Raw genomic sequence first — 896,654 nt, forward strand, 5'->3', positions numbered from 1 at the left:
TGTGGTAGACTCTTCACGAACGAGCAATTTATAAATTCCTCTGGGTAGAACGCCAGACTCGGCTCGTGCAGGTACCTTATCCGGTGTCGAACATTCGAGCATGAGCTTGGGAGTCCCGGAGCATTTCGCTCTCGGCTTGGGGGAGCATGAAAGTTAGGCTACTAGCCGATATCAGAGATGAGCGCAGCTGGCGAGGTTGGAATATTGTCGCTCGCAGCAGGCATACTGAAGCGTGCAATCGAGTTCGGCTCATTCTGGTCAGTTTTTAATTTGTGGATGACGATTAAGTGTCGATGCTGAACGCTTCCGTGTGATACAGCGCTCAGGTCTATGACCGCAAGCACCAAATCATCGGCGCTCCAGCGCTAAAGCTAGTCTTGTTTCGAAACCTGCTCTCAGTGATGGAGATCGCATGCCTACGGGGACTTTTCGGTATCGGCAAGTCAAGGGCGCCACCTCTAATCGTGCCGTGTAAAATATGGAATACCAGACTGCTCGCTTCCCTCCTGCCTTTCGAGTTTTCCGAAATTTTTTTCGATATGCAGCCCCTATATTCAAAGTGCAACAGCAAGGGCTTCGGAATGCATACATAGGATTTGGATTCTCGGAGGTTCTTTTTCAGAGCGGCCGCTTTCACGGTTCACCTCTGGAATTGGTTACGTCATTTGAATCAGGATGATGCGCATTGCTCTGGAACAAGGGATCGTACAGCATCCGATGCCAGCAACCAATTCAAAAGTACATGCCTCAAAGCTTCTCCTTTGCTTATTCGTAAGATGATAAAATTGCGCATTATTCAAGTATTCGATGTTTCTTTTCCAAGGCAAATCGTGGGCGTCGCCATTCGCACGGCAGTACTGATAAGGAAAACAACGCGACATCGTCCATAGACGACTTTTTTAACCAGCTCATGCCAAACGTTCACTGAACTTGCCACGTCATACAATCGATTCTTTTCAAATGCCGAATCCTGCTCTCTTTGAGACCATCCACGAAATTGCATTCGACATCTGCATGACTGCACGTATGGGGTAATCTCTGAAAGACTCCCGTCTCGTCCGGTTGCATTGAAACGAGTCGCGGACTTGGGATTCACCCATTACTGTAATCGCTTCGGATAGGGTATGCGTCACCGCTTTCCGCGAATAGAGCTTGAATGGATTCGAAGTTCTCAACTTGCTCTCTAACATGGATTCCCCTACCAGTACTTTTTTCAACATGAACAAAACAGCGTTCTATAAATTCGTTCTGAAATGGAACAGCTCGCACCTGCATGTACTGTAGAGAGCATGCCCACCGACGGCATCGGCCAGAAAACGCTCTTGAGTCCAGAGTATGGTACCGGGCACGGGAAAGTACCAGTACATAGGGGGAAGCCCTCTGTACCCGTCATGTGCGTGTTCCGAAGCATGAGGCAAGCGTCTGCGCATCATGCAGTGGTCCTCGGAAGAAAAAGAGGTATGGTAGACATATGCGCACGCCTAGTCATGGTCAGGCATCACTGGTGCGAAGCGCGCGCCGACATTGTACACAAAGAAGATGAATATAGGAAAAGAAGCAGAGATCGTATCTTGCGCCTGCGCATGGACTGCTTACCTACAGGTGAAAAGAGCGTCATCAATACTAAGACGCCGTGATCAATATCGTTTGACCGTTGACTACATAGCTCGAGGGGAGTAAGCGACCGCCGTATGTAAAGCCTGAGATATGCACCTGGCGAAGGACGCAGTGCCAATGAACACCAGCAAAGCTGATGTTCATGACACTGGGAAGAGACTTGTACTTTACTACGCGCGCCCTAGTTGAATGATCCGTTCGTTTTAATCCACACAAGGATGTCTACTGAAATGTCGTTTACAACTCATGCAGGCTGCTCTATACAGAGAGCCCCAAACGACATGAAGCCAAGACCCCATTCTCGAACGCTTATCGCTGCAATGCTCATCGGAACTACCACCTGCGGGAAGCAATTCGATTCTTGCAATTGTGACGAATGGCCTCGCAATGAAATGCAGAAACATTCGCGTCTGTACTTGCGCTTGCAAGGACGAAGTGTCTCGTGTCCTATGCAGCAGCTGTTGCATATGCACGTGAACAGCAAAAGGAACAACGTTCTTCAACCATGTTCGGTACACGTATCTACTCACGCGCAGACACCTTGCAGTCGTGTTCGGGCCGGCCTACCGCAAACGGATTCAACTTCTCCTTGTACTCTTTGAGCAGGAGAGGCTGCCCCATAAAGTTCATTCGCGTCAGCTGCGGGGGTGTCCTCTTCAACACCACACATCTGCTGATTTTGGTGTCGGCGCTCAAGTCACGGTTCACGAACTCCATGCGTTTCTTGCCTCTGGTGGAATTCAGCAATGCGAGGATTCCTCGAACTCGCGGCCTCAATGCCACTATATTTTCGTTGCCGCACCGTCTGGTGAACATCATTTCTCGCCCACTTCCTCATTTCGTCTTCTTCTTCGTCACTTGCTCGTCTTCGCGCAATGGTCGGCAATATAAGGATTTCTCGTCTTTCTTGTTCCGGCAGTATGCAATGACGGGCCTCCGGGATCCCCAGCTTTCATGTTCATACCTTTTCTCTTAGATTATTTATTTTTTCAAATGATAGCGCTTGGGATACATTTTCAATACCTGCGAAAACGCAAATGATTTTACGCTCCTGGGCCTGGAGTATCATTGAGATAGGAGCCTATAAGAAGCAGTCGGGGTTGAAGCACTGATGCGAGACACACGCCTGTGGCTTTTTTAATGAACAGGCACGCAGAGGCTATGCAGAAATATCATTGCTCACATGAGATCCCCTGCGAATCCTATGCTTCCTAACCAAGTTCCGAAATAGGAAGATCACAAGAAACAGAAAAACGATCAGGAGCTGTGCAGGACGCAGAGATTTGCTGGGTACTCGCGTTCTCGAGACGCTCTACATAGATATGGATTTCCAGCAATGCCAAGTCACAATCGGAAGCTAAATCAAGAGCCATGAACTCTCAATCGATATCATGGGTAGGATCTCGCCATCCAAAGCGACCGCTCTAGCGAGCAATCACCATCTGAGGTCGTACCAAGCGCCAAAAACATCTCGCTAGCTACCGTAAGGAAGCGCTCGCCATCACCAAGAGGTCGCCCCGGCGAGCCGCAACCCTCCAGTGCAGCACCGGGGGTATCCACGACGGCTTTTGTCATCGACGCTGCGTTCGGTGTCGAATCCTGCCTCAAACAATGCTCCACCACACTACGTGGGATTTCCGACGACTCGTGTGGCACTTGTGGCTCGTGCCACATCCAGTGTCGACTCCGGCCCCAAGTGACGCACCAGAACACCAGTTGGAATCTCTGACGACTCGTGGATCCGTTGCCAACGCCACGAGAGGCGACTCGAGCGCAACTCGCGTTGGCATAGAGGAGCGCGCGCCCCTGGGCGAGCTTCCCCTGTCGGTTGCTGCGCACTACCAGGTGCTTCAGCAACGTGCTGTGCCATGACATTGTTGTCCTTACCATATGCAGCAGTATCGCTGGCGACATAGTCATTATCACCAGCGCCTGGTGCATCATGTGCGGCAAGATTCGCTCGCGCTTCTGCTCCCGCATCAGCGTCATGGCCATCATTGGCTTCAGCCCAGGAACTAGTGCGGGCAATTGTGGGCTCCCGGCTGAACGCTGGCGTGAAGCTCAGATGCTTGCGCTCAGATTGCCGCTCTAGTTCATCCACATCTCGCAAGACTGACAGATTTTCCACGCTCGTTTCGAGCAAAGCATCAGCATGTTCATCCTCAGATACGACGATTCCTTGTTCGTCTGCACTTGCATTCAAAGTTGTGCTCGAACTCGTCGATGCACGCAGGTTGGCTTCGGGAGTACTCCAAGTGAACGAACCGCTGGCACCAAGTTGACGGCCCCATCGGAGACGCTCCAGTGCCCAGTGACGGGCCCTCTGTTGATCACTGTGTTCCGCTAGGAACTCTAGCCACTCCTCGTAGAGGCGTAAGGACTGACGTTCTGCCCTTCGTCGCCTCAGTGCCTCTTTGGCCGCAACTTGGCGCCACTCTAGTTCCCGGGTGATACCGCTGGGGCTCACAGGTGCACTTACCGGTCGTATGTGGGTATCCGAAGAAGGATTCCGCCAACTGATATGGAGATCAGGTGTCTCTGCGCTCCGTTCTCGAGGCAGCGATTCCGTTTCAGACGGCGCTGTGGTGTCGCGAGTGTCGTGCTCGGTGCTTTCTGTGTCATCCAAGAGTGCGAAACCTGTTTGGCTGTGTACTCGGCCGCCCTGTGGCGAGCTCTCCTCAGGAGACTGGGTCGGTATCGGCTGCTTGGCAAGCACCGGGGCCTGATCGCCCGCAATCCTTGAGGCTCTCAGCTGCAACGCAGGCTTCTTCTGTCTCTCAGTGAGCGTCCCAAACTGAATGTAGTTCCAGAGTCTTTGTTCTAGCACCGCCCGTTGTATTCGTTCGCGTATGAACAGCAACAGCAGGCACGCAATAAACCCTAGTTGTATGACTGTCCAGTGGGAAAGCATGAGCGGCCAGCCTCGGAACTCCAGTGTGCGTCTTCGTACGAAAGACCCGCTTCAGGGCGCATCGACCAGAGCTTTGACAGGACGCTCGATGTTGTTCACGAGCGAGCAGCTCTGCGGAGCCCGAAACTACTGCAGCGTACCCGAGAACCAGCTGTAAACCTCTGCGAGTCCACAACACCGAAGACAAGTCAACGTTTCGCCAGACAGGACACTCTAATAGGGCCGGATACACCCGTTAAACAGGACGAGAGAAATACGCCTGGGAACAACGCGCTTTGTATCGTGAACGCGAGAAACGAAGGCAAGACAAGCGCAAACGTCAACACTGACCAAGGCGTTCGTACCACCTGGGGAGGTTCGATGCCAGGGGCTTGAATGGCGGCAATTATTTTGAAGTCTTTCAGGAGAAATTAGATGCAACATGACACCGTAAGATACTGATAGAAGCATTGCCCTTGGTTTGATCAACGAGCAAACTTCACCGTGGATGCAGGCGAACCGCACCGCCAGGCAGAAGTTCCTCGCAGACTGATGTACTCAGTTCTAAACAGAGCGCAGAGTTCTGGGACACCTGTACGAGAACGGTCTTTTTGTTTCCTTTTGTTTCTCTCGGGGGTATTGAACAGAAGCAAAGTATCCAGTAGAGCGGAGGAAGATCACAAAAAGTCTTTGTAATGCAAGTGCGAGCTCGCGAGCAAAGGACCTTACTTGTAGAAGTAAGCTATTCTCAGGTAAGCAGCTGGATGAACCACCCTTCTGGAAGTCCTTATTTTGAACGTCGTGCATCGGAGAGCAGAACCTAGAAAACGCAGTCTAAACGATCGTCTTCTTGTTAAACTGATACAGTCCATGAATGCTCAAATAAATACAATCAAATAAGTCGCAGAATGGTAAGGTTCCGAACCGTCGAGACAAGCACCGCTGAAGAGATACGCATGGACAAGGGAAAAAGCAACCCTCTATGAGCGAGCATCGCCCGTTGAACAACGAACTCTGGATTTCGCGCGGAAGCACGAAAGCTCCGGACTAGTGAAACTATTGCTCGTTTTACTCGATGAGACTTCATTCGGGAAATATGGAGGATGCGAATACGCATTTTCGAGGAAGAAAAACTGCTATTCATCAAATAAGAGGCAAGCGAGCTTTCCAACGAGATCAGTCCGAGCTGTGATTCAGTCGTTTGGTCGAAGGCGTTTTGAAAAATGCACGGGATCGATAAGCGTCACATGCTTCGTCGGAACACTCGTCGTGGCTTCTCCTCTCCACATTCTTCTGTCCTGCGCTCATACAGCGTCGATTTCAATCACTAAAAAACGCTTCAGGAGTATGGTACTGAATTTTGCATTGCACTGCTCTTTGTCTCAGTGTACGGTCACCATCCCAGTCTATTAGCAGGAGTGTGCTCTGTTGTCAAACGTTTTTATGTCGGACACACAGATCAGCAGAAGAGGCATTCGCATCCTTGATACCCAAAGTTGCAGAAAGTAAATAGGAAACGTCTCGTCTGGCTTTCTTCGCCTTAACGCTCCTCGTCAAGCAGATGTTCATAACAGTTGCGTACGCAGCGCTACCAGTTGTCCACATTTCACAGGAATCTTTCCGTCAGACCCTGTTGTGATCACACAGATGGTGCTCTGGACAGAAGATGCACTACGAACTGATCGCAGGATCCGAGATTTGCACCCAAGCTCCCCAGAATACCGTGAGATATCACTTCACTACGTCGGCGATCGCAGCATCTGAAGCGCAAGTGTCATCCATGATCAAACAAACCTCAACAGCGAAATGCAGATCGACCTCGAGCGCTTGGCGGGGCGCTCCACCTGGTTGTTGCAGCCTCGTGTTGCCACCCAAGGATAACTGGGACGAATCTAAGGGATTCTTGGTGCGTCGATGGAAGCGAATAAAGCGCTAGTGGTGGCAGAAAGAGCTCAGTGTGGTGGCGATATCGGATGACAAGTCACGGCGAGCGAGAGAGAGCGTCTGTGTCGCTTCCGCTTGTCCAAGCTCGTCGTCGTCTTGTTGGCCTCGGACGGACCCAAGTCACGTCTCCAGTGGACGGTTGCAAGGAGACGTCTTCCTGAACTGCCAATTGCGCGACTAGGCTCCGCTGAACAGAGCCTTCCAGAGAAAGACAGACTCCTGCCACGTAAGCGAGCATGCTAGCCTCCTCAGGCGTCTATTCGATGATATCGATCTGTAAGCACTTTGTGCCATCCCAGGCCAGAGTCGAGCACCGAGACTCTGCCTCGCTGCTCAGCGTAGACGAAGCGGAGCACCACGTGGTGAGCGAAGATTCCACGTCTATGAGCATCGTAACCGCCGTCGTGCCCCTGACTCAAGAGAATGGAGCCAAAAAAACTAAGCAGAAACCAGATGAAGCTGCTGAAGATTGCGCGGGCCTTTTCGTATCTCGGGTCGGGAGCAGGAACGCAAGCAGGCGCATCCGCAAGTGGAACGACGGCACCTGGACCCTTTTCAACGCGCTGATCATCGTATCGAGCTGACAGAGTGCGTCCAAAGCTTCATTCAGAGCAAATAGGAGCGCCTAATCCCTCATGTGGACGACTTTTCGCAGGAATGCATGCGCTCGCGCTGAGGTCACCAACGGTTTCGGGTGTACAATGATCAAAAGTGGGCATTCGCTGACTTGCTGGATTCGTCGGAACATAAAATGACCGGGCATCCGAGCGGTTTCGTAGTACCCCAAGGAGCCGGACGTGCTGTAACGCGCGCAGACCGCGCTCTCGCTCCTTTGGCTAGAGCGTAGAACGAGTTCAGGAATCGATTCTGCACGATTCCAGCGGATGCATTCAAGTCGGTGTGCACGAAGAATGAGCTCGGGTGAACGCTTTAACATCCAGAGACGAAGGGCATGAGGCGAAGACGGACGCATGCGGTGCTGTATTGTAAGAGACTGAACGTCAGATGGCGATGAATTCGAAGGTAAGCGAATGCCCATGGGGTACTTCCACTAGCAACGATACGAGCTGGCGCTTTCCCCACTGCGACTTCAACGTTTCAATCAAGAAGCGGAGATGCTTCGTGCTTCCGGAGCGCCCCAGTGGCTCTGTGTCGGCGAAGTTTCGACGAACTTGTTTCGTACTCAGAATAGGCATTGTGCTGGAATGCTGACGACTTGCGGTGCAGAGTATCTGTGACCAGGAGCTCGAGCATTGGATTTTCGCCTGGATTACGCTATTTGTTCGGTGCGGACGGCAAACTATAAAGGCTGGAGCGCCCTCTGGACACATATTGGGAACGATTTCGGTGCACAGTCTGCGAGCAATAAGGGTGTTCAGTCAACGAATGGCAAGTCACGTATTTCGTGGGCCTTCATTTCGGGAGATTGTATGCACCTCGAAAGCGGCCAGATACTGTATCGCGCCACTTCCATTGCGTTCAGGAATCTGAACAAGCTTTCCATGCGACCTGGTATTCGCCGTCGGTTGCGACGATTCGCTTACAGCGTGCCCTGTGAAGAGAACCAGGCAGGAAACACTGATCCATAATATTCACATTTTCATATGGTTTATGATCGGAACGAGAGCCGACCAGCACTACACAGGCTCTTCAATGAATCCGAGGAGATGCGATCATCTACGTCACGTCAACGAATGGCCTTAGTCCTGCCCATCAGCCGCATCGAGGTTCCCGTTTTGAATGCGTACCATAATCGAAACGACTCAATACGCATCGCACCGATCATCCATATACATACACAAAGAATGCTTCCTCCAGCGGCGGACACGGCGAACGCCAAGACTCGTGACGCAATGCAAAAATGATTCATATGCGGATTACATGCGTATCCTTCCACCAATTCACATCCTGACTCCAACTACGAGAGTAGATGCCGATCCGCCATAAGCCGGACGTCAGCGGAGAGGTCCGGTGTCGACTCACTCGATGACGAAGCAAAAGTGTTTGCATCTCCAGTGTCCAGTGCAACATGCCCCTCGCTGGGAAACGTTGCCAATCTCACTGGACCAGAGGATACGAAAGAAGCGCTCTGCTCCCGTTCAGCAGTACGTGGCGCCTCCGACGCTACCCGAGCCGTCTCTGCGTTTGTCTCCACAGACGTGATGGAGTCTTCGGCTGGAAACCGTGATAGCGGTCGTGAGCGCAATGAATCCTCGAAAAGTGGATCCGAAACACCTCCGGGACCCACACCAAACGCTGCTACCAAGTCATGAATCCGAGGATCCGCCGGATCAAACCATACCAAGGTAAACTGCTCCGCGGACGCACTCGCCTGCTTTGCACGTGAGCTGAGCTTGCGCTCACCACTGTATAGATCCAATGGTGATGCCAGACGTTTGGGCACTCGAATAGAGGCCTGTCCGAGCCGTCCCATGGATAAACTTCTCGAATTCGCATCGGACAACAACGATGCTTCCCCAGTGGTACCCGTTCTCGCTGCATTCGTCTCTGGTGCTACCGACCGCGGCAGCGCAGGTGCTACATCCAGTCGGATTAATGCCGGTGCATCCACTCGCCGTCGCAGCAACGTCCCAGAAGACGCACCCTCGGACTCGGCAACAGTGATCAGGTTTGGGTCTGGCGGGTGCCAACGAAGACCTCCCGAGGACACCGTCTGGGCTGCTGCCGGATTCGCAGCAGCCGTGGAGTGCAACAAGGACCAGAGGGCTTCATTTTCGGCACGTTGTTCATCGTAGAGGCCAGCTTCCCCACGCTCCTGAGCTTTGGTGTCAAAGAACAACGGCGTATCGGAAGGCGTGACTACGAGCACTCGACAGCGCACCGGCAGCGTCTCACAGGGCGCATGAAGCTCACTCTGGTACTGTCCCAGACAACCATAGCGTTTGCAGAGCGGACGAGCGTGTTGCAGTTGTCGGGCTCCCTCGCCGTCGCAAGTCTGGAGGTAGACGGTTCCCTGGAGAAGGATGACGACAGCGGAGCGAAGGCGTCGTGCAATACACTGACCATGCAACGGCCCGGAGAGCGTCCCTGGGAGTAAGCGCGGCATTGCCCACACAACGAGCGTAGCTGTTCGCAACGGCAACAACATGGCGTCTCGACGCTTTTCGTAGTCGAGCGCCTCGGGTGGAAACAGCATTGTCTCGGTTGCTACTGTGCCTGGGTTCTCGTACATTGCAAAAGACGCATCTGGGAGGCGACTGCTTGTATCGCGCGTCTCGACGTGCGCTCGTGTGCCAGGACGCGTCACTTGAGCGCTCTCTGGTGCAGCGTTATCCGCTCCGAGGGTATCGGTACGAGCAGCGGCGAGTCCGTTGCTCTCTGGGGGCGTCTCTGCGTCATCGGCAGGCGACTGCACCGACGTCGACGACCGCTCTGGTTGGCGCTCCGTACTGGGTCGATCCCGTCGCTCCAGTTCCATGAAGCGCATACGCGTTTCCGTGAGGTACTCTTCCACGTTGGGCACGAGGTTGCGAGCACACTCGCTAGCAGCCATGCGTACGGCGAGTCGCATCCAGTCGTCCCGACTGCTCATGAGATTCCTGAAATTCGATGCTGGAATGAAGAAGACATGGGCCAGCTGGGAGACAACCACCAGCTCCAACGCCGACGTATACCTATACAACGAACCCGCCATGCCATAGCTCTGTCCGGTTACACTGTTGCTCAGGGTACGCACTTCGTGGGCGTCCTCTCGGGGGAATCCAGAGGCCGGCGCAGAAGCTTCCAAGTCTGGTGGTATGTGTTTGTGCTCGTGGTTGAGCGCTCCCGATGACGGTGCTGCGTCTCTCAAGCCGTGTGGAAAGGCACCAGCTTCCGCGGAGGCAGCGTGCCAGACGACTTCCTCTGCGTCCGCTGCTATCGTTCCATCGTCAGCAAAGTCGTCATCGTCATCGTCGACGACGTTGCTATTGCTGGTGTAGCGATCGTCCCGCTCTCGACGACCAGCTATTCCGAATACGTCGCTGATGAAGGCTCGCAGACGTGCCTCGGCAGCGCGTCGACGCGACGGCAGCGTGGCGGAAGGGACTGCTTCTTCGCCGGGGTATGGAGGCTCGACCATATCCCGAGGCGTTGCAGCGGTTTCTTCTGGCTGACGCCGTTGCCACCATCGCCATCGTCGCCAAAGTGTCGACTTGCGCTCACGCTCTTGTCCAAGATGACTCGGCAGTGTCAAGGGCGCCTCGGTGGACCGCTCAGAACTAGCAGGGGCAACGACACCCGCCAGTGGCGCTGCGGACCCAGTCTCTGCTGTTTCCACTGCTTGTGGCCAGACTGAGGTGGTTGTTGGCTTGCGACGAAGCGGTGGAAACTCCTCCTCACTCAGAAGGTTCGCAATCATCGCTGACTGCCGTTGGATGCGATCCACGGGTGTCCGTTGCACCGCAGGGTAACTGCTTCGCAGTCCATTGTGGCGCCCTAAAGTGCCGTGTCGCGCCTGGTGGTCCACTGCCTGCATGTCTTGTCGCTGCAGCAGTAACTGCTCGTCCAGGTCGTCGAGATCATCACCAGCGAACTCGACATGCTGGGTCCGTACCTCGATCGCTCCTCGAATGACGTAAAAGACACCCACCACGAGGGTATCCATCCGTTGCACGACTTCGCCATGTGCGAACGCTCGTATTTGGCCTGCAGCTCGCCAGGCAGCGAGCAACTGTTCCAGTGCGTGTTCGAGAGCGACCCTCGAGCGATACTCCACTTCCAACCAAGATGCAAGACTGTTGCGCAAGCAGTCACCGATGGTTGGCAAAGGAAAACGTATGCTCACGCGCTGCAGTGCCTCGCGACGCATATCCAGCTGGTCCAACAGTGCCTTGGACTCGGCTTCGGTAAGCGTTCCAGTCGCATACAGCTCCTCGATGAGGCGAGCTTGTCGACTCAGCAACACGTTCGCGGCATGCAGCGAGTCGCTCGCGCGTACCGTCTCCGGTGACAGCACCCGCGACGAATGCAAGTAGCTCTCGCAACGGGCAACTTCCGCTTCCAGTTCAATAGCGACTTGCAGGTCTGCAATGAGCGTCAGGGAACCGTGTGGATCCGCGGATACCCAATCAGTGCTGTGGACCATAACCACTGCCGCGGTATCCGCAGCGATGGTGGCTGCTCCCGGCGGGCTGCGCTCAGCCTTCTCGAGTGCCCAGCGTTCAGCTTGCTGGGCATGCCGAGAATGCAGTGCATGAACCAGCGCTACGGTCAAGCCTGATACAATGTCATAACCGATAAAAAGCCGGCGATAGATAAGCCATCGGGCAAAGCGATGAAGAAAGCGGAAACGCCCACAGATCCCTACGATAAACTGTTCGAGACGGGAGAGGCCCCAACCGCCGGCCTGCGTGTGACTGAAGACCCGAATCTCGTCGGTGTTCGTGGGATTGCTCACCTCGTCCATGGAACGATCAATAGCGGCATTCAAGAGCCGATAAGGTGTCATGGACATGGAACCAATTAGAAACTGTTTCTGGACAGCAGCGCGCATCGCTAGGAGTGCTCTGCGACGTGACTCGTTCAGCTGGTGCAGAAACACAGCAGTTGCAGGAGGCCTGCGGTAACGGCGCGAGTGCTGTTGTTGTTGTCGTCGTCGTCGTTGGAGGATGCTGGAGCGCTCAACAGCGCTGCGTTCAGGTCCGATGTTCGTCGTCGCTGTTGTCCAGCGTACGCTTCTGGGACGGGCGCCCGCAGCAGCTGCAGTCATCCGCCGAGATCGCCCAGTTCGAGGCTGCTTTCGATCAAGTCGCAACCACCAAGGTCGTTGAGGAAGCCAACGGTTTCGCGCTTTGGCTACCTGGTGCTGCCGTTCGAGCTGAAGGCTCCGGCTGAGGCGTTGCATCTCGCGAGAATGGCGCTCCCGCAACGCCTGTGAGCCCGACATTCGATACTCCACAGAGGCACGCGGTACCGCTAGGGAAACTCGCGGTGGTCGAGCCACAACCAGTTGTGGCAGTGATGACGAGCGCGGCAAACTCCCTTGGAGGCGCGCACTGACCCCGGGCATGGTGCCGTCACTAGTCCTCCAGGCTGCTGATGTTGCAGTAGCAGCAGCAGCAGCAGTAGTGGCGGTGGCGGTGGCGAGGATGGTGTTTCCTGCACTATTGCCCGAGTTGTTTCCAAAAGCGCTGTTCATCGTGTTCCCTGCAGCGTTACCAAAGCTGCTTCCAAAAGTGCTACCCATGGTACTCCTTGCAGTGCTCCCGGGTGCTGGCATCGTGACGAGATTGCCAGTACTTTTCGGATTTGTCGAGGTGTCACTTGTACCCGGTGTGATACTGTTGCTCGGGTTGCTGTTGGTATCCATTAGTTCGGGCCCTGCTGCTGATGCTGTCCAGTGTGCTTCATCTGGTTTTTGGGGAGGCAAACGCTCCTCCATGTCGGAACTGGACGAGACGCCCATCACTTTGTTCGTGTCGCTGGCGATCGATATGGAGTCGGGGTGCTCACTCATGAGCACCGGTGTGCGAGTCGCCTTGCTCACGAGCGCCCGCACCTGACCCACCCGCAGCAGCAACCTGGATAGCTCTGCGGGCAGAATCGCCACTTGCCCCACAAAGACCCAATCCGCAAACGTAAAGCGACTCGTGCGCTGCATGTCGAGCAGGATATCCAGCGCCTTTGCATGTAACCGCCGTACTTGGGCGCGAAACGTTCGCACCTGTGCAGCGGAACGATTCAAAAGACCCAACCAACCGGCAACCGTTTTAATGGTTGGTGCCTGAACCATCAGCGTCATCAGTACAATGGTAGCCGTCCAGAGTTGAACTCGTGCATTCACGTAGGTTCCGCCCTGGATATTAGGTTCATGGAAGACAATCTGGGCTGCAATGAGCGAAATAGCACCGCGGAGACCGACGTGAACAATCAAGAGCGCTTCCCGCCACGTGAGTCCGTAGCGACTGCGTCGTAACACCGGATAGAGCACCACCACTGCGATCAGGCGACTGAGGTAGAGCACTGGGTAGAGCACGAGGCCGTACGCAATGGTCTTGCCGTCGATACCGTGACGACCCCAGAATACGATCAAATTCACAACTGCAATGAATCCTGCGTATGTAAAAGCGATCGCATTGATGATCATCGAAATGACGGACCAGAAAGCGAGCAACGAATCCTGGAACTCAGGTGTCAACGAAGCAAAGCGATCCGCTCGAAGCACCAGTCCGAAAGAGGCCACAGCGACAATGCCAGAGACGCCACAAGGACTCTCGCCGACATAGAAGACCAGGTACGAGAGCACAAATGTTGAGCCAATTTCGATTGCCGCATCCTTCCAGACTCGACGGAGGAAGACAAGTGTAGGGAGCGCGAAGGCAATTCCCAGTGCGAGACCTCCACCAGCGAGTCGCAGCAACTGCACAAAGATGGCTCCAATCGACTGAGACGCATTCGGCTGCAGCCGCGTCAAAAACAGCACAAAGAGCGTGAACCCAGAGCCGTCATTAAACAAGGATTCGCCCTGGATCATCACCTGCAATGGTGTTCGAATGCCGCTTCCTTCGAGCGCCATGTTTACAGCCAGCACGTCAGTTGGCGAGATGAGCGCTCCGAACATCCAGCCAGCGTTGAGGCTCCACGGCGAGTCAGTCAATACATACGTGGTAAAGAAGGCGAGCAGGGCGGCGTCAATCACGACGAGAATCATGCTGAGGGCGAAGATTTGCAATAAGAGGTTGCTGACGGTCCACCAGTCGATGAAGAGGGCGCTCTCGAGAATCAGCGGTGGTAACAGCACATAGAACAACACCTCGGGGTTGCGCACGTCGACCCAGTAGTTGAGCGAGGCAGACAACTGGGCCAAGTTCAAATAGCAGCCAGCAACGCCAAAGATGCCACCTGCGATGACCAGAGGAAAAGTATACGGCACGGGTAAACGGTAGTGATCCAGCACGCTCTTGAAAGCGTATGCCAAGAGCACGGCTAGGATCGGAAACAATAGGATCATAAACGTTGACGGGGTCCATTCGGTGAACCCGTGACATATTGCAAAGATTTCCTCACCTACAGGGTCTGTTTCTGCTGCGGAGGCCGCCAGGTTTGTTCGAACGAGGGTAGCGGGCCCACGCAGCAGGTCGCTTTCGCTCGGGCACCAAGCACTCGTGTTCATGGAGAGCGACCTGAGCGACGCCCCGGGCGTGTGTTACAGCTTACCTGATTTTCGTTCAAAATTCAAACAACAAAGGTGAGCATCCGTTGTTCATGGCTGTGCGCTTGAAGCCAATGTGCCAACCAGGAGGATGAGGAGCAGCAGCAGCAGCAGCGCAGCAGCAGCGCGATACGGACGAACGAACGGCACCGGTGGCGTTCAACGGCATTCATGCTGGGCTACCTTTCGAAGCTCTGCTGAGGAACGACGAGTTACTTGGCGAGAGAGTTGCAATTCGTGGACGGAATTAGTTAGGAAAAAGTGAAAAGGAAGATTTGGATAGCCCAATAGAGCGAGTGCGGGAAGAGTGTACGGAATAAGCTGAAAGTAGCAAGCTCTGGAGAACCGGGAGAGTGCCTTGAAAGCTCTGGATAGTCGCATAGACGAAGCGCACGTTGGAGTGTTAAGGTCTTTTACAAGTAAAAAGCTCAGAAAACTAGAGACACTACGTTGAAGGCTCTGGATCGTCCAACTGAATTGATGCAAGCCTGGGGGTATTAGCGTAATCTGAAAGCTCAGAAGATTCGAGACACGACGTTGAAGGCTCTGGATCGTCCAACTGAATTGATGCAAGCCTAGGGGTATAAGCGTAATCTGAAAGGGGAAAGCTCAGAAAATTCAAAATACTGCGCTGGCGGGTTTGGATAGCCCAGATGAAGCGATGAAGGTCGAATCCGTTGTCCGATCTGAAACGAGCACTTCGCTGCTCGCCTGCACCTTGACTATCGCTTTTTTCCGACATTTTCTGATGTACAGCCTCGACAATTGAAGTATAGCAATAAGGGCTTCGGGATGATGCATATGAAGTTCCAGGATTCTCGTTTGCCTTTGCGGAGTCGCAGCTGTGACGCTGCCTCTGGAATTCACGAAACCATGGACGTCAAGATCATTCGCGACACCCTAGAAAACGGGTTCGTTCTGTACCCGATATCAGGATCCAGTTCAAAAGCGCAAGCCTCATCGCTGCTCTCTTACTTTGATGTAGCATGCTCAAATCATGGATTCTTCAATGTTTGGGATCCTTCTGTTGCAAGGCAACTTGGGGGCGCACCAATTCGCGCCCCAGCGTGGACAAGGCGAAAAACTCGACATCTTCTCTCTTGAGGACGTCTTCACCAGCTCATACCGATTGTGCACTGTACTTGCCTCGTCAAATACTCGACACCGTTCGAAAGCCAAACCGCCATTTCTATGTGGACATTGATGAAACCGGACTCGACAGCTGCGTGATGCCTCGCTCGGAATGTGGTACCCGAGTCTCCCGTCTTCTCTCTAGGGATGGAGAACCGTCCAGGACTCGGAGTTGGGTTGTCGGAGCGATCGCTTCGACCGAGGCGGGCTCCACCGCGTGGTACAACGGCAGCGCTCAGGGGCAGGAACTTCTCGGTATCTACTCCAGCAGGATGTTTCCTTCCTGTATGTGTTCCATCATGGACAATACCGCATACCAAATTCCTTGTATCCAATGGAAAATCGTGCCCTTGTGCGTAGAGCGGACAAAGCATTCGCCAGAGGGATCACCCATAAGCAGCACGTGATCCTAGGATACGGTGCCAGGCGTGGAGAAGCGGGTACGGTATCGAGGCGCGTCCGCGCTACGCTTCATGGACGTGTACAGAGCGGCGAGGCAAGGCGTTCACGCGCCACATGGCGGCTCCTGGAGATAGGATGTATGGCGGACATACGAGAGCACCTGACCGCAGTCCAGTGTCACCGCTGAGAAGCGCACACTGAGGCTGTTACCATGGACGCTGAAAATAGCGTGCGAGGCATAGCTCGCAACTACCGCATGTGCATCAATTGCGTCGATCATAGCAAGAAGCTGCGAAATGTGCATTTGAACGCTGCCACCAACATCCCCGCACTGCTCACGAATATGCTGGAGCGCAAGGCGCGATCGGAGGACTTCAAGCCGTACATGAATGACAGGGAAAGCAAGCAGAGGCAGGAAAACCCGCAACAGCTGGTTTTGATCACATCTTCAGCATGGGAAACATCGAGATTGAACGCCCGAGTTTGCCAACGGGACGATTTCAGATGGAGTCTAACAGAGGCGTCAAACAATGTCGCGGCCATGCCCTTGTTCAAAAAAATGTCGTTCCACAAGCGTCTGATGGACAAGCACGGCGAAGCGACGCTTTCATAGAAAGCAAATGTAATGCTTCTTCCTGGACAGAGACGCGTCATCAAGGAGGCTCTCGTTCCATATCTGGATGCGAAAACGTCTTCAAGGATCTCGTTGTCTACTCCTAGAACATGTGTTCCCGTGCCATGAGCTCTGCATCCCGCTCTAGCTGACGCCGATCCGGTGTATTCGATTCAAGTACTTCAGAAGCTGGATCCGTGACCGCAGGGATGCTCCCTGCATCTTGTTCTGCAGAGAGGAAGGACGACGAGCCTTCCAGGACGGTGTCCGATACGCTGCGATGTGTCTCCCGCAGGTCTCTGGTCTGCCAAGGCGGTGCTTGGCCCGTGCTCCCCCCGCGGTACACCACCGGAGTGCCAGTTGCAGATTCCTCGAATAGCAGTTGCAGGCCTGTATCCTCAACAGGATTGGCGACCTCTTCACTGTAGTTCGCTAGGATATCGACCAGTTCGGATCGAGAACGTCGCGGTGGGCGAGTATGTCGGTGTCGCCAGAGCTGCTGCTCAAGTTCCGTTTCCGTTTCCGTTCGGTGTTTCTGCTCGAATTGACGCATCCAAGGGCCAGCAATGGATCCAGCATGCCCTCTGGTCTGTTCCGAACGTTCCCGGTCAGCAGACTCGGACGGAAACGTTTCGGTTAGAGAGACCATTCCGGACGGCAGCGTCCAGCTGCGTAAAAGCCCAGGACGCGTGCCACTTTCGCCAGCCGCTTGTCCGATAAAGCGCTCACCACTGCTGCCATCTGAACAGGTAGGATGCAGCGCATCCGTCCCAGCGCACATGATATCAGCGGGAACAGTGTTTCCGGGCTGGTCTACTTCACTCGGTTTCGAGATACGCGAGGTGTCGCTCATGGGTGCCGTCGTCGTCGAAAGTCGCTGTGCTCCTCTCCCGCGCCGACTGCTGACCCGCTCACGAGCCGCAGCCAAACGTTGTAACCGTAATGCACTCTGTACAAGGCGCTTTCGCTCCTTTTGGAGAAGAGGCTGGTTCAAATCCATCCACAGGAAACAGGGAGAAGTGGCGGTTTTCGATACAGCCGAAGCAACTGCATCGTTTCTGTCTGAAGCGGCAGCAGCAAAGAGCGCAACATCCTCACAGGGGCGAGCGCAACTCGCAGCGAAATGGTCCAGGCGAAGTACTGCTGGTGCGGAGACTCGACCCGCCCAGGTTTGCCACTCAGAAAGCGGTGACGGAGCATCGCCGCTGAGACTGCTCCTGTTGCCACCGCTATCGGTGATTTTGCCAGTCCCTGTACTGCCGTTTCCGTCGCTGCTGGTGCTACCAGGTCGTAACCGCTGCTGCGGCAGGGTTGCGTCATTTGCCTGGTGTAACGCCACTGAAGCAACGGACGCTTTCTCGTGATTGCTCAGAAACTGCAAAAGTGAAGGAATCGCGGCACCACGCAAAACAAGAAGCTTCGCAGGGGGCATTCCATCCGGCAACAAGAGCCAACGTCTCGGTTTTGTGTCTACTCGACGCGACGCATCCGCGCTCCGTATACCGCCAGCAGGCTGGACATCTGCTTCCCCTGTTACGGCGCTTTCGTGTTCGCGCTCAGCAGCGGGAGACGCTGACCCGCGCTCAACACCAGTACCTGTTTGGGAACTCGCTGTCGGCATCAGTGGCGCTCGATATCGCTGGAGCCACGGCCCCGCAGGTGTATCTGAGCCAGTCTCAGGAACGAACGCATCCTGCAGGATCTGGGCACCGTAAGCACTGGTGGGACGAATCTCCAGCGTTCCCGTAAGGAGTATCAGAATAAGGGACGGGGTTGCAGGTTCCAGCAACGGCACGTTCACAGCGCAGATGCCCTCGTGCACATGATAGACGCGTTCGTAGAGGCCGTACCAAGCCAGTGCACCCGTTACGTATACCTGATAGCGCAGGTTTGCTCGATCATCAGTGGAGCGTGAAGCGTCCAGCCACCACGGTGCTGCCTGATCCGAACGCTGCAGATAATCATACATCGTGAACGAGTCCTGACGTGGTGGAAGCAGAGGTCTTCGTGTTGGGCGCGCTGCGGCACTGTGCGAACCTGCTTCAGTGGATGCTCCGGTTTCTGGGCGCTCTCCAAGCACCAGCGGTTGACGATCTACCAACGTTGTCGGAGCGGGTGTTGTTGGTTCGGGTCTCGTGGGCGCCCTGGTATCCAGCGGTACGCCAGATGCAGCCAATGGCGTCGTGGCTATTGCGGCATTACCGCCGGCGCTTTTCGAAGGTATCCCCGCAGCTGCCGTCGTCGTCATCGTGACAAGTGCGGCTGCTCGTTGTTCAGACTCGGTTAAGGCTGCATTCCGGAGTGACAGCTCTGGACAAGTAACCGACTCTGCCATGTGTTCAGAATGTGGCCGTTGCAGCGCATGAAGGCTGTTTCCGTTACCGTCTTCCGTAACTGCAATCTGGTAGAGTTCAGAGAAGAACGTCTCCAGGCCCGGGATAAGGGCATCCACGAGCTCCGCGGCGCCTAGTCGGAGCGCCTCTTGCCACCAACCTCGCTCACTGCTCACCAGTTGCTGAAACGCTTGACGAGGAATAAGAAGCACGTTGGCCACCGGACTGGCAACCACGAGCTCGTAGGGGTACCGGTGCGCAAATAGGACGCCACCGACACCATGCACATTGCGCAGAGGATCATCGTGACGAAGGAGCGACACCACCTCGTATTCTGGGAGAGGGAGCAGGCCCTCCGCAGCTGTGCACTGCGAAGGCGAGGTGGCAAGCGTCAGACGCTCTTGTTCGGGCGCTGCAGCCGACCAGGAAGACGCAACGAGCAGGGCACCAGGTGTCGCATCGAGCACAGCGGACTCGGTTTCGAGCGCTTCACCTTCCAGTGCATCTTCACCTTCATCATCATCCCATTCTACGAGGTCCGTTCCAGGGCGCATCGCCGACGGCGGTGTGCCAGTCGCGCAACGTGCTGTGCTCGAACGCGACTGGTGTGCCCCAGTGTTGCGATGATCCCCACAATGATTACGATTATTGCTGCTGATGTTGTTGTTGTTAGTCCAGGTTCGATTCGATCGCATGGCATCCGCCCGACGGCAGGCAGCGCCCTCGCGCTTGCCATCAGTGACACCCGAAGCATCTTTCCCATCTCCGCTGATCCAGTCATGCGGAGCAACGGTGAGCGCTTCACTGGACGTTCCTGGAACAGCATGTTCAGCATCCCGGGAAGCAGGCTCAAACAAACGCGCGGGAAGCTGTTTTTGTTGGGCATCACGTTGCTCGCCATCTCCTTGAGATGACTGACGACGACGACCACGGAGACGCTCCCACCAGGGCCACCTCCTCCTCCACCAACGCTGCTTCTGATGATGTTGTTGTTGTTCCTGCTGCTGCTGCTGCTGCTGCTGCCACCACCGGCGAAGGCCACTAGTGGCCGGGGCACCGTCCGGCACTTGTCTCGCAGCGTCCGCTGCAGGTGCTTTTGCAACGAGCACACCAGTCGCCGAGTCCGTAGCGAGTTCACCAGTAAAGGTGGCTGCGGCAACCGCCAAGCGCTCCGACGTTGCCCGGAGCGCCTCTTCCGCCTGGTGTTGGTCTCTGCTGATGAGGCGAGCAATCGCCTGTGTCATTGGCATGTCGATCGCTGTACCGCTCGGGGAGAGCAAGCATGTCGTCGCTTCAGTGCATGTCGACTGCTGCTCTTCGTGGACATGACACGGCGCAGTGTCTCTGCATCGGGTGCATACCGGAGATACGGCAGGTAGCGCGCTTGTCGGCTGCGCTGCCTCCAGGTCCGGCTCGGAGAGCACCAGGTGAGGCGCTGGGCCCGGGTGCGCGCTGCGTCGCTGCTGTGAATGCCTCCTAGAGTGCGTCTCCGGTGCCTGGCGCTGCTGCGGAGGATACGATACCGCTGTGCGTGGTCGTCCAAAGCCAAGGGGAAGGCGTGCTCGCCCTGACGCTATATGCTGCGTACGGCTCCAGTACCAGCGGAGCTCTAGAACACCGTGTGCTACGAGAATCACCGCATCTGGTAGCTGAAAACTCGCCTGGAGACGCTCGCCTAGCAGTAACGAGCGCACATGGCCAGCCTGGCGAAAAGCGACATAGAGGCGATACGCCTGCGCAGAGGCGGAGTTCAGACCACCATCCAGAAGCCTTTCGGTTATCGATGTTGACGTTGTTGCTGCTGTTGCTGCTGCTGCTGGAGCACTCGTTTGGACGCTCGTCGCTCCCGCTGGTGCGAAGGATGCGCCTGTAGTGGTGGTGGTGGTGGTGGTGGTTTTCGGGGTGCCCCCTGCTGACGACGACGCTGTCGCTAGCACAGGTTTGGATCCTGGCGACTGCGTCTCGTGGAACATTGGTGCCGCGGGCTGGAACCAGCGCCGAATACCAGCCTCAATGCGCTTCTCAAACGACGGAGCCGGAAATCGCACAGAAACTCGCTGCAGAGCCTCTCGCCGCATATCAATCTGGTCCAAAAGACCTCGAAACTCGCGTTTGGTCAGGAGACCCTCCGCGTACATGATTTCCAGGAGACGCTCCTGTCGACTGAGCATTACTGCGGCTGCTCGCAACGACTCCACAGAGCGTACCGTTTCGAGGCTGAGGATTCGCATCGAACGAAGATGCTGCTCGCAGCGCTGTAGATCGTGCTCCAGCTCTTGCAAGACTTGCGCATTCGCATGCAGAATCATGGTGAGCAAAAGCACCGCTCGCGGATGAGGTTCACTTTTCTCATGTCGAAGCAGGGAATGGAGTGCTCGCATGCATTCGGAATAACGGCTCCGCCAGGCTTGGGCGAGCGCTACCGCCAGTCCCGACAGCACGTCATAGCCAACAAACAGACGACGGTGAAGCAGTGCCAGAGCCAGTCGATCGAGAAAGCGCACCCTACCCAAGACGTGTATGGCGAGGCGCTCGTAGCGACGCAAGCCCCAGCCGGCTTTCTGACTGCCCTCACAGAGGCGCAGCGTACCGGTGTGCGGCGCCAGGCATACCTTATCGTTGACGTAGTCGGTTACTGAGTCGAGGAGGCGGTACGTGACACGACTAATCGACCCAATGAGGTGCTGTTTCTGCACGTTCGCACGCACAGCAAGCAGCGTGCGCCGGCGACTCTCCATGAGGAGGCGACTGAACGCCGGGGAGTCCCCGAGCTTGCGCTCGAGAGGGAAACGCGTTAGCCAGTGCGCTAGACTTGGAAGCGACTCTTCGGGAAGGGGCTCTGGCTCTGGAGTTCGGACTGCCCTTGCAGGATTTCCTGTATCCGGCACTGGTCCCGGAGGCAATGATGAGACGCGAGATGCCCCAGTTGCCGTCTTGTCGGGTGCAGGAGTGCCAGCAGCATCGGGCTGACGTAGACGCGCCTTCCAGATGGCTTCGGCATTCGACCACGGTACCGGAGCGCTGCTGCTTGTCGTACCGGAGTTCGCGTCATCTCCAGGATCCAGAGACGACGACTCGGGAGAACGGGACGCACAGTCTGGCTCACGCGGCCCAGTTGGTGGCGTGGCTTGTCCTGGGGGCGCCACTCCGTAGCCGGGCGCCTGCTCCCCGTTCAAGCTCGCTGGAGGATCGTTCCCGGCAGCGGCCTTCGTGTAGCGCGCTGCCAAGTGCCGAATACGGGCGCGCACCCGCCCTGCACTTAACAGCAGCTCATCGAGTTTGTAAGGTAGAATGGCAGCCTCTTCCACGAATCCCCAATTTGCGTGAACGAAGCGACTGTGCTTCTGCATCTCCCGCAGCGCCTCTTTGGCTTGCCGGTGAAGACGGCGTACCTGGAGTCGAAACAGTCGCACTTCAGCGGCACTCTGGCTGAGGAGGCCCAGCCAGGCAGCGACCTGCCTCACTGTCGTTCCCTGGAACAACAGAGTCAGGAGTACGATCATCGAGGTCCACAGCTGAACCCGAGCAGATACCACTGTACTACCGCGAATGGAAGGCGTATGGAAGACAATCTGGGCGGCAATGAGAGAGATGGCTCCGCGTAGGCCACAGTGAACGATGAGGATGGCCTCTCGCCACGAGGCCCCGTAACGACCAGTGCGCAGAATAGGAAACAGCGCCACCACCGCCACAACACGACAGAGGTAAGTGACAGGATAGAGCGCTACTCCGTAGCCAATTGCCGCGGCGTTCACGCCACTCTTTCCCCAGAAAACAATGAGGTTGACCACGGAGATAAAGCCAGCGTACACAAATGCAATCGAATTGATGATATGCGATATCGCTTCCCAGAATGCATCCAGAGACTCTTGAAATGCCGGTGTGATCGAAGCGATTCGGTCAGCGGAGAACATCACGCCGAACACGGACACAGCCACAATGCCGCTGCAGCCGCAGGGCCCGTCTGCAACGTAGAACACCAGATACGCCATAACGAGTGTACTGCCGATCTCGATGGCAGCATCTCGCCAGACGAGGCGAAGCAGCAGCAACGTCGGGATGCCCATCGCGATACCGATGAGGAAACCGCCACCTGCAAGACGGAAGAACTGCTCTACAAGGTAGCCAAAGGAGAGATTCGGATTCGGCATCAGACGAGAGAGGAAGACAATGAAGAGAGTGAATCCGGAACCGTCATTGAAAAGCGCCTCGCCCTGGATCATGACCTGGATATGCTTCCGCACCGGCGTTTGGGAAAGCGTAAGCGCAACCGCAAGTGCATCCGTTGGCGAAATGAGCGCCCCAAAGAGCCAGCCAGCATCGAAGCTCCAACCGGCTGTACCGAACACGTACGTGGTGAATGCCGCCACAATCGCCGCCGAAATGAAAACCAAGATAATGCTTAGCGCGAATTGATGGGGAATGGTATGTTTCACGACCCACCAGTCAAGATACATGGCGCTCTCGAAGAGAATCGGCGGGAACAGGATGTAGTACAGGATCGTCGGTTTGTCGACGCTTACCCATAGCCGCAGTGACTCTGACAATTCACCCAGAGGTAGGTAACAACCAGCGACCCCGAAAACACCGCCAAGAATGACAAGCGGAACGGTATACGGTAAGGTCAGTCGGTATCGAATGAAAAGGCCGCGAATGATGTACGAGAAGAGCACTGCCAGGAGTGGAAACAGCAGTACCGTGAAAAGCGACGGTGTTCCGGTACGAAAGCCGCGGCAGGTATTGAATATGGCTGCATCCTCGCTGGTGCTATTCGCGGCGTGAATCACTTGTGTTTGAAGTGCGGTGAGCTTCGAAGCCAACCCCTCAAACGACGTATGCATTCGCGCTCGGTACGCGGGTGCGGTTCTTTGACCGGAGCGCCGTCCTCGCTGCGACCGCTTCCACCCGAACGCGTCGCAACTCGCGAGAAGCAGTGCTCTTACCCCTCGTACGTGCCGTTTGCGGTGCAGAACGCGCCTCGATGAGGCGGTGTCTCCAGCGAGACTTTTGAAAAGGACAGCGGTCGACTGCTCGTTTCGAGTGCTCGCTTAGTGAAGACGGTGACTCCGGTCGTGATGAACGCCCTGATTTACAAACGGAAGTCGTCAAGCTGTATGCACAGACACACTTGGATAAAAGTGTGGGCGCTTTATCCGCGGGTCCTCTTTTGACGCTGAACGTCGAGGCTCCAGTCGGTGCCGATTTTGCGGCGTTCCTCGGCAGAGCAGTGTGCGCGGGTACGAGGTGGTACGACGGGAACGGGCCTCAACGATGGCCTCGTGCTGCTTGTCCAATTATAGACATTTGTGTCCCAAATAGAACAGATTTATCCGGGATCCAGGTGAGCCAGCAGCGTTTCGTTCATACAATCATGCGGGCACCGTACGCCATCTATCCTCGTTCAGGTCTATTTCGATTCGTCACAGAGGCCGATGATCCTCAATGCTTTCGTTCGCTGGCTTGTTCAGGCGTACGCGGTTCGTACTGGCCATCTCGTGTGCGAGCTCATGCCCGAGCTCTGGCGCGGGATGCGCGCACTGCGGATACATGGTGCGTCGACGAATGCTGCAAATGCAATACGCTCTTTTTGCTCAAGGATATTGTATGGAAGCAACGGGAATTGATGAAATTGTATACGATTCATTGCATCGGTGTTCGTTGACCGCGAAAGAAATCTCTAACTAGGGAATCTTTTGTAGCTGCCTCGGTGGGGCAGCTACAACGACCTGGGAGGTACGACAGAGTGGCTCCAACTGGAATCTAGAATGTGCAGCGTGCACCGGGCGCTCGTCCAGCGTTTTGGAACGCTTCCTATGGCGTGGCGTACCGGAGACCAGCACCACTGAAGACTCTGATACGCATACGAGGCAGCATCGCGACACCAAGCGATGAGATTCGGACGGTAGATATGCGCAGAGCAGTACAGCGAGCGAGCCTTCGAGACTCGTACGCTGCCGCTGGTCGTTGGCTAGGATAGATAGCATGTGCAGCTGCGCCGTCCCGACACCGCCAGCCACGAGACGCATCGGTGCGCGCCCAGGTTGGAGGCGAGGCTCGTGCGCAGCTCGAACACCCCCACGGCTTTTCGCAGGGCCTCGTACCCATTCAAAGTCGCATACGGAGCAGCACAGCTTCGAGCTCTCCAGATGAAAGCCAGCAAAGAAGGGAGCTCTTCCCAATTGCGTTGATATCGCTCTATGAGAAGCCTCATGGGACGATGCCCGCTGGTCGCAGCCCGGGGCAAACGAGTCTGGTTCACACGTGACCTGATCCCCAGCAGATAACCTAGACGAATCCCATGGGCGGCGAGAATCTCCCTGAACGTACGCATCAAAGGCGCCAGTGTCTCGCCGCATCTCCGCGCTCATGCGATGCACCGTGCCGATCACGCGTTCGTCAACACGCATCGTTGCGTTTGAGTACATAATTTCGTTCTTTTCCGCCAGACAGGGATAACGATCATCCGGGATTCTACACCTCCACTTTCATAACTTTCTGTTATTTTTTTATTCATGAAAACGAACCCACTTCGAACGCGTCTACTATAAACCCCGAAAAATCACTTGAATACACGCACTTAAGGGTTGACACACAATTGAGATCGAAAAATATCCTTTGCTATGGCGTTAACACAAATACATCGTGAACGTTAGAGCAGCACGATAGTGATCAGGCTCGTGTTCTCTTCAATGGCGAGACGCGCGTCGTATCTCATGCCTGCAAGACATAGAGGTGCGCGTATCGAGCGCACCATAGAAAAAAAAGAACTGAAACGAGTTACTAACTAACAACTCGATGAGACTTTCTTTCCCAATCTATAGTAAACGTTGAACGGAGAAAAACCTTTCCGTATTGTTGATAGTTTACCTTATAGGTGGCAAGTCCCGCGACCCGAACGAGTCTGCCGGGGAAGTGGCTTACGCGAATCTGCAGCGGCGGGTGCAGTGGAGCGACTTGGCCAGCTCATCTGAAAAGCAGTTTATCCTGAGACTAGGAGCTGGTAGCCTGCGTCTGGGCACTGCCCAAGTCGCCATGCACTCCCAGCAGCAGATTGCTTCGCGCTGCCACAGGCAACACGCCTGTCTGCGCAGCCTGCTGGCTTCCAGAATGCTTACGCGCTCCAACCCCGTGTTAGATGAATGACGCCTCGAGCCGACGCCCTCAGCATTATGGCAAAGCCGTTCTGTCTCCGTGATGCACCGGTTCAAGCGGTTTAGGTGCTGACGCGGGAGCAGCAAGACAGATTATGCACACGATACAACGCACAAATCGACTAGTACATCCGACAGGAAGAATGGGCAATGGAACTTGGGGGTAGGTTGCATCATGATGGACGCTTTCCCGAAGGCCAATACCCAATTCGCAGCCTCGGCTCCATGGTCTATGTAGACGATTTTATCGAATCGAGAAAAAATCGCATCGCCGCCGCCGCCGCCGCCGCGATGCGTGCCCTGCCAAGGCACGCTGTCAGAACAAATACAGCTTTGACTCAAATTTGTTGGACGTAGCGCCATTCGTGGACACGTGTCCCGAAGGCACGCCGGAGCGCGCAGCCCGATCACAAGTGGACACGAGCAGTTGCGTCGCACCACCGCCGTCGCCATGCTGAACCGCTAGGCCGCGCGAGCTGTTCCAGGTGGCGCTGCATTCGCTTCTTGGAGAAGGCATTGTGCTCGTGGTCAGAGTGAAGCACAGGTACTCCATAGACACAGATGGCTAGCTCCGGACCTGTATGCAACACCTTGGGGGTGAACAACTACAGTAACCCCTTGCATATCGCTGGTCTGTTCGTGATTCTCTGCGGAGGTTTCCTCGGCGCCTTCCTGCCAGTTGCTGCCAAGCGTTACCCGTGGCTGCGAATCCCTGGTATGGTTCTCCAGCTTGGTCGTGCTTTCGGTACTGGCGTCGTGATCGCCACAGGGTTTGTGCATATGATGCCGCCTGCCTTGGCAAACCTGAGCGACGCTTGTCTGCCGGGGTTCTTCACCGACACGTACAACTCGCTTGGAGCGGCGATCGCGCTGGGCGCAGCGCTCTTCATGCAGTTACTCGAGTTCAGCGGGCGAGTTTATATTGGACGCTACATGGATCGAATTATTGCTGAGCACGCAGCGGCTCGAAAAGCGCTGGCGTTTTCGGCGAAACAAGCGCACGCTCAAGTGCCTTCGGAGGAAGGCACGCTCGCAGCGCTTGCGCCCGACCCCGAAGCCGGCACACTTCAGGGAGCCAGCGCTCTGCAACCAGACAACGCTGAAAGCATTCAGCCGTCACCAGGCTCTGAGTTGTGCGCCTGCGCGGTAGAAGAGCCGGTTGTGAAAACGCAATTAATGCACAGCGAAGGTTCGGCGCTTTGCTCCCTAGCACTGAGCGACGAGGATCGCTCGGATGAAAAGAAGCTTCTCGATAAGGCAGAGCTGCGCAACCTGAAGCTCATTGTGATTATTTTCGAGTTCGGCGTCGCTGTGCACTCGGTCATCGTGGGGCTGGACTTTGGCGTCAGTACTGGACAAACGGCGGTGACGCTCTTTGCTGCGCTCATTTTCCATCAGTTTTTCGAGGGTGTGGCGCTCGGAACGACGATTTCCGAGGCCGGTTTCGCCTGGTGGCTCGTCATGCTCATGGTGATATCGTTTGCGCTCGAGACTCCAGTTGGAACCGCGATCGGCATGGGCATTTCGCGGGCCTACAACCCGAACTCGGTGGCCTCGCTGGTGATCCGCGGCGTTCTCGATGGACTCTCCGCAGGTATCCTAATCTATACAGGTCTGGTGGACCTGTTGACTTACCGGTTTACGCTGAACACGGAGCTCCATAAGCAGCAGCTAGTCTGGGTTGTTCTGACGATCGCGTTCGTCTGGGCCGGGGCCATCGGCATGAGCATCATTGGGGCTTGGATCTAAGAGTAGCCGCTTTGGACGCTTTACGCAGACTCACACGCTGTGTGTGTGTGTGTGTGCATCGTAGTCCAGGAACGACGGAGCAAACATGCTAAGCGCAGCAATACGGAGCGTTTGTCGGGAGTCTTCAATGAATCAAGGAGGAAAAATGCACCGCGTGGCTTCCGGTCAGCTGTTTTCGATCATGGACCTCGGTGCGCAGTGGACGCCTGCAAGCTGCCGTCGCTTCTCGGGGGTGTTCCTTCCTGTGCGTCCGATTGAATCCATCCTTCCCCATGAATCCATTTGAAGAAGCCGGAAATCGCCCAGGTCGGCACGTGCCTTTTCTCATTTCTCATCGTCGTGAACAAAGTGCAGGCTTGTTTCTTCGGAAACGAAAGGAGGCTGTGCGAGGCCGCACAAGTCGCTATGTCGCGAGGCGTGCGCGCCCAAGCCCACGATACTACTTCGTTTGCAAAATACTGAGTAGCGTTGTTTTCTATGAGAAAGATCGTTGTATGGACAGATGTATGGAAGAAGAAGACTTGATAAGTTCGAGAACATTAAACTGGCGCCCAACGGCCCGTTTCGGAATGAACACGATATCACTTGGTAAAGACGCAACGATTGGCTATGGACAATAGACTCCTAACTGGAGCAATCATCGCTGCATGCCGTACATCTCGGGTCGTGCAGGCTTCGGCGTTGGTCCTCGCCACCAGGAAAGCACGCTGTCGAGCGTTGTTCTCCCCGTCGTCGGAACCATGCACTTGAAGAAGCCTTCCAAGGACAGGGTGCTACTGCCGGAGCATGGTCGACCCGATGAACCTCAGCTCAGTCCACAAAGGCAAGACTCGCAGCACGAGACACCGGACCAGGCCCTCCTGGTACCACACCGGAGCTGCTCGCCACCGTTGCTGTGCTAGACCTCTACGACTTGTTCACTGCGTCACATACGCAAAGTATGCGTGCGTTCCTGAATTGAGGCGGGAAACTCTTTTCCTTCTCGTAGATCTTTCCTACTCAAAGACGAGCTGCCAGGGAAACGCAGGTAGACGTCGATCCGCAGGCAGCGCGCAAGCTGTGAACCACCACCATCACCACAAAGAAGCACAGAACGAGCTCGAGCGGCGTGGAGTCGAATAGCGGAACGCTGCACGTTGCAGTGCAACTCGAGTGCGGTCCGGTGTACAAGCACAGCGCTGGCAAGCGTCTTGCAGAGTGAGGCGTCGCAAAGCAGGTCAACGAAGTGGTTCAGCGACGTGCGACCACAGCGACGAACCGCTTGGCTCGCCAGACGAACGCTGCAACGCACCTGGCGCTTTGGAGCAGGTATCAAACGAGCTCGTCACCATTTACTCGATAGTGTCAAGTTTTGGCAGAGGACGCGTCTCAAGTCACGAGCGTCAGAGATGAGACGCTCGTTCCGGGCGAGCCCGTCTCTACAAGTTGGTGTTGTTCCCGGTCAGTAAGCAACAACCGCTCTTTTCGGCGTTACGTATAGGGTATGCAACACCCCGAAACGACCCGCTACGGATACCACGCGCGCCGAAACCCCACGTCCACCATTCCTGCACAAGTAGGGCCCTGTCATACCATTCGCTTGTGGAATACAGCGACCATGTGGATACTTGCGCTTCGCTCCTGCTAGCTCTGGGGAGCCGTGCGCACGCCCAGCATGCCTAGGATACGGGCGGGAATACCTCAGTTTCAATTTTGCGCAGCATGGGTTCTAGCTGATCATCGCGAATACGGTAGAAGTCGACACTCTTCTCCGCGAGAAATCGCACGCGATCGCTCTCTACGGCCGCGAAGCAGACCAGAGATGCGTCAATAATGGTCGGCGCGTGGGTAATGATATACTTTTGACGCTGAAGCACGTCCGCTTCTGCTTCCCGAAACCGACTCTCCGCCTCGTACATGAGATCGCGCAATGGTGCCAATGTCTTCTCATCTGTTTTCGCTCGTTCTTTATCCTCGACGACCGCGCGGCGTGCATCGTAATCCTTAGCAAGCTTCTCCAGCCGGACGGAGCGCTCGCGGCATTCCCGTAAGCGACTCTGGAATTCTTTGATGTACTGCAGCAAGCGGGTCGATCCTTTCTCGCCCGCCCCAAGATGATGGTTACGCATCTCTTCCGAGATCGTTTTCGCTAGTGAGGCGATACGATCAGCGTGCTCTCTTCGCTCTGAATCACCCTGTTGGCTTTCCGTCTGCTGCAGTTCGTTCGCGTAAAGCACCGTGAGCTCACCGATACGCACCCAACTCGTCTGAAACTGGTCCAGGAAACGCACCAGTTTGCCAAGTTGGGTCTCGATTTTGTTCACTGTCTTTTTATTTTCCTCATATTCTTTCAAAGGAGTACGGTCGATTCGCGCAAAGTTGCGCTTCCAACAGAAACACGAGCACGCCATATGCGTAGCTGGTTGTTCGCCAGCGCAGCCCCAGCGATGCACGTATCAGTGGGGGCAATGCGTGCGCACAACCCCAATGCGTGTCTGCGTGCGCGCGCGGTGCTGTCCCAATGGGCGATGCGAGGCGTCGGCGCGCCGGCCGCCACGAGGCCACGAGGCATCCAGAATGGTATTTGCGAGAACATGGACAAATGGGATTGCAGCGTCCCGTTCGCCCTGCGTCGTCACGCCCGGTCGCCGTGCATGTGCTCGTCTCCGGACGGGTTGATGTGCGGCCTGCGCGCTCCGAGCGCGAGTTCGATGGGCGATTCAGGATGCCTTGGGTATTTTTGTTCTATCCAGTGCAGCATGCAATGGAAAAGGTCGCGTCATTCGGGTGTCCAAGGTAAAGTTTTCGTCTTTTTCGATCTTCATGAACACCAGGCTGTGCGGGATTTTTCTCCAACTGACTCTTTTTCCTCTTTCTCGTATCCGGCATGAAACACGCTGGTCACGGTTTCGCTCCAGCGCCGTTGTAGGCATGCAAACGATGTTGATGGCAGCGTGCAAGTCCCGATTTCGCCGATGCCGGCTCTCGTTCAAGCATTTCATTCGCACTCAACAATACCGCAAGCAACAGATCCTCTTTGTGTACCGTGTAGACGCGCAGCTCGCACCGGTGTCACTCGACTGTGGTCAGGTGTTCCTGGAGGTCCGTCGCAGCGCCTCATGCTTCGAGCGCTGCACACGCGCCGGACCGGTGCAGAGGCCTCGCTTCGATGCCGTCCTCCGGTTCCGCGCCCGGTGCCGTACCCTGCGATCATGGGCTTCTTCTGGGTAAGACCTTCGGCGAGGACTCTGTCTGATGCATGCGCACGAGCACGCTGATCCCGTCGATAACGTTTGCGTCGGACGCGATGTTGCTCATGATGAAACAAGCACTGAAATGGAAATCGACGCTCGAGGATACGTCGACGACTTTTGCGCTGTCTACGCCGCCTCCATGTTGGGCGCTGACGCATGCTCCTTTGTGAGCGATCGCTGCGATGACTCGATTCCGATCCCAAGGCTCTCGCCGATGCAACCAGAAGCGTCGAGCGTTTCTGTGGGCGCATCCCGTGACAACTGTGATGCTGCTGTCGGAGGCCTTTTCGATGAAGGCCACAAAGAAAGAGGCACTTGCGTATCGAACGGAATCGATGTGTTGAGGAGGCGAGCTCCGCGAACGCTCGGCAACAGCTCGTCATACAGTCGCTTACGGACGACGGCAGTTCTTTTGTGTCGTCGTCACCATCATCGTCGTCGTCGTCGTCGTCGTCGTCATACCAGCAGCGCAAATCGCAGTGTCCATGAGTTGCTTTGAGGGACGCGCACCGAATCGCTGCAGAAAGCGTGATTTGACCAGAGCAACCGTTAGGAAACGAAAAGAGTGAACGAGCGTGCGGATACATTGGATCCTGGTATCGATTGCTTTACGGTGCCCTGCTCGAAGGTGCCGTATGTTGTTTTCATGACGATGACGGAAGGAATTTCAGCACCAAGGATTCGGAAAAGCACACCCCGAGAAGACGCCCCAGAGTCTTAAACCTGCGTCTGTATCCGTGAGCCCGTATGGCTGCGCTGCGAATATCGAGGATTGTGATGTAGAAAAGTTCAATGAAAACATCAAGGCAGGAGCAGAGCGCGCACTTCAGTGTTCCCTACAACCCTTATACGAGTGCAGGGGTATCGGCTCGAGGCGGCAAGCGCATAGATCGCGCAAAGGTGCCGTCTGCACAATTGGAGGTTGCACAGCGGTGCTGGCGGCTAGAACAAATCGCAAGCAGGCACCAACTTCTAGGCAACCGGCGCTGAGCGCTAGCGCACGCCAAAAACCCTGCGGTACTGGCGGCACATGACGGGCTGCAGCGCCTGCATCAGCTGCGGACCCGCACCTATGATGCTGTGGTTGTACAGTGCGCCCGGAGTGCACCTCTCCCATACCGTTTACTGAACAGCACCTCCCATATGAAAATCATACACGCGAAGAACTATGGTACATGGATAGCGGAGAATAGGCGATGCAGGAGACCACGGCACGCTGGCGTCATCGAAAAGTAGAGAATGCTGCGTCGCGATGGGTAACGCTGAAACCCTTCTTCGCTGATGCACGACGCGAAGCACCCGCCCTGATTCACACGTCCAAAACATGAAGGTTACCGGTAACCACGCAGTTCTCGAGCCGAGACCCCGCCGGAATATCAATAGACGCTCCCGGCTGGGCGACAATGATGACCGTACCGCTCAGTTTGCAGCGTTTGCCGAAGCGCACACTGCCACTGACAGTTAATGACTCTAATTCTAAAATATCCGGCATACTCTCGAAACGGCTACTAAAGTCGCTCACTTTTTTGAATTCTGGACCCAACCGAATGACTGGCGTGCCGAGTTCAGCCGGACGCTCCGGATTCATACTAACATACCCCGAGACGATATTATAGAGATTACTTTGAATCAAGAGCAGATCGGATGTTGTCTTGACGGGCAGGAAACGGCTCCGTGGAACGTTAATACCCATGACGCGCTGGAAATGGGTAATGGCAGCACCCATAGCCGTCTCGAGCTGCAGCACGGTTTCGCCTTTCACAGTCTTCGTGTTGGGGATAATATCCAGCTCCATGGAGCCAGGTCCTCTGTCCATGATTCGCTTGAGCGCCTTGAGTTGGATCCACAAACTATTGGTATTGAATACTCGGAATTTGGATATGTTCTGGAAATCTCCCAAGTGCTCCTTATCGACCTGCGCGACTTCTAGCAACCTCGGCTTGCCTTGGTACGTGATCAGCGTGCCTCCTTTCCGATCGGAGCGAGTTCTCGTTGCCATTTCGATTGTAAATTCAACCTGATGATCCGCGATTGCTTTGAGAATCCGCGTATCCAAGGACGCTCCAAGGTTGTCACTGTTACTCACGAATATCCATTCCTTGCCCTCGGCGAGCAGCCGATCCAGCATGCCCGATTGCAGAAGCGCATCATACATGTCGCCGTGACCCGGCGGGTACCAGTCCTCCTTGTCGTACACTTCAGAGTCGAGGCACAGGGGTCGCAGTGTGTCGCGCACCAGACGCGGATACCTAGACTGCTGAAACGTACGAATCGGAATGAGATCCTCGTACTTTCGAATGACTTTCAGTGTATCCGCATCCGTGTTAAAACTATTCATTAGGAGAAGAGGCACCTTGATTTGATACCGCTTGTTGATGGACTCGATCTGCTTCACGATAATGTCCAAAAACGTCTGTCCCGAGCGGATTTCGATCACGGACTTGGGGCCCGAGCACCCCATCGAGGTGCCGAGGCCTCCGTTCAGCTTCAGTACAGCGACGCGGCTTAGAAGCGCTCGCGCCTCAGTTTCGTTCGGTTCGGGTAGTTCTGCGTAGGGTCGCAATAGCTCCGCCGATGGCGGCTGGATCTGGTCCCAATCCAGTGCCGCGGACGCACTGGAGCGCGTCTCCAGGTACCGACCCAACAGGTGCACAAAACCCTGTTGTTCTGCTTCGCTCATGCGTGCACGTACGTCAGTCGCCCTTTCATTGATTTGACGTATTTCCTCCAACAGTGCCTTCTCCAGAGACTTGTCTGTGAGGTGAGCGAAGTTCGCAAAAGAGGCATCGTGGCTGGTTCGCACCAAAGGCATCGTGTTCGGGTAAGAGTGTGGACACCGCTCCAGAGCTCTTCACTCGTTTCAAGCACGCACGACGCTCAAGTAAGTAGACTTGTCTTGACCTTGCTTCAAATTAGAGCAGTAAGTCACCAGTAACGAGCTTGCTGGTGCCGTTCACAGTGATACCACCTACTTGAACAACGAAGAACACGTGTGAAGTCTCCGTCGTCGCCTGCTATTTACCCGGCGCGTGGCGCATTGCGCGCATTATTGCCACACGAGCGCCTTTGGATCGCCGCGCATTCGCTGGCTGCCTGCCTGCCTGCGTCGCAGCGAATGCCGACACGTATACGCGCCGTACGCAGGCACGCACGTAGACCACACATCGCGCGGCGCCCGAGCGGATCGCCCGCCAGCTGGAGCGCGCGTTGATCCGCTGAATGCTGGAGCGCGCGCTAAGCGTACCCCGAGCACACCAGTGAACGAGACGTCCATTTCATGTCCGGAACGAGAACGTCACGTCGTTCTGTCTGCGCTGTGCAGGGCACTGATCGTCGCGGCGAACGGCTGGGATACAAACGAGACATCCACAGTCGTTGAGCGGATGGAATCTCGGACGCCCGGCTTGCAGACTGATCAGGCGCACGCGGAACGGCAGATTCACTGTGAATGTGCTGTAGGCTTTTGTTTGATTCGCGGGAACATGCATGCATGCATCCAGGGCATCTCCCTTGGAACACGGACGCTAGACCAAGAACAATCGTAGGCGGGTGCATGCGTGCGCAGTGGCAGCACGCATGGTGCATTGCATGCGTGCATGCATTTCCCGCGCAAACGCCTGGAGCCGGGGCATGCCAGCGCTGCGCTCATAGACGCGTTCCGTACAAAGCAGCGCGCTTCAGGGCACTGCACGCTCTCCGGGGTGCTCGTTGGGGTCATTCCGTCGCGGTATCCTGCTCTTCCCAGCGAGTAGCTGCCCAAAGTCGAATGCCTGCGTGACGTCTACGTGAGTTTTCAGCGGCAGCGCGTCAGGTGACCTCGGAGCGCGCTGCCTCGAGGGTGCAACGGACAACTTGGCAAGAGGCGCCACTCGCGTCCGGTGCTCGCATCAACAGCTGGGTTGAAGCTTGAGCGGAGGCGTTTTTATAGCCGCGTAGACAAGAATCAGTGACAACAACACGTCGTTTAGGATGATGCGCGGCTGGCGTGTGTGCAGCCTAAAGGCGGGGCGTGCACGTTGCACGGGTGCCGGCACCCTCGTGGACGCTTCGATTGCACTCGGACGCGCTTGCTGGTAGCGGTAAGCGCGGACCGCTCCACGCCGACTTGCACGTTAGCTGGGTACGTGCGCAGCGCTACGGGTCAAAGCCCAGGGCCTTGCGATATGCAGCCTCCTCGCGCCAGGTGAGGCGATCACGGACCCAGTCGCCGCTGGAAGTGCGACGTCGATATCTCGGACGATTTGTCCCGCCGCCGAAGATATCGACCAGGTCGCAGGTATGGACGCGGGGAAATATGGTGTCTGGATCGACACGCGTTTGCTCGATTAATGCTCCATAGAGACGATGGCTCCGCGCCCATTCCGGTATGAGGTGCCGCTTAGCAGCGGGCACCGCAGCGCTCTCATCATCCGAGGCATCCGCCGAGTGGTGTCGCTCCGGAGTCAGCGGGTACTCCGCGGGAGCCTCGTCCGCGGCGGCAGCAGCAGCAGCAGCAGCAGCGGCAGCAGCTATCTGGGACGCTGGCTTTGTCCCATGCGACTTGAGCAGACCACTCGCTACGACCTGTTGTTGACGGAGCGGCGCAAGACGTGCCTGCTGGCGCTCGGTCTCCAGTGCGAGCCTTCTTTGATGCTCCAAAATGCGGCGTCGTTTCTCCTCGCGCCGTTGGCGGTATGCGTCCTGGACATCGAGGGGCGCCTCTGCATCCACGGGAGCTTGCCTTGGAGATGGATTCCCGTTGAGATCGACCAGGGGCTTCACTGCTGTGCGCGAAGGCGTCGCTGAGACAGGCGTAAGCGACGTCGTGTCCACTGCTGTGGGTTGTTTCAGCGAAGCTGGGACGCAGTTCGGCGAGGCGCGCTGATCCATCCGACTCTTGAGCGTCTCGGGGCTGGGCGAAGCCCCGCGCACGCGCTTGCTCGATTGAGGCATTGTGGCTATGACGATCCGGTAACGAGACGGGCTGCTCCTTGCGTGCCCCAGCGTTGCCCATGCTTTGTTTGGTGACGGTTTCAGCACCGAATTTGTGCCGGTGGCTTGCAGCTCAGTGGCGTTCTGCAGCGGTTCTACTTGCATGCGCGCTGGTGAATGCGTCTGACGAGTGGAAACCGCTCCAGCGGAAATTGTAGCGGATGCGGTGGCGACGGCAGCGTTCCCCGGCAGACCATAGCCGCTGACATCCTGCTCCAGCGGAGGCGATGGCGCAGCTCTCGACGTGGAGCGCCCGGTGCGATGGCGATCCTCGCACATTTCGTGCTGGACCGTCGAGCTTCGGTCGCCGGCAGCTCCCACAGCTTCGATCCGACTGGGACTGGGGCACACCGGGAGCGCTCCAGCACGCATCGCGCGCAACCGCTCGATGCGCGTGCGCAGGGCCTCGGTTCTCGAGAGCCTGCTAGAAACACCGCCAGGAGCACCGCCAGGTCCCGGCTGGCGCTCACCACCAGGCGCAGCTGCAGCGTAGAGGGTATGGTGCGGCATGGGCGTTCCACTGGCGTGCGCTGGTGGCATGATCGTTTCGTCTACCGCTGCGGGAGCGCGCTTCGGGTCTGCAAGTCGCAGTGCGTGAGCGTCGTAGCCGTCGTATGCGACGCTGGTTGACGCTGCCGGCGCCCTACGAACGGAAAGCAGCATCTCCGTCGCAGTTTGCGAGCGCTCGAGCGCATGGAACGACCCGTCTATCGCGTTCGTGGCGTCAGATGGACTGCGCGATCGTGAGCGTCTCGCTTGCTGGTCACTTGCACCAGCTGCACTCAATGGCGAGCGAGGACGGCTGGGCCTCGCTAGTTTGGCGTTGGCAGTCGTCGCCTGGCCGGAATCCGGTACCAGCGACGCTGCCGCTGCCGCTGCCGCTGCTGATGGCGCTAGTTCGACCGGCGCCGCGCAGCTCGGCATCGCTACCGAACTGGAGTCGCTCGCCACAGCGGGTTGCTGTGCCGCGTCCGCCGCGCAGTCCGGGTTCCCGACTCGCCCATTCGCTGCATCCTGGCCACATGACCCAGCTCGGATCGCATCCGCGTTTTCCGCAAGTGCGCCGTTGTCGTCGCTCGGTACTGTGGCCAATTTTGGGTCGCATTCGAGCGTCTGTTCCAGTTGGAAAATCTGGCCTTCAATGTCGGTCGCATTCACGAACGAGCCGGGGCCGGATGCGGTTGGCGAAGCGCAGCGCGCGCGATAAACCTGTTCTGGGCTCGCAACCGAGTCGATTGGCGCCATCGCGAACGCGGCAACTGGCCGATGCGCTGGCGCAGGTGACGCGGACCCACGGCCCGGGTGCATTGTATGCCGCCCGGGGCTCAGTGAAGCCGAACGCTCGCGTGTACCCTTCATCTGCGCTTGAGATGCCGTCACGCCCTCCATTGTGTAGGCGCTGTTCTCGGGCAGAGCGCTGGACGTGCCCAGCTGGCGCATCGCCGCCGACGCTTGCGCATCAACAGCCGAAGCTTCCGTGGTAGCATTGCCACTGGCACTCAGGGCATGCTGCGCTCGCGCGAAGGTTGGCAGCGGCAATGGCGTTATCGGCGCGACAGCTCCTCGATGCACAGACGATCGGCGTCGTGCCCGAACCGTCTCTGTGGCATTCTCCGTGGAAAACGATTCAGCATGGTCGCTCGGGTGGCATTCGGCGGCGAAGTCGCTGCAGGTGACGCTGCCGGCACGCTGGGCGCCATTCGTCAAGGCCATCATTGTGCGGATCGCCTCTGGCGCCGCAACCTTTTGGGGTTCGTTGTATTCGAGCTGTGCGCTGTTCCGCTCTGGATCCACTAACGACCGCCGCATTGGCGGTGATTGCGAAAGCATTGCGGAGCTACGTCGATTCGGTGCTGTTCGATGCACCGGAGACGATAGATGCGATGCCGGGGTACGCAGTGAGCGCTCCTTGGTCTGGGAGCACGCTGCCGGTGTTCGGGGCAGGGCCTCATCGCCCGCTTCGGCAGCGTTCATCCGCGGCGAATGCCCTGAAGCGTTATCAAAAGCTGGGCGCGTTGCGAGAGACCCTGGAGTATGCCACTCGTTGCCAGCAGGGGCCTGTAGCGAAGCCTGAACACCCCTGATGGTCTCTGTGGCAACGTCTTGGCCGGGATTTGTCACAGTGCAATGTGTGCGACTGTTCGCATCGATAGTGACTGATGCGCGCGACATCATCTGGCTCGGCGACATGGTGCCTGACCCTGAGCGATGCTTACGAATCGAGTCAGATGGCACATTAGCCGCAAAGCGCGTCTCCTGCAAAGACGCTGCACGGCGTCTGCTGGACATCGATGGCGATACACCGGTTTTTGGTGTCGGCGCTGGCGACGCCCTTATCGACATTCGTTGCCATCGCGCTCTATCTGCGATATTCTCGGTGACGTTTTGGAGGCTGGACCGCGGAGCTGCACCACCCCCAGACGCTGCTCTGGATTCGGCTGGGATTTCGCAACTGCTCGCCACGGTCCCGGTGACTTGCTCGAGCGATGACCTCACTCCTGGACACCGTTCACCCACATCTGGTGCCATTCCATCGACGTCGTTCTCGGATGGGGCGTGTTGCGGACTAAAGCGCAGCGCGGCAGGCAACTGACCCTGAATGCACCAAGAGAGAGGGTTCAGTGGTGAATCAGCAGCGCTGGGCGATGGCGACTGCGCTGCTGCAGGCTGTTCAGCGGCAGGTGCGGGCATCGATTCGCAGCGAAACGCAGATGACGGATCAGTAGCCAGAGGTATGCTCGCGGCCTCCGTGCGCATAGCTGTGTCCTCGTCCGCGATGCCATTATCATGCGGTTGTCGCGGTGATGGCGGCGAGACGTCCCCGAGCACCAACGAGCGCGTCGGAAGATGCTTGGGGCAGGGACTGCATGCCTCGACTGCTGCCCCGCTGGATGGAATATCGCCGCGCGGCGGCGTCCATTGCCTGTGATGCATATCGCTTGGCGGCGTTTCCGACACTGCTGCAGCTTTTTGCGATACGAACGATGATCCGTGAACAGCTAGCCTGGCGCTTTCGACCCGAGGCGTCGTTGGCGTCGTACTGGGCCCAGGCAGGCGCAGCGCATCGGCCGCTGCGGCTCCAGAGGGATCCACAGATGTCGATTCCGCGGGCGCGAAATTTTCGCCTTGCGGGTCGCTCAGGGCCGCGGGCGAAGCTGCCAATGCTGCAGCTGGACAAGCACTGGATGTCCCTGAGCCATGTACGGGGTCTGAAGCGGCCTCCGCAGGGTCCTGCTTCACCAAAGCCGCCGCCGCCGCCGCCGCCGCCAAATCGATACGGGCTTGGCTCGTCGACGGTCGACGTTCTGGATGCGACTCTGAATGTGCAGCAGATGTCGAGGCCGGGTGATGCACATCGTACCGCGGCGAAGGCAGCGCTTTGCTGGCACTCCCTGCAGCCGATGCCGAATCGTCGGCTTGCGCGGACGTCCAGTTTGAATGAATCTCTCCAGCAGTGGACGGCTCTATGGGCACCGGCTCCTGCTCGGTTGCTGCTTGCTTCTGATGTATTCCAGCTGACGCATGGGGCGCATCCGCCGCTCCGTTTCGTGTTCGAATGATGCACGGGCTCGTGAACGAAACGTTGTGCGCATCGCGAATTTGCACTCGAGTCTGAAGCCCTGGCAGGGCTCCATTGAGACTTTCCGATATTGCCACCGGAAGCGAGGGACGCGATCGATTGCATAGGCGGGCGCTTTTTTCAGGCAGCGAAGCGCTTCGCCTGTTATTCGCGCCTCGGCCCTGATCCGGTGATATGGTGTCTGGAGCCCTCGATGTTGCGCGCCGAGCACCATGCATCGACTGCTGCCGCTCCGCTCGTTTCGACGACGCTGTTCTTGGCGATGCCATGCCTCTGGATACCGGCGGTAGGGACGTGTTCTGCAGAGCGTCTTGGGGACGGCGCCGACGCCGTCGTGTTCGGGTCGGCATTCGCTCGGGACTAGCGGGCGCTAGGCGCTTGATTACCGACGACTCCCGCGCTGCTTTGTCCGCACCAGAGCGTGACCTGGACGGCGGCGCCTGCCGTTGACGGCGTCTCGGCATTGGCGCTCGCGGTGCTCGTCGCGTTTGCTCTGGAGTGCTCTGGCCCAGCGATATGTTCGTCATGGGCGTCATTCTGCTCGTGTTGGGTTGGTCGACAGCTGCGCTCAGGTTAGGAGCGCTTGGCGCGCACTTTTCGCAGAACCAATCCTTCTGGGGCACCTGGTCCAGCGGCGGCCTACAGCAGTACGTGTGGAAACAGTCATCGCATCGATCACATAGAAGCATCAGATGGGGGTCCTCCATGCCCTTGCATCGTCGGCAGTACGTCTCGTCCTTGTGCGGGGTTCGATTCTCCGCCTTGGCCCGTGAGAACGGCGACAGTAGCTCTAGGGCCAATGCCCGCGCACGATCTGCAGTGCTTTGCTGATGCCGTCGAGCAGTCGCACGGGGTGCTCGTGTGGCGAGGTCGTTCGCGTGCGTCTCAGACGATGGCGCTACTCGAGCCAGACCAGAATCTCGCCGTTTTTTCGGTCGCAACGGTACAGCGGATGCACCTGAGTCTGCCTCTGCTCCATCAGCGGCACATGTGGAAGAGGGTCGTGAGAAGCGCGCGCTTCCAACGCGCTGCACGGGCGACGCGCGGGCACCATGTAAGGCCGGTGCTGCTGCATTTAGCACCGCATCGCGCTTAGGTGAAACGGGTTGCGCTTCCTGCTCAGATGCGTGCTGTGGCGGAGCACGCTTTCGTTGCACGCGTGACCTTTTGGTGGCTTGCGAGGTGCGACCGGCTGTCTCTCTCGTTGATCGCCCGCAGGCGATACTGAGCGCATCCGTTTCCGCTGGTGCTGCCCTTTCGGCTGCCTGTATCGAGGGTGACCGGTGAGAGCGGCGGTCTTGGCGCTGTGCGCGCTCTCTTATGCCTCGTCGCTGGTTCGTTTGACGCTGCCCTGCGTTGGAGGCAGGCGATCCAAGCGGCGACTCTGGCGGTGCAGGTGTGCGCTGCTGTTCTCGGGTGCCAGCGTAACGCTCCGATGGAATGTTGGGGCGCTCGTCTTGCATGAGCTGTTGATCATTGTTCTCGTCGTGGAACGCGAACTGATCGGATTCTGCTGCAGCGGCACGTTCCAACGATGACGACGACGGCAGTGGCGACTGGGCGCCAGACCTGATCGGGTCTGGCTCTTTTCGTGGCGCGTTCAGTACGACCGGTATCTGGGAATTTTGTCTAGAGTCATTGGTTTTGCGCTCGTGTAGTGCAGTGAGACGACGGCGTCGGCGCGCGCGAGCGTCCAGCATCATGCTCTTTCGCGATGCCGCGGGCGGCCGCACAAGGCCTACGAGCGAATGCCGCGGGTCCCAGGTCTTCCATCCCTGGCCGGGTGGCCTCGTGCCCGGTGCGACTGACTCGCACATGCTTGAGATGCTGTGGCTTTCAGCACGACGGAAGAGCGAGCCGTGTGAGCTGGTGTCTCGACAATCGTCGGACGGAGCAGCAATTGAGGGTGTTTCGCGACTTGGACCTCGACAGCCATCGGATGATTCACTTGCTGGCAAATGATATGACGCCGCTACCTTGAAGCGTTGCGGTTCTGCTGGCGATGCAGCGGCACTGGCGACGTTGTTCGTGTCGGGCATTGTGGTGTTCCCCAGCGAGTCAATGGCGTGATCAAGCGCGCTTCTTGCCGCCGCCGCCGCCGCCTCGTGACTGCTAGTCGGAATCTCTGGCAACCTTGTCGCACACGCGCGAATCGTCCGTTGGAACCGAACGATTTGTGCTTCATATTCGCCCAGTAGAACAGCCTGCTGTTGCTCTGCAATGTAGTGGAGCGCATGAATGGCGTCCAAAACTGTCCGCTTTCGAAAAGCGTCGCGCGTAGACATTGGCGCTCACAACTCGAAAGCCCACTAGCGTCCTCTTGTACCGCGTAAAAGGTATGTTTCTCCTGGTCGAAAGCCGGTTGCTTGGACAAGTTCGAAGCACGTCACTCCGAGGCGGCGCCACGGTACTGCTGCCAAGTCCCGATAGCACAGCGAGGTCGAGCGGTGCTGAAACGACACGCAGCGGCGACGTGCAAACGCGCGGCCTTACACAACTGTCTTGTTCGCTCCCGTGCCCTGATGACTCGGCACACAAAGCTGCCTCTGATGTCTGCTGCCCGTTCACGTTACGCTCGTGCTCGGCGAGCAGCGCGATCCCAGGTCGCAGCGTCGAACAGTCCCGGAGCGCAGCGATACGCCCACACGTGGCGTTGGAAGCGCCGGCTCTCCTGGAGTTTAGCAGGCGGTAAAACAGGGCGATAACGCCCCGGATCAAAGAAGGGCTCTGTCTGGTGCAGATAAACTCGACAGGCCCGTTCAGTGGGGGGAGAAGAGCTCGACGCACGCGCTCGATGCCGTCCGAGCGCGGAACGTGGCTCGCCTTCTCGGTGCAGGGACACACTGGGTGCCGCAGCCGGCAGCGCGAGGCGGCCGTCTCCCACGATGATGCGATCGCGTCGGGAATTCAAATCGACGGATGCGAGGTTCAGGAGAGGGTCTGGTTTATTCATTTATGTTCGCTTATGTCTAGTATGCTCCCAGTGATGCGAGGCAGCCGTGGTGGTACGCGTTCAGCGTGGCTGCGTGATCCACGGAGCGCGGGCCGATATTTCTGATGACGAAACGATAACCATTGACCATGGATCCCAGAATTCGGGATGGATGGATGTATAATGGCTCTTGAAAAAGTGTCCATGATGAACCACCTACCTTCAAGTTCCAATAGCTATACTTCCTCTCGGATTTACTGGTCGTTTCGTATGTTCTATCGAGCGCCGAGTGCCTGCTGTGGGCACCCGCCGAAGCGCTTCCACCGCTGCAGCAGATGCTGCACGGCGACAGAACAGCTTTGCCATACCACTGAGAGCGTCGGCTCGAGACGTGGTTCATTCGATACGGGGCCGGAGTACATAGTAATTCTGGGAGCCTGCGACAGCGCGAACCGATCTACCAGGAGTCCACTGCGACCAGTGCGATGCCCAGATGCAGCTTTCCTGCGTCTAGTCCCAGAATGAACTGCTTTGCGAACGAGCTGCGCGGGTCTCTCCACAGCACCTGCCACTGGAGGGAGCATGAAGCACTCGTCTTGCAGACTCGTCCGGCTCGCGGACCTTCCGCTTAGGAGATTCACGTTCGGCAATGTAGAAAGCTTTCCATTCTTATAACGTTTATCGTAGCGCGACCCGATGTCGTTGGTGGTACTGGCGCTGCCAAGCCCCGGAGTCCCGACTGCTGCCCCGGTATTTTCGGGACGACGGGGATCGATATTCAAGGAGCATCTGCAGTGTGATCATGATTTTGAACAGCGAGCCTGGCAAGGCCGCTTTCGAAGTGCCCCCAGCCGCTGCACCGTGGCACGGCTCGCGAATCGGCCGCTCCAGACGTTGCCTCTGGAGGTTGCGTTGAATAAAAAACCGCAGTTCCTGTCCAATATCCTGAGAAAATCAGGATTATCACGAATCGCATGTATGGTTGCGTACAGAGGCGCTTGACGCAGTGTTCGGCGACTGCTCCTGCGTCGTCGTGGACCTAAGAAGCGACGTTCGCAGCGCCTACCGCCGCGACTAGTATGGATACGCATCCGGCAGAGCGATGAATCCCTCGTATACGGGTAATCGCCAGCCAGCGGCCGGGATCCAATCATTACGATGCTTTTGCAGTCGACTCCTGTGGGCGCTCCCAGGGTTCGCATGCACTGTGTATCGTGCACATGCCCCGGTGCTGATGAGCGCTGGAGATGCCAGCAACTGGCAGCGTCCATGCATGCAAGGCATTCTGATCAGATTCAAGTATTTTTGGAAGATGTGCGGTTGCGGAATCGAACGGGGGATCTGCAGGTGCGCGATCTTTATCGGCATCGAGGGAGGCATCTATCATGCAGCAGTAGCGCAGAGTTTCATGGATCACCACCTAGGCTTCCACTCGAAAAACATAGTCCATTCATACAAGCTTGTAGGTGCCGAGCCGACGATGAGTGCGTATAAAGACGCCAGTAGCACCGTTCAGGACACTGCACGGAAGCGGAAGGGTTTTGGCGTTCCCGCGCTGGTGCGTCATCTCAAAGAGATGCGCGGATCCTATGTTGTAAACGTGACTGTGCAAGTATCGCAGCAGTTTAGGCCAGCAAACGGAACGACACGCGCGACTTTCGAGCATTTACACCCATACCAGATAAGAATGGTATGGGTAGATTCAATTCACAAGGGCATCTACGCTAGAGTCCGGTCTCCAAGCATTGTCATGAACACCAGGCTGTGCGGGATTTTTCTCCAACTGACTCTTTTTCCTCTTTCTCGTATCCGGCATGAAACACGCTGGTCACGGTTTCGCTCCAGCGCCGTTGTAGGCATGCAAACGATGTTGATGGCAGCGTGCAAGTCCCGATTTCGCCGATGCCGGCTCTCGTTCAAGCATTTCATTCGCACTCAACAATACCGCAAGCAACAGATCCTCTTTGTGTACCGTGTAGACGCGCAGCTCGCACCGGTGTCACTCGACTGTGGTCAGGTGTTCCTGGAGGTCCGTCGCAGCGCCTCATGCTTCGAGCGCTGCACACGCGCCGGACCAGTGCAGAGGCCTCGCTTCGATGCCGTCCTCCGGTTCCGCGCCCGGTGCCGTACCCTGCGATCATGGGCTTCTTCTGGGTAAGACCTTCGGCGAGGACTCTGTCTGATGCATGCGCACGGGCACGCTGATCCCGTCGATAACGTTTGCGTCGGACGCGATGTTGCTCATGATGAAACAAGCACTGAAATGGAAATCGACGCTCGAGGATACGTCGACGACTTTTGCGCTGTCTACGCCGCCTCCATGTTGGGCGCTGACGCATGCTCCTTTGTGAGCGATCGCTGCGATGACTCGATTCCGATCCCAAGGCTCTCGCCGATGCAACCAGAAGCGTCGAGCGTTTCTGTGGGCGCATCCCGTGACAACTGTGATGCTGCTGTCGGAGGCCTTTTCGATGAAGGCCACAAAGAAAGAGGCACTTGCGTATCGAACGGAATCGATGTGTTGAGGAGGCGAGCTCCGCGAACGCTCGGCAACAGCTCGTCATACAGTCGCTTACGGACGACGGCAGTTCTTTTGTGTCGTCGTCACCATCATCGTCGTCGTCGTCGTCGTCGTCATACCAGCAGCGCAAATCGCAGTGTCCATGAGTTGCTTTGAGGTACGCGCACCGCATTGCTGCAGAAAGCGTGATTTGACCAGAGCAACCGTTAGGAAACGAAAAGAGTGAACGCGTGTGCGAATACATTGGATCCTGGTATCGATTGCTTTACGGTGCCCTGCTCGAAGGTGCCGTATGTTGTTTTCATGACGATGACGGAAGGAATTTCAGCACCAAGGATTCGGAAAAGCACACCCCGAGAAGACGCCCCAGAGTCTTAAACCTGCGTCTGTATCCGTGAGCCCGTATGGCTGCGCTGCGAATATCGAGGATTGTGATGTAAAAAAGTTCGATGAAAACATCAAGGCAGGAGCAGAGCGCGCACTTCAGTGTTCCCTACAACCCTTATACGAGTGCAGGCCTGCGTTACAAAGCACCCTTGCATCACGCAACGGAAAGGATATGGAGTATCCACTAGTTAAAGGCTCTTTTAGCGATCTTGAGAAGAATGTTTTCACTGATGTAAAAGCTCGGTTACGGTAAGGCATTTTCTATCAATTTGACGAGCTATTGGAATATCTGCAGCTGAAAAGGGAAACACGCTGAAATCCGGCATGCAAGACCGCGTTTCCAAAATCGTTAGCTATGATACAGGATGAGAAATCCTCACAATCAATGATGACAACTACCCTCTGCACTCATCGACATACCAAGGGACTGTCACGAATTGAGTGAGCCTATGGGAGTCGCGGACAGGCCTGCTCGGCCTGGTCCGGGTCATATTCACGTGCTTTCAGAAATATGTTACGAGCTGGTGCCAACACGTATCCAGGCAAAGCTCCAAGCGCATGAGCAATATCTCACGAAAGCGCGGGGCACCTGGATGTCGGTAAGGTCGCGCCCTGCACGCCCCGGTCATGCACTGACGATTTTGCCGTTCACGGGCGTTCTCGCATGCAGACCAAGTCAACAAAACAGGAGCACTTAGCTATGATCAGTCGGTACGATGCCCTCTACCGATACAGGTTTTCCGTCGCAGGTGGCGGCTTCGGCGGTCCGCTCTCGCTCACAGGACGCAAGCTCGCTCTTGCGTACGAAACGGCCCTTGTAACGCGGTCGAGCCTCTGCTAGCTCTTTGCGGCAAACGTAGCGAACAGTTTTCCAACATTTCCGTTGCCGTTTCTTCTCACGATACCGGATGTACGCTCGGTAACGATGTTCTCGAGCAGTCCATGGGCCGCCCACACGACTACTGCTGTCCACTCTGGGTACCAAGGACCGAGCCTGCTCGCTGCCGTCCGCAACGTCTCCGCTGCCGTGACATGGTCGACCGTTCTCAGCCGAAAAACATGAGATCGATGCAGCCGTGTAACTTCGACGTGACTCGCCGTCCGAGGCACCTGAATCTAAAGGCGCCGAACTGAACGAACGGTCCCCTTCAACGACGCCGGCTACAGCGGAGCTCACGAGCTCGTCAAGCAACGGCGAAGTTGGCGCTAGCCAAGGCACTTGCTCGAGACTGAGCGGCGAGAAGCCCCTGCGGTCCATTCCACTTCCTTCAGGTTGCGCGTCGTCGGCACGTACCTGCGAGCGCGGAGATCCCTCGACGCTGACGAGGCTCGCGTAGCTACCGGCTGTCGGACGCGCAGCTGCGCGTTCCAGTGCATGACTCTGAGAAGTTAGTCCTTGTGAGGGTTTCTGGTTGGCTCCGGGTCCACTGGACTCATGCAACACAGGCCCAGCGGTGCCCTGGTTGTCTCCGGGCAAAAAAAGCGACTCCAGGTCCGCCCAGTCAAAGTTTCCGGTGTCAACACGTGGTGTGAGGAAGTCGTCGAACCCCGTAGGCGTTATCCACATGTTACCCCAGTGATCGTGCTTGCGTTCGGTACCAGGAAGCAGCACTTGCGTTCTCCCGTAGTGAGCAGGGCGTTGCACAGTGTACCAGCGCCTGCCGCTACGTCAGAGGCCTCCAGACGCGTTGACCCCTGGGCCGCGTGCTGCTGCGCAGCAGGTTGCGCAGGGGCGTGTGTCGCGATGTCACGGAAGCGATCCGAGGAGTCACATTCGCGTTGAATCTGGCTGTTGAGCGACGTTGTACATAAGGGACACAGCGTCGTCCGCACGCAAGCAGGCGTATCGAGCGCAGCGGAATTAATTTTACGCCCCGATGGGCGTTCAGTGCCAGCTCTTTGAAGAACACGGTATGAAACTGAACTTTTTTGTCCTGATCCTGGTGACAGTCCTCTGGTACACGATTCATCTGAAAAACGGTATCATCATGCACATTCTTGGTCGTGATCCTGGGCGCAGTCGCCCGGTCTACGATCCTATTTGATACAGTGCTGCCAGCAGCGGTCTTTGGTCTGCCATCCGACTCGTCGAAACGCACGCCGGGCCGACGTATCAAGATCGTCCGGTGATATCGCTGCTGGTGCAGTCATGGTGCATGCATCCGCGCGTACTGGTCGGCATAGGAGGTTCGGTCGCTGCGTCTCTGACGTTTACGGACGAATATAGGTCAAGTGGTGATTCGAAGAATCTTCTGGCGGAAAACACGTGCCTTCAACGGGACGTCTCTCGATGTGGGTTACCTTTGTGCGAAGCTATTCGTATGGATGCTGTTCTTCGCCAATCCTTGTGCAAGGAATCTGCGCTTATCGTGCAACGATGCAAGGACGGTTCGCGACCTGTATGTGCGGATTTCGTCCACAGACGCTTGCACGCTGAACCACATCAATGGAAACTGCGGTTGCGACAAATGTGCACCAACTGAGCCGCGTGGTGCTCATGGTCAGGCCCCTGGAACCCTGGACGATCAAGATGATCCTATTTGGTGACAGGTTGATATCCAGCGCATCTCTTTGCGCGAGAATGACTTGGTGGCACTTGCATGAGGCACGCTAAACGTAATCGTTCGCGGGAATCCAGTCAGTTGGACGTGCTGAATTTCGAAGCAGGACACTATGCAAAACGAAGCAAGTTCAGGTGTTCGGTTGTAGATCAGGACGACACACGAAACATGGGTGCTGCATCGCACACGTATCTACTCTGTGGCAGCCTTGGACAAGAGTCGCCATTGGTTTAGCGTGATTGCTAGAGAGCGCTTGGATTACCAGGATGCCGTAGCCGGCATTCGTTGCTCCATCGAAGGTACACGGCTGGATTTCGCCAAGGCATTTTGCGGAGGCTGCGCTCCCGGCTCTTGACCCGCGAGCAGCGAAATGAAACAGCGAAACCGGTGATAATGGCCTGTTTGAGACCTGTGTAACAGACGCTGCTGGGAGCAACGCGGCAAGGCGGCCTCCTGCAAAATTCAAGCACCGATTCTGGTTGTGCGTCGAAGAGCTGACGAAGAAGTTTCTATGTATTCTTTGCGCACATGAAGCATACGGCATCCACAGGGAAGGAGACCAAGGCTCAGATACACGAAAAGCATCGCATAGTGTACCCATAATGCATACCGTTTAGAAAATAGAGGAGATCAAGGCTCAGGTGCACGAAAAGCATCGCATAGTGTACCCATAAAGCATACCGTATAGAAAATAGAGGAGATCAAGGCTCAGGTGCACGAAAAGCATTGCATAGTGTACCCATAAAGCATACCGTATAGAAAATAGAGGAGACCAAGGCTCAGGTGCACGAAAAGCATTGCATAGTGTACCCATAAAGCATACCGTATAGAAAATAGAGGAGATCAAGGCTCAGGTGCACGAAAAGCATTGCATAGTGTACTCATAAAGCATACCGTTTAGAAAATAGAGGAGATCAAGGCTCAGGTGCACGAAAAGCATCGCATAGTGTACCCATAAAGCATACCGTATAGAAAATAGAGGAGACCAAGGCTCAGGTGCACGAAAAGCATCGCATAGTGTACCCATAAAGCATACCGTATAGAAAATAGAGGAGATCAAGGCTCAGGTGCACGAAAAGCATCGCATAGTGTACCCATAAAGCATACCGTATAGAAAATAGAGGAGATCAAGGCTCAGGTGCACGAAAAGCATCGCATAGTGTACCCATAAAGCATACCGTTTAGAAAATAGAGCATAGAGGCGATCGCGCTGCCTCCCGAATGGCAGCGTTACGCCCGGCGATGAGCCTCATGTTCTTATGAGTGCTGATCCAGGATTGCCGAGGAACCTCCTCCTGAGCCAACACCGGCGTTTGCACTACTTGCCCTTGTACGTCTGAAAACGGATGGGCTGCTGAATTGCACATGAAGGTAGCATTTCTCAAAATCTGTAGGATAGCTAGGACGTTTGTGGCTGTTTTGTGGGCAACACTGCCTCGAACGCCTGCATGACTGCAAGCTTACTCTCTCCGGGTATACGCAGGCTTGCGTACTTCGTTTCCGTCGGAGCGCCCTTGATTACTGGTTACTTGTGGGCAGACTCTCGGAAAAAGGCCTACGGCGAGGCGAGCGTGACAAGTCATCGGTTGGAACCGTCGTACGATACCTCTGTGTTCGGAGCGTATCGCAGGTTCGCGCGCTCTGCGATAACGGCGGCAGCGATCGTTGCCGACTATAAGCTCACGCTGGCGCGACTGCCCCCGGAAAATGAACATGACGAATTTGCTGTAACGTTGCGCGGGGAGAAACTGGAGGCGACGCATCGGCGTGCCGCTGCAAAGATTCTCGAGCTCTGCGAGCGCAACGGTGGCATCTACATCAAGCTGGGCCAACATCTCGCGCAGATGGATTACCTGCTTCCTGACGCTTATTGTGAGGCGCTCAGGCCACTGCTGAACGCCTGTCCGATACAGGAGTTTGCCGTGGTTGAACGGACACTATGCGAGGACCTGCAGGTGGAGCGCCTGTCGGAGGTGTTCTCGTTCATTGAACCTACACCCGTTGCTTCAGCGAGTCTTGCGCAGGTGCATCGCGCTCGCTTGCGCACCGATTACAGGGAGCAGACGCAGCGGATGCTCTCTCCAAGAGAGCGAGCCTGGCTCGAGGAGCAGGAGCGCCTCGCACCCGAGGGGCCACTCGTCGCCGTCAAGGTGCAACATCGCGGTCTAGCGGAAGCGCTCCAGGGCGATATCGCTACGGTGCAGTTTCTCGTAAGCGCAGCCGAGCGCCTTTTCCCGGGCAACTTTGACATGCAGTGGCTGGTAAATGAGATTCGAGAGAATCTTCCAAAGGAGCTAGACTTTGAACACGAGCTTCAAAATGGGGAGCGCTGCCGCACATATCTCGCGAGCGGCTGTGGAGCCAAGGGCCAGCGTTGCGCTCGACCACGCCTGAACGTCCTTGTGCCAACGTTTTTGACGAGTTTGTCGACGCATCGAGTACTGACCATGTCGTACGAGACGGGAGTCGTAGCCAACGATGTTGCGGGGATTCGGCATCTCGGCCTGCGACCGCGCGACGTCGCATCCATAATCGATGACGTGTTCACAGACCAGATTTTTTGCTTCGGTTTCGTTCATAGCGATCCGCACCCGGGAAACATTCTAGTGCGACCGAGCCAGGAAGACGCTTCAAAACCGCTGGTGGTTCTGCTGGATCACGGCTTGTATCGCGAGCTGGACGATGCTTTCCGCTTAGCATACGCTGCGCTGTGGCAAGGCATCGTTGAGGGCGATGGCGCCAGCATTCGTCGGGAAGCCCTAAGGATGGGGGTGCCCCCAGAGGACGTCGAGCTGTTTACAGCCATGTTAACTATGCGTTCATGGCAAGATGTGGTGGACCAGACCGAACAACGAGGCGATCGCGGGCTACGTCTCTCCAATGAGCGGACGTCTGCGAACAAGCGGCGCGTGCAGGACTATGTGCGAGCCCATATCATGGCGATGAATCGTCTGCTTGGTCGCATTCCAAGGCCCTTGCTGCTGTTACTAAAAACGAATGACTGTTTACGAGCGCTCGATCGTCGCCTCGGTGCGACGTCCCTCATGGTGGAGATGATTGCGCGAAAGACGACCGCAATACTCGCGGAGCACCAGCACACACAGTGGATGGAGCCGTTGCACGCGCAGCGGCACCAAGGGCTTGTCCGCGGCCCCATGTATTCGTTCTGGGAGCGAATACGACTATCGTGGCGCAGGGTACGTCTGGAGCTGCGTCTACTCATGTTTCGCTTGCTGGTGTGGTGGCACCAATTGCGCAGGTCAGGAGATGCGCTTCTGCAGCGCTTCCAGGCCACGTTCCGCTCAAAAAGCCCGGATATACGCTGAGATGCGACATCGCCGATGCAATTCACTCCAGTTCGAGCTGAGCTTCCATGTAGGTGCTCTGTTCTCGGGTATGCGTCTAGTTCAAGGTGTCATCGTACGCTCAATGGTTACGGGTGATCGTATCAATCGAACACCGAGCGTTGCGAACACAATTGCGAAACCGAAACGGAGCACCGACTCATCGACGAGCATGGCAGCTCGACTGCCGATTGCCGCACCGGTCAGCGTGCCGAGGATGACACCCGGCAGGTGGAGGAAACTCACCTGACCTCGTCGGGCGTAACCAATCCCAGCAGCAGCAGCCGGGAACACCATCGCAAACATGGACGTTCCGATGATCGTGCGCACGCCGTGCTTCTCTGGGTGCGCAGCTGCAGGAGCGGAGGGTACGGCGGCATCGTTACGGTCGCTTCTAGCAACCCGTTCTCTGTCCCTGTCTCGTGATGCGTACAAAAGCGCTAGTGACGGGGTGTATAGCGTGCCACCGGACACTCCGAGAAGGCCAGAGAGAAACCCGACACAGGTTCCAGTCCAGAGCAGCGCCTGGTCAACGTTTGTCGTGATAATTGCCAGCAGGCTCTGTGTCTCTTGATCAGCACGCGACCACGCACGCTGACTCGCGGGCGATCGAGAGCCTGACACTGCTGTGTGCCCTGCAGGGGCCGCATCAGACGCAGCGCAGTTCGTGGATGTATTCGAGGTACCAGTGAAGTTCGCGCCAGCAATGGGGTCTGTGGGTGCCACTGCGGAAAGCAGACGATCTCGCAACGGCACCAACGGTGCAAGCAGGATCAGTAAAATACCGAGTCCTCGCCGCAAAAGACTCGCGTTTACTCGCTGACCAACGGCGACACCGATCGGCGCCATGATTATACTGCACACCATGAGCTGCAGCGCAGCAGGCAGGTCGACACAGCCCGCTGCCGCATAGTTGTACGCACTAGACGTTGCTGTTCCGCAGGATGCAAGCAGTGCCGTGCCCTGTGCAACTCGCTGTGGAAGATTGACGTACCGCACCAAAGCCGGAATCATGAAGATCGCGCCACCGGCACCGGCACAGGCGCCCCCGAAGCCTGCAGCGAAACCGATGGGAAACGCCGGCACCAGGTTGCGCCACCACTGCGGACGTCGCGGTGGCACTGCAGTGGTGCCAACAGCCGATGGACTCTTCGTTGCACGTGGACTGCTACCACTACTGCTGCTGATACTGCTATTAGGGCGCTTCAAACACGAACCAGAAGCCCTTGCACGGTACTCACAAAGCGTGCCTGCACCGAGTCTGGCAGCTAGAGCGTTCGACGCCGTAGCCGCGCTTCCGGAACCTCGAAACAAACTGTGGAGAAAGCACTGCCCTGTGCGGACAGCGCAATTCCCAAGAGGATGCCTTATTACGTGCGCAAGGCAACCCGACGGCATCGAGGAACCTAGGAACGTGGCGAGTATGCAGAGGATGCCTTCCCAGAGGCCGTGCGCATCCAGAATTTGCGGCTGCGCAATGCGCATTGCGGCATCGCGATACGCGCATGCGGATCGACTGATCTGGAATGCTAGTGACCTGGTATTTTATCGATTAATTGATTGATTGATCAGGTACTAGATAAACTGATGAATGGATACATGGATCAGGTATTCGATCGATTGCTAATGTATTCGATGATTCGATTGATTGATCATGTACTAGATAAACTGATGAGTGGATACATGGATCAGGGATTCGATCGATTGATCCAGAATGCTAGTGACCTGGTATTTTATCGATTGATTGATTGATTGATCAGGTACTAGATAAACTGATGAATGGATACATGGATCAGGTATTCGATCGATTGCTAATGTATTCGATGATTCGATTGATTGATCATGTACTAGATAAACTGATGAGTGGATACATGGATCAGGGATTCGATCGATTGATCCAGAATGCTAGTGACCTGGTATTTTATCGATTGATTGATTGATTGATCATGTACTAGATAAACTGATGAATGGATACATGGATCAGGAATTCGATCGATTGCTAATGTATTCGATGATTCGATTGATTGATCATGCACTAGATAAACTGATGAATGGATACATGGATCAGGGATTCGATCGACTGATCCAGAATGCTAGTGACCTGGTATTTTATCGATTGATTGATTGATTGATCATGTACTAGATAAACTGATGAATGGATACATGGATCGGGGATTCGATCGACTGATCCAGAATGCTAGTGACCTGGTATTTTATCGATTGATTGATTGATTCATCATGTACTAGATAAACTGATGAATGGATACATGGATCGGGGATTCGATCGGTTGATCTGGAATGCTAGTGACCTGGTATTTTATCGATTGATTGATTGATTCATCATGTACTAGATAAACTGATGAATGGATACATGGATCGGGGATTCGATCGGTTGCTAATGTATTCGATGATTCGATTGATTGATCATGTACTAGATAAACTGATGAATGGATACATGGATCGGGGATTCGATCGACTGATAAACGATTCGGCTGATCGATTCTAGGATCGCTATACGCGAATGCCGGGTACCGGTGACCCGGAAAAGTGTTACAGTTCCTCTTCGGGTGCTTCTGCTTTCCAATAACCCCGCAGCAGCATGTCCTTCATGAAAACGTACTTGAGCGCTCTGGAAAGTCTTCGGCCGCTGTACAGAGCTGACACGGTTCAGTGGTGTCTTTGTAAGCGTCGACACGACCACAATAGCAGTGGACAGACTCGCGTCTCGCGGACGGGCTCCAGGGCGCACACGCCAACATCCGAGACAACCCTTGAGCGGATGCGGTGCATCCACATGTCGATGCTATACAGGCGTCACCATAGGCACACGAGTTCGCGAACCACAGCGCTGCGACAGCGCTGCGGTGCACAGGGTGTCGCATCAGCGAGTGCCCTGAACAAGGACAAGTGCTCAATCTGCCTTCTATGTCTCAGAGAAAGACGACGCTGTGGACTAACCTTTTTGTAACATCGCCTTTCCCGAGGACGATAGAGGTCGTTTCCACAGTTTCCCCTAATATAGGCGCATCGCGGGTGAATCTTGCTCGATTCGTCGTTCTCCGTAGCACCACCACCACCACCACCACCACCACCACCACCACTGAGCTATCCTGCGCATCGCTGCCACAGAATCGGGCGCATCGCGACGGACGCGACGCCACGAATGCGTTGCTAGAGTTATTCTTCTTGCACTGGATGACTGTGTTGGACCTGCGGAGCCATACTGGCGAAAGTGCTGAGCGAACTGGAACCAATGAAGCTGTTGCATACTCTAGGTTGAGTGCAGAGGAAGATAAGTACGGGGTATTTGTGGATGTATCTAAGCGCGTTTCGGAGGCAAACGGGGTTCACGCGCTGAGCGCACCGCGACTGGACGAGCCGCTGAGCGCTGCTGCCGCTGCACCCGCCCCGTCCAGCAACCGTGAAGAAACGCTTCCATGCGGCGAGCCGCAGGAGAGCCACTGGCACCAGTACGTTCCGCGACGCACCGTACTCTTGTTGTACGCACTGGTGGCCTCAGATGCATGCACGCTCATGGTAATTGGGCCCTTCTTACCTGCTTTCGTGGAGCAACGACTTGGTGTGCCGCTGCGGAACGGTGCTTCCACGGTGGGTATCATCAGTGGTGCGTACAACTTTGGGAATAGTTTGCTGGCACCACAGCTGGGAAATCTGAGCGATCACCACGGACGCAGGCCCTATTTATTGTTCAGCGTGGTCGTTTCGGCGACGCTGACTTGTTGTTTTCCGTTCACACGGCGAGCCTGGGCAGCAGCGGCGCTGCGCTTTACCACCGGCGTGCTCAATGCGTCGAGCACTGTGAGCAAGGCCTATCTCGCGGACCTAACGAATGCTGAGCGCGGTGTGCCAGCCAGCGAGCGAGCGTTACTCTTCGGCTACTTCGGTGCGGTGTGGGCGATTGCACGAAGCACCGGCTCAGCGGTAAGTGGCGCGCTCACTGGAGTCTCACTACCTCTCCTCGGGATCGATGCGAGCGCGAATCCTTTCATTACTCCGTGCCTGGTGATGTCCACCTTCCTGGGAATGGTCTTCCTGGTGGCAGTGGTTGCCCTGCCAGAGTCACGGACGCCGACTGAGCGCCGTCCTCGACGAGCGACGGACGTTGTCGGTCTCCTACCGCGGGCTCGTGTGATTTTCGAGGTCGGCGGCCCGTCCTTGCGAAGACTGCTCCTATGTAATGCTATTCATCAATTCTGCAACGGCGGGCTGCTCATTATCCTGGTGTTGTTTGGTTCCGAGAGCCGCCTGCGAGGCGGTATGGGGTTTGGCCCCAATGCCGTCGGCATAAGCTTCTCTTACTTTGGGCTCACTGGTGTTCTATTCCAGCTAACGTTCTTCCGTCGCGTGTTGCGACGCCTTGGTTCGCGCCGCATGTACCTGCTCGGTACAAGCCTTCTTGCGATAGGTACCTCTCTGGTGCCAGCTGCGCTGCCTCTGAGCGAAGGCGTTCGGCACCTGTTGGGCGCAGCGGCCGTTGCAGACACGCGAGCGTCCTCCATTGGTACCCAAATGAGTGACTGGCTCCCTCTGCTGGTATTGCTAACGCCTATAGGAGGCGGTTTCATGGCCGGCTTGCCGATTCTGAATACACTGGTTGCGAACGCTGCCCCGCTCGAAGTGCAAGGGCTTGCCCAAGGGCTATCGCAGTTCTCGGGTGGTATCCTGCGGACGCTGGGCCCCGTGCTCACGGGCACTGCGTTCGGTTACCTGGCCGCACGCGCACACCTCTGGTTCAGTTTCTTTGGCCTGTCGCTTCTCTATGTGCTTTGTGGGACAATTGTTGCATCACTGCCGCCAACCATTGAGCGCAGCTACGAGGAAGCTGCTCAGATACATGCCGAAGAACAAGCACTGCGCCTAGCTGTTCGTGAGCACGACGCCGCTCCGAACGCAGCTGCGGGTGACTCGGTGCAAAAAGGCACTGTGGTTGAGGCATCTGCGACGTCAGTGCGAGTTGCCATGTAAAGCTCTGTGTGTATCCAGATAGATGCAATGATCCAACGTCAATACTGATGCTTCCGTGACCCTATATTCATATAATTCTATAAACTAGGCGTACAACTTGCCAACAAACAAAGACAATGATCCAGCGTCTTGTGCAAAAGCACGGCCTGTGCAGGCCTCCGCGCGACTAGCCATTTGGTGCACATCCAGGGATTGACGTTCTTTTGAGGTGACGCACGGTTGTGCGGATCCTCTCTCGAAAGCGAATACTTCTAGCTCGTGTACAAACTGGTAACTGGTATGTTTGTAGGGCCTAGCGGTGCGTTCGCTCCAGGAGTTCCCGGAGAGCGCTTGAGGCGGCAACGCCTGCGACCTGAAAAGCTACTTGGCTGTGAGCGACGGTATCGAGAGGGCTTTGCCACGTTCGAGCTTCCAACAGCAAATGCGTTCTACAGAGCCGCGTCGAAGCCAGTTCGCGACCTTGGCGTACTTGCCGCACTGGTCTGGAGCGAGGCAATAGGTGAACGTCTTCGAATAGCCGACCTCCTCGCTGGACCAAGTGCGGTGCGCGCCCTGCGCTATGCCACAGAGACTAACGCGAGAGCGGTGCTGGTGAACGATGCAATATCGGGGCCCGGTCGAACAGTGCTTGAGAGGAACACCACGGGAGTCAGCGAAGATACGGTGTGGATTCGTCGTCACGATAACCTTTTCGAACTCGCGCAAAGCGAGGAATGGATTCACTCCTTCGACCTCATTGATCTTGATGCTTTCGGCACCGGTGCTGATGAAGTCGCCAGTGGTGTCCTGAATATGCTTCGCTGTCGGCGAATGAAGACCGCATGGAGCGGAAACGACGACTCCGCGGCTGAGAAGGATGCAACTGCTGGAGCGCTCTTATACTGCTGCTCGACTGCATCGGTGACTGCAGCGGGTCTGAACCCCGGTAAGGCACAAAAGACGTATGGAGCGGCACTGGTGCGTCATGCGGCAGTCCATGAACAGGGTTTACGACTCCTGATCACTGTCGTTCGGAAACACGCCCAACAAAGCGGATTCATAGCGCAACCGTTGTTCTCATACTTCCATCGTGCTGGTGGGACGTTTCGCGTCATGTTCCGCATCCTGCAACCAAGGCACGATGAGCTGGCGTTAGCGTCGACCGCAGCTGCGGATACAGGGCTCCTGCATCTTTGTCAGCAATGTGGGCAGCTCTGGTGTGTAACATCAACGATCAAGGATGCAGTAGCGAGCTCCGTCTGCCCGGGCTGTGGCAACGACGCCGCTGCACCACAGGTACGCACGAGTGGACCCTTCTACATGGGACCTCTTCACGACGGTGATTTCGTGGAGCGTATGCTTACCGTCAGTCGTGAAGCACCGGCCGGTCACTTCGATCGGGCAGCGATTGCAGCTCTCAAGCTCATGATTCATGAGACGAGACTCAATGCGCATCCGTTTTATTACCGCGTGGGTGATCTAGCTCGACGAGCTCGCCGTTCTCCGCCGCCGATTTCGAAACTCATAGAGCGTCTTCAATGGTACGAGCGTACCTATCGTGAAACCAGGCGCATGCCCGAAGCAGTTGTTCGGGCCCAGTGGCAGGCTGCTCGCGCCTCCGTGGACCCCCAAGGCGTTCGTACCGGTTTGCCGATACCGGCGATTCTCTCGGCCGTAGCGGAGGCGAGTGCCTTCCGACAGCAGCAGCAGCAGCAGCAGCAGCGTTCTCGGGCTTTGCTTTGAAACGGACAGCTCAGGCAAAAGTGCTCGCTACCCGCGGCAGCACCCATGCGCCTCTGGCTGCTGGGTGTGCACGGCAGCAGGAAGCTGGGTAAACGGAGCCGTCGCCAAGAAAACGGCAATGGCTTCACTGACGACTTGGATGGCGGTGGTGACTCCTGGCGTTGGTCACGTCGCAACTGCTGGAGCATGTTCGCCACATCGCGCTCGTCGATGCCAAGCATGCTGCGTAGGCTCCAGATGCATGCCCCCCAGCCGTAGAGGAAGAAGCCCCAGCCAAACCCGACCTGAAGCCCACAACCAACGCCCACGGAGAGCTGAACCGAGGGCACGTAGAAGGCTCCGAACGTCTTGCCGACGCCGACCCCACAACCCACATAAAACCCAGAACCGACACCCAGTCCCGAGAACACAGTTGTGGCCGGCTCGTCACGGTACCGTACTTGGCTAGTCATGCAACCTGCCGGTATGCAGCCCGCTCAAACACCTGCCCGGTACCCGCCACTACCAGTAGTTTGCGCTGATTCGTCTTGTGGTTCAAAGCCTCGGCCGAGCAGAATTTCCAAGTACCACGTGTATCCTAGGGTACTTTCCGCCACTACCGGTAGTTTGCGCTGATTCGTCTTGTGGTTCAAAGCCTCGGCCGAACAGAGTTTCCAAGTACCACGTGTATCCTAGGGTACTTTCCGCCACTACCAGTAGTTTGCGCTGATGCGTCTTGTGGTCCAAAGCCTCGGCCGAGCAGAGCTCTCACGTACCACGTGTATCCTAGGGTACTTTCCGCCACTACCGGTAGTTTGCGCTGATTCGTCTTGTGGTTCAAAGCCTCGGCCGAGCAGAGTTTCCAAGTACAACGCTTGTTTCAAAGTACTCTCTGTCGCTCGCTGCGCGTGCTGGCCAGGTACTAGGACATCTAGTGCATGTTGCGGTACGCGAGTTCCGTTGACAAGTGCAAGATGAATGTATTCGATCAGAGTTCATCAGGAGGTTACGCATGCGGTTTCAAAGGTGTCGCACTCATGTACTGGACCAGAGTGTACCATGAAATGGAAACCTTGCCCAAAGCAGGGCAGGGACCTCAGTTCATTCAGACGCATGCAGGATTGATGAAATCCGACAGCGTCTTTCCCTCGGGAACAGGGGCCGGCCGCAGTGTGCAGCTACGACTACGACTACTACTACAGCAGCAGCAGCTGCTGCTGCTGCTACTGCTGCATGTGCCAGTACCGCAGTAATGGAGCAGCATCGCAACTGGTGTTGACATCAACACCTCCCGGTGCCATTTCATGACAAAATGGAATGAGTCTGATCAGGTAAGTCGCTCGAGAGCAGACGGTAAAGTCTGGGTACCTTTTCAGTATGATCGATACCTGCTTCCGCCGGCTATCTCTGCAGCTTGTGCGTTTTGCGCGCTCTGTGCTCCATCTTTCCTCATGCCGAGTGCTGCCGCTACCTCAACTCTATTGTCAACAGGCGAAGCATGGTGATGCCCACATGAAATTCCCATTTTCGCAGCTATGGACTGCTATTCACGCATTTCATGCACAGGTGAAAGTTGCCATGCACACGTCGCCTGCCAAATTCATCTTCTCTGTCGATCGAGTCGATGCACCCTTTGCGGCCATGATCCTTGCCTGCGATCAAGTGCGCTCCTGTGTCCGACGCACATGCTTCACCAAGGGCCGCTCTGTTGCACAAGAGCGCTCGCTTCACTGCTCGTTACGTGCACATGGTGGGTACGTAGCGCGCGACTCCATGTCGTGCTCGGGTTCCATATCCGGTGACGCACGCTACGATGACGGGCATCTTCAGCGGAATCCCACGGCGAGCGGTTCTTCTCTGTTGCACACGCAAGCGAACGCTATTCCATTCGAAAGGGCGTTTGTAGAACGCGATCATGGCCATGATAAAATAGGTTCCGGAAGGAAGACTCGGGCTCGAGAACAAGTCGCGCGTGCGCAATCCATCGACGCTCCGCCGGTGCGAAGCGGTAAATGAACGGATGTATTCCGGAGGTGATCTCTGTGTGGTGACTCGAGTCCGACTCCAAGCCTCATTCCCATACATACAGAAGAGACGGCATCCTCTGGGCGCAAATCCTGTGACAGGTACGATGCGACTGCGGAACGCGCCTTCGACGTCAACCAGAAAGAGCGGAACATGCTTCTATCGAAGCAAATCGATTACTTGAGGAGACGCGTTGCGTGCACTTTCGGCATGAGCTTCTCTACGCACTGTCATAGGGTGGTATCGGGTTTTCTGTTGTTTCATCGTCGTTCCAGCGTCGCGAATCGCTTCGCTGTCGAGTAGCCTTGAACCGGAAAGATCGAACACGTGCAGCAGGCGTGATTTGAGGACGCTCGGCCTAGGGACAAGAGACGAGTGAAGGCCTCTACGTATGCACCGCATCATGATATCGGTTATTTTAGGATCCGTTGTTGCGTAGTGTCGCGAAGCATCTTGGTTCGCGGGACGTCATCAGGATCATCGGCAAAGCGTCGAAGGTACCGCTCCGAAATGACGACCGAGCTAGAAGCCCTAAAAGCTACGTATGCACCCGTGAGCCTTCGCTGCTATATTTTGAATGTCAGGGCGGAATACCTATGAAAAGTTCCGGATATATTGACGGGGAGAAATACAGCGAGCTGTTCTATTGCTCATTTCCATGTAACTCGTGTGGATGCAATACGAGTCACCAACAACCGTTGCGCCTAGAACGGTCTTGGAACTGTTGCGCGCGGCTACAGTCCAGCGCAGCTACTCAGCTACCGCGAACGTTACGCTTGGCACGTATCGAGGCGAGTGATGCAGTCAACTTCGCCCTGTAGATAAAAGGAAAGGATATGGAGAGAGCGCGTAACACGTCAAAGGGCAAAAGAACGGCGTCGGGGTCGATGCCAGCGGCAAGCTCACTGGATCCCGCTTACGCCGTCATTCTCCCGACGTACAACGAACGGGAAAACTTGCCGTTTGTAGTTGAGTTGATACACCAAGCGTTCTCAAGCGTTAGTCTTGCGGATCGCTATCACCTTGTCATCGTGGACGACAACTCACCGGACGGCACGCTACAAGTTGCCCGGGCGCTGCAAAAGCTCTACGGGGAAGAGCGTCTGACGCTTGCCCCACGCAGCGGCAAACTCGGCCTAGGGACAGCGTATCGTCACGGACTACAAAGAGCACCGACGGCTTGCAGCAGGATATTTTTGTTCGACGCGGACCTTTCCCATAATCCACTCGCAATACCCGCCTTCATAGCGTGCATGGATAAGACCCAGGCGGATATCGTGACCGGTACGCGCTACCTGGGCACCGGTGGCGTCTGCGGCTGGGGCTGGAAGCGGAAAATCACCTCGAGCGCAGCGAACCTGCTCACGCAGTGGCTCTTGGACCCCGGTGTTAGCGATGTGACTGGAAGCTTTCGCCTTTATCGTCGCGAGGCATTGGAGCAACTCCTGGAGGCGGTGCACTCGCGAGGCTATGTGTTTCAAATGGAGGCCATGGTTCGGGCGACTCGCCAGTTTCAATACCATGTCGCTGAGGTGCCCATTGTTTTCGTCGATCGAATGTGGTACGGCCAGAGCAAACTCGGCTACCGGGAAATCGTCGAGTACCTTCTGACGTTGTGGCAACTCGTGTGGCTCGCGTGAACGTCGCCTCTCTGCACTCGAACGTGATGCAGTTGCCGCATGCTGCCCTGGAATCGAAGCACTGCGAGGCATGCTGGGATACCACATACAGCAGCGCGACGCCTATTCGTGGATTCGTGGACCGTACGGTCATCACTGACGCACCCATGAAGACTGTACGATTCGGAGTCGGAGCGAGGCCTGGACGTCGCGTTCGTGGACTGCGCTTCGAACGTGACCGATGTAAGCGCGCGCCACCCGGACCGCCACTGCTTGCTGATGAGTTCCCAAGCGGCTCGTGTTCGGCCTTGGTTACGCAAGAGGCAGCCGGCAAGCGATCCTACAGACACGTCGCAGAGGTGAGAGGCTCGCCACAGCGCTCTCGAGCGTGCACGCCGCCGCCTCCGCCGCCGCCGCGGCCTCCGGAGTTTCAAAGATGCAGCGTATCGTCTTGATCGATACGCTCACGTCCGTATCTTGTGCGCTGCAGCGCCTGGATGAGTGCTGAAAACGTGCTTCCTTGAGAGAGCACCAGTTTCTGCGCTCTTGAACAGGTCGCGAGATCGAAGAGCGTCGATCCCAAGTCGAAAGGCAAATTTCGTAACGTAGCCGGAATCGCCTGCTTCTCGAACAGCTCCGAAGATAGGATCACTTTTGAGGCCAGCTTGGCTGTTACGAGCGCTCGTTGAATAGACCTCGCCTCTGAGCGCGGCATATCTGTGACGAGCATCACCGGTAGACGATTTGTACGCAACGATTCACGCAGTCCAAGCGCGTCCAGAGCCGCTTCCACATCGTGCTGCTTCTTTGCGTTCTGGAATGCCTCGCGGAGGCGCGTGCGAAAAGCACCATCGCCACCGCGGAGGTGCACACATACAAACGCCGGGGATAGATGCCTCCACGAGTGCAACGTACGCCGCAGCAGTGCTTCTGCGATTTGCTCCGCCAGGTAGCCGTAGCGACCCCCGAGTCGCGGTGACATAAAGTCCAGGCGTCCACCGAAAGCACGCGAAGCAAGCGGCAGCTGCCATCCGCCGGTCCACGGTGCAAGCGTTCCAGCGTAATTCACGAAATGAAACACCGAACCGAGGGCAATGACGGGTTCGTCACGGAGTCGTCGTTCGCCGTCGACACCGTTATGTAGCATCTCACAGACGCCATGAATCTGGGGTACAGGGGCCTCTACGTGCTGGCGGCTCCGCAGCATCATTCGCCATGTCGCTGCAAAGGCACTGGGTGGTATCCAGTCGGGGGCTCCGGCCTGCTCGGCATCTGCACAGGTTAGCAGGCCGTGCGGCACATCGATGACAATGCGTACCTCGTGGCAACTGAAAGGCCACGCCCAGGTGCTGCGCTCCGCTTGTTTCATCCAGTCTCTGGCTTCTACTGCGCCCGCAAGGCTGCACCGCCTACGTTCCCATGCCACTGCCCGAGCGAGTGTTTGCGCTCCATCGACGCGACACGATGGAGACGCCGGGCCCGCGAACAGGTCCGACAAGTCGAAAATATCCCCGAATGCAATGTAGGTTCCCTTGCGATCCAGGTCCTCCCAGATCCTTCTATTCTGCTTGCGAAGAAAGGCGGCGCTGGCAACCGGCGCTACTTGCTCGCAAGACCCTAATTTGAGGGCAAAATGAGGCAGCACAGGTGGCACCACCAGTGTCCTATTCAGCACCCGAGCAACATCAAACGCCGACACCAACTCCATAAACTGGTTTGCTAGTCCCGAGTGCGGAGCGTACGTCAGGAAACGCGTCGGAACGAAGGGCAGCGTAGGTTGACTTTGCGGCGCTGGAGTTGGCCCCTTGAGGTGCAGCAGGCCAGCGAGCACGTTTCCCTTCCTCGGTGCCTCCAGTCGAGGTTGCTGCTTCAATACCAGAACTAGGCATAGAAAGCAGCCGACGATCGCCCCGAGGCTGTGGAGCAGCCGAGATCGTCGACCGAGACGCTCCCACAGGAGTCGTCGGAAACGCAGCTGCGTCCGCACTCGAGCCATGTGCAGGAGAAAACAAATGCTAGGCTCAACGACTTGCACGGCGGCGACTCGTCCAGTTTCGTGAGCGGTTAACCAGTTGCTGTTGCTGTTGTTGCTGTTGGCTCGGGGACTGCAAGTCGACGCTTTTATGGATATTTCAGAGTTGACCTGGGTATGATGGGCACAAAAGCGCTTGCCCGTGCAAGACCTGGCATCGGTGGAAGGCTCGATACCTGTCGCCTCGCACAGCGGAGCCGCTGCTCCTCGGGCGACGATCGCTTGGTGGCCTTTCCCGCTTTGGTGACAGCTGCAGAACGTTATGGAGAGAGGTTACATGGGAATCGCGGGCGACGGCGGTGGCGGCTTGTTGTTGTTGCTGCTGCTGCTGCTGCTGTTCACGAGCAGTGCATACACGCCTGGCACCAGCGCGTTGGCGTTACAGTTGTCATCGCCCGCGGAGCTGCGTTCACTTTGAAGTAACCGCTGGTCCTGTTGTTGCTGTTCTCGAGGCACATCATCGGCTGGTGACCTGCCCAATCCGACCGGTGCCGTCGCTGGAAGGGTAAGAGTCAGCGACGTGGAGCGCTGATGGTGCCTCGCGAAACGCTAGCCAGCAGCGCACGTGCTGCGTTTGTGCCTGGCAGGATCGTTTTCATGACGTATGATGAAGCAGTTGTCGCTGCTTCTAGGAAGGTGGATGCCTGCGTGCAGCTTCGCAGCTCGAGCACACTTGTTCGCCACAGACGACAAGCCGTTCGCACCAGGGATGACGCGTTGTCGCTGGTGCCTGTTGCAAAGCGTCGGTACACGTGCAACTGCTGATCGTGCTTTCGAAACTCGTTTGATGAAGGTTCTGGGTATTGCGGTGAAAAAAACACCCGAGTTCGATGCTACATCTTGAAACGACTGCATACTTGTTGTCGTCGACATGAAGCTGATGCGTGAATACAAGTACGCGACCCAAGCAGTTGCCAAAGCCGGAGCACCTGATCGAAAGCATTCGCTTCCGCGTTGCAAGTCTGCAAGATGGACACGCGAATGGGTCTTGTTGGACTCGAAGCTCGCGTCGTCCATGACGGTGCGTAAACAGCGGGAGCTCAGGGCGCTTGTCAAGCTCGTCGATGGACGCACTTAGAGACTGCTGCACTCCGAGCAGCGTGCAAGCAGGATGTATGGAGCCTTGCGTCTTGGTTATATAGAGACGGGTGTGTGTGTGTGTGTGACGCCTTGCATGCAACAGGCAGGTAGCGAGCTGGTGTATAGCAGGTTCTCGCGGTCCAGTTACGCGTTCGAGTCGCTTTACAGATACAGACGAATTCGCGATGTGATGGTCACTCGACACATGGGACACTCCGAGAGTTGCTCTGCGCATGGTTGACAAGTACAGTGTCCACAATTGTAAACAGTCCATTGAACGCATGGACCAGAATCAGCACACACGGCACATTCAGGTTCCATGTGTGCTCGAGTGTTATCGGCTTCGATGCTATGCGTCGAACGCATGATGTCGGACTCGTCTAGCACCAGAACGCTGTCTGCCGCGGAGCGTGAACTATCAAACGGTGCCGAAGGGGCAGCAGATATCTCGGAATAAATGTCGCTACTGCTGCTTGCCCTCGAGTGGTGGAGGAGGCGGGAATCCTCGTCCTGGTCGGCACCTTCGGTATCCAGCGGTGGTGCACTTGCAGTTGCAGTAGAGCGCACCGGCCACCAGTCTCTGCTCAAGAGCCGGGGTAAAAACGCTGAACGTCGGTAGCTGGACGGCTGCGCACCGCTCTGGCGAAGCGACGTCGGCAAAAGCGTATCACCGTCGTCACCAGATAGCGCCGTCAGCTGGTTATCGAGCGATACCTCATTCGCGGCGGCAGGAGCGCAAATCGATGATGACGATGACGACGTCGACGGCGACAAGTGCTGGTGCGCAGCGCTTGCGGTTCTCGTGCTCGCCGAGGTGAGCACAGTCGCGGTGATACCATAACCATCAACACCACCACCAGTTACTTCCACATGAGATGATGTTTCCATCGAGTCGCCACCGCTCTGTGACGTGCTCGCGTTGGTGATTTGGGAGAACAGCGCACTGTTGTTGCTCGGCGGCGCAGGTGCGTCATCAGCAAGTTGTTGTTGCATCACAAGCGGATCGCTCTCAGCAGACCTGTTGTACCTGAATTCCACCATTGAGTCCCGATAAATCGGTGCTGTACTGAGCGAGGTCATGCTGGACCCTGTCGAGCTGGTGCCCCGCGCAGCCGACGGGGTGCGTTTGCGCAACAGCGGCGGCTGTGTGCTCGACGAGGTGCCTGCGTTAGCCTCGAACACGCCTTCGAACGTCCGATCCCCAAGATGAATGCTCCGCTCGTAGGCAAACGAGTTGCCGGTTTTCGTATCGGGCGTCGTCGCGTCCATGTTCTTGTACACATGAGAAGCCGATGCCGTCGGCTTCGACGTTTCTCCCGCTGAAACACCGTCGACGACGCCCATGCGAGCGCTGTATGCCGCGGCAAGTCGATGATTAGGTTCCCCAGCCAGCGCTGGAAATGCATTCTCGCAACCCGCTTGCCGGGCCTGACGCGTCCCCAACAACGAGGTCAGCACAAGGTGCGCCTGCGTCTGGCCGGTTTCGCGGGCGATATCCAGCGGGGTCGCCCCGCGGCTGTCGCGAGCGTATACCAGATCGCCTCGGGGAGCACCGAGCTCCACAAGCGCCCGTAGCACGCTTTCCTGGGCGCCAGCTGCCGCTGCGACATGAAGTGGCGTCCGTCGGCGTCGATCACGAGCCCAGGGGTTGCTGCCTGCTCGTAGCAGCGCGAGGACAGTTGCGGCACCTGCATCCTGCTGCGCCAGCGCACAAGCGTAGTGCAGCGGCGTCTCGCCTCGGGTACCAAGGCCAATGGTGGCCGTTTCGAGCGCGAGCGCCCCTTGTTGACCGCCCCCAACAGCTTGTACAAACGCCTCGACGCCCTCGGCGTTTGCAAGCGCTGCAGCGGTATGCAGCGGCGTTCCGCCGTCAAGCTTGCGCCGGATATTCACATCAATACCCAGTGACACCAGACGACGAATGCAGACAACTGTGGCAAGGAAGTGACGATCCGGGCTCTCGTCGAGAACGCCGCTCAGCACTGCAAGTGAGCGGAGCTGCGCCTCGACAAGCGCCGCTCCAGGCGGCCGCACAAGGGCCGTGTTATTGGTGCTGGTATTGGTATTGGGATTGTTCGCGATGCTAGACTCCCACCAGCGCGTCGCCAGATGATGCATCAGTTTCCGCCCGATCACGAGGCGGCGCTGATCTTGAGGCAAGCGGGCTCCAAGCTGGAGAAGCCACAAGGCGAGGTCATAACGCTTTGCTGAAAACGCGATGGTTAGCGCAGTTTCACCGCTGTGGCTCGCCTGATCGATGAGCTTCGTTGGTGACAATGAAACCAGCAGGTTGCAGATGTCGGCGCGATTGCAGGTCGCTGCTGTATGCAGAGCGGTACGACCGGCACAGTCTTGCTGGAACGGTGAGACGCCCGCCTCGGTCACGAGCCATAAAACGATGTCCGAATGCCCATACCGAGCAGCAACGTGCAGCACAGACGTGCCGTCGTGACGCGCGATGCTAGGCTTCGTCTTGCCCTCTTCGACCAGGAGACGCAACGCGACGAGGTGGCCAAACTTTGCCGCTGCATGCAGGGGCGTCCATCCTTCACCATTTGCGGCGCTTGGATCAGCACCATGCTGTAAAAGAAGTCGAATCATCTCGATGGAACCCTGCTCAGCAGCAATGTGCAACGGCGTCCATCCGCGGCGGGCACGAACGTGTTGTGGACGGATTTTGCCCACTTCCAGAAGCAACCCGACAATCCCCAGCTGGTTTCCAGACACCGCAACCATGAGCGGCGTCCAGTCGTTGTGGTCACGAGCGCGCGGGTCCGCGCCCGCTGCAAGCAGCATCCGACAGACCGCTTCGTGCCCGTTCCACGCCGCGATAAACAGCGGCGTCCAGCCGATGCTCGTGCGGCAGTTCACATCGGGCGGCGGTGCCGACTGATTGCGCTGCTCTGGGGAACGATATCGCAGCATCGCACGCAAGGTCGCAATGTGATCATTTTGCGCTGCTAAATAGAGTGCCGACGGGATGGCTCTTTCGCTTTCATCGAGCGTTGTGCTGGGTACGTCTCCTCTGCGCACTAGGCTAGGAATCATGCCAGACCTTCGCGAATTGTCGGTCGGCCCCGTCGTCACAGCGAGCTCTTTCCAAGCACCGAACTCGAGCAGCAGCTCCACAGCAAGCGTGTTACCGAAATATGCTGCCTGCTTGAGCGCGGTCCAGCCCGTCCTGGCTTTGTCTGCGCCCGGTTCGTTTCGATCCCATTCTCTGGTGAACGCTTCTAGGTTATCTCGAATCCAGCTGCGCAGCTCGGCGGCATCGGCAGGGCTGCTCGCTCGCTGCAATAAACCAGTCCAGCGGGGCGGTGCTTTGAGGGCGCTGCCCTCACCAGATGAAGGTTTGCGCAAGTCGTCACATGTCGAGGAGTGTTCCGCATCAGCAGCGTCATTCCTGCCATTTGAAGAGGCTCTATGCACGCCCTCGACCCGCAGACGTTGATCTTCACGTGTCTGGCGCCAGTTCGAAGGCTGCTGCGTCCGATCTGGTTGGGTTCGGTGCCACCAACGGAGACCCTGCGTGCGAAGAGGCTCCGCCCGCGAGTCCCGTCTCAGCGTTCCAGCACGCGGTCTTCGCGAGAGACCCTGCTCGGTGCGAGGCACCTCGGAGTCCGCTTCGTCTGTTGGCGCAAGAAGCTCGCGCCAGCGCAAACAACGAAACATGGCCGGCGACGTGTCAAAGGTCAAGCCTCTGGGGTCAGATGCAGTTCCCCTGTGCAGCTGGACGGAACGTACGCCCTAAAGCACGATTTTGACGCGTTCAAGCGGTTGCTTTCGACGCTGTGGATACTGGCAACAGCCACGGCAACGCTCGCGCACCGCAAGAGGCAGCCTCCAGCGCCGTCACGCTCCAGCTCTGAGTCGTGATAGCTCGGTGATGATTACTCGACCGTACTCAACGTGCACAGCGGCCTCCAACTTTGATCGAATCAAACGCCAGGTAGCAATCAGCGACAACGTCTGGAGGCAACGCACAAACCTGTCGATAACTGCGCTCACCTTTGTGGACTCGACTGAACACCTGAATAACAAACACCAGCTATCAGTCAACGGCACTTCCCGGACACAAGGTACAAAGTACTCGATAAGCGGCGCCACCGGGTGCCAAGTCCGATTCGAACCTGGATCAATAAATACCAGATAAGAGAGGCAAAGTTTTTGCAAGCACAACGATCAAAGTGCTCGATAATAATAATGATAACGATGAGAATGATGGGAATGATGGGAATGGACCTCACTGATTGCCTCGGATTCGAAACTGGACGCCCGCGGCCGCGCCGCGGGCGGATGACACGCAGCGCGCGCCGCGAGCGTTCCCCCGCGGGGGGAACCCCGGGTGCCGTGCGACGCCCACGAAGTGATCTTTTTCGATAACAAGACGTTTATATGGACCATGGATCCTTTGTTGCTGGATCGGTAATGATATTCGAAAGAGCATCGATCGTAGTGATGCAGATCATTTCCAAGTTCCATTACTTTTACTTCCTTTCCGATATAATGGTCGTTTGTGCGTTTTCGCGTACCGCGAGTACCTGCAGTATGCATCCGCTTTAGCGCTTATAGCGCAGGTCAGGATACAGCACGGAGACAGAAGGGCTTTTCCGTACCACGAAGGGCGTCGGCTGGAGGTCTAGTTTGCCCGACACGGTGTTGGAGTCCATGATCATGCTGGGAGCCTGCAAGCTGCGCAGACGGACGCACTGCATGCGGCAGCGTGAATGGATATCGTAGGGGTCCACTACGACCAGGGCGAAACCTAAACGCAGATTACCTGCTCCTAGTCGCTGAAAGAACAGCGTTGCGAATGAGTTGCGCACATCTCTCCACAGCACCTGCCACTGGTCGGGAGCACGAAGCACAAGCTCGGCTGACTCGTCCGGCTCGCGAGACCTTCGGCCTAGAGGGTAAACATTCGACAATATGGTAATCGTTTCCCCCGTTTAACGTATATCGTAACTGGGGAAATAAATTGGTATTGGATTGCCAGATAGTAGTGAGTTTCGGTTCTTTGTTCGATACAGTGCGGTCGACAGGCGCACCTGGGAGATCTGGCAGTCACGAGGGAACGAAAGCCACGCAGATTACCGCCTCAACGGTACTCGATACAGAGATAACGGGGATATTTATGCCTGCGGGGCGATTGAGTGCGTCACGTACCTGAAGAAACATTTGACCATGAACCCCGAACGTTTCATGATACGCTCCATCTTTGCACTCTACCCAGGTCTCGTTCGCAAAGGGATATGGATTATCGTCGATGGCATCTTTAACGATAGTAAGAATGAAGAGAAGATCGAATTCGTCGACGAGAAGGCATCAAGCAGGCGAAGGAATGAGGCTTCTGTAATCTGTGCGGCTGTTCAAGAGCATCGTGAAGTCTTGGGGCTGGCCAATCCAACAGAAGAGATATCAGAGTTGAAAAACGATGAAGAAAGATACCATCCCCTCATCCTGTGCTATTTCGTGTTTTTGGACGGAGAACTCGAACGCGAGTCCGAAACGGAGCTGGGCGTGCGGAAAAATGAACTGTCGGAGAGACGAAAGGCTCCGCTTCTGGGGAACCACGTCAGTGTCGTTCCGTTATACAGCATCAACTCGCACGTTGTGTCTATCAGTTCCAGAGTCCTTCATGGCATTATCAGGGAGATCTGTTCGGAATTCAGCGTAAGCAGGGAGGAGTTCACCGGCGAAAATCGGGAGACGTACTGGAAGAACATCTTCGATTCCAGACGTCAGAAAGTTAGCAAGCAAAAGGTATTTACTGGGATGATCGAAACCGATGGGGTAGCCATTTGTGTACACCATCGACACTTGAAGGTGGATCGTTCTATTATGTCTTCGGCTTCGCCCGTGACGACGAATGAAGATGAGAAGGGGGCGGGTCCTGCGACGCAGAAAGTGCATAAAAACGACTTTGTCGTTGGTGCGGCGAAGCATGAAGATGAGAAGGAGGCGGCTCCTGCGACGCAGAAAGTGCATAAAAACGAGTTTGTCGTTGGCGTGGACCCTGGGACTACGAATATCATAACCATCGCAGAATCCAAGCGTGCAGAAGATGGTATTTACGGCAACCTACGTCAGAAAGACATGCGTCTGTTGAGGTTCTCGAGAGCGAGATAGTATCGAGAATCGGGAAACATGAATGCGAGGAAGAAAATTGCTGCATGGAATGCAGGAATGAAGGAGCACCTGGAAGCTATGAGCAAGGTGACGAGCCGCGGAGCGGACTTTGACGCTTTTCGGGAGTTCATGGAAGTTCGCATTGCGCATTGGGATGCGCTGTGGGAGGAGTATACAAAGCCCCGGTGGGCTCGTTTGCGTATGAACCTGTACTGCGGGAGGCAGCGTGCATTTGCGAATTTTTTCAATGCGTTGAGCGCCTTGAAGGAGGACGAAAGTCAGAGGCTCGTAGTAGCGTACGGAGCAGGGCGCTGGAAGACCCAAAAAGGGACTAGGCCAGCTCCAACGACAAGAACGTACAAGGAATGTGCACGGCGTTTTGCTACGATACCGATCGATGAGTTCCGAACATGGTATACACACCATGAACTGGGGCGTACAATTCAGAGGGTCAAGATGGAAACGTGTCAGCGGAGCCCTGAGGATATAGCAAAGTACGGACCGCTGACGGAGGAGCAAATGGAAAGGCGAGCGAAAGTGCGAGGGCTACTTACATCAGTAAGTACAACCAACGACGGCAAGAAACGTATGGAGTTTGGGAATCGTGAATTTTAACTCCGCTATCAATATAAAGAGATGTGCGGTGATGGAAACAAGACCTCCGGCGTTGACACGAAGGAGTTTTGTGGGACAACCTCTCAAAGTGGAACTATATGAGAAAAAATTGAAGCCAATTGTAGGTAGCCAATCCAAAAAAGCGGGGAGGCGTCTGCACCTCAGTTGGAGACGTTTTATCTGAAGCGCGTTTGCCGCCACTACCGCATACCGCTGCGGCCAGTGTTTTTCTTTTGAGAGACGTTTGTTTTCAGGGGTGCTGTCCCTAGCATTCCGTTTCGGGAGCCGTTCGTAAGATAGGTACGTTCTATGGACGAGGAGGTTGGTTCTGCTCGCGATGGCGACGTTACGGCACTGCTCCGTGAGAGCTATGCGCTCCTACATCAGGCGACGCTCGTGACCGCGGACGAGCGGCGGAAGTGCGCAGAGGCATTCACAGAGTGGGCATTGTCAACACATCGGTCAACGCCCGCAGGCACTGGGACACCAGCCTCAGGGGGTCACAGCCGTCTGGAACCAACCCGCTCAGTCGAGGGGTTAGTTCCCGTGCTCAGGCGTCAAAATTCTTTACCGAGAAACGTAGGACTTGGGCGCGGCGTACGCCCACAGCAGAGCAGCAGACGTGTCCGGCTCCGAGGTCGTGGCAACGGTGACGGCTCGCCGCTTCAGGAACGCTCGGCACACGGGGCGCAACCGCCGCGAGCCTTGGAGCAAGCTTCAGAGTCTGATAGCTTCATCAGCGACACTGGGGCCCAGAGCGACCATGACACTTCCAGCTACGAGAGCGACTCGAGCGCGGTTTCCGCGGGCGTGCGCATACCTAGAAGGAACGACCCCGGTTTCACTGCAACGCGCCCCTGCAGGGCGGAGACAGTGCACCAGCGACGTCTCCCGCACGCACCAGCATTGCGTACTACGAGCGCTGTCGCAGCACAGCGTGGGTACAGCACACCTGACCAGCGGCAAGTGCCGTCGGATCGAGGACGAGCCTACAACGCCGCCCGCGAACTGCGTCCAGCAACGTTGCTTGAGGATTTCGCAGCCGCAGGTGACTCTCTGGGGACGACGCAAGCGGAGAATGCTCGCGCAGCAGCCGCAGCAGTGCAAGCGCCGGCAGCACTGGCGGCAAATCCCTCCATAGAATGTCTCGCACGAAGGCGCCAGTTGCCTGGACTTGACGTCGGATCAAGCGCGCTGGATGAGTCTGCGCCGCCAGCAACCAGAACAGTTTCTCTCGGTGCTGACTGGCTCCTGGCGAGTTTTACGGGCGCTAGCTCCAGCTCGTATGTGGACAAGAGCCCAAGTCGTCACTTGCCGCGATAGAGGTGCGCACGCCTGAGCATCGCACCGGTGCAACCTAGGCCTGGTCCGAGAACACGAGCTTACCTCTGCGTCGGAGTTGAGCGCTTGCCCACATACGACTGCGGTGCTCTACATGGGCATAATATGCCGCAGACAGGGACCAAAATCGTTCCAAACATCAATGTAGCTTGTTCGGTTGCTGTGGTGCCGCGCGACAAGGCGACGTCGCTATCCGGCTCCTTCGAGGCCCTGGCAGTCTGGGCGTTTACGCAGACGCAGCATTTTCTTCGATGGATGGGAACAGATGTGAAACGCCTTTGCGATCGCGGTGTGGACTCTCGTCGAGCGCCTGTGTGATGTCGAAATCGTGCATGCTGGAGCGCATGCATTGGCTCGTGCTGCTGAACGCATAGGAGCGCCTTTGGCGTAAAACACTTTGGAAAAGGAGTCGATGACGCTTTCTTTTCTTCGAATCAGTCGTCTAGATGAGCGTGGCGGCATCGGCTGCGACCTGCAACCGGTTCAGGCTCGTGGTCGCTGCAGTGCGACCGGCTGGAATGCCAGACACCCTTCGAGCGTGCTCAGCGCTGAACTTTTCAGCGCCGGTGCTGCCAACATCGCGTGTACCTCTGTCAGAAACGACAAATACCAACGCGCCCAAACATCTGCAAAGCTCCTATCCTGAGGCGGGACTATTACAGAGGAGTTGCTCAATGAGGTCCGGAGAGGGCGGCTCCAGCGGTGGTAGCTGCAAGTGCGCTGCGCGCAGGCTGATCCAATGGCAACAGGTTTCGTGTCCGACAGCGTCGCTACAGTCGCGCAGGCAAACCAGGTGCTGGTCCCGACACACGTCGTACTCGCGAACGTAGACCGCCTGCCAAACCCGCAGCCGTGCCAGCCAGAGATGCAGATGCTGTCCAGTGAGCGACTGGCGCTCCAGCGGACGTACCACCTCCGGGCCCGATGCGGCCTGCCTCGAACCTGGAGGAGTAGCGACGACCGCTGATCCGTTCGAGGGCGCCAGGGGCACCGGCGCGCACCCTGCGGCGCGTCCACCAGGCGCGCAGTGCGCTGCTGCTGATGAAGCGTCCGCGTTCGACATGCGTACGCGGTTCTTGCGGCAGAAAACGCGTTTGGGTCGGCAGTGCCCCAGGGCATGCTCGGCGTGGAGCAACTCGTCACGGGATACGTGCCCCCATTTTACGAGCGCGCTAGCCCGATGGCTGCATGAGCGCGAGCAGTACCGGCCCGCGCCGAACGTGCCTGCATGCATCGTTCCGCAGACAACACATGCACGGCTACCTGGCCCAAGACGCGGAAGCCTGCGTCCACGCGCTGCTGCTGGGGCGCGTGCTGTACGCTTCCGCTGCTTTTCGCGATGTTTCCGCGGCTGCTTGCGCCGGTTCTCCATGGGTGCTGGTGCAGAGCTCTGCTGAGAGTGCGTCGGAGAGGCCCCGGCGACGAACCAGATGTCGCGTTCAACAGCATCGCACAAGCTTTCATCCTGATAAGCATCCAACCATTGTTCCACTGGAGTCTGATCTGTAATGGGCGTTGCACGTGACATATGTGAATCCTATAGAAGACAAAACACAGGAAGAGATACGCGCGCGCGCTCGGAACCTGCATGTCGTCCGCAGGGGTGCACGCATGTTGTGCGCGTCACGGATCGTGCTGTGATGGCGCCATCTGCGTGTAGATTGCGAACGTGACATACGGATGATACGCTTTCAGCTCAATTGTATTCCGCATACGTGTGTGTGTGTGTCATGAAATGCTTTTTCATTGTGTACGGCAGATGCCATGAAACTGGGATCATTTGGTGAAATAAAGTCTTAGGGAGGGGTACGGACATCAAAGTCGGGGATCCTGGAGAACCCGGCGTTGCCGGCTGCCAGAAAAACAAGGGAAGAATCGTCATTTTGTCGAGTATCGAGCGAAGAAGAGCAAGTGAAGGAAAAGACGCAGAGGGGAAATATGCGAGAAAAAGTGTTTGCCCGACATGACGGTGACGAGACTCCAAAGGTACAGAGAGCGCGAATTCTAGCAATCCTTGCACTGGTTTGTTGAAATAGAAGCATGAAACGCAAGAAGTTGGTGAAGCTAGACGTCAACGCCACAATCAATACAAGACAGTGTGCTTTGCTGAAGACGAGATCCGCGGAGCTGAGGCGGTCCAGCTTCGTGGGACATCCTCTGATACTCGAAGCGGGCCTGGAGAGAAAGTGAAGCGGATACCACGCGGCAATTCAAAAGAGGCTGAGAGGCGTCTGCGCCTCGGTATTCATTTATCCTCCATGTTCGTGATCTATTCTTTGTTTCATTGACATGTCTATAGGATAGAACACGCAGACGTTCGCTGTATTTCTCCCCGTCAATATATCCGGAACTTTTCTTAGGTATTCCGCCCTGACATTCAAAATATAGCAGCGAAGGCTCACGGGTGCATACGTAGCTTTTAGGGCTTCTAGCTCGGTCGTCATTTCGGAGCGGTACCTTCGACGCTTTGCCGATGATCCTGATGACGTCCCGCGAACCAAGATGCTTCGCGACACTACGCAACAACGGATCCTAAAATAACCGATATCATGATGCGGTGCATACGTAGAGGCCTTCACTCGTCTCTTGTCCCTAGGCCGAGCGTCCTCAAATCACGCCTGCTGCACGTGTTCGATCTTTCCGGTTCAAGGCTACTCGACAGCGAAGCGATTCGCGACGCTGGAACGACGATGAAACAACAGAAAACCCGATACCACCCTATGACAGTGCGTAGAGAAGCTCATGCCGAAAGTGCACGCAACGCGTCTCCTCAAGTAATCGATTTGCTTCGATAGAGGCATGTTCCGCTCTTTCTGGTTGACGTCGAAGGCGCGTTCCGCAGTCGCATCGTACCTGTCACAGGATTTGCGCCCAGAGGATGCCGTCTCTTCTGTATGTATGGGAATGAGGCTTGGAGTCGGACTCGAGTCACCACACAGAGATCACCTCCGGAATACATCCGTTCATTTACCGCTTCGCACCGGCGGAGCGTCGATGGATTGCGCACGCGCGACTTGTTCTCGAGCCCGAGTCTTCCTTCCGGAACCTATTTTATCATGGCCATGATCGCGTTCTACAAACGCGCTTTCGAATGGAATAGCGTTCGCTTGCGTGTGCAACAGAGAAGAACCGCTCGCCGTGGGATTCCGCTGAAGATGCCCGTCATCGTTGCGTGCGTCACCGGATATGGAACCCGAGCACGACATGGAGTCGCGCGCTACGTACCCACCATGTGCACGTAACGAGCAGTGAAGCGAGCGCTCTTGTGCAACAGAGCGGCCCTTGGTGAAGCATGTGCGTCGGACACAGGAGCGCACTTGATCGCAGGCAAGGATCATGGCCGCAAAGGGTGCATCGACTCGATCGACAGAGAAGATGAATTTGGCAGGCGACGTGTGCATGGCAACTTTCACCTGTGCATGAAATGCGTGAATAGCAGCCCATAGCTGCGAAAATGGGAATTTCATGTGGGCATCACCATGCTTCGCCTGTTGACAATAGAGTTGAGGTAGCGGCAGCACTCGGCATGAGGAAAGATGGAGCACAGAGCGCGCAAAACGCACAAGCTGCAGAGATAGCCGGCGGAAGCAGGTATCGATCATACTGAAAAGGTACCCAGACTTGACCGTCTGCTCTCGAGCGACTTCCCTGGATCCTTGCTTTCGTGGACTGGCATAGGTGTGTGAAAATCGTGTCATTGCTTTGCGAGCCCGCTGGGTGCGCGCAATAGAAGTCGCACCCGCACTTGCTGCAGCGCTGAAGTTTGCAGCACAGTCGAGCTTGCAGGACGGAAACTAGACCAGAGTTGCCTCCAAGTGAGTCGCGCCCTACTGGCCGGGCTGCAACTGCTTGTCCGCCGTTCACAGCTCGCAGGTTCGCTGCGGCTATGAACGCAGAGGACGGACCCAGAAGAGCGCCGTTGCCCGGGACTCCAGGTGGCGTCGCTCGAGAGCCCAGCGGGTCAGCTGCACTGTCGTTCCAACTGGCGTCGCTGCCGATGGGGTCACGAGGCGCCGGAGTAGCTCCTCCGCAGCCGCCACCACAGCAGCCCTGGGCCGTGCCCAAGCATCAGGAGAGCTTTGTGCCGTCTGGGGAGTACGTGTCGGCGGGGGTACCGTTTTGGGCGGCGATACCGCCGGAGCCCCCAATGGCGGGCTCCCTCACCTGGTGGGCTCCGGACGCATCAACCGCCACAGCGCCTCCCTTCGCGTTAAGAACTGGAGCCTACGCGAACTTGCAGGGCTATCCGGTGCCGTCAGTTGCCGTCGAACCGGCGGGGTGGTACTGGCCACCGCCACCGCCCCCGCCACCGCCACCGCCACCGCCTCTGTCTGAGGCTGGCTTTCCGGGCGGAGCGCCAGACTGGGAAGAAGAAGAACGCCGAGTCGTCGCGTTTGCTTTGCTCGGTCTGCGTGACGGCGCAGCAGTGAGCACGGAGCTAGCATGGACGGCTGCTGCACTTTTGCCTCGCAGCGCCTACTCGTCGACCAGGATGCAGCACCGCCAGAGTCGCCGGCGCCTTCGCGAAGCGCAGCGCCTTTATCGCGGCGATGCCCCGCTTTTTGGTGTACCTTATGGCCTACCTGGTGTCTTCTGGCATGCATCAGCTCCAGACGCGTCCGACACGGCTGCGGATGACCACGGCATCGACGACGCGGATGGCAACGCAGCAGCTACGGAAACACGCAAATGCCCCGCACCCGCCGAAACTGCACAGCTCAAAATACTCTGGCGGGAGGAGGCCAATCGACGAACGATGCCAGGCCGTGGCTTTCTCACGGTATTTCGGATCCTCGGCGGACAGGGAGAGTTTCTGCGGCTCTTTGAAGATATCCCCGATTGGGCCGTAACCGACGAGGCGCCTGGATCACGAGATGTGAGCGAACCTCCCGAACCCGACGAACGCGATACGTACCCGGTACCCGAGGCGGGTGTGCCGCCACCGCCAGTGCCCAAGTCTGGCGCTGGCGGGCGGCGTCGGGTGCCAAACCCGGCACCCTCGGGAACAGCGCCAGCGGCCGTCCGCGGCCGTGGCGGCAACCTAGAGCGACTCCTGGGGCCTGGCACCGATGTTGCTTTCCGAGTCAAAGACGAAGAAGGCGAGTGGAACTGGATCCTAGGCACTGTTTGCAGTTATCTGCCAGAGGAACGGAAGTACCGCATTGCGGACCGAGGCGAAGAGATGGTCGAGGCATTCGAGCAGCGCGGTGAGGAGCTGAGCCAGCCAAAGCACCGCCTGGACAGCGGCAAGTATCGGCTTTATCAGGTTGCCCGTTCTCGCGTTCGTCCGCTACCATCTGCGGCAGCCGCCAATCTCCGCCTTCGCCCATCGATGAAAGTGCTGGCCCTGTATCCAGGGACAAGTGCGCTCTATCCAGCAACGGTCGTGGAGTCAGCAGAAACGGTTATGCAGGAAACAGATGCTCCCCACGGCATGGCATACAAGCTTATTTTCGAAAATGAGGACGAAGAAGAGGGATCTGAGAGCGAGCATTCTGGCGAAGAGCTGGGATCTAGGGATCTCATGGAGGCTGTTCCCTACAAGTACGTGCATGCGCGTTTTGTTCTACCACTGCTTTGATCTGCCTTGCTTTTCCCGCTCATGGACTGGGCATCTAAACGCCGTACGAGCCTGCCAGATTTTGTTGTTGTTGTTTTTGGTTCTGGGTACGGGCTCCACCGCTGTATACAAGACAAACTCGATCACGTGCATCAGGGGCATGCATGCAGTGCCCCGAACTGCGTCCATTCCCTAATCGGGTAAAATTACTATTTTTGGCGAGAGAACGTTTTCAGTAGAAGCGAAGATGATTTCCGACCGAGGAAGCACGCGGAACTGCGACGCTTTCCGCCGGACTACTGAGCGGCGCGCAAAGCAGCTGGCGACGCCCGCTTGGCGCCTTTGGGACGCACGAAGCAATGCGTGTAGACGCGAGTGCATGCACGGATGTATGTACGAACGAATCTATGCATATCTGCTCTTTTCGGACAGACAAATGCATGGATGCATGATCAATGCTTCTCTGCACGGATCTATGTACGAACGAATTTATATGTTTTTCGTCTTTCGGGACATCGGAATACAATTACGTTCGAATATACGCACGAACGCATGCATTTCTGTATGTATCTATGCACGAATGTATCTATGCCGCGGACGCCATCAACGGTCACGCTCCGGTGTCGATATCCAGCCAGTCGCCGTACTTGTCACGCATAGCCGTCCAGGCGGCAATAGCCGATGCTCGAAGGCGCTGTCTATCCACGTCGACTGCAACCGAGGATGCATCGGGACCGTCCACAATCATATTGAGGATGATGTTATCATCGGCATCTAGCCACCGGATGCTGAAAACTGTGGCGTCTTCGGCACCTCCATTGGGGTCAGCGGTCTCGCCAGCGCCGCGGGCGTGATGTGCGCGCTCCGTCGTTCCTCTGGGTCGTGTTTCTCGAACAAACTGCACCGACTTAACCCGAGAACTGTCTAGGTGTAGCTCGAAGTTTCGGTCTGGAGTGAGCACGCTCACCACTTGACTTGTCGTGGGATCGCCGCCAGCGTCTCGGTTGATAACCGTTTCGAACGTACGCACGTGGGCGCCCTCCGCCAAGAGTGGAAATGTGGTCTCCAGGACAGCTGCCCCGGTTTTGCCTGTTGCTGATACGATACGCACCTGGTCGAAAGAGAGCACTATCTCGGTGACGAGGTCTGTGATGGCCACTCGTTGACGGCGCGTCCCGACCTGAGCGACAACGTTGCAATATCGTGTGTTGGGTGTACGCGCACGCCGCCTACAACGAGCAGCTCTGAACCCTGTATTCGTGCTGTATAGTGTTTGAGGAGCAAACGAAACGAACAGCATCAGGTTCGACGAACCCGGTCTGAGCACGGAGCCCCAAGCCTCGCAGCAAGCGTGTCGACACCTGCGAGATACGCGGAAGCATTCTGACGAACGCAATCGAAGCGTCGCCCTGTCGGTCCATCGAGGCGCCGTGGAGCGCGACGTTCGTGTACGGGGCGCGCCTGCGATCCCGCCGTCTGGGCGTTCTCGTGTCGAGACGGGATGCACGCGATGCATCGATGCATATTACTACGGGTGCTCGATACGTGATGGTTTTACGGGGACTATTGACGGCTCTTCTCTTGACATGCCTCAATTCCGTAAAGCACAGACGAAACGTATTGGCGGGAATGGGGATCTGCATACTGAGCAATGCCGTGTGTGTGTATGCGTGTTTGTGTATGCAGAGCCTCCCGTGAGCGCCGTCCATGGCGGCTGGATGCGCCGCGTTCATCGACGCGGTTCCTGCGTCATCGCCAGTGGATGTGCAGTAGAGCGGAAAAACACCCCCAATGGAGCTGTGTTGCTTCGTGTGGTTAGCGGTAGCAATCGTGTGGGTGGCGAGTGGCGAGTGGCGGATCGTCATCCAAAGGAACTCGTTGCTTGTATGAAATGGAATGGATAGCATCAGTGACTCAGCCCGAGCCAAACCGGCCGAGTCGCGCTCTGGATAACAGAGACGTCATGTTGACGGAGGCGGCGGTGGCGGCGTATCTGACGTGCTTTCGTCATCGCCATAATGGAAGGCAACGGATAAAGACGCGCACCATGGGGCGCTGGCACCGCTGAGGTGCAGCTTTACAGGCCGCGGCGCCACGCATACGCATGCACGGCTGTAGATGCGCAGTAGATGCTGCATATTGTGGTGCGTTGCTCCATTCATGGGATCGTTTCTGGCGGAACGGTCGCTTGGTAGTGGACCCCATCGCATGCACTGGATGCGACGGATGCCGGTCCATGGGCGTGCCATTGCCCCAGCGGGAGCTTGGCGGATGTAGCGGGTGCTGAAGTGAAACAGCGCCGTTTTCTGGCTTGTAGCGTGTTCCCGCTTCACACACACACACACACACACACGAACAGAACACTGTACGCAATTGGGTGGATACAGCTCCTGGACACCGGCGAAGAACCTGACGAGAAACGTGCACAACGATTTGGATGCGGGGCAGCGCATTTGCAGCTCGCTGCATCTGTGCGAGCGCTGCAGTGCGCTTGGATTCGAGAAGCGGTGCGGCGCTCTGCGATATCAGGTACGGTACACCGGGGTCTTGGTGTCTCCCAGCGTCAAGTGAATGGTGAAAGATTCATATCCCGAGTGTCGCACGTACCTGCGTTGAGACAGGATCGCTCAGCAGCAGTGGGAGCACCGAGCATCGACATCGTGCAAGTTGTCTTCGGCGCCCGTGTTGCCAGATACAAGTGTACTCTGACGTGTGCTCCGCATGGACCATGCACAAATGTTTGGAGTGGTATAGCGTACATGGAGTCAAGGGAACGACGCTGCCCGCATTCATATGGAAAGCGTGTTTTAGAGGAGTGCAGCTGAAAAGGCACCGAGGCATACGCAGTTCTGTGTGTTGCTTACTGGGATGCGTCGCAGGGCTCCGTACCGCATGGCGTATTCTTGGAGATATTCGGACAAGTATATTTTTTCTCAGCATGTCATGCAGAGATCGTGACGTCACAACATACGCTGAGATATTCTCTATATCAGCATTTGCACAGTAGATAGGTTAAGAGAGATCTGCGTGATGAAAAGCAGCTCTACGTATTCTTGTCGTCAGCATTTGCGCAGTAGGGTATTCTAGGTGTATAAAAAAAGAACAGAAAATAACCTCTAACTGGCAATGCGACAACAGTGTCGCTCGACCTCTGTGGTAAGCGTTGAAAGAGGGAAAGGTTTCTATATCTTCGAAAGTTTACCCTCCAGGCAGAATGTCCCGCGAGTCGGACGAGTCTGCCAGACCAGTGCTTCATGCTCTCCCTCAGTTGCGGGCGCTGTTGTGAGATCTACGCAGCTTGTCCGCAGCGCAGTTTATTCTGGGACTTGGAGCGGGTAGCGTGCTTTTAGGCTTCGCCCTGGTCGCAGTGGACTCCTAGTGGATCGCTTCGCGCTGCCGCAGGCAGGGCGTCTATCTGCGAAGCTTGCAGGCTCCCAAAATGATTCTGTACTCAGACACCGTGTCGCGCAAACTACGCCTCGGGCCGATGTCGTCAGTGGTACGGGAAAGCCGTTCTCTCTCGGTGAAGCATCCGCAACAGCGGTTTGTGCAGCGATCGCGGACGATCACAGCAGGCACTCGGCACACAAGAGAACATACGAAACGACCAGTATATCCGAGAATAACTATAAGTAATGGAAGTCCGAGGTAGGTGCAGCTTCATAGAAACTTTCCCGAAAGCCAGTATCCATCGATCCTGCAATCTGGGGTCTACGGTCAATGGATACCATGTTGTTGATTGAGAAAAACGGCGACCTCCTGGTCGCCACCAATACATTCAGAGCGTTCTCGTGGACTACACTTTACAGTGGACTCAGCGTTTCTATAAACACCAGGCTTGATCCGATTTGGTTCCACATTTGCATGGGTCTCTCATGACAGGACCACTCGAGACGACAGACCTCAGTTCAGAGTCTTGGTTAGCGACTCGCGAGCAAGAGCTCTTAGCGGTACTGGAACAGCTCCAAAAGAAACTTGATGCTTTGCGGCGATCGCAGCACTTTGGGCGTCACCCTCGGTTATGGAAAGAACGCGTCGCGTCGATGCTGGCATCGCCAGAGCGGAATACTTTGTTCCGCTCCAGCTCCGAGGGAATAGAGAACACCACCGAGGGCGGCCTCGAAACAAAGCTGTACCCGATCCAACGAATCATTTTCGTGTCGCTGCACCTGCCTTCAAAAGCTGAAGTCGACCTCAATCGAGCACTATCCGTCACAGCGCGGGTTACAAGCGCCATTTTGACGGTGCTGGCGAGCGATCCAGAGGTGCCAGTCGTCTGGGTGGGTCTCGAGCCGCCCACCGGGGACGCACCACCCGAGACGCCGGGCGCCGGCACACTCACGAGCTATGCTTTGACAGATGCTTTGCAATTGACCGGAAGAGTGACGCATTCGCCACAACTCGCTCGAACGTTTGTATGCGTGCCCATGGAGCCCGCACTAGCCAGTGCCTTTGTAGCTTTTGCCGAAGAGCAGCTATGGTCACTTCTACACTATGATTTTGCGGGCCTCTTCTGCGGAGATCTCTCTATTCAAGATGGGTGGCGAGCGTACTGTACGGCAAACGCGCTCTTTGCCGATACCATCAGGGGCCTCGATATCGGTCCGGGTGATCTTCTCTGGATACACGACTATCCACTGATGATGCTGCCGGGGCTGGTGCGCCGTCACCTCCCCCATGCACGTATCGGTTTCTATCTGCATACCTGTTTCCCGTCGACGGAGATCTTTCGTATTTTCCCGTATCGGCGTGAGATGCTTGAGTCGCTGCTCCAGAGCAACCTGATTGGCTTCCAGGCGTTTGGGTATGCGCGGCACCTGGTGACCGCCTCGACGCGATTGCTTGGAGTCGAAGGCACCTACGAAAAAATCGTCATCGAACAGCGACCTGCGCATGCCTGTTTTCTGAGCATCTATCCTTTGGGAGCTGGAGTCCGTATGGTGAACACCATCCTCGAGAGTCGTGCAGCTCGCCGTCGCATTGCCGAGTTAAAGGAACGTTTCCAGGGTCGGCGAATTATTGTGGGTCTGGAGCGGCTTGATGATCGTTTCGGGGGCATCGACTTGAAGCTTGCCGCATTTGAAGAATTCCTAGCACGGAATCCTCTCATGCGTAACCAGTGCGTTCTCGTGCAGGTTGCCGTGCTCGAGGCGCACGGTCATCGTGGTAAGGGGCGCTCGGCCTTGCCCGCTGAACGCAACAGCATCGACCCCAGTGTGTTTGCCACGAGTGTTTCGACGTCGAAGCGTCTTCGACATGGAGCGCAGGCCCCGAGCACCCGCTCTGGGTTCGGTGCTGGTGGCGATCATCATCGACCAATTCTGTCGCAGGGGAACGGACAATTCAAAGCGAACCGCTCCCGCACAAGCACGGGCCTTGTTGCCGACGAGGACGGCCGCCGGCAACTCATCCGCACGGTTTGCTCCCTGGTTGGGCGCATCAACGCAGTGTACGGCTCTCTGGACGCATCGCCAGTGCATTTCGTGAACTACGAGCCGAGTTATGAGGAGCTTCTCGCACTGTTCGCAGTCGCCGATGTATGTCTGGTATCCTCAGTGCGTTCGGTGATGACCCCAGTCGCCTACGAGTGGACACTGTGCCAACACGGGCGCGGCGAGGGTCCGCTCGTTCTTAGCGAGTTCAGCGGTGCGAATCGAACCTTTCCCTCGGCGATGCTGGTCAATCCGTATGACATTGAGGGCGTGGCGTTCGCACTCCAAGAGGCACTTAGCCTGGACGCCCGCGAACGCAAAGTCCGGCATGAGATCGCGTACCAGTATGTGATGCAGAATACCGTCAAGACGTGGTTCGATAACTTTGTGGAGGATCTGCAAGTTGCCGCCGCCACGGATCACCAGCATGCGAACGACCCAGTGCCGCTATCTGTGTCCGAGTCGCAGGTTGCCGGGTCGCTGGCGGCAGCCCGCCTGCCGTCTCCGGAAGCTTCCTCAGCGGACATGCACCCGGAGGCTGTGCTGTGCTCGGGTGCGGCAGGAGAGCGTGCAGAGATTGCGGTGGTCGCACGGCTCCTTGAGCTGAGCCAAAAGAAAAGGCTTTTTATCCTCCAGCACGACGGAGCGTTGATGCCGTTCCAGGCTATCGCGGAGCTGGCGGGGCCGCATCCGAACGTGCTTCGCATCGTCAGTGTCTTGGCAACGGACCCGCGCAATGTCGTGTATCTGTGTAGTGGCCGTACGCGAAGGATTGTAACCGAATGGTATCAGCCGTATGCCCACAAATTTGGTTTCATTTGTGAGTTTGGATTGTTTCTGCGTGCGCCTGGAGCAAACAACATCTGGACGGTGAATGCCGAAGGCGAACTGTCCGATCCCGACGAATGGAAACCGCTGATGCTGCCGCTGATGCGGACGTTTGCGGATCGAACACCTGGAGCGATTGTCGAGGAAGCTGAACACACACTCGTTTGGCACTATCGGGACGCGGATCCGGATTTCGGCAAGTGGCAAGCGCTCGAGCTCATGGAGGAATTGGGACGTATTCTGCGCTCGCCCCAGAACAATGGACTCTCTCTGGAGGTCGTCCACTATGAAGCTGTCCATGCAACGGGCGGCAAATGGGTCCGGGTTGGACCACGGGGGGTGCGCAAGGCCCGCACAGTCGAGCGGCTTCTCTCGGAGCTATCCCTGCGTGAGTTCGATTTTGTGCTGGCGTGCGGCGAGGATCGCCACGACGACGAGATGTTCGAGACGCTCCAGCACCGCACGAGCATGTCGAGCGTTCTGGTACGTATCGGCCGCTCATCCAGTGGACGTTCGCGAGCTGCGAACCTGCAGCTAGACTCGTGCCGCGAGTGGCTCGATGCACTCCAGCAGATCGTTCTCGGAACGCCAGGTAACGCGCCGCTGGTGTCGACTGCAGCGCTTTCGCCACGTCGCCAGGAGTCACTACCGCAGTTTGCGAGCGCTGAGCCAGTCCAGTCAGGCGAAGCGACGGATCCGAACGTCGCATCATCCGCGGATACCCTGGTGTACCGGAGGAGTGTTTCGGAACCGCGAATCGGGTCTGCGGAATCAGAGCCGTCTACGAGCACCGCAGTCACAGCATTGCTGGCCGTAGCGTCGAGCGCGAGCGGAGCTGCCGGGCCGAAGCGACCGCCGTCGCTGCCCCGGATTCAGGAATACGAGACCCAGAGCGAAACCGAGTCATCCTGAGGGCTCGTCGGCGTCTCTGTTGGGTCTGTGTATGCGCTGCGTACCTGGCCCTGCATCGAATACGGTACTTGGACTGTGTGGACGCACCAGCGCTTTCTCGTGTTATTCGCCGACGAGCGCATCCATGGATCGCTGTTTCGCGTTGCGGTATCGGGAAAGGCGGCCACGATCCGCATCACGACCTGTTCGAATGGACGCCTGAGACGAGTCTCGGCTATAGCCAGCATAGAGGCATCTCGAACGAAGCATCTCTGGAGCAGCAGCGGAGTGGCATCGCAGCACACCAGCATCTGTCTCATCCTTAAGCAGACGTGCCGCGAGACGACACGAAACGACACGATGCTTGCAAGTGCATGGGAGCATAATTAGTCGAGTTTTACCACAAGGCAGGATACGTTATCGGTGGAGCCGTCTTCGAGGGCCCGCCGAACGAGGCGCTCTGCAGCATACTGAGCGTTTTCGCGCATCCGCGTGTCGCTCAGAATCATTTGCGCAACCTGTTCGTCACTTAGGACGTCGAAGAGCCCGTCGCACGCCAAAACGACATGCGTATCGACGCCCTCTTCGATGACATGCGTACTGGTAAAGGGTTCGGAGATCACCACGTGTTTCATCGCAAAATCACCAAACGCCCGACTCACAGCCAGAACACCTAGCACCCGATGGCAGACCACGAAACCACCCGAGTCACTCACCCGGCGCGCCTCGTTCTCGTCGCTCGCCTTGTGGTCGTAGGAGAGCCGCAGCGCGTTTCCGTCACGGCGAACGAGGATGGCTCGCGAGTCGCCGGCGTTCGCCGTGTGCAGGTACCGTCGTCCATCCTCGTCGCGCCGCAGCAAACAAGTGATGGACGTTGAACCAACGTAGAGACAGCGTTGCGTTTCTAGCTCACTATCCATTCGCGCGTATGCTCTCTGAAAGCAACGCTCGGGATAGCGCGTACGTTCCAGAGACAACGGCGGCGACGCTGCGCTCGAGCCGCTCGCTCCCTCCACCGCTTGCCGTTCCCTGGAGAGCTCCTCGGCGAAAACCTCGTGAAACCTGCGCTCTACTTCGGAGACGGCTTCCCGTCCGCCGTGGCCGTCGTAGATAGCGAAGAACATATCGTCGGCTCGACCAGCGAACCCGAAAATGAACTTGTGTCCGTCTTCGTTGGTTCGCCTGTATCGCTCGTTGGTGTCCTCGGCGAACCCGTAACTCAGGGTGCCCAGCGTCATGGCTGGCGTCAGGCCGTCGCCACTGCTCGTGGCGGGTGTCACCGGCACCGGTGCCGCAGCTGCAGTGCGCTCGACCTGGACGGTGTCGCCCGCACGCCTTGGCAGGCTGCTGGGCGGGCGACTTCGACCACCCACACCGACCTGCGTTTCCTTGTACTCGACGCCGTCAAACTCGACGGCCTGCTTCCGATCCTCCACCGCATCCATACCAGCTTCAGCTTGGGTTCCAAAACCCTTCACCAACAAGCCAATAGCTTGGTGCAGCGGCCTATTCGCCCAGAAAGGAAACGTGGCTTTTCACGCTACGTTATGATTCAAGCGCTGCTGCTGCTGCTGCTGCTGCCCCTACTGCCCCTGCTGTGAATGGATCGCCTGGTACAGCCTTCGCGACAGCGGCCGTCTGAGATGCGTGCGCGCGCGCGCGCACGCACACGCGTACCACACCGCCCGGATGGCCGCGGCAGCGCACAGCGTGATGCGCCCGCGCTCGAGACAGCGCATTGCGTGCATGGATACGTGCAATGCGTGCGTGCGTGCGTGCGTGCGTGCGCATCTCAGGCGCTTCAGCCGCGATGATGATTGTCTTCTTTTCCGATGACACAACACATTCACAGTGACCACGGATTCCAGACTTCGAACTGGATATTGACATTCGGGAAAGCGTCCATCATGTTGCCACACCTTACCTCCAAGTTCTATGATGCATACTTTCTTTCGGACGTGCTGGTCGTTTTTGTGCGTCCTATCGCGCGCCTAACCCTCTTTGAGCACCCGCCCCAGCACCTAATCCGCCAGAGCAGATACATCATGGAGACAGAACCGCTTTGCCATACCACGGACGATATCGTCTCGATGGTGCGGAAACCGAGGCGGTTTCCATTGGCCCGCACCCAGGTTGCAGCGGGTGCTGTTCTTCAATAAAATTGGACCCAAGGCAACGCGTTCACTTGCAGATGAAAATTAAGTTTAGATCGCGCATAGGGATCCGAGACCTCGACCCATGCCTCGGAATCGTCCAGATCAAACAGAGTGAGCGGTGCATGGGCCCGCGGTGGTGCCAGCGCGTTCTTACCGCCGCGCTACATGAGTTCGGCGATACTGCAACGCACACCGCCGCCGCCAACTACTTCAATCGTGCGAATATCGGCGTGAACCAAATCATCTAGATGTTCACGAAGAACCTGGCGCTGCTCTGGTGTGAATGCGTGGTAAGCACCTGTGCTCATCGCCATCACCGGTCGTCCGTAGCGCGACTCGATCTCCAGCACATTGCCGCAAAAGTGACACATCTGTTCACGGGTTATGGTGACGACCTCATGACCGGTGGAACGGAGCCGGTCCAGAATGAGTGCCCGCTCCCGTGAATCCTCCACCGATTCCGCACAGAAGACGGCGACGTGCGTTCCGATACACATCATCACGTTGGTGTGGTAAATTGGGCGCCCGTGGCCGTCCGTTGCGTGGAATGGAATCACTTCGTAGCCCATGACCCTGGCCCAGGTACGGGCAAGTTTCTGGTCGGATCGCTCACTGATCGCCATGTATGCAGTTCGATGGGGTCGGTCGAGGACCAGCGAGCCGGTGCCCTCGAGGTAGCGCGGCGTCTTGCTGACTTCCTCTCTCGTCAGGTCGTAGACATGCGTATACCGCCGGAAAGAGTGTAAGCGCGAAAGAAACTCTGGTCGACGCTCACGGCGACGATTCGGGGATTTCATGGGATAGAGCACGAGGGTGCACTCGCCGACCTCTAGATCCGTGTGCGTGCTGAACCAGTTATTCGGAAACACCGAGTCCGGTGCATCGTGGTATTTGTCGTGGGTGAAAAGGTGAACTCGGGCCCCGATTTTCTGCACGATTTGGTAATAGAGCTGCGCGAATTCATTCAATACCTGACGACGGATCGAGACGAGTTTGTCCTGTGCACCAGTGGTGCTGGTGGTCTGCTCTGCATCATCAGGCTGGTGTTTCAATCCAGCGACCACGGCGCTCGGATCATGCATGAAGTAATTATCATGTGCTGCGTATAGATTCGGCTCAAAGGCAGTTGGCGCAACCATAAGCAGATGATTGGTCGACTGCTGAATGGGAATCGTTGCTGGCTCCATCTGGTCCAGCTCCGTCTTGTTCTCCACGGGCACAATCCTGATGCCCAACTCGTGAAGATATTCCACGAAATCTACATCATGTCGGCCGAGAATAAACTCTCCCATGTGCGGAGTATTTAGCGGCCCGCTCTGATCCGAGAGAAAGCGCGCGGCATCCGTCATTAAGTCTGCATCGTTCGGCGTTTGTTCTGCAACAGTCGGCGCCGCGTTTTCTTGCCCCGCTGCGTCTAGCGAAGAAGATGCCGAATGCTGTCGCGATGGCAGCGGCGTCAGGTTCGCTGGAAGCATGTAATCGTTCACTAGCCGCGCTTGCGGAGGTTCCTGTATGGAGGTCAGCATCGCAGCAACGTCATCGGTGACGATTTTGAACACGTCCTGCAGCGTGGCGCGGTCTTTCGTGTTGCGGTCGAAGATGTCCCGCACTGCAGCAACTCGTCGAGCTCGGTAGAGGCGGCGCGACATGGCATACCGGAAACCGGCAAAGTTTGTCAAGAGTCCGACACCAACGAAGCAGAGGTCGTCCGAGACCCACACGACATCGCGTGCCTCGAGCCGACAATGAGGTGGCAGTTCTTCGTGCATGATACGGCGGATTTGATTTTCTATTCGAGCCTGCTCCTGACGCCGCCGGGCCTCACCCGTGGTGCCCCCCGCGAGCGACAGCGCCTCGGTTTCAAACTGCGCCCGCTGCAGAATCGCATCAACGACTGCAGCGGACGTTGGAGAGCCGCCCCCTGGTTCCCGATCCCAGAGCGTCCCGATGCGCGACGTCTCCGAAGCGTTCTGAGGCACCGGGCCCGAGCTCTCGACGGAGGATGCGCTTTGATCAGAGCCCTCTGGGGTTGACGTCGAAAACGCCGCCCTGCAGAGCCCACGTGGCGGCGAAAACACGCGCCTCCACACTGCACCGCGTAGCCCAAAGACCGACCCCTCGAGCACACCACCAAAGCGGCAACCGAGCATAGTGCTCATGACACGCCACGCTGCCGCGGACTCGCTGCGATGAGGGTGCGGGTCAGAACCCGACGCCAGCAGCTTGCGGGCGCTCCTCCTAGGCAGTGGTGGCGGGGTAGCTCGAGAATGAGACGTCTGCGCCCGGCTCGCGAAATGGACCGCTCCTAGAAAGCGGTCCATTTCGTCTGTCCGTTATGTCAAGAAACGACTGGTTGATACTCGCGCACTCATGGAGCCGCCCGCCAGCGTCCGATCCGCATGCTGCCGCTGGCGCTGCGCACACGTATGCAACGCCAGGATGCGATCCTCGCAATCAATTTACGCAAAAGCGCATTGCCTTGCGCTTGCCAGCGCGCTCGCTCTCCAGTAGCGTCTTGTAAGGGACCAGGGTGATCGCTCGAGAGCCTGCTCTGATGTCGACAGACGGAGAAACGCGCAAGCTAGCGTTTATCCTAGCGCCTCTGTTGCGAACAGGCCAGTGGCAACTTGCGCTGAGAACTGCTCCGCGTTGCCGGCTGCGCGCTGGCGGCTGGAAGCGTTCGGCGGGACGGGGTGCACTCCGTGCGAGTCTCAGTCCTGAGTCTAGCGCATCCGAAAGCGGAGGCTCAACGCGTAATGGTTCGCAGGGAACCGAGGGTCTGCTGCAAGACAAATCAACGGACGGGACGGGGGCGCAGCCGGCCACCGACCTGAGCCCCGCAGAGGCTGAACAGCTGCGCAAGAAGCAGGAAGCGGACGCGCTGCGTGCAGCAGAACGCTTCATGGAACGAGACGAGGGCAACTTTGCGTGCACCTCTTGCGGCTATGTCTATACGCCCCAGACTGGGGAGACGTTTCTAGGTATACCGCCGGGCACGCAGTTTGAGGATATCGATGCGGGAACGTTCCGTTGTCCCGTGTGCCGCTCGCCAAAGAGCGCGTTCCAGCCGGCACGAACAGTGGTCGCAGGTTTTGCGGTCAATCAGAAATATGGAATCGGTGCGAATGCGCTGACGCCGGCGCAGAAAAATGCGCTCATATTCGGGGGACTTTTCGCCGCCTTTCTCTTGTTGCTTTCGGGCTATCTGATGAGCTGAATCGGCATGAGCGCGAGTGCAGGCCTCATCATCGAATTCTTGTCGTTTTCAGACGTGCGATGCGTATCTCAGCGATCGACGGGATGAAGCGAACGCATCGCAGCCGGGTAGCAAGGCAGTGCTCGAAGCGTCGCAGATACTATGTGATCCAGAACTGATTGTGGACGTTGGATTGGCGTCGAGCACACGCGAAGGTGGCGGTCGCAAAACGCACCTTCATCGGAGATGGCGGTTTGTTGGGTTTTCATCAGAATATGTAAAGCGAAATACGACTGGTCGTGCGGGATGAGATGCTTCACCATTGCTGCGGAGCGTTGGATGACACGCCGACTTTGGACGTGCGCAAACTCTAAAAGGAGTACTTGCGCTGGTGCGCGGCAGCAGCGCGAGTTTTGTTTGCATATGATTAGGGTAGCGCTGGCAATAGTATAGGGTAGCACCCAGATGCTGGAACGTGTTAGAATGGAGCGCCTCTGCCATAAATTGACCAACTTGTATGCGCAGACAGTCTCCATTGTGAATCACGCCACCTGCTGCAGGCGCTGCAATTCAGCAGCTCGTTGGTGCCGAGGCACTGTCGCCTGATCGACCCCGCCGGGCGGTTCCCGACTGCGTGCCCCGCTGTGCACCACTCGGATTTGTCCAGCGGCACGTACCGTGCGGTCAACGTCCAAGACGACCACCAGGGTCCAGACGGATCGCAACCTCACATATAGGGTGTTTCCGTGCCGTGGACATGATGCAGAACGGCTGCCACTGGCGATGCCACATAAGCGAGACCTCATGAGAACGCAGTGTGCGATGCGATTACAGAAGGCGGCGAGTGCCTTGTCTGATTTTGATTGATGCACGCACGAAAACTGCTTTGCCGAAGAGACGCTGGTCACCAGATATATCTCCGGGAGCGATAACACGGAGAAAGAGTTCCGCCAGGATATCGATATGCCGTGGACACGACGGAAAGCATGCCGATCACCTGAACGTGCATCGGCCGATTCCTCGTCTTTTGTGTTTCCCAGGATTTCCAGCTGCTTCACAGTGCTTGCGTCTGAGACGATACCATGATCGCATGATTGAGCAGGTCTTGTCGACGGGACGAGCATCGTCCCATGCGTTTACGTTGAATCACGCCAGCTCGACCATCGCCGCTGGCAGACGTCCGTAAACAGGAAACCGCAGCATCAACAATACGCGTGAACCCATAGGACAGATACGAAATCGACCAAGGCGCTGCGTTCTGACGATGGAGAGCGCCCGACCGGCGCCCGTTCCAGAGGCGTCCAGCGGTTGGACCGATTATTGGAGCCGCGCGCTGCGGATCCGCAGCGCATCCAGCGCCGAGCAGCGCGTTCCCCCAAGCCAGTGCAGCATCAGCTGCAACAGGTCACAAGGCAAGCGATCTTCCAACAAGAACGCGCGTAAAACAACCTCAACGCGCGTGCTCTCTGTTTGAAGGCTTTGATGGCGTCCGTCGCGAAGAAGCGTCGACGCGCGGTGCTTCGTTTCCAACAACGCAGAGTTTTCCTTAGGGAGAGGTTGTGTAAGAAACCTTCGCCGCAGGCGGCACAGCGTGCTGGACGCCGCGCAGCTGATGAAAAAGCGCATGAGAATTCGACCAAGCCCCGCAGTTCTGCACTTACAACAACGTTCGATGCAATCAACGATGCATTGAACTTGATCCAGGAAGCGCAGCGTGCGACACAGGTCACGTTGGACGGTGCCGCTTCGGCTGCGCGGGCAGCGAGTCGCGGGTCCGAGCTAGGGTGGCGCGTAGGCACGCGCGGGACAGTGCCTGTGCGTTCGTCTGAGCACGATGCGCGGGCCAGTTTGGACCCTATCCAAGCTCTTATGAATTCGGAACGCTTTCGTGTGGACCCATTCAGAGCGTTGACTGAAACGCTACAAACGCGGGACTGAGCAAGGACGACGTGCTCTCTTTTCCTCCGAGTTCCGCCACTGCGCACGACTGGAAGAGCGCCGCTCGGCACGCTTCGCGGATATCAGCGTTTCCGCGCACCGACTTTGAAGCGCAACGGTATGATATCGACTGAGCGTGCCCAGCGCGCGACGATTCTTGCGTCGCCAGGTGTCGACCATGGACGAAAGTGAAACACCTTGTTCGAATCAACCATGGGACAAACGAGAACGATTCTGTGGCCTGTTTCGCAGAGCATCCTTGGATTATGGGTCTTAGGTGGCATGAGAGCGATAACAACGCCGCAACCGGCATGTCGTATCGAACGGACGCTGCACTGGGCGCTTTGGACGATAGCAGCGGTGTCGAATGCAGGCGTGTCGTTCAGATGCTGGCTGGCTGGCTGGCTGGCGCGACACGCATGCTCCGGATGCTTCGCGCGTGCGTGCAAATGCCGCTGGCCGGCCGATGCGTGCACGCGTTCGTGGCGAACACACGAGATTTATGATCCTCTCGTGGAGTGCGCGAAAGACTCGAGGCAAAGGATGCGAGCGAGTGTTCGCGCCTGGGTATTGCTTGCTGCTTTCCGCGAAGCGCTGTTTCGGGCGAGACATGACAAACTCGCTCTAAGCCTGGGGCGAGATACCTTCCATCTATGAACATGGTTTTCTGCACGGGTGAAGAGAATGCGTAGGTGCGTGGGATGTGCTGCACGCAACTTGCGCTCATGGAGTACGCATGGATCAGTGGAGATGCACGTCTGTCGGCGCTCTTGTCTCAGGGTTCCGCCTCCAGAGCGCGATGATCGAACGGGATCCCGACGTTTCGACGAATGCGAGCGCCCAGGAGCTGCTATCCAACACGGCCTCGGTAACCGAAATCGCTGCGGTTGTTGTGGAGCAGTCGCTCGGTTCCAAATTGGGAGCAGATGCCGCACGCACTGCAGATCGAAAAGGCTGGTGCCTGCATGATGCATGAACGCCTTCAGCTGTGGCTGGAGAGCGTGGTTGCGTCCCAGTGCACACGAGCGACTCGAGGGGTCGCGTGTATCGACCATCATGAAAACGGGACACATTCGCGAGCGCGCTCTGATGCGCATGGATGGACGTCCGAATTGGTGACTTGCATCGCCTGGTGTCATGCAGTGCACCTCATATGCTGACCCTGTGCTCATGCCGGGATCACGCACATCAATTTCTGGCTTGATAGGAGACCCCGTCGTCGTACGATCTGGCGGCCAAACGGTAAGCGCCGGGCAGCATCATCGGTGGTGCTCGGGTGCACGAGCGGAGATGCTCGGAATCTCTGCACCCGCCAGAACAAACGCCGTGTTGAGGTTCTCGCGGGCGCCATTCCGCCTGTCGCGTGCGTTCGCCAAGAAATCCCACCTCTAAAGTGCTCCCACATTCGACGTTTGTATCCGCGTTGGAGATGCGCTGGCTGCCGAGCGTTCGCGAGTCATCTCGACTGCAAAGGCTCGCATGCACGCTGCCTGATTCCTTAGTTTTTTTGCCCGGTGCCTCCGAGGTGTGGCCGTTCTGCACGGCCTTCGTTCTGGTCTGGCCGCATTCTTTGCATATTCGCATAGCTGGGCCACCTGGGGGCGCGTCGCGAACTGACCTGCAGGATTTTTCGCAAACGGCAGCAGGCGTAGGCAAAGTCAAACACATGTTTTGTGAGCTGCAAACGCGCTGTTTCTGTCCTTGAATGCTGGACAACTCAAGAGCGCACTTGAAACTTGTCCCTGAAAACCCGTTCCAGACTGTGATGTGTCAACCTCGTATCGATATTTCTTGGAGCTAGAGCGTGTCATACACGATAGAAAGGCGTCCTGTAGAGCCAGAAACGGCTCCAAGGGTTCCGCACCAGCAACCGCCCAATCCAACGCACCGCGAGCAACCCATTATATGCCGCGCGAGGAGGTGCACGCCTTGTCCGCGTCCGTTTTGAGCTTGCAACGTCTGCGAGGCGGCAGCGTTCAGATTCGAGACAGGGCACAAGTGCGAGAAGCACGCAGCGCATTCCAATGCAAAAAATTTCCGTTCCGTCGGCACGCCCGCCGGTGTACACGACGGCTCAACGCGCTCGCCAGGACGGATCTGTTGCCACCAGCGTTCCCGTCACGGGGTCCATGAACTCGAACGGGACCCTGTTGGCACACGCTGGTGTGGATCGAGTACAAGCGTACCGCTTCGTCAACGAACGAGCGCACGCACTGCACTGCATCGGTCGGAATTTCGCCCCTGGTGCAACGCGCTGTGCAGTGGAGATAATGAGTGCTCACTGGATGCTTGGAGGCTTGGATGCTTGGCAGGCAGCCAGCGCGCGTCCAGCGCTGGCATCACGCCGGGTTCCGCCGCTCTGGACATGCAGCGGCTCGAGGCGCACCACCGAAAATTGGCGCGTACCTCGCACGCGCTATCGTGCATCTGGCAGCGAGCGTCAACATCCTGGTAGTCTGCGCCACACACCAGTGAAGATAATGGTATTCGTTTCGATACCCTCACAACCTGTTACATCAAAAAAGTCGAGGATGTCTCGGCTGGCTTCCGAAAGACCGGTGCTGCGGTGTTCCAAGGGAACGCGACTGGAGAACAGCGGTGAACCGGCACTGCTTACGCGTCGAGCGTTTCTGGGAGCTGCAGCTGCAGCTGTGTTCGGGCTGGGCAGCGTAGTTGCACCTTCAGCGTCTGTGGCAGCACCTCTAACGCTGAACCCTTTTGCGCGGAAGAAGGAGGCAAAGTCTTCAAAGGGTAGCAAAACACAAAGTTCGACGGAAAAGGGTTCGGACACGCAGGCCACTCCGCGGCGGAAGAAAGACGCCCTGGAGACGCTCTCGCCTGAGGACCAGGAGGACATTGATGAGCTCACGAAGCGCTTAATGTCACGTAAGTCGAGCTCAGAGGAGGCATCGCAGTAACGCATTTGGTGCGTATTTGTAACAGCTGAGTTCGGATATAGCGTGCTTTGCTGGATCCTTCGAGAGCGCAGCGTATCGCGCCCAGCACGGAATCCAGCGGGTGCGCACTGCGCGACCACTGCAGTCCTGCGCGTCGACACACGTGCAAGCGTTGTCGACGAGATGCCTTGGCTGCGGCTGCGGCTGCGGCTGCGGCTGCGGCCCGGGTACCGCATTCGTCAAGGGAAACGCGAGCGTTACCGATGAGCGGCGCGCACCATTGGGCAAGGTGCGGTTCGAGGTGCCGCACCGCAACGCGCCGCAGAAACGCTGCACTTGGAGCGCTAGGGGACCTAAGATACTCGTTTAAACAGGGCATAGGGGGATTGATGGATCGACACCGGCCAGGAACGAGTCGCGACAGGCTAGAAATCGGGCGGCATGCCATGCCTCGGCCCGGGATTGAAGCGTAAACGTATACAACCGGTTTTCGTGAACGATGACCGAACATGCATTTTGCCGGTGCCAGCCCATGCGTCCGAAAACTTCAATTTCAAAGTCAGCGTAGACGCGTTGATCGACGTGCCGGGTATTGCGAGCAGACCGTACGCGAGCCGAGGCGACAGCGGGTCGGCTGCGCAGCGTGTTCACGAACTTGTTCGCGAGGATATCGGCGCTTTCCAGGCCGGCCCCCGAATCCAACCCGGCGGATATAACTGAGAGATGATCAGACTCTGGAAACAACGGGGACTGGAACGCTGCCAAGACCAACATACCCTGGTTTGGGTGTCCTTTCGCGGTTGTCGTGATGGCCTCCCTCCGTAGCAACGTGTTCCGCACGGCTTGCTGTCGGCGCAGACGGTCCTCTGTCCAGTCTTTCGGGCGCCAGAACTGTATGCTGTCGTCACGATAGCAGACCAGGCTATCGTTTGCGGTGCGGGGCAGCGTTTCCGCGCGTGCGTTTGTGCCGCGTCCGCCGTCGATTGAGAGCAGCAGCAGTAGCGCGGTGCAGAGCTCGCGGCGGGTGTAGAAAACAGCGTTGGTGCTCGTGTTTGGCGTATGTGTACACCGGATGTGGCTCGTGCCAGTTTGCTTCGTGTGCCGCCCGCGTACTTGTTGATGGTGCAGGGCTGGTGGTGTCAAAAAGGTATACCTCGAGACGATTGTCCGCATACTTGCGCAGTGCGGAAGCTGATCATCTCAGTTTGTTATCCATGGAATGGACGGCGCGTACCCCTACCGACGATTCGGGCAAATCGCCGATAAAGGCGCACCGCGTTTACGGCCACAAAAATCCATATATAAAGACTTTGGGATCTCGTATCGGAACTTGTTCCGCTGCGCGCGCACGCCACGCCGGTGGTTATATCTTCTGGGGCAGCTACGCGAGACGGGGTACAGGGTGTCGCGTCCGCTCCGTTTGACGATTTTTGGGTATGCTCTCGAGCCTGGAAGGTGGCCATTCCCGGGAAGGTGTTGATGGAGATTACGACGCGATCTTTTTGCGGCTTTTGGAGGACGAGGAGTCCTACACTGGGCGTCAACAGCACCGAGGCACAGTGCTACAGGCACCGCCGGCGCTCAGAGCGCGCCTTTCACAGGAGGCGCGCACTGGTGCTGCGCCTCAAACCGAGACCGCTAGGGAACGTTCGGCCTTCGACGTCGACCGCTGGGAAAGTGCATACGCGGACACGAACAGGGGTCTTTCCTGTACGGAGCAGCGCAAGCCTCCCGAGAACGCGTTGGCGCCACGTGAAGTCGCAGCGAGTGCCGGTATCTCGACCAAGAGTTCAGAAGCAGACCTTCCCGAGTGGATCCGACGTGAAATTTACGTCAGAGATGGGGAGCTTGTTATTCTCCGTGACCGACTGGAACGTCAGCAGCGGGAACTGATTGCCTTAAGAAACGCGCAGGCCGCAACTACAACAGGTTCGCAGCAGCTTGGGCGAGCGCGCGCCCCCAGCTGGACCGCTGACGCCCAAAGGCACACCAGACCGAGCCAGGGTCTGCCCAGTGGAAGCGAGCAGGAATTTACGAGTGCTGTCGTCCAAAGACTCGCCACGGAAACTGATCGTTTGAGAGCGCGATTGGCGTTCCGAGAGCGCGAAATCTCCCAGTTGCGAGAGTTGCTCGCAAAGGTGGTATCCTCGCCAGCACAGGGCGTGGCGGATGGACCAGTGCATTCGTCGTCGTCGTCGTCGCCGTCGCAAGGGCCACCGCCACCGCCACCGCCACCGTATACATGCAAGAGCGCTGTAAAGCGAACCGCGAACGTATCCGTGGCCCCAACAACGCATCCGAGTCGGAGTAAGCGGGCTGGTGTCTTTTTCGACGAGAGCCTGCTGTTACTGAACCAACAGTGTGGCGATTCGCTCGCTTCGCAGCCGCCGAGCCCCAATGCAGCAGCGTCACAGGCCAGGGTCACCGTCGACTGGCGCCAACACGAACCTGGAGAACCCTCTTCCGCTCCTGCATTGCAGCATTCGCGGCCATGTTCTAGGACAACAAACCTCCAGTACAGTGATCGTACCCAGATCTTCACGATCTTGACGGCTTGCGAGGATTCATGGCGCGAACTGCTACGCCATGCAGCGCCAACAAATCGCGAGAATCCCCAGGTGAAGCTCGATAACTTTTTCGCTCAGCAGATGCTCGCATTGCTTCGTACCGAAGCAGACCTCCGGGAATGTGTGCGGCCGATTCAACAAGCCATGCTCATGAGCTACGCGGCCTGGAAACGCACAGCAGAGCCGTCTCAGGCACTGGACAAGGAAGCACGCTTCGCTGCTGCGCTCACTGTTCTGGATGCACTCCTGGAGCACAGCACCGCATTCCGGGATTACTTTATGGATGCGACCAGTCAGGAGCGTGCGGACGGAGCCTACTCTGCCTCGAATACGAACGGTCTTATGCTCGAGCATCTCATAGAGCTCGTTGTCGATGATTCCTCCTGGGTATTTTGGCAAAATCACCCAGGTCTGCTGATCGCATGCTTCCGCATCGTGCATAACCTCCTGCGCGGCTGGTGCGTGCGTGTGCGTGAGCGTACCTCACCGCGGGCGCCATCTGCAACATTTCAGGTTCAAATACGGGTACTCATCGAATCCCCCGTTCTTCGACATATTTTCGCGGAGCTAACCCCTGATCATGCATCGTTACGCGAAACAGCGTGTGCAGCCTTGGGCTCCGCATTTGCCGTAGAGAATGCGCTGCGCATCTACACCGGAACTGGTTCCGCGGAAGCTCAATGTTGCGGTTGGCAAGCGGCAGCCGTCCAAAGCGGTAGCATCTGTCGGGTGCTGCGACTCGTCCAGGACGCGCCGCTGCCGCTCACCCTTGACATGCTTGGCCTGGTGGAAGCCGTCTTCCTTGGTCCGTGTGCCGATACCGCACTCGACGAGTGGATCACACATGTTCGCCCCGAGGATCGATTCGAAGCCCTAGAGGATTTGGTGATCGCCTTGGAGCGGCTCTGGATGCCGCTTCAGGAACTGCAGATGTTGTTCCATGAACCATCGGTTGCCGTCCTTGACGAGCGGTATCAAGCGTCGCCTAAACGCAGTGGATCCGCTTTACGAGGAACGCTTAGAAGCGCGCTGGAACGCTGGCAATGCGTTGCTGCTATGTCCATGCCTCGGAGCGACTCTGGAACAGCAACAACAGCAGTGACAAAGAATATGCCGCTGCCAGAGCCATTTCAGTCTGCAACAGTGCAGCAGCTTCAACATGGCATCGTTGGCGTTCTGGCGCTGCTTTATCGCTGGACGCAACCTCTAACCGAACGACCATCTGAACCGGATATCCAGCGCCAGTGGACCATTTCGGCAGACAAGGAGAACCGAGAGCGCTCCGAGGGCACCTCAGTGAACGCTTCCCAAGTCGGAGATCGTCCAGCACACGACTGGCCACATCGACCGGAGCATCTGCGAGCGTCGGTCAGGGCTCGTCTACGCGATCTGCTCCGTAGTTTGCGCCTTGCCGCTGCTGATCAGCAACGCCAGCGTACACCCGCGGCCGACAACAACTCGTCCGCTGACGCAGCAGACGAGATGGTCGTCCCTTGGATCCACTGGAGCGAGGCGGCGGACGCCCTCGAGCCCCTGCTCCGGGCGATATGGTGTTGGCTGCACCCCGCAGACGCCAGTTCGGCGACGGTTCACGCAAACGCCAAACCTGCAGCCGCGATGCCTGCATTGGAATCGACGTCTCTTGCGCCGTTCCGCTGAGTCATCTGTCGGCACCTCGGGTATCACCGGAATGCATCTAGTGACGATGCTCCATCATTGAGAAATACCCTCTCATTCCTACTTTGAGCGCATCATCCATCAGCGCCTCAGCTAGCACCGAAATGCATGCCGAGTTGGAGCTCCATCATGGCCGAAAGACCGTTTCGTTCAAAAGAGTCGCGTGTAAGCCAAAATCGGTGCGCTGCATGATCAGGAATGTTTCGTACGAGGGTCTGTAGACCAAACCAGCCAGTGTGCAGGGGATCTGGTGTGTCAGCGTCAGCCTCTGACGTCATCGCATCGATTCGGCGTTCGCCGATCCAAACCTGAACTGGAGTCCAGGCTGGTAAAAGGCTCCGCAACTCTTGCTGAAAACGCGCCGCAAAGCCCCTGAGACGCACGTTACCTCCGATGAGAACCACATGTTGGAGCAAGGCAGGCCAGAGCGCTTTGGGTATGCGCTCTAGGCTCTGGAGAACAACCTCTGGAATGCCAGCCTGTGGGATCTGAATGGTGTCTTGTGGTGCGAAGAGCGACTCGGGTGCGAGGAAATGCTCGTTGGTCAACGTTAACACCGAACCCAAAGTCGCTGTCTCGTCAGCTCCGTCAGCATCTGCGTCTTCTTTGTCGATTGCGGCTGTCGTGGTGATGCTGGTATGCTCCGGAGCCAGCACTCGGCCGTAGCGAAACTCGCCGCGGTCCGTCTCGTTTGGTAGCAGGTACCGTATCCGAGTCTCTTCTGAATGCAGGCGACTCCGCTGCAGTTCCCGCTCAAGGTCCGCACACACGTAGCACACGCGCTCCTTGAGCCGCTGTACCAGGAAGCTCTCCTTCATCAGGTTCCAGGAACGGTAACTGATCAGTTCCTTAAGATAGTTATTCAGGAGCCGTCCGCCTACATCGAGGCGACGCACCGCGTAGTTCAGGAGCTGTCCACCAAAGACCGGTACAACATGCGTAAAACTATGACCGGAGTCTATGACAAGACCAGTGGCGCGACTCCATGGGCTCGGTGAGGCTGCTGTGCCCGTCACGAGCGTCTCGTGGTGCATGAGCGCTGCGTAGGCGGTGCAGGTGACGTAGACCGCGGATACGTCGAAGTAAAAGAATGCGGTTTTCAGCATCCGTTCTAGCGCTGGTAGCGGACAAAGCGGGGGCACCGTCAATACGAGGCGTTTCCTGGTCAATGATAGTTTCTCCTGGGCGAGCACATCGCTCCAGATCTTGGCTTGCAGCGCCAAGTCGGTAACAAGTCCGCGATCGATAGGTCGTCGAACCCGCAGACCCAGTGGAGAACACTGCTCCAGTGCTGCCCCGCAAAGCGTCTTGCGCTCTGCAGGCGAGTGCGTTACCCCAGAGCGCTTTGCACCAGCGTCAGTGTCAGCACCAGTTGAATGTTTCACACGAGCGAGGCCGTTCACGTGGACTCGCGGTGCGGCGTCGCCAAGCAGACCGATTTTCACAGTGTCTGCACCGTTATCCAACAAGATTATGGACGCGTCAATAAAATCGCTCATAAGAAGTGCCTTTCTGCGGAACACTGCGAACTGTTATGGGTCCATGCGTCCACGCTGCACACGACCGTCGGTAGGACACGTGGCTGCACCGCGTTCCCCGTTCCAGTCCGGTCGATGCGGTACCGTCAACAACCGCACTGGAGACGTGCTCTTCCAGAGTTCTACCTACGCGTAAACTAAGACCGCGGCGGGTACGTGCGCTTCTTATGGACCCTCTGTGGGTACCCGGCAGAACTCGCTAGCGGTCGGGTAACGAGCGCACCACTGCTACGGCTCCTGTACAGGGGCTTCGGCGACGGTGCCTGCGCACTCTCTTTTCTTTTCGCTCACCAAACGTTTATGTTGTACCTGGATCCCTTATCGCGGGACGAGAACTGGCTATCGGGAAAACGCCCATCGTGATACGCCTCACCCTCAAGTTCCATTCCTTACAATTCCTTTCGGATGTACTGGTCGTTTCATAGGTTGTAGCGAGCATCGAGTGCCCGTCGTGCTGCATCCACCTTGGCGCCTAGACAGCTGGTGCAGATGCACCTTAGAGACAGAACGGCTTTGCCGTACCACTGGGGGCTTCGGCTCGAGATGTGGTGCACCTGACACGGATTCGGAGTCCATCATCATGCTGGGGGCCTGGAAACTGCGCTGAAAGAGCTACCGTCTGCGGCAGCTCGAAGCGACATGCCGGGAGTCCACTGCGACCAGGGCGACGCCCAGACGCAGCCTAACTGCTGCTCCTAGTCCCAGAGTCGACTGCGTTGCGGACGAGGTGTTCAGGTCGCACCACTGCACTAGGCACAGGTAAGGGCGTGAAGCACTAGTCTTGCAGACTCGTTCGGATTGCGGGACGTTTCGCCCTGAAGGCAAACTTTCGAAAGTATGGAAACCTTTTCGCCCTTTTAACGGCTACCGTGGAATGGGACAGGAATCGTTACATCGTTTCTCGTGAATCGTTCGTCTCTTTCCTTTTTTTCTCCGAATAGCGCGGTCGATAAGCACACCTGCGAGATCACGCAGTCACGAGAGACGACGCGCATGTCGCCGATGAAGGGAAACGCGTTTCTAACTATGCTCTGACCTATTGCCCTACCGTACATGTTGTATTCGAATTACAGGCGTAGCGGAGTACAGTTTTTTGAGTTCAATCGCGTTTGAAACGTCAAGTAAGCATATTCAAGTGATGCTGTGCGGTGTATAGGAGAAGCGTTCAATGTGCGTTCTTTCGCAGAAAAAATTCTAAAAAAGGAAAGTTATGAGAAAGCAAGTCGACGATCGCGGAGGCGCAGTGTCGCCGGCTGCCAGAAAAAGAACGAAAAACGGTGCCGAGCCCAGGAGCACAGGCAAAGACGATGAAGCAGAAGCGGGAGGCCCTACGTCAAAGGCCGCGGGAAAGACAACAGTACGACGAGACGGTGGTGAAAGCGTACCTTCGTAAACATATCAAGGATGCCTACAAGGAAAAGTTGCGAGAGGCCATCAGAAACCGTGTCGAGTCGTACTCCACGAGTACGAAGAAGGCTTCGTCAGGACTGATGCATATGATGAACGAGATGCACGACAACGCGACGGACACCAGAACAGTCGAGGTTCCGGGGGAATTTTTCAACAAGACCTTTGCTCGTCACCTGATGGTCGGCACAGGGGAGCCGTCGACAAACAATGAGCGAGTGCACGCCTTCCACGAAAACTTCGCGGGATTCGGCTTCGAAGGTGCATCGATACAAGGGTTACGGGGATATTCACATCTACGGGCCGATCGAGTACCTCGCGAACCTGAGGAACCATTTGACCATGAACCTCGAAGGTTTCATGATAAGCGCCGTGTTTGCGCTCTACCGGGGCCTCTCTCGCGGGGAAGAGATGGGCCATCTTCGCTGCCATCACCAACGATCGTCAGCATGAACAGGCAATAGAATTTGTCGACAAGATGACATCACGCAGGAGCATGAATGAAGCATATGTGATCGGTGCAGCTATTCAAGAGCGTCGTGGTGACACGGAGGTAGGGGGTTGGATAGATACTTCACCTCGCACTGAAAAAATATCACAAAAAGTAAGGAAAGTAAAATGCGCATAATCGGAGAACGCTGGCCCAAGTAAACGTTTTGTCCATGGAAAAAAAGAGCATCGTGAAGTCTTGGGGCTGGCCAACCCGACAGAAGACGTGTCAGATATGAAAAAAGTGAGAAAAGATGGTACCCCCGCATCCTGCGCTACTTCGTGTGTCTGGACCGAGAACTCGAACGCAAGGCGGAGATGGTGCTGGGTGTGTGGAAAAATGAAGAGTCGCGGAGACGGAACGCTTTCCCAATGGGGAAGTGCTTCAACGTGGTTCCAATGAGCAACATCAAGTCACATTTTGTGACTATCGACCAAGGCGTCCACTACGGCAACATGAGTGAGATCAGTCCGGTGTTCGGTGTCAGCAGGGAGGAGTTCACCGGTGAAAATCGGGAGACGTACCGGAAGAGTCTCTTCGGTTTCAAACGTCTCAAAGTGAGCAAGCAGAAGGTATTCACGGGGATGATCGGAACCGATGGCGTAGCCACGTGTGTACGCTATCGGAGGTTTGAAGGCGGATTGTCCAGTTCGGCCTTCGATATCGCCCGTGACGAAGCATGAAGAAAACAGGGAGGAGGATCCTGCCACACAGAAAGTGCAGGATAACGACTTTGTCGTTGACGCGACGAAGCGTGAAGATGAGATGGAGGCGGGTCCTGCTACGCAGAAAGTGCAGGATAACGACTTTGTCGTTAGTGCGGATCCCGGGAACACAAATATCATAACCATCGCAGTACCCAAGCGTGCGGAAGATGGTATCAACGGCAACCTACGTCAGACGGCCCTGCGAGTTTTAAGGTTCTCGTGAGCGGGATGCTATCGAGAATCCGGTATGATCAATGCGAGGAAGAAAATTGAGACACGGAATGCAGGAATGAAGGATCACCTGGAAGCTTTGCGCGGAGTAACGAGCAGAGGAGCAGGCTTTGAAGCTTTTCCGATATTCATGGAAGGTCGCGTTGCTCATTGGGATGCGCTGCTGGAGGAGTATACAAAGCCCCGGTGGGCTCGTCTGCGTATGAATCTGTACGGTGGTAAGCAGCGGGCATTCGCCAAATTTTTCAGTCAGTTGAGTGCCTTGAAGGAGGACGAGAGCCAGAGGCTGGTAGTGGCATACGGAGCAGGGCGTCCACAAAAGGGTGCACACCAGCTCCGTCGACGAGAACGTACAAAGCGTGTGCACGGCGCTTTGTAATGATACCGATTGATGAGCTCCGAACGTCCTATACACACCACGAACTGGGGTGCACACTTGAGACGGTCGACATGGAAAAGTGCCAGCGGAGTCCTGAAGATATGAAAAAGTATGGAGCGCTAACGGAGGAGCAAATGGACAGGAGGGCGAAAGTTCGTGGACTACTCGCATTAGTAAGTACAATCAATGGCAAGAAACGCATGGAAATTGTTAACCGCGACTTTAACGCGGCTACCAATATAAGGAGGTGCGCGGTGATGGAGAGAAGACCTCCGTACTTGACAAGAGGGAATTTTGTAGGGAAACCTCTCGAGGTGGAATTATACGAGAAAAAGTTGAAACCGGTAGTAGGTGGCCGGTCCAAAAACACTGGGATGCGTCGACAAGTCTGTAGAAGACTTTTCGTCTAGGGCGCCGGTCACCACTACTTTGCACTACCGACCACAGCGTTTTTCTTTAGAAAGGCGTTTTTTGTCGGCGATGTGAGGATTCTTTTACATGCTTAAAGTACTGCGTCAACCAGATCGAGTCCGTGTCTCGAGCTGAGCACTTCCGGTAGCGTCTGGTCGTCGGCCATTTGGGAGCACGCGCCCTAGACGAGCATCGTGTGTGTGGCATTACCTGTGTGGACCAGGTTTGTCAAGGGAAACAATTTCACGCTGAGTTCCAAAAGTTCGGTCCTTGTGTATTTTTGCTTGCCAGGAGCACAGGTCACCAGCAAGGAAGTTCGTGATCAGATACTGCCAAGATCCGACGAGTCGTGTAGCATCGTCCCGGAGATGTTAGGGCAGGCCCCCGAGCTACCACTCGCAAGCCACGCATTCGCCTCGCAGGTACGTGAATCATCGACAAGAAGCCGGATTCAATGGCACATCCTGAACATCTCAGCAAATCGTGATCTCATTCCTGATCGTCGACGGGCTCGGTCTCAGAGGAATCGTGCAGGCGCTCATCCTGATCTGGTGAATGTGCCCTTTCGTGGCGATCCGTCCATCGACTCCGAGGCGAGGCAGCTCGTCGTGATGCCAAATCAACGCGCTGTCGAGTTGTAGCGTTGCTGTTCTCTGGGCGAGGTCTCAGTGCTGCCTGGGTGCCTTCCCCGGGGCGTCCTTCGGGCGAGCGGAAGCGCCGCCAATCCTCTTGCTGGAAACGGCCTTCTCGTCCAGCGGACTTGTCCAGGAACGGTCGACGGGGGTCTGCTGCATCGCGTTGGACAGTTCCACGAGCGTAACCGATACTGATTTCCTGCCCCATGATGCAGGTGCCTTGGAGTTGATTAAGCGCTACCCGAGCATCTGCCTTGGAGGTAAAGCGAACGAAACCGTAGCCCAAGGAGTGGCCCCGTTGCCGATCACGTATAATGCGACAGCTCAACAGATCTCCATAGGGTGAAAACGCCGCAATGAGGTCGCTTTCCGTTACCATCGGAGCGAGATTCCCCACGTACAACATGACATCGATGTACGCATTGCCTGCGGAAAAGGTATCCGCGTCAGCTTTCGTCGCCCTCGCTGCCTCCGCGGCAAGTGCATCCGCGATCACTTTGCGAACAGGCTTTAGTCGTGCTTCAGCGCGTGCAGTCGCTTCAATGCGGGGAAGCGGTCTCACTCCCATGGTCGGCCGATCCGATACCAAAGTGTCTGCGGAAATGAGATCCATTGCGGATGCTACGAACTCGTGCAGGCACTGGGTGCACCGGCAGATGCGTGCGGTCTCAAAGAGAGACGCCTCAACCTGATAGCACATCGCGCACTCTGGGCACTGGAGATACACTGCATCCGGATCGAGAAGCGGGCCTACATACTCATCCGCATCTTCGGTCTTAGACTCGGGCGAATCCAGTGACGGATCCGTATTCGATGTAGCAGCAGAAGCAGAAGCAGAAACCGGCGGCTGTATCGGATCTGTTTCTTGAGCGGGGACCTCTTCGTAAACCGGCTGAGATGCAGATTCGGGCGTACTGCTTTGCTCGGCGTAATGGGGCGCATCCGGTGGACTGTCCGTAAGCGCTTGGCTCGAATTTGCAGCGGTGGTGGGGAAAGACGCATGCGGCCCAGCAGATCCATGTATAGTTGCGGATTCGTCTTGCGGAGGGGCATTCGGGTACCGCGCTGGTGCTGCCGAAGGCCTCCATAACTGGTCGAGTTCGCTTCCAATCCATTCGCCGTCATCCTCATCATAAAAGGCGCGATTTTTGGTGCCTTTCATTCGCATCATCGGCTCAAGAGGAGTGATCCGCGGGAGCGATTTTCGCGCAGCACTCGTCGATCGGTGGCAGTGTACAGTTCTGTGGAGCGCTCGCCAGTTAGCGGCTTGTGCGCTCGGTTTCAGAGCGTGCTGCTGCTGCTGCTGCCGCACGAGCAGCGGAAACCCAAAGCCAAGCATGCGCGAGCTGGCGGCTCCGTGCGAGAACCATACGGGCGTTGGGGCCATGCATTTCACGCGACCCATGGTATATGCTGAAGAGGCAGTACGAAAAGATGCTCCTTGCTCTCGCAAAGAATGCTGCTGACGTCGCTGAATACGCTTCCCCACGCTACGGTAACGGCCGTGAAGAGCTCCGGCCGGTGATCGGTCCCGCCGTCCAAGGAAATGGAGAGACGACGACCTGCAACAACAGGCTCTGTTGAACAGCGTCAGTGTTTGTGTTTGCGGAGGCTCCACTGCGGCCCAAGAGGGGGTCGTCGTCTCTCTCGCTCGTCGCTCGGAACTACGCCGTCGACTCGCTTGGGTCAGGCAACGGCACCAAACTGTGATTTCGGCACCAGATCCTTACGGGTGCAAAGTCTCCGTCGACGCCCACGACACCGTTCCACAGCCTGAAGCGTTTGAAACGCTTTGGAGTCCGCCCAACACCAGCTGCGCTAGGAACTGGTGAGACTCGGCTTCGCGCCCAGTGCAGCGACGCCCTTCGCCCCTCGGTGACACCGTTTGCGCTCAGTAGCGACGGCACAGAGCACCGACTGTTGTTCCAAGCAAGAGCAGAGCGATACTCGTTGACAGCGGAGACTCCTAGTAGCGCCGGTCGCCTATCGCTCCAAAGTTTCCTCAGGGGCTACCCGAGCAAGGCAACGGGACGGCGTGCTGACAAAACGCAGATGTTGTCCGCGTAGAATGAAACTGGAACAATGTTCCGCTCGCTCTGCACTCGTCTTGCGATTTGATTCGCAAAAGTTCTTGGATGCACAGCATCGATACGCCAAGTGCAGCAACAACGGCTTACGGACTCAAACGTAGTTTTCGGGATTCTCGGTCGGGCGTTTTTCTCTCGGAGTGACCTGTTCGTCGTCCATTCACCGCTGGAATGCGTTCCGTCGCCAGATTCATGTTGAGTCGCGCCACCCTCGAACCAGCGTCCCTGGCATAACCTATTTTATGATCGAATGCATTGGGGCAAGCATCCATTCTTCTGATTTTTTCAAGTATGGGATGCTCAAATCGCGCATTCCTCAATATGTCGTATCTCTATGTTTCGGGGCCATTGGTGGATGCAGCGATTCGCGGCCCCGGATTCACGACGGCTCAAGAGACGCGATGTCGTCTCCTGGACGCTTGTGCACCAGCTGATGCCCAGAGTTCGCCGCAATGGTCTCAGGTCAAACGATCGCTTCCGTTCGAAGCACGAGTCCGCCGCTCTGCACGGCTATCGACGAAACATCGTCCGGCAGCAACACGAGCCTCTCACGGGATATGCATTCGAAGGCTCCCATCGCTTTCATTTGCATGAACAGCGGTCTTGGACTCGGAGTCGAGACGTCGCAGGAATCGCGGCCAGTGGAGCGCTCGGTACCGTACGGCACGAGCGGGACGTTGACGGATCCAAGGCGTTTTGGCCTGCTTGCCGGCCTGGACTTGACGCTTACGGTACTTGTTGCACGGTGGACGGCATCGCGTTCCCTAAACCCTCCTTCGGATGGAACGCGCTGCACTTGCGCGTGCAGCGCACACCGTACTCGCCGATGCGATCTGCCCTGACTAGCGCCCGTGATCGTAGCGTACGGCACCGGGCGCGGAAACGGCGGAGCGCATACAGGGGATCCCGCGGTACCCGTCAAGACCGTGTATCGAGCGATGAAGCGCGCCTTCAGATGACGCAGTGCAGGGTGTGGCGGAGAACGTGCCGCGCGCACACAGGAACTCGTGATACGAGTCAGGAGTCACGGCTGCACCCCAGGAAGGCTCGTGAATCGCAACTTGCGCCTGTACATGAAGTGCGTCGACGATACCGGGGAGCTGCGAAATCGGGACGTGCACGTTGGCCTCAACATCGTTCAACAGCTGACGTCGGAGCTGGATGTGCGGGAGGTACCGGCGTTTATCACTCTGCAGGGAATTCGGAGAAAAGAAAGAGGCAGGCACAGAAAGCGCACGACGACGACGCATGGATACGTAGCAATCGGAAGAATCGGGAAAGATAGGTTGTGGGCGCGAGATTCACCTCGTGGACCTGTCAAGATACATACTAGATTGGGTACTCTTGCATGATCCTGAACGCGACAGCGCGGGTGGCGTCGCCGGTGATTGCCCACATCTGGAGGTCGCCGCGGCCGCTGCGGCGGCGTGCAGCCTTCCGCCCGCTTCCGGGCGAAGCGCGACGACGCCCCGACGTCCAAGAATGATGACGGAACGAGGCATCGCCGCAGTTTCGTGCATAGCGGACAAAAGTTTTCGCCATTGTGCACTATTTCGGAACGGGCTGGAGCGCTTACGATAAAAGTATCGATCAGGTGATATCCATGTTCGTTCAGGGTAGCATTCTGCGACACAGTTGCACGCTCGGAAAACGGAACTCGAGCTTCGCTGGTGGTGTTGCGGTAAGCACGGCGGCGCCAACCGCAGGGCTCGCCGCTGCCCGGACGCTGCGGTTGCGGACGCGTGGCTTCCGGTCGCTTGTTGCCGTGCATCAAGCAACGAGTGGCACGCACTCTATCAATTCATATACGACGGGCGGCCCAGTCCAGGCGCTCGGGCGATATGTACTTGTTCGACTGGACCGCAAGGAGACACAAACCGTTGGTGGTATCGTGCTGGCGGAGAGCGCACAGGAGAAGCCTTCTCGGGGCACAGTGGTGTCTGTTGGCGGTGGTGCTTGGCACCCGAACGCACCAGTCAAAATGCCTATGGCTGTCAAGCCGGGTGATGTTGTGCTCTTTGGAAAATATGGAGGAACCGAGGTAAAAATGGACGACGAGGATCACGTCTTTGTCTCGATGGATGACATCCTCGGTGTATATGATGGAGGCAAAGTCGACGACCCGCAGGCTTTGAAACCTGTGTTCGATCGCGTGCTCGTTCAAATGGAGAAGAAAACCGAGAGGCGGAGTGCAAGTGGTATTATCGTTGCACCCACAGCGAGCGTTGATGAGGACGCCAAGGCCGGCCGAGTCGTCGCTGTTGGCCCGGGTCGTTTTATGGTGAACGGCGAGTATGAGCCAGTGCCCGTCCAAGTCGGTGAGTGGGTCATGTTTCGCAAGTACAGCGGCTCGGAGGTGAAGTTTGGCGACCAGGAATACAACGTTGTGCGGATTGCAGATCTGCTGGCCAAATGGAAAGCGTAGAGCAGGTATTGACTTGCCGATGAAGAATGCGCCCTTAGGAAATTGAGTGCACGCCCACCTATCCAAGAACTTAGCCGTGACCGATGCGGCCTTTGGAAAATCTCACGTAAAGCTGGATGTCCGGTTCAGGCTCTACGCAGGAGCGAGCTGCGCATTCCTGTGAGGTGCTGCACGCCCGTACGGAGACTCCGGTCGGCGGACTTGCCGTCGCTGGTGCATACAGGGAGCCGCTTTATCTGTTTTAAAAATGCGGTGCAGCATGGTCTGGTCCGGTCTAGAGCAGGGCGCTCCTCGGTTAGAAGCGTCTCCTCGTCCGCGCACAGGACGGCGCTGGCGAACCGTTACCGTAGCAGCAAGTCGGCCGCAGTGCCTCACCAGACCAGTGTCCCCCACGACTGACCGAGACGCAGTCGGTGCTTTCGTCAAAAAAGCTGCGGACAGGCATTGCCTATCAAGCAGATAATCCAAAGGTTTCCGCAGCTGCATCGGATGCGCAACTGAATCAGCATACTTTCTCTATCTTATGATTCAGATTCCAACAACCGGTGCATCTGCCTGCGCAGTCTCCGCCTGGAGTGAGGCGGCCCCGCTGATCGCCGCGCCCTGCTCGAGACGAACGCCAGTATCTTCGGGAGCATCGCCATGCACTTCCATGAGCTTGGTCAGGTCAAACTTCGGAGCTCGAATCAGTTTGCATTTGCGAATGTATACGTTTTGTAAGGGATAAATGTTTTTGCATGCCTTTTCGATCTCCTTCCCAATAGCCTCTGGAATGATATTGGCAACGAAATCTCGTAGAGTGCCCTTCGATGTCTCTTGGACCATGATATCCACCATCTTCTTCCGGATGGCGCGCTCCTGTGACTTTTTGCAGTAGCTTGTTTTTCGAATCTGCCCCTGCCGCCGCTTTGTGAAACCAATACAGAACAGACGCAAAACGTAGTCATCCAAGGTCTTCACATCGACATGAGCTTCGATGGTGGTCTGCCACTTTCGCATCATCGAAGACAGCTTATCGCGCGTAAAGTCGAAACCATAGAACTGTGTCAAGCAGTTCCGTCCCTGAACATCCTCGCAACGAAGCTTGATCTTGCGATATGCGAGGTCTTCATCTTTCTGCAGGTCCGCCAGTGAGATCTCGAAGACACGTCCTTTGAGTGACTCCGATGCTATTCGAGTGCCAGAGGTTTTCGACACGATTGTCTTTCCCGCCTGTCGGACAGAAAAGTAGGAGGGCGCCTTCACGTCATACCACTCCTTGCGGGAGTAGGGATCCAATATCTTTTTCTTGCTTCCCTTCTTTCCCTTGGAGAGACGCTTGTTCTTGCCCTGGGCCATGGTGTTCGCTTATTGCCTCTGAGCGAGTAGTGATTCGTTCCGTTAACAACACAGCGTTGCCGCGGACACAACGCTCGATCGTTGGTCTATCCAGAAAGAGGAGATCCGCCAGCCTGCAGCGAAGCGATGTTTCCTCCTGTCGTGTGCAAACACTCTGAAGCGCAACTCGTGGACGATTGGAGACCGGCGCGAATGCGACGCTGCGGACGGCACGACGAGGCGGTGTGTCCATTTATTACCATCTCGTACCATCTTTTCCTTTTATGGACTTATTTGGATCAGATGGAATCGTCCTGCACGACGAGGTGTCGTGTCCTTTGATTGCAAGTTTATCTGATTTGTTTCGTTCATTACAAAGATGTAAAAGATATCTTTCGTAGTCCCTGCATGTGCGTTCCGCTTATGCGTGTGTGACACCAAATTCATGCCGACCTGTGAGCTCAGATCGCGCACTCGATACCCGTGGTTGGGAAGGTGTCCATGATTCTAAGCCCCGCCTCCATGTTCGATGACCTACACTTCTCCTCGGCGACACTAACTGTTTCGTATGCTCCATTGTACGCCGGGCCTTCACGAAGCGGTCTCATGAGCGCCTAACAGCGCCTGTGCGGAGGTTGCTCGGAGACAGAACGGCTCTGCCGCACGACCGGGGAGGCCGGCTCGAGCATACATGTTTCATGAATGGCTCATTCGGATCCGCATTCGTCGCTGCGATTGCCCATGAAGAGCTGCGCTGCGCTTGGTGACTGATTTCTATGCACTCTCTCCGCAAACTGAAGAAAACACGCCTGCAAGGTTGCAGTGACGGTGTCGCATTGATAAATAGCATACATTCTACTTTGCACCCGTCAAGCCGTCACAACGCAGATGATGCCGTACCGGACACCTGAGGTCACTGGCATCAGGACGCATAAGGAGCGTGTAGCTAATCTCAGCGCGCTATGCGCAACCGCGCGGCTCGCCAAGAGAGCACCAACGCTGCACGAATCGGGAAGATGCGGCACGCGGGTACACATGCACGTGGCATCGCGATGACTCTGTCCGCGAGTGGACAGATCGAGTATGGGGAGACATGCCCCGCCATCGCACCTAATGCAAGGCCTGTATTAGGGATCAATACCCATTTCTGCGCCCGTGGAAGCATGTGCATATTGTCCAGGGCGTTTCTGTAAAAGCTCTGAGAGCGCACAATTGTGCAACCATCCTGTACATGAAGTCACCAGTCAATAAGTCCCAGTACGAAGTATCGACCGAGACTCGAACTGTGCAGGATCGTACATGCTATTGGCGTGTTCGTCCTCGTTTTTCGTGCGGCAGAGCCGTGGAACTTGCCTCACGAGTATTCACGCTGCCAGGTACATCATATCTGCGAGGGTTCCAGTCAAGCCCAGCCTACATCTATGCCGGGATCAATCTTGACAGGTCCACGAGGTGAATCTCGCGCCCACAACCTATCTTTCCCGATTCTTCCGATTGCTACGTATCCATGCGTCGTCGTCGTGCGCTTTCTGTGCCTGCCTCTTTCTTTTCTCCGAATTCCCTGCAGAGTGATAAACGCCGGTACCTCCCGCACATCCAGCTCCGACGTCAGCTGTTGAACGATGTTGAGGCCAACGTGCACGTCCCGATTTCGCAGCTCCCCGGTATCGTCGACGCACTTCATGTGCAGGCGCAAGTTGCGATTCACGAGCCTTCCTGGGGTGCAGCCGTGACTCCTGACTCGTATCACGAGTTCCTGTGTGCGCGCGGCACGTTCTCCGCCACACCCTGCACTGCGTCATCTGAAGGCGCGCTTCATCGCTCGATACACGGTCTTGACGGGTACCGCGGGATCCCCTGTATGCGCTCCGCCGTTTCCGCGCCCGGTGCCGTACGCTACGATCACGGGCGCTAGTCAGGGCAGATCGCATCGGCGAGTACGGTGTGCGCTGCACGCGCAAGTGCAGCGCGTTCCATCCGAAGGAGGGTTTAGGGAACGCGATGCCGTCCACCGTGCAACAAGTACCGTAAGCGTCAAGTCCAGGCCGGCAAGCAGGCCAAAACGCCTTGGATCCGTCAACGTCCCGCTCGTGCCGTACGGTACCGAGCGCTCCACTGGCCGCGATTCCTGCGACGTCTCGACTCCGAGTCCAAGACCGCTGTTCATGCAAATGAAAGCGATGGGAGCCTTCGAATGCATATCCCGTGAGAGGCTCGTGTTGCTGCCGGACGATGTTTCGTCGATAGCCGTGCAGAGCGGCGGACTCGTGCTTCGAACGGAAGCGATCGTTTGACCTGAGACCATTGCGGCGAACTCTGGGCATCAGCTGGTGCACAAGCGTCCAGGAGACGACATCGCGTCTCTTGAGCCGTCGTGAATCCGGGGGCGCGAATCGCTGCATCCACCAATGGCCCCGAAACATAGAGATCCGACATATTGAGGAATGCGCGATTTGAGCATCCCATACTTGAAAAAATCAGAAGAATGGATGCTTGCCCCAATGCATTCGATCATAAAATAGGTTATGCCAGGGACGCTGGTTCGAGGGTGGCGCGACTCAACATGAATCTGGCGACGGAACGCATTCCAGCGGTGAATGGACGACGAACAGGTCACTCCGAGAGAAAAACGCCCGACCGAGAATCCCGAAAACTACGTTTGAGTCCGTAAGTTGTTGTTGCTGCACTTGGCGTATCGATGCTGTGCATCCAAGAACTTTTGCGAATCAAATCGCAAGACGAGTGCAGAGCGAGCGGAACATTGTTCCAGTTTCATTCTACGCGGGTGTAGACTCTTGATAATGCAAGGATCGGATTGCGCGCAGATGTGCAACGCGATACAGCTCGAAAGGCGCCGCATGGATACGATGAAGACGAATCATAGCGCAATCCGCTGTTTCATGTAAGCAGCACTCTGCTTCGACTCCCTCATGACGTCGGGAGGCAGCATTCTGTGCAGAGATGACAGCGGCCTCTGAATCGCATCAATTCCATACGAACGCAGAGCACGATTCGCTGTGCAGACAAATGTTATGAAGGGTGTTGAGATGCTTGGAGGCGTGCTGGGCTGCCTTTGCTAGAGTGCTTACTTCCGTGCTGGTATCGAAAACATCATACACATTGTGTGGTGAAACGCAGTCTTGCAGCACCACTCCCTAGGCGAATACACATTCTGTAAGCGCGAGGCATCGAGTCCGTCTGGTGCACCCGTGGATGCACCCGCTCATCACCATAGCGCATCTTGTGTAGGGACACGGTATAGGGGCGGGGGTTCCGAACGCGGTGCTTTTGCTCGATTGCCACCGTTTCGCGGATACGTGAACGTAAACTGGTCAGATCGACGAATTCGATGTGCCTTGGCGGTCCGGTTCAAAACCAATATTTGCTGATGCACAGCGGAAAGACCTGTCCACAAGAACCAATCCTAGAAGGTGTTTGAATGAACCCCGAGGCAGACATCCAAGACAGCTCGCAAAAGCCACCACCAAACATCACTAGGCATCTTATTTGCAATCTTCATCGCATCTTGCATTCTACATTTGACGCAATTCAGTACCGACGCGCATGTCATCCCGAGAGACATGCAATCGAAGGAGCTGGACCCAGGTCGTATAGAGACGAGCCACTTCGCCTTTGCCCCATGGGAAGGACTAACGGATGCTTCCGTTTGTTTTCCCGAACTCATGGTTGGACTTCCGATACGCTCGATGCCTCCGCATGACACTATAAAAACCAGATCATGACGTCTCCGAGCGCGCACCTCGTACGCAGGGCTCCATACCGACCTCCGGCGCCAAGAGAGAAGCTCACATCTTCCAGGTCGCTCGACTTGGATCCGATCGTCCTGCTCCAGCCTCCATAGTTTGCATGGCGACACATGGGTGTATCACGATTTTCGTGAGCATTTGTGGTAAGCTGCGGATCCGCATCCAGATGTCTCTGCTTGTCAGACGTTTCGCAGATACTCCATGGCCGCTTCCTGTGAGAGAAACACCGGAATCGATCGACTTGCCGAGACGCAGCCAGGCGGTGGTTCTGCTGGGCCTTGAGCCGGCATCCATGACCATTCGACCGTCCATCGGAACGGGACAGCTTCCTCGCGGGTAACGCTCGGCTTTACCCAGAGACAGAGAAAACGCACACCACAGCAGGCAGCGTGTCGCATCGCTACCGCAAATGCCGGATCGATCGACTCTGCCGGGCAGAGCGCTCGCGGCGGATCACTGCGCTGAACCACAAAGATGACCAGAGCCTGCACCGGCATCTCAGGTCGTGCTCTGGGATATTTCGCTGACCCACGGGCAATGCTCGCAAGTTCCTGCAAATGGCGACTCGCTCTGTCCGATACAGCATCTGGAAAAAGCACTAAACCCTCTGCGGAACCACGCATGGTAACCGATTTGACCTCGATGAAAATGCGATGATCGAGGCAAAAGTCGCAACGACTTGTTTTCCTTGTTTTCGTTGTGGAAGCTTGCCATGCTCCAGTGTCTGGAGGAGCGTTTTCGCGTCGTCTGCGTTCAGTATCCGGATCCTGGCGTGGGAGGCTCGTCTCGCGTTCGACCTCATGGAAATGGAAACGTGGAACGGCACGCGGCTCCATGGCGTTATCTCCCGCCTCAACATCGGACAGCGCTTCACCGATGGCCTCCATGAGGCATGGAGCACGACTTTCGAGCGCCTCCCCAATGAGTCGGTTCGCCGCCAATGTGTGGACACAGACCAAGGCCCCTGTGCTCGGCTCGGTGGCGATAATCCAGCGAAATGGATGCTTGGCTTTCGCTCCGCGATCAACTGCCGCCAGATAGACAGCAGACTCGTTCGGAACAGCGTACCCCTTGGCTGGAGCGCCTTCGTCGCCACCGGTCATGCGACCTGGGTTCAGCACGCTGGCAGTGACCTCCGTCCCGTCATCGAGGCGCACTCGTGCGAGGAAACGTTTGTAACGTTCGAGAAGAACGCCCCGAAGAAGCGCTGACATTCGCGTGGTCTGCATATTGGAATCACTGGAGACTACCGGCGAGAGAGCAGCTGGGCACGAAGCCCCGGCACGCTTGAAACTCGTTTTGGTCAAACGAGGTGGCCCAGTCGAGTTTCGTTCAGGAATAGGGTGTTTTCGTATTCCACGACATCTCTGCATATAGTTGGTGGTGTTTTCAAGCGACCCTTCTCCTTCACAGGCACGATTTGTGCACTTGTTTGGCTCAGGTGTTTCAGCGTGCCGCGGCGCCAGCGCCCCGTGGGCACCCAAACAGTGACGCTTGGGTTCTCTGTTTAAACGTTGCCCCGGGTACCAGTCCTGTTTGGGATATTGTTCCACTCTGCGGAGGCGTTTCCTTCCCAGCCGTTCGGTGTTGCTCCCGAAAAGATTCCCTTGTCAGCGACGTACACCGACTGCATACTCTAAACTGCGGCAGCAACAGTCGACTGTACAGAAGTCGCATCAGAGCCGCTGTTCGGTCGTCCCGCGCCAGCCATGAAGTCCGTAATGGTGACAAGAACCCCATGGCGCGGCGATATGCCTTTTCATCGTGGAGCATTGATCGTTCGATGGATCTTATCGTCTTTTGCCGAACACGCGACTGCTACCCCAGACCAGTAGGTAACCTCGGTTCTTCAACTGACGATTGGGCGTCTTTTCCAGCAGCTATTTCGACTTGAGAGCTGCAGTTTCAACCAACGCTGCTCTAGGCAGCGCAGCATGGGTCGCGTTTCGCCACTGTAGTCAAGGGCGCCATCGCTAACGTGCTCATATTCGGATGCCACACTTGCTGCGGGGATGCGCCTTGATTCACAGGGTGCGCAAAACGACACAGAAACGTTTCGCATCACTGGATGGGCTTCACTTCAGAGATACCGTACGATACTTTCTGGTAGATTCACACAATTCATTCATAGAAACGCACTGTGCCTAGCAAGTGAGTCATCGTGGGCTTTCAAAGTTTTCATCACGCTGAGGCATGAGGAATCTGAGCATGCCCCTATCCCATTGGCGCTGATACAATCGAGCACGGCGATGAAGAATCAGCCCTCTGTATTCATGGCGACGGGCATTTAGCGTAGGATTGCCGCCTAGTTCGTGACTTGTTGTTTCACGACTACCTGCGAATGCAAGCGCAGGACACGGTACCCAAGGATGCGAGCTGCCAGGGCACCAACTCGCACGAGCATCCTCGAGCAGCTACCATTCCTGGTATTGCAAGTGGCCCTGCGCCTGAAATGCATTCGCTGTAGGCTCAGCAACCGTGCTTCTGCTGGATCGATCAACTCTCTGTTTCTGAGACGAAGACGGTCTCACACTAAACAACAAAAATGTACAAGAATCGGGCGACGCAGTTGAGTGCACCTCCCCGTTGACTTGTGGCATGTGCTCATCCGCAGGGGTGCTCAGTTTCCGGATCAATCGTACTCCAGAGGAAATGTCGCGTCCACGCGCGCGCCGCATCGACGGTCGACGCCTTCCAGAAGGCGACTCTGGATGAACGTTGCATCACGACCCGCGATATTGACGGCTTTCGTCCGTTCTATTCTAGGAGTCATTGTTTACTTTCTAAGGTTTGTTCGCTTATTGAGGAACTTAAAAAAGTATTCACTCGTGTGTACCTCGACTTGAAAATGACCTGCCGTGACAATAGCGACCTGTCACCTGATCAACCGGTATACTGGCGTGACCGCTGGGAGAAGGGCGTAACACCGTGGGACTGCGGCTGTGCGCACCCGTTACTCGTTCACTTGGCACCACGCTTGCCGTCCGGACGCGCTCTTGTTCCGGGGTGTGGCTCTGGATACGATGTGATTGCGCTGGCTAAGCAGGACCCGGCGCGTCAGGTAACCGGCTTGGATCTTTCGGAACTCGCGTGCAAACGTGGTGAGTCGATGCGCGACGAGGCAGGCCTCTCTAGCAAGCAGGTACAGTTCATCGAAGGTGATTTTTTCAAATTCGATTATGAAGAGCCCTTTGATCTCGTGTACGACTATACCTTCTTCTGCGCGCTGCCTCCGCATCTGCGCAAGCAATGGGCAGCTCGCATGGCGGAGCTCGTGAAGCCAAGCGGCATCCTGTTCACGCTCATGTTTCCTGTACGGGATTCGGGGACGGGCGCGGAAGGAGGACCCCCTTTCTCGGTTTCTCATGAGGCGTATGCCTCTGTGCTGGAACCAGCCGGTTTCAAGTTGCTCGAATGTGGCGACGTTCCATCTGCGTATAGACGTCCGAAGACACCCTCACCGGGTGCTGAGCTCTACGGTCTCTGGCAGCGCGTTGGTGCGTAGGCGACGTCTACGTACCTCGCCGGGGAACCAGCAGCAAGCATCGTTGTGGTGTGCGTCGGACCGAACGCTTCTCGATAGACGGGCTAGATTGGGTCCGCAGCGACGCCTTGCGAGCACCTTCACCAGCGGTATCTGGACATTAAAGGTTTGTATTCGGGAACGGAATGTTTGGATTGTACAGCATGCGGAGAAACTGCTGCGGCACGTATAGGGCTTTGGGGATAAGCGCAAAGGCGGGACCTTTGGTGCCGTTGCATTAAGAATGATAGTTTATTTTCTTATTTGCCGCGAAGGATTTGTTCTCCGTGGCCTAGGATGAGATCATACGATCTGTAAAGCTTCACACATGTTGTGCATGTTTCCAGGGCGACCGTGCTCGAGCGCCGAAGAAGGGTTTCGCAGGGTACTTGCACCGCAGCATGCATGGTCCGCGCTTGCTGCTCACCAATATTAAAAACCTCATCCATTGCCCATAGTGGCGTTGAAGGATCCAGAAAAAGCAAGTCCTGCTGTGTGCGTCTTGTGCCGATATGCTGCGGACGCGAACCTCCATGAGGAACGCGCTCAGGGAACGGAGAAAATTGCCCTTGCTCCGCAGTCATTCTAGGAAGGATTTATGGTTTTGGTCTTTCTGGCCTCTAGGTTGACACCTTTTGAGGATGAAAGACCTCGTACGCACGGGTCGTTCTCGCGGTGGTCCATGTGATTACCATGTCCATAGGTGGGATCGTTCCAAATCCAGCATCCCTTTCGGATGCGAAACGCTGCGGTTCGGAGCACTGATCTGGTGGTATGCATGTGGATACCGCGTTACCCGGTGACAACCAGGCTGTGAATTTTCACTTTATGAAATCTGGCTCAGCATAGCACGCGAGTCGCTCATTGGTGCAGACGCTCACCCACATAGGTTCAAGCCACGTCAGGCAGCAGTGACGAGAGCGTTGCAGGCTATCGCGGCGGGACGCAGAAGCTGATGTGGCATAAACGTCCGGGAACGGCCTTGATGCACCGATCAAGGCTCCGTAGGTCACGCGTGGTAGATATGTATATGAAGTTGTAAAAGTTGCGAGTCTGGCGTCCGTGATCCATCTACAGCAGCGCCAGATTTGCATAGAAGACTGCACCGCTAGCGCTTCTTCTGCTTTTCGATTTTTCCGAACTGATGTTAGATGCAAAGCCTCGATATTTGAAGTGTAGCAATGAGGGCGTACGTTTTCGTGCGTAGTGCTAGAGATCTCTGACCCATTCACGGAGAAGCGCGTTCGACGCTTTGCTGGCGGGATTCGTCACGTCACCGCTATCACGAAGATTCGCGATGTTCTCGAGCAAAACATTCATATCTATGTGGTGCAATTATTCAATGCATACGCACAAGTGTCCACTTGTCTCCCTTGAGTACGTCTAACATGCTCAAAACATGCATTGTTCAAGATTTGACCTTCTGTTTCAGGGAAACTTGAGGGCGCAACAGTTCGCACCGTTGGATTATCATGGAAAAAATACTCGACGTCGTTTTTTGAGGAATTCCTAAAAAGCTCATCCCGAAAGCTCACTGAACCCGTCACGTAAACTGCTCGATTCCGTTCGAAAAATGATTCTCTTCCCTTGGTAGTCATCAATGAAACGGCACTCGACAGCCGTATGATACCCCTCGCAGGGCATGTTCTCAGAGACTATCTTCTCGACTGTTTCCATGGAAACCAGTCTTGGCACCAGACTTTGATCGCAACGATCGCTACCAGTGGAGCTATCGTTACTGCATGGCACGAGGAAAGGGTATACGGATCGACACTTTTCGACCTGTTCTCTAGACTGGATTTTGCCTCCGGTACTTGTTCCATCATGGACAACACCGCGTTCCGAAAAATCCGTCATCGAATGGAACGGCATGCGCTTCCATGTGCAGCGAAGCGTATACTTGTTAGGTGAATCGTCCAGAAGAAGGCCACGATCGCAGGGCACGGCACCGGATAAGAAAACAGATCAGAGCAATGAGAGCAGCTTTCTGTAACCGTGAACTGTGCGTATCGAGCAATGGAGCAAGCGTTCACGCGCTACATTTGGGCCGGTTTGGAGGAAGTTTGACGGATATACTGTAGAGCTTGTCCACATTCAACTGTCACCGCTGTGAACGGCGCACCGAGGCTATGCATAAAGGAGATCGACCTGACGAACGAAGCATAGACCACAACTACCGCCTATCCGTGGTATGCATCAACAACCTCCGGAATCAGCGTCATTGAAACCTGAGCGCTACCGTCAACTTCCCTCGACTGCGGGCAACAGATCTGTAGTGGAAGAGGCGACCGGCTGATTGAATGCCGAAGATAGTAGGGTTGAAGCGCAGGCATTCTTAGAATAAAGCTCTTAAATTCTTATGTTGATGATAGTGGGAAGATAACCACACATTCGTGTGTTCGTCTGGGGAAGAGCCTATGTCCTAGTTTAGAGTAACATGGCAGTGAAGCGAAAAATGTACCATGACGATATGGGGTAAATTAATATCCACTCACAGGCACCCCGCAGCCTTTTTCGACCAGCCCCCTGTTATCGGCTTCAGCTTCTCTCCGTACACTTCGAGCCCGAGAGGCTACCCCACGGAGTTGGATGGCGCCAGCTCCTCGGATCTCGTCTTCAGCACTAGACATCATCTCATCTTGATGGCGGCGTTGAAGTCTCGGTTCACAAACTCCTTGCATCCATTGCCGCTGGTGGAACACATTCATGCAAGGATTCCTTGAACTCGCGCCCTCTATGCCATTACAGTCTCGTAATCCTTCTATTGGGCAAACATATTTTTGTTTGCCTATCTCCCCTCCCCCTCTTCCTTTTCGATATATGCTCTTCTTCACTCGTTAGTCGGCAAGAACAGAAACGTTTATGTGTTTTTCCTGCAGCCCGTAATGAAGGCCCTCCACCATCCCCGACTTCCATGTCCATACCTCTCCCTTGTATTTTTCATTTCTTCAAATGAACGTACTTCGAACACATCTGCTATAAACAGCGAATAAGCGTTTGATGATACGCTTCTTGAGATGGAACCTAAATGAATCGAAAGAGTAGAGGAGCCAGACGGGTATGAGGTCGAAACTAATCTGAAACAATTTAGTATAAAATTTGCAACTGCGGTACGCTGGACCCCCGCGATCGCTATGAAGCGTTCCCCGAAATCATTTTCATACCAGTAATTCTCTTACTTTAACCAGAGGCCAGACTTGGCGCGGTACGAGATTCTCAGGCTCTTCCTCTAAGTTTCTCAGTGGAACAGGGACCGACGGCGTCACTGTTGCTGTTGCGGAAGAGTCCGAGCTCGTGCTTCGTCTGTGGCTTTCGGACGCGAAACACTTGTTGCTAACAGGCAGCTCACACACACGCACAGGAGCGTACCAGTGCTCCGCGACGTACGGTGATACTCGACTGCATGGAGCAGCGTGCAAGGGGACTGGCGGCGCAGCAGCCGTGCATATCGGGCTTTGTTTTGGTAGCACAAAGTCGAATGCCCTTTTTGCGAAGTCTGACGGGTCCGCTGCAGCCCCGAGGGGCGTTGTTCGCCCGCACTGGGTCGCCAATCGCACGGAGCGTAGCACCACAGGCGGCGCTTCGCTTCGAATCCCTCCGTGGTACTGGTACTCGAGCAGTAATGGGGTTTGCCCCTGTCTCAAGTGTTGAAGCGGCTCTCCCTAGACCACCTTCAAGGTACGCAGGCAGTATCGCTGGGAGCCGATCATCGTTTACAAGTTGCGAAGAGCTTTGCAGGAAACCCGTCTGGACTAGGCTTCCGTCGCCCGCTACTTTAGGCAGGATGCCGCGATATGCATCGATAATAGTGCGTTCCCGCTCCAGCAATACCAACCGAGCCCTCCGATTCTTGGACATGCATCGCGGCGGTACCGCTAAGGCCAGCCAGGAAGTGACCCCGTGGTATCAGTATGATGCTCGCTGGTCCCAGGTTTTATCGAACCCTACGAATGTTCTTGAACTTCCGCCGCTGCCGCCGCATCTGGTGCGGGTGCGCTTTGCGCCATCCCCAACAGGGAACCTGCACGTCGGCGGAGCCCGCACCGCGCTCTTCAATTGGCTCTATGCACGCAATCAAGGAGGTTATTTCATCATACGGATCGAGGACACTGATCAAGCTCGTTCGAGTCGTGCCTCTGAACTCGCCGTTCTGCGGGACTTGCGATGGCTTGGCCTCGACTGGGACGAGGGTCCAGCTTATCCCGATGAGCCGACCACCGAGCCGTACCGCGGGGAACGCGGCCCCTACCGCCAGTCCGAGCGATCTGCCATCTATGAGGCTGCAGCAGCGAAACTCATCGAATCGGGAGCAGTCTATCCCTGCTTCTGTACCGAGGAACAACTGGAACGGAAACGTCGTTTGGCTGAGGCAGAACATCGTGCGCCCCAGTACGATGGTACCTGTCGCGATGCAGATCCAGCCCTTATCCGCAAACGGCTGCAACGCGGGGACCCGTACACCTTACGGTTCCGAGTACCTGCTGGGACTCGTGTGGAAATCAGGGACGTTATTCGTGGCGATATTGCCTGGGACGCGAACGCAACGATTGGTGATTTTATTATCGTGCGTTCTTCAGGTCTACCGGTCTATAATTTTTGCGTCGCAGTAGATGATGCGCTTATGGGTATCACCACGGTCATCCGTGCAGAAGAGCATCTGACGAATACGCTGCGACAGGCTCTTATTCTGGATGCGCTTGGCTATGACCGACCCCAGTATGCGCATGTTTCGCTGATTCTCGGAGCGGACCGCCAAAAGCTCAGCAAACGGCACGGGGCCACGTCAATCGATCAGTACGCACGTGAAGGATTTCTTCCAGAAGCCATGATGAATTACTTGGCGCTCCTTGGATGGAATGACGGTACGGAAAGGGAAATCTATTCGGTGGAGGAGCTCATCAAGGCGTTCTCCCTTGACCGCATCACCAAGTCGGCGGCTGTTTTTGACGCAAACAAACTTCGATGGATGAATGGACTTCATTTGAGATCCATGCCTCCGGAGAAATTATGCGGTGTCCTCATTAGATTCTGGTTGGATGCGAACGTCATTCAGCGACCTGCAGAGGAGATTGACGTTGATGTGCCAACACGAGCTGCCGCAGGTGTTGCCCAGTCTGCGTCTGCGTTGCGGTTCTGGGTTTTCACGAGCAGGGCAACGGAGCTGTTACGTGGTTCCATAGAATTAGCTAAGGATTGTGTGCCCTTGCTACAAGATATCCTGGAATATCCACTGGAAGAAACAATTGAAAGTGGCGATTCGGATGAATTGCTCACTCCACAGGGCGGATTCCTTGACATTGCCACCGCGGTGCTGGAGCGTTACAGAAAGGGCGAAATTCCTTTTGGAGATGAAATTGAGCCTGACCCTGAAATGATGGTTCCAAACGCGCCGTCCCTGACCTCGGAGGATCCCTTTATCGAAGACTGGAAAGCGTGGGTCAAAGGTATTGGTACGCAGCTTGGGCGCAAGAGTAAGCGCCTGTTTCATCCTATTCGCTTGGTCATGACGGGCCGCATGACTGGCCCGGACGTTGGTGAGATCATGCGCATATTAGGACTTGCGAAAGGGGTTGTCCAAGTGCCATATGTACCACTGTCAGAGCGAATGCGTATTCTGGAGCGCGTCGTGAAGAAGCTACGGACTGAACGTGAAGCGACTACGTCAAGCCCAAGTTCACCGAACGCCGCGAGGTAGGCAGGCAACTTGGCCGTATGCTTGATCATATAAACGAGTCTCATGGTACCGAATAGCTCATTGTTTGACTCGGAATAATGAATTCTGAAACACCTGCATCAGCACGCCCTGTTTGTTTTTTCTACGGGTATTCAAGAGGAGTGTATCTTGCACACCGGAGAAAGGTCGCCGAACGACCTTATGTCGTCACTGCTTCCTCATGAGAAAGCCCGCTTTACTAGTGCACGGCAGACATTCTCCGGACAGCCTCGCTTCACACACGAACAAGGCTCTCTGCAAAAAGAAGCCCTTTACAGCAATACAGACCCGTCCCGGACTCCGAGCGCCCTCGCGCCCCCATCACTGGCATCGGGGTACGACGGGCACCAGGCGGCACACCGGCATGTAGAGTGACGGTGCAAGGACCGTTCTCACCGGCCTGCGTAGCGTATCCAGCAGAGGCGCACGCCTTCTCGGCTTTATTCAGAGGTCGTCCGTGAGCGTCCAGACGTCTCATGCGGACGCTCTTCGGCATGTATGCATGAGACTGCGCTGGGCGGTCGCCAATGGTTTCGGTTGTACGCAGACAAGACGGGTGCGTTCCCCAAACGGCTCAGTGACGTGGGAAAGGAAACGACTGAGCAGTCGCGTCGTCCGGTGGGGAGCCCCATCGAGCGGCACCCGACGCGGCGCACGAGGCCTGTGATCCCGCTTCATCGACCGGAGCTTCCCGCGGGAGCAAGCATCGACGCTGCACTGTGCCCATCGATGCGTTCAGGGCGTTATGCAAGCGGCACCAGCACGGGCACACGCTGAGGCGGGCACAGAAGAAGAGCGCGAAACATGCGCGCTCGGATGCACCGGATGGTAAGCGATAAGCAGCGTGCACGTCAGACGCAGAGCCAATCGCAAGTGAGCGGCTCGATATCGCGTGATCCAGCAAGCAACCATGCGCGCAAGCACTCTCTGCATCACGACTTTAATGCCTCGGGCGACATCCGGGACTGTCTGATGCATCGAGAGCATCCAGTGAGTATTACGTCGAGCGAACCTTGCGGCAATCGTTTGGTACCCAGTGGGCGCATTCTGCTGCAATGCTGCGGATATCCGTCAAACAGAATACGAATCCATGGGAGAGCGGCATGTTTTGCCTTGGTGGATCACGGCACTGGTGTGGTGCTGCTCAGCAATGCGGAAAGCATTGAGCGCGGTACGGATACTCTGGGGACGATTTGCGTCCGCAATATCTGAAAGACAATAATGTTTCAATACTCTAGAGTGTTGGGTGTATACGATGAAAAGGTGCTCAAACCGGTGCAGGCTTTCTTCATTTCTAGCGGATTCGATCACAAGACGTTGCCACTCGTTGACATCTTTCAACATTCCGAGAACGTAATCCCACTATGCTGCATGCACGATAGTGCGACATGGTGGCAAGTAGCCTCTAATACGCAGTCGTTTCTTGCGCTCGCGAGGTCGTGCTAAATCAAGCATTCCTGGAGGCAGGTCAAGCACGGCAAGCTTCGTAAGCGATGGTGGCTGCGTCTCTGCATCCGCGGCTCCTTCATGAGCAGCGATATCCATTTCCTGTACAAACGCTTCTAGAAAGGGAACCTCGAGACTCCGGTTGCCCTCGAAAAGAAGCAGCTCCAGTGCGTCATGTGCACCGCCATGCTCATTTCGCAGGATCACACCCGCAACTCGTCCCAGGCAATGCTTAAACACCCACTCTCTGGTCCATAAGAAATCCGCTTGCGCCTGAAGCTTTTCAAGAGTCTCTCGTAAGATAGCTGGTCGTCCAATCCACTCAGTTATAATATACTCATCGGCGCCCAGTGACTGCGGTCGTTGCTCGCTTTCATGGACATAGAGACATGCACCGCGAAGTTGGCTTGCCGCATCACGATCTTCGACGCCGCGAACCCGAATAATCCATACGTTTGCTTGCGATGCCGGGCGACCATCCTGAACCCATACAGGTCGAGGATAGACCCGGTGTGCAAGTTTTATATAACGCTGTGCAGGTTCTTTGGGAAGCCGTTCCCTCGCAAAGTCAGTATTCAAACGAACCTTGCACTCACCGCGAACCCCGTGAGGCCCAGCAATGGTTCCAATCTCTATAAAACCGAAACGGGAAGGATCATAGGCTGCTGCTGCTGCTGTCGCTTCCGATCCGATATCTGCAGCAGCAGCTGCAGTCCCGTCATCGAAGTCCAACTCGTTCGGGGTTCGCGAATGACGCCCATCGAGCGCGTCTGGATCGCTGTAAATCACCAGTGACACTAGTCTTCGACGTTGCATGGAGCTCAGGCACCTCTTCTGGTTCTCCGATTCCAACACCACGGAACCAAATGTCAGTTTTCGGCGCTGTACAAGCTGAGTCAAGTCGCTCCGGCTCTGACACCCGATACGTCCCCCGCTTGAACAGAAGCCGTTGACGTGACTCCAGCACACCAGCGTCCGCGCAAGTTTCCTGCTTACCAGCAAGCTATTCACGTCCCGCATGCAGTGTAGGTGCTAAGTCTAATGAGACCCGCCTGGTATACGTTTGGGGCTCGCTTGTTCAGTGTTGCACCCAAACCGTTCAGAGAAACTGGGGCTACAGCGACTGGCGCTTCGCAGCAGCAATCTCGGCAAAGCGCCGCGATGGCGATACCCATCCGGGATGACTGTATACCGGTGGGTAGTGTACACGATCCTGGAACCCAAAACTTTCCTGCAGAGACGTTGCGGGTGTGCTCGACTTCTCGCTTGACTGGCTCAGTGCCGAGGCCAGGGTCCACGCACTGCAGAAACGTCGCGGTTTCGAAGTATCATGGTACCGGCGGGCACCCAGCAGGACTTTGCCGAGCAGGAAAACGTTTTGGTATACCACGGGCCCCTACTCTACGAGGCAAAAGTGCTTGAGGCCCTGGAGAGCCGTACAGAACCTGGAGCTCGTTGCTACTTGGTTCACTTCATCGGGTGGAATCGCTGCTACGACACCGTCGTCTCTCGAGAGGCAGTGCTTCCACGGACGTCAGCCAATCTGGAACTTGCTGAACAACTTTATGTGGACTTTGTGGAAAAGCGCGGACCTGCTGCCACTGCTGCTGTTGAAGCAGCATCGCATACAACGCAGCGAATAGAGCGTGTCGCTCAGGGTAATACCGAAGCACCCCTGAGCGCGTCTACGACAGGATGTGAGTCGGCTATCTCCGCTGCTCATGTGCGTAACGATGAAGTTGTTATCGATGGTGAAGATGATGTTGACGAGCACGTCGCCATCTATAACTGCCGGGGGCTGCGATCGATCCTAGAACACGTGGACCCAGACGATCCCCTGAGATGGTTCGAGTTGCCAACGGTGCTGAAACGTACCGTTCTTGACGATTTCGAATACGTTTCCGAAAGTGGACGACTCTATCCTTTGCCAGCCCAAGTGACTGTGGCAGCCATCCTGCACGCTTGGGTACGACATCGAAAGAGGACCCAGGATACGGATGCTGGTCAGATCCGAGCTCTTGCAGAGAGTCTCCAGCGCTATTTCAATGAGGCGCTGAGCAGCATGTTACTCTATGAGGATGAGCGACCGCAGTACGCAATGGTGACGACGTCGCATCCGGGAAAGCGTGCGAGTGAGATCTACGGTGGAGAGCATCTTCTTCGACTTATGGTGAAGCTGCCGTGGTTCCTCGAACAGTTGCCGATCACCAGAGACGAGGTTCGTCAGTTTGCACGCCTTTTCCAGGACCTCTGTCGCTTTTTGTTGCGCAATCATTACAGATTCTTTTCCGTTGTCGATGGAAGCGCCCTGGAGGAAAGCAGGTGAAGTTGATTTCGTTCCGATGATGCCCGACGAGGCAGCATCGGAATCGAAGAGATCAATATGGCTGCAGCACGTGCGCTCTTCCATGCTTGGTGGCCGCATCCAGGGCAAATGCACTTCATGGAATGCAGTAGCAGCGAATAATACATCATAAAATAGGGGATACAGTATCTTTCATGCTTGACGGGGCACGGTATGCTAAAGTCTCGATTGCAGAATGTTTTCTATTCGACAGACGTGCACCGTCAGAGAGATACCCTGAGCAAGCTCACAGTCCGCACCACCTGATCCCTTGGCCTGACTATAGTAGCCATCAGAGATGGTCGGGCAACTTTGTGATTGTTTGACTCGGAATAATGAATTCTGAAACACCTGCATCAGCACGCCCTGTTTGTTTTTTCTACGGGTATTCAAGAGGAGTGTATCTTGCACACCGGAGAAAGGTCGCCGAACGACCTTATGTCGTCACTGCTTCCTCATGAGAAAGCCCGCTTTACTAGTGCACGGCAGACATTCTCCGGACAGCCTCGCTTCACACACGAACAAGGCTCTCTGCAAAAAGAAGCCCTTTACAGCAATGCAGACCCGTCCCGGACTCCGAGCGCCCTCGCGCCCCCATCACTGGCATCGGGGTACGACGGGCACCAGGCGGCACACCGGCATGTAGAGTGACGGTGCAAGGACCGTTCTCACCGGCCTGCGTAGCGTATCCAGCAGAGGCGCACGCCTTCTCGGCTTTATTCAGAGGTCGTCCGTGAGCGTCCAGACGTCTCATGCGGACGCTCTTCGGCATGTATGCATGAGACTGCGCTGGGCGGTCGCCAATGGTTTCGGTTGTACGCAGACAAGACGGGTGCGTTCCCCAAACGGCTCAGTGACGTGGGAAAGGAAACGACTGAGCAGTCGCGTCGTCCGGTGGGGAGCCCCATCGAGCGGCACCCGACGCGGCGCACGAGGCCTGTGATCCCGCTTCATCGACCGGAGCTTCCCGCGGGAGCAAGCATCGACGCTGCACTGTGCCCATCGATGCGTTCAGGGCGTTATGCAAGCGGCACCAGCACGGGCACACGCTGAGGCGGGCACAGAAGAAGAGCGCGAAACATGCGCGCTCGGATGCACCGGATGGTAAGCGATAAGCAGCGTGCACGTCAGACGCAGAGCCAATCGCAAGTAAGCGGCTCGATATCGCGTGATCCAGCAAGCAACCATGCGCGCAAGCACTCTCTGCATCACGACTTTAATGCCTCGAGCGACATCCGCGAATGTCCGGTACTTCCAGAGCATCCAGTGAGTATTACGTCGAGCGAACCTTGCGGCAATCGTTTGGTACCCAGTGGGCGCATTCTGCTGCAATGCTGCGGACATCCGCCAAACAGAATACGAATCCATGGGAGAGCGGCATGTTTTGCCTTGGCGGATCACGGCACTGGTGTGGTGCTGCTCAGCAATGCGGAAAGCATTGAGCGCGGTACGGATACTCTGGGGACGATTTGCGTTGGCAATATCTGAAAGACAATAATGTTTCCATGTTCGGTGTTTCTGCTTGTATACAGGTCACGTCTTTTTCTTTGTTCGCGATTCGCCCAGTATTCATGCGGTATGCCAATGAAAGCAACTGGATCATCGAGTCAGGTACTCGCGGAAGCCGGTCCAAGAAAACAGAGACGAGCTGTTCTTCGACATGAACAAGGCTAGGATCTATCACGTCGCTCTGTATGCTCCTACCTGTGCTCTGCTTGATGACGACACGAATACTGCCAAACATGGTATTCGAATGTTGCTCAACCTGCTAATTGCACTGGAAGTACGCGAACGTTCCCAACAAACCACATGATGCCCTGAGGTTTAGCTTGTATATGTTGAACATGATATTTAAGTCGCATTGCTCAGCGTGTTTCGCAAAGATTTGGTGCGCTTTTGTCCGAATCGGCTGAAGGATCACGTCCCCGAAAACGTCACGAGTGAAAACTCGGTACGGAGGCACGCCCATGCTCGCGCACGGTACGGAGAAGGCGGGGCTCCCGACGCGTGGCGCCCTCAGGAGCTGCACAGTAGGCTGGCGTCAGTGGAACCTCCTGTTTCGGGCGCAGTCGTCATCGACGTCACCCTCGGTGATATAGCGTATCACTGATGACGGCACTAGCTATCTTTGGGGTCGATACGGGCACGAGTGCAGAGCTGGAATCATCAAGACGCCCTTCAACCAGCGCGAAACGATCCCAGCATTCTATCTGTTGGAGCGCTCCACGCCCAGGGCCAACTGCATCCGGCACGCGCGCCGCTACGCCTACATTGCTAGTGTCCACGAATGCATAGTGCCGCGCTTACCAAGCGATGCCTTCATCCAAGCAGAGTATTTATTGGAGTCAATGGTGCCATGAGTCCCTGTCGCGTTTGTACTGTAGTGCTGACACCCCAGATTATCAGTACTCTCGTAGGTGCTGCTCGACCAGCATCCATGGATGAACAGTGACGCACGAACCAAGTACCGTCTTGATTTAAGCAGAGTATGCATTGGACGTGGTGGTGCCCCCAGTTCCCGTCCAGTTGGTATGGAAGTACTGATTCTCCGGCTTATCAATTCTCTCGTAAGTGTGCGCACCGAAATAGTCCCGCTGTGCTTGCAACAAGCTCGCCGGCAGGGTTTCCGCTCGGTATCCATCGTAAAATGCGAGCGCAGTGCTTATTGCCGGACACGTGATGCCGCGACTCACAGCAAACACCACAGCGTCGCGCCAGCTCTGCTGCGCAGCAAGTAGGGCATCGCGAAAGAAGCGATACAATAGCAAATTTTCCAAATTCGGCTCATCTTGGTAAGCTTCACGAATTTTGCCCAAAAAGCGACTGCGAATGATGCAACCCCCTCGCCACATGAGGGCAATGCCTCCATAGTTGAGATTCCAGTCTTCGGCTGCGGCGGCCTCTTTCATCAGCATATAACCTTGGGCGTAGGAAACGATTTTGCTCGCGTAGAGCGCGAGCCGCAGCTTCTCGATCATGTTCTGGCGATCCTGCTCATTCAGGGGCGGCTGCGCCGGCGGCCCCTGCAGCACCTTGCTTGCCCGCACGCGTTCTGCCTTACGAGAGGAGAGCATCCGCGAGAATACAGCTTCCGCAATTAGTGTCACAGGAACGCTGTGCTCCAGGGACGACTCGACTGTCCATCGACCGGTGCCTTTCTGCTCTGCCTTGTCGAGTATAAGCGATACCAGCGGCTTACCGGTTTCATCGTCCTTGTACTTGAGGATGTTGGCCGTTATCTCGATCAGATACGAACATAGCTCCGTTTCATTCCATGCGGCGAAAATGTCTCCGCACTCCTCGACACTGAGGCCGAGACCCCGCCGCATGACATCATATACTTCGCTGATCAACTGCATATCGCCGTATTCGATGCCGTTATGGACCATCTTAACAAAGTGACCAGCGCCGCCAGAGCCGACCCAGTCACAGCATGGCTCGCCATCCGCTCTGGCCGCTATCGCCTGGAGCACCGGGCGCAAGAGCGGCCAGGCCGCTTCCGTTCCGCCAGGCATGAGTGACGGACCATAGCGAGCGCCCTCTTCGCCGCCCGATACACCACACCCCACAAATAGCAGCCCGTGTTCGGCGCAGTGCTTCATCCGCCGGGTGCTATCCTGGTAGTATGAGTTGCCACCGTCAACGATGACGTCGCCGGGATCCAAGTGTGGCTGGAGCTTCTCGATAAAGTCGTCGACAGCGGGACCTGCTCTGACAAGCAAGATCACCTTGCGGGGCTTCTTAATGAGTGCACAAAACTCTTGTATCGTTCGGGCACCAAAAATCGTTTCTCGGTCCTTCGCAACGGTTTCCAGAAACTCTTGAACCTTGGACACCGTGCGATTGAAAACGGCCACTTTGAACCCGTGATCTGCCATGTTCAGAACAAGGTTCTGACCCATCACAGCAAGACCGATAAGACCTACATCAGCAACGGCCTGATTAGGGTGATCACTGTCCAACGCTTTGTTCATGGCTTGATCGTCACCAGTTGCTACCAGTACGCACTGTTGTTCGCCAAACGATCGAGAGGCGACGTCGATGAGCGCGTCAGCATCTGGCAATCGCGCCGACGCGCTCGAGTCGGTGACTTTTTTCGCTCACCAAACGTTTATGTTGTACCTGGATCCCTTATCGCGGGACGAGAACTGGCTATCGGGAAAGCGCCCATCGTGATACGCCTCACCCTCAAGTTCCATTCCTTACAATTCCTTTCGGATGTACTGGTCGTTTCATGGGTTGTATCGAGCATCGAGTGCCCGTCGTGCTGCATCCACCTTGGCGCCTAGACAGCTGGTGCAGATGCACCTTAGAGACAGAACGGCTTTGCTGTACCACTGGGGGCTTCGGCTCGAGATGTGGTGCACCTGACACGGATTCGGAGTCCATCATCATGCTGGGGGCCTGGAAACTGCGCTGAAAGAGCTACCGTCTGCGGCAGCTCGAAGCGACATGCCGGGAGTCCACTGCGACCAGGGCGACGCCCAGACGCAGCCTAACTGCTGCTCCTAGTCCCAGAGTCGACTGCGTTGCGGACGAGGTGTTCAGGTCGCACCACTGCACTAGGCACAGGTAAGGGCGTGAAGCACTAGTCTTGCAGACTCGTTCGGATTGCGGGCCGTTTCGCCCTGAAGGCAAACTTTCGGAAGTATGGAAACCTTTTCGCCCTTTTAACGGCTACCGTGGAATGGGACAGGAATCGTTACATCGTTTCTCGTGAATCGTTCGTCTCTTTCCTTTTTTTCTCCGAATAGCGCGGTCGATAAGCACACCTGCGAGATCACGCAGTCACGAGAGACGACGCGCATGTCGCCGATGAAGGGAAACGCGTTTCTAACTATGCTCTGACCTATTGCCCTACCGTACATGTTGTATTCGAATTACAGGCGTAGCGGAGTACAGTTTTTTGAGTTCAATCGCGTTTGAAACGTCAAGTAAGCATATTCAAGTGATGCTGTGCGGTGTATAGGAGAAGCGTTCAATGTGCGTTCTTTCGCAGAAAAAATTCTAAAAAAAGGAAAGTTATGAGAAAGCAAGTCGACGATCGCGGAGGCGCAGTGTCGCCGGCTGCCAGAAAAAGAACGAAAAACGGTGCCGAGCCCAGGAGCACAGGCAAAGACGATGAAGCAGAAGCGGGAGGCCCTACGTCAAAGGCCGCGGGAAAGACAACAGTACGACGAGACGGTGGTGAAAGCGTACCTTCGTAAACATATCAAGGATGCCTACAAGGAAAAGTTGCGAGAGGCCATCAGAAACCGTGTCGAGTCGTACTCCACGAGTACGAAGAAGGCTTCGTCAGGACTGATGCATATGGTGAACGAGATGCACGACAACGCGACGGACACCAGAACAGTCGAGGTTCCGGGGGAATTTTTCAACAAGACCTTTGCTCGTCACCTGATGGTCGGCACAGGGGAGCCGTCGACAAACAATGAGCGAGTGCACGCCTTCCACGAAAACTTCGCGGGATTCGGCTTCGAAGGTGCATCGATACAAGGGTTACGGGGATATTCACATCTACGGGCCGATCGAGTACCTCGCGAACCTGAGGAACCATTTGACCATGAACCTCGAACGTTTCATGATACGCGCCGTGTTTGCGCTCTACCGGGGCATCTCTCGCGGGGAAGAGATGGGCCATCTTCGCTGCCATCACCAACGATCGTCAGCATGAACAGGCAATAGAATTTGTCGACAAGATGACATCACGCAGGAGCATGAATGAAGCATATGTGATCGGTGCAGCTATTCAAGAGCGTCGTGGTAACACGGAGGTAGGGGGTTGGATAGATACTTCACCTCGCACTGAAAAAATATCACAAAAAGTAAGAAAAGTAAAATGCGCATAATCGGAGAACGCTGGCCCAAGTAAACGTTTTGTCCATGGAAAAAAGAGCATCGTGAAGTCTTGGGGCTGGCCAACCCGACAGAAGACGTGTCAGATATGAAAAAAGTGAGAAAAGATGGTACCCCCGCATCCTGCGCTACTTCGTGTTTCTGGACCGAGAACTCGAACGCAAGGCGGAGATGGTGCTGGGTGTGTGGAAAAATGAAGAGTCGCGGAGACGGAACGCTTTCCCAATGGGGAAGTGCTTCAACGTGGTTCCAATGAGCAACATCAAGTCACATTTTGTGACTATCGACCAAGGCGTCCACTACGGCAACATGAGTGAGATCAGTCCGGTGTTCGGTGTCAGCAGGGAGGAGTTCACCGGTGAAAATCGGGAGACGTACCGGAAGAGTCTCTTCGGTTTCAAACGTCTCAAAGTGAGCAAGCAGAAGGTATTCACGGGGATGATCGGAACCGATGGCGTAGCCACGTGTGTACGCTATCGGAGGTTTGAAGGCGGATTGTCCAGTTCGGCCTTCGATATCGCCCGTAACGAAGCATGAAGAAAACAGGGAGGAGGATCCTGCCACACAGAAAGTGCAGGATAACGACTTTGTCGTTGACGCGACGAAGCGTGAAGATGAGATGGAGGCGGGTCCTGCTACGCAGAAAGTGCAGGATAACGACTTTGTCGTTAGTGCGGATCCCGGGAACACAAATATCATAACCATCGCAGTACCCAAGCGTGCGGAAGATGGTATCAACGGCAACCTACGTCAGACGGCCCTGCGAGTTTTGAGGTTCTCGAGAGCGGGATGCTATCGAGAATCCGGTATGATCAATGTGAGGAAGAAAATTGAGACACGGAATGCAGGAATGAAGGATCTCCTGGAAGCTTTGCGCGGAGTAACGAGCAGAGGAGCAGGCTTTGAAGCTTTTCCGATATTCATGGAAGGTCGCGTTGCTCATTGGGATGCGCTGCTGGAGGAGTATACAAAGCCCCGGTGGGCTCGTCTGCGTATGAATCTGTACGGTGGTAAGCAGCGGGCATTCGCCAAATTTTTCAGTCAGTTGAGTGCCTTGAAGGAGGACGAGAGCCAGAGGCTGGTAGTGGCATACGGAGCAGGGCGTCCACAAAAGGGTGCACACCAGCTCCGTCGACGAGAACGTACAAAGCGTGTGCACGGCGCTTTGTAATGATACCGATTGATGAGCTCCGAACGTCCTATACACACCACGAACTGGGGTACACACTTGAGACGGTCGACATGGAAAAGTGCCAGCGGAGTCCTGAAGATATGAAAAAGTATGGAGCGCTAACGGAGGAGCAAATGGACAGGAGGGCGAAAGTTCGTGGACTACTCGCATTAGTAAGTACAATCAATGGCAAGAAACGCATGGAAATTGTTAACCGCGACTTTAACGCGGCTACCAATATAAGGAGGTGCGCGGTGATGGAGAGAAGACCTCCGTACTTGACAAGAGGGAATTTCGTAGGGAAACCTCTCGAGGTGGAATTATACGAGAAAAAGTTGAAACCGGTAGTAGGTGGCCGGTCCAAAAAGAATGTGAGGCATCTGCACGTCGACTGGAGGCGCATTGTCGAAAGCGCGCCGCGCTCCCGTTAAGCGCCAGTGCGCAGAAGAATTTCCTTCGGTTTCGAGGTATATTGAGAAGGGTCGCGTTCGTTCTGTGTAGAAAGCTGGACTGTGGCGACTCTCTCGGTCAGTTTTAAAGTTATGCATCGAGTACGCTCCCGTGCGTCGTTCTCTAACCGCTCTAGTGAAGACCTCGTTCAGGTGCCGCCGGGTCTTGAGTTGGACGAAGAGGAGCTCGCGCTCCTGGAGCAACAGCGCCAGCTCGAGAACGCCTTAGCACGACACGAGCACGGCAATGTTCCCCGATCTCTTTCTCGACGCATCCTGGACTATATGGTCCAGAGCAGCGACGGCGCTGATCTGAGAACGAATCAGTCAATTCTGGGCACGGAGTCGAGGGCGTTTCCGGAATGGAGCACGTTTCAGCGCCCGGTAGCACGGAAGGGTCCACGATACGACGAGCTTCGACTGGGCGAGCTACTTGTACGACGTGGTCACCCGTTGCCGTACGGCGTGAGCCTGAGCCCGGAGGGCACGAATTTCGCTATTTTCACAGATGAGGAGGAGCATGTGGCCCTGATCCTTTATCCGGCCAAGTCGCGGCGTCAGCTAAGGCACGAGCGTTTGCAGTCTGCAGCTGCTGCATCTATCGAAAGCGCCACGCCTGTGACCTCGAATACTGAGAAGTCCGCACCCAAGACAGACTCTCACAGTGGCGAGCATGTCATGGACAAACAAACCGAAACTGCACCACCCAGCGACGCATCGCAAGAGACGGGTGCGAGAGAAAGTTCCGAGAGCACGCCCGCTAGGACAGAGTCTGCTGCTTCTGCGCTGTTGCGCAGGAATCGGGCGCCGTTTATCGTTCGCGAGAGCAGCACGGACGACGAGGACCGCTTTGAAGACGTCCGTTCGAACGCTGGTAGCACCGGCGGAAGCACACCGCGAGCGATGAGCGAAGGCCTCGAAGATCCCAGTAACAACGATGCGGTGATGACCACGAGCGCGCTCCAGAGCAGCACAAGGCAAGCAAAGTCGGTACTGGCTACCGCACAAATTTTACCGCATCAGAGCGGACTGCTCTTCCCGATGGATTGGTTTTTACCGGTCCCAAGTATTGACGACGCAAAACCTCTAATTATCGAACTTGATCCTGTCATCCATCGAACAGGCCATGTTTGGCACGTACAGATCGCCCCAAATGTGGAACATTATGCCTATGCATGGCGCATCGGCGATCGACCAACGCGCTGGGGCTCAAACATCGTCCTCGATCCATACGCTAAATGCGTTTTCTCTCCACCGAGTGCGGATTTCAACCGCCCACCGGGACCTTATCGGCCGATTTGTGGTGTTCCCGCTATTGGAGAACTCGATTTCGACTGGGATGGCGTCCTTCCTCCACGGTATCCGTTTAAGGACTTGATCATCTATGAGCTGCATGTGAGAGGTCTCACAAAGCAGACTACTTCGCCCTATGCGGGTACCTACCTGGGCGTCATTGAAAAGATACCGTACTTGAAGCAACTCGGTATCAATGCAGTTGAATTGATGCCTTGCGCCGAATTCAACGAGACCGAATGGGACATGCGAAATCCGAGCACCGGCGAACGATTGTGTCAGTTCTGGGGCTACTCACCGATCTCTTTTTTTGCGCCCATGAATCGTTATGCGATGCAGGGCTTTACCTCGGCTGTGCGGGAATTCAAAACCATGGTTCGCGAGCTGCATCGCCACGGCATCGAGGTCATCCTTGATGTGGTTTTCAACCACACCGGGGAGTTTGGAGACGACGGACCGCCGCCCCTCTTTTACCACTTCAAAGGCCTCGCGCTGAGTACTTATTATATTCTGGATAGGAAGAATCAGTTTGCAAACTATAGCGGGTGTGGCAATTCGCTCAGTGCGAATCACGTTGTCACTGCGGAGTTCATCCATGAGTGTGTTCGGTACTGGGCTCTGGAGATGGGTGTCGACGGCTTTCGCTTTGACTTGGCTGCAGTGATGTGTCGAGACCCGCAAGGTCAGCCCATGGCGAGTCCGCCGGTAATCGAGCGGCTCAGCAAAGATCCCTGCTTACGGCACTTGAAACTGATCGCAGAACCATGGGATCTGGGTCAGTACCTGGTCGGACATTTTCCACATTACGGGTGCTGGGCGGAGTGGAATGGTCGCTTTCGAGACACGGTACGGCGTTTCATTAAGGGAGATCCGCATCTGATCGGTGACTTTGCAACCCGTCTATGCGGCTCAGAGGATCTCTACGCGAACGGACGACGTCCGTGGCACTCCATCAACTTTGTCACCGCTCATGATGGATTCACCCTCTACGACCTGGTTTCCTACGCCGAAAAACATAACTGGGATAATGGTGAGGAAAACCAGGACGGTGAAAGCCACAACAATAGCTGGAACTGCGGCTTCGAAGGCGACGGGACCCCGAATCCGAACATTTTCTTCCTGCGGCAGAAGCAGATGCGCAACTTTCTGGTAGCGTTGCTGATATCGACGGGTACCCCAATGGTGCTTATGGGTGATGAGTATGGCCATACACGTCGCGGAAATAATAACGCCTGGTGCCAGGACAACGAGCTGAACTACATGGATTGGGATAAGGTTGCTCGCGATGAACGGGGTCTGGTTCGGTTCACGCGCCTCATGATCCTGTTCCGGCGGGTGAACACCTTCCTCTGTCGTCAGAACTTCGTCACCAGACACGACGTGAGCTGGATCCATGCCGACTGGAGTAGTGCCTACAACTTCCTGGTGATGAGAATCATCGATCCCGGAAACGATGACTTGCTGGTGGGGTTTAATGCCGGTCCCGAGCGGCGCACGGTCACTGTACCACCGCTGTCGAGCGATCGCCAGTGGCTCCGCATCGTGGACACCAATCTGGCTCCGCCGTTGGATTTCTGTAACGGAGATAATCCAACCAAGATCTACGGCACCTACGTCATGCAACCCTGGAGTTCGATTATTCTCCAGAGCCACCGCCGCAGCGTGCTCATCCAGAGCTTGGAAGAACACCTTCGCGGACGCGAAGCAGCCTCCTAGACACTGTAAAATGTTGATGAAACCTCGCTGTGAAGTCGGATGGCTTGATTCAGGGAACAAATCCCTTGTACAGCGTCGCTGTCGATATCGAAGTGGTGCCTCATGATCCAGAAGCAGGAATGCAGCATCAGCGGACCGTTTCACGTGCCACCAACTACACTACGTGCACATGAGGCAGCTTTGTGGCGGGGGTTTTCCAGCGCCGTCCGCGATCGCTACCAACGGTATGCCTGCTGCGCACCGGTAAATACCAACGCAGTAGGCTCAGCTGTGTTCGCTATAGCAGTGGTACCTTTTTGGGCAGTATCATTGAGAAATTCCTGACCACGGTGAACGCGACGGCTGCGTGTCGCCGTGAAAGCGTCGTATATTTGGACAGTGCGAGTAGGAAACTCACGTGTGCAAAACGAGGTATATACGTATGGGAATGCATGCATGCATGCATGCATGCAAAAACACGTGTCTATGCGAATGAAAGCACGCATGGTATCGAAGCTTTTCACGTATGTGAGTGCATGCATGCATGCATGCATGCACTCACAAACGCGTAGCCATAAACATAAAAACCAATAACACTGAGGTCTACATGATTTTACCGCAGCGGCTTCGAGGCTATCGGCAAGCGCAGCAAGTCGTAGCGGTATGCACATGGTACATAGCCACAAAGCGCGGTATCAGCACCGGCTGAGACGAGAGCTGCTTTCGCATGCCCTTCTCTCCTACGTCGATGTTACCTGCTCCACTGGGGCACTATCGACACACAATTGGAGAAGGGCGCGATTCTCGTCACAAAGTCGCTCCAGGGTATCCCGATAGTGCAGAAGCGCTCGATGCAGTGCTAAAAGCGCAGCGTCCAGGCGATAGTTGCGCCCGACACGCAGCTGCCGCCGAGGCACGGGCTCGCCCTTCGTCCCAGTGGCCCGGGTGGCAGCCTCTCCGTGCCAGACGAGCAATGCACTGCACCAGCGCAGGAGATACTCCCAATGGCGAGAGCGCTTCAGTCGCAACGAACCAACAAGCGCCTCGGCCAAGAGTGAGATGAGGGTCGGTACGTGGACAGCGGAAAGCGCGCGGACAACGATGTCGACTTGGTCCGCTGGAACATGCCCCAGCATGTCGTAGACGTAGCCTGGTTCGTTGAGCCGAAGCGCGAGCGAGAGCGCCAGGGCCCAGCGACCCTCGCGAATCGCTTGGAGCATATTCGACGGCGTGACGTCCACGGCCAGATCCACGGGATCAAAGGCAGCTCCGAGCGAGCCTCGCCAGAGTGGAGCCGCCGTCGCAAAACTTCCCAAGGCGTGTGCAAAGAGAAACAGCCCGTCGGTGGTCGCAGCCGCCCAGGTTTCCGTTCCGGGTGCAACCTGGATGCTCTGGACACGAAGCATACGCGCAGAACGCTTTCGATCACGATGCTCGTGCAGGATTCGGAGTGCTAGGCGATGCGTTCGTGTCTCAGATGATGGGGTTTTGGCGGCGAGCGCACGCAGAAGCTTGTTTTCGGAGGCTGGTGCTGCCGAGGTCGCTGGTGCTGCCTTCGCCGCTGATCGTCGTTCGCATATAAAAGTCGGAAAGAGTTCGATCCGGCGGATGCATTGCAACGTCGCACGGCTGTACACGAGTACACCAGTAGCATCGCCGCCACTAGCAAGCAAGAACTGCCCATCCGTTGTGTAGCAAAGAGTGGACACGTAGGGCGCGTCTCGGGCTCCGGCTGCCTCACAGTCTCGGCGCGTTTCAAGAGTTGCTCGCACGGTAGCGAGGCGCGTATCCCACAGGGTGAGCGTCCCATCCGCTGTCGCACTAACCAGCTCACGCCCGTCGGGATGGAAGGCCATAGTCAGAACCTCCTTCGCGTGACGCAGCACCTGCGCATCAAGACGGCTCCCGGTCGCGAGCAGCGCCCAGAGTCGCACGGTGCCGTCCCAGGACGCCGAGGCCAAACGCAAGCCCTCTGCTTCCGCTGTGACGCCGTTGAAAGCGACCGCAGAAATTGGAGCTTCATGCCCAGCAAGCGTCTCCAGGAGCTGCCCCGTGCGCACATGCCATACGCAGACAACGAACGGCTCTTTGCAACCGGCAGCGACCAGATCTCCGCTCTCATCTGCCGCAAGGCAGGTAAAAGGATAGCTTACACCGCTGGAGGCGCCAGCTGGTCCACGCAGCGTCCTAAATGCTCGATAGCGCTTCAAGTCGATCGCTCGCACAGTGCCGTCTGTGGAACAGGAAAAAAGGACGCCGCTCCGTTGGGAAAAAGCAAGCCCCGTTAAGCGTTGCGTGTGCAAATCATCCAGGGTCAATGCACAGAACCCGGTGAACGTTGACCAGAGTTTCACAAGACCGTCCGCGGCACCAGTAGCGATCACATCTCCTCTCGGTGCGTAGGCGAGGCAGGTTAGGTCCAGCCAGTGCCCCTGCTGTTTCAGCACGTACTTTTCACTGGTCCATTCCCAGACAATGAGCGCCGACGTCAAAGCAGAAGCGAGCGCAATCCATTCTCCATCAGGATGAATGGTGATCGCCGATAATGGTGCTGCCGAAACCGAAAACTGCTGCACAAGCCGCGTCATCACCCCCGGCTCGGGCTGGGGCTCAAGCTCCACCAGCATAAGAACGCCATTCGAAAGACCCAGGGCAAGGAGCCGACGCTTCATGAGCGCATGCGCACATGTGACGCGCACATGCCGCGGCTGACGACTACCCTCGCTGCCAATGAAGAGGTTCGTCTTGTTCAAACAACGAACCAGCTCTCGGTGTGCATTCCGGCGGCGACCGGAGCGCGTCCGCGTTCCTGTACCGTTGCTGGCGGTTGCATCGTTTCCACGCTTCTTCGCCAGTGTTTCGCTGAGACCGTTTAACGCAGGCAATGGAGGTGCATCCTCAAGGATGCCGTCCGGCTCGTGAACGGACTCCATTGCTCGTTCCCGCTCATCGATGGATGCTGTGGCCTCGCGAGCGATTCGCCAGGTGATCAGTGTGCCGTCCACGCTCAGAGAGTAGGCTTGGGTATCATCCTGCCCAAAAGCAGTCCACAGGATCACGTCTCGATGGCCTCGCAAGGATATCGGTGCGTCAAAGCCACCGTTGGCGTGCACAAGCCGCAGACTGTGGTCTCGCGCACCCGACAACAGCAGTTGCCCCGAAGGCGACCACGCCAGTGCAGTCACCTGATCAGGGTGTGCAGCTATCGTTTTTACGCGAACGAACGGCGCAAACTCCGGAAGAAACGCTCGGTCCGTGGGAACCTGCCAGATCTGCAGGCTAGAACCGACGCCTACGGCTAAGCGCTCACCGTCCGGGGCAAAGAGAGCTTGCTGGACGGCCCCACCGCAGAAGCGAAAGCGGTGCAGGACAGCCCCTGACACAAGACTTATGAAGAGCGCTCGGCCATCTACGTCTACTGCAAGCAGATAATCACCAGATGCTGCTGAACTGAGAGCAAGGACTTCGATGTCAGCGCGAGAGATCGCATCAAGTGTCCGACTCCCGGCAGAAACGAGACTGAACGCCACCACACGGTTGCCGACCGGTGACAAGATTGTCTCCCCATCAGGTGTAAACACTAGATTCCCACCAGTGAATGACTTGCCTAAAACATTCACCAGTCGATACCCGAACGCAACCATGGAACGCTCGCGACAAGGCGTTTTCCCGGTGTCTCTGAACGTTCCGTCTAGGCAGCGTCGCCGAACAGCGCTTCGTGCGGATGCCAAGCAGCAAAAAACAGAGCTGTTCGGTCACTATCCAGTTGCTGAGAGGAAGGTTCTTTCCTTTCGGTATCACTTTGGATATTAGAGCTGTATATGAACGTTTACGTTGATCTAGAGAAGGAGTACAAGTACAGCACTTTATTGATAGGGTTGTCGGGAGGGTTTGAATCGTCTGAACTTCACAAGTTTACAACGACAAGTACAGCGAGCTTTGTGCAACCTGTTCACGACCGAGAACAGGACAGAGAAAGAGGGCGTGTGCATGTTGCAGACCTCGGGACACGCCACTGAGGCGTAGAACAATAGCACGTCACTTGGCGGAGACGTTAGTCCCAAACGAACAAGGCGGGAAAGCGTACAAATGCCAAAGTATGCCGACAGCTCTTGCCGTTCGGTGTGGAGCGCATCGTTGGGGAACGGACGAACACGACGGTCAGCGTTTCATGGAGAACGCAACAAAAGAAGCCGCGACTGACGAGTAGTCGCTGCTGTGGCCGCGAGTGCAACTAGAGACGCAGGCTCTTCAGTAGACGCTCTCGTCTTGGCTCTCAGGTTTCGTTTATTACCGCTGGCTCATTCGGACTTGGCCTCTTACAGGTTGTCTCAGTGTACACACTAATTAGCCGCACACATGGAAGCCTACACGGATGTACCCAACTACGACTACAATCTAGCTCAGACGACTCGCGGTGCTGCAAGGATCCGCATGAAAACCTGGTACACGAGTCATCGCATAAGGTGTTCTATGTACCAAGCTTTACTGCGCTGGTGCGGATGCCTCCTGAAAAGGCCAGCCGAATTGCTGGAACACCTGGGAGAAGCGAGCTCGAGCATCTCCAGATACCGCTATTGAGATATGCCCGTCCAAATTCAGACGCAAATCAACTAGATCAGTGAAGAGGATAGTCGACTGCAGCGGCTCCGAAATGAGCCCTTCATGTAATCTTGCCGTCTGCACGTTGCAGCGCCTCAACGACGCACACTGCAGCGTGAAACGCGCCGGCGGGGTCAGCTCCCGCGCCGGTGACGCTGTGCTCAGGTCTATTGCCCGATGCAACGCCTCTGCGGCGTGACGTGGGTTTCCCCAAGTGGAGCCCAGGGGGCACACCAGGAGTCGCAGCCGACTCGTCTGGTTATCATCATCAGGTGATGCTTGATTCGGTGCACTGCGGATCGCGTCTTCGGCAGGTAATCGTTCACAGGCGAGCGCCTCCACGAGTGCCCGTAGAAGCTGAACATCGGAACCGGAACCGTCATATGCTACCAAGATCACAGGCAACGTCGGACACTGCGATTCTGCAGATTCACCATGCAGGGAAGTAGCGAGGGCGAGACGCAATCCCTCGAGCCAGTCTGTCACGACCTGCACAAGTTGCGGTTTCCATGGATACGATTCTAATTCACGCAGAAATCTGCTGACAAGATTTGCACGAATCATGCCATCGAACCATCGGGAAGCATCCGTACCGAGAAGGAGCAAACGCACTGAAAGCAGTCGCTGCAGAGCAGCCTGTGCGGGATCTTGGCTCGCATGCCGGTGCTCCACATGCGCTATAGCAAGCTGCTGAACTTGATTCTTCGTCTTCTGCTTTCTACCGCATCGCTCATCCTCATCCCGATCTAAGTGCGTAAAGTCATCGAAAAGAGCGCTTTCCCGGCGCAGCAGCGGGTTGCGCTCGGTATCGCTCACTCGTCCGATCGAAGTGTAGCCCGCATCGTACAGACTACAGTACTCCAGGTGGAACGTCCGCAAAAAGCGCCAAACCGCCCGATATGACCAGTGCAGGATCGGATTCACGCGCAGAAACGAGGGCCATTCGGGGCTCGACGGGCTCAGATGCTCCTGGCTGGGTCCGTCCGGGTCTATCCAGCGCGTTCCCAGAAGAAAACAACGCACACGCGGACGTATCTCTGTTAAATAAGTCTTAAGACCATGAAAAATTCCCCCGGGTACTCGATCAAAAACCAGCTGGTCGGCGTAGCGGCGGGACCAGTCTGCCACAAACTCGAGCACTTCGGGAAACTGCTCCTGAGGATCCGGTTCCTCAAAAAATACTGCTTGAATGTGTGGTGCCGGCTTGCGTTCTTTATATAGAGACTGAAAGGCTGCTCGTGTTAAATGGAAAACAACAGTGGCGTCCTTGCCTCCATTAAAACTCAAGGCAACCTCCTCCGGTTCAAAAATGCGCAGAACGCCACGCAGCAGTTGGAGCGAGCTGGTAACCCCAGGAGCCAGATCGGGTGCGACCTGTTCGATGCACTCTAATTGTTTCCATAGAGGCTCTTCATTTTCTGTTTGACTATCATCTTTACCGACACCAAGCATACGGCTGTTGCCCTGCGCGTCCTATTGTACGTTCCCAGGGCGACACGTCCCGCGAACCCCGCTGGCTCACAGAAGCAGAAACCGGAGGGGTGCGCTCCACGCTGCCGGATCCGCCTCCGCGTCGAGCACATCGCTGCGTTTTTGCTCAGTTTTACAGAATGTTTCCATGGACTAGGGATACCAGATTGCGGGATGGATATTGGCATTCGGGAGTGTGCCCATCATGATGCAACCTATGCTCAAGTTCCATGATGCATACTTTTTCTCGGGGGTGTACTGGTCGATTTGAATGTTGTATCATGCGGCGAGTACCTGCCTTGCTGCAGCCGCTATACCGCCTATACCGCTGGTGTGGATGCAACCTAGAGACAGAACAGTTTTGCTGTATCGCAGAGGGCTTCGACTCGAGAATGTAAACTTAACCTTCTCAAAGGCGCCTCTCGGCCTTTTTCGACCGGCCACCTGCTATCGGATTGAGTTTCTTTCTGTGCATATCGAGCCTGAGAGGCTGGCCCACAAAGCTGAATCGCATCAGCTCCTGGGGTCTCGTATCCAATACCGCACATGGTCTGATTTTGATGACGACGTTGAAGCCTCGATGCACAAACTCCATGCGTTTCTTTCCTCTGATGGAACGCAAAAGTGCTAGGATTCCGAGAACTCGCGACCTCTCTCCGATTCCAATCGCGCCATCGTCCCACAGGGCAAACTCCTTTTCTCGCCCATCTCCCTGTTCTTCTTCTTCTTCGTCACTTGCCCTTCTTCGCTCGATCGTCAGCGATGAGAGGTGTTTTCCCCTTTTTTCGTCTGCCAGCAATAACCACCAACCAGGATTCCCGACTTTTATGTCCATATCCTTCCCTTAGATTGTCACCTTCGTCAAAATGAACGCACTTTGCGTATATCTGCTATGAGCGGAGAATAGACCTTTGATGACACGCACTTGCAGGTTTTTTCATGGACAAAACGTTTACCTAGGCCAGCGTTCTCCGATTATGCGCATTTTTCTTTTCTTACTTTTTTTGTGTTATTTTTCCAGTGCGCGGGAAAGTATCTGTCGAACCGCACGCACTTGCAGGTGGAACGCAATTGAGTTGAACGGTCATGAGCGCAGCACCTGGACGCCGCTTCCGCTGCGCTCCGCAGCCGCTGGCGATCGACGGCGGCTGCGGCGGCGGCCAAATGGCGAGCACAGCAGTCTCGTTGGCGTGAAGCGCGAGCATTTCTTCTCTCGAAGAGCTTTTGTTGGGAACGTTGTGCCCTTCCTGGACGGACATGAAAATGTTGTGTTTCCTATATACAACACCGGGAGGCTTTTGCGCAAACACCGCGACTGATCTTTTCGTCTCAAACTGCACCGGACGGAGGCGTCACGCACCGCTTGCGCGTAGGTGCTGGAACGCGCATCACAGGCAGCCGCAAGCAACGCTGCTGGCGCGGCTGCGTCTTTCAGCAAATGAGGGCGACTTTCGACACGCCGACCAGGCACCGCTGGAACAGTCTGTGACTCGCCCAGCGAGGCTGTCCAAGGCCGTTCTGGCCCTTGCGCTTGGTCTGTTCGGCGCTACACTCGGTGCGCTGAGTGCATACTCCGCGCCTAAGCGCTTGTCCATGGAGGGGTCGAACGCCGCGCTAGCCGTAAATCTTTCGTCGTTCCGGCGACGTCGTTCTGGTGTGGAAACCGTCCGGCTGGTTGCCGCGAAAAAGTCCGCCCCTGTGGAAAACCTCACACTGTACGACCCGGTCGGCGAGCAGATGGCCAGGAACCGTTTCATAGCCAGTATCGTTGTTGGGGTGACCGTCGCTGCCCTCTACCTCTACTCTACTGAACGTTGCAAAAGAGATAACGAGGAGGAAGAGAAACGCATTCGGGCTGAGGTGGCTCGTCTGGAGAAATGGAAGTCGGAGTTCGTGGACGCACAACAAAGCAACGATGTGAATGACGAGGATCTCTTGGCCGCACTGCGTGAGCGTCTTCAGCAACAGCAGAAGGGAGGCAGCACCGATATTGCAGATCCTGATCAGCAGAAGCAAAATACGTCCGAGTCCGACGCTGACAACGACGACGACAACGACATCAAACTACGAAGAGGTGACGATTCCCCCAGCGAGCATCCTGATTCCGACAAGCGCGGCGGGAAGCATGGACCATCCATGCCGCCTTCGACCGAGCAACCACGTGCTGGCTCCGGCGGAGCCGCAACACTCGATCGACCTGGAGCTGATCGGGGAAGACGGTCCAGTCGCGGACGCTCCATGGACAGTCGCAGTGGACGGCACAGCTCGAGCGACGATAAGAACCCCAACGCCAATGACGGTCGTGCGGGTAACGACTCCCAGCGGGACAGCACTGCGAATTGGGACCTCGAACGCGAGCGCCTTCGCAAACTCTTTAACCTTGATAGTGGCAGTAGCGGCACCGGAAGCGACGATACTCGCAAAGGCGATCGCTAAACAACAGCATTTGGGACGAATTCGCGCTGCTGATCTGGACCGTTCCTGGGAAGCATACCATGCTCTGGACACGTTCGTGTCTAACACGGCATGAGCGCCTATGAGGCAGCGCATCGGTGTCCGCAGGAGACGTTGCACACAGTCTGTGTGTGTGTGTGTGTGTGCTTGCATATATTCGCCGGGTACCCGTTGACCAGTGCTCCGTTGGCTGCTTCGCTGGCGGGTCACGAAAGCGGGACAAGTGCTTGCTGCACGGATGCAGCGCCTGATCACCTCAAGAGTTTGACAAGAGATTCGTCGTAAATGTTGCTGCCACTGTATGGAAACAGACAGAGAGAGAGTTTACCCGCGTGTGCGAACGCGCCTCACGAATTCATGACGCATGATATCCGCTGGATTTTGTCTGGGGCCACAGCCCGTGCATCCTAAACAGGCTCTGATCGCAAGTGCACCGCAATACCGATTCCGCCAGTGAAACCGAAATGTCTTTTTGCTGGAAGCGGGCCAACGTATCAGCAATAGCAACAGCAGTACCAGTATGAGCTATTCCTTGACACATTTGACCCGCATGCCCGCGTTATAACAGGTAGCGAACACGGTAGTAAATGCTGCAGCGAGACGCAACTGGTGAACCGTCAGCGGGTATTGTCTTTCCATCACGGCTGACGAGCTTCCAGTGTCTCGCAATGAAAGCGGTGGTCGGACGCGACCGCGCGGCATCCGCATCGAAGCCTTTGTGGAGGGCGGCATGTCCGCCGTCACCGATAACCAGAATGATGCATCTACTGCGCCATTTATCGTTCATGTTTTGGAGACGGCAAACCGCCGATCCGCTCATTGGGTAAATGGACAGAGGAACGTTTTTCAGGGCGCTCGAATCTGCTCGGTCCGAGGCGTTGCTCGTGTAATGTCTCGTACGGCTCTGCGGGCATGTGAAGCGTCACCCTGCGCATCCTTCAAGAGCGCTTAGAATGCGCATTCGTTACGACTTGAGCCGCCTCCGTAAAACCCTCTTGCGCCAACATGTCGAAGAGTTTGCGCATACGGGCGCGGTTCGTGCCCATGTCAGACCGCCCAATGCGCGATGCACTACGAAAGTGGATCACGTGTGTTGCGTCATCCACGAGACATTCCACATCATCAACGAATCCCCAAAAACGAGTCTGAAACTCGGCATACAGATATTTGCCCGGTTTGTATGTTATGATCTTGCTGGTTTCCGGTCCAGGATATCGTTGAACCGCTTCGTACACCCGCTGCAGCGCCTGCAAGGCACCCATCGTCGATGGATAGCGCCACGGAGGCTCAAAACAACTCGTGTTCGGCATATCGCGACTAGAGACGCAGTTCTGAGCGTTCGGCCGACAACGACTTACCGTGCCATGGCCAACCGTGGACGGGCGTGGCGCTCGCACAGCGAGTCCGTAACGCCGCGGTCCCCATGAGTTTTCGCTTTGCTCGGCACCCCGGCTCTCAGGCGGCCAGAAAAGCAGGCCCAAAAGTGTCACGGCGCTAAGGCCAAGAATGTAGAGAAGGAACCGTCGCTCGCGCGACTTTCGTTGTACACTTCGTAGAACACGGTCTGAGGTGCGCGGCAGCGAGTCCACGCCCGGATGAGGCGCCATGAGCGGCTGGTTCTTGCTATTGGCGCTCGCCGAGAGCTCGGAGACAGCGTTTACCTTCGATTTTAGCGGCCGTACGTGCAACCGCCTTCCATGCTCCCCTGTACGAAAGCGCTGCCTCCGTAAACGCACACCGCTGCAACGTCTGCGCAGCGTTTGGCGCGAGCCGCTAGGCGAACCGTGCCGGCCCTTCCAGAAAAAACGTCCCGGAATCCCAAAGAGTATACCAGTCGTTCCAATGACGCTATTTAGAATTCGCTGAGTTGAAACGTTACCCGTGGACACGTCCAGTGTCTCCGTTCCGGAGCGAGTGATAGAAGCGCGCTTCGAGCAACGCAGTCGCCAGCGGAGGCACTGCATACAAAAGCTGCAATACAAAGGATTGTCTGCGATGCGCAATCGCCATGCGCTGTGGAGTCGTCACAGAGAAGGACAGGCACTGCCCATTTACTAATTGCGACTGTTCCAAATGAAGACAAGTCGCCAGGAACTAGCAACTAGATAACATTTCGTTCCACCTTCATGGTAAGCGTTGCAAAAGGGGAACTTTTTCCGTATTTTCGAAAGATTACCTTCGAGGCGGAAAGTCCCTCGCGCCAGACGAGTCTGCAGGGTTGGTGCTTGAAGCTATTCCCAGCGGCGGGTACAGTGCCGAGACCTCATTAGCTCGTCCACAACGCAGTTATTTTGGGACTTGGGGCGCCAAGGCTGCATCCAGGTATTGGCTTGGTCGCAGTGGTCCCCTAACATATCGGTCCGTGCTGTCGCAAGCAGTATTTCTGGCTGCGCAGCTTGCAGGCTCCCAAATTGATGTTGAGTCCTGATTCTGTGACTTGTGAACCATGACGCGAGTCGAAGCCCTCTGCGATACAGCAAAACTGTTCTGTCTCCATGTTGCATCCACACCAGCGGTATAGGCGGTATAGCGGCTGCAGCAAGGCAGGTACTCGGCGCATGATACAACATTCAAATCGACCAGTACACCCCCGAGAAAAAGTATGCATCATGGAACTTGAAAGTAGGTTGCATCATGATGGGCACACTCCCGAATGCCAATATCCATCCCGCAATCTGGTATCCCTACTCCATGGAAACATTCTGTCAACCAAAAGAATCGTCGTGCGGTCGATTGGCGCGCTGGGGCGCTACGAAGCACGCATCGCATGTCTTGCGGGATCGAAGCGTCCAGCCAGGAATCCCCTCAGTGCGCACTTGACATCGGCAGCGGAGGCAAAAACCACCGCTCCATTCAAATCCAAAGCTCCCTGGTTCCATCACTCACCACCAAATAACCCGCCATGAAGCATCCCGATACCTATTGCGTGCCTCGTGGTCCCGTTGCATCGTTTGCAGATGCAGGATCGAGACATCGACCGAGATTCCCCGGCGGATGCGCGATTGCTCTCAGAAACCACATGATAGAGCACCGCTCCATCCGAAACACCTCAAGTTCCGCAAACCCTGGGCCAGTACGCAACAACGGACACTGGGATTCGTTCCGTTCAACAACATGGGTCCTTCCAGGTATCGCGCACGCCTCAGGCGCTCGCTGTGACACAGTGCATGGGCCTGCACCACGCGGTTGCGCGGCGGTTGCACGCGCACCGAGGCGCCCCGACGAGCGCCGACTCGGCGATTCTGGATGCGTGCGCTGGTGTCGCATTCTGCAGCGATGCATCCGTGCCCTGGGCCTCGAGACACGTGTCCGGCATACAACATGCATGCACGCATGCATGTTGCACAGCGCCAAGTTTGGCATAGCGCGGGAGCTGCTCTGAATGGACAGGCACTCGACAACACAACTGCCATACCTCTGCAACTGGTGCTTGGGCCAGGTCTCTAATCAGGACCAAGCGGTATTTACTGACTGCGCATGCTTGTTTTGCTCTGGAACGTGTGCTTCCCAGTTGCGTCGGGGTCCGCTGTGTAGCGTCTGTGCGCAACCCGGTTGCCGCCTCTATCGCGTTGGAAAAGATGGGAGCGGCCTGCCGCTAACCCACCGACGGTGTCTATTCGCCAGCGCTGCGAGCCTTATCGATGAGATGCAGCGTGCACTCGCTTTTCGTGAAGCACAGCTCCAACGATTGCGGGAGCGCATCCTGGATCGAGGCGTCACCGAAGGGATGCGCTCGACAGCGCAAGCAGAGAAGCGTGCGCAGCGCTCGAGTCGTGCTCCAGAGGCCAGTGTATTTGCACTGGGGATGCCCGGGCATATCCATCAAATCCACGCTGCCGTGTCGCAAAACGGATCGAAAGACATCGCCCACTGGGAAGCGCAAGCCTCTACTGCCACGCCTATTTCCAGAGCGCAGCAGCAGCAGCAGCAGCAGCAGCGTGCAGCCCTGTCATGTGTGAGACGTAATGCAGCTGCGGAAAAAGCGGAAACGCTGCGTTCTGCGGATGTACGTTCCGCCGTGGCAGCACTCGAGCGAAGCACACAAGCATCCGGCGTATCGTCGTCGGTGCGGACGGTACGTTCGCAGCAAACGGTCCGCTCGTATGGCGACCGTTTGGAGCGTATTCGAGAACAGATGCTGTATGGACCCTATCGGCGGCAGCTTCAGTCAGAAAGAACACCTCTGGTGCCGCCCGTGCCTCGTTCAGGAATTTCGTACATCGGCCGTGCGCGCCTTGGCCTGCCACCGGCTGGCGATCGACGCCAATCCGCTCTTCATCGAGCAAATATCCCTGGACTGGCCACCAAGCGCATATGGAAACAACGTTCGGCTTCGGCTTCGAACTGGATGCATGCTCCCGGTTCGGCTGCTGTCCAAGCGTCTTCGTCAGGCGCGGGTTCTATTGTGTCAACGCACTGTCAGGGGTCCAGAGTTGTATCCTCCGAGGTACAGCGTGTACCGTCGGAGATCTCGACGATTCGCCCGACCGCATTGTCCATGAATCCATTGCACTGGTTGAACTGGAAGAGCGCTGATCGTCGACCGGCGAATGTGCAGCATCAGGCATACGAAGAAGAACAGCAACAGCAATCGCAACAGCAGGATGCATGTGCACAGTCCGTGCAGACCCCACGATCCGCCTCGAGCACAATTCGTAGCACCAAGCCATCACCGACATGCGAGCACCCATCTGCAGCGTATACCGCTCATCGTAGTCCGTAAACTGTAAACCAAAATCGCGCATTACTCGCAAGGAAACAGTAGCGCTGAAAGAGAAACGTTTCAAGGGCCTGCCGCACATCATGACTGCGGTTTGCATCCAGCCAGATGCAGGAGCCGGCAATAGCCACAGGAATTGTGCGCGTGACGCCTACATCCCGGGTCTCGCGACATCGACTTGTTCATAAAATGAACGAGTTCGCCAGCTAACCAACCAGCCAGCCAGCCAGCCAGGTTATTGTACCAGGCTTAAGTGCTCTATAGGATCCCGCATTTCTCAGCATGACGATTGTTGGGTGTGGTACCAGTCTAGTCACGGTAACAATTCGACCGGAAACAAACAGACACGGAAACCCAAGAACCCAGCATGCTAGCAGCAAGTTGCGTTTCCGGTGCGGACGACAAACGAAAAGCCCAAGCACACCCATGCATGCCCGTACAGGAACGTTGTGCAAGTGCGATTCGTGTCTGCACGCGTTGCATTGCCACCAGGAATTCCAGCTCTCACAAGAAACACGATGGCCAATCGAACGTTCTTTCTCAGCGAACCGCGTACATGCCAATACCGCCGATGCCTCTGATTAGCATCAGTCGTCACGGTACCGCAGCGAGGCGATGCCGAAGGAGCGGTTTGAATCATCAGGTTGCTCTTCTGACAAGCGTGGCGGTACCAGACCACTGCCCAGGGCAGTCTCTCTGATCGTCACCGCTCGCGTTAAGAGCTTCTCCGGGTCCAAATTATCCGGTAGCTTGCCGAGGTAGGTAACGACCTCGGGCCCGTCCAATTCCGTTATTTCTTCCTGCAGCAGGTCGAGTACCGCCAGGCAGACATATGGATGCATTTCAAGACCCGATGATAAATAGAAATCCCATATGCGGAGCGTACTCTCTACCGGCATCTCCCCGCGTGAAAACAGACCTTGCAGCCAGCCGTGTAGCCATCGCTGGTGCTCGATCTCCTCAGACTCAAAAAAGTCCGCCAAGTCCGGCAGCAAGGTCCGAAACAGCATCAAGAAATGCGCCGTAGCTCGAGTCAGACCATCACCATGTGTAGTGAACAGCAGCACATGTCCGAATCGATGCATCAATGCGCAAAACCCATAATACACATCCATTTCTCGAGCAGATGTGAATACCTGCACGAATACATGCACCAGGGATACCATGGTGGGTGCGTACTCCACCGGCGTGCCGAGGCTCATCAGCACATCATTCACTTTTTCCAGTTCCGTAGTTGAGCCGTGTTTCGTATCAAGCGGCATGATTAGCGGCAGGGCCACCATATGTCGCACGCTGAGCTCCACGACATAGAGATAGGTACAGAGCACGCTAACGTAACATCGAACAAGTGCAGCATGCGGTGTGCGCATGGCGGACGCCAGCCCTCTAGTCGTGCTGATTCCGGTTGTGATGCTATCACCGCTGGCGCGTTCCAAGCGACTTCCCGAACAAGTTACATCATTCTCAACAAGTACCTCGGTGCCAGCAGGTACCTCCATTCCGTCCCTCGCTTCCAGAACACTGCCCTCGCCGATCGTTTGGAGTGTTGCAGCTTCAGCAGATCGCATGGAATTGGTGGCAGATGAGGTCGACTCTGGACTGGAGCATAGGACCGCCTCATCATGATCCAGCTGTTGCGGTAGCGTGTACTCCATAACGCCACTCTGCGTCGGAGCGGAGGGCGGGCGCGAAGGTGCTTTCACTGATTCGTCACCGTCCGATAGGCCGTGATACGGCCCAGCCGCTCGCACCAGTCGCGGATTCACCAGGTTGGTCTCGCTACCCACATTTCGCAACGAGCGATCTTGTTGCTCTCTGGGCTTGTCCACAACCTGCACATCTGGAGCTCGTTTCTGACTCGGAAACATGCGACCGTGTTGGGAGCTCATGGTTAGCCGGCTTCGACGCCACCGACTGTGTTCGATTCGAAGGCGCTCTCGTTCGATACGTCGTTTCGCGTCGTTTCGGATTCGACGGGCGAGGCTTCCGTCCCAGTTGGTACTCTGCTCCAGTGTCAGGGCAACATGCATCTCGCCTGCGTCATTGAGGAGCGCGGGCTCCGGTCCTTGCATTCCCGTATATTCGAGGCTGCCTCTTCCAAATGCATTGCAATCAGTCTCCAGATCGGAGTGACCAACCGCCCGTCCCGCTCGTGGGGACGAAGCCTGAACACTCAGGTAGTCACGACCTGTATCCTCGGATACAGTCTGGGAGCGTGGCAGAGCCGGCAGCGGTGCGCTGGCGGCAGCTCCACCGGCCGAGAGGAACCCGCCTCTTTCCGAGACCTCAGCGCCGTGCAACGTCTCCGTCAAACCTTGACCGATCTGCCCGAGCGCTGCGAGCGCCGAACGCCGTAACCGCTGGTATGCTGCTGCGAGCTCCTTTTCGTGGGTGAGCTCCTCGGACTTGTCCGCCTTGGCGACTCCGAGGAGGTAACGCCAGACATCGCCGCGAAGCGCGGCAGGTAAGCCTCCGCGAGCGATTTCTGCCAACTTAACCAAGTCTACGTGCGACTCATCCTCTATAAGTTCTCTTATTTCAGAGATCACACTGTCCGCCAGAGGTAGAGGTCGCTCGTCGGGCGCCCTGCCGTAGGCGACTGGCTCAGGCGAAATCGTAACGTGAACGTCGTTCCGTTCTACTCGAAATCGTTCTTGTTTGCCGTGTTCCGGGAAGTTGTCTCTGGTTTTAAGTCCCCTGTCGACATCGCTCTCGGTGAACATGGAAGACGGCGACGTCGTGACGTCCGCTCGCAAGACCCCGCAGGACGGCTTCCGCAGGTGAGCGTCTGCAAGACTGCGCGTTTGTACCATTCAGATAAAATGTCTATTTTGTCCAGAGAACGCAGTGAATGCCGGAACATCTGAACATGCACACCCTTTTTGATCGTATTTGCTGTTCTCGTAGGTATTCAACAGAAGGAATCTATTCTGTGAATTGGAGAAAAGTTGCGAATAGAGTTTATGCAACCGTCGCCAGCCGGCGTGAAAGAAGACTTTTCGAGTCAGTCATTCGACGGTTAGAAGCTGGTTAGGGCACGATCCTCATCGACCTTTTCCTAAGCGTCATGCACCCTGGGCAGAAGTTATCAAAGTATACGCATAGAAAAGAATCCTCTTGAATCCGCACGCTCTCTATGAAAAATCAGTAAAGATGCCAGAGGATGTAGAGCTTCTCTGGCTTTCATACAAACCGGAATAGATACGGATAGCCGTTGAAAAATGCACGTTTCTGTGGAAGAACGTCGTGCGATATACCACACGCGATCGACGTGGCATCGACACGCGAACGCTTCGTATACCAAGGACAGGTGTTCGTTTCCATCGATGATATATTGTGTATTATAATTGGTAGATCCGTATATACGTACTCCAAGATAGGCAAGCGATCGTCCGTAAACAAATGATCAGCGAGCATTCCAGCAACTTCTGCACCAGCGGCGATCCAGCGGGTACTCGCCTGGAAATCGCAAAAAGGGCAGGGTCGTTCCACACCTCATTCCTCGTAGAGGCACCCTGCGAGGTTTCTCTTTGTTGCATTCCTCCGTCCTGCTGTTGGACAACAAAGATTTCCACCACTCGTCAGCAGTCAAAGAGTACGCACCTGGCATTGTAGCTGAGCTGCACTTTATGCAAGCCTATTCTCCATAGTTCTTACCAGTTGAAGGCATCTTCTGTGGTTTCAAACGTCCTTTGTATGTTCACAGATCAATAGACGAGCGTTTCGTATCCGCGGCACTGAAGCTCTCCAGTAAGCTAGTATCTGCATTTTGCAGCCCTGAACTTCTGTGTGGCTTGATCGCTCGTGCGCGCGACGGTACGGAAGCACCATCTCGATACCCTCCTCCGTTTCTGCGCTCAGTGTCGTACCCGACGATCAAGGGCGTTTTCCGGGCGATGACCCTGGCAAGCGCTCAGTCCAATATAGGTGCAAGCGTACGCTATTTCATTCGATAGAGGATTTGGGGAACGTGATGTTTTCCATGATGAGACAGGCGCCGAAAACAAATTCCAGGCTAGAGATCAAGTCAAAAAGCTCGATCCCTCTACGCTTCCTCTACTGGGCGCAACCGCTGCGGTCACTAATGTCCGCGTCCCAGGCTCTTGTCCATGCAATCCGAAGAGATGAGAGCCCGTCACGGCCTATACTGTGCGAGGTACAATGGTGCTGTCGAAAGCCATGTGTCCTATGCCCCAAAATTAAGAAGGATTGGTCTATCGAACATAGGGACTAAGTTGACAAGAAAAATTCAGCAATCTTTTGGCATGAGCTTGTGAACCAGCTTTCAAAAGTCCGTATCGCGTTTTTCGTTCCTTCGTCACTCCAGTGGCAAGAATCGCTGCGCTCACGAGTTGCCTAGAAACAGCAAGATTGGAAACGTGAAGCATGCATCAATTGAGCACACCATATGTATGGAATGGGCAAGCATAGAGGCTCTTACATGAGCGTTGGATCATGATATCGGTCATGTTCTGATCCTCTCTTGAGGGCGTCGGGAATCATCCTGATGCCGCTGACCTACGTCTTCGTGAAACGAGAACGGTTTCACGACCGTGGAGAGCAAATTCGGACTGAATCGTAGGGATGCCTCCCAGCCGTTTTTGACCGGCTGCCATATTCTCGATCCAGTTTTTGTCCAGGTAAACTTCGAGCCAGGCAGACTGCCCCACAAAGTTACATCGCGTCAGCTACGCGGGTTTCGTCATTAGTACCATAAATCGTCTCATGTGGATGATGTTCTTCAAGTCTAGGATCACAAACTCCATGCGTTCGTTGCATCTAGTTGAACTCACTAGTCCAAAGATTCCTCGAACTCGAGCGCGCAGTGCCATTTGGTGCTCTGTCAGCTCTGCGCGCTTTTCTGTCGCAGAATCGCTCCGCCGGCTCTTCTCCATTTCGTTCCTCTGAAGTATACGCCCCAGTTCATCCATTAGATTTTCTCTTTCGTCAAGCGAACATACTTCCTCACGCTCTTAGGTCAGGAGTTTCCCAGAGGATCGAAAGTCTTGCAAAAGAAAGACGAAATGTGCCCTGGTGTGTCACCGTGTGCTGAAAGCTTCAGCGATTCGCCCAGTGTAGCGATCATTACGTTTTATGAGAGAAAACACTCTTTCGATGGGCTTGAACCACGGGGCGCACGAAAGAATATGAAAAGCAGCTCTATTCCGATAGAATCGGCAAAAACTCGAACGCATGTTTAATGGCGAAATGCCACGTCGTCCAATAGACGGACGTCGGCAGACATCAGGGGAAAAGTCTTCAATGATCCAATAAAGTGGGTGCTGTTGTGTGAGCTTTCTCTGAGAGCGAAACTGAGGCCGCGAAATGAATCCCCTGCAGCAAAAAGAGATGATATCCTGGTTGTCTTCGGGTTCCATGGGAGATACAACAGGTACCCTGCTCCGCGAATACCCATACGCGTTCCCGCGTTTCGTCCAAAGCAAGCCCCATCGACTGAAAAAATAAATCGACGTTCATCTGCTTCATACCGAACGCGATATTCTATGAACGCTGTCGTTGCGAATTCCGTGGAATACGGCCGTCCGTGAACCACGACTTGTTTGCGACTGCATCCTAGTGTTTCCAGGGCCACACGAACAAGCTGTTGAGAAGCAGAGACGTCCATGGCGGCTACCATCGTCACTTCTGCTTTCCGTAAAAGGTAAGCAACGGGCCATTTTCTACCATTGACCGCAAGCAGTGTTTCAGATTGTCGTTTTTCGACGCTGAGCGCATTTCCTTGTTTCTTTCATTCATCTGATATCTGCGATATGACTGACCTGAGAACGCAACGCAGTCCTTCTTGCACTGGTCAGTAAACAGTCTATCATACAGACAATTTGTCAACGATCTATTCGATACAATGCATCGTGATTTCGATCCCCTGCTCTACAATGCACCGGGTTTGAAACAAAACCGAGCTGAATGACTTGAGCGATTCATATCGGCAAGCGATCCACGTCGTGCGTCTGCGATCAACTCTAGCGCCTACTCGCTTTAGCGCAAGGCTCGGTGTCGAGAGGCTTTAGTCGCGTACCTAAAGCGTCCGTGGATCGGACTCCTGTGAGAGGTTTTCTTGGACAAACAGTTCACTTGCAGCAGAGCGTCGACGCTCTAGACGTTGTGGCTAGCGGAGCTAGGAGCGCTCGAGCGGGCCGTGATCGCTGCTCTGGCTAGCAGTAACTGTGACGCACTCGGCAGAGCCCTGGGCAAACTCTTCGATCTCATACCATAGAGGAACTAGGGATTCAGAGGGCTCGCAAGAAACACTGAATACCAGCGATCTTTCAACAAGCGCCGATTGGTGGCGGCTTGCGTACACACGCATAACCGAGCGCATAGCTTCCACAGCTTAACCCATGGAACACGAAGCGAACTTGAACGATCTATCACTCGACGACAGGGGCAAACGAGAGCGTCCAGCACCTGAATCCGAAGCTCCACCCTACGTGAACCATCGGATCAGCTGCTGGGAACGTTTCCGCCAACACAAACAAGGCACACTGCTGGGATCAAACGGCAGCAGCGACGAGATTTTGATCAAGCTACCCGATGGCACGAGTACTCGAGGCAAACGGTACGAGACCAGTCCCTGGGATGTGGCGCAGAGCCTGGGACGTGACCTTGCAGAGCGCTCGGTTGTGGCTCTGGTCGACGGGGAGCCCTGGGACATGAACCGACCGCTAGAGGCTGACTGCAGCGTCGACTTTCGCTCGTTCGATACTCCCGAGGGTCGAGCTGTGTTCTGGCATTCGACAGCGCACATGCTCGGAGAAGCGATGGAGTACAAATACCACGGTGAACTATGCATAGGGCCTCCTGTTGAAGACGGTTTCTACTACGACATCTTTCTCGGTGAGCGAGCGATCACTCCGGAGGACCTCGCCGACCTGGAGCGAAGGATTCAGCGCATCATGAAAGACAAGGGGCGTACCTTTGAACGCATGGAGCTCACCAAGAGTGAGGCGTTGGAAATGTTCGGCTACAATCGGTTCAAGTGCGAGCTCATCGAAAAACTGGGCGAAGGGGAAACAATCACTGCGTATCGCGATGGGCCTTTTATCGATCTATGCCGAGGGCCGCACGTCCCATCCTGCGGCCGTGTCAAGGCAGTGAAGCTCACCCGCCTCGGACAAGCGTACTGGCTGGGAAAGGCCCAAAACCCGTCGCTTCAACGAGTATACGGTATTTCTTTCCCCGACAAGCAGCAGCTGAAGGAATGGGAGCGACGGATAGAGGAGGCAGCCAAAAGAGACCACCGCAAAATCGGACGCGATCAGGAGCTGTTCTTTTTTCACCCGTACAGCCCCGGAAGCTGTTTCTTTCTGCCACATGGGACACGCATCTACAATCGCTTGTTGGAATTTATGCGCCGCGAGTACTGGAATCGCGGCTATGAAGAGGTGCTTACCCCGACCGTCTTCGATTTTGCGCTGTGGGAGGCCAGCGGCCACGCGGCGAACTATCGCGAGAACATGTTCAGCTTCGAAGTCGAACAGAGAGCGTTCGGCCTCAAGCCCATGAATTGTCCTTCTCACTGTCTGATCTATGCGTCTCGTGTGCGATCGCATCGGGAGCTGCCGCTTCGCCTGGCCGACTTTGGTATCCTGCATCGCAACGAACTGAGCGGAACCCTGACTGGTCTCACTCGTGTTCGCAAGTTCGAGCAGGACGATGCGCACATATTCTGTACGCCTGCACAGGTTGAATCAGAAGTTCTCGGTTTCCTGAAATTCCTCGAGCACGTCTACCAGATATTCGGCTTCAAATTTGAGCTCGAGCTCTCTACGCGACCAGAAAAATTCATGGGCGACCCAGCGCTCTGGGACCGAGCGGAGTCCATGCTTGCGCAGGCACTATGTCAGTTCACAGGCAAACAACGCGACGAACCTGGCGGCTGGCGCCTGAATCCCGGTGACGGTGCCTTCTATGGCCCCAAAATCGACATCAAACTCTTCGATGCGCTGCAGCGGCGACACCAGTGTGCTACCGTTCAACTGGATTTTCAGTTGCCAATTCGCTTTGATCTTCGTTACACGGCTGCGGGTGCCAGCACTGAGGACGGCAACGCGGCTGCAAGCGGACCGGTACTGGCACCAGTCGCGGAGCGCAGCCTCGACACCACCGATGCCACGCCCGAGGACGCCAAAGTCGTTCCCGCCTCGCACGACGTTCATCGGCCCGTGATGATTCACCGCGCGATTTTCGGCTCATTCGAGCGCTTCATCGCGATCATCACGGAGCACTATGGAGGAAAATGGCCGTTCTGGCTTTCACCGAGGCAGGTTGCTGTCCTGCCAGTGAGCGATCGATTTCTTCACTATGCGCAGCAGGTGCACCAGCGTATTCACGACGCAGGCTTCTTCGTGGACGTCGATAGCTCCGATCGCAAACTGGCGAAAAAGATTCGGGAAGCACAACTTGCCCAGTATAACTATATTCTTGTGGTCGGTGAAAAGGAGCAGGCCGACGGAACTGTGAATGTGAGAACACGGGACAATGAGGTTCACGGTGAGCGTACGATTGATCAAATCATTTCCGAGTTTCGCCAGTTGACAGAGCGATTCCAATAAAGCATTTCGAGTGTATCGCAACAGTACCCATCCGCTGGACAGCGACGAACCGGCGTGCATCGGATCTAGCGACTCGAGCCGGTCTCGTGCATTGACGCGTTTCGAGTACCTAGAGACGATAGCGTGTGTGTCTGTACACCGATTTGCAGACGCCCCCCCCCCCCCCCGGGTTTTGCTCTAAGGGCCCCATGCCATCGGCTTTAGTTTCTTCTCGTGCACCTCGAGCCGGAGAGGATGTCCAACAAAGCTTGATCGCCTCAGCTCCTCGGGTCTTGTGTTCAGCACCGCACTTCTCCGGATATGGATCGCAGCGTTGAAGTCTCGGTTCACGAACTCCATGCATGTATTGCCGCTGTGGTTGAATTCACCAATGCAAGGGTTGATAGGACTCGTTCCCTCTGTACCAGTACAGTCTCGTCATCTACCCGTCAGGCAAACATCTTTTCTGACATATCTCCCCTCTTCGTATGCTCATTCTTCCTGCTCTTCTTCGCTTCATAGTCGACGAGAAGAGGATATTTTTGAAGCATCCAGCGATGATGACGGCCCTGCGGGATCCCCGACTTGCAAGTCCATACCTTTTCCTTGGATTTTATTTGCACTTTAAATCAACGCACTTGGAATGCACCTGCTGTAACTCATGAAACCGCTTTTGATACCAGGCACCTGGATATGGAACACCATCGAGTTGATAGCCTAGAATCGGGGAATGGATCTCAGGGCAGCCGCCGTCGCCGCCGCTGCCGCCGCTGCATCGATCCACTCTCAGCGCAGCGCAGCAGCAGGGCGATGCAGTGCTCATCTGCAACCTCCGAAAACGTCCTACAAGGTGTTGCGTGAAGTACACGAGCACCTGTTTATCCTGGGGAATTTTCGAGGCAATCGATAGGTGTTTCTTTTTGGGGGCGGCTGCTGCGGCGATCGCTTGCTTTTTCATAGCGAGCACGGAGAGGCAGGGCTTGTCATCGGAGGGTACCGCTTGCTCCGCCCCCGTCACAATGAGTGCGGGAACAAGTCCCGTCTCACGCAAGTCTGAGGAAGCAGACGTGGTGAAACCGAGACTTCCCCCGAATCTTCAGTTTCCAGAACGAAATCCTTCAGAAAAATTTGCTGAGATGGTGTTGGAGTCTTGCGCATTCAAGGCCGTAGCTGCGGCAATCGCTGGTGGCGGTCTTGGCGTTGCCCTGGGACTCTTCATCGGCGGCTTTTCAGCCGAGTTAGATCGGGCTGTCGAAGCGCAGTCGCCGTGGCGAGAGCAGCTTCGAGCATACGGGAAAGCGCTTGCGGCCCAGATCCGAACGTATTCGAAGAACTTTGCCCTCTGGGGAGCAACATACACTATCGCGGAGTGCTCCGTGGAGAAGTACAGGGCGCGTCACGATCTCTGGAATAGCCTCATTGCCGGCTGTGCGACTGGTGCTGTGCTAGCTTCCCAGCCGCGAGCGTCCATGAGTGCTCGAACGCGCGGCCAGCAGATGTCGGTCGGCTGCCTGGGCGTCGCAGCGTTTAGCTGTGCCATCGACTACTGGCTAGAGCATCGGCACGCGTGAATGAATATGGTGAACTAGGTGTTTGCTGTCCGTAACGGTCACTCGTTGCTGGACCCCGCCAAGTAGGATGCGTTGGTGTTGTCGCTGGTGCGGCCAGCGCGCGACGCTCGAGAAAGCTGCACCAGGAAAAGCCCCTGAGCGATCGGAGCACATGGAGTATACCGCGGGTACCTGGTACGGAGCGAGAGCGCGGACCCCGCTGTGGCTGTGATTCGGGAATCAAAAAACGAATGCGGCCTTTGGTAGGCAGAGGTGACTTGTACCCAGTGAACGACTGTGAGGAATTTTGGAATCTGCTGAAGCATCGGAGGCACGCGGCGGACGCCCAGCCAGGACGCTGTGATGTCTTCCTCGTGCGCCATGGAGCGGGCGTGTGCGAATGAAAGCGTCTAATCCGCTCCTATATTCGATACTTGGACGACTATTTCAGGTCTTTGTTGTTGTACGCAAACGTCACAGTGGTTTGAAATGTGCGCGCTTGCTCGTTTCGAGCAATGTCGCAGTGGCGAGCATGTCCGATCTGGAGCATTGCCCGATGCCCGGGAGCGTTCTGATCGCTCGATCTCTGCTACACGTTTTTGTTCTGAAGCACCGCTTGCGCTCGCAAATGACCATGAGGAAAAAGGGTCCTCTACGGCCGGTCTTGAACGACGCTGGTGCTTTCGATTCCCGCAGAGACGTCGTACTTTCGAATCTTTCCTTGTGACAGGTCGCGTGCGTGACGAACCGTGTAGGAATGGGATTTCGATCCAGATGATCAGCTGCGAGAGAACACAGTCTGAACCCGACGTCCGATTCATGACATTTCCCTGGGTGCTTTGCAGAGGGCTCGGCCCAGCGTCCAGTTCAAGTTCGATGCGACGGCATCGCGCATTCCTCGCAGTTCTTGGCGAGATGGGTCATGCCAATGACAGCAGCAGCAGTAGCTGCTGCTGCTGCTGCTGCTTCGGCACACACGGTAGATGCGATGGTGAAGAGGAATCCTTGCCTGAGCGCCTCTGCAATGAGCAGCGTCTGAAGCGGCGTTGGCTTCGTTCCAGAATGAATGCGGGCGAAGCGGCGGCATCCGTGGTTCCCGTCGCAGCATTTGCACTGCTCTTCGGAGACGATATCCATTGAAGCTTCATCACGATCATGATGATCCAAGAGTTTTGTTTTGTATCTCTGACGCATACGCATTGTCGAGCGCTGGCTCTCGTGCGAGTTCGAATTTGCAGCACTAGATCGGCAGAGCATGTCTCGTCTTCCACAAGCGCCCTGCTATTGCCAAGGCTCCATGCGGCTTCTTTGCGTTCTCTGTCAAAGAGGCGCTCGCTAGATCACCGCCAGCAATGTAAACTTGGTGTTTGGTGTTGCGACTCTAATGAAAACTAGAGGCGGCCACAAATCGCTGCACAGAAAAGAGGGAAAGCGTGTCACACTGGTGCGACCCGTGTGCTGCCGGATAGCGCCCGAAGACACAGTATCCTGGGAGGCTGCACGAGCCACCTCACGGTTGCCAAGTGTTGCGGAAACGTTCGCGATGTGTACTGGAGAGAATTCGACGACTCTGCCAAACACGACTTTTCGTGGATGCTTATGCGTCAAAATGCAACCGCCACTTCCCTTGAGCCGCCTCCGAACGACGCAACAGCATGTCAGAGCGCCCAACGATCCGCATGCCCTTCTTTACCTACAGCAAGTGCGCTGTTCCTAGGAGGTCTGTTCGCGGATAGAACCAACGTCTTGCAACCAGATTCATACGCTGCGGTCAACAGCGCCTAGCAAAGGATACTCATGAACTTGTGTGAATGCCAGCACCAACTCGTTACCAATGTCTTTGCGCGAACCAAGAAGTCCTCCTAAAACCAAACCCAAATGCGACTGTAACCCACACCCAGTGTAGAATCCTTAAATCCCCTCTTTACCCGCAGCAGCCCGGCAGTGATCAGGGTCCTTCTCGCGAACAAGCGCAACTCTGCCCAAAAAGAGCCCTTCTTCGACGCTAGACTTGCCTCGCAGACATAAAGCACGCACCGGCCACAGTTTCCCCAGCAGCTTTACTAGATCAAGGCGGAGCGCCACAGACACCAGTTCAATCGACGTCCTAGACGTACATATTCCATGCGAACACCTCTTCCGTATTTTACAGTGCTCCAGCTTTCGACTATGCTACCGCGAACCTTACGGATTTGCACACGCTCCCCGTATCCACACAAAATCCTGCCAATAATATCACACATTCATCTACGCCCTGCTTCGATTCATCGATCCTGCACCATCACCAATAAACACGAAACAAACGAGAGAAACCTGCATGCCGCTGATGAAAGCGCCCCACAGGCACGGAAGCGAATCCACGCGCAGGTTTTTTCATGGACAAGACGTTCACATAGGCCAGCGTTCTCCGATTATGCGCATTTTTCTTTTCTTACTTTTCTTGTGTGTTTTCTTTCAGTGCGCGGTGAGGTATCCATCAAACACCCGATCTCCAACGTACATTACCGATACCTCTTCTCGGATATTCTGGTCGTTTCGTATCCGCATGCAGATCAACGCCACGCGCGGCTGCGCTCTCGGATCGATCCGCTGTGGACGGCGCGAAACGGCGGCACCCGGCGCAGCGCCACCATAGCGGAAGGGGCGAACGCACCGTACCCCAAGTAGGATACCGGGGGCCTCCTTGTTGCGAACAGCGGCATGACAGCGTGGTTACTGGCTCCCTCACCTGTCCATGCACGAAAGATGTTCAGTGCGAGCAGCCGGGTATGTGCGCTTGGAACGGGAAGGCAGCTGCCGGTGCAGGTGCCGTCGGCTCCGCAGCGAGCGGCACGGCGTACGCGCTCCCGGAAACGCCTCTCGTGCTCAACGGAGACGCACGTGCATCTCGTAGGTTTTGGTCTCGCTGGGGCAGCGTTAGCGTTTTATCTTTGTGAGCGCGCATCCCAGAGCCAACGGCTGACGATTAGTGTTGTCGACTCGGCCGGTGCGGGCTGTGCTGGTGGTGCAACGCACGCATCCGCTGGCATCCTGCACCCGTTTACGCCCCGCGGACGAAAGATTTGGCTTGGCGACGAGGGCCTCATTTGCATGCGAGAAATCCTAGGGGTTATATCTGAGAAAGACTCGTCGCCGGTTGCGCGGCGGAGTGGCCTGCTTCGTCTAGCGACCACCGACCGAGAAGCTGCGGACTATGCCGCAGCAGCAACGCAAATGTATCCGCAGCAGCTGTACTGGGATGCGGCTCGGAGTCAGCTTTACATTCCCGACGCGTGGGTTGTTGATGCGCCCGCGTACGTACGTGCCATTCGGCGGTACCTCGAGCGTAACCACTCCGACAAGCTCACGCTCTGGGAGACGCGTGAAGTGCGCTCGGTAGCCGACGAGTGCCGGCGGCTGCAGAGCCTTGCTGAGGCCAGCTGTGCAGCGGTTACTTTCCTGGTGATTGCAGCTGGCGCCAGCAGCAGGCTTCTGATTCCTTCATTGCCGCTGACATGGTGCGGTGGCCACAACCTTGTTTTCCGGAGCCAGGACTTGACGTGGCCGTCGCCCGAGTTCGCAGCGGCGAGCACGCTCACTGCCGGGTTTTCGTCAACAAGTGCACCAGGCTCCGTGCCCCTGATCGGTCATGGGTCGTATCTGGTACCGACACCTGACGGCACTCGTGTCATTGGCGGTGCAACGAAGGAGTACGGTATGACGGCAACAGAGGTGCTCAAGGCGCAGTCTCGTTCACCGTCGGAACAGATGGCGCGAGCCACTTCGGCGCTGAGACAGCCTCTCAGTGCACTGCTTGGCAGGTATGCAAACCTCGCAGAGCGCTACGCTGCCGGAGAGTCGCCGCTCTCGAATACAGGCATCCTGCGCGATCCGCTTGAGGCGCTCTACGGCGTTCGAGCGCTTCCGCCACGCAGTGCTCTCGGAGCGGTGCCTCTGCTTGGAGAGATCCAACATGAAGCGCTTTCCATGTTGGCAAGCACAAGCATACCAGAGAATACTCGCGTCCTGTATTTCACTGGTCTCGGCAGCCGCGGCTTAATCCATCACGGCATTATTGGCCGACTTGCAGCTGATGCTGTACTTCGCGGAGAGTCTGTCGTCTCGCTTGGCAGCGTGGCAAGTCCCACGGTACTTTCCTCGGTGCGTCGCGCGGCAGCGGCAGCTGTGGCCGCCTCCTGACGGCGCCGTTCCGAGCTGCCAAAGTTCTCGACCACCACAAACCGTTTCCGTCGACTCAGCGGGCGGCAGAGTCGAATGGTGACCTTGTCTCCAAGAAGACAGCGATCCTCCTCGTCATGAGCCATAAACCTACGCGTAACGAAACGGTACGTCTTGATTTTGGGCTCATATCGAAGTCGACGCGCGGCAACGACAACCGTCTTCTGCGGTGCGTTCGAAACCACGACGCCGTGAATGCACTGCGCCCGACGTCGCCTCGTGAGGCTCAAGAGGCGCTTACAGAGCACCTCCTGGTTATCGGTGGGTCGCACCAAACCCCCGTAGGCCCGTAGCGCCTGCTTTAGTTCGTCGAGGCTCAGCGACTGAACTTGTTCGATTGGGGCGCCAAAGTAAGGCGCCGTATACACGGGACCCTGAACAACGCCTCTTGACTTGGTCGACTCTGAACAGTACCGAGGGAGCACAGCGTGATTCGTAACCAGCAGAAGGCCTGCTCGCCGCGTTCCACTGTCGCACAGCGGTCCAGTGCGTGGCCCCTGCAGACCTACGCCACTCGCGGAAGCGAGACTGAGAACGTTGCGCCTGACTATACGAGTCAGAGCAGTAAGCGCGCTGTACATTCCGTGTCCGTACGTGGAAACCAAATGAAAACGAAAGGATCCCTACGTGTTTGTATGCACGCGTCGAGCCACCACAGTCTATCCACGTACCTATGGAAATGCGTACTTGCGGATACAGGCTTTTGCGTATCCGCCAGCGTCCTTGCCGGCCGCCGCGAGTGTGTCCGATCACCGATGCTGGAGCGCGCTCGCTGCCTCGACGCGCTCTGCTCAAGCGAAGCGCCTTGTTGCGAGTTGCTTGCACCTGGAGTTGACGAGTTTGGGGTACCAGCTCCCGTGGAGGGGCACGACGGACGTGTCCACTGCGAGCCAGCCAGCCAGCCAGGTAGCCAGCCAGCCAGCGTCTCAGCGGAAGGTGCTTCGCGGTGGAAACCCAGTTATTCATGTCCTGCCAAACAGCGGCAGACTCGATAGCAACAGGAGTTGTGGGCGTAAGTCTATTGCTTCTGGTGTACTTTTTAAACCTGTTTGGGTACCTGCATGTGCAGCGCTGGCCTGATAGCGCAGTCTACGCGTCCCTCAACGCAATCGGGAGCGGGCTCTCCGCTGTGGCTAGCGGTCTGATCAGGTACTGGCCTTTTGTAGTATTGGAAGGCGTCTGGTGTTTGACGTCTCTTGCAGGACTTGGACGCATCTTGTACAGACACTGGAAAGGAAACCATAGCACAGCGAGCGCCGACGGAAGCAACACGAAAGACACAGGTTGAGTGAGCGCAGCTGGTACCCGAGACACCCGCGCTGCGACCGTGTTGGCAGTAACGCGAGTGCATACATATACACCAGCGGGCCTTTCGAGACGAACACTCGGATAGGCCCCCGGTGCAATGATATATACGCACCGACCGTGCGCTGTTTGATTCAGGGGCGACCCTTTGCTTGGTCTCGTGGTGACTAAGTTTTGTTCCTTGTCGCCGGCACCATGGCTGTCAGCGTGTGCCGTGGAGGCCGAGCTATCGATTGAAGTTTTTCTGAACGAGCGCCTCGTAGGCGCCTGTCTACTGAACGGAACACCAGCCCCGCGAAAAATACGGTTTAACAACCTCCGCGGTCGTCGCCGGTTGCGCCACCGTGCCAGTGCTGGAGCCACTGGTTCGTGCTGCTGCTGCTGCTGCTGCTGCTGCTTCCTTGCTGTGGGGCAGCTTTGACCCCTTGTCCTTCTTCTTCGGTTTGGAGGCCCCGGCTCCGGTGCTCTTTGGTGCTTTCTGTGACTTGGGCTTTTTCTTCTCTATTTTGTCCGGACGACGCTGCGCCGTAGCTTTGCTTTTCCGCGACAACTTGGACTCCCGTTCTAGTTTCAACGGTATGGGCTCCCGTTTCGCTGCGCGGGCGGCTGCGGCAGCCGCGGCGGCGGCACGAGCCGGTGTTCGTCGCGGTGTGGGTAGTGGCGCCTCAGCCGTCGTGGGGCCGGCGGGTGCCGCCCTCGAAGGCAGCGCCGCCGTTGCCGCTTTTTTGTGCGGAATTTTTTGAGATTTTTTCTCTTCAGACTTGGTGCTTGATTTCATTTTCACGGTCATAGAGGGTTGAGAGGGCCTTTCGTTATAGAAGAACGCGAAAACGTGGACCAAGCGCGCGACGTAACGCATTCGTGCGTGCGCGCGCGAATTCGTGCTTGTGCGCGCGCATTCGTGCGTGTGTGCGCGCTCTCGTGCGTGTGTGTGCGCGACGTAACGCATTCGTGCGTGTGTGCGCGCCTAGCGGCGACATCTTTTTCATTGACAAAACGTCTCCAACTGACGTGCAGGCGCCTCCCAGTCTTTTCGGACCGGCCACCCACTACTGCTTCCAAATTCTTCTCATATAGTTCCACTTTGAGAGGTTGTCCAACAAAGTTCTCCCGTGTCAGCTCTGGAGGTCTATTCTCCAGCACAGGACATCTCCGTATATTGATAGCGGCGTTAAAGTCTCGATTCACAAACTCCATACGCTTCTTGCCGTCATTGGTTGTACTCACTAATGCAAGGAGTCCACGAACGTTCGCCCTCCTTTTCATTTGCTCCTCCGTCAGCGGTCCGTACTTTGCTATTTCCTCAGCGCTCCGCTGACACGTTTCCATCCCCACTCGCTGAAGTGTACATCCCAGTTCATGGTGTGTATACGATGTTCGAAACTCATCTATCGGTATCGTAACGAAACGCCGTGCACACTCCTTGTACGTTCTTGTCGTCGGAGCTGGCGTAGTTTTTTTTGGGTCTTCCAACACCCTGCCCTATACGCTACTGAGAGCCTCTGACTTTCATCCTCTATGAGGGCACTCAACTGATTGAAAAAGTTGGCAAACGCCCGCTGGTTACCACAATACAGATTCATTCGCAAACGAGCCCATCTGGGCTTTGTATACTCCTCCGGCAGCGCATCCCAATGGGCAAAACGAACTTCCATGAATTTCCGGAAAGCTTCAAAGTCCGCTCCTCGGCTGGTCACCTCGCTCAAAGCTTCCAGGTGATCCTTCATTCCTGAATTCTACGTACAAATTTTCTTCCTCGCATTCATTATACCGGATTCTCGATTGTATCTCGCTCTCGAGAACCTCAAAAGGCGCATGTCTTTCTGACGTAAGTTGCCGTCAGTACCATCTTCCGCACGCTGCGGTGCTGCGATGGTGATGATATTTGTGTTTCCGGGGTCAGCGCCAACGACAAAGTCGTTCTCATGCACTTTCTGCACCGCAGGACCCGCCTCCTTCTTTTCTTCATGCTTCGCCGCGTCAACCATAAAGTCGTTATTCTCCATCTCCTGCGCCGAAGGATCCGCCTTCTTCTCATCTTCATCCTTCGCCACGTCAACGACAAGGTCGTTATCCTCCACCTCCTGCGTAGCAGGATGCTCCTCTTTGTTTTCTTCATCCTTCGTCACGTCAACGACAAACTCGGTATCCTCCACCTCCTGCATCACAGGATCCTCCTCTTTGTTTTCTTCATCCTTCGTGACGGGCGCGGCCGAGGGCGGGACTGGCCCATCTGTCTTCAACCGCCGGTGGTGTACACACATGGCTACCCCATCGATTTCGATCAACCTAGTGAATACCTTTTGTTTTGCTCGAATTGAGAAGTTTGAAATCGAAGATATTCCCCCAGTACGTCTCACGGTTTTCACCGGGGAACTCTGTCTTCCTTACACCGAACTCCGGACTGATCTGCCTCATGATGCCGTGAAGGACTGCGGAGTCGATAGTCACAAAATGTGACTTGATGTTGCACAACGGAACCACGTTGAAGCGCTTCCCCATTAGGGCAGCCCTCCGTCTCTACCACTCTTCATTTGTCTCTTCACTCAGCTTCATCTCTGCCTTGTGTTCGAGCTCTCGGTCGAGAAACACAAAATATCGCAGGAGGAGGCGATAGTATCTTTCCTTGTCTTTTTTTCAACTCTGATATCTTGTCTGTTGGATTCGCCAGCCCCAGTACCGCACGATGCTCTTGTTTAGCCACACGGATTACAGAAGCTTCATTCGTGCTCTCGTTTGGCGCCTTCTTATCGACGAATTCGACCTCATCTTCATGCTTGCGATCGTCCGTGATGCCGTTGGTAATCGCCCGTACGCCTTTGCGATAGATGGCCCGGTACGGCGCACACACGGCGCGTATCATGAAACGTTCGAGGCTCATCGTCAATTGGTTCTCCAGGTTCGTGAGGTACTTCATCGCCCCGTATGTGTAAATATTTCCGTCACCGCTGTATCGATTATCCTCGAAGCTGTAAAAGGGATGTTTTTCATGGAGGGCATCCACTAGCACATTTTCCTTCCGCGCTTCTGCTGTACCAAGCATCAGCTGTCGAATAAAGGTCTTGTCCAAGAAATCGTCCGGAATCTCGACCGTTTCAATATGCGCCACGTCTTCGTACATCTGCCTCGCCAAATGCATCACTCCTGACGACGCCTTGACAATGCTCTTGGAGTACTAGTCGACAAGTTTTTCGATAGCGTCTCGCAACTTTTCCGTGTACGGATTCTTGATATGTTTAAGAAGACCAGCTTTCACCACCATCTCGTCGTACAGTCGTCTTTCTTGCCGCCTTCGACGTAGGGCCTCCCGTTTTCGGTTCCTCTTCTCTTCTTTTTCTTCTGGACTCGGCACTGTTTTTTGTTTTTTTTCTAGCAGCCGGCGACCCTGGGCCTCCAGGATCGTGGACTTGCTTTTTCAAGACTTTCCTTTTCTAGTTTTTTTGGAAAAGAACGCTCCTTGAACCCTTCTGTTATACGCTACGAAAAACACTTGACTAGACTTGTTTGAGGGTTGAAACACAAATGAACTGAAAACTTTATTTTTGTTCGAATCCTACGCGAATACAACTTTTACAGCTGAACATCACGCTAGAGATCAGGATCGCGTTTTCCTTCAACGGCGGCATGCGCATCCTGTCTCATGCTTGCCTGATCTCCCAGGAACGCTCATTTAGCGCACTGCGTGCACCGCGCGAGACGCCTCACCGATCGATGAAGGACACGTGTCCGACACCCCGCCTTGGCACATGCGTGTTCGCATCGCGCTGGAGCGAAAATCAAGTGTCCTAGATCGTGAACTCACGTAGAACGATCTCTTGCTGTAGGCTCTGTCGCTGGTGCCGACGCTACTGCCCATCGCAGTACCGTCCTGACATACAAGGGGATGCAGGGGCCTGGTACGATACCCGTCGACGCGTCTATCAAACGCGTAGCGTTCTCTGCGGCTTACGCTTGTGCGGATGAGATATGCATCACTCTACTCATTAGAAATTTCGTTACATTTATTGATCGTAAACAAACAAGGTACGGTAGTGTTCCCCAACACGGATACAAGTTTATTTCATTTGCTTGTTATACATGCCGCACGGACGCTGGAATAAGGAACTAACCTGAATTTTGCTTCCACCCGGCGTCACGGGCTGGAACTGATGGCGCTTCAAGTCATTTCCATGCTGCTGTCGTTGTTCAACTTATGGTGCCTGCATCGTCCTCCGGATCCGGTGATCTTGGCCGAGGCATACCACACATATAGCGTCCAGATCTGCCACGACGTTTGAACATTGCATCTCGCCTGGCATGATCGACACGCTTGAGAAAAGCGCATACTGTATTCTGGTCTACTCTATCAGATTATATACAATTGCCTAACCCGTACATCGACGACCGCAGACCAACAACAAACGCCTTCCAAAAGAAAAACGTTTTCGCCAGCCGTGTACAGTAGTGGCGCTCTGCGCGCCCCAGACGAAACGTCTCAATCTACCAGTCCGCAGACGCCTCTCAGGCTTTGTTGAACGGCCGACTGGTATCGATCTCAGCTTCTCCTTGTACAATTCGAGACTGGGAGGCTGTCCCACACCAAAGTTGACATGCCACAGCGCCACGGATCTCGTCTTCAGAACCGCACATCCCCTGATATTGCTAGCAGTGTTAAAGTCTCGGTTAACAAACACCATGCGTTTATTGCCTCTTCTTGAACTTGTCCATGCAAGGAGTCGTCGAAGTCATGCCCTCACTGCCATTTAGTGCTCTATCAGCTCTCCGTGCTTTTCTGTCGCCGAAGCGCCCCGCTGGCTCTTCTCTATCTCATTCTTCTGAAGTGTACACCCGGGCTCATCCCTTGATTTTTCAAAATGAAGAAACTTGTTTATATCTTTAAGTTGGAACCCTCCCGGAGGGATAAGCACTTGCGGGGAAAACATGACATGAGCCCCGTAATGTCACCGTGTGCTGAACGTTTCAGCGATTCGCCCCGCAGACAAAGGACTGCTTTGCGGTACCTCTACAGACGTTGAATGCACGAGTGCGTGCATGCTTTGCATCGCCCCACGTCGCCCTAGAACCAGACCCCAGTTCAAGGCTCCCGACAGCGGCAGCGAACGGAACACTAGCCTGCTCAATCCTTGAACAGTTCGCATGCTTTGTTCTGCAAATGTTCAGGTTGAATCGCACGCGAGAAAAGCAGACCTCATTGGGTCCCAGGGTAGCCTGTGGTTGTCACCGATTTTGCAGATGATCGGACTGATCACGCACGAAGCGCAGCGGCACGGTGCGCATCATGATCCATGGTGCGATACACCTCGCCATCATGTCGTCGGTCCGCATCGAACGACTCTGAACGAGTCTAGATGCTTGCTAGCGTTTCTTGCGTACAGCTGCCGACAGGACGAGTCATCGTGTTTCCCGCGCGTGCATGGCTAGACCTGCGTAGCGGTGCCTCTATCAAAGATGGTATCAGAACGGCGTAAGAGCGCACGATTGTTCTCAGGCGCTAGACCGGAGTCCAAGTACGATGCGTTGCTGCGGCCTTCAGACATGTGCAGTCCTGAACCGTCATCGTAACGTCTACGAAAGCATCTCAAACGACCGAATCATGTTTGGTAGTCCATGCTTTGGCATCGCCTTCGACAATATGCTTCGTTTCTAGGTTCTAGGTACGCGCTGCATTACGCACAGCTGCATCCGCTTCTGCTGCGAAAACATGCAGTGCCGTGAACGCGTCGCGGTGCACCGCAACCTGCGTCCCGTGCCTCATCCAACAGATCCTGTGTTTCCTCGTGCTCATCACTCAGACACAGAGTTGCGCTCGAGCGCGCCTGATCCATGCGTTTGGATCGAAGCCAGCCGCTTTTCGAGCAGTCTCGTTTCGTACGAGCGGATCTGGATATCGTTCTTCGGGACTCTGAGCGATGTCAAGCGCTCGTGCACTGGGCATGTCGACCACGATTCTTTTCCCGTCGGTTGGAGAACGCTGGTCAAGCGCAGACCCGCCTCTGCTCCCTTGTGCCGGATGCACGTTGACGCGGACCTTGTCGTCAGCGCCCAGCTGTGGAGGACGCTGTGCCCCGGGCGCCTTAGAAAGCGCCGACTGCTGCGCTCGCGTTCCGCCCCTGCCGGTGTCGTTTCGGAGCGCTGCCTGCAGCCGACGTGTTCGTTCGTGCTCTTCGGCTAGGCGCCTTTGTCGCTCTTCCTCCTCGTCTTCCCGAGCTAGTGCTGCTAGACGAGTCTGCCGTGCTCGCTCATCGGCTGCTAGCTGGGCTGCTTCGGCCTGCTCTCGCTCCTGCCATTTCAGTTGGTTCCGGCGGATCAGTGCTGCGTTCTCCTTGCGGTAAGCGGCGATTCTTTCATTCGTCCGCTCGACATCGATACCGTGCACAAGATTGAAGATGAGCTCTTCGACCATTTCCAGATAGTCCTCGTATTCTTGATCGCTAGTAAAGTCGTCCCGCAACTTGTTGAAATCGCGCAGAATGCGCCGGCGGATCGACTTTTCGCGTTCCAGTTCCTCTTCCAGACGAGACACCCAGTCTGAGGTCTGCTCCGAGCCGCCGACCGAACGCTCCATTTCGCCGCTGTTCACGCAACCCGAACGGACTTTTCTCGTTCCACTGCTTGTTTCAGACGGGAATCCCAGCCCGAAGCCTGAACTGAGCCTGCGGCGCGGCACTTCATACAACCGTCGTTCAGGTAACTGTGTTCGATGGATACCAGCGGTGGGTACGTGCGTACATCGAGGCGTTCGCGTTCCTCACGACGGTGTCCTTGGTGCCTGCATTGTTCGCCACGCTCGTGTCGGCATAGAATGCAACGGATCCGGGAACTCGGGCGCACAGTCTCAAGGATTCAGTGCATTCCATGATGATCAACACCAGCATTTGCCGGTTTGTTCTGTGACTGTTTCCGTTTCCCCCGCGCTTTTCTCAGGCTTGGAAAATACGCAGGACCTGCCTGTCCCGCCAGCTCCATTTTCCGTATACGAAGGATGTTCATTGCTGCATGAAACCCGCGACTTCTCGGCATCTGGATGTTGTCGACGCATTTCATGCACAGGCGTAAGTTGCGGTCTTCATACCGTTTGTCATTTCCATTTTCTTTGTATGCAGCCTCGGTACGCGCTTCGCAGCTGCGACTCTTGGCTGTGTAATGGTGTTCCCGTGTGCGCACCATGACTTGCGGTCCAGGCGCCGTTCCATGAAACGTGAGCGCCTGCTTCATCGCTCGTTACATAAAGTAGACGGGCACAGGAGGCTTTATTCCATGCCTTGCTATGGTTTCGCTTCCGGTGCCATGCCCTATGATCACGGGCTTTCTTCAGGTGAAGTCTTCGACGAGTTCTCTGTCCGCTGCGTGCGCGAGCACACGCTGTTCCCTTCAAGAGAAGATTCGGAGCACGCGATATTGTCCATGATGGAACAAGTATTGAAAGAAAAGCCCAGTCTCGAGATGCGCTCGAGATATTTCCATCCCTCCACGTTCGCTTCGTGCAAAGCGGTAGCGCACGCTCTATTGGAGGCGATCGCTCCAATGAGTGCAGAGCGGGTCCAGGTACATTGCCCATCCAGGCAGAAAAGAGGGGAGCCTCTCGGGAGCATAACGCCCGAGCGGTACCGTGATGCTGATGAATTCAATTTTTTATATATTTATATAGAGAGGATGGCATGTGTTTCGAACGAAATCGAATATTTGACGTGAGACGTTCAGTAAACTCGCGGTACGAGCTTGTGGAAACGCCTCCAAAGAACAACGTTGACTCTATTTTCCTTCTTCCATCCAGCGATGCGGATTGCAGCGCACGCGAGTTGCCATGAAAAGCAGAGAACAAAAACCAGAAGTGCGCGTAACTCGATCTTGTTACGATTAAGGAAAAGAGAACGGAGGAAGCGTGCGCGTATGCATCGGATAATGATATCCTTCATTTTACAAACTATTGCGTCGAGAAACATCTTGATTCCGGTGACGTAACGAATACCAGCAGCATCAAGTCATATGAATCACCCCGAAAACAAAACCGAGAGTTCGGAAGCGACAGATGAGTCACCAAACCCATATTGCCATTCTTCGAATATCGAAGTTGCACATCAAAAGAGAAACGTTCGGAAAAATCGCAAGCCAGGAACGGAGCGCGCAACCCCGAGTTCCATAGTAAAGTGGTAGGTGTGGAGGTCGCTGGCAACCGTTGTCCGCTGCTTGCCACGCTAAGCACTCGCTGATCCATGCGGAGTGAGTGGCCCTTCGACTATGCGTCGGAGGCTGACGCCATGCTCCACCGGATAACGCCGGAGAACTTTGAGAAACTGGTGCGGTTTGCTGCCCGTTTGTTGCGTGTGGGCGAGATCATCGCCTTGCCGACCGACACGGTTTACGGGTTGGCTGCAGCGGCTCGCAACTCGCACGGCATTGAGCTGTTGTACCAGACGAAGCAGCGAGACTTGCGAAAGCCGCTAGCAATTGCAGTTCCTTCGGTAGAGGACGTTTCGGTATACCTGCACACGGAACACTTGCCTCCGGGACTGCTCGAGGCGATCTTGCCGGGGCCACTGACGCTGCTTCTGCGCCAGCGAGAGGACTACGTGGGCATAGACCTTCAAGACGTGCGTATCGACCAATACAGGGGCTGGGAACGAGCCAAGCGGCTGGCGCCGAACCTAAACCTCAGGCGGGACGGTCTACTGGGGGTGCGCGTCCCGGACGCTTCCTTCGCCTGCGCGGTTTCCCGCGAACTCGGTGACCCGCTGGCGTTGACGTCTGCGAATGTCAGCGGTCGTGGAGACTGCGGCAGTGTTGATGAGTTTCGTGCGCTCTGGAGTGCATGCGCTGCAGTATTCGACGGAGGCGCTATGCCGAAACCCGTTATGCCGAGCACCGTCGTGGACCTGAGCGTACCCGGCACATTTCGCATCACACGTGCAGGCTGGATGGCGACAGACCTCGTTCGTATTCTGGAAAATAAATTCGGGCTCACGAACAAGAGCGCGAATACGAGCAACTAGGAGACAAGCTGCACAACTATCGATATCTGTGCTAGAGACAAGACCTCGGGCCTGGCCCAGCGCTGGTATCTGGCACCGAGGGTGGTGCCAGTGGCGCCCGCCCTATCCATGTGCTTCATGCATCGTGCATGGATCTAACACAGCAAGACATTGTGAGAGCGTAAGGCTTTGTCTTCTGGTCGATTCATCGTGGACGACGAGCGCCAATCGTCGAAATACCTACTTGGCCGTAGCGCCTCAACGACACACATGGCTGCGGAGCAAAGCACGCACCCCCAGTGCACTGTTCTCTGCAGGTGCTCTTGTCCACGGCATCGACGCCAAGAACAGCGCTCGCCAAGGCGCCTTGTGTACCTTTAGGGCCGACATCCCGACCAGATATAGAAACTTCCTATCTGGACGGGTGGGCACGTTCGAATCTCCTGTGCTGCAGTGGTCGCCTCCAGCCTCGGCGCTCCAGCGTACGAGCGGTCGCTGCCCAGCAACGCACCGAGGCTCATCGTTGACCACATCGTGCTCCTAGCGATGTTCGCCGAGCGCGTGCCTCAGGAGGGGCGCACTCCAACCTAACAGCGCTGCATTCTGTAGATGCGTATCGGCAATCATTTGAAAGAGTTCCCGGGTGCCGTGGCGTGACCTTTGGAGCCACAGCTCCAGATCCCCACGCATTTCATCGCCCGAGCGATCATACGCGGGCAACGCTCGCATAAGACAGGCATCCTCGAGCTGTGATTGCGTAAGAGTCTGCAGCCCGTCCCGCTGGAGCGCATCATCAAGGCACGCGAGTTCCGTAAAATGTCGTGCAAGCCGCTTCCGCAGCGAACGTGAGAACGATATCGGGAACGCGGGTTGTGCGAACAGCCTGCAGAGGGCGATCAACTCTGGTCGGCTGCACGAGCGCAGAGCACCGTCCAGCGTCTCCGCAGCGATGCTTTCAACACACGGAAAGGTTCCTAGGGCGTTCGCACTCACTTCTGGGTCGGTACGGGTAGCGAGCGCACGCCACAGCACCAGATGGGCCTCAATGTAGCGGATCCCTTGCATCCGCAATTGCATCTGGCGGTCCTCTTCGGTGGTGAATGTTGTCGGTTTAAAGCCCGGTATCGCTTCGGCTAGGACGGGGATCAATGCCGTCGAGATGAGGCTCACGGAGAGCAGCAGGAACGCTCGCAAGCGATCGTGACGGGTCTGAATGAGGAGCAAATGCTCCGGATAGGAGAGCGCCTCGTGGCCTCCTTTCGATAAACGCTTCTCCAGTTGTCCCGCCTGCTTCATATTCCGATACAGTTGTAGAGATCCGCGAGTGTAGGTGCGTGCACCTTCTCGAAATGTCTCCCATGCTCGTTGGAGGCGACGCCACCACGGTGCTGCGCTATCGCGTCCCGCGGGAGTTTGCTGACTCGGCTCTGTAGCCACTGCCTGACTCTTTTTGGCATCTCCCTCTCTGCCGCTTGCTTCACTGAGAAGTACCCGACCAGAAAACTGCCTTTCGGTCCGAACAGGACAGAACAGGCGAGGGTTCCGCAAGGACCAGCGTCCGCTGTATACCAGAGCGAGCGGCCTCCGCTGAACAAGTTCGGCACCGCGTCGAGAGCCACAACCCTCGAAACTGCCCACAACGAGCCCCAGCGCCCACTGATGGACGAACTGCCGTCGCAGCCTTGCCGTCATAGACGAAAAGCGCAAACCCTGGACAACGAGTCGGGGAACGTCAGGGAGACAATCGCTGGGAGCTCGTTTACCGCTGTGGCGGCGAGTCGCTGAGCGCTTCTGCAACGCGGCAGCACTGCTTCGCGTTCAGGCGTCACTGCCAGAAATCGCGGACGCGCTTTCAGGTCGACACCTGTTTGTTTGCCAGAGACTGTCAGGAAGTGAAACCATTTCGGGACGCAAACCTGCTATCCGTCGATGCCGAGACGCAGTCGAACCGCAGCGTTCACTGTCGCTGGCTCCGTGGGGCGTCGCGTGAACGCCCTGCCAACGCGAAAACGTCGTCGACGAACTGCACCAGCGACTGCACCCGAAGCGAGTTCCCGAGCGTTGTTGGTACCCGTGCGACACCTGTCACTATGTGGCTGCGTAAAGCACCCGGACTTCAACCTCGCTAACCTGGAGCAGCGCCTTCGATATCGGTTTTCCCGGTATCCGGAGCTTGCGAAACTAGCTTTCTCGCACCCGGCGAGTTCTAACGGTGACGGACACCAACGCCTGCTGAATAACGAGCGCTTAGAGTTTCTGGGCGACGCAATCTTGAGCGCTGTTGTCGCCGATAGTCTTTACCGACAGTTGCCAGAGGCCCGAGAAGGCGAGCTCTCCGTCATCCGAGCCGCCGTGGTCTCCCGCGACGCCTGTGCCAAGTACTTTGCCAGACTGGGCCTCGAGGAGTTTCTCGAATTCGGCCCGGTTCCACCTCCAGTGTACGAACGCCTTTCACGAACCCAGAATATTCGAGCAAATGCTTTCGAGGCGATCCTAGGGGCGATTTATATCGACGGCGGTTACGAGGCTGCACTGGAGTTCTTTTTGATGCACTTTGCAGAGGATCTCATTCATAAACAGATCCACCCTGTGCCAAACTATAAAAGCGTGTTGCAGGAATGGGCGAGTCAGCAAAAGGAAGTTGTCACGGAACTACCTTCGTACGAGATTTTGAAGAAGAGCGGTGCAGCGCACAGTCCGCATTTCGATGTTCGCGTTTGCATGCGCGTACGCGGCGCTCCGGAGCCCATTGAGTGCCACGGGAGCGGACGCAGCAGGAAACAAGCGGAACAAGTCGCTGCTAAAGCGCTGCTTCAATTGATGGGTGTCCCGATAGACAGAAACGAACCCAGGGACAGTCAACATGAAGCTCCGTCAGCGCTCGTCGAAGCAACAGCGCCTCTGCTCGGGTCTGCGGCTGGCACCATGCATCCATCGCGCTTGTCGCACAGCAATGGTCAGCAGACGTCCAGCGCTCGAGAACAACGCGTGCTCTGGGACGGTCGTCAGCGTCGCCAGTCGATCGACGACGTTCGTCGGTCCACGGATTTAGAGATGGTCATTCCAGCGGCGTACGGAGGAGCGGCAGCCTCCTTGGCCACGGTATGTCAATGGATTGCTGATGCGTATACGGTGCCGGTGGCAATGGCGTGTTTGTCTCACTTTGCGCTCACGGGAAGCATTGCCGCCAACCAGACCTGGATGCAACACCCACTCATTCCGCAGCTCTTCTGGGCTGTCGTGCTGGATCGGAGTCTGCTGACGCTGGCAGACGATGCACCGGTGGAGACGGTACAAGAGATGCTGCCTTCGGGGCAACGCATGATACGAGTCTACAGTTCGTCGGACGCTGGGGATGGTGCACTTCAGCTGGACCCGCTTGCACCGGGAGCAGAATCGGCGAACTTTTTCGTTGCTCGTCGCCTGGTGGTGCCGCGCTCGGAGAAGACCTTGTCCATGGGAATGTTTGTTCGATTTCAGGGGTGTCTCGTTCCGCAGCGGAACGATTTCGAAACGGATTTTATTAGCGATGACATCACGCAGGCTTGGCTAACGGCGCTCGTAGCGACTGTGGCGCTCATGTTCGTCAACGAGTCGTCGTCGGCATCGGAGACGGCGGAGCGCACGGAGCCGACGGTACCGCATTCGCACTGGACGGGCACGTTCGTACGAGAAGCAGTGCAGGAATGGAGCGATGCGCCTGGGCAGCGCGCTTTGGCGCGATTACGGCTGGCGTGCTCGCGCATCCTTCAAGAGCTGAGCGGATACGGGTTGTTGCGCTGGAATCGTCGGAACACGGTTCTCTCGTTGCATGCATCATTGTTGTTGCAATTTGCGAGGACCTGGTTATTGATTTGAATGAAGCGATGCGTTGCACGGCGCGTAGGGTTCGGTGGGGTTTCGGCTTCTCCCTGTGGATGCAGGCACATTCTTGCTGTTCTCGATTTCCGTTGCGATGCGGTAGAGATGTGGACGCATTACGTGTGGCTTGTGGGCCTGCGCTACACACCGGGTAGAGAAGCGCACCGGGCTACATCGGGCGAGCGCGGCTTGATCAACGAAGATGCAGGTGTTTTGCTGGCAAGTGCACGGTATGTTCAGCTGGTGTCCCGTACGCTTTGCGTCTGCAGGTGGGCGCGTTGCCAAGGCAGCAGCCAGCATTGGTGATCAGTAGCTTTGCCGGCCTCTGGGCACCGTCTCGCCGTGTCGCTGGGTGCATCTGGTGTATAGGTCCAGCAGCTTGTTCAATGGATTTGTCTAGCACGCCCAGCATTCGTAACGACTGCTGCGGCGCTATACGCTCTGACGAGAAACTGCAGGGCACTGCAGAAGCCGAAACAGATCGTTAGCATACGGGGCACCCCTGCGACCTCGCGTAAGGGTGTATCCTGCTCGCGCGTACGGACCAAGAGGTTTTCCGGGGACGCGCATCTGATGTTGAATTGGCTGCGAATCGTCCCGAATGCAAGTGCGACTCCGAATGTAAAGTTCGATATACCAGGCGTGCGTGGTATCGGCCGCTCGAAGTAGCTGCTAACGCCCGCTCGCTAAACCCCATTCGTGCAGCATGCAGCGAATCCTTTGCGCTTTTCTTGTCCAGGTGTAGTTTCTCCATCATCAGAATCAACCGCACAACCTGTAGAATCTCGCATCACAGTCCAACATGATCATCAGTCAAAATTCGAGGGACCTGCCACGATTCATGCGGCGTCCAGATGAGCGGGAACGTGTGATTCGCACGTGCTGGTGCCGTCTAGCCTGCAGGTTATATTCCGCGCCGCTCGATGCAGTGAAAGAAATGTGCATTGGGTTCTCGTCCAAAAGGGAAAGGTCGGCTTCGAACACGCCACAACAACAATACGAACAACAGAGCCGCATGAGATCCCTCTGCAGCGCAAGTTCTCGCGTCCTTTCGTGATCAGCGCCAGCGTACCGACACCTGCCCACATGGAATCAGACATGCGCGGTGACGCTGAGGCCATGAAAACTACCACGGAACGCGTCCGGCAAAAGTGGTGTGCGCTTGAACCCTATGCAGAGGCGCTACGACCGCTCCTCTGCAGAGCGAGAGTAGAAAAGGATTGATGTAAAAAGTTCGCATTGGCTGCGGCTTTGGCACTCTCTCGACCAAAATCACACGAACCCACGCAGCGACAAGAAACACAGGGCGGTGAGCGCGGCGGATACCGGAACGGTAACAAACCAACTAAGGAGAATGTTCAGCAGGACACGGCGATTCACGGAGCCACGACCCGTCGCCAGTCCCATCGCCACAATGGATCCAATGAGCGTGTGTGTTGTCGACACGGGCATGCCGATCTGCGTGGCCATGAGCACCGTCAACGCTGTGGATAGCTCGACACAAAAGCCTCTCGTCGGTACAAGGTGCGTGATCTTCTTGCCTACAGTGTCCATCACGGGACGTCCCCAGACGCCGAGTCCGAACGAGATTCCGAGTCCTCCAAGAACCAGCGCCCACGGCGGTACCAGTACTTCACCGGAGACCGCAGCGCTGCCGCCACTGCGATACACCGCTAAGATGCTCGCAAAGGGACCGATGGCATTCGAGACATCATTGGACCCGTGGCTGAAACTCACAAAACACGCCGTAAGCAGCTGAAGAATCGAGAACACCTGTTCAATAATGTCATGCTGACGCTTCCGAGCATACGTTGTCAGACTCAAAGACGTTGACGACATCACGATATCCATGGTCGTTGGCACGTATTCACAGGTTGGCAAGAGCTGGATATCCTCACTCCAGTGCGCTCCTGACGAATACTCATCTTCATTTGTGCTCTCCTCGTTCGCTTGAAGCGCACCGAATGCGGCTAGCGCGACTGCGGCGGCCTCACTGGCGTCAATTTTACGCCCATTGCCGCGAATATTCTCCCGTGGGATGCTTCTCCGCACAAACTGTTTGCTGTGGATGAAGCTCGTCAGAGCGCCGGAAACTCCAGCCCCCAGCGCAGCCACACCGAAGGAGCTCGCAACAGCCTGAAACAATGTCCATCCTGTCGAATGCTCACTCTCCAGTTGCAAGAATAGAGTCAGGATGAAGAGCATCGAGCCGCACAACGTCGGCAGCCAGCGACGCATCGCTCGAGTCGGACGCGGCGCATCGATGATCGTTTGCCGGATGAACCGGAATAGCAGCCATGCCACAACGCCGCCCATCAACGGCGAAATGATCCAGCTCAGAACGATACGTAGAACTGCTTCCCACTGGATTTTCCAGCCAGAAATCATGCCGAGGCCAATAAGTGAGCCCACAACCGAGTGTGTCGATGACACTGGCAAGCCGTAGCGAGTAGCTAGACCCAGCCACATGGTGCATCCCACTAACACACAGAGCATTCCCAACATGTAGAGAGATGGCGAAGTTGCAACAGCACCAGATATGGACACTACTCCTGTAGATATGGTCTTGGTGACTGTCGAACCAAATAGGACAGCACCAGCGAACTCGCAAACAGCGCCTATGGCAAGCGCCTTGCCAATAGATACCGCCCCGGTTCCTACTGATGTGCCAAGGGCATTGGCCACGTCATTTGCTCCAAGCGCTGCAGAGAGTAAGAACGCTATGCAAAGCGATAAGCAAACAAGCACAAAAGGCGACAAAATGTGACCGGATAGAGTACCGGCAGCTGCACTGGCAGCATCCGCCACAAGCGAGGCGTTTAAACGGAAACCACGCTGCGTCGTCTGCCGCGGTGCGGTCCAGCGAGCACGTTCCCGCAACGACTCTCGCACTCGCAGCCATGTCGGTGACAATTGAGCTGCTCTGATACCATAATTTCTACAAGAAAAGCACGAAATGGAAGAACGATGAGCGCGAGTCGACCCCGAAAGCTCGCTCCTAACTGCAAGGCGACCAGGATGCACAGGCAAACAAAGCGCCCTCTGAGCTGGTCCACTGACCACGTATGCCAGGTGAGGCGGTCGCCCGCCGCATTTACCCGGTCTCATGGACACCTGTAAGCGCCTATAGTTACCGCAAACGTCACGAATCGCGCCTAGGCCCCTTTGGTGACACACAGCCAAACGCTTGTCCTTTTGCACGGAGCACGCACGAGACACGCATGTATGCACGCAAGCACTGCACGCACGCACGCACGCACGCACTGCGCGCAGGACGCTCGTACCACTGCCTGACGCTTTGGGTGGCGCTCGATTCGCGCGCGATGAGGCACCCATCGTTCCATCTACTTCCAAGTTCCATAACCCATACTTCTTCTCGGATATTCTTGTTGCTTCACGTCTTGTTTTGTGCAGCGAGTGCTTGCAGTGAGCTCCCACGATAGCACCTATATCATCGGTGCGGTCGTTGCACAGAAGCAGGACGGGTTTGTCGTACCACAGATGGCGTCGGCACGAGCGGGTAGACTGATACCCACGCACAGGCGCCTCGCAGTGTTTTTTGACCGGCCCTCTGCTATCGGTAGTAATGCTTGTCCGTGCACGTTTCGAGTCTGAGAGTCTGTCCCATTAAGTAAGATGGCCTAATTTCGTCAGCACTCGTCTTCATCCCCACACATCGTCTGATATTCATGGCGGTGGTGACGTCTCGGTTCACGAACGCTATTCGTGCATTGACACTGATTGAACGCACCAATGCAATGATTGCTAGAACTCGCGTACCCAGCGCCACTGACGCCTTGTTGTCGCCCCATTCTACAAATACCTTTTCTCGTGTCTTGCCCTTCTTCTACTTTTCATCGTCATTTGCGCTTCTTCGGTCTATTGTCGGTGGGAAGAGGCTTTTTTCGTTTTCTTCCTGCAACCGGCGATGGTGGCCCTCCTGGATCCCCGACTACCATGTGCGTACGTTTTCCTTGGATTTTTTTTGTTTCATCAAATGAAGACACTTCGAATGCATCCGCTATACACCGCGAAAAAGCATTTGATGACATACACATTGACCTGGAACTCCATTTATGTGAAGGACTGTAATGATGGCGCTGTCGTGGCGAACGCTTTGCTTGACTATGCGATGCGCAGCGTCAGCATGCTCACCGGTACGTCATCGACCGCCGTAGCAGTGGCTGCTGTATCAGAGCGTCCTGGAAACAACAAGGCGCTTCTGCTGGCCTCGTTCTCGAGCCGCATTTTGTGTCCCGGACGTATGGTGCCTGCAAGCAACAGTCGTTTACGTTGAGACTATCTGCCCATAGATGCCGACTGTCTAGACTCAAAGCTCGGCTAGGGCGCAAGTCCCATGAAACTCGCTGCTCTCTTGCGCCTTGTCCTCTTTGCGAGGCGCTGGATTGCCAGTCGCCGTCGTTCCACACTCAATTACAAGCGTCTCGAATGATGCGGGCAAGCGCTACGACTCAAATGGACTACAGTTCCGTAACTGGGTGACTCGCATGCCGGTATTCGACACGCGTTAGATACAGGTGCTCAGGGATGCCCCGAGCATGACCCCTTCAATACATCACGTGACGAATGCATTGAAGAAGAATTCTTTCGATTATTCCCCAGTAGACATGAGCATGTCGTCTCCAGCCGAACCTTTCGCTCACTCACCATTTGCTCCGATGCAATTCACGTCATGCTCGGATGTGTATATGCATTCCAGCACATGTCCAATTCGTGGCGTTATTAGATTTTATTCCAGTTTAAACAGAATCTTTCCCTTACGATCCGGGGCAAACTGTGCCCGAAAAGCGTCCTCATACTTTTCGAGTGTATATTCTTGCTCCACTTGCGGCCGCATTTCACCTTTGCGAATCATATCAAGTACTTCCTCGAAAATCGTCTGCTTCTGCTTCTTCAGCCAAGTTGCGAGCCAGAAACCGCGGACAACGATGCCCTTAAAGATCAGATCACTGTTCATGACACACGTCGGTTTGCCGCTCTGCAAGCCGTACCCGACGAAAAGGCCGCCCGGGGAGAGCGCTGCCAGCGCAGCCGAGCCCATCTCGCCGCCAACAGCGTCAACGACGGCAGCGAGCCCGCGTCCATTCGTTATCGCGTTGAGACGCTCGGCGAGGTTCGGCTCCTCGCCAAAAACGATCACCTCGTCTGCCCCGAGCTGTTTCAGTTCCGCAACAGATGCTTTCGATCGCACAAAGTTCACCGTGCACAAGCCCCGCTTTTTCGCCAGCTGGATGAACATACGACCGAGAGTCGAGTTCGCCGCTGTCTGTCCGATCCACGGGTTGCCGTGAACCGGCGCCTCCGCTTCGATCTGCTCCAACATGCCAACCACGGTCAGCGGGTTCACTATCAATTGAGCGGCCTCTTTATCACCGATATCCTGTGGTACTTTGATACAGAGGTTTTCGTCCACCACGAGGTACTGTTGCCAGCAGCCCGAGCGATCCAAAAGTGTTGGAATCACACGCGTCCCGACAGGAAGCGAGGTCGCTGGACCTTGCGCCACAACTTCTCCGACACCCTCGAGGCCGCCAACAAACCCAGGACGACGTTCGCGCACTGCGGCTACCCCAGGGTACACGCCTTGGACGACAAACACGTCGGCAGGGTTGAGGCACGCATACCGCATCTTCACGAGCACCTGACCCGGACCAGGCTTCGGGACAGAAGCAGTGGTGTTCAACCTAAGTGCTCCCTTCAGCGGATCGCCAAAACTTACAATTTCCAGAGCTTTCTGCGTTGACGGTATATGTGTTGCCATAGAGTTTGCAAATCGGTTGCGTCTTCCAGCAACGACACCGCCAGGCCTGTGTCTGGAATCAATTTTGGGGCAGGGAGTGCGCACATCAGGCTGGCCGCGTCCACCCGCCACACCTGGACCCGTGCCGCGGTATGCGAAAGAATCTGGACTGTGGGAGGCAGCGTGCATTCGTCAACTTTTTCAATCAGTTGAGCGCCTTGAAGGAGGATCAAAGTCAGAGGCTCGTAGTAGCGTACGGAGCAGGGCGCTGGAAGACCCATAAAGGGACGAGGCCAGCTCCAACGACAAGAATGTATGAGGCGTGCACACGGCGTTTCGTTACGATACCGATAGATGAGTTCCGAATATCCTATACACACCATGAACTGGGATGCACACTTCAGAGGGTCGAGATGGAAACGTGCCAACGGAGCCCTGAGGATATAAAAAAGCACGGACCGCTGACGGAAGAGCAAATGGAAAGGAGGGCGAAAGTTCGTGGACAACTTGCACTAGTGAGTACAACCTATGATAGTAAGAAACGTATGGAGTTCGTGAATCGTGACTTTAATCCTGCTATCAATATAAGGAAATGTGCGGTGCTGGAGACGAGACCTCCAGAGTAGACAAGACAGAATTTTACTGGACAACCTCTCAAGATTGAACCATATGAGAAAAAGTTTGAAGCAGTAGTGAGTGGCCGGTCGAAAAAGGCCGGGAAGCGTCTGTACGTCAGTTGGAGCCTTCTCGTCCAGGGCGGGTTTTTCGCCACTACTGTATACCGCTGGCGACGTTCGACTTTAGAACGGCGTTTACTTTTGGTGAAATGAACCGCTTTACACGCTCTCTTCTTCAGAGTGTCTACGCTATACCGCAAACCGGCTTGTCGAGGTGCTGTTTTGGGAGCTGGTCGTCGCGAGCTGTGCTGGACGCTGGCCAACGCGTCAGTGCGAGTCTGCTGGGCACCAGGCAGGAGCTCCGTCTAACGCAACAGCGGGAGCAGCGCGTTCTCCGGCACTCGTTCTCGACGCAATTGAACCCTGGTGGAACAGAGCGCGCGCAGCGGTCGCTCGAGTCCCTTCTGGATCGCCCAGCGCAAGTGCTGTTCCTGACGGAGCTCTGGAGAGGCCTTGGGAACCTGCTCGACATATTCTTCGACCCAAAAGCGATGTACACCATCAACTATCCCCAGGAAAAAACTCCTGTCTCACCGAGGTTTCGGGGTGAGCACGCCTTGCGACGTTACCCAACTGGCGAGGAGCGCTGCATCGCCTGCAGTCTGTGCTCCGCGGCGTGTCCGGCACTGGCGATCACCATCGAGGCAGAGCCCCGACCAGACGGCTCCCGGCGAACAACGCGCTACGATATTGACGGCTCCAAGTGCATTTACTGTGGGTTATGTCAGGAAGCGTGCCCCGTCGACGCAATTGTGGAGTCCCCTACGCTCGAGAGCGCCGTAGAAACCCACGAGGAGCTGCTCTGGAACAAGGAGAAGCTTCTCTCAAACGGCGATCGATGGGAGCCCGAGCTCGCCCGAGCTATCGAGGCAGATGCCCCGTATCGCTGAACGCGGTGGAGCGGCCACCTGGCGACTCCTGAACACGCACCCGAGTGTTTGCTGCTCGCCATGCATTGCGATGGCTGCATCCGATTCGACGGGAGTCTGCATCCGCAGTGCACTGCAACGACCGCTTGTAGCGACCAGTACCGATATCATTCGCAGACAGGAACAGGGACACGTCGCGGCATCTACAGCTTAGTCGCGGTCACTGTGTCGCTTCGGGACGATGCGGGCGTATCGCGATCCTGCTTGCCAAGTTGTAAAGATGCACGCGAATTATGTCGCGTGAAGCGCGGCAGCAGCCTCGGATTCCTCCTTCAACAAGAGCGAGCGTTATCAACTGCTGTGCGCGGGGTTCATCGGAAGCCGCACGTGTCCCGTGACAGTTCCAAGTCGTTTGGTACCCGAAACCAACGACCTCGGAGCGCGTCTGTTGACGGGCGATTTCGCTCCGCCACGCAGCAGCACTGATGGTATCTTGTCCGTTGTGCGCGGTGGACGGACACCCAGGCACAGCGCTCAAGCAGTGCTGGTAAGCACGATACCTTGCAGGCGTCTGTATGGTACTCCTGCGCACTGGGGCTCGTGCTCAGCTGCAGGCGTTCCGCACCAGTCGTTGGCCCGCAAGAATGCCACTCAGTACGTTTCATCCTCGGATGTGTCGATCGACCTGCTCTCGCCAACGACCAAGGATCGCGTTCTGGGAGGCGACTTGCGTCTCCAGGCTCGCTGCGGATGCATTGCGAGGAGCTGGTAAACGTCATGCGTCAAGCGCTGCCGCGCGATACCCAGCGTCGTTCCGCCCATCATCACAGCTAGCACAGCAAGAAGCATCAGGCACGCGACGCTCTTATAGGAAATCGAATCCATGAAACCATTCACGGCCTCGGCGAGTGTCTCCATGATCAAGCTCGCCCTATTCATGACGAGCTGCGTCGGTGTCTGACCTGCGCACCGTTCCCAGCTTTGGCACTGTTCCCGCATGTGCGGAACAACCTGTGCATCATCGAAACAACGATTCATTTGAAAACTTCGTTGGCACTGCTCGATGTGCCGAGCTGCCTGTGTGTACTGATGCGCCACTTTTCGCGAAACGTCCGTGTAAAAGCTGCGTCCGAAAAACACGAACACGAAGAGCAACACAGTGAGCAGGACTATGTTTAGCGCCAGCTGCACGTATCCAACGACAACATACGGCCAGTAGACTTGCTCGACGAGGGCCAGCACGGAAGGCTCGCGAGTCGGCCTTGCTTGCGACGTGCAGGGGTCGCGTCGACGGCCTGCAAGACTTCGCTCACCCGGATACGAGGCAGGAGGAGTCAGCGTGCTTCGTGCACCGGAGCTGTTGAGGCGTTCCACTGGTACTTGATCTGGTTCACGGCTCGAAAAGGGACGTAACGCAACGTCTTTTAAAACTGGGTTAGCGTTGGGGAAAACGCCCTGCTCAACCAGCCCAACCGTTCTTCGCGGAGTGCTGATTACTCCAGCCGCAAGGCCGTACTCATCGACCAGAGTTTCGTCTCGGTAGGTTGCATCTTCATCAACATCCATCCGCTCCGTCATTGTTCCCGCTGCGTTTCGACCTGTCCAAGCCCAAGTCGCGTAACAACCCGGTAGACGTCGCAGGGCGAGCAACTCGCAGTCCAGCGTTTCCTGTGGCTGCATCTCGCAGGGTGCAGGCGATGCGCTGCTCTGCAAAGCGTTCTTCTCATCGGGTTGAATCGACGAATCTATTCTCAGCGGTATGGAGTGATGGATACCATTATTTTTCACGACTTGTGTATAGGGAAACAGTCCTTGGTGTATACATCATGTGCTACGGCCCTGCCGCATCGCTGAATCTTTCGATATGAATGCTTTATCCAGATGAGAATCCAATGATCTTTCTCATGGCCAGTGAGTTTTCATCAAGAATCTGTAGCATTTCAGCACCAAGCAGCAGTGAGTGCGAAACGATATCCTCGAAAACATCGCCGGTGACGTCCTTTCCATGGTCTGAAAGCATGAGATGGTTCCCAGTATTGATCGAGGAGTTCGTGCCTCGGTAAAGGAAAGTGATGGCGCGCAATGTTGCTGGTGGAATCATCCTATAGCAAGCACATCATCTTCGATTTCGACGCCATCTAAAGTTTGCTCTGGTTACCCTACACCAGCCTGTACATGCCTCTCTGTTTCTCCACCGGTTTGACGACGAACGTTTGCTCTTTATGGGTGTGGCTCTTCCTAAACGCATCGATAGGAAACCTGCAGAATCCATTCCAGCGTTCGTCGTACGCTGTCGTCGAAGGAGCGCATGTTCAGAGGTTGCGCACGACAGCACGCCCAGCGCCCGAGGCTAACAATACAATGCGATGCTTGTCGTCTGTCGTTCCCGTTCCCAGCTTATTGAACGGGTTGGTTAACGCACGAGCCCTGCGCCGTGCAACGGAAACCATTGGCGACACCAATACGTTCTTACGATCGTTCGTCAGATATCACCCGTATGCGCCATTTGGACGCTCCTATACCCTCTCCGAATGAAGAGTACCAGGCATTCCCCTGCTTGATGCAATCCTCAGATGGCTGGTACATATGCGGCCGCGGTCATACAATCTGTACCCGCACCTCCTGGCGTCCGTGATACCCGGCTCTTGATACCAACCAGCCTTTAAATATGCAGAACCGCTTCATCTGTCTTCCGTCCAGTTTTTTGATTCCGCTCTCTTGATTTGGAGGTACCGCATCAGCTAATACGCAATGAAACAAGGGATGCGAGCACACAAACCAGTCTCGCTCTTCATCTACTTTGACAGTCGAAAATGCTTCTCGTTGCTCGACAAAGGCTGAGGTTTCATAACGGGCATGCGGATGCGTATTCCGCTGGTCACAGTCATTCCTGAAAACTTGTTTCTAATTCCTCCAGGCAACTGAAAAACCTTGAACGAGCTCCGCTTCTGCCCAACTCGACGTTCAACGATTCCTATGTACTTGCTCGCAGAGACGGGCAATAGCTCACTGAGGAGACCATGCATAACAAAAGCGTCCGCGGTGGTAGGTCTTGATCTTGAATACGAGTGTTCTATAGAGTAGACGCTTCAGAAGGCGAGCGCGCTCGGATTCCAGAAGCGGACCCCGTTTGCTCTAGAGTTCTCTGTTCTGAAACATGTATTAGCGAGAGACGAATGCAAGGTCGGCAGTTGTCAAGTTTCAACGAATGTTTTAGATACGACATCCATCGGTGCACGGCCGAGAGCAACACAGCGGGCTTGGATGATCAGAGGCGACTATCTCACTCTCGTTACGACGTCCTTTCCGACCCTGTTACAGAGTCGATTTCTTCCGTCATCAACGGCTGGCTATTTGGTGGCATCAGCACCTCAGGACTGTAGTTTCCAAGTCCGCACTTTTCTAGGCCAGTGCGGAGAGCGTGCAGAACCCGCAGTACGCGCTTCAAGGAACGTTCGAGATCGATCCTCATATGGTGATGGAGGTTGATTTGATACTTTTGGCACCTGCGTTGGGCATATGACGATCGCAGATGTGGCACGGGAACGCGTCAAACCATACTGAAAAGCGCCTCTGCAAATCTCTGATACTGCGATCAGGCCGTATTCCAGCCTCTGTGCGGAACATCAGCAGCGTCTTCACACCAAGGTCTGACTGAGAAGTTCTGGGGGAATGCGGACAGCTGCCCGCCCCACGTCCGAAACTCATACAAAAATCAGCTTCTCGAGATGCTTCAAGGCGTGAGAAGCTGGGCGAGGCCTCTGTGGGTAATAAGACGCGTGATCAACAATGCCATGCCGCATATAGCGTTGTCCCGAATGCGAACGACTCGTCAATGGATCCGTGAACGTCGAAATGACGTCTGGCAACGAATGACAGTTTTGAATGCATTGAACCAAGCAGAATAGGCTCGCAGCCGCGTCCACCTTGACAGTTTGGGAGGCATGGAAAGCGACGTCTTCTAGCGGCAGGACAGAAGAATGTGGGCGGTAGACGCCAAGAAGAGTGCTTCGAGGAAGCATGAGGTGTTGCGCGATCCTGTACATCTGGTGAGTTTTAGGCTAACGCATGATATAAATCACGCCCCGGCTGATGTTATCGTCTTTATCACTTGTCGCTGCTTTACAAATAGCAGTTTGGAACCCGTTGAGCACCCAAATACACGTCTCCCATCTGTCTCGAACAAAGTCTCATCGAACGAGACGAATACCCGTCAATCATGGGTGAAGCTTTCGGATCTCAATACGATATCGAGTTTAGATTATCCAACGCACGACAGCCTCCCGTAGACGCGTACCCGTTTCTTTCATCATCCTCGTCTCTTCGCCAACGCTCGTATCAAAGGTGCGAAAACCTCAAATCCTGTCGCGTCTTGCATAGTATTTCATAAAGAGCACATGGTTTCGGATGGAAACGTGTCGAGATAGTCCTGGAGATGGCGTTGGATAAGCTCCGTGTATGGTAAAGGTCGTTCAGGATTGGGACAACGAGACCGGCGGTTCATCCGCCTGGTCACTCCTGAATAACAGATTTGTACCATTGACGTCTTTTCTTTCGCAATACAGAACTGAGGGCATGAAATGTTCCCGCGACATTTCTCCAACCTATGGGGTACAATCCGTTTATTGAATGCCTATGAAGAGAGCGAAAAAGAACAAAGAAGCGCGCTGCTACAAGTGCTCCAGAATTGACTCCTCTGTGTATAACAGAATCGCACCGCTTTGGAGGACAAACTGCACAGCCGACGTTATCCTCGCGCCCACACGGTTCCTCAAGAAGCCGCACCTGATTGAGGGACGACGAGTCTACCACACATTCGGGTTCTGGCTCGCTGAAACCCATCACATACTAGAATGGAAACCGTCCATCAAGCTAGCTCGGGAGTGCAATCTAAAGTTTGAATCTCGTCCCGTCGTCATCAGCACCGTCATTTACGGGCTTTTTGTGTGGCTGCTTCTGTTTTCTCTGTTCTATCTCGCGCTTGGGATACACCGGTCACTCCATTCCCGCTGGCTCGATTTTCAGCAGGCGGGCAATGTAGAATACAGCGTCCAAGTCCCTATTGCACAGCTTACGACTGTTGCCGACGCATTTGATGCACAGACAGGAGTTGCGATCTGCGCTTCGCTTCCTACGTTCATCACCTTTGGGTACAGCGTCGGTGCGAGCCTCCGCAGCGATATCACTCGCTTGTGGTCATGTGTTACCGCACAGGTCCACTACAGCTCCTCTTCATCCGAGAGCCTCCTGGCGGCGAATGAACACTTGCCTCATCGCTTGGTACATGCTCTTGACAAAAAAGGAAGGCTAAACTCGATGCCGTTCTCCGTTTCCGCACCCGGCGCCCTACGCTTTGATCACGGGCTCCGTCTGGGCGACCTCCCTGGTGAGTAGTCTGTCCGCAGCATGTACGAGCACGCGCTGCTCTACTCATTAGGGCATTAGCGGAAGGCGATGTTCTTCGTGATCAGACGAGGGCTAGATGGCAGATCCAAGCTGGAGGACAAATCGCGAAATTTCTACCCGAATATGCCGCCGTCCGGCAAATCGGTTACACAGGCCCAATAGAGGCGATCGCTGCGATGACAGAAATCCACGATCAAGATCATTTTCCACGCAAGCACAAGAGCCAGGAGTCTGTGCGAGCGGATCTCGTTCGAGACATCATGCTGCTGTTGAATGTCGTATCAGAGATGTACACAAAAGAACCACACATACATGTAGAGCGGATCCATCTACGACGTGAAAAGTTCAGTGAACTTTCGGCATGAGCTTCTGCGAAAACTCTATAACGGCCGACGTCGAGATGATGTCGTCGTCAATACAGCAGCACGACTTGCTGCGCCCGCGATTTGCTTTCAACAAGAACTTCAGCAAACTTGCAGAATGTGCGGTCCCAGTATGCTATATGTAAGGCATGGAGCAGAGTGGCGGCTTGCGCCCACGACTTGATGATCAAATCGTTCATTGTACGTACCGTTGATCGAGTGTATCGCGAATCATCTCAAATCCGGTGACTCAACAGGTTCTAATCGAAAAGTATCGAAGCAGTCACTCCGAAAACACAACTTGGATCCGAACTTCAGGTATAAAATCGGATACCTCTGTTGCTGCACTTCGAATGTCAACGCTGTATATCTACGACAGGGGTCGGGGGAAACGATAAACAGGAACCGATCGCGTATTTCTGTGCTCCATTTTCATTTTTCTCCGTAGAGGTGTAGGATCAGGAATCGTGGTCAAAACACCTCTAGTGCGTGAACATTACGAGTCCGTAGCAAAGTGACCGTAGCGCTTCAAGAGTCTCGATCCCAGTCCACCAGCCTCAGCGCAGTGTCCCCCGAAAGCACGGGCTTGGCCCAGCGATCCTCGTGATGTACGGCCTGCTTCAGCGCCTACTGTGCCGCCGGACACCCCGACCCCGACACACGCACCATCTTGAAACCAAAAGCGTAGCGGTGCGTTGCAGCTGTTGGATCCCAAGCGGCAACCGGACACGGAACGCGAGGCGTTTCAGATGACATGACGCAAATCGCAATTTGAATCGCATCGGAGTTAAAACAAAGCTTCAGCAGTTGCCTGGTAGTGCGCTGTCGTACAACTGGGCTGCAACGGATCCGCAGCTGACTTTTGAACGTTCTGGATGGGTCAGTGTGTAAGTGGCGCTTACAATCATGAAGACGACAGCTTCGTATCCATGAGGCAGCTCCTGGAGCGATACGGGAAGTATCTCTACGAGGCACGGCCGGATCCCACTATTCAGGATATTGTGTTGTTCTGCAAAGTTTGTAAAGTTCTACCCAGTTTGAGAATAATCTTTGAAATCCCCGTAAGCACTGGGAGAGACGTTTGGACACAAGAGACATCAAAGTCGTTTTCTGGAAGGCCACGACGAAGACGTGCACTGGCAGATGAGGAAACCGAGGTATGGATAGATGAAAACGAGCACGTCGAGACTTGTACCCGGCCCGGAGGAAAAAGCGCACGACTCTCCTTCGATTCGAACCACGCAAACAACACACCGTTGTTCCGTCGCGTGCGGGCAGAGCTTCGTGGTCTCTGCTTCGAGGCGCGTACAAGCTGGGTGGCCACGCAGATGCATCACGTCCTGACGCAATTGCTTCCTTCTCAGATGATGGCACAGCTATGGATCTCAGCATACAAATTAGATGGATCTGTGGTTGCGGACGTTCTCAGGCTCGAAGACCGATTGCATATAAACAGAACGCTGCTCGTTACTGGTTGGGGATGCCTGCACCCCAGTATGCGAAAAGAACGAATTCTGGAGGAGCTCGAAGGATATGCGAGGCGGCATCGATGCGGAATCTGGGCGTTCCCGAAAGAGACGAAATCGTTCAACAGCACGCCCCGCAAGCACGTCCCCAGATCACGTTGTCGATCCCTAGCAGAAAGTCAGCATCGAGCACATTTATACGCATGTGAGCAATAAAACGAGAATCGTTCTACAACTATGCAGGGTAAACATATATGTATCCATTCACAGACATCTCCCAGCCTATTTTGAACAAGCGCATGCTACCGGTTTCAGTGTTTATCCATGCAGATTTCGAGCCTGAGAGGCTGCTCCACAAAGTGAGATCGCGTCAGCACCTCGGATCTCGTCGTCAGCATCGCATATCGTTTGATATTGATTGCGGAATTGAAGTCTCGGGCCACGACCTTCATGCGTTTATCACCTTTGCTGGAACCCATCCATCCTACGATTCCTGTAACTCACACCCTCTGTGCCACTACAGTCTCGTCATCGCCCCATCGATCAGATATCTTTTCTCATCTATCTCCGTTTGGTTCTTCTTCCTCTTGTTCTTCGTTATTTGCACCTCTATGTTCGACGTTTGGCGCCAAGATGTATTTTCAGGTTTTTTCCCGGGAAACCGGCGATGATGACCCTCCTGGATCCCTGACTACCATGTCCATGTCTTTTGCTTGGATTTTTTACTTGCTCAAATGAACGCACTTCGAATGCATCAGCTACAAACCGCGAAAAAGCATTTGATGACATGCACCTGGATGTGGAATGCATTTGGCGTCTCTGAGCATGTAATACGATCTTTGTCTGGGATTTGTTGGCGGCCTTTACCCCTGCTTGGGGCTGCCAAGCCGAGTATGTCTATATATGTAGGTCTTTTTGCGGTCACGGTAGTGCTAGGCATCGTGTTGATCTTTTCCAAGGGCGTGCTGCTCAGTTCCGCGAACTTGTCGCGGCGCTCGTGCTTCGCACGGGAAGCTGAGCGTCGCCGAACGCAGTGCAGCAGCCCAAACAAGCGTGTTTTTGAGGAGCTCTGGGCAAGGAGACCTTTCGAAGAGCTGCGCATCGGAGCTGATCAGCCGTTGCACTTGCTGGTCGTGCTAGGATCCGGCGGGCACACAACAGAGATGCATAGGCTTCTCAGTCGTGACGGCGGCTTGCTCAGCGAGCGCTGGGTCGACGCCCCCGTCTGGGTGACGTTTGTATATGCAAAGACTGACAAACGCACCCCTCGTTGGATAGAGCGTTTTCAGAGTGACCTTCCTCCAGGCTTTCGCGTTCTGAACTGGGTGGCAGTGCCTCGCGCTCGTGAAGTTGGTCAGTCATGGATAACAAGTGTATTCACCAGCATCCACGCTTGTGCCAGTGCGGCGGGGTTGTTTCTTTCCAGCCACTCACTGGCAACGAACGATCGCATGCGAGCACCAGCACCTAATGTCGTACTATGCAACGGACCAGGAACCTGTGTGCCTTTTTGTCTGATAGCATTTATCGTTCGAATCTGGAACTCGTTGACGAGAACCAGACCTGCTAGCGCGTATCCAAGAATTATTTTCATCGAGACAGTCGCGCGTGTTTACAGCTTGTCTCTCACCGGGAAGATCTTGTACAGATTTGCAGATCGTTTTCTTGTGCAGTGGCCAGAGCTCGCCAGGCGTTACGTTTACGCTGAATATTACGGACGTCTGGTGTAACACGAGCATGAGGCAGCGCACGTCGCATGTGGATGCATGCTGCTCCTCCAGTTCGCATGGCTGGATGCCACAGCACAAGCGCTGCGTGCGTTCGCTCGGCAGGCGACGCGAGGCTTGGAGTCTACTGGAGTGTTCCCAGGCAGAGGGGTGCGAGCTGCGTTTGTTTCGGCAGGTACTCTGAGGTGACGGCCAGCGGAAGACCACCATTGCATACATGGCCGCCATGGGTGTATCAGCACCCTGGATTAGGAGAATAGAGCGGTCTCGACTTTCCGCTCGCGCGAACGCGCCAAGGCATTGAGAGCAACGGGTCAAATGAAGTCACTGGGCGAAGGCGGGTACATTTTACGAACCTGAATGCGAAAATGCTCTAGTAGAACGCATTCGACAGGCTCACCACGACTTGTGCACGGCACCTTGGCTCGCTAGAGCCTGGCAGATGCAAGTCAGTTCCCATAGCGGCTCGGTTGGTTGGAATGCCTCCCGTGAAACCGCATTTGCAAATTGCCGAGAGAAGACTGCGCAAGCGAGAGGCTGATCATTATTGCCGACTTCGAAGGCGCTGACTCGGGGCATTCGACGAAAGCAAGACGTACCGGCACTGGCGCGCGTGTTCAGAAGAACCTGGCTTTTGCTCAGAGAGGCTAAGCTGCATCGCGTCAGAACCTTATCGGATCATTTTACATGCCATTCTGCGGATATCCGCCGGGAAACGTTCGGCGAACCGGAAGTTGTTTTGTGAACTTAATCGACCAAACAATCATTCAGCATTGGCTAGAGAGAGCATGAAATATGTGCTGGAGTTGCATACTTAGGCGGATTGCCAGAAAGCATTTGCTCTCAGAACGAAATGCTTGCTAGCACAGCTCAAATTGCGCGATGAGGAGAATGTTCACGCCTAGGCGGGGCCTTCTTCATTCCGGGTGGCTCTTTCAACGAGCAGTGCAATGTTATAGAGACGTGAACGTCAATAATGACCCATAGGATGTGTTATGCCTACGAGATATCTACAGGCTGCAGCCATCCGTCCCAACGCAAAGCTCAATCCTATATCTAAGCCCAACCAGAGTTCGATGCGATCACTGCGCATTGTTTTGCGCGTTCGCAGAGTCTCTCGTGTCCGGTTTGTAGACGTAGACATGCGGCATAGACGCATCCGGCTGCTCTGGGATATCGCGCACAATAGGCATGCAGAAATGCTCTCCAGGTGACGGGGCGAGTTGCAAACCTCGAATACGGCGAGCTTGTGCGAGCGGATCGCCTCCGTCGAGCATGAACAGCTCATATTCATACTCTTCCCTCATGAGCGTCTTTTCAAACAGAGATTCCTTCGTGTCTTCGGCGTACCGCTGGAAAAGGTCAGGCCAATCTTTTTGCGATACCTCTGTGGGATATAGCATCTTTGTATCCATTTTGAAATACTTTTTGCCCATCTGCAAGAGTCGCTGTTCAAAGCCGCGACACAGGGCGGCGTGTTCCGCCTGCATGAAACTCGTCGAATACCCGCACACGCTCAGCGCCTTTTCGACGCAGATCATTTCTAGAAATCTCAAACGTTCACAGATGTCTGCGGGTTGATAGGCGCAACGCCGCTCCTCTTGGTCGCGATACTGCAAGACGCGGACGGTCGTACGCTCAAGATCGAGCCGTTTCCGTTCAAGCGCATAGCGCCGTCGGCGATGCAGCGTCCCTGTCTCTCCAAGATACGAAGCATGCACGGTGCTTATCTGAGAACTAGCCGCTCTATCTAGAAAAATAGGCTTGAACATTGCACATTCGGTGTAGTGTTCACAGGTAAAAAGATGAAACCTGCGCGGAGCGTCCGGTGTGAGAACAGATATGAATGCCCCGGCTCGAATGGTGTGCTGGGTATCGCTCGCCTCGGGAAGCACCGACGAGGGCAAATCATGCTCTCGTACCATCTGGATCAAGCTGGCCAAGTCAAGCGGACTCAATGCCGCTCTAGATTTCAATTCCTTCATCCTATTCACGGAAGCGTTGAGATCACGTGATGATTCAGCCCCCGTCGGATGGAACAACATCCGAAAGTTGATTCTGCCCCGGCCCGATGCAGACGATGAAGATCCCACCGCAACGAGGGATTCTAAAGAAGTCGAATAGGTTAGAGGTTCCTCAATGTATAGCTGATCCCTGTACAAGCATATCTCCTTCGAGGTCTTACTGAGTGCCCAGAAGCCGCTGGCTGTTTCTAGGAGCCAGGCACCGTGCGCGTCCACCAGGACGAAGCCTGGGGACCACTCCGTGCCTGCAGCACGCGCTGCGGCCTTTACACCTAGCAAGTCGACAATCTTCGAAAGAAGCTGGGCGGCGTGTAGAGCGGTCTTACCGAACCTAAGTGCTAGAAAGGTCAAGCACTCACCGGTAACTTGGCCCTCCGGGGGTGTACCCATTGGCCTTGTTGCCGCAAACTTGAGTGCGACTGCAACGCCGTTCTCGTTGACACCGCTTACGACACCATGGTCCTTTGATCCCTTATACGTCACGCACCGAAATGCTTCACGACCTTCGAGCAGCTTGGATAGGTGGGTGTTTTCGAGCTCTGGCAACAGGTTCCCTGTAACACTGTCAGAGTCTCCCGAAATCGATTTAGCGCAATCCTCAAAGAAAAGAACATCCTCGGGGCAACATAAAGAGTCCACTGCGAAAACTGTAGAGCACGGGTCTCTCAAACTAGTTCTTTCACCCGGAATAACCCATAGAGTTTGCGCTCTTCGCAACATCGTATACCGCTTGTGTGTTTCCGCAGGCTCACATGGAGTGCGCGAAAATCGAACATGCGCATCTGGCTGGCGCCGACCGATCGCCGTCGCCAAATCAACCACCCGCGTTGCTGCCAGTGCGCCTGGTGCTTCATCGAGTTTCAGGAAGTTAGCCTCGATCCTGGTAATGTCAACGAGAATCATTGAAACAAGCGAAGCCGTGTGGACAAAAACCCTCCTGGATAACGCTAGGGTAAACTTTCAGCGGAACGATGCAGGCGCGAACGACTGCAAAGCAGTTGTCCGATATCACGTGGAAGCGTTGCCTATGATAGCCTCATCTATCCGGATCTGACTCGAACGATGTGCAAGCCTTGTTTCACCATCACACTTGAATAAACGTTGCAGCAAGTGTTTCATATGTGTCATCCAACTGAAGCACAATACCGTGCATTGCGCACGCGCTTGCATACTAAGCGACTACACTCGAGGGTGGCGCAACCCCAGATGCGTCTCGTTCATCGTTCCGGGGCGCGCTTTCCACGTGCCAAGGCGCGTCAGTCGAGCTTCGCGATGGCGTAGCGCTCGAATTCACGAACGCATCCTCCGGAGCAAGCGCCGCTGCCTCTACAGAGGCCTGTTTCGGCGCTGGTTTCGCTATGATGAGCGCGGGACCAAGTCCAAAAGGCGCTAGCCGTTGAGCTCGTATGGTTTCAAGACAGCATTCATCACGCATCGCCTCCAGAAACTCATCTAACGGTGGGAAGAGACGTGCGCTCCTTTGCAGATAGCAATATTCCCGAAGCCGCAGGGAAAAGAGCGCACCGAGCAAGGGTACACATGTTCGCAGAAAGAAGCGGGCGATAGGTGCTGCGATGCTGCGGCCGCGCGGTTCCGTAATTTCCAGCACCACCAGACGGCTAACAGGGTCAGTGGGGGTCGCTGTTGACGCCTCAGCTTTTTTTAGCACTCTCCAAACTTCACAGAGACCTTTCTTTCGATCTGCAAAGTTCCGAACTCCGAATCCAATAATGCAGACGTCAAATCTGTTCGTCCATTCCTGCGGAAGTTCCTCGGCAACACCTTTCACGAGCAACACCTTATCGGATACCTGAGCTCTGGCGAGCTTCCTGCTCGCAATGTCGAGCATTCGGGAGCACGGGTCAACCGCAACAACCTGCTTCACATAACTGCCGTATCTCTGAGCGATATCTATGGCGAGATCAGCGGTTCCCGTCGCCAGGTCAAGGACCTGGAGCTCTGCTCGCTCGGAGCTGGCTACAAGAAAAGGTTTCAGGGCAGCGTCTACTGCAGTTCGCTTCCAGCCCCTGTGGAGTCCAAGACTGATCACGTTGTTCACAAAGTCATAACGCGGAGCAACAAGCTCAAACATCGCACCGGAGCCATCGCGAACGGTTTCCCTAGAGAGTCTTTGCCGCGCGGCCCGGCACTTGTCGTCCTGCAAACGGTAGAAGAGCACGGCGAGGAACGCTGCTAGGGCTACCTTGCGGCCCTCTGCCTCGTTCGGCATACGCAGCGTGTGTTCAAATAGCTCTTCTGCGGGACAACGCTATTCCCTAGTCGAGCGGTAAACACCGTTCACTGAGCCGAGTGCGTTAGCGATGCAACGCCTGCGCGGAGCGCTAGCACCGACGTAACTGTTGTTGGCTACTGCGCTCAAGCGAGCTACCCCATGCGCAGTGACAATGCTTTGGATAACATCGACAACGCTTTTGTCGCTCGGATCCGGTTCCATTGTATGGAGCTTTCAGTTTTCCTCATTCGGCAGTCTCCACATCATGTCCCAGCAAACTGAATAGGCCTGGGCCGAGCTGCAGAGACCCATGCAGGGTCATGAAGCAGATACGGGGCGGGTGTTCTCAGGCGTCACACAGCAGCATCGAACAGCACCACATGGCCAGCTAAATTGGGTGCGAGCATACAGTTCCATGTGTCGAACGAGGTCATAAAAAGCGGAGTTTAACGTAACTGGAGCCTCTTGCCCTGGTGCTCCGCTCCGATATCGCGTTGCCCGTGCAGGACTCTCGGAAGTGGACCCAAAGACCTCTGTCCATATGCGTGATTGCTTTTCCTGCGAAACTCCTTCGTGCGTCCCGGAGACGACGTGATGGCTGTAGCTGGCGAATGTTTTTCGTTCCAAGCACAGCGCTGTGCTGCTGTATGTTCTTCATGCAAACCTTGACCGTGAATCTCAACGAGACCGTTCATAAAAATGCAGGATGATGATCACGCTGATCACTGTCCTGGAAAAAGATGCTTGCCACGAAACCAGAACAAGAGTGATTCCTGGTAAATGGACAAGAGCTCTCTGGACAATCTGTGGTGGAGGAAAAGAACGCACTTTGTTTGATACATGCACAACTCGACACTGCATGGTGTTCAGTTATGCATGATTCGCTTCTTCTAGTAGTCCAACGCAATCTTTTTCCGCCGGCGATGCGGTGTCTACCACGAGATGGACATCACGTTGCAATGTACCGTATAGATCGTAGACGAGTTTCCTACAGTATATACTATGTACTGAGCATTGCAAGGAGGACGACACTCCTATTGAAGGTCGGTAGTACCACACAAGTCAGATGGTTGAGGAACACCGAAAGAAACGAGTACATGGGTTGCGCGTCAAAAACCGATATTCTCAAAGACTGCTTGGAGTCAATGGTAAAAAAGGACCCATTGATCATCATACGGAAAGAAAACGCAACGAGGCACACCACGGGCGTCTCTGTTTCTTTACTGCTAGTTCGTGTGGTCGTGAAAACACGGAGGTACAGTCGCAAAAAATATTCTGTTTCACGCACGGCTATCTTGCACCGAAATCGCAACAACAGCGTTCCTGGAAAGTCACGATTGGTATGAAGCACAGGAACGTCGATTTGTTTCCCCAGTCGATGAGAGTTGCTCCGGATGAAACGATCGGAGCGCGAACGGGTATACGCGGACATGGAGGCCCGCAGAATGTGCGGTCCAAGTCGAAGAGAGCGACGACATCATCTGTGCTGGCGGGAGTGGAGTCGTTTGGCGGCCTCAGTTTCGCTCGTACAGAAGGCTCATACATCGGCTCCAGCCACTTTGTCGAATCATTCAAGGCTTTTCCCTGACATCAGGCGACGTCCCTCTATTGGCCAACCTGGTATTTCAGCATTCCCCTTGCAGTCCAGCTTTTGCCGATTCTATCAGGTTAGAGCTGCTTTTCATTTCTGCACACTCTCTGAGGTCCAAACGCATCCACGGAATGTTTTCTGTCGTGTAACGTAACGATCGCTCCACCGTGCGGATCGCTGAAATGTTCAGCCCACGGTGACACCAGGGCGAATGTCGTCTCTATTTCGCAAGTCCAGTTTGCGCCGGAAGGGTTCTCTCCTAACGGCATGAACCAATGCGTTCATTTCCAAGAAATAAGGAATGAGCTGGGCTGTATACTCCAAAATGTCGAGATGGAGGGAAGGTAGCCGACCGCTGCGGCGATAGAAAACCATGGAGAGCTGATAGAGCACCAAATGGCCCAGAGGGCGCGAATTCGCGGACTGCTTACATTGACGAATTCAAGAACAGACAATAAACGCATGGAACTCTTGAACCGAGACTTTCAAGGCGCTATCAATATCAGACGATGTGCGGTGTTGAAGACAAGACCCGAGGATCTGACGCAATCCATTTTCTTGCGGGGCCAGCCTTTCAGGGTCGAAGTGTACAAGGAGAAGCTGAGACCGATCGCAGAGGGTCGGTCAAGAAAGGCTCGAAGGCGTGTCCAGGTGGGTAGCTATGTTTACCCTCCATGGCTGGGAAGCTTTTTTTTGTTGCAGTGAACGTCTTCTGTAGAACGCCAAGAAACGTCGCTCCGACACAAAGCGATCTAATACTACGCACGTACTCGAAGGGTGCTGATCGCAAGCAAAGCGTGGATCGCTACTCCCGTCTGTGCATGAAATGTGTACGCGGTATCCGGAAGGCGCAAGACAGGAACTTTAACGCTGCCGTGAACGTCCTTCGATTGCTTGCAATCGATCTAAAGCGAACGTAAGAAGACAGTCGGCGTGAAATTCGGAGATAAACGAGAAGAGATGGAAGCATTCACAGATAACGGCCACAAAAGCTCGCGCGTTTATGACAACGGAAAGCGCCCCAAACTTTAGGATTCGTGTCCGAGTTAATGGACATGTTCCATGTGATTCTGATACCGGTGAATAGACAGCGTAGGCAATCGTGAAATCGTTAGTAGGTATTTTGTGTGCCTCTCTCCATGCCATTTGCTGGAAAGTCGTTTTTTCCGTAACATCCGATGGAGTAATGTTTGGGCGGTTCTGTGGGCTCCGTCGTCGTCGCTGACGAAAATTTCAGTAACCACAGCAGATACCAAATCGTTCGGAAATAACTGGGTACTTAACAGTTCAGGCGGATGCGGTCCGTATCGCTGCGTGGTGCGCGCCCAGCTTTTGCCCGGTGTGGAACAGTGCTTTCTCTCCAGTGCCGCAGCGGCCGGGCGACTTGCGAGTCACGGCTGGTACGAACGAGAGTGGGTCACTCGACCAGCTACTTCGGCAGACCAAAGCTTGGGTTGCCAAGCGTCGTTTCTGAACGTGTGTTTGTGCCACGAGACCCTGCTGCAAGAAACGCCCAAAGGCTCAGGTTGAAGAATGGGAAAGACAGACTTGGAGCAAGTTGTACACGCAACTTACTACTTTCCTAGCCCAACGCCTAGTGGCCACAAGCTCTTTGGTCAGGCTTGGGTGCCAGAGAGCTGTCTTCTCGACCAAGAGAGGACTCGAGCGGAAATCGAGCGCTCGTTGGCGAAAGCGCCACCGGCTCAGAAGACTGCAAGCAGCAACAACGCAAAAGCTTCAGACTATGGGGACTTTGGGCGGACACTGTCCGTGGATGAGTTGAAGGTTTTGCGGCACGACCCGCGAAATGTTCGCGCTTATGTCCTTTTCCTCCACGGTTTGCACTCAAACTCGAGTTTTGGGACCATGGATCCAATTGCACGAGGCGAGCTCCACCGTAAGTACCAGGGCAGTGTCCCTCATCGACTGAACGAACACGGCATGGTGGTCTTCGCACACGACCACATGGGACACGGGCGCACGCTGACGGCTTCTGGCAAACACGACCATCGTGTCATTGATCGTTTCCAAACCCTGGAACTGGACGCCCTTCAGCATATTGAACTGATTCGATCACTGGCGTCCTCTGATAGCGCTACTGAAGACAACGCAGCGATGCAAAACAAACCGCTCTTCATCATCGGAGAATCCATGGGCGGTCTCCTGGCTGTGTGTCTGGCGTTGCACCATCATGAGAAAGTGTTCCCCACGCGCGAGTCTACCGGCGGCCTGGTTTTGATCGCTCCAGCGGTGCTGCCTCCTAGTAACATGTTCGGCATTAAGGGGCGCATTTTATACCCACTTTCTGGACTTGTGTCGGCGCTTTTTCCTCGTCTCGACGCCGTCAAGATTCCAGGATGTGGTTTGTTTCCGGAGATTCAAAAAGAATTCGATTCAGATCCGTGGACAGGTCGAGGTATGCTGAAAGCGCGACTGGGACGTGAGATCATCCAGGCACAGAAACAAGTTGAGAAACACATGAAGGAGCTGAAATGTCCTTTTCTGGTTCTTTATGGTACAGAAGATACCTTAACCGATCCGCAAAAAGGAGCGGAACTGTTCCAGCAAGCCTCGAGCTCGGATAAGCAAACCATCATTCTCAGTGGTATGTGGCACATCCTGCTTTATGAGCCCCGCGCAGACGAGGCTCGGTCGGCAGTGTATTCCTGGATCTTTGCACGATGCTAATAACGCAAACACATTGCGGGCTCCGTGATCGAGAAAGTGTCGCGAATATCTCCACGCTGCGACGTCTCGAGAAGCGCATCCAAATGCGTGACATCCATATGCTCCACGTATTTTTTTCCGGACCATAGATGTCACACTGGGCCTCGTTGTGAGCCCGATCATGTGCCGACATATGCAAACGAGCACGGGAGACAAGCCGCTTCGCACTCTGTAGCAGACGCTGGCCTGTGAACTGATGTATGCAAATTCGCTCTTAAACACATTCCCGTAGGTCTCTCAAACGTCGACTCTTAAAATAACTTTCCCAATATTGCTGGATTTTTCCACGTAAGTGTGCGCGGCCTCCGACTCGCTCAATGGGAAGATCCCATTTGCATCGACGACCGGCAGCAGCACACCGCTGGCGAAGCGCGGGCTCGCAAATGTGGACCATTCTCGCACGAGGGCCTCGCGGTAGGCTAACGGTCGTGCACGTAACGTCGTTCCGACGAGACGAATATTTTTCCGGAGGATCTGGGAGAGATCCAGATTACCACGGGTACCGCCGAGGGTTCCGAAGAGGACCCATCTCCCGTGCCTTCTCAGTACCTGTGGATGAATCTCCACATACGATGATCCTACACAGTCGAGCACAATGTCGACCGACTCAGGCCCACCGCAAAAGTCAACCAGCATTTCTACCGGCTGGGTGCGATACACCCATCCACGCGACGCTCCGAGCTGCATGCATGCCTGGACTTTTGCCTGAGAGCCCGCTGTCACGAGAACCTTCAATCCTAATTCGCGAGCTGTTTGTATGGCAGCGAGTCCAACACCACTCGCTCCCGCGTGAATGAGGACGGTCTCACCTGGAGATGCGTTTCCCAGACTCGGGTCAAATTTCAAAAGCTGGTACGCCGTCAGGAAGGCTTCGGCGATACCAGCACACGCTGCAACCCTATCAGGACCTCGGCGCTCAAACTTTCCCAAGCTAGCATCGAAAGAAAGGTAATACTCTGGATATGGGTCCAGTTTGATAAGCGTAGCGCTGTCTGTCACCGCGTAGCTCGCATAGCCGCCGCCTTGGAGAAGAGCGATAACCTCGTCACCAGGGCGAAACGAGTCGACGTTGGAGGCCTCCACTTTTCCGAAAGCTTCAAGACCGAGGATTTCCGAAGCGCCCGGCGGTGGTGGATAGCGCCCGCGCTTCTGCAAAAGGTCTGCACGGTTGACCGCAGTTCCGAGGACCTTTAATAGAACTTGGTTCGGTCCTTTGAGCTCAGGCACAGGCACGCGCTGTAAACGAAGGACGGGGGCATCGGAACCTGCGCTCCCGTTCTCAGTTGTCGGCACAGCAGCTTGCATGACGCGAGCACCCGCCGCAGTGGTCGACATTGCTCTCCCAACAGTCTTGTCAAATGACTTGTGAGCGGAACACGTACACCAGCTGGACGCGTACGCAGAGCTTCCGGTTGCAAGTCGTCCTGCGTAGAGTCTCAGAGGTGTCGCACTGCAGGACATACAAGACTGCGATCTGGACGCGTTGCGATGTTGTGCCTAACCAGCACCAGCTGCACCGCCCTCTGAACTGTACCGTCGGTAAGGCACGTTGCACTGCTCGCGAACGTGTTACCCAGCTGGCTATGCTTTGGACTCTTTTGGACCGTGATTTTCGTCTGGGCACCGGTTTCGAGCGCAACCGCGTGATCACCTTTTTGAAGTACGCTGCAGGTAGATGATCTTTACCCAGCTCCTACGAGCGAACGACAGGAAAAACCTCTGGGGTAGTCGCGCAGCTTGACGCCGTGTTGCAGAGACCAGACAGGGTGAACAAGTCGCAGCGACGAAAGCCCGAGTACCGTAGTTGTCAGTCGCCGTTTCTGTCCGAGAGAGGCATGGACATTCGTTTGGAAAGCAGGGAACGACTCTGTGGCCTTCGAGAACACGCCGGCGGCTTTCCGCTGGAGGAACCAAAACGAGGCCGCTTCGACGGGCCAGGGAAATCCGGGCTCAAACGCGTCTCGGAAAGATCCAGCTCTTACGCCGTCGATGTGGCTAGAGAAATGAATAGCGAACAGCAGGAAATTGATGAATAGGTTTAGGTCCTGGGTGATGGCCTCATGCTAACCATCCGCATCCATATCGGGGTTCAAGGCCCAGCTCTGATAGTTCAGCGCCGCCGCAATAGTGGCCCATACCTGCGTCGGTGCTAAGAGTGCGGCTGCGGTTGGATTAACAGTCCAGTACATGCCTATGCTTCCAGCCAGTGTCGCATAGAAACCTCCCATAGCGTACAACGACTTGCGAATCTTGTGTTTCCCAAAAAACAAGTGATTCCATAGCGTCCCCAAACTGATATGGATGACATATAGACCAGTTGCAGTCAATCTTTTGAGTAACGATACATCCTCGCTTGTCCAGACGAGGTAAAGTGCTCCCGTCTGCAGCGCCTTGAGTGGAATCCACACTGCCGGAAATACCCAGTTCGGCGGGTGAAACCACGGCTTGCGCAGCGATCGGTACCAGGGATCCGTTGCCGGTGACGCAACCTCGTTCATTGTACCGTTCCCTTGGGTAGATTTGCCTTCAGCTTTCTGTCCACCTCGGCGGTACATGACCAGGTTATCGAGGACAGAGGTACTGGACACAACAGCGGCTGCTGCTACGGCGTACAGAAACTTCTCCTTCGACGACAGGATGCCCGCAAGTCCATTGGATCCTTGCTCACTGGCAAACCAGCTCGACCACTTTTCACGCAAAGCTTCCATGTCGAAGCTGTGACGGCTCTGGTAAAAACTGCGTAACCTGAGGTCGTGAAACCTTCCGTTGTGAGCGCCAGCGAATGAATCGAAGCCAAGCGTGCAGACGATGAGGCCTGCGCCGCCTCATCGGCAGCGGATCCCGTGTACCGCGCTTCGCGACAATGTACAATATATGAAAGAATGGTCTACTTTTGTCGTAAATTTTTGCTGCCGACGGCCGCCGATACCCTGCCCGGTGACGCGCCGCAGTGGGCTGAATTCTGTGCGAGCTGGCGCCGCCGCCGCCGCCGCCGCCGCCGCCGCCGGACACAGGCGTCGACTCAGAGCACCCGGATGCGCGATCGTCGCAGGCAGGCGCGTCCAGCGCACAGTCATACCTGTTCGAATATGAATGCGTACGACAAGCTCCAGACCTGTCATTCTTTGAAGCGTAAAGAGGTTATTCGTCGATGACGTTGGTGCCGATGTTGTTGCGGATACCTCTGTTGGAGCTGGATGCACCGCTTCGGACGAGGTACGGAATCAGAATCGCCGTGCAGTGTCGATGTGGGGTGTCGGCTCAATGTATCTCGATGTGGCATGCATCTCCGGCAGGCGTCCGTTGACGAGCCACCTTCATTCAGGCTGCGGCGAACTGCGGCTCTCGCGAATCCAATTTGATATCGACGGGCGTCGAGGCAACATGCCATGCTGTTCGTGTGGACGGCTGCCTGCGTCTGTTACCGGAGTGCACGGGTACCATTGTCCATACGCATTTTGCGAATGCGAGGTTAGATCAAGTGCATTCGACGTGAGTGATGTATGTCAGCCACGAGAAACATGCGAAATGAAATAGCGGTCCGTTCATGGAATGCAAACATCATCGTCGATTCTCGTCTGCGCATATGGAGAAGAGTCGTCCCAACAACACTGCACTAGCGCAATCAAGTGCCGCTCTGGGGAGTTTTCGTATTTAGTGAGTAAGCCGCATTCGATTACCTGGTTGCTAGCCAGGAAGTACTGCCTGAACCAGTGGTGTTGTCGTGACGGACGCGCAGCACGAGACCAGGGTCCTCGATACTGGCAACGCTACGTACTCGAAACGGCATGGCTGACCCCCAAAGCTCGAATGGAATCGAGACGTTGCCAGAATGGTCCATAAGGTAGATTTACCAATGCGTACGAGCGGGAAAAGAGGCTTTTCTAGCTGTAAACTTCGGCTATTTATCCCGCATGCCCGCTGTGTTCACGTCAGGAATGTACACAAACATGTTCGCAAACTACAGCTTACATCGTAGTGAAACTTCTTGCTGGCGGACCCTGCGTGAAGTGACGCTGCGAAACGCTGATAGCGAGAAACCGGCGACCGCGACATGGCATGTTCAGGTTTTACCCCAGTGAACCAGGCTACCATCACACCAGGGCGGCCACGGAGTGCACTCGTCTCCAAATGCTTCAGCATGGTCGTCTGCAACGCTATTGTTCGTGTACATATTGCATAGGGCAACCTGTCCAAGTAGCTGGAAAGCGGTGATTCTGAGCACAGGACCAAACCTCGCACCTTCTCGGACTTTATTATCGGAAGACACACAAACACCAGTTGTGGACGAAGGTTGCTCAGCGCCGGCTTGCAACGCATGCGCTGCTTGTTCCTGACGCCGCCTGTGGTACTATGCTGCCGCTTCTGGGCCACAGATTCCCGCCACGATCTGGACGCGTGCATGCTCCATTCTCTCGAGCGCAATCCAACAGGTTCGCAACCGGTTCCACTAATCAAGCCACTTACTTTCCCATATTCGTACATGTACGTTGCTCATTTCAACTTAATGCGGTACGCTCTCTTCCAGCTTCTTCGTGCACGCTGCAGTCTCCTCCTCCGAAGATACGGGAGATCACCCGCCTGCGTATTTTTTTTTCGAATCCAGCACGCCCTTGGATTTTGTAGTCTTTCGATTCCACAGTGCGCCCCTCTGTATTGTAGAGTTTTCTCTAACACAGCGCACGCTCTTGGATTTCGCGGTCTTCATATAAGGCAATGGATTACCCGGCATGATGCTTTTTTCATCTAAAGCAGTGCATGCTGTTCCGCTGGTCCGATCATCACGTACAACGCACGCTGGTGCCTCGCCATCCGTGCAGCAGGAGGCAGCGCAGTGCGCGCGCACGCGCCCTACCTCGGGACTGGACTCGATGCACACGCGCACGCATGTCGCCGCTGGATGCATGCGTGCCGTGTCGATGCACCGCCGGATCCCGCAGTTGCCGTCGCTGCTGCTGCTGCTGCTGCTGCTGCTTCTGACGCTGCAACCAGGACACTGTGCATGCCAGTTTGGTCACCTTCCGCGTTCATCCCTCAGGTGAGCCCTCACGGGTCCTGGCTAGCCACTCAAATAAAGTACGGCCTAGGTAAGGATCTTGTCTGCGTGAGGAACGGCGTTGCCAAAAGACCAAAACTGCGCAGAGCTAGCCGTGTGCGCGACGGCGGGGCGCTTCCGGTCCGGTTGACAGCAGAGGTCGGTGCTGGTCAGCGTGAACAGGAATTGGACGCTTTGATCGTGAGAAATGGGAGCTCGGGTTTGAGGCACGCCCTGACTGCTGGGCCAAGAGTTGGATATGCAAACTTCAAAGAGCTTCTGCTTACCCTCGTTTGTGGCATGGTTGTCGCACTGGTGCTTTGGCCGACGCGCAGGCCCCGGTTTGTGCACAGTGCGCGAGAATCAATATGGACCAAGGTTCTCTTTTCGTGCAGATCTTCGGCACTCGGTTCTCGGAGAGAGCCAGTGGCTACTTCACGTCGCGTTGAAGTTCCGAAAAGCCTACTGGCGTGTGCCTCGCCAGCGCCGACCGCGATACAAACCACGGATATCGCGAGCGAGCGAACGCTTCGCGGGAAGCTGATCAAAGTGGGGCGAGAAGCCACTCATTTTGAAATGCATGAACCTGTCGCAGACGCATTGGCGGTGCTCATTGCGACGGTTATTGTGGTACCGATCATGAAGCGATTGAGAATGTCGCCGATCTTGGGGTTCCTTCTCGCTGGGGTGGTCATGGGCCCGAATGGTTTGAAAATTGTGAAGGAAATCGGTGCGAGCAAAGCCTTGGCAGAGCTTGGAGTTGTCTTCTTCCTTTTCGAAATGGGACTTGAACTCAGCGTAGCGCGCCTCAAGTCACTGTTTATGGATGTGTTTGGTCTAGGTCTTGCACAGTTCGTCGTGACTGGTGTTGCACTCGGATTCGCTTGTACAAGCGCAGGCCTCGATATTCGCGCTGCTTTTGTAGTAGGAGGTGCGCTTGCCCTATCTTCATCAGCATTCGTGCTTCAGATGCTGAACGAGAGAGGCGAGATCGGAACGCGCTTCGGCCGCGGTGCTTTTGGCATCCTGCTGTTTCAAGATCTCGCTGTGGTGCCGCTTCTTGTTGTAGTGCCGCTCTTGGGCGCCAGTGGAGGCGGCATGTCGTTGGCGACAGCCTTGAGCGTCGCAGCAGCAAAGGGTCTTATCGCTCTCGTGAGCATCTACTTTGCCGGGCATTTTCTATTCGATCCCGTCTTCAATGCGACTGCCGGGGCGAAATCGCCTGAGGCGTTCGTCGCCACCATCCTTGCCACTGTTCTCGGTATGAGCGCGCTGACCGAAGGCTTTGGCTTGAGCGACACACTGGGGGCATTTCTCGCAGGCACGCTTCTGGCGGAAACCAGATATCGACACCAGATCGAAGCAGACATTATGCCCTTTCGCGGGTTGCTCTTGGGCTTGTTTTTCATGACTGTTGGCTTCGGAATCGACATGCGCTTGCTGGTGGGAAATCTGCGAGTGGTTCTGCTCCTCATTCTCGGTGTGTTAGCGCTCAAAGCAGGGATCATCACGGCACTCGCTCGACTATTCGGTTTCAGTTTTGCCAATTCACAGCGAACCGGTCTCATTCTTGCCCAAGGCGGTGAGTTCGCGTTTGTCGTCCTCGGACTTGCGCAGCGCAGCAGCGTTCTGGATCCTGCACTGACCCAGCTTCTCAACCTGGTGATCGCTTTAAGCATGGCGTGCACGCCGATACTTTTCGCTCTGGGACTTCGAATCGCGTCTGCAATTGAACAGCGACGAGGGTTAATCGGCACCCGCTCCGAAGATGTTAGCGCTGCCAGTGATTTCGTGCTCGTGGCCGGGTACGGCCGAGTGGGACAAGCGATTTGTGACATGCTCAGCGCGCGCTTCATTCCATGGGTGGCATTCGATACGAGTCCCACACGTGTTATTGAAGCGAGAAAGAAAGGTCTTCCCGTCTTCTTTGGTGACGCTTGCCGTCCTGATGTTTTACGGACTGCGGGTGCGGGAAAAGCGCGAGCGATCGTGGTCACTGTGCGAGATCCGGATGCGGCTTTCCGTGCAGTGACCGCCATTCGCCAGGAATTTCCCGAAAAACCGGTCTTTGCGAGAGCGCGCGATGAGCGCCATCGAAAAATGCTGTCTATGGCCGGAGCGACAGCCATTGTACCCGAGATTCTCGAATCCAGTCTCCTTCTCGGAGGAGCCGTCCTTCACGCCTTCAATGTTCCAGCGGAAGAAATTTCTCGTCTGATTGAGGATGCACGCAAACGTGCCGTCAGCGAATTCGGACTCGAAATGTTTGGTGAACTGTCTTCAGAGAAGATGGGCATGTGGCGGTACAAGGCGGAAGAGACATCACGCCAGAGCCCGAATGGCAGCATCTCGACAGCAGCTAGTGCAGTGGGCTCTTTACTGGCTGCCGCACCTACTGCACAGGCACATGGCGACCGAGACGGTGACTTTTCTGAAAGCACAGATTCTCAGCTGGAAAATGAAGGTAGAGACAAGTCCCGCTCGACTGATGATGAGCAGAACGGAGCCGACTCCGATGCTGGCCGTGAGCGAATCCGAGCAGATACGCATTTGGACGTAGAAACGAGCGACGAGGAACTCGAGGTCGATGAGGGTGAGCTCATCCCGGAAAGCGCCCTTCGCATGCCTGGACCCATCACACCGTCAAGCTCCAAACAAGTTCGTCACGAGGATGAATATCCCGAATACCCTCCGTATCCACTGGACGAGGACATTTCGACAACCGGCAGCCCGGCCGACGCACGTCGAGAAGGAGGCAATTTGTGAGCACAGAGTCTGCGTTCTTAGAGTGCTCGCACTGGGACTTGTACGCGTGCCATCGGTTTTGGAAAGCGGTCCAAGGTACGGTCCTGTGATGTATATGCGCGCGCACCATGTGATAGCTTTGGCGCAGGCTCTACGAAGCGCAGTCAAGTCTGGATCACGATGATCTCCATATCGCGTGCGCTCTCGTGTCTGTCGTGGTGATTTTCGCCTTTGTAAAAAGTGTTCATGCAATGCCTTTCGGAGATTCGTCGCTTCTCAGCCGACGCGCGCTCATATGACCTCACAAGAACTGCTGCGGCCAGAGAATCCGCACTGAACGCTCCAAAGGCTCCGTGTCCGCTTGCAGAATCTGTACGTGACCTGCAGGCCGCAATCCCGCCGAATGATGTTGCAGCACGGGTAAAGTAGCCGCTGCGCTGCATCGGATTTTTTTCATTGACAAAACGTGTGCATAGGCCAGTGCTCTCCGATTATGCGCATTTTTCTTTTCTTTCTCTTTTATTTTGTGTTTAACTTCAGTGCGCGGTAATGTATCTATAAAGCCCCCTACCTCCAAGTTACATTACCTATGCTGATTCTCGGATATTCTGGTCGTTTCATACTTCCTATCGTGTGTGCCTAGAGCCTGCCTTTCCGCATCCGCCGTTGCGCTTGAACCGCTGGAGCAGATAGTTCATAGAGCTAGAACAGCTTTTCTATACCCCAGAGGGCGTCGGCTCGAGGGGTGCTTCACCCGACGTAGAATCGGGTCTCGTCGTCAGTTTGTGCTCGGACAGTCTGCGGATGCAAGCTCGCCTTCGCGGCACGACACGCTGGAGAAACTTGGCTGTTAGGATAAATCCTGGGAGTCGCCTCTCTCCTTCGTGATCATGCATGGAATGCGTTGTTGTCGGTTGGCAATGCGGGTTTGTGCTTGACGCTCACCACAGTGGATAGGCGCAGAAAGCATACTAAACCCGTGTGCGCATCCGATTCGCTGGACCTTGCGCCTAGAAGGTAGCATGTGAGTTTATTCGCCACGAATGAGCGCTGAGGCTCGGTTAGCGGACCACCAGTTGCCAGTGCTGCACTCAGAGTGAGTGTCCGGCCTTCGACTATCACGGTGATATCCAGCTGATGCCGTCCTTCAAGGAGCTCGCTGCGCTCCTGCTTCCAGCGCGGGCACTGTAACAGTAAATATGTCAGCGTCTCGGGGTTATCGTCTCCACAGCAGGGACATTGTGATTCTCAGTGCAATCCCAGTGTTCCTATACGGCTTAGAGTCGGTGCTGCTAGCCAGAAGCCACCAACGCGGATTTTGGCGCGCCACTGGCTACCGCGCGCAAGTCCCGGGAGCTCCAGCGCCTCCCACCAGTACTTGCATGTGTATGCCGGGTTCTAGTTCCGGTATGGAGTCAAGACGGGCGTTACTGGCGCGACTGGTTCCGTGTCTACGTTCCCATATTGCTTTCTGGACGGTTCGCTTGAGGCGGCGGGAGCCTTCTACATTTCCGGGAAACGATTGGAGAGCGTGTCTTCGCCTACGGAGAGATCAGATTGCGCGCACGCTCATCGCCGCTGATTGAAATTGGCCCGTTCGCGCGTCATGACCCGTATCGTTGACACGCGGGTCATTCTGAAGCGCGCATCGCGCCTGCGCCCGCGCCGCAGCGGCCGCAGTGCTACGTGTCCACGTATCGAGCGATCCGCATGCGTGCGGTAAACGGATCAGCACGTGCGTTCGTTCGTGCGTGACAGGGCATCGAGCGAAAACGGATCCCCGCTGAGGCCAGTAACGTCGATGCCTGAAGCAACATGTCAATGAGCCTGGTCCGTCGATGACGTTTCGTCGGAGGTGTTGGCCTCCCCAGAACGTCGTTGTATGCTCATGTACGGGTTGATATTGGGTTAGGTTTAGGTTCGAGGTCAAGTCAACTGTGCCTGTTATCTGGTTCGCCATTGACGTGTGGCTCGGTATCGCTGAGCGGTACCCAGCGCTGTGGGCCACTGTGTGCATATAGTTGAGGTGCACTTTGGGGTCCTCGAGGTTCGGTGGAAGTTGCCTGTTTGCAACTTGTTACTTGCACACAACGATTACGCACCGTTTCGAAGGCGAAACGCCCTCGTAGCGCCACAGCGAGTACGCGCTTGTAGAACAAGTTCACGGAAAGCGTCTGCAGCCGAGTCGTCTGGTGCCTGTGCGCAGTCGGCTCCGAGTCAGAGCCACCGGTGTGCTGCGTTGACGCGTGCGACAACGCCGATCGCCGTCCTTCTCCGCGGAAACGACTCGCCACGCTATCGCAAGTTGTGTCGGATTTTCGTTGGAGCTTGCCCACTGGTACCGCCACCATGCAGCTACGCGAAAACGCTGCAGGCAGCGGACTACTCACGGATAATGCATGTATGGAGATCCATCGACCGGTCCCGGGTACCGCAGGGCGAGCATCGCCAACGTTTCACATCCTCGTGCCGCTAACCGATCCACGGTACGCTGACGCAGATCCGGGCGGCTCGAAGCAAATGCGGCTGCCTCTGGTGGTCGACGAGGCGACCGCGTTGCCGACACCACCGCCAAAGTCCGCGATAACCTCGCCAGCGACCCCACATTCGCTGCAACAAGAGACCTCTGATGTCGTCGACGCCCGTTACCAAAGCGGCCCGCTGCGTCGTTCCCTGAGATTGTCACCGTCGGGCAGCCTCCACGGCGATGAGCTCCTCGACAAGATCCTGCGGCACGCGGAATGGCTGCAGGCCTTGGGCGCCGGCGCAGTTGGCCTGGTGCTCCTGTCTCGGTGGTTTCCACAAGTTGCGATCAAAGTATCTCTCTACGAAACCGGATTTCGAACCGCACTCTTCATGCACCCCACGCGAAGCGAGCCGGCTATGATGCGTCTACTAATGAGGACGCTCCTGGTAGGACGGGCAACCTCGCATCTTCCGGTTCTTTTCGGGGAGCGCCACGATGTGCCGTTGTCCGCGCTGCGCATCCCCGAGGCCTTCTGGCGAAGCGGTACCGCCGCAACCGAGCTTCGTCAGTGGATAGAGCGGCGTTAAAACCGCGATCCTGAGCGCTGCAGTATTCTCGCATGGAGCGTTGCACCGGTGGAACGCTCTTTCACGCCCTCTGTCGGGGCACTGCACCGGGAATCGACATTTCGGCCGTGCGTGAGCTCACTTTTCAGATTGTGTTCACGCTTGCCGTGCTTCTGCGCTTCCATCCGAACTGGAAGCATAACGACCTCTCGCTTGCCAACGTTATGCTTCGACGGCGTGGTTCGCTCACGACTGCGTGCCTTGGCACGTGTCAGGTCTTGGTTGGTCTCGCTGGCGCTGGTGCACGGACACCAGCATCGACGCTGCAGCTGGTGCGTCCATCGAGCGCCCCAGAGGCTGGCCCTGTGCGTTACCGCCGATACGCGTTTGAAGGTCACATTTGGTATCTTGGGTTGCGCCCCGAACAACCGTACGAGGCCGTGATCGCCGATTTTGATTTTGCCTGCATCGAGCCGCTCATCAGCAACGCCACAGTAGACTTTTTCGAGCGTCAATCCCGTTACCACTGTTATCGGATCAACAGTGAACGAGACTGGTATGGCGACATCCAAATGCGGTTAAGCAATCTCCGTGAGGTCGTCCAGCACTTGATTCGGCGCCGCTGGGAGACGCAGCGGCCATCAGGGACCTCGGCGCTGTCGACCTCGGTGGAGCGAGGCGCTCAGGACATGCTCTTGCCCGAGGAGCGTGATGCCATGGAGTTTTTCGAGCGTTGCGTTCATCCCAACTGCCGCGATACAGCAGATCGCTCACTCCGCGGTCGCCTACCGCCGAATACTGTAGATCTCGACGAGCGCTACAACCCGATCCATATGCTGCTTTTCGATCCGTATTTTGATCCATTCTTACGAACGCCAGAATGGGGTTCGGGAGCGATGCTCGAAGCATCTTACGCTTGGCCAATCGAGTGTGCAGCGAGTATCGATGCCAACGGGGCAAGCCGCGTCGAGGGTGCCGGTCTGAGGACTCATGCCTCACTTTGGAGCGCATCCTCACCGATTCGTTGTGACTGGGAACACATCCGTGGCTCCTGGGCAGCCGACGGTGCCTAGCGCGCTAGCCCCCGTCTCGCACGTCAATGCAGCAAATCAGCTGTAAGGCGAGTTTGCTTGGCGCCGGACTGGGCGATATGCGCTGACGCAAGAGTTCTGTGCTACGGGCAGGGGTTTTGTGTCATCGATTGCATGTCGCAAGTGTATGCTCCTGGGGGAACGCACAGAGCATCCTCGTCGCCGTCTTCGCGGGTGCTTCTCCAGGAGACATCGCGTCCATTAACCGCCTTGATGTTCAGCGACAGGAGTCGTCGTCGTGGCGTTCATAACAGTGCAGCCTGATTGTATCGCGTTTGAGCGAGCGCTCTCTGGAATACGCGCGTTCTTGACGCGTCCGTGACCAGGGACAGCCCCAGACACGTGTAGCCTCAAAATACGGTATGGGCGAGCATAAGCCTCTGGCGGCTTTTCCGTGCTATTTGATCAACAAGTCCAGTATTTGAGCTCTATTTGCGCAAACGGTGTCAGTTACCAGACGATAAACGCTACCTCTGCAGTGCAGGCTTCCATCTCTCACGACTAGTGCAACCACCAGCGGCACCGGCGCGCACGCACGACAATCCTGCGATTCGACAGCAGCCGCAGCAGCCGCAGCAGCCGCAGCATCATCCGCTATTGGTGAGTTTCGCTGGCGGGCTTGCACACGTGAGCGTGGCTGCTACCCATGGTGGTATCAGAGATCATCATTGCTCTGACCGTTGCATATTTGGGTCCAAAAAGATCATATCGACTGGTTCTCAAAGGAGAGCGATACCTTTTCCACAAGAGCTTGCTACGGAACTGGTTATGCCGGCGGCGGCGCGAGGGCGGACTCGCCGCGCATGCAGCCTGCGACTTTCCGCAGTGTCAGTGTTTCCCTCACTTGTTCATTCGTCGAATATTTCATGGTGCATATAGGTTGATGAATCGATCGCATTTGCGGCGTACCGCGTCCGAGCTCAACGCTGATCGCGGGCCTGACGGAAGCGACTCCAGAAAGGAGTAGCGCGCTGTGTGTTCCAGGGGCGCACGTCCGAGTGCAGCTGCAAGTTTTGTCTTTCATCTAGTCATATTAGAGCCCTTTGATATTCTGCCGAGCACAGTGTACGTAGCGCTCTTGGGGCCGCAGTTGCACGCCTACCCAACGAACGCGTCTATGCCACTGGCGAAGAGGCAAAGTCGCTCCTGCATAGCACGAGCCGCAGCGCATCGCTCGATATGCGTAGACATTCTTCGTGGTCTGTTGCGATGTCATGGCGCTGAAAGCGAATATCGACAATCGAAACGGACCCATGAAAAGGTGTTGCATGTTCAGAGATAATCGCTCGCATGTTTAAGAAACACTGAGTTTTTTGGAATGTAGACTTGTTGAGATACGAGACGGTGATCCCCGATTCCGCAATGGGTATCGGCGTCCGTGAGAACACGTATCGCCGAGAGGTTTTGTAAGCGTTGCGAGAGCGCACCATATCGGCATTGGGACGTGCAACGATGAAGCAGTTTCCAGCTTGCGCTGCTGCTGCGCATGCGGTTGATGTTTGCAAATGGAGACGGCGTATTACGTCGCCTCACTGGATACAATGCTGTTGCAGCGCCCCAGAGGTAATGCGCGAGATGCGTGTGTGATACCTGCCTTCCGAGCACTGCGCCGAAGTGCATTCCACTCGAGACCATATCTCGTACGGTAGGAATCCGTTCTCAGGGTTTTAGGTATCACTGGATTCACTCGCCCAGAGAATGGGACATGGGAATTCAAGAGCGCGCCGACATCCGTCGCCGTTTCGTTTTGGAACCGGATCCGAACGACGTCCCTGTGCCGTCCATGCATTCCGACGTCGTTCGCAGCATGAGTTCCTCGGTTTCGGCTAACAAACTCAATGCCAAAGAATCATCGTCTCGATCGCCGTTAGCATCCGGTGGTTGCTTTTCTGCACCACTGACCTGTGATGCTCCTGCGCTTAATCCATCGCAAGCCAACTTTCGGACGGCATTCTGAAGACGCGTTGAACGAATACGTGCAAAGCGATGCGGCTGGAAAAAGGAGTCGATGCGTGTCTGGCGCTCACGATGTCGCTGAAACGCCTGGACAACAGGACCAAGCGCTTGCTCTAACTTGGCCGAGTCCCAGCCGAACAGATCATGACAAAATGCCCGCAAAGCGACTGGATCCGGTCCGCAATTCGGAAAAAGTTCGCGACGCCGATGAAGCCAGGAGGTGTCCACTTGCGGCCGCAAGAATGCTTCAATGACGTGGCGGTTCGGAAACGTCTTGTCAAGTAGGTTCCAATTGCGCTTCATGTTGATGTGGAGCTTTTTGAATGCGGCGCGTCGCGGCTCTGGATCGCTCACACTCGCTGGATCATCGCCAAGATGAACAGCGTCTAGCCATTCGCGAAAATCTTGCAGTCCGCGAAATGGCTCGCGTTCGGGACTTGTGTCTGGACAAGCAGGGTCAGGGTCTCTGCAAAACGCCTCCACGATTTCGGTTGCGTTCACAATCCCAACCCCGTAGACGCCGTCACTGTAATCGCTGCCGAGCAACAATCCCAAGCAAATAAGCTTGTCACGTGATAGGCCCATGTTCCGTTCAATGCGATTCATCTCGTACTCCTCTACATATTTTGAGTCCTCAAAGATGTGCCTGTAAACACGACTAGCGCCAAAGAGGAAAGCGTCAGAGTCCTCCGTCACGACGGCGTCGACGATGCCAGCGCGATCGAGGAAAGCGCACTGTGCTTCCGCTTCCATCGCTGCCTCAATATACGGGATTCCAAGCAACTGAAGCAGTCTCTTGGTGTCCGCGAACATTTGCTCCGTTACCGAGTCAGCGTGTCTGGCGGCAGCGGCATATTCCGAACGAAGTTTGGCGAGATCCATCTCCTCGTGCTCAGCAAACATGGGCTCCATGCGCTGGCGCTCAGTGGCGTCATCCGCCCGAGCGTTCATCGCTAGTGCACCACGATGCTCACCGGTTCCGGCGGCGTTGTTTGCCGCTTCCGTTGTGTCCATCAGAAACGACCTATGCGCTGGTATGAGGCCTCTCGCGGCTCCAAATTTGGCGCGTTGCTGCGAGCGCCACTCGGAATGATCGCACTCGTGATGCGTGCGCGCTGCGATGCCGCCGTCGAGCGTGCCACACGCATCGACCGAGGCCTCTTGTCTTGAATCCTCTGAGCGGTCATCAGGTGATATTCCAGCATCCGATCCAGGTGGCAGTTCTTGCGATATTGAATTGCGCCCTGGTTCGTGATATGCGGCGGCATCCGCGGGCGCTGCCGAGTTCCAAGTGTTAGCGGCGACTGGGCGGCGACAATCTATCTGTTCATCGGCAAGCAACGGCACTGCACGGACGTTCGAAGACTCGCGTGCAGGCTGCGTCGCTTCGAAAGCGGCTGGTCCGACAGCATCGTTTGCTGCGCTACCGATATCGATGCTGGGTGTGTCCGCAGTTTCACGTGGCTCGATTGCGGGTCTGGTGAGCGAATCTGCGTGTTCTGTGGATACCATCTCAGTATATTTTGCGACAGAGGACAGCTTTTTCATTGGCGCTTCTGTGTTTGACTCTGCACCGGATCTATCCAGCGTAGCGTTGCTCAAGTGCTTCGCTTGGGCTGTTCGTTTCTGAAGGTTGTGCTCGCTCGACAGGCGTCTGTCAGTCAGTTCCTCCGCGGACGCAAATTGCGCTTCCTGATCAGAGCCCTCGGTAGATACTTCATTCCATTCAATATTTTCCAAGAATTCAGCATCGCTCTGTTCATCGGCTCGGGCCGGTTCCAAGCGGCCGTCGGAAGAGGGCGCCTCGTTGCTCGTCGTGAACATCGTTCGACGGGTATCCTGGGGCATGCCTACGACGTCCGAGGCGCTCAACTCGGCGTGACGCACTCGATGCCTGCAATCGGCTGCTGCATCTCCATCACGCGCATCGTGTGGCGTTTTCAGTGCAAAGCGAAAGCCGCTCGAGATCTCGCTTGCCCATTCGGTACCCGAAATTGCGTTCACCGTCATCGACTGCACCGCAGCGCTCCGCGAAGGCGCATCAGGAACGCTCGCACGAACGCATGCACCGGGGCGCTCCGTGCCGCGCGCATCTGCGGCTAGATCCCTGTTTCGGGCGGTATCCAGATTGCGCTCATTCTCTACAAGTACGTATTCACGAGTTGCGTCCGATGCAAGGCGCCTTCCGAGATGCGTCCCATGAGAGGCCCTCTGCCGAGCGTCCCGTAGTTTCGACCTGAGTTGGCTCGTACGTAGAAAGCGATCAACTTGCAGCTGTGAAAAGTCACTGGGCGAGCGCAACTCATCCAGATTTTCGACAGTTTCAACAAGCTCTGTATGCATGCGTCTCCGAATCGAGGCTATAATCTCTTTCTGCACCGACGCGGGGAGTGCCACGACGGCGTCAGCATCGATGTTTTCGAGGTCTGGTAACTCGAACGCTTCACAATTGGAACCATCATCTGATATGATTTCTTCTGAGGTAGCGCACGGGAGTCCAAATTCTGTACTGTCCCCTGCCATGAAGTCAAGCTCGTCACGTTGCCTGCCATTGGTGTTCGCGTAATGAGAGCGCTGCACTTCGGGCTGGTTGCCATCGCTGGGCACGCGCGTTTCGTCGCCGGTAAGGCGTTTCGCACTTGTTCTACGGGGCATCGTTGGATGTTTTTCACGTGCAGTATCCGATTGCAGGGCAGTTTCCAGGGCATCTGCTGGCGCTAATGATGCTGACGCCTGCTCCTTCTGCCTCGCAGTACGAGTGAGATGCAACTGAGCGAGGAGTAATCGCTCCGCAGCCCGTCGAAGCCGCGCTCGGTGTCGGTTTTGAATGTGCCTCCTTCGCTCCCGTGTTCGGCGCTTCAACGAAGGCACTCCGCCATCAAATACGAAGACCGCCTCTATGCCGTAATAAAGAAGTTTGCAGCAGCGTCTAAATATGCCCAGAAGGTGAGCGTTGCGTACCGTGGTCATCGCCTCGGTATCTCGGACGGCTCGAACAAACTGGTTCAGCCAGATGCTCGCATCAACAGCGACTCGCCGCCCCGAGAGCGTTTCGATACCGACACGCTGGCCTGCTGGTGCCAGCAGTTCCCAGAGGCCACGAACGCCCATCCTAGCAGAGCAAACCGCGTCTCTGAAACGCTAAACAGTCAACAAGCAGGCACCCCTACCCAGGCGACGCTGAGTGTGCGATTCTGGCCCGCTCAAGGCAACGGATTGGTAATTAGCTTAGAGAAAGGTTGTTGGCACTGCGTCGTGGCCAGAGCTACCGACACGCAGCCTCACGTGTTGATGGTCCAGAGCCAGCGCAAACGAAATCCACAGCAAAATTTAGCGACACTGCCCCGAAAAACTTTACAATACACAGGAACTGGGGAAAGTTGATCAGTACCCCACACGAGTGAACGTGCACAGCAGCATATATTCGTGCTTGCCCCGAGAAGCTCCGCGCCAAACAGGCTGCTCGCTGACGGGCAACGAGACGCTGTTTCTTTGTAACGGTACGTTTTCAGGGGCAAAGCCTAGGCGGGCGGCAGCGCGCGAGCCTGCCTCACGGGGCACGTATTCTCGCAGGAATGGACAACCTATGCAATGCTGTTGTTCTATCGATCTGGATGAAGAACGCGTTCCGTAGGTGTCGCGGGATCGCTAATCATGCCTTTTAGTGGATGTTATCCGAGGTTTGCCCGGGAACGGCACCGTTCGATCCAAGTCAGAGAAGCCTGGCGAGGCACGAATGCACGCACAGACATTCGGTTGGCAGAGAACTTCTCAGCGTGCCTTGAGGGCGTCTCTGAACACGAGCCATCCCTGCTGGTGGAGCATACCAAAAGAAACGCGGGTCAGAATGAGTGTAGAAATATGTGTTCCACGGATTCTTCTGGCAATTTTGGTATGCAAAAGCAAACGAAACATGGTGCCCAGAGACGCGCCAATGCACCATATGTGTAGCGCTGAACAGACACTGTGGCACAAGAGTTAGATGGGGGAAACCTCTGCGTAGAAATACAAAAACCCGAAGTTCAGGGGCACATCAGAACACAGCGCCACTACGGCATTCTGGGCTATCCCAGCTTCTGGCGAGCGCCGGGTCGAACTGGTACCCACAAGGATACAACAAAGCCGTTCCGTCGCTGTGCGGCATCCGCACCAGTGATCACCGCGCCATCGTCGGCACAACCGGCAGACTCAGCACCCGCAGGATCGTTTGAACGAAAGAGCACCTACGACGTGATGGCCGTCTCTGGTTAGAGATGGTACCCGTAAAATGATGAAGGTTCTACGAGTACAGAGGGTAAGTATATACACACCTGCAGACGCGTCCCAGTCTTTTTTGATTGGCTGCCTGCTTTCGGCTGCAGTTTCTCCCTGCGCACTTCGAGTCTGAGATGCTGCCCATAAAGTTCAATCGCGCTAGCTCCTCGGGTCTCGACTTCAACGCCGCATATCTACTGACATTGATGGCGGCTTTGAAGTCTCGGTTCACAAATTCCATGCGTTTCTTGCTGGCGCCGCTGCTTGTACTCACCAGTGTAAGTCGTCCTCGAAGTCGTGGCCTCGGTGCTACAGCAGTATCGTCGTCGCCGTCCCGTCGGGCAAACACCTTTACTGGACTATCCCCCTACTTCGTCTTCGCCACTTGCTCTTTTCCGCTCGATGGTCGGCGAAAAGGGGAATTTTTTCGTTTCCTTTCCGGGAGCCGGCGATGATGGCCCTTCAGGATCCCCGGCTTTCATATCCATACCTTTTCCTTGGGGTTTTATCTCTTCAAATGAACGCACTTCGAACGCGTCTGCTATAAACCGCGAATAAGCATTTGGTGACACACATCTGGATGTGAATCACAATCGAGATGAAATCCATAGCATTGAACTCCTGTGCCATCGGAGCACCGCGAATGTCTGGCACGCGAGGCGCCCAGGGGACTGAGGTCCGTCCGCCCTACACCAGGGTTGCTGACCCGAGGTCTGCGTACCGGAACCGCGAAGGAGCTTGCCAACTCCTTAGTCAATAGTTTGGTTGGGTTGTATTGGCGTACGCCATATTCGCCTGACTGCGTTGCAAGGTAGCGTAGCTGCTTTTGAAACGGAGCTAGCCCTGGTCCACGGTTCGAAAGTTGCGGGCGTGATGCGCGGCCCCATGCCCCGGAGGTTTGCCATTGAGGGCTTCAAGTTCTCGCTGTATTTGATCGTACCGTTTTGCGCTGTTGTGTTCTTTGGTTCCAGCGATCACTCCTGGCTCGAGCAAGCTGTCGAGCGGTGGCGCTACGTCCAGTATCCCGTCAACGAAGAGTCAACGCTGACCTCCGCTGAAATCACAAGAAGGGTGTTTAAACAGCCGAAAACCGGGGCAGCTGAGGACCATCGAAAGTGAGCGAGTCTCGCGAAAGGGCGCCGCCCTTGCGCCTTCCGGAAGACACCCGTCTGGTCACTCTCGATGAGGTTCTGCAATGTTGCTGACGATCTCAACAGCAGGATGCGTGGATGGAAGCGTGGGCTTGCATGCTCGTCGAGACCTGAAATCGAAGAATACCCAGGCCTGCGCAGATAACAGCATCGGTTCAGAAGCCAAAGTCGCAGTCTCCATAAGCAGATAAGAAATGACATCGGAACGGCCGGCTGTCAGACACAGGCACAAGCCATCGCATATCGAAGAAGCTCGCTGGCCTCTATTAGACATCGTCATCTTACCCAAACGCTCACATCATTCCTTGTGAAAAAGCCATGGACAACGTAACGCCGAGATCGAGGCCTCTGTGCTGCATAATGCCTGCAACGAGCACGTTGGTAATGTCTAGTGTCAGCGATTTCTCCCATGCGCCACAAGAGATAAACGATTGCATCTCAAGAGCTCACAAATAGGGAACGGCTTGCCTCGTTCAGCGCTCGCTTCGAAAAATTTTAGCCCTGTCTGCGAGGCGACAACGCGTATCGTAATGCAGATTTTTCTCTTCGACAGAACCTTGGCACAACCTAGCTATCCCCGATCGCAGCGCCTGTTCGCAGCGCACAGGGAAGCATCAATCGTTCCACCTGCTTCCAAGTTCCACACGCCGTGCTTTCCCCCGAAGGAACCAGTAATTTTTACGCCATAACGTGTGCCGAGTGCATGCTATGAACACCAGCCGTAGCGCCTAAACCGCTGGCGCAGATGCATCACAGAGACAGAACAGCTTTTCCATTCCACAGAGGGCGTCGCCCGAGCAATGCTACACCTGACACGGAAACAGGGCTAATTATGATTCTGGGATCCTGCAAGCTGTGCAGACGGACGCACTGCCTGCGACAGCGCGAATCGACATTATAGGAGACCACTGCGACCAGGGCGACGCCCAGGCGCAGGCTACCGGCTCCTAGTCCCAGAATGATATGCGTTGCGGATGAGTTGGTCAGGTCTCAATAAAGCACCTGCCACTGGGAGGAGCATCAAGCACTAGCCTGGGAGACATGTCCAGCTCGCGGGAGTTTCCGCCTGTAAAGTAAACTTTCGAAGGTATGGATGTCTCTTCCCCAGTTTGCAGTTTCTCGAAGAGGGAAAAGAAATCATTATATCGTTGCTAGTGAATCGTGAGTCTCTGTTCTTTGTTCTAAATAGCGCGGTCGATATGCGCACCTCGAGATTTGGGAGTTACGAGACACGACGCGCATCTCGCCATGAAGGGAAATACGATCGTGATCATTCGTTGTCTTCTTGCTCTAACGACAAGTTGCATTCGCGTAAAGTCCTAGCAAAGTATTGTTTTCATTTCAATCGTGTTTCAACTCTCAGGTTAGTGTACTCAAGTGATTTTTCACGGTTTATACCGAATGCGCTCAAAGTGCGTTATAAGAAAAATTAGGAAAAGGAAAGTTACGGAAAGGGAAGCGGAGGGTCCTGGAGACGCGGTTTCGTCGGCTAGCGGAGAAAAACGAAAAACAGTGCGGAGCAAAGCGGAGCACGAGAAGACCAAGGAGCAAATGCAGGAGGCCGCACGTCAATGGCTGCAAGAAAGGCGACACTACGACGATATGGTAGTGAAAGACTGACTTCTCGGACATACCAGGGATCCATCCAAGCAAAAGTTGTGAGAGGCCATCAGAAACCGTGTCGATTCGTACTCCATGAGTGTTACAAAGGCTTCGTCAGGGATCATGTATTTGGTGAGGGAGATGTATCGCGACGTGACGCACATGGAAACAGTCGAGAATCCGGAAGGGTTTTTCAACATGGCGTCTATCCGCCACCTGATGCTCGGCTCAGGGGAGACGTCGATGAAACATGAGCGAGTGCACGCCCTCCACGAAAATCACACCAAATATCGCTTCAACGGTATTCGATACAGGGGTGACTGGGGTATTTACACCTACGGGGCGATGAAGTACATCACGAACAAGAATAACCACATGATCGTGAACCTCAAACGTCTCGTGATATGCGCCGTCTTTGTGCTGTACCCGGGCCTCTCTCCAGAGGAATGAGATGGGCCATCGTCAGTGCCATCACCAACGATCGTCATCATGAAGATGAGGTCGAATTTGTGGACAAGAAGACCTCACGCAGGAGCACGAATAAAGCTTCTGCCCTGCGTGCGGCTACTCAAGAGCATCGTGCAGTCGTGGGGCTGGTCAATCCAGCAGAAGAGGTATCAGATATGGAATAAAGCATGGGAAAAGAAGTAACAACCAAATCCTGCGCTATTTCGTATTCCTGAACCGAGAACTCGAACACAAGGCGGAAATGGAGCAGGGTGTGGGGAACAATGCAGAGTCAGAGCAACGGAAGGCTGCGCTTCTGGAGAAGCGCTTCGACGTCGTTCGTATCTGCAACATCAAGTCACAATTTGGTACAATCGGCTTCAGAGTTCTTTACGGCATCATGAACGAGATCTGTCCGGAGTTCGATGTAAGGAAGATAGAGTTCACCGGCGAAAACCGGGAATTCCATTGGAAAAATATCTTCGATTTCAAACGTCTCAAAACGAGTAAGCAAAAAATATTCACGAGGATGATAGAAACCGATGGGGTATCCATGTGTGTACACTATCCGCGCTTGAAGGCAGATGGTCCTGTTGCGTCGTCGGCGTCGCCCGTGACGAAGCATGAAGGTGAGAAGAAGGCGGATCCTACGACGCAGAAAGTGCGGGGAAACGACTTTGTCGTTGGCGCGGCGAAGCATGAAGATGAGAAGGAGGCGGATCCTGCGACGCAGAAAGTGCAGGATAACGACTTTGTCAGTGGCGCGAACCCCGGAAACACGAATATCATAACCATTGCAGCATGCAAGCGTGCGGGAGATGGTAAGGACGGCAACTTACGTCTGAAAGACACGCGTCTTTTGAGGTTCTCGAGAGCAAGATACTATCGAGAATCCGGTATAATGAATGCGAGGAAGAAAATCGACACATGGAATGCAGGAATGAAGGATCACCTGGAAGCTATGAGCGGGGTAACGAGCCGCGGAGCGGACTTTGAAGCTTTTCTGAAATTCATGGGAGTTCGTGCTGCTCACTGGTAGGCGCTGTGGAGAGAATATACCAAGCCCCGGTGTTCTCGTCTGTGTATGAACTTGTACTGTGGGAAGAAGCGTGCATTTGCCAACTTTTTCTATCAGTTGAACGCCTTGGCTGGAGGACGAGAGTCAGAGAGTCGTAACAGCGACTGGAGCAGGGCTCTGCGCGTCCAAGAAAGGGAGCATACTCCCTGTATCGACAAGAGCGTACAATGAGTGCGCTCACCGTTTTGTTGTAATACCGATAGATGAGTTCCGAACGTCATACATACACCGTGAACTGGGACGTACACTTCACAGGGTCGAGATGGAGCAGTACCAGCAAAGCCCTGGAGATATACAAAAACACAGAGCGCTGACGGAAGAGCAAATGGAACGGAGGGCGAAATTTCGTGGACTAGTCGCACTGGTGAGTGTACCCAACGGCAAGAAACGTATAGAGTTTCTGAACCATGACTTTGACACAGCAATCAATGTAAGGCGATGTGCGGTGCTGGAGAACAGACCCCCCGCCCCACCCCCCGAGTTGACTAGAGCCAACTTCGTCGGGCGACCTCTCAAGGTCCCGTTGAACGGAAAGAAGCTGAAACCAATAGTAGCTGGCCGGTCGAGAAAAGCCTGGGAAGCGACTGCGCGTCTGCGTAGAGACATCCACGCTGTCGGCGTGATGTATGCGCGTTGGTAAACCTGATTTGCCGGCGGTAGTTTCTTCAAAAAAAGCGCTCCGCAGCCAGCCATTTTGTGTGCGCAGCGAGCGTCACTGCCCCTTTCAAAGCATATATTTCATATCCTAGTATCATAAAAGTGAGGGAGGTGTATTCTGAATACGAATATTCTGACGTGAAGAGCTCTTGATTTTTTTAAACACGACAGCAGCCCATACACGGAAGGGTGACGGCGACGGTGCGAGCGTGACAGGTTCGTGTACTTATCGAAGCAACATATCGCCCTCTAGGCCACTGTTTTGCGCGGCGATATTTCCGCACTGAGGTGGGGTGTTCGTATTTTCTGTTTACAGGTGCCATATATTCCTTCATACGGTGCTAAGCTGTGATATATTTCGGAAAATATGGATCAGGAAGCGGAGGCGCCGAGGATCCAGACTCCCAACGACCGTCCAGAGTCGGAGGGCGCGCCAGGCTCCGAACAGGATGGGAACTCCCCATACTATCCCAGGATACATATCAAGTCGTTTGCTTTTGAACAAGAGCCTCATAGCGACATGGGATCTGCATGTTCGCTGTCGCCAACTGCCAAGACGGAGGTGAATAAGCATGCCGTGCCTGCTGAGCAGCCCGCTGGTGCCGTTCACATGCAACCAGATGACCAGGGCAAGACACAAAGAAGTGTACAGAAAAATGATGATCGTCCATCTGAAAACAGCGGTGGCTCGGAGATGAAACGAGCAGGCGTGGAAACGACGCGCCCCAGCCGAGCAGCGAAATATCGCACGGCTTCACCAACACCCTCCACGAAAGGGCACAATCGTGGCACTGGAGCAACAAGAGGTAGGCCGAGAAAATACCCGGTAGCTTCAAGCCCATCAGCGGCGGAAGCCAGAATCACAAAGCGTCCGTATGGGGCATCGAACTCCATGCAACAGCACCATACCGACCGACACGTTGTGCCGGCGAGCGATGCACCGCAACCAGAGACCCCCACGGATATCGTCCTCTGCGCCTGCGGCAACGTGATCGACTTTGGGCCGATGATTCAGTGCTCTCGTTGCAAGGGCTGGTCACATAAGGTCTGTACGGGCCTATCGGACGCGGAATGGGAGCAGCTGCAAATGCAGCACGCCCGCTATCAGTGCTGGCTTTGTGCACCACGTAACGCTCGACCGAACTCCATCGCTGCAGATGCAGTGCAGGCGTTGGCATCTGTTCGAACCGGTTCCAAGTGGAATACGATTATGGGCCGCATCATCGAGTCGGCGGCCATGGAAAACGCGGAGATTGTCGGTATGCCGCTCAGCAAACCGCGAAAGCATCGCATGGTTGAAAATATCATGACGGGCACGGGTCCGGGTCGAACGCATCGCTCGTCGGGCCCTCGAGTCGCGTCAACCGAGGGTTCAGTGCCGCTTGTGCGAGATAGCGCGAAAGAGAACGAATTTTTCGAAGCGCTCGCTGCACATTGGCAGCGCAAAACTGGGCAACCGTGGCAAACCCCTATGTTTCGGGGGAAATTATTGGACCTCTATGCTTTATACTGGGGCGTCAAGGCACGCGGGGGCATTGACGCTGTGATCGCGTCGAAGCGCTGGCCCGAGATATGGCGCACCATGCGCAACTACTACCGCGAGTCTACGGATCACTCGTTCCGACTTCGCGTAGCGAGCCAGCAGTACTTGGCTGACTTTCTGAGGCAGTACGCCGGGCCTCAGCCTTGGGATGTTGAGGTGCTGCACTCTGAGGAAAACGCGGACGAGGCCGTTACCCAGCAAAAAAAGCGAGCACCTAGCGACCTGGTTCCAGCAGGCTATAAGGCGAGCCGGCGTGAGCGGGTCGTTACCACGGAGGAGTTTGTCAAACCTGAGCTGGCGCTCCCGAGCTCTGAACCAGGTCAAACGAGTGCGAAGAAGTCTGAAACGAACGGCCCGCGGTCAGCACGGAGCCCAGCGGGTTCTGCTGTTCGCAAGGCAAGTGATGCAGTGAAACCTGCGCCTCCGCAAAGCGACGACGACGAACTGAGCCTCGGGTGAGGCCTCGACCCCCGCAAAGACAGGCGTGCCGGGGCTGTTTCCACCTTATCTGGCTTCAGGTGCCGTAGCGCGTTGTCCGGTCGCTTCCTACGTCTGCCAGTCTCGATAGACAGACTCGGTCGTTCGCTTCAGCCGTACACAACGGGCTGTGCCCACACCGGAGCACGTTCAAGTGTGATCCGGTGGCTTAAAAGCTTCCTCAGTGGGGCGCTGAACGCCGGCAGGCTCCAGAGCACGCTTTCCATACAAACACAAACACACACACACACCGCCAGCACGGGGTCACTCGTCACAAGCGAGCACTCGAACGTGTGTAAGGCGGCCGCACTGACCACATGTGCACGAGTTCCGGAAAAACCGCAACTATCAGATACACGGTACTTGAGGTTTGCAATTTCGCCTGTCTTCGCGGTGGACTCTGCGACACTGGAAACGATTTCCAAGCAAAACCGCAAATATTAGGTCTGCTGTTGTGCTTGTGCATGGCAGCTTTAACACCTGTTTTCGTGGTGAATCTTGAGATATTGGATAACCGCAATCGCAGCGCTGGAGTGCACGCTGGCGCTCCTGATTTCGGTGAGCTTCGCGCGAGGCCCCGAATGACTCTCTGGTAACCGTGATGCTAGCCCCGAGAGCTCCGAGCTGCGAGGCGCCCGGGGTCCTCGGCTTTTCTGGACGGTATGATGCTAGAGTCTCTCGACACTAGATGCGTCGCGGAGCCGGAATGCGCTCCAGCGTCTGGGGTGCTGCGTGCACGCCCCGAGACGCGACACCTGCAATGCATACGCTACATGCAGCGATTGGCGGTGCTCCAAAGTCGAACGGTACCGTCATCACTCGCAGACGCAAAGAGCGCGAGATCCGTTGGACTCCACGCAACCGCATTCACTGTCCCAGTATGGCCTGCAAGTCGAGCACAGAGCTGACCCGAACGTCGTTTCCAGATGTATACGTGGGCATCTTCGCTGCCGCTCAGCACGAAGCATTCGCGAAAACCACCGAAACAGCTTCGGATCACAAAGCGACCCTGTTGATGCCCAATATAACGCTGAACTAGAGCGTTATGTTCAAAATCCCATTCGTGGATCTCAGGTCGCGGGCAACCGTCGCCGGAGGTGCTCACAAGCACGACCGGAATCGACTTTAATCGGGAAACGCAGAGTGCTGTCATATTCTCGGACTCTTCGATGCAGGGACCTAGAGCGGTTGCCCCATCAGCATCATAGCGACAGATGCACCGGGCGGTGCAGATTCCCACGATCTCGTTGTAAAAGTAGTTCACCGCGATGTCGTTAAAGATGCGTCCATGAAAGGCGAGTACAACATGCGCTCGAACGCGGTCCATGCCGAGCGTCGTGCGCTCTCGCAACCCGTCGACGCGCCAGACGTAGAGATTGGAGTCTGTCAGGCTGGTAACGAAGCGCTCGCCGTCATGAAGCCAGGCACATGCAGTAATCGCCTGGGTTTGTCTTTCACTTGCGAAACGACATCGACCGGTCCGCGTTTCCCACAGGCGCAAAACATGATCACCCGCTGCCGATAGGATCATCTCGTCGTCCGGCGACCAGGATACGGCACATATCGCGTCGCTGTGGCCGTCGAGCACCAGACAACCGGCGTGTTCGAACGCATCCGACCCGTTTGCCGATGATGCATCATCGGTGGCGGGCTCGACACCATTGGAGAGAGCACGAACATCGGCAGCGGCCAGGTCAGCACGATGCTCGACGATCTGCTCATTGGATTGGCTGAGTCGCGCAACATCCCAAACGACAATAAGGCCGTCTTTGCCGGCGGAGAGGAGCCAACGACCACTGTGGGAAAACTGGACAAGCCAGACTTCATCCCGGTGCGCCTTGAGAATGCGCCATGTCTCGCTCGGTATGGCCATCGGTTGAAATACAAGATCCTCCAGTAACGAGGGACGCTCCTGATAGGTATATGGAAAACAAGCCTGCTGCAAATTCTCTCGCAGTGCTCGTCGCAAAAGCGTCTCCAATCGCCACTTTTCAATCGTTTTTTCCTTGCGGATGTACGGCTGCAGCTTGTGGAAGAGTTGCTCGCGCATGCAACGCCGCAACTCCACTCCATCCGTCGCTCCAAGTGGTACAGTCTTGGTCGTCTCTGGAACATCCTCGCCCTGTAGCACGGAGCGTAGAGACTCGCGGATCGCCTTGGAAAGTGAGCCCCTCGCATGTGAGACACGCAGCACAGCGATGGTGAGACGGTGCAGGCGCCAGGCCTCCTGCTGCGCTACGGCGTTCGGCGATAGCTCCCGACACAGGCAGTCAACAGCGGCTTGCTGGAGCGCTTCCAGGCGCTGGCAACGCAGCACCCGCGCTGGTGCCGCTTCATCGCCCTCTTCGACTTGCCCTAGAAGTTCCAGTAAAATTTCATACAGTTTTTGGGTATAAATGAGGAAGCGAGCCTCATCCACGAGCCTTGAAGCCTCAGGGGAAAGCGCTTCTTCTGGTGTTTCCGCAGCGGCCTGCTCTTTTTGGTAAGTTGTCCGACCAACCAGTCCAGGGAGGAGTTCTGCTGCTTGTTCCCACTCACCGGAGAGCAGCAGTGTTTTCAAGCGACGCACGTCTGGTGAGCGTGCGAGAATACCTGCCTCGCGTTCGAGTGCCTGCGCTGTGCGGTGGTAGCCAAGGTCCTCCAGTTCCTGGAGCATAAGTCGCGTTATCTCTCTGCGATCGAGTTCCATGTCAGCGGGGTCACTCCAGCGCTGGCTGAGGCTCGCTGCCCTGCGTGTTACTGTACCCGCACTGTCGTGAAGCTCTTCTCTCGGTTCGTTCCGTCCGTTGCTACCTACTTCCGTGCCTGACCGCACATCTATCTCCATCAACTGGTCAGGAATTGGCGCTGCAGTGTGCGTGTCCGTCATTTCACGTTCAAGGTGCTAGGCAGCAATATAACGCCCGACTCGAACGTCGTGTCGCCGTCCAAAAGAAAGAAAGCGCCGCACTTGGGAACGTCCACGACCTGCACCGAACAGCGCTTGTGAGCGGAACGGTCTACTGGACATCTCGCGGCCGTTGCTGCGAGGTTGTATGGTACGAGTGCTGCCGCGGTTTGCGAAGAAACTCGGAGATGGAGACGGGTGCCATGGGTTTTGTCGGTTCCTGCTTATGAACGCGTCGAGCTGAGCTTGGACGCTGTAGTAAAGTTATGGAGGAGCGTTCAAGCGGTCTGCGGGGAAAACTGGTGATCGGCAGGTGCATCGCCTACGGCTCGTCTGGGCTTGTCTATGAAAGCGTCGACTTGAGTTTCGACGCTTCGATCACGCGCCGTGAACCGTTGTCAAGTGCACTCGTCTTGCAAGCTGCATACGACTAGGCATGTTTACACATTTTATACCGCAATCGCTGTACTGGCGTCCCGAAACACTCACTTGCAGATGTTTCTCTTGGAAAACGAGCTCGAAAACTCCTCGTGAGCTCGATGAGCGATAAAGCTCGGCTGCGGGCTCCGTTCAAAGGCTGCCACGGTCCAGCTCGGTGCAGTGGTCGCGGTGCTGCCTGTCCTTAGGGCGCTCAAACCGTTCCGAGCGGCTAAAGAGCCGGCTCGCTGAAAAAGCATCAGGTAGTGTCACTGTATTCGCGACTCGGTGGCTGAGTTCTTGTGCGATGTGTCGAGCGAGAGAATCGGAGAACGTCTGCCGGTTTCGTCCGTCAGGGAGGTTTTGGTTACCGGGGCAGGTCGCTGCAGTGCCGACTGCTGAAACGCGGCCTTTGCATGCCCATAACAAAGTCCAAACTTTCTGTGAGCCAGTACGCATCTTTGTCCTTCTACGCATCGGCGATTGATTCGGATATTGTCGTTTACTGAAACGGTTCAATGCCAGCAGCTATTCGGATTTCATCCTGGACAGCACCGAAACTCGACCTGCATCACATGCTCTGAGACTTTCAGAGCGTGCGCTCGATGCGGAGCATGAACCTGTGGAGCCGCTCCACCGCTGTCGAGTGCGGCAGCATGCGCGCGTTCATGATGCACCCGGCTTTTTTGCCCCGTGACGAGCTCTTTTTTTAGATGGGCTATGAGGCGCCACCGTGGACAAGTCGCAGCATACCACGCCTCGGGAGACGCATCGTCAACTGCTTGCTCCGGAGAGCGGCTCATCGTGACCGTCCTGCAATCGCACGGTTCCGGTATTCATGAGCCAACGTACGCGACTTGACGTGATGTAGGGCGCTTGACCCTAACCAGGCAATTCTGGAGACGCGAACGCTACGAGCAATCAGGGAAGAGACCATCACGACTCAACGAAAGATTTCACGTTCCGCGAAGCGTAGGATCATATCCTAACGCCGCGATGGCTGGCGCTCTCAAGGACATCGTTTGCTCGCATGCCTCCTTGCCATTACGGACAGGCGGACTGGAAGCCTATCGGTTTTGTCTGCAAAATCGTTTAGAATTCGGGTTTCGTGCTGAGCTGAACAAGGCTACACGCTTGGATGGTCTATGCGATATCCTGAAACGACTTGTGCAGTCATCATCCCGTAGAGTTCAAGTAAACATCGGCACCGCCACGTGATAAACCGCCGCACTTGTCCTGTATGTGCCTCCGCGCCAATCTTGCGCTAAAAAGCTTCATGTACAGCACTGCAACTTCATATTTGCTCCGAGAGCTTTCATAATCCACCGTGCTCTCTACGCGAACACCCCCTCATCTCGGTACATGCGCCTTGGCTCTACAGCACACTCTTTCTCACAAAGGTTTGCCGATCTTCGCAACAAATACAATGCAAGTTGTTCCCGCTGTTCGGGATCCTTGTTACCCAGCGCAGCTGCGAGCCTCAAACGCCGACGCTTATGAGCGCTGGACAAGTTGCCGTCGCGGCACAGTCGTATATGCTGTGCTCCGCGCGCGCGCACTAACGCAACCTCCCTCGTCGAGCCGGAGCCCACAAAAGTCAACCACGCGAGTCCAAATCCCAGGCAGGTGAAGGCATCGGTTCCGCTTCGCTGCCGTTCGTGAAACTTACCTGCGCAATACGATCTCCAGTATCGAGTCGCTGTACGTAAACACCGGTAGCCCAGCGACCCTGAATGGGGATGCTATCGCACGGTACGCGCACCACAGTACCCCGCTCAGTGATAAGAATAATCTCTGAGTCCGGTTCTACGCAACGCAGGCAGAGCAAACGATCCTCCGTATCCATCTTGAAGCTGGTCGCACGCTTACCCCCGCCGCCTCGCCTCTGAATACGAAACGCATCCACATGGAGGCGTTTTCCGTAACCCTGTTCGGTAATCGCCACCAGGTAGCGCTCCGAGGTGGTGACGTCTGCACAGCCGTCGACCACATCCATATCGGCTATCGCGTCGTTCTTCCGCAGCCGCATGGAACGCACACCCTGGGTTCGGCGTCCCGTCGACCTAAGCTGCGCTTCCGAGAGCGAGAAACGAACCGCAAGACCAGTTGTCGATGATATGATCACCGAGTCGTCGTTACCGCAGAGACGTACCCAGCGCACCGTGTCGGTATCACGCACATTCATGACAATCAGACCCCTGGCGTTCATGTTCGCAAATGCGGAGAGCGGCGTCTTTTTCAGCCAGCCCTGCTGTGTGAGTAGAAGCAGATAGCGATCCGGGGTAAAGGCGGATATGGGTACCAGCGCCGCGAGACTTGTCTCTGCATTGCCGATGCTCGCATCGAAAACCGGTAACAGAGCGCTCAGCGGTGCACCGCGAGCTACGCGCGACGCCTGTGGTATCTGGAACGCTCGAATCGCATAGGCAGTGCCTCGTTGGGAGATCGCCAAGATGGTATCGTGATCGCGGCAGGAGAAGAAGTGAGCGACTTGGTCGTCTTCGCGAATACGCGCCGCAGCCTTGCCCCGAGTACCGCGCCGCTGCGCTTCGAATTCGCGCATCGCCATTCGCTTCACGTAGCCTTGTTTGGTGGCGATGATCACCGATTCCTCATTGGGAACCAGGTCGATATCGGAGAGTTCTGGCTCTTCGGGTGAAATCGCGGATCGACGTGGTCGTCCAAATTGTGACTGGATTTCCTGCAGCTCCCGAGTGATCATGGCCATAACGAGTTCACGTCTCGCGAGTGTATTCTCGAGCTCCGCGATTTGCGCCAGGAGCTCCTGATGCTCCTGATCGAGACGACCCATCTCTAGTTGGGTCAGGCGACGTAGCTGCATTCCCAAAATTGCATCTGCTTGGCGCTCGGAGAGTCCAAAGGCACCATCAGGGTCAACGAGTGCCCTGCGGGCGAAACTCACGTCGCGGGCGTTCCGCACGATGCGAATGACGGCGTCGATATCGCGGAGCGCAAGACGCAGGCCCTGCACGATGTGCTCTCGGTCTCGTGCCTTGTTCAGCTCAAAAGTGCAGCGTCTTTGAATCACCTGCACTCGATATTCGAGGAAGACTTCGAGCGCACGTCGTAGACTCAGTTTTTCAGGGCGTCGCCCTACCAACGCAAGCATGTTACCATTGAAAGCCGCCTGCAGAGCAGTCTTCTTGAACAGCTGATTGAGCACAACGTTCTTATCTGCATCACGCTTCAGTTCAATGACGATGCGCATGCCGTCGCGGTCACTCTCATCCCGCAGATCCGCAATACCGTCCAGTTTCTTCTCGTTCACGAGTGTCGCCATTCGTTCCAAAAGTTGCGCTTTGTTCACCTGATACGGAAGCTCGTGGACAATAATTGCTTCACGCACGGGGCGGTTTTTCGCTCGAACCGTTTCGAACGAGGTACGCGCGCGCAAAATAATAGCTCCCTGGCCGGTTCGATGCAGGTCGCGGGAGCCGCGGAGACCCATGATAATACCACCGGTGGGAAAGTCCGGTGCGGGAATCAGCGCTTCTAGTTCCGCTTCCAGTAGTTTGGGATTCTTGATAAGGGCAATGAGCGCGCTCACGAGCTCGCGCAGGTTATGTGGCGGAATGTTCGTAGCCATCCCGACGGCGATCCCTGAGGCGCCGTTCAAAAGTAGCTGTGGCAGGCGTGCGGGTAGCACCACGGGTTCCTGGTCCGAGGCATCAAAGTTTGGCACCATATCGACCGTGTCTTGGTCAATGTCCGCGAGAAGGACGCGTTTGCTGAGCGAGGTCAGGCGACACTCGGTATAGCGCATGGCAGCTGCCTTGTCGCCATCGACAGAGCCCAGATTCCCTTGGCCATCCACCAGGGGCTCCAGCATCGAGAAGGGCTGAGCCATGCGTACCAGTGCATCGTAGACCGCGCTGTCGCCATGCGGATGATATTTTCCCAACACTTCACCGACCACGCGAGCACACTTGCGATACGGGCCGTCCGGATCCAAGCGCAGTTGATTCATTGCGTAGAGAATGCGGCGATGAACGGGTTTCAGCCCATCACGCGCGTCGGGAAGCGCCCTCGCGTGGATCACGCTCAGAGCATATTCCAAGTACGATCTCGCAAGAACGCTACTCACCTCCGTGTTAATAATGCTTTCATGCGGGGAGGCTTCCAGAGTACCAGCTGAGCCTGCTTCCGAAGGCTCTTCGCCCGCCGCTGGTGCAAGTTGCGCCCGAAGCTGATACGCACTGGCGCCTAGCGAGCGGCTCGCTCGGCGCCGACAGCCACCGCTCCCGACGAATGAGGAAGCGCCTGATCGCGCCGGGATAGAGAACCAGCCTAGGGCTCTCGGCTGTCGCCCAAAAGGAGCGGAGACACGGCCTTGTCTGAGCGTCACACGACAAGTGATGCCGCGTTTGACGCTCAGGTCAGTTGTGGGCAAGGCGCCCAAGTTTCGTTGCTCCGGGCCAGCGAGCACCCCCACAAAGACCAAAGCGCAATACGAGCAACCATGTTTGTAAGAATCAAGTTCCTGCATTGCCAGTAAAACCTGCAAGGAAATATATAGGGCAGCTCCGAGTTATAAACCCCGCAACGAGCGCGCTATGGCTTGAAAGTCCTCGCGCCGCGGTGTCCAGTGAACGGCGCTGGTGCGACACCAACGCTCTCGCAGAGCAGTTATCTCCCAAACATAGTCTTTGAACAAGTAAATCACCTACTGGTGGTCAATGCAGGCGCTGGGTCACAGAATGCACGGACTGGAGCTTTGAACAAATTAGTTGCAGGAGTTGAAGCACTGGTGTTTGCAGCGTTTGGTGCAGACGCAGGCTCAGGGCCGAGTTTTCCGCGCTTCGTTGCGTACTAAGAACAGTAAACGCGTTGTACGCATGTATTCCGAAACTAGAGCACTCCGGACTATTTGGTTTGCACCCTGTGAAGATAACTTGTTGTGAGTGAGCAATATGCCCACGAGTTAGCATATACAATATTTTCGATTCTTCAAGTTTTCACCGGCGAATACCAAGCGCGGTAGCTGCACCGGTTCGCTCCCAGGCCGAATAGACTAGTCCGCGTCTGTTAGTTGTATGGAGCAGAACCTGAAACGAACCGGATTTCTCCCGAATCCACAGAAAATCCTACGTATCAATTCATGAACCCCATGTCGAGTGCTGTCTACTATTGAACTGCGCAACTGAGCTGGCACTGCCGGTATCGTTGGGCGGCTCACGCCACAGCGCCAGCAGACACCAGTCTCGCACAGGACGCTTGTTGCAGGGCAAATATGCAGAAGGCTAGCACCCGTGCTCCGGTGCTGTGTGGGAAGCTCAGTCGCGTCGGCTTATGCGTTGAACTTGCGGAAGATGAAAATGGCACTTTTGACTCAGACATCCGAGCGAAACCTGCAAGGAATGGGATCTCGGAAACCCACGTACCTGTTTCGCTGCACCAACATGTCTATGCAGCAAGCAGCGCTTCAGCGATGCGCTCTGGTGGCGGCAGTCTGTATTTACGTCGACGCAGGATCGAACAACAGAAACCAGAGACTGGATATGACCCCAGGAGAGCCGCGTTCTACGCTCGTTCGGGCATTTCCGTGCAAACGATCAAAGCAGCGTCGTAGACTGCGTTGCATCAGTGTGAACGACCCGCGGCAGTGACGTGAAATGCTCAAGCCGTTTGCATCCTGGTCCCATACAAATGCATGGTGTGCGCGAAACCCCACGTAACATGAACGTGGAACGCTGAACCGCTTGCAACGTTGCTGGCATTCGATATTTTCCGAACTTTTCCGAAGATATGCAACCTGAAGATTCGAATTGCATGAATGAAGGCTGGCGGATCCGTATGTAGTTTCAGGATTGTGGGTCATGTCCAGGGAGTGGCTCCCGCGATTTCTCGGCACTGGAATTCGATACGTCACCGTCATCAAGATGATTTTTCGTGGCGCGCTCGAACAAGGGCTCCTAAAAGAATCGCTATCAGCATCGAGGGCACGCGCAAAAGCCTCTGCTCGTCCATTTCCGTACTCGTAATAGGTTCAAATCACGCATTCTTCAAGGTTTCGATCTTTGTGTTGCAGGGCGCCTGTTGAGTGCAGCGATTCGCACCACTCAATTGACGACGATGAAGAACATTCCACGTGATCCATTGACGATGTTTTCATGCGCTCACGCCGAAACCTCGCTGACCGCCTCTCGGCATATCATCGATTCTGTTCGCTAGATCAACCATCATCTGTTCCGTGTCATCGATGAAATGGCACTGGGCTGCAGCATGATGCTTTTTGCGGGAGTTGCTCCCAGACGTTCAAATCTCTTCTATTCCTTTTACACGGAAATGGGTCTTGGACTAGGAGTTCAGTTACGGTAGCGATCGTTGCCACTGCAGTGTGCGTCATCATGTCGCATAAAGGGAACGGAGACAATTGAAGACTTCTCGGTGCGTTCTCTAATCAGGCGTTCCCCTCCGGTACCCGTATCACCATGGAAAACATCGCGTTCAAGATCTCCTCTGTCGAATGGAATAGCATGTGCTTGCATATGCAGTCGATAGCGTACTCACCGAGGGTATCGCGCAGACGCAGCCCGTGATCGATGTTACGTCAACGGGCGCGAACATGGAGCAGAGCACCCTGATGAGCTGCATGGAACCCCAGGGGGCACGTATCAAACGATGAAGCAAGCCTTCTCGTTCCAAGGGGCGGCTATCGGGGAAGCATTTATAATGGATATACGGAAACACCTGATCATTGCCAAGTGTCGTCCCGGTGAAGCGCGCAGAAAGGCGGTATGTAAAAAATGAGAATAGAAAGCGATGCGCAGATCGCAGCGTTCGCTTTTAGCATAAAATACGTCGACAACTGCCGAGAGAAACAATGTAGAGACTTTCAGGCTGCCATCAGCACACTTCGACTGCTGACAATCAAGCTGAAGGGAAAGGAAAACCAAGCAGTCGCAGAAACGGCCCCTGGAGGCTGGTCAATACTCGTGTTGATGACAGTGAGAGTCATCCAAAACTTGAGCGTTTATGCCAGGGCCCGACGCCCTTTTTCCATTTCATTCTGACATGGGTGCTGATGGAAGCAACCGAACGCATCAGCGTTCACCTCATGCCGGGGATGCCAGTCAAGCCCTATAGACACTGATCAACGGTACCGTTTTGCGGGGCAGCAGCAGCGGCAGCAAGTCCCTGTTTAACATTCGTGTCCAAATGCTTTGCGGACACGTGCCGTGCTGCTGCGAGTCGCGGCACTCGGTAACGGGTCGAAGACCTCGTACCCAGCGAATTGCCCGAAGCCTCCCGAATTCAAGAAGCGAAAAAGATTGCCACCGACTCTCCGAAACAGCAGCGCATCTGGTGCACGGAAGCAGCTCATGTAACAAGCGACAGCGTTCCAGCGCTAGACCCGGGGCCAATGGCAGTCTGGTTGCCTTTTGCAACATGCCTAGGATTTGTATTTGCCATTTCGAGGTACTTTCATCGAGCAAGCATTTTCTCCAGTCTTCGTTGCCACTCCACAACCATATCAAAGGAAAGCGCGCCTCCGAAGATATCCAAAGCGGAACCGATTGTGACATCTACTCGGCCGCAACCAACAAGTCGAACGCGTTCCAGGTCGGCTAGGTCTCGAACGCCACCCGCATACGTTGCCGGTACTGGGGACCCGACAGCCAGCTCATGCACCAATGCTTCGTCGATACCGATTTGCTTGCCTTCAACGTCCACGGCATGTACTAAAAACTCTGCACAGTATTCGCTGAGCCATTCCAGGAGCTGGCCACTTATTCGCAAGTCAGTTCGTCTTGTCCATCGATCCGTGTAAACGTAGTATGCGCTTTCGCTCCCCGAAATATGACTTCGGCAGCTGAGATCAAGAACCAGACGCTCTCTGCCAATACGGTGGGCTAGGCGAAGCAGTCGGGACTCATCCAGCCGACCATCCCGAAACACGTACGAAGTGACGATCACATGGCTGGCACCGGCCTCCAAAAACCGTTCTGCATTCTCCTCCGTAATGCCACCTCCGAGCTGCATTCCCTGCGGATATGCGGCAAGAGCAGCAAGCGCAGCACGTTCCGATGCTTCGCGATCCCCTCCGAGGAGGATGATATGGCCTCCAGGCAGCGCATGCTCGCGGTACAGCGAGGCGTAGTAGGCCGCGGGTTGCGTCGCTTCGAAGTTCACCACTGACGCCCGGCTCCCGTCTGCTGATAGTGATGACCCGACTATCTGTTTAACCTTTCCGTTATGAATGTCAATGCAGGGTCGAAACCGTGTCACGCGTTCAGCAGTCGCACGAGCGGTCGGCGTCCCGGCTGTGAGCCTGGGTCGCGCTCGAACACGGGCAACTGGCGGGTGCCTGGCGCCCTCCGGGGATATTCCGGTGATTCGTCTCGTCAACGGCGGAGCGTGAATCCCCGAACTGGTGCTTGGAAAACAGAAGAGGAGCATGAGAACGGCTCAGCAGGTGTAGGCTCATGCGCAGTGCTCGACGGCTGTCACAGGTACCTCGACGACTGGAGACTCAAGGGTTGTGTATGAAAGTCGTCCGGAGACACGAAAACACGCGTTTCAAAAACTTTTCCCTGAGGTCCACCACGCTCCGCTCTTCACCACTGGGTTTCGGGAATGCGCCTCGCAGCTACGCCAGAGCAGTTCAAGCCTTGTGCACGCCAGACAGGCACAGGCGCGCTGCGTCTTCCACGGCAACACCCGTGTCGGATGAAAGTGGAACACTGGGCTGCTCGCATTGGTGCAGCTTTACGATTTTTTCCGAACTTTTTTAGATGTAAAACCGCGGCTTTCGGAAAGAAGGAATATCGGCTTACGGGTTTATACGTAGTTTTAGGATTTTTGGGTGTCCTTATGGAATGGCTTCTTCGAACTTTGTCCGCTACAGCTCGTTTCGTCACCGGAATCCAGATGGGATTCTAGATCAGAATCTGGATGATTCGCAAAGTCGCCGAACATGAGTTCGAGAATCAGTCGACATCAGTTCCCGATTCATTCGAGCATGCCTCCAGTCTTCTACATTCCTTTCATGTTTCATGTTTAAACCAGATTTTCTTCAACTCTCCGATCTATGCCTTGCAAGGTGTTTCGTGGGCGCAGCAATTCGCACTTCTGGATTGACGACAAGAAAAACTCGCGGCCGTCGCTTGACGACAAGTTCCAGAGCTCATGTCGAAAGCTCACCCAAGTCGTCACGTTTCGTAAACGATTCTGCTCGAAAGACGAGTCCTCCTCTATTTGTGGCCCTCTACAAAACGACATTCGACTCCAGCACGACATCGCTTTTAGGGCTTGCTCCTAGAGGCTCCTATTTCCTCTGTTTGCGTCGAAACCGGATTCGGAGTCAGACTTGAGCCATCGCACCGATTGCTTCTAGTGGAGCGTTTGTCACCGCTGTGCACGAAGAGCGTGAAGACGAATCTTAATTTCTCGACACGTTCTCTGGTCTGGCTTTTCCTTCCGGTGCTCGTTTCATCATGGAAAACATCGCGTTCCACAAATCCTCTACCGAATGGAACAGCGTGTGCGTGTGTGTGCACCCGGCATCCTTCTCACAGAGGGATCCTCCAGAAAACACCTGTTACCATAGATTACGTCACCTGGCACGTAACTGGAGCAGGGCATCGAGGGGAGCCCCCTGTACCTGTCAAGGGATGTATCGAGCCATGAAGCAAGCCTTCTCGCATCAAATGGCGCTGGCCGAACGAACGAATGAGCGTGGTGAGCTTGTAGGAACACTTGACTTGGTCCAAGTGTCACCGATGCGACGGGCACATTGAGACTGTACGCATCGAAGAGGAAAATTGCAACTGACGCGTAGATCGCGACGACTTCCTGTGCACGAAATGCGTTGACAATAGCTGGAAACTGCGAATTCCGGACTTGAACGCTGACATCAACATCCTTCGACTTGTGAGAATGGAGCTGGAGAGACTAGCACATTTAAAGCCGGGTATGAGAGAAAGCTAAAGTACGAGATTACAGAAAAAGCCTACCAATTCTGGTATCGTCGGCAATTGAGCAAGAAAGCGCTCCCAGGAGCCGAAACATCCCTGTTCGGCGCTGTGGACCTTCACACACACACACACAGATATACAGCGGCTTTCTGCATTTTTCTCAGCCCAAAATGAGGTTTTAGACGAGATAACCTACCTCGGGATACGTTTTGGCAAAGTACTGCGTCCACTGCTCCAGGCTGTGACGCTGCTCAGATGTGAGCATCTTGATATCGAGCGGTGGCTTCGTCGGATCCACCATCTCTGCGGAGAGGTCCGCAAACACCAGTGCTCGGCTGGCGTCGCGCCCTGCTAGGATGTGGTACGGCTCGCCTGCTCGATAGTGGTGCGCGGCCTGGGTCACATCGAACACCCGTCGATTCACAGCGACATAAATAGGACGCTCCGACTGAGATCCGTCAAACATTGCCAGTTCCTCTGTGGTGAACGGCCGAACGGATGGCACCCTCTCCAGTGGTGAAGCTGTGCGCTCCCAAGCGCCGGCATCGCGCTTCGCAATCGTACCGTCGGCGCGGGGTGAACCCTTCTGGGCCAGCAATTTGCGAAAATATGTCCAACTGGTCTCGTTCGGTGTCATGTAATTCGACGGTGCGTGCATGTACTCTGGATGGTGTTCCTCGACGTATGCACGGACGTCCTCGGGTAGATCCTGGTACCCGTTCTCGAGCTTCTTCGTGAAGCAATGATACACGAGACGGCCAGGGCGTTCACCCATCTCCATCCAGGGTAGCCACTGACCCATGCGAACCCAACTGCCCTGGCATGGAACGGATACGAGATTCGAATCATGAAGATCATCCACGCGTGCGTAAAGTTGGAAGAGCTCCGCGCTCTCATAAAAGGGGCTCGCTGACTCAGCGGGGAACTCGGATGGCGGCAACGGATTCGGGTAACGGAGGAAAATTTCAATATGCCAGCAGAGGTCTGCCCCGACGCGTGTGAACGGAACCAAGAATGGTTTGCCATCACGCGGATTCTTCTCCAGAAACTGCAGGTTGACCGGGTCGTTCCAAACGTGAACGACTTGATTCTCCATTCCCGTGAACGGGTTGTTCCAAGTTCCGTGTAGAATTCGACGATTGTCCGGATCCCTATACAGTCCTACTTCGCGGGTGAGAATGCGCCAGCCGCCTTCTACTTTCACGCAGCGCGCGATATTGTAACCCTCGAAGCCGAGGATGTGTCGCGCACCCGCGTCAGCGATGTAGGCGTGAATCTCGCCGCCAAACCAAAACACGACTTCTTGATCCGGAACTAGGGACGCTCGAGTTTTGATAAAGGCTCGTAAGTTTTCCTCTGAGCTGTTGCCGATCTTCTCAACATCTATTTGCGGGCGTAGTGCGAGCAAGTCGCGAGCGCTCGTCACCAGAGCTCGTTGCTGCCCCTCGGGACCGTTCACCTGTTGTGCAAGCACCACTCGATGGCGTCTTGACCCCGCTTTTCTGTACACGGCGTCGTCTGCGTGCCGCAACGAACGACTTGGTCCATAATTCGTCCGCCTGAACGAACACGGTATTGTTATGTACATAGTCTGAACCATAATTTCCTAAAACATGCCACAACGCGAGTCACCTTCCCTGAGGGTTCTCTCGACCATCCGTTGTACCGTTTTGCCTGGCGATGATGATGCTGATGGCGCTGGCTGCGGCGCCTATCGAGCGGTTGATGAAAACGATGCGCAGCGCGAGGCAGGCCGCGTACCGCCGCCTCCATCACCGTTCACGGGGGGAATGGATGTGAAAAACGCCGCCCTCGGGCGCGCGAGGCGTGCGCCATGGAACGCACCGGCATCGCGACTGGCGGGTTTACACGTTCACCTGAATTGTGTTCCACATCCAGATGCGTGCCATCCACTGCGTGTTCGCAGTGTACAGCAGATGCGTTCGAAGTGCGTTCATTTGAACAGATAAAAATCCAAGGGAAAGATATGGACGTGCAAGTCGAGGATCCTGAAGGGATTTCAAAGCTACCTGCTTGATAAAACCCTCATCTTGCTGATTATCAAAAGGCGAAGAAGTAGAAAAAGGAGGTAGGTGAGATAACGTGCGTGCTCGACGGGATGATGTCGAGACTGTAGTGGAACATGGGGCACCAGTCTGAAGACTCCTAGCGTTGACGAGTTCATCTAGCATCAATATATGCAAGGAGTTCGTGAACTGCGACCCCATCACCACCATCAATATCAGATGACGTGTGGCGCTGAAGACGTGAGACCCCAGGAGCTGACGCGATCCAGTTTTATGGGGCAGCCTCTGATGCTCGGAATGTGCCTGGATAATAACTGAAGCCAATAGCAGCGGGTGCGCCGGTCAGAAAGGTTCGGGGGCGGGCAGGCGGCGCCTGCACGTCGGTATTCGTTTACCCCATATGATCGCGAAAAGGTTTCGCTCCACTGAGCGTATCTTGAATCTGTGATTCCACAAAATGCAACCACGATTCCATTTCAAGTATTCGCAAAAGCTCATCGCCAATATGCAGCGACACCACCACTGGAGGACGGTGGCGTTTAAGCGCTTGGAGCAGTGTTGCAGATGCATCTTATGCACGCGCTATTGGTACGTTCGTGTGCGTCACCCGAGCCAGGAAACAAAATGCTTTGGTAAAGCGTTCTTGATTCCGTGCAGCGTCCACACAGGCGTTATACGTGGTATGACACACCCTCACGTCAGGCTCGGTACCCGGCGGAGCACGCGAACGAACCGCTGTCTCTGAAGAGAAGTTTGTGGCAATTAGAGAAACCTGTCGATGGAGTGCGGCGTGATGGGTGCTCCCGCGACGGCGAATGCCACCTGCTCTGCCGGAGTTTTTCCAAGATGAAAGATCTTCCGATAGAGAAAATTCCTTCCACGTTGGATATCGCAAATTGCGGGCAATCGAGCAATTGCCCGCACGGAGATAGCGAGGCTGTCCCGTCTCGTAGCTAGGTGCGCGGTATGCTCGGCACGCAGGGCACGGGGTTTACCACACCGAACCTGTACTTGCAACGAGAAGACCGGTCTGGGGCTTGTGGAACGTAGAAGCAACTGGAAGAGGACCGCGGTCTCTTTCCTGGTAAACGGCGACATTCGTGCATCCGGATGTTCTGGTTTGAATCGTCGATCCCTTATCATCCAAAATACCGCCACTCGTTGTGCTCGTTGCAGTGCACGCGAACGTGCACACCATGGCTCGTGCTTCGCTACCAACCGCTGCGATGACTCGAGCGACGCATCGTGTGCTTCGACCCGAACGCCGAACGCGATGCAGCCTCGCAATCACCAATAGTTGATGCACACATTGTTCTCGGCATGCGGCTCCGAGTACAGGATGGCGTCGTTTGCGCAGGAATGGTAGTCAAAATCCAAATGGAAACCTGTTTGCGGCACGAGTGCCAGCGAAACGCGAACGCGTACCGCGAGGATTATACAAGAGCATCACCCTTCGAGCGCGTCTCTTCTCCCCAGTGGTATCGGTGCTCTTACTAGGTAGCCTGCGTCACGCGTCATGCAAATCGCATATCTTCTCGAGATCACAGAAGCCGCCCTAATCGACTTTGGCGCTGGGCATTATCAAGAAGTGGCTTGGTACACCAGTCCGGCGGATCGCTTGAAGGTGACCATGTGAAGCTCACGGTTTCGATCAAGCACGTACAGTGTAGTGTCCACAAAAAATATCGCACATACCGGAGCTTGAATCCTATCGTACAGACGTTGCAATTCAGAGCGACTGCCCCGTTGATTGTGTGCTGCAGCGTCGTGCGATAAATAGCGGGTAACTCGTCCAGACCAGCGATCAACGGCCAGGATGAGCAAACCTCCATCACGCGGCAAGAGCATGCCTATGCCAACCACAAGAATGCCCAATGCAGGGCTAAATGCGTGGTAGCGTATTCCAAAGAGCGAGACCTGACGCACTCGGACATCGCGCGCAAGGTCCAGTGCCGCGATGCGCTCCGGATGTACTGCATTAGGGTGCCGGCGTATCCGCCACACGGACACAACGCTGCCGGTGCCAATAAGCCAGACGCTTGTTTCCTGATACGCCCGAATGTGCCCATCGAATGGCTTTTCTGTTAGAAACCCCTGGTGAACATCATCGACGGCAGCGGCGATATGGGCCTGCTCAAACGCATCCAAACAGGTGTCGATGGCGACGAGCTCGCTGGGTGCCGCCTCCGACGCCGACGCCGGCACCGACGCTGCAACCCTTGTATTCGCAGCCGCCTCGGGAGAGAGGAGCACGATTGCACCGGCATGCCAAAAGTACCACGGTATGGGTTCAATGAACCAGCCACCATCCCGCTGCATCCCGCCGGTGCCCAGCGAAACTCGAAATCGAACGCTTCCACGGGACTCGTGCGGTGGATCCCGCTCCACACCAGGCACAACACTAGTCCAGTGCGCCGTGCAGTCCAGAGACACCGAAGCGACCATACGAACATGCGCATCATCCACTGCAAAGCATTTCGCTCCGAATGAAACACAGGGAATGTTGTGTGCATGCTGTGCAAGCACCCTGCAGCGAATACGAATCTGTGAGGCGACGTACGGCAGGCACGATGCGTCGTTTGGCGCCATCGTTGCCGGCATCACCCGCTCAGCCTCATACGCACATGTCTGCGTTCCTTCGGCACCTGCGAGACTAAACTCTAGCAAATTCACCGTGTGTGCATTGCTGCCGTACACCAAGAGCGGAGCTTCAGCGCAAACTGAGGCCGACCAAGTCGAAGCCGCCGTCCGAATCTTCACTGGAAAACAATCCCCGGATGATTGCTCGCTGGCATAAGGCCGAAAGATCACGATAGAGCCAGCGTCTTCCAAAAAATCTCCACAGCAGGCCACGACGACGAAACCGAGGCACGGCATCACGCCACAGGTCAAGTAATTGATGGCCTCGACGAGGCCAGCAACCGGACCCTGCTCGGTCTCTTCCGTGCTCCTGCCTGGACCCGACGCTGATACGGGAAAATAATCCACCGGACAGCGCAGGATGCGCCGCTCTCGCATGAAATCTCCATCGCGCTCAAACTCTAGGATACACGGAGCGATTTCACCGTTGAGAAAACGGTGACCCGCATCCACCCCATAAAATCGTCTTCCATCCGGACTGGGGCCGGTAAAGCAGCTCAGTCGAAAAGCATCCGGAAGACTATGAATCGCGTCCAGTCTTTGGGTATGCAGTCGCACCTGGATGCCACGCGACGCCATGATTGCTCCATGCCACCTACGAACAGCGATAGGTTGGTGTCCGTCCGAGGCGCCGTAGACAGACGCTCGACGCATAGACCGTACAGAGCATCAAAAGCGGCGTCTGTCTTTCAAAGTACGAGCAGAACCGTACAGACTCGAGTCCGTTCGGCCTTACGGGCTGACGCAGGCCTATCGCACACCAGCGACGCACTCGGCAGCAGCTGCGCGGAGAGTCTGGTGCCGCCAGCGGTGCGTACAAGCTGGCTTTTGCACCAGTCCGGAACGCTGAAGCCTCTATGCAGGTATTCTATGGTTGATTTTCGAATTGCTCAGTAGTCTTCGTGCCGCTCTGGCTCGCAAATCGTCCAACCTTTGCATTTTGAAGCAGAAACGAAGCGAGCCGATGAACGCCGAGGCCGCGTTTCCGGAAAGCCGCTACCGCCGCCGCCGCACCTGTTTGCCGTCCCTGTTGAACGCGCCAGCAATGCTGTTCTGCGACGGAGAACCGTACTGAACGAACGATTGCGGTACCAGGCACACGTCCAGACTGAGACTCGTTTTCGTTGGTGCCGCTGTCGACACGAACGGTGTCGTGCGAGCCCCACGAAAGTCCTCAGGGCAGTGGCTGAGGCAGTGTGGCGGCGGCGGCGGCGGCCGTCCGCCCTCGGCGTTCATTTCCACGGAACACGTCTGGTGCCTGAGACTGCACCGTCGCGAGGCAGTTCACAGAGACGTTGTGGTCGTGAACATAAAGTTCTTCTCTGTGGAACGCTCTCGACGCGATAACTGGGGCCAGTTCGCGTGTCTGGTGCACCTGAACGCAATCCCTCCAGGAGTAACAGCGTCGCACGCTGCACCACCGTGGTGTGGCGTTGGGGTCCACGACGCCCGAGTACCCGCTGACGGAGGTAGTGACCCGAGATGGCGGCTGCTTTTGCTGAACTCGGGCTCATGCCCGAGCTCATTCAAGCTATCGACGATATGGGTTGGGTTTTCCCGACACCTGTTCAATCGGAGGCGATTCCGCTGATCCTCGGCGGTGGTGATGTTTGCGTCGCCGCTCCGACCGGCTCCGGAAAGACGGGCGCTTTCTGTTTGCCAACGCTCCAGATCGTTCACGAGACACTAAACTATACTTCAGCTGCCGATCAATCGCGATCGGGAGCCTCCTCGAACCCTGACAGATGGAAGATGAGCGCGCTTGATCGCGCACCGCACCTGATCCTGGACGCGAGCGGCTTGCTGTGCGCTTCCACAGAGCTCCACCAATGGAGTGGCGGTCGGGCGGCCTTTGGCATGCTACCATCGGCACGGGGCAAATGGTACTATGAAGTGCAGGTCCTTGGTGATGGACTTTGTCGGGTCGGTTGGAGCGCTGCTTGTTCGACGCTTGCGCTCGGCGAGGACGACTTGTCGTACGGATTCGGGGGCACTGCCAAGAAGTCTCATTGCGGAAAATTCGAGTCCTACGGGGGGGCATTCGGAAAGAACGATGTTGTCGGTGTGGCACTCGACTGGGAAAACGGTGAGATTTGGTTCTCAAAAAATGGTGAGCCGCTCGGTCGTGCGTTCAGCATTAACCGCAAAACTCTGGGCGATCGTGCACTATACCCGCATGTTTACTTGAAGAACAGTCAAGTGCGCGTCATCTTCAGCGACACGAGCTATTTGCCTGGAGCTGGCTTCCGAGAAGTCGGCTCCGCAGGTCCACAAGAACGAACGACGCCTGAACGAGAAGGCGCTGTTGACTTGCAAGGCACGCACCGACCCTCGAATGCACCGTTGATGCTGATCCTGGAGCCAACGCGAGAGCTGGCACTCCAAGTGCATCAGGAGCTGCACCGCTTTAGCCGCTTCCTCGACGAGGACCAGACGTCGTCATCAGAGAAAGTACAGTGCGTCTTGTTCACAGGCGGCTCCGCGAGCCAAAACGAGGCACTCGGCGCTCCCCAGTCGCGAATCGATATTGCAACCTGTACACCGGGGCGCCTGTTTGATGCGATACGTACCAAACAACTAGATGTACGGGCAGTGCGCTTTCTTGCCCTTGATGAGGTAGACGGGTTGTTGACAATGGGATGCGGTTCCCAGATTATGCAGTTGCTGGGCATGATTCCTCGTCAGGGTCGGCGGCATCGGCTCCAGATCATCATGTTTTCGGCGACCGTGAACGCACCACGGGTCCGTCAGCTCAGTGATCGAATCCAGGAGCACGCCACCTGGGTCGATGTACGCGGCCCAGAGACCGTTCCATCCACGGTGGATCACCTGGTGGTGCGTATCGACCCGGGGACTGCCCTCCAGCTGGTACAGGAGGAGGAGGGGATAGCACCAGCACCAGCAGCATCGCTTCCAGCCACGGATGCGGTTCATGTTGGTGTGGACTATCGCGATGCGGAAACGGCCTCATTATCGCAGAGGATCAAACTTGCGAAACCTATTCTATGCCTGCGACTTTTAGAGGTCTTCCAGATGGACCAGGTGATGATCTTCTGTCGCACGCAACTCGACTGTGACTTGCTGCAGCAGTTCCTGGAGCAGCACGCAGCGATCCGAGGAGCGACTGCAACGCTGCATGCTGGACTCGCTGACCAGCAACGGCGGCAGCATTTCACTGCATTCAAAGAAGGCCAAGTGCGCATCCTGATCTGCACGGACGTTGCCGCCCGAGGTATTGATATCAGCGGTTTACCGTTCCTCATTAGTATGACGCTACCCGATGAGGTTGAAAACTACCTGCATCGCATTGGACGCGTCGGTCGCGCGGATCGTCTAGGTCTCGCGATATCGCTCGTGAGTACTGTCCCTGAACGCGTCTGGTTTCACAGCTCGTGCCGCAAACGCGCCAAGGGCAAATGCCAGAACCGAGCCTTGACCACTGAGGGCGGCTGCACGATCTGGTACGATGAGTCGGAAATCCTCCGACGCCTCGAGGCCCAACTCGGGGAAGCGAACATGCCCGAAATCCTGGACGTGAACCAGGTATTGCAGGCGAAGGATCCGGCAGCGTTACAGGCGTATGTACGCGGCCTTGCCCAGTACGGTAGGAAGCGCGGAGAAATCGGAGCCGCCTGTGTCAACGCTGTAGATCCAGAGCTAGAACAACGGCTTCACCATACGCAACAAGTGGCCAGACGAGTGCAGGAACTAGAGAAAAACGTTCAGTGGCGTTTCCTCCGACGGCTGCAGAACGCTCGCTAGGGAGTCAGCGGTGGCGCTGCGCAAACGGCAACAGCGACCGGCACCAAGCGCACCTGCATTAGACCATACGAGTTGACGTCTCGTCCAAAACTCGTGATGCTCATGGTTCGCGTCGCTCACAAACGCTAGTCCGAGAAACTATGCTGAACGATGCCCCATGGGCTGTCCTCTTTCCGAATCCGTGAAAACGACGTCGTGTGTTGCGAACGCCCAGCGCGCCACTGTAGACGCGCACCAGACGACACTGAAGGCGGCACCACTCGACCAAGCCGCTGCAGCAGCATATCCGAGGATCGAGCACCAGCAAAGGCGCCCGACCTGTGTGAATGTGTACTAGGGACGGTGCATGTGGTAAAGCGCTCTGCTGTACAACTGGTGACAGCGAAAGCATGGAGCTTTTCACGCTCGGGTATGGAACGCGGCCTTTTGTCGCCTGCAGCGTGTCTGCACGCAGCGACACTCGTTTACACGTGAAGAAGCACGCCCACCGATGAAAACCAACCATCCCGTGGTCTGCGAGAGCCCGAGAAATCAGTTCCCTCGCAACTCACCGCACTGGACTGCACTGAACGTTTTGTACAATGCTGCAGTGCTGGCGCTTGAAGCCAGCTAGCACCAAAATCCACGTCCGTACCAAACCATCTACCGTGATTGCCTCTGGACAAGGCGTAGTCCGGTGAATCTGGGCAGAAAGAGAAAGCCCCTGCGGTGACGGGCCTCGTTGTCTGCAGCTAGCTCCGTGACATTCGGTTGATGCAACCGATCCAACGCACCAGCGCTTGTCGCCGCGTCTCCCGCCAGAGCCGGTGCTATCCGCTGATCAGGCCTGGAGGTAGCAGGGTCTGCAGCAGGCTCCTGCACGCTCGACCGCTCCGGTGCCTGGCGTGCGGTTTTCAGGCTCGACAGGTACGCATCGGTCGTGAAATGCGGGTTCGATGGTATCAGAAACGGATCTGAACGTGAGCTTTTCTGAAAGCGTTGCAGGAACGAGGTACGCCGCAGCCTCGATAACGCCAGTGCATTCCGCCGCACACTGCGTCGATATTTCAGTGCAGTTTCGCGAGCGCGGAGAATTTCGTCCAGTTTCTCGTCGCTGAACACTCTTGCTGCGAAGCGAGCGCCATCACCAGCCGGGCGTTGATACGGTGCTACCAGCATCTCGTATGCAAGCCCAAACCCGTAACGCGTAGCCTCGAAAATCACCTCAGGTCTGGTTTCCAGCTGGCTTATTTCGGGATCTCCACGCGGTGGAGCGATCGCCAGAATCGAGGCCTGCTCCGGCAGCGCCGAGCACCAGCGTTCTTTCAAGATGCTCCGAACATGGACGTGGCGAGCGCTTTTCCTGTCTTCTAAGATGCGAATATCTTCCAAATACTGTTTGAAATGGCCTCCCCGAACGATATAGTCACGGACGTGCGGAAATGCCTCCAATTCGGGTGCAGCTATCATACGTTCGTAGAAGCCGGCGATCCGCGGAACACGCGTACCCACCGGGCGCGTTCGCAATACCAATAAATGCGTACATCCATCCGCAAGAGCGCTTCGAAAGGGGATTGCTTCGAAAAGAATCCCGTCCGCGTAGATATCGTCACCAATGGGAACGAGCGGCCCCGCGATGCCTGGAACCCGCGCGCTCGCCCTGAGGCACTCGCGCAGCTCCGCGTAGGTACGGAACCCGTCGAACGCTACACTACGTGCGTGCGTGAGGCTGCTCGCCACCGGTCGGAGCGGCTGCACCGCATTGTTTTGGGCGAACTTGTTCCAGTCTAATGGTTTGATATGAACCATTACTTCATCGAGAAGAAAGTCGAGATCGAGCACCGGTCGCGTCCGGCTTGACGAACGTAACGGTTGCCAGAGCGCTCGCTTATTGATGAAACGATCGTTCGCAATATCCTCAAAGTAGACAGACGGTCCATAACCTGGTAGCTGCCGCGCAACGACGTAGGCACCGCAGATAGCCCCGGCGGATGAGCCGAAGATCACATCAAAAGCGTCCGCGAACCCGAGGTATCCCAACGCAGCACACATCCCAGCGGCAATACTCCCGCGCATACCACCACCTTCGATGACAAGTCCAATGCGGTAGGGATCGTGGCGTTGTCCGGGTCGCGAGCCGTGTGCTCGTCGTTGGTGCAGGGCCATTAACACCGGATCATCTGCGTAGCTTTGCCAAGGATGATGCGGTTTGTTGGGGGCTTTTTCCCGCTGCAGCAAGAGACGCGGAATGAGACTCAGACTGGCGATGCGTGCTCGTCGCAAGAGCGCTGTACGCAGGGGCGCTCCTGGTGCTGCTGGTGCTGCATCACTTGATGTGGCTGTCTTGTTAGCGCGAGTCGCCGTCTTTGGTGGTGCCGGGTTCGGCTGCTCCAAAGCCGCTTCCGGTTTCAGCGCGAAAACGAGAGCGCCTCGAGCAAGAAACTGCCGCTGGATAGAGAACCTCGTAAGCAGCCTGGACTGTTCACGTGCTCGGTTGCAGGCGTTGCTCTTGGGCCAGCAGCTGTGCCTCGTCTTTCCAAAAGCAAGGCTAGTACCCTGGAACTGAAAGCTCATTCGTGACAGCGGCCGTTGCGTGGCTCCAGTAGACGCTTCCGGTTCGTCCAAAGTGACTCGTGCTGCAAGGATATGAGCGCTCATTCGTGGCGGCAGTGATAGCGTGCTTGCCGAAGATGCATGTTTCTTGTACAAAACGGCTCGTGCTTCTAGGTGGCGCTCGAGCGACTGCCTGCTGCCGTCAACTGCACGCTCTCTCGCCATGCGCAGTCCATCTACGACCAGTGTCAAACTTGAGCCTGTATGCTTGTTGCTGGATGCTCGCGCTGCTATCCGCACAACGAGCACCCTCCTGCGGATTGATATGTCTTTGTTCTACAAAGGTTTTCCGGACACTGCCTCACGCTGGACCCGTTTCTGTCGAGAGCCGTGCCTGCTGCTGCCAGCGCACTTGGCTTCGGATCTGGACGTGTTGGCGCAACCGCATCCGGCACCTGCTCTCCGTTGGCAGGAAACGGCGGGCTCGAATGCTCGCCTCCATCGCTGTGGTTGTGGAATCGACACGTCTCACGGGATATGCGGATGCGCGAATGCTACCGATATTTAGCCAAAAGAAGTAGATCCTTGGCAGTTGCTCCTGTACCCAACGAGGCCCAGCATGGTCGTCACGTCGCGCTCGGCGGTTCGATCCGGCGACAAGCCTGGAGCAACGCTTGGCGTGGGCGCTTGTCGCGCCGCTACATCTATGACTGATGAAAAGCGAACACTCAAGTGCGTATTCTGTTCCCGTCTTTGAGGTTTGTACGAAGTTGCTTTTTAGGTGTACAGCCTCGGCGTTCAAAGTGCAGCAACAAAGGGTCACGGATGTATGTATCGTTTTCGAGGATGCTTGGTTGTGGTTTCGGAGCGGCGCGTTAGGCGCCTTGCACGCGGAATTCGCGACGTCATCGTAATCAAGACGATTCACAAAGCCCTGGAACAGCGCTTCGTAAAATAACCGGTCTTGTTATCTAGTTCATACGTACGAGACCGGGCTCTTCGCCCTTGCTTCCGTGTAACACGCCCAATTCACGCATGCTTCGAGTTTTTGGTCTATCGGTTTCGATGCCATATGTTGATGCAGCAACTCGTGCCGCTGCGCGGACGACGAAAAGCACCCGGCAACATGTCTCGACGACCTCTGCACAAGCGCAAGCCGGACACACACTGAACGTGTCACGCCAAACAATCCGTGCTGTTCGAAAGCCAAATCCTCTGATCTGAGTGGCGATCAACGGAACGGCATGCCACAGCGGTAGAATGATACCTGGCACGGAACGCGACTGCAGAAGCACCCGTCGCCTATGTTTGCGTAGGAGCGGGTGCTGGACCCGGACTGGACTGATCACAGCGATCGACTCGGGTGGAGCGTCGACGGATCGACGTCTCTCGAATTGGTTACAAGCCTGGATTCTGCAGTCTGTAGGTGTGTCAGCATGGACGCCCTCGTACTCCACAACCTGTTTATCGAATGGAAGAGCGTGCGCTTGCGTGTGCAGGTTACGGAGCACTCGCCGAGGCGATCGCCCGGACGTGGCAAGTGGTGTTACGGTACGGCACCAGGCGCGTAAACGGGGGATAGCACCGAGGGCAGCTTTCTGTACCAGCCACGAGCACGTACCGATCGACGAGGCAAGCGTTCACGCACCGCACAGAGCAGCCCTCGGAGGACAAGGGCGACAAGCGCGAGAAGAAGGAGGAAGATTCTTGGATGTTCGGTAACGTCCGACCGCAATCGCGTGTCACCGTTGCAAAGCGCGCACCGAGCTAGCGTACAACGAAGCTGAACACGGCAAGAGAAGCGTCGATCGCCAACTCCGTCTGGGTGTCAAATGCGTCGACAGCAGCCGGAACCCGCGAAACCGGAACCAGAACGCTACCACCAACATCCTTCGAGTGCTCACAAGGGAGCCATTTTGGAATGAAAGACCTGCGCACCTGACTCTGGAGACAGACGAGCGGTACCGGAAGCAGTCCCCGACAGCCATTGCCGCAGACTGTATCGATGCCATCGGGACGAGACCCAGTCCTGAGCGGATCCGCTTCTGGAAGTGAATCTGTCCAATTGTGCTCTAAATTGGATGTAGGGCATTGCCGCAACACGCAACGAATACGCCAGACCCAAGACTAGAACGGAATCGGCCCAGCTCGTCGATTCCCATACGCGCAACTGCTTATCGAATGCATATTCTTTACAAGTGTCTCGGCAGACTGCCGCATACACACAGACTTGCATGCACTAAGTAGAGCTACGGCTCGCATGCATCTCCTCCGCACAATTCTTTAAATCTACTGGGTAACCGTTCTCTATCGTAAAAATCAAGCACCCATAGATTCATACGAGCCGCATCCCTACCTTTTGCGGGTAATGGCGCACTGCACTGCACTCAACTGCACTGCCCGCTCGCGACTCGTAACCGCCAAAGCATGTTGTGATGCTCCAGGTGCCGAATGCCGTCCAGGTTCATGCAACGGTGCCCGCGTCCAATATCTTGGATGACATCGCCCACAGAGGCCTAGTCCGGCGCACTGAGCTTCTTGCGATCTTGCGGTCTTGCTACGAGAAAGACCTTGCGTTGCGCCACATTGAAGCCGACGATAGCGCCGCAGCGTTTGCAGCGCCGCTCGTCACGCTTTCTATCCGAAGCGCTCGAGAAAAGACAGGTCACATCGTTTCCGCAATTAGGACAGGGTCCCCGGACTACCTCCGGAGAGCCCAAATCCAAATAGCTCAGCATTCGTGGCGTCAGGTAGTTGCTGAACCACGCAGTTACGACAGCGATGACCACGAAGAGCACAGACGCTCGAACGGCGACCTGATCATCGAACGTTAGCTGAATATGGCCGAGACAGATGAGATCAAGGAGCGCAAAACCCAGGATACTCGATAGGCAAAGCAGCACGGCGGGCGCGTAAAGAAGCAGCAGCTTGAACCGATCCTCCACTGCGTCTCCGAAAAGCAGATACATAAGTCGTTTGTCCATCGACGAATCAGACTTGAGGATGCTTTGCATGTCGAGGGTGCTGGTTCGACTCGCTCCCAGCTTGGCCTTGAGTCCGTCGAGCTCTTCGGGACTTAGACGCAGCTCGTTCAGGAGCCGTCTGTCCATGTCGCGTTGCTGCGCAGCTTGAATCCAAACCTTCTCCAAGTCATTTAACCGAAGAGAACTAGAACCTAAATGTTCCAACTCGTCACGGAGAGTCTTGAATTCGCCGTCGGTGAGAACCGGGTTGCCTTCATAGTATGAGCGCAGCGCTTCAATAAACAGGTTCTCTAGGGCGCCTCTGTACTCACCGTCGTTATTGCCGTCGATGCGCCGAATCCATAAATGGTCGTCGTTTTCGAACGGTTCTCGTGATATGCTCATATGGTACCGTCGTGGACGCGAGAGCAGTCGCACGCTGGCACCACGGCAAACGGGAAACCGCGCAATACCAACGGAACACGCAAACGGGGCCGCGCACCGTCGAAAAGGCACACCTATGGTGCTTGTCAGCCAACACAGCGGTGCGTTGGAGCGGGACCCGGGCCTCCGCATGGCAGCGAGAACAACAACTGAAACGTTTCTGGCCTAAGTACAGCAAAACGCGGTGCACGTTGCCCAGCTTTGCGGAGAAGATCTCCTCTTGCAAATGAATGAAAGGTGGTCGACGACCTGCCTACGGTGGCTGGCTGAGACTCCCGCGCACAGATTATACCCAATTTAGAGCACAATTGGACAGATTCACTTCCAGAAGCGGATCCGCTCAGGACTGGGTCTCGTCCCGATGGCATCGATACAGTCTGCGGCAATGGCTGTCGGGGACTGCTTCCGGTACCGCTCGTCTGTCTCCAGAGTCAGGTGCGCTGGTCTTTCATTCCAAAATGGCTCCCTTGTGAGCACTCGAAGGATGTTGGTGGTAGCGTTCTGGTTCCCATTTCGCGGGTTCCGGCTGCTGTCGACGCATTTGACACCCAGACGGAGTTGGCGATCGACGCTTCTCTTGCCGTGTTCAGCTTCGTTGTACGCTAGCTCGGTGCGCGCTTTGCAACGGTGACACGCGATTGCGGTCGGACGTTACCGAGTATCCAAGAATCTTCCTCCTTCTTCTCGCGCTTGTCGCCCTTGTCCTCCGAGGGCTGCTCTGTGCGGTGCGTGAACGCTTGCCTCGTCGATCGGTACGTGCTCGTGGCTGGTACAGAAAGCTGCCCTCGATGCTATCCCCCGTTTACGCGCCTGGTGCCGTACCGTAACACCACTTGCCACGTCCGGGCGATCGCCTCGGCGAGTGCTCCGTAACCTGCACACGCAAGCGCACGCTCTTCCATTCGATAAACAGGTTGTGGAGTACGAGGGCGTCCATGCTGACACAACTACAGACAGCAGAATCCAGGCTTGTAACCAATTCGAGAGACGTCGATCCGTCGACGCTCCACCCGAGTCGATCGCTGTGATCAGTCCAGTCCGGGTCCAGCACCCGCTCCTACGCAAACATAGGCGACGGGTGCTTCTGCAGTCGCGTTCCGTGCCAGGTATCATTCTACCGCTGTAGCATGCCGTTCCGTTGATCGCCACTCAGATCAGAGGATTTGGCTTTCGAACAGCACGGATTGTTTGGCGTGACACGTTCAGTGTGTGTCCGGCTTGCGCTTGTGCAGAGGTCGTCGAGACATGTTGCCGGGTGCTTTTCGTCGTCCGCGCAGCGGCACGAGTTGCTGCATCAACATATGGCATCGAAACCGATAGACCAAAAACTCGAAGCATGCGTGAATTGGGCGTGTTACACGGAAGCAAGGGCGAAGAGCCCGGTCTCGTACGTATGAACTAGATAACAAGACCGGTTATTTTACGAAGCGCTGTTCCAGGGCTTTGTGAATCGTCTTGATTACGATGACGTCGCGAATTCCGCGTGCAAGGCGCCTAACGCGCCGCTCCGAAACCACAACCAAGCATCCTCGAACACGATACATACATCCGTGACCCTTTGTTGCTGCACTTTGAACGCCGAGGCTGTACACCTAAAAAGCAGCTTCGTACAAACCTCAAAGACGGGAACAGAATACGCACTTGAGTGTTCGCTTTTCATCGAACATTCATCTGCGCTCGCTTCGACTCTGGAACGCAGGACAGTCGCGTCAATGAAACAGTACTGTTCGTGGATTTGTTCAGGATGCGTTCCAAGACATCGAGCGGAGCACTGCAGGAGTTTGACGCGAATCGGCCGGTAGGCTTGGCACCTGCAAGGTCGCAGGATAGATCTCGCGTTGGTTCTTAACCAAAATACTGCACTGGGGTCCCGAGTGCGCGGGAGCTTACCTTTGCGGACGACTGTCCCCAACCTGGTCATTGATCGCATTTGCGTGTCTACGCGGGCGTCTGTTCACATTCATGAGACTCACACCTTCAAATAAAGCAAATCGGAGGCCGAGTAGCCTATACGGTAGCGGCAGGCAGGCCAAATGCTGATTTGGTGAAGCTCAGCCTCAGAGTGCCCGCGCGACTGAGGCCTGTATTCGCGATCGAGCATGCGACTCCGACATCCTGGCTAGCAAATGAGTGTCGGATAATCATGGAGGTCGGTCAAGCGAACACATTGCATTGGGCATCATCGGGGCTTATCAGATCATCATCGGGTCGCTGACGAGGGGCCCAGTTCGCCCAGCGCTAGGGGAGCGATGGCAGCACACCCCAAGAGTCGTCCGCCAACGCGCCGACTCCTGGGCTACGCTCCTCACGAACCGCTCGCAGTGCTGTGGGCTCTATTGATTCTGTGCACTTTCGTCGCTCGCGAAAGAATCGCCGAAGTAATGATGCGGATTCGTTCGCCAACACCCCGGGAATGATCTCCGAGAAACGATGGAACGGATGCGGTGGTGCTACCGTCAATAGTGGAACATACGATTCAATAGCACCTAACCGCAGACCTGGTGCTCCATAGACCAGTCGCGTTACTCGCGCCAATTGCATGGCGCTGAGACACATAGCGCACGGCTCTAGAGTACAGTAGAGCGTCACATGATACGGAACGGGATGATCTCGACTGCCAGCGCGGTTCAGTCGCCATGATCGGAGCCGTGCCGATGCCGCCCGTAAACATTCGATCTCAGCGTGTGCTGTGGCATCACAGCACTCCTCAATACGATTCCGACCGCGTGCCAGAATCACGTCCGGTGCGTCAGTTTCTGGTCCATTTCGCACAACCAAAAGAGCACCAACTGGCACCTCATTGTTCGTGTATGCCTCCTCGGCGAGCGCAAGAGCCATACGCATGTAGTGCTCGTGCGGTTCAGCTGCAACATTTCTACGAACGGACCCTGCACTCGGCGCGGGTATGCGATACTCGAGGCTGGTGGGCGTGCTCCGAGCAAGAGCCGCACGCTTGCAGGTAAGCCGGCAGTGCGCAGCCTCCACGCGTTCTCCGACTGCGTGCAGATGACCCTCTGTCTCTCGCGGCAAGTTGAGACCATCTTTTCGCTCGTTAAATTGAGGATCAGAAATGCATAAGCTAGCGCTGGGGCGGCGATTGATCGACGCCCTCTTTGGAGTCTGCCTTGTGCTGCTGCTGCTGCTCGTGCGCCGTCTACAAGCAAAGCTCAGCGTGCTCACGATAGAGAACGAGCACCTGTGCACTTTCGGTAACATGACACACCTTTTAGAAATCTTAGAACAATTATCGTCACTTTTCCGCGCCTAGCACACTAGCGGCTACACGGGACGTTCGCATAGACGATCGTCTTGAACGGCCACGGTCGGTCAGCGGTAAGCGCTCAGGTTGCCGCATGCGATCGTAGGCGGGCTAGGCGAGGCGCCACGGTAGCTGCCTCACGAGTCTGGGTGCGGCGTACGCTTCTTGCGTTTGTGAACCGTGAATCAACGAGACTGGTGGTGGAGCTCCATGAGCATGAGTACATCATGCGGATACGATGATGTAGACTTTAAGAGCGCGCTCCACTGGTTGGCAGGAGAGCCCCGTAAAAGAAGTACCGGGAGAGAATGGGCGGGTACGTTTATCAGCTCCGAGCGGTATCCAGGGAAAGGTCATCGAAGCGCGGTAACGATGGAGTAACGCGACTGTCTCGATTACGGGTGTCGCTACCTGTCCTTGAGAGTCTCCGTGAATCCGTAATGTTTGTACAATAGCGTGGTAGGTCCGCAGTCCATGGAAAGCTCCTGTTCATCGCGAGTAGTATCTCTTTGTTTTGCAGATGCACAGACAATCGGTTGGATGCTTCGGCTTTAGTTGCGGGAGATCTGCACCCAGGAGAGTCATTTGCGCCAGCCATGCTCCATTCGCCCACGTTCTCGTGCGGTGCGAGTGTGGTACAACCGTTGCATGAGAGCTCGCAGCGTGCCCGCAGCGGGTGCGCATTGCGAGACCTTGATCCCGCTTCCCGTCTTGGTCTTGTGAAGCGGTTCCTGTAACAGAACGTGTCATGCTTTTGCTTTTCGTAAAAGGTGATCAACAGATCGCCATCTCCCATTGACCGCAAACACGTTCCAAGCATTCCGGTTTTTGGCGCAGCATGCACATACCCCTTTCTTTCCGTATTGCTTTGCCATCTGCGTACCGCAGTACGACTGGCCTAAAGTACGAATGCAGTCCTGCTTACACTGTTCAGAAAAGAATACATATCCGACATCCAATTCGTCTTCGATCTATGCGGTGTATCGCAGAGCGATGTCGATCCCTGCTATGCCTCGCGAACTAGCATTCGATTCTACACCGCGAAATTGGAATGAAATTGAGTTGAAATTCTAAGGATGTTCACCGTGGCGGCCGCGCGGCGCCCAAAAATCTCCGGGCACAACGTCGCGTGGAGCGTCCGCCGCCGATAGCGCCACCGCCGCTGCCACGTGTGCGGATTCGCTGCTTCTAGGGTGCACGCCTCTGCAACGGAACCTGTTCCACTGGATGCAGTCGCGGCAGCTGCAACTGCTACGTGGACGCGTTTAGGAGCGTTCTATGTGTTTCATGGTTGATTCCGTCATGATCGCCCACTGAGCATATTGGGACGAGAACGTTTGCCCCTCTCTCGTATTCTCAGTTCTGCTGGGCACAGGCAGTACTGCTTGAGCGTGTGCGGGACAGGCCCGAGCTGGGCGCTTCGAGGCGTTGAGGAGGAGCTCGGTGCCAGCGAGCGCTTCACGAGGGCGTCTTGAAAAGTTTTCCTGGTCTGGTGCGAGAATCTTCATTTATGGTGGCGGTAGGCAAGTTTCTCGTGAGGAAAATCCGTAGTTTTTTTGGCGCGGTTGACCGCGCGCTCTTCTTCATTACGTGTTGGATCTCCGTGAACCCGGTACGCGAAACGAGCCTCTCTGAACAAGACGAGCTTGTCGATGGAGGAAACCTATTCCTGACTCGGCTGGAGAGCGGCCTAGAACCGAAGCTACGTCATTCTTCCGTACAGAAGATACGTGGTGATGAGGCGCTAGCTGGAGGCATCGCACCTGGGCACGATGTGTCAACCAAAGGGACATGCTCGGGGCCACATGACCTGCCCCAAAAGCCAAGTGATGCCGCGCGTTTTCCAACGTTTCGTGCTGCGCAGAAAGCGACGAAGGATGGACGGGGGCCGTCTCTCGACAAGCACCCGGTTGTGGACGGACGTTCCTCGCCAGCTGCGCACGGCGCGCGACCAAAGCATGCGCGTACCCCCACGAGAAAAGTGTGGCGCCAACATCGCTTTCGACGTGTCGACGCTGATGCTGTCGACGATGCTTATCCCAGAAATAAAGCACCGGCTGCACCGAGCGAGACATTTTCCCGTACGGACACCAAGCAATGGATCCGAGAAATCCGGGATATCTACGCGAGTCGTATTTCGTTTCCGCGGCACAAGTACGAGGTATTCCGCCCTTCGCAGCTGAATTTTGTAGTCATCACGCTTTGGGGGCTCATCTTTGTAGCGGTAGCGCTCGTGATTGCTGTCATTATTTACACGCGCGCGGTGAACTCCGATTACTTTCTTTATTCAACAACGTTTCTCTATGTGGCAACAATTGGCAGCATGACCGAATCTGCAATATCCCTTCTGCTTTACCTGTTCTTCTACGCGCGAGTCGCCCTGGTGCCGGCACGGGAACGCACACGCATCCAGTACGTCATCGCTGCGATGACGCTGGTGCTCTTCTGGCAAACTGAGCCGTTGACTGCTCTGCTCCGACTCGCTGATAAGGGTCGACTGACAACCCGTGTGCCGCGAGTAGTTGTCGCGTTCCAGTTAGTAGGCAACTCTGCGTTTTACATCGGTACCATTGGTTTCATGCTTGTTGTCTGCCACCTTTACCGAATTCGCGAAACGCTGCCTCTTAACTGGCTGATCTTCTTGGGTCCCAAACTTGTTCTCGTTTGCACACTCCTGGCGCTCAGCTTTGTACTGTTTTTCGTTGGTCGTGTGATGCCGTCACGCTTGCCGTTGCTGTCGCTCATCGCTCTAGCTCGTGCGGGACGCGCAACAGGTCTCTGGGCTCGGAAAGCACTCAGCATCGTTGCGGTGCTTACGTTGTGTGAGCTCTACGCGCTCGTTGCGGTCCTGTACGAGATCCGCCGCACCTGGCGCTGTTTGAACACAGAGCCGTACACCACGTCGCGGGCGCGACAACTCGGATTCCGGCTCTTTCTCTACACCACCGGCTTGGCGTATTTTGTTTTATGGATACTCTTAATCCTTATTGTTTCCATTTGTCCTATGAGTTTCAGTATCGCTTACTACTACATCATGCTCTCATATGATCGGCTTCCATCCTTCTACACCGACAACAGTCGAGTAGAACGCTTTCTTGCCTCTGTTTACTTCAATCCGCTCTTTTCGTCCTCTCTGTACTTTATTCTGAATTCCATCACCATCGCGATAATGATTTGCAATGTACTGATTTACTTGCCTCCGGAGACACCCGCACTGTTCGCGAAAATCGTCTGTTGCCTCGCTACGAGCCGCAAAGACGTTCTGTCTAATTATCTGTGTTGTCGCGATGAGCCGCGACCGTTCTTCCGCTGGGGTCCACGCCAAACCTCCCACGGTACCGTAGATGCACCGCCGTCGATCGCTTCGTTGCCAACTGGACAAGGCGTGACGCGCTGCGACGCATACCCGGTCTCGTGTCCGATCGAGGCTCAAGTACAGGCACCGAACATCATGGCACCGGTGGGTTCTTCAAAGCCCGTTGCCGGAACTTCATTGGATACGCTGACGACGAATGATGCCACCATGGCGAGCACCAACGAAAACCAGTTGCATCGGGCTCAAGCAGGACTCTGGAAGCCCAACGGGGATACGCCCTCGAGAGACTCTGGTACTGCGGGCGCATTAGCAACCCGTATACCCGTGTTGCGACGCTACGTGTTCTCTGTCGAGACCATGGTGGAGCAGTTCAACCTATCGTGGCTCGCCTACGTTCTAGATCCTGCAAGGTGCTCTGGGCGTTTCATCCAGTCGCAACGTTTCTGGCGCGACTCGCTTGAACTCTTCTACGACGCCGCCACCGATACGCTGGGATACATCCTGGAGGCCGACGATCGCATCGTTCTTTCGTTCCGCGGGACTCGTTCCCGCCGCAACCTCCAAACAGATATGCAGACTCGTCTGGTGCCTCTGCGCTTCCCGAACGGGGATATGGATCACGCTCTCTATCAGTACCTGCTCCGTTGCGGAAAGTACTACAATCGAAAAGATGCCCGCTGGAGTCCAGTAATGCACATCTCCGATACGGCACTGCGACTAGAGCGGTACCTTCGATTTCGCGCTCGCTCCGACCGACCGCGGGTGCACGAGGGTTTCCTTGCCAGCTACCTCACGTTGTGTGAAGCGCTTGAGCGAGCGCTGACCCAGCGCTATCAAAGGAATCCCCGGCCGGTGCTCATCTCTGGTCACTCGTTGGGCGGGGCACTCGCGAACCTCGCTGCGCTGCATCTCGCCATTCACCTGCAGCTTGGTCAAGACTCGTTGATGTTGACGACCTTTGGCTCACCACGAGTAGGCGACCTCCATTTTGCGCGACTGCTGGACTATTTGGTGCCCATTCATTTCCGTGTGACGAATGCTGCCGATGTTGTGGCACGGCTGCCGTTCACGGGCCTCGGTGGATGGTTCGCCTGCGGGGGCGCAGCGTACGCCCACGCTGGAGTCCAGGTGCTCTTGAACAAGCATGGACTGCTGCGGGTGGATCCCTCGGTCGTTGAGCTGGAGTTCCAGTTTCGAGTTGGAGCCTACATTGAGCCCCATCTCAAGCGCGGATATAAGCGCAGCATCGAAGCCTGGGCGCAACGCTCCGGGAATGACGGATGGCAACCCGACTTGTGGGTATTCCCCAAGAAGAAGAGGATGTTCGGCCTTGGAAGCGGGCCGCAAGAAGAGAACGACATTGTGCTGGATACAGGTGAAGATGAAATCAAAGAAGATGAAAGCACGAGCAAGGTTCATGAAATGATCGAAGCGGAAGCGGCACTTGAGGAGAATATGGACGTTCTCGCCAATGAAGGAGAAATTCGAAACCTTGTGCGCGGCATGACTTGGCGTGTGCTTTCTCAGGGCTGGTTGTCATCGTCCTGATCACCGGGAATGCAAGCATGATCCCGAGTGCGCCTGGCTTCTTGTGGACCGTACGCTTGAACCCGGATATGCCGCCCACGATGCCTGTTGTCAGTTCGCACCTGGAGGTTGGCCTCTGCCGACATTCGGCTTGACACGCAAGCACAAGAACGAAAGGCATGCGCGCTGGTGTGAACAGTGTTACTGGCGTCCTTGACGACAACAATATTCGCTGTGCTCACCACGGGCCGTCACCGGCGCTCGCGCTCACACAGCGAACATCCTTGAGCGTGCAACGCAGCGTTGCTGTACACACACCGGCGTGCTGCGAGCAGGCGGCTGGAGACAAGTCCGCGCGTCAACGATTTCAGCAGGTCATACCTTCTAAAGCACTTGTTTGCACGCGTTTCCCAAGTGACGCATCATGCCCAGAGACTCCAGTTGTATCGGTGTTCCTTCGACAACGAGGATTGCGTTCAGATGTTAGCGAAGCGCATAGGGTCTGCTTCGGATGCGCAGCGCCGCATTCCCCCGTTTGGGGATCGCTCGAGTCCAGCGGCCTTTTCTCACATGGGACAACGCGTACTCCCCGAGTTCACGAGGCCACGCTCCACCCTAATCGCTCAGCGTCGCAGTCGAGTCCCCGTTCGAGCCGGTATCCTGTATGCTTTCGCCTGTGAACGGCGACTACAGGCTGCGACTTTGATGCCGTCCGCACCAGCCAGCACGAGCAGCGACCACAAATCACTTCGCCCGACGCTGACTTGCGCCTAGCCACGAACGATATCGACGAGGCACGTGTCAGTACTGGACGGAAACCCGCAGATGACGCCTCCTGTGAGGTATGCGCCGCTTGATGACAGTGATCGCGTGGAGATGTCCTCAACGACGCTGCAACGATCGCGGCAATGCGTCGCTGCCCATTCAGCGCACACACCGCGTGATCAACGTAAAACGGCTACGCATTCGGACGATGCCTGTACATGCCAACGAACGAGACTGGCATCCTAAACGATATGTCTGGGGGAGCTTGCGCTCGTGCAGGCGTCTGACGCCGTGCTCAGCGTCTGCCGGGTGCGCCTATAACTCCATACGGCATGCGTCGCTTTCAGTGCACAAGACCGCGTCATTGTAACAACAAGCTCCAGTGCGAGTGCAGAATACATGCAGGTCCATGGATGCTCCTAGGGTTTTAGCATGGATAGATTGCCTTCGAGCGAGGCCAATTCGAGCTGCATAGACTTTGGCAACAGATCGCGCGGACGGTGCTGTTGTCGATCTAGCAGCTGCCAAGCCTCTTCGTCTGCATAGGAGACTAGGAGCTGCAGCACGGGCATTCTTGCTTCCGAACACGCGACATGGAGCACATTCTGGCCTGTTTTCTCGTTGACGTTCGAGATGCGGGCTCCGAGCTCCAGCAGCAGCTGAACTGCTTCCAGGTGCCCGGCACTCGTCGCCCGCATAAGCGCAGTGTTTCCGTACGTATCCGTTTTTTCGAGGTCAACCGGGACACCACTCGAAAGCAACTCCTTCAAAGTGTCCAGGTTGCCCTTCGATGCCGCGAGCAGCACAGGCGTTGCGCCTGTGTGCGTCTCTGCGAGTAGCGCTGCGGATAACTGGCGACGTCCAGCCAGCGCTTGCAGCAGCGCTCGCACGACAGCTACGCCCTCGGGTCCGGAAACCGTAGAAGCGATATGAAGCGCACTCCAGCCAGCGTCGTCTTGCAGCAGAGCATCTGCCCCGTGGCTTAAAAGCAGTGGAACGAGTCTTCGTCTCAGGGCAGCGGCCCAGTGCAACGCTGTTCTACCTTCGGTGTCGCGGTCGTTGACGCTTTCCGGTGACGTTTCCAAAACGTTTTCCAGACCCGCAGTGTCGTCCCTGTTCAGCGCATCAAATATTGCTGGCAAACCTTTCGTATTCACCCAGATCGGATTTGACATGAAAAGGTTCCGCGGGCAACGTTTATCACATCAGTTTGACCCAAGTGCCTCGCTCTCGCTACGAAACGCAGTCCCGGATGCAGCGTCGACCGTACAGAACGCGACCACTGCACTGGAAGCGCAGACGCTGCGCTTCGTGGAGTACGTCTTATAGTGCGTGTAGCTGCTGGGGTGTCCAGTGCGGGCGGACAACACACGCCTATGTCATAGACTGTGATGGAAAACTCGAAGCTGGATGATACGAACGAAGCCGTGGAAGATGAAGCGCAGCGTCCGCGAGCAGCGGTCGTTGACCCGACGCTTCAAGGAGCACTGGAGCGGCATCGCAGACTCGCCGCTGGGATGCATAGTCTGTCTGAACTCTTTCTAAAAGCACGAGTTGTGGTTCAGAGAGCGCTGGAGTCCGATGTTCTGATGAAAGAGTGTCCGCAGCTGGGCGTAACCGCCACGCGGTACGACGCACCTGGACAGGCTGGAGGTGCACCTGCCGCGGCCCCAGCTGCTGTGGCTACCGCTGACGGCCTGGGTCCGACAAACGTGGTTCACGTTACGATTTCAGAACGGGAACCTGATCCCAGCTGCACAACACCAGGTCTAACGGGAACTCCCGACCAAAACGGAGACCGTCTAAGGCACGACGCTCGGGCGGAAGCGCAGGCCCCGGTCGTGGTGTGCTCTCGGGGTATCACCTTGAACTTGGTGCTTGCTGCGCTGGAGGCACAGGAAAAGCCCCCCCTGAGCTTCGCCCTGGGGGTGCTCGGCTGGGACTTGCAGCAGACCCCTGACTTTGGAGACAAACCCAACGAGCTTGTGGACCTGCAACTCGTGTTAGCGGGTCGTCGCTGTCTCGCTGAACAGTGCGCGAAGCTGTTGCGCGGGGCTGGACTCGTTGCCGAACACACCAACGGGGATGTATGTCAAGTTGCCAGCATGCTGGAGTTGCGCATCGATCTTCCGCTAGGTAGCCTGCGTTTTACCGATGGACCGGTCATGGACTGGGAAGCATGGTGCGGGGCGCTGCCTCTGGACCGGTGTTTCCGATGGCAGTCATCGCAAACGGCTCTGCAAAGCGCGGCAACTGCTGCGAGGGAGTCGAGTCGGTCTGATCAGCAGTTGGAGCAGAGCGAGACGAGTCCGAAGGCTCCGTTGTCGCCACAGCGTTCCGCAGACGGACGCCAAGCGAAACGTGGACTCGATGAGACGCACGTCTTCCCTATGACCGATACCGCTGCACTAGCACCTGAAAAGCAGCAGCGATCAGCGCGTCGATATCGTTCCTCGCAGGGAGCCGCAAGTTCGCCACATAAATCGGCGCCGAAACAAGCTGTTGAGACCTTGCGGAAACGCGGTCGCTCGAGAGCATCACCGGTCGCAGCAGCGGATCCTAACCACGACGAAAGCACCCGATCCGCACATCAGTCAGAAGTTCCTGAACTCGTCCACAAGGCATTCCCGTCAAGCGATGAACATGCATCCTGGCGAGAAACAGCCCGAGTCTGGCTCAACGAGCTCCTGCATGACCCTACCTGGGAGCCGTTCTGGGCACCTGTATCCAAAGAGGAGGTACCTGATTATTACGAATATATTCGGAAACCCATGGATTTAACGACTATGAGGCAACGACTCGAAAGCGGACAATATCCATCTTTGGAAAAGTTTATGGAAGATGCGAATCTAGTCTGGCGCAACGCAGTCTCTTACAACCGTCCGCGGAGCGCTGTTTGGCACACAGCGAAGCAGTTCAAAAAAGTTGTCGCAACACAGCTTGCGTCGATGAAGGAGTCTGCTTTGACGCAGACGACTCGCAAAGCGCGTTCCGCACACTCGCTAAGAACACATGCGGTGCAGCAGGGGCCACCCGGCTCAGGTGCCAGCGGAGGCATTCATCATCAGAACATGCCCCGCAAGTTTCGTGGCGATCGACACCCATCCACGGTAGAGGCGGAAGCGCCGGCTCTCAGCAGCAGCCCCGTTCATGGTGAGAGACGCCCTAGGTCTGCTCGAAAATCCTCCGCAACGCAAGCGGATCCTGAGCCAGCTGCGCCCACGGGCACAACTGCTCGCCCGGAAGCAGGTACGCGGAAGCGTTCACCGGACACATCTCGTACGGAGCGGCATACGATGGCGACGCGTCAGGATCGGCGCCTTCGCAAGCGATGAGCATTGCAGCATGACCAGTGAATGGACGCTCGAGGCCAGTCGCGTATCGCTGCGCTTTGTGTGGCGGTCCATGAAAGCATACTTTACGGCACGCTGGCGAGGCGGTATTTCACCTGACAAGTCGGAGCTCACGGCAACGCCGGGCCGTACACCTCACAGACCGTACTGGGAGGCATGGTTCACTTCGACACGCGAACGGGAATCCGTCGCTAGTGGACGCGCCTCGTAGACCGCAGCCACTGGTGCTCTCCGATAGCCAGTGGCCTTGCCGTAAAAGCCGATGTGCTCAATCGCGGTGCTCCCGTCGTCCCCGCTGAGGTTCCCCGGGAAGAACAACGTCACACGCTGAACATTCTGGAACTTTGCTGGTCGTGTTGCGTAAAGTGGTTCCACCTCTGGTCGATGGGGTCCAGCCAATTCCCAGCTCTGAGTGCACGCCATCTGCTCGACCGTTGCAAAGTCCACATCGTCTCGATTCACGTAAGCGCGCATGGTGGCGGGCCAGCGAGCCTCCTCCGCGGCTGGTCCAGTGACACCGATGTGTGTGATCTTGACCGTCACCGAAAACGGCACGACGATAATCAGCTGCTGGTCGGCAACGCTACGGCAGAGGTAGGTCTCACCTGGTCTGCGCTGGTGGTACGGAACGAGAGCGCGCGAAGCAGCACCGCCGTCGTTTAGCGCCGTCACCCGGCTCAAGTCTATATAAGGGTAGAGGTTCGACTGCTGAAGCAGTGAACGCGCTTCCTCCTCCGTCGGGGGCGGCGGAGCGTGACCATCGGTACCGTGCGTGCTGCAGCCGCACCCACTGTGTCCTTCTGCCCCGTGATGTTGGTGGAAGTGACCGTCGTCGGCCATTAGTGGACCAAAGTACCTGAAGTTATGCCGCGTACCTAACGCTTTGCATTCGCCGGCTTGAACGCAACACTGAACAGCTGTTTCAACCCTGCTCTTTTGAATGCAGGCAAGGGAAACAACCAGTCAACAAGCTAGCGTCTTCAGACTCGGTTACGCTCTCCGACACCAGCACCGACAGCTTCGCGAAGCACCAGCACTTGCACCAGCACTTGCACCAGCACTTGCACCAGCCAAGGAGGAGCTGCAGCTGCGACTGTGTCTCTCAGCATCTAGTTCTGTCTCATAGTATTTCACATTGTCTCATCGTACACCATACGCGCATGCGCGATTGCTATCGATTGCAAGCAAAGCGGCGAGTACGCCTCGCGCTCACGAAAGCGCTGCAATCGATGGAGCTCGGAACATGATTCTCGTTGGGAATGTTGACCGATAAATCGTTTGCACGGGCGCCGCAACATCGATATATGATAAAAAGGTGGCGAGTTGACGCAACGCATCTGCCGATTCTTGCTTATCCGTGTGCCGATGAATACAGCGGACGGCTCGACGAGCCCCTGACACCAGAAGTCTATCGCAGACTAAAGGCGTCCGCCGCACCCAGCTCTGCTGAACGGAAACTCATGAACAGCTTGACTGTCTCTGCAACCAACGCGAAAGCCGACTCTGCCGAGTCAACTGCTCTGGCAGGTCATTGAAGAATAATACCCGCATGCAGCTGTGCGCTCACAAGAATCGTAGCGCCCAACGTTGAAACCATCCAACGCACGCGACGCTGTACGGGATATTGGCGTAGCGCGCGCATCCCAAGTGACATGTGCACTGGCGAAACGCGTGCACTAGCCATGTGTCCCTTTGGACAGCGCGTTACGTCGCAGGCTGATGGCGATCTGCAAGGCACAGACGCCACATGACACCAGCGCATCCCAAGTGACATGTGCACTGGCGAAACGCGTGCACTAGCCATGTGTCCCTTTGGACAGCGCGTTACGTCGCAGGTTGATGACGATCTGCAAGGCACAGACGCCACCTGACACCAGCGCTCGCGACAGCTGCACGCTTCTGCGCATGCCCGGCGACTGCGCTGCTCAACTTGACCTGCTTCGCAGTTGCGCGGATGGGGCGAGCAGACGGCTATCGCGGCGGCGGTTCACGCTTATATGCATGCAAGCTCGTATGCAATCCGTATCCGAACCATGAGTCGCTCACCAGTGAAGCGCTGAGACGTCAGTCCCAGAGACCATCCAGCGTCATTGGATCTCCGCAATCGCCTTAGGCTGCTTTCCAAACGTAGGGATCGACGCGAGGTTCTTGATCTGCGCCAAAACGTTGAGAGTGAGCTTTCACCGTTGCAGCGCACGGTGACTACGTGAGCTGGCGAGTCTGCCCTACACTGGTCAGCAGCGAACGCAGACAATATGCGTACCTAGGACACTGCTCGTGAAATTGGACGATTCAGAGTCTGCGGCATCTCTTGAAACTGGCTTTGACGTTCTACGGTTGATGCAAGAGACGCTGGCGCCCTGTATGTTGCGCGTATGTGCCATGTCGCGTGCACTCGCCGCAGGCTTCTCCAGTGCTGCACCGTGAATACTAGCAGGTTATTCTGGAAAGCCATACGCATATTGCAGTCATCGTTGCGGCATCGGGCACCCTTAACGTACATATGATTCCAGCGTAGTTCACGACGAGTGCATATCGAGCTGGATGCTAGGCTGCGGTACGCGCAGGAGAGCGCAAACGAGGCTATCAGGGGCGCTTCCAGCGCAGATGCAGCGTATTGGGATTAAAATGTACAAGTATGGACATAGCACCCAACCGTTTGAATTTTCAAAGCGCTTCATCACAGCGGCGCGCGCGCCTTGCAAGCGGCGCTCCTGTGCGATACGGAACAGCTCCGCAGGCTTTACAGCGTCTGCGACACCGTGAAACCAAAATACCCACAAATTCGTCACTTTTTTCTACCTCTGATTTAATTATCAGGCGTGTGCACCACAGAAACTCGGACGCACGTACGGGAGGCCGATGGTGAGTGCAGACGCCCCTGCTTCCCGGCGAGTGTGGCCCCAGCGTTTACAGCCAACTGCGAGCCATATCGGTGGTTGTGCTGAGCTCATTTCAACGTTCTTCGGTCCCGCTGGGAAGCCAGACCAAGACAACTTTGGCACAACATTGAAAAGTGGATCGATTCGCCCCACGCACAAACTGGAAGAGGCAACGACTTCAAATGCTGGACGAGGGCGGCGTGGCGTGCTCCAGCCGATCGCGCTCGAGAACACGCCCTGTGCGACGGCTTCGCACCCGAGGGCGCTTGCCGCTGAGTCGGCCCATGAGAACAGCGGACTCTGGGCCGGTGATCTCGTACTAAGTCCCGGAACAAAGGCGACACTGCAGCGGGCAGCGCTGCTTTCTCGAAATGCGAACCGAGAAGCACCGATCCCGGCTAACGACCCTGCTCCGAGTGCTATGGTGCGTGCGCCAACAGGCCAGTCGGACGCACCGCCCTCACCGCCACCTGAGGAGGACTTCATCGATACGTCGGTGGTGGACGACAGCTCCTCTTTGGAGAGCAATATGCTCATCCAGACCACGTCGTTCACACAAACCACTATAATTTTATCGGAGCGCAAACGAAAAACAACCAGAAACCGTAACGAATCTCCTCAGCGAACGCACAATGGGTGTGAAAATGTCAGGCTATCCCAGCAAGATTTTCAAGCAGCACAAATCCTCAAGGATCAGAACAAGAGCGATCATACGAACAGCTTGGCGGTGACAATCGGTGACTCGAGCGCCCCGTCTTTGACTGGCATCAGCAGCCCGGGTCGTCCCGACACGCTGGAGCAGCCCAGTCTGGGTGACAAAAAAGAGGGTTCCAACCGCCTGGAACGCACCAAGGAGACGCTCAATGCCACAGCCGATATGTCTGCGATTCTTGCTGTTCACGCAGGATTGGTTCAAAAGTACGCCAACATGCCGCCATGTGACAGCGATGCCCTGACACGTGCGAAACACAACGAGTCCGAATTCTTGATGGACAACAGCATCGCTGCGAAGCAAGAGAGCTGTCTGTCCACAATGTCGCCAATGCTGCACGGCAATGCTGTACACACGGTATCGGCTGCATGGGGCGCGTCACCGGTAGTTTTCTGGGAGTCATCGGCGCTGCGCAGTCGCAGGGAGTCCCGCGGCCCGCTTACAATCCTGACGTGGAGAAGCAGGCAGCAACTGCGTGATAACAAGCTTGCTCTTGCCCAGGTTTCACCGGACGCCGTGCTCAATGCACGTGCGCCTGTCGCAAGTTCAACGTCATCGGACGGTATAGCGCCGCTCTCTGGAGTCGCCCTGGACGCAACGCATCACGTTCAGCGTGTGGAAGTTGCTCGGAGCGCGAACCTGGCGCCGACGAGTGCAGTCCACGTTTCCGTTCCGCGACGTGTTGCGCAGGTGGTGTCGAGTCCAGCAGATGCTTCGCCACCAGAAGAGCGCCGACGAGACCGCAGCAGAAAAACGCTTGAGCGGCGTACCGGGTACCTCGCGGACGAGTACGGCAGCGAGGCAGTTGCAGCACTGACGCTTGCACCAGCAGCCGTGACCGAGGATCAGGAACACGGTCTCGATCATGAAACTTACGGGCACACCAAGACTGACCGCATTCCAGTGCAGAAGCGGCAAGGCGCTTCGGCTGTGGCCCTGAAGTCCCATGGCGGCATTGTGCGGCGACCCGAGGTCTGCACGAACGCCGACGCCCCTGCAAACAAGCGCAGTGGACTTGCACTGCCAGCGACCCGCGGGTTTCCAGAGCGCACGTCCGATGCAGCCGAACCCGTACGCAATAGGGATCTGTCACCTCGCGCTTGCAAAGACGGAACCAAAGACCCTGTATCCAGCCCCAGAGGCCGTGCATTGCAAAGGCATCGAGCACTGGAGCCGTTAACCCTTCCGCCGCAGGTCTCTAGCGCAGCGCAGAAGACTTGCATTCCTCCCAAGACATACCAAGGTTTGCCACCCAGAATATCAAGACGTCCTCCAGGGGATGAAAGAGCGCCACCGCGCTTGCCAGCGTTCTCAAAGCACCTTGAGCATGAACGCTATCGAGCCTCGGCTGAACAAGCGCTGTATCGAGTGAGCGTCGACGCGGCTGCTGCGCGTGAGCGGCCTCCACCACGACGCCATACGCTACCCCCAGGGGCGGCGCACCGACCGCCCACGGTCGCAAAGACGCCGCACTTGGAAACAGAGCGGCGGGCGAGACTCCGAGCTGCCGCCGATGCCGCCGCCAAAGCTGCTTCCATTCATCAAAGTCGCACTCAGGGTGCGCGTGAAACGCAGAAACCCGCAAACAGCTGGAAACCGCGCATCACCGTGCCGCAGACCCCAAACGTGCTCCGCCATACGAGTGTCTGCCGACGCGAGCGCCCAAAAACTAAGGAGGAAATGGATCTGGAGGAAATGGAGCGAGGTCGACAGGCAATCCTACGAATGCGGGAAGCAAACGAGCGTTCCCGCCGAAGATGCCTCCGCGTTCAAACGTGCACCGTTTACAGAGGAGCATTAGACGAGCAAGTCATGCACGGATCCGACGACTGTGCCAGTGCGGCACCAGGCATGAGCGGGCAGTCCTCGCGTGCACGCTCCGTGGGAACGGGGGCACTATTCCCGCCGTGGTTCGACAAGCCTTCGACGCCTGAACCTCGAAGGCGCACCATGCCGGCCCCGAGCGACACCACCTACCGCACAGCCTCTCCGCTAGATGCCAACTGGCAGACGTCCTCTCCGACGAAATGCGCACATCCAGCAGCACCAAGCACCCTGGGGTTATTCCGCAAATGGAGATCGTAAAAGCGCCATCAGGCCTGCAGACGACGCACCCCAATGTCTTGGCCATATGACGCAGCAGTGCTGCCTCGTCTTCCTAGGGACTCAAGTTGCGGCCGGTGCCCGCGCTTCTCGGCATAACCCGGGTATCTAGGCGATTGCTGAAGCCGCTGAGGCGATCTTCGGCCAAATATCCGCTGCCTCTTTCGCTACCGGTCCGGTGATCGCGCTGCCCTTCATCTCGCCTTTCGGATTCACTATAACTCCAGCGTTATCTAAAGTCGCTCATATCAGCGGCAAGTGGTTAGTTTCCTGTTCTCGTTTGGTATGACCAGAGGTCACGATAAGCGCAAACCCGTGCTCAGCCCCGAAAGATGGTTTGCTGACACTATCCTCTTCATCGCCATAGCTTCCGTAAGCGTTTCCCAGACTCACGGAGTTCGCGTCAACTCAGCGTTGGATTGTGCGTATGAAGCTTTCATCATCGAACGCGGTTGCACTGTGAAACTTACCCTCAAACATTATGTAGGTGCCATCCTTCCGCCGCCATGCTTTTCGTTGTCTCACAACAACAGCTGGCATTACTTTCTTCCGCAGCTCCGGTTTCCCTTTTTTCACCGTAACCAGGACCATATCGCCGATGCTTGCAGCAGGGAGCCGGTTCAAGCGACCGCGCACACCGTGCACCGCGATGATGTACAAGTTCTTCGCTCCGGAGTTGTCGGCACAGTTTATTACTGCGCCAACTGGAAGACCAAGCGTACAGCGAAACTTGGTGCCTGCTGCACCACCACGCCCGCGTTTACTCATGATTCAAGTTGATGACGATGATGGTGACGCTGGTGATGGTACTGAAGCCGTCCAAGACGCGTTGGTAATGCGCACCCGACAATGCTGGTACGATCCTCGATTACGAGTCGTGCCGCTTTGGCGTCGACGGGACGGGCGTGACCCCGGCGAGGGTGTCAGAGTCTGAACAATAGCGTATATTTTGGTTTGTTTGAATCTTTTTTCGGACATATCTTGACAGCGCTCATCGCGTCCATCGCAGTGCGGCCGAATCCCGTGGCGGTGCATGATGCTGGCGCCCGTCCAGCGTTCACAAGTATGAAGCAGCGCGCCCGGGCACGCGCTGGAATCCGCAATGAGGGTCGTCGTCGTCGTCGTCGCCCAGGCATGCTGCGGCTGGTCGGGTACCGACGACACTGGGGTAGCGGTATCGCCAACACTGCGATCACGTGGCTAGCTGCTGTAGTCACTGTCAGATATCGCGTCACGTCTCGGGCAGATGCGGTTGCACAGGCGGGGACTTTCCCGAATACAGGGGGCTTGCTTTCGTGTTCAGATGCATTGATGGAGACGATGTATGCGCGAACTGGGTCTCGCCTTTCGTCGGTAGGTATGCGGTGATTCGTCGACATTATCAGTTTTTTTGGACTCAAGAGTGTTGACCAATTTGGGCGTGAGCGGTATCCCGAATGCAGCGGATCTTCCGCTCGAATACCCCCGAGCTGCGTCGCTCCAGCGCCAACCGATGCTCGGTTGCCTCTTCTTGGTCGACTCGCCAACGCGCACATGCATACCTGCACATCGCATCCTGAACCCTTGAGGCCATCCATTTTGTCTGGCAGGTGTGTATCGAGCAGCTTTGCAACTCCCTGCGGTTGTGATCCGCGCACTCCACTGCACACTGCTGTCAGCGGTGCATGGAAGATACACACCCTAGAATCTGCTGCAGCGAGCTGCGAAGCTTTCAGCGTCAGGCGAGGGAACGCCTCGTGAGCATGCGAGGCCCGACAGGCTTGCCAAATGGACGTCGACGTCTGCCTGGCAAACACCAGGCATGCGCCCCACCGAGATATCTACCTGTTCCTATCACTAGTGGCGACAGAGGGAGACAGAAAGACGCTGATTGGGCTTGTCTGATGCAAGAGTTGGGCATCGTCATCAAGTGAACGCAGCAACTAGCTACGTATCGTTCCAAGCGTATCGAGCAGTCACGTGATCAGTCATTTGCGTGGATCGAACCAACACATCCGCAAGCATGCCGATACCAGCCACGCTACATATAGCGAGGGCGATGCTTCCCAGTCCATATAAACGTTCTATCAAACGAGAAAATAAGAATACAAGTAACTCGCTCCCAAGCTCGCATTGCCGAGCGCCCAGGCGCGATGTCGTTCCGTATCGTACAGAGACTGGAGCTGTGCGCTGCTGAGCGCATTCACGGCATATCGCTTTTGCGCCTGCGAACTGGGACCGTTCATGGCTGGGAATCACACGCTCAATTGCGGTACTGAGTGCCCATTCACTGCCTCTGCTGTGGCTGGAGCGAACGAGTCTGTTGAGCGTCTCGGTTTCCAACTGCCGCCCGGAGGCCGAGCAAAGGCGAACACCCCGACCCTGAGGCGAAGCGCTCGGTGCCTGCTGTCTTCGAGCGAGCACAGGTGCGGTACCTGGTCCAGTCAGCTAGACGTCCAGAAAGTGAAGCGTTGCAATACGAACCGTGTTCGACGACAGCGCTTCGCGGGTGTTCGAATGGACCACCGGAAACCCACCAGTGGCCCTGTTGTTCTAGGCCTCGGTGCAACAGCGCTCGACTACCTTGCCACCGTTGAACGATATCCACAACCAGACGAGAAGATACGAAGTCAATCCTTGACAATACAGGGTGGTGGCAACGTTGCGAATACGCTCACGGCACTGGCACGCCTCGGTGTCGCGACCAGACTCGCAACGAAACTGGGTGACGATGCGATCGGGCGGGACATACTCGCAGAGTTGCAGCACGAAGGCGTCGACACAAGCTTCGTCGCTATAAAGACGAATATGAACTCGCCCATAACCTACGTGATCGTCGATGCGTCCACACGAACACGAACCTGTATCCACACACCGGCCGCGGAGGAGTTGCTCGCCTCGGATGTCGTGAACCGCGACGCACTATGGGAGCGTGTTGCACTGGTACACCTCGACTCACGTCATACGAGCGCCGCACTGGCTCTGGCCAGAGAGGCGGTCCAACGCGGCATCCCTGTTGTCTTGGATATCGAAAAGGATCGCCCACATGCGCTTGATTTGGTTGCTCTGGCAGACTACATCATCACGAATGCGACGTACCCGCTGCATTTTAGTGCACAGCCGGGCATGAGCGCGAATCGCCTAACTGCACTGAGCGGCCTTGTCGCGATCATGGACTATGGAAGGGCAGCGTTTGCAATTAGCACCCAGGGTGCAGAGGGATCGCTCATGGTTCGTCGACGTCATAATGTCGATGGTCTTTATGCATTGGGTCATGAAACCGAGGAGCCGGCGCCAACTGGCCTTCCGATACTGGTACAGAGCGATACGTATCCGCCGGCAACGGCATGCGGCTCATGCGAGCCCCAGTACGACGTGCTGCGCTGTCCAGCGTGGCCGCTCTCCAGACCAGTTGTAGACACGACAGGTGCAGGGGACGCGTATATCGCGGGTGTAATCTACGCGCTATTGCATGGGTTATCAGACGGGCAAGCGATGGCGCTAGGTTCGTTTGTAGCTGCGGAGAAGCTTGCTGGACCAGGGGCCCGCTCGGCGCTACCCCGGCTGGAACAGGTGCCTCCAGCGTTGCGCGCGCGTGTTCAAGCGCCGTCGAACTGGAGGTCAGGCTGAGGGCTTTGCAGCCCAGCGTTGTCGCAGGTGCGCGATGAAATGGGTGCCCTTACTCCTCGATAACCATTGCGGTGAAGGATTTGGAGTGAAGAATGCTGCTAGTGCCGATGCCCGATGCCCGATGCCGTGACCTCCTCGATCGCCGCTTCTGTGACGTATGCGGTGTGAAGGATGCTGCTGATGCTGCTGCATGGTGCAGTTCCCTGCACACACACTTGTGCTGAGCTGGGCGTCATGCCAAGCATCTCGACTGCGGCATGAGCGCTGCTATCGTTTCCCTGGCAATTGCTGGACAGCTGGGCGCTTAGACACGGATGCTAGTAGGGCGCTGCGTTTCCGCCCAGGTCGATGTGTACAGGTGTTGTGCACGATACACTTGGGGATAGCGCTGCACTACGATGAGCATCAGCGTATGACAGCCGGTGGTCCGAGCCTCGATATCGCTCCGACCTGCGCTAGCAGGCACGAAAGCACGCGCAGCCAACGGACGACCGAGTCGGACGGGGGTGCAAGCGGCGCGGTCACTGGAGCGCGCGAGACGCACCAAAGGCTCGTGTGTGACGACTTGTGTATCGTCGTTCCGAGACAACGTATGCTTTGCTTGCGCCAAAAACCATGTCGGTTGGAAAGGTTTACCCCGAAACCAGCTCGAAATCCGACCTCATCGCTCGCAAAGCATTGATCCAGTACAGCAATCATGCGGGTTGTTGCAGTCGTTTAAACCATAGATGACAGCAGCAGCAGCAGCAGCAGCAGCATGTTCACAATGTGCCGGGTTGTCCGTTGTGCCAGTAAGCGCCTACTGGACGCGTGCTTGTTCGCAAAGCGACCAACTTTGCGTTGGATACTCTATTCAATGCGATGCTTTCACGTTAAATAGACTGGCGAATCTCGTCCCGTAATCGTCGCTCAGTGTCTCGAGCAATCAAGCGATGGAATCTAACGACATAATAGGCAACGACACAGCGCAAGATCGGGAGAAGCGCGATCGATAGCACCCCAAAGTTGCCTGGAGCGAAACCTGCGTTCAGTGCACCCATCAAGTACCCATCAAGACCGAAAGTGATCCAGAATTTTCGTTTGGTGATGCCTCGCAGTGTCACTCTGGCGACCTCATCAGCTGGCAGAGCAGCGCCAGCGGACATTTCCGTGCACGCTCTGGTGGCAGGCGGCTTGCGTCGATTTTCCACGTCAAAGCCGCGTGTCAAGGTATCCGGCGGAAATACCACCGAAACACCAATACCGTAGGGCCTCCCCTCATATACCAGCGTTTCTGCGAGACCGCGCAAGGCATACTTTGCTGGTGCGTAGGCGCTGTATCCGAAAATCGCTGCGAACGCTGCCATCGACGAGAAGAACACGATGTGTCGCGGTCTTTCCGAGCAGTACGGCACCCGTATTCGAACATCACCGCGTCTGTGCGTATGCTCCGCGACGATTGCCTCAAGAACCTCGCGTTTCCATTCACGAAAGGCAGCCTGAGCGACCAGAGCTGCAGACATATAGTTGCACTCCATTTGCGCCCTAAACTCTTCCACTGTGAACTCTTCGAAATAACCCGGTAGTGCACCGCCAGCACAGCAGATAACAACGTCATAAGTCTCGCGTTTGTTCCCAAAGACACGGGCAACACCCCCTGGAGTTGAGACGTCTGCTTGTATTGTTTCAATCACCGGTTGGTGTCCCGAATCGCTGCCTTGAGCTGCCTTGGGGCGGCTCGAGAGCAGCACCTGCTTGGCAGTTTCCAGTCGCGACGCGTCCCTTCCTACGATAGTGAGGTGTCGCGGCGGCCCTGGTGAGACACTAGCCTCACAGAGCATGCGCGCTATCTCGAAACCAATGCCGCTCGTCCCGCCCGTGATCAGTACCCGCAGGTTCTCCCACCGAATCGGTTGCGAACAGTCCCAGCGTTTCCTCTTCTGAGGCTTGCTCCGAAGGCCGTCGCGGTCAGCGCGACTTGATTGAAATATTCGGAAGCGGTGGAAGAGTCCCTGAATCAGGGCCATCAGGAAAGATGCAACCACAAACGCAAGCAGTAAACAGAGAGCGTTCCCCGCTCGTCGTTGCGCTTCGGTGAGCAGTTCCCGTGCTGCTCGGAGAGGCGGTGCGTCGAGCCAAGACGGCGTACGTTCTAGAAAAGTGAGCTTTGGCAAGCTTCCCATCTGCAGCGACACGAGAAGACCCGGTGCTCGGCAAGGAGTCGCGGTGTCAGCCACAAGCGAGTCTCTACTTTGTACAACCTGAACAGAGAGGCGTAACACCTCCGTCTATTTGGCGGCGACTCCGCCAGGTCTACGACGCCTCCCATCCCTGGTACTTCAGCGCACCTGCGCCACAAATGGCGCGAAGCGCTCGGCGTCGCCGCAGGACACCGGCAAGCTGGTGTGCCATAGGAGTGTGGTATAGGCGTGTGTGCCACAGGAGTGTGGTATAGGCTTGTGCTATAGGAGTGTGTGCTATAAGGGTGTGCTATAGGCTTGTGCTATAGGCTTGTGCTATAGGCTTGTGCTATAGGGCGTGTGCAATGAAGGTAGAGCACGGAGCAGGCGTTTGGTTTCTGTATGTCGACGTGTTTTCCGGGCTTCTTGTACCTGTCCAGTCCTGGGAATGGAAATGCAATCGTAAGTTCATTCGAATTGATTCATAGGTCGAGGATGCTTGGTGGTGTTTTTGGAGCGAGTCCTTGGACTGCATGCAGCTGGAATTCGTTGCGTCACCAGGATCAGGATGATTCGCAATAGAAGAGACAAAGAGCTAGGAAACTGACCGATATCATGATCCAGTGTTTGCGAAGACGTCTCGGCTCTTCCTGTTTCCTTACGTAGCGTATGTTGAAAAATCACGCATTGTGCACGTTTTTGATCGGTCTGTTTCAAGGCTAGTCATTGCCACAGCACTGCGCGTCGCTGGGCTGACGAGGAAACGAAAACTCGACTTGGTGCACTGGCGAGTGCTTCACAAGCTCATGGCAAAATTTCACTGAACGTGTCATGTCGAATAATTATCGGATTCGTTCGAAGGACAAAAGCTCATTTTTTTGTGACTATTGACGAAACTGGATTCGACATCCGTACGCTACCGCTTACGAGATATGCAGGCAGTGGTTCTCGTCTCTTCTAATTGCATGGAAATTGGTCTTGGATTAGCACGTGGGTCATTGCGTCGATTGGCTCGAGTGGGGCGTGCGTTACCGCGTTCCACGATGAGCAGGTAGACGGATCGAACTTGCTAGACTTGATCTCCAGACCTGACTTTTCTTCCCACACTAGTTTCAACACAGACAGCACCGCTTTCCACGAATTCTAACTCATATGGGACATTGTGCGCTCGCATATCCAGCTTACAAAGTACTCAGCATCGGATTACCCAAAAGGAGCTCGTCATTGGAGGGCACGGCACCGGGTACGGAAACGGAGGCGGACATCGAATGGAGTCCTCTGCACCAGACATAAGCATGCACAGAACGATGAAGCATCCCGTCGCGTGTCAACGAGCAGACCTCACCGGAGCAGGTGCCGTGGACATAATGGAATACCTGACCAAGGTCGAGTGTCGACGGTTCTCCAGCGCACCAAAGTTGTATACAAAGATGATGATGAGACTAGCAAGCGGTGCGTAGCTTGCAGCTTTTGCGAGTGCATGAAATGCATGCACAACAGTCCGAAGGACGGGAAAAGAGGACAAAAATACCGAAACGAGTTACTAACAACCAACGTGCTACCAGTTTCTTTCCTCCTCTTCGGTGAGCGTTACAAGAGGAAAAAGTTTTCCCAATTCTCAAAAGGTTACCATCTAGGCGGAAGGTCTCGCGAGCCGGACGAGCCTGCCGGGCATACGCTCTGTGCGCCTCTGCAGCGACCGATGCTGTAGTGAGATCGCCGCTGCCCTTCGGCAACGCAACTCAGTCTGGGACTCGCAGCGAGTATGCTGCATTTCAGCGTCGCGCAGGTCGCAGAGGACCCCTAGCATATCGCATCGCGCTGTCGCAGGCAATACGTCTTTCTGCGCATCTTGCAGGCTCCCTGAATGACAATAAATCCCGATTCCATGTCGTGCAGAACACGCTTCGAGCCGGCGCCCTCAGCGGTATGACAACGCCGTTCTGTCTCCGTGATGCATCGGCATCAGCGGTGTAAGCGTTAAGGCGCGTGCTCGAAGTGGCACTCGGCGCACGATAGAACGTACGAAACGAACAATATACCCAAAACGAAGTACAAGTAATGGAACTAGAAGGTAGGTGCTTCATCATGGGCGATTTCCCGAAAGCCGATACCTATCCCGCAATCTGGGATCCATGGTCCAGTTTAGACGTTTTGTCATCGGAAAACGAATCGACGCTTAGCGAGCGCACCTAGGAGATCTGGCAGGCATGAGACACGACGCGTACGGTGCCGTTGTTGAAGGGAAACGCGATTTTGATCAGTAGCGTGTTATTCAGCTGGAAAAGTTGGATTTCCGTTCAGGACGTAGCAACGTATAGTTTTTCAGTTCATTTGTGTTTCAAAACTCAAACAAGTCTAGTCAAGTGTTTTTTTCGTAGTATATTGGAGAAGCGTTCACAGAGTGCTTCTTTTCAAAAAAACTAAAAGAAAAGGAAAGTTATGAAAAACTGAGTCGACGATCCTGGAGGCCCAGGGTCGCTGGCTGCCGGAGATGAACACATTGTTTCGAGTCCAGAAGAAAGAGGAAGAGAAGAAGAACCGAAAGAAGGAGGCCCGACGCCAATGGCAGCAAGAAAGACGACGATACGACGAGATGGTGGTGAAAGCCTGTCTTCTTAATTATATCAAGGATCTCTACAAGCACAAATTGCAAGAGGACATCCAAAACCGTGTCGACTCGTACTCTAAGAGTATTGTCAAGGCCTCGTCAGGACTGATGCATTTGGCGAGGGAGATGTACGGAGACGTGGCGCACATGGAAACGGTCGAGATTCCTGACGAGTTTTTCGACATGACCTTTCTTCGTCACCTGATGCTTGGTACAGCGAAAGCGCGGAAGGAAAATGTGCTAGTGCATGCCCTCCACGAAAACTTCGCGGAATTCCGCTTCGAGGGTAATCGATACAGCGGTGACGGAAATATTTACACCTACGGGCGATGAAGTACCTCACGAACCTGAAGAACCATTTGACGATGAACCTCAAAAGTTTCACGATACGTTCCGTGTTTGGACTCTACCCGGACCCATATCGCAAAGGGATATGGGCCATCATCAATGGCATCACGAACGATCGCTTTCATGAACAGGAGATCGAATTCTTCGACAAGAAGACATTACACAGGAGAAAGAATGAAGCTTCTGTGATCTGCGCGGTCATACAAGAGTACCATGCAGTACTGGGGCTGGCGAATCCAGCAGACAAGATATCAGCTACGAAAAAAGATAAGAAATAATGTTATCACCTTATCCTGCGCTATTTTGTGTTTTTGGACCGAGAACTCGAACGCAAGGCCGAAAGGCAGCTGAGTGGGGGAAAATGAAGAGTTGTTGGAACGGAAGGCTGCCCTGATGGGGAAGTGCTTCAACGTCGTTCCGTTGTGCAGCATCAAGTCACATTTTGTGAATATCGACTCCGGAGTCCTTCATGGCATCGTGAGAGAGATCAGTCCGGAGTTCGATGTAAGGAAGATAGAGTCCACCGACGAAATGCGGGAGACGTTCTAGAAAATTATCCTTAATTTCAAACGTCTCAAAGTGAGCAAGCAAAACATATTCACTGGGATGATCGAAACCGATGGAGTAGCCATGTGTGTACACTATCGGCGGTTGAAAACAGATCGGCCAGTTCCGTCCTCGGCTTCGCCCGTGACGAAGGATGAGGAAAACAAAGAGGTGGATCCTGCGACGCAGAAGGTGCATGAGAACGACTTTGTCGTTGGCGCACACCCCGGAAACACAAATATCGTAACCATCGCTGTGCCCAAGCGTCCGGTAGATGGTACTGACGGCAACTTATGTCAGAAAGACATGCGGCTTTTAAAGCTCTCGAGAGCGAGATACTATCGAGAATCCGGTATGATGAATGGAAGAAAGAAAACTGAGATATGGAATGCAGGATTGAAAGAGCACTTGGGAGCTTTGAGCGAGGTGACGAGCCGCGGAACGGACTTTCAGGCTTTTCTGAAATTCATGGAAGTTCGCTTTGCTCATTGGGAGGCGCTGTGGGAGGAGTATGCAAAGCCCCGGTGGGCTCGTTTGCGTATGAACTTGTATTGTGGTAAGCAGCGGGCGTTTGCCAACTTTTCAATCAGTTGAGTGCCTTGAAGGAGGATCAAAGTCAGAGGTTCGTTGTGGCATACGGAGCAGGGCGTTGGAAGACCCAAAAAGGTACTACGCCAGCTCCAACGACGAGAACGTACAAGGAGTGTGCACGGCGTTTCGTTACGATACCTGTATGTGAGTTCCGAACGTCCTATACATACCATGAACTGGGCTGTACACTTCAGAGAGTGGAGATAGAAAAGTGCCAGAGGAGCCCCGAGGATATAGCAAAGTGCGGACCGCTGACGGAAGAGCAAATGGAAAGGAGGGCGAAAGTTCGTGGCCTACTCGCATTAGTAAGTACAACTCCCAACGGCAAGAAACGGATGGAGTTTGTTAACCGAGATTTTAACGCCGCTATCAATATACGGAGATGCGCGGTGATGGAGAAAAGACCTCCAGAGCTGACAAGTGAGAATTTTGTTGGACAATCTCTTAAAGTGGAACTATATGAGAAAAAATTTGAACCAGCCGTGGGTGGCCGGTCGAGAAGAACGGGGAGACGACTGCACGTTAGACGGAGACGTCTTGTCTAGGGCGGGTTTCTCGCCACTACTGTAAACCGCTTGCGGCAGCGTTTTTCTTTGAAAGGCGTGCGGTGGTATCACGTGCACAAAGCCACACGCTATTGCCTTCTCGTGCGTGCTGCGTTTCAATATTTATAGCCGAGTTGGCCCGCTTCGATTCCGTTGCTGAAGCCGCGGTCGATAAGCGCAGAGCTGATGAGCGATGTTTCGCTCCAAGGTGCGGAAAACGTCTCTCCTGTGCGTGAGCAGTTTCAGCAGCCTACGTCTAGTGCAGCAGATCCGCGAGAGCCCGCGGTCGGCAGCCGAGACTCAGCCGGCTACCCCCGAGAGCACAACGTTACCCCAGGTGTTCGGTCTAGTTCGGGTACGCAGCATGAGCGTCAGCGGACTGCGGCTTTAGCGGCCTGTGTTCGAGCGCTCGGCTGTTTCGGTGGTGCGCGAAACTCTCAATGGACGCAGGCCCAGGCGAAGCGGGAAACGACGACAGGCGCTACGGACCAATCAGCGGAACCGTCGGTCCCGTGCGAGTCGAAAGTCGGGTCAGCAGTTGCGACTGAAAATACTGAGGACGTGCTGGGTGCTGTTGACGGCGACCACGGCGCCCCGGCCGACGTGGACGCGGAGCGTTCTTCAGAGGTTTCTTCGGCGAGCGAGGAGCTTCCATTTCGCTCCCTGTATCGGCGGGCGCAGGTGAAATGGGCCCGCCGGCGACTCGAGAAGCAGGTTCAGAAGCTGCTTGCATTTACCTCCACACAGCTTAGTAACCTGCAGCATGTTCGTTCCGGACAAAAGTTGGATGCCGAGTTTGCGATCCTCGCACGAATATATACCAATGCACATATCGACGAGGATTTCGCAAGGTTTAGTCGTCAGGAGTTTCGAACCTTCGCGGAGCACTTGCCGCTGTTTCTGAATTACTTGTTGCATTCGCGGCCGCTCGATGCGCCGGCGACGAGCGCAGCGCAACGCAACGCCTGGCGAGAAGTTGCCTCTTCGACGAGAGAGCGCATCCGCCGCCATCAGAATACTCGCAAGCTAATCGAGACGCATTTGTTGCGGCGCTGTAGCGAGTCTGTGCGTTTCGCCCTATTTGTTTATTGGTATTTGGATGGTTGTCTGCAGCTTGGACCTGAATCGGACCGGAAGGATACCCTCCGAATTATTATTGAGATTGAGAACATCATGTCGAGGAGCATCACATGCGCGACGCCCTCTTCACAGGTCGCTGGGGCACGCCCCCCGGTCAAGTCGTTCATGGCGTCGGATACGCCGGACGCGGCGACAGCGGACTCGGCCCCGGCGACATGGAGCCCCGGTGCTGCGCTTGCGGCTCCCGCCGGTGAAGTGCTCAGCCCAGCAGACGCTGCCGACGTTGGGTCTGTTGAGAGGATCGTGCACCAGCGCGCGATCGTCCATGAGATCGGTAACGAGTCTCGAGGCGAGGGCGTCTTCAGAGATCGCATGCTGCAGGATGAGACATGTTTGGCAGGCATCCTACCTGCAGAGCATACGATCGCAGTGGATCTCGACGCGGATGCAGCTGACTGTGCAGTGCGCTCTGCGGACTGCAGTTTTCCAGAGGCGCCTGGCGTTCAGTCAACGACAGAACAAGAGCCGCGCATGCTCGCCCAGTCAAGCTTGATGTCGAATACGCGCGTTTTTCCACGAGAATCCATAGAAACTGGCCCTGAACGGGAGATAAGTTTCGCATATGTTTCCCGTGGTAATCTTTTTCATGCACAGCTAGATTTTATGCGCGCGCTCATATCCATCTCCGAATTGGCGCTAGGCCTGAATCGATCGCAAAGATCACGATTCGTCGTGAGGGAACTAGGCCGCCTGAACGCGCTTGTGGAAGCAGAGCGGCGATATGTTTTTCTGCCAACGGAGCGCATTCCACACCGGGTGCTTCGCATCCTCGCAGACGAGTCACATGTGTTCTCGACAAAGGAACATGCGCCGTACCTGGCCATTGTCGAAGTGCAGGATCTGGAGTCAACCAAGCTCGCAGAGCGCGAGCCCCGCAAGACATTGGCACGCACCATTGGCGATTGGCTGCATCGGGCAGGAGAGTATCGCCCGCGAGCGCCCCGCTCCGAACAACGACATACAATGACCTGGTTCGCTTCACCACGCGGCACCGAAGCCGTCAAATCCCCTGAAAGCGGTCTCGCAGCAGCAACATCACCAGCGACGACTCCCGATCCACCGACAAGCCCAGCGTCGCGAAGCGCACCCGCTGTCGATACGCCTTCACCTGCAGGAGAGGAGCTTTCACAGAGCCGTGGCGGGAAAAACGCCTCCGTGTCCGAGAAACGCAGTGCACGCACGCGATTGCACGCACAGGAGCGTCACGCACGGAATCGCGCCCTGCATGGCGTCGCGAATGCGGCGGCGCATTCACTGACGTTTCCTGGCCCTAATCAGGCGGAGGCACCGTTCCCATTCTCAACGCGAACAGGCACGGATGCCGCTGAGCTACCACCGATGACCCATCGGTCGCAACAGCAACAGCAACAGCAACAGCAACAGCAACAGCGTCTACGAGCGGACGGCGTCGGTTCCAGTCATCCAAATCTTGAGACTGCAGCTGCTTCGGCGACGGGTGACGGGATGACTGCATCGATGCCTGCATGTAGCGAAGCACAGGATGCGCGGGATCTTGGAGCGGAACTGGAATCTGGTGAAATCAAAAACGCTTTGGCGGAATCGCGTGAAGCATGCTCGACACCGACCAGTGTTGGCAGCGATCGTTGGCGACGTCTCTTTGGGGAGCGCTGGGCTGAAAGGGTTCAGCGTTTGCAGCAGACGTCACCATTTGGCCGCATGCCCGGTTGGCGACTGACCTCTGTAATCGTGAAAAGCAAGGACCAACTGCGACAGGAAATGTTTGCAACCATGTTGATTGCTGAGTTTGCGCGCATCTTTGAGTCAGCTCGTCTTGACGTTTGGCTATGTCCGTACCGCATTGTTGCAACTGGGGCCGATTGCGGATTCGTGCAAGTAATCCCCGATGCGCCCTCCATTGATCAGATCAAGAAAGCTTTCCACGGTAACATGACGCTTTCTGGCTATTTTGAGGAACGGTTCGGAGCGCGCGGCAGCGCTACACATCGCTTGGCGGTTCGCAACTTTGTGAAAAGCATGGCCGCATACTCCGTTATCACATATCTCCTGAACATCAAAGATCGACACAACGGAAACCTGCTCATTGATGCTGAAGGCCATATCATCCACATTGACTTTGGATTCTTCTTCACCAATTCACCTGGTGGCAATATCGAGTTCGAGAAGGCTCCCTTCAAACTCACCTGGGAACTTGCCGATGTGATGGGCGGCCCCGACTCGAACGCGTTCCGCCTATTCCGACGACTCTGCGGGCATGCTTACGCCGAGGCCTGTGCGCATCGAAACAAGATCATGCTCATGGTAGAGTTCATGATGATGGGAAATGAGTCGCTGCCGTGCTTCCGCGGCGGGGCCGACCTCACCCTCGAGCAACTGCGAGAGCGGTTCATGCCGCGCCAGACCCGTGTCAAACGCATTGCGCACATGAACGCGCTTATCGATCGAAGCAGTAACCATTGGACGACGAGATTTTACGATCGCTATCAGCGGTGCTGTACTGGAATTTATTAGCTCCACGGTAAATGAGAGATCTCAATGGCTGGTATACACACTGGACAACGAGAACGGTCACCGTTCGGGTCGGGTCCGACCCTATACCGAAGTCCTGTCGCACGATACGCTGGACAGGTGCACTGCTGATGCGGACGAAGGCACCCCAGTCGAGTGCTGCACGTCGCGACGGTATGGCAAGCATCACCAACTTGCCGTCCAGTGGGTGCTCGGATTTCCGCTAAGCGAATCATTTAGATTTGTCGAGCGGCTGCGTCGCAGCCAGCGAAGGCAGGTCGAGTAGCAAGCGAATATATCGCGTGGCTCGCTACCCGGATGCCCGGACCCCAGTGCAGGTATCCTGTACGAGCGCGATCTGCTGTCGCAGACGCTCGCTACGCATGGGCGTTAGGTTCAGGCAGAAAAGCGACAGGCCAGTTCTCGATACAGCGACACGGCACAAGCAACGGAACGGAACACAAGCGTACTTACCGAATGACGAGGCCCGAAGCCATGAGTCGCCGCTCTTGGTTCGGAGCACGCACGCACGCACACCATCACCCGCAGCAGTCTGACAACGATGCGTACGGCGTTGCAGTGTCCTAGTCGGGGCTCAAGGACACCCGCGGATGACCACTGGGAAGTGCAGGCGTCGTTTACGCGGAGCTGCTCGCGGACTGGCGAGCGGTTTGCCGGGCTCGTCGCGACACTGCGCGTGCCAACATGGACTGGGCGCCCGTCCGACTTGCGCTGAGCCTCGAGCCTGGTACAGCGCCGATGCGAACACGTGGAACACAGAGGCCCACTCCTCTGGCAATGCTCGTCAATAGCATCCGCATGTAGACGGGTCAGCTTTGATGACGTTTTCTGAAGGCTGCCTTCCACAGAAACACTGCCCGCTTCGATGTACTACCCTGAACCAGATCGCAGTTTCCCGTGCCAGTATCGAATGCAAGCACTGTACCAGACAGTGCACCGACTGCAATTGACTCCAGACTATCCTGAACCAGATCGCCGTTTCCCGTGCCAGTATCGGAGGCAATCACTGTACCAGAAAGTGCACCGACTGCAATTGGATGTGTCTGGGTGCCGAGCAACCACTGCAGCATATAATGAACTCGGAGACGAGCTCATCGCCGCACCTCCCTGGTAAGAACGCCCCAAGCAACAATCAAGCACTCTGATGGGCAAAGCGATATGAAAACAAGCGGGCTCCTCTTTGAAGCTTCAGTACGAGCATCTGTATCCAAGCGTGTGTACATCGACGCCCGCTCGTGATGCGGCGACTCCGCATGAAAAATTCCAACTGCATTACAGAGACACCGAGGCGCTGTGGGTGCCCATTGTCAGCAGGGGTATCTCAATGGACGCTCAGAACATCGAGCATCGGGCGACATCGTCATGCATCCGGGCAAGTGCCGTTTCCGAAGCACAGAAGCGCTCGCATGCCGCTGTCCAGCGGATAGACGACGACAGGTGCAACTGCGGATGCCGCGCGCAAAAGATACAAACAAGACATATATGCTCCAAATTAGATATAAAGGACCAAGCTGTTGACGGGCGCATCTGGCGCGCCACCACGCCGCCTTCACGACCGCGCTGGGTGCTACCCGACACCCCCGAACGTCTACCTCAGCGGCTGGGATTCCCTGCCGGAATCCTTCGCAGGTTCCGGACCAGAACAGAACGATTCACCCTATCTTTGCTGTCTTCGTTCGCTTACTTCTTCCATTCAACGCCACAAAGAGGTGACATGTACAGAAACTGTTTTGTAAGTCAAGGTTTCGCGGGGAAGTGCAGCGCCCCCGCAAAGCACCGCACGGCGAGCGCGTGGTGCAGGTGCCGTGGTGCACGTGGCGCCAGCTGGGCACCCTGCTTCAGAAACCGGTGCGCACCGCGGCGAACTGCGCGTGAAACTCGGCTCGGCCGTCTCGCAGCGATGTTTCCGAGCGAAGACGCCGGAGAAAACGTTTTCGAAAAGCACATCGGGAGGCCGCTCTTTCACGAGAACCCAACCACGCTCCAAATTAACATCGGTTTGACCTGCAACATGGCGTGCAGTCATTGCCACGTTGAGTCGTCGCCAAACCGCAGGGAAACCATGTCCTTCGAGGTTGCCGACAGGATCCTAGAGCTCCTACGGAACTCCTGGTTCATCGAAACAGTGGATATTACTGGCGGTGCGCCCGAAATGCACGACGCCTTTCGGTACCTGATCAGGCAGATACGCACGCACATACCGCATGTGCGAACCATCTACGATCGCTGCAACCTGACCATTCTTCGACAAATAGAACAGTACGACTTGGTGGAATTCCTCAAACGACACCAAGTGGATATTATAGCTTCACTCCCGTGCTACGTTGAAGAGAACGTCGATCGACAACGTGGAAACACGGCTTATCGGAGGAGCATTGCGGCTTTGCTCGAGCTGAACCGTGCTGGATACGGTCTGCCCAATTCACCACATCACCTGCATCTGGTTTACAACCCGCTGGGTCCGTACTTGCCACCGAATCAACTTGGACTGGAAATCCAGTACCACGAGTATTTGTACCGTAATTTTGGCATATTCTTCAATCGACTGATCTGTATCACGAACATGCCCATCAAAAGATTCCTCGACGATCTCTGTCGGACCGGCTACTACGAAGCGTACATGGAACTGTTGGTCAACAGCTGTAACCTCGCTGCAGTGGACGGTGTCATGTGTCTCGACCAGATCCATGTGTCTTACGACGGGACGCTCCATGACTGCGATTTCAACTACGCGCTGGAGATGCCGGTGTGCTGGGGTCATCCTGATGACCCTGGTCCCCAGACCATCTTTGATTTGCAGCGTAGCTTCGATGAAGTCGCCGGAAAACAGATTCGAACGGGTGTGCACTGCTTTGGATGCACGGCGGGGAACGGATCGAGCTGTACCGGGGCGATCGTCACTTAGGTTCGCGTGCAACCTTGGCGGGCGATACGAGCGCGCACCGAGTGAACTGGTGAATGCAGAACCGCTCGCGCGCTGCCGGATCTGCAACACCAACCTTGTGGGGTCCAGATGCCTCTTGTGCTTCATGTGTCGACGCGACGCCATAAAGAGGGCTATGTACCGGCATGTCGCTTCATGAATATGATGCAGAGCGTGTGAGAGCATCCGTACGAAACTCTGCATGCATCACGCGGATGAGGGACGCTCCCCCATCGATAGCTGCAAGCCTGGTGCCGCTGTGTGACGTTTGATGCCTGGAGCGTCGCTTTCAAACGAACAAACGAACGAGCGAGCGAGTCCCGTTGACCTTGGACAACGCGCCGCCGACTCTACGCGTGCGAATAAGAAACCGACCGGTATGCACTGGACGTTGAGGTCGAGTCAGAGGCAGGCGCACCTTGCATCCGTTTCCAGCGTTGCTTTCCCGGTCGTCGGGTATCCAGGGATTGCGTCCCTGGTTATTCACGGTGAGGCGAGTACGGAAAGCATCAGAGGTTCTGCGCTATGGGACAGAAACCGCGCACGGATGAACAGCCGCCATCATGTTTACGCATCCGCAGTGCTATAACCCGCTTGTTCCACCGCGGCATCCGAACGAACCCAAACGAGTCCCTGTTTCGAAGTAGACGCGAACACCTACGTACAAAGCGAGCGAGGCGTGCACCAAACTGGACGCATCCACTGCTTGAGCAGGCGCAGTCCCTCTGACGCAGACTCAGCGAGTCACCACAATATCATCAATTTTGAGAATCATTCGCGCTGCCTCGGTGGCCAAGGTAAAAGCGCTCGAGCTGACCAGGGTCGGCTGGACGACGTGTTCGCTCAACATGTTGGCAACGACGCCGCCGCTCCGCCGAATATGGATGCCAACGCTCTTCTCACCGCGAACGTGCCGGTTCCGGAGCTCGGTGATTACCTGGATCGGGTTGAGTCCCGCGTTCTCCGCTAAGGTGTACGGGATCGTTTCCAGAGCTTCCGCGTAGCTTTTCACACAGTAGGCTTTGGCGCCACTCAGCGTTTTCGCCCATTCTCCGAGACGCACACTGACTTCGGTCTCGACTGCTGCCCCGCCGGGAACGAGGCTGCGTTTCCGAACGAGTGACCGAACCACACAGAGCGCATCATGCAGGGAACGTTCCGCTTCGTCCAAGATGAGTTGATTGGATCCTCTTAGCACAATGGTCATCGTCTGTGGCAGATTCGAGGTTCCAGCAGGCAAACTCGTCCAGAAAGCTGGCCGCTCCGACGAGCCATCGGGCAACATCGAGAGGCCGTTGGTATTGCTCGCGAGCGCGGCAGCCGTTGCTGCCGCCGCAGGACCCTGCACGAAACGTACGATCTTTTCGTCCCCACTGTCAAGTGCGACCTCTTCAACGACGTCGACTTTGGCGAGCTTGTCCGCGGTGAATGTGTCCAGGCCGGCAATCGGAACACAACCTAGCGTCTTGCAGATAAATCCCACTTGATCCCGTTCAATATCGCGCACCACCATGATTTTCATTTTGGCAAGGTAGTGTAGACTCAAATCGTTGGTCGCATCCCGTAGAATCGATTTCTGAATCAACAAAACGTTGCAGCCGGTAGCCTTGATTTTCTTGCACATTTGCAGGATATGCTGGCGCTCCTCTCGTAGTATCCGATCCATTGCCGCATAGTCCTGCACGACGACGTTGTTTTCAATATCCGTTTTTGGAGCCGACAAGCAGAACTGGATCAATGCTACTTGCGCGTTCACGATGCGGCTTGGCCCGCCCGCGGACTTGACCACCGACTGCGTCAGGATCAGTCCTGGGTAGAGGAAAGAGTCCTCGATGGTGGAGCCGAGTTTCTTGATAATGCGGATCCGCGAGAGGTCCACCGCTTGCGGTGGTGCTTCGGTCGCTTCCGACTCGATGAAGCGACGCTCGGCTACATGCAAAACAGCATCAACAGCAATCGGTGCGAGCAAACTCGCATGCTGAGAAACTATCTTGGAGTTAAGTGCCGTTGTCGCAAGTTTCACCAGTTCGTCTCTATCCGAAAGCGAAACCGGTACCGCAATCGAATCGATAATACGGAGCGCCTCCGTGCACGCAGACTGGTACGCGTCAGAGATCGTCGTCGGATGAATACCTCGCTCGAGGAGAAGCTGACTCGCAGCAAGCAGCGCACCGCAGATAACGACGACGGTGGTGGTTCCATCACCCGCTTCTATATCCTGCGACTTTGCCAGGTTCACCAACTTTTCGTGACGAAAGTAAGCGTCCAAGGTTAGTTTTTGTTCTCAACAAGTGCGGAAAATGCACAGTCCTGATATCAACGACAACGCGCTCTACGCGAAGCGTGTCAGCGTACGCGCCGCAGAGGAAGCACACGTCGCCTCCGACGGCCACGGAACGGTGGAAGGTGCCGCCACCGGCGACGCCGAACGCCTAGATTGCTCTCGCAAACGCGTTTAACAGCCACCCCATGAATAACAGGCTCATACTATTTCGCAGTTCGAGCCCGAACAGGGGCGCTGCAAAGATTCATTTGCAGTTGTTCTAGGTGTTATAACGCTCAGAGACCTGAACGTCTCCGTATTTGATAGATCGGTGATCAAACTTACCATTTTCGCAGCTGGTTCCTGCACACCCAAGCGATCCAGAATAGTCGCACCGTCATTCGTGATCAAAACGTCCCCGCGAGCACCTTCGATCATCTTGTCCATGCCTCGCGGGCCGAGGGAGGTTCGCACCGCGTCCGCCAAGGCTTTCGCCGCAGCGATGTTCGCGACGCGCACATCCCGCGCTTTAGCAGTAGTTGCAGAGGTCGAATTATCACCAGTTCGTCCCTGTTGTCCCGAACGAATCAAAGCGGTCGCTTGGTGGTTGTTCATTGGCGTCCTATTCGTTCCGCTGCGCTCGAAGAAGAGCGATACACCCCAGCGCAACGGTACCGCGGAGTACCGCGGCAGGCGCGAATGCCGCGATGGCCTCGGAAGCGCACAGGCGCGCTTCGCAGCGCTGCTGGCGAAATGCACCAGGGAAGCTGCTTCTGGGGCAGGCACTGGAGCAGTCCACGAGACCTGATAATCAGGCACAGAAGCTCGGTACGAGTCACGTTGATGTTTGTACACGCAACGCTTTCCTTTCCTCGTGGTTTCGTGGGACTCGTGCGTCCATCCGTACAGCGAACGCTTGGTGAGACGTTCAGACGATTTGCGAGTCCAGGGCGTGGAGAGAGACCTCGCGTGGCGCTGGGAAGAGCGCACCAGGCGCTGCAGAGGCTCGCACGTCGACCGTTATGTGCGCTGGCGGGACGGCAGACTTTCGGTTCCTTCGACGAGATGTTGAAGGCAGCGCCAGAACCGGCGCTCGTTGACTTTTACTCGAACACTTGTGGGCCGTGTGTTATGATGGGAAGAACGCTGGATCAGGTCGCTGGTAGGCTCAAGGCTATTCCCTGTCGGGTCATGAAAGTTGACGTGGACAAGTATCCGTCGATTGCAGACCGTTTCCAGATTCAGGCTCTGCCAACGCTGATTCTATTTCGGGACGGCAAGGAGCTGAAGCGCTTTTTAGGCTATCGGGATGGTACCACCCTGGAACAAGAAGTACGCGAAAGTCTCGCCCAGACATCGCCGGCAGCATGAGTCCGAGCCTGCACGCTGAGCTCGGATAGCATCGAGCGTGGCTGATACCAGAGCTCGGAAACGATATGCGGGCGATTCATTCTGAGATCGCGTGTGGACCCTCGTGGCGTCGCGAAGGATAGGCACACAGAACCTATTCCGAGAGTGCTCGCAAAACACTCGCACACTGCAGCGTGGCCCAAGCACTAGAGCGATTTCGTTTGGAGCCGTTTTGCGCTCCGGCAAAGTACGCGGGTAAGGACGTGGCTGAAGGCACGGCTGCAAACAGGTTCAGTTGCGTCCGCGCCCCTGTGACTTGTCGTTTCACCCCAAAGGTCTAACGCAATCTGCGGGAACGGTTGGATTACCGGAATTCGTAGTTCCACTGGACCAGACTTTGTGCGCATACCGTGTGCAAGTCGTGAGAGATTGATTGATTTTGGATATCACTGAATTTCCTCTGAAAAGAAAGTGTCCGTCGTGAGCCAGTGCCCTTCAGTTTTGAGCGTAAACCACATGCAGGCCTGGGCCGCAAACGACCAACAGTCGACTTCATCTCTCGTTTCTATTCATTCGCAAAACAATGATCAGCGCGCAAACGCACACCGCGAGGAGACTTCACGTTTGCAGCGCGAGCACCCGGTCCTTCGGGCTTTTTCGAGGATAGACAAATGTCGGTTTTTTCGTGTTGGTTGAAACCTAGAGCTTACTGATAATGGCTTGCGTGTACTCGGAGCACAAAGCCTTGCCTCCCAGATCACGCGTACGTACCTGACCCTCGCGCAGGACCGTGTAAATAGCATGCTCAATACGATTCGCGTGTTCCTGCAATCCCATGTCACGGAGCAGAAGAACGGCTGAAAGCAGCAAGGCGGTCGGATTCGCAAGGTCCTTTCCCGCAATGTCCGGCGCTGTTCCGTGCACGGCCTCTGCCAAAACGGTGTGCTCGCCCTTGTTCAGGGATGCCGTCAGCCCAAGGCCACCTACGAGTCCCGCAGCCAGATCGCTGATGATGTCACCCGCAAGATTGGTCAAGACGAGGACGTCGTAGCGTTCTGGCTGGCTGATCAAGTACCCGGAACAGAGCTCAATCAATGCTTCTTTGAACTCGATATCCGGGTATTCGGCTGCAATGCGTCGGCAGCAATCCAAGAACATGCCGTCGCTTAGCTTCAGAACCGATGCTTTGTGGATCGCCGTAACGCGACGACGTTTGTTCTGGCGAGCGAACTCGAACGCGAAACGGGCAACGCGTTCACTCGCAACACGCGTGATAACTTTCAGAGATTCCACGACGCCGGGCACCACCTCGTGCTCAAGGCCAACGTACTCGCCCTCTGTGTTCTCGCGAATAATCACAACATCAACGGCTGGGAATTTCGTTTGGATGCCCGGGATTGTGCGACAGGGGCGAACGTTCGCATAGAGGCCGAGCGCCTGACGCAGCGTCAAGTTCAGGGATTTGTGACCCTTGCCGATGGGCGTCTCCAGCGGCCCCTTGATGCCGTAGCCGAGGCGGCGGATGGAATCCAGAACATTGCTCGGAATGAGATCTTGACCTGGAACCACGTTCTTCGTGCTAATGGGATACTCTTCCCACTGAATGGGAACACCTGCAGCCGCAAGTACCTTCTTAACCGCATCGGATATCTCCGGACCAATGCCGTCCCCCGGAATAAGAGCAACCGTGCGCATCGTGTTCGCCGTCGAGAGCGTCCTCCAATGGTGTCGTCTCGCGAGCCCAGCATGTCCTTCGCTAGTCGCAGCTCTTATCGGAGAGCCCTCCAGGCCGTGCCGCCACCTGGCCACGAAGGCACGTTGGGCGCAAGCGCGCAAGCAGGTCAACGTGCGCTGCAAAGTCCGCATTTTTCAAGGTCAGTGCCGATCCAGTGATATCCTCGAAAGCGAGCTTGGTCAGATGATCTGCGCTATGGACACCGACAGGGAAAAATAGTAATGCGTTTGCAGCGCTAAACTATTGACGTAGAGCAGATCGTCTCAGAAAGAACGCCTCCTGGGCACTCGGTTTCACGTTCTATGAGGTGCAGCGCTATGCGCACGCTTAAGTTATGGTGACTTGAGCGTCCAGGTTCACACTGATCTGCCAAGAACAGTTTCACAGAACAATACGTGCAACCGCAGTTCTTTGGGGTAAAGAAAGCGTTGCCCCTCAAAAGCACCTATACGTACCGTCTCGGAACGGTGGACGCTATCCCGCCTGCCGATAATAACCACACACTCAGGAAAACACTGGCTCGCGGAGAAGATCCGACACACACACACACACCCGCTGCCCAAAGAAAAGCGCGTATCGTCTGTTGAACAAGTCGCGCACGTACAACCCGCGTGCACGCATTCGATACGCGAAGCGCTGCATGGATCTTCGCCCTGCCAGTCGGGGGTGTATGTTGGATAATCTTCGAGCTTGATCAGGGATACCTGTGCTAGGCTCTGGTGCTTTTTTCCAGCGTATGCGGCTGGCGATACACTGCATGCGTTTACGAGTCGAGCCTCCACAGCGCCGGCGCATGCGCGTCCACGGAGGTGCATGCGTGTCGGGGTTGCATGTGCGTTACACGTACACCCTTGCGCGACGACGTCCATGGGCGTCTACGGTAGGCGTGCATTCAGGGAGCTTGCGTATTTATCTGCATATCAAAGTTAAACTGGAACAGGTGGACTTGCGAACTCGAGGGTACACGCTGACGTTTGCATCACGTCGTACTGTCCTTCAAAACAGAGTGTGCGGGATTTCGTTGGGACTGCTCCTGTTTCCTGTCGCTTACATCCAGCTGTGAACAGGCCGGATTTTTTTTCTAGAAGCGATCGATGCGATATCCAAAGTCCATGGCCGTGGCCATTTCGCATCTCAACCGCAGCAATGGGAGCCAATCGGGAGGAATCCGCTTTAGAGGTATGGTGCAGGTGCGGAACTCCTTTTCGCTGATGACCGAAAAAGCGAGGAGGAATTGTCTTCGGGACGGCATCCATTATTTGACATGACAAGTTCAGTGAAGTTTCGGCATGATCTTGTGGAGAAACCGGCCAGGGGTGACGTCGAGTTTTTCGTTTTCATTTTCAATCCAGTTGCGCTGGCTGCTGCGTCCGCGAGTTGCCTCGCAACAGCAGGATCGGAAACTTGTACAGTGCGGCATTCGAATATGTGACACGTAAAGCAGCGGAGAAGCGTAGAGCATTGCACCTATGCATTGAATAAAGACATCAATGAAATTACGAGACTTTGTCGGAAGGTGTCGCAAATGACCCTGATTCCGGTGACGTAACGGATTCCAGCGGTATGGCGAGGAAGCGGCTACCCCGGAGAAAAAAACGACCGAGAATCCCAAGACTTTGCGTACATCCATAAGCCGTTATTGTTGCGCTTCAAATGACGAGACCGAACGTCTGAGAAAAATTCGAAAAATCGAAATACAGAAACAGAGCGAGCAGTTCAGTGTTCCATTTCCATCCGCCGCAAGTGGAGATGAACAAATGCGCTCATTTGCGGGTGATCACGGTGCGAGACATCCAGCCGGTTTGGTGTAGGTTTCGCGAAACCCGCACGAACGAAAGCAAGCTACTGTGATTAGCTGGAGCGTTCGAATTCCTCACTGAGTAGCGATTTGCCGTGTTTCTCGACAGCATTTCATTCCACGATGGCCGTCGAATCGAGCACGTCCGATAAGACCTTCTCCGCTGCTCGATTCTCAGTGCACCATTCTTCCAAGAATAGAACCCTTCTCTTTCCGGAATCCGTCTCCACGCAGGTCACTAGTTTCTGTCAGCGCGGCGTGCCCACTGCTGTGACACGGGGAACAACGCTCCATGCTGCGGCTCCATGTTTTTGACATTCCCCGTACCGATTCTTTCGACCATGCCGAGCACGCAGATTTTCAACGATGGACTCAGCGTCGGATTCGAGAACTATAAGGAATATCCAGTATGGCGCAGTAAAGTAATGAGCTTTCGATGAAATGGTAGGTAAGCGTCCTCCTGCTTCGGGGACAAGGTCTAGAATTCATCTTTGGTGCTGCAGCTTCCGCAAAAAGCGCGCATGCCATGATTGTCCAGGGACTGTAGACCTGCCAATTCTTACGGTCTTACAAGTCAATTTTGTTTCCGTACTGCCAGATATCATCGAATGCTTTTTCGCAGTGTATAGCAGGAAATCGAATTCGCGATTCAACGCACCGTATACATCGGAGAAGAATTGCCTCCAGGATATATATTCTTTACTGAACAGAGCGAGCAGGACTACGCCCCTTCTTCAGGTCAGTCATACTATAGTTCTCTCATGATTGAAGAGCACTGAAAGATACAAATAGATGCACTTTGCCCCAAAAACCGATATTCTGACAGCGTGCCTGCTGTCAGTATGCAATATACGACACCGTGATCACTTTCTGGGGAACGCAAAAGCGAAGATCGTGGTCACCACGGGCGTCTGCACAGTTCAATAGCTTGTTCGTGTAGTCCTGGAAACACTGAAATACAGTTGCAAAAGAGTCCAGGTTCACGCATGGCCATCTTCCACCGAAATTGCAGCAACTAGCGCGTTCCCCGGAACTCACTGCCGAATCTCGTGCTACCGCAGACATTCCATCGAGAAGCGGTCTGGACTGAGGCTTCAGTGTGGACCCTGTTCGGGAGACGACGGCACGCCTGGGCTGGCGGCGTCTGTTGCTTTGCACGACAGGCGAAGAGGTATCGTTCTATTCGGGAGACGGTCTCATCAGGCGGGGGGCGGACCACGCCAAAACACACGCTGGATAGCGGCAACTGAGGCGTGCTCGGCTCGCAACCAGCGTACGCCCACAGCACGTTGTCGCGTACGTTGAGCGCTGGACACTCGTCGGCGCGAGACTTGACCTTTGGACGCTCGTGTGTGGACCGCTACCCACCGACTAGACAGTTCGTCTGGTCGTGGGTCGGAAAGCAACGTGCGTACTGCGTACCGACGCGGCTACGTGCAGACAGTTGCAAGCGTTCTCGTAAGCGCTTGCGGGGTCAGAGGCAGCCGTTTCATCCCCGGCTTTTTAGTCACAAAAAAACTTTACGTTTTGAAGAGGAGGAGGGGTAGGATCCAAGAACGTGTCTGGTACAACTAAAGCCGTCCTGTTACCAGCGAATCCAAATTGATCACGTACAGCTTGATGGAAGCGAGGAAGCGAGCACGCTTTCTCGAGCGCGTGGCCAAATATGGCTTTCCGTGTGTGCTGTGCCCTCATCGTGGCGGTGCGCTGAAACCGCTCACAGCATCATCGACTACCGAGCATGAAAACGAGCCCGAACACGTGACTGGTGCGTCGAAGCCGTGCTTGCCGGTCTCTACTCCAGAGACAGAGAAGCACGACCCCGACGCAGTGCAGCGCCGTTCGCAAGCATCGAGATGGGAGCACCAGGATCCGCGCTTTGCCCACGTTGCATGCCTGTACTGGCTCCTAGCGAAGCCAAAGGCAGATGAAACTGTCGCAACCAGCGTACAGCGATTGCTCGAAGAGTTAGCAGCCAGCGAGGATCCGTGTCTAACACAACGCATTCGAGCGAATGCGGCAGTACGCTGCATTGTCTGCAAGCAGCGGGGCGTAGGTCTCTGTATGCGCTGTAATGCCCCGTCTTGTGATGTTGGATACCATATTACGTGCGCACAGCGCGCCCAGTTATTCATGGATGTGCATACGCACCAAAGCCTGTGCCCCAAGCACACGCAACTACGGGTCATTGCCGAAACAGGAAACGCGCTTTTGTTGTCAACGAAGACATCAGGAGGCATTGCCCCGGAAGGGATACCGCCCCGACAACGACGAGGTCGATCGTCGCGGACCGAGTTACAGCACCGCCACCTGAGCGTACATGATGCCCCAGACAGAACGCGGATGACAGTGCGCGTGCCGCAAAGTATCGAGCTGGGCTTTCTGCCGACTCGCGTTGACGCTGTGCCGCTTTCCGAAGCTGCAGAATGCTACGCAAACCTTCGCCAATGCCGGCAAAGTCTGGAACACCTACGCACGCTTGCGGACTTGGTTTGGCGGCGAGAGTCCATGAAACTGGGCCATACCGAGGTTTTCTTCAAGCTTCTGAGGCGATCCATTGCAGCGTTTCTTGCTACCGAGCGCATACTAGGTCACGACGCCTCGGCTGCTGCAGAGCTGGTGTCTGCAGCGCGGCTCGCGGAAGCATCGAATACTGATAGTCATGGCAACTCCGCAACTACCGAGGATGTTGTCGTCAGAAGGCCACGTCGCCGCGGTCGCCGAGCGCGTCAACCTATGCCCTCCAGCGTACGAGAACGAAACGAGTCACCAGCAGTGCAGACTTGCCTGGACGCATCCTCGCCGACGTTTCCGCGTGCCGAGGCTGCGGTGCCAACAAGCGATAGTCCGATGGACGAGTCGGAGGCTGCTGGCTGTTCTGAAGAAGCACGGCCAGCAGCAGGCGTCGGCATGCCACCGTCGCTTCGCTTTTCGGGTTTCGTTGAGAACGCGCTTCGTGTTGCCGGGGCGGCCTTTCGGTTTAGCAGAGGAAACGGTAAACAAGACACGTAACCCCTCAGTTGACCGAGTGACTGGAGCATGACACGACGCGAGATCATCACGCTAGATCAAGCGACTGGCCTGCTCGCGTGACCTATACCCCAGAACAGCACGGTGTTCGTGGAGTGGCCATACTCCGCGGTATGCGTATGGATTGGTGTGTGTGTGTGTGTGTGTTGGAGCGGGTTCCGGAGCCATAGGAAAGCAGCCAACGCCTTAGGTTACCTGCACTTGCACAATCTCGAAAACGCAACGCCATCCTCGAGGACTCGTCACCGCCGAAAGACAGTGCTGAGCTGTCAGTGAAAAGCCAGCGCTACTTGCGGACGCTTCGGGGTCAGGTGTCATGCGCCGCTTCCACTACTACCACTCGTCGTTCTGCTGCTGCGATGATGTCGAGTTTGGCTGGCGCTATTCAGACGCTTACGCATCCAAGCACTAGCCTCGGAGAGGAGCGCTCGCGAGCTCGACCGCCACGCGGCTTAGGTTTGCGTCTCTACACGCACGCACACTCCAAGGCGCTAACCAAATACCTTGCAATAGGGAGCACCGGTGTCAAGGCGTGCTTGCCACATAGACCGGTTTTGGTGAACGCAACGCTGCTGCCGTTGCCCCCCGACGTCGCGAAGCAGCTACGTCTGCGCAGCACAGGCGACTTGTTCAGGAATACGCAGCGGGAAGACGTGTGCACACTCGTGCGCCTCGTGTATCTCGCAAAGTGATGCATCACCCGAGCAACAGAAGCAGCAGGCGTCACAGCAGTACCTGGGGCACTTTACGCGTTACAAGAACTCTACTGAGAGGTCTCCTGGTTTACGGCAGGACGGGTGCGTTAGCCTCAAGGTGGAGCAGCACCTGGCAGGCGTCACAAAACCAGTCGCCTGCGGGGATTTCGGTGACACCATAGCATTGCTGGTGGACACCAACACCGCATCGATCACAGAGGATAATATCGTTTTCCTTTCCATCGCAGTCACCGTCTCCACAGACATCGCAACGCGCATTCATAGCAAGAAGCATTCGTGCATCGCTCGGCAAACTGACGGTAGCTTCAGTTGCACCGGATAGACTGTCCATGAGACGCCGATGCGGTGCTATCGCGCGAGCACGTTCCAGCTGATGCAAGGCGAGGTCTGCTTCGACTTCGGCAAGCGTTTGTGGTGGACACGAGTCCAGATTCGCGAGACCGCCATGGCGAATTGCCGGTGGAGCTGGTGCAGAGGCGGCAACCGCAGGAGCTTCGCGCTTCAAGCCACGCACTCGGATGCTTGTGGAGTCCATCACGCTACCGTAACGCCGGATTCCACTGATTTGGTTCAAACGCTGGATGTGCGCTTCGAGTTCACGTTCGGAGGCGGCAAGTTGCGCGCGCTCGGCCTGATCTGTCTTGGAGCGCTCCAGTAACAAAAGCCGATACGCGTGATTCTCTGCGTTCACGCGTTGCAATGCTTCCCATTTGGCGCGCAGCAGGCATTCCAATGACGACGACGATGATGATGATGATGATGACGACGACGACGACGACGCTGGAGACGAACCGAATGTTCCTGGGGTGGCATCGGGAGCCAGGAAAGTCGCCGCGCCAGCAGGCGATGCAGGCGGCACCAAGCGGTACCCGAGCAGCACGAGATCGTTCTGTGCTGAAGACGGTGTTTCAGGGGCACCAGAAAGGTTTTGTTTCTGCCAACGATAGGCGCCCTCAATCGCCAAGCCACTCTGGTCGAGCACCAGCCGAAAGTGAAGTGCGGATAACGTGCTATCCGCATTCGGTGGTTGCTTCCGCATGCGCTTCCGTGGAGCTCCTGCCAGTTCCGGAGACTCGTCATCGGCGTGATCGTCTTCGCCATGGACCCAGCTGCTGCTTGTGGGGTCGTCCAGTTGCTCCCAGCGAGCGTGGCTGCTCAGCCAGTTCAAGGTATCCGTCGCACTGAGCGCGTCCTGGCTGACAGTACCTGGTGGAGCGCCTCCTTGGGGCGACGACGGTATCGATTGCCCGGTGACTGCATCCGGTTTCTCCATACTGTGTAGCATGTTCTGTTGCGAGAGCATTTCTTCAACGCTGCTTATGACGGCGGCGAGCCTCTCAAACGCAGACAACCCACGAATACCTCTTCCAACGGCGCCACGACTTGTCTCGAAGGTGGCCGCAACGCGGTTGAAACGACAGAGCGCATCGTAGAGTTTGCGGCTCATACTTTTGCAAAGACATGCCTGGCACGAGAAACCGTTGCTGTGAATGTGCCTCATGCGCTGCTTTGCTTTCTCGAAAGTTTCCAGACCAGCCATGGTCCGCATACGAAGCAAGCGCAAGTAGGCACGCAATTCGTTGCGCCGATGCAACTCTCGTAGTTTCTTCAGTGACGGGCTCGCTTCCCAGTATGTCGATTCCCGCGAACTGGAGTGCTGAGCATCTTTCACGGCGCGGTGGACGACTTCTTCCGCAACATTCGTGCGCTGGGCGGAAGCAGAAATTCGGTGTAGAGCGCTTTGCGTATGTTCACGACACAGACAAACGGCTACGATGGAGCCGCGCTTCTCCAGGACATGCCTGTCCACAACCTGCACTAGTTCCGTCTTTTGCAGAAGTTTTCGTAAAGACTCGCGTTCACCGATGAGAAACAGATACCCGGCTCGTCGCCCACAACTCGCATGAAAGGCTGCGCTGCAGTGCAGCCAGTGGCAGCGAACAACGCCACCACAACCCGTTGATTTGTGACAAATGACGCAACGGAGATGCCGCCGCTGCACCGGAATCTCGTCAAGGCCGAGAATAGGTTCCATTTCGCGTATTTCGCCAATAGTTGTATCCGGAGCGCAAAGCGCACAGAAAATATGGGCCCATTCGCCATTCAGGCCCGGCTTGAGGGCGCCCGCAGCGGCACCGCAGAGCGAGCAGCGGATGCTTCTGCGAAGAATCGATGCTGCTCGGCGCGAGGGTGCGTTCATGTACGTTTGCTGACATGGCCGACATAGCCAATTGAAATCCACGGTGTCGTTTTGGGTCACTGAATCCGCTTGAATTCCGTAACACATCTGATGCACGACCGTTCCACAACCATTGCAACGCCACAGTCGGTTCTCCGGCGAATATTCGTCCGACATGCATACGTCGCATGACCTTTCAGCGACCTCGACTGGGTGGTTGTCTCTTGCCTGCTTCAGTTCAGTACCCGCCATTTCAGTTATGCTAACCTGCTTACTTCGTGGAAAGAGTGCATGCGCGTTGAAAAAGACCGCATGGGTGAAGGCGCTTCCAGAGCGTTCCGAACCGAGCCACGACTCAGTGGCTTCATAGCCCACACTGCCGCCACTCGCATTGCCGCCGCCACTGCAGCGAGCTGTCTCCAACCGGAATCGCATGTTTGGTGCCGGCTCGTCAGGGCGGCTATCTTGCTCCGCATGGAGCCGAAGGTTCAGGCGAGACTGCTGTGCTCGGAGTCGGCTCTGGAGGAGGCAAGTTTCACAAACGATACCCCGACGGTGATCGTGTTTCGCACGTGTCGTCGTCCCCAAGAGCTGAAGCGTCTCTGTGGCCGACGCAGCTGGCATCTTGGGCTCATTCAAAATTCGTCTCGCATGCCCCGTGGCTTGAACAAGCTCATGAGCATCCTCCGTGAGCCATTTCCAAAGATACGGTACATCGGCGGGGCTTGCGAGCAGTGCATTCTGCATATCTGAGGAAGCCAATGGGATCTGAATGATCTGGAGGTCGGTCGCGTCCAAGGATTTGAAGCAAAGGCTCACTGGTTGCCATTTCCAGAGTTCCTCACAGCTCGAGGGCCAGTGCGACTCGGCGAAACGTGAGAGCCATTCTCTATCGGCGGATGGATCCTCGCTCATGAGAGCGTTGTAGGCACGCAAATAGGCCGTTGCTGCCTTCAGCGAGCTCGTCTTCAAATCAAGGTCATCATTTGTCGCTGCTGTATGGCCGCCGCGGCCGCATGCATTGACAGTAAATCCGGTGCTTCGACCAAACCGCGATGAGACCGAGCGCTCGGGCGCGTCGGTCGCGTCCTTTGCCTTTGAGGAATCAGCTTGGCTCATATTCCTATCGTTCGAAGCTGAAACGCGGGGATCCATCGGGAACGCTTGCACTGATGAAGTAGAAACACTAGACATCAACGTAGCACAGGACGAGTCTCTGCTCGGTCCGTGCCCAGCGACTATTGGCTCGAGCACGTTGCCTCGCTCAACGTCTTTCGTCCTCGAGGTCTTGAGCTCGGCTGCATCCGTCTGTGGGGCGCTCTCGAGCTCTTCGACCTTCCTTGCACTTCCTGGACCAACTCGCAACGGCCGCGTCTGCCAGCTCAGAACTGCCTCTTCGCGGTGGGCGCGGGACCACTTGGGTCGTCTTTTGCACTCGTGGTTTACCTGGACTTCGTGGGGCTTACTCACGGCTCGTGGGCGTCCCCGACGTCTACCGCGCCCTGCTGACATGTCCGTTGGCCGCACGACAATCAACGACGGGATGTACGATCAGTGGCTAAAGTTCGCCAAACTGCAGCCAAACTGCCCGTTCAGAGTTTCCACCAACGCGAGGCGCTCCCGTCGCACGTACCGGCCTTGTGCAGTCCAGTGGATGTGCCAAGGCAATCAACTCCCCGAAGCTTGACAGGTCGACACTCGAACAAGACCCGCCCCAGAGAAGCATAAACCGACACGTGGACAAACCTTCGCGCTCACTAGCCTCCTCAAACCAGCCTCAAACACTTGAGCCTCACAAGAAAGGCTCCCGCGTTTACGACTTTAAGCCTCAGCAGCGAGAGAGGCACCGTGGCGTGTCAAAAGCGTCTTGTGTAGCGTTTTGTTCGAACACGCACGCACGCAGCCGAAGATCGAGCACGCACACATCTGAACCGCGATGCGTGCGGACGTAACGTGACGCATGCTTGCGTGACGACACGAAAAGCGACGCGCCGGCCGCCGCGCCTGTTGCGCGCTTGGCGCGCTCAAGAGCGCTGTCCCAATCTAGGACATAGAGGACGCCTTTCCAGGCGGCTTCTCTGCGCCATTCAGTTGGCGGCTGCGCGGTTGCGGGTGATGTTTTTCGCGATTCCATTGGCCAGGGATCTCTGATTCCGCGCTTCGCATCAGCGCGCAGTGAAACAGGTATCGTACCATGGCCTGCTTCTAAGTTGCACGATCCGTACTTTTTTTGTCGGAGATCGTGGTTGTTGTCCGCGTTCTGTCGTACGCTGCGTGCATGCCGTGAGCGTTCGCAGTGAGCCCTATTGTGCCGCCACGGTCGCAGCACGGAGACAAAGCGGCTTTGCTACAGTCCTGAGGGCCTCGGCTCGAGGCGTGCTGCCTGCGCGAATGCTCCAAAAACGGGTGTCAGGCGCGTCAGGTATCGGGGGCGTCTCGAACAACTGCGGCTGTGCGAAGCAAGTTTCCCTTTGGACACCTTTTCATATTAATGCGAAGAAAACTCTGGGCGCTGCCCTCGTTCAGTGTGGCTTTGGCAGTAAAGTATCTTGCGTTCATGGTTCTTTCACGCTAATTATTACTTTGCTGTATATACCTGGATTCATTGAGGAAATAGTACTTTCTATTTAGCAGTTATTCTTTGACCTAGGCTATTTTTAGGGCTAAACAGCTGCAGCAGTCTCGTTTGCATCTATTGAATCGAAAGCTCCATGTCCGAAACTTCAAAAGCAGACTTGGTTGACGTTTCTGCAGCGTCGTACCTCTCCAGACGCGGCACAGATGAAACGTACAGTTCTGCAGTTGGCATTGTGGTTGCTGCGCGCTTGTGGAGCATGTTTCCGGGACAGGTGCGCATGGTTCTCATGCGTGACGTCCGATCGAAGGGAACGCGCTCGAAGGAGACGGAAGCGCGTTTGACGGAGGAATATGCGGATGTTGTTGCACCACGTTATGGGACGGAAGAAAAGTTCATGGCAAACCTGTGGCTCTTGCGATGACCCGAACTAGGTGTAGAATGGTCTCGGTATGCTGGTCTGCAGTGGACAACCGGCGGGCTCGCTTCCTTACTAAATGTAGTATGGAATATATCCTGAGAGAAACGAGTAGGGTCCGATACCAGATCTGCTTAAAGTGTTATGGTGGTTACTTCTGCTGCGAAGCGCTCGCTGGCAAGTCGTTTTCAAGTATGCTGCAGAGCGCGAACTCTATTCTGGACTCGGTGCTGCTTCTGTGTGCTACAAAACGGATCTAGAAGCTCTCCGCATTCCACTGACTTCGACATGGCGTGCTGTACCCCAACTGCAACCAAGCGTTTGCGAAAGGTTTCGCGTGCTGCAGCATGGGAAACCCAAGTGAACAAAGCTGAGTCGATCGCAGAATCCGTACATGATTTGGATCCATCGGCGATAATATCTCGCCACGTGAAATCAGAAGATACTTTATGGGAAGCGCTGTGAAGTCGAACGGCCAGTTCTAGCGTCCCGGAGCATGAAGAGACACACATACGGGATGAAAGCACCTTCCTTGCAGGTCGTAGACTGCCGCAAGTACATGGCATCGGCGTAAGGTACGAATACCTCCCGTTTTTTATGATGCTGGATCCATACGTCAAAGCAGAATCCCCCGTACTGGGAACGGTGCCGATAACCAGGGCCGGGACCCCCGCTCGCCTCAGCCGATCCACCGCACCACAGGGTCACCTCGTGTATACCCTCAGAGCCACACATTGGACCGATCTGGTGAGTTCATCCGCACCGGGCCTCCAGAGTACGCTCGCCAGGACACACGATACACCTTTGAAGTCGTTCACACAGGTGGACAGGACGGCTTCGCGCTGCCTTTGCTGAAATTCGTCCAAGGGCATATCGCCTGACCCTCTCCAGGCACCCAAATCGCGTTGGAGCACGTATTGCAACTCGCTTAATCTCGCAGAATCTCACCGAGCGCATCCCGCGAAAAACACACTTTGCATCTTCAGATCAGCGCTACCTAGCAGAGCTGAGGTTCATTCTAGCACATTCTAGAATGTCATTTGGCGAGAGGACGCTTTGTCGGAGCTCTTGTAGAAAGCGCCCCGAATTCAGAATGCTCAACTTTGCAGCGCAAACACTCGGGAGAGCGCCGAGCCCGTCGCTTGTCCGTGCAGATACAGGTCTCGGTGTTCATGCTCGCAGCGGCTCCTGCAGCTTGACTTTCCGCAAACTCGCACCGAACCAACGGTGTAAACTCGGTCTCGACAACGGATTCGGCCACTGTACTTTTGTACGCGTTTTTCCTTGCATCCGAGTTCGAAATGGGTGTAACACTCAGCGGCACGGTCGGTGAACGGTACCTGCTGTTGGAAAAGCCAACGCACGCTGCATCTGGTTTCGAATATGCTCGACTGCACCACTCTCGCCGCAGTCTGAATTCATAAACAGCTACGCTACACGATTGAATCTGAACGGAAGCCCGACCGGCTTGTTCATTGCAGTAACTGCTTCGGACTCGAGGGTGCACACACGGATACGGTACCAGAATAGAGCATGAGAAATGCCCTGATCGGCCTGGTCGTTGTGGGAACTGCTTCGGTAATGGCACACGGTGACGAGGTGCTTGAGCAAGCCCCCGCGCACCCGCACCCCTGATGGACACCTCTACCAGAATCGCTCGCGTCACTGCAAATGCAACAGGAACCAACCAATACGCCCATATAACTAACAGCATACGTTTACATACACATTCATGAGAACGATAATCGAAAGCACACAAACAAACATCTCGCTGCGAAACGCTTCCCAGCACGACAGTACCTGGAATGAACGAATCGCACGCTGCAGGTGCTGAACGCAGCAGGTCGCCAGGGCCTCGGCCCCCGCTCCGAGGCGTCGCAGCTTCGGAAGGCATCGATCGCTTTTGATGCGTGCGCGCTTGGGCGCGGGCACCTGCATACGTGCACGCTGCGCACGCCGCTTGCGTGAGTCGACTTGCCGCGAAAACAACCTCAAGGCACACGCTGAACGCAAAAACGCTCCACTTTTCCAAACAGGTGCCTAGTACTTGTGGTGTGAGTTCTGTGTTAGGGCAGGTTTCGGTCTCCGTTGAGAATAGTGCAGGTTAGGAGCGACCTTATCCAGACGTGGCGTTCCTCGGTGTTTCCAGGCGTTTCTTTCGTTGCGAGCTGGTGCGTGCTGGTGAGCGCGCCCCTCGGAACCTATGGCAACCTCAGATGCAACCTTTGGGGCGGTTGAATCTGATACAGCGGGATCGCTTCTGAACTTTGAGCTGCCAGATCAGGACTTTTTGCTGCAGCTCGAGGCAAAAGTCCAGCAGCTCTATGGGGCGCGGTCTGAAACAGATCGCAAGTCGGCCCAGGAGGAGCTGACGGCGCTCCAGATGCATCCACAGGCGTGGATGCGTGTCGATAAGATTCTCGATTCGAGCACGACTAGTGAGCCCTCCAAGTTTTTCGCGCTACAAATTCTCGAGTCTTTAATCAAGTATCGTTGGAAGACTTTGCCGACCGAGACACGAGAGTCCATCAAGCTTTATGTTCAGAACAAGGCAATACTCTTGTCGTCGTCGGCGGAATCTCTGGTACGTGAACGCACGTTCCTTTCAAAGCTGAACCTCATCTTGGTGCGAATAGTGGCCCAGGAGTGGCCCTCCCGTTGGCGCTCGTTTATCAGCGACGTTGTGAACGCGAGCAAAACGTCGCCGACACTTTGCGAAAACAACTTGCATATTCTCCGATTGCTGAGCGAGGAGGTGTTTGATTTCTCAGCTGGGCAAATGACGCAAGACAAAATCGACGAGCTCAAGACGACATTCAACCAAGATTTTAGTGAGGTTTACGACCTCTGTCAGTATGTATTCGCACAGCGAGTAATACTGCAGCAGATGCAGCCATCGCTTCTTGTGACTACGGTGCAGACGCTAGAGAAGTTTTTGTCGTGGGTTCCTTTGGGCTATATCTTCGAGACCGACCTTTTGGAGACGCTGCTTGAGCTGTTCGATTACTCTGCAGAGCTGCGCAATAGTGTGATGCGTTGCCTCGTTGAGATTGCAACACTCTCTGTTGGTCCCGAGTACGACGAAAGATTTCTGTTTCTCTACATGACACTTCTATCAAAACTCGCCGTTGCGGTACCACTGGAGGTCGACATTGCTGCGCACTACGACCAGGCCAGTGAAGCAACCCAGTCTTTTATTATGGACTTGGCGCTGTTCCTCACAGGCTTCTTTGGGGCGCACGCAGCGCTGCTCGAGCAGTCTTCGGACCCGGCACATCGTCAGGCACTCGTGACGGGAAACATGTACGTCGTGAAGATTGCTCGAGTCAACGACGTGGAGGTTTTCAAGGTCTGCCTCGAATGGTGGCGGAGCCTCACGGAGAGCCTATATCGGGCTCTCTTCTCCATGTTAGACTACGCCGTGGGAGAGCGGACGCCACTCACTTTGGACGCGGATCGACCCAATTTCGAGCGACTCGAAGATCAGCATGCACGTCGCCAGCTCTACGCCAGCGTACTATACCAGATTGCCCTGGTCATGATCCAGAGAATGGCGAAGCCAGAGGAGGTGCTCATTGTAGAAGACGAGAACGGCGAGATCGTGCGGGAAACCACGAAGGACACCGATGCGTTGGCGCTATACAAGACAATGCGGGAGACGTTCATTTTTCTAACCCACATTGACCCGCTGGATATTGAAACCATCATGATTGAGAAGCTCGATCGTCAACTTGACGGAACCGAGTGGAGTTGGCAAAATCTGAACACGCTCTGTTGGGCCATTGGATCCATCTCTGGTACCATGAGCGAAGAGTCCGAGAAACGCTTCCTCATTCATGTTATCAAGGATCTCCTGCGATTATGTGAGGAGAAGCGAGGAAAGGACAACAAAGCCGTGGTCGCAGCGAACATCATGTACGTCGTGGGGCAGTACCCGCGCTTCCTGCGAGCACACTGGCGTTTCCTGAAAACCGTGGTGAACAAGCTTTTCGAGTTCATGCATGAGCTGCACCCAGGAGTCCAGGACATGGCGTGCGACACGTTTCTGAAAATCGCGCAGAAATGCCGAAGACAGTTTGTCATCGTACATGCAGGTGAACATCAATCTTTTGTGAACGAGATGCTGGACAATCTGGAGAGCATTATCGGCGATCTGGAGCCGCATCAGGTGCACTCTTTCTATCAGTCTGCCGCAACGATGATCAGTGCAGAGACGGAGAGTAGTACGCGGGAACTCTACATCCGCCGTCTCTACGACGCGCCGAATCGTCGCTGGCGATCCCTTTTGGAGGAGGCGACGCTTGACCAGAGCTTGCTGCGGGATAGGAATCGCATGAAGGAGCTCGTTCACGTTTTGCGCCTGAACGTGCGAGGCGCGCAGGCTTTGGGTCCCCTCTTCTATCCCCAGCTGGTGCACATTTACATGGATCTGCTCGCGCTGTACCGGCAATTTTCGCAGATGGTCTCCAATGCGGTCGCATTAGGGGGCATGATCGCAACACGAAGCACCGACGTCAAGAATATGCGCGCCGTGAAGAAGGAGGCACTCCGTCTGCTAGAGACATTTTTCGAGCTAGTCGATCGTGACCCCGAGGTTCTGCACGCGGCAGCGGAGCAACTGGTGGAGCCGCTCTCCGGCCCCATTCTCGGCGACTATGCGCAATCCGTACCGGATGCCCGTGACGCGGAGGTGCTTACGCTCTACGCTGTCATTATCGAACATCTGCGGCCGTACGCAAATATGCTGACGCCTCTCATACCAGTCATATTCCGATCGTGTTTCAATGCGACGCTAGAGATGATTACGACGAATTTTGAGGATTTTCCGGACCATCGAATAGGTCTGTTTCAGTTGTTGCGAGCAATTAACACGTCTTGCTTTTCCGCGCTGTTCTCATTGGATCCGGACCCGGCAGTAGCGGAGCAGTCGTTCCAGCTGGTCATTAACGCTATAGTATGGGCGTTCAAGCATACGGAGCGGAACGTTGCCGACACAGGACTGCAGACGCTGCTCGAGCTCCTTCGGAATCTGGATAGTAGCGGTTTCACCGAGTACTTTTACGAGCGCTATTACTTGTTCATTCTTAACGATATTCTTGCAGTGCTTACGGATACCTTGCACAAACCAGGTTTCTCGCTACAGGCACAAGTGCTCATGCATCTTTTCACGGCAGCTCGTCGGGGTCAAGTTCGATTGCCGCAAACCGATGGTGGCGAAGCGACTGGCTCCACCACTGCGATGGCCTCTGAGACGATGGTACGCGAGCATTTGCAAACGCTCCTGGAGAACGCCTTTCCGAATATGGGCCCTGTGGCAGTGCGTCAAGCGGTTGATGGCATGTTCCTCTTCCTGGACGACGAGCGCCTCTTCAAGCAGCACTTGCGAGATTTTCTGGTCCGGACCAAAGAGTTTCTCGCAGGTGACAATACCGATCTTTACGACGAGGATCGCCGATCACTAGAGACGAATGCCCAGAGGGCCTTAGCTGTGGTCCCTGGCATGTCCAAGCCCAGCCAAGCAGCCGATTCAGACGACGAAGACTGAGTATCTTCCTCGTCCGAAAATCGCAAGCGCAATTCGAATCAAACGGAAACGCGAGCAGCAGAAACCCAGGAAACGATGTTGTTGCTGGTGATGAACGCGAGACGCAGTGCGGACCCTGCACCAGCACGCCCTCGACATCTCGTATGCCGCCGTCCATCAAAGCGTTTCCTGCTCTCCGGGCAATGGCAGTGCAAAGCTACGAAATCCGGATTCGCTGACGACAGCGAACGCCTTTCTAAAGTCGAAAGCAGTCGTCAGCGATACAGTGGTGGCGGCGAACGCCCGCCCTAGACAAGACGTCGCCCACTGATGTGCAGAGGCCTCCCAGTCTTTCTCGACCGGCCACCTACTACTGCTTCCAACTTTTTCTCATGTAATTCCACCATGAGAGGTTGTCCATGAAAATTCTCTCTCGTCATTTCTGGGGGTCTTTTCTCCATCACCGCACATTTCCTTATATTGATAGCAGCGTTAAAGTCTCGGTTCACGAATTCCATACGTTTCTTGCCATCTCTGGTTGTACGTACTAATGCAAGTAGTCCTCGAACTTTCGCTCGCCTATCCATTTGCTGCTCCGTCAGCGCTCCGTATTTTTTACAATCCTCAGTACCCCGCTGGCACTTTTCCACAGAGACCCTCTGAAGTGTACACCCCAGCTCATGGCGTATGTATGACGTTCGGAACTCATCTACAGGTATCGTAACGAAACATCGTTCGCACTCCCTGGACGCTCATTCCGAGTCGCTGTAAACCGGAAACGAAACTCTCCTCGACAAGCCATGAAAGTGGTGTTGTGGCTTTCCGCCAGACACGGTGGCTGTATTTGCCGTGCCCGTGGCCCTGCAGGCGTGTTTCGGGGTGCGCTGACTGCACAAAAGCGGCGAGTTCGCGCTGCTGCCCTAGTATCTGGATGCTGGCGACTCCCCGGCACAGATACCTTACGATGTGCGGACGGAGCATGCTGCTTCAGCACCGTAAGAACGACGCGCTCTCATGCGCGTTCCCTTGTGATCCAAGATATGATCCACAGAGTGATAGTGGCGGCTAGCACGGAGCGTCTTCCGCATCGACTGCCGATCTGGGAACTGCGGCCCAGGGTTCGGAGTTTCACGTCACGAATGGTCCATACGCTCACGAGCGGTACTCGAAGCGGGCGCGCTGGACATTACACACTGCTTTGCTGCACGAGAACAGTGCTATGCTCGGGGCCGGCTAGAGTACCTAAAGAAAAGTCAGCGTGAACGTCGCTTGCAGGTACGGTGCATGCCACGGGCTAGGCGAGCGTGATCCGATTGCCCCTCATTTCGTAATGCGAATTCGCTGTGCATGAGTGTCTTCCCGTACTAACGCCTCTTTACTTCAGGTCAGAGGCGCGCCTGTTCGAGCTGGGTTAGCGCTTGCGTTCTAGCGCGAGCGCGCCACCCAATTTGTCGATTATATGCAGTAAGAGGGAATATACAGATTTGCGTTGGCCCTACACACATCGCAAATCTACTCCACAAACGAGGCAAGGATATGAGGATCGCCTCATCGATCGCTGGACACAGCTTGTGTCTACATCACCTAGAGATACGCAGCACAAGCGGCAGCCCAAGCGGCAGCCCAAGCGGCAGCACAAGCAGCAGCAATCTGCGTCTGTGGACCGAAATGTATAGACTTGGATTCGCCCAACGGATTGGCCAACAAAGTGGCCTTCGGTGGCGTTTTGCGCGCGTATTCGCTCAGCATACTGTGCGTTCAGGTCTGTTTCAATCCCTGCGTACGCTTTGGGAGCTGGTGGAGCATCGCTTTCTTGTGCATGGTTTCGCTTTGTTATCTGACAGGTGTATGGACAAGTGATTCAGACTCGAAAAAACGATGCTGGCGCTGTGTACAGAGAAATGAAACCGTGTTGCCGTTTGTAACGAGACTCCAGCGCAACAGCCCAGGGGCGTGCCTCGTGCCGCGCAGGCGCGCTGGCTTGCCCCAAGCTGGTGTTGCGGGAGCGACCTTTTGGACGATGAACCAGTCCATGCCCCATGAAACCGGTTCGGAACTTTTGGAAAAATTGTGTGGACTCCGTTTGGCTCAGCCTTCTGAGGCAGAAAAACGGAGTTTCGGACTGAATCTTGCACGCCTCCAGCAGGAGCTGGACTGGCGACGAGACCGTTTGAGTCTTGCGCAGCTACGCGCTCTACTCGACGCATCCGAAACCTTGTTGCCCGCTGAAGCACTTCCGAGTCTCCTGGACTGGGTGCAGGGGTGTCTGCACAGCACAGTGCCTCGCGCGGAGCGAGACGCGTTGTTCTGGGGCCTGGTAGCTGCCTGGGAGCGCCTCATAATCCGTCTGCCGGTGTCGTCGCTGGTGCAGGTGTTGCAACGGAGCCCAACGAGCGCAACTACCTACAACGCCCTGCTATGTGCACTCTCGAGGCGCTCGCGTCGCTCAGATGCCGAACAGCTTTGGCGTTCGCTCCTAGCGAAACGTGTTCCACTTGCGCCCCATGCCATAAGCTGCGTTCTGGAAATGTATCTGCGCGCCAACATGCCCGAACACATTCCAATGCTTTTTGAAAAGTTGGCGGTGCACGGTGTCCACCTCGATACCATCGCCCTGAACGCTTTATTGCACTGTATGTGCCGGATGAGCCGAGTACGGGAATCGCTGGTGCTCTTTCGTATCATGCGCGCGCACCGCGTCGCAGACACCCCTAGTTACAATATCCTGCTGAGTATGTGCCGGCGGCTTGGGCTCGTCTCCAGTGCGCTGGCGCTGAAAGCGGATCTCGATAGCCAACCGCATCTGGAACCGGACGCGCTGACGTATTCGCTTCTGATGACGCTGTTGACTACTGCTGACCGACCTCTGGAGACACTGGCACTCTACCGTGAGATGGAGGCGAGGAAACTCCCGCTAACAGGACCTGCCCTGAACGCCTACGTTGGCTTCTTGTTTGGAAGGGGAAAATTCGAAACGGTTTGGATCGTGTACGCCAAGGCCGTTCAAGCCTGCGAGGCGCGCTTGCAAATGCAGCGAACCGAGGAACTCGGGCATGGTACTGCGACTGCAGCGAACGATCAAGTCGTTTGGAAGCGCCCAGTGCCGCCCGCGTCCTCAGACGAGACGGATCCTGTTCCAGATCGCGAACGTTCTGGACTGGCGAAACTCTCTGAACCCGCCGCGCGTCGACAGGCAGCTCTTGCAGGATTAGGTGCATCCGCTGAAACTTTCGCTCATGTTGTGCTGGCTTGTGTCAAGAGTCTGCAGAAACCGGAGGCTGTCCAAGCGTACAGCGACATGCGCCTCTGTGGTTATCGTTTGAACAGCGGAGGCTACAATGCCCTGGTAGAGTTGTGCTGCCGCAGCGCTGATATCGCTCGTGGGCTGGAGCTTTTCGCGGAAATGCGGCGTATTGGCCTTGAGCCAAATGTGACGGCATATACTTTGGTCATCAGGGATATGGCGAATGTCGCCACTGATGTGCAGCGACAGCTCAACGCTATCTCGCGTGCGGATATCGCAACGCAACGCTCCGCTCTGGATGCAAAGGTGCTCCAAGAGCGGGTACAACTTCTTGTCAAGCAAGCGCTGCATTATTTTGCCGAAATGCGTTCCCGTTCCTATGCACCGAGTCGAATGCTATACAAGGCACTGGTACGCGCGTGCGCAGTGTCCGGACAGAGCAAGCGCTTAGCAGATCTCTTGCTGGAAGGGGATTCTGCAGCGCCAGCGATCGAGCAGCTTGTTGCAGGTGAACTCGTGGAGTCGCTTCTTGATGAGGGACACCACGCAACCGCCGTGCAACTTGTCGAACACTTTGCTGCTCTGGGGGTGCGTCTTAGTGTCATAACCTGTCGCACGCTGATTCACACGCTGTATCGTATTCGAGATGCCCAGGGCATTCTGCGTATCTGCTCGCTGATGCTGCAGCACGGCGTCGAAATCAATCATATTACGCTGCGGATGATCGAGCGTGCGTTGATGCACCATGAATTACCTCCGAATATACCAGCAGAGATTGGAGAGCGAGCCCAAATCCTCCTTAGTCGACTGAGGGCCAGTCAAGGCTATGCTCGTCCGTAAATTACCCAGAATGCCTGAAATTGTTGGTGCCCGGCACGTAGATATCGGGGTCGCGGACGCATTCGTGGATCCATCGCCAGCTCAATGACTAGTGCTCTATACTCATTTACGATTAAAATGGAGCGGGTCCACAAACACAGGCGCGTATGCGAAAGTCGGGGCTTCTTCCAGTTTTCATCAGTATTAGCCATTTTGGGCTTTCTCTGCGGCTCCTTTCCAATCTCTGTGTTATCTTCGAGTTGAGCGTGTGCAGGTGACCTCTGTCGTTCGAGCTCCGGTGTCCAAAGTCGAAGAACGTACACGACAACGTTCAAGTCCCGGTTTCGCTGCTTCTAGCAGTTCTCTATGCATTTCATGCAGTGGCGGATGTTGAACTCGACGCTTCGCTCCGTATTTGCACCTCCATTGTATACATCCTCGGTGCGCACTTCGCAGCGATGATATTTGGCTATGGTCAGTGTTCCTCTTCCGCGTGGTTACGCGTACCTCTTCGGCGTAGTGGCACCCCGTGACGCGTGAACGCTTGCTTCAGCGCTCGCGAAATGCCCATGACCGGCAGGGAAGGTGCTGCCTCATGTCTTGTTTTGTTCTCGTGCCCAGTGCGGTACTCCGCGAGCACAGGCTTCTCCTGGACAGTCCATGTAGCGAGGATGCTGCCCGCTGCACACATAAGTGCGTGCTGTCCCAGGTCATAGAGGAATTAAGGAATACGATATATTGCATCATGAAACAAGTACCGAAACAAAATCTAGGATGGAGAACAGCCCAAGAAATTTCCACCTGTCTATGCGCTCTCAGCGCAAATCGATGACGCAAGCTCCGCGCAAAGTCATCGCTGCGACGGCTGAATTCCGAGTCCAAGGCGCTTTTCCATGGAAACAGAAGAAACGGAACCTCTGGGAGCATATCTTGTGACGAGTGATATACTGCGCTCGAGTCCTGTTTCACCGATGGCCACGAAGGTATGAAAATTTGCCCTGCGAACAGAGTCGATTTGACTTGACGTGAAGAATGAAGTCGACGTTCAGCATGAGCTTGTAAACCAATCGTCAAGGGATGAGGTCCAGTTGTTTTGGTAGCCAATCCATTGGCGCCAGTTGCAACGGCCAGAAAAGCCTTGAATCGAAAGCACCGAAAAACTGAAGCATTCATGCTTTGGGCATGCCACACATAAATAAAGAAGATTGTCGAGACATGTACGTATGTGTTGCATAGTGGTGTCGATGGTTTTACCAAGGCTTGTTCAAGTGCGTCGCGAATGATCTTCGTTCATTTGACATAAAGAATCCCAACCCAACAACCTCGAAGAAGCCATGCCCAAAAGCAGACCGAAATTCTTAGAACGACGCAAAGACTCGAAAGTCCTTGTTGCTGCGCTTCAAGTATCGAGGCTGTACATCGGAAAAAACTCCGCGTACAACCGGAACGCAGGAACGTAGCGATCAGTTGGGCATGCCATTCTAATCTGACACGACAGGAAATAGATGAAAACGGCGCTTTACGCAAACTGACCACAGCACGCGCGCTACGGAGCAGTCTTGTTGAATCCACCGATCCGACATCCCGCGAAAGAATGCTCGGTGAATGGGGTTCGCACACACGCGCCATCCAGGCGCCCTGCGCAAACCGGCAGCAACAGTTGAACGCCTTGAGGCTTCGCGGACGAAACCGCGATACAACAAGCGAGCCGACACTACCGGATGCAGAGTCGCGCTTGTGGCGCTGCCCAGACAAGCCAGACGCCCTCTGATGCGTCTCGGGAGAGCGCCTGCGCTTCTTTCGGACCGAAAGGAACACATTCCATGCGTCCAGCAACGTTACTGAGGTTCTTTCCGCACCGACCAGGGGCTCTGGATTACTCGTAGTCGTCTGTTCTCCTAGATGCTCGCAGAATACGCCATCCCTGTCGATTCCTTACGTGTCCAGAAGGCGAGCAATCCAGTACCTAGACGTCAAGCTCAAGTCGTTCAGGCATCGTCGTGATCGTTTGCGAAGGAGAGAACCCCGAAAAGAATGAAGAGAATGCCCCCACAAAGCGCAATAAAGCGCTCAGGAATCTTGTGCGCTACCAGACGCCCGCCGACTACCGCTAAACCCGTACAGAGCAGATGACCCAATACCGCTCCGAGCACAACGCCGTGGATATTTCGATGGGCGGCAAGAGCGATGGTTGCGATTTGACTGCGGTCGCCCCATTCAGCTAAAAAGGTCAGCGTAAACGCCCGTAAGAACAAGGGTGAAAAGCACAGTTGCGCCAGTGTCTCTATCACGCGGATTTTGTCGCGAGCAATATTCAGCCAGGTCGAAGGGCCCGGCATTGAGCTCTGCTCTGTTCGCGTCCCTGCGTCGGGCAACGGACGTCCATCGTCGCCTGGTGTCCAGCTCGGGCGCTCTCGATCCCGTGAAAGCTTCTCTTCGAGCGCCTGGAGGTCGAACTCGCTTCCATTGGCGCCCTCGGCAGCGACTTCACAAGTCGTGCTTCCATCGTTCGATTCAGTATCGATTTCTCCTCCGGCACGGTTCCGTTTCTGACAAAGCCGCCAATAATCCCGTAGCATCTGTACGCCAAAATAGACGAAAAGGACACCAGCCAGAATACTCGTATACTGAGGCGAGAACAGGGTGGGAAACGTGCGCCCGAGCAGCGCAGACAAAACCGTCATAATGACGAGCGCGCCCAGCGCACCCTGCAGAACAGTGAAACGGGAGTGGCGCGCAGCCAGCACCGCTGCAATGAAGAAAGTTTTGTCACCAAGCTCCGTCACTAGAATCATCCCCAGCGACTGGTAGGTAGCTACAGAAAAAGAGCGCGCTTTCAGCTCTTTCAGAACCGACCTGCCATGAGCGTGTTGCTCTCGTTTGGCAAGCGTTATATGCACCCCGCTCTTCCTCGTTAAAGTATCCGCAGTCTGCACGGGATCCTGCATATCGTTTCTTGCCCGAACCGAGGCGCCAGACTCAGAGGCGCTGCCCCCGGCCGCAGTGTTTTGTGGAGCTGCCTCCACATTCAGCAAACAGACAAGTGTCAGAGCACAGATCAAAAGCCCAGCCAGGATCAAGCGATAATTGCAGGTGCGCTCTAGGACGCTGGCTGCTGGTCTCTTGCGTACACGACCCGAACTTGGTTGTGGATCGAGATACCCGCCCGGGCGCAAGTGCTCGCCGCAGCAACGAGAAGCGAGCTGCTTGTTCGCTTCAGACGTAGCGAACGAGTCCCGGTTCAGCAGCTCGTTCCCGCTGCACAGCTTTGCTCGTGCAGTGCACCGTGTCATGGGCGAGCGCAGGTCACCACAACCGTAACTGCAGACGACAGCGCCTCAACCTTTGCCTCAACTCGGCAGACCGGACGTCGGATCCCTGTCGTTCTGCTGTGCACGGGCGATACGCTGCAACGGACTTGCGGATGCGCTGACGGACGAATCGGACACCCAGATCAGGTCGATACAGCGTCATTCTGTGTCACATTGTGTCACTATATATCAGTGCGTAAGGCTACATGGCGCGATGTTTCTATGTAGTTCGCTTGATCATGTTATGTACTAATAAATACCATTTTGTTCCTGGTGGGATGCGCGGCTGGCGCTCTGTTCACTGCGCGCCACGTCTTCACGAAGCAGATACTACGCATGCCGTCTTCGACTAGACAGTACTGGATACTGTGAAAGCGTACGGATCCGATTTATTTTGTTTGACAAAACGCTGCCGTATATAATGGATCCCAGATAGCGGGATCGATATTGGTAATCGAGAAAGCGTTCATCATGATGCACTCTACTTCCAAGTTACATTTCCAATGCTTCCTTCCAGGTACACGAGTCGTTTTGTACGTTCTGTCGTGCACCTAACCTGCCTTACTGCGTTCGCAATAGCTGCTAGACCGCTGGTGCGGATGCAGCACGGAGACGGAACGGCTATGCCATAGCAATGAGGGTGTCGGCTCGAAGCCTGGTTCACCTGATACGGGGTTGGGGTTCATGATCATTCTGGGAGCTTGGAAACTGTGCGGACAGACCTAATGCCCGCATCAGCGCGAAGCGATATACCATCAGGCCACTGCAGTCGGGGCGACAACCGGATGCATTCTTCCCGCTCCTAATCCCAGAATAATCTGCGTCTCAAACGAGTTGTCCATGGATGGTCACAGCACCCGTCATAGGGTGGAGCGTACAGCACGAGCCGCACAGACCCGTCCAGCTCACGCGACCTTCCGCGTAGAAGGTGGGCTTTGGGAAACACGGAACAGTGTTCCCACTCCCAACGCTCACCGTAGACGAGGAACGATGTTGCTATTTCGTTGCTACCCAGTGATTAGTTTCTGTTCTTTCGACACAGTTACAGCTAGTAAGTCGTTCGTTTCTGTAGTTTTATGCGCTCGCCCATAGAAAAGAGCAACCGCACTGATCCGATGCTTGGGGTAGCCACGTGCCTGCTGCATGGGTCAACCTTTTCCGTGCAGCGGATCCATACCGGGCATACAAAAGTCCTGGCGTGACTGAATCGAGACCAAGTCTCGTTTTTTTACATACTGGTATGGAAGATATTGTTGGCTGCGTTCGGATGTGTCAATGCTGCGAGTAACTGGGCTAGGAACTCGCCATCAGCTGATCATCCCATAGATCCCAAACTGAAATCCATTGGTATGCGGCGAATCTGCCTGCATGACCGGTGACGGAGAACGTAGTCGCCGACCTCGATGCCCGCCAAGACGCTCACGCTGGAACGAGCGTGGTATCCTCTAAAGCTGGCGGCAAGCGGTTCTTTCGGGCAAGCCCCGCCACAAGTTGCGATCAGCCTCAGCGCAGTGCCTGTATCCAGTCGTGAGAGTCGGTTCCGAAGTACCACTCGCTCGCAGTAACCCGAAACTGAGTGCACCTTCACCAGAACAGGAAACTTGTAAAAGTTGCTGAGTTTCGAACAGCGAGCAACGTGAAACGCAGCGCAGCCGAATAGGTGCATGTGCCACACACACACACACACGTGCAGAGTCGTTGATCGAAGATTTGGAAGCGTTGCGCTCCTCTCGCTCGATGTCTTGCCTTCCTAGAAGTGTATCAAGCATGCCCCACCGCCATCATCCGACGCATGGAGCCATTGTTCGAGACGCAGCGTGGCAGCGCTGAGCCCTTTCGGCAAATGCCGCGCAGCTGGAGGCAAGTTTGTTTGCCAATCACCAACAAGCTACAGCGACGCACCACGAACGAGGTCTCGTCATTGCGATAACAGTCCCTGCAGATAGATGCTCGATTGGTTCCGTCGTCATTCCTCGCAGCAACCAGGCTCCAGCATGATCTGGCGAGCCCCACGGGCAGCGTACCGTGTCGAATGTGGTCGCAGCATTAGTCGATCTCGTCCCAGAGGTCCGGGCTCGCGTCGACATCTACCCATTGCCGCTGAACGCGTTCGGCGAATACGGTGGCCAAATACTCGCCCGGGTGACCATACAATTCACCGGTATTCGCCTTGCCCCAACTGAGAATAAATTCCGGATACTTGTCCGGCAAACCGGCATTTTCGCGCTGACGCCGCATGAGCTCCAGGTAGGGGTTCACAGAAACCAAACAGTAACCTTCAGCGCGCAACTTTGACGGGAACCGCAACCGCAGCCGCTCTTCGAGCCTCCTCGGGACAAAGTCGCCAACCAGATAAACATAGTTTCCTCCGAAATACCGAACGACTGTTTTTGGAGTCCCCAAACACAGCAGAATCTCAGGTTTGAGAAAGCGATCGCGCTGGATATCGGGAATTCGCGGTCCCCGAAGCACATCCCAACCAGACGGTACATCGACACTGATCAGCGGCAGTTGCGACTCCGATAGCGTCTGAATGAGCGGCTGGAACGCTGCCGCTGCGGCTTCTAGACCCCCGATGGGATCACTCCAAGTTGCGTCGGGGGTCGTAGCACCGGCATCGCCCAGTTTTTCAGATCCGTACAAATCCATATCAGCGCCAACGAGCGCATCGATAACCAGGTCGAAGTAGAAGTCGAGTGTGCGCGGTACAAAGCCCAGCGTGTCAACACCGACACCGCGGGCGTTCGCCAGCCCGGTTTCCCGTCTCGCTGGAACCTGCCACAATTCTCGCTGGGCGGAGAACCATTGCTCATCCTCTTTGGAGAGCGAGACGCTAAACCACGGAGCACTCGGATCAAAGTCTGCTATCAAACACACCGCATGGCCAGCGCGAGCGAGTGCAGATGCCAACTCAATACCGTAGAGTCCAGTGAGCCACGGGCCAGCACATACGAGGATGCGCATTTTGCGGGTCCCAGCAAAGCGTTCTATAACGGGCAACGTTCCTTCACACAGCTTTTCGAGGAGTGCATCTAACGAAATTTGACTTGGGACCAGTTCACGCAGGATGAGGCTGTGCTCTAAACGCGTAAGCGATCGCGGCAAAGCATCAACCACAGTACCTGGGGAGCCTTGCTTGAAATGCAGCTGACGAGGTTCCAGTCGGGCTGCGACCTCTGCGAACCCATCCGGCTCTCCACCGCTGACATCGTCTATGTTTTCAGGCGCTGCCCGAGCATAGACGCCAATAGCTCGTTTCTGCACCAGGGGCACTGCGGGTGTGTCGGAAACTCGCCGCTGCAGTTTGTGGAGGCAGGCACCACGTCTCTTGTTTGTCAGGTGGCGCTGTGCCTCTCGCACTGCCCGTTTCCAGCGTGTAGTTGCAGAGCTACGAACCCTGCAGGCGTCGCTGTTGATACGCAGCTGCCGCTGCGTGGAGCTTCCGTCCCCCTGAACGCTGAACATCAGCCTTTGCAGTCGTCGTGCGTAACGCAAACGCAGCTGCGTATCCTGGGACGAGTCGCTGGTCACTCCAGCGTCACTCAGATGCAAACACGACGAACAGAGGCTTTCCTGAAGATACCCAGCAAACTCGCCCACAGACCCGAGTAAACGTCGGGCGCGCTTCGCGTCCCGCCTCGGAGTCGGCTCTCGGAGCGACCCGCCTCACTCGATTGAAACCCCAGACGCGACGAGAGGAAAGATTTCGAGCCTCCACTTGACTGGGCTTTAGGCAAAACGACTAGTGAAGACGCTTGAACGCGATGCTCCTGAACGTTTCGAAAACCGGGAGCCTCCCTGGCACAGGAGCGCGTTTCTGGCGCTGGGGAGCGCGAGTCGTTTGACAGCCTCCGGTGACGTCTCGAGTCGTGGCAAACCCGGTGCGTCAATTCCAGTACCAAGCTTCACTGGAAACTGTGGAATCCTAAAAGTTTCTGATCCCGCCAGACTGACTATCTCATAACGATTTCTGCACTAACCCAGGAACAAAGGACCTCTAGCACGGGTTGTCTTGAAGCAGGTTTGACCGTTGCCGCGGCAGCAACGCGAGTACAAGCGTCTCGAGCTCCATCTCGAGTGGCGGTTGGCGTTCGGGGATCCCGCGGTGAGCCTTTCCCAGCATAGGATGTATCTACAATATATCCAGCCCATGAAATCAATATAAAGTCTCGATTATTTATTATTAGAATAAGATGAGTGCCTCTTTATCGCGGAAAAGAGCGCACACTGCTGCAGCGCTCGCTTCTGCAGGGGAAGTTTCGGTGAAACGAGCAGCTGCGTTTGAATCTTTCGGCGATTACATGGCGGTGAAGGAGCATAAACTACGTGAACAGCAACGAAAAGATGCACAAGCTGCAACGGGGTGTCAAAACCTCGATAGTGGTCCGATGAGAGGGGTCTGCATCTGGGTGGACGGTCGCACGGATCCACCACGTGAGGTCCTGCGCACCCTCATCACCCGTGCGGGTGGACGTTTCGAGACCTACCTGCACCGCGACTTGGTAACGCACGTAGTCGCTACGCACTTTGCAAAAGGCCGAGCAAAGGAGCTTCGCAGAGCCGCTCAAAAGCTCGGTGGCGGTGCTGGTCGCGCGTTGAACGTCGTCTCGCCCGCCTGGGTTGTCGATAGCGTCCGAGCAGGGCGACCGCTACCAGAATGGAAGTACAGCGTTGACGACGTCAGCAGAGACGCTCAACAAACGACGCTACCTGGTCAGACACTGCGATCGATCGATGCACTAGTACGATGCGAAACGAACGTAGCATCGCACGTGTCGGCTGCAACAACACAGAAGCAGCAGCGCGAAACGACTGTCGATCCGAGCGGTGCGCTGAAAGCGGATGAAGTTCCATCTTCACCTCTGAATACTAGACTGGATCAGGTTGCGTACCCGGCCAATCATGAAGAGAGTTTCCCACATCTGGGTGAACTGGCGCTGCCAGAGACAACCATGCGCGGCTTGCGCTCGAGCCGAGAGACTCCTAACTTTGTCCGCGAATTCTTTGCACAGTCACGGCTTCATCTGATTGGCTCTTTCCGAGAAACTTACGAAGGAATTTTACGCAAACTTCAACGAGATTTGCATTCGATAGTGGCCGATGCACCGCGGACCCTACCCCATAGCTCTTGTTTTGTCCTCCACGTGGATATGGACGCTTTTTTTGTGTCCGTTTCTCTGGCGAAATACCCGCATTTGCGCGGGAAACCAGTAGCTGTATGTCACTCGGGCTCTGGAGAACACAGTCGTGCAGAGATTTCGTCTGCTTCGTACGAGGCTCGCGCTCGGGGTGTTCGCGCGAATATGTTCTTTGGTGAAGCGCTGCGCCGCTGTCCCGACCTGGTGATGATTCCGTACGACTTTGCTGCATACAAGGAAGCCTGTGAGCGATTGTATCGAATCCTCTTCACGGAAGCTGATGTTGTGGAAGGCGTGAGCATTGACGAAGCCTATCTATTGCTGCAGCACTGCGAAAACGTCACGCAGGCGGAGGCGATGGCAGCCCGAATCCGCCAGCGCATAGTCACTGAAATTGAAGGTTGCACAGCGTCCATTGGCATCGGAAGAAACAAACTTTTCGCTCGCTTAGCGACCAAGCACGGAAAAGAGAAACTCGGTCAGGGTTCTCAGTTCGTGCTCGTTGATCGAGCGCACCCGCTGGGGTTCGGAACACCAATGGGTGCAGACCTGCGCTCCTTTCTCGACGAATTGCCGGTGAGGTTCGTGTCCGGGGTCGGCTGGAGCACAGAGGAACGGCTCAGGGCAGCCGTCGAAGCTGTTGCACCCGAATCGCTGCAAGCGCAACAGCCTTTGAAGGTTGGCACCGTTCGTGCACACCTGACTCTGTCGATGTTCGAGAAATCGCTGGGCGCTGTTAACGGCAATCGAATCTATCGCCTTCTTCATGGAGAGGATCCGCGTCCGGTTCAACCTATGGGACCGCGCAAGTCTGTCAGTGCCCAGATTGGCTGGGGTGTACGATTCCTGGCCACGGAGGAGGACAAGGTGCGCAAGTTTATGACTGACCTTGCTCTGGTAGTAGCGGAACGATTACGAGAAGCGCGTATCGCTCGCTGCAGTGTGGTCACTGTCACCGCACTTCGTCGTCAAACTGGCGCAGGTATGCCCTACAAACCGCTCGGGCACGGGCTATGTGATGAGTTCTCCGCAACGAGCCCCGTAGAATGGTATGTTTGTGCAGGCGATCCATGTCTGCAGTCGAAAGTGGATGCCGATTTTGCAGACATTGTCTGGAACCTCTACCAGGGCCTGCAAATAGCACCTGATGCCCTGCGCGGTGCTGGCGTGCACGCCCGCAAACTCGTAGAAGTGCCCGCTCACTCTGGAATCGTACAGCCGGCCTGTGCTTCGGGCAAAGATGGACCGCTGTCGAATGTGCCGCAACAGTTGCCGCTACCTGCTGCCTGGCGATCGCGTTCATCGACAAACGCAGCGGATATGAGCTGTGCAGATGCTGCGGACAAGCAGCAGCCTCCGCCTCCGCCTCCGCCTCCACGAACGATTCCATTGGCGATGCCCGCGGCAGTGACTCCACGCGACCGCAAGCGCTCTCTTGCTTCGTTGCCTTCGAATGCAGTATCGATGCGCAGCACTCGCCGGACCCCGGCATCTTCCGGTGCTTTTCATATCGCTGACGCAGCGTCGGCTGATAAAGCCGGAAACTCAAAAGAAGGGCAGAAACTTTTCAAACAAGCCCATGGTGGCGAATGGAACGAGGCGACAGGGATCAGGAACACGCGGCCGCCGACCCCGCCTGATGTCGATCAAGAAGTATGGCATGCTTTACCGATAGAGGTGACCCGTCAAGTCTGGAAAGAGAATCTCGCTCAGGAGCAGCTACGTCGATGGAAGCTGCATCGTTCACGTCATGCAAACGGCGTTCTGGATCCCACGGTGCCTATGTTTCAACCTTCATTGCCGCTGTTTTCAGAAATAAGATCTAGACAAGTCGCGCTCAACGGGGCAGTGCTGTACGCTCGAGATCTCCAGAGCTTCTGGCGCACCACGAAACCCGTCCGAACAGCTGAACGCCCCAGTGGTAAGACCTACGGGTTCGAGGACCGTTTGCGCGGGCGTGTTCCAACGGTAGCAGCAGCAGCAGCAGCAGCATCTGTAGCAACTGCAACGGAACCGATGCTATCACTGGCGCAATGGTCCTCGCTTCTGCATGCATACCTGCAGAAGCTCTCTTCACAGCGGGCGTATGGCAGCGACCTGGGTTCATCGTGGCACCAGTTCCACGTCAAAGTGCTGGCGTTTGTTGAAGAGGTGGCCTATTCTCGGCGCTGGGCCTTTCTCTGTGCGTTCTTGGAGCTGCTTCGCGGAAAACTCTCCACTTTCAGTCGAGATATCCGGCCAATCGCCGCTCTTTTGGTCAAAACCTATGAAAAGTGTGTAGAACTCGTACAGATCGCTTGGATGAAGCACCAAAGCGATCGCATTGTTCCCGGGGCAAGCACACTACCGCCTCTGGCGATTCAGTCGTTGACATCCAAGTCCGAAGCACATGACGCGTGGAAATTTTTGCTCTTGAATACACAGATTCCCGAGTAAGTCGCGTAAACCGAGCGTTCCATCGGTTGCCGGCCCTGGATGCATGACAAGTCCCGCGTTGAACTGTGTCAGTCGAGCTTGAGCTGCTCGTTTCAAGTCACATTCCGAGCATTTGACCTGGGACGCGTCATCGACGAGTCCCATACCCACGGAAAGCAACGCTTGCTCTGAACGAATGCACAAAGTCAATAAACCCAGATTCTGTTGAAGAGTTTCCGGATTTCTCGGGCACGATGTAGCTCGACTGACGATTGGCTGATCGCTGTTTACGTTGATCTCAAAGCGCTGTGACAGAAAGGCGCACCGCTCCATACGGCCACTCCCGGGTTTGTGTATCTATGTACGTATCCGTTTGCGCGTGAAAGCATCCGTAAGCATCCATATGTGTACGTGTGACCGCGAGCGTGTTCACGCGTCGGGCGCCTTCCCCTCCGGAACCGTTCGCCAGGGGATTTCTGGGCTTGGACCCGCTTTCGTATGCCAGCTTCGTTCTTCGTTTGCACCTGTCGCAAATATCTTGTCTCCCAGGTTCCAGCGCTTTTTCGACAAGGCCCTGCGACAAGATTGTGCAAGCAACAACGCACTGATGTTGCCGCACGACGCTTTTTAAATGCAAACACTCTACGCATACCGGATAGCATGCGGAAAGCGTCATGGGATGCGCCTGCGTTCGGGCGCGTTGACCGAGTTCAGGCGGGTGCCACTGCTTCATGCGCTGATATCTGGATCCATGAAAAGACCTCGAAAGCGATGGCGTTTCCAAAGCGTTTTTGATGTAATCACAGCGCCCACGGAACCGCAATCAGATGTGGCCCATGCCAAGCTAGTTTCACGCTGTGCTCTGTACAAGCTCGTGGCTCCTGCTACCGTGAAGCATTTTAGTTGCCTTGCAGGTATGCTTTCAGGTCACGATTCTTCCGAGTATGCCTACACCAGACTTGAAACGGTTTCCGGATCCATTGTGTTCACGATACCTGCTTCCGATACCATGGTGGCGATGATATGACAGAGTTCCTCGTAGCGCTCTACAAGGATTTGCTCTAGCTTCTGGTGGTTGTCAACGCCAGCACCCAAGTAACCGACGCTGGTACCGTTTTGGGCTTCCTCAGACGTCCCAGACGAGAGGAGTGGTGGTTCCAAAGTTGTCGCGACGTTGCTCCGTGCCTGAGACGCCGTGAAAGGCAGAACGCTGCCTCCCTCGAGGTGCAGTGTACGGCGGAGGCACTGTTCGAACCTTTGGCCAAACTCCAACAGCAGAAGAGACTCATGTTCTCGCTCTCCAATGATGACCGCAACTACATCACCCAAGCGTCGGACAAGGATCGTATAGTCCTCGAGGCGGAGGACCTGCTCGCGATCAGCTGCGGCTTCAGATAAACCCAACTGCGCCCACACCGGTGGCAGCAACTCCTCCAACGTGCGAAGCAGGCGTTCGTTTAACTCCAGGGGACTCAGTCTGGCGCTCAGGATGTGCGCAGTTCCCGGAGCGGAACGCTCTCCAGCGTCGCTCGCTTGCCGGGTAGGGGTCAGGTTGCCACTGGTCCGTCGCTCCACCCCGAGGGCGCTGTGTGCAGGCCGAGCCGCTTTTCCAGCAGGAAAGTCCCCGAAGATGCTTCCATAGAGAATTCCACGAGTGTAATAAGATATGAGGTACAGCGCCCGAATCATGCGGCCCCAGACCTGCAACACGTTCGAGAATAACGTCAACGAAAGTACGTTGATCTGCAGCGCAAGCGCTGCGCCTGGTAAACTGCTTCTCATACGATCTTCGACGTGCTCTGTGAACGATGATTCGCTTCAGGCGACGTTGCGTTCGATGCGGGCTACTCAGACGCATAGACCACCAAGGGAGCTACGAGCTTGCATTGAGGAGCGTCATCCAGGAAAACGTCTTCCGATCACGCGAGCAGGTAGTCTTCGGGAACAGGTCGCTTGTGCAGTTGTCACGCTCGAACAAATCACCACTTTCTGGTCACTCTGAGCCGTTGATGGAATCTGCAATCAAAGCATAGGACGAGCTGGTAGAAAATGAAAGGAAAACAGCGCGAAGAGCGCCTGGGTATACCTCTATCGGACGGTTTTGTGTTCTCTACCAAACGACATACGTTGTTGTTGACGAAACCGAGTTTCCGCGTTCGCACCGCGCTCGCCGTTTGCTAGACTCATTTCCGTGTTAAATAGGGCAGAGCCAATGATGCGGGCGTACACTCGAAAGTTTGCGTCTCATGTGACTTTCATCAATACCAGCCTTTGCGGGCTATTTCTCCTACTGCGTCCTTTTCCTCTTTCTCATCACTGTCATGAAGGATGCCGGTCTACACGGTTTCCCTACCTCCATTGCTAGCTTTCGAGGGATGCTGATGTCAGCGCTGCAATTCTGATTTCACCGCATCCGCCAAGTGTCGATCCATGTCATGCACAGACCATCGTTGTGAACTACGCGTTGATTTCCATTTTCTTCTTCTTGGTAAACTACCTCGCTGCGTCCTTCTCGCCTGGGTCACTTGACTGTGGTCAGGTATTCTTATGTACGTCCGTCCTGGAGCGGACACCCTCTGGGGTACGCGAAAGCCGTTCTGTCTCCGTGTCGCATCCGCACCGGCGCTAGAGGCGCTATCGCAGACGACCGGGGCAGGTACTCGGCGCGCGATAGAACGTATGAAACAACCAGCATATCCGAGAAGAGGTATGGGACATGGAACTCGGAAGTATGGTGCATCATGATGGGCACTTTCCAGAATGCCAACATCCATTGCGCAATCAGGCAACGCGAGTCTGTGTCAACGTTTCGTCTGATGCAACGAAAAACCATCGTTTGGATTGCGCTGCAGGCGTCACGACACGAGCTGTGACACATGATGCCGCCATCGCCGCTGCCGCCTAGCGCAGCACGCGCATGGCGCAGAAATGACCCGAAAATATACAAATCTCCCTGAGCCTCCGGCGTGCACCGCGCACTGCACTGCAAGCGAGCGCTCTCTACGCTGTCTTCCGTATGGACAACTGTTGCGATCCATAGAACAACGCGCGTTGAGCCGCTGTTCTTAGAGAAACGGACCCGGGCGTGTGAATCTTGTTTCTTTTATAGCCCTAAACACCGGGTTTTCTTGGTTGCTATAGAGAAGCCGTCAGACAAGACCAGCACACAAAATGCCTCCAAAAGGCGACCCGAACGCTGTAACCATCGTCTACGTCAGGGTTGTTGGCGGGGAAGGTGCGGCTGCCTCCAGTTTGGCGCCCAAGATTGGTCCACTCGGACTCTCACCTAAGAAAGTTGGCGATGATATCGCAAAAGCGACAAAGGATTGGAAGGGTCTGCGCATTATGGTCAAGCTCACCGTTCAGAATCGTCAAGCGCAGGTTGAAGTCGTCCCGAGTGCTGCAGCGCTGATCATCCGCGCTCTGAAAGAGCCGCCCCGAGACCGAAAGAAAGTGAAGAACGTGAAGCACGATGGGAACTTGACTCTTGATGAAATCAAAGAGATCGCTCGAATTATGCGGGAACGATCCTGTGCACGTGAGCTCAGTGGAGTGGTACGTGAAATTCTCGGGACCTGCCACAGCATCGGGTGCATGGTCGAGGGACGTCATCCACGAGAAGTCATCGAGCAGATCCGCTCTGGCGAGATCATGATCGAGAACGTGTAAAAGCTGATGTGGACAAGATAGGTCTCGCTCTGTCGACATAACGACCCGTGCATCGCCGGCACGATACGCGGCGCGAATGTCCCCGAATACGCACGAGCGATCGCGCAGCCTGCACGTAACCGGATGACGAGGAGGCGCTGCCGCCCTTGTAGATGATGGTACACGATTTTTCCTCGATGGACGGCAGGTGTCTCGTTCAGTCCCTTACACGGGAAATCCTTGAACGAAGCCCGCTTCCAGGTCAGTTGAACGTTGATGCAATGCCCATGCATACAAGAACACGCGGAAAGGCATGCGAACGTGCACCTGCATACCGCAGGGCACTTTGATCGAATTCGTGTCCAGGGCGATGATGATCCGCGCGCCACAGGGGCATACGCTCGCACCGCACGCAACGTCAGGGACTAGGCAGATAACAACTCAGAACGATCACGCTGAAGAAGTCGAATTGCGCCTCGACTGGCTCGTGCTAACTCGTGCACACGTGCGCCAACGGTCTACACACATCCGTGTCATCAAAAATAGACGACGGGTACGCCTCCATGACGACCAACATGAATCCTGACACATGATACCCACAGCAGAGCCGAATGCATACACCCGCATCGCGTTTCCAGATCCGAGCGCCAATCCAAGCCACGAAACGCAACTTGTCGACAGGAGACGCCACAGTTGCCGCCGAGCAGGCGACGATGTCGCCGCCAGGAAGTCGCATCTCGTGACGCGCGCCACAGCCACGGCCTCGTGCGATCGTTTGATCTGCGTCCTGCGGGACGACTCCAGTCCGAGCGACTTGTTGTTGATAGCGATTTCGCGTGTTGGGCTTCTCTCTAAAACACTTTGCGAGTTTCACTGCAACTCTAGCTGCATCTATGAATAGGCTCTCTATAAATTCTAACTCATGTGTCTGTAGAAAACAGATTGATTTGGCAGCATCCGGACGACACGCTCTGCGTCGGTGCGAGGGGCTGCGGCCGGCCACAGCACGGCTAGCACAAGTCTGCGGCTTCGTCGCGGGCCCAGCAACGACATGGAACCGGGATCAGGGAAAGACCCAACAGTGTCGGACTTGTGCCCGTTGCTGTTTCAAGTATGGGCTTCGGGGGGCGAATTTCTCGCTTGCTGCTCGAGCCCGGTCCCATTCTCGACTCGTCTGCTGCGAGGGCCAAAGCGTCCAGCACGGGCGCACTGAGCGCTCCCCCGTCGGGTGCAGCAGCGAGCTTCGTCGAAACAACAAGGGCGGCGGATCAGGCCCCGAGACCGAGATCACCGTAGAACCCGAGGTAAGCACGGCAACGATCGCACGCGAGGTTGAGCGATCGTTTGATACGGTTCTCCAGGAGCTGGCGGCGATTCAGTCGGACTCGCCGCGAAACGTGGCGATTCTAGGAACCCGCCATTGCTCATACTTGCACCAGCAAATCATTGAACTCCTGACGTTTGCCAACGTGCTCCTGGGAAACCATGTCATCACCTCGGGGGGTATCGGTAGCAATATGGCCGTGATCCGTGGGGCGCTGCGGGCCGACAAGCCCGAACTCTTGACTGTCGTGCTGCCGCAGAGTGTCGAGAAGCAGCCTACTGAAGTGCGCGAATTGTTGGAACGTGTGACACAGGTTGTGGAAATGAAGCAGAATGATAGCTTACCGTTAGATGTCGCGAGTAGACTATGCAACTCAGATATCATCAGCAGAGCGGATCGTTTCATAAGTTTCGCGTTCCACGATAGTGAAGTGGTGCTGGAAGCCGCCAGGGAGGCTAAGGCACTGAACAAAGTAGTCACTTTACTGTATTTGGACTAGGCGTTGGCTGTCCGTTCTCGGGGTCCGACGGCACCTGCCTCGAACATGCCGAGCGCGTGTTCGGGGCCTCTCTCTCTCTGGTCGCTGCGCTGCGGCCAGATCATCCACGTTCTTCATGGGGATGGATCGCTCGCTCGCCAGGATGAAAAGCGGTGCGTCGGTCTGACAAGTTGCATCCCCCGCGACTGGGCGCCGACCAACGAAGATGGCGACCAGAGAACGAGGACTCCATCATGCGCCAGTCATCTAAAATCGTCTGTTTTACGGAGCACTCATATGCCGCACGCTGTTTCTGAACGAGTCCCCGGGTTGCTGTAGCCGTGCTCGTTACCCGTCTCTGGAGGCGAACACCGATTACCTAACGTCATGATGCTCGCTGGGGTCCGAATGTCTCCCCAGCCGTCCATGAGCTTGGCACCGAATGGCACCCCATGAAACGGCCATCCAGGGTCCAGCCTCACACAAAACTCATTTCATCATGTATGTGCAGGTGCATCCTCGCCGGATGACCAGCGATCTCGTCTCAAGTGCTGGCTCGCGTACCCAGTCCTTGGTGTGTCGCTGATGCGCCACAAGGCCGCTTGCTTGCGCAGCGCGCGTTCACAATTTCTCTGTAAGGAATACAGCGTAAACCATGGCGCCTGACCCAGAGCTAACGTTTACAGGGGTATCACAAACCTGCGCTCTCCGCGGATATTACCAGGCGGGGCCCTGAGTCAAGCCGCCCGTTCCCTACGAGCACGCCTCTCAACCGATAGGCTCTGAGAGTGCCCGCAGCGACGTTCAGCCGAGGTATACGCCCTGGTGGGATCCGCGCACCCCAGGGCGTACGGCGACAAAGGCCGTCTGACAATGCAGCAAAAGGACAGCAGCATCCGCGGCCTCTGGTCCATCCGAGCCACCCGCTTATCCTAACTTTGCGTGCCGCGTATTGCTAGAAGCATGGACGAGCCATTCAGTGGACAGCCGCCTCTGCACCGCACTCGTCAATCGAAGCGCTTGACAATCCAGCGCTGGTACGGATACGCAGCGTTGCGTCGCAGTCCGATCACGTCTTGATCGATAGACACTTTTGCGGCAAGTCGTGGACGCACCGTCGCCGGACGGGGCAAGCACCCGCACGCGCAGCCTGCGTTACACGACTTGGTGGACGGCGCTGCTCGCTCGCCGTGACTTGTGTTCGGCAGCGTTTCGAGCGGAGCATGAAAGGGCACGATTGCACTCGCACACCTCCAACGACCCGTCCAGAGTTGGTTCAGAAGTCGGTGCTGCAGCTGCGATGCAGTGCGGTCTGTAGTACTCGCGTACCCAGGAAACTGGTACGAAAGCAGCGATCGAGATGCGCTCGCAGTACCCGAGGAAACGGAAACGATCGACAACGTCTCTGAACTGGTGTCGTGCTTGCTTCCCATCGTGCCGGTGATGTGTCCAGCTGTACCCGTCCGTGTACCCAGTTCGTCCAAGCAGCTCCATATTGAGCGCTGGGCATCCCGTAGCGCTGCAAAGCAGCAACACTGGACGGATGCATAGGTCGCTGGTGCAGACGCTGCAACTTTCCGAGCGCTGCTACAGGTCTGCGCTGGCCGTGAAAACGCGGCCTCCAGAGCCAGCGCGTGTGCACACCCCAGCGTTAAGCACGTCAGCACTGGACGAAACCTGCTACTGCCGTTCGCCGTTCGGGGTTCACGTTTCCGTTGATGTCTCCGAACGACCTCTGGTCTAGTATCGCGTTTTGCGGACAGTGTGCACAGTTGCTGTCGTCGACCGGAGCGACGGGCGAACAGGACCCTTCAGCTGGTGGGGCTTCTGCCTCGTCCGCTGCGGGCTCGGGCATGTCGCTGGGGTTCCTCACGGACCTCCCTCGAGTGCCCTGCTTTCGAGTGTCGGTCCTTCAGGGAATTCTAGGAGGTTTCACGCTGACAGGGTTTCGTGTCTTCCACGAGTTCCGCAAAGCACGACAACAAACAAGCAGCAACACGTTTACGCAGGTTCCGGTGCTCGCCCGGGTGGCTGGGATCGGCACCGTTGACTTTGCGGTGCGCTCTATCCTGGTTTTTTCGGCGTTGAGTTGGTTAGTGTGCCGCTACAAGTACCGCCAGAGTCGTGAGCAGATTCGTCGTGCGATAGGACAGGCCACGTGGCAACCAGAGCCAAAGCTGCTGCCTGCACGCGAAAGCGACCCGCCAGAGGCAGCTGTATCCGAGGTTCCGAAGGAAGAGCACACGCCCTGACAGGTATACAGTCGGTAGCCGGTCACTGGCCCTCGAGGGCCGCGCTAGGCTGCAAGCTGAGGCGGGCTCCGCAGTGAAAACTCACCCGAGTCTGCTGCCTGCTCGAGAGCGCCCCCTTGCCGTTCAATGAACCAGGACAACGGCACAAGAAAGCTTCCATCGCCAGCGTTTTCACGCTCAACTCGTCAGGATATTGTCGAGTGCCCGCTGCGGCAGACAGCTTTGCCCTCCGAGCTCTACTGGTCGGAAGTATGCCCGCTAGCCGCTGGTGCCTCAGGCGGGAGACCTGACGTCTCGAGCACGGCCCTGAACTTTTTCAGAGCGTTTTCCTTTTCACGTCCAATGTATTCGAGGTCGTAGACATCGTATAATAAACGCAGTAGAAACAGGTCAGGGTTCTCGCCGCGGTCCAGCCACTGCAGCAACTCCAGTGGAACGCGCCAGTTCCCTGGCTCCGCCAGAGAAGCCTCTGTAGCGCTCAGCGTGGCACACTTGGTCCGCTGCTCCATGCAGAGCGCTCGAAGGCGTTGGTACGCTCCCGCCAACGCTTGGATCGTCGCGGACAACGCGTCAGGCCCCGCTTGCGACGAAGCCTCGCGGTAGAAGACGGCAGCACGGTTTAAGCGTTCCCACAGACGGATGCACTCCACCAGCTGCTTCTCTACCGCAGCATAGTCGTTGTCACTCATCAACGAAGCAAGCGTCTCCCGTTCAGACGCGAAGACAATCCCTGTGGCAGCGCGGTGGCGCTCACAACAATACCGACAAAGCGACTAGTTTGCGGTATCCAGCCCGGCATGCCCAGGCAAAGGACTGGCAAACGATTCGCGTACCGTCGTGAATGCAGCCCGGACTGCAGCGCGGTCAGTCATTGGCACTGACGAAGCACTGTCCAGGTGTTACCGATGTTCACGTTTTTGGCCTCATCGACGATCGAAACGAATACGTCGTTTGCATCTTTGGTACTGGTGAGCGTTGTCGTGCTGGCAAGCGCTTGGCTATGGCACCGGTATAGCAACCGCGCTGGCGAGAGAGCACCTGCCCTTAAGCCTGATACGTTCACCCGGTTCCGTCTGGTAGCCAAAACCGTCGTGTCCCATAACACGCGTCTGTTTCGGTTCGCGCTTCCGTTCCCTGATCAACTACTTGGTCTGCCGCCAGGGCAGCACGTTGTGCTACGTGCGCGCGTTCCTGACGCCGAGGAGCCAATTCTCCGACCGTACACACCGGTGTCGAAACCGGAAACACGCGGTTACTTCGAGTTGCTCGTGAAGGTCTATCCTGCGCCTAGCGGAAAAATGGGTCGCTATCTAGACGCTCTGGAACCGGGAAGAGACTTTGTGGAAGCACGAGGCCCAAGCGGAACCTTCAGTTACCAACGGAACATGGTTGCAGAACTTGGTATGATCGCAGGCGGCACGGGGATCACGCCCATGTGGCAATTGATTCAAGTAATCCTGAGTGACCCTTCTGATAAGACTCGAATCAAACTGATCTTTGCAAATGTGAAAGAAGAAGATATTTTATTGCGTTCTGCGATCGATGCTGCAGCAGCGCAATACGCGGAGCGATTCACTCGTTTTTACGTCCTAAACGAGCCGCCTGCTGAATGGAGCATGGGCATAGGTTTCGTTACGCAAGAGCACATCCGAAGTTTTATAGGTCTCCCGGATGCGAGCAAGATGGTGCTCATCTGCGGCCCGCCGCCGATGAACAAGGCAATGCGCGAGCATCTCGAGGCCCTTGGCTACGACAAAGCCGCTGTGTTTCGGTTCTAAAGTATCCGGTACGCAACAGACGATGCGGTGTCTAGGGTTTTGCGTCATCATGGAGCAAACGCATCCGGCAGTCGCACGACGCGCTCTGCAACGTACACGCTCGCAACCCGAATACGCACCGCTGGACACGGCCCTGGGACGCTAGGTACCGGCGCATGCTCCATGGCGCCTGTCGTCTGCGTAGGCGCGTTGCAGCGATCCTAGTACCAGCAGCATGCGTTGACAAGGGTGCGTATCTAGACGCGAGTCCATGGAAACCGCTGCTCTGGGCGTGTCGAGCGTGAACGCGACCATTGATAGAGAGAGACAGGGCAGACGCTGGGCGCCTGCTTTGTAAAGCATCCTATATAAGTCCACAACAAGACGCAGCACGGTCTCTTCCAGTCCGCTGAAATCATTTTCATCTGCTGGCGAATAGAGCCTGGTGTGGGCGGATCCACTGCGTCGCGCGATTCCCGACGTGGTCAGGTTCTGCTGCACCGTCCGAGGTGAAGCGTTCTAGACCAATCGATGCTAGTGTCGTCGATACGCAGCTGCTCTGTCATCTGTGCAGTTTAAAGCTCGCGGGTGTGACACGACGCCCGATGGTCCCCGTACGTGTCGCGCCGCCGATACCCGCTTTCAGACGGAATGGCCCCCGCACCTAAACCATGCCATGCTTCCCCTCGATTCGCTTCCTATTCTGAACTGTAATGTGCCAAAGCATAAATTCGTAGACCTGCAGCCGTAACACAGCGGAAGCTGCCGATTGCTAGAGTTCACGCAACCCCCGGCGCTGTCAAGCCCCTGTTTCAGCAATCATCTGTCGAAACGGCTCCGATTCTCGATGCCATGCAGCGTGCGGCACGCGTAGCACGGGAATCCCTCATACCACCGCGACTACCGGCATCGTCGCGGGTACGCACGTCGGCTTTTTCCATGGTTATACGTCGTCAAGGCAAAGCAAGCATGTTCCGGTGTTCATAGTAGGCATAGAGTCGCTCAACGAGGGGGTCGAGGCTGAGCTTCACGCGGCGCATATACTCGTCTTTGCGGGACGCTTCCACTCCAATGGATGTAAGAAACTGTTCGATGGGAGGCAGGAAGAAAACCGCTGCACGAACCGCCGCAATAACGACGCTCCCGTGGTGTTCACGCAGCGCCTCCTGGTACGCGGTCCAGACGCACTCGCGTGTCGCCGCGCGTTTCGAGTAGGACGCTGCCGGGCAGCGCGCGAGCTCCCGCATGAGTACCTGAATGAACTTGAGGCACCACATCATTCGCAGAATATTACGGGCTGCACCTTGCTTACCACTGCCGGTTTCCAGACACCCTTCTCGGGTTTCTCGCTCGATAACCTTACGAATAGTGGCGTAATTCTCTGGGTCGCTCCGGTATATGCGGTACAGCGTGTCACGCTTTTCAACAACATCCTGGTGCGCGAAAGAGAATGCAGCACCGAGGTGCTGAAACATGCCCGCAACTGCGGACAAAGCCGCAATAAAGTCCAGCAGGTACGGCAGCGGCCAAGGCTCTTGCGCAGGCGGCTCGTCGTAGCGGATTCGCTCAAACGCTTCGAGAAACTTTTCGAATGAGAACGGCGTACCAGCGTCAGTGGTAATTCGATCAAGTTCGTTTCCTTTCGCTGACAACTCGCGAACGTGCATCCAAGATTCACTCTGTTCATCCCGTTGAGTCATAGTGTCGACCTGTCGGGAACGAGTGACCAAACGAGATGCGCCGTACCGCAGGTGTTCGGCGAGCCGCATCCGTCTTCCTCAACCGGCGCTATCGACGCTATTGCGGCCGCTTTCGGCAGGCACTAGCACCACGATAGGACGTATGAAACGACCAGAATATCCGAGAGGAATTATGGGTAATGCAACTTGGAGGTAGGGGGTTGATGGATACCTCACCGCGCACTGAAAAAAACACACAAAAAAGTAAGAAAAGAAAAATGCACCAAATCGGAGAACGTTGGCCCAAGTAAAAGTTTTGACAATGAAAAAAATCCGTCTGCCTCACTGGACGTCGTCGAGCGATGGAGAGCGCGGGTGTACAGCGACAGACGCAAGCACTGGCTCTTCCATTCGATTGCGAATGTCTGGATGGCGATACGGTCCGTGAGGAAACAGGTACCCGAGACAAAGTCCATACTGGAGGAAAAGTTCCGCAATTTCGACTCAACTACGCTCCCTTCGCACCCACACGTGACCTATTGACCACCGGAGGCGATCGCTACGATGACTGCAATCCGGGTCCTTGGCCGTTTTCCATGCAAGCTGAGGAGCGCGGAGCCGCTGGGAGCGTGCTCCCCTGTGAGCGAGGTATCATGCTGCAGTCGACTTTGGTATCGTGGATGGCTACGACGAGATGCGGATTCGTGTTTCGGAAGACATCGATGATCGGACGCGAGCGGTTCCGTGAGCTGCCGCCTCTGACAGCCTGTGGTCGACTTGTCACTGCGCGACGTCGCGATGCGCTCGATGTGCACCCAGCGGCGCGAGTCGCTGCGTCCACGCGGTGCCTTGGCGGGGAACCATCGAACACGTGAAGCGGGCGTGATTGGAACATGCTCCGCATTCGCACAAGAGCGTCACGGAGGCTTGGACGTATGCACGGGATACGGATATCGGTTGCTTTATGAACCGTACGCGGGAGGCGTCACGAGTCGCGTTGATTACGGTGACGTGCCGATGCCAGCGGGAGAACGTCGAACACGTCACTCTGGACACTCGATCGAGATTCCCTGAACCTCGTATGAAACCGTTGGCTCTGACAACTGCCATCGGCATGTCGAGGCTATGTGTTTCTGAAAACCCAAGTCCGGAACAACATCCGAATACGTGAACCGTACGATCATCAGTATAGTGTTTGAGTCTGAACGCACACAAGTGTGGATCCTCTGCGTACCGACTCGTGTTCATAGACGCACAGACAATCCGCTGAATTCATGGGTGTTGCTCCGTAACCAAAGGCCGCAATCTCTGCGTTTGGTATCTACCTGCCAGGAAGACTCTTTTACTCTTTAGATGCTTCTTGTGATCGTGGATGCATTTCGAATAGGTTCGGTGCCGCGCCACTGCCGCATCCCAAGGTCACCCGGCATCGTGGTGCTCTCAGCGCTTCAGTTCGAAGGTATCTCGGGTGCGCTGAGGCGCGTCCAATAACCACATGTCGACTGTGGACGCTGCATATCAGTTCAGCTCGTCTGTTGTGTGTTCCTGTCGCGAGAAAACCGAACGTTGACGCAGCGTTGTCGCTTGCTCACCATTCACGGAAGCACGCTGTGCAAAGTTTCCAGTCAGTCGGCCGGCTTCACGCACCAGACATAAACACGGGCGAACCGAGTTCGAGTTCCGCGACGACCGCAACACAGCACCTGTCGCTGCAGAGACACCAGGCGGACTGAGTCGTGACCCGCTCGCCCGCCGGAGGCACGCGTGCTGCTCTCGAGGCCGGTACAGCGTTGTTCGTTAACGCTCGGGTGCTCGTTGAGTGGGTTACGGGGATCGGGCACGAGAACAGAGCTTCCTCGTCTGCACAAGCTTTGAAGCTCGTAGCGTCAACAACCGTACAGCGGGCTTTGCAGCCCCGGGAGTTGTCTACAGTTGCGTCTGGATGACGTTCGCGTTAACCTGGCACCGGTTATCGTTCAGTGCACGAGCGAGGCAGGTTCTCGCCGAACGTCGCATAGCGAAGCGGTGGCACCTGCCTCGCGATATGCACCAACGCTGCCAGCTTCGTCAAGCACCGTAAACTTTATGCAAACTTGGGAAACGACTCGCGCAAAGTCACCGTTCTGTTGAAAACGAGGTGAGGTGGCGAGGCCTCAAGCTGGGAGTCCGGGTCCACGCAATAGAACCCGACTCTCTCGAACTGAAAAATAGCGCCTGGTTGCCAATCATCCGCGGATTCGCACCGAGCTTGTTGCAGAATGCGCTCGCTCTTGGGATTGAAGAAGGTCAGCCACCCGTCGCGCTCTGATAGGTTCTGCTCGGCAGCGGCTTGAAGCGGATCTTCCACGCAGAACAGGGGCTCGTACAAGCGGCATTCACAGGGCATGCTTTTCTCGGATACCCAGTGCAACACACCTTTTGGACGAGGTTGCGGTAATTGGGTGAGAATCTCGGCATGCAGCAACTGAACTTGGTCATCACTTGTGGCGGGCGCATGCTGGGCAGTCAAGGCGGCAAGAACGCGAATCGCGAACCCAGTGTGACGCAGCAGGGCTGCTTTCCCTGGTGCAAGCCCGTAATAGTCCTTCGCATCTTGTAAACGAAAATCAGTTCGCTCCAAGTAGATCATCGGGGTAAATTCGAGCGTACGCGTGCCCAACTCGGGTCGTTTGGGATGGTTCGGCACCTGCACGGTAACTGCTTCCGCTGCCGACAGCGCCTGGGCAAAGTTCTTCAGCAGCACGGGCAACGGTTCGAGCACCACCATGCGACGCGGAGCATGCTGATCCATATACTGACGCACACAAGCCTCTAGCTTGCGCAGATGCACGTTGTTCTCCGCCCGTGAAAACCCTACACTAGCCACAAAGTGGTTAATGGCGACTGGCGTGTAGCCCCGGCGCCTCATGCCAATCAGGGTCGGCATGCGTGGATCATCCCAACCGCGCACTAAGCCGCGCTCAATGATCTGGGTTAGTTTGCGCTTGCTCAAAACCGTGTGTGAAAGATTCAAACGACTGAATTCAAAAACGAACGGCCGATACATGTCGAGAGCCTCTAGCAACCAGTAGTACGAGTCCCGTCGTATCTCGAATTCCAGCGTGCACATCGAGTGCGTAATCCACTCCAGCGAGTCGACCAGGCAGTGCGTAAAGTCGTACGACGGATAGATGCACCATCGATCTCCGACGTGCGGATGCGCTGCGTACTTGATGCGGTATGCGACGGGGTCTCTCATGACAGGATTCGGATGCTGCATGTCGATCTTCATACGAAGAACGGCGGCACCCTCATCGTATAGTCCAAGACGCATCCGCTCGAAGCAGTCAAGGTTCTCCTCGACGGAGCGATTTCGCCACGGAGACGGACGCTTCTCTTCGCGATCGCGCGCCATCTCCTCAGGCCGCTGATGGCACACATAAGCCTTGCCACGTCGAATGAGTTCCACAGCGAGTTCATGCAGACGGTCGAAGTAGTCGGAAGAGTACGTGATCTGGTAGGGTTGATAACCCATCCACTGCACTGTCTCGATGATTGAATCGATAAAGGCCTGCTCTTCTGTGTCGGGGTTGGTGTCGTCAAAGCGCAGGATGCACCGGCCTCCGTTTCGCATTGCGTAACCAAAGTCGAGCAACATCGCCTTGGTATGACCGCAATGAAGATGTGCGTTCGGCTCAGGCGGGAAGCGCGTGACAACAGAGCATCCATCCGTATTTGCACGTTGCAGAGCGAGCAGCTCCGGTGTATTCCGCATGGAGTCTAACGATCGTGCGTCGAAATAGGCTGGTAGCGCTGCAAATGGATTTTCAGCGAGCTGCGCGTCCGTTTCGTTATCGATAGCCGATCCCGAGCCGATACCAGCGTGCCCGTCTTTCGTCTTTGGTGCGGAACTCGCAGACGTCGCGGTGTTGAGCATGCGTCGGTTGGTTTTGCAGCGATCATCTGATGGACGATCTGCCGCCTCTTTGCTGGTGGTCGTTGAGGCGCGCGATCCCGCTCCGGCCTCTGACGAGCGTGGGCCCAGCAACGCAAAGAGTTTTGCATCGACCGCTTCCTTGATGCGGCGGCCTTCAACAAAACGAACACGCCGCTGAACACCAGCGATAATGGGACCAAGTGGATACTTGTAGCCCCGCACCAACAGGTCGTCCATGATTGTCCGAATTTCTTCGTCGACTGCAGCCGACAGCGTACTGTCGTCAACAACAACGCCCGCACCCACTGCAGCATTGAAGTCGTCGCGGTCAACTTTGCCCTCGGCAGCTGTGCCCGGAGCCGACTCGAGCAGCGCCTCGAGGTAAGCGAACGCCGCTTCGAGCTTGGCCGTGTTGTCGATGCGCCCGTCGCCAATTGCTTCAAAGATGAGCTCGCGAAAGCAGCGCAGTTTTGTCGGGAGCTTGCTCACAGCCACATAAAGCAGCGAGGCTTTCTGCGGCGTGAGTGCCTGCTCCTCAGGCAATCGATCCGCAGTCGACTCCAGCGCTGAACGTTTGGCCACTTGCACGGCCTCAGTTAGTGCCGCCTGGACTTTAGCCGACCGTGCGACCGCTCGAAGGTTTCGATCCTCAAGACCTAGAGCTCGCAACTGATCTAAGAGACCATCGTCACCGGAGGCAGCTGCAGCGACGGCGTTCGTCTCCATAACTACCAACGCAGCCGCAACGCAGCCGCGACACAGCACGACGGGCGCTAACGGGAGAGCCGTGCGTAGACGCCTGCGAAACGCCAGGCGTGGGAAAATAGCCCCAGCAGGGCGCTGCTGTCCAGGCGCTTCGATGTCCGGTTTACGGCTGCGTTGCGATCCTGGCGTATGCACTCGGGTGCAGTGCATCGATTCCGTCTAGGCATGCTCATTTTTCGATGTCCACGACAATTGGAGGCTTGTTTCGCATCTATACGAGCTGTGGTATCTGTATCCCGGATCTATATACAAAATAGAGGATTCGATGTGTAAGACGATTAGAGGCTTGTTTCGCATCTATACGAGCTGTGGTATCTGTATCTCGGATCTATATACAAAATAGAGGATTCGATGTGTAAGACGATTAGAGGCTTGTTTCGCATCTATACGAGCTGTGGTATCTGTATCTCGGATCTATATACAAAATAGAGGATTCGATGTGTAAGACGATTGGAGGCTTGTTTCGCATCTATACGAGCTGTGGTATCTGTATCTCGGATGTATACCCAAAATAGAGGATTCGATGTGTAAGACGATTAGAGGCTTGTTTCGCATCTATACGAGCTGTGGTATCTGTATCTCGGATGTATACCCAAAATAGAGGATTCGATGTGTAAGACGATTAGAGGCTTGTTTTGCATTTGTACGTGCTGTGGTATCTCTACATCAGATACAGGTACAGTCTGGAGAATCCGATACCCGCCGGTGGTCTGTTTTCAAAAGCCCTCTGCCGGTCGACAGCACGCGACATCAGGCTGCCAAACTCGGTTGCCACGCTGGACTTGTCGCCGGCATTCCAGACCGCATCGCTCTCGTTAACGATCTCAATCTTTCAAACAGTCGATTCAACGAAATTCACCAGATTCCCCCAAACGAGCGACTGCTGTCACGAATCCGCTGGAAAACGCGCAGTTTCCGCGCACTGCGTGTTTGGCAGGCATCTAAACTAGAACTAATTATATTATTAGGGACTAAATTACCATGTGGAAGCATTGGCGCTTCGCTGGACGTGGCGCGACGGCTGCCCGCCAGCCTCCCGCAGCACCCGCAACGTTGACGCTTCAGACGAAACGGTGTATGCTGGTATGCAGCTCGGCTGCAGTCGTTCCCGCTACTTCACGTTCGGGTTGCCTTCAGGGTCTCGAGACCTATACCACTAGTTGATTGCGGATAGTGGTGGCTTGACGTGTGTTTGTGTGTAAGCCGTACGGTGAGCGCGCTCTCGCGAGGGCGCGCGCCCTCATCGGACGTACAGTGCACGTCTGACACGGTGCGCTCGTGATGGCGTGTCGAAACCTGTGGCGCCTACCGCTCTCGCGCCGCTGGACGGGGCCTTCTTTCGCTCGTAGACGTGCGTTGAGTTTCGAGTACATTGCAGATGAAGCTCCCGGTTGTTTTGAGTGGTTTCTTGACTGGACGTCGCAGTTGAGTACGCTCTGCGCTCGGTACACAGGTCCTGTGTTCGTCTGTCTTGGCCTAGCGCTGATAAGTTTAATCGTCTTCTCCTATTTTCGTCACATGTTACCAGCTCTCTATGAACTTGCGACGCGAAGCCCCTACTCAGGTTGGGCGCAGACGGCACTCCTCGTTCATCTCGTCATAGCACTCTACCTCCTCTACTGCGTCGTGTATGCGTACGCGAAAACGGTGACCACGGACCCCGGATCGCCGCCGCTCGCCGAAACTGTTCAGATGGCAGCACTTGATCCCCACATCGACGTCGCCGTCGTCGACGCAAAGCAGGGACGCTGCGCGGCTCGTGCTGCCACACCAAACTGCACCTGGACTGTCTGCGGACGATGTCGTCGGTGGCGACCACCGCGCACACACCACTGCTCCGTTTGCCGCCGCTGCATCCTGCACATGGATCATCACTGCATCTGGATGAACGCGTGTGTAGGTTACCGCAACTACAGGTTCTTTCTCTCGACACTCTACTTTCTGGTCGTCGGGGCCGCCGATACGGTCGCTACGGTTCTCTTTCTCTGGTGGCGGGCATCGCATCGGAGAGAACTGCGCACGAACATCTGGCTCCTCTATTCCTTCGCACTGGCGCTTTGCCTCGGGGTCGCATTGTTGCTGCTGCTGGTGTTTCACATTCGGATTCTTTCGCTGGGCCTCTCGACGATCGATTATCTCGCTGGCGGTGCGCGTGGCGCTGAGTCCGTAGCTGCACCGGTCGACTCGGGCGAGCGCATGCAGCCGGGCTCGCAACTGGACCCCACGATCGGCAGGCATGGGCGTGCACCCCGACAAAGTCGCTTTTTCGAGCGGCTGCGGTTGAATGCTCGCAAGGTATTCGGCATCGAAAGACCATTGTGGTCTGTTTTTTTGTTTCCTCCCGTGCGTGGGGGCTCGAAAGAATCCCTTGCAGGCGAGCGACACCAGCCGGCTTTGCTTTCAGGCCTTGTGGTCTGAGCGAATAGTCGCAGCCGTGGCTGGCGTTCGGTGCATGCGTTGTTTCTCGAGGTTTGCTTGCAATCACCTGCTCTGCACGCCACTCAGTTTCCCGCAGGTTCTTCGAAACAAGGACTTGCGATCTTGACCGATGAGCTGTTCGCTCGCTTGCTTCTCAAATGCTCTGAGTATTGTGCGCTGCTCCGCGCATGTACACTCGTCATAGCACAAGCCAATTTATGTGTACGATATCGAACGCGAATGTTCTCCCTACGAAACGATCCTGCAGAGCGGCTGCGCAGGTCCACCACCTCGTCCGTTCGGAAGAACGAGTGCATGTCGCGTTTTTGCAACATGGGACCGCTTTGAACGCGGCCGCAGCATTGCCCTGCCGCTCCCAGCACCGGTGCGATAACGTTCTTCATGCTCCTCTACGCAGAGCACGGATGCAGTCGCGACTAGCTCGTGCGAGCCTTTTCGCCGCCGTATTCATTCCTCTTCCATGGGTACGTCGACCTGCACCAGCTCGATATCGAAGATCAAGAGTGCATTTTTCGGGAGCATTTGTCCGAACATTTCGGACATATTCTCGCAGCTTTCCGGGTGCACGTAAACGGTGCGCGCCTCGCCCTCGTGCATGTCGAGAACGATCTTTCTGAGCGCAGGCGGAGCGTCACCCACGCGCATGGTAATTGGATTCACCATTTCTCCGTTTTCATCGGACGGGCACGTAAAGAAGAAGCGCCCATCCAATAGACGGCCTTGCAACACCATCATGACGTTCACGTCATCGCTTTCGCATTTCTTGTGTGAGCCCCCTGCGGTCGCAGACGGCTCAGCGTCGTCGACTTCCTCCCAGACAATACGATCCGGTTCCAGGACATTAAACAGTTCTGGCATTGTCTTTGCGGTCTCGAAGAAAGCTTCCGCCTCTTGCAAATTGATTTCACCAACGACATCATTCGCGATACCTTGTAGGATGCCCATCTGTCGCTCGTATTTTGCGATATTAACCGGAAATTCTTTGCCGGCAAGCGCGTCACGAAAGCCGCGAATCACAAGCTCGTGATCGAGGCCGAATCCCGAGTTCAACAACGCCTGACCCAATGCAAAGCCATAGCCTATGGATAATTCGTTGAGATTCAGTCCCTGAGCACGTGCGAGCTCGCGCGTGCGCTCATCTCGCAACCGAGCACTCTCCTTGGCGGGATTTTCGGCCTCTGCGTCGTCAGCGCGTTCATCGTCTCCGGTATCCACCATGAGCCGGGATGAAGTCTGATGCACACCGTCGTGATGCCTGCGGTCGCTACCTGCCGCTGCATGGAGTGCGGAAGCTGCGCGCGCTGCGCCACTCGTCTGACCTGCTGCCTCGGTGGCGGCACTCAGACCTCCCTGCTGGGCGAATAGCTCTCTGGCAGCGCGCATAGACTCAGCCCATTTCTGAGGATCCTCCACAACTTCACGAAATTGCGGATCCGCATCCATCCATTGACGCAGAAAAGGATTGTTAAGGAGCGCTTGGCGCGACTCCTCCTGCTTCTCCGCAGATGAGAGGTACTCCTGCATTGCAGGCGATTCCCATAGTCCGCCCATTAACTGGGTCATCTGCTGCAACCAGTTCATGGTATCCGCCTGATCGCCACCTGCGGCGCCGCTGTTACCAGCGAGGAGCGACTGCAGGAGCGCGTTCGGATCAGCCATGGCTGGGTTGGCGCCGCTGCTCCGCGAGCCTCGACCGCTGCTACCTGTGCCCAGGTTGCGCAGTTGCCGCGCAAGTGACTCGACGTCAGCAAGGCCAGCCCGTGAGCCTGAGCCTGCTCCTGCTCCTCCGGTTCCGGCTGAGGCCGCGGACGCCGTCCCAGACGTGGCTGTACGCGAGTTCCTCGAATCGCTTGAGGCGCCCGCAGCTGTGCTCTTCGTCGCCCGACTCGACGACGACGACGACGACACTGTGGCACTGTCAGCCGTGATACCGGGTCTCACGTTCCGCACTACGCTCATAGTAACCTCAGTGAGCGCTTCATCAATGCCGTACGCTGATAGCGTTTGCTGCGGATTATCGAGTACCTGCCCACGGTACATCAGCATCTGATTCGTGACCGGGATCCCGGCGCTCTTCTCCACCTCATTCTGGATCTCGTAGACAGAAGTGTGTACTCCCTTCTTAGGTACGACACTTATCTTCTTGCCGTTAAAGCAACGAACTTGGAGCGTAAGCATCCGAGGAGACTCGATACCGACTGCACCTCAACCCGGGATGAAGCGACTCGAACGACGCCGGCTGCTCGTGAGGCGCACTACGCTGGCCGGGCGCAGCAGCGGGGCGTGCGCAGCAGCGGGGCGTGCGCAAAGCGCTTGGGCATCGACGCACAGATGCATATTACGGCCCTAATTGTTCTATTTTATTCTGGATCTTCCAGGGCCCTGCATGCGCGACGTGCCGCAGCAGGCGGCATTCCATGGTGTGCAGGCTCAAGATGACGCTGACCTGCTCATGATGCAGTTTTATTACGGGGGATCCCTGGATCGAACGGGGTATTTGGTAGATACGTCGTTGCTTTGCGCAGATGGTCAGCAGAAGGAACAATGCTCTACGACCATAGAGTGTACATCGATATATATCCACTTAGAGACGCTTTCCAGTGTTTTTTGACCGGCAGAATGCTCCGGGCTTCAGTTTCCCCCTGTATACTACGAGCGTGAGACGCTTCCCCGCAACGTTAAATCGCTTCAGTTCCTCGGTTCTCTTCTTTGGCGCTAGACATCGTCTTATATTCATGGCAGCGTTAACGTCTCGGATCACGAACCCCACGCGTGCATTGCCTCTGGTGGAACTCATCAATGGAGGCATTCCTCGAACTCGTACCTTCTGTGCCAATACGGTCTCGTCGTTGGCGTGTCGGGCAAGCACCTTTTCTCGTCTACCTCTCCTCTTTCTCTTCTACTACTTTACCACTTGTTCTTTTTCGCTTGATGGTCGACGAGAGAGGATTTTGTTTCGTTTCTTTTTCAGGCAGCCGGAGACACCAGATCCCAAGATCCCCTACTTCCGTATCCATCCCTTTGCCCTGAATTTTCATTTTTGAAAATGGACGCACTTTGAACGTATCTGCTACAAACCGCGAAGACGCATTTGATCACACTCACCCTGGGGTGCAACACCATTGAAGCGAAACACTACAGTGGGTGCATCCATGATGGCACACCAGACCGCCTGCTTCCACCGGGCACCATGCAAAAGTACCACGACCATCAGTCAGACTTTCCTCTCCGAATCATGGATAGCTCCAGAGCTACGTTGGACGTCGAGCCTGGTGTTGGCTGGAATCGCGGCGCTCAGCCAACGCTCAGCTGCAGACACCGCACAGAGACGGGACGGCTCTGTGGCATCCGCATGGGCGTCGGCTCGAGACCTGTACATAGTGGCGGTCCCGAACGCAAATTATAGGACGCTGTGAGATCCTGGTGAAGCATCGAGCAGTGTTTGTCGCAGAAGCCGCTACACGCGCACCTATATACCTATGAAGACTCATGTCGGTGTGGATGGAACGTGTCCACTCACTGGACACGTACATTCCGGAGGTTCAATCTCTTCCAACTGATATCAAGATCAGCCTCTTGGGAGCTACTTCTGCGACTGCTTCCTGTTCCCCATTTGTATATCTGGATTTCAAAACGCCGGCTTCTCGCGTCCTTTTAGATCCATTCTCAGCAGTCGAAGGATTTTGGTAGCAGCGTCCAAGCCACGGCTTCGCTGTTGTCCTTGTTTTTCGCGCCCAGGCAGGAGATGCGATGTATGCTTCGGTGCACCGTTTGCAGAGCCGTCAACGCACAAGGGTCAGGTATTCCCATGAATGTCCCATGCGCATCATACTTTCGAAGGCTGCTCTGTGGCGCCTGTGCGCTTGCTTCATCGCTCACTTCATGCTTTTGACGGGTACAGAAAGATCGCCTCGATGCCCTCCACCGGTTCCGCGCCCGATGCAGCAGCGCTCGATAACATGCGTCAGCAGGGCGAAACGCCTCGGTGCACCGCTGACAGCGACAGACGCAAGCACTGGCTCTTCCATTCGATTGCGAATGTCTGGATGGCGATACGGTCCGTGAGGAAACAGGTACCCGAGACAAAGTCCATACTGGAGGAAAAGTTCCGCAATTTCGACTCAACTACGCTCCCTTCGCACCCACACGTGACCTATTGACCACCGGAGGCGATCGCTACGATGACTGCAATCCGGGTCCTTGGCCGTTTTCCATGCAAGCTGAGGAGCGCGGAGCCGCTGGGAGCGTGCTCCCCTGTGAGCGAGGTATCATGCTGCAGTCGACTTTGGTATCGTGGATGGCTACGACGAGATGCGGATTCGTGTTTCGGAAGACATCGATGATCGGACGCGAGCGGTTCCGTGAGCTGCCGCCTCTGACAGCCTGTGGTCGACTTGTCACTGCGCGACGTCGCGATGCGCTCGATGTGCACCCAGCGGCGCGAGTCGCTGCGTCCACGCGGTGCCTTGGCGGGGAACCATCGAACACGTGAAGCGGGCGTGATTGGAACATGCTCCGCATTCGCACAAGAGCGTCACGGAGGCTTGGAGGTATGCACGGGATACTGATATCGGTTGCTTTATGAACCGTACGCGGGAGGCGTCACGAGTCGCGTTGATTACGGTGACGTGCCGATGCCAGCGGGAGAGCGTCGAACACGTCACTCTGGACACTCGATCGAGAATCCCTGAACCTCGTATGAAACCGTTGGCTCTGACAACTGCCATCGGCATGTCGAGGCTATGTGTTTCTGAAAACCCAAGTCCGAAACAACATCCGAATACGTGAACCGTACGATCATCAGTACCATGGTGTCCTACCACGTTCTCGCCGGCGTCTAGACGCGCGCCCGTGCAGTGTTGAGTCTCGGATGCGCGGGCGTGTGCAGTTCCATCTGAATCATGAACAAGTCTGAACTTTCATAGATAATCTTGAACGGAGCGTTTCTTCATCCGGCATGCGATGCGATGCGCTGCGCCGAGCCCCAACCAGAAACGCCTCCAGCTCCCGTTGATCCGCGAAACACTCGTACTCGCGGCTCGCCGCGCGAACAGCCATTCATGGTGTGCCGCAGAATTCGCAACAGCTCCTTGACGTCCTGTATCCAAAACGTCTGGAGCGCTAGCACGGCGCTTGCGTACAAGTCTCTAGCAAGGCAGTTGCACCTGCAACCGCGCAAAGCCTTCAACCGCGAATGGTAACACCTGAAGCATGCTGGAACGTTTTGTCGTGCAAAGGCTCTTGCGCTTCCTTGGTGACTTTATCGAAGGCGGCCTCCAGGAGGAGCAGCTCTCGCTTCTCTTCGGTACCGGGAACAGCGTTGAGCTGCGGGATGTGCGTATCCGCTCGGACCGTCTGAAAAGTTTGCTCGCTGGAATCGGTTCGCCGGTGTATGTCCTGTGCGCCTCTGTGGGTACTTTGCGCGTGTCCATCGACCTGCGCGGGCGCGTCGCTGTAATCGTCCGTGACCTCGTCGTTGTGCTCGCTGACCAGTACCCCGAGGCCGAGACCCGCCGGTCCACTGCCAGAGAACGCTATCGCAAAGCGATTCTGCGGATCGATCAGGCGCAACGTCATTTGCGCCTGCAGCAGGCTTTTGAGGCAAGACCGCAACGCTCCGCCGCTACCGCCTCCGACGATGACAGCACCACTGTTTCTTCTTCGTCTTTAGCGGGACAGCGTTCGAGTGCATCCCCTCGTCGTCAAAACGACCGCCGCGATTCTCAGACGCAGCAGCAGCAGCAGCAGCAGCAGCAGCAGCAGCAGCCAGGAAGCGGGTGGGCCTTCTTCGGCTCCGGTGTGATCGAGTCGCTTATCGCGTACGTAGCGGATCGTCTCAGCATTCAGGTGGAGCGTGTGGTGCTCGGCTTTGCCGACCAAGGCGTGGTCATGCGCCGCGCCAAGGAGGTCTCCCCTCGCGGTTACCACTGGATCACTGTAGCATTCCTGGATCGCATGCTGACCTCGGACTGGTCCCCGGAAAAACAGGAAGCCCCGTCCCTGGAACCCGCAAACGTACCAGGAACAGCTGCGAATCGGAGCAAGAACTTATTCGGTTCCGCACAGACAACAATTGTTCGAAAGCGACTTGCGCTCTCGGGGCTGCGTCTTAGCTGGATCCCCGACGGCAGCAAATCCCTCCGCAACATCAGCTGGAGTGATCCAGAGCTGGTACGCGAGTCTCTTTGGCGAACACGCGAAGAAAATGATGCCGACATTCTCGGACCCATAGAATTCGGCATTGGTCTCTACGTGAGCGGCTTCCGGGACTCGTTTCGTACCTGCATTCAAGCCACAGGGAACAACCTCGACTGCTCGCTGTCGCAGCTCCAGTATCTCGATATGGTGTCGGCAGCGCTGCGTCTGGGTGTTGGTCAAATAGCCAAGCTGTCTCTGTTGAGTGAGGAAATGACACGTGGCTCCCAGGAGTCCGCTGATCTTGGCCCAGGGATGCGAAAAACCGCCAGAGGCGAAGGAAGCGCTCCTGGACGTGCCGCAGCCCGCGAGCGCTGGGTGCAAGTCGTGCGCCATGTGCGACAGTCTGTTCGCCGTCGACACGTCCCCTGGACCAGAGAGCACCTTTCCATGCAATGGACAAGACGCAAGCAGTACTTGGCGACATATTTAGCAGCAAATGTCCGCAGCGACAACCATTCCTGGCGTCTCGTGCAAGCGCTGGAGGAAACGATGGATTTAGAACAGATTCTGGCTCTGAGGGCCACCGCGGAAGCGTTGGTGCAACGCAGTCCACAGGAAGCGCTTGCGCTCTGTGATGAGGTGTCCATAGCCGCCCTGGTGGTGGTCAGTACACCGCGTTTCCAGCGTCTGCGACAGCAACGCCTAGTCTCCTGGTGCTTATGGATGCTCTCCTGCATTTGGAGACTCGGCGCGCTGCTCTGGAGTGTACTGGAACGTCGCATATGGGGTCTGCGGCCGCTAGCCCACAAACTGGTACAGATAGGGCGCACGCTGCGGCCGCCAATTCTCCAGGTATTGGCCGGTCAGTGGCTGCTCTCAGCGCCGACATTGCTTCCCGCAACCTCCGAGGAGGACGCCGACCTCAGCCAGACAACAGAACATATCCTGGGTTCACTACATTCCTACATCCACACAGACTATGAGCGTTTCCTGCAACAACGCGACCTTCGCAGCAAACGTGCAAGTTCACCGACAGCCGCGCTAGCACCAACCCGAACATCGTCAATGCTTTCTGGCGAGCACGGAGGACGGAGAACTGCATGGGAAAGTGCGCTTGCTGCTGAAAGTGCAGTATTCCAACTCGATGTATCCGTGAACCGCGTGCAGCTGGCACTGTTCCAGGAACACCAACTAGTGGCGTTCACAGGAGCTCGTGCGTTCGCGGCACGCAGCAAACTGCTCAGCACCGCAGCAGTGCAGCACATTGGATGCCAGCTGTTCATCTCGAGTGCCCAGAACCTTGCAGTACGGGCCTGGCTGGCCCAGCTGCAACTCCGGGACGAAGCGAACAGGATCCTGGTGTGCAACCGCTATTGCCCTGGAAACCATGAGTCCGCTCACGGGACGCAGCAGCCACAGGCCCGGAACGCTGAAGAATCCGTTCCGGAAAGTGACCTCTCGTTAACTGGGCGCGATGAAGCACCCGAGGCTTTCCAGTTGCGACTGTGGAATCCTCGCCAAGGACTTGTTGATCTGGAACTGGATTTTGCGCCCTTGTCCGTTCGGATTTCCGCTGTACTGGTGCAGGCTTTGCTCCGGTTCTGGATACCTGAAACGCTGGCCTCCTTTGCGATGCAGGGCAGACGGTATGCTGCGCGCGTCCTACATGGTCTCCAAGAACGCCTGGTCCGCTCTGATGATGCTACTCTTGTTCAAAAGCTGAGCTCCATGTTCATGCAGCTTCGCTTTGGAGGTATGTTCATTGTTTTCGATGAAGACTTCCGGCTTCTGGAAGGCGCTGCAGTGACCTCAGCGGAACAGTCGTCAACGTCACCCGAAGCATCACCTGCGTCGCTGGTGCTTTGCGTACAGCTCGCTGGAGCAGAGTTTCTCATGGGCGAGGAAACCGCCTTGACCGCTCACAGACAACCAGCGGATCAAGCGGTGCTCTTGGGCATCGACGCATTTGCCTCGTCCGTCCAGAAAGCACAGCAGGTGTTTGCCTTTCTGTCATCGTCATCATCAGAGACGCGGGTGGACTTGCAGGGTACGGGCACCGACGAGCCCGCGCAGCAGACCCCACCGGAGACGCCCTATGTGGTCGACTCTCGCGTGGTGCTGCGCTTTCCGGGCCTAACGATCGGCTGGTGCCATGAAACCTCCGTTGAAGCGGCTAGCGCAGTTGTGCCCGTGCGAACGCTCTTGCAACTGGGCACCTTGCGGATTGGCAACACGATCGAACACTGCCTCGTAACGCAGGATCAACGACCCAAACTCCTAGCGCGGATTCTGGTGGGCATCCTCCTGGAACGACTCGCAGTGACTGCGGGCCTGAGCGACATCTGGGCGCTAGTGCAGGTCGCTTTGCGTTACCAACGTGTCATCCAGGATATACAGGTGATTTTGAGAGAAAACGATGCAGATCTATCCACGACGAGTCACCAGAACAGTTTGGACTCGCTTCGGGAGGCAAGCATATCATCGAACGCTTCGTCATCATCACCAGTAAGGAGTCGTGAAGCAACCAACTCGATATCGCGGGAGCTCGGTGCTGCGAAGATGCATCCGCCGCAACTGCAACAAAAGAGAATGCGAACACGCGAACGTGAACCGCATTTGCGAACCGCGTTATCGTTGAGACTGAACGAGCCCCTGCATGTGGAACTAGCTCTGGATCATGGCAAGTCTGCGACGATGACCCGTCACTGGCTACTGCGTTCCCGGATCGGCGTTCAAGGGCGACTGCTCCTGTACTCCAACCAGTCGATGTTGAGCCAGCTGCAGGCAAGCGGTATCAGTGTGGAAGCGGATGCATCAGGAGAGCGGCCCCGTTCCTGCCAAGTGCTGTTGGTAGCTCCCTTCCAGGGCGAGTTGGAGGCAATCTTCGAAGCCGCTGCTTCTACTTCTACTTGTACGACTAGTGATGCTACCGCGCTGCCGACACTGGACTGCGCACTGCGCTTGGATGCGATCGATGTGGTGCTCCCGTTCTCGTTTATCAGAGAGCTGGTGGATACTGGACTTGCATTCGGTGCCCTGTTGCACCAGGAAGTGACCCGCGCTGCGCCACCCGGGTCGCTGGAGACTCCGGTTACCATCACCCGGACAAGAGCAGCGGATGATCAGGAGCCGTTCCTCTGGAGCGCAGACTTGAGCGCCCTGCCTGGCAACGCGAGCCTTGTCTTCGAGTTTGCTACCTCGGATCGAGCTGGCTACCTGGGAGTCGACCATCAGGGCCGCGTCCACGGTCCGGTACCCCTGGAACAAGCTGCGCGTTTCCGCGTTCAGCGGGTGCGACGCAAGGGCGCTCCCGTCGGTGTGATGCTGAAGCTTGAAACGGACCAATCCTCGGGCATGACCAGCACTTTTACGGTGCAAGTACTCGCGGACTTGTCGGATGTGTCGTTCGATGGACGTACCACGAAGCCGACCCCAGCTGGGCCACACCTGGGTATCCGTCGCATTGCACCGGAGCTCCGGGACGAGGTTTGCCAACGCTCTCTGGAGCGGCTTTCCACGAACGGTACGGAATCTTCGGTGCTGGAAGCAACAGCTGGTTCGGAAGCAGGTGAATCCTCGGGAACGCTACCAGCAGCAGCAGCAGCAGCAGCAGCAGGGACTCTCGGCTCATCCGGAAGCGCAGGTAACCGCCCGGAACGCAGCCGCTCCCTGAGACGATGGCTCGGAAACTCCGACTCGAGTACTCGATCCAGTACTGAAGTCGGAAGCGCTGCAGCAGACAAGGCGGATCGTCGCCAGCAGCGAAGCATCGCTACAAGTGCAACCAAACGAAAGCGTTGGCGAACCCGAGTAGCGGCTGGCGCTGGTGCTTCCACTGCTTCTGCCGATGATGATGATGCTGATGCTGATGATGATTTTGGTAATGAGCGCAACGATCAAGTGCTGCGTGCCTGTACCTGGGAATCTGTACCTGTTCATGGCGTGGCGGAAGCAGTCCTTCTGAGGCACGAAAAGAGCGGCCACTGGATAGGGCGAACACCAGCAGCTGGACCTGTTGAAGCGCACGACGCATCCAGTCCGGATGAAGCGCTGCACCTTGACTTGTTGCCCGGCGCTAGTGCAGCGCTGCCGTTGCGTCCGCTGCTCCTGCAACGGGCCCAGCACTTGGCCCAGTTCCAGCCGCTGATACGGATTCGTGCACAAGTGGCTGCCGCGGGCGTGCTCGTTCGGCTCTACGAATGGATGGACGAGGCAGCTCGCTATCGACTGCCGTTGTTAGCGCTCTCCGCGGTACCCATTGATGTACAGTCGGAGGTTTGTGTGTACCCCAGTGCGGCTGGCGTTGAACCGGAGCTCTCACTCGCGCTCTCGTTGTGTCCGACGGTGAGCAGCTACCGTTTGGCACAGAGGCGATGGCGCGACCTGCTCGAGCCGGTGCCACTCTCTATGCAGGCGAGTTTGCGGGGAAAGCCTCGGTTTGTGGCGTTCCAGCTGCAGTTGGGCACTGCCGAACAACCGCTTCGGTTGCATGCGTACCCGCGTGGTGTGCACCTTATCAGCCAGCTGCTGATGGACCTCATGGATCGGACTGCAGCTTCGCGACTCACCACGGACTGGTGGTATTTCCACAACGAGACCGAAGCGACCCTGCAGTTGCAATGGGACCTCAAAAACAGCACCCAAAACGTCGACAACGATGATAATGTCGACGTCGACGAGCCTGTTGTCGTCTATCCGGGTCAATCGGTGTGTTTGTATCCGCCACGAGCCCTGTTGAGGCGAGCGCTGGTGCGCCTTGCGGACCTGGAAGCCGCCGCTCGTCAAAGAAGCGACGTTCCAGAGCCGTTCACTGCGCGTATCCAAGTCGTGGGCTTCGGAACGCTACCTCCAGTACCGCTGCAAACGTCGGATGTGGTATCGCTGCCGCTCGAGCCGGACCCGGTTTGTACGACGAGTGCCACGCCAAGCGCCCGAACTCCGGTACCTGCAGACACAACCGAGAAGCAGACGCGTGGCGGTCGAGTCACCGCAGCATGCTCTGCACCTGCTGAGCGCTCCGTAAGCATTGCACAGCGCTCTGGAACGGAGTATCCGGCTGAGCGGGCTGGTGCAGACCCGACCACTTTGACAGCGACACGGGCGGCATTGTCCCAGCGAGTGTCCGCCGAGCAGCGGCTACCGACGGATGCACCTTTTGAGGTCCGGGCAAGTATCGACACGATGCAGCGTGGAAACGCAGCTGCACAACCACGTCTGCGTCTCCCAGGAGCAGCAGCAGCACCAGCAGTAGCAACTGACTCGACTCGTCGTCGTGTCGACGACAGTGAACGTGCGGCGCCTGTTGTGCTCTACTGGGTGCGCCTTAGCGATGGCTATCGTGACCATTTCTACCTGTACAGTCGGACCAAAGTCGCGAACCGTTGTCGAAGCATCGCCTTGTACGTACACGGTTTCCTACCCGAGCACGAACGCCGTCATGCGGAAACTGTGCTTCGGAGGCAGGGGCGATCACCAGCGCTGGTGCTTCTGCAGCTGGGACGCACAGCAACTGCGCTTCGTTCAGCATCGAAGGAACCTTGGCGCAAACTCGGTCGAGGATTACGAAGCTTTTTCGGCATTCGGTCAAAGACACGGGCGATTCCCGAGCGACCAGCACCGCTACCCGGCTTGCCAGCGGAATCGTCTGGCTCTTGGTACGCGCTGATGCCGGTGAACATGCCGCAGTCTGAGTCCAGTGCCTCTGCAGCACCGGTTTCGGAACCTGCTGCAGGTGTGCTGGAGCCAGAGCAGGCACTCTTTCTGGGGACTTTCCTGCGGCCGACGCGCCTACGCCTGCTCCCCGTCACATCGACAAGTCAACGCGTGTTCAATGAGGAGGCGTCTGCTATCGGAGGTCTAGAGTTTCCGCTCGTTGCTGGCCAGCTATCGCTGACGAGGAGCTATTTCCTGGTAGCTGCAGCGGTGGACGCTTCGTGTCAGCGCTTTCGCGTGATGGAGGTGGGTGCTCGTACTAGCAGCAGCAGCAGCAGCAACAGCAGCAGCAGCAGTCAACGGCTTGCGAACGAATACAACATTCGTCCGGCATTGACGATCCTTCACGAGTTGCCGTACCCAGCTAGTCTGCAAGTTGTCGACGCCGACGGGAACCTGCACTCGACCTACGCCTTGGACGCTTGGGGCTCGGTGGAAGTTTGTGAGCTCTGGGGCCCGCCACGCGAAAACCTCTTGGTGCATCGCCTGCTGGGCAGTGCAGGCTCGACACGAGCGCCAAGCACCGAACCCAGTCGCACAGACGGGAATTTCGCACCAGCACCAGCACCAGCACCAGCACCAGCACCAGCACCAGCAGGAGATGATGATGAGGATGATCATGACGATACTGATGTGACTGCCCGCACCGTCGCCATTGTGCGTCTCCAGAACGCCAGTTCAGCAGGTAAGCGGCCCAGTACACGTACTGGGGCGACTGGAAAGGCCTCGCTTGCCGCAAACTTGGCCTTACACTGCGAGGTGGAGCGCCATACCCTCTCGTTTCGCTTCGGCTACTTTCGTGCTCGCCTTGTCCGCAGCGAAACCCGCGGCCGTATCCTGGTGCTCTATGCTCCGTTTCTCCTATGCAACCAGGTTCCGGGTATTAGCCTCTGTTTCCGCCATGTGCAAGGAAACCGTAAGCCACTGCCTTCCGCACAGCGTCAGCTTCGCAGGATCGGCAGTCAGGCGACATCCGCAGTGCAGCGACTAGCGGGACAGGCGGGAGCGGCTCCAAAGCGACTCGGAGCACATCTCCGGCCAAGAGAAGAGGCAACGATGCCCGAGCGTGGAACGAGTCGTCACCCGGCTCCAGTATTGTCGTCGCCGTCGACGTCGACGACGACGACTTTATCATCGGCTGCGGCCTCGGCTCCAGTGGACACTGCACGCCATCTGGGCACTGACGTCCAGGCTGATAACGATGATAACGATGGGACTGTTCTGACGAGTGCATCGGCAGCGTCTCCCGAGGTCGTTGCTGCCGACGACCCGGACCCAGAGGCAGTCACCACAGAGATTGCACCTGCAGCGTCAGAAACAGCGGTCGTCTTCGATGCTGCTTCGGAGCCCGAGTCAGCGAGCACGGTTTCCGCGGACACGCTGACACAAGCGACCCGCAGCGATACCACAGCGGTCGCCGCTACCCTGAACAAGCCGCAACGTCTGGTGCATCGAAAGAAAGCGGAAGCGTCGCGACAGTTTCTGGTGCCTCCAGTCAACCTCGCCGAAGAAAGCGGTGCGCCCAGCTCCGATGCATATCTGTACTGCTGGAAATCACAGCAAGCGTTGATCTGGGTGAACGGAGCACCCCGCCGCAATACCCAACATCCCGTTCGACTGGCACCGTTTGGTCGAGGTAACAAGGGCTTTGGGGTGCCGGATGCGCTCGTCGGACACCTGCTCGAGCTTGTGACCCAGGTAACGCTGCACAGCTACCGAGACCGTACTGCCGTCCTGGATACACCGCTCCCGAACGCGCGGATCCTACAGCTACGACCGCGGTTTGAAGTGCGGAACACACTGACGGAGACCCTGAGTCTATGCGACGCCGTAGACTGGGAGCGTTTTCGCCTCGAGCAGGCGCAACACGAAGAGCACAAGGCCACACTGCCGGTATGTGCGGTGTCTGGGCTCGTGCCCGGCATGCAGCAGGTGCCGGCAGCAGTCAGCAGCCCAAAGCAGCCCGGACGAGCAGCGGTCACTTTTCATGAAGCCAACAAGGGACGCTTTGCACGTATTCGCCTTGACGATACCGGGTGGTCGGGTCTGATCGACTTCACCGACCTGAACGGAACGAGCGTTGCGCTGCCGCGAGCTCGTCGTAACGCTGACCAGTACTGGGTCGACGAGCACGTACCAGTGTATGGGAGTGTGAGGATGGATAATGGACGACTGATCTGGACGTTTCAGAGCAAGCACGTCGCTGCCAAGGGAATTCGCTTTGTGAACCGGACGCGTTTCGACCTGGTGGTGAGGCAGAAAGCGAAACGCGCTGATCGGTTGCGCTCTTTGATGCGTTCAGCAACACGCGATGCCTCCCACATGATGGTACAGACGCTACGCGGGGTCACTTCTGGAGCAGCGAGTGCAGCAGCGAGTGCGTTCGGTATGGGCATGCGTAACCGGAACACCGGAACCGGAACTGGAACTGGAACTGGAACCGCAACCGCAACCGGAACTGGAACTTTGTCAACAAGTGGCTCTCGTACGCTTGCCGCCGGTGAGCAGCAGCAGCAGCAGCAGCAGCAGCAGCAGCAGCAAGTCACAGCGGAAACGTCTATCATGCCGCAGACCCCGCAGGGGCAACGAACCGACCCGGGCAAGCCGCTGCGTATCACACCGGATACCTCGCTGGATAATGCCGCTTGGATGATATTCCATGTGCCACCGAAGAGCGAACGGGTTTTCTACTGGCCTGAACCGCTGGGTTCGTCCAAGCTCCTGCTGAAACTATTGCCTGGAGAGGCAGGCCTGGCGACGGCGTTGGCGAATCCCCAGCTCTTTGCGGATGCAGTGGTGGTACCAACGCGTCAACTGCACCCGGAACCGCGCTGGTTGGCACAACGACGGGGACACCAGCCAGCGTTCCTGTATCGAATGATAGCCCAGGGGCCGGAACGACACCTCGTGGTCGACGAAGGCACCACCAGTACATTGGCGAACGAACCTGCCTGGATACCGCGCTTTCGATTGGACGCGCAGCTCAGCTTGCCGACGCTCTACCTGAACTTGTACAACTTGCAGGCGCGTCCCTTGCTAGAGGTCCAACTGCAGCAGCTGGAGGTGCTCGCGAATGCCGGACTCCGACCTGACCAGCAGTTGGCGATCATGACGCGTCTCGACGACCTGGTGCTTCTGAACCGCATGGACCGTGCTCGTTCGCAACGCGTTGTCAGCAAAACTGCAGGATCGTTGACCAGCGGTGATGACCGGAGCACCCCAGCGCCCGCTACGAACAACAAGGGCGTTGCCAACGAAACACCGAGTGAGCTGCTGGTCGTTGCCCTGGTACTACGACATGTCCAACGCGATCTCCTACATGTGAGCGCTTTGCAAGTAGAGCTCACGCCGCTCCGAGTGAACCTGGAGCCAGCGCTTCTCTATGAAACCGTGCTTACCCTGGTGAGTTGCTATGATCGTGCACGGTGCTCGTCGTTGACTGCAACGCAACGCAGAAGCGCCATGTCGTCGTCGTCGTCGTCGTCAACGAATGCAGGTGCTGGAATCGGCAGCAGCGTTACCAGTCCAGGTTCATGCAGTGTACACGAGGCCCAGACAGGTCGCCGGGAAGTGCGCTCTACCAGAGCTGTGAGCAGCGGCGCCCTGGCATCGCTTGCGCTACCCGCTGAACGCACTCGTTCACTACCGGCAGTCTACATGGAGCAGGGCGCCATCGGTGACCTGCAGATCCTGCTCACCTGGAGAAAGTCATCTGCGAAGTTGCTCCTTGCACGCGTGGAGGCAGCAGCGAGTCCGCGTCTCGCCGAGGCTGTCCAGCAAATACGCGACCTCCTGGCATACGTACCCGCAGTGCGTGACGCGCCCATGCGCCTGAGTGGTATCATGCTCACCGAGTACCTGGCTACCATGGAGCAACTCGTGCATCGGATCGTGCAGCACTACATATGGAGCGGGATTCGTAACGGGTATGCACTCGTCGGCTCGCTGGATATGCTCGGAGCGCCGCTCAATATCTGGGGCCACACCAGCGGTCGTGTGCAAGCCATTTCACAGGATATTTCGCATGGACGCCTGGGCAAAGCCGGCAAGCACATGGTAACGTTTATCGGTGGCACTGTAGGCGACGTCGGTCAGTCGTTTACCGGTGCGCTGTCGTCGTTTGGTGGTATGGCGTGGCGGCGGCTAAAGTGGCTGCAGCGCGCTCCGTCACATGCTATGAACCCGTCGTCGTCATCGTCGTTGTTGCCTACCGACTGGGGAGAAGGCGACGACAACGACAATGACGACGGTGCTGGTAGAGATGCAGTTGAGAATGCACGCCCCGGTGGTAGCTTACCGCTGCGTGCTGGTCAGGGCGGCTCGCGTGGTGCCAAGACGCGGCAGCGGGCACCGTGGGCAGCACGTTTTGTCGCCCGCTGGTTGCCTGGCGGTGCTGGACGGCGACCGGCTAGTGCCACCACCGGAGCACCAGCACCAGCACCAACAGCAGAGCCTAGCGTTCAGCCGACTGTACCTCCGTCGCCACTGGACTGGCGTCGAGCGCTTCTGGGGTATGCATCCGCGAGCGACGCTCGTTCGGGTAGCACCTGAGCCCCTGCACGGTGCAATCGATACCACACGATCCCTAGTGATGCACCAGAATCACAGGTGGACACAGGTACTTGCCTTGCGTTGTTCGGTTTTTCCACAGCAACCGCGCTCCGCATCTATGTCGATGCGAGCAGACTTTGTGGGTGTTTTGGTGATCCTATCACAAAACGGCTGGTGCAGTGCACAGGGAACGTTTACGGGACGTACCAGAAGCAATAAGGTCGAATCACCGTAGCAACAACAACAGCAGCAGCAGCAGCATACTACCGTATGCGCATGGAGCGCAACGCTTACTCAACCCAGCCAATGCGATTAAAGGGTGACTGCATGATACGCTCGTATCGTGGCATGTCCGTGGGTGACGGGAGAATCCATCGGATGTGGTCTTCGAGTAAGGTGCACGTCATACGCGCCCCGAGTGCCATCATCTCGAGCCCTGGCGCCAGTCGCTTGATCATTGCCGGATAGAGCAGGCGTGCACCGAGCACAGTAGCGAGCGCTTTGTTGGCATCAGCGCTTCGACGTACTGGATAGCAGCGGAACGCATGCAAGCGGCTAAAATAGACTCCATAACATGTAAAGGTGCACTCGTGTGCGGCGCTGGAGGCGTCACCGCATGTCGATTCAGCGAACAGCGGGCGCACGAATCCATTCGTGATACGATCCGCGAGCACTTCTTCTACTTCTTCTTCTTCTGGTGCAAGGAACAACAACCGATACAGATAGCGCTGGATGTCGCGTTTCGACGATCCCGGCGATGCAGACGTATCGAATCGTGCGAGTCGTTCCAAACGAACGAGACCAAACTCGGATGCGGATGCCGGGCGTAGCCTTGGACCACGCTGTGCGGTATGCGCTGGTGCGTCCTCACTAGGCGTATCGACGCTCTGTGGATCGACGCAGAGCGGCGTCTTAAACGTAACTAGATCAGGGAACTGAGCTTCGGTGTGATAGCCGCACTGCCTCAGCACTGAATTCGCGAGTCGTCCAACCACAAGGGCAACTGCGCGTACCCCAGAGGCGGCCGATGTTCCAGGGACGCGCGCAAACGCCGCAGCGCTGGAAACCACTGGCGCCTGCGCTGCGTTCGAGTGCCCAGTGCCGGCATCGGAGGCGACTGTGGCAGCCTCGGCGGGCATCGTTGCGTCGCCAAGTGGCGGCTTTTCGATAGGTGCGAGGTCGACGCTGTCGACTGGCGGCGGCTCGGAGCAGGCCAGCACCACCGCGTCGAAGCAGACGTCGCACGAGGGCGTTGCGTCAGCCGGGAACTCGAGGCGCCAACGCGGCAACTCGGATGCCGCCGCATCAGCAGGCACCGCGTGGATACGGATTACCCTGGCGTGGTGCATGACGCGTGCCCCGCTCTTCTCCACGAGTCGCTGACAGAGGCATTCGAGGCCCTCGAGGGCACCATACTCGTCTGCGTCGCAGAGATTGAGGCTCGCCATGGCCCGCAGCCCAGCGAAGCCATTCACTTGCAACAGCAGGCATGCGTCGCGGTCGTGCACTTGTCCAGGAGATGCGGTACCGAACACCTCGCGCAATGCGACCGGCTCCAGAATCTCCTCGGCGAACGCGAGTCGGATGTGGGCATCGCGGCAGAGCTGAGCGACGTTGGTCACTGCCCACGACCACATATCAGCCGCTTGGAGAAACTGTGCAACCGACCAGCAGTACGCTACGCCTTGTCGATAGATTCGTCGCCATTGGTCCGCGAATCCGGCACCCAGCTGGGTCGCAAGCTGAGCAGATCGACCAAACCGTCGCCGATGCTGCAGACGCTGCCAGGTACGCATCAGAAACTTGTGCCCGTACGTGATGTACGGCATCTGGCTCAGCGACATCCACATCAGGCTGATTCCAATCAGTGCCCAGCCCAGGCGCAAGAGCCAGCGCGTGTAGCGCAGCGCCATCCGCAGCGCCAGCATTGCCAGCACAAAAGGCAACAACTGGGCAAGGCCGGTGTCCTCGAGACCGCTGGTAAGCGCGTTTAGCCACGGCAGACCGCCAAACGCGCTCAGACGAACCAACGTGCCAGTGTCTGTTTTCGTAGGCCAGTCCAGCACTGCTGTGGCGTATAGACCACCGTGTGCTGGACTCGCTGCGCGTCGGGGCTGAACGCGCATCCCGCACCGCTTGATTAACTCCAAGACACGCAAGTCATCTGCTGTGAACGAGTCCCAGAGCCCGACTTCTACGTTGACCCCCTGTACGGAGACACTTCGAACAGAGCCACCCAGACGATCGTGCTGCTCGAAGAGGACAACTTCATGATCAGCCGGCGCTTGGTTCGGATCACACTCGCCGTTGTCTCTCAGGGTTTTCAGTGCACGAGCGACCTGGTACGCGGAAACGCAGCCACAGAAGCCGCCGCCAATGATCGCCACACGCATACCGCTCCACGACACGTTGCTGCGTCTGCGGTGCCGCACCAGGCTGCACAGCTTCGCCCTAGTACACAATCCGTACCGGTATCGTTTACACGGGATACGGAATCAGCAAGTGCCGCGAATACCAGAGTGCTTCTGCGAAGCTCGTCAGGCGGCAGCGGTGCTGGTCTAGCGCCGGCGCATCGAATCGCATCGCATCTCCTGCGCGCATCTTCGACTGGCGCGCGCAGCGGCGGGATGCAGCATCGTTGCACGAATTCGCGACAAATAGGACATTGGTAGGTGCTGTGCTATCTCATCGAAGGAAAGCCCTTGTTCTCCATAAAGCGACTTCTTGCTTGTTTGATGGGGTTTCCCGGCACTGCACCATCATTATTTCTATGGGGAAATGAGCGTGTTCGTCTTGACTGCTGGCCTGGTCGCTGAGAATTCAAAGCGGAAAGCTGCCGTTCTGGGAAGCGCAGTGAATGTGGTACACGCTCAGGTCTTCTGATGACACCACTTGTGCCCGCGATAGCAGCGGCCAAATGCCTCGCACGAGACCTGTCGCATGCGCTGTGCGTCGAGCGTCGGACCTTGAGCGAGCACATGGAAGCGGGCAGCGCGAAACGCTCACCCGTTTTCAAACGACGCATGCGGCGAGCAGTGCGGTATCTGCAACGTGACTGTTTGGATCAAGCTCCAAAGTAACAGGAAGTTTTCAGATACGGTATGGTGCGATTTTAAAGCACTTGGGCTACTGGCAAGGAGTGCAGCATTCGCAGCGTGACTATTTGGATGAAACGCTCGTGTAGCGGTATGTTTTCGGATACGGTCTGGTGCTATGGAAAAAACCTGCATTCGGAGTGAGGTATCGCATCATCGCTCACTAAGCATCCGTGCATGTTTGAAGCTGGACACGGATTCGATGCATCGATCCTGGACATGAAGGAAACACGCAGCAGCAGCAGCAGCAGCAGCAGCACACGCACCACCCCGGGAATATTTTCCCGCGCTGCTGTTGTTGCTGCAACGTCGTCGAGCCCAAATTGGACACGCAGTACTGGGCACGTGTCCGCGACGCACGGCAGCTCCAGTGCGAATCGACAGCGGCACGCGACGCGACGCCACAATCACGGAGACGTGTCCGGGGCCGAACAGCACGGCGCTGGCCCTGACGTGTCCACGCACCGCAGGCACCGCACGGTAGGCCGTGCAGGGGGCGCGTTCCCCGGTAGAGCGCAGAGAAATACTGTTTCATTTCTCCTGCGACGTGGTTTCTTTTTCAGAGGACTCTGCCGTACCGAACGCTGTCGCTATAGGCTGAATCGTGTTGATGCACGCCCCTATTGTCCAAGAAGCAGGAGATATTAACAGGTCTTCTAAAACGTTTCTGGTTGGTAACACCAAGTTTACCGTGCCTGCCCACTATGAGCTCGTGCGACCTCTAGGGCAAGGCGCGTACGGCCTTGTCGTCGCTGCGCGGGATACTCGCAACGGTGCTGGTGTCGCTATCAAAAAAATCAGTCGGGTGTTTGCGCACGTTACAGACTCGAGACGGACGCTGCGAGAAATCAAGTTATTGCGTCACTTCCACCACGAGAACATCATCGACCTGTTGGACTTGTTCACGGAACCAGGTGCGACAGCCGCGACTTTTGACGACGTGTATCTGGTTAGTACGCTTCTCGACACGGACTTGCACCAGATCATTGCCTCTGGACAGAAACTGACCGATGATCATTTTCAGTATTTTATTTACCAGGTTCTACGCGGTCTGAAGTATATCCACTCAGCGAACGTGCTCCATCGCGACTTGAAACCGAGCAACCTCTTGGTGCGTGCAAACTGCGACCTCGTGATTGCCGACTTTGGTCTCGCGCGCGCTGCACAGCCGCGTGTCGACGACACGAGTCATCAGATGCTGCTCACCGAGTATGTCGCTACCCGGTGGTACCGTGCACCAGAGATCATGCTATCGTGGCGACACTACACTTCAGCGGTGGACATTTGGTCTGTGGGATGTATCTTCGCCGAGCTTCTGGGTCGCAGGCCGATTTTCCCAGGTCGCGACTATCTCCACCAACTGCAGTTAATTACGCAGGTACTCGGGACGCCCAGCGAGGCCGATCTCATGGAAATCGCCAGCGAACGGGCGAAGCGTTTTATGCGCTCGCTACCCGTTCGAACACCGCTGAAGTGGAAGGATTTGTTTCCGAGGTGTGAGAATCCACTGGCCCTTGATCTTTTATCGCGTATGTTGTGCTTTTCGCCGGATCAACGGATTACGGTGGAGGAGGCGCTTGCGCATCCCTATTTGGAAAAGTGCGCCGATGTCAACGATGAGCCTGTATGTGATCGTCCCTTTGACTTTTCGTTTGAAGAGCGCGCTGATCGAGGTGGTGCTCCCGAAATTCGCCAAATGCTCTGGGAAGAGATCAAGGAATTTCAATGCATTAGGCGGGAAAAGCAATGAGCAGCTCACGGCGACGCGGGGCGATACGCGTTGTGCTCGGGTCGCGCAGGTGCAGAGCGCCTTGACGGGCGTCTGTGTCATGCTGCAACGCTGCGCGGGTTCGTCCATGTTCATGGAGGGTTTCGCGATCTTTATAGCACCGTGGCGGGTCTCGCTTGGATGCTGTGAAATAGCGAATCATGTGATGCCATGATCGTTCGGCGATCGCACAGGAGACTCGTTCGCGGCATACGAGGATGGCGCTCCCGCCTCGCTGGATTGCTGCAACGTACCAAGCCCATGTGTTGTTTTTATTTGATCACCAACATGAGACGAGGACGCACATGGTGATGAAGGAAGCTTGAATACAGTTCTTGGATCCCATGCGCAGGTCGTAGTGCATCTCTTGTCTAGAGCATCGGGTGTGATGCAGCAAGCGAGTTTGAATGATGGATTCCGGGGGAATGTGGACAACCTGCAGCACTGCATGCGGACCGCTTACAAACAGTTGCTTGACGAGATGCGTCAAAGCGAGAGCACCCGACAGAGCCGTGCTCGAGTAACAGGAGACGCAATCCCTGATGGCACCTTGAATCAACCGTTTTTAGGTGATTCTCCCCGGACCATCCGTTTTACATTTCGGTTTCTCGTCATCCGCTTTTGGGGAGAGGTTTTGTCTCCTTTGTTCCATGATTTGCTCTCCTTCTCGTTTATTCGGCAGGGTAGCATACATGTAACCGCTCTCATCCATATCCGTTTTCTCGCACCCAGACGCACTGGGTGGCCTGTGGAACTAAACCTCCATCTTCTCATGTATATATCTACGGTTTCTCAAGTATCTTCCCGTCAACCTCTCTAAAGGCGGGGCAGCATACATGGAACCGCTATCATCCATATCCGTTTTCTCGCACCCAGACGCACTGGGTGGCCTGTGGAACTAAACCTCCATCTTCTCATGTATATATCTACGGTTTCTCAAGTATCTTCCCGTCAACCTCTCTAAAGGCGGGGCAGCATACATGGAACCGCTATCATCCATACCCGTTTTCTCGCACCCAGACGCACTGGGTGGCCTGTGGAACTAAACCTCCATCTTCTCATGTATATATCTACGGTTTCTCAAGTATCTTCCCGTCAACCTCTCCGAAGGCGGGGCAGCATACATGGAACCGCTATCATCCATATCCGTTTTCTCGCACCCAGACGCACTGGGTGGCCTGTGGAACTAAACCTCCATCTTCTCATGTATATATCTACGGTTTCTCAAGTATCTTCCCGTCAACCTCTCCGAAGGCGGGGCAGCATACATGGAACCGCTATCATCCATATCCGTTTTCTGGCACCCAGACGCACTGGGTGGCCTGTGGAACTAAACCTCCATCTTCTCATGTATATATCTACGGTTTCTCAAGTATCTTCCCGTCAACCTCTCCGAAGGCGGGGCAGCATACATGTAACCGCTATCATCCATATCCGTTTTCTCGCACCCAGACGCACTGGGTGGCCTGTGGAACTAAACCTCCATCTTCTCATGTATATATCTACGGTTTCTCAAGTATCTTCCCGTCAACCTCTCCGAAGGCGGGGCAGCATACATGGAACCGCTATCATCCATACCCGTTTTCTGGCACCCAGACGCACTGGGTGGCCTGTGGAACTAAACCTCCATCTTCTCATGTATATATCTACGGTTTCTCAAGTATCTTCCCGTCAACCTCTCCGAAGCGCGGACGCCCATAGACCGAAGCTTGCCTCGACGTTCTCTCCCGTGCTCGATCAGAGCCGCAACATATCCGCATAGTGTTGGTGCAGGTTGATGACGAGTTGTCAAAGGACAATGTCATGGCCGCAACCGATGTGTCTATGGACCAACGAGCATGAGAATGGCGTTCAACAACAGACAAGACGTCTTCGTCTGGATTGAGCCAGGCAGAACAGGAGTGCACGAAAAGCATCCCAATGCTGATATCTGATGAATGCCCGGGGACCGCTTTGGGGTAATAGAAAGCGACGCTGCCTAGGAGTTGGACAAAAGAATGCGGTATGAAGATCCCGAGAACTGATTTGACAAAGGATGATCTGATCCATGCGTCTGTGCATTTGGCGATTTGTAGACGATAACCCATTTTCTAACAGCAGCCAGGTCTAATGTTATCGTCCTTTCCGCGTTTCTCCTCTTCATCAGCCGCGGTTGATAGCTCTCTGAGCCCCAGTATACAGGTCGGCAATGTCTCCCGAGTTTATTCTAATCAAGCGAGGCGAGTATCCGGCCGGCATGAGGTACGCGTTCGTGCTCCAGAGCGACATCGACGGTGTGTTGTTCAACGCGCGTAAGTCTTCCACAAAAGCGCTCTCCTTCCGTTATCCATCCGTGTCTCTTCATCACAGTTCGTCTCTAGGGAAATGGAACTTCACATCCTGCAGATTCTCTGGTTGTTGTTCTTAAAGAACGAATCGAATGAAATTCATTGACGAGTTGACAGACGTTTATATAGAATTTGATATGTTCGGTTTTGGCAACGCGGCGTTTAAGATACGGACGAGGTTCAGGTTGGTTCATGCACTTGCTGGCCTCAGAGTGGCCGACTTGTATCGCTGTGCCCGTTCCGCGCAAGCGAACAATCATTGCCAACCGTCCTTCCAGCGCCTTTGTCCAATCTACCATACACATTTCTGTTATAATGTATCTGCTAGACAAACAAACAAAAACAACAAGCCCATGTCTCTGAAAGTGTTCCAGCATTCACTGTTCTCTATTCAACCCTGAAATACGCGCAACAGCCAATGTCCGAGGTCTCATCGAGACTTGACTTGTTTTCGTTGCTTATACGCCAAGTTCGTTCCGTATACCTCATCGCAATACGTGAAGATACTGGCATAGTTGCCACTGTACAGGTAGTGATGATAATCATGATGCTCCGTGCCACCGTAAAACGGTAAATATGCATTAAGGTTCCAGCGAAACTCGTAGCCACTGTGAATATCAATGGCCTCGTACTGCCGTAGCATCATCCAGATCAGGGTCGTGAGCAAATGTGACGACAAAAGCACGGGTCCCGCAATGGTAGGTATCCCCAACAGGATGACCTCCAGTGGATGCGCATCGGTAGCTGCGAGGCTGAACGGCGTATTCCATTGGTGGTGCCAGTAGTGGATATGTCGATAAAGCCAGGGTGTATGCAACCAGCGATGGATCCAGTAGTTACCAAAGTCCTCGATCACGAAACACGTCAGCACATGCAGCACCACTTCATCAGCACGGGGCAGGGGCGGCTCCCGGCGCACGCCCACCCATCGAAACACCGGATACGAGAACGCAATCAGCGGGAGCATAACGCCAAAGAATAAAAAGAAGAGCGATAGGAAGCAGCGTGATAGAGCGCGCGCATCTGGATACCATTGTTTTTGGACTTTAGCAGCGCGTGCGGAACTTGGTCGCACCAGGTCCAGTATCAGGTACGGAATGCAGCCCAGAAAGTATCCCAGAACCAGTGCCGCGAAAAGGCCGCCCACTGTCATTTGAAAGTCTGTTGTCCGTTGGTATACGGCGAGCCAGAGGCGCTGAATGGCGCTCCACCGCGTAGCGATAGCAATGACAGTGAACTCGAGGATCATTGCTCAGAGTTGGGGTCAGATGTTATCGGTAGACGATGGAGCAGGCCAGGGAAGCGATGAAACAACGCGGGCAGATAAAGCGCAGTACTATTCTTGCTCGTATTTCCTGCTGAAAATAAAATTGAGCGTTGCAAGAGCAGCAGACACTGTAGAGTCGATGCAGGTTAAGTGTTCCCAGCACCGGGTAGCAGTGCTCGCGTCGTGGAAAAAGGACGCTGCCCAGCACAGGAGTAGCTGTCTGGCTTCAGGAGACCCGCTGCAGATGCAACGCGCCACAGTCGAAATTTTTTTCCTCAGGGGCGCGCACCTCAGTCCAGACGTCGGTTATCGAAGACGCAATACGACACGTTCAAACTGCAACGCAGTTGGTTCTTTTCCAAGAAAACCCAGGGGTGTTAGCCCCAACTGCCGTAGAACTCGCGAGGTAACGTACGTTGAACGATGCGCTTACGAGAGACCCACAGACTTGCTAGCAGCACTGGTGCTGGTGATGGTGCGCCCGCAAGTCGTAACACTGGAGTTGCTCGTACAACGAACCCCACTCGAATAGTGTACAGTCACTTGACGAAACGCGTGGTATCGCTTCGGTTCACGCAACCGTAAAGTTGCGTATTAGTGGCGCTGGCGCACCGAGGCGCGTTGCCATGTGACGTATCATTTATGTACATAAACATACATCTATAGACCAATTATTCCTATCCCTCGCAACCGCCGTCTTGCGATCGTATCGATGATAGAGGTGGCAGTCAGTAGCGCACGGAGGCGCGTTGCCATGTGACGTATCATTTATGTACATAAAAATACATTTATGTACCAATCATTCCTATCCCTCGCACCCGCCGCGTTGCCATCGTATCGATGATAGAGGTGGCAGTCAGTAGCGCACGGAGGCGCGTTGCAATGTGACGTATCATTTATGTACATAAAAATACATTTATGTACCAATCATTCCTATTCCTCGCATCCGCCGTCTTGCGATCGTATCGATGATAGAGGTGGCAGTCAGTAGCGCACGGAGGCGCGTTGCAATGTGACGTATCATTTATGTACATAAAAATACATTTATGTACCAATCATTCCTATTCCTCGCATCCGTCGCGTTGCCATCGTATCGATGATGCGCCCGTCACCCCGATGCCAGATGCAGAGGAAACGAATTCCATGTACGGAACTCGGGTGTATGCGCTATCGTTGGAGTCGCTGTTCCCGGCATCATCGACATCTGCCTTTGGAGGCGTTTTTCTGGCGCTGTTTCCTTTGCGCATCTCATGTATCTGGCTTTACATACGAAAGTCTCTGGTTTCCTTCAAGTTCTGCAATCAGAGGTCAATGGATGCTGGAGCCAGCGTTCGAGTCCCGATTTCGCAGCTTCCCGCTATTGCAGACGCATTTCGTTCACAGCATGTAGTTACGATCTACACTGCTCTTGCCATTGTCATCTTGTTGGTATTCAGCTTGGGTGCGCTCTATCTATGGGTAACAAGCAGCTGTGGCCTAACATTCGCAGGTAAACGCCAAACATCTGTTTCCGAGCACCGTCCTGTGATTCGCGAGCGCTAGCTTTATCGCTCGGCGCATGTCTTGGCTGGTACGCAAATCGCTCCTCAATATCCTTCTTCGAGTTCGCGTCCAGTGCTGTACCCTACGATCACGGGCTTCTTCTGTGCAAAGCCGTTGGCGAGTATTCTGTCCGTCGCTTTCACACACGAATGCTATTCGATTCGACACAGAATTGGTGAATTTTCATCTTGTCCATTATGCAACAAGTACCGAAAGGAAGATCCGAACTGGAGAACGAGTCATAATTTTCGATTCGTCTCCAGATCCACCGTGCGAAGCGGAAATCCACACGCTACTGGTAGCGATCGCTGCGATCACGCAAACCGTTCTCTTCGATCCTTTTCCAGGCAAGTAGAAGCGAAGGAAGCGTCTGGCAGCATATCCCGCGACAAGTATCATACTGCTGTGAAATCTGGTTCCATCGACGGCCACTGACATGGGAGAATTTATCTTTCGGAAGGAATCCAGTATTTGCGTTTCATATGTTCACTGATCATTCGATATGGACTTGTGAACAAGTCGTCAGTACATGACGGTAGAGACTTTTCCTCCTCCATACGATTGCGCGAATAGCTGGGCCGTCTGCGACTCGCCTGAAAACAGAGCGATCGAAAGCCTGAACCAACCATGATTCTCGCACAGCACACGTACGGACAGCGCAAGCGTCGAGGCTTGTACGTATGCATTGGATCATGACATTGGATCGTTTACGAAACCCAGTTCGAGGGCGTCGCGCATCATCTTGATTCTGGTCAAGTAACGAAACCCAGCGGCAACGCATCGATAAAGCCACACCCCGCAACCAAAACCGAGCATCCTGAAACGAGGTCCACATCCCTGGTCCCTTCGAGCTGCACTTCGGGTCACCAGACGCTACATCGAAAAAACTTTGAAAAATAAACAAAAAGCTGGAACAGTGCAAACACTTCATTGCTCCATTTTCATGCGTCCGAGTCCTAGAATACCTGCAATACCTCATCAATCGTACCGAATATCGCTTCGAAAAGCGCTTCCTGAGGCATGCCGATTCTGCGCGCGATCTCCTTCCGACGCGGTGTATCCAGAGACCCGTACAGCTGCAACACATCGCCATCGAGGATAGAGCGCTTCGGTTTCCGAAGACCCGCCGCCACCGTCAAGGAACGCATCACTCGCCAGGAACGGGCGTACAAACACCATTTGCGAAGCTCCGGCTCCAGCATGAGATCTTGGGCGGCGAGCTCGAGTTTCTTCGCCACGCCGCGTAACAGTGGAGAAACCATGGTAATCATCCCGTCAACGGTGCCCAGCAAGATCACATGCGTATTCCAGAGTGACGACGGCTCGTTTGGAGGCGGCGTCTCAGCACTCGGATCATCAATGCGTACCCGACGCACCGCGTTCGGCCGCGACCCAACATGGAAACCGGCCTCAAAGGTCATACGCGTTCCACCGGCTGACTCGGGATCCACTGGACTCGGAATACTCAACTCAATGATGTTGCCAAGCATGTCCGCTGAGAGTACATTCGCCTTGGTACCGTGCATCAACCATTCCGATGCAACCAGTTCACGTTGCGCCTCATCGCGACAGAGGAAATTCTGCGAAACGTTGCGAGACCTCCAGAAGAGAAACGAAACACCATACCGCATATCCGAAGCGAGAATATACTGTTTCAACGTGCCAACATGCGAAAAGAACAAATTAATACCCGGATAAAACGATATACAGGACATTTCGTCCTCGATCAGTTTGTAGACTTCGAGACGCGGTCCAGCGCTGCAGCACACGAAGCCGCCCTTGACCGGCGCAACCGCCGAAACTGCTCCTTTGACTTCGGTTGCGGCAAGCGTCTGCATCTGGTAGAGGGTTCGCTGGTGCTGATGGTGCTGGCGGCCCTCTTGTCGACTGATTTCAAAAACAAGCAGGCGACCGCGAATGCTGGTGTCCTCACCCCGCAGGAAGCACGTCCCAACCACGAGCACGTCTCGCTCTGTGAAACGTGGTGCCTCGTCGTCGCCGGTGCGCTGAAAATGCCGGATTCTGGTTGCACACATCGCCAGCCCGACCTCGGTCTGTTCGAGGTCGTAACGCGCCAGCACCTCCAGAGAGTTTCGTGCAAGCAATACGACCGCATGCTGGTCGATCAGCAGCGGCAGATCCCGCTCTCTACCCGAATCGAATGGGCGAAGTTTCTGCTCTTCGAAAGCCGCCAGCGCTTTCGGTGGATCATCTGCGACATCACCCGCTACGGACTCGTCGACGCTACGTGCGGTCGTTGACGGCCAAGGTGTCTCTGCGGTACCGTTAACGCCTCCTGGTGTGGTCATTGCGGATGCACCATTCGCGACGTCGTCCATATCCATGGGCTCCGCCGTCGACGAGTCGCCACGGGCCCGTATCCCTGCAGTATCACCGCGAGACGCTGGTACTCGACGAGCGTCCGCGTTCAGTAGCAGCGGCTGCGGAGGCTGCATCCCTGATGAGCGCGTGACTCGGACAGCAGACTCCTCGGCTTCTTGCAGCCCTGGCTCCTGCTGTTGTTCCTGTTGTTCCTGTTGTTGTTGTTGTTTGCGTCGTGCATGACGTAGCATTGACTCATAGCGATTCCCCTCTAGCAAATACTTGACAGCTGCTTCGGTTGCGGGCACCATACGTCCCACGATCGCTAGAATCGTGTCCGTAGAGGGATCGTGGAGAAGCCGCTCTACGTATTCGGGCTGCGGCCAGGCGTGCTTCTGCACGAGAAAGTTGCCAACGGCTTGCGCTCGGGCGAGGACTGGCCACTGCCCAATACGGACGGTACCGTCCGTCGCCACCGACACAAAACCTTGCGAACATACACCCTCGTGGTGCAGATCCGCGAGCGCAAGCAGCCCAGGGCCTCGCACCGGGTGGATGGTCGGGTATCCGGTATCTCCGAGCACCAGAATAACCCGTTGACCGATGATGCTGATGCCAGACTTGCCCTGGATACGCCGGAACGGCATCAGACGAATGGATACGGAACGTCGACTGCTTGCTTTGCTGTCTCGTTCAGGTGCGGTTGTTCCTATTGACGTCGACAGACTCATCGGCGGCGCATTCGCGGAGACACCGACACTCGGAGTCAACACCGTGCTCAAGGCATCGCTACCGACGCGTGCAAAGCAGAGGATCCCCCGGTTCACAACGTAGCCGCGATAGAGCACCACCTCACCCGAGGCAAGCACAGCCGCCAGAACTGGACATGTGCGCTCGCCGATGTCGACTAGACAAACGTCGAGCACTTTGCCTTGTCGGGTGCGTCTCGGGCCAAGCTCTCGGCCGTTCGCAGGCATAGAGCCGAGGCCTTTCGGTGCGTCCTCGCCGGTTGTGGCAGTACGCTTGCGAGGCATAGACGACGACGACGACGACGACAAAGAAGTCAAACCGGCGCCCTGGCTGGGCGTCGTGGTCCGAGTCCCGCTCTCGAGTGCAGACACCTCGAGCGTTGCTTCACCGGGCATGCGATGGAGCATGCCCGTCGTACCACCCCTGGGTGATGTCGGCGGAGTCGTCGTTATCGTTGTCGTTGCCGCCGAGGACTCTGCTTCAGCGTCTGCTTCTGCTGAGGCAGCATCTGTGAAGGACGCAGCTTGTCGCGATCGATCATCCAAAACCTGGTGGACGCCCAGAAAGAAACGCTTGCATCGCAGCAACAACAAGTTCTTTTCGCTGCCAAGCGCATACAAATACAGGGCACCATCCACGGAAACAACTGCAAGCATGCTGTGCAACGCGGGAACGACAGGCTCCTCGGGTTGCGAGCCTCGCGCAGTCGTCTCGGGGGTACCGTTGCTGGCTCCCTCGGGAGTCGCATCTGAAACCGCGTCGCTCAGTGCGAGCGCTCCATATAGAAATGTCTCCTCTGCGCCCAGTTCAGGGGGTAGATCCGCTCCTGCGAGCGCTCGTTGACCTCGACTCAGTGCAGAGGGCGGTACTGCTCGATGTGTCTCGCGACTCGACTGGGTTGCTGCTGCAGTCGCCGCTGAGCCCGGTGCTGCGGACGCCCCGCGTCTCCTCAAACGCATTGGCCGTCCAGACGTCCGCAGGTTTCCAGTGCTTCTCGGTGGTCTGCAAGCGGCCTGAAAATCCCGACACAGCACGCCATCGTAGAGGCTTGCACAGAGCACATGCTCCCTACTGAAAACCAGACTCAAGCGATAAGTCGTTCGTTCGGCCTCCGCCTCTGAAAAATGCTCCAACCTCCACACCTGTAGACGATGATTCGTGAACCACACCGCAATATACGGATCGACCACGCTCGCTCCACTTACAGCTGTCCCCGGCTCAAGGGCGGCCAAGAGCATATCCTCTTCGTAGACGACGTCAAGGTTGGCGTCCAGCAGGCGGATACCCGTACGATGCACTTGAGCGATCAGACGTCTCTGGGCTAGATTCCCGGCCGCTATGGTCGGCGACGGAAGCAGCACCCGTGTATCTGCGGCCTGTTCGAAGCCACGACGGATATCGAGAATCACACTGGACTTGGACAAACTCAACAGAAGGAACGCCTGCTCTTCTTGATGCATCCCAGTGCCGTCGTGATCCGCGTACAGGGACCAGACTCGCCGACATCCAGCGGAGGGAATGCGTTGCCACTCCCGAGTCTGCACCTGATAGGTGCAGCGTGCGAGGCAGCTCTGATGTTGATGCCCTGTTGCAGCCAGGATCTCACCGGGATCCAGCAGCGTACCCGCTGGTGGACTGTAACGCGGGGGAATCACCACCAAATCAACAATCGGACCAAGTTGAAAGATGGTGTCCCGTTGCTGCAATTCCCATTGTGCTTCTTTGGTAGTCGCGTTTTTGTGCAGTGTCCCGTTCTCTGCAGCTGACGTTCGGGTCCGTCGTCCATGCGGGTGCACTTGCGTCATCCGGTACAGTACAGAGGAGCCTAAATGCGCCGCCACAAACAGCAGGTCTCGGCTAAGGAGCTTGGCATCCAGGGGAGCTGGCGCTAACCGCGACTCTCCGCGAACACGAAGCGCTTCGAGTCGCAGCGGGTATTCTGCATCCGCGTGAAGCGCCAGCTGGTAGACGTTTCCGTCGGCGAGGAAGAGCCCGTAACGGTGCAAGCGCACCGGCGCGATACATGCACCTCGGAAATGGAGCACTTGTGACGTCCTGCAGCGGCTGATGATGTCGCTGTCGGTGCCCCCGTACAAGGCGCCCGGGAGCTGGCAACCATCGAGCTCCATGAAGGTATCACCAAAATGATTTCCGCTTAAACTGGCACCGATTTGTCCATTGCCACGGATCCAGAACAGCACATTGGCGGCGATTAGCAACAGACCCTGCTCTGCTGCACGATCCCATTCAACAGACGGCAGTGGTACGACTTTTTCTGCGTCGAATGGAAGGCCTTGGATTCGCCAGGCAACGAGCGGCTCTTCACCGGCTGCGCCTGCCGGCAGTGGAGGTAGCACAATCGCCGCCAGCGCACACGAGTTGCTCACTGCCTCGACGCGGCCTGCCCAGGTCGGTCGTTCTTCGTAGAGCATGACCATGGTCGGCAGTGCGGTTCCGGTTAGGAAGCAGCAGTCCAGAATGCGAACATGACCAAGAAGCGCCTCCAACTCGACCGCGTAATAGTAGACTCGATGCGCATCCTGAATGCCTTGATCCCGCTCGGTGATGAGCAGTTTACGGCCACGCGTCTCTGCGGCGGGTATCCCGGGGAGGATGCGCTCGCTCACTGGCGTTTCTTGGACATCCTCGGTCCAGAGCATTGCTCCTGGTCCATAGGAGGTTCGTGTATGCGCGTCGCGACCTGCGGTTGGGTCGGCATCGAGGGCGCCTTCGTTGACCACGTCGTCGCGGATGCCGCAATGGGCTAGGGCAGCGCCCGTACCACTGCAAAGCGGCGGTGCGAGGATGTACGCTTTGCGCCATGCAGGCACAACCAGTGCACCACAGCGCCCGTCGTTCCACTGGAAATTCGATTCTCTGGACGATTCGTTCAAAAAGTCGACCGCAGCTTCGACGGCGTCCACGCAGGTCAGGGGCCGCTCCTCGCCGTAGCCGCCACCACGGCGCCACATGCCGTCACCGAGGACTGCGCCCGCCCTCAAGACGACATGCTCTAGGGCCTTGTCAATGGTCAAGGCGGCATCACGAATGCCGTCATCCTGGAGAACATAGACACACTCCTGTGCAAAACTGTAGACAGCTTGCGCGTACCAGGTCGCAAGCAGCGGTTTGAACTCGACGATCATGGCAATCATGGATACTTGCCCAGCACTACGCGCAACGGCACCGCCGCTGAAGCCACTATCAATAGCGACTAGGAGCCAGTCCTTGCGAACTGGTTGCTTCTGGCCCGAAATCCAGACTGGAGACGGGAAACGACTGATGGAGCCGATGCGCGCAGCGACCTCCGTCTGTGCCACGAGGGTCAGTGTCCCGCGTGCGTCGACTCGGTACAGTTCCAGCCGGTTCAGGTGCGCTACGACCAGATCAAGCGGCTCGAGCTCGGTTGCCTCTTCCGCGGACTCGGACGCTGGGCTTCCCGAGTGCACGAGCTCGGGGGCAAAGCGCCCGCTCGCCACCGCCACGGCACGCGACGCGGGTATTAGTGATTTGTGGATGAGGTCCATTTCGCTGTCCTACTCGTATTCAAAGGACACGAGGACCGTTCCCGATCCGCAGCGGAGCGCCCTGCCACCCCAAGAAGCGACGTCAGTAGGAGATTGCCGGGAACATGAGCATACGCGTCGACCTGCGCAGCCGGCAGGCACAGCAGCGGCTTGCGCGTAGCGTCCTGTGGAGAGGTGTCCATTTATGGAAGTAAAATCCCTAAATGTATACTATAATCCCAACTCCCTGGATGAAACGGCCAGGTCAGCGGCTGCTCTGCTAGACGCTTTCGCGGTACGCTGGGGTGCAGCGCGTCTCGGATGGGTAGTACGACTGACGGATGCTTCTCGTCACGGATCGGCGAAACGAGTCCATCGACAAGGGATACATGATCGCGCTATTGATATGGGCATCGCGGGGAGCGCTTATCACTCTTGATTTCACCGTGAATTTCCATGTGCTTCCATGCGTACTTGGCCTGGAATATGATGCTGATTTCATTCGCTCTACCAGTACCTGGACAAATGCATCGACGAATGCACCGCACATGATCCCCAGCGCAGTGTACCCGTTTGTGATGCCCGATCCTTTCTCCCCAGCGGCAGCATCATCGACGCACACCATGGCGAGGTCAGCGGTGCGCTGATCCCGCTGGTTCCGTTCGCAGCAACTCGGAAGCGTTCATGGTGCAGTTGCTGCCCGGTCGACGTGCTGTTCGCTTGATGCACCCTGAACAAGAGCGAGCTTTGCGTGAACCTTCAAAGAAAGGGAAACGAGTGCCTTTCAGGTCAGACGCGTTGCCGTCTTGGAGCCCTGGCACGCACGCGGCGTTTGTTTCAGGTGCTGGCTTGCCGAACGCTGTCCGCAGTTGGGTGCGTCACGGGAGCGCTCGCTGCTCTTCGTCTACGTGCCTTCTGGCGCGAGGCCTGCAGCTGTGCTTCATAACCAGGGTACCTGAAGTGCCGCTGACGGGCGTGTACTCGAGGCGGAGTCGGCGAGCTGCGGGAGTTGCGCTGCCGCGCCTCGCGCTACGGGCTGCTGCGAATGAACTGCCGTCCCAAGCGAGGACACGGGGTGCAGAACTCGCAGAGGCGGTGCGCCGCGAATACCCTCAAATGTTTAACCCGAGTTACACGCCAGACTGGGCTCTCTACGACGAGCGTATTGTCTTCGAAGACCCGATCACCCGGCTGGAAGGTATCGGGGCGTACCGGCGGAACATTGAGTTCCTTCGCCAGTCGCCAGTGTTCGGAGACGGGCGTCTCCTGTTGCATGATCTGAGCATGCCGCAGCCGTGCACGCTCTGCACACGCTGGACGCTCTCTCTGCGCGCGAAGTTTTTTCCTTTCCAGCCGCTCGTGACTTTCACCGGCACATCCACGTACGAATGGGGTGCCGATCACGGACGCATCGTATCGCATATTGATCGCTGGGATAGTATACAGCGGCAGGCGTACTTTTCTCCAGAGGGATTGCGGGATCTGCTGATGCAGCTGTTCCGGCAACCGTTCCGCAATCTTGAAGGTACAATTCTGTACCGTTTTCGCGACATCATGATTGTACAGCAGCGGGATGGCGCGGTCATCGCCCGAGGGGTGTATCGCGCGCTTTCGCTAGCGGAGCTAGAGGCACAGCTAGAGAAAACATTCCCGGTGCATGGGTATCGCGCGGTTTCTGAGGAAAACGATGCCGAGCGGAGCAATGCAACCGGTCGCGTTCGAGTTCAGGTGCGCAAGGCGGATCCATCACGAAAGCCTTGAGTGCTTTACGTGCCGCTTCTTTTGAGTAGAATGAACGAAACTGGAAAAGCTGGGTGAAATCCAGTGTGGCCTGGACGCCAAATCTCGCGCTCACCACAAGACGTAGCGTATTCTGATTCAGACTTCTCGACAGGTGCATACGCTGGCCGTAGCATCGCCAGGCCTAGATTGGCGCATTCCCATTGGAGCAGGGAGCAAGGACATGAATTCACGAGATCTGCTAGTTTAAAACTGCTAGCCAATGGACTGGCGCTCGTACTAGTGCGCATACTGGATCGCATCGATCAACGATGTCTAGACTCGGAGAGCGAGCTTGGTGCTTAGCAGCATCTCCCAGGACTGCTGAGGCAGGTTTTCTATGTGCAATAGGAAAGTATACCGGGAGTGTACCGCGATACAAGGCACATACCTGGACTAGGAAGCGCACACCCTTCGACGTGCCGCTATGAAATTCAAGGCATAAGTTGCGTTCATATCAAGCGTGTAGGTTTCAGTACAGACGAGGCCTGTGAACTGGCAGCGAGCTTGCTGGTTCTCATGCGCTCGTTTCTCTGCTGTTTTGCATACTTGTCTCAGCAGCGTAAACGGAACACGCCCTGGGGCGCTCAAGTCGTCGTGCAGCGCAGCCGCTGTGTATGCGGACCGCTCGCCGAACGGCTGCTTGCCGCGATGGATGGATCACAAACGGCCAGGTGCGGTTTGGATCAGACCGTTCAGTCATCGATCCGGAAACTCCATCTCCCGACGGATTTAATCTGGGTCAGACCCTCGAGCGCCGCTGACGCTTCCGCTATCCAGTACCCGGGGCGCATGACACTGCGCGCACCACCTACAGGCTTTGCGCCGGTTCCGTACATTCACCTCTTCATTCCAGGACTGGTCCAGTCGAGCCGTGCTCTCCCAGGGCAAATCCGACGACCACCTCGCACGCAGATGCAGATAACCAAACGATCGGCTTGCATAGCACCTTTATGTATCAGCAGGCAACTTGTTCTACTTGATGCAAAGAGCGCGCGCCTCCGACTGAAACAGATAAATTCGAAGAGATGCACAGGAGTGCGCGTAGTATATCGTAGTGAGAGACCCTGTCCGTAAACATATACATCCAAAAAACTGTAAATAGGGGAACGCGTATTCCATCAGAACGAGCCTACGTCCGTAAACATAACCATCCAAGAATGTATGAATAGGAGCAAACGTATTCCGTCAGAACGAGCCTATGTCCGTAAACATAACCATCCAAAAAACTGTAAATAGGGGAACGCGTATCCCGTCAGTCAGAGACCCTGTCCATAAGCACAACCATCCAGGAACGGATGGATCGATGCACGAGCGCGTCGACGCGATCGAACGGCGCGCAGCCTTCGTCGAGCACCGCGGCTCGCACGCAGCGGCGACGATGCGTGCGCATGCGCGGCAATGCCGCGAGACGCTTCCTCGAAAAACGCGAGAGAGACAGAGAGCCAAAGCGCTGGCTGGAGAGGAACCTCGTGCACCAGGTGTGTCCGCAACGGTTCTTGGGTAGAGACTTGGCTCAAGACGAACTTGAAGCCGATACAAAAAACGTGAATCTTGGTTTCTCGGACGAGAGTTAAGACCTCCCGGAGCAAACTCGTTGCACATTCTTATCGCCAGGCATGGAACAGTCGAGCGCATTCATTGCAACACTTGGGGCCGGACGCTCACGAGGAAGCTATGCGCTTTCGCGTCACGCTTGCGCTACAGCCGGGAACAAAAACCTGTGGCAACGAAAAAAGTCGCTTTCGATACTGGGTTTGAAAGTCGGACGGGGACGTCTCTGTCTCAGGGCGCAAACGAGTACTGGCGCCGTCTCCAACGCAACTGAAGCAACAGCTGAACGGCCTTTCAAAGTTCTCATTGCGAACCGTGGGGAAATCGCTATTCGAGCGATTCGTACCTGTCAAGAGCTGGGCATCCGAACGGTGCAGGTGCACTCCACAGCCGATACTGACTCGCTTGCGGTGCGCATGGCCGACGAGCGAATCTGCATTGGACCACCAGCGCCTCGGGAGTCGTACTTGAATATTCCGGCGATCATTTCCGCATGTGAAGTTACGGGCGCGGACGCAGTCTATCCCGGATTCGGGTTTCTGAGCGAAAACGCACGCTTCGCAGACCTTCTCGAACAGCACGAGATCACGTTCATCGGACCGAGCGCTCGGGCGATCGCGCTCATGGGCGATAAGAGCACCGCCAAAGCGACCATGCGCCAGGCCGGGGTGCCTATAGTGCCCGGGTCCGACGGTCTACTCCGTGACGTTTCCGAAGCCCGACGAGTCGCACGAGAGATTGGCTACCCGGTGATGCTCAAGGCGACCGCCGGTGGTGGCGGTCGCGGGATCCGGCTTGTTCGCTCGGAGTCTGAGCTGGAGAATGCCTACGTTACGTGTGAGCAGGAGGCGAAGGGTGCGTTTGGCAACGGTGCTCTGTATATGGAGAAGTTCATTGAATCACCTCGCCATGTTGAAATCCAGGTCATTGGAGATAGCCATGGAAATGTTATTTACCTTGGAGAACGCGATTGCTCTGTGCAACGGCGAAACCAGAAGTTGCTTGAGGAGGCACCGTCACCTGCTGTGACCCCGGAGATTCGTCAGCAAATGGGTGAGGCGGCCTGCAAAGCAGCCAAAGCCATCGGCTACTGCGGCGCGGGCACCGTGGAATACATCATGTCGAGCACCGGTGAGTTTTACTTTATGGAAATGAATACTCGAATTCAGGTTGAGCATCCTGTCACGGAAATGATTACTGGTCTGGATATTGTGGCATTGCAGATTGCGGTGGCCCGCGGCGAGCCGCTCCCGCTCCGCCAGGAGCAGGTTGGCCTCAATGGCTGGGCGATGGAAGCGCGAATCAACTGCGAGGATGCGCTCCAGGCTTTTCGGCCAATGCCTGGCGTCGTGACGAACTTTCTAGCTCCTGGTGGAAATGGTGTCCGTTGGGACGGTTGCATCTATCCGGGGTATAATATTCCGCCGTATTATGATTCTATGCTGGGCAAGCTTATCTGCTGGGCACCGACACGCGAGGCGGTGATTCGGAAGCTTCGGCGAGCGCTCGGTGAGATGCAAATTGAGGGCATCCCCAGCACCGTACCCTTCCATCTGGCGCTTCTGGACAATCCTGCTTTTCAAGAAGGAAAAACAGTATATACGAATTTCATCGAACGGGAGGGTATCCTGGACCAGCTCAAGGCTCGGGTACAAAGTGCAAGCCAGCCTTCAGGGCGAGATGCAGTGGCCGCTGTACCTGCTGCTGCTTCCAAGTGAAGCTTTGGAATAGCCCGCCGGATCGCCGACAGTACAGAATGCCACGTCGTCACCAGCGACGCAACAGCAATCACGTCACGAACACGCATCGACAGGTCAAGCGACTCGCGGAAGCGGCTCGTCGCTATCGACGTTGTGGTTAACTGGCGCTCTGTACGTGCAATTTGCTGCTGCAGCTGCTGTACGGGTGGCTTCGTATTCCCGGATACGTGCGTATCCGCTGCAGATGGTAGCGCGCGGATGCGGAGCAGGAATCACTGTCGGAGGTGCTGCAGTTTTAGAGGTAGGGACCATGAATCTAAACACAGTTCACCAAGTATGTTATTGGTGTCGGCATCCAAGAAAGCGGACACTCCTCTGCTCCAGGAAGATACTGCGTGGAATGCGAGCATCGGGAGATGCGCTCTAGTCCGGTTCGCAGTCATAACAAAAACGGGCCGCTGTTCGAAAATGGTGCTGGTACGCGTGCTGCCGCCGTCGTGCTCATGGACTGCTGAAGCGGGCGGAAGGCCCGATTTCAACGAGTCAAGCACTTTGTCGCGCATATCTTCAAGCGAACCTTTTTGGCGTATACATGTGGGTTGCGGGTACTCGGTCTCAGACGCAGCATTGCGCAACTGCATGGGCAACGACTTCGAGCTGCGGCTGGCGTTGGTACCTGGCTGCCTCCGAGGTACGCGTTCGCTCGCCAGGTGACTCAGGCGCCGCGTTCATCCCTATGAGCAGCGTCGAGAATCTCCATCTCAATAGGCTCGGTGTTGTGCACGTACGATCGAGGTGTCATCAAAATGGCCAAGCAGCTGGTAGAAAGGTCTCAAAGAAGCATTGCGAGTCATCGTGTCACCAGGTACGCCATGCGAAAGGCGCACGCTGTGCGGGACGTGTCCCCCGCAGCGTTGTTCAGAAGCGCCCTGCGGGAGCGTTCGCCTGCTCTGAGGTGCACACACCCCAGTGTGCAGTACCTCGACGATCTCGATCGAGAGTTTCCATTTAGATTGATCATACACCATCCAGTTGCACCGTATGCGCATACACGGATATCAGCTAGCGAATAGAATTCGTCACTGCGGCGCGAGACTTTGGCTACTAGCTAGTCTGGGGTGCAGACGCACTGCCCGCATCGAACGCAGCTCAGGTGGCGTCTAATCCGTGTCAAACTAGAACTGAACAGACCGTCCGACACGGGCGTATGTCGTAAAAACTAGGTCTTTCCTCAGTATCATCAACAAGAGCCTTTGCGGAACGTTCTATGACTGCTTTCTCTCCCTCCGTCTCATCTCCGACTTTAAATACACAAGTCTCTCCTTGCACCCCGGATTTGTTCGCAGCAGTCGATGGATGTTGATGACAGCGTTAAAGTCGCGATTTCAATGCTTCCAGCTAGTGTCGACGAATGCGATGCATTAGCGGGGGCTGCAATCGACGCATCGCTTGCTATGTCCATCTGATTTTTATGCAGCCTCGTTGTGCCTGTCGCAGCGCTGGCCTTTGAATCCAGCCAGATGTTCCCAAATGTCCAGCATTTCTTCTCCTCCATGCACCGTTCCGCGGAATGTGAACACCTGCTTCATCGTTCGGTACAAGCCATAAATGGGTACAGAAGTATCCCTTCGATGCCGTGCTCCATTTCCACATCCGTAGCTACGCCCCATGACCATGGGCTTCCTCTCTGTGCGCTGATCCGCGCGTTCTCTGTCATCGGCATTCGCAAGCGCATGGCGCTCCGCTCGATACGAGCTTTGTAGAACGCGATGTTGTCCATGGTGAATCAAGTACCGGAAGGAAACCCTAGGCTGGAGAACGAGTCGAGAACTGTCGAACTGTCTACGCTTCACACGAAGCGATCGCTGCGATGACTCAAGTCGGTGTCGAAGACCCGTATCCAAGCGAACCGAAGAGACCGGACCTACCCATGGAAGCATATCCCGCCGAAGGCACCATGCTGCTATCGAGCTCCTTTTCGGTCCGATAACCATAAAAAGAGGAAAATTTTTGCTTCGAACGGGATCGACTAGGTGACGTGAAGCGCCCAGTGCGCGTTCGGCATGTGCTTGGGAACACGACGCCAAGAGACATTCTCGAGTGTATTTCCAGGTGCGTCCAGCGACGCGAACTTCTTCGTCCATGAGTTGCCATGAAACAGAAAGATCGAAAAATTCAAGAATTCCTTATTTGATCATCTTATATGTAATGCGAGGCGATGCCTGGAACCTTGTGCGTTTGCGTTCGCTGGTGATATCGGTGATTTCACAAACCTTTGTTCAGTGGCGTCGCGAACCACGTACGTTCCGTTGAGGTAACGAGTCCCGGCGGCAACGCGTCGAAGCAGCCACTCCGCTAACACGCCAATGAACCCCAAGACAAAACATGAATCCGTAAGCCCTTATTGATGCTCTTCGAGTCGCGAGACAGTACACATATAGACTTGCAGAAAAATGAACGAAGAGCAGGAACAGAGCGAGACGTTCAGTGTCCTATTTTGTATCTGATACGGATAAACACGCGGGCTCGGCGCGCGCACTGCCTACCGTTCGTCGCGGGGCCGCGAGTCGTTGAAACGAACCAGCGATCCACAAAAGCGAGATAGGTTGTGGGTTTTTCTCCCAGGGTCTCGACTCGTTGATACGAACCCGGGATCCTCGACAGCGCGACGGTTTGCGTGCTGTTGCGTCTGCGCGTCCAGCGGTTGCGCGAAGCGCGAGCTGCACATATCCGCTCGCGGCGCATCCATTGCCAGAATCCATATCTTATCGAAAAGGACGCATTTTTACTGTTCATTTCGGATAAGCTGCATTCGTCAACATCGGTTCATCCGTCACTATCCCGTTCGTCGATCATGCTTCCAACCCAGTGATCGCCACCTTTCGAAACACCGCTCCGTCCATGATAGCACAATCTACAACATCGAATCGTTGGGGCCCTCCTCGCTCTCCGGTCGCTGCTGAGGTTGCTGTGAGTCTTTCGAGTCGTTTGATGGCAGGTCAGAGATGTTCTTCGGGTCACGAGTTCCACCGAGGGATGACAAATCCAGATCTGGTTTCCACTCGGAGGTAGCTGGGAGGTTCGGATCATTCTCCAGTTTCCAAGTGATGATTTGATCACGGATGCGCGCTGCATCATCAAATCGCTGCTCCTCGATCGCCTTGCGAATGGCGTCGCGCATCGCGTCCAACGGGAACAGTCGCCGGAGCTCGTCTCGGATGCGTGCCGCTTCCATGTAGTCCTCCCGCGCGATGCACTCCTTGAGCTCGCGCTCCAGCTTGTGCACGGCATCGGTCTTGAACGGCGAGTTGTTCCGGAAGAGAGCAAGGATTGTTTTGCTCGACATGCTTGTCTGAGGAGGGTTCAGGATCGGATCGTCGGGGCCGATGACCGGTCGAGGGTCAAACAGGCTGCGCGACTTGCGTGCGCTGGTACCCAGACTTCGGCCGCCTTCCGGATTGGCTGGGCGCACCACGTAATACTTTTCGATGGGACAGCCCGAAGAAAACAAAACCTGTCTCCGAACCCAGATAGGTACCTTGAAGCGTAACGCAAGCGCGATGGCATCCGAGGGCCGGCTGTCGATGTTCACTTCTTTGACTGCTCCCTCGGCACGCAGCCAGATCCGCGCAACGAAAGAGCCGCCCAGAACATGCGTCACGGCAACGCGAACTACGCGGATATTGCACGCTTCCAGAGCGTTCTTGGCAAGATCATGCGTACCCGGCCGCGCTGTCTTCTGACCACTGCGAACGTTTTTGATCGCTTGCGCCTCTGTGTCGCCGATGAACATGGGCAGTATGTAGGAGGGTGTGAGAAAAGGCTGAAGGACAAGCAGCCAGCAAGCGCCGTTTTCGATTAAAGTGAGCACACGCGCCTCCAGAAAGTCCTGGTCGTATTCGGGTAGCCACTTGGGGTCGTCGAAGTTGGGCGGGCGACTAGCCTCCTCGTGCGGTGCTGCCATGTACAGGACTCCCGTCCGCGCGTGTTGCCCCCTGTGTAACCTTTGGGTTCCACGCGCCCAGCCTAGGCGCGAACGAGTTGGTGTCACGAAACGGTGCAGGCAGCTGCCGCACATTGGCAGCGACCACAGGGGAGCCTGCCACCCTCGTAGGTGCGCATCTACGCGTGTTGCCGACAAACGCTCCCGAGATCCTCCGGAAAGACCACCAGTCGCGCTAACAGAGCGTAGGAGTGTCACGCTTGTGAATGTAAGTTGAGAGGCGAACATAGCTCCGCTCGTATGATGTAGCGGTTGCAGCGCGGGCTACAGCACAGGCAGCCCCAACTGACGTGCGCAGCGCGCCTGGGCCCGCCTCCCGCGCCAGTTGAACGATCTCGGTAAAATCTCCGCAGCGCATGCATGCGTGTTCGCGAATGCATGCGTGTGCGAGCGTCACGCGCGCAGCGCGGATGCGTTAGGGCATCGAGAGGATGCGATGTGCGCAACGCATCTGCGTTGGCGCCCCGCTGCGATTTTCGCGGGCAGGTTAGCATGGGATCGTCGGGGAGTAGTGGGGATCCTTCATGCGAGCGAGGAGGTGCTCGATCGCGAGATTATTCATTGCGTCCGTGATTCCGCAGCATCTGTTCAAGTTTCAGTGGCCAACGTCAAAATCACGACCTGTACTTTCCTTCGGAGGTCACGCACAATTCGCGTGTGTCCCAGCTGCTACCGAGCCTGGAGTGCGTGTATGTGTGGGTGTTCGATATGGGCGGCACGGTGCTGGCCAAAGCGCTCGATCCATGAATCCCACGTATTATCATGAAACATGGTTGCTGTCGGTACCAGATCGCTGGTATGACTGGGAAGCGATGTGTCGCGGTCGCGGTATCGGCTCGGAGTAGTCCAAGTCTGGCGGCAGTTGTGCGCTCAGTGCGGCGCCACGGGAGCGGGCACTGCGCGCCTGGAATCAGAATCCTGCTGCTCAGTCCGGGGCCCGTGCAGAGCAGATAGCTGCGGCGCATGCTTCTGGAGTATGCTTTTGATGGAAGACGACGGGCTGTCTCGTTCTCTTCGGCTCGCTGGGCAAGTGCATGTCGCAGGAGCATCAGGAGCACGCAGCGAGGCTGGTCACTATTCTCACGCCCGCGCACGATAGCTCTGGAGCATGATCGCCCTGAATGTGGTGACGCCAGCGACGACACAAACGCCCAATTCACGCCCCGTAGGTTGATGCAGAGGTCTGGTGCGCTCCTCCGGTGACCGCGGGTGTTGGACATTTGACGCGTTTAGGAAGCGTTCGACCGCAGGCGCATCCAACAATTGATATATCCATATATGTTCATATAGTTACATCTTCGTCGCCAAGGCACAGAATCGTCGCGATACGCTGGGGCGCGACGCAAGCCGTGGCGCGTTCGCGCGCACTTCCGCTGACTTTCCTTCAGCGCTGCTCAACTGCGCCAAGCTCTCCATGACCAGCAGACGTAACTGGAAAGAGTAAAACAGTCGGCCAGATTAAAGCTTTCAATCATCTCTCCCTAACAAACCTTAGATTTTCAGCGCACACCAGCTGCAGCTCAATCAAAAACAATGGGCATTGCCTCGTTTTTTCGGTGGGTTGTAGCACGCTACCCCAGGGCGCTGCAGGCGGCCGTTGAGGAGGCCCCCGTCACCGATCAGGCGGCGCTCGAGAACGGGAACTACCTTGACGACAACGATTATCTTCACGTCGACGTCAGTCTACCTAATCCTAACGGAGAGGAGTTCTCGAACCTGTACTTTGATCTGAACGGCGTTGTCCATATGTGCACGCACCCCGAAGACCGCCCGCCTCCGGCAACGGAGGAGGACATGTTTCAGGACGTCTTTCGGTATATGGACCGCATTGTTGCGCTAGTTCGACCTCGTCGTCTCATCTACATCGCTATTGACGGCGTTGCGCCGCGGGCGAAAATCAACCAGCAGCGCACGCGGAGGTTTCGGGCCGCCAAGGAAGCCCGTGAGAAAACGGAGGAAGAGGAGAAGCTGCGCGCACTTTGGCGAGAGCAGGGCCTTCGCGTGCCGCCGAAGCCGAAGAAACCCTTCGATAGCAATGTCATCACACCTGGAACGCTGTTCATGGAGCGACTCGCTGTTGCGCTCCGGCGCTACATCCGTGAACGGATTCGCTCTTGTCCCGCCTGGCGTTCACTGGTCGTTATCTTAAGCGACGCCAGTGTTCCCGGCGAAGGCGAGCACAAGATAGCAGAGTTCATCCGAACGCAACGAGCGCAACCGGGTTACGACCCGGAAACGCGCCACGTGCTCTACGGACTGGATGCGGACCTTATCATGCTTGCGTTGGCAACGCATGAGCCCCATTTCTTCATCCTGCGCGAGCGCATATACTTTGACTCGCGGGCCGACAAGGCTATACAGGCTGTAAAGGCAATGAACGCACAACAGACGCCAGCGGGCGATCGTATTGATCACAAGACCGGGACGTCGGCTGGGCCTGGTCTTCCATTGCCAGAGCGGCCCTTTGACTTTTTCCGTATCGATCGTTTACGAGAGTACCTGCAAGCCGAGTTTCGGGACGCACTGCAGCATGACGCTGTGCGGCAACCTCGTGAGCCGCTTGACGTCGAAATCGCTCTCGACGACTTCGTGTTTCTGTGCTTCTTCGTGGGCAACGATTTCCTACCGCATTTACCTTCGTTGGAGATTCGTGAGGGTGCAATCGACTTCCTCCTCGAGGTATACAAGTATAAGTTTCAGCGGATTGGTCATCTCACGGATGGACACGGTGGCATCCATTTCGATCGAGTTCGCGAGTTGCTTCGGGATGTTGCGCATGTAGAGGACAGCGTCTTTCGGGAGCGGGCTCGCGCCGCTGGCGAGCCCCCGACGCCGGTGTCACAGCATGCTGCGGTCGTGTCGGGAGCTTCCACGGCAGCTGCGCGGACCCATACGGTTCCGGAAGTGAGCGCCAAGAAAGAAAGCGTTTCCGCGTCTACCCTGAGCATCAAGGCAGATGCAGAGACACCGCCGTCTCCTGGTGTGCACGTAGACGAACTCGACGCAGGTGTCTCTGCGCCGCATCGACAGAAGCGACATGCGTCAGAACAACATCAGAAACGAGCTGCAACAGAGGCCGATCCTGGCCTGGGACTTGTACCTCTGCCCCGCAAACACGTTAAAGAGAACAGGGCAACTAGTTTGCGCGACTGGAAGCAGCTCGAGCATCATCGATCGGAAGCGGCTGTCTCGAACGAAATCGACAAGATCGAAGCGGAGTCCTCGCGCATCACTGCTGCTGGCGGGGATGCCGAACAGGCACTACAAGCACATTGCGAGCAGGTGCTCGCGTCCGTTGCAGCACCCGTTGAACCATCTGCTCGAGACGATGACAACGATCACGATGACGATGGTGTTGATGGGACTAGAACAGCAGCAGCTGCTGCAGCTGAAAGCACGGGAGACAGCAACAGAAAGCGCGCTGACGGTGTCCGAGGGAAACGACGACGAATCGTCGAAGAGGACTCGGAGGATGCATCTCCGCTGGGGCACGGAACGCGCCAAACGAGCACCCTCTCGCCCTCTGCAAGCACTGACCAGTGCTTGGCGTGCCCAGATGACGCAAACGCCACAGACACGATTCGCACCGCACTCGGAGATCATAGCAAAACAAGCAAGAAGAGCGGCGAGGGTGTCGATGCGAGCCTCGCGACGGGTCGGTTAGCAGCGGCGGAGGCGAACACTGCAGCATCGCTGGAGACAGCGACACTGCCGGCTGCCGCCGAGAGGCATCAGTCGGTAACCGAGGCGTCCACCGAGACGCTCAGCGTTCCCGAAACTTTTGGTGAAGCGCCCGAATCGGACGATACTGATGATGATGATAATGAGGATGATGTTCTCGACGAGGTCCTCGATCATTACACCGACGCTGCAGGTCGACAATTTGAACACATCCTGCGCGAGCGTCTCAAACAGCGACAAACGCGACCACCAACGGAAGAGGATCCTGTCCGATTCCACTTGCCTGGTTGGAGGGAGCGCTACTATCAGAGCAAATTTCCGCATTGGCCGCCGCTTGACACCGAGGCCGGAGCCCAGGCGCTGCAGCGTCTCTGTCGTGCTTATTACGAAGGACTCTTGTGGGTATATCGTTATTACTATGCGGGATGTCCCTCATGGGGCTGGTTCTACCCCTATCATTATGCACCACTCGCGAGCGATCTCGCCCAATGCTGCGTAGACCAGAAGGATATCGTGTTTGAGCGCGGTGCGCCGTTCACGCCCCTGGAGCAGCTCATGGCAGTTTTGCCAGCATCAAGCGGCGCCCAGTGCCTTCCGCGGATTCTCTACGAACTCATGATCAATCCGCATTCTCCGATTATCGAGTATTACCCGACAGATTTTGCGATCGATTATAACGGTAAGAGATTCGCCTGGCAAGGGGTTGCGCTCCTGCCTTTTGTCGACGAGCAACGTCTCCGTCTGGCTATACAGAGCGTTCTCCAGGACGGTAGGGCGGCGGATCGTGAGCACGACCCCGACAAGCGGCGAATGCTCGAACGAGCCGACCCCACCAGAGCGTTCGGTACGGCGATACTGTTTGCGCATCGAGACTCGGAACTTGGTCTGCACCTTGCCCGGGTCTGGACGGATGCCACTTTGTCGCGTATCGGACTCAAACTGAACCGCAGCGTTGGCAATGGCGTCTTTGGACGGGTGCTACCTCTCAACGAGACACCAGTCGGGGATCAGCATCAGCACGAGGCACAGCGATGCGCCAGTGACTGTACACCAGACGCAAACGATGAACACCAGGAGCGCTCCGTTCTCCAAGGCATTTGGACCAATGCGAAGCATCTACCTCACGTGCCACAGCTGTTGCCTGGTTCCAAACAACCGCCGTCGGTGCTAGGCGATGCTGACTTGCAAGCGCTTTTCGCGGGCCGTGCTGGTTGGAAATGTGCTCGTTTTGGGGTTCTGGGACATGCCGCCGAAACGTGGCGCCGCAAGCGCCTTGCGGAAAGCGCGCAAACGCCAAATGTTCCAAGCGTGGACACTGGTATGCGCGCGGCGCTATCTGGTACCTGGTCCAGCGCTTGGCCCCCAGTGCCGGAGAACGGCACGACGATGACGTGGCCTTGGTCGACAGGCGCGTTTCCGCAGGCATCGGCATCGAGCTCTTCAGGTGCGGAGACTGCGTCCATGCAGTGGTGGCAGCAGCAGCAGCAGCAGCAGCAGCACGCCATGCCGGCGTTTGGCGCGGCTGCAAGCGCCTTGATGCCCCAGTATAATCCGTCGGGTTTCATGCCTTCGTACACGGCGGCGATGAACGGAACCATTGCATCTGGATCTGCAGGATATCCAGCAAGTCAGGATGCGATCCTGGCTGCCTACTACGGATACGGAAATCCATGGATGCCTCTGGATACGAGGACAACAACTACAAGCAACCAGGCAATGTCATCCGGATCTGTTCTACCGCTGGGCTACGGAGCGACTGTTCCAACGTACAGCGGCTGGGGCGCACCCCATGCACTGGGCGGTATCCAGGGCTCGCTGCACCAGGCGCCATACGCCTCCGCTTGGCAACCAGCGGTGGAGACGCAGACGGCTACGACGCGACGATCCCGTCCAAGACGTGGAAGGAGGCCCTCAACGAACAACGGAGGCCGGCAAGCTCCCTGAACCTGCACGTCTGCTTGTCGGGCATCGTGTCAGGCGTACCGTCAAGTGCGCACGCTACGAGCCCCTAGTCCAAGTGGATACTCGAGTTGATGCTGTAGATGCCTACATCGCATGCAGAAGGAGCCCTTCGAATATAACTGTAAACCCTGTACAGCGCCGCTCGTTTCCATGAATGATACAGAACATATGCTGGATACCACCTAGACAGGAGCTGAAGCCCGTGTGCTGCAAAGTGTTGCACTCGGTACGACCATGGTCTTTTGGTGCAACGCAGGAGCATCCGGTTGTTGTTTAGCGAGTGCTCGACACGCGTGCGGCTTTCGCACCAGTTCCCCGCTGACGTGCGGTGCTGCGCAACCCAGGGATGCGAGCACCGGAGCACTCGACTTTGCCGGCAGCTCGATGAGTCGGTATTTCAACGAAGCGCTAGCGATCCAGCGCTCTGCAGGTGCTCCTGCAGAGTCTGTGGTGGCCAAATGCGGACCAGGAACTGGTAAGGACGCTGAGCTGCAGTGTTGTGGACCTGATCTTGGTGCGGTGCGTCCGCCTCGCTTGACTCGTGTGGATGTACTCGCGAGAACGGGGCGCGTGCGTCCCCTGTGGTTAACCGTGTCACTTGCAACTCTGAGCACGTGGGAAAGCCTCAACACGTACCGGGAGTTGTGATTGTATCGCGTTTCTTCTCAGGTTTGGTTTTGCGGAACGCACCGGTGCACTCATACCGGCAGGACAACGATCGTGAAAGCGTTCCCCGGGGTGTTTTACGAAAGCTCCAGAGTTTTCCGAGTCTTGCGAAAGAGCCAGCAGCTTCCACAGCTACCAGGGTTTATCGTTTTACGTGCTGGGCTCGAGTCGTTCAGAAGCAGCCCGGGGGCTCTTTCTGCTCCCACAGCCAATCGCACTCACCGTATCGAGTGCTGAACTCTAGTCACCCAGAGACAGATTGGGAAGTTTTGCCTCACCAGGGAAGAGAGAAGAGTGTAGCAAAGGCTCCAGTATGAACGTCATGGTAAACATGAACCCAAACAGACACACCTAGTCATGTGGCCCTGCAACGTTCAGTACAATACAATCAGTCAAGGCGAGCGAGTATCTGGCAGATACGAACCAGCAAAACCTGGACTCTTGAACGACGTATCGTTGTACCCTGGTGGGACCCTGGCGTCGACGCGTTTACCCTCGAACCCGAAGCCGTCTCTGTGCTGACAACTCGCAAGTCGTCTGTCGTCGATCGACTACGCAAACAATCTTTCTTTTTACGAACAGTCTGCGGAGGACTGGGGCGTTCCCCTTCGTTCACGGAGACGACGCAGTGCTTCACGGTGGTGCAGCGGGTCGCTGGGCTGCGGCGCTGCCACGCACCGGGCACCAGCAGGTGCCATGTTCACGAACGTTGCGACTGGAGCGAGCGAGAGGTTCACACAGCGAGCGAGCTCTGTGAAAGCTCACTCTGAGAAACCAAGAACGCCTCTGGTCGGCAGACGTCCGAGGGTTGCTCGCTCGCGGCGACCCGGAGCTGCTGCTGCTGCTGCTGCTGCCTCTTGTTTGCAGGTCCAGCACGGCAAAAGGATACTGAGGCTGGTACTGGTCGGCGGAGGGCATGCTCATTGTCACGTTGTTCGCGCGCTTCGTCCACAGCAGATAGGCTTCATCGGTGTACTGATTTCCGTAGAGGAGCATGCGCTCTATTCCGGGATGTTACCGGGGAGAATCGCGGGACAGTACGAGAAGACAGCCGTGCGCATCGACTTGCTCCAGCTCACGCATACTACGAGTTGGTTATTCCTTCGTGGGCAGGTCGTTGGTATTTGTCATCGGGAAAAGTGTCTCGAGGTGGAGCTTGTGGCGTCTGGTCCCTATCCAGAGCGTATTCAGTTGTACTACGATGTGCTGTCGATCGATGTAGGGAGCAGCACCCGCGTTCCAGCAGGTCTAGAAGAAGTACCTTCTCAATTCGTACAATACACGCGACCTATTCTAGATTTGGAGGCTTTTTTCGAAACATCTTGGGGAACAGATGTGCCCAGCAGGCAAGTGACAGGGTCCGCGAGCGCATCGCAGCGCGTCCTTGTCATGGGCGGCGGCGCAGCCGGTGCGGAGCTATGTTTCGCGCTGCACCGGCGTTGTCAAGTCGTTGGAAAAAGTGCATTTCGCATATATTGGCTGGTGACGGAACCGCAGCCTTTTCCGGCCAAAGTTCAGCAGCTGGTCAGGAAGCTCGCGCGAGAACGCGGGATCCGTTTGGTTCAGGTCCCGGCTGACGCGCGCTTTCGTTTGGAGCCGAACTCCCCGTGTAAGGTGCAACCAGTCCATGATCTGAGCGCTACAGACGCGCTTGTCACAGAAGCTCGAGACTCCCGCTTTGTTCTGTCGTGGTCTGCAGATGGGTCGGCGCTCGAGCGTCTAGCCTGCGATGTTTTGATTCTGGCAACGGGTGCCGCTGCTCCAAAGTGGTTAGCAGAGCAGACGGATTTGGCGGTTTCTCCAGACGGTTTTGTACTCGTCCAACCGACACTACAAACTCTGAGCTCTGCTGATGTATTCGCCGCTGGTGACTGCATTGCGTGGAGCGAACACCCCGAGATGCATTTACCCAAAGCCGGTGTGTACGCCGTTCGCCAGGCACCGATTCTGACGGAGAATTTGCGCTGCCGCTTGGTGCAGCTCATCCAACAACACTTGAAAGAGGAAAGCTCCCGAGAGACACGCAACTGCAGATTGCGTGTTTACCGACCTCAGAAACGATATCTTAGCATTTTGAATACTGCTGATGGACATGGGATCGCTTTTCGCGGTCAATGGATGGCATATGGTCGGTGGGTATGGCTCTGGAAGAATATGCTGGATCTACTCTGGATGGCGAAGTACCCGAAACCTGCGTCCGCCGAGATCTTCAAGGCCGACCAGCACCCAACTTTGGATGCATCGCATGGCGCTTTGCAGGCTGCAGTTGAAAAGTCGCATGTCGAGCCCGGTAGCTCCCGGCAACGATCACTCCGAGCGCAGGTCGAGTTGGCCTTGATCCTGTACTTTTGTGCGACTGCAGACGCGTTCCCGCCGAGAAACATCGGTGACGAAGCGCTAGAGGAACAAATTGGGGATCAAGCGACACGCGCCCTCTTCGAGTCGCTGTGGCAACGAAACGAGCCTGCTGAAGCGTGGCACCGGGAGCTTTCCGTGCTGACTCAACGTCTTCGTCTGCGGGTTCAGTACCCGATCGGCGGCAGCGGATTGCAAATAACGCACCAGCAGTTGACCAGACGCAACGAAGAACCTCCGTTGAATGACTCTGGATGCAATCGCTAATGATAAAGTGGCGTTTAGGGCGATCAAGCAGGACATCGACCAAGAAACAGCACGTACGTGTACATGCGCATGTTGTGAATCGTTCTGTCGCATGCGCGATGCAGACATGGATCACTGGAATTCTGGATAATCCCTATTTCTGAAAGAGTGAACAAACCCTTTCCCAGGCTGTTATCTCGTGCAGATGATTTCGGCGCAGTACCCATGTGCAGCGGCACCGATGCACACATTCTCCCGAGCTACAAGATGCCGCGGTGCGCAGTGCCGTTCATTGCGCATGCACGAACGTCGCTGATGAGGCGTTATGAAAGCATCCGCCAAGGACGAAGCTTCAGAGGCGCTTGAGACTCCGACGCTTCTCGCGCATGCTTGCGCTCATGGCGCCTTGGTTTCCGAGGCCAAAACCACTGGGACTCGAGTGGTGCTTCGAACCGGGTGTTGTTCCGGGAGTCTTGCGTTCGCTGGCAGGCCAGGATTTGGGTGCCATGTCCTCGCGTGTTGCAGCGGCACCGCCGCCACCAGTCCGCGGGGAGGCATGGACTTCCGTCCAGATTCGAGCTCGCGCTGCGAATGCTGCATAGTCCTCGAGTAAGAGTCGACCGGCTTCCTCATTCAAGGCGCTCTCTGGATTCGGATCAATGAGCAGACATCGTATTACCGTGAGGACGTGCCGAATCCCATAGCTGCTCTGCCAATCGCGTTTCAGAGTATTGACGCAGATATCCCCCTGTTCGCTAACGTTGGGATGAAAGATTTTCGTCAAAAAGTAACCCCGAGGCGGCTGGTATGGGTACTCTCCAGAGAGTACGAGCTTGACTCGAAAGGAACCTGCTTCATATGGAGTATCCTCCGGACCGGTTATGACAGCATGGAGCTCGGTCAAAACGTCTTGACCGCTGTCGTTCAACAGCTCGACGCCGTGCACCGGTTCATCCCTCAAGCTCTGTACTTCCCGAAAGAGTCTCGTGATGACGCCTGGGGGTAGGTTCTCGCACAACGACATGTTGATTTTTCAAGTACAGTGAAATCGATACGCGTTCCGAGCGTTGCAGCACCAGACGTTTCCCAGACGGAACGACACAATTCACGACCTGGTCGCACAGGCAGCAGACTCGAACACACACACACGCACAGCAGGTACACGACGTCTCGCTGAGAGCCGCTATTGAATGCAAGCCCAGGTACCAAGCAGACCTGGTACACGGTGCCGTGCGCTTGCGGTCGTTGACTGCAAACCGCAACAGCCGTGCCCAAGACCGTTGGCGAACACCCAAGTCCTTGCGTAAACGAACGTGCTCTGCTTGCCGCACGTCAGTTGCGTAAGACCCTGTTGTAGACGACTGCCGACGGGATCGAGCACCCTGCGATCGTTGATGCGATTTTCGTAACCGCCGTTGCGAATCGAGCGTGTGGACGGGGCTTGCACTTGTGGGAAGTACGCTTGCCGTTTACAAGTAGAGGAATAGGATCGGAGGTTTGGATCTTGAATTTTAGGAAACAGACGGCAATTTTGTGTCCTCTACCCGTGTTCGTACAAAATGGAACGGGTGCGCGAACACAGGGGTGCACGCTAGAGCCTTGGTCTCTAGCTAGTGGTATCGACACCAGCGTCTGTGGCAACGCTGTGTGCGTGCTTCCTTTTCTGTTCACTTTCATGCGGTTGTATATTCTCCAGTGTACCCTTTTTTTGCAGATCCGTTCATAGCAGTCGAGAGACACTGCTAGTACTCTGAAAGTCCCAATATCGCTGGTCTCGGATGCCGTTCTCGCACCCTAGGCATAGAATGTCGTTGCGATCTAGACGCTGCATGCGAGAGTCATCGCCTTCGCATACAGACAGAGTGTACCACGCTCAGCGGTGACACGTCGCGGTACTCAGGGATTCCCGTATACCCACAATGCATCCCGTTCCGAAGCGCCGCCCTGTGCCGCGTGAGCACTTCCTTCGCCGTTCCGTGCATGTTGTTGACTGGTAAAGAAGGCTTCTGTCGATGCCTTCCTCCATTCCTGTGCCCGGTGACATGCACGATGATCACGGGCTCCATCTGGACGATTCCCGCGGCGAGTACGCTACCCGCTGGGCACGCAAGCGCACGCTGCTCCATGCGGTAGCGCAGCCATGGAATGCAGTATTGCCCGTGATGAAACAAGCACCTGAATGGAACTCCAGAATCGGGATCCAGGCGAGAAATCCAGGACGGTCCACGCTGCCTTCGTATGCGGCCGTGACGCGCTCATTAGTGGAACCGGTTGCGGCGATGACTGCAGCCCTCGTCCAGGACGCTATTCCATGCAAGCGGAATGCACAGAAGCTTCTGGGACCATACTTCGTGATGGGCAATGCTTGTGTCGGATCTCGGTTCGACGATAGCCACGGAGAGCGGCGGCTTTGTTTTTTCCAAATGGAACAGGCTTCCTGACGTAAGCGGTTCCATGAACTCGCCGCATGAGCCTGTGAATACGTCGCCAGCGGACATCGTCGCGTATTTTGTTTCCTCGTCAATCCAGAGATCCGCATTGCTGCGTCCACGAGTTGCCTGAAACAGACACATCGAACACCTTGAAGAATGCGTGATTGACGCAGAGGCCAGGCAAGCAATCGAGAGGAATCGAGGCGACTGCACATGCGTGGATGATGGTATTGTTTTAATGATGCGAAACCCGTGATCGACGGCGCTGGAACTCATCATGATTCCGGTGGTGAAATCGAATTGCAGCGTCAGGGAATCGAAGGAGCCTCCACGAAAACACGACCGAAAATATAAAATTCCGCATGCATCCCCAAGCTCTTGTTGCTCTACCTTGAACGTTGATGCAGCCCAAGTAAAAAAGATCGAAAAATATCGAAAGATAGACGCAAAGCGTCTAATCCAATCGTCGATTTTACACCAACATAGCTTCTAGCGAGCGCGTTCCTCATACCAACTGAGCACACACATAATCGCCCGCAAGGACGACGACACCGGTATGATCAGTAAAGCGATAAGCATTCTAGGACCATAGAGTCTATATATACAATCACTTACAGACGGCTCCTGGGCTTTTTCTGACCGGCCGAGTACTATCGGGTTCAGTTTCTCCCTGTACGCTTCGATCCTGAGAGTCTGACCCATAAAGTTGGATCGCCTCAGCTCCTCGTGTCTCGTCTCCAGCGCCGCACATCGTCTGATACTGGTGGCCGCGTTGAACTCTCGGTTTTGCGAACGCTTTGCATTTATTGACGCTACTTGAATGTACGTTTGGAACGATTGCCCGCACTCGTGCCCTCTGTGTCACCACAGTCTCGTCATTGTTCCGTCGGCCAAACACCTTTTCTCGTCTATCTTCCTATTCTGCTTCTGCTTCACATCCCCTTCTTCGCTAGCTGGTCGACGAGATGATGATATTTTCGATTTTTTGTCGAACCCGGCGACACAGGACCTCAAGGATCCTCGACTTTCATATCCATACGGATCCCTTAGATTTTTTATTTCTTCAAAATGAGTACATTTATTGGTGCCTTTAGGCGAGTATATTCCAGGAATATAAAGCACTTGCATAAGAAACACGTAATGTACCCCAGTGTCACCATGTGCTGGACGCTTCAGCGATTCGCTCAAGGGAGCTATCATTACGTTTCACCATACAAAACACCCCTTCTATGAGGTCTAAACACGCAGAGCGCGGAAGAATGAAACGCAGCAGTATACCGCTAGAATCCGAAGAAAGCTAGAACGCAAGGACAATGGTGAAATACTACATTGTCCAATAGGAGGGCGTCGCCAGACCTCAGGAGAAGGTCTTCAATGATTCGACAAAGTGGTTGGTGCTGTTGGATGAGCCTTCTCGACGAGCGAAACTGAGGCCGCCAAATGAGTCTACCACGCCTAGCACGGATGATGTCGTCGTTTTCTTCAATTTTACGATCTTACATACAACGAGCTCCCTCTCCCTGAATACCCAAACGCTCTACGACCGTTTCACCCGAAGCAAGTCTCATCGACTGAAAACACAAACCTACGTCCCTGTGCTTCATACCGATCGCAACGTTCCAAGAACGCTGTCACTGCTATTTAGGTGGAATATAATCGTAGGTGAAATTGGATTTTTGGGATTGTATCCTAGTGCTTGTCGAACTACACGAACAAGCTGTTCAGAGACAGAGACGCCCTTAGTGGCTACCATCGTGACTTTCGCTTTCTGTACGGTGGTCAACAGGTCGTTCTCTACCACTGGCCGCTAGCAGTCTTTGAGAATAACCGTTTTTGGCACGGAGCACTGATACTTCTCTCTTTCAATGTCCCTCAACCATAAGAGTACTTTGGTATGACTGACCTTATGAAAGAATGCAATTCTCCTTGCACTTTTCAGTAAATCACGTATCCTACATTGAATTCGTCCACGATTTAAACGGTACACTGCATCGTGCTTTCAATTTCCTGCTCGATGCACTGGAAAAAAAGCATTCGATGACAGGCAGCAGTTGTGGAGCACATCTGAGCTGAATGTGAAGTTAAGATACGAAGCATGCACCGCGCGTGCGAACATTTGAAGATGGCGCTCGTGGCTACCCGCCTCGAGTACAGGTCAGGTCATCGCTCAGGCCGTTGCACACTGGCTACGCGCTTGACGTGCGGGCAAAGAACTGGAAACCGAGGTTCACTGGTGAGTGCACAACTTTCGTCGTTCGATTAAAAGGAACTTGAGAAGCGCGCACGTGACGACCGGTTTGGCGTCGCCTTCGGAGACGCTTCACCAGGGCGATATCTGCTCCTAGATGGTTATCGGTGATGACTCTTTCGGGAGCGTCGTCGTCTAAGGAAGCCCGCTTGCGGAGCCTTCTGCTCAGCTATGAAGACGCTGAACGCAAGCGAGGAAACCCGGTTCCCTGGCTGAAAACGGAGGAGTTGCGGTCACTCCTGGAGACTGCCGGCGGGGAGCGGCGCGTCATTCTTATTGACGTTCGTGAAGAGCCGGAGCGTCGGGTCTCTGTCCTTAGAGGCGCGCTCTCGCCTGCACAGATAGAAGGGCTCTTGAATACCCCAACGACGAGTGAGAACAGTGCCGCGCGGAACAACCTCTCCACGGATACGATGCTTCTGGTTCCGTACTGCACTGCCGGCGTCCGCAGCGCAGCATACGCCAAATCCCTAATGGCGCAGTACCCTCAATGGGCCGCATGCGTTCGGAACGGAGAGGGTATTATCCGTGCAACTTACGTGATTCCCGAATATATTGTGGATCCTGTATCTGGGAAACCCACGAGCAGCGTGCACGCTTATGGGGCAAAATGGGATCTCGCGGCGCCATCGTTCGAAACCGTCCTCTTTTCGCAGTGGGAGCGACTAGCGCGCACCCTGCGCCCGCCGAGTGGTCGTCTGCATCTGTGACGGCACCAGTACCTTAGGGCCCGTTATCAGGTGAAAATCGACGATTGGATTAGACGCTTTGCGTCTATCTTTCGATATTTTTCGATCTTTTTTACTTGGGCTGCATCAACGTTCAAGGTAGAGCAACAAGAGCTTGGGGATGCATGCGGAATTTTATATTTTCGGTCGTGTTTTCGTGGAGGCTCCTTCGATTCCCTGACGCTGCAATTCGATTTCACCACCGGAATCATGATGAGTTCCAGCGCCGTCGATCACGGGTTTCGCATCATTAAAACAATACCATCATCCACGCATGTGCAGTCGCCTCGATTCCTCTCGATTGCTTGCCTGGCCTCTGCGTCAATCACGCATTCTTCAAGGTGTTCGATGTGTCTGTTTCAGGCAACTCGTGGACGCAGCAATGCGGATCTCTGGATTGACGAGGAAACAAAATACGCGACGATGTCCGCTGGCGACGTATTCACAGGCTCATGCGGCGAGTTCATGGAACCGCTTACGTCAGGAAGCCTGTTCCATTTGGAAAAAACAAAGCCGCCGCTCTCCGTGGCTATCGTCGAACCGAGATCCGACACAAGCATTGCCCATCACGAAGTATGGTCCCAGAAGCTTCTGTGCATTCCGCTTGCATGGAATAGCGTCCTGGACGAGGGCTGCAGTCATCGCCGCAACCGGTTCCACTAATGAGCGCGTCACGGCCGCATACGAAGGCAGCGTGGACCGTCCTGGATTTCTCGCCTGGATCCCGATTCTGGAGTTCCATTCAGGTGCTTGTTTCATCACGGGCAATACTGCATTCCATGGCTGCGCTACCGCATGGAGCAGCGTGCGCTTGCGTGCCCAGCAGATAGCGTACTCGCCGCGGGAATCGTCCAGAAGGAGCCCGTGATCATCGTGCATGTCACCGGGCACAGGAACGGAGGAAGGCATCGACAGAAGCCTTCTTTACCAGTCAACAACATGCACGGAACGGCGAAGGAAGTGCTCACGCGGCACAGGGCGGCGCTTCGGAACGGGATGCATTGTGGGTATACGGGAATCCCTGAGTACCGCGACGTGTCACCGCTGAGCGTGGTACACTCTGTCTGTATGCGAAGGCGATGACTCTCGCATGCAGCGTCTAGATCGCAACGACATTCTATGCCTAGGGTGCGAGAACGGCATCCGAAACCAGCGATATTGGGACTTTCAGAGTACTAGCAGTGTCTCTCGACTGCTATGAACGGATCTGCAAAAAAAAGGTACACTGGAGAATATACAACCGCATGAAAGTGAACAGAAAAGGAAGCACGCACACAGCGTTGCCACAGACGCTGGTGTCGATACCACTAGCTAGAGACCAAGGCTCTAGCGTGCACCCCTGTGTTCGCGCACCCGTTCCATTTGGTACGAACACGGGTAGAGGCTCAAGTGTACGAAAAATTCGCACAGCTCCTGTGCCGAAGATTATATATATACCTAAAAATACATTTTAATTCCAATTTATACAGGTTCTGCAAGTCGACCTCGTCGACCACACGGCACCATCGGCGCGCGCACTGACGAACACGTGGCTCAACTGCAGCGTCCGCATGTCGGCCGCATCTGCACAACGCCGCTGCATTTCAAAACGAGCCAGCAGCGCTCCTGGCATGGGACGTCTGCATCGCCGCTTCGTTGCGACGTGGCAACGCCTGCGCGAACCCGAGAACGGGACGCGAGGTGCTCACGCGTGCGCCGCGAGCGCTCCTCTGTGAACAGCTTACCTCGTTGAGTGATCTTTTGCGTCTTCTTGACTTGTACAATGGATACCTCGCTCGTTTTCAGTAGCTCAGCTGACGTTTTCGGTGTGGACGTTAGGTACACGTACAAAGTTGATGACAAAACGAACTTTGTACTGCGTGGACTAGCGAACAAAGAAAAGCCTAAACCTTTCGATCACCACTCGGGAGAGTATATCCGGGGTTGCCTGGTGCATCACTTCCGCACCGTTCCCGACTGGCCAGTGGATGTGAAGCTAATTGCCTGGGCTGCGCAGGGTAAGAACCAAGACCGCTGGGGCGTTAAAGCCGTCGCTATGAAAACGCTCGCCGTTGATGAAGATACAAAAGCAGAAGCGCGTTTGGTGTTTTCAAATCGCCCCCTAGCGGAGAACCGCAATAGTCTGCTCTATGGAACGCTGAAACGTACCTTCCGTATTGCCGACGATGAATGGGTGGGCGGCCTCCAGTGTCGCACGGACGGACGTTGCGTTCTCGGGGTTCGGAACGGAATGCTGAGCGTCCAAAAAGTGCTTTCCCAGGGTGGACCGACTGGTGAGCCTGGCGAGTGGCGGGCCAAGTACTCTCTCAGTGGTAATGCACCTAGGCTCTTCTTCTAAATAGCGGTGGGAACAAACCTGGGTAAAGCGCACACCCAGATGCGGATGAATTTTCGGGGGCCAGTCTCCAAAGCGATGACCGAGCCGCTGGCTATGTTTACGAAAGAATGCATTTCACTGGACGCATAGGTCTGGGGGCAACGCCCTGTTTTGTCGAGGAAACGGCGATTATGAGTCGTAAAAAACGAAAATAAGTCTTATGTTTATGATTGGTGCAATGTTTGCCTGGACGCTTGCCAGAAGACCGTTTTTAAATGAAAATCTGCTCTTCGGGAAAGCATTGGGTAGCGGTCCTCGACCGAAATCGTGTCGCTCTTGGCAACCCGGGAGTGTCCAGCGGTTGCCGTTGCGGCCTGGTGATCATGCTAGGTAGATGCCATTGACGCATCGTATTGGCAACCACATATGCAGCCTCGCATAGCGCTTGTTCGGTACGACATCGGACGCAGGTTGGAACGTTCATAGACTGGGCATCCCGTCGACTAGCTATACCCATTTGTAAAGGTGCCTAGCTCGCTCAGGTCTGTGGGAGTTTCAGCATTGGTTTGGTCGCAGCGTGCTGTTTTGCACGCCGCTGTGGTTTTACGCGTGAGTCACTCATCTTGGGCGAGTCTGGTGAATTGTGCTCGCGCTTCCACTGGGCAGTATCCACGCTATGAAAGTACTACCCGCGTGTTCAATAGCATGCCAAATCAAAACGTAGGATCAACGAGTTTTTTCGGTTGGCAAAAAGCTCTTCCTGGGCCCTTCTTTGGATCCAAAGTACGTCGTCGAGCAGCATACCTGATCACTCTTTCGTCAAGGAATTGAACCATACTTGAGATACCTAGGGCATCCTGATACTCGATAGACCGCTTGGACGACGATCACAGCGCCGCCCTCTTCGTCTGTCTGGGGCCGAGAACCCTGGTCGCAGCGCGCACCTCGCTGGGGGTCATATGCGGAAACTGCAGCCTTCTAGTGCACAATCGGCGCGTGCTCCATCCAGGCAAATGAGACCCGAACGAACGCCTCTTACAGCGTTATCGGCGTCGATGACGATACCGGCTGTCGCCTGGAGGACATCGGACTCGGCGAAGGAGAGCCCTGGTAAGACTCATCGATGCTGCTCCATACTGTCAACTGATGCTCAATACGGTTTATCCTTGGTAAGATGCATCGGTGCTGGCCCATGCAACCAAATGGGGCTCATGACGCTCGTCCGGACGTCATCGACTGCATGTTTCTGCAGCATGATGGACGTTTCCCTCGGACGTGAGCTAAAAATTGCATCACCAGAGGCTGCCGAGCTCACCTCAAGGATCTGTCGATCGAGAAGCGATCCGCCGTAAGGCGCATCGGCATCGATGGTAGATCCCGGTTGCAGTGGCGAGTGAATGCGGCTGTTGGAAAAAAGGTCATTCAGGAAAGCGTACTTGCAAAATGAGCGACAGGGAACTTGGTCTCCCGGCGCTGATGAAAGCACACAGTAGCTTGGGCTACTTGAGTGGAGGCGTCTGTTTGCTCGCAGGTACGCTCGTTGCGCGCTACGCTCGTTTCTGGCGGCACTGGTATGTGGCACACGTCGTTCTACAAGTCACAGGTTTCCTGCTAACGCTACTTGGCTTTTGTTTGACGGAGATATGGCACCAGGGTTTTTTGGTTATGCAGGATTTGCATGCTTGGAACGGATTCGCTTTTCTCTGTCTATACTTTGGTCAACTGTGGCTGGGGATGCTCCGTCCACACGCGGCGAGTCGTTGGCGTCCTCTGTGGCGTCGAGCGCACGCAGCTGTCGGGGTGTTGCTTGTGGCTGACTACATCGTTCAGCTCTACAGTGGTATCCATCGACTCTTTCGCATGTTCAACTTACCAAACGCAAGATACTTTATTGTGTGGAGCGTAGCGCTGGGCGTTTTTGCGGTGTCCATCGTTCTGTTGGAACCGACACGGTGGCCACCCAGCCGTTCAGTGGTGAAGCACTGGCGCCTTGACGCACAGCGATACGCGTACCGTACTCGTGTGTTATTGATTACAATCACTGCACTGTGTGCTGCTTTCCTGGTATTTCTGGTGCTTCTGTTGACCAACCAGAGCTTCGCTCCATGGAGCAACGATGGCGGCATGAGCGGTATGCCGGCCATGCCGATGCATACGACCTTTTTCTGGTATGATGAACGCGGCTTCAATCTATGGTTCTCTTCGCTGGTTGTGATCGGTGTTGGTCGTCTTATTGCCGCTGGGATTCTGGTGGCAACGCTTGCGTACACTGCGAGCTTTGCCCTGCACGTCGTGATGCGAAGCGGTTCACCAAGAGGACCGCAACCGGCGCAAACGAATGCACCGAAAATGTCTTGGGTTGCACGTGCGCTCGTTCACGTGTGTTTGGTTGCATTGCACTATCTGCTGATGTTAGCTGTCATGACATACAGCGTTCCGCTCCTTTTGTCTATTCTAATAGGCCACGGCCTGGGTGCGTTGGGGTCGAACTTTTGGCGTTCGAGCGGCGACACAGCGGCGTTCAACAGCGACACGGAAGAGAAGCTCCTGGAGCCAAGCGCAGAGCGTTATGCATCGCCAAAGATCCCAGATGGGAAACAGGATCTGCGGGTCTTGCTCAATGCAGACTGCTGTGCTTCTTCGACGTGTTGCGGTTCAAAGTGTACCTGTGAACCTGGTCGCTGTTTCTGTGGAATCGAGGTGTGCAGCGATAAGCGCTCCAGCTGTTGCACCTGATCCAGTACGTCAGGCATCGAGGTCTCACGAGGGAGCCCTTGTCGGCTTGAAAATGCATTGCATCGAGCCGATGCTCGAGCAGGCATCGCGAAATTGGTGTTTCTTTCTAGGACGCGGACGGCAGGACGCACGATGCCGTAACAGTATCCGGGGATAGGCTTGGATCTTGCAGGGTCGGTCGGTCGATCGGTCGGTGGGTCGACTGACCCCTGATGCAATTGGAGAATACCGCCATTGGCCAAGAGCATGGACGCGTCCGCAAAAGAGGTGAGGTCGACGCCGCGTTCACCATCGGCTCTCGGGGACTCTTGTGCTTCTGGTTCGCACACTTGATCCTGCGGCATCCGAACTTGGCTCGAGTGAACAACGCCTCGAGCCGACGCCCTCTGTGCTATAGAAAAGCCGTTCTGTCTCCATGCAGCGACCGCACCCGCACTATAGGAGCCATTGCGGTCGCTTTCGGCAGGCTCGGCACACGATAGAACGTATGAAACGACCAGAATATCCGAGAAAAAGTACAGGTAATGTAACGTGGAGGTAGAATATTTGATGGATACTTCACCGCGCAATGAAAAAACACAAAAAGAAAGGAGAACGCGCACAATCGGAGAACGCTGGCCTAAGTAAACGTTTAGTCAAATTTACATCCGACCTTGGCTGCTCTTGCTTTGGGAGAGCTCTCAACTCGCACAGGTGATATGGAGCACGCAAGGAAGAGAATCACTGGCATCCCTGGTCGTGTCGGAACTTGCATCCTTTCGAGATGCAGGCACACAGATACCGCATTCCAAAGTCGTTGCCAACGGCAAGTGATGCACAGATTTCTTTGTGACATCTCGAGTATTCGACGGATCCTGAACCTGTAACGGGAAGTTTGCAGCTCTGGGATCGCTTCGAGGCCAGGTTGCGCCCCCCTCCCGGCACCGTTTCTCATGAAGGCATGCGCAGGCGCTGCCTCGCACTGACGAACATCATGGGCACTTTGAGCCGTGCTCTCTCTGTACGGCCGCTGGTGCGGCCGGCATCATAGTCAGGTTCGGCATCCTCAGGATCTGGGTTGTTGGACCGATGGAACCCCGTGTTCCTGACCGAGAGGCTGGACTTGAGCGTATGGAACTTAGTCATGCCAGGAGGAGAAGGATGGCTTATTCCCTGCTCGCCGGTGTATACTGCATGTCCAGGGTTCCCGGCTAGGTGTATCGACCATGAAAAATGCTTTGACCCTCGTTAGGTCTCAGCTCGTAACCCAACCAGCGTCGCTACAAGAGCGTCGCGCTCTCCATGATAGGAATAGGGGAACAACTGCCCATGAGCATCAGAAACAGGATTCAGGGATCCTGCGTAACATTCGTTGATCCCGTACCATGAAATAAATCCGCCCTTGAGCCGTACAAGCGGCAGATGAGGCGTTGCGAATGCCCGCAAGCCGGAAGAACAAGGACCTTTGAGATATTTTATGTGGGCACGCGGGCTAGGGTACGAGACGCTGTGCATTCGCCCAGAGCGGAGGGGTTCCGCGAACCTGCCTTGCGCGTTGAGTACACTGCTACATAACCCCCGGATGCAAGTTTCGCTTTGTATTGGAAGCGACGAATCCAGCGAATTCGGTACAACAGAGCGAGGCGGTATTGCCAGGCGTCTTGCGGGAGCTGCTTCCGGCAAGACGCACGCCTACGCTGCTCGCGCATCCACATAAAAAGTCCCGCGTCTTTTTCTCCAGCTCAGTACTCTTTCCTGATCTTTACATTCAACCCTAAAGTCATCTGCGAGAAGCAACAAAGTTCCTCATAGCCGCACAGCGACACGAAAATTACTCTTTGACTCGCGAAAATCTCCCCCGTAACTTAATTGGGCATACAAATACGCACCAAGGAGCGAGACGACGAGATTCAGTACCTTGAACGCGCCGAGTAGGATCACGAGCGAGGACGCTCTCTAGGCTGCTCGCTGTGTTCGACGGCAGTGACTGCATCTGCGCTGCGGAAACAGCCTTCGCTGTAGCTCCGTACCGCGACGCTGCGCGCAAATGAGACGTAGCGTGCTGGTCCCAGACACGGCACGCGTGTTTACTTTCGACGTGCCGCTTTGGACTCAGACGGCGCATGCGTCGGTACGATGACGCTTTTCGCATAATCGCGCACCACGCCGTTTTTGCGCTCCTCTTCGATCTGCTCTTTGATCCAAAGGTACGTTCTTCGGAGCCCCTCTGCGAGTGGGATTTGTGGCTCCCACCCGAGCACTTTGCGACAGAGGTCGTTATTCGAGTTGCGCCCACGAACGCCTTCTGGCCCAGGAATATGCTTGATCTTCAGCTTCTTGTTCTCAAATGTCATGATAAGCTCCGCCATATCGTTCATGGATATCATCTCCTCGGAGCCGATGTTCAACGGCTCCGCGAAATCGGAATCCGTTAGACGAATGACGGCCTCCACCGCATCGTCGATGTAGAGGAAGGAACGCGTCTGCTTGCCGTCGCCCCACATTTCGAACTCACCGTCCGAAGCGATCACCTTTCGGCAAAAGGCAGCTGGTGCTTTTTCGCGACCACCTTGCCAGGTTCCCTGCGGCCCGTACACATTGTGAAAACGCCCAATACGCGTCTCAATGCCGAAATCTTTCCGATAATGCATGCACAACTGCTCGGACATGAGTTTCTCGAGTCCGTATGCGTCCTGGGGTTGCGCCGGCCACGCATCCGACTCTTTGAGGCCCTGCTGCATATCCTCTTTCATCTGAGCGTACTCGGGATATACGCAAGCGCTTGAAGCATAGTAAAACCGTTTCACACCATTGACACGGGACGCTTCAAGCATGTGCAGACTGATCAAACTGTTGTTGTACAAGATAACACTATGGTTGCTCTGGATGAAGCCCATACCGCCCATATCTGCCGCAAGGTTGTAGACCGTATGACAGTTACTCGAAATCTGCTTACAGTTTTCGTACTCACGCAGGTCCACCAGGTGAAACTCATCGCAAAAGTCCTCCTTGCGCATGTACTCGTTTTCCTTCCAGTCCGCTGCGACGACGTAGTAACCCAGTTGCTTCAGTCGCTTCGCCAGGTGCGACGCAATAAAACCGCCTGCGCCAGTGACACAGACCCGTATCTTCCCATCGACTTTCATAGAGTCAGGCACTTGGCTAGGATGCGGCGCAGGCATACTTGTGCGTGTTTGTGAACGTACGTCACCGACGAGCAACCCTAGCACGCTACCAGTGGATATCGATGGGATGCCTGGACGGCGGACGCGCTTGCGGTGATCGATGCATCGATTTTCCGCCTAGCGCAGACAGCCACTTCCGCCTCTGCCAACGGGGTGGCGCATCGACAGAGCGACGACCTCACCGCCGCCGCGGCCGCCCAGCGAACGTCCACAAGGTGAATCCAGCATGCGTTGCTAGGTGATGCGCTGGAGGCGTTTTCGCCAATCGCATGCAGCATCGCGTGTTTGGCGCAGCCCGATGCCGCAAATCCCTTGAAGCAATGGCGGTGGCGGTGGCGGTGGCGGTGGCGGTGGCGGCGTTGCCGCGACGCGACGCGAGGCGACGCGATGCAATGGATGATGGGCGATGCCTGCGTGCAGTGCTTCGTGCCAAAATCGTCAAAGCGCTGGCATTCAGGGATTTGTAAAGGCGAGCGTCGTTGTAGACGAGTATACTGACGGACAGAGCGTCACTTGAGACCTAGAATGTTCGAGAATAGTAATCTAGTTCTTCCACCGTACTACGGGTATGTGCTACTTGACCTTGTTGGCGTTTTCATGGAGCAGATGTACTTTTCGGTACAGGTGATGCGAGCCCGGCGTCGGTATAACGTGCCGTACCCGAACCAGTTCGAGCAGAAAACAGAAGGTGTTTCCCGTTTCAACTGCATCCAGCGGGCACACATGCAGTTTATGGAAACCTGTATCTTCTTTGTTCCAGCGCTGCTGTTTGCTGGACTTGAGCATCCTCGAGAGGCAGCTGCGTTCGGCTTGATCTTCTTGATCGGACGTCTCGTGTTTTTCCACGGATATGCGAGCGGCGATCCTCAAAAGCGTCTGCGCGGTGCATTTTACGTCATAGGCGTGCTTGGAAACCTGGCTTTGTGTGTGCGGAGCGCGCTCAAGCACCTTGCGTAGGAGGGCGCGTTCCGTGGCAGGCTGTTGCGCACAGATAGGTTGCTGTCGCGCGCCTGGCTCTGTCCCAGGTCTCGGACGATGGAGTGGAGCGTTTCGGTTGACCCAGTGCTATCGCAATGTCTCCAGGAAATGTAAAGCAATAGAAAACTTTTGAGCAGGTACCTTCAGGAATCCGTAGAGCCCTTGCTGCTGTTTCGTGATCCCACGTCTCCCAGATGACAGGTCAGGGGGCGGTTGCATCGGGAATGCGGTGGCTGAACAGGATGCCGGTCGTCGATCCGGTGGATACGCTTGCCCGCTAGCCGAGTCCAGATCCGAGTGAACGATTTCGTTTGCAACTGGAGACCGCCTTGCACTGCATTCATGCTGTGACAGTGAAGATTCCGGGATTCCGTAACTGCGCTCGATCGCAGTGATGTTGCAGCTCGCGGCAAAAGACGTCTAGCGACACCACCACGGACGCACGCTCACGAATATCGATGCTGAAAGAGCAGCTGTGGTTCCATGTCGGTTTTTCGGAAGAGTTCAAATATGGCAGGCGACGAGCGTTGCCAGCGTTGGATACCCTAGAGAGAACGACAACAGGGAAGCATACGAGTCTAGCGTACCGCGAACGAATATCAAGTCCGTCCCTGGCCTATCCACTATTGCGCAGATGGACGTGGGCACCAGATCGTTACACCCGTGAGCAAATACTTCTCCATGTCGTTGTCTGTAAAGCCTGCGCCTTATAATTCTATCAAGAACCATGAAAAGACATACGCGAAGAAATCAAGCCTTACAAAGGGCCGCAAAACATCAACGCCATCTGTGTCGTCGCAAAGCACCTACGCAGAAACCCGTCATGGCCATAGCACGATCCTGTGGCACCGAGACTTGGCATCCATTGTTATGTGAAGGCAGATATTCCATGAATTCTACCAGACCCATGTCAGAGGAACATGGAACGTGTCTACTCTGCTGACTCGGGCGTACAATCGAAAGTTTGGGACTCTTTTTAATGCCATCAGCACCAATATTCGCCGAATTTTGCGTGACTGCTTCTTTTTGTGTTTCATGTCCCGATTTAGATACGCAGGTGTCTCTCGTGTACCGCCAGATCCATTGCCAACAGTCGAAAGATGATGTACGCTTTCAAGTCCTGATTCCGCTGCTTCCGGCTGCCGTTCATGGAGTACGAGGACCAGGGAAGACAACGATTTTCGCATTGCTTTTCATCTTTCATCTCGCTTGTATTCACCCTCGGTGCGCCGCTCACAACCGTGACACATGACTGAGGTCAGCAGTTCCTCTGCTGCACAACACGCTCTCCTCCGAATGCCGCCCTGGAGCGCGTGAACGCCTCGTTCATCGCTCGCGAGATGCCCATGGCGAGCACAGAAGGCCACCCGCGTTGCCGTCCTCTGTTTCAGCACCCAGTACGGTACCCTGTGATCACGGGCTTCTTCGGGATGATCCCCAGTGTACCTGGTGTGTTTGCGGTACGCGCAAGCACATGCTGTCGCCGTCAATAGATGGTGTGCGGAACCCGCTCATGCCCCCGAGGGATCACGTGCCGGAAGGCGAATCGGGCCCGGAGACCCGATCGAGCGGGTGTCGCAACGTCGACGCTCCCTTCGTGCAAGGCGGTGACGTGTGATCGGTTGGATGCATCCGGTACAACGAATCAAGTCCGAACTCCAGACTCTTTTCCGTACAAGTAGATTAGCGGGAAGCCTCTGAGAGCCGATGCCCTGAGAGCTATCACGCTTCTGTCGAGATCCGTTTTGTCGCTGAGTTCACAGAGACTAGGACTTGCGTTTCGAACGGAATCGTTGATTAGATGTGATTTGTTCAGGAAACGCTCGGAATGCACTTGTGCACACATCGTCAGGGCACGACGTCGCGCTCGTTCCCCAGTGCATCCAGCGCCGCGCATTGCCGCGCCCACGAGTTGATTCAGAACTGAGAGAAGATCGAAAACGTGCACGAACGCGTGAGCCTCTCATGCAGCATGTGAGGAATGGAGAAGAACAGAGGCTTTCGCGTACGAGCTGGATGACGACACTGGTTATTTTACGAATCGCTATTCGATGAAGTTGCGAAATATCTTGAGTTCCAGTGACTCGACGAATTCCAGTAGCAATGGTTCGAGGTCATTTTGCGGAAAAACGGCGACTGGGAACGCTAAACTTACGCATGAGTCCGTAAGCCCTGCTTGCTCTACGTCGAATATCGATGCTGTTCATCTAGAACAAGTTCGGAAAACAATCCCCAGGCAGAAAGAGGTCACCCATTCAAGTGTTCTTTCCGAATGGAACACGATTGTATGCTCTGCGCAGCGTTGCTGCAGCCGTTTGCTGTACGCGCCAGTCGTACCTGCATATAGCCGCATGGCATTGCGCTGGATGCGCCGCTTCAGCGCACAGCGTCTGTTGCGCAGATCGCCAGCTGCGGCGACACAGCGAGATGCGGGGCGCGCACTCAGGCCGATACCTGCGTCGCTGTGGTACCCGTTGAACGAGGAGCATGTTTATCAGTTCGACGCCCTGTGTACGAGGCTCTGTGAGGAGTTTGAGTGTGCATTCACTTTCGAGACAGCTAGGTACCCGGTATTTCGTGCAAAGCAAGCACCAATCCCGTGTACGGCTTCGCACTTGCGTTATCCCCACTGGTCCCGGCTCACTCCAGCGGACGGTGTGGTGTATGGAGCTCCAGGTGGGAGACGCGGCACCTGATTTTCAGATGCCGACTGACCAGGGCGGTCAAGTTTCACTGAAAGACTTTCGGGGGCGTCCAGTGGTACTCTACTTTTATCCGAAAGCCAATACACCGTAAGTTGACGTGCAAACTGCTTGACGACGCTTGGCACCAGAACCAGAGACTAACCGCAAGGGAGCACTTGGCTAGGGCTGCTTTTGCAGCACCGGGCTGGTACGCGAAATCGCAGTGGTTGTACGACACAGGCTTGTGACTTGCGTGACAATATCGAGGACCTCAATAAAGTGGATGCCGTGGTTATCGGAGTTTCGCGTGACCCTGTCGCTGACTTAGCCAAGTTTCGGAAAGATCATGGCCTCAACTTCTACCTCGCGTCCGATGCAGACGGATCCGTCACGGAAGCTTACGGAGTGTGGAAGTTGCGTAAGATGATGGGTCGCGAGTTCATGGGTATTGAACGCAGTACATTCATCATTCAGGACGGCGTGATTCGCAAACTGTGGCGCGGCGTGAAGGCCCCAGAGCATATCGCGTGGGTAAAGCGCTCGTTAGAAGAAATGAAAGCAGGTGCGAAGTAGATCGTCTTATGTGGAACGGTTGGGTTGCAAATAGCTTCCGAACGGCTTTGTGACATGCGTACGTTGTTCACGGTGCGCGGGAACATGTCATCGCGATGGTCGACGATTTCGATGCCGACGGCGGAAGGTGCGGTCCCTGCTCCACTTTACCGGTGACCGCCATGGCCGGGGCTATGCGGAAACGCGTGTGAGCGCACTGCAGTGGTCTGTTGGAGCATTTTACGGACGTGTTGCTGCATTGCAAGCGACAAAAGTAAAAAGGAATGCGAATTTCTCCGAGGAACTTACCTTTCTTCATGCAATGGGTCCCGTTCTGCTGTGAGACTCGTTTCCTCGTGCTAGAGGCAGATGCTTGGAAACAGGAGTTTTGTTGGATCAGCGCACAGCGCCTATTCATAGGATATGCTTCGTCTGGACACCCCTTGCGTTTCCGGAATCAATGAGAACGACTGTCCACATGATACAGCTGCTCATCATCGGCGCCAGGTTCTTGTAAGCCCCAGGAAAATCACCGTCCCAGCTCACGGGCTTGCCCCGGCATGCCAAGTCGTCGTGTGAACCGCAGCGCAGCGCTCCGATCGGCAATCGAAAGCGCAGCAGTGCTGGTGCTTACCGTGGCGCGGCGCGCGCGTTGTGCCGCAGCAGCGGATAGCGCTCAGTCTCTAATGTGGTACATATCAGAACAAAGAGGAACGGGTGACTTCAAACTGCTCGTTGCTCGCGACATCCGGAAACAGCTTTGGCGTCGCCAGCGCTACAGCTGCAGCTGTTTCTGTGAGCTCGACGCAGCCGCCAGTCTCGCTCATAAGTGCTTCGTCGTCAATGTGCGAGCGACGAAGCTCATGTGTGCGGGTGCTGCCCCGAAGGCTTCTCGTTTTGCTCTGGTGCTTCGTGTACCTATGTGACGCACTGCAGCCCGCAGAGAGTGAAAAAGTTGATTCCAAGGCACTTTTCGACCAGGTTGGAACGACACTTGTGTCTATAGAGCGGGTTCAACGCAATCACTTACGCACAGAGTACGGCTCTGTGCTGCAGCACTGCAAGGTGACCCTAAAGACGCTGGATAACTTTTGCAGGCGATCGTATGTAGCTTGTAACCAGACGCGCACGTGTGCGGAGCAATTAGAACCTTGGAAGGCCCGCGTTCATGATTTAAGCGTGAACCTAGAACGGCTGACAAGCGAGAGAATTCGCGAGCGCGAAGCTCACGCGGTTCGCGTGCGCGAGCTCGAGGCGAAACTTTCCGCAGCGCGCCAGACAACCGTCAATAGTATCGATGAACAGCGCTTGATGCGAACAAGCGGCACCGCTGCTCTGTTCGGCAACAAATGGATGCCCACGGTCGGCAATAGGCTCCATTTGCCAGCCGTGCTGCTCCTCGTCAGCTTCGGCTACCTGCTATGCGTATTTGTAGGAAGGGCATCGTCGTGGCTTCGTTACCAGAGATCCTGTGCTGTTGTTGGTCATTTCCGAGCACGAAACAGTACCCGCTTCGACGCTGCGTTTCGCTGGGTTCGAGCCGTGGATTTGTTGTGTGCGGGCCTTTTTTTGATGGCCGTGTTCTTCCCAGGACCGATCGCGCGAACGATGATGGAGTCTGAACGATCCTTGCCGCTGTGGAGCTCCCTGTGCTACTGGGCACAATGCATCGCATGCGTATCCGGAACGTCTTTGAATGCATTCGTCTTATTTTCCGTGTTTTGGAGGGCACGATCTGTTGGGGCACTTTCAGCCTTCATTTCTCTCTGTCTCGTTCGGAGCATTCACCTTGTTGCATCTGTCAGTGTCTTATACCATTCCAGCTTCCACTGGCGCATGCCAGCGACGACCGGTCTCTTCAATACCACCGTTGAAGCAGCACATTCGTATGACATGATGACGCATCGCTTGCGGATCTACTTTCTCACGTATGGTTTCATTTTCATGTTGATGGCGTGGGACACGCACCAGCAACTCACCGATCATGCACCGCTCAGAGCAGCAGTGCTCACTGTCGAACGTGTACGTCGACTTTCGAAGAGCCGTCGGCCACGAGCCGCCCCCGAGAAAGCGTTATGCTATCGATCCCTTGTATCTAGTCCCAGAAGAGGCATGCAGCCATCCCTGGAGTCAGGGTCGTCCAGATCATTTTCAACTCTTGAGTCTGGCGACTGGAAGACGCCGCCCTTGCGCCGCGTCGTTGCTGAAAAGCGAACTTGCGCGCGAACGGTTGTAAGTACACCAGACTGAACCCGCCATAACATTGGACATTGTCAGTCATGTACAACGCTGAAATGAGGCGCCAGATGTGCATGGAGTCCGCAAACAACATCTGATAGCGCTCGGGACGCTTAACAAGAGTCAGCGACCAGGAAATCATCCTAGTTCTTGATCATTTCAAAACATTTGTCAACGAAACCGGGTCCTGCACGCTGGTTATTTTTCGCGCGAGGCTGTACTCGCTCCATGTACTGTTCCGTTGCAGCGTCACGAATGCGGAATTTTCACGAGCGAATCTGAACAGTCTCTGTGCGATACACGGCTTTCAGTTAACCAGCGAGCTCTGTCCGTGCACTGCGCTTGCTCTACGCTTCACGGACTGCGCAGTCGGCCAACTGCCGCCGGTGTGCGTTCAAACTTTGGGTGAACAGCGCAAGCGACCAGCGTATCAGGCATAGTGCTGAAGTCAAACTGAACGACGCAACGCTCTGTAACTGAGAATCAGCTCCGCCGATTCAGGGAGATGCACCCAAAGAAACGGTGAAAACAACGTAAAGAATCGAAGGGCTCTCAGACCGACGTGGCGTTGGTACGCACTGGCTTGATGAAGCGCTCGTAACAGTAATCGAATGCAGTTACACGAGTGCCAGACTACAAGGAAAACAGTTCCGCTTAGCTAACTCGGGTGTACGAGCGAAAGCTTGCGCTGTTTCCAACTGTCATCAGCGTCAGCCTTGCGAGCTTTCTCTGCGACCGCTTCCTTTGCCTCTCTTGTATCTGCGGCTTTAGATACGCAGGTGTCTCTCGTGTACCGCCAGATCCATTGCCAACAGTCGAAAGATGATGTACGCTTTCAAGTCCTGATTCCGCTGCTTCCGGCTGCCGTTCATGGAGTACGAGGACCAGGGAAGACAACGATTTTCGCATTGCTTTTCATCTTTCATCTCGCTTGTATTCACCCTCGGTGCGCCGCTCACAACCGTGACACATGACTGAGGTCAGCAGTTCCTCTGCTGCACAACACGCTCTCCTCCGAATGCCGCCCTGGAGCGCGTGAACGCCTCGTTCATCGCTCGCGAGATGCCCATGGCGAGCACAGAAGGCCACCCGCGTTGCCGTCCTCTGTTTCAGCACCCAGTACGGTGCCCTGTGATCACGGGCTTCTTCGGGATGATCCCCAGTGTACCTGGTGTTTTTGCGGTACGCGCAAGCACATGCTGTCGCCGTCAATAGATGGTGTGCGGAACCCGCTCATGCCCCCGAGGGATCACGTGCCGGAAGGCGAATCGCGCCCGGAGACCCGATCGAGCGGGTGTCGCAACGTCGACGCTCCCTTCGTGCAAGGCGGTGACGTGTGATCGGTTGGATGCATCCGGTACAACGAATCAAGTCCGAACTCCAGACTCTTTTCCGTACAAGTAGATTAGCGGGAAGCCTCTGAGAGCCGATGCCCTGAGAGCCATCACGCTTCTGTCGAGATCCGTTTTGTCGCTGAGTTCACAGAGACTAGGACTTGCGTTTCGAACGGAATCGTTGATTAGATGTGATTTGTTCAGGAAACGCTCGGAATGCACTTGTGCACACATCGCTAGGGCACGACGTCGCGCTCGTTCCCCAGTGCATCCAGCGCCGCGCATTGCCGCGCCCACGAGTTGATTCAGAACTGAGAGAAGATCGAAAACGTGCACGAACGCGTGAGCCTCTCATGCAGCATGTGAGGAATGGAGAAGAACAGAGGCTTTCGCGTACGAGCTGGATGACGACACTGGTTATTTTACGAATCGCTATTCGATGAAGTTGCGAAATATCTTGATTTCCAGTGACTCGACGAATTCCAGTAGCAATGGTTCGAGGTCATTTTGCGGAAAAACGGCGACTAGGAACGCTAAACTTACGTATGAGTCCGTAAGCCCTGCTCGCTCTACGTCGAATATCGATGCTGTTCATCTAGAACAAGTTCGGAAAACAATCCCCAGGCAGAAAGAGGTCACCCATTCATGTGCTCTTTCGGAATGGAATCCAATCGGATGGGTGGCACGGCCGCGCTGCTGCTTTTCCAAAGAACAGACAACATATGCCTCCCCCCTGCTTCAGGGTTCTAGTTGGCGTGAAAAGAGTTGTTGATTATGCAGTCAAAGTTAGGATCACACCAGATCACAGTGGAGTGGATACCGCGAACCTTAAAACCTCCATGAACCCGTTCTGTGAACTCGCTGTTGAGGCTGCAGTGCAGCTGCGCGAACGCCTCGGTCCGGAGCGCGTGCCCGAAATCGTCGCTGCCAGTGTGGGCCCCACAGCGTGCCAGGAGACCCTGCGGACAGCGCTTGCCATGGGAGTCGATCGTGCCGTACTCGTGAACACCGACGCAGCACCAGTGTCCGACTCCAAAGCGGGTAGCGCGCTGCAGCCGGAGCCGTTAGATGTTGCGCGGACGCTGGCGGCGCTTCAGTCGCGACTCCAGTCGAACTTGATTCTGCTTGGGAAGCAAGCTATTGATGACGATTCGAACCAGACAGGCCAACTGCTGGCTGGAATTTTGAACTGGTCACAAGTAAGTGAAGCTCGATGAGCACCAGGTTGACGCCTCTGCGCCTCAGATGATGAACGCATCAGCCGCTTTTCACGACGGTCTACTGAGTTGAGAACGATGCGGATAAAGGCTTGCATCGTAGAGATGCTCTGATGAGGCGCACAGATAATCGATCTACGACGGGGCAACTGTCGCGGCGATGAGACGCTTGGCAGCGATGAGAACCTAGATAACTAACCACGGCATGCAACGACGCTGATACCCAGGGAACTTTTCTCTCCAAGATCGAGGCCGAAAAAGAGCAAGATTTGCTGCAAGTCGACCGTGAAGTTGATGAAGGAATTGAACGGCTCCGGCTTCGACTGCCGAGTGTACTGACTTGCGACTTGCGCCTGAACAAACCACGATACATAACGTTGCCGAACCTGATGCGAGCGAAAACGAAACCGATTGAAACGCTCAGTACGAGCGACCTCGGCGTTGCGTTGCGAACGTACTGGCAAATTGTTCGCGTCGACGAACCACCCGCTCGCCGTCAAGTCACGATGCTCAAAACTGTCGATGAGCTGGTGGCGAAACTCCAGCAACTAGGCGTTTTGGACCGCGCTTGATGTACTATCACAGATGTATCCGGTCATGTTGATGCTGAGGACGTCACCGAAAAACGTGCATACGTGCGTGCGTTCGTGTGTGAAACCGAGCGAGACATTGCATGCATAGCGGCTGCAGAGTCGTTCGTGATGCACATGGAGGCTGGTATCTGATACACTTCATTCCAGCCGACAATGATGTCGGGATATCATATCCGCAACGCGGCGAATCGATATCCGGAGGCTTGTGCGGTTGCTGATGCAGAGCGCGCTCTTGTGTGCATGAGGTGCACTTCAGGATCCAGTGTTTTTCATGCTGGTATGCTGTACCAACGATGGGGACCATTGGAGTTCATGAAAATGATAGACCTCTACCAACGGCTTCGTTGCCGCACTGCTCCGTATTCCAGGACATTTCGGGCGGTTTTGGCAGTGTCGAAAGAGGATACATTATCTGGCGCTGTCTTGTGGGCTTGTTTACGGGGCAGAGCAGCATCGGACAGCGACTGCTTGGAAACATATTTGCCTCACATGGCATGCTGCATCGATGAGCATGCGTTTCGGCTCTCGCTCAATCTAGCTCAGAGCGCTTGCCGCCCTCGCTAGGAGCGTGCGGTACCGTACGCGAGGTTGACCCGTCTCGCCGCGCAATCAGCTAGCGAGACACGGCTTCCGCATGGCACCGGGGAAATCCCTACAGCTACCATTGTTACAGCTGCCTCTTCAGTTCATTTACGACGAACGCAATTTCCGCTGGAACGGTGCAAACATTCGCACATGCAGGCTTACTGGACACGTGCTTTGGAATGTGTCCACACGCCCCGGGGCGAGCATTCCGTCGACACAGACGCATCGCTTCTCGCTACCCGGCGAGCTGTGCTGCTCGCGTTAATCTCCAAAGATTCTGAAGCGTGTCCAATCGAAAGCAGGCCATGTTTGTCACCCGCCAATGACGCCGTGCAGCGAAAGCGCCGTAGATTCAGCACCCAACCTCGAGATGCAGCGCACGTCCCGAACGACCCCAACTCCTTGTCGCAGAAGACTCCGAGGATGCACCTGTTTCCCAACTTATTCTAACTTACACCAAACTCTGAGCCTAAATACCGACTTTCGGGGAGTCTCCGACACCACTCTGGCGCAGCGAAGACGCGCTCACCTGGATTGATCTCCGGGAAACCTGCGTTCCACAAATCAACATCTCTACGCAGTCAGTTCTTCTCTATCCCGTTCCAAGTCTCCGAGATCCTAGCGCGTCCCTGAGTCCGCCAGACTATAGATATGAGAAAAATGCTGCGTTTTGGAAGCGATTTCTCAGAACTTAGGACCCCAAGTCCTGAATATGAGCACGCGTCGTCGCAAGAAGCAAAGTTGAGACAAAGCGTCCACGAACTGTACGCAAGCGTTTCGTGCCACCCGCTGCAGCAGCTACCCAACTTTATCCCGCCAGCTGCTAAAAAACACTTGCCTCATTCACCCTACAAGCGTCCTGTTTCGAACACGGCTCGAAGACAAGGCTCCTCGGATAGAACTATCAGCTCCATACCGTGGGCGTGTTCGCGGTGGGGCAGACGGCGCCCGGTGCACCGAACCTGCGTCCGCGAACATTCGCGCTCGGCATCCGGTACCCGAATCCGAAACCGCTTTCCTCCTCGCTGTCGTTCTACAACGCGTTCAGAGCGATTGACGCGAACGTCTTCGATATTTTTGGGACTATTCAGGTACCAGCGTATGTCTAAACACTTGAATCGAGGCCTGCGTCAGGCGAGCCTTGTCGCTTACCTGGTACCACTGACGCAGCAGCTGTGGCGAGGGAGAAGCGCGCGCTGTTTATCGTGCTCGACCCGTTTTGCCTATTCGGACTTGACTCCAAACCGGTATTCAAAAAGTCTCTACGGACTTGATGGGCGTCAGCAGTTTCGTCGCAAGTTATCGGCGGCGCAGCGAGACAGGGAACTGCGCAACGAGTCTGCCCGTATGACTGCAGACGGCGCCCAGCAACAGGAACGAGTCCCAGCGGCGTCACGTCAAGCCGTAACCTTCATCCGAGCTCGACATATCCTGCTTGAATCGCAGCAGATGGCAAACACCATACTAGAGAGGGTTCAGCTTGCCGAGCCGGGCCCTGCGCGAACGCAGTTGTTCGCGTCCCTAGCGCAAACGCTGTCGACGTGCGAGACGCGGACCCGTGGCGGCGACCTTGGCTGGTTCCGACGAGGTCAAATGGTGCCCGCTTTCGAAGAAGCTTGTCTGGCAGCCGAAGCGAACGTCCCGTTCAAAGTTCGAACGGAGTTTGGCTGGCATGTTGTGGAAGTTCTGGAGTTTGGCCACCAGCGTGGAGTCATATCGGTGAAGGAGTTTGCGGAGCTATATCAAAATTCGGAGCGACGGAAGCTCTATCAGCTGATTGATGTTCGCGAACCCGGTGAACTGGAGATCGTTCAGCTTGAGGGTTTCATGAACTTGCCGCTCAACGAGTACTCGCGATGGCGTCACCTCGTGGAGGGCTCCGAAACCCAGCCTCCCGTCCTCGATCGCAATCGACCCATCGTGGTGATGTGTCATCACGGGATTCGGAGTGCAACCATGTGCGCTTATCTGTGCCAGCAGGGGTTTTCTAATGTGCTGAACTTGCTTGGAGGAATCGACGCGTATGCAGCAGAGATTGACCAAGGCCTGCGACGATACTGAGCGCGGCGGCAGGGTACCGCCTCGTCGTCAGCGGACTGGTGCTCCGTCCGTCGCCGGTCAATTGTGCCGCGTCAGCGATCTGATTTACTGGCGTACCCGTGAACGAGTGCATCAGCGAAAGACACAAGCATGCCCGAGGACGTCTGCGAATACGTTCGATTCGCGGGCAGACACCACAGACGTCATCGCGGATGCACAGACCACGGGTACGTTACGTTCGTCGCTGACCCGTCAACGCTGATGTATTCGCGGCATTGGTGACGGGGTTATTCCACGCAGGGGCAAAGCAGAATCGGGTCTAGAGGGGTGATGTTCGAGGGTTCACATGCGATCGTTGCAGCACATCTGGGATCATATCTGCTTTGAAAGAAGCTGTTGATGTGTTGCTCATGCGCAGAGGAAGTGTAAAAAGACGGGAGCGCTATGGCCTTATCGTTCCGACCCCGACGCACGTGCGTGCCGCGAACGGTAGCGGCATGGGCGCACATGTCGCGCTTTGGATGCGAGGCCGTCAGTGGACGCGTGTGCTTCACAGGGCGCGCTCGCTGACATGCTACGGAGGATGTGCAGCTCTCTAGGCGGGATTCTCGACGGTTTTGCGTCGGAGACACATGACGGGGCGAGACGACCCAGCCAGTGCCAAAGGCTTTGCTGGTGAAGACGTTTCACTCGATACAACTGTGCTTTGTGTTCGTGTAGCTGGGCATGGAGCTGCGCGTTTTTGTACTCGGCTGCCTTGGCTTCCCAGGAGAGGCGCTCTAATCGTTCAACAAGCCCAGTCCTTTGTCGTGAAAGAGCAACGATACATTTGGTGGCCTTTGTACGCTGCTGTGCCTCGCGCACGAGGCACTGCTGCAGCCGTAACCATAGGCTGTAATAGTGGTTTGCGTAAAAAGCCCAGGATATGTAGAACAGGAGCCACATAGGCGGAAGAACGCGTACGTGCTGTTCGTGATCCTGTTTGCCCAGCAGCGGCAACTGATGCCGGCTTTCCACAGATGGCAATAGCTCGGGACGATTATGCCCACGGCGTATGCTCCGATGTGTGCAAACCGCGGGCCAATCTCGTGAATTAGACTGGCTGAGGTCTGGGGCGTCTGCGCTCTCAGAACGCGAGCTCGACTGATCCGTAACGAAAGAGTTCGAGCCGTCCGGATCAACAGGCACCGCCTTTCCGACCCGCTGCCTCGTCGTCCATAGCGCCTTCTCGAGCTCTGCAATGCGTTCGTCGCGCTCCAGGAAGCGAGCTTGCATACAGAGTAGGTGCGTTGAAAGTTCCTCATTGGCAGCGCGAAGGGTGTCTACCTGTTGAGCCCGCATTTCCGCCTCCACATAGGACGATTGCAGCATCCGTATTATTTTCTGTTGCTGTTCACAATGAGCTTCCATCGAACTCAAAAGACGGCTCATCGCTGATTCGCGCTCGTTGAGGCTCTCCCGAGACGCACGGTACTCTCCAAGTACCTGAGCGATTTCACGGACCTCTTTCATCTTATCGACGAGTTGCTCTCGCAGTTCAACGTATTGCCGTCTCGACGTTATTAGAGCTTCTTGCAAATTGTGAATCTGCTTATAGAGCGCTTGAGTTTGTGCCTCTGTAGCATCTATGGAAGAGGTTTCCTCCTGGACAGAGACCGGAGGCCACGCAGCAAGCGCTCCGGCGGACGCATGAGCGAGCGCCGCTTTGTGCGGCTGCCCGAGGGATTCGTCCGTATCAGCGCGTGGCGTTGACATTGCCTGCAGGCACCCGATCGAGGCATGCTGCAGACTTGTGGTGGGTATCTGAGTTGCGTCTTTCGTGCCCTTGGCTGCATCGAGCGTGTGCGCTTCCGGGATACCGCCGGATGACGGCTGGCTACGAGCCGAGTCTCCAACTTGATCGCATATCTCAGCATCCGCGTGAAACGAGTTCGTCCAATGAGATGCGTCCTGCCCGTTCTCTTTTTCGCAGTTTGACAATGGATGCACATCATCTAAGTCTTTCATGATCGCCGTGATGAACTCCTGATCCGTGCTCCCATCCAGGGCGCTAGGATCTGGTTTCGCATCCCTGGAGACGGCCGGAGGTCGTAAAAGCTGCTTGATCCGAAAGCCGTCCACGCGTGTCGAGCAGTTGGACCCCTCTGAAGTGCTCTGGTCTTTTTCTGGAACTTTCGGAGCCCCTGTGTGCAAAGCAAGCGCCGCTGTCGTCATCCTTTCTAGATCAGCGCTGTCTGTGATGGATTCTGAACCTGAGCAAAGCTGCTCTCGAAATACACGCTCGACGCTTGCTTCGGTACACTCGTGCTCGAGCTCAGTGATTCGACGATCCTGCGCTTCAGCTCGTTCCAGGAGAGCCGCAGCTATCCCCAGAGCCTGCTTTAGGCCGGCCTCAAGTAACAGAGCAGCCACAAGTGCTATCTGAGAGGCAACCACTGGACGATGCTCACGTTGAACAGCGGTCCGATAGTGCTGCAGACGCCCTGCTGAATCAAGCAGATATGGTACATAATGCATGGTCACGAGTTGTCGTCTAATGCTGTCCAGTGTCGGGAAACCAGTCAGGTCCCTTCGTTGCGGGAAAAGCTCCCGCTGAAACCCAAGTCCTGCGCAAGTCAAGGGTTGCATACAAATTCCTAATCTAGAAGGGTTTCCTATCTGTTCGGGCCCATGTTCTGCGAGCAGCACCAGAAAAATTTCTTGATCATGGAGTGATTCTGGTATGCTGCTCTCTAGGCCACGAGCCAGCTGAGCGAGCGCTTCCGAGCGCTCCTGCAGCGGTGGTGCAAGCAACAAATTCAGCGGCTCACCGCGGTTCTGTTTCTGTGTGTTTCCCGAAAAACCAACTCCGGGACTTGCGCCAGGTTCATTTTCTTTCTCGTTAGTGCGGTAGGCTTCCAGGGTCTGAACGACACCATCGAAATCCGGTCCCATGAAAGACATGAACAGACCAACGCCCGAGCGGAGAAGGATTCGAAGTGCTCCTCAAAGGGCCCAACGAGACACACACACACACACACACACCAAAACGTGCAACTCCTGTCCTGTAGAAGTTAGCAACGCTTTCGTTTATCCTTTGCGGAAGGCGCGTGCGCGTCGCTTCACGGGAGCACGACAGGCGACCCGCGTATCGACGCCGGCATCGCGTGTTGCGCTGTGGCGATTTGAAATCAGCGCGCGCTGCCGTGCCTCGCAATGGACGTGCCCTGCTAGACGCAGTTGACAACTCGATCTATCTGTATTTTTCTCGAGTTCCTTGAGGAACGGAAAATTCAGGAAGCAGACGGGACGTCCTGGTTTGGATTCGCATCCTAAGGTGTAGCATTCATGAGTCGCAGTAGAGGGTGGTATACCGCGCATGTCGACGTTAGACGGTAAAACGATCTTCGTTGCCCTCTGAATGCTTCTGCGAAGTGCGAGCCGCGGCGCAAATATAGGTCCAGGAGCCGAAGCAAACGAAAGAACTATCGAGTCTTAAAAAGCGAATTTCGATGAAAATGGGGCAGTGAACTGCTCGTTCTCTTCGTGGCTATCGATATTTTTAGACATCGGTTTTCAAGAACATCCTCGATATTCTATGTGCAGCGAATAAGGATTGTCGGATTCAGATGCAGTTTTTTTCTTCGGATTCAAAGTCGAGTTTTTGGAGTGGCTCTTTCGATGCTTTGTCGCTAAAATTTGAGATGCTGCCAGCTTCAAGGCGATTCGCGACGCCCACGAACAAGCGATCGTAAGATGACCGATGCTCGTTTCCAAGTCAAATGTCCTTGGCTCTGCTCTTTTCCGTTCCTGACGTGTCCCATGCTCAAAGAACGCATTCTTCTAGGTTTCAATCGTTATATTTTCAACGAAACTCGTGGACGTTGCCATATCCGCTCATGGATTTCCGAAGGAAACTATGCAACGTCGTCTCGCGACGCGCTTTTGATAAGCTCACACCCAAAGTTCATGGAGCGCGCACACGTCAAATAAACGATTCCGTTCGGAAGACATATCCTCCTGTGTCGGTGGCAATTGCCGAAACTGCACGCGACAGCAGCATTATCTCTCTCACCGCTTACGTTAGATTAGGCTCCCGGCTCTTCTGTTTGCACGGGAAATGGCCGTGGACTCGAACTTGCGGCCTAGCAGCGATTGCTTCCAATGGAGCATGTGTCAGCGATTGCAGGAAATTAGCGTAGACGGATCGGAATTTCTGGATTTGGTCTCCATCCAGGTTTTTCCTCCCAGTACTTGTTTCATCCTAGACAGCATCGCGTGCCACAAATCCTCTGTCGAATGGAACCTCGTTCGCTCGCAGCAGACAGCGTGCTCGCCAACGGAAGCGCCCTGAATACACCTCTGATCATACGATATAGCGCAGGGAATGGAAGCGAAAAGCCTTGAGTAGCGCCCTCTGTACACTGCAAGGGCATGTATCGCGTGACGAAAGCGAGCCTGCCCAGGCCATGGGTGGTCCTCGGAGCAGGAGCACGTGCGGTGGACCAATTGGAACACCTCACAACTGCCAAGTGTCACCGTTGCAAAGTGCGCAACGAGGCTGTACGCAAAGAATATGAAAATCGCCAGCGGAACATAGACTGGAACTTCCGCCCGTGCAGTGTATGCGTCGACAGCCGCCAGATGCTGCGAAATTCGGATGATAACGCTGCCACCAATATCCGTCGACTGCTGACACGCGAGCCGGACTCAAACAAGCGGGTGGTTATTGAAAGCCGGATCTTTGAGATAAGAAACCGAAGCTGGCGTGGAAATCCGCCTCAAAGGCTGGTGTTGACGGCAATTGCAAGACATCCAAACGTTGTTATGCACGCTCACATTGGGGGGGGGGACCTATTCCTTGCTACTCAGATGCATTTTTGTTGTGGACGCCCAAGTCAGCAAAGGGGACTCTTTCCATTTTATTCTGACGTGGAAATAGGTTTGGGTGAGCGAATAACGCGCCGAAAGTCGATATTAATCGCGTACCCAGGTCAGTCTGGCTCGGTGCATCGTTTCTAAACCGCAAAACCAGGACCACACACCTGTGGTATCCGGGGGAAGCTGCTAGTGCCGCAAATCATTTACACCGCATAGAATTCGCCGGGCAGTCTGATACGTATGTTTCAGGGCCAGAGCAGGGGCTCTTCTGTGCCGAAGGCTTCACGGACATTACCTAACGAGACGCGAGCATACCACCCAGACACGTCCATGAAACCCATTCGACACGTAATGCGTGGATACCTGTCCCAGTTTGATTCACCCCCGCATGCACAGCATGCAATACGGAGCTGGTATCCGCAAACCGCATCCTCGAAAGCTTCTTCTTCTTCGTTGTCCTATTCACTTGTGAAAGTTATACAAAAGCGACCCGAATACTCCAACGCCTTGTTCTTCAAACGAAGGTGCAGCTCTCTTGTCCCGTGCTACGATCCGGTAAAGACGGATATCGCTCGAATCCGATGCAGCGACTGCAGGCGCCCGCGTTAGGAGTGCGCTCTCTCCATGGGACCAGCGTAAACGCAGCATCATCTTGAGGAGCATCGCACACTGGGTGCGTAAAGCGCGGGATACTGCAGATTGCCGCTGGTGCGAATCCAAGCCAATCTGGGCAATGATACGTGGTCTACGAATTCAAGTCAGGATGGAGCATGCTTCATGTGTGCTGCTCCCGAAAAGTCGCTTTTCTAACGCGGTCACTCGGTGCACCTCGTCCTGCAAATCGGTGAAGCGACCCAGCGGCATCATTCCTCACAACCCTCTGGTCCTAACTTGATTCATTTGGAATCAGCGATACCATCGCCAGTGACGCGCAACAAGCGCTTACACGTTCTACCGGCAATACGAGCAGCGAGCAGCTCTTCCGCGCTGCTACGTTTCACGTGCTAATTACCGCTCTCAGGGTGTTCGCCGGCGCCACCGAACGAGGCACGGAGGTTTGGGCCCCACCACCATCGCGGAATAGTCGGGAAGCGGCAGCGGACCTACGGGTTCCAGATCATAGTCCCGCAAGATGACACTCCAGATGGTCTTGATCTGGAGATAAGCGAACTGTTCTCCCATGCAAGCGTGACGGCCACCGCCGAATCCAATATGACTGAAAGGCACGCGCTTATCCTCCTCGCGAGGCGGCGCGTACCGATCGGGATCATAACGATCGGGATCAGCGAAAACCTCCGGCAAACTCATCGCCAACGGAGGTGAAACCACCACGATGTCACCTTTCGGAATGACGTAGTCACGGTAGGTTCGCGGAATGACGACCTCACGCATCAGGAAAATCAACGGTGGATACATGCGCAGTGCCTCTTTGATACACCGGTGCATCACATCCAATCGTAGCAGTGCATCGTAATCGATTTTGAAACAGCCGTCATCGTCGTACAATACCTGCTCCTGTTCGGCGCGCACGCGGGTAACGAGCTCCGGTTTCCGAAGCATCAATAATCCTGTCCAAGTGCCTGTGATGGTGCTCGTGTGCTGGCCCGCGAAAAGCACGGCAATAAGCAGGCCAGTGATTTGGTCGTCTGTGAGCCGCGAGCCGTCTCGATACTGCGAGTCCATAAAAACTTGTAAGACGTCGACTTCTTTCGCGGCCTCCAGCGCCTGTTGCGGGTCCTGCCCCACGCTCTCTGCCTGTGCTGCGATTTCCTGGTACCTCTTTCGTCGATTCGCGATGATGGACGCGAATAACCGACGCATCTCACGACGGGCTCGATCGCGTTGCCAGTGCGCTTTACAGGGGAAATGCGGAGCGAAAACCGAAAGCGGCTGCATCCCTTGATCTAGCTGATGATAGAGGGTGCTCACCTCTTCGAACAGTTGCTCGCGCACTTCCCGGCCCATTAGACAACGGGATGCAGTGAGAATGATCAACTCAGATAAGCTTTTCAAAAGATCAGCTGTACCGTCAGTTCCATGCCAATGCCGCTTGAAGTATGTCTCTGCTTCCGCGACCATGAGCGGCACGTACTCCCGCAAACGCGCAGCCCGCAGAGCGGTTGATACAAAGCGGAATTGCTCAAGGCGGATGGCGAGCGGCGCATCGTAGACGACTCCGCGGCCAAAGACCGGAACGGAGAACCCGTAAACTGGACCCTGATCCAGCTCGTCGTCATTGGCTCGGAAGAAAACCTCGTGCGCTCGGGGTCCCACCAGGAAAGTGAACCGCTTGGGCCCAACACGGAGCGTGAACACGTCCCCGAGTTGCGCATAGGCGCGCTTCGCCAGTTGGAGCGGGTTACGCGCAAACGCCGCGACGTTGCCGACAACCGGAAACCCTTCTGTGTACAGTGGCGGATAAGCAAGTTCCAAACCTTCGGCAGGTTTCGCTGGAGACAGCAACGTCGCCAAGGCCTGTGCTGCGCGAGTCATCAGCCAAACAAGAGCCGCTACACCCAACGCCAGCCAGCCGATAGCGTCGGTGTCGCCGTCACGGGCCCGAGCGAGTAACGCCTGAAACTGATTCGCAAGTGCTGCGAGGATGGTACCCATGATCTATCTTGGCACTCAGTACAAGCCGTGTTCGACTATTCTGTCGTTCTGTGCGTCGATTACTCGCTATTTTTGCAGCGACGTCAATCAGACTAAGAATACCTAGTTGCGTAGGCAGGTACAAAGAGCGATACAGAACTGTCAAGGCCAGGGCCTCGCCTAGTGCCGATAACCAGTCGATACGAATGGTGCGGTGCGCGCTGTCGAGCACTGCTGTGCTGCGCTGCGCTGTGCTGCCGCGGCGGCGATGTCCACAGATGTGCGAAAAATTCCAGAGCGCCGCATCGAAAGCACAGCGGGCGCGCGTCTCTCACGAATACCGTACGGGATCGCTGCATCTTCGGTGCGGAAGGCTCGAGTGCGCGCGATGGCGATCGGTTTTCAGGGCAGTCATCACTACTGCGATCCAGAACTTCAAAGTTCCACGATCCGCAAACAGGGCCTCATTTAGGACAAAGAGGCTTTAAGGGTTGCGCATTCGATATAGTATCCACTGTGGAGGAATTCTGCATCGGTGGGCAACCAAAGCACCTCTATCGCAATGTTCGTGTTCGTACGCGGGTTGCTGGGAGCATAAGCACCCTCGCAGTGAGCATACTGCGATTCCTGGACCCTCCAACGTAAATATTGGATCTATATGGAATTGTCTACCTTGACAAACTATCCTTCTGGAACGGCTTCCGCGGGACTCCGCGCGTCACCCACTACGCTGAGAAGCAGCGGCCTCGAATGAACTTGCGCTTGCACGAAGCGCCCTGAAAACAAACATCCAGCCGCGGCTTGGAGTCAGCCGAGCAGGCATAGAAGCGCATCAAAACTCGATCCGTCTAGGCCGCGAGCGCGTGTATGCATGATTTTCTTGGGCAGAGTGGCAACGTCCTTCACTTTGGTGGAAATGTTACGATTTATAGTGCAGACGAACGGAGAAAGCTGTTCTCCAGTGTAAGTCCTGTGTTAGATAGTGCCAGTAGGCTTTTTGGCGCGAAAGAGTCGAATGGCGCGCTCGAATGGCGAGACGAGGATCGAATCTGCGATCACAACACACCAGACGAGCGCTTTGGAGCATTTGGGAGCATCGGCATCCTCGCGGGTGCTTCTGTATCCGCAGAACGCGTACTGTGGAGCAGCTCAGCACGCAGGATGCCGCTGAATACCACCTCTGTTCTTCGAAAGAGAGTTTTGCTGAGGTTCATGGAAGCATGCAGCGTCTGTTAAGGAGAGATTCCAAGTTTTCCCTGGTTGCCTGCAGTATTCGCGCACAGGGAAAAAGGATTTGACTGATGGATCATTCACCGTAAAAAACTGCCTGTGCAGCACGCGGACGTTGCTGGGGAGCGTCCAGTTCCATTCGAAAAAGCAGCTCGCTAACAGATTCCGGAACCGGAGGACGCATACGGCAATATGTAGCGAAGGAATCCGAGATCCTGTATTGTTTCTGCCATCGCATTGATGCGTCTGTGTTCGTGTCGATGACCGAGTCGTAGACACGGTATTCAAGTATGAAGTATACGCAGTAATAGAGAATCATGGGGTACCGTTGTCGTTCACCGAGTGCCCAGGACATATCCCCCAATGGAAACAATCGTCGCTCCGACCCCGGTTGGATTGCTGAAGCGCACCTAACCGGTACTTCACTGTGGCGAGAATCGGATTCCTTCGCTCCTGGATACTAATATTTAGCACCGAACGCCGGCAGTCGCTCAGCATGATGCCCACGCTGCTCGCTAAACCATTCCCTGAAAAGCTCACTCGACAGGACGACGATGCGGAGCGCCCCTGCGAAGACTGGATATCGCTGCATGGGTGCACGTGCACAAAAATGCCCAACGCTGTGTATGTATGGTACCACACCCTGTGGATCGCGCAGCACCAACAGGCACTTGTGCGCTTTTCTGCTTTGGTTTGCAAGATGAAACCGTTTATATAGACGAATGCTGCGCGCGGCCCTTTGCACAACCAAATACAATGCTCTTCATGCCGTGTGAGAGACGCTTCGCTGTGTGTATTGCCATGAAATGAAAGCAATCGACTCTATGATGGTGAAGCTCGTTATGCTGATCGTCGCGGCTGCGCGGAATATTCCCGACAGCCTTGGAAACCGTGGCAGCGATGCGGTCTCAGAACTTCACGGTTCGCGAAATGCCCAGGTGACCATGAAGCAGCATGGTGTGACGAATGTGCTGTCGAATATGTTCGTCGCTGTTCGTGCTGGGCATCATCGTGACGCGATTCCGGTCAAGGATCCCACTCGGGGGGAACAGCACTTCCTGTACAATGCCACAGGCGCCCGCGGATGACGCCCACAAGGTGTCTGCCTTTCGTGTCTGCCCGGATACGGATTTCTCCGGGCACCCAGATCCACCGAGGTCATACTTGGGGTAGCGAGCATGTATACTCCGTTTCGTATCTTCATCAAATAATCGGCATCGCACAGGAGTCCGCACGTTTGACGCTACGCGGGAGCGTCGGTATCACCGTTGTGGAGAAGCAACGACATCCTACCCTGTGCTATTCAGGTAGAGCTCACGGAGATACGTCAAAAGCCCGTGGTGGGCATCGGGAACATCCTTGAACGACGGGAAATAATTCAAATCCACAACATACAACGCACCGTCAACAACACTTCGAAGAACATCGAGCCCAAAAAGTGTCACATGCAAATTCTGCATGACGAGTCGTACGAGGCAGGCAGCGTCAGCCGGCGTCGGTGGCTCGGGATACCCACCGTCAGTGGCGATGCGGTCCGTGGCTCGAATTTGCGGCTCGGAGACAGCACACTTTCCAAAGTCGTATGTGTTCAGGATTCTATAACCTCGATCGGTGCCTCGTGGAATTGGCAACGTGCTTCGCGCATGAATAGACACCTGTTTGTCACTGCCAAGCACGTAAATCTTAAAGACAGCCTCACCGTGCGGGACGTACTCCTGGAGGTACACCTCATCACCAGCAAAGAGCCTGCTCGCATTCGAGTCTCGATGGTGTCGGGAAGCAGGCTCTGAGGTGAGAAGCCTCTCGAGACCATCCTCATCATAGACCAAAGCAATGTCATGGGAGGAACGCGGTCCACATGCAGTTCGCCGTTTCACTACAAGTGGAAAATGCATCTTCGCTAGTCGGCAGGCCTGTAGCCAGGGTATCGCACGCTGGAATTCGATGGTTCCCCATTTCGTTTCGTAGAACGAACCCTCTATATCAAGATCCGCATCACGTCTCGACGCTGTCTCAGGACAAGGATTTGTTGCGGGATCAGTCAGGCCGCCCGATACAGGGCCCTGCTCACAGCCAGCAGGCCCCGCGGCTCCGCCGTTGCCAAACCTAGCATTCAGCGTCGTACGCTGTTGTCGGGTGAACGCTTCACTAGCTGCTCTGGAAAACGTCCGTGCACCACGGTCCGCGGAACCCGCACACCATTTTGTTAGGCGAATCACAGAGCTGTGACCGTCTAGAATACCGCTGGCACCAGCAAGCGTCCCATGCTCATCAGCGGCCTGCTCTGATGCGAGCAAATGGTCCAAAACACTGCTAAATAGCGTGCGATCCGTCAACGTCCAAACAGCGTCCACAGGGTCGACAATAACTGGTCTTCGACCACGAATGCGCTTCTGTACTGCGAACGCTTTGAAGCTACGTTCGAGCGCTGCCAGCCTCCGCTGTGCGTTCTTGTCGCCTCGTTGCGCCATTACCATATCATCGGTACGTTTGTGGATCACCATATCCCAACATTCTGGACAATAAGCAAGGGGTTCTCGCTGTTTCTTTTGATTGTTTTCGAGGGCATACGGACCTTCTTCGAGATCCATCTCCACCAGGAGAATAGGTCTCAGAAAAGCTCTTTGATACTCAGTATTCGCGTTTGCCTCCGCTGATGTTTGAAAGCGTTCTTCCTCACATAATGCAAGCTGTTGAAGAACGTCGAAAAAAGGCTTCTGCTTCTTTGTGTTGCAAGTATACGCAACAACGATGGGAGCCTGGACCCCTTCAGTGCGCACCAAACAGGTACGCATATGCCCTTCCGTTTTAGAAGCCTGGCTTGGGAGCAGCGTCGCAGGTTTTATCGCTTCGGCGCCAGGTACAGCTGCCTGTGGTGAGGTATCCGCGTTTTCACTCTTACCGTCCTCGTCTGGCGTTCGCTTGACCAGGTCGGGGCGCTCGCGGCCTGTTCGACAGCGCTCTAGCGAGGTACGCGCTCGACGCGCCTCTGCAGACGCGCCTTCTCGACGCCGCGACAGACCCGTGGTGGCCGGCATCAATGAGCTCCGCTTCCGATGTAAACGTTATCCATAAAAACTTACAGAGTAAAGCCTCAAGTGTGCTGAAAGGTTGAATACGACCTCACTTTCACTTAAAGTAGGATCAAACCCGCAGCACCGGTGCGCAACTTGTCAAAAATTGTCGAGCTCCGGGAACTCACCACGGCTCTGTTACAGTGAGCAAGATGCGTCCGTGCGTCCAACAAGAGACTCGTGGTCAAGTTGTTTATCCGATCGAGTAACGAAGACACGCTCGGGCGAAAGAAAGCGCTTCAAGAAGAGGCTGTGTATTCGGGATATTACAATTGGTGTACACCGTTTTGAAGGGGCATGCGCGATACCGATACCCATACAGCGCGATACAGCGATGACGAGAACCTGGTGCGTCGCTGAAGCTAAAGTTTGGGCCTCTTCAGAGCTGTTCACTAGTGCTGCTTGCTTGCACTATGGGGCATGCGTCAGCGAGACATGAGCAACTGCTAGGCGGGAGCGCGCTGAACGACGACCGCCATAGACGCTTTACGGTTCGTGCACTTCCCAGCTTGTCTTACGCTCATGCGAGACTATGAAGGGATGGGTCCAGCAACTCGGATACACACTCTAAAGTTGGTATCTCTTGCTATTATCGTCAAGACAAGGCTTCTCGGGGTTTTCTGAGACAACATCTTTTTCATCTTCCTTACCTTTCGGTGTATATTCTCCAGTGTACCTTTTTTTTTGCAGATCCGTTCATAGCAGTCGAGAGACACTGCTAGTACTCTGAAAGTCCCAATATCGCTGGTTTCGGATGCCGTTCTCGCACCCTAGGCATAGAATGTCGTTGCGATCTACACGCTGCATGCGAGAGTCATCGCCTTCGCATACAGACAGAGTGTACCACGCTCAGCGGTGACACGTCGCGGTACTCAGGGATTCCCGTATACCCACAATGCATCCCGTTCCGAAGCGGCGCCCTGTGCCGCGTGAGCACTTCCTTCGCCGTTCCGTGCATGTTGTTGACTGGTAAAGAAGGCTTCTGTCGATGCCTTCCTCCATTCCTGTGCCCGGTGACATGCACGATGATCACGGGCCCCTTCTGGACGATTCCCGCGGCGAGTACGCTACCCGCTGGGCACGCAAGCGCACGCTGCTCCATGCGGTAGCGCAGCCATGGAATGCAGTATTGCCCGTGATGAAACAAGCACCTGAATGGAACTCCAGAATCGGGATCCAGGCGAGAAATCCAGGACGATCCACGCTGCCTTCGTATGCGGCCGTGACGCGCTCATTAGTGGAACCGGTTGCGGCGATGACTGCAGCCCTCGTCCAGGACGCTATTCCATGCAAGCGGAATGCACAGAAGCTTCTGGGACCATACTTCGTGATGGGCAATGCTTGTGTCGGATCTCGGTTCGACGATAGCCACGGAGAGCGGCGGCTTTGTTTTTTCCAAATGGAACAGGCTTCCTGACGTAAGCGGTTCCATGAACTCGCCGCATGAGCCTGTGAATACGTCGCCAGCGGACATCGTCGCGTATTTTGTTTCCTCGTCAATCCAGAGATCCGCATTGCTGCGTCCACGAGTTGCCTGAAACAGACACATCGAACACCTTGAAGAATGCGTGATTGACGCAGAGGCCAGGCAAGCAATCGAGAGGAATCGAGGCGACTGCACATGCGTGGATGGTGGTATTGTTTTAATGCTGCGAAACCCGTGATCGACGGCGCTGGAACTCATCATGATTCCGGTGGTGAAATCGAATTGCAGCGTCAGGGAATCGAAGGAGCCTCCACGGAAACACGACCGAAAATATAAAATTCCGCATGCATCCCCAAGCTCTTGTTGCTCTACCTTGAACGTTGATGCAGCCCAAGCAAAAAAGATCGAAAAATATCGAAAGATAGGCGCAAAGCGAGTCATTCCATGTTCCATTATAATCTGACATGAGTGTAGGCAGGCACTGGTGTTCAGGTACGCTCCTCCGAATTTTATTCTGAACGCTCCGGCTCTGGCTACCTATACGGATCACGTTTTCGATGAGATGAAGCGCTCAGACAACGGAAAGCGACCAGCGGTTTCCGCTTCTGCCAAGAGAATCATGCAGGAACTAGCAGAACTAGCTCGCGAGCCTTCAACGTTGTTTGAGGTGCGTGCCCTTGACGATGACCTTTTTGAAGTGCACTTTACCATCCGTGGCCCCGCGGACTCACCCTTTGAGGAAGGACTCTACCACGGAAGAATACTGCTTCCTCCCGAGTACCCGTATAAGCCGCCGGAAATCATGCTCCTGACACCGAACGGTCGCTTCGAAACGGGGAAACGCATCTGCCTCAGCGTGACCCAGCACCACGTGGAGACCTGGCAGCCAAGTTGGGGAATACGTACTATCCTGACGGCGCTGATTGGATTTATGCCTACTCGCGGAGATGGTGCTGTCGGGGCCCTCGACTTTACTGAGGAAGAACGTCGTCAGCTGGCGTGCGCCTCGCGACGCTGGTCTTGTGCCCGGTGTGGTATGGACCATAGCAGTTGGAAGAGTTCAGCGTCCACTTCGGCTGAAGCCCACCGGGTCTCATCTGAAGAGACAAGCAACGAGGGATATGTGGGAAACCTCCCGGGCACTGATGGGCACGAGAGCCGGTGCATTTCGCACGAGCCAGCTGCCTCACCGGGAACCGAGCCAATAGCGTCTGCGATGCCCACGACGCCTGCAGCTCCAGAGGAGCTTCCAGAGGCGTCGACCTCATGGCATCATGAGAAAGAAGCGCAGGCGTCTGGGAGCCAGCTGATGCTGCCAGCGATGCAAGTGCCCGAAACGGCAAGGCATTCGAGCGCATCAGACTGCAGCTCGACAGAAAAGAGCATGCCCCACGATTCGCGGACGACAGCTACGACGGAAACCATGCTGGAGAGCGTCGATCGACTGCTAACCTACGTCATTATTGCACTGGTCTGCGCATTGACCACAGTTTGGTTTCTTTAATGGACGTGCCAGGCTCCGTGTGATTGTTGCCTTGAGCCAGACGCATTCTCCCGAGGCACCGTTGCGGTGCAGTTCCAGTGATCAAGTTTCAGCACCGGTGCAAAGGCGGCAATGGACGTATGTGCGCCGCAGACTCCGCTCACAAGTTCCTAGCATTTCGGCAAGACATGCCATGTGATGCGGCTTGGGGACAAGTGCTTCCTCGCGCGTGCAGCCCACAGGTCCCGGTGCGAAGAGCCCTGTTATCGAATGATCGATTTCCTCTATTCATGTACGCAAACGGTGCTCGCATGGACGCGCATCCATAGCGCTGCACGTATCCTTCGACACTTCGTGGACGACCGGCCTAGACAGCTGCGTTGCCGGCCGTGTTTGTGTCCAGCGGAATTTTCTCGCCGCTGATCACGCGTCCCGCTCTCCGCCTTGGCTGCATTCATTCTTGTTGAGGCATATCGTCGCCACAGGTGGCGTCACGATATAGTTGTAGAATGCTCCCGCGGGAAATGCAGCTGCAGCAGCTGAGCAACTCTGCTTGTGCGTTGTTTCTTTTCCAGTGTTTTCTTCCGAAAACAGGAACGATGCAGCCAATGCATTTTCACATTGCCCGCCTCATTCCAGAGAAACGGGAGCAGTCCACAACCTTAACAGATTGTGCAGGGAAATCCGGAGCTAACATGAGCATCGAACGTTGTGCGACATGGTGCCTGACGCATTTTTCACGGAAGGTCTTCCATGCACACCGAGTCAGACTGGACCCGTATCCATAAAGCGAGACAGAGCGTCCGCGTCCCCCAAATCTGCTAGACTGGTCGTGAGCACTCGCAAGGCTGTAGTTTTGGTGTAGAGTGCCTTGGCGGTCGCTCTCGTCACGGAGCATGCCACTTAAACTCAGGCTGGGCTGTGGGCGGTGTTCTTTGAAAGGAACTCGAATAGCGCTGCCCAACTCGCGTTCGCTCATGAGCTCCAGATGGAACCACTTTCGCAGGTTTTGCAGCACCGCGGGTATAACGTGCGTCCAGCTCCAAGCACAGCGACCGTGGGTTGCTCGTTCCCTACTACCCAGCGTCAGGTCGCTGTTTTCCAGACCCGTTCGCGTTCGCCGAGTGCACCTGTCGTGCGTGTTCAGAAGGAAGCTTCAGGCTCTCGCCTTGAGCACATCGCTGGACTTTCTGAAACTCGGAATTCAAGCGCATGTCTACGCTCAGCAAGACAAGAGAAACTGGGTATCTATCGGTTTCAACGAGCGGACAACGTACCCGACGTTCTTAAACTTGCTCCTCAACGGAAGCGGGGCACTGTCAGGCAACGGCAACGGCAACGGCAACGGCAACGGCGGCGACGGCGGCGACAGACGTTCATGGACACAGCTGCGGCGTGAGGATCCGGCTACGTTCACGTGTAATAGTTCGCAAAGCTTGCTCGGTTCCAATGAACCAAAGTGCTTCCATTCTTCATGAAAAGTGAGTGGTAAACGAGAGCCACAGCTAAGAGCTTGAATGAATACTACAAAAGAGTCTGCAGCAGGGCGCCGGCAGAGCTGGAACTTGCACCACTCACGGCGAAAAAGGTCCAGCACTGCAAGTCTCCTTGAGAGCCGCGAGTACACCGACACGAACCACTTTTCGAAGCAAACCGCTTGGACAGCCGAACAACTTCACCGGAAAGGTTTTCGTCGCCACAGTTATGATGTACCGACACCGCCGTGCATTTTCCGGCGGTTCACCCCGAACGGACGATTTCTCCTTGCTCTTGACCGAAACGGAACGGATCTGCTTGTCTTCCCTTACGTACACTGGTCCAGTTCTGTGCCGTTTTCTACGCAATTGAAGGGCGCTGACTGTTGCAGTGCGGAAGACCCGGCCAACAAGGTAAACCTGTCCGAGTCAGGCGGTTCGGCCTCGTTTTCCGACTTTTTTCGTGAGCCTCTACGGATAAGTGTAGTGAATGCCTATACGACTGGCTTCCTTGCGTATAATAGGGCACGCGCTTTTGGTATGGATACACCACTGGAGGCAGAATGGGACCCTACTGGTGTCTACCTTCGGGACTTGCTTCTGTGTACACCCTGTGGTCGATTTGTTCTCCTGGGAGCGTGGCGAGCTCCGTCAACACCCGCACTGACGCACCGAGGCGAGAGCCTTCGTACTGGATCACAAATAACTGCCGCTGTATCGGAAAATTCCCACTCGAATCGTGAGCGGTCATCTACAGACAGCCATATGGAAAGCGCAACAACCGGAAGCGGGCAAAGAGGCAGCTTTCGGCGACTCGCAGCGCGCCACGTTGCCGATTCGAGTTCGCCTGCTTCTTTAGCAGGATGCCCTGTAGTACCCTCTGTCTACCTTTTTCTGGTCGACATGGAATTACAGCGAGTTGTAGATGTCTTCATGTTGCGTAATGACCTTGTATTACTCGACGGAAACTCCGGTGTCCAGCTATTTGATGCGGACCTCGTGGCAGTGACCTCCATGGCGCATCAGGCAGTGCATCTGTTACGTATCCGGCAAGGAATCGGTGGTCTGAATCAACAGTGTGGATGCTTCCAGTACTTGACGAGCTTCGGACCGCACTGTTTCTCCGATGACGCGTTACTCATTGCCAAACAATATCGCCGGGAGCGCGATTTTCGCCGACAAGGTCGACGCGTCTTTGCACTGCAGTTACGTGATCTTTTACAGACGGAGAACTCCAGTGCAGAAAGCGAGCCGCTAGATGACGTTCCAGTTCAGCCGTCCGAGGCCAACAATGACGCCTCAGCAGCCGGGGCATGCATTTTGCCGTCGCACCCGCAGGAAACATCGGTGTTGCCTGTCGGCATGCAGAAGGAGCCTGTCGGCGGCATCGTGGAGTCTGGGATACCCCAGAGACGGTGCCGTCGACAGCGCCCCCAGAGCGATGACAATTCGGAACGCGAGGCTTCCCCCTTTGTGATGCCATGTACGAGTGCGGCCGCTGTAGCTGGTACTGCTATGGCTGCAGCGGCGTGTCGTATGGCGTATCGCCCGCAAGAAAAGGAATGTTTCATCACGGGTTTGAAGCAGCGTCTGCTAACCTTTCTGTATCGGAGCTACACACAGGGAAAGCCATGCTCATATTATGAGCGGTTTGCGGCATCGTTCGAGAGCCTGCAGTCCTTCGTTATTCAGCGCGCTGCGCTGATCAGCAAAAAGCATTTCCTGGTACGCATGGTTCCCGCGCGACTCGCCCTGAAACACTTTCTCGGCCGGACGGCTTGCTCTCTCTTTCATCAGCCATGGTACGTTTCGGGCGTTGCGGTTACGGGACTGGTCGATTCTGACTTGGCGCTACTGCACGCAGCAGAAGCGCACAGCACTGCAGATTCTGAGCAGATACCGGCGAGCGCGGAACCAGGATCGTACAGGCAGCAACTTCAGCATCTATTACACGCCCCCTGTCCTGTACTCGCCGACAACATTGTTGCCTCAAAACGCCGACAGGATGCTTTGAGTGCTCTGGTGGCTCAATTGCGCACCACGTTTTACGTGATCTACGACTATTTGAGCACACAAATTGAGGCAGTGTTCTCGCCCGGCTCGGTGGAATTCCTCGCACTCGCACGTCACCATCCGGAATGGTTCGGGTTGCGCTCCGGCGTGCCGCTGTATCGCATAGAGAGCGCCGTGGAACGACTCGAGGAATTGAAACTAGTCTGTGGAGCGGTCTACTGTCCAGTGTGCCACCGGGAGCACCGCTGCGGTAGCGTTGCTGCGCGGAACACGCCACGCAACATGGCTCATGGAACAGACGAACGTGCTGCTCTTGTCAAGGCAGAAATTGCCCTATTATCGGCGGGCGCTCCGCTTGATACATCACAGAGGCACGAGCGCTGGTCGATGGCTGTGAAACCGGAGGCAGGTGCTGGTGAAACTTCTTCGACGGGTAAGCGTGCCGACACTAGAGCGGTTACCGGGAACTGCACAACTTTAGGACAAGATTTAACGGAGCGCGGACCTGTCATGGATGTCGCTCACCTGTACAGGGAGCCTTTGCTAACGATGTTCTTGCTGCTGCCGTTGCCGTGCCAACCGGCTATCTTTTCGCCCTGGTTGAACCGACGGTTCTTCTCCTACGATGAATCAAAGTTGTGGAGTAGAGACCTATTCCATCCAGCCGTATGCGACGAGTATCCCATGGTGCGTGTTTTTCATCGCGTACGCGGAACACTCTCTTGGCGTATCTATCCGGCAGCGAAGAATGAGAGAGAGAGATTATCTGCTCGCCCGTTCGTGCAGCAGCAGCAGCAGCAGCAGCAGCAGCAGCGCTTGGAAGCTTCACGAACACATACGCCCGTGGAAGGCGCGCGTACGTCGACGACGCACGCTGGTGCACCAGACCACAGCCAAAGAACCGTCACTGACACCATGTTGCAAGCAACGGTATCGTACTTGCCGGATGCGGAAGCAGAGCCGCGTTCCAGAGTTCGCCAATACGCATCCTATATCTTTCACCCACAAGATGCTTTTTGTCTGAGTATTTTATGGTCATCAGAACGAGCACCAGTTGTGAATCTGCACTACGCTTGAGGTTTGTACAGGTCGCATTGGCCCACGAGGCAGCCCGCGGGAACGCCGCTTGTCATGCTCTACACATACATTCCGGTGACGAGGCAAGTCGGCAGCCGCGGCTAGCGTTGATGACCATCGCAGCGTGTTGTGCGGCGCTTTCGTGCGTCGAATGTTTTTCTTACCGCGGATTTTGAAAGCAAGAGAAGCGACGCGGGTGAGCAGCAAATATTTTGGGTGTCTCGCAGTTCCATCCAGATTCCAGGTTGATGCAAGGGCCCTGATTCACGGAATCAGCGATTCAAACAACAATTGCCTTGCAATCCGGTGTATCGTTTCTGATGGTGCTTGGCATGATGCATCGCTGAGACAATCCGCTGCTCGTCATCATAAGCATCAGCTTCTGCGGTTGATATTGATGTTACTGCTGCTGCTGCTGCTGCTGCTGTTCAAGGTACGCCATGAGCAAGCATGAACACTGCGACAGCGCTCCCAAATCTAAAATAGTTGATCCGCTTTACCATTTCCGGGCATGCAATAGAACAGCATGCCATCCATGCACCCTAGATACGATGCGTCTATGATTTCGTAGCAGGGCTTCCATTACCGCGTAGCGCCTTCTCGCTTGCTGGTCGAAAGACGGTCGACTCCACTGCGAGCGTGCGAATCACCGAGTCGAGTCGCTTTCGAAAGCTCTCACTCACGATCGATGTGCCGAGTGTGTAGAGCGGATTGCGTATTGCACATTCGACATACGCTTCGCGATAGACGCGCTGCAGAATCCGGGTTAGGTCGCTTGCCGTTGGCGACGTTGTCAGTACGAAGCGCAGGCCGGTGCTGCTCTCAAAGCAGTGCAACTGGTATTTCTCCGTCGAGTAACTGCAAAAGTTAGATGGTCCTCTCGGCATGTACCGAGTTGCTGTGTCGATAGGAAGAGAGTCATCATTCGCGGGAGCAAGGCTTCGGCAGAGCTGTTTCACGGCGAAGAGAAGACCAATGAGGTTCTGTTGTTCTTGTTGTGTGTCCGAACCGGGGCGTGTTCGTTGCCATTCCCGATAGTAGAGACATGTGCCATGTCTACTAAACAGGTAAAAGTTGTATACCTGCATGAGGTCAAACAATGAATAGCGCGTCCCAGCACTGTGGCGGGCGTTGCTGTTGACAGTCTGTTTCCAACGGGAACTATCCTGGACGCAGGCGAACGCGTCAACTCCAAGTCTCCGACCAGGTATGGTGCTATCGCTGCTGCTCAAGTGCAGGATGGTGGTAAAGCTATCGCGAATCTACGACGATGACACTCACAGCGTCGTTCGCAGCGGAGAAAAACCGTCGATACTGTGTCGAACGCGAGCGTTCAACGAGAAAAACTCACTGAAACGCGAACAGTCGTGATGAACAGGTGCTCAGCGGGGTTTCCCGCACGGCACGCCGCGAGGCGCCTCACCCGAGTGAAGTGCCCGAGGAGCTTTTCGGTCACCTAGCTGCCTCCTAAACGCCACCTTTCAGCTAGCTTCGTAGTCAGTGCGAACTCCTTTCCGTCAGCGTTGCCGGAGCCCTGTACTGAAGCGCGCTTTCTAGCTTGACCACGAATGGTCGCCGCTTTTGGAAAGCACGGCTGCAGAAAGGAAGATCACGACCGCAGCCTGCCTTTGTGCAATCTGCGTCGTGCTCGGTAACAACCTGTATGAGCTTGGGTTAGAAATCCGCTTTAGCAAGTGAGACTCGAGTCTCCGCGGTACCGGGGATCACGAACCGGTTAGCGAGCTTGGTGTGCTGAAGGCGCCTCGTAGGGCACCAGGCTCCCGAAAACTGGTGTTCCTCTTCCAAGGCAAAGGTAGCTGCAATCGTTCGCTATGGAAAATCTCTCAAAGTCTTTGCGGTGGAACAGGACTCGCAACCAGTTTCGAGACGATCACGCCCAGAGAACCGGTGATAGAGGCAGGTCCGCGAACCGCGCCTGATAGACCAAAACCTCCGAACGAGAGCCAAGGGGTTCCTAGTCTTGCCGTGACCTCCTTCAAGAAAGCGCTTTTGTACGCTTGCGTATTCACTTTTTATACAAAGGTATGTTGTTCATCTCGAAAACGAAGAGAGAAGGGTCAGAGTGATAGGGCCAGAGGCCTTCTCACCGTCTACATCCATGTCAGATCATCATGGAAAACTGCACTAGTCGTTCTGCTCGTGCCTTATGACTTTTTTGATTTTTCTGCAGTACAATCTGGGTATTCATAGTCCAGCGATAGAGGGTTACGGAAACAGAGGTAGGTCTTGGGTTTTCGTCTGTCTTTTTTGGACGGCTCCTTGGGATTTTTGTCGCTGGACTTTGTTCCATCATCGGAAGCAACCTGATCCACGATGCACTCGTACAAGGGGTTCCTCAACTGATCGAAATCAGCATCCTATGCATTGTTAGATGACTCCACACTTGTTCGATCTTTACGGTTAGCAGGTCCAAATAACGCGTTCTTTCAACTATTCAATCTTTCTGGCCGAGGCAACTCCTGGGCGCAGCAATTCGCTCTGCGGGATTCACAAGCAAACACTCCATAATGTTGCTTGATGCGTCGTTCACACGCTCATGCCGAACGTTTACTGAACTTGTCACGCCAAATAATTGATTCTGTTCCGAGTACAAACCCTTCTATCTGTGCGTCCGTGTACAAAACGGCAATCCACAGCAGCATGATTTGCCTCATGCGATATGCTCCCAGAGACTACCGTTTCTCCTGCTTGGATGCAAAAGGGTCACAGATTCGCACCTAATTCATCAGAGCGACGAATATCAGGGGCGTATGTGTCTTCGCTTTGCCCGAAGTGACCATGGAAGGATCAAAATTTTGGGACTTGATCTCGAGCCTAGATTCTCCTTCCGGTACTTGGTACATCGTGGACAACATCATGTTACAGAAATCCTGTTCTGAACAGAGCAGCGTGCGCTTTTGTGTGCGTCGGACAGCGTACATGCAGGGCGGATCGCCTGGCTGAAGCTCGTGATCCTTGGGTTAAGCAGCAGTTGTGGAAACCGAAGAACGCGTCGCGAGGAGCCTTCAATACCCATCAAGAGCATCTACGGAGCAACAAGTGAGGCGGCCGTGTGGCACAGTTCGGTCTCCGGAGGAGGCGCAGAAGTTGTGGTGGACATACGGGACCACCTGACCATACGCAGGTGCGACAAATGCGAAGGGCGCACACAGACAGTATCCAAACGACAAGATGAAAGTGACATGCGCAACGTTGATCGAAACTACCGTCTATGCACGGAGTGTGTTGACTATGGCCAGCAACTACGAATTTCGGGTTGCAAACCTGCCAACAACATCCATCGATTGCAGACAGCGTAACCGATGGGAACGCAGCGCACTGGGTGTTTCAGGCACGGGATACGAAAGGGGACATGACATCAGTCACAGGAAAAGCCCTGGAAGGCCGCAGGCGATAGCAGCGGGAAACCCCCGAAACGTTAGCGTGCACGCTCGAGTCAGAGGACCCATTCCTATGCATCCTCGCAAATGCAGGGATGCTGCCTTACCGTACCCTCGCCGTCGACCTAGGGAAAAACGATTGCAAAATCCGTTCGAGAGTCATACCGAGACATATTGTTCACTCGTGGAGGCTCGTGTCGCGTCAGCCACAGCTCAAAAAGCCACGTATTGGGTTCATCGTCTATGCTCACTCGATGGAAGCGCCGTCGACCGACGACTAGTTCGACTTCACCTGCAGCCGCTACGTACCATTGAATTCCGCTCCAGACTGGGCCCGCACAAAACTCGCTCACATATTTGACCAGATAAAAAAGCGTGCTTGAAACCCTGCCTCGAAGCTTCTCAGGCGTCCATCGTTACCAGCGGCACTTGTTTCGAACGCCCACGCCTGCATTTCTATTGTTCAGAGCATCGCAACGAGAGCGTGTTTGTCTATACACCGACGTGCAGACGCCTCCCAGCCTTTTCGACCGGCCCCCTGCTATCAGCCTCAGCTTCTCCTTGCACACTTCGGAATGAAGAGGTTGTCCCACAAAATTCACTTGCGTCAGCACCGCGGATCTCGTCTACAGCATCGCACATTGTCTGATATTAAGAGCGGCGTTAACGTCTCGGTTCACGAACTCACTGCGTTTCTTGCCGCCGCTTGTACTCAGGATCGCGAGGATTCCTAGTACTCGTGCCCAGTGTGCCACAACAGTGTCGTCATCGGCCCGCCGGGCGAGCGCTTTTTCTCTTCTATTTTCCCTGTTCTTCTTCGTCATTTGCTCTATTTCGATTGATGGTCGGCGAATATGGTATTGATCGTTCACTCCCGGCAGCGGGTACTGGCGGCCCCGAAGGATACCCGACTTGAATGTCCATATCTTTATTTTTTTAAAATCGAACCCAGTTTGAGCGCGTATGCTATAAACCGCGAAAAATCGCCTGAATAGACTTCCGTGAGGGTTGAAATACGATTGAGACGAAAGACTATACTTTGCTATGACTTCAACGCAAATGGACCGCCTACGTTACAGCCACACGCTAATGATCAGGATCGCGTTTCCCTTCAACGGCGATAGACGCATCGTATCTCATGCCTCCCAGATATGGAGGCTGGCGTATCGACCGAACTATCTAGAACGAGGAACGGAGACTAGGCACTACATGGCAACTCGATAACAATTTCGATCCTCGCTACGATAAGCGCTAAAACGGGAAATCGTTTCCGAAGTGTCGAAAGTCTACCTCACAGGCGGCAGGTCCCGCGAGCCGGACGTCTCTCCCGGGCTGGTGCTTCATGCTCCCCCAGTGCCCGGTGCTGTTGCGAGGCCTGAGCAAATCGCCCGCAATGCACTTGATCCTGGGACCAGGAGCGCGTAAACTGCATCTAGGCGTCGGCTTGGTCGCCGAAGTATCCCAGTATATCGCTGCGCGCTCCACAGGCGGGACGTCTGTCTGCGCAGCTTGCAGACTCCCCGAATGCTTGTGTTCTCCGATGCCGTGCGGAACGGACCACGCCTCGAATCGATCCACTATGTAGTCTGGCAATGCCGTTCTGTCTCTATGCTGCATCTGCATCGCCGTTAAGGGTGCCAAGGCAAGTGCTCTAGGTACGCAAAGCCCCCGATAGAACGCACAAAACGACCGGTACATCCGAGAGGAACTCTATATGATGGTACATGGTAGTATTGCGCAGCATGATGGAAACTTGGTCGTTTACGGGTACCCATCGATCACGCAAGCTGGGACCCATGGTCAATATAAGCGACTTTTATCATCCGGAAATCGTCAAGCGTTGCGGTCGGTGCGCAGATGCGTTGCACTGCGACACGCCCAGAGGCCGGTGCGTTCCAGGCTCCGCCCGAGTGCTGCTGCTTGCTTGTCTGTTTCTTCTCTCGTACTTCATGGATCAAGTGAATAGTTCTAACTCACTAACAATTGCAATAGTTGGTTTCGGCAACTTCGGACAGTTTTTGGCGAAAGCGTTTGTTCAGGCCGGTCACCGGGTGATCGGACATTCGCGCACCAACTACGAAGCGATTGCGAGGCAGCTCGGTTGCGGTTTCGAAACCAGTGCGGATGCGCTGATGGACCTCCATAATCCTGACATTGTCGTGTTATCGACTTCGATACTCTCAACCGAAGAGGTCCTGCGCCGATTCCCGACAGCGAAGCTTCGGAGCTGCCTCGTTGTCGACGTGCTGAGCGTCAAGGTGTATGCACGGGAGCTCATGCTACGCTACGCACCTGAAGAGGCTGATATTTTGGCGACGCATCCCATGTTTGGTCCAGAGTCAGGACGTGGTTCATGGCGGGGCTTACCATTTGTCTTTGAGCGCACGCGAGTTCGTCAGCACGAGCGTTGCGAGGCCTTTCTATCTATCTTTCGGGAGCGTGGTTGCACGCTCATCGAGATGCCATGTCAAGAACATGATCACTATGCGGCGAGTACACAATTCATCACCCATACGACAGGTCGCATGTTGGCCGAGCTCAAAATTGCCTCCACACCAATCAACACCCGCGGCTTTGAAGCACTGTTGGCGGTTGTAGAGACGACGGTGCGGGATTCTTTCGATCTCTATTACGGTTTGTACCGCTTTAATCCGAATGCAAAGCAAGAGTTGGAGAAGATGCAGCGAGCACTCGAGCAAGTACGAGCCCAACTCGAAGCGTACGACCGCAAGTGTCGCGAGGCTGAAGCACGCTCAGCCTGAAACCCCAGTGGACGCTATCTTTCACGAGGTGCGAGACATGGACGGGATATATGGCGCGCTGTGTTGGGAACGGCCGTGTAAGCTGGTCGGCTGCTACCGGGAGCATCGCATCGAGATGCCCGTGCCTGCTCTCGAGTCCGTGGGCTCGGAGACCGGACGCTCCGGCGCTGCCAAGACAAGATGTCGATATGGGCGATACGTACACGATTGATGAATTTTCTGCAGAATGCTGAGAGGTGCCACGGCATTACGCGACGGTACTGTGGCGTTGCAACGCCCATCTTGCCACGGAGCGCCCACAGGCGCGCGCGCACACACACACACACAAAGGCCTTATTTTTCTGCTGACCCGATAGGCGCCGAGCTTCGCACAAACGCTTGCTACGGAGCTTGTCGGGTCAGCAGACAAATGAGGTCCTCGTGCTGCGACCTGTGGACGTCGGAGCGCAAGCCGGATCCGGCGATGACGACTCCCCGTCCGGATGCGAACGAGAACATTCAGCTGCCGCGCAAGGTTCCGGAAATCGCGTTTTTCATGGCATTCGCCATCGGGATGTTGCACTCGTTCGCTGTGTGTTGTTATTCCGGACCAGATCGCTGGTCATGCTGAGATTGTTCAACGTGTCACGCAATGGTGACGAATGGGCTCCTGCTGTGCGACATGAATCATTTTATACTCGTCATTGGGATTCTGGAGCCCAACGCATCTGCGAGCTAGGCACGTCGCCGTGATTCACCGGTTAAAGGTTTCACTTTTGCTCAAAGCGTAGTGTGCACTCAGTACAGCTTCAAAAAAATTGACAATGTGTCTGCGATACATTCGAGTCGATTCCAACGCTTGCGGCCTCTTAGGGACTGGATGCGTTACTCCAGCCGCAGCACATGTGCCTCGGAGGTAGCAGCTTGCGAAAGCATGGTCGTCGCTGGGAGCGCGCTGCGCGTTGAACCCCATGGCATCATCGCTGCGCTCACGATTGGCCAGCGAGGACAGCGGCTCTGTTGGCAGCCGCCTCCAGCCCTGGCCGTGAACACTGGCGTCGCACTGCCCGTTTCACATCATCTACAGACGGCAAGGCGCGCTCTTCCAGATTCTTTGCATAGGGCATGACAACATCTGCACCAGTGACGCGCTCACACGGGGCGTCCAGATAATCAAACGCTGGAGACTCTAGGATTCGCGCACAGATCTCTGCCCCGACACCGCTCTGGGGGAAGCCGCCCTCCACAGTCACACATCGGTGTGTGTGCATCACGGATTCAATGATTGTCTGGTCATCAATGGGTCGAATAGTTCGCAGATTAATAACCTCCACCTGGATGCCATCCTCGGCCTGCAATTCTTCAGCGGCCTGCAGCGCAAGCCCCACATACCGACCCAGTGCAACCACTGTGCAATCACTGCCCGAACGCGCAACTTTTGCCTTCCCCAGTGGTACGACAAAATCCGGCTTCATGACTTGTTCCGAGACCTTAAAGCTCCGTCCATACATGATTTCATCTTCAAGCACACAAACGGGATTGTCGTCCAAAATCGCCGCTGTGAGAAGTCCCTTGGCGTCTTCTGCGTCGAAGGGCATCACGACCTTCAGGCCTGGTACGTGTCCGTACCAGGCAGCGTAGCACTGCGAGTGTTGACCTGCGACACCCGCAGCGGCACCGTTCGGCCCTCGAAACACGATCGGCACTTTAATGCGGCCTCCACTCATATAGTGTGTTTTCGCTGCTGAGTTCACAATCTGATCTATTGCTTGCATAGCAAAGTTCCAGGTCATAAACTCCACTACAGGGCGCAGCGCACCACCTCGCGGCTCTGAACCTCGCGTCGCAGTGAACGCGGCACCGACACCGAGACCCGCGAAACCCTGCTCCGTGATCGGCGTGTCGATCACACGTTCCGTACCGTACTTTTCGAGTAAACCTTTGGTGACTTTGTAAGCGCCCTGGTACTGCGCAACTTCTTCGCCAAGGATGACCACGCGCGGATCACGTTCCATTGCCTGATCCAATGCCGTGTTTAACGCTTCCCGAACGGTGACTTCCACGTCACCTCCAGTTGATGCCCATCGCCGCACAGTTTGACCCAACGGTGACCTATGAATCAAAGTGTTCGCCCGACCAAATCGCGTGATAAACTGTGTCGCCACCATGGTCGCGTCTCGAAACGCATAAAGCGTTGAAACGCCACAAGCACCAACGATGCACCTATTGCTTCGAGTCGCTTGCGTGACGCCGGCGGCGATTCTTTTCCTTCATTGACAAAACGTGTACTGAGGCCAGCGTTCTCCGATGATGCGCTTTTTTCTATTCTTAGTTTTTTTGTGTTGTTTTCCAGTGCACGGTGAGGTATCTATCAAACCCCTACCTCCATGTTACATTACCGATACTTCATCTCGGATATTCTGGTCGTTTCACCGCCGATGAGGATGATGATCGCCTTTGTCGATGCACGCTGCATTCGTCAACTGAAAACCGCACCGGCGATGGGCGCGCATCGAGTGCGGCAGCGGCAATCGGCGAACGACGTATCGGGAGGGTATCCATTTGGATCGTTGGGTGATATTCTCGGTGAACGTCAAGTCGGTGTAAAGCGTTTCGTTTCATTTCACTGAATGTACGTACTCGTTGGTTGGGTTGGTTCCATATCTTCGAAATCACGTACCAGACGCTTTCAAGGAGGTGGGTACGATTACCTATGTTTTGAATTGCAGAGCCGATGCGTTGCCAGGAGCCGCGGGCGACAGCGTGCTCCTTGCCAGCGCGCGACCGCCAGGGCGCCGTGGTTGATGACCGGTGGCACAGCCTCGTCGGGCAAACCAGAACCATCCGATGAGCGTGAAGGTAAATCGTCTAGTGAGCCCCCTGCTCCGAAATATCGCGCGGAAGAACTGTTGGCGTGGTTGGAGTCTGCGGACCCGACGACGCGCCTCCGCGCGGTGCTCGCGTGCCGCCACCTGACCGCTGTTGAGGCGGCGCCTGTCTTGGAGAAGGCAGTGCGAATAAACGAACCCGAGGTGCAGAACCGATCCTTTGCGGCTCTCGCGCTGGGTTACTTGCCGAATGAGCGCTCGTACGAGTTGCTGTCCGGGATACTGCGTAACGATATTTCGGGCGAGGTTCGCTCGAGCGCAGCAGCAGCACTGGGGTATCTGGGCGAACGACGCGCGGTTCCCGAGCTGCGTATTGCGCTCTTGGAGGATTTTCATTGGTCAACACGGATATCTGCGGCAGTCTCCCTGGGTTTGCTCCAGGATGAACGCGCGTTTGATGCTCTGGTCGATGGTCTTCGGCTGGCGCGACGTTATCGACGCGAAGAGGGAAACGCTTTGAAGAGAGCTTGCCTGGGATCGCTGGGCGAGCTCGGGATGCCCCAGGCGGTGTCGCATCTGGTTTTTTATGCGCAGGAGCGCGACTTTTTGACGCGCCAAGTGCTAGCCGAAGCACTCGGGCGATTGCTTCATCGAACCCGTCGGCTGGAAGCTGATCGAATGACCCAGAGGCAACTGCAACTCGCACGAGAGTGTTTGGAGTATCTGGCCCGTGATGATCATGAAAATGTCCGCCGCGCCGCCCAGCTCGCTTTGGCAAATCTTTCCGTCGTTTCCGACTGAAAACCCTCTGACGCTGCACGCGCCGGTCTATGCCCAGAATCCGTATTGAGACTCTGACGACATGAACCAGATAAAATATCTTTTTTGGCTCTGAACTCGCTACTCACATGGACCTCTGCAAGTCCCGAGCCGTCTCCGCTTTACGCGTTCCCAGGGCATTGCCCAGCATCGTTCTGGAGCCAGCGCCGGTCACCCTGTACACGGAAGCATCCCAGAAGCTTCGCCGGAGGTGTGCAGCGTTTCCAGCGCAAACACGCGACCGGAGTGATGCAGATCGGAATGCAGCAGCGCAATCATTATCGTGTTATTGAAAGGTTGGTAACGGAGGCTTTTCTATCCTGACCTAGAATGCCGTTAAACCCGTATCAGATGAATATCGAGAACTGAACTGGTTGTTGTGGTGCTTTCGTGCGATATTTTTCCATGCTCTTTTCAGATGTACAGTCGGGATATGCAAAGTGCAGCAACATGAGCTACTGGATGCATGTGTCGTGTTACGGCTTTCGATCGTTTGTTCGGTTGCGCTCTTTCGACGTTTTGCCGATGACAATCGTGACTTGATCGGAATCAAGCGGATTCTCAAAGCCTTCAACCAAAGCTTCGTAAAATAACCGATATCCTTATCTGATAACAACGCAGAGGCCCTTGCAACACTCCTTTCCATACTTGAAACATGCTCAACTCATGCATTCTTCATGTTTGCAGTCTTTCGGTTTCAACGCACGTCGTGCGTGCAGCAATTCGCACCGCTGAATTGACGAGAAAATGGACGGGACGTCGTCCCGTGATTCCTTGTTCAACAGCTCATGCCGAAATCTGACGGGACTTTTTTTCTTTGATTCCTCACATAGGATATATGCTCCCAGAGGCTCCCGTCTTTTCTGACCGCCTGGATAAGCGACTTGGACCTGGACTCGAGGCACCACAGCGATCGCTTCCGATCCCGAGCGCGTCAGTAATTTGCGCGAAGCGAGCGTAGGTGGATCCAAAAATTTCTCGACGTGATCTCGAGTGTGGATTTTCTTTCAGCTACTTGTTTCATCCTGAACAACATTGCGATCTACAAATCCTATATCGAATCAAACAACATGCGTTTGCAGCGGAAAGAGTACTCGCGGAAGGGATGGCCCAATGAAAGCCCGTGATCGTAGGGCACGGCACCGGGTGCGGAAATGATGGGCGGCATCGAGGCGAGCCTTCTGTTGAGGTACGGGTATGCAGGGTGGGATGAATCAGGCGTTCAAGCGGCACGGGTCGGCCCTCGGAAGAGGACAGGTTGGTAGACTTATAGGTGCACCTGACCACGACGAAGTGTCTCGGCTGCGAAGTGCGCTTCCAGGGATGAGTGCAAACAGGATGACAATTCCAAGCGACGTTTGTATTGCAACAATCGCATGTGGATGAAATGGGTCAGCAACAGCTGAAGGGATCGAGAATGGGACTCGAACGCCACCACCAACATCCTTCGACTGCTGGCAACGAAACTCGAGGGGAGTGAGAGACCGGCTCATTGAAAGCCGGGAATATGAAAGCGGACAAGGAAGCTGTCGGAGAAAAATCGCATCATAGCTGGTTTTGATGGCATTAGGAAAAGACGCAAACCTCAAACTGGACCCCCGAGTTAGCTGAGTGCACTCATCGCATTTTATTCTGATACGGCTGCTGTCTGCGATCAAGATACCCCTGTTGATTGTTTTGTTACCGTATGCGCCTGCTCGTTTGGATTCTGACCTGGCTCCCTTGCAACCGAGAAGCAGCCGGTGCTGGCGAAAACACAGATGCTGGCTCGCCGCGCACCGAATAACCTCGATACGCTGCAACTTTGGCAAACGTTTGACGCACGTCGCTAAACCGTTGAACCAGCTGCCGCGTATCCCGTCACTGTACTGCGAACAGGTCGCGCCCATGCGTTCATGGCACGAGGCACTCGCAAAGTGAACAGTTCATCGAAAACCGGCTCCAGTTCGGTTGGCAACGCCGGCCCCGGTACTCGAGTGGCGGTGGTTATCGGAGGCGCGGGCTTCACCGGCCAGTACCTCGTGCGTCGCCTACTTCAAGGTCTCGAGAAACCGTTTTGCGAGCCTTATGGTGAAGTACGGATCGTGGACACCCTGCAACCTTCGGCGGACGTAGCAGGTGACGCTCGCGTTCACTACTTTCAGGGCGCTGTTGGCGCTGGTACCGACGACTTCCTCCGCGAGGCGTTCGCTGGAGCCACCTCGTGCTTCTACGTCGCTTCGACGGACTCAAGAACGCTTTCCCGGTCTCGGGCGTGGCGGACAAACGTCTACGGCGCGATGCAGTGTCTCGAGTTCGCTCAGTGCTCGGGACTGAAAGCGTTTGTGTACACATCAAGTCACAACGTGGTGTGTGATTTTCGCACACCTATTCGTGGCGCCGACGAAGTCACGAGCCGCATTCCCTCACGACACTGCGACGTCTACTCGGCAAGCAAAGCGGCCGCAGAACAGCTCATACTCGCCAGAGACACACCCGGCCAGCTCCGCGTGTGTGCTATTCGACCGGTGGGTATATACGGACCAGGGGAACAGGTTCACTTCAATCGACTTTTTCAATTATCGCGGTATCTGGGCATGCACTGGATAGAGACCGTACCTCACGATCCGTTCTGTATGGATTGGGTCCACGTCGAGTCGGTTGCGGACGCGTTGCTGCTGGGAGCAGCGGCTCTGATGGATCCCGAACGTCAGCCACTGGTTGCTGGCAAGGCCTTTTTTGTCACCGACGACGGCGGACCGACGAGTGTCCAACGAGTTTTCGATCCCGTCCTGGAAGCCGCAGGCATTCGCCTGCCAAAGCAACGCTTTCGCGTCCACTGGCGTCTTCTGTATGTGTTTGCGCTGATGTGTGAGCTCGTCGCATGGGTGCTGGACGATAAGCCGCTGTTGATGCGGATGGAGATCCGCAAAGCGCACATCGCCCACACCTTCCGAACAGACGCTGCTCGACAGGCGCTTGGCTATGCTCCACGGTATACAACCGCCGCCGGTATCCAAGCTTGGGCAGAACTTGTTCGCAAACAGTTGGCTGGTCGTGTGCTCGAGACAGATCCGATCGAGATTCGGCGTCTGTGTCGTCAAGTAGCCTCCATATCGAGTATATTTATCATCGTTACTGCTGTAGCAGCTTCGGTTGCTTAATTGCGTTGCGTCGGTATGTAAATCTCGTGTGACTCGTGAACATGCGCTTTCACGTCGTCGTATGCGTTTGGAATCGAGGTGCGGCCAATACGTAGCGGAACGTTCATGCTGCGTGTCAGTCCATGAGCAGCCGCAAGCCGCTGAGGCCAACCAGCAGCGTACCCCCTTCGTGGAGCAGGACGGCGGCCCAGAGGGGCAGACCACCCGATACCGCCCCGATGGCGGTACTCACGATCAGAATGAGCGCAATGGCTACATTCTGGGTCATGACGCGCTGCGTCTGGCGGCTCTTCTGCAGATACCATGCGATGCGACGAATGCCTTCGGGGTAGCCATCGACAAGCACCACGTCGGCAGCGGAAACCGCTGTGGCACTGTGAAAGCCGATCGAAATGCCGGTAGTGGCGAGCGCAAGCGCCGGAGCATCATTCATGCCGTCGCCAACCATGACCAGTCGATCTGGTTGTTGTTTCACAAACAGCATTTTGTCTTCGGGACGAAGGGCGTAGCGCACGCAGTCGGCGGGCACACCAACTGCCTCGGCAATCGCCAGTGCAGTTTCTTTCGAGTCGCCAGTCAGCAGCTGCACGGAATAGCCTTGGGTTCGGAGCTGTGCGATGCACGCCGGTGCCTCTTCCCGCATCTGGTCCCAGAAAACCAGCATGGCAACGGTGCCGTCTTCGCAGCAAAGCAGGGCCGTGGAACGCCCTAGCGCAGCCTGCTCGCGCTGATACGCTTCCAGCTTTTGATCAAGCTCCCGAGTAGTGGGCGTCGGGCTCTGGGGTGCGTTTTCGTGCTCCAAGAGCGTTGCGGCAAAGTCGAGACGCCCCAAGCGGACGCGGTGACTGAGTGCGTCAGCGCTCGCCGCGTCTAGGTGCTGGTCGCTGCCCCCGCCGTTGCTAGTGACCTCGCTCTCGGAATGCGGGGCCTGGAAAATGCGTCCTTCCAGACCGGCGCCGGCGCATACCTTCACGTCGTGGACAAGGAGCGGCTCGATGCCAAGTTCAGCGACCGAGGCAGCCACTGCGCGTCCCAATGGGTGCACCACATGCGCTTCAAGGCCAGCTGCTAAAGCCAGTACCCGCGCTATAGCTGAGGCATGCTCCGCTGGCGGGTGCTCAGCTCGCAAATCCCAACGATACGGCAGATCCTCTGAAGCAGTAGAAGTATCTGTAGCAGCGTCGCCCGTTGCTGCCATAGACGCAACGGTTACTGCTGATTGCCTCGGCACCCGAAAGACCTGGATCTGGTGGAGTTCGGGTTCTCCCTTGGTCAGCGTACCGGTCTTATCGAATGCGACTTTGTCACAACGCGCGGAGGCTTCCAGGGTGCGCGCTCCGCCCTTCACGAGCACACCGCGACGGGCCAAAACGCCCAGCGCCGATGTATACGCAACTGGTGCCCCAATGATCAGCGCACAGGGTGATGCCACGACCATAAAGCCAAGGGCGCGTTCGAATGCCTGCCGCTGAGCGCGCCATCGTACCGGTTGTTCCTGGGGCGCCACCGCTCTAACCCCGTGCCCAGAGTGTTTCGGTGTGCGTACCGGGGTCAGACCCGCTACGATAAAGACAAGCAAAGCACCAGTGACAACAAATCGAGAGTAGAGCTGCCCGAAGCGATCGATCCATCGCTCCAGCGTCGGTTTGTTCTGCTGTGCGTTCGTCACCAGACGGGCAATACGCGCCACTGCTGACTCGTGCACTGGTCGCTGCACGCGGAGGTAAAGCGACCCGTCGACTGTTCGAGCGCCGGCTGCAATGAGTTCCCCGTCGCGAACACGCCGCGGAACGCTCTCTCCTGTGATTGGCTCTAAACTCACATAGGCATCACCACGAGCAATCTGGCAGTCACAGGGGACCACTTCTCCGGCCTTGACGAGGATCAGGTCGCCTGGAGTCAGCTCTGTTACCGGAACTTGATGAGCGTCGACGGTATTCAGAGTTCCATTCTCCGCAACTAGTTCGAGCGGGGTGTCCGTATCGCTGGCGCGACGCAGCCGCCACGCGTACTCGGGTACGCTGTCTCGGAGAGCGTCCAGGTCGCGACGCGCTCGAGCCCGGATGGCACCCTCTGCTGCTCGCGATACCGAGAACAGCACGAATAGAAGGGTTCCTTCCAATAAATGACCCACGGCTAACAATAGTAAAGCGGCGAGGTTCATCAACACGTCCACCGATAGAGACGGCTTACTCAACAGCGTCCACAGCATCTCGAGTAGCGACGGCAGTCCAGATAAGACAAGACAAGCAAGAACAAAGGCGCGTTGCATGAATATCCAGCTAAAGTAGATAGCAGCGCGCTGGGTTACTCGCGGAAGAGCGTGCTGAAGCAGGGTCAGTGTGCAAGCGGCGCACCAGAGACCAGCAGACAAGCCTTGCAGCTGGAGCGAGTCCCGCCAGCCAACAAGTCGCTCGAAAGTCGGCTGCAGCGGTCCAAGAACTCGGAGCAAGCCTGTCGTGCGTGAACCAGCACCAACTGCGTCCTGAGCGCCGCAGCATGGAGCAGCGTAGGCCTGCGCTTCAGACGAGCGTGGAGACGCGGTTGCGCTTCGCGTGCCACTGCTCTCGAGTGCGTGGCGTTTCTTTGTTGGCTCAGAATCATTGTGACACTGAACAGCGTACCGAATCGTAACAGCGCCGCGTCGTCTACTCAGCTTCGTGGCTGCGGTTGCGTGCTCGCCGTCAAGTCGCGTACGCCGCTGGTGAAACGGGTGACACCCACGGAACCTCCTTCGATCGAGTTCCCAGCCGCAATGAAGACGGGATATCGGAACCCATTTCACCTGAAAAGCCCAAGTTGACATACTCGATAAAGAGCGTGCCACTCGGCAACACACACTCGTTGCCGGGCCCGTGAGGAACAGCACCTTGCCGCACTGTCGCTAGGGATGCAGTTTCTAGATAACGTTTCCAGAGGGCAGCGATGAGTCTCCGTGCGCGGATGCGCGTCCTCATCGCTTGAGCATCGTGATCGCCCGCCGTTGTACCACTGGCGATCATCCGCTGCGCGTACACGTATACCAGTGCGTGTCCATGGATGCTTTTCTACATGCATGCCTATACGTGTCCAATGGTATGTATCCATGTCCATGGGTGCTTTTCTACATGCACGCCTTTACGTGTCCAACGGTATGTGTCCGTGTCAATGGATGCTTTTCTACATGCATGCCTATACGTGTCCAATGGCATGTATCCGTGCCCATAGATGCTTTTCTACATGCATGCCTATACGTGTCCAATGGCATGTATCCGTGCCCATGGATGCTTTTCTACATGCATGCCTATACGTGTCCAACGGTATGTGTCCGTGTCCATGGATGCTTTTCTACATGCATGCCTATACGTGTCCAATGGTATGTATCCGTGTCCATGGATGCTTTTCTACATGCACGCCTATATGTGTCTAATAATATGTGTCCGTGCCCATGGGTGCTTTTCTACATGCACGCCTATATGTGTCTAATAATATGTGTCCGTGCCCATGGGTGCTTTTCTACATGCATGCCTATACGTGTCCAATGGTATGTATCCGTGTCCATGGGTGCTTTTCTACATGCACGCCTTTACGTGTCCAACGGTATGTGTCCGTGTCAATGGATGCTTTTCTACATGCACGCCTATATGTGTCTAATAATATGTGTCCGTGCCCATGGGTGCTTTTCTACATGCACGCCTATATGTGTCTAATAATATGTGTCCGTGCCCATGGGTGCTTTTCTACATGCATGCCTATACGTGTCCAATGGTATGTATCCGTGTCCATGGGTGCTTTTCTACATGCACGCCTTTACGTGTCCAACGGTATGTGTCCGTGTCAATGGATGCTTTTCTACATGCACGCCTATATGTGTCTAATAATATGTGTCCGTGCCCATGGGTGCTTTTCTACATGCACGCCTTTACGTGTCCAATGGTATGTATCCGTGTCCATGGGTGCTTTTCTACATGCATGCCTATATGTGTCTAATAATATGTGTCCGTGCCCATGGGTGCTTTTCTACATGCATGCCTATACGTGTCTAATAATATGTATCCGTGTCCATGGGTGCTTTTCGCTCTGGATATCAGAGTAATTTGGATGACAGGGCCGAGCGCTTCGCTCGAGTCCGTCGACGAGTTCCAGACGTCCAGCGAGGGTGTGTTCGTTTTTTCAGTACAACGTGCATAAAAGATGAGCAACATGCCGTTTACATAGCGGACGTCCAAGCATCGCCTTCAACAACGAGCAGGAAACGGACGAGGGTACCCGCCTTGCCATGCATCAACCGCGCCTGGGGCGATCGCGCGTCTAGTATTGTTACGTTTAGAGTCAACGCGTCGAGGCAACTCGTCAGTCGCCGCTGCGCATTGGAGTGCTCTCTGTGGCGAGCCCCCGGACTCGCGCAGAAAACCCAAGTTCAGGGCAACAACTCGATTTAGAGTATGTAGTAGACCGATGATCGCAAACCTATCAATCTTCTTTGCAAAATCAAATCCGAACGGGAATGACAGAAAGCACCCAATTGGAATCACCCGAGCCATTTGCAGTACTTGGAGGCGGAAAAGCGCCAGCCGTCACCCATCCCGATGCGTAGCTACGTGTTGCTGGCGAGCTGCCCTGCGACGCAGCTCGCAACGCGTACCCTGAAACCTTGAACACCCCCGTTGCTTGATCGATGACATGCGGAAGCGTCCGTTCAGTAGATCGATCCGATTTTTCACCGCTTCATCGGCTGGGTTCGCGCAGCACTAGGGGTGCGCTTCCGTGTATCGATGGTATCCTAAAGAGACTCGGAGAGCAGCGCAACACCATCGCGGTCGATGCTGCCAATGCGATTCACGGGGATCGCCTGCGGATGCACGCGCCAGTCGGAGATCCCGCCTAGAGACGGAGCGCTGCACATCGCTTCCTCGTCCTGCTCCTCCGATTCAATGTGCGGCTGCAGGCGCGCCTGCCTTTGAGGTTGTCGCACCCAACGCCTGGCTACGCTAGGCAGAAGCCAAGGCGTCTGTACTATCGTGCAAATCGGCCGCATTCATCAAAAAAAGGAGGCTGCCTTAGCCGAACACGCAGTGCATGAAGCGCTTCTCCTAGCCGTCGTGCGGGGTACACCATTCGCGAGACTCGTATCGCCCCAGAATCCTGAGAATAAAGTACCGAAATTTGGTCGGGAGCTCAACATACTAGGTTCAAGACGAGATTTCCAGATCTAGTGCATCGAGCGGCGCTCTGAAGAAAACAGGCTTGGCGATGCCCCTGGAGATGACGTCTCACGCAGCGTAGGGGCGTTTTCGCGGTCACTGTGCGCCGGACTCGTGGTATCCTGTTCCGCTGCGCTCGGATGAAGCTGCCGTACCGCACTGGTGGCGCAGTGAGTTGATGCAACAGAACGCTGGTCGGGCTCATACTCGTAGCCAGCAATATTCCAGCCGAATGTCGCTGCCGGAGCGTTTGTGAAATTCGGTGCAGCAACACCATCACCAACGCCAACACAATCACCAGCAGCAGGAGTCTCCGTCACCAAATTGGCAGTGGCGCGTATCGCTGACTCGCGCGGGTAGCGTTCGACATGCTCAGCTGCGAACGCAGGTGGTGCTGCAGTAACCTCAGCAACAGAAGCGGCCTGGTCCACCGGCCGTCGCCTGGGTCGGCGCACCCGTAGCCACCATATACCAGGGCCGTAGCTCGCTGCAACCCACCAGTGTCGACGCCTGCTCGGGCGCTTACCGGGAGCACACGCTGCTGTTTGGGATGCGTACAAGTCCTTTGGCGTTTTTGAGAAGAACAATCCCGGGCCATAGGACGCCGCCACAGACCAAGACGGTCGTTCTGGCCTGATCGCAACACTGCCATCGACGCGGTTCCTAGCTTCGGAGTCCTGGGGTGTGCGTACGCGCGTTTCACCGTCGCCAGTCGCTCGGGTGTCAAAACGAATAAGAATACGAGGCTGTTGCTGTGAGTGAGGTCCCTCGGATACAAACGGCAGCGCCGGTGCCCAGGATGCAACGCGGTGCCTCTTCTGGGCGGCTCGTTGTTGAGAGCGCAGTTGCCGGGCACGCTCGCGCAGAGCGGCGGCCTCGGTCTCCCGTCGCAAGCGGCGCATAAAGGCATTGTCTCGCATTTCCGGACGACCTAGCATCTCCGCTTGATTCAGTAGGAAACGCGCCTCGGCGATGACCTCTTCGGGTGCGTAGCCTCTCATTTCCCCGTAAGGTAGCACGAGCAGCTTACTGAGATTCCGGAAACTGCACGCCTTAGAATTCGGAAAAGATGCACACAGGATACTCACGCGTATGGACAACTCGAATTTGCGTCTAGTGGTGGCGAAATACGGTTCATGGGACGGATGCGGTGTAACAAGCTTGTACCACGCCCGTGCCGTTCGTATCCAAATGCATACTTCACCGTAATCGATGCACCATTCGAGAATACGACTAGTTCGAATCATCGTTGGTCGGAGCTTGACACTTCCAGGACCAGCGCCCGGGATCAGCAGACCTTCGGCGACGAGCGAATTCGGCGTTTCCAGAGCTCCCGGGCCGCCGCCAGTGTTGCGTTTCGCGGACGTCTGCTCCAATTCCAGGGCATCCAGACAGGCGTGCTCTCCCGTACACTCGTCCAGGATGCGGAACCAGGTGAGAAGCCGCTGCGGGAGTGCGCTTTCTGTGTTCGTTGCATCAGCAGCGTTATGATGAGAGCTACTTGCATCAGTAGCCGGCAAGTTCATCTCAGGTGGAATATGCTCCTCTAGTACCATGGCATCGTCGTTAACGCTGCTCGATGACTTTGTTGCTGCCATGGTTTGCTCCTCTGCTACACCATTTTCACGTTCCTGAAGACGAGACGATGTTCGTTCCCTTCGCTGCAGTTGCGCTTCAGCTTCGGCGCGCTCCCGTTCGGCTGCACGAAGCGCTCGTTCGATTTCCGCTCGTTGGCGCTTTGCCAGACGCTCTATTCGTTCCAGTTCGCGCCGACGTTCCAACTCCTCGCGTCTGCGTTGGCGTTCCAGTTCCTTTGCTTCCTCTTCACGCTGCTTCCGCAGCTCCTCTTCCCGCTGGCGAGCAAGTTCCAGTTCTTGGACCCGGGAGGATGTCCGTTTTGTGGCAAGCAGCCGCTCGAGACGTTCTCGACGGCGTTGCAAACGCTCTAATTTGCGACTGTGCTCTTCCCAGACGGGAAGAAGTTCCTGCTTGAGCCATTGTCTCAAAGCGCGTTCTCTGGAACGGGGTCGAGCATCGTCCAGCGTCTCGATGAGGTCTCGCAGGGCATCCGGCCCCTGCGCAGCAACGCACCACTCGTAGTGCGGCGAAGGTTTTGCGCCCCTGCGTCGGCCTTTCGTGGATTTCAAAGCGCTCGTTTCTGTGTCGTCAAGCAACTCCCTATACAAGCGGCAATTGTCGTCAAAGTACCAATATAGCGCTCCGTTCCTATCGATGCCCACTGGCAGGATTCGCAGGTCGTCATGGTGTAGTTGCCGCAAATCCTTCAAGTAGCGGTTATCTTCGTTCGGACTACAGAGTACGAACTCGCAGAGCGCGTACAAAATGAGCAGGCGTTGGCTTGCCCTCAGCTGCAGGAACGCTTCCCAGCCACCGGCCTCGAGCGCATCCATGATAGACGCTGCATCTGCAGACTCAGTGCTGGTGGAGCGCTCCTCCGGATACAGCCCAAGGTTGATCATTTCCGCCAGATGCTGTTGAAAGAAACGAACGAACTGCGGAAACCATAAAGCATCCGCTCGTTGGACCCAGTCCGCACGCTGCAGTGCTGCCACTGCGCGACTCCCGTCATGCTCTGTTCTGGTGCCACTGCCAGTGCGATACCCAGCCAGGCTTGCCATTATTTCTGCCAAAATGGGCGCATATTGTGGCGTCTCCAGAGCGTGCTCGAGCTCCATGGGCGTCACGTCAGGAATGCCGAGGCGTTTGGAGAAGACTTGCAATAGACGCCAGGTCGCCGGCAGCTGCCACATCGCCGAGGGTTCTAACCCTTCTAAACTTCGCTCGTCCAACTCGTGCATAGAAATGTTTTCCAACTTCCGCAACCCTGAGGTGTAGATCAGACTCTGCCGCGGTTCTGTCGATATCGAAGCCGACTCTTTGACACGTTTCCGTCGCTGCCCCGGTGACCAGGTCGCTGCCTCTTCCGAGTCCTCCTCTGGAGTCGAGACCTCACTCTCTGTCGGTTCCGATGCTTCATCGGAACTTGACGAGCGAGACGTTGCTGGCAGGCGCCAGCGCGCCCTGCTGCTTACCACTGAACTATGCTCCGAGGAAGATTCCGAACTTGAAGAGGCAGCAGCCTCCTGGTTGGTGCGTCTGGTGCGAGCAGACCTCCGTAGCTGGCCGTCGACTTTTCGACTCCGCGAGCCATACTGCTCCTCCTGGATATTATCCCCACCTTTGAGCACGCCTGTGATGTTACGTTCGGCTTCTCGTGCCGCTTTACGGCGCGGACGCATATCCAGTTTAAAAGAAGCTGCGTTTGGCCCGTCTCCTAGCGTTGCGTTTCGCCAGCCCCGGTTGAAATGTTCGCGGCGGCGCGCAGCAGCTTTTGATCGTGTCGACCCTGCATCAGATTAGTCGTGAAGAGGAAGCAGAAGCAGAAGCAGCAGCAGGTTGAGCTAACGTTCATCAAGGCAACTACACACTGATCTACCTTTGTTTGATGACTACGGCAGTAGAAATGTCGCCACTAGGAAGCAGTAGCAGGAGGTTGAGCTAACATTCAACAAGGCTACTACAAACTGATCTATCTTTTTTAGATGACTACGGCGGCAGACAAGTCTCCACTAGGAAGCAGCAACAGGTCGAGCTAACGCCGATGAAAGCAACTACATGCAATACCCTTGATAAGTGACGACTGCAACAGTTGTGCATTCAATGGCACAGCAGGCACCTCTACGCTCGATACCCACTGTATTGATCCAAGTCTCGATCAAACCTCGACTCTAGTGAGGAACATGGGACAGGATCTGGTAAAGCGTCGCATTATCCTCAAAGAAGCGCCCTCATTCATTCCCTGGTCTACGATTGCCTTCGCACCTCCGCGAACGTCTGACTCGATTCGTAAAAAGTGCAGAACGTGGAGCATGGTGCGCTGCGCGGGCTGTGCGCCAGCTGGACGTGGCCAACCGCACTGTACGAGCGCTGCACTGCGCTGCGAAGCGAGTTCGGTAGAGCGCACGGCTGTTTAGAGCGCTGGAGCACCTGCAGGGCTACTCGCTTTGGAAGCAGCTGAGGCATGCAGCCAAATGGAGCAGCACCTCTGAACTGTTTGTGGCGATGGGTTTTACCAGAGTGCTGGGGTCCTCTCGGAATCCTCTTTGAGCAGATATCGCCGTACTGGTTTGCGTACGTTGGTGTGGCCCTCGCGATAGGACTCTCTGTGCTTGGGGCCGCGTGGGGTATATTCATCACGGGGTCTTCGCTCGTGGGGGCCTCGATTCAAGCTCCGCGCATCACTTCGAAGAACCTCGTTTCGGTCATTTTTTGCGAAGCGGTCGCCATATATGGAATAATTGCCGCTATAGTCATGGCGACTCGAATCGGCTACGCGTCTGTGGCTGAAAGCGACCCTGTCACCAAGTTCGGTGGATATGCGCTTTTCGCGGCGGGCCTGGTCGTCGGGCTGAGCAACCTGTTCTGTGGGTTAAGCGTTGGCGTCACGGGCAGTAGCTGTGCGCTGGCCGACGCCCAAGATGCAACAATCTTCGTGAAACTGCTTATCGTTGAGATATTTGCGTCAGCACTGGGTTTATTTGGGGTCATCGTCGGCATTATCATCAGTTCTAAAGCCACGCTCGGTGGCGATGCAAGCGCTGGTCGCTGACTAGTGCAAGGAAACTCGGGCCAATACGATTCTCAGAGCAGTGCGTTCTTGAACGCCTGCACCAGCAAACCTTTTCTGTTTTCTCGCAGGTATTCAATGAAAGGAATGTGGTCTATAGATTGGGGGAAGGTCGCAGCGGGACATGATGCTGTGAGCCCTACCTTACGAAGGAATAGTCATGCTCCTACGAGTCAGACATTCACTGGTCTGCATGTAGATGAAGCACTCTCATCGTAGTCCGTTCTGAACCTTGTGCATCCAAAATGGAGCTTCTCAAATTTTGTATAAAAAACTATCTTCTCGTCAATCCGTCATACTCCATATTTTCTCTACGATACGCTATCAAAGAAACCACACGGTGTGAAGCTTCCGTGGCATTGATTCGGAAATTGATGGAAAGACTCGGGTGGATAAAGAAACTGTCGCGTTTATACAGAAGACCATGGCGCGTTGGAAGACACACCACTGACTTTGCACTGAAAAATGGGCGCTTATCATACGAGGCACGGGTGCTCGCCCTATTCGATAAGGCTGAATTCGGGGGAAACGGTAGACCTGTACATGGATACACAAACAGGGGAAACCGCCCTTCCCAAGGAAGAAACAAGCGAGAATGACGACAACACAAGCCCTAGCGGCGTTTTGAATACGGTTTTCGCCTACAAAGCCCCGGACGGCAGAATCGTTGAAGGACTCATGCTTCGTGGATGCACTTTTTGGATCCTCCATTCCACATGCCTCTGTCATTTTTATAGAGAACGTCAATTTCTATCACTTGACAGCGGCCGAAGAGTACGCAAAATGAGATTGACATCCAGCTACTCATCATGCGAGCGAATTCTCCCTCGCTCAGTCCAATCGAAGGCGTCTTTTCTATTCTCAAACGTCATTTTAGTGCTCAGAGATCAGTAGACGAGTTGTTCGCATCGATATGACAAAAAGATGCAGGGTGTCATTCCGGATCGCGCAATTCCCGACTCGAGAAACGCTCGCCTAGCTTCCGTCACCTCGACGCACCGGGCCTGGCAACTCTCACCAGAAATTCCGGACGCATGATTTCAAACGGTCCATCTCAATCCGAAAATTTTCGATCAAATATTCGTACAATAACGGAACTGATATTCGGGACAGAATGTGCAATACGACCTGATCGCGTGGTCAGAGACACGCCTCCGCGCTTCCATGAATATGTCGAGCGAACTTTCGAGGGAACCTTTCGCGTTCTGCGTAGGCATTCTGTTGGAATGCTAGAGAGTTGCCATGAAAAAGAATCAGTGGCCAGAGGATAGAGAGACACTGTAATTTCGCCTGATTCAAAGCACTAGTCTAGCGCGGTTCAGCAATCCAGAAAGACCGGAGTGCAGTATGGATTTACGGGAGGATGGCTTTCTCCAGAATATTCGTACAGCATAATCGCGTTCCATTATTCAACATGACTGAGTATAGCGCGGTGATTCCGGGTTCGCAACGCGACACCTGTGAACGCCTACTGCATTTTTCAGACACACGTCGCATCCATACGACTCCTTGGGACGCTACACGTCAGCCTCCTGGGCGTATTCGATAGCAAACATCGATTTGTTTACAAGCAGATTGCATTTTTGCCGGTCGATGCGACGGTGCATCTGAGGATCATATGTAGAGCGCGAGAACCTCAATCAGTCCACGAGGTCACGTTTCCTCACGAATCCTCGACGGGTACATGAATCTGTCCATACGCTGAACGGCGCTGAACGCAGACGTCCGGCGCGGCGATCATCCGGCGGATTCCAGCGCACCCTTACGCACACACACTCGGTGCTTCTGTTGTGCGCGATGATGCACAATTAAGCATTGCTTGGGGGTGCCTCCGACGCACCGCGATGAAATGCCGAAAACGTCTCAAAGACCAGACACGGCAGCGCCTCTTGCCAAAGCAGAAGAACCGCGCTACGAAAAGGCACCACGACCTCGGCTTCCCCAAGGAGAACGCGTGAGATTCCGTAGCGCGCAAGCTTCGCGACAACTGCCCGCAGTGGCGCATCCAGCGCTGCATTCGGGGGCGCATCAGCAATGGCGGTCGATACAGGCTCAGACTTCGGTGACGTGTCCATCATCGAGCGTGTATACGTGTCCGCAAGCGCTCCGTGACGATCCAGCACGTACGCCGCAGGCGCCGTGATCACCGCCACTCGCCCGGAGACAGCGCGATCGAACCTGCGTGCGTCACGCGCATGCATGCGAGCAGCGTTCCATGCGTGCTCGATCCACACATCAGATTCTGAAGCGGTGCCGAATCGTTTCGTTGTTCCAGTAATGTAGATGATCTGGCCGTTTGTGTTGATGAGATCTGTCGCGATGGATCCAGCGAGGACAACTCGTCGGTAACAGAGCTCCGTGGCCGTGCAGATGGTGTCCAATCGGGAACCACGCTCGAGGCGAGGCTGCTCGTCGAGTTTTCCCAGAGTCGAGAAGCTCGTCATCGCGGATGCACCAGTCATACTGGATAATGCTGGTGCGATGACGACCAGATCGAAGGTGCCCAGCTCTTCTCGCAGGGCGAGCACTGCATGACGAGTACCGCTGCTCTGCATGTCTAGATCCGTGAGGTGGAGCAAGCGAAAGTGCAGCCCAGGGGCCACCTCCGTACAGACGGCACGCGCCTCTTCAAGCGCTGCGAGGTGACAATCCACCCAGCTGATGCAGATATTCGAATGCTGCGGTTTGCTTTCGTTGGACTGTTCTGAGCGTTCACGCATAGCCTCCATGCAGATCACTCGAGCCATTTCCTGGAGAAATGGCGACGCGGCTCCGCCGAGAAAGCACACGCGGCGCGGCCAGTGTGGCTCTGTCCAGAGCACACCCGCCTTGTATCGCGGGAACAGACGCACCCATACGTAGATGATTGGAGACAAGAGCGCTGTCATCATGAGCACCAACAGGCGCACACCAAGAACCAGCATGAACCAGGCATATTCCGCAAAATATCGCCGCAAAATTGGGCCTCGTAGGGTCACCAGTACACACAACGCTGTCCAGAGCCGGAGCGCCATCTGCCGAAGTTGGTGCATGACTACCGCGATCGAACTGAAGAAGCCTCTGGCCTGTTGGCTTACGGATCTATCGATGCCGTCCAGAGAAGCTGCAGGCTGCGCAAACGACGCCGCTCCGGCCGATGGCTCTGAAGACTGTCGCTCCGAGGTATTGTCGGCAGCGTCCTTGCCAGCGCTGGCAAACCATCGAAAACGGCAAGTGCTTTTTCGTTTGAGTACACGAACAAACCTTGGCACACGTCTTACGCGCTGTTGTAGCTTCAAGTCGTTCAAATCAGTTTGACGTCGCCTAAGTAGCGCCCGAGCCGGTAACCAAGCCTCGACACCACCAGAATGCAACGCGTGGCCGTGAAAGAAACCCTGCTGAAACGACGCTCTCCGACATGAACGCCATGCTAAAGTCACTTGAGTGAATCCACACCGCAAGTTATTCTGATTGGATCTGGGTGCACGCACTGACATGAACGGTGTCCAGTAAAGTTCTCGCTAATAACCGCTGCGCTGTTTCACTGCGTATATGCCACTCGACGAAGCGCCTGCCTATCGGCGAATCCGCACCAAAAGCGCGCTGCTTACACGTCTTGCTCTTCTGAACGATGCCGCAGGGTTCGCTGTTGTCATCGTCATCGGCAGCATCTGCAGGTACTTCAGTCACTGCACATAGGGAACCGACTAGATGGCGACGACGATGGCAGCGGCAAGCATCAGACAACGAAACAGAACACCACGTGAACTTGGAGCTCCAGTTACCCGAACCGCCAAGCCCCGAGGCAGCAGAGGCGCAGCTGGTTGCAACGCTGCTGCAGTCCTGGGAGCGGTCCTTGCAGCGCCCGGTTCCCGAGTCGAGCGATGATGAACCTGCCTGGGTGCAAACTGACTTTGCGTGCGTGCATCACTACCGCGAGTACTGGATACGCCGCATAGAAAACGAGTGGGTTGCAGCAGTCGCAGAAAGCGCTGCGCTGAGGGTTGAAGTGAACGCTTGGGCAGTGACCATTGCCTCTGTAGAGCCGACCTGCACGGACTACGCTGATCGCGCTGTTCTTCAGTGGGCAGCCGGCGTCGATCCGCCACCAGACCTGGATTCACAAGACGTATACTTCCTGCAAGTCGAACGCGGGCGCAACGCTGCGTCTGGCGCTGGGCCCATCGTTCCTGCTTTACGGTTGACTCGATTGGGCTTTGCGAGCTGTTCAGGGAACGTTCATGAGTTTAGCGTTTGGATTCCGCGAAACTGCCTCCATATGCAGCAACGCACTGGTACAGTTGCCCGACTATGGCGAGCGTTCTCCGATGAGCGCGAATGGCGAACTGGGCTTGTACCTTTTGTGCGACAGCTCCAAGCGGTAACCCGGCTAGGCCAGATCCATCGACCGCTCTTGTATGCGCTGATCAGGCCCCAGGAGCATTTCAGTAGCGGGCGTAATGTGCCGCCGAACGCCTTGCCAGGTTTCCAAACACGGAAGCAGCAGCAGCAGCAGCAGCAGCAGCAAGAGCGCTATGCGAACATCCGGGAGATGAATAGTGGCGGGAGCGTCAAACCTGATTTTTCTCTTGGTTTGTTGAATGATGGACAGATGCGAGCGATTACAAGAATTGTAGAGGCTCGCCCCGGCTCTGTGACGTTGATCGTTGGCCCGCCAGGAACGGGAAAGTCGCGGACCATCATCGGGGCGCTGAGACGTCTCACGGGAGAAACACCAGCGCCGCGTCTTCTTGTATGCGCACCGTCAAATCATGCGGTGAGGCTGCTCTACGAACAGTTCCGGTCGCAGTCCGATACTACGCGGCCGGTTGGTATTGCGTGGTTACAGGCGCAATCCCAGCGACAGGAACATGCCAATAATGCCCCAAACTCCAATAACGATGGCCAAATAGGAATCGAGTGGAACGCTCTTGTTCATGACGTTCCCATACGGAACGCGGACGTTGTCTTCGCGACTCTGAATAGTGCAGCTGGGCTAGGGTTTCAGGGTACGGGGAGGATGCGAGAGCGACCCTTCCAGTACGTGATTGTGGATGAAGCGTCTCAAGCTGTTGAGCCGGATACGCTGATACCGCTCATCCTCGAGTCTTTTTGCCCGACGAATTTCCCGCATGGTGATCGGATGGAACCCGAAACCATCGCTCCAAGCAGACTTGTGCTTGTAGGCGATGCTCGACAACTACCCGCCACAGTGCGATCGCGCTTGAATCAGGCTAGTGGATATGACAAGTCGCTTTTCGAGCGACTTTCCGAGGCTGCAGAACGCGTCCACGGAGCTGCGCTGTGTTGGCTAGACGAGCAGTATCGCATGCATCCGTCGATCGCCGCGTTTCCGTCACATTTTTTCTACGGGGATCGTTTGCGTACAGCTTGCCAAGTTTGTGAGCGTCTGAGAGGCGTCGACTCTCCGATAGAGCTTTTGGACATGTCAGGCGACGCCGAACATCGAGAAATTCGAGTGGCCACTAGCCTGGCAAATCCGTACGAGGCAGCTCGACTTGTACGATGGTTAGCTGAGAATCAACCGAAACTTGTCGGAAGTAGGAAAGATCCGCTGACTGTTTTGTTGATCACGCCGTACCGGGCTCAGGTTCGTTTTCTGGAAGAAGCGCTTCAGGAGTTCCATCTTTGGACGCCAGCAGCTGCAGCATCGTCGCAACCAACACGAAGCCGTCAGGAATATCGAGTTGCCACCGTGGATGCCGCCCAGGGTGCAGAGGCTGACCTCGTGATTTTCAGCCCTGTTCGGAGTGCCCGACACGGAGTGAGCGCATGTACAACGCCCCGAGCGCTGAGCATCGGTTTTGTGGCGGATACCCGGCGACTCAATGTAGCGCTCACAAGGGCACGATCGCAGCTCGTTGTTGGCGGCGACCTGCTTACGTTGGTTCGAGCCTCACCAGTTTTTGCCGCATGGATAACGTTTCTGTGTGAGCGCAAGCTCGTTCCGAACCCGGAGGCACTCTGGGAACGTCTCTGTGAGGGACTCGAACACCCGCCAAACGAGCGGACAACGCTGGTGGATACATCGGATCCTGTGGCGTCCGGCTTCGCGGATGCATCCGAGGCTGCAAAGGCGCGCAAGCCCGATGTCGTCGCTAGGCAGAACCGTCGTAACGAGGCGGCCTGCGCGCCCATCTACCCATGCAAGATCTGCCGGCAGGCGTCAACCCGGATCTCTGCCGCAGTAGCTCGGAAACAGACACTGGGGTCCTTGCAGGAGCCGCGGTCTACGCGACACAGTCCTACCGCTGGCTTGCCACCAGCAGTGGCATCGATTTCCTGCGCAAAAATGAAACGCACACAGAAGGATGCGCGGATAGCTGCAGCGCGTGCCGAGGCCGCCACTGCACGCATCATTCACTCCGATGACGACGCATCATCCGACGCGGGCTCGCTGCCGACCAGAGGCGGGAGAGCAGCGCAGCTGTTGCGAAGGCATCGCACCAACGGCGGCGGGTATGCTACAACGCGACCGCAGCCAGTGCACAAGGGTGTCGACCGGCGCTGGCGCTCCTCGAGCGATGCTATTGCCGGCACCAATGCGGATCACTTTACGAAGCGGATACGGGCAGCGAGACCAGCGCCATCGTCAGTTCCAGGACTGACTGGGGGATCGGCACCGTCGGCCGCCGCGTTGGCGACTGTTTTTGAATCACCATGGCCCCGTGAACGCGTTTCTGCCGAGCAGCAACGCCAACTCGATCGCGTCTCCTCTGTGCAGAGGTTCGCTCTCGGTGGAGCCACGACGACACCAGTAACGCTGGCAGTTGGAGATCGTTTTCGCGAGCCCTCGCTGCACACTGGATCCGTCGCACGAAACTCCACGGCAGTGCAACGCATCGCGAGCCGACTTGCCGAAAGAGCAAAAGACACATTGGAGAATGTCCGCCGTTCAGCGATATTCGACAAGGAAGGCTCTGGTGATGCGCGCTGAGCGGTAAACGTTCGTATGTGTGTGTGCATCGACGACGCGTGCACGCATGCACAGACTGCCGTGCGGACACGCATGCTATGCGTGCACATGGTGATGCACGCACACGCATACGTGTCCGGACACGTGTCCGTGTTGCAGACACTTCGAGGCTGGCATTTCCACGTTTCATTTGCGTTGTTTCAAGTCGTCGTTGGTGCATCGCGCACAACGAGTGTCACTGAATGGCATCGCAGGCGGTGTGGCGCGGCCTCTTCCTGTTGGCGGCTACGGAGCCGCGTGTATGGTGCGCGCCCTGGCACGCTCCACGCAACCACATGGTGCCGTTGTAATCTAGGTCTTCCCGCTAGCCATTGTTCCTGTTAGCTGCCAGAATCTCTTCCCGGCTGACGCCGAGAGCATAGTGCTCACGTCGCGGCGCGCGCAGCCGTGCGACTCGGTTGCGTGCGTCTGCCGTGGCGCCGTCCGAGATCGATTCCAGGCTGCTTCCAGAGGTATGCCACGTGCACCGAGCCCGGACTGGTGCAGACGTTGCCGATGCTCCGCGTCTGGAGACGGTAGCTCGTTCGGTGTATCCGTTTCGAGTGCTGGTAACGAAAAAATGAATCTTTATCTCCGAAACGCGTTTGGCTGCACAGTTGGATCTATGGCTGCAGCGATACGTATCCATGACTGGAAGCAGAGCGATCTCGGTTGCAGCGTATTCTGTTGCAGGACGACTCTTGTCATGGGATCTGCATGCACGAACGTTGAAGCGACTCAGCGAGCAGGTACCAGCGGCACTGTGAAGCGGGCGTCGAGGTCGCTGCTGCTGCTGTCGTCGTCGCAGATTCGACGCCATAGCTGCGCGTTCCAAAGTGCCATGCGGGCTCGTTCACGAACATCAGGCGCTGCGTCATGTTCCGCAACCTGACGCAGCAGTACTAGCACCTCCAGTTGGGCGAGATGGTTCCGAATCGTCCTCATGACTTGCTTCGTGGTCTGATCGGGTTCCTGCGGGGGCTCCGCTGCACCAGCCGGGGGCAACGGGGCCGCTGTGGTTTTGCGGTGGAATCCCTGAACGCTCAGCGTGTCTAGGCGATGCGGCATATACCGCAACAAGTTGGTAAAACACCAGGAAGCAAGGAAGCGTTCCAGTACCTCGGACGATTTGAGAAAGCTTGCCAAACGTTGTAAGAGCTCCCGACGCGCCAGAACTTGCGCTCGCAGTGGAATCGCATCCGCAGCCGCCACAACCGTGAGAAAATTCAATGCATGGACGCGTACGTCTACGTGCGTGTCCGGGTGCAACGCAGCGTCCAGGCGTTCGGACAGCCCCATTGGGCTCTGCAGGACCAGAAACAAGCATGCTTCGTGCTCGCTCTGATCGCCGTTGGAGTAGACGATGTTGTGAAGCAGCGCCCACGATTGCGCACAGACGTCCGCGGCTTGCCTTACGTCCGTGAGCATGTCGAGCGATCGCCATGTTAAAAGGTCCATCAGCGATTTTTTCTCGGAACTCGATGCTGCAAGCGCCAATATTCGGATGATTTTGATAATTTTCGCCACAAGGTGTTGTTCGGTACGTGCAACCGTCTGATGTCTTGCATTAGGACCGGATTGCTTGCTCTCGGCGATGCCGTGTCCGACCGCGCTGCCTAACGCAGGAGAGCAGCCACGCCAGACATCGGCAGCATTGAGCGCTTCGGGATTCGCAGCTCGCGCGCCGGAGTCATGCGAAAGGTCCCAGCGATGCAGGTAGTCATGGACAAGGGAGACTAAATTCTGGAGAGCGCGCTCTTGATTCATCAGCGCTGTTCCCAATGGACACGGTGGCATCGCACACTGCGCAAGCGCATCACATGCCGCGCACCGCACGACATACGGCGCCGAACTTGTCAGAATCATGTCGAGAAGGCGCTCACTGAGGCTCGGATGCAGACCCTGACGCTGTCGGTTCGGGATCAATGCCATGAGCGAAGCCAGCGCCTGGGCGGTTGCCTCAGCCACGCCGAACGATAGCTCTGGGGGCGCCCGCCGTACCCATTCCAGTAATTTCAATAGCAACGCCATAAGTTTGTCGTCTACAAGAATAGGCTGAGTATGCTCTCCATTTGAGGCGATCAGAGCCAACGCTCGGAGCGCTGACGTGCTTTCACGCTCGCTCTGGGCGCCCGGGTTGGCTGATGGCAGCGAGGCAGCCGCAGATGTGCGTCCACATCGCGTGGGACTTGCGAGTTCCAGCCTAGAGCGCTTGCTCTCCTGGGAACGCACGGATTCCGGTAGCGATGCCAATCGATCACAGCTCTGCTCGATAACATTCACAATTACCGGAATGGCGCCAACATCAAGGGCAACTCGCCGGAAATGCGAAGAGCTGGCCAGGAGCTTTTCCACAAGCTCTACGACTTCTGCTTGCCGCAGCTGCTGAGCGGGCACCTTGGGATCGAAATAGATGCCGAATTGCGTCCAGGATTTGCCGGGCTGCGGCTGGCTCGGTGACGCTAACAGCGCGAGCAATACCGGCAGTGCGGTGGCGGCGAGTTTCGATGCGTCATTCAGCATCCCGGCAATGTACAGGTGCGCCAGAATCTTGACACTGAAGAACCTCCGCAGCGGTACCGGATCGTACAAACCCCGCCAGAAGCGTTTTGCACTGCGAGAGTTTCGCGCAAAGGTCTCCGCAAGCAACGCTGCGGCGGCGGGGGCGTCCTCGATAAACGTCGATATCAACTCTAGCATGGTCGTACTGAGCGATCCTGGGTCATCCGCATCCTCTTCAGAGCCATCAGAGTCCACGGTACGCACGTCTGCGTCATTTTCGGTGTTCAGGTTGGAATCTGGCATCCGTTTGAGATCCGCGACGATGACATCCATCGCTCCCGCCTGTAGCAGCTGTGTGCGCCCTTCGTGGTGCCGTGCCCATACCGCAATGGTTTTCAGTGCTTCCAATCTGACCAAGCCCTGATCCTGTTGGACACAACGGAGCAGTGCCTCCGCGTCAGCACTCCGCCAGGCAAACCGCGCTCGATCGCAACCAACGCGTAACCTAGCGGCCGTGAACTGCCGCATGGTGCGCAACGCGGCGACTTTAAGAGCATTAGGCGACGACTGCTGCAACGAGTCGGCAATAAAGCGCGGGAGACGCTGTTGTTGTGAAATCTCGGCCTCTGCAGGTGGACAGTCGCCGTAACACAGCGTTCCCAGGAGCGCCAGCAACGCTTCCTTCACGGAACTGTCCATTCGAACAGCATCTTCAGCGCAGTACGCAAGCAGCTTCGCGAGCGCACCACTTTCCACGACCCAAGCTTTCCGTTCGGTATTTCCGATGAGGAGATTTTTCAACGTGTTGAGCACTGGGCCTTTACCACGGAGGGTACGCGTTTCCCCAAGCTCCCGGAGAGTTTTCTGCAACGTGTAGCTGAAAACATCCGAAACTGAAGCGAGTTCCATCGTTCCCACTGCTCCAGTGTGCATTTCGCTTCGCCCGAGGTGCTCGGTCCTCGGTTATGTGAACACTGGAATACCTGCAGAAGTGCAGCAAGCAAAACGCAGTGACGCCTCGTTTCCGAGCGCACGACGCCGACCGCAAACTCCGTTGCCTCTCGAGATGCCGGGCCCAGATTTCGCATATGTTGTGATTGTTTCGATGACAAAACATCCATTTACCATATATCCCCGGTTTCGGGATGGATGGATAATGGCTTTCGGGAAAGTTTCTATTATGATGCAACCTACCTTCAAGTGCCATTAGTCAGACTTCCTTCCGGATATACTGGTCGTTTCGTATGCTCTATTGAGCGTCGAGCGCCTGCCGTGAGCGCCTGCCGTAGCGCTCATACCGCTGAAGCAGATGCACCGCAGCAGCGAAACAGCTTTGCCATACCACTGAGGGCGTCCGCTCGAGGCGTAGTTCACTCGACACGGGGTCGGCGTACATCAGCATTCTGGGAGCCTGCGAGCTGCGCAGACAGACGTACTGCCTGTGGCAGCGCGAAGCGATATACCAGGATACTTCGGCGACCAAGGCGATGCCCAAACGCAGCATACCTGTTCCTAGTCCAAGAATAAATTGCGCTGCAGACAAGTTGCTCAGGTCTCGCAACAGCACCCACCACTTTCGAGGCACACTGAGCACCAGCTTAGCAGACCCGTCCGCCTCGCCGGACCTTCCGCCTAGAAGGTAAACTTTCGACAGTAAGGAAACCTTTTGTCCGTTTTAAAGTTTATCGTAGAGAGGGAACGAGATTTTTATTTCGTTGCCTGTGCATCGCTAGTCTCTGTTCAAAAATATCAACGAATCCCTGATCAATGCCTCGTGTTCCTGGACGGATTTCGCAGCCACGACGCACAACATGATCAAACTGCACGTGTTCCGAGTCATGTTTCGGATGTTTACAATTCAAACGAGGAACTAGTACATCTTCGTTGCGGCTGGAGGCGAGTGTTGTCGCATGCAGTGCGCAGGTTTTCGTCCAAGTTGTGCTGTGCAGCGTGTAACGCTAGTTGAGGGCCCGCACGTTGCTGGCGCCTATCGGAGTGCCGCATGGTGCGCAGCGACAGCTCGTTGCCTCCGCAGGCTATCGAGCGTCTCACGCTCGCATCTGTCAATAACCGACGCTGACCCTTGGTCATGTTCTTGGTTAGACAGCCCGCACCATCGATGCCATCGCGTGCTGTAGCGATCGCTCGGATGTTCTATCGCGGGGCTTGCTTGCTGTACCCGTCATCGATAGACGCGGCTGCTTGGTACGAAGTCTACGCGTCTTCGCCATCAGGCACTGCTTACGGTGTCAAGCTGGCCTGCTCCTTGCACTGGGTGCGTTTCACCTTTCGTTTTTCTTCGGGGGCGAACATGTTCTCCATTTCGTAGAAGCGGTGCAGGAGGGCGATGGATTCTTGAGCAAAATGACCCCCGCTAACACGCAGCGGTTTGCGGTTAGACGGCAATCCGCAGCTCCCGTCGTGAACTCGGAGCACAGTACCACAGCCGCCAAATCGTTCGTTTCTACAACCAAAGTAGACGTAGCCACCAACGCCGTGCGCAATCAGAGCAGCCGTGCACATAATACACGGCTCGCAGGTCACGTAGACATCGGATTTCGCTAGCAACGCTTCTCGACGTTCCATATGAGGGTAACGGTGCAGCACATCAACCAAACCTACCAATTCGGCGTGTTTGGTTGCATTTCGGAGCTCGTTGCAGCGGTTCGCTCCGTAACCGATAATCTCGCCGGAATATCGCTGAACCAGCAGGCATCCGACGGGAACTTCCGCGTGCCTTTCCATTGCACGCTTTCCTATCTCTAGAGCAATGAGCATGAATTTGGGATTAAACGTGGTATCCGTTGGATCAGCCGCAGTCAAGTTCCGGGCCAGCTGTGCTGTTCTCTGTGCACACTGGGCAGGTCGCACCGCACCATCCGACAGTGGAGGTCCCAGCGCTTCGCCGTACTTGGCCGCCGCTGTCGCATCCGATGATGAAGAAGCTACCAGTACTGGTGACGTGTCAGTTCTAGAGTCTTTGTGTTCTGGAACTTCGGTGAGACGTCCCCGGCCGCTGTAACTCGGGACGTCGACGCTAACTTGAGCACACTGCAGCCGCTGCGATTGTTCAGGAAGAATTGGTCGCGAGAGGACCAACTCACTGATCCCGTTAGCAGCTGCGTCTTCGCAGCAGTGACCGTCCGCAACAGAGCACCGCGTAGACGGAGGACTCAGTCGGTGCAGCGACTCCATTTCACTGAAGCGGTAGTCCGAGCGACCTCCAGACCGGATCACTACCCACACTGGACGCGGCCTCGAACGGCTCCAAGTCTAGAGTCGACTCACTATCTTTCGGTTACAGCACGCCGAAAGGAAACCGTATGCGTTGCGTTGTCTCGTTTTGACACTACAGCACCGTTGACTTGCCGTTTTTCCAAAACCCAGCAGGAAAGCGTCATCCTGATCGCCGTCGAGCCGCGGCGCAGACGAGCCCACCGACTGTTGCTATTCTCGTACACAGCTGCTTTTGCCGTCTACTTCTGCCTGTCTCGTCTGTTTTCATATTACTCAATTGCCTCTGCCTTTCTTGTTTGCCACGAATTTTGCCTGTCGCTGTGATACGACCGGAGAAACGCTACGACTCTTCTGTATACACGAACGACTCGGACTCGTTTCCAAGTCTACACCGAGGGCGGCAGCAGCAGCCAATGAGCATACCTTTAAACTTTAGCACCTACTCAGCGCCATGGCCGAGTCATCTGTGCACTCAAAAGCCACTGTTGGGAGGAGCCACTCTGGTTCCGCCTTGAACGAGCGACAAGAGGAACTACAGGCGGACGTACCTCGTCTGGAGCGCTTGCTGGAACTAGGTGTTTGTACCAGACTCCCTGCCGCACGACAGGAGGCGTTCGAGCGTTTGCGTCGCTGGATAAACGGCAGTGCGAACCAAGATGCTGCAGTAATCGCTGCCTGTGCTGTCATTTTCCGTCAGATGCAACGTTGTTTGAGGTGCGAACTTACTCCGAATTCGAAACGAAGGCGAACTTGTCATTCAGGTGCGTTCACTTCCGATCCAGATAGCAGGACGCTGGTCCACTTGCTCACGTTCCTCGCTCGTATCGTAGGCTTGTACGCACGTCGACAAGGGACACCGACAAGCGATGCCCTCAGCGCTGCATCGACAGTCGAGTCAAGGCCGGCACTGTTGCGATGGCTCGCTGCTCGACTTTTCCACCTCATCGACGCCATTATCGTTAGTGGTGTTGAGCGAACGGCGCTTGCGTCCCTGCCCGGCCCGTTAGCGTTTGCCAAGGCTGCTCGAGACCGAGTCATCGCGTTGGTTTGCCGGTGGCGTGATCTTTTTGCCGATGTAGATGAATCATTTCAGCAAGCGTATCTCTACACGTTTGAGATCTTACGCGTGCCGCAGCTGCAGTGTACAGAGGCTATTCTGCGACCACGCTTCTTTCGAAATCAACAGGAACTAGAAGCCTCGTTGCGGGTACAGATTCCGGCGCTGATCGAACGCCTAACTCGAGAGCACCTCCACTACAACGATGAAAACTTTCTGGGAACTCTGGAGAGGGAGTTCGGCATGCGCACGAGCGGATATCTCGGTATAGATGACGCTTCTGATCCAGGAGCCATGCAGCGCCTCGTTCCGAATCAGCAGCTGTCCGCAAATCAAGAGCTGTTGAAATTGTGGTCCAGGCATCGTGATCGTCTTCGAGACACACTCAAGTGGGTGAAAAGCGCTCGAACAGACCTAGAGCAGCGTCAACAGCTGTGGACGGGTCTTGCGACGCCTCATATCACCGCTGATGAAGTCTCCGTACACACATCACTGCGTGGGCTGGACGCTCGACTGTCTGCGTTCGAGACCCGGGTCCAGCTGTTGTGGTCACAAGCGGAGACGCTTGGCATCGAGCATCCAGCTGCTACCAGCGCCGATGACAATCCAACCGAGAATAGAGTACCCTCAGGGTATGCTTTCGATGATCACATGGCGATCAGCGAGCAAGAACTTGATGCGAACAACGATTTCGCCGACATCGATTTTATCGCTATACAAGAAACGTTCACTGGGACCGAGACATCCGAAAATGCGCTTACCTTTTCTCCGATTCATTCTGAAGGGGCTCGGGAAAACACAATAACCGACTCAACAGAGATATATGATGAGCGTCTGCCGCAAGATGCGCCATCATTACCTACTGATGCCTACGCGACCAGCACAGCGTCGAATCAGCATGCCCTGCAACATGCTGTAGATTTCACGCTTCCCGAGCAGATCAATCAACGAGGCTTCAGCGAAATCGAGCGTTTACTCCAGCGCCGAATCAGCAGCAACAGCGAGAACGTGAATGAAGAGGTCTTGCAGGCGTTTGAGGCTGCAGAGCTACACTTACTACGAGCCCAGACTACAAGTGACGCCACGACTACTGTCGCTGTCGCCGCGGACCCCCTTGAGGGATTCTTGCCCGCAGACCTGCGACCCAACCGCCGACGGTCGACCGTATCGTCGAAAGTTTCCGCTCAAGCGCGCACTGCTTTGCGTGCGTCTCGACATCGCTTAGAAACGCATCTTCGGCGCGTGCTTCCCCGTGCCCAACGTCAACGCATGCAGCAAGCAGAGTCGATATTCGAACACCGCCAACGAGATCGTCGCGCGTGAGCTTCCCTGGATAGCTGGAAAGTTTCTTGACGGCGATGAAACAGCTTCAGGGCCGCCATCATCTGTAATTGTTGAAAACGTCGTGCACTATATGAAGTCTATCACGTGAGGGATTGCTCGCAATCATTCGATTCCCGGTCCGGTTCCGGTCTCATGTCTGAGACTTGACACACCAGTTTGGGTTCCAAAATGTCCTTCGCTGATTGGATCAGTGCGAGTTCCGGTGGGACCCCTGCTTCAACAATCTCTCCCTCATCCAGGGTTCGCCGCAGCACATGGTACACTGTTGAGAACGCGTATTCCACAGCTTGTTGGAGATTTGGTACCCGAGCGCTCCACGCTAGCAGAAGCGCTGCAGACAGATCGCCGGTGCCGGTGAATGATCCGGGCAACCGTGACGGAAGCTGGAACCACTTGCTTTGTTTCCGAAGCGCTTCCGAGAGGTACACGCAGGGACGTTGGTGCTCGTCTGCCTCTGCACCGGTGACCACAATGACAGGCACCTGGTAATGCGTATGCAGCCAATGGCAGGCACGTTCGATGTCGGTCTCATGCGGTACGAGAAGTTGAAGCTCGTACGCGTTCGGAATAATTAAGTGCGCCCTTGGAATTAGAATATCTCGATAGGCCTCGACCATTTCGGGAGGCACGTAGAGCCGTCCGTTGTCGCCTAGAACCGGATCGCAGAGGTACCAAACCGGCTCCTGACCGGCTCTCTCCGAGTTAAGAAGGTCAATAAGCTCGCGAACGACCTCCAGGAGCTCGCGAGACCTAATATACCCTGTTAACAGGTGCGTTACGCTTTTTAAAAGCCCATTCGGTAGGAGGCCGTTCCAAACGATTCGTCGCAGCTGCTCGGCGGTGAGACTCTCCCCGGCTTTGTGGCGATATCCCGTGTGGTTCGCAAAGTGCACCGTGTTGACAGGATCCACGTCCCAGCCGAGCAATTGTAGAGGAAACGTAGCTGCTTTCTGACCCACATAGCCGTGCACCACGTGCGACTGCACGCTGAGTACCCGGGGCATGAAGAGCGTACACCAGGAAGCGCGAGAAGTTGCCACGCGAGCGCCTTGGTGGCCGTGCGCGAACGCAGAAGCAAAGCAGCGTATAGATAGGAGGCGTGGTGAGTGCTCGCGGCAGGCTATATACCCGGAATAACGTACGAGCAAACTGCCAGATCCGGAGGAAAGTATGGTTGGTGGTGTTGCTTGTTGGAACTTGGTGGTATGGCGCAGCATGACGGTCGCGGATCACGGTCGCGCAACTGCGTATTCCAGGTTTATGTATCAGCAATCCTACGCTCTAAGAAAACGTTCAGTCGATGGACTCGAAACAGACGGCTAACTACGACGCCGAATATACTCGCCGGGTCGTCGATGGTATTCACTGCATTATCCCCATCGACGGAACGTTGATACAGCGCTGTACTAGTCTTCTGCACGATGCATATCGGTCGTCGATCATATTCACTGCATTATCCCCATCGACGGAACGTTGATACAGCGCTGGACTAGTCTTCTGCACGATGCATATCGGTCGTCGATCATATTCACTGCATTATCCCCATCGACGGAACGTTGATACAGCGCTGGACTAGTCTTCTGCACGATGCATATCAGTCTTCGATGGTATTCACTGCATTATCCCCATCGACGGAACGTTGATACAGCGCTGGACTAGTCTTCTGCACGATGCATATCGGTCGTCGATCATATTCACTGCATTATCCCCATCGACGGAACGTTGATACAGCGCTGGACTAGTCTTCTGCACGATGCATATCAGTCTTCGATCATATTCACTGCGATAACACGTTTGCAGGTCACGGTATCGAGATCCACACTGGTACCGAGCAGATATCTTCTTTTTTTCAGCAAGATTCGTTGGGGTCAGCGCTGCAGCGCCAATGGGTGATTGCTCGTCTCAAGGTAGTCGGTTTGTGCCTGAATCACGGAACTTGCCGCTTTTTGTTTCACTTTGTTCTCAGTACCATGGTAGAACGTCAACTCTTACCGAAAACGGTTCGACCGCTTTTATATGATATCACTCTCGAGCCGGGACTGGAGCCTCGTCTACACGAGTCGGTGGCGACTTCTGACGGCGTTACGAGCGAGACGAGCGCTCCAGCGGGGCCACCAGCTGGATCGCCACAACACCCAGGTGATACTGAAGACGAAGATGCAGCGTTTACTTTCCAGGGACAGGAGACTGTTGAACTCGAGGTGCTCGAGGACACGAGCTCCATCGTTCTCAACGCACTTGAGCTAAAAATTCACAGTGCGCGCCTCAACGGCGTGGAAGCACACAGCATCACCAGTGACCCTGACGCTCAGACAGCTCGCCTGGAGTTTGGCCAAAAGTTTGCAGCTGGAACACGGGTGCGGTTGGAGCTGACCTTCCAGGGTATTCTGAACTCGAAAATGGTCGGATTCTATCGAGCAAAATATCAGGATCCAGAGAGCGGCACTGTCAAGTATATGGCTGTGACGCAGTTTGAACCGACCGATGCGCGGCAAGCTTTCCCCTGTTGGGACGAGCCCGCGCTCAAGAGCCGGTTCCGGATAACTCTCGTGATTCCATCGGATCGGCAGGCGATCTCGAATATGCCAGTGGAGCAGGAGACCGTTCGGACCTCGGATGGGCGGAAGGTTGTTCGCTTTGAAGAGACACCTCTCATGTCGACGTATCTCGTAGCGTTTGTCGTGGGAGAGTTCGATTATGTCGAAGGGCGCACCGCTGAAGGTGTACAAGTCCGAGTTTACACGCAGAAAGGAGTAGCTCATCAGGGCGCTTTCGCGCTCGATTGTGCCGTCAAAGTGCTTTCGTATTTCACCGAGTTTTTCGGTACACCGTATCCGCTCCCGAAAGAGGATCTAATCGCTGTTCCGGATTTCGCGGCTGGTGCTATGGAGAACTGGGGTTGCATCACATTCCGAGAGACCGCGTTACTATTGGACCCGGAGCGGAGCGCTGCAAGCGCTCGTTCCCGCGTTGCCGAGGTCGTCGCACATGAGCTTGCACATCAATGGTTTGGGAATCTGGTGACGATGGAATGGTGGACGCATTTGTGGCTGAACGAGGGCTTTGCAACCTGGGCCGCAGAACTTGCCGTCGATCATCTCTTTCCCAGCTGGCAGCAATGGATGCAGTTTGTTTCAACGACGTTTGCAGCGGCGCTGCGATTGGATGCGCTACGCTCGTCGCACCCGATCGAAGTGGAGGTCGCTCGTGCTCAGCAAGTCAATGAAATTTTTGATGCAATCTCGTACTGTAAGGGAGCTTCCGTTATCCGCATGTTGGCAAACTATCTGGGTCTCGAAGTTTTCCGCAATGGCCTCTGTCGTTATCTCAACAAGTTTACGTACGGGAATGCGAGCACGGATGATCTGTGGCAGGCGCTCGAAGAGGAGTCTGGCAAACCGATATCCCATATGATGCGTTCGTGGACGCGTCAGACTGGCTATCCTGTGATTTATTTTGATGATGCAAACATGATCGTTCGGCAAGAGCGTTTTCTGGCGGATGGCGGAAGCGTTTCCCATACATCTCGAGTGAATACGAACGCGGACAGCGACTCGAATACAGCACCGACGCACTGGGTCGTGCCCCTGGGCATGATGGATAGCAGTCAACCAGCAGTGCCGCGCTACTTCCTGCTCGATGCGAAGCAGGCAGAGCTTCAGTCGATATTGGGAACGGCGTCGAATGCTTCGGAGCAGCGCTGGATCAAGATGAATCCGCACCAGACTGGTACGTATCGCGTGAATTACACCCCAGAAATGTGGCAACGCCTAGTGGAGCCCATCCAGACCAAGGTGCTCGGCGCAACCGATCGACTTGGACTCGCCATGGACGCATTCGCCTTGACGAAGGCTGGCATTCTGCCGGCGTCTGTTGCTCTCCAAATGCTCGCAGCGTTTTCGAAAGAAGACGATTATGCATGCTGGCTCGACGTGGTTGGCTCTCTCGGAGAGCTCGGAGCGGTTTTCGCGTCCGACGAGCCCTCGCTACGGTCGCAGTTTGACCGCTTTGCCTGTGATCTCATGCGCTACACTGCTGAACGCATCGGATGGAAACCGGAACCCAACGAGGAACACGTTACCGCGTTACTGCGGTCGCTTCTGCTTGGGGCACTCGTGAAGCACGCCGATTCGAGCACTGTGAACGAAGCTCGCCGGAGCTGGAAGGCCGAACAGGACGGAACGGATCGTGTCCCGGCAGATCTTCGACTCGCAGTCATGTCTGCGGTCGTCCAGTACGGTACAGATGCGGATTTTGATGCAGTACTGCAAGCGTACGCCCAAGCGGTTATGGATGAGGAGCGGGTGCGCTGTATTCGTGCCCTCGGTTGTACGCGCGACCCGGCCAAAATCCGTTGGTTGCTCGACTGGGGTCTTGATCGTTCTCAGGTCAAGTCTCAGGATGCGATTTACGTCTATTCGACGCTGGCTGCGAACACGGACTCTGGACGTCGAGCCACCTGGCAATACCTGCGTGAGCATTGGTCGACCTTTTATCAGCGGTTTGGGAAAGGCAACTTTCTCTTGTCGAGCTTCGTTTCCTCGATACTCAGAGACTTTTCTTCTGAAGAAGCAGCTGAGGAAGCTGAAGCGTTTTTTGCCTCCATCCCAGACAAGGAGCGGGAGAGTATCCAGCGCACCATCCAGCAGAGCACTGAGCGCATTCGCGCGAATGCGGCGTGGCGCCAGCGGGACATGCACGCCGTTCGGGCGTGGCTTGCAGAACGCTGCGGCTGAGGCGAGCGTCCGACAACTCCCGGTACTGCTCTGTAGGTGTGTGCTGAGCGGGTGTGCGGAGCAGAAGCTGCACGGCGGCTGCCTATGGATCGACGACATCGGTAGTTGACGTCATTCGCATGGTGGACAGGTATTGCCCGGTGTTGGTAGCGACCGTGTTTGCAGCGACGAACAGGAGCATCTGACGTCGTTCCGTTGGCATCACTCGGATCTTTCAACAGTAAAGAAGGCTTGGACTGTACGCACCGACCAGAGTGTTCATCGACTCTGTGGACATTCCACGATACACTGCGCTGCGTTGCTCGCATTCGCTTTCCTCGCAAAGCGACGTTGGCGTTGCGCCCACAAGCGATCGCTGCAGCGCACGCTGGACAGTGATCCATGCATCGTGCACTGCCGCAGCACAGCTGACACCACACTCCCTCGCTACGCATCTATTATGGACCGTGAAAACACGCTTGAACGGTGCCGGCGACGATATGCATACTGGCGACGGTGAACCTAGTGATGTCGATTCCGATACGACGAAGGAGCAGAGTGTGCAGTGCCTCCCGTCACATATCTTGAAAAACACATGACTTGTGGGTGTTCATTCCCAAATCATTTCCCCGTCCGATGATTTCGCATCCATACAAGTAACATGCGTATTTAGAAGCCCGCTGAACACCGCCCCGAACGGGAAAGCAGCGCGTGCGTCTGCAGTCTGTGCTGCTCAGTTCGTAGGGTGCACCACGCAGCCGCGATCAGACGTGCGTCGATGGACGCTCTCCCGTTTGCCAATGAACATCATACAATGAGCGATGCTCGACTCTTGTCTACACGATCTTACGCCTCAAGAAACAAGTCAAGTGCGCGTCACCGTACGTGCTGGTCTGGTGAAGCGCGTCCGGGTCCGTTCGACGGCGAGCACCTGCAGCGGACTCGGCACCCTCAGTGTCTCCAGAGCGGAGCGCTGCGCTGCGGAGCGATGTCTCTGCGTAACTTCGGTGCCAGGTTCAACCGAGTCAGTGCAAAGCAGGAGAATCCAACACAAGGTCTTCGAGAAGCGGCACGGGTGATCCATGTGAATCAAAAAAGCACGACACATGCTGTATCGATGTTGGCATGCTTCTGGATACACGGTGGCATGTAAGATGCAGGCGCTGGGAAATGCATGAGAGCAACCATAAGGCACGGACGGGTGCGTCTGAACAAGACCGATACCAGCGTTTCGGCGCTCTTGTTTTCGCAGCAGATCCGAATGGTCCAGTACCTTGTCCTTGCGTTTACGTGCTTGACCAGTCATGTATACCAGAAAACAATGTGACAGGTGGAATATGGAGCACGACGACTGCAGCGAACGCAAAGTCCATCGTTCTTGCGCCAGGATTCTCGTCGATACCCCAAACGCTGTCTACGTTCGGGTGTACACATCAGCCTCTTCGTCGATGTTGCTTGGCCGAGGGCGTGCTGCGGCACCTCGGTGCTCCACAACAACGGGCCATGCATCGACGGTTGCGTTCTCAGGCGCACGAAGGATCCTCGGAACATACACGCCAAACGCGCCTAGCTCCGGTGCTTCGCGTCCACCACCGAGTGCTTTCTCTGGTGTTATCGTTCTAGACCGGCAACCGGGCGTGCTCGTGCAACCTATCGGAGCCCAGATCCAAAGCGACTCCCGAACCAGAACGAGGTCATGTACGCGCAAGGAGCCAACGTCCACAAGAACAACAAATTGCCGTCCGCTCTCCGTACCACCTTGGTGTTTGAGTTGGCAACCTGCGTTTCGCCAGACCTCTCCGTGCTGTACCCGTTACCCAAGAGTTTGCTGCTGCTCGCAAATCTCAAAAGTATTGCTGAGGGAGCTAGTACATATTCCTCAGTCGCCATCACTTTACATGCTTTGAGTTGATGCTGAATCGCTTCAACAATCCAGTACCTGAACCTGTAGCAGACATCCTTGTGGGGTATGTGCTGCGTTGGACGGTACCTGCGCTGCTCACAGCGCCTTGGGCTGTGCACGTCGCCTCCGCTCGCCGAGCGCGCGTTCTACGCACTGGGCTCTAGTCCAGGCTCAGGACGCTTCTCTCAGACGATATGGTTGCCACCGACAAAGCCCGAGGCGTTGTACAGGCGGTTTCAGGCCCCGTAGTGGTTGCTCGCGACTGCCCAGCGTCCATGTACGAACTGGTTCGCGTCGGACACGAACGCATCGTCGGTGAAGTGATTCGGCTCGAGGGCTCCTCGGTTACGATACAGTGCTATGAAGCCACCGACGCTTTGGCGGTAGGGGATCCCGTCGAGCGGACTGGTATGCCGCTGACAGTGGAACTCGGTCCTGGTTTAATGTCGAGCATATTTGATGGGATATCGCGGCCTCTGGAGAAGATTGCCACCCTCTCGGGGAGCGTGTTCATTCCCAGGGGCGTCGATGTGCCCTCTCTGGACCGGGAACGTCAATGGTACTTCGAACCGGACCCAGCGCTCTCTGTTGGTAGACTCGTCACCGGTGGTGACTGGATCGGAAGCGTCCAGGAGACCCCGCTTATCTTGCACCGGATCATGGTACCTCCGGGTACAATGGGCACCGTCGAATGGATCGCACCCAGTGGTTGGTATACCATCACAGACACGGTGCTGAAAGTGAGTCACCAGGGTGTCAGCAAGGCGCTGTCTATGATGCAGCGGTGGCCTGTGCGACAACCGCGACCCATCGCGGAGAAACTCGTCGCGAATACACCGCTGATCACAGGGCAGCGCGTTTTGGATACCCTGTTCCCGTGTGTTCAGGGCGGTACCTGTGCTGTGCCGGGTGCTTTTGGTGTTGGAAAAACCGTTATTAGTCAGGCACTGTCCAAATACTCGAACTCGGATGGAATCGTCTACGTGGGATGCGGTGAGCGCGGTAACGAAATGGCAGAGGTTTTACGTGATTTCCCTGAGCTAACCATGTCGCTCGCGGACGGCGAGCAAGTGTCCATCATGAACCGGACCCTGCTGGTAGCCAATACGTCGAACATGCCGGTAGCGGCCCGCGAGGCATCCATCTACACCGGTATAACAATTGCCGAGTACTATCGGGACATGGGACATGATATGTCCATGATGGCGGACAGCACGAGCCGCTGGGCAGAGGCGCTCAGGGAAATCAGTGGACGCCTAGCGGAGATGCCAGCGGATTCGGGGTTTCCGGCGTACCTGGCGGCACGTCTGGCTTCCTTCTATGAGCGCGCTGGGCGCGTCAAGTGTTTGGGCTCCCCTGAACGCACTGGTTCGGTGACCGTAGTGGGAGCTGTCTCGCCTCCTGGGGGGTAAGTTTCTTCAACAAACAGGCATCGGGTATCTCCCGGTGGCGTGTATGCGATATGTCAGCCATCGGGTCGTCATTATTGGCGTTCGAGACGAGCGCTTGATGCCAGAGCAATCCGCCGTGGATTGTAGCGTGTCCCGGGCGGAGCGTCCGCAGCGGGGATCACCCGCTGCCCCAAATGCCGTCGGGGCGAAAGCCACCACGAGCAACATTCTTTATCAATGACAGAAACTAACCTGTGAATAGTGACTTTTCCGATCCTGTGACCACTGCGACACTATCGACAGTTAGTGTGTTTTGGGGCCTCGACAAACGCCTGGCCAGCCGCAAGTTCTTCCCCGCAGTGAACACAAACATTTCGTGGAGCAAAAATATTCAAGCGCTGGAACCATGGTACGATGCGCACTATCCGGAATTCCCATCGATTCGCCAGACCGTACGTCAGATTCTCCAAATGGAAGAGGATCTAAGCGAAATCGTCGCCCTCGTTGGCCGCGATGCCCTCGCCGAGAGCGACAAGGTCGTTCTCGCGGCAGCCACCATGATTCGGGAGGACTGCCTCCAACAGAACAGCTACACCTCCTACGACGCCTACTGCCCGTTCCTGAAAAGCATGCTCATGCTTCGAAATATCGTGCTGTGGTACGAGCTTGCCCAGAAGGCAGTCGCCGAAGTGGATCGCGACGCGGGCGCCACGAGCGCATCGAATCGTCTTACGTTTGCGGGGTTGCGCGATGTGCAAATGGACCTCCTTAATCGACTTTCGCGAATGAAATTCCTTGAACCCAGCATGGGAGATGATGCGCTGCGTCGCCATTTAGACGCGCTGCGGGATGATATCGTCAAAAGCTTCCGCGAACGCGACTGGGCGCTGACGGCATGACGCATCCTCGCCCTGCGACAGTGCAGCATCGTCGAGGCGCACAGCAAGCGGTCGACGTCCGCGAGACCAGGTCGCCAGCACGACACTAGGCCGCATTCAGTTCGCGAAAAGCGCGTCCACTCGAGGCAACCAGGGATACGCACGTTCATCGGAACGCGTCGATTGATCCAACGACGACGACGACGACACAAGCCGTGCATAAAGCGCTTTACCTTCAGTGACGACCTGACGAACCGTAGCTTTGACTTTCCGAAAATACTTGCAGCGTCCGAACCCAAGCTAGCAGCAAACGAGAGAGATATCATCTTCGGGTGTTCTTGGATTGCAGCAGCTATCCGAGTTGTCCACAACACTGCACTGTGCACGCATGGCGATCACGCATCCGAGCGACACGTGTCCCGATGCGTGCGCGGATGCTTGTTCAATGACGGCAGCGTTGATCGTGGTGTTGATGGTGGCATATATTGCCAGTGCGTCCCTACAGAGCACATGCTGCGCTCTCGCCAGAGCTATTGCCACCGACAAGAGTTTCTTGTCCAGAGGTATTCTTGGGGGAATGCGCATTTCAGGGATTAGGAGGTGCGTCGGGCTTATAGTCTTGCTCCATGGGTTCCGCGGTCTGTGCGGCAGTCTCGGTTGAGCCGGGTTCAGAGGCCGATGCTGTGTCCGCCTGTTCTGTGTTTGGCGACGATGATGTCGAGGTTTTTGCCCCTGGGCCAGAGGCTGTGTTTGGGGCACTTCCCGATTCGCCTGCGGCGGTGCGGGACGGGACAGGTCGGTCGAGCAGCTGTCGTCCGCGCTGTACGAGCTCGTTTCGGCGCTTCTCAATGTCGGCTGCTTTGAGCGGCGGGTCCTTGTGCTTCGGGGCTTTCTCGACTTTGTGGAGCGCTCCCTCCAACCAGGCCATGGATGAAGCGATTTCCCGCTCCAGTTTCTGGATGTCCTCTACGGATATGTGCGGCTTTTCGGTGGCCGCTGAGGCGCATTCTGCCTGCAGTGATGCCGCCGCACGTCGGAACACGTGCGCCGCATCTGCAATGTTCTCGTATTCAAGGGCGCGCGCCTTGACAGCCGCCCCGTACCGCCGCTCCAGCATCTGCTGCCGTTCGATCAACGTCGATTTGGGTGCGGTTTCGGAGCCCTCCTCGGAGTAGATCCAATCCTCGGTTTCATCGAGTAAGCGGAGGAATGCGCTCTGAGATGCGTCATCCATGTAGATCGCCCACGGTCCATCGGTGGAAACGCGCGACCGCATATCGTACACGTAGGTTTCGAGTGCGTTGAGCGCTTCGGCGCGCTCCACGCGATACCGATCAGCCGCTTGCATTTGTTGCTCGATCTCGATGAGCGCATTCAGGGCGTAATGCTGGAGTCGAGTTCCTCGTAGTTGGCGAATCGGGAGCTCCGTGCGAATGACCTTGCGCGCAGGTGCGGTTCCTTGGCCATTCGCATGGGCGTCGGTGCCAGACCTTGCCGAGTCGTCCGCCGCAGCGCCATCGCTTGCTATCTCTTGGTCCATCCTTGTAGCAGCGGTATCTGGAGCCTCTCCTCCGTGCTGATTCGTGGCGCCAGCGTCCTGAGAAGCTTCTTGGGCTTCTGCTGCGGCACTCTCAGCAACAGACACTTCCTCTACGAGTTGCGCACCGACGATGCTGACCATGCCGTTGGCATCCAGACGCACTTTCACGTGAACCCTTCCACAATTTGGGCTCTTGTTCGGTAAGACACCGATTTCAACCAGTGCGATGTCCCGGACACAGCCCTGAGGTAGCGAACATGCTCCTCCTTGTTGCTTAGCCGCACCCGCGTCATCGCCGTAGAACAGGCGGAGCTCGAAAGGCTGTCCAGTGTACGAGTACGTGACTCGCTTCAGCGATGGCATCGCGCTCTTCGGGGCAAATACCAATGTCTCTTTCGTGCCCGTCGCTCCAGATTTCGCGATGCAAATGGGGAAAACAGTAAAGTCAACCGCCTCATACTCGCGAACTCGATACCCAGGTGCCAAAATGGCGGCTTGGAGCGCGCATCCCCGTGCAATGCACTCGTCAGTGTTCAGGGTTCTGCGCACAGTCAGGCCGGTTGTCTGTTCAATCAGGCTCTGGATCAATGGAACTCGAGAACCTCCACCAATAAGCTCAATCGACTGAATCGCTTTCGGTTCAGGAGTGGAAGCGACCACTTGCTGCACAACCCGGACAATGCGCTCAGCGAGCGGCCGCACCAGCGTTTCAAACTCAGCGCGTTGAATCATGGCCTCAACATCGATATCGTCCACGAAGCAGTCGAGGTTCAGGTGCGCTAGTGCGTTTGCTGAGAGAATTTTCTTCACTTTCTCGCATTGCTGACGAAGTCGTGCAATCGCTTTTTTGTGATTGCCAACCGAAATGCGATATCGTTCCGCAAACAGCTTCGCAAAGTGGTGAAAGAGCATCTCGTCGAAATCACGGCCCCCGAGATTCCGATCGAATGCGACTGCTCGGACTTCGAGTCGCGAGCGCCAGAATGCGACGCACGCTGCGGTCGTCTGGGAGTGGCCCACATCCGCAATGATAACCTGCACGGGCTCTTTGTCATTTTCCGGTAACTCAGTGGCCCGATACAGACCGTACGCAAGCGCAGCAGCCAGATGCTCATGCACCATTCGGAGGACGCGCACATCCGCGATCGCTGCTGCGTCCAAGAGCGCCGCTCTTTGGGCATCGGTGTACCATACCGGCACAGACAGCACAACATCCCTGGCCTGGATACCGTGGTTCGACGCTGCCACGATCTCGTTCAGTTTCTGCAGAATCATTGCTGTAACGGACTCGACAGGCAGAACGTGCAGATCGCTGGCCTTGCCGTTGACGCTGTGTTTCGGAATGCGCGCACGCTCCTCTGGCGGAAGGTGCCACAGCTCCAAGGCGTCAGTGCCTAGCTGTTCAGCCGAGTAGTGGATCTGAACGGCTGCTCGCCGCACGCGGTAGTCTGTTGGCGCCTCCGCACTACCACCTTGAGCATACTCTTCCGTAATAGAATAGAGCGCGCGCGCTGCCTCGATGTGCTGCACCTCATCCTCGAGCAAAGAGCGTCCCAGAATTCGTTTTGATTCAGTGATACTCCGTTGTACGTTCTGTAGGTAACGCGTCGCCGCTGCTTCGCCAACGTAACGCTCGTTTCCTCCACAAAAAGTAACCACAGCTGGCGTCTGCCGCTGCGTTACCTCGTTCGTGAGTACTTCGATACCCCCTCCCCTCGCCTGCGCGATCACGCAGTTCACGTTTCCGAGGTCGATACCCACGACCGACATCGACGAACAAGTTTTGCGCCCAGTGAGAAACCAAGTGCACGATTTTTGAGAAACGTGTTCACTTCAAACCAACCAGTCTATGCAACGAATGACAGCGGCCTTGGTGTATGCTGGCAGGCAAGCCGTCTGTGCGCGTTACGCCACGGACACGTTCAGACGCACCGCGAAGGCAATCGACGATGGCGACGCCGCCGCTTGATGTTGCAGGCACGCCACACATCGCGTCGGTGGGCATCGATCCGCCAATCGAAGCCGCTCGATGCGACGCGCAGCTTCGCGTTGCATCTGTCACGCGGCGCGCACCTGCGGATCGCCTGTACACGATGAGGATCGTGCACCATGGAGTCGTAGCGATTTGCAGCCCGAGCGCGTAGAGTCGTTTTGGATGCGGCATGCACCTGGAGCGAAATCCCTTTAAGTAGCTGGGGAAGCGAGATCAACGGTTCGCTAGGCTGCTCCAATTTCTACTAATCTCTGAGCAGCTTCGTGCAGGAAAGGAGGCACTGATGGACGCTGCGTGTATTCTGGGTGCTGAGCGTTCTATGGGCGCCTGCTGCGGCCTTGGAAGCGCCGCAGCTGCCGACGCGGATACCCACCGGGGATAGAGCGGGATCGCGGAGTCGTAATCGACGTATTCTCGAAGACCAGCGCATTCGTCGATGACAATCATACGGGTGCGCGGAAATGCAATCGGGCGACGCGTGCGCTGACGTGCATTGCAGACTTGCCTGCGACCGTAGAGGCCATGGGGAGGCACAATCCAGAGTGTACTGGGAAAAAGCGCCCGTATGGAACTGCGCGTATCCAGACAGCAAGCGCGGTGTGCCCTGAGGGATCCGGCTGAGCAGTGCGGGAGTCGCCAGCATCTGCACGCACGATCGCTCAACAGCTTCCGCACACGCCGCTCCAGAGCAACGTCGCAATCGACCCGATTCGCCCGCCGTCGGTAATCCGCAGCATTGCGATTCACCGTGTGCACGCAAAGCGCGTCGCGATGGACCTCACAGAGCTCGTACGTCGGGCTCCAGACGGCAGGCTTGATCACCTGATCGGCCAGTATTCAAGCAGTGTAGAAATCTTCCGAGGTATTCCTTTGGTCGCATACATGATATGACACACGTAACGAATCGAGAACGCGCTTGCTTCGATGCAGGACAAGGATTACTCGTTTATGAAGAGGTGCGATCCCCAGACGCCATATGCATGCGTGTCCGCGTCTAGCCGGCAAATGCACGGATCATGCACCCGCGCGGATGCAATCACGCATGAACGCACCTTGATGGTGGTGCTTTAGTGGTGTAGACTCGATCGTTGAATTTACGCTGGGATCCGCGTGTGTGCGACTCTTACGCGCATCAAGGCAGGCAAGCAGCTTTGTAAACCGGATTCTCGAAGTTCCACCATCAACTCCAGAGGCTTCCGTACAGGGATCGTGATTCGTGCCAATGATTCCCCGGGTTCCGATCCCGCCGCGAGCGTCTGTTGCGGTGCCTCAGGCGGGCAGATGTAGGTGTCGTCATTCTCGCCACTGTGTATACTATGAGCGAAAGACGAGGTTTATGGTTGAGTGCGTTTCGTACGCTAACGAGCTATGCTGACGAGCTGACCGCACAGAAAAGAGTCACACGAGCCGCCCACGCGCAGAACTCGCCTTCGAAGAAAATACAGTGCCTATGCACAGAGCCGCTGCTCCAGCTTGTCCATGGCTAGTCGACGGCCAATGGGCCATCGAGCGACCACTTCGATCTGGTCAATATCGGGCTCACCGGCTGCATCGCCAAGTCGGAGTAATCGTTCAACCCCTGCCCAGGCTACCATGACGCCGTTATCCGTGCAGTAACGGAGTGGTGGAAAGATAATCGCCTGCTTCAGATCGCATGCAGGCGCTCCTGGATCGGTGCTCCAGGCCGCCGTGCGCTCCACCTCTTCATCATGTAAACGCCATCCAATCTCAGATGCTAGCTGTTGGAACCGTGCCCGCAACACGGAATTCGCTGCAACGCCGCCCGAAACCAGGAGCGACTGTACATCGGGCTCGTGCGTTCGACACCACAAAAGCGCCCGCCGCGTCTTTTCAAACAGGTGCTCCAGTGCTACGCGTTGGAAACTCGCCGCAATGTCGGCAGCTGCCTGTCGATTCACTTGCAGCAGTGTTGCGGTTTCGTCCCTGGATCCGTAGCGCTCCAGTTCGCGCTCAATCGCTACACGAACCGCAGTCTTGAGGCCAGCGAAAGAAAAATTACAATCCGGACGCTTACGGAGCGGAATCGGGAAATCAAAAGCGTTTGGGTTCCCCTCACGCGCCAGCCGTTCTAGTGCGGGTCCACCGCCTCCACCAACGTCCAGACCCAACAAGCGTGCGATTTTGTCGAAAGCCTCTCCGACAGAGTCATCCAGCGTACCGCCAAGGACTTCAAAATTCCCGAGGTCACGAGCCAGAAGCAACATGCAGTGACCGCCGCTGACTAGCAGAACCAGAAACGGGAACGAAGGCCGGTAGCCTCCGAAAAGACGTGGCACCAAGCAGTGCGACTCGAGATGATGTGTTGAGATAAATACAGGGCCAGGCGCGCTCGATGCCTCCTTGAGTCGGCCCAGAAGGCGTTGGGCAGCGCGGAACCCCACTCGAAGGCAGATCTCGAGACCGGGTCCCATGGTCACCGCGACTGCGTCCAAGCCGTTGGCGCTGCGAGCCCACACCTCGTTTTGTGAGCATGTAAAAGCCTCGCACAATACGCGCTCAATAAGTTCATCGATCACCTGCTCATGGGCTTGACGTGCCAGCCCCGGCACAACGCCCCCGTAACGAGCATGGATACTGTCCTGCTTCACGACCGCTTCGGATAGGATACATCCTTTGCTGTTCACAACAGCGACCGCTGTATCATCGCAGGAGGTCTCAATGCCTAGTACGAGGTGCGGGCGCGCACCGCCGCCCGTGAGTCGCAGCACAGTCAACCGTTCATCGGTGACTGGGGCGGCGTCTGCGGGGAGTACCAGAGAGAGCCCGCGCTGGGACGGTAAAGGCATTTTTAAAAGCCGTTCTTTCTGTGTGTCCGTGAACCCTAACGGGGCACTCCCGGTAGTGGTCTGTTGTACACGCAACGCTTGCTCGCTGCGGTCAAACTCGCCATAGTCGGTGCCCTTCGGCTGCCCGACGCGGGATCTATCGTGCCGAAAAGATTCCGCGCCAGATGCCATTGAAACTAAGGTTCCGAGACTCCTCGATGGCGCGGGCGTACGCCAGTACGTTCCTGTGCTGTGATGAAAAGGTGCAGTCGGACTCGTAACCAATCGAGGAGAAACTGCTGTGCGCACAAAGCGCGAGTGCCCCCTACACGGCTGTAATAGGGCAAACGCAAACACACGCGACTCTGCCGGTTTCTCGAGAAAAGGCATTCAGCCGCTCACTCAAGGTCGCTTGCAGAGTTCAAGCGTCTTAGTTCCCTGAGACGGTCGCTTTGCACTGAGAACACAGCGGCTAGCGCGTTCCGCGACAAGTGCCCAAAAGGAAACAGGTAGTAGAACGGCATCTGTGGGTCACGGCAGGCTAGCGACGCACGCATCGGTGCCGCTGCCGCTCTATTTTGTGGGTTCAGTGAGTCTGCAGTCGATTGGCAGTTAGACGGATGCCGCGACTGAATTAGGAATGATTAGATTATGTGTGCGAGCAAGAATAGCATAACGACGACATCAGGACTAGTGCTTGTCACCCTGTAGTTGGAGTCCTCGGTTCCAACAAGTCACCACAAGTGCATAGCGCGTGCGCTGTTGTGCTGATTAAACGGCACATCCGGTGGTAAAGCATTGGTAGAGGCGGATGCTGCCTTGCGAATGTCATCGTTAAGACCAAAGCGGTAAGATGGCAAGGCGTGCCTCGTGCATCATGAGGCTGTGCATCAGCGCATCCGCTGCTGTTGCTCAGTCACCGACGTGTCCGTATGAATGCTCGATGCATCGTGCGTAGCTTGCTCGAGCGAGCGCTTGAGTTACTATAAATGCAGGGAAGCGCTCCGTGCCTTGAGATGGGCGGCAGCTCATGTTTGCGTTTGGACGCGCTGCGGTTCTTAGCGACAGCATCAAACAAAATAGCGAGCGGTGGAGTCTGTTTCCCGCCAGTTCCCATTCCGTCGACACGAATCTGTGCAGGCTCCATTGTCATCCGCGCAACACATAAACTGCACCTCGGGTAGCCAGTCAGGTATCCGCGTCGGCGGTCGATAGCGCATGTAGCTAACAAGCATCTGTGCAGGCTCCATTGTCATCCGCGCAACACATAAACTGCACCTCGGGTAGCCAGTCAGGTATCCACGTCGGCGTTCGATCGCGTCCAGAGGTGCTGCCTGTTCCACGCCTATACCCCAGCTGTCATACAGAGACAACGCCCAGCAGCAGCATACCGCAGATTCGCCAGCAGCTCGAGTGCTGCGCCACGTGGCTGGCGCTGCTGCGCGGAGAACGCGCCTGCGTCTCCAGAACGCTAGATCTTCGGCACCAATCGCTCCCAACAGGCGGCAGGGTATCGCTGGCACGTGTGGGGTTCCCCCCCAGAGCCAGTTACTTGTCCGTACGCAGTCAGTTGTCGCGATCGACGAAAACAGTGACGTGTCGATGAGCTTCGCGGCAACGGCAACGATGACGAGTGCGGGTCGAGCAACGCCGGCGACCTTCGACGGGAACCCAGCACCGGACCGAAAGCTCCTCGTGGAACCAGGGGACGCTGCCGCCCTTTCAAGAGTGGAGGCGGATCCTCGTGTTCGGTACAATCCCCTTGCACCCATAGGGGAGGGCGCTTTTGGTATGGTCTATCGCGCTCTGGACACTGAAACGCAAACCGTTGTCGCTGTGAAAGTCATCAACCTGGACGAGTGTCACGACGAGATCGAGGGAATTCAGCAGGAAGTTACCGTCATGGCTCAGTTGAACACGGCACACGTTGCAAAGTACTATAGATCTTTTCTCGTGGGGCCTGAGCTCTACATCGTGATGGAGTACGTGGATGGTGGCTCTGTTCGGGAGCTGATGGAGTTTCTCGGCGGGAGGCTCTCTGAAGACATCATCGCAGTGATCGCCCGCGGTCTCGTGGAGGCGCTCGTTCACTTGCACGCTCAGAACAAACTGCATCGCGACGTGAAAGCCGCCAACGTCCTCTTGACCACGACAGGCGACGTTAAGCTGGCAGACTTTGGGGTAAGCGGGACGCTCACCTCGACTTTTCGGAAGCGGAACACCATGGTTGGGACGCCCTACTGGATGGCCCCCGAAGTCATACGTGAAAGCGCTTATGATGAGAAAGCAGATATCTGGTCGCTGGGCATTGCGTGCTACGAAATGGCTACCGGCTTGCCACCGTATGCCGATTTGCACCCGATGCGCGCGCTCTTCCTGATTCCGAAGAGCGAGCCGCCGCGACTGCCCGAAAACGATGATGGATCCTCGCCGTGGTCTGCAACTTTTCAAAATTTCCTCTCATGTTGTCTTCAAAAGTCACCGACTGAACGCGCTACCGCTGCAGCGCTGCTTGAACATCCGTTCTTGCGCTGCGGTCCAGAAGCAAAATCGCAACTCAGCGAACTCGTGCAGCGAAAAGTGCGAAACCAGCAGATCCTGACGATGCCTTTAGCAGCGGGCAAGACGGGTACCGAGCCTGTCCCATCAAAATCATCGTCTTCGAGTGCATCGGTGTCTTATCATCCACCGACGTCACATTCATCATCAGGGGAGCCTCATCCCTCGGCTTCGGTGGGCGGCAGCCTGTCCCGCTGGGACGACTCGCTCGGTCTCGACGAATATCTGGCTGCCTCGCAGCGCGCTCTGGATCGAACGCAGTGGCGCTACATGAGCATTCCACGTCCCAACACGATCGTTGCGGGTCGTACAGCGTCATTGATGGCGACGAATTCGCGACAAACAGGTCCGCCGCATGAAATCCAGTCATGGACCTTCGACTCGAACGAGAGTGGCAGCGTCTTGATCACGAACGCTCCGGGATGCACCTGGACTGGGGAAAATTCCCAACTGACGCCTTCACCGTCGCATCCGATGTTCTGCTATTTGCTGGAACCCGCGATCCGGCGTCTTGTTGCGAAGTACGCCAATGAGGGGACCGATGCGAATGGTCCCGAGCTTGCACGCCTCCTCCATAGTATTTTGGCGCAGTTTCAGCGAATGGAGTGCATTCGGCCCGGTGCGAGTTGTGCATTCATCAAAGAGCTCATGGCTGCCGTACAGCAAACACGCCTTCCAGAGGGTGATCATGCGCAATGACCTCTCGGGTCGTGCTCGCAACCGCTGATGGTCACTGGCATCGGGCGTGCTCTCCATATTCCTTTACGTACAAGCGTTCGCAGCAGTTTGATGCTCGCGAGTCCCAACAACGACGCATCATGTGTATTCGCCGGTTGTTCGCGCAACTCTTGGTTCGCTTCATAGAAAAGCTTAGCAACAATTCGTCGATGAGCGCCGCGTACTCGACGAAGTCGTGCCCCGTTCGAGCTGAACCACTGCAGGGCGATTCGTGGAGCCAGCTCCTGTTCCAATCCGAACGCCGTATTGCTCCATGTTGCCCTCGAGTTCACCACGAACGATTCGCTCGAGTACCGCATCAGCTGCGATTGCAAACGCTTCCGCAACATTGGAACCCGTTTTGGCACTTGTTTCGATGAAAAGTAGCCCATGGTTACGCGCAAACGCTTCACCCTCTTCGCGTGCGACTTGTCGCTGATCTTCAAGGTCGCTCTTGTTGCCAACCAGCACGACCGTTGTGTTTCGCGTCGCGTAAGCGCGCACATCATTTAACCAGCTGGTGACATCGAGGAACGTTTCGCGGCGAGTGATATCATAAACGAGCAAGGCTGCGGCTGAGCCTCGATAATATGACCGCGTGATCGATCGGAAAGACTCCTGCCCAGCAGTGTCCCAGATTTGAAGTTTTACACGCTGTCCGTTTCGTGCGGTCAGTGTGCGCGTCCCGAACTCCACCCCTATCGTGAGATCGTGCGTCACCTGAAAACGATCGTCCGTGAACCGCAGCAGCAAACAAGATTTTCCAGTCGCAGAGCTACCTATGATAATAAACTTGAACAGATAAGCATAAGCGCTTGCCATACTAGGCGCTGAACACTTAGCACCGTTTCCGGTGTGCAAGGCGACGCTTTCGAGCGCTCCACACTTGAACGTGGATCGACGACGCACCTAGCACGTGACTCGCGCGATGAAACCACAAGCTTCTCCAGGCTCCGTGCAGAGCTGTCGTACCGAGATCCCAGGTCAGCTGGTTTTGCGGGTATTATTGACTTGGGGAAAGCGTTTTCGTTACGCTTGACGTTGCAAGCGAGACCCCGGACGTGGAGCTTGCGACAAACGGCGAGTCTGCCACCTGTGCTGCGGACTGTAGAATTGGTACGCAATTTGCGTCGGCAATTGTCAGATTCGAAGCTTTCAATTCAGCTGTGCTCCGGATCTAGGTTCATGCCATCAAATGCTTATTCGCGATGTATAACTGATATGTTTGAAGTGCGTTGATTTTGAAGAAATCAAAAACCTAGGGGAACAGTACGGATATGCAAGTCGGGGATTCTGGAGGGCTCTCATCGCCGGGTACTGGAAAAAAAACGAAAAAAGCTCTTCTGGTCGAGAATGGAGCGGAGAAGAGAAAGTGACGAAGACGAATAACAATAGGGCATATATGCGGGAAAATGTGTTTGTCCGACGAGACAATGACGGCACTGTAGTAGCACAGAGGGCCCGTGTTCGAGGAATCTATGCATTGGTGAGTTCGGCCAGAGACAACAAACGCATGGGGTACGTGAACCGAGACTCCAACAACGCCGTCATCAATTTCAGACGATATGAGACGCTGAAGACGAGACCCGAGGAGCTCAGGCGAACTCAGTTTCATGGTGTGGCCTCTCAGGCGCGACGTATAAGGCGAGAAACAAAAGCCAATAGCGGGCGGCCAGTCTAAAAAGGGTGGGAGGCGTCTGTGATTGAGTAGATATATTTACTCTCCATGATCGCGGAACGTTTTGCTCCTTTGAACATGGAATTTAACAGTGAACTCTTCAGACTGTTCCTTTCTTTCGATTTCGTGTCGGAGTCTTTTTAGAAGTGCACCCTCGACAACCGCAACGCAGCAATGAGGGTTCTGACGATTCATACTTGTTTATGATTCTTGGTCGTCTTCTCCAAGTGACTGATTCGACCATTTGCTGCTTGAATTCCTTACGGCACAGGGGTAAAGATGCTCTGTGACGCCCTCGAGCAAAGCTTCGAATCATAATCGATATTATCGCCCTTTGCATATGTTCAAGTCTGTACGCTTCTCCTTTCTTAGCGTATGGCATGCGAAAGTCGTGCATTCCTCATTTCCTCAACCTTTCTGTTTGAAGCCGACCTGTGCACACTGCAATTCGCACGCTTCCATGAACGTGGAAATTACTCGACGTCGAGCCTTGACGACCGGTTCACAAGCACATGCCCAACGCTCACTGAACTCGACGTACGATTCTAGAATCGATTCAATTTGGGAGGCAAATCAGCCGCGCGCTGTGGCTATCGACGAACCGACATGGAGCAACTGGTCGACACCTCTCACGGTACGTGCTGCAAGAGGCTTCCGTCTCTTCTGTTTGCACGAAAACTGGTCTCGGACATCCACTTCAGTTATCACAGCGATCGCTTCCAGCGCAGCGTGCAGCAACGCTTGACAAGAAGCGAGCCTAGCCGGATCGAATTTTCTCGATTTGTTCCCCAAAATGGATATAACTTTCCGTGCTTGCTGCATCAACGACAGCACCCGATGCCGCATATCACCCATCGAATGGAACAGAGTGCACTTGTGTGCGCACTGGAAAGAGCTCTCTCCTGGCGAATCGCCCAGCGGATGCCCGTATTCGTGGGGTACGTACGGCACTGGGTGCTACGCATCCAGACTTGGCTTGTGCAGCCATCAAGGGCAACTACCAAACGATAAATCAAGCCTTCATGTACCAAAGGGCAGCACTCGGAGCAGGCGTTTTTGATGAGATACCGAACCACCTGACCACAGCCAAGTGTCACCGCTTCGACGGGCGCATCGAGGGTGTCGACGGACACCATAGAAATGACAAGCAAAGTGCAGATCTCAGCTTCCGTCTCTGCACGAAATGCAGCGACAATCGTCCACAGCGGCGAAATCGGAACTCGAACGTCGCCATCAGCATCCTTCCACTGCTGGTAACAGATCTGCAGCACGAATAGAGATCCGCATATTCAAAGCCTATGGTATGCGAGAAGCAGACCGAGTTTTCGCACAAGTCCAGATTGACTCATGTTCATGACACCATGAACAGACTGTACGCCAACGCTCGCAACGAAGACTCGTTTTCCTGCCGTCTCACACGGGTGTCGTTCCGTGCACCTACCATCCAGCTTCCACGAGGGCGCCGCAGGGCCCTGGCGTCTGATCCGCGCCCGATGCCGCTGCGTGCGTGCAGCTGGCGGGAAAGAGGCAACGCGCAGCCGTTTCGATTGGCGACGTCCCGCCAGCAGCTTGCCGGTGCTAGCGCGCGCGACTCAGCTGCCGCAACCGCTTCGCACAAGCGTCCGAAGGTGAAGTCGTGTAGAGGGTTCTCGTGGACCAAAAGTTCACCTGCACTGGAACGTAACCGCTTTGCTGTTCCCGAACAAAAGTCGAGCCAGATTTCGGTTGTTTTATTTTGTCGTTTGGACGTCAACTGGCTGCAGCGCAGAACCCCGAGGCAAGGCCTTCTGAACGCCGTCGGGCGGCAGGTGCCAGCCTCACTGAAGAACCGAACAGCGCTGCGAGAGTTGCACAGTTTGGGCTGGCGCGTTTACTTGGGTGTGCGACCCAAGTTTGGCTAAATATCGCTCACTGACACACTTGTTAGATTCCCGAGCAAGACAACGCGTTCGAACAGAAGTCTGTTTTGCTCCTTCTACACCAAAATGGCGACTGCAGGCTCTGAACAAGCCCCGATCTCATTACGTGGTAGCACGGATACGGTCATTGAGTTTCTGCGGTGCGCGATCTACTCTATTCTATACCAGAGGGGCATTTATCCACCAGAGATGTTTCGTCGTGCCTCGAAATTCGGCACGAGCGTCCTCGTCGCACAAGAAGCCCAGCTCGACTCCTACATAGAGCGCATCCTGCAACGTCATCTGCGCCTGTGGGTCCTGCGAGGGTCTGTGCACCGTGTCGTGCTCGCATTCGCTGCCACTGCCGATCCAGGTCGTATTCTAGAACGATGGCACTTCGATCTCCATATGGAGCAGCGGGCTACTGAGGATTCAAGCGTCCCTCGGGACGAATCTGTAGTCATGAGGGAAATCCAGGCAATCATTCGGCAGATTACTGCATCGGTAACGTTCCTGCCGCTGCTCGATGAGCCTTGCTCCTTCGATCTGTTGGTTTACACCGATCCTGCCCTTGAGGCAGATGCCAATGAGTGGGAGGAAAGCGACGCGAAGCTCATTACCGCTCCCCGCTGCGAACAAGTGAAGCTGCGTTCCTTCACGACGAATGTGCATCGAGTCGAAACCGGTGTTGCGTATGCCTGTAAAGAGCTCACCGATACTTCGTATCCATTTCGAAAGCCAATACTGCCGCAAACATTCCACGTGGCGACCGCGCTCGCCTGATCAGAGGACTGCAGTCGAAGAGACGCGTGGTCGCCTGCTCGCGCATGCGCTCTACAAAAACATATCAGGTTGCGAAGCGTCGTCGCAATCGCTCCTTTTCAAGCCCGTGCGCATGCAACACCTGAACGACTTCAACTTGCTGCTCGCTGGACGCGGTCCGCATGAGGCTGCTGATTGAAGAACGAACATTCTCCACCGGGTTCCCGGTAAGCGCACTCGGTGAAAATATTTCACAACGCATGAGATGGAGATTGCCCAGGTTTGGTCGCTAGCATAAAGACTTCAGCGTAGCCAGCGTCAGTTTGGGCGAAGACGTCGGGCCGCAACAGACCCGCTCACGCTAGAGCCTTTTGCGCAATGCGAGAACGCACCTCTACGCACTCTCACTTTATCAAAACGTAGATACGCAGGTGTTATCACGGTGGCGAGAAGCCCAACGAGTTAACCGTTCGGTTCCGCAAGCTGCAATGCACCATTCCAGCTGCATGCTTCCACGAGACCTCACCAGATTTTAACCTTCAAGCTGCGGATTCCACACCAGTTTCAACTGTTAAAACTGACCTGCTGAGTAGAATTTCGGAATCTCCAACCAAAAATACACATGGATGCTTTTCTCGAGCTCTCCATGATACCGCTAGAAGCCTCAGGTCACAGAAAGCCCTGTCTGAGTGCATCCATCGCAATGATCGTGCAAGACAGGTATCCGACCTGTGTTTGGGTCACGCTCGTAAGAACCGCCGCTGCAGTAACGAGACCCACGTGAACGAAAGCAACACACGACTCAGCATGAGCATGTTCCGGACTTGGATACTCAAGCAGAGATGCATCTTGATCCATGCCGCAGCTAGCCGGAAGACGCGGATCATCATCGACGCAGTGCTCATCTCTCGATGTCTACCTATCCATCAGATGATGCGTCGTCGTTCCGGACTCTTCATGGATGACCGGATACGTGAAGGCGCATGTTCGGAAACCGCAACCGCCTTGCGTTGCCAAGCTGCCTAGAAAGCGCCGTGCTGTCGATTGCGAATTGAGCTAGTTTTCAATTCTAGATCACGACCCTAGCTCCCTTACAAGTCGGGTAACTCTATTACTGGGCCCGACTGACCAAAGCGCCACGTTAAGAGCGCAAGAATTCCGATAAGGACGACCATCAGCGCTATCCAATTCTGGGAGTACGGCAGTACAAGTTCGGCCCGTACGCGATTCTGCATTCGCGCTGAGAGTCGACCTTGTTCTTGGCGCAGCTTACGTCGAAGTCGCCGATCCCGCAGCTCTAAGACTCTTGCTGAAATACGCGGAACGTAACGGCGGATTACGAGCACTGAACTCGATCCCCGTCGCTCTACGCTCGTTGTAATACGAGAAAAAACAGGTTCCAGCTCCTTGAGCTGAAACAGCATCGCCAAATCTAGTTCGTCGGAATCATTCGCCGCCGATGGAGATCGCACCACAGCCTGGTCGCTTGCGAGGCGACTTCTGCTAAGTGCCTCCTCGACGCTCTCGCCTGGTAACATGGGCACCTCCTCCGTCAGCTCTTGGAACTGCATCGAAACTCGATCGGATCGTTTTAACTCCTGCAAGAGTCGCCGCCACTCGAGTTCCTCCTCCATAACGGACATTTGATTGTTCGCATTGTTTTTCTGGCCGAGTGTTCGCCATCGGCCAGCCAAAATTTCACTCAGAAGCGCAAGTCGTGGACGCTCATGCATGCGGATTTCGCCCGGTTGCCGAGTCAACTCGCTTAAATCCAGCCAGTAGTCTTCGCCGCGTTCACGTCCACTCAGAGACTCACGAACAAGTGGAACAGACTCGAGTTGCTCGACATTAATGTCGGGCGGCAGGCCCTGTTCCGTTTCGAATGCTTCCCGGAGCGCCCGCTGTTCCTCCGTGGTAGCGCGTCTTCGCTGCGTCTCTCGCCATAACCGCCGCCGTTCGGCAATCGTCCGAACAGGCTGGTTTCGACGCCGTTCAAGTTCCGTTCGCAGAAACGACGGATCGTCCGGACGCACGAGACCGTCGTCTAATTCACTTGAGGTCGAGTCTGTCACTTGGTCAGAGTCGTTGTGGGCACTAACGTTTGTGGAAAACGCCCTATCAGCTGTGCGTTCCAAGTTCTCGAACGACCTGGCCGTCCCTCTTTGAACCGGTTGCGGCTCATTCTCAGGCGGCGGTTCGCTGCCTTTCGCACGAGCTGCACCGGATGCAGGCGCTCGTCCAGGGCCAGCCCCTGCGGGCAGGTCGCGCTGCTCGGCCCAGAGGCGCACTCGTGGCACCTGGACGCGCCCGCAAGCCGAACGGGAGACTATGTGGTGTCGTTGACACCTATTTGTCGACCGAGACTGGCAAAAACTACTGGTTCCACAAAGAATAAACGAGGTCTGGTGCGTCTCTACCATGTCTGAGGTCGAACGGCTCTGTCACACGGCCACACGTTCCAAAGCTTTTGCCGTCGGGAGTTGTCTCTATCCTCGAGCGCACAAAGAGGTGGTTCTCGAACCGCGAAAACTTTTGCTCGAATACCCGGAAGCGCAAGAACTTGAGAGCAAAACTCGCGGACTACCGGAAAGCTACCGCGTTCGCACAGCAACGCAGCAGGTATAGCGCTGCTGCAGAGGGAGCGGTCGCGTGAGCTTAGACGCCACGACCGAGATGCGCGACCCAATCATGCAGCTTCTGAGAAACGATACTAAACTGTATATTTCTATACCCTATCATTTCTGCATAATACTCTATTATACGGACAGTGATCTTGAGCCTCCCTGGGAGTCGCCGATTTCTTTCGTTCGTATTGAGCCAATGAGCAGAGAGCCGCCAACTTCAAAGACTTTCAAGGGGAAACGACCTACAAGATGTTTGGTTTTTGCCCATAGAGCTCGACGTGCATTCGCGCGCAATGACTAAACTCCCGCTCGTTCGACAAAAGCGTCCAACGAGTGCCGGAAACCATTCAGGGCGATACACATGCACTAGAAGCACCAATGCGCGCCGCAACTGCTACAGAAGAAGCGGTCTCGACAGAGGCAAATGCACGAAATGGTTTACGGTGCTTTGGTCGACCGTCGGATGGCGAGGCAATCCCAACGCAGAGGCTCGTTGCGGTGGGATTCCACCGGCAACCACGCGCGCAAACACTTTCTGCATCGAGTCCTGAATGTTTTGGTTAGCATCCGGAAATGCCTCATACTTCGGGAGCGTCGAGCTGCTTTTGTTGACCGAACTTGCAAGGAAATTCCCGGTGACTCAATATGGGCAGTGTGCTCGAATGCTGAAGAATTTGCGTGAAAAAATCAATGTCCAGGATACAGGGGCTTTGGATGCTGCCATGGAACAAGGCACTGGCATCGTTCGTTCCACGATTCAGTTGTGCTAAAGCGCCGCAAACATACTCCAGCAACGCTTCTCCTCGGCAAATCGTAAACAATAATCGTGTTCCACGATTCGATGTCGCCGCGTACGTCCCCAGGGAGTGCTCATGTGTCGTGATTATCCGCGCTCGTTGACCAGATGAGGCGCATCTCGCGTCACCTTTAACGCATACCTGCGATCCAATATCTGGTCTAGAATTGCACAACCTCTCGTCTGAATGGAACTCGCCCTGTGCCAAATCAGGAAACACTATATTTAGTTGCCAGCCTCGTGTGCACTACCCGAATAGACGCTGCGCCAAAAGCCGATCAAAGCGAACTGGAGCGAGCGGTGCCCAGCTGCCAAAATTGGCACCAAAGGCGCAACGATTCCGGTGACGATCACCTGGGGACGGAGCGCCACGAGCGCGCCGCATTCTGGCTAGGCAATATTTGGTGGTTTGTGTCGTTGCTCGCAAAACTGCGCGTGCTTTTTCCTTCTAATTGCTTCATTGATGCGTCGTTTTCATCTACCTTACGCTATTCTTCTATTACTAAGTATTTTCTTCTTCGCGCCATGTATGCAAGCTGCGCCTTTGATCGAGATCGACTCGGATACCTTGCTACGGATAACGACACCTGCGCCGTCGCTTCCTCCGCTCCCGCCGAGTGTGCTCGCACAAGTCGAGGCTGCCGAGCACCGCGGCCGTAATGTGACTGGTCCACATATCAACGCCACTGTTGCTGCTGCTTTGAACTATACACAGTTCGAGTACACTTTAGTCAACGCACTGTACGAAATCGATCAGAGTCTATGTCTGAACGAGGCGCTCACAATGGGTGCGGCCGATGTCGCTGCAATGCTGAGCGAGTGCACTGTCGACCAGGTGAACAATGGCAGCTGCAGCTACGCGACCAAGTCGGCGGTGGAGTCTATGTTTCAAACGGTCGGCTGGAGCAGCCCTGATTTTGCAGGCGTCGCACTAGCGAGAAAGTTTCCCGCGGCGTTCTTCAACTGGTCTGGTCCGGCCGGAGAGGGAGGCGACGGTCTGCGCGGCATCCGCGCCTATGCTGCTGCCCTCGAGGTTACGGATATCGTGACGCGGGAACTTGGACCGGCGGTACGCAGCGGCCTGTACAAGCTTGCAGCAGCTGGAGCCGTTGAATTGCTAAACGATGAGGTTTATGCGTACGTTGTGATTGGGAAGGCGGCGGGTCAGACTTGCTATGAGCCCTGAGTTTCGCGGAAGCGTCGCTTCGACGCCGCAATGGAGCTCTGAGAGTCAGAAAGTGCTGCGTAAAGGGACTGTGAGTTTATTTGGGAACGCGGTTTCATATCACATGAGAATGTTCAGTGCACACAGCTGAAATGAGCTGTCGAGCATCGTTCACCTGGTCGGAGTCGATAGTCATGCTCCAAAGGTTTTCTTCCGGCTTCCGCACTTGCGTTCACATAGAGGACCCAGAGAGGCAGCTAGAGGCTTACCCTGATATCCAAAGTTCTGACGCAAATACAGCGACGTTGCTTTCGTCACCAAATGCGGCAAGAGGTAAAGTTTCCACAAAATTGAGGATGCTCCCAAAGGAAACATACCCTGACGCCATCCCTTCTCCCTGAAAGACACGAAATAGCTGAGCGATTCGCTGCACCTGTTTCTTCGCAACATCTCCTGGCTGGAGACACGCACCTGCTCTGTCATTATCATCAGGTCGGCGCCACGCAGTGCTTGATGATGTACGAACGCTCTGGACGAGTATGCGTCGCAGCATGCTACCGAGCCCGAGCGCACAGCAGCATGCGGAAACGTCCTCGAGCAACTGTGGCAAACCAACGCAGCGACCTCCTTGCGGAGCAGCGACGCGAATGCGGCGCGCATGCACGCTGATAGACTACCGGCTGCAGCACTGCCGCGCAGCGATGTACGGACTGGTACCGCGGCACACCGACGCGTTTGCCAGCGTCATCGTATACGTAAAATCTGCAACGTGCTAGATGAAGGATCTCAGCTGTTCTGCTGACGCTGCTGTCTCACATCAGCCCCAGACAGGTCCGTCTCGGTCGCATGGAAAGGCATGATTGCTTCAAAGATGCAGCCAGTCCTTCTTTTCAGCGACAGGTTCAGTGAATCTTACCGGGCATCCCCGAGTGTGCGACGATATGCGGAGGCAAGGAGGGCCGCAATCGGTGTACAGCGCACCGTCCGCACTTCCTATAACGCTGGACGCAGCGTCTTAGCCGCAAGGAACGAGCCGGCATCGACCACAGGGCCAGCGTTTCTTCCAGGATGGAGGATCGTCGACACGATCGGGGAATCCCCGATCGCGCTCAATGGATATCGGCATCCGGGAGCGCGTCTCGGATGTCGCACCAGACCTACACCGGTATCAGACGAAAATGAAACACTGAACTACTCGCTCTGCCCGTGCTTTTTGATTGTTCTCCCGAATAGTTTTAGGTTTACAGCCTCCGCACTTGGAATCCAGCTTTGAGGCCGTACGGACTTGAACATAGTGTCAGGAGTCTCGATCGTCTATTTTGGCGTAGCTGTTGCAACGCTTTGCTGGTGGAATTCGTGACGACACTTGAATCAAGGTTCTTTCACGACACCCTCGAGCAAGCGTTCGTAAAATTACCGATTTCATTATCCACGTAATACGTAAAAACCGCCGCTCTTCTCCGTTTCTTGTGCTGAGCAAGCTAAAATCACGCATTCTTCATCTTGTCGATCTTTCTATTTCAGGGAACATGCGGGCGCAGCAATGCGCGCCGCTGGATTGACGAGGAGAAAAGCCCCACGCCCTTTGACTCCTTGTTCACGAACTCTTGCCAAAAGTTCCAAGATCTTGTTACGTTACAGCACCAATTTGATTCGTTAGGCAAATCCTACTATTTTTCGGGTCATCAACGGCACTGCATTCGACAGCAGCGTAATATCGCCCACGGAATATGCTTTGAGATGCTCCAGTTCCTTTTATTTCCATGGAAAAAAGTTTTTTGCACTCGCACCTGACTCACCGCAGCAATCGCTTCCATTGGAGAGTCCGTCACCGCTTTGGATGTGGAGAGCGCACACCGATCGAAGTTTTTCGAAGGATTCTCCACTCGGGATATTCCTTTCGGTACGTGTCCCGTCATAGACAACATCGCGCCCCACAAATCCTCCATCGAATGGAACAGCGTGCGCTTCCTTATGTCACGGACAAAGCACTTGCCGTGGGAATCGGCCAGAAGAACCCCGTGATCGTAGCGTAGGCCACGGTGGCGGAAAAGGCGAAGGGTACTGAGGCGAGCCCCCGGTACCCTTCGCGGGCATGCATAGATCGATGAGGCAAGCGTTCGCGTGCCAAATGGCGATGCTCGGCGGAGAAGGCGTATGGGACATATGTGTACACCTGACTTCAGTCTCCCGTGTCACCTCGGCGGAAGTTGCACCGAGGCTGCCTTCAGAAAAGGAGAAAATGGTCAGCGAAATGTAGCTCACAACTTCGGCGCCTTCATGAATTGCGTGTACAACAGCCTGAAACTTCGAAATATGGACTTGAGCACTGATAACAACTTTCGTCAACGGCTGACAACGGTGCCGGATACAAAGGAGAGACCGGCGTATTTAAAGCAGGATATAGTGGTGAGGAAAACGCAGCAGTCGCCGCAAAAACACGCAAATGCTGGTGTTGAATACAATGAGAAGAGCCCCATGCTTTCGAGTCTATAACCGCGTCAGCGATCTGGAACCGTCCCAGTTCAGGCTGACCTAGGTCTGGGGATTTCCCGTACCGCCCGTGGCGCTTGGATGCGCACGCGCACGTCCATCTGTGCGAGGCCTCGCCGCGTCGCCGTCGCCATCGTCGTCGACGACGACGATGATGGACATAGGTATCACATGCGCCGGCGCTTCGACATAACCTTGCAAAGCGTATTGTGAGGACTCCGGTTGAGAAAACTGACGTAGCATCCGGCGACGTTGAGCAGACGTGCGCCTGCCAAGAATTCGGGACTTCTGTTTACTGCACACTCTGTTATTGCACTCTGGATTTCCGTCAGCAAGGCGGAGCTAAAATACTGATCAGATTTTCTAGGACCTCCGCTGCGAACGACGACGCTGAGCACGCGAACGCCGGCGGCTGCGGGAAACGATGGCGGAGCAGCACGATCTCGAGGTTTTGGCGACCGGTGATGCGGGAGCGTCTGATGTGACTCCGATTCAAGCCGGGGCGGTGAAGAAAGGCGTGTATGTTGTGTTGAAGGGGCAGCCCTGTAAGTGTGTGGATGTGAGCACCAGCAAAACCGGGAAACACGGACATGCCAAGGCCAATATCGTGGGCCTTGATATATTTACGGGCAAGAAATATGAGGATGTTGCACCAACGAGCCATACCATGTACCAACCAGTGGTGGTTCGTTCCGAGTACCAGCTAATCGACATCGACGCTGAAAACTTTTGCTCGCTGATGGACGACAAGGGTGAAACCCGTGAGGACCTCAAGCTCGACCCCGATAACGATCCCGTGCATGCTAAAATCAAGGAAGACTTTGAAGCCGGGAAACAGCTGACAGTGGTTGTCCTCAAGGCGATGAAACAGGAAAAAATCATGCAGTCCAAGGAGCTGAACGAGTGAGGGCGCAGTGCTCTCTCTGGATCGTTTCGGCACGGCGCGGGTGCCGCCTAGTGCGAGCCGGATCGCGTGCGAGCCATCTAGCGTCTAGATCGCCCAAAGAGCAGTACGACCCTAGAGCGTGCGAGCGTGCAGCGCCCCGAGCACCGTTTCTCAGTGCCCATGAACGAGGTTCTTACGTATCCGAGGCCTAAGCAGCCTAACAGCGAATCGAAAACAGCGGGCGGTTTGGAGGCGGCTCTGAATACTTCGTATAGCTGAGCTCACGGTTTTTCTGTGTCTATTAACTGGATGCTTTTCAGTAGAGGCCTAACCAGCGTCACGGCGAATAGGAGCAATCAGGCGATGTTCGTGGAGGCCTGGGATTCTCTAGTAGCCGATTCCGGGCGCGCCTGGAACACCGCAAGGTTCAGTTCGAACATACATCCGTTAGACCCAGGACACTGCTCAGGAGCACGCGTTGATGTGGATGGAGCTGGTCCGTTCGGTTTGGAGCGCTTTCTCTGCCAAGATCTTATGGTTCTTTGGGGGCAGAACTCTCGCTCAGCAGCGTAAAAGGTACCGTAGCCGTTGTCGCCCTATCCAGATCGCACCAACGATTTTTTCAATAAGTCTAAAACTCCAAGCATGCGACGCTGTGTTTCATATGCCGAGCTCGATCGGTTGCGATTCGAGTGAGAATGATCGTTGGCGTGCAGCTGCATAACGCTCGTGCCACCGAAGAACCGAAAGCATCCGCGTGCCTTGCGCGGTGACGAGGCAAGCCTAGCGCACTCGGCGGTACCGCCAACCCGCACACTTCGCTGCAGGTTTTCATCTAGTCAAGCGCGATGGTGTGTCGCTTGCGAAGCTGTGCACCTTGAGCACGTTCTGCAGCCGAATATGAAACGCTTCGAGCTGCAGCTCCATTCAATATCGACCACGTATCGACAGAGACGTCCAGTATCGCTCCATTTCCATGCAGCCTGCGTCTTGGGCGGAAGCTTTACAGACGCGTTTGTTCGGCACGAAGTTGACGGCATCATCGTTGAGCGCAGACATCGGATATCTGCGTACCTTCTCAGCCGTCCGCGGTCAAGGTATCCAACGGACTTTTGTTCAGAACGCCCATAGGGACCCGAGTTCGCGGAGTTTGCTGAAAAAAGCATGCACCAGGACAGCGATCTGAGATACCGTCTCGAGCATAGCCGACCAGATGATGAATAAATTTGCAGCTGCTTACGCGTTCGATGCTCTTGGAAGGGAATAAACAGCACCTGCCCGAAAGCATAGTTGGAGCGCTGATACATATCGCGTTTTTCGCGCGCTCGCACACACACACACACCGTAGAAGCGGCAGAGCAGCAGCGCGTTCTCATTTGAAGACGCTGGAGAGCCCGCCAGCGCACCAGGGATCGTTCTTTGACCTCAGATACCGCATAACGCCGCACACCAGGAAAAGCATGCGCATCGAACGGAACCTGCGGTTCTAGATTGTTGCGCTTCAATGGACAACGAACGATGCACGTTCTTCGCTATAATGCTTGGTACGCTGCCGCGCGGACAGTCAGACGTGCTTCGTATGGCTAAGGCGTCCTTCTTTCCTCAAGTTCGTCCCATGGAGAGAGCACTTGTTGAACCGAGTTCCCGAGGCATGCAGACACCGCGTTGCTCTGGATAACAGAAAAAATTGCACACCGTAACACGCTTTCTCAGCTCCGTATCCTCAGTTGATGTCCGCTGGACAACGAAAGCATGTTACCGAAAAAGGTATGCCTCCCGCACTTGGATGGAACCGGCTGAATAACTTGGCAGCGTAGTCTCGTGTCTTCGTGCCGGCCGCGGCTGCTGCACTACCTGGGATCCATGCCGATGGCACATGATGCTGGCACTGCCAAGCAACTTGCCCCACAAGCGTTTTACACTGCCAGCGGCAGTTGGCGGCTTTCCTAGAACACTCAAACAGCAGTCTTAACTTGATCAGCAGCAGACAGCCAGAAGAAGGGCATCTATGGTCCATGTTTCAGGTGCTTACCGGTACGAGTGTTGCAGGAAACAACGGCTGGCTGACAACCGACGTCGTTTCTGGTGTACCGCAGAGATCGCCGGCCTGGGGGGCGTACTCAGGTTCATGGCCTGCGCAGAAGCGCTCCTCTTTTGAAGCGCAAAGTCTCCATCTTCCGAGCTCCAATGAATACCGTCTAGAACCTTCGTGGTTCGGCGGCGGAGCCCGAAAACGAGCAGCCCAGCGGGGACGCTGCCCTAACTGCTACTCTCCGCAGCAAACTACACGCCAAAGTCCGCGTTGTGCAGTCTCCGACGAGACCTACATGGACCGCTGCATTCAACTGGCTTTAATGGCAAGGCCGTCCCCGAACCCCCCGGTCGGATGTGTGGTCGTCGACCCTGACACAGGTCGCATTGTCGGAGAGGGTTTCCATCCGCGTGCGGGCTACCCCCACGCGGAGCAATACGCCTTGCAGGCGACCTTTACAACGCTGAGGAACGCGTCATCGCACCAAAACCAGCACCTGGCAGCGACTGTCTCTGAGCCCGTGGCCGCACTACCTGGCTCTGCACGAGGTATGCATGTTTACGTGACGCTCGAGCCGTGCAACCATTACGGGAGAACGCCTCCCTGCACCGAGTCCCTGATCCAGGCACAGGTGTCGCGGGTTGTCATCGGTACACGAGATCCAGACCCCAGAACTGCTGGTTCCGGTGCGGAGCGTCTTCGACGAGCGGGTATCGAGGTGCAGTTTGGACCTCGCGCAGCCGAGTGCTTGAAACTCTACGAGGGCTTTCAGCATCGCATCCACCATCAGACTCCACTTGGTATCCTCAAATACGCCATGAGTCTGGATGGTAAAATAGCGACGGAAACAGGGGATGCTCGATGGGTGAGTTCGGCGACCAGTCGACGGTATGTGCATGAGCTACGCGCTCGCTGTGATGCTGTTGTCGTCGGCGCTGGTACGGTACGTCGAGATGATCCCGCTCTGACGGTTCGTTTGGAGGAATCCATCGATGTACCTGAACTGGGATATGGCCAGCCCTTGCGTGTCGTCATGTGCACCAGCGCTGCACGATTGTGGCGAGATCGACCTGACGCAAAGCTCTGGGATACATCAGTGGCCCCGACGGTGCTTGCAGTGTCGTCTGCAGGTGAAGTTTCTTCCTCGAAGGAGCTCGATGCTGCTGAAAGAGAGGCGATTCTTGCGTTACGCTCTAGAGGTGTCCAGATTGCGTATCTGGATGCATTACTTCCCTTGCCGCCGACGCGGGCGCTAATGCAGTGGCTCTACGACTACGGCTGCACCACGGTACTCTGGGAGTGTGGTGGTACCCTTGCGACGTCAGCGGTGCGCGAATCAGCTGTCCACAAAATACTTGTATTCGTAGCCCCAAAGCTCGTCGGGGGCAGGTCGAGCCCGACGCCGATTGCCGCTGATTTGGGTGTTCGCAACATGGAGGAAGCGCTCGCGCTACGACTTGGTCGGATGGAGGTCATCGGATCTGGGCAGGATGTGCTCATCGAGGCGTACCTCGACAGCAACAAGCTATCGCCCGATGCGGCTAGCGGCACTACTTGAGTTGCGCATTCAAATGTTGTCGTGGTGTACATTTTGCGAAGCACGCCGCGTTGCAAACGGATAGCGGAATGACTTTTACGAGAAGTGCATTTTCGGATGGTGTTCACTCTACGCTGCAAACGGGCAACAAGCCATGTCGTGGAGCTGAGCAGCGTTTGCGGGTGGTTTCTACGCTCCGTCGTGCGCGGATAACGAAAGCATCGCTTAGGGCTGGTTTGCGTTCATGAGCGGTTCCTCGAAGCACCGCAGAGCAGCGCGCTCCCTCTGCTAAAGCGTATCTGACCCGGCGAACAATGGTTCCACAGTGTTTTGGATGTGTGTGCATTCTCTGTCCGCACCAGGAAAGGTGGTGCAACCTTGGAAGCTCAGCGACCAGGCGTCATGGGTCGTCTCGACGACGTCAGCGGCGAGGAGGAAGCCTTGGGCGCTTGCTTCAACCCCAGACGCGGTCTTCGTAAGCCCAGGAATATCAACGACCAACCTGTTGCTGAAAACAAAGCTGCCTTATCATATTTCTCCCTAAAGCTTTTCTTCTGAGTTTTGTGATGTGCGTATCGCATCGCGAGGTAGCCTGCGGGAAATCCCCCAGCAGCGCCCAGTGCTATAAGGTCGCGCTCCGGAATACGCCACTGGTGTTGGAGAGCTCTTCTTTTATCCTCAATAATGCACCCGGCAGATATACCGTTCACGCCAAGTAGGTACCATGGAATAAACCTACGGATAGCTTGCGCCATAGACACACGTTTCGTCGTAGCTTTGCTTTTAAAGCGCCCTGCCCGACGCTTCTCTGTTGTGCGACCTTTAACGTTAACCTGTGCCCCGACTGCGGACACGTTAGAGTAAAAGCTTCAACGCGTTTATACTCGTACTTATAAAAGCACGTCCGTATCCAAACACGTACTTATGCGAGCATGTGTGAAAGCACTCGCGTACAGGGTACCTTCCGGCTGGGCGTCTTGCAGTTTTCAGTGGCCACATTGCCGCGCGTCTGCACCGTCGCGCCGCTTCAGCCTACTTTTCTGCGCTCTCTGTTACTGTTGCTTGACTTGTCGGACGTGCACCGTATACATCCCGCTAGGACGCTGGGGAGAGAGATCCTTATGAGCAGCGAACAGAACCAGCCTTCATTTGAGTCAGATGGTCTAAAAATTTCGTCAGTAAGGCAACCAGTAGGGGCGTACTTGGCTGCCACGACAGCAGGTACAAGTGCTGCGAGTAGTGGGCGGCGGCTTGCGTCGCATGGCACCCGCGATGCGGATCCCGGACGCGGGAGCGCTGAAGACGACCGAGTAATGAGCGACTCGGAGTTGCTGTTGCGCAGAAACGTTGGTCGACCTGACACCCTAACAGCAGTAGGAACACGCCTCCTGCCGACACGCAGTCGCGAGACGCTACTCGAGAAACTTCCCAAAGTGCGTTCTGTTGTCATATCCGGTGTTGCACTACTGCAACTGGTGAAAGAATGGCAACGGGCAGGTAAAGGAAGCGCTTCCAAACGCACTGGTGTCCGATCAATGGAAGGCGCTGCGTCTGAAGCCTATTGCACGGGCCAGCTCGTCGGCTACCTAGAAGTGGAGCGACGCAGTGACCCCACGAGCGACGACGCCAAAACAGCTGACGCTCTCGTCTGGGGTGACGTGATGCACGTCACAGCAGCCTTTCCCGCTCCCCGTCTGAGCGTCATTGCCGGTGGTCGCTCGACTTCGGGGAGTGCACCGACGTCGTTGCCCGCTGCGGTGATAGCCAACCAGATGCAGCAGAGGGGCACTTATCTGTGGGAGCGTTGTCGTCTTCTAAGAGAAGCGTCCCGCGAGAATCTGATTGTGGGTTGGTTTTGCGTTGGCGATACGAGGCAGCTATCGTCTTTTGTGAACGCAGAATGGACGGAGACGCAGTTTCAACACCAGTTCTGGTTGAAAAATGCGGTCTGTGTTGTATTTGATCCACTACGGAGACACAGTAGCGGGACGCTCGGGATTCGCGTGGTCCGCCTTTCCGATGCGTTCATGCGAGAGTACAGCAGACTCATGGATTATCGAGTCGGAGGCTCGGGAAGCTCAAACAAGGGGTCAGCAGCGCTTCAAGCTTACGGTAGAGGTGGCGGTCGCGTCGCAGCCGGCTCAACGTTTGTCTCGGAAGTGCTGCGCGATCTGGGGCTCTGCTCCCAGACAATGATCGAGGACGTTCCTTTCACAGTACACGCGTCAGCGCTCTCGGAACAGTATCTGGCATGGAGCGCTCTTCAGCATCCACAAGCACGTGAGAACGCAAAGTTTACAGAACACGCTGCTGCCTGTGACTCTGATGTTCAGAGGCTCTCACTGCGTCGCGATGGGGTGCTCGTGGAGGAAACCGCTGGCGGTTTGATCCAAGATCTCGATGAGGTCACTAGAGAGCAGTCCCGATACCATCACTTTCTTCGGAACTATATCCGAATACAGAATCAACAGCATGAATGGCTACGGAGGCGCCGGGCTGAAAACGAACATCGGCGTCAACAGGGACAGGAGCCTCTGCCCGAGGAACCGCTTCCCGCGCATCTTAGTTCATATAGTGAGCCGAGTCGTCTTGAGCCTATGATGACCTTTCGTGATCTTTCGGAAACGCTGCGCGATCTTGAACTCGTCATTGGAGGCCGTTGTGAGAAACAAGTTACGCTCGAATCCTTCAAGACGGTATAGGGTGCGCTATGCTGCCTAACGAGCTCTGACGGCGAGGCGAACGCCAGTCGGTGCGCATCAAAGACTCGGGCAGTCAGCGCAGCGTCAAAGTGATGTCCATGTAGAGGCATTCGTATGGGCACTTGGATTCGGCAGTTGACCTCGGAATGACTGTCCACAGAAGCGTCCTGTGCGCTAGGAGAATGGATCCACTTTCACAGAGAGAGCGGCGTATAGGCGTCCCTGGGCGAGTAAGGAGCGCTTTACCTCGCTGATGTTTTTCCGGAACGAATCGAAGGCATGTCGCCCCGGACTACACGGCGAATGTTGCATTGTTGTTGTCGGTCGCAAGGGCAGGAACCTAATAATACATGGCGATACAGGTCGCAGGCGGTTGGGTATCTCGCTACCAGAGACCGCCTAAGCAGCTGTGCAAGCTCATGGGATCTCGAAGATCCCCTTATCAGCTCGAGATTATAGTTTTGTGCCACGAATTCAATGCACCCGTGCATCTGCCAAGTTGACGTGGTCGGAGCGATTGCTTCTCTAGATCACAAACGTTCTCTCTATCGCAAATTTCTCGAGTAGGTTACGGTATGCGCTAGACACGGCCATCAGCGATCGAAGGTCTGGTGACCTTGAAAACCTCAAGTCCGAGCAATCGGTCATAACCCAAAAGTTACATTCCTGTGGCCGCACCTGCACGCCTGAACGAATGCGGAGCCCCACGTTGCGACGAAGAAGACGACTGGTTCGCAATATTCCGAAAAGGTCCGCACGTCGTCGTCGATGTGACATGTCGAGTAAAATTCATCCGCGCCGAACGCTGTGCACTAATACGATAAGCGGTGGAACGTACTTTTCCAAGAAAGTTCACATGTCGCCATCGATGCGATAGGTCGCGTACGATGCTCACAAACCAGACGCTCTGGCTTCAAGCTCGCCATATCGAGCGCATGATTGTGTCTGTACCTAAAACGGCGTCACTGAAGCTTAATCGCACGGAGTACGGTGATAAATATCCCAGGCTGCTGTGCTGCCTATGGATGCGAGTTGTGTTTTGGAATGCATTCACGCTTCGACGCTGATGCACCAGGGCAGTATTCAGTGCTTTTACGCAGTCCTCGTAACATCAACATAGCCCCGATGCCATTCACGAGTGCGATACTCCCCAGACATAAACTCAGTGAGAGAGACTCAGCCGGCGAACTCGATGTCGCAATTCGTTGCACAGTCCAGGCGCAGAGCACACCAGCCAGATAAAGCCGGAAAAAGACGGTCGACCAGAGGAACGCGCCGGGCGAAACAGCTGCAAACCAGTAATAGATCCCAAAACCCTGGGCAACGAGGCCTATCAAGCGTACGGAGACCACTGAGAAGTGCGGCGGCGGGAAGCACCACCGCAGCGCCAGCTGGGGCCAAACTGCGAGCGCGCTCCCGACAACCAGAAGCGCACAAGCAGTGAAACGTGCTGCTCGTACGGGTGGTGGTGATGGTGGCGGTGGTGGTGGTGGTGGCGTCAGCTGGACGCCACCACCACCACCACCGGTACCCGAGCACGTCGGCAAGCCGTACAACGGTACCGTCCGAGAACGATACGAGCTGAGACAGCATACCAGACCCGACTACGTCGTGCGTTTTTCAGCGGCACCTGAACGAACATGTTCCGTCTGAATATTTCACAAGTTGCTTAGCATACCGGAACTTGCTCAGGCAATAGCGTTACAGCAAAAGGTGCTGCAACGAAAGCGCAAGGTGTCATTACCGTTTGGGGGGTGATACGGTTCGCAGGCACTTGCCAGAATACGCATACGCAATGTGGAATGGATACCCTCTGCCCCAGTGGCCAGTAGGGTATTTACGCTGCGTCTGTCGATACGCCCGTGTCAGTGGAAAGTAAAACAGGCTCCGATTTGCTCACTCGAGCGTGCACACACAAGCTTGTGTCCCGTTCCATTGTCATGAACAGTAGCTTTTTTGGCTTTTTCTGCAAAAGCTTCGTTTTCCTCTCTCGCTCTCTCTCTCTCATTTCCGAACAGAAAAAAAAACGGCGGTCGAACCCGTGCTCTTAGACCCCTTATCAGCAGTCAAAGGATGCTGATTGCAGTATCCGAGTCCAAGGTCGCTGATTCCTGCTGCTGTCGAGGCAGTCATGCACAAAATGAGGTCGCGATCTATGCCTCGCTCGCAACGCTCATCTTCTTTTATTCGCAGACTCGAAGCGTTTTTCGCATCGGTGACACTTGACGATTATCAGGTGATCCGGTATGTCGACCACACGTCCTCGAGTTCGGAGGATCACCATGTCGCGCTTGGACGATTGCTTCATTGCTCGGTACATGCCCTTGACGAGTATGAAAAGCGCACCTCCATGCCCGCCTGCGTTTCCACGATCGGTGCCGTACCCGAAGACCATGGCCTTCCTCTGGCAAGGCCTTCGGTGAGTACGGTTTCTGGTGAAGGTGCAAGCGCGTGCTGTCCCAATCGATGGAGGATTTATGAAACGCGATCCTGCCCAAGATGATGCACTTACCGGAAGTGGAATCTCGACAGGAGACCAAGTCAGGAGATTCCTATCTGCCAACGCTGCCTGCTTGCAAAGCGTTGACGTAGTGTTCACCGAAAGTGATCGATGCCACGATCGGGGTCTGAGTACCAGCCGTCTTTTTATGAAAATAGAAGAGACGGGAGCCTCTGAGTGCTTATCTCGTGGTACGGAGCATGCTGCTGTTGAAGGCGATTTTGGCAACGAGCACAAAAAGAGTAGAATTTGTGCTTCGAACGAAATCGGTTCCTTGTCGTGCCAAGCTTGGTGAAAAATCAACACGAGCATGTTCTAAGGCCGCAAAAAAATGACGTCGTGTTTTCTTCCTCGTCTATCCGGCTGCGGTAATAGCGACGCCGGCGAGTTGTCCATCAACAAGCTCGCCGAAAACTTGCAGAATGCGTGTTTCGACCATGCTATACGCAAGGAAAGAAGAAGAGTGAACGCTTGCACATATGCCTCAGATAATCGTGCAGGTTATTTTACGAATCTTTGTTGCGTGGCGTCGCGAATCATCCTGATTCCGGTGACGCAACGAATTCCGGCAGCAAAGCGTCGCGGGAGCCACTCCGAGTCGTCGATCGAGAATCCTAAAACTATGAAGGCATTCGGAAAATCCATACTGCCGCAGCTCCAATGTCAAGACATTGCACCAAGGAAAGGTTCCGAATCAAAAACCTGAACGCTGGAACACAGCGAGCAGTTCAGTGTTCCAGTCGAGTCTGCTGGGGGCGGAGGACGCCCTTGCATCTATTGCTGCAAAATTATTGACGCAGAGAGTTACATCACATAACCTGCTAGGCAGAATGGGCTGCGAACCGGATGCGCACACGGGCCCAGTGCTTTGTGCACCTACGCCCTGGTAGATGCTAAGCAAACGTCCACGTCGCGAACCGGCAACGCATTTCATACAAGATCGCGAAGGAGAGGTGGCTCCCGGGACTCATCCCAACAACCAAGTTTCTCCAGCATGTGTTGCACCGAAGGCAAGCCTCTATCCGCTGAGTGATTCAACACGTATCGACTTCGAGACCCGACTTTCTATCAGGTGCGGCACGACTCGAGCTGACGCCCCCTGTGGTATTGGGACGCCGTCCTGGCTCCATGCACGACTGGACCGGTGCTAGGGGCGCTATCGCGGACACGTGTGGCACACACGCAGCGCGCATGACTACCCGGAAAACTATCGGTAGCTCCGAGGGAAAGTGTAGCTAGTGGAATTTGGTAGTAGAGCGTGGAACGATGGATGCCGCTCCGAGCGCGGGTATCAAGCGCGCATTCGGGCATCCCCGGTCTCAGTAACGGTTTCGTCAACTGAAAAAGTGCATATCACGGATCCTACGCTCGACCGGTGTTAAGGCGTCTGCGTCGGAGTTTTTGTTTTTGCTGTGATTCGCGGCAGTACTTGCACACTGCGTGGAGCCTTGTTCGATCAAATGCTCTTATGCCAATCCAAGGACAAAGGTTTTGCATATCTGCCAAGATCACCGGACGGAAACCTCTTCGATGTATCGCCCTTGCGCCGCAGAAAAGCGAAAGTGGTACGATACCGCAGCGTTCGTTGTGACACATAAAATACATAAATGAACTATTTGCTCCAGATTCGTGGATCTCTCGCGCCGCATCTGAATAAAAAAGCAGCCGCTGTCCACTGGCGCACGCTGGGTCATTCGCCCGCGCTCCACGCGCATGCGTCCAGCAAGCGGAAGGTACAAACGTTTCCAAAGTTTGCGCCAAGCGACGGGAGCCACGCCTCTTGATCGTTTTTTACGGGAAGTATGGACGCTACATCAGCGACTTCTGGACATGCGACAGAAATCACGTTACCAAGCGCCAAACAGCTGATAGTGAATACGCTGCGTCGCGCTTGGCGAACCCCAAGGACGCATCGCGCAAAAGCCTGCGTCTGGAAAGCGAAGGCTCAACGTCAGCGAACCTGGGCAGACAAAGAGGCGGATCGAGAACGTTTGCAAGCAGTAAAAAAGTTAGAGCGCAGCCTGAAGGAGAAGGCGCGGGCACAGCGGGCAGCTGAAGCAGAGCGAAGAGCCCAAATGCGCGCCGAACGTGAAGCCAACGCCCTCCGCACCGGCACGAAAGTGCAGATTGTGCGTGATTCGAACAAGATCAAGCGCATGTCTAAAAAGCAGCAAAAATTGCTACGAAAGATGGCATTATAGGCTGCGCGCAGCCACCTGAACCGAATAAAGTGAGCACCGAGCAGGTGGTCTAGCTTTCCCTTGCGCTCCAAAGCGAGAACGTTGCTTCGAGTTTGCCAGTTGGCACAACAGTGACAAAACTCGTTCAGGACACGAACCTCACACTGCGAAAGAATTCGCACTTAATCCTCTGGTAGAAACGGTGCATACATCATTGTATCCAGCAGGTACACGTTACTCTAAACGAAAGACCTAGACTCTTTTTCAAGACGCTCGCATGAGGTCTCGGACGCAGCACCAAACGCCAGACACTCCTCTTGGCATGCCCTTCATTCCGGAGCACGTCGTTTCGCAGCAGCCGCAGCCATGAGCTCTTTCACCGTATCTGCCGGGACACTCTTTTGTGCAGGTCCAGTTTCCAGATTGTAGAGCGCTAGCATATGACCGTCAGGGGCCCGCAACGTCACCGCGGTTGCACCGTAAACTGTCCGTCGTACTGGACCATCCATAACGGCACCTTGTGCAAGGCACTCACGAACTGTTTGATCCAAATCGTGGACCTGAAACCGCAGAAGCGGCGAGTACCCTGTGAGACTACACGCGAGCGTATCCGTCTCGTGCAACTCTAGCAACCCGTTCGGTGCGTCAAGCGCAGCCCACTGCTCTGTACGCTGCGCAACCCGAAGACCCAGGCCTTGGGTGTAGAATTCAAGGGAACGTTCCAGGTTCGAGACAAGCAGAAGCACACCTCGCCACAGCGCTCCCGTCATACCACTGCCGACCTCCAGCAACCGATCTTCTTGTCGCCTGTTTTTGGGCACGATCAGCCTTCGCTCTTCGACTTTGCTCACCTAGATGCTTCTGCTGTCTACAACTGTCGTTTCATCTTCGACGAGTTTACGATACCCGCCCATGCACACAGCAAGTGCTCCAGAGCGTTTCGAGGTTGCGCGCGGGAGTACACGTTCGGAGCACGAGGTTGATTCAATGCTGTACAATTTGGTATTAGACAAACATGGACAGCATCCACGTACGCTACCCGCGGACTGAAAAAGCGCGCGCAACTCTCTGTGGCCTGTGCGCTTGTTCCACACTGGGGCCGGTGCTCCGCCAAAGCAACAGAGATGGCAGCAGTTGGGCAGGCAGCTGCGTCCGAAGCAGCGCTGAGGAGCCCAACCGCGAACATCCTTTTCAAAGGTGATCTGGAGGCACGTTTGGCGCGAGTTGGCGACGCATGGCTCGATGCAAGCAGGACGTTCGATGCGCTCTTCGTTTATACGGGAGCGCTCGCAGCTGGAGAGCCTGCCGGTTACCGCAAGTCTTATGCTTTGGTTATGTACATACTTGGTGTGGAAGCGCAGCAGACTGCTCTGGTGCTGCAGCACACCGACGCCGCGTCAGTACTGTGGATCGGGACGGCAGATGCCGAGATCTGGGCCGCGCTAGAGACAGCTGCCCCAGCGCTGGGTCTATCCGCGGGTCACCATGAGGCAGACCGCCATCAAAATGGTGTCGAAGTGAACGACGATCGTAGCGGAGCGTCTTCAACCCCGAAAGCAACCCTTCTACGGGGCAACTTGGGCTCAGACTGGTTCCTGGTAGCCGCTTGGATAGCAACCAAGCGTGACCTGGAGAAGACGCTTGCCGTGGCGGGGGTTCCTGCGCGTTCCTCATTGAATTTGGGTGCCCTGGTGAAGGAGCGGAACGTACATCAGGGTGACTTTGCCGCGAAATGCACCGCCTACGTTTTCGGAGACGCGGCAGGGTCGGACGTTGCCACTCCACCTCCGGTGAATGCAGCGGAATGGATTGGAAACCTGCTCATTGCGAAACTCCCCGATGAAATTCAAAATATCCGGAAAGCCTCATATCTGTGCGCGAAAGTTTGCCAGGCATACTTTGTGGAACGGATGGAAAGCATTTTGGACGAGGACACACCAGTTTCGCATGATCGCCTAAGCGAGGAAGTCGAGGCGCGACTGCTCGCACCAGCAACCGTTGGTGTGCAGCTTGTTGCCAGTGAATGTGAAGCCGCATACCCACCGATCATACAGAGTGGACGAGATGGTCCCTTCGACCTGCGTCCTAGTGCAATCAGCAATGAACAAAATTTGAGCACGGGCCTGGTGCTCGCCTCGATCGGTGCACGCTATCATCAGTACTGCGCAAATGTGGTGCGCACTTTTCTCATAGATGTGGAGAAACCCATCCGCAGCATGTACGCGAAGGCGCTGCAAGCGTTGGAAGCGGTGCGACGCGCGTTGCGCCCGGAGCAGGAGGCATGGGTTGCCTACAACGCAGCCATTCAAGAGCTCGGAGAGGAGCTAGCCGCCGCGCACCTTGCCGGGAAACACGTCGGATTTGGCATTGGTCTCGAGTTCCGAGACTCAACCTGGCTCTTGAACGAACAGAACCACAAAATTCTTCGTTCCGGAATGACGTTCCAGATTCAGGTCGGCCTGGAGCGGCTTGGGGAGAACAGTACACTCGCGCTCATGGTAGCAGATACCGTACTCGTTGGTGGTGCGGATCCAGAAGGGGCGGAAGTTTTGACCCAAGCTGCCTCCAAGAGCCCTGCCAAAGTAACCTATTTCCTCGATATGGACGCCGACGAGGAAGCGGATGACGGCACCGTAGGCAATGCGGGGAAGAATTCTGAAGCGTTGGCTTCTGAGCAGGTCGCCGGGGAACCCAGTGCTCCGTCGATCGTTACCCGCCGTCGTGCACAACAATCTAGTGCTCCTGATGATGATGATGCAGCTGCGGAAGCGGAGCGCATTCGACTCCACCAGCAGAAGCTCGCCGAGCAAAAGCTCCGTGAATCGCGTACCCGAATTCTGGGAAAGAGTGCATCCAGTGCAGGGGACCAATACAGCGCCGAGGGCAAAGGATTTCGTGCGCTGAATGCTTATCGCGCCTACGAGCGAGTTGAAGACTTTCCCGCTGGGCTACGACCGCGCCAACTCTTCGTGGATATGGAACGCGAAGTCGTCCTGGCACCAATCACGGGAATTCCCGTTCCTTTTCACATCGCGACGATCAAGAATGCCTCCAAGTCCGATGAGTCGGGCTTTACGTACCTGCGCATCAACTTCCTTGTGCCTGGCACTAGCGCGTCGACGGCAAGTGCCTCGGGCGCCGGCGGCCTGACGGCCCCCGCAGGTGTCAGCGGCGCCGCGGCACGACTATCCCTCTTTCCCGATAACCCCGGATTCGTGCTGAAAGAACTCTCCTTCCGCTCCGCAAGTGCCGCCAACCTGAGCGAGGTCTTCCGCAAGATCAAGGAGCTTCGCAAACGCTTTACCAGCCGGGAAACGGAAGCCCAAGAGAAGGAGACGCTCGTGAAACAGGCTCCTCTGATTCTTGAGACCGACCCGAGACGCATCCCGCATCTTGTTGACGTGTCGATTCGCCCGTCGTTGGGCGCTGGGGGTCAACGTGCAAACCAGGGTGTCCTCGAAGCGCATGTCAATGGTCTGCGTTTTCGCTCGCGGCAACAGCGCGCTGTGGACATTCTCTATCGCAACGTGAAGCACGCCTTCTTCCAAGAGGCGCGTAACGAGGTCATCGTGCTGGTTCATTTCCGTCTGCATACGCCGATCATGGTGGGAAAGCGCAAAACAATTGATATCCAGTTTTACACCGAGGTGATGGATGCGACCGTCCGCCTCGCGGATACGCGACGGAATCCCTTCGATATCGATGAAATCGAAGAGGAGCAGCGTGAACGGGAGAATCGGCATCGTCTGAACAAACTGTTCTTCAAGTTTACCAAAGAGGTAGAGGCCAAAGCAAATGAAGAGCTCGAGTTCGATATGCCGTATCGGGAATTGGGCTTTGAGGGTGCTCCTGATAAGATGCAGCGCTTTTTGATGCCGACGCGCGATTGTCTCGTTGATCTTATCGAGTTTCCACCGGTGATCATTTCGCTGGAGGATATCGAAGTAGCTCACTTTGAACGCGTGACCTACTCGCTCAAAAACTTTGACCTTGTGTTGGTGATGAAGAATTTCGCACAGGAACCGAGTCGTGGTGAGACTCAATGGATCCGCATCTCGTCAGTTCCGAGCACAGAGCTGGACGCGGTGAAAAAGTGGCTTGATTCCGTCAATATCCCCTTCTATCAGGGTCCATCGAATCTGAATTGGAACACGGTGCTGCGCACCATTCGAGAAGACCTCGAGGGTTTCTACGAAGAGGGCGGTTGGCGTTTCCTGGACGCCGAAGCGTCGAGTTCTTCCTCTGAAGATGAGGATGAAGAGGAAGGAGACGACGCTGGTGCCGGCGCAAAAACACGTGCCTCCGCGACCAAGGCTAGCGCTGGCGGGGCCGCTGCGGATCTCTCCGATCAGGATGAAGAATACGTTCCTAGCGACGAAGACTTTGAAGCGGAATCTTCCGAAAGCGACTATGACGAAGACGATGATGATGAATCTTTCGAGGCTGACGAGGAAGCAATTGACTTGGCCGAGGAACTCGGTGATGACGATGCAGGTGAAGCCGAGCTCAGTTCCTCTGACGAAGGCCTCGACTGGGACGAACTCGAACGCCGCACCAAGGAGGAAGAGCGACAGAAGCGCAAGCGATGGCACGACGACGACGATGACGACGAGGATGATAATGATGGTGATGACGATAACGAGAATGATGGCGATGCGCGACGTCGACGCCACGGACGCAAGCAGCGTGCCCGGGCGCCCTCCGGACAGACAGCGTTGACGCACGGGCCCAAGCGCGTACTTCGTTAGCTCAATCAGAATCGTTCGCTGGCTCTAACTGTACTCCAAAGCACGTCTTCAACGAGTCAAAGAACATAAAGAATATGCCGGACGATACCGCTTCCCAGGTTGCGCGCGGCATGACGCCCCGGAAGAGTGCAGGGACACCACCCTCTCCGAGCAGCGCTCTGATCGCCTGCAAGACTGAGGTTGCGGGGCGGCCCGGCTGGGTGCCAGAGACCAGCATGCGCGTACGCACCACGTCCAGCGGGGTGGTGATGACCCCAATGAGACCGCCGGCGCTCATACCCAGCAGAAGCAGTTCCCATTCGGCGAGTCTTTCGCGACCTTGCACTCGCTGCGTGATCTGTTTGAATTGCTCGAACGTCCCAAACTCAAGGGCGTCGAACGGCAAGTTTCGCAAGAGATTCGACCCGTACCCAGTCCAGAGCGCCATAAGGCCGCCTTCATGAACCCAAAGGTGTCGCGCTGCTGCGACAATATTCGGCTGCAGGCATGACTGCACGCGCTGTTTGATCAACTCCGCAGGCGTATCGACGAGGCTGCTAACGATATTTGCCATAGCGGCTGCGGTGGTGGACTCCCAGAAGAGCCTCGGGCCCGCGTCCGAGTTCGCACGCAGACCCTGGTCATGATAATGAGACGCACCGGGGCGCGTTCGACGTAGCGTTCGACGCACCGACTCGTACGTGATCGCGAATAACGCTGCAGTTGGAAGTGAACCAATCACGCCGGACAGGACACCGGCGTAGAGCTGGCGAAAACCGCGACCATCCGCCATACGACGTACGGCATGCTGGAATGCGCGTACTGGACCCAGCCAGTGCAGGCCCGAGGCAGATCGCCACGCCAGTGTCGAAGCAGCTGCAGCTGTTGCGTGGCGAGAGTGGATCAGCCGGCGGTGTGCCGTTGGCAGCTGCTGCGTCTGCTTGAGCGTGTCGAGTGGGTACAGGAGAAACTCAACTAGGGCCTCGGCGATAGCGCCAGCGCTCGCCTCCATCAAGAGCCGTCGACCGAGCCCGAGCGGTGTTTTCTGCGCTGGTGTCGCGGGTGCGTGTGAGCTCGTTCGCGTATGTGCACTTGGACTCGCGCCCGAGTCGGCCGGCCGCTTTCGTCGGTCCGGTGGTGACGACGGCATCACAAGAGCGCGCTCTAACGACCAGATTGGCGTGTGCGCGCACCAGCGGGTTGACGACGTGGAGCTACGGCGTCGTAGCGGCTGCTGGCCTATCAAGGTATGCAACCACGGGCCGGGGGCAACGTCCGCGTCGAACGCCCAGCTGCCATTATGGCCGCTTCCCGGCGAGGCGACCTTTTCGCTCTCGAACAGCATGACAACGACGCAAGCACGACCGCGATAGGGTGCTTAGCTGGAGTTCGCACGAAACGCTCCTGGTTTTAAAAAAGCTCCACACTCGCATTACATAATGACGCTAGAATCTGGTGCGTTTTGGTGTTGATCATGCCCCGCTTCCGTATCGTGAACAACATACGCTCGGCAGGGTAGAATGCAGCGTGGCTATGTTCGCCAGCCGCCGCACGCCAACGATAGCACACGTCCGCGCACGGGCAGTGCGCCTCGCGCAGCCAATCATCCGGTTGTCCGTTTCTACTATAAAGGTACATTTCTTGGTAGTTATGACTGGTTACTGAATCGCCACCTCAATCAGCACGCATTCGACTTGTCGGGTCCGGGACGCGTGCGCGCTCCGGTGCAGGCGTGTGCCGGCGCATTCACCGCCACGTGCCTCCGCTTCGTGTGCATCCTGCGGCGTGCCTGGCGTTGGAGCTGCCTCCAGCCGCTGACACCAGTGCATACACGACCGAGGCAGAGTGTGTGTAGCGCGTCCGGGTCGCGCTGGCACTCCTTCGCGCACCAGGTGAGCTCGGCACTGCCGCCCGCACGCACCCGAACAACGTATGCACGCGCGCTTACCCGGTACGGCCACACAGAGACGATGCGATGCATGTGCACGTAGCCACTAACGTCGCTATCGAGCAGGATGCAGCATGCATGCGCGTGCGCCGTCAGGCCGTTTCGCGGGAAACACGCATCCCATGGACACGTGTGTGTCACGGATACACGTAGCACGCATATCAACAGATGCATTGCTATCATTGTGCGTGTTCACGCACATGTGCTCGAATACGATTGGCGTTCTCGCACCTTTAGGCGCGAGTGTGCGCTCACTGACCGTCCGGGGTGTCTACATGGATCAGCATCCAATCGACACGGGTGGGCGGCGTTTCGCAGAGCGCTGCGTCCAGCGTCTGGGCGCATCATCACAGCATGGGGTGTGCAGCTCAGTGCGCGAGGTGGATGCGAAACCGCGCGCTGCGGTCGCGCGCTCACCAGGACTCGTAGTCGCACCATGCATGCTGTTTGCCAATGAGCAGCGCCCATGTACCTAACCGGAACGCAACGAACTGCTGCGATTAGCCGCGCACGGTGATCATCTCTACGGGAGGCGGGTGCGACGTGCCTTAAGCATGCGCCGCGGCGCCATGGTACCAGGAGCGTGCGCATCGCCAAGGGCTTGCGTTGGTGCGAATCCAGGCGCTCCCAGCAACGGTGTCGCTGGCGGAGGCACGCCATTCGCCGCCGGGTCACTCGGAGCCAGCGACGGCCACGGTAAGGACGCTGGCAACGGTGCGGCAGCGCCCGATGCGGGCCACGGTGATTGCAACGACGACACCGCTGGTGCCGAGACAGTCGGCGTCTGCATCGGTGCACTGAGCGATGAGGTCGTCCACATTGATGTACCGTTCGTGCCTTGAGATGCCGATCCAAACCAGAAAGGTTCCGAATTGGTACTTGCTGTCGGTGCAGAGAACAACCAAGCGGGTGGTTTCGGCGGCGCGTTGCTAGCAGAAGCGGCGACCGTGGTATCAGTTGCGCCAGCCGCTGGTGGACCAAAGTGAAACGTGCGCGCAGGAGCCGGTATCGCGAATGCTCCCTGTGAAATAGATGCCTTCGGTGCAGGGGCCGCGGTTGCGGGCACCTGTTGCGATGCCCCACTTGTGTCCTGCGATTGCAGGGGCGTCTTCTGGGGTGATTCCCCAAGCGCGGCACCAGCTGTGTCAACGGTTTGTATGGACTGCGTTTCTGTGGAATTCGGCTTCCGGGATGCGGTTCCGTCGCTGACGGGCGCTGCCGATGTCTCAGCCGCGGATTTGGTTTCGTACGCCGCCTTTTGCGGCATCGCCATCTCAGAGGCTGATTCCTGCTGCTCTTGCCCAGTACTGCCAGGCGGAGCGTGCATCCGTGGTACGTCATCGGGCGACGCTGACGCCAGCGTATTCGGCTTCGGGTCTGCTGGTGCGCCGGAGCACTGCGCGATCTCATCGTGTTCGTGCGGCAGTTCTGTCTGCACAAATCCCGCGAGCGATGTCTTTGCGATTTCCGACGACGACGGCGCAACGTCCAATGACCCTGATGCTGTTGGAGCAGGCGCTGCCGCATTCGGTGGTGCTATGTGTACGGAGGAGTCTGTAGATTCCTGTCGCGACGCTGATTCGCTCGACACCGGCACCGTCGAAGGCTGCACAGTCGTATCAACAGGCACGTACCCGGTTCTTTGAGTAGAGCCGGCTGTGGACAGTGATGGCGGTCGCCAAGGTTCCGGAATACGCGGCAACGCGATCTCGAGAGGGCGCATGCGCGGTGGCAGCGTCGGCAATGTCGGTGCGTCGGGACTGGAACCCTTCGACAACGTTGTCTCTGCAGCGTCGGCATGGAGCTGGGCTTCTGGTGACGCTTGTTGCGCGTGCTCTCCATGCTCTGGTAGCGACACCGTTCGTTGCACTTGGAGTTCATCATCGCCGAGTTTTGACGGGACTATTCGCCGCATGGCTTCGAGTTGCATGTCCCTGGCACCACCAGCCGCAGCACCAAATACGGTCGCAGATTTTGACCTGGCCTGCTGCTCAGCATCTCCTGTAGGTGGCAATGAAACAGCACCAGCATCCCGCGTAGTTGGCGCTGTGGTGTCATGCGTACCAGTGGCGGCGAGGTCCACTGCAGCAGCACTTGCATGCTGATCGGCCTTCAGCGGTGGTGTTCGCAAATGCATGTCTTGTTCGGCAGTGAGAGACGACGAGATGTTCGCGTCATCAGCGGAAACATCCATCGAAAGCGTACGGCGCTTATTCCGAGCCGCCACTGTTTGCGCAGCACGGTCCAATGCGACGTCCAGCTCAGTACTATGGTCTATGGTGAAACCGCGATTGCTAGTCACGTCGGATGCAGCGGTTGCTGCTGCGGGTGTTCGCTTCCCAGGTGTTATGCAAGTGTCGCGCTCCCGCTCCGGCTGATCGCGAATCCTCTTCAGCGATTCGATGAGTTGATATAGGCGGCTCGTTGGAGCTCCAGCGCCATCACCATCTTTGCGGATGTCTGCTCGGGCTCGCTGACCATCGCGCCCATTTTGATGCCTATCGGAACGCGTACCCGTCACGATAAGGTTAGCGTCTGATCGGCGCCGTTTCGCCGCACTCATCCGCAGTGCAGGCGATCCATCGAACGTCCAGACGGCATCTAAACTGCGGTTCTGCACGCTGTGCGCCTGGGATGGCACTGATCCGCTGCCCAGGGATCCAGACGGTAGCGCGCCAGCGCTCTGCTCGAACACGCCAATGGGGCTGGTTCGCTTCGCGGATGTCGCATTGCTTGTTCGCGTTCGCCCATGCGGGACGTCTCGCAGCGGAAGTGTCGTGAGCGGTACCGCAGGCAACTTCACGTGACGGACGTCTGCTCTATTTCGCAACCAGCCATCACTTCTGTCGTCGATAGCGCTCATTCCTGACCGCTCTAATTCGCGTCCAAGAAGGCTCGTCGATAACCTAGGATCCAGGTGCTCCTGCTGGTAGCTCTCTGGATGCGCGCAAAGCGTACTGTAGTGCTGCCTCTCGAGTGAAGCGTGCAACGACGACGATCGAGCTCTGTAGGTGTCCAGCATCGACGACGACAGGCGTTCGGTGCTATGCTGTGTGAAACGTGCCTCTAGTCGCGACGCACCAGCGACGAAATCCGACTCGGTCGGTGTCCATGGCGACAGGCGGCGGAAATCGGAACCGCTTGGACGTACCGAGTACATGGTGCTGGTCGGTGTCGCGGCAGGGGCATCCATAATACGCCGATGCGGCACGATCCCCAATGCAGACGGCCGTATCTTTGGTGCTGGCGGCAGGTCGGCCAAATTTCGGATGAGCGACTGCTCCTGCGCAGGAGATCCCCCTTTTGATGCCTGAATCGCAACGCCCATCGATCGCGTCTCTGTTCGCTGCCTGAACGTCCGAATGACATCGTAGCTGGTCACGAGCGATGCCTGCCGGGTGCTACGCTCTGGTGCTCGCGAATCGTTCGCGGGTTGCGCTCCGTAAACCCGTGTCGTAGGGGATTCGGTGTGGGTCGCGGTGGTGGCTGCGGCGCGTTCATGTCGTGAGGTGCTATCCAGGTTCGTCAAGAGCTGGGTCGGGGCTAGACTCTCGTGCGGCTGCGATACAGCCGTCCGCTGCTCTGGCAAACGCGCTGTCGGCACTGGCCCTGAAGAACAGGCGATCGCGGGAGCCAGCGAATCCGCAACATCGCGTGCCAGTGCGGTCGAGGTTGCGCGAGATGACGCATCCGGAACCTGTTGCGTCGTGCCCGAGAGCACGGAATCCCGGGAATGCTGCGCTTCACTGGCGTACTGGTCACTTTCGGAGCGAGTGGGATCTCCAGTGTCCATCAGGAGGCTATCTTGCCTCTGGACGACTCCATCCTTCAGAGGCAACGCTTTCGAGTCGTTCGCATATTCGAGCTGCGTCTCTTGCTTGTGCGGCGTGTGTTTTGAAGCATCCTCGCACTCACGGGCCGAGTCTGCCGAAGCGGATACAGTCGCTGTTTCGCCGACCATGCGCGTACGCTGCACCGTCCCATTAGACGCATCTCCATCTGATGATGCACTCGAATAGCGTCCACGATGTTCTCGTGAATCTGTTCTCGAGGACTGCAAGCCATTGGGAGATCCATGTTCAAGACTAGTCGACGCGGCAGGGGATCTGCTGCTCCCGCGCCAGAGACGCCACCATCTCGACAATGACATCTGGAGTCGTCCGAGCCACCCGTGCGCACCTCGAATCCTGAGCATAGCTCCAAGCGTCAAGTCTTCCCGTGAATTTGCGCAAAGCTCCTGTGCCTCCATCGAGCTCAGGGCTCGCGCGATGGCCCGGGTTTCGACGGCCACTGCCCTGCTGGATTGCTTCCGTACGCCACCGTCGTGCTGTTTCGGTTTCGTCGCTCGCTGTACAGCTCTTGTGGTGCCTTTTTTACCAGGCACACTGTCCCGATTCATAACATGAGCTGTTCCTGTTCGCCTCTGTACGGGATGCGAGCGTCTGCCTGTCTGGCGTCCATGGACAACACCCGTCCCGGTCGTGGTCTGGTCATGCGCCTCGCGCACTGCATACAAGTGAGAATGTTCGTCCGATGAGGAGACGCTCCGCTGAGGCGATGCCTCCTCCTGATGATGACGCTCCCGCGGCAACGACTCCATTCCGGACGGCAAGTGCACGGACGCTGTGGCGCTGGGCACGCTCGAGCGCCCGCGTGGCGCTCGCTGCTGTGAGCCCCTGCCCGGAGACTCCGACTCGAGCGCACCTTGATTCGATGAACTCTGGACATATGTCGCTATATGATCGCTAGACTGGCGTTGTGCACTTGTGGAAACCGTTGATCGAGGCGTCTGCTCCGTCGCTCGGCAAGCAAGGGCAGCAGCTCTGCGCACCTGAGACCGCGTGAGTGGGCCATTCTCGTTCGAAAAGCTCGCTGTTGCACGCTTCTGACCAGGAGCAAGTTCGTAGCCGGCCTCAACCGTCACACTTAGCCTTCGCACCGGGGTTTCGTGCTCGGGTCGCACGGGCGTGTCGGACGGAGTACCTGCGAGTCCTCCGTGTGGCTCCTGCACAGCTACTGGCGAACTCTCCGCTGACTGGTCTCTCCTTGAAAGGGTAGTGTCGCTACGCTCCCCAGCTGACTTTCTTCGAGCGGCTGATGTCTTGCGACTAGACTTCGTCTTCAAAGGCACGTCCGTCTCTACGGAGTGAGACGGCGTCCGCGTACTCGTCGACCTACTGGAACGCCGTCGGGGGGTCCGTCGTCGCGGGCTTGTCCTCCAACGGGCTTCGATGCGGGATCCTTCCGGCAAGTCATAGTTGCCGTGTCGCGTGCTTACCATACCAGCTGTCAGTGGACGCCTTGAGCGCACCAAGGGCTTTCAAGGCGTACGCAATGGTCGAAAACGCTTCTACGAGGTTCGTGCTGATCGCGCCAAGCCTCTGAGATCCGCTTGGTCCAGACCCGTGCTGGATCCTAGTCGGACACTGAGCTGCTTGATCTGCGCTTGCCTAGAAACTTTTTCACGAGTTTTTATACATGTCCAGCGTTAACATTCTAAATGCAGTTGTAGGGGCCCAGGGATTCATAAACACTTTTGCGATTGCCCGTTCATCTTTTCGGAATGGCTCACTCGACGCCGTCTGCCCGGTGGAATTCGTTGCGTCACCGATATCAAGACCATTCAAGACGTCCTCGAACAAGGTTTCTTGATGTAACCGATATCGTTTTCCAACGCATACGTAGAAGCGTCAAATTCGTTTCTGTCAAGCTAGCCTGTTGACGTCGTGCGTTCTTCTAGTTTTCCACGTTTCTGTTTCGAGGCAACTCGTGGGCGCAGCTGTTCGCGCTCCTGAATTGACGAGAAAAAGACTTGACGTCGACCATTGATGAATTGTTCACGAGTTCACGCAGAAATTTTTCCCAAAATCTTCACGTCGAATAATCAATTCCTTTCGAAAGAAAACCCCTTATCTTATCACGGCCATCGATGCAACCGCATTCCACAAAAGCACGATGCTGCTCACCTGGGATCGTACACCAGACGATCATACCGCTTCGGATTGCATGGTAAATGGCCGCGGATTCGGACTCGAGTCATTGCAGTGATCGTCCGGATTGGACAGATGTCAATGCTTTGCACGAGGGAAGCGTAGATGGATCGTAATTTATCGATACGCTCCGTCTTCTCAATTCACCACTCTGTGCTTGTCTCATCACGAGTGATATAGCGGCGCTCAAATCTTCCTCTGTTCTGGAGAAAGGCAGATGACATGGGACTCGTTATCTTTTACATTCGAACGAATTCTCCACGGTTCAACCCGGTCGAGTAGTTCGGGGCCTTGAAAAACAGCTCCCGAGAAGCAAATGTCGGATTTGGATATCTTGGATCTGCCTCGACACGAACTGGTACTCGAGACTTGTGGCGCCGCAGTGGCGGCCATCTGACTCGCAGGGGCTACTTGCGCAAAAATTGTTTCCCTATTCGGATAGGGGATTCTTGCAGGGGCCGTAAGAAACGGGAAGACCACACAGTCAAGAATAAATATGCTTTGCCTGTTGCTCATCGGAGGAACACGCCCGAAGCGCGCCAGGTATGGCAGAGAGACCATCATGCAAGTGCAAACCGATATCCTGGCGCGTTTCCAGTGTAGTTGCGTGCCGCTCCCGGAGAACCTCGCTATTCTCGGATGGAACGCCCTCCTGGAAGAAGGTCATCGCTTGGACATCGTCTCGGATGAGAAGCTCTGTTTAACGCTGTTGCACGACGCATCGATTGTAGAGAGAAACCCGAGAATACACATACACTTGCCGGAACGCAAAGCCCGCATCCCAAAAATACGCACTGCTCTGTAGCAAGCTGAACAACGAGGTTACTTCACGCGTAACCTCCTGCTCTTTCTGTGTATCGTTGAGCTTTGGAACCTGTATGCGATCATTCAATCTCTGCTGTTTGCTCTTTTTCCGAATACAAGAGCATCTGTGGCGCGCGTTGTCGCCAGATAAGGAATACGCAGCGGAAAGAGACCCCAGTCTGGCGAACAAGTACCGCAATTTGGATCCGTCTACGCTCCATTCATGCAAAGTTCTGAGGGAATCTCCAATGAAAACGATCGCCGTGGTGACTCAAGTCCCAGCCCAAAGCCGTTTCTAATGCAAACAACGACTACGGGAGCCAATGGGAACGTATCCCGTGCGAGGCAACACGCTGCTGTCGAATGCTCTTTCGCCGATGCCCACAAAGAGAGGCGGATGTGACTTGCGAACGAAGTCGATTCTTTGGTGTAACAAGTTTGGTGCAATTTTGGCATGAACTCGTGAGGAACTCGGCAATGGTCGGCACTGAGCTTCTTTCGCTCGTCAGAATGCCGGCCGGAATTGCTGCACCTGCCACTTGCCCCGAGACGAAAACAACGCATCTAGGAAGCATGCGTGATTGAAGCCTGCCTTCCGCAAGAAAACGAATCGAATGCCAATGCATACGCATTTGCGAATGATATCGCTTATGGTACGAACCGTTCTTCGAGCGCGTCACGCATCATGTTGATTCCAGTGAGGTACCGAATTCAAGTGTCATAGATTCAACGATGCCGTTTCGCAAAAACAACCGAGAACCTTTATACTACGTCTGCACCCGTAACCTCGTATTGTTGCCCTGTGCTTGTCGAGACTGGACGTCTGAAAAATGATCCGAAAATGAGTCATACGGCAGGGAGCGTATGAGCTGTTCCGTGGACCATTCGATTCGGAGAGCGCATTTACGCGGTGGATGCGGCAGCCGTGAGTCTTTGCCTTTTAGAACAATAGGAGCACAAGCGGACATGAGCCTGGGCGCAACGCCCCGAGCCGCCGCCTGCGGGATCCGCGGCGGCGGGAACGTCCGCTTTCGGAAAGCGCGGGAACACGGCGACCTCGAACGACGAAGCGGCTAGCGCGCACAGCCAGCACACGACAAGCCGCACTGCATTGTTCCGCAAGTGCACACACTCCTACGACGTTCGGAAATATGACGGGGGCACTGCGGTATCGAGCACTGGCTCGAGTCATAGAACGCTGTCTGGGCTCGCGTGCGCTCGGCGAGAGCGGCTCAGCAGCTGCAGTCAGCAACTATGTCTGGCAGCGCGAAGCATCACGGGGTTTCGTGTTAGGGACGCGCCTGCTGCCGTGGTGCCCGCTAGGGTCGCGTTTACTGCACAGTCCATCACAGACAGCGTCAGTTATCAGGATGAATACCGGTTCGTTTGCACCTAAACCCGATTTGGGTGAACAACAACCAAACACTCTGACGGGGCAGCCACGTATCATGGTCGTTGGGGTTGGCGGCGCCGGTGGAAACGCAGTCAACAACATGATCGCGTCTTCACTGCCCGGGGTCGAGTTCCTCGTCGCGAATACAGACGCACAAGCGCTGAAAATGAGCTTATGTCCTAACCGTATCCAGTTAGGTGCAAGCCTAACTGAGGGGCTCGGCGCGGGCGCTCGACCCGATATTGGACGAGCCGCAGCAGAGGAAGCGTATGAGACGCTCAAGCGAGAGTTCCGAGGCGTACACTTACTGTTCGTCACTGCCGGCATGGGTGGGGGCACCGGCACTGGCGCTGCGCCCATCATTGCACGAGCAGCCGCAGAGCTCGGTTGCCTGACGGTTGCCGTCGTCACGAAACCGTTCCATTTTGAGGGCATGATCCGAATGAAAACAGCCGAGCAAGGCATCGTCGAGCTCACAGAACATGTCGATACGATGCTGGTCATCCCGAACCAGAATCTCTTCAAAGTCGCCTCGCCGCGCACTAGCTTCCTGGATGCATTCCGCCTCGCCGATCACGTGCTCTACTCTGGTGTTCGTTCGATTACAGACCTGATGACGGTACCAGGCCTGATCAATTTGGATTTCGCTGATGTTCGCAGTGTTGTTAGGGAAATGGGACGAGCCATGATGGGATCCGGTGAGGTCGAGATGGAGGCCGGCAACGAAGAACGCGCCATTCGCGCGAGTGAAGCGGCTATCTGTAACCCGCTGCTCGACGAGACCTCCTTACGCGGCGCTCGCGGGGTGCTTGTGAACATTACCGGTGGTACGGACATGACGCTTTTTGAGATAGATGCTGCAGCGAATCGAATTCGAGAACAGGTCGATCCCGATGCGAACATTATTTTCGGATCGGCTTTCGATGCTTCGATGCAGGGGAGGCTTCGCGTCAGTGTTCTCGCGACCGGCATTCCATCCTGATAGGGTGCAAATTTCGAACAGGCCGACGACTGCTGAACGCGCTCACTTTGGGAACGTGATTCAGATCGTGCGGCGCTGGCGGCAGCAGATGCTCGTCACCTGTCGATATTACCCGATGACGTCATATAGCATGCCGAACAGGTGCGCGATGCGGCTGCCACGCCTTGTCGCCACCGGCGTCTGCTCTGGACTGCTATCTTGCGACTGTCCACAGGCATGTGTTGTTGCTCAGTGCATACGCATCCCGTTGTTCTGTATCCGGCGTGTCGGTGGCGCAATCGACGCTCATCAGGCGCAGCGCTGGCAACAGGTGGACTTGCGTGGGCCGCACCCAGTTGTTCGGACAAGTCGCAACATGTGCGCAAATCGAGCGGGCGACATGAAACACCCCCGATCTAGACATTGACCTGTGCATAGAGGGCAACTATGGCTTCAACCGTGTTCATAGCATTCATCGCATATCTTTGTTTTACCCAATTCACGTTGTGTTTCTCTAAATACTTCACGTATCGCCACAGCACCTGCAGTTCTCCCGGAGCATGATCGATCCGACAGGCAAAACGGATGACACGTTTGAGCGGCACCCGCTGCGTCTGCGTCATCTTTGAAAACTATGTGCAACGGGCTGGGTGCGCATTGACGCCCAGTTGAGTTCGGACGCGCCACAGCACCGCCGTTTCATCACCTCTACCGTGAAGGCGGCGTCACCGCTTTCAGCTGGCTATTTCGGTAACACAGTCGATCTTTATATGATACATACAGCGTCGCTAGCGCATACAATCGCCCGTAACGCTGCCCGTTGATGCAGCATGCGGGCACCATGCTACCTCGGTCAGCTACGAGCGCGCTCGACTCAAGGAGTACGTGGCGCGCCCCGGACATTCGGCGCATCGATCCAAGCGCATCAGAACCTGAACAAGGGTAGTGAACTATCCACTTCGTTCCAGTTCTTGCTCTCGAACAGATCCTGAACTGTGCGACGTTTGGGCTGGGGTTGGAAAACCTGCGCCGTCCACGTACCGTGCAGTCCCATGGGAAGAAACGTTCGTAGGGGCACTTTGCAAACGAGCTTGAGATCCGAGGCATCAAGAATGACCAAGTATGTGCTCCGATGCAACCCGTCACTGACCACACTGAGTATGTAACCGTCATCTTCCGCTGATTCCTTATCAGGTTCGATCAAGCGGGGCGCAAAAACTGGTTCCCCAGCGAATTCGTAGACCGATGGCGGTTGCCACGTAGCTAGCGTCTGGCCGGTGTCGGCGTCGACCTTGATGATGTTCTTGAGAGGGCCTGGCTCCGTGCCAAGTGCGCTTGCCCCCATGTACACATAGCGATACGGCTGCGTAAGGCGGCTCGGGTTCACCACCGGAAAGTCAACGTGCGTCGTATTCACCTCACGCCAGGTTGCGCGCTGCGTTCCGCTGCCGCTGCGAGTCGGTATGCGACAGCGCCAAAGGCTGCACTTGGGAACTTGGGTCCCAAAATCGACTGCCTCCACGACACGCTGCGTGCGCGACAATCCGTTTCGATGGCGACGAGTCTCTCCCAGGAACAACCGATCCATTCGACAAGCGTCAAGAACAACAGCGTCGTCGTCGTCGTCGTCGTAGGCGTTCACAAAATGGAACGCTGTGCAGGTCTCACTCAGAACCTCACGCACAGGTGCACCCGGGTCGTCGCGAGGTATCAGCAGCAAACGCGTCGGCATTCGATCCCCTTCCCAGGTAATACACTCTCCTGGACACTTGAGTCCGAGCACGAAAGGAAGCGGATGGAAGCGCAGTGGCGCCTGCAGCAAAATATAGTAACGCTGCGTGATCATAAAATCGTGGAAGAAACCAAATCCATCAATGTCCACCGTTCGTTCCGAGCATAGCTTCCAATTCTCTGATGCGAATTCCAAAAACCGGATCCGTAACCCATTCAAATGCATCCGAGAGGAGAACCCCACGAGGCGTCCCCGGCGAAGTGGATCGACGTGCGGGTGTGCGGTGAACATCGGCATGGGGCCGGTGAGCGTCCCCCCGAGCCTGAAGACGCCCTTCGTTTCGAGCGTATCAGGGCGCAGCTCATAGGGCAGGCCGCCTTCGTACAAGGCAAGCAACTGGTTCGCGTGGTAGATCACGTTTGTGTTGGCGAGATTCTTTTGCTCAAGGCGGAACGCGTTGGTCACGATTCCACCCGGCAGCGGTGTAGCAAAAGTGCCGCGGTAGAGCTGATAGCCGGCGCGACGCTCTTTTAAGTAGCCCTCTGTTCGAACAAAACGATTGCGGAACCATACTGTTCCGTCTCCGCGCAGCGTGAACGCTGCAACGGCTCCATCACCTTCCCAGGGATGAAGCATTCGTCGAGAGCCAATGGTGAACTTGGATGGACCGTTTCGATACAGGGTGCCGACGAGGTCATGAGGAAGGTCGGGTAAGTCCAGTACGTAGGAGTCCTCCTCGTTCATATCGCCGTGCGCTAGCTCCCAGGATCGACGATCGAAAGCACTCAGCGACTGTGTTTTACCTGGTGCCGAGGTTAGCTGGCCCTGTTCACGAACCGTGTTGGTCGCTCCGCTTTCCTGGGAACTCAGATGTGTCGCACCGCCGCTGCGAGCAGGCCGAAGGCTTCTTCTCTTCAGTCTGCCACATTGGAAAGTAGCGGTGGCGTTCACACTAGCGCCCTTCCAGTGCCTGAGTGCACCGTTGCCGACCACGAAGGCAGTCTTATCTCCAGGATGCAAATTCATACTGCAATGATATTATACGAGTTTAATCACTGGACCAACGAGTCCTCAAACGTCGTATAGTGGCCTGCGCACGAGTCCCTTCGATGCTGTAGCGGGAACATGCGCGTGATAGAATGGACTACGAGTCAGAGGTATGCATTTGCTCGAAGGATCGATCACAGGATGCAGGGGCGATTTGTACAAACCCTTCCAGACCTAACATTTCTGTATATCATAGAACAAGCGTCACGCACGGGCATCCCGCATATGCGAAACGCGCAGCGGCGGCCTATAACCTCATTGCGGGCGATGCTTGATGACCCACGATGTGCGTGTCTCGAATGGGATTTTCCCAGGAGATGCCGTCCATATCGGTTCTTGGAGGCGAGATACCTCCTCTTCAGCAGACAATTCTGCATTCTACTGCCGCAGAACCGGTCTTCTCGTAGGGGATAGTTGTTCGGTGCATCCAAAGGTCCACCTAGCGCCCAGGCATGCGTAGGCGATTGCTGTACCACCGTCGCGGTCGCTGACTTCAGCCAGTGCGGCTTCGCGGTGCCTTGAGAGCCCGCACTGCGTTCTATTCTCGGGCACGAGCATTGCACCGCACTCAATGCCCGTGGACGCGCGAACGCTGCCGATAATTTTCTACTGGATTCGCGTATCGCTTAGAATACACGCTCTGATTTTTTCCATATCGCAAACGATCGCCTCCATGAAGCAACTTTGTCGCTCACGAAGCATCCGAAAGTGACCGTTCCTAACATGCCTTCGATAATCCTGCTCAAGATCAAGTACGGCTTGAGGAAGCGAGCGGCGCGAACGCCTTTCGATGCCTCGCGCGTACGCACATGATCCCTTCCTATCTGCGCAAGATCGATGAATCTGGACAAAACTCCTCACGGACACGACGATCGAAAAAGACGTGCACACAGTCTCAAGTTTCTCGATACGCGCACGCATCTGCAGGCCATGATCACGTAATCGGAACGCTTGCACTTTCTTCACTGTGTTTCCCCTGCCCTCATGTATTCCATGCCCTGAGATCGCGTGCTTCGTCATCGCATGCCGCGCATCCCCATGAGGTATCCGGATGCTGCGCTGCTGCATTCCCCCGAGGGGGCTTTTCCTCTCCATTCGCTGCCTGATGCAGAACTAGCGTGCGTCATTGAGACTGCACCAGAACCTTGCCTTCCCCGCACGGAAACAAGTCGTCGACATATGTTATCGGTATGCAACGCGAGATGGTCTATATCGTCTTGAGCAAGAAACACCGTACATAAAGCGAGCAAATTCGAACACGATTTCCATGATACCCAGCGACGATCGTTGAGCGAGCGCGCGGGGCGCCACACCTGTGGATCTGGTAGTAGTGTCGGTACCCGCGCTGCAGGTAACGTTTCGTGTACCCAAACTGCAGACTGAGGACCTTGTTTCCAAAGCTTTTCTCATAATGTGGGTTGTACCTGGCAGTTTTAGGGCACGACGATGCGACGGTTTTGGTGTAGAATGGACCTGGTCTGTTGATCGGGCCTGTGCAACAGTTCCGTGCTCGAGCCTGAGGCGACCGCGACCACGACAGGGCGCTACGGTGCGGCGAGAGCGAAACTGGAGTCAAAAGCCGTGTGGCGTCCCGGGCAACACAGTGGTGAGAGTCTCTTGCCATATAGGGCAAAGTTCGAGTAATGACGAGGGTGGCACTGGAGAGCCTCTGGTGCACAGCAGTGGCGAACAGGCGTGGCAGCGTCGTGCGCTCTCCAGCACCGGTACAAAGGACGCGGAGCTCGACGCTAATGAGCTGGATGACGGCCTCTGGGGTATTGTTTCTCAGCTGCCAGTCAAGCGCATTCTCATCTGGGCTGCGTTCTGCTGGCTCGTGTACCTTTGTCGCCCGTTCATGGGTGTGTTATTCGGTACGTTCGTCGTCTCGTACGTCGGGGTCTCTTTTTGCCAATGGGGCACACGTTTTCTCCAGCGGTTCGGTATCCAGGCTGCCCGCCGTGTCATTGTTGGCGTCTACTACAGCGGCATCGCTTTGTTCATCACGACGATGAGCCTGTTGACGATCCCGCGGATCATCAAAGAGGGCCAGTACTTTGTGGGCATCATACGGAGTAGCAATCCATACGTATGGATCGCGGATACCATGCGACGAGCCCTGGGTGATGAACTCTCTGCCAAGGTGGAGGCCTTGGTGCTCTCAGAGGGTTATGCTGAGCTTGCAGACCAAGACACCGGGTCGAGTGCTGGCCAGAGCCCGTCCACAAACGGAGCCGAGACTTCCGAAAGCACAAACGAGGCTTCTCCGGGGCCGGTGCAAGTCCGCATACCGCATCGCGGCAGCGCAGCAGATGCCAAGGCGGAACGAGCCCCTGGCATCGCTGCCGGTCCGCTAGCGACCATGAATGCACCGGCAGAGTGGACAGAGGAGCGATCGAGACGACTCGGTTTGATCATCCAAAAGTCACTTTCGCGTTATGTGAATCGTTTCGCCTCCATCGTCAGCAGGATTTTGAGCAACAGCACAAAAATCATTGTGAAAGTACTGCTTTCCCTGGTGTTCTCATTCCTGATCGTCTGGGATCTGCCATCTGTGGCTGCTGGCCTGCGTTCTCTTCGCCGCTCCCGACTGCGGGCAGCGTACTTGGAACTGGCGCCGGCCATTGGTGAGTTCTGCGCCCTCCTCGGCCGTTCATTCGAAGCACAGTCGATTATTGCGCTTGTGAACACGACGTTGACAACGATTGGCATGGGGATTCTCGGGTTACCGGGTATTGGCTTTCTCTCTCTTCTCTGCTTGATATGCTCTTTTATTCCGCTTTTCGGGATTCTGCTCAGCACACTGCCGATGTGTGTCGTCGCGCTGACGGAATACGGGCCAATGCGTGCATTCGCCGTCGTGGTTATGGTTGCAATTGTTCACCTGATTGAGGCCTATTTCCTGAATCCACAAATCTACAGCGCTCATCTCAAGCTGCCGCCCTTGGTTGTTCTTATGGTTCTGTACATTGGCGAGCATGCAGGTGGCGTCATGGGTCTTATTCTTGCAGTGCCGCTGACGGTTTATTTGTTGCGATGGATCTATGATATTCCAGAAACGAAGGAACGTTCTGCGTACGTGAGCTCTATGCGAGCGACCAGCTCGAATGGCAGAGAAGAGCCAAGCGAAGACGTGACGATCACGCGCCAGCAGCAGCAGCAGCAGCAATAGCATCAGCAATGACGACAGTAGCAATAGCTACGGTAACAATAGCTGGGGCAAGGGCGTCAGGCAGCACCTGCTGGAAATATCCAGGAGACCTCTCTCGAATCACTTCGCAACAGCAGCAGCAGTAGTAGCATTGATAACGACAGTACCAGTAGTAGTAGCAGCAGCAGCAGCAGCTATGACTGGGGCGCGGACGTCGAAGCGCTCCTGCTCGGAGTATCCGGATATCGATCCCGCCAGTGATGCGCTTCTTTGCACCATGAGCGCGCGTGGCAACCAGCTGTGCACAAGAGAGGAAAGTGCACCCATAACGAGCGCTTGCGTGCTCAGAGGCGTGCGCTTTTCGGTGGTGAGCACAGCGTGGTCCCAAACCTGCACCGAAGCTGGGGTGCTCTCTGTGATCTGGTTTCTGCAATTTTGGGTCGGGGCAAAGCCCAGATACCCTAAAGCCCACTGGGATTAGAATGGAACACTGAGTTGCTTGCTCTGTTTTAGTCTTTCGATTTCTTTCCGGGGTCTTTTCAGATGTGGAGCTTATTTATTCGAAGCTTGGCAGTAGGAGCTTACGGATGCGCACGTCGGCATCGGATTCTTGGTCGTCTTCTCCAAATGACTAATTCGACCATTTGCTGCTTGAATTCCTTACGGCACAGGGGTAAAGATGCTCTGTGACGCCCTCGAGCAAAGCTTCGAATCATAATCGATATTATCGCCCTTTGCGTATGTTCATGTCTGTACGCTTCTCCTTTCTTAGCGTATGGCATGCGAAAGTCGTGCATTCCTCAATTCCTCAACCTTTCTGTTTGAAGCCGACCTGTGCACACTGCAATTCGCACGCTTCCATGAACGTGGAAATTACTCGACGTCGAGCCTTGACGACCGGTTCACAAGCACATGCCCAACGCTCACTGAACTCGACGTACGATTCTAGAATCGATTCAATTTTGGGTGGCAAATCAGCCGCGCGCTGTGGCTATCGACGAACCGACATGGAGCAACTGGTCGACACCTCTCACGGTACGTGCTGCAAGAGGCTTCCGTCTCTTCTGTTTGCACGAAAACTGGTCTCGGACATCCACTTCAGTTATCACAGCGATCGCTTCCAGCGCAGCGTGCAGCAACGCTTGACAAGAAGCGAGCCTAGCCGGATCGAATTTTCTCGATTTGTTCTCCAAACTGGATATAACTTTCCATGCTTGCTGCATCAACGACAGCACCCGATGCCGCATATCACCCATCGAATGGAACAGAGTGCACTTGTGTGCGCACTGGAAAGAGCTCTCTCCTGGCGAATCGCCCAGCGGATGCCCGTATTCGTGGGGTACGTACGGCACTGGGTGCTACGCATCCAGACTTGGCTTGTGCTCGAGTCCGGCGTTCGAGCAGGACACAGCAGGTATCCGCTGCTGGTTACCGAGGGTACTCCAGCGCACATGCCACGCTTTTTCTGCGACAGTGAAGCTGCGAGCGCAGCCCGTGGAGCTCCCGGTACGTCGAAACGTTCGCAAAGTTTGCGAACGAGTCAGCGGTACTCACGTCTGGTGAGCGTTTCGCGAGAAACCTGCTTCGGCTCTGCGTGTCGTACCGCTTGATTCTGACGAGATCTAGTGCAGCGTACGATGGAGAGTCGACCGTATCACCGTTCATTTCTTGAACAGCTTAACGCAGAACTGTTGCTTTGGATCGCAGCGTACCTGGAGCCGTCGGAGGTGGAAGCTCTCTGGAGCGCCTCCCAATCGACTGCCTCAACTCTTCAATGGAATGATCTTGAGCACTTTTGCTTTGAGACGCTCCGCCGTCGCTATGGTTCTCTCTTCGCCCGACACCTTCAGCAAGCGTACCGCCAGGAGCGGGAAAGACGGGGTCCCGGTGGCGTCCGCGGGCCCTGGAGCTGGCGGCGGGCCTTCCACTGCGTCTACCACGCTCACCGGTGGCTGTTTGGCGTGAGCTTTCGCGCCAGCGCTCCGCATACGGAGACTTCGTCCATGACGTGGTCAGCAGTTTTTCGGGAGCGACGCAGCGCTCCGTCTGAGTCATCCCCGAGTCCACCGTGGGGCCGTCTCCTGGTCCAACGCTTCGACCAACGGGCCGTCGAGGGTATCGGGAATGGTGCGCTGCTCGCTGCCGTACTACGCATGCGACCTGACAGCGCTAGCCGAGACCCAGTGTATGCGGAATGTGCGCTGATTGTGACCCCGTATCGCATTGTCTGGTTCGAAGCGACACCCCTGTCCGGCTCTGATCTGTGCCTGGACACCGAGCGGAGTCACTTGCTCACCACGCCGCTCGTGCTGACGGCAGCGCTGAGCGACGATGAGCGACTACTGGTGCTAGGTCGTCGAGGCTGCACCCTCGAAGTGCGTGATGTCATGACCTGCAACGTTGTTGCTGAGGCCCGCCTCCCGGTGCGCATTTCGAAACGGGACGAGTACTCGTGCCTCGACGCTGCGGGCGATATGATCGCAGCAGGCACCATGGCTGGTAGGCTTTTGATTTTCGATTGCACGCAAGCTCTCCAGAAGGGTGTCCAGCGAACGGGTACCGTGCGCCTGAAACCTGTGCGAATGGAAATAAGTACAAGCGGTGAGCCGCTCTCGCAGGTGCGCCTCTGCCGAAGCGCCGAAAGCAGTCATCGTCCCGATCTCGTTGTGGTGTGCACTCAAAAGCAGTTGCGCATCTACTATATCCAACTGGGACTTTTTATCTTCCAGCGGGATTTCGAGCGCCCCATCCGTAGCGTACACAGCGCGCGCTCTCGTACCTGCATTTACATTGCTTCGGGGAGTACGGTGGACATTATCGAACTACCGGCCTTGGAGTATGCGGCGACACTGGGGCGTCCATCGATCATGAGCGAAGACGATCAATTGACCTGTATTGCCGTTGACGAGCACGGCAATGTTGCTGGCGGCTGGAGCAGCGGACACGTAACCTTTTGGCCGGCACGAGGACGCCTCGTTGGCATCGCGCTAACCTACCACGATCGTCACTTGGACCTGCACGAATGGAAGCAGTCTGGGCGTGTCTGTCGGACGGATCTCTCACAGGACGTCGATGAGCTTGAAAGGAATGCCCAGTCGGCATGGTGCGGATCCCGAAGCCCCATCCGAAGCATCTACGTCGATCGTGATCGAGTGATCAGCGCCTCGAGTGGCGGCGTTATAGAGGTTTTTGCTCACCAGCAGGTAATCGAGGCACCAGCAGTTCATTCCTTACGACACGAATCATATGCTCATGCCTGGCAGCATTGCCGCACCGCTCGTATTTCGATACCGAACCTGCACGGAGACATCACGCATCTTAGTGCCGGGGAAGGGACACTGCTAGGCGGTCTCTGTGGCGACGCAGCGAGTGCGCAGCGGTTGCCGCTCGTCTTGCTTCAGTTCTCTGCGCTGCGAGACCAGAGTAATGGTGGCGCTGCAGAGGCCGACGAGTCGGCTGACACACTCGGCTGTGCTGGAGTTGCTGGCGGAGCACCCGTGCGGTATCGCGAAAACGGTTGGCTCCCGCCCGCAGACATCATCCAGGCGTTCTGGGTGCTGGAGTCATCTGGTCCCGACAAGCTCGCGCCCGTCATCACCCGAGACTGATTAGGAAGGCGACTAGATACCACCATGCAACGGTGAGATGCATCTGGTACAAGGCACCGCGGAACGAACGCACGAGACGTTCGACTGCGTTCGTATAGTCAGCACAACGGAAAACGTTCTGCAACCCTCGAGGGTATACGTCTATATATGTACTCACGTGCAGACGCCTATCAGCCGTTTTTTGACCTGCCACCTGCTATCGGTTTTAGTTTATCCAGGCACACTTTGAGTCTGAGAAGCTGAATAACAAAGTTGGATGGTGTCCGCTTCTCGGGTCTGGTCTTCAGCACCGCATATCCTCTAGTATTGGTGGTGGCGTTCAAGTCTCCGTTCAAGGACGCCAAGCATTTGTATAGCCTCTGCTGGTTGCACGGACGAGTGCAAGAATAGCTAGCGTTTGCGCCCTCTGTGCTAATAAAGTCTCGTCGGCAAACATCTTTTCTCGCGTAGCTCCGCTCTTCTCCTTCTTTTTGCCCTACATCATTCGATAGTCGACAAGAAGAGTTTTTTTGTCGAACCTGGCGATGACAGGCCTCCGGGATCCCCGACTTGCATGTCCATATCTTTCCCTTGGATTTTCATTTCATCAAATGAACGTACGTTGAACGCGTCTGCTATAAACCTCGAAAAAGCGTTTAGTCACACGCACTTAAGGCTGGAACACATTCGAGGCGAAAGACGATAACAACCGAGCCACCAGCTTGTCCATAGTTGTCATTATATCAGCCGTTTCGCAGTCGGCAGCCTTGCGTACCGTTGTGCTCACCTCGGTACGCGAGTCGACCAGGACGTTCGTCGCCACGAGAGACAGTGTGGCGCGGCAGTCTCCCTCACAGCCAGTTTCTCACTCGTCAAGCAGCAGCAGCAGCAACAGCAACCTTCTCCAGTGTTCGCAACACGTGTTGCTCGCGAGCAGAAACACGCCCCGCGAAGCGACGCAGGTGACTTGAAAAGAACAAACAGCAAGCCACGAACACTTGTATGGCTCGTGCTGCAGAGAAACAACGGTTGAAAACGAACCGTAAGCGACTGCGGTTGCTATTATACTGGGGACTCGCTGGTGCTCTGCTGTACAGCGTGGCGAACGCCAGACGCTATCGACTTGTGCACTGGAGCTGGTTCCTGTTCGCGGCAGAGAACGTGTGCGTTTGGAGTCTGTACGGTGTGCTCGTTCGGGCTGCAGCACCCGAGTTCGACAAGGCAACTGGAGCCTTGGTTGATGCCGGCCTGGACCTGGGCGCGCCAGGCGTACTCGAGTACCTGAACGACACTCTGTACGTCCTTCTTCTAGCGGAGAGTCTAGCGGCGCTGTCGAACTGGTGCTGGCTTCTATTAGTCACGATACCTGGGTTCCTTATCTACCAGTTACTGGGGCACCTCGGTCGTGGACACGCGAGCGCTGTCGAGCGTGCGTCGCTGGAACCGCGTCCCGGACGCAGCAGGGAACGGCCGCTCCCGCGCGACCGAGCACCGCCCGAGTCCAGGCGCCTGCGCTGAGAGCTCTCCGCTTTACGAGAGAACACAAACATGGGTCGCAGTGTTCTGCAAAGAGGAGTAAGAGTTGGCGGCGACAACGCGGAGCGTTTCCAGAAGAAACAGCGTCCAAGATCGTCTCAGAGAAAAATTTGCGAAACAGCGTCGCTTCCTCCTCCAATGAAGCGTTCCACATTCAGATGGCAGTAGACCGGTATAAAGCCGGTCATAGGGACAGTGCTTGTTTCCAGCACGCGTTCTCAGACTGGACATGTTCGATGGTGGGATTGGCGCACTGAACGCAATCGCACTGGTGCGCGTCTTCGCGGACTATGATGTTTTTCCGCATGCAGCCTGCGTTTCGGCTAGATGTCGCATCTGAAGCGTCGAGCTTCGCGGAACGTGTATTTCATAGAGGAATGAGGAGATTTTCGCGTAGTGCGTGCATGGCGACACGTTTTTCAGCAGCATCGAGCATTCGATGCGGTATCGCTGGTGAACGGAACACACTCAATGGTGCTGGTTTCGCGATCAGCGACGCTTCCGTCTCGGTACGAGCGTCTTAAGAATAGAAACGAGTTGGATGCATGGCGTTGATCCGAAACGCTTGCGTGCAGTACCTAGTCCTCGAAGCGGAGTGCTGCTTTCGTGCCGGGCACATGCGGCGCTCACCCGGAATTGACGCACGCCAAGCTCGCGGAATCGCGGAATGCAAGTCTAAGGCAGTAACTTGCACCAAACGAAGCGAGTTGCAAGCACAGGACGCTTGCTTTTAAGTGTGTGAAAGGAGCAGCGGGTTATCCTTGCAGCTTGCAAGATTTTTGAACGCGGTGCTGCGGAGCCGCACGCGCTGGTACCCGTTGTGCACTGTTCGCGGAAGCTCAGGACTCGTCATCAAGTTCGAACTGTTGCAAAAGTGAATCTAGTTCAGCGCGAGTGACCGAATTCCAAATCATACCACTATTACCTTTGGTTGGTGTCGAGGCTTTCAGGGCAGCAGATGCCCGCGTCAAGCAACCCGGAGAACGTCCGATGATTTCAGCAGAAACGACGCCGCCGTTTCGGGCATCGCGCTCGCCGGCATTCGACTCCAGCCGCGACGTCTTGTTGGCCTTGTTGGCTATGGCCTTGTCGCTAGAGGAATTCCCTTGAATGCTGCCGTTTTGCACTGCGTCGGCTTGCTTCGCTTTCTGGTTCTCGCCGCGTGCGTACGCAGGAATCGCAGGAACCTGGATGCTGCCTAGAGCGTAGTCGCCGCTTCGAGCACCCGCTAGAGCGGCGTGACCCAGAGCCCCACTCGTGAGCATCGCCAGAAACTCTTTATCATAGAGCATTAAACCGAGACGGCGCCCAAAATTCTTTAGCGCCCTCTTCATCGCATCTGTGCAGGCTTCTTTCTTGACTTTCTGCAAGGCGTCACCGCGGGTTCGCATCCCATCGCAAACGCCACATCCGATATCTTCATGGAATGCACCAGTTTCCATTAGCGTGACGCGCATGACTGCAGTAGCCATTGCGTTCCAGCGACCGTCGGGACCCTGCTCACAATAGTCAACGTCGAAGGACTGGAGCGCATTGCTCCAACCACCGTATCCGAAGATCTCGTTTGCAACCTGAATCGCTTGCCACCCTTGAAGATAGTAAAGCGCCTTGCCCCCAGGTCCGACTCGCTTTGAAACCTCTCGCGCTGGGATAGCTTCATTCAACCGGCTCGTGGTTGTTGCGCTGGAGCGATTCGCAAACGACGGGGTAACTGGCGGCGAACGCGTACCCCCGAATAACGCCGACGTCTCCCGTGAACGTTTCAAAGGTGGCGTTCTCCACGGTGACGACTTCATAACGTTTGCACTCACGCGTTGAGCATCGGGAAGTGAAGGCACAGCTGGAGCAGTCGCACTGGAAGAGGTCTCACAGTGCGGAGAGACGACGCGGGAACTGCCTCATACACGCTGAACACACAGGCGGTGGCGATTTGAATATGCGTGTTGACGCGCGTCGACAGCGGAGCGTTCATGCGTGCAGGTCGGCAGCAGCGCGTACTGCGTCCTGCTCGGGGTATGCTGTATTCAGCGTGTGTGAAACGACTGGATGCACCGGGCTCGTGCTTCGTAGTGAACGCTGGAGCTGGACTGGACTACCGCGGAGCGTTCATGCGTGCAGGTAGGCAGCAGCGCGTACTGCGTCCTGCTCGGGGTATGCTGTATTCAGCGTGTGTGAAACGACTGGATGCACCGGGCTCGTGTTTCGTAGTGAACGCTGGAGCTGGACGGATCCGACGTTCCGAAATATCGACATGTACACTGCTGTGGATATTGTCGTTATTGTCGACGGACTGGGCACGATGAGGTGAGATGATTTTTCAAGGATGCTTCCTGGATATGCCCCCTTCCAGAGAAGGCGAAGACGCCATCGCTGTTCTGCTGCCTCTAAGCACTTCGATGCAGCTCGGAGGTATGTGAATTTTTTGCAGGGCGCCGTACGCGACCCCTGAGGGAGGAGTTGTCGCCCGGAACACGATGGTGGACGACGACGCACCGTAAGCGTCGCTCGTGATAGCAAGATTTGGCGTCATGCTCGGAAGGTCGCATCGCCGTGGCGAAGCGATCGTGTCGAGCCCCTCGTTTCATGCTGTACGATCGATGAGACTCAACAGAACATCTCGGATGTGCGAATGGATTTGGCAATCCCAGGAAAACGACCAGTGCGTCTCACCGGGCGCTCCTGTGTTTGACTAGACTCAGTCGCGCCCTCAAGGTACGTATGGACGAGGCTTTGATCCGAGGATGCGCTGGCAGCCGCTGAGCGCCCTGGATCCAAGGCGCTTGCTCTGCCGATTGCGCATCATGCTCCGCAATCTTGATGCTATCGATGCCATAAAGCAGAATGCTTGGCATTTTTCAGCCAACGCAACAAATGCTCGCCGAGAAAACCTTCGAACTGGTCCGTGGGCCTGAACGCTCCCTCGTTTGCGCTACTGAAATACCTGTCTCTGAGCGTTAGCAAAAATATGGGCGCGACCTGATGACCTGAAACGTTGAGATGCAGCGGCGTTATCGCCACCGAGCAGGACGCGCCCGTTGTCTGTATGGTGCCCTTTAAGTTCATCGATTGTGATGCCAAATCATGCGCATCATCAACGATGTCTATGCCACCGAAAAAAATCGCACACCAGGCTGTGCTCCGAGGGCGCATCACGTCCCGAATGTGTCGAAGACAATCGCGTCGAGGAGCGCATGCCTGGGTGTTTCGCACGCTAAGTTCGCCGAGCGCTCTGGTTTTCGAATATGGGGACTGTGGACTAGCACCTGGCACAAAGCCCGTCTTTTTCCTCGAAACAGTAGGCAGCATGTCTTTGAAGCGTCCGTTGCCCGACCCGACGGACTCGGAGCTGGTTTCGGTAAATAGCGCGGACGTGAGAGAGCCCGAAGCGAGTCACACCATCACGAAACTGTTTACTGCGCTCGGAGCTGCTTTGGACGAGCGTCTGGAGCGACGTGAGCGTTTCGTGCGCGCCTCGCGAGACCTCACCATGGCAGCGAAGAAGGCCATCTTTGAACTTCAGAGACTGAAAAGCTCGTTACGCCGCCTGCGAGACACACAAACACAAGAAGCCTGGGCAAAGACGGAGCAAACGTTTGATCGGTTGCAAGGCCTGCTACGAGGTGGAATTCTCAAGGAACTCGAGGCGACGCCCGCGTTCAGCGATACCTACTGGCAGTACCACCAGGTGTTTTCGCCTGGCGTCCAGGAGTACGTGGAGGCTCTTGCGTTTCGCCACTGGTTCAAAGACGCACGGATTCTACAGTTTCAAGCTACCTGCGAAAAATTGGCACCGTTTCCGCTCGAAGTATCCGACTATTTACTTGGACTCTGTGATGCGTCCGGCGAAGTGATGCGACTAGCAGTCCAGAGCAGTGCTCTTGGAGAGCAGGGCGTTGCCTTTGAGGCGAGCAGTTTTCTCGATACACTCCGACGGGAGTGCACGAGAATCAGCGCTCGCACCCGCCGGGCGTGGCCGCCTTCCATGCAGCAGGATCTGGACCGCAAACTCGTTACCATGGGTGAGAGTTTGCAAAAAGTGCAGGATGTTTGTTATCGGTTATGTTTGAGACGCGCCGAGCGTGCCGTGTTAGGTCTTGATGACCGTGATGAAGCTGACGACGGCGCCGATGCTGGTATTCAGGCGGAAGAGATCATCGGATGAGCTCCGGCAAGAGACTCTTTTCTCGTGGCGAGGCATTAGCGCTGATTTACGCAGAGCCGTTTGCACGCATTTGACCGAGAGCGCTTCGTTTCTGTATCGTTTACAGGAAAGCGCTGATCTTCAGCGTGAGGAAATCCGCGCACCCTCTGACGGAACTGGCCCATCTAGAAGGGATCGAATCCAACAATGGAGGCCTAGTGACAAGAGCAGTAGCAGCAGCAGCAGCAGCAGCCGGCAAGGCCGCGATTTGCGGTTCGGAATGATGCTCAGGATCCGGGCTCCTCCGATGAAACCTGGGATCAGCGTGTCGTTTGCGTTGCAAAAACTGGTTCTTCCTGGTGCAATCGAGCATACGTCTGCTCGATCGAGTCAGAAGCGATGCGCCTTTTGCGCGTATATAGAAGATCCCCCCCCTGACACATCAACCAATATTCTCGAAGCACCTATCCATTCGACATCGCAACGCAGGACCACTGAGTGGCAGTTTTTGGACACGCGCTTCCGAACAGACCAAAGGACACTGGTTAGGCAACGTCGAAGCCGCGCACGACGCACGCTGTACCCGAGACATGTCGGATAAGGCAACGTCTCCTGCGCTGCGGAGACATTTTTGCCCGACGCAGCGCTATATCAACGGCTGTATGGACGCCCCCGGTGCCAGCATGGTACCTGTTGCTGAGGCTCCAAGGACGCGCCCATTGCTAGCATGACTAAGGCACTTGGCGTCTAGAACATACGTAACTCCGAGGGATCCGTGCCTGATTAAAGGCACTAGTGCTTGTCGCTTGTCGTCTCGTATGGTGTGCTCGGACGAGATGCGACTTGGTGAAGTGCAACGACCAGTGAGGGTGCCTGTCGCCGGTTGAGCCAGCGATGCGCAACCGCCGTCCACTGAGACGCGTCCAGCGCTTGCGCCCAGTCCATCACGGCGGCTCCTTCGGCGGCCCCGCCGTCGTGTCCGGTGTAACAACTAACAGAAATGAGACCCTCACGGGGAGCAATCAACCCTTCAAGGAGTTTCAAGCTTTTTATGGTCGTGTCGGCGCGCGTGCGGATGCTTCTATCCGAGTCTAGGCCGGGCAGGTAGCCTAAATTGTATGCAGCGACCTTGAACCATGTTGGCCGAGCTTTGACGTCAGCAAGCCAACTATCCAGCATGTCTCGCTGAAACTGCTCGTGGGGAAACTGCCTGAGTTCACAAATGAAGCCGTTTTCAGTCCAAAGACGGCAACGGAGGCGTCCTTGCGTGTATTCGGAGTGGATGTGCAGCTCTGTTGATCGGAATCTGCTTTGAAACATGTCAACCAGGCGATTCCTCGTTCGCATCACAGCTTTATCTTGGATATCCAGGGCGATCAGGGTGCCCGTAACCGGCGCACCGATATATTCGGCGAGCGCCAGTGTATCATGACCGTTACCACAGGTGGCATCTAGGACCATATCACCGGGTTCGAGGACGCTGCGCCAGTACGTGTGCGCAAGTTGTGTGTTCTTCTCCAGGTGGTGCGCCGAGCAGAGCGGTGGTGGCTCTGTGCACCGCGGCCTGCGCTGGACCACCCGCGGAACGCGTGAACACCCCGGGCGGCTATAGCGACGTGTTGAGAGCCAGTTACAGAAAGCGAAACAACACGTTCTCTCCCAGTAAACGAGAGAGGGCTTTCTTTCGCCGGTCAGCGCTCTCGAAAAGTTCATTTCGGAGGCAGTCTGTCCCCGTCAAACTGCAGCTTTTTGCGCCGAAAACAAGTTCGCGCGTCCCAAGGATTGAGCCACTTGGCTCAGCAGAAAGTTCGATCGCAACAACTTTACACCAGAAACGTATCGACCGAATACACTTATTCGGCTGAGCGTCTGGTCGCAGAATAGCAACCGGCTTCGCGCGGAAGCTTGGCGACTGCGTTGGCGTCAAGACGCTGCAGCTGCCCCGTACTGACCGCTGAGGAACGATGGTCAAGTTTGAAGCGTTCGGGTCGCATCAGCGGCAGCGTGGACGTAAATGATCCAAATCTTGTACTGCTCTTGTCGACAGCTTTCATAGCTTACATACTCACCCGCAAAGCCTGCTTACGTCCGCTTCCGTCAAGACCCAGACACCAGATCATGCGCATTCGGGGTCATTGTTGGATGTCGGTAGACGGTTGTGCGCTGCATCTTGACGATGTTGACGCCTCAGTTGCTGCGTGCAGAAGACTTGGAACGAACAGCGAAGCGCGATTCGCTTTCAGACTTTCGCGAGGTCTGTGTTTCCAGCGCTGGGTCGTCCACTTGACACAGATCTTTGGGGCGGTGCTCGTAGGGATCACGCGGCACGCGGGAGATGCTTTCCAGAAACGTTCTCTGTATCCGTTGGACACGACTGCAGGTTCCGTGGGATGATGACGTGATGCGGGTGCGCGTCCTCACTGAGACTGCTCCATACTGATCACCTACAGCGCGGGGATCGAGAACGGTATAGCCCAACTGAGCCCGAGGACGTGTCGGTATCGTACAGAAGCTCGATGAGATCGTGTCCGATGACGATGACGACGACGCGATGGACACAGCGACGTTGAGAAACCTCGTCCGTCGCAGACACCCCCTAGCATGCTGCAGCTACGTGAGGCTATGCTTTGCTGGGTGGAACGCTCCGTTGCCGATCGTTTCCTGTTCCGTTGCACGCGGAATCAAAGACTGCAACAGAGCGGCTGCTGAACGAAGAAAACTTGTCTTGTGGCGTCTCCCAGCTTTTTTTTTCGCTGTTTGGCCCATCCCGAGCATGTTTACGTCGCGTACGTCCATGTTCACGACGCACAACTCCCATACTACAATACGTGATGCACGTAGGTCAGGATTGGCGTCACAGATGCATATGAAGAGGTTTTCGAAGCAGCACCCGGACGAACGGTCTCTGCAGCTGATTCGACACCGTAGCCGCACACTCAGTCATTTGCTCATGTACTGATTTCCTTCGGTAAGCACTCTTGCTCCGCTGCGGTATCCAAGCGCGTCCACGCCTTCCCAGCTATGTGTACCTGATCGCGTGTTGTACAAAATCGATCCGCGCATCGCTCGCTCGCGGGATTCGCCTGCCCACACGCGAAACGCCTGGAGATTCGCGGCGATGCGCCGGCCGAGCGCATGGGCCCTGTGTGTGCGTATACGTGCCCTGCAGCAGCAGCAGCAGCAGCAGCAGGAGCAGCAGCAGCGGCGGCGGCGGCAGCGGCGACTCGCGCATCGCGCGAGCAGCGATCCGCGTATGAACGGTGGCGTACCGAGTCGATCTGCGGTCCTGTCGCCGCCGCCTGTTGATTGTGGAACCCGCCGCCGTGTGCCCCCATTTTCACGCATGCGTTCCGTTGAGCGCACGCGTGCGATTCGTGCGATGATCGCAAAGCCGGTCACTCGATGCAGCAGATCGATCCGAGATTGCACGCACCGACGTGACCAATCGCTGCGCTGTGCGATTCGCGTCCACGCCACCGTGTACGGGGACGACGTACGCACGTGCCAATAGGGTTTAGGGGTCCGCCTAGAGAGCCTCTTTTCGGCGTTCTATAGTGGTCCGCTGGGCGACTAGTATTCGGTTTCCTAAGACAATGGGGTCCGAAAAGCATGAGCGCCTGCCGTCGGAAACACCTGTTGGGGTCGCGAGGCCCTCGACTGGGCTTTCTGGGGCGCATCTGGGGCTCACGCTCGGCACGCTGAAAACAGGGACACCGACGACAAGCACATCTGCCAAAGGCGCAGCAGCGCAGGCTTCGGAGACTAGGGAAGGATCCTCGGACCAAGAGCAAGCCGGAGCGCTGCCAGGTAACGGAGAAACATTGAACGTGGACGCGGCAGCAGAGGGAGTATATGAACGGCCTACGGACCGCCTACAGGTTCGCACTGGCACGGAGTTGCCGGCAAAGAGCCCACCAAAGGGACAGAAGCAGCGGAGGCCATATTTTCTGCGGAAACAGCGCGAGTCGTGGTCTCCAGAGGAACACCAGCGTTTTCTGCAGGCACTCGCACAGTATGGGCGCCTGTGGACGCAGGTCCAGCGCGTTGTCAAGACTAAGACAGCAGAGCAGATTCGATCACATGCTCAAAAGTACTTTATTCAGCTGGAAAAAAAGCGTATGAAGGAGAAATCGTCCACAAATTCTTCAGACTCGAAACCGAGCGAGGCTCTTCGGGAGCCAGCTGCTAGTGGTGGCGCTCCAAGACACGCGGAGAACGCCGCTCTGCAGCCCGGAGCCGTTGGCACTAGAATGCCGCATGAAGCATCACAGCAGCAGACAGTGTTTCAGTCGACAGAGATGAGACATTTGGGTAGATTGCAACCTCTGCCTCTAGCCGTGCCGGAGAACACTTGCACAGAACACGAGCATAATGTGGCCAGGGTACCACGGGTGGAGAATCGTTTGCCACATGGAATCGTGGGGAGCCCTTCTGCTTCTACGCATCATTACCGCTGGGGTCGCACTGTAAGCGGGACAAGTCAGGTCGTCGCCGCATGCGGCTATCACCCGAAGGACATGACTGCACGCATTCGAGAAGGAGCCGCTGTAGCGCCTCATACGGATATACCATTGAACTTGCCTGCAATGCGTGCCGCAGACCGTCTGGAGGCGAATCAGCACGCCGTCCACGAACGCTGTATCGGTAATTCGTTACTGGTAGGCACGTCGGCTGGTGGTTCCCACGTACGCCGCGATGCGTATGCCACGCTTGGGTTTTGCGATCCGAGTATCGCGCAAGCCCAGCGAGCACAGTTCACCTCAATGCCAGTTTTGAGCAGCACTGCCCAGACACACCTATCAGATTCACATTCAGGCGTCACCTGGTGTCAACGAGCGAGCACAGATACGGACTACCGGACCGGAGCATCGCTTCCGCGGCCAATAGAACCATGGGGCGGGACGCGGCCTTTGTCACCGTTGTCACTATCGGTGACGCAGTCATCATCTGATTGGTGCCCGTCCAGTTGCGCATCCTCGGTGCCATCGATCGCGTCGCCGATGCAGGACTCACCGGCGGTATCGCACGATCGGCTGAGGCAGGCGCTCGACTCTCTCGTCAATGGAAGGAAATCGATTGAGCGCTTGGGAACCGGACCGATCTTGAAGCATTTTGATCAGCATCTCTTACAGTATGGCGTCTTTCAAACAATTCCGCAGACTACACCCAGTCCCTCGCTGCCTGTTTCCGCGACCGAGGCCGCCATTCCCCATTCACCGCCGTCTGCCAGGAACCCTGTGACTGCAGGCGCCAAGGTACAGTTACCCTCCGTTTCTTCATTGATTTCTAATCGATTTGCCGTGTCGCATAGCACATCGCAGAAAGAGAGCATGCCCTATTCGTGATTCTAACTTTGATGACCGCGAGTGCGCGCTGCATTGCATGGAGTACGTCTGCTGACTACTAAAGAGTTCTAAAAATAGCTCTCACTCAATACACGCTAACGAATGGAATTTGTCGTCCGCTTACCAAGCGCTGTGTCGGAATTGCGTCCTGCTGCACTGCCCGCTCGCCCCGCGCCCCCGAACGGCTCCGCGGTCCAGGAGTACCTCCCAGTGGACGAGGCACTGGGTCTGCGCGACCTGACCGGCTCCTTTTCGAATACAAACCTGGCCTGGATTCCATATTATTCCAAAAAAGAGACTTCGATTAAGCATAATGAAAACGATTGCAAAGAACCGGAAAGCCTTTATGGTTGCGCGCTACGTGGTTTCGGTGGAACGTGGCGCTGGCGCCGAGTTCCACCTGCAAGTGCAAAACCGCAATCGTTTCAGCAGTCGACTCAGTTTGCGAGCGATGATTCACCACAGGCAGTTTCCGGACCTCGGTTTTTCTCACTTGGCGTGCGCGTTGTTGGTGACGTACTCAACGGCGTCAGCGACACTGAGAATCTTCTCCGCGGCCGCATCGGGAATTTCAATCGCAAACTCATCCTCGAATGCCATAACGAGCTCCACAGTATCCAGCGAGTCTAGAGCCAGATCTTTCACGAAGTGTGCATCTGGTGTAACTTTAGAAGCGTCTACTTTCTCAAAGTTCCGTACAACGTTCAGCACTCGTTCGAGAACGTCTTTCCGGTCGAGAAAGACGCTACCTCCGCTCCCCGCCTCACTGGACCAGCTACGCGTCGAAGTCAGAGCACCTCTGTACCAGCCTCCGATCGATCCCTGTCTCGCGAAACCTAGCGCCCGCGCAAGACTGCGCGCTACTGTAACGAGCGTCATCAGGAGCACACAACAGCAGCGGACACGTTCCCAACGAGACGTCCGTGTTCTGTGCGCGACAGGATGTGCGAGCCCATCGTCGTGCAGAGCGATCACGGCTTGTGTACCAGGATATCAATGTTCTTTCCTATATGTATAGTATTGTTCTCGAACGTCACTGGCGACGGCGTGCGCGCCTGCTGCTGCGATGTGCAGGGCGGACTGCACAGGCGCTCGCACGCCACGCACAGGCCCCGATGCCGCTGATCGGGCGACGGTGCGCATGCGGAGGATACAGTCGCTCAAAGAGGATTTTTAGGGACGATTATAGAAGTAACGGACAAAGCCATTCGTGCAACGCAGACGCTGTCCGATCCGGAGATCTACCCGTAGAATGCGCGCTCTATGGACGATACGCAGTTGTGGCTGCTGGCGTCGAGCGCGCTTGGTTGCCGTCCAGAGGGGTGCGTTTTGGTGACGACGCGCCGTACACAGGCCTTGTGTGGCGAGATCATGCAGCTGTGAAGCGAGTGTATTTTGTCCAGACTTGCAATCAGTCTGAGGCAGCTCGTGACGTCTGCGTTGCAGGGCACGACGCCTTAACCTCATTTTGATTGCTGCTGAGCCGTTACCCGCTTTACCGAGGCGCACGTCCAGGTTCAGGTATCGCGCTGCGCTGTGGTCACGGCGGGCGGCAAACTCGCATTGTTGGACGGCGGATCGTTATGCATCGTGATCGTAGCAGCGACGCGTCAGCAGAGGACTCTGCCAACCGCCGGAAGCACTTTCGCGAACCGCTCAAGGTGCGCGCGCTGAACGGGGCATTTACGATCTATGCCGAGTACCCGCTGCCTAATGGAGAGAGTATACGACCGCGAAATGCCGCGAGCTTGCGTATGCTCGTTACGGAACTAACCGGTGAGCACGTCGTTGCGCTCTACAGGTCCATCCCGGAGAGCGCAGCAGAGCGGGCGTCTCTCCTCATTGAGGACACTGAGGAAAACATGCCCACAATCGTGTATGCTGAGACCGCTTCGTCTGCTGGTGCGGATGACCCCAGGTCGACGGTTACCGCGCATGAAGCAACTTCGCGATGACTGAACGCCTATACGCGCATCGAATGCAGAACGATCGACGCAAGTGTGCCCAGCAGCTGTGTGAACCCGCTGGCGCCTTCCCCTGCATGCGTCTACATATCTGTGGCACCAAACCGAATGGGCGTCCTCTAGCGTGGTTGCTACATGATGCCGCAAGAGTACAGACCGATCCCTGTTAACAAGTCCATCATCGGTGGTGGCCACGAGATCGGTGCCTTGGTCGCGGACACGTGTGCATGCTGCCGGACCCGAAACGAATCCAGCGAGCGTCGGCGTGTCATCTGCGTTCATGGAACGGATCTGGTAATGGGAGCGCCAGGGGTCGGTAGTCCTTCTTGGTGCATCGGCGCTGACGAATGCTCTTGAAGAGCATCAGCGCCCCGTGCGACGCGCAGGACGGACGGATCATGAGGTATTCGGCCCCGTCGATGGGCCTCTCGGGGATACGCCGTTCGCAGTGATTCCGCTGCACCGCTCCCAAATGTGGCTACGAATACTCACAGGTCCAGCTTGCTTGAATCTGCCTAGACCCCATCGAAGAGACACGATCTCGTATACTTTGGTCGAGGTTGATGCATCGCTGCCGATACCTCATCAAATGCGGTAATGTTCGGCAATGAGCAAATGCATTCCGACCTGCTAAACTAGTGGAGAGTGGGTGCACATCCGTGCGGCACAGGAACGCCGCAGAAATCACATGTCCAATGAGGAAATGATGGCTCGAGCGCTGCCGTCTAGGGTCGGCTGAGAATGCACGTACCCTAGTCTTGTCGGAGCTTGTGTTTCGTTTCGGGTGGTCTTGGATCAACGCTGCCCTCCCTCAAAAACCGCTCGCGAATGATGTAGCGCTCCGAATCTGAATGCAACGCAACACCCTTGCATCCGGATGCCGCTTGCGTTATCCCCAACGAACCACATATAAGGAGCGGGACATGATCGGGATGCGTGACGTCTCGTGCATTCGACCGCCATGCACACTTGAGTCAAAAAGGAGCGTATCGCACAATGCAGAGAAACGCTGTTAATCCTTGATGGTTGCGGTGCCGTTCACCTGCGTCCGGCCTCATACGCAGGCACCCGGGAGCGAGCATTTCCCCAGGATGAGCGCGGGCGCGCGTCCGACCCGGCTCTGCACCCCGATGAGAGCGCCGAATCATTGCAAAGGCGCGTGCCTTTCTCCGCCTTTGATGCTGTCGAGTGTATCATAATCCGAGTCGTTTTCTCGAATCGCTGGTGCCGGCCACTGCTGCCGCTGTTCAGAGCTCGTCTGTCGTAGTGTGTTCTCATCTGCAGAAGTATTCGCTTTCCCAGAATCCCTTTGTGCTGCTCGAGTTACTCGCACACAACCTGAATGGGGCGGTCAGCGAACAGCCCAGGCTCCTTTTCACCAAAAAGACGTGCGAAATGTTCATATCCACCTTCCATGACTGCGATGCTGGGCAAGTCCAGCTGCGCCAGATCTGAACCCTCTCTTTTCCATTGGACATGCATCCGCGGTAGCGTCGAAGCGAGCCCGATAGCGATCTCCGGTCCGCGGCACTTGGAAAGCATACAGTGGCATATGACCAAGTGCCGATCTCCTGCGGATGTCGACTGCATTTTCAGCGCAAAGCGCATGAGTTTCACGGCCAAGGCACCCAGATTCCCTATAGCTTCGTCGTACGGAGCATGCCATGCGCCTCGTATGCATCCACCGTGAAAGTCAACGTCGCGTACATCGAGGATCGTTACTGGCCACGGAATGGCGCCCTTTCGCACCAAGTCAGCGACTCGCTCACAACTGATGGTCTGAACCCGCGAGCTCATTCTCGTACGAGTTGGAGAACGTTTCTTCGGTGTAAAGAAGTTTTCGCGAGGATGAACTCTGGAAAGCGTTTTTACCAAACCAGGTTGCGTGTTTCAAAGCCGATAGCTCTTGTGACTGGAGACCGTTCCGCGGACGCTCTGCAAAGGTTGGTACACCTATTTGCGCTTGAAACAACCACACAACAACGGTTGACGCCCGCAATGGCCGGCAGCGCTTATGGCTCTCTGATTCGTGGAAAACCTCTGCAAATAAAGTGGACAGCAGAGACAGATCCAGGCTATACACGTAAGCCCGCCGCCAACGAGACAAAAAAGCAAGCGTTGTGAAACGCGCAAAGCAAACGCTCCTCAACTTTTCCCCAGACCAACTGCCGGCGGTAGCAACTGGGCCGGAACGATTTTTACGACAAGAAGAGGAAACCCTGCGAATACGCACTCTGGATAGACGTACGGCTTCGAGTGGATGCAAAGCGAGGCGTCTCAGGTCTGTGGGGCAATGCGCATTGCCAATACGATCGGGAAAACGAACAATGTCCAGCGACGATGCAGGGTACATGAATAGACTCCCGTGGACGGCTTCCAGTCATTTTTGAACGGCCCGATGCCATCGGGTTCAGTTTATCCAGGCACAGTGCGAGTCTGAGAGGCTGCTTCACAAAGTCGGCTCGCGTCAGCTCCTCAGATCTCGTCTTCAGGACCGCAGCTTGTCTGGTCAAGAGTACGGCGTCAAGGCTCGGGTCACGAACGCCATATGTTTCTTGCCTCGCGTTGAACTCAGCCATGGAGGGAGTCCTAGAAAACGTGCCCGCTGTACGACTAGAGTCTCGTCATCGTCTCGTCGGGCAAACACCTTTTCTAGCCTATCTCCGCTCTTCATCCGCATCACTTGCACTTCTTCGCTCGATCGTCGAGGAGAAGAGTTTTTTGTCGAAACTGACGATGACGGTCCTTCAGGATCCCGGATTTCCATCTCCGTACCTTTCTCTTGGGTTTTTTGTTTCCTCAAATGGACACACTTTGAACACATCTGTTATAGACCGCGAATATACACTTCATGACACGCACCCGGAAACGGAACACCATTACGGTAAAAGACACCAGCGTACACCGCTGCAGCTACCTTGGCTAGCTATGGAGCCCCAGACCGCATCCCGGTATAACCACGTCGCTCTATCCCTGTGCAGCGACATGTGTGATATGAGGTCTCGTTCGAGGGCGTCGCGAATGATCCCGATGACGATGCCGTAAAGAATTCCACTGGTCGAGAGTCGAGCGAGCCTGCCCGAACAAATGTACTGCGAATCTAAGAACTGGATGAGTCCTTGGGCACTTGTTGCTCTACTTTGAACATCGAGGTTGTACATAGAAAAAAAGAGGTCGAAAAGAAATCCAAATGCTGGGGCAGAGCGAGCAGCTCGTTATCCCGTTCTAATCTGACACGAACGCAGATACATCACAGGTGTCGGTGATCCGGTCGAGGACGTCAGCGCTTCCGGAGCCTCGACACAGCGCCACGTTCAGCGACCCCGTGTTCCTTTACAATGGAGACGTTTTTCATGTATCCGCTGAATCCCTAGATTCCAAATCCATCAAAGTCGGATAGAACCAGATGATTTGCAGTACTCGGGATGGCGTCGGCTCAGGCTTGCCAACACCGCACCTCGTATGGAATGGATGCGCCTCGGCCATGCGACAACCGCGGGCACGCAAGCATACCGCACGACATTCACGTCGACGGACATAATACTCGTGAACCAGCCTTTCTCCATGAAGCTGCACCCAATTACGATCGTGTGTATCACGCAAGCATCGATTCGTGCCCGTCTAATGCACCGGTGCAGGGCAGTGCTGTGTCGTGCGAAGTTCGTGGAAAACGCACCGGCCTCTGGGGTGCTGGTAGCATCCTGCTCTTCGACTGTAGCTTTTGAGAGATGTGCACGTGATCGCGCTGGGTCAAGTCGATCCATACCGAGCGCCCGCCCAGGTTTTTCGCGTAGACAGGATCGGGGACCACAGCCATGGATCGATCGATGCGAAGTCGACGAGATCGCTCCCGAGCTACAGGGACGTGCATCGGGCTTCCTCGACGAGACTTGGCCAGTGCTCGCTGACACATGCTGGAAAACGAAATCCGGGGATCGAACCAGCCACTGAGACATACATCGAAAGAGAATGGAAAAACTGCGAATCCACGAGCGGCCCTATGTCGGAATGCTCCCGTCAGAAGCGGCAAGGACAGCGCTGTGACGCATCCGTCACGATCCAGATCTCGACACGCTGACCGCGGCTCCAGCGCATCTGACACAAGATACCCTAATTCATGCCGAGCTTCCAAACGCTGATGTACTTTCTTCGAACGAGTCCTCCGTGAATTCATCGTTGTCATGCCGCTCCGATCGAAGCAGACGCAGGTTTGCATGCAGATCTTGTTCGGTAGGAGCGCGAGTCCCATTGGCGTGCCGACGGCCGATCAAGCATCGATGGTGCCTCCCAAACCCCGTGCAACGTGAATCACGCCTCTAATAAACACCCTCAAGGATAGAAACAAGCTGTTCTGCCTCCGTGCTGCGTCCGCAATGGCGCGATAAGCGTCGCAGAGAGCGCGCGCGCACACACACACACTCCACACACCAGACTCGGCATCCGGATGATTGTATCAATCATCCAGGATTCCCAATCGAATCTACGGGTGCTGTTGACCGATGGAATGGAACGTTACAGTGCGACATGATGGACGCTTCCCCGGATGCGCTGGACCATTCGTAGCACTGGGTATTCCCTGGTCCTTGGAGACGATCCGTCGATCAGCTGTTGGAAACGAACGTCTACCTAGCGGGTATCGCGATGCCGGACGTTATCGTCAGCGATCCGCAGCGGTGGCGGCAGGCGCCAGGGCGCCCCGCGCGCTGGCATGTCCGCATTGTCGCAGGTTACGTAGCCGTAGCCTGTTTTTTACCGAAGAACGGACGACCTGTGCGAACATCCTCAAGTTGCTAACGCTGAAACGTTTGTTCGTGAACGCTTGGCAACTCCTTGTGTCCGGGGACAAGTATTTCGGTTAGGGGAGCAGGATACCGGGGGTTAGCGAGCGTTCTGAATACGACGACACACAGCCCGGAGAGTCATAGAGGTTGCTCTTCGTGCTTCGCTTGGGAGGGTGGCTAGCGCTGCCTCCGGACAGGACGAGTACTCCGGTCCAACTTCAGCAAACCGGAAACCGAACAGCGATGGACCCACAGCGACGTACGAAGGGTCTTTCCCGACGTTCTGCCGCAGAGCGCATCCTCCGCCTAGGGACGCAGTCGCTTGGGGAGAACGGGAGCTCGGAACGCATCCACGAAACGGGGGCAATGACTGAAACGACCGGTGCGCTGTCAGGTGCTCGTTCCAGGCGAGCGCCGGGGACTGCCACTTCTTGGCAAGGCCCACGCGCCGGGCGGTATCTGCCACCTGGCGTGGACGTGGACGGTCTGGGTGCGCTTCCGCACGAGAGCCTCTCGCCGCTCACTGTGGAGAAAACAGCACTTGAGACACCGACGCCCGCTGACCTGAAGCAAAACGGCGCACTCGCGTTCGCTAACGACGAGCAGGTTTCCATCAACTTGCCGGAAAAGAACGAACCATCTGGTGATCCAGGCCCGGAGGCGTACTCCAAAGCGTCTACCCTACAGACCTTGCGGCAGCGCTGGTTCGTGAAAGCACCGCCCCGGCCACGCACCATATACCTGGAGAGTGGTACCACTAATCCCAGCAAGCGTCGTTTTCCTGACAATGCAGTGCGGAACTCCAAATACAATGCGCTAACATTCTTTCCGCGGGCATTGTACGAGGAGTTTCGAATGTTTTACAATATATTCTTCCTGCTTATCGCGATTTCGCAGCTCATCCCCGCGTTGCGCGTCGGCTACCTGGTTACCTACATTGGACCGCTTGCCTTTGTGCTGGCGGTGTCCATGAGTAAATCCGCCGTGGACGACATCCTCCGCCGCCGCCGGGATCACGAAGTCAATCGTCAGGTCTACGAGAAGCTCGTAGCTGGCGGCAATGGTGCTGTGGAGCGACGCACAACCCGCGCCTGCGATCTACGCGTCGGTGACCTCATCGTGCTGTCGAAGGACCAGCGCGTCCCAGCGGACTGTATCCTCATGAGGGCATCTCCGGATCCGAACGGAACTGTTTTTCTCCGCACAGACCATTTGGACGGGGAAACAGATTGGAAGCTGCGCCGCGCCGCCCATTCGACGCAGTTGCTTCCCAGTGACGAGAGCCTCGTCGGGTTACAAGCCTCGGTTTGGGCAGAGGCACCGCGCAAGGAGATCTACGAGTTTCACGGTAACTTGTACCTGCAGAATGGAACGATCGAACCCCTTGGTCTGGAAAATACGCTCTGGGCAAGCACGGTGCTCGCTAGCGGGAATGCGATCGCGCTGGTGATCTACACCGGCGCGGAGACGCGTTCGATGATGAACATGACGGAGCCGCCATCCAAAGTGGGTCTGCTCGATGAAGAAATCAATTTTCTGAGCAAACTGCTTTTCTTATTGCTCTTCTCAATGGCGTTTATTCTGCTCTGTTTCAAGGGCTTTGGTCGTCACTGGTTTCTCTACCTGCTGCGCTACCTACTGCTGCTGGCGTCGATCATTCCGATTTCGATGCGCATCAATTTGGATTTAGCGAAATATGTGTACAAATTTGTAATTGAACGAGATCATGCCATGCCCGGTGCCGTGGTGCGCAACTCGGATATCCCCGAGGAGCTCGGTCGCCTGGACTTCATCCTCACAGATAAGACCGGAACACTCACGAAGAATGAGATGGTTTTCAAGAAAATTCATTTTGGGTCCATGTTATTCGGGCGAGAGGCCATGGACGACCTGAAAACGTATGTGGAACGCGCGTTCGACGGCGGCAAAGAGTCGCTCGATCGCGAGATCCGCGAGTCTATGCTCGCGATCGCCCTGGCTCACAACGTGACCCCAGTTGATAACGATTTTCAGGCTGCATCACCGGATGAGGTTGCCTTGGTTCAGTTCGCAAACGCGACTGGGGTGCAGCTCATCGAGCATACACCGACCCGGATTCGCTTGCGCGTTCCTGGTGGTGGCATTGCAACATTCGAGATTCTGGTTGAGTTTCCGTTCACCTCGGTGGCCAAACGCATGGGTATTGTGGTGCATGGACCGCAGGAGCCTAATGTGCCGATTCCGCGGCGCATTATGTTCTTTGTGAAAGGTGCCGATTCTATCATCGGTCGAATGGTGCGAGCGAATGACTGGCTCGATGAAGAGTGCGGGAACATGGCTCGGGAGGGTCTACGCACACTCGTCTACGCCATGCGGTATCTGACAGAACCCGAATATCGGGAGTTCGCTGAGCTGTATGGAGCGGCGCGTGCGCGCACCCAGGGGCGTACCGAGGCCATGGCCGCCGCCCAGGCGCGTCTGGAACGCGATCTGAAGCTGCTCTGTATCACCGGTGTCGAGGACACGCTGCAGGATGGTGTGAAGGCGACCCTGGAACAACTGCGCCAAGCAGAATTCCATATTTGGATGCTCACCGGTGACAAGGTCGAGACCGCCAAATGCATCGGTACCAGCAGTCGCCTAGTCGGTCGGAATCAGCGCACGTTCACGATAAGCGGCGTCGAGAGCCGTACCGTTGCCTCCCGACAACTCGCACAGTTCAAGCGTCGCCAGAATGAGGTGCTCGTGATCGACGGCACCACACTGGATGTCATGTTGCACCATTTCCCCGAGGATTTCATTCAGGTGGCGGGCAAAGCGCCGGCCGTTATCGCATGTCGCTGTTCGCCGACGCAGAAAGGCGAGCTAGCGCGCCTCATCCGTCGACATCTGGGCAAGCGGGTGCTCGCCATTGGCGACGGCGGCAATGACGTAGCCATGATTCGACGGGCGAACGTGGGTGTCGGGATACCCGGCAAGGAGGGTCGCCAAGCCAGCATGGCCGCCGACTTTAGCGTTGCACAGTTCTCGCATCTGCCGCGGTTGCTCGTGTGGCACGGCCGCAACTGCTACAAACGCTCGGCGTGCTTGGCGCAATTCGTCATTCATCGAGGCCTGATGATCGCGGTGATTCAGATGTGTTTCTCGGCGTTTTTCTATTTCGCGGCAGTTTCCGTTTTCAATGGGCTCCTCATGGTCGGCTATGCCACCATCTTCACCATGTTGCCGATATTCTCGCTCATCCTCGACCGAGACGTTCGAGATACGATCGCCATGGCGTACCCGGAACTCTACAGCGAGCTCCGGCGCGGGCGTTCTTTGAACGTGCGCACGTTTCTGACCTGGGTTTTGAAAGGGTTTTACAGCGGCACGGCGATTATGACATTTGCTGTCTTGGTGCTATGGAACGACGATTTTTTCACCACCGCGAATATTCAAGCGGTGGCATTCACTGCGCTCATAATCTTGGAGCTGCTCATGGTTGCGAGCGAAATTCACACCTGGCATTATTTGATGCTGCTCAGCGAAGCCTTGAGTCTGCTGTTCTATGCGCTCGCGATCTTTATCCTTACACAGGAGTTCAATCGCCGGCTCGTGTTCTCGGTCGGGTTCATCTGGAAGACGGCGGTTATCGTGATCGTTGCTTGGTTGCCCATTGAGCTCGCCAAGCGCATCGATCGCTGCCTTCGGCCGCCGCGGTACCTCAAAGTCGGCGAAGCGCCCGCGAGTACTGCGTAACGCCAGCAGTTTGCAGCGACAGCGATAACTGCGACCAGGAGCGTCGCCCGACGACTCAGACGCTTGGTCGCAAGCACCTGCTACCGCGGCGACGGCGCTGGTGGCGGCTCCGAATACGGCAGTGGTGCCGCTGTCGTCGGAGGCGCCGGTCGCCCGTATGCTGTGTCCGGTCGCGTCAGGTATCGGACCGGAACGGCAATATCCTCGGGGGTATCGAGCTCGAGCTCCTGCTTGCCAGCGTAGTTTTCTCCGACATCGGCCCGATTCGCGCCGCAACTCCCGGTATCGTCGGCGGGCATCGCCGCCACCCCGGATTCCATCGTAGCGCCTGTCGGTGCTTCCAGTGCTGCCTTTCGCATGAGGGTCCAGTCGAACGCATTGTCGTCCTGATAGCCTTTGCGCCGATAAAGGTCCCGGAATAGCCTTCGCAGATAATTGTAGTCGGGCTTGTCCTCAAAGCGCAGTGAGCGGCAGTAGTTCAGATACGTGGCGAACTCGGACGGAAAGCCGCGACACAAGATATCCACAGGGGTGCATATTTTGCGTTCACTGATTTTTTCGTACTTTTGTTTCTTGGTGGCTGCTTTCAGACCTTGCCACGGCAAGCTGCCTCGATTAAAATACATGAGTACGTAGCCAAGTGACTCGAGGTCGTCGCGTCGGCACTGTTCAATGCCAAGGTGCGTGTTGATACTCGCATACCGCGCGGTCCCAGTCAGGTTCTTGTTCTCTCGATACGGAATATGCACAAGCGTACGCGGGTCACGATACTTTTTCGCCAAGCCAAAGTCGATGAGAAATACCACGCTCGAGTCCCGTCGCAGACCCATGAGAAAGTTGTCCGGTTTGATATCGCGGTGAATGAAGGAGCGACTGTGCACGTACTCGATACGCTGGATCATTTGGTCCGCCAGCATCAACACGGTTTTCAGGGAAAACCGCCGGTGACAAAAGTTGAAAAGATCTTCCAGCGACGGACCGAGTAACTGCATCGCTAGGATGTTAAAGTCGCCCTCGGTGCCGTACCAGTGAACCTGCGGGATCCCGACCGCAGGCTGACCCGTCGCAGGGTTCGTTCCCAGGTAACGGTAGATTTTGCTCTCATAGCTCAGCTGGGGATGCCTTGTTTTCGTCGACTCGAGCTTTATCGCAACCTCCTCACCAGTGTACACGTTTGTACCGAGGTAGATGTCCCCGAAGGAGCCGGAACCGATTTTGCGGCCGAGCCGCCACTTCCCACCAACCCGCAGTTCAACCGACATGATTGCGCCCTTTCCCAGACACCACCAGGTGTTCAGCGAGCACGTGTAGCTTTCCGAGACGTCCTCTCGAACAGGGACGTTTCTCGCGCTGGACTCGACGCTCGAGCGCTCGCCTCGTATACAGGTGCGTGTGCGTATGCGTGTGCGTGCACGTGACTGCGTGTGCGTGTGTGACAACGGGCGAGCGCGCGATGCGTGCAGGTACGACGTATGCGCCCGCTGGGCATGCAGCAGCAGCGCCGTCGACGTCGACGCCGCTGATGCCGTCGACGGCGACGACGACGGCAATGCGGCACGCCTGGCAGCAACGGTCTTGAGACCAAGGCGGTGTACCGCCTGACCCCATGTCCGCGGACTTGTACACGAAGCGGGCTGGGATTAGAGGCCGGTAACGCCGGCAACCTCAAAAGGCGCCGAAACGCCCTGCAAGTGCCGGCACTGGTGACCGCGGAGCGCCAACTGCCGCTTGGTGTGCTCAATGATCCTAACGCTGATGATCCTGCTATTGCAGTTTTCATAGCAGCTCGGCAACCGCGCTTTGGTAAGGAGCAAAATCGTCAAAAGCCGGCAGTGATCGCTGTCGCTGCGGTTGCCGCATCACCTCTTGGTATCGCGAATGGCGTCCTTGATGCCATTGTCGATGCACTCGTGGACGTCGTTCGACGTCTGGATCCCTCGTTGCCGTCGACATCGGTCCATGAGCGAGCGATTCGAAGGTCGATGGTTGCAGCGATAGGGCCGAACCCTGCGACTGCAGATTACGGGTTCGTCACGGTTCGTTCGGATGTGCTGAAAGCGATTTTCTTGCCGTGGGCGGAACGCCCGCATGTCGGCCTGTCACGCCGCTGCTATTTTGTTCAGGATATTCAAAACGATGTGCATTCAGTGATTTGTCGGAGCCGACGTACGCGTCTATCCTTTACGGTTTTGGCGCAGCGTCTGACGGGGCGTCACCGGAGCCTGGCGAACCCGTTACCAGCGACACGTGAGTCGCACGGTATCCAGTTCCCGTTGCAAGAGTGGCATCTTCGACTCGCGCCTCCTGTTTACGAACGATTGCGCTGCATTGGCGTTGGACAAGTTGAGTTGACGCGCGTGCTTTTGCCGCGCGTGCCGATCACATCTCGCGAGGATATGCGTCATTTTTCCTACATCGTTTTTGGAGTGATTGAGAGTGTGGGCGTTGTCTGATGCAATGCAGACCGGGGGTTTCCCCAGCCCTAGTGTGCAACGCGTTCCAAAAGACGTGTTCTGCTTGATGGACACTAAGCGTTTTGATCAGCGGCCGACTTGTTGCATCGTACGCGAGTCCCGGTGCCAGAGCGGAGGCAGCCTTTTCCGCCAGCCTGTGTCAATGGAGATGTGCTTTAGCGGGCTCGCGTCTGCTGACCTTGATTCCAGTTTAGTGCGCTTTCGGCATGAGTCTGTGAGCAATTCATCACCGGACGAGATCAAGTGTTTCCCCTGCCTATCCAGCGCTGCGAGTGATTGCATGCGCAAGTTGCCTCGCGATAGAACAATAGGAGACTTGAAGAACGTCTGCTTCGAGCTTGCGACATGGAAGGAAAACGCAAGAATCGGGGCCTGTACATATAAATGGGTTTTCATATCGATTACTGTACGAAGCCTTGCACGAGGGCATCGCTCATCATCATCATGATACCAATCACGTAACGTTTCCCAGCGACAGAGCGTCGAAGGAGCCACTCCGAAAAAATCGGTCTATCATCGTGGAACTAGGCGTGAATCCGTAAATCCTAATTGCTGAACTTGGATTATCAAGGCTGTCCGAGTATAAAATCAAGTTCCGAAAATCAACGAAAAGCAGGAGTAGAACGAGCAGTCCAGTTATCTCGTTTTATCGGAGCCGCGCGCATGGTGGATGCGCTTCTGCAGCGTGTTTGCGTTCGGTCCGTTAGCGCGCGTTGCGAGGCTTGCGTTCTGATTTTATGAAAGCTGGTGTTTCTCAGGTTATTGTAGATACGTTTGTGGTGGCTTGTCTCGGTCTTGCCGGAGCCATTATTGGTCTGGAGTACGCTTTGGACGGTGACGAAGCCGCCTGCAGCGAACTCACCAACGGCAAGGACGAGGTTGCCGACGATGCCGTTCGGGCACACGTGAGTGCAACGTGGCGCAGCGCTGCACTTTCGCGGGGTAGCGCAAGTGCCTGGCGGGACCTGAAACTGTTTTTAGACGAGCACGTCGCACCGGAGCTACCCAAGATGTTCCGTTTGATCGGACAGCATTGGCTGACCCCGAAAACTGCCTGGTTGTGGTCCGTGGTAAGCAGCTGGCGGGCAATCGCCTGAAAAGATGCGAGTTTCGAGCTGCGAGGCAAAAGCTGCGGCAAATTAGACTCGAAGTCACGACCTTAGGATGGCTTTCTTGGGCTCGTGTTATGAGACGTACGCGCTGTGGCACTGAGACTGAACTGGACAAAGTAGAACCAACTGCGCTACTACATCCAATGATTTCAGTTCGCCGTGGTCTACGTCTGCACCCCATAGCGTCGGGGGTTCGTTGCACCTGCGGCGCGTGCGTTTGTTTGTGCTCGCTTGCGTACGCTCTTTTTCACTAACCGTTTCAGCATGGTGTCACTTGTATTGTGCAACTTGATTGGATTTGCACCTTTTTGGACAGGTACGGCCTCGGTGCGCACCTTGTTGCGCAGATGGGATGCTTGCTTCATGACGTCAGTGCTATGATCCCTTGTCGTGAGGTACAGATGCGCATGAAGCGATAGCGCCCTTTGGCGGGTGCACGGTTGGTGTGCCGGAATGTGCACTCATCTGGTCAGCGTAAATTTATCATGCGGCATGCTTGCACCCAAGTCGACGTATACACGGACGAGCACGACCTTGCCTCAGTTATTTTTGGGGTACGGAGTAGGGCGCTGCATGATCGTGTAGACGAACCGGGGGATTCCCGATTGCGCCATGGTTATCGGTATCCGCGAAAGCGTTCATCATTCTGCACGGGACCGCCGCGTTTCAGGAGCCAATGCCGATAACTTCTTTTCGGAATTAGGGTTTGTTCGTCCAATTTTCCTGGTGCCGAGCGCCTGCCGTGTGCGCCCACTATGTTGCCACTAGCGTCGATATGGTTATCGCATGGCAACGGAGCGGCTTTTCCATACCATGATTGAAGAAAGCTCGAGGCATGAGCCTGCTTGTACACGCCCGCGGGCTCGCGGAACGCGTCCCTCACGGACGACTCGGATATGCACTGGCACCGGAGCTGGTGTATTTGCAGCTGCATACCCAATCGATGCTCTTTCGCCTACGAGCTGGTGCGTCACATAAAAAGCAAACGAAATTACTAGGTACCGTCATATCTTCGGGACGGCACAGCGTTGCAGGTTGGTCGAGCAGTCGCCCAAACTTTGGTGTGAGGCGACGCGGGTCGACGGACAACATAATGGTAACGTCCGACATGCTGCGGTTCCTGGAGGGTTTCGCCGTTTTCCTGGACGGCGTAACAGGGAGCACTCGTGATTCAAGCTGACACCGAGACAGCGGCCCCACGCGGTCACTTTTAGACGTCCATGGTAAGTGCCATAAAACAGTGCGAGGCTCTCACGCAGATCCGTGTCGATGATGCTACCAGATACGTTTGCTCATCAGCTTGGCCGCTCTTTCCGACGTTTCCGTGGCCGTATCCACCTATTCGATGTCCATTGGCAAGCACATTTGGTCATAGAGCACTCGCTAGCAAACAGCATAGCACAGCACTGCAGATCCTCGGCAGTTCTTGGAGCACCGCTCACACCGGTGACGCATCGCGAGTGCGCACCGCATCCTGTGCCTCGTGCTGAACTAGGTCCGTTTGATCGCATGGCATTCGCGAAAGACGCATGCAGATGGTGTGTATCGCGTTTGGCAGAGGGCTATGTTATTCAAACCAGTGAACCTGAAACAGTCTGTCATTGAGATGTTTATCGACAAACGCGTGGATGCGGCATCCTATCGTTCGCGGAGCGTCCTGTCATAGTGCCAGCGAAGAGTCGGAACTCTTACGCGAGCAGAGCTGCATTCGTTTTATTTTGCAAGCAGCCCCGGTCCGTGCAGCTGCTTGCATTCTTCCGCAGATTTACATCCATCAAGGAGCGTCAAATCGTTCCTGCTAAAGCGCACAGAAACGTCGCGCGAAAGCATGTATCCGAGGATGTCGGGTGACTCCAACGGCGAACAAGATCCCAGCCATTGCCGCCTACGATACGATTTGGGTAAGGCGCTTATGGAAACAGGTCGGGCCGATGCAGCCCATTTATGCACAGGCACTTGCTCTTCGTTGTGTTGACCTATAGTGCAGTCCACTGCTATTGCAATGTTCATGCACACATGCTCCAGATTATCTACCGAAATCATGGGGGTAGGCCGCAGCGTAGTCTCCAGAAAGCTCATGGAACAGTTTCATGGATGAATAGTATCTTTGAATTCAAAGAACGAGTCATGCATGCGAATGAAAGAGTACTCCTCGCATGACCCACAACACCCGTATAAATTAGGTTCTTTGTGAAAGATAGCGAACCCGGCGTGCATAAAACCTTGGAAAAACTCATCCACTTCTGGGATAGAGGCGATACCCGCGTGCACTTCGATAAGGACTTGATTCACGTGCCGCAGCGCGTGCCAGGTTCTCAAGGCATATTGCTCTTCAGAGCTGAGTTCACGTTGGCTCCGTCCTTGGCGAAGGAGCTTGTCGGCTGCCCGGAACGCTCCCAAGAAAGAGGTGAACTCACCACCCTCGATATCGATCTTGAGCACCTCGACGACGTTTGGCAGCTCCAGGTGACCCAATCCAGACATGATCTCCGCCAGCGAATTGTTGCTCTCAGCCGGGCCAAGCGGCCGGCGAAAAAAACGAACGCGTTCCAGAAAGCTCTCGGAGTGCATCGCAGATGGTGGCGATGATGTTGGGTCAAAGACGAAAAAATCGCAGTCCGGCAAGCGTTCATGAAGCTTCGTTTCGAAACTGAAATCGTTGTTGCTACCAAAACTGTACACAATGCAGCGATACGGGAGCCTGAGCTGCTCACGAAACAGCCGTCCCCGGTTCAGGATAGCAGGTGGGTCGCACACCCATTTGCCACCGTCTCCGTTGTTACCGATCCGTTCCTCTAAGGCACAGCCGATATCCGGTTCCCAGTTATTGTAGAAAAAAACCGACGGGTTCGGTTCGAGGGTAACGGTCTGGCGCTTTCGCTGACGTCGTAACCGAATCCTCCGTTGGGCCCAGAGCGCGTCCGACTCGCACCAGAAGCCGAGCGACTCTTTCAGTGCTCGCGTGTCCTTCGAAGTCACTGGTAGGGTCCGGTCCCAAATCTCCGTCAGGGTTTTCGCGTTGCGCAAAGAGCTCCCACGACGAAGAGCCCTCGACACGGAGCGAACGCAGCTGTCATCCACGGCGGGAAGATCCGCGCGCTGGACACCACTAGAGCGTCCGTTGAGAACACTAGTAGCGCGGTATATTACGATAAGAGCATAAATAAGAAAAGTCAAAGCCCCTGAAGCGATGCACGGTTTTCGCCACGTCATGCCGGCCACTGAAAACAAACGTCTTTCAAAAGAAAAACGCTGCCGCCAACGGTGTACAGTAGTTACGGGAAACGCGCCGTAAGCAAATCGTCTCCAGCTGAGGTGCAGACGCATCCCCGTCTTTTTCGACCGTCCACCTACTACGTCTTTCATTTTCTTCTCATATAATTCCACTTTGAGAGGTCGCCCCACAGGTTCTCTCGTGTCGAATCTGGAGGTCTTTTCTCCAGCACCGCACATCTCCTGATATTGATAGCGACATTAAAGTCTCGGTTCACAAACTCCATGCGTTTCTTGCCATCTTTGGTTGTGCTTACTAATGCAAGTAGCCCACGAACTTTCGCCCTCCTTTCCATTTGCTCCTCCGTCAGCGGTCCGTACTTTGCTATTTCGTCAGGGCTCCTCTGGCACTTTTCCATCTCGATCCTTTGAAGTGTACAACACAGTTCATGGTGTGTATACGATGTTCGGAACTCATCTACAGGTATTGTAACTAACCTGTCTGCACACCCCTTGTACGTTCTTGTCGTTGGAGCTCGTGTACACTCTTTTTCAGACGCCTAGCGCCCTGCTCCGTATGCTACTACCAGCCTTTGACTTTCATCCTCTTTGAAGGCACTCAGCTGACTGAAAAAGTTCGCGAACGCACACTGCTTGCCACCGTATAGATTCATACGCAATCGAGGCCACCGGGGCTTTGTATACTCTTTCCACAGTGCCTCCTAATGAGCAATACGAACTTTCATGAACTCCCGAAAAGCTTGAAAATCTGCTCCGCGGCTCGTCACCTCGCTCAAAGCTTCCAGGTGCTCTTTCATTCCTGCATTGCATGTCTCGTTTTTCTTCCTCGTATTCATCACACCGGATTCTCGATAGTATCTCGCTCTCGGGAACCTCAAAAGACGCATGTCTTTCTGAATGAAGTTGCCGTCTGGACCATATTCCGCACGCCTGGGTACAGCGATGGCTGTGACATTCGTATTCCCAGGGTCCGCGCCAACGACAAAGTCGTTATACTTCCTTTTCTGTGTGGCACAATCCGCCTCCTTCTCATCTTCATACCTCGTCACGTCAACGACAACGTCGTCATCCTCTACCTCTTGCGTAGCAGGATCCGCGTCTTTGTTTTCCTCATCCTTCGTGACGGGCGCAGCCGAGGACGGAACTGGCCGAGCTGCCTTCAACCGCCGATAGTCTACACACTAGGCTACTCCATCGGTTTCGATCATCCCCGTGAATACCTTTTGCTTGCTCGTTTTGAGACGTTTGAAATCGAAGATGTTCTTCCAGTACGTCTCCCTGGTTTCACGGGTGAACTCTCTTTTCCTAAAGTTGAACTCCGGACTGATTTCCCTCATGATGCCGTAAAGGACGCCGGAGTCGATAGTCACATAATGTGACTTGATGTTGCACAACGGAACGACGTTGAAGCGCTTCCCCATTAGGAAAGCCTTCTGTCTCTCCCACTCTTCATTCTTGTCCTCACTCGGCTTCATCTCCGCCTTGCGTTCGAGTTCACGGTCCAGAAACACGAAATAGCGCAGGATGAGGCGATAATGTCTTTCCTTATCTTTTTTCAACTCTGATACCTTTGCTGCTTGATTCGCCAGCCCCAGTACCGCACGGTGCTCTTGTATAGGCGCACGGATTACAGAAGCTTCATTCGTGCTCCTGTGTGACGTCTTCTCATCAACGAATTCGATCTCATCTTCATGCTTGCGATCGTTCGTGATGCCATCGATAATCGCCCATATTCCTTTGCGAGAGATGCCCGGATAGAGTGCAAACACCGCGCGTATGATGAAACGTTGGAGCTTCATGGTCATATGGTTCCTCAAGTTCGTGACGTACGTTTTCATCGCCCCGTAGGTGTAAACACTCGAGTCACCCCTGTATCGAGCACCGCCGAAGCGGGATTCGGTGTGGTTTTCGTGGAGGGCATGCACTAGCTCATTTTGCTTCCGCGTTTCCGCTGTACCAAGCATCAGATGGCGAATAAAAGTCTTGTCGAATAATTCTTTCCGAACTTCGACTGTTTAGATGTCCGTCACGTCGCGATACATCCTCTTCACCAAATGCATGAGTCCTGAAGAGGCCTTTACAATACTCAAGGAGTACGACTCGTCATGGGTTCTGATAGCCTCCCGCACTTTTTCCCTGTACGGATCCTTGATATGTCCAAGAATACAGACTTTCACTACTGTCTCGTCGTACTGTCGTCTTTCTTGCAGCCATTGGCGTCGGGCTTCCATCTTTTGCTTCTTGGCCCTCTCCAGTTCCTGTGGACTCGGCACTGTTTTTCGGTTTTTTTTCTGGAAACCGGCGACACACTGGGCCTCCGGCATCCTCCACTTCCACTTACGTACATTTCCTTTTTATTTTTTTGAAAAAGGAACCCCCTTTGACTGCTTCTTCTATGAACCGCGAACAATGACTTGAATACACTCTCTTGAGAGTTGAAACACAACGGAATCGAAAAAATATACTTTGCTACGGCTTCAGAGCGAATACTACTCGTACATTAGAGCAGAATGCTAACGATCAGGATCGCGTTTCACTTCAACGGCGAGAAGCACGTCATGTATCATGCCCGCCAGATATGGAGATACGCGCATCGACCATGCTACACAAAAAAGGAAGAGAAACTAGCAGTTCAATTGCAACGAGATAACGATTTCTTCTCCCTCTATGATACATATTAAAAGGGAGGCAAGATTTCCATGTAGTCGAAACTTTACTTTCCGGGCGGAAGGCCCTGCGAGCCGGACGAGTCTGCTAGACCAGTCCTTCATGATCTTCCCAGTGCTCAGTGCTGTGGTGATATTCGAGCAACTCGACCGAAACGCAGTTTATTCTCGGGCCGGGGACGGGTATGCTGCGTCTGGGCATCGCGCTGGTCGCAGTGGACTCCTACAAAGTCGTTTCGCGCCACACTACACTGTACCTCTGTCTGCGCAGAGTGCATGCTCCCAGGATGATATTGAATCCCGACCACGTTTCAGGTGAAGCTTTCCTCGATCCGAATCCCTCAGTGGTATGGCAAAGCCGCTCTGCCTCTATGATGCATCGGCATCAGCCGTATAAGCGCTTTTGCTGGAGGTCAAAGCGGGCACTCGGCGCACTTTAGTACTCACAAAACGATCCGTATATCCGAGAGGAAGTAAGCGTCATGGAACTTGAGGATAGGGTGCATCATGATGGACACTTTTTCGATTATTAATCCACATCCCGCAATTTGCGATCCAAGTACAATCTGAGCGTTTTGTCAAACCGAAAAGAAATCACCATGGCTGCAGACGCCCCCGGCGTGCTCACGAGTTGTTCAGCTCAGCGCCTCTATGGTTCCAGAAGGTGCTTGCTCTGCCAAGGAGCTCACTGAAAACGACCAACTCCGCCAAATATATGCAATTTACTATGGCAACCGCAAAGCAGCAGTCCTTGCCGTTGCCCAGCGTTACCGAGTTTTTGACTTTTTAGAAGCCCGCGAACCGGCCGGAGCAACCCTCGATGATATCGTGCAAGCATACGGCTTTTCAGTTCGCGGAACGAAGGCGCTACTGCTTGCACTCGAGTACCTGAATCTGGTAAAGATTGCAAATGATCGCTACTTCCTAGCACCGTCCAGTCGACAGTTCTTGGTTTCCACTGCACCAGAGTCTGTCGCTGGCTTGATCGACCTGGAGTTCTCGGAGTTTATCACACCGAGCGCCCTTGACCAAGCTTTACGTTCCGGACGACCACAAGTCTACGACGCTGTACCAGACGTATGGCAACAACACCAACAGGATACAGAGCGCTGCGTCCGCTTCACAGCTGCGATGCACGCTATCAGCAGTGGACCCGCTCGTGCTATGGTCCAGAGGCTCGCCCTCGAGCCGCACTGGGGCCTGCACGCGTCACTGGCAACGCGACCGCATCGTCTGCTTGATGTCGGTGGTGGCAGTGGCTGCTATGCCATCGAATGGATGCGGCATGCACCTGTACCTAACAGCGAAGCCGACGTGCTCGAGACGCCAGCCTGCAGCCGCGTGACCCAGCACTACATCGACGAGGCCGCTTCGAGCATCCAACCGAATCGTATTCGCGTCCTGCCCGGTGATATGTTCACAGAAGAAGCGTACGGTGATGCGAATAGGTATACGCACGTCCTGCTCTCGCAGATCCTTCACGACTGGCCAGTGCGTAGCGAGGCGTCGTCCGCACCGCGGCGAGATGGCGAACGCCTGGTAGAACTTGCGTGGCGGGCGCTATCTCCTGGAGGTGTCCTTGTTGTTCACGAGAAACTCGTGCACGATGAAGACTCCGCCATGGTGACTATAGATATGTTGCATTGGACCCAGGGTCAACAGTACACAGAGGCGATGATGCGGGAGCTGTTACGCGATGCGCATTTTATCGAGGTGCGCTTTCGGAAGACGCCTCACACCTACTGGTGGCTAGCCCTGGCGCAGCGACCATTCACCCCGAGTACGTAGTCCTGCTGCAGAGAAGCAGGCGATGACGAATCGGTATCACTGGGAGGTTAACAGCAGTATCCACCGAAATCTTGCGTATATTCAGAGGCGCACACACCCCATACCTAGCATTATGACGCAGAGGTACTGCATACATTCCCGTTGTGTTGCAGCTTGTCGCTTTACACGCACCAATTAAGGCAGCTCAGATACCCGGTGCCCCGGCCTGCCCGAAAACGCCGAAGCGTGTGCACCGTGCGGCATTAGATGCATTGTCGTGCGGTTGTCGCAACAGCGGATACAGCGGACGCGCACACCCCTGTCTTGTATCCGTGGTCAGCGCCGCGTATCGACTCTACGCCAGCTTAGGTGCCTTGATCCGCCTAGGTACATTGCACCAGCCCAGGAGCCTGCTGCTCCGCAGCGGCCTCCGTACCGTTCGTATTGCCTCTGCGGACTGCACACTAGGCCTCTGGTGCGGATGCAGTGACATCGCTGGCGCTGCCTACCTGTAGCGCTCTGGGTGACGTCTCCCGCAGCGCCGTATCGATCGTGTAACCAAAACGCTCTAGGATGGACTTCACTTCCGGCTGTAGAAGTACGCTACGTTCCGCCACTGCCAATTGTTGGAGAACAGCGAGCACTTCGGGATCTGCGCTCTGCATCAGCGCAGATAGCGTCAAGAGCGCTTGGCGTCGAACGTCGGCTTTCTGTGCGCCCAGAGCGAGTCGCGCAAGACGCCGACAAAAGATGCCTCCCTGGTACGCACTGAGCGCGTCTCGGAATCGCGCACTTGCTTCGATCATTTCTCGGTAGGGGCCGAGAATGTATTCCGCATGACACGCGGAAGAGCTCTGGTGTTGCAGCGGCAACCACTGGGAGCCACTGGCTTCGCAGTTCGAGTCTGCGATCTTTGCGGCAGCTGTCACTGGAGCACGCGGCGATCTCGTTTCAGCGTTGCAGAAAGGTAGCTCTGCGAGCACCTGCAAGAACGTTGAAACGGAGCCGGCGTCAGCAGATAGCGGTTCGTGAGGCAGCAGCAGCAGCACATCTTCGATCTGTCGAAGACTGGTTTTGCTGGCGTGCATCCAAGTCACCAGCGATTCCAGGATCGCCTTCTGGTGCGACGTCAACAGGTGCGACACCCGCATGTCATCGTCTCTGGGCGACGCTTCGGGTGCGGTGATGCTCGCTCCGCGCTCCGACAGCGTGTTTGCTGCGCTTGGGGGTCGCGTGGCGGCTGCTGCAGGCGCTAGCGATACCGCCTCGGCCTCCTTGGAAGCACGTAGACGCTGTTGTCGAACGACAGTGCCCAGTAATTCCCCGATCAGGAAGCCGGTGACACCATTCTGCCACAAAACTTGACGAATACGCTCTGAGCTGCAGTCCAAGGCACACAGAATCTCGATAGCGAAACCTCGCAACGGATGTTCGCCGCTTTGACCAGGAGCGTCCTCCGAGCATGCAGTGCCTGGGTGGTTCCGGTTAGAACCGGCACCCGTGCCCGATGGCGTCTGTGATACAGGTCCAGTGCCCGCGATAGCTCCACCGCCAGCGCGGGCCAGCTGCAGCAGATAGCGTACCAGCTTGCCATTGTGTGCACAAACTGCTTCTTCCTGTCGTTCTCTGGTCTCCAGGGGACCTCGCAAACGACACAAATTGAAAAGGGTTATGATGATGCGCCCATCGAGCAGCATGCTGTGCTCCAGCATGCCCACCAAGACGGTGATCGCACCCGAAGTTTGCAGCGCCCGATGGGACTCCTGATGACCACTCAGATCGCGGAGCGAATTCAGGACACTCAGCTGATCGCGCTGATCTCTCAACGCCGGCAGGATATGCACAATGGGTTGAAGGACACTGCGGCGGGCCATGTGTTTCTCAATGACCGAGTCTGCTGGCGGAAAGAGCAGCCATAGCTCCACGAGGCGGCTAACCAGGTGCTCGACGTGCTCCTCGTGCAGCGCGTGCGTCTGACGCGCTTTGGTCGGCGATTCGTGATCCAGCTTCTGCTGCTCAACACTGGGAGCCGGTTTGTGCGCCAGCCATTCAATACACCATTCGAGCGCCTCGGACAGGCGATCCAGAAACCCGTCCCGAGCTAGCAAACGGCAGATATCATGGCGACGACGCTGACTTTCCGTCTGCATCACGAGCGCCACCCCGCGCAGCGCAATGAGCGTCATTTCCCAGTAACGGCTAAAGTCGGGTTCGAGCAGGTGCACAAACACGCGCAGCCCTCGACTTGCAATGAAAGTTTCGATGAAACGAACATCGCTCTCATCAAGCACCGCCGCGGTGTCCAGCCTTTTCTGGTTGTACGCGAAAGCGAACGTTCTCCGATCGGATGCGGTCTCGGAGCCCGCGTCCTGGGCACTGGGCGCACACGCAACCTTGCCCTCGTGAACGCCTACATCTTCAACATCAATGTGCAGCATTTTGGCAAGCAAGTGCGCACTCTGCATTCGAACACGATCATTATAAGTTCGAGCGGAGAATTCTACCAGAATTGGGACTATTCCTGCAATACAGAGGTGCTCGCGGAATGCGCGCCCTTCGGCCGTCGAGTCTGGCACACCCGGCATCGTGGCCGCTGCCTCGTTCAGAAACGCTAGAATCCGCTCAACGAGCACCTGCTCTTCAATGCCAGATGCATCTAATACTTCCATCAGTGGAATGAGCAGGTGGTGTGTCACCAAGTAGAATCGCTGGGGTTGAACTTCTCGGAAAAGCTCCAGGATAGAGTTGGCTGCCTCTACAGCGCGCTGCTTGGAGTCGCCGAGCGTGAGGTCAGCCCGCACCAATGCGGAAATCTTGCGACTGATTTCCTCCCATACCAGACGTTCGTAGCGATCTCGAGGCAACGAATCGGAGTGTCGTAGCTTGCGTTCGCTTCTTCGTCGCTGCCGGGGAATAGCATTTGCATCGGTATCGGCATCGGCAGGCTCGGTGGGTTGCAGTCGAGCCGCTTGCGAAACGTCGCCAACTTGGACGAGTGTTGAGGCTGTTGGTGGATTCAAGGAATCTCCTTCGCTCTCAGCAGATGAGATTGAAGGTGACGAGAACAAAGACAAGGATTGGCTCTGGTATCCAACATGTGGAAACGAATGTCTCAGAGACAAGGAGCGCTCCCGCGATTGCCGCAACCTGGATCTTGAGACCGGAGATGACGTTCGATTCCGGGAGCGATCCCCAGCGACTTCAGAGTCCGGTGTAAGGTCCGGCGTATCCGTTTCCGAGTCGGTCTCATCCGAACTCGGCATGTCTACGGATACAGAGAATCTCGTTGTGTGGAGCGACTGCCGCCATCGCTGCAGCTCCTCCAGAAGCAGGTCCTCGTTCTCGATACCTAAATCATCGTAGGTCTCTTCCTTTTCAGCAAACATCTCAAGGGTCTCCACAGAGATGCGAACTGGGGGCGTGCTTCCTGCTATGGATCCACGTTGCTTGTCGTGATGCGCACTCGTCTGGGGATGATCGGTGCCCACGGAGGATTGCTTCATCGATGCCGGGGCCGCATGCGGCGCCATAGAGGCCAGCAGCGCTGCTCTGCGCTGGCTGGGGACTCCATTCGGATCCGCGGTGCCTCCAGAGACTCCGTCTTGGTGTTCCTCAGCTGGGCGCGATAACCGCTCCGTCGTCGGCGCTTTGTTTCCGAACGCAGCCAAATCCTCGGCAGAGCGCAGCGTCATGCTGTCGAAATCCTCCGCAATGTCTGGTTCCTCTTCGTCGAGATCCTCGGCAGCCGGTGCATCATCGAGTTCCTCGTCCATGAGCGAATCCTCCGATGGAACTTGCACATTCACTGATTTCGGAGGCGGCACCGGTAGGTGTGGAACTGGCTCGTTCTCGTGGTGCGATGCAATCGCGCTGTGCTTCGAGGAACCTCTTCTATGTTTCTGCTGCCGCCTTGGTTGGTTGCCAGGATACGTATCGACCGAATCTGACTCGTCCGAATCGCTCGACGCTTCCATGAGTCGGGATTCAGCTCTCTTGAGCTCGCTGGTTCGCTTTACCAGCCACGGATGCCGAAGCAGCATCTCCGCTGAAGGTCTCCGTTCTGCATCCTTCTGGAAGCATTGGAGCAGAAAATCCGCCATACCCTCGCTGACGTTCGGGGGCAATGGAGGATGCTCATCACTTACGATACGAAACAGTGCAGACATGGGTGCCAGTTCATAATAAGGCGGATACCCCGTAAACAATTCGATCACCGTACAGCCGATGCTCCAGATATCGCTAGCAGTCCCGTAGCCGCTCATTTCGATGATTTCCGGCGCCATCCAGTACGGTGATCCCGCGATCGAGGGCGCCGCTGCAGGTCCCCCGGCAGACGCACTGCCACTGCTCCAAAGAGTCTCCGTGTCACTGCGCATGAGCTTGGTTGCGACGCCAAAGTCGGCGAGCTTCACGAACGCGCGCTTGTTGAGCAGGATATTCGCGCCTTTAATATCGCGGTGAATGACACCCTGCTCGTGCAGGTACGTAAGACCTTTCAGCGCCTGGGATACGTACCACGCAATCAAGGTCTCTGGAAGCGGACCGAAACGGCGAACAATACCAGCCAGAGACCCAGACTCCATGAACTCCGTAACAATCGAAATATGCCTCTCATCGTGAAGCACTGTAGAGTACTTGACGATATTGAAATGATTGAGCTTGGAGAGGAGCTCAATCTCGTTTCGCACCGCCTCGCGGTCTGCAGGCCCCATATGCTCGATTGGGATTTGTTTCACCGCCACAAAGTAACCCGTGCTGATCTCAATAGCCTTATAGACGACACCATACGCGCCACGACCGAGCTGCTCGCCCAGATAGTACAGAACCTCGCCCGTACTGGAGCAGAGGGTTTTCACTTCGGTGTTTGCGCGAGTTCGAAGAAGACTCCGCGGCACGGATGAAGGCCGACGAGCAGTCGATAACGTCTGAGCGATGTTGCTTGTTTGTTTCGCTCTTGAGGGGCTTTTCGCGCGACCAGCGTTTCGTTCGCCTGACCCAGGGCTACCACTTGTCTCCTTCTCTTGGTTGCCTGCCCTGTATTTGCGGTCGCTCAGCTTTTTCGAGAAAGAGTTACCATACTCCATAGAGGCCTTTTACAAGTAAGAAATCTATCCAAGCACTCGGAACGAGCACTCTAACAGAATCACCAGAGGCCTCTCTCTTTCTCTCGGGGTTCGCGTGCGCAAGAGCAGGGATCCGGGTGTACGTTCTGCAGTTCCCGGGGACTCGTGCACGCGCACACGCCATACGCGCCAGTTCACCGACTGCGCGATGGATCGGCGGCACGCCGCGGCGCTCAAGGCATCGCACAGGCGCGACGCTGTCAGCGTGTGCGCGCCCCGACCGATGGCCTACGCGCGGACACGCGCAGCGCCTCCTGCCTTGGACATGTCGCCCCTGTGCAGGATCGTGTGCTCCTCGGGCACATACACGCGCCCTCATTCGATCTGTATCGTAGAACGCTCTTGATCCAGTCCGCGTATGCCTAGAATCGTGAACGCTGTACCATATGAAATACCTTCTCCTCTAATGGGTCATGATGCAGTGCACGCATTACAGTGAAGAATCTGTCGAGTGAGCTGGAGTACCCTGGTTGCGCGAACGCGACTACGAGTCAGCGGCAGGGACACGAGACCCAGTGCACCACAACGAGCATGCGCACGCGTACAGCGTCCAGGCGCAGGTATGCCATGAACGTGCTGCGACTGGTGCTGCGACCCCCATGCTGTCGCGCCTCCAGCGTATATACGCTTCTACGGAATACACCTGTCGAGAGCCTGCTCTTTGAATGCGCAACTTTTATGAATCATGCATACGATACGCTCTGTTTGTAGAATCATTATCTGGGAATCTGCCTTTACCAATGACCTCGTCTTGTGCCGCCGCTGTTTCCATCGAGGGAATCGCGATCGCGTGCATATCGCGACGGCGTCGATTCCGTGTTGACTTGTCAAGAGCAGCGAGGTTGGTGAGCCGGCTTTTTTTACCGAGAACAATTGCTCATTGGGGAATGGAAATCGGCGTCTTCTACGATGAGGGTGCACCACGAGAACTGTGGTTTGCTGTCGTGCAGCCATCGGCATCGATGCGGGGGCTTTGCTGGCGGCCCCGACACACCTCCAATAACCTGACTGTTCATGGGTGTTGAGGCAGCCGCCGCAGCCATTCGTGCATGCAGACGAGCATAGGTTCATCGAGAAAACTGACGCTGGGCTGCGTCACAAACAGCATGGATCCTCCGTCATGTATGCATTCGGGACGCACCCGCTGCGGGTTTAATTAGCAATAGCTCGAGTTTTGACTTTACGAGAAAGCGTCCACATCTTGGTGTCAGGACAACGAGCGTGCATCTGCGCAAGCCGATATCCCCAGACTCGTGCACGAGCGCACCGATCGATGCACGGGTAGGAATCGGTGTCGAACCCCATGTGTCTGTGTAGATGTATGCGTGTGTTTCTCTCTCTCGCATCGAAGGCGTGCCGGGTATCCCGGATGCTGCTCAAAGCCCAAGCTCGAGTGAATGAGTCCTACCTCGTGCCCCTCATGGGATAATGCGTTGCCTTCGAGTGTTCTATGAACTCGCCGAGGACTCGTCCTGATGTTATCGCGAGGTTCTCGGACTGGTCCGTTTTCAAAGGGTCTGTCTGGCAAGCGTACGGTACCGATTTGTGGCCTCCACCAAATGTTTCTGCGTTCCCGGTTCCATTGCAGAATGTCCTGCGTCCTCAACAACAACAAATGCTGCGTTCGGGAGCTGCTTCTTCAAGAGCCACGCGGTCTCGAATGGGCAAACAATATCGTAGCGGCCCTGGATGATAGTGCAGGGAATATTTTGCAGACGAGCGCACTGGCTTGGCTCCAGAAGCCAACCATCACGTTCAAAGAAACCACCATGCATAAAATAATGGCATTCGATCCGCGCGAAGGCCTCAGCGAATTCCGGCGTCTCGAATTTGCGCGCAACGTCGGCAGCTGCGCGGAGGTGCGAGGTTCGGCCCTCCCAGATGCTCCAAGCACGCGCGGCTCGCAGTCGCTCTTCCATATTTGCGGAGGTTAGTCTCCTGTAGTACGCCTCAGTCAAAGCAAGTCGGGCCTTTTGATCCACGCCAAGCGTTTGCTCTCCTGGCGGCGCCTGAAATGCTCGCTCCTCTGGTGGAATGACCTCGACAAACTCCTGCCAGGCCTCTGGGAAAATGCGATCGGCGCCCTCGCCCTCATAGAACCAGGCGAGCTCCCGGTGTCGCAGGGTGAACACACCGCGCAGTACCAGCGCAAGGACCATCTCAGGATGGGTCACAGCAAAGGTTAGTGCAAGGGTCGAGCCCCAAGATCCCCCGAAAACCAACATTTTCTCCCTAATGTCGAGATGCAGGCGTAGCCTCAGGATATCCTCGACCAAGTGCCACGTCGTATTCTCCCGCAACTCTGCGTGAGGCGATGATTTACCACTGCCCCTCTGATCGAACAGAATGATCCTATAGTGTTGTGGATCGAAGAACTGACGGTTCACGGGTTCGATCCCGCCGCCAGGACCGCCGTGGAGGAATAATGCCGGCGTGCCCGTTGGATTTCCAGCCTGTTCGTAATAAATCGTGTGCAGCGACGAAACCTGCAGAAACCCAGAGTCAAATGGCTCAATTGGCGGATAAAGGAAGGTTTTCATCGACAGGTGCCTTGTCCGTTTAGCTGCGTTCGCGTTGCCCCTCAAGACGCAGAAACGATTGCGTCGCGACAACCAAAGTCGTCCCTGTACAGATAGCAGGGTGCGTACGCGTGACACCTGCCGCCCACCTCGAGTCGAAGCGAAACGAATCGCTAAGTTTGCAACCCGAAATTCACTCTGTATCGAGCGCTGTCCGGTAAACCAGCCGACTCCTGCGTTCCGGCAGTGAGCAACGAAACATGCGTGCTGCATAGAGCGCCGATCCGTGCACACAGGCGTTCTGGGCATCAGCGCGCGCTGATCTTCATCCATGCGGCGCTGTCGCCCGCCAAGTGATGGTGATACCGCATCGCTGCACGTAAGCAGGATTCCGTCGAATGCTTGATTGCTATCGATCACTAGGGAGCAGCGTAGCGTTTCGCGCTAGCCAATGCCAGGTTCCAAGAAACTCGCGCAAGACTCGTCGTTGGGATGGTGGATAGATCGATGTATCCGGGGAAACGCCGGGTTGCTACGCGGTATGTGGACGCTGAATGCGCCGCCGCTTCGGACGCCATTCAGGGACAAAACAGCGTAAAGTCGCTTTTCGACAGGCTTCAGCTTGAGGCAGTCAGAATCTTTTCGCTTCGTCGAGCGCGTGCTCGAGTCGACGCCCACACAAGGGTATGACAAAGCCGTTCTGGCTGCGTACGGTATCCGCGACGGCGTTAGAGGCACCGCAGAAGGTGCGCGCCGGAGGCTTGGCACGCAGCGCCTCCCCGGAGCTTACCGTGATGCCTGCGAACGCGTGTGCGCGCGATCGCGTTGCTGCCGATGCCGCATGTGATGATTCCCTTTATGCGAATACGCCGCAGCTACGGGATACACGGGACAGCGCAGCCAGGAATGAGCACGGGTTGAGAGCCAGATATTTACCGCTGGTCATCGAAGCGCTCAAGCTCTCCGATGCGCGGCACCATGGTGACCGCGTATCATGGAATGCGCGACCCGACCAGAGAAAAGAGAGCATCAGCGTCGTCCGATTTGGGTCCAACGCGATCCCCGATAATCCTGCCAGTCGGTGAGATACTCCCAAACATGCGCATTGATCCGGGGGCACTGGTCATGAAAAAAAAAAGCGAATTTCGAGACAAAATCATCCCTGACGATCACGCTTCACCATGAACGCACTTCTCTGCGCAGTTGCCAGACGTTCGCACGAACGCAGCGCACCAGTTCGAGCGCTTCATAACAGGGGCTTGAACTCGTGGCGCCCGCCAGCGAGGCAAACTCCTCACATCAGAGCTCATTCTCGATGCTTTGCTGTACTCTACAAAGTCTGTTTTGGAACTTTGGACGCGGGTTACCCATCGGCAGCAGATGCGCTTTTGGGAGATTCCGGGGAAACGCACCAATCATAGGTCGGAAAAACGTGCCGCGCTTCGAACTGCGACGCAATGCAGTGCGCCCCGTCACGCGGGCATCTCGTGGAACCTGGCAGCTTCGGGAAGGAGTGGTTGTTGCGTTCTGAGACGCCCACAGGCCTTGGGGCTATCAGGGTCGACTGGTGCGTTCTTTGAAATTGGACCATATAAAATAACTCTGGCAAACCCGTACAGAGAGCGCTGAGGCACTCGCGACGTTTGTTTTTCGAGGTCGCTGGGGAGGTGCGGCTGTGGCTTGCGCTTGCGCATCAACGTCTAAGAACAGTCTGTTTGCGGCACTTCGAAAGAAAACTTTGCAGCCGATCGGCACAGAGCGTTTCACAAATCGATCCCAATCTCGGAAGCACTGAACTGGATGCGCTGTCGCATTACGCGGGCCCGACTAGTTGCGGCGTGGACCTGGAACGCGAACGACGACTTGTGTGGCATATGCCGTCTTCCTTTCGACGGGACCTGTAACGCATGCAAGACGCCAGGAGACGACTGTCCTTTGGCACTGGGTGAATGCAGGCACGCTTTCCACCTGCATTGTATTCTCAAGTGGCTTTCCTCGGAGACGTCGCGGAACCATTGCCCTCTATGTCGACAGGAGTGGCAGTTTCAGCAACGGTAACAGCAAGCGAGCAAGAGCAGAGTACAGCAAGAGACGCTCGCGTACGGCGGCGGGGCACAGAGCGGCACGTGACCAGAAGGGTAAAGCGACGCACCATCGACCGCTATGTCGCAAGAAAACACATTTTGTGGAGTCGCTTTGATGAAGGCATTCAGATGACCTGGAATTCTTTCTACGAAGTGACGCCAGAGCCGATCGCCTTGCATATTGCTACGCGATTTCAGACCAGAATAGCGGACTCTCTACTCGTAGCCGACCTCTTTGCAGGCGTCGGGAGTAATGCGATCGCGATGGCAAGACTCTTGACCAAAGACGCACCTCAGCGTTTGCCATACGTTGTTGCCGTGGACCATAACGCGGTCAAGTGCGAGATGCTACAACAGAATGCGCGTATCTATGGCGTTGCACAGCGGATCGACGTCGTTATTGGCGATGCATTCGCGTTCGTCCGGCGCTGGCGGAGAATGTTCGACGGGGGTTTTGCGAGCCCGCCCTGGGGTGGACCCGCCTATCGACGCCGTCCAGTTTATAATTTGGATGCCATGCGGCCATACTGTGCTTCAGAAATTTTTCGCTTGGGGTGGCAAGTTTCGCCGAATTTCGCAGTCTTGCTGCCGCGCAATAGCGACGTATCGCAACTGGCCGAGATTGCACGGAGGCGCCCCCTCGAGGTTGAAGAGAACTGGTTGGAAGGTCGACTGATCACGCTTACTGTTTACTCGGGTGCACTTGTTCAGCCCTGAGTTGGGTATGTATTCGATGGAAGCGAAAGTTTTCAGCATGATTGCTCATCTGGGAAAGCGGACATGACACCCATTCGATGGAGGCGAAAGTTTCAGCGTGATGGCCCTTGCCGGAACGGTGTGTATCTGCCAGGGTCTGAACCGCCTTCCAGAACCCGGGTTACAGCGGTTACCCTGCACACGTGACGCGCGGTTCACGCTTGACCTTAGTGCTACGCAGCAGAAATGCGCTGCCGGCTGTGGGCATACTTGAAGGCTCCGTTCTCGGGTATGCGTGTAACCTGCCTGTCCATTGGTAATCAGTGAGTCTGGAGCCAGATCTTCTACATAAATTGAACAGACCACCTCTGTGATAATTGCGTTTTTTACGGTGATTAGTTTTGGAAGAATTTGCCACTGGCTGCCGCCTCATCATCTGTGTAGGTCGTATACTGCGTAACGCCGAATACTGGAGCATTACTATCGTTTCTCAATTTGTCTGGAGAATCGTTCCTGGTATATACATAAAACGCTGCAGGCTTTCTGGATTCCTGAACCAAACTATACCAAAGCTTTGCTCCAGGCGAGAATCCAATGTCCTCTCTCTTGACCACTGGTTTTCTTTTATTGAAAAGGCTAAGTATTTCAGCGCAACGCTCACTCCAGGGACCAAATAATTCCTTCGAGCGTTCGCTGGGTGGGAAACCGCGGAACGCGCCGGAACCACGAGACACTGCAACCGTTGCTCGAGTCGTTCAAGTTTCGATGGAGCAACTGCTTGCGACGAGGTGCTCCATCACGAGAGAGGCTGAGCGAGCCATCGTGGAGTCAAAAGCTATGCTATGCCTGAGACGGCGTCCTGCGAATTACTGTTTAGAAGATCCTCTCGGTCGATATGTTTCAGCAGGGAGGCTACGACAACGGTTTCAGACTAGTTTTTTTGGCTCCGACAATTGTGCCGCCTGGCCCTCATTTGGGAGGGTCTTTCTCTTCTTTTGTGTAGTGGTTTCTTCTTCTCCCTCTTCATGTCGCCTCATCACCATACATATCTACGATACAGTAACTGTACATCCTTTCAGTTCTTCGACAGAATTTCTTAGAAAAAATATGGAGTTCAATGGACTGATAATGACAGAGTCAGGTAGATAGCGTTTCATAAGTTCTATTTCGGATACATGGCGCTCAGAACAAGGACAAGCCGAAGGGCGGTTCATCCGCTCGCTAAAACAGATTGACTGGCTTGTGCAAGCACGGTCGTTTTTCCATGCTAGCAGTCACTGCATAACGCCTTCCTCGACATTTCTTCAATCTACAGGGCACATGCCTTCAGTTGAATACCTCCGGGAAAAGCAAACAATACCAAAAATGGTGCGCTGGCACTCGTGCTCCATAAATTACCGCTCAAGATGTAACCTGCCGATGCGGAGTTGTTGCGCAACATGATCATAGAGCACTCGAGCCTGTTCAGCGCCGATTCGCGGAATATTCCGCTGAAGCGCTGCAATGAACGCCTCCTGGTCCTTGTTCAACCATGCCTCGTCGTACCGAATCGCTGCTCCGAAGAACATGTGCTCGCATTCGCGCATCTGCTTGCTCGCCTCAACTAGACCGAGCCCCAGGTCCTTTGCCAGTCGTTGACGAAGATGCGGCCAAAAATTCTCGTAGAGCGCTTGAGAAACCTGACGCCCAAACTCTCCCTCGGCACGTAGACGGTAGATGGTCACCCACAAGTGCAAAGAGGTCAGCTGCACCCACGCTGCCAGTGGCACGTCGACCGGTTTGTCCCCGCTGATCTCGCCATACAAACGCCGCTGCCACGCTTCGACCTCTCGCAAAGTGTCGCGATACAGAGTTTTACCGAGGCGCAACGCCTGTGACTCTTCGGAGTAATAGCCGAGCACGCGCAGTAGGAAGTTTGGTTCGTGTCTCTGCGCTGCGAGGCCTATTCGTTGGAACCAGGACGTCCACCAGGATTGCGTTCGCCCTGGTTTTGTCGACAATGTCAAATCTTCGCCTTGATCAGATGTTGTGGCTGCATTGCTCTTGTTTACAGAGCCAGACGTCCAGCGTTGCTGCACTCGAAGCGCGTCAGCAGCGCCGCAGCGTGACTTGAACCCACGGACGCACCGTTCAGCGGTACGCGTCCCGGAAAACTTCGAGGTCTGCAGCTGAACTAATAGCGGCGCGCTTTCATAAATACGTCGCAACGTCCGAGCGCAACCTGCGGAGACGCTCCACGAGGAAAGTCCTACCCTGCTGGACATGCACTAGCTACATGCCGAACGAACTAGATGATTTGGTGCAGAAACATAGATGCGGGGTTGACCGTCGAACAGAACAAAACGGACAGCTATTCACGTTAAGCACTGCGGGCTGCGCGCGTGCCTCCCCAGCGCAGACGCTGTGCCGGCTGAGAGAAGTCCTCCAAACAATTCCGCTTATTGACACATTGTCCCTGTTTGAAGAGACTCCAGAACAACCAGCTGCGTAGGGAAGCTCAAGTGCTTGCCAGTATTGCATACCCTCATATCACAATCAGATTGTAATGGAGTATTGAACTGCTCGCTCTGTTCCTACATTACTCATTTTCCCTGAAATTGGTTGACATATACGGAATCGACGTTCAAAGTGCAGTAATAAGGGCGTATGGATTCATACGTGGTTTTAAAGGCTCCTGGTATTCTGCTTGGATTTGCTCCTTCGACTCTATGCCAGCACCAAAATTCGTTGGATAACCGGCATCAAGATAATTCGCGACGCATTCGAATACAGGTTCTTCACATGACAGATATGATTCTCCAGTTCGTAAGTGCAAGCCGCAGATCTTCCCGTTTCCTTTCGTGGAGCAAGCTCAAATCACACATGCTTTAACGATCCGATCGCTGGGTTTCAGGGTAACTCTTGGGAGCGGGAATCCGCGGCGATGGATTGCTGGCGAAAAAACTCTTCGTCGTTCCGTGATGCGTTCTTCAAAAGCCCATAATGCAAGTTCGCTCAGCTTGCCACATCGAGTCATTGATATCGTTCGAATGACAAATTCTCCTGTCTTTGTGGCCATCTGGAAAACTGGATCCCACGGCAATATGACACATGTCGTGCTACATGCTCGCAGGATCTCCCGTCTCTTGTGTTTGCATGAAAAACGGTCTAAGGCTTGGACATTCATCACCGCAACGTTCGCCTCCAGGGGAGAAAGCTTCAACGCTCTATACAAAGTGAACGTGCACGGGCCGAAAGTTCTCGACTTGTTCTACTTCCAGTACGCTCCGTCCGAGAGATGCCTCAGTATGAGCGTCACCTCGTTCCACAAATCCTCTATCGAATGGTTAACGCTGCGCATGCGTGTGCAGCGGTCAACGTACTCACCGGGGAGCTCGCCCGGAACAAGCCCGTGATCCAAGGGTACTGCACCGGGCGCAGAAGCGGGTGAGAGCATCGAAAGGATCGCTCTGTAAGCGTCAAGCGCATGTACCAAGCGATGAAGCAAGCATAAGTGGCGCCACAGGGCGGCGATAGGCATTGGAGCTCGAGGTATGGTGTCCATTTGAGCGCACATCACCAGAGCCAAGCGTTACTGTTGCGAAGGGCGCACTGAGGCTGTCTAAAAAAGATGAAAAGTGCAAGCGGAGCGTCGATCGCAACTTCCGCCTGTGCATGAAATGCGTCGCCAACAGCCGGAAGCAGAAAAATCGGGACTTGAACACCGATATCGACACCCTTCGACCGCTAGCAGCGGAACTAGAGAGAGATCCGATTATTTACATTCTGAGATTAACGAGGGGAAAAAGAAGCACTCGCAGAAAAAGCCTGCAAAGGCTACTTTTCATCACATCGGGAAGCAGCCCAGCTTGTAGCGCGTATGCCCGAATGAACCAGGTCTACCCGTACCATCAAAGTCTGACATGGACGAGATCATAGAACACAAAGCCGCTCTTCAGCAAAACACCATGTAACAATTGTAGAGCACTCCATTGCTCCAGCTTTACAGAGAAAAGCGTCCTCAATATACTCGATAGCGAAAGCACACAGGGCGTAGGGGCGCTTTTCTGGGGTGCGCGGCGCGTGCCGAGCCGCCCGGCATCCTGGACGCGGTCGCTGCTCTCGATAGGACACCGTGCGCGCTCGGCGCTGTTTCGTTCAGGAATGAGCGTCTGCAACTTGCCCTGAACGCAAACACGCCTTAGTGCTATCTTTCCCTGTGATTCAATCGTGTCCGACACGCCCATGCGTCGAGCGCTCGAAGTGTTCTCCAAGTATCCTGCAGTGAAGTCGGTTTCCCACCGCCCCAGTGCGTCCCGAATCTTTTACGCGACCTCAGATTTGAAGTGCATACCACTAGACTTGTGGTTATCACCCAGGCACTTGTTCTCCTGATCCGCTTCTGTGCACGGTTCCGCTGGGAGGGATTATCGCTTCATGCGCCGAGGCGTCTGCTTCGCCGCAAGCCGCTCCTGAACATGCCGCCAATCGGTGGCTACTCCTCCAGCGTCCACCAGCCTCGTGCACAAGGACCGGCCCCCGAGCATGACCCCCATCTCTGCTTATGACACCTCTGACCGCTTCTTAAACAACTTCGCCACGAAGGGCACTGCTGCAACCGTAAGCGGGAAACGCAGCGGTGAAGTGGCCTTGTGTGCAATATATGCAAGGGCCACCGTGCCCACCTGCGGTGAAAGTTGATCCAGTACCGCCGGCCGACCGAGAGGTGTTTTCGCCAACAGGTCTCCAATGCTTTCCACAAATTGCCTTACATCAACGCCAGTGCTGACCAAGACGTAGAAAAAGGTGAATGATACTGCCGCGAACGAAATTGAAGTCCCCAAATACACCGGTCCGTAGAGTGTGAGGAGCTCCTTCGCAATTTCCTTGCTCGTTCGTTTTTCACGAACTTTCTTCTGCTGTTTCACTTTTTCCTTTTCGTCAACGTTCATCCGGTAACTTTGGAACGTTGCAGGTCGCACCGCGAACCGTGCACGCTGCCTCCAGGTTACAGGTGCCGAGCGGTACCCGTTCACGCTCCGCCTTGTGCCTTCAAGCGCTTGGGCAGTCGCCTGGCTACGTGAGACGGGCACTGGTGCCACCAAAAATCCACATAACATACGCTCTCCCTGCATTATGTTTTGATACGAAGCACAGACTGTCATGAACGCACACGCACACAATACCCGCAACTTCGTTGAACGCTCTTCGTTCACGATGGAATCACGACTCATCGCAGAGCATCATTCGTCGTGATGATGCGCTGGGGAGCGCGCGCCGCTGCACTGGCGCCGTGCCGGGACCCATGGCGTCGACGGCGACGATGCGCAGCGTCGATACGCGCGACGTCACCTGCTCCCAACTGGCCAGAGCGCATTCGGTTAGGCGTACGACCTGGACGCGTCGAGAAGAGGCGCAGGCCTTTAGTGTATACCGTTTTGGAGTCTTGCTCTTGAGCTGCGATTGGAGCGTCGGTTAGTGGATTCGAGGACGAGACCCTTGGACGTGGTTCTTTGAGCAGGGCATTGACGATAAGTGGGCGTCGGCGGCGCGTGTTCTGCATAGAGGCCTCAACATGAAACGAGTGCTCGTTATGTCGACTCGCGGCATCGGGAACAGAGGCAGACACTTGATGCTTGATCTCCGTACAATAATGCCTCACTCAAAGAAAGAACAGAAACTGGACACGAAAGATCGGCTGGATACAGCGAACGAGGTCGCTGAACTACACTCGTGCGAGGGCTGCCTCCTCTTCGAGGCACGGAAGCGAAAAGACCTCTATCTTTGGGCGGCGAGGACCCCACGGGGCCCCACAGTACGCTTCGAAGTGCAGAATGTGCATACCATGGGCGAGTTGAGCCTCGTAGGGAATGCGTTGCGGGGGTCGCGTCCGATCCTCGTTTTTGATCAAAGCTTTAACGAGAACGCTGCAATCCATGTGCAGCTCATCAAAGCGTTGTTATCGCAGATATTCAGCGTTCCGTGCGGTCACAAGAAATCACAACCATTCGTCGATCGAGTTTTAGCGTTTATGCATACGCCAGACGGGCGCCTTTGGGTGCGTCATTATCAGATCCAGCTGGAGGCGCTACGTCAGCAGAGCAAACGAATGCCCGCAGTACGCGCGCTTTCACAGCTTGTCTCGGGGGAACAGGCATTCGATACAAACACCACACATTTATCTGCAGAGGATATGCAGGCGTTGGCGGAAACCTTGGTCGAAATCGGGCCGCGGTTCGTGCTGCTGCCGATCCGAATATTCGCGGGTAGTTTCGGCGGAAGAACACTGTGGGAGAATCCGGACTACATTTCTCCTAATATGCTGCGGCGAGCGGCAAGGATACGTGGTACCGTTGCTGTGCGAGCCAAGCGCCATACCAAACGGGCACGTCGGGAAGCCCAACTCGAGAAGGCGCTCGCAAACCTGCCTGTTGACGAACTCGCAGATGTTTTCGAGAGCGGTGAAATCGAGCCCTCTTGATGGATATGAGTATAATGGCCAACTCGAGTGGCGAGCTGTGCATCCATGTGGCGGTGAACGAGTCCCGAAACGGTCGCTTGCTGAATACAGTCTACCTGTGGTCGACTTGTGCGCTGTTTCGGGCGCTTCGCAGAGTAGTCTCTGCTTATGCGTGCTCTGTCGGTCCGCCAATGCGGCTCGCGTCGAAGAGGGTATACAGCTGCTGAAAATGTTCACCACGGTCGGTGTTCAGAAGTCTCTGCTTGTGCGTGCTCTGTCGGTCCGCCAATGCGGCTCGCGTCGAAGAGGGTGTACAGCTATTGGAAATGCTCGCCTCGGTCGGTGTTCAAAGCATCTGCGAGGAGGCCCTGCTGCCGTCCCAAGCGCAACAAATGCCCCAGTTCCGATCGTAGGAGCCATCCCGTCGCAGGTGCGCTGGTTTCACGCTCATTGACTGTTTTGACGGCGACGCGCTGGCGTGCAGCACTTGGTGACCCATGGGACGCTTCCAGACATCCGCGGTTCCGTTCAGCGCTTGCCTTTACGCCGTCCTGGTTCAACGGGAACGTCAGTCATCTCGAAACGGCAGCGTGTACCTACTCTGGTTTTAGGCTTCACGAGCGTGGATGAGCGGCTCACTAGTCGCTGCCTTGTCCCTAATGCGTCAGCATTCCACTTCCACGTGTCGAGCGTAGCACGTTAGGGTCTCCCTATCGCTAACTCGAAGCTGGTCCCCGGAAGCAGCTCTCTCCAACAGAGCCGCATCCCAGCTGAGGAATCAGCGCAACAGTTACAGCGACCAGGCGTTCACAACTCACTGTGCTCTGGGGGACTGCAGAACACGCAAGTCCATGGAATACTCTGGTTAATGGCGTGCAATCAAGATCATCAACTAGCTGTGGCCGATAATCGTTTGTTCTGAACCTGGCGGCGACGCTGGTCAAAGTCCGTGAACCCCACCATTTCTGAGAGCGCTGCGGTTGGCGCTTCAGCCAGGTGCCCTCGATTACCCTCCAGTTCCAATCGTTGTAAAGCACCGAGTTCGATAAAGAGATCGACGGGCAGCGATTCTAAACGATTATGGTCCAAACACAGCTGCCGCAAGTTTTGCAAACCCCGCAACGACTCGATATTTAAGGTTTGCAATTCATTTCGGGATAGGATCAACACTTCAAGCGCTGGAAAGGATTTGCTCAGCCATTTCGGGAGAGAGCTGATGTGATTTCCCGCGAGGTTGAGATACCGCAAGCAGGGAAAAACGATGTTCCTGCATGCATCAGGGACGCACGGCAGACGATTATCGCTTAACGATAGCCACTGCAGTGGCGACGTCGGCTTGACACCGGACACCGGGTCTGGCTCGTGCTGCGCTTGTACACTCAAGTTGGCGCGGTGTTCGGTTGTGTGCAGGTCACCAATAGCATTTCGCGCCAGGTTAAGCGACCAAAGACGCGGCAGGGCGTATAGCAGTGCAGCTGGTACCGTGACTAGCTCGTTTTCGGACAGATCCAGTCGCTCCAGGCTCCGCAAGTGTTCCAGAAGCGAAGATGGAAACGTTTTCACCCCGCCATAGCGAGCGTAGAGCACTCGAACCCGCTCGCCGTGCTTCAACAGCTGAGGCACAGCGCGGTCCCAGTGGATGCTTTGAACCGATGCCACACCAGTTTGCAACCAGCGCTGTGCGCTTTCATCTTCGTTTCTGGAGTGCAGCGGATGTGAAGCTTCCCTACTGCGTGCTCCAAAGCAGTCTGCGAGTACGTTCCCCATGAGCGGTAGCTGCAGCAGCACTTGAAGCCATGAGCCCTTTTCGACCTTTCGTTGGTCTGTTCGGTAGTGGCAGCCGCCAAACTACGCTCTGATGTCGGGCGTCGCCACCAGCGGTGTAGAATAGTGGCGAGAAAGTCGACCCAGAAAAATCGTTTCTAGCTGTCGTGCAGACGCCTCCCCGTCCTTCTCGACCGGCCACGTACTACTGGTTCCATTTTTTTTCATATAGTTCCGCTTTGAGAGGTTGTCCAAGAAAAAGCTCTCGTGTCCACTCTGAAGGTCTTCTTTCCATCACCGCACATGTCCTTATATTGATAGCGGCATTAAAATCTCGGTTCACAAACTCCATACGTTTCTTGCCATTGACTGTACTTAATAATGCGAGTAGTCCTCGAACATTCGCCCACCTTTCCATATGCTCCTCCGTCAGCGGTCCGTACTTTGCTATTTCGTCAGGGCTCCTCTGGCACTTTTCCATCTCGATCCTTTGAAGTGTACAACACAGTACATGGTGTGTATACGATGTTCGGAACTCATCTACAGGTACTATGACAAAACGTCGTGCGTACTCCTTATACGTTCTCGTCGTTGGAGCTGGTGTACACCCTTTTTGGGTCTTCGAGCGCGCTGCTCCGTACGCCACTACGAGCCTCTGACATTGATCCTCTTTGAGGGCACTCAACCCATTGAAAAAATTCGCGAACGCCCGTTGCCTCCCACAATATAGATTCATACACAGACGAGCCCACCGAGGCTTTGTATATTCATTCCGCAGCGCATCCCAATGAGCAACACGAACATTCATGAATTTCAGAAAAGCTGTAAAGTCCGCTCCGCGGCTCGTCACCTCGCTCAAAGCTTCTACGTGATCCTTCATTCCTGCATTCCATGTCTCAATTTTCTTCGTTGCATTCATGATTCCCGATTCTCGATAGAATCTTGCTCTCGAGAACCTCAAAAGTCGCATGTCTTTCTGAAGCAAGTTACCGTCCTTACCATCTTCGGCACGCTTGGGTACAGCGATGGTTATGATATTTGTGTTTCCGGGGTCCGCGCCAACGACAAAGTCTATCTCATGCACTTTCAGTGCCGCAGGATCCGCGTCTCTGTTTTCCTCATGCTTCGTCATGGGCGAAGCCGAAGGCACGATAGGAAGAAACGCCTCCAAGCGCTTGCAGTCTACACACAGGGCTACTCCATCGGTTTCGATCATCCCCGTGAATACCTTTTGCCTGCTAACTTTTGAGACGTCTGAAATCGAAGAGACTCTTCCAGTACGTGTCAGGGGCTTCGCCGGTGAACTCTGTCCGCCTTCCATCGAACTCCGGACAGATCCCCTTCATGATGCCATGAAGGACGCCGGAGTCGATAGTCACATAATGTGACTTGATGTTGCACAACGGAACGACGTTGAAGCGCTTCACCGCTAGGAAAGCCTTCTGTCTTTCCCACTCTTCACTCTTGTCCTCACTCGGCTTCATCTCCGCCTTGCGTTCGAGTTCACGGTCCAGAAACACGAAATAGCGCAGGATGAGGCGATAATGTCTTTCCTTATCTTTTTTCAACTCTGATACCTTTGCTGCTTGATTCGCCAGCCCCAGTACCGCACGGTGCTCTTGTATAGGCGCACGGATTACAGAAGCTTCATTCGTGCTCCTGTGTGACTTCTTCTCATCAACGAATTCGACCTCATCTTCATGCTTGCGATCGTTCGTGATGCCATCGATAATCGCCCATATTCCTTTGCGAGAGATGCCCGGATAGAGTGCAAACACCGCGCGTATGATGAAACGTTGGAGCTTCATGGTCATATGGTTCCTCAAGTTCGTGACGTACGTTTTCATCGCCCCGTAGGTGTAAACACTCGAGTCACCCCTGTATCGAGCACCGCCGAAGCGGGATTCGGTGTGATTTTCGTGGAGGGCGTGCACTAGCTCATCTTGCTTCCGCGTTTCCGCTGTACCAAGCATCAGATGGCGAATAAAAGTCTTGTCGAATAATTCTTTCCGAACTTCGACTGTTTAGATGTCCGTCACGTCGCGATACATCCTCTTCACCAAATGCATGAGTCCTGAAGAGGCCTTTACAATACTCAAGGAGTACGACTCGTCATGGGTTCTGATAGCCTCCCGCACTTTTTCCCTGTACGGATCCTTGATATGTCCAAGAATACAGACTTTCACTTCTGTCTCGTCGTACTGTCGTCTTTCTTGCAGCCATTGGCGTCGGGCTTCCATCTTTTGCTTCTTGGCCCTCTCCAGTTCCTGTGGACTCGGCACTGTTTTTCGGTTTTTTTTTTCTGGAAACCGGCGACACACTGGGCCTCCGGCATCCTCCACTTCCACTTACGTACATTTCCTTTTTATTTTTTGAAAAAGGAACCCCCTTTGACTGCTTCTTCTATGAACCGCGAACAATGACTTGAATACACTCTCTTGAGAGTTGAAACACAACGGAATCGAAAAAATATACTTTGCTACGGCTTCAGAGCGAATACTACTCGTACATTAGAGCAGAATGCTAACGATCAGGATCGCGTTTCACTTCAACGGCGAGAAGCACGTCATGTATCATGCCCGCCAGATATGGAGGTACGCGCATCGACCATGCTACACAAAAAAGGAAGAGGAACTAGCAGTTCAATTGCAACGAGATAACGATTTCTTCTCCCTCTATGATACATATTAAAAGGGAGGCAAGATTTCCATGTAGTCGAAACTTTACTTTCCGGGCGGAAGGCCCTGCGAGCCGGACGAGTCTGCTAGACCAGTCCTTCATGATCTTCCCAGTGCTCAGTGCTGTGGTGATATTCGAGCAACTCGACCGAAACGCAGTTTATTCTCGGGCCGGGGACGGGTATGCTGCGTCTGGGCATCGCGCTGGTCGCAGTGGACTCCTACAAAGTCGTTTCGCGCCACACTACACTGTACCTCTGTCTGCGCAGAGTGCATGCTCCCAGGATGATATGGAATCCCGACCACGTTTCAGGTGAAGCTTTCCTCGATCCGAATCCCTCAGTGGTATGGCAAAGCCGCTCTGCCTCTATGATGCATCGGCATCAGCCGTATAAGCGCTTTTGCTGGAGGTCAAAGCGGGCACTCGGCGCCCGATAGAATATACAAAAAGACTAGTACGTCCGAAAGGAGGTACCTTTCATGGAACAAAAACGTAGATGCAACAGTATGACAGACGCTCTCCCGAAGACCAGTATGCATCCCGCAATCTGGGATCTATGGTCAATGTAAACGGTTCATCATCGAAAAGAAAAAAACAGGTTGCAGCGAGCGCCCTGAGGCGCGCGGCGCACCTTCATCGCCTGGTCGAAAGCGTATTGGCTGCTGTGCTCGTGCGAAAGATGCTGCTCTTTGCGAACCCTGCGGGAATCGCCACCTTCAATGTGTCTAAACCCCTAAGTAACGTATTTGATCTGCCACGTATTGCAAGGTCTTACATACGAGCACGGCCGGGCGCCGGTGGTTCGCTACCCGGCTCCGCCTCAGCCATACCAACGCTTCGTGCTCGTCTGAGACGCTCTGCCACTGGCAAGGCTGCCTGCGGCCTCGTTGCCTCTGTCGCAGACGTTCCGAAAGTTGCGCTTGTCACTGGTGGCAGTCGGGGTATCGGTCGGGCCGTCGCGTTGGAGCTTGCTCGGTCTGGTTGTGATGTCGTTGTTAACTACGCGTCCGCCGAAGCTGCTGCAAGCGAGGTTGTCGCACAAATCCAGGCCATGGGCCGGGAAGCGATTGCCGTGAAAGCAGACGTAAGCAACCAAGAACAGGTTGAAGCGATGTTCGCCCAAACAGTTGAGAGATTTAAGCGGTTGGATGTGCTCGTCAACAACGCAGGGATCACGCGCGACGGTCTGCTCCTGCGGATGAAGAAGGAGCAGTGGTCTCAGGTAATCGATCTGAACTTGACTGGCGTGTTTCTTTGCCTTCAAGCATCCTGCAAGCTGATGCTCAAACAACGCTCTGGTAGAATCGTGAACATATCCTCCGTGGTCGGCCAGATTGGCAATCCTGGTCAGGCGAACTACGCGGCAGCGAAAGGCGGGGTTCTTTCGCTCACCAAGGCCGCTGCCAAAGAATGCGCCTCACGGAGCGTTACCGTGAATGCTGTCGCACCCGGTTTCATTGCAACCGAAATGACGCATGGTCTTCCATTGGATGAGATTGCGAAGGGTATCCCCCTGGGCCGCCTTGGACAACCAGAGGAAGTAGCCGGATTGGTACGTTTCCTGGCCACCGATCCCGCCGCTGCATACATTACTGGACACATCTTTACGATCGATGGCGGTCTGGCGATAGGTGCCTCAGGCTGAATGCCAAACGGCTGCGGATTCGATGGCACGCAAGGGTACGCAATTCGCTGGGGACAGGCGGGCGTTCCCAGGGTATCGGCAAACGATCACGTGCCCCAGTGTACGTACTTGTCGGTGCGACGCGAAAAAGAACCACCGTATCCGGGCAGGCTTATTCTGTAGGATTTGATTCTCTACATTAGGCTCTAAACGCACGATGCTAATCTCAAGCATGGCGCTCGCAACGGATGCTGCATCCGCGGGACACATGGGAGTAACGGCATCCGAGTGCGAAGCTCGAAGGCACGCAGCACCAATGCGCTACAGTGCACACATCGTGAACGCTCGAGGCCCCAGCGATCTGCTGCGGAGTACGGGATGCGCGTGACTGCCGATCCCGCCATACATGCACGCACGCACGCGTGCACGCATGCACGCATGCATTCAGATTTGCGTGCTTTCCATGAGCATTCTGCGGACACGTGTGCACCGATCCCGATGCTCGAATGAAGCGGTTTGCTCTACATCTAGGTACCAGATAAGGGTATGCGCACCAGCAAGAGTCGCTGGTTCCATCCCGATCGACCTGTGTGAGCGCCGAATGCACGACGATTGTTCAGGCGCACTTTTTTCTCGTAAAAGATCGTTGCATCCATTCGGCGTCCCCGGGATGCGCGAGTGCTATCGGTTATCGGGGTTTTCATTTCAGCGTTTCCACAGAAGTGCGTATGTTCCGCTGATCCCAGTTGAGCATTATCTTCTAAAACAGAGCCTTGATGGACGGAACGACGTGTCAACCGCCAAAGAGAACACAGAATGTGCTCAAAAAGAACGCGGCGCCGCTGTGGTCGCGCAGCGTGCCGAACGTCGTCTCGATGCTCGGCCGAAGAAGTCGGGAACGCGCGCTCCTGCATCGGAACTACTGCCCTGGGCTACCGAGCTCGAGCTGAGGCATCGAAAAACGCCCCCGATGCCCTGCACGTGACCGAAGCACCGCACTCTACTGTCCGGATCAGGACCGGGTAGAAGAGAATCTCGGTGTTGGCGGTTAGAGGCACGTTCCAGCTTTTCCAAAGCACATCGAGTACCGTGATCAACGCTCGTACCAGCGATTGATCTTGCGCACACCAAGCCGGACACTTTTGCGCTAAAGATAAGCCAACAGCAAGATCTGAATTCGCTCATGACATGTACATTTTTTACGCAAAACACCACGAAGAAATCGAATCACGAGGCACAGCAATCGAAAATGAAGCAGGCAATGACGTTAACCTGATTCAAGTGCATCCGCTGCGCTACATATGTACCAACATCCATACACTGGGCGTACCAACTCGGTGACCAGGCATACGCGACTACGCAGCACTCTGTGCGTCTTATTCCTTCGTTCAGCTACGCGCGCTCATCTGATCGAAAATGATAGGCAGTGTTTGAGGCATTTCGCATGATGCACAGCGTCGGCTTGATGCAGCCGTGGACAGCGCCACCTTTTGAACTTGGCTGTCCGATCCTCGTCGATACTTACTCAGTATCGTCTGCAAAAGACCGCATATGAACGACGTGATCGCAGCGGCTCAAGTAAGACACAAGGGAAACCAGGCCCAGCGCATGGCCCGCGATATGCAGCGATGCTCGTATACGACCGGGTCGAGCACATGCGCCCTGCTCCAAAGTCACATCCCAGCGATTGTCAGGAGGATTTAGGAGGTGGGTCTCGCTTCCCCACTTCCGCTTTCCTCATCTGATCGCGGCTGGCGCGCCGCTGGCCCCCAGCCAAAAGTCGTTGGTACTCCACAGAGTGCGCCCAGCGATCGAGCTCGCGAGCGCGCACCACCGGCAACGGATGCGTCGCGCTGCGCTGCATCCGTTGTCGAACTTGGCGACCGAGACGAGTTCGACTCACCGAATCCAAGCGAGTAGCCTGTTGCAGAAATGCATCCGGATTCATTTCCGAAGCCCACGTCGCCGAACCACCTGACAGCTTCATGAGCACACTGATAACGAGGCGAGGGTCCTGCATTACAAGCAGCGCGGCACGGTCACAGCTGAGCTCGGCAGCCTGCAGCCAGCTGAAAATACGACGACCCAACATGGTTGCAAGTGATCGACCGAGTTCCCCCAGTTGTCCCAGAGCGAGTAGAAGCAGGTTCGCCGTCGTGATCCAGATTCCGTGCTCACACTTGAGATGGCCCAGCTCGTGCGCGATGACGGTCTGCAGTTCGGATGCCGTCAGTCCCATATCCAGCAACGCCGAGTGCAGCACGATGAACGGACGCTGTCCATTAATAGCGAGGGTGTACGCGTTCGGTATCGGGTTTTGACGAATGTACAGGTCAGGAACGTCGATATGCAGAATCTCACAAGCCTCGGTGAGCAGAGCATACAACGAGGGTAGCTGCTCGGGGCCAACTAAAACACCTGACGAGATATTTTCTATTTCAAGCACCTGCTCCGCCACGGGGCCAATAACCCTCCGAATGAGTGCACCTAAACCGGTGATTCGTGTCAAAAAGTCCATTTGGCGCGTTGCAAGCGCATCCAGTGGGTGGCGAAAGTCGGCGGCCTCGAGACCGACCAACACAGCACGTTGCGAAGCCGCTTCCTGTCGCACTACCGCACAGCATCGTGTTCCGAGACGACTTGCACAGCCCGAATGCGTCACGGAGTAGCGTCGGCAGGCTAGTTTCGAAAGCCGCCAAGCTGGTCGACTGCTCGGGATCGGCTGGTACTGAGGTCGAGTGCCCGCGGCAACTGTTCGCAAGGAGCTGTGGCTGCGGACACCCAGCGACGCGAACGCCAAGTACAGCCTCTGTTCACTACAACCGCACAGTCTGGAGTGAACCATTATCCACGTGTAGCTTTACGTGCTATTTCGATACGCTTGACACGAGTTTCAGATAAGATATACGCACAACAGAGCGCGTGTGTTGGAGAATCCACGCGCAGTGGCGAGCGCACGTTTCACGTTCCCGGGAGCGTTCATGAATCGCTACGCACACAGGCGCCTCCCAGTGTTTTCGAACCTGTCGCTTGTTCGCGCTTTCTGTTCATCCAGGCACAGTTTGAGCCTGAGAGACTGCCCCACAAAGTTGGATTGCATCAGCTTATTAGGTCCCGTGTCTTCAACATCACATATCGTCTGATATTGATACAGTCTCGGTTGGTGAACTCCTCGCGTTTGCAGCCTCTGGTTGAACCTAACTTTGCAGGGACTCCTCGAAGTTGTGGCCTCGATGCCGTCCAAGTCTCGTTTGCATCCCGTTGGGCAAACGCTTTTCATCGTCTGTCTCCCCTCTTCTCCGTCTTGTTCTTCCTATTCGTTAATCGCTCTTCTTTATTCGATGGTCGGTGAGAGAGGATTTTTTCGGTTTTTTTCCAGCAGCCGGCGATGGCATCCCTGCGGGATCTCCGACTACCACGTCCATGCTTCTCCCCTGGATTCTTTTTCTTCAAATGAGCGCACTTCAAATGCATCAGCTACAAACCGCGAACATGCATTCGATGACAAGCACCTGGGTGTGAAACACAACTGAGATGAAAGACCACAAGGAGTATGCTCCTCATTTGGCAATAGAGAGCTTGCCTTGGAACGCGAGTTGTCCCCGCAACGCCGTTCGTATTACCTGCCGTGTTGGGCTTACTGTTGAACGAGGCTTTTGTGCATTCGTTGCGCAACTCGCGAGTGAGCAAACGCTGTCTAGCTGCCCGCTGCTATGACGCTGGTTTGGAGCTCGCTCACTCGTGCGATCAAGCAAGACCTATCTCGGGGGAGAGTCTTGTGCACCAGGTGCGTCTCTGTAGCGGCGGACGAACGCAGCTGTGGAGAGAGCCTCGCGTGCTCTCCGAGGCGGGGTACACTCTGGACTATGGACAGGTGCCTCCGACGTTGCCGGGAGCGCAATCTTTTGGCCTCTTTTCGTGGGACGAGTGCCGCTGCATTGAAACATTCGCTCTCTCAGCTGTGGAAAGCGTGCGCACACCAGCGTTACAGCGGTACGCGTGTCGTCAAACGGAGCTGCAGCTGCGGTGTGGACTACCCGGACGAGCGGCCTACCACTGACGTGCAGCACGCGAGCACCACAGAAACTTTGCAGTTGGCGGAGACAACAAGGCATGGGACTGGCGCATGTGCGGCTCTGGTGCACCAGCGAATACCGCCATACGAAGCTAGTTATTCGGCATTGGCGGCCAGGTATGCCGAGCGGGCTCCTACTCTAGGCAGCGACTTGACGCCGGCAACTCGAGTGCTCCAGTTTCGATCAGCGCGTAAGCATGACCGGCGGTTAGAAACGCGACGTTACCTGGAGCACTTTACCAGGGGCTTTGCAGATGCACGCGTTTCTCCTTCGGTTCTCGTTTTAGCAGAGCATGCCCGCGGGAATGTCGCGCCTGCAACCTGGGCTGCATTACGAGCAGCCCAGCAGGTATGCGGGGGCACGTTGTCGAGCAACGGCAACGACGCCAAACAAACTGGACATATTGAGGTTCTCGTCTTCGATCGCGTGGATTCAGATATGGGGGCGGTTCTAAAACAGCTCGCTCAGGTTGACGGTGTATCGCGACTCGTTCTCGTTTGTGATGGGCACTGCAGGTATCCCGTTGCCGAGATGCTGGCCCCTGTCATTGCCCGCTGGAGTGCAGAGCAAGGCTATTCGCACGTGTTCACTGGCGGGAGTACTTTTGGCAAAAATATTCTACCACGCGCAGCAGGTATCCTGGGCATCCAGCCGCTCTCAGATATCATGCAGGTGTGTTCGCCATGGGAATTCGTGCGTCCGTTGTATGCGGGGAGCATTCTGGCCCGCGTACGCTTGGTACCTCCCTCTGAACCGTCATCTAAGACTGGATGGCGTTGCTGGGCGACTATTCGGGGTACCGCTTTCGAGGCCGCGCAACTTCGCCACGATGACGCCTGTCCAACTGAACTCGACATCACAGACAAGGCAAGGCAGTATCTCCAAGACGCCGCACCGCCAGCCGTGGAGTGGTTGCAGCAGACGGGCGCTAACGCCGAAAGGCCGCGCTTGGAAAGCGCCCACATCGTTGTTACCGGTGGCCGTGGCCTCCGCGACGCCGAGCACTTTCAAGCCTTTGTGATGGAGCTTGCAGACCGTCTGGGGGCAGCCGTTGGCGCCACGCGGGCGGCTGTTGATGCCGGCATGTGTGCCAATGAACTTCAGGTCGGGCAGACAGGCAAGGTTGTTGCACCAGAGCTCTACATCGCCGTGGGCGTGAGTGGTGCCGTCCAGCACCTTGCGGGCATGAAAGACAGCAAGGTCATCATCGCCATCAATAATGACCCAGAGGCCCCGATTTTCCAAGCAGCCGACTACGGCCTCGTCGGTGACCTGTTTGAGATCATGCCCGCTCTTTTAGAGAAATTATCTAACTCGCATAAAAAATAGGCAGAGCGCCTCTTGTAAATGTCGTGTTTACCTGCTGCGGTGCCGCGCTGCACACCGAGCATCCAGGGCGTTTGTTCCGCGAGGCTGCTGCATGGCCCGCGTGTTCCAGGGGCCTGCGTGGGCCGTTTCGACGCCCCGGAGGCACCAGTCCATGCGGACTGCTCGCCAAGGCCGTCATGAACGACCTACCAGCGACAAAGGTTTCGTGCGCTCGGCACCGATGTCAAAAACGGTGCCGCAAAAACTCGCTCCTCAGATACTAGTTTAACGTCTCGCTTCTCGCCTATTTCAGAGAAGCGAGCCTCGGCGCTGTTGCACGCTGCACAACGAACGAGTATGAAAAGTGCAGCAGATCGTACCTGTGATCTATCGAATATCATATTCAGCGCAAAACGACGCTGCTCAATCACGCCAAACTTTTGCGTTAGCGGTGCTGCACGACATATGCACGTTTGCAGCACGACGTGACGCGGAGTCGAAATACGCAACGAATTTACGGCTGCTGTCCCTGATTCATAGCAATAAATGCATACTGACAGTACAGTTCGTGTCGCAGTCACCAAGCGAAAGTCGCATTCGTCAGCGTTCGATCAGATCACGCAGGGAGCGCCTCTCTACCAAGCGCAAGTGACCCAACCTGCCCGCTCACTTGCAAAGAACAAAGGCTATGAACCTTGAACTCTGTCTCCAAGTTGTCTCTTATCAGGCTTTTTGTGCTTGTAAGGAACGCAACGCTACGCCCAGCCTTGCCTGTGCAGTCTTTGGTGCAGGCGCACCTGCGGAAACCTCCCCAGTAGCGTAAACTGGTCGTAGCGTTCAATACACGTCGACGTATCGGGATGCCCGACAAAGAGACACACGCTACTGCGCAAACGTTTTGTGAAACTTGTTTTCAAGCGTACACAAACGTTTCTTTCTAGAGCACGTGTTCAGGTGAACAGATTCGCTTTGGTATTAAAACCGTTCTTTATAGAGCACGTGTTCAGGTGCTCACACAGGTGTCGGCAGGAACAATTCTCAAAGTGCGCAAGCAGGTTTCTCTGTGAAGCACGTGTCCAGGTGCACAGACGAGTTTCGGTACAAAGTGCGCACTTGCGTTTCTCTTCATATAAGACGTCTTCAGGTGAATAGACACGTTCTGGTATACACACACGTTTCGGTGTGCGCAAGTTTGTGTTGGAACTTTGTGCATCAAGTGGACGCTCTATTGCCGCAAAAAACATCAAACTTATGACGCAGCCACCTTCTGCCAGTGCGGGTGAGGCTGATGCCTTTCAGTCGCTTGTTCAGGAAGAGCTCGGAGAGAATGCGTTCTCCACAAGCACGCCGGTGAACGATGGCACCGGGGGCGGCGACGTTTTTCTGCCAAACGAAGGCGTCGAAAGTGACGCAATCACCACGCTTCCGGTTTCTACGGCAGGCACGGTGCGTACACCTTTTGATCAAGACGAAAAAGAGTTCCCTGTTGGAAGATCATCTGTCGATGGGAAGCTATGGAAGGGCGCTGGAGGTTCGACGTTTGCGATCGAGGGCGACTCAACCAGTGGACGCGACGCTGTACAGGAGGCATCTCGGGCGCGGGCACAGCGCATCCGCGAACGCGATGAAACTGAACGAGAAGTCCGTCAAAAGTCTCGCGAAGCAGCCGTGCAAGTGTGGGAAAAGATGCACCAGGCCTGGGAGAAAACATGCCAGGAGAAACGTGTCGAGACGAAGAAACGGCAAGACAAGCTTAGTGAAGAGCGTGATGCGCTTTATCAGGCCATGCTTGAGAATGGTGACAACAATAAGCCAGCATGGCACCTCGTTCGGGCACTGATAGAGTCTAACAGTTCGGGATTGGGAGCGGGCCGATCACTCGGGACACCTGGCGGCATGTCTGGACCCGGTGCTGCCAGTGCTGTTTCCGAGGAAGATGGCAGTTACCGTAGCCTCCGTACTCGCATGAAGGATGTAATCTATAGCTCCGCCAGCGAAGCGAGCCCGAAGAGTCGTTGATCTTACCATCGTATGTACGGTTACCGGCTGCCGCGGAAAGGTTCTCGCATAATACATGATGGAGAGCGAGGAGAAACTCTGCGTCTGGTGTCGGTGTCGGTGTCGGTGTCGTCTGCGGCTGGAAGAGCACAACGTGCGTGGTCTTGTGTCGGGAGCAAACGTCGGCGGACTAGCGTGTTCAAGGAACCTTTGGAATAAGGAGGCACGAGAGACGAAGCAGGTGCATTCCAAGGAATACTTCATTCTTTAGCACAGGCAACGTATACGAGCTTGTTCTCAGATGGCACCTAGGCGGTGTCGTAAGCGTCAAACACGATCCTCCTGACAGCGACGATGCCAGTACTGTCTCTTGCAGAGCACCTCTGACTTTGCAAGCACGTGGATTCTCTCGATAGCTCGTCCACGATCGCGACGCCTGTATATCTCTTCTCTGGGAACAGCCAGGTCAGGTCTGCTTGAGGCCGCTCTAGGACACCCCATTCTCGCAATGGCGGAGATTTCGTCACGAGTCCTGTACAACATTGCGCCATCGCTATACCGTCGACTAGTGCTATCGTATGGGCCTCGTATCGTTAGCGAGCACTCCATCCGAACAGCCGCATGACAAGTGAAGCGACCGATCGAAAGCAGCCTTGCATGGAGCTACGAATCAGAGAAACCCCGAGGAACACGTATACTTCCCGAAGATAACAGCACACGCCAGTTTGCCTGGTATCCTCCTTGCATGCGAAACACACGACTCAGCACACACGAGATGATGGTGCACTGCTTTTGGAAGGGCAAAGAACACAAGCAATGCGCTCGAATGCAACTTGTAGCGTTTGCGTATCCTCAACTGCCGAGAAGCAACATCTATACCACCCGGGTTCAGGAGCATGGCAAACACGACCCGGATAGATCAACACTCGCGCTTCTCGAAAGAGTCGCTCAGCAAGTTCCAACTCCGCTTCCCAGGTCGCCTCGCGAAGAAATCTCTGCAAGCCAATCCATACGAAGAATCCAGCCTGGCTGGGATAGATGCGCACCTGCTCTGCCCCAAGACTGGTTTGAATCGCTTGAACAGCCACCTGATACGCTTCCTCTAGTCGTCGTTGGTTTGCGACGAAAAACTTGTGCAACCATTGCTCGTCACTCAGCATTCGGCAAAGCACTGCCTGCGTATCCCGACTGGGCGACGAAAACAAACACGGTGCTCGAATCGCCTGCAACAGAGCCTGGTTCTCCGTAAAGAGAACCCCACATCGCATGCCACTCATACAGAGGTCCTTACTAAACGTCCATACGACATGCACATCGTTGCCGAGACCCTGGACGGCCAAAACGTCCGCTACGGAACGAAAACGCCCCGCATGGCTCTGGAAGACCGAGAGCGCGTACGCCTCGTCGCTCACCAGGTGCATGCCATGGGATCGACACCATTGAATGGAAAGCTCTAGTTCTTCTGTCGATAGAATATTGCCCGTTGGATTCCCGGGACTGTGCAGGAGCAACACTCGCGGTCGTTGCCCGCTCGCTCTACAGGTCCGGTCCGCAGTTTCAAGCGCATCCCTTGTCAGACGGTGGTGGTTATGGAGCGCTGTTTGTACAGGTACGGGTATGCACTTTGCACGGCAGCTCAGGTCAAAGTCAAATCCCGGATAATACGGTGCCGGAATCAACACGGCATCACCATCGTCACACAGGGCACTGAATACCAGGTCAAGTACAGCGCTTGCACCAACGGCACACAGGTAGTTATCGGGGTTGGCTGCACTTGCTGGGCCGCCTTTCGAAGCTGCAAATATATGCTCTCGAAAGAGTTGGCTAAGTGCCTTGCGAAAGCGTAACTCGCCGAACATGTAGTCGTACTGAAGGCACTCGTTGCGCGGCAATACGTCGCTGCGTTCCCGCTGAAACTGGGCTAAGACGGGTCCCGCACTGAGCGCGTTCTCGGCCACCAGCAGTGAGATATAACCATTAGGTTTTAATTGTGGATCGTATGCGTCCTGTTTCGCTGTAAAGGACCACTCAATCTGGCGTGGCGGTGCACGACTCGCAAGCGCCCTCCCCCGGTCTGAAAGCGTCTCTGCTGCGCTTTTCAGCACGCTACTCGTCTCTGGTTGTTGCATGCAGACACGTATACTTCGCTGTTGCTGCTGGGACGTAGCTGAACAGAGCAGCCGATCCCGACACTGAGCGCGAACGAACAAAGCTTCTCGGTAAACACCAGACTGGAGGAACATCCAGACTCGGCATCTCGAAGCGGTGGATCACTGCGGCCGACACTACGGCATTCTCCCGAGACGCTTCCATTGCGGTATCGAGTACGCTGATGAAGCGGGGAACTTGGCGACTGAGACAAAGTCTTCAACGTAGAAGCCTCATGGTGCAAGGATCGGGTGTATAAAGGTACGAGATACTGCGAACTTGGCGACTGAGGCACAGTCTTCAACGTAGAAGCCTCATGGTGCAAGGATCGGGTGTATAGAGGTACGAGATACTGCGAACTTGGCGACTGAGGCACAGTCTTCAACGTAGAAGCCTCATGGTGCAAGGGTCGGGTGTATAGAGGTACGAGATACTGCGAACTTGGCGACTGAGGCACAGTCTTCAACGAAGAAGCCTCATGGTGCAAGGATCGGGTGTATAAAGGTACGAGATACTGCGAACTTGGCGACTGAGGCACAGTCTTCAACGAAGAAGCCTCATGGTGCAAGGATCGGGTGTATAAAGGTACGAGATACTGCGAACTTGGTGACTGAGACACAGTCTTCAACGAAGAAGCCTCATGGTGCAAGGATCGGGTGTATAAAGGTACGAGATACTGCGAACTTGGCGACTGAGACAAAGTCTTCAACGTAGAAGCCTCATGGTGCAAGGATCGGGTGTATAGAGGTACGAGATACTGCGAACTTGGCGACTGAGGCACAGTCTTCAACGAAGAAGCCTCATGGTGCAAGGATCGGGTGTATAAAGGTACGAGATACTGCGAACTTGGCGACTGAGACAAAGTCTTCAACGTAGAAGCCTCATGGTATATGCATGATATCTAAATCCAACGATACATAAACTAGACCCGCGCACGCAAACTGCTTGTACGTGACTGTTGCCCCCGGAGAGCAACTGCATACCCTGCCGAGTCCTCGTTGACTTGAAGCAGCGAAAGCGACTGCTTTCGCTACTTCCATACCACATCGCTACAGCGCTATCCGCTCGTGAACGCTTTCCGTATGCACCACCGCTCTTGCTCGGGTTGTTCCCGGTACTGCTTCACCTAGAGCAGGTCCAGTGCACGCACGTGTTTGTTGCCGCAAACTTGTTTACGTTCTTGTTGGTTCTCATGTTCCACATCATGGGTTTTCTTCTGGGCTACCACTTTCGTTCAACTAGCACCAGATGTGTACGTTTCGCGCACAAGCCTCCAGGAGTTATGATCGAAAAACTTGCCGTACGTCAACAAAGCCAGTAAGGATGCAGAAAGCGTACTACCTGCTGTGATCATATAATACACAACGATTTGATAACGCGCTGCTGTGTCCGTGGAACCGTTACCGACAATCTGCCCCGTCATCATGCCTGGTAAAGAGACAAGGCCTACCGTCAGCATCGAGTTCACGACCGGAATCAGTGCCGAGCGCAAGGAGGCTCGAAGTGCCGGTGCGATCGCTTGTTTTGGACTGGCACCTATGCTGAGGAGTTCCTCGATCTCTTTCTCGTGCGAGGATACCTCGGACTGGAGTCGTTCGCCCAACAACGCTACTGTGTTCATGGCGTTCCCGAGAATCATACCGGAGAGCGGGATAAAGTAACGCGGCATCCAGAAAGGTTTCACTCCGATGACGGTCCAAGTTGTTTGCACGATCACGAAACCTGCACCACTGAGAAGCGAGACTAGCACGGCGACGAACATACCCGGTATTGGTCGGTGCATGCGCTGTGAAGCTGTCCAGGCAGCAACCAAAGTCATGATGCTTACTGCCAAGAACACAAGCAATGGTAGGTTTGCAGCGAAAATCCAGCGCAAGACGAGCCCTACGAGCAACAACTGGACTGCGGCACGAAGGGACGCCCAAACCATATCCAGTTCGATGCCAATCTCAAACAGCCATATCGCCATAACTGACAGTAGCATGAAACCGTAAGCGACAGCAAGTTGACCAAGACTGACAGGCAGGGCGCCGGCCGTGTCGGCACTGCTCGTGGACTCCATGAATGGGCGACGGATGCAAAACACGAACGCTTCCGACCCCAGGTCTGAACAACGAAGTGAATGTCCAGGTCAGAGCGCGTTGACTGCCGCACGCCGTCGAACAAGGCAAGAATCCTCGACCAGGTACAAGTGCAGTCGTGCAGGCTCTCGTACGGCTTCTCAAGGCCCAGCAGCAGGAGCGCGCTGAGCTCTGGTGCTGTGCTCGTTCGTGCCGTGCGGCCTGCCTTCTCACCAAGACACCTTCGACTGTGAATGCTCGCTTCCCGATCTGCGGCTCTATTTTGTTGCTCCCAATGACTCCCCAGTCAAAAGCCGATGAATGCTGGCCGCTGTATCGGCGGTACCGAGCAGCGCACGCGCGTCACCGCGTAAGAACAGCTCCCCGTCCCGCACAAGAATGAGCTGGCCGTCGGTAACCTCCGAGAGTCTGTGCGTCACTATGAGTATTGTGGCCCGGATGCGTTCTTTCCAGTCCGATAAACGTTGCAATACTTGAGCCGCTGTTGCTGCGTCCAGACTTGAAGTGACCTCGTCCAGCAGTAGGATTCGTGGTTGCTGCAAAAGCACTCGCGTGAGGCCGAGGCGAGCTCGCTCACCCCCTGACAAGGCGGCTAGCGGTCGATCCAGAATCGTTCGCGATAAGCCAGCTATATGCAGTGCTTCCGGTAGTCGCTGTTCAAGCTCTGTCCGCGATACAACTCCCAAACGAACGAGCGTCTCGAGCGCCGACTTTGCTGGTTCCTCCGTGTTCGCGCTCGAGCGTTGTCGGCGTTTGCCGAGGACCAGCTCCCAAAGCGTTTCTCGCGTTACAAGTCGGCGGAGTGCCTCCAGCAAACCAGGCCTCCTATGTGCCAAACACGGCAATGCAGGTTGCTGGCTCAGAAAACCTACTAGTTTGCCCCGTAACTCGCCTGGAGGGTACGCTGGCACTGGTGTGCCCCACAGCCGGACTTGACCACCTGAAGGCTCCTCTAAGCGGTTCACCAGTCGAAGAAGTCGAGACTTGCCAGCTCCTGACGGGCCGATGATAAACACCGTCTCTCCGTCGCGTACTTCGAAACAGATATTCCGAAGTATGGGTCGAGTCGTCCCCGCCGCCTGGGTGCTCGCAGACAACGTCACTCCTTCGAAAGCGATTGCCACCTCCCGTGTTCCACTTGGATAGTTCTCGACGAATGCGCCAGAGTCTCGCGTCACTGGGCGAATAGGATCGATGTTCTCGTGGTGCCTCTCTGTCGCGGAGCCGTACTCGAGGTCCGTTGCCAGCGAAGCGGCTGCCGTCGAAAGCACAGCGTCCGCGTCTTCCCTGGTTGACTCCTGATTGCTCACCGAAAGAGTATCTGTGCCAGCTTTTGGACTTAAGCGGTTGCTGAATGACATGAAAGGGGGAAAATATCCCCCGGGAACAGATATACCTGAAACGGCTGCTGCAACTCCAGCGCAGAAGTCAAGCGCTGCAGAGACGGCCCTGGTGGCAGGCCTCGACGCCTGAAGCGTTTGCTCAGGTTTCGCTCTGAGCGTATTCGGAACGGAACCTGAGACGTTTCCCTGGGTGCTGATCACCATCACACTTCTTGAAGCATCTGGTTGGAATCGTTGATTGCATAGGATCAGAAACACACTGGAAGGCGCCTGGCTCGCGTTCGACGACCCCTAGCGCAGGGTAGAAGCTGCGATTTCACGCCGCTTCGTGCTTGCTCGTTCAAGGGCGTTTCTCGTATACCGTGTTCAAGTCCATAACTAAACCATCTGGTGACTTTGGACAACGGAGAACGCTGAGAGCGCTGGGCACTACCCAAAACGCCTCAGAGTCTGGAGCTGGCGCTCTCCGAACCAACCGCAGCAGCGACCTGGTGGTAGCCTGGAACGTGTCGGTTCACTGGAGGCTCTCCTGACGAGGCGTCCAGCACTGCCCGTTCTCTGTCGTTCTGTTTCTTTCTGTAGGCCTGTAGGAGTACGCAGGAACATCTGCGTTGTCTCACTTTGGATTTCCGGTTTCCTCGAGAGGAGACGTTGGCAGCCGCTGGACGAAACTTGTAAGCCGACCCGCAGCAGTGGGTTACGCTTCCGAGCATGCCCTCCAGGGGTGCGCGTTCGAAGAAGCCCGCAAAGAAGACCGCCTCAGCTGAGGAGGCAGCACAACGACTGCCAGAGCATCTCGCGGCAGGCAAGTTCACCTCACTGGCCGACATCACAAGTATCGTGCTGGGTGCTCGCTCGTGGCAGTCCGAGGCAGAGGCCGAGACGAGGCCCCTCACGACTACCGCGTCTACTGCAGAGCTTCAAAATTGGGATGAACACGCTGCGCTGGTTGCCCAACGACTCTTAAAACGCGATGAAAGTACAAAACTACGAGCGTTGCAGGAGCTCAGCACCCTCTTGCAGGCACTGGAACAAGCTTCCTCGGAAAGAATCGCAGACCAAGCAGCCTACGGGGCCCAGTACGGCGCTTTTCTCGGAAACTTTGCCACTGCATTCGTGAAACTGACACTGGATCCGAGTGTACGCGTTCGAGCAGAAGCCGTCGCGCTGGCGGGGCTTGTCGTTCGTCTTTACGGAAAACGGTCAATAGCGCTCCTGCCGGGGATGCTTCCGGCATGGGTTGGGTTGCTGGGCGATCCCTCGGCACAGGTCGCTGAAGCTGCAGCTCGTAGTTTCCAGGACGCGTTTCCCACTGAGGTGAAACGTCGACGAGCGCTGTTGTTGGTACCGCATGCACTGATCCACCACGCAACCGCGCAGGTTCAGAGCAGTCTAGCGGGAAACGTGCCAGAGACGTTGCGTCAATCCGCAGACAAGGCCGAAATGCCCCTTCTCCACGCGCTGGTGTGCGTGGCGTCCACCGCGGAGGCTTTGGCAACGACACTAGCGACAAAGACAACCTTGTCGCCAGCAGACGACTCGGAACTGGTTGCATTTCTGGTCCACTGGCTCCAGCACTGGGTATCGGAGGAAGGCGTGCAGACGCTTGCGGTACCGCTTTTCCGCCGCTACCGGCAATCGCTCCGCGTCCATGAGGCCTTCTGGCGACTAGCCATTATTTCAGTGGACCTTTTCGGAGAGCTTCGGCAGACCAGAGACGAGCACCAGGGGCATAGCTTGATCGCTGCATTGGCAAACGCTTGTCCAGACTGGGAAAGCAAGGCGTCGGACGGTTTTTCCTATCTCGTTTCACGACTCGCTTGGGATGAGCTGCACGCTTCCTGCCAAGAACAGGTCTGGATCCTCCTCCATCGCTATGTTGTGCGGATTGAGCCTTCCAGCAGCAGCCTTGCACGATCGATCTCTGCAAAGACGCTCACAAGCTGGCTTCTCGGCGAGTCGATAGCAGGGGGCCGGCGTCAGGCCTCTGCAGCCGAACGTATCCAGTCTGGTCGGGTTTTCCGGGGGCTGCTACCCTTCTTGCAAGCGCTACGAATCAAGTGGCTGACCAGCGACGCTGTGCGTTCCGATCCAGTCGAGAGCGCTTCCCGTCATCATTGGCTCGAGTCGTTCGAGGGTATGCTGCTCGATGAGCTCACCACTGCCTTGCTCTGGCGAGCGCCTAAAACAAAGTTTCCTCCAGCGCTTGTGGGGAGCGCTTACCTGGACTGGTGGCAAGCAGCGCTGGTCGCTTTCCTGGAGAGTGCGCTCTGGGTCCAGCAGCTATCCTCGAGACGAGAGCGCAGCGATGATAGGACTGCTCTGCGCGCTCGATGCCGCGCTGCACTACAGCGGTACCTTCTTGCAGCGGAGGCGTTTCAGCGTGCACCTGAAGCGTCGCAATCCGTGGTGCAATTCGGTGGTAGACCAGCCGATGCATCATTGCTTCATGAACGCTTTTTCGATGTGCTTTTCTATGCGAGCGTGGACGCTTGTCGAAGCGACTTGGATGCAACGCGCTCCAACTGGCAAATCGTTGGTGAGGAGCTCGCCGCGGGGCTCGTCGTCATCGTCGTCATCGAACGAGCACCTGCCTGGTATGCGAAGGCGGTGGTCGCTGCTTGCGAACGTGCCGTGCAGGGAACCTCGTTCGCGACGCTCGAGTCAGACCAGCAGCCCCGGTGGTCACTTCTAGGCCTCGATCCTGGCGTCATTCGTACCTGGAGTGTAGAAATTATGGGAGGTGCGTTCTGCTGGGCACTGAATCGTTTCCGTCGACGAAAGATTGGCAACGGAAACGCACAACATGACGATAATCACCAGCAGGTACATGGTACTCCAGCGGAAGCAGAGGTTGCAACCACGCTGCTCCTGTTGGCATGGAGTCAGCGCGCCCCGGCTTCGATGCTGGAACGTGCTTTGCAGTATCCAGATCCGATTCAGGGCCGCCATCGACTCAACGACTTTTTCCACGACGCTGTGTCGCTGCTGGAGCATCCATCAGCGGAAAACGAGCATGACGATGACGATGACGACAACGAGGAGGAGGCGGTGGCGGTGGCAGCGCTCCCTGCTGCTTACAGTCACCAGCTCGTAGCGGTGCTGGGTGCACTGGCTGCATGCAGTCACTCCTCTGAGGCGCTGAGCGGTCCATCGAGCGTCTTGAACGCGCGTTTAGAGGAGTGTCCTGGCGCGGGTCGCTGGCTCATCGAACTTGCTCAAGCAGCACGTATCCGAGCAGCTTCAATAGAGCAAGGTGTTCCAGCTGGTCTCTGGACAGCGACGGTGTTTCCCCGTCACCTGGCTGACCAAGTGGAGCACCTGCAGTGCTACTGCGACCAACTGGACCCCGCCCGCTACTCCTATTACCGCCGTTCGGAGACAGACGCTTGGCCTTCCGTTGGGCTCCTGCTGGAATACGCCGCCTGGCCCGAGGCCTGGCTCTGGTCAACGTCCACTGACTGGTCTACACTGAGGAGCAGCATGGATGCCAGCGTGTGTCGGGCGCTGCGTCTCGGACTCTGGGACTGGCCCCAACTGGCCTCCTTTCAGCAGGGTGTTCATTCAGCAGCTGCTCCATGGACCGCAGAAACACGAGCTTGGCTGTACGTGAGAGCGCTCCTGGCATTAGAGCAGCACCAGAGCCAAGAAGCAAGCGACGGGCATGTGTTTGCGGACGTCCGACCGTCGGCAGCGCTGGAGCGTGAAACCCTGGAAAGAGTCGTGCTCGACGCACTCGCGTGGCTCCTTGAGGATATGGAACGCGTTCTGCTCGCAGAGTCGTGTGAAACGCAAGCTCCGGACATGCTCGAGGCTGTTCAACGCTTCCAGCGCGTGCTGCTAGAGCTCGCCGCCACCTCGAAACGCCCCTGGCAAGCTCTCCTGTACGACATATTGTACAAGTGCTGGGTATCGGATGCAGAGGACTCGAAGGCAATAGCAGCACAGCCTGGAGAGCGCGTGATAGAACCAGCATGGCGACCATTGCAAAGACTAGAGGAGCAACAACGACAACAACGCTGGCGTTGTTCGCTGCTCGAGTCGCTGACACCCTCGCTGGACGATGCAGCAAGTCCGCTTGATGCTACGTTGTGGCACCTCTACCTGCAGTTTCCATGGACGCGTTCCTGGGCAACAGCACGATTTATCGGCTGGCTGCAGCGAACGGATGCTGCGACTGCTGCGTCCGCACTCGACGTGGCGGCAGCGGTACTTGCGCGCCTCCTGGACCCCGAAGCGAGCACTGCAGCCTGCTGCGACACGATCGTAACCGAGTTGGCAAAAGCCCCGCTGTACGCACCAGCGACACCGACAGCGTTTCAGGTGCCGCTCGAGCAAAGCGCTGAGCGTCAACCGACGATGCTCATGAGACTGCTGATATGGTCGTCACTGGTACGAGAGCGTTTCTGGATACGTCTCCAGACGGATGCTGCGTATTTTGGACGAAGCGTCACCGCGGCCTCTTTCACACGATGCACGATGGCTGCTCTGGAAACCGGTCCGGTTACCGGCCTGCAGGCATCTGGAGCCGTGGGAGAGTTTGCGTTGGAGCTCCTTCGGTATGCGGCAGCGAGTCTGGCGCAAACGCTGCCCGTATGGGTCCAGAGCGTTCTGAATGACACCTCAGCTGAGCGAATGCGCAGCGCTACCGGGCTGCAGCACGAGCCGTCTGTCCAAGTGGCCCCACAGGATGTACCGAAAACACTGTGTGCTTCTATGGAAATTCTCGGGCATGCGGCTGCGATTCCCGCCTCCTACGAACATCGTGCGGATTTGTTGACGTACCTGCGTTCCGCACTGGAACTGCTCATTGAGGTGCCGTTCACGAACCTGATCACAAGCCTCGAGCGAGCGCCACAGCAAACGAGTGAGGAGTTTCATCGAGGCTCCTCATTCGTTGGCAAACATGCAACGCCGGACGCCAACACGACAAGGCCAGCAGCATCGGCAACGAGCGTGCGTCGCGTTTCGGACGCTCCATCGACACCGTCGTCATCGTCGAGCGCAGCGGAGGACTCGAATCGCCAGGTACTCGCGGTCCTGTTTGAACGGCTCGTGCGTCCGAGTCTGGACGTTTTCGCTACCGACCTGGGCGAAGAACACTGGACCTGGATCGGCGAGACTGCTACGCAGGCGCTGGTGACCTCGCTGGGCTGGCCAGTGTACGCGGCAGCGCTTCGGTGTCTGTACGCATGGCATGTGCGGCTCGTAGAGCGTGCCTCTTCGACCCTGTTATCGGAACAGATGGTCAGCAGTATTGGACAGGCCCTCTGGATGACTTGTTATCGATTGGCAGAGGCGTATCGTGACTCGCTCGTCACCGAGGCGCCATGTTCACCGGTTGCGGAGCTGAACCTACCCGTTCAAGATGCGCTGGGCTATTTGATTTGCGTTTTCAGACCTGAACTTGAGCGACTGGCGCTTCGCAGCGAGGATTCCGCACCCCAGATGATGACCGCGTTACCGTGCTGGCGCGAAGCTCGTGACCGCTGGGTAACGACGCGTTTTGGTGTCAAGTGTGAGTCGTTGCTTTCATCGATGCTGGGCCGCTTCTGGTGTCTCACCTGGCTTCCGTATCTCGTTGCAAGCAAAAGCACCGCTGTCCGCAGTGCCGTCATGCAGTTGCTGGGCACCCTGTGGGATGCGCTGGAAGCCTGGCTCGCGACGTCGACACTGGAGGGTGCACAGGCGTCCCTGGGTACCGGGCACGCAGGTACAGGTGCCTCTCCTGCGGATACACGTCCAGGCTCGATTCGTTTCGAGTCCGATCAGCGTGGAGCGGCCACAGCCCTGGGCAGACGACCTGCAGAGCCCGAGCCGATGCCCTGTAGCAGCACCAGCGCTACATACGCTACCGAGACAACGCCACTGGAATACTCTGCGGATCGACGGGGCACCCAGCTGGACGGCAGCGTCGAGCATCACGACCCGTTACGCACGGAGGCATCGGAGCTCTCCGTCGCCGTCAGCGACTTGGGCATTGCAGAGAATACCGTGCATTTGGAGGCACTCAAGGGATTGGCAACGCTCCACGATGCCCTGATTCAGAGCTGCAGTGAGGCGCTGTTTGCCCTGACGGCGAGGTTTCCGTCGCTGGACCCGACACCAGAGGCCGCGTCATGGGAACCTCTGCAGACCTATTTTTGCGCTTGGCTGGTGCTGCTTCGGCTCCAGGTCACGGGCTCCTATCCAGAAGCGTCGCTGGTAACACCGTTGGGGTCGCGGTTGCCGAACACGTTGCGAGAAGGTGCGCTTTGGACGCTTCTAGACGGACTCGGGCGTTGCTGGATCCGAGCGGCAGCTACGATAACGACGCGAACACCCGAAAGCAGTCACTCCACGAGCGATGCAGAGGCTCAATGCTTCCGAGAGCAACTGGAAATGCTTCTGGCTGGTCTCACCGAGCAACTGGTGCTCGCTACCTCGGATCCGCAGTGGCTGGCGAGGGAGATCTTCTGGGAGCCAACAGACTGGCGACCAGCGGCTCTCGGAGCCCGCCTCCTCTTCCTGACGCTACTCGTGCAACCGCTTCTTGCACAACGCTGGTTTACCGATCATGTTGCGGATCGCTCGCTTCTTCAGCCGCTGGAGCTGTTGAGCCGCACGCTGCTCACTGGACCGTTGATTGCCCGCGAACTCGAGGCTATTCGGCAGTATGCCGCGCATGTGCACCAGACCCAGCACCGGGAGAACGGCGAAACCGTTCCCAATGCATCCCCTTCCCATACGGGTGTGTTATCCGTTCAGGGTAGTCTTGCAGCACGAGAGATTCTGGTTCGGTACCACTTTGAAGAGGTCCAATTACCCGTGTGTCTCCGACTGGCCGATACGCATCCGTGGCGAGCGCCGGAGCTTGTGCTTGCGCCCGCTGAACGCTCCGTAGTCTCGTTGGCGGGCATCGAACGTGAAACACGCGCTCGATCAGAGCTCGAAGCTCGCTACCGAAGACTCTTTCTCCATATGACCAGAATTTTACAACACGGAGTGGATCGGCACTCTGCCGACGCCGGTACCCTACTGCTACAACTGGGCGCATCGGCAACGTCCTCGTCGACATCGACGACATCGACGCTTGGGACGGCGTCCTGTGTGCCTCGTCAGTACTTTGCACCGAGTGCCCTCGCCAGTGCGGTGGTGTACTGGCATCAGCGTTTGGTTTCCCTATTGCGTGACGCACCCGAGTGTCCGATCTGTTATCAGGTGCTGCATTCACGAACAGGTCAGGTTTCGCGTGTGCGCTGTCCGACCTGTCGGTATCGATTCCATGCAGCTTGTCTGTATCGGTGGTTCAGTAGTGCTGCGCACGGTGCCACGTGTCCGTTGTGTCGGTCACCGTTCTAACCCAGAGCGCATCAACGCAACCTTGAAACACACGATCGATGCAGACGTGCTGCCTCTGAATCAACGCGTCCAGCATTGCATATTCTGGTCTGCGGAAGCGATGCCTCATCGCATTCGCGAGGCACTGGTGGAGAAAAGTTGACGCGCCAGGTCCGCCGAGAACGATGACGACGATGGTGGTGGTGGTGGTGGTAGCGGCGATGGCGATGGCGACGATGATGATGATGATGATGATCGACGCAGTTCGTGTGCATCCAGCAACTCGGTGTCGGTGAGCAGCACCGAGGAGGCCGCATCCGCTACCGCCTCCATTGTGGCATGATCACTTGGACTGGTGCTCTCCGCGATGCCGGCAACGCGACCCGATAATGATGGCGATAAAGACGACCGGATGTGATGATGGTTATTGGTGCTGTTGTTGCTATTGGTGCTGCTCATCTCGGATGCCATGTGCCGTCGATGGGTTGTCATAGCGTGTTCCGATGGTGCACGCCTTGCATCCCCGCTCACAGCGTCGGCAAGCTGGTCGTTGAACTGCATCGCTAGCGTCGACGCCTGCGAGCGATGATTCATGGTTGACTGTTGTTGCAGTTGCTGTTGTTGCTGTAGTTGGTGCTGTCGTCGTCGCTTGCGCGCACAGAGACGGCAGTGATTGCCCCAATCACAGGTGCCTTGTCGTTGCATCATACGGCTGTGACGTTTGCGACAGTTGCCGCATACCTGTGTCGCGCAGCAAGCTTGACAGGTCCGATGTAGTTCTAAAGCATCCGCGCTAGCGCGACTTCGCAGCGACTGGGAAGCTGAGCGTCGATCGAGTGCCCCCGACGAGGGCGAGTCAACGACAACCGCCTCGGGATCAGCCTCGCTCGTGGATCGATCCGCGTGCGGTTGGCTCCGACGCGTTCTCCTCGCAGTCGTTAGAAGCAAACCGTGATCGCTGAGGCCTTGCTCTGTGAGTACTCCGGCGGCCGCCTGGAATGCGGCATTTCTGGCACCGGCATCCAGGTTGGCTTGTCGACTAGCAGCGTCGCCTCCGAGCGCTGGTGTCTCCCACGGCGACGGCAGCGAGCTCCGCTGGCGAGCGCGTTGGCGCTGTCGACGAGTGCAGAGGCGACAGGCGTCGCCCCATTGGCATCGTCCATCAGGGGCATGTTTCATCATGCGATGATGCCGTTGTCGACACGCCGGGCACACCGGTTTGTTCAGTCCGGGATCACTGCACTTGGGGCAGCGGATATGTCGCTCCAGGGGTGTCGTGCCTGTCGACGGACCCAGCTGCCCTGCGCCGTCGTGCGCCACATACGGCGGAATATCATCCTGATCCCAGTTCAAGGCTTGGCTCTGTAGCGCCAGGGTGCTATGCTCGCCATCCTGGCCGGTTGGTCGTGCGCCCGACAAATAGCCTCGAAAGCTGGTACGGTCGCGTTCGCTGAGCAGGAGCATACCGCCACCAGTGGCGCCAGTACCCGTTCCAGTACCAGTTTCAGTACCCGTTCCAGTACCAGTTCCGATTCCGGTGCCGCGCTCGGACTCTGGATCCCTGAGCGGAGCAAAGAGCTTTGCTTGAGCGAGTTCATCATCTGTTTGCAGATGCACATTCTCGGGGATGTCTTCGGTGCCGGATTCTATCGGATTCGGCAGCCGCTCAGCCGGTATCAATACATCTCGGGCGGGGCGAAGCGCCGGTAGCACTCCTATTTTCACCGCCAAGTCCTGGGCGAAAGCCCGCGACGCGGATATCGGCGGCAGCGTCGGTGGCTCCATGGGCGACACCGAGGCCGCAGATACAACGCCGCACTCGGCACTGCCAGTGCCTTCGAGCCAGCCCTCAAAAATCTGCCGCTCTGGACTCTGCTTGTTTGGTAAATCGGAGAGCATCGCATTCGCTGCCGTCACTGGGTTTCCATCGGCGCGAGTTGCGGACCCTGCACTGAAAGTGCGCCCAGCATCACGACGTACACCCAATGCAGTGCTTGCCGCTGTTGCAGTCGTTGAGGTCGGCGTATCCGGATCGTAGCGGGCGAAGTCGACGACGGCAAACAGGTAGTGGCTGGTGTCGGTGCTACGACCCAGTGGACTAGGCGGTGGGCGCGGCTCGCTCTCCGCGAGTCGCTGGCGCGTCCGGCGGCCGATTCCTTCGCCCAGAGAGGAGTCTCCGGGTGACCCATCCCTTGTTCCAAACGTCTCTGCAACGTGATCTGGAAAGTTATCGCTATTTACTGCGGAGTCGTCCCCGCCAAGACCCCAGTAGGCGTCCGACACCGCCAGATTACCTTCGTCGTCCACGTGCTCCGTCTGTGCACGCGAAGAAGCCGCAGCACTTCTCTTCGTCTGCCGCTCTCCTCGTCGCGGTGCCATGCCACCCAAACCAGTCCAGAAACGCTTACTTTCCGTTCCGACTGTGCTGACTGAGGCGTGCGCTGACGGGCTCGTGAGCACGAGCCCTCGCCCTGCGCGAGCGTGCTTCTACGGTGGCAGCAACGCGCCTCTTTCCGGGTGTTTCGTGACCTTCCAGTGAGCTAGTCTGCAGGTGCTGACTATTGACCACACTGGACGCCTTGTCCAGCTGCTCTGGCACCGGTGTTTCTCGTAAGCGGCCAGAAGATATCACCGGCAGCGGGAGCGGGCCTCCGCTGCTGGGCGCCTCCTCTGGCGACGTTGGCTGGCGCCCCCCCCCCCCCCCGGTGACGACTGGAGCGATCATTCGCTGCCGTCGCTGCTGCAGCTGATTTTTTACCTCTGACGAGGGGTTTCTATTGTATTTGGAATCGCGTATTGCGGGATGGATATTACGATTTATGTAAGTGTTCATCAGGATGCTGAACTTCAAGTTCCATGACAGATACTTCCTTGCGGATGTACTGGTCGTTTCGGACGTTCTATCATGAGTCTAGTGCCTGCAGTACGCATACGCGTTAGCGCCGAGACCGCTGGAGCGGATATTTCATAGAGCCCGAACGGCTTTGCCATACGACTGGGGCGGGGGGTGTTGGCCCAAGGCATGATTCACTGGACATCGGGGTCGGAGCGTAGAATCATTCTGGGAGCGTGCAAGCTGTGCAGACGCACTGCCTGTGGCAGCAGCGCGAAGCGATATACAAGGAGTACACTGCGACCAGGGCGATGCCCAGACGCTGGCTAACTGCTCGAAATCCCAGAATAAGCGGCGTTTCTGACGAGTTGCCCAGGTCTCAATAAAGCTCCTGCAACTGGGGGCCTGAAGCACAAGCCTGGCAGGCTCGTGCGACTCGCGGGACCTTACGTCCAGAAGGTAAACTCTCGACGATACGGAAACCTTTGCCCCCTTTTATCGTTTGTCGTAGAGGGGCAAAGAAAATGTTATCTCGCTACTAGTTTGTAACTAGTCTCTGTCCTTTTGGGTATATCATGCGCTCGATACGCGCACCTCCATATCTGGCAGTCACAAGACCTGACGTGTATCGCGCCGATGAAGGGAAACGCGATCCTGATCATGAGCGTGTAGCTCCAACGTACAGGACGCATTTGCGTTGAGGTCATGCGAAAGTATAGTATTTCATCCCAGATGAGTTTCGACCCTCAATGGAGTGTATTCAAGTGATTTTTCGCGGTTTATAGTAGTAGCGTTCAAAGAGCATTCTTTTCCAAAAACAAAAAATCCAAGGGACAGGTATCGACCTGGATGTTGGGAATCCTTAAGGGCCATCATCGTCGAATTCGACGAAGAATAACCGAAGAAGAAATCCTCTTTTCGTCGACTATCGAGCGAACATGAGCGAACGATGCGGACGAAGAAGACCGAGAATGGATGTAGGCGAGAAAGTGTGTGCCCGACGAGACGATGACGAGACTGTAGTGGCACAGAGGGCGCGGGTTCTGGGAATCCTTGGAAAATTGCGTTCAGCCAGAGGCAATAAACGTATGGTGCTCGTGAACCGAGACTTTAACGCCGTCATCAATATCAGACGATGGGCGGTGCTGAAGACGAGACACGAGGAGCTTACGCGATCTAGCTTTGTGGAGTAGCCTCTCATGGGCGATGTGTACAGGGAGAAGCTGAAACCGATAGCAGGTCGCCTGTGTAGATAGGCTGGGAGGCGTCTGCACGTGGGTGTCAGTTTACGATCTCGAGGCGACGCCTCCAGTGGTGCGGAAAGGCCGTTCTGTCTGCGCTAATGCGAGACGCGTGGTGGTTACCTGGGCCCTGCTTTTCCCTTATAGGCTATTACGTGAGCCCTTGGGCACCTTCAGCACAGAAACGTTTCCAGTCTGCAACGTGGCGGGATAAGCGAGTCGAGCTCGGAGCGCTCCGTGTACAATCACGCTGTCTCCTTTCGCAAGTTACGATGCGTACCTGTTTCGCGGCTGGATTTTTGGCACCAAAAGCGCTGTAGGTACCGGGTTCAGGTACAGTTCCATCTCGCCAGATGCTGTTGGTGTCGAAGGATCGGCTTCAGGAGGAGGTAAGCGTCCGGCATTGCGTACCAAGAGGTCTGCGACGAGGCGTTCATCGCGCAGTTCGTCGCATCAGCAGGCGGGCACTGCTTGTAATCGACTGCCTGAGCGCTTCATTGAGACGATTCATAAAAGCCATCGTCGCCTTCAGATATCACTCTGAGAACTGTTTGGACGCTGCAGAACGATTCTCGGGATGCGCGAAACATGCCCAGAGTCGGCACCTGGCATGGGGTAGGGTCCTGGTCTGTTGTGGTGTAGGATCCTTAAATCTAACCAGGTTTCTGGCGATGCGCATCCGCTTCTGATGACCACGAAAGAGGCCTCGTTCGCTTCACTAGCGCATGTGTGTGTTCGGCAAGTCCCAGTCAAAATGCCCAACAGGTATAGAGGCTTGCTCATTCCAAAGGAACAGCGGTTATCGAGTCTACAGTGGGCGCTCGCGCCACCGCGGGCTCATTCTCACACGCTCACCGCAGAGGTTCGTTTCCTAACGAGCAACTCGCGCGTCTGCAGGCGCATTCTCCAACGAGATGCCGACCCTGAAAACGTATATTTCGCTGTATTCCAAGTCTGGAATCATCCGAGGCACTAGATGCGAAGGCAGCCGGTTTCGGGAAGTGCTCGTCCCAGTCTGATACCGGAAATCCCGCTGTATTCCAGGTCTGGAATCATCCGAGGCACTAGATGCGAAGGCATCCGGTTTCGGGAAGTGGTAGTGCCTCCATCCGATCGTATATCTCGTTGTACCCCAGGTCTGTAATCATCCAGATCACGACATACATAGGCATTATGTGTCGGGTACTCGACATTCCGCCTTGCTCGTGCTTCGCGCTGGCATACGATACAAATGAAGCACAGCCGCAGTTGCGCAGTCGCGGTTGCCAGGCCCGCGTTGCGTACGGCTGCGATGCCCGCCGGAGGACACAGCCTTGTGCTACGCTGGGCTCGTGCGGCGTTGCGCCCGTATACTGTTGGGCTCCGTTGGAGACGGTATGTCGGTTAGGTGGAAGCGGCTTCAAGCACAGCTCGGTTTCCTGTCTAGTGGACTGCGCATGCAGCATACAATTTCGGAAAGCAAAGCACAAGGTGAACGAGCGCAAACTATAGCAGAACGACTGTGCAAGGTACGGGAGCGAATTCAAGTCGCTGCGCTTGCCGCAAAACGCGACCCTGCACGGGTTCGCCTAGTTGCTGTGAGCAAAACGCACGCTGCCGGTACCGTGCGGGAGGCGTATGACGCAGGTCAACGCCACTTTGGGGAGAACTACGTCCAGGAGCTGGTTGAGAAAGCGGAACAGCTACCGACAGACATAAACTGGCACTTTATCGGACACCTGCAGAGCAATAAAGTGAGGACGCTGTTGAGTGTCCCGAACCTCTGGTGCGTTGAGACTGTCGATCGACCCAAGCTTGCGAATACACTGAACCGCCTCATGGACGAGTTGCGTCCCGACGGAGGTCCGATACCTGTGATGGTGCAGGTGAATGTCAGCGGGGAAGCGAGCAAGGCCGGGATAGAACCCGCTGCCGCTCCCGAACTCGTCGAGCACATCCTGCAGGCTTGCCCGCGGCTGAAGCTCCTCGGTTTAATGACGATAGGCTCGCCGGACCCGAGTCCAGAGCCTGTGGCGTTCCAAAGGCTCTCGCACTTACGAGACCAAATACAGGACCGGTTTAGGTTTCAAGAGCCGCTCGAGCTCAGCATGGGTATGAGTGATGACTTTGAGGCGGCGGTACGCATGGGTAGCACCAATGTACGCATCGGATCCACTATATTCGGGCCGCGTGTCTATCCGCAATGAACAGATCAATGCTGCAGACGTTTTCAGGCGTTCTCTCCGGAGCTGGTTTGCGGCACGAATACGCAGCGACACCAGGTGCTCAGCAGTCCGCTCATACTCGATACCGGAACGCACCTGCACCTGAACGATACCGATCAGCTTGCCCGTAACCCTCTCGTCAAGAAAGCGTGCGACTGGCGTAGCCCGTGAGCGTTGCGCCTGTGCGTAGCTATGAAGAAACGCACCGGCGGGGGCTTTAGCTGGGCGGCGAACCATATAGAATACACTGTTTAGGGTCTCTCATATCAGCTATCGGACGAGACGGCCTCGTATTCCAACCCCTGCTGGTGCGCAACTCGTTTCCAACTTCGTTCATTTGCGTTGTTCATGGAAGAGAAACCAGCTTGCGCTCTAAACAACTCGCTGCCGAAATGTTCAGGTTCACAGTGTTATACAGGAAACCGGGACAGCATGGCAAGCGTCTACGCTGTTGTCGTGTCATCACCACGAGCCCGAACCGACGTTGCGTGACGCCCTGGCCGTTGCTGAAGCCGTCCGACTCGCCAGAACGCTCTCCTCACCACTATGGCAGCCGCTGCTCTCGTATCGGGGAAATCCAAAATTGCACCCTCTGGTTTCAAATCAACGCCGCAGTGCCAGTGCGACCCAGCCCAGAATAAACGCAGTTCCGCCGAGCGGCGCTACTGCACCGAGCCTCCGTTTACCCGTCAGCGTCAGCGCATAGAGAGAGCCCGAGAATAAAGCGATCCCAGTGGCGAAACACAAGCTTGCAACTTTGGCGGGTCGGTTTTCAAACGCACCACCTCGTGCAGCCAGCGCTAGTGCCAACGAGTGCACCAGGTGGTAGGTTGCGCCGGTCTCCCAGATGCGTAGCAGCTTCGGGTCACTCACCCGGCGTGGCAATGCGTGGGAGCCAAACGCTCCCAACGCAACCGCGAGTGCTCCCGAAAAGCCGGCGACACGCTGAACCGCGCTGGAACTCTCCCAAAACCCGGGCGTCTTCATCATGGTATCCACCAGGCCTGACGAGCGCGCATGCGAGAAGTCATCGCGAAGAATCGCGGCGCGCACGCCGCCCGAAAGCGAAATCATTCATGTGGGAATTTTAGCGGGAAAACGCTGGCTTTGGCGCTGAAACATATGATCGCGCTCGCTGCACCCGTGCTGGAATCGGAGGCGCGCGGCTCACAGCGGAAGCGATCTGGTGGTGCCGTCCATCCAGTGCGTGCTTATGCGCGTTTATGCGTGTTTATGCGTGTTTATGCGTGTATGCGTGTATGCGTGTATGCGTGAACCTCATAGACTCAGTTGCAGCTCTGTAGGCATTGGTGCTCAAACGACGGGTTTCGGGTCTATCAGCCATCGAAATGAATGCCGAGGCGGCGCAGGAGAGTCAGGATCTTTACGCGAAAGATTTGCGGCATGTTGCGCAAGACTATTTCGTGGTGAGGACTCTCTGCAAAAGACTCGTTGTGGTGGAGTTAGAACTCTACCGAGCTCGGCGCCTGTGTAGAGCTTGGGCTCAGGCGCTAACTGCACAACGCCAACACACACCGCCGTGCATGCACGAGCAGCAGACGAGCAGCGAACTTATATCTGCTGCGGCTCATGGCACTTGTCCTTATCGCGAAGCAATGCTCTATCTATTCCGTCAGGTAGCGGAAACAGGTTCCGTGTCGGAGTATTTACGTGACGTTGAGCACAGGGGCGCTCGTGCGTCCTCTTTGAAGGCTCTGCTGGAAAGCCGATCGCCACCCACGCAGTGGACTCGTCACGAAAGCGCCTCGGCGGACTCTTCTGCAGCCTCTGGTCTGGCACATGGGAACCGAGTCCAGAGTCAGAGGGCACAAGCGCGGAGCGCAAACGTCAGCGACGGCGCCGAGCGGGCGTCCGCGCAACGGGTGCCGGCTCCGTCATCCTCGGAACCGGCGATCATGCAGGGCCAGCAGCTACCAGCTAACGTCGGTACCGATTTGAGCCAAGCCGGGCATTCGAAGCGACCATTGCAGTTCCAAACGCGTGGTACCACGGGCCCCGAAATGGGCCCGTCTCGAACGACGACGCTCGCTGGATTCCGAGCAGCGCAAATGCCAACGAATGCTAGTGCATCTCAACAGAACCGGTGGCCGCCCTGGAACGAGCAGTTCATGGAAGCGCTCATGGAGAGCGAACGCGACACCGTTGCTGGGCTTATCGAACAAGAACGACTACAGACGCAGCTCAACCTTCTGCGCGGTGTCATGATGGATCTTGAGGTTCTGCTCGAACGATGTCCTTGCGAGGACGCAGACGGAGCGATTGATTGCATCGACAGTGCAGATGACGACGAGAATTCGTTACCACCTCTGGCTGAGAATGGCCATATCCGCAGCAACAAGGCCGAGATGTCGACCAATACCTTCGCATGCTAGCAGGGCCAAACCCGATGGACACTGCGGTATCGTGATCAAGATGGTCACATCAGACTGCGTATTGTCATTCATTGAACAAGTGCTCCCAGTGCAGCCGTCCCAGGCCAGTCTTTTTTTCGTTTGGTCGCTGTATTGGGACGCGTTCAAACGAATTTGCCGAACAAATTTTATGGCCAGCTTTCAGACGCTTTGCAGACCGCGCTACAGCGTTCTAGGCCTTTCTGAGCTACGATGCATCTCCCGTGCGCATGAGCTGAGGCGCGTTTGAATCGATATTCAACGCAGAGGCGCTGGACGTTTGTGCATACGCGATCTGCAATGCCAGTCATTACCGGTCTAGAGTCCTGCTGCGTCGTCGTCGTTGCCATCGACATCGCCGTAGACTGGAAACTGCGTCCTCGGGTATGAGATCCATGAATTCGCCCGCGACGCGTCGACAGACGACCTGTACGTCCGGACAGCCCCTGGCAATCATTGTTCGGGTCAGACAAGTATCGCAATGCACTGCATGGATAGAGCAGCTGCTGTGTGTGCGTTGTCGCAGCCAATCCAGCTGAGCGTCATGGCGTGCACTATAGAGCAGAACGGTATATGCGGGCGCCGGTCTGGCGAAACATCGTAGCAGGCCATTCCACAGATGCTCACGCCCATGGACAGCGGGGCGGCGTACGCCACATGACCATGGAAGCGAAGAAAATGCGCCCCCAGAAAACTTTGCTCCAAAAAGAATCAAACGGATACATGATACCAAACAGAGCCGCATCGGTCGCAGTGGCTATCCTGCTGGCGAGCGCTGGCTGCGCGTCAAGCTGCAAGTTGAGGCGCTCACTGCTGACATCGTTCCGCCCCGTTCTTCGGCACAAATTCGAACGCTCCACAAAGATGACCACATGGTGCTGGAGGAGCGCGCGCATGCGCCCGTCCTCATACACTTGGCCGGTTACCGCGAGTTTTCAAACCATCTGGTTCAATGTTTGGAGTGGCTGTCTATGCGGGATGCCACCTCACGCATGCTGCGTTCTCAGACGGTGGCATCGCTCGCTGGCATGCAACCAACGCGCGCGTCGTTTCAAGCTCGCCAGCAGCAGCAGCAGCACCAGCAGCGATCGCAAAATGCCGCACACGACGACTGCTCATGCATCTATCGCCCGCGCCCGAGTTCCTGCGGTGACACGCGAAGCGTGATCCAGGCGGGAAGCCCCCACTGCGGATCCGAGACTGCCATCGCTTCCACAATTCGCTCATTTGCCTGAAGTGGATGACTCTCGGGCCAGGTCTGGAGCGTCGTCACGCTCGCGTAGCCCTCTCGGATGGCGACCAGGTCGGAGTTCACGAAGCCGTACAGCGGCTCTGGGCGCCCTTCTGCGCCAATGATGACCATTTCGGCAGAGTCTGGTTTCTGTCCAGCACCACTTCGAAAGACATCACGATAAAAAATCGCTCCTAAATGCGTTGTACGCCATCGTCCCCAATGCCAACGGGCAGGGAAGTTCACATTCAGTACCAAGTCGCCATAACAGAACGCACTCCACACCAGATCCAAAGCATCCTCTGATGCAGCATCTTCGTCTGCTGCGACGGATCTGTTTACCTCTGTGGCAGGAGCCAGTGCTTTGCCACAGACATCACAGTGCCGCCGAGGCGTGCACCGCACACTGCTTGCGGTACCGGATGCCGTAGAGGTCTGCAGGCCAGGTCTCGGTCCATGTTCCGAGCGCCCGTGCAGGTGCAAACTCCTACACGGATCGAGACGTCCAGCGTTGGGTGGCGTTAACGGTAATCGTTCCACGAGCAGGGATACCAGAAACGCAGCGCCTTGAACGCACGCCTCCTGCGAGTCGCGTTGCAACGGTTCGCCTGCGAGACTGAAGGCTACCGCTGGGAGACCATAGAATCCGGCTTGTCGTGCACCGGAGAATGTGCCGCTATGCAAGATATCTTGAGCGAGATTCGCGCCCAAGTTCGGCCCAGAGACGACTACGCGTGCGCATTTACCGAGGCGGGCGAGCAGTCCGTTCGGCTCGATAGCCGTGATCACACAGTCAGCCGGCGAGCCTGCCAGCGAGTACACACCTGTCTTGAGATCCGCTCGGTGCACCAGCTCCATAGGCGTCGCAAGTGTCAGTCGGTGGCTGCACGCTGATTGGTTTGTTTTGGGTGCGATCACTACCACGTCGAGTGCGTACTGTTCCTCCAGCGCCGCGGCCAAGCGCAGCAGCAGCACGGACTCAACACCGTCATCGTTCGTTAAGAGAACACAGGGTTTCAATTCAGTTGTTGTCGTGGGGTGCTGCATTTTCCAAAGCGCACCCCGCTTTGTACACGGGCCGCCAGGCAGACACTTGAGAAGCACTCGGCTGGTACCTTGGTCGCGTTGCGTGCACCAGTGCCTAAGACGCTGGGCTCGAGTGCGGAAACGCCAGGGAGTGGACCTATTTTTCCAAGTTGCTTGCAGCGCAACGTACATCAAGTCATCCAGCACTACAAGTCGTTTGAATACCACCTGGATAACCTGTTCTATGCACTCGAATAGACAGCAGCATACAGTCGCGACACCTCGACGAATTTGCGTGCTGGGGCGCTCTCTGTGGAGCTGGCGATAATGTTCCTTGAAATGAATGCCTCCGCATGGCGGTGCTTCAACGAGCGTTTTCCCGGAAAGGCGGCGGCGGCGGCACGGTTGCGGACTTCTGGGAATACTCATGTGCGGTTGACATGGACTATCGAACGTCTCGCTCTGTTCCTGCTTTTCGGGGGCTTCCGAAGTTGTTTTAGATGCACATCATCGATTGAGGACCTGCAGCAAAGAGTGCTGACAGGTTCATACGTAGTTCAAAGACGCTCAGCGGGTCTTTTCGGAGTGGCTGTTTCGATGCGGTGCAGCTGGGCGGATTCGCTCCGTCTCGGGGATCGAGATGATTCGCGACGCTCGCGAACCAGGAATCGTGAAATCACGGATAGCATGATCCAGTTCGTACGGCCAAGGCTCTACGTTTCACTTTTCCTCAGGTCTAGCACGCTTCGAGATTAAGATCTTGATGTTTCATGGCAAAGATTTGGCGCAGGTTTTCGCGCTGCTGGATGCATAAGGAGAAATGCTCGACATCTTCCATGGATGACTTGTTCGCGAGTGCGTACCAAAAGTTGGCTGTATTTGTCGCATTCAATCATGGATTATTTTCGAAATATGAACCCTCAGTTTGTGGCCGTTGGCGAAACGGATTCCACGGTAGCACGATATCTCTCACAGGATCTGCCACCAGACGCTCCCATCTATCGTGCTTTTCATAGCTAGGTATCTTGGACTGGGGTTTGAGGTATCGCATCGACCTCATTCAATGGAGAATGCGTCGTCGCTTTGCACGAAGGAGGCCTGAACGGATCGAAACTTTTCGACTTGTTCTCCAGGCGGGATTTTCATTCCGATGCTTGTTTCATGACGGACGACATCGCTTGCCGCAGATTCTCCTATCGAATGGAAGAGCGTGCGCCTGCTTGTGCATCTGCCAGAGCAGTCGTCAATGGGATCGCCCAGGTAATGCCAGTGCTCGTCTGGTGCGGTACTGGGCGCGGAAACGAATTAGGGTATCGGCAGGAGCGCTCTGTAACCGTCCAGGGCATCTGGTGAGCTATGGAGTGCGCCTCGACGCAATACGGGGCGGTCCACAGGGTAGCAGGTGTGATGTACGGATCGAAACGCCTGACAACCGCCATGCATGACCGTTGGGAAAGGAGCACTCGGGCCATAAACAGAGAGAATGACAATGACGAGCGAGGCGTAGACTGCAACCACCGCCTGTGCATGACGTGCGTAGACGACAACCCGAAGCAGTGCCATCGAGACCCAAACGCTGACATTCACATTACAAGGGTGCTGACAACGGAGCTGCCGGGAAACGAGACACCGGGCATAAATGGAACCGCAAGTCAGAGAGAGGAATACGAAGCAATCGCTTAAAGAAGCCCGTGAACACTGACGATAATCACCCTGAGAACAGACACAAACTTTACTGCCAACGACCGCGTTGGACGACTTGCTTCCTTCTTGACTGATATTCATGCACCATCCAAATGATCCTACACCCGAAGGAGGAAATCGTGTTGGCAATATCTGAAATCCCTGTTTTGCTGGAACGATTCGAAACCTGTAGGAAATCGGGCCGCGAACACTGCCTGTCCGCACTTGTTTTTCTTTTTTCGTATGACGCAGCGTCGCGCATCTTGTCGCGGGTCACCGAATACGCGATCGCGATCAGCATCAAAACGAGCATCTATGATACTGCACCGGATTTTCAAATAACACGGCTCACATTGCAGTCTTCGCTTGGGCATAATGGTTCCCTGGAACGACCATCCGCGTGCCGAGCGTACCATGGGTGCCCAGAGCGGCGCTTAGAATGCTGGTTCGTATGCTGCACCAAGACGAAACGACTTTGGCGTACTCTTGAGGTCCTCGGCTCGAGGGCGAACCCCCGGGTACCTCGTCGTCAGGCAACGGAGCCATGACCACTCGATTTGCGACGCGGTCGTAGCTGCTCTGACACGCTGACGCATCGAACGGAGCGTATGGTAGCGATCCCAGTGCCAATGGAACCGAAGCTGCTCGAGTGCCGCGCGACTACGCGAGCTTTCATGGTGGACCACGGGCTGCTGGTGCGCGCTGTTGTTTTCGGGCCCGAAGAGAATTCATTGATTGGTGCATTGCGTTCCTTTTTAACAACGAGTCCGTTCCTCTATATTTCCAGCGAGAATTGGCGCTGCGAGATGGTTTCTTTTGAACAGCTCTCTTGAATCAGGCCGAGCTCGGTTGGCCCAATCGCTCCCCGGAAAATGAAGGACGCTTCGATGCGGCCCCCGGTTCTGGTGCTGCGGTGAAATCGTCTGCGGCTGCAGAACCGGCCGTAGACACCATTGTGAAGCCCAGTAACCAGCGCTGGCGTCGTTCAAAACTCAATGGACATAAAGATACAGGGTCGTGTCACCGGTCTGATGGTAGTGCTTTCCAAAATGCGTCGCGAGGTCGAGACTCACCTGTAGCAACTCCTTGGCATCACGAGAAGCATGGATCTCGCGGAGCGTCTGGCCTCGGGTGACGGCTGTAACGGACGCACATCCATCGCAACTGGTGCAGATGGATCCAGCGGACGCGTATCCTTGGCCTGAGGCCATCGGCGCGCGCCTCGCACTGTTGCCGAGTCATCCTCGGCATCGGTATGCATGTCCACTGACGTCCGGGTCTTGAGGGCGAACCTGTGCGGCAGTACGCGCAGCACAACCGCTCAAGTAGCCGGCTGAAGCCGGATACAGTGATCCAGACTCCCGTCGCAACCGCTGTAGTAGTAGCGTATCGCTTGTCTGCCCGTTGCATACGCACACGATACGCGTCCGTCAAAACAGAAGAAATACTCGCTTCCCGAGCGCAGCACCGACACCGTCAAGTTGTACTGCCGCGTATCGGGTAAATCAATAGCTTCTTCCAGCCCCAGTACGAGCAAGTTGCATCCCCCGGAGGCTGTGTATGAACAGTTCCGAAACTCCGCCGAGCTAGAGCTTTCCGCTGCACACGCGAGCTCCGTCTTCGTGCAGTGCAGGTCCCAGGTGTCAAAGTTCAGGTGCGAGTCGGGTAAGGCAAACGTCGTGACGTTCGCGTCCGACAGACGCAAAAGCGTCAAGTCCTGTTCCGTCAGGGAATCAAAAAAAGGCAACACTGGGCGCGCTCCTTCAATATGAGTACATAAAAAGCTCAGAAAAAACACCAAGTAAACCGTAATTATCGCAAAGCGTCCAATATGCCTATGCATGATACGCTATACGTGCACAAGTCAAATGAATTCGATCGTCAAGACCAATATCGTGTACGCAATGGATCCGAAACAATGCACCACGAAAGGCGCTCTCGATACATGGCACGCTCAGGCGCCCAATTTGGTACCACGCGATCCGAGCACGCGCGGAGGCGTCCCCCACGGATCGGCGTCCTGCATTTGTCGAGACGCCACGAAACGAATGGGCGCACTCGTTGCAGGACAATTTTGTGATCGTGGACACGGGCGAGGCGTGCGTCGCGGATCGCCTGGGACCCTCAGTCGAATGCGTGCGTGTGGTGTGTGGGTTCAGGTTGTGATCGTCGACACGGGCGATTTTTGGAGCGAGAATTTATACGCACCAGGGATCCCTGATTGCGCGATAGAACGTCAGCGATCGGGAACGCGTCCGTCGATCCGCCAGCCCCCGAGTTCCAGTGTCCCTAGTAGACCGCGCGGGGTTTCTGATCATTTCGTTGATTCCTCTGTGCGCCGAGTCTGCGATGAGTGCCCGTGATGGCAGGTGTAGCGTCGGTGCGGACGCTGCACGGAGATGCAGTCGTTTTTTGCCATGCCCGTTAGGGCATCGTCTTGAGGTGTCGTGCACTCGAAAAGGGAGTCGGGTCTCTCTCCTTCGAACTGTTATCGAAGCGTGTGCGTGTGCAGACCTGATTTCGCGGGACAAGACGTGGGAGACAACTCGTTCGTTCACGTAAATGCATGGCGGAAACGAGTTACGCCTCTGCAGTCGTGTGTGGAATGAGTTGACGGCACGTGATGCGGGCCCATACGGCGCATTCGACCTGTGTGAAGCTACACGGTTCGCTGGACTTGCGTTCTGATGCGTTTCGCTGGACTCCGCACCTAAAAGGCAGAATATGAGTTTGGTGGCCACCAGCGAGCGTTGCGACTCGGTTGGAGACCCGCGAGCGGCCAGGGCTACACCAGGCGTGAGCGGTCACCCGTCATCCTCGAAAGGAACATCCAGAAGCTGCAGTCCCTCGAAGAAGCAGCTGCCTTCCCTATGTTAACACAGGCACTGTAAGCGTGCCAGCGTTTCAGTGTTCCTGTCCCTACAGTAGGACCAGTGTGATTTCCCGTGTGCATGCAGCGTTCCGATACGGCATGAAGGCGGTGCTAGCCAGAACGCACCGACGCGCATGCTGGCGAGCCAGTGGCTAGCTCGAGCATGCTCCGGGGATTCCAGCACCTCCCACAAGCACTTGCGGGTCCATGCTAGGCCCTAGTCCCGGTACAGAGTCCAACTAGCGCTGAAGACTCGAATTTTTTTCTTCTTTGGTGTTCCCACTGTTTTTCTTGGACCATACATTGGAGTCGTCGTGAGCCTTCCCTGTTCATGAGAGAACGATTGGAGGCTATCCTCGGCGAGGAGCCGCTTCGTTCAAACCTGCATCGATCTTGCCCAGGTACTCTTGTAATGCTTTGGAGCAGATATAGTGATTCGGTCGAAGCAGATGCGCGTGCTGGGGTGGTATAGTCCAAATGCACACTCGGCACTTGGTCGCCATCGCATCTATCTAAGGTCCATTTAGTTCACGTCCAAGCGCTAGGGAACCGGGCGTTGGGCTCTGTACCGAGCATCCTGCCATGATTCGTATCGTCCTGCTGGCAGCGGTCTGTATACACGAAGCGATTGCGGGGTTCAGGGCGGACCACGAGGCGCCCCAGGTCGCTGCCTGTACGTTACACGTCCCGAATGCCGTGGTACAGCTGCATGCGGACACCGCGAGGTCCGGCAGGATGTACGATACACGTCCTGAATACCCTGGTACAGCTGAATACGGACATCGCGGGGTCAGACAGCAGCATGCGCGCGAGCGCTATGCACCTCTTCATCTTGATGATCATCTCGCCCAGATGCTCGATAGCAACCGGCGTCGATACTAGGCAAACTCTCCGGTTACAGGCGGCTTTCGGAATTTCCTTCCCATAGGCAAGCGCCACGAGCGGTCGCGGAAACGCTGTGAATGGCCGTGAGTGACCATGACCCGGAACTTGGATGCATCGATATCCATCTCTCGACGATCTGCCTAGGCACTGACTTGTTGCATTCTTTCAGCGAATGCTTCCGGGCACGGCGCCAGCAATACGACAGCATCAATGAGTACGAGCCTCGCGATGCAGTCTTCATAACGATGCCCCTCTTGATCCCTGTATTATGGATCTCCGAGGTCCATCCACTGAAGCTCCGTTCCGCATTGCCAGCACCGATCTCGATGACTGGCCTTGAAGGTATTTTGAAAAAGCGCGGGGGTGCCGGACCGCCCTCAAACATTCCTCGACAAGCGCGCGCTCCCGATGCGCACGATCGCTCCAAAGCCGAAACGACGATGTGCGTACTCGCGTTTCTCCTTCGAAACCGGCTGGGACTTGCATGTGCGCTCCCAATCGCTTGAGCGGCATCATCCCCAGCATATGATAAGCGACAAACCCGCAGCAGTGGTAGACTTTGGTACAGGCTATGTGAAAGCTGGCTTCGCAGGCGACACGAAGCCTCGGGTTGTCCTCCCGAACTGTGTCGGACGTCCGTTCGCAAAGGCCGCAGCCGAGCCTTTTGTTGCCCGGAGCGGCGGCAGTGCGCTCGTCGTTGGAGACCAGGCGCTCAATAAGCGAGCGACAGGCCTCGCCCTCACATACCCGCTGCAGAATGGAATCGTCCAGGACTGGGAAGCCGCAGAAGCCGTATGGTCGCATCTCTTCAGCGTGGAACTTGGGATAGACCCGCAACAGCACCCGGTGCTCTGTACCGAGGCTCCACTCAACCCGCGACGCAATCGAGAACAACTCGCAACACTTGTCTTTGAAGCGTTTGGTGTACCTGCTTTCTTCATGGTCGTTCAGGCGGTGCTCGCGCTTTACGCAACCGGTCGAACCACGGGTGCTGTGTTGGACCTCGGCGACGGGGTCACCCATGTCGTTCCGGTTTACGACGGATACTGTCTACCACACGCGGTGCGGCGTTTGAACCTCGCCGGACGCGACCTAACAGACTTGGCAGCAAAGCTTCTCAATAGCGAGTGCGGTTTATCGACGCATAGTCGACCTTCTGTGGTGCGAGAGATCGCACGACAAGTCAAAGAGCAGCATTGTTATGTTGCTCCCGATTGGGAAGCCGAGAACCACCGCTTTCAGCAGGATCCAGACGCATTTCTCCGTCGCTATCTCCTTCCTGATGGGCAAGAGTTAGCGTTCAAAGAGTTGAGGTTTACGGTTCCGGAGTGTTTGTTTCAGCCGGCGCTCATGGGTATGGATGCGCCTGGCATTCACGAGCTGCTCTTGGACGCCATCCAGAAATGCGACGTCGATCTGCGACGCAGCCTCTACGGCGGTATTGTGCTGAGTGGTGGTTCCAGCCTGTTTCCCGGCTTACCGGAGCGCCTCCACGCTGAGCTTGCAAAGCAGATTCCCGGCGCTGGGGTCCAAACCAAGATCGTAGCAGGGCCTGATCGCCGGTTTGCGGTGTTTCAGGGTGGTGCAGTGCTTGCCGGACTCGATACTTTCGAGCAGATGTGGATTACACGTGCCGAATACGATGAATTCGGGCCGCAGATTGTTCATCGAAAATGCCTGTAGAAGAGCCTGTCTTGAAGTTTCCGCTATTGCTTCATACCGGGAGCGGGCATCTTTGAACAAGCGTTTCGATACCAGTCAACATGCGGAGACCTCGATGAAGCGCACCGCACGCTGAACGGTGCTTCTGACGACGAATCCTCGCTTCGACGTGGAGCGCTGCTGCAGGCTGCTGCATGTCGACAAGTGGTGCAATCTATCGGACGTTGTGTGCAGAGGCGCGTCACGAGCCCAGTGCGCAACTGCACGCGCCTAGCAAGATGCGCATTCGCGTGCTCGAAAGCTTTCCTCCCAGAAGCGTTTCATCCAGGATCTTGTCAGGCAACTGGAACATCAGAAGCGCAGCGTCGGATTCGTCATCGAGAGTTCGGCACAGAAATCAGGCTCCAGCAGCCGGGTACTTTGGGTGATTCGCCTACGTGAGTGCCTGTCAGCGTTCGTGCCTACCAGCTCATCTGCGTGTCTATCTAGCCTACGTGTCTAGCCTACGTGTCTGTCTTCATGCGTGCACGCATGCACGCTTATTATGGAATGCAACATCCATACCTGTGGTCCAAATTCTAGTCAGACTTGCGCAAACAATTGCCATGGACATGAATGTCAGATTCAAGCAGGTTCTCTCTAGATGAAGATATACAGCAAAAACTCAAGGTAGAATACGTTCCATATTCCCTTGTAGTACGTTCGCAACGCTTCGAGGTTCTCTGGTCCCAGGCGCATCAAGCGCCCATGAACCTGCGTTAAAAAGTACCAGCTCAATGCTAAATGTCCGAAACCGAAAACCCAGACGCGAAAGTGAAACCGAGCCTCCGGCATTAAGGATATAGCTGCAACGCCTACGAGCATGGAAGAGAGCGTTGCTGACGCCATACGCGCCACCTTGGCGACGCCCAGCCTACTCGCAAACGTCGGCACCTGATGCAGTCGGTCACCGTGCACGTCCGGTAGGTCTTTGGTGACCGCGATGACCCCCGCAAACACCGACATGATCATAATGAACAGACGCAGCGCTGGTGTCCAGGAAAGATTCAGACGGAGCGCCTCTTTGGTGGCGACGTAGACTCCGATGTTCAACAAAAGACCACGGACACAGGCAATGGTGAGCGCAGCCAACAACGGCACGTTACGCCATCGAAAGGGAGGTACGCTGTACAGCGCGCCTATCGTCGTACCGACTAGATAAAGACCTAGAATCGTGCGAGAGAAATGGCGGTAAACGATCCACACGCCCAGCGCGATGGATGCGATACAGAGCATCCATGCTTGCTTGGTCGTCATCATCCCAGCCGCCAGCGGTAAAAAAGGTTTATTGACGCGGTCCACGTCACGGTCATAGATTTGATTGATGCCAACAATAAACGCGTTGCCGAGCACGAGAGCAAAGATTCCCCAGAGAGCCTTGGGCACCAGCGTCCAGTCCAGACTCACTAGGATACCCGTAAGCGTTCCGAGAAACTCGGACCCCAGCCTCCCTGCCGGAACGAGACTTCCAGCTGATGATTTCGACCGTGCCAACAGCTGTTCCCTAGAGTCTATAATAGCGCGAATGCAGCCGGTTAACGCAGCGAGAAAGGTCCCTCGCACGGTGTGCGGTCGAGTGAACGCGTACAACGCTGCGAACCGTCGTTCAAACGAAAGCCACAGCTGCGCAGATCCGTTTTTATCCCCTACTTGGTCAATGTGTCCCTCTCGTGCTACACTAAGACCGGCACTGGCACCGGTTCCGGCACTCGCGTTGCCAGACTCGGACGCGGGCGCACTTGCGTAGAGCCGACGCAGTACGTCTCCGCTCCGTTTTGGTGTAGTGCGACACGCGAACCTCACTTGGTCGCCACAGAAACCTGCCCGTCGATGCAACTTAAGACCAACATGCTTCAGACCCGCTCGCTCGACCTGGAGGCAACGTCCGCTCACGGCAAGGAACATGAGCTTGACAAGCTCGTGTTCCCAGCGTCCCAGGGTATGCTGGCTGCGGGATCACGGTGAGCGCAGCGCGCCGCGCAGCGTCGGTGCGGGCGCTGCATGTAGACAGAACGGCTTTTCTAGACTGCAGAGGGCGTTGGCTCGAGGGGTGCTTCACCCGACGTAGAGTCGGAATTCATCATCATGATACGATCAGAAAGTCTGCGGATGCAGGCTTGTCTTCGCTGCACGGCACGCTGGAGAAACTTGGTTGTTAGGATGAATTCTGGGAGCCGCCTCTCTCCTTCGTGCTCCTGCAAGGAATGCGTTGTTGTTGGTTGGCAATGCGGGTTTGTGGTTGACACCCACCCACAGTGGGTAGGCGCAGAAAGCGCACTGTGCCCGTGTACGCATCCGCTTCGCTGGACCTGCTGCCTAGAAGGTAGCATGTGAGTTTGTTCGCCACTCATGAGCGCTGAGACTCGGTTAGCGGACCATCAGTTGCCAGTGCTACACTCAAAGTGATTGTCCGGCCTTCGCCTATCACGGTGATGCCCAGCTGCTGGTGTCCTTCAAGCAGCTCGCTGCGCTCCTGCTTCCAGCGCGGGCACTGTAAGCCTAACTATGTCAGCGTGTCGGGGATCTCGTTTCCACAGCAGGGACAGTGTGATTCCCAGAGTGATTCCAGTGTTCCTATGCGGCTTAGAGCCGGTGCTGCTAGTCAGAAGCCACCAACGCGGATTTTCGCGAGCCACTGAGTACCTCGAGCAAGTCCCGGGAATTCCAGCGCCTCCCACCAGTACTTGCATGTGTATGCGAGGTTGTAGTTCCGGTATAGAGTCAAGCCAGCGTCTCGACGCTTGCGCTTATCCGCGTCTGCTGTAGACCACGGATGCGATTTCTGGACACAAAATTATGGCTTGGAGGCAAGTGCTCTAGCTTTGGACATGGCTATGTACGCACAGACGCCGCCCCTTGTCATGAATTGCAGGATTCTTTGTGTTCCGGGTAAGCGCGATCCTCACCATAACGTACCGGTCACTCCACTCCCGGGTTCAGCGGTATCTGCAATGACGCGGATACCGGGACAGCACGCTGCACAACAATGCGACGCATCGCTGTTGGTATCTGTCGACAGCCAGTGCTGCGCATGCACTACTTGTATGAGCGCTCGCAAAATGAAAGCCACCCCCTGCGTCAGCCGGATACGGCCACGGGATGTACTGTTTAGGAAAAGAGGTCGTTCGTATCCGGTTATGGTTCTCCATCCGATCTGGGTCGCGATCGCAGCTTCCAGAATTCCGCGCCCTACAAAGCTATGATGTCCTGGAATCGCTGGAATGAATTTCGTCAATTGGCTCCACAGCACAAAACCAATCGTTTTTTTCAGCATCCCGCAGCACGATCGAACCATTCGAAGATACCGTACAGATACACCTGTCTGGTGCCGAACGTGTCCGAGACGTTACGCCTCAGACCAGTGCGTAGAGTACTGTGAGGTTTTCGAGTGCGGCCCTCATGCCTGGCGGGATCGACTCATGATGCGAGACGTCAGAATACGTCCATACCGAACTCAGCACTGACAGCGTGATCAGCAGCGCGACCCAGAAGCGCCAATCACGAGAAACCTCTCTCCAGGTAGGTGTTCTCGCTCTAAACTGCGACCATAGTTGGCGCACTCGGGCAGAGCTGCGTGTCCAGACGGTTGGCGCCGGCCGTTCCCGGGGCAGCTGGCTCCAGTCGATTTTTCCCTCACTCACGAACGCCTTCCATTCTTCGTTCCAGTCGATCAAGCTTTTTGGTACTTGATGTTGTGGATTGCGCTGTGGTATGCTTCCGCCGGTATTGCCGGTTTTATCGGCAGGCGCACCGCCTGCGTTCGAGTTGTCCTCGGACTCGTGCCGCGCTCTATCCGGCTGTCCAGCCAGGCACGTGAGCAGTCGTCTTCGTTCTTGCACACCGTGACAGGCGACTCTGCGGGGCAACGCAAAGCGTGCTCCAGACGTTGAGCGAGTAGCGCTGCGGTTGCGGGCCCGCTGCGCCAGCGCAGGCGCTGGTGGTGAAGGGCGCGCGACCAGGAACCGCACGCTCGAGCTCGCTCCCGTCGTAAACGCAACCGAGCGCTCCGGGTTCCGCGAACACTCCTGCCCAAACGTTACCTCTTGACCCTGAGTACTCATCCGCCGAAACGTGTGCAACTTCATCGATAAGCAGTTGCTGCGTGCGATCGCTGCAACGCTACACCAACGTACAGAGGTGAACGTCTATCATAGAATCTGACGCTACACACCAGTGCAGAGACTGATGCGTCCCAGGCGTTCGCGCGTTCGATCTCGAAAACGATGACTGTTATGTGCTGTTATATCCGTAGATGTCCAGCCAAAATTTTTTCAACTCGAGACTGCTCCACCCATTCTGTGGTGGATGGCAGGCGATCGACTCCACAATGCAATGTATCGTACAGATCATAGACGAAATCTCTCTAGGATGTATTCTGTGCGAAACTGTGCAAGGAGGACTGTATTTCTTGTTCAGGTGAGTCATATCATAGTGCTTAGATGGTTGAGGATTACTGAAAGGCACATGTAGATGCGCTTTGCGCAAAAAATATTATGAAAGACTGCTCATCGTCAATGATAGAAAACGAACCGTTGATCAGCATATGGAAAGTAAAACCAACGATCGTAGACACAGCAAGTGTCTCTGTTTCTCAACAGCTTGTTCACGTGGTACTCAAAACACTGGGGTACAGTCACAACAAAGTCCGCGTTCACGCACGACTCTCTTCCACAGAAATCGCAGCGACAGCGTTCCTGAAACGTCGCGATCGCTATGATACAGAGAAACGTCGGTTATTTTTTTCAGTGTATGAGACTTGCTTCAGAGGATACGGTCGGAACGTCCATGGGTATTTGCAGAGAGGGAGCCCGTTGTGTCTATGACCGAACTCGAAGAGATACAGGTTATCATCTTCTATTCTAGCAGCAGTGGATCCATTTGGTGGCCTCAGTTTCGCTTGTAAAGAAGTCTCGTAGAACAGCAGCAATGCTGTCGACTCGTTAAAGACTTTTCCCCGGACCTCTGGCGACGTTCTTCTACTGTACAACGTAGAATTTCAGCATTCACTTTGCGTTTGGGCTTTTCCGGATTCTATCGGGGTGCAGCTGCTTTTCACTCTTCCGTCCTCTCCGAGATTCAACGCTATAAAGAGGAGTGGTTTCTATGGTGAAACGCGTTGATCGGTCCATTGTACGAATCGCCGAGGCGTTCAGGACACGGTGACGCCAGGGCACATTTTGTCTGTCTGCCGCGAGTGCCTCTCCCGCTGCGAAATTCCTCACCCGAGTGCTTAAAGAGGTGCATTCATTTTCAAAAATAAAAATCCAAGAGAAGGCTATACACATGCAAACTGGGTATTCAGGAGTGCCATCATCACTGGATTTGACGAAGAAAACAGTAAACAAGGCCAATCCCAGAGGAACAGGAGAAGACCAAGAAGCACAAGCCGGAGGCCTGACGTCAATGGCCGCAAGAAGGACCACAGTACAACGAGATCGTAGTGAAAACCTGTCTTTTCGGGTATTTCGAGGATCCGTGCAAACAAAAGTTGCGAAATGGCCATCAGAAACCGTGTCGAGTCGTGCGCCATGAGTTTTATGGACGCCTCTTCAGGCCGAATGCATTTGGTTAAGGTCATGCAACGCGACGTGACGGGCATCAAAATGGGCGAGGTTCCAGTGGAGTCTCTCGACCAGATCTTCATTCGCCACTTGATGTTTCGCACAGGGCAAACGTCGAGGAGAAATGAACGAGTGCATGCCATTCACGAAAATGACGCCGAATATCGCTTCGACGGTGCTCGACACAAGCTTGACTCGTGTATTTAAGAATACGGGGCGATCAAGTACCTCATGAACCCGAAGAACCATTTGACTATGACCCTTGAACGCATCATCATACGCTTCATGTTTGCACTCTACCCGGGCCACTCTCGCATCGGGACATGGGCCATCATCATCGGCATTACGAACGATCGCCAGCATGAACGGGAGATCGAATTCATCGACAAGAAGACACCGCGCAGGAGAAAGAATGAGGACTCTGTGATCTGTGCCGCTATTCAAGAGCACCGTGCGGTCTTGGGGCTGGTCAATCCAGCAGAATAGGTATCCGATATGAAAAAGAAAGATGTTATCCTCTCATCCTGCGTTATTTCGTGTTTCTGAGTCGAGAACTCGAATGCAAAGCCGAAATATAGCAGAGTGTGGGAAAAATAGTGACGGGGAAACGGAAGGCTGCGCTTCTGGGGAAACGCTTCAACGTGGTTCCAATGTGCAACATCAAGTCACATATCGTGACTATCTACTCCAGAGTCCTGCACGGCATCATGAGGCAGCTCTACCCGGAGTTCAATCGACGGAAGATAGAGCTCACCGGTGAAAACCGGGAGACTCATTGGAAGAGTATCTTCGATTGCAAACGTCTGAAAACGAGCAAGAAAAAGGTATTCGCGGGCAGGATCGAGACCGATGGGGTCTCCATACGTGTACACTACCAGCGGTTGAAGGCGGGTCGTCCTATTGTGTCCACGGCTTCGCCGTGGCGAACCATGAAGATGAGAAGGAGGTGGATCCTGCGACGCAGTGACCTATCCCTGGATAGGTCACTGCGTCACTATCAACCCGAAGCACAAACCGAACACGAATATCCATGCACACAGACGTCGCCAACGTTGCATTCTAACAGCAAGCATCCGAAGCGCAACCTCTTCATCATCATCGTAACACCCCGCGGTGTCTCGATTCGACACAGACCAGGCGTCGTTTTCATACTGGCGGTTGAGCGCAGCGACAGAGGCTTTTATGTTGCGTGCGAGACGCACCGAGGCCCGCAGCACCCATCCCCAGGGCGTGTACTGCAAAGCGAACTGTAAACCGCGCTGCGAGGCATCCGATGCGAAGCACCCGAACACAGGCCCCCGGCACCTGAGCACCCTGGAATCCGCTCAAATATGTCCAGTTCGAATCGGTACCTCTGGGTGCGCTCGCACCGACACCATGTACCCGTTGGGCAGCAGGATCCCCGCAGACACTCGTTTACGACCAGTATCTACGATAAACGCGCCATCGACGAAAAAAAGCAGTTTCAGAGATACAGTGTGTTCCGCTGTTGAACGTTGCAGCGACAAGCAGGATGCACAGTGCGGAGATAGCGCGGATGCCTCGTCGTCATCGTCGTCGTCGCCGTCGCCGTTACCTGCCCTATGCAGACAACAACAAGCACCGTACAACATCGAGACTCGCACACACCAGCGAGCGGTGTGTCTTCTGGTTTCACACACCCATACGCGCGCTGTGCTGCACGGTCATCGCCTTCGCGCCGTTCGCCAGGGACCCCAGACAAGCCGCGGTTGCTGCGGGAGCGCTCCCGTGTCCGCTGCAGTGGGTCAGCGTCCGCCAATCGTCCCGCAAGCATCCGCTTTTGGCGGTTTTTTCGATGCTCCCCTGCTGTCCGTTTAAGCAGGGGCCTCCAATGCATCATCCATTCCACCCAGTTACACTCTTTTCGTGAAAACGAGGTGTTCTTCATTATACCTGCATCCAGGGCACGTGCAACGGCCGCTCGACACCTTGTAGCTACGCAGATACCTATGACACAAACTGACGGCGATCTTGTTCGTCACGCTTCCCATGCGGGTTGCTCGCCCGAAATCGTTGCCCTGAAGCAAGCCGTTTCCGAATGAGGTCTTTCAGGCGATCGCGATTCTTCCACTCATCTCCAAATCCGCCACCGCCTCCGCGTCGTCGAATTTTCTTCGCTCTCTCGAGGACGTCGAGACAGATGCGCGGCGGTGCACTGAAGCCGAAGCTTTTCGCCACCGCCGCAATGTCGAGCTCGTGCACATTGAATACATCTTTCATGGAGTGACTCGCATACGCTTGGAGGTAGGAACGGAATCCGTCCCGCGCAGATTTCTGAAGATAGTAATTGCCTTCAACTAATTTTTCCAGCTGGGTCTGAATATCAGCAAGTTTCTCTTTGGGAAACTCGTACTCGTTCAGAGGCACTTTGGCATCGCGCAGATGCTGCAGAAACCCGACTTCCGATGGCAACAGAAAGAGAATCGCCCGTCCGCGACCATGAACGCCTCGAGCGGTGCGCCCCACCCGGTGGATGTACTCTTTCGGCTCGTCCGGTGGGTCGTACTGCACAATCCAGTCGACGGCGGGAATATCGAGACCACGCGCAGCTACGTCCGTGCATAAGAGTGTGGCGTGCTCACGCCGAGCGAACTCGAAGAACGTCGATGTTCGCTTGCTCTGTTTCTGTTTCCCGTGCAGATCCAGAACAGGGACGTCTATATAGTTCAAAAGCTCGGCATAGAATTTCACTCCGTTGCAGGAAGACATGAAGACGATGATCTTCTTGCGCTGATTGCGCTTCAAGAACGTGAACAGCAAGCGGAAACGCTGCTCGCTGGGCACAATCGTGAAGCCCTGCTGCAGGCCCTCAACGGTGGCAACAGGCTGTTCTGCGTCGATACCCAGATGAAGCGGTTTCTGCTGAAAACTTACTTTGGCCAGATCCTCCACTTTGGTTGTTTGAGTTGCGGAAAAGAGCATTGTCTGCCGGGTCTTTGGCAGTATTCGCAGAATTTCATGCATCTCCTCTTCAAATCCGATTTCCAAGCAGCGATCCGCTTCATCAATCACGAGAAAGCGAAGGTGCTCAAAAACAAAGCCCCGTGTGGACTGTAGATGGTCCAGCAAACGCCCAGGCGTCGCAACGAGAATATTTGTACCGTTGATGAGCTTTTCAGCTTCGGTTCGGCGGTTTGCACCACCCATGACGATCGCTCGGGTCTGGTGATGATGTGAAGCAAGATCGTGAAGCACCCCAAAGATCTGCATCGCCAGCTCGCGGGTAGGCGCGATGATGATCGCACCAGTGCCATTACGCGGCATCCACTTGGCCTTGTACAGCAATTCAACAATGGGGATCAGAAATGCGAGCGTCTTACCGGAACCTGTTCGCGCAGAAGCGAGAATATCTCGACCAGACAGCGCTAGCGGGATCGCTCGCGCCTGAATCTCTGTCATCCTTGCGAAACCCATTTCCTCAATGCCTCGTAGCGTCGGCTCGGATAGCGGCAGTGAATCGAAACGATGAGGTGTCAGAAGGCCTGAACTCGGTTTCGGTTGCTCCTGTTCCGAGGCGTGCTCCGACGATAAGCTCTGTAACGCAGGAGACGACTTCTGTGTCACCTCTGGGCAGGGTCTGGCCAGAGGCTCCATCTCGTGCACTGTTGCTCGCGAGGATGCAACCTCTTCATCTGCGGGCGTTCTTGCTGCAGCGTTCTGAAGCTCGGTTTCCATCACCGGAGCTGGCGTCCGCAACTCTGCACGTTGTAACTCACATATCGAAACCCCCGCGTCTTCATTCGGGTTCCCAGCAGCTGCGTTGGTTGACGCGGAGGCCGACTTCACCGACTCGGAGCAGCGTTCGCGCTTGGCGTGCAACTGATCGGTGAAAGTCGCAGCCTGCGTGCGCGTTCTGGATGAACCGTAAGCGCCAGCGTTCCTCGCGACGACTTGTGCCGCACCAGAAGCAGGCCTGCTCGCGGTGCTCGTCAAGCGCTCCGTCGCGCTAACAGAAGATACGTCAGCGTCGCGAGCGAGCAAGTCGCTGTGACAAGCACGAGGGCGCTCTCGCGCCGATCGCTTCCGGCTCGCGACTACGTCCGCCTGCTGCTTCCGTTTGCTGTTCTCGCTTGCGTGCCGGATCCGACTTTTCATACCTATAGAGGAGCGATCCTCCGGTTCGCTGCTGAGTTCTGTCGATAGATCCACAAAAGAGGTTGACTCCGAAGGCGCACACACTCCACACTACACCGCAAGCTCGCTACGAAACGTGCAGTACCGTTGCCTTGGACAACAATGCTCGTATGCAACGAACAAAAGAACACCTGGATACCCACGACGCTGCTCGATCTCGTGAAATGAAACACGCCTTGTTGGCACTTCGTGAACGTGTACCCCAGGAACTAGGCCTATCGCTCGACTTGTTGTACCAGGTGTGTAGACGCACTGCGCCAGCAGCAGCGGCAGCAGCAGTCGGCGCTCCTGGCAGATGATGCAGCGCGTCCGATCGTGGCATAACGCAGCAGCAGCAGCAGCAGCAGCAGCAGCAGCGGTACAGGTCGTACTCGTGTTTGTACTAGTCGTGTGTTACCAGGGTAGGCCACACCCAAGACGCTGTGGGGTAGGTACACTTGCACTGCAGTTCGAGGTATGGTAAACAGGAGCTAGGTCACAATGCTGGCGTGCTTTCGCTGTCTGGTATGGTTTCGAGTTTGTTCTGCGTCTGGCGTACTGCGGCGAACGCTGCGTCAGCGCTTTTGCGCAACAACGTCCGGTACGATCGGCAGTAGTAGTAGTGCTGGTCAAGTGACAACGGAGCCAGCTGCGTCCACCAATGTCCAACGCTCTGGGTCTAGTCAAATCGAGGGAACGCAGCAGACAGCTCCGCGAACTGCATCTGCAGTTGCGCGTCAAGTGAAGATATCCCATCGCAAACTGAACGTCGTCTGCAGCTTGGTCCGTCGACTCTCGGTATCCGAGGCGGAGCGACAGTTGGCGGTTTGTAGGAAGAAGGGTGCGCGAATCCTCCTCAAGCTGCTGCACCAGGCAATGGCGAACGCGCGGAACAACCACCAGATGGACCTGGCTCGCACGTTTGTCCGTGAGAGCTTCGTCGGCAAAGGGCAGTGTTTTAAGATTCTGCGGCCGTGGCACGGGAAAGGCCGATTTGCGTTTCACGAGAAAAAATACAGCCACGCGACCATCATTCTGGAGGAAGCTAATGCAGCGCAGGACTCTAGTCGATCAAGAGATACCCGGGATACAGGACGGGGATTCAGTTGGAGCGCTCACCGGAAGGCCGTCAAAGGAGAGCGTCCTCTGCCGCCGCTGCCTGCCGTATGGAATCTGACTGTAGATCCGTCAGGAATCTACCGAAACACGCATCGCGAGCCCGATGATACGAATCAATCCCGTGGATAGCGTCCGAGCTAGGCACAACTTGACGCGCACGGTACGGAACAGTGATTGCGTTCCAGGCTGCAATCAGATGAGGCTGCTCGTTTAGCCACACCTGGCGAAGAATTGGGTTGAGGTTGCTCTGCGGGATCTTTTAACGCTACTTTCAATCCGTGGGCTTCCTGTATCACGAAACATTACCGACCATCCGCGAAGCGCTGGTCGGCATCGTGTGTGCGAACGATGCGCGACACGCGTATGAGACGAAAATGGAACACTGAATAGCTCGCTCTGTTCCTGCCTTTCAATTTTTTGGCTTTCTTAGATGTGCAGCAATAGGTGCTTATGGATGCATATCTAGTTTAAGGATGCTCGCTGCTCTATTCGTAGTGGCGCCGTCCACTCGGTGGCGCTGGAATTCGTTACGTCACCGGAATCAAGATGATTCGCAACGCCTTTGAATGAGGGTTCGTAAAAGTACCGATATCTTTATACAATGCATACATATGAGACTCCGATACTCAACTTAACTCTCGAGTAGTGTGCTCAGATCGCGCATTCTGCGAGTTTTCGATCTATCTGTTTCAAGCAACTCGCGGGCGGGGGATTTCGTGCTGCTAGACGGAAGGGGAAATGTGCTCGAGGTTGTCCCTAGACAACATGTTGAAAAACTCCTTCTTAAGGTTCACTGAACTTGTCACATCAGAAAATCGATTTCATTCGAAAGAGAAAATGTCCTCCGGTCATAGGCCATGAGCGAGACGGCGTTCCATAGCAGCACTACGTATATAACAGAATACGCTCGGAGAAGCCCACGGGTCTTCTGTTCTGTACGATAGGGGATGGTGGACTCGGACTTTAGCCACCACAACGATCGCTTGGAATGGAATGTGCGAAACTGCTATGCACGAGGGCGGCCTAGACGCATCCAAATTAGTCGTCTTGTTCTCTAGCCTGGATATTCCACCGGGTGCTTGTTTCATCGAGAACAGCATCACTTGCTACAAATCCCTTATCAAATGGAACAGATTGCGCTTCATCATAGGGTACTAGACTGAATGCGGAAACCAAGCAGAGCATTCGCGGGTGCCTGCGGTGGTCTTCAAAGGCATCTGGCGAGCAATGAGGGACACGTTTCCGCGGCACGTTCGAGTTCTCGGAGGAGGACGAGGAGGAGGAGGACGATGAGGAGGGCATGCGACGAAAACGCGGGAATATATGACAACACCCAGGTGTCATAGCTCTGAAGCGCGTCCCCGAGTTGTCCACAAAGGAGTTTGTAGATCGCAGCTTCCGCCTATGCATGACATGCGTTGACAACAGCCGGAAGCGACTTTATCGAGAATTTCACACTGTCATCAGCATCTTGCGACGGATGACTACAGAGCTGGGGGTAAACGAGCGAGGGTCGTACTGAAAACCGGAAATGAGCGTGAGGAGATGAAGCCAGTGCGGGGAAAAAATCGCAAATGCTGATGCTGGTATCAGTGAGAAGAGACCCAGACTTTTACATACGCGCCCGTTTCAACAAAGCGGACCTTTTCATCTCTATACTGACACAGGTTTAGATCCGCGCATATGAGGCCGCGGAGCAGGTTGCTGACTTTGTTGCTGACTCGTCCACGCTACGGCTTGTGGAGGCAGCATAAACGATCCGCTCTGCGAAACGATCCGCGACGCCACCTGTGCGTCTCAGGCACCAAGTAGCAGGTTCACAACACGGTGCCGAGCCCGTGGGGCATCTGCGGCTTGCCACTCGGCCAATGTATGACGCCAACTGTACGTTCAACGAGTGATGCCAAACGTATCCGACATCGGATGTCTGCGCACCGGTAGTTCTCTTTGATAGGGCAGCGCAACACGGGTCGCACCAGCGAGCGGACGTTCATCCGGTGTACATATGCAAGTGCGCGAATGTGGAGGTTGCAGTTAGAGGCACGTTCATTTCACAAGCCACGGAGCTATGCGCACAGATGGTGTAATTCTCCTGGTACAAAAGATACGGACCGGAACTGTCCGTAACATATCCTTCAGATGCATGCAATTACACGACAAACGAAGCGCCGTCATCCGTCGTGATTCATCTTCATTCATGCACAAGGTCTTCGCGCTCTTTTCGCGCTTTCGTAGGCGCTCACGCGGTAGGTTCACCATTTGGCCCCGGGCCCTGAGTTCCCCCGTCTGACCAAGGACGAATTGCTTCCTGAGTGTTGTCTTCGTTGGTTCCTGGCTCATTCGCTTCTTCCTCTTGCCACAAGTATACGGATCCTTCCAGCGCAGGCACCGTTTGCAGAGCCATCTGTGCACGAAGGTACGCCATGAACCATTCAACACCGCTGCGGAGACGCTCCAGATGAAGAGCCGGCTGGCGCCCGCGTAGAGGCTGGAGCGTCCCTAGTCCCAGGATCGACTCGACGAGCGGGCGCAAGCGCAGGCGCGTGTGTTGGATGTTATCCAACGCGTGCTGCTCAACCCACCCGTCCAAGTTTAAATAGTACATCGAATATCCCTCAAGCTGGCGGATTCTCGTTTCCTCCTCCCAGGAGGTGCTCTCCTGCCACCCGGGGGCGTCCTGCTCGGGTCGGAGCCGGAAAGCGCCCAAACCCAGAAGAGGGACCCAGCGCCGTAAACGCCCACGCATGATCCATCGAATGTAAACGGTTCCCTCGCGCTCGTCATGGAAGAGTGATGTAATTTCAATGGAGCGCTCCGAAAATAGAAGCTTCCCGTGTAAACGAAGCACCCAGAAAACGGCTTTGTATGCACCGAGTCCTTGCAGGACGTTTCCTGAAGTGCGGTCCACCAGCGTGATTGTCGGCGAGTATACTTCAAAGTTTGGATCTCGTTCAAAAAGGTGGGGATAGTCCGAACGTAAGGTCTCTATTACAGTGCCAGCGTTCGCTGCGTAGTCTGGGGAGCGCTTGTTCCGCTGGTCCCTCTGGGTGTCACGATCCTCTGACAGCCCCGGAAACGGGAACCACTTGCTGCACACAAGACTCCGTGTCCCCTTCGGTTGCCGCTTTCCATTTACCGAAAAACGGGGTCTGTTTGTCGGTCGCTGACGGCTGCCTTGGTCGTTCACCGAGTGTCCCAGCCAGTCGGAGACGCCCGCGCAGGTGACGTCGCGACGCACCCATCGAACGCTCGGCGACAGAGAAGTTTTTCCTGTGGCTGCTCCTCGTTCCAGGCCCCACCACGCAGGATATGCGCAAAAATTCAGACCTCTGTAGTCCAAAGGATTCATATTGGTGTTCGAAACGAGCACACAGCGCAGTCACTCTTTTCCGGGTGGCACTCGTGCGCAATCCCAACAGTAGTCTAATTGCGCGAGTGCTCTCCTGCTGCGAAACACGTAGAGGTTCACAAAGAGCGTGCAGGAATCAGGTGAATCTGGCAGCAAAGTGTCAAATTATTCCATGGTTATACATTAAAGTCCAGAACGTTTTGCGGCATGGTGTAGAGGCGGCGCAGTGGCATCTATCTGCGTAACGGCACCTAATTGAATATCTAGGGCTCAAACTATATTAAATGGACAGTATGGGTACACATGTGGCGAGACGCTCGTAGACGGCATCCGAGCAATGGAACGAGCTCAGGACGCTGACTCCTCGCTAGACACGAAAAATTTAGGTCGCTTTCCCCTGTGATCAATACCAGCCTATGCTGGTCTTTTCTGCGGCTGCATCCTTTGCTACGCTCTTACATCCGGTTTTCAATACCCTGGGTGGTACGTTCCCTTCAGACAGTTGTGAGCAGATGAAGGATGATCACGGCAGTGTCGTAGTCCCGAAATCGCTGCTCTTCGCTGTTGTCGTCGAATGTCATGTACACGTGCAAGTTGCGATCTGCACTGTGCTTGCCATATTCGTCTCCTTTGGACACAGCCTCGGTGCGCTGTTCGATGCGGTGACACGCGATTTTGGCCAAATGGTCTAATACGTTCGCAACGCAAACGTCCTCCTTTGAATGCCACTCTGTTTCACGTGCACGCTTGCTGCATCGCTTGGTACATGCCTCTGGTGGATACAGGAGGCCGCTCTCGAAACCGTTCTCGGTTTCCACGCCCGGCGCCGCACGCTACCGTCACGAGCTTCTTCTGCGCAATCCAATCGAAGGGTACGCTGGCTGCCGCACACCCAAGCGCACGCTGTCCCGTTCGATAACGCACGATCCGCTTGCCTCAACGGCCCTGATGACGCTCTAGATAGCGCTAAACCATTGAGAACAGACTGGATTTTGTAGGATTATCTGTATTCTTTTGTCTGCGGTTTTCCTAATAGATGAAAATCAATGGAACGTCCACTGTCCGTGATGAAACATGCACCAGTGCGATCATCCAGGATGGAGAGCAAGTCGACACACTTCGATTCGTCTACGCTCCATTCTTGGAAAGCAGTGACGTACTCTCCACTGGAAGCGATTGATGCGAAGGCTGATATCCGAGTCCAAGACGCTTTCCGCTGCAAACAGGCAGCACGAGCGCCTTAGAGACCGAATCCCACGAAAGGCGGCATCCTGTTTTGGATTGCTATTTTGGCGATGGACACAGCGAAAGGTTTTTTTATGTTTCAGTCGGAATCGATGATTTGACGTGACCGATTCAGTGAACTTTCCGCGTGCGCTGTTGCACAAGTCTTCGAGAGACAAAGCAGCGTTTCTTGTTTTGTCGTCAGTCCAGCGATGCGAAATGCTGCGCCCGCGAATTTCCATGAAACAGAAAGATCGATAACTTGAAGAATGCGTGCAGTGAGCATGCTACTCGTAAAAAGAGGAGAAGCGTGGAGGCTTCTACGAACACATTTGATAATGCTATCGATTATTTTATGAATAGTCTCTCGGGGCCGCGCAGTTCCGCTGGAGGTGAGAGAAGACAACTCATATTTCTCTACCTGTTCTACAGTGCAAATCTCCAAACGATGCCAATTTCATCACAGACAATATAGCGTTCCACAACTCCTATATGGAAAGGGATTGCGTGTGCATGCGCGGGCACCGGACGGAAGAACTGCCGCAGGAATCGCCTAGAAGAAGCCTGTGAACGTCGGGTCCGGCCCCGGGTGCGGCAATGGTGCAGGGCATCAAGAGTAGGATCCTATATCTGTCTAGGGCATATGTAGACGAACGAAGAGAGTGTACACATGCAACAGGCCAGTCTAAGTCGGAGGATAAGGTGTCATGGAAGCATGGGAATACCCGATTAGAGCCAATTGTCACCGCTATGAAGGGCGCACCCAGGCTGTATACAAAGAAGATGAAAATGGTAAGCAAAGCGTAGCTCGTAACTTTTCTATCTTCATGAAATGCTTGCTAAGCAGCCGGACGCAGCGATCCCGGACTTGAACACAAGGCAATCAACGTGCTTCAACTGCTGGCATGGGCACTGGAGGGACTGAAGAAATCACCACGTTTGAAGCAGGATACAACGGCCAGGGAAAAGCAGTCGCATAGGCAGGCGTTGATGCCAGTGTGAGGGGATACAAGCTTTGGCGTACGGGCATCAGCCTGGAGACCCGCCCCATTCTATGCCACCACTGGTGCCGACAGCACATGCGTCACTGCGAAGCGCCCGATCATTTCCCTGTGAAGCAAATCGAAAGCATCTAACCAAGTAGACATGTTCCCGAAAGCATCAGAAGATCATATGTTGGATTCGCGAGTTCCATCGTCTGTGCATAGACGAATGCAGCGACAGCGACATCGCCCAAAAGCCTCCTATCCAACGCTACCGGATATGAGGACTCGTACCATGCGCGGCAACAGCAGCACTGTCCTACAAACGGTTTCCCATGGTATGAACCAAATCCAACGAGACCCCTCCTGCACGTGTCCGTGAGAACAAGCTTGTCTCGCCAGGGAACCGTGGTCCGTACGAGGCATTCCTTGACAGAGGTCTGGGACGATTGCGTGCGTGCTGGTCCAAGTGCTGCCGACACCGCCGCTTTTCTGTGTCCATATTTGACATGGTTCGGGCGAGTGGGTCACGGGTTGGAGTCGGCTGCGCTCCTCACAAAACGGCCTCAGACCACGTACTGGTTACACCGTGTGCAGACGTTCAGCTCCCGATGAACGCTGCAGGCAGGCCACCAGCAGCGCTTTCTGGGGTGTGTAGCCCTGCTCGAGCGAAAACACGTCACCTCCCGGGAAGGCCGCTAATCTTTCGCGCAAGCACTCCGTACCTCAGCGCACTACCAGGGGTCTTTTTTTGACGTCAAGTATACCGCCCAGTCCAGCGCCTTCAACCCGACGGCGAGCGTACCCTGGCGATATTGCGAAAGCCTCGTCCTACCGTTGCACTCGAGACCTGGAGCGGTTGAGTTGCGTCCCAGCCAAAGTTCTCTCCGTACGACGTCTCAGCACGATGCTGCCACTGAAAGCAGCAGTCAATCAAACAGCAAGTCCAGGTCCGATGCGACACCTGTGCTATCCGCAACAGCAACGTACTCGGCACATCCCAACAATGTCGACACGTACTCTGAGCACTAGCACGCTCAACTTTACCATATACAATAGATCTCGCTCGTACACAAGTCCTAGTGATGCGTCCCAGAGTGAAACGCCCTTCACACGAGCGTCAGCAGCAACGCGGACTCGCCTTCTGCGGTGCCTGCGCTCGGCGGCGAAGGGGTACCCTCAACTCAACGCCTGGTGGCATCTTCCGTTTCCATACGCATTCAAAGCGAGTGTTCTTGTCTACAAGCGTACTCGCTTGGACGTTGTTCTTTTGCTTTGGAAGCTGCGTCTCTACAAAGCACTTTGTGAGCACCAGGGGCGCAAGATCTGCACTCGGTACCGACTCATGGACGACCAAGACAACGTCCCGCGGAAGGCACGGCGAACTGCGGCAGCGAGTGCTGACGACCGAGCCCAACCCAGCGGGAGCGTTGCAATCACAGATACGGACAACACCGGAAACACTACACCCAGCGCTCAAAGCGTAGATCTCTCAGAGAATCTCATGGACTCGATTCCTCGGCGAGAGAAACAGCATATGGAAAAGCAGTCTGCTCCGGGTACCGCGGGTGCAGAAACGCTCGACTACGAGGTGCCGTTGGATAGCCCGTCGCTGCGCTGGCCAGAGAAGACGCTCTCCAGCACACGAGCTCAAGAGCTAGAACGAACACTGGCGGCGGAGCCCTGGAACGCAGACGCCTGGATAGCGCTGGTAGAGGAGGCCCAGCGTCACCCGCTGACGGAGGCCAAGGCGGTCTACGAACGCGCACTTCACCGGTTCCCGACAGGTGCACGCCTCTGGAAACTCTACCTTGAGCACCTCATTCGGGAACAAGCCTTTCCTGAAGCCGAGAAGCGATTCGCTTACGCGCTTCCTCGCTGTTACAGTGTTGAGTTGTGCCAGCTCTATCTGCACTATCTGCGCACCGTAAAAAAGGCGCCTATCAGCGTTCTCATCGACGCGTTCGAGTATGTGACTGCGCTTTTGCCATACGAACCAGCAAGCGCAAGTCTCTGGAACGACTACATCGCGCTGCTAATGGCGGTGCCCATACGCAACGCTCATGATGGTGCACAGAGAAACCGCTTGTTGCGAAGCGTGTTGCAGCGAGCTGTGACCCTTCCGTTGCACAACCTGGATGCGTTCTGGCGACAATTCGAGCAGTTTGAATCAAGTCAGGGAAAAAGCGGCTCCAGTCATGCATCCGTGGCGACACAACCTTTCCATGGGGCCTTTCTTCGGGCCCGAGCTGAGGCCCGTGGCCGACGAGCTCGCCGCGAGCACCTCCAGCTCCAGGCGCTGGCGGTTCCTCCGCGACGCGGAGCCGGCATCATGGAACAAGCAAAGCGCTGGGCAAAGTACATCCGGGGCGAAGAGGCGAATCCGCACGAGCTCTCCGCTGCTGAACTAGAAGCGCGACTTCGATTCGCCCATGAGCAGCGGCTTGTCTACATGTATCGCATGCCGGACGCCTGGTTGGAGTATGCGCTCTATCTCGCACATCGCGATGACGGCAACCTGGTGCGCAGCTACCCAGAGGCTATTGCGGTGCTGGAGCGAGCAGAACGTGCGCTTCCCGATTGCCTCCTAGTCTATTTCACCCTTGCCCGCCTTTACGAGGAGCTGGATGTTGAAATTGCTCGTATCGCCGGACAGCAGAAACGCAAGCGCGAGTATTTGCAGGAGGAAATAGAGAGACTCGGGGGATCTCGTCTCTCGAATGATGACGAAGCTGTGGGCGCTCCCGACGAGCGACCCAGTGACGCTGACCCCGACCAGAGCAACGGTGACGACACCGGCAGCGGCAGCCGCGAGTCGCACATAGCTTCCGCTCGGCAGTCTGGGTCGCCAAAGCATGGAAGCGGCGCCTCATTGGCGCCCAGCACCGATACAAAAACAGCAGCGACAGAGGCTCAGTCGGAAAGAGACGCACCAGCAGCGTCCAAGTCTAGCGGTGCACCAGCGAGCACTGAAGCTGCCGCTACCGGCACCAAGGCGGATACGCACAGTGAAGGCATCGGCAGTCGAGCAACCGCCGTCTACGAACGATTGCTTGCACGTGAAAATCTGGATGCAGTCCAACGCACTCATGCCTACATAGAGTACATGTGGTTTAGTCGACGTGTTCTCGGGGTGTCGGCTGCTCGGTCTATCTTCCGACGGGCGCGCCACGACCCTCGCTGTGCAGATATCGACGCGCTGCCCAACCTCTACCTCGCAGCAGCGACTCTAGAGACGTATTGCAATCACGAGTCGGGTGTTGCCAAACGTATTTTTGAGCTTGGACTGCGTCACTTGCCGGATTCGACGGAGATGGCGCTGTGCTATTTCGATTACCTGTGGCAGCGAAACGATGGCAATGAACTGCGCATGTTGATTGGGCGGCTCCTGCAGACAACGCTCCCAGACGATGCCAAGCTGCTGCTCTGTGATCGCTGGTTGTCCTTTGAGGCACGCTACGGGAGCGGTGGACTGCAAGGTCTGCGCCTCGCTGAAGCCGAGCGAAAACGCCTGTTCAGCGAGCGGCAACCGTCGCGCCTCAATGACCTCCTGTTCTATACCTCGTTCCTGCAAAATGTTCCATTGAATGACGACGAACGGGCCCTCATCGAGCAAAACACCAGTGATTCCAAGTCGGGTTCGCTGGCGGAAGCGCCTCAACGGGACGCAGGTTTCGTCCCCGGCGGCATCATTCCATCCAGTGCGCTGCTCTACGCGCTCGGTTCGAATAGGCCACAGGCATCGTCCGCGCGTCGACCAGATGACGCAGTTATCGAAGCAGGGCAACCTGTACGCAAGGGAGCCGCTCGTGCCGAGCGAAAAGCACCATCGCCGGCTGTGGAGAACATCCCGGAGAAGCTGACGCTCGAGGAGGGTCTCGCACGCCTCGTGGGAGCACTGCCACCAGCGCTATTGCAGAGCGCCCCACCGAACCCCGACTTTGTAATCAGACATTTATTGCGGTTACCAGCGAGCTTTCAAGATCTTGCAGTCTTCAACGGCGGTCGCGAGCTCGACTCGAATGCCGCTGGACGTCGTCCAGGGCGGGACAAGGAGCGTCCAAGTCGCTCCAGTGGCGACACCTATCCGAGTCGCACTGCTGATGCGAGTCCTGTGCCATTCGCTGAAAGTCGCCTGTTTCAGCGGTTGCAGCGTGCTCGACAACAAACAAGTCGTGCTCCTCGACCGGACGCTTACGGCTCCGGGACAGACGCAGCGCCTGCTTCGATGCAAGCACCACCACCGACCCGCGATATCTATCGCAGTCGTCACCGGGGCTGATGTCGTGCTTCGACCAGGGACCCGCTATGCTTGCTATCTTGTTGCTGGGGACATTTTACTGGGGCGCACACACACGCCCACACACAAACATATAGGTTCACCAAAGGACCCTGGGTGCCGGAAGCTGTGCGCCAACAAGCTGGTCACAGCACCAACAACATCAATATCAAAAATAGCTGCTGCTTTTGCTCGTTCCATTGACACGTTCGACAAAAGCGCGAGCAAGGTCCGCAGCATGTCGCCCGTAGCAACGAGAACACCCGAGAAAAGCCGTACGACGCACGGTGTTGCAGAGCGGCACGAAAACTGGTAAACGAGCCAACCGAAAGGCAGCGCTCTCTGACTCGAGCGTTGAACACGTAGACCTCTGCTCGGTTTCAGATGGCAGTAGTCGAACTCGTCAGAGACTCTGATCTCTTCTGAGTTTCCAGCTGCGACCTCAGTCGACGCGCCAGCCTCACATAGGGCTCGGTGGGGCTCGCACGCTGCTCCAAGCACTGCGCTTGGCACTGGAGCGCACCGGTCACTTCTGGTGTGCAGACGGCGTTACCAGCCGGTGTCCGCCAAAGTTACAGACTGACCCTCTGAACCAGTCTCGTTTGATGGATGAGCACTCTAGATGTCAACAAACCTACGAGTTGCATACGATCGTGCAGCACGGGAACGCCAACACTCACTGAACGCACCTCCGTCACTTGTTGCGAGCAGCAGTGCCGAGTGTACTCCAGATTCTTAACCTCATCAAAGTGCACAAGACCTTTCACCCAATCTAAACCAGTGTCTCTGTTATGGGACTCAAACACCGTTCAGGTCGCTAGCAGCGTGTCCTTGGACAGCGTCCCGCAGCACCTCCTTCTTCCAACCCTGGACGGGCGTTATGGCTTGCTGCCCAACGCTAGCCGATACACGACTGACCAGAAGCAGCGCACCTGTTGTTGCACCGCTGGCTTTGGCTAGTGAGCGCAGATCCCAGGTCAGGAGGTTTGTGCGAGCTTCATCTAGATAGCTGGTGACGTGTACGTGACCTGTCCTAGTCGCAAGTTCCCGCCGTTTTGGAGCAGAGGTTCCAGTCGCTGTGTGCAGGCGTCCAGGACGTCGACCTGCAGTGCAGGCGCCAGGAGCAGCGAGCGCTCCAAAAGAACTACGGGAAGCGTTGATGGAGCTTGCATCACCAACGTACTTGCCGGAAGAAGACACCAGGAATGAGGATGATGACCTTGATGGTGACGAAGGAACAACCCTTGAACGGGGCGTCGATTTACCGGCACCGCCACTTCCTCGTGCGACGTACTGGCTTCGTGGCTCTTGGCGATCGGTGCTGGGAGATGCGCCCTTCGGGGACGCGTGGCTTGCTGAGTGGAGTGCCTGGGCCGCAGCTCCCACAGCAGCGACACCGGCTCCACCGGGAACTTCAGCAGCACTGCCAGCGCAACCGCCCTCGACAGAGGAAAAGCCGCCTGCCGCTGGAGCATCGGCGTCGGCATTGGCAGCAGCAGCAGCAGCAGCAGTGGACGCTACCAGCCCGGAACGACTGGTCCAAGAGGCACGTTCGCTGTTGCGAGCGTGGTTTCAAGAGTATCGACACGGCCTTGAGCTTTTAGAAGAGACGCGTACTCCATCACCGGACGCTCGCCAGGCGCTGCACCAGACATGGACTTTATGCGACGGCATGCTTCGGGCTCTCGTGCAGCGCTTGAACGCGCTTCGTGCCTGGCAGGCAGCGCTCCAGCTCGTATACCTGTCCATGGATCAAGTCGAGGCTATGCGTCACCAAGTGGAAAAGATTCGATACGAGCGTGCGCAAAGAGCTGCATCCACATGCGCCGGGGACCAGCAAGTCTCCATAGCAGCCGCCGCTGACGAAGCACAGACAACGTGCGCAAACGTCTGCCAGCAGCAAGCCGTGCTCCATGAGCAAGCACCAGTGGCGAAAAACGCGGCAACAGAGGCGTTGCTCGCAACCGCCGAGTTGCGAATGATCGAGAAGCTGCAAGAGATTGCTCGTCAGTTTCCAGATGTAACCGAATGACCAGAATAGGGCGAGCAAGAGCCAGCACGCGGTATGGATGCAGTTTCGTTTGAGGCGACATTCCCCGCACAGACACTAGATGCGGAACAGTCGTGAGGGGTATCGTCCAGCGATTCACTGCATCCAGCGGTTGCCAAGAGCTCCCGAATTCGGTTCTCAAAGCGGTCCAAGAGTCGCCTGAGCAGAGCGCTCACCGGCTCTGTCATGGCACTCTGCACGAGACGTTCCACGGTCGCCACGGTCTGTAACGAATCAGTGTCGGATAGGACCTGTGGTAGCACCAGATGCTGCAGCAGCCGAGCACAAGCGATGGCAAACTCGGAACGAGGCTCCACGAGGATCTCGTTCAGCATTGCGATTGCTAGTCGGAGGTGGACGTTTCCGTCACCAGCAACGGTGGCTGTTTGACCCTGCGCTCCAGCGTGGATGCGTTGTTCGGATTCAGTGCTCAGCGCCCGATACGGATCGAGCAGAAACAGCAGGTACTGGCCAGCCTGCACTGGCGAAACAGTGGCCAGCGGATTGTCTTTGGGACTTTTCACGAGCACGCGCAAAGTCGGTAGGAACGCGTGCTCGAAGGCGTAGCGATGCTCTGGGTCACCTGTGAGGCAGATAGCTGGGAAGAAGACTGCTAGACACTGTCTTAGAGCGACGTTATCCGCTGTGGATGGTGTGAAGAACAAAAGGAGGAGCCGCTTGATGAGCTCCGCATCGGGCGCGAGACGCCGCAAAAAGATAAGCTTTGCAAAGCCCTCGACCACCGTTCCCTGGAGGGCGTCTGTATCCGCTGCAGTGAGCAGGCTGCACAGCCTATCCAGGAGCACTTGGCGGGGACTCGTCGTCGTCGTCGTCTCGAGGACGGCAGTGCTGGATTCTCCTGAGATTTCGGAGCAGTCTGGTGCTGTGCCCTCTTCGGAAGCGTGGGTGCACAGCCAATCGAAGAGCGCTCGCAAGGCAGCCAGACGCACCGCCTCGACGTCATGTTCAGCGACGTGGAGCAGGAGCAGCGAATGCTGCATCGACAGCTGACCGCTTCGGTCTATGAGCCCCGCCAGACCGAGGACGCGCATAGCGGTTAAGCGTTGGGAACTGTCCTCACTCGTGACATGGTGCAAGGTGCAAACCGACAGAAGCGTTACCAGCAGGGGCATGAACGTCTGCACAATGGCATTCAAGTCCCTGGACAAGACGCTGCGGGCGTTTGCGGCCTGGGAATGGCGAAGCAGGTGTCGTTGCTCGAGGCCGCTCTGATACCGGAGCAGTGCCTGTAGAAGCGCTTCAGAGAGCGCCAAGCAGGAGTGTTTTCCGGTGACATCGGGGTCCTCGTCGGCCTCGGCGGTGCTATGCAGCCCCGCTACAAGTTCTGTCACCAGACGAGTCGTTTCCTGAACGTTTGCTTGCGCACGAAACAGAACTTCGAGCGCCAACTGGAGCTCCTCTGGACCGAGTCTTGGCGAGCGAATCAGGGCTTCCATCGTTCGTAAGAGCAAGCGGCGCCCTGCTTCATCGCTCATGTCCAGGGTCCGAAGCACCTTCAACAGCATTCGCACGACGAAGGCGTACGACCGAGGCTCCGCAGCATCGCGCGCTGTTTCAGAAGCACGGCAGACACTCGTTGAGCAGGGCGAATGCGCAGCGTGCATCCCCAAAGGACTAGTGTCGACAACCTCCGTACGGGCATGTTGGTGGTAGTAGTCCAGTGCTGCGCAGAGATCGGTGATGCACGGCAACAAGCTGGCTGCCAACTGGGGCCAGAGGGAGCGCTCCAGGTTGCGTGCTTTCCAGGCAGTGATCTGTGCACAGACGTAGGCGACTGCTGCTCGTTCTGCGTTCAACTCATTCAGATCTATCTGCGACACGGATTGCTCGATCTGTTCTTCAGTACTTTGGCAACTAGACTGCACTTCGGCTGCGAAACGACGAACCAGTCGGAAACAGTCGGCATCCGGACAACTGACAAGCATCTGAACAAGCGCTGGTAAAACCGGCGTCTCGTGTACCTCGACATCGAGGAGCTGCAGCAGGTCGGTTAAGCGGCCTTTGCAGACGCATTCCAGCCATGATTTCCGCAGCATCTCTTCGAGACACGCTTTCTTCACTTCCATGCTGCGATCGGAGAGGCCACAGCGGAGCAGTTCCACCCGCTGCGCAATGCTCAACATCTTTGGGTTGACACGCTGCGCGAAAATCTTCTGGTATACCAAGAGCCGGATACTAGCGTCTACATCCCTGGCCCGCGATACGACTGCGTCTACCAGCGATGGATGCAATGCGGTCGCGAGCTGGAGAAGCGCTGCTTTGCGTACCGAAGCGCTCGGGTCACGACTGACGAGCCGTTCGAACACACCAAGCAACTCTTCATCCAATGTTTGTACCTGACGGAGGTGCAGGGTGTGCAACGCAATCAAAGCCTGGGCTCGCACGACGGGGACACGGTCACGTGTACGCTCGAGCAGCGCCCGCGAGACCTTGGTCATGCTGGCGCGGTCGTGGGAAAGCCACTCGCCCACGTGCTGTACGATAGAGATAATGGCTTGGCAGCTTCTATATCGCACTGCCTTATCTTGAGCTGCAAGTAAACGAGTGAAGAACGTGAGCATTTCTTTAACAAAGTCCACGCCGCCCGGGATATTCTCCTTGTCTCGGGGTTCATCCGTTGGACGTTCCTTCGACGTTTGAAGAGCTAGCGTTCCGATCAAGTCGAAAATCCGCTCAACCCTGGTATCCTTGTTGTAGACGACCAGGCACCGCTTCAAGAGCTCAAACAATACACATAAACTGCCTGTTGCGTCCACGTCCCAGACCGCCTTCAAAGCCTGGGAGCTGTCTCGTGTACTGCTATCACTGAGGGTCACCGTCTCCAGAACCTGGATGATGCGCTCCCTCAAGGCCTCATTAGCAGCACGCTCCGTAGGCGCCGATGTCGAGCGCGCAGCGGTTGCCGCAACCCGCGAGCTTAGGCGAGCCATCGGTACGCAATGTGTCGCTCACTGGCACTTCTGGGTGTCCGGAACTAGTGTGCAACTTTGACAGCAAGCCGCGCCCCGAGACTCTCGGTACCCTGCTCTCGAACAGTGACAAGTCCGAGAAGCGCTGTAGCTGTTCTAGGTCACGCGATGCGAAGTGTACGGTGGCTCGGTGCTGCTGCACCCTAACGCGCGTCAGCGTCATCCGGCGGCAGGCACCGCGTAGCGCTTCCGTCGATCTCGAGCGGGAATTCAAATCGACGTGGTCGACATGGGAGCATCCGATCACTTGTAGAAATATATGGAAATCTTTGAACTAATCGTAACGCTCGATGCGCCCGTCGATCTTCCTGTCGTGCGTGCGTCTGGGGCGCATCGCTGGGGCGAGCGCCGCGCGTGCTGTCTGAAAAACCGTGGAATGCGCCACGTAACACTTTGGACGATTTTAGGTTTCGGCTGTACGGCCAGTCTGGAACGCTCCTCCTAAGAAGGAGAGGCTCGCTGTATTCAGCGACTTGTGTATTCGTGCGTCGAACGTGCCGCAGGCGCCTCAAGGGGGCAAGGAGTTGCGTATAATACACCCAGCGGGTGTCTATGTGAGGTGTGATGCAGCGCTAATGAGCCTTGGTAGCGCGTCGGCATGACGTACGGGCCTTGGTGCCTTCGGAAGTTGCCCGCTTGGTCGCTCCGTGCGCCGTTTCGGTACCGTGTGTCGGGCATGCCGCGCTCGCTTCCAAACCGACACAGGCGCGTCGCTATCGGGATTCACGCACCGTGTGGTCGATTGGGCATCGGGTCGATCTATGATGATGCTAGGTGCGTTTCCAGGGAGCCTAGCGATTTGATCGCGACCTAATCTAGCCAGACGTTCGATTGTCCGCTGATTCTACGCAAGCTTGTATACGCAGCATGGATTGGCACATCATCGTAGGTGCGGTCGCAGCCGCGTTGCTGTCCCTGTGCAGGGTCCGTGTCCTCTCAGGTTGTGTATTCGGCATTGATTCGCACGTAATCGTAGCTGAGGTCGCATCCCCATGCTAGCCCCATGCCGGGTCCTTGTCCGACCCGGATTTCGAACGTCACCGTATCAGCAGCGGTGTTGTAGGTTTCGGCGTTCTTGCCAGCGGCCGCGGCATCAGCAAGGTATCTACGCGCAGCCTCGGCGTCGTAGGGCACCGGTTGACCCGCAGTCATTAGCTGATGCGGTCCGAGCGCGATCTCCAGATGCATTGGGTCGAATGGAACGCCAGCCCGGCCTAGGGCCGCAGCAACCCGTCCCCAGTTCGGGTCTTTTCCGAAGACAGCAGCTTTGCACAGCGCTGAGCTCGCGACGCAACGAGCCAGTTGCCTCGCCTCTGCGTCGGAGCGGGCACCACTAACGCGCACCTCCAGCAGAACATTGGCGCCTTCTCCGTCACGCGCAATCGCCTTGGCGCAGTGCTGCAAAACTGCAGTTAACAAATCCCGTATCACTCGGTACTCTATACTCCGTTCATCGTCGGGAATCGAGACACCAGCTGCACCATTCGCAAGTCCAAGCAGCGTATCATTCGTGCTGGTGTCGCCGTCAACTGTGATCTGGTTAAAAGACTGGTCTGCAGCATTCCGGAGTAGCTTCTGCCACGTAGTGCTCTTCATTTCCGCATCTGTTGTGGCAAATGCAAGCATGGTCGCCATATTTGGGTGGATCATGCCGCTGCCTTTGGCCATGGCACCGACTCGTATCCGCCTTCCGTCCGGCATGAACGCTTCGCCGGCGATGTGCTTCGGAACAAGATCCGTCGTCATGATCGCCCGAGCAGCAAGCGTACCGCCTATGGAGGACGCATCCGCACGGCTCACTAGTTCGACAATTCGTGGCACTGCGTCAAGCAGCAAATCCATAGGAATGCGCTTGCCGATGACGCCCGTAGAGGCAAGAAGCACAGCGGCCGGTGATATTTTCAACGATCTCGCCACCGCTTCGGCAGTCTGCTGGGCATCGATGTCACCGGCAGTGCCCGTTGCAGCGTTCGCCTGACCAGAGTTGATCAGAATTGCCTGCACCCGCTGATCCGCTTGCGCCAACTGCGCTCGACAAAAGCGAACAGGCGCAGCGGCAAGAACTGACTGCGTGAAGACCCCTGCTGCAATACACGGCAGCGGAGAGTAGAGAAGCGCCAGATCGGGCGCGCCACTTGGTTTCAAACCAGCTGCCATCGCTGCCGCCCGGAACCCTTCCGGTGTCGTTACCGAGCCGTCTCGCAGGAACCGAAACGACTCATGCAAGGCCGGCTCTACTCGCTGTTGCAAGCACAAGCGCTGCGGTGGTAGAAGCCCGCGTCTGATGTATGAAAGGTTCCGAGCAGGCGCAAGTTTTCGGTGGTATTGGATGAATCGCGGCTCGGCTTGGACGAAACGTCTTTGGAAAGCAGGCACGGGGCTAACCACGAACGCCATCGAACCAGAAACACCATAGTACCGTTCGCGATCGAATCCAGCTGTCTCTGCGGAAGTGGACCGGTACGGCCTAAACACCAGATCGCACATGTTCTTGATTATTGGTATATTTCGTGAATATGAGTCAGCGTGTGTCCTATGTAGCGATGAGAGAAGCGAGCGCACACCCAGATCAGCGTACCGATTTGGTCAGTGGAGGGATAAGCCGCGCTTTGGCCTGTTGGTCAACGACACCAGCACCGTTACGTACGGATGCAGATCTATGATAGCGCAGGCTCCCTAGTTCCGGTCACCGTTCACGAACGGACCCCAGCAGCGGAGTGAGCAGTGCTTCGCTGGGTGGCCCCCCCCCCTCTGCGCACAACAACTCCGCCACCACTGCTACCGCGACTACCAGTTCGACGTTCCGCACGAAGGAATGATGGCAGGAAGCAGCGTACGCGAGGCAATGGCCTTGCTCGTGGCTACTGGACCGCGCTCAATCAGGAGTCCCAACGGACGCGTGTCCTTTAATTAACGAAATTTATAGTCTGATCCCATTTCCTGCGATGAACTTGTCGAAAGCCCAAAGTGAGCAGATCTTCCACTTTTTCGACTATAGGTGAGAACACGAGAATTCGGTGGCTTTTCTGACGGTCACGAACACCAGCCTCTGTGGGCCCAATGTCTACGGCGGCTTCCCGCTCCTGTCGCTTATCTCGGGGTTTCATGGAGCAGGTATCTCTTGTTCCTGCAGTATCGTTTTCCGCTGAAGAAGGATGCGGATCGCAACGTTAAAATCCTTAGTTCGCTGCTTCAAAATGTCGTTCATGCATTTGATACAGTGACGAAAGTTGTGATCCATGCTTCGCTTGCAATGCTCGTGTTCTATATAGAAAGCCACCTTGCGCCCTTCGGAGCGTAACTCTTCACTGTGGTCAGAACTTCCCACAAGTGTGCACCAGAACGCGTGCTCCGCTTCCTCCCCAACCTCGGAGGACTTCTCTGTGGCGCCTGGACGCCTGCTTCTTCACTGGGCAAGTGCTCTTAACGGGTACAGAGGGCTCCCCTCGATGCCCTCATCGGCTCCCGCCCCAATTACCGTACCGTTCGATCAGAGGCTCCGCCTTACTGGCGCTCTGGGCGAGTACGCTGTTCGCTGCACGCACAATAGCTCGCTGCTAAATTCGACAGAGGATCGGTGGAATACAGTGATGTCCTTGATGAAACATGTTCCTTAAGAAAAAAATCGAGGCTGGAGAACAAATCGAGAATTTTCGATCCGATTACGCTCCCGTTGTACACAGCGGTGACGTAGTCTCCACTGGAAGCGATTGCGTTGGTGAACACAGACCGAGTTCAAGACCCGCTAACCATCTAAACAGAAGAAGCGCAAGCCTCTGAGAGCATCCCACATGAGATGTATCGAGTGCATGGGGGTTCCGTTTCGCTGACGGCCATACAACGAAGAACATTGAAATTTCGAGCGGAGCAGAGGATTTAACGTGACCATTTCAGTGAAAGCTCGGTATGAGCTTGTAAACGAGTCGTCGATGGACGACACCAAGCTCTTCTACGTTTGAATTCATCGGTGCGAATTGCTGCGCCCACGATCCAGCTAGAAGCAGAAGATCTTAGGCTTGAAGCGTGGGTGATCCTCGCTTGCTAAGCGCGATCAACGGAGAACAGCGGAGGTTTGTATATATTATCTGGATGATTGTATCTTTCATCTCACGAAACCGTCGCTCGAGGGCATCGCGAATCATTCTGTTTCCGATGACCTAACAAATTCCAGCGGCTACGATTCGAATGCGTCACTTCGAAAAGACATCCGGGAATCTTAAAGCCAGGTATGAATCCATTAGCCCGTATTCCTGTACATAGATCGCAGAGCATATAGGTCTCAAAGCGGTCGGGAAAAATCTCATGGCCAGAACGGAGCATGCTAGATAGTGTTCGATTGTAATCGGATACGAATGCAGCGCCGTCTGCCAATCCAGGGCGACCAACTGCGGATGCTTGCTGCTGAACCGCGCCCTGGTGCATGTTTCTTCAAGCATGTACTCGGTTGCTTCGGTTTTGAAACCGCGAGAGCGCAGCAGCCACCGTCACTGGCTTCTATATCAATTACGAAGCTGCACTGCTGCATCAGACTCCGCACTCGAGCGCCATATGCCTCTGTATAGGTTTCCATACGCTAGCGAATACGACAAGGGAAATAGCGCCTCGAGCAGGCATCTGCAAGGCCCTTCGGCGCCCTGAAGACGCCCGCAACCGCTTCTTTTTGTTTTCGCGTTGTAGGAGGTGCACCGAAAACGCTGGACCCCATCGGGATCGCATGAACAAACCATGATCCCCAAAGACAAGTTTCGGGTACCGTTGCCGGAGCTTGAAGGATCAGCGGCAGCGGCACACCAGGTGCTTCCCTGAATCCCGGTGTTTCGCGTCTGTACCCCAGGTGATCCCTGATTCCATGCATCCATCCTACACCAGATCGAGAATATCGAACGCTCGGCCCAGGACCTGCGCTCGTGATGCAGGAATCGAGTCCATATATGTACAGCTCTGTATAGTATCTTTGATCTGGCCTGCTGTGCAACACGAGCGCTGATGCACAACCACCAGTTGAGCATTGGCGTCAGTAGCTGCGGCTTGCAACTTCGGCGAACGCTCATGGCTCGACTGCAGTGGAGGACCTTTAATTCAAACGGTAGACATCGCGTAGTGGTGACCAAACCACTTGTTGGTGAAAACTGGTTGGAAACGCTTCTAGCGGCGGACTGTCGGGTCGACCAGTGTCTCAGCGAGCGCATCCTGTCGCGCGCCGAGCTTCGAGACGCTATCGGGAGTCGCTGCGACGGCGTCGTTGGCCAGTTGACCGAACCCTGGGATGAAGAGCTGTTTCGGGCCCTCAAGTCAGCTGGTGGAAAAGTCTACTCGAACGTCGCAGTTGGCTTCGACAATGTTGACGTATCGGCGGCGACACGGCACGGGATTGCTGTCGGGAACACACCTGGCGTGCTCACAGAGACCACCGCGGAAATGGCAGTGGCGCTGACGTTCGCCGCTGGCCGGCGCCTGGTGGAAGCGGACGCATTCATGCGGGCAGGCAAGTACAAAGGCTGGTTGCCTACCATGTTTCTGGGAAAACTATTCTACGGCAAGACACTGGGCATCATTGGTGCAGGCCGGATTGGGTCCGTATACGCGCTAACGATGGCACGCGGCTGTCACATGGACGTCGTTTACTACGACCAGTTTCAGAATGAACAACTGGAACGCAAAGTGAGGGAGACTGGTTCATTATACCAGCAGCTTGGCGAACGATGTATATCCATTCGACGCGCTGAGACGGTAGAGGAGCTGCTCGAGGCAGCCGATGTTGTCTCATTGCATACAGTTTTGGATGCGAGCACGCGCCATATGATTAATAACGAGCGCTTGCGGCTCATGAAAAAAGACGCTGTTTTGGTTAACTGTGGCCGAGGCCCCTTGATCGATGAACGTGCCTTGGTCCAACACTGTCGCGAGCATCCCGATTTCCGCGTCGGCTTGGATGTCTTCGAGAACGAGCCCAAAATGGCACCTGGTCTTGCGAGTCTTCCGAACGTCGTCGTTGTGCCGCATATTGCCTCAGCAACTGTATGGACACGCACGGGCATGAGCACCCTGGCGGCTGCGAATGTGGCTGGGATTATTCGCGGTGATCCAGTTTGGAACCAACCGGACGTGTTGGCTTTCGTGGATGCCCCCAGTGTCGCCGCGATGCCGCGGGCAGCGCCCAGCATTGTGAATGCCAAAGAGCTAGGCTTACCACAGTACAAACAAATGAGTCGCCTCTAGTATCTGTGGTGTCGTTGCACGCTGCGCATAGCAGGGAACTGCAATATCCGCACGGGCTACGGAGATCGCGCACGTTTGCATCCATTCACAGGGTGCAGGGATACGATCCCCGAAAGTGCTTCTTCTGAGGCCCATACCCGGTTCCAAGATGGAACGATTTTGCACGTAACAATTGCGTACGCGAACTGATCCCGTAAAGAGGCACAAGCAAACCCAAAGCGAGCGGTGTTTTCAAAATACCCTGCGACAGGGGTCCTTCAAGACCCGTGACCTTTCGCTTGCTCACGTATCCGGGACCGCCGATTACTAGATTCCGCAGCAGGTGCAGAATGTTCTCCAGCAGCTGGCCAGATAACATAGCACAATCACAGCCAATGCAACGGTGCAGGTCACTGCAAGCACGAACCAGTCGTGGCGGAACGCTTCATTGATCGGCTCGGCGCAACCGCGTCCCGCGTTCAACTCTTCGCTTGTTCGACACGATCCGCCGGTGCTTATGCCCGGGCAATACTGAACGTCCGGATTCGATGTTGAGCACTGGTTTGCGTTGTAACCGGCACACCCATAATGGAGCTCCTGGGAGCACACGAACCGGGGATTACTCTGCACAGTCATGAGCCAGCTGTTGCTGGATATATTGTTCGAACCGTTCGGCCCGGTCGTTCCGTATGCGTACCAAGCGATCACACACAGCGCCCCAAGGAAGAGGAAAGCCAAAAGTAAGACAAGATTATACAAGAAATAAAACAATTTTCCGAGGCAGCACTTGGCTGCGCAGTGCGCGAGTACACCAAGAGCCCCGATGCCAATCAGTACCGCACCAGCAACGATGTACAGCCAGGCATTACGGGCCACTGACCCGACAAGTGGGTTGGTCTGTTTGTACTGACTGTATGCAGAAAACGCGTTCCCGCGCTGATCCAAAGCTCCGACGGCAAGAACAACCACCCCAGCCAAAATAAAAAGAATATTCGCCACGAATAGGAAGCAGTTGACCAGCTTCGTATCCGCGAAACAGATTCCGCCCCGGCCGGTGCCTTTACCCATGACAGCACGTGACCGAACGTCGGTAAACGAAGGGACGCTTTAAGGTGCCGGTGCTTCGAAGAAATCCGGCAACAGGTAGACTCCCTGGGTTTCCAAGTTGGGACGGTTTCGAGCTCCCCGCGAGGCGATACAAAGGGGATGCGTACCCGGGCGACACTGCGGCGCAGGCGCCATTTCGCTGCGCTCTCCAGGGACGGGAACGGGCCACCAGCGGACATGGACCATGTTCGTGTCCGTGTGATGTGCGCTGTCCATTCGTTGGCAAGGCGACACCGTGCCATGTCTGTATTGTACAGGATCGGCGCATTGATGCAGCATATCCGTAGGGGCGACCCCGCGCTATGTCTGTATTGTACAGGATCGGTGCATTGATGCAGCATATCCGTAGGGGCGACCCCGCGCCATGTCTGTATTGTACAGGATCGGTGCATTGATGCAGCATATCCGTAGGGGCGACACCGCGCTATGTCTGTATTGTACAGGATCGGTGCATTGATGCAGCATATCCGTAGGGGCGACACCGCGCCATGTCTGTATGGTACAGTATCGGTGCATTGATGCAGCATATTCGTAGGGGCGACACCGCGCGATTCGTACGCAGCAGCGCAGCTCGTACGCCGATTCCCCCCGCCGCACCACGGCATACATTGAAAACTTCGTCACTCTGAGCAGCGTTCGTACGGGCGCTGTAGGCACTCACTGAATGTTCGGTACACAGTCAATGATTTGAATGGGCCAGTCTTCTCAAATGCAAGTATACAATTAGCGGTAGCTGGTGGAACACGCGAGCTTGGTGCGGCGTAAAGGACGCTCTCTGGGGCTCCCGATAACCACCGCGTAACTCGGCATGCACTGGTTTGTGTATACGATTCCTTGGATAAAGAACACCAGTAGCTGAAGTCTGCATCATGAAAGGATCTGTGAATTAGCAGTCCACCTTGTCGTTTTCTTTTTTGAGACCCGAGCACCTTCCCCAAAATAAACGAAGCGCTGCCCTGAGCGGTTTGCATTCCCACGAACGGCCTCAGCGGGTGTCTCGCATCCCGTACGCAGTTGCCAGCACCGTTTACGTAACCCGCGATCAAAGAACGCGCCTGGAACATGCGCCGCACACCGCACGCTCGTCGAGAGACGCAGGGACGACGACAAAGCACCCAACCAGCACAGCAAACACGCAGTAGCCGCAGAAACTGTCCATTACAACCAGGTTTACACTAGTTACGAACACCGTAAATCCATTTCTAAAGCTTATCGTAAAAGTTCGAAATATCCGGCACACTCTCCTTGAGGCCTTTGCGCAAGCGCGTCGCTTTGCAGAAATCATACGCCAAGTTGCCGGTTTCCAGCGGGGATCCCGGGACCAGCTCCCAGTGCGAGAACATCATTTGAGGAAAGGCCTGGCCTGACGTTGCTGAACGCAGCTCAGCGGTGAACCCAAATGATTCCACAACCGGGAGGTAGGCCTTGAGGATCCAGAGTGGCGTTCCCGCACGCTGTTGTTCCTCCGTGACCATACCCCGCTTTCGCGAGAAGAGACCGTAGATGGAGCCCACCGCTTGCTCTGGGCAGGTGATATCGACGAGGAACATTGGCTCAAATAGGCGCGGTTTCGCTAGCAGCTGTGCACCGTAGAGGCACCGCCGACACGTCGGGATGATTTGACCACCACCCCGATGGATCGCATCTGCATGGAGCGTCACATCAACCAGGTTGAAACCGATGTTGCGCATGGGCTCCTCACAGAGGACACCCTCCTTGCATGCCCACTGCATCGCTGCAACGCAAGAGTCCTTGATTTCATTCAGGAATTGGACGGCTTTGGTGCGATCCATGAAAAGATTCGGGCCGGTCGTATCCGGGGCGAAGCACCAAATTCGACGGGCGGCGTCCTCGTCCATGTTGTATTCATCCTTCAGGATTTTCGCCCGAGCCTTGGGTTCGTCGCGTGGTGTTATCTTGCCCTCGTCAATGGCTTGTGCAACACCTTCGGGCAGTGGATCGGCGTAGATATAGAGACGATTGTGCTTATTCGGAGACTTGGACAGACAGACGGCCGTGTTCAGCGGATCAGGAACCCCTTCGACAGTCTCGCGGTAGCTGACCACCGGGTTGCCTACGCGGATCTCCGCGCCATTCATAAAGTCCTCCTGGAGATCCTTCAGACATATCTCTAAATGCAGCTCTCCGGCGCCTGCGATGATGTGCTCGCCACTCTCCTCCATGGTAACCTCAACCAGTGGATCGGATTTGGCCAAGCGCTTCAGTCCTTCCACAAGTTTGGGCAGATCACTCGGATTCTTGGGTTCAACGGCGACGCGAACAACAGGCGAAACCGAGTATTTCATGTTCTTGATGGGAAAAGCGCTCTCCTCGTCCGTGATCGTCCCTGACTTGACCAGAAATTGATCCACACCAACGAGTCCGACAGTGTTACCAGCGGGAACGGAGTCGACGGCTTCGGTGCGTCGGCCCATCATCAGCAAGGTTCGCTGGATATTCTTCACCGCCAGGTCCTTCTTCTCACCTGGTTCATAGTTTGGTCCGTAGATACGCACCTTCATGCCTGTGCGAATTGTCCCTGAGAAGACTCTTCCAAAAGCCACAAAGCGACCCTTGTCGGAGGCCGGCACCATCTTGCTCACGTACAGCATCAGTGGCCCTTTCGGATCACAGTTGCGCATCGCCGTTGCAGCAACGTCATCCATTGGACCCTCGTACAACAACTCTGTGCGGTACTTTTGGGCCTTCACAGGTGACGGCAAGTGCGTCACAATCATTTCCAAGAGTGCCTGGTCTGCTGGGAGCCACTTTTGCAGTACGCGCTTCATCAATGGCTTCTGACGTAGCTGTTTGTCGTCGTTTGTCAGCGACACGTCTAATCCGGAGAGCAGCTTTTCAAGGGCTTCAACTTGGTCCGACATGCACAGCTCGATGATCTTCTTCACCGGTTTGATCACAAACTCGCAGAAGGCCCGTTCCAGCTGCTCGCCTTCAGCGTCGGTGCTCTTCGTTGTCCACTTCTTTGTCTTGCGGTTGAAATAATTCTCACCCCAGAGGCGTTGCGTCATTTTCTCTACGTCGACGCCAAACTTCTTAGCATACATCCGTGCGAACCGGGTCAACGTAAACGCCCAGCCATGCAGTCCAGCGGAAAACGCCACGGTGCCCTTCGCCGGGGACACCTGAACATCGCCAAGAGCAGCGTCTTGGTAAGTAGCAAGGATCACGTTCGCGTTTTCAATCACCCTACTGAAGGTTTGGTACATTTCCTCTGCCTCGAGTTGCAGTTCCAGAAACGCCCGATCCAGTTTGTTGATCGTCAAGACGGGTTTGATACGCTCAGCGAGCGCTTGCCGCAACACCGTTTCTGTCTGCACACAAACCCCCTCGACACAGTCTACGACAACAAGCGCACCGTCAGTAACGCGCAGCGCTGCAGTCACCTCCGAGCTGAAGTCCACGTGGCCCGGGCTGTCGATCAGGTTCACGAGAAAGTCCCGCGAGTCGCCCGAGTCCTTAGGCAGTTCCAGATCCGGGGGATAGTGGAAAAAAAGGCTGATTCCAGTGCTTTTGATCGTGATACAGCGTTCTTGCTCGTCAGGGCGCGTATCCGTGAGGCGCGTGTCGCCTGCAGCTTCGATCGCTATGATACCGGCCGCAGCAACCAGGCTGTCCGTTAACGTCGACTTGCCGTGATCCACGTGCGCAATGACGGACATGTTCCGGATCTGCTCCGGTATGTCCATCAAGGACCGGAGCTCGTCAATTGTAAAGTTCACCATTTTGTCAGCGGAACGTTTAACACAGCGCTGAACCGAGCAGTGCGAGCCGAGCGACGACACCTAAGGCGAACCTGTCGCAAACGGTTGGTCGACAAGGTGGCGACAAACGCCGACGCCGCCGCGAATGCGGTCGCAGCAGCGCAGCCCCCGAATCCAAACTGGACACGAATGGAAGAACTAGAATATATTAGTATTATCATGGACATATCTAAGGCGCAGCTGTGGACCCGTCAGAAACGACGCGCACGAGGCAGTATCCAGTACGATGCATGCACTCTGGACGGAGAGCGAATGGCGCGCTGCTGGGGCACCGACTACTCCTGATAATGGTATGGAATCCATCAGGGGAACGACCAGAAACGAAACGCGTCTTTGGCCTTTCACGGCCACATATGGGAGAAGGCACAGTTTCCCGCATGTTTGGCAAATATGCCTTTTGCGCTTTGGATGCCGTGTACTGGATGAGTTTGCCAGTTTGATGCGCCGTGCGCCGCAGTGGTGATAGCTGGAACTGTCATGGGACCCACGAGGCTCGTGTGCAACGCGATTTTCTGGAACGAAGCAGGACAGCGCCCGATGCCCGAGCTGTGTCCTTGTCGCCGAGTCCCTTTAGCATATCGCTTCGCGCCGCTGTCGACTAGTGTGCCAGAGTCTAGACGCACGAAGCTTCCGGTCATTTGGTCGGGCACGCGCCTCGCGCCGACGCTTGCCGAGGCGTCGCAATACCGCTCTGTCTCCGTCGGGCGGTTGCAGCGGCAGCGGTGCAGTGACCGTCACTGCTGGCGTTTGGGGCGTTCGCGGCATCTAAGCGTCGCGAACGCTGTCTAACTTCCAGTGTTTAGAGCAAATGTGCTCTGGGGCGTGCTCGGCACCTAACCGTCGCAAACTCGTGTGAAAATTCTACTTGTTTGGGAAACAGGGCTCAACAAGCTGAGGAACACAGGAGCGCATTAGAAAATGCCCCAGTGTCTCTGGTATTCGGTAGGATACGCGCATCCGAGGGATTCGGGTCAGATGCTGCAATGATCCAACATTGCAAAACCATTGCACACACACACACACACGGAAGGAGGCCGCTGTATATACCACGTGAGCAGATACATGCGAGTACGCAGTAGAAACATAGCACTGCATAGAAGGTTTCGGCGTCTCTGTCGGAGGCTGTGCCGGTGGACACCGGTCGAAGCCCTCCACGTGAAAAACTCAAAAATTTTGTATTGCAGCGCTTTATCCGTCAACGTACACCTTTATCAAGCTCGCCACTATTCGTATGAGACACTCTGCGGTGGTCGAGCCGCCCCTCAAGCCACCCATTCAAAAAAATAAGGGCTCCGCCTAAATCTTTGCCATGGCTTCCGTAAATCCGCGCGCCTGCACAGCGTGCTGCTGGTAGTACTCGGCTGCCGCAGCTACACCGGCGCCAAGCTTGAAACCATTGTATCCGCACTCGCGCAGCGTCATTTCGACGCCAGCAAGCGCGCCCAGTATCGTCAATTCGTTCAAGTCGCCAAGTGAACTGATGCGGAACGCCTTACCGCGCAGACGCATGAGTCCCGCTCCGAGCGAGAGATTGTATTTCTGGAAGGCAACCTTCACAACTTGGACGCCGTCCACACCTTGTGGTAGCATCACAGTCGTTACGGTGTCTGACTGCAAGCGCGGGTCGCGGCAGCAGATTTCGAGATTCCACGCTCGTACCGCTCTCCGAACGCCTTCTGCGAGCTTGTGGTGCCGCGCCCACACTTGTTCAAAGCCCTCTTCCTCGAGCATTTTCACTGCTTCAACGAGACCGTACAACAGGGGCACGCTAGGAGTATAAGGGAAGAATCCATCGACGTTTGAACGCAGATGATCCTGGAACGACATGTATACATGGGGCAGCTTTGCGGTCTTGCTCCGCTCCAGCGCCCTCGGCGACGCACAGACGAAGCCGAGACCCGCTGGCAACATGAGCGCCTTCTGCGATCCGGTGACTGCCAGGTCTACACGCCATTCATCGAACTTGAATGGGACTGCACCGATGCTACTTACGCCGTCCACCATGAGCAGTGCCGGATGCTGGTACTTGTCCAGCAACCGTCGCACAGCAGGTATGTCGGTGCATACACCGGTCGTTGTTTCGTTGTGTACGACACAGACGGCTTTGATGTCGTGAGCCCGATCGTTCTGGATCAGTCCCTCCATGCGATCCATGGGGAGGCCTTCGCCCCACTCCACGTCCAGTTCAATGGGCCGCAGGCCCAGACGCTTCATCATATCGATCCACAGGTGACTAAACTGACCGAAGCGCACCGAGATGACCTGGTCCTGAGGGTCCAGGCAGTTGGTCAGCGCCGCTTCCCAGCCCAGGGTTCCGGTGCCAGGGAATATAAACGCGTGCCCTTGACGGCACTGAAAGACTTTCTTGATGGCTTCCAGTGCTGCGAGACCCAGTTTTGGAAAATCGAGCGAGCGGTGGTCCTCACTGTTGCGGTGCATAGCATTCTGCACCCGTTGTGGGACGTTCGTCGGACCCGGAACCATTAAAAAGTTCCTTCCATAAGGAACAGGTACGTCTTTCGTCGTTAGGGGTGCCATTGCAAGTGAATTGGTACTCGAGAGGCAGCGATAAACAAGCGGTTCCACAAAGCGTTACGCCTCAGACACAGGTCGCAAACTCGTCACAAACGCAACGTGGCCAGCGACAGCACGACCTATATTGCAAGTATGAGGTTGAAAATAGTAAGTGCGCTCAAGAATGCGTGAATTCGTCCACACCAGAAAGCTACTACTGAGAGGCAACGCGCTCGTAGTCGTACGGTGCACTGAAGCGCTGAGCGACCAATACCCGGCATCAGCGCATCCCAACGCGCTGCGATTTCGGAGAGCGCGCGCGTGCCCTGCACCTGCGCGGATCATCCCTTCAGCCGCCTCCTGCAGGGGCGCGTCCACGTATGTGTGCGTGCATGCACGCATGCATGCATGCGTACACGCTGCGCTTTCAGCGTGATTCGCTCGTAGAGGCCGGGTGCAGCATGGATGCCGGCGGCTAGCCTGCAGATACGCCTCGTTCGGATTGAAATCGAACGGATCAACTCACCGAACACGTGCGTACACATCAAAGAGTTTGGGTCATCGCATGGTGGTTAATATAAGGTGTGGAAGGATATGTCTGCGACTGATGCCTTTTCCTCTCTGTTGCCTCGGGCTTTAAATAGGTAGGGCTCGTCTGGCTCTGAAGCTCTGTAGTCAGTAGTTGAAGGGTGTTGATGGCAGCGTGCTTTTCGATATCGTTGCTTCGAGACGTTGTTGACGTATTTCAGGCACACTTAGAGATTGCGATGCACGCTTCGCGTGCATTTCCATCTTGGTCGAATACAGACGCAGTGCACCCTCGGTCGCTGTGACGCTTGGATGTCGCGAGGTGTTCCAGTACCTTCGCCACGCACCTGCTTTCTCCGTGCGTGGCCGCGTTGCGCGCGAACGCTTGCTTCATCGCTCGGCACATGTCCTTGACGGGCATCTTATGATCCCGTCAGTGCGCTCCTCCGTTTCCGCGCCCGATGCCGTACCCTAAGATCACGGGCTTCTTTTGGACGATGCTATTGTCCAAGACTCTACCCGCTGCACACACGAGTGCATGCTGTCCCATTCGATGGAGGATTTCTGGAAGCCGATGCTCTCCATGATGAACCAAGTACCGGAATGACATTCGATACTGGAGAACGAGTCGAGAAACTTGGATCGTTTCATGCTACCTGCATACGGGGCGCTGTCAGACTCTCTACTCGATGCGCTCGCTGCGGTGACTAGATTCCCAGTGCAGGACCCTTTACCATGCGAACAGAAGAGACGGCATCGTCTGGGTGTACATTTCCTGAATGATGTCAAGCTGCCGTCGAATGCTGTTTCGTGAATGCATACGCAGAGTGAGGAGGATTTGCGTTTTTAACGGAATCGGTTATTTGGCAACATGAATTCAGTGAGGTTTCAGCACAACCTGGTGAGCAAGTCGTAACGCGACGACGCGCGAGCATCTGTACGCTTCAATCCAGCGGCACGAATCGCTGCACCTACGAGTTGCCTTGAAACAGAAGATCTTATGCTTGACGCATGCGTGAATATCATATGCTAGACCTAAGCAATGAAAGACAGCGGATGCGTGTACATATAAACTGGACGACCATATAAATTCCTTTTACGAAACCCGTGCTCAAGTGCGTCTCGAGTCATCTTGATTTCGATGTCGCAATGAATTCCACCAGCAAACATTCGAAGCATCCACACCGACAAGACGACCGAGAATCCCATACCTATATATGAGTCCATAAACTCTTATTGCCGTACTTGGAATGTCATGGATGTACGTTTCAGGAAAAAAAATTCGAGAGGCCGGCATCTATCTTGAGCAGTTCACTACTGAATTTCAGGCGGACGCGGGTATCGCCACAGGGTCCGGGATTCTATCTGACCAGTTTGTCCAGTTTTTGACGCATTGCAAATGCTCTTCGAGATCTCCCTCACATCCAGGACAAGCTGCCACTTTCTGGAAAAAACAGACAACATCTCTCTCTGGATCGGCGACCTGCGAGACGTTCCCCCCGCGGCGACACAAAAGTGTAACGCAAGAAGCAGATTATACTCTAAGCGTTTCCTGGGAAAAACTTGAGACGCTTTGTCAAGGTGGCACTATCTGTACTTTTCCTGAAGGGCAGCGTGACCCCCGACGCTCCAGTGAAAGTTGTGGGACGGTGAGTTTGCACTCTAGAGGGGTGCGCGTTCGTGATCCGTGCCTCCCCGAGCACGTACCAGTACTCGGCGCTCGAGAAGCGCACTGAACACCAGTCTTGTTCGCGCCTCGAGCCTGATACCAGAGCGAGTTCGCGGAACCAGCGTGGTGCGCGAAGGGTTGCTCCAGGGTTTCAAGAAGCTGCAAAAGTTCACGCAGAGCCAGGAAGTGGCGTTTGCGTTTGTCCAAGGACAAGTGGGACAGGTTGTTCTGTTTGCGCCAAAGAGCTGCTGTGCGCCGAGCGAGCGAAACTGTTTTCTCGAAAGTGGCTGCATTATTGGACTAGAAACATACTCGGGAAAAGCAGCTTCCGGGTCGCGCGCTGCTTCTCTAAACCATGAACGGTGCTGGCGAGATCTTCGACGACCTTACACACTACCGTTTTGCGCAAGCGTTTGGTGAGCGAGCAACCGCAGAGGTGCCACAGGAAGTGGACCTGATATCAGCCGTTCAGTTCAGTAGAACTGGGGACCTGATCGCGACCGGAGACAAAGGCGGTCGTGTGGTTATCCTGCAGCGCATTGATGCCGGTCGCGGAGAGGCGTTGCGAAGAGAACAGGTTGCTCGGGCGACGCGTCGATCTCGGTTGGTACAACGAGAAACAAGTCGCATCCGAGGTAACAGCAGTAGTTGCTCCAGTCAGGGACGGCTTTCAACTGGTCTGTCACCGGTTCCGATTCCACGTTCACCGCGTATCGCCGTGGTGGGCCCCCGCTGGTCCGGCAGCCACAGTAATGGCTCGTATCGACGTGGATCGCTCGACCGGAGTCACCTGTCGAACTGCCACAAGCTGTCCCGCCTACAAGGCACGCGTGCCCGAGAATCCTACCTAGACGACTCGGGCGGAGAGCATGAGAGCGACTCGAGCGAAAGTAGTGCTAGTGAATCAAGCACCTCCTCCTCGGATGAGCGGTCATCAGCGGCGAGCACGATGGAAATGGTCTCTCCGCCGGCTGGCGTCAGCCATGGTGCCAACGGCGATGTTGACCTAGAGCTCAACGAATGTGACGTGCTCATGACGTCGTGTGCGGACGTTGACGACCGTGCCTTTCAGGAGCGCTCGCGAACACACCTCCTCGATGCGCTGCCGGGAATTCGATCGACTCCTCATGTCCCGCTGGATGACGAGGTCTGGGACGACCGCGAGCGGGCATCCGACGGTCGCAATGCAGATGGAGACGATGGCTTGCGACCAGATAGATCACGGATTCCCGCATTTGTACCGGAGTATCGATTCTGGACGCAGTTTCAGTCTCATGAACCGGAATTCGACTACCTCAAGTCACTTGAAATTGAGGAGAAAATCAATCAAATTCGATGGTGTCGCGATGTATCCGGTGCGTACCGGCTCCTGACTACCAACGATAAGACAATTAAGTTGTGGCGCGTGTTCGAGCGTCAAGTACGACAGCTTGTGAGTTTCGATAACCAGACTGGCGAAGCCGATACGCGACCAGAATCACATCAAGCGTTGAGGCATCACGATGCGTCTGCAGATCCGAGCAGCGCCATCCGGGGTCTCGTAGAGAGGCCTGCAGAGGACTCAAGCGGTCTTGCGTCCGCAGGAATCATTGCGGGTCGCAACGTATGTCTACCACGTCTACGCCGCGCCGGCTCTATGGTGATTGCGGTCCCGAAACGGATATTCTCGAATGCGCACGCCTACCACATCAATTCCATATCATTGAATAGTGATGAAGAGACCTTCCTCTCGGCAGATGATTTGCGAATTAATATCTGGAATCTAGAAAACTGTAGCACTGGTTTCAATGTCGTGGACATCAAGCCCGAGAACATGGAAGACTTGACGGAGGTCATCACTGCAGCGGAATTCCATCCGCATCACTGCAATCTTTTCCTTTACAGCAGCAGTCGCGGTGTTTTGAAACTATGCGACTTGCGAGTGCGAGCGCTATGTGATCAGTCGTGTCGCGAGTACGAGGAGCCGGAGGATCCCGCCAATCGCAGTTTTTTCAGCGAAATCATTGCATCCACGAGCGATGTGACTTTTTCACATTCGGGTCGGTACGTGCTTGCGCGTGACTACATGACGCTGAAGCTCTGGGACATCAACATGGAGAAGCGACCACTTCTCACCATTCCCGTGCACGAATCGTTGCGTTCGCGCCTATGCGAACTCTACGAGAACGACTGCATTTTCGACAAGTTTCAGTGCGCTTTCAGCGCGGATGATGCCAGCGTTCTCACCGGCTCCTACGGGAACCAGTTCCAGGTCTACTCGAGCAAAAGTGGACGAGGCCTCTGTTACGAAGCCAGTGTTGACTTTGTAAGCAGCGGACGCCCGCCTCGACTGCTCTTTCCCAACGGAATGAGCTGTAGCATTGAAACCATGACCGATGCATCCGGTAGCATGGGCGGGGTGTCGTCGTCGCCGCCGCTCCTGTCCGCGAGCGGCCTCGGACCAACGATAAGCAGCGGCGTGCCTCCGGAGCCACTGTTGCCCACGCAGAGCCCCAACGCACGAAGGGTACTTCACGTCGCAGCGCACCCGCTCGAGAATATTGCGGCCGTCGCTGCAGGTCCTGCGCTCTATCTCTACAACGCCGTCTTGTCACCGTGCTTTCTCTGATACCGACACGAGCGTCCCCCACGAGTAAACCGCCGGTGTCTATCCGAAACTCTTCGAATCTGGAGCCCGGACGCTGTTCACAAAGGAACGTTGAAACCCTCTGCCCGAAGGCAGGCTTTGTGGGCTTCAATGAGGTCGCGGCACGCTTCTTCACCGCGCTCCGCGATGCACGAGTCGCGAGCCTGCTTTGTCTCTGGACACGCACAACAGATTTTCTTTTTAGGCTTCGGGTTCCCGTCGTGGTTACCAGCTTCACTTGCTTCTGCCCTATAAGGTGCGCTGCTCGTTTTTAGATCTGCGTGATCGTCGTTCATACCGTTCCAACTCCCTAAGCGTATAGTGCGTCAACGTGAACGACGCTGGAGAGCGCTGCGCAACTCGCTCAGTAGCAACCGTCCCGGTGTGCGTTTCGTGGAACGCGCACCACTGCAACATATCCACTTTAGTCCATGTTTCTGCTTTTGCAGCTGCTACAACGTGCTCGTTGACTCTCTGTTCGCTGCTGCTGCTGCTGCTGCTGCTGCTGCTGCTGCTGCTTCAGGTGCTCGTTCGTCCTTCATCTGCTACAGCTGCTAGTAATTCATAGGACGATTTGGTCAATTTCCGCAAGCGACTTGTACGCGGCTTGCGCCAAAACTATGTTGCTTTGGACCTGAGGTCCTGCTGAGGCCGCGTACCCTTCGGTAGCTGGGCGTGGACGTTTTCGCTGGTACCCGCTGCTCTATTTTATTTTCCAGCAGGTGATTCTTTCATTCCTGCTGTGCGCCAGATAAGCGTTCCGAACCGGTTGCTGTGCCTGCGAGAACGGGTGCGTGTTTGCGTGTGCTCTAGGTACAGACGACGCGCGTTTTCGGTTTCTTGGACGGAAGACTGTCGTTGTACGAGCGGTAGCACCTGGAAGCGCTATTCAAGACGCGAAGCCGACGTGCCTTTCAGTTTTTTACCGTTGCCGCGCAGTCTGAGGCAACGTCCAGGCTGACACGTGTTTACCGGAACAGACGCGAGTCTCTTCGGCTCGAAAGCTGCTTCCAGTTGACGCAGGTTTGAATATAGGCAAGGCGGTGTCGCAAGCGATAAGAGACTCGGGCGCAGGTTGTACGAGGCGGGTCCCGTTGCACCGCTTTCGCACATAGCACAGTACCATGGATGGGGTCTTGATCCCGCCGCTGAACTTTTCCATGGCAGCACCGGGTATCTACCGCTCGGGTTATCCGAACTCCATGAATCATGCGTTCATGAAAAAGCTTCAGCTGAAAACGATTCTGTACCTCTGCCCTGAGGATTACAGTGAGGCAAACACCGCCTGGTGTCGCGCGCACAATGTTCAGATTGTTCAATGTGGCATTCTACCGAACAAAGAGCCCTTTCAATTCATACCCGAGGACGTGGTCGCGGATGCATTGCGAGTGCTCTTGGACTGTCGCAATCATCCGATATTGATGCACTGCAATTCAGGGAAACATCGATCGGGTGTAGTCATTGGCACGCTGCGGAAAATGCAGGGTTGGAGCCTCACCTCGATTTTTGATGAATACAGACGATTTGCTGGCAGCAAAGTTCGCATCCTGGACCAGCAGTTCATTGAACTTTTTCGTATAGAGTCTGTGACCTATGATAAAGAATATGCGCCGCGCTGGTTGCGTTGAGCGTCAATGAAAAATGGAGCAACTTGGTGAATCCGTTTCGTTCGTTCGGAACTGTGTGGCCCTCGGTGGCCGCACCTGATCGCACCTCGTCGACTTTTGCTCGGAGCGTGCGCCCCGCACAAACGCCGCATGTGTCAACAACTGCTGTGTCGTACGTGAATAGCGCTGCGTTCTTTAATATCAGAATCTGAAGATCGCAGTTATTCGTCTCCGATTGGAGATATGATCCGCGACGCTGCATGTCAAGTAGACAGCGAACGAGCCTGGTGGATGGGCGTCTATCCGGCGACGGTTCCGGCTTTCCGAACTTGCATCGATTTTCGTATCAAAGATGAAACACCGGCAGTATATGCTTTGTGCTACTCGAACATGGTGAGGTTGTATCGATTAAAGTTTCGAGGAATGTTCCGCGTAAAACGGCGATATTGCGACAATCGCTCGTAGTGAACATCCAAAGTTTGGGTCTTCCACGAACCTGCTTACGAATGCGCAGCGAGCCCAGCGCGGGCCAGTGCGCTAATGGAGGCTCGATGTCGCCCTGAGGCTGTGCAGGAGATTTCTGGCCTGTCTGAAAGGCCACGGAGACTCTGGACGCTAACAGGAAAAGTTGCTACCGCCACGGTCTGGAGCGAAGAATACAGCGGCTCGTTGGATGCATTGCAAACGACCGGTAAAAGCAGGAGAATTTTGGAAAAGGCGCTTGGTGGCGCGGGCTCGAAATGAATCTGCGGACCTGGGTCGATCCTGAATGAGAGGCATGCCCCAGTTCAAGCGTATTCTATTGAGGCACGTTGCGAAGCGGACTCGAAGTGAGTCCACGGACACAAGTCGAGGACCAGAAGCGCACCAGTCCTTATTTCATTGGATTCGATCGAGGCAACGAGCAAGCTGACGGCCCAGAAGCCCTCGCTGACGTATGCACGGTCTGTCCTGCTCGCTGCCGTAGTATGCGAACCAGGTGCGCTGTATATCTCGTTGCATAAAACGCACACAACACATGCTTATCGTATCGCTTGTGCGCTCGATAAGTAAACCACGCGATAGATCTATATCTTTGAGTTCAGCTGCGACCGGACCGAGTCGAGCAGGTCCCCACGGCTGTGATCCAGCCTCTGCACCGAGGTTTCCGTAAACCCCGAGGTACGCGAACGCGTTGCCCTCGCGGTGACCTGGGATCCGCCTTTGGGTGTGCAAAATGTGCTGTGGAATCCAGATTTACGTATATATGTATATATATGTATATTAATGGACATAACATGGCTATTATCGACAGGGTTCCGCGTATGACCGCCAACCTGGCCGCGCTCACACAAACGCATGTTCGCGCCCTCCTTGGTAAATGTCGGCAGTATACTGCGCTCGCACCGAGACGGGTCGACGTAAACGCTTCACGATCTTTCATAGGAAGAAAACGCAGATGCTTACCTCTTTGCACTGGGTCACCAGTTCAATTTGGTGGACAGTCCTGGTCCTGCTATTGGCAGCGACGCTCACGAACGCAGCGTCGTCGGTGGATCAGGCCGCGTACCCTCCGCTGGTACCATCACGAGGGCGCACGCTTGCCGTCACGTTCGATAAGCTGGGCAACGCCTCTGCCGGCGAGAACAGCGTTGCAGATTCCGCGGAGCGTTCCCGAGACGCCGCAGTGTTGCTGTTCCGGAGACAGGTCCATCCGCCTTGCAAAGAAGCGATTGTTGTACTTGGCGGCAGTGTCAGCGGCGTACCACTTGTAGACCAGAAAACTTCACAGATCGAGTACGAAGTCGTTAATCTCGGTAGGAACACGGCAACGGATATCCGCATCTATGAATATGACGCCAACTTCCCCGTTGTGGCTTTCGAAAGAAAAAACTGGCCAAAAGAGAAGACTGGACCAGCCTCTTCCGAACGCCCCGGTGAGTATGTGTTATTCGAGTTGCCGACCTTGTTACCCGGTGAGCGTTTTACCCGGAATCTGAGCATCGTCCCACATACCTATAGAGCTGGTGCAGCAGAAGCGGCGTTGTTTGAGGCACCCTCTTTTATAGAGCCAGTGCACGTGTATAAGCTGCACCCCGCAAGGCTCACCTACCGGATCGGTAAACAAGGTGCGCAGCGAACCGGCTTTAGTTCTACGGAAAGTTATCTGGTGGTGGAGAGCGCTCGCGGCTTTGATCGTCGAGCCCTGTGGCATCCCAAAGCCTGGGTGGTCTACCTCGGAGGCGTGGGGCTCCTCGGGGTTGTTCCCTGGATGAGCGCCTATTTTGGCACCAAGCAGGCCGGGGCGCGTCCGCCTCGGACGACATAGCATGGTCCGTTGAGAGGCCAAGAGCCAGACTGAGAATTACAGTTCGAGTATGCCCTTCAAACGTTGACGTGGAGATTTGTCAAGTTCCGATATATGCCGCTGTGTATTGCACGTGTAGTCCGACGTTGGACGAGCAAAATTCCTCACGGTGATTATCAGATTACACTGAATTTGCGCGATTCCATAAACAGGTGGTGATGCTGTCAACCAGGGGCGCGACGTTGGCGCTCACAAGTCGTACCCGGAGCGTCTTCGCCCTGGGAGTGCTCAAAACGGAGCGAAAGTTCGCGCATAGAGACAGTCTGTGAGCCAGAACTTTTTGAAATGACGGACTGAGGCGGGCCACGCAGTTGCTGCAGGCGACATCAATGCAGGGCAGCAAGCGCTGAGACTTGCCATCGTGATTCAAGGCCGAACATGGATCCACGGTACTTTTCGGGATCCTCGATCAAGGCCCATTCGAATATATCGTCGATCCATTATTCGTTATCGGTGGGTATTACCACTTACAGTCCACTGGCTTGTGCTGGGTTTACGCTAGTCGACCTGTCGCCATTGCCTGGTGATAGCGCATTCTAAACGGGTGACTGCAGACACAGTGGCCCTTTTGCTGGCACCAACGACGCTGTTTCGGGCATACTGCGAACGTGCACCCATTGACCAGCAGAGCGGGAACGTTGCATGATCGCATTGTGATCACCGAAAGCAAGTCTGAGTTGCTGCTAATGGCAAACACAGGGGATCTGAAGCGGAATGGTCAGAGAGTCCCCGCGACGCCGATACTAATCTCGCACTCGGGGATCCCTGTTTGTAGTCTTTCACAACAATGGTGTTCCACTTTCAGGTCCGTGTCACGAAACGCTTTTTCGCGGTTAGTAGCAGAAGCGTTCGGGGTGCATTCATTTTGAAGAAATGAAAAATCGGATGGAAAGGTTTGGCCGTGCAAGTCGAGGATCCCAGAGGGCGGACATCGCCTGGTCGCGGATAAAAGAGGAGAATTCCTCTTCTCGCTGGCCATCAAGCGAAGAAGAGCCAGTGACGAAGAAGCAGTTGGCGGCAGATACGCGAGAAAAGGTGTTTGTCCGACGCGATGATGACGAGACTATTGTGGCATAGAGTGGACGAGTTCCAGCAATGCTTGCATTGGTGCGTACCACCAATGCCCATGCCTGCACGGCGTTCGTGAACTGGTACGTCAACGCCGCCATCAATTATCAGGAGGTGTGCGGTGCTGAAGATGAGACCCGAGCAGCTGACGCGATCCACGTTTATGGGACAGCCTCTGAGACTCGTACTTTGCTGGGATAAAACCTGAAAACGATAGCAGGTGGCAGGTCAAAAAACTGAACGGACTTGAGTCATCGTGGCGGTCGCCTCCACTGGAGGGCGGGTCACAGCTTTGCGCGAATGGAGCACAGACGGATCGACGTGTCTCGACTTGATCTCCAGCCGGGATTCTCCGTCCGCTACTTGTTTCATCGTGGACAATATCGTGTTCCACGAATGCTTCATCAAATGGAAAAACGAGTGCGTACGTGTACAGCAGACAGACTACTCACCAAAAGGATCGTCCAGAACAAGTCCGTGATCATCGAGTACAGCACTGGGCGCGGAAACCGAGGACTACATTGAGGTGAGCCTTCTGTACCCGTCCATGGCTTGTAATGAGCGATGAAGTGAGCGTTCACGCGCCACAGGGCAGCACTCGGAGGAGCATGTATGCGGGACGTGTATGGGACCACCGGACTGGCGTCAGGTGTCATCGTTGCGACAGCCGCACCGATACCCCGGAGAAGCAAGATGAAAATGGCATGCGAAGCGCAGATCGCAACGTCCTCCTGTGCCTGGAATGCCTCGCGAACAGCCGTAATCGTCGAAATCCGGACTTGGACGCCGCTTTTAACATCCTTTGACCGCGATCAACGGAACTGGAGCGTGAGATCCGTGCGTTAAAGTCTAGATATAAAGGAGAGCACAAGACAGTCGTTCCAAAAAAAGCCGCAAAAACCTGATATGTACCAGACTAGATAGAGACCCAAACCAAAGTCTGTTTGCGCGACTTGGGAAACCTGGTCTATTCTATATTCACATGGATGGAAACGTTCAGGAATATGGATCGGCAGCGAGAACGATCTCGTGGGAACCGCACCTCACGAGACGCAGAGAGCAGTCCGCTCGAGTCGCGCTGCACGCTCACAACGACGATGCAGATGCTCAGAGCGGACTCGGGTTGACATGACTCGAGCCCTGTACGCCCTCTACGCCTATCTCGCACAGAGATGCCCGCAACCTAATCAGGGTCATCCACTCCATCGCGCGAAACGCCCATGAATTTCTCGACCAGATTTGCTTCGATCGCTTCAGTATCGCTGGCTCGTTCGCGTGCATCACGGAACGTCTTCATTTTCTGCGGGTATGCATCGCACGAGCGGGGACTGCGGTTATCGGGCCGCTCCTACTCTCCATTTTATCGCAAAGGCGTCCTGTCACCGTGCGTCGAAGGCTGCAGAACGCACAGTGCCGGCTGCAACTGCCTCTGTTGCGCTCGGCAAGCGCCCATTCGCTTCATCCACGAAACCCCTGTTCCTAGAGAGCGTTCTGGACTGGGTGTACTGGACCTTCAAGACGTCTTTGGCAAATGCACGATCGCTGCCCTCGTGACCCACATCGTTTGCGCATTCGGGAGCGTCTGACTCCATGCATTCATTCCGCGAAACGTTAGACCAGGTACCTCAATCGATGCGTATGATACCAGGCGATGGCCAATAACAACGTCCTTCTAAGCGATGAGGTCTGCGCAGACACCGCACCACGGCTGGAGCACGTGCATCCTACAAACACATAGACATGCGACCAGGTGCTTTTGCCGCGAAACAATCTCGTAACTGCCTTGCAGCGTTCATTCGTTCCTTCGCTGGGTAGCGACGCTCGCTGTAGCTTACAGGGTGCGTTGGGTCTGATTTCGGCAGGTGAAGCAGGTTATCTACCAGTTTGGGTTTGTCTGGTTTGGTCTCCACGGGAGGCAAGCCCGGGGCCTGTTCCGCCAAGCGCACCTGGAAGAGGGTCCGTGGTTGGGCACGGAGGGCGCTCCCGAGGTCACTACGGCACGGTTGTGGATCGCACGACTACATTTGAGCGTTTGCCAGCGGACCCTGCGAAGCCGGTAAACCTCTCGCCAGAATCAGACCGACAGCTGACTCCATGGGGTCGCTCAGCTCCTGGTTTGCCGCGCCACGCGCACTTCGGTGGACCCGTCTCTGGCTCACGCTGTTGATCGTTTTACTCGGGGTGCACCTTCGGACAGATGCGGCACTACCTGTGGCAGAAGTTGCCAGCGGTGACGGCACCTCGGAGAGCGGGAGCTCTGGAACGCAACCGAACGTGCCTGTACGTGTTCAGCTTCCGTTGGAAGCGAAACGGCAGTCGCTCGAGCGAGAACGCGCTGAACTCCTCAGAGACGCCCAGCTTGGCCGCCTTAGCCTCCGGGATCCAGCAGTCCAGGAAAAGCTGCGCAAGCTGAACGAGGGCTTGCTCCGATTGCAACCGTTGATACGGAGAAACCCTGCAAATGCGGAGAGCGAACAACGCCCGAACTCGGGGCCGCCTCCAGACCACGGAACCCAGTCCGGGGAGCATCGACATCGACCACATGAGCTCGGCGAGGAACTCGCCATCGAGTGCTTGACACCGGACCTCAGCAGCTGGGAACCGATGCAGTGTCGCAACCAACAAGATCCAGTTGTTATTCGCTTTGGTCTGGATACGGATTTCCAGTGCAGCTGGCCACTCGAGAGCGATGCTGCATACACACTCTTGCGTGATGCACTAGCCATGCAGCGCGCTATTCACTGCCGTGTGCCGCTGGACAACGAGCTATCCGCGGGACACTTGCGTTTTTTCGCTCCAGTAACGATCACGCTCTGGGGCATTGCCGAGGGCTCTCATCTCCATGTGAATACTCATGTGAACTTCGTTTTCCATGCCCACCGGGGATACATTCTAGGTGCAGCAGCGTATTCTGTGCGAGATCATTTTCAGATTGTACAGCCTGGTGGTGTACTACAGCTTCATGGCAAAGTTCACTGGTTTGACGGCCACGCGTTTGTGCCGTACGTTCACGAACCTTTCCGCCTGCCGCCAGCGGCGGCGCGTCGTCTGACCAGTGCCGTACTGGCATTGTGGCTTTCAACGCTCGTGCTCAGCGGAGTCGTGTTCACGCTATTCTACAAGAAAGTACTGAAAGTGCGTTTGATTCGTCGACTTGACCCCACGTTTAAAGCTGAATAGGTCTATGCAGAGCGAAGGCACTGTTTACCGGCACCGAGCGCGTTGCACGCTGTTTGTCGGGGTCGCTGCTCCGTTCGGACTATGCACCACGAAGAGGCACCTAGGGCTCCTTTCGGCACAACGGCCGAGTCAACGGTATCTGCGTTCAGGCCTGGGTCCTGTGGACAGCTCCATGGGGTCTCGCAGCAGCGCTCGAGTGTCGGCGGCGCTGGTACACGACACTCGCTGGGGAGTCGGTACGAGCGCTGCGCAGCCGAGGGTATCAGAAACGATCTTGTCACGAGGACTGGCGACGATTTTTTCGCTTCTGCTCTGGCAAGACTTGCAGGATACGGCAGCGTATGCGGCAGAGCATACCAGGACGCAAGCACGAGCTCAGTGGGTGAACCACCACACCGAGGAAGCGACGCGCTGGGGATCGTTACCCCTGCTTGCGGACTCAACACAGCCCCAGGGTCAAGACGGGAACCTGTCAACCAAACTTCTCCCTGATGTTGTGGATACCGACGGTCAACCGCGTGTCATTCTTGATCTGGCTCGAGCTCTGAGCTCCTTCGAATATGAGCAGCTGCGCACTCGAATCCACCACATCGAGGCTACCACTGGATACCGGGTTCGTATTCTGACACAACGCTTTGAAACGGTTGGGCGAGCGATCAGCAGCTATTTCGGGTTACAGGATCAACGGAGTATACTCATTGTGCTCGATGAGCGGAGCGGCAATGTGCTCAATTTTCGCGTTGGTGATCAAGTTACAGCGCGTTTTCCGTCCTCGTTCTGGCTGGAGTTACAGGGACGGTACGGCAATCAGTTTTACGTACGAGAGCACGGCGAGTACGGTGTGCTGGATGCCTGCATTCGGGCGATGGAGACTTGTCTCCAAGATGGGCGTATCTGCCGCTTTGTACCTGGATTCGGACGCGATCAGTGGGCACTAAGTTTTCTCATGTCACTTCTCGGAGGGGCGGTGATCGGGTTTACGGCACGCACCCCACAGGACGGGAAAGAGGCGAGTACGCCGAACTGGCGCTGGGTTCTGGTGTTCTCCCCGCTCTGGGCGATATTTCTAGTCTCGTTCGGCACACTACCGATTGTGGCACGAGAGGGCTGGTGGAATCGCGACCTCATCGCGAACTGGGCTGGAGCTGTTCTCGTGGCAACCGCGTTTTGGTACGCCATTCCGCGTGTGTTTCCGAATGGCCCCGGGGATCGTGCTCGCTGACCTCCTTCGTACCGTGAACGTCTCGCTCGAGTGCGATCACCTGCAAGGTGTATCAGCGGGGTTCGGGGGGCGTTCTCGATATGCAGTGGTGAAATCGCATACGGCATGGTAGGTCATGCATCGCAGTCTGTATAGGATGGTGTCGAGTGGACGCTGAATTGCTGCGGTTGGCGTTCACTGTTCTCCAGGTGCTCCAGAAGGTGCACGCCAACACAGCGTTGGGTATTGCGCTGGTGCGTATGCTGCCGGTAAGCGTGCGCTCGTCGAAAAAGCGGGACTTGTGAAAGGCATCCACGTGGAAAGCGTTCATGTGCATATACGAAAGATGCCGTGAAACAGAATACGTTTGCGCTTCCATGCTATATAACGGGTCCATGAGCACAGCGGCATCATCATCATCTGTACAGAGCATGCCGGAGTGTCCGCAGCAGGAGACGTGACACGCTTTCTGGTCCTTGCACGGGAGCAAGCGCTTGCCATGGAATCATCGTATCTACAGGAGTGCGCTCGAATACGAGTAGCTGTGCGTATGGCTGGCAGCGTACGCCGTTGTACGACCCTCGAAACACAAATGAAAGCGTCTCCTTCACATACATTTGCACACGATTCTGATTTGAACGTATTTGGCGCACGAGTTTCAGACAGGCTCGGTGACCCTGCGTCTTGAGCGCGTGTCAACGCTATCGTCTTTCAGGGCGAACGACTGGCATGACGCCAGTAGCGGAGTCGGGTTCAGCGGTCGTCATGGCGCACAGATTCATCCGGCGGTGCATGAACGCCAGGTACGCACCAGGAAGAGATAGAGCGGATCATTCGTGCAATGGAGCTGAGGCTAGCACCATTTGATGCAGCCAGTGGTTTGCGAAATGCGATTCTACGCATGCACCGAATGGTATCGGTCGAGGTCTGTTTCAACCGCACGGCATAGAGCAGGTCCAACGATAGTGTCGAGCGCGCGGAGCCTGCAACGCGATGTCCGGCACCGAGAGGCATGACACAGAGCGTGCCAGGCGCGGTATAAAAACGCAACTGCTGACTTGAGTCTGCTGTTTGGCCTTGCAACAGATCCATTCGGTGCTCGGTCGCAATCATTCATTTGGCAAGGTTTCCTCTGACCCCAGTCATCGTGACCTTTGCATCGCGCGTGAGTGCTGCGGTCTCTTAGCGCTCAGAAAAACAGACGCTTGGGAACAGTCATCGGCAAATAGATACGCGGCGGCCTGTATCGCATATCTGCATACGCAATAGGTCTTGGATGCATTGTCACCGTTGTAGGGTTTTCGTCACCGAAACTGAAACGAGTGCTAAGCGCGTCCCACTCTTCGCGAAAGCTCCCTGCGAGCGACGCCAGCGATATACCCCGAGCGGTTGGCTCGACATCGCACCAGGGAGCGGGCAACAGGTCACCCGGGGAACGGGGCACCTGGCAGTTCGGGACACCTCGACTGAGAGCAAGCGTCCGACTCAGCGCCTTGTAAAACTCGTCCAGCCCAGCACACATCTGCGCCTCAATGTCCAACCGGGCTGCGTGCGGGTAAAAGGCACTCTCAACAAACGGTAGAACTTGACACTCCAGGTGGTTGTGCGAGCTCCAGAACCAGTCCGCGAGCACCCGTAACTCGCCTAGCGCCGACAAGGGCACCTCAAACGCTCGTAAAGTCACGCTTGGTTGTGGTGTCCATACGAATACCAACCGTTGTAGTGTCAGGAAGCATTCACCGACGCCAAAGAGTTCGAGACTACAACACAGCTCTTGGGTACTCGAGTTGGCGGCAGGCTGGGCACGCAGCCGAAAGCTCACAGTCGTCTCTCGATAAACAAGCAGGTCAGGGTTACCGAGCTCTCTCGAGGCACCACGTCCGTCAGCGTTGTGTGCTGGTGTCACCTGCCCGGTTGCTAGCGGAAGCAACGGGTTCAAGGCCATACCCGAGAAGGTCCATAACCCGGGGAGGCGTGTAGCTTGCCCCGCGAGTCTCGCTACAGAGACGCCGTTCCGGATGTGCGACGCCGCCTCCTTGGTGCAAAGGGTCCCGTTTAGGAAAGTTTCGCAGCGAAGGGTACCCTATGCCGAGAACAGGCTCGGACAGGACAAAATTGAGTGACACTTTATCAGGGACACCTCAAGCAGAGAGAACTGTGCGGCGCTCCTGTCGTCTGGCCCAGAAAACTGGTCTCGAGCCGGTGGTACCACCAACGACAAGTGACAGGGTGCGAAGCGCACGAACGGAGTCGTCGAGTGATCCTAGCTCGGAGCCTGATAAAGAGCCAAGCTCTTTGAAAGTCTGTCAAAGGCAACGCGCTGGTAACAGAGGTACTGTGTCGCAGAAAGATGGTGCTTCGGAGACGGAGCAGGCGCCTGTCGCACCAGTAGAGACGCCGGTGCGCCTACCAGTCGTCCGCCGACGATCCCGGCGAGTGCAAGCCGCAAAAGATGTTCCAGTTAGTGAACCAGAAACCGCAACATCGAAGGAGCACCAGACGGCACGAGACAGTGCGGCTCCAGGCATGCACCATAGCGCGAATAACGCAAACATACCCTCAGCGCAAGCAGGTTCAGCCTCCGTAGCTTTTGCACAGACCACGCGCAAGGTATTCCCGACTGAGGAGCCTGCTTCAGATTCCAGACACCCAGCATCAGCATCAGCAGAATCAGCATCAGCATCAGCAGAATCAGCATCAGCAGAAGAGCGTACACCTGCAATTTCGGCGAATGCGTCTGTGCTGGGGACTGGAGCGCCTACCTCCCCATCAAATGGGGTGCTTGCCCCTGACTACAGACGTTCAGCATCCACACGAGACCGCCGGTTGTCGGAGCAAGTCGACAGCGCACGCCCCAGGGCGGAATGGCTTCGCGAGGCGCCGCCATTATCAGATGCTTGCCCTTCGTTACAGCAGCCTACAGCGCAATGGAATCGATCCCAGCGGAAACGTGACCCATGCTCCGATTCACTGGGAACATCCGGCTCGCCTTCGAGACGCCGTCGCGTGATCAACACAGCGAGAGCGTCAGAACGGGTTACCTCTTCGACATCAGTGCCACCTACACCGACATTGTCACCGGCTAGTACTCAGGCGCTGGCCGCTAGTGCGGCATCCACGGCAGATACAGGATACACTGCAGCAGGCAAGCTCGATGAGCGCTGCGCTCTGTCAGCGAGTACCGATGATGGCGGCGACGTACCTGCACACCGTCCATGTTCATCGACAGCGCCTGCCTATCGGGATGCATCAGAGCGGCCAGCGGAAAAGCGCTGCTCCACCGACGTCCGCGAATATCGCTCCGGGCATGCAGCGTCGACCTGGAATGCAGCACATGGACGTGCCGCTGGCTTGGTGCCGCATTCATCCCAGAATTCGGCTACGCAGTCAGCAGCAGCAGCAGCAGCAGCACAGGTATCGCACCCAGTTGCTCCAAAGATGCGCAATCAAGGATCTAGGTGTCTGTCCGAGCACGCTCAAAGTGAGTCTTCTCCCGATCTGCGTGAGATGGTATTGAAGCAGCGCATCCGAAGAGCGCTCGCGAGTGTACGAGAACCTTTGCCAACGACAGCAGGGGACACAGGTGCGGAACCAGCGCTCAGCGATGCTTCATGTGCGCGCTTTCCCGTCCAGCAGTCTACGACAGTTTATGCGGATGCTCGTTCACAGATGTCGTGTGCCTCAGGTCTGGACAGGCCCCATGGGCGCTCGTCGAATCAGCAGCACCAGCACGAGCACCATCAACAGCAACTGCGGATTCGCCAAAGTTCGCCACAGAGCCAGGTTGCGCGTGATGCTCACAGGTGTGCTGGCGCTGGCCCGCTCGAGCACCAGTTCCGTAGCCGTAATTGCACCCCAGATGACAGGCACTCGAGTCACCGTGAATCTCCGCAGCGAAAGCGAATGCCAAATGAGCGGTCTGCAATGATCGCTCAAGCACCTGTTCGTGCAGTCTTTCCAGCGCAAGGCACGGCACTGGTAGACCCGCATGCATCGAAACCGCTCCTCATGGCATCGAAACATGAATGGGCGTTGATGGCAAGTGCGAAGAAAGCGAGCCCATCCCCGATGCCGCTTCGAGCTCACGTGCCTGCCGCAACTGAACCACGTGAGCACTACAGACCGCCGGATATCGGGCGCGTTGCCGATGAAGCCGCCAAACTGGTCAAGGCTGCTGCTGCTGCTGGTGCTGGTGTTGCTGGTGGTGGTGGTGCTTCCACTGAGGCGGAGCCCCCGGCCCGGATGGCCACGAGAGCCGCCCTCGGTGTTGCAGCGCATTCTTCGGACGCTGAAGCAGAGCTGCTCTGCATGCTGTGGCTGCATGGTCCGGATGTGTCGAGTCAGCCAGCTCGACGGCTAATCCTGCGGAACCTGCCTCCTTCAACAAATGAGCACGACCTGTATAGCTATCTGGTGCACGTCATGGCGGCTACATGTTGTTTCGCCTACGATTATATCGGATGGCATCAACGGTTTGCGCATTGGCATGCAAAGCAACGTCGAGCTGCTGGTATGCTCGCTGCAGCAGGCCGATACAGACAGCAGAGCGAACGGCTTCCGGAGCGGAACGACGCTCGGGGTCCCGGTGTCAATGAATCCTCAAGAGGCCAAGCTCAGAGCAGTCTTCTGCGGGAGCTTCGTTTAACGCCCGTCTGGGAACTGCAGGTGCTTTGGAAAAGTCGCACCGCCTTTGTCGAGTGTCTCACTGTCCAGGAAACGACTGGCCTGGTGCAGTTGAGCGGTTTGCTCTTCCAGGGATACCAAATAGTGATCTCGCGACCGCGTGAATTCGACGCGGAACTCTGGTTGAGCTCGAATCCACTTCCAGCGGAAGCAGCTGAGGCTCTGCGACTGCCTCCAGCTCGTTTTCACCGAGCCGCTGTGGCGGAGAGTCAAATGAGCCCCAACGTTTGGCCTGCATCCGATTCACGGACACCAGCAGGAGCGTTTTACGGCCATATCCGCGGCATTCCTCTTCATCTCACCGAATATACGATGATTCAGTGGTTACGCACAGCGCTGGTCGGTTGGCCGTGGCAGCTCAGTGCGTTTCATTTGGCCAGAGAGGGGCGCTCAGGCCTGAGTCGGGGCTTTGCGCACTTCCGCCTGGATCGATGCAGAGCCGCAGACTGCACCTCGTTGGACCAGGGCGTCACAAATGCGACGCAAGCAGCTTCTGAGATGCGCACCGTTGCGTCAGAGCGTCTCGCAACAGTGGATCCCGAAGTGGAACGCCTTGTCGAGCATCTGCGTTCGCATCTGCTACCAGGGCTCTCACGTCCGCTGATCATTCGGCAAGCGAACCCTATGCACCCACGAGAGAGCAAGTCGACACCCGAAGCACCAGATGCACAGGGCGAAGCGTGCTCTCCCCGGGTACCGCATCATGCGGCTTCTGCTGCGGATGTCTCGGAAAACGCCTCAGCGTCGATGGTCACAGCGCATGTGGACGGCAGGAGCACGGAAGCAAGTGTGCTCGCGCTCGTGCGTCTTCTGCGTCCGGAGCTCTTCGCGGATACGCAAGAGCGGACTGAAGCCATCGATGACGTCACAGAGGAGCTGCGTCAGTATGGATCCATCGAGGAGGTGGCATTGGACGAGCGCCCCAATGAACCCGAGGCCGGCACCGTGTACGTTCGTTTCACCAAAGCTGCTGACGCGGCCGCCGCGGCCGACGCCATGCAGCACAGACGCTTCGAGCAGCGTCCAGTGAATGCCGAACTTCTCAGTGTCTTCGACATGAGAGCTCGCCTCGGCGATACCAGGTCCATGCAGCAAACCGTGGTCGTTCTACCGGAGGTGGTGGACCCACAAGCCTTTCTAGATGAGGAGGAACGTGCGGATATCGCCATGGATATCAGAGAGGAAATGCTTCAGTTCGCTGAAAAGGTGGAGGTAGAGATTCCGCTTCCACCGCATCCCGAGGCCGGCGCAGCGTTCATTCGTTTTCCTGACCGAGTCAGTGCTGAGAAGGCTCTGTCGTCGTTACAGGGTCGCTTTTTCGACGGAAGACCGGTGCGGCCCTACCTGCGGTAACTGTTGACTAGCTGGCTTCGGTTTCGGTAAACCAGGTCCGGATGCATTGCGACTGACACAGAACATGACGCAAGCGATCCGCGATGACTTTTTTGTTCATGAAGCAGATTTCATTTCATGACTGCGTTCCGGGACGCAAAATACTTCTGGCGAGCTTTGCAAGGTTGAGCAACCAGGCTCCGTGTCGTGACTGCAATTGAATCACTGCTGGGTCTCGCATACTTTGCATGAGCGCCTGTACCTACATCAGCGCCGTGCTTCAATGGAGTGCTTCTCGATGCTCTACGGGGAAAGAGTCAGGGTCGACGCGCTTGCAACAACCGCAACTCGAGGCACCTGAACGATGCGAGATTGCATCTTGGAGAACGACGTATGTTCTCTTGTCCGCGTTGCAACACTTGGTGCCGCTTCAGGGCGGATGTTTCGGTGCAACCTCGAATCACGCGAGGCGTCGTTCGCGTCGATAAACCCGCGGTATGTACTGGACGAGCAAAGCTGCCCAGATCATCGCATTGGTTTCAGAGTCGTCTCTAGGCTGGCGCGGTCGGAGCGCCACCAATACGCGCCGCTGAAGTTTCAAAGTGAAACCCCCGAGCTTGCAGTGCTCGTCGGGCTCTCTCAAGGTCCGCTTGCAGACTACGAGCGGCCTCTGGCCGGTCAGGAAAACTGCTCAAGAGCTTCCATAGTTTCAGTGAAAAAGCAATCACCACCACTAGTATAACAGTTGACGGTACAAGCAGGGGCAGCAGCCACCACCAGTGTTCGGAGAGCGCTCGGCAAGTTTCGCTCGGAACGCCAACGGCACGCAGTCCCGCGAACACCTGAGGCGCACGTACCCAACAGAGTGCCGTCAGGAGAGCGGTGGTACAGAAAAGAAGCAACAAGTAGCGCATTTTGCGACTAGGTACAGCCGCCTTGCAGCTTCGGTCTAGAGATGACTGCATAGAGGAGGTGTGTACAGCAGAAACTGAAGTGCGAAGACCTCGCTTGAGATCTGCACGACAAATCTTGGTTCGTACCCAAGAAGCAGCTTGTGAAAGCGATTCAACGATGGTGTACGCTTATGTCGCCCGGGTAGCACTCGGAGAGCTTTCCCCTGGTCCAGGAACGCTTTACAAGGTAAAACTTCCCCCATTTGTTCGACTGCGCATTCGATGGCGCCACAAACGAGTCGCATCGCTGACGCCATTATCCCAGATGAAGTATAGGTAATGTAACATAGGAGTAGGGGGTTGATGGATACCTCACCGCGCACTGAAAAAAATACCCAAAAAGAAAAGTAAAATGCGCATAATCGGAGAACGCTGGCCCATGGAAACGTTTTCTCAAGGGAAAAATCGCTGATGCCATAGCGTTCAACCCCGAGCGTTGAATTCTGGGATGCCTGTACGAACGAAAGCTTTTTATTTTTGCTCGTCTTTATCCGGGGCAGTCAGCAGAAGAAGTGTATGTTGTAGAGGGGTCGCAGAAAGACTTGGTGCTGTTGCTGGTAGCTTGCGAGCAACAGCTTTTGATGTACAAGTCGGTTATGCCGTGGTCAGCAGCGTCATGAGCCCCGCAGCACGTCGTCCGTACCCTGTACGCCGTACACCGAAAACAGAATGTATCAAACTCTATCGCCACAGCTGTGTCCTCTTGACTCCATTCAACTTGATGCATTCTGTGAGAAATACCATCAAAGCAGGTACAGGATGTGAAGTGTCTCTCCTGATGATGTCATGGATTTCGCGGAGATATAGATGGAGACGGAAAAAAAAGCAAGCGCTTACGTTCACCAGTCATGCGTTGAGCGATACACGATCGAGTTCGCACCGAAACGCGATCGCTGTGTTCAGGACGGACAGGTATTCGTCGCGCCCAACGAGCATGTACTCTGGAGATGGTATGCATTTGTACAGGTTCTGGAACAGGGGCGAACCGCTGTTCTCCAAGAAGAAACAAGCAAGTATCACGACAAGGTCAGCTTTGACTGCGATTCAGTCATGGAGTCAACTGCGAGTCGCCAAACGTTCGGGATCGTTCAAGACTTCATCTTTCGTCGGAACACTCATCGTGGCTCCTCTTTGCCATATTTTCTGGCTGCTCGTAGCGAACGTCGCTTTCGATGACTCCAAAGCGTTCAGTGAGCACGCAGCTGAGACTCGCGTTTAGCTTACCTTCGTGCCAGCCTATTGCCCCAGGTTCATTGGATTCGAAGGCGTCTTCTCTATTGCCGAAGCTCCATTTCGGCGATCACCGATCAATAGACGAGTCGTGCGCTTCTGCGGCACCGTCCGTCGCCAAGGGGATTTCCATCTTCACCAGCTCCAATCGGCTGCGTTGTTTCTCTGGTCGTAGGCTGGGGATGGATGCATAGAGGTGCGCTTCGGTCCGTGGGCGTGCTCGTGGCGGAGCAAGAGGTGAAAAGCTACTACAGGAATCGTAGAGACATGCACAGAAAAGACGAGAATCGGTGATCTAGGTCTCCAAGTGCATCTGAATCCCCAGGGAGACCAGGTATGGAAGAGAACAACCTCATCGATGCCACTCCGCCACGTAACGGGGAAACGAAGATATTGCTTTACAAGAAAAGCATGGATCCTTCCCTAAAGAGAACGAGGAGTGACGGGAACGGAAAATTATGGTAGTAGGATGATCCGTCTGCAACCGTTGTCAAGAACTACCTGCTCAGAAACGTCAACCGGGAGAATCCTCCAGAACGTGAGATGCCGGAGGTCATGACGGATCGCGTAGCGTTTTCGTCGAGGCAGTTTCGCCTCGGTTCTCTCAACTTGACGCACCTCGTCATGCAAATGTCTGGACGAGTGCCCGACACGGGGCTGTAAGGCACCCACATTCCTCGAAAGCTTTCCGATGGACCATTCATCAAACAACTGATGCTCGACACTGAAGAAACATTGCTTTCTGATGGATCCACGCATCGATATTATCGGGAGTCGGGCATGATTGATACCATGAGTAATGCCAGGAAATGGAATGAAGGTGCCGGGCCCCATTTCGAGCAACTCGCATATTTTGGACGCCGCATTTCAGAATGTACTAGAGTCTGCAAATAGCTCATGCGAATGGTGGCTGGCAGGAGTTCATGAGACGGCGCTGGCGTCACCGACGGTATCCGTTGTCCAGAGGCAACAAGTGTGCATCCGCGGTGCTCTCCAATTCGTTGTAGAAGGAATTGACGGACAAGTGGCGTCCTCCGGGGGTGTCTTATGGCTCTGGACGGGCTATGGTGCGCTGGAGCTGCACGCGTGCACTCGCCACGAGAGCATACACCGAGTGCAGGAATCGAATCTGTGCGATACCCATGGAGGCGTTCAGGACGACATACACGCCTCAGGAGCACAGGTGCACGCAGAGACTTGTAGAGAAGAAGAGCAGGAAACACAGACGCATGCATGAGATGGTGTCCAGGGTGCGCTGAGCGAACCTCAGACAGCGCAACCGTCGCTCGTGATTCGCGTGCTCTGGTGCGATTCCACCAGCATCAACAACATGCGCGAGCACTTTCTGCACTGAGATTTGAACGCCTGAACCAACATTTTAAAACATGTCGTGCTTCCAGAGCATCGAGCAGCTTGGTACCGAACGGACATTCACGTGGATTGTTGGGTGCGTATTGTAGATTTCTGCGCTGGAATGCGCAGGGCTTGTGATGGAAAATCAGTGCTCAGAAGAGAGGGCGTTGGATTCTCGCCTGTAACACGCCATTGACGTGGTACTGGCTCAGTAGTCAGCCCAGAAACGCTAGAGCAGCGCATATTTACAAAGAAGCAATGTCCCTCGGCGATCTTTGAACGGGCATGGTGTTTTATGATTCCACAAGACCGAGTCTATAAACGAGCATGCACGCCCAGCGTCGGTGCGCTTCAGTGTTCGCTTAGCAGCAGTGTTTCCTAGCTGGGCGCATTTCATGGGCATGCGCTGTAGCCAGCAGGCTCGGCTCGGCTCGGCTCGGCTCAGGATGCTGGGGGCTTGTGTCGAACCTCTTGAGTCGCACACCGGCAATATTCCCTGGATACGTGGATCCAGAGCGCTCGGGAGACTCGAAAGGGCGTCGATAAGTTTACGACTTGATTTTGCGGTATGCGCAACGTTCGACGCCCGACGCAGTACGGCCATGGTGCTCAGGGGGCATTCTGGTTTCCTCGCATTTCTCAGCTGTCGTTACCTGTAATCGTTTAGCGCAACGTTCTTGCATAGTGGATACCGATAGAGTGGCTCGCGCCTTGCACAGCGACGACGGGGCCGCGCTGCCCCGACTCCCTGGTGCACCAGTTCGGACTGATTGTGCTCGGAGAGCGAGCGTAGCATGCTGGATCGATCGACCCTGGGTAGTCCGATTTCTGCTCTGTCGGTCATCGGAGCTCGATGCGAGCATTCCCGCGCTCGAGACGGATCACTAGCAACGTCTGACAGGAGGCCCGGGGCGACAACCACCGTAACCGGCGCGCATGATCCGCGGTATGCGCTTCACGCGTTACGTCTGTCCCCGGAAGATGCACGTCGGAGTTCGACGCTCGGCGCTGGCTCAGGGCGCTGCCTTGTGTTGCGGCTGCATCCGCTGGGAAGGGATTCACCAACGCGCTCCCAAAGGCAAGCCCCGACTTTGCATGAAAAGCATCCACGCCCCTACATCTGCCTGCAAGTGATCGCTTGTAGTGCCGAGTTGGAGAAACCGAGCTCCTGCGTCCGGGCCCTTGCTGGTTAATCGCTGCACGCAGGCCGAAGTGCAGTTTGCAGCGAGACAGCCTCATCGCGGGACTCGATTCTGCTCTTGATGTGCGCCCTGCTCCTACCAACGATTTGCAATACACTATATTTCATGCGCAACCTTGTCATGTACGTCTCACGGGCTACCGTGCTTCTGCGCAGCACCAGCATGAACAACGATATTACGCTGGCATGCAGAGAAGCGCCGATGCTGATGGCTCGCTGCCGTTCGCTGAGATCGAATCGACGTATGAGACATTTATTGACAAAGAGGGTAAATGGAAAGGGTGCGACGGCCAGCGGATCACTCGAGTCACACGCCGCTGCATGGCTGCTGAGCACCTGCAGATGATCGCGTGCGCGCGCTCGCCTCCGGATTGATCGCATGTGCAGGGCGTCGGACGCCATCCGCGCACGACGTCCTGTTTCACGTGTTCAGGCTGCTTCATAACCGAACCCGCTACGCATGAACGTCTCAAGAAAGCCTCGCTTCGGTGCCCCAGGCACACTCTTTTTTCTTAACTCTGCTCACTCTGCACTTTGGACGCCGGTTGCTTCAGGAAACTGGAGTCAAGTGCAGTCCACTACGTCGTTTCACAGTGCAGTGCCGGGTTGTGGGCGTAGCACGCGCTCGCTCGTGCACCGCGCCGGTGCACGTTGGGGTCTGCGAGCGCTGCGCTGCAGCTCTGCCAACGCCCCCATGACCATAGAGGGGGCTCGGATCGGGCCGCCGCCTGATCTGCCGTCTCTTTTGCTGCACAACCGCATCGTCTATATTGGGATGCCGCTCACAGCGCCAGTTTGTGAACTCATCATAGCCGAGCTTCTTTACCTGAACTACAACGATCCCGACAAGCCGGTCTACGTTTACATCAACTCGACGGGGACCATGGGTCTCGACGGCAGCACTGCTGGTTTCGAGACCGACGCGTTTGCGATCATCGACACCATGAACTACATCAAGCCGCCGGTTTACACTATCTGCGTTGGATCTGCTTTTGGTCTAGCAGCAGTGATCTTGGCATGTGGCGACAAGGGCAACCGTGCTGCCCTACCGAACGCGTCGATCATGCTGCATCAACCGCGGGGCACAGCCCGAGGCCAAGCGGCAGACATCGCTATCAAGGCGCGGGAGATTATGTACAATCGGAAAGTTGCCATGGAGATTCTGGCGGAGCACACCGGGCGCACCGCTGAGGAATGTTTGAAAGCGAGCGAGCGGACCAAGTATATGACTCCACAGGAGGCAAAGGAATTCGGAATTATCGATAAGATTTTACGAAGTGAGAAGGATTTGCCGAAGGACATGCCTGCCTTCCTCAAGCAGCTCTGAGCGGGAGCAAGACTCGCCTTGGTACGCTTTGTCGGTGATGATGATGATGATGATGATGATGATGATGATGATGATCAAGCTTGGGCACCTTCATGGATGACATAGAGCCGTTTCCTCGGAAAATCGGATCCAGGCATCAGGAACATGTCGAGCATCGTTGAGTCCCGCTCCAGCATTTCATCAACCTGTTCCACAAACGAGACGTTTCGTCCGCCAGTTAGTCTTGAAAGCTAACTGCTACGGATCACACATGAGCGCATCCAGTCAGAGAACCCGGCTATGCAGCGCCGGATCTCGAGCGTGTCGACCTACGACGCGATCGCTCGTTCCATTTTCCAGCATCACCCTGTTCGTAGCGCTTCACGCCCAGCACGGCTCACCGGGAAGTCATATGTTTGCCATAAAGGTCATGCTCATACAGCGCTACAACAAGTGGCGAACGCACACGCGCTTTACGACCGTGTACCCACTGCTGAATGATTTTTACCGAACGCTTCGCTCTGCAGCTGCGCTGCCAGCGACTGCCGTCATATCCTGCCCCTCGATCGCCGATGGGTGAACGAGCGCTACTAGCGTCACGTCGTCTCATTCAACGCTGCCTTGCGGGCATCCTCGCCCAACACAGGCTGCCACTGGCACAAGAACACCTATTCATGATGATCACGATCACCTGCGGTGCTGGCATTGACGTGTCCATAGCCAGCTACGATGCGGGAAGCACCGGCATCCACGACCAGCACGGACCCCGTCTAGGAGAAGCGAACGCATGCCACAGGTGCCGTTGACACCCAAACCGGCACCCGCCAATACCGAAGAGTGCCTCAACTTGAAAGCGAGTAACGAATGACGGCAACTGGGGCTGTCTCGGGTCGTGCGAGATACCTGGGCGGACGCATACTTGAACGGATGCTGCTGCGCTGTGCAGAAGCAAGTACAGCGACTCGCGCGGGGAGAGCGTCCGCTCGTATGCGATCGCAGCGGACATGGCCAGCTTGAAACAGCTTCCCCAGCATTGATATGTCTAGATACCTATGGAAAGCAGTGTTCCTTGAAATGCACTCGCGCGGATTACCCAAGATAGCGAGTCCGTTTCCGGGGCATAGGAGCAACCGCTCGTTCCATGAGGCGCATGTGCGCTAATGCACACCGGTCTAGCGCCCCGTCGCACTGTTCTCGAAGCCACGACAACACCACGCATCAACCAGAACAAAATTTTGTCTGCATCATGGACACCCTTTCTTTCCTTCTCCAGAGATTTTTTCACGCAATCCCGGAAATTTCGTGAAAAGCGCACGGCGTACATCGCACCCGCACCGGATCGTTTCGCTGGTTCGGAATCGCGCTGCGGAGGCAATACGGTACGCGGACTGAACCTCAGTGTTTCCTTGACACGACTTGGCTGGAACACTGGAACCTATTCTATCTGATACGGTACCTGTTGCGGTTCCTGTTCTAGTCGAGGGTTTACTTGTGGTGTGCTTTAGCCGAAGCAGCAGCGGTCTGTCTCAGGGCGGCGCCGTCGGGCGCTGGCGCTTCCGGGGGAACACAACGGGTTGTACGACGGGCACCGCCCCCGCTTTGCCCGAGTTGCCTCCGTTTCTGACGCTCAGTACTGCATGCTGACGTCGCACGGGGTTTATCAGGGCCCCAGCAGTGTCCCGGTCGCCGTACGCTCACTGGACGAGGTGCACCGCGAAGCTCGCAAGGTGCTAGTCGAGCTCCAAAGCGCTCTCCAGCAAGCGGAGCAACAGCAGCACCACGCGCAGCTCGCGACGAAAGGAGCTTTGAAAGACCTCGGAGTCGCCACTTTAACAGCAGAGGCACTAGAGGCGCCACGGCTGAAGCTGCAACAGCTCGAACTTGTGACTGCTGAGCTTTCGCAGCTGGCTGAGCGCGCGCCCGCTGCACAGCGAGCTCTGTGGCAACGTCGTGCGCTGCAGCTTGAGACGCAGCACAGGGAGCTGAGCAGTCTCTGGAGGCAGGTCTATGCGGCGGAAAGGCAACGTCAATGGCACTTACGGGAGCGTGAATCGCTTCTCGAGGGCGCTGAACAGCATCGCTCCAAGTCGAAGGCTGATGCCACGATAGTCGACTTGGAACAGCTCGCAACCCAGTCTCTAGAGCACGCGTCCCATTCCGCTGATGGTATTCTCGGAAGCGGGCGCGATGTCCTCAATGCGTTGCGGCAGCAACACCAGACGCTCAAAGCGGTGCGGCGCAAGACTCTTGATATGGCCCATCGGTTGGGTCTCAGCCAAAGCCTCATTCGGCGTGTCCAGCAACGAGCCCGAAACGACATGAGAATCGTATGTGGTGGCCTCGCTGCCATTCTGGCCCTTGTCTGCTTGTTGTTCTACGTAAAACATTACCTGATGTGAGCGGGCATGCAGTGCTTTAAAGTTTCCTTTGAGGCAGCAGGGCCTCGATGAAAAAAATGGACCACGTTCTGGTATGGAACGACACCCATGTCGGAATAAAGCAGAACAGGTCCACTAACTCGGGAGCACATTCTTAGGTTCTGGAGGCCGTCTCAGTGCCAGCGGGGAAACCAGCCTTTGCGGGCGTATGATGCGTCTGCTTCCTTGTTCGCTCTCGCATCTCCGTAGTTAGAGACGCCGGTCTCTCCTGCTCTCCATAACGATTGTCAGCAGCCGATGGATGTTGCTGGCAGCGTTCAGGTACCGATTTCGCTGCCCCGGGTCGCTTTCGATGCATGATATGTACCGACGATAGTTGCGGTCTGCGCTTCGCTTGCCAGTTGCATCTTCTTCGTATACGGCCGCGGTGTACTCGTCGCTGCGATGAAACTTGGCTCTGATTAGGTGTTTCCACACGTATCGATCGCGCGTCCTCTTCCCAGCGTCGTCCTGTCGTACGTGATTTCTTGCCTCATCGCTCGGTAGATGCCCTTGACGTGTACAGAGGGTTCCGCACGATGCACTCGTCTGTTTCCGCACCCGGTGAGGTACACAACGATCCCGGACTTGTTCTGGACGGATCCATCGGCGAGCGTGCTGCCCGCTCCACATGCACAAGTGCGTGCTGCTCCATTCGATAGAGGATATGCGGTACAAGATGTTGTCCGCGATGAAACAAGTACCAGAGGAAAGCTCCAGGCTCGAGAAAAAGTCGAGCCATTTCGATCTGTCTACGTGCCTTTTGTACAACGCTATGACGCTAGCTCCATCGAAAGCGATCACCGCGATGACTCGAGTCCGCGACCAGGTCCCTCTTCCGTCCAAACAGAAGAAAAGGAGCGTTTCGAAGCATATCCCCTGAAAGGCATCATGCTGCTGTCAAATACCGTTTCGTTGACGACCACATAGACAGAAGGAGTCATCTTTCGAACATTCTTGATTAGTTGACTGGCAAAATTTTTTTGAATGTCCGGCATGAGCTTGACAACGAGTCGTCAAGAGGCGACGTTGCGTATTTTTCATCACCAACTTAGCGGCACGAATTGTTGCGCTTACGAGTTGATCTAGAATTGAAAGATCGAAAACTTGGAAGAATACGTGATTCGGGCGTGCCGATCGCCAGGAAAGGAGAAGAATGAGGTCTCCGATGTATGAATCGGATCATGATATCGCTCCGTTTAGGAGTCCGAGGGCGAAGTCGTCACGAATCGTTTTGCTTTCGATGGTGCAACGAATTCCAGCTGCAAGGCGTCAACCGAGCAACCCTGCAAGAACAACCGAGAATCCGAACACCACGTATGAACCCTCAAGCCCTCATTCCTGAAATTCGAATGCCATGGCTTTACATCTATAACAAGTTCAGAGCAGAAATCGCAAGGCAGGAGCAGATCGACTCGGTCAGTATTCCGTTTTAACCTAGTACCGGTCTCCGTAGAAGAACCAGGCCCAAATAGAAGGCACTGCAGCCAGTTCGCTCGGCTTCGTCATCTGGTACCTTTCGCTCGTACGCGCTGCTGTGATAACTCGGTGTGTTCGTTGCTGGAGGCGAGCTCGCGTCCTCCTCTGGTGTCGTCCTCAGCACAAGTCCGTTCTGCGTGAACGAGAAGTTTTCGCAAGGTCCCCGGGTGTAGGTCGTAGCCTTCCAAAGGCCACGGTTCACGCACCGTACCGATGGCGGCTGCAGTGGCCCTTCGAACTTGCGTGAGGAGGTCCAGGAATCGCTCCGTGCAGCCGTTGATACCCGCCTCGTCAGGCGGCAAAACTGCAAGCACGTTAACTGTATCGCAGGTCACCTGTTGCAGCTGCAGCAGCGCTTCTTCAGATTCATCCAATTGTTCCAGAGCCGCCGCTTCTGCAGTGTCTCGGAGCAAAACGTCGTAGAGCGCCTTGGTCGATGCTCGTTGCTCCATTGCCGAGCTTCGTTCCCTCGAAAACGACGTTTCGCAGTGACTGCGTTACGCGCACCGGCCAGGCTGGTGTTCCAGACGCCCCAAACCGCGGCTCGGAGACTTCTTTTTCTGGTTTCGATTCCGTGAAACTGACCAGCGTTCTCGGACTGCGCGGTTGCTTTCGACAACCAGCCAAGCGAGCACTATCCGTCTCGTACGAACGTAACGGGGCTCCACTGGTGTCAGAGGCTCGCTCCTCGTCAAGCGTGGCTCGTTGGAATATGCTCTTTGCAGCAGCAGCAGCAGCAGCAGCAGGAGCGCCTTGAGCGCGATCGACACTGTCGGGCTTACAGTCCTTCAACTCAGTCCTGTTTCATCGCCGCTGAAAGTATTCGAATGCTTTTTCGCAGTTTGAAGCAGGAAGTCGAAAACACGATGCCATGCGCCGTTTAAATCCTGGACGAGTTGTCTGTAAGATATATGATTTACCGGACAGTTCAAGGAGTACTGCATTCCTCATTCAGGTCAGTCATACGTCAGATAGTTGAGGAACACTGAATAAAACAAGTACATGCGCTCCGAGCCAAAAATCGATATTCTTAAAACGTGCGTTCTGTCAATGATAGGAAACGGCCAGTTGATCACCTTACGGAAAGGAAAAGCGATGATAGTAGAAACCAGTGGCGTCTCTGTTCCTCAATAGTTTGTTCGTGTGGTCCTGAAAACTTTGGGATACATTGCGAAAACAAGTCCGATTTCATGCACTGCCATCTCGAACCGAAATCACATTTACAGAATTCCTGAAACGTTGCGGTCGTAGTGAAGCACAAGGAATTTGGTTTGTTTTCCCAGTCGATGGGATTTGCCTCGAACGAAACGGTCGAGGCGTCTGTCGGTATTCGAGGGAGCCGGGAGCCTCTCGTTTGTACGATCGAAATCGATGAGAACGACGAAATCATCATCTGGTCTACGTGCAGTGGGTTCCAGTGACGACCTCAGTTTCTCTCGTAGGGAACGGTCACACTGCAGCAACGAATGTACCGAATCATTCAAGACATTTCACCCTGACGTTTGGCGACGTTCTTTTGTTAGACAACGTGGAATTTCACCGTTCCCGTGCGCTGGAGCTTCTGCCGATTCTATCGGGGAATAAACCCGCTTTTCATTCCTTGGTACTCTCCGTGGCTGAATCCCATCCAAAGATTGTTTTATAGTGTGAAACGTAATGATCGCTTCACTGGACGAATCGCAAGATCGTCCAGCACACGATGACACACCGCGCCAGATTACGTCTTTCTTCGGCGAAGGTCCTCACCTGAGGGCATAACGAAATGCGTTCATTTCCAAGAACAAAAGATCTAATGGATGAGCTGGGGCGTGCACCTCAGGAGGTCTACATGGAAAGAAGGCAACGGGGCGTTTCGGCGACAGAAAAGTACCGAAGGCTGACAGAGCAGCCAATGCAACGGAGGGCACGACCCCGAGGATTCCTTGCATGAACGAGTACCACCAAGGGCAATAAACGCATGGAATTCGTGAACCGACACATCACTGCTGCCATCAGTATGAGGAGATGTGCGTTGCTGAAAACGAGATCCGCGGACCTGAAGCGATCGAACCTTGTGGGGTAGACGCTCAGGCTCGAAGTCTACAGGGAAAACTCTGAAGCCGATAGCAGGCGGCCTGGTCAAAAGAGACTGGCTGGCGTTAGCGCATGTGTAGATATATCCACTTTATGGTCGTTGGACACTGTTTTGTGTTTCGCTGATCACATATAGAGTTTTGTGCGGCAGCGTCAGCCAGGCGGCGGCAACGCGTCTCATGGAAAGAATCCTATCGTTCAGCATCACAGAGTGAACCGGAGCAACACGGAATGACTGCACAGCGTCTGCAACGATCTGGTCTGAGCTTCTCCGTATCACAAAAATGCTATCGGAACGGCGTGGTGATCGCTTCCCCGGATGCCGATGACAACCGAGCATCCGTGCGATGTCTGGTTCGTCTCATCCATTGCATATCATGATAGAATCCGCCGCCCTACCTTTCGCGAAAACAGACAGCGCCATCAACCTTCCGGGACGCGTAGTAGCGTCCTGTGCTGATCTACCAATCTAGCGTTCAGTATTGAGCGTTGCATTCTGGGTATGTCGCGCACAGAATCAGTAGCGAGCTGCGCGCTCGCCATATCACGGGCAGAGGTGTTCCTTGCAGTTGCGTGCTTGATGATGTCAAATATGTGCATCGTGTTTATCAAAAATGTGTCGCTGTGCGCGTAACCGCAGGTTCCCAGCACGAGAATGTCGAAGCGACCTCATGGAACGATTGCTTTCAGCTAGTGTCTTGTGAAGACAGCGCCAAGCCGACTAGCTTCCGACCGGAAATCGCTGCCGCGTATCGAGCGTCCCAGCTTGCACCTGTGTTAGGCTGCACTGCCCACAGCATCGCTGCGTGCAACCGTAGCGCCCAAAAACAAGGCCAGTCTAGGTCTTGTACAACATAAAAACGTCTGGATCAGAACTGAAACCTCTTTCTCGATGACTGGCTCCTAACACGCCCGCATCCAAACGATTGAGGCTTGTATCATCTGCATGACAAGGGCGAAAACCTGGACCAGAGGACACCGAAGTTTCTCGTGTCCATAATATACAGATATATGCAGTTACTCCCTCGCACCCAGGGTCGCCGCGCCCCTCCGTGTACTCCTCGCTGCTACCAGCTGGTAACGTGCGACCTCCTGAGCGTCGGGTTCCAGTACGCGTCTGAAATGCCAAGCTGCTACCTCTTTCTGGTAGCGATTCTGGTGTTCACAGTGAAATTATGTGAGGCGATCGCTTTGGAAGACGACTTTTGTACGACATGGCCTTCGGTTTCGGGCCTGAGGTACTGGTTGCGAACCAGAGACGCGCGTTGTCTGCGCCAGCAACTTGCTCGCGTGCTCGGCTATGGTGTTGTGGCCGGTGCAGCGCTCGTGAAACTTCCGCAGTTGTTGCGCATCCTACAGAACCGGTCCGCCGCTGGAATTTCCGTGGCGACCTACTTGGTCGAGTCTTTTGGTTACGCGTACAACCTGGCCTATCACTATCGAGCGGGCTATCCGTTCTCAACATATGGTGACTTTGTGCTGCTTGGCGTGCAGAACTGCCTCATCATGGCGCTCATCTTTTACTTCAACAACCAATGGTTCCCTCTGGGCCTCCTGACGCTGTCTTCGTATATCACGGCAACAGTAGTTGCTAGCTGGTCCCAGCGCGCTGTGCCGCTCGCGGTTCTCGAACGGTTGTGTAGCTTGAACCTTGCGATCGTCATCGGTAGTCGTTTACCGCAAATCCTGGCGAATGCGCGAAGAAAACATACTGGATCTCTGAGTTTGGCGACGTGTCTGGGGCTTTTCGGAGGAGCAACTGCCCGAGTATTCACGACGATGCAGCAGGTGCAGAACCATACGATTCTCGTCGGATACCTTGCGAGCGCATTTCTTAACGGTATCCTGGTGGCTCAGATTCTCATGTATCGGAAGCAGACTAGAACAACACCCGAGGTTAGCGGTGCTACCATGCAGGAGACGCGAGCACGCCCACGCAAATCGAAGACGTCGTAGCGGTCCTGGTAGCAGGCGAGCACGTAAAGGCGCAACACGAGAGTCGCCCAAAGAGAGCGATATCGTTCGTCGCGCTGGGCTTGCAATGTTACGAGCTGCTTCCTTTTGCTCGATATTCAGCGACCAACATTCGTGGGTGCTCAAGATGTAAACCATGTTCAAACGGGCGCTTGTTTCTTGCGAGCTGCCCTACTATGCCGTTTTCATTGTGAACCGCTGTTCGCTGCCTGAGGGTCGATGGACTCTGCCACGAGTCTGTGTTGTGAGCTCGAGTCACTGGTATCTGGCTCAGCATCAAATGTAGACGGAAACAGTATACCAACAAAAGGTTCCCCAGCAAAGCTCGCCTGCAGCATCTCGTTGCGTTGGTATGCCGGTCGGCGTCGCGAAATAGGGACTGTAGTTCGAATCATACAGGTACAGTGACGTGATCCCTGATCGCTTCCCGTGAAAAACCACCTCGAAATCTGTTGCTCCGCGGAACAATACACAGTGAGTGCCAGCGCACTCACTTCCGGTCAAAGCCACGGCGCTTGCCTTTCGCACCGCGTCCGCTGGGCAGGAGGTCGAGTTTCGGTGGCCGCCTCTAGCTGGTCGCACTGCCCGCTGGTTACTCAGTGCGCATCAAGGAGCACTGTCAATTCTTACTGATGTAGTCTGCTCGCACTCCATCGCTGTTGCTATTGTCGTCGTTCCACAGTAACGGGACACCCAGCTGAGCAGTGCGTTCACTAGGGGCTGCGAGTCCGTTACCAGCCCGGTGCAGGTCTCTGCTGCGATCGTGCGACAACGCGTCCTCGAACCGGCGTACACGAGTCTATCGCGAACCTGCTGATCGTCAGATGTTGCGAGTGTCGCTCGTGGACGCAGTTCGAGCTGCGTTTCGCAGTCGATTCCGAGCAAGCGACTACGTGCAGCGCAGCACCCGCTGGGCCATTAGGTCCAGCATCACTTCGTACGCAAAACGCAGAGCGTAGGGCCGCAGTACCCCAGCGACATTCGACGCGACACAAGTGCCGACATCCGTGGCAGCACAAGAGCAGGCACAGCCAACTAGTACCCAAAGTGACACATAGCGCCCTTCACTGCAGTTTTTTTTACCGTACTCCATAAACACGTAAAGCATAACCGCGTCAAATCGTTGCCTCGCAAGGATGCATGCACAGGACTGTACTTCAAATCCCCTAGCCCTGCTCGTACCAGCCACCACCTTCCAGTGCAGCGATCTGTGGTGATGCCCGACTGCGGCATTGCTGATGGCGGCATTGCTGATGGCGGCATTGCTGATCGAGGCTGCGGGTGACGTGGAGGTGCTGGCCCCCAGGGCGCCCTGCACAGCACAGCTGCCACCGCGGCGGCAGCAGTCGCTCCGGGCGTCGGGTATACCGGACGTGCCGCTCCGTGGCCTTGGACGTTTTGGGCGCTGCGTGTTGTGGGCTTGACGCAAGCCACCCCTGGCGTAGACTGTTGCTCTGGAGCGTCGGATCTCAGGCATATGGCCTTTTGCTTCCTGAACGCGCTGTCCCGGTCTCGTCCCAGGTCTCTGAGGCGTCAGGATCCGGGGCGAGCTCCGTGGACGCCCCGGCGGGAAGATGTTGTCGCCTACGCACTGCGACGGCGGCGAAGCGCTTACCTCGAAGACTGCAGTGAGCACAGGTCTGTGTCGTCCGAAAAAAGTGTGCAAGCGCACCCAGAGGCGGGAGGTCACCACAGGGAGGCGTTCAACGGGCCGGTCTGGAGCGGGGAGCCACACCCAGCCACCAACCTAGCCGACTTTGATGTTGTACTGTATTCTCCCTCGAAGATCAACGTTTTTCTGCGAGTTATAAGGCGAAGACCGGATGGATTTCACGAGCTGGCAACTGTGATGCAGGCAATATCGCTGGTGGACCGGATTGGCTTTCAGGAGCTGCCGGCGGGTGCGTCTGCTGACGTGCTCGAGTGCAACAACGCAAAGGTGCCGCTCGACAAAACGAACCTGATCATCAGGGCTTTGGACACTTTTCGCACACATTCGGGCTCTAGGAAACACTATCGGGTGCATCTGGATAAACAGATCCCCACGGAAGCAGGTTTGGGCGGTGGCTCGGGTAATGCGGCTACCGCCCTCTTTGCAGCAAATAGGTTGTGCGGTGAGCCTGCCTCCAACGCCGACTTAATCCGCTGGGCCAGTGAGATTGGCTCGGATACGGCTTTTTTCTTTTCCAGTGGCTCGGCGTTCTGCACGGGCCGCGGGGAGCAGCTCCATCCGATTCGACCGCTAGCTCCAACAACGGTCTACATTGTGAAGCCCAGAGGCGTTGGGCTGAGCACTGCCTCCGTGTACAGAGCGTTGAGCTTGCACCAACTTAATCGCGAGGACCATCTAGACCCACATGTGCTCTGTGAACAGATGGAACGAATTGGTCCGCTCTGTGCTCCGCTCGTGAACGATCTGGAGGGGCCGGCGTTTGCGCTAATGCCTCCGTTACGGCATTTGAAGACGTTTCTTGAGTCGTTCGGCTTCCAGCGAGTGCTCATGAGCGGTAGTGGCACCTCGTTTTTCGCATTAGGCTGCCCCGACAGCGTCCACAGCGAATCGTTTAGGAACCTCGTTTCAAATATGGGCTTGCAGCATGCAGGACCCCTACAGCATCTCTTCCCCGAAGGTGTCGACGTGTTCAAATGCGGTTTTATTCACCGCGATGCGGAGCATTTCTGGTACATGGAGAATCCGGCGAGCACGAAAGACGACTCGCGGTTTACAGGCCAACCACCACCGTCACCGCCGCATACCGCATCCAGGCCGGACTGCTTAGGCGACTCGCCGAGCACCTGAGAAGGGTCTACGCGCCTCAGCGCTCGACGAAAGGGACGCACCACGCTGTTGCATCGTAAGGAAATTCGACACCTTTGCTGGATATGTTGGTAGTACTGCACCCTTGGTCTATTATGGAAACGGAGATGCCGCATGAATAGCGAGCGTTCCGTTCAAGGTCGCGCGACAGCATCAGCGTCCGCCGCAAGATTCAACTTTTCGTTCCGGATGCCGACACGGTGCGGTGTCACCATATATACGCGATCTTCTTCATTGAGTAATGATCGGCTAGCTTTGTATTTTCCGATCTAGTTTTGGTAGGATACTGGAGCGCCTGGTGGCCTCTTCTAAAACCCGGAAAATCGCACAGAATCACGCAAACATGCTCCTTCACACTGGGGCTTTCAAGATGCCAGCTCCGTACCCATGCGGTATGTCGCGAACGTGCCCCTTGCACTGCTTGAGTGCATTCCACGAACATCGCCATGCCTAGAATCCTTCATACGAAATGCCTCAATCCATGGTCGTGGATGCTTTCTAGGAAGCCTGCTCGGATGTGTGACGTCATGAGGGCGGTTCACTACGGTTCCGCACAGCGCCTCACGTAATCACCGCAGTGTGTCTGGATCGGACGCCAGCGAACGGAATCGATTCCAGCTGGCATACAGGCATCATCGCCGAATTTGCTTTCGTAGACGGTTTGCATCAGCGGTATTCCTGTAGAGTCGCGCTCAACGGATCTCGCTCGAGTGCTTGCACAGAACGCGTCGGAAAGCACGAACATGCATCATGCACGGCAGTGATGGAAGAGTGCCTTTCACTCCTACAGAGCAGAGACAAAAACAGGAGATTCTAGATCATTGAGAGCTATGGTAGCCCGCGAGAACACCCCAATTCATCCCGTTTCTGGAGCCATCCATCGATTTCAAGGCATACGCGCTGGACAACACACCGAGCCGCACACGCCAAACTGCGCTTCCCGTTGTCACGCTCGGATGGATGCTGGACTAGTCGGCATGTGGGGGGATTCTCCGCCTTGCTCGCCTTCAGGGCCGTCTCGTCGCTTGCATCTCCATAAGAAGCGTATCTTCCAGTTCCACAGCAGTAAACCTAGACAATGAACTGCTCTCCAGAGGCCGATTTCACGCGGATCTCCGGTACCAACGTGCTATCCGGTACATGCAAAGTACTGCGGGCGTAACGCAGCGCCCATGCTACCGTGGGGAATGCAAGCATGTCCCATGGTATTTCGTCCCATCCATAGAGGCGTGCCTCAAGTGTCTCTGCATTCTGACGATAATCCGCTGGCGTCCAGTCCCGTTCCAGGGTGGCTCGATACACAAGTTGGATCTGTGCAGCCTGCAAGAGCTCATATACCGCAAGCAGGGGTCCGACAAGCACCGCTGCGTTCGTCTCTTCGAGTGCTTCACGTCGAGCAGCGTCTCGCGAGGTTTCACCGATCTCCAGATAGCCTGCGGGAAGCGTCCAGCGCCCACTAGCTGGCCGCAGCGCACGCCGACACAGCAACACCTTGCGCCGGTCTCGGCTGGTCGCCACACATGCGCTGATGACCTTCGGATTTTCATAGTGAACCAGAGCACAACGCTCACATACAGCTCTTTCCCGATAATCTCCAATTGGGGTCTGAATTGTCAGCTGCGCACCACAACGCGTGCAAAAACGCTGCGGTCGAGCATTGTCGGTTCGTGCCGGAGCGCTCGCCGAGTCATCCATCCGAGATGCCGCTCGACTCGAGTGCGTGGTAGCAAGAACGCAAACTCTGGTGCGTCTCGACCTCAAGCGTCCACTATCGAGTCGCTCGAGGCGCAAGCTCGCCGGGACTGGTACAAAGCGTCGGTGCACAGAGTGCAGCGGCACTGATAGAAACGTCAGCCGCAGTACGAAGCAGCTCACTTGCATCAGGACCGGTCAACTTGCACCTAGGCGCCTGCTACGTTTCTCGTAGGACTCGCTCGTGAAGACTCCTCGACACGCCAGCGGTATCGACTGGCGATTGGCGCAACGTCCAGTGGACGCCAGTACGCATCCCACTTCTCCGACGCCTCATGCTTGATGGTATTTTATTCGAGTCCGCCTCGGTTTTGGTGCACGAGGCAGGCATTCAGCGTATAAACCAGCACTGGTCATCAGATCGTTGCGTTGAAACAGCGTGGATATCGCAGGATACACAGAAAAATGGTCCGAACCGCTACTTCCTTTTACGTTACCGATGGACCTGGAAACGCACCCAAGTCATCCGACTCGCGAGCAGAGTCGGTATCGCCACCATACGGCTACGCTTGCGTCCATGGCGGTGTAGGATGCTAGGGATGCACGAATACGGACGAACATACTGGATTACAGATCTTTCACGATGCTTACAAACTTCAGCCTTTTCGGGCGTTTTCACGACTGCCTCCTTTTTGTCTCGTTCATCTGCGCCTTGATATACGTCGGCCTCTACTTTCACTCGAGCTCCGTTATCAGCAGTGAAAGGATATTGGTGGCGGTGTTCAATGCATGAATTTGCTGGTTTCGGTTATTGTTGACGCGTTTCGTGCACAGGCGGAGGTTGCGATCGAAGCATCGCGTGCCATGTTCGTTTTTCTTGAGTAGGGCGTCGGTGCGCCCTTCACAGCGGTGACACTTGACAGTGGTCAGAACTTTTCATAAGCGTCAACCGCAACTCCTTCTCCTCTTCTTTCTCGTCGACGTGTCTCGCTGTGACGCCTGGACGCTCGTTTCATAGTTCGCTGCACCCCGCTGCTGACGGCTACAGAAGGTTGCCATCTGAGCGCTTCTCCATTTCCGCGCCCGGTGCCGTTCTCTGCGATCACGGGCCTCCTCTGGCCGGTTCTCTCGGCGAGTACGCTACTTGACGCACACCCAAAAGCGCACGCTGTTCCAATAGGCAGAGGATTTGCGGAACGCGATCCTGTCCATGGCGAAAAAAGTACCAGAAGAATTACCCCGGCTGGAGATCAATTCGAGAAACGCCGATGCGCCTTCGCCCTCATCGTGCAAAGCAGTGACGTACGCTCCACTGAAAGCGATCGTTGCGATGACTCAAGTCCGAGTCCAAGACCAGTTGTCATTCAGAAAACGACTAGACGGGAGCCTCTGGAAGCATTTTCCATGGGAAGTATCGTGTTGCTGTGGAATCCCGTTCCCTGGAAAGGCTGCGAAGCGACGAGGATTCATCTTTTGAACGAAATCGACGATTTCGTGTGACATGTTCATTGAATTTTGGGTGTGGGCTTTTGATCAAGGCATCCAAGAACGACGTCGAGTTTTCACTCGTCATCACTCCAGCGGCGCGCATGAGTTGCCTCGAAACACTAAGCTCGAAAACTTGAAGCATGCTAGATTTTAGCGTGTGACACGTAACGAAATTCGAGGAGCAACGACTTGTACATGTGCACGGAATAACTACATTGATGGTGTTACGAGCGCTTTGTCCGTGGTCGTTGCGCATGATCTCGACTAGGGTGACGCAACGGATTCCAGCGGCAAAGAATCGAACGAGCTTTCGTCCGAAAATGCTTTCAAGAGTCCTCCACCTACAGATGAATCCGGAAGCCTTTATCGCTCCACTTCCAGCGTTGAATCTGTTGATCTAAGCTCAGAAGAGAAATCGCACGAAATGAACAGTTCTAATAGTCCACTGGTCCAGTTTAAGCAGCGAAGCGTCTAGCCGCTGCTAGTGCGGCCGCTTGCCTCCCTGGGCGCCTAGTCTGCGCATCGTACGCGAGACGCTGGAGCAGCTGGCGCGTTCCCAAGGAAACAAGCGCCCTCGTCAAGCACGAGTTCCCCGTGGCCGATGACCACATCTTCAGGAAGGCGAGACCAGTCGGGTCCTCGCTGCTGGAATCGTCGCCAACGCAGCGACAACGAAACTCAACAAAACAAACACCACTGGGAAGTATGTCATCAATTTAGAGACCTCTGAGCCGGAAAAACGCATCCTCGTGCGGTTCTCGTCCCAAAAAGTCGTGCAAAATTTCATTTGCACCACGAGAACCTCCCGGAGCGAGAACCAGCTGGCGATAGCGGTAGCCAGCCTTGGGATCCAGTGGTTGATCCGCAAACGCCTGTGCGTACATATCGCAGGCATACACCTCACTCCATAGGTAGCCATAGTATTGCGCATCGTAACCGGACATGAGGTGGCCGAAGCTCGCCCCCATATGGGTTCCTGGAGTCATGGGGACCAGTCCGATTCGCCGCTGGAGCAGCGCCAACAGTTCCGCAGTATCGATGCCGTCCACAAGCATCTCCGAAGACGACGACAACTGCTGCTGCTGCTGCTGCTGCTGCTGCTGCTGCTGCTGGCTATTGCGGTGCCCAGAAGCGCGGCTCCGACTCCGATTGCGACTGTTCCGGCGATCGGCACCGTATTCCCGCTCGAGCTTTTCACGTGTGGGCGCATGATGCAACGCCTGATCGAAGAGCGCAAGCACAATCTGTCGACGCGTTTGTAGCGCGATGAGACAACGCCGCGTCTGCTGGAGTCGCTCAATGAGCGTTGAAGGAAGCGGCTCCGGTACGAGAGCTCCTCCAGTACCAGCACCAGCACCAGCACTTTCGCTCTGTCCATCGTCCCTGGGTGTACGTGGTGCCAGGCGCTCGTAATGCCCCGAAAGCCGCTCCAGCGCTTGACGATCCCAGCACCAGTTCTCGAGCATTTGACTTGGTGCCTCAACAAAATCACGCTCCACTCTGGTACCGGAAAATCGTGCGAATCGCGGTTTTGAGCACAAATGATGCATGACATGTCCAAACTCATGGAAAAGCGTCACCACCTCTTCATGCCGTAGAAGCGAGGGGCGGCCTCCCGAAGACTTGCTCAAATTCGCTACCATTGCTGCTACAGGGACTTGACGCTCTCCATCGGCCGAATGCATCGCATTGAGCTGGAGCGCATTTGTCGCTGTTTCCGATGCACGATGCACGTGGCTAGTGCCAGTGCTGGGTGTTCCGACCTTGCCGCGAGGCGCAGTCGTCTCCTGGACTTTGCTGGGCCGCACACAGCTCGGCTGCAAAGGCCAGACAGCGGCATGACCATACTTGCCTTCACGCGGATGCAGATCCAGGTAAAAATAGCCCAAGAGTGCGGCGTTTTGCGCATCGCGCACTTCGAACAGGCGCACGTCCTCGTGCCAGCGTTGGCCCTGGGTCAGATGAACAAAACGCAAACCAAGTAGCTCTTGGTAAATATCGAGCATGTTCGAAAGCACACGCTCTAGCGGGAAATACTCGGCGATTTTCGTATGATCAATCTGCAGCTGCTGCTCCTCGTATTTCGTCATGTAGTAGCGGAGGTCCCACATACGAATCTCATTGTCGGGTTCAAGGCCCAAGAGCACACCGTAACGCTCAAGGTTATCCTTGCGCTTGAGGCGACGAAGTTCCGACAGCTCCGCATGCGCAGCCTTATCCAATCGCTTGCTCAGACGGTGCAGAAATGCTTCGACATTTTCCGGTGAATTTGCCATGCGCATCTCAAGAACGAACGCGGCATGAGAGGGATACCCTAAGAGCTTGGCTGCTTCATCGCGAAGCCGCACCGTCTCTTCGAGCAAGAACACGTTCTCTGGGACGCAGCGGGAGTGGAAGAGTTTCTCGAGGATGCGCCGGGTCTCTTCAACTGAACAATGTTTCATAATGGGAAAGTAATGCGGATATTTGAGGGTAACTTCAAATTCCAGCTCTTCAGGCTTCGCTGGATTCGGTCGGCTACGCAGGCCCTCGAGAAAAGTCGGAGACATGCCGGCCAGCTCCTCTGCCGAGAACCACAGACGAGTGTTCTCCTCATTCAAGTTTCGCTGGTATTCTATGCATAAATCAGCAATACGCGTGCGAAGATCAACGAGCCGCTCCCGAAGTTGATCGTCCAAATGTGCGCCGTGCCGTTCCAGATCTCGAACGGTGAAGCGCATGTAGCGCACATGCTCCAGCGTTAGGCCCAAGGCGGCGGCGGCCTGTGCACCCAGGGGCGTCTGCCGACCGAAATCATCATAATCCTGATCGTGAGCAGCTTGCTCGAGGATACTCTCTCGCTTGTGGCGAAGTTGCTCGCGTCGGGACTCGCGGGATGCGACTGGGGCATGCAACGAGCTCCGCTGCCGCCGCAGTGCGTCGCGAAGTTGTATTTCATACTCGTCAGCGATCGGTCTCAGCACTCGGTAAACATCGGCTCGTGAACTGAGTTCGACATCCAGCTTTGCGAGCTCCCTCTGTGCTTCGACACTCGCTGCGCGGATATCGGAATGCGGTGACACGAAGCTCGGAAACGTCACGCTCGATCGACGTGCGGCGTGCTTGGCTTCCATGTCCGCCCAGAGTTGGAAAGTGTGGTCAAAATCCAAGGGAGGTTTCAGCAGAGGAGCGCCACCGCGCACCAGTTCGTAGAGCGAGCTGATATGATCGGCGAGCGCGCGTTCCTCCGCAATGATCCGTTGCGTTTCGGCTTTGATATCAGCGACTGACATATCCACCCGAAATGCAATATGTTTCGGGCAGGTATGACCGACACTGAGGCGCTTTTCCGACCGTTCAGTCCGTGCGTGTTGCGAAATCGAACGCTCCACCTCTGAGTCCTGCCCGAATTCGCTTAACCTCTCCGCGTCCGGTGCTCGTGTGCGGTACGCTGCCCTACGTGTTCGCTGCGCAGCTGCTGGGTCGGTTCCGGCGCTGGCATTGATACCCACGCGTCCCTTTTGTACGTCTTGCCGCCTGCGATAGGCGCGCACCACGACGACTGTGCCGAGGAGCGCCACCACTATCGCCGATCCTGAGAGCGCAGGCACAAACCACGGCGTCGAGCCGTTCATCTGTAAATACTCTGTGCGTAACGCCAACCAAGGCGAACGTGCCCAGTCTAGGACGGCGCTCCAGCGACTCTTTCGAGCGTTCACAGCGTCACGTGAATCCGGAACTCCATCCGAGGCCGCCGCTGAAACAACTGCAGAAGCCCCGTTCCCTCCAGCGTCAGACGCTTCGATTGTCATGTTCGATCACCGAAAACCCTTTGAACTATAAGGTACCCCCTCCCTGTTCAGCTCTGGGTTCTACGGAGTCGCTGAGACGAGGCCGTACCAGCCTAGAGCAGGACACGTTTTCGGCGATTATCCCAAGCACAGCGTGTGTGTTGATGATCTCGGAATGCGCTGCGTTGCGCAGTGCGCGGCGGCGCAAGGCACCACAGCGAACGTGGCATCGCCGGGGCGGGCGCCACTGCCGCCATTTGAAATCGCAACCGCAAGCAGTCGTCATCGGTAGCGGGCGGAAGGCTTCGCGCGCGCATCTAGGCTGCGGGTCCGGCGAAGAGGCTTCAAGCCTCAAGTCCATAAAAAGGATGTTTTGTCTCTTTATGAAAAGCCATATGGCCTGACGTGGCTGCTGATGCCATTCCGACGGCCTGGCGGGCCTCCTGCTTGCCTGGGTACCGATAGAGATCCCGCACGGTGGAATCCCTCGTTTGGTACTGCGATCCTGCACCACGGAAATACGCTGATCGCTGATACAGGCTGGTATTTGACGCGGTGTTGCCCAGCGACCAGTAGTGGCTGTTTGCGCATCGCCCCGGTTCCCAGGTGCGATTTCGGGGTGCACGACGGCCCATATAAGCATGACATGGGACGGGTCCACGTCCGGAGCTCGGGCGCGTACGTCAAAGTTTCTTTCTGCTTCCATTGTGATCAACGCAAGCGCTTTGGGGTTTTTTCTTAGCCTGCTTCCTATTCTTCTCCCTTACCTACAGCTTCAACGATGTTAGTCGCTCCTGCTTCGTTCTCAGCAGCTGAAGGATATGGATGGCAGGGTCAAGTGCAGATCTCGGCGCTTCCGGCCGTTGTCGACGCTCTGCATGCAGAGGCAAAAGTAGCGGCCAACGCTTCGTTTGCCATTTTCATCATCTTTCCAGACAGTCTCAATGGCCTTTCGCAGCAGTAGCACCTGACCGTGGACAGGTGTTCCCATATGACGAAGGTAGCTCCTCCGCCGAGGCCGCTCTGTTTCACCCGAACACCAGCCATATTGCTCGGTACGTGACTTTGGCGGGGCACGTAGTGCTCCCCTGGATGCCATTCTCCGATTCCGCGATTGGTGGTGTACCCAAACGAACCTGCTTCTTCTGGGTGATGCGCTCGGTGCGTTCCCTGTCCGACGCATACGGAAGCGCATGTCTTTCCATTTGAATGAGGATTTGTGAAACACGATACTGTTCATGATGGTAGAGATACCGGAGGCCAAATCCAGGCTGCTGATCATGTCGAGCAAAGCCGATATGTCTACGCCACCCTTGTGCATAGCGGTGACGCAATCTCCATCGCCAGCGGTCGCTGCGATGATGCAAGCAGGAGTCCGAGACCTTGCCGACGCAATCAGCAGCGAGCGGAGCTTCTAGCAGCACAGACCGTAAGACAATTCATGCTGTTGTTGAATGCGGTATCGCCGATAACCTCAAACACAGGAGAGTTTCCCTCTGAACGAAATCGATTTCATCGCTTGACAAGTTTAGTGAAAGTCCGGCCTCAGAATGGGAAGAAGTCGTCCATGGAAGACTGCCTGTCGTTTTCCTCGAAAACCAGCAGTGCCAATCGCTACGCCCACGAGTATCCTCGAGTCAGAAAGATCGAAAAACTCAAGCATGCGTGATTTGAGCATGTTAAACGTAATCAGAAGAGACGTGTGGTTGCTTGTACGAGTGAATTGGATAGTTATATCGGTAGTTTTACGAACGTTTGTTCGAGGTCATTGCGATTCTTCATGTCAACGATCACGGAAAGAATGCCACCAGCATCGCGTCCAAGGAGCTAACGGGAAACAAGGATCCAGGATCTTCAAACTACACATGAGTCTTTGAACTCAAGGTTCTCCCACTTCCAGTGCCAAACGTGTGCGTCTAAAATAGTTCGGGGAAAAAAATCGTAAGACTGGATCAGCGTTGGCGATTCCGAGTTCCCTTTTACGATTTTTGACACCGACCAGGGTGTCTCGTTCGTCTGCGGGCGTTCGAAACAACACCAACGGATTCTGTTGCTGGTGAGTCTGCTCTGGACGCAGCGGTCTGCGTCTTAATTAAACGTTACCAGAGGACGCTCCGGAAACGTGTTTGCGCTGGAACCCTTCCGCGCAGAACCACTGACGCTGGGGTCAAGCGAACAGGAACCCACTGAAACCTGGTGGAACCTGTTGAAAGCTGCGGAATCCTGAACCGGCTACATTTTCGGACAAGACTCGGACAAACGCTGAACGAATCAGAGTCGTTTTCTGAGGCACTCGTGGACTCGAACGAGCGCAGCGCTGCTAAAGCACTGGAGCAACGAAACGTCGAGGGCGCTGCGCTTCAAACTCGCCAGCACCTGACGCACAAGACGCACCGCAAACTCGGGTACTAGTGGCTGCTAGGTTCTTACGGTTTGGGTCTCCGTGCGTCCGCCTCGTTTACAACGGAATACGATGCGCCTCATTGCGCTTCTGAGCGGCGGCAAGGACTCGCTCTATGCAGCGATCTACGCTCAGTACGTACTCGGTCATGAAATCGTCGCTGCAGTCAACCTGTACCCAACTGGTCCTGAGCGACCTCCTGAGGCGGTTGCAGGTACAGACCTTGTCGCGTGGACAGACGAAGTCGACTCGGCCATGTTCCAGAGCGTCGGTGCGCACGTCGTGGGAGCAGCGTACGCAGACTGTTTGCCGTCCAGTATCCGGTGGTATCGCGCAGCTTTCGAGGCGCTCGAATTTCACACCGACCATGGCCTGCGTTATCGTCTGGCGCCACATGCTTCTGCTTTAGAGACACCTGCAGACGAAGTTGCGACGCTGCATCGAGTCGTGGGCGCGCTTCTGGACAACTTTGAAGTACAGGGCCTGGCGCGACCCGAAGGCCTCCTCTCGGGGGCGATTCTCTCCGACTACCAACGCCTGCGCATAGAGCACGTGGCTAGTCAGCATCAGCTGGTGTCGGTGGCTCCGTTGTGGCGTCGTGACGCCCGCGAACTCTTCGATTCTATCTGTGCACTGGGTATCGAGGCCATCATTGTCAAAGTGGCGTCCCTGGGTCTCGACATGGCTCATCTAGGGAAATCCCTGTACCAAGTACGCGAGCACCTGATGCAACTTGAGACGCGGTACGGGGTGCACTGCCTGGGTGAAGGCGGCGAATACGAGACGCTGGTGCTTGACAGCCCCTGGTTCCGTCAGCGTCTTGTCATTGATGCCTCCAGTCCGGTAGATCATGGTTCTGGAAGCGCCTACCTTCGCATCGAGCGCTTCCACTGCGAAGAAAAACCAGCCGCGATGCGCGCTGACCAGCAGGCTCAGTTTTCAGACTGGATGCAACGGGAACGAGCGCGGCCTCTCTGGGTATTTCCTCTTCCATTGAACGGAATATCTTTCCGAAAGTCGATACCCACCGTGCTTGCACCGGCTGGAGACGCGAACGCTTCCGCCGCCGAGCGTACTCCTCGCTCGCCGATGTTTCAGGTGCGCTATCGAGAGAGGCTCTGGCATCTTTCAGATGATCATAGGTTTTATGTCGCGGTTTGTTGGGTGGAGTCTTCCGCCGATGTCGCGACGCATCCGACTGATCCCCGGTGTGCTGTACTTGCACCTCCTGGCGAGGCTGCGCGCCAAACTGAGCTGCTCCTGCTGCACCTGCGCCAGCGCTGGCCCGATGCAGCTTGTCGACCGTTCCAGTGCCTCCTTTTCCTTGCGAATATGCAGGACTTTGCCGCAGTGAATGCAGTCTACGCTCATTATTTTGCTGCAGAGGATGCACCTCCGGTTCGGTGCTGTGTGCAGGTCGCGTCGTTACCGCACCCGACCAGCCTCGTGCAGCTGGAGGTTTTTGCCGAGTCCGTGGACTTGCATGGCAAAGGCATTCACGTCCAGAGTCTGTCGCTGTGGGCCCCGGCGTGTATTGGACCGTACAGTCAGGCTCGCATCCAGCATCAGGGGACGACCCTGTACTTGTCAGGCATGCTGGCGCTTTTCCCTGGTACAGGCGAGATTCCCGAAGGCCTCTCGCTGCCTGCTCAGATAGAAGCCTGTCTATGGAATGCAAATCGCGTCGTAGAAGCACTCGATGATCGCGGCATGAAGAGGCCCTGGCAGTGTCGTCTCTGTATCGCGTGGTACAAGGCAGGCTCGCGCGACAGCGCTGAGACGCACGGCCGCCTCATCCACGAGATGCTGCACAAGCGTCTGCCACGAGCGCAGCGCTTTGTTCTTGGGGTTCCGCAGCTGCCCCGGAACGCGCTCGTTGAACTGCAGTTCGTTTACGAACGGCGTGAAGCGGAATTCCATGGGACGCACTGCCCTGTAATACCCCAGATTGCGCACGACTTCCTGAGCTGGGACACGGAAGACTTCGAGGGCGCTCCCCAGAAGCTGGATGCTTCACCAGGGTCATCGTTTCATGTTTGCATCCCCGTGCTGATTCCGCATTCAGTGTACGGCAGTGCCTGTACCCGACTCCGTTGCTACCTGCCACCGGGAAAGGCTCCCGATAAACCCAGTGCTCTCTGAGGCGCGCTTTCCTTGAACTCGGTGCAGCGCGTACGATCCCCGTAGCGTACGCGTCCGCGAACCGAAACATTGCCATAGACGTAAACGAGAGCGGGTTTCTCTCGTTGGGCATCGACGCTACCACAAGCGTAGTTGCAGACGCAACAGTACCTCTACCGGTGAAACACATTATCCCCAGAGGCCGTTGCAGCACCAATAATATCAGCTGCTGCAGCAATAGCGTTAACTTGCTCTATCCGTGTGTGTTGGCTACCACTGCTTGCGTAGCTGGCGATTACCGAGCAAGCGCATCCTTTAACGAGCTTGCGATGCAAAGCAAACGCACGGTCTTTTGGGTCGGCTTCTGGCCGCACGGCATCCATTCAATGTTTTCAACGCCGACGTTACACGTATCGGGTTGTCGCTGGCAACGTCAGGAACCGAACCTTGCAAGCTTGGGTTGCAAAGCGCACGCGCTACTCCCTATGCAATCGTTATTCATGGAGCGTTATCGCAGGCGGGACGAGTATCAGCGCACGCTCCGTGTGCCCCGTGATCCTCTCCAGGCATTGCAGCGCTCACCAGTGCAGCACAGCAGAACCCCGTCAGCGTGTCTAAGACGCTAGGCGAAGATGCTCGTCTCCAATGCACGTGCGCTCCCGAGGCCGTGTGCTGCTGCGGCATTCGTTCGCATCCTCGACGCCTTCGCATTCGAAGATCCTCAGGGTAAAGCCAGCGACTCTGGAAGCGCTGTGGAACCTGAAGTCGATGCCGCATCCGGTGCGCGTTCCCATCGCAACGATCCATCCGTTCGTCGAAGTTGTTTGGCTGCTTCTCGGAGCGCACGAGCAGTTCGAGCACCTTCGACGTCTTCACGTTTGCCTGCCGACATGAACTGATTCGTTGCAGCAGTTTCCAATGAAGATGAATGCCGATAGACCTCACCAAAGCTGGTCAGGTGGCTTTTCGGAATCATCGGTTCGCGGTCTCGAAGTTCTTTCTCGTGTCGCGGCCCATAGAGTGCATTCTTTGCGTCCGAAAGCATATCGCGAATGTCGACAAGCTCTCCAAAGTTGCGTAGCACCGCTCGTGAGGGATCCGGTGCATAGTCCTCAAAGTCCCGCCACGAAAATACGAAATGATGAACGATGGCTGCCACGAACATTTCCAAGCAGATCAACAGATCCTGAATGCCGGTTGCCACACTATCGGAGGTAAAGTCACCAACATCGGTGAGCCAGTGCCACTGCACGAGCAAGCCGAGCACCACACCCTGCCACCAACTGAAGAATATGACTGCCTTCACGCAGAGGAACTTGGGAAGCGGGCGGAAAGCCTGCAACAAGTCCTCCGTTGCCAAATACAACATAACCATCCAGTATAGCGCCCACGAAACGCTGAGGTTCACCACAATCCAAATGTACGGATAACCATAGCACCAGAAAGGCGAAGCAGTTGGCGTCTTGGGCTGTACATACCAACCGTGCCGGTTCAGGAGCACTGCTACGGCGGCAGTGAGCGGTTTCAACAACACGAACTGCAACACCGCGAGGCGCACTTTCTGCAGGAATCGAGCGCCCAGTACCTCCGGTTGGAAACACCAGTTCATGGGCCAAGGGTGTGGTAAGGGGGGTTTCAACTCCAGCAGATACGCCAGAGAGCGTTCCCCGCCCGCTACGTTGATAAGCAGCGCCACGAACGAGTACAGGGTGTAGGCCTCGTACGAGTCGCGCCCCAGATCAAAGTACAGCGCCATTTCCGGTATCAAGAGAGAAAGCCAAGAAGACAACGAGTATACCGGAACCATACCTAGGATTCGACAAATGTAAAGCTGGTACTCTGGACGAACATAGTGTCGCAAGTGCAGCCAGATGTTCTGGAGCGACAGTGTCAGCGCGAGGAGGCTGAGGACCCCACCGCCCAGTCGTGCAAGTAGCAGCGCCTGAAACATATAGAACTTGTCAACAGTAGACGCACCACAGCCATCAACTGTCCCTGGTTTTGGAGTCCCAGTAAATTGCTTCAGATGGACACGGGCTACACTCTCCTCGTGACCTGAAAGCGTCGCAGCGTAACGAATAGAGTCGATGCGCTGAGCGAGCCAGCACCAGCAGGGCTACCAGGCCGCTCCGACGTACGACTTGCTTATCTGCGGACGCTGTTTCAGCCAGTGTTACGACTTGGAAAGCTTTTCCCGGTTTGCATATGTTTACGCTGCACGCTGCAGTCATCACAGTTTCTGACTCGTGTGCTGCTGGTCAGGCGTGCGACAAGTCGGGACCGCTGGTGAGGCAGTTGCTGGAAGAGTCATCCGCCGCTGCGCTTGGTGCGACGGTACCTCGTTTTCAGGTCACATGGTCGGAGGTTATACCTGATGAGCGCCAAGTCATTGTAAAGCGAATCAGAGTCTTAGCCGGACAAGATTCTAGAGAAGACGACGGCGCCAGTAGCGTTTCTGGTCCGCCGCAGCCGGTCGACCTCATTGTCACCACGGGGGGAACAGGGATCTCCGCTCGAGACGTTACACCGGAGTCGACGCTGGAGGCTTGTGAAGGCAGGAGCGTCTGGGGTCTGTCGTACCTCATGCTTCAAGTTTCGCTTCAGTACACACCTATGGCAGCGTTATCGCGGTACGGAGCCGGTGTCTGTGGCTCCGCGCTGGTTATAAACTTGCCTGGTAAGCCAAGCGCGGTGCAAGAGGTTTTGCCAGCGATAAAGCCAGTTATCGTTCACGGGTGCATGCTGCTTCACGGGCACACACGACACGGAGGAGAGTCCGATGTACCTGCGCAAGAAGCGACTCCAAATGTGCAGTAGAACGTTTACCGCAAGAGTCTACGGCATCGACGGGTGAATAGTGCGTCGCAGGATAACTCGTTATGAAGACGGATTAGCGACGGATTCGACTCCAGCTCTGTTCTAGAGGGCTTATCCTAGGAATCCAAGGCACCGCTGGGTTTACGCTGCGTCGCCGGTACACACAGGATGGAGGAGCGTGATTGCTGCACGTACCTGCGCTAGATTCGAATTCAGCTGGATGCACTGGGACGTTCACCTCAGGGTTTCAATGCGGGAGTCGGAACCCTTTCCGTCTAGGGATGCATCTACCTATGTGTTCAGAGCCCGCCTGGATCCAAGGAGTCGTCCACTGTACGCCATAGGATTGGCGATAGTGAGGTAGGCTCTAGTACGGGCTATGTGTTCTTCGTCATCGACAACAGAGTTCCGGTGCTTGTGCATCGTATTGTAATGCAAAGTTGACGAGCGCGCAGGTTCACTTGCGCGTTGTCCAAACCAAGCCTCGTGATTATGGTGCCATTTCACATGAAATGTCTCGTTGGGTCGAAGAAACGCACATTTTCCAACAGAGATGGCATTCTGCGAATCAGTTTCTGATGTACATAAAAGTCACGTTACCCTGCTGTTACGAATACGCTCACTTTTCCCGATAGAAACGACAGGATGCGAATCAGTGTCCGATGCATAAAGCAGGCGTCACACTGCAATCCCCCGAGTTGTTGTCGTTATGCCTAGTGTGGTGAATGCCGGAACATCTGTACCAGTACGCCACTTTTATTCTTGTTGTTCGTTTTTCTCGCAGGTATCCAGCAAATGGATTGCATTCCATAGACTGCAGAAAGGCCCTCGACAGGCTCTACGCTTACACTGGTAGCTTGCGAAATGCAGCTTACCTGTCCACTTCAGTTATCCTACCTTGAGTAGGCAGATAAACCAGCCTTTTCCTAGGCCCTGTTCCTGAGGCCGTGCACCTGAGACAGAGACAATCAGACGCTGCCAAGACGACAGTCGCCTTGTCAATACTCTGTACGCCGTAGGTTCTGTAAACAATACTACTGAACAAGCCACAGGATGTCAGGTTTTCATATCTTTGATACGAACGGTGATATAGAGACACCGATGGGCAAAGAAAAAAGCTTGCATCTATGCGAGACCTTCGTGCGATGAATAACGCACTACTGATTTCCTAATGAAATGCGAATGCCTCTTCATGGAGTAACGGGCGTTCGTCTCAATCGATGAGGATTCATTCCCGAGAAAACTGGCAGACCTGTATGTCGATACTCGAAATAGGGCGTACCGCTGTTCGTGAAGAAGAATCAAGCGAGCATTTCAACAACCTCAACCCGAGCGGTGATTCGACGGTATGGTAACGTACGCATTGCCAAATGTACAGACTCATTCACCACATCATCCTTCGTGGAAGCGCCCTTTGCACCTTCTCCTTCTGACATTCTTCTGTTCTGCTTGTAGACAACGGCATTTTCCATCACTTAAAAGCGTTCAAGGAGGAACCAGCTGCGTCTGGGGCTGAAGTGCGCTTCACGCGCGGCCATTTTCCATCGTTCAGTCCAGTCCAAGGCGTCTTCTCTGATGTCAAAGACCATGCGTATACGCATGAACCAATGGACAAGCCTTTGGTATTTGTGACAGCGTCCGTCGATATGTCGTCCACTGGTACCCCGCACACCAGCTCCGAACGATTTTGTTGCTCCTCTTGTCGTGCGTAAGTGGGAGCGAAGGGGTTCTTTTCAGTTCACTGGCATGCTCGCGACCGAAAAGTTGACGAGAAGCTACCTGAAGAACAGCAGATACATGTATAGAACAGACGAGTTTCGGATGCACCGTTCACCCCCAGCGTCTAGGTCCCGCGGAAAAACACACGGATGTAGAGCGCAGCGGCTATACCCATGCAATCCTGCCGCGTAAGGGAGTAACGGGAAAAACCACCAGACGAAGGAGTGGGGCGCCCTTCGGAACAGAGCACCAGGAAAATAAGGAAGGGGAAACTGTCCAAGCGGAAAACAGCAGCATAGAATCGTTATCAAGACTTCGCTTGCAAACAAATCGACAGTGAGACTGTGCCCAAACGTGAGACGCAGGCCACCAAAATGAGTCCCGTGGCTTCTTAGACGAGGGCGGCTCGCCTGGTTTCCCTCGAGTTGACACACCTCGTTAACAGGCCGCTCACAGGAGTTCCAGATGCAGTGCTGCCATCAATCCACAGTACTCTGTCATTTTTCACGATCAATCCTTTTCGAGTTGACACACCTCGTTAACAGGCCGCTCACAGGAGTTCCAGATGCGGTGCTGCCATCAATCCACAGTACTCTGTCCTTTTTCACGATCAATCCTTTGCACAGCATCGAATGCTCGGCACGGAGGATGCCACACAACCTGCTTTCTCCAGAGATCGGTATAATCGATATTCGGGCGTAACAGACACCCGGAGGCATGCCAACAAATGGTGCAAGGGTGTCAGGTCCCATGTCGACGCCCTGAGCAGCGTACCGAGTAAAGAAGGGTATTTCGTGCGCTCCATTCGCAGAGTTCAAGAGCGTCCGAATTGCATGCGATGATGACCCTTGACACGAGTTCACGAGGCGCCGCCGAGGCTGCCAACGAGAACGCTTCTCGTACGACGAAGAGAAGCGTTCATTCGCAGATATGTTCTATGCGCTGGGATAAGAAATGACCGACAACTCGCGTCGGATGGTGCTAGCCTGTGGTGACCAAGGACCTGGTGTCGCGCGCCGTGACTTCACTCCTGCTCTCTCGACGAGAGCGCAAAACGAATGCAGGCATCCATTGTTTTCGATGCCCATCGACGCGTCCAGGACGGCAAAAACACATAACGAGCACGAATGTGCGCCGAATCACTTGCAAAATAAGTCGATGAAACAAAGATGGATACACGGGATTGTGTTTGGTGCCCAGAGCAAATGCCAGATGGCGAGGAATTCGAACACGAGCGGCTTGCTATCGAGTGATTCTATTCGAAATCATGCGTACAAGCACGGTTTGCATCGAGATCTGGACGCATCGATCAACATCTGGAAATGTCGCGTGCTTCGGGAACGTCCATCGGCTTCGTGTCTAGCGGACTTGCCTTTGGAATCAATCAGTACCCAGACTGGGCGTTGTGCTCAAGCGCTGTGGTCTCATGATGAGAAGCAAAACATTGATCAGGAGAGAAGTGAGTAGTTTTTTCTGAGTCCAAAGCACTGGTATGGTACTATTTTAGCTCTCCAGCAAGGCCACCGTGGTGTTTGTAAGCGCGGAAACCAATTTCCTTGGTAATCGGTGAAAGATAATGGTGATCCACTCTTCGATCTTCCTGAATCCAAATCGTCTAACACCAGTGAAACGGCTACTGATTTCGCTGAGCACCAGCGGACTGCGTCCAAGCGCAGACCCTGCACCTGGCTCGTCCGAGTCTCCAGTTCGAATACCATAGCGATTGCCCATAGCACCTCTGTCATCAGTGCTTGGCAGTTCACGAGTCCCGATACGACTCGCCAGACAGGGACGCGGTCCTCAAAGCTGCGACCTACTCATTTCTCTGGGTGTTCAGCAGCATCCAGACGTGCATCACACACGATGCACGCAGCCTGGGGCGTGCTGTATACACTTAGACATCGCGAGCAGACGTACCCCATGTGAACGAGTTTCCCACTTTGAAAACAGGTTGCTCGCAAATCCACGGACTCGACAACACCACAACGCTCCGTTCCGGACGCATAGGACCCCAACTCAGGAATGCGGCGCGTGAGGTAACGCCGCTCCAGCCTATTCGGTACAATGTATGTTGCCAGATGCGTGAACAGCTTCGCACAAGCGCAACGACACTCGAGATAGATGCCTTGGGTAGCGTAAGCAAGTTGCTGGAGAGCAGCACGTGCCTGAGGCTTCGTGCCTGGTTCAGAGGTGGCTTCGATGCGTACGACGTCGACCAGCAGCTGGTGCTGCTGTGCGCAAAATGCTGCGTTCCACAGCGGGACAGACTCCGCAACATCAAAGGGACCCGGAGCCGAGATCACCACCAGTCGGGCCCGAGGTGACAACTGCTCGGGATCCTGACTCGATTCGGAGCGTAATGGATCTCCAACTGCGTATCCGAAGGAAGGTTTTCGTTCCGGAAACCAGCCTCTAGCATGAAGGCTGCAAATTGTCTCCAGCAGCGCAACGGAAACATTGGATGGATAGACGAGAACGTCAGCGGAGCTAGCAGCCACCTGTTGGCTGTCTAGCTGATCCGCCTCTACAGCGACAACTTGCGCTGGTTGTTCCGTGTTTGCGGCAGACGACTGCTTCGTCTGCAGCAGCGGTTCACCGGGAGCAGCGTCCTCCGCAGCTGCGCCTTCCACCGAAACTGCTTCGCTCAGCTTCATGCATGCAAACTCGCGCAAGGCTTTACCCAACTGCGGGAGCGCATACAAACCCTGTAGACTCGTCTCTTCATCCGTAACCTCTTGCAGGCTGTGGAGGTATGCAAAGTCGTCCGTGGCCAGCGGTTGCACGGGCTTCAGCCAACGCGTGTGGGCTCGTTCGCGGAAGCCCAGCCAAGCAACCTGAAGCAGAGGTCGCGCCACCGCGAGAAGACGCACCAGCGCAAAACACGCCTTCACTGCACCAGGGAAGGCAGCGGACCCGGCGCGCGCCCAGGCAGCCAAGTTACAGTCGAGGAGCACCACCAAGAGCTCAGGTTCGCCTGCTGCGTCTAGGAAAACGTCGTCTCCCGTGCGCTGCGTCATAGGTGCAGGCCTTGGGCACGGGTATAGCGCAGTGAACAGCGTAAATACCTGTCTTGCCTTGGTGCCTCTGATTGCCGTCACACTTCGACGTGTTGTTCACTGCTTGGCACTAGAGCCGAGAGTCGCAAGTGACAGCGGGCTGGCGCTGCTGTCTACAGCGGGGAAACGTTTGATCGAACCAGAACCCTCTCTACTGCGAACGTACGGTTCGCGGGCAGGCGCCAAGTGACCGTTCCACTCCAAATCAGTCAACTTTAGACAACTCGTCGACCAAACCTCCACTTGGGACAGGGCTTCGATCCATTCAGTGACCCTTGTGGTACGAGGATGAAGTCCAGTACCGAGTTCCTGGTACCAGTTTCTCCGCAGCGTTCTACGACGCTGCGCTTCAAGCCGATGCGCTGCTGCGATGCGTCGTGCGGCACTGAACGCATCCGCAGGCTCATGTTGTTTTGATACTGGGCTTTGTTGTGGAACTTGCTAGGGAAGCATCTAGGTCAGCGCTGAACCAAGGCCAGAACGGATGGGGCCACTCACTCGAACGCCTCTTCTTCCAACTTTGAGGCGGCCGGAACACTGCGAAACAACTGCACGCAGTTACCCGTGCCGTACTCGAATGAAGCTGTATTCCGAACGAGGCCGGAATCCTGACTCCACTTTTGGATTCACGTCTGATCGGTGCTCATTCAGGAAAATCATGGCGCGTACATCCGAGTATGATGATTTTATGAACGAGGATGACGTCATAGCAGTTTGCGCGGCCTTGATAACCGCGACATCTCCAGGTACCGGGGGCGTGTACCACGGAGCGCCCGAAGCGAAACTCTCCGGACTCGTGGCGTTCGAGCGACTCGGCTCAACGCTATGGACGAATCGCGTTTCCCTGGCAGCATCGGCGGTGGCACGAGCTGCGTCCACAGTAGTCATGTTCCCGCTGGATACGCTTAAAACACGTCTGCAGAGTGCAGACACTGCAGCGCTGGGTCCGCGCGAGGCCCTGCGCAAGGTCCTGACCCAGGGCCACTTCTATCGGGGACTAGGTTCAACACTGTTCGGTCAGGTGCCGTATGGTGCTCTGACGTTTGGTACATACGAGTGCTATAAGCAGGCACTCGAGGAATGGGGTCTAGCGTCTCGGCGGCTTCGGTGGATGCTTGCTGCGGTGCTCGGTGACCTCACCGGCTCGCTGTGGCTGACCCCCAGCGAGCTCATTAAGCAGCAGCTACAAAATATGCATAACACTGGGACCAGGGCGGCACAAGCGGCTACCGTTTGGCAGGTCATTGGCCAGAACTGGCGACAATATGGTATCGCTGGTTTTTATCGAGGCTACAGTGGTCAGGTCGCTCGCGATGTTCCGTTTCGGGCGATTCAGCTGCTTCTTTTCGAGGACGCACGAGAGCGCCTCGAACGCTATCGACGGCGAGCACTGACACCTTTGGAGAATCTTGCAGTTGGAGCGTATGCAGGCTGTTTAACTGCAGCGGTAACGACTCCACTAGATGTGATTAAAACACGCTTGATGACGGATCGAACGTATCGTCACGCTGGAGACGCGCTCTGGCAGCTGTTGCGAACGCAACCGCGGGCTCTTTTCCGGGGAATCGTTCCACGCGTGCTCTATATTGCTCCCTCAAGTGCGATTTTCTTCATCGTTTACACTTTTCTACAGAGACGCTGGGATGCCAAAGCAGCAGCTTGGGAGAAACGGGGACGGGATGCTTCGTGTACGCCAACAAAGCGAAACCGGGGTGGCTCGCGCTTTTGTGCGATCGATTCGAAGTTTTCGGGGAGAAAACCCTTCTCGCTCGCTCGGTCAATGGGTTTGTGCGCATAGCCCCTGCAGAGTTCATGCAGCGAGCTCGTGCATGGAAGGTCTCCTGTTCTGAATGTCGCGTTGGAACGCTCGAGGTCGTTACCTGGGATTCGCTCCACGCTCAATGCGCACCAAATGCGATGTGGCATTCTCAGCGGCATCATTCCATTAACATTTGAGACTGGTTATCGCGCATTTTCGCATCCGGTCAAACTGTTTTCGTGGTAATGCGCGACATGCCCTGAAGACTGCGAAACATGCCGCTGGACGTTCCTTGGACGGCTGCATTCGCAATGCCGATGGTGCGGTCGTTCTTGATAATGAAGACATCGGACATATTGTGCCAAACTTTGTGATTCCGCTGGTCGCGTGCCCGCTACCCCAGAATATCCAAATAACGAGCTGTGGACGCGCCCCAGCGAGTGACGCTGGACACAAGACGACGCTGTTTCTGCCACGAACGATTGACTCGGTTATCCATGATGTATTTCATTGCGGTGACTTGTAGTTGTTCTCGTTGCATTTGATGCTCGAGCTGGAGCGCTCCCCCACCGTTGACTGCAGATGAAATGGAGACGACATCCGATGCTGTTTTCGTCGAAGCATTTACTCATTTGGATCATAGGACGAGAGAGCACGCCAGGCTGTGTGCGAATTTCTCGGATGCCGGAATGATGCGGAAGGCCGCATCACTGACTGAATCGTTTTTCGCGTCAGCACATGGCGATGCCCACGGGAGAAATCGTTGCTTGCCTAACTGAATGCTTGCAGTGACAGGCTGCAAGTGCATTTACGGCAACATGTTCTAGCATTATCAATGAAATAAATGCACCCTAAACGTTTGCCCAGCTCGTGCCAGAAACCCGAAATACCGATGCAAGAGCGGAATCCTGCAGAGAGACAGCTTCCGCCAAAGCCACCCGAACAGCGCCTAGCGTTAGCAACGTCAGTCGACCTGGGCGCAAGACGCCCGGTTGCATGGTATTCGCTGCCTTTTTCGTCGCATCTATATGCTTGGTGTTCACGAGGGTAGCTGTAGCGCCACGAACAGTGATGAATCCTCGTCAGCATAGAATGGAATAGGTCTTCTCATGTGACATGGGCATACATGCGAAAGTTTGGGGCTCTCCCCATCGTTAGAAGCACCAGCTTTTGCGGGATTTTTCTTCAACTGCTTCCTTTTTCTTTGGCATATCGCTGGCTTTCCATAGGTTGGTCTCTCCCTTCTCTCCATAACGATTGTCAGCAGCCGATGGATGTTGCTGGCAGCGTTCAGGTACCGATTTCGCTGCCCCGGGTCGCTTTCGATGCATGATATGTACCGACGATAGTTGCGGTCTGCGCTTCGCTTGCCAGTTGCATCTTCTTCGTATACGGCCGCGGTGTACTCGTCGCTGCGATGAAACTTGGCTCTGATTAGGTGTTTCCACACGTATCGATCGCGCGTCCTCTTCCCAGCGTCGTCCTGTCGTACGTGATCTCTTGCCTCATCGCTCGGTAGATGCCCTTGACGTGTACAGAGGGTTCCGCACGATGCACTCGTCTGTTTCCGCACCCGGTGAGGTACACAACGATCCCGGACTTGTTCTGGACGGATCCATCGGCGAGCGTGCTGCCCGCTCCACATGCACAAGTGCGTGCTGCTCCATTCGATAGAGGATATGCGGTACAAGATGTTGTCCGCGATGAAACAAGTACCAGAGGAAAGCTCCAGGCTCGAGAAAAAGTCGAGCCATTTCGATCTGTCTACGTGCCTTTTGTACAACGCTATGACGCTAGCTCCGTTGGAAGCGATCACCGCGACATCCAAAAACAGAAGCGAACTATGTATGAGCAACGAAATACCAATTGCTTTCTCTCCACGGCAGACGTCGAAACGTTGAACAGCCATCAGTATTCTCGAAAGTTTGCCTTTTCATTAGGAAGGTCCCGTGACCCACACGAGTCTACGAAGCCCGTGCTTCATGATCTCGCCAGTGCCGAGTGCTATGGCGCGATCTGAGCAACTCTTACGGAACGCAGTTTGTTCTGGGACTAGGGGCGGGGCGGCTGCATCAAGATATGTCCCTGGTCGCAATGGTCTCCCAGCATATCGCTTCGTGCTATCACAGGCCGTTGGTCTGTCTGCACAGCCTGCAGGCTCCCAGAATAATGAAGGATCCCGATTCTGTGACCAGTGAAGCACGCCTGGAGCCGAATACCTTAATGGTATCGCATAGCCGTTCTGTCTCCGTACTGCATATGCACCAGCGGTGTAAGCGCACCTTCAGGTGCATCACAAAAGGTTAGGTGCACGACAGAGCATACGACATAACCAGTACATCCGAGAGAAGGTCTGAAAAATGGAACTTCAAGCTAGGGTGTACTATCATGGACGCTTTCCCAAAAGCCAATATCCATCTCACAATCTAGCACCCATGGTCCATGGAAACGGCCTGTCAAACGAAAAAAGGTCCAGCGATCTCCGCGATGTATATGAGCGCGCGCTCACAGAAACGCATCGCCGCCTATGCGATCATCAGAAGAACAGATTTTTTTACTAGGGAAAGCCTGGAAAAGCGCGAGCGCGCGCTCACAGAAAAGCATCGCCGCCTATGCGATCATCAGAAGAACAGATTTTTTTACTGGAAAGAGCCTGGAAAGGCGCGAGCGCGCGCTCACAGAAACGCATCGCCGCCTATGCGATCATCAGAAGAACAGATTTTTTTTACTAGGGAGATCCTGGAAAGGCGCGAGCGCGCACTCACACAAACGCATCGCCGCATATGCGATCATCAGAAGAACAGATTTTTTTACTAGGGAGAGCCTGGAAAGGCGCGAGCGCGCGCTCACAGAAACGCATCGCCGCATATGCGATCATCAGAAGAACAGATTTTTTTTTACTAGGGAGAGCCTGGAAAGGCGCGAGCGCGCGCTCACAGAAACGCATCGCCGCATATGCGATCATCAGAAGAACAGATTTTTTACTAGGGAGAGCCTGGAAAGGCGCGAGCGCGCGCTCACAGAAACGCATCGCCGCATATGCGATCATCAGAAGAACAGATTTTTTACTAGAGCCTGGAAAGGCGCGAGCGCGCGCGCTCCCCAGGCGGCCGGAAACGCCGCCGTCGCGTCGTCGACCTCGATCGCCGGCGCTCGCAGCGTTCGGAACAGGCCAACGGCCGGGAGGCGTTTCCCTGTTTGTTCCTTCGCTCGCTTGAGCGCTTGAGCGCCAGCTCGTGTTCAAGCAAGTGTACGAGCTCTGGTTTGCGTAAGTTTTCAGCATCTTCAGATCAGTATCGTGTATCGTTAGGATCGTTGAACAGCTCGATCTTGCGACCTGGAGAACTGCGTTGTGCGCATCACGAAACAAACAGACGCAAGACGAATTGTGTGTGTGCGTGCGTGCGGATCGGTGCGCGACCTCCGTCTTGTGTTTGTTTTCTCGCTTATGCAGACACCTTGTCGCTCCACAGAGCTGTTGAGTATGAGTGGTGTGAGTGCTGTCGGATCGCTTCGGTCAGCGTCGAGAACTTCGTCAGCTGCGTCGTTAGCGGCAACGAGGCGTTCGCGCTCGCCTTCGCCGATCAGCCAGTACGGCCTGCGGCAGAGCGCGCCACCAGCGGTGCGCTCGGTAACACCTGGAGTGGTTCCCTCGCCGACTAATAATGCCCCGTGTTTTGGGGGCGCTTCGGCGAGTGCTATATCGTCACCAGCGGGCCCCGAGTTGCAGTGTCCGAGACCGCGGTGGCCTGTGGCGTTTTCCGCAGCCGCATGGTGCAACAGCGGTTCATGGCAGACGTCAAGCACTGGCGGTAACGCGTTCGGCGTGAGCGGACTTTATATCAACGGGGTTGAGGAGGCAAACGCTTTGGAAAGCGAAGCAGTGACGGCTCAGGCTGCTGTGCGACCTGGGGGTCGCTGGAGTGCCGGCGTCACGCGGGGGTCGGTCGTATCCGGGCGACCGAGCGGTTTTGGTGGTGGTAGTGGTGGTGGTGGCGGCGGCAGCAGCAGCAGCTCCAGTGCAGCGTTGATTCTGCAACGCTCGTCCTCATCACAGTCAGTGCATTCACTGACACCGCCGCCGCCACCCTTGGGCTCGACGTGCTCGTCGCCGCTCTCTTCATCGCCGACCATTGGAGCCGGCATGCAAACCGAGTGGCGGGCATGGCATCCTACGTTTCGTATCGATGAGACAGTAGAATGTGCAGCGGAGCCACTTTGCGTGCGTCCTGTTGCTATCAGGCGCGCAAACTCGTATACTGCTCCGTCGCCGGGTCATCACGGGGTCGCGATTCCATCACCGCTCGCTGGAGCACATGGCATGGCACCCTTTTTAAGCAGTGGCTATGCGACCCCAAACAAGGTTGGTGAGTGTGGCGTTTCGCCGCCTGTGCGTGCAACGAATCCGCAGTGTCGTGATGCGCGCTTCTGTGTTCCCTGACGGGCATGTACGCATGGAGAAACAGTGTGATTCGCTTTCCGCGCGTTTTTGCTCAAGTAGTGCCTTGACTTGTTAGGCCTTGGATACACTGCTCGTTGCAGAATACACATACTGTACTAGTCTGGACTTGTCTGACTCGGCTAATAACGGATGTCTGACTTTCAAGTGCGGTCTCGAGAGGCAAGTTGCCGGCGACTCTATTTGGCACTATCGTTGCAGACTCTGAAGCACCGGTAACGACCTTCTCGTGTACATTTTATCCGCTTTTTTTTTGGCAAAGCCCGCGCTTCACATACCGCCCAGACCACTGAAAGCTTCGGCCGCTGAACGCTTGTTCAATGCCGTACAGCTGTTCACGGATATCGTGGAAAAGGACACACCGCATCGTCGTCGGATGGACGCCATGGTAAATTGGTGGTGGTGGTGGCGTGTACATTACCCAGTATCTCGTGCTTTATGATGGCGATGGTGATGGTGATGATGGAAGCTACACTGATCCTTTTTACATATTGGAGCAAATAACATTTGAGTCTATTTCAGGGGGAAACGTATATTTACGAAAAAGAAGCGGTTTGTCATGCGACGACACTCGCAATAAATGTCGGTTGTCGCCAGTACAGCGCCTCGAGCCTGGTTCCCGTAAACCATCTGCACTGTAAATCGTATCTGAGACCTGTGTGCATCTTGTCTCATGTGGAGATGCAAGCGAGTGCCTTGGCGTGTGGAGTGCTAACGCACGAGCCCCAACTGACTCCGCGTGGCACGGTATCCTCTGACGCTACAACCGACGCGGATACATCATACACATCGGATCAATGCAGAGGGCGCATGTGCGATGCCCTTTCGCACTGCACCATCCGGGATGATCCTGCTGCATTCGACTTGTGATGCACGTTGCGCTTGATCGTAGTGCGACCAATGCAGAATTACCCGCGTCGCATGCGTATATGGTGCGAGAATGCAGGGCGTCATAGGTGCTTCTCGAGGCGCACGCTTTCACTAGACGATGTGTCATGCAGGGCGACGGGGAATCACACCGCTCTGGAAGAGCGGCTGGATATCCCCCAGCGCTATTTATTGTATCCATTTAAGCGTAGAATAGTATGGGGTCGTTTCTCGAACACGAACCCAGTAGATGAAGTCTGGGTCTGTTTGAGGTTTGATCAACACCCGCCTTTGTGGACTTTTTATGCGACTGCTTCCTTTTCCTCTCCCTGACATCCTAACTTGAGTAAACCGGTCACTCCTTTTGCCTCCAGCTCCTTTATCAGCACTCTAAGGATGCTGATGATGGCGTTGATGTGCCGATTGCGCTGCTTCCGGCAGGTGCCGACTTATTTCATGTATCGGCAGACGTTACGATCTACGCTTGACTTTTCAGTTGCATCTTCGTGGGACAACTCCTCGGTGTAGCCGTCACTGCGGTGAAATTGCGCTATGGTGAGGTGTTTCCGTCTATCGACAACTAATTCTCCATTTTAGCGCGCACGATGGTGCGTCAAGACTTTTTCATAGCGCGGCACATGACCTTGATGGGAACAGAGGGCTCCGCTTGATACCCGATTCCTTTTTCGCGCTAGGTGCTATGCCCTACAATCACGGACTTTATCGAGGTGATACACACGACAAGTGCTCTGTCCGCTGAACGTGCAGGCGATTCCATGGTATAGAGGATCTGCAGAATGCGATACTGTCCATGTTGAAGCAGACACCGGACGGAAGGCAGATGCAGGATGGAGAACAAGTTCAGAAACCTTGCATCTGTCTTCGCTTCATATGCGCAAAGCGATCATGCATGCTCCAACGAGAGCGGTCGCTGTACTGATTAGAGTCCAATTCCAGGATCCGTTTCCACATAGGCGGGAGAGCATGGCGCTGGAAGACCCAAAAAGGAACTACACCAGCTCCAACGACAAGATCGTACAAGGAGTGTGCACGGCGTTTTGTTACGATACCGATAGATGAGTTTCGAACGTCCTGTACACACCATGAACTGGGGTGCAAACTTCAGAAAGTCGAGGTGGAAAAGTGCCAGCGGAGCCCTGAGGATATAAAAAAGTATGGACCGCTGATGGAAGAGCAAATGGAAAGGAGAGCGAAAGTGCGAGGATTGCTTGCGTCATTAAGTACAACCAGTGATGGCAAGAAACGTATGGAGTTTTTGAACCGAGACCTGAACGCCGCTACCAGTATACGGAGATGTGCGGTGCTGGAGAACAGACCTCCAGAGTAGACAAGAGAGAACTTTATTGGACAACCTCTCAAAGTCGAACTATATGAGAAAAAGTTGGAAGCAGTAGTAGGTGGCCGGTCCAAAAAGACAGAGGCGTCTGCACGTTAGTTGGAGATGTTTTGTCTAGCGCGGGTTTCTCGCCACTACTGTACCACTGGCAGCAACGTTTTTCTTTTGAAAGACGTTTGTTTCCAGGGGCCTCTCTATGGCATCAGCACCGAAGAGGCTGCGGGGCCGTCAGGGGCCGCTGCCAGCGCGCTCACCACAAGCACTCGACGATCACGCCCGCAAACTGCTGGTCAGCAAGTTAAAAGAGGTTATTCGGACGGATGACTCGGAGCATGCGGTTGCGAGTCCTTCTCCGCGACCGCCAGCACATGCCGCGAAGGACGCGCTCTCCCTAGACGCACAGACGGAGGCGCTCCAGGCGCGTTGGAAACGGACTCGAAGGCTCGCACGACAGCAGCTTGGGTACCGCCGCTTGCCTGATCCATCAGAGGACGTTGAGCTGGAACTGAGTTTACTGCGCACTGCTACTCGAGGCACTGTCCAGCTTTTTAACCTGATACAAGAGCGAAGAGCCGCTCAGGCCAAAGCATCGGATGTTCGAGCACGCGCAGAACGCTCTCGTCTCCTCGAGGCCCGGTCACGCAGCTTCCAGGCTTCACTGAGCATCCCGTCGTTGTCGTTGTCGTCGTCGTCGAACCTTGGTCAACCTGATACTTCATACGGCTGGCAGGCCTTCTCCGAGCACTTTTTACTGCCTGAGACGACCGACGATAGACGAGACAGCGAAGCGAGTTCTCTTTCGACAACTGCGGCAGCGCAAGAGACGCCTTTTGATGCAGCTTCCGCCTCGGAGGGAGATATGTCGGCTTCCGAATGAGGTTCGGGTAGCGACCAGAGTCTTTGCAAGGCCTCGGATGCGAGATAGGATTCTGGGACGCACCGCATACCATCGAAAGCTGCTCTTTGCTCAGAGCGAGGTTTGGAGGCATGTTGCGGCCTCGTGTCTTGTATGTTAGTAGGCGTGTGGGCTTGCATGTGTTTGTATGGGCACATCCGCATGTACATGTGTGGATGTGCAATGAACACGTACTTTCATGCTCGGACCGTGGACGAGAGCCACAGTAGCAAACGCTTTCACCGAGACGCGCTAAATGGTCCATTGATCGCGAGGGTTCTCTATGACCCAAGCAGGCGACTGCGCTAAGGATCACTGGAGGCCACATCTCGGAACATTGCCAAGGTTCGGATTCTTGATGGGAGCCCGTCGTGGCGTAGCGCCAGAGATCCCCGTGTGCATACATGGAAAGCGATGTTCACCAAACAGCAAACATTCGCTCCTGTGCAGACGTTTCGGCATTCCCCCGGTTCCGGTTTCGTCAATCGGATGGGACTAGAAACTCGAGCTAGTGAGCAGAACCGCGGACGCCGAGCTCATTGCGGGTTTCGTCCGGGGATCGAATGACGTTTCTTTCGCTGGTTAAGCGTCGAATCTAGGGATCGTGGTATCGTCTGCGGGACGATGCAGCTCAGGTTGCACAAACGATGATGCGTTTCAGAGAGCATAAACGAAAGGACCCGAAGATCAGGGAATGCTTCCGCCCTGTCGTCCGTGGTGCTGCTGGCGCTGCCACTATTCGCGCCGCACTCGGGACAACACGTGCCGAACACCAGCGATATCATTTCTCTGAACGAGCTTGCTGTGCAGAAGAAACTGCCTCCAGGCCATTTACACCATCGTCTCGTGCTAAATGCCCGTGCTAGGGCGTTCCTGCAACACCGGATAGCGAAATACCTTTTCGACTCCGGAACAAGCGGCATGCATGACGTTGTCGTGGAGCCTAGCTATTGAACTTTTGACCCTTTCTGGCATCAGATATGACTTTAGCATGCGCGAGACGTACGGTTACGACGACGGTTCCTCGCTTTGCATGGCGTGGTGATTCTCAAGAGTGCACCTGCACAGTCTGGAAGGCCGCGGTTTCCACCAGCGCATGAGAACACCATCCATACGGGGTTGCAGAGGACGCAGCGCAGCACTGGACTGCAACTCTCAAGTCATTGATCTGGGCAGCTGACGCCACGCTTTGCCTCACGAATATGCTTGTCAATGAAGGCAGGGGCGCACCTGATTTCTAGGTTGAAAGCATCCGCTTCATAGATGAAGGATCGTCGATGCTAGTGTGAGGCGCGTGCGCAAACCTCCCGCACCAGCTGCGAGAAGTTCATTACCATCATTATTAGCAACGAATGGAGCGCGAGACTTGCGCTCACGAAAGCACCACGACCGCGAAACCTATTGTCAGACGGGTACCTCGCCGGGCCCTAACGCCAACGATGGACAAGAGCGGGCCGTATCGTCAAGATAGGACCAACCACAAAAATATCAGATTGAAATGGAGGCCTGAACTGATCGCTCTGTTCCTGCCTTGAGATTGTTCGGAAATTGGTTTCAGATGTACAGCTTCTCTATTGGAGCTGCAGCAGTCAATGCTTTTGGATTCATAGATCGTTTGAGGCGTCAAGGTCGTGTTTTCCTACCGGCTGCATCCCTTGTCTGCCGCTGGAATTCGTGCCATCGCCAGATTCGAAATATGTGTCACACCCTATATCAAAATTTCGAATAGTAACTGATACAAAGATCTCATTCATTCGTAAAAGCTTCCACGCTGTAACTTTTTCTCTGCGTGGCATGCTCGAATCACGCGCGCTTCATACTGTCGACATTTCTGTTTCAGCGGAAGTTGTAGACACAGTCATTCGCGCTGCTGAAATGACGAGGATGCGGGTAACTTGATGACGTCCATTGACGACCTGTTCACTTGCTCATACGGAAAGTTCACTGAACTTGTCACATGAAATCATCGATTCCGTTCAAAACACAAATCCATCACGCTTCGTGGTCATCGACGAAACGACACTGGACTCCCAGAGGGTACCTGTCAGGGCATGTGCTCGCAGGGGCTCCTGTCTCTTGGAGTCGCACGGAAAGAGGTCTTGGAGTCGGAGTTTGGTTATCAAGGTGATTGCCTCCTGTGGAGATGGCATCGCCGTTTTGGATGAAGAACGCGTAGGATGACTGAACGTTCTCAACGCGATCTCCAGTCTGGATCCTCGTTCCGGTATGTGTTCGATCATGGACAACATCACATTCCACAAATTCTGCTATTGATCCGATACCTGCAGCGAACAAATCAGGCGTCATCAGATGCACTTTATCTCATACCGCATGGTAGAACCCCACCTACAACGTCATCAGGACCGTGTGAGGTGAAGCACACTGCGGGCTACCCAGTGGACGAGCGTGCGCTCACGCCTGCAACAGAACTTGTACGCTCCGAGGCTCTCGCCCAGAGGAAGCCAGCGATCATAGGATACAGCATGCGGAGCGTTTAACGGAACTAGAAATCGACGAGAGCCAGCGATACCCGTCCCTGGCAGCTAACGAGCGATGAAGCAAATGTGCAAGCGCAAGACCAAGGCGCGCAGAGGAACCGGTACGGTAGACGAACGAGAATACCTGACCATAGCCATGTGTCACCGCTGGCGGAGACGTCCCGAGCCTCAACACAATCAGTAGGGAACTGACGAGCAACGCACTACATCGCGACGACCCCCCTGTGCATAAAATGCGTAGAAAAGAGCTGGAAGCGTCTATATCAGCACCTCAGCGCTGCCATCAACATCCATCAACTGCTGAGTACGGCACCAGAGGTAAATGAGAGACCAGCGTATTCAAACCCGGAGATAGGAGAGACGAAAAACAAAGCAGTCGCAGAAAAAGCCAACATATGTTGGTGTTGGTAACAGAAAAGACAGACCGAACCGTATCAAGTCTACATCCGAGTCAGAAGACCCGTTCCACTTTATGCGGAAAGAGGTGCGGCGTCATCCAGAAGTGTGCGCGGAGCTTTCAGCTTCCGTAAAGGCACGTCAGCAAACTCGACAGTTGCATACCAGCGGCGATAACCGAACCACAGAATGCAAAACATACCCAAGACGACCAGAGCAAGGAGAAACAAACGCTCTTTTGTCGCACAAACTCTCGAGTTTAACCGAACCCGCGTTCGCTCTGGAGCAGTCGGAAGCCCCGTGGTGTTCAGTCTAGTGCGCCCAGCGGAGCGGAGGCGGCTCCCTACAGACCACCGGTGCGACCGCATCGACCAGGGTCGCCAGCGACGCTCCAAAACTGACCACGAGTCGCCTAACACGGGCCCGCGCTGAACCGACGAGGGTACCATACCAGACACGCACCGTCCGAAAACGTTGCCCAGTGGGATTCAGCACCAGAAAAGACCAGGTGGCCGTTTGGGTAGCGAGAGAGCACCACACCAGCAGTCAACACTTGTGGCTGATAGAAACAGGGTACGTATCCCTGCGGCCACGGATAGCAGCAGCTGCAGCTGCAGCAAGAGGTGCAGGAGCAGTTGCTGCTGTCCCGAGCGTCAGCACCAGTGCTGAAACGAGCTGGAATAGCGGCTTGAGGCGAACGAGCACCGCCTTCGACCTGCTCCCTTGGCGCCGGAGACGTGGTTCGGTGGTCCACCGTCACGAGACCCGAGGCACCGAAATAGACTCGCACCCGGGAACAACAACCTATCAACTGAACATGGTTGGAAGCGTTCGGTCGCCACAGTTCCACATGTTGACCCGGACGAAACGGGATCGACATCGGGGTATCCGGATACATACCCGAAAGCAGGAGTGTTCCATCGCCAGCGATCTCCGTTAACACCAGTGGACGGCTCCAGGGATCCAGACGAAACGTATCAACGCCGGAGAGTGTGCATTGTGCAACGCGTTCGGGTCGCCATTCACTCGCCCAAGTGCTGGACGCATCCCTGCGACTTGTCCATGCCTCCAGCACAAAGCTGCGCGGACGTTCGATCACGAGCAGCACCGTCCCCGGTACCAGGGAAGTGCCGAGGCGCAGACGCTGCCCAACACGGGGAAGCCGCCCGATCGATGAAGTGGTATCCCCGCCGACCGTTTCAAGCGGATAGGCCTGTAGCCACACGTCACCCGCTTCCAAACGTGCCGTCGCGAGATAGACGCTTTCATTCGTATCCTGCAGCGCAATGAGACGGTCGCCTAAAGCGCGTAGCACCTCGCCGCGCACAGACGCCGGGAACGCCTCAGACGGTGTCACTGGAGGGATACAGAGGTCCACGAAGGCGTTCGATAGCACTCCTCGCGCGTCGTGAATAACGCGGGGTCTCAGTGAATCGGGTACCAAGGCCACAGGTCGTCCATCCAAAAGCGTCCATATGGAGTCTGTACATGCATCGTACTCGAGTGCGGTGATGGGTCGCTCCCCCGCCTTGCAGTGCGTTCGTAAACCGTTCAGTGCACACTCGACGAGACCCCAGTGCACGATGCCGTCGGTGTCGAGCCACAACAACGACAAGCGCGCGAGATGACGCCCGCTTTGCAGGAGTGCGCTGCTGGTTGCTTCATTACCCTCTTGATGCTGCCTGCTTCCAGATGAGCCGACATCTGGGGCAGTGCTGCAAGCGCACTCGCTCCAGTGCACGTGATGATGCTCGCTGTTGCTTTCGTAATCCAGATCGTCGATGCGGTCATCCTGGGTATGCGTACAGAAACGCCAAGCGCACTCGCCTCGTTGCTCAGTGCCATCATCTGTGCTGATTCTGATGTCTATGTCGTTTCTCCGAATGCAGTCGCAGCACCTGATGCCCGTCGGGGTACGCATCACAGCCTGGCAGTCTACGAGCCGAACTGGGTGCGAATTCGGAAACAGCACCGGCCACAGGGTCAGTGCAGATGCCTGGCCACCCAGACTACAGTGTTCGCTCGTGACGCCCAGCCAGAGCTGACCATCTACCAGCAGAAGCAAGAGCGGCGTCATCGCCTCATTTGGAGGTTCCACTGACCTGGGATCCACCATCGATATCGTTGGTGATACGGAGGCGTCGCCGTCTCCGCCAGGGGTAGTGCAAGCTGCCGTCGCGGGTGTCGCTGGGCACGGACGCAACTGGATTTCCGTGAACCCAAAAGGAAAACAGCACTCACCGTTCACTACCAACGCACCGTTTCCCAGGCCAAGCAGTTCAAGTGATAAAGTCGGGTTCAGTGTGCGTCGCAGAGCGCTTCGCACTGGCGCCGCACGGAGCAGAGCTTCGCCGGCGCCCGCTTCCTGACTCGATGCTTGGCCAGAGAACAAGTCTGCGGTAACTGGCGGTGCGACGGAGAGTTCCGAGAACCCAGCCCATTTGAGCGCAAACACCAACCATCCGTCGTGTAACCAACGGGAGACTTTCAAAAAACGAAAATCCAAGGTAATTGTCGCCACTGGTGCATCGAGCTCGACACTCAGGTAGGGATACCAGAGGGGAGCGCAGGATCCACTGCGCATCCACAGGCAGAGTCGATGTCCCTGACCCAAAACAAAGAGACGTGCATCGTCGGTTGCGAAGGCGTCGTTCGTCAAGTCGCTCTGGTGGATGCACAGACGCGTCCATCGATTCTTCTGCCACTGCAAGAGCACAAACTGCTTGGTGCACACCTGGATTGCCTCTCCCCAGGAAAGCCACTGATGAAGCGCCACGGTGCTATCCGTGCTGCAGAAGGCAGCACTCCAGTCTGGCTCGCTACCGGACGAGCCAGCTTCCCATCGGTGATGCAGCACCAGCACGCGGGTCCACCGATTTGGCCATTCGCTCGACAAGAGCGCAACCAGTAGCGCTTCGTTTTCGAGGGCAAAGAGGCGCGTTGGTCGCCCTTGTTGCTCCAGCGCTTCGGTTGAGAGCGCGTGATGCATTACAAACCCGTATTGGAGACGTTCTAGAAAAGCGCCACGCTCAACAGACCAGCGCGCTCGGACGTATGCTGCCGATGCCGCAGTCAGCGGACTCGGACTCGACGCTGGGTGACGTTCAGCAGCGACGCTTGTAACCACTGCTGCCGTAATCGTTTCGGATGCTTCATCCCATTGCGTCTCTGCGGCCACAACCGCTGGGTCGTGTGTTAGGGGGTACGTCCGCGGTGTCAGAGCCGACACGCGCCCGTCGGACTCTGTTGCGGCCCGCAGAAGCCGTCCGAAAGTTGTCCACACGAGTTGCTCATTGATGAATCCGAGCGGCTCCTCCAGCGGACGGAGCTGTTTCAGCCAGCTGGTCGCCAGCAGGTACCAGGAGGCTTCGGTCGACGTCGCCGCTGGGAATGAAGCCCATGAAGCGGGATGACCGTCCGATTGAGCGGCTAGTCGCAGCAATCGACCATCCGCATACAGTACGCAAAGTCGCGTGTTCTCTTGTTGTTGTTTTTGCTGTGGATCTCGATAACGGAGGGAATCCACGCAACCATCGAGCGGCACCAGCGAAAGCTCTTGAGGTGCACCAGCTTTGCGCTGAAACCAACGGAGCGTCACCAGCGCACTGCTTTCAGCGTCGTTTTCAAGGCGAGTTGGCATCTCGAGTCGACAGTCGCCGAGACTCCAGTACAAGCGCCCCGCACAATGCAACACATCGTCCATGGAGAGGTCTGGGCAGTGCCCCTGGTACGGTCGACGCTCGTAGCGAGAGAGCACCAACCAGGGGAGGTCCTCGGGTAGCCTCAGATCCGCGAAAGTCGACTGCAGCGCTACCCATGTGGGTAACGACCGAAGAAACTGCACCCGCACGTCCAGTGCTCTGCGCAAGTCGCTCGCTGCTCCTGCTGCAGCTTCTGGTTTCCGCAGCCGCCAACAGAGTATGCCGACAACGCGATCGTAGATCACTAGTCCCGTCTTTAGGCGGCACGACTTGCGCTCCTCATGTCGACATCCGGAACAGGGGCATTGCAACACCAGACAAGCACGAGGCAAGGGCCAGTTTAGTTGACTGGCCCACGGCCAAGCCTGGACCAATTCCTCATTCTGCTCTAGCGTAGCATCTTCGAAAGCAAAGGGCGCCGATGCGGCTCTACTGCGGAGCGACAGCACTGCAGGCGGCTGTCCAGACACTGCGACGAGCACCTGATGAACGTAGACAACACCGCAAGGACCTGGGCGTGGGTCCGCCGCGCGATTGCAGTCGCTCAATTCTGGGCGCGTGGTCGTCGTATCCGAATAGGTCACCGTAGACACCACGCTCTCGTCTGAAAGCAGAGGCATGAAAGCCGCCCCAAGTTGCTTGCTCAAGTCAACGGGATTGTGGTCGGCACTGCCAGTCTCAGTTGATGTGAGCGTCAGCGTGCGAGCGTGGAGCGTCAGTGGACTGGTCGGTGCGGTCTGCGTCCAGTAGAGTTCCACAGCTTTGAGCGCATGTGCTGCGCAAGGTCCGTGATCACCGGCGCACACCAGCACCAGGGCATCATGAGTGCGGCCACGAGCACGAAACGCCCCGCGAATGCACTCGCAACGCTCAAATCCAAGCGCTTTCTTCACATGAAGCCGCTGCAAAAGTTCCCCATCAGCGACGCGGAACACTGCGAGCTCTCTCGCTCGGTACGCAATCGCAACGGGTACGCTCGTACTGGACGCCGCAGCTTCCGCTAAACCGGGTTCAGCGGCAATGTTTGAAACGCGAACCAGGTTACCCCGGACAACGCCAAGCCAGCGCTTTGAGCGTTCCGTCCAGTGCCAGCCGAGCGTATCAGGTGGCATCCTCGACACGCACCTGCAGCATCCGCGGGTGCGCTGCAGGAGGCGCTGTCCACGCACCTGGGCAGCAGGCTCCCGTGAATGCGCCGGCCGCAGCGACACGAAAATGAACGTTGCGAGGACAAGGCTCCACACACACGCTACAGTGCTACCGCGAATGCACTCGGTACTTCGCGCGAAATAGCGGCTTTGGCGTGTGTCGTACCTGCGAGGCAGGTTTCCGCTCTCTGGAAAGCGTCAGGAAGCGCAGGATACCGGGCATCGATCTGCCGAGGAAAGCGTGCCAAGCCGTGGCAACTGTGATGTTCATATATAGCTCACGATGTCAATTTTCGTTCCTAAATGGGTTCCTGTCATCGAGCACTGCTCAATGGCACGACTGGGCTGTCGGCAGCCGCGCTTCCTGCGCGATCAGGTCGAGTCGTGTGAGGCATTATGATCTTGTACAAGTTGTACAGGGAACCGTTACATGTGTCTCTATAGTCGGCCCGCTAGTCTGCCTGAACTGGTAAACGAGTATCATACCAGTGCACTGCTCCAACCCGGATATTTCTTTTCATCCAAAGTCTGCCTGAACTGGTAAACTAGTATCATACCAGTGCACTGCTCCAACCCGGATATTTCTTTTCATCCAAAGTCTGCCTGAACTGGTAAACGAGTATCATACCAGTGCACTGCTCCAACCCGTATATTTCTTTTCATCCAAAGTCTGCCGCCATCCATGAAAATACCCACACTGCGCACGAAATGATTCTCAGGAAACTTTGCTAGGCATACAACCGATAGGCGGTTCGGGAGCACAAAAGATTTCGGGATATTAATCGAGGTGTTCACGTCTTGGTGCAGAGCGTGCTTGCACGACTGATTGCTGGTGGATCCATGCCAGAAGACGCCGCACACACATTCCATTGCCTCGCCATCTGACGCTCGATCAGCGTGCCGTCTACAACGTCCAGCGACGGGCTCTGTTTTCCGCTCTTCTTCTCTGTCTGTTTCATCGTGCATTCGCGCTTGTGATGCGTTTATGTCGTCCTGAGCGCTTCGGTGGGAATCGATCAGTACGGATCCCTGCATTTGTTGTGTGCTCTCGTCGAAGGAGTAGAAGTGCAGCCTTTGCACGCGCGATCGCAATTCCAGTGCCATAGACTGACATGAAACGACGCGACCTGTAGGTCGTTTAAGTCTACAACGCATTGAATGAAGTGGCGAATGCAGGCGTCCTGCCTGGGTACAGCCGAATGAGTGTATGAGTAGAGCGCGCGCGCTCGTACGTCTGCCAACGACCGAATCGCATGAATCCGATAGATGTTCATATACGCTCTATATGAAGTGTCAAATAGCATCCACTTCTCTGCACTATGGCGCTCAGCGTTTCGGCGTAGGTCCCGCTGCCGTCATGCCACTCCATCGTATACCTCTGGACGCGTATCATGCCCGACTTGTGGCGTAGCGAGCACTGGGGAAATTCAGAAGCTTCATCTGCTTCCCATTCAGGTCCTTGCTTCAGAACACTTCAATTATCGGTGCGTAGACGAGCACGATATCCTTGGATATAGGGTACACGTGCGCCATCAATATTCGCTCTTCATCTACCTAGAGTGGTTGGTAGCGACTCTCGTTGCTGGGGTCGGGGTGAGGTTTCACGAGCTTCACGAAGTGCGTCCATAATGATATTCTGTCGTTCTTCACTGTCTTGGTCGTTTTCATTCCATTTCGTATCGGTAAACGAGAAGCCTTTGACAAGCTCCATCAGTTCTGCTCGCAAAGTTGCTCGAATGCCTCATAATTCCTCGTAGAGACATGCCGTAGCGCACTTTGCAAACTATTCACAACTCAAGCATCCACCGTGAAAGCATGCACCATGATATAATACACGGAGAGCAACTCGAGCGGAAGTTTCTGGAAACCAGGGCGCCTGGATTCAGGGAGCGTGTCTTCTCTGCTCTTGACGCTTCAGTTCAGGAACATGTCACAGCGCAAAAATTCATGCGAGGCAGTTATCACGCTTCAACTGTGCTTTGAACAAGTCCTCCGCCTGGCCGCGGTCGTCGAGAGCAGAAACATGACCTTGGACGAGGTCTAGCGACACTCGCTCTGTTTGCAATACTTCGTGCGAGCTCGGTTTCGCCTCGAGCACTGCCGCCACCAGTTCGTGATCCACCTCCAATGACATGCCGAAAAACCGCTTTATGGATGTGAACGAGTCGTCTATTGGTTCGTGCTCGTAAACATAGGTCTCAAAGCAGAGAAGACTCCATGGACAGGATAGAACCAGGGAGACTACGCTGGCACGAAGCACAGCTCATCGCTAGTCTGTGCTGTGCAGTCTGTGACCGCTTTTGCGTGATTGAAAGCAACGTCGTCTAAAAGCAGAACAGACTAGTTTGCAAAGACGCAGTTAAGAAGGGAGCCTCGACCAAGATTGAGGTCATGCATTATCATGCCCGCTTCACAATTGTTCACTGATCATATCATGGCATTGCGTCTTGGGCCATTGTTGTCTTTATATGCTCCTGTCTCTTCTTTACGAACAGCGCTTTGCCCTTGGTTGTTGCGTGCCTAGTTACAGGTCTTCGCTTTATCCGGAATATACTCTCAATGAGCGAGACGAGCACCCGTCCCTCCTCTCAAACGTGTTCCGGCTTCCGTAAAACTGCGATGAAGGACTGTCCTACGAACGGCGATTTCCCATCGAGGCGCCCGTCTTCTGTCCCCATGTGTATCCCTTCAATACCAATCGTGTGAACTGTGCGGAAGCTGTATACCGTGCGGTATCTCTTATGGTTTTTCTTAGAAAAAAAAGCGATGGACTAGAACAGATTGATCAGATAATTGTCATGTGGATCCTCTTTGACACATCCGGTTTTAGATACGCAACGTACAGGATAAGGACTAGAAGCCGAATGCTTCACCCGCCTGCTGACCATGGAATAATTTACTTGCAGAAGCAAGGCCCTTTCTCGCAAGGTAGCAGTCAGATTATCAAGTCATTCCTTGACCTTTCTCCAACTTACCGGATACGTTCCTTTTTGTTGAATACCCGTGAGAAAAACGAAGAAAAGCAAAAAACTGGCTGTCGCAGATTCTCTATGAATCACCGCTCTGAGGATAACGTTTCGGGATCGATGTGTCGAGCGAGGCATCCACCAGACGCGCGGAGCCCGGGACCCCGCAGTCGGAGGAGCGGCAACAATTCTGACCCGGGATCGTTAGATACAACGCACCGCATATCATACCTGACTTTAGGAGAATGCTCCATTCGAGAGATCTTCGGGGTGCTGAACCTGCCCCAGAAACTAGCCATAGTGCCGCAAGCTCCCCATTGGGCGCTTTATGGAGACAGAGTGTCATTGCCCTGGTCATGGAGGTCACGACGCAAGCTCCCCATTGGGCGCTGTATGTAGACAGAGTGTCATTGCCCTGGTCATGGAGGTCACGACACGAGACACGTTGACGCTCTGAACGCCATGCATTGACGCGAATTCGGCGCTGAACGAATTAGATGGTATCCCAATCGAGCAGTAGGCAGCTTGTCTGCATAATGTCAGTACTATAGAGAATGAGTATCTCGGAAATGAATTCCGGAGTATTTTGACGAATACAAATACGCTGGTCGAAGAGGAGTCTCCATTGCGCGTAGCATTTCTTTTCGGAAGCTGCACCCTTGTCGGCTACTGATAGAACGATGGACGACGTACAATATTCCTGAGATTCACATGATATCTGAACTTTATGTAGGTGACGAACCTCGACATTCGACGTGTAGCAGTAAGGGCCTTGGGAGTTATTCTTCGTTTTCGGCCTCTCGATAGTTTTGTTTTTCAGAGGGGCTCTTTCGACATTGTACCGCTGGGGTTCTTCGTGCGATTGTCTTCAAAATGATTCGTGACGTCCCTGAACAAGCGTTCATACAATTACCCATTGCATTGACCATTGCGTGCCCGCGGGCCCGCACTTGGATCCGTTCCTCACAAGTCATCTGCTCAATTCACGCTGTTTTTTTGCGCTTCATTGTTTCAGCTTTTAGGCAACTAGTGGACACAGCGATTCACGCCGCTGGATTCATGACGAACAGAGAAATCTCCGTCGTGCCTTGGCAACATCGTCACAAGTTTATGCGGAAAGTTCGACGAACTCTTCAAGTCATGGATAAAATCTGAAAGACAAATCCACGTGTCTTTGTACTCGTCACCGGTACGGCATACGACATAGGCATGATACCTCTCAGGAGGTATACCCACGAAAGGCTTTTTCTCCTCTGGGTACTTAAAAAAGGATGTTGGTCACGGACTTTCGTCATCGCAGAGATCCGTACCAGTAGAGATTTCGTCTCCGTTTTGCACGAAGGAAGCATCCATAGATCGACATCCCTCGACTTGTGCTCCGGTCCGGATTCTGCTTCCTGTACTCATTTCATCATATATAGCATTTCGTTCACCAGACCCTCTATCGAATGGAACAGCTTGCGCCTGCCTATGTAGCGCACAGCATATTCACCAGGCGCGTCGCATAGAAGATGCTCTTGGTCGTAGTGCACGATATCGGGTGTGGAAACTGACGATTTGTGCATCGGCGGGAGCATGCTGGACATGTCAAGTGCATGTACCGAGCGTTGAAGCAACCATTGACGCACCGCAGGGCAGCGCTCTAGTGATGAGGATGTTCGATGGACACTTGGAAACACCTGACCACAGCTACGTGCCAACGCTATGAATAGCGCACCAAAATTGCATAAGAAGATGATGCTGAAAATTGCAGGAGATGCGTAGATCCCAACCTCCTGTTGAACACGAAATGCATGGACAACAGCCAGCAACTGCGAAATCGAGCCTTGAATGCTGCCATGCACACCGTTCACAGCTTGTGAACGGTGCTGGATCGACATTAGCGCCAAGCGTCTTAAAGGCCGCGAGTAAGTGTGAGGAATAGGAAGCAGTTCCAAAAAAAGCATGCTCGCGAACGCTGGCGTTCATGACTCGGGTCGAAAGAGACCCGAACATTAGCGCATATGCACGTGTTCATAGCTTCGTTCCACGCTATGCTGATATGGGTCTGAAAAGACCCGAACTTTAGCGTACATGCCCGTGTTCATAGCTTCGTTCCACTCTGTGCTGGTATGGGTCTGAAAAGACCCGAACTTTAGCGTACATGCCCGTGTTCATAGCTTCGTTCCACGCTATGCTGATACGGATCTAGAGAGTTTCCCAAGACGAGCCGATGTGCATACCCGTAGCACATGTGGCATTCCGCACCCTCGATAGAATCATGTTCGATTCATCGATCCAAAAGTCAAAAAAGTTGCTGGTTAACCTGTATCCCGCATCTTTTGAGAGCAGCGCTCTAGATTCACAGGTCTACCTCATAATAACCCGTACTCTTGATGCATTTGCGGATGCTATCCAAAAAAGACCTATCCATTGCGCTAGTTCATGGCTTGGATCACGTTCCACGCTACATAGCGATGATTCGCGAATATCCACAGCTCTTGAAGCAGGCTCTCTCACGTGGTATCACGCAACCCTGCAAATAATCTTGACCACGAGAAAGCAAGTGTTCTTAAACTGATCTGCTGCGGTTGTTGTGCGTTGCTGCGCGGTACAGAACCAAGTTCGGTGCACGTTACCCCGGTGGTGTTCTCGAAAGAGCGTCGCGTTTGGCGGTTCCAGTTGCAAAGGCCCAAGTCGTGCGTTTGCGGAAAGACAGGTAGCACTACAACACTTTGGCCTGGCTTCATTGCTCTCCATGATCCACTTGCTCGTTCCCTGATCAAACTAGTAGAGGCACGTGAGGCGGGACTCGTCAAGCGCCATGGTCGTTCGTAGCCGAACGGAACAACTTCGTCGGATGGCGGCTGCACAATGGGAGGCTTCCTGGGGCGCAGCGGCTTCCCTGCAAGACCATCGTACAGAGGGCCTGGTCGAGTATCTTGAGAGCACCCGCAACGCAGGCACAGGAAAGACACCTCCGCGGAGCGGCGCAAGTGCTGCGCCAGACGCACCCCAGTTTGCGAGCAACGAGAAGCGAGCGCCTCAGCAAGAGCCCCTACGACCATTGAACGAGGCGCTGGTGCGTTTAACGCCTACGACAGACTTTTTTGAGAACGTGCAAAGTACGGGCGTGGTGTCGGTTTCGACAGCTCTGGAAAGTGGCGGCGACAGGTGGACAACAGGTCAACGTTTAGCTCCGAAAACGTTCGCGTCGGGAAGCGCTCCAGGTTCTGCAGACCAAGCAGCAAAGCCAGAAATCGTACTCATTCAGGCTCAACAAAAGAGCTTGACACCTTCGATATCGAAAAGGACGAGAGAGAATGGCTCAGGGCGATCCAGAGTACATGCGAAGCCAGTACCCGAGTCCTCGTTTGGCGATGTTGAGGCACGAACCTGTGCGTTTATAGAGCAATGGCTCTGGGTGGCACTTACTGCTAACAAGACCAGCATTGGAACGTCCCAGAGTCAGGTAGATGGCCTCATCATGGACGGGTGGTGGAGGTGGAACACGCCCAGCAACGCATGCCCATGGACAAAGGAGTGCGTCTCACTTGCCCGCGTTCTCGAGAAACTCGAATGTGAGCGACTTGCTGCATCGGAGCAAGCCCTGGATCGTCTCCAACAGCGACTATGTGAAGTGCGGGCCGTTTCAACCACAGCAGGAGCAGCAGCGGCAGCAGCTACTTTAGGTTCCGCGGGACATGTCACAAAGTCGCCCTCTGGAGTGCGAGGCGCCTCTGTACCAGGGGAAACCTTTCCCTCGCTGGATGCAATACATTCTCCATGTGGCGATCCGCAAGCACCAGCAATAACAAAAACAACAACAGCAACAACGATGAAACTTACTGGGAGCGCTAGCGCACATTCTGGTGCCACTGAAAGCGCCTCATCTAGGTATGCACAAGGCGCAAAACTTCCATCTTCTCTCCCGGTAAGTGGTAGCGTTTCGAGTCCGGATGCGTCAGCCTTGACACTCGAACGGGAGCCGCACACCAATGCCCACACCCGGGCATACTCCAAACCGGAAACGAAACCGATTCAGACTAGTCGAGCTGGAGTCACGTCGAAGGACGCGTCACCGTCACCGTCACCGTCACCAAGACCACATACATCGCTGCTGACACCGACTCCTGCAAGCACACTCGCACCAGACACGAGAAGAGATGCATCCGTGGACGCTTCAACCCGTGCAACATCGGCTATCGACGGCACTGCAGCGAGCGACGCGCCGACGACGCAGGTATCCCGTGCCTCTCCGGAAACAGCGCTTCCCGCAGATGTGCAACAGGTGTTGGATCACTATACGCAAATCTGCAACCTGGCGGACAAGTTCCAGCAAGATCCAGCGTCACAGTCTCTGCGTTTCCAGTTGCGAAAACGCATTAACTTGGCAGTCAACCAGATTGGGCTATCGTTACCCTCGGTCCTGCACAAGTCCAGTGTCCTCGCGGCGCTGCTGCACGAGTCACTCACGACTGAGACTGCGGTCGAGTCATCAGAATCCGTCTCCTTGCTGGACGCTTGGTTACAGTTGCAGGTTGTTCGACGAATCGTTCGTGAAGGCGCGGAGCAGGTGGTTGTCTCCCTGCCGTCCAGTTTTGCCCTGGGTGCGGTGCTCGTGCTCTTGACCCAGCAACATCCACGTCTGAAACCAGTGGTGCTGGGCACCTTTTATCAATTGTGTCCGTACACGATCCCGCACTGGTATCGACGTCGACCTGGAGAGTCGCTGGAAGCGTACCTGGTTCGGCTGGGCTACAGCAAACCTAACGAGTCCTTCGAGAGCTACTACGAGCGCATGGGCGGATACCTCTCGCTCTTTGCAGCTATGCTACAGACCGCTTTACCGAATATGCACCCGAACCCGTACGGCACTGGCATGCTTTGGACTTGGAGCGCCCGCGTTGTGAACGCTAAACCGCGGCGCATGACATGCCTGCTTCTAGGCAACGTGTTCGAAGTCGCTGGATATGCGCTGAGCCAACAGTACGGCAACCAGTTCCGGAAACTGCTACGTCTTGTGGAGGCAGAAGTGCTCCCACGACTGCCCAAAGACGCACCACCGGGTCCGACAGCTCGCCTGAAACACTGGATAGAGGAGGCGCTGCGCAGTGGACCGCAGCCATGTCCAGGGCATATCCTGCCTATGCGGGACTCGCAAAACACCTAAGTAACCGGTTTAGGTATTGTGTGGTCGGACAGGCAGCCGATGTAGTGTATTATCGGGTAAGTCTTTAGTGAACGAGGAGTACACCGTTTTCCGACCGCTGTCTTCAGGTGCGGTTGCGCAGTGCTGGCGGTGGCGGCAGGTGTTACCGAACCGGACACCCCTTGACGGTGTCGGGTTACTAGTTTTTGCTTGAACAGGATCCATGACTGCCCTCGTACGCCGTTACTTGACCTCAGTCGTCCGCTTTCGCAGATTGTTGCAGAACCCTCGAGCACCCAGTGGCCTCTTGGTGCTGTTCTTCGCGCTTGTGCTTCTCTGGTGGCTATGGTGGTGGTACAGCGGTGGACCGCACACCCCAGTCCGGTCACCGGCTTTCTTCCAGCTGCACCCGCTGAGGTTGCAGCCAGTCGGTGCCAATCGTTCGGTCTCTTTTGGACGTCTGTTAGGTGATCGCGAAACCCTTCTAGTCGGTGGTGTTGTCCCAATAGCAGCACCACGAGTGCCGCCGCCTGCCTGTCGCCTTCGAGTCGTGATACCACGAAGTGCCTCTGCTGCCTACGCGTGTCGCTTCGTCCACGAAACCTGGGAGTCAGACCATCACGACAAGCCACTGACGAGTTTTGTCTGGTTCTTTTCGGCAAGTTCGCGAGTGCCCGCACACGCTCGTGAAGTCTGGTTAGAGCTGGCGGAGACCGAGGCGGTGGCGGTGGCGGTAGCTTTACCAGCACCGCCGCCTCCGCAGCACTTTCTCAGCGCCTGTGTGCCCGTACTTCAGAACAACGCTGACCCCGCACGGGTCCTCGAGTGGTTGCAACGGATGCGACGCAGACATGGGGTGAGCTTTGTGCGGATGTACTTGCCTGCTCGATGGCGTCCGACTCTTCTGGCGGCACTAGTCGAGGGTTATCGTGCTCATCGTCGCTCGCTGCCGCAGCTGGAGCTGCTGGAGTTACCGGACCCTCTCCCCATGCACTACTTTGGACAGTACCTGACTGTATACGATTGTTGGCTGCGCGAGGCGACGGTTGCCACTTGGACGCTATTTCTGGATCTCGACGAGGAGATTCACATCGAGTCCGAGACTAGTGTTGCTTTAACCGATTGGCTTCGTGAACAGCAACCACAACTGCTGGCAACGGCCACAGCAGGATTCACCCTGGGCTCCTGGCTCTATCACAAGGCCGGCATTGGACATGAGCCACGCAAGGCGCAACCGAGGCCTGTCTGCTTGCCACCGAAGCACGGTTGGCATCCCTGGTCCCAGGAAGACGCTGGTGGCACCCGCGTTCATCGACCGCCTCCCGAACGCTGTCTTGGCCCGCCGGGTCGTCGAAAATTGCTGCTTCAACCGGACAAGATGCGTCAGGTTCAGATTCATAAGGCTTACGCTCTGAGCGGTTATCGGATCGTGGATCTGAATACCTCGGTGATGCATATTGTGCACTATCGAGGATACGTGCGGGGCGCCTGAGTGCTCGCCTCGGTATCGCCGCGGCTCGGTGGCAGTTCAGGGACGGATGGCAACGGATACATAGGTGGCATTCTGTGCCAGCATCGTTGGGAAGCGCTTGCGAGGCAGCATAGTACGCGCCGCCTTGTCCGTTGGCTTGCTGGTGATACCGGTGATGCCGGCGATGCTACGACGTATAACGATGCGTCCAGGAGAGGCAATCGCAGCAGGCGCTGTTCAGGAATTTGCTGGTGCGTTCTTCTGCTGCGCTCGGAATGCTTTATGGTGTGCTGTCGTTTCGGTCTAGAGCGAGCCAGAGGATATCCGCTTTGCTCTGGTGGTTCGCAAGTGCCAGAGCGACACCGGTTGTCTGGTCACCAGTTGGCAGCTTTTCCGTCAGCGCGGCTAGATCCCCCAAGATGATCAGCACCTCCTGCACGAGCTCCGCAGCGTCTGCGCTCTTCACTTGATATTCGCGCTCCTCACTGATGCCCTGCTCCGTAGCGATGCCTTTGATTGCAGACGGCTCACAGCATACAGCCTCGTAGAATGTGGCACTGGTCGTATCGCGCTCATTCATGAGCAGCGGTATGCGCTTTCCGGTGGTCGTCGGGGCACAGTCACGGCAACCGAGCGTCCACAAACGTCCCTTATCGGTGACAAGGCCCAGCGCACAACGCTGCAAATCCCGTCCGGTTTCGCTTCGGACCAGGTACCGAACGCGCAGAGGCATCGACAGCGCTACACACAGAAAGCGAAGCACGACCAGTGCTTCGAGTCGCCCCGGACCGAGCACCCCTGGAAACTCGACTCGAAACCAACCGCAATCGCTGTCGGTAGCGGACTCCATCCAGTAGAGGAGGACGCGCTCAGCATCACACGGACGAGTACAGGACGCTATCCACTCGCGCAGGAAACTTGGTTGTAGTTGCGCCCGACGCAGGTCGAACGACCCGTGTCGACGACTCCATCCAGGCCAGAAACTGGTCTCGACAGCCAAGGACGCGTCGGTGACAAGCACTCGCGGCGGACACAGGTGCTGGAAACGCTTCCATGCCCAGATCGCTGCATTCCAGTGCGTCCATTGCTGGTCCAGGTGGCGTTGGTAGAGCCAGAACAACTGCGCACTGCGTTCATCACGAGTCTCTGGATGATAGAGTCGCGGGGCGGCCACCTGCATCGTCCACGCCGGTGCAAACAGCGCTACGCTCGCTCCGGTCGACCAGGCTACGTCGAACGCTTCAAAGGTGCGGAATCCACCGCCACCGGGCATCTTTCCCCGCCCGTACACATCAATGCCTACATAAATATCCTTCGCTGGTCGATTCAGCTGCGAGGCTCGCGCTACCGACTCGAGCAGCCTTTGACCTGTTTCCCAGCGGTAATCCAGGTACATGGCGGAGGCGACCTGGAAAAATGCCTCGTTTCTCGCATTCAGCCTGGACTGATGGGCGAGTTCACCATCCACCGTCAGGGCATCATACCAGATGACCGCTGCATGAGTACCCACTCGTTTCTGCAACTGCTCACGCAGCGTCGAGACAAAGATCAACACGCGCTGTATTGCAGGCGACAGAGGAGTGCTCTGGTTGCGCGAGCTTGGCGAAACCTTGGCATCGTCGCGAATTTCCACTTCAAAGTTCACCAACCAGCCGTCAAAGCTAAATAGTTCAGCTAGACGAGCCAATCGATACGCGAGGAAGAAGATCGTGCGCAGATGGAGTAGCTGCTCCAGCAGGGCACCCCCGGCAGCGTGTTCGAGGACGCAGCTCCCAAAGCAGCGCACATGGTGCCGATGAGCGGCCTCGACCCAAGCCGGAGGCGGCATCGACACTCCATGGTGCGTGAAGTAGACGAAATCGTCGATGAAAGACCACTCTCGAAAGTGGTACGCGAGCTCCGCCTCGGTTCGTGACCTCGTGCCATAGCACTCTGCGACGCTGTACGGTTGCGGAGCGTCGTGGCAGAGCAGTACGCGTTGGTGGCGCGTTGTCGACGGCTCTTGGAACGGAACTCGACTTTTTTGATCTAAATGTAAAGCACTAGATGATTCATCCCAGTGTAAGAGCTCTTTAAGCGAGGAAAAGTACCATGAACCCGCTCCAGAGGTGGTTGAGGGCGTCTCCCCCATCCCATGAGCGCCAATATCGGCTGTGTACGATGCGAACGCGGAGCACCACAACACTGTACAGGATCATGAGCTGTACAGTGTAGGTAGGATTCCAAAGTGGTATGAGATATTCTTACTTGTCGTTAGACGTTGGATCATGAGCTGTACAGTGTAGGTAGGATTCCAAAGTGCTATGAGATATTCTTATTTGTCGTTCGACGTTGGATCATGGGCTGTACAGTGTAGGTCGGATTCCAAAGTGCAATGAGATATTCGTACTTGTCGTTCGACGTTGGATCATGAGCTGTACAGTGTAGGTCGGATTCCAAAGTGCAATGAGATATTCTTACTTGTCGTTCGACGTTGGATCATGAGCTGTACAGTGTAGGTCGGATTCCAAAGTGCAATGAGATATTGTCACTTGTCGTTAGACGTTGGATCATGAGCTGTACAGTGTAGGTAGGATTCCAAAGTGCTATGAGATATTCTTACTTGTCGTTCGACGTTGGATCATGGGCTGTACAGTGTAGGTCGGATTCCAAAGTGCTATGAGATATTCTTACTTGTCGTTCGACGTTGGATCATGAGCTGTACAGTGTAGGTCGGATTCCAAAGTGCTATGAGATATTCTTACTTGTCGTTCGACGTTGGATCATGAGCTGTACAGTGTAGGTCGGATTCCAAAGTGCAATGAGATATTGTCACTTGTCGTTAGACGTTGGATCATGAGCTGTACAGTGTAGGTAGGATTCCAAAGTGCTATGAGATATTCTTACTTGTCGTTCGACGTTGGATCATGAGCTGTACAGTGTAGGTCGGATTCCAAAGTGCTATGAGATATTCTTACTTGTCGTTCGACGTTGGATCATGAGCTGTACAGTGTAGGTCGGATTCCAAAGTGCTATGAGATATTCTTACTTGTCGTTCGACGTTGGATCATGAGCTGTACAGTGTAGGTCGGATTCCAAAGTGCTATGAGATATTCGTACTTGTCGTTCGACGTTGGATCATGAGCTGTACAGTGTAGGTCGGATTCCAAAGTGCAATGAGATATTCTTACTTGCCGTTCGACGTTGGATCATGAGCTGTACAGTGTAGGTCGGATTCCAAAGTGCTATGAGATATTCTTACTTGTCGTTAGGCTTCTTGCTTGCTTTCAATAGTCCTTGCGCGCTGCCAGGGTACGCTGGACTTTGGAACGAGATTCGACTTGGTTGCTGAGGCAGCTATGAGTAGCTCGAAATGCAGCATAGCACAAGTTCCGTAGCTCATGGTAGCTTCTCTTTACACTGGCGACAGGGAGCCGGGTACGCGAGCTGAGCCAACATAGAATTAAAATCTTTAGTCGAGTTGTCGGCAGGAGACTTCCCGTTCTAGTAAGCAACTCGCAAGCTTGACGGAGACCCGTCGTTGCACGCTGTAGCTCAGCAGTTGTGCTCCCCTGCGTCAAGCGTGACGTCTGCAGCATGTGCCCTGGGTGCCCCTCGTACCCTTTCCTGGAATCGCTGCCACACAGCTGTTGTTCTCCCAGCGCCCGACTGCAAGCGTCTTTGCTCACGGCAAGTAGAGCCTGCAAGAAGCTTGAGGTCTCGGAAATGGGTCACAATTCCAAGTGCTACGCACTAGAGGCCGTGTTTATTCGCACCTGAATATAGACAGCATCATAACGCGTTTGCTACTTGCATATACCAAGCCCGCACCAGAACCAAGCAGATACCTCGACCAAGGGCTTCGCTCGGCTACGTGTCGTGCTCAAGAACTCGCCAGTGAACTGCAACCGGTGCGTAGCGGCTCCATGCATCACCACTCTCGACTGGGCAGAGGGAAAAGAGGAAACGAGTTGCATCGGGTTCAAGCGCTCGTCATTCTGCGAGCCCGGCCTCGAGAGGGCCCCCTGGATACCACTTTCGTTCGGGGTCAGCGTCGACACGTTGTCACCGATTGGCACTACACAGCCATATCCATTCGGAGCGTTTGATGCGGATAGTAGCCAATCAATTCGATGTCATCAGTGCAAAAGTCGTCTATATCTCGAACTGGCCGGCGGAAACGGATATGTGGAAATGGTCTTGGTTGCCGACCTAGCTGCACCTTGAGCGCATCAACATGGTTAAGGTAGACGTGTACGTCGCCCATGGTATGCACCAACTCACCGGGGCGCAAATCAGTGACATGTGCAAGCATCATAGTCAGTAGCGAATAACTTGCAATGTTAAACGGGACGCCCAGGCCGAGGTCACAAGAGCGTTGATATAGTAAACAAGAGAGTTCCCCATTTGCAACGTAGAACTGAGCGAGCACGTGGCACGGCGGTAAAGCCATCTCGGGGAGTGCGAGAGGATTCCACGCACACAAGAGCATGCGGCGGTCGTCTGGGTTTGTCTTCAGCGTCTCCACGATCTGGCGAATCTGGTCAACGCCCTGATTACGATAGTCCGTCTTGCAGTCCACGTACTTCGCCCCGAAATGGCGCCATTGGAAGCCGTATACGGGACCAAGATCGCCCTCTGCACGGTGCGAGAGCCCTCGAGCGTCCAAGAACGCTCGGGAAGCGTTCCCGTCCCAAATGTGGACTCCTCTAGCCGATAATTCCGTAGCATCGGTGCTGCCGCGGAGAAACCACAGCAACTCCTCGACAACACCTCTCCAAAAAACCCGCTTGGTTGTCAACAAGGGTATGCACTGATTTCGCAAAGAGAATCGCATCATGGCTCCGAAAAGCGAGAGCGTACCAACGCCGGTGCGATCTGCCTTGCGATACCCGTGTCCGATGACTGAGCGAACCAGGTCGAGGTACTGCTGCTCTTCGTGGTTACACTCAAGCACTGGCCGTTCGATAGTTTTTGTATTCGATGACGGTTTCGCATCCGATGCGACCCGCTCACGTTCAGGGCTGTGCGACATGGGTATCCGCTCCTGTCTTCGATAGACCAAAAACTCCACTTCAAGTTGTTCAGCGCGTTCATCAACACATACCGACACGCAGTGCTTATTACTAGGCCCATCTTCTACGTACTCATCTGAAGGTATGGCTGGCATGAAGACGTCACAGGGATAGGGCGCACGCTGCGGATCCAGTCGTCGAATGCGCGTCAAGTAGATGCGATCACAGGCCGGGTGCGCGAGGGTCTCTCGAAAGACACTAGCCCCGCCGATGACATACGCGACCCGCGCACCATGCAGTGCTGCCAAGCTGCACGCCTCGTTCAGACTGTTGGCTAGGTAGGCGCCCGCGAAAGCGTCGCTCGCCTCGTTGACGATCGGTTTCTGTCGGGTAAGCACAATGTTCAAGCGACCGGACAGCGGTCGACGCTCTGGTGGTATCGACAGCCAGGTGTGACGCCCCATGATGACCGCTGGTTTGCCACCGACGACAGCGGATTCGTCTTCACTGCTGCGACAGTTTCTCGTGGTAACGCGCTTGAAGTGGGCGAGGTCTTCTGCAATGTGCGGCCAAGGCAGCTGACCGTTGTATCCTATACCCCAATCAGCAGCTTGTACAGCAACTACGATACGTAGTGGCAACTGAACGTTAGGAATCTCGTCGGACACCATATATTCAGCTGCTTTGACACAAAATAGAGCTGCTTTGGTGCAGAGATAATCCTCATGCGTAGAAGTGTAGCGCAGCCGTTTCCCGCGCTTGCGATCGCCAGCGGCCGCGGCATGCGTTCGCCTGGTGGAATGCCTCCAGCGGCAACATCAGGAACGCAACGCTGAACTGAGTGACCAGCTCCTGTCTAGAGATTTTACCGAACTTTTAGAGTCTTGGCGCTAAAATTGCGGGAAACAGGGTGAACCATTTGATTCGTCGTGTGATGATATGGTGTTGGGGGTTTCAAGCGGCGCATTCCGCGCTGTTCATCTGGAATTCATGATGTCATCGTGATCGGGATGCTTGTCGATGCACTAGAACAAGCGTTCGTAAATGAACCGATATTATGATCCGAAACAGAGGTGCGGAACGTTGTTTTTCTGCATCCGTACAGCATGTTCATAGTATACGTTCTCAAAATTTTTGATCGATACGTTTCAAAGTAACTCGAATGCGCAGTTATTCGCGTCCCTGGATTGACCGAGGGACACACTGCCGTCCAGTATTGACGGAATATGCACAAGATCATGCCGGAGGTTGACTGAATATCTTAGGTCAACTAATAGATGCCGTTTGAAAGAGATACCCTTCATTTTTTGCGGTTATCAATGCAACGGCATTCGACAGCAGTCTTATACCGCTCAGGGAGTATTTGTCAGCAGGGCGCCGTCTCTCTGGGATGGATGGAGAGGCGTCTTGGACTCGGACTCGAGTCATTGTCGTGATCGATTCGAGTGTGGAGGGCGTCAACGCCGTACACGATAGGAACTTTAAGGAGTAGTCATTTATTCACAAGTTCTCCATCCTAGAGTTTCCTTACTTTTGTGTTTTATCGTGGACAACTTTGTATTCTACAAATCCTTGATCGATTCGGAGAGCGACCGCTTACTTCAGCCGCGGCCAGTATACTCATAAATGGGATCGTCCGGAAAAAATCCGCGTCCATATCGTACAGCAGTGGGCGCGGAATCAGTGGAGATCACCCAGTCGAGCCCTGAGTGCCTAACACGGGCCTTTGCTGAGCTATAACGCAAGCGTTCATGTACCACAGGGCGGCTTTCGAAGAATGAAATGTGGTGGACATCAGCGAACGCCCTTCCGCTGTCAAGCGTCATTGCTATGAAAGGTACACCGAGGCTATTTCTTAAAACAAGATGAAAGAAGCATGCAAAGCGTAGATCACAACTGTCGACTGTGCGTGAAATACTTTGATACCAGCTGAAAACTCCAGCTTCGAGACGAGAACGCTGCTACTACCACGATCGTTTGAACGCTGATAACAGCACTACAGGGAAACAAGTGTCCAGCGTCTTGAATGCCAAAGATACCGTTGCGAAAGAGCAAGCAGTTGCAGAAAAAGCCCCTGACGCTAATCCTCATACAAGTCAGAAGTCAACCCTAACTTGAATATACCAGTCCGTGCCAACAAACTGCATACCTTTCATACTCCGCTGATACGAACAGATGACAGCATTGCCTCTAGCACGCGCACCAACTCTAATACATACATACATACCAGACCGTGCCAACAAACTGCATACCTTCCATACTCCGCTGATACGAACAGATGACAGCATTGCCACTAGCACGCGCACCGACTCTCATACATACATACCAGACCGTGCCAACAAACTGCATACCTTCCATACTCCGCTGATACGAACAGATGACAGCATTGCCACTAGCACGCGCACCAACTCTAATACATACATACATACATACCAGTCCGTGCCAACAAACTGCATACCTTCCATACTCCGCTGATACGAACAGATGACAGCATTGCCTCTAGCACGCGCACCAACTCTCATACATACATACATACCAGTCCGTGCCAACAAACTGCATACCTTCCATACTCCGCTGATACGAACAGATGACAGCACTGCCACTAGCACGCGCACCGCCAGAGCGCCATGACATGCAACGTGGTTAGGGCAAGACGGCAGGCGTTGCGTTTGCGTCCTCCCGGCAGGTGCCCGCAGTCTCTACGCTCGATTCGGCAGGTGTTTCCCTCTGGAAAATAACACAGGCCCCTGCATTTATGGCGTTCGCCTCGACAAGCTGGGGTACGAGCTGGTGCCCCGGATGGCGGATCAGACGGGTATCAGCAGTGGTGCCGCAGCCGCTGCGAGACCTGAGGCTCCTGCAACGCGACTACTCGCTGGTTCCGCCGCCCCGCTATAAGGTCTCACCGTTGGACTTTGTGATCGATCGAACGCGAGTACTCGGATCTGGTTCGTTCGGGACTGTCTATGAGGCAAAGAAAGTCGTCGCCCCAGAGGAGGGACTTGAAGTCGCAGCCAAAACCGTGGCCAAAGAGCGTCTCCAAGGTGTACAACTGGACGATGCGCTCTACTACACAGCAATCGAACGGTACGCAAATGACCAAGTTCGAGCTACCATCGAATCCAATACAGACGCAGCACTCGCCGATCACGTCGCCCGCTACCTCGGATTCGGTGAGCACGCTGGCACCGAATGGTTATTCTTTGAACGCATTCCCGGTTCGACACTGGAAACCTATTTCAACAGCGAGACGGATGACATCGCATTTGCGCTGGCACTCTCGCAAGCGCTCAACATCAATGCCACAGATAGCTCCGAAGATGGCGTCCATATCTTGCGACATCTGGTGCTGCGAGTTGCTTCAGAGGTCCTCGAAACGCTCGTATCATTCACCCGACTTGGTATGGTTCATCGAGATATGAAACCCCTCAACTGGATGATCGATGAACAGCGCCGTTGTCTTCGCGTCCTAGACCTGGGCTCGGCAGCGTTCATCAGTACGCCACGGTACGGTGCGGCAATCGGGTACAATGCACGCTGGGGACCCGCAGACCCGGACTTTGTTCCCCCGGAGCGCTTTCTTGATCCGCGTTTCCCTTACCAATTCGATGTGTACTCGTGTGCATTGAGCCTCTTGCGTATTGCTGTTCCAGGTCTGCGCAAAATCGCTTCTTTCCGAGCGTTTGTGGAGGAATTCCGAATCAGACACCAATCGGACTTGGCACTGTATGCGTCTCGAGTTTTCAACGGTACCGCTTCCTTCATACCGGACAAGTTTGTGACTGGATTGGTTGTACTGAAAGCAGATGATGGACGTTTATTCGAATTCGTTCGCCAGATGCTGCGGGAATCGCCATCGGATCGTTTGTCGCCTGAGGCAGCGCTGGTGACGCTGGCGAAGATCCACGGTGCGATCACTGCCTAGCGTCATTGGCGGGTCACTGCCAATGCGCCTGCAAAGTCGGGGCATCAACCCAGAATACCGAACATGAACCCGATACACGTTCTAGGTATCTTTGTGCGTGTATCGCGCTGGCACAGACGCAGCGAGCGGCATGAGGCAGCGTGTCGGTATTCATGTGGGGCGGTTCGGATGCAGTGCAGTGTGTCCGTCGTCGTCAGGATGTAGCACGGCAATGAGCGCTGCAGAACACATCACCAAAAAAACGTTGTATCGTGTGGGTGTCGCTTGTTCGCTCATAATAATGAATACACAGCTGGATCCGGCGATGGATCTATGTCAGCCGGAATTCGCCTCGCATGTTCTCTGTCTGGGCATGCGTCTTTTGCGAGAAGTTGTGAAGCGTGAACAGGCGCGGGCGCAGGCCACAGGTAGAGGACTGCTGACCATTGACGACAACAGAAACAACAACAACAGCAACGCTGCACGTGAAGATTGTCTATCTGTAGGTCACGCGTTCACAAGCAGGTACCGACGAGGGCCTCGCCGGCGTGCCCTATACCAGCGCATCCAAAAACGAATCCATCGCGGAATTCAACAAAAGCGCCGCTGCACACACCGACGCGTCTGAACTCGCTCTGGCCCAGCTTCATGCAGCTTCGTCACCGAATCGGACCGGAATGCGTTCGCGACGAACCTGGAACAAGTCCGGGCCCGACGTGGAACAGTCCGGGTGTTTGGATTCGTAACGACACCTCCGCAGGTCATCAGTGTGGGATCGCTTCGATCCTGGGAGCCAGCTGCTAGTTTCCAGCAGCAAATAACACTTTGACCGCCTTCGCGTTGCCCGATACCTTCGAACACCTCCGTATCGCTGCCGATGGGTACGTGTTTTCCGTGGATATACCCAATGCACATGACATCATTCGAGACGTTCCGCGAGAAGCAAGCATCGCGCTGGTCGCTAATACGGGCGTGCATGTAGCTGCGGCACACCGGTTCATTCGCCCCCGAGTACGGCATGACACTGCATCCATTGTCGTCGTGAATCAGGTACGCAACCAAAGGGCGAGCAAATCCTCTTTCGCACGTGAAGCGTAGGCTGCATTTCTCAGAGTTGCCAAGCGCATCGCCCGGTAGCGTTCGATGGGTGTCTACTCCAGAAGGCATGCTTCCACGCGGGTTATCCTCGAGTCCATGGGCCACTCCAGGTGCACTGAGGGAGCCGCTTGTGCTGCGGAAGCGCTCTGGTGCTCCGCTGCCTGCTCGACGATTTTATTCTAGGTCCAATCGACACGTACATAGATAGATAGCAACATAGATCCGTAGACAGGGGTGCAGGGATATAAAGGGTGAACCAAGTACTAACGATCCGTAGAGGTTGCGGTATTCGAGGACAACTTGCCCAGCCCAGCACAGCACAGCACAGCACTGAGCGAGAACAGCGGTAACCTCGGGGCACTCGAACCTGCCAAGTACCGCAGCGCGCGCTCCCGCCTTGTCTGCCTGTTTCTGTGTCGCTCTGGATTCCGTGCGAAAGCCGGTTTTCCACAACCGATTTTATCGCATACATTCGCTTCCTCGATACCGCAGGAACTCGTTCAAGGTACCTCGGTCAGGGTGCAGCTCATTAAAAAAGCAGCGATCGTCATCAGGCGCTCAGCGCTTGGAATCGTGCTCCATCTGTACCAGCGCCGAGCCTTCTTGATCGCTCGTGAGAAGCTCCTGCACAAAGGCACGTGCCCGTTGGAACTCCTCTCCGTACGCCTCGGCGGCCGCTTGTTCGGGTATGCGTGCGAGCATCCGCCAAGCGCCTGTGCTGCGACCTCCAGCTTCTCCATGAGCGTCTTTTCCGGGCGCACGTCGACGAGCTGACCCAGTTTCCGCGGACGGCAGCGGTATCTCGGCCTTGGCATCGAGAGCCCCAGCGGTACCTGTCGCCGCCACCGGTCGAAACAATTCCAGAATCTGCTCGGTGTTCATGAGACGCAGCGAAGCGTTCTCCTGGTTCACCACGCTGGTGGCGAGATGCATCTTAAAGCGCTGAATGCTCATGATCTTCTCCTCGATGGTACCGCGGGTAATCAGACGATGCACTGTCACCACGCGCGTCTGACCGATCCGGTGCGCTCGATCCATTGCCTGCAAGTCTACCGTGGGGTTGTAGTCACATTCCACGAAAATGACCGTATCGGCACCGGTGAGGTTCAGCCCGAGACCCCCGACGTGTGTGGTCAGCAAAAGGCAGTCAATCGTCGGGTCACGGTTAAAGCGATGGACGAGATCCTGGCGAATACGCGGATCGACAATGCTCCCGTCCAGTCGAAGGTAACTCACCTGGGGATACCAACGTTGCAAGACGTCTGTCTCGATGATGTCCAGCGTCTCTTTCAGTTGTGCGAATATGAGCGCACGATGCTTCTTTTCTGCGCGCTGAGACGTTGTGTCCCACGTCTGCACGGTAGCGTCGATGATACTGGCGCCAGCACTGCTGGTGTCGTCGCTGGCGATACCGCACTCGTAGAGAAGCTCCCCGAGTGCAAGCATTTTGGGAGCGATGTCGAGGCTGTTCCAGTCTAGTTGGGCTCGATTCAGCTGCTCCTCTACCTGGCGTCGCAGCTCGGGCGCGAGTTCAGATAGGATCAATCGCGGATGCGTACATAGGCGTCGTAGGAACATCAATGCATAAAAAACATGACTCGAACCGGAGAGTCGTTTCGGCGTCAGCGCTGGGACCTGTCCAGCATCCTCGTCGGTGTCGCGGGGCGCTGCTTCCACTTCCGCTGCCGTCGCTGCCAGTGTTGGTGCACGAGTCTCCGCGAGCCACTCCAGCGGAGCAGTCTGCACAAACGAGTCGTAGATGAAGCGCTGTATATCGCTGAGGGCACAGATTCGATCCTGGATGACTTTGGGCGGCAGTTCCTTCATGACGTTTTCCTTCATTCGTCGAAGGATAAACGGGAGAACCTGGCGGTGGAGCGCAGCCAGGGCCCGCTCACCGGCCTCTCGTGCTGCGTCGCTGCACTTGGGATGACGTGCCGCCTGGATAGGCTTGGCATACTGGGCAACAAACGACTGCTCTGTGCCCAGATAGCCGGGCATCAAAAAGTCAAACAAGGCCCACAGTTCCGTTACATTGTTCTGAATCGGTGTTCCCGTCAGAATCAGACGGTGACGGGCGTGCAATCGTCGCACGGCTTGCGACAGTTTCGAGCGAGCGTTCTTGATCATGTGGCCTTCGTCGAGCACCACATAGGCGTAGCGCAGGCTAGCTAGCTTCTCCAGGTCGCTTCGAACGACTTCATAGCTGGTAATCACGAGCGGTGGTCGTTCAGCACCGCGAAGCTGTTGTGCGAGCTCCTGCCGCTGACCGGGCGCGCCAGCGTACACAAGCACCGGCGTCAGGTGCCTTGGGAAGAAACGCAGCACCTCATCATGCCAGTGGTGCATCACACTGGCTGGACAAACGACCAGACTCGGGAGCGGAGTCGTGCCAGCGCTCGCCTCGAGAGCGACCTGCCCATCGTTTTGTGCAGGAGCATCGACACCATCACGATGACCACTCGTGCTACTTCGACTGGAGAGTCGGGCACCAGCTGGGCCGCCCACTAGTCCGCATCGATCAGCAGCCAAGATGCAGAGCGTCATTAGCGTCTTACCGAGACCCATGTCGTCGCAGAGTGCTCCGTGCAGTCCGTAGCGATGGAGAAACGCCAACCAGTTGAGACCCTCTTGCTGATATGTGCGCAATTGAACGTTGTCGCCAATGGGAATGCTCAACCGGAACACTTCGAGAGGCTTTTGCCCGAGAAGCTGGGCGATAAAGTCGCGGGCACTGCTTAGCTGCTGCTGGAGCGCTGGCGACAGCAACTCGTCTGCCGGCAAGGCGCCTTCCAATGGCAACAGACGGACAAGTTCCCCAAAGACCATCGCGGCGAGACTGCGTACACGTTCATCTTGATCTACGAGACGTCCGAGCAGGGGTACCACCAGAAAAGCCGCATAAGGAATGATGCGCTCTCCCAGACTGTGCACGATTTCCGCTAAGAGCGCTATTGCCTGAAAGCGTGCTTCGTAGGTATCGCAGGTCGTGTTTGCGTGCCGGTTCACGGGCACGGCAGGAAGTGGTGCCTCTTCGCCCGGCTCCAGGAGCGGCAGCAGGTGCTGAATGACAGCTTCCATGGCCGGACGCGTGAAGCGACAACATAGAGGTACCAGTGCTCGCGCTCGACGACGAATGAGCGCTGGGAACAGCATCAACAAGCGCGACACCAAGGTGGAGTCCAGGTCATCGGCTACCGCACAGAGCACCAGGTCACATCGTTGGTGTTGCTCGGCTTTGGTCTCGTCGGTATCTGCGCTCGCGGGTGCATTCGGAAGCACAGACTCGACTGATCCGAAAACCTCCTGTTCCATTTGAGGTAGCTCCGTAAACAGGCCTGGTCCGTAGACTCGCGCCAGTGCTGCCAACGCTCGCGAGCACCTCGCTGTGATGAGGTTCTTCACGACCTGATCTCGCGCTTTGCTACCTCTCTTCATGCGTTGCGTCAAGCGAGCGAGATCCATAGCTGCGACCTCCTGAGCGCACTCGACCAGAGAGCATGCGTCATGCGCGTCGAAAAGCGGAACGCCGAAGCCATCGGGCAGCTGTTCCAGCAGGACGCCAAGGAGGATACGGATCCATGGGGTTACACGGCTCGGTAGCTCGGGGAGGTGGCGCACGAGGGCCCCCACAGCTGCCGCTGCAACCAACAGGCGACCGGTATTCTCTGTTTTGCAGCAACGAAGGATCGCGGATCGGACATTCAGACGCATGGCTGTGAGCCGCGCTGCCGCTTCTGGGTCCGTAACCTGCTCCCAAAGATCATCCCTAGTGCATGCCCCGAAAAGCGCTCCAAGATCTGCTGTTCGCGGTGTCTGTTCCGGAGCTAGCGCTGGTACCTGCGCCGGCTGCACCTGTCGCAGAGAACGAATTGTCTGCCAGAAGAGTGGATCCAGTTCAGCGTGCGCTTCCTCGTGCAGCGTATCCGTTGAGCGCTCCAAGAGTGCGAGCTGCGCCTCCACGGCAGTCAACAACCACGCCGGACATGTTTCCAGTGCGCGTCCAGTCAAGGCGAGGAAACGGCGCTGCGTCAATGAGGACGCTGCGGCGAGCGTTGCTAGCCAGCTTGCCAAGCCATGCCGCTCGCCTTCGAGACAGTGCGGGTGCATCCGGATGTAGCACGCGAGCGCTTCTGCGCTTTGAAGCTGCATTTCATAGCCAGCATCGTGACCAGAGGATACGGGTGCCACAGCTGTGCCCGGTAATGACCAATGCATTCGCTGGAAGAGTCGCTCGAGCAGCTTCTGCGCTTCGACCGGGGATCGAGCTTCTGCTGCTGCGCGCAGCAGGAGCACTTCAAGCGGGTGCCGGGAGCAGCCCAGCAATGCTTCTACCGGCTTTGTGCCGTCGACATTGTCAAGAAGAGACTTCTGGGGTACAGCTGCAGGTGTACCCGGCGCTGGCTGGATAATCACACCGGCATGCTGCGAAGCATCTGGGACTTGCTCCTGTGGAGTTTCCCGGTCATTCTCCACAAATGTGCACCGGGTATCGCAGAGCAGATACCAAAATTCGCGCAGCTTTCCACCGATCCCCGCATCAGTACCCGTTTCGAGCAGCCACGCTGCCCATATCGCTGAATAGAGTCCAGCCTCGTCGAGAGTGCGGCGAACTGGCGAAGCCTCGGGCAAGGCGCGCAAACCCTGCATCAGACAACTGAGAGCAGCGCGACGTGTTTCTCCGTTGCGATGACGCAGGAGACGAAACACCCGAGCTGGACCCTCGCCCAGGATCGAGCAAGACGAAGGTCTGGCCCGCAGGAGCGCTTCGATGCAACGAACTAGAGCAGTCACACATGCACTGAGCTCATCAAAGGATCCGAGATTGTCCCAGCAAGCGCCCAAAATCTCTGTAAGATGATTCGTGCTGCGCTCGATATCCAGTCGATGGATCTCTTCGGCAATCAATATGATAACCTCACATGCTGCTGCTATCACGTCATCGTCATCGGATTTCAGCACATCGAGGAGCACCGGCAACGTCTCTGGCAGCCGTTTCGCTCGCAGATCCGCCCGCACTGCAAGTAGATAGCGCATGCCGAGCAAACCGCCGTGCCGTGCCTGCCACTCCTCCTTATATCGGATCAATTCGAGCAAATGAGACTCTAACTGGGCAGCGGTTTCAGCGTCGAGGCCGACAGCCACCGAGCCGAGCGCCATGGAGACAGTTTCTGGCACCGGTGCTACCACTTGATCGGAAGCGTAGTCGCGGAAGCGATCCATAGCCAGGAGCACGTACATGCGAGAAGCAATGTCCTCACGTTCTTCCATCGGTAGCCATTCACGAAAAGCTCTTACCGAGAGCATGTCTCGGGTTGCGACAGCTGCCCCGTGGCGCGTCTCCCAGTCGGGCGAGAGTAGCGAATCCGCCAGGATGCATACCAGTCGGTGAAGCGCTGCATCCAGCGTTACAGTGCCGAGGTCGTTTTCCGTTTCGAGCTCAATAGAACCCGCTTGGACTGAAGTCTTTCTCGATGGGCGGTCAACGTCCTTGTCGCCGTTGTCGTCATCGCCGTCGTTCATATGTTCATGCGAGTCGGTGTGGACGGAGTCCAGAACGTCCGCTTTGAGCGACGTTGGAGCTCGTGGTCGCTTGCATACGTTCGACTGCAGAGGTGCCGTCTTCCGCCGCTGAGGCACCCTCAATGCGTTTTTCGGAGTCGCTTGCTCTGTATTCTGCTTCCGTTCCGCAATATCTGCGAGACTGACGCCAATGTCCAGATCGATTGCGGTGGCAGCCACGCCCCCGAGGAGCTCTCGACGCAGCTCTACCCACTGCTCACGAACGTCGCCTGCCGCGACCATGTACTCGACTCCGCTTGATGAGGAAAACACTGAGCCCGTATCCATGAGGAATTTCGGGTCGAGTTGCCGCAGTGTGAGCAAGTTGTTTAACGCTTCGTCGTTGTCGAGGTTTGCCGGCGCCTGCAAACAGGTCTGCAGCCGTTGGACGACGAGTTTCAACGCCGATCCAGCACATATTCGAGCATCCCATACTTTCGAGTGCAAAACAACCCGCAACAGCTGGTTCAGAACGTGTACGGAGCCAGGATCTATGATGAAAGCTGCATCCGAGGGTTGAGCGTCAACGAGTTCGGCGAGTTGCTGGGCCGCCAGTCGTCGGACGCTCGTACTGGTATCCTTTGCCTCCAGCAGAGCCAGTAGTCCATCAAGCCGACTCTGTTGTTTCTGGAGAAGCATCACACGGAACAAGCCTCAGGCTTGGCTTGCGGCAGTGTTCGGTAGCTTGGAATACGCGTCGTATCCGGTGGTACTGCGTCTCGCACACCGGCGCGCAGGTGTAACGTGCAGTAAACAGGAGTTGTACTGTGCGTCGACTGGTGCGGAGGCTGGGGGCGTCTCTCGGGGAAACCTGCTGAGGCCAGCAAAACTCTGCAGACGTACCCACGCCTGAATAGAATGGAAAGCCTTCTCTGACACTGGAGTACTCGTTATGGTATTGGTCTCTTCGCACTATCATCGACAAAAGGCTTTGCTAGCTTTCCGTGCGACGGCTTACTTTCCTTTTGTCTTACACGGGGCTTTCACGACGTCAGTCTCTTCTGTACCTCAGGATCCGTTCTCAATAGTCGAAGGATGCTAGCGGTAGGACTCACGTCCCGATGTCTCTGCTTGCGGCTGTTGTCGACGCATTTCCTGCCAGGGCCGATGTTGCGACCTACGCTCTGTTATCTATTTTTAGCTTCGCTGCAGAAAGACTCGATGCGCCCCTGGCGGCGTTTACACTTCGCTGCGGGAACATGTACCCGAGTTGTCCAAGCGTGCGCGCCTCATCCCGCTCTGAGCAGCACGCTTCGGCCCATGAAGGCTTGCTCCATCGCACGGTACGGTATGCTCCAGACGCGTACAAAGAATCCGTACCTCAGTTCACCCACCTGTTTCCGCGCCCAGTGCCGTCACGGTCGATCGTTGACTTCGTCTAGGCGAACGCCTCGGCGAGTACCCTGTCCGCTGTACTCGCAAGTGCATGCTGTCGCATTCGATAAAGGATTTGACGAGCGCTGTGTTGTCCATGATGAAACAGGAACCGGAAGCAGAATCCATGCTGGAGTAGAGATCCAGTGCGTACGATCCGTCCACGCTCCATTTGTGCTGATCGGTGGCATACGCTCTATATGAAGCGATGGCTGCAATGGCCAAAGTCCAAATCCATGAAGTTTTTCCATGGAAACAGAAGAGGCGGGAGTCTCAGGGAGCATGCTCCCCGCGTGAAACACACCATGCTGCTGTCGAATCAGGATTCATCGATGGCCTCAAGTAGAGAATCATTGATCTTTCGAAGGCAATCGCTCATTTGAAATGACAAGTTCAGGACACATTCGACAAGAGCTCGTGACCCTCGCATCGTGATTTCATCGAAGCGCTTTGCCCTGAAAAGAGAAGATCGAAGATTTGAAACATACATGATTTGTACAGCCTACTCGTCAGGAACGTGGAAGCGTCCAGGCCTCTACGTATGACTCGGATCACGGGGTCGGTTGCCTACGAGAGCGTGTCCGAAGGCGTCGCGAATTGTCTTGATTCCGTTGACGTAACGAATTCCATCTGCAAAACGTCCAAGAAGGCACCCTTAAAAAATAAAGACTAGCAGCTGTCATGCGACCTATGCATCCGACAGCGCTCATAGCTATGCTTTGAATATCGCTGTTCTGAATATAAAAAACATGACATAAGATCGCAAGGTCCGAGCGACGCACGCAATTCTGTGCGTTAAGTTTATCTTGTAACAGGTGTTTTCGCGAGTCTGACCCCTCAATATCCATCGACGCGTTTGAGTGCACGACGACGACAGCGTGGATGTGTATACACCGACGTATAGACGCTTCTCAGTCTTTCTCGACTGGCCACCTACTACTGGGTTCAAGTTCTCCTTGTGCAATTTAGCCCTGTGAGGCTGCTTCTTAAAGTTGGTTCGCGTCAACCCCGGAGACCTGCTCTCCAGCATCGCACATCTCCTGATATCAAGAGCGGCGTTAAAGTCACGATACAAGAACTCTATGCGATTCTTGCCTCTGATGGAACGCACCAGTGCAGGTAGGCCTCGAACTCGTGCCCCGTTCATTGCCATTTGCTCTTGCGTCAGCGCTCCGTACTTTTCTGTATCCCCAGGGCTCCGCTGACACGTTTTCGTCTCGACCCTCTGAAGTGTGCACCTCTGCTCATGGTGTCTATAGGACATTCGGAACTCATCTGTCGGTATTGTGACGAAACGCTTTGCGCATTCTTTATACGTTCTCGATGTTGGAGCGGGTGTACACCCGTTTTGGGTCATCTAGCGCCCTGCTCCGAATGCGACTGCGGACCTTTAACTCCTGTCCTCCTTCAAGGCGCTCAACGCATTGAAAAAGTCGGCAAATGCTCGCTGCTTCCCGCAGTGTGGATTCGTACGCGGACGAGCCCACCGGAGCTTGGTATACTCTCTTCACAGCGCCTCCCAATGCGCTACGCGAACTTTCGTGAATTCCCGAAAACCTCGACTGTTCGCTCCGCGGCTCGTCGCCTCGCTCATAGCTACCAGGTGCTCTTTCATATCTGCATTCCACGAATCGATTTGCTTCCTTGCATTCATGATTCCCCGATTCTCGATAGTATCTTGCTCTCGAGAACCTCTAAAAGTCGCATGTCTTTCTGACCTTAGTTACCGTCAGTACCATCTGCCGCACGCCTGGGTACTCCGATGGTTACGATATTCGTGTTGCCGGGGTCCGCGCCAACACCCATGTCGTTCTGCGTCGCAGGACCCGCCTCATTCTGTTCTTTATGTGCATTGCCGAGAGCGATATCGAGGACTGACCAGGACGATCCGCCTCCTTGAAGCGCCTAGAGTGTACATTTATTGTTACCCCATCGGTTTCGATCATCCCCATGAATACAGTTTTCTTGCTCTTTTTGAGACGTTTGAAATCGAAGATGCTCTTCCAGTACGTCTCCCGGTTCTCGCCGTTGAACGCCTCCCTGCTTACATCGAGCTCCGGACTGATCTCCTTCATGATGCCGTGAAGGACTCTGGAGTTGATTGAGACAATGCGCGACTTGATCTCGCATATCGGAACGAAGTTGAAGCGCTTCTCCAGAATCGCAGCCTGCCGTCTCTCGGACTCTTGAATTCTTCGCCTATCCAGCTCTTTTTCGGCCTTGCGCTCGATCTCTCGATTCAGAAACACAAGCTATCACAGGACTAGGGTAGTACATCTTTTACCATCTGTTTTCCATATCTGATACCGTTTCTGGTGGAATCGCCAGCCCTAGAACCGCATGCTGCGTTTGAACAGCTCCACGGATCACGGAAGATTCATTCTCTCTCCTGCGTAATTTCTACTTGTCTACAAATTCGATCTCCTGCTCAAGCTGACTATCGTTCGTGATGCCATTGATGAAGTTCCATATCCCTTTGCGAGACAGGCACGAGTAAAGTGCAAAGATGGAGCGTATCGTGAAATGTTCGGGGATCATGATCACGTGGTTCCTCAGGTTCATTAGGTACTTCAACGCTTCGTAGGTGTAAACATTCGAGTTCCGCCCCCCAGATCGAGTGCCTTCGAAGCGGTACTTGGGGCATTTTTCGTGGAGGGCATCCACCAGCTCATTTCTCCTCGACGCTTGCCCTGTCCCAAGCATCACGTACCTTATAAAGGTCTTTTCAAAAAATTCTTCCGGAACCTCGACTGTTCTGATGTCTGCGACATCGCGATACATCTCCCGCACCATACGCATCAGTCCTAAAGAAGGCTTCCAAATACTCATCCAGTAAGACGCGACACGGTTTCTGATGGATTTTCGCAACTTTTGCCTATAAGGATGCTGGGTACGGCGTAGGAGAAAGGCTATCATTACCATCTCGTCGAACTGTCGTCTTTCGAGCAGCTTCTGACGTTGGGCCTCCCCCTTTTGCTTCTTCGTCTTTTCCCGTTGCTATGGTGTCGGAAATGTTTTTCGTTTCTTGCTCTGGCAGCCGGCGACACCGGCCATCCGGGGTCCTTCGGCTCCGTTGCCGTTAATTTCCTTTTTCTATTCTTGAAAGCGATCCCATTTCGACTGCGTCGGCTAAAATCGCGAAAAATCACTTGCACAAACTCGCTTGAGGGTTGAAATACGATTCAGCCGAAAGACTATACTTTGCTGGGGGCTCAACGCAAATACATGTTGTACGTTAGAGCAACCCGCTCAGATGAAGCATCGCGTTTCCCATCAACGGCGTGATACGCGTCGTCTCTCACGCATGCAAGATAGGGAAAAGCGCGTATTGAGCGTGCTGTCTAGAACAAGGAACAGAAACGAACCACCAACTAGCAACGATGTACAAATTTCTTTCCCTCTTTACGATAAACGATAAAAGGGGGAAAGGTTTCCGCATTTTCGAAAGTTTCCTCTCTCGACGGAAGGTCCCGCGAGCCGAACGAGTCTGTCGAGCTTGCGCTCTGTGGGCACCCACCGTTGTCAGGTGCTGGGGCGAGACACGACCGCCTCCTCTGCCATAGAGTTCATTCTGGGAACAGCGGCGGTCATGCTGCAACTGGGCATCGCCCTGGTCGCAGTGGTCGCCTAGAATGTCGCTTCGCGCTGCCGCAGGCAGTAGGTCTATCAGCACAGTTTGCAGGCTCTCAGAACGATTATGAATACCGACTCCGTATCAGGTGCACCGTACATCGGTCCGATGCCCTATGCGATATAGCAGAGCTGTTCTCTATACCGTGCTGCATCGGATTCAGCGGTTTAGGCGCTACTGCGGGCGCTCAGGGCAGGCACTTGGTGCACGATAGATCCTATGAAATAACCAGTATATCCCAGAGGAAGAACAAGTAATGGAACTTGGAGGTAGGGTACAGTTTAATGGACGCGTTCCCGAACCCCATTATCCATCCCCACACTCTGGTACCCAGGTTCAATGGAAACATGGGGTCATCGGAAAGACCAGATCGTATGGAGTCCATCGGTGCAGGGTGGTGGTGGCGACGCTGCTGCCGCTGCCGTTCTTTGTGCGATCTGTGGATAGCATGCAACGAAAAACGCCGCCGCCCTCAGGCAGCACGGCATCTGAAAGCAGCACCAGGAACGGTTCAAAGCCTATAGTCTTATTGTTCACGTGGAAGGCGTAATCTTGAACTGTAACGCTGTTGCCAAACTGAAACACAGAGACAATGAACAGTTCACACGGAGACGCTATCGTTGACGAGGAAGCAGGCATGACTGCCGAGCACCTCAGTGAACACGTGAACGGGGACACGTACGTACCCTTTGACCCGCTCAAGTCCCATGTAGACGATGAGTTCTCCGAGTTTAGCATGGATGCAGGGCACGGCTCTTTCTTTGAAGGCCAACCATCCGAATCTAAAACCGCGGAGGACTCGCTTGTTCAGCAGCAAACCGTGTCCATGAACTGGCACGACTTGTGCTTGTCGGTCCGACTCAAAACAGGTGGCCCATTTAAACGCTCGAAGGAAACCGTGGTGAAGCCCATTCTCAAAGGCATAACTGGTTACGTGCGACCGGGTCAAATGCTCGCCATTATGGGGGGCAGTGGTGCGGGTAAGTCCACGCTTTTAGCCATGCTCGGGGGTCGTGTTCCTGTGGGTGAGTACGAAATCAGCGGTGAGCTACGTGTCAACGGGCACGAACGCGACGTCAACATGTTTCGCCGCTACACAGGATTTGTCGAGCAGGACGACCGCATGTTTGCTGACCTCACCGTACGTGAACAGATCGAGTTTAGTGCGCAGTGTCGTTTGCCAGCCTCGATGCCCACCGAGAAGAAGATGCGGCGCGTGGAGCAGGTGATCACTGAGCTGGGCCTTGCCAAGGCCGCCGACACCCCCATCGGGAACGCTGTACAGCGAGGTGTCAGTGGCGGTGAACGCAAGCGCGTGAACATCGGTATAGAATTGGTGACGAACCCGCCACTACTGCTGCTGGATGAGCCGACCACCGGCCTGGACTCGTTCCAGGCACAGGCGGTGATGCTCACGATGTTGCGGCTAGCGAAACGCGGGCGTACGATCATTGCAACCATTCATCAACCACGTTCGCAGATCTTCCAGATGTTTGATTACCTGTTGCTGCTAAGCGAGGGTCATCAAATCTACTTTGGTCCGGCGAAAGATATGGTGCCGTATTTCGCGGCGCTCAAGTATCCATGTCCGGCCTACTTTAACCCAGCGGACTTTGCACTGGATTTGATCTCTCTGAATGCGCGCTCCAAGACACTGGAGAAGCAGACACGGGCACGAATCAGTTACCTAGCCAATCGCTTCCTCGAACACAAGTCGGAGGCCTCGCTGCCGTTGGATGATCCGTTGGGCGCCACCGGTGACCTGCATACCAAAGTAACGCGTAAGGGCGTGTCGCTCTTCTCGTCCGAAGGCGAACCGAACTACGCTGAACCGTGGCCGGTACAGTTTGGGCTCCTGGTGAAGCGCTCCTTCAAACTCATGGTGCGCGAAAAGGGCACGAACTTTGCGCGCTTCTTTCAGACGATCATCTTTTCAGTCGTTTTGGGTTTGATCTGGTTGAACACTGGACGCAATTCCTCTGACTTTAACGCTGTACCCGGTGTTCTTTTCTTCCTGCTTATCAATCAATCTTTCGGGGCGTCGTTCGGCGTTGTTTTCTTGTTCCCGCTTGAGCGGGGTATTGTCTTGCGAGAGCGCACATCGCGTTTCTATCGCGTAAGTGCTTACTTCCTCGCCAAGAGCGTCGCCGAGCTTCCCCGATTGGTGGTGCTCGCTGTTCTTTTCTCTTGCATCACGTACTGGATGGTAGGCTTGCAACCGCACCCGTCCTCTTTCTTCATCTTCGTTGCACTTGTGCTGTTGACGACCCACACCGCGGAATCACTGACCCTTATGGCTAGCGCCTCAGCGAGTAGCCCGCAAACAGCAGCGGCAATCGCTCCGGTACTGATCGTGCTGTCGCTGCTTTTCGGCGGCTTCTTTATCGGCCCTAACGTGATTCCCGTGTGGTTGCGATGGCTTCGTTTTGTGTCGTTTATCTACTATGGATTCGCGGCTGTCATGGACAATGAATTCGGGTACATTCCGCGTTCGAATACCAATAATCCACTGGTCACGTACAACATCAATTCATTTGGTATCGGCGGAAACATCGGTTTTCTAATCATGCTTGATGTAGCGTATCGCGCAATCGCCTTTGTGTTCCTGCTCTATAACAAGCCGCGATTCCAGAAAAGCATCTGAACGGAGGCGTTGCAGAAGTGCGACTGAGTCGATGCTCCGAACGGCAATCAGTGCCAGGCGACATCATTTCTGGGCTCGGGGAGCTAGCGCCTATGGAATCAATGGCTTCGGTATAGTCTGGTGTGCATAGAATGGTATCGCGACACCAGTGATGCAAGCTGCTCGCATAGACTCGAACGCTGCGTTTCTAGCTTGCGTCGTTCCCCGGAATGCATTCGTCGTCTGGCATTGCCAACGACGAACGCGTTTTATCGAGTCCTCTCTTGAATCCGAATCCGTGGCATGCACGCGGGTCTAGACCTAGTGTTCGGGGTCAGGCATACGAACGGCGGTATCAAGGCTTCAAGAAGCTGATGCGGGCTGGATTCACACCTGCACGCGTCGCTTCCGCGGGGGCATCATCAGGGCTGTGAAGAAACAAACAGCCTCTCGGAATGCATCAATTGTACGCTGCCTCGAGCTGCTGCTTCGTCCTGTCTCTGTCGAGACTAGTGCGGGATCCGCATCGAGCAGCCGATACTTGTATACGTCATAGCTTGTACGGACCGTTTTGCAGCTCATCGTCAGGGGAATCGAGCCCGTATGGATTGTTGTTTGTGGTATTAGTGTGCTGGACTGCCTCCACGCAGCTGGGTACCGAGCGGGCATCAGTTGATGCGCTCCGAGGCGAGCGATATATACGGTGCAGGCCGGGCACGGTGGAGAAGCGTTATCGATGCGGCGTTTCCCTTGAGCCCTGTTTCCATGTGTGTGTGAGTGATTTTGGACGTGTATGTTTTCTAAAAGCAAGTCTCATCAATCGCGCACTGTCGTGCGCATCTCCGTAAGCACATTCTGTTTCTCGCACGACGTTGTTCGCGTCGGTTACCACCAAGGCATGAACGACACTTCAAAACGAGCATCTCTAACGCGACACTTCTAAATCACACAAACGAAATTCAAAGCGCGAGCAGTACAACTCATGCAACAGTGCCCTTCACACATGGCAACTGGGCGTGACGGTGGTGCGGAGCAGACGTCACCGGCTTCATCACCGCCTTGTACCGCTCTGCGTCGTCGTCGCTTTCAATGTCTACGCTCCGAACATCAGAGCACGAACGAAAGCGTTCTGCGCACGCTGCTCCCACTGCAGTCGCTTGGGGAACTTGAGGCGTCCGTGCCGCAACCCGCGGACTATGTGGTTTACAAGGGATTCCGGTACGCCCGGCCCTACGTTCACGCCTATCAAGCGTACTGTAAAGCGCGTTGGATCGGGCTTCGACCCTGCGACGCGCTCGCGGCCGAGTTCCCGTACCTACCCGCGTCATACTGGCGGGAAGCGCAACGCACCGGTCGACTGCTCCTTAACGATCGTCCGGTTCCAACTGACTGTGTCCTAAGCGGACACGGTGTTGAGCGTCTTACCCATATCGTGCACCGACACGAGTTGCCCGTCGTGTACACCGAGCGGATTCCGGTGCTGTACGAGGACGCGCATCTGCTAGTCGTCGATAAACCTGCATCCATTCCGGTCCATCCGGGCGGTCACTACCACCGTAACGCACTACAGCAGTTGTTGCGCATGCAACGGCATCTCGAGCGCTTCGCTTCGCCAGCGCTACCATGCGAGACTGCAGAATGCACGACATTCGCATCGACCGCACCGGGCGACTTGTCTGCAGCATTGGGTGCGGCCGGAGCGTGCTCCCCGGTGGCAATGTCAACGACCGTGTATGACGCGTCGACAGCGGCAATAGAGACACCAAGCGCGAATGCATTGCAGCATGCACCAACAACAACAACAACAACAGCAGCAGCAGCAGCAGCAGCAGCAGCAGCAGCAGCAAAGCGAACAACACAACCGCTGTGGATACTCAATGCCGAGGAACATAGAAAGCACGAGCCGCAAGTCGTATCGCCGGATACCTCGAAACCGGAGACGCTGCATGTGATCCATCGCCTCGACAAGGAGACATCCGGCGTCGTTCTGTTCGCCAAAAACAAAGATACTGCTCGAAGGTTTTCCATCGAATTACAAAAGCAGAGTACAGATGTCGGTGTCGGGAAGAGTGAAAGCAGCGCCCCGTTGAACCTGCGCAAGCTTTATCTTGCTCAAGTAGAAGGTATCTGGAGCAGCTCGGACGTGATCGAAGAAGCGCCAGTACCGGAAGTTACATCCAAGGCAGCGACTCTGTCTATGACAGACACGAAACACCTCGTCCAAGCCCTATTCCACTCATTCGAGGAGCAACGCAGAACGAGGGAACAAGCCGATCAGGTGCAAGGCGCGCCCCGACCGTACCACACCAGTGCACGTCTCGTACCAGACGCGGATAGTGATTTGATATCTGCACCGAACGCATTGACTCCACTGAAACCGGCGACAACTGGTGACCAGACGCGTACACGAGCGCACAGCGAGGCTGCGCCTTTGGATATCCTAGGCGTATCGAGAAAGCGGGCCCGAAACAGTGACGAGGTCCAGGCCTTGGTCCAGGCAGCTGTTCGCAGTCCAGACGCGTGGCGGTGTCTCGAAGCTGTCGCCGAGACGCGCGGCGTTCACGTCATCCGCAACGACAAGGACAATGCATCTGATCTCGTGCATCGCGCAACAAGAGTGCCAGCGACGACGACGACGACGACGACGATACCCCCCGATGCCAATGCACCGAACGCCGAATCCGGTGCAGTGACGTGCCCGGCGCTGCGCACTTTGTTTCGAGTACGCCCTGGTCCAGTTGCCTGCGACATCGATGGCGAAGCGCATGCGGTGCAGGAAACGAGCGCGCTTGACGTGGCAGCTAGCGATACCCCCATCGCCGCTGGAGGAGAAGCGGGCGCAACGCCGCCGTTGCAGTACAGCGCGAAGCGTGACATCAGTGCTGGGTCCATGGAGATGGTCGCCAGCCTCCAGCAGCGCATCATCCCCTTGAAATATCCGTGGATAGTGTGCCGTCAACGACTGCTCTACGACCGCCGTGCAAATTGCACCAAGGTTGATGCCGACCGCGGCAAACACGCTGAAACCTGGTTCCGACCGCTCGCCTACGACGCAGAGCAGCGTCGCACGCTCGTGGCCTGCATTCCCGTCACCGGACGGACGCATCAGATACGAGTCCATTTGGAGTCCATGGGTTATCCGATTTGCGGCGACGGCCTCTATGGCGGCGCATGGAGTAGCTCGCCACTACCTTTCGCTTCTGCCCATGAACCAGCGATACCCGAGAATGATCCTCGAACAATGCTAGACGCGCTGCCGTTCCAGATACACGGTGCTGCATCGAATCCTGCTGTCGATACCGCCCAGAGTCTGGCTCGAGTCGAGTCAGAGTTCTCGTTGCGCGACGATGCCCAGGGAGCAGCGAACGGGAACACGGAAGCGCTCGATTTTGAATCGACACCTGTCGATGCCGATATCGCTGGCCTAGCGCCCAAGGCTCCCGCACCGTCCCTCGTTGCGCGCTGTCGCGAAGCGTCTTGCACGGCTGTCACGGGAACGTCAACCCGCGCTTGCATGCGGCAACCGTCATCGGAGACGCACCACTCGACAGCATCCTGTCGCGTTTTCCGCATTGGATCGCTAGCGGCAGAGCAGAGCCCTCGCTGCGCTCCCGAAGACGATGCGGCAAGCATGGGTTGCGTAATCTGTCCTGCACTGGCGGCGATTCCAAATGCCCTTCCAGAGTGCATTCATCTGCATGCGTTTTGCTACGGAACGTTCATAGCGCCGTTGCCGCAGTGGGCCATGGTGTACGGACCAGCATTGCGCCGGCACCAAGATGGAGAAGGCACATCCGAACTCGCCGGGTCTAGTGCACTGAGCGACGCATCCCCATGACATGTGACCCCAATGGGCTCCGCTACGAGCACAAGGCATGCACCAAGCCCCGGTTTCATGGATACCGTGCAGCATTCGTTCTAGAGCGCGCAATCAAACGCCGTCATGATGCCGTTCGACGTGCGGACCAATGGACGACGTTTTGCGCGCTGAGCGCCTTGCGATTCGCCAGTCGCAAACAACCTCGTCACCCGTGCATCGTCTGACGGAACGCGTGCGCGCACCGCAAAAAGTCCTCGTCGGAAGCCGCCTCGCGACTCGACATCGACCTATGCACGCGAGCGATTTCGAAGCCGCCGTTGCATCATCGCGTGTGCACTACCGAACTCGGTTCGATAAACGCCGGCGCGAGACGGTGCTAACGCAACGCGCCTGCACCATCCCGATACCGCTCAGACTTGCGGCGTACGATCGGTACTCGTGCTGGTGCTCAGCCAACGCGATGGATAGCGAGGATCTTCGTTCTCCATTTTGTTCAACCATTCCACAATTTGCTGGAACGAGGGCCTCTCGCTGTAGTGCTCTTTCCAGCACTGCTCCATCAGCTGCGCCCATTGGCTCGGGATTCTCCAGGCGCTCTTCGAGTCTGGTCCCGAGCGCAGCGGCGGTCGGGCACCCTTGTCGGCCACTGCAAAGGCCGCCTGGATAGGTGTCATCGTCGCATACGGAATTTCGGCTGTGAAAAACTCCCAAATCGTGATACCGAAACTATACACATCCACTTTCTCGGTGTAGCGCTCGTGGCGAATCATCTCCGGGGCCATCCAACGATAGGTGCCGGTCTCCGCGGTCATCACGCCCGCCGCCGACGACGACGTGGATGCACTGGATTCGGAGGCCGCAGTTGCCAACGACCTCGCCAGACCAAAGTCGGCAACTTTCACCGTTGGACGACCTAGACTCAGTGGTTTGTCCAACAGAAGGTTCTGCGATTTCAGATCGCGGTGAATGAGGCCACACGCGTGCAAGTACGCCATGCCGCGGGCTGTATCACGAGCCAGCGCCACCAGATCCGCGTGCTGCAGACGCCGCCACGCAGGCAACCGAATCGCCTGGTAAACGCTGCCACCAAAGCAGAACTCTGTGATGATCGCGAGACGCGGAATCCGTGGAACCGCACCCAGAAAAAGCAGGATGTTGCTGTGCCGAAGCTTGCTCATCACATTGACCTCTTCACAAAAGCTCTGAATCACGGACTCTGCACCCTTCTCGACGGATATCACTTTTGCCGCCACGATGCTGGCTCGCCATTCTGCTTTGTATAGCTCGCTGAACGCGCCCGATCCGATTTTCTCCTGCAGCTTAATCTCAGCAAAATCAATCTCCCAAGTCTTTTGGGTATCGCGAAGTTTTGTTTTGAGAACTTTGATGCGATCCTTGGACACCTCAAGTTCGTTGCGCAATCGGCGTACGAGTTCCGCGAGTTCCGTTACCGATGCATTCGGACCTGCGTCTCGCTCGGAGAGCATAGGATTTGACTCGGTTACCGGACCAATGGTTCGTGCCTGCGTCGCCACCTGAAGCGTTACCTGGGTGTCGGGTGCAGGGCCCGCCCCAGCGGCACCCCGAACGCTGCCATCCGCAGTCGCCAGTGGCCGCTGCGGCGCAAAAACTAGGCCGGACTCGACGCTGTTTTCTTCGGCGCGCAGACGCAGGCCATGGCAACGTAAGTTGCGCAGCAGGAAAGCTCGTCTTGTCATGTTGTGCTCATGAGCGATCCAACGAATTTTCATGCGCGCTCGATTGACAAGCACAGCATGACGAGTCAGACGATCAGCGGGTCGGATCCGCTCACAGAGGTTCTGCAGGCCAAAAATCCAGGCCATGAGTTCATCTTCGGTGATTGCGGCCATATCGACAGTGCGCTCGTTCAGGACCAAACTGAAACAAAGCCAGTCAGGGTCGGGAATGCGATCAGGGCCCAGTGTAGCAAAGACTGTGCTTTGCGGCCCGTGTAAGATCCGTTCGCACGTGTCCAAGCTCACGGAATGAATGCGAATGGGCTTTTCGGGGCGATTCATAGCGGATTCTTGGGCTTCTGTGCGGAACTGCGTGTCGCCAGCGCTTGAGTGCCCCGCAATGGTGCTCGACCATCGCAGTTCGCGGCTCTCGATATCCACATACACGTGTTCCCGGCGTCGTTTCCCCGATGAGAACGAGTATCGGTAGAGGACGCTGCCGTGGCGGAGAAATTCCCGATCGGCATCGCGGCGTGCTTCGAGGTAGCGTCGATCGGCAACCTCCCGCGCACGCTGCTCAAGATCCGACAGCGCGATATTCGAGAGCGATCGCTCGACACCCGAGGCGGCGGCGAGTCGCCCTTCGGCATTTGCAATCGCAGCGGCGGCGGCCATGCGTGCTGGCGGTGCCTTTGGAATATCCTCGTTGCCAGCAGGCGCAGTGCTGGACAATGCTGGTGGCACTGGTACCGTTTCGCGGCTGCTGCCTCGAGGCGCTGCGCCTCGCGCGCTCGACACAGGCTCTGCTGCCCGTGACTCACCAGTCAGGACACGCATGAGTTCATCGTAAAGCTGCGAGGCTCGTGCATCATCCTCTAGCACTCCGTCAGCATCATCGAGCCGAAAGATGTCCATAATAGAGTCAGACGGTAGCGAGAAAAGCTTCGCCGCTACAATGTTAAACCCATAGTCTCTGAGTTTATCCGAGAGCTCTGCGAGGAGGCCTTTCCGCTCACGACCCACAACTGTAAGTTCAACGGTTTTCATGCCACCTTTCTGCTCCACGGCAAACTCAACGAACGGTTTTTTCGATAAGATAAACTGGCGCCATAGTTGGTAATGGCGCAGCGTCACCTCGGCCGGCAGCGACATGACATACTCTCCAGGCCGGGCGCTTCGAACGTGGCCGCTCGCGCGTTCTACATGGTATGCGCTGCGGCTGTCGGGCGGCGGCGAAGGCACGGGCGGGTCCCCTTGGCCGCTCCCCCGCTCGGTACCCGCACCCGACCGTTGCACATCTGGCATCCTCTCGAACAAACTCGTACGCTAGTCAATATTTTTGTTCAAGTATATCTCGCGCTTATTTCGTGCCACTTCAGCGTTCCACGTCGTCTCTAGTGCACGCTCCCTTTCGTGCTTCACTTCGTTCCGGAAACAGGTACCAGGGCACGCGCACTCGGAGGGTGCCGTTCGCTGGGCCGCCAACCTCGCCACCGTGTGTCTCCACCCCAAAATTTCGACGATGCAATGCCCGTTTTCGAAAAAGTACCTGCCTAAGGTTCCACCTTCGAAGCGTCACCGTCTCGAAAACGCAAAAGCGCACGCTTCCGCAGTGCGCATTCTAGCGCGCGGCAAAGTGCGAAAGCAACACGCATCCGGCGGCGGCGTGTCTACACGCATCCGGCGCTGGGATGGCGGGATCGCTGCGAGCACGCATGCTGCAAGCGTAGCGGCGCTATAGGCGCCGCTGCTGTCGCTATCGGCAAGCACTAGGCACACGCAATAGCACGTATGAAACGACCAGAATATCTGAGAAGAAGTACAGGTAATCTAACTTGGAGGAAGGTGCTTCATCATGGACGCTTTCCCGAAAGCCACTATCCTTTCCGAATTCTGGAATCCATGGTCAATGGAAACGTCTTGTTAATGAAAAAAACGAATCGCGCTCGGTGGGCGCACCTGGGAGATCAGGCAGTCAACTGACGCGATGCGCGTGCCGTTGTTGAAGGGAAACTCATTTGGGATCACGAGCGTGTTGTTCAGCTGTAAAATGTTGGATTTCCGTTCAGGTCGTAGCCAAGTAAAGTTTTTCAGTTTATTTTTGTTTCAAACTTCAAACACGTTTAGTCAAGTGTTTTTTCGCAGTATATAACAGCAGGGCTCAAAGAGCGTTCTTTTTCAAAGAAACTAATAAAAGGAAAGTTATGAAAAACCAAGTCCACGATCCTGGAGCCCCAGTGTCGCCGGCTGCCAGAAAAAAAACAAAAAACAGTGCCGAGTCCAGAAGAAAAGGAAGAGAAGAAGGACCGAAAGGGGGAGGCCCTACGTCGAAGGCGGCACGAGAGACGACTGTACGACGAGGTGGTGGTGAAAACCTTTCTTCTTAAACTTATCCAGGATCCCTATAGGAAAAAGTTGCGAGGCGCTATCGAAAAACGTGTCGACACGTACTCCAAGAATATTGTCAAGGCGTCGTCGGGACTGATGCATTTAGCGAGGGAGATGTACGAAGACGTCGCGCACATGGAAACAGTCGAGATTCCAGACGAGTTCTTCGACAAGACCTTTATTCAACACCTGATGCTTGGTACAGGGGAAACGCGGAGGGAAAATGAGCGGGTGCACGCCCTCCACGAAAACTTCGCGGGATTCCGCTTCGAGGGTAATCGATACAAGGGTGACTCGAATATGTACGGCTATGGGGCGATGAAGTACCTCACGAACCTGAAGAACCATTCGATAGTGAACCTCGAACGTTACATGATACGCGCCTTGTTTGCACTCTACCCGGGCATCTGTCCGAAAGGAATATCAGCGATTATCAATGGCATCACGCACGATCGCAAGCGTGAAGATGACATCGAATTTGTCGACAAGAAGGCATCAAAAGTGAGCACGAATGAAGCTTCTGTAATCCGTGCGGTTATACAAGAGCACCGTGCGGTACTGGGGCTGGTGAGTCCAACAGACAAGATATCAGAGTCGAAAAAGGATAAGGAAAGATACTATCGCCTCATCCTGTGCTATTTCGTGTTTCTGGACCGAGAGCTCGAACGCAAGTCGGAGATGAACCTGAGTGAAGAGACAAATGAAGAGTACGAGAGACGGAAGGCTGTCCTAATGGGGAAGCGCTTCAACGTGGTTCCAATGTCCAATATCAAGTCACATTATGTGACTACCGACTCCAGAGTCCTTTACGGCATCATGAGGGAGATCAGTCCCGAATTCAATGTTAGTGTGGAGGGCTTCACCGGCGAAAACCGGGAGACGCACTGGAAGAATATCTTCGATTTCAAACGTCTCAAAACGAGCAAACAAAATGTATTCACCGGGATGATCGAAGCCGATGGAGTAGCCTTGTGTGTACACAATCGGCGATTGAAGAAAGTTCGTCCAACTCCGCCTTCGGCTGCGCCCGTCATGAAGGATGAAGAAAACAAAGAGGAGGATCCTGTGACGCAGGAGGAGCAGGATGACGACCTTGTCGTTGGCGTGACGAAGGATGAAGAAAACAAAGAGGAGGATCCTGTGACACAGGAGGAGCAGGATGACGACCTTGTCGTTGGCGTGACGAAGGATGAAGAAAACAAAGAGGAGGATCCTGTGACACAGGACATGCATGATAACGATTTTGTCGTTGGCGTGACGAAGGATGAAGATGAGAAGGAGGCGAGTCCTGCGACGCAGGAGGTGGAGAATAACGACTTTATGGTTGACGCGACGAAGCATGAAGAAAAGAAGGAGGCGGATCCTGCGACCCACAAAGTGCAGGATAACGACTTTGTCGTTGGCGCGGACCCTGGGAATACGAATATCATAACCATCGCTGCTCCCAAGCGTGCGGAAGATGGTACTGATGGTAACTTACGTCAGAAAGACATGCGTCTGTTGAGGTTCTCGAGAGCGAGATACTATCGAGAATCGGGAATCATAAATGCAAGGAAGAAAATCGAGACTTGGAATTCAGGAATGAAAGAGCACCTGGAAGCTTCGAGCGAGGTGACGAGCCGAGGAGCGGACTTTGAAGCTTTTCGGAAATTCACGGAAGTTCGCGTTGCTCATTGGGAGGCGCCGTGAGAGGAGTATACCAAGTCCCGGTGGGCTCGTTTGCGAATGAATTTGTATTGTGGGAAGCATCGGGCATTCGCGAATTTTTTCAATCAACTGAGTGCCCTGAAGGAGAATCAAAGTGAGAGGTTGGTAGTGACGTACGGAGCAGGGCGCTGGATGACCCAAAAAGGAACTACGCCAGCTCCAACGACGAGAACGTACAAGGAATGTGCAAGGCGTTTCGCTACGATGCCTGTAGATCGGTTCCGAACGTCCTATACACACCATGAACTGGGTTGTACACTACAGAGAGTCGAGATGGAAAAGTGCCAACGGAGCTTTGAGGACATAGCAAAGTACGGACCGATGACGGGGGAGCAAATGGAAACAAGGGCGAACGTTCGTGGACTCCTTGCACTTGTTAGTACAGTCAATGGCAACGAAAAACGGATGGAGTATGTGAATCGTGACTTTAATGCCGCTCTCAATATAAGGAAATGTGCGGTGCTGGAGAAAAGACCTCCAGAGTAGACAAGACGGAACTTTATCGGACAACCTCTCAAAGTCGAACTATATGAGAAAAAGTTGGAAGACGTAGTGGGTGACCCGTCGAGAACGACTCGCAGCCGTCTGCACGTCAGTCGGACACGTCTTGTCCAAGGCGCAGTTGCTGCCACGACTGTACACAGCCGGAAGCTGTGACTGAGATTACGCGAAAGCGCTCATGGCGTCGACTGGATCTGCCCCTATTGAACACGCTCGGGAACCGTGTCCTGATCGGATTCTAGACGATGTCGGAGGTGCGTTTTGCATGGGCGCCATCGGTGGTAGCATCTGGCACTTTGTAAAGGGCATGCGCAACTCCCCAAGGGGCCAGCGACTCCTGGGCAGCATCGACGCCGTAAAGCTTCGCGCACCGACGCTCGGAGGCAGTTTTGCCGTCTGGGGCGGTCTTTTTTCCACTTTTGACTGTGCTATTGGCGGTCTACGCGGAGTCGAAGACCCGTATAACGCCATCGCAAGCGGAGCGATCACCGGGGGTGTGCTCTCTGCGCGGAGCGGCCTCCGAGCGTCGGCACGCTCGGCGCTGATCGGTGGCGTCTTGCTAGCGATCATCGAAGGGCTCGGAATTATGTTGACCAGAATGACTGCGGAGATGGGCCCAACTCCGGAAGAGGTCGAGCGGATGCGGCGAGAGTTCGCGGAACAGCAGCATCGGCAGCGACTGGAAGGCGGTGCCGGTACCCGTACCGCCGACGGCTTTGCGGCTCCCGCTGATGAGCGTCTGGGCATGGGCGCGAATGACGTCGTTTTGACAGAAAATTCTGGCGTTCGGGTCGGAGGCAGTGCGGACCCAAGCAGTCACAGTGGCCAGAACGAGCCTGAACGCCGCGGCGGTGGCTTTCTGCGTTCCCTTTTTGGTAGCTAGGGTGACTGCGCTCGACACATGATTGATTGCTTGGAGGTCATACCGATGCCAGGAAACAGTCCGATTGAATAGAGAAGCTGGCGGAGCGCCGCTCGCTTTCGTTGCATGAACGATTGCCTGTTCTGGTCACTGCTGCGATGCAAATCCAGTGAAACTTGTGCTTGGTTGACGGCCTTGCATGCGATGAGGCCCGGCGTGAAACGCATTTTGGCTCGAGCAGCCCGCGTAACGTCGTCAGGGTTTCGAACTAGAGCGCGCTCGTTATCGACCAAGCAGCTGGATGCCAAGCTCGTTACAGAAGCGAGCGATCACCACGCGAAAACATTAAGAAACCCGTTGTGTCGTTCAAGTAGACTCAGTCGTATTTCAGAATACCGCTCGCATCTTGCGGCCTTCAGTACAAGATTGAGCGTCCCTTAGCACGGTGAACCCGCAAGATTTGCCTGCTGCGATGAAGGCCCGCAGTGCCTTTCATCTCCGCAAAACGCAAACGATAGACAGGAGACGCCCCAGCGGAATCAACCTCGAAGCCTGTCAACGCTGATGGACACGACTCATTTGGAGCAGCGACACAGTGCACCTTGCGGGCCGGTGCCATTTGGCCTTTAGGGAAATCCAAAACGACTCGTCCAAAGCGCAAGATGCACCATCCAGCCGGCCAAGGCGTCAGCAGTTTGGACGGTACGTATGCCGGCCGTGGCTGCCCGGCACTCGCAAACCAGGTGCACACACTGGATTCGACGCCCGCGTGACCCTAACGAGGCCCCCAGAGCGGAGCCTACTGCAGCCAAGCCATCCAAGTAGCACTGCAACATTCGCCGATGCGCAAAAATGTGCCGCATTTGAACCCGGCACTCAGGTCGAGCGCTTGTGCAGGGCCTCGGCCGACTCCCCCGAGGGGGCAGGCTCCAGAATCGCCGCTCCAACGCAGCACTCGACCGAATGATACGCTATACGAGACTTGAGCTTTCCGCGTCGCTTTTGCACACGTGTTCTGGGCTGCTTGGAAGCGACCCCAGTTGCTCGACGACATGCCCCGGTGGATGCTGCTCAGCGCTGTGGCATCAGGTCGGATGCATCGCCAGCTCCTGAAACGATGCCACATGAGGGTGACCCATCAGAGCGGGAGCGATCGCTCTCCATCGCCGGACACCAGTCCCTGCGTCCATATACGAATCTGAAAATGTTGGTCATACTGAGTCTCCGGGGCGACCAGGGTGCCGCACCTACAGCACAGCGGCTGCTCGCGCGACGTCATCATGTTCTGCTGCGGAGGCCGCGTTCCCGCTGGGCACCGACCGAGGTTCGCGAACGCGTAAAGCTGCCGTCCAGTGCCTATCGCTGACCGATAGCTTTAGACGGAACGCCCAAACCAGTGACGACACCGACGCTGGAGCACTTGCAGCGCGTGCTCGTTCGTTGCACCCTCAGCCTCCGCAGCGATGATCAGGAGACGTTCGGCCAGATCAAGAACGGCTTCACCGCAGCTCTCTCCGACTTGTGGCAAGTTGTGGCCAGTCAGGGGCCACGGACAGGCGTCTACCAACGCCGCAGAGCCTGTCCAAGCAACGTCCGGCGAATCAAGCATCGAACCTGCATCCTGGAGGAGATCATTCACGAGCACAGCGTCCGTGTAGAGCTCCCAGACGAGTTGCAAATCCACCGGCCGAACGAGTTGCGTTGCGGTAACCGGCTGGATCAGTTCCTGTGCAGCAGCTGCGGGGCATGCGACACCAGCAAAGCCGTTCGCAAAAGCGAAAAGGTTCCGCTCTACAATCAGGGTCAGACATTCCGCATCCAACGCATTGTGACGTTGCATCCGCCGCGACAAAGTGCGTTCCAGCGCCAGCATGGTATCGTAACGGAGGGTGCATTCGAGTAACCGCACATAGAGCGCAAAACATCGAAACTGCCAGTACGCAAAGCAGTGGTTATCGTAGAGCAACGGTGCATGCGGCAACTGCTCCGGTGCTACCAGATACCGGTGGTTCCACATCAACCAAAAATAGCCGTGCCGCGAAGCGCTCGACGCATCCACACGAAACAACGGCTCCAGGGCAGTGATCGCTCGCGCAGCGTCCTGATAACCACAAAAGACGCCCAAGGCGTACAGGTAGGCACTGCGATACGACGGCAGCTCAGCAAGTTGCGTCAGCACAGACCCAAGCTCATCGTTCGATCCATTCGACCTCGTCGACCGCGTCGTCGTCGTTCCAGGATGTGCGCTCTTCGAACTCGGGATCCAACCGAGCGCTTGGTAGAGCGCATTCGCCAGCACTGCGAGTCGGTACTCGAGCCACGGTGAGTACTGCAACTGGGCCTGGCCGTGCAGTTGCTGAGAAAGTCGCGGCAAAGCGTGTTCATAGCGCGCAAGTCGTTCGGCGATACGCTCGACACTGCTTGCGTACGACACGGGGGGCGCGGCTTCGCCAACCTCCCGTAACCATTGCCAGTAATCGAGCAGAAGCGCTACTTCTGACTCCGCTGCTGGTGCGTCTTCCGCATCCGGGGTATCGTCTTTCCCGTGCGCTTGTTCCCGCAATGTGCACAGCAGGTTGGGCATGGAAGCACGCGCGGATTCAACTGCGCGCTTTGTATCCGGCGCAAGTGTATCCCAAGCAGCAGCCGGGATATGTATCGGAAGTAAGAGATAGGCACAGTAGAGTGCCTCCCAGTGAGCAGCAGTATGGACAGCGTGAGCGTTTGGTGTACGTTTTGCGCCCGTGGCGTGTCTGCATGAAACGGAAGCGGCTGCTTCAGGAGCCGACGCGTGTCCAGCGGTACCGCTGTGGCTCGTCATTATGATTACTGCATCCGGGGCGTGTTTGTTGCCACCAGACGCGATCGTCTGAACGCCCACAGCGAACCGATGTGCTGTGAGCAGCCACTCCACGTACCTGTGAAGACGAAAGCGGTTCGCGTTGCCAATAAGTTCCGCTGTTTCCAGTGAAAACTGTGCAGCATGACGCATACAGGTCGCCAGTGCCAGTGTTAACTCGGAATCATCGAGTCGCGGACAGAGTGCGCGTCTGTCCTCGAGGTTTGATACTTCCGAGTTGCATGCGAGCTGCTGCTCGGTACGCTCAATCGTACCTTTGCCGGGATGATCAGCAACGATGCCAACAGCCGCGGTAGCAGCCTCAGAAGACGGAGCATCTATCGCAGAGGCAGAGGTATCTCGTGAAACAGCTTCCGGATCGACAGCCTCGACCGCTGCTACTCCTGCTTCGGATGCATTGCCCGAGCCGGTTGCTTTCCTTTGCGTTGCTGCCGCGGGAGCAGAAGCCGCTGTGCCCATTTCTGTAGCTGGCGTCGGGGCTGCGGCTGTCTCCGATGCTGTTTCCGTTGACGACTTGGCTGCACCGGGCGACTCGTGCCGTGTCGCCCGAAAATACGGGCTAATTCGTGGGGCTGGGTTGTCGGCCTCAGGGGACAACAGCCCCTGTAGGCGCTTCCGGCCAACACATCGTTCTTGCTGCGGAGCATCCTGCTTCAAAGCTGCCGATCCAATGAAGAAAGGAAGCAGCAACTCAATGAGTGTCTGAAGCGCGTCTAGCAGCTCGGTTGGTAGCAGTCGAGCCCGTCGCTCTGGTTCAGCCACTCTCTTGTACTCCAGGTCCAGGTACTCCATCTGCAGCCGGAAATGATACAGAAGCAGATCCCGATAACAGGGCAACAGATAGCGCTGCTCGATACCGCTTGCTGCTTGGATCAATTTCCCAGTCCATTGCCATAGCGTGCGAATACGGGGTCGTGAGCGACTCGCGAGCACGTCGTCAAGTTCGGACTGACCGAGGGTCAGCGCCGGACAGAGCGCCTCCGGTGGAAGCACCATCTGCTCTGGACGCAGCGCTCTAGCCAAGGTCCATGCACTGCAACTCGCTGCCACTGGTGGACCAGATTTCAGTCCGATCGCTGAGCAGTCTAGGCCATAAAGCACATGCAGGCATTGAATGCGCTCCCAGTCGAGACGCGAAAACCAAGAAGGATCCCATTCCGGACTACACAGCGAACATCCAAGAAACCAACGCGCTCCTTGCTCTGCAGAGAGCCGCTCCCACAGCATTCCCGCATAGAGCTGGTAAAGGAGGCTACAAGCCTGCCGCATTCGTTCGGAGGCTCTTCGTTCCATGGACAAGGCCGTCCCACGCTGTAGCCGCAGCGCCAAGCCGTGCAGAAGCTGATGCAGAAACGCACCGGCGGAGCAGCGAACAGCTTCATCCGAGTCTGAGAAAGCGTGCGTTCGGATGAAACGCTCTCGCCCAACAACAAAGAGACCAAACACTGCCGCCCATTCGACCAGGAGCTGATCATGCAGGTTTTGCTCAATGATCGACTCGGACGGGGCTACATCCCAGAGCAAGTCTAGGATTCGCGGCAACGACACGCCGAGCATCTGATAGAGTTTGTGGCGCAGCTGAGCTGGCACCACGAGTGTCGCTTTCCCCAGGGCGTCAAGTTCCCGACGCAAGCTCTGCGCTAGAGCGGCTAGCTTTCGCCAGCGTGAAAGCGACGGCTCCCTACTGCGCTGGGCTTGCGCTTCCAATCGCGGAGACGAGTCCGGAGAGCGTGCAGTCGGAGCTGCAGACGCTGAAGCGGTTGCCGCCGTGACTCGCAACGTTACGCGCTGCAGCTCCTGCGCGGCAACGACTGCAGCACCGCCGGCATAGCGCGACAACAGCTGCCGCAATCTGACCTGAACAGTCTCGATTGGAAGATCCAAAAACGACAAGAGACGCATGAGCATCGCTTCCGAGTCCAGCATCTCGGTCTGAAACGTATCCTCGGAGGCGCCTAAACTCTTCCAGAGTTGTTCGAAGGCCGCATACTGGAGGCATCGAAGCAGGTCTATCTTGCCTAGGTGCAGCGATGTTTCTTCGGGGAGAGCGGCGTGCTCGAGGAGCTGATCCGGATGCAAGCCCGCCATCCAGCTGCATAGCACCTGGCATGCACTCGTTGCCTCCGGTCCGTTCTCCGCTGCAGTCGATGCGGAAACGCTACGGCAGCGCTCCTGTGCTCGACACGCCTCAGCGGATGCCAGCTGGGAAGCGTTCCCCGATGCCTCTGGCAACTCCAGCAGTGCAGTGGATGCTGACGCTCGCCGGCGCAAGCGCCAGGCGCGCAGCAGCCTCTCGACTGGAGCATCGCTCTCCGTTACAGACATATCCTCGCAGAGCGGCGAGGTATCCTCGAAAACAAGTGCGTGTGTGGCTGTCGTCCCTGTGACAGGTGCAACCGTGTTCCTGCACCCCAGCGAAACAGACCCCTGAATGGCTGTTTCCGTCCTTGCCGGATATTTCCCCGATGCTCGCCCGAAACGCTCCGTTGCTGCGTCATTTTGCAGCGCGTGTGCAGTGTCATCTGCAGTGTCTTTGGGATGCACTTCATCCGCTACGAACTGGCCTGCGGCGTGCCGCGGAACGGATATCTGCGACACCGATACCCCCGCAGCTGTGCTCTCATTCGCTTTGCTGGGTTCAGTCTGGTATTCTGCTTCCATGCTTGCTGCGATCGTGCATTCATTGTATCCGCTGGATGCTTGCAAAGCCTCTCTCTCAGCACAGGCTGACTGCTGACTGGTTGGCGGCTCCTGTGGCGACACCGATACCCGCTGAAGGCGCCCTGATGTACAACGTTTCCCTGCACTGTCCACGAAATGCGCTTCAGAAACGGTCGTATGATCACGTTGCAGGCGCTGAACATCTTCCCAGAGCGCGAGCGCTCTCTTGAGCGCATCCATCGCAGCGTTCCAATGCTTTTGCCGCAGCAAGTTCAGGGCGTGCAGGTACATGTACCGAATGAGCAACAGCATACGGATCGTGCTTGAAGGCAACAGGCCCTCCCGCATATAACCATCAAAGCAGGCTCGCGTCCTTGTGAGGACGTCGTCCACCAGTGACCAGTCTCCCGCCCAGAACGCAACCTCCAGGAGCGCTAGGCTACGCCACATCCATACCAGCCACCAGTGAGCGCGTTCCTCTTGTGGTATCGCGCTAGACGCTGGCGTGCCTAGCACGAACGACCCGGTACCGTTCGGATGCCAACTGATCCATAAATGATAAAGGCGACAGAGCTTTCGCGCTAGCGTCGTACGCATTCGCACTGGAATCGTCATCATTCGATCAAGTGCTTCGCCTAGTATTCGGTTCACGAGCGTTGTAAGCGGCAGAAGCGACTCGTGGAACTGAAAAGGCGCTCCCACGGAGCGCACAGCGTCGATGATTGTTGCGTTAGCTACCCGAGCTGTGGGCGTCTCTTGAACAGACTCGATCACTTGTGCTGCCTGTGATGATGAAGCCGGATTCTGCTGCTCGGTAGCATCGTAGTCACGCAAGGCGTCGTGCAGCTGGCAACGCAGCTGTTCTAGAACTGCTGCTGCCTCTGGTGTTGCAGTTGCAGAAGCCGCATCTTGGTCGTTGGATGGCAGCAAACGCGATGCTGGTGCCGCTCCGTTGGCACCTGCGCCTCCGGGAATCTCACCAGCTGATATTCCTGCAATAATCATGGAACGTGGGACTGAAGAACTTCTAAGCGAAGCCTCTGTCTCGTACCGAAGAGACCGACGCGTTCTACGGGCAGGTGACTCGCTTTCCGCAGTGGAAACACCAGCGCGGTTTGGCTCTGAACAAGTTTCCCCCGAACGGGAGCTTCGCGCCGGAGGCACCGTCGCCACCGCCACCACCTGAGGGTCGCTCTCTACGCCGCCTCCTTGACACGTGGAGCATATTCCCCGTTGCTGCTGCTGCTGCTGCTGCATTGCTTCGTTCACCGTGACTGCAGCCGTTGCACTAGCAGCTCGACCGCGTGTCGAGGCCGTCAATGACGTCACAGGGTCACTGGTTGTACCACGAGTCGATTCGCATGCCGTTCGTTTCGAATGCTTGTGTTCCACTGGCTGCCGCTCTGCCGCTTCTGAGCCTTCCCTGGGTGATTCGCTAGCACCAGATGCACGGAGCTTGTTCGGTAACTTGGTCACTATCGCTTTCTTTGACGTTAATCCAGGCGCCGACTCTTGCGCCTCGGCCGGAACGCATGCACCTGCACGAAGCATGCCGCTATCCACCCGTTCTGACACGCCTTCCTGCACGAACGAAGAAGATTCCGTCGTTGTCCGCATCACAGTAGCCACTCTTCCCGCCACCTGTTCAAAGGATGCAGCATCATCACCAACACCACTAGACGGAAGCGCTGCAGCTCCTACACTAGAGAGCGGGGAGCGTCGAGCATCCGTTACGTGCCCGTGCGCGCCTTTGGCAGAAAAAGATGCTGCGGTTTCGCGTTCATCCCGTATGAACACATTGGCGGTGAGCAGCGGCTCTGCTGTATCCATTGCAAGACGCTTGTGTACCAATTGATCCACTTGATCGACTACATCGAAAACCAGTGCTCCGTCGTCATCCATTGGTATGATAGACAACACCGACGACTGCGACGATTCAGTTGCCTTCTCGCCCTGTGATTGTCGACGCCTCGTTCCTGCTGCCTCGCTTTCCAGCGTTTCATGCCGGCGTTTTCGTCGCCACGCCGCACTGCTCGCATGCGCTAGACAAGTAACTAGTCGTCGGTGCAGCTGTCTAAAAAGAATATTCCAGGCTGGCAGCGCCTTCTCGCTCTGACGCAGCAGTGCACGCGTCTGGCGCAGGGCGAAACAACACGCGCCTCGATACCCTGCAGCTTCAGCAGTAGCTGCGGCCTTCAGCCACAACAGCACGGTTTTCGGTTGGTAGTGCGTTGCCTTCGCGTACGCTTCGAAGGCTGCTGCGGGTTCACCGATCCGTTCGTATACTTGTCCCAGGCTCCAGGCGCTCAGGTAACCTAGCCGCTTGATCCACGGGGCATCTCCCCGCTGCGGTCGGGAACTTGCCGACTCCAACTTTTGTTGCTCAGCGAGCAGTCGCAAGACTCGTTCAAAACCGCTCGCTGCCTCGCTGAAACGTCCGTCTGCGAAAGCCTCGGCAGCTTGCGAGTATAGCCCTCGTAGTTCCGGCTCTAGCGGGAGTTTGGACGCAGGTTGATCACGTGTTACTTTGCTGGTTGCTTTCTCAGTTGATTCAATAGCAGATGCTGGCGCAAACCCCAGCATCTTCACACCCTGAGCCTTGTCAAGTCCAGTGAAGAGTGCGCGGGAACAACACGGCGTCGGTTTTTTTAATGGTGCGCACGAGCTATCAACGTTTCGCTTTTTTTCGTTCTTCCGTGGACTCGGTTCAGATGAAAACGGAACCCTGAAGAGCGCGCTCGATTCGTTCATGCCGTCTTTCTTCCCCGGGATTTTGGTACCTGTAAAGACTTGATATTCAATGAGCAGCATAGGAAGGTTTGCGGACTCATAGATTGGACTTGGATTCTCGGGCGTGTTTTCAGTTTGGCTGTTTCGACTTGCCGCCGCTGGGACATGAACGGTTCGCATCATCACGATGATTTGCGACGACCTCGAGCAACAGTTCGCAAAATACCCGAGCTTGTTATCGATTCCATACATGGAAACGCCACTGTTCTCGCTTCGCTCTCCATAATATCCTCGAACCTGGTACGCCTCACCTGCTGGATCTTCAATCACCAAACATAAGCGTGGGCATCGGGGAAGCTATCCAAACCGCTGGCTGGACGGAGAATCGTAGGCGGCTTCGCCACTTTTGTAAGCGGCTTTCACAAGCTGGTGCCTAAAGTTTACTGACCCTGTCATGCCACATACTCGATTCTGTTCGAAACACGAATCCTCGTCCGGATATGCCAGCCGACACAATGGAACTCGACAGCAGCCGGATGAGGGTCACGACGCTTGCTGCCTGAGGCTCCCGACTCTAGTGTGTTCACGGCCAGGGGTCTTGGACTCGGACTCCAGGCATCGAGGCGGTCGTTTCCAATGGACTTGTTGTGGTCGCCTTGCACGACGCGCAGGGAGTGCGGACGGATCGACGTTTCTCTACTTGTTCTGTAGGCTGGATTTTCCGTTCGGTCATTGCTTCACCAAGGGCAATATCGAGTTCGACTTGCTGCGTACCGAGTGGCGCAACGTGCGCTTGCACCAGCATCGAACAGCGTACGCACCGAGGAGATCGCCCAGAAGAAGCCCGTGGTGGTTCGGTATGACAACGGGCACGGAAACGGAGAAGAGCATCTGTGGAAGCCGCCTGTCGCGGTTAGGGGCATGGAGCGAGCGGCGAAGCAAGCCCTCACGGTCCATAGAGTGTACGTTATTGGCAAAGGTCTAGAGGTCATACGTGCACACCAGACCGCAAACAAGAGTGACCGCTTGAAAGAGCGCACCGGGTCTGTATGCAGAGAAGATGGGCATGGCGAACGAAGCGTGGATCGCGACTTGTACCTGTGCCTGATATGGGTCGATGAGAGCTGGAAACTGCGGGACCGGCACTTCAAACGCTGCCAACGATGTCCATCGCCTGCTGGCAACGGAGCTGGAGTGGCAGGAGTGTCCGGTGTACGCAGGTCCGCAGGAAAGCGACGGGGTACGGAAGCGGCTCAAGAAAAGGTCCAAAACCGCAGGTTTCGTTGATCGTACCAAGATACCAAAAATATAGGGAGGGCGTCCGAATGGTCAGTCCTTGGTATTTCAGACGGACATGTTAGCAGAGACTTTGAGCGCGGTTGAAAGACGCGGGCACTGCAATGGATCGCTTTCAAGACGAGCTGATGTGCTGCTGGGAAGCTGACAACGCTGGGTCTCGGCGAACAGCAAGCATCCAGGACTGTTCGTCTGGTAGGTAGACTCAGTGGTGACGAAAATTGGAGCACCATGCTGTCGCATATATTGCCCAAGAAGATCGCTTTCTTTGTCTAGATACATCGCTGAGGCCTCGCGTACGATCTGCAGCTCCATACTTTTCCAGTGCCAGTCTCGAAGCGAAGATGCCGCCGCTTGGCTCTTAGCCCCTGATCTTCTTTCATCGGATCTACTCAGTGTTTCAGCAAAATGCCCACACTGAGTATTCAACGATGATCTCGATAGGTCGCTCAAAAAAAGGCCGATGGACTGTATGGGAGCATGATAACTTTCCGGATGGTGATCGAGGCCTTGGAGTTGCGACGCGTAAAGTGCTATGACGCCTCGTTGCCGTTGGAATCACACCAAAGCAAGCGTCTCGGTTGACGACGGCCTTGCCCTCGGACGTTCGGTCAGCATTCCGTACACGATTTCGTGCATCTGTTTCAGTTTCATGCTTTCCTTGTATAGAGGTCCCATGGTACGTCGATGCTTGTGGTGTGTGTCTGTCGTCCTGAACGTATGCATGGGAATCGTACAACATCGAATTCTGCACTCATCGCATGCTTTCGTCGAAGCAGCAAGAGTGCGACCTCTGCGCGCTCCAGCAAGTCCAGCATCGTAGGCTACAATGACACGACAAGACTCGGAGGTCATTTCCTTTCCCCATGCAATGAAAAACTCGGCAGAGGCATGCTTCTCGTGTTCTGAAAACTGCAGCTCGTAGCTACTTGAGCACTGTCTCGTGTAGGCCAGCCATGTGTATCGTCCGCAAGAGCCACTCGGATGTTCATATCCTCACTGGAAGAACCGTAGAAAGCATCTTCCTCTGCCGGACCTGGTACTCAGGACGTCAAGATAGGTCCTGACGCCGCTATTCCGCTTGTTGGTATGCCTGCTGCCTACGATCCTGCCCAGCTCTCGATGATTACGATCCCTGGGAAAATCAGATCATATTGCTTGTTCTGCATCGAGCATCAGTGGCGAGGTCATACGAGGGTTTCATCGAAGCATTTCAGAAGCGACTGGACAGCTGGTAGCCCTGCGTTCACAGCTCCTTCAAAGCGTTGCTTGACGACGTGCGTCCAAGCAAAGGCGGGGTAAGCAAGCTATGCTGGGCGACGATGCGACGCGAGCTTTCGTTGCGTCCTGCATCCCACATGTTGCGAGATTCTGCGCGTTACTATGTTTCTCATACAGAAACCTGTACAACAGTTTCAGGTTGATATGAACGCTTCGACGGTTCCTGCTTCCTGTCCCTCGCCGTCCTCTTTTCGGGAAGTTTAGTCGCTTGGTTGTTCTACGGTATCCTCTGCTGTTCAAATTCTCAGCGGAACGGAATAGCTATGGTCGCTGTCCTCTGTATCCGTTGTTTACCGCGGACTCAGACTTACCGGATGGATGATGGAACCAAAAATTGCCTTCTCTATGTACAAAACTCCTCTCCCGCAAGTGCCTCTTCGGCACCCTCTCGTTCATGAACCGAGAGGCGAAAGAGCAGTTTAGGGCTGGTCTAGGTGCTGAGCGCCGCGTCGAAAATCTTGGGTTTCACAGATGCGAAGGACTCGTCTACTGATCCGTGAGCTTAGAAGCGGCGTTTTACAACGTCGTAGGAGACGCCTTGGACAGGATTGAAGCCAAGAGAATAGGCTGCCGCGAAGAGCTGCTCGACACCAGTGCCAGCTGCGCATACCTTGACCGCCTTTGGGTGCTGAAAAGCGACATTTTCTCAGGGCGGAACCGAAGAATGTAGGAAATGAAAACCCCGAAATGCTTCGAAGAAGCGTGAGGTGCTCATCGATCCCAAGCGTTTGACGACTCGTGGGTGACTAGACAAAAGCATCGTTGATGGGCCTGATATCCTTGGAATGCTCAATCATCTCTTCTTTGCGATCAGATGATTTTTCTTCTCTTTAAGGGTCCATAAACAAGCCTACCATTTCTCCCGAATGAATTTTCATGGAGTGAGACGAACACTCGGTTCTCCTGGAATAAGCGTTCCCATTTCAATACGAAAAATCAATGGAGTGATTAGGATCGTAAGGCGGTCTGTCGTAAAAGCGCGCTTTTTCTATCTGTGCCCATCCGAGTATCTTCATCGCTGGTTGTATCAAATGTGAAGAAACGTCACAGCCTGTGGATTCGCCGGTAGTATATCATGGACAACGTATGGGGTGCAATGGATTGCTGAGGATAACGTCGTTTCCATACCATATGATATGTACTGTTATGGGTGCAAGGCGTCCAGCATAAGGTCGATGAGAAGGTGCGTTCGTGCACCTGCTGTCGGTAGAATGACTCACTTTTAGCTGTAAAGCCTTTTGTCGCCAGCTATCAGTCAATACATCAAGTGTATCCACGACGTTCTTCTAATCTACAGAATCAACTTCTTTTCTTGGACATTTGCGTGAAAAACAATTCACGTCAACAATAACGTGTTGATACAGGAGGTCAAGCGCTCGCTGCGCTGACGATCATGCCAGGTACTTGCCCAGCAACGCTGCTCAGAGTCGTAGCGTTGCACGTTCTGCAGCGACGGGACGCGGGTATTGATTCCATGGACGACGTGATAGTCTGTTAACGCACTTGGGCATTTCGTGTGTGTCCTTACACCAGAACCACCCTGTTCGTGCTTGCTATACCTTCACAGCGGTGTGAGCGGTTGGCGGACCTTTGGCAGCTTCGTTCATAACTCGGAGGCGCTGTGCGTACGGCGTGCTCACCGGTCTGTTTACTCTGGGTGGCGACGAACCTCTATGGGAACACGACATGCGTACGTTTCCCTGTCCGCATTGAGCCAAGGCTTAGCAAATCGACGCCCGTTTCACCCTACCGTCTTCGGAACTCTGGGATCGAAACAAAAGCGGCTTCAAAAGTGTTGCTTCTGTAACTGCGGTGGGCGTTTCCGAGTCACCATGCGTACAGTGCGCGGAGAAGGACCAGCCCAGCGGCGTCCTATGGTGGTTGTTATTGCAGGTCCCACTGCAGTAGGAAAATCGCAGTTGGCCCACGAACTCGCAGCTCGACTGAATGGTGAGATCATCTCTGCCGACTCGGTACAGGTTTATCGAGGGCTCGACATTGGCGCAAACAAGCCAAGCGCGTTAGAAAGATCGCTCATTCCCTATCATTTGGTGGACATACTGGAGCCGTCGAGAGACGCCTTCTCTGCTGGCAGTTTCTACGAGCTCGCTCGAGCGGCGACGACCGCTATCCTGGGTCGCCAACGTGTTCCCATCGTTGTTGGTGGCACCATGATGTACCTCCGATGGTATGTCTTGGGTAAACCCGCAACAACAGCACCGACACCGGAGATCACGCGCGCTGTTCTCGCTGAACTCGCCCTCGACGAATGGGACTGGGACCGCTGCCTAGCGCGGCTGGCAGCGCACGACCCCGAACGAGCAGCAATGCTACATCGTAACGACTGGTATCGACTGCGACGGGCACTCGAAGTCGTAAAAAGCACCGGTGGAATAGGTATTGGTGGCCTACCGCTCAGAGGCGGAGCGCCTTGTTCCCGTCGCGCAACTGCTGCGCCACTATCCGCAACGCACATGGCTGCAGGGCCGTCATCGTCGTCGGCATGGACCGACACCGCACCCCCTGCAACAATAACAACGAAAGCCCCTGACCTGGATGTGGACTTTCGTTGTTATTTCCTGAGCCTTCCCCGAGTGGAGCTGAACCGACGCATAGATGCTCGCTGTGAGGATATGGTGTGGCGAGGCCTGCTCCTGGAGACTGCAGGTCTGCTCCGGGGCCCATGGGCGGCTATTGAAACAGGTACGGGGCCGGAAGCGGGCCTCGATGCGGAAACATCCAAAGCGTTGAGTGCCTTTCGTGCCATTGGGTATCGCCAAGCTATTGAGTACTTGCAGCACGGTGAACGGACCCCGGCTGGTTTGCGTGCCTTTCTTGCCAAGTTCATGCAAGCATCACGGCAATACGCACGAAGACAGATCCAGTGGTTTCGCTCAGAGACGCTTTTCCGCTGGAGAGCGGCAGACCAGCCGGATCTCGTGGATCGCATTGAGAATGAGCTGCAGCGTGTCTCGCCGGTCGACGCACATGACGATGCGGAGGACGCGCGACTTCGAATGGAGAGCCATCGAGAGGCGAAGCAAATGAAACGATACCAAAGTTGTTTGCAAATATTCCATGATGATAGCAGGGCATGGCAAGTGCTACGAGCGCTTGATCCTTCGAGACCCAGTGATCCTGGTGTGCATGCTCCACCATCGCTGCCGACGTCTTGAGCAATGCCTTGAGGCCTGTCGCAAGCGTGCGGAAGTTGCAATGTATGACGCAGGGCATCAACGTCAGCAGCTGTGGTTGCTTTCGCGATTCTCCACGGTGTGCGTGTGTGCGCGGCGTCTGAAGCGAATACTCGCTGCAGCGTATTTCATGCCTTCTGGTCTGGAGAATCTGCTCCGCTGACGCAGAGTATGGAGGTCAGCATGTGGGGTTGCTGTTGAAGAATCCGTACCGATTGTGAAGTGCGTGCTTCACTTGCGTCTGGAAGCGTGTGGCTTTGTCTGTATCCTAGTCGCCTCATGCTGCAGACGACTCGGATCCGCCAGATGCCAGAAATTCATAGACGCACTACTTCGTTCAGGTCCGGACTACATTTTGCAGTCATTGCGTGTGAGAAATCCAGTGCAACCTGCTGTACATGCGTAGTCGCGGTCCGCGAGTCTAATCAGGCAGTGTCTTGCTTCCGGATAAAGCACCTTGCCTGCAAGTGGGTACTCGTTGGTACACCAAACAACGTATTCATGGCAATATTGGGGCCTATAGATCACTGTGAAACCGTCGCACAGCTGTGAGCGAGTCCATCTTTTTCGGACCGTTTCCGTCTCTCAAAATGCGTGTTTTTATAGAACCTTGCTCCGAAAGGTTTTCGACGTTACAGTGACTATCGGAATGCTGACATACCGACCGAGACTGCCCGGCACCATACAGTGGACCCGGCGCCGCACCTAAAGGCTGTACCACGAGCGCTTCTTTTCGCTCGCCTTTTTTGCCCTCCAGTACGAGCCTATTCTAAAGCTCCGTGTCCCGCAACGCTGCACCATGCAATGTCCATGTTGTTGCGTTGATGCAGTGCCTGGTGCTGCGGAGAGCGCCTGCGATCCAGTTGCCCGCATCGCATCCCTCGTAAGCAGTATCAGATGAAAAATGAACCACTGATGTGGTAGCTCTGTTGCTACCTCTGGGCTTTCTCTGGATTTTCTCCTAGATGTGAAGCCTCGGCATCCAAACTGCGGCGTTATGGGTGTTTGGATCCATACATAGATTTGGGAATTTATGAAGTGTTTTCGGAGGGGCTTTTTCGACACATTGCCAGTGTAATTCGATACATCGCTGCCATCAGCATGATTGACGACGTAGTGGTGAAAGGGATCGTAGCATATCGATATCATTGTCCAGTTCGTATGTACAGGCATCCACGTATGTCCTCAAATTACGTGGAGCGTGTTCATGTCAGGTACTCTTCACGTTTCCTATTTTTCTGATTCAAGGCAACTCGTAGGCGCGGAAACTCGGGCTACAGGACTGACACGGAACACAAGTCGATGTCGTTCCTTGTCGACTTCTTTACGAACGCATACGGAAGCCGAAACGAATCTTTCGTGCCAAAAAATCGATTTTACTCGAAAGAAAATTCCCCATTTCGTAGAGAGCATCGACGAAACGGCACTCGCGGCCATGATGGTACATCATAACGGGTACGCTCCCAGATGCTCACATTTCACCCATTTGCACGAAAATGGGGCTTTGACTCGGGACTCACTCAACGCAGCGATCGCTTCTGTTGTAGCGTGCGTTACCGCTTTTCGCGAAATGCCGGAAGGCGGATCGATATTTCTCGACTTGTACTGCGACCTCGACCTATCTCTCGGTACTTTTCTTCCATCATGGACAAGGTCTGGTTCCAAAAGCCGTCAATCGAATGGCACGTCGTGCATTTGCAGGCACAACAGGCAGACTACTTTTCGGGGGAATTGCTCGCAAGAGACTTGCGATCATGGCGTACAGCACCGGGCGCTTGAGCGGAAGCGGCCTCCAAGCCAAGCCCTCTGTACGCATCAAGGGTATGGACAGAGCGATGAAACAAGCGTTCACGCTCCACAGAGCGCCTCTGGAAGGCGAACGAGGCGTGCCTGACATGTGGGACTCCTGACAGTAGCCAAATTTCCCGGCTGTGAAGCGCGCAAGGAGGTTGCATGCAAAGATGATGAACATGGCAAGCGAAGCGCGGATCACAACTACCGCCTGTGCATAGAATACGCGATCAGTAGTCAAAAGCGGCAATATTAGGAATTGAACGCTGCCATCAACATGCTTTTTCTGCTGACAACCGAGCTGGAGGGACAGTAGAAATCAGCATGTTGAAAGCCGGAGAGCAGAGAGATCTGTAGGAGCCTGTCGTTGGAGAAACCTGCGAAAGGCTGGTATTGGTCACACTGGGAAGAAATACACAATTCTGTTTCTACACCCCTCGAGTTGCGTGCATGGAATCGTTTTATTTTTTCTCGCACGGAAGTATCGCCTTCTCCTTGCATCGAACGAGACGCTCCGTGGATGTGCAACCGCCGTCATTGACGTCGTCGCATTCGCTACGATCCGGGAACGGCTTGTTCGCAACTGCTTTGACGAGTTCGTACGGGTTAGTGCTTCTATACACTGGACAGGCAACCGCTTGTGATAATGGAAGCATCATCGATCCAGGTGGACCTCGGGCACCTAAAAGTTATCGATAATCGAGCGGTAGAGGAGCAGTCCGACATCGATGCGCGAGCATCTACGGCGGTGCAGCGGCTCGTAGACGAGCTCTTCCAGCTGCCACCAGACACAGCTGCCACAGAGCAGGTGGGTTTTGGTCGGGTGGTGCGTCTTCCAGCGCCAATTGAGCGCCTTCCACGTGAGAAACCGCTTCCGAAACGCGAACAGTTGCAGACCAGGTGGGAGCGTTTCGCCCAGGCCAAGGGCATTCAACGTCACAAGCGGGAGCGCTTCGTCTGGGACGAGACGTCTCAGTCTTGGCGCCCGCGCCACGGAGGTGGTAAAGCGCGTCCATCAATCCATTCTAAAGCTACTGAATGGATCATTGAGGATAAAGAAGAGGGACCACCCGGGCGGAACCCGTTCCGCCGTCGGAAAGGATCACCAGAGAGCCGGAAAGCTGCTGCCGGGCCAACTGCCTCCGTCAAGAGCACCAAAGCGACCGCGAAGCGAGACCGTGTGAGGGAGGCACAGCAAAAGCTCTCGGAACGTATGAAGAGCGCCAAAGACGCCCTTGACCATCAACTTAGCATCGCCCAACGGAGCACTGCAAGTATGGGAGCGTACGACCGACGAATCGATGGTGAACGGGATCACCGGCAACGTGGCAAGTCACGGGCCGGGGAGCTGAACACTCCGTCCCAGTATGCTTCGGAGAGAAAGCGGGCCTTGCAGGTTGCAGATGCCGTACTCCAGGGAATTTCATAGCGAAGAACGTGCGTGTACATCGGAGCCTGCATTCATGGAGCCGCATTCGTGGAAGGCCACCAGCAATGCGACGCCTGCGTAATATGGTGATGCAGTGTCCAGACGGACGGGGAATCTTAAAAGCAGGAAACTCGTTGGCGACTTGTGGTTAGAGGACGCGTGCAGCTGGTAGATATACGGCGCGCTCTGCGTGACAAAGACGATGTCCTCGTTCTATTCGAGATACGCTTGACAATCCTCGGATACTGAGATGATATGAGACTTGTGATGATGCGCGTTGTCGCGAGCGCGTGGAGAAGTCCCGACCAGCAAACGCCATCGTACGCCATTACTTTCCTGTTTACGCATCCGCTCAAGACACGGGTATGCGGACATCCAAGAGTCAGCTGAATGAGAACTGCAGCGAGCTCCCAGGCGTGCTTTGAGGTTGAAACTCTCGCGTATACGGCGAGCTGCGCACGCAGTTTAAGAACACTGCAGTTGGCGCGAATGATGCGCAAATTATCCATGGATGCAGGTACGGAGCAAAAGCTGACCTAATGGAGATACACTCCTGTAGACTGGTAGTAGTTCGCTCATGGACATGGCTCTTTCCATGTTCTGGATGAACAGCTACGAGTCCGCGATGGAGCGCAGTACCCCATGTTCCGATATCTTGAAATACAGTGACATAAGAGACATATCGATCCCGCACGCACGCACGCACGCACGCACGCACGCACGCAACTCGATCTGACACGCACGCAGTGGCCTCGACTAGGAACCAGAAGGCTCACGCGATCGATTCATCATTTCACTTCCAAACGGATCCTGATTATGATTCATGGAATTGGCGAGTTTGACTCTACATCGAGTGTCGGTTGCTTCCGTGGTTGGTGGTAACCATCGTGCAACCCGAGGGTCCCAGGTAGCTTGATTGACCCTGCATCATTAGAAAGGCGACGAGAAGTATGCCTTATGGGCGAGCGCCGCTTACCTACTGAGCCGAGTCGGCTACACTCTTCTCGACTCGCGATAAATTTTCCAACGATCGGTTGTTTGGTCGCAAGGATTGGTATCAGTGACCAGGCACGTCGCGAGTGCGAATATCTCGTTGATGAAGGAATTGAAACTTGCGCGCTGTGTTGGGCACCAGCACGACACGCCTCAGATGAAAACGGAACCCTGAAGAGCGCGCTCGATTCGTTCATGCCGTCTTTCTTCCCCGGGAGTTTGGTACCTGTAAAGACTCGATATTCAATAAGCAGCATTGGAAGGTTTGCGGACTCATAGATTGGACTTGGATTCTCGGGCGTGTTTTCAGTTTGGCTGTTTCGACTTGCTGCCGCTGGGACATGAACGGTTCGCATCATCACGATGATTTGCGACGAGCTCGAGCAACAGTTCGCAAAATATCCGAGCTTATTATCGATTCCATACATGGAAACGCCACTGTTCTCGCTTCGCTCTCCATAATATCCTCGAACCTGGTACGCCTCACCTGCTGGATCTTCAAGCACCAAACATAAGCGTGGGCATCGGGGAAGCTATCCAAACCGCTGGCTGGACGGAGAATCGTAGGCGGCTTCGCCACTTTTGTAAGGGCGATCCACAAGCTGGTGCCTAAAGTTTACTGACCCTGTCATGCCACATACTCGATTCTGTTCGAAACACGAATCCTCGTCCGGATATGCCAGCCGACACAATGGAACTCGACAGCAGCCGGATGAGGGTCACGACGCTTGCTGCCTGAGGCTCCCGACTCTAGTGTGTTCACGGCCAGGGGTCTTGGACTCGGACTCCAGGCATCGAGGCGGTCGTTTCCAATGGACTTGTTGTGGTCGCCTTGCACGACGCGCAGGGAGTGCGGACGGATCGACGTTTCTCTACTTGTTCTGTAGGCTGGATTTTCCGTTCGGTCATTGCTTCACCAAGGGCAATATCGCGTTCGACTTGCTGCGTACCGAGTGGCGCAACGTGCGCTTGCACCAGCATCGAACAGCGTACGCACCGCGGAGATCGCCCAGAAGAAGCCCGTGGTGGTTCGGCATGGCACCGGGCACGGAAACGGAGAAGAGCACCTGTGGAAGCCGCCTGTCGCGGTTAGGGGCATGGAGCGAGCGGCGAAGCAAGCCCTCACGGTCCATAGAGCGTACGTTATTGGCAAAGGTCTAGAGGTCATACGTGCACACCAGACCGCAAACAAGAGTGACCGCTTGAAAGAGCGCACCGGGTCTGTATGCAGAGAAGATGGGCATGGCGAACGAAGCGTGGATCGCGACTTGTACCTGTGCCTGATATGGGTCGATGAGAGCTGGAAACTGCGGGACCGGCACTTCAAACGCTGCCAACGATGTCCATCGCCTGCTGGCAACGGAGCTGGAGTGGCAGGAGTGTCCGGTGTACGCAGGTCCGCAGGAAAGCGACGGGGTACGGAAGCGGCTCAAGAAAAGGTCCAAAACCGCAGGTTTCGTTGACAGTACCAAGAGATCCACACTGTCATATGCGCACCCGAGTTTGAGCTCCTGTTCCATTTTATGCCGTGTGATGGATGTGATGCCGTGCACGAGAGGCGCGTTATCACCCAGGCAGGCAATCGCAGCGCTCCACCATTGCAAGTCAACGTCTCAGCGACAATCACGAGGCGATCCTAGGTATTTCTCTTGCTCATTCCAGTACGCTGCTGAGATTATTTGTAATGGATTACAGTGTTTGGGTGGTTTATCCGGATTCCATCAAGTTCCACAAAGCATATGCATATCGCCCGAAAAGATCCAGAAGATGATTTTCTCATTTATGAGTATCTTGGTGGCAAGCTTATCGATCGGGAACGCCACCACACAAGTTTCACGCTATGTGGAAAAGTAAAACCCCCTCATGGATCTGTTATCAGTTCCTCGTATGGCAGTTACACGCGCATGAGCATGCCATTGTGTGACGAAGGCTGTTCGTTCGCAACGTCATCAGCCGAAATACGACCCGAACAACATGCGTCATCGTTATGCCCCTTCCTGTGAGACACTTTATTTAAGTTAGTGGCTGAGCGAATGCACCTCATCCTCGTTCTCTAGAGGGTACGGCAACGATCACGGCGGCTGGGCTGATTCGGTCCAGCGCGCGATCCACCTCTCCGAATAGGCCCAAGTCGTCTAGAATCTGTACGATGCAAACATTTTTCCTCGAACAGCGCAGAATCACGTCGTATCTGCCCATGCAGTACGCGTAGCTAGCTGGTTGCGGTGCTCGGCAAGACGATCTCGTTATAGCGCAGACACTAATATCCGCGCGTGACGATCTGCGATCCCTAAGGTGGTTGTATACCGTATCATAGACGGTCTACGTAGTATCCAATGCCCAATATCCGCACAAAGCGACCTTATGTTGCCTAGTGCTCGCACTCTCGGATCAGCGCAAGCACATCGTAGATGATCCGAGCAGTCATTCCCCAGACAATTTTCCCGCTGCTGAGCTCTCGTGGTAGACAAAACATCGGTGCGGGGGCGGCCTCGGTCGAGAACTGTTCTAAGGGCGCTTGACGTTGCCCCGTCTCTTCTGGGGAGTCTCGCGCTGTTGTACCAACGATCTCCGAGGTTGTGTTTGCGCCTGCATGACTGGCTTCATTCACGAGATCCGTTCCCAGGGTCGTGTCCTCCCAAGTACAGTTACCTGATTCGGAGCGGCACGCCTCGAGAACACCGCGCGGCACCACAAGCAGGCTTTGAACCTCAGCCCGGTTCAACGCGAGTTGGCTTGGATTGACACGATCGTCCAAGTATCCGATGAATGACAAAACTCTAAAATTAGATGAGCGCAGAAGCGGCCGATACTCATGAAACTTTCCCAGTATGCGTATAAAACTAGGATCAAGTCCGATCTCCTCTTGAGTCTCTCGCAAGGCGGTTTCCAGAAGAGAGCAATCCCCAGCGCGTACTTTCCCGCCAGGGCAGGAGATTTCGCCCCGGTGGATCCGAACGAGCTTCGATCTCTCTGTGAGCACGAAAGCAACTTGGACGCAGGAGTCAGTCTCAGCCGCCTCGGGCCCGCGACAGAGTAAGACGAGCACAGCGGCATTCGGGGCCGCCACCGAGGGATCGTGATCCACGCGCACCGTGCGCAACGGCATTGTTCGCAGCCGCTGTTCTATGCGGTTCAAGAGATCACTGGTCCTCCTCGATCGAACATGAACGTGGCGTGCCCACGGCAAAGCTCGCTGAAGAAACGGCACCATGCGGATTTGGGTCCGGGTTCGTCCCAACGAGGTCGTCGACGACGCCAGCATTGGTTTCGACGGCACCTGTGATGGCGTCATTGTCACTGGTAACGACCTCGAATCTGTAGAATTCTGAGCAAGCGAGCGCCCCGGCATCGATGTGTTCGAGTTGAAGGCACTTGACCACCAGTTCCGCTGTGCCACCTTCCACAGTGTCTCGACCCAGTCACGCTCAAGAATACGGTGCTGAACAAAACGCACCAAGTTAGTAGCAAAGCCTCGCCGCGGCTTCCGCGACGTGGTGCATTGCAAGCCTGTAGTTGTGCGCCTCGGGCGCTGCCGTTTCGGTGGCTGGGCTGCCTGCGAAGCCGGTGGACGTGCTGGTTCAGGAACGAGCCGACCACAGAGTGAAGCGCGGGAGGCGCAACCAAGCGTCCTGTGCTCGACGGCGTCGCAAGCCTTTCTCAGCTGTACCCATGTGAAACTTGAAACCTTCAACAATCCTAAACCAGTCAGCGGAATGAAAAGCGTTGACAACACTCTAGCCCTGGGCGACTGCGCCGACACGCTGCCAACTCGCACGGGTGGCGCAGTTCCAACCTCGACTCCGGTCGTCGCCGGTGCCACCCCAGAGCAGAGCATCCCGCTCCCTTGACGTACCAGCCTACCCATAAGATGCAGGGCCGGAAAAAGACTCTAGCGAGCTCCCAGCGGGCAACGAGTTTACACGTCGATAAAACGGCTGTGAACCGAGATTAGGTTTGGGATATCGCGGAGGTCGCTAGCCTGTGTAAGATTGTCCAATATCGTCGAGGACGCTATTGCTAGATTTGAACCTAAAGATATATATACATGCCAACTCACAGACGCCTCCGAGTTTCTTACAACAGGCTCCTGCTGTCCGCTTCAGCTTTTCCGTGTACACCTCGAGCTGGAGAGGGTGTCCAGCAATGTTCGCTCGCATCACATCCATGGGTCTCGTCTCCAGCACCGCATATCGTCTGATATTCATGGCGGCGTTCAAGTTGCGGTTCACCATTTCCGTTCGTTTATAGTTTCCGATGGGACTCATCAATGCGAGGATTCCGAGAACTCGCGCCCCCAGTGCCTTTTGCTGCTCTGTATGGTTCCCGCGCTTTTCTATCGCCGGAGCGCACCGCTGCCTTATCTCCATCTCGGCCTTCTGAAGTGTACATCCTGGTTCATCCCTCGGATTTTCTATTTCCTCAAATGACCCCGATTGTCTAAGACCTTTGGTGATGACCTAGCCGGAGGATGAGGGACTTGCGGAAGAGAGACGACATGTGTCCCGGTGTCACCGTGTGCTGAACGCTTCGGCGATTCGTCCAGTGCAGCGATTGTTACGTTTCACAATAGAAAACACTCTTCCGATGGAGTTCATCTACGGAGTGCACGGAGGAAGAGCATGCAGCTCTACCCCGATGGCATCGGAAAAAGACCGAACGCAACGGGTGTGGTCAAATGCCACGTTGTCGAACAGAGCGACGTTGCGAGACGTCAGCGAAAACTCTCTAATGGCTGGACGAAATTGCTGGTGCTGTTATATGAGCCTTCTGTACGAGCGAAACTAAGGCCGCCAAGTATATCCACTTCAGCTGGAAGAGAGGATAATGTCGTCGTTATCTTCGAGTTCGATCCTGCATGGAACGGGCTCTATCTCCGCGACTACCCATATACGCTCCGAACGTCTTGTACGAAAAAAGTTTCATCGATCGAAACAAACCGCTCGATGCCCTCTGCTTCGTACTGATCGCGAGGTTCCAGGAACCCTGTCGTTGCGATTTCTTGTGGAAGATAGCGGAGTGTGAACTAGAACTTTTTTCCACTGTGTTCTAACGTTTTTAGGACCACACGAGCAAGCTGTTGCGAAAAATCGACGCGTGTGGCGACTAGCAGCGTCGCTTTTTGCTTTTCGTAAGGTTATCAACGGGTCCGTTGCTACCAGTTACCGCAAACACGCTTTGAGCACATCGGTTTTTGGCGCGATGTGCATCTACTTTCTTTCAGTGTCTCTCAACCATCTGACTATTGTGGTATGTCATACCTGAAGGAGAAGTGCTGTCCTCATTGCACTGTTCATTAAAGAATATATATATCCTACAGGCAAATCTAATACGATGCATACTGTAAAATGCATTGCGATTCCGACCTCCTGCACTGCATCGCACCGGCGGTGGAACGAAACCAAGCTGGATGACGCGAAGCAGGCAGGCAAGGCAAATCATAGATGACTGAATTGTCTCTTCATTCGCGAATCTCTAACAAACAGCTCGTTCCTCGAAACTCCAGTTCTACACTCTCGCTTTCCAGCACCGTCTGTAGCGATGAACTCTGTCGATATGGATCGCTGAGCGTGCTCTGTTTGACTGTCTCGCACGCTGCGGCAGTGGACACGCTCTTAGCTTGACACCTGGTGCAGCAGATGCGACTGCTGTACCTGTGAAACGGAGCCCGGTCGCCACCGCGCACTAGTCGCCGGGCTGGTTTTCCTGAGATCTGCGTTTCTATTTCTTCCCAGCGACGCTATTTGGAGCGAAATAACGCAAACTTTTATTATTAGAGGAGTAATTGAACGATTTCGGAGCTGTTCAACGGGGGAACGGTGAGGAGTTAGCGTCGCGGTTGCACACGCCGGTCAGCTGCACTTTTTGCACGCGCAGCGTAAACCCCGTGTCGCCCGGTTCCCAGAGACGGTTTTGGACCGAACTTATGGCCGCAGACTCCACTGAATCCAGCGACTTTGCTGTCATACCCTTTGGATCCGAGTACTTGCATTTTTTTGCGGTGAAGACGCTGATCGACGGCTTGCTGAGCGAGCCTTACTCCACGTTCACCTACCGGTACTTTCTACGCCAATGGAGCGAACTGTGTTTCCTAGCGGTTCGGAAACTTCCGCATGCTGCATCGTGTACACCGCTCCGATCTGAGGATTTGTTCGGTTGCATCATTGGCAAGGCAGAGGTGCACAGAGACTCGCTCCGCGGATATATTGCAATGATTGCCGTCGACATGACGCATCGTCGACGCGGTCTAGGCACATTACTCGTACAGCGAACGCTGCAAGCCATGCAAGAGCGAGGATGTGATGAGGTAGTCCTCGAAACTGAAGTAACGAATCACTCCGCGCTACGAATGTATGAGAAGCTAGGCTTCTTGCGCGACAAGCGTCTCGAACGGTACTACTTGAACGGATCGGATGCGTTTCGACTGCGCCGCCGCCTGGTGCCGCTGCCGATGCCCAACATCGACTCACCAGCACCCCAGCTGCCATTGAATCAGAAAACGTCGGAACCCGAGAGAATCACCGAAAGCTACTCTGATTGAAAAGAGCGTTCGAATACGGGCTTTTCACAAGTGTTCCCGTGATTTGCATCCAGGTCCTAGTTGCTGTCGTCGAATATAATCTATACATCATCTCTGGGGAAGCCTGGGCTCCACCAGAAACGCGTTTGAAACAGTGTTTAGATGCGTATGTTCTTCGCGAGCTGAACGTCGCAGTACGACGCCTTCCATCGACTAACGTAAGTTGATGATGTGCCGCAGGCTACATCGCGAGGAACTCGCGCTTCTCGGATTGATTGCGCGATTTTATCCATTGTCGAGTAGGGAAGATACGCGCGGAAATCTTCCCTCTAGCCTCGAGTGGGTCATAGCGTTATCACCAACGCGATGCAGCCCACAAAGTTCTATTTGATGACATTTCACGTTGCGGAGTATATCTGCAGATGGCTTGTACGTGTGCGCATGTGCACATGTACATGCATCTACATTGGCATTACCGATTGTCATAGCGTTATTACCAACGCGATGCAACCTAGAAAGTTCTATTTGATGACATTTCACGTTGCGGTGGATACCTGTGGATAGCTCATGCATGCATGCATGCATCATTGCATGTGTCCATGCGTGCACGCGCACGCATCTCCTTGGCGGCGGCGGCGGCGGCAATGAAGGTCATGGAGACACCTTGTATAACGATTGCGTTGCCGGGGTCCATGAGATGTTCTGCATGCCGCGTCAACTTTGACCTTTAGTTTTCGCTACTATCTTTGTGCGAGCTCGAGTGGCAAACTGTCGCGTTCGTTGCTTTTCAGCCTTGCGATTCCGTTCTTCAGGAATTCATTCATCCAGAGCCATTGCCTCGAACAGGCAACCTATGAAAGAAGCAAAGCTCATGGCGGGTGAAGTACTCGAGCGCTGGCCGGAGCCGACCTCTCTTCATGCACTCGTTGAGCGGCTGTTCGTCGAGCTCTTTAGATATGGCTCTTTATCAGCAATCGCGTTTCATTTCGACTTCAGTCTTGGAGTTCTGGAGCTGCACTGGCGCACAATCCCCGATACGAACGCGGCACCGTCGCTTGACGTGAAGGATTGGCTCACGAACTGCTGCACGAGAACGGTTTTGGCTGCTTCTAGCCTGCGGATAGAGGGTGTATTCGCTCACCGTCCGATTATACGTCGCCAGCTCGAAGCGCAAGCCGGTCGGCTAGCCTCAGAATTGCTTTCGACCGTGTTGCGTCCGTGGGCTGCCCTATACGTAAACGTCTCGTGGGAGGTAGCTCTCATGGGAAGCGGCACTCTCGCCTTTGCGCGGCACTTCAGATGGGATAATCCGAATGACGAGGCAGCATCCGAGCAGCCATGGCTCCATCGAATGCGCCAATTGCTGAACGAAACAGCGGCTGTTGTGCGGTTTTCCACACACGTCATCGCGGGGAACTTGCCCGCGAGCCCGATGCCATCAAGATCGGCATCGGGTGAATGGCATCTTGCTCTGGTCCACGGCTTCCGCCAATGCTGTTGGATCTTTGGCTGGAACGGGCGACCGTTGAAGATCGACATCGAATGTCTGCAGCGGACGCTCGGCGTTCCGCATCGCGAGCAGCTTGCTTGCGGCATTGCACAGTGGCGTGACGGAAACGCTACATGGGGAGCATTCCAGGCAGATGGCTTCGATCATGCCCGAACAGCGGACTGCTGGTTGTGCAGTGGCCCAGCCGAATCATGCGAAGTGTTCCAAGCACTTCAGTTAAAGCTACGAGAACTCTTGGGGGTAAGCACCTCCACGTTGCAAACGGATTCGGTCTGGGGTAGCGTGCGCGAGCAAGCGCTGGCCAGTATCACTGCGTCTCGGCGGTCGTGCCAGCGACACGATGTCGTGCCGTCAACCGCGTCACTCCGCGATCCCGTACTCGCAGATGGCATTACGTCGACGACCCGCGCGCTGGCATTCTCCGAGACCCTCGGCCGACCGCGAACGCCGCCAAGCCGATGCCGCACGCGTCCTTGCACGCGAGATACGTCGAACTTTCCGCCGTCGCTGAGCGTCTTCACGACGCGCGCCCTTGAGCGCCTACAGCCGGGCTGGGAGAGCGACCTCTACGGGGCGCAGGGACACTGCCCTGTGCCGATCCTCCCCGACCTTGACAATGCGCGCGTTGATCCCACAGCTGCCAGAACGGCGGTCCAACTCCACGCCCGTGAACTTGAAGATGCAGTTGTCGTCGGTCAATTTGATGCCAAATTCATTGTGTTCCGAGTGCGCTCTGAAATTTTTCTATTGGATCAACACGCAGCGGATGAGCGGGCTCGTTTCGAGCAACTCACGCAGATGTATCAAGAGTCACTGGACCCCCGGAAGTACCCAACTGCTCTGAATCGCAGCGTTTCTCTTCGGGTCCCGTTGCTTGTCGATCTCGGTTCTCGTTGCCTATCTGCAACGACATGTGCATTCCTGCGGCATTTTGGATGGTCCTGGGATGAAGCCTCATCCGAAAAGCCAATAGATACGCATATAGCGAGCACAGCTATCGCTGGTACTGAGCACCGATCGACTCTTCGAGTTCGCAGTGTGCCAAGCGTTCTCGGTCAGCAGCCGCTCCTCCAAGCTTCAGATCTGCTCGAGTGCATTGACTTGATGTTGGAAACGGATCACGCGGTTAGCATGGTACCTGCTGCACAGCGAGTCCTCGAAACGCTTGCTTGTCGTCACGCCATCATGTTCGGTGACCGTTTGGATCTCGCAGCCTGCCAACAGCTTTTGAAGCGTTTATCGAAATGCAGGTTGCCTTTCCAGTGCGCCCATGGGCGACCTTCGGTAGCTGCTCTGAGCTGCCCGAGGCGACCCCGGTGATCGCCAATTCAGTGCTGCATCACCGAGAAGCTTGCGACAGAGCCTGCTTTTCTGTGCTTAAAGCGCTAGTTTCGTCACTCACGTATATCGACAATGATACTTGTGGACTTGTTTCGGCTTTTCCATTGCGCGTGTTTGCAGGTTCGGAACAAACGCTAGCCATGCCGATGTTGCAGAGTTGGTTCGAAATCCACTAAACATGCCGCTTCACCATACGGAAGCACCAGCAAACCCATGAATGCATGCACGACCAGCGTGGACTTGGTCAACGGTTTGCAGGGCGTTCCCGTCGACAGCCCTGATGCGCGTACTTGAAACCGAGCTGGGTTAGCGTTCGGGCTTCACGTATATGCAAAGACCAGCATACCGCGTATACTCCGATGCTCGCTCCGTACACTATCGAGTACAAAGCAAATATCCAATGTACATTTTGTACATGATTGGAATCGCCGCTTATCAACATACTATCTCCGTCCGTGCAAAAGCGCCAAAACAACGCGGCGCATTTTTTCATACGCTACCTCAATATCATCATTCACAATACGTAAATCGAAACCTGTAATTTTCTCAGCGATATCCATTTCCTGGCGGGCGGCCTCCAGGCGCCGATCGAGTTCCGAGGGACTCTCGGTCTCGCGCCGCCGGAGTCGCTGCTCGAGCTCCATCAGCGAGGGCGGTGCAATCCAGATATAGAACGCATCCAATTCCTGTCGATCCATCATGGTTTGTGCACCCTGCAAATCCAGACTCAGAATGCAAACTCGAGGCGATGGCGATTGCGTAACAGCTCGCACAGCACCAAACGTCGTCCCGTAGTAGTTGCCGTAAACGCAGGCATATTCGATGAATTTGCCTGCGGCGACATCCGCCAAAAAATTTTCCTTCGACACGAAATGGTAAGACACACCGTCAACTTCTCCTGGACGCGGCGCTCGCGTTGTTGTCGATACCGAATAGCCCAGATGGTTCGGAAACTCTGCTAGAAGCCGCCCTATGAGCGTCGACTTGCCCACCCCAGAAGGGCCAGTTACCACAATGGCGGTTACAGCAGGCGGATTTCGCGCCAAATCTGGCAAGTTGCGGGCGCTGCGTGCAGCGCGTCGCGACGCCACGTCATGGTTGGAGGCGTATTCTGCGTGCTGTGATGCTGCATTGCGCGCTGCGCTCGCTGGTGCGATGCGTGCTGCCTCTGCATAGTCACGTATGGAAACATACCATAGGGGTATCTTGTACGAGAGAAACCCCAAGATGCATGAAAAGACCTGACTCGATGTCAGCGTGCCTCGCTGCGATAGCACGAGGCTCAGGATTGCCACCATGGGCGCCGCATAGCGCGCAGCAGAGAAGACGGACACCGCGCGTGGCTGCTCGGTGGTACTCGCTGGAGCTGCCGCAGCGCCAGCCAGATCAGTGGATCCAGCGATGGGCTGCAGGCGATCAACGGATCGCTGTAATAAGCGAAGATAGAGGACGCCAGCCGATGAGCCAGCCGCAAAAGCGAGAGCGTCGGCGATTCCCGCGCGCAGGAAACAAACACAGACGCCAATGCCGGACGTAACGAGTGTGCCCTGCAGGAGCCACCTCTTCAATTTCTGGTACTCTTGCAGGCCTTGGTCGCGCTCGGCGATCATCTCTGGGCTCAGCGGTGCGCTCCTAGCGGGTGGCGGAAGCGCCTCTAACGTCCACACTCGGTTCTGTGGGTCATACGCTACTCTGTCGCATACGACGATTTCGGTGCTCGTGCGCCATACTGTTTTTCGATTCGAACTCTCGATGAACTTGTTGGTATCGCCGACGCGTTCTAATGGCTTTATATCTGTAATAACCTGGACAGAGTTCGCACGTGGTGTGACGCCCTCCACAACGCCTATGAGACGCTCCTCTCGCCATCTGCCTGGATAGAGCACAATATCTCCAACCTGTGGATCGTTACGTATCGCGTTCGCAGCGTTGTCTTGCTGCGCTGTCAACATCCGACTGGTGCTGTGTGGGGCTGCTTCCTGAGCGCCTCGCTGAAGCAGGCGAACTTGAGGGGCTCGCAGCTGGGCTCTCCGGCTTCTACAACCTAGCGCTGGACGCCGACTGGTGCTTTCACTGCGTCGTTTTTCGGAAGCGCGTCGCCTCAGCGAGTGGTCAGTCACCCGGCACGCTGTCGAGCGCAGCAAGGGCACGAAACTGAAAGTTGAGCGCGGTGGTCCACGGTGTGCTGGGTACCGCCTTCGTTCAACGCGACGCCCAAGTCCCCAAGGCGGTGACTCGTATAGTCGCCGTACGTTCGGTGACATGAAGGTAAAGAAAGACTCAACGAGAAGGCGAACGAGTCAACACACTGCGAGCGGCAGCCAAGTACACTCGTCCCTGTCCGGAAATCCGCATTGCGCAGTGGAGGCAATGCATTCTGCGTCGCTGGCGCCTGTTATGGATCGTCCTCGGCGCTTGCGCTGTCCTTCATCCATCCAAGATTATAGTCTTTCAGCTCAATTGTGTTTCAATCCCGCTGCGGTTCGTAGCAGGAGATCGATATTATAATGCAATATACCGGCTAAATCGCAGACGAATTGCATGCAGGTTATATTCTTTTCTGAGTAGTTCAAGGAGATTTGGATTGCTCCTCCTGGCCAGTCATATCATAGGACTCTGATGGTTCAGGAACACTGAAAGAAACAAGAATATAGGCTCTGCATCAAAAACATGAATTCTCAAGGCGTGCTTGCGGTAAATGGTAGAAAACGGTCCGTCGATCAGCCTACGGAAAGCGAATAACGATAACAGTTGCTGACATGGGCGTTTCTGTTTCTCTGCCCTTGTTGGTGCGCTCCTGAAAACGCTGGGATCCAATCGCACATAAAGTCCTACCACACGAACAGCCATCATCCACCGAGTTCGCAACTACAGAGTTCCTGGAACGCAGCGATCGGTATGAATCACAGGAACGTCGGATTGTTTTCACAGTCGATGAGACTTTCTTGGGACGAAACGGTCGGAGCGTATATGGATATTCGAGGTGAAGGGAGCCCGCTGTATCCAGAATCGAACTCGAAGAGAACGAGGATATTACCGTCTGTTCTAGATGCAGAGGATTCCAGTCGCGGCCTCAGTTTCGCTCGTGGAGGAGGCTCATAAGACAGCATCCACTTTGTCGAATCATCGAAGACTTTCACCCTGACTCCTGGCGACTTCCTTCTATTGGACAACGTGGCATTTGACTATTCGCTTTGCGTTCGGGCTCTTGCCTATTCTATCGGGTTTAGAGCTGCTTCTCATTCCTCGATACGCTCCGTGGCTGATTCAGATGAAAGTATCGTTTTCTATTGTGAAACCTAATGAGCGCTGCACCAAGCGGATTCCCAAAGCGTTCCGCACCCGGCGACACAAAGGCGCGTGTAGTCTTTCTTCCGTCGGTCCGTCTCCCGCCAGAAAGGTCCTGAAATAAGGGCATGAATAAGTGCGTCCATTTTCAAAAAAATCCAAGCGAAAGGCATGGACATGGAAGGCGAGGATCCTGGAGGGCAGTCATTGGTGGATGCCGGAAAAGAACAAAAAGACTCATCAGCTCTCTGACCATCGAGCAGAGAAGAGCATATGACAACGACGACGAAGAAGAAGAGGAGAGATGTGCAAGAAATGAGGTTTGCCCGTCGAGGCGACAATGAGACTGTAGTGACTCAGCGGGCATGAGTTCAAGGAATCCTCGCATTGATGAGTTCCACCTCCGGCAATACACGCATGCCGTTCAGGAACCGAAACTTCAACGCCGCCATCAATACCAGACGATTTGTCGTACAAAAGACGAGAACCGAGAAGCTGACACAAGCGAGCTTTTCGGGCAGCCTCTCAGGGTCGAGATGTACGGCGAGAAAGTGAAGTCGATAGCAGGCGGCCTTTCGCACAGGGCTGGGATGCCTTTGTGAGTAGGTGTAAATATGTACGCTGTGGTGGTTGAGCATTTTTGTTTTCAACATCACGTGTAGAAGGCAGGCCTTGACAACGACTTCAAATTGATTTTTCCGATTTGAGAGTTTTGCTTTCCTGTCCTTCCTGGTCCTCTTCTCGGAGGAAGCTTTCTCTTCTCTGTCTGGTGGATTCGTTTTTTCTCCGTTACCTGGCAGGGTGGCATTGATGTGGTCGATAGTCAGTACGTCCATCGAACCGGGAAGAAGAGGCTTGCACGAACAGCCGGATCGGCACCATTCGCAGCTTTCTATACATTGAACGTTCGTGATTGATGGAATGCGATGTTGCCCGACAACAGGACAGAAGAATTTGGGGGAGCGGAATCTTTGAAGAGTGCTTCAACCAACGATATATTGATGTACGATCCCGTCCTTTGGGCGGTTTGTCAGCGACCACTCGATCGAATCACCACCAGGGCGAATGCTTACCTTATGCTCATTTCTTTTTTCTTTTCGAACACTGGTACATGGAGACTCCTCGAGCACCCATTTGCAGGAGTACCATTTCTCCCGAATCGGCTCTGATCGAGTGAGACAAACACATGCACTTTCTGTTGGCAGCGATCACGATTCAGGACAAAAACGACAGCAGGTGGTGTAGAATGTGCGACGATCACCCGCAGAAGCGTACTTGTACCTGTGTCCGCTCGTGTCTCTTCATAGCCAGTCGTTTGAGCGGTACAGAAACTTCACATACTGTGGCTACTTCCATAGTATTTCTCAAAAAACGGATGAAGTAGGAAGGGCTGATAAAGAGAGATTCATTGGGATGGAGTCTGGGAAGTGCTGCTATGGGTGCAGCACTTTCTGTATATGGGCGGGGTGAAGGGTGCCAGAGCCACTTGCTGAGCGTCGGATAACTGACTTGGACATGCAAGACCGTTTCACCGTATGCGACGAGCGACAGCGCCATGACATTCCTCGACTTTTAGCCAATCTGCAACATTCATTCGCTTTGCTCAATCTTCGCATGAAACACGGGCAAAACAGAAAAGGCTCGCTGGTGCAGGTATCCCAGAATTCACTGCTCTGAGTATAATGCCCTTTGACGGGTAGCAGAGCTTCTTTAGCACCGATCTTTCTGCCAGAATGAAGCGTGCAGTGAGAAAAAACTAGGGCCCACATCTCGTGCTCCTACCTGCGTATTTTTCACGCACACAAGAACGAACAGCCTCTTAGCTCATTCTCAGTTTTCTATGCACCCAGCGCACGGACGCTTCTCGTTCTCGTATCTGAGAATGTTCGACGAATCATGACGGGATGCGAAGTGTTTTACTAATTTATCAGTGTTTCGGCGACTCGGCTGCTGGCCAATAAGCTTCTGTCAACGTCCTAGATTGGTTGCTATTGAAGCCATCCGAGGATAATTCCAAGCGGTGCAATGCAAGAGGGGGCACTCGAGCCGAATTCTCGCCTCAAAGAAAAAATTCTCGATTAGCTCGAATAGCCACGATTATGCTTGAGTCTTGAGGCACGAGCTCTCATGCTGACCCATATCCTCCGTAAACTCAGGTGGAATGTATGCAGCGATTACACCAACCCACTCAAGAGCGATCGGCAAGCTAGGGAATCGCCCCGAGTGCCGGGTGCACTCCTTTCGTGCGCTCAGCGACGCCGGATGACAAGCACTGCATAAGTCTTCCACGGAGCAAACGATAAATAAAAGCTATCCACCGGATGTTCTCATCATCCTGTTGATTTTTGCGTGCGAACAGCAGCGTTCGACATGAGCCAGCACTCAACTGTCGAATACTGATCCAGCACGACAGGTCAAGCATCGCGTCAAAACACCAGCCTACGAGAGCAAACGAGTTTTTCGCCACAGCGAACGGCATCCGTGGAGTCTTTGGCGTCTCATACCAGTGTCGACATCCTATCCACGTTTCCGATACGAATCATGGAAAGAGCACTCACCGGACTCGTGATGCATCGGCCGCGCGAATCGCTCCCCATGGAAAAATTGGTAATTGTTCCCGGGCTTGACGCTCCGCTGCTCTCCAATTGGAGCATTCTCCATAGCTAACGCATCGAACACTTATGCTTCATCCTCATCTACACCAGATTCGAGTTCCAGCTCCTCGTCTGCCAGAGACTGATGAACAGGTCTGGGGGCTTTGGCAGCGCTTCGTGCGCGCTGTTTTCGTCGCGTTCGCTTCCGCCCGCCGCGTCCACGTCGTTTTTCCCACGGGCGGGGAACCGCAACCGGCCGCAAGTAATCATACAACAGAGGTGTCGTGTTCGATGCCTCTGTTGTATGCCACGCGGCGCAACGTGCTTCTTTGCGCCACAGGTCGAGGAGCTCCGCGTGTGCCCGAGCACCCATTTCACCCCTGCGATCCGTTGTTGTGCTCTCAAAAAGATCGACCCGAGCCATGAGTGCGATGCTGTTCGCTATTTTTCGGGCAATGCACCGAATGCGCCGTACGTTTGTTTCCGATCCGACCGCACCTGCGTTTTCTAAACCTGCAAGAATCTCACGGAGAAGGCTGCATTGAAAAATGGCCCCCCGTAGACACCGGGGGCCATAGAAAACGTACGTATCCCGCGCTCCGATGAGGCGCAACTGATCGGAAGGAAGTTTGGCCAAGGCCTCGAGGCCGCCGCACTCTGCGAGCACTCGCACCGCAAAGTTCTTCCCCGTCAGTGCGCACAAGTTGGGCGCCACAAACTCCACTTGGTCAAGTAATCGCATCATGAGCTCTTTCTCTTCCATCAAAAAACGCTTACTTCTCTGAATCAGTCTTGCAACTTGCTCCCAATCAGTCAGTGGCGGACCCAGTCTCCGGAGCAGCAGTGCAAGCCCCATGCTGACCTCTGGCGGCCACGAGCGCTCGCCAAGCACCGCTATGTCGATTGGTGGCGAACGGTTACCCAGAGCCTCAACGATTTCGAGTCCAAAAACTGGATCGCTCGTCAGTGTTCCCAAGCCCGGTAAGCGTTGTTCATAGGCGGCAAGCACTTGTCGACAGATCTCGCAAAGCCGGGAGTGCGTCTCCCGCACCGCTGCAGCGTTCCTCTCGAACGTTCTTTTCGTTTCCGAAAGCGTTTCCGCAGAAAACTTTACATCCTTAACAACTTTTTGGGAATCTTGGCTGGTTAAAAGCGTCCTGGCAGAAACGCCAGTGCTCATCAAACCCGAAAAGAGGCGACTGCAACTGCGGTATTTGTCGTAGGAACGGCAACGCGTTCCGACGCGTGCGTTGCACTGCGGCTCCAGCACAAACCTTCTTGTTGACGCGTATTACGTAGCACCACAGCGTTCTGACCTCGCCTCACGAGATTTTTACAGACTTGTTCGGTCGCAGTGGTAAGCCAAGACAGAGAAAACGGCACAGGCTTCGGGTGGACCGGGCAGAAGCCGATGGTTTCCGCAGGCCCCCCTCAGCGAGCCTCAACGGGTGGCGGCGGCGGCTCCGGCGGTGGCAGCAGCAGCAGCAGCGAGGACTCAATGAAACCTGCTGAGCTACCGGACCTTGCAGTTTGGCAGCCGATTTCACTGGTGCCTGCTCGCTTACGAAGTTCACGCCACAGCGTCTGGGACGCGAACGCGCTCGAAGACACGGTGTCGACGCTCGATGACCCCTGGTCGTTGCTCTCTGCAGCTTCGAAGCTTTTGGTGGAAAAAAGTCAGGGCAAGCGCCCGGAATCTGAGCAAGGCGCTCTCTACTCGCAGCGAGACGCAGACATAAGCGCTTTGGCTCCTGTGAAAGGTCTCCCACTTGAGTGGCTTCCGCAGCAGAGCCTTCGGAGCTTTGGCCTGCGAAACCTCGGAAACACCTGTTATGCCAATGCCGTTATCCAGGCGCTGCTGCATACGCCACCGTTGGTGCTGAAAGCGCTCTCCGATGGATGCGCCAGCGCCACTCCGCATACAGGCTTTTTCGATGCTATGGCAGCCTTCGTGCGTCTCTGCCGACAGCTGCTCGTTGTACGTCCCTCCGGAACGAATGCAGTTGCCCCGACGGAAATCATCCGCAACTTACCCGCAATCTGTCGAAGGTATCGAGTCGGACGGCAAGAAGATGCCCATGAGTTTCTCCGATTTCTCTTGGAGAGCATAGCGAGAAGCTGTAGTCGAAGGGGTGAGCGTCGTCTCCCTTCACAACAGGTCTCCAGTGATGAGCTGGTTGCTTCCGATTGTAATCATGGGACAGGTTGGATTACCCGCATTTTCGGAGGCCTACTCCGCAGTCGTGTCATATGTCGAACATGTCAGCACAAATCGTATCGAACTGAGCGGTTTTTGGACCTCAGTCTAGATTTTCGGCAGTCGGCCTCGATCTCCAAGTGCCTCGAACATTTCGCAGCGACGGAGTTGCTCGCAGGCCGAAATCGCTATGACTGTGCGGCATGCCACGGTTACAGCGATGCGGAGAAGCAAATCCGCATTCGACAGGCTCCTGTTGTGCTCACGCTGCATCTGAAGCGCTTCCACGCGCTTCGAAAACTCTCTGGTGTTGTGCGCTTCTCCGAGTGGCTCGATCTGCGACCCTATATGGCTGAGGAGTTTGTGGCAGGCCCTGTGATGTATCGACTGTTTGCAGTGATCGTACACGAGGGCCATTCGCTGTCCAGTGGCCACTACTATGCATTTGTTCGGAGTGCCAGTGGTGCCTGGTTGCGATGTGACGATGAGCACCTGTCACGAGTCGGTATAGGCTCGGTTTTCGCGCAACAGGCGTACTTGCTGTTTTACTTACGCGTGGATGCTGTACCGGGCGAAAGCGCTATTGAGACTTCGGAGGTATCGACCGCAACATCTGAACCTGATACCAAAATCTCAGGTGGGGTTTCGACGGCCCCTGATTTCCAGGCGAGGCAAAGCAAAAAACCGCGATCAGAAGTGAAACGATTCGAGTCGTGAGTGTGTGTAGGCGTGCATCACACAGCGACTTGGAGAACTGTCTGGATTTGGTACGCGAGTCTAGCCGCAGTGACACCAATACTAGGTGATAATCTAAATAGGTTGTACCTGACGGTGCATCTAGAACGCCATTTACAGCTTCCGAGACGTCCGTACTAGATGAATTTCCGGTATGGTTATAGATGAAGGCACATTTTGTAAGCACTTTTTTCCGCCAAGATATCCGGAACAGGCTGCGCTCCTGTAAAGTTCCAGTTGTCGATATATTGGCGTTTTCAGCGAACCGCCTCGCGAGACCTGCGCGATTTCCTTTGAAGACTTGTGTTGAAGTGTATCGCTATGGCACGGTACCGCTCTGAACTCCGGACCGTCCTCCGGATTGCTCACGAGCGTGTCAGTTCAGGTTCATTCGCAAGTCATTGCGAGCTTCTGCGCTCCTCGAGCGACCTCTACTGAAACAGGTCTGTTTCCATTCCGTGCAACCGCCAGTGCCGATGACGAATCGCCTCTGGCTGTGGGTGCGGATCTCTTGAGCGATGCTCTACTCATTGGTCAGAGCCCGGTGTTCAAGGACTCGCAGCATTTGACCCGGATCCAACGCACCAGAAAGCGGAGGTAGAGCTAGGTTTTTTACCAGTCTCTATGTAGACGCAGCTTATAGTTTGCATTAGGCGCTTTGCTGACAGCCAGTTCCCGTTGCGCGCCAAGTGGTGCTGGATCCGATGCCATCTCGACGAGACTCGCGTAGCCTATGCAGCTGAGTCGATGAACTATGAATTGCCCGACGCTGAGCTGCTAAATACTATAAATAGATGTCTTTGCTCCTTGACGCTAGCATCTTGCATTTCATGGTCAATACGAGCACGAAATCGATTGCTGCCCCTGAGAGTCATACGGACCCACGTGCAGCATCTGGTACATATGAAATCCTCTGGAAAAAGCCTTTTCCTGGGATATCTGGGGAGCATGGACATCCTTCCCAGCTGCTCAGCGGGGAATGGTAGGCACGTGCATTGCACCAGCACTTTCGCACTCAATGCCGCGACAAATTCGGGATACGAAAAGTGGCACGCGCCCGACGCATACATCACGAAAGGCTCTTGAGTGTAGCCCTCGTTCCATATCAGATTCAGATGGATCACTGAGGTGCTCGCGCTGTTCCCCAATGTCGACTCTTTTCAGAACTTTTTGGTGATGTACAGCCTACATTTTCGAAATGGATCAATAGGGGCTCACGAATTCATACGTATTTCTGGAATGCTCGGTCGCCGTTTTGGAGTGACTCTTTCGACGCGTTGCTGCTGGTATTAGTTGCTTCGCCATCATCAGGGCGATTCACGATGCTTTCGAACTAGGGTAAGAAACGTAATCGATATTATGATCCAGTTCACACCTGGGAGCTTCCACGCTTCCGCGTTGCATTCGTGCTGTATACCCAAATGACGTACTCTTCACGTTTGCGATCATTCTGTTTCAAGCGAACTTGTGGGCGCACAAATTGCAATACTGGATATTCGAGCAAGCAGAATACTCGACGTCGTCCTTTGACGATTCCCTCACGTGCTCGTTTCAGAACAACACGGAGCGTCTTATTTCAAACAATCGTTTCGGGTGCAAACCCAAATTCTTCTCTGCTTGGGGCCATCGACGAAACCGCATTCCACAGCACAACGATACCTCTGCAAGTACATGCCCTCAATGGCTCACATCGTTTCCCTTTGAATGGGACAAGGTCTTGGACTTTTACTTCAGTCATCGCAGGGATCGTTTCCAGCGGAGTATGCGTAAACGCCGTACGCGAACGGCGCACAGACTGATCGAAGTCTCTCGAGTTCTTCTTTAGACTGGATTTCGCCTGCAGTACTTGTTTCATCATGGACCAGCACCCTCTCATGGAGCAGCACGCGCTTGCACGTCCAGAGTACAGGGTACTCGCGAACAAGTCGGCCAGAGCAAGCTCGTGATTGCAGGTTACAGCATCCAGCGGGAAAACGGAGGTGCATCGGAGAGACACGTTTTGTATCCGTCGACGGATTGTGCCGAGCGATGGAGAAAGCGTTCATCGGTCATGGAGCGCCCCACGAAGGTTGAGATACGATGGAAATATGGGAACACATGAGCGCTACAAAGAGCACACCGAAGCTGTATGCAAGGGACATGAAAATGGCAGGCGAACCCCGTAAGTCGTTATGGCAACCCTGGCATGAAATGCTTACAAAACAGCCGGGAGCGTCGGAATAAAAAACTTTAACGCTGCGATGAACATCACTTGACTGCTAATACTAGTAAAGAGAGGGAACTGAGTCACCAATGTATTTAGAGCCGAAAATAAAAGAGAGTGAACGGCACTAATCACAGAAATCGTCCACAAATGCTTGTGTTGATATTCCACAAAAGAAGAAATTCAAACTTCGAATGTACACCCAAGTTATATAAATAGACACGCTCCATTGTATCCCGATATGGCCGTATCCTCGGGTTGTGCACAGCATAGAGCGCGCCACAAAATTTCATCCCGCATGGAACACTGTCCAGCGACTGTGCCTGCTACCTGCTCACCCGGGGCATCGGAGCTGTATACCATCGGACGCCCCATGAGATGAAGCGTCTGCAGCGCCAGTCGACGGATGCGTGCCACCACGAGCATGGATGCACAAAAGTTCAATACGATCTATTTATGTACATTTTGGATCGAAATGGTTCTGCGCGGAGATACACGCACTGGCGCTTCTATCTCGGCAGCTACGGCCACGCGTCCGTGCCATCGCGAGCGCGCGGCTCTCGGCAGGCTGGACGTGAAATAGCTCAAATTTACGCCTTATCGAGTAGTTGTCCTTGCGTAGTCTCTGCTCCACAACCTATCTGACGCATGGCAAACGAAGACAAACCGGGAGCAACCCAAGAAACTGGAAGAACTAGTCGACTGCAGGATATGGCCGAGCGGTTCATGGCGGCGGGTGTCGGTACGTCGAGAGCCGGTTTCGACTTCGCACCGGAGGCAAACGAGACGAGCCCCGAGGGCGGGGTCCCGATCCCTGGGGCCGGTTCGCCACCTCGAAGTAGCAGTCCCATGGCTCGCTCACCCTCGCAAGATATCTGGAAACGCACCTTTCATCCTGGCGGTCGCTCGCCACCAGATCGCAGTCTTTTCGACAGTGCAAGAGAGCACGTCGAAGGCGCGGCTAGCGGTCAGAGTGTAAGTGAGATATACGCCCAGAAACGCAACCAATATTATGTTGCGCCTCGAAAGGACTGAAGATTTTCTGGTGGCCTTGGAAGCGTCTGAGAACGAATTGGGCGAAAACTCCTGGTGCGGCGAAACACGCGTCCGAACTAGGAAGCACCTAGTCTGGTGTCTACCGTGCGCGTCGATAGTGTCGATGCTTTAGCAACTTGCCGAGAGTCATGTTTTCATGACTTGCGTAAAGGGCTCTTTAGTGTTTTGGAAATGGACTCCTGATATGCCTTCTCGAACTGATGTCGTACCGATCCGAACTCGGAGCGGGACTTGCCGCGCGGTTGTTCGGCTCGCACGACTCCCCGCAAAGCGCGACGCATGGCGTGCAGGCTGCACTGTTAGCGTACCTGCGCGCTCACGTAGCGAGTCTTGAGGCCCTGTGGACGAGACACGGGTTCAAATACAGGATACATAGATTCGAAGCGAGCCTCCGATCCACTTGAAGCGTCATCTCAATGCGAGCAACCCTTTCGACACAAGATTCCAGGATACAGCTGGTCTGCTGCGCACATGACCAGAGCCACGGCGAGCGTCATGACTGCCACCTTGAGGTAGCGCAGCGTGTTTCTCACGAACGACCTCGGCCATGAGCCGCAGGTCACCAAGTCCACACTGGATATGCTCGCCGTAGCGACACGTGTGACGAATGCCGGCTCCCGCTGCCGTCAGCGGCGATAGCAGCTCTCGATATTCACGGAGCGTGAGATTGGTGTGCATGCATCAGCAGTTTCCCATAATGTATGGATAAAAGACTCGTTTGCTCGTCATTCACGGCTGGTGTCCTTGTGGCAAATTCCGCGTTGTGACCGTTTTGCCCATATAGGCGCATCCAGAGACCGCTCGCGACGCATATATCTAGTCGAGGTACCGTCCAGCCTAAATATTGCAACATGCAGATCACACTTATGTATTTCACACGTGGAAGCATTTTTTGCTCCAGTAACCACACAAGTGGAGATGGATCCTGGCTTCCACCGCGTATCGTTCCCATGTTACGAATGCAAGCGGATATTGGAGACAGAGCGTAGCGGCTGACACAAAGAGCGATTGGCGGAGCAAAGGGTAACTCTACCTCGACATTTGCAAGCACGCATGACCAGCATATTGGCAACAAGACTTCCGTGTGCGGCCTCGCAAGCGATACTGGTGTGGCTTTTCTACGTGGAACCCCACCGTGAAGTGCACTAATCATGCGGGCACGATGCGCAACCACGACGCTTCTAGTGTACGCTTGGGTGCGTTTCTCGAACGGATGACCTTAAGGTGCCACTGGGGCAAGCTCTTCTACGCCCATTGCCAGTGAGGATTCCCCCTTACCATGAGAGGCGCGCCCTTGAGGGCCAGCACCTTTACCCATGTACGAGTATTCTCCTCTGCCAGATTTTTGAGCCTTCCAGCATCTCGTCGAACTGAGCTGGAGTGATTGGCCAGATACTGGCCTGTAGAACGCTCACGAACACAACGTGGGCCGGGTTCACGGCAAGAATGGAGCTCACTGGGGATGATTTCGCGCACGTCGCTTCTCCAGGACAACAACGTGCTTTGGAATGATACGCTTTGCATTCAGGGACTGGTCTAGACTTGTACTCCATTCGAGCCGATGAGGCCAATCTCCCCTGAGCGAAACAGTGACGCCATAATTTCGGAGCATGCGCAAAGAAGCAGCGTAGGAAATGGGTCCAATGCTCATTCATGGACTGAAAGGAGCATCATTCCCGCCGAATCCAACGCATATGTGTGCTCTCCTAAATCGATACTTGAGGCCGCTACAAACGCTTACCTGCTTGTTGTTGACCGGGAATTTCTCTGAAGCGCGGAGCTTCCGATGGCGATTGTGAATCCCTGTGCCGATCCATACTGCCGTACTTGTTGTTGACCGAGAATTTCTCTGAAGCGGGGAGCTTCCGATGGCGATTGTGAATCCCTGTCCCGATCCATACTGCCATACTTGTTGTTGACCGAGAATTTCTCTGAAGCGCGGAGCTTCCGATGGCGATTGTGAATCCCTGTCCCGATCCATACTGCCATACTTGTTGTTGACCGAGAATTTCTCTGAAGCGGGGAGCTTCCGATGGCGATTGTGAATCCCTGTCCCGATCCATACTGCCATACTTGTTGTTGACCGAGAATTTCTCTGAAGCGGGGAGCTTCCGATGGCGATTGTGAATCCCTGTCCCGATCCATACGTCCGTTATGCGTCCACGCTCGGCGCATGCGATGACTCGTCGGCAAGAGGCCTTGTCAAGCTACATCGGGCACGTGAATCGATCCGTCGTTCGCCAAGACACCCAAACACTCCACCAGACCTATGAGCGAGGGTCAAGCACAGCGGACCTTCTCCGGACCCACTCGTGAACTTCAGGGCAATTGCCTTGCTTCGTTTTCGTACTCCTGGGGCGAGCGACTCGCATGCAGTCTATGTTTGATAGCGGGATCACCAACCCCTGCACATTAGGCGCGCACGACAAGCTCGGCTCTCGTTGGAACACACAAAATCACAATAATTTCTGGGGAGCAGTATGTCTGGCATCAGGTGAAACTCGTACCTAGAGCGGTGAATCATGGATGCGCTGCGGTATGCAGATACCAATCCCGGAATCGGGGATCTCTTGTCAGTGGCATCGGTCTGTTGATCGAAAAAAAAAACTGAACCTCCACGAAATCGAGTTCAACGCGGCGCCAAATCATTCAACGTCGTTTCTCTGCAACAGCACGCAACTACGGTACTGTTTCCAAGCAAGCCGGGGTCTGCTCTTGCCCCGCACTGCCGCCGCTGGAAAGAACTGCTTGTGTACCTGTTTCACCAATGTCTTCCACTCACGCCAGCTTACAGGTTTCAGAGGATTCAGTGAAGAAGCCCCTGGTGGTGGAGCGTGGTAAAGATTGCGCCCCCTCAAGGCCGAGTCTCTGGAGGCGGCTCGTACAGCACGGCAGCGCAGAGTACGTCACCGTAGGGAGTATGTGTCTTAACTTTTTCTCCTCTACTTGTATTGTGGTCGCGAACAAGTACGCGATGGATTCCCTGGGTTTTCGTTATGGATCAACTCTTACGCTCTTTCACTTTATCTGTACCTCAGCGCTTCTATACGTCAGTTCGCGCTGTTTTGGCCTGTTTGAACGAAAGCCGTGCGAGCTCTACAAGGTGGCAAAGCTCGCTGCTGGCGCTGCGGGCTTTGTCGTGCTGACCAACCTCTCCCTTCAGTATAACTCTGTGGGCTTCTACCAAGTCATGAAAGTGATGACAACGCCGACAATAGTCGTGATCGAGGCTCTCTTTTACCAGAAGCAACTGGAGAACCGGCTGAAGCTAGCACTGACCCCGGTCTGTCTCGGGGTGGTGCTGACGACCGCTACGGACTTTCGACTCAACCTGCACGGGACGCTGATTGCCTCCGCTGGTGTTATTGTAACATCCTTGTACCAGATTTGGTCTGGAACGATGCAAAAGACGTTGCAGTTGGATGCCCTCCAATTGCAGTACTACACGTCGCCTATGAGTGCGCTTTTTCTGCTGCCTTTTGTACCGCTCATGGATAATTGGCGGCCTGGAAGTCCCGATAGCATCTTCGCCTATGCATTCACACCATATCGCCTGGGAGTGATTCTGATGACGGGCGTGCTGGCATTTCTCGTGAACATCAGCATCTTCATGGTCATCGGACGGACCAGCCCTGTCACCTATAATGTTCTTGGGCACGCGAAAACCGCAGTCATTATATCCAGCGATTTCCTCTTCTTTGGTCGTCCAAGAGATCTCCGAAATTTCGCTGGCGTGCTGCTCACCATGATCGGTGTGGTCTGGTACACGCATTTGAAGCTCGAAGACCAGCGTTCTGACGCCAAGTCAAAGGTGAATGATTCATCTGGATCGATTTGCAAGGCGAGCACTGCGAGTCCATGATTCCTCGCTGTGGGTGCGGATATCGCGGGGCAGGAGCAGTTGCGCGCTCCCCACGAGATGGATCAGAGGTTTCTCGGCGGGCGCTGCACCATCCACAGCATATCTTCGTATTCGCCACAGCCGACACGCCCAGTCCTGATCGATAGATTCGTAAAACAGGTACTTGCCGGCCGGCTGTCTGCAGGAATCTCCGCATGTGTCACCGTTGACGAAGATGCAATCCTGCCTCCATCGGAAGCCGCGTATTGGCGGTTTAGCGATCTTCCTGTGACATAATTCGCTCGACGCTTCCGATGGGAGGCATCTCATATTTGAGACATCGGCAGTGCGAGACATTCCAGGCGAGGTAGCATGCAAGCGCGTCTGCGCACTACTGTGCAGTCAAACCATGCGGTCGGTGCGGCTCATTACTGTCTACAACGAGCAGGTCATGATGGGAGAAATCGAGCCCTCAAGGCACCTCGGGCTGCTGGGTTTAAAGCCCGAAAATGAAGCCGGAGCCCCCGGGCCATCGCGCGACACAGCACTCCATATCGCCGCGCAGGCAAGGATCATATTGTGCCTTGGGTTGCTCTGAATGCCGTCCGTATTCAGATCTCTGCAATCGACTAGACGAGCGCTGAATCCGCAGCTTACAGCCCAAGTCTGCGAGGTAAACAGTGGCTTTTCGATTGCCGCCCACCGCACCTGTGATCAGGATGCGCAACCGTTTGTATGATTGGCATCTGAGAGAAGGCGTCAAGAAGCGAGCCATGCGCCCTGCTTGGCCGTCGTGCCATACTTCGACCAGGGCGCACAGGTCATTCACCAAAGGTGATGCATCAGCTGTGAGACATACCCAGCCATAACGAATTTCTTTGGGCGCGGTTATAGCCGCCGGCAAGCGGTCTTCTAAAGGTGTCTTTCGCACACTCCCGCCGATGCACTCATCGCTTCGCGAATGGTAAACAGAGTCTGCATACCAACCACACGCAAAAGATCCAGTAATGAAGCGCTTCTAAATCGGGTCGTGCATCGGCATCGGAGACGCTGCACTAAGGATTCCCAACAAAGAAGCACTTCTGAGCTGGAGCGTGCACCGACATTAGAGAGGCTGCAACGGTAGCTTTCAAACATTTTGGGCATATGAACCGTTCCGAGTACATGCAGACATTGCAGAACGGCCCCATCGCAATATGAATGCAATATGCAAGGCGGTACCCTAAAAACAGCCCGCTTCAGCGTCGATTGTGATACAGCGTCTCCTACGCATAGGATCGCAAGTTTTCATCTGCTGAGACCGCATGCCGAATTCGCCGTCCACGCCGCCTTGAGATCCATTATGGGACACGATTCATGATGCTACGAAAAGAGGCGGCATAGGGCAGCTCGCTCAAGATTCGCTTCGATTGCCTTGGATGCCGACAGGTAGTACCATTCTTTCTTGCTCTGCCCAGTTAAGTAACTCTTTGCATCTCCGTATTCAAAGAAATAAGGTGGCCAGAGCACTCTTGTAGTCGCCTTGTTATATATGACATCCACATCCGCGACGCCTCCCGATTGAATAACCTTGTTCACATCGATTGTGCTCAGACTCGCGTCCAGACGAAACCGCTGAAGAATCTGCTCTGCACCGAGCGCCGATATCGCGTATGCTGCAGTGCCATAAGTTAGATGCCGAATATGGGGCAGCACAAATCTCGCAGTACAATTGATGCCCAGAGTCTCGAGCTTGAGTTCCTCAGAATAGCCAGCACGCAGCAGAGACACCAGCTTCAATTCCATCTGTAAGACTGGTCGGTCTTTGGTACATGCTGCTGCAGCAAGATCGGCAACATTGCTTTCCCATAGCGGCAGAATTTCTAGCGAGGCGTCGTCTTCAAGTAAGAGCGCTGTTCGACAACCCGCACTGCGGACCCAGAGCAGTGCCAGTAAGTGCGAAACGGAGCACGCAACCTGCGCGTCTATTGACTCCAACTTGACCGGACCTGTGAACGCGAAGACGCGTTCCTGTCTTTCTGCCAAGGACCCAGTTTCGGCTATATCCCTTCGGTAAGCATCTTTCAGGTCCACCTCTGAAACGCCTTGCAGGTGCAGCACGTTCGGCTGATGAGCGAACCATTGAACGACTTGCGCGAGCCCCGGGCTCCGTGGCGTCTTCTCGAGGCCTACGACCACGAGACAGTGATCTTTTCTATCCAGCGATAGCTTTTCCAGAACCTGCTCCGTCAGTTCGTCACCTGTCTTCCAAAGGCGAAACGCGGGTTTCTCGAGTGCCGCGCTCACAGAAGGCAGCCGCCGCCGCTGCACGAAAAGGCGCCGGTGCAGCACCAGCGTTGCAGCGATGAGCACCAAGGCTACCAGAACAAGCACCCGCAGGACCCGCCTCGATAACGGTCGACAGACAAGATATTCCATATTTTTGTCCTCACGCATCCTACGAGCTCGGCGACCATACGCTCTGCAGCTTTCTTAGAGCCCTCCAAACTTCGGGGCTACACGTTTCGCACGCATGGCGCCGCACCGGACACGTGTCGCATTCTCATACGAATCGCCAGTGCTCGATGTCGAATCGCCGACGGTGGCGTGTGCTGGGAAAGTGTCCATATGATACATGCTTGTTCTATCTTTGCCATTTATCTTCCTTGCGGGATGGATATTGATGTTCGGGCATGCGTCCATCATGCTTCATGCTCCGTCCAAGTACCATAAACCAAACATTCTTTCGGATATACTGGTCATTCCGTATGTTCAATCGTGCACCAAGTGGCGGCCTTGCTGCGTCCCCAATAGCACCTGTACCGCTGGTACGGATCAAGTACGGAGACAGAACAGCTTTGCCACACCACTAAGAGCGTGGGCCCGAGGCCGAATGTATTCGAAAACCGGGCCGGGATTCGTGATCATGCTGGGAGCCTGTAAGCTGCGCAGACAAAAACTACTGCCTGTGGCAGCGCGAAGCGATGTTGTACGGGTCCAATGCGACCTGGACGACGCCCAGACGCAGCCGATATGCTCCTAGTCCCAGACTAAACTGCGTTGCGGACGAGCTGCTCAGGTGTTACTCCAACGTCCGCCAATGGGGACGCACGAAGCGTTTGCCCAGCAGACTCGTCGAGCTCGCGGGACCTTCCGCCTACAAGGTAGACTTTAGAATTTACGGAAAACATTGCCCGCTTTCAACGCATACCGTTGAGGGGAAAGAAATCGTTATCTCATCGCTAGTTAGTGGTTCGTTTGTGTTCTTTACTATGAGGATCGTTCAACACCTCATCCGTCGTCGATGCTTTCTTCGTGCCCTCTCCTTTGCACGAGAACAATGAATCTCCGAGCGGCATTCCAGATATCACTGCAGCGTGGCTGCTATCGCGAAGGTTCAGCACACTGTATCGGCCTTGTGTGACGTCTTGCGAACGTGCCCCTTGCGAAGGCGTGAGCAACGCAGGGTTGGGGCTCTAAATGCACTGAAAGATGCAGCGATGGAAACTGGAGTGAGGGAGCTGAGCGACCGACCTCCCGTCGTACGTGGAACGTATTGAAACCCATCAAACAGAACGAAAGGGTAGCGTCGAATGTGCGTGTGGTGGACATCGATGAATTGCGGACGTCGATCACGTGTTTTTGGTGCACAAGTTGCCTCCCGAAAATGACTGGGATGACGACGAGACTCATCACCAACGACGCAACGAAAGAAAAAGATTGATGTCGTGTATTGCTCGGATCCCCAAAGTGCAGCTCCACTAGAGTGTCAGACGCCAGGGCAGAGGGTAATCTTCCAGCCGAGGCACCATATCAAACCGTGACAACAGTGGATGCTCCAGCACTTTGTAGCTGTTAAAGATCAGAATGAGAGGAGGTCAACAACCTGCATCGCTTCGTCGCACAAGAGAAATTAGAAATCCAAGCCCAGAGGGAAAAAGCTTATAATCCTCCCATACCAGAGTTCTTGATACGAGAGAATGGCTGTTGTGTCCTGGGTCTCGTACACAACGAGCATGATGTACTCTGATACAGCAATGAGACAGCATTGGTATCAGATCGTACGCAGAGCCTGGCGGAGGCACCCGCGAGCCGTCGCGAAGCGCAGCTCCTGATGCGCGCGTCGATGCTGCAATCTGAAAGCGGCGGCGGCATCGCGACGCTGCACCACAGAGACTGCTTCGAGACGTTCATGCCTTACTGCTGTGATTCACGAGCGCTTCACCATAACCGTGCCTTACACTGCGGAAAACTTTTGGGACTCTTGTAAAGAGTGGTCTGGTTCCTAGATGGTGCTAAATATACCTCGGCCGTTGAGCAAGGTTGCGGGTCCGCGGGAGATTGTTCGTCAGTTCGTGCCGAGCTGGTTTGCAGTGACCATGGGTACGGGGATCCTGGCGGTAGTCATTAAAGACTTCCCGTTCCAGTTTCCGCACCAAGACGACCTCGGCTGGGCGTATTGGTTCTTTAACGTCGGATTGTTTGGGATCTTTTCGATTCTCTTTCTGAGCCGATGGATTTTTTTCTTTAACGACGCCATCCCAATGTTCCATCATCCTGTTCAATCCATGTTTCTTGGCGCTATTCCAATGGGTCTTGCAACAATCGTTAACGGGTTGGTGCTCTTTGGCACGCCGCACTGGGGCAACAGTGCAACGATAGCGGCCATCGTGCTTTGGTTTGTGGATGTGGGCCTCGCGGTCCTTTGTGGGCTGCTTGTTCCGATATTCATGCTCACGACACATTCGCACGCTTTGGAAAGCATGAGCGCAGTCTGGCTTCTACCAGTGGTTCCTGGCGAAGTCGCAGCGGCCTCTGGAGGTCTCCTGCTCGCGGTCGTTCAGAACCAGCGGCTTGCTCAGAATATTGCGTTCATCAGCATGCTCTTATGGGGATTTTCGGTCCCGCTCTCAATGAGCATTTTGGTGATATTCTTCTTGCGTCTCGTACTGCACAAGCTACCGCCATCAGATCTAATTATTAGTTGTCTCCTTCCGCTGGGCCCGATAGGTACCGGGGCGCTAGCTGCCACCGAACTGGGACTCTACGCGAAGCGCACCTTTGAGAACAGCGGTTATGGCGTCTCCGCGACAACTTTCCAGAGCTTGGCCTCTGCCACCCCGGCAATTGCCATGTTCGTTGCTACTGCTTTGTGGGGCTATGGCGTCTGGTGGCTGGTGATTGCCATTTTTGCAATCGGGCACACGCTAAGAAACCGACTACCATTTAATCTGGGATGGTGGGGTTTGATCTTCCCTCTGGGCGTGTTCACTGCATCAACAGCAGATCTTTACAAATTAACGGATTTCTATCTGTTTCGCATACCAGCAGCGGTGCTTATATGCATCCTATTCGTGCTGTGGTGGGTTGTTATGTTCCACACGGTGGTACGAGCTTATTCAGGGGAGTTATTTTATGCACCGTGCCTTGGACCACGACAGGCTTGTACGCAAAACGAGCTTGAGATTTGAGTGGGTCATCTATGAATAGTCAGCTGCAGTCGATAAAGTATCCACATTGTCGAAGTGAACTGGCAACACTTATGAATCTGCGGTTCAAGAAAATCAGTGCTGGATTTCAGGCCGCTCCAGCAGGTGCAAACCTTACCGTCCTTGACGCGGAAGCACGCGGCTGTCAGCGCTCCATATGCAGTCGTGCTCACAGAGTGCCGGATCAGGTAACTTGCGTAGTTAAACAATTTAAATCAGTTCCGCATTCCAAGGTCCATGCAGAATGAACTAGAAGCATAAGGAATACACGCATACCCGAGCTCGCGAACTGGTGCGTGACTAGTTTGTTTACGACCAAGATGCATAACAAAACTACCATTAACTAGTTTTTTCCAGTGACAAACGTTTACTTAGGCCAGCGTTCTCCGAATATGCGCATTTTTTTCCATTGACAAAACTACCATTGACTAGTGGAATGCACGCCTCACTTGCCAACGCGCTGACCAGCGCTGATACCAGGACGCGCTGCTACGCAGCATCCGCTTCGGTGCTCCTAAACTTTAGGGCGATACTCCAGCGCTGTAGTGTTTGCTGGATCAGACCTGAATATGACTTAGTCAACTTTAAACGGTTCCTCTAGCGTCTTTCTCAATAGAGTTTTGAAGATGCGGATCGCGAGAGGTGTTTTGTTCTGGCTGCTCTGTGTGAACTTTTGCTGGTGCCACTTATCCATCGGTGCGCTGCGGGCGGTACGAGCGATTTCCGTGTCTGAGGAAGTCTCGCTTCCAGGGTTTCGCCTCTTTCCTCGGGTTCCTCAGTCTGAGGCGAGTACTATTTTCTTTCGGGATCTGCTGCTCCCGAAAAAAACTTACAGTATCGACTGGAGCGCGGAAGCTTCGAGCCGATCGCTGACGAGTGGCTTGCGCAATGATAGAGGCACGTTTACGACAAGCGAGGGAAACGTTACGTACGTGCAGACGTTGCGGGACGCTGACGGACACCTCTATGTGTGTCGTGTACCAGCAGATGAGCCTGCAACGCCCAACAACGTTGAGACGGTATCCATGGATGTGGAATCGGAGCCTACCATCGATCTGGACGCGGCTCTGCAGAAACAGCTGAAGGACAAGTGCTTCTACCGGCAGGGAGGTTGGCGGGTGTTCGAGTTCTGTTTTCACAGGCACGTGCGCCATTTTCACTGGGAGAGACGGCGCTCGATGCCTGCAGAGCGCGAGCGAATTCGTGCGGAGATTGAACAACTTCTGAAGGAGCACGTTTTCCCCGAAGGCCCGAATGGCGAACCTGGTAGAAAACGTTTCCTGCGGCTGCTGATACAGGCTCAACAAATACCACCTGACGGGAGCCTGAACCTCATCATCAAGGACGAGGTCTGCATGGGCATGTACGATGAAGCACTCGACCGCGAAAGGATACGTAACGGCACGAATTTGATCACCAGTGGTGCCTTTTTCAGCGGGCGACGCTGGCAGGCACCCCCGCAAGCAACCAACGGTGCTGCGTCGCGCGTCGACCGTGGGTCGGACGCTGAGTACCGCCTGGAATCCGATGGACGTGTGCTCCCAGTTGCAGGGGAAGGTATCGGAAGCGCCGTCGCTTACTTGGTGCAACCGTATACGAGAGACGGGGATCATTGCGACATAACAGGACGTCCACGCCGCACGATGGTACGCTACCGTTGCATTGAGGATGTTCCGCGGATTGCAATTTTCGATCCATCCCCCGTGGTAAGCTCGTTCATTGCCTCCGTGCATGAGCGAAGCACCTGCGAATACGACCTCGTTTTTGTGACGGATGCGGTCTGCTCACATCCAGCTTTTGTTTCACCTGCACGCCATTCGGTGCCCGTTGTATGCGAACGCATGTCATCTGAGATGGAAGCGATAAACATTTCGCCGGGTAGCGCGCAGCATCCTGCTCTGCATCGTAGTTGACGATGGTGCTGCTATGAACGTGATTCCTTTCCAATTGCGAAGACATGGGGATGAAAGGGAGTCAAATGCATGTGCGTCTCTGGTACAATGAGGCGAGCTGAGCACTGCGACACGCTCTGCGGGTTGTGATGTTCATGGTTCCCGGCTACTGCCCGGCTAGGATCTAGGGTTCGCGTCGCCTCCAAGACTCGCCACTTCGGCAGAATCACTCATGGACAATGATCACCTGATGAAGATCGCATATTCGCTGGAGCATGCCTGACAGCTCTAGAGCCCGTCGATACGACGGGGGATCGCCTACTCGACGGGCACATGCGATTGGAGCATTCTCCTCGAGCGGTATGCCTTCACTGGGATCCGCGCTTCGCTGCGACTTGTGAGTACAGCGCGATATCCAGCGGAATTGTTGGTCCTGTGTCGTTGCTCCGTAGGCGTCGGCGCTTTCGAATGCTTTGCGCTCTGGTGAGCAGTGGTTATCCATATGACCGAGTGCATCCGTTCATGCTGGAACCTGGAAGGCAAGCTGGGGTTTATCTGGATGTGGAGACGCTTTCATCGCTCCGGTAGCCTGGGCATCTCCTGGGATACGTCTGCAATCCATGCAACTGCTAGAAGAGCAACGTCTTTTACCGGATCTGGATGCGGCGACGCTGTCATAGCTGCGGGTACCCTGGCCATCTTCTGAGCTACATTTGGACGGAGGCGCGGACTCATTTCATCAGAACACACGAAGCGCATCTTTAACGCCATTGAATGATGCTTAGACCGTCTCGAATAGGCAAAATGACCTGCGTAACGCGTGCATCTTCCAGTACGTGTTGGTTAAAGGCATGAACCGCGTCCATGAGCTTCCGACTGCGTAGCGCGATGCGCTCTGCATGTTCGCCAAATTCAACATCCTCCATTTGGGCGTGTTTCTGCTTCCCGTAAACAGGCCGAAACAGAACATTATCGACAAGCAACGCACCATTCGGAGATAAGAGTCTATGATCCAGGATGAAATCAAAGTAGGTGATGTACCGGCGCTTGTCAGCGTCGAGATATATGAGATCAAAAGGCGCAACAGCTTGGTCGCGGAAGCGCTCCAGTACATCCAAAACGGCGCCTCGGTGCAGCTCAATAGGCGCCAGCTGACCAGCAACACATTTGAAGAACTGCTCGGCGGTGTCTGCAGCGTTGGGGTCCTGCTCAACCGTCACCACAGTTTGGACGTGGTTCGGACCCATGGCGCCAGCAAAACACAACGTTGCATAACCGGTAAACGTGCCCAGCTCGAGCACACGTTGCGCTCGCAACAGCCTAGCGACCGCGTGCAGGACGGCACCTTGGACAGGTCCACTCATCATGTGCGCGGCTTGCGGGAACTTGCGATGCGTCTCGGCCGCGAGCTCCCGCAGGATTGGTGCTTCGGTACCCCAGGGAGCGGTGCGGCTCATGGTCTGTGCGTACCAGTGCAGCTCATTGCTAGCGCTTGCGAGTGCAAGCTCGAGACCTCGCTGGCACTCGGGGCTACAGCATCCCGAGAGCCGGTGGCGACAACGTGCGCACTGGATCATCCGTCGATGGCAAGGTACATGCGCACAGTGCAAGACGTCCAGTGCTGGGGCACTGCACGTTTCACATCGGCTCAAAATATCATTCGTCACCGGGGTTTTGAGGCGTTCATCGAATACATAGATGGATCCTTTGAATTTGGGATCCCATCCTTGACGATGCGCCTCTGCGGCGTACGAAACGACGCCGCCGGCAAGTCGCTCCACGCGTTGAAATCCGAGGCGGTTCTCCAGATAGGCAGCTGCTTTGACACAGCGAATTCCGCCTGTGCAAAAAGTGAGTATCCGTCGATCTCGAGGCTCGTTTGCTAGACGCGCCTCAAGCGCTTTCCAAGTCTCCCGGTAGGTGCGGGTGTTCAGGGGGCGAGCCTCAGCGCTCCCGAAAAATGTTCCAAGCTGCGTCTCGTAATCATTCCTCACGTCGATCAGAATGGCGTGCGGGTCTTCCAAAGCCTGATGCCACTCTGCCGGGCTCAGCTCTCGACCAGCTTGCGTCAGATCAAGCGGCTCCTTGAGACCGTCAGCGACGATTTTCTGCCGACAACGGATATGTAGGTTACGAAACGGAGGCTGTGCAGCGAATTGAGCTGCCGACAGCAACTGTGGATCCAAGTTCAGATAGACACCAGCGAGTTCAACCAGGTACGGAGACTCGGCTTCGAGCAACCGCTTCAACGCGTCGAGGCTACGCAGAGGAACTGCGACCTGCGCGTTGATGCCCTCCGGTGCTATGTAGATGCGACCGCGAATCGCCAGTGGTTTCAGGTAGAAACGTAGACGAGAGGCGAGCTCTTCCGGCTCTGCAATGGGCACAAAGCGATAGAATGAAAGCATTTGGATATCTTCGTCTACGGCATCGAGCTCCTTGGCTGGATAAAATGGCGGCAACATCCGTGCCCGCTGCCGTTCTCGTACCCCGTCGGTGTTTCGGGGCCGCTGTCGAAACTCCTCTATCATAGAATCGCTGATTTGCGGGTCGAAACGCAGATACAGAGGGGCTTTGGCTTGCCAAGCCTCTTTTAACAGTGCATCAGAGTCAACGAGCTCCAGCGAGTCTGGCCTGTGTGCAACAAGGACAACGTGAAGCGGTGTGCCCTCGAGTCGTTGCAGCGCTGAGAAGCGTTCCCATATCCCTTTTCGAAGCAATTCAAGACTCGGCTCGGTTCCGGGAACAAAGATGCGTCCTTTCCGGTCACTGGCCGCCACCCGAAGAGCAGCTCGTAGTTGCGGTGCTAAATAGACCCGAAATACCCACTGGGCACCCTGGAACTCGCGTTCTGGTTCACGAGTGCTTCCGGTCACATAAGCCAGATCCGGCACGTTTGCTGATAGGTGCCGAAGCACGCTCCGCTGCGACCGGCGACGGCATGCGGCGACCTTGAGACCTCGCCGAAACGCAAAACAGAAAGTTTTCGAAGGCGAACTTGTCCAGAAAGCGACGGGTTGTGCGAAAGCGACTGCCTTCAACTGTGTACACGGCGACATCCACAGCATGAGCAAACGCATGAGAAGAGAACGTGTCTCGGAGACCCGATACCTCCCGTGTGTCTAGACGGAAGCCGTACCCCTGTTTCCCTTAAGCGCCGGTGCACGCGAACTCGTACCGAGTCGAGGCAACGACCAGACAAGCCGAGGTGCCGGTACGCTTTCACCAGCCTGTTCCGAGCTCCGAGTCCAATCAGTGCAGAAAACTTTTACAACGGCGTTTCGTTACCCTCTGGGCAGTGCAGGTGCCACGAAATGAAGGAACTACCAGCAGCAGCAGCAGCAGCAGCAGCAGCAGCAGCGAAGTATGTCGCGGTGTAAGGTTCGCGGAAACGCGAGCCTGAGGCAGTCGGTATCCGCCGTCGAAGAGTTGGGTCCAAGCTTATGTGCGATACCTGCAGGTTCTGTGAGAAACTTCCTCCAACGCTTGTTTGTGTTTCTATAGCATCGGAGCTGCGAACCAGAGTCCAATGGATATGTGGATGCTATCTATACCCAGAGGGAGGTTTCCGATGTTCCGCAGACGCCTCCGGAACGCACCTACCCGTAGAACAATCGTCTTCTCGAGGGGTGCGCGTTGAACGAACTGGCAACCGTCCCTGCGCCGAGCCTAACACCGGCTCTTGAAGCGGTGCTAAAAACTGCCTCCAAGTACCTGGTGCCGTCACCTGGGAAGTAGCACGGCGAGCAATGCTCTTAGCCGCCACTATCACAAGAGGAGCGCACTTGATACTGCTAGGTTTTGTGCGTGCACGAGCCAGTTGTCACAGCAAACTGCATACGTTTATGCGGTACCCCGTCTGAAGAAGCCCTGCAAGATAGCTCTGGGTTCAGATGCCTATCGCCGAGGTCCTCCACATGCAGTAAAGCTGATTCGGATAGAAATCAGCCCGTGCTACGCCCGTGGCGGTTTGAAATAGAAGCAGCTCCATCTTGTGCACCTGGACCTAATCGCTAAACTTTCGGTCTCTTCCCAGCGTCACAAACAGCAGCCCCTGCGAGCGTTGGCTGCGACTGCATCCTTTTCCTCTTTCTCGTATTCGGCACGAAAGACGTCGGCCAATCTTTTGCCTCAAGGTGCATTGCCAGCAGTCGAAGGGCCGTGATAGCAGCATTCAAGTGTCAATTTCGTAGCTTCCCGCGGTTGTCTACACATCTGAAATGCAAGCGGATATTGCGCTTGACGAATCTTTGTCGTAGGCAGCCGAGGAACGCCCCTCGCAAAGGGTAACACTCGACTGTGGTCAGGCGCTCCTAAATATCCATCGAACCTCTTGATGTTCCGATTACCGCCCAGTTTTGCACGTAAACGGTTGGTTCATCGCCGGATACATGCCTTGGGCTGCTACAGATGGCTCTCAGCGATGCTCTCCTCGGTATTCGGGCACGCTGTCGTGTCCTTCGATCATGGGCTTCTTCTAAGTGGTCCCCAAGGTGCTGTCGCTGTCTGTTGTACAAGAAAGCGAACGGAGCCTCATTGAATACAGGATTTGTGGCACGGCACCTTGTTCATCATGGACCAAGTACCGGATGGTTAAATATATTTTTCGGAGAACAAGTTTACAAATTTCGATGCTTCTACGCAGCCTCTACCCACGGCTGTGACGCATTTTTCTCCAGAAGCAATCGTAGTGATCACTGAGGGCAGAGTGCAAGACCCTTTTGCATGCAAACAAAAGAGACGATATCGTCTGGAAGTATATCTTGTGACAGGTATCGAGTTGCGGTCGACAACTGTTTCTTGAATGCACACAAAGAGAGAAGGGTTTCTTTTTAGAACGAACTCTACTATTTGAGGTGAAAGGTTCAGCGAACTTTCAACAAGATCTTGCGAGCAAGACTTCAAAGGACGAAGTCGAGTACTTTTCATTATATATCCAGCGACGTGAATCGCTCCACCGGAGAGTTGCCCTGAGACAGGAGGATCCAAAACTTGAGCGATACGTGATCGAATACGCAGCAAAATAGGGAAAGGAGAAACGCACAGGCTGTAAGAATGAAATCGGACCATGATAATAGCGGTTACACGAACTCTTGTTTGCGAGCATCGCAAATCATCTTGCTAATGACGGTGACGTAACGAAATCCAACGCAAACGCGTCGAATGAGCCAACCAGAAAAGTGCGGCGGAGAATCCTGAAACCATACATGAATCCATACGCCCCTCTCCCTCCAGTTCGATTTTCGAGGCTTTGCATCACAGAAAATAACTCAGGGGAGACTCGAAACGCAGGAACAGAACGACAAGCTGAGTGTTCTATTCTCGTCCGACGCAGGTGGTACCACGTGCATGAAGCACACAGGTCGGAAGCTGTCGCTTCATGGACAAGTGCCCGTGAATGCGCCAAGAGGTTTTGCCACGCACGTACAAATATATTTTTATCGTATGGAATTCAGCACCAGTAGTTCCGCATCAGCACACATAACGCTGGCCAATGTTTCCGAAATGTGTCTATACCACTGCATTGAGCAACACCAAGCCTTCTCTCTGGGTTCATCCATGCTCAGTGCCAATTCAATACTCTGGGAAAGAAAGTCTGGGCTCGCTTCAGCCAGAGCACAACTGGCGATCACCGGTCGGATATCCTAGCTTCAGTTGCGCGTGACGCCACCTGCCGGGGCACTCGCCAAACATGGCTACCTAGTGCACCCTCTTGCAGCAAATGCTCATCACACTTTGATGTATTCGCAAAATACCTCGTTCATAGCCTCGCTTCGCATAGAATGTCGGTCTTGGTCGCTGCCGGCGTTTAGCCTACTGAAATGTTTGCAGTATCGCCTGAGGCTCGGATCGACCAGGGCGCCTACCTTCCGTTCGGATACATTCCCGCGAAACGGATACGCACGCGGGGCCAGCACATGGTACACCTCTTCATTGGTGGATGACAAGCAAAAGCCCCGATCGCCAACCGACCATGCATTCCACACAGACACTTTTGTAAAGGAGTGATGCGGCGTGCAGCGCTCTTCCGAACAGCCACCTGTGTGCCACGCGCCGTGCCGCAACGGTACGCCTACCGACGTGCAGACGCTCCGAGTATAAGCCAGCGAACACGAGTCCCGATTCTGCGTCTGATGAATGACACCTCAACTGGCCGCCCCCAAAGATATTTTGAAGTGCCAATATATCTCCGTGTTGTGTCTGCGCATCGACGCTACAACTATGATTATCACGGACATTTACGGGCGACACGACGCACGGTGCAACGTACGCAGTGATAGGTTTGTACAACGGAAATTATGGACCTTGGAACCTGTACGTAGGGTGACGAGCGATGGATGCTAACCAGCATACCGGTCTCCGTGCCACTATGAAGCATTCGTGGTTACGATAAACATCCTATCAAATAAAACAAGAACTTGAATAGAGCGAATCAGCGACGTACTGCACAAACACGACGTTTGGAGCGGCAGATACGACGGAAATTATGGACCTTGGAACCTGTACGTAGGGTGACGAGCGATGGATGCTATCCAGCATACAGGTCCCCGTGCCACTATGAAGCATTCGTGGTTACGATAAACATCCTATCAAATAAAACAAGAACTTGAATAGAGCGAATCAGCGACGTACTGCACAAACACGACGTTTGGAGCGGCAGATACGACGGAAATTATGGACCTCGGAACCTGTACGTAGGGTGACGAGCGATGGATGCTATCCAGCATACAGGTCCCCGTGCCACTATGAAGCATTCGTGGTTACGATAAACATCCTATCAAATAAAACAAGAACTTGAATAGAGCGAATCAGCGACGTACTGCACAAACACGACGTTTGGAGCGGCAGATACGACGGAAATTATGGACCTTGGAACCTGTACGTAGGGTGACGAGCGATGGATGCTATCCAGCATACCGGTCTCCGTGCCACTATGAAGCATTCGTGGTTACGATAAACATTCTATCAAATAAAACAAGAACTTGAATAGAGCGAATCAGCGACGTACTGCACAAACACGACGTTTGGAGCGGCAGATACGACGCGCCATTGGAGACGCATATCTGGAGCGTTCGCGGTATCGCTTGCGCTGCGCAGGCTGTGGGAAACTGCTTGTACTTGCCCATGGGTTTTCTATGGTGGTTGGGTATGGGATCAAGTCGTGAACCGCGCGAGAGTCGCCGACTAGCGCGTCTCGAGAAGCGCATATCGGTTCTCAGTGGTCGACTCGAGGCTTGGCGACGACGGAAAGAGCGAACGCTAGCCGCCTTCCGCCTTTACGCCTTCTTCTTTGTGTGCATCTGGACTGCTTACGCCTTTACTTTCAATGACTTGTTGTTTCTGGGGGCATTTGCGAATAGCAGGCTCAGGGCTGTTCTCGTGCTGTCGACGAGTGGTGGTGCATACCTCTTTTTGTACAAGATCGCTTCGCTCTGGTATCGTTGGCGCATCGAGTCCGCCGAGGAGAGACTTGCCAAGTATCGGGAAGAAAAGGCCGAGCTTTTAGAACAGCTGAAAGAAAGCACCCGGTTCTACGAGACAATAAAGCTGCTGGAGAAGTACGGTGGTGTACCGGACGCGCTTCGCCCGATCAGCAGCGCGGAAGAGTCGAGGGCAGCGTCTCCAACGGCAACATCTGGCACACCTGGAGCAGTGCGGGCACCTGGAGAGCAAGAAACAGCTTCCAGCTCGGGCGTTGCATCACCTAGCGCAGGCACGAGTGGTTCTCCGAGAAGCTCTACAATTGCCCGCTTGACCAACCGCGTCGTTGATGTCCTAACCAAGGACGAAGAGGACTGGGATGAGCCCCAGACTGCCCGTGAAGCGTTCCTTATAGGACGCCTGCGCGAAATGCGGGAAGCGCTCACACGTGAGCACAGCCAGCGTCTTCAGCTGCAACGTGCCCTCGAGAGCCTCGAACGGCAGCTGTGCGACTTACGGTCGCCGTCACATCCAGAGCCTGCAGCATGCCCTTCGGATCCTTCTAATCTGGAAAACAGGCGGATACCAGAGAACAATCCCGAGACTTCTGGCAGAGGTGTGAAGGCGGCAGCAGTCACCCTGTCCACGAGCAAGGCTGGTTCTCTTCATATGGAGGACGCGGGCGTGTCACCGATCACTGGTCATGGACAGCGACGTGGCGTCTTGAATAATTCCCCAACTGAGCCGGTGTCGCGAGCACAGCTCAACGACGAACCCATGGATTCAGTATTGAGCTCCAGCGTGGATAGGTCAGCCCTGTCGCTGCACAAATCGAACGAGGATGAATCCGAAATCTGTGCACAGCGCAGCGGGCATCCACGGCAACCCAGCACTGAGCAGAGCGGTACTCCCATTGGGCACGGCCCATCGAGCGGATCGCGGAACGAGTCGCCTCTGCAGACGATGCAAAAGCTCCGCCGCCAGCGCCTAAACCCTTCTCGTACAGAGCGCTAAATGAATCGGAAAACGCATCTTGGTGCCCTGGTTGGTGCAAGCACCTCTGGATATGGACTCGAATCGCTGACCAATGTCAGGGCTGCGATCATTCCGCGTCTACACGGGCAGCGAACGAGATGCGTTGTCCAGGTGGTGGTGTATAAGATGCCGCCAACGTAAATTGTCGGAGTGCCCAGGGATCGTTGTATTCCTGATCAAGTGTGCTCGACCGGCCAGTTGGATGGCGCTGCGCTCACTTGGCGAATCTCCCAACTCTTTGGAGGGGATACGTTGCCGGTCGCCTGTTCGGATGTGGGGCGTTCATTCGCAGGTGGCCGGCTAGAGAAGCATCGCGGAGGTTCCCCAGATCGACGTGCGGCGCTCGATGACGCTTTCATAGACTGAATGTGGGCTGGGACCTGCCCCGCAACAACGACTCTATTTGCGGCACTTGGCCAGTTCGTCCAGGAGAATGCGTCATTTGGCCGTCCTACTTGGAAAGACTCCTAGTCGTGTGCATCGCGGGTTTTCCCAACCACGGGAAACAACCCAAGCGCTCCATCGAAAATGCTTTGGAATAAAATTTGAACCACGACATGCACACGAACATTCGCAGCGCATACCAGATTTCCCAGCAACAGCGTGACATAAAGTGGGCAACTGCGTATGCTGCTAGCGTTCGTTCCTCATATATTCAGATAGCAGCAGCAAAGAAAGGAGACCAACGCGTATGCTGCCGCTCAAGCACCGATACAGTGTCCACCACAACATGCACGAGGGACCAATCTTCCTGTCTGAGCGGGTTACAGTACTGCGAAAGTGCGGGAGCATCCAAGGACAGGCGACTGCTGGTTTGTTGTCTTGCTCACGAGTGGTCCCGCTTAGCGTCAGCAGCATCGACAGTGGCACACCCACCGATGTGGCAATACGTCGCTGGTAGCACTCTGTTCATTCGCGTGCACGGCTGGGAATCGGTAGAAACTGTGGTTGCAGGCGTGGTATCCGGGGATCTCAACATGCAGCTTGTCGTATCCAGCCCCATATCGTCACTCCTGGAACGAGGTGATGCCTGTGTGCATACAGAGTCATTCACGAAACCTTGCAACGCCACCGAAGCGCTGCTGTAGAGACGTGTCTGCCTCATGATACGGAAAATAATCGTGCGCGTATACTTTTCCAATATACTGAGCACATTTCCCGTTAGCACAGACAAGTTCGATGGACGGGTATGACAGTGCGTGCTTTTGTTTCCATTTGGTCGTTGCAAATCACCCGTTAGCATAGACTAGGTCGATATACAAGCGCGAACGTACGTACCTTCGTTTCCATGTGTTGTTCACACATCTCTTGTTTGCCTAGACTAGGTTCTTTCGTCGAGTCAGTGGGGTACTGCACCAGTGGGATCCGGCGGATTCGACTCTTGTCTATCGTATTGATGAAAGGCGCCCTCTCCGATGAGCTTTTGCGCAAACAGATGATCATAGATACGATACGCTTTCTTGTCGTCAATACCGAGCAACAGGCGTACATCTTTTCGACGGACAGCGCCTGTGCGAGCGTTCTCGCGCAAGAGGATCTCTTTGCACACCAGGTACTGGTGCGGCGAAAGTCGCAGACCAGCACAGAGCTCGGTCTCACTCCTTGTCAAGAGTTCGATGCCATCCGTACAAAAGAGCTCTGGTCCAGACTGGCGTCGGAGACTGCTCACTTGCCCATTCCAGTACGCATACAGATCAATGCCGTTCACTTTCAGCACGCGTTCACGAATTTGCTCGGCATCCGGTCCCGTGAGCGCACCATGTACTCGCTGCAGCAGTTCTTCTGAAGGCAACAGTCGACGACCGACCCCTGGGGTAAGTTTTGAAACGTCCACAAACGCTGCTGCCGCTGCCAGCTGCGTCGCCTGCAACTGCACTCGAGCTTGATAGAGCGCTTCGATGCGCTCTCGCAAATGGCGTTCACGAAGCATCCCTAACAGAAGATCTTCGTGAATTTGAGGGTTGAGCGAATGCCGAAAAAATGGTTTCGAGTGCTCCCAGAGGTCACGCAGATCTGGACTCATGGCTTTCTCTACACGACTCTTAGCCTTCAGGTCACAGAAACCAGAACCCAGGGCGAAGCGTTTGCGCTCGACCCGCTCATCGAGGCAGTGATTGTAGATCTCCATGACGCGGGTCTTGAGTTCAACGTCACGAGCGTTTTCCGTGCGTTCGATTTCCATGTCTGCCACGATTTCCTCCCTTTCGTTATCCCATTCGTAGATAAAGTCACCACGCTTCGGCATGTATCCCGACATTTCATCAATGGTGTACTCGTGCATCACTTTGAGACTTTTCGGGTCTGGCTCGGGTAGCTCTTGAATTTCTTGGGTAGCAGGTCGCGGCAGCAATGTTGGACGAAAGATATCCGCGATTCCTGTTGGTGTGGCCTCCAGGTAAACACGCGTATAATGCAGTTCTGCGTAGCGTGCATTCTTGCCGCCTCCGATCATGGTCGAAACATCGGACCAGTTGCCGATGCCGTAGTATTCGAGCGCTTCGAGGAGACGTTCCTCCTCAGCACCCGTCCAGCTCTCTTCGAAAACGTCCACATCTACGACCTCCAAAACTCGGTAATCGTGATTGGAACGATGATCATCAGTTTCTGCTCCGATGGAGAAACAGTCAATACAGAGGTCGTACTCGACGCAGACCGCACATCGAATGCGGACGGTGTCTGAGATATCCCGAGCGCAGTTGTTACAGTGGTATCTGCCTGAAGTGCTCGTTACCGGTTGTTTGGATGACTTGCGAGCACCTCCGCGACGTTTTCGGGAGCGTTTCACATCGATATCCGCAACGTCACTGCTAGCAGAGTGCCCTGCAGTGGAGTCCATTGGTGAACGTGGCGCCTGTAGCCGTGCTCTAGTATGTACTGAATCACAACGCTAGAGCGGAACACTAGATAAAACTGTACAAGCGCTAACAGCGCTAAAAAGGCAGCCGCTAGCGTCCGTGAAACGCTCGGTGGTCTTCACCACCAGACGGGAAACGAGTGCCTCGTTGTTACAACGGACACCTCGTTCACAAAACGCTCAGTCGAAACAGCAGAGACGCGCGCTTTCCCACCGAATACGATGAAGTCAGAAAAGGTCGCTCAGTCTCGCTATGGAGTCAGCGGCACACAGCGTAACAACGTCCACACCGCCGAGTACTCCCAGCTGGTGCGCTAACTGTGGGTGTACCCGCTGCTAGCAGGTGCCTCCCAGGCTCTCTAGAGACCTCGTGAGTTTCTTTCCGAGAAGCGTCGCTCAGCTCAGTCCTGTTCTGTGCACGGAACGTATTGGGTCGCGGTTGCCGCTGTCTGAAACCTAGCCAAAGCGCACCACCTTGAACTTTGACCCTTTTCGTGCCTAGGGGTCGTCCACAGGTAGGCACTGTTGTGGCGTGTTCGCCGCAGAGTTTTCCACGTTTTGGCTTTTATTGGCAAAGCGGAACGAGTTTCGTTGAGTTTGCGTTCCTGAGGCAGGTACGCTCAGGTTCTGTACCAGAATTAAGAGAATCAGGGGAATACCTATAGGAACTGCACAATATTAGATGCATACCCGCCTCCAGGCGTTATGATCTTGTAGAGCTATTCGAAGGTGGAAAACGTGTACGCTCCTTACGAAACACGTGTTTCGTTGCCAAGACTCTTCTAAGGAATAGGTGACTGCGATCAGCAATAACGCTAACGAAAAGGCGTGTGGCTCGAGTTAACCAAGATCAGCAAGCGTCCTTTTCACGGAGTAGGTGCGTGCTATTACCAGCAACGTTAACTAAAAGGCGTGTGCTCAGGTTTTGCAACGGGAAACGCGTTGCCTTTCCCGGGAACTTCGAGAACGCGCTCAATAACGTCTGAGGAAAGCACATTCGTTTCTGCGGGAGAAGCGTCACACTTACGTCGTTCTCGTTTCCGTCGGTGCCAGAACAGAGAGGAACCTCGTGAAACGAGATCGGCTTCCTATTCATACTCAAAAGCTCTGGTCCCGTGTACACATACGAGGGCTCAAGCAGCTCACCAAGGCGTCTCTCTGGACCGCTCAACGTGCGACGGCCTCCGCACTGCCTGCGTTGCCACCAGCACTCAACATCTGTAACGGTGCCATGTGCCCAGAGACAGCTACGCCTCCGCAGGACGCCACTGCTGCGGCCGCATCGGAGACCTCGGGACCCCGAACGGGCTGCTGCTCCACAAGCCTGCAACATATGCCGCCCGGGCAGCAGCATGATACATATCTCTGTCGTTCGCAAATCATACCACTCCTGGAATGGATCGAGAGCGTCTCGGATTGTATGCTTGGAAACGCGAGTGGTAACCGCGTGGACGGCTGCTGCCCAAAGGCGACGGATGTGAACACCAGTCCCGCACCTAGAATACCTGATGCGAAAGGCGGGTATCAACGAATCAAAAGCAATTCCTTGACATCAGAAGCGCTGTGCACGGCTCTCCATGCCCTGACAGAGGCTCGAACTCCAGCTGCCTTCCATGCCTGCACTCGACAAGCTTTTGGCAAGCTCATTGAAACCACGAGAGCGTATGTCGTAAGCGATACTCGTGAGGCGCCCGCGAACATGTTAGAACTTTTGCTCGATGTACTTTTGCTCACGGAGGTGGTTCTGTTTGGGAGCAATCTCATCTCCTCCTCGTTGCAGTGCACCTGGGTTACTTGGCTCGACCGGTGGCTCACCGTCTGGTTGGAACGCTGGGCCGCGGTACCGCGAAACACGGACGCTAGTGCTGCTGTGCGCCAGGTATACCAGCAAGCACGGTTGAGAGACGTGCTTTACGCATGCGAAACTGTCGCATCTGGTGCATGTCAAACGGGAAAGAACCTAGCATTCGCTTTCGAGCGTTTGTCGTTACATCGAGCTGCTGGGGTAACCTCGCACGTATCGGGTACGGTGCATCAGGCAGGGTTGGTGACTCATGCCCTGTTGCATCCCGACTCCAAAACATCTCCGAGCGGCACGACGCTTCCGGGAAGCGCAGCGATGCTGGGTATCGAAAGCTGCCGCTCGTTATTGACGACTCAGGAGCCGCTTACGTCAAGCAGCAGCGGAGTCAGGCATTGTTCCACGGGCCGTGCTTCCGATTCGTGCTCGAATGCACACGAAGCACCAGCTACTAGAGCAGATGCGCACATGCTATTGCACGACGAGTTCCGGCAAGCCGAAGTTGACCTGGTTCGAGAATCCGCTGGCAACCATGCGGTAATACCTGCTCCGAACGCGCTTACGTCCACCTTGAGCACGCAGCAATCTACCACGGACGACGCTCGGAGCGGCTTTGTCTCGACCTGTGCCGTAGGAGCACTACCGCCGTCGTCGCCGACGTCGTCGTCGTCGTCGTCGACACCAACACCTCAACAGGAGGCGATATCCGCAGCGTGTGCTGCAGCACCAGCCGAGAGCGCTTGTGCACTGGATCATTCAACGCGAGCGAGTGCCTGGATGTGGCTTTTGGTTGTTCTTGGGCACCTGAGAGGCCCGCAGTCGACACCGTTTCCAATCGAAGATGATAGAAATGAGGCCGGTGTCTTGCTCTGGATGGCCTGCCTGGAACCGGTACAACTCCGCGGCCTCTACGCGCTCAGCAAGAGCAGCATCTTCCGCGATGCTCTGCATCAGCATAAGAACTGGAATGAGTACGTTCCTCTACTGGTTCATGCCTCACTGCGGGAGTATGAAGCATTGCTCGCTGCGCGTTGTCGCCTAGAGCCATTCACAGTGGAGACAGCCATGGCCGAAGCTTCCACGCAGTGGAGGCTCCCTCCTGAGCTGTGCGATGACGTTGCTCGCTGTGCTTGTCGTCTTGCGAGTGAAGTGACTGGCCCAAGCAGCGTGCCGGTGCTTATGTCGCTGCTCTGTAACGAAACTGTGCCTCGAAGCGTCAGCTGGAACGCGGCAAAGTCCCTGGCGCTGCTCGACATTCGAGACGGCATAGCACCGTGGCATCGTCTGGAATGTCAGCGTCTGACTGCCTTCAGTCAGCTCGCTTATCTGCGGAGCAGGCTCGAGCATGACACCGAGGCTACACGAGAACTGCAAACAGGAACGGAGGAGGCCTCAGCGGTCTCTGCAGATTCGACAGAGGATCCCAGTGTACCAGGAAGGGCACTGGCTACTGTTGCCCGCGCTGCTGATCCTGCTGATGCTGGTGCTTCTTCAGAGGCGTTTTCCAGAAAGGAGCCGCAGCATTCCTGTTCCTGGCTCGCCAGTGCGGCACAGACGCTCGAGCGACTCCATCACGAGCATCCCACAGACCGTACGCTTCGCACGGTTGCAGCGGAAACACTTGCTTTGCTGGTAGAAAGAATTCCAGGTCAGCGATATGCCGAAGCGTTACTCCTGCGGCTGTTGATGGAGAGCACCGATCTTCCGGATCGCTTCTTTCAACAAAGCATTCAGAAAATGCATCGAGAGACGCTGGTGAGCGCCTGTACGTTGCCGATGCTCCAACAGATCTGGAGCAAATGCTGCAGCCTCATGCCCTGTCACTTTCGCTTCCTCCGTATCATGGTCCAGGAAAACGGTGTCGATGCGATGCACGAAACTGCAGACGAGCTGCTGCAGCGGGCGCTCTTGGCATTGAATGACCATTCCATGATGTTGGTCAAGAGCGCTCTCGGCTTTCTGGAGGCTTGGTACCTCGCGGAGAAGCGTTTGCGAGCGAGAGGCGCGTCGATACCGACTTCGCGTCTTCTTGTCCGGATTGGTTGTTTCCTCCAGGAGTTTCTTGCTCGGAGTCCAGCGGAGCGCTATGTGTCCGCATCCAGACTGGGCGTCACGCTACTTCCGATGCTGCTGCGACACGGTGCTACCGTTCGGGAGCTCTGGGAGTGCCTCTGCGGGGCGCGTGACCCCAGAGAAGGCTCCCTGGAAACCACGACGGGCGCTCCACAGGTTTCTGGGAAGCACTGCGATTCTTCGGCTGATAGAACGCACGAGCACCAGCACCAGCATGAGCAAGTGCGGGAACGCTTCCATCGTGTCTTGGAAGGGAGCACGCTGCCGTACTTGTTGCTGCTGGTGACGGTCGCGCTCGTGCGAGCACGTGTCGTCACGCGCGTCGAACTTGTTGTTGTTGATGATGTCGAGAGCAACATCGGCGCAACTGAGTATCAAGTTTGTGGCGAGCATCGCCAACATTATCTTACAGCACCCAAGCACGCTGCCCAGTGCCTTTTTGTGCCGCAATGGCTTGCCCAGTGGGCGCTCGCGCACGCCGAGGACACCATCGCCCTGGATGCCTTGTATCTTCTCACGCAACCGAATGTTCTGACGACTGCACCTATTCCATTAGGGCATCTGCAGCTACTGCTGGAGGCATTGCCAGCCTTGACTGTAGGCACGCTTGCACCGAAATCGACGCAGATGTTGCGTCAGTTCTTCATCAAATACATGGGTCCAGCTTGCCAGGCGCTGGTGCAGGGCTCTGGCTTCTGGGCGAGCGTCGGCTTCCTGCCAGGTACGGACTCGGCTGCGCAGGTACCTGACGCCGAGAGCTGGTCTGCCAAGCGTTCCGGTACATTGTCGAGAACGCGACCGGAGGAAGCCTTAACGAAAGCGGATGCAGAAGCTGCAGCAGCAGAAGCAACATTCCTGTCCCAGACTCGAGATGTGAACGTATCAGCAAAAGCAACGGCAGCAGCGGGGCCAGGCACGGCACCGGGAATGCAAAATGCCTCTGCTGTTGATATTGAAAGTAATGAAGTCATTTCCAGCAACCGCGATCTTTACGCTATACAGCTCGTGCGTTTTCTCAAGAGCTGGGTCCGTTTGCTGACGCTTCAGATCGGGCCTGGGGTGGGCCTGACCAGACGCCTCGCGGCAATATCTCTCTTGGAATCACTACCCGTGCAAGTCTGGCGATTCGTGGAGCACCAGTGTCCGCAACATATCCGTATCATGGAGGACTGCATCGCTGTCGCACTGGGGTGTCTTCTGGATCCCTATGACAGCATCCGGGTGCGGGCATGGGCGTTGCTTCGTAACCTTGCAGCCTACGCTGACCTGAACACGGTGATGAGGGTGCTCGTACCTACGGGGTCTGTTCTGGTACGTTCCTGGACGCGCAGGAAAGCGGACTCGGGAGCGCTTCTTCTGCGGACAGCTGTCATGTTCATGGACAAGGCTGCGAGCCCCAGGGCCTTGGGCAAGCTTGATGTTTCCCGCATATCACTGTGCAACGGGGTCGGCACACCAGCACAGGAGGCTCCCTCGCGAGTTACGCTACTGGAGGCACTCGCTACGATCCTTGCAAACGTTGACATCAAAAGGCATGGGGTCGTCCTTACCCTGCGGTATTTGCTGGACGATTGTATGGATTCGGCAACGGGGCGATGGATCCAACCTCCCAAACCCAGTTTAGCCTCGTTGACGCGTCTGAGTCAGGCGTGCATTACCTTAGAGGAGCGCTGTTCCGCTCTATTCGCTACTCAGCACGATGGTTATGAGGCAGCTCTGCAGACGGACCCGCTTTCTGAGGACGAAGCGTTTGCGTCTACGGCGTCAGCGGAAGACACCCAAGACAGAGCCCATTGGGAAAACCAAACGAGCAACACCTCTCTAGTTGCTTCTGCAGAATTGGCGTACGATGCCGACGCAGAGGAACGCGTAAGCGACGACTCTCAGGCAACCTGCGCAGAGTTTGCGCGACGCAGCACGCAGCACGGCGTCTTTCTCATCATCAGGGAGATTTGCTATATCACCAGCATTATCATCAGACTTCTGTTGGATGAATTTCATCCTGAGGAAAGCCTGGATGAGGCTTTCGTGGTTCCAAGTACCGCAGATTGGGTAGTAGGCGCTGCGGTATCGGTATCGCCGGCTACTGTTGCCGCTCTGGTCGAGTTTCTCACTGATTTTCTAGCGGGAATGCTGTTGCGCTATCGACATAGTGGTATTTGTGGCCACGCGTCGATCTGTTGGCGGTCTGTCTGCAAGCAGTTGGTGAAGCATACCGACCCAGCGCTGCGGGCGCTTCCCAACCGGTGTCTGGACCTCATTGTACAACGTCTGCACCACGGAGGTTTCGCTGTGCTGCGGCGCTCGGCAGGGCTTGCTTACCTTGTCCAGGGTGTCGTTGCGGCTTCCGCGAATTCTCCCTTGGATGCACTTGTCGATGTGCTCTTGCGGATGGCTCGCTCCTGGTGCGACGGGCAAGCGCTTGGCAGTGTGCATGCGATGCACATCCTTCGTGCGCTCCTGCAGGACGCATCCTTGACGCAGCGCACTGCACATCTCGTGCCGTTGGCGTTCCAGGTGGCTCTAGACGGATTCCAGGGCACTGCTCCGTGGATGATTCGTAACGCTGCGCTGCTTCTGTTGGCTGCCTGCATCCAGCGTATCCTAGGTGGTCAAATCGTCCAGGGCGCCACGGCATTCCGCGTGACAAACAAGACGAACAGAAGTCATGAACAGGGAAGCTCGGAGCGCACACTGCACGACTTGCCTGGACTCCAGACTCGATCAGGAGCCCGAACGCGTATAACTGATACCAATACCCAGGCGTTTCGTCTCGAAGCGTACTGGGAAGAGCCCCTGGTGCTCGTCCAGTCTCGCGCACTCACCATGGATGTTTTCCTTTCGCGCTACGCCGGAATCCTGGAGTCGTTGTGTCGTTTACTGCAGCAAGCGGCGGCGTCGACAACGTCAGCTTCTGTGCATCCTGGTGCTTTGACGGCTGTGTATCCAGTTCTTGTGCTGCTGTCGCGGTTAGCGCCCTTGTCGACGTCCACCGACGAGTTGGGCGATGGCGCTGCTTCATCCGCTGTCGCTTTTCCTGATCGACCAGAGGCGTTGTGCTTTAGCGGTCGCCGCTCTGTTCTTCGAATTCTGCTGGAGGCTGTAGAGCGTCTCACTGTCAGTGCTGAGGGTGCCGTTCGCAGGAAAGCCGCGCTCTGCTGGGCTAGGATCTGGCAAACCTGCTGCAGTGCGGATGCAGCTCCATGCCTGTGGCCGGACGATAGTACCGATGCTGCCGCTGTTCAGGGGATTATCTTGCGGCTTCGCTATTTGCAGGCCGTGGGCGCATGCCCATCCAGTGTTCGGGAGGCCTTTCAGAAACGTTTCAACCCAGAGAGCTTCGCGAGACGTTTCGGATTAGATGCCACCATCGAGGCACTGCGTCTGTATGGAGAATTCGGGCTGCAGACAGAACCGTCCCAGTGGCTCTCCTTCTGCTCCTGGGCGGTGCGTCTGGCCTCCACGGACGCCAGTGTACCAGCCATGATCATGGCTGCTTTAGCGCTGCGGCGTTTCTGCGGAGCCTGTAGCGCCGCATGCGCTATCCTTGACGACAATGAGTACGCGGAGGAGGCTCTTCGCAGTGCCGGTCCGACGTTCGCAGCGCGGTTCGAAATGAACGCCGCGCATGAGGAGCGGGTACCAGCGTCGTGTACAGACGCACTTGTGCTTTCGTATCTGTACTCTGTAGCGGCGACATGTCCTTTACCAGAGTTGGTCGCTACTGCACTGCAGCTTGCTCAGGAGCGATCACTGGGCGGTATTCCGTCGGCCTGGATACCGCTTTTGCTGCGCCAGCTGCGCTACAGCTCGAACCTCTGTGTGTTGGCGGCAGCTTTGCGCTGGATAATCCAAACGTCACCAGATCATCCTGCATTTTTCCCCGCTGTTTGGCGGCACTACCTGGCAGCTGCACACACGAGTACCACACTCGGCGACCTGGCCTTGGAAGCGCTTGGTAGTTTGGTCCACGATGCCCCCCGGGCACGCCAGTGGGTCCAAGCCCTCGAGGCGCTGAGGCACTCAGCGTACGCAGGAACCCCACAGGCACCCCGCGTTTCAGTTGAACGTCGCCTGGCAATGACTCGTTCGTTGCAAAGGGCGTTTTGCTGCAATTACTGGAGGATGCCGGAACGCACTCTCGCAGCATTTTTTTGGAGCGAGCGCCTACGCATCCACGGGGTCTGCTGGCGCCTTCTCGGTGACGACGAAGAGATCGTCCGGTGCGAGGCTCGCCGTGCTGTGGCTCTTTTCTGGGGACAGCCTCTGTATGCGACGCTTCGCCGGGGCTACCTCGAGCAGCAACTTGCGAGGGATCTCGTGTACGCAATCCTCCAAGAGCAAACCGAGATGATTCCTGCACCCTATAATACAGACGACGCAGCGCTATCCACGTACTTGATTGGTACGTGTATTGGGGCGGTGCATCAGCACAACTCGTTTTCGAGCCAAGTATCGGTTCAGGCTGCGTTAGAAGGACAGAGTACCATGGAAAGACAACGTTGCCAGAGCAGATCTGGACCTGGGTATTGGCATCTATTGTATAGTTCTGATGATCTGCATGTATCTGACGTTGAACCGCTTTCTGCTGAACAGCTAGCGCTCTACGTACAAGTGATGCTGAAGCAGGCGCGCAATGGACGTCTATGTGTTGGCGGCTCTGGAGAGGCGATGTCTATACAAGGTGCGTTCAGCGCGCATGCAAATCTCTTTCGGATACCGGATGCTGTGTCTGCCAGGTTCAGTGACAAACGTGCACTGCCACAAACGCCGTCATCGGTACCATGGGCTGCGTCCCAAGCGCCACTTCATGGACAGGGATTTGTCGATTTCGGGCAGCACGTCCGAGGCTACGCTTTGGAGACTGTGCGTGCATCTTTTCGGGAACTTTTTGTGGAGACGCTGAAGGCGGCGGCCTCGGAGGCATCTGCGCCTCCAGCTGAGCTGCGGGAGTCAGTTCCTCGCTGTCCTACAGACGAACGTGCCTTTTCATATGCATCGCTCACCGGTGCAGATTCGCGTCTGGAACAGCTTGTGAAAGGTCAGTTTCAGGCAATGCAGGTGCCTGACGTCTTTTCCAAGCGGTATCGTCTCTGGATGCAGCGAGTGATGGGTTTAGAGCATACAGAGAGCGCGTCGTTGGACGAGTTCTCTGAACTTGATCTGGCACCAGCGCTCTGGCGGTGGAGTCGGTGTACGACACAGCAAATGCTTTGTCCTCAACGTGCCAATGCTTTGCGTGACGTGGAGGAAGAAAGGCATTCCGCCGCTCGTGCTTCTTGTGAAACAGTGATATCGAACACAGACGATCAGCCTGTTTGGTATCTGCTTCCAGTGAGCAGAATTGGCGTCAAAGAGAATCTATAGCGTAACCGATTCGCAGGCATTGTTCCGCCCCTGGTTGAAAGGGCATGACTGTATTGTACGGATGGATATCCGCCCATGCGTGAGATACAGGATAGAAAGCATCTTGCACTATCATGGACATATCTATGCATTCATAGAGGCTTACACGCATAGAGCCGTCTAGCGGCCTGGGGGCATGCATCCAATGATGGATAGATGATCGGACGCACGTTTACGTGTCCATGCGTGAGCAACAGAATAGGAAGCATCTTGGATGCTGTTATACTTTAATAGACATATCTGTAGTCTGACTGCTTGTGCGCGCTTCTACCGTGCCTCCGACGCGATCCGAATCCGAAGCCTGCGGCTGGCGAGATGATAGCGTTTGGTTTGATCGGGATGTACCTGCTATTCGAGTCCCTGTTTTAGATCGAAACTGTGTGTTTGTAAATGATTTTCTAGGCTGATTAGGGCGATGTTATTATGAAAACATTCTTTCTGACTGAGCGTGCGCTCCGCTAAACAAGTCCTCGACGACTCCTTCCGATACGGCCTCGAAACGACCAGCGGTGTTGCCCAGTCGTGCAAAGTGCCTCGATCGCTCGGCGACGTGTGCAAACATTTCGTATTCGCAACCTGCTGTGCTTCGCCCAGAATGCTGTTTCAGGCTCGGCATTGTCATAGCTTGGCGACTGAACTAGAATCCAAGAAACTGTCGGATAAATTGGGTAGCTTCTACGCTCAATCTGGATATATTCAGATATGAATCGCCAATCATGCAAACCACGGAGGGAAAGTATTGAATCGCCCGAATGGTATCTACAACGCCGAAGCACACATCCCTATAGATCAAGCAGCAGTTTCAGAGGCAATGCGCATTCACAACAGCACATCTCTCGTATGGATCGATGTTGCCCATTTTGGACTGCTCTGGGCACCGCGCATAGTGGCTACGTCGCCAAGCCTTGTTCAGAGGCTCCAGGTACAGATGCACATACTGGCTCATTCCGCTCGAATCTCCTATCCATATAAGGGCGATCGCTGTTCATGTTCATGTCGAAAAACATGTGGGTATCGCACGCGCCAGTTTGAGGGCGACGTGGATGCAAGGCACCAGAACATCTCGCGTCTGCTTCATGCGCTGAGGTCAAGTGAGCAAAGGTACTGCTCCGTGACGCGCGCTCACGACCGCGAGTACGCGTGCCCCAGTGCCTGTTTGTACGCGTCATAACCCAGAAAGGCACAAGCTGACGCCTGTCGAACGTTGACGGCCATGGCGACCAATGCCGAGGCATGATGCACGTTCTTATGCCAGTTTTGTTCGCCACTGCTCCACGCCACGCTGGATGAGGAGCTCCACTCCATGGCGTATGGTGGCCACAGGAACATGGTTGTATCGCGACTGAACAGGAGGTGCGCGTCCGGTGCCGAGGACATCGTCATCACTTTGCTCACATCAATGCGATCCCCGTCTCCAAACTTTCGCAAAAGCCCTTCTGCACCGGCACGAGACATGAGATACGCACCTGCACCCCATGTGATGAGGTCGCGATGGCGGATCCAGTAGCGGTCTGTGCAGTTCAGAGGCAACTCCTCGAGTCGAAGGTCACCTGAGGCGCCATTCTGGAGATGGAACGCATCCAATTTAAGCTCGAGCTGCAGTACGAGACGGTCTGGAGCGCGGAGGTCCTTGGCGAGAGCCGCTAACGGCTTGTTCCAAAAGGGAAGCAGGTCCAAGGAAGTGTCGTCCTCAAAGACAGCAATTGAGGTGCAACCAGACCGAACCATCCATTGAAGTGCAAGCAGGTGCGATACAGAGGCAGCAGCAACGTTACTGACGCTCGTGACGTGATCAGGGTTCGAGAAATAGAGCAGGTTTGAGCGTCGGGCGAAACCCAAGGTTCGCAAACTATCAGCTGTCAAGCCGCGCACGTAACGCACTTTCCACTTTTGGCCTGCACCGAACCACTCAACCACTTTCGCGAGCCCGGGGTACCTCGGTTTCGAATTGAGGCCTATAATAGCTGTGCAGTGCCCGGGAGTGCCAATAGAGAGCAGACGCGCAACCTGTTTCCGTGCGGTATCGCCAGAGGACAGCTGTTCCAAGTCAGGTGTTTGTATACTGCGAACGCTGAGCCACTTCAAGAGACCGATCCCCAACAATCCTAGCAGAGCGAACAACAGCACAATCGTTCGTCTCCGGTTATGGAAGCCGTCGCTCACAATCAGACTGGGAACCATGCCGTACCACTAGTCTAGCACCGCGGGTTCCCGTAGAAAGCGAAACATGTGTTTTCTATGGGATGCGTTTGGCAAAGGCGCTGCTGCGACAGGGGCGCATTCCCGGAACGCAGCCCTCCAATTTTATACAATAAAGTATCTATGCATACAGTTTGGTACGAGGTTCTATCGAATGAGGCGCATCGCTCACCGATACGCGAAGTAGGTACAGAAAAGTACATAGATGTCTAGTATGGATCCGCAAGCGATGCAGCGGATGGTTGCTTCCGTCCAGCTTCCAGGTATGGGCAAAGATATACACTTACGTGCCAGCCCCTTCTGGCAGTACTCTGCAACCAATTCTCCATTTCCCATGAAGTCGTATGTTAGCTTTCTAAGCCCTTGTACGTGGACGTGACCATGTAAGTTGTGTACCTGCCAAGACGGTTCAATAATGAGCAGTTATCGTGGGTAAGCAACAGGTCTGGTTGCTTTGAGCCGTCTACGCTGCCTTTCAGTGGTGGTAATTCGGGTGCTGTCCTGCAGACACCCGGAATAGAACGCCTGCTGCTCCGAGTAGCCTTGTCGAAACCTGTTCCTTTCTGGGTCGCAAGACTACGGAGTTTCTTCTTCAATTCGACAAGGGCAATTGAGGTGCAGGCTCAGAGTGAAGTAGAGCTGGTGTGTGCTGCTTCCTCGCTACTAAAAAAGCACTATGAGGAAGCGTCCGTGTTCGGGTTTCAGCGTCACCGCCGGGCGCCCCGTTGTGGTGTGGGTGACACCAGACTGTTTCTGCCGAAAGCCCTACCTGCCCTCCGTGGCCCGTAGAAGGATCGACTGCCCTGCTCAACAGAAAGAAAGTAGCTCGGCTAACGAAAGCGTCGTCACTCCAGACTGGGTCATCGTCCGTGATCGAACAACATGTGTCGCGGAGCGCGCTGAAGTAGTTGAGCAGCTGGGCGCCCATGGCGCTATTCTCCATGCTGGCCATCAGCTCTGTTTTGAAGAATACTCTACAGGAGTGAGGCGGCTGCACATGCCATGGCGGCTCTTTCGAAAAAGCATTCACGAACCGGAGATGCGCGCTGCCCTGGCACAGTTTGAGGTTCTCGGTACATCGGTGCACTCGGTCTCGGAAGCGCTTTTTGCCGCAGAGACTGGTCTGGTCTCGTACCTGCTTGTGGGGACGATGTTCGCAACCGCGTCGCATCCCGAAAAAAGCAGCCCCGAATTCATAGAGGGAATACCTCTCATGCGGGCCGTATCTCAGGCACTGTCTACGTCATCGCTTCATCTTTATGGCATTGGTGGTATAACCCCGGGAAATATCAATCAAGTTCTCGAAGCGGGTGCACACGGCGTTGCTACCATTCGGAGCATCGTTCCAGTTCTGGAATATGTGGCGTGCAAGTACGAGAATCATAGTGTGTGATTGTTTGACGGCTTGCGGTCCTCGTGCGTAGCCACCATTCGTAAAATCTGCATGAATGCTTCCAAGCCTCTAGGTATGCGTGGATGCAAATAAGCAACGGGAAGGATCGCTTCAGTTGGCGGATCTGGAAATATAGCAAGATGCGGAGGGCGCAAGCCAAAACCGCTGAGCGTCGCTCCCTGGAATGACGCCAATGTGGTGCATCGTGCGCCTCCGCCCTCCAATGCACTCACCGGATAATATAGTGTAGGGGCGTCTTGGCACAAAAATGTACGCAGCCAGAGCAGAAATGGGCCACTTGCTCGTTGAATCTGCAGAACAGCTGCGCCTCTGGTGAATATTCGGCAAGGAAGAAACTTTTCCTTCCACCGCGGCATACATCTGCTCGACACTACAGGTAGCGTCTTGCTTGTTGTCTTCCAGTAGAGGCAATACTGATCCAATGGATCCGCTGAGGCCGACAGCATCCAGTGTATGGCACTGAAAAAGCGCGAAAGCGCCGCAATGCGTACCTCTTCACGCTGTATCTGAGCTCGCATCATTTGCGATCCGTCCGTTCTGCGTTCGTGCTAGTAGCTGCACCCTTTGAAAAATGCGTGTGGCACGAGTCATACCGACATGATCCACGATTTCAGCGAAGGAAGGGATGCCCGCGCGGCTTCGAGCACCGTCAAGAGCCTTGCGGGCAACTTGAACATACCAGTCCGGCGTTAGCTGCGCAACTCTGGTCATTCCCTGAATAGAGGGCGACTGGGAGACCACACCGTATGAGAGCTGTGTTGGTGGGCGCTGCTTGTTACCCAAGCTATTGATCAAGTAATCGAGACGTTCCCGAATCTCGCGTGGGCTTTGGTTGCTAAGCTCCAACGTGCGTTCGTACCCGTTGCGGTAGCGTCCAATGGCGAGCGGATGCCGTCGTGCTCGCCGCTCCACGGAAAACTTTACATCTGGATGCTGCCGCGCGTACGAGAATAGCTCGCTAGATAAAAACGACCGGATACCTCCAGAAGAGCCTCCAAAAGTGCAAAAGAGAATGCGAACCTGTTCTATTCGAAGATGTTGTGCGGCAGGAGATAGCTTGGCACCCGCAGAAGTAACAGCATCAGCCGCTGCCGCACCAGAAGAGAGGCTCATCGCCGTGTACCACTGCTCAGGGGCAGCTCAGCACCCTGCTCACACGAGCGCTTGCTACGTTGTGCTTCGTCTAAGAGCTCTGCAATAGAAACAATACAAATGCGCGTACGCTCCGCGTTCGCTCGTCCAAACAATCCGCTTCGGCTGAGTTGTTGTGCCCAGAGCGTGGCTGAAAACTCAGTCCCGATGTAGCGCCCGTGACCCACGACTCGTTCCTCTGCGTACTACCAGAAACGCAGCTCGAGCAACTGCCACACAATCTAGCCAACCTAAAGTCCCAGTTCCTGTTATTGAGGCGGGATTGTCGCAGCAAAGGCAGCGCTCCTGCTCCCACCGTTTCGCTCCTCGGCGTGTTGTCAGGAAAACTGCTCCAGCGACTGCAGGACCGATCAGTGAACCTTCGAGTGCTAGTCCCTGCTTCCGGCACGCACGACAGCTCAATGCAAGTCGGGGAGTGCTTGTGGCACACGCACACCGGGCTCCGCAAAAACTAGAAGAAAACGGTTGTTTTCGAAGATACTGGCGAAGTTGAAGTTCAGACTTTTCGACAGAGCGTTGCTCGTCGTGGACTGGCGATTTACAGAGCGCATTTTCCGGAGCATTTCGTTGCCGCGCTTTGCAACAACTACTAAAAGCGACGTGCTTTGAAGCACGCTTGCACTTCGCTCTATGAAAAACATTATTTAGGTGCTTCTCTTGTTGCTGAATCGCCGTGTGAAATCGAAAACCATGGCGAACTACTTGCACTCTACCCAAAGACGGTATTGGACGTTTGCTTCTGTTGAGGAGCTCGAAAGGCTTCGAGCAGCAGCTCGTTCCCGCTACGCACACAAGTACCCACAGCGCGAACGGATAGATCCTGAAACAGAAGCCAAGTTCCGTCTAGCGTGTGCTTACCGTTTGTACCAGCTGGCACGGGCAGAGCCTGTGTCTTTGCCTAGGTACGTGGCAGCGACGGCTGTTACGCTTTGGAAGCGTTTCTGTTTGTACAACTGTTTTCTTGAGTGGGATCTCAACGTTTTGCTCCCAACGCTTGTCTACATCGCCGCGAAAGTGGACGAGAACTATCGATCTGCAGCACAAGTATCCCAAGAACATGAGCGACAAATCCTTGCAATGGAACTACCGCTTCTGAGCAGTATTCATTTCCAGGCGGTCTGTCACCATGCGTATCTCATCATTCGAGCGGAATTTCCAAAATTTAGCGACTGGTCCCGTGTGGACGAGGCGGTGATTCGCACAGATAGCGCTCTGCTCATGTCGCCGGCGTCGTTTGCCCTGGTGATTCTCGGACGAGAGCTCGGTGGTCGGCATGTTCTCTGGGAAAATAACGAAAAAGAGCGTGAGCGCTGCTTCCACATTTTTGAGAATGCGATGCAAGGTACCGCCGATTTGTTTGAGTCTAGCGGAGCCGGGTTGGATGCCCCACGGTCGCCAGCTCTCGAAGAGGCATTTCAGAAGCTTTACGAGTGGTACCTTAGAAATCGTGATCCGCTGCTAGACAAAGACTCAGCCGAGTCACTGCACCGCCAGGAGCAGGAAAATCGACATCTCGAACGGCAGCGAAGGAGGCATATGCGCGCAATGGAGGAGGAGGAACGAAAACGACGGACCCTGCTCTCATCGGGTGTCGTCGACCCGTGACACATGCATGCGGCAGCCTTATGTATGGGTTGCTCGGAAAACGCGAGCGCAATATATGCTGTGGAAAAGTCCGCTCAGCTGTGAAAGCAACGCAGTAGCGCAGCTGCGCGAGCATCCTGAAGAGGCACTCGAGTGCATAAGATCGAACCCGAAATTGAACCTGATAGGTCGTTCTTGGAAACAAGCTTCTCTACCCGCGTCGGATTATGAGGCAAAGGAGGACAGCTTGCAATGTTCCCGCTTTTTGATTTTTTCGAACTTTTGTCGATGTACTCCCTGGAGGTTCGCTCTGCATCAGTTAGGGCCCACGGATCCATACATAGTGCTAGGATGGCCAATCGTCTGTTCGGAGAGGCTCCTTCGACGCCATGCCGCTGGAATTCGTTACGTCACCGGAATCGAGATAGTTCGCGATGCCTCTCACGGGAGATTCGTAAACTAACCGACAGCATTATTCATTTCATAAACAGTAACCTCCACGCGTCTTCGTTCCTTAATTGGGATATGTTGAAATCACACATTCCTCAGGTTTTCGATTTATCTGTTTCCAGACAAACTGTGTTCGAAGCGATTTTGCGACCCAGAATCGACAACCAAAAAAATCGTCGGCATACATAAACAACTTGTTCACAAGTTCACGCCAAAAATTCCCTGAATGTATTAGGTCAAACTATCGATTACAATGTAATGTCAAAACCTCTTTGTTTTCTGCCATGAAAGGAACGGATTCTCCAGCAGGAGGGCAAAGCTGATTGAATACGCTCTCCAAGGCTCCCTTGCCTTCTGCTCACGTAGGAAACGGTAACCGACTCGGAGCTGAATTATCGCAGCGATCGCTTGCGGTAGAGAGCGCGTGAGCGCTTTGCACGAGTGCTCGTAGACGTATCGAAATTTTTCGACGTTATTTCGAGACTTGGATCGCATGAATGTAGTAATTTCACTCTGAACAACATTGCGTTCCACAAATTCTCTATCGAATGCAACAAAGTGCGGTTGCGTGTACAGCGGACGGAGTATCCACCATTGGGACATTCCAGAAGTGCCCGAGGATCTGAAGGTGCGGCACCGGGTGCAGAAACGGAGCAGGGTATCAAAGCGAGTATTTCGTACCGGTCAAGGACGTGAACCGGGCGATGAAGCGAGCGTCTACGCACCGAAGTTTTGAGCTCGGAGGAGGCGTTGTTGTGGACGTCTGGGAACAGCTGAGCATCGTCAAGTATCACGGATGCGATGGGCAAACAGAGGTGATCTCCGACGAGGATCAAATTTGCAAGATTAACGTAAATCACGATACCTGCTTGTACATGAAATGCGCCACTAACATCGGCAAGCTGAATATTCGGCACCAATATGCCGCCATCAACATCCTTCGACTGGTGATACCACAGCTGGAGGGTCACGCGTGATCGGCCTATTTAAATCTGGTACGAGAGACAGGGAGAGGGAGCAGTCGCAGAATATGCCCTCAGAAACTGGTGTCTATCATCCTAGGAAGACACCCAAGCACAAGTGCGCGCGCCCGATACAGTTTAACGGAATCTGTGACATATTATTCTGGCATGGATCTAGGTCGACGCTGTGGACAAGCGGGACACGATGCTCGAGTGATGCTATTTACAGGAAATATCAGAAGGTCAGGCGTTGTTACGCTGATTTCCTCGAGTCTTCTTTCGGCCGCGATTTGGATGTGACATCAAAAGCGCTCTTCCAGAACGGCCTATAGAGCACTCGCTCACGGAGAACAGCGGTGTAGAGTCAATAAAAGACGAGCGCCTTGCGTCACTATTCGACACCCTGAATACACAGTCAACGAGCCTGCGGCATGCCATCGGATCCCGCCTGGGCCTCTACGGCGCGATGCACGGTGATCTCGTGACGTGCTAACCATCGTTTCATCTCCTCAAAGGTGACCATCATAATACCAGACGCTGGAATCACCTTCGCCACTCGTGGCAAGGCACCGCGAAAGAGCCCCGGAACGCCCTCTTCGCGGAGCAGCTGCCGGATTGCCGGCCAGAATCGCATCACGAGAGATGGCTTCTCGCGCGTGTCCAAATGCGAAGGCGTCTGACCCGTGAGCGCCTTTGCGGATATTCGCACACCTGGCCACGATTGATTTCGAGTCTTGACCACATCGGCCGGATTGGTTACCACAGCGGCAACCATGCCGGCAGTGACGCCAGAGAAAAAATGGTAACTACTCCGTGTCGCAGCCGATTGTTCCCAGTTTTCAAGAATAGAGCGCTTCGCTGCTGAATTCGCGTCCACTGGGGAGGTGGTAGCTTCGTGCATCATCCTGGATCGAGCGACTTTGAGAGACTCATAAACGCCCCAATAGATCGCAGAAAATGGAGCATCACGCCATAGAGTTGCGGCGAGGCCGGTCCAGAGTGCTCGAACACCGCCTCCTTCACGCAAAGTGCATCGCAGCGTTTCCCAGATCGTGCCTCCATTAGCCTGCATGGATGTACGCACCAGTTCAAGAGGCGAAACAGCAGTTGCCACGAGACAGCGCACTGCTGCACCTGTGAAAGGCGCCACGAACAGTGGATCCGCAAGCCGACTGTCTGCTGGGCTGTAGCGCAGGATCAGTTGCGTGCCCTGCTCGTACAGCCCAAAATACAGACCAGTCGCAGGCACTATGGTCAAAATAGAGGCACTGAGCCCACGCCAAAGACCCGTCACACCAGCAACCCTTACAATGGACGCAATGGTTCCCCAGACTGTGGGTTGCAGCCGCCGCACTGTCGCTTCCAGCGCGCTCCGTGCCGACACCAGACGCTCGGAAGCACACAAGTCACTGTGTTGCACGCCGACGTCATTTTTACGTAGCAAGTCCCCAACCTGGCTGCCACCTGGTCCGAGACTTCGCACCGCTGCTTGAAGTGGCGAGATCGTCGCAGCTTCGCCAACTGGGCCGGGTTCATTTGCCATAGCCGCCCAGGAGCTGGAGTATTTGCCACACCTGGGGCACACGCTGCCGCTCGGTTCACGAAAGCTCAGGCGATTCTTGTAAGCCTCGACATTTTGGTTCTGCATCGCCACCTTCACAACGTCGATGGGGTTCAGAACAACTGCCGTAACCAAAGCGCCGGTAGAAGCAGCAACAACGGATTGCCAGAGCGGCAGCTGAGTCTCCCGCTTCTCCATCACGCCACTGTTGAACCGAACAGCCAGAACTCATTCGGTTGCTGCGATTTTCTCCCAAACACACACCTTGACGCTCGTATATCGCTCGTAAGTTGTTCGTAAAGTGCTCAGTAAGGCTTGTACCAACGGTTTCGCTCCAACATCAACAGCAGCGGCAACAGTTGCGTTTCCAAAGCCTTTCCAGTCTCGGGCGACAACGCGATATAGGTCGCTGCTGTGGGCGTGATCGCCGCTCCTCGTTTCGTCCACGCACACCTAGACAGACGTTCTGTCTCGCCTTGCGCACTTGGAGCAGCACACACAGCGTCGTTGTGCTTTGAGGTGCTGAGCTGGGTACCTTCTGATCCTTCACGTCCGATCAGGTGAGGCGGGGGTTTTCGAAGAGTCAATTATTGAGTGGACGGAGAACGCTGTGCGGCACTGACTTCGTCGAGTGCGTCGCTGACGGACGTGCTACGTGTTGCTCGAAGCGCCTCTGTGCTCGTTCGCCTCAGGACGAGTAATCCACCACCATGAGCGTATCTTGTGGACGGCGGATCTTTTCAGACATTGTGCGTCAAGTACGCACGTTTGCTACCGTGGGCGTAGACGCTCGCTCGCTTGCAGGTACACGCAACGCCACGGTCTGGCGATCGTACCGCACGACGACGTTGCAGTACCCGCGGCTTTGGGAACTGCGCGCTTCGCGCTTCCTCTCAGGTGAGGCGGTGGAGGCGAGTGCAAGCAAACGCAAGCCCCATCTGAATGTTGGCGGTATGGGTCACGTTGACCATGGGAAAACTACGCTCGCGGCAGCGATTACGAAAGTGCTCGCCGAGACTGGTGGAGCCCGGTACACTGCTTACGAAGAGATTGACAAGGCACCGGAGGAGCGCGCCCGCGGGATCACGATCAACGCTTCGCATCTCAAATACGAGACTCCATCACGTTCGTATGCACATGTCGATTGCCCTGGGCATCGAGACTTTGTGAAGAACTTTATCACGGGTGCGGCACAGGTCGACACCGCGATTCTCGTGGTCAGCGGCCCGGACGGCCCGCAGCCGCAGACTCAAGAGCACGTACTGCTATCGAAGCAGGTAGGTGTTCCGAACTTTGTTGTATACCTGAACAAATGTGATATGGTCGACGATCCGGAACTTTTGGACTTGGTCGAATTAGAGGTGCGTGAACTACTCAGCAAGTACGAATACGATGGCGACAACGTGCCGATCGTGCGGGGCTCTGCCCTGAAGGCATTGCAGGGCGATCAGAGCGAGCTTGGCTGTGGGTCCATCCACAAGCTCCTGGAGATTCTCGACAAGGTCCCAATACCCAAAAGAGACCTTGAAAAACCGTTCCTGATGCCCATTGAAGATAGCTTTAGCATTACTGGCCGAGGAACGGTGGTTACGGGACGCGTGGAGACCGGTATCCTACGCCCTGGTGATGAAATCGAAATCGTCGGACTTCGTCCTCCCGAGGTAGCACCAATGCGCACGATCGTCACCGGTATCGAGACTTTCAAGCAGTCGCTTCCTTACGCAGAGGCTGGCGAGAATGTTGGCTGTCTGCTTCGCGGGGTCAAGCGCGAAGACGTGTTGCGCGGTCAGGTTCTAGCGAAACCGGGAACCTCCAGAGCGCACCGCAAGTTCGAGGCTGACGTTTACATTCTTACTCAGGAGGAAGGCGGCCGCCATACACCATTCTTCAGCAACTATCGTCCTCAATTCTTCGTGCGGACTGCAGATGTCACAGGACGCTTCCTTCTGCCGCCAGAAGTGGAGATGTGCATGCCAGGAGATCGCGTACGATGCGCTGTTGAGCTCATCTATCCGGTCGCGCTGCAGGAAGGCTTACGTTTCGCTGTTCGTGAGGGCGGCAGGACCGTCGGTGCTGGGTTGGTTACGAAAGTCATCGAGTAAACTGCTGTGGATTTCTGCTGACGAGCATGCTACGAGTGCGAGTATTTCGTCTTGTCTGAACAGATACGAGGCCACGTGCTTTCGCTTCCACGCCGGGCGAGAGTCATTTGCCCAGGGTCTTGCAGTTGTTGGTGACGGGCTTTGGCTCTGTCACTGAAAATAGGACGTTTCACGTGGATATTAGGGACCGAAACGCTTCGTGCACTGCAATGAATGCATCGTGGGAATCTCTGCTGTGTACTCTGCGAACAGAATATTGCCTGCACGACACCGCGCAGCACCAGTACGCACAACCGTGTGGCGACGGTGTGTAGAGTCGGGTTCAGACGTCGATAGCTGTTCCGCTCGAAGGCCTAGAGCCCAAATCGATGCCGTGTATGTTCGGCAAGTTGCGTCGCGAATCACTTCGAACGATCTCCGGCATCATTCCTCGGAACACCAGACTGGTGTTCTAACGCTAGAGCAGTCCCATTACTGCGTCTGTGTTCGGATCCTAAAACAATTCCTGCAATCCTGATGGACATAGGTTTTGCCTGCGGCAGTCGGAGGACTCGAGTCGACGTTCTTCCTCCGACAAGCTGCACCGCAATGCTGTCTCCATCATATGCTGAGTCTTGTCGACCAGAAGAGGCACTCTGGGTGCTTGGACTTAAGGGTAGCTAGCGACTTTGTATCCGTGCAAATCAAGCACAAGAAGAATCAACAAGGTCATTTAAAAGAGCTTCGTCAGCAGAGCCGTCGTCGAAGGGGGATATTCTCTCGCCAGGCGACGCCTATTCCCGCGCCACATGCCAGGGTACCGTTTATGCCAATGAAGCTCTCTCGATGTTGGCGCTCAGAACAAGACCGGTTTCAGAAGCTTCTTCCGAGAAGTTGAAGGGCACCCCGCTCCTTCTGCACGTCTTCACGACTCTTCCAACGTCTGGCGAACAAGGCTTCGAACCCGCCGTCGGTACGCATCGGGTTGTTCGCGCCACTCCTTAGCAGCATCTATATTCGCGGGTGATTCGTCATTCGGGGACGCGAGCATGCTGATCACAGATAGTAGAATCGACTCAACAGTATGAACAGGTGACCAACGTTCGCCGGCCATTTCATACCCGTGTGGGTCGTCACCCGGAGGATGCAGAATGCTGATGCAAACTTCGCCGTTTCGGTAAACGTTCGGATGCCAGGGTATTGGCGGCAAAAACCTCATTCTTGGCGGCAACATAGGGTACTCCGGTGGAAACGTAAGCTCCGCTCGAAACAGGCCCCCCTCGAAGGGCGTGTCTGGAGGGCCCAGCACCGTAACAGCCCAACGGAAGGGATCGTCCTCCGAAACGAGTCCCGCGCTGAAACCGTCCACGGAGCTCTTATTCAAGTCCCGAAGTTGACGGGTGAGAAGCAGCGCCGCACGCGAAGAGTTCGCGCTCATTGTCTCCGCTGCTAGCGAACGCCTTTCAAAAAAAAGGTTGCTCCCGGCAGTGTACAGTAGCGGCGAGTGACCCGCCCTAGACGAGACGTCTCCAACTGAGGTGCAGACGCCTGTCGGGCTTTCTCGACCGGCCACTTACTACTCTTTTCCATTCTTGTCTCATATAATTCCACTTTGAGCGATTGTCCAACGAAGTTCTCTCGTGTCTAAGCTGTAGGTCTATTACCCGTCACCGCGCATTTTTCTCATATTGATTGCGGAGTTAAAGTCTCGGTTCACGAAATCCATTCGTTTCTTGCCATCACTGGATGTACTTACTACGGCAAGTTGTCCGAGAACTTTCGCCCTCCTTTCCATTTGCTCTTCTGTCAGCGCTCCGTACTTTGCTATTTCCTCAGGGCTCCTCTGGCACTTTTCCATCTTCACTCTCTGAAGTGTACAACCCAGCTCATGGTGAGTATAGGACGTTCGAAACTCCTCTACCCGTATCATAACGAAACGACGTGCGCACTCCTTGTACACCCTCGTCGTTGGAGCTAGCGTAGTTCCTTTTTGGGTCTTCCAGCGCCCTGCTCGATACGCTACTACGAGCCTCTGACTGTCATCCTCCATCAAGGCACTCAGCTGATTGAAAAAATTCGCGACCGCCCGCTGCTTCCCACAATACAAATTCATTCGCAAACGAGCCCACCGGGGCTTGGTATACTCTTTCCACAGCGTATCCCAGTGCGCCATGCGAACTTCCATGACTTTCCGAAAAGCTTCAAAGTCCGCTCCTCGGCAAGTCACCTAGCTCCAAGCTTCCAGGTGATCTTTCATTCCTGAAATCCATGTCTCGATTTTCTTCCTCGCATTCATGATTCCCGAGTCTTGATAGTATCTCCCTCTCGAGAACCTCAAAAGACGCATGTCTTTCTGACGTAAGTTACCATCAGTACCATCTTCCGCACGCTTCAATGCTGCGATGGTAATGATATTCGTATTCCCAGGGTCCGCGCCAACGACAAAGTCGTTATCTAGCACTCTCTGGGTCGCAGGGCCCACCTTCTTGTCTTCTTCATGCTTCACCGCGTCAACGACAAGGTCTTTATCCTGCATTTCCTGCGTCGTAGAATCCGCCTTCTTCGCATCTTCATCCTTCGCCGCGTCAACGATAAAGTCGTTATCCTCCACCGCCTGCGTCGCAGGACCCGCCTCTTGGTTTTCTTCATGCTCCTCTGCGTCAACGGCAAGCTCGTTATCCTCCACCTCCTGCGTCGCAGGACCAGCCTCCAGCTCATCTTCATCGTTCGTCACGCCAACGACAAGGTCGTTATAATGCACCTCATGCATCGCAGGATCCGCCTCCTACTTTTCTTCAGCCCTCGTTCCGGGCGCAGCCGATGGAGGGACTGGACGATCTTTCTTCAACCGTCGATAGTGTACGCACACGGTTACTCCATCGGTTTCGATCATCCCAGTGAGCTACTTTTGCTTGCTCGTTTTGAGACGTTTGAAACCGAAGATATTCTTCCAGTACGTCTCCCGGTTTTCGCCGGTGAAGTGCTCCCTACTAATATTGAACTCCGCACTGATCTCCTTTATGATGCCGTAAAGGACCGCGGAGTCGATCGTCATAAAATGAGCCTTGATGTTGCACAACGGAACGACATTGAAGCACTCACCCAATAGGAAAGCCTTCCGTCTCTCCCATTCTTCATTTTTCCTCACTCAGCTTCATCTCCGCTTTGCGTTCGAGCTCTCGGCCCAGAAACACAAAATACCGCCGGAAGATGCGATAGTATCTTTCCTTATCTTTTTTCAACTCTGATATCTTGTCTGTTGGATTCACCAGCCCCAAGACTGCACGATGCTCTTGTATAGCCGCACGGGTTACAGATACTTCATTCGTGCTCCTTTTTTGACGTCTTCTTGTCGACGAATTCGACGTAATCTTCATGCTGGCGATCTTTCGTGATGCCACTGATGATCGACCATATCCCCTTGCGAGAGATGCCCGGGTTGAGTGCAAACGCGGTGCGTATCATGAAACATGCGAGGTTCTCTGTCAAATGGTTCTTCAGGTTCGTGATGTACTTCATTGCCCCATATGTGTAAATATGCGAGTCACCCCTGCGCCGAGCACCCTCGAAGCGGAATACCGCGAAGTTTTCGTGGAGAGTATGCATTAGCACATTTTCCCTCCACGTTCCCGCTGTACCATGCATCAGGTATCGAAAAGACGTCTTGTCGAAGAACTCGCCCGGAATCTCGACCGTTTCCATCTGCGTCATTTGTTCGTACATCTCCCTCGCCAAATGCATCAGTCCGGAAGACGCCTTGGCAATACTCTTGGAGTACGAGTCGACATGCTTTCTGATAGCGTCTCGCAACTTTTCCGTATAGGGATGCTTGATATGTCCAAGAAGAGAGGTTTTCACCACTATCTCGTGGTACAGTTGTCGTTCTTGCAGCCTTCGACGTAGGGCCTCCCATTTTGCTTCTTTTTCTTTTGCTCTTCGTCGGGACTCGGCACTGTATTTGTTTTTCTGGCAGCCGGCGACAATGGCGCTTCAGGATCGTGGACTTGCTTTTTCATAGCTCTCCTTTTTTAGGTATTTTCGAAAAAGAACGCTCTTTGAACCCTTCTGTTATATACTGCGAAAAAGTACTTGACTAGACTTGTTTGAGGGCTGAAACAAAAATGAACTGAAAGACTTTACTTGGCTAAGAGCTCAACGGAAATCCAACTTTTTCTGGCAGAACAACACGCTCGTTACTAGGATCGCGTTTCCCTTCAACGGCGGCATGCGCGTCGTGTCAGTTCACTGCCTGATCTCCGAGGCGTGCTCCCTGAGCGCGATGCGTGCACCGCGCGAGACGCTGCACCGATCCATGAAGGACACGTGTCCGACACCGCCTTGGCATATGCGTATTCGCACCGCACTGCAGCTGGAATAAAGTATCGTAGATTGGAAACTCACGTAGAATGATCTCTTGCCATAGGCTCTGGCGGCGGTGCCAACGCTACTGCCCATCGCAGTACCGACCTGACGTACAAGGGGATTTTGGGGCCTGGCGAGATACCCCTCGACGCTTCTATAAAAAGCGTTGCGTTCTCTGCGGCTTACGCTTGTGTGGATAAGGAAAACATTATTCTACTCAATGGGATTTTCGTTAGTTTTATTGATCGTAAACAAACAAGGCACGATAGGATTCCTGAACACGGATACACGTTTAATCCCGGTGCTTGTTATGCATGCGGCACGGACGCTGGAATAACGAACTGACCTGAGTTGTGCTTCTATCCTGCGTCACGTTCTGGAACTGATGGCAGATCAAGTCATTTCCATGCTATCGTCGTTGTCCAAGTTATGGCGCCCGCTACTCTCCCGGATCCTGTGATCTTGGGAGAGGCATAGCATACATAGAGCGTTCATACGTGGCACAGCACTTGACCAACGCATCTCACCTGGAACGATCGAGGAACCCGCCAAAAAAAGCATACTGAATTCTGATCTACTCTTTAAGATTAGTTTCAGGAGACTAACCCATACATCGAGCCCGGAAGAGACACAGCCGACAAAAAATGCTTTTGAAAAGAAAAACGCTGCTGCCCGCGGTGCACGGTAGTGGCGAGTGACCCGCCCTAAACATGACGTCTCCAACTGACGTGCAGACGCTTCCAAAATAACATACCACCGGAGGAAATTCCCTTATACCTCCTCTACGGTATTCGTCGGAGAGCCACGTCGACGTTCGTGAACGGTCGTTTAGATATCTGAGCGCAGCACTGCGGAACCCTTGGCACTAACTGCTGATGAGGTTGTTGATGGGAAGCATAGGAGTTTTGCCTAGTTTCTCAGAAAGACATTGAGCACTTGTGCTAGATGTGCTCAACGCTATGCAGTGTACGGGAGATATAGGTCAGACTCTGGACAATTGACGGGCGATCACTCTTGCAGCTACGCAAAAGAGGTTTTTGACTGGATACGCATGGTTGAGCGAACGTCTCTAGTTGGTGGCGCGTTCAGCAGCTTTGCACCAGAGGAAATCTAATGCAAGAAAATGCAAGCTCTTTTCGTTTTTGTCCCGTTGTACCAGGAAAGACACATTGTTCGCGCGCGCGCTGCAACTCGAGCACGGTTCCCGCTACGTACCGCACGTGACGGGTGCTTCGCAGACGGACAATGCCACCACTGTCAGCATCCGCTTCCCTTGTTAGTGCAGCCCTCGCCTGTAGCACGCCGGCACCACGCTCTGCATCTTCGTATGGGCCCGAAACAGTCGCAGGTCGCCGTGATCACTGGCGCGTCCTCTAGAGTCGGTCTGTATTCCGCTCGCGCTCTGATCAGCAAGGGCAACTGGCACATCGTCATGGCATGTCGTGACGTCGACCGGGCGGAACGCGCAGCAAACAGCGTGAACCTTCCAAAGGACGCCTATACAGTGCTGCATTGTGATCTGGCTGATTTCGCCTCTGTGTTGAAGTTTGCGAGAGAGCTATCGAGTGTGGCGCGCGTGGATCACCTGGATGCCCTGATCTGCAATGCCGCACTCTGGCATCCGCGGGACAAGAAACCGCTTCTCACGGTGGACGGCATCGAGAAGGCCATACAGGTTTGCTATCTGAGCCATTTGCTTATATGTCGGAGGCTATTGCCGAAGCTGAAAGTATCGCGCGGGCGCATTGTGTTTCTGACGACTCAGACCCATTCGCCGAATTCGTTGCCGGGAAAGATTCCCCCGCAGGCTCGTCTCGGTGACTTGTCTAGTCTAGCCGCGGGGCTTGGTCCGCGGACGACGGGCATGGTGGACAGTGGCCCGTTTGAGCCCACAAAAGCCTACAAAGACGCCAAAGCCGCGAACGTTTTATCAATGAAGGCGCTCAGTGATCGATACGGCCGCGACGGGGTGACCTCTGTGGCGATTTTCCGGGATGTGTCGCCGACAGCAACCTCTTCCGCGAAAAGCGTGGCTGGTTCCGATACGTATTCTTCCCGATTCTTCAGAAGTATATCACTCCGCAATACGTTCCGAATGACGAGGCCGGCCGCCGTGTAGCCGAAGTGGCGACCCAGGGACAGTTCCCGGACTCGGGCTCGTATTATCAGTGGCGTGGCAAATATACGTATGGGGGATAGAAGACCGAACCGCAGGTTATTGAACCAACGTAAGAAATCGACAAGGCAGATCAGCTTTACGAACTGAGTCTTGATCTGATCGACCAGGCGTTACGGAGGCGAGGCCTAAAGTCGAATTACTTGGCCCCTGTCTAAGGTTTGTTAGTGATGAAAATGAGATGCGGGCTTCGGAGCGCAGACCGCTGCGTCAAGGACGGATGTGGGAGCAACAGCGTAACGATGAGACGACACCCCACTGTCACAATCGGATAGCGGACGGATGGGTGGGCACACCTCCTGATGTGGAGAACCAAAATTGCTTCGCAAGTCAGAAAGCGTACTGCAGTAGTGATTAATATAGCTATAGCTATGACCTACTTCGCATCGAATGCGCCAGAGACTGCCAACTGTGGTCGTTCAAGAGGGCAGAGCGCGTTTATTTGGGTAATTTTGTGCGGTGAAGAATACGGCAATAGAAGCGCACTTGCAGACGTTTGAACGATCTGTGGGTATTCGATATCAAACTGGGTCAACGGGCGTGGATTAATGGAAGCTCGGTAGTGAATACTCTAGCAGTATATGGGGCATTGAGCGAGTCAGGCCCGAATAGTGTACCAAGTACTCGCTATGGATCAGCTTTCTGGGACACTAGTAGGACTGATCCGATCGTATTTGTTGGAAATGGATACATAAACACGAGCGGCAGTGACTTTCTCAATGATGTCTTTGCATTAAAGAAAACATTCCCTACTCCAACACCAAAAACTTCGCGGACACCTACCCCCATCTGCTCCAATGAGCTCTGCGGATCTCCAGGACAGTGCATCAACCAGGACGCTTGCGAGCAAGTCGGGTGCTGCTTTAACTCCCAGACGAACGCTTGCACCCTGAAGAGCGTCTCAGCGGCGTGCAGCGCTGTTGAAGTGACGCAGCGCGTCACCTGCGGCTGGAGCTACATCTACCCCGACGAGTGCACTGCGATACCGGGATGCTGCTGGCAGCCCACAGCGAACGGCATCCTGGCACCCTGGTGCTACTACGACATCAACCATGCACCGCAGGCTTCCGTAGCGCTGCAGGAGATGCAGGCACCGGTTCCCGTCTGCGCATCACCGGGAGCGCAGCGCCAGCCATGCGGCGACGCGGGTATCAACCAGTTTACCTGCTATGCCCAGGGCTGCTGCTACGACTCGCAGGCGCAGAACCAGTGGGTGCAGAACGGCAAGCAGCAGAGCGACTTTGCGTCGAACCCGTACTGCTTCCAGCCTGAGAAGACGTGCGCGGTGGGCGAGTTTGAGCGCCAGCCGTGAAATAACGTGGTGAATCAGAACCAGCAGCGGAGCAACAATAACATCAACAGTAGCCAGTTTGTGCGTCTGCTGAACACGGTCCTTTACGGAGAGCAGCACGGGACGCCGCGCACGAGCTACGCGTCGCAGCAGTGTCTGGAGGCTGGTTGCTGCCTGGGGATCGGCAACGAGTGCTTCCAGCCGGTTACCGAGTATGTTTGCCAGACCTATGGGTATGCGTCGAACTCGCTGAGCGGCACGACCGGCAAAGTGTCGAACTCGACGTATATTCCATGCGGCTCCGAGTGCTGCAACGCCGAGACGCAGAACTGCACGTAAAACCCGTTCAGTAACAACAATAACCAGCAACTGCAGCAACAGCAGGTGCTGTTGCCGTCATTCTGTGTGTGCAAGGACCCTACAGTTCAGTCCGGGACGTACCTGATCGCTTCGGATAACCTTGTGCACAAGGTGCGTTGCTGCCGCTCTGGCGAGGAGTGCATCAACAACAAGTGTATGATGATTAGTCCTACGCCGTCTCCGAGTGCCGTTATTGCGACTGCAACTGCGTCTGCAAGTGCGTTGGTATTGGTGTCGACCTCGACGCGTGCCTCAGCAAGTACTTCAGTATGAACCACTGCGTAGACGGCAGCTATCTGTACGGCCCCGCGCGCGCGAACACAGAACTAAAACATGTTTCAGTTATTGGTATATTGATTCCATGAGGAACGTGGTTGTACAATATAGTTCGCACGTGCATGCACGCAACCTTCCAGTCCGGGTTGGGGGCCCACAATCCAATGTTGAGGGTATCTGGACACCAAACTTAGCCCTAGACTGGACATCGACAAATATGCAGATGGCCTGCAGAAAGAGGGAGTTTTTCGTACTGCGTCATAGCGGGCCGGGTCCGAATGTGCGACGGGCACGCCATTAGCCTTTTTCGATATTTGGACTCTGCAAGGGTATTTGAAACACGACTGCGGCGTAGACTGCTACTTTGTATTGCCATTACGAGAGCGCCTTCATGAAACTCGGTAGCAGACGCTGCAAAATATCTTTGTCCATTTATGATAGAAATGTCCTGTTGCGGGAGCGCCGTGCGCAGATCTGCGTCATTCAGACGGCGGTGCTTGACGCGCTCCCGTGCTGCTTACCTCAGAATACTTCGTGGAGGCTCGTAGTGGTACGGACGGAGACAGCAGTGACAACAGTACCAGCAGCTGGAGGCTCTCCTATCCCTGTAGATAGTAAGCAACTCGTTTCTCTGGGAGGCGTTTACTTTTGACTGGTGCAGAACCCCTTTCGTATCCTATATGCGAAAAAGGTATTTTTCTATTGTGAGACTCCTGGTTATAGTATTGGTTGTGTCGGGAACACACACAGTTCGTGGAGTTTTGTCCGCAGAGAATACTGTATTATGGACCTGGATCGGTGGTAGTAGCTCTAACGGCAGTTCAGGTAGCTACGGTGTTCAGGGTGTGCCGAACACCAGCAACGTGCCTCCGGCGCGGTACGGTGCGGCCTTCTGGACCGGCGCTGACGGGGTGCTCTGGTTGTTTGGTGGTGGCAGCGACTTGAGAGACGTCTTCGGTGATCTCTGGAACTACAATCTAAGCACGTTCTCTTGGACCTGGGTTGGAGGCTCTGCATCCCTCAACTCTGGAGGGGTATACGGCTCCCTCGGAGTTCCCAACAAGAGCAACTATCCGCCTTCGAGGACGGAATCCGCTGCTTGGAGTGACAGCAACGGAAACCTTTGGTTATATGGAGGCTGGAATTTGAACTTGGGCTATAGTGATATGTGGATGTATAATGTATCGTCGGGCGAGTGGACATGGGAGCAGGGATCCAACAAGACCAATGTTTCCCCGACATATGGTCCTCTTGGGAACTCGTCTGCAAGCAACACGCCTGGCGCTCGTTTCCAACCCGCGACCTGGGTTGGCCTAGATGACCAGTTTTATCTCTTTGGTGGATTTAGTCCTAGTGGTACGTATTACGGTGACTTGTGGCAGTACAACACAGTGACCAACGAATGGAGCTGGATAGGTGGCACTCAACAGCTGTCTCCCTCTGGAAGCTATGGTGCGTTTCGCCAGGCATCGCCGAACAGTTATCCCGCTGGACGTTTCGGAGCCACCTCGTGGCGAGACCTTGATGGGAACTTTTGGCTATATGGCGGTTTGGGAGAGATTGACGCAGTTGGCAGCTTTCTCAATGATTTATGGCTGTACAATATCAGCTCCAAAGAATGGACTTGGATGTCTGGAGATGACAGTGTTGGCTCAAATGGGGCAGTATACGGCGAGAAAGGAGTGCCGTCATCGAGCAACACTCCGGGGTACAGATCCGGTTCCTCTGGATTTGTAGACTCGTCAAACACTCTGTATCTCTTCGGTGGTGTTTCACGCGGCGTCTGCAACGACCTGTGGACGTTCAATATAACGAGTCTTGAATGGACTTGGGTAGACGGTGACGATACAACGAATGGAGCCTATAGCTACGGCGAGGTTAACAAGACAAGCAATACAACGCTTCCACCTCCGCGATACGATGCAGTTCTTTGGAATACCGATCAAAACGACCCGGTCCTATTCGGAGGCCTCGGTAGCTCAGGTAGCTATAACGACCTCTTCACATTATACATCGCAGCACCGACGCCTACACCGACCGCAACACCGACTCCGACGGCCTCACCGACGCCCTCCGTTACTGCAGCACGGTCGGCAACGACAAATGTGACGCAGACCGCTGTAGGCGAAGGCTCTGCGGTCTGCTTCCCCGCGGATGCCTCGGTGCTGATCGATGGTCTGGGCAACCATCTGCAGATAAGCGAGCTTCGATCAGGTATGGCCGTGATGGGCGTCAATGGGCGCGGGCAACTGGTCGAAGATAGTGTACTAGGATGGTTGCATAACGAGCCCGGCGCTACTGCAGAGATTCTGGCGATCAAGACGCTTTCCGGAAAGCAGCTGCGTCTGACGAGACAGCATCTGGTATATCGAGTGATCGAACACTTTAGAGACTTTGATAGTATGATGACCACTTTCTCGTGTATTTCACAGAAGCAGCAGCAGCAGCATCAGAAGCACATACGTCGGAGCCTTGAGTTGGGTACCACCGCCGTTGAGGCAGTTTTCGCGGAAGATATCCGCGTTGGCGACGCTCTGCTGGACGTTGCTGCGCACCTGCCGGACCCCGTGGTGGCAATCGAGACAGTAGTTACGCACAATGGTCTCTATGCGCCGTTGACTCGCTCAGGGCGCCTTGTGGTCGACGGCGTTCTCGTGAGCTGCTACGGGACGTACGCATCGCATGCCGTGGCCCATGCAGTGTTGTGGCCTGCGCGGGTCGATGCTCTGCGCAAGGTATGGACATCAGGGCTCGGCACAGAGGGTATTGTGGGTATCATGCCATACGCAGAAAGGCTCTATCACATTTGGACGAGTGCAGCACGTGTTTTAACGGAGGCTCGCGTAAGTGTTGTAGTTGCAGCCTGCTGAGCTGGCAATCTGCCCTGCAGGACAGGGGCGAACAGTACCGATGGTACCACTCTAGGTGCTGCTTTTTCTGCCATAGGATAGTGTTTGAGCAATGATGGTAAAACGCGCTCTATCGCGAAAAAGCATCCCGCAGCATATTGCCAGGCATTTTTGATATGTGATGGTACCAGATCCACTTATATAAACGAGCGGAGTTGCAAAGAAGTATTCGTGTGTGTGAAATCGAGGCACGCCGCGAAATACAGTTTTATGTACCAAGATGTACTGTAGCGCCAATACTTGCGGAGAGCAATAGCAGCAGCTGCCGGTTACATGAGACTGAGTGAGCAGAGGTTTGCATGCATCTATGCTTCGAAATAGTATTGTGGCTGGGGAGTTGTGGAGCGCTCCGCTCGAATATACATTCAGATATGAAAATTGGCTCTTAGCACTGGGGCGTGGTTCTTGGAACGGTGCAGTGAGAGCGATAAGGATTTCACAGTTGGGAAGATACGAGAAAAATCTATGAAAATTGTTTCAAGAAAGAAGAGCTGTATTGAATGCAATATGATCAAGATTCGCGACTGAATGTGGAGAAATAGAATTGGTTATAGTCGTACAATTCTACAGCTCCTGCAGTGGAAAGCATGAAAACGGAAAGTTATAAGGCCAAGGAGTAAATATCTCACGGTTATTCCGTTGATGCACTGCAGATGAGAAGGACTGCCAGGAAAAATATCGGCAGTGAAATGAACCTGGCTGTCAGTAGACTTCACTAGAAAGAACGTAACCACAGCCTGATCCCCATAGTTATAAGGCAGAGTGTACTGTGCCAGAGGCTCTGCACACTGCTCCAAACTTTGTGTAAGAAGATGTTTATATTTATGTTCTGGTGCCCTGGAGGGTGCACAGTATGTATATACTTCATAATTAATGTAAAGCAAGTTCCCGTGCTGATGAGCTCAGTCGTGCCAGTCCTGCTGATCGCACAAGGCAGCCTACTGGTAGCAACAAACCGGTGCTTATGGAACGATCGACCTGAATGGGCCTGTCGCCACGACTCCGACCGACGAGGCGTACCGCAGAGCGAATCCTGCATACAGTGGAGCTAGTCAGAAAGTCCATGATGTAAGTCTAGATGAAGCTCAAGTGGGCGCGCGACATTCAACTGGTACCTTGGAGTTTGCTACAGTCTCGTCCTGACAAGCTCCGAGTCAGCCGCGGTACACGCGTTTGGAGTTGTTCGAGTTCTGGCTCTAGTGCGTTTATCGGCATAAACCGCTACATGTCCGGAGTGAGCTACAGGTGAAGCCAGTCTGTGCTTTGTGGATACGCAGCAGCCAGCATGTGCCAGGAGCTGCATCCGGTAAACTCTGGGTCATAAGGAATGAAGGCGAGACGCCAAGCAGCAAGCTTTGAACAATAAACAAGAGGCAAGGACGCTAAGGTCAGAGTTTGGGTGCTCGCGATCTTTGCCTCCAACCAAGCATCCCTGAAGCAGCCGCAAGCAGACTTGTATGGGCGAAAAGCTCATTGTCATATCGGGGCCAGCTGCTCTTTGATGCCGAGGCGGCGCGGTGGCTGATTCCGCCTTCCAGGAACGGTAGCGCGGAACAGTGCTATTGCTACTCTAGAGATGTGTAGGGGCAATAACTAGACAGATTAGTGAACAGTGGTTCGTGAATTCAGTGTACGCGTACAAGAAAGAGCATAGGGAACAGTGTTGTGCGTGAATCCAACAAATCAGAATACAGACCAGAAAAAGAGGCCTCGATCATGGTCTGTTTCTAGTGCACATGTGGTTCCCTGCATTCTGCCCTGCGACAATGTGTTCATTCCTGTAAACAATCTATATGGATGGTAAACAATGTTGGATCTCAGCTTGTATGAGAATATGCCTGGTACCGCAAGCACTACCGAGGCGATGCGCTGAGGTGCATTGCTAGACCCTAAAGATCGGCACGGGGGAAGAGTAATCAGCTGTACTGGATCTTCTCAACTTCACTGGAAACGGTATCCGAGTCGGAATGCAGAATACGGGTCGGCAGCAGAGAAACAGATATAACGTACGCTTAGCGCCTGTGGATGCTTATGGTAAGGACGCGAAGCTAGACGTACATTCAAATACTGAATGGACCCAACAAATTATATCCATGTACCTTGTCTGAACAACCACGGCACGCGCATCGATACGAAGGGTCGCTTTCCCGTATAAGGCGATTCCTCCGGAAGCCTGCCCTGTCGACGTGCGACGCGCAGCTGCTGTTCGCAGTGGCGCCAAGTCCGGTCTGCTGCGTGCTGCATAGCGACCGCGCAAAGTGATTACGAGCGCCTCCTACACAATGATCGGTAAGCCGAAAAGGAGATTGGAGCTCCTAATAGAAGTAACGTGCCCACCGCTACTGTATTGCTGCCTGAGACCCAAGGGCCGGGTCGTCTTTTTTTTCCAACATTGCTCTCGGATCATCCATGAATCGGATCCACACGCAGGCAACAACAGGTCCCGGACCTACAAGCTGTCGACGAAGAAACCGCACCAGAGTCGCCTGGAAGCTAGCCACTAGCAAATTTGAGCTTAGTTACGGCTAGTGCTAGGAACGCTGACAGGGAAGAGATAGAGTTGCAACTGAGAAGATGTTCCAAAAAAGATATGTAGCTTTGTGCTTGCAGCTGAGTAGGGTGACTTACAGCAAGTTCATAACAATGAAAGAAATACGAACAATGATGACTACTGTGGATATTCGGAAAGCTCTGAAACGCGGTGGATATGAATGTATGGACGAAGGGCTTGCAAACAACGATCAAAATCGTGTGAAGAAACACGATGAGGATAGTAGAGTTCCTAAGCGGAGCAAACAACGCACACAGCCACTGTGCTGGTCTGAAGTCGCAGATAATTGAAAGCTCAACAATACCAAGCCATGTGCAAATGTAAGGCCATTCTTTAGGTACGAAGGGAACACAATTCGCCAAGAATATAAGCAGAAATATATCGAAAATAACATGAAAAGAGCACTTTCTTTGTTCGGTTAAGATATTTGTGTGACAATGGAGACAACCTAGCACCGAAAAAGCAGCATTTAAGTACTGTGAGATGTTGAGAGAAGAAAACGGGAACAAAATATGGTGAAGAACGACACAAACGAGAGCAACGAAAGCTCGCGGGCGATTCAGACCACGAGCGACAGCCGGGGCCCAAAAAATAGGAAACTACGAGGCGGTCACGCTAAAATGCATCGATAATACTGCGCGTACTGGAGTATCCAGGTGGCAACACACAGAAATATGATGAAAAAGATTCCCTTCGGACCAATCGCTAGAGACATTAATACTGGAATGGGGGG

At 55.6% G+C, this 896,654-nt stretch overlaps 270 protein-coding genes and 28 non-coding genes across 298 annotated transcripts, besides 67 other annotated features; 152 read left to right on the forward strand and 146 right to left on the reverse strand.

Moving 5' to 3' along the window:
- Positions 1 to 3,241: 3,241 nt before the first annotated feature.
- Positions 3,242 to 4,528, reverse strand: CYME_CMS150C (hypothetical protein; the record flags this gene model as incomplete). Its single annotated transcript, XM_005538754.1, has 1 exon — positions 3,242 to 4,528. The coding sequence occupies one exon, from the start codon at positions 4,526 to 4,528 to the stop codon at positions 3,242 to 3,244; it is 1,287 nt and encodes a 428-aa protein (XP_005538811.1).
- Positions 4,529 to 6,293: 1,765 nt separating this feature from the next.
- Positions 6,294 to 8,030: a sequence feature (possible transcribed region).
- Positions 8,031 to 8,369: 339 nt separating this feature from the next.
- CYME_CMS152C (probable sodium/hydrogen antiporter) lies at positions 8,370 to 14,564 on the reverse strand (the record flags this gene model as incomplete). Its single annotated transcript, XM_005538755.1, has 1 exon — positions 8,370 to 14,564. One exon carries the CDS (start codon positions 14,562 to 14,564, stop codon positions 8,370 to 8,372), a length of 6,195 nt encoding a protein of 2,064 aa, XP_005538812.1.
- A 241-nt stretch (positions 14,565 to 14,805) lies between these two features.
- CYME_CMS153T lies at positions 14,806 to 17,488 on the forward strand. The gene has a single exon (XR_002461657.1). It is a non-coding gene; the product is annotated as a hypothetical transcript (transcript).
- Positions 16,853 to 23,923, reverse strand: CYME_CMS154C (probable sodium/hydrogen antiporter; the record flags this gene model as incomplete). The annotated part of the gene is made up of 1 exon (XM_005538756.1): positions 16,853 to 23,923. One exon carries the CDS (start codon positions 23,921 to 23,923, stop codon positions 16,853 to 16,855), a length of 7,071 nt encoding a protein of 2,356 aa, XP_005538813.1.
- A 2,871-nt stretch (positions 23,924 to 26,794) lies between these two features.
- On the forward strand, positions 26,795 to 27,982 carry CYME_CMS155C (probable zinc transporter; the record flags this gene model as incomplete). The annotated part of the gene is made up of 1 exon (XM_005538757.1): positions 26,795 to 27,982. The coding sequence occupies one exon, from the start codon at positions 26,795 to 26,797 to the stop codon at positions 27,980 to 27,982; it is 1,188 nt and encodes a 395-aa protein (XP_005538814.1).
- A 668-nt stretch (positions 27,983 to 28,650) lies between these two features.
- On the forward strand, positions 28,651 to 30,761 carry CYME_CMS156T. The gene has a single exon (XR_002461658.1). It is a non-coding gene; the product is annotated as a hypothetical transcript (transcript).
- On the reverse strand, positions 29,641 to 30,372 carry CYME_CMS157C (hypothetical protein; the record flags this gene model as incomplete). The annotated part of the gene is made up of 1 exon (XM_005538758.1): positions 29,641 to 30,372. The coding sequence occupies one exon, from the start codon at positions 30,370 to 30,372 to the stop codon at positions 29,641 to 29,643; it is 732 nt and encodes a 243-aa protein (XP_005538815.1).
- Positions 30,616 to 32,670: a sequence feature (possible transcribed region).
- Positions 32,525 to 34,027, reverse strand: CYME_CMS159C (UTP--glucose-1-phosphate uridylyltransferase; the record flags this gene model as incomplete). Its single annotated transcript, XM_005538759.1, has 1 exon — positions 32,525 to 34,027. The coding sequence occupies one exon, from the start codon at positions 34,025 to 34,027 to the stop codon at positions 32,525 to 32,527; it is 1,503 nt and encodes a 500-aa protein (XP_005538816.1).
- Positions 34,028 to 35,349: 1,322 nt separating this feature from the next.
- CYME_CMS160C (hypothetical protein) lies at positions 35,350 to 42,051 on the reverse strand (the record flags this gene model as incomplete). Its single annotated transcript, XM_005538760.1, has 1 exon — positions 35,350 to 42,051. The coding sequence occupies one exon, from the start codon at positions 42,049 to 42,051 to the stop codon at positions 35,350 to 35,352; it is 6,702 nt and encodes a 2,233-aa protein (XP_005538817.1).
- An 8-nt stretch (positions 42,052 to 42,059) lies between these two features.
- Positions 42,060 to 43,596: a sequence feature (possible transcribed region).
- A 204-nt stretch (positions 43,597 to 43,800) lies between these two features.
- On the forward strand, positions 43,801 to 44,856 carry CYME_CMS162C (hypothetical protein; the record flags this gene model as incomplete). Its single annotated transcript, XM_005538761.1, has 1 exon — positions 43,801 to 44,856. The coding sequence occupies one exon, from the start codon at positions 43,801 to 43,803 to the stop codon at positions 44,854 to 44,856; it is 1,056 nt and encodes a 351-aa protein (XP_005538818.1).
- A 1,444-nt stretch (positions 44,857 to 46,300) lies between these two features.
- CYME_CMS163C (zinc-finger protein) lies at positions 46,301 to 47,173 on the reverse strand (the record flags this gene model as incomplete). Its single annotated transcript, XM_005538762.1, has 1 exon — positions 46,301 to 47,173. The coding sequence occupies one exon, from the start codon at positions 47,171 to 47,173 to the stop codon at positions 46,301 to 46,303; it is 873 nt and encodes a 290-aa protein (XP_005538819.1).
- Positions 47,174 to 49,615: 2,442 nt separating this feature from the next.
- CYME_CMS164C (unknown kinase with aarF domain) lies at positions 49,616 to 51,493 on the forward strand (the record flags this gene model as incomplete). Its single annotated transcript, XM_005538763.1, has 1 exon — positions 49,616 to 51,493. The coding sequence occupies one exon, from the start codon at positions 49,616 to 49,618 to the stop codon at positions 51,491 to 51,493; it is 1,878 nt and encodes a 625-aa protein (XP_005538820.1).
- An 81-nt stretch (positions 51,494 to 51,574) lies between these two features.
- Positions 51,575 to 52,909, reverse strand: CYME_CMS165C (hypothetical protein; the record flags this gene model as incomplete). The annotated part of the gene is made up of 1 exon (XM_005538764.1): positions 51,575 to 52,909. The coding sequence occupies one exon, from the start codon at positions 52,907 to 52,909 to the stop codon at positions 51,575 to 51,577; it is 1,335 nt and encodes a 444-aa protein (XP_005538821.1).
- Positions 52,910 to 54,706: 1,797 nt separating this feature from the next.
- CYME_CMS166C (similar to tetracycline resistance protein TetA) lies at positions 54,707 to 56,497 on the forward strand (the record flags this gene model as incomplete). Its single annotated transcript, XM_005538765.1, has 1 exon — positions 54,707 to 56,497. One exon carries the CDS (start codon positions 54,707 to 54,709, stop codon positions 56,495 to 56,497), a length of 1,791 nt encoding a protein of 596 aa, XP_005538822.1.
- A 279-nt stretch (positions 56,498 to 56,776) lies between these two features.
- On the forward strand, positions 56,777 to 58,219 carry CYME_CMS167C (similar to N2,N2-dimethylguanosine tRNA methyltransferase; the record flags this gene model as incomplete). Its single annotated transcript, XM_005538766.1, has 1 exon — positions 56,777 to 58,219. One exon carries the CDS (start codon positions 56,777 to 56,779, stop codon positions 58,217 to 58,219), a length of 1,443 nt encoding a protein of 480 aa, XP_005538823.1.
- Positions 58,030 to 58,671, reverse strand: CYME_CMS168C (hypothetical protein; the record flags this gene model as incomplete). The annotated part of the gene is made up of 1 exon (XM_005538767.1): positions 58,030 to 58,671. The coding sequence occupies one exon, from the start codon at positions 58,669 to 58,671 to the stop codon at positions 58,030 to 58,032; it is 642 nt and encodes a 213-aa protein (XP_005538824.1).
- Positions 58,672 to 61,059: 2,388 nt separating this feature from the next.
- On the forward strand, positions 61,060 to 61,863 carry CYME_CMS169C (probable dolichyl-phosphate mannosyltransferase; the record flags this gene model as incomplete). The annotated part of the gene is made up of 1 exon (XM_005538768.1): positions 61,060 to 61,863. The coding sequence occupies one exon, from the start codon at positions 61,060 to 61,062 to the stop codon at positions 61,861 to 61,863; it is 804 nt and encodes a 267-aa protein (XP_005538825.1).
- A 409-nt stretch (positions 61,864 to 62,272) lies between these two features.
- On the reverse strand, positions 62,273 to 63,838 carry CYME_CMS170C (hypothetical protein, conserved; the record flags this gene model as incomplete). Its single annotated transcript, XM_005538769.1, has 1 exon — positions 62,273 to 63,838. The coding sequence occupies one exon, from the start codon at positions 63,836 to 63,838 to the stop codon at positions 62,273 to 62,275; it is 1,566 nt and encodes a 521-aa protein (XP_005538826.1).
- An 87-nt stretch (positions 63,839 to 63,925) lies between these two features.
- Positions 63,926 to 65,224: a sequence feature (possible transcribed region).
- On the reverse strand, positions 65,117 to 68,626 carry CYME_CMS172C (similar to ankyrin 1; the record flags this gene model as incomplete). The annotated part of the gene is made up of 1 exon (XM_005538770.1): positions 65,117 to 68,626. The coding sequence occupies one exon, from the start codon at positions 68,624 to 68,626 to the stop codon at positions 65,117 to 65,119; it is 3,510 nt and encodes a 1,169-aa protein (XP_005538827.1).
- A 1,305-nt stretch (positions 68,627 to 69,931) lies between these two features.
- Positions 69,932 to 72,005: a sequence feature (repetitive element).
- A 2-nt stretch (positions 72,006 to 72,007) lies between these two features.
- CYME_CMS174C (hypothetical protein) lies at positions 72,008 to 73,021 on the forward strand (the record flags this gene model as incomplete). The annotated part of the gene is made up of 1 exon (XM_005538771.1): positions 72,008 to 73,021. One exon carries the CDS (start codon positions 72,008 to 72,010, stop codon positions 73,019 to 73,021), a length of 1,014 nt encoding a protein of 337 aa, XP_005538828.1.
- A 3,904-nt stretch (positions 73,022 to 76,925) lies between these two features.
- On the forward strand, positions 76,926 to 78,620 carry CYME_CMS176C (hypothetical protein; the record flags this gene model as incomplete). Its single annotated transcript, XM_005538772.1, has 1 exon — positions 76,926 to 78,620. The coding sequence occupies one exon, from the start codon at positions 76,926 to 76,928 to the stop codon at positions 78,618 to 78,620; it is 1,695 nt and encodes a 564-aa protein (XP_005538829.1).
- A 589-nt stretch (positions 78,621 to 79,209) lies between these two features.
- Positions 79,210 to 79,899, reverse strand: CYME_CMS177C (hypothetical protein; the record flags this gene model as incomplete). The annotated part of the gene is made up of 1 exon (XM_005538773.1): positions 79,210 to 79,899. The coding sequence occupies one exon, from the start codon at positions 79,897 to 79,899 to the stop codon at positions 79,210 to 79,212; it is 690 nt and encodes a 229-aa protein (XP_005538830.1).
- Positions 79,900 to 82,474: 2,575 nt separating this feature from the next.
- CYME_CMS178C (trehalose-phosphatase) lies at positions 82,475 to 85,771 on the forward strand (the record flags this gene model as incomplete). Its single annotated transcript, XM_005538774.1, has 1 exon — positions 82,475 to 85,771. The coding sequence occupies one exon, from the start codon at positions 82,475 to 82,477 to the stop codon at positions 85,769 to 85,771; it is 3,297 nt and encodes a 1,098-aa protein (XP_005538831.1).
- Positions 85,772 to 86,136: 365 nt separating this feature from the next.
- Positions 86,137 to 87,195, reverse strand: CYME_CMS179C (similar to protein phosphatase 2C; the record flags this gene model as incomplete). The annotated part of the gene is made up of 1 exon (XM_005538775.1): positions 86,137 to 87,195. One exon carries the CDS (start codon positions 87,193 to 87,195, stop codon positions 86,137 to 86,139), a length of 1,059 nt encoding a protein of 352 aa, XP_005538832.1.
- Positions 87,196 to 88,067: 872 nt separating this feature from the next.
- CYME_CMS180C (hypothetical protein, conserved) lies at positions 88,068 to 90,065 on the reverse strand (the record flags this gene model as incomplete). The annotated part of the gene is made up of 1 exon (XM_005538776.1): positions 88,068 to 90,065. One exon carries the CDS (start codon positions 90,063 to 90,065, stop codon positions 88,068 to 88,070), a length of 1,998 nt encoding a protein of 665 aa, XP_005538833.1.
- Positions 90,066 to 90,460: 395 nt separating this feature from the next.
- CYME_CMS181C (rubredoxin) lies at positions 90,461 to 91,123 on the forward strand (the record flags this gene model as incomplete). Its single annotated transcript, XM_005538777.1, has 1 exon — positions 90,461 to 91,123. One exon carries the CDS (start codon positions 90,461 to 90,463, stop codon positions 91,121 to 91,123), a length of 663 nt encoding a protein of 220 aa, XP_005538834.1.
- Positions 91,124 to 92,584: 1,461 nt separating this feature from the next.
- On the forward strand, positions 92,585 to 93,040 carry CYME_CMS182C (hypothetical protein; the record flags this gene model as incomplete). Its single annotated transcript, XM_005538778.1, has 1 exon — positions 92,585 to 93,040. The coding sequence occupies one exon, from the start codon at positions 92,585 to 92,587 to the stop codon at positions 93,038 to 93,040; it is 456 nt and encodes a 151-aa protein (XP_005538835.1).
- Positions 93,041 to 95,520: 2,480 nt separating this feature from the next.
- On the forward strand, positions 95,521 to 95,958 carry CYME_CMS183C (hypothetical protein; the record flags this gene model as incomplete). Its single annotated transcript, XM_005538779.1, has 1 exon — positions 95,521 to 95,958. One exon carries the CDS (start codon positions 95,521 to 95,523, stop codon positions 95,956 to 95,958), a length of 438 nt encoding a protein of 145 aa, XP_005538836.1.
- A 345-nt stretch (positions 95,959 to 96,303) lies between these two features.
- CYME_CMS518C (hypothetical protein) lies at positions 96,304 to 97,110 on the reverse strand (the record flags this gene model as incomplete). The annotated part of the gene is made up of 1 exon (XM_005538780.1): positions 96,304 to 97,110. One exon carries the CDS (start codon positions 97,108 to 97,110, stop codon positions 96,304 to 96,306), a length of 807 nt encoding a protein of 268 aa, XP_005538837.1.
- A 263-nt stretch (positions 97,111 to 97,373) lies between these two features.
- On the forward strand, positions 97,374 to 100,163 carry CYME_CMS184C (hypothetical protein; the record flags this gene model as incomplete). Its single annotated transcript, XM_005538781.1, has 1 exon — positions 97,374 to 100,163. The coding sequence occupies one exon, from the start codon at positions 97,374 to 97,376 to the stop codon at positions 100,161 to 100,163; it is 2,790 nt and encodes a 929-aa protein (XP_005538838.1).
- A 107-nt stretch (positions 100,164 to 100,270) lies between these two features.
- On the reverse strand, positions 100,271 to 101,680 carry CYME_CMS185C (probable actin-related protein Arp6; the record flags this gene model as incomplete). Its single annotated transcript, XM_005538782.1, has 1 exon — positions 100,271 to 101,680. One exon carries the CDS (start codon positions 101,678 to 101,680, stop codon positions 100,271 to 100,273), a length of 1,410 nt encoding a protein of 469 aa, XP_005538839.1.
- A 613-nt stretch (positions 101,681 to 102,293) lies between these two features.
- Positions 102,294 to 105,448: a sequence feature (repetitive element).
- A 385-nt stretch (positions 105,449 to 105,833) lies between these two features.
- CYME_CMS187C (similar to TIA1 cytotoxic granule-associated RNA-binding protein) lies at positions 105,834 to 107,384 on the reverse strand (the record flags this gene model as incomplete). Its single annotated transcript, XM_005538783.1, has 1 exon — positions 105,834 to 107,384. The coding sequence occupies one exon, from the start codon at positions 107,382 to 107,384 to the stop codon at positions 105,834 to 105,836; it is 1,551 nt and encodes a 516-aa protein (XP_005538840.1).
- A 1,016-nt stretch (positions 107,385 to 108,400) lies between these two features.
- On the forward strand, positions 108,401 to 109,351 carry CYME_CMS509C (hypothetical protein; the record flags this gene model as incomplete). Its single annotated transcript, XM_005538784.1, has 1 exon — positions 108,401 to 109,351. One exon carries the CDS (start codon positions 108,401 to 108,403, stop codon positions 109,349 to 109,351), a length of 951 nt encoding a protein of 316 aa, XP_005538841.1.
- Positions 109,352 to 109,669: 318 nt separating this feature from the next.
- On the forward strand, positions 109,670 to 110,491 carry CYME_CMS188C (probable chloroplast chaperonin CPN21, precursor; the record flags this gene model as incomplete). The annotated part of the gene is made up of 1 exon (XM_005538785.1): positions 109,670 to 110,491. One exon carries the CDS (start codon positions 109,670 to 109,672, stop codon positions 110,489 to 110,491), a length of 822 nt encoding a protein of 273 aa, XP_005538842.1.
- Positions 110,492 to 111,019: 528 nt separating this feature from the next.
- Positions 111,020 to 111,829, reverse strand: CYME_CMS189C (40S ribosomal protein S3A; the record flags this gene model as incomplete). Its single annotated transcript, XM_005538786.1, has 1 exon — positions 111,020 to 111,829. One exon carries the CDS (start codon positions 111,827 to 111,829, stop codon positions 111,020 to 111,022), a length of 810 nt encoding a protein of 269 aa, XP_005538843.1.
- Positions 111,830 to 115,754: 3,925 nt separating this feature from the next.
- On the reverse strand, positions 115,755 to 116,948 carry CYME_CMS190C (similar to sugar fermentation stimulation protein, Sfs1; the record flags this gene model as incomplete). The annotated part of the gene is made up of 1 exon (XM_005538787.1): positions 115,755 to 116,948. The coding sequence occupies one exon, from the start codon at positions 116,946 to 116,948 to the stop codon at positions 115,755 to 115,757; it is 1,194 nt and encodes a 397-aa protein (XP_005538844.1).
- A 1,475-nt stretch (positions 116,949 to 118,423) lies between these two features.
- Positions 118,424 to 119,080, forward strand: CYME_CMS191C (similar to methyltransferase; the record flags this gene model as incomplete). The annotated part of the gene is made up of 1 exon (XM_005538788.1): positions 118,424 to 119,080. The coding sequence occupies one exon, from the start codon at positions 118,424 to 118,426 to the stop codon at positions 119,078 to 119,080; it is 657 nt and encodes a 218-aa protein (XP_005538845.1).
- A 3,421-nt stretch (positions 119,081 to 122,501) lies between these two features.
- CYME_CMS192C (glutamate--tRNA ligase, chloroplast or mitochondrial) lies at positions 122,502 to 124,793 on the forward strand (the record flags this gene model as incomplete). Its single annotated transcript, XM_005538789.1, has 1 exon — positions 122,502 to 124,793. The coding sequence occupies one exon, from the start codon at positions 122,502 to 122,504 to the stop codon at positions 124,791 to 124,793; it is 2,292 nt and encodes a 763-aa protein (XP_005538846.1).
- Positions 124,794 to 126,173: 1,380 nt separating this feature from the next.
- On the reverse strand, positions 126,174 to 127,277 carry CYME_CMS193C (hypothetical protein, conserved; the record flags this gene model as incomplete). Its single annotated transcript, XM_005538790.1, has 1 exon — positions 126,174 to 127,277. One exon carries the CDS (start codon positions 127,275 to 127,277, stop codon positions 126,174 to 126,176), a length of 1,104 nt encoding a protein of 367 aa, XP_005538847.1.
- A 310-nt stretch (positions 127,278 to 127,587) lies between these two features.
- CYME_CMS194C (similar to cell polarity protein alp13) lies at positions 127,588 to 128,583 on the forward strand (the record flags this gene model as incomplete). Its single annotated transcript, XM_005538791.1, has 1 exon — positions 127,588 to 128,583. The coding sequence occupies one exon, from the start codon at positions 127,588 to 127,590 to the stop codon at positions 128,581 to 128,583; it is 996 nt and encodes a 331-aa protein (XP_005538848.1).
- Positions 128,584 to 131,078: 2,495 nt separating this feature from the next.
- CYME_CMS195C (6-phosphogluconate dehydrogenase, decarboxylating) lies at positions 131,079 to 132,575 on the reverse strand (the record flags this gene model as incomplete). The annotated part of the gene is made up of 1 exon (XM_005538792.1): positions 131,079 to 132,575. One exon carries the CDS (start codon positions 132,573 to 132,575, stop codon positions 131,079 to 131,081), a length of 1,497 nt encoding a protein of 498 aa, XP_005538849.1.
- Positions 132,576 to 132,961: 386 nt separating this feature from the next.
- Positions 132,962 to 136,018: a sequence feature (repetitive element).
- Positions 136,019 to 136,170: 152 nt separating this feature from the next.
- CYME_CMS197C (isoamylase) lies at positions 136,171 to 139,086 on the forward strand (the record flags this gene model as incomplete). Its single annotated transcript, XM_005538793.1, has 1 exon — positions 136,171 to 139,086. One exon carries the CDS (start codon positions 136,171 to 136,173, stop codon positions 139,084 to 139,086), a length of 2,916 nt encoding a protein of 971 aa, XP_005538850.1.
- Positions 136,588 to 139,133: a sequence feature (possible transcribed region).
- Positions 139,134 to 139,805: 672 nt separating this feature from the next.
- Positions 139,806 to 142,709, reverse strand: CYME_CMS199C (U3 snoRNP component PWP2; the record flags this gene model as incomplete). Its single annotated transcript, XM_005538794.1, has 1 exon — positions 139,806 to 142,709. The coding sequence occupies one exon, from the start codon at positions 142,707 to 142,709 to the stop codon at positions 139,806 to 139,808; it is 2,904 nt and encodes a 967-aa protein (XP_005538851.1).
- Positions 142,014 to 142,655: a sequence feature (possible transcribed region).
- A 121-nt stretch (positions 142,710 to 142,830) lies between the features above and the next one.
- Positions 142,831 to 144,472: a sequence feature (possible transcribed region).
- On the reverse strand, positions 143,551 to 145,119 carry CYME_CMS202C (flavin adenine dinucleotide synthetase; the record flags this gene model as incomplete). The annotated part of the gene is made up of 1 exon (XM_005538795.1): positions 143,551 to 145,119. The coding sequence occupies one exon, from the start codon at positions 145,117 to 145,119 to the stop codon at positions 143,551 to 143,553; it is 1,569 nt and encodes a 522-aa protein (XP_005538852.1).
- A 1,275-nt stretch (positions 145,120 to 146,394) lies between these two features.
- Positions 146,395 to 147,573, forward strand: CYME_CMS203C (hypothetical protein; the record flags this gene model as incomplete). Its single annotated transcript, XM_005538796.1, has 1 exon — positions 146,395 to 147,573. One exon carries the CDS (start codon positions 146,395 to 146,397, stop codon positions 147,571 to 147,573), a length of 1,179 nt encoding a protein of 392 aa, XP_005538853.1.
- Positions 147,574 to 148,529: 956 nt separating this feature from the next.
- On the reverse strand, positions 148,530 to 149,555 carry CYME_CMS204C (hypothetical protein, conserved; the record flags this gene model as incomplete). The annotated part of the gene is made up of 1 exon (XM_005538797.1): positions 148,530 to 149,555. The coding sequence occupies one exon, from the start codon at positions 149,553 to 149,555 to the stop codon at positions 148,530 to 148,532; it is 1,026 nt and encodes a 341-aa protein (XP_005538854.1).
- Positions 149,556 to 149,649: 94 nt separating this feature from the next.
- Positions 149,650 to 151,439: a sequence feature (possible transcribed region).
- On the forward strand, positions 150,974 to 152,314 carry CYME_CMS206C (hypothetical protein; the record flags this gene model as incomplete). Its single annotated transcript, XM_005538798.1, has 1 exon — positions 150,974 to 152,314. The coding sequence occupies one exon, from the start codon at positions 150,974 to 150,976 to the stop codon at positions 152,312 to 152,314; it is 1,341 nt and encodes a 446-aa protein (XP_005538855.1).
- A 584-nt stretch (positions 152,315 to 152,898) lies between these two features.
- Positions 152,899 to 155,124, reverse strand: CYME_CMS207C (similar to plant adhesion molecule 1, PAM1; the record flags this gene model as incomplete). The annotated part of the gene is made up of 1 exon (XM_005538799.1): positions 152,899 to 155,124. The coding sequence occupies one exon, from the start codon at positions 155,122 to 155,124 to the stop codon at positions 152,899 to 152,901; it is 2,226 nt and encodes a 741-aa protein (XP_005538856.1).
- Positions 155,125 to 158,670: 3,546 nt separating this feature from the next.
- Positions 158,671 to 160,884, forward strand: CYME_CMS208C (threonine--tRNA ligase, cytoplasmic; the record flags this gene model as incomplete). Its single annotated transcript, XM_005538800.1, has 1 exon — positions 158,671 to 160,884. One exon carries the CDS (start codon positions 158,671 to 158,673, stop codon positions 160,882 to 160,884), a length of 2,214 nt encoding a protein of 737 aa, XP_005538857.1.
- Positions 160,885 to 161,882: 998 nt separating this feature from the next.
- CYME_CMS209C (mitochondrial inner membrane insertion complex subunit Tim22) lies at positions 161,883 to 162,434 on the forward strand (the record flags this gene model as incomplete). Its single annotated transcript, XM_005538801.1, has 1 exon — positions 161,883 to 162,434. One exon carries the CDS (start codon positions 161,883 to 161,885, stop codon positions 162,432 to 162,434), a length of 552 nt encoding a protein of 183 aa, XP_005538858.1.
- Positions 162,435 to 164,045: 1,611 nt separating this feature from the next.
- Positions 164,046 to 165,576: a sequence feature (possible transcribed region).
- On the forward strand, positions 165,114 to 166,592 carry CYME_CMS211C (similar to D-aminoacid oxidoreductase, DadA; the record flags this gene model as incomplete). The annotated part of the gene is made up of 1 exon (XM_005538802.1): positions 165,114 to 166,592. One exon carries the CDS (start codon positions 165,114 to 165,116, stop codon positions 166,590 to 166,592), a length of 1,479 nt encoding a protein of 492 aa, XP_005538859.1.
- CYME_CMS212C (mitochondrial ribosomal protein S17 precursor) lies at positions 166,457 to 167,212 on the reverse strand (the record flags this gene model as incomplete). Its single annotated transcript, XM_005538803.1, has 1 exon — positions 166,457 to 167,212. The coding sequence occupies one exon, from the start codon at positions 167,210 to 167,212 to the stop codon at positions 166,457 to 166,459; it is 756 nt and encodes a 251-aa protein (XP_005538860.1).
- Positions 167,213 to 167,595: 383 nt separating this feature from the next.
- Positions 167,596 to 167,919, forward strand: CYME_CMS213C (hypothetical protein; the record flags this gene model as incomplete). The annotated part of the gene is made up of 1 exon (XM_005538804.1): positions 167,596 to 167,919. The coding sequence occupies one exon, from the start codon at positions 167,596 to 167,598 to the stop codon at positions 167,917 to 167,919; it is 324 nt and encodes a 107-aa protein (XP_005538861.1).
- A 288-nt stretch (positions 167,920 to 168,207) lies between these two features.
- CYME_CMS519C (hypothetical protein) lies at positions 168,208 to 168,726 on the reverse strand (the record flags this gene model as incomplete). The annotated part of the gene is made up of 1 exon (XM_005538805.1): positions 168,208 to 168,726. The coding sequence occupies one exon, from the start codon at positions 168,724 to 168,726 to the stop codon at positions 168,208 to 168,210; it is 519 nt and encodes a 172-aa protein (XP_005538862.1).
- A 198-nt stretch (positions 168,727 to 168,924) lies between these two features.
- Positions 168,925 to 172,385: a sequence feature (repetitive element).
- Positions 172,386 to 173,724: 1,339 nt separating this feature from the next.
- Positions 173,725 to 174,501, reverse strand: CYME_CMS215C (similar to CDK7/cyclin H assembly factor MAT1/TFIIH subunit:; the record flags this gene model as incomplete). The annotated part of the gene is made up of 1 exon (XM_005538806.1): positions 173,725 to 174,501. The coding sequence occupies one exon, from the start codon at positions 174,499 to 174,501 to the stop codon at positions 173,725 to 173,727; it is 777 nt and encodes a 258-aa protein (XP_005538863.1).
- An 89-nt stretch (positions 174,502 to 174,590) lies between these two features.
- Positions 174,591 to 175,242: a sequence feature (possible transcribed region).
- Positions 175,243 to 176,149: 907 nt separating this feature from the next.
- On the forward strand, positions 176,150 to 176,926 carry CYME_CMS217C (hypothetical protein, conserved; the record flags this gene model as incomplete). The annotated part of the gene is made up of 1 exon (XM_005538807.1): positions 176,150 to 176,926. The coding sequence occupies one exon, from the start codon at positions 176,150 to 176,152 to the stop codon at positions 176,924 to 176,926; it is 777 nt and encodes a 258-aa protein (XP_005538864.1).
- A 519-nt stretch (positions 176,927 to 177,445) lies between these two features.
- CYME_CMS218C (similar to mitochondrial distribution and morphology; Mdm38p) lies at positions 177,446 to 178,597 on the reverse strand (the record flags this gene model as incomplete). The annotated part of the gene is made up of 1 exon (XM_005538808.1): positions 177,446 to 178,597. One exon carries the CDS (start codon positions 178,595 to 178,597, stop codon positions 177,446 to 177,448), a length of 1,152 nt encoding a protein of 383 aa, XP_005538865.1.
- Positions 178,598 to 178,834: 237 nt separating this feature from the next.
- Positions 178,835 to 180,763, forward strand: CYME_CMS219C (similar to dsRNA-specific ribonuclease; the record flags this gene model as incomplete). Its single annotated transcript, XM_005538809.1, has 1 exon — positions 178,835 to 180,763. One exon carries the CDS (start codon positions 178,835 to 178,837, stop codon positions 180,761 to 180,763), a length of 1,929 nt encoding a protein of 642 aa, XP_005538866.1.
- A 1,275-nt stretch (positions 180,764 to 182,038) lies between these two features.
- On the reverse strand, positions 182,039 to 183,874 carry CYME_CMS220C (probable phosphate transporter; the record flags this gene model as incomplete). Its single annotated transcript, XM_005538810.1, has 1 exon — positions 182,039 to 183,874. One exon carries the CDS (start codon positions 183,872 to 183,874, stop codon positions 182,039 to 182,041), a length of 1,836 nt encoding a protein of 611 aa, XP_005538867.1.
- A 1,642-nt stretch (positions 183,875 to 185,516) lies between these two features.
- Positions 185,517 to 186,548, reverse strand: CYME_CMS221C (similar to nuclear receptor binding factor 1; the record flags this gene model as incomplete). Its single annotated transcript, XM_005538811.1, has 1 exon — positions 185,517 to 186,548. The coding sequence occupies one exon, from the start codon at positions 186,546 to 186,548 to the stop codon at positions 185,517 to 185,519; it is 1,032 nt and encodes a 343-aa protein (XP_005538868.1).
- A 50-nt stretch (positions 186,549 to 186,598) lies between these two features.
- Positions 186,599 to 187,174: a sequence feature (repetitive element).
- A 179-nt stretch (positions 187,175 to 187,353) lies between these two features.
- Positions 187,354 to 188,094, forward strand: CYME_CMS223C (NADH dehydrogenase I iron-sulfur protein 23kDa subunit; the record flags this gene model as incomplete). The annotated part of the gene is made up of 1 exon (XM_005538812.1): positions 187,354 to 188,094. One exon carries the CDS (start codon positions 187,354 to 187,356, stop codon positions 188,092 to 188,094), a length of 741 nt encoding a protein of 246 aa, XP_005538869.1.
- A 630-nt stretch (positions 188,095 to 188,724) lies between these two features.
- Positions 188,725 to 189,651, reverse strand: CYME_CMS224C (hypothetical protein, conserved; the record flags this gene model as incomplete). Its single annotated transcript, XM_005538813.1, has 1 exon — positions 188,725 to 189,651. The coding sequence occupies one exon, from the start codon at positions 189,649 to 189,651 to the stop codon at positions 188,725 to 188,727; it is 927 nt and encodes a 308-aa protein (XP_005538870.1).
- Positions 189,652 to 196,041: 6,390 nt separating this feature from the next.
- On the forward strand, positions 196,042 to 197,037 carry CYME_CMS225C (similar to glycosyl transferase; the record flags this gene model as incomplete). The annotated part of the gene is made up of 1 exon (XM_005538814.1): positions 196,042 to 197,037. The coding sequence occupies one exon, from the start codon at positions 196,042 to 196,044 to the stop codon at positions 197,035 to 197,037; it is 996 nt and encodes a 331-aa protein (XP_005538871.1).
- Positions 197,038 to 198,116: 1,079 nt separating this feature from the next.
- Positions 198,117 to 199,448, reverse strand: CYME_CMS226C (hypothetical protein; the record flags this gene model as incomplete). The annotated part of the gene is made up of 1 exon (XM_005538815.1): positions 198,117 to 199,448. The coding sequence occupies one exon, from the start codon at positions 199,446 to 199,448 to the stop codon at positions 198,117 to 198,119; it is 1,332 nt and encodes a 443-aa protein (XP_005538872.1).
- A 781-nt stretch (positions 199,449 to 200,229) lies between these two features.
- Positions 200,230 to 201,288, reverse strand: CYME_CMS227C (ubiquinone/menaquinone biosynthesis methyltransferase; the record flags this gene model as incomplete). Its single annotated transcript, XM_005538816.1, has 1 exon — positions 200,230 to 201,288. The coding sequence occupies one exon, from the start codon at positions 201,286 to 201,288 to the stop codon at positions 200,230 to 200,232; it is 1,059 nt and encodes a 352-aa protein (XP_005538873.1).
- A 3,127-nt stretch (positions 201,289 to 204,415) lies between these two features.
- Positions 204,416 to 205,570, forward strand: CYME_CMS228C (similar to monoglyceride lipase; the record flags this gene model as incomplete). The annotated part of the gene is made up of 1 exon (XM_005538817.1): positions 204,416 to 205,570. One exon carries the CDS (start codon positions 204,416 to 204,418, stop codon positions 205,568 to 205,570), a length of 1,155 nt encoding a protein of 384 aa, XP_005538874.1.
- A 276-nt stretch (positions 205,571 to 205,846) lies between these two features.
- CYME_CMS229C (similar to quinone oxidoreductase) lies at positions 205,847 to 207,070 on the reverse strand (the record flags this gene model as incomplete). Its single annotated transcript, XM_005538818.1, has 1 exon — positions 205,847 to 207,070. One exon carries the CDS (start codon positions 207,068 to 207,070, stop codon positions 205,847 to 205,849), a length of 1,224 nt encoding a protein of 407 aa, XP_005538875.1.
- Positions 207,071 to 207,139: 69 nt separating this feature from the next.
- Positions 207,140 to 208,492: a sequence feature (possible transcribed region).
- CYME_CMS231C (similar to carotenoid biosynthesis protein, crtK gene product) lies at positions 207,673 to 208,317 on the reverse strand (the record flags this gene model as incomplete). Its single annotated transcript, XM_005538819.1, has 1 exon — positions 207,673 to 208,317. The coding sequence occupies one exon, from the start codon at positions 208,315 to 208,317 to the stop codon at positions 207,673 to 207,675; it is 645 nt and encodes a 214-aa protein (XP_005538876.1).
- A 2,119-nt stretch (positions 208,493 to 210,611) lies between the features above and the next one.
- On the forward strand, positions 210,612 to 213,410 carry CYME_CMS232C (K efflux antiporter KEA1; the record flags this gene model as incomplete). The annotated part of the gene is made up of 1 exon (XM_005538820.1): positions 210,612 to 213,410. One exon carries the CDS (start codon positions 210,612 to 210,614, stop codon positions 213,408 to 213,410), a length of 2,799 nt encoding a protein of 932 aa, XP_005538877.1.
- Positions 213,411 to 215,283: 1,873 nt separating this feature from the next.
- CYME_CMS233T lies at positions 215,284 to 218,016 on the reverse strand. Its single transcript, XR_002461659.1, has one exon. It is a non-coding gene; the product is annotated as a hypothetical transcript (transcript).
- CYME_CMS234C (hypothetical protein) lies at positions 216,476 to 217,495 on the forward strand (the record flags this gene model as incomplete). Its single annotated transcript, XM_005538821.1, has 1 exon — positions 216,476 to 217,495. The coding sequence occupies one exon, from the start codon at positions 216,476 to 216,478 to the stop codon at positions 217,493 to 217,495; it is 1,020 nt and encodes a 339-aa protein (XP_005538878.1).
- Positions 218,017 to 218,179: 163 nt separating the features above from the next.
- Positions 218,180 to 220,087, forward strand: CYME_CMS235T. Its single transcript, XR_002461660.1, has one exon. It is a non-coding gene; the product is annotated as a hypothetical transcript (transcript).
- On the reverse strand, positions 219,227 to 222,580 carry CYME_CMS236C (probable excision repair protein ERCC5; the record flags this gene model as incomplete). The annotated part of the gene is made up of 1 exon (XM_005538822.1): positions 219,227 to 222,580. One exon carries the CDS (start codon positions 222,578 to 222,580, stop codon positions 219,227 to 219,229), a length of 3,354 nt encoding a protein of 1,117 aa, XP_005538879.1.
- Positions 222,581 to 224,351: 1,771 nt separating this feature from the next.
- Positions 224,352 to 225,243: a sequence feature (possible transcribed region).
- A 436-nt stretch (positions 225,244 to 225,679) lies between these two features.
- Positions 225,680 to 228,463: a sequence feature (repetitive element).
- Positions 227,448 to 228,530: a sequence feature (possible transcribed region).
- A 430-nt stretch (positions 228,531 to 228,960) lies between these two features.
- Positions 228,961 to 230,864: a sequence feature (possible transcribed region).
- CYME_CMS239C (hypothetical protein) lies at positions 229,026 to 230,660 on the forward strand (the record flags this gene model as incomplete). Its single annotated transcript, XM_005538823.1, has 1 exon — positions 229,026 to 230,660. One exon carries the CDS (start codon positions 229,026 to 229,028, stop codon positions 230,658 to 230,660), a length of 1,635 nt encoding a protein of 544 aa, XP_005538880.1.
- Positions 230,865 to 231,447: 583 nt separating the features above from the next.
- On the reverse strand, positions 231,448 to 233,547 carry CYME_CMS241C (hypothetical protein, conserved; the record flags this gene model as incomplete). The annotated part of the gene is made up of 1 exon (XM_005538824.1): positions 231,448 to 233,547. The coding sequence occupies one exon, from the start codon at positions 233,545 to 233,547 to the stop codon at positions 231,448 to 231,450; it is 2,100 nt and encodes a 699-aa protein (XP_005538881.1).
- Positions 233,548 to 233,711: 164 nt separating this feature from the next.
- Positions 233,712 to 235,214, forward strand: CYME_CMS242T. The gene has a single exon (XR_002461661.1). It is a non-coding gene; the product is annotated as a hypothetical transcript (transcript).
- Positions 235,215 to 235,579: 365 nt separating this feature from the next.
- On the reverse strand, positions 235,580 to 238,489 carry CYME_CMS243C (DNA gyrase subunit A precursor; the record flags this gene model as incomplete). Its single annotated transcript, XM_005538825.1, has 1 exon — positions 235,580 to 238,489. The coding sequence occupies one exon, from the start codon at positions 238,487 to 238,489 to the stop codon at positions 235,580 to 235,582; it is 2,910 nt and encodes a 969-aa protein (XP_005538882.1).
- A 122-nt stretch (positions 238,490 to 238,611) lies between these two features.
- On the forward strand, positions 238,612 to 240,376 carry CYME_CMS244T. Its single transcript, XR_002461662.1, has one exon. It is a non-coding gene; the product is annotated as a hypothetical transcript (transcript).
- A 1,052-nt stretch (positions 240,377 to 241,428) lies between these two features.
- CYME_CMS245C (phosphoribosylformimino-5-aminoimidazole carboxamide ribotide isomerase) lies at positions 241,429 to 242,403 on the reverse strand (the record flags this gene model as incomplete). The annotated part of the gene is made up of 1 exon (XM_005538826.1): positions 241,429 to 242,403. The coding sequence occupies one exon, from the start codon at positions 242,401 to 242,403 to the stop codon at positions 241,429 to 241,431; it is 975 nt and encodes a 324-aa protein (XP_005538883.1).
- Positions 242,404 to 244,098: 1,695 nt separating this feature from the next.
- CYME_CMS246C (hypothetical protein, conserved) lies at positions 244,099 to 245,520 on the reverse strand (the record flags this gene model as incomplete). The annotated part of the gene is made up of 1 exon (XM_005538827.1): positions 244,099 to 245,520. The coding sequence occupies one exon, from the start codon at positions 245,518 to 245,520 to the stop codon at positions 244,099 to 244,101; it is 1,422 nt and encodes a 473-aa protein (XP_005538884.1).
- A 2,008-nt stretch (positions 245,521 to 247,528) lies between these two features.
- On the reverse strand, positions 247,529 to 249,241 carry CYME_CMS247C (hypothetical protein; the record flags this gene model as incomplete). The annotated part of the gene is made up of 1 exon (XM_005538828.1): positions 247,529 to 249,241. The coding sequence occupies one exon, from the start codon at positions 249,239 to 249,241 to the stop codon at positions 247,529 to 247,531; it is 1,713 nt and encodes a 570-aa protein (XP_005538885.1).
- An 828-nt stretch (positions 249,242 to 250,069) lies between these two features.
- CYME_CMS248C (DEAD/H box protein) lies at positions 250,070 to 252,349 on the forward strand (the record flags this gene model as incomplete). The annotated part of the gene is made up of 1 exon (XM_005538829.1): positions 250,070 to 252,349. The coding sequence occupies one exon, from the start codon at positions 250,070 to 250,072 to the stop codon at positions 252,347 to 252,349; it is 2,280 nt and encodes a 759-aa protein (XP_005538886.1).
- A 642-nt stretch (positions 252,350 to 252,991) lies between these two features.
- Positions 252,992 to 255,106, reverse strand: CYME_CMS249C (hypothetical protein; the record flags this gene model as incomplete). The annotated part of the gene is made up of 1 exon (XM_005538830.1): positions 252,992 to 255,106. The coding sequence occupies one exon, from the start codon at positions 255,104 to 255,106 to the stop codon at positions 252,992 to 252,994; it is 2,115 nt and encodes a 704-aa protein (XP_005538887.1).
- An 891-nt stretch (positions 255,107 to 255,997) lies between these two features.
- Positions 255,998 to 257,809: a sequence feature (possible transcribed region).
- On the reverse strand, positions 257,398 to 258,420 carry CYME_CMS251C (hypothetical protein, conserved; the record flags this gene model as incomplete). Its single annotated transcript, XM_005538831.1, has 1 exon — positions 257,398 to 258,420. One exon carries the CDS (start codon positions 258,418 to 258,420, stop codon positions 257,398 to 257,400), a length of 1,023 nt encoding a protein of 340 aa, XP_005538888.1.
- Positions 258,421 to 258,689: 269 nt separating this feature from the next.
- Positions 258,690 to 260,962: a sequence feature (possible transcribed region).
- CYME_CMS253C (similar to cytidine/deoxycytidylate deaminase family protein) lies at positions 260,527 to 261,504 on the reverse strand (the record flags this gene model as incomplete). Its single annotated transcript, XM_005538832.1, has 1 exon — positions 260,527 to 261,504. The coding sequence occupies one exon, from the start codon at positions 261,502 to 261,504 to the stop codon at positions 260,527 to 260,529; it is 978 nt and encodes a 325-aa protein (XP_005538889.1).
- A 1,553-nt stretch (positions 261,505 to 263,057) lies between these two features.
- Positions 263,058 to 266,411, forward strand: CYME_CMS254C (similar to triacylglycerol lipase; the record flags this gene model as incomplete). The annotated part of the gene is made up of 1 exon (XM_005538833.1): positions 263,058 to 266,411. The coding sequence occupies one exon, from the start codon at positions 263,058 to 263,060 to the stop codon at positions 266,409 to 266,411; it is 3,354 nt and encodes a 1,117-aa protein (XP_005538890.1).
- A 1,163-nt stretch (positions 266,412 to 267,574) lies between these two features.
- CYME_CMS255C (26S proteasome non-ATPase regulatory subunit 10) lies at positions 267,575 to 268,330 on the reverse strand (the record flags this gene model as incomplete). Its single annotated transcript, XM_005538834.1, has 1 exon — positions 267,575 to 268,330. The coding sequence occupies one exon, from the start codon at positions 268,328 to 268,330 to the stop codon at positions 267,575 to 267,577; it is 756 nt and encodes a 251-aa protein (XP_005538891.1).
- A 342-nt stretch (positions 268,331 to 268,672) lies between these two features.
- Positions 268,673 to 270,490, forward strand: CYME_CMS256C (similar to transcriptional activator GCN5, a bromodomain protein; the record flags this gene model as incomplete). Its single annotated transcript, XM_005538835.1, has 1 exon — positions 268,673 to 270,490. The coding sequence occupies one exon, from the start codon at positions 268,673 to 268,675 to the stop codon at positions 270,488 to 270,490; it is 1,818 nt and encodes a 605-aa protein (XP_005538892.1).
- A 153-nt stretch (positions 270,491 to 270,643) lies between these two features.
- On the reverse strand, positions 270,644 to 271,348 carry CYME_CMS257C (hypothetical protein, conserved; the record flags this gene model as incomplete). The annotated part of the gene is made up of 1 exon (XM_005538836.1): positions 270,644 to 271,348. The coding sequence occupies one exon, from the start codon at positions 271,346 to 271,348 to the stop codon at positions 270,644 to 270,646; it is 705 nt and encodes a 234-aa protein (XP_005538893.1).
- Positions 271,155 to 273,054, reverse strand: CYME_CMS258T. The gene has a single exon (XR_002461663.1). It is a non-coding gene; the product is annotated as a hypothetical transcript (transcript).
- Positions 271,358 to 273,137: a sequence feature (possible transcribed region).
- A 215-nt stretch (positions 273,138 to 273,352) lies between these two features.
- On the reverse strand, positions 273,353 to 275,431 carry CYME_CMS260T. Its single transcript, XR_002461664.1, has one exon. It is a non-coding gene; the product is annotated as a hypothetical transcript (transcript).
- Positions 273,371 to 276,187, forward strand: CYME_CMS261C (hypothetical protein; the record flags this gene model as incomplete). The annotated part of the gene is made up of 1 exon (XM_005538837.1): positions 273,371 to 276,187. One exon carries the CDS (start codon positions 273,371 to 273,373, stop codon positions 276,185 to 276,187), a length of 2,817 nt encoding a protein of 938 aa, XP_005538894.1.
- Positions 276,188 to 276,313: 126 nt separating this feature from the next.
- CYME_CMS262C (60S ribosomal protein L23) lies at positions 276,314 to 276,973 on the reverse strand (the record flags this gene model as incomplete). Its single annotated transcript, XM_005538838.1, has 2 exons — positions 276,314 to 276,438; positions 276,676 to 276,973. The coding sequence occupies 2 exons, from the start codon at positions 276,971 to 276,973 to the stop codon at positions 276,314 to 276,316; spliced, it is 423 nt and encodes a 140-aa protein (XP_005538895.1).
- Positions 276,974 to 278,428: 1,455 nt separating this feature from the next.
- Positions 278,429 to 279,814, forward strand: CYME_CMS263C (similar to ketohexokinase; the record flags this gene model as incomplete). The annotated part of the gene is made up of 1 exon (XM_005538839.1): positions 278,429 to 279,814. The coding sequence occupies one exon, from the start codon at positions 278,429 to 278,431 to the stop codon at positions 279,812 to 279,814; it is 1,386 nt and encodes a 461-aa protein (XP_005538896.1).
- An 872-nt stretch (positions 279,815 to 280,686) lies between these two features.
- CYME_CMS264C (unknown dehydrogenase) lies at positions 280,687 to 281,976 on the reverse strand (the record flags this gene model as incomplete). Its single annotated transcript, XM_005538840.1, has 1 exon — positions 280,687 to 281,976. The coding sequence occupies one exon, from the start codon at positions 281,974 to 281,976 to the stop codon at positions 280,687 to 280,689; it is 1,290 nt and encodes a 429-aa protein (XP_005538897.1).
- Positions 281,977 to 282,222: 246 nt separating this feature from the next.
- Positions 282,223 to 283,835: a sequence feature (possible transcribed region).
- Positions 283,784 to 286,681: a sequence feature (repetitive element).
- Positions 286,682 to 286,800: 119 nt separating this feature from the next.
- Positions 286,801 to 290,244, forward strand: CYME_CMS267C (phosphatidylinositol 4-kinase; the record flags this gene model as incomplete). Its single annotated transcript, XM_005538841.1, has 1 exon — positions 286,801 to 290,244. The coding sequence occupies one exon, from the start codon at positions 286,801 to 286,803 to the stop codon at positions 290,242 to 290,244; it is 3,444 nt and encodes a 1,147-aa protein (XP_005538898.1).
- Positions 288,355 to 290,881: a sequence feature (possible transcribed region).
- Positions 290,882 to 291,976: 1,095 nt separating this feature from the next.
- On the forward strand, positions 291,977 to 293,167 carry CYME_CMS269C (hypothetical protein, conserved; the record flags this gene model as incomplete). The annotated part of the gene is made up of 1 exon (XM_005538842.1): positions 291,977 to 293,167. One exon carries the CDS (start codon positions 291,977 to 291,979, stop codon positions 293,165 to 293,167), a length of 1,191 nt encoding a protein of 396 aa, XP_005538899.1.
- A 754-nt stretch (positions 293,168 to 293,921) lies between these two features.
- CYME_CMS270C (chaperonin containing TCP1, subunit 4) lies at positions 293,922 to 296,063 on the reverse strand (the record flags this gene model as incomplete). Its single annotated transcript, XM_005538843.1, has 2 exons — positions 293,922 to 295,427; positions 295,794 to 296,063. 2 exons carry the CDS (start codon positions 296,061 to 296,063, stop codon positions 293,922 to 293,924), a joined length of 1,776 nt encoding a protein of 591 aa, XP_005538900.1.
- A 228-nt stretch (positions 296,064 to 296,291) lies between these two features.
- Positions 296,292 to 296,819, forward strand: CYME_CMS271C (thioredoxin family; the record flags this gene model as incomplete). The annotated part of the gene is made up of 1 exon (XM_005538844.1): positions 296,292 to 296,819. One exon carries the CDS (start codon positions 296,292 to 296,294, stop codon positions 296,817 to 296,819), a length of 528 nt encoding a protein of 175 aa, XP_005538901.1.
- Positions 296,820 to 297,497: 678 nt separating this feature from the next.
- On the reverse strand, positions 297,498 to 298,664 carry CYME_CMS272C (isocitrate dehydrogenase subunit 2, mitochondrial precursor; the record flags this gene model as incomplete). Its single annotated transcript, XM_005538845.1, has 1 exon — positions 297,498 to 298,664. The coding sequence occupies one exon, from the start codon at positions 298,662 to 298,664 to the stop codon at positions 297,498 to 297,500; it is 1,167 nt and encodes a 388-aa protein (XP_005538902.1).
- A 3,178-nt stretch (positions 298,665 to 301,842) lies between these two features.
- CYME_CMS274T lies at positions 301,843 to 303,956 on the reverse strand. The gene has a single exon (XR_002461665.1). It is a non-coding gene; the product is annotated as a hypothetical transcript (transcript).
- Positions 301,952 to 303,343, forward strand: CYME_CMS273C (hypothetical protein, conserved; the record flags this gene model as incomplete). The annotated part of the gene is made up of 1 exon (XM_005538846.1): positions 301,952 to 303,343. The coding sequence occupies one exon, from the start codon at positions 301,952 to 301,954 to the stop codon at positions 303,341 to 303,343; it is 1,392 nt and encodes a 463-aa protein (XP_005538903.1).
- A 188-nt stretch (positions 303,957 to 304,144) lies between the features above and the next one.
- Positions 304,145 to 307,768, reverse strand: CYME_CMS275C (hypothetical protein, conserved; the record flags this gene model as incomplete). Its single annotated transcript, XM_005538847.1, has 1 exon — positions 304,145 to 307,768. The coding sequence occupies one exon, from the start codon at positions 307,766 to 307,768 to the stop codon at positions 304,145 to 304,147; it is 3,624 nt and encodes a 1,207-aa protein (XP_005538904.1).
- Positions 307,769 to 311,452: 3,684 nt separating this feature from the next.
- CYME_CMS276C (exportin 1) lies at positions 311,453 to 314,794 on the forward strand (the record flags this gene model as incomplete). Its single annotated transcript, XM_005538848.1, has 1 exon — positions 311,453 to 314,794. The coding sequence occupies one exon, from the start codon at positions 311,453 to 311,455 to the stop codon at positions 314,792 to 314,794; it is 3,342 nt and encodes a 1,113-aa protein (XP_005538905.1).
- Positions 314,305 to 316,410: a sequence feature (repetitive element).
- Positions 316,411 to 316,592: 182 nt separating this feature from the next.
- CYME_CMS278C (hypothetical protein, conserved) lies at positions 316,593 to 318,857 on the forward strand (the record flags this gene model as incomplete). The annotated part of the gene is made up of 1 exon (XM_005538849.1): positions 316,593 to 318,857. One exon carries the CDS (start codon positions 316,593 to 316,595, stop codon positions 318,855 to 318,857), a length of 2,265 nt encoding a protein of 754 aa, XP_005538906.1.
- Positions 318,858 to 320,824: 1,967 nt separating this feature from the next.
- CYME_CMS279C (transmembrane protein FT27/PFT27-like) lies at positions 320,825 to 322,129 on the reverse strand (the record flags this gene model as incomplete). The annotated part of the gene is made up of 1 exon (XM_005538850.1): positions 320,825 to 322,129. One exon carries the CDS (start codon positions 322,127 to 322,129, stop codon positions 320,825 to 320,827), a length of 1,305 nt encoding a protein of 434 aa, XP_005538907.1.
- A 365-nt stretch (positions 322,130 to 322,494) lies between these two features.
- Positions 322,495 to 324,506, forward strand: CYME_CMS280T. Its single transcript, XR_002461666.1, has one exon. It is a non-coding gene; the product is annotated as a hypothetical transcript (transcript).
- CYME_CMS281C (hypothetical protein, conserved) lies at positions 324,194 to 325,612 on the reverse strand (the record flags this gene model as incomplete). The annotated part of the gene is made up of 1 exon (XM_005538851.1): positions 324,194 to 325,612. The coding sequence occupies one exon, from the start codon at positions 325,610 to 325,612 to the stop codon at positions 324,194 to 324,196; it is 1,419 nt and encodes a 472-aa protein (XP_005538908.1).
- A 728-nt stretch (positions 325,613 to 326,340) lies between these two features.
- CYME_CMS282C (DNA repair protein REV1, deoxycytidyl transferase) lies at positions 326,341 to 329,721 on the forward strand (the record flags this gene model as incomplete). Its single annotated transcript, XM_005538852.1, has 1 exon — positions 326,341 to 329,721. The coding sequence occupies one exon, from the start codon at positions 326,341 to 326,343 to the stop codon at positions 329,719 to 329,721; it is 3,381 nt and encodes a 1,126-aa protein (XP_005538909.1).
- Positions 329,722 to 330,648: 927 nt separating this feature from the next.
- On the reverse strand, positions 330,649 to 331,389 carry CYME_CMS283C (hypothetical protein; the record flags this gene model as incomplete). The annotated part of the gene is made up of 1 exon (XM_005538853.1): positions 330,649 to 331,389. One exon carries the CDS (start codon positions 331,387 to 331,389, stop codon positions 330,649 to 330,651), a length of 741 nt encoding a protein of 246 aa, XP_005538910.1.
- Positions 331,390 to 332,871: 1,482 nt separating this feature from the next.
- CYME_CMS284C (60S ribosomal protein L12) lies at positions 332,872 to 333,369 on the forward strand (the record flags this gene model as incomplete). The annotated part of the gene is made up of 1 exon (XM_005538854.1): positions 332,872 to 333,369. The coding sequence occupies one exon, from the start codon at positions 332,872 to 332,874 to the stop codon at positions 333,367 to 333,369; it is 498 nt and encodes a 165-aa protein (XP_005538911.1).
- Positions 333,370 to 334,241: 872 nt separating this feature from the next.
- CYME_CMS285C (hypothetical protein, conserved) lies at positions 334,242 to 335,171 on the forward strand (the record flags this gene model as incomplete). The annotated part of the gene is made up of 1 exon (XM_005538855.1): positions 334,242 to 335,171. One exon carries the CDS (start codon positions 334,242 to 334,244, stop codon positions 335,169 to 335,171), a length of 930 nt encoding a protein of 309 aa, XP_005538912.1.
- A 2,467-nt stretch (positions 335,172 to 337,638) lies between these two features.
- Positions 337,639 to 338,091, reverse strand: CYME_CMS521C (hypothetical protein; the record flags this gene model as incomplete). The annotated part of the gene is made up of 1 exon (XM_005538856.1): positions 337,639 to 338,091. The coding sequence occupies one exon, from the start codon at positions 338,089 to 338,091 to the stop codon at positions 337,639 to 337,641; it is 453 nt and encodes a 150-aa protein (XP_005538913.1).
- Positions 338,092 to 338,307: 216 nt separating this feature from the next.
- On the forward strand, positions 338,308 to 339,180 carry CYME_CMS286C (cytochrome-b5 reductase; the record flags this gene model as incomplete). Its single annotated transcript, XM_005538857.1, has 1 exon — positions 338,308 to 339,180. The coding sequence occupies one exon, from the start codon at positions 338,308 to 338,310 to the stop codon at positions 339,178 to 339,180; it is 873 nt and encodes a 290-aa protein (XP_005538914.1).
- A 932-nt stretch (positions 339,181 to 340,112) lies between these two features.
- On the reverse strand, positions 340,113 to 340,859 carry CYME_CMS287C (hypothetical protein, conserved; the record flags this gene model as incomplete). Its single annotated transcript, XM_005538858.1, has 1 exon — positions 340,113 to 340,859. One exon carries the CDS (start codon positions 340,857 to 340,859, stop codon positions 340,113 to 340,115), a length of 747 nt encoding a protein of 248 aa, XP_005538915.1.
- Positions 340,860 to 342,176: 1,317 nt separating this feature from the next.
- Positions 342,177 to 342,804: a sequence feature (possible transcribed region).
- A 117-nt stretch (positions 342,805 to 342,921) lies between these two features.
- Positions 342,922 to 345,669, reverse strand: CYME_CMS289C (glutamine--tRNA ligase, chloroplast or mitochondrial?; the record flags this gene model as incomplete). Its single annotated transcript, XM_005538859.1, has 1 exon — positions 342,922 to 345,669. The coding sequence occupies one exon, from the start codon at positions 345,667 to 345,669 to the stop codon at positions 342,922 to 342,924; it is 2,748 nt and encodes a 915-aa protein (XP_005538916.1).
- A 1,131-nt stretch (positions 345,670 to 346,800) lies between these two features.
- CYME_CMS290C (hypothetical protein, conserved) lies at positions 346,801 to 347,937 on the forward strand (the record flags this gene model as incomplete). Its single annotated transcript, XM_005538860.1, has 1 exon — positions 346,801 to 347,937. The coding sequence occupies one exon, from the start codon at positions 346,801 to 346,803 to the stop codon at positions 347,935 to 347,937; it is 1,137 nt and encodes a 378-aa protein (XP_005538917.1).
- A 468-nt stretch (positions 347,938 to 348,405) lies between these two features.
- Positions 348,406 to 350,136, reverse strand: CYME_CMS291C (similar to FKBP-type peptidyl-prolyl cis-trans isomerase Mip; the record flags this gene model as incomplete). The annotated part of the gene is made up of 1 exon (XM_005538861.1): positions 348,406 to 350,136. One exon carries the CDS (start codon positions 350,134 to 350,136, stop codon positions 348,406 to 348,408), a length of 1,731 nt encoding a protein of 576 aa, XP_005538918.1.
- Positions 350,137 to 352,355: 2,219 nt separating this feature from the next.
- CYME_CMS292C (hypothetical protein) lies at positions 352,356 to 352,691 on the reverse strand (the record flags this gene model as incomplete). The annotated part of the gene is made up of 1 exon (XM_005538862.1): positions 352,356 to 352,691. The coding sequence occupies one exon, from the start codon at positions 352,689 to 352,691 to the stop codon at positions 352,356 to 352,358; it is 336 nt and encodes a 111-aa protein (XP_005538919.1).
- A 478-nt stretch (positions 352,692 to 353,169) lies between these two features.
- On the forward strand, positions 353,170 to 364,359 carry CYME_CMS293C (hypothetical protein; the record flags this gene model as incomplete). The annotated part of the gene is made up of 1 exon (XM_005538863.1): positions 353,170 to 364,359. The coding sequence occupies one exon, from the start codon at positions 353,170 to 353,172 to the stop codon at positions 364,357 to 364,359; it is 11,190 nt and encodes a 3,729-aa protein (XP_005538920.1).
- Positions 364,360 to 364,649: 290 nt separating this feature from the next.
- On the reverse strand, positions 364,650 to 366,752 carry CYME_CMS294C (hypothetical protein; the record flags this gene model as incomplete). Its single annotated transcript, XM_005538864.1, has 1 exon — positions 364,650 to 366,752. One exon carries the CDS (start codon positions 366,750 to 366,752, stop codon positions 364,650 to 364,652), a length of 2,103 nt encoding a protein of 700 aa, XP_005538921.1.
- A 1,312-nt stretch (positions 366,753 to 368,064) lies between these two features.
- CYME_CMS295C (MAP kinase) lies at positions 368,065 to 369,204 on the forward strand (the record flags this gene model as incomplete). The annotated part of the gene is made up of 1 exon (XM_005538865.1): positions 368,065 to 369,204. The coding sequence occupies one exon, from the start codon at positions 368,065 to 368,067 to the stop codon at positions 369,202 to 369,204; it is 1,140 nt and encodes a 379-aa protein (XP_005538922.1).
- A 2,775-nt stretch (positions 369,205 to 371,979) lies between these two features.
- CYME_CMS296C (probable C-4 sterol methyl oxidase) lies at positions 371,980 to 372,798 on the reverse strand (the record flags this gene model as incomplete). Its single annotated transcript, XM_005538866.1, has 1 exon — positions 371,980 to 372,798. One exon carries the CDS (start codon positions 372,796 to 372,798, stop codon positions 371,980 to 371,982), a length of 819 nt encoding a protein of 272 aa, XP_005538923.1.
- Positions 372,799 to 375,314: 2,516 nt separating this feature from the next.
- Positions 375,315 to 380,957, reverse strand: CYME_CMS297C (similar to cleavage and polyadenylation specificity factor subunit; the record flags this gene model as incomplete). The annotated part of the gene is made up of 1 exon (XM_005538867.1): positions 375,315 to 380,957. One exon carries the CDS (start codon positions 380,955 to 380,957, stop codon positions 375,315 to 375,317), a length of 5,643 nt encoding a protein of 1,880 aa, XP_005538924.1.
- Positions 380,958 to 381,620: 663 nt separating this feature from the next.
- Positions 381,621 to 382,697, forward strand: CYME_CMS298C (hypothetical protein, conserved; the record flags this gene model as incomplete). The annotated part of the gene is made up of 1 exon (XM_005538868.1): positions 381,621 to 382,697. One exon carries the CDS (start codon positions 381,621 to 381,623, stop codon positions 382,695 to 382,697), a length of 1,077 nt encoding a protein of 358 aa, XP_005538925.1.
- Positions 382,698 to 384,334: 1,637 nt separating this feature from the next.
- On the forward strand, positions 384,335 to 385,987 carry CYME_CMS299C (biotin carboxylase, chloroplast precursor; the record flags this gene model as incomplete). Its single annotated transcript, XM_005538869.1, has 1 exon — positions 384,335 to 385,987. The coding sequence occupies one exon, from the start codon at positions 384,335 to 384,337 to the stop codon at positions 385,985 to 385,987; it is 1,653 nt and encodes a 550-aa protein (XP_005538926.1).
- Positions 385,988 to 387,000: 1,013 nt separating this feature from the next.
- Positions 387,001 to 388,871: a sequence feature (possible transcribed region).
- Positions 388,872 to 388,883: 12 nt separating this feature from the next.
- On the reverse strand, positions 388,884 to 390,200 carry CYME_CMS301C (hypothetical protein, conserved; the record flags this gene model as incomplete). The annotated part of the gene is made up of 1 exon (XM_005538870.1): positions 388,884 to 390,200. The coding sequence occupies one exon, from the start codon at positions 390,198 to 390,200 to the stop codon at positions 388,884 to 388,886; it is 1,317 nt and encodes a 438-aa protein (XP_005538927.1).
- A 1,305-nt stretch (positions 390,201 to 391,505) lies between these two features.
- Positions 391,506 to 395,597, forward strand: CYME_CMS302C (5'->3' exoribonuclease; the record flags this gene model as incomplete). Its single annotated transcript, XM_005538871.1, has 1 exon — positions 391,506 to 395,597. One exon carries the CDS (start codon positions 391,506 to 391,508, stop codon positions 395,595 to 395,597), a length of 4,092 nt encoding a protein of 1,363 aa, XP_005538928.1.
- Positions 395,598 to 396,977: 1,380 nt separating this feature from the next.
- On the forward strand, positions 396,978 to 398,903 carry CYME_CMS303C (hypothetical protein, conserved; the record flags this gene model as incomplete). Its single annotated transcript, XM_005538872.1, has 1 exon — positions 396,978 to 398,903. One exon carries the CDS (start codon positions 396,978 to 396,980, stop codon positions 398,901 to 398,903), a length of 1,926 nt encoding a protein of 641 aa, XP_005538929.1.
- A 331-nt stretch (positions 398,904 to 399,234) lies between these two features.
- Positions 399,235 to 399,906, reverse strand: CYME_CMS304C (probable ubiquitin conjugating enzyme E2; the record flags this gene model as incomplete). The annotated part of the gene is made up of 1 exon (XM_005538873.1): positions 399,235 to 399,906. The coding sequence occupies one exon, from the start codon at positions 399,904 to 399,906 to the stop codon at positions 399,235 to 399,237; it is 672 nt and encodes a 223-aa protein (XP_005538930.1).
- Positions 399,907 to 400,301: 395 nt separating this feature from the next.
- Positions 400,302 to 401,693: a sequence feature (possible transcribed region).
- Positions 401,694 to 406,052: 4,359 nt separating this feature from the next.
- Positions 406,053 to 406,628, forward strand: CYME_CMS306C (hypothetical protein; the record flags this gene model as incomplete). Its single annotated transcript, XM_005538874.1, has 1 exon — positions 406,053 to 406,628. The coding sequence occupies one exon, from the start codon at positions 406,053 to 406,055 to the stop codon at positions 406,626 to 406,628; it is 576 nt and encodes a 191-aa protein (XP_005538931.1).
- Positions 406,629 to 408,050: 1,422 nt separating this feature from the next.
- On the forward strand, positions 408,051 to 409,343 carry CYME_CMS307C (hypothetical protein, conserved; the record flags this gene model as incomplete). The annotated part of the gene is made up of 1 exon (XM_005538875.1): positions 408,051 to 409,343. One exon carries the CDS (start codon positions 408,051 to 408,053, stop codon positions 409,341 to 409,343), a length of 1,293 nt encoding a protein of 430 aa, XP_005538932.1.
- Positions 409,344 to 411,409: 2,066 nt separating this feature from the next.
- Positions 411,410 to 412,504, reverse strand: CYME_CMS308C (unknown suger epimerase; the record flags this gene model as incomplete). Its single annotated transcript, XM_005538876.1, has 1 exon — positions 411,410 to 412,504. The coding sequence occupies one exon, from the start codon at positions 412,502 to 412,504 to the stop codon at positions 411,410 to 411,412; it is 1,095 nt and encodes a 364-aa protein (XP_005538933.1).
- Positions 412,505 to 413,032: 528 nt separating this feature from the next.
- CYME_CMS309C (similar to microsomal glutathione S-transferase) lies at positions 413,033 to 413,464 on the forward strand (the record flags this gene model as incomplete). The annotated part of the gene is made up of 1 exon (XM_005538877.1): positions 413,033 to 413,464. One exon carries the CDS (start codon positions 413,033 to 413,035, stop codon positions 413,462 to 413,464), a length of 432 nt encoding a protein of 143 aa, XP_005538934.1.
- Positions 413,381 to 414,979: a sequence feature (possible transcribed region).
- Positions 414,980 to 415,972: 993 nt separating this feature from the next.
- CYME_CMS311C (similar to bacterioferritin comigratory protein) lies at positions 415,973 to 416,742 on the forward strand (the record flags this gene model as incomplete). The annotated part of the gene is made up of 2 exons (XM_005538878.1): positions 415,973 to 416,277; positions 416,394 to 416,742. The coding sequence occupies 2 exons, from the start codon at positions 415,973 to 415,975 to the stop codon at positions 416,740 to 416,742; spliced, it is 654 nt and encodes a 217-aa protein (XP_005538935.1).
- Positions 416,743 to 417,564: 822 nt separating this feature from the next.
- On the forward strand, positions 417,565 to 418,971 carry CYME_CMS312C (hypothetical protein; the record flags this gene model as incomplete). Its single annotated transcript, XM_005538879.1, has 1 exon — positions 417,565 to 418,971. One exon carries the CDS (start codon positions 417,565 to 417,567, stop codon positions 418,969 to 418,971), a length of 1,407 nt encoding a protein of 468 aa, XP_005538936.1.
- Positions 417,865 to 420,181, reverse strand: CYME_CMS313T. Its single transcript, XR_002461667.1, has one exon. It is a non-coding gene; the product is annotated as a hypothetical transcript (transcript).
- Positions 420,182 to 420,714: 533 nt separating this feature from the next.
- Positions 420,715 to 421,946: a sequence feature (possible transcribed region).
- On the forward strand, positions 421,016 to 422,082 carry CYME_CMS315C (similar to electron-transfer-flavoprotein, beta polypeptide, mitochondrial precursor; the record flags this gene model as incomplete). The annotated part of the gene is made up of 2 exons (XM_005538880.1): positions 421,016 to 421,492; positions 421,738 to 422,082. The coding sequence occupies 2 exons, from the start codon at positions 421,016 to 421,018 to the stop codon at positions 422,080 to 422,082; spliced, it is 822 nt and encodes a 273-aa protein (XP_005538937.1).
- Positions 422,083 to 423,339: 1,257 nt separating this feature from the next.
- Positions 423,340 to 424,749, forward strand: CYME_CMS316C (similar to rotamase/parvulin-type peptidyl-prolyl cis-trans isomerase; the record flags this gene model as incomplete). The annotated part of the gene is made up of 1 exon (XM_005538881.1): positions 423,340 to 424,749. One exon carries the CDS (start codon positions 423,340 to 423,342, stop codon positions 424,747 to 424,749), a length of 1,410 nt encoding a protein of 469 aa, XP_005538938.1.
- Positions 424,750 to 425,178: 429 nt separating this feature from the next.
- CYME_CMS317C (hypothetical protein) lies at positions 425,179 to 427,671 on the reverse strand (the record flags this gene model as incomplete). The annotated part of the gene is made up of 1 exon (XM_005538882.1): positions 425,179 to 427,671. One exon carries the CDS (start codon positions 427,669 to 427,671, stop codon positions 425,179 to 425,181), a length of 2,493 nt encoding a protein of 830 aa, XP_005538939.1.
- A 274-nt stretch (positions 427,672 to 427,945) lies between these two features.
- Positions 427,946 to 429,775: a sequence feature (possible transcribed region).
- Positions 429,776 to 430,605: 830 nt separating this feature from the next.
- On the reverse strand, positions 430,606 to 432,201 carry CYME_CMS319C (cytochrome P450, family 51; the record flags this gene model as incomplete). Its single annotated transcript, XM_005538883.1, has 1 exon — positions 430,606 to 432,201. The coding sequence occupies one exon, from the start codon at positions 432,199 to 432,201 to the stop codon at positions 430,606 to 430,608; it is 1,596 nt and encodes a 531-aa protein (XP_005538940.1).
- Positions 432,202 to 434,699: 2,498 nt separating this feature from the next.
- CYME_CMS320C (similar to inositol 1,3,4-trisphosphate 5/6-kinase) lies at positions 434,700 to 436,448 on the reverse strand (the record flags this gene model as incomplete). Its single annotated transcript, XM_005538884.1, has 1 exon — positions 434,700 to 436,448. One exon carries the CDS (start codon positions 436,446 to 436,448, stop codon positions 434,700 to 434,702), a length of 1,749 nt encoding a protein of 582 aa, XP_005538941.1.
- Positions 436,449 to 438,472: 2,024 nt separating this feature from the next.
- Positions 438,473 to 439,414, forward strand: CYME_CMS321C (probable non-canonical ubiquitin conjugating enzyme; the record flags this gene model as incomplete). Its single annotated transcript, XM_005538885.1, has 1 exon — positions 438,473 to 439,414. One exon carries the CDS (start codon positions 438,473 to 438,475, stop codon positions 439,412 to 439,414), a length of 942 nt encoding a protein of 313 aa, XP_005538942.1.
- CYME_CMS322T lies at positions 438,628 to 440,714 on the reverse strand. Its single transcript, XR_002461668.1, has one exon. It is a non-coding gene; the product is annotated as a hypothetical transcript (transcript).
- Positions 440,715 to 440,910: 196 nt separating this feature from the next.
- On the forward strand, positions 440,911 to 443,958 carry CYME_CMS323C (hypothetical protein; the record flags this gene model as incomplete). Its single annotated transcript, XM_005538886.1, has 1 exon — positions 440,911 to 443,958. One exon carries the CDS (start codon positions 440,911 to 440,913, stop codon positions 443,956 to 443,958), a length of 3,048 nt encoding a protein of 1,015 aa, XP_005538943.1.
- A 557-nt stretch (positions 443,959 to 444,515) lies between these two features.
- On the reverse strand, positions 444,516 to 445,046 carry CYME_CMS324C (hypothetical protein, conserved; the record flags this gene model as incomplete). Its single annotated transcript, XM_005538887.1, has 1 exon — positions 444,516 to 445,046. The coding sequence occupies one exon, from the start codon at positions 445,044 to 445,046 to the stop codon at positions 444,516 to 444,518; it is 531 nt and encodes a 176-aa protein (XP_005538944.1).
- Positions 445,047 to 446,484: 1,438 nt separating this feature from the next.
- Positions 446,485 to 449,194, reverse strand: CYME_CMS325T. Its single transcript, XR_002461669.1, has one exon. It is a non-coding gene; the product is annotated as a hypothetical transcript (transcript).
- A 114-nt stretch (positions 449,195 to 449,308) lies between these two features.
- On the forward strand, positions 449,309 to 450,121 carry CYME_CMS326C (arogenate/prephenate dehydrogenase; the record flags this gene model as incomplete). The annotated part of the gene is made up of 1 exon (XM_005538888.1): positions 449,309 to 450,121. The coding sequence occupies one exon, from the start codon at positions 449,309 to 449,311 to the stop codon at positions 450,119 to 450,121; it is 813 nt and encodes a 270-aa protein (XP_005538945.1).
- Positions 450,122 to 451,089: 968 nt separating this feature from the next.
- On the reverse strand, positions 451,090 to 452,268 carry CYME_CMS327C (pyruvate dehydrogenase E1 beta subunit, mitochondrial precursor; the record flags this gene model as incomplete). The annotated part of the gene is made up of 1 exon (XM_005538889.1): positions 451,090 to 452,268. The coding sequence occupies one exon, from the start codon at positions 452,266 to 452,268 to the stop codon at positions 451,090 to 451,092; it is 1,179 nt and encodes a 392-aa protein (XP_005538946.1).
- A 462-nt stretch (positions 452,269 to 452,730) lies between these two features.
- Positions 452,731 to 453,729, forward strand: CYME_CMS328C (hypothetical protein, conserved; the record flags this gene model as incomplete). The annotated part of the gene is made up of 1 exon (XM_005538890.1): positions 452,731 to 453,729. One exon carries the CDS (start codon positions 452,731 to 452,733, stop codon positions 453,727 to 453,729), a length of 999 nt encoding a protein of 332 aa, XP_005538947.1.
- A 1,913-nt stretch (positions 453,730 to 455,642) lies between these two features.
- Positions 455,643 to 456,890, forward strand: CYME_CMS329C (similar to 3-beta hydroxysterioid dehydrogenase/isomerase family; the record flags this gene model as incomplete). The annotated part of the gene is made up of 1 exon (XM_005538891.1): positions 455,643 to 456,890. The coding sequence occupies one exon, from the start codon at positions 455,643 to 455,645 to the stop codon at positions 456,888 to 456,890; it is 1,248 nt and encodes a 415-aa protein (XP_005538948.1).
- Positions 456,891 to 457,005: 115 nt separating this feature from the next.
- CYME_CMS330C (probable metal-transporting ATPase) lies at positions 457,006 to 459,696 on the reverse strand (the record flags this gene model as incomplete). The annotated part of the gene is made up of 1 exon (XM_005538892.1): positions 457,006 to 459,696. One exon carries the CDS (start codon positions 459,694 to 459,696, stop codon positions 457,006 to 457,008), a length of 2,691 nt encoding a protein of 896 aa, XP_005538949.1.
- A 2,385-nt stretch (positions 459,697 to 462,081) lies between these two features.
- CYME_CMS331C (similar to inner centromere protein) lies at positions 462,082 to 465,333 on the reverse strand (the record flags this gene model as incomplete). Its single annotated transcript, XM_005538893.1, has 1 exon — positions 462,082 to 465,333. The coding sequence occupies one exon, from the start codon at positions 465,331 to 465,333 to the stop codon at positions 462,082 to 462,084; it is 3,252 nt and encodes a 1,083-aa protein (XP_005538950.1).
- Positions 465,334 to 466,115: 782 nt separating this feature from the next.
- Positions 466,116 to 466,703, forward strand: CYME_CMS332C (V-type ATPase V0 subunit c; the record flags this gene model as incomplete). The annotated part of the gene is made up of 1 exon (XM_005538894.1): positions 466,116 to 466,703. The coding sequence occupies one exon, from the start codon at positions 466,116 to 466,118 to the stop codon at positions 466,701 to 466,703; it is 588 nt and encodes a 195-aa protein (XP_005538951.1).
- A 1,826-nt stretch (positions 466,704 to 468,529) lies between these two features.
- Positions 468,530 to 470,197, reverse strand: CYME_CMS333C (hypothetical protein; the record flags this gene model as incomplete). Its single annotated transcript, XM_005538895.1, has 1 exon — positions 468,530 to 470,197. The coding sequence occupies one exon, from the start codon at positions 470,195 to 470,197 to the stop codon at positions 468,530 to 468,532; it is 1,668 nt and encodes a 555-aa protein (XP_005538952.1).
- Positions 470,198 to 470,331: 134 nt separating this feature from the next.
- Positions 470,332 to 473,658, forward strand: CYME_CMS334C (similar to regulator of nonsense transcripts; the record flags this gene model as incomplete). The annotated part of the gene is made up of 1 exon (XM_005538896.1): positions 470,332 to 473,658. One exon carries the CDS (start codon positions 470,332 to 470,334, stop codon positions 473,656 to 473,658), a length of 3,327 nt encoding a protein of 1,108 aa, XP_005538953.1.
- A 756-nt stretch (positions 473,659 to 474,414) lies between these two features.
- Positions 474,415 to 477,111, reverse strand: CYME_CMS335C (hypothetical protein; the record flags this gene model as incomplete). Its single annotated transcript, XM_005538897.1, has 1 exon — positions 474,415 to 477,111. The coding sequence occupies one exon, from the start codon at positions 477,109 to 477,111 to the stop codon at positions 474,415 to 474,417; it is 2,697 nt and encodes an 898-aa protein (XP_005538954.1).
- Positions 477,112 to 477,241: 130 nt separating this feature from the next.
- Positions 477,242 to 478,973, forward strand: CYME_CMS336T. The gene has a single exon (XR_002461670.1). It is a non-coding gene; the product is annotated as a hypothetical transcript (transcript).
- Positions 478,420 to 479,373, reverse strand: CYME_CMS337C (probable tRNA-specific adenosine-34 deaminase subunit TAD2; the record flags this gene model as incomplete). The annotated part of the gene is made up of 1 exon (XM_005538898.1): positions 478,420 to 479,373. One exon carries the CDS (start codon positions 479,371 to 479,373, stop codon positions 478,420 to 478,422), a length of 954 nt encoding a protein of 317 aa, XP_005538955.1.
- Positions 479,374 to 479,866: 493 nt separating this feature from the next.
- On the forward strand, positions 479,867 to 481,795 carry CYME_CMS338C (hypothetical protein; the record flags this gene model as incomplete). The annotated part of the gene is made up of 1 exon (XM_005538899.1): positions 479,867 to 481,795. One exon carries the CDS (start codon positions 479,867 to 479,869, stop codon positions 481,793 to 481,795), a length of 1,929 nt encoding a protein of 642 aa, XP_005538956.1.
- A 101-nt stretch (positions 481,796 to 481,896) lies between these two features.
- On the reverse strand, positions 481,897 to 483,033 carry CYME_CMS339C (probable pyridoxal kinase; the record flags this gene model as incomplete). The annotated part of the gene is made up of 1 exon (XM_005538900.1): positions 481,897 to 483,033. One exon carries the CDS (start codon positions 483,031 to 483,033, stop codon positions 481,897 to 481,899), a length of 1,137 nt encoding a protein of 378 aa, XP_005538957.1.
- Positions 482,562 to 484,090: a sequence feature (possible transcribed region).
- CYME_CMS341C (puromycin-sensitive aminopeptidase) lies at positions 483,787 to 486,552 on the forward strand (the record flags this gene model as incomplete). Its single annotated transcript, XM_005538901.1, has 1 exon — positions 483,787 to 486,552. The coding sequence occupies one exon, from the start codon at positions 483,787 to 483,789 to the stop codon at positions 486,550 to 486,552; it is 2,766 nt and encodes a 921-aa protein (XP_005538958.1).
- Positions 486,553 to 487,168: 616 nt separating this feature from the next.
- Positions 487,169 to 488,542: a sequence feature (possible transcribed region).
- An 86-nt stretch (positions 488,543 to 488,628) lies between these two features.
- CYME_CMS342C (V-type ATPase V1 subunit A) lies at positions 488,629 to 490,724 on the forward strand (the record flags this gene model as incomplete). Its single annotated transcript, XM_005538902.1, has 2 exons — positions 488,629 to 489,842; positions 490,088 to 490,724. 2 exons carry the CDS (start codon positions 488,629 to 488,631, stop codon positions 490,722 to 490,724), a joined length of 1,851 nt encoding a protein of 616 aa, XP_005538959.1.
- A 565-nt stretch (positions 490,725 to 491,289) lies between these two features.
- Positions 491,290 to 494,013, reverse strand: CYME_CMS343C (molecular chaperone of Hsp110 family; the record flags this gene model as incomplete). Its single annotated transcript, XM_005538903.1, has 1 exon — positions 491,290 to 494,013. One exon carries the CDS (start codon positions 494,011 to 494,013, stop codon positions 491,290 to 491,292), a length of 2,724 nt encoding a protein of 907 aa, XP_005538960.1.
- A 1,671-nt stretch (positions 494,014 to 495,684) lies between these two features.
- On the reverse strand, positions 495,685 to 497,412 carry CYME_CMS344C (probable O-sialoglycoprotein endopeptidase; the record flags this gene model as incomplete). Its single annotated transcript, XM_005538904.1, has 1 exon — positions 495,685 to 497,412. One exon carries the CDS (start codon positions 497,410 to 497,412, stop codon positions 495,685 to 495,687), a length of 1,728 nt encoding a protein of 575 aa, XP_005538961.1.
- A 1,212-nt stretch (positions 497,413 to 498,624) lies between these two features.
- Positions 498,625 to 500,280, forward strand: CYME_CMS345C (Sps1-like serine/threonine kinase; the record flags this gene model as incomplete). Its single annotated transcript, XM_005538905.1, has 1 exon — positions 498,625 to 500,280. The coding sequence occupies one exon, from the start codon at positions 498,625 to 498,627 to the stop codon at positions 500,278 to 500,280; it is 1,656 nt and encodes a 551-aa protein (XP_005538962.1).
- A 171-nt stretch (positions 500,281 to 500,451) lies between these two features.
- On the reverse strand, positions 500,452 to 501,120 carry CYME_CMS346C (small GTP-binding protein of Rab family; the record flags this gene model as incomplete). The annotated part of the gene is made up of 1 exon (XM_005538906.1): positions 500,452 to 501,120. One exon carries the CDS (start codon positions 501,118 to 501,120, stop codon positions 500,452 to 500,454), a length of 669 nt encoding a protein of 222 aa, XP_005538963.1.
- Positions 501,121 to 502,767: 1,647 nt separating this feature from the next.
- Positions 502,768 to 503,409: a sequence feature (possible transcribed region).
- Positions 503,410 to 503,961: 552 nt separating this feature from the next.
- On the forward strand, positions 503,962 to 504,657 carry CYME_CMS347C (probable mitotic spindle assembly checkpoint protein MAD2; the record flags this gene model as incomplete). Its single annotated transcript, XM_005538907.1, has 1 exon — positions 503,962 to 504,657. One exon carries the CDS (start codon positions 503,962 to 503,964, stop codon positions 504,655 to 504,657), a length of 696 nt encoding a protein of 231 aa, XP_005538964.1.
- A 1,070-nt stretch (positions 504,658 to 505,727) lies between these two features.
- Positions 505,728 to 507,056, reverse strand: CYME_CMS348C (hypothetical protein; the record flags this gene model as incomplete). The annotated part of the gene is made up of 1 exon (XM_005538908.1): positions 505,728 to 507,056. One exon carries the CDS (start codon positions 507,054 to 507,056, stop codon positions 505,728 to 505,730), a length of 1,329 nt encoding a protein of 442 aa, XP_005538965.1.
- Positions 507,057 to 508,519: 1,463 nt separating this feature from the next.
- On the forward strand, positions 508,520 to 509,242 carry CYME_CMS349C (hypothetical protein; the record flags this gene model as incomplete). Its single annotated transcript, XM_005538909.1, has 1 exon — positions 508,520 to 509,242. The coding sequence occupies one exon, from the start codon at positions 508,520 to 508,522 to the stop codon at positions 509,240 to 509,242; it is 723 nt and encodes a 240-aa protein (XP_005538966.1).
- Positions 509,243 to 509,311: 69 nt separating this feature from the next.
- Positions 509,312 to 511,764: a sequence feature (possible transcribed region).
- A 374-nt stretch (positions 511,765 to 512,138) lies between these two features.
- CYME_CMS351C (eukaryotic translation initiation factor eIF-5A) lies at positions 512,139 to 512,621 on the forward strand (the record flags this gene model as incomplete). Its single annotated transcript, XM_005538910.1, has 1 exon — positions 512,139 to 512,621. The coding sequence occupies one exon, from the start codon at positions 512,139 to 512,141 to the stop codon at positions 512,619 to 512,621; it is 483 nt and encodes a 160-aa protein (XP_005538967.1).
- Positions 512,622 to 514,615: 1,994 nt separating this feature from the next.
- Positions 514,616 to 516,190, forward strand: CYME_CMS352C (diaminohydroxyphosphoribosylaminopyrimidine deaminase / 5-amino-6-(5-phosphoribosylamino)uracil reductase; the record flags this gene model as incomplete). The annotated part of the gene is made up of 1 exon (XM_005538911.1): positions 514,616 to 516,190. The coding sequence occupies one exon, from the start codon at positions 514,616 to 514,618 to the stop codon at positions 516,188 to 516,190; it is 1,575 nt and encodes a 524-aa protein (XP_005538968.1).
- Positions 516,191 to 516,555: 365 nt separating this feature from the next.
- CYME_CMS353C (hypothetical protein, conserved) lies at positions 516,556 to 516,924 on the reverse strand (the record flags this gene model as incomplete). The annotated part of the gene is made up of 1 exon (XM_005538912.1): positions 516,556 to 516,924. The coding sequence occupies one exon, from the start codon at positions 516,922 to 516,924 to the stop codon at positions 516,556 to 516,558; it is 369 nt and encodes a 122-aa protein (XP_005538969.1).
- A 366-nt stretch (positions 516,925 to 517,290) lies between these two features.
- On the forward strand, positions 517,291 to 518,871 carry CYME_CMS354C (eukaryotic translation initiation factor eIF-3 subunit H; the record flags this gene model as incomplete). Its single annotated transcript, XM_005538913.1, has 1 exon — positions 517,291 to 518,871. The coding sequence occupies one exon, from the start codon at positions 517,291 to 517,293 to the stop codon at positions 518,869 to 518,871; it is 1,581 nt and encodes a 526-aa protein (XP_005538970.1).
- A 310-nt stretch (positions 518,872 to 519,181) lies between these two features.
- Positions 519,182 to 520,490: a sequence feature (possible transcribed region).
- Positions 520,491 to 523,173: 2,683 nt separating this feature from the next.
- On the forward strand, positions 523,174 to 523,572 carry CYME_CMS356C (hypothetical protein; the record flags this gene model as incomplete). The annotated part of the gene is made up of 1 exon (XM_005538914.1): positions 523,174 to 523,572. The coding sequence occupies one exon, from the start codon at positions 523,174 to 523,176 to the stop codon at positions 523,570 to 523,572; it is 399 nt and encodes a 132-aa protein (XP_005538971.1).
- A 308-nt stretch (positions 523,573 to 523,880) lies between these two features.
- CYME_CMS357C (hypothetical protein, conserved) lies at positions 523,881 to 524,321 on the reverse strand (the record flags this gene model as incomplete). The annotated part of the gene is made up of 1 exon (XM_005538915.1): positions 523,881 to 524,321. One exon carries the CDS (start codon positions 524,319 to 524,321, stop codon positions 523,881 to 523,883), a length of 441 nt encoding a protein of 146 aa, XP_005538972.1.
- Positions 524,322 to 524,675: 354 nt separating this feature from the next.
- CYME_CMS358C (chromatin-specific transcription elongation factor) lies at positions 524,676 to 528,299 on the forward strand (the record flags this gene model as incomplete). Its single annotated transcript, XM_005538916.1, has 1 exon — positions 524,676 to 528,299. One exon carries the CDS (start codon positions 524,676 to 524,678, stop codon positions 528,297 to 528,299), a length of 3,624 nt encoding a protein of 1,207 aa, XP_005538973.1.
- A 1-nt stretch (position 528,300) lies between these two features.
- Positions 528,301 to 529,623, reverse strand: CYME_CMS359C (similar to putative mitochondrial carrier protein; the record flags this gene model as incomplete). Its single annotated transcript, XM_005538917.1, has 1 exon — positions 528,301 to 529,623. The coding sequence occupies one exon, from the start codon at positions 529,621 to 529,623 to the stop codon at positions 528,301 to 528,303; it is 1,323 nt and encodes a 440-aa protein (XP_005538974.1).
- Positions 529,624 to 530,749: 1,126 nt separating this feature from the next.
- Positions 530,750 to 535,507, reverse strand: CYME_CMS360C (hypothetical protein, conserved; the record flags this gene model as incomplete). The annotated part of the gene is made up of 1 exon (XM_005538918.1): positions 530,750 to 535,507. The coding sequence occupies one exon, from the start codon at positions 535,505 to 535,507 to the stop codon at positions 530,750 to 530,752; it is 4,758 nt and encodes a 1,585-aa protein (XP_005538975.1).
- A 2,664-nt stretch (positions 535,508 to 538,171) lies between these two features.
- Positions 538,172 to 539,395, forward strand: CYME_CMS361C (mitochondrial division protein FtsZ1-1; the record flags this gene model as incomplete). The annotated part of the gene is made up of 1 exon (XM_005538919.1): positions 538,172 to 539,395. One exon carries the CDS (start codon positions 538,172 to 538,174, stop codon positions 539,393 to 539,395), a length of 1,224 nt encoding a protein of 407 aa, XP_005538976.1.
- A 904-nt stretch (positions 539,396 to 540,299) lies between these two features.
- CYME_CMS362C (9-cis-epoxycarotenoid dioxygenase, neoxanthin cleavage enzyme-like protein) lies at positions 540,300 to 542,132 on the reverse strand (the record flags this gene model as incomplete). The annotated part of the gene is made up of 1 exon (XM_005538920.1): positions 540,300 to 542,132. The coding sequence occupies one exon, from the start codon at positions 542,130 to 542,132 to the stop codon at positions 540,300 to 540,302; it is 1,833 nt and encodes a 610-aa protein (XP_005538977.1).
- CYME_CMS363T lies at positions 541,465 to 543,404 on the forward strand. The gene has a single exon (XR_002461671.1). It is a non-coding gene; the product is annotated as a hypothetical transcript (transcript).
- Positions 543,405 to 543,564: 160 nt separating this feature from the next.
- CYME_CMS364C (hypothetical protein, conserved) lies at positions 543,565 to 545,322 on the forward strand (the record flags this gene model as incomplete). The annotated part of the gene is made up of 1 exon (XM_005538921.1): positions 543,565 to 545,322. One exon carries the CDS (start codon positions 543,565 to 543,567, stop codon positions 545,320 to 545,322), a length of 1,758 nt encoding a protein of 585 aa, XP_005538978.1.
- Positions 545,323 to 545,891: 569 nt separating this feature from the next.
- Positions 545,892 to 548,227: a sequence feature (possible transcribed region).
- Positions 546,939 to 548,909, forward strand: CYME_CMS366C (hypothetical protein; the record flags this gene model as incomplete). The annotated part of the gene is made up of 1 exon (XM_005538922.1): positions 546,939 to 548,909. The coding sequence occupies one exon, from the start codon at positions 546,939 to 546,941 to the stop codon at positions 548,907 to 548,909; it is 1,971 nt and encodes a 656-aa protein (XP_005538979.1).
- An 800-nt stretch (positions 548,910 to 549,709) lies between these two features.
- Positions 549,710 to 551,666: a sequence feature (possible transcribed region).
- On the reverse strand, positions 551,264 to 552,220 carry CYME_CMS368C (DNA repair protein RAD52; the record flags this gene model as incomplete). Its single annotated transcript, XM_005538923.1, has 1 exon — positions 551,264 to 552,220. One exon carries the CDS (start codon positions 552,218 to 552,220, stop codon positions 551,264 to 551,266), a length of 957 nt encoding a protein of 318 aa, XP_005538980.1.
- Positions 552,221 to 553,728: 1,508 nt separating this feature from the next.
- CYME_CMS369C (similar to translin-associated factor X) lies at positions 553,729 to 554,586 on the forward strand (the record flags this gene model as incomplete). The annotated part of the gene is made up of 1 exon (XM_005538924.1): positions 553,729 to 554,586. The coding sequence occupies one exon, from the start codon at positions 553,729 to 553,731 to the stop codon at positions 554,584 to 554,586; it is 858 nt and encodes a 285-aa protein (XP_005538981.1).
- Positions 554,587 to 555,357: 771 nt separating this feature from the next.
- On the reverse strand, positions 555,358 to 556,278 carry CYME_CMS370C (similar to rRNA methylase; the record flags this gene model as incomplete). The annotated part of the gene is made up of 1 exon (XM_005538925.1): positions 555,358 to 556,278. One exon carries the CDS (start codon positions 556,276 to 556,278, stop codon positions 555,358 to 555,360), a length of 921 nt encoding a protein of 306 aa, XP_005538982.1.
- Positions 556,279 to 558,158: 1,880 nt separating this feature from the next.
- Positions 558,159 to 559,910, forward strand: CYME_CMS371C (MYB-related protein; the record flags this gene model as incomplete). The annotated part of the gene is made up of 1 exon (XM_005538926.1): positions 558,159 to 559,910. The coding sequence occupies one exon, from the start codon at positions 558,159 to 558,161 to the stop codon at positions 559,908 to 559,910; it is 1,752 nt and encodes a 583-aa protein (XP_005538983.1).
- Positions 559,911 to 560,399: 489 nt separating this feature from the next.
- Positions 560,400 to 560,789, reverse strand: CYME_CMS372C (mitochondrial acyl carrier protein precursor, NADH-ubiquinone oxidoreductase 9.6 kD subunit; the record flags this gene model as incomplete). The annotated part of the gene is made up of 1 exon (XM_005538927.1): positions 560,400 to 560,789. The coding sequence occupies one exon, from the start codon at positions 560,787 to 560,789 to the stop codon at positions 560,400 to 560,402; it is 390 nt and encodes a 129-aa protein (XP_005538984.1).
- Positions 560,790 to 561,226: 437 nt separating this feature from the next.
- Positions 561,227 to 563,264: a sequence feature (possible transcribed region).
- CYME_CMS374T lies at positions 561,578 to 564,161 on the reverse strand. Its single transcript, XR_002461672.1, has one exon. It is a non-coding gene; the product is annotated as a hypothetical transcript (transcript).
- Positions 564,162 to 566,898: 2,737 nt separating this feature from the next.
- CYME_CMS375C (phospholipid-transporting ATPase IIA) lies at positions 566,899 to 570,372 on the forward strand (the record flags this gene model as incomplete). Its single annotated transcript, XM_005538928.1, has 1 exon — positions 566,899 to 570,372. One exon carries the CDS (start codon positions 566,899 to 566,901, stop codon positions 570,370 to 570,372), a length of 3,474 nt encoding a protein of 1,157 aa, XP_005538985.1.
- Positions 568,225 to 569,868: a sequence feature (possible transcribed region).
- An 80-nt stretch (positions 570,373 to 570,452) lies between the features above and the next one.
- Positions 570,453 to 571,634, reverse strand: CYME_CMS377C (casein kinase I; the record flags this gene model as incomplete). The annotated part of the gene is made up of 1 exon (XM_005538929.1): positions 570,453 to 571,634. The coding sequence occupies one exon, from the start codon at positions 571,632 to 571,634 to the stop codon at positions 570,453 to 570,455; it is 1,182 nt and encodes a 393-aa protein (XP_005538986.1).
- Positions 571,635 to 571,949: 315 nt separating this feature from the next.
- Positions 571,950 to 573,231: a sequence feature (possible transcribed region).
- Positions 572,539 to 573,987: a sequence feature (possible transcribed region).
- CYME_CMS380C (hypothetical protein) lies at positions 573,584 to 573,943 on the forward strand (the record flags this gene model as incomplete). The annotated part of the gene is made up of 1 exon (XM_005538930.1): positions 573,584 to 573,943. One exon carries the CDS (start codon positions 573,584 to 573,586, stop codon positions 573,941 to 573,943), a length of 360 nt encoding a protein of 119 aa, XP_005538987.1.
- Positions 573,988 to 576,046: 2,059 nt separating the features above from the next.
- CYME_CMS381C (hypothetical protein, conserved) lies at positions 576,047 to 577,171 on the reverse strand (the record flags this gene model as incomplete). The annotated part of the gene is made up of 1 exon (XM_005538931.1): positions 576,047 to 577,171. The coding sequence occupies one exon, from the start codon at positions 577,169 to 577,171 to the stop codon at positions 576,047 to 576,049; it is 1,125 nt and encodes a 374-aa protein (XP_005538988.1).
- Positions 577,172 to 577,174: 3 nt separating this feature from the next.
- Positions 577,175 to 580,291: a sequence feature (repetitive element).
- A 218-nt stretch (positions 580,292 to 580,509) lies between these two features.
- On the forward strand, positions 580,510 to 581,646 carry CYME_CMS383C (similar to methyl transferase; the record flags this gene model as incomplete). The annotated part of the gene is made up of 1 exon (XM_005538932.1): positions 580,510 to 581,646. One exon carries the CDS (start codon positions 580,510 to 580,512, stop codon positions 581,644 to 581,646), a length of 1,137 nt encoding a protein of 378 aa, XP_005538989.1.
- A 443-nt stretch (positions 581,647 to 582,089) lies between these two features.
- On the reverse strand, positions 582,090 to 586,709 carry CYME_CMS384C (MAP kinase kinase kinase, cdc15-like epsilon-type; the record flags this gene model as incomplete). The annotated part of the gene is made up of 1 exon (XM_005538933.1): positions 582,090 to 586,709. One exon carries the CDS (start codon positions 586,707 to 586,709, stop codon positions 582,090 to 582,092), a length of 4,620 nt encoding a protein of 1,539 aa, XP_005538990.1.
- Positions 586,710 to 588,256: 1,547 nt separating this feature from the next.
- CYME_CMS385C (proline iminopeptidase) lies at positions 588,257 to 589,288 on the reverse strand (the record flags this gene model as incomplete). Its single annotated transcript, XM_005538934.1, has 1 exon — positions 588,257 to 589,288. One exon carries the CDS (start codon positions 589,286 to 589,288, stop codon positions 588,257 to 588,259), a length of 1,032 nt encoding a protein of 343 aa, XP_005538991.1.
- A 1,779-nt stretch (positions 589,289 to 591,067) lies between these two features.
- CYME_CMS386C (anaphase promoting complex subunit 11) lies at positions 591,068 to 591,325 on the forward strand (the record flags this gene model as incomplete). Its single annotated transcript, XM_005538935.1, has 1 exon — positions 591,068 to 591,325. One exon carries the CDS (start codon positions 591,068 to 591,070, stop codon positions 591,323 to 591,325), a length of 258 nt encoding a protein of 85 aa, XP_005538992.1.
- On the forward strand, positions 591,217 to 592,068 carry CYME_CMS387C (similar to PRIP-interacting protein with methyltransferase domain; the record flags this gene model as incomplete). Its single annotated transcript, XM_005538936.1, has 1 exon — positions 591,217 to 592,068. One exon carries the CDS (start codon positions 591,217 to 591,219, stop codon positions 592,066 to 592,068), a length of 852 nt encoding a protein of 283 aa, XP_005538993.1.
- A 1,373-nt stretch (positions 592,069 to 593,441) lies between these two features.
- CYME_CMS388C (hypothetical protein, conserved) lies at positions 593,442 to 594,311 on the reverse strand (the record flags this gene model as incomplete). Its single annotated transcript, XM_005538937.1, has 1 exon — positions 593,442 to 594,311. One exon carries the CDS (start codon positions 594,309 to 594,311, stop codon positions 593,442 to 593,444), a length of 870 nt encoding a protein of 289 aa, XP_005538994.1.
- A 2,277-nt stretch (positions 594,312 to 596,588) lies between these two features.
- CYME_CMS389C (hypothetical protein, conserved) lies at positions 596,589 to 597,260 on the reverse strand (the record flags this gene model as incomplete). Its single annotated transcript, XM_005538938.1, has 1 exon — positions 596,589 to 597,260. One exon carries the CDS (start codon positions 597,258 to 597,260, stop codon positions 596,589 to 596,591), a length of 672 nt encoding a protein of 223 aa, XP_005538995.1.
- A 341-nt stretch (positions 597,261 to 597,601) lies between these two features.
- On the forward strand, positions 597,602 to 598,507 carry CYME_CMS390C (probable essential nucleolar protein required for biogenesis of the 60S ribosomal subunit; Brx1p; the record flags this gene model as incomplete). Its single annotated transcript, XM_005538939.1, has 1 exon — positions 597,602 to 598,507. One exon carries the CDS (start codon positions 597,602 to 597,604, stop codon positions 598,505 to 598,507), a length of 906 nt encoding a protein of 301 aa, XP_005538996.1.
- An 867-nt stretch (positions 598,508 to 599,374) lies between these two features.
- Positions 599,375 to 600,253, reverse strand: CYME_CMS391C (similar to leucine-rich repeat-containing G protein-coupled receptor; the record flags this gene model as incomplete). The annotated part of the gene is made up of 1 exon (XM_005538940.1): positions 599,375 to 600,253. The coding sequence occupies one exon, from the start codon at positions 600,251 to 600,253 to the stop codon at positions 599,375 to 599,377; it is 879 nt and encodes a 292-aa protein (XP_005538997.1).
- Positions 600,254 to 600,399: 146 nt separating this feature from the next.
- Positions 600,400 to 603,367: a sequence feature (repetitive element).
- Positions 603,368 to 603,608: 241 nt separating this feature from the next.
- On the forward strand, positions 603,609 to 604,574 carry CYME_CMS393C (chloroplast 3-oxoacyl-[acyl-carrier protein] reductase orecursor; the record flags this gene model as incomplete). Its single annotated transcript, XM_005538941.1, has 1 exon — positions 603,609 to 604,574. The coding sequence occupies one exon, from the start codon at positions 603,609 to 603,611 to the stop codon at positions 604,572 to 604,574; it is 966 nt and encodes a 321-aa protein (XP_005538998.1).
- Positions 604,575 to 606,243: 1,669 nt separating this feature from the next.
- CYME_CMS394C (hypothetical protein, conserved) lies at positions 606,244 to 607,398 on the reverse strand (the record flags this gene model as incomplete). Its single annotated transcript, XM_005538942.1, has 1 exon — positions 606,244 to 607,398. One exon carries the CDS (start codon positions 607,396 to 607,398, stop codon positions 606,244 to 606,246), a length of 1,155 nt encoding a protein of 384 aa, XP_005538999.1.
- An 868-nt stretch (positions 607,399 to 608,266) lies between these two features.
- On the forward strand, positions 608,267 to 609,958 carry CYME_CMS395C (probable electron transport flavoprotein; the record flags this gene model as incomplete). The annotated part of the gene is made up of 1 exon (XM_005538943.1): positions 608,267 to 609,958. The coding sequence occupies one exon, from the start codon at positions 608,267 to 608,269 to the stop codon at positions 609,956 to 609,958; it is 1,692 nt and encodes a 563-aa protein (XP_005539000.1).
- Positions 608,885 to 610,961, reverse strand: CYME_CMS396T. The gene has a single exon (XR_002461673.1). It is a non-coding gene; the product is annotated as a hypothetical transcript (transcript).
- CYME_CMS397T lies at positions 610,398 to 613,242 on the forward strand. The gene has a single exon (XR_002461674.1). It is a non-coding gene; the product is annotated as a hypothetical transcript (transcript).
- On the reverse strand, positions 612,697 to 614,178 carry CYME_CMS398C (1-aminocyclopropane-1-carboxylate synthase; the record flags this gene model as incomplete). The annotated part of the gene is made up of 1 exon (XM_005538944.1): positions 612,697 to 614,178. The coding sequence occupies one exon, from the start codon at positions 614,176 to 614,178 to the stop codon at positions 612,697 to 612,699; it is 1,482 nt and encodes a 493-aa protein (XP_005539001.1).
- Positions 613,325 to 613,939: a sequence feature (possible transcribed region).
- Positions 614,179 to 615,317: 1,139 nt separating the features above from the next.
- On the reverse strand, positions 615,318 to 616,145 carry CYME_CMS400C (unknown ABC transporter permease subunit; the record flags this gene model as incomplete). The annotated part of the gene is made up of 1 exon (XM_005538945.1): positions 615,318 to 616,145. One exon carries the CDS (start codon positions 616,143 to 616,145, stop codon positions 615,318 to 615,320), a length of 828 nt encoding a protein of 275 aa, XP_005539002.1.
- Positions 616,146 to 616,421: 276 nt separating this feature from the next.
- On the reverse strand, positions 616,422 to 617,711 carry CYME_CMS401C (unknown ABC transporter ATP-binding subunit; the record flags this gene model as incomplete). The annotated part of the gene is made up of 1 exon (XM_005538946.1): positions 616,422 to 617,711. The coding sequence occupies one exon, from the start codon at positions 617,709 to 617,711 to the stop codon at positions 616,422 to 616,424; it is 1,290 nt and encodes a 429-aa protein (XP_005539003.1).
- Positions 617,712 to 618,218: 507 nt separating this feature from the next.
- Positions 618,219 to 624,848, forward strand: CYME_CMS402C (hypothetical protein, conserved; the record flags this gene model as incomplete). The annotated part of the gene is made up of 1 exon (XM_005538947.1): positions 618,219 to 624,848. One exon carries the CDS (start codon positions 618,219 to 618,221, stop codon positions 624,846 to 624,848), a length of 6,630 nt encoding a protein of 2,209 aa, XP_005539004.1.
- Positions 624,849 to 624,953: 105 nt separating this feature from the next.
- On the reverse strand, positions 624,954 to 627,206 carry CYME_CMS403C (hypothetical protein; the record flags this gene model as incomplete). Its single annotated transcript, XM_005538948.1, has 1 exon — positions 624,954 to 627,206. The coding sequence occupies one exon, from the start codon at positions 627,204 to 627,206 to the stop codon at positions 624,954 to 624,956; it is 2,253 nt and encodes a 750-aa protein (XP_005539005.1).
- Positions 627,207 to 627,571: 365 nt separating this feature from the next.
- On the forward strand, positions 627,572 to 629,427 carry CYME_CMS404T. Its single transcript, XR_002461675.1, has one exon. It is a non-coding gene; the product is annotated as a hypothetical transcript (transcript).
- Positions 628,927 to 631,003: a sequence feature (possible transcribed region).
- CYME_CMS406C (probable proline synthetase associated protein) lies at positions 630,278 to 631,087 on the forward strand (the record flags this gene model as incomplete). The annotated part of the gene is made up of 1 exon (XM_005538949.1): positions 630,278 to 631,087. One exon carries the CDS (start codon positions 630,278 to 630,280, stop codon positions 631,085 to 631,087), a length of 810 nt encoding a protein of 269 aa, XP_005539006.1.
- A 621-nt stretch (positions 631,088 to 631,708) lies between these two features.
- On the reverse strand, positions 631,709 to 632,179 carry CYME_CMS407C (hypothetical protein, conserved; the record flags this gene model as incomplete). The annotated part of the gene is made up of 1 exon (XM_005538950.1): positions 631,709 to 632,179. One exon carries the CDS (start codon positions 632,177 to 632,179, stop codon positions 631,709 to 631,711), a length of 471 nt encoding a protein of 156 aa, XP_005539007.1.
- Positions 632,180 to 632,454: 275 nt separating this feature from the next.
- CYME_CMS408C (hypothetical protein) lies at positions 632,455 to 633,498 on the forward strand (the record flags this gene model as incomplete). Its single annotated transcript, XM_005538951.1, has 1 exon — positions 632,455 to 633,498. One exon carries the CDS (start codon positions 632,455 to 632,457, stop codon positions 633,496 to 633,498), a length of 1,044 nt encoding a protein of 347 aa, XP_005539008.1.
- Positions 633,499 to 634,639: 1,141 nt separating this feature from the next.
- On the reverse strand, positions 634,640 to 635,965 carry CYME_CMS409C (similar to survival protein SurE; the record flags this gene model as incomplete). Its single annotated transcript, XM_005538952.1, has 1 exon — positions 634,640 to 635,965. One exon carries the CDS (start codon positions 635,963 to 635,965, stop codon positions 634,640 to 634,642), a length of 1,326 nt encoding a protein of 441 aa, XP_005539009.1.
- Positions 635,330 to 639,257: a sequence feature (possible transcribed region).
- On the reverse strand, positions 638,778 to 639,299 carry CYME_CMS411C (hypothetical protein; the record flags this gene model as incomplete). The annotated part of the gene is made up of 1 exon (XM_005538953.1): positions 638,778 to 639,299. The coding sequence occupies one exon, from the start codon at positions 639,297 to 639,299 to the stop codon at positions 638,778 to 638,780; it is 522 nt and encodes a 173-aa protein (XP_005539010.1).
- A 2,322-nt stretch (positions 639,300 to 641,621) lies between these two features.
- Positions 641,622 to 642,896, forward strand: CYME_CMS412C (actin-like protein; the record flags this gene model as incomplete). Its single annotated transcript, XM_005538954.1, has 1 exon — positions 641,622 to 642,896. One exon carries the CDS (start codon positions 641,622 to 641,624, stop codon positions 642,894 to 642,896), a length of 1,275 nt encoding a protein of 424 aa, XP_005539011.1.
- A 618-nt stretch (positions 642,897 to 643,514) lies between these two features.
- Positions 643,515 to 644,819, reverse strand: CYME_CMS413C (hypothetical protein, conserved; the record flags this gene model as incomplete). Its single annotated transcript, XM_005538955.1, has 1 exon — positions 643,515 to 644,819. One exon carries the CDS (start codon positions 644,817 to 644,819, stop codon positions 643,515 to 643,517), a length of 1,305 nt encoding a protein of 434 aa, XP_005539012.1.
- A 109-nt stretch (positions 644,820 to 644,928) lies between these two features.
- Positions 644,929 to 646,919, forward strand: CYME_CMS414T. Its single transcript, XR_002461676.1, has one exon. It is a non-coding gene; the product is annotated as a hypothetical transcript (transcript).
- Positions 646,920 to 648,412: 1,493 nt separating this feature from the next.
- Positions 648,413 to 649,355: a sequence feature (repetitive element).
- A 1,088-nt stretch (positions 649,356 to 650,443) lies between these two features.
- Positions 650,444 to 652,591, reverse strand: CYME_CMS416C (ATP-dependent RNA helicase; the record flags this gene model as incomplete). Its single annotated transcript, XM_005538956.1, has 1 exon — positions 650,444 to 652,591. One exon carries the CDS (start codon positions 652,589 to 652,591, stop codon positions 650,444 to 650,446), a length of 2,148 nt encoding a protein of 715 aa, XP_005539013.1.
- A 519-nt stretch (positions 652,592 to 653,110) lies between these two features.
- Positions 653,111 to 653,857, forward strand: CYME_CMS417C (mitochondrial ribosomal protein L22 precursor; the record flags this gene model as incomplete). Its single annotated transcript, XM_005538957.1, has 1 exon — positions 653,111 to 653,857. The coding sequence occupies one exon, from the start codon at positions 653,111 to 653,113 to the stop codon at positions 653,855 to 653,857; it is 747 nt and encodes a 248-aa protein (XP_005539014.1).
- Positions 653,858 to 655,967: 2,110 nt separating this feature from the next.
- CYME_CMS418C (hypothetical protein, conserved) lies at positions 655,968 to 657,077 on the reverse strand (the record flags this gene model as incomplete). Its single annotated transcript, XM_005538958.1, has 1 exon — positions 655,968 to 657,077. One exon carries the CDS (start codon positions 657,075 to 657,077, stop codon positions 655,968 to 655,970), a length of 1,110 nt encoding a protein of 369 aa, XP_005539015.1.
- A 1,308-nt stretch (positions 657,078 to 658,385) lies between these two features.
- Positions 658,386 to 660,399: a sequence feature (possible transcribed region).
- Positions 660,400 to 660,629: 230 nt separating this feature from the next.
- CYME_CMS420C (hypothetical protein, conserved) lies at positions 660,630 to 663,566 on the forward strand (the record flags this gene model as incomplete). Its single annotated transcript, XM_005538959.1, has 1 exon — positions 660,630 to 663,566. The coding sequence occupies one exon, from the start codon at positions 660,630 to 660,632 to the stop codon at positions 663,564 to 663,566; it is 2,937 nt and encodes a 978-aa protein (XP_005539016.1).
- A 1,156-nt stretch (positions 663,567 to 664,722) lies between these two features.
- Positions 664,723 to 665,595, forward strand: CYME_CMS421C (hypothetical protein; the record flags this gene model as incomplete). Its single annotated transcript, XM_005538960.1, has 1 exon — positions 664,723 to 665,595. The coding sequence occupies one exon, from the start codon at positions 664,723 to 664,725 to the stop codon at positions 665,593 to 665,595; it is 873 nt and encodes a 290-aa protein (XP_005539017.1).
- On the reverse strand, positions 665,571 to 668,564 carry CYME_CMS422C (chromosome assembly complex Condensin I, subunit G; the record flags this gene model as incomplete). The annotated part of the gene is made up of 1 exon (XM_005538961.1): positions 665,571 to 668,564. The coding sequence occupies one exon, from the start codon at positions 668,562 to 668,564 to the stop codon at positions 665,571 to 665,573; it is 2,994 nt and encodes a 997-aa protein (XP_005539018.1).
- Positions 668,565 to 669,053: 489 nt separating this feature from the next.
- On the forward strand, positions 669,054 to 671,081 carry CYME_CMS423T. Its single transcript, XR_002461677.1, has one exon. It is a non-coding gene; the product is annotated as a hypothetical transcript (transcript).
- Positions 669,540 to 671,090, reverse strand: CYME_CMS424C (glutamate N-acetyltransferase / amino-acid N-acetyltransferase; the record flags this gene model as incomplete). Its single annotated transcript, XM_005538962.1, has 1 exon — positions 669,540 to 671,090. The coding sequence occupies one exon, from the start codon at positions 671,088 to 671,090 to the stop codon at positions 669,540 to 669,542; it is 1,551 nt and encodes a 516-aa protein (XP_005539019.1).
- Positions 671,091 to 673,652: 2,562 nt separating this feature from the next.
- Positions 673,653 to 674,822, forward strand: CYME_CMS425C (NADH-dependent hydroxypyruvate reductase; the record flags this gene model as incomplete). Its single annotated transcript, XM_005538963.1, has 1 exon — positions 673,653 to 674,822. The coding sequence occupies one exon, from the start codon at positions 673,653 to 673,655 to the stop codon at positions 674,820 to 674,822; it is 1,170 nt and encodes a 389-aa protein (XP_005539020.1).
- A 306-nt stretch (positions 674,823 to 675,128) lies between these two features.
- Positions 675,129 to 675,869, reverse strand: CYME_CMS426C (hypothetical protein; the record flags this gene model as incomplete). The annotated part of the gene is made up of 1 exon (XM_005538964.1): positions 675,129 to 675,869. One exon carries the CDS (start codon positions 675,867 to 675,869, stop codon positions 675,129 to 675,131), a length of 741 nt encoding a protein of 246 aa, XP_005539021.1.
- A 658-nt stretch (positions 675,870 to 676,527) lies between these two features.
- Positions 676,528 to 677,135: a sequence feature (possible transcribed region).
- CYME_CMS428C (eukaryotic translation elongation factor 2) lies at positions 677,111 to 679,651 on the reverse strand (the record flags this gene model as incomplete). The annotated part of the gene is made up of 1 exon (XM_005538965.1): positions 677,111 to 679,651. The coding sequence occupies one exon, from the start codon at positions 679,649 to 679,651 to the stop codon at positions 677,111 to 677,113; it is 2,541 nt and encodes an 846-aa protein (XP_005539022.1).
- A 1,335-nt stretch (positions 679,652 to 680,986) lies between these two features.
- CYME_CMS429C (serine-glyoxylate aminotransferase) lies at positions 680,987 to 682,228 on the reverse strand (the record flags this gene model as incomplete). Its single annotated transcript, XM_005538966.1, has 1 exon — positions 680,987 to 682,228. The coding sequence occupies one exon, from the start codon at positions 682,226 to 682,228 to the stop codon at positions 680,987 to 680,989; it is 1,242 nt and encodes a 413-aa protein (XP_005539023.1).
- Positions 682,229 to 684,756: 2,528 nt separating this feature from the next.
- Positions 684,757 to 687,009, forward strand: CYME_CMS430C (protein phosphatase 2A B55 regulatory subunit; the record flags this gene model as incomplete). The annotated part of the gene is made up of 1 exon (XM_005538967.1): positions 684,757 to 687,009. One exon carries the CDS (start codon positions 684,757 to 684,759, stop codon positions 687,007 to 687,009), a length of 2,253 nt encoding a protein of 750 aa, XP_005539024.1.
- A 77-nt stretch (positions 687,010 to 687,086) lies between these two features.
- On the reverse strand, positions 687,087 to 687,323 carry CYME_CMS431C (cytochrome c oxidase assembly protein; the record flags this gene model as incomplete). The annotated part of the gene is made up of 1 exon (XM_005538968.1): positions 687,087 to 687,323. One exon carries the CDS (start codon positions 687,321 to 687,323, stop codon positions 687,087 to 687,089), a length of 237 nt encoding a protein of 78 aa, XP_005539025.1.
- A 398-nt stretch (positions 687,324 to 687,721) lies between these two features.
- On the reverse strand, positions 687,722 to 689,785 carry CYME_CMS433T. The gene has a single exon (XR_002461678.1). It is a non-coding gene; the product is annotated as a hypothetical transcript (transcript).
- CYME_CMS432C (hypothetical protein, conserved) lies at positions 688,152 to 688,655 on the forward strand (the record flags this gene model as incomplete). Its single annotated transcript, XM_005538969.1, has 1 exon — positions 688,152 to 688,655. The coding sequence occupies one exon, from the start codon at positions 688,152 to 688,154 to the stop codon at positions 688,653 to 688,655; it is 504 nt and encodes a 167-aa protein (XP_005539026.1).
- Positions 689,786 to 689,994: 209 nt separating the features above from the next.
- Positions 689,995 to 690,942, forward strand: CYME_CMS434C (hypothetical protein; the record flags this gene model as incomplete). Its single annotated transcript, XM_005538970.1, has 1 exon — positions 689,995 to 690,942. One exon carries the CDS (start codon positions 689,995 to 689,997, stop codon positions 690,940 to 690,942), a length of 948 nt encoding a protein of 315 aa, XP_005539027.1.
- Positions 690,943 to 694,143: 3,201 nt separating this feature from the next.
- Positions 694,144 to 695,229, forward strand: CYME_CMS435C (hypothetical protein; the record flags this gene model as incomplete). Its single annotated transcript, XM_005538971.1, has 1 exon — positions 694,144 to 695,229. One exon carries the CDS (start codon positions 694,144 to 694,146, stop codon positions 695,227 to 695,229), a length of 1,086 nt encoding a protein of 361 aa, XP_005539028.1.
- Positions 695,230 to 695,233: 4 nt separating this feature from the next.
- Positions 695,234 to 696,451, forward strand: CYME_CMS436C (hypothetical protein, conserved; the record flags this gene model as incomplete). The annotated part of the gene is made up of 1 exon (XM_005538972.1): positions 695,234 to 696,451. One exon carries the CDS (start codon positions 695,234 to 695,236, stop codon positions 696,449 to 696,451), a length of 1,218 nt encoding a protein of 405 aa, XP_005539029.1.
- Positions 696,452 to 697,619: 1,168 nt separating this feature from the next.
- CYME_CMS437C (hypothetical protein) lies at positions 697,620 to 698,375 on the reverse strand (the record flags this gene model as incomplete). The annotated part of the gene is made up of 1 exon (XM_005538973.1): positions 697,620 to 698,375. The coding sequence occupies one exon, from the start codon at positions 698,373 to 698,375 to the stop codon at positions 697,620 to 697,622; it is 756 nt and encodes a 251-aa protein (XP_005539030.1).
- A 140-nt stretch (positions 698,376 to 698,515) lies between these two features.
- Positions 698,516 to 702,466, forward strand: CYME_CMS438C (similar to pre-mRNA splicing factor U2AF large chain; the record flags this gene model as incomplete). Its single annotated transcript, XM_005538974.1, has 1 exon — positions 698,516 to 702,466. One exon carries the CDS (start codon positions 698,516 to 698,518, stop codon positions 702,464 to 702,466), a length of 3,951 nt encoding a protein of 1,316 aa, XP_005539031.1.
- Positions 702,467 to 705,021: 2,555 nt separating this feature from the next.
- CYME_CMS439T lies at positions 705,022 to 707,334 on the reverse strand. Its single transcript, XR_002461679.1, has one exon. It is a non-coding gene; the product is annotated as a hypothetical transcript (transcript).
- A 308-nt stretch (positions 707,335 to 707,642) lies between these two features.
- Positions 707,643 to 708,509, forward strand: CYME_CMS440C (ATP-dependent Clp protease proteolytic subunit; the record flags this gene model as incomplete). Its single annotated transcript, XM_005538975.1, has 1 exon — positions 707,643 to 708,509. One exon carries the CDS (start codon positions 707,643 to 707,645, stop codon positions 708,507 to 708,509), a length of 867 nt encoding a protein of 288 aa, XP_005539032.1.
- A 1,616-nt stretch (positions 708,510 to 710,125) lies between these two features.
- Positions 710,126 to 710,887, forward strand: CYME_CMS441C (similar to golgi SNARE protein, membrin; the record flags this gene model as incomplete). Its single annotated transcript, XM_005538976.1, has 1 exon — positions 710,126 to 710,887. One exon carries the CDS (start codon positions 710,126 to 710,128, stop codon positions 710,885 to 710,887), a length of 762 nt encoding a protein of 253 aa, XP_005539033.1.
- Positions 710,888 to 715,579: 4,692 nt separating this feature from the next.
- On the forward strand, positions 715,580 to 716,413 carry CYME_CMS442C (hypothetical protein, conserved; the record flags this gene model as incomplete). The annotated part of the gene is made up of 1 exon (XM_005538977.1): positions 715,580 to 716,413. The coding sequence occupies one exon, from the start codon at positions 715,580 to 715,582 to the stop codon at positions 716,411 to 716,413; it is 834 nt and encodes a 277-aa protein (XP_005539034.1).
- Positions 716,121 to 717,573: a sequence feature (possible transcribed region).
- A 335-nt stretch (positions 717,574 to 717,908) lies between these two features.
- Positions 717,909 to 719,231, forward strand: CYME_CMS444C (4-(cytidine 5'-diphospho)-2-C-methyl-D-erythritol kinase; the record flags this gene model as incomplete). Its single annotated transcript, XM_005538978.1, has 1 exon — positions 717,909 to 719,231. The coding sequence occupies one exon, from the start codon at positions 717,909 to 717,911 to the stop codon at positions 719,229 to 719,231; it is 1,323 nt and encodes a 440-aa protein (XP_005539035.1).
- A 1,089-nt stretch (positions 719,232 to 720,320) lies between these two features.
- On the reverse strand, positions 720,321 to 721,130 carry CYME_CMS445C (hypothetical protein, conserved; the record flags this gene model as incomplete). The annotated part of the gene is made up of 1 exon (XM_005538979.1): positions 720,321 to 721,130. The coding sequence occupies one exon, from the start codon at positions 721,128 to 721,130 to the stop codon at positions 720,321 to 720,323; it is 810 nt and encodes a 269-aa protein (XP_005539036.1).
- Positions 721,131 to 723,145: 2,015 nt separating this feature from the next.
- Positions 723,146 to 726,220, reverse strand: CYME_CMS446C (thimet oligopeptidase; the record flags this gene model as incomplete). The annotated part of the gene is made up of 1 exon (XM_005538980.1): positions 723,146 to 726,220. The coding sequence occupies one exon, from the start codon at positions 726,218 to 726,220 to the stop codon at positions 723,146 to 723,148; it is 3,075 nt and encodes a 1,024-aa protein (XP_005539037.1).
- A 2,452-nt stretch (positions 726,221 to 728,672) lies between these two features.
- CYME_CMS447C (hypothetical protein, conserved) lies at positions 728,673 to 730,742 on the forward strand (the record flags this gene model as incomplete). The annotated part of the gene is made up of 1 exon (XM_005538981.1): positions 728,673 to 730,742. The coding sequence occupies one exon, from the start codon at positions 728,673 to 728,675 to the stop codon at positions 730,740 to 730,742; it is 2,070 nt and encodes a 689-aa protein (XP_005539038.1).
- Positions 730,743 to 731,442: 700 nt separating this feature from the next.
- Positions 731,443 to 732,672, reverse strand: CYME_CMS448C (hypothetical protein, conserved; the record flags this gene model as incomplete). The annotated part of the gene is made up of 1 exon (XM_005538982.1): positions 731,443 to 732,672. One exon carries the CDS (start codon positions 732,670 to 732,672, stop codon positions 731,443 to 731,445), a length of 1,230 nt encoding a protein of 409 aa, XP_005539039.1.
- Positions 732,673 to 732,926: 254 nt separating this feature from the next.
- CYME_CMS449C (similar to molybdopterin biosynthesis CNX1 protein) lies at positions 732,927 to 733,538 on the forward strand (the record flags this gene model as incomplete). The annotated part of the gene is made up of 1 exon (XM_005538983.1): positions 732,927 to 733,538. One exon carries the CDS (start codon positions 732,927 to 732,929, stop codon positions 733,536 to 733,538), a length of 612 nt encoding a protein of 203 aa, XP_005539040.1.
- Positions 733,539 to 733,670: 132 nt separating this feature from the next.
- Positions 733,671 to 735,845, reverse strand: CYME_CMS450T. The gene has a single exon (XR_002461680.1). It is a non-coding gene; the product is annotated as a hypothetical transcript (transcript).
- Positions 735,243 to 736,833: a sequence feature (possible transcribed region).
- A 241-nt stretch (positions 736,834 to 737,074) lies between these two features.
- CYME_CMS452C (similar to TFIIH subunit TFB4) lies at positions 737,075 to 738,274 on the reverse strand (the record flags this gene model as incomplete). The annotated part of the gene is made up of 1 exon (XM_005538984.1): positions 737,075 to 738,274. The coding sequence occupies one exon, from the start codon at positions 738,272 to 738,274 to the stop codon at positions 737,075 to 737,077; it is 1,200 nt and encodes a 399-aa protein (XP_005539041.1).
- A 523-nt stretch (positions 738,275 to 738,797) lies between these two features.
- CYME_CMS453C (similar to mitochondrial carrier protein) lies at positions 738,798 to 740,111 on the forward strand (the record flags this gene model as incomplete). The annotated part of the gene is made up of 1 exon (XM_005538985.1): positions 738,798 to 740,111. One exon carries the CDS (start codon positions 738,798 to 738,800, stop codon positions 740,109 to 740,111), a length of 1,314 nt encoding a protein of 437 aa, XP_005539042.1.
- Positions 740,112 to 740,848: 737 nt separating this feature from the next.
- Positions 740,849 to 743,122: a sequence feature (possible transcribed region).
- A 398-nt stretch (positions 743,123 to 743,520) lies between these two features.
- On the forward strand, positions 743,521 to 744,513 carry CYME_CMS455C (hypothetical protein; the record flags this gene model as incomplete). The annotated part of the gene is made up of 1 exon (XM_005538986.1): positions 743,521 to 744,513. The coding sequence occupies one exon, from the start codon at positions 743,521 to 743,523 to the stop codon at positions 744,511 to 744,513; it is 993 nt and encodes a 330-aa protein (XP_005539043.1).
- Positions 744,514 to 746,951: 2,438 nt separating this feature from the next.
- Positions 746,952 to 747,632, forward strand: CYME_CMS456C (hypothetical protein; the record flags this gene model as incomplete). The annotated part of the gene is made up of 1 exon (XM_005538987.1): positions 746,952 to 747,632. The coding sequence occupies one exon, from the start codon at positions 746,952 to 746,954 to the stop codon at positions 747,630 to 747,632; it is 681 nt and encodes a 226-aa protein (XP_005539044.1).
- A 3,324-nt stretch (positions 747,633 to 750,956) lies between these two features.
- Positions 750,957 to 755,357, reverse strand: CYME_CMS457C (hypothetical protein; the record flags this gene model as incomplete). The annotated part of the gene is made up of 1 exon (XM_005538988.1): positions 750,957 to 755,357. One exon carries the CDS (start codon positions 755,355 to 755,357, stop codon positions 750,957 to 750,959), a length of 4,401 nt encoding a protein of 1,466 aa, XP_005539045.1.
- A 5,113-nt stretch (positions 755,358 to 760,470) lies between these two features.
- Positions 760,471 to 761,282: a sequence feature (possible transcribed region).
- On the forward strand, positions 761,163 to 763,511 carry CYME_CMS459C (similar to RNA export mediator; the record flags this gene model as incomplete). The annotated part of the gene is made up of 1 exon (XM_005538989.1): positions 761,163 to 763,511. One exon carries the CDS (start codon positions 761,163 to 761,165, stop codon positions 763,509 to 763,511), a length of 2,349 nt encoding a protein of 782 aa, XP_005539046.1.
- Positions 763,512 to 765,241: 1,730 nt separating this feature from the next.
- Positions 765,242 to 767,092, reverse strand: CYME_CMS460C (similar to endo-beta-N-acetylglucosaminidase; the record flags this gene model as incomplete). The annotated part of the gene is made up of 1 exon (XM_005538990.1): positions 765,242 to 767,092. One exon carries the CDS (start codon positions 767,090 to 767,092, stop codon positions 765,242 to 765,244), a length of 1,851 nt encoding a protein of 616 aa, XP_005539047.1.
- Positions 767,093 to 768,449: 1,357 nt separating this feature from the next.
- Positions 768,450 to 770,012: a sequence feature (possible transcribed region).
- Positions 769,019 to 770,626, reverse strand: CYME_CMS462C (fusion protein of dihydrofolate reductase and thymidylate synthase; the record flags this gene model as incomplete). Its single annotated transcript, XM_005538991.1, has 1 exon — positions 769,019 to 770,626. The coding sequence occupies one exon, from the start codon at positions 770,624 to 770,626 to the stop codon at positions 769,019 to 769,021; it is 1,608 nt and encodes a 535-aa protein (XP_005539048.1).
- Positions 770,627 to 772,710: 2,084 nt separating this feature from the next.
- CYME_CMS463C (similar to serine/threonine protein kinase) lies at positions 772,711 to 773,880 on the forward strand (the record flags this gene model as incomplete). The annotated part of the gene is made up of 1 exon (XM_005538992.1): positions 772,711 to 773,880. The coding sequence occupies one exon, from the start codon at positions 772,711 to 772,713 to the stop codon at positions 773,878 to 773,880; it is 1,170 nt and encodes a 389-aa protein (XP_005539049.1).
- A 1,635-nt stretch (positions 773,881 to 775,515) lies between these two features.
- Positions 775,516 to 781,158, reverse strand: CYME_CMS464C (TBP-associated factor 172, similar to SWI2/SNF2 family; the record flags this gene model as incomplete). The annotated part of the gene is made up of 1 exon (XM_005538993.1): positions 775,516 to 781,158. The coding sequence occupies one exon, from the start codon at positions 781,156 to 781,158 to the stop codon at positions 775,516 to 775,518; it is 5,643 nt and encodes a 1,880-aa protein (XP_005539050.1).
- Positions 780,739 to 782,859, forward strand: CYME_CMS465T. The gene has a single exon (XR_002461681.1). It is a non-coding gene; the product is annotated as a hypothetical transcript (transcript).
- Positions 782,860 to 783,042: 183 nt separating this feature from the next.
- Positions 783,043 to 785,619: a sequence feature (repetitive element).
- A 497-nt stretch (positions 785,620 to 786,116) lies between these two features.
- Positions 786,117 to 788,168, forward strand: CYME_CMS467C (ATP-binding cassette, sub-family G, member 2; the record flags this gene model as incomplete). The annotated part of the gene is made up of 1 exon (XM_005538994.1): positions 786,117 to 788,168. The coding sequence occupies one exon, from the start codon at positions 786,117 to 786,119 to the stop codon at positions 788,166 to 788,168; it is 2,052 nt and encodes a 683-aa protein (XP_005539051.1).
- A 961-nt stretch (positions 788,169 to 789,129) lies between these two features.
- CYME_CMS468C (similar to DRAP deaminase involved in riboflavin biosynthesis) lies at positions 789,130 to 791,985 on the forward strand (the record flags this gene model as incomplete). Its single annotated transcript, XM_005538995.1, has 1 exon — positions 789,130 to 791,985. The coding sequence occupies one exon, from the start codon at positions 789,130 to 789,132 to the stop codon at positions 791,983 to 791,985; it is 2,856 nt and encodes a 951-aa protein (XP_005539052.1).
- Positions 791,986 to 792,377: 392 nt separating this feature from the next.
- CYME_CMS469C (similar to Raf/ATN-like protein kinase, with ACT domain) lies at positions 792,378 to 794,969 on the reverse strand (the record flags this gene model as incomplete). The annotated part of the gene is made up of 1 exon (XM_005538996.1): positions 792,378 to 794,969. The coding sequence occupies one exon, from the start codon at positions 794,967 to 794,969 to the stop codon at positions 792,378 to 792,380; it is 2,592 nt and encodes an 863-aa protein (XP_005539053.1).
- A 420-nt stretch (positions 794,970 to 795,389) lies between these two features.
- Positions 795,390 to 798,401: a sequence feature (repetitive element).
- A 37-nt stretch (positions 798,402 to 798,438) lies between these two features.
- CYME_CMS471C (mitochondrial presequence translocase subunit Tim17) lies at positions 798,439 to 799,143 on the forward strand (the record flags this gene model as incomplete). Its single annotated transcript, XM_005538997.1, has 1 exon — positions 798,439 to 799,143. One exon carries the CDS (start codon positions 798,439 to 798,441, stop codon positions 799,141 to 799,143), a length of 705 nt encoding a protein of 234 aa, XP_005539054.1.
- A 1,354-nt stretch (positions 799,144 to 800,497) lies between these two features.
- CYME_CMS472C (hypothetical protein) lies at positions 800,498 to 807,625 on the reverse strand (the record flags this gene model as incomplete). The annotated part of the gene is made up of 1 exon (XM_005538998.1): positions 800,498 to 807,625. The coding sequence occupies one exon, from the start codon at positions 807,623 to 807,625 to the stop codon at positions 800,498 to 800,500; it is 7,128 nt and encodes a 2,375-aa protein (XP_005539055.1).
- CYME_CMS473T lies at positions 807,448 to 809,234 on the forward strand. Its single transcript, XR_002461682.1, has one exon. It is a non-coding gene; the product is annotated as a hypothetical transcript (transcript).
- Positions 809,168 to 810,820: a sequence feature (possible transcribed region).
- Positions 810,821 to 811,623: 803 nt separating this feature from the next.
- On the forward strand, positions 811,624 to 813,126 carry CYME_CMS475C (tRNA isopentenyltransferase; the record flags this gene model as incomplete). Its single annotated transcript, XM_005538999.1, has 1 exon — positions 811,624 to 813,126. The coding sequence occupies one exon, from the start codon at positions 811,624 to 811,626 to the stop codon at positions 813,124 to 813,126; it is 1,503 nt and encodes a 500-aa protein (XP_005539056.1).
- Positions 813,127 to 815,581: 2,455 nt separating this feature from the next.
- Positions 815,582 to 816,364, forward strand: CYME_CMS476C (similar to regulator for ribosome biogenesis regulatory protein RRS1 of yeast; the record flags this gene model as incomplete). Its single annotated transcript, XM_005539000.1, has 1 exon — positions 815,582 to 816,364. The coding sequence occupies one exon, from the start codon at positions 815,582 to 815,584 to the stop codon at positions 816,362 to 816,364; it is 783 nt and encodes a 260-aa protein (XP_005539057.1).
- A 336-nt stretch (positions 816,365 to 816,700) lies between these two features.
- Positions 816,701 to 818,274: a sequence feature (possible transcribed region).
- Positions 817,715 to 819,221, forward strand: CYME_CMS478T. Its single transcript, XR_002461683.1, has one exon. It is a non-coding gene; the product is annotated as a hypothetical transcript (transcript).
- CYME_CMS479T lies at positions 818,372 to 820,201 on the forward strand. The gene has a single exon (XR_002461684.1). It is a non-coding gene; the product is annotated as a hypothetical transcript (transcript).
- Positions 819,729 to 821,225, reverse strand: CYME_CMS480C (hypothetical protein, conserved; the record flags this gene model as incomplete). The annotated part of the gene is made up of 1 exon (XM_005539001.1): positions 819,729 to 821,225. The coding sequence occupies one exon, from the start codon at positions 821,223 to 821,225 to the stop codon at positions 819,729 to 819,731; it is 1,497 nt and encodes a 498-aa protein (XP_005539058.1).
- A 367-nt stretch (positions 821,226 to 821,592) lies between these two features.
- Positions 821,593 to 823,425: a sequence feature (possible transcribed region).
- On the forward strand, positions 823,284 to 823,898 carry CYME_CMS482C (probable N-acetyltransferase MAK3; the record flags this gene model as incomplete). The annotated part of the gene is made up of 1 exon (XM_005539002.1): positions 823,284 to 823,898. One exon carries the CDS (start codon positions 823,284 to 823,286, stop codon positions 823,896 to 823,898), a length of 615 nt encoding a protein of 204 aa, XP_005539059.1.
- Positions 823,899 to 824,730: 832 nt separating this feature from the next.
- Positions 824,731 to 826,707, forward strand: CYME_CMS483C (similar to DNA mismatch repair protein; the record flags this gene model as incomplete). The annotated part of the gene is made up of 1 exon (XM_005539003.1): positions 824,731 to 826,707. One exon carries the CDS (start codon positions 824,731 to 824,733, stop codon positions 826,705 to 826,707), a length of 1,977 nt encoding a protein of 658 aa, XP_005539060.1.
- A 464-nt stretch (positions 826,708 to 827,171) lies between these two features.
- Positions 827,172 to 828,992, reverse strand: CYME_CMS484C (similar to guanylate kinase; the record flags this gene model as incomplete). Its single annotated transcript, XM_005539004.1, has 1 exon — positions 827,172 to 828,992. One exon carries the CDS (start codon positions 828,990 to 828,992, stop codon positions 827,172 to 827,174), a length of 1,821 nt encoding a protein of 606 aa, XP_005539061.1.
- A 3,703-nt stretch (positions 828,993 to 832,695) lies between these two features.
- CYME_CMS485C (hypothetical protein, conserved) lies at positions 832,696 to 833,790 on the reverse strand (the record flags this gene model as incomplete). Its single annotated transcript, XM_005539005.1, has 1 exon — positions 832,696 to 833,790. One exon carries the CDS (start codon positions 833,788 to 833,790, stop codon positions 832,696 to 832,698), a length of 1,095 nt encoding a protein of 364 aa, XP_005539062.1.
- A 231-nt stretch (positions 833,791 to 834,021) lies between these two features.
- On the forward strand, positions 834,022 to 835,524 carry CYME_CMS486C (hypothetical protein, conserved; the record flags this gene model as incomplete). Its single annotated transcript, XM_005539006.1, has 1 exon — positions 834,022 to 835,524. One exon carries the CDS (start codon positions 834,022 to 834,024, stop codon positions 835,522 to 835,524), a length of 1,503 nt encoding a protein of 500 aa, XP_005539063.1.
- A 2,869-nt stretch (positions 835,525 to 838,393) lies between these two features.
- CYME_CMS487C (hypothetical protein) lies at positions 838,394 to 838,780 on the forward strand (the record flags this gene model as incomplete). Its single annotated transcript, XM_005539007.1, has 1 exon — positions 838,394 to 838,780. One exon carries the CDS (start codon positions 838,394 to 838,396, stop codon positions 838,778 to 838,780), a length of 387 nt encoding a protein of 128 aa, XP_005539064.1.
- A 2,788-nt stretch (positions 838,781 to 841,568) lies between these two features.
- CYME_CMS488C (similar to glucose-6-phosphate/phosphate translocator) lies at positions 841,569 to 842,663 on the forward strand (the record flags this gene model as incomplete). Its single annotated transcript, XM_005539008.1, has 1 exon — positions 841,569 to 842,663. One exon carries the CDS (start codon positions 841,569 to 841,571, stop codon positions 842,661 to 842,663), a length of 1,095 nt encoding a protein of 364 aa, XP_005539065.1.
- A 1,341-nt stretch (positions 842,664 to 844,004) lies between these two features.
- CYME_CMS489C (hypothetical protein) lies at positions 844,005 to 845,078 on the reverse strand (the record flags this gene model as incomplete). Its single annotated transcript, XM_005539009.1, has 1 exon — positions 844,005 to 845,078. One exon carries the CDS (start codon positions 845,076 to 845,078, stop codon positions 844,005 to 844,007), a length of 1,074 nt encoding a protein of 357 aa, XP_005539066.1.
- Positions 845,079 to 846,910: 1,832 nt separating this feature from the next.
- On the forward strand, positions 846,911 to 848,092 carry CYME_CMS490C (probable malic acid transport protein, malate permease; the record flags this gene model as incomplete). The annotated part of the gene is made up of 1 exon (XM_005539010.1): positions 846,911 to 848,092. The coding sequence occupies one exon, from the start codon at positions 846,911 to 846,913 to the stop codon at positions 848,090 to 848,092; it is 1,182 nt and encodes a 393-aa protein (XP_005539067.1).
- A 321-nt stretch (positions 848,093 to 848,413) lies between these two features.
- Positions 848,414 to 849,099: a sequence feature (possible transcribed region).
- On the forward strand, positions 848,737 to 850,023 carry CYME_CMS492C (hypothetical protein; the record flags this gene model as incomplete). The annotated part of the gene is made up of 1 exon (XM_005539011.1): positions 848,737 to 850,023. One exon carries the CDS (start codon positions 848,737 to 848,739, stop codon positions 850,021 to 850,023), a length of 1,287 nt encoding a protein of 428 aa, XP_005539068.1.
- Positions 850,024 to 850,763: 740 nt separating this feature from the next.
- CYME_CMS493C (hypothetical protein, conserved) lies at positions 850,764 to 853,082 on the reverse strand (the record flags this gene model as incomplete). Its single annotated transcript, XM_005539012.1, has 1 exon — positions 850,764 to 853,082. The coding sequence occupies one exon, from the start codon at positions 853,080 to 853,082 to the stop codon at positions 850,764 to 850,766; it is 2,319 nt and encodes a 772-aa protein (XP_005539069.1).
- Positions 853,083 to 857,127: 4,045 nt separating this feature from the next.
- CYME_CMS494C (hypothetical protein) lies at positions 857,128 to 858,438 on the forward strand (the record flags this gene model as incomplete). The annotated part of the gene is made up of 1 exon (XM_005539013.1): positions 857,128 to 858,438. The coding sequence occupies one exon, from the start codon at positions 857,128 to 857,130 to the stop codon at positions 858,436 to 858,438; it is 1,311 nt and encodes a 436-aa protein (XP_005539070.1).
- A 1,360-nt stretch (positions 858,439 to 859,798) lies between these two features.
- Positions 859,799 to 861,295, reverse strand: CYME_CMS495C (probable transcriptional adaptor ADA2; the record flags this gene model as incomplete). Its single annotated transcript, XM_005539014.1, has 1 exon — positions 859,799 to 861,295. The coding sequence occupies one exon, from the start codon at positions 861,293 to 861,295 to the stop codon at positions 859,799 to 859,801; it is 1,497 nt and encodes a 498-aa protein (XP_005539071.1).
- Positions 861,296 to 862,544: 1,249 nt separating this feature from the next.
- On the forward strand, positions 862,545 to 870,554 carry CYME_CMS496C (hypothetical protein; the record flags this gene model as incomplete). Its single annotated transcript, XM_005539015.1, has 1 exon — positions 862,545 to 870,554. One exon carries the CDS (start codon positions 862,545 to 862,547, stop codon positions 870,552 to 870,554), a length of 8,010 nt encoding a protein of 2,669 aa, XP_005539072.1.
- A 1,161-nt stretch (positions 870,555 to 871,715) lies between these two features.
- CYME_CMS497C (hypothetical protein) lies at positions 871,716 to 872,774 on the reverse strand (the record flags this gene model as incomplete). Its single annotated transcript, XM_005539016.1, has 1 exon — positions 871,716 to 872,774. One exon carries the CDS (start codon positions 872,772 to 872,774, stop codon positions 871,716 to 871,718), a length of 1,059 nt encoding a protein of 352 aa, XP_005539073.1.
- Positions 872,775 to 873,468: 694 nt separating this feature from the next.
- Positions 873,469 to 874,185, forward strand: CYME_CMS498C (similar to thiamine phosphate pyrophosphorylase; the record flags this gene model as incomplete). Its single annotated transcript, XM_005539017.1, has 1 exon — positions 873,469 to 874,185. One exon carries the CDS (start codon positions 873,469 to 873,471, stop codon positions 874,183 to 874,185), a length of 717 nt encoding a protein of 238 aa, XP_005539074.1.
- Positions 874,186 to 874,701: 516 nt separating this feature from the next.
- Positions 874,702 to 875,319, reverse strand: CYME_CMS499C (hypothetical protein, conserved; the record flags this gene model as incomplete). The annotated part of the gene is made up of 1 exon (XM_005539018.1): positions 874,702 to 875,319. One exon carries the CDS (start codon positions 875,317 to 875,319, stop codon positions 874,702 to 874,704), a length of 618 nt encoding a protein of 205 aa, XP_005539075.1.
- A 729-nt stretch (positions 875,320 to 876,048) lies between these two features.
- CYME_CMS500C (similar to cyclin H) lies at positions 876,049 to 876,963 on the forward strand (the record flags this gene model as incomplete). The annotated part of the gene is made up of 1 exon (XM_005539019.1): positions 876,049 to 876,963. The coding sequence occupies one exon, from the start codon at positions 876,049 to 876,051 to the stop codon at positions 876,961 to 876,963; it is 915 nt and encodes a 304-aa protein (XP_005539076.1).
- A 1,806-nt stretch (positions 876,964 to 878,769) lies between these two features.
- Positions 878,770 to 880,113, reverse strand: CYME_CMS501C (similar to mitochondrial carrier precursor; the record flags this gene model as incomplete). The annotated part of the gene is made up of 1 exon (XM_005539020.1): positions 878,770 to 880,113. One exon carries the CDS (start codon positions 880,111 to 880,113, stop codon positions 878,770 to 878,772), a length of 1,344 nt encoding a protein of 447 aa, XP_005539077.1.
- A 512-nt stretch (positions 880,114 to 880,625) lies between these two features.
- CYME_CMS502C (mitochondrial translation elongation factor Tu) lies at positions 880,626 to 882,017 on the forward strand (the record flags this gene model as incomplete). Its single annotated transcript, XM_005539021.1, has 1 exon — positions 880,626 to 882,017. The coding sequence occupies one exon, from the start codon at positions 880,626 to 880,628 to the stop codon at positions 882,015 to 882,017; it is 1,392 nt and encodes a 463-aa protein (XP_005539078.1).
- A 904-nt stretch (positions 882,018 to 882,921) lies between these two features.
- CYME_CMS503C (probable ubiquitin-conjugating enzyme E2) lies at positions 882,922 to 883,434 on the reverse strand (the record flags this gene model as incomplete). The annotated part of the gene is made up of 1 exon (XM_005539022.1): positions 882,922 to 883,434. One exon carries the CDS (start codon positions 883,432 to 883,434, stop codon positions 882,922 to 882,924), a length of 513 nt encoding a protein of 170 aa, XP_005539079.1.
- A 13-nt stretch (positions 883,435 to 883,447) lies between these two features.
- Positions 883,448 to 886,823: a sequence feature (repetitive element).
- A 668-nt stretch (positions 886,824 to 887,491) lies between these two features.
- Positions 887,492 to 888,712: a sequence feature (pseudo-gene of NADPH:protochlorophyllide oxidoreductase).
- A 254-nt stretch (positions 888,713 to 888,966) lies between these two features.
- Positions 888,967 to 890,439: a sequence feature (possible transcribed region).
- Positions 889,013 to 890,164: a sequence feature (pseudo-gene of trefoil factor).
- Positions 890,440 to 891,141: 702 nt separating the features above from the next.
- Positions 891,142 to 893,331, forward strand: CYME_CMS508C (similar to hedgehog protein; the record flags this gene model as incomplete). Its single annotated transcript, XM_005539023.1, has 1 exon — positions 891,142 to 893,331. The coding sequence occupies one exon, from the start codon at positions 891,142 to 891,144 to the stop codon at positions 893,329 to 893,331; it is 2,190 nt and encodes a 729-aa protein (XP_005539080.1).
- Between the last annotated feature and the right edge of the window lie 3,323 nt (positions 893,332 to 896,654).

The sequence above is a fragment of the Cyanidioschyzon merolae genome, chromosome 19, assembly GCF_000091205.1.
Source record: "Cyanidioschyzon merolae strain 10D DNA, chromosome 19, complete genome".
NCBI lineage: Eukaryota > Rhodophyta > Bangiophyceae > Cyanidiales > Cyanidiaceae > Cyanidioschyzon > Cyanidioschyzon merolae.